The 1,153,433-nt window shown below is 37.4% G+C and overlaps 2 protein-coding genes, 1 long non-coding RNA gene and 1 other non-coding gene across 6 annotated transcripts; 2 read left to right on the top strand and 2 right to left on the bottom strand.

Moving 5' to 3' along the window:
- Window positions 1-243,557: 243,557 nt before the first annotated feature.
- GABRG3 (gamma-aminobutyric acid type A receptor subunit gamma3) lies at window positions 243,558-977,930 on the bottom strand. Of its 2 annotated transcripts, XM_042988303.1 has the most exons (11): window positions 977,800-977,930; window positions 972,523-972,671; window positions 914,948-915,015; window positions 559,408-559,628; window positions 551,787-551,869; window positions 331,406-331,543; window positions 258,807-258,959; window positions 249,234-249,430; window positions 248,802-248,861; window positions 246,920-246,988; window positions 243,558-243,839 (listed from the first exon to the last, which is right to left on the bottom strand). In XM_042988303.1, exons 1-11 carry the CDS (start codon window positions 977,850-977,852, stop codon window positions 243,558-243,560), a joined length of 1,473 nt encoding a protein of 490 aa, XP_042844237.1. In that variant the 5' UTR covers window positions 977,853-977,930. The 2 variants fall into 2 exon arrangements, with proteins under 2 accessions (XP_042844237.1, XP_042844238.1); XM_042988304.1 differs by lacking the exon at window positions 246,920-246,988.
- A 22,174-nt stretch (window positions 977,931-1,000,104) lies between these two features.
- Window positions 1,000,105-1,082,906, bottom strand: GABRA5 (gamma-aminobutyric acid type A receptor subunit alpha5). The gene is made up of 11 exons (XM_015545123.2): window positions 1,082,831-1,082,906; window positions 1,081,190-1,081,248; window positions 1,080,647-1,080,803; window positions 1,067,298-1,067,419; window positions 1,064,908-1,064,975; window positions 1,064,577-1,064,797; window positions 1,030,984-1,031,066; window positions 1,011,368-1,011,511; window positions 1,008,042-1,008,194; window positions 1,004,659-1,004,870; window positions 1,000,105-1,001,318 (listed from the first exon to the last, which is right to left on the bottom strand). The coding sequence occupies exons 3-11, from the start codon at window positions 1,080,730-1,080,732 to the stop codon at window positions 1,001,016-1,001,018; spliced, it is 1,392 nt and encodes a 463-aa protein (XP_015400609.1). The 5' UTR covers window positions 1,080,733-1,080,803; window positions 1,081,190-1,081,248; window positions 1,082,831-1,082,906; the 3' UTR covers window positions 1,000,105-1,001,015.
- Window positions 1,001,571-1,008,212, top strand: LOC122239411. Of its 2 annotated transcripts, XR_006218471.1 has the most exons (6): window positions 1,001,571-1,001,680; window positions 1,002,834-1,002,988; window positions 1,004,237-1,004,386; window positions 1,006,948-1,007,034; window positions 1,007,190-1,007,324; window positions 1,007,942-1,008,212. It is a non-coding gene; the product is annotated as an uncharacterized LOC122239411 (long non-coding RNA). The 2 variants fall into 2 exon arrangements; XR_006218472.1 differs by lacking the exon at window positions 1,002,834-1,002,988.
- Window positions 1,082,907-1,102,984: 20,078 nt separating the features above from the next.
- Window positions 1,102,985-1,103,086, top strand: LOC122239838. The gene has a single exon (XR_006219220.1). It is a non-coding gene; the product is annotated as a U6 spliceosomal RNA (small nuclear RNA).
- The last annotated feature ends 50,347 nt before the right edge of the window (window positions 1,103,087-1,153,433 follow it).

Genomic DNA, 1,153,433 nt, shown 5'->3' with positions numbered 1-1,153,433 from the left:
CCTCAATGGGGAAAAACTGAGAGCTTTTTCCTGGAGATCAGGAGCACGACAGGGATGTCCACTCTCACTGCTGTTGTTTAGCATAGTGTCAGAAGTTCTAGCATCAGCAATCAAACAACAAAAGGAAATGAAAGGTATCAAAATTGGCAAAGATGAAGTTATGCTTTCAATTTTTGCAGATGACATGATGTTATGCATGGAAAACCCAATAGACTCCACCAAAAGTGTGCTAGAACTGATACATGAATTCACCAAAGTCGCAGGATACAAAATCAATGTACAGAAATCAGTTGCATTGTTATACACTAATAATGAAGCAACAGAAAGATAAATAAAGAAACTGATCCCATTCACAATTGCACCAAGAATCATAACATTCCTAGAAATAAACCTAACCAAAGAGTAAAAGATCTGTATGCTGAAAACTATAGACAGCTTATGAAGGAAATTGAAGAAAATACAAAGAAATGGAAAAACATTCCATGTTCATGGATTGGAAGAATAAATATTGTTAAAATGTCCATACTACCCAAAGCAATCTACACATTCAATGCAATCCCAATCAAAATTGCACCAGCATTCTTCTCGAAGCTAGAACAAGCGATCCTAAAATTTGTATGGAACCACAAAAGACCCCGAATAGCCAAAGTAATATTGAAGAAGACCAAAGCAGGAGGCATCACAATCCCAGACTTTAGCCTCTACTTACAAAGCTTCTAATTACAAAGCTGTAATTATCAAGACAGCATGGTATTGACACAAAAACAGACACGTAGACCAATGGAATAGAATAGAGACTCCAGAGTTGGACCCACAAAAGTATGGCCAACTAATCTTTGACAAAGGAGGAATGAATATCCAATGGAAAAAAGACAGTCTCTTTAACAAATGGTGCTGGGAGAACTGGACAGCAAATGCAGAAGGATGAAACTAGACCACTTTCTTACACCATTCACAAAAATAAACTCAAAATGGATAAAGGACCTGAATGTGAGACAGTAAACTATCAAACCCTAGAGGAGAAAGCAGTAAAAAAAACTCTCTGACCTCAGCTGCAGTAATTTCTTACTTGGCACATATCCAAAGGCAAGGGAATTAAAAGCAAAAATGAACTCTTGGGACCTCATGAAGATAAAATGCTTCTGCACTGCAAAGGAAACAATCAACAAAACTAAAAGGCTACCAATGGAATGGGAAAAGATATTTGCAAATGACATATCAAATAAAGGGCTAGTATCCAAAATCTATAAAGAGCTCACCAAACTCCATACCCAAAAAACAAATAATGCAGTGAAGAAATGGGCAGAAAACATGAATAGATACTTCTCTAAAGAAGACATCTAGATGTCCAACAGGCACATGAAAAGATGCTCAACGTCACTCCTCATCAGGGAAATACAAATCAAAACACACTGAGATATCCCCTCACGCTGGTCAGAGTGGATAAATGAACAAATCAAGAGACTATAGATGCTGGGGAAGATGTGGAGAAACGAACCTTCTTGCACTGTTGGTGGGGATGCATACTGGTGCAGCCACTCTGGAAAACAGTGTGGAGGTTCCTCAAAAAATTAAAAATAGATCTCCCCTATGACCCAGAAATAGCACTGCTAGGAATTTACGTAAGGTATACAGGAGTGTTGATGCATAGGGGCACTTTTACCCCAATGTCTGTAGCAGCACTTTCAACAATAGCCAAATTATAGAAAGAGCCTAAATGTCCATCAACTGATGAATGGATAAAGAAATTGTGATTTATATACACAATGGAATACTAGTTGGCAATAAGAAAGAATGAAACATGGCCTTTTGTAGCAACGTGGATGGAACTGAAGAGTGTTATGCTAAGTGAAATAAGTCATACAGAGAAAGACAAATACCATATGTTTTCACTCTTATGTGGATCCTGAGAAACTTAACAGAAGACCATTGGGGAGTGGAAGGGAAGAAAAGAGTTACAGAGAGAGAGGGAGGCAAACCATGAGAGACTCTTAAAAACAGAATAAACTGAGGGTTGATGTGGGGTGGGATGGAGGGGAAAGTGGGTGATGGGCATTGAGGAGGGCATCTGTTAGGATGAGCACTGGGTGTTATATGGAAACCAATCTGACAATAAATTTCATATTAAAAAAAAGAAAAAGTAGAACATAGTAGGAGGACTCAATTTTTCTGAATTCAGTATTTATTACAAATCCACAGTTATCCAAAGTCTGTGTTAAGTTCGTAGGATAGATAATATAGACCAATGGAATAGAACTAAGAATCAAAAATAAATCAATATCTATAGTTATTGATTTTTAACAAGTATGAAGACCATTGAAAAATGGTGCTGGAAAATCTGGATATCTACACACCTCACAGTTACCTGCACATGTGTAGTAAAATCTAATGCTTGGAAGTCCATGTTCCCTTGCTCCCAAGGCAGCCCCAAACCCAGTCACCCCCACCTGAACTCTGGTATTGCTGCTCACTGGTCTTCCCTTCTCCTCCTTTCCACTCTTAAAATCCCATTCTACATATTGAGCATCCTTCTCAGTTAACCCAGCCTTTAGGCTCTGTTTGCCCCTTCATAGCATCATTTTATGTGTGGTTGTGTTGGCTTGTGCAAGCCTCTTCTCCAGGGATGATGTGAGATTCATGAGGCCAGGAGCATTTTTTCTTGTTCATTTTGTGTCTACAGGGTGTGGAGAATCTCCTGATCCACAGAGGTACTTTGTAAGTCCTTTTGAAGGGGGGAGTTGTGCTAAGGGATCCAAAAGAAAAAGAATCTTAAGTAGGTCTGATCTAGGATGGGGGTAAAGGAGTGTCTCAGAGTTTACTAGATTTATTTCTTTCCACCATGGAGTGTATATTAACATCTCCTTAAGCCTTTGTGTCCTTATTAACAAAATGGGGATCCATTAAATCATTCAGAAAAAAAATGTATTCAGAGATTATCCATGCCAGATATGATCCTAAATTCTGAGGCTCTTGTGAAGAGCATATAGTCAGTGGTCCTGGTTTCATTGAGTTTTGCATCACTGGGAAGTAAACCTGGGAAATGACATGCATATGTGCTGGGCATGTGCTGTCATCAGGACAGGCATGCTGAGGAGTAGAGCTTACAAGGGGAAGGAAGTGACAGAGGGCGTTTCAGCCCAGAAGGTGTATGAGGAAGTGAAAGAGAGCATCCACAAGAAGACATGGGGTCAGCTGTCCGGCCTGGGGGAACAACATCCAGATACTTCCAATAGGCAAGAACTGATGCCAGAGGGCCAGGAAGGGAAGACATGCCTGCTTCATAAATCCGAATAACATCGTTCCTGTGGGAAGGAGTGAGATAGTGAGGAGGAAGTTGGACCAGAGGTAGATTGTAAAACAGAACTGACAGGACCAGATAAGAGCATGGAAGTGGGCAGAGAAGTGTTGAGGAGCACTGAGAAATGCCTTACTTAGCCTTTGGGTGGATGGTGGTGCCATTCACCAAATCAGGAACTATGGGATGTGGAGTGTCAGGGGGTGACTGTGAGTCCAACAGAGTATCAAGAATGTTTGTCATGATATGGGAAGCCTGCATGTCTGCTGGGGCTTAGATGAAGATAGGTGGTGGGGAGCCAAAATGCTCCCCAGAAGTGAGAGGCATTCTTCCTCAAAGAAGAGACCTGTCTTTCTTCCCTAATGCAGTGGCCATGTATTAGAACCAAACTTCTTGTCTCCCTCACACTGGGTGACATTGGTCACCATTTTCTGAACAGGCAGCATGCAAAAACGATTGAGAACAGACGTGTGTGTGTGTGTGTGTGTGTGTGTGTGTGTGTGTCTGAATAGGCCCACCTCTTGATGATTTCATAATTGATTTTCTTTCAGCAAATATCTGCACTAAGTCACTGCCTGCATTTGCAGACGAAGTTACCAGGGCCCAGAGATGCTAATGACCTTCCCAGGAACATGGGACTTGGCAGTTGGGGGGCCTATCTCTGATCCATATGCCTGAGTACACAGAGCATGCCAGGCTCACCTGCTGCTACACAGCAGCTAGGCTTGTCCCTCAAGGGACTTTCTTCCCATCCTCCATCCTTGTCTTCTATCTAGCACTATTCCTGAATGTTTTGTTTTGTATCTGTTAAATATGGGTCAATAGATGCCAAATGTCTATATTTAATAAAATTCAGTACAAAACTGTGAAGCTTCCAGATCCATAGGGGTGACATTGTGATGAAATGATAGGAGAGAGAGGTGTTTGGCGATCTCCTTTAAGAGATGCAGCTTATGATGCCACCAAAGCAAAAACTGCACCAAAGTTGAACAGTATAATAAGATTTTATCCCTGCTCTTGCCTGAGAAGAGAAACTGAACTCAAGTTTGCTGAAAAAAAGTGGGGGTGGAGTTTGCAGTGCTGGGGTGAGTGGATAGTGCTAGAAGATGTTATGGGGATCATGACCAATGCAGTGTTGAGCACATTGAGGGCTGTATTGGTCAGCCTATAATACATTTTGTAACAGAGAGAGTAGTAGTATCTGGTCCAATCTGCCCACAGGGTCAGGCTGGCTGAGTTTGAGGAGGGGCTCTGGAGGGCTGTGAAGGGGGAAAGTGTATCTCACCAGGCTTGTCATTATGCTGAGGAGCCAGAGCTAGCTGGTGTAGAAGCAGAGCCCAGGAAAGAAGGCAGCTGGGCACCCTTTAGTTTTGTGCTGCCCCTCTGATACTCCTAGGAACCTTACATCCCTGTATCCCAGGGCCTACCCAGAGCCTCCTTTTACCTAAGGATAAGCTGGAATAGAATGCTCAAGCCCTGACCTGGGCATCAGGCAGCAGAAGAGGTTTCTCTGCTCTTTGGAACCTCAGGGAGAATGTCTGTGCCCTGCCAAGAAACATTAAAATCTCAGACACATAATCTTACATTGCCGTGTAGGATAAATGAGGCTCAAGGAGGAAGACAAAGCATGGTCGCATTTCCCTCAGCCTTAACCCTCCCTCCCTGGCAGCAAGCCAGGTAACTAGACAATCACTCACACCCATTTAGATACGTTCCCAGCAGCTCTTAGCATCTCTCTGGCCATCTACTGAAACCAGCTAATCAGAGGTGGTCAGCAGGATGAACAGAGACCATTGCAACTAACTCACCACTTGGAGGACAGCATCTCTGGATGACCTCATGAAGTATCTGGCAACAGGTTCATGATCAAGATGCTCTGGGAACACGGTTTGTTAGGATTTGTTCAATTAGTAATTCAGTTCCATGTTTCAAAAATGTATATTTAGATATACTATTGAACTGCCAGAAATATACTTTCTAAAATGTTGTTTCAATGCACGTCAGTATTTTTTAATAGTTCATGGAATAAAGAAAGATAAAATCAGGTCACAACTATCTAGAGCACAAGTGAAAGGAAAGTAATTCAAATAAAGATGACACTGAGCTTATTTAATAATAATAATAATAATAATAAATAAGTGAGGTTTATCAATATTACAAATGGCATTCATGTGTATGTTCTCCTCTAAAGACTATGTCAACATGAGTAAATCCTCAGAGAGCACCCTCTGCTTGATTCCATTTATGTAAAGTATAAAAAACAGGCAAAGTGGCCAAGGCCATTCAAGTCGGGACAGTGACAGACAGCACCTGTGAGCCTGCATGGAGCTGTCAGTGTTGACCTTGCACTTTCTATAAGTGTGTTCTGCTTAACAGCGAAGCTATATACAGCCATCTGGCCCTGCAGCATGAGTTTGTGGAGAGGTGAAAGCAGAGGGGAGCTGGGTGTCTTTGAGAAGTTAGGATCATAGTCCCTGTGGTTTGTGAGTGCCTGACAGCATCAGTTATCATGTGATCTCAGGCTCCTCTCTCTTGGCCACACTGAAATGCAGGATACTTACCTTAGATTTGACAGGAAAAAGCAAATATGACACAAGAAATGCCACACGGGGGCGACACTACAGGGTGGGAGTTTTGGCTGTTTTTTCCAAGTTTAATGTTGCACAAATGAAACTGTTACATGTGGAAGAGCAACAACCCGTATTGGGTCCAACTGAGGGTAATCAGGGACAAAAGAATTTCTGCCAAGTTTAGAGCAGACTGAGAAATCTTGCTTTCCAAATTTAGGAGTAAATGAAAAATTTCCAGGCTTCAGTGTGTTGAACTCTGAAAAGAAATACATTTTTCTTCTTCATATTTTTATTGTGCTAAATTATGCATACCATAATATACATACCATAAAATTTTTTTTTGATATACATAACAAAATATACATCATTTTAACTTGACTGGGCCAGGGGGTTTCCTGATATTTGGTCAAACATTATTCTGGGTGTGTCTGTGCAGGTGTCTCTGGATGAGAATAACATTTGAACTAGTGGGCTGAGTAAAGCAGACAGCACTTCCCAGTGTAGGTGGGCCTATCCAATCAGTTGATGGTCTGGAAAGAACAAAAAGACTAAGAGAAAAGTCCTGTCTGACTATGATGAGCTAAGACATTGTTCTTTTCCCGCCTTTGGACTTGAGCGGGGCCATTGGTTTTTTTTGCCTTGAGCCTGCCATCTTTCAGGCTAAAGCTTATGCTATAAGTTCTCCTGGGTCTCCAGCTTGCTGGCTCAGCCTTGCAGATCTTGGACATTGTCACCCTCCATAGTCACACTGACCAATTCTTAATAAATCTTTTTCTATCTCTATAGTCATCGTATTGGTCTTGTCTTTCTGGAGAACACTGGAAGATATGGCATCTTAACCATTTTTAGGTATACAGTTTCTATGGCCTGAAGTACATTCATATTATCACACAACAATCCATCCATCTCTACAACTGAAATTATGAAGAAATGCACTTTCTAGAGCTGTGCTTTGTTATTTACAAGCAATATCCCCCTAATGATCTGAGCAATAAAGCAGAAGATACTTAAAGATAAGACTCTATGCAGTTCAGTAGAAAGCATTCATTCCTTGGTTTGTTCATTCTTTTGCTCAGGTACCATGAATAGTTACATAAGTATTCACATAGGTAGAGTAAACTCCAAGATTGTTTTGAACAGTTGAAGCAAATCTTTTCAATTAACAAATAGCCCATATGTGTGTTTTAAGTTAAAACATATTCTGAGTTGAATTATCAAAGTTGACACATTGATCAAAGTTTCCAGATAGTCACTTGTACTTCCACTTAAACTGGTGCAGGGGAGTTTTCAGGAAGAAAAAAAAAAACTACCACAAACTTCACTAACATTAGACATAATTTTAATTTTAAAATTTTATCCAAGAAAAATAATTTAGAAAAAGAATAAGAGTATTCATTACATGATTCTCATGAAAACCATCACAGGTCCCTCATGTACTTCAGCAGGTGGCTAGGGGGACATGCGGTGGGCAGTCTTCACAAATTAGTTGTCACTCTGTATTTAAAACAACTCTGCTCTTTCAGAATTGCCAGTGCTGGCTGGGAGGTTTCTCAATTCTTCAACAATGAACAGAGCTAAACCATTCAGGCTGTCCAGCTGAAGGCTGTGTTGCCATGGAAGCAGCCAGCACCAACAGCCACATGCTCCTCTGTGGAACCCCTCCCTATTCCAGAATAATAAAGCAGAAGGCAGCTTTCTTTGTTGCTGGCAGCCAACATTTCTGTCCTCCCTGTACCAGCTGTAAGGAGTGAGGGTTTCTCACAGAGCATTTGGCAACCACAGAGAAAGTGGTTAGAGTTAGCATCTTCTAACCTTAATGATTCTCTGAAGGAATGTGTGAGATCTCATGTCAGACAGGGTGGAGCTTCCTGGTTAAGCCTTATGAATGGCCAGGACTTGGGAATTCCCAGAGGTTGGTGTATTTCCCCTGCCTAGTAAGATGCTGGACCATCCACCAGAGGCCTCCTAGGCCTACCTAGAACTAGATGGTGAAAGAGCCACCCCAGAAGGAAGCAAAAAGGTGACAGAGACACAGAGATGCATCAGGACTTCCTGGGCCTGTTGGAAGTGGGAGGAAGTGTGTGTTTCTGAAACATTTGCTTTAGGCCTGAGAGATTTCATATGCTTGACTCTGTGTGGCTAACGGGTTGTAATGAAACAATCATAGACTGAGCACATTTCCTACCCCTCAGCTGTATGCATACTTTCTGCCCATGTCTTCCTTCTTTAAGTGTTTCCCAAACACTCTGAAGTGGACACAGTAGTGTCTCCCTGATCATCTGGAGGCGCCCAAATGTGGGGTGACTTGAGTGGTGGAAGCTGGTGCTTTGGGTGGTGAAAGAATTCACCTGAAGCAGAACAAAGGAGATGGAAGTTTATTGAATGCACCTCAAGGGAGCTGTGGGCAGTACAGCAGAAGAGAGGCTATCTGCTACTAGGTAGTGGGTAGGGCTCTATTTAAAAGCAGATGGTGAAGAGGTATGGGGACATATGGAATTTCCCCTTTTATTTGTAACTGTGCCTGGTTGTAAGTAGTTAACCATTGGTTCTAAGTAGCTAACAATTGGTTAGCTGAGGCCTATGAATATTTTGAAGTGGGGAGACATATGGACCTGTCTGTATTCAGCCTGTCTGCAGGCCCTTTTGCCTTGCTCTACATTCCATTGCTCAAGCCTGTTGCCTCATGGTACCCTCTATGGACATAGTTGGTATCATTCTACAAAGGAGGAAATGGAGGCTCAGAGAAACCAGAATCAGCAGGCAGCAAAACCAGCATTTTAATCTCACACTCCTGCTCTGAATTTGCCTTCAGCATCTCACATTCTCTTCGTGGCCTTCCAGTCTAATTAAATAAGAAATATCCCTGTTGCATGTTTTAGGCTGTTGCACCCTCCCGACTCCCTGCACCCTGGCTGGATCCACTCCTCCACACTAGCCAGGCTCCCTGCTCTCCCTGGGAGAGCTTCCACCAGAATGTTCTCTGACAGAGGTCAGCCTTATCACCTCCCACTCTCTGGTCCAACTAGGACATCATTATACATGCTTGCATCTGGGCTCTTAATGAGGTAATGCCTTTACTCCAGGGTTAGGTGGAATGAAGTCTTGCTTCCAGGAAAAGACTGAAAATCCTTAAGAGAAGGGGTCACATCTTATGTTTATTTTGCATACCCAAGTCTGAGTGGGTACCATTGACACAGACAGGCCTTGAGCAGAAACAATCCATTTTCCACTTGACCATAGAATGTAGCATAAATGCCTGTGGCCACTACCAGAAGCAGACAAGGGCAGTGTGGAGTTTCCCCCCCTGTCCTGGGCCCAAAACAGCTGCCAGATGGAGCACAGAGACCCACACGAGCCTCAGCACAGGGGGTAGTGAGAGCACCTTCTCTAGAGAGTTATGGTAAAGATCAAATGGGCAAGATGCAAAAGTCTTTTGCAAAAGTCTTAGTAGAAAAATATAAATAATAATTAGATGAAGAAATATTTAAATCCACTCCAAATAGGAAAGGGGAAAGTGTTTCTCTTATCAGCATGGTGTAGTGCCTGACACACAGTAAATACTCAATAAATGTCAGCCCCATTTATTATTTCTCCCAAATGAAACATGCTGGAATACTTTAGGTGAGGGGGATATGTAGGGAAGTAAGGAAGGACCAAAGAAACAACAGATGAGTGAAAAAAGAAGAAAGAAAAGAATTCCCCTTTAGAGTCAAGGAAAGGTTTGGGGTATGTGTCAATGTTAAAAAAGCCAAAATCCAAATGTGAGAAAGCCAATCTTGGGATTGTCCCAAGTTCAAGTGGAAAGAATAAGGCTTGGATGAGTTTAGGGTCTAGAGCTATGTGATGTTAATTAAGTCACTCAACCTCTGTGGGCTTTTTATTTTTGTCCTTTGACAAGGATAATGATATCTTCCCTGTATGTCTCACAGAACAAGTCTGAAATGCCTTTTGAAAAATCTTATGAAATTGGCAGAGATTACAAAGAATTATAATATTCTCCATTGTTGGGACAGCAGATAATTGCATGTTTTTTTTTTTTTTGGACAACTTGGCAAAATATATTGAGTGCATTAAAATATGCATATCTTTTGATCCAGCAAACCACTTCTGAGAATTTTTTCCAGGAAACAATTAAACAGAAATCAAGGAATTTTAGCAAAGATGCCCACTTTGTTGATAGTAGGGAAAATCTGGAAATAACTCACACATCTAACAGAAATGGAATGGCATATATGCAATAAACGAGTAGGCAACTCTTAAGATGAGTGGTCATTGAAAAGAAAAATTCTTAACAGAATTGTAAAAAAGGAGTTCAAATAATATAGAGTATAATTTAATATTTTAACACAAATTATGGAGGGATACACCCAGAATATTAAGTTACTTCTCTAGTCATTGGAATATGTGATCCTACAGATCTTTCTTTCTTTCTTTCTTTCTTTCTTTCTTTCTATTTTTTTTTTTTTGCAATGAACCCATATTTTAATTTGGGTAGAAACACATGCAGAAATGTCTCATTAATGTTTATTAAAATAAATATTAAGTTATCACAGTAGACATCTCACCAGGCATAGGAATTCTCTCTCTGCTATTCTAGACAGACAACCATTTCTAAGCATCTTTTTGATCCTTTTTGGATCTCTTCCAATGACAGCAGTGCACATTGTCACAAGCAGCAACTGTCCTCAGCATCCTGCTCCCCATAGGTGACACCTTCTACCAGTGTCCTAGTGTTCAGAGCCTGTCCTTCCATTTATTTCCTTGGTGTTGCTCCCCTCTAGGGCTTGGCTTTCCACCAAGCTCCAGGCAGCTGGGGCAGGGAGCTCTCACAGCTTCCCAGCTTCTACCCCTCCTGTCTGTGCTCAACATCTAATGCTGCTGCTGAGTTTTATTCTTGAGACATGGCTGTGCAGCCATGTTGACATCAGTGATCATCAAGCCATGGCAATCTCAGCCAGGACATCCCCTGTTTCAGGGAGGGCCCATAGTCACATCCTATTTCCCCTGGTTCCAAAGCCTGTGCACACACAGGCCATGGTTTCTGCACACACAGTGGTTTTGTGCCATGGTCCCTACCATCCCTCCACTCTCTTGTATCTCTCATCTTTTGTCATGTTTTGTTTCTCCTAAATCCTTATTCTCTGTACATAACAGTCACCCCACCCAGCTCTAGCAATGTTTCTGTCCTTCCACCAGCAATAACATTAAAAACTCAACTGTCTACATCTGGTGACTCTGATCCACTGTAATGTGGTTTCATTCACTAGTGTCACACTGGATCCAGTCTTGTGAGGACCTTAGTAAAGGACATATTTCAATAGCTGTTCTAGAATGAACAGAGAGGCCCTGTCAACCATGTGTAGGTCCTATGGGAGATAATAGCCCTCTCTGAGAGCTCATGGCAACTTGAGAATGCTGACAGTGCCAGGAAGTCCCATCTGAAAGAAACCTACTGAATTCTGTTTGATTCTGCCTTGTCCAACCGGCCTTGCCCACAGAGCACTTTCAGCTCTGGGGACACACATTGCAGTTGCCATCGGGTGGATGTGACTGCCCTCGGAACCTAGCCTGCAAGATGAAATTTTGGCTGTACCTTGACTTATGCTGCAAATCTCTGAAATATTACTGCTGGGGTTGGTCAACGAGGTCCCCTCCTCTTCTCAAGACCAGATTCAAGCCTTCAAGGGGCCCCTTGCTCAGATCTCAGTGACCAAGCACAGTGATATCCTTGGCGGTGACCCATCTGCTGTTCCCATTTGCCAAATGGAATGCACAGAGAACCAGTGACTCCTTTTTGAGTTCAAGCTCCCAGAGCAGCACCTGACTCTGAGTAGTTACTTGACCAATACTGAGTAAACAGTGAGAAAGAAAAATGAAACAAAATGTGTCATTAAACAGTCTGGAAAAAAAAGCCAAGGGAGCAAAAGATGGCTCCTGATTCTGCATCTACCCCTCTCTTCATGAAGACCTCCCCAGATATATACCTGGTTCACTTTCTGGCCCTTACAGAACAGAATAGAAAGAAATCATCCTTGGGATGGAGTGTGCGTATGTGCCCTGTCCGTACTTCCCTCTGTGATTGACCTGCCTGCTTTCATCTTACAGAGAAAGCCTGTATTTCTCATGTGACATCAAATGTTAATTTTCTCCAGGGCCATCCAGGCAGAACAGAGTCCTGCTTGCCACGCATGGCTTTTCAGAACCGTCCAAACACAGGAGCCGGGCTATGTGCACCACCTTCTGAATTGCAGTTTATGGAAAGGAGGGCTTGATTCTAATGGAGATTGGGGTGTCATACAAATGGCCAAATGTGAGGCTTTTTAACAGTCTAGCAAATGCAGCTGTGTTCTCAGCCTACATAGTACAGGTCTTGAAAACACCAGGAAAAATCATGCAGTCATTGCAATATCAAAGGGGCCAAAAAATCAAAACAGTTTTCTCTGTTTCCTTTGCAAGGGGAATTTTGAGAGGATTTTCTTGCAAATGGTGCAGATGTTCTGCCCCCAGGAGATGTCAGCTGCCCAAAGTACCTGGTGGCCTGATGGCAAGGCATCACCTTGGCAACCAATGCATCCCCAGGTCCTCCAGTATCTGTCAGATGTGTTCCTCTGAGGGCACCATGAGCTTGCTCTAGGGCCTAGAAGCTTAGCTTCCCCAGAGCCTGTTCTTTTCATCTGAGGCATTTTCTCTTATTATAATTCCCTTTTTTCTTTCTCTCAACAGACGCTTTTTTTTTTAATTTTTTTTTAATGTTTACTTTTGAGACATAGACAGAGCATGAACGGGGGAGGGTCAGAGAGAGGGGGAGACACAGAATTGGAAGCAGGCTCCAGACTCTGAGCCATCAGCCCAGAGCCCGATGCGGGGCTCGAACTCACGGAACGCGAGATCGTGACCTGAGCTGAAGTCGGACACTTAACCGACTGAGCCACCCAGGCGCCCCTCAACAGACGCTTTTTAAGCCCCTACCAAGTACCAAGCATAGTTATAAGTTACTGGTACACAGCTATGAACAAGAGGAAATGCTGTCTTCATGGGACTTGTATTCCACTTCAGGAGGAGGCCTTTAATAAAAGAGATTATGAAGGACTCTTGTTATGGGAGAAAACAGCAAGGGGAAGGGCTTGACAAGTCTACATTTCCATGTGATTTATGGTTTTCAAAGAACTCTCACTTACTTTGCAGTGCTTCCTAGTACTGCATTCTTTATTTTTCTGATATGGAAGTTGCTCTTCTAGGTGCAGGCATCACCCCTCCTCAAGGCCAAGCACTGCATGCCTGCATTGCATTAAATGTTCATGCCCCTGTGGCACCTGTGGCCCTTCTAACACCTGGAACTGCTCATAACTCCTTGCCTTGTGCCCCTGTGACCCCACACCCTGCTCATCCCTGGAGCTGCTGAACTTGAGCGCCTGGCCCTGGTCAACAACCCACATTGGTTGCTTGGGTTGAAGGCAGGACTGTCACAGCATTTCAAAAGAATGGTAGGCTCAGTCTTTGCTCAGATGGACTTGAAGGTAAGTGAGAGGCCCCTTAGAGCAGTTGGGGAGATGCATGAATTGACTTTTACTGGTCACAGAGGCAACACCCACTACCACTGAATGGGAAAGGCATGGGCTCACAGACCAGGTGTTCCTACCCAGGCTTGATATCTGAGAAGATACCTCATCTCTTTTTAGAGCCCAGTGAGTCTGTAGTTGGATGAACAAGGGTGGGTAAAAGGATTAGGGCAGCCTTCAAAAGTACCCTCTCTTCTCTGGAGGCTGGCATCCAAAGACGTGGCTCTGGCTTTCCTCTCTCCCTTCTTAAGACTGCTATTTCTCCTCTCTTTGTAACATTTATGGGCAGCGTTCTTTTTGCAAAAGCCTACCAAAAAATGCATTTAATACTGTGAGAAAATAAGGGTCTTTAGAAAAGGATTTAGACATATACCCTCAGCAATCTTAATGGCAAACCAAAAGCCTAATTCTTACAGACTGTGAAAATCCTTTTGTGTGTCATGTTGGGTAAGGCATCTTGTGTCTTCTTCTGTGTCTGCAGGGGGAAGTACCCTCAGAGAAGATTGTTCTTATTTTATAGAACATGGAGGTGTGCCACCCTGAGTTTGCACCTGCCCAGGGTGTGTGCATGTAGTGTATATGTGGGAGGTATATGTGTATTTGTGGTTTGTGGTATGGTGTGGTGTTTCAAGTTACAGGGATCAGGGAAACCAAGTGAGAGACATTTTGACATTTTCAAATGGCAGCAGTGACTTACTAGGTCTCTTTCAACATTTAGAGAGATTAAAAAAAGAAAAACTGTACTCTGAAGGCAGTTGTTGGGCAGAAAGAATTCCATTTGAACAGATTGGTTTTGAAACATTTCATTTTGCTCTCCTATCAAATCCTTGTAATATTTTAAGTTAATGTCTATTATTTTACTTTCTTTTTCTTTACAGGATTAGAAGACGGCATATTCTTCAACAATAGCTATTTCAAAGCCAACCAAATATGTAGGCAGCTTCAAAGCAAGAGAAGGTGAAGAAAAATAAATGTGAGGTTTGAAATGGCTGATAAAGGTTGGAATTAATCAAAATAGCAAAGCAAATAATAAGAAATTATAGTAATTGAAATCTTTACTGTTTAACAAAGAATAATCTCAGGTTTCCATTAAAATAAATGGCATTTCTCCCATAGACTCAGCAAGTATATCCTTGTTTTCTGAGTTCAGAGAAGCCTGTAATTCTCCTCATTTCTGCTGGCTGCTCTTGAACCTCCCCACTCCCTTTCAGCTCTGGGCCATCTGTGACACTGGGCTGGCCTCAGCTGCATTAGCTGTCCAGTGGATCTATGCAGGTGGATTCTGCTGAAAGCTTTCAATCTTTTTAATCATTTAATTTTGTTTGAGTACTCTGTTTCAGTATCAGCCCTTTCCTTTTTCTTTTTTCCCTGTCATTTGAATTAACTAATAAGGAAAAGTGCATGCAAACATGCAAACACACAGATGCTGCTGCAGAGTCACGGTGAAGCTGCTTACATGGGTTGCTGGCCCACAGGCAGTACTGCTCTTTTAGAGCTTGGAGTATTTACCAGCTGTGGACAAAAGTAAACACTTGTTTTACAGAAGGCAGCTTAGGGCAGGGATCAGCACACTTCATATGAAGGGATGGAAAGTAAATATTTTAGGCTCTGAAGGTTGTTAGTGTCTCCATCATGACTACCCAATTCTGCTTTGTGGAAGCATCATGGATGTAAATGTATGTTTGTGGCTGTGTTGCAAAAAAACTTTGCTTGACACTGGAATTTGAATTTCATGTATCATGAAATACTATTTCTCTTTTGATATTTATTCAACCACTGGAAAGTGTGAAAATCATCCTTTGTTTGAGGGGCATGCTAACAGACAGCGGGTTAGATTTGGCTCTGGGCAGCAGTTTGCTGGCACAGGTCACAGATGCTGGGACTGCCATGTCCACAAGCCCTGTTCTCCATGTAGTCCTGGATCCTACCTGCATTGGACACTTTCTTTCTAGTTTCAGGCTTATAGTAGGTCTCAGTCGGTGTTCAGTGAATCAAAGTGTGTATAACCCTATGCTTCTCCTGGTTTTGTCTTTCCCAGGCAGGAGTGATTTACTGAGGTCAAATTGCCTTCTCTTTTTCTTATTTTATCCAGACCTTTGCCTGAAAGCATATTGTCTGGCTTGCAGACTGATAGGTGGCATTACTGTATACTAGATAGACATCTCATTTAGTGACAATTTCTCCTACCTGAGTCAGCTGTAGAACCCAAGTTACACCTGTCCAGGTAACATTTTTTTTTTTAATATATGAAATTTATTGTCAAATTGGTTTCCATACAACACCCAGTGCTCATCCCAAAAGGTGCCCTCCTCAATACCCATCACCCACCCTCTCCTCCCTCCCACCCCCCATCAACCCTCAGTTTGTTCTCAGTTTTTAACAGTCTCTTATGCTTTGGCTCTCTCCCACTCTAACCTCTTTTTTTTTTCTTCCCCTCCCCCATGGGTTTCTGTTAAGTTTCTCAGGATCCACATAAGAGTGAAACCATATGGTATCTGTCTTTCTCTGTATGGCTTATTTCACTTAGCATCACACTCTCCAGTTCCATCCACGTTGTTACAAAAGGCCATATTTCATTCTTTCTCATTGCCACGTAGTATTCCATTGTGTATATAAACCACAATTTCTTTATCCATTCATCAGTTGATGGACATTTAGGCTCTTTCCATAATTTGGCTATTGTTGAGAGTGCTGCTATAAACATTGGGGTACAAGTGCCCCGAGGCATCAGTGCTCCTGTATCGATTAGGTAAATTCCTAGCAGTGCTATTGCTGGGCCATAGGGTAGGTCTATTTTTAATTTTCTGAGGAACCCCCACACTGCTTTCCAGAGTGGCTGCACCAATTTGCATTCCCACCAACGGTGCAAGAGGGTTCCCGTTTCTCCACATCCTCTCCAGCATCTATAGTCTCCTGATTTGTTCATTTTGGCCAGTCTGACTGGCGTGAGGTGATATCTGAGTGTGGTTTTGATTTGTATTTCCCTGATGAGGAGCGATGTTGAACATCTTTTCATGTGCCTGTTGGCCATCCGGATGTCTTCTTTAGAGAAGTGTCTATTCATGTTTTCTGCCCATTTCTTCACTGGGTTATTTGTTTTTCGGGTGTGGAGTTTGGTGAGCTCTTTATAGATTTTGGATACTAGCCCTTTGTCCGATATGTCATTTGCAAATATTTTTTCCCATTCCGTTGGTTGCCTTTTCATTTTGTTGGTTGTTTCCTTTGCTGTGCAGAAGCTTTTTATCTTCATAAGGTCCCAGTAATTCACTTTTGCTTTTAATTCCCATGCCTTTGGGGATGTGTCGAGTAAGAGATGGCTACGGCTGAGGTCAGAGAGGTCTTTTCCTGCTTTCTACTCTAAGGTTTTGATGGTTTCCTGTCTCACATTCAGGTCATTTATCCATTTTGAGTTTATTTTTGTGAATGGTGTCAGAAAGTGGTCTAGTTTCAACCTTCTGCATGTTGCTGTCCAGTTCTCCCAACACATTTGTTAAAGAGACTGTCTTTTTTCCATTGGATGTTCTTTCCTGCTTTGTCAAAGATGAGTTGGCCATACATTTGTGGGTCTAGTTCTGGGGTTTCTATTCCATTCCATTGGTCTATGTGTCTGTTTTTGTGCCAATACCATGCTGTCTTGATGATTACAGCTTTGTAGTAGAGGCTAAAGTCTGGGATTGCGATGCCTCCTGCTTTGGTCTTCTTCTTCAAAATTACTTTGGCTACTCGGGGCCTTTTGTGGTTCCATATGAATTTTAGGATTGCTTCTTCTAGTTTCGAGAAGAATGCTGGTGCAATTTTGATTGGGATTGCATTGAATGTATAGATAGCTTTGGGTAGTATTGACATTTTGACAATATTTATTCTTCCAATCCATGAGCAGGGAATGGATTTCTTTATATCTTCTTCATTTCTTTATATCTTCTTCAATTTCCTTCATAAGCTTTCTATACTTCTCAGCATACAGATCTTTTACATCTTTGGTTAGATTTATTCCTAGGTATTTTATGCTTCTTGGTGCAATTGTGAATGGGATCAGTTTCTTTATTTGTCTTTCTGTTGCTTCTTTGTTAGTGTATAAGAATGCAACTGATTTCTGTACATTGATTTTGTACCCTGCAACTTTGCTGAATTCATGTATCAGTTCTAGCAGACTTTTGGTGGAGTCTATCGGATTTTCCATGTATAATATCATGTCATCTGCAAAAACCGAAAGCTTGACTTCATCTTTGCCAATTTGGATGCCTTTGATTTCCTTTTGTTGTCTGATTGCTGATGCTAGAACTTCCAGCACTATGTTAAACAACAGCGGTGAGAGTGGACATCCCTGTCGTGTTCCTGATCTCAGGGAAAAAGCTCTCAGTTTTTCCCCATTGAGGATGATGTTAGCTGTGGGCTTTTCATAAATGGCTTTTATGATCTTTAAGTATGTTCTTTCTATCCCGACTTTCTCAAGGGTTTTTATTAAGAAAGGGTGCTGGATTTTGTCAAAGGCCTTTTCTGCATCGATTGACAGGATCATATGGTTCTTATCTTTTTTTTTTTTAATGTGATGTACCACGTTGATTGATTTGCGAATGTTGAACCAGCCCTGCATCCCAGGAATGAATCCCACTTGATCATGGTGAATAATTCTTTTTATATGCTGTTGAATTCGATTTGCTAGTATCTTATTGAGAATTTTTGCATCCATATTCATCGGGGATATTGGCCTGTAGTTCTCTTTTTTTACTGGGTCTCTGTCCGGTTTAGGAATCAAAGTAATACTGGCTTCATAGAATGAGTCTGGAAGTTTTCCTTCCCTTTCTATTTCTTGAAATAGCTTGAGAAGGATAGGTATTATCTCTGCTTTAAAGGTCTGGTAGAACTCCCCTGGGAAGCCATCTGGTCCTGGACTCTTATTTGTTGGGAGATTTTTGATTACCAATTCAATTTCTTTGCTGGTTATGGGTCTGTTCAAGCTTTCTATTTCCTCCTGATTGAGTTTTGGAAGAGTGTGGGTGTTTAGGAATTTGTCCATTTCTTCCATGTTGTCCAATTTGTTGGCATATAATATTTCATAGTATTCCCTGATAATTGATTGTATCTCTGAGGGATTGGTTGTAATCATTCCATTTTCATTCATGATTTTATCTATTTGGGTCATCTCCCTTTTCTTTTTGAGAAGCCTGGCTAGAGGTTTGTCAATTTTGTTTATTTTTTCAAAAAACCAACTCTTGGTTTCGTTGATCGGCTCTACCGTTTTTTTAGATTCTATATTGTTTATTTCTGCTCTGATCTTTATTATTTCTCTTCTTCTGCTGGGTTTAGGCTGCCTTTGCTGTTCTGCTTCTATTTCCTTTAGGTGTGCTGTTCGATTTTGTATTTGGGATTTTTCTTGTTTCTTGAGATAGGCCTGGATTGCAATGTATTTTCGTCTCAGGACTGCCTTCGCTGCGTCCCAAAGGGTTTGGATTGTTGTATTTTCATTTTCGTTTGTTTCCATATATTTTTTAATTTCTTCTTTAATTGCCTGGTTGACCCACTCATTCGTTAGTAGGGTGTTCTTTAACCTCCATGCTTTTGGAGGTTTTCCAGACTTTTTCCTGTGGTTGATTTCAAGCTTCATAGCATTGTGGTCTGAAAGTATGCATGGTATAATTTCAATTCTTGTAAACTTATGAAGGGCTGTTTTGTGACCCAGTATATGATCTATCTTGGAGAATGTTCCATGTGCACTCGAGAAGAAAGTATATTTTGTTGGTTTGGGATGCAGAGTTGTAAACATATCTGTCAAGTCCATCTGATCCAATGTAGCATTCAGGGCCCTTGTTTCTTTATTGACCGTGTGTCTAGATGATCTATCCATTTCTGTTAGTGGGGTGTTAAAGTCCCCTGCAATTACCACATTCTTATCAATAAGGTTGCTTATGTTTATGAGTAATTGTTTTATATATCTGGGGGCTCCGGTATTTGGCGCATAGACATTTATAATAGCTCTTCCTGACGGATAGACCCTGTGATTATTATATAATGCCCTTCTTCATCTCTTGTTACAGCCTTTAATTTAAAGTCTAGTTTGTCTGATAGAAGTATGGCTACTCCAGCTTTCTTTTGGCTTCCAGGAGCATGATAAATAGTTCTCCATCCCCTCACTCTCAATCTAAAGGTGTCCTCAGGTCTAAAATGAGTCTCTTGTAGACAGCAAATAGATGGGTCTTGTTTTTTTATCCATTCTGATACCCTATGTCTTTTAGTTGGTGCATTTAATCCATTTACATTCAGTGTTATTATAGAAAGATACGGGTTTAGAGTCATTGTGATGTCTGTATGTTTTATGCTTGTAGCGATGTCTCTGGTACTTTGTCTCACAGGATCCCCCTTAGGATCTCTTGTAGGGCTGGTTTCGTGGTGACAAATTCCTTCAGTTTTTGTTTGTTTGGGAAGACCTTTATCTCTCCTTCTATTCTAAATGACAGACTTGCTGGATAAAGGATTCTCGGCTGCATATTTTTTCTGTTTAGCACACTGTAGATATCGTGCCAAGCCTTTCTGGCCTGCCAAGTTTCAAAGGAGAGATCAGTCACGAGTCTTATAGGTCTCCCTTTATATGTGAGGGCACTTTTATCCCTTGCTGCTTTCAGAATTTTCTCTTTATCCTTGTATTTTGCCAGTTTCACTATGATATGTCGTGCAGAAGATCGATTCAAGTTACGTCTGAAGGGAGTTCTCTGTGCCTCTTGGATTTCAATGCCTTTTTCCTTCCCCAGTTCAGGGAAGTTCTCAGCTATAATTTCTTCAAGTACCCCTTCAGCACCTTTCCCTCTCTCTTCCTCCTCTGGGATACCAATTATGCGTATATTATTTCTTTTTAGTGTATCACTTCGTTCTCTAATTTTCCCCTCATACTCCTGGATTTTTTTTATCTCTCTTTCTCTCAGCTTCCTCTTTTTCCATAACTTTATCTTCTAGTTCACCCATTCTCTCCCCTGCCTCTTCAATCCGAGCTGTCGTGGTTTCCATTTTGTTTTGCATTTCGTTTAAAGTGCTTTTCAGCTCCTCGTGACTGTTCCTTAGTCCCTTGATCTCTGTAGCAAGAGATTCTCTGCTGTCCTGTATACTGTTTTCAAGCCCAGCAATTAATTTTATGACTATTATTCTAAATTCACTTTCTGTTATATTATTTAAATCCTTTTTGATCAGTTCATTGGCTGTTGTTCTTTCCTGGAGATTCTTCTGTGGGGAATTCTTCCGTTTGGTCATTTTGGATAGTCCCTGGAGTGGTGCAGACCTGCAGGGCACTTCCCCCGTGCTGTGGTGTATAACTGGAGTTGGTGGGCGGGGCCGCAGTCCAACCTGATGTCTGCCCCCAGCCCACCGCTGGGGCCACAGTCAGACTGGTGTGTGCCTTCTCTTCCCCTCTCCTAGGGGTGGGATTCACTGTGGGGTGGCGTGGCTGTCTGGGCTACTTGCACACTGCCAGGCTTGTGGTGCTGGGGATCTGGCGTAGTAGCTGGGGTGGGTAGGAAGGTGCACGGGGGCAGGAGGGGCAGGCTTAGCTCGCTTCTCCTTCCGTGATCCACTTCAGGAGGGGCCCTGTGGCAGCGGGAGGGAGTCAGATCCGCTGCTGCTGCTGGAGGTTTGGCTCTGCAGAAGCACAGAGTTGGGTGTTTGCGCGGAGTGAGCAAGTTCCCTGGCAGGAACTGGTTCCCTTTGGGATTTTGGCTGGGGGATGGGCGGGGGAGATGGTGCTGGCGAGCACCTTTGTTCCCCAACAAGCTGAGCTCTGTCTCTGGGGGCTCAGCACCTCTCCCTCCCTTTGTCCTCCAGCCTTCCCGCTTTCTGAGCAGAGCTGTTCACTTATGACCTCCCAGACACTAAGTCGTGCTTGCTGTCGGAACACAGTCCGTCAGGCCCCTCCGCTTTTGCCAGCCAGACTCGGGGGCTCTGCTTGGCCAGCGAGCCGCCCCTCGGCCCCGGCTCCCTCCCGCCAGTCCGTGGAGCACGCACCGCCTCGCTGCCCTTCCTACCCTCTTCCGTGGGCCTCTCATCTGCGCTTGGCTCCGGAGACTCCGTTCTGCTAATCCTCTGGCGGTTTTCTGGGTTATTTAGGCAGGTGTAGGTGGAATCTAAGTGATCAGCAGGATGAGCGGTGAGCCCAGTGTCCTCCTATGCCGCCATCTTCCCAGGTAACATTTTTATTTTAACAGAAGTTGTCTGACCTTCAAGTTAGAGCCAGTGGCCAGGCTAATTAAGGGACACTTTGTGATAGCCTCCCTTACAAAACTAAGCTTTGGCTTATGGACAGGTATGCTTTATGAGCTATTAAACCTGGTTCAGTGCTCCTCTACCAACTGGCTGACAGCAAATAAAAACCAGGTGCTAATTATAGACCATCTCCACTTGTGTAATCAAGAAACGGTACATTCTTATCCTTAATCATGAGAGTGTGGATTCACAGTGGCTATTTGGCAAAAGAATGAAATAATTCAAACCTGTTTCCAGGGCCATTGGAGATAACCAAACCCATGGCAGATGTGTCTTGTGTCTCATATGTGGCATGTTCCCCAATGCCGTGACACCCCATCCTTCCATGTGGGTGTGATTCTGTCTATGAGATGTGCTGGAATAGCACTCAGCTCCATGCCTTTCAAAACTCTTTCACCAGATGGTCCCTTGTGACAGGGTGTGGCCAAGGTCAATTGTAGGCATTTGTTTTATTTTATAACTCCATGTTCATTTCTTAGTCTGGCTACTGTTTATGAGTTGTTGTATTCCCAATAGTTATCAAGGATTTTCTTTATATATAGCTCAATTCCTCCTAGGGAGGGAATAGTTTTGGCTTAGGAAAATACCATAGTAATGCCTGAGATGCAGGTAAGATACATAAGCATGGTAGTGACAGAGGAAGGCAAAAAAAAAAGGAAGGATTTTAAAAAATTGATTTACTCTAAGAGGTTAGAGTGGGAGAGAGCCAAAGCATAAGAGACTCTTAAAAACTAAGAACAAACTGAGGGTTGATGGGGGGTGGGAGGGAGGGGTGGGTGGGTGATGGGTATTGAGGAGGGCACCTTTTGGGAGGAGCACTGGGTGTTGTATGGAAACCAATTTGACAATAAATTTCATATATTGAAAAATAAAAAATTGATTTACTCTAAAATAAAGCAGACGTTGGAGACAGTGGAAGGGAGGGAGGAAGAGAAAGAAGAGGGAGAAAAATAGTTAAAATGGCAATTCATGTATGAGAGTCAGTATACCCAGTATGTAATTTTAGGTAGGTTACTGTTAATTTTTCTACATCTCCCCAGATCTTTTATAAAGTGCAGAAATCTGCTACAAACATCAAGGCTTTGGGGGCTTTATTTTCCTTTACAATAGAGAAGGAAAGTGAAGTCAATCCAAATCAAAGACAAGAACAGTGTTCCACATCTGGATGACACTGAAAAGAAGACACTCTACTGTGGCTAATCCAGCAGGAGGAGGCAGAGGAAGCCTGAAAGCTGGGTGTGCATGTGGCATTTAATGCAAGAGAACAAAGAGGTGCAGAGTCTTAAGTGTTTGCAGAGGAGCATAGAAGAGCTGGGACTCATCCCTAGATGTGTAGGGGGCACAGATGGACCAAGGCAGCAGGAGTGGAGCAGGAAGTCCACCACCTCTCTCCCATCCTGAAATTACTAAGACATTTTCCAGGGTATACTTCCAGAGCTCTTCTGCCACGAGATCTCTGGCACCATCACATGGGAAACATCGTTCTGTCCTTCCCTGTGGTGAATGAGGCTGGGATGTCTAAAACCGCCCACCCAAAAGCAAGCAGAGTTGCTGTTGGCTGGTCTCTGGACTGGGCACTGCTGCTTCTTGTCTCCCCTACCTCCTCCTTGTCAGGACCCATTCTCCATGCTGCCATTTGGCAGCTGGGCCACAGTAAACCCAGGACTAGTGGAGGAACAGCTGTTTCTGTAGGATACTGGGGATGGGCATGGAGCCAGCAGCCTGGGATGGGGCCAGCCTCCCCCAGTGCTGTAAAAATTCTTGTAGCTGTTACTTTAATATTCAGCTTTTGAGGTCAGCTAGGTTTTATGGAATCTCCTGGATAAGGAGAATTCAGCTTGGCCAGAGAAAGAGATACAGGGTCGCATATGAAAAACCATTTTCAATGATTTGAAGGTGCATAACATGGATGAAAAAGGCATCTGCTATTCAAAATCCACGGATAGGACAGAGCAAATAAATCCAAGGGCAAGCAGAACAAATTTCTGGCTGACTGGAAAAGTAACTTAGCACTAATGGACAGTCTAAGGAAGGATCCTTAAAAACAATAAGGAACTTAACAGTGAGGAAGAAAAAAAAAAAGGAATAGTAAGGAAGAACATTTGTCACAACAAGATAACTGAGGAAAAGTATTGTAGAGTTGAGAGCACTCTGCAAGCACAGAGCTGTCAGTATCACTGGGCTCTCCTTGGGGGCAGATGACTAGAATAGAAGACAGCAGGAAAGTCTAGACCTCAACACAGAGGCAGGTACATACAGTGATGCTCCATGGTGGCCGGTCCCTCTCCATTCCCGTCTCTGACTCAATTCCTTCAGATTAAAAATGTTTTCAAGTATTGTAAAATAGTAACGTGTAAATATACACTTTTGAAAAAATATGTATCTTCTTTGGACAGCTTAAAGTGAGGGTAGGCAGTTGCAGTTAACTCTTTCTGGCAGGTTATAGGAAGATGAATCATCTCATGTCTCCCTTTTTTATATCAGTGAAATAAATATAACATAAAATTTACCATCCTAACAAGTTTTAAGTGTATAGTTCAGTGGTATGTACTTTTACATTGTTGTGCAACCATTACCACCACCCATCTCCAGAACTTTCTCATCTTCCTAAACTGGAATCCTTGCCCATTAAACGCTAACTCCTCATTCACCTCTCCCCAGTTCCAGGCAACCTCCATTTTACTTTCTATCTTTATGAACGTATGGACTCAGGGCACCTCAGTGACATGAAACACACAGTATTTGTCCTTTTGTTACTGGCTTAGCATAGTGTCCTCAAGATCGTTCAAAGTTGTACCATGTGTCAGAATTTACTTCCTTTTTAATGCTGAATAATACTTCATTGTGTGTGTATAACAGATTTTGTTTGTCCATTCATCCTTTGCTGGACATTTGGGTTACTTCTACCTTTTGGTTATTGTGAACAGTGCTTCTAAGAACACAGGTGTGCAAATATCTCTTTGAGTTCTTGCTTTCAATTATTTGGCGGTATAAACCCAGAAGTAGAATTGCTGGATCATGTGTTAATTCTGTATTTAATTTTGGGGGGAACTCCCATTCTATTTTCCACAGTGACTGCACCACTTTACATTCCCAGCAACACTGAATAAAAGTTCTAAATTCTCCACATCCTTGCTAACCCTTGTTAATTTCTATTTGTTTTGTTTTGTTTTGGTTTTGGTTTTATAGTAACCACCTTAATGGGTGTGAGGTAATATCTTACTGTGGTTTTGCTTTGCATTTCCCAATGACTAGTGATGTTGAGCATCTTTCCATATATTTGTTCACTGGCAGATCTTCTCTGTAGAAATTCAATCCTTTACCCATTTTTGAATCAGGTTGGTTGTTTTCTTGTTTAGTTGTAAGGATTCTCTGCATATTAGTTTTGTATATATTAGTAGTTCTGGATATTAACCCTTTATCAGATACATGATTCGCAAATATTTTCTATGCGAAACCAGAAGAAAATTCTGAAAGAGAAAAGACCTTAATATTGAAAAATGAGTTGTTTTTCTAGTTGGGAAATAAATAAAATAGTATAAGAACAAAGGTGGAAGATTATTAGGATACTTTTTGAATCTTAGATTGTAGGCTCCTGGAGGATAAGCTTTTGTCATTATTACCTAAAAGGATGCCTGGAATTTAAGGGCACCCATGTCTGCCTAGTCTACTTCACATTCTTTTGTGGACATAAGTATGAATCAGTTAACTTAATACCACTTAGCAAACAATTGGGTTGGGTTTTTCTAATGTGGAAACTTTGAATCTCACTTGCCACACCAGTAATTCGTTATGGCAAATATAAACATGTAAAGTTTTTCACATGGGAATGAATTTGCTTATGTCTTAAGTGTTAATATTAATGCCACTATGTGTCAGACCCTGGTGAAGGGCTCAGGGTTGTAAGCACAATTAGTGACCCTGCCTCATGGAATTCACAGCCTGGAGGAGGAGATAGATGAGAAATTATGACCATAATGAATGTCATAGAAACATGGCATATCTGTGAGACCTCCTTGCTGAGATAGTAGAGACCCCTCTGGATAGATTAAGAAGAAAATAAACACGTTAAAGGATGTTAGGAGAACCAGGCTGAGAGGCCACAGGCTGGGGACAATGGCCAATGTGGCCACAGAGAGCTGCAGTGGGCACAGTCTACAGTTGCTAACTTTGAAGCTCCAAGAAATATGGAAGGGGGTGATTCATCACCATAGAAAAGAGATAAAAGGGTCAGGTGGCAGGGAAATATGCTGCATAAAGGCGTGAATATGTGAAGGGAAAGAATCACATGTGACAGGCCCTGTGTCTGGAGAGGACAGAGAAACACAGTAGCTTCCAGGAGTGTTCAAGAGTGGCTGGAATGCCAAAGGCAATGCTGAGTGTAAGCAGGACCAACTGCTCACCTTTCCTCCCAGGCTCTTAGGATTTTAGTTTCTATTTCAAGAGTTATGTGAGCTAATAATATTTTAAGAAGGGGATGGAGGTGTGTGAAAGGTGTTTTGATTATTTTTTTCATTTTGAGAAGTCCCTCTGGAAGCATTGTGTGGAATCTACTCTAAGGATAGGATACAGAAAGGTCTGAGGGCAGCCTTGAGAGGGGGGCTGTTTTGTTTCATGCTACAGGAATGGCTGGCACACAAATGGCTCTGAACAGTGTCTGTAGGGTAATAGAAATACTGTGGAATGCTCAGAGGTCAAGGGAGAAGAGAATAAAGGCATGGGCAAGGTGACAGACTGTGGGGTCCACAGGGTACATGAGAATGGAGGGGACAAGGTGGCTAGGGAGAGGGAAGTGCCAAGGATTGCCTGGATTTCTGGGTTGTAGAACAGGAGGGATGCATTCTCAGAAGTGGGGGAGGCATATATACTATATTTCAACAAACCACTTGCCTGTAGGGAAGAGACTCAAACTCTAAAGGAAGTTAGTATATAAAACCAGACAATTATGTTTAACTCAGTGGATTCTAATATTTTTGGTCAAGGATATCTAACAGTAAACTGTTCTTAAACATGAATCCTTACTACATATATAAGATCTATGAATTATCAACATGTGCTACTGTGTCGGTGAGCTCAAACACATGAGCATGGAAGTCCCAGTGCTTTCTTCCTAGTTCCTGCTGGGTGGATGGGATCCACACAGCCCACTTTGGAGAATGCTGCTCTAATGGTGTGCTACCCAACGCAATGTGATCAGAATAGATGAGAGGAGAGAGGTCTGCATGGCATGTCCTGAAGAGGAAGCAGTTGGAATGCATCTCTACAATTCCTGGGCCAACTAGGAAAGGAAGGATGGAGACAAATGGTCATTAATGGCCACTGAGCAGAATATGGATATGTAGGCAAGGCTTAGGACCACTCTCCAAGCCTGATGGGAATATTGTAGGGGGGGTGGGCAAGTAACCAAGACAGGCTACTGGTGGTTCCTCACTTTCTTCCCACTGAAGCAACATGCTTTTGTTTGGCATGTCAGGCTTGGGCAACCTGCTTTTATTTGAGAGCTCTATGGCTAATCCCTGTGCAGAACCTATTACTCTAGCCCTTGCGGCTGCCCTGGGGTTGCCACCAGCCTCTCCAAGCTTTTGGAATCATTTGCAAGCAGAATACTTGGAGATATTTTATTGAATCTTGTCAGCTGTGTGGGGAAGGTATATACATTTATCAGTCTGGTTTTACTAATTCTGAGCTCCAAGTCTTTGGCGTGATCATCCAGCCATGGGTGGGAGAGTCTGACACAAGCCTAAGGCTAGCTCTGGTGCTTGTTCAGGGAGACCAGGACTCAGATGACAGGCCTGGATATCCCTGGGCAGGTGCCATCCATTTAGGGGCAGAACTTGTTACCACCCTATGTCCTGGAAACCCATCTTGGAAGTATTAACCTTAAGAATAAAATAGGTTTTTATTTATTTATTTATTTATTTATTTATTACCAGCGAAGATGGGCTTATTCATGAATAATGGAATTACAATTCAAGACAAGCAAGCTATGGCAAAACCATAGGCAAGTCCTACAAAATGAGGAGAGGAGTTATTTTATGGAGAAGAAGGAAGTCAAAAGGGGTTGTTCTGAACAAAAATTAATGGAGAAAAGCAAGGGTTCACAGTTATGAGGGTTTCTTATTGGCTGAGTTACAGGAGTTGTTGATTTCTTATAGGAGATACAATGTATATCTTGCCCTGTGGCACCTGTAATTTATGACCTCTCTTCCTATGGGGATCTGTAATAGATAATTCTGTTTTTTTAAATATGAAATTTATTGTCAAATTGGTTTCTATACAACACCCAGTGCTCATCCCAACAGGTGCCCTCCTCAATACCCATCACCCACTTTCCCCTCCCTCCCACGCTCCCCCCCATCAACCCTCAGATTGTTCTCAGCTTATAAGAGTATCTTAGGGTTTGTCTCCCTCCGTCTCTAACTTTTTTTTTCCTTCCCCTCCGGTGGTCTTCTGTTAAGTTTCTCAGGATCCACATAAGAGTGAAAACATTTGGTATGTGTCTTTCTCTGTATGACTTATTTCATTTAGCACAACCCTCCCCAGTTCCATCCACGTTGCTGCAAAAGGCCATATTTCATTCTTTCTCATTGCCAAGTAGTATTCCATTGTATATATAAACCACTATTTCTTTATCCATTCATCACTTGATGGACATTTAGGTTCTTTCCATAATTAGGCTATTGTTGAAAGTGCTGCTATAAACATTGGTGTAAAAGTGCCCCTATGCATCAGCACTCTTGTATCACTTGGGTAAATTCCTAGCAGTGCTATTTCTGGGTCATAGGTAGATCTATTTTTAATTTTTTGAGGAACCTCCACACTGTTTTCCAGAGTGGCTTCACTAGACCACTTTCCTACACCATTGACAAAAATAAACTCAAAATGGATAAAGGACCTGAATGTGAGACAGGAAACCATCAAAACCCTAAAGGAGAAAGCAGGGAAAAACCCTCTCTGACCTCAGCTGCAGCAATTTCTTACTTGACACATCTCCAGAGGCAAGGGAATTAAAAGCAAATATGAACTATTGGGACCTCACGAAGATAAAAAGCTTCTGCACTGCAAAGGAAACAATCAATAAAACTAAAAGACAACCAATGGAATGGGAAAAGATATTTGCAAATGACATATTAGACAAAGGGCTAGTACCCAAAATCTAAAAAGAACTCATCAAACTCCACACCCGAAAAACAAATAATCCCAGTGAAGAAATGGGCAGAAAACATGAATAGACCCTTCTCAAAAGAAGACATCCAGATGTCCAACAGGCACATGAAAAGATGCTCAACATCGCTCCTCATCAGGGAAATACAAATCAAAACCACACTCAGATACCACCTCACGCCAGTCAGGGTGGCTAAAATGAACAAGTCTGGACACTATAGATGCTGGATAGGATGTGGAGAAATGGGAACCCTCTTGCACTGTTGGTGGGAATGCAAACCGGTGTAATAGATAATTCTTATTGTAATTGAGGTTCAGTGGTATAACTTCCTACTTCCAGCTTACGACTTCTAACATCTAGGGTCCACTTCAGTGAGGTTTCCCTTTATTAAATTTCACAGAAGATATCCTGACTCTGCTTCTAAGTAACTACTTTGCACCTCACACTTTGTAACCATCTAAGTTAAGACTGGCTTCTAAAAGTACTTTGGAATTGCATAGGGGATCCCCCATAAGCCTCAGAGAGTAGAGTCACTGCTGTGTGTCAGGCTGGGGGAGGGGGTCCCTTCAGTAAAGCACAAGAAATTAAGAGTCCTATGGCCTCATTCCATTTTCCCACCCTTCACTCTGCTGAAGATTTTTTTTTTTTTTTCATAGAAAGCTGGTAGGTAATGTCTGTCTAGTTTGCTGGCTAGGTCATTTCAAATTGCAATTTCAGATTTGGTCTTCACTTATCTTTCCATTGAAATTCCCATTGCTATTCTTAGACATTTATAGAGTCCGCTTCTCAGCCTAGGGGAAAAGAACAACATCAACTTTACTTTCTGATTCTCGTATTCAGCTAAAACTGAATGCCACTAATGACAGATTATCTGAAAATACGGTGAAAGATGAGGATATGGTTAATGCAGTCTGAGAAATAAACCTCTGGTGTGAATTACTCCACTTGGAAACTTCTGCAGTGTCAACACCAACAGGAGCCCAGGAAACAGGTAAGATTTGTGTCTATTCAACATTCTAATTACATTCTATAAATGTTGCTCTTTCCCTTTGCTCTCTCTGCAAACATAAATATCTGTAGTTCCTGTTTCTCTTTCCAGTCTACAGAATATTATTTTTTCCCTTTCAAATGAATGTGCAGTTTTTAAAACCTGAGTGGCTCTAGTTTCAGGATCAGACATAAGTGCAAAATAATTAAAAACATATTTGGTAGAAGTGTGCTGTCAAAAGTCTAGGAGGAGTTGATGTGTGTGGACCAAATTTTGTCTGTTGATAACAGGATCAAACCTCACAGATGGGATTTAGTGAGAGAGAGAGAGAGAGAGAGAGACGGAAAGAGATTCAGTGTATAACTGTTATTGCAGTGTGTCATTGTTTATTACATCACATGCAACAAAATCTAGTGTGTATGAAGCCTGTGGCCTGGCCAGGATGTGGACACCAGCAGGTCACAAGGTGGGGATGGGAGTAGGTAGTAGTGTTGGTTTTAGAGCTGCTGCCAAGAGCAAAACTACATTTCTGGAACAGTGTGAAAAGGGGGAGAATTGGAGACAAGTGGGCACTAATAAAAAGATAGGCTGGCAGAAGGTGCAAGTGAGGGCTTTACAAATGCATTTTAAGCCAGGGGTGGTGCCTATGCTATAGCATTACAGCAGGCAGGTGGGAAACACAGCTTTTATTCTGAGCCAGATTTTCTTTAAGAAACTTGGCTTCTGTGCATATTCAGCATTTACATTACATTATTACATTACATTACATATTACATTACATTATATTACATTACATTTAGAGTAAAAACTGAGTATACAAAAGAATGTTCCCAGAAAGGTCCAGCACCGAGAATTTCTTCTCTTTTTCTATGGGTCTACCTCCTGTTGTTTCTCAGAACAGATGTTAAGGCATCAAAATGAACAATATTGCATTATTTGGGGGTGGTTTGCACATTTCTAATCTGCCTAGTTTCTGTGTCTGTCCCTTCTTTCTAAAGCCTCCCTCTCACCCACACAAACAAGCTGGTATGTAAGTAAACTGCTACCTTGAAATTTGCAAAGCAGAGAAGTCAGTTTACAAAAGAAAGGCCACACAGCATGTTGTCTATCTTGATTCTTCCTATTCTTCCAGTATTTATGTTGTGTGAAGTCACCTATAACAATGTATTAGTGAATGCTGAACCATTGCTTCTAGGAGAGATACAGTGAGCCTCTGGTCACTTGTTTGTCAACTAATATAGAAACTTATTTGATGTGAATTCCTGTTTAAAGACACCTTATTTAATTCATTTACGTTAAACCCTTGGCTAACAGCACTGTAACTCTTGCCTGAATATGATACTTATCTGACACATGTATTTTCTCCATAAGGCTCTTCACAGCCACTGGCTTTCAGGATGGCAGGAAGCTAGGCATGAGCAACAGGAGGATGGACCTTAGGCATCCTCATGGAGAGCCGCATCCGAGACCACCCAGGGACCACCCCATTCCACCCCTCTAGCAGGGTGTCTTTGGTTCCAATGTCCAGGCAGAGGAAGAGTTAAGTGTGTTGTGCTTGTGGCACTTGTCCAGAGCAAGCTGCTTGTCCTTATTTGACTATGTCTCCAGAATAGAAATAATGTTGCTGATTCCTACCCTGTGCAGGTATCTTGAATACATTTTGGGAAACGACATGGTGGTTGGCCAATTATTATATAATTCAGGCCTGTCACTCAAATGTTGTGAGCCTAGGACAAACCAAAAAAAAAAAAAGTTGATTTTCAGCCCACACCCCCGAGTTTTCAGGCTTTTGTCTCTCTTGACTGTCCCATTCCTCCTGTGGAGTGTATTTTAATAAAACTTTGCTCTGCTTTACTTTCATATTGCTGTCCTGTAATTCTTTACTGTGGCAGCCAAGAGAACTGAGGCTTCTTTCCTTTTCCATCTGGTAATAGGAATACCAGACCACACTTCAACACAATGCTTGAGGGTCATTCTAACTAACAAAATTGCTAACAAAAAGTACAAATAGTCAAGAAACAGGATACTAAATAGATCATAAAAAGAACACTTGTTTATAGCATGAAAGCTGAAGCTAAAAGGCAGAGTGTGTTTTACCCCAGTTAGGAATGCATGCATTAGGATTCAAATCCTTTGCCATAGTCTGAATAACTGGAAAGGGTAGGGAGTATTGATTTTGGGTTACAAATAAATATTAGTAAGCAGGTGAATTTACAAGTAAGAAATCTACAAATAATAAGGATCGACTGTATTATGTTAATTACTTACAACTGATGGTCCTAAAGAGTTCTAAGAAAATAAATTCTCTAAGTGACATATTTAACTTGGAGCCATATTTTGCTATGAATGGGAGTAGGGTGGAAGGAGGGGCTATTTTCATCTTTTTTTCATATAACCAAATTCCATTGGAATCCCCATAAATTGAATAGTTTTATTTTAATTCTCATAATATCTGATGTTTCAGTCCTGAAATTCCTTTGATGTTAAGGAAGGACAGATTAGTGTTAACCTTAAAAATAAAACAGTTAGTTACTTTACCAGCAAAAATGGGTTTATTCAAGACTAACATAGAATTGCAATTTCAGACAACAAAATTATAAGCAAGGCCTACAAACAAGGGAATAATATTTTATGGAGAAGAAGGAAGTTAGAAAGGATTGTTTTGAAGGAAAGACCATTGGAGAAAAGCAAGGGTTCGGGTGGATGACAGTTTCTCATTGGCTGAGTTGCTGGGGTGGTGGATTTCTTGTGGGAAAGGCAATGTGTAGCTTTCCCAGTTGGAGCCTGTAAACTGATGATTCTTTCCTGTGGGGAGTTCTTTCAGTAGGGTCTGTAATTGACATAGACTGTTAAGTTCCCCTCTCTTGCTTCCCAATTCCATCTTACTGAGATTTCCATTTATCTATCTATCTATTTATTTATTTATTTATTTATTTATTTATTTATTTATTTTAATGTTTATTCACCTTTGAGAGACAGAGAACAAGTGGGGGGAGAGGCAAAGAGAGAAGGAGACACAGAATCTAAAGCAGGCTCCAGGCTCTGAGCTATCAGCCTAGAGCCCCATGCAGGCCTGGAACCCACAAACCATGAGATCATGACTTGAGCTGAAGACTGGTGCTTAACCAACTGAGCCACCCAGGTGCCCCTGAAATTTCCTTTTATTAATTTTCATCCTGTGAAACTTTTATTTTCACTTTGAAACTTGTTGATTAAACAGATGGAAAAGCTGTATGAAACACATACCAGGAGAAAGCGTAGCTCTTGAGCACAGGGCTCTGGCGCTGGCTGCCAGTACTGCTAAGTTGTATACCTCAGTGAGCTCTTCATCTTCCCTGTGCCTCAGCTTATTCACTTGTGAATGGAAAATAATAGTACTGCTAGAATAACAGTGAGTCTGGACTTAGGTAAAGAGAGATTTTATCCTTAATTTAGGGGAAGGAGTGATTACAATAGGAGGAATGCTTTGGCTATGAGATCTGCAGGCATCTCAAATGTCAAGCACTGCCTTACTTACCTTGCAGGGTTAGTGGGAGGCAGAAAGGAATCCTCAATGTGGCCAACAGCACAAATGGTGCTGAAACATGTGGGCTTTGGAGTCTGAAAAGTCTGCTACTTAGTGCAGAGTAAGCCTTCCCTGAGCCTCAGCTTCCTCAGCCATAACATGGAGGTACTGATTCCTGAATGGACTTCTGGGACCTCTGGGGAAGTGCTGGGATATCATAAAAGCTCATTAGCAATAGTCTGAAAAAGAAACTTTCTGAATGGACTCTGCTGGACAAGCACTGCTATGAGAATATTACCAAATTCATTGCAATTTGCTGGCTACTATGTCTTCATCCTTTTTCACGAACCCTGCTCTGGTGGGCGGCCTTGTGTGCGGGAAACAGGTAACAGGTAGCAGTTTAGTGCTGATAATTGCAAATAATTTTTATTATTAAAGTTCATTTAAAGGATTCATCATATCCATTAAAAAATATCTTTGGCTGAAATTGAAGGAGAAATTGCTTTCTTCTAAGAGCATTTCATTTTGAGAGATAATGGCCTGAATGCCTAGAATTTAACATCATTCTCCAAGAACAGACCATGAAAATGCTGTGTGCAGAGGAGATCTGATTCTATTTGACTTATACTAGGCTGAGTTCTTAGACTTGTACTTAGAAAACTTGAATTTTGAATTAAAAAAGAAAAGGCCTTTTATCCATTCATTTCTACAAAAGTATTAGTGTAATCTGTTCTATTCCTGTAGGGTAAGGATTAGCTTGTAGGCCCAATTATCATTAATTCCTACCACTTCAACAGATATTTGTTGAATGCCTGTTTTGTGACCAAAGCTTCTTACCTGCCTTTTTCCATCTGGTTCTGTGTTTGGCACTGAGTAGTCCACATTTGACAGCTTCATTGTATGAGAGGCCTGGTGGCTCCTTAGAGAACTGAGGCTTCTGGGCCTCACATAATACCATCTGCCAACCATGTTCCTTATTCTCTCAGAAGACTACTCTTAGCTTGCATAAATCAGTGTGTGTGTGTGTGTGTGTGTGTGTGTTTGTCAGTCTGCCTTCTCTTCTGAATCACTGAGACAGACAAGATACACTTTTAATAACATTTGTCTCAGAAAATAGATATGGGTATAACCCTGCAGGTTCTATGAGTCCTTTGGATTTTGGTGGTCAAATGACCTGAAAGGCAGGTGGAGTTTCAGCAACTTGCTGTTTGGGCCTTTGATCTGCAGCTGGAGCTGCTGCTCTTTCTCTGATTACACATGGATGGACTAGCTCAGTTGCTGTTCTGTTGGTTTAAGGGCCAGCTTCCTCTGTTAGTTTCCTTTTGTAAACAATTAGAGAGTAAGAGAAGAAAGACTTTCTCAGTCAAAAGGTTAATTATATTCCAGGTAGTAGGACAGAAGACTTGTCTTTGGGGATCCTGGCTTTCTTTCTGTGTCTTTCCTTCTGCTTCTATTTCTCACTCTTTCCTTTTCTTCTCTCAGCACAAGTGCACCTTCTGGAGGCCCTGCCTACCCAGGAGAAACAATCTAAATAGGAAAACCCAGAGCACTCTACAGGTGCCAGTGCTGCAGAAGTCACAGCATTACTTCTTCTGTGTGTCTTACGCCTCAAGGTCTCAGGCTTATCATCTGTACAATGGGAATAATATTAATAATCCTCCATTAAAGTTGTTGTAATTAGTTAATGAGATAATGCCTGAAAGGGCTTAGCATATATTATGTGGTCATTAAATTTTAGCATATAGTAAGTGGTCATTAAATATTAATTGCTCTTGGGTGCCTGTGTGGCTCAGTCAGTTAAGCGTCCGACTTCGGCTCAGGTCATGATCTCACTGTTTGTGGGTTCGAGCCCCGCATCGGTCTCTGTGCTGACAGCTCAGAGCCTGGAGCCTATTTCAGATTCTGTGTCTCCCTCTCTCTATGCCCCTCCCCCACTCATGCTCTGTCTCCCTCTGTCTCAAAAAATAAATAAACATTAAAAAAATTTTTAAAAATATTAATTGCTCAAATTATTATCAGCATTATCAAATAAATTAATACATCCCTGGGATATTTAATTATAAAAATAGACCATTATGCAGACATGGCTGGTTAAAGTCTGTTGGAACTGCAGGCATGATGGTGCCTTAGATCAAATTTGATTTAGAGCAGTTGGTCATTATCCCAAATGTCCCTCCTGTCAATACTCCATGTGGCTTTGGGGAGCCCTGGGTGTGGTCTCAGAGAGAGGGAAATCAAAAGACAGATTGTGGAGAATATAACTTGCAGGTCTATTTTTTATTCAAATTAAATGTGTATCCAAATCATCGGGAGGTTGTTTTTAAATTTTTTTTTAATGTTTATTTATTTTTGAGACAGAGAGAGACAGAGCATGAACGGGGGAGGGGCAGAGAGAGAGGGAGACACAGAATCCGAAGCAGGCTCCAGGCTCTGAGCCATCAGCCCAGAGCCCGACGCGGGGCTCGAACTCACGGACCGCGAGATCATGACCTGAGCCGAAGTCGGACGCTCAACCGACTGAGCCACCCAGGCGCCCCTGGGAGGTTGTTTTTAGAAACAGAAAGACACAGATCTCTGGTCACAGCCCCCGCCACAGGCAGAGGCAGACCTGGGGCCCCAGCAATTGATCTTAGTGCTGGAACTATGTGGTTGGTGCCTGTCCATGCCATATAAAAAGATGTGCTTTGGGGGAAGCTGCCCTGAACTGCAATGAAAATTATTTCCTGTCTGTAGCCATGTAAACTCTGCAATGCTGTGAAGGTCCAACTGACTTCCTCCTCATGGTAGAAGAGGCCACTTTACCTCCAATTATACAATCCTGTCAATATTCCGATCCTTAAATGTATCTGTTCTTGGCTCTCCTTTGTTGTAACTGGCTGTTACATCTTACTAGTTCCCTCATTAATAATGAGTTAAATAAAGTCTTTAATGTATTTATTTTATAAATGTATGAGAATCATGATTTTGGTCTTAGTGTGAAAATCATTTTTAAACAATGCCCTAGTGGCCCAGCTCAGGGTGTTAGCACTTCTTGTATACTTGCTGGAACATATCTGTTTGAATCTCTCCTTTTAGTGATTAATAAATAATTCAGGATTAAAATCCCATTATTTGTCAACTCTATACTGATTCTGAGTCATTAGTTCTTTAACATCCAGTATCTCAGCAACTGTCATATTCTGGGTACACATCTAAATGCACAGAGAGGAGGAAGAAGGGGTGAGGACTTGAGAAAATAGCCATTACTCAAACTGCTAAAATAAATCCAGGTTCACAAATACTAGACTCTGTTTGACTGGACTAGCATTCAGTTCTGAAACATATATTGATTTTTATAAGATTGAGGAAAAATGTTTTGGCTGAGTTTTAATGAGTCTTCTTTTCTTGGCAGACCACAGGGAAGCAGGGGGATGGTTTCCCAGCACTGCCAGCCAGGCCAGGCTGGATGGTGATGAAGCTTGCAAGGCCCAGTCTTCTCTGTTTCCTGGCCAAGAGGCCCCTAGACTTGGGTCTCCCCAGTGAGGAAGATCTTAGTTTCACAGGGGCTGCCTCCATTCTAGTTAGTGGCAGGCAGCTCCTGAGAAAGGCCTGGGTTTTGGAACCCGAGCCTTTGGCCAAGTCTTCTACCTTGAAGGTTGCTACTCTCCTTCTTATGGTAGGGTGCTGTCCCTCCCTCATGCAGGCAATGTCAGGAGCACATGGTATACCCAGTGCCTGCTACTAGCATGCTATGAATGTGTCTTAGCCAAAGGGAAACAAGTGGGGCTTCCAAACTCTGTTCTCAACCCAAGGTAGGTTACTCTTTGCAGGGAGATAAGGCCCATGCTGGGCCTTTAAGCAATAGAAGTCAGGTAGATCAAACTGCTTTGAGCAGGTGTTTTCAAAGAAGTTGGATGGAAGAGTAGAAACCTCTGAGGCCTGGAGCAATTTGATTGATTGACCAATGATGAGATATCCACTTGCTGGTTTAGGACCTTATTCAAAGATCACATTTGGAAGAGCTCTCATCAGTGCATAGAACATAGGGGAATACTAAAAAGGAAGTGAACAAATCAGGCTAAAGGAAAATGAAGGAAGAAAAGCAAGAGGACTCCAGAGAAATCTTGCAATGCCCATCACACTTCCAGGGCTATTTAAGTGGGTTGTAGTGGTGGGATGCAAGCTGCTTAACTTTCTGGTTTCCCAGTTCGCAGAGCCCATAAAGCCAAAGCAGGGTGATAAGATCATCAGGCATGTGGTTAGACAATGCTGAGCTGCAGAGATTCATCTCAGACCTTCTCCATCTAGGTGCAAGATGAACTGCATTAGAGCAGGGGAGGTGGGAGTCATGGCAGGGGGTGGGGGAGAGCAGAATGCCCTTGAGTCATGAGCAGTTCTCAGAGCCCAGGTGTGATTACCTTAATAGGTGTTTTCATACCTGTTCTTTGGGCCACCCCTTAAACACAAAGGACTTGTGAGAGTTCCAGGTCTCATAGGGTTAAAAGTGCCTGAAATGATGAGAAGAGCCACAGTGGTGAGAAGAGGCAGCTCAGGAATTTCAGGAAACCGTGAGAAAGACAGCTCAAGCCACACAGAGCCAATAAGTGTACTTGATATATGCCTTGAATTCGAGAAGAATAGAGAACTACTCCTTTATTGTGTGGGGACATTAGATGATAGGAATAATCCTGTCCAGCTTTCCTGTTCCCAGGGAGCATGCCTAGCCTTGGTAATGAAGGCCCTGGAACAGCTGGGATTCCATCCTCAGCCTCCATGTCTTGCTAGATCTCGGAACCCTGGAAGAAGGACAATGGAGGTGGCTGTGTTGGCGTGCGGCGGTGCCTTCCTGTGTCCTGACTACTGAGAACATAGACTGATTCTTCATGCTCACTTCTGCTGGGAACATAATGAGTGAGCTCTGTGAGAGCTACTCCTTCACTTAACAGTTTATGAGTATGCAGAATCACAGAATGTCTGTTCTGGAAGCTCCTCAGCAAACAGAATTCCATCCTTGTCATTCTGTGGATGAGGCTGGAGTGGGTAGTTACCTCCTTAGCTGTTGGGTAACTGCTCTGTGTGTTTGCTGCAAGCCTACCTGTTCAGAACCACACAGCTTCATTCTAGTTAGTAGTCGTGTCCACAAGAGTGTAGCAGAGATGAGGTCTGAGTAAGGACCAGAGGAATACTGTGTTACCTTTCTAAATGTGAGCAGCTTCTCTAAATGTTTTGAGACTTGATATTCTATTGCATCTTTATAATGTATGCAGAGAAGGGGTATATAATATAGAGATAAATATTATACTTTAGCAAATAACTGCTAAAATAACAATTACTTCTGAGTATATATTATTGCCAAGAACCAGTACAGGAACATTGCATTTATTATATCTTATCCTTACACAAAACCAAAAGGTGAGTAGAATTTTCCTGATTTTTATCCCATTGTATCACAGATACCTACATAGTGAATATGCCATGAAGTATAATAAGCAATATGACAGAACTAACATCAAATACATTGGTCATTTCATCTCAGCAAATGTAAATGGACTTAACTAAGTTTTTACCAAAAAAAAAAAAATAAGATTTCCAGTTTGGCTAATGAAGTAAAATTCAAATCTAAGTGTTTATATGAGACAGAAAGATAGATTGAAAGTTTAAAAATAAAAGGATTTCCGGGGAGCCTTGGTGGCTCAGTCGATTGTCTGACTCTTGATCTCAGCTCATGTCACGATCCTGGGGTTGTGGGATCAAACCCTACCTAAGATTCTCTCTCTCCCTCTGGCACTCTCCCACTCATGCATTCTCTCTCTCTCTCTCTCTCTCTCTCTCTCTCTCTTTCTCTCTCTCTCTCTCTCTCTCTCTCAAAAATAGGTGGATGGATAGATAGATAGATAATAAAAAATAAAATGATTGCCAAAGACATACTGGGACAAATGGAAACAAAAATTCAGAGAAAGTGCCTTGGAATGTCCCAGCCCACACAGGCTGGTCTTGCTAACACTTCAGGGATCTCTGTGTTTCCCTGTGGTTCTGTATGACTCTTCTTCACATCCCTTTAGCTTGTGCACTGAGCAATTAAATATGTATTTAAAACAGCATTTCTATCTGAGATGATTTCTGAAGCTCCTGTGATGTGGCCGACTGTATGCACTTCGGAGCTGCTAAAGCATATGTGTCAGTTATTTCTAAGGGACAGAATAGGAATAGAGAATTAAGTGTGAACATCCTCCAAAACAATGGAAAAGGCCACATTGTCAACAAGGTATGAGCATGTGAGTGTGCGTGTATGCATGCATGTGTGTATGTAGGTGGGCATGGGTGTGTATATGTGTCTGAGCACATGCATGGTGTACATGTGTAAGTGTATATGTGTGGGTACATGTTTGCACCTACACATAGGATCCAGTGTTAGCACTCAGGTCCTAAGGAAATTCTGGAGCATAGCCCCAGGGGAAATTAGAAATTGTCCTTGCAGAGGTGGGTCTTGCTCCTGGATGAGTGCAACAGTAGGCATGCAGAAGAGTTGGCCAGGTTTCCCTTTTCTTGTCTTTCCTTCCCACTCATATCCAGCAAAGGTTTTTGAAGGCAGTGCTCTGGGGATCCCATGAGCTGTGCAAACACTTGGCATTTGTAAATGCCATTAAGTAACACACTCGGGGGACCCTTTGTTAGAGATTCAGAAACTGCAAACAACCTTGCTTTCCTAGGAGTGAAGCAGTAACTGTGCATCATCCTCTACTTTATCCAATGGTAATAAAGTTCATCTTCTTCATCCTAAGAGCTTTGCCATTCTGATCATTTCTGGATCTCTTGGTGATTAAACTTGGAGCACAGACCTATCTAAAGCCAATTCATGCTTTGTCTCTGTTTTCCAAAAGGATAAGGCCAATTTGTGGAAACAGATTTCTATTCATTTGTCCAGACAATTACTTTTCATATTTGACCTGTTCTATAACATAACCTTTCTTAAATTTCTGGGTTTTAGAATCCTTTGTATCCACATCATGTTCCTATGGGTGTGCCAAGGATCTCAGTGGGGACTGGCTCTTTGGTGAAACCTGCATAGGACAATCCTCAGGGCATCACAAGCAGTGTGAGAAGAAAAAATGTCACGTGGAGGGAAGGAGGTGTGGGCTCTATAGGCCCCGGTGGCACAAAAGCACTGTGAACTTGCCATGACATACCCATGTTCAAGCCTCTACAGCATCCCACCTGCAAAATCTCAGGACAACAGTGAGTCCCATGGCTCAGCCATGGCCCAGGCAGGGCTATGCTACCTGCCCAAGAAGGACAAGTCAAGGAAAGGCATGAAGAGGGGACCACAGTCCATCTGGGCAGCAAACCATTCTCAAATTGAGGCTGACTTAGGGCATGTGGAGTGAGCAGTTCACACATTGTCAGGGAGAGAAGGGAGCTTGCCTCACCTGTGAGCATGCCTGGCTGTGCCCAGGATTGCACTCATCCACCAGAGCTTTGAGGCTTCCCGAAGTGTTGCTGCCAGTCTCCTCTCTGTGAAGGGAAAAGGGATCAGTGTGACTCTGCAGTTAAAACTGCAAAGCTTAAATGTATATTTAGACTACAGGTTGGCAATATTTTCTTAAGGGGCCAGATAGCAAATATTTTATCCATTAAGACTCTACTGCCAGTACTTACTCTGCAGTTGTTCCCGGGAAGCAGCATAGATAATACATACACAAATGGGAGCTGTGTGCCAATAAAGCTCCATTTACAAAACAAGGTGTCAGCCTGTGAGCCATATTTTGCTGATCTCTGTTTAGGTCTATAGATTTGGAAAGTGTGCTAGTTGGCAAAATTGCCACTTCAAGTGAGGGCAGCTAGATATGATCTCTCAAGCAGGGAAAGGGCAAAGAATTCAGACTCTTGTGCAGTAGAGTTCTTCTGCTGCCCCTGGAGATGGAGTTGCATGTGCTTACTTGTGTTTAGGGTCTAGAAGCAGCATTCATGCAGAAAGTTCAACAGTGGAAATGGACACAGGTCTCTACAGACAGCCATACATCACTAAGAGAAGGAAGCTCATGGTAGGGAGGTGGATGGCCCTTCCCATTGAGGCCGAGGCCTCCCAATACCCAGAAGGAGGGAAAGGTGAAATATCTGGAATTTTACTAAATTGAAGACTGCAAATTTACCAAGCTTCTATCTAGCCTTGGGGGTGGCTGATCCTTATCATTATTATTTGCAATAAGATGGACTATCAGATTGATATGGAAGCTAGCTTTAATTATAGGGATGTGGTTCAAGTCCCATTTTTGCAAATGGGTATACTTCTGGGAAAATCACATGAGCTACTATGCCTGCCACACAGTCAGGCAAAGTTTAATAATGGTGGGGGGAAGGCTAATTTTGAGCTGTGTCCGTGGCTTCCAGAGAGAAACCTTACCATTATGTGTGCCATCGTGTAGGAAGCAAGTCTCTTCTAAGACATGGTCTGAGGAGACTTCTGGTGATGTCAGGACAGCTGTCCCTGACGTAGTGCAGGACTGCCAGTCTGGCTGTGTGTCTGTGTGTGTGTGTGTGTGTGTGTGTGTGCACCTGTGCACATGAACATGTTTCTATTCTTTTCTGTATTTGTGTTGTGTTGTGTTCCATAGCTTCTAAGATGAGCCTTCTACTTCTGTTTTATGCACCCCACATCCAACTTTCCTTCTCAAGGTGAAATATACTTATCTGTAATTAAGGTTACCTGGATGAGAAACTGAATATACATTTGGACAATGGCCAGGCCATGTATGCCAATAGAACTCTGTATAACCTCCACAGCAATCTGCCCAGAAAGCCAAAGTTCTGATTCCTCTGTGAGAATCAGCCAAGAGTGGTCAGGACTTGACCAGCTTCCCTGAGTTTTGCCTCCTGGTTGCAAATCAGGACCAGCTGGGAAAAGCCGAACCAGTCACATAGGATGTCCCAATTCCAGCTAGCCAACCTCAAGGCCCCTATGCCAACAGCCTCCCATCAGGACACCCCTCCTCCCCCCCCCTTTTTTTTTTTACTATAGGCCTTTTCTCTCCTCTGTCTGCCTTTGAGTCTCAGCCAAGAGCAAATGGCAGTGGCTGACTTCCTTGCTCTAGCAAGCACTGAATAAATAGCCTCTGCTTGTTCTCATTTGGATTGCCTTTGTTTATTGCCACATAGAGAATCTCTGACTCCTAGTATTGCCACTAGAGGAATACACAGGAGTTGAGGGGTTGAAAAGGAACTATTACTTTCCCTTTTTACTGCTCTCTCATGCTTTTGAAAAAAGCAGTTTTTCGTTTTTTGGAAAATTGGTGTCAGGGGATTTGGCTACCAAAAATTGTAGAAAATGGTTTGTTTAATAAATAAATAGTTCCAGGGTGCCTGGGTAGTTCAGCTGGTTAAGCAGTGAACTCTTGATTTTGACTCATGGTTCCTGAGTTTGAGCCCTGCATTGGGCTCTGCACTGATGGCATGGAGCCTGCTTGTGATTCTCTTTCTCCCTCTCTCCTGCCCCTCCCCTCCTCATGCTCTCTCTCTCAAAATAAATAAATAAAATTTAAAATAAAGTAGTTCCATCCACTGGTTATACAACTTTTTATAATTGTGGTGCAACATAGAGCAAGTTTTTGATCTCCATCTTTATTTTTTTATCCATTCATTAGAACTTTATTGTTTTTGTTTCTGATTATCATTAGCCAAATATGTACAATGATGTGTTCAACAATGAGAAAATGAAATACCCTATTGCCAACACTGATGACTGCCTGGTACAGTTGGGTAGCAGTAGAGAGAAGTGGCTGAGATTCTACTTGGCTGCAGAAGGAGACATACTTGGACCAGAGTCCTGGCCTCAAAGCTCACTGGATGTGTGATCCTGTGTCCCGATCTATAAGTGGGCTTATCAAGTGTGCCTACCTTATGTGGTCTTTGTGAAAATTAACTTAAAATACAGTTGATAATGCATTAAAAAACACCTAACCCATTTGTGATATTGTGATTTATAATAAGAAATACATATTTGGTCTTTGTCCTCATTTCTAGTCCAGATGTCCTAAAACTGTTGGAATTCCTAAGTGATGAGCATGATAAATGTGTCTTGATATTCATAACAAACCCTTTTCAACCTCACCTGACTTTATGTTAATGAAGTGATTTTTGGAAAGCCCCTAGATAACCACAGAATTGGGGCTGGCTGCTGCGGAAATGAACCATGTGATTAAAGTGGTGGAATTTTCATCTCAACGCTCCTCTAGGTGGAGGAGAGGGGGGCTGGCAGTTGAGTCATCCACCAATGAATGATTTAATGTCTGTGTAATGAAGCCTTCATAAATCCCAATAAGGATGGGGTTTGGAAAAACACCACATTGTGAACCAGAACTCTTCCATGTGCTCAGCCCCAAATTCATGGAAATAGAAGCTCCTATGCTCACCCTACATACAGACTTCACCTTATGTATATCATGACTATTCATTTGTATCCTTTAATATCCTTCATAGTAAATGGGTGATCCTACTGAGTAAAATGTTTCTCTGAGTTCTGTGAGATGCTCTAGCAAATTAATCAACCCCAAGGAAGGGGATGTGGGAACTTCTGATTTATAGCCAGTTAGAAGAACAGGTGATAACCTGGATTTGTGATTGGTGCCTGAAGTGGGGACAGTCTTGGTGACTGAGTTCTTAACCTGTAGGATCTGATACTGTCTTTAGGTAGATGGTGTCAGAATTGACTTGAATCTGTGGGACACCTTGCCAGTGTCTTGGACACCTGAGTTAATTGATTGGTGGTGTTAGAAAAACACACAATGGACATATCAATATGAAATATTACATGCTGCTCCTATTATTATCACTGCTATATTGTAAGCAAGTAATTAATGAGAACAAGTGATGTCTGCATGGGTGATTTGCCCATGTTACTATGAAATGATGATCTTTGTCTTTTTGTTTTTATTTTCTGTAAGTTGTAATTTGGGGATTTTTAAAAATGGTCTCAGAACGAATAACATCAAGATGTTTTATAATTTGCTGAAAACTGAAAATACTCCACACATATTTCACAGTAATTATTAGCCTTTGGAATGTTTTGGGATTATAGGGGTAATGATATAAGGCTGGGACTTGAGCAGGTCCTCCAAGATCCCTCTGCCCCTGGATTCTAAGGTGTAGATGTATCTTAGAGGGCAAGGAGTATGAGATGGCTGTCTGCAAAGTGTTGGCATTTAGTGGGGTCATTTATCTATGTCCATGAGAGCCTTTATTTCTGGCATTTAGTGGGGTCACTTATCTATGTCCATGAGAGCCTTTCTAAGACTTTCTTAGTCTGGAAGACACTAGAGATCTTTGCATCTTCTGCCTCCCTAATAATTTGTGTATATTGGTAATGAACATTCTTGGAAGGTTAATGGAAGAAAACTAATTAGAACTTCCTACAGCCCCATAGCTCCCAATTGTTTTGTTGGGGACATTTGCTGGTTTGGAACAAGCCCCCAACACAGTCTGCAATTTGAGCCTTTCAAGTGACCCTCAATACTGATATGGATATTGACTGTTTGGCTGAAGTGCTGGTTCACCACAGCAAAGTTAATCTTCCCTACTTCATTTCTGTCCTGCCTACTTTGCAAAGGAAGTACTCCGTGTAGCCCAGACTGAAGGGGTGGGAAGTTATGTTCCACGTGCTTGAAGGTGGAGTGTCTACATAAATTATTAGAAATTTTTCTGCAAAGGAGATTTGTCTTTTCTCCCTTATATTTATTTATTTACTTAATCCTTTATATCATTATGGCTCATGAGTGTTTATTTAAATCTGGGTTATAATCCAACACTATTTTCTTGCTCACATGGTTCCAGCTTTGCCCATTGGGAGCTCTTTCAATTGGCTGCTGTGTTATGTGTCCTTTTAGCATACACCATAATGTTTTTGTTTTTGTTATTTTTTTTGAACACTTTCTTACTTTCTGGCACTACTAGATATTCCTCATGCTAGAACCAGCCATTTTTCCACAGAGTCCTTGTTCCTTTTATTGTAGAATGACATTAGTAATCGAGATCTGGGTGCTAGGTATGCTCATTACTACTGGAATGTGGTTGATTCTAGGCCATGTCAGCTGACAGAACAAGGAAATATATGTATGTATAATAGCCTGTATATACACACATATTTATAAATAATTCTATAGTCCTATCAATCATATCTACATTAAGCTAAACACAAGTTTATACTGATGTCTACAACTCCAGTCCACGAATACATGGGTCATTGTAGCCCTCCTTCCCTTGCTTATTGGCAAATTGCCATCCCAACAGTGAGACTCCTAGCTCCCACTGTCTGCCATCTATTCATCATTCAACTCTGGTATACATGTGTTGTAGAATCAGAACTGTTAATTGTGCTGTCCTGGAATACAACAGCACTTATATGCAGTTCCTTTTGCCTTTAGTCTAAAAGATGTTACACATTTCCAGAGTTATTTAGGTCAGCACCTTTCTCTCATCCTTTCAGGGAGATTGTTTCATACATTTGTAACACAGTTCGACTGTTTTGCAAATCATACATTTCATCCTGGGATTCCAAAACCTCCTAAATTATTTTCTTTTTACATTTGTACAATTAACATTCATTCTTTGTGATTTAAAGCTTGTAGCATTTTGACAAATGCATTGTATCATGTATCCACCATAACAGAATCATACAGAATAGTTTTACTGCCCTAAAAATCCCACCTGCTTCACCTATTCAATTTCCCACCTCAAACTCCTGACAAAGTCTGACCTTTTTATAGTCTCTATAAAGCTGCTATAAACATTCATGTGAATGTTTTATGTGGGCATAAGTTTTCAGGTCAGTTGGATAAATACTTAGGAGAGAGATTGATGAATTTTATGGTAAATCTATGTGTAGCTTTGAATGAAACTGCATAATTGTGTGGCTGTTCTATTTTGCATCCTCTTCAGCAATTGGTATTGCCAGTTTTGTGGATTTTGGTCATCCTAATAGGATGCAGTGGTTTCTCATTGTTTTAATTTGAAATCCTCTAATGTCAGTGTTGAGCATATTTCATAAGGTTACTTGCCATTTGTATATCTTCTTCAATGAAGTGGTTTTTCAGATCTTTTGTCTATTTTTTAAATGGGTTGTTTTCTTGTTACTGACTTCAAAGAGTTTTTTGTATATTTTGGAAATAAACCAGATTTTTTTTTGCAAGTATTTTCTACCTATCTGTGGCTTGTTCTTTCATTTTTTAAAAAAAGTCTTTTGAATAATAAAAGATTTAATTTTAATTAAGTCCAACTTATAATTTTTCTTTCATTGATCATGCTTTCCACGTTGTATTTAAAAACTTTTTTAATGTTTATTTATTTTTGAGAGAGAGAGAGAGAGAGAGAGAGAGAGATCATGAGTGGGGGAGGGGCAGAGAGAGAGGGAGACACAGAATCTGAAGCAGGCTACAGGCTCTGAGCTGTTAGTATAGACCCCGATGTGGTGCTCGAACCTAAAACTTCAAGATCATGACCTGAGCCAAAGTCAGATGCTTAACTGACTGCACCACCAAGGCTCCCCTTTGTGTTGTATTTAACACCCCTTGACCAAGCCCAAGATTTCCTAGACTTTCTGCTGTTTTTTTTCCCCAGAAGTTATAGTTTCAACATTTTACATTTAGGTCTGTGATTCATTTCAAGGTAAGTACTGCTCTTTTCTATACTCTTGTCTCCATTTGTTTTTGTCTGACTCTCCTGGAGGCAGCACCATGCCATGTTTCTGAAACTGTCTGATGGGCTCCATGTCTTAGAGATGTGAATATCTGCTAAATGGAAATGAAATTTCCATCATCAAACAAATCTGCAATGTTAGACTTATCAATATTAAACACATTTTTTTTTTTGCTGTGAAATGCATGAGATTCTTCAATATGCTCATGGGCATTAGGAATCTCCAAACCATCGATATAGTTAGTGGCTAGTGTTCCCAAACTTTTGGACTCCAAGAACAATGATCATAAATCTATTTCCCCAGATGAGTCCTGTTGCCTGGGCATAGTTATTAGCATCTCTTTTTACTCTCAAAAGTGTCTTGGTTGGGTGATTCACTATACAGTAAGTCTAAACATTGAATCTCTTTTTCATGGAATACTTCTTCAATATCTCATAGGTCAGTTTGAGGAGAAAACAGTTCTAATTTATTAGAATATATATTTTTTTGTTACATTCCTTCTTCTTCTCAGTCGAAGGAATCTGGATCTTCCCTTGACAGTGCCATTTTTTAAAGATACTTTTTCCTAAAATTGTTACTTTTCCCTCATCACCCTCAGCTCAAATACAAGAAGCAGGCTGGTATACCCATTTCCACCTGCTTCCAGATCATTAGCCCTCTATTTCCTTCCAATAAACTCCTTTATTTTGACTTTTTTGGTTATCCCTCTCATCATTCGTCACCAATTTTTATTATATTTCTTGCCAATCCATAATGACATTTCAGAATGTCTTCAGCATTCCATAACCCTCTATCCACTCTCAATCATGTCTATCTAACTCCTTCAGTGATGTCATGCACAGGAGCCTCAGCACTCCCGTTGATAATTCTCATCAAGTCTGACCTCATCATTTTGATTTTGTACTTCTATTCTTCCCTTGGATCATTATCCAAAGGCAACTGTCAGATGTAGACCTCTCTTTTAGCCTACCCTTCAATCAAATCTGATCTCATGACACCAGCTTGGCTGATACTACCCAAGACCCTCTGTAGAATGCACCTTACTGCTGCTCACAGGAGAAAGAAAAATCACAAAACCAGGCTGATTTGTTCAATGCTTGATTGGGTTACAACCATTATTACATTATTACAGCCATTTGATTGAGTTACCTATTGCCTGCCTTCATCTATTGAGGCACTATTACACATGATGAACATTGCCATCTTGTGGCAGGTACATTATGTTTTTCCAATTGTAATAAACACTGTTTCTTGTAAATTCTAAATATTAGATACCCAAATTTACAAATGGAACAACATCCATTAAATGAGGACCACTTTTACTGTATAGTTTAAACATATATGCTTTTAAATAAATGACAAAATCACAACATTTGACATTCAAGTTCTTTAATTATTTCTTGCTTTTCTGAATAGACCTGCTAATTGCTAGAAGTCACAATTTATTTTTCTAAAACCATATTTTCTCTTAGATGTTCCTGGATAAACTCAACTGTCTCCTTCCCAAAAGAGAACAACTTAAAATAATTCTCAGTCCTCTTTAGTTTTCTATTATCCTTTATTATGGATAAAGAGGCTTATATTATATTTCCAGTGAACCACCTGCCTTTCCTAGGCTTAGAGGCTTAGAATATTGACCAAAGTCTTAAAACAAAATTAAATAGGATAAATATTATCATATCATTTAATGCTATAAGTATTCACTTAATGTATGCTTTCACATAGGATATTTTTCTTACTGCCTAACATGATTTTATATTAAAATCATGCATATTGAGGAAAATATTGTTGAATTAGACTAGTTCACAAAACACTGACCAGATGAATACTGAATTACAACTCAGATTCTGTAAGAGTTTTCCTGTTAGTCTGCAAAGAGCAGACTGAAGACACCTAAGACTAGGATGTAAGTGCCAACAGCAGGTTTCCTCATTCCCTAGCCACAACTCACTCAGAGCATGATGTCAAGCAGTCTGAATAACACAAGTTGCTCGCCAACTTTCAGGGGATGTGGCTGGAAGAGGGGCTTGCCAGAGCTAAGAGGCTTCTGTTTCAGGAAAAAAGTCTATCCCTTGTTTCACCACAATCATGTGCCTCTATGTTCTGTTCTTTCCTGTGTCCCAAACTTTGGCAGCCTGACAAATATGAAGACATGGCAGAAAATTAGAGAAGTGGTTGGAATCAGCCATCTATCTCTGGATTAAAAATGAAATCCAGATGATGAGAATTTGATGAAAATCTATAGAACTCAGGGGCTTTCTCAGCAGCCACTTCGTTTTTCCTGAAAGTTTTTATCAAGTGGTGATTCTGCTCTCTAGAGAGAGCAGCCTATATGGCCAGCATAAATCAATGATTTGGTGGGATATAATAGCTAATGAAGTAGTGTTCTGAAACATAAAGGAGCCATTCAAAACTAAGAAGACAGAAATGAGAATCATTTGCTCAAATGACAGGGTTTGTGAGTGTCCCGAGCCCTGAATACATGTTTAATTGGCTGTATACAGAGAATTGTCACTGATATGTCTTTCTTCCCTTTGACACAATGTCCTGTCCATATTTCCACTTTTGTTACAAGCATTTTTTCATTACAGGGATACTTCATTTTATTGCTCTTCCTTTTATTGCACTTTGCAGATACTGTGTTTTTCACAAAGTGAAGATTTGTGGCAACCTTGGGTTGAGCAAGTCTATTGGCACCATTTTCCCAAAAGCATTTGCTCACTTTGTGTCTCTGTCATATTTTGGTAATTCTCCCAATATTTCAAATTTTTCCATGATCATTATATTTGTTATTGTGATTAGTGATCAGTGATTACAACTTGTTGAGAACTCAGATGATAGTTTACATTTTTTCAGTAATAACATATTTTAAAATTAAGGTATGTACATTTTTTAGACATAATGTTATTGCATGCTTAATAGACTACAGTATAGTATAAACATAACTTTTATATGCAATGGGAAACCAAAACATTCATTTAACTCAGTTTATTGCAATATCCACTTCATTTTTTTATTTTTATTTTTTAATGTTTACTTTTTGAGAGAGAGAGAGAGAGAGAGAGAGAGAGAGTAGGGTAGGGGCAGAGAGAGAGGGAGACACAGAATCTGAAGCAGGTTCCAGGTTCCAAGCTCTTGGCACAGAGCCCAACACGGGGTTCAAACTCATGGACTCATGACCTGAGCCAAAGTTAGACGCTTAACTAACTGAGCCACCCAGGCACCCCACAATATCTACTTTATTGCAGTGGTTTGGAATCGAATCTGCAGTACCTCTGAGGTATGTCTGTAATTTACAGTTGGTAAAATGGAATTTTAAAAACTATAAGCCTGTGAAAATTCATTTCATGATAAGATAGTATCTTGGTGGAAATTCTCATTCTGGAGGCTGTCAATCAAGAGTAAGACCTTCTTATACTATTTCATACCTGTGTGTTCAAGTCTGCATGTGTCTCTGTGCCTCAATTAGAGGACAGTGTAGAACTGCTTGTATAACTCTCATCTTTGCAGATCAAGATTTTCTCGTTGTCAAAAGAGCAGCTTCAAGGAAACCACATCCCACCTGAGTAAAATGAAAATTGGTGAGGGCTTCAGCATATTTCTTAAAACTTTTATATCAATTTATTTACAGATTTTATCTTATCTTAAAGCACATTTCAGTTAATAAATGTATTTACACAGGTATACATCTGAATTCATCATAGTTATTTTACAGACCATACAGATCATACCCTAGGTCTTCTGTGCAAAGTTGCATTGAATATGATCATTGTTTGAAAATGCCCTCATGGTCAGGGTATTTACACATGCACAGTTGATGGGTTTGTTTTTTCATGTCTGCACAATACACACACGGAGGCCGAGTGTCCACCGCATGTCTTACATGAGCCTCCCACCCAGATATGTGGTTGGTTGGAATGAAAACCCTGATAAAGATAATAGTTAAGTTCCTTAGTTTACTTGATGAAAGATTGAGGTGAGGTCTGTGAATGGTCATGGTGCAAGTCCCTAGGTCCAGTGTTCATTGTAGATGAGTTAGATGTTTTCTGTGGCTTACTCTGTGAACATTTACCTTACTTTGTGAACATTTATCCGCAACCCCCCACCTTTTGAATTTTGCACTTCAATGTACTAGGTCTTACCCTGTCTCAGGTGCTGCAGAGTGGGATGTAGTAGAAACTGTTTTTGGGGAGTCAGTCATGCACCTCCCTCTTTTGGTGAAATTCCATTTTCTTTGATTATGCTGGGGCTGCCCCTTGCAGAGCCATGCTTTCACCCAGGTCAATCCAGAGTGCCCCATTCCTCTCACCATAAGATTGGTTCAGGTGAGCAGAGTCTTAAGGTTTTCAAATTGGAAATTGAGAAAAGGGGCTTTGTCCTTTATATCATCTTAAATTGGAGACCACACTGCCTATAGAAAAAAAAAAACGCAGCTAAGAAGCTCAATAGAAACAAGGAGAGACAAGAGACATTGTATTCTGATAAGTTTGGGGTCTATTGTTTTTTAAGGAAATCTGCTTTATGAGAATCACTGGCTGCAAATTCTCTACAAACTATTCCCATTAGCTTTGCTAATCTTGGCCTCATCAATTAGGTCATAAGCTTATAGGACTTTAATGAGATATTGTTTAATCATTTTTACATATATTTATCTATTTCATATTTATATGTGTATATTACTATATATACACACAAACATGCATATATACATGTATTTTATAAAATCTAACCATCCTTCTTCATGTGTCTAACAATTTATTGTACTTGTGGTGTGCTAGAAACTATGCTAGGACTCTGATGAAGGAAATACCCAGCATCCCTGACTTTATAGTCCAGAAAGGGACACATGTCCCCAGAGGGACACAACCAAATTCTATAGCCCAAATGCAAATTGTGTTTAATTCTTATTATTTATTTATATCAAAAGAAATATTGTCATAGATTAAAAATAAATAACTATGATTAGAAAGTCAAAGTGGCTATAATATGGGTCTTCCTTGGTGCTGCTGAACTGGAGTAAATACATAGCTGTAGTAATAACTTTGGGCTATATTGTCTTTTTTTCAATGTATCTTATTTATTCCTTGTTGCATGTTATGTGTGTGTGCAAGCAAACATGAAATTTCAATGAATACTGACATATGTTAAGATTTAACTGATGCTTAAGTTACCATACTATTCAGGGAAAAGATGCTAGTATAAAGTTCAAGTCAGGTAAAATTCTAATCCAAATGATCTAATCTAATAAATATGTGCTTGCTATCCTCATTTTAATCAACATCTATTTGTCTTATTTTTCAGATAGAAAAATTCATAATATCTTATCAATTGTTTCTCATGTATACAATACTGGGACAAAAAAATGTGACTCGGATCTCACAGTTATACAAATTGTCCTATATTATTTACTTTTATTCTTCATTAGCTTTAGCCTGCTACTGATTATCTTTTCTTTGACTTATTCTGAATGTGCAAATCTGATTTACAGAAATAAATGTTCACATTTAATTCAATTACTCAGTAACTTAATTTCTTTGAATGCATGTTTATTGAGTATCTACAGTGTATTAGATGCTGTGCCTACTGCTGTTGTCACAGTTCATAAAGAAACAACCATGTTTCCACCATTGCAGAAGATAACCAGCAATCCAGTGAAGAAATGGGCAAAAGACATGAATAGACACTTCTCAAAAGAAGACATCCAGATGGCCAACCGACACATGAAAAAATGCTCAACATCATTCATCATCAGGGAAATAAAAATCAAAACCACAATGAGATACCACCTTACAGCTGTCAGAATGGCTAACATTAACAACTCAGGCAACAACAGATGTTGGCGAGGATGCAGAGAAAGAGAATCTCTTTTGCATTGTTGGGAATGCAAGCTGGTGCAGCCACTCTGGAAAATAGTATGGTGGTTCCTCAAAAAATTAAAAATAGAACTTCCCTATGACCCAGCAATTGCACTATTAGGTATTTATCCAAGTGATACAGGTGTGCTATTTCGAAGGGGCACATGCACCCCAATGTTTTTTATAGGAGCACTATCAACAATAGCCGAAGTATGGAAAGAGCCCAAATGTCTATTGATGGATGAATGAATAAAGATGTGGCATACATATACAATGGAGTATTACTCAGCAATCAAAAAGAATGAAATCTTGCCATTTGCAACTACATGGATGGAACTAGAGGGTATCATGGTAAGCAAAATTAGTCAGTCAGAGAAAGACAAATATCATGTGACTTCACTCATATGAGGACCTTAAGGTATAAAACAGATGAACATAAGGGAAAAGAAGCAAAAATAATATAAAAATAGGGAGGGGGACAAAACATAAGAAACTCTTAATAATAGAGAACAAACAGAGGGTTGCTGGAGGGGGTTGTGGGAGGGGGGATGGGCTAAATAGGTAAGGGGCATTATGGAATCTACTTCTGAAATCATTGTATTGTATGCTAAGTAACTTGGATGTAAATTAAAAAAATAAATAAATTATTTTTAAAAAGAAAAGAAAAATGACAAATGAGTTAAGTGTCATAAATGAAGTGTGATTTCCTGTCAGAATAAACTGATAGTAGACATCACTAGAAAAAAGAGTACATGAAGCATCTCAGAGAATGAAAGCCTTGAGAAAACACTTGAACAATGAGTAAAAGGTAACTAGCTGAAGATTTGGGAAAACGTATGGTCTTAGAATAAATCTTTGTGCTGAAGCTCAGCAGTGGAGAGGGGATAAAAGGCATATAGAATGTCCTAAACATAGAGCAAAGGAAAGAGTGGGAGAGATAAAGCCATGGCCTTTGTGTGGAGCCATGTTAAAGATATTAGATTTATCCTAAGAGCAAAATGGAAGGAAAAGATACATGATGTGATCAACATTTGAGGACAGCTTCTTGGTCATGAGTTTTTATAACTAGCAGAACTCAAGGACTAAAGTTTTAGAAGTCCATGTTGTGGCTGGAGTTGGCCTGGTGGGCATGCAGTGCTCCTGTGGAGAAGGAGAGTAAAGGCCCAGGAGTGGACAGAGTAATCTGAGAATCTCCTGGAATGCACTGGGAGAGATGTTTCCCCCTTCTTGGCATGCAGCTGGAAGAGGTGGCATTGCCAGTCAGGGGCCAAAAGAGCTGATGGGTGCCATTGCACTCACCCACATTTTAACCATAGGGGCAGAGACACCTGCTGAGAATGGGTAACCTGGACTTGGGCTTTTTATTGGGCTTTACTATAAATTCCAAGCTCTTGTGTGTTGTTGTGACTGCCCTCTGAGACAAACCAGTGCCTGCCCCAGTGTGGCTAGATCCTCCCCAAAGGATCAGTGTGGATTTATGCTACACTGGCTACCTAAAGTTTGGAGATTTGAAACTCAGCCAGTGTGCCTGAGATAAAACAATGGTGCACTGAGCTGCTGGATGAGCAGAAGACCTGGACATAAACAGGGTGAAGGCAGGGATCTGAGGGATGCCTGGGACACATGAGAGGTGATTGTTCACTTTTCTGTGAGGGCTTCTTGGACAATAGTGGGCTCAAATTCCCCTCTCTAAGGATGAAGGAGAAGGCTAGGGCCATTTTTCTCCTCTGCCCATCATCACACACTGACTTCAGGGAGCAGCACAGTGCCAACAGTGGAGGCCTAGCCACTTACACCCAGCCTTGACCCACTGAGCTCTGCAAGTGTTTCTTTACTAGGACAAGTGTTCCTAAGAGCCAGAGCAGCTGGCCTCTTCCCCAGAAGACCAGAACAACTACCCACCCCACTCCACCCACACACACTGACTATAGAGTGGTGCAAAGATTCAGCTCTGGTAGAAATTGGATCAGGACTCATTTAACAGTAGAACAGAGCACACCTAGTTAAAACCTGCCACATTCTGGGAAAGGTCCAAACACTCCCCAATGCAAGCAAGGAGAAACTTCAGAGGACTGACTGAGGGAAAGAGCAGCCAAAACACAGCAGCAGAGTGCATACAGCATACACCAGATAACTTCCTGAAGCACCAAGCCTTGGACAATATATGACCTTACATTAATAAAGCTATTGCTCTCAGGAACAAGAAACAAAAGGATTTCCTAACACACAGAAGAAGACAGAGACTTAGAAAAAAAAAGCCAAAATGAATGAGTTCATTCCAAAAGAAAGAACAAGAAGAGGTCATGGCCAGAGATCTAATGAAAAGAGATAAAAGTACTATGCCTGATCCATAATTTAAAACAACAATCATAAGGATACTGGCTGGGCTTGAGAAAAGCATAGAAGACACCAAGGATTCCCTTACCACAGAGATAAAAGACCTGAAAACTAGTCAGGCTGAGTAAAAAATGTTGTAACTGATATTAGAAACCAATCGGTTGTAATGACTACAAGGATGGAAGAAGCAGATGAATGAATAAGTGATATAGAAGATAAAATTGTGGAAAATATTTAAGCTGAAAAGCAGAGGGAAAGAAAAATATTGGATCATGAATGTAGACTTAGGGAACTCAGTAACTCCATAAAGCATAATAACATTTGTATCATAGGAGTCCCAGAAGAAGAAGAGAAGGGAAAAAAGGCAGAAGATTTATTTGAGCAAATTATAGCTGAAAATTATATCTAACATATATACCTATATATATATACATATTTATACTATACCTAAAAACTTCCCTAATCTGGGGAAGGAAAGAGAAATCCAAGCCCAGGAGGAACAGAGAACCTCCATTAAGATAAACAAAAGCAGGCCAACACCAAGACATATCATAGTAAAATTTGCAAAATACCAAGGTAAGAACAAAAATCCTAAAAGCAGCAAGGGAAAAGAAATCCCTTTCATAGGATTAGCAGCAGACCAGTCCACAGAAATTTGGCAGGTCAGTTGGGAGGATGTATTCAATGTGTTGACTGGGGAAAATATGTAGCCAAGAATATTATATTTAGCAAATGGTCATTCAAAATAGAAGGAGAGATAAAAAGTTTCCCAGGCAAACAAAAACTAAACGAATCAGCCCTGCAAGAATTATTAAAGGGAAATCTTTGAGTGGGAAAGAACAAAGACTAGAAAGGAACAAGGAAAATCTTCAGAAACAATGACTTAACAGGTAATACAATGGTGCTATATTCATATCTGTCAATAATCACTCTGAATATACATGGACTAAATGACAATCAAAAGACATAGAACATCAGAATGTATTAAAAACCCAAGATCCTTCTATGTGCTACCTATAAGACTCATTTTAGACATGATGATACCTGTAGATTGAAAGTGAGGGGATGGAGAACCATCTATCCCACTAATAGACATCAAAAGAAAGCAAAAATAGCCATACTTTTCTTTAAATATACTTATGTTTAAAACATCCAGTGTATTAAAAAAACACTGTAACAAAAGATGAAGAAGAGCACTATGTCATAATAAAGGGGATTATACAACAAGATCTAACAATTATAAATATTTATTCCCCAACTTGAAGACACTCAAATATATAAATCAATAATAACAAACATAATGAAACTCATTGATAATAATACAATAGTAGAGGGACATAACATCCCATTTACAACAATGAAAAGATCATCTAAGCAGAAAAGCAACAAGAAAACAATGATTTTGAATGACACACTGGACCAAATGGACTTAACATATATTCAGAACATTTCATCCTAAAGTGGCATAATATACATTCTTTTCAAGTGCAAATGGGACATTCTCCAAAATAAATCACATACTGTGTCACAAAGCAGGCCTCAACAAATGCAAGAATATTGAGATCATATCATGAATATTTTCAGACTGCAACGCTATGAAACTCAAAAATTTTGGGAAGACCACAAATGCATGGAGATTAAAGAACATCCTATTAAAGAATAAATGGGTTGGGAGGAGTTCAGATGGCAGAGAAGTAGGGGGACCCTGGGTTTTCCTCATCCCTCAAACACAGCTCTGTTGAGGTCAGATCACTTGGAACACCCAAGAAATCAGTCTGCAAAGTGGCAGAAGGATCTCTACAGTTGGAGGGAAATAGCTTGGCAGATGTGAGGTGAGTGGATATGAATTGGGAGAGAGAACATCCTGGAGCTGTGAAGGCAAGGGAACCCTTTGTGTGGAGAAACAAAGGGAGAGAAAGAGTGAGGGGTTGAAAGTGTGGCCTCAAGTTAGCACCAGAGGAAAACCTCCCGAGACCACAGACTGCGGAGTGAGAAATACTGAGTATCCCAGGTCTTCTTTGCAAACAACTTTTGGAGCTCAAACCCAGAGGTTTTGGAAGTTCATGGCTTTCTATGGAATGGAGCCAGGGTGCACGCTCCTGGGGAGGAGGGAGCTAGTCCTGGAGTGCACCGTGTGGTGTGGTAATCTCTGGGGTGCACTGGAGAGAACAGTCCCCTAACTGGAGTACTTTTGGAGGAAGGTTTATTGCCTCTCCAAGACCAGCCAAAGGCCTTTCATCAGCAGGGTGAAGGCTCTACTCTGAAGTAAGGGAGTATCTGCACCATGTCAATCCTTTAAGACTTTGAATCCCAGCTGTGTGTCAAAGAAAAAACACAAGAGAGTTTTGGCACAGGGTGAGCTGGCTTCCCTCACTAATTCATGAAGGATTCCTGAACAGCAGGGGTTGAGATCCCTGGGGCAAGGATGAAAGATTGGGATGGCACCATTCCCCCCCCCTCCCCCCATGAACACCAACTAGTGGGACTTCAAAGAGCAACACAGTGGCCCCAGTGGAGTAAGACCCACTTACACCAAACCCTGCCCCTCTGTGCCAGGAAATCCTTATTTACTGGGGCAAGACTGACACTGAGCCAATGCAGCCAGTGTATCCTCCAGACCAGCACAGCCACCACTTCCCAGGCACCAACAGAAAACTCTGATTTTCCTACCTTTTTACCTCCTTCATTTTTTCTTTTGGAATCAGGCGCATAGTTACTGATTTGTTTTTTATCTTTTCCTTTTATCTTCCTTTTTTGTTTTTATCAGACTTTTTTATTCTTTTCTCTTTCCTTCTTTTATTTTTCTTCTTCTTTTTTCTTTCTTTTTTCCCCCTTTTACCTTGGAGTCAGCCTTATAGTTTTTTGATTCTCTGTTTGATTTTTGTTTCCTGTCCCTGTTCCTCTTTCTCTTCTTAGGGGATCAGGCTTCCCCTCATGTTTTCCAGGGTTACTTCAACAAAAAAATCAAAGCACACCTAGTTAAAGGTTCAAACACTTCACCAATGCAAGCAAGGAGGAGCTATGCAGGGGACTGACCAGTGGGAAAGAGCAGCAAAGACACAACAGAATGTACACAGCATACACCAGAAACATTTCCTGGAGTGCCAGGCCCTGGACAGTGTAATATAATTTAATTTTTAATATAGCAGTACTCTCAGGTGCAGAAAACACAAGTTTTTAAAACATGAAAAAGACAGAAACTCAGCCAAATGATAAGATAGAAGAATTCTATCCAAAAGAAATGTCAAAAAGAAATCACAGCCAAGGACTTGCTTGAAACAGATATAAACAGCATATCTGAATAATAATTGAGAACAACAGTCATAAAACTACTAGCTGGGCTTGAAAAAGCATAGAAGACACCAGAGAAACCCTAGCTGCAGAGATCAAAGACCTAAGAACTAGTCAGGATGATTAAAAATGCTATAGCTGAGATGTAATACAAACTACATACAATGACAGTGAGGATTGAAGAAGCAGAGGAGAAAATAAGTGGAATAGAAGATAAATTTATGGAAAATAATGAAGCTCTAAAAAAGAGGAAAAGGAAGTTACCAGATCATGAGGGGGGACTTAGAGAAATACACGATTCCCTGAAATGAAACAATATCTATATTGTAGGAGTCCTAGAAGAAGTAGAGCAATAAAAAGGGCCAGAAGGTTTTTTTGACCAAATTATAGCTGAAAATGTTCCCAATCTGGGAAAGGAAACAGGCATCCAAGTCCAAAAGGCACAGAGAACTCCTTTCAAAATAAAAAAAATAAATAAATAAACAAAAAACAGGTCAACACCACAACATATCATAGTGAAACCTGCAAAATACAAGTATAATGAGAGAATTCTGAAAGCAGCTAGGGACAAAAGGTCCTTAACCTAGGAAGATAGACACATAAGGTTAGTGGCAGACCTATCCATTGAAATTTAGCAGACCAGAATGGAGTGGCAGGAAGTATTCAATATGCTGAATAGGAAAAATTTGCAGCTAAGAATCCTTTACACAGCAAGACTCTCATTCAGAATAGAAAGAGAGATAAAGTCTTTCCAAGACAAACAAAAATTAAGGAGTTTGTGACCCCTAAACACAGCCCTGCAAGAAACTCTAAGGGGGACTAAGTGAAGGGGGAAAAAAAAAACAGCAGCAAAGATCACAAAGGACCAGAGAACATGACCAGAAACACCAAATCTACAGATAACACAATGGCACTAAATTCATATCTTTCAACAATCACTCTGAATGTAGGTGGACTAAATGCTCCACTCAAAAGACATGGGGTATCAAAATTGATAAAAAACAAGATGCATCTATATGCTGCCTACAAGAGACTCATTTTAGACCTTAGGACACCTGCAGATTGAAAGTGAGGGGATGGAGAACAATCTATCATGCTAATGGATGTCAAAATTAAGCTGGAGTAGCCATGCTTATATCAAACTAGATTTTAATTTTTATTTTTTGAGTATATTTATTTATTTTGAGAGAGAGAGAGAGCAAGAGAGAGACATAGAGAGGGAGACAGAGAATCCCAAGCAGACTCTGCACTGTGAGCACAGGGCCTGATGTCGGGCTCGATCTCATGAACTGCAAGACCATGATCTGAGCCAAAATCAAGATTTAGATGCTTAACCAACTTAGCCACCCAGGTGCCCAAGACAAACTAGATTTTAAAAGAAAGACTGTAATAAAATACAAAGAAGGGCATTATATCATAATCAAGGGGTCTATCCATAAAGCAGACCTAACAATTGTAAATATTTATGCCCCCAATGTGAGAACACAAAAATATATTAATCAATTAATCAAAACATAAAAAAACTAATTGATAATAATACCATAATAGTAGGTGACTTTAATACCCCACTTACAGAAATAGACAGATCACCTAAGCAGGAAATCAATAAGGAAACAATGGCTTTGACTGACATACTGGACCAAATGGACTTAACAGATATACTCAAAACATTCTGTCCTTACACATTCTTCTCCAGTGCACTTGGAACATTCTCCAGACTAGATCACATATTGGGTCACAAACCAACTGTCAACAGGTACAGACTGAGATAATTCCATGCATATTTTTGGATTACAATGCATGAAACTTGGAATCAACCACAAGAAAAAAATTTGGGAAGTTCTCAAGTACATGGAGGTTAAAAAACATCCCACTAAAGAATGAATGGGTCAACCAGGAAATTAAAGAGGAAATAACAAATACATGAAAGCAATGAAAATGAAAACACAGAAGTCCAAACCCTTTGGGATGCAGCAAAGGCACGCCAAAGAGCAAAGTACATTGCAATTCAGACCTATCTAAAGAAACAAGCAAGTCCTAGAAATACACCTGATCTTGCACCTGAATGGGCTAGAAAATAAGCAGCAAATAAAACCCAAAGCCAGAAGAAGGTAAATAATAAAGATTAGAGCAGAAATGAACAATATAGAAATTACAAACAAACAAAAAACCCGGTAGAATAGATTAATAAAACTAAAAGCTGTTTTTTTGAAAGAATAAACAAAATTGATAACCCCCTAGCCAGACATATATAAAATAATAGAGAGGATCTAAATAGATAAAATCATGAGTGAAGAGAAGAGATCACAACCAACACCACAGAAATACAATTATCAGAGAATACTATGAAAATTTAGATGCCAACAAACTAGACAATCTGGATGAAATGGAAAAATTCCTAGAAACTCACATACTACCAAAACTGAACTATGTATATACTACCCAAAACTATCTACACATTGAATAAAATCCCTATCAATATACCACAAGCATTTTTCACCGAGCTAGAGAAAACAATCCTAATATTTGTATGGAACCACAAAAGACCTTGAATAGACAAAGCAATCCTGAAAAAGGAAAGAAAATCTGGAGGCATCACAGTTTTGGATTTCAAGGCATATTACAAAGCTGTGGTTATCAAGACAGTATGGTACTGACACAAAAGCAGACACATAGATCAATGGAACAGAATAGAAAACTCAGAAATGAACCCACAGCTATATGGCCAACTAATATTTCATAAAATAATAAAAGAATATGCAATGAAGAAAAGACAGTCTCTTCAACAAATGGTGTTGGGAAAACTGGACGGCAACATGCAGAAGAATGAAAGTGGACCACCTTCTTACACCATGCACAAAAATAAACTTAAAATGGATGAAAGACTAAATGTGAGAAAGGAAACCATTAAAATCCAAGAGAAAAATGCAAACACCAACCTCTCTGACCTCAGCCATAGCAACTTCTTACTAGACACATCTCCAGAGCTAAGGGAAAGAAAAGCAAAAAGAACTATGGAGCTTCTGCATAGTGAAGGAAATAATCAACAAAAATAAAAGGCAACTACAGATGGTAGAGGATATTTGCTAATGACATATCTGATAAAGTGTTAGTATCCAAAATCTATAAAGAACTTATTGTAATCAACACCCCCAAAACAAATAATTATTACAAAATGAGCAGAAGACATGGATAGACATTTTTCCCAAGAAGACATCCATCTAACAAACACGTGACAAGATGATCAACATCATTCATTAACAGGAAAATGCAAATAAAGACTACATGTCAGAATGACTAAAATTAACACAGGAAAACTACAGATGTTGGTGAGGATGTGAAGAAATGGGAACCCTATTCCACTGTTGGTGGGAACGTAAACTGGTGCAGCCACTCTGGAAAACAGAATGGATGTTCATCAAAAAGTTAAAAATAGAACTACCCTATGACCCAGCAAGTGCACTAATAGATATTTACCCAAAGGATACAAAAATACTGATTCAAAAGGATACATGCACCCAATGTTTATAGCAGCACTATCAACAATAGCCAAATTATGGAAAGAGACCCAATTCCATTGTTCCATTGACTGATGAATGGATAAAGAAGATGTGGCATATATATAATATATATCTCACAAGTGCCCTCCTAATAATATATATAATATATTATATATTAATATTAATATATTATATTATAAAATATTAATATATTATAATGTAATAATATTATATATAATAATGTATTATATAATAATATATTATATATATTATATAATATATAATATGTTATTAAGAGAGCACTTGTTGTGATGAGCACTGGGTGTTATATGTAAATGATGAATTACTAATTCTACTCCTGAAACGAATATTATACTGTATGTCCACTAATTAGAATTTAAATAAAAACTTGAAACATAAAAAATAAATTAAAAATTAAAGATGAATTAATGCCAATTCTTCTCCAATTCTTCCAAAAAATAAAGGGGAGGGAACACTTCCAAATTCATTTTATGATTCTAACATCATCCTGATACCAAATCAAAAAAAAAAAAAGGATGCTACCAGAAAAGAAAACTACTGACCAATGTCCCTGATGAATGTAGACAAAAAATTTCTCATTAAAATACCAGCAAGCTTAATTCAGCAGCACATTAAAAGCATCATTCACCATGAACAAATGAGATTTATGCCTAGGATGCAAGGATGTTTCAACATACACAAATCAATCAATGTGATACACGACATTAACAGAATGAAAGAAAAAATTATGTAATAATATCAAAAATCATTTGACAAAATTCAACATCTGTTCATGATAAAAAATTTTAACAAGTTAGATGTATAAGGAATGTACCCTAACATAATAAAGACCATATATGATACTCAATGTTGAAAGCTTTCCTTTAATATCAGGAACAAGACAACGGTGCTCACTGTAACCACTCCTATTTATCAAAGTACTAGAAGCCCTTGCGAGATCAAACAGAAAAGAAAAATAAACAAAAGGCATCAGAATGAGAGGAAGAAGCAAAATTGTCTCTATTTGCAGATGATATGATTTTTTTATATAGAAAACACTAAAGACTATAAAAAAACTGTGAAATCTAATCAATAAATTCAGTAAGCTGCAGGAAAAAAATGAACATACCAAAATCAGTAACATTTTTATACAGTAATAATGAATTATCTGGAAAAAAATAAAGGAAAAAATCCCATTTATAATAACATCAAAAACAATAAAATACTTAAGAATAAAGTATTCTTAAGTGAAAGATCTTCAAGGAAGTGAAAGATCTCTACGTTGAAAACTACACGATATTAATGAAAGTAATAGAAGACGCAAATAAATCAGAAGCAATCCTATGTTCATGGATCATAAGAATTAATAGTGTTCAAATGCCCCTACTTCCAAAATCCTATCAAGATTTCAATGGCATTTTTTTTACAAAAATTAAAAAAAAAAACAACTAAAATTTATATAGAACCATAAAATGTGCCAGTAGCCAAAATAATCTTAGGAGCGAAGCGGGAGGTATCACACTTCCTGATTTCAATCTATACAGTATGATACTGGCAAAAAAGAAAAAGAAAACTAGACAAATAGGTCTAGAACAAAATCAACAGGTCAGAAATAAGGTCAGAAATCTTGTCAAATTAATATTTGAAAAGAGAGCCAATAATACTCAATGGAGAAAAGACAGTCTCCTGAATAAATGGTGCTGAAACAAGCGGATATTCACATGTAAAAAAGTCAAACTAGATCCTTATTTATGCCATCGTAAAAATTAACTCATAGTGGATTAAAGACTTAAATGAAAGACCTGAAAACATGAAATTCCAGAAGAAAACATAGAAAAATCTCCTTGATATGAGTCTTGGCAATAATTTTCGGATATGACGCCTAAAGCACAAGCAACAAAATAACGAATATACAAGTGGGACTACATGAAACTAAAAACTTTTACACAGAAAAATAGATCAACAAAGTGAAAAGACAGTCTACAAAATGGGAAAAAAAATTATAACTGTATATCTGATAAGGGGTTAATATCCAAAGTATATAGATAACTCATACAACTCAATAGCAATAATAATAATACTGATTCAATTAAAATGAGCAAAAAGCTTGAATAGACATTTCTCCAAAGAAGGTATATAGAAGATCAACAGACACATGGAAAAATTTTCAACATCAGTGATCATCAGCGACATGAAAATCAAAACCACAATGAATTATCACCTCACACCTGTTAGAATGATCATAATCAAAAAGACAAGAGCAAGTTTTGGTGAGGATGTGGAGCAAAGGAAAACTTTAGGCACTGTTGGTGGGATTGTCAACTGGTGCAGTCACTATGGAAAACAGTATGTGGTCCTTCAAAACATTAAAAATACAACTACCATACTAGCAACAATTATACTTCTGAGAATATATTAAAGTTAATGAAAACACTAACTTGAAAAGATAAATGCACCCCTATACTCATTACAGCATAATTTACAAAAGGAAATCCTGCCATTTGCAACAACATGGATGAGCCTTGTGGGAATTATGCTGAGTGATATAAGTCAGAGAAAAAAGACAAATACGGTATGATCTCACTTACATATGGAATCTTAAAAAACAAGCAAACACCAAACTCATATAAAAAGGGATCAGATTTATGGTTACCAGAGGGGGAGTGAGAGGAAGGAGAATGGGAAGAAGGTAGTCAAGGTACAGAGTTCTAGTTACATTATAAATAAATACTAGGATGTAATTTACAACATGATGACTGTGATATGTCATATATAACTGCTATATGATATATAGGAAAGTTGTGGGAAAATTATTTTTTATTATTTTTTTATGTTTTTTTATTTATTTTTGAGACAGAGACAGCATGAACAGTGGAGGGGCAGAGACAGAGGTAGACACAGAATCTGAAGCAGGCTCCAGGCTCTGAGCTGTCAGCACAGACTCAAGGACTGTGAGATCATGACCTGAGCTGAAGTTGGACGCTTAACCGACTGAGCCACCCAGGCGCCCCAAAGTATTTTTTATGTTTTAATTCCATCTATATGAGATGATGGATGCGAACTAAACTTATAGTGGTAATCATTTCACAATATGTGTAAGTCTAACCATTATGCTGTATACCTTATAGCATGTAAGATGTAATGCCAATTATGTCTCAATAAAAGTGGTGGAAAAGGAAGGAATGAGATAAATGCAAGTGTAAAAAAAAGTGTAACCAAAATACCTAATGAAAAATTACAGACTTTTGGAAAACTCTTTCCCTTTATGTTAAAAGTGTTGAAATGAGGAGTTAATTAAGGGAAATGGCCAAAATTGTCATTATATGAAGATTAAGGAAGGCATGCTTTGAAGATTTTCAGGAGCGCCTAGGTGGCTCAGTCGGTAAAGCGTCCGACTTCAGCTTAGGTCATGATCTCGCGGTTTGTGAGTTTGAGCCCCATGTTGGGCTCTGTGCTAACTGCTCAGAGCCTGGAGCAATCTTCAGATTCTGTGTCTCCCTCTCTCTCTGCCCATCCCATGCTCATGCTCTGTCTCTGTCTCTAATAATAAATAAATGTTAAAAAAAATTAAAAAGAAAGAAAGGGATTTTCAGCACAGCAAAGGAAATTGAACATATTTAGAAATTATAAAAACTAAAAATTCCAGAAAGCCAATTAAATATTTTTTTGCAATTTTTTCTCACATTAACATATTTACTATTTAGATTTTGAAAGAATATTCTTTATACATCAGTTTTTATTATCTATTAAGATGATGATTGACATAATTGGTACATTATATAGCTCTGAAGTTCAATGGTTTGGGGTACCTAAATATATGTACATAGTTCATCATACAATCTGATATTTGTGAAAATATTACATTTTAGCTATTACTAATATGTATCATTTACCTTTATTTAAAATATTATCAATTAACTCTCTATTTTTATATTATGAAATATATTATTAATTCTTAATTATGGTGAAATACATATAACATAAAATTTACCATTTCAACCATTTTAAAGTCTACAGTACTGTGGCAGTAAGTATATTCACAATGTTGTGCAGCCACATCTACAAAGCTTTTACCCTTGCAGAACTGAAAATCCATACCCATCAAACAACTTCTCATTCTTCCTTCTTCTGAGCTCTTAGAAATCACCATTCTACTTTCTGACTCCAGGTATATTATGTAAGTGGAATTCTACAGTATTTATCTTTTTCTGACTGACTTATTCACTTAAAATAATGTCCTCAAGTTTCATTCATGTTGTAGCATGTCTCAGAATTTCCTTCCTTTTTAAGACTGACTACTATTTCATTATATAAAAAAATCTATTCATCCATTGATGGACACTTGGGTTGTTTCCACATTATTGCTATTGTGAATAATGCTGCTGTGAACACGGGCATACTATGAACTCTTCATGTCTGTGCTTTCAATTCTTTTGGGTTTATACCTGGAAGTGAAATTGCTGGATTATATGCTCACTCACTATTTAATTTTGTTAGAAGTCACTATAATGTTTTCTATAGTGGTTGCTCCATTTTACATTCCCACAAGAAACATGCACATATCCCAACTTCTCCGCACCGCTATCAGCACTTGTTATTTTCTGTTTTTTTTTTTATAATAGTCACCCTAATGACTGTGAAGTAGTAGTTCTTTGTAGTTTTGTAAAGTGCATTGTTTTACATCTTAGACACCAAATACTCTTAGAAATACTAAAGAAGACAATTTGATAAGTCATTGCATCATAAGCTACTTTCTCAATAAATAGCTTAAATTATTTTTTTGAGTCAGGACTTAATTCCTATTGTTAATTAAATTATTATTAAAACTCCAGGAGTTATGTCCAGTGTCCTTGGCCTAGGGAACTCAGACAGCAGTGGGCTTCAGGGTAAGGATAGGGTTAATGAAAAGTCCACTTCACAAAAAGGTCACATAAGTGCAAGATCCACCTTGTTCTTTTTTTGTTTTTAACATTAAAACCCAGTGACATACTGATCTTTCACTGCAGTCTTGGAAAAGACTATAATATAATTAATCTAAAAATTCAACCAAATGAGCTTGTACATCCATAAATTTTCAGTTAACTAGAATGTTTCAAAAAGAGGTGCTTCCTAATCCTGAATTCAGGGTGTTCATGTTATAGTAACCAGATTAGTAAAAATGACATCTGCTCAAAATGTGGCATATGTAATTCTGAAGATTCCTAAGTTCAAGATTTAGTAAAATTGCTTTATTGTCTATTTTTCAAACTCAGGTTTTTATAGAGACTGTCTTGAATTACTGACTAGTTTGCCAATAATTACTTGAGCTCTATGGGTTATCATGTCCATATTCAGGAAATTAACAACAAAAAAAGGCAGAATATTTGAAAGGGAAAACCAACCAGTAGTATTTATCTCTTATTCTGTGTGCTGTTTTTGGTTCATGATCTCAAAAAATAAAAGCACCAAAAACAAACAGAGAGATGCTGTGGCTGACACATTCTGTTTTCTTGAAATATCAATCAAAAATGTCATGTTGATTACTGGGAAGACAATATCTGTTCTGAGTCTACAGGTTCTTATCGACTTCTCAGCTGTCACTCTCCCTTCAGGATGAGTCCTGAGTTATCCCACCCTCCCAAACAGTAATGCCTGCTCAGTAGGCAGGGTGGGGAGCTACAGTTTAAGACCCCTTGGTATTTATTATAGCTTATTTTTCTGTAAAAAAATCTAGTTTTCATAATAGTATGAGTATTCAATATTATAAAGCAATGTATATTATCAAGGTGATACTAGAGTTTGTTTATTCTCTTTATTTTAGAAAGTGGAAGAAATAATAAGACCAATAAATAAAATGTTATTTTCCTCAGAGAAATGAAAATTGGGTGTGAACTTCTCTGGCTTTCAGAGTCACCACAATCTTTGGGCATCCTGATAAAAGCCAAGCCACACTGTAATAGAAATCCAGGACTAAGATTTGAATTTTACTGTAGTCTGAAATACCAGAAATTCACATTCACCTCACCATCAGTAAAACTGGAACATTAACAGCATTGAAAGGGGGATTAGTGAGGATACATTGAATTAGTAGAGACTTTCCCCCATTGGCGGCTCAGCAGTTTCCCTCCATATTCACTGAAAAAAGATGTCTTGAGGCAGGAGTCTTACCCCAGGGATTTTTTGCCTTCCAGGTATCTTCCTTTTCTTTCCCTTCATTGTGCCCAGCCATCCTGGACCCCTCTTTTCCTGAGACCTCCTTTTGTATGCAGATGCTTCTTGATTATCATCGCATGGTGGTCCCCCAAGAACAGTGCACATGCCCCGACTCATGTATATGACTCTAAATTTCAGCAATGGCTTGGAACCCTCCACCCACTGTGCACTTGTGTCTCTTTCTCAGTCACAATGAGTGCTGAATCTTCCTGGGACACTATCTGTCACTTCTCTCCCCAGATGTTGCCTCAGGAAAGGTGGCAACTATGTTCTAAGGCACCTTACACAAAGCTGGACACTGAGGGAATGGTACGTACTTTTTCATTGGATTAATATATGTGTGTAGCTTTGTAAGAGTTAAAGGAGAAGAGGAAATCAATATGACAAAGTGCTCCTTTTTTTTGTCGCAAAGACCTATTTCTAATACCCAAGAAATTCATCCAGTTGTGTTCTACTGTTTCTATTAAGGACAACTTTTTAAAGACTGCTAATCTGAATAAATAGGTTAGAATAAATATATGCATATTTTAGTGAACCAATATTAAAGGTAAGAAGTTCTGGATTCTGGCTGCAGGTCTCCCACATATATGTTCGTGGTTGTAAATAAGTCAAGAAGCCTTCCTGAGCTTGTGTCTGTAATTGAAGCAAGAAGATGTGGCCTCGGAGAGTGGTTTTGCTTCTTCAAAAAGATGAACAGTGCAGCGCTTTGAAGTGTAAAGTGTTATAGATAAATATAAGAAATTATTAAGGCCATAAGTCATCTCCATGCCTCCTGCTGGGAAAATGTGCTGTAAAGAGGAAAGTTTGCTGTGCAGGTTGTCCTCATTCTGTGAGGGAAGTTACATATCAGCCATGCAGGCAGGGAAGCAAGAGCTTTGCCCATGGCAAAGGAGAGGGAAAAGCCACAAAGAAGGAGCTATTTTGTTAAGATCTTCTGTTTTCAATGAATCATCAGGGGGAGCCAGGTCCACGTTGCTGAGCAAACAGTGATAACTGTTTTATGAAAAGCATATCTGCAACGTCTGTGATTTGCCTCACAGTACAACCTTAAAATAGGTATTTGTTTTTTTTTTCCATTTTATTTGTACATAAAGGACGGAGTTCTAAATTAGAAAAGGCTCATATTCTCTTAATGGGATTGCTTGGGGAAAATACACACCAAGCAATACAATGTTTCAAAGGAGTCTAGGTGAATGGGCCACAAGAACTCTCACAATGGGGGAACCTTTCAGGTACAAACAAACTAAGGGGATGCAAAACACTAACAAGAAGAAGGAAAAATTCAATATACTGTGTTGTGAAAGCAGCCTCATACACCAGCATATTCCTTGAGGTGCCAAGAATGTTTAGAAATATTTTTAAGCAAATAATACATTGTTGACCCATATTCCATAAACACATTTGATCAATTTGTGATTGAATTTTTTCTGAGTTTTGTTCTCAACCCTTGTAATCATGTTTAAATGTATTTGGAACTTTTAAGGAGATAAGACAGAAATGGCTAGAGAGAAAATTCCAGTCTTGTTTCTGCTAAGCATCCAAGTGTATCACAAGAGCCTGATTCCTGCTTTCAGCATCGTACAGTACTCAGCATGGCCCAGAACACCCCATAGTTGGGTCATTGTCCCACTTTAATCCTTAAAGTTGGAAGCCATTTCTCTCTTTTCAGTACCTGCCCCCCCAGCGGAATTACATTTTTGTGCAACCAACTACTGATCTAGAGGTTAAAAGGAAAAGAAAAGAAAAGCTTTTGAAATCAGTGAAGGTATAAAAATAACTCCTGCAGGGAGATACTTGCAGGCCATAATACATCTTGAACACAGAAAATTAATCCTGCCAGCTCCAGCTGGGAGCTCAACTGGCTTCTGGGCACAGAAACGACCCATCTTCAGAGATCAAATTCAGATTGCTTGTATTCATTATGCAAATTCATATTGTGGCTTTGGCCTTGATTTAAAAAGAAGGGAAGGTCCCTAATTAAAGCAAAAGTCTTAGTAAGAAGGTAAAGCCTATTGAATTTATATATGTGCAAAGGGTAAATGAAATCCCCATTTCTGTCTCTGTCTTTAAGAACAAAACTTTCCAGATTTCAAGAAATATTAAAAATGACATTAAAAGTCCCATTCACATTTGGGACAAATTACAATTATGAGCCTCAAACTGAGAGTATCTATAATGCTCCCAGCACAGAGCTGCCTTTCCTCTTGATCCCCCCTTTCTCCATTAGTGACACACCATCATTGTCTCACCAACACCTGAACCTCAACACTCATGCATCTTTGATTCCACATTTTCTCATTTCTCTAAAAGTCAGCAGTTGCCTAAAACCTGTTCTCCTTTAAAATTATGAAGAAAATGTTGAAAAGTTCTGCAAATACTGTTTAGCTTCCTCATGGTGCAATGTGAACTTGAGAGGCTTATAGCCAAGGTTATTAAGAGCTCAAGTGAGTCATTGAAGTGGATTTGATGTTGAAAACACAAGTTGGATCAAAATGAAGATTTAGGTTTTCCTTTGCAGGATATGACAAAAAAAGAGAAAAATATTTTTAAAAGGCCAAAATGCCAGCCAGAAAGAGTTGGGGGTATAGCACTGGAGTTACTCCAAGTTCAAAGACAGTGAAGGAGGAGCAGAGCACAAAGTTACCTCAGGCTAACAGAGTTTGGGGTTCCACGAAGGAGGAGCAAAGCTATTGCTTGCCCATGGCAGGTGCTGTGCATCAGGAGAGGGAGGGTAGAATCTTGAGAAGTGGCCTCACCCCAGGGAGAAGGATGCCCACTCAAAGAGGATGACTGCTAGTGCATCACACCTAGTAGGAGGACCTCCATGCCCCCACTACCTGCTTGGTGTTGAGAGACAGATCTTTCACAAATCATTATGAAAGTTCAAAATAAGACAAAAAATGTAAAAGAATGCATCACCTCAACAATGTGAGAAAAGCATGCCATGAGAGAGGGTCTCCTAGCAAAGCAAGCACAGGAAGTAACTCCTAAGGGAACAGAGGCCAGTCTCAGCAGAAGTAAAGTCCTATTTTCCTCACAGATGAGAGGGCAGAGAGGCTTGTGCCAGCTTTCAGATTATCGCCCCTCTGCTTTATGTTCCCTCTCCTTCCTGCCATGTGGGTTGCATATTTTAAGCATTTGTCCTCTGTAGTGAGCTCACTGGGGTCAAGCTTGGGGAAGAAGGCACTAGAGTACCTGGCAGGAGGAAAGGGCTTCTGACTTGGTTCCAGTGTGCTGCTGCTTTTTGCTCCTGCTTCACCTTTGTAAGGGGCACCGTGCTCCCGCCTTCTGTGCCCAGAATATCCTTCAGCCAGTCACAGCCAGGGCTCCAGCCAGTGATCATGTCACTGCAGCCCTACTAAGGTGCCACTCTGCCTGCAGGAAGCAGATTCCCCAGGCCTGGACCTCTGTGCACCTGCCCCTCAGCCTGGATGGCCTGCACCCTGATGATTTTTTTCCATGGCCCTCCTGGCATTCTCTTCTACTCTGTTCACTTAATTTTTGTCACTATTGTTCACTTTAAAAATTCTGACATTTCATTCTTTTTAGAGCTGGAAGTTCCATGCTCAAATCTGAATATTTTTAAGTTATTTCAATATTGTAATCATGGTCATTTTAAAGCCCAGGTATGGTAATTCCATTCTCTGAATCCCTGAGATATTCTGCTTTCTTGTTGACTTTCAGAATTGTTGACATATTTTTTATATGCCTAATTATATTTATTTATTGTTTCTTTGCTTGTAACTTTTCATCTGGTTGCAATTTTAGACACAAATATTGCAATTAAAGTAGAAAAACTTCTATATATACACCACACAGACTTGCCACTTTGTCCCATTTTTCATTATTCTCCCTTTCACTCTCACTGTGTATGTGTGTGTATAGGAATATGTATGGAGTAATTTTTATCTTAGGTACTTCATAATACTCTTGCCTAAACCTTAGAACCCCCGTTTTCTCTTATACAATTAACTTAATTAACAGATTCAGTCCTCATTGACAAACTGATCACTCTTACAGAAACTTTATGTCAGAGCATTAAATAAATGTGTTAATATGTGTCTACACAGCTATAATAAAAATTTCCAAGAATTGAATGATGGAAAGCATCTTCCAGAATAAATGAGAGTGTGTCTTCATCAATGTCTACATTCAGCGGTAAGACTGAGTAAGTCAGAAAAGCTTGTTCACTGATTTTTTAAAAATGTTATTTGTGCCTGGATTATAGTTGTGTCTATGTTGATTAATTGAAGAGCCAAAGCTAGGTAATTCTGTTTACTTATGTTCATTGTAATGTGTTTATTGTGATCAATTAATTTTTGATATTGATTTAGACAGAGTGTCCAGTGTTGGTACTAGAGAGTTGTATGATCATGAACAAAGAGGAACACACCCTAACAAGGTACTAATTACAAAGGATGGGCATTTTCCAAATGTTTTTTTACACATTTTGAGTGAGAGAACAAATATATTTTCAATTTGAATTCATCCTTGTTTTCTTTCTTATAACCAAGAAAATATTGAAAATTTGAAATGTGACTTTTTTCCTAGGGTGGTATCCTCCCTTGTAGTTTGAACTGGTCCTCACAGAAGTTGTCTCAGTGTGTCCTTTGGTTTTCCCCCACATGTTGCTCCAATGGAGACTTCCAAGATGAATTGTTAACGCTTAAGAACAATGTGCAAATATCTGCATCAGTATTGTCTATATCAAAGTCAAGGAGAAGGTGTTTAAGCTATGCAAATGAAATCTCTTCATTCCAAAGGTAACAGCAAGCTACTGTATAAAAGCAAGAACTGTATCATTTATTTTAACTTAAAAAAGAGGATGATGAATGGATAAAGAAATTGTGGTTTACATACACAATGGAGTACTACGTGGCAATGAGAAAGAATGAAATATGGCCCTTTGTAGCAACATGGATGGAACTGGAGAGTGTGATGCTAAGTGAAATAAGCCATACAGAGAAAGACAGATACCATATGGTTTCACTAATATGTGAATCCTGAGAAACTTAACAGAAACCCATGGGGGAGGGGAAGGAACAAAAAAAAGAGGTTAGAGCGGAAGAGAGCCAAAGCATAAGAGACTCTTAAAAACTGAGAACAAACTGAGGGTTGATGGGGGGTGGGAGTGAGGGGAGGGTGGGTGATGGGTATTGAGGAGGGCACCTTTTGGGATGAGCACTGGGTGTTGTGTGGAAACCAATTTGACAATAAACTTCATATATTAAAAAAACACAAAAAAACAACAATAGAACAAGAAAAAAAAAGAGGATGATTTTTTTTCTTAAAACAGCTTTTTTTGAGAGGGGGAGGGAAGATGGCGGCGTAGGAGGACTCTGGGCTCACCACGCGTCCTGCTGATCACTTAGATTCCACCTACACCTGCCTAAATAACCCAGAAAACCACCAGAAGACTAGCAGAACAGAGTCTCCGGAGCCAAGCGCAGACGAAAGGCCCTCGGAAGAGGGTAGGAAGGGCGGAGAGGTGGTGCACGCTGCACGGACTGGAGGGAGGGAGCCGAGGCAGAGGGGCAGCCTGCCAGGCAAGCAGAGGCCCCCGAGTCTGGCTGGCAAAAGCAGAGAGGCCTGACGGACTGTGTTCCGACAGCAAGCATGACTTAGCGTCTGGGAGGTCATAAGTGAACAGCTCTGCTCAGAAAGCGGGAAGGCTGGAGGAATAAGGGAGGGAGAGTTGCTGAGCCCCCTGCCGACAGAGCTCAGTTTGGTGGGGAACAAAGGCGCTTGCCAGCACCATCTCCCTCGCCCATCCCCCAGCCCAAATCCCAAAGGGAACCAGTTCCTGCCAGGGAACTTGCTCGCTCTGCACAAACACCCAAAGCTGTGCTTCTGCGGAGCCAAACCTCTGGTGGCAGCAGGTCTGACTCCCTCCCACTGCCACAGGGCCCCTCCTGAAGTGGATCACCTAAGGAGAAGCTAGCTAAGCCTGCCCCTTCTGCCCCCACGCACCTTGCCTACCCACCCCAGCTACTACGCCAGATCCCCAGCACCACAAGCCTGGCAGTGTGCAAGTAGCCCAGACGGGCCACGCCACCCCACAGTGAATTCCGCCCCTAGGAGAGGGGAAGAGAAGGCACACACCAGTCTGACTGTGGCCCCAGCGGTGGGCTGGGGGCAGACATCAGGTCCGACTGCGGCCCCGCCCACCAACTCCAGTTATACACCACAGCACAGGGGAAGTGCCCTGCAGGTCCGCCCCACTCCAGGGACTATCCAAAATGACCAAACAGAAGAAGTCCTCTCAAAAGAACCTCCAGGAAATAACAACAGCTAATGAACTGATCAAAAAGGACTTAAATAATAAAACAGAAAGTGATTTTAGAATAATAGTCATAAAATTAATCGCTGGGCTTGAAAACAGTATACAGGACAGCAGAGAATCTCTTGCTACAGAGATCAAGGGACTAAGGAACAGTCACAAGGACCTGAAAATGCTTTAAACAAAATGCAAAACAAAATGGAAACGACGATGGCTCAGATAGAAGAGGCAGAGGAGAGAATAGGTGAACTAGAAGATAAAGTTATGGAAAAAAGAGGAAGCTGAGAAAAAGAGTGATAAAAAAATCCAGGAGTATGAGGGGAAAATTAGAGAACTAAGTGAAACACTAAAAAGAAATAATCTATGCATAATTGGTATCCCAAAGGAGGAAGAGAGAGGGAAAGGTGCTGAAGGGGTACTTGAAGAAATTATAGCTGAGAACTTCCCTGAACTAGGGAAAGAAAAAGGCATTGAAATCCAAGAGGCACAGAGAACTCCCTTCAGACGTAACTTGAATTGATCTTCTGCACACCATATCATAGTGAAACTGGCAAAATACAAGGATAAAGAGAAAATTCTCAAAGCAGCAAGGGATAAACGTGCCCTAACATATAAAGGGAGGCCTATAAGACTCGTGACTGATCTCTCTTTTGAATCTTGGCAGACCAGAAAGGATTGGCACGAGATCTTCAATGTGCTGAACAGAAAAATATGCAGCCGAGAATCCTTTATCCAGCAAGTCTGTCATTTAGAATAGAAGGAGAGATAAAGGTCTTCCCAAACAAACAAAAACTGAAGGAATTTGTCACCACTAAACCAGCCCTACAAGAGATCCTAAGGGGGATCCTGTGAGACAAAGCACCAGAGACATCACTACAAGCATAAAACATACAGACATCACAATGACTCTAAAGCCGTATCTTTCTATAATAACACTGAATGTAAATGGATTAAATGCGCCAACTAAAAGACATAGGGTATCAGAATGGATAAAAAAACAAGACCCATCTATTTGCTGTCTACAAGAGACTCATTTTAGACCTGAGGACACCTTTAGATTGAGAGTGAGGGGATGGAGAACTATTTATCATGCCAATGGAAGCCAAAAGAAAGCTGGAGTAGCCATACTTCTATCAGACAAACTAGACTTTAAATTAAAGGCTGTAACAAGAGATGAAGAAGGGCATTATATAATAATTACAGGGTCTATCCATCAGGAAGAGCTAACAATTATAAATGTCTATGCGCCAAATACCAGAGCCCCCAAATATATAAAACAATTACTCACAAACATAAGCAACCTTATTGATAAGAATGTGGTAATTGCAGGGGACTTTAACACTCCACTTACAGAAATGGATAGATCATCTAGACACACGGTCAATAAAGAAACAAGGGCCCTGAATGCTACATTGGATCAGATGGACTTGACAGATATATTTAGAACTCTGCATCCCAAAGCAACAGAATATACTTTCTTCTCGAGTGCACATGGAACATTCTCCAAGATAGATCATATACTGGGTCACAAAACAGCCCTTCAAAAGTTTACAAGAATTGAAATTATACCATGCATACTTTCAGACCACAATGCTATGAAGCTTGAAATCAACCACAGGAAAAAGTCTGGGAAACCTCCAAAAGCATGGAGGTTAAAGAACACCCTACTAAAGAATGAGTGGGTTAACCAGGCAATTAGAGAAGAAATTAAAAAATATATGGAAACAAACGAAAATGAAAATGCAACAATCCAAAAGCTTTGGTATGCAGTGAAGGCAGTCCTGAGAGGAAAATATATCGCAATCCAGGCCTATCTCAAGAAACAAGAAAAATCCCAAATACAAAATCGAACAGCACACCTAAAGGAAATAGAAGCAGAACAGCAAAGGCAGCCTAAACCCAGCAGAAGAAGAGAAATAATAAAGATCAGAGCAGAAATAAACAATATAGAATCTAAAAAACTGTAGAGCAGATCAATGAAACCAAGAGTTGGTTTTTTGAAAAAATAAACAAAATTGACAAACCTCCAGCCAGGCTTCTCAAAAAGAAAAGGGAGATGACCCAAATACATAAAATCATGAATGAAAATGGAATTATTACAACCAATCCCTCAGAGATACAAACAATTATCAGGGAATACTATGAAAAATTATATGCCAACAAATTGGACAACCTGGAAGAAATGGACAAATTCCTAAACACCCACACGCTTCCAAAACTCAATCAGGAGGAAATAGTAAGCTTGAACAGACCCATAACCAGCAAAGAAATTGAATCAGTTATCAAAAATCTCCCAACAAATAAGAGTCCAGGACCAGATGGCTTCTCAGACGTTTAAAGCAGAGATAATACCTATCCTTCTCAAGCTATTCCAAGAAATAGAAAGGGAAGGAAAACTTCCAGACTCATTCTATGAAGCCAGTATTACTTTGATTCCTAAACCAGACAGAGACCCAGTAAAAAAAGAGAACTACAGGCCAATATCCCTGATGAATATGGATGCAAAAATTCTTAATAAGACACTAGCAAATCGAATTCAACAGCATATAAAAAGAATTATTCACCATGATCAAGTGGGATTCATTCCTGGGATGCAGGGCTGGTTCAACATTCGCAAATCGATCAACGTGATACATCACATTAACAAAAAAAAAGAGAAGAACCATATGATCCTGTCAATCGATGCAGAAAAGGCCTTTGACAAAATCCAGCACCCTTTCTTAATAAAAACCCTTGAGAAAGTCGGGATAGAAGGAACATACTTAAAGATCATAAAGGCCATTTATGAAAAGCCCACAGCTAACATCATCCTCAACGGGGAAAAACTGAGAGCTTTTTCCCTGAGATCAGGAACACGACAGGGATGCCCACTGTCACCGCTGTTGTTTAATATAGTGCTGGAAGTTCTAGCATCAGCAATCAGACAACAAAAGGAAATCAAAGGCATCAAAATTGGCAAAGATGAAGTCAAGCTTTCGCTTTTTGCAGATGACATCATATTATACATGGAAAATCCGATAGACTCCACCAAAAGTCTGCTAGAACTGATACATGAATTCAGCAAAGTTGCAGGATACAAAATCAATGTGCAGAAATCAGTTGCATTCTTATACACTAACAATGAAGCAACAGAAAGACAAATGAAGAAACTGATCCCATTCACAATTGCACCAAGAAGCATAAAATACCTAGGAATAAATCTAACCAAAAATGTAAAAGATCTGTATGCTGAAAACTATAGAAAGCTTATGCAGATAATTGAAGAAGATATAAAGAAATGGAAAGACATTCCCTGCTCATGGATTGGAAGAATAAATATTGTCAAAATGTCAATACTACCCAAAGCTATCTACACATTCAATGCAATCCCAATCAAAATTGCACCAGCATTCTTCTCGAAACTAGAACAAGCAATCCTAAAATTCATATGGAACCACAAAAGGCCCCGAATAGCCAAAGTAATTTTGAAGAAGAAGACCAAAGCAGGAGGCATCACAATCCCAGACTTTAGCCTCTACTACAAAGCTGTCATCATCAAGACAGCATGGTATTGGCATAAAAACAGACACATAGACCAATGGAATAGAATAGAAACCCCAGAACTAGACCCACAAACGTATGGCCAACTCATCTTTGACAAAGCAGGAAAGAACATCCAATGGAAAAAAGACAGTCTCTTTAACAAATGGTGCTGGGAGAACTGGACAGCAACATGCAGAAGGTTGAAACTAGACCACTTTCTGACACCATTCACAAAAATAAACTCAAAATGGATAAAGGACCTGAATGTGAGACAGGAAACCATCAAAACCTTAGAGGAGAAAGCAGGAAAAGACCTCTCTGACCTCAGCCATAGCAATCTCTTACTCGGCACATCCCTAAAGGCAAGGGAATTAAAAGCAAAAGTGAATTACTGGGACCTTATGAAGATAAAAAGCTTCTGCACAGCAAAGGAAACAACCAACAAAACTAAAAGGCAACCAACGGAATGGGAAAAGATATTTGCAAATGACACATCGGACAAAGGGCTAGTATCCAAAATCTATAAAGAGCTCATCAAACTCCACACCCGAAAAACAAATAACCCAGTGAAGAAATGACCCTTTGTTTTTTAAAAAAAGGAAATGAAACAGTATATTTGCTTAGAAAAGTAAGGAAAAATGGATGAATAACGTATCAGTGGTTACCTGTGGAAAGAGATAGAGAAACAAGTTGAGTAAGTATTTTCTCAGTATGTATTTTATATCAACTTTTAAACTATGTATTGCCTACTGAAATTTTTGATAAAAATACAAAATGAGAAGAAAAGATGACTAGTATTGACTGAAGTCAATAAATTGAGTGCCATAGAATTTTATATCCATACCGGAAATGAGCTTTCAATTTGCCTTCAAGTTACCTGGCAGTCAAAAATAAGACAATCCAAATAAATTACAGGATTCACACTTGACAGAACTATTTCTAGTTTAGAGGCAAGAGCAAATCACCTCCAACAGTTAGGCATAGAGAGAAGATAATATAATGAAGAGTTCAGTCCCTCTAGCAACATTTTTACAGCAGGTGTAGGGCTCTTTCTCATCAAATCATCTTGGGGTATATTCAGCAAAATAGTTGTTTGATCAGAATTATATGGAATAGCTACATGGTCCTCCTATTGTCTAGTCTAACCTAAGGATAGCTTTTGGCTGGTTAGAGGAATGAATGTTATACCCACCTTTCAGGCAAGAGTCTATGAATGTTTTTTTTTCATAGTCCAGGATTTGAAAATTACTACTCACACCAGGTTCATGATCATACTCTGACATGACATACTTGAGTTTAAAAGTCTGTGTTGTTGTTATCCTGTTGTGAAAACCAAGGCCACTCATATGGACTATGGATGCCTTGGAGGGACTCATCCTGACTTGGATGATTATGTTCTTGAAGACGTCTCAAGTATGTCCATGTTCTCTAGCAAGAAATTCTTGCAAATAGTCTCATTGTTATGAATTGTCTCCATGACTGGTTCCACTTGCCATATTGAAGGCTCCATGATCAAATCCCTATAACTGCATACATTCTTTTCCCTGTTTGGCCAGTTTGAGTAATTTATTTTTAAATAAAAAGGAAGCTTGTCATTTGATACTGGACCAAGGATGAACCAACACTGAGGCTTAAAACTTTTTTTGAGCTGAAGTTTTTAGGATTAAAATTTTAATAGTTGAAAAAATGAGTGTACTATATTGGAAAAAATTCTTAACTATGTTACAGAAAACACACAGAAATAATAATATGCAATATTCCAGTGGCATTCAGTCTTCGTTTATGTAATTTATGTAATGCTTAATATTGATGTTTGCTCTACTCTTTAGATAAGTTGTAAAATTTTATGTTAGTTTCTGGTTATATCATACTTTCTCTTTTATTTAATGCATAGGGATTTTTTTTGAGTTTATTTATTTTGAAAGAGAGTGAGTCAGGGAGGGGCAGAGAAAGAACAAGTGAGAGAATGCCAAGCATGATCTGCAACATCAGCAGCAAGGAGCCTGAAATGGGGCTTAAACTCATGAACCATGAGATCATGACCTGAGCTGAAATCAAGAATCAGACACTTAACTGACTGAGCCACCTAGGCATCCTACATAGGAATTTTGATCATGTTGTTTACTTTAATTGATACTATTTCTGATTCATACATTTTATTCTTTATATCAAAAACAAGCAGCAGATTTATGCATGTGCACATATCTACCAAAGAAATATTATGCCTTTTACAACATTATTCACTTCCTAAATATTTTTTTATTTGTCCTACATATTCATTACATTATTAGAAGTACCAAGTATTGAGAAATATTTGTAAACTACTCCCTATTCTGGTTAATTACTTAGTATTACCATTTTGTTTCCTATTATGATTCTCACTCCGTCCCATCTGGGGCTCTGAACTCTTCCTCATTCATTCATTCATTCATTCACTGGATATTTATACGCCTGAGGTACTGCTGAAAAGTGCAGAGGATTCAGTGATGAAACAAATGATCTACTCACCTTTAGGGACTTTGATATTCTGAGAAGGCACAACATAAAAAGTCAATAAATAAGTATAGGGAACTAGTATGGACTACAGGAAACCAAATAAAACAAAGTAAGAAATAAAGTTTAATGGGAGGTTACCTTGAAGCTGTTTTAGATTAGTGGTCACAGAAGACCTCTTTACAGCAGTGATGTTTAAGTAGGGAACTGAAAGAAATACTAGCAGGTCATGAAAAGTTTTGGGAAGAAAGCATTCCAGATAAAGAGAATAGCAAGTGCCAAAGAGCTGATAAAGGAAGGAGGTTGGTGTGTTTTAGGAATAGCAAGTCAGTCAGTGTAGATGGAAGAGTGTTTAACTATCCCAAAGTTTAAATTTGTACAACCTCAATTAAAACATTATTCTGGATGTTCCATGGAGAACATGGAGTGTAGGGGGCTAGAGGTAAAATAAGAAGACCATTTAGAAGGCCATTATAGTAATATAGGTAATACCTAATGGGGGATACACTAGAGTAATAGCAGGAAGAGTGGTAAAAAAAATATTCTGATTCAGAGGTACAGTTGACCCTTGAATGGTACATGGTTAGGGTGCCAACACCTTTGCAGTCAAAAATCCACATATAACTTTTGACTCCCAAAAACTTAACTACTAATAACCTACTGTTGACGAGAAGCCTTATGGATAACATAAATATATGATTAACACATATTTTATATATTATATATATTATATACTGTCTTATAATAAAATATGCTAGAAAATATAAAATATTATTAAAAAATCAAAAGTAAGAGAAAATACATTTATCAAAATGTACTTATCAAAAAAAGAGGTGCACCTGGATGGCTCAGTTGGTTAAGCATTCAACTCACTTTCAGCTCAAGTCATGATATCATGGTTCATGAGATGGAGCCCTACATCAGGCTCTGTGCTGACAGCATGGAGCCGGCTTGGGATTCTCTATCTCCCTCTCTCTCTGCCCCTCACTCACTCACACATTCAAAATAAATAAACTTTTTTAAAAAAGATAAAATGATCATTTTTTTCTTCCTGTAACTTTCTTAAAATACTGAAACTAATCAATAATATCATTAAAATAGGAGCAAAATAAATGTTGAAGTAAAGATTATAAGAAAATACCACAAGGAACAGAAAAGAGGGAAGATAAATGGGCTTAAATTGTTTTATGGATACTAACTGGTGAAATGTGAGGAGTAAAGTGGGACTGAAGTGGGAAGTGGAAGATGAAGATTGAACTCTGTTGGGATAAAGTAAGAAAGGAAGAAGTCACAAAGTCCCAGGTGCAAAATGACATATAGCACAATATTGACTCTAACTGTACACTTTGATAAATTAAAGATAAAAATTATTAACCATACATGAATCACTAGGGGAAAAAAGTATATGGATGCATAGCTAAGAAACCAAAAAATGAAGAAAAATAAAAACTTGATTAACTAAAGGGAAAGTACAAAAACAAAGTGGTAAAGGTAAAAAAAAGAGAAGGGTAGGTAAAAAACAATGGCAAGACAGTAGTTTTAAACTAAACTATATCAATAATTACATTAAATGAGAATGGAATGAAAAGCCAATTAGAAGGTAGGAATTGCCACACTGGAAAAAAGAGCAAGATCCAATGACAGAATATACAAAAAATTTCACTTATTAAGAATGCAAAGAAGTTGATAAGAATAGAAAATATGTACCACATATATAGAAAGCATAGGAAAGCTTATGTAGCTCGTTACATTAATATCAGGTAGAAGAGTTTAAGACAAAATTATTTCTAACAAATAAAAAAATTGATGTTTTCTAATGATAAAAGATATATTTCACAAGAAAATCATAAGAATTCTAAATACATATTCACCAAAACAACAAAACTTCAAAAGTCATGAACTCAACTAAAGGGAGAGACAAGGCAAAATCCACAATTATAGATGGATATTTAAATGTCCCTTTCTTAGTTATTGATAGAACAAGTTATTGAAAAAGCAATAAATATATAGAAGACTGCTATAACACTAACTCACCTGACCTAATTTACATTTATTGAACAGTACAAACCAACCACTGCAAAACACACATTCTTTTCAAGTGTATAGGGAGCGTTAACCAAAAAAGAACATCTGGAATATAAAATACAGATATACCTTGTTTTATTGTGCTTCACGATAAAATTTTTTTTTTTAACAAATTGGAGGTTTGTGGCAACCCTGCATCCAGCAAGTCTATTAGCGCCATTTTCCCAACATTTGCTTATTTCCTGTCTCTGTGTCATATTTTGGTAATTCTCACCATTTCAAACTTTTCATTATTATTATATTTGTTATTGTGATTGGCAATCAGTGATAAGAACTTGCTGAAAGCTCAAATGGCTATCAGTTTTTAGGAATGAAATATTTTTAATTAAGGTATATACATTATTTTTTTAGACATAATGTATTGCACACTTAACAGACTATACTATAGTGTAAACATAACTTTTATATGCATTGGGAAACTAAAAAGCTCATTTGACTTGCTTTATTGTGATATTTACTTTATTGCAGTGATGGAACTGACCCTGCAGTGCTGAAAGCACAACACAGAACCTGATGTGGGATTTGACCCCACAAACCAGAAAATCATGGCCTAAGCTGAAATCAAGAGCTGGGCACTTAACCAACTGAACAATCCAGGCAACCCCCAAAATGATCATTTAAAAAAATATTTTAAATACTCTTCATTTCTTCTTATAGATCCAAGTTTTCCTGTTCTCTGAAAAACCCTTGTTGGCATTTTTTTGTTCTGAAGATTTGCAGATTATGAATTTATCTCCTCCATTTATCTGAAAATACATTTATTTTCTTGTTTCTTAGGGATACTGTGAGTATAAAATTCTGAGTTGATGATTATTTTTCTTTAAGTCCTTTAAAGAAGTCATTCTATTGTCTTCTGGATTCTATTTTTTTCAGTTTTAGCAGCTATTATATGCAACATTCCTCCCCCAACATAATGCGTGTCTTTTCTCTGGTGATTTCAAGATTATCTCCTTTCTTCCTCTTTCTTCTCTCTCTCCCTCTCTTTGATACTTTCTTTCTTTTTTGGAATTTGGCTATGATGTATCTAGGTGTGATTTCCTGTGTTTACATCCTGCTAGGGAGCCACTAATCTTCTTGGATGTGTAGGTCAAATTTTAAAAATCAAATTTGGAAAAGGGTCAGCCATTATTTTGTCAAATACAATTTTCAAATCCATATTCAGTCTGTTTTCATTTTAGGATTCTGTTTACACATATGCTTTCCTGCTTCTGTTACCCTAAATGTCCTTATGAGCTGCTCATTTTTTTTCAACCTGTTTTCCTTTATTTTCAATTTATCTTTAGTTTCAATTTATCTTTTAAATTTACTGACCCTTTCCTTTGCTATCCTCAACATATGTTCAAGCTTATCCAGTGGATATTTTTTTAAATTTCAAGTATTGTCTTTTCTTAGTTGTAGAAGTTTCATTTGGTTATTTTCCAGAATTCCTGTTTAGTTTTGAGATAACCTATTTGTTAATTCACTAAGTATTTAATTGTTATTAAAAGAGTAATTAATATTTAATTAAAAATAATAGTCATATAGCTACTCTAAAGTCTTTGCTAAATCCAACACATGGGCCATCTCATGGACAGATTCTACTGACTGCCTCTTTTTTTTTTTTTCTTGACAATGGACCACATTTTTCCCATGTGTTACATTTCTGGTAATTTTCAGTTGTATCTGGGAATTTTGAAAGGTATATCATAGAGAGTTTAATTTTTAAATTCTCTCAAGAACTTAATTGTTAATTTAGAAGGCAGTTAATTATTGGGTGTTTCCTTTGAAATTTTGTTGGCTTTGCTTTATGCTGTGTTAGGGCAAACCTATGGAAAGACCAAGATATTTCCAAATCCTCCTTTATTGGTGGGCTCATCCTCCAAATTGTCTCCCTTGTGGGTCTTGTCACTACTGTGTTCTACATGTGATTTTGTGGCTCCAATATCTTCCTACACTAGTAAATTTATGGTATTACTCCTTCCTTTCAATACCAGAGTAACTGATCTCTGGAAGTTTTAGGATATTTTGTGTGGCCCAGCTCTCAGTCAAAGACATGGTGGATCCCCACACAGGTTCTCCTCACCACACACATAGAGTAATTGCTCACTGCTGTGCTTGGCATTTGCCCTGAATTCTGATCTGCACATCCTTCACTCAATATTACAATCATGCTATAACCAGATTTCAGTTTTTGAATGAGGTTCAGGAAGCTGCAGGCAGAGAAGCACGGCAATCATGGGCTCACATCTACAGTGCACTTTCACATATTTTTTTTTCTAGTTTTATGGTTGTTTTCAGTAGAACAAATCTACTACAAGTTACTCCATTATGTATGGAGTGGAAACCTTGGTCATTATCCCTAGAAATATTACCTTTTTGCTCCATGCTCTCTTTTATCTCTTTGTAGACTAGCAAGTACATATATGTTAGAAATTTACACCATGACTTTTTTCTCATATTTATTTCCTCTTCTTTGTCTCCTTTTTTATTTCAACCTAGATGATACATGCTGTGTTCTCTTTTGGTTCACCAACTATCTCTTCAGTTTTGTCTGTTTTACTGTTAAGTCTTGATAAAATTCTTAATTATGTTATTTTTCCAGTTCTGGAATACCCATTTCATTATTTTTCACTAATTTCTATTCTGGTTTTTAAAAGTCTCAATTTTGTTATCTTTTTTAAAAAATATATTTACTAGGGCTGTTTTAAAATCTGTTTTAATACAAAAACTTTAATATCTGGATTGCATGTAGACTTGTTTACTTTGTCTATTTTCCTCTTGGCCTTATTTATTTCTGTGCCTGGTTATTTTTCATTCATTGTTTTAGTTTCCTCAAATCTAAGATATAACCTTTGGAGAGTCAACAAGGTTTCCTCTTTCCCAATAAGCTCTGAAATCCAACTCTGTGTGCCTAGCACAGGAGGGCTGCTAAACAAGTCTTTTCTCCTTAAGAATCTCCTTTTCCGTTCACTTCTCTCTTCAGAGGATTGTTTTTGAAGTCCAATATCTTTAATAATCTCTGTCTTACCACTGACTGTTCTAGGTTATTATTTTTCCTGCATAAGGTACCCCCTTTAATTGGTAGATGAGTGTTTTATTTCTCTTGAATTATGCCATTAAGTATTTGTTCTGCTTAATATTTAATTTTCACCTAGGGTGACACCAATTATGAATATTTAATATTAAATCTATCATATTTTGAATCTTTTAAAAATCTTTATTCATTTACACTTCATTAACTTGCTTTTTTCACTTTTAATCTCTTACTCTTTCTTTAAACTTTTTTAATGTTTATTTTTGAGAGAGAGACAGAGCATGAGTGGGGGAGGGGGAGAGAGAGAGGGAGACACAGAATCCAAAGGAGGCTCCAGGCTCTGAGTTGTCAGTCCCTGAACCATGATATTATAACCTGAGCCAAAGTCCAATGCCCAACTGACTAAGCCACCAGGTGCCTGTCTTACACTTTCTTTAAAGGGCCAGATAATCAATATTTTTTATTATTATTTTTAAATGTTTATTTTATTTTGTGGGAGGAGGGGAAGAAGGAATGGGGGACAGGACCTTAAGTGAGCTCCACGCTGGCCCTGATGTGAGGCTTGAACTCATGAACCATGAGATCAGGACGTGAGCTGAAGTCCAATGCTCAACTGACTGAGCCACAGAGCTGCTCCCAGATAATCAGTATTTTAGACTTTGTAGGCACATTTGGTCTCTGTCACAAATTCTGTTTTACTTTTGTTTTGTTTTTATCAACTATTTAAAACCATACATTTCCTGTGGTCCATACATGCTGGCCATGCTCTGTTTTCAGCAGTCTCTCTCTCTTTCTCTCTCTCTCTTTTTTTTTTGCAATTGCCAGTTTCATTTTCCTTCATAGGGTAAGTTTGGTTTCTTTCTTAAACTTCTTTAATGAGCTCTGCCAAGTTATATTTCATATGCTCCTATTTTTTTCCTGCCATTCCCTGAAAGGGAAATTTTTAAAATTTAGAGGTCTTGTTTTTAAGTTTATTTATCCATTTAGAGAGAGAGAGGGAACAAGAGAGAGAGATAAAGTGAGAGAGAGAGAGAGAGAGAGAGAGAGAAAGAGAGAGAGAGAGAGAGAACACATGTCCAAGTGGGGAAGGGGTAGAGAGGGAGAGAATTCCAAGCAGGCCCCATGCCGATAGCAAGGAGCTGGACTCAGGGCTCAATCCCACAAACCGTGGCATCATGACCTGAGCTGAAATCAAGAGTTGGACACTTAGCCAACAGAACCACCCAGCACCCGAAATTTAGAGGTCATTTAAAATAATTTTATCAACTTTATTGAAAACATTTCCTGGCAAGGTTTGTCAGCTGCCATTCTTTTCTTCCCTTTATTTTTCTTATAGATTCTCTGTGTATAGATTTTTTTTCTGGGTCTTCTTTTCTTGGCTAAATTTGATGAAGGTACATGCTTCTAGGCTATTTCTAAGGTACAACATGTAGGGGAAGAAACAAGATCATGTTCCAGTCTAGCAATTTACAGTCTTTCTTTCTTTCTTTGTTTCTTTGTTTCTTTCTTTCTCTTTCTTTCTTTCTTTCTTTCTTTCTTTCTTTCTTTCTTTCTTTCTGTGAGTTTGTATAATCTTTATTTCCTCCAAGCTATATAGAAATTGGCAGCTATAATACTGATCAGAATAGAGTCTCTTTTCTTCACTTCTACTGGAAAGCCATACTATAGACAAGGCTTTCTCTGTGTTTCATTATTTAACTTCTCTTCTGCTTTTTGGAATCAGACTAGGACCAATAAAGGTTTTTTTCTGGCAGCCTCTTCTCCCATCCCAGCTGGGCACACATGGACTTGATTGTTTGACCCTCATTATTGAGGCAAACACCGAGTAAACATTCCCCCCACTGCTTCCCTCCACACATGCTTATGTCTGACTGCCTTTGCTTCTGGTGGCCTTCTGTCACATTTTGTGGTTTGCAGTCCCTTCATTGAAGTTATATTTTGTCATTCTGTTTCTTGTTCTCTTTATTGCTTTTGAGGAATTTCCCCAGAAAAATAAAGAAAAACTTCTTTATGCTGCCATCTTCAATCTGGAACACCCCTTAAACATCTACCCTAATTCATTTTATTATTTTCTGCAGGTGGTCCTATCTTTCTGATTCCTAAGATTATGAATTCTCCTCCTAATAACCTCTATTCTACCTCTTTCATGGTTCATTTTCTTGAGGGATCTGTGGCTAACCCATTTTGGGTGGGTCAACAGCTGTTTGTCTTGAGTTTGTGCAAATTTTATTATAGTTTTGATTGATTTTTCCAGAACTCTAGAGGACTAACTGGTTACATCACAGTTTTATGCCAATTTCTCACTTTGTAATTCCTGTGCTACATGAGTACTATAAATCTGGGCTGAATATGCCTTGTAGGTTTAGCATTAAATTTTTTGCTGATAATTTCCCCCCAGGCCATTGGAAGATGGAGCACTTCCTTTGGTGTTTTATTCCATTAGCAGATAGAATTTCTAACTTCCTTTGAGGTTTCTGGGTATAAAATGTCTGATTTGGGGCTATTTGGCTTGCACTACTATGGAAAGTAGGAGAATGGGAAAGTTGTTTCTCATACAGAACTACAATATTTTTTTAAAAATCTACAATTAAATTTTCTTTCTGGTTATTCTTTCTCTTCCACCTCCCTTGGGTAATAATATGATCATTATTTGTGTCTACTGGACTATCATTCCAGACTCAGCTCCCCAGAACTCTTATTGCTAATTGGTCATGATAAAATATATTGCAGGTTTAATTTTGCCACTGCTAAGGAAGAAAAATGACAAATAAATCTACACTAGTCAAAGTAAAGACTACTTAGTCTTCACTAAGGAGCTACTTTTTGTAATTATGGTGTCTTAAAACATTTTATAGGTATATGCGAGTTAGTCAGAAACTAGACCAATTGTGTTTCAGTTGATTTAGAATTGTGTGAACACCAATTCATACATAATCACATGGCTATCATGGTGGAAATATCCTTTCCCTCCACTGCATCTTTATTGCAGTTTATGCATACAACCTGGAAAAAATTAGAACTTTCTTTATGGACAGGGAAGAAACAAAGAAAGGCACAGGAACACATCAATATAGGTTAAAATATTTATGGACCTCAGATAATGACTAAGTGACTTACAGCATTAAAATAATTGTTCTATTAAGCCAAGGTCCATTTTTTGTTAGTTTAGTGATGACTTCTGCATATCTTTTATAACACTTTAAAAATTCACTAGTGAATTGTGCTATGGAGAAATTTCTCCAATGGTGCTATGTAGATAATTGCCTCTATGTTTACATTAGAGCCTTTTAAGTAATTCAGTAGCTGTTAATACTCAAAAGTAGGTAATTTTGAGGGACAAAGAGCTGGTAAATACACTTACACATCTACTATATCTCTTTTTCTCTTGCCTCACTTCTACCAGCATAAAGAGTATTTTTCTGTATTTTTGCATCAGAAGGAGTAGTAAAAAAGTACTTTATTTACTGTGTCACTGCTTACACATTTTCACAGAGAATTTGGGGGACATGGGGTGTGGGTTTACCTGTTTCCGATGATCTTCACTGTCTCTTTTCTCTTTGATCTGGGTAATCAGTAAGTGGCAGCAGACACGGCCTAATTGTGTCATCCAATAACATTCCCATTCTGGTGCTTGAAAACACTTGATGAAATTTCTGGAGCAAAAAGATGGAGACATGTAAGGCCTTGACAGTGGGTTATTATTATTATTTTTTTATGCATAGAGGAAAATAATCACATTCTGTGTGTCACTACTCCTTTCCTCTCAAAAACAGCTGGATAACGTGAAACTTGATTGAAGGTATAAACCAGGGGATGGGAATCTTGAATATGTATTTTAAATGATTTTAAGTAATCTCCACGGACTTATTTAAAATGGCTACCAAAGCAACCTAGATGAAAGGAGAGACACAGCACAACATAACCCAGAGATTTTTGTTAATGGAAAAATCTTGAAATGAACCACTTTGAAACAGAATCATTTTCTTTGATGATTATCATGTGTCCTTGGTTACCAGATTTTTTGTTTTGCTTAATCAGGTTATTTCCCTAGGCAGTTTGCTTTAGAGACAGAAACGTTATTCAATCAAGGTATATTTTCTGAAGGCCTGGAATTTTATTCTTGCCTTGAATCATTTGGGAAGTTTTAAGAGGCTTAGCATTTTTGTTAGAAGGCGTAAATCTTTAATTAGAGTTTCCCAAAGAAACTAGAGGTATGCTGCCTCTATTATTGCGCTGGTTGTACTGTGTTTCACTAGATCCTTAGGTATCTGTTTTCCTACAGAGTTGTTATTTGAGAGAAGAAACTTTGTCAGAAGTTACTTGTTATCTCTTCATCTACTTAATAATTATTATAAAACAAAGTACATTTTCAAAAAAATTTAACTAACAAATGAGTGAATGTCAAAATGTTGCATGTAAATGAAAAAACAATCATCTCTCTTGCAAAACATGATGGCAAATCTTTCCTAGTGATTGTCTCCTAGTGATTTTTGCAACAGTGCAAAGGAGAAAATTTAACGTGTCTCTGGTTCTTTACACTATAGTAAAGAATGCTTAGATTTTCAGTACTGATATTATGTGCATTGCTGTTTGTTTCTTCTTTTACTCACTATTTTAAGAAAAAGGCTTTGGATTAAAAAAAATCTATAAAACGAAGCACAGTTTGATTGCCACTGGGGTTGCACCAGGGGTTTAGAAAGAGATGTTGTCAAACCTATGTGGGTCTGCTTCTTGGTGAGTTACAAACATAAATAGACTACACCAGAAGGAGTTGCCTCACAAAGTCACCTTTATTTGCAGCAAATAATTAGATCATAAGAAATAATTTTCAGAGCCATGGCTCCCTGAACAGGGGTAAGCAGGCTCCTTTTATTAAGGTTTGGCATGAATATTCTAAGGCAAGGCCTCATCATATCATGTAAGAGGCAGGCATAAAATTGCACATGTGCACTGAGAAAACATGCTTATAAACAAATATTGTATGTTATACTAACGAAGGTTATTTCATGCCCAGGGTAGGTATTTTAACATTATAATAAAACTGAGTTAACTATTATGCACTTTATGATTCATCCTGGAGGTTGTACTCAAAAGCTTTCTTTTCCTGTTCCAGCAATACCTTAGTTAAGAGATAACATTAATAGGTAGAAGCTTCCATGAATTTGCTGAGTTCAGAGGATTTCGCCAATGACAGAGACACCATGTCTGAAGCTGAAGTTCAGTAGTTAAGTGTGCTGAATATCAGTTCTGCAATATCAGAATGAGTTCATGTTACTCTGAGGGAGATAACTGGGAATTCTGAGAGGAAACTCATGCTCTGGTTTGTTTATTGAGTGATATTTAAACTAAGTATGGGCAGCAAGGCTATTGTCCCTCAAAGAAAAGAAGTGACCAACTATATTAGTTGTCAGTCTCTCTAAATTAATTTCACTGATATAGTACCTACTTGCTCACAACTATAAAACACTTTATAAAAGAAAATGTATGCTTCCAACCTTTAAGGTATAAAAAGAAAAATTCCAATAAAATCCTTAGAATATGGTAACCAGGACACAGATGGCCATCTTCTCTCCCTTGCTTCTCCCTGTTGGGGTACTCAACAAATCACCATTGCACCTCTTTGGGAGGTTGGAATTTGGAGTTGATATCAAAATGTTTGCTCAAATTCACCAGAGGGTGAATGAAACATGAAACAAAACATGAAATATGAAATAAAACATGAAACAAAAAATGAAAAGCAGAGGGGTGCTCTGTCCTGGAGGCTAGGTGGCATGGGCCCTAAGAAACCCTGCAGATGTCTCAGTTCCCAGAGCCACAGCTGTGCATGCATGGTGTCCTCCATGGTTGTCCTGGAGGGGCATTTCAGAGTGGAGCTAGGGATGTCATGAGGTTACTTTTCCATTTCACAATAAAACCATTAATTAAAAAAATGAAGAATTATGTCATTTTAGTCTCCTTGTACAACATGGATCTGTGATATTACAGAGTTCCTTGCCCTTTATATCTTTAAAGAAAAGGTGAAGATTTCTGATAATCAACAATTAAATAGTTGTTATGGAAATATAAAATATATCTTTTAAAATTGGGAATAAATGTTTGAAATTTTATTTCCAAAATTTTTTAAGATGTGAAAATGGTCTGGGATAGGTGCCCCTCCTCTGGACTTCCATAAAACCATATATGTCTATTGCTGTGTTTACTACACTGTCTAATAATTATTTTTAAATACAGTTTTTTGTTTCAGAAGAGTTTTACAGAAAAATTGCAATGTTAATCCATATAGTAGTTCTCTCATACCCTACACCTAGTTACTTTTATTACATCTTACATTAGTTTAATATATTTGTCACAAATAATGAACCAATATTGATATTTTATTATTTATTAAAGTCCATACTTTATATGGCTCCTGTTAGTTTTTATCTAGTGTTCTTTTCCTTTCCTAAGATTTCATCCAGGATAACACATTATGTTTATTGACCATGTCTTTTTGGGCTCTGCTAGACTGTGAAGGTTTCCTAGACCTTCCTTATTTTGAAGATTTTGACAGTTTTGAGGAGTATTAGTCAAAGAGTTTATATAATATTTCTCAATTTAGTTTTGCCTGATTTCTTTTTCAGGATTAAAATGGGGTTATGGGTTTTCGGGAGGAAGACACAAAGGTAAAATGCCATTCTCATAACATCATATCAAAATAGTGATAACACACTATCAACATGATTTACCACTGATGATGTTGACTTTGATTACCTGGCTGAGAGAGTGTTGGTCAAGTTTCTCCATTGTGAAGTTATTCCCTCGCACCCCATGGTCTGTCTCCTTGAGGACAGAGTATCTTTATAAATTATTTGGAATTCCTCTGCACAAGAGATTTGTCTGTTCTCCCTCAGTGACTTATTTATTTAATAATTAATTTGTATTAGGGGTGCCTGGGTGGCTCAGTTAGTTAAATGTCTGACTCTTGATTTAGGCTCAGGTTATGATCTCATGGTTCGTGATTTTGAGCCTGCACTGACAGTGCAGAGCCTGCTTGGGATTCCCTCTCTCTCTCCCTCTCTCTGCCCCTCTCCAGCTCCCTCTCTCTTTCTCACAATAAATAAATAAATAAACTAAAAAAAAATAATTAGTTTATATCAGTATTAATGAATACCTTACTGTACTTTAATTGGTGATCTAACATCACATTATTTTTTTGGTTGCTGTAATTGTTCTTGGTTTAGTCTCCATTGAGAGGTCATTTGGGTTGGCTTTGGTGTTCTATCTTTTTTTAAATATATATTTTTAATGTTTGTTCATTTTTTATTAATAATTTATTTATTTTTTAATTTACATCCAAGTTACTTAGCGTATGGTGCAACAATGATTTCAGGAGTAGATTCCTTACTTCCCCTTACCCATTTAGCCCCCCCCCCCACAACCCCTCCAGCAACCCTCTGTTTGTTCTCTGCATTTAAGAGTCTCTTATGTTTTGTCTCCCTCCCCATTTTTTTTAAAATTTCTTTTTATGTTTTATTTATTTTTGAGAGAGAGACAGAGACAGAGACAGAAACAGCACGAGTAGGGGAGGGACAGAGAGAGGGAGACACAGAATACAAAGCAGCCTCCAGGCTCTGAGCTAGCTGTCAGCACAGAATCTGACACAGGGCTCAAACCCACAAACCACGAGACCATGACATGAGCTGAAGTTGGATGCTCAACCGACTGAGACACCCAGCAGCCCTCCCTCCTTATTTTTATTATTTTTTGTTTCCCTTCCTTATGTTTATCTGTTTTGTATCTTAAGTCCTCATATGAGTGAAGTCATATGATATTTGTTTTTCTCTGAGTGACTAATTTCACTTAGCATAATACTCTCTAGGTCCATCCACATAGTTGCGAATGGCAAGATTTCATTCTTTTTGATTTCCAAGTAATACTCCATTGCATATATATACCACATTTTCTTTATCCATTCATCTGTTGATGAACATTTGGGCTCCTTCCATAATTTAGCTATTGTCAATAGTGCTGCTATAAACATTGGGGTGCATGTGCCCCTTTTAAACAGCATACCTATATCACTTAGATAAATACCTCACAGTGCAATTGTTGTGTCATGGGATAGTTCTATTCTTAGTTTTTTGAGGAACCTCCATACTGTTTTCCAGAGTGACTGCACCACTTTGCATTCCCACCAGCAGTGCAAAAGAGATCCTCTTTCTCTGCATCCTTGCCAACATCTGTTGTTGCCCGAGTTGTTAATGTTAGCCATTCTGACAGGTGTCAGGTGGTATCTCATTGTGGTTTTGATTTGTATTTGTCTGATGATGAGTGATGTTGAGCATTTATTCTTGTGTCAGTTGGCCATCTGGATGTCTTCCTTAGAGAAGTGTCTATGTCTTTCGCCTATTTCTTCATTGGATTATTTGATTTAGGGTGTTGAGTTTGACAAGTTCTTTATAGATTTTGGATACTAACCCTTTATCTGATATGTCGTTTGCAAATATCTTTTCCCATTCTGTCAGTTGTCTTTTAGTTTTGATGATTGTTTCCTTCACTGTGCAGAAGCTTTTTATTTTGATGAGGTCCCAGTAGTTCATTTTTGCTTTTGTTTCCCTTGTCTCCGGAGACTTGTTGAGTAAGAAGTTGCTGCAGGCAAGATCAGAGAGGTTTTTGCCTCCTTTCTCCTCAAGGATTTTGATGGCTTCTTGTCTTATATTGAGGTCTTTCATCCACTTTGAGTTTATTTTTGTGTCTGGTGTAAGAAAGTGGTCCAGGTTGATTCTTCTGCATGTCTCTGTCCAGTTTTCCCAGCACCGCTTGCTGAAGAGACTGTCTTTATTCCATTGGATATTCTTTCCTTCTTTGTCAAATGTTAGTTGGCCATACATTGGTAGGTCCATTTCTGGGTTCTCTATTCTGTTCCATTGATCTGAGGGTCTGTTCTTGTGCCAGTACCATATTGTCTTGATGATTACAGCTTTGTAGTATAGCTTGTAGTCCAGAATTGTGATGCCTCCTGCTTTGGTTTTCTTTTTCAAGATTGCTTTGGCTATTCGGGGTCTTTTCTGGTTCCATACAAATTTTAGGTTTGTTTGTTCTACCTATGTGAAGAACGCTGGTGTTATTTTGATAGGTATTGCTTTGAATATTTACATTGCTTTAGGTAGTATCGACATTTTAACAATATTTATTCTTCCTATCCAGGAGCATGGAATCTTTTTCCATTTCTTTGTGTCTTCTTCAATTTCTTTCATAAGCTTTCTATACTTTTCAGTGTATAGATTTTTCACATCTTTGGTTAGATTTATTCCTAGGTATTTTATGGTTTTTTGTGAACTGTAAATGGGATCTATTACTTGATTTCTCTTTCTGTCGCTTCATTGTTGGTGTATAGGAATGCAACTGATTTCTGTGCATTGATTTTATATCCTGCAACTTTCTTGAATTTATTAAACAATTATAGAAGACTTTTGGTGGAATCTTTTGAGTTTTCCGTATAAAATATCGTGTCATCTGCGAAGAGTGAAAGTTTGACCTCTTCCTGGCCAATTTGGATGCCTTTTATTTCTTAGTGTTGTCTGATTGCAGAGGCTAAGACTTCCAATACTATGTTGAAAAACATTGGCGAGGGTGGACATCCCTGTCTTGTTCCTGACCTTAGGGGGAAAACTCTCAGTTTTTCCCCATTGAGGATGATATTAGCCTTGGGTTATTCATATATGGCTTTTATGATCTTGAGTTATGATCCTTCTATCCCTACTTTCTTGAGGGTTTTTATCAATAAAGGATGCTGTATTTTCCAAAAGCTTTCTCTGCATCTATTGAGAGGATCATATAGTTCTTGCCCTTTCTTTTATTGATGTGATGAACCACGTTAATTGTTTTGTGGATATTGAACCAGCCCTGCATCCCAGGTATAAATCCCACTTGGTCGTGGTGAATAATTCTTTTAATGTATTGTTGGATCTGGTTGGCTAATATCTTGTTGAGGATTTTTGCAGCCACGTTCATCAGGGAAATTGGTCTATAGTTCTCCTTTTTAGTGGGGTCTCTGGATTTGGAATCAAGGTAATGCTGGCTTCATAGAAAGAGTTTGGAAGTTTTCCTTCCATTTCTATTTTTTGGAACAGCTTTAAGAGAATAAGAACTAACTCTTCCTTAAATGTTTGGTAGAATTCCCCTGGAAAGCCATCTGGCTCTGGACTCTTGTTTTTTGGGAAAGTTTTTATTACTACTTTGATTTCCTTACTGGTTATGGTTCTGTTCATATTTTCTATTTCTTCCTGTTTCAGTTTTGGTAGTGTATATGTTTTAGGAATTCGTGCATTTCTTCTGGATTGCCCATTTAATTGGTGCATAATTGCTCATAATATTCTCTTACTCTTGTTTTTATTTCTGTAGTGTTTGTGATCTCTCCTCTTTCATTTTTGATATTATTTATTGGGTCCTTGTCTTTTTCTTTTTGATCAAACTGTCTAGTGGTTTATCAATTTTGTTATTCTTTCAAAGAACCAGCTTCTGGTCATTGATCTGTTCTATTGTTGTTGTTGTTGTTGTTGTTTTTGGTTTCGATAGCATTAATTTCTGCACTAATTTTTATTATTTCCTGTCTTCTGCTGGTTTGGGGTTTTATTTGCTGTTATTTTTCCAGCTCTTTAAGGCATAAGGTTAGGTTGTATATCTGAGATATTTCCTCCTTCTTTAAGAAGGCCTGGATTTCTATATACTTTCTTCTTATGACTGCCTTTGCTGTGTCCCAGAGGTTTTCGGTTTTTGTGTTTTCATTTTCATTGAATTCCATATACTTTTAATTTCCTCTTTAACTGTTTGGTTAGCCCATTCATTGTTTAGTAGGATGCTCTTCAGTCTCCAAGTATTTGTTACCTTTCCAAATTTTTTCTTGTGGTTGATTTCAAGTTTCATAATGTTGTGATCTGAAAATATGCATGGTATGATCTCGATATTTTTGTACTTGCTTAGGGCTGATTTGTGTCCCAGTATATGGTCTGTTCTGGAGAACATTTCATGTGCACTGGAGAAGTATGTATATTCTGCTGCTATAGGATGAAATGTTCTGAATATATCTGTTAAGTCCATCTGGTCCAGTGTGTCATTCAAAGCCATTGTTTCCTTGTTGATTTTTTGACTAGATGATCTGTCCATTGCTGTGAGTGGGGTTCTGAAGTCTCCTACTATTATGGTATTACTGTTAATGAGTTTCTTTATGTTTGTGATTAACTGATTTATATATTTGGGTACTCCCACATTTAGTGCATAAATGTTTACAATTGTTAGGTCTTCTTGGTGGATAAACCTCTTGATTATGATATAATGCCCTTCTGCATCTCTTGATACAGTCTTTATTTTAAAGTCTAGACTTTCTGATATAAGTATGGCTACTCCGGCTTTCTTTTGTTGACCATTAACATGATAAATTGTTCAACATCCCTGTACTTTCAATCTGAAGGTGTCTCTAGGTCTAAAGTGGGTCTCTTGTAAACAGCATATAGATGGATATTGTTTTCTTATCCATTCTGTTACCCTATGTCTTTTGATTAGAGGATTGAGTCCATGATGTTTAGAGTGAGTACTGAAAGATACGAATTTATTGCCATTATGTTGCTTGTAGAGTTGGAGTTTCTGGCGGTGTTCTCTGGTCCTTTCTAATTTTTCTTGCTTTTTGTATTTATTTATTTATTTATTTATTTGTGTGTGTGTGTGTGTGTGTGTGTGTGTGTATTTATATTTTCATCTGTTCTCCCCTCAGGGAGTCCCCCTTAAAATTTCTTGCAGGGCTGGTTTAGTGGTCACAAACTGTTTTAATTTTTGTTTGTCTGGGAAACTTTTTTCCTCTCCTTCTATTTTGAATGATAATCTTGCTGGATTGTTGGCTGCATATTTTTCTGATTCAGCACATTGAATATATCCTGTCACTCCTTTCTGGCCTGTCAAATTTCTGTGGTAAATCTGCTGCAAACCTGATCTGTCTTCCTTTGTAGGTTAGGGACTTTTTTCCCTTGCTGTTTTCATGATTCTCTCCATATCTGAGGATTTTGTGAATTTGACTATGATATGCCTTGCTGATGGTCGGTTTTTGTTGAATCTATTGGGGGTCCTCTGTGCTTCCTGTATTTTGATTTCTGTGTCTTTCCCCAGGTTAGGAAATTTTTCTGCTATGATTTGCTCACATAACCCTTCTAACCCTGTTTCTCTCTCTTTCTCTTCTGGAACCCCTATGATTCTGATGTTGTGCCTTTTTAATGAGTCACTGATTTCTCTATTTCTTAAATCGTGCTCTTTTGCCTTAATCTCCCTCTTTTTTTCTGCTTCGTTATTTTCTATAAGTTTGTCCTCTATATTGCTGATTCTCTGTTCTGCCTCCTCCATCCTTGCCACTGCTGCATCCATCCGTGATTGCAGCTCAGTTATAGCATTTTTAATTTCATTATGGCTAATTTTTTTTACTTCTTTTATCTCTTCAGAAAGGGATTCTAATATATTTTCAACTCCAGCTAGTATTCGTATTATTGTGATTCTAAATTCTGGTTCAGACATCTTGCTTGTATCTGTATTGGTTATATCCCTGGCTATTGTTTCTTTGTGCTCTTTCTTTTGGGGTGAATTCCTTCGTTTTGTCATTTTGAAGGGAGAAAAGGAATTAATGAGGTAGAAAACTTGAAATTAAAATATATTAAAATTAAAAAAATATTAAAATTAAAAATTAAAAACACACAGACACAAAAATTGAATAGATGATGCTAGATCCTAGGTGTGTTTTGGTCTGGGTTTTGAAAGTGGTTTGACAGATTAGAGTAAAAAAAATGGGGTTAGGGACTAAAAAAAGGAAATCGTTTGAAATTTGAAAGAATAAATACACTGCAGCAGACTAAAATGAGATGATGGGGGTAAAATAGAATTTGAAAAAATATACCCAAAAGTGAAGATATAGTAGAAAAAAAATAAAGAAAAATATTTTTAATAAAAATTGAAAATAAACATGATTTTTTTCATTTTCTGTGTTTAAGAAAAAAGAAAAGAAATGAAAAAGAGAAAAAAAGAAAGAAAATCGTTTGAAAATTTGAAAAAGTGAATACAGTGTAGTAGACTAAAATAAAATGATGGAAGTAGAATAGAATTTGAAAAAAATTACATAACAGCAAAAATATAGCAATAAAGATTAAATAAAAATACTTTTAATAGAAATTGAAAGTAAAAATGAAGTTTTTCTGCATTCAAGAAACGAAAAGAAATAAAAACTAAGAAAGAAAAAAAGACATTGTTTCTAAATTTGAAAAGGTGAGTACACTGAAGTAGACTAAAATACAATGATGGAAGTAAAGTATAATTTGAAAAAATTTATACAAAAGTAAAAAATATAGTAATAAAAATTAAAGATAGTTTTAATAAAAATTGAAAATAAAAATAAATTTTTTCTCTTTCTGTATTCAAGAAAAAGAAAAGAATTGTGAAAGAGGAAAAAGAAAAAGAAAGAAAATTGAATAGATGAACCTGCTAACAGATTGAAGTAGGACTCAAATTGCTTCATTTTCCCCTAATAGTCAGTCTATGTAGCTCTTTATAGTCCATAAATTTAGACGGCAGTGAGACGTGTTCTTGAAGAGCGAAGTTGGCCCAGTTGGGCAGGCCTCAGTGTAACAGCTCCACTCTCCACTAGATGGTGCTGCTAGTCTACTGAGGTGGATTGTTGTGGGGCTTGTAGGTGCGTATGCCCATGCACAGGAGCGGTTCAAATGGTGCCACCCAGCTACCCAGTCTATTCTCCCAGATCAGCAATCATGCACCCATCCTCCGTCTTCAGCTCTGGTCCGTTCTCCACTTCTTCACTCTCCGTGACCAGGCCGTAGGCAGCACCTCTCTCCTAAGTTTTGTCTAAGGTGGGGCTGTTTTCCCTGGCCCCTTACTTCTGAAGGACTGTGGCTTTGACCTATTCTGCCCCTCTGCAGGAGGGTCTCACCGAGCAATGGCTGAATGAGCAATGGCTGAATATTGGCTGCACCCAGGTACACCCACTGGGTTGCCAGTGCCTGTTGTTGCTGGTGCCCTGAGACTGCGGCCAGGTGCCAGCCCATCCCAGAAAATGTTTGTGAGACAGTGTAGCAGCAGGGTCTCAGGGATTATGGAAAATCTCAACACACATCTGGCACCAGGCTTCACCCTTAACGACTTTGCCCCAGCACCAGAGAATGTGGCTGCCTTCTGGGGTCTGCTGGGACAAGGTGGCTTCAACAGTCTCTACCAAATGTCTTTCCAGCAGTGGAACCACTTTTCCCCGTGTGGCCTGAGAATCTCCGGGACCCCACTCTGTTCCTAGGATTCGCGCTTCCCACCAGAGCACCACCAGGTATCGAGCTGAGGAGTTACAGCCTTTGCGCTCCCCTTGTTTACAGTCTTAATGGAATTTAAACCCTCTTCTTTATCCTTTCTCCCTTTTTAGTTTAGTCCCTGCATCTGTTTCCAATTTTCCACTTTCTCTCCAGCTGCTTCTGGGGAGGGGTGCTTTTCACATATTCTCCCCCCACCCCCAGTCTCTGTCCTCTCTCTGCCCTCAAAAGCGGTTCCCTACTTTTTGTGACTTCTTGCTCCCTAAGTTCAGCTCTCTATGCTGTGTACCTGCTGAATTCTGTGGTTCAGGTTGTGCAGATTGTTGTGTTAATCCTCAGATCAGTTTTCTAGGTGTGAAGGATGGTTTAGTGTTGGTCTGGCTGTATTTCATGGCCATGAGACACACAAAAACTTCCATGCTGTTCTGCCATCTTGGCTCCCCTCTTACTGTTACCAATTTCTGATTTAATTTCACTGTAGGCACATAAGATACTTTGCATTATTTCAACCATTTAACTTTATTGAATTTATTTGGTGAATGTACCAGGTGCACTTGGGAGTACTCACTTTAACCCCACCTCCCCTCTAGTAACCATCAGTTTGTTTTCTATAGTTAAGTCTGTTTCTTGGCTTTCCTTTCTCTTTTTACCCCCATGATCATTTGTTTTGTTTCTTAAATTCCACATATACACAAAAATACATTCAAAATGGATGAAATACCTAAATGTGAGATAGAAAACCATCAAAATCCTAGAGGAGAGCACAGATAGTAACCTATTTGACATTGGCTATAGCAACTTATCACTAGATACATCTCTGGAGGCAAGGGAAACAAAAGAAAAATAAACTATTGAGACATAATCAAAATAAAAATCTTATGCACGGTGAAGGAAACAATCAACAAAACTAAAAGGCAACCTTCAGAGTGGGAGAAGATATTTGCAAATGACACATATTTGCAAATGATAAAGGGTTAGTATCCAGAATATATAAAGAACTTATTAAACTCAACACTCAAAAAACAAATAATCCAGTTTAAAAATGGGAAGAATACATGAATAGATATTTTTCCAAAGAAGACATCCAGATGGCTAACAGACACATGAAAAGATGCTTAACATCACTCATCATCAGGGAAATACAAATCAACACTACAATGAGAGAAAACCTCATACCTATCAGAATGGCTAAAATTAACAGCACAGGAAACAAATGTTGGTGAGTAAGCAGAGAAAGGGGGACCTTCTTACACTGTTAGTTGGAATGCAAACTGGAGCAGCCACTCTCAAAGAGAGTATGGAGGTTCCCCAGAAAGTTAAAAATAGAACTACCCTACGACCCAGCAATTGCACTACTAGGTATTTACTCAAGGAATACAAAAATACTTATTCGAAATGGTCATGTGCACTCTAATGATTATAGCAGCATTATCAACAACAGCCAAATTATGGAAAGAGCCCAAATGTCCATTGACTGATAATGGAATATGAGTCAGCCACAAAAAAATGAAATCTTGCCATTTGCAATGATGTGGATGGAGCTAGAGAGTATTATACTATGCAAACTAAGCCAATCAGAGAAGAAAAAAACCACATGAGTTGTTTTTAAGTGTAACTATTATAATAAATGTGTAGGAATAGTCCACTGCTGTTTTACAGATGAGAAATGATGTTGAACTGTTTTTCAACTGCTTGTTTGCCATCTGTACATCTTCTTGCTTGAGAGATTTTAGATCTCTTTTCCAGATTTTCATTGAGTTGAGCTTTAAAGATCAGTTAAGTTTTAAAAATTCTTTATATATTATGGTTACAAGTCAGATATGTGGTTTGAAAATATTATCTCCCATGGGCACCTGGGTGGTTCCATCCGTTAAGCACCCAATGACTCTTGATTTCAGCTCAGGTCAATATCTCACGGTTTGTGATTTTGAGCCCCATGTCTGGCTCTGTGCTGCGAGCATGGAGTCTGCTTGGGATTTTCTCTCTCCCTCTCTCTCTTTTTTTGCCTTTGCCCCTCCTCCACTATAAATACGTAAATAAATAAATAAATAAATAAATATTATCTCCCAGTCTTTAGCTTGTCTTTTCATTCTCTTAATAGAACCTTTCAAAGAACAAAAGTTTTTAATTATATTAAAGTTCAATTCATGAATTTTTCCTTCATCATGATTTTTTGGTATTCTATGATTTCATCACAAAACCTATAAAGTCATATGTATTTTTCCCTGTTTGCTTCTTGACTTTTTATATTTTTCCATTTTCCATTTAGGTCTATGATTCATTTTGAGTAAATTTTTGTGGGTCAGTGTTTACGCTTATTTTTTTTTCAAAAATAAAAATGAGTTTGCAGTGTTTGTTGAAAAGACTACCCTTTCCCTGCTGAGTATCTGTGCATCTCTGTTAAAAATTAGGTGACTATATCTGTGTATCTCTATACTGTCCCACTGATCTATATGTTTATTCTGTTCCCAGATTATACCATCCTATCCCAAATACCATACAATCTTAGTTACTGTAGCTTTTTGTAAGTCTTGGTCAAGCAGTGTCAATCCTTCAAATTTGTTCTTTTCTCAGTTCCTCATCTTTCCGTATAGTTTAAAATTAGTTTGCTGACACTCATAAAACAGAAATCAATCTTGGATTTAGGTTGGAATTTTGTTGAATCAGTAGATCAAACGGGAGAATTGACATCTTAATGTATTAAGTCTTTTAAACACCTTCATTTATTTGGATCTTTTTGGATAACTTTACCAGACATTTACAGTTTTCTGTATATGGTTCTTTTACATAATTTGTTGGATGTATATCTAAGTATTTCTTATTTGTGTGTTATTATAATATTTTCAGTTCCAAATTCTAAAAGCATTCAGTTTCTTACCAATGAGAGTATTAGTTACAGAATTTTTGTAAATAGTTTTCATTAGGTTAAGAAAATTCTCTTCTAGTGGTGTTGGGTGGCTCAGTAGTTTGAGCATCTGCCTCTTGATTTCAGCTCAGGTCATGATCCCAGGGTCATGAATTGAGCCCCATGTTGGGCTCTGCACTGACCATGGAGCCTGCTTGGGATTCTCTCTCTCTCCCCTGTCCTTCTTCCCTGCTCGTGCTCTCTCTCTCTAAATTAAAAACAAATAAACAGTAATAAAAATTAAAAAAGAGAAAATTCTCTTCTATTCATAGGTTATTGACAGTTTTTATTCATAGTTTATTGATAGTTTTTATCATAAAGGGGGTTACATTGTTCAATGCTTTTCATGGATTTATTATTATGACCATATGATTTTTTAATGTAGTCTGATAATATAATGAGTAACATTGATTGACTCACCTAGTGTGCCTGGAATGAACTTTGGTTGTGTGTGCTATCCTTTTTACATATTTCCTGTTTGGTTTTGTTAATATTTTGTTAAGATTTTTCTGTCTCTGTTCATTAGAGACTGGACTTTAGTTTTTTCTCTCTATATTTTTATATTTCCATTGGTTTTTGTCATTAGGATTTTCCTAATGACATCTGAACCTAATGATTTCTTTCTGGGAAATTTTTAACTACTAAAAAATGTCTGTAATAGTTATATAATTTTTCATGTTATTTATTTCTGCTTGAGTGAGTTTTGTTAACTTGTATTGCCAAGAACTGGTCAATTTCATCTGCTTTAGGAAATCTATAGACATAGAGTTAATAATACAATTCTCTTTTTATAATTTTAATGACTCAATAGTGATAACTTCTCTTTCATTCTTGGCATTAGTAATTTATATCATCTCTTTCTCCTGGTTAACCCAGCTAGAAGTTTGTTAATTTTATTAATATTTTGTTATTTTCTAAAGTTTTTTTAGTGTTTACTTAATTTTGAGAGAGAGAGAGAGAGAGAGAGAGAGAGAGAGAGAGAGAATGAGCAGGGGAGGGGCAGAGAGAGGAAGACACAGAATCCAAAGTTTCCAGGCTTTAGGCCATCAGTACAGAGTCCAACATGGGGCCTGAACCTACAAACCATGACGTCATGACCCGAGCCGAAGTCGGACCTCCAATCAAATGAGCCACCCAGGCACCCAAATTTTATTAATATTTTAAAGAACAACCTGGGGCACCTGGGTGGCTCAGTCAGTTGAGCATCTGACTTTGGCTCAGGTCATGATCTCACGGTCTGTGAGTTCGAGTGCTGTGCTGACAGCTCAGAGCCTGGAGCCTGCTTCATTCTGTGTCTCCCTCTGTCTCTGCCCCTACCCCCACTCTCAAAAAATAAATACACATTAAAAAAATTAAAAAATAACCTTTGGTTTCATTTTCTGTTTTCATGTATTTTTTAAAACATTTATTTATTTTTGAGACAGAGGTGCGAGTGGGGGAGGAGCAGAGAGTTTGGGGGACAGAGGATCTGAAGGGGGCTCTTCACTGATAGCAGAGAGCCCAATGAGGGACTTGAACTCACAAACCATGAGATTTAATTTGAGCCAAAGTCAAACACTTAGCCAATTGAGCCACCAAGGCACCCATCGGTTTTCATATTTTTATTTTATTGACATATGCTCTAATTTTAACTATTTACTTTTCTTCTATTTGCTTTTGGCTTAACTTGTTCATATGTCTTCAGTTTCTTGGTATTCACTCTTAGATTGAATGTTTTTAGAAGTTTTCTTCTTTTCCCTCTAAACATTGATTTACTATGGCATTAATTTTGATGAGTTTATTTTATTTCATTTTATTCTAGTAGTCTTAAATCCTATTTTCTCTTGTATTTTAGTTTTTTAATTAATTTATTTAAAAGTCACAGTCTAGTTAAAATATGGTGTTATATTAGTTTCAGATGTATAATATAGTAATTCAAAAATTCTTTTCTTAAAAGTTTATTTATTTAGTGTGTGTGTGTGAGAGAGAGAGAGAGAGAGAGAGAGAGCACATGAGAGCACAAGCCAGGCAGGGACAGAGAGAGAAGGATAGAGAGAGAATCCCAAGCAGGCCCCTCACTGCTAGCATGGAGCCTGATGTGGGGCTTGAACTCTTGAACCATGATATCATGACCTGAGCCAAATCAAGAGTGGGATGTTTAACCGACTGAGTCACCCAGGCGCCCCTAGTGATTCAAAAATTCTATACATTACTCACTGATCATCATGATAAATGTATTCTTAATCCCCATCACCTATTTCACCTACCCCTCCCTTGCTCTGGTAACCACCAGTTTGTTTTCTGTAGTTAAGAGTGTTTCTTGTTTTGTCTTTCTCTCCCTCTTTTTTTCTTTCACTTGTTTGTGTTGTTTCTTAAATTCCACATATGAGTGAAATTATATGGTATTTGTCTTTCTCTGACTGGCTTATTTTACTTAGCATTATACTCTCTAGGTTCATCTATGTTGTTGCAAATGACAAGATTTCATTCCTTTTTACAACTGAGTAATATTCCATTGTGTGTGTTTATACCACATCTTCTTTATCCATTCATCTATCAGTGGACACTTGGGCTGTTTCCATTATTTGGCTATGGTAAATAATGCTATAATAAACATGTGTCCCTTTGAATTAGTTTTTTTTGGGGGAGTGGGGTGGGGAGTAATTACCCAGTAGTGTGATTACTTGATTGTAGGGTACTTCTTTTTAAAATTTTTGAAGAACCTCAATACTATCTTCCACAGTGGCTGCACCAGTTTGAATCCCCACAAACAGTGAGAGAGCTTTCTTTTCTTTCCACATACTTGCCAGCACTTGTTGTTTCTTGAGTTTTTGATTTTAGCCATTTCCACAGATGTGAGGTGATATCCCATTGTGGTTTTCATTTGTATTTCCTGGATTATGAGTGATGCTGAGGATCTTTTCATGTGTCTGCCGACCATCTGGGTATCTTTGGAGAAATGTATGTTCATGTCTTCTGCCCATTTTTAATTGAATTATTTGTTTTTGGTGTGTTGAGTTGTATAAGTTCTTGATATGTTTTGGATGCTAACCCTTTATTAGATATGTCATTTGCAAATATCTTCTCCTAATCAATACACCACCTTTCAGCTTTGTTTTTTCCTTAATTGTGCAGAAGATTTTTATTTTGATGTAGTCCCCATAGTTTAGTTTTCCTTTTGGTTCCCTTGTCTCAGAAGACATATATAGACAAAATTTCTATGTCCAATGTCAAAGAAATGACTGCCTGTTCTCTCTTCTAGGATTTTTATAGTTTTAGGTCTCACATTAGGTCTTTCATCCATTTTGAATTTATTTTTGTTTATAGTGTGAGAAAGTGGTCTGATTTCATTCTTTTGCATGTTACCATCAAGTTTTCCCAACACCATTTGTTGAAGAGGCTGTCTTTCCCATTGGATATTCTTTACTGCTTTGTCAAAGACTAATTAAGCATATACACATGGGTTTACTTCTGGGCTTTCTATTCTATTCTATTGATCTATGTGCTTCCCCAGTTTTGGGAGGCTTTCAGCTATTATTTCTTCAAATACAATATTTCTCTTTCTTCTCTCTCTTCTCCTGGGTCTCCTCTGATATGAATGTTATGCATTGATGGTGCTGTTGAGTTTTCTAAGTCTGTTCTCATTATTCAGTATTTGTCTCTCATGTCTTCAGCTTAATTGCTTTCCATTACTCTATCCTCCAGGTCACTTATACATTTTTCTGCATCCTGTAGCCTACTGTTTATTCCATCTATTGTATGTTAATTTAATTTATTGAGTTCTTCATCTCTCTTACGTTATCTTTTATCCCTTTGTCAAGGGTCTCACTGATGTCCCCTACTCTTTTCTGAAGTCCAGTGAGTATCTTTATAATCATTACTTTAAATTCTCTATCAGGCATACTACTTATTTCTGTTTTGCCTAGATCTCCTGCTGTGATTTTGTCCTATTCTTTCATTTGGCTTATATTCCTTTGTCTCTTCATTTTGTCTACCTCTCTGTGTCTGTTTCCATGCTAGGAAAGTCAGCTATGTCTACTGCCCTTGAAAGTAGTGGCTTTATGAAGAAGAGTTCCTGTAGTGCCCTACAGTGAAGTGTCCCCTGTTCAGCAGAAACTGGCACCGGAAAGAGTCTTCTGTGTGTTGCTTATATCCTGCTATTGTTTTTGAGTTACTTTTTATTTCAGTTGAGGCATCTGCACTGACTTTCTGCCTATTGTGGGCTGTGCTTGTTCTCTGTGGTGTTAATGAGACCCACGCAGGCTGGTTTTAAGAGGGTACGGCCACAGGAGGGCTGGAAGGCAGGGCAGTGATATCAGCAACATTTGCACTGAGCAGCAAGTACTAGGCTGGATCTGCCAAAGCACAGCAGCTGGAGTGGCAGCCTGGAGTGCAAAGCAGAGTGGCATGGGGATGAGCATTGTGGGGGAAAGGGGCACATGGTGGCTAGACTGAGTGTGAGCATGCAGCATTGGCAAAATTTGTCCTGAGTCCAGGGCTGAGGTGATCAAATTTGGACTTGCTAAGTCCTCAGGAGAATGCATAGGCAGGACACACTGTTAGCAAGTTAGTTAGGAAATGTCTGTGCAGCATGGCCTCCTTGTATTTATGCTGGGGGTTGTGGAGGAAAATGGTATCTACCAGGTCTTTTGTTCCCAGAGAAGGCTCCCAGCATGCTCCAAAATCAGTATAAACAGATCTTCCTCTCTTTTGACTCACACAGTCAGCTGAGTCAGCTGACTTTTAAAGCTCCAGGCTCCAAGTCCTGATGGTTATACAAATTCAGGGAATTCAGCCCCTGTGGCTTTCAACGCCAGATGCTATAGGGATTCGTGTTTCCTATGTGGGGTCCCTGGTACAAGGGGCCATTTCTCTCCCCTTTATGCATCCGCAGCTCCCTTCCTCCTGCAGACAGCTCTAGATCATATTTCCATTCTTCCTAACCTCCTCAGATGCAGCGTCTTCTTTACTTTTAGTTGTGGGTTTGTTCTGCTAGCCTTCCAATCACTGGTTTATTTACAAAGATGTGAATAATTTCTAGTTGCAAACGTGAGATGAGGTGAGCTTAGGATCCTCCTACTCTGCCATCTGCTCAAGCTTGATGAATTTATTTTTTATTTTGATAAACATATTTAAAGTTTTCTCTTTATACTTCTTTTTTTGGCTTACTGGTTACTTAGAAGTTTGTTGCTTAATTTCTAAATATTTGAAGATTGTCAAGATATTTTTCTGTTATTGACTTGTGGTTTAATTCTGCATGGTCTGAGAATGTATTTTTTATGATTTCTATTCTTTTAAATTTGTAAAGGTATATTTTGTGGCCCAGATGTAATCTATTATGATGAACATTTTATGTCTGCTTGAGAAGAATGTGTATCTTGCTGTTGTCAGATGGAATGCATTATAAATGTGAATTAGATCAGGTTTATTGATAATGTTGTTCAAGTCATGTATATCCTTACAGATTTTCTGCCTATCCTATCTGTTAATTATGGACAGAGGGATGTTGAAATTCCCAAATATAAAATAGATTTTATTTTTCCTTTCAGTTCTATCATTTTTTTGCCTTGTGTATTTAATACCTTGTTTTTAGTGCTAGAACATTTAGGATTGTTGTCTTCTTGGAAAATTGATTGTGTGATGTTGCTTTTTATCTCTCATATTCTTCCCTGTCCTTAAGTCTACTTTCTCCAAAATTAATATGTTTACTCCATGTTTCTTTTGATTAGTGCCAACATGGTGTATATTTCTCTTTCTCTTAACTTTTAACTTATGTTTCTTGTAGGCTGTATATAATTGGATCTTTTTAAAATTCTTCAATCTTCCCACTTTTGTTTTTAACTGATGTTTAGATATCTGATGTCTTAAATCATTATATTGAAACTATTTACTATTATAGTTGTATTAAAATACCATTAAAATATAACTACTTTGATTCATTGCATTTGTTTATTTCTCCTCTTTTTCTGCCTTCTTTATATTTAACTGATCATTGATTCTTTTGAAATCACTTCTCATGGTACATGATATATTTGTTTTTAAAAAATATTTTAAGTGATTGCCCTAAGGTTTACAGTATACATTTTAAAATAATGTAAATCTCATTTCAAATAACACAACATGTGTAGTACAAGTACACAATACCATTCTCTTGTTTCTTGTTACATTGCTGTCATTCATTTCCTTTACTCATATGCTATAATCATGTATTTATTACTACCATTATTGATTTAAACAAACTCTTATCCTTTAGCTCTATTAAGATTCAGATAAGTGATAGATTTTATCTTCTTTATGCTATTCTCAACACTCATTCTTTATGAAGATTCAAATTTCTGAGATGTCTTTATTCTCCTCTATTTTTGAATGATAATTTAATTCAATTTTTAACTATACTGGCAAATTTGTATTTTTTTAAATACTGTAAAAAATTTACTTTATTCTTGTCTTGCTTTCATGGCTAATGATAAATTTGCTATGTCTTATTCATTTTTTATATCAGTAAGGTGTCATCCCTTCCTCTGCTTCCTTCAGACTTTGTCTTTGATTTTCTGCAGTTTGAATATATGACTAGATACGGGTTTTTTTTTTTTTATCTTGCATGGTGTTCTCTATTAACAATTTTGATGCATTATCAGCATTGTCAGAGATATTTATTCTGATCTATTTTCTCTTTTCTGGTAATCCAATTATTCATTTATTATACATTTTGAACTTGCCCTGCTGTTGTTGGATATTCTGTTCTGTTTTTCATTCTTTCTTTTACTTTTCTCATTGTATTTTATTTGGGAAAGTTCCTATTGAACTTTCTTCAAGCTTACTGATCCTTTCCTTAACTGTCTTCCTTTCCAAATCTGCTAATGAGCTTGTCAAATAATTTCTTTTCTTTTAATGTTTTTGACTTCTAGCTTTTCATTTTGATTCTCTCTTAAAGTTTTAATCTCTTTGCTGACACCACTCTTCTGAATTTGCATGCTATCTACTTTTATCATAAGAACTTTTAACATATTATCAATTATTTTGTTTTTTTTAAATCTGATAATTCTAACATCTATGTGATTTGAGTCCAGTTCTGATGATCATGATAGCTTTACCTCTACAGACTGTGTCATCCCACCCCAGGCTTGTAGCAAATCTTTAGTGTAGTTTTTATTTTGTATGTGTTTGTTTTGTTGTTGTTGATAGTGGGACATATTGTGATGGGTAATAGGTACTAAGGTAAATAGGCTTTTAGTGTGAAGATTTATGTCAATCAGACTAGGAGTCTATAGGCACCAGAGGCTTCATATTACTTTATCTGCCTTTTTTTTATCCCCTCTTGGCTTTGGAACTTCTTTTTGTGCTGCTCTTCAGAGTCTATGTCTTATTGCTTTTTCATCTCTAATCAACTATTATTGTAGTGGAGACCTGGTGTGAGGGAAGGGGAAGCATATGTTAGATTTTGCCAAATTCCTATCTAAAAGGAAATTTACATTTTCAGCAATGTATTAAATAACTGTGTTTTTTTTTCAATATTGTTCATCTGATAGGTGAGAAATTATATTAGAGTAATTTTACTTTGCATTTCTTTTATCGTAAGCTTGAACTTATTTTCATACATTTAAAGGATACTTACATACATTTTTTCTGAATTGTCTATGTTTTTGCCCATTTAAAATTTTCTTCATCATTTTCTTTTGAAAAATAGACAAGAATATTTGTCTGCTTATATGTTTCATGCATTATTCTTTTTTCTTTTTAAAAATATTTTTTATTTTGAAAAACTAGTATAGTTCTTACTCAGATTTCCCAATTGCTACCACTTGCCTTATCATTCTTTCTCTGTACATTGAGACTTTTTTTTTTTTGTAAACTGTTTGCCCTATTAGCATACATAACTTTAGTCCTAAATACTTCAGTATGCATGTCCTTAAATAAAGGACACCTTTCCACAAAAAGACCACAATAAGACTATCAAACATAAGCAAATCCATTTTGATATAACATTACCACCTAATGCACACTTCTTATGCAAATTTTGCTGTTCATTATTGAGTCCAGTTTGAGATCATGTCTTTAACACAGTTGTCATGCTTCTGTAGACTCCTTCCGTCTGCAACAGTTCCTCAGTTTTTCCTTTTCCTTCACGTCTTTGGCCAATGCTTTTGTAAAAATAATGCATCATAACAGAATGTACCTAATGTAGATTAGTCCCATGACCAGAAATGTTAATTTTATCACTTGGTTAAGATGATGACTTTTCTGTTATAAAGTTACTAAACATGTATTTCCTACTTATTAATTGGCAAGTGATAAATGTGGTTTACAGTCAGCACCAGGAAACACATGAATACACAACCACATACAGACACGTACCCATGCTTTCTTCTGTTCTTGTGTGGTTTTAACTTTTTATATAGATGTCTAATCCATTTGGAATTAATTCTTTTATTTCCTGGGAAATATGGTTTCAATTTTAGCTTTTTCCAAATGACAAATGATTTGCCTCAGTACCATTTATTTATGTTTTTCTTTTTCTTTTTTCTTTTTTTAAATATAATTAATTAATTTATTTATTGTTTAATTTACATCCAGTTAGTTAGCATACAGTGCAACAATGACTTCAGGAGTAGACTCCAATGATTCATCCCCTATATATAACACCCAGTGTTCATCCCAACAAATGTCTTCCTTAATGCTCTTTGGCCATTTAGCCTAGCACGCCACCCAAAACCCACCATCAACTCTCAGTTTGTTCTCTGTATTTAAGAGTCTCTTCTGTTTTATCCCCCTCCCTGTTTTTATATTATTTTTGCTTCTCTTCCCTTAAGTGCATCTGTTTTGTATCTTAACTTCCATATTAGTGAAGTTGTATGATATTAAGTCTTTCTCTGACTAATCTCGCTTCACAAAATACCTCTAGTTCCATCCATGTTGTTGCAAATGGCAAGATTTCATTCTTTTAGATTCCTGAGTAATACTCTATTGTATATATAAACCACATCTTCTCTATCCATTCATCTGTCAATGGATATGTGGGCTCTTTCCATACTTTGGCTGCTGTCAATAGCACTGTATAAACATTGGGGTATATGTGCCCCCTTTGAAACAGCACACTGGATCCCTTGAATAAATGCCTAGTAGTGCAATTTCTGGGTTGTAGGATAGTTCTATTTTTAATTTTTTGAGGAACCTCCATATACTTTTCCAGAGTGGCTGCACCAGTTTGCATTCCCACCAGCAATGCAAAAGGGATCCCCTTTCTCCAACATCTGTTGTTGCCTGATTCTTAATTTTAGCCATTCTGACTAGTGTGAGGTGGTTTCTCGTTGTGGTTTTATTTGTATTTCCCTGATGATGAGTGATGTTGAACATTCTTTCATATGTCTGTTAGCTATCTGGATATCTTCTTTGGAGAAGTGTCTATTCATGTCTTTTGCCCATTTCTTCACTGGATTATTTGTTTTTTGGGTGTTTACTTTGATAAGTTCTTTATAGATTTTGGTTACTAACCCTTTATCTGATGTCATTTGCAAATATCTTCTCCCATTCCATTGATTGCCTTTTAGTTTTGCTGATTGCTTCCCTCACTGTGCAGAAGCTTTTTATCTTGACAAAGTCCCAATAGTTCCTTTTTTCCTTGTGCTGCCCTTGCCTCCAGAGATGTGTTGAGTAAGAAGTTGCTGCAACTGAGGTTTCTCCTCTAGGATTTTCATGGCTTCCTATCTTACACTTAGGTCTTTCATCCATTTTGAGTTTATTTTTGTGTATGGTGTAAGAAAGTGGTCATGCAAAAAGAAGAAAGAAGTTTCATTCCTCTGCATGTCACTGTCCAGTTTGCTGAAGAGACTGTCTTTATTCCATTAGATATTCTTTCTTGCATTGTCAAAAATTAGTTGGCCATACGCTTGTGGGTCCATTTCTGGATAGACTATTCTGTTCCAATGATCAAAGTGTCTGCTTTTGGACCAGTACCACACTATTTTGATGATTACAACTTTTTAATACATCTTGAACTTTGTGATTGTGATGCTTTGGAACATTGGGAGTTTTTATTCAAGATTGTTTTAGCTATTTGGGTTCTTTTCTGGTTCCATACAAATTTTAGGATTGTTTGTTCTAGCTCTGTGAAGAGTGCTGGTGTCATTTTGATAGGGATTACATTGAATATCTAGATTGCTTTGGGGAGTATTGACATTTTAACAATATTTCTTCTTCTAATACAGGAACAAGGAATATTTTTTCCTTTTGTGTGTGTGTGTGTGTGTGTTTGTGTGTGTGCATTTGTGTGTGTTCAATACCTTTCATAAGATTTCTATACTTTTCAGTGTATAGATTTTTCACCTCTTTGGTTAGATTTATTCCTAGGTATTTTATGGATTTTGGTGCAATTGTAAATGGGATTGATTCCTTGATTTCTCTTTCTCTTTCTTCATTATTGGTGTATAGCAATGTAACCAATTTCTGTGCACTGCTTTTATATCCTGCAACTTTGGTGAATCCATGGATCAGTTCTAGCAGTTTTTCGGTGGGACCTTTTGGGTTTTCCATATACAGTATCATGTCATCTGTGAAGAGTGAAAGCTTGACCTCCTGGCCGATTTGGATGCCTTTTATTTCTTTGTGTTGTCTGATTGCTGAGGCTAAGGCTTCCAATACTATGTTGAATAACAGTGGCAAGAGTGGTGGGTCTTTCATATATGGATTTTATAATCTTGAGGTATGATCCTTCTATCCCTACTTTCTTGAGGGTTTTTATCAACAAAGGATGCTGTATTTTGTCAAATGATCTCTCTGAATCTATTGAGAGTATCATGTGGTTCTTGCTCTTTATTTTATTGATGTGATGTATCACATTGATTGTTTTGTGGATTTTGAAACAACCCTGCATCCCAGGTATAAATCCCACTTAGTCATGGTGAGTAATGCTTTTAATGTATTGTTAGATCCAGTTGGCTAACATCTTGCATCCATGTTCATCAGGGAAATCGGTCTGTAGTTTTCCTTTTTAGTGGGGTCTTTGGTTTTGGAATCATGTAATGCTGGCTTCATAGAATGAGTTTGGAAGCTTTCCTTCCATTTCTATTTTTTGGAACAACTTCAAAAGAATAGGTCCTAATTATTCTTTAAATGTTTCATAGAATTCCCCTGGAAATCCATCTGGCCCTGAATTCTTGTTTTTTGGGGAGGTTTTTTTTTTATTACTAATTCAACTTATTTACTGGTTATGGGTCTGTTCATATTTTCTATTCTTGTTTCAGTTTTGGTAGTTTGTGTGTAGGAATTTGTCCATTTCTTCCATATTGTGCAATTTATTGGCATTTAATTGGCCATAATATTCTCTTATTATTGCTTGTATTTCTGCAGTATTGGTTGTGAGCTCTCCTCTTCATTATTGGTTTTATTTATTTGGGTCCTTTCCTTTTTCATTTTTATCATACTGGCTAGGGATTTATCAATTTTCTTAATTCTTTTAAAGAACCAGCTCCTGGTTTCATTAATACATCCTACTTTTTGTGTGTGTTTGTTTTTCTTTGCTTCTTTTTGTTTGTATGTTTCTATAGCATTGATTTTCGCTTTAACCATTATTTCCTGTCTTCTTTGGTTTTGGGATTTACTTGTGTTCATCTTCCAGCTAACTAGGTGTAACATTAGGTTGTATCTGAACCTTTCTTCCTTCTTTAGGAAGGCCTGTATTGCTATATATCTCCCTCTTATGACTGCCTTTGCTGTGTCCCAGAGGTTTTGGGCCGTGGTGTTATTTCCATTGGCTTCTATGTAGTTTTTAATTTCCTCTTTAACTTCTTGTTTAGACCATTCATTCTTTAGTAAGATGTTGTTTAGTCTCCAATATTTGTTAGGTTTCCAAATTTTTTCTTGTGAATGATTTCCAGTTTCATAGCATTGTGGTCTGAAAACATGCATGGTATGATCTTGATCTTTTTGTACTTGTTGAGGGCTGATTTGCAGCCCAGTACATAATCTATTCTGGAGAAAGTTCCATCTGCACTCGAGAAGAATGTGTATTCCGCTGATTTACAATGAAATGTTATGAAAATATCTATTAAATCCTTCCAGTCAAGTGTGTCATTCAAAGCCATTGTATCTTTGTTGATTTTCTGTTTAGACGATCTGTCTATTGCTGTAAGTGGGATTTGAAGTCCCCTACTATTATGGTATTATTATCAATGATTTTCTTTGTTAGTGAATAATTGATTTATATATTTTGGTGTCTCACATTTGGGGCATAAATGTTTATAATTGTTAGATCTTCTTGGTGGATAGACTCCTTGATTATGATATAATGTCCTTCTTCATCTCTGGTTGCAGTCTTTATTTTAAAATCTAGAATGTTTGACATAAATATGGCTACTTTGGCTTTCTTTTGGTGACCATTAGCATGATAAATGGCTCTCCATCCCCTAACTTTCAGTCGGAAGGTGTCTTTAGGTCTAAAATGGGTCTCTTGTAAAAAGCATATAGATGGATCTTGTTTTCTTACCCATTCTGTTACCCTGTGTCTTTTGATTGGGGTTTTATTCCATTGACATTCAGAGTGAGTACTGAAAGATATGGATTTATTGCCATTATGTTGTCTGTAGAGTTGCAGTTTCTGGTGGTGTTCTCTTGTCCTTTCTAGTCTTTGGTGCAGTGGTCTTTTTTTTTTTTTTTAATTTTTTGAGTTTTTTTTTTTGTTTTTGTTTTTTTTTTTGTATTTTATCCCTCAGAGAGTCCCCCTTTAACTTTCACGCAGGATTGATTTAGTGGGCATGAACCAGTTTTTGTTTGTCTGGGAAACTTTTTATCTCTCCTTTTATTTTGAATGACAGCCTTGCTGGATAAAGAATTCTTGGCTGCATATTTTTCTGATTCAGCACATTGAATATATCCTGCCACTCCTTTCTGGCCTGCCAAGTTTCTGTGGATAAGTCTCCTGCAAACCTGATCTGTCTTCCCTTGCAGGTTAAGGGCTTTTTTCCCTTGCCATTTTCATGATTCTTTCCTTGCCTGATGATTCTGTGAATTTGGCTATGATATGCCTTATTTATAGTTGTTTTTTGTTAAATTTAATGGGAGTTCTCTGTGCTTCCTGATTTGATGTCTGTGTGTTTCCCCAGGTTAGGAAATTTCTTCTATGATTTGCTCACAAAAACCTTCTACTCCTTTTTCTCTCTCTTCATCTTCTGGGACCGCTATGATTTGGATGTTTTCCTTTTTTAATGAATCACTGAGTTCTTTAATTTTTATATCATGCTCTTTTGCCTTAGTTGTCCTCTTTTTTTTCCATTTCATTATTCCTCATAAGTTTGTGCTCTATATCTCTGATTCGCTGCTCTGCTTCATCCACCCTTGCCAACTTGGCATCCATTGAAGATTGCATTTCAGTTATAGCATCTTTCAGTTTGTCCTGACTAGATTTTACTTCTTTTATCTCCAAAAAAGGGATTCTATGCTTTTTTCAACCCCAGCTAGTATTCTTTTTATCGTAATTCTAAATTTTGTTTCAGACGTCTTGCTTGTATCTGTGTTGATTAAGTCCCTGGCTGTCATTTCCTTCTGTTCTTTCTTTTGGGGTAAATTTCTTCATTTTGGAAGAAGAAAAAGAATTAATAAAGTAAAAATAAAGAAAACTTTAAAAATTAAAAACAACACAAAAATCAAATAAAGGATGCTATATCCTAGGTGTATTTTGGTCCAGTTGTTAAAAGAAGCTTGATAGAAAAGAGAAAAATGGGAAAGAAAAGAAAAGGAAAAAAAGGGGAAAATGTTTGAAAATTAAAAAAAAATGAATACAATAAATTAGAATAAAATGGAATGATGAAAGTAAAATAGAATTAAAACATTTATAAAAATATAAAAAATATAGTAGAGAAAATTAAAAAAAAACTTTTTTTATAAAAAGGGGAAAAATAGTTTCTTTTTCTGTAATCAAGAAAAAGAGAAAGAAAAATATTGAATAGATGGACCAGAGAACCGAATGAAATATGATTAAAATTACATCAGGTTTCCCCTACAAGTCCAATTATGAAGCACTCAATAGTCCATAAATTAAGCAGGAGGAGAGACTTGTGGTGTTCCTGTAGAGTTTGTTTGGTACAGTGGGACTGGGCTTGGTGTAATGGCTCCATTCTCCATTAGATGGCACTGCTTACCTTACTGGGGTGGATCATTGTGGAGCGTGTAGGTGTGTATGGACATATGCAGGAGGGGTGAAAATGACATCACCCAACTACCCAGTGTCTAGTATCAGAACTCTATGATTTACCATCTGGCAATCAAGTACCCCTCCTGTGTCTCCAGCCTCTGTCCACTCCCCACTTCTACACTGTCCACATTGAAGCCATCAGGCTACCAGGCAGCATCACCCTCCTCAATTTTATCTCAGATGTGGCTATGTTTTGAAACCCCTCACTTCTGAGGGCCCTGTGGCTTTGACCTGCTCAGACCCTCTGGGGAGCCAAACAATGGCCAGGTGCTGGCCTGTCCCCAGGAATGTTCATACAACCACGCTGCTTTAGATGCCCAGACACTCTGGCCAGGTGCCAGCCAGACCCAGAAAAAGTGTGCACAATCGTGTAACAGCAGAGTTTCAGGGATTATGGTAAATCACAACACACATCTGGCACCAGGCTTCACCTTTAACATCCTTGTTCCAACACCAGCAAATGTGGCTGATCCTCAGGGTCCACTTGGGGCCTTTGCCTGTGGGGAGGCAGGCCACACAGCCTCTACCAAATGGCCTCTCAGCAGGGAAACCACCTCTCCCCATGTGGCCCAAGGACCCATCAGTCCTTGCTGTCTGTTCATGGGGATTTACCCTTTCCACCAGAGCTCCTCCAAGTATAAAGCTGTGGAGTTTCAAACTCTGTGCTCCCTTATTATAGAGTTTTAATGGGTTTTCAACCTTCTCCTTTCTCCCTTTCTTGTTAAATCCCTTATGGGCGTTTCTACTCTTTCTCTTTCCCACCAGCTGTTTTTGGAGTGGGGAGTGCTTTTACTGTACTCTCCCCCCTGTCTCTGTCCTCTCTCTGCAAGCAAAATAGCTCCCTACCATCTGCGGCTTCTCTCTCCCCCAGTTCACCTCTCCATGCCATGCCGTGTACCTGCTGAGTTCTTTGGATCAAGTGGTGCAGATTGTTGTGTTAATCCTCAGATCAATTTTTTAAGTGTGCAAGATGGCTTGGTATTGATCTAGCTGCATTTCAGAGATGATACAGGCAAAAAAAAAAAAACCTTCATGCTGCTCTGCCATCTTGGCCCCTCCCTTCCCCAATATCATTTATTTAAAATTTTATCTTTGTCTTCTGTGTCTTCATCTGGGAACTTTATCATATGCTAAATTATTTGGGTCTACTTCTGCACTTTCTAATTTAATTTGCTTGTCTCTATTTGTATTCTGATATCAGACTGTTCTAATTTTAGAAAGTAAGATGTTTAGACAATTTTGAAATACCAGATCTTGTAATGGCTGGTAGAGCTAGTTGCCTTTCCTTAGAGCTTTGCTTTTTCAGTTTTGTCCCCAGCTCTATGTTTATTTTTCCATATGGCATTTAGTATCAATACAAAATTACAAATTTTACTGAATACAAAAAGTTATTCATATATGTGGGGAATAAGCTTAGAAATTTCCTGGGCTTACACCAATGGGTTAACAAGGCATAAAGAAGTACAAAGCCATAGGATGCTCACACCAAAGTTTGGGTAAACAAGATTAGGTAAATAAGTATAGAGAAGGTGAGGCAAAGGCCCCAACACAGGTATATGACATAAACAAGATTAGGTATTCAGGGCAAAAGTGCCCCCCAATTTAGTACTATAGCAGAAAGCTGCTTTCACAGGAAGGAAGGACCAAATTATTTAAACAGGTAAACAGGGCTATAGACAACTGCACCTCAGGTGAAACTGCCCAGTGTGGAGCTGATTAGCAAAAGAAACGGTGCCTTGTTAACCCTGAGGTTTTTGCTCTGTCTCATCCCATAGACTAAAGATAAACAGAAGTGGTGCCTCATGTCCACTATAAACAACCTTCACCCAGCTGCCTGGTGCAGGGTGTTGTTTTGTATTAACCCAAACCCCTAACCCCGAATATCTTCAAGACTCCCTTTCCCTCATGTCCATGAGTTAATGATCACAGATTTATTGTCTCTTTGTGCACATCCATCACGATGTTTGTAAGCCTTCTGATCCTAATAAAAAAAGGGGCAAGGACCCTTATTTGGGACACTTGTCTTTTCCAAGACACTAGCCATCTCTTGGTTTAATCCTGCCTCTGCTCTCTTGCTGGCCAAAAGAGAACTTTAGACTTAGGGTCTACAACATATATATTCATTGAGATTGCCTCATACTCATGAATTAAGTTAGGGAGAATTGATGAGGTTAAGTCATCCTACACAAGGAGAGGGGATACATTCTTATTTGTGCAAGTCTGCTATTATGTCCTTTAAGAGTACTTCTGTATTTTAATTTTATAGATTATGCCTATTTCTTAAGTTTATTTCTAAGTATTTTATCTTCCATATTTTTTTAATATGGAATTTCGTAGGGTACATTGTATATTTTGATTGATGATTTTTAGTATATATTAGAGCTATTGGTTTTTTTTAATTTTATATATTTTTCCTTGCTAAATTATTGTTTGAGTTAATTTTATCATTGATTTTCTAGAGTTTACAGGTATACTATCAAATTTTCTGTGAATAGTTTTACTTCTTTTTCAATTTTCATACCTCTAATTGATTTTCCTTCTCTAATTGCATTGATTAACACATCTAGTACAGTGTTTAATAGTAATACATATACTGGGCATCCTTGTCGTTTATCTGACTTATTGAAAATCCCCTTATATTTGACAAATAAACAAGATACTGGTTTCACAAAGTATTCATATATTACTATTTTTTGATTATTTTTTATCACTAATGGGTGTTAAGGTTTTTCAGTGACTTTTTCAGCAAAATAGTGATAATCATATGATTTCCTCTTTAGATTTATTAATGCTGTCTACTGTATTAATGAATTTCAATTTTTGAAACAATCTTTATTGTGTGTTCAAATCTATTTGGTGTTATTTTCTTAATATGGTTTTGTATTTTTTTTGAGTGGTAGTTTATTTAATATTTTTTGTTGTTGATAGTCAATGATACTGCTTTCTAACTTTTTAACATGCTAATGATCAATGTTATACTTGCTTCCACTGGACTTTTTTTTTTTTTCATTAGTTATTATTTGGAAAATCTAATGTAACATTGGGACTATTGGTTCTTTGAAAGTGTGTAATTTCCTTTTGAAATGATATGAGCCTGGTGCATTTAGGGAGTAACTCTATGATAACTTTCCCTTTTCTTCTACAATAATTGGTGCATTTGTTTTCTGCTGCTAATGGGGTCAATTTTAGTAAGTTAATTTTTTTCACTTAACATTAATTTCATTTAGGTTCTAAATTTATTTGCAAAGAGCCACAAAGTAATTTCTTATTATTAAATTGTTTTTCCTTTGTCAACGGCTGTTTCCACGCTTTTGTTTCTTACATTATGTTGTGGTTCTTCTTGTTAGGTTTTTCTTAAGCTACTAAGTGATTTTGCCCATTACTTTATTAATTTTTTTAAATAAAAGATGATTTGGGGACACCTAAGTGACTCAGTCGGCTAAGCATCTTATTCAGCTCAGGTCTAATCTCATGGTTCATGAGTATAAGCCCTGCATCAGGCTCTGTACTCATAGCTCAAAGCCTGAAGCCTGCTTCAGATTCTGTGTCTCCATCTCTCTCTTCCTCTCCCCACTCACAATCTGCCTCTCTCTCAAAAATAAATATGAAAACATTTTTTAAAAAGATTATTTAATTTAATATTAAAACTTTTTTTATATTCCCTAGCTCATTAGTTTTAGTTTTTATTTTTATTATATTCTTCCTTGTGTTTTTCTTTTGCACTACTTTGCTGTTTTTTTTTTTTCCAATTCAGTGCGAGAATTCTTTATTTACTTTTATTTTTTATCAATATAAGTATTTAAGGCAATGGAGTTTCCTCTGATCAATGCTTTAAATTTATCCCATAAGGCTTAATATCAGTGTGTCTATTATCATTATCTTTTCTTAAACTTTGTAATTTTGGTTTGTATTCCTGCATTTCCCAAAAGGTTAATTAAACCTTCTATTCCAATATTCCATGTAGATGACCTGATTAAATTTTGTTGCTAATTTCTAGTCATTTTTTGCATTGTAGTCAGAGAGTAGTTGTATTTGTAAAGTTTCTACTTTATAGAACTTGCTGATTCTTTCTTTTTTCTTAATATGCCAAGGGTTTACAATATTATCACCCTCAGGCCAAATCCAGTCCACTACCTATGTGAAATCATTGAAAAAAAATAAACTATTGGAAAAATTATTTTAAAAATTACTATCGCATGACTTATTTAAATTATGTGAAATTCATATTTCAGTGTTCATTGGAATGCAGTCATATTTATTTCTGTATTATCTATGGGTGTTTTTGTGTGGCTTGCATAGCCTAAAATATTCACTACGTAGGTCCTTCATAGAAAAAATTTGTTGATTCTTATTATATGTAATCAATTTTGAGGAATATTATCTATTTTTTATATAATTTATTGTCAAATTGATTTCCGTTTCACACCCAGTGCTTATCCCAACAGGTGCCCTCCTCGATGCCCATCACCCACTTTCTCTTCTCCTCCACCCCCCAACAACCCTCAATTTGTTCTCAGTATCCAGCGATCTTTTATGGTTTGCCTCCCTCCCTCTCTGTAACTTTTGTTGTACCTTCCTCTCCGCCACAGTCTTCTGCTAATTTTCTCAAGATCCATATATGAATGAAAACATATGGTATCTGTATTTCTCTGACTTATTTAACTTAGCATAATACCCTCCAGTTCCATCCACGTTGCTGCAAATGGCCAGATTTCATTCTTTCTCATTGCCAAGTAGTATTCCATTGTATATATGAACCACATCTTCTTTATCCATTTGTCAGTTGATGGACATTTAGGCTCTTTCCATAATTTGGATATTGTTGAAAGTGTTGCTATAAGCATTGAGGTACATGTGCCCCTATGCATCAGCACTCCTATATCCCTGGGGTCAATTCTTAGCAGTGCTATTGCTAGGTCATAGGGTAAATCTATTTTTAATTTTTTGAGGAACCTCCCCACTGTTTTCCAGAGTGGTTACACCAGTTTGCATTCACACCAACAGTGCAAGAGGGTTCCTGTTTCTCCACATCCTCACCAGCATCTACAGTCTCCTAAGTTCATTTTAGCCATTCTGACCAGGGTGAGTGGTATCTCTCTGTGGTTGTGATTTGTATTTCCCTGATGAGGAGTGATGTTGAGCATCTTTTCATTTGCCTGTTGAACATCTGGATGTCTTCTTTAGAGAACTGTCTATTCATGTCTTCTGCCCATTTCTTAACTGGATTATTTGTTTTTCAGGTGTGGAGTTTGGTGAGTTCTTTATAGATTTTGGATAGTAGCCTTTTACCTGATATGTATTTCAAATATCTTTTCCCATTGCATCGGTTGCCTTTTAGTTTTGTTGATTGCTTCCTTTGCACTGCAGAAGCTTTTTATCTTGATGAGGTCCCAATAGTTCATTTTTGCTTTCAATTCCACTGCCTTTGGAGATGTGTCGAGTCACATATTGCTGCAGCTGAGGTCAATGAGGTTTTTTTCCGCTTTCTCCTGTAGGGTTTGATGGTTTCCTGTCTCACATTCAGGTCCTTCATCCATTTTGAGCTTATTTTTGTGAATGGTATGAGAAATTTGTCTAATTTCATTCTTCTGCATGTTGCTGTCCAGTTCTCCCAGCACCATTTGTTAAAGAGACTGTCTTTTTTCCATTGGATATTCTTTTCTGCTTTGTCAAAGATTAGTTGGCCATACTTTTGTTGGTCCAATTTTCAATTCTCTCTTCTATTCCATTGGTCTATGTGTCTGTTTTTGTGCCAATAACATGCTGTCTTCATGACTACAGCTTTGTGGTAGAGGCTAAAGTCTGGGATTGTGATGCCGCCCGCTTTTGTTTTCTTCTTCAATATTACTTTTGCTATTAGGGGTCTTTTGTGGTTCCATGAAAATTTTAGGATTGCTTCTTCTAGCTTTGAGAAGAATGCTGCAATTTTGATTGGGATTGCATTGAATGTGTAGGTTGCTTTGGGTAGTATTGACATTTTAATAATATCCTTTGAAGCATGAGCATGGAATATTTTTCCATTTATTTGTGTCTTCTTCAATTTCTTACATAAGCTTTCACTAATTTTCAGCATAAAAATCTTTGGTTAGGTTTATTCCTAGGTATTTTACAATTCTTGGTGCAATCGTGAATGGAATCAGTTTCTTCATTTCTCTTTCTGTTGCTTCATTATTGGTGTATAAAAATGCAACTGATTTCAGTACATTGATTTTATGCCTTGTGACTTTGCTGAATTCGTGTATCAGTTCTAGATGACTTTTGGTGGAGTCTGTTGCATTTTCCATGTAGAGTATGATACCATCTGTAAAAGTGAAGTTTGACTTCATCTTTGCTAATTTTGATGCATTTGATTTCATTTTCTTGTCTGATTGCTGATGCTAGAACTTCCAACACTATGTTAAACAACAGTGGTGAGAGTGGACATCCCTCTGGTGTTCCTAATTTCAGGGGGAGAGCTCTCAGTTTTTCCCCATTGAGGATGATATTAGCTGTGGGCTTTTCATAAGTGGCTTTTATGATGTTTAAGTATAATCCTTTTATCCCAACTTTCTTGAGTGTTTTAATTAAGAAAGTATGCTTTATTTGGTCAAATGTTTTTTCTGCATTTATTGACAAGATCATATGGTTTCTTTTATTTATTTCTTTTTTAATTTCTTTTTTTTATTTATTTCTTTTTTTTATTAATGTGATGTATCACATTGATTGATTTGCTAATATTGAACAAGCCCTGCATTTCAGGAATGAATCCCACTTGATCATGGTGAATACTTCTTTTTATATGCTGTTGAATTCGATTTGATAGTATCTTGAGGAGAATTTTTGCATCCATATTCATCAGAGATATTGGCCTGTAGATCTCTTTTTTTGATGGGTCTCTGGTTTGGAAATCAAAGTAATGCTGGCTTCATAGAATGAATCAAGAATTTTTCCTTCCATTTCTATTTTTTGGAAATGCTTGAGAAGGATGAGTATTATCTCTGCTTTAAATGTCTGGTAGAATTCCCCAGGGAAGCCATCTAGTCCTGGACTCTTATTTGTTGGGATATTTTTGATAACTGATTCAATTTCTTCACTAATTATGGGTCTGTTCAAATTTTCTATTTCTTTCCATTTGAGTTTCAGTAGTGTCTGAGTGTTTAGCAATTTGTCCATTTCTTCCAGGTTGTCCAGTTTGTTGGCATATAATTTTTTATAGTATCCCTAACAATTGCTTATATTTCGGCAGGATTGGTTGTAATAAATCCATTTTCATTCGTGATTTTTATCTATTTGGGTCCTCTCTCTTTTCTTTGTGAGAAGTCTTGCTAGAGGTTTATCAATTTTGTTTAGCTTTTCAAAAAACCAACTCTTGGTTTAATTGATCTGTTCTACCATTTTTATTTTGGATTCTATATTGTTTATTTCTGCTCTGATCTTATTTCTCTTCTTCTGCTGGGTTTGTGATGTCTATGCTGTTGTGCTTCTAGTTGCTTTAGGTGTGCTGTTAAGCTTTATATTTGGGATTTTTCTAGCTTCCTGATATAGGCCAGGACTGCAATGTATTTTCCTCTTAGGAGTGCCTTTGCTGCATCTCAAATGGTTTGGGTTGTTGTATTTTCATTTTAATTTGTTTCCATATATTTTTTAATTTCTTCTCTAATGGCCTGGTTGACCCATTCATTCTTTAGTAGGGTGTTCTTTAACCTCCTGCTTTTGGAGGTTTTCCAGACTTTTTCCTGTGGTTGATTTCAAGTTTCATAGCATTGTAATCTGAAAGTTTTCATGGTATGGTTTCATTTCTTTTATTTTTACTTAGGGCTGTTTTGTGACCCAGTATGTGATCTTTCTTGGAGAATGTTCCATTTGCACTCAAGATGAAAGTATATTCTCCTGCATTGGGGTGTAGAGTTCTAAATATATCTGTCAAATCCATCTGGTCCAATATATTATTCAGGGCCATTGTTTCTTTACTGATTCTCTATCTAGATTATCTGTCCATTGTTTTAAGTGGAGTATTAAAGTCCCCTGCAATTACCACATTCTTATCAATAAGTTTGCTTATGTTTGTGATTAAGTGTTTTATATATTTTTGTGCTATCAAACTCGGTGCATAGACATTTATAATTGTTAGTTCTTCCTGATGGATAGTCCCTGTAATTATTATATAATTCCCTTATTCACTCTTGTTACAACCTTTAATTTAAAGTCTAGTTTGTCTGATATAAGTATGGCTACTCAAGTTTTCTTTTGACTTCCAGTAACATGATGGATGTTTCTCCATCCCCTCCTTTTCAACCTGAAGGTGTCCTCGGGTCTAAAATGAGTCTCTTATAGACAGAAAATAAATGAGTCTTGTTTTTTTTTAAATCCATTCTGATACACTATGTCTTTTGTTTGGAGCATTTAGTCCATTTACATCAGTGTTATTATTGAAAGATACTGGTTTAGAGTCATTGTGTTACCTGTAGGTTTCATGCTTGTGATGTCTCTGGTATTTTGTGGACCTTGCAACATTTCATTCACAGAACCCCCCCTTAGTATCTCTTGTATGGCTGGTTTGTTGGTGATAAATTCCTCAGTTTTTGTCTGGGAAAAGCTTTATCTCTCTCTTTTTTTAATGTTTTTATTTATTTTTGAGAGACAGAGAGAGATAGAGAGAGAGACAGACAGAACATGAACAGGGGAGGGGCAGAGAGAGAGAGGGAGACACAGAATATGAAACAGGCTTCAAGCTCTGAGCTGCCAGCACAGAGCCCAATGCTGGGCTCAGACTCGTGTACCACGAGATCATGACCTAAGCCTAATTAGGATGCCCAACTAACTGTGCCACCCAGGTGCCCCTTTTATCTCTTCTTCTAATCTGAATGACGAGCTTTCTGGACAAAGGATTCTTGGCTGCATATTTTTCCTGTTCATCACATTGAAGATTTCTTATCATTCCTTTCTGGTCTGCCAAATTTCAGTAGATAGGTCTGCTACTATCCTTATGTGTCTACCTTTGTATGTTAATGCTCATTTATCCCTAGCTGCTTTCAGAATTCTCTCTTTATCCTTGTATTTTGCCAGTTTCACTATGATATGTCATGAAGAAAATTGATTCAAATTATGTCTGAAGGGATTTCTCTGTGCCTCCTGGATTTCAATGCCTGTTTCCTTCCCCAGATTGGGGAATTGTCTCAGCTATGCTTTGTTCAAGTATACCTCAACCCCTTTTTCTCTCTCTTCTTCTGGAATTCCTATGATACAGATATTGTTGTGTATGATTGAATCGCTTAGTTCTCTCATTCTCCCCCTCATGATCCTGGATTTTTTGTATCTCACTTTTTCTCAGCTTCTTCTGTTTCCATAATTTTATCTTCTAATTCACGTATTCTCCCCTCTGCCTCTTCAATCCATGCTGTGCCATCCCCATTTTATTTTGCACCTCATTTATAACATTTTTTAATTCATCGTGACTATGTTTTAGTCCCTTGATCTCCACAGCAATAGATTCTCTGCTGTCTTCTATGCTTTTTTCAAGCCCAGTGATAAATTTTATGGCTATTATTCTAAATTCTTGTTCAGTTATCATATTGCTTACATCTGTTTTGATCAATTCTTTAGCTGTCATTTCTTCCTGAAATTTCTTTTTAGGATAATTCTTCCATTTCATCATTTTGGCTATGTTTCTTTCCCATACGAGTTTTAAAAGCTTGTTATGTGCTCTGCACCTGACAGCACTGCTATATCAAAGGGGAGTCATACACTGTTCAGGGACTGGCCCCTCAGGAAGTGTTTTTGGAGAGTGTTACTTTCTCTCTGTTGTAGTGACTTTGGTTATTTTATTTCCCTACTCGTCGTGATGATTTTGACCCTCCACAAGGTGTGCTTTGATTTGTTCCTTGAAGTAACTCTGGAAAAGAAAAACAGACAAACAGGAAACAAAAACATGCAAACACACAAACAAATAAAACAAATAAATAAAAACAAAATGCAAAAAACTGAAAACAATCCAAAAGCAAAAAACCAGAAACACCAGCTACAAGTAAAGAACAGTGTGGATGTGGTGCTGATGGAAGAGCACATACACAGTGAGAAATAACAAGGGAGGGGGAAAAGAAAAAAAATAAACATTGACCAGGCAGAGAGACTAAAAGTCTTAATCCAGATAGAGGGAAAGGAAATAAGGAAGGAGGCGGGGAAAAAGAAAGGAAGATAAAGTTACCCAGAGAAAATATATGGCTTGATTATTCCAGAGAGAGAAAGGAATGTAAAGAAGGATATGTAGAACATGTATCAAGATAATGGATTAAATATGTCTGTTTAAACAAACCAATAACCAGAGTTACCAGCCTAGAGGAGGGAAGAGATAAGAAGGATATATATATATATATATATATATATATATAACAAGAATTGTCTTAGAATTAATCCAGGCAATGCAGCAGTGCTGGTCTGGAGGATGGAGCCTTCTGATTCCACAGCGTCTATCCCACTGTAGTAGACATGCTGTTACTGCACAGAAGGACCTGGTTTGGTGTACTCTGGTTCTGCCTCCACTGTGGGCTCCTCAGATCATTCCCTGAGGCCCCACCTTGGTGGTGATGGGGAGAAAGATGGAAAAAACCCAGTTTCTTCTTCATGACCCAGTGTCCCAAATTATTCCTTTGGAGCAGTCCTCACTGTGCCTTGGGCACAGACAAGGCTGTGTGTTTCGCTCTGCTGACTCCTATGCCCTAGTGCTTGGCTGGGATTTAAACTCCTGCTCCATGCACCCCTGGTACTGAAGAAGTTCTCCCAATATGTGGTCCTGGCTGTTTTTGTCCTGTACTGCAGCACTTCAGGGGAGGGGACCAGTTTCTCCTGCTGCGGATTGTGCCCCTGACCTACCACTGAGCCTGGAGCTGGCTCCCATCTGCCCCAGGTGTGCAAACAGGGCAGCCCACCCCAGGCTGAAGAAAGCCCTGCAGTTAGCGATGGGATCCCTCTCATCCCAGACTGAAGTTTTTTCCCTTGTCCAAATACAGTCCTACACTTCCCTAACCACTCTTTCTCTTCCCGTTGTCTCTCCACAGAAGGGGATCCCTCTCCTCCATGCCTGCATGGCCTATTTTGCAATTGCTCACCTATGGCCGGTCAAGTTGTCCTGGTTTCAAGGAATATTATCTATATTAGATAATAGAGTAGAATAATAAATAGAATAAGATCTATTTTTCAGAATGAGGATGTAAGATTTGATATAAAATTATGTTTTTATATCTCATATTTTCTGAGCATGTTATGGTAAAGTCTACTGTTATTTTGTTTCTGTCTATGTCTCTTTGCATCTCTTACAGTTTCTGTTTAATGCTGGTAGCTGTGTTACTTGGTGCCTACAAATTCATAATTATTATATTGTCATTATGAATTATGGCCTTTAACACTAACAGGTGTCATTTTCTTTCTGTAGCCAACTTTTTCATCTTGTGTTCTACTTTTTCAGGTTTCATATACAGAACCTCTACAATGTCTTTCGTTCCATTAGCTTGAAATATGCTTGCCAATTATTTTATTTATGTTTGTTTGTTTATTGTTCCAATATAATTTCAAGCATATAGAAAAGATGTAGGAATAGTACCAGATAGCACTTTTGGATCTTGATATTTTTGTATGAAATCTAAAATCTGTCACATGTTCTCTTCAATTCATGCTGAAGATGTGAGCTTTCAATCATATTACTTGTGATCTGTGTAGTTTTTGGAGGATGTGTGGAGAACTTTTGCTTTGGGTAGCCAAAATTACTTTGGGCACTGATAAGTTTCTAATGATATCCATTTTATAAATTAAAAAATAATAATAAATAAAAGCAGAAAACGGGGATTATATTTTTTTATAATTTTATTTTTAGATTAATTGTTAAGTTTTCTAGCACTCGTAACATGGAAAACATTGATTTAGTTTTAGTTACTTAAATAAATTTAGACCATGAGTACTACAGAAATACATTTGGTAATTATTCTCACATTCTTAGAATGAATTAAAGGCAGAACGTCAATTTTGTTACCTTGGATTTCACAAAGAAAACAAACATCAAAGTCATGTACACAACATCTATGATAACTCATTTTTGATCCAAACATAATGAAGAAAAATTGTTACTCAAAATGTATTTTATTTTCAATGGTACCTTCAATGATACTTTAAAGATACAACATTTAAATAACATATTTTAAATACTATCTTTAAAAGGTAGTTTCTTATAAGTTTATGTAGGTGAAGCATGTCAAAATATTTACTTTTATAAAAATTGATGAAACATTTATCTTTAAATATGTTTAAGGTAATAATATTTAATAGATCATCCCTTTTGGAAAAATGTTACTAAATTTTTTTGTGAATCATATTCTGCTGTAGATAAAAAATTTGTGACTTTTTTTTTTGAGTGAGTTTAAAGTGAATGTCCATTTGGTATTACACGTACTTACTATAGTGATCAAGGAGATGAACAATAATATTCCTATAGTATATTACAAACTTTTAAAGTTTAACTACCAAAATTTATAACAATAATATTACAATTATAATTAATTTTTGATATATTTATTTGTATCTCCCCAAATCAGTTTCACAAAGGTGATAGTTGACTTTGCCTTTGTCTATAAACATTTGATTTTTAATATTTGCCATTCACAATAGGCTAAAAATGTTTTAGAACATTGCTAAATGGTTCTCTGAAGCTTGTGACATCTAAGGAACACAATGGGTTGTCAGTAGATGTGGTCAGTCTTTGGAGGTAAGAATAGGATCTTCCTGTTTAGACATGAGCCTCTTCACCCTGAAGGCCTCTCTAGGACAGGACAGTGCCAGGTGTGTCACTGACTCAGTAAGTAGCTTTAATGAGTCAACAGGCCTCTCAATGGCAAAATTAGAATCAGTTAATAATAAGTACTGGGTATATATTTACTTCTGTCTTTTCTAGAGTCTATTTCAGGTAGCAGCAGATACTTTAAAAAATTACTTTCTATGAAAATATTCATGCTTAAGATGGCAGCATAGGAGGATGCTGGGCTCACTGCATCCTGCTGATCACTTAGATTCCACACACATCTGACTAAACCCAGAAAACCACAAGACTAGCAGAATGGACTCTCTGGAGCAAAGCATAGACAAGAGGTCCATGGAAGGGTAGGAAGGGCAGAGAGGTGGTGCATGCTACACAGACTGGTGGGAGGGATTTGGGGTGGTGGAGGGGCAGCCCACCCATCAAGGCAGAGCCCCTGAGTCTGGCTTGCAAAAATGGAGGGGCTGGACTCTGTGAGTTCTGACAGCCAGTGGGACTTAACATCTGGAATGTTAAAAGTCAACAACTCTGCTCTCAGAGAGTGGGGAGGGTGAGAGGACACTGGAAGGGAGAGTTGTTGATCCAAGGGAGACAGAGCTCAGCTCAGAGGGGAACAAAGGCTCTGGCAACCACCATCTCCCTCTCCCATCCCCCAGCCAAAATTCCAAAGGGAACCAGTTCCCGTCACCAAATTTGCTTGCACCTTGCAAATACCCAATGCTGTGCTTCTGTGTATCTATCCCTCCAATGGGTTTGCCTCTCTCCTGGTGCTGCAGGGCCCCTCTCACAGGGGACCACCGACTGCAAAGTGAGCTAAGCTTGCCCCTCCTGCCCCTGTGCACCTTGCGGATCCATCCCGGCTAATACACCAGATCCCATTGAAGCAGCACCACAAGTCTGCCAGTGTGCAAATAGCCCAGACAAGGGACACACAACTCCACAGTGACTCTTGCCCCTGAGATAGGGGAAGATAAGGTACACACCAGTCTGTCGCCCCACTGGTGGGTTGGGGGCAGACATCTGGTCTGACTGTGGCCCCGACCACCAACACAAGTCACTACAGACAGTACAGAGGAAGTGCCCTGCAGTTGGGAGCAACCCAGGGAATGTGCAAATGATGAAATGGAAAGTCTCCTCAATAGAAATTCCAGGAAGTGGTGACAGCTAACTAAGTAATCAAAAACTATTTAAGTAACATAACGGAAAAATAGTTTAGAATAATAGTCATAAAATTAATCGCTGGCCTTGAAAAAACTATAGAGGACAGCAGAGAATCTATTGCTACAGAGATCAAGGGACTAAGAAACAGTCTGGATGAGCTAAAAAATGCTATAAATGAGGTGCAAAATAATATGGAGGCTACCACAGCATGGATTGAAGAGGCAGAGGAGAGAATAGGTGACTTAGAAGATAAAATGATGGAAAAAGAGGAAGCTGAGAAAAAGAGAGATAAAAAAATCCAGGAGTATGAGGGGAGAAATAGAGAACTAAGTGATGCAAACAGAACAATATCCTTATAATAGAAATTCCAGAAGAGGATGAGAGAGAGAAAGGTGCTGAAGGTGTACTTGAACAAATCATAGCTGAGAACTTCCCTGATCTGGGGAAGGAAAAAGGCATTGAATTCCAAGAGGCACAGAGAACTCCCTTCAGACATAAGTTGAATTGATCTTCTGCATGGCATATCATAGTGAAACTGGCAAAACACAAGGATAAAGAGAAAATTCTGAAAGCAGCTAGGGATAAACAGGCTCTAACCTACAAAGAGAGACCCATAAGCGTAGTGGCAGACCTATTTACTGAAACTTGGCAGACCAGAAAGGAATGGCAGGAACTCCTCAATGTGATGAACAGAAAAAAAATATGCAGCCGAGAATCCTTTATCCAGCAAGTCTGTCTTTTAGAATAGAAGGAGAGATAAAGGTCTTCCCAAACAAAGAAAAACTTAAGGAATTCATCAGCACCAAACCAGCCCTACAAGAGATCCTAATTATGATTCTGTGAGTGAAATGTTGCAAGGATCACAAAGTACCAGAGACATCACTACAACCATGAAACCTACTCACATCACAATGATTCTAAACTCATATATTTCAATAATAACACTGAATGTAAATAAACTAAATGCTCCAATCAAAAGACATAGGGTATCAGAATGGATAAAAAACTAAGACCCATCTATTTGCTGGGTACAAGAGACTCATTTTAGACCTGAAGACACCTTCAGATTGAAAGTGAGGGGATGGAGAACTATCTATCATGCTACTGGAAGTGAAAAGAAAGCTGGAATAGTCATACTTATAGCAGACAACCTAGACTTTAAATTAAAGGTTGTAACAAGAGATGAAGAAGGGAATTATATAATAATCACAGGGCTTATCCATCAGGAAGAGCTAACAATTATAAATGTCTATGCACCAAATACAAGAGCCCCTAAATATGTAAAACAATTACTCACAAACATAAGCAACCTTATTGATAAGAATGTGGTAATTGCAGGGGACTTTAGTACTCTACTTACAACAATGGATAGATCATCTAGACACAGGATCAATAAGGAAACAGGGGCCCTGAATGATACATTGGATCAGATGGACTTGACAGATATATTTAGAACTCTGCATCCCAAAGCAACAGAATATACTTTCTTCTCGAGTGCACATGGAATATTCTCCAAGATAGATCACATGCTGACTGGGTCACAAAACAGCCCTTAATAAGTATAAAAGAATTGAGATCATACCATGGACACTTTCAGACCACAATGCTATGAAACTTGAAATCAACCACAGGAAAAAGTCTGGAAAACCTCCAAAAGCATGGAGGTTAAAGAACATCCTCCTAAAGATGAATGGGTCAACCAGACAATTAGAGAAGAAATTTAAAAATATTTGGAAACAAATGAAAATGAAAATACAACAATCCAAACGCTTTGGGATGCAGCAAAGGCAGTACTGAGAGGAATCATACATTACAATCCAGGCCTATCTCAAGAAACAAGAAAAATCCCAAATACAAAATCTAACAGCACACCTAAAGGAAATAGAAGCAGAACAGCAAAGACACCCCAATCCCACAGCAGAAGAAAAATAATAAGGATCAGAACAGAAATAACAATATAGAATCTTAAAAAAACAGTAGAGCAGATCAATGAAACCAAGAGTTGGCTTTTTGAAAAAATAAACAAAATTGATAAACCTCTAGCCAGGCTTCTCAAAAGGAAAAGGGAGATGACCCAAATAGATAAAGTCATTAATGAAAATGGAATTATTACAACCAATCCCTCAGAAATACAAGAAATTGTCAAGGAATACTATGAAAAATTACATGCCAACAACCTGGAAGAAATGGACAAATTCCTAAGCACCCACCCACTTCCAAAACTCAAACAGGAAGAAATAAAAAACTTGAACAGACCCATAACCAGTGAAGAAATTGAATCAGTTATCAAAAATCTTCCAACAAATAAGAGTCCATGACCAGATGGCTTTCCTGGGGAAATTCTACCAGACATTTAAAGCAGAGATAATACTCATCCTTCTCAAGCTGTTCCAAAAAATAGAAAGGGAAGGAAAACTTCCAGACTCATTCTATGAAGTCAGCATTACTTTGATTCTTAAACCAGACAGAGACCCAGCAATAAAAGAGACTGCAGTCCAATATCCCTGATGAATATGGATGCAAAAGTTCTCAGTAAGATACTAGCAAATCGAATTCAACAGCATATAAAAATAATTATTCACCATGATCAAATGCGATTCATCCCTGGGCTGCAGGGCTGGTTAAATATTAGCAAATCAATCAATGTGATACATCACATTAATTAAAGAAAAGAAAAGAACCATATGATCCTGTCAATCGATGCAGAAAAAGCATTTGATAAAATTAAGCATCCTTTCTTAATAAAAACCCTCGAGAAAGTCGAGATAGAAAGAACATACTTAAACGTCATGAAAGCCATTTATGAAAATCCCACAGCTAATATGATCCTCAACAGGCGAAAACTTAGAGCTTTCTACCTGAGATCAGGAACACGACAGGGATGTCCACTCTCACCGCTGTTGTTTAACATAGTGTTGGAAGTTCTAGTGTCAGCAATCAGACAACAAAAGGAAATCAATTGCATCAAAATTGGCAAAGATGAAGTTAAGCTTTCACTTTTTGCTGATGACATCGTATTACATGGAATCCCTCGTAGACTCCACCAAAAGTCTACTAGAACTGATACATGAATTCAGCAAAGTTGCAGGATACAAAATTAATGTACAGAAATCATTGCATTTTTATACACCAATAATGAATCAAAAATGACAAAAAAAGAAACTGATCCCATTCACAATTGCACCAAGAATCATAAATTCCTAGGAATAAACCTAACCAAAGATGTAAAAATCTGTATGCTGAAAACTATAGAGAGCTTATGAAGGAAATTAAACAAGATATAAACAAATGGAAAAACATTGTGTGCTCATGGATTGGAAAAATAAATATTGTTAGAATGTCCATACTACCCAAAGCAACCTACACATTCAATGCAATCCCAATCAAAATTGCACCAGCATTCTTCTCGAAGCTAGAACAAGCGATCCTAAAATTTCTATGGAACCACAAAAGACCCCGAATAGCCAAAGTAATTTTAAAGAAGACCAAAGTAGGAGGCATCATAATCCCAGACTTTAGCCTCTACTGCAAAGCTGTAATAATCAAGACAGCATGGTATTGACACAAAAACAGACACAAAGGCCAATGGAATAGAATAGAGACTCCAGAATTAGACCCACAAAGTATGGCCAACTAATTTTTGACAAAGCAGGAAAGAATATCCAATGGAAAAAAGACAGTCTCTTAACAAATGGTGTTGGGAGAACTGGACAGCAACATGCAGAAGGTTGAAACTAGACCACTTTCTCACACCATTCACAAAAATAAACTCAAAATGGATAAAGGACCTGAATGTGAGACAGGAAACCATCCAAACCCTAGAGGAGAAAGCAGGAAAAGACCTCTCTGACCTCAGCCATAGCAATCTCTTACTCGACACATCCCCAAAGGCAAGGGAATTAAAAGCAAAAGTGAATTACTGGGACCTTATGAAGATAAAAAGCTTCTACACAGCAAAGGAAACAACCAACAAAACGAAAAGGCAACCAACGGAATAGGAAAAGATATTTGCAAAGGACATATTGGACAAAGGGCTAGTATCCAAAATCTATAAAGAGCTCACCAAACTCCACACCCGAAAAACAAATAACCCAGTGAAGAAATGGGCAGAAGATATGAATAGACCCTTCTCAAAAGAAGACATCCAGATGGTCAACAGGCACATGAAAAGATGCTCAATGTTGTTCCTCATCAGTGAAATACAAATCAAAACCATACTCTGATACCATCTCATGCCAGTTAGAGTGGCTGAAAATAAATCAGGAGACTATAGATGCTGGAGAGGATGTGGAGAAACGGGGAAACCTCTTACACTGTTGGTGGGAATGCAAACTGGTGCAGCCACTCTGGAAAACAGTGTGGAGCTTCCTCAAAAAATTAAAAATAGATCTTCCCTATGACCCAGCAATAGCACTGCTAGGAATTTACCCAAGGGTACAGGTGTGCTGATGCTTAGGGGCACTTGTACCCCAATGTCTATAGCAGCACTTTCAACATTAGCCAAATTATGGAAAGAGCCTAAATGTCCATCAACTGATGAATGGATAAAGAAATTGTGGTGTACATACACAATGGAATACTACGTGGTAATGAGAAAGAATGAAATATGACCTTTTGTAGCAACATGGATGGAACAGAAGAGTGTTATGCTAAGTGAAATAAGTCATACAGAGAAGGATAGATACCATATGTTTTCACTCTTATGTGGATCCTGAGAAACTTAACAGAAGACCATAAGGGAGTGGAAGGGAAAAAAAAAGTTAGAGAGGGAGGGAGCCATACCATAAGTGACTCTTATAAACTGAGAAAAATCTGAGGGTTGATGTGGGGTGGGAGGGAGGGGAGGGTGGGTGATGGGTACTGAGTAGGGAACTTGTTGGGATGAGCACTGGGTGTTGTAAGGAAACCAATTTGACAATGAATTTCATATTAAAACAATAAAAAGAATAAAAAGAAAAATAAAAAAAGAAAATATTCATGGTTATTTACAATCAGGCATCACCAAATAAAATTGGTATTAGTTTTTATTCACCACAATGACAAAGATTAAATATCATTGGCATAATCCAGTATTGACAATGGGGTGAAGAAATTTTAATACTTATTGATAGATTGTGAATTTGTCTAATATTTATGTAAAATATGTTTCAAAATATAAAAGTTTAATATATTGTGTCAGTCAGCAAATATCTTATGGAAAAAATTGATGAAAAATAATTAAGCAAGATGTTAACCGAGGCATTGTAATAGTGACTAGTGTGAAACAATAATATTCAGCATTAAGAGGTTTCTTTCATGTTGTACCTACATTGGAATACTATGTAGACATTAAAAACATTGTTAGGACTTACAACAATTAGTTGACTCCAAAAAGATGTTAGTAACATGTTGTTTAGCTTAAAAGGGTAGGTCTTACAACAGCAGACATAATAAGATGCTATTAATGTAAAACTGTTTCAACACCATATGTGTTGACATGAAGATATTCTCTCAAGGAATAGAGCATATTCTTATAAAATCACTTTTAAATAGATACATAAATAGGTCTTTACTTAGAGATTTTAATACAGTTGGTTTTATGAGGAGGCATGTGGAATATGGTAGAATCAAGAAGAACATGCTCAAATATTATCTTATTTAGGATGGTACTGTGGTCTCAATATATATTTTTTAAAGACAGAAGATATCATCAGAGATGTTAAGATACCCCTTTACAATACCTCTTTACAATAGAATTTTAATATAAGTTTGAAGTTAAGGTTAATAGACTTTCTATATTTGATTATTTTATCATTTTTTGAAGTACATGTTTGTTCTTAAAAATGTTAAAAGGAAAATTTTCTTAAGATAGCGAAATAATGATGACAACCATTCATTTTAGAAATCTTATGTTGAAGGGCACGTGGGTGGCTTAGTTGGTTAAACATCTGACTCTTGATCTCAGCTCAGGTCTTGATCCCAGGGTTGTGAGTTCAAGGCCCACGTTGGGCTCCATGCTGTGTGTGAACCCTAGTTAAGAAAAATAAATAAAAATAAAAACTAGAAATCTCAGGTTGGATCATTGTACGCTAATTTGTGTTTCACAGAACAAAAGGAGTTCAATGGACACATTACTTAGGAAAATGGTGTATTAACCAAATACAAATATTTCCTGTTTCAGACAACTTGTACATGCTTGTAAATGCTCATTAGCATTGCAAATCTCCAAGAGGGGGGGCATAATTTGGAGGGTTTCCCAAACTTGTTGGACTATGCTTTCTTCTCTTCTTAGGAGGCTGTTGAAAACAATGTTCTGAAAAAAAAATCAAGTCGTGAAACATTGTTAAGCTATGTGTAGCATGTATTATGGAACAATCCTTATAAGCAGGTTCTTAAAGATTTATGTATATCTGAGTTTTTCAGTCTTAACACTGCCACTATTTTGGATCTGGTATTTCTTTGTGGTGGGGGCTGTCATGTGTGTTGTGAGATGTTTAATAGCATCCCTGACCTTTACCCAGTTGGGACAAACAGAAATGTCTCATGTTAGTCCCATGATACTAATTCTTGTTCCATCTGAATGAAGCTTTTTAGTTAGTTCTGGAAATTCTTACCAATTTCAGTTTTATGAATTTAAAGATATCAAAAAGCTGTAATTGTTAAAAAAAAAGTCATTTTTATGAATCTCCTTGAAGATGAAACTCATTTTGCAAATGACAAAAGACTATACTACATTTAACAAAGCAATTCATTATTTCTGTGACACATAACACTTCAATAATCAGAATGTTAAGTGATATCCTTATATAAAACATATTAAAAATTTAGGGATTGCATATAAACTCTAGAATAATTATAGCACTTACCCAAACATAAGCCAACATTTATTATTTATTTCATAGTGCCTCCAGAGTAATTTAACATGCCAAATTAAAAGGCCTAATTAGTCAAAAAGACTTTATTTACAATTTGAATCCAAGGGAAATTAAAAAAAAATTTTTTTTTAAAGCTTAGAAAATTTTAAAAGCACATGCCAGAATAGGATTACAGGTCATTACAAAACTTAAAACTTATTTATTTAACCAAGTTGACAGTAAGAAATTCTAAATGCAAGGGGCGCCTGGGTGGCTCAGTCAGTTGAGCGTCTGACTTCAGCTCAGGTCATGATCTCACAGCTTGTGAGTTTGAGCCCCACGTTGGACTCTGTGCTGACAGCTTGGAGCCTGGAGCCTGCTTCAGATTCTGTGCTTCCCTGTCTCTCTGCCCCAACCCACTCACATTCTGTCTCTGTTTCTCTCAAAAATAAACATTAAAAAATTAAAAAAAAAAGAAATTCCAAATGCAAATATATAGGGTTATATGATTGTTAGCAAAACTTAGATCTTTAATATTGAGAAGTTTTAACTAAGTAATCAAAGACCTGATAAAAGCAAAACACAGAAGCTGTTTCTTTTGGCACACCAAACAGAAAAAAAAAATTGTTTACATTTTTTTTTATAAAGAACAGACCGACAATCCAAGAAAACATTTTTTAATAGAAAGGAAAGCATAATTTCAATCTTACGCTAGTATACTTTTAAAATCCATTCATTTCAACTTTAGTACTGACCACATAAAAAATTCCTTTCCAAAGATTTTCCTTAATAAACCTTCTACAACATTTTTAATTAAAAAAGTTTTTTTTTAAATATTTATTTATTTTTGAGACAGAGAGAGAGAGAGAGAGACAGAACATGAATGAGGCAGTGTAGAGAGAGAGAGAGACAGAATCCAAAGCAGGCTCTAGGCTCTGAGCTGTCAGCACAGAGCCTGATGTGGGGCTGAAGCCACAAACCACGTGATCATGACCTGATTCCCAAGTCAAACGCTTAACCGACTGATCCACTCATGCACCCTTACAACAACTTTTAAATTCAGAGTTGCTTCCCTTATTTCTATCAGCTTTAAAAAATTTTTAACATTTATTTATTACTGACAGACAGAGAGAGACAGAACATGAGCGTGCGAGGGGCACAGAGAGCAGGAGCCACAGAATCTGAAGTAGGCTCCAGGCTCTGACCTGTTAACACAGAGCCTTACACAGGGCTCGAACTCACCAACTGCGAGATCATGACCTGAGAGGAAGCCAGACGCTTAACTGACTGAGCCACCCAGACGCCCTTTCCATCAGTCTTAATTACATTTAGCAGAAGAGTTTTAATGCTTAGAAACCTTAGTCTCCAATGAAAACAAAGTAGTAACCAATTATGAACTGTTAGACCAGAATTCTTTAGATCTGAAATTTATAAATACACTTCACAATATGTTTTAAAAACATATTTTTTCATAGTACAATCTTTTAATAAGGCACAAGCATGTTTTTCAACAGATTTAAATATCCTTAGTTTTCTGCAATAAAAAGTCAAAGGCATCAGCCCTCCATCCTAGTTGGAAAAGGCCAGATGAATTCAATCCAGTTTATTATCAAGGCAAAACTTTAAAGTTCCAGGCTGCCAAAGACTTTGAAAGCTATCTTAACAATTACCCATGAAAACTTTGAAACAAAATTAACCATAATTTTAAATCATCTTTTTTTTTTCTGAGAGATAACAGAGCTCATTTGACCCTCAACAAACCTAGGTAGAATGAAAGCTTCATATTTAATCCTGAAAACTCTAAACACATGTCTATCTTAATTAAACCAACAAACTTAAGTTAGTTTAACCACTAAATATGCTCTATACGTTTACACTTAAAAGTTAATCAATTTGTTCCCCATTGTCAATTTTTACTTGGGATACTGGTGGCAAAATCTGAATTTTGTAAGTCCAAAGTGGTGCTCTTTGCTGCTGGACAGCAAGGGTAGAAGGAGGAGCCAATGGTGCTGGAGGCACCAAGGATGGTATAGGAACCAGCTATGCAGGCCACAACCAAGGTGGTGCAGAAAGAGGACGGAGAGGGGAAGGCAGAAGAAGCAAGGTGCCCTCAGGAAAGCTGGAGGTGGATAAAAGTCAAGAAGGTAGAGAAAGAGGTCACTTGGTCCTAAACCTCGTCCCCTTGGACAGATGAACAGACACGTTTTCTTTTCACTAAAGTGGAAATAGGCTGTCCATGTCAGGCTGGAGAGAACATAGGGAACTTCTCTGCAACAAAAGGAGTTTCAGCAGCTGCTTGGGAATATTCCTTAAAGCACCCATCTTGAGGTAGACTTACCAAAGAAGGCAACTGGCTCCAAATATCATAGCCATTAGCTCAGGAAATGAATGAGGGAGAAGCCCTTCCCTCCAATACCACTAGAGTAACCTGAGTCTATTTGAAGGAATAGTGAGAGAGTCAGTATCCCCTTCATTAGGGATGGCCTGTGCTTCCTCCAGCAACCTGGTTTATTCAGAGGAGGCCTGTTTAGACAATTATTATCCAATATATCAGGAGGGAGTTTACTAGCCAAACACATTCTGCAAGAGGCCTTAAGTTGGGGTGCTGATTTAGGGTCAGGCAGGATGGGACATAGGATATCTCTATTTGCTCTGTTTCCTGAAGAACAGATCTAACTGACAGATCCTGTTGAAGTTAATGTCTTACTAATAGGCCATTTTCCCTCATCTCCTAAGGAGTATTGAAGCCATGCAATGTTACAGAACATCAGTCATTTCTTAAATTTTGCAATCTGAATAGTTTCCAGTGGGTTAAAAGGCATCCCAAGGGAGAATCCTTGGGGACTGAAAAAGAAGATCCCATGCTAGAGAAGGTCCATTACCAAAAATCCCCCTTGACTCCCAGGTGGCATCCCACATAGGATATGTAAGAGGTTCCTGGTGTCAAAGTGACAGGAGGCATCTCTCAAATGAAATTGCTATTGATCACTGTCATACCACAAAGGCCCTGCGGAAAGAGTGCGAGCAGGAAAGAACATCCAATGGAAAAAAGACAGTCTCTTTAACAAATGGTGCTGGGAGAACTGGACAGCAACATGCAGAAGGATGAAACTAGACCACTTTCTTACACCATTCACAAAAACAAACTCAAAATGGATAAACGACCTGAATGTGAGACAGGAAACCATCAAAACCCTAGAGGAGAAAGCAGGAAAAGACCTCTCTCACCTCAGTCATAGCAATTTCTTATTTGACGCATCCCCAAAAGCAAGGGAATTAAAAGCAAAAATGAACTACTGGGACCTTATGAAGATAAAAAGCTTCTGCACAACAAAGGAAACAACCAACAAAACTAAAAGGCATCCAACGGAATGGGAAAAAATATTTGCAAATGACATATCAGACAAAGGGCTAGTATCCAAAATCTATAAAGAGCTCACCAAACTCCACACCCGAAAAACAAATAACCCAGTGAAGAAATGGGCAGAAAACATGAATAGACACTTCTCTAAAGAAGACATCCGGATGGCCAACAGGCACAGGAAAAGATGCTCAACGTCGCTCCTCATCAGGGAAATACAAATCAAAACCACACTCAGATATCACCTCACGCCAGTCAGAGTGGCCAAAATGAAGAAATCAGGAGACTATAGATGCTGGCGAGGATGTGGAGAAACGGGAACCCTCTTGCACTGTTGGTGGGAATGCAAACTGGTGCAGCCGCTCTGGAAAACAGTGTGGAGCTTCCTCAAAAAATTAAAAATAGATCTCCCCTATGAGCCAGCAATAGCACTGCTAGGAATTTACCCAAGGGATACAGGGGTACTGATGCATAGGGGCACTTGTACCCCAATGTTTATAGCAGCACTCTCAACAATAGCCAAATGATAGAAAGAGCCTAAATGTCCATCAACTGATGAATGTATAAAGAATATGTGGTTTATATACACAATGGAGTACTACATGGCAATGAGAAAGAATGAAATATGGCCCTTTGTAGCAACGTGGATGGAACTGGAGAGTGTGATGCTAAGTGAAATAAGCCATACAGAGAAAGACAGATACCATATGGTTTCACTCTTATGTGGATCCTGAGAAACTTAACAGAAACCCATGGGGGAGGGGAAGGGAAAAAAAAAAGAGGTTAGAGTGGGAGAGAGCCAAAGCATAAGAGACTGTTAAAAACTGAGAACAAACTGAGGGTTGATGGGGGGTGGGAGGGAGGGGAGGGTGGGTGATGGGTATTGAGGAGAGCACCTTTTGGGATGAGCTCTGGGTGTTCTATGGAAACCAATTTGACAATAAATTTCATATATTGAAAAAAAATAATTTCAAAAAAAAAAAAAAGAAAGAAAAAGAAAAGAGGTAGGTCTTCCAGCTTCCCCCAAGAAGAGTATTTTGAGGAATGTGTGCATAGTTGAAAAATTGCTTTCATCATTGAAATAAAATATATTTATGTTCAGAATTAAGTAAAATGACCTATTGTTTTTCTGACATAAAGTGAAACCATAAAGTGAGCAGACTGTCAATGGGAATAGAAAGAAGGAGAGAAAATGACCTAGTAGAAACTCTATCAGAAACCTTACAGAAGCATATAATTTTTAATGTTCATAATAGGGAATCTGAATTTTGAAAAGTATTTTAAATTACACCTCCAAGAAAATGGAGTACATATTCTTTTCTCTATTCCTACTGCTAAGTACAACAAATGCTAAAAAGACTCTGAAATATAAAGAGAAGAAAACAGACCTGCCAGAGATCTCAGAACTTAAGGAACATGGTGGTGAGTTCTCTCGATTTTCCTTTTACCTCATATATCCCAGACTGTGTCCTGGAGAAGCCAGAAACACAAAATTACCAATAAGCACAGACTAAAAAAGTCTCCGGACTCAAGGACCATGGAAAGGGCAACCTAGTAAGACCGAAAATATTTAGACAATAAATATTAGACTCTGCCAAACACCACAGATCAACTATGGCCCTACCCCAACACTGTCAGCAAAGGCCTTATGGCTACCTTGCATTTTCACCTTCAGGGGCTGTGTTAGGGCACCCTATGTGAGAAGACCGGGCATTCCTCCTCTGGCAGCTGGAAATGATCCCCTCCATCCCACACATACAGCACAAGCGACGATCATGTGGGAGCCACAATTTCCACCCTGGCAGGCAGTAGGGAAGGATTCCAATGACATAAGTGTTACATCTTTTATTATGTCCCTTTCAAAACGCCCTCCCAAAATTCCCTGAGGCTCTGTTAATTTTTCTTCTATTCATGTTATGTTCACATTGGGCAGTTCTATTGTTTTATCTTCAAATCCATTGATTCTTTTCTCTGTCTCCTCCATTCTGCTCTTGAAGTCATTCATCAAGCTTCTTATTTTGGTTATTGTGTTTTTCAGTTCTAAAATTTCCATTTAGTTCCTCTTCATAACTTTTATTTCTTGCTTACACTTTCAATTTTTTTCATTTGTTTTAAGCATATTTATAATTGGTCATTAAAAATTTTTATGTTTCTGTCTTTTTTATTTGTCAGATAATTCTAATATATCTGTCATTTCAGTGTTGGCATCTATGGACTATTTTTGTCACTAAATGTGAGATTTTCCTGGTTGTTGGTATGATGACTGATTTTTTGTTGAAAGCTAGACATCTTTTTATTATGCTATGAGACTATGGAGTCCCGTCCCACATACTCTGATTCAGTACCTCTAGGATGGGTCTTGGAAATCAGTATTTTTAAAAAGTATCTCTGGGATACTGATGCTCAGTCAGATTTGGTACCATGACCATGATGCTCTTAGGACCTTTCCATATCTGTGTCAATAAGGTATGGAATATAGTGTCTGCCAGGTGTTGCAAATGACCATTTTATTTATAACATCCTCTCTAGAATGGGAATGAAATTTGACATTATTTGTATCCCTTAGAAGGGGTTGAGTTGATCCTGGATAAGTCCTTGTACTCTTTTTGGATCTCTCTGCTGTCACCTTTGCTGATTCCAGTTGGCATGTGGTGGGTAGGATGAAGGGCAGATGAACAACAAGAAGAATGATCACCGTTCATTTATATGCACACATTAGTAGCATCCATTCTGTACATGCATTCAAAAATTGTTGTGCAAAGGGAAAAAACTGTGGGGTCTTTTTGTTGTTTCCATTCTGATTCTTGGAGGAGAGACGTATGGTCATAGATCACAAAACTTTTGTCCAGACTCTAATTTCAGAGCTCTGGCTCTGAAAAATAGTTTCCAGCCCTCTTGTGAAATCCTTACCTAAACCTCCTACTTCTGTGTCATTATAAACAGGTGTAATGAAACATGCTATGAGGGTTAATTGTGGTTTTTCAAAGTTGAACACAAAGCAGCGGTGGGGGGGGGGAGGAGTTGCTGCCTGTCAGTTCACATTTAAAATTATAATATTTTCTTTTTATTCCACTTGTTGCCTGGGCTCAAAGCTAAAAACTCCTTTTCTGAACCAGAGAAACCTGCTTCTTAGGAGGATTTGAAATACTTCCTGGCATTAATATGTGCTACTATTATGCAAAATATTTCTTTCTGAACCTAATATAAAACATTTTTTAAAAGGCAGAGATACCTGGAATTCAAAACAGAAATGGTAATTTTATATTAAAAAATTAACATCATAATATTTTACATACACTCTTTGTGACTGTATTTTCCAAGTTTACTCAGCTTTTTAATGTTTATTTATTCTTCTAAATAATTTTAGTGTGTTTTCAGTTTCTCAAAAAATCCAATCAGAATTTTTGTTAGTATTACATTAAATTTATAGAATAAGTTGAGGGAGAAATAACATTTTTATACCATTCAGTAAATCTGAGGACTTGATTGTCCCCAGGTTCATCATTATGCCTGATGAACCTGTGGACAATCAATGAGTATGATGAGTCTTATGAAAACAGAAAACACTTTCCCTAAATGTGCAGGTTTACATTAGAAAGCCTATAGTTCAGTTCTTTCAATAAAGACTTAGCTTCATTTTTTTTAAAGTAAGCTTCACACCCAGTACAGAGACCAACATGAGACTTAAACTCACAACACTGAGATCAGGGCCTGAGCTGATGTGAAGAGTCCCATGCTTAACCGACTGAGTCACCCAGGTACTCTGTAGACTTAGGGCTTCTTAAAACACAAAGCTATGCACATCCTTAGTATTGATGAATCTTCTACCTATTTCAGGAGACCCCAGCTGGGCACATACTGCTGTGCCAGGCTCAGGGCAGGCACAGTCCCACAGGCACAGGGCTCAGAGCAGGCACAGGGCAGACCCACAGAATGTGGGTCCTTATGGCTTTGGGGAGCTTGCCAGTCATTTTCACTCCAGTTACACTGAATGTAGCAGATTCATTCCATGGCTCAGGGAGCACAGTCATTTGAGAAAGATGAATAAATATCTCTTTTCCACCTAAGTCAGAGAATGGCATAACCAATGTCATGAACAGCTAGTAAACACCCATTGTTCCAGGCAACATGGACAATACACAACATCACAATCATGTGAGAAACAGCTGACATTTATCGAGTTTGCCTGGTCCTATGTTAAGTGTTTTAGCATTTATCCATCCCAAGAGACCTGCATGGTGGATATCATTATATTCTCAAGCGACCAATAAGAGAGCTGGGACAAGAGAATTGACATGAGTTTTCCAAAGTCACTCAACTAGTAATGATGGAACTAGAGTTTTAACTTAGAAAATTTGGCTTTAGAAACCCATCTTACCCACTCACTTTAGCCACTCAGGTTTCAATTTCCAGGATGGACATGACATATAGGTGGACAACTGACCAATAATAGAGATCAGTATATGCACCAAGTGCCAAACAAGTGGTTCATTCTTTGAGTATGAAGAATGAGGGCGGTTGAGATGACCCAAGAAACCTTCAGCATTATATGCACTCACAGGTTCCTTGAACCCAGCAAATTTGGAGATATTTGTCTGCATGGAGATGACTTTAAAAACTGTTTATTTGTTTCTGAGAGAGAGAGAGGGTGTGTACATGTGCAAGAAAGGGAGAGTCAGAGAACAAGGGAGAGAGAATCCCAAGCAGACTTAGCAAAGAGCCTGACACGGGTCTCTAACTCAACAACGAGATCATAACCTGAGCTGAAACCAAGAGTTGGATGCTTAACTGACTGAGCCATCCAGGTGGCCCGAGATGGCTTTGTACATGGTTGGCATAGGGTGATGTGGACTCAGTGCTGTTAACATACTTGGTTAGTTTTAGAAATAATCTGACTTTTACCTTCTTACCAACTCCTTTGGATATTCTCACCCTTTGCCTTGCAACACGAAAGAGGGTGGGGATGGCTCATTTACCAAATGATGCATTAGCACTGGGGACAAGACAGCACAGGTGGTGTTATTCTTACCAACATAGGATGAGGAGTCAGAGATCTCAGCCCAGTACTACCTCTGCCATGGTCAACCACAAACTGAATGAAGACCTAGGTTTGAAACAGCCCATGTCTAAAACCCTGGCAATTCTGTGATATGTTTTGGGGGGTTTATCTGTCTTTGTACTTACCAAAGGATGAAAAATGTGTTAGGCAATTTTTAACAACTAAACCCATGGTAGCTTGTTCATACATTCTTCTTTGAAGGAATTTGGATAAATCCCTTTTATTATCTCTGTAAGAAACAATAAAATGTCAGGCTTTTAAGGCATTTGGTCAGGGTCAAATAATGACAGAATTCTTCTTTCTTCCACCCCTTCTCAGGAGGTACCTAGTGAGGACAAAGGCAGAGAGAATGGGCAGATGCAAGGCCCAGGCCTGAGCATAGGTGGGTAGAATGTGTCAGCTCTGTACCTGGAAAGTTCAAACCTAAGCCCAGATGGAAGTTTCAGTTCTAAATCCTCTGGTGTAAAGAAAGCCCCAGAAAAGAATTCTATAGCGATGGAGGGTACACAAGTGACCTCCACCAGCCACCCACGAGACATCATCCAAGAGAAGGAGATGCCTGGGCTGCTTGGGAAATGATGGGCCAGCCACATGACTCCTTCAGTAGGAAGTGAAGAGGGCCTTGTACTGGAGTTGGGTCCTCCCGATACCTACATCTCTGCATGGAAGAGAGAATCCAATATGGTAGCACCCATGCTCTGGCCAACTTCCTCCGGGTCAGCAACTACCCAAATCAGCACTGCATGGGTGAAGTACCATTCTCCAGCCTCCTCCAAAAGTACTCATCTTCCCATGCATAAGAGGTGAGGGGGAAAGAATGGGAACCTGAGCACTATGTGGAATCCAACACACCACCCATCCTCTTTCTTTTACGCTAAAGCTCTCATCTTGGACCATTTTTCTGCCATGGTGTATGGCCTCTTCCTGAAGAACATGCATGTAAAATGGGAATTCTGCAAAGGGAAAAGTGTTTTTGTGCAGCTGCTGATGAGTGATACACTTTGAAATAAGGGTCATGGGATCAGAACTTCCTCCTCTTTATTCTACAAACAGCCCTCAATTTGCCCATCTACACCTGTCCTGCTGGCTCATTGCTCACTTTTGTCCTGACTACCAGCCTTCTCAGGGGTCTTGCACTACCCACACTCCCTGTCCTGGATACTACCTGTATATTCAAGCTTCTATGAAACAACCCCCCACTCATACTTGGCATCAACCCTGGCCAACTGTCCTTCTCCTTACAGAGAAAGTCTCCATAGAATTGCCATACTCACTGACAATATTTCCCAAGTGGTCTCTTTCAGGCAGGTTTTGAAATATCCCCTTGTCAAATTAGCTGTTGCTATGGTCACCAATGTCCTCCTTATTTGTAAGTCCAAAGGATATTTCACTTTTAGTTTTCTATTGTGGTTTTAAAAAACATGAAATTGGTCATTTTAACTACTTTAAAATGTACAGTTCAGTGGCATTAAGTACATTTACAATGTTGTGAAACCATTACCACCATCCATCTCCAGAACTTTTTCATCTTCCTAATTGAAACTTTATCCCATTAAACACTAACTCTCCATTTCCCCTTCCTCTAGCCATTGACAAACTCCACTCTACTTTCTGTCTCTGAATTTGACTGCCCTAGGAACCTCATATAAGTGGAATCATATGGTATTTGTCTTTTTGTGATGGCTTATTTCACTTAGCATAATGTCCTCAAGGATCATCCAAGTTGTAGCACATGTCAGAATTTCCTTTCCTTCCAAAGCTAAATAATATTTCATTGTGCGTGTGTGTGTGTGTGTGTGTGTGTGTGTGTGTATACACACATCAGAGTGTTACTAGTCATCCTTTGAAGGTTACTTAGGTTATTCCTTCCCTTTGTCTGTTGTGACTCATGCTGCTGTGAAGTGATATGCACTAAAGACGTTTTTAAAGCTTTGTCTTATTTGGCCAATCACAGCCACTCTGCATGGTTGGCTGCTGTCTTCTTTCTTTATGAAATATTTTCTTTCCTCAACTTCCATAACACTATATTCTCTCAGACTTTCCTCAGTTTCTTGTTGGCACTTCCTATCTCTTTCCTTGAAGTGGTGTGGTCTTCCAGGTAATTCCTCTCTGCTCCTCTTCATTTTCAGCCTCCCTCCAGAGAGTACTATGTTCACCCTTTAACTCTGTGTGTAGAAATGCAAACTTCTAGCACAGAGACTGTAGTCTTCCCCACACACAACTCCTCACCTCACCATTCTCTTTCCCTGTCTTCTTCCCCTCCTTGATGTTCTCATCAAGCACTGAAGTTTTAATAGTCAAAGACAAGCTGCTTCTCCTTAGAATGAGCACCAGGCATTTTGTGCATGCTTCATATATGTTTCTCCATTCTAAAGCCTGGTTGACCTACTCAGTCATACATAGCTTTCTCCTCTCCTCTCTACTCTGGAGATAACCAAACCCCCTTTAGCTTTTATTCACATCCTTTTCATTTTGCTGTGCAAAGGCGGAGCATTATTGGTAAAGTACAAGAGGGTCAAGTACAAAGACACTGCTTTTAGTGTCAATTTCCCTTAAAGCAGAAAAGTGGGCCATTGTGGAATGACAATTGAAGATGATGGGTACAAACACCCCATCATCAACAAACACCCCTAACTCCCAGAAGCCAACACGCTGCCTTCAGCAAATGATCAAAAGGAAATTCAATATACCCCTCCAATTCAAGACCCCTCTTTTCCCCTTCCCTTCCACTATTTCCTCTCCTTACCCCCCTACCCTCTCCTTCTTCCCCTTCTTCCTCCCTGTTCTCTGTGCTCTGCTCAGTACAGCCAGTAACCAAGCAACTCCCCCTCACACCTGGTCTGCACCATCTCCACTGCTTGGCAGGATTTCCTCATGGTAGATACGTAGAGATGGAATTCCTGAATGCACTCCTCCAATACATTTTTGGCTGGCCCCCCTTGGTATACTCTCACCCAGATTTTTAATCTGCTAATCACACAGCTGTCAGGTATTTTGAATCTCATATACCCCCTTTGCTCATTTCTTCTTCTTTTTTAAATTTTTATGTTTATTTATATTTGAGGAGGGAGGGAGAGTATGTGAGTAGGGGAGGGGCAGAGAGAGAAAGAGAGAGAGACAGAATCTGAAGTAGGCTCCAGGTTCTGAGTTGTCAGCAAGCACAGAGCTTGAAGAGGGGCTGAAACTCCTGAGCCCTGAGATCATGACCTGAGCTGAAGCCGGCTGCTCAACCAACTGAGCCACCCAGGTGACTGACCCATTTCTTCTTGTTATGACTTTTCCTTGTCCTCCTGGTGTTCCACCTATGAAGATGTATCACAGGAGACTGTACAGTCCACCCTGTCTAACCCTTTTTACTCATGGTCGAGAACAGAATCTTCTGTGCTGCAGAATCAGAGTTGTTTAAAACCTTGTTTTGTTTTGCCATACCCCTCCCACCACAAGGCCTTTGCATTTGCTCAAGCTCATGCCTCCCCTACCTGACCTCTCATTCTGGGGGTCTCAGCTTGCTTTAGTGACACCTTGCCGACCTCCAAGACAAGGTCAACCCCTAGAATTTAAGATTCTAGCGTCTCATATATCTTTCAATGTGAATTCTCACAGTTGCTATTAGATCTGTATTTTTGTGATTATTTTATTTAGTCAATTTCCTTTAAAAATGGTGGGTAATCTGAGGGCAGGAAGAGGACTGAACCAATCACCATAGTAGCTCCAGTGCCTAGCATGCTCCATTGCAGATCAAACCTCTTAGATTATCATAAGTCCTTATGTGCATGTTCCTGTGAAGAAGTCACATGGCGGGTTTCCCATCAAGGAGGACTTTTTTTTTTTTTTTTAATTCCTATCTGGAAGTGCATTGGAGTCTCTGCTGAGGTCACTTTGGATGAGGTCAGGACATCTCAAGACTCCTTGGAGACACATCCAGCTACCCCTTGGATAGCCCAGTCACTGCATGTGGTTCCCCTTAAGCACATGCACAACCTTGTAATTGGCCTGTGAGCAGGAATTGAGCTCCTACTTGTGACAGTAGCCCTTGGGAATGTAGTAAGTGCTTGATTAATCCTTGTGACAGAAAAAAAGGGAGTCCTAAAAAAGGGAATTTTCAGGAGGCTGCTTGAGGTGGGCAAACAGCTAGTAGCATCTTGTCCTGGTCCAGATAGCTAGGTCCTGGTCCAGATACCTAATCAGATGGTGCCCTAGGCAGCCTTTGTGGTACAAAGGCCATAAATGATAAAAGTGACAGAATGGAAATGTGCAAATTAAGAACTATTTTACTGGAGGTGGGAAGATTATATAACATACATCCAAGCTGGTGTTTTGCTTCTTTTAGTGTAGAAATGTATGTGTATATTACCTTACACACTGTAAAAGAGTTTTGCAAACATAAGCCAAAAGAAAAGCATCCCACTCAAGTTAAATCTTTCCTCTGAGGATGCTCATAAGCATTGGCCCTGATACTTTCCTTTTCCTTCTTAAAACCAGGAGCCTCCAGGAGGCTCCTTGTGACCCACTGGGGCACATGCCTCAGCCAAACTGGTTTTTCCAATTTTTATCCCACTAGCTTTCTCTCGTTTCTCATGGGAAGTCTCATAGCTACTCCACCTGTATGACATTATCCTTTCCAAGTTCTCTTTGTACACTCTTTCTTCGCTGCCAATGGGAAAGAAATATTGAATTTCCTTCTTTTGATCATTTGCTGAAGGCAGAGTGTTGGCTTCTGGGAATTAGATTTTCATTCCTATCATCTTCAATTGTCATTCCACAATGGCCCACCTTTCTGCTTGAAAGGAAATTGACATTAAAAGCAATAGCAGGATTCTCTTGTACTTGACTAATTAATGCTCTGCCTTTGCACGGTAAAATGAAAAGGGTGTGAATAAAGGCTAAGAACATTACAGGGTGAAGGCTTGGTGCTCTCTGGAGTGGAGAGGAGAAAGCTATGTATTACTGAGTAGGTCTACCCATCTTTAGAATGGAGAAACGGGCATGAAGCATGCACAAAATGCCTGGTGCTGGTTCTAAAGGTAAGAAGCTTGTTTTTGACTATTAAAAATTCAGTGCTTAATGAGAACATTATTTTGCTAAGGCCCACACCAGTCAGATATGCCTGATTGTTTTGGCCCTGCCCTTGTCCAAGTGAGGGCAATGAAGTAGTGTTTTAGCCTTAAGGTGAATTAGAGGCTAATGATCTCCCTGTTGTACAAAATACTGATGAATTACGGACATTGTGCAAGGATATTAGTTATATGCATTGTAGCAACAGTTTGAAAGATATTGGCTTTCCTCCCAATTCTATAGTTCTTCAAATAGAATTTGGTAAAAGCTATTTAAAATGCACTCCTTTATGTGTGCAGCTAAATTTATAATTATACCTGGAAGCCACAAGTGTGGTGTAAGGCCTAAAATTAGCTGTATATGTTGCCTTGACATCTGGTAAAATTGGGAAGGCCTTGAATATCCTAACAACAAGTTCTACCCACTCTGCTCCCATGAATAAGGTTGCCTAGTCAAACAACTCTTTGTATCAAATGGACTAGGTACAGGTCTGTTTATCCTTGACTATTGGGCTTCTGTTCCATGCTAGCCTGTGGAATTATAAAAAACAAACAAACAACAACAACAACAACAAAAACAAGTCTCATCCTCCAGTGGGAACTAAGGTCACCTCGCCCTCTTTCTACTGCAAAGCCAACCTCCCACAGGCGTTGGTTGTTCACTCTGTTCCTTAGCGCAGCTCCTGTGTATACCCGCATTGTATTGTGTGTTCTCCTCTCCAGGTTGTGGCATATGTGGCTTAAAAACTGCTGATAATCTCATCTATCCAGTATTGGGTGTCATGTGTTTGGTCATCCCCATATGCCAATGGGGAATGCCAGTGGGGAATGGCCAAACTACCACTAAGGGCACTCAATGAACTTTGAGTAAGTTATCCTTGGCTATGTAACTGGTTTTGTGATACAGCAATGGCCACCTGGGATGGATCTACCAACTGCTATTGGGCTTGCAGTTTGGCTTGCGTGGCACTATGTTATCTCTCTGTTACGTGTTGTCATTTCTTCCCACCCCAAAATGCAAGACAAAAACTGTTAATTCTACCATAGAATGACTTTTCTTCAAGTTTGGCCTTTATGGCGTGGTCTCTGAATCCCCCACTTGTGAAGATAGCATCAACCTAGCACCCTAACTATTCAGCACTTGAGCCCCAATTACCAAGGTCACTATGGTTAACTAATCTATCCTGGTGACCATGACTGCTTGAGGCAGCCATACAGATGCAGTTTGTGATTATGCATCCTAGGACAGGCCAAAAGATGGCTTTTTTTGAAATTTGCTGGAAGAAAGAGATGACAACCCTAGGGGAATTAAACATGACACCACAGTGGCGCAATAGTTATTTTTCAGGCAAAAATTGAGCTATTTTCCTATGCTCTTGCTCCCTTAATGCTACTGTTATAGGCTCTCCTGACCCCCAGGCATGTCCAGGTACATATCCAAGGCAATGCATGGCCCAGAGACTGATGATAAAAAAGGGGCGGGAAGAAAAGCATTTGGTACCCAACTCTTCTCCCAATGTAAAATCCCTAGCCAATGTGCCTGCAATTTGCTTAGTATTTCTAAGCAATGATTACAGCCCAATGATTACAGTGCTGGACTACTCCTGCCCATGTCATAGATGAAATGACTACTGTATGTGGACCCTGACCCTGGTGAAATTGACTGAAATTTCCTGGAAAAAGAGGTGGGCCACCAAGATCCCAAATTTTCCTGTAACCATCCAGGTAATCTTTCACTATTGGTGATTGAAAGAGACAGAAACCAAAAGCTCTCATGTTATGCAACTAGAAATACAAAATACTTGGGGAGTTTGGGAAGAAATAGAGGAGGAAATCCACACAGGATGAAAAGGTGAGGCTGCAGAAGGTGGTTTCAATGCAGCCACCTTTGGACTGTGGGTCTAGTGCTTTGTCACTACGCCACTCCACTGCCCATGCCTCTGTCACAATAAAGATCCTGATCCTCAGGGTTGTAGACAAAACACTCAGGACAGCCAAGGGCACAGTAAAGGAGATAATTCAAGACCAATGTAAGCTCAGCATCCTTAAACCCTTAAGATAATCTTTGCCATGAATGAGGCCTCTAACCCTGACAATATTGAGTTGAGGGTCTCTGGAAGAAATAGGAGCAGCAACAACAACAACAGCAACAAGAACAACAACAAACAACAACAACAACAACAACAACAAAACAAAGAAATTCAAGGAAAAGTCCACAATTTGACCTGACTGGAACTTCAAAGTTTACTGAAAGAACTTATACAACAAAAGTATACAAGGGTTTTTTGTGTTTTTATGACACAGGTTCTGAATTAACTTTAGTATTTGCTGAAATGCACCAACTGGCAAACCTACATGGTTTTACTTGTTAAAGTAAATATGTACTTACTCTGTTTTCCAGAGAGCCTGTACCAGTTCACACTTCCAGCAGTAATGTATGAATGAGCTTGTTCCTTCTCATCAGCATTTGGTGTTGTCACTTTTGCATGTTTGCAATTCTGATAGATGTATAGTGCATAATTCCCTCTTTGCTTTTAGCAGGAAGGAGCAAGTCACCACTTTTCCTGAATCCTTGACTTTGCATTGCTCATTCTGATGGGTCACATGACTACCTTGAGCCAGTTTTATTTCCATGTTGGGTATACATGGGCTGAGAGTGAGGGAGCATTTCTTTTCTTAGAGGAAAATAGGAATATGATTGCTAGAAAGTAAGTGGATGTTCAAGGCCAAGAAACAAATAACACTGAAAAAATAGTATTCTACAGCACTCTGTTCATAGCACCCCTCACAGAGTTCTATTTTAAGAGGCTTAATCCTAAGTGAATGTGCTAACAGAATTAAAGACAGTAAATTGTGAAATGCAGAATATCCTGTAATTTGAGGTGCTGTAGTAAGTTCTGTGTTAGAGAACTAACAAGGACTAGTCTCTGACCTGAATAGAGGGTCCAACAGGTCAGTAAGTGAGACAGAGTGGAGAACAGTGAAACAGAAAGTTATTTGTTATTTACACAATAAGATTGCTTCCTTAACGGACTTTTTCTGAATACCAATTGAATATGTGCAGTGGGAATCTCAAAATGTGGGTCATTTCATAACAGTCTCCAAGATTTGGATATTATATAAACCCCTAATGTTTCACCAGTTTGAAATCATCTTATGCCTTTGAATTCCTCAGCTGCTTTGCTAATGTAGCCAACAACAAAGTCATATGTAATAGGCAATAGTTCACATGTTTTTATTACTTTCAAAAGATATGGTGTTATTATATCCAACGTAAATTTTCTCCATCTGAAAATTACTTTCCTGGGACATTGTTAAAGAATTCAAGCTTCAAATTCTGGACATGAATGTTGATTGTGTGGTTTGTTTAGTTTTTTTTTTTTTTTAAAGTTTGCTTGTCTTTTACAGTCCATGTGAGCTCTGACTCAACTTGGATGTGACCAACTAGTCATACCCTCCACAGGGAGTCACTTGTTAATTCAGTGGCAGCCACTGAAAGCATGTTAGCACATGCAATTCACAGCAGTGGTTATTTTGAGGTGCTTGAGGGAATCCAGTTAAACCTCCTTGAGCCTCAGGGGGAAAATTTTTGTTTTAAACTATGCTGAGTCTAAAAAACTTGTTTGAATCTTCCATAACAACACTCAAGAGAAAAGACACTGGCTACAATCTTGAATTAGATTTAGCAAATCCAGTGAGTCCTGGGAGAAGGATTTAGTGCACCTTGTTGAGAGTTTCTAGGGTGTTGTCAAGGACTTAGATATGTACTCCTTAAACTGAATTTTCTAAAGGGAGACAGATAGTACTACTCCTTGGACCTCTACAGGAAACAGATGCAGGTCTAGGTGCTTGATTCATGAACTTGTGGGTGAAGTTAACCAGTCACATGTGCACCTATCTAGGTTATAAAAAGAAAGGAAAAGTTGGAAACTTCCAATTTGCACACATTTTGTTTTACTCTATACCAGATGCATTGCTCAGATGTTTAGTATTGAAACAGGATAAGCTCTTAAAATCTGTATTTCCTGTCTCCGAGCATTCTAAACACCTTGTTTTCTAACCCCAAGCATAGACATTTTTTCTCTACTATGAACATACGATGAACTGCAACCATAATATCTGATGAAAATATGCATTTTGACTACTCATGCATGCATAGGTGTCAGTGGTCCTCTTGGCTCCAGCAGCCAGAAGTCACTACATACCCCAGATACATGGGCCTTTCCTTGCCCTTGTTTGGAAAGATTGCTCTTCTCCATGTGCTTGCCTTTGGATTCTCTAACAGACTTCCTCATTCACTCCTCTGTCCACCTCTCCCTTCACCCTCATCCTGTTTCCTGCTGTTTCCTGTTTCCTGCCTCTGGTAACCCTTAACTCTTGCCACTTCCTTTCTGTGGAACTAGGCATGAACCCTAGAAGTCTTTGGGCATCTTTGCAGTACATCTATTTCTATTCAATGTTTGCCTACTCAAGGCAAAGCATTATCTCCCCACATAGTCAGGAAACCCAGTGGGGGACCATCACAGGGTGTGATTTTTCCCTAAAAAATTATCCATCCTTGGCGTTTGGTCTTGTATTATACCGTGCTTCTTGTCCTCCCCTTATCCTGCTGAGCAATGTCCCATGTTTTCAACATCAACGGCAGTCCTTTGGACACCATGTTAAGCCCCCACTGATGCTCACAAGAGATGAGTGTATTGTTTTCAGAAGTGCCCCTCCTGCTGCTGTGAGCTGAGGAAAATTTTAGAAAAAAACAAAGCATCATCCCATCAGCTGCCCTGGGACTGTGGCCATCTCACAGTGTGTTGTAGGTATTCAGAGTTTCTTTTTACAGAACCAAGCAACCTTGATGAAGTTTCAACTTTCTTAATCTCAAGATGACTTTGTTGATTAGAGTTTCTGCCCTTAGTCACTATTGTTACTAATGTTTCCATTTCCTTTGGGAAACTTCTCTGGGCATTTACTGTGACTATGCTTGACATTCCAAAATCTGGCATTTAATCACTTACATTCTGACTTGCAGGTGACATTCTAATTCTGACATCAGATTTCACAGAGAGAGTTCTTTCTAGATTGTAATATAAAATAAGCACCATAAATTGGCCTGAGCCTACAGAAAAGCTGGGTGCTGTGTAAAGTAGAACCCTGATCAAGGTTGATACTTTCACCTTTGTCTTCAGCTCTTCCATGGGGTCATTGTGAAGCCAGTACCAGGGGACATGAGGTCTTATTCTTGAATTCAACCTCAGCAAAAACCTTTTCTCAAGACTCTTCAGGATTTTTGCTTGTTTTCCTGAATATACTCTGGAAATTTGGCTTTATCCTTTCTTCTGAAATTAAGAGTTCTCTCACTGAAAACACATTTGACCTTCTGTGGGGTGTTTTTCATTGTCGATACTCAAAGACCCCTTGAGAGGCTTAATTGCAGGTTGCAGTGATTGTTCAGACAGGTATGTTTTCATCACACCAGTAAGGATGAAATGAGAGTCCACCTGCCTTTTACCTACCTTAAAAAGTGCAAAAACCTGAATGACTACCCCAGTAGAATTCTCTTTTTGCACTCAACTCTTCTCCATTTTCTTTTTCAATTGAGCTCTAGAGAAGAGATATAAAATGTCTGTGGTAAAGGCAGTTACTTGTTCCCTGTAGTCTCTGCAGTCAGGGACATGAGACAGGAAGTCAGAGCTTCCCTTGAGGAGAAATGTGACTAAGTTTTGATCCATGGAATGCAGGCCAAAGGAATTTGCATTGATTTAAGGCATGGTCCATGAGAATCACCTGCTATTGTTCACTCTTTCTCTTAACACAGATGCAGATTATTCTTTATTTTTCCCCTTTAGATCCATTATCCACCCTTCTGTACCCACTGTGTGTCCTAAGAATCTGACATTTAGACCACATCATTGGAATATTTTTGCATCCTGGCTTCATGTTGTGTTCAGCCAACTGGGGCACTGGCAGGAAACTGAGGATTGGTGGAGGGAGATGTCAGGATGTCAGGCTAACCTGATCCTGTCTGATGTGGTCTGGTAATGGCTGTATTCCTCTATGGCCAAAGCTCCTATCAGATAGCTCTTCTTCATGGTTCCAGCTCAAACAAGCATCTGGCAACAATCCTGTCTCCTCTTGTCCCTCTACACTAACATGGTCATTGTTTCTGACTATTTCTATCCCTGGTATCCGCCCAACCTTACCATTTCCTGTCTCATTGACGCTGCCTGTATCTCTATGAATTGCACCTTCATTCAATTATCTGCATTTGGCCACTTGGAGAGTGCTATCTGTTTCTTGTCAGGATTCTATTTATACAGTGATTAGAACCATGAATAGCTCCAGAAGTAGACCCTAAAAAGTAATTACAAAATTGAGTTGTTTATATATTTGATGAGTGATTACAGGACCTCTCTGGTGGAGGAAAGGCAATTCTGGTGATTCATGTATGAATTAAAGTGCTGCAGAAAGCCCAGGCTGGGGAAGGTAAAGTATCTCGGGCATGCAGTAGCTCAGTGACATAGGGTATAGAGTCATGGGAAACCTCCTGCTTACAGTCCCAGAGAGCCTTTATAAAACAAAGTTGAAGCTTAGGATTGACCACTCAACTAAAGATACCAACAGAGTTGTGAGAACCATTATGGAGGCAATAAAAAATATCATATCACATGTACCTGGAGCAGGTCTGGTAGAGGCTCAGGCCCAAGGAAAGTGGTCAGTCCAGTCTCTTTGTTAATGTAAAAGCAATACTTAGGAAGGAATAGTCTTTTGGGTTGAACATACAGGCATGTGGACAAAGAGACAGAAACTTTGAACTTCTGAATATCCCCAAAATGTCCTTTTTGGAAGAAGTGGCCTTTCTGCTCCACCCAGGGAAGCCAGCTTCCTATGTCACACTGTTTCTCACTGAAAACAAGGGGAGTGTGTGATGTACCAAAGATGTAGACATGAATATGAGAGCATGATAATGACTGTCTAGAACAAAGAGGAAAGGGGACATCAGGAGTAGATTTGTAAATGATATGCTATTAATCTGAACCATTTGACAGTGGAGAAGATGAAACTAAGGAACTATAGATACCTCTGTATCAGAACCACCAGTTCTGGCATTGGAATTTTGGAACTATCAACAGTGATTATTATTTATCTGAAAGACAATATCTATAGAATCATGCAATGTCCTCAAAATCATTTAACTTACCTGATGCTACATGTGATGTAACACATATAACATGTGTTCTCTGTAGAACACATTTGCTATGCAGGGTGGAAGGCATTATCTCTGCCATCAAAGGGTATGTGGTAATGATAGAGGAGGTGCTATGGTAACAATGGAAGACTTAAGACTCAGTTTCAGGCTTACTGAGGGAATGAGTTTAACCGTGCCAGTGGTGAGGAAACTCTTTCTGACTGCCAAAGCTGGATATGATTTGTCTATGCTCTAGAATTTGCTCTGGTAGCACCCATTTTCACTGTGGCATAGAAAATCAGTTTTTCCTCTTGACATTCAACTCACTCCAATGCAAAGCTCTGCTTCATATTGAAAGCAAAACAATATCCAACGACATCCATCTACGTTTACTGACATGGAAAACTGCTGAGCTGTGATAATATGATGTCACATAAAGAATACAGTAAAACCTTGGTTTGTGAGCAAAATTAATTCTGGAAACATGATTGTAATCCAAAGCACTTGTATATCACAGTGAATTCTCCCATAAGAAAAAATGGAGGGGCACCTGAGTGGCTCAGTATGTTAAGCGCCCCACTTCAGCTCAGGTCCTGATCTCGTGGTTTGTGAGTTCAAGCCCTGTATTGGACCCTGGAGCCTGCTTTGGATTCTGTGTCTCCCTCCCTCTTTTCCCTTTCCCTGCTTGTATTCTGTCTTCTGTCTCTCTCTCAAAAATAAAAATAAACATTAATAAATTAAAACAAAAGAAATAATGGAAACTCAGATGATTCATTCCACAACCCCAAAATATTCATATAAAAATGATTACAATACTATAATATAATACAAAATAATAAAAATAATATAAAATATAAATAAAAATAAACAAATTAACCTGTGAAACTCTGTGTGGCAGTGTGAGGGAGACAAGAGAGAGGAGGATTATTGTGTAGGATGACTTTTGCTATCACTAATGGATGTTGACTACAGTACAATATTAATAAACTCATGTCATATATTATATTTAATGTAAATGGCAATAGAACAGCAGAGGAAAGGGTCTATATCTGCAGCCTGACTTAGAATGAAGCAAAACATTCTTAAGCTTACTCTTATATGGAAAAGCAAAAGACTGTCAAAAGGTGATTTGAAGTGACAAAAAATACACTACTGCCAGTTGTGGGCATCTTCCAACATTCTGAAAAACCACTGATTTCTGCCAAACACCATGGCCTGAGACAGAGCATCTGAGCATGGGAGACAATCAGCCACAATCTTAAAGAGAGAGAAACATTTGCTCAGTTGTGATCATGTGACATTCGGTGTCACCTACTACTCATCTTGCAAGACCTCACTCATTTATCAAGTTAAAATTTATTAGAAATGTTTGCCTATCTTGTGGAATACGTGCAGAACAAGTTATTCACAATCCAAGGTTTTACTGTATAAGCAATGTTTGAATGTGTGTGTGTGTGTGTGTCCACAGATATGCAAGAATACCCAATGAAACAGAAAATGTAGTTATGTTTAAGTAGTGGGTTTTGAGGGTAAATTTATCCAATTTCTTATAGTAGCATCAATTTGCTGCATGAAATTGTAATATAATCATAACAAGTGATTAAGGTTATTTTGAAAATAAAAAGAAGACATTTGTCCCTTTTCTGCTGTTGAGTTTCTGCAGCTGTGCTCCATATAGACAACACCTCAGAGATGGGCTGAGCCAGCTCAAACTGCTGCTTTGTGAAAAGGACAGGGGCACAAAACAAGCCACAGTCTGTTTGAAATTCCTTCCCTCCTCCATCTAGAAGCCTTCCAATGCTTGAGAACCATGAGAATTCTATCTGGCCTCCCTCATCGTTGGCCTAGTGTGGCACACGCTTGGGCTCTGGCCCCTACCACCTAACCATGGAGTCTTGACTTTGGTAGGGGGTAGAGTGATAACTGGGTACCCAAGAGGTCAATGAAACACAAGTAATTGAAAGACCAAAGGAAAAGATGAAGAAAGAAAGAAAAACAAAGATGAACAAGGCCAGATTTTAGCTTTCCAAACATTCAATAAAGTGCTTTTTCTGATACCCCACACCTACATATGCTATAATAGCTACTTAAAAAAAAAGTTCATGAATTTATTTGAGAGGGGTGGTGGGAGGGGTAGAGAAAGAGAGAGAGAATCCTCCACAGGCTGCATGCTCAGCTTGAGGCCAGGCTCGATCCCATGACTGAGATCATGATCGTAGCTGAAATCAAGAGTTGGCCATTTAACCGACTGAGCCACCCATGTGCCACTATAATAGCTACTTTTAAAAAATACAATGATCAGGGGAAAAATGTTGATGTTTACACTCGCTGGCTAAAAGGGAATTTTGTAAATATAAGAAGATATGAGTTCAATTTCTATTTCCCTGGATAGCTATTCTCCACATCCTTCCTCCATCCAAGATTATCCTTTCTGATTATAAAATAAAATAGGGGATTAAAAAATATGAAATGTACAGAGTTTAATGAAGAAAATGAAAATTTTAATACTTCTCTTCACTCACACATATCCTGTCAATATCTTCTATTATTTTTGCAGGTATATTCTATATTCTCTTTGTTATTTTATATCCATTTTTAATTTAGCATTATACATTTTTTACTGAACATTTTTTCTTATTTCTTTTACTGAACATTATAAGAGAAAGATATTATACATGACTATGAATTAAAAAAATTTTTAATCTTATTTTTGAGAGATACAGAGACAAAGCGAAAGTGGGGGAGGGGCAGAGAGAGAGAGGGAGTCAGAGTCCAAAGCAGGCTCCAGGCTCTGAGCTATCAGCACAGAGCCTGACATGGGGCTCAAAGCTATGGACCATGAGATCATGACCTGAGATGAAGTCAGATGCTTTACTGACAGAGCCACCCAAGCACCCCTATGAATTTTAAACAAATTTTTCCAACAATATTTCCATTCTCTGGCTATATCATAACTTATTAAATTATTTCCCTTTTGGGAGGATTTTAAATGGCTATATGTATTTTCAAATAACAATGTTTTAATAATATTAAAGCATTCAGTATTTTTAGGGTAGGTTCTCAGAAGTAAAATTATGTCTTATATCAATATTTTAAATATAGTGGATACAAATTGTCAAATCACTTTCAAATATATTCCAGCATTCATTTTAATATACTTCCAACCAATATCTGAGAATTTTCTTTGTGTTAGACACATTGGAATACAGTCATGAGCAAACAGAGAAATAGGAACAGTCAAGCTAATGAAAAATATAGAAATTTACCAAATAACCCTAAAAAATGAGCATTATAGACAGAACAAAATGTTGAAATATATCAGAGTAGGGTCTCCACCTCTCCCAGCCCCCAGGCCTTTCTCAGCAGAAGCCAAGAAGATCCCCCAAATCTGCATGATCACAACATTCCTGCCTGTTCTAGCAGCAGGGAAGGACCAGTTCTATTATGCAGTTTATTCTTGTTGGTCTTGGTCACACAGGGACAAGCACTAATCAAATGGTCATTGATTTTTCTCTCACATGTGTATGACCCCTAAGGTGGTAAGGTCATACATGTCTTTGCTGCTCGAACTTCATTGCCTGCTCTGGGCCAATATCTTCCCTCCACCCTAGGAGGCTCAAGCTTTGCATCTCCTGCTCTGCACTATTTCTGCAATAACAGCTCTCATTTATCCTTTGTGAATTTTATTTTCTGGCTCACTATCATTTATTCCCAAGTATTTCTGTCATAATTCTATTTTCTTCCAACCCATCTATTATTGTATATTTAAGTAGTTGGACAAAAGCTATATCAAGGAATGAAAACAGCAAAAGAAATTAAGCATGGCTATGTTAAAATCAGATAAACTAGACCCCAAAACAAGAAGTATTACTGAAGATTAATACAGAAATTTCATAGTGATAAAAGGATCAATTTATTAGTAAAATACAACAAATATAAATATGCACACACCTATTCACAGAATTTCAAAATCCATAAAGAAGAGCTGATGGAAAATAAGGGACAAATTCACAAACCCAAATCTATAGTAGAGATTTTAACATGTACTCTCAACAGCTATAGAATGAATAGAACAATAAAAACATGGTTATGAACACTACAATCAACTTCAATGACTGAATTGATATTTATAAAAACCTCTATCCTACAGAATATGTTTTCTTCCAAGTGCATCTGGTACATTCACCAAATAGATTCAATAAAGTTAAAGTGTTGAAATAATGCAAAGCATCTTATCTGCCTACAGCGAAATTAAATCAGAAATTGGTAACAGTAAGAGGGGAGCCAAGATGGCAGAACAGCATGGAAGTTTTTGTGTGTCTCATGGCCATGAAATACAGCCAGACCAACACTAAACCATCTTGCACACCACTAGAAAACTGATCTGAGGATTAACACAACAATCTGCACAACCTGATCCACAGAATTCAGCAGCATGGAGAGGTGAACTTGGGGAGAGAATCTGTGGAAGGCAGGGAGCCACTTTTGCCTGCAGAGAGAGGAAGGAGATGGGGGGGGCAGGAGGAAGAGGGGAGAATACGGGAAAAGCACCCCTCCCCAGAAGCAGCTGGAGAGAAAGTGGAAAATTGGAAACAGCTACAGGGACTGAACTAAAAAGGAAGAAAGGAGAAGGGAGAGGGTTTAAATTCCATTAAGACTGTAAACAGGGAGAGTGCAGAGTCTGAAACTCTTCAGCTCGATACCTGGTAGTGCTGGTGCTCTGGTGGGAAGGGTGAATCCCAAGGAGCAGAGTGGGGTCCGGGAGGTTCTTGGCCCACATTGGGAGGAGCCATTCCACTGATGGAAGGACATTTGGTAGAGGTTCTGAAGCCACCTGGGCACAGCTGACCCTAGAGAAAGGCCACATTGACTGGTGCTGGAAAGGTCATTGGGGGTGAATCCTGGTGTCAGATGTGTGTTGTGATTTTCCATAATCCCTGAGGCACTGCTGCTACACTGTCTTGCGAAATTTTTCTGGGGAGGGCTGGCACCTGGCCACAGTCTCTGGGCATCTGCACAAGCATGGTACCGCAAGTGTTCCTGCGTGTGGCCGGCACCTGGCCATTGCTCAGTGAGACCCTCTACAGAGGGGCAGAGCAGGTCAAAGCCACAGTCCCTCAGAAATGGGGGGCCAGGGAAGGCAGCTGCATCTGAGACAAAACACAGGAGAGAGGTGCTGCCTGGGGCTTGGTCACAGACAGTGTGGAAGTGCGGAGAGGACAGAAGCCAAAGACGAAGGACAGGTGCACGATTGCTGATCAGGGAGAACAGAGTTCCTATACTAGAGACTGGGTAGCTGGGTGATGACATTTTCACTGCTCCCATACATGCACATATGCACCTACAAGCACTGGAACAATCCACCCCAGTAGGCTAGCAGAACCGTTTAGTGGAGAACGGAGCTGTTACACTAAGCCCCACCTAACAGGGCCAACCTGGCTCTTCAAGAGCACAAGTCTCACCACTTGCTTAGTTTATGAACTATAAAGTGCTTCATAGTTTGATTTCTAGGGGAAAACAAAGTAATTTCAGTCATATTTCAGTCTGTTAGCCTGTCCATCTATTGAATTTACTTCCTTTATTTTCTTTTTCTTTTTTTAATTTCTTTTCTTTTTCTTGGATATAGAAAGAGAAAAAATTCATTTTTATTTTCAATTTTTATTAAAAATATTTTTCTTTAATTTTTTTCTACTATATTTTTTATTTTTGTGGAAATTTTTTTCAAATTCTATTTTACATCCATCATCTCATTTTAGTCTATTTCAGTGTCTTCATTTTTTTCAAATTTTCAAATGATTTCCTTCCCCCCCCCCTTTTTTCTCTCATCAAGCCACTTTCAACACCCAGACCAAAACCCACCTAGGATCTAGCATCATTTATTCAATTTTGTGTGTGTGTGTGTGGGGGGGGGGTTAGTTTTTAATTTTTTAATTTTAATATTTTCTACCTCATTAATTCCTTTTCTCCCTTCAAAATGATGAAATGAAGGAATTCACCGCAAAAGAAAGAGCAGGAAGAAACGACAACAGAGGACATAACCAACACAGATACAAGCAAGATGTCTGAACCAGAATTTAGAATCACAATAATAAGAATACTAGCTGGAGCCAAGAATATATTAGAATCCCTTTCTGTGGACATAAAAGAAGCAAAAGCTAGTCAGGATGAAATAAAAAATGCTATAACTGGGGAGCTTGGGTGGCTCAGTCAGTTAAGTGTCAGACTTCGGCTCATCATGATTTGGCAGTTTGTGAGTTCAAGCACTGCATCAGGCTCTGTACTGACAGCTTGGAGTCTGGAACCTGCTTCGGATTATGTGTCTCTTTCTTTCTCTGCCCCTCCCCTACTTGTGCTCTGTCTTTCTCTATCAAAAATAAATAAATGTAAAAAAAATTTTAAAAAAATGTTATAACTGAGCTGCAACCTTGAATGGATGCCACAATGACAAGGATGGATGAGGTAGAACAGAGAAGCAGTGATATAGAGGACAAACTTATGGAGAATAATAAAGCAGAATAAAAGAGGGAGATTAAGGCAAAAGAGCACAATTTAAGAATTAGAGAAATCAGTGACTCACTAAAAAGGAACAACATCAGAATCATAGGGCTTCCAGAAGAGGAAGAGAGAGAAAGAGGGGTAGAAGGATTATGTGAGCAAATCATAGTGGAAAACTTTCCTAACCTGGGGAAAGATACAGACACCAAATCCAGGAAGCACAGAGGACTCCCAGTAGATTCAACAAAAACCGACCATCAACAAGGCATATCAATCAAATTCACAAAATACTCAGGCAAGGAGAGAATCATGAAAGCAGCAAGGGAAAAATAGTCCTTAACCTATAAGGGAAGACAGATCAGGTTTGCAAAAGACCTATCCACAGAAACTTGGCAGGCCAGAAAGGAGTGGAAGAATATATTCAGTGTGTGAAACCAGAAAAATATGCAGGCAAGAATTCCTTATCCAGAAAGGCTGTCATTCAAAATAGAAGGAGAAATAAAAAGTTTCCTGGACAAACAAAAGTTAAAGGAGTTTGTGACCACTAAACCAGCCCTGCAAGAAATTTTAAGGGGGACTCTCTGAGGGGAGAAAAGATGAATAAATAAATAAATAAATAAATACCAAAAGCAACAAAGATTAGAAAGGACCAGAGAACATATCCAGAAACTCCAACTCTACAGGCCTCATAATGGCAATAAATTCATATCTTCAGTACTCACTCTAAGTCAATGGACTCAATGCTCCAATCAAAATACATAGGGTAACAGAATGGATAAAAAACAAGATCCATCTATATGCTGTTTACAAGAGACCCACTTTAGACCTAAAAACACCTTCAGGTTGAAAGTAAGGGGTTGGAGAACCATCTTTCATGCAAATGGTCAAAAAAATAAAGCTGGAGTAGCCATACTTATATCAGACAATCCAGACATTAAAATAAAGACTGTATCAAAAAATGAAGAAGGGAATTTTATCATAATTAAAGGGTCTATCCAAAAAGAAGACCTAACAATTGTAAACATTTATGCACCAAATGTGAAAGCACCCAAATATATAAATCAATTAATCACAAACATAAAGAAATTCATTGATAGTAATACCATAATAGTAGGGGACTTCAACACCCCACTCACAGCAATGGGCCAATCATCCAATGAGAAAATCAACAAGGAAACAATGGCTTTGAATGACACAGTGGACCAGATGGAATTAACAGATATATTCAGAGTCTTTCATTGTAAAGCAGAGGAACACATTCTTCTCCAGTGCACATGGAACGTTCTCCAGAATAGACCACATACTGGGACACAAATCAGCCCTCATCAAGTACAAAAATATCGAGATCATACCATACATATTTTCAGACCACAACACTATGAAACTCAAAATCAACCACAAGAAAAAATTTGGAAAGGTAACAAATACTTGGAGACTGAAGAACATCCTACTAAAGAATGAATGGGACAACCAAGAAGTTAAAGAGGAAATTAAAAAGGAAATGGGAGCCAATGAAAATGATAACACCAGGGGTGCCTGGGTGGCTCAGTCGGTTGAGCATCCAACTTTGGCTCAGGTCATGATCTCGCAGTTTGTGAGTTTGAGCCCCGTGTCAGGCTCTGTGCTGACAGCTCAGAGCCTGGAGCCTGTCTCCTCTCTCTGCCCTTCCCCTGCTTGTGCTGTCACTCTCTGTCTCAAAAATAAATAAATAAGTGTAAAAAAAATTTTAAAGAAAATGATAACACCACAACCCTAAACCTCTGGGACACAGCAAAGGCAGTCATAAGAGGAATGTATATAGCAATACAGGCCTTCCTAAAGAAGGAAGAAAGATCTCAGATAAACAACCTAACCTTACACTTTAAAGAGCTGGAAAAAGAACAGCAAATAAAACCCCAAGCCAGGAGTAGACAGGAAATAATAAAGATTAGAGCAGAAATTAATGCTATCAAAACCAAACCAAAACAAAACAAAACAAAAAAACCCAAAAAACAAAAAAACAAAACCAGTAGAACAGATCAATGAAACCAGAAGCTGGTTCTTTGAACAAATTAACAAAATTGATAAACCACTAGCCAGTTTGATAAAAAAGAAAACAGAAAGAACCCAAATAAATAAAATCAAGAATGAAAGAGGAGAGATCACAACCAACACAGCAGAAATTAAAACAACAATAAGAGAACATTATAAGCAATTATATGACAATAAAATGGTCAATCTGGAAAAAATGGACAAATTCCTAGAAACATGTATACTACCAAAACTGAAACAGGGAGAAATAGAAAATTTGAGCAGACCCATAACCACTAAGGAAATCGAATTAGTAATCAATAATCTCCCCAAAAACAAGAGTTCATGGCCAGATAGTTTTCCAGGGGAATTCTACCAAACATTTAAGAAAGAGTTAACACCTATTCTTTTGAAGCTGTACCAAAAAATAGAAATGGAAGGAAAACTGCCAAAATCTTTCTTGAGTCCAGCATTACCTTGATTCCAAACCCAGATAGAGACCCCACTAAAAGGAAAACTATAGACCAATTTCCCTAATGAACATGGATGCAAAAATCCTCAACAAGATATTAGCCAACCGGATCCAACAATACATTAAAAAAATTATTTACCACGACCAAGTGAGATTTATACCTGGGATTCAGGGCTGGTTCAATATCCACAAAACAATTAACATGATTCATCACATCAATAAAAGAAAGGACAAGAACCATATTATCCTCTCAATAGATGTGGAAAAAGCATTTGACAAACTACAGCATCCTTTCTTGATAAAAACTGTCAAGAAAGTAGTGATAGAAGGATCATACCTCGAGATCATAAAAACCATATATGAAGGACCCAAAGCTAATATCCTCAATGGAGAAAAACTGAGAGATTTCCCCCTAAGGTCAGGAACAAGACAGGATGTCTGTTATTCAGCACAGTATTGGAAGTCTTAGCATCTGCATTCAGACCACGCAAAAAAATAAAAGGCATCCAAATCATCCAGGAGGAAGTCAAACTTTCACTCTTCGCAGATGACATGATACTCTATATGGAAAGTCCTAAAGATTCCACCAAAAAACTGCTAGAACTGATCCATGAATTCAGCAAAGTTGCAGGATATAAAATCAATTCACAGAAATCAGTTGCATTCCTATTCACCAATAATGAACCAACAGAAAGAAATCAAGGAATCAATCCCATTTACAATTGCACCAAAACACATAAAATACCCAGGAATAAATCTAATCAAAGAGGTGAAAAATCTATACACTGAAAAGTATAAAAGCGTATGAAAGAAATTGAGGAAGACACAAAGAAAATGGAAGAAGATTCCATGCTTCTGGATAGAAAGAACAAATGTTGTTAAAATGTCAATACTGCCTAAAGCAATCTACAATTTCAATGCAGTCCCTATCAAAATAACACCAGCATTCTTCACAGAGCTAGAACAAATAATCCTAAAATTTGTATGGAACCAGAAAAGACCCCTAGTAGCCCAAGCAATCTTGAAAAAGAAAACCAAAGCTGGAGGCATCACAATCCCGGATTTCAAGCTATACTACAAAGCTGTAATCATCAAGACAGTATGATACTGGCACAAGAACAGACACTGAGATCAATGAACAGAATAGAGAACCCAGAAATGTACCCACAAATGTATGGCCAACTAATCTTTGACAAAGTAGGAAAGAATATCCAATGGAATCAAGACAGTCTCTTCAACAAGTGGTGCTGGAAAACTGGACAGCGACATGCAGAAGAATCAATCTGGACCACTTTCTTACACCAGACACAAAAACAAACTCAAAATGGATGAAAGACCTGAATGTAAAACAGGAACCCATCAAAATGCTCAGGAAGAAAGCAGGCAAAAACCTCTCTGATCTTGTCCACAGCAACTTCTTACTCAACACGTCTCCAGAGGTGAGGGAAACAAAAGCAAAAATGAACTACTGGAACCTCATCAATATAAAAATCTGCACGGCGAAGGAAACAATCAGCAAAACTAAAAGGCAACTGACAGAATGTGAGAAGATATTTGCAAATGACATATCAGATAAAGGGTTAGTATCCAAAATCTATAAAGAACTTATCAAACTCAACACCCAAAAAACAAAGAATCCAGTGAAGAAATGGGCAAAAGACATGAGTAGACACTTATCCAAAGAAGACACCCAGATGGCCAACCACCACATGATAAAACGCTCAACATCACTCCTCATCAAGGAAATACAAATCAAAACCAAAATGAGATACTACCTTAGACTTGTTAGAATGGCTAACATTAACTACTCAGGCAGCAACAGATGTTGGCAAGGATGCCGAGAAAGAGGAACTCTTTTGCATTGTTGGTGGGAATGCAAGCTGGAGAAGCCACTCTGGAAAACAGTATGGAGGTTCCTCAAAAAATTAAAAATAAAACTTCCCTATGACCCAGCAATTGCACTACTAGGTATTTATCCAAGGGATATAGGTGTGCTGTTTCGAAGGGACATATGAACCCCCATGTTTATAGCAACACTATGAACAATAGCCGAAGTATGGAAAGAGCCCAAATGTCCATCGACAGATGAATGGATAAAGAAAATGTAGTATATATATACAATGGAGTATTTCTTGGCAATCAAAAAGAATGAAATCTTGCCATTTGCATCCACGTGGATGGAACTGGAGGGTATTATGCTAAGCGAAATTAGTCAGTTAGAGTAAGACAAATATCATATGACTTCACTCCTATGAGTATATTAAGACACAGACAGATGCACATAAGGCAAGGGAAACAAAATATATATTATATATATATATAAATTTACATATTTATATATATAAACTATATATATGTGTGTGTGTGTGTGTGTGTGTGTATATATATATATATAAACACGGAGGGGGACAAAACTTAAGAGGCTCTTAAATATGGAGAACAAACAGAAGGTTACTGGAGAGGTTTGGGGAGGGAGGATGGGTAAGGGGCATTAAGGAATCTACTCCTGAAATCATTGTTTCACTATATGCTAAGTAATTTGAAAAGAAATTTAAAAAATAAAATTATAAAAAAAAAAGAAATTGGTAACAGTAAGATATAAAGGATAAACTCCAAATAAATTGCAAAATAAATTAGAATATATTTTAAACCAAGTAATAGTGAAAATACAACATATTATACTCTTTTGGTATGCTAAAACAGAGTTCACAGGAAAATTCACAGCTTTAAATTATTTTATTGGAAAGAAAAAAGGTGTAAAAACAATGACCTAATGTTCCACCTCAAGAAGCTAGACAAAACAGAGTACAATAAACACAAACAGGTAGCAAAAGAAGCAAGAAATATAAATCTATAAATTACAAGACTGATAAACAGTGAAGAAAATAAAGCCAAACCTGGTTTATCTAAAATAAGAAACAAATTGAATGACCTTAAGTAGTCTGAAAAGGAAAACCAGAAACACAAATCACTGATATTAGGAAGAAAATAAATCATAAAGACATAAAAATATAACAAACAAAACATTACAAACTACTTTATGGCAACACATTTGAAGTCTTAGATGAAATACGCAACTTACTTTGTAAATGCAACTTAACAAATTGAATACAGGATGTCAGAAAAAATATGAGTAGCTCTGTATCTATTGAAGAATTTGAAATCATTATCAAATAAATTCCCACCAAGCACACTCCAGGCTCAGAGAGTTTCACTGGTGAATTCTATCAAACATTAAAACAAGAAATAATACAAGTGTAAATAAATGTTTCCAGAAAAATATGGATAGGGGAACATTTTAAAACTTTTTTAATGAGAAAACAGGGAGACAAACCATAAGATACTCTTAAATATAGAGAACAAACTGAGGGTTGTTGGAGGGATGTTGGGAGGGGGAATGGGCTAAATGGTTGATGGGCATTAGGGAGGGCACTTGTTGGGATGAGCACTGAGTGTTGTATATAAGTGATGGATCACTAAATTCTACTCCTGAAATCATTATTAAACTGTATGTTAACTAACTTGTATTTAAATTAAAATAAAGAAATAAAACTTTTAAAAAAGAAATAAAAATAAAAATAAAGAAAAAATAAACTTATTTTGTGAGGCCAGAGTAACTTCATCACCAGAGGCTGAGAATTGACATTATGAAAGGTAAAATATCAGAAAAAATCTCTCATAAACATAGACACAAAGTTACTTAGCCATATAATAGTATATTGAATCCAGTAAAATGTAAAATGGAAAATGCATCATGAGTAGGGTGATTCCCAGGAATAAACGATGTGTTTAATACTAAAATTTCCATAAATATTCTCACCACATTAGTGAGTAATGGAAAGAACCATATGATGGACTACAATGATTGGTAAAAACATTTGAAAAGAGGTCAACACCCATCAATGACAAAAACGTAAGCAACCAGGAATAGATGGAAACTTCACAAATAGGATATAGAATATCTAAAAAAATCCCTACAGCTGATCATGCTTATGTTTAAAGATGAAATACTTTCCCATGTTAGGAATGGAGTTAAAGAAAAGATTCCTAGTATCACCACTTCTGTTAAATACTGTGCTGTAGTACTTGTCTTTGAAATAGAGCAAGCAATAAAAAGAATTAAATTTGAACAGGAAGAAGTAAAACTGTCTTGTCTCTTTTTTATAAACAGATGATTATTTATTTATTCAATAGAGTATAGATAACATGAATGTTAACATTTTAATCATGGTTAAGTGTGCAATTTGGTGCCATTAAGTACATTTACAGTGTTGTGTAACCATCATCACAATCTATTTTCCAAATTTTTCATCACCAGGAACAGAAAATGGAAACTTTAAGCAATAACTCCCCATAGTTCCCACCACCCAGCCCCCAATAACCTATATTTTTCATTATGTCTCTTATGAATTCACTTATTCTAGATATCTTATATAAATGATATGTTTCTCCCTTTATGTCAGACTTATTTCACTTAGAATAGTGTTCTCAAGTTTCATCCATGCTGTAGCATGCATCAGAACTTCATTGTTTTCATTGCTGAATCATATTCCATTGTATGGATATACCACATTTGTTTATCCATTCATTTACTGATGGGCTCTTAGATTGCTACTATATCTTGATTATTGAGAATAGTACTGCAATGAACACTGACACACAAATATCTGTTTGAATCCTTGTTTTGAATTTTTTTGCATGTATGCCTATGTGGAATTTCTGAGTCTTTTGGTAATGCTATCTTAACTTTTAGAGGAACCATCAAATTATATTCCATAGTGGCTGTACCATTTTACATTCCCACCAGCAATGCACAGGGGTTCCAATTTCTCCACATCTTTATTAACACTTGATGTTTTTCATTTTATGTTAATTTTTGTTAATTTTTTTAATAATAGCCATCCTAGTGACTGTTATCTCATCATGGTTTTGATTTGCATGTCCCTAATTATGTTGAACAACTTTTCATGCGTTCATTGGCCAAATGTGTATCTTTTTCAGATAAATGTCTGTTCAAGTCCTTTGTCCATTTTTACATTGGGTTGATTATTTTCATTTGTCAGTTATAGGAGTTCTTTATATATTTTAAACATTAATACATATTTGTAATCATATAAATGTGATTTATAGATATATGACATATAGATATAAATTATATATACAAATCATATATATAAGTCATATAGATATATACATATATATGTATATATGATTTATGATTTGCAAATATTTTCTTCCATTCTGTGGGTTGTCTTTTCACTCTCTTGATAGTGTGCTTTGAATGCATAAAGTTTTTAATTTTAATGAAGTTTAATCTATTCCTTCTTCTGTGGTCTGTGCTTTTGGTGTAATATTAAAGAAATCATTACAAATGCAATTCCATGAATATTTTCTTATATGTATTCTACTCAATGTTAGTTTGATTTATTTACTATTTATTTTTTAAATTTTTAAAAATTTATTCTCCAGTTAGCTAACATACAGTGTAGTCTTGGCTTCAGGAGTAGATTTCAGTGATTCATCACTAACATATAACAACCAGTGCTCATCCCAACAAGTGCCCTCCTTAATACCCATCACCCATTATTCCCACCCCCATCAACCCTCAGCTTGTTCTATTTGAGTCTCTTATGGTTTGCCTTCCTGTCTGTTTTTATCTTATTTTTATTTCCCTTCCCCTGTGACCATCTGTTAAGTTTCACAAATTCCACACTTGAGTGAAATCATATGATATCTGCTTTCTCTGATTGACTTATTTCGCTTAGCATAATACTCTCCAGTTTCATCCATATTTTTGCAAATGGTAAGATTTTATTACTTTTCATTGCTGAGTAGTATTCCATTGTGTGTGTGTATGTGTGTGTGTGTGTGTGTGTGTATGCACATACATACCACATTTTCTTAATTTACTTATCAGTTGATGGATATGTGAACTCTCCATAATTTGGCTATTTTTGATATACTGCTATAAATATTAGAATGCATGTGCCTCTTGGAATCAGCACTCCTGTATCCTTTGGATATATTCCTAGCAGTGCAATTGCTGGGTCATAGGGTAATTCTATTTTTAACTTTTTGATAAACCTCCACACTGTTTTCCAGAGTGGCTGCACCAGTTTGCATTCCCACCAACAGTGCAAGAGGCTTCCCCTTTCTCCACATCCTAGCCAACATCTGCTATTTCCTGAGTTGTTAATTTTAGTAATTCTGACCCATGTAAGGTGGTATCTCAAAGTGGTTTTGATTTGTATTTCCCTGATGATGAGTAATGTTGAACATCTTTTCATGTGTCTGTTAGCCATCTGGATGTCTTCTTTGGAAAAGTGTCTATTCATGTCTTCTGCCCATTTCTTCACTGGATTGTTTTGCAGGTGTTCAGTTTGGTAAGTTCTTCATAGAGTTTTGATCCTAATCCTTTATGTGATTTGGCCATTTGCAAATATCTTCTCCTATTCTGTTGGTTACCTTTCAGTTTTGTTGATTGTTTCCTTTGCTGTGCAGAAGCTTTTCGAAGAGGTCCCAATAGTTCTGTATTCTATTCTAATTTCTGAGTTCTGTATTCTATTCCATCAATCTATATGTCTGTTTTTGTGTCAATACCATACTATCTTGATGATTACATCTTTGTAATATAGGTTAAAGTCTGGGATTGTGATGACTCCAGCTTTGCTTTTCTTTTTCAACATTATTTTGGCTATTTGGAGTCTTTTGAGATTCCATACAAATTTTATGATTGTTTGTTCTAGCTCTGTGAATAATGTTAGTGTTATTTTGATTGGGATTGCTTTGAATGTGTATATTGCTTTGGGTAGTATAGACATTTTAACAATATTTGTTCCTCCAATCCATGAGCATGGAATGTTTTCCATTTCTTTGTGTCTTCTTAATATATTTTTTCATAAGCTTTCTATAGTTTTCAGTGTACAGATCTTTTACCTCCTTGTTTAGGTTTATTCCTAGGTATTTCATGTTTTTTTTAATGCAATTGTAAATGGGAGCTATTCCCTGATATCTCTTTATGTTGCTTCATTATTGGTGTATAGAAATGCAACCAATTTCTGTACATAGATTTTATATCCTGCGATTTTGCTGAATTCATGTATCAGCTCTAGAAGTTTTTTGGTGGAGTCTTTCAGGTTTTCCATGAACAGTATCATGTCATCTGCAAAGAGTGACAGTTTGACTTCTTCATTGCCAGTTTGGATGCCTTTTATTTCATTTTCTTGTCTGATTTCTGAGGCTGGTACTTCCAACACCAGGTAAATAACAGTGGTGAGAGTGGACATCCCTGTTGTGTTCCTGTTCTCAGGGAGAAAGCTCTGTTTTTCCCCATTGAGGATGATATTAGCTGTGGGACTTTCATATATGGCTTTTATGATGTTTAGGTATGTTCCCTCTATCCCGACTTTCTTGAGGGTTTTTATTAAGAAAGGATGCTATATTTTGTCAAATGCTTTTTATGCATCTATTAAAAGTATTATACGGTTCTTATCCTTTCTTCTATTAATGTGATGTATCACGTTAATTGATTTACAAATATTGAAACAATCCTGCATCTTAGGAATGAATCCCACTTGATCATGGTGAATAATTCATTTAATGTATTGTTGAATTCAACTTGCTTGTATCTTGTTGAGAATTTTTGCATCCATGTTCATCAGGAATATTAGCCTGTTAATTCTCCTTCTTAGTGGAGTCTTTGGTTTTGGTATCAAGATAGTGTTGACTTTATAGAATGAGTCTGGAAGCTTTGTTTCTGTTTCTATTTTGGAACAGTTGGAGAAGAATAGGTACTAACTCTGCCTTAAATGTCTGGTAGAATTTCCCTGGGAAGCCATCTGTCCCAGGACTCTTATTTATTGGGTGATTTTTGGTAACTGATTCAATTTCTTTGCTGGTCAAGGGTCTGTTCAAATTTTGTATTTCTTCCTATTTGAGTTTTGGTAGTGTGTATATCTAGGAATTTGTCCATTTCTTCCAGATTGTCCATTTTTTTTGTCTATAATTTTTCATAGTATTCTCTAATAAATATTTATATTTCTGTGGTGTTGATTGTCATTTCTCCTCTTTCATTCGTGATTTTATCTATTTGGGCCCACTCTCTTTTCTCTTTGAGAAGTCTGGTTAGAGGTTTATCAATTTTTGTTTTATTTTTCAAAAAAATAAAACAGGATTCTGTGATGTATTGAACTCTATATTGTTTATTTCTGCTTTATTTATTTATTTATTTTTAATTTTTTTAATGTTTATTTATTTTTGAGACAGAGAGAGACAGAGCATGAACGGGGGGAGGGGTAGAGAGAGAGGGAGACACAGAATCGGAAGCAGGCTCCAGGCTCTAAGCCATCAGCCCAGAGCCCAAGGTGGGGCTTGAACTCACAGACCACGAGATCGTGACCTGAGCTGAAGTCGGACACTTAACCGACTGAGCCACCCAGACGCCCCTGTTTATTTCTGCTGTAATCTTTATGATCTCTCTTTGCTGGCTTTTGGCTTTCTTTGCTGCTTCCTTCTAGCTCCTTTAGGTGTGAGGTTAGGTTGTATATTTGGAACCTTTCTTGCTTCTTGATATTGGCCTGAATTTCAATGTATTTTCCTCTTAGGACTGTCTTTGCTGCATCTCAAAGGGTTTGAACTGTCATGTTTTCATTTGTGTTTGCTTCCATATATATTTTAATTTCTTCTTTAATTTCCTCATTGATCCATTCATTCTTTAGTAAGATGTTCTATAACTTCCATGTATTTGGAGACTTTCCAAGTCTTTTGGTTGATTTCAAACTTCATAATATTGTGATCTGAAAATATGCATTGTATAATCTCAATCTTTTTCTAATTGTTTAGGGCTGTTCTGTGACCCAGAATGTGATCTATTTTTGAGAATGTTCCATGTGAACTTGGGAAGAAGGTGTATTCTGTTGCTTTACAATGAAAAGTTCTGAATATATCTGTTAAGTCCATCTGACCCAATGTGTCATTCAGAGATGTTGTTTCATTACTGATTTGCTGCCTAGATGATCTGTCCATTGCTATAAGTGGAATATTAAAGTCCCCTTAATTATGGTATTATTATCTATACATTAGTTTGTAATTAATTGATTTATATATTTGAGTTATTCTGAGTTGGGGGCATTAACGTTGACAATTGCTACCCTTTCTTAAATAGACCCCTTAATTATGATATAATGCCCTTCTTCATCTCGTGTTACAGTCTGTGTTTTATGTCTGATATAAGTATGGCTACTCTGGCTTTCTTTTGATATTCAGTAGCATGACAGATGGTTCTCCATCCCCTCACTTTCAATCTGCAAGTGTTCTCAAGTCTAAAATGAGTTTCTTGTAGGAAGCATATAGATGGATCTTGTTTTTTATCCATTCTGATACTCTATGTCTTTTGATTGGGGCATTTAGTCCATTTACATTTAGAGTGGTTATTGAAAGATATGGATTTAGTGCCAATTTGTTACCTGTAGGTTTAGTGTTTGTGTTGTCTCTGGTCCTTTGTAGTCTTTGCTGGTTTCCACTCACAGAGTCCCCCTTAGGATCTCCTATGAGGCTGGTGTAGTGGTCATGAACTCCTTCAACAAGTTTTCCTGGGGTAATTGGATAGTGCTATGGGAGGGAGGGGAGAAACTCTGACATATACTTCACACTATACACAGGTATGACTTTTGAATATCACATATACTTCAATATAAGAGCTAAAATTAGAAAACTTCTAGGCGAAATCAGGGGAGAAAATGTTTGCAAACTTGGAATAGGCAAAAAAAAATTTAAATATGAAATGTAGAAGCACAAAACATAAATGAAAACGTAAATGATAAATTAGATTTCATCAATATTAAAATATTTTTGTCTTCAAAAGCCACTGGAACTTATTGTAAATGTTTTGTCATTATAGCTGACAATGCTATATATATACTAGCTTTTTGAAAACATCTTTTTTTTGATTGATTGAATGAAAATTAATGCATTCCTAAATAAACTCAGCTAATTTCAACACCATATTTATGACTGATTCCAAATAAGATGAGATGTAACTTTAGTGAACAGAATGGGAGAGATGTTCTGCAAAGGGAGTGGGGTGAGTAACACACTGGTGAGCTAAAGAATCACCTCCGACATTTTATAGAGGGAACCATCAAACACAGAAGAGGTATTAACATCCAAACTCTCACTTAAATATGAGAAATTAGTCAATTGTGTACCTTGATGGGATTTAAAGGCATTCAGGGCTTACATTAAATAATATTTGTAAGTCTGCCTTTTAAAGATTTGCTTATTTTGATGTTACCAATTTTGTTTTATAATTTGTTACATGCTTCTTGCTATCTCCTTCTGAAATAAGGAAGTGTAAATTTTCTCTAACAGGTGAGCAAAGCATCCAGAATAACTCAAATAAGGATGAACTGCCGTAAATCAGTGAAAATTAAGAATTAATCTCACCATTGTGGGTTTCAGTGCCACTTTTGCTGAAGAATAGAGGTGACAGTTTCAATGATTTAAGATTCAGATAGGACTCATTGACAAAGACGGGAAGAAGGGGGAGGAAGGGAAATCAGATGGTGAGTGACTGAGCATGCCTCATGCTCTACTGATACTTTTACCTTTATTTTTCACAAAAGGGTCATTTTAGGCTTTACTCTTCCTTTACTGTGTGCTTCTGTATGTTCATGTATGTGTCTGTTTCATTGTGTTGCAAATTATGAGTATGTCAGTGGGAAGTGACATCCTTAGTTTTGAGGCCTTTCAGACCATTCATAATGACGCAGCTGACTTACTGGTTGTTCTTAAGAGCTTCTTTGAAGATCCAAGTATACTTTCTCTTTAATGCTAAGTGTTTTTTTTAATCCTTTTATTTCTTGGATTCACTTCAATCCTATAATGGATAAAATACCAGGATACACTAGGGAGACACCATCACTGTGGTAAAGAACTGTTGTCCCCATGTGCATCTTTCCTACCAGCTCCCACCAGCTGCTGGTGCCCAACTATAGGCCCTAGTCTCTGTCATTATTTTTCCTTCAGAACTATACAACCCATAATGGCTGGGTCTTCCCAGCCATAAGCATTAGGGCCAGCATGGGTGTGATCCTTGCCTTTTTATATCTAAGGCAATGTAACCAATGTGCCTTCCTTTCTCTATATAAAAAATACTTTGTATACTTATTCCTGATATTTCTTTCTCCCAATGCACAAAGCAATATTATTGTTTTTTCCTTAGTGAACCTCTAGAATCCTGAGTCAGAATTGTGTGTGTGGGTGTGTGGCATGTGTGTGTTTATCAATGAAGGTAAAAAAATTAGGAATTAGAAGATGGGAAGTGATTATCCTTTCTCTAGATGAAAATAATCCTGAAAAGTCAAATTTTCCATATAGTCAGTGAAAGCAAGTTGCACAAATAATTTTAACTCTCAATTAGAAAGGATAGTAAATATATTTATTATCTCTATTACATATATGGAGCCACACCATTTGAGACATTAATTATTTTTTTTTCCTTTAACCAACAACTAGCCCTCATCAAAGCCTAGTGTCACAGAGTTGCTCTCAACCAAAGGACATCAGGGCAGGAGAAACACACAACTACCTCTTAGATTTTAGGCTTAAAAACACATTATTTGAGTTAAAGCAAAAAAAAAAGGTTAATTCGTTAAAAAGTTGTGTATTTATATAAACACACAGGTATTTTTTGGAACAGTTTCAATCTAGTATAACCTGTCTCCATCTCAACTAGAAAAAACAGCCCATCTTTAAGAAAAGGAGGAGAAATTTTTAAAAAGAAGAAAGAGTCCTGGGGGAGGGAACTCTGAGACCTAAGAGAAGGTTGGATTTCTGCCTTTTTCACCTTTAATTTCAGAAGTTATTAGCAGCCCCAGATGTCCCTATTATCACATGGCCTAGAATCCATACAGATGGGAACATGATAAGTCAAGATCACAGCTTCCCTTTAATTTCTATAGTCCAGAAAGACCCAAATAATGTCTGGAATTTGGTGAGACAGAAAGAGAGAGCAGGTGTCAGAGAGGACCTGAGAAGGGCAGCTGGTAGAAGGATGTGGGTGGATAGTCAGTCCTTCACTGGGTAGGTGAGGATTAGCTCTATGTCCCTGGCTCCCAGGGCTGGGGATGAGTGTGGAAATCTGTGCACTGTCTTGCTTCAGTCATGGAGACAGTCCATACCACCTATCCTCAGGACCAGACCAGATACATATCTGGTATAACTTCAAGAGTTATGCTCTTGTTCAAATCTGAATGAACAAATACATCATTACATTGTCATTGAACATAACTGGAAATAAAGATTATGCCCCTGCTTAGGCAGTTTGGAGGATTGGAATCATGCAGTCATTACAATTTTGGGAAAGTGAAATTATACTTTTGTACCCCTGCTTCTATGACCAGGGGTTTTAACAGTTGTGTGCTGTGCCTTCAGCACTTCTAAGAATACTTGTGCTGAATTATCTCTGTGTGGCTGCCCTGTTTTATGGGCAAGGTAGTCTTTTTCCCCATGATGGTGCCTGATTCAAGTTCTGAGATTTGGAGCTGCCATTTGTCCCTAAGAATAATTGTCCCATTGGGGAAAACAACAAAGACATCACATTATGTATGCTTCTGGGATCAAGAAAAGATTTTGAAAATAGATGAATTCTGGGAAAAGCAGCCCTGTTCTCCCTTCCCAAACTTCTATCCTCTCCATCCCAGATTAATCAGGTTTCCCCAAGCTGGGAGGAAAAGGTAGAGGTGGAGAGATATCAGAGGTTGGTTTCCCTGAAAACCATATCCCAGTGCAGAGTGGAATATTGGTGTCACGTAGGTAATGCTAACTGCTCTAAATCCCTAAGCCTCAGTGGCCTAATGTGATAGAGGCTTAAATGGTACATACGCTGTGTGAGAAGTCAGTGAGTAGCTTATCACAGGGGATGTTGGCATTCATCCTTCTTGACTGGGAGCCCTATCTTCTCCTAGGGCCAGTGTCCTCTGCATGGGGAAAGAAAATGAAGGATGGCATATGGGAGGTATTTATGGGCCAGAGATGGGCATCATTTCCATTCATTTTTCACTGGCTTTAAGTATGCAAGCCCTGTAAGCTGGGTACCCAGGATAATGAGGAAAGGGATTTAGGAACACTGGGCCAGTCTCTGATAAACCTCATTGAAAGTCTTGACATCTGAGGGCAGAGGTGGCCCTTGCTCTGCATCATGGAGTCATGGACAAGAAGTGACAGTTTGAGGATCCTAGGCAAGGAGACTTTCCTATGGCTCAGGAGGAGGGCCAGTAGCTCTGAGAACCCATGGACATTAGACAACCTAAGTGGCGTGTCTGGAAGGATCACATATTAATCATTCTATCACAGTGTTATGTTTTTGGGAAATAAAAAAAATACTCTTCACTTTTTTTAAAGATGCTTAATATTAGAGTGATAGATTTATTATAGCGCATACAGGTGAACTTAATTACAATGGGTAATATCTTACAGAAGATTTATGCTTTAATGAATCCTGTAAAGTAAAAATCATGTTCAGGCAAAATTTTCCTTTACCTTACATGACCATTAAATAATAAAAACATAAGTCGTGGATTCTTAAAAACTGTATAACTAAAATTCACGACAGTAATATCAAGCACAGGATAACAAAGTATGGTTTTGCCCATTGGTTTTCCTTCCTTTGAAAATCAATGAATATCTGCACTAAATATTAGATTCAGAATCAAAATCCAACTGCAACTAAATCCTGCAAGTTCATAATGAGTGACAGCCATGATGTGACTTATCAACTTAAGACAGACATATGGATATTACAACATAAACATGTGATACATGCCCATACACGAATAAACACACACATGTATTTTTATGCTAAGGTTTGTAACCCATACACTAGTTTTGATCAACAAATTGTTTATTAAATCGCTCATCTGTCTAATGTCTTATTCAATGTCTCTTGTTAAGAGCTCCTAAGCATGTGAAAAATATATGTAAAATTACTGTTTGACTTGGAGGAAAATAAGCACTGCAGCACTGTTCCATTTTGTTAGGTTGCCAGCAGTGTGTCAATATGTCAGTGGGCCCAAATGAAAATATTACATAAATAACACATTGGTCTGAGAAGATGTGTCCTAAGAGTACATCATATTCACTTGCTGACAAATTGATCAGGGAATTAACATTACCTTTGGAAGTCATATACTTGATTGTGAAATGCTTGAAAAATAACAAGCAAATAAAACAATAACCCTGAAGTGACTTTGTTGGTCTTCCAGCCACTTCTGAAGTCTCCCATGACATGGACTTGGCCTCACTCTGAAGGTCCTCCCCACAACCTTCCATCCAGTCTACATCTTGTCCATCCTCTCCATGTAGATAGTGTGAGTGAAACTTTAAGTACCCCAAACTCCAGTCAAGGTGACAGGTATTTAATGTCAGTGTTGATACTGGAATATGAAGTCAATTTGGAAATACAGGGCTAAATAGCTGTATTAGGCCACCTTGAGAAATGTTTTGTGGGTATAAGAAAGTAGGAAACTCTGATCAGGCCTGGCAAATACATAATGATGGTCTGTGCTCAGGAAAGCCTCTCATCTTCCAGAGTCCTCTTCCTCACACATCTTGGACACAGCTACCGCCAAAACCTTCTTGGGACAGCACTGGGGCAGCTACTTCCAGTTGCTCATGGATGGACAGAAGGATCCTCAAAAGTTCCCCTCCTTTTATCTGATCCATTGTTTGCTAGATTGGCCTTGTAAATATAGCAATGCAAGAGGGAGGTGCCCTGATGGTGAACAGAGGCATTCTGATCACTAAGGTAACAATGACCTTGGGGAAAAAAAATAAGATCTGGTATTTGTCTTTTGAACTTTTAGGAAGCTGATAACTAGTGAAAGTTTTCCTGGACTCCATAAGCTCTGGGATACCAAGGGGCTGACAAACAGATACTGAATGAGGTTAAGTGCCCCAAGCTACTTTCTTTGTCATAAGATACAGGTTGTTTTACTTTTATTATCCAGACCATTCTTTCAACTCTCTTCTGTAAACATTGCTCCTATCAACAAGGACCAATTATTCTACAAACTATAATAGATGGGGTGTGGGGAAGCTACCTAGAAAACAGTAGTCTGTTAGTTCATTCACCTTCCTTCCTAAATATGCCATTCCTTCCAATTTCAAATGTATTCTTATAATCTCTAAAAGTGATCAATGAATCTTTAAAAGATGCAGTTCTGCATAACTTGATACACTCAAAGAAATAAAAACAACCTTCATTTTGTTTTCAATCATGGGACCAGTGCAAAAACTTTCTTCATACACATTCTAGATATTTGGGATATGATTTATAGCAAATAACCCAATGTGTGGAATTACTGAAATAATAATCTAAGGTCTAGAAAATCATTAGAATTTGCAACCAGATTAACTGAATGTACTAGGAGGAAGAGATTCGCAGGTGCCAGCAACAGACCCAGTTTCTGAATCCTGAATGAACTGTTTGATTTGGAAAAAAGAAGGCTGCAGTGATCCACTGCAGTTAGGCCCTGTGAATGTGATGTGGTTGAGATCAGGCCTGGTCATGCCCAGTTCCATGGCCCAGGCACATCTGGGAAGAAGTTAACTGCATGTTCAGCATTTTTATCCTAGTGTAATATATAATGACTGAGTGGCCACTCCTAGTCTGACATCCTTTATGCATTAAGAACAATAATAGTGTAATAGAGATAATAAGCACAAAAGGGGTTAGTGCTTCTAATTGAAAATGGAGTGATTTGGGAAGACCTCAGAGAAAGTGGGGGACATCTGAGAAAAGATCAGAAGGATGGGTGCAGTGTTTTGAAGCCAGCCAGGAAGCAGCAGGGAGTGAGTGATGTGGAGACAGGAGGGAAGTTAGATCAGAGCAGTAATGTGAAAGTGGAGTGCCTGTCTCAAAGAGCTGGGGGCCCACTGTGAAGAATATGCTGGTACTGTGAGATAGAAACTCCTGGGGGTCTTTGTGAGGAGAATGGCATCTCACTTACAATTACAAAATTTCCAGGATGAACTGACAAAAGCCTATTTACAGGGCAGGGCAAGGCAACAAGGACTTTTTTTTTTTTTTGTTTTCTTTCCTTTTCTTTTCTTTTTAACTATTTTTTTAAAATTTAAATCCAAGTTAGTTAACATACAGTGTAGTAATAGTTTCATGAGTAGAATTTAGTGATTCGTCACTTACATATAACACCCAATGCTCATCCCAACAAGTGCTCTCCTTAATGAAGGGTTTTATCAAATAAGAATTAATACTAAGAGGAAGGAAAGCCAGAGAAAGAAGCTTAGTAACAGAGCTTCGTCAAAAAGAAAATGCCCATACAGATGAATTTGTATCAACTGTCTGGTAGTCTCAACACTCACTTTTGAAGACCCTGCTTCCTGCTCAGGCCAATTGTTCTGTGCATTATCTTAATCAGTGTCTAGTTCTTAGAGTAGGCTGTTTAACTTCTCTATGCATCAGTTTCCTTATCTGTAAAAGAGGCTTAAAATAAACCTTAGCTCAAGAAGTTAATATAAGGACTCAATGAGATAATATATGAAAAATGCTTAGAACAATTTGGCTTATATGGTAAGAGCTCAATGATAGTTAGATATTATTTTTGTTGATAGGGAGAACCATTTACCCCACTTAGCAGCAGAAGGGCATATAGTTTTAGCACTAACAGCTCCCAGGGCTTTAGTGCAGAGGCAAATAAGGCAAGCATGAAGACATACTGTGTCTGGTGGAAGAGCCACAGAGACTGAGAACAGGGCAAGGACCCTGGGGCAGAGGTCTCTTGTGCAAAGCAGAATGGTTGTGCAATAAAAGTGCTCAACCTGCAGATTGAGGAAAGGTATGAGGCCCTCTCACTTTCTGTCCCCACATATACACACTGTAGGCTACCATTTGCAGGAGAAAAAGTCTGACTTGAACATGCAGGCTCAAAAGAACCAAAATTTAGCTGACATTAAAATAACAATACACATTAAATAATTTCTTAGTTTTTACTAAGCAGTGATAACAAGTGCAGGTTTAAGAGACTAAGGTCTAAAATGACAACTGAAGAGTAGGGTTTCTGCTGTGGACTCTAGCATTTTGATTCATTTCTATATGACTTTAGGAATTTAAATCTGTGTCATTACACACTAAACTATATATGCAGAATATCAAACCACCCAGGGGTAAGATTTCTCAAAGCAAGTGAATGTCCATTGGCTTTTTAACAGAAGTGACAGAGTTCTATAAATATTAATTTCAATGTTGCATATTTGCTTCAGGTAGGTCTTGATGTTCTCTTAGCATATTGATATGTGGATCACTAAAAAAAAAGTATAAAACCAAAGCAAACCCTATTTGGAGAGTGGAATATAGAATAAGTGATATTTTTATCCCTGTAATAATGCCAACAATAATATCAGATAAAACAAATTTCAGAGCAAGTAAAATTACCAGGGATAAAAGCAATCATTGCATAATGGTAAAAAGGTAAATTAACCAAAAAGATAACAATCTAAATATGTATGCACCTAACACAGATGATCAAATAATGAAGCAGAGTTGAAAGTATAAATAGTCAAATCCATAGTTATAACTGGAGATCTCAATACTCTTCATTCAATAATCAAAAGAGGAATTAAAAAATTAATAAGCTTATAGAAAAACAGAAAAATACCATCAAACAATTTGATTCAACAGTTATAGAAAATTCTACCCAACAAGAGAAGAATGCATATTCCTTTCAAGAGCTCATGGAATACATTTCAATATAGAACATTTTCTGGGTCATAAAACAAATTTAAATTTAAGATAATTGAAAACCTACAAAGTATCTGATCATAGTGAAATTAAATTGGTATGGATAACAGAAAGGAATCTGAGAAATTCTACAATATTCTAAAATTAAATAACACACCTTTAAAAACTCATGAGTCATAATAGAAGCTTCACAGGAACTAAATGAAGGTAAAAATATAACATATCAACATTTGTGTAATGCAGCTAACACAGTGTTTAGAGGGGAGTTTACAGCATTCAATTCTTACACTGAAAGGAGAAAGTCTTAAACAAATGAAGTTTTCAGATTAGGAAATTAGAAAAAGAACAAAGCAAACCCAAAGCAAGGAAAAGAAAAGAATAATAGATATAAAACGAAAGTATGTGAACTTGAAACAGAAAAAAATATGTAAAAGTCATTAAAAATGGTTTAAGGAGGCCAACATGGCAGAGATACAGGGGTATCCATATGTCCTGTGTCTCTCAAAAAAAGAAGTGTAGAAGTCAAAGGACTTTGAACACCAGAGCCTGGGAGGAAAAGAGACTGAATATACTAGGAAGAAAATGGGAAGTCTGGAAAAAAGGTAGGACTACTCCAAGGAACAAATCAAGGCATACCTGGTGCAGGGTACAAAATATTACTAATGAGTAGGGTAATAAAATAACCGAAGTCACAACAGAGAGCAAATAACAATCCCTGAAAAAACACCTCCTGAAGGGCCAGGCCCTGGGCAGTGTATGACCCTCCTTTAATATAGCAGAGCTCGCAGGTGCAGAACACAAAAGCTTTCAAAACTCATAGAGACTAAATGGCCATCCACTAACGAATGGATAAAGAAATTGTGGTTTATATACACAATGGAGTACTAGTTGGCAATGAGAAAGAATGAAATATGGCCTTTTGTAGCAACATGGATGGAACTGGAGAGTGTTATGCTAAGTGAAATAAGTCATACAGAGAAAGGTAGATACCATATGTTTTCACTCTTATGTGGATCCTGAGAAACTTAACAGAAGACCATGGGGGAGGAGAAGGAAATAAAAAGTTAGAGAGGGAGGGAGACAAACCATAAGAGACTCTTAAAAACAGAATAAACTAAGGGTTGATGGGTATGGGAGGGAGGGGAATATGGGTTATGGGCATTAAGGAGGGCTCCTGTTGGGATGAGCACTGTGTGTTGTATGGAAACCAGTTTCACAATGAATTTCATATTAAAAAAAAAACCGCATAAGGGATAGAAAAATAGCCAAAATAACAAAACGGAAGAATTATCCTCAAAGAAATAACAGTCATAAAATTAATCACTGGGCTTGAAAAAAGCATAGAGGACATCAGAGATTCTATTACTACAGAGATTAAGTGACTAAGAAATAGTCACGAGGAATTTAAAAATGCTAAAAATTGGCAAAGATGAAGTCAGGCTTTCACTTTTTGCAGATGACATGATATTATACATGGAGAATCTGATAGACTCCACCAAAAGTGCTATAACTGATACATGAATTCAGCAAAGTTGCAGGATACAAAATCAATGTACAGAAATCAGTTGCATTCTTATACACTAATAATGAAGCAACAGAAAGACAAATAAAGAAACTGATCCCATTCACAACTGCACCAAGAAGCATAAAATTCCTAGGAATAAATCTAACCAAAGATATAAAAGATCTCTATGCTGTAAACTATAGAAAGCTTATGAAGGAAATTGAAGAAGATACAAAGAAATGGAAAAATATTCCGTGCTCATGGATTGGAAGGATAAATATTGTTTAAATGTCAATACTACCCAAAGCAATCTACACATTCAATGCAATCCCAATCAAAATTGCACCAGCATTCTTCTCATAGCTAGAACAAGCAATGGTAAAATTTGTATGGAACCGCAAAACACCCTGAATAGCCAAAGTAATATTGAAGAAGACGACGAAAGCGGGAGACATCACAATCCCATATTTTGACCTCTACTGCAAGGAAACTCACTTCAGAAGTAAAGATACACACAGACTGAAAGTGGAGGGTTGGAAAAGGTATTCCATGCAAATGGAAATGAAAAGAAAGCTGATAAAGCTGTAGTCATTTCAGACAACCTAAACTTTAAAAAAAAGATTGCACCAAAAGATAAAATCATTACCTAAAGATAAAGGGGTAAATATTTAGCAAGAAGACATAACATTTATAAATATATATGCACTGAATATAGGAGCAACTAAATATATAAAGGAAATATTAATCCACCTAAAGGGAGAAATTAACAGCAATATGATAATAGTAGGGGGCTTTCACACTTCACATCAATGAGTAGATCAAGTAGACAGAAAATCAATAAGGAAACATTGACTTTAATGATAATGATACATTGGAACAGATGGGCTTAATAGATGTATACAGAACATTGTATCCAAAAGTAGAAAAAAATTCTTCTCATGTGCACATGGAACATTCTTCAGGATAGATTACATAGTAGGCCAAAAAACAAGCCTCAGTAAATTCAAGAAGATTGAAATCACTTCTCTGACCACAATGGTTTGAAACTAGAAATGAATTACAAAAAGAAAACTGAAAAAAGCACAAAAATGTCGTGATTATGCCACATGATAGTGAACAATCAAAGGGCCATCAAGAAAATCAGAGGAAAAAAAATTAAAAATATTGAGACAAAGGAAAACATAAATATGACATTCCAAAATCTATGGGGTGCAGCAAAAGTTCTTTGAAGATAGAAGTTTATAGCAGTACAGATCTACCTCGAGAATAAAGAGAAATCTCAAATGGATAATCCAATGTTATACCTAAAGGAACTAAAAAAATAATAAGAACAAAGCCCAAAGTTAGTTGAAGGAAGGAAATAATAAAGATAAGAGAAGAAATAAATTAAATAGAGACAAAAATAATGGAAGAAAAGACAAATGAAACTAAGAGCTAGTTCTTTGATAACTAAGGAAGAAAGAGAGGGCTCAAATAAACAAAATTGGAAATAAGAAGTTATAACTGATACCACAGAAATACAAAGGATCATAAGAGACTACTATGCTACTATGCTACTATGCTCACAAATTGGACAACCTAGAAGAAATGGACAAACTCCCAAAAACATCATTTTCTCTTTTCTTTTCTTTGTTAAATGTTTTATTTATTTTTGAGAGAGAGAGAGAGAGAGAGAGAGAGAGAGAGAAAGAGAGAGAGCACGCAAGCAGGGGAGGGGCAGAAAGAGGGAGACACAGAACCCAATGCAGGCTCCAGACTCTGAGCTTTCAGCACAGAACCCAATGCAGACTCAAACCCATGAACCATGAGATCATGAGCTGAGCTGAAGTTGGATGCCCAACTGATTGAGCCACCCAGGCTCCCATAGAAACATCATTTTCTAGGACTGAATCAGGAAAAGACAGAAAATACGAGCAGAGCAGTTACTAATAAGGAGATCAAATCAGTAATCAAAAACCTCCCAACAAACAATGGTCCAGGACCACATGGATTCACTGGAAAATTCTACTAAACATTCAAAGATTTTATGCTCATCCTCTCAAAAACTTCCAAAAAAAATTGAAAAGAAGGGAATGCTTCCAAACTTATTTTATGAGGAAAGAATTATCCGAATATCAAAACCATACAAGGACAACACAAAAAGGAAAATAATAGGCTAAATTCTTAATGAATACAGACACAAAAATACTCAATAAAATATTAGCAAAATGAATTCAACAATACATTAAAAGGATGATATACCATGATCAAGTGGGATTTATTCCAGAGATTCAAAGATGATTCAATATCTGCAAACTAATCATTGTAATATACCACATTAGCAGAATGAAGGATAAAAATCATATGATCATCTAAACAGATGCAGAAAAAGCGTTTGATAAAATTCAACATCAATTTTAGGATGAAAATTCAACAAAGGGGAAATAGAGAGGACACACCTCAACATAATGAAGGCTATATATGACAAACCTAAAGTTAACATCTCAAAAGTGAAAACTTGAAGGCTTCTCCTCTAATATCAAGAACAAGACAAGGATACTCACTCTTGTCAATTTTTTTCCACGTGATATTGGAAGTCCTGGCCAAGGCAATTAGATAAGAAAAAGAAATAAAAGGCAACCAAATTAGAAAGGAAAAAGTAAGACTCTCATTATTTTCAGATGGCATAATACTTTATATAAATAAAAAAACCTGGGTGGGGCTGGGTGCCTCAGGTGGTTAAGCATCTGACTTCAGCTCAGGTCATGTTCTTGCAGTTTGTGAGTGTGAGCCCTGCGTCAGGCTCTGTGCTGACAGTCCTGAGTCTGGAGCCTGCTTCAAATTCCATGTCTTCCTCTCTCTTCTGCCCCTCCCCTACTCGTGTTCTGTCTCTCTCTCTTTCAAAATTAAACATTAAAAATTTTTTAATAAAAATAAATGTAAAAAATCCTAAAGACACGACCAAGAAATTGTTAAAGCTAATAAGTGAATTTAGTAGAGTTGCAGGATAAAAAATCACAATGTGGCCCTATTATACACTAATAGCAAGCTATCAGAAAGAGAAATTAGAAAACAAACCTATTGACAATTGCATTAAAAAGAATAAAATACCTAAGAATAAATTTAACCAGGAGGTGAAAAATCTGTACACTAAAAACTATAAGACACTGATGAAGAAAAACTATTAGACACTGAGGAAGATATAAATAAATGGGAAGTATTCTGTTCTCATGGATTGGAAGAATCAATATTATTAAAATGTTCAAATTACCCAAAACAATTTACAGATTCAATGCAAACTCTGTCAAAATTCCAATGTCAATTTTTTTCATAAAACTAGAGCAAATAATTAAAAAGGTGGGTGTATCATGCTTCCAGAATTCAAACTATTTTACAAAGCTATAACATTCTTTTTTTTAAATATATGAAATTTATTGTCAAATTGGTTTCCATACAACACCTAGTGCTCATCCCAAAAGGTGCCCTCTTCAATGCCCATCACCTACGCTTCCCTCCCTCCCACTCCCCCATCAACCCTCAGTTTGTTCTCAGTTTTTAAGAGTCTCTTATGCTTTGGCTCTCTCCCACTCTAACCTCATTTTTGTTTCCTTCTCCTCCCCCATGGGTTTCTGTTACGTTTCTCAGGATCCACCTAAGGGTGAACACATATGGTATCTGTCTTTCTCTGTATGGCTTATTTCACTTAGCATCACACTCTCCAGTTCCATCCGCGTTGCTACAAAGGGCCATAATTCGTTCTTTCTCATTGCCATGTAGTACTCCGTTATAAACATTGCTGCTATAAACATTGGGGTATAAGTGTCCCTATGCATTATAGCGTGCTGCTATAAACATTGGGGTATAAGTGTCCCTATGCATCAGTACTCCTGTATCCCTTGAGTAAATTCCTAGCAGTGCTATTGCTGGGTCATAGGTTAGGTCTATTTTTAATTTTTTGAAGAACCTCCACACTGTTTTCAAGAGTGGCTCCACCAGTTTGCATTCCCACCAACAGTGCAAGAGTGTTCCCGTTTCTCCACATCCTCGCCAGCATCTATAGTCTCCTGATTTGTTCATTTTGGCCACTCTGACTGGCGTGAGGTGATATCTGAGTGTGGTTTTGATTTGTATTTCCCTGATAAGGAGCGACGTGGAACATCTTTTCATGTGCCTGTTGGCCATCTGGATGTCTTCTTTAGAGAAGTGTCTATTCATGTTTTCTGCCCCTTTCTTCACTGGATTATTTGTTTTTGGGTGTGGAGTTTGGTGAGCTCTTTATAGATTTTGGATACTAGCCCTTTGTCTGATATATCATGTGCAACTATCTTTTCCCATTCCGTTGGTTGCCTTTTAGTTTTGTTGATTGTTTCCTTTGCTGTGCAGAAGCTTTTTATCTTCATGAGGACCCAATAGTTCGTTTTTGCTTTTAATTCCCTTGCCTTTGGGGATGTGTCGAGTAAGAGATTGCTACGGCTGAGGTCAGAGAGGTCTTTTCCTGCTTTCTCCTCTAGGGTTTTGATGGTTTGCTGTCTCACATTCAGGTCGATTATCCATTTTGAGTTTATTTTTGTGAATGGTGTAAGAAAGTGGTCTAGTTTCAACCTTCTGCATGTTGCTGTCCAGTTCTCCCAGCACCATTTGTTGAAGAGACTGTCTTTTTTCCATTGGATATTCTTTCCTACTTTGTCAGAGATGAGTTGGCCATACATTTGTGGGTCTAGTTCTGAGGTTTCTATTCTATTCCATTGGTCTATGTGTCTGTTTCTGTGCCAATACCATGCTGTCTTGATGATTACAGCTTTGTAGTAGGCTAAAGTCTGGGATTGTGATGCCTCCTGCTTTGGTCTTCTTCTTCAATATTACTTTGGCTCTTCAGAGCCTTTTGTGGTTCCATATGAATTTTAGGATTGCTTGTTCTAGCTTCGAGAAGAATGCTGGTGCAATTTTGATTGGGATTGCATTGAATATGTAGATAGCTTTGGGTAGTATTGACATTTAAACAATATTTATTCTTCCAACCCATGAGCACGGAATATTTTTCCATTTCTTTATGTCTTCTTCAATTGCCTTCATAAGCTTTCTATAGTTTACAGCATAGAGATCTTTTATATCTTTGGTTAGATTTATTCCTAGGAATTTTATGCTTCTTGGTGCAATTGTGAATGGGATCAGTTTCTTTATTTGTCTTTCTGTTGCTTCATTATTAGTGTATAAGAATGAAACTGATTTCTGTACATTGATTTTGTATCCTACCACTTTGCTGAATTCATGTATCAGTTCTAGCACACTTTTGGTGGAGTCTATCGGGTTCTCCATGTATATTATCATGTCATCTGCAAAAAGTGAAAGCTTGACTTCATCTTTGCCAATTTTGATGCCTTTGATTTCCTTTTGTTGTCTGATTGCTGATGCTAGAACTTCCAACACTATGTTAAACAACAGCGGTGAGAGTGGAAATCCCTGTCGTGTTCCTGATCTCAGGGGGAAAGCTCTCAGATTTTCCCCATTGAGGATAATATTAAATGTGGGCTTTTTATAAATGGCTTTTATGATGTTTAAGTATGTTCTTTCTATCCCGACTTTCTCGAGGGTTTTTATTAAGAAAGGATGCTGAATTTTGTCAAATGCTTTTTCTGCATCGATTGACAGGATCATATGGTGCTTATCTTTTCTTTTATTAATGTGATGTATCACGTTGATTGATTTGTGAATGTTGAACCAGCCCTGCATCCCAGGAATGAATGCCACTTGATCATGGTGAATATTTCTTTTTATAAGCTGTTGAATTCTATTTGCTAGTATCTTATTGAGAATTTTTGCATCCATATTCCTCAGGGATATTGGCCTGTAGTCCTCTTTTTTTTACTGGGTCTCTGTCTGGTTTAGGAATCAAAGTAATACTGGCTTCATAGAATGAGTCTGGAAGTTTTCCTTCCCTTTCTATTTTTTGGAATAGCTTGAGAAGGATAGGTATTATCTCTGCTTTAAATGTCTGGTAGAATTCCCCATGGAAGCCATCTGGTCCTGGACTCTTATTTGTTGGGAGGTTTTTGAAAACGATTCAATTTCTTTGCTGGTTATGGGTCTGTTCAAGCTTTCTATTTCCTCCTGTTTGAGTTTTGGAAGTGTGTGGGTGTTTAGAAATTTGTCCATTTCTTCCAGGTTGCCCAGTTTGCTGGCATATAGCTTTTCATAGTATTCTCTGATAATTGCTTGTATTTCTGAGGGATTGGTTGTAATAATTCCATTTGCATTCATGATTTTATCTATTTGGGTCATCTCCCTTTTCTTTTTTGAGAAGCCTGGCTAGAGGTTTATCAATTTTGTTTATTTTTTCAAAAAACCAACTCTTGGTTTCGTTGATCTGCTCTACAGTTTTTTTAGATTCTATATTGTTTATTTCTGCTCTGATCTTTATTATTTCTCTTCTGTTGGGTTTAGGCTGTCTTTGCTGCTCTGCTTCTATTTCCTTTAGGTGTGCTGTTACATTTTGTATTTGGGATTTTTCTTGTTTCTTGAGATAAGTCTGGATTGCAGTGTATTTTCCTCTCAGGACTGCCTTTGCTGCATCCCAAAGCGTTTGGATGTTGTATTTTCATTTTCTTTTGTTTCCATACATTTTTTAATTTCTTCTCTAATTGCCTGGTTGACCATTCATTCTTTAGTAGGGTGTTTTTTAACCTCCATGCTTTGGAGATTTTCCAGACTTTCCTGTGTTTGATTTCAAGCTTCATAGCATTGTGGTCTGAAAGTATGCATGGTATGATCTCAAATCTTGTATACTTACGAAGGGCTGTTTTGTGACCCAGTATGTGATCTATCTTAGAGAATGTTCCATGTGCACTCGAGAAGAAAGTATATTCTGTTGCTTTGGGATGCAGAGTTCTAAATATATCTGTCAAGTCCATCTGATCCAATGTATCATTCAGGGCCCTTGTTTCTTTATTGACCATGTGTCTAGATGATCTATCCATTGTGTTAAGTGGGGTATTAAAGTCCCCTGCAATGACCACATTCTTATCAATAAGGTTGCTTATGTTTGTGATTAATTGTTTTATATATTTGGGGGCTCCCGTATTCGGCACATAGACATATATAATTGTTAGCTCTTCTTGATGGATAGACCCTGTATTTATTATATAATGCCCTTCTTCATCTCTTATTACAGCCTTTAATTTAAAGTCTTGTTTGTCTGCTATAAGTATGGCTACTCCAGCTTTCTTTTGACTTCCAGTAGCATGATAAATAGTTCTCCATCCCCTCACTTTCAATCTGAAATTGTCTTCAGTTTTAAATTGAGTCTCTTGTAGACAGCAAATAGATGGGTCTTGTTTTTTTTATCCATTCTGATACCCTATGTCTTTTGGTTGGCCCATTTAGTCCATTTACATTCAGTGTTATTATAGAAAGATACGGGTTTAGAGTCATTGTGATGTCCGTAGGTTTCATGCTTGTAGCGATGTCTCTGGTACTTTGTCTCACAGGATCCCCATTAGGATCTCTTGTAAGGCTGGTTTAGTGGTGACGAATTCATTCAGTTTTTTTTTTTTGTTTGGAAAGACCTTTATCTCTCCTTCTATTCTAAATGACAGATTTGCTGGATAAAGGATTTTTGGCTGCATATTTTTTTCTGTTCATCACATTGAAGATTTCCTGCCATTCCTTTTCTGGCCTGCCAAATTTCATTAGAGAGATCCGTCACGAATCTCATCGGTCTCCTGTTATATGTTAGAGCACTTTTATCCTTAGATGTTTCAGAATTTTCTCTTTTTCCTTGTATTTTGCCAGTTTCACTATGATATGTCGTGCAGAAGATCGATTCAAGTTACATCTGAAGGGAGTTCTTTGTGTCTCTTGGATTTCAATGCCTCTTTCCTTCCCCAGATCAGGGAAGTTCTCAGTTATTATTTCTTCAAGTATACCGTCAGCACCTTTCCCTCTCTCTTCCTCCTCTGGAATACCAATTATGCGTATATTATTTCTCTTTAGTGTATCACTTAGTTCTCTAATTTTCCCCTCATACTCTTAGATTTTTTTATCTCTCTTTTTCTCAGCTTCTTCTTTTTCCATAATTTTATCTTCTATTTCACCTATTCTCTTCTCTGCCTCTTCAATCAGAGCTGTGGTTGTCTCCATTTTATTTTCCAGCTCACTGGTAGCATTTTTTTAGCTCCTCCTGGCTGTTCCTTAGGCCTTGATCTCTGTAGCAATAGATTCTCTATTGTCCTTTATTCTGTTTTCAAGCCCAGCAATTAATTTTATGACTATTATTCTAAATTCACTTTCTGTTTTTGTTTAAATCGTTTTTGATCAGTTCGTTAGCTGTTGTTATTTCCTGGAGGTTTTTTTGAGGGGAATTCTTCCATTTTGTCATTTTGGATAGTCCCTGGAGTGGTGCGGAACTGTAGGGCACTCCCCCTGTGCTGTCTTGAATAACTTGCGTTGGTGGGCAGGGCTGCAGTGAGACCTGATGTCTGCCCCCAGGCCACTGCTGCGTCTTTACTCAGACTGGTGTGCACCTTCTCTTCCCCTCTCCTAGGGGTGGGATTCACTGTGGGGTGGCATGGCCCATCTGGGCTACTTGCACACCGCCAGGCTTGTGCTGGGGATCTGGTGTATTAGCTGGGGTAGATCGGCAAGGTGCACAGGGGTGGGAGGGGCAGGCTCAGCTTGCTTTTCCTTTGGAGATCCACTTCGGGAAGGGCCCTGCAGCAGCAAGAGGGAGCCAGACCTGCTGCCGGAGGGATGGATCCACAGAAGCACAGAGCTGGGTGTTTGCAAGTTGCAAGCAAGTTCCCTGGCAGGAACTGGTCCCTTTGGGATTTGCTGGGGGATTGGCGAGGGAGATGGCGCTGGTGAGTGCCTTTGTTCCCCACCAAACTGAGCTCTGTTGTCCAGGGCTCAACAACTTTTCCTCCGTTGTTCTCCAGCCTTCCTGCTCTCTGAGCAGAGCTGTTAACTTATAACCTTCCAGATGTTAAGTCCCACTTGCTGTCAGAACACACTCAGTCCAGCCCCTCCGCTTTTGCAAGCCAGACTCTGGGTCTCTGCTTGGCTGGCTGGCTGCCCCTCTGCCCCAGCTCCCTCCCGCCAGTCCGTGTAGCACGCACCGCCTCTCCGACCTTCCTACCCTCTTCCGTGGGCCTCTCATCTGTGCTTGGCTCCAGAGAATCCATTCTGCTAGTCTTCTGGTGATTTTCTGGGTTATTTAGGCAGGTATGGGTGGAATCTAAGTGATCTGCAGGACGCGGTGAGCCAACATCCTCCTATGCTGCCATCTTACAAAGCTATAGCATTGAAACCAGTATGGCATTGGCATAAAAAATGGGCATATAGATCTGTTCCACTGATTGAAAGCCTAGAAATAAATCTACTCATGCATGGACAATTTACAACATAGGAGCTAAGAAATACAATGAAGAAAGGACATCTCTTCAAAGAATGGTACTGGGAAAATTGGAAACATGTAAAATAATGTAAAATAATGAAACTGGACCATCATCTTATGCCATACACAAAAATTTACCTAAAATAGATTAGAGTTGAATGTAATACCTGAAACTATAAAATTCATGGAAGAAAGCATAGGTGGTAAGTGCCTTGTCATTGGTCTTAGTGATGTTTTTGTGAATCTGACTTCAAAGTCAAGGGAAACAAAAACAAAAATTAACAAGTGGGAGTATCTCAAACTACAATGATTCTAAACAGTAAAGGAGACCCATCATCAAAATGAAAAAGCAACCTGCTAACTGAGAGAAGATATTTGCAAATCACATATCCAACTAGGGGTAAATACCCAGATTACATAAAGAATTCCTACAAATAAACAACAACAAAAAACAACCTAATTAATAAATAATCAGAGTCTAAATAGACATTTTTCTCCAAAGACATATATAGATGCTAACAGGCAAATGAAAAGATGTTCAACATCACTAATTATGAGGGAAATGCAAATCAAAACCCCAAGGAGATATAACTTCACACCTTTTAGAATGGCTATCATCAAAAAGACAAGAAGTAACAAGGATTGGAGAGGATGTGGAAAAAGGGAACACTCAAGTGCTGTTGGTGGGAATTCAAATTGGTGCAAACACTATGGAAAACATTAGTGATATTCCTCAAAAATTTAACAGTAGAACTGCCATATGATCCAGCTATTCCACATCTGGGAAGTCATCCAAATAATATGAAAACACTAATTCAAATAGATATATGCACTTTGATGTTCACAGTAGCACTATTTACAATAGGTCAGATATAGAAACAACCTAAATGTCCATCAGTGGATTAATGGAGAAAGTGTGTATACATAATAGAATATTCTTCAGTCATATAATGAAATCTTGCCATTTGTGACAACATGGATGGACCTTGAGGGTATATTAAGTGAAATAATACAAAAAGGAAAAGACAAAAATATTTCATTCATATGTGGAATCTAACAAAACAAAACAGAAGAGGCAAAGAAACAAAACAAGATAAAAATAAACATAGACACAAAGAACATGTTAGTGGTTATCAGAAGGGAAACCAGTTGAGAAGTGGGTAAAATGAACAACGGGGTCAAATATATGGTGATGGATGGTAACTAGACTTTTGGAGGCTAATATCTTTGTAATGAATATAGATGTTGAATTATAATGTTGTACACCTGAAACTTATGTAATGTTATATACCAATTTTACCTCAATAATAAACAGATAATAGATGATAGATAGATAATAGAGAGAGAGATGAATAGATAGACACACAGAAAGAATGGGCAGGGATAAGGATAATGACCAGGGCGGTAGGACTAGCTCAGTAAACTATTGATAACAATGGGGTGTGTCTGAATTCAGGGTGTGGAAGACATGAGCCCTATTTGTTCTGTTTTACTTCCGAGTCTCCAAACTTGGAACTAGGGTAGGTTCTCAATGGTGGGGATGAGGATTTTCCCACTCTCCCTTTCCAAGGGACATTTGGCAATGACTAGAAACATTTTTTTTTTTGCTGTTACTACTGGGAGATAGTAGGTGTTATTTGTTTAATGGATTATTTATTGAATTACTAATATACACAGTCACTGTGGGTCAACTTGAATTTTTCTTTTTTAAAAAAAATTCTGTTTATTTATTTTTGAGAGACAGAGAGCACAGCAGGGAAGAGGCAGAGAGAGGAGACATAGAATCTGAAGCAGGTTCCGTGCTCTGAACTGTTAGCATCTAGCCAGACATGGGGCCTGAATCATGAAACATGAGATCATGGCCTAAGCCAAAGTGAGATGTTTAACCAAGACACCTAGGTGCCCCTCAACTTGAATTTTTCTTCATAAAATTTAGTTTTCTTTATACAAATGATACATGTGTGCTGTTCAATTCGGTACCTTAGTGTTGAATTCTGAAAACCCTGCTTGTCATAAGGCCTAGTGAACTGAAAAGAGCCACACTAGAACCCCTTCTCCCCATTTTCTCCTTTCTGACTATTGAAAACTGCTGGGAATTTGTGGGAGAATGGAGTGGTTCACACCATGCTAACAAGAGAATGGTCTCAATTCTGGGGTGTTTTGGATCAGTTCTGTGTTTTTCACCTTAAAAACTCCATTTGGACACATCAGCACACAAGAACTGTTCATGTACATTAACTGCGTTTCTCTATGTGTACATAACTATGGAGTGCACCCCAGTACCACAGTGCCCACACCCTCTGGGAGGGCAGCTTGACCTGGAGCAGTGGCTAGATTGGACCACAGCAGGACCCTCAGAGTTAGTACAGAAGACCCTTCCCCCACCTGTGTTCCTGATTCCACTCATTCCATTCTTGGGGTGCTGGGTGGGGTATGTCTGAACCATAGGGATAGGAGCCCATGCCTGATGAGAGACAGAAGAGCTCAAGGCAATGCCAATGACTTAATATGTCATGAGCAGCAGCACTTTATGCTTTTCCAGGTACAATCATAACATCCTGAAAACCATCTGTATTATATCTCTGTTTTACCTATGAGGAAACAGAAGTCAGAAGGGTTAAGTAAGAATCTGAGATTATCCATCTAGCAAACAATAGTTGGGGCCAAACCCTACAGTCCCTTCCTGCTCATCTGTCCCCAATGTGGGGTTCTTTGATACAGGTTTCCTGGATGCACTCAGAGTAAGTCAATTTTAGTCCTCTCCAGTGTATTTTTAGATACAGGTAAAATCAGTTTCATGAGCTCTGAGAAACTTTCTGCAGGAATAGTCAATTTTATCTGTAACCCTGAATTTTCAGTTTGGTCTCCCCATAAGAAATTAATAGAAAATAAGAAGACTGTGCAAAAGATAAAAAGATATTTCTACAAACAATGTAAAAGCTGTGGCATAAAATTATTCTTTATTATGATTTTCAGACACAGTCTCCTTTTCAAGGGGGGAAGTGTTTTCATTTTCCCCTCTCATGCTTTCCAAATGTGAGTGATGGGAAAGGATGGAGTGGAAAAGGAGTAAGAGTGGTACTAAATAGCACTTTGTAGTCCAGAATTCTGTAGCTGCTAGAATGAGCTAAGGGATAAGATTCTCTCTACCTATGCCAATGCAATTATAGCTCAAGAACATCACATTAACAACAAGCTAACATAACAGAAAAGCTGTAAACATTGACAAAGGGGGTCAAATATATGGTGATGGATGGTAACTAGACTTTCGAAGGTTAATGTCTTTGTAATGAATAAAGTTGTTGATTTGTAGTGGAGAGCTGCCCCCAAGCCAGGGAAAATATATACAGTTCTGAGAGAAAGAAGAATTAGAATTTACAATTTACTGCAAACATACTAAGCAGCACACACTTTGTTTTGCATATGGTTTAAAATAACATGACTTTCAAGCACATTTTAGTAGGGATTGATATTTTAAATATTTCCTTGTATCATGAATGAACACAGGTTCATTTTTTTTGCATATTTATTGAACATCTACTTAGAATTAGACCAGATGATTTTGGATATACAAAGATAAATCAAACATAGGCTCTTTATTCCTAGAATGGCCAACCCCGTACATGACATCCTTGAATCCTGTTTTGCTCAACTTCCCATCACAGAGAAAGGCCCATGTATGGAAATCCCAATTTCTGCATGGCCTGGATCTTTAGTTCAACATTTCCTCACATTTTCCAGTAGAGAAGGAAGGGCTCAATATAATGGCATCATTTATGGCTCCTGTGTAACAGACCACTTGCTTAACCCATATCTAGCCTGGAGGGAGGGACAGAAGGTTGAATCCCCGATAGACTGGAGCCTGTTGGATAATCTCAGGTTGGACTTTGAGACTCTGTCTAGAACATGTCTCTGCCTTCAAAAGTCAAACCAGGTACTATCTTTAATTTGTTTCCAAAATATCTAGTTTGTAGCAATAATGACACTGGTCATAATGACACTTTGAAAAAGCTTGTGGTGGGAAGATCCTGAGCTACTAGACTACTAGGGTGGTCTGTCCTCCAAATTTAGGAGATGTCCTATTAGGACATGGTTAGGTAACTATAATGTAAAGCAGAAAGCATTAATTTCCATAGGACATGTACTGATAAATTATTCTAGTTCAGCTGAGGGAGATTATTCATGTTGGGAAAATTCCACATTGGTTATGACCTTTAAGTAGAGCCCTGAAGTATGGGTAAATTAAACACATCCAGACTGAGGGTAAGGAAAAGCTTTCAAGGCTGGGGAAATAATATAAGTGAAGAAATAAAAGTGAAGAAATGAAAAGAAATTTAAAAAATTGTGGATGTTTAGTTTGATTGGAATTTAGTCCACATAAAAAGTGATAACATGAGGATTAAAATGTTTTGGTGTCAGATGATGGGAAAGATTAACTGTCAGACTAAGAAAATAGATGCTATCCTTTAGAGAAGGAGAATCAATAAAAACAGAGCAGTGGCGATAGCAGAAGTATATTTTCGGAAGTTAATTTTTGAAGTGGTAGACTTCAGTAGGGAATCATCAATGAAGATTCAATTAGTAACTGTTGAATTAATTCAACTGTACAACTATATAGTGTTCACAGCAGAACAAACAAAAACCACCGATAAGTTTCAGCAAAACATTTTATCTTAGAGTGGAACAGATTTAGCATTAATTCTTGCCTGATACCTTGCTTCCTCTCTGTGAAGTTGGGATGGCTTGATATACATTTTTCAGATCCAGCTCTTCCCTGAGCACTGTCTTCTGAATAGGACTCTAACTTTAACTTACTTCTATGAAAATTAATATCAAGTCACCCTTCATTCTAGCAATCCAGGACTGATGAATGTACCGAAACAAGATAAAGACACTATAATAAAAGACTAATATCTCTTATGAGCACGAAAAAAATCCTCAACAAAATATTACTAAATTAATTTAACAATGAAAAGAAAAAGAAAGAAATCCTAAACCATTCATTTGAAAATATCAGAGAGATACTGAGGCAGTCAGAATGGAGGTCTTATGATTCTGGAGAAAAGAAAGGCTTAATTGAAATGAAAACATTATACATACCACTTCTCTTGGGACATGTGCACAATGCAAGAATATAAAAAAAGAGGTTAAAAGATAGCTTACAGGAAGAAAGAAGCAAAGATACCTAATGGCAATTGTATGGGGGCTCTGGAGACATAAACTTATAGTTTGGGTTTGTCAAAGCAGCCTGGACATGAGTAAATAAGGTCATGCAGAGAAGGGCACTTCAAAGAAATAAGCACCACATTTTGCTCTAGGTATTATTTCAGGCATTTGCTGATTATTAAACTTCACAGGGTGAGAGGCCAAAATAAAAAGAAATCCAATTAAAAGCTGAGTGGACCTTTCAGCAGTCTCAGGGTGGTGGGGAGAGAAAATGAATGGACTTTAGGAGCCTCCAAGTAGAAGAGTCCATGTTGAAGACCTAAAGCTTTGGTACAGAATCTCTTAAAGCTACACCTTAGAAGTGAGAATAAAATAAATGTTTACTGAGCATTAAAAAGTCTGAAACATGGCATGAGTCATAAATAAGGTGAGTCATGCCTGATTAAGCTGAAGATATTTGTCCTACTGCAGCGACTTCCCATATAATAAGGTGAAACCTTTCTGGGAAGATAGTATTATCCAAAGCCTCTATATTCTTTCATGCTGAATTTCTGCCATTGAATATGGCATTTAACAGGCATGCTAAGAAGCGGTATAAGATGACAAAACAGATAATAGAATAGATCCATAGGTGATACAGTTATCAGTTATTAGGCATGATCTCTAGAGTAATTTTAGCTATTAACACTAGGAATATAGGTGATGAGAAAGAAATTTTAGCAGAAAAGTATAATCTGTCAAGAAGAATAAAATAGAATTTCTAGATTTGAAATTAAGAACATGCATTTTTAGCAGAAGATTAGAAATATCAGAAGAAATAATTAGAGAAATGGAAGATAGGTCAAGAGAAAACGGTCACACTGAAGCACAAAGAAGAAAATTTTCAACCATAAGATATGGAGAAAAAAGTATAAGCATGGTGAACACAAGGCAAAGGGTCTAAATTATATGTAATTAAAGCAAATTATAAAGTAAATTATATGTAATTAAAGGTCCATCAGTAGAGTAGCAAAAATAATGTAGAAAAAAATAATTTAAGAAATACTGCCTGAGGTTTTCAAAACCGTTGAATGACATCCATCCCTAGATTCAGTAATTTTTCAAAAAAACAGTCAAAACAAATACAGTTGACCCTCAAACAACATACATTTGAACTGCATGGGTCTACTTACACATGGATTATAATTTTTTTGATAAATACAGTACAGTACCAGAAATATATTTCCTCTTCCTTATAATTTTCTTACTTTCTTTTCTCTAGCTTACTTTATTGTAAGAATACAGTATATAATTCATAAAACATAAAAATATAAGTCAATCAATTGTCATCAGTCAGGATTCTGGTCAACAGTAATATTTAGTAATTAAGTTTGGAGGGAGTCAAAAGTTATCAGCAGATTTTTGACTGCATGGGGGGTCAGAACCAGTAACCCTTATATTGTTCAGGGGTCAACTGCACAAAGAAAGCCACACCAAAGCATATCTGAGTTAGACTAGACTAGTGAAAATTAAATAAAGGAGATCAAAACTAAAACATCCGAAAAACAAACACAAAACCAGCACACAGAAACATGTATCTTCAAAGGGGTAACAGTAAGGTTGACCTCAGACATCTCAAAAAACAATAGACAACATAGTACAATGGATTCAACATATGGCATTGAAACAATTAGATATCACATGCAAAAAGATAATAGTAAGGGGTGCCTGGGTGGTTCAATTGGTTAAGCGTCCGACTTCCACTCAGGTCATGATCTCACTGTCCATGGGTTTAGGCCCCGTGTCTGGCTCTGTGCTGACGGCTCAGAGCCTGGAGCCAGTTTCGGATTCTGTGTCTCCCTCTCTCTCTGCTCCTTCCCCATTCACGTCCTGTCTCTCTGTCTCTGAAAAATGAATAAACCTTAAAGAAATTTTAAAAAAAGATAATAGTAATAACCTTGCACCATTTAAAAATTAAAAATGGATCAAAGATATAGAGAGGTAGAACCCAAAACTATACAACTCCTAAAGAAAATATAAGAAATTTCACTTATGCAAAGATTTCTTAGCTGCAACACCAAAAGCATGATCCATAAGAGTGAGGAAAAAAAAGATAAATTGGACTGTACCAAAGTTAGAAACTTCTACCCTCTACAAAACATTTTTATAAGAATGAAAATTTGAGCCACAAACTGGGAAGAAATATTTACTTATCATGTATCTTACAAAGCATTTGTGTGTAAAATAAAGAACTCCCAAATTTCAACCGTATAAAAACAGACAACCCAATTTTTAAAAAATAGGCAAAAGACTTCAGGGCACCTGGGTGGCTCAGTCAGTTAAGCATTGCACTTTGGCTTGAGTCATGATCTCAAGGTTCATGAGTCTGAGCCCTGCATCGGGCTCCTGGCTGAACAGTGTGGAGCCTGCTTAAGATTCTCTTTTTCTCTGTCTGTCTCTGCCCCTATTCCCCTCTCGAAATAAATAAACTAAAAAAAAAAAGAGAAAAACAAAAAAACAAAAAAAAAATAAAAACAGGCAAAAGACGTGAATAGACATTTCACCAAAGAGGATATAATTACAGCAAATAAACACATAATCAGCTGTCAGATAATACTGGCCATTATAGAAATGCAAATTAAGCCTTTAATGAGAAACCAATACACATCAATTAGAATGACTAGAATGAAAAAGACTGAGCATACCAAGTGCTAGCTAGGATGCAATGTGTGGAACTTTGATAAGTTGCTGGTGGGAATGCAAACTGGTACAGTCACTCTTGAAAATAGTTTGTTTCTTATAAATTGAAATACACACTCATTACATTGTCAAGTAATTCTATCCTTGGGTAGAAAAAGAAAACTTATGTTCACACAAAGCCTGCATATGAATATTCATAGCAGCTTTATTTGTAATAGTTGAAAACTGGAAACAGTCCAAATGTCTTTAAATGGCTAGATGAGTAAACAGACTGGGATATGTCTGTAGAAAGGAATAACTACTCATAATAAAAAGGAATAGACTATTAATACATGCAGCAACTGAGATGAAGCTTTGGCATTATGTTGTATTAAAGACATAAGATTGAGAAGATTACATAATGATTCCATTTTATGACATCCATGAAAAGACGAAACTATAGGAATGGAGAACTGATAGAACATATTACCTACAGAGGAATAAGGGAAATAATTTGGGAGACTTCTGATTAATACTTATGCAGACCAGAAGACAATGGAGTGACAAATTTAAAGTTTTGAAGGTAGAAATTGTCAATTTAGAATTCTATAAGTCACAATAATATCTTTCCAAAACGAAGGCTCCGTCGGTTGAACTTCCGACTTCAGCTCAGGTCATGATCTCGTGGTCTGAGTTAGAGCCCTGCGTAGGACTCTGTGCTGACAGCTCAGAGCCTGGAGCCTCCTTCAGATTCTGTGTCTCCTTCTCTCTCTGCCCCTACCAGAGTCATGCTCTGTCTCTCTCTGTCAAAAATAAATAAACATTAAAAAAATTATAAAAAAAGAGTTCCTCATACAAACAAAAATTGAGATAATGCATTGCTAGCAGACCTACTCTCTAAGAAATTAAAGGAAATTTCTCATGCGGAAAGAATATGATACCTGACTAAAATTTAGATCTGCATAAATAAATGAAAATAAATGAAGAACACTGGAAATGGAATAATTAATTTTTTTAACTGTCTAAAAAACAACTAACGTTCTAAAAAAATAACAACACATAATGTAGTTTATAGCATGTGTAAAAGCAGTATGTATGAAAAAATAAAACAAAGGATTAAAGAGAAATTTAGAATATATTGTTAACATGACATGGGAATTGGTATAATATTATTCCAAGTTAGATTCTGGTGAAAAGATGTACACTGTAAGCCTAAAGATGAGCACTAAAAGCAAAAATGTTAAAATCATCTTAGAATATAGAATGGAATAATAAAACTTGGTATTAAATACCACAAGGCAGAAATAAAATGTGTTTTTGTTTTATTTGGTTTTGGTTTTGTTTTATTGAGAGAGAGTGAGCATGCAGTTGGGGGAGGGACAGATGGGGAAAAAGAGAATCTTAAGCAGGATCCATAACCAGCATGGAGCTTGATGTGGGGCTCAATTTCATGGCTGTGATATCATTCATGACCTGAGCCAAAATCAACAGTTGGGTTCCCCATTGCCTGAGCCACCCAGGTGCCCCAGAAATATTTTTAAATAAAGAAAATATGGAACTAATATAAAATTGTTATCAAGATGGTAGTTTTTAATCTAATAATCTTAATAATCACATTAATATGAATGTTTTAAACACACTGGTTAAAAATTGATTTTGAAATTGGATATAAAAGCAAGACTCAATGATACACTTTTTACAAAAAACTCACTTTAAACGTAAAGGCATAGATTGTTTCAAAATAATAGGAGAGAAAAACTATAGAATTCAAACATGAATGTAAAGAAAGCTCGAGTAGCAATACTAATTTAAGCAAAGCAGACCTCAGAACAGAGAGAGGAGTTAATTACTCAGGTTAGCATTACCTATATATCATAACTGAACAAAGTCATCATTATAGAAGATGCAGTATAGATACAAGCCTGAACAAAATACTAGAAAATCATATCCAGATTAAAAATAGTAGAGCATGACCAAGTGGGGCTCATTCCAGGAATATAAAATTTGTTAAACATTCTAACTTTAATAAAATCATATCAACAGACTAAAAAAGAATAAAAACACATGATCACTTCAAAAATGCAGAAGAAGCATATAAGAAAATTTAATGATAAAACACTCTCAACAAACTAGGTTAGAAAGGGAATTCCTGAATCTAATAAAAACAATATTTACCAAACAACAATAATCCTGCAACTAACAAAACAAATAAACAATGAGAGACTGGATGCTTTCCCTTTAGGTTTTAGAATAAAGCAAATTGTCCTTTCTTATAACTTCTAGTCAACATCCTTATGGAAGTTCTAGCCAGTCAATAAGCCAAGCAAAAGAAACAAAAAGAACACAAATTGAAATAGAAGAAATCAAACTGTCTCTATTCACAGGTGTAATATTTGTCTATAGAGAAAATGTCAAAGAACTGATGAAGAACCATCTAGAACTAAAAGTGCATATACCAGGACTATTATATAGGAAATTTAAGTTTTTAAATATAATGCTATTTAAAATATCACCAAAAATAAAATATTTAGGTATAAATCTCAAAAAATATACACAGAATCTATATACTGCAAACTATAAAACACTGATGAAAGAAATAAAGAATATCTAAATGAATGAAGAGATATATTGTGCTCATGGTTTCATAATTTCTTTGCCTAATTCATTCTATAGGTTCAAAGCAATCCCAAGCAAATTCCATTATGCGGGGTGCATTTTTTTTGTACTTATAGAGAATCCAATTCTAAAATTTCTATTGAGGGCAAAGGAACTAGAAGAGATATACACTTTTTGTCAATATATATGATAACTTACATTAAAAAATCCATGATTCATATGATTTTGTTTTGATTAAATATGGCATTTTGTATTTTACTGAATTGGGAGTTTTTGTGTCAGCTATACAATATTCTAAGGGAGAAAAAATAAAAAGAAAAATGTGTAAAGGAGAGAAGTGGCTACAGTGCAGAGGCTTTTTTCTAATAAAGAAATGAAAATATGTCATAAAAGTCCATGAAAAATACAACTTACCAAAACTGACAAGAGGTAAAATAGAAAGCCTAAAGAGTTCTATTCCATTAAACATTAATGGCCACTGCACTCATAACAAACATCCTCACAAAGTGAACTCCAGGCCCAGAAGAATTCCCCAATGAGATCCTTACAAGTATTTAAGATATAAATAATCTTTATTTATTTATTATTTTTTAACTTACATTCAAGTTAGTTAGCATATAGTGCAATAATGATATCAGGATTAGAGTCCACTGATTCATCCCCTACAGATATGAATATATATGTATGAGCTCATCCCAGCAAGTGTCTTCCTTAATGTTCTTTGCTCAGTTAGCCCATATCCCTACCAAAAACCCCTCCAGGAACCCATAGTTTGTTCTCTATATTTAAGAGTCTCTTATTTTTGTCTCCCTCCCTGTTTTATATTATTTTTGCTTTCCTTCCCTTATGTTCATATGTTTATATCTTAAAGTCCTCATATGAGTGAATTCATATGTTATGTCTTTCTCTGACAGACTAGTTTCGTTTAGCACAATATACTCTAGTCTCATCCACGTTTTTGCAAATGGCAATATTTCATTCTTTTGGATTGTTGGGTGATACTCCATTATACTCCATATATACCACATCTCTATCCATTCATCCATCGATTCACATTTGTGCTCTTTCCATACTTTGGCTATTGTCTGTAGCACTGCTATAAACATTAGAGGATATGTGCCTTTTTGAAAGAGCACACCAGTATCCCTTGGATAAATATCTAGTAGTGCAATTGCTGCATTGTAGGGTAGTTCTATTTTTAATTTTTGAGGTACCTCCATACTGTTTTCAGAGTGGCTGCCCCAGTTTGCCTTCCCACCAGCAGTGCAAAAGAGATCCTCTTTCTCTGTGTCCTCACCAACAGCTGTTCTTGCCTGAGTTGTTAATTTTAGCCATTCTGACTGGTGTGTGGTGGTATGTCATTGTGGTTTTAATTTGTATTTCCCTGATGATAAGTGATGTTGAGCATCTTTTCTTGTGTCTGTCAGTCATCTGGATGTCTTCTTTGGAAAAGTGTCTATTCATGTCTTTTGCCCGTTTCTTCACTGAAATATTTGGTTTTTGGGTGTTGAGTTTGATAAGTTCTTTATAGATTTCAGATACTAGCCCTTTATCTCATATGTCATTTGCAAATATCTTCTTTCATTCTGTCAGTTGACTGTTAGTTTTGTTGATTGTTTCCTTCACCATGCAGAAAACTTTTATCTTGATGAGGTCACAATAGTTCATTTTTGCTTTTGTTTCCCTTGCTTCAAGAGACATTTTGAGTAAGAACTTGCTGCAGCTGAGGTCAACGAGGTTTTTTCCTGATTTCTCCTCTGGGGTTTTGATGGCTTGCTGTCTTACATTTAGGTCTTTCATCCATTTTGAGTTTATTTTTGTATATGGTGTAAGAAAGTGGTCCATGTTCATTCTTCTGCATGTTGCTGTCCACTTTTCCCAACACCATTTGCTGAAGAGACTGTCTTTATTCCATTGGATATTCTTTCTTGATTTGTCAAAGATTAGTTGGTCATACATTTATGGGTCCATTTCTGGGTTCTCCTTTCTGTTCCATTGATCTAAGTGTCTGTTTTTATGCCAGTACCTTATTGTCTTGATGATTGTAGCTTTGTAATACATCTTGAAATCCAGAATTGTGATGCCTCCAGCTTTGGTTTTCTTTTTCAGGATTACTTTGGCTATTTGGGATCTTTTCTGGTTCCATATAAATTTTAGATTGTTTGTTCTAGCTCTGTGAAGAATGCTGGTGTTGTTTTGATAGGTATTGCATTGAATATGTAGATTGCTTTGGGTAGTATTGACATTTTAAAGATATTTGTTCTACCAATCCATGGGCATGGAATATTTTTCAATTTTTTGTGTCTTCTTCGATTTCTTTAATAGCTTTCTATAGTTTTCACTGTACAGATTTTTTACCTCTTTGGTTAGGTTTATCCCTAGGTATTTTATGTTTTTTGGTGCAATTGTAAATGGGATTGATCTGTTGATTTATCCTTCTGTTGCTTCATTACTGATGTATAGGAATGCAACCGATTTCTGCACACTGATTTTACATCCTGTGACTTTGCTGAATTCATGGATCAGTTTTAGCAGGTTTTTTTGGTGGAATATTGTGGGTTTTCTATATAGACTATCTATCTTATGTGAAGAGTGAAAGTTTGACTTCCTCCTTGCTGATTTGGATGCCTTTTATTTCTTTGTGCTGTCTGATTGCAGAAGGTAGGACTTCCAATACTATCTTGAATAAAAGTAGTGAGAGTAGACAACCCTGTTGTGTTCCAAAAGCTCGTAGTTTTTCCCCATTGAGGATGATACTAGCCTTGGGTCTTTCTTATGTGGCTTTTATGATCTTGAGGTATGCTCCTTCTATCCCTACTTTCTTGAGGTTTTTATCAAGAAAGGATACTGTATTTTGTCAGATGCTTTCTCTGCATCTATTGAGAGGATCATGTGGTTCTTGTCCTTTCTTTTAATGATGTGATGTATCACATTAATTGTTTTGTGGATTTTGAACCAGCCCTGCATCCCAGGTATAAATCCCACTTGGTCATGGTGAATAATAATTTTAATGTATTGTTGGATCTGGTTGGCTAGTATCTTGTTAAGGATTTTTGCTTCCATGTTCATCAGGGAAATTTGTCTATAGTTCCTTTTTAGTGGGGTTTTTGTCTGGTTTTGGAAGAAAGGTAATACTGGCTTCATCTAATGAGTTTGGAAGTTTTCCTTCCATTTCTAGTTTTTTGGAATAGCTTGAAAATAATAGGCATTAAACTTCTTTAATGTTTGGTAGAATTCCCAAGGAAAGCCATCCAGCCCTAAACTCTTGTTTTGGGGGAGATTTTTGATTACTGAATTGATTTCTTTATTAGTTATGGGTCTGTTCATATTTTATATTTCCTCTTGTTTCAGTTTTGGTAGTTTATATGTGTGTGTAGGATTTTGTTTTTTTATTTTCTATAGCATTGGTTTCTGCTCTAATCTTTATTATTTCCTGTGTCTTGCTAGTTTTGGGTTTTATTTCCTGTTCTTTTTTCAGCTCTTTAGGTGTAAGGTTTGGTTGTGTATCTGATATTTTTCTTCATTCTTTAGAAAGGCCTGGATTGCTATATACTTCCCTCTTATGACTGCCTTTGCTGGGTCCCAGAGGTTTGGGGCTCTGGTATTACCATTTTCATTGGCTTTCATGTACTTTTTAATTTCCTCTTTAATTTCTTGGTTAACCCATTCATTATTTAGTGGGAAATTCCTTAATCTCCAAGTACTCATCATCTTTCCATTTTTTTTTTTTTTTTTTTTTTGCGGTTGATGTCGGGTTTCATAGTATTGTGGTCTGTGAATATGCATGGTATGACTTTGATCTTTTTTAACTTATTGAGGGCTGATTTGTGTCCTAGTATGTGATCTATTCTAGAGAATGTTCCATGTGCACTTGAGAAGAATGTGTATTCCACTGCTTTAGGCTGAAAAGTTTTGAATATATATGTTAAATCCATCCAGTCCAATGTGTCATTCTGGGGCATTGTTTCCTTTTTGATTTTCTGTTTAGATGATCTGTCCATTGTTGTAAGGGGGAGGTTTGAAGTCCCTTACTATTATGGTATTATTATCAATGAGTTTCTGTATGATTGTGGTTAACTGATTTATATATTTTTGTTATCCCACTTGAGGGCATAAATATTTATAATTATTAGATCTTCTTGGTGGATAGACCCCTTAATTATGATATAATGCCCTTCTTCATCTCTTATTACAGTCTCTATTTTAAATTCTAGATTGTCTGATATAAGTATGGCTACTTTGGCTTTCTTTTGGTGACCACTAGCACAATATATGGTTCCCCATCTCCTTACTTTCAATCTGAAGTGTCTTTAGGTATAAAATGGGTCTCTTGTGTACAGTAAATAGATGGATCTTGTTTTCTTATCCACTCTGTTACCCTATGTCTTTTGTTTGGAGCATTTAGTCCATTAACGTTTAATGGGTACTGAAAGATATGAATTTATTGTCATTGTGTTGCCTGTAGAGTTGCAGTTTCTGGTGGTGTTCTCTGGTTCTTTCTAGTCTTTTTTGCTTTTGGTCCTTTTTGTTTTTGTTTTTGTTTTTATCTTTCTTCCCCTCAGAGATTCCCCCCTTAAAATGTCTTGCAGGGCTGGTTTAGTGGTTACAAACTCCTTTAGTTTTAGTTTGTCTGGGAAACTCTTTATCTCTCCTTCTACTTTGAATGACAGCCTTGCTGGCTTGGCTGCAGGGCACCTGAGTGGCTCGGTTGGTTGAGTGTCTGACTTTGGCTTGGGTCATGATCTTGCAGTTTGTGAGTTTGAGCCCTGCATTGGGCTCTGTGCTTACAGCTCAGAGCCTGCAGCCTGCTTCGGATTCTGTGTCTCCTCCTCTCTCTGCCCCTCCCATGCTCATGCTCTATCTCTGTCTCTCAACAATAAATAAACGTTAAAATTTTTTTTTAAGAATTCCTGGATGCATATTTTTCTGATTCACCACTTTGAATATATCCTATCACTACTTTCTGGTCTGCCAAGTTTCTGTGAATAGGTATGCTGCAAACCTGATCTGTCTTTCCTTATAGGCTAAGGACTTTATTTTTTTCCATTGTTGCTTTCATGATTCTTTCCTTGTCTGTGTATTTTGTGAATTTGACTATGATATACCTTGTTGATGGTCAGTTTTTGTTGAATCTAATGGGAGTTCTCTGTGCTTCTTGCATTTTGGTGCCTGTGTCTTTTCCCAGGTTAGGAAATTTTCCACTATGATTTGCTTACAAAAACCTTCTACCCCCTTTTCTCTCTCTTCATCTTCTGGGACTCATATGATTTGGATGTTATTCCTTTTTAGTGAGTCACTTAGTTCTCTAATTCTTATATTATGCTTTTTGCCTTAGTTTCCCTCTTTTTTCTGCTTCATTGTTCTCCATAATTTTGTCTTCTATATCGCCGATTCACTGCACTGCTTCATCTATCCTTGCCACTGTGGCATCCATTCGAGATTGCATCTCAGTTATAACATTTTTAATTTCATCCTGAACAGATTTTATTTTTTTTATCTCTGCAGAAAAGGATTCTATGCTTTTTTTCAACCCCAGCTAGTATTCTTAGTATTGTGATTCTAATTCTAGTTCCGACATCTTACTTATATATGTTTTCATTAAGTCCTTGGCTGTGTTCTTCCTGTTCTTTCTTTTGGGGTGAATACCTTCATTTTGTCATTTTGGAGAAAGAAAGAAACTAATAAAATAAAAATTAAAAAATTAAAACAACACAAAAAAATAAAGTAAACTATACCCAAGGTATGTTTTGGTGTGGTTGTTTAAAGAAACTTGATAGAATAGATAAAAAAAGGGAAAAAAAGAAAAGAAAAAAAGTAAGAAAACGTTTCAAAATTTAAAAAAACATATAGACAATAAAATGAAATGAAGGAAATAAAATAGAACAAACAATAAATTTACAAAAAATAAAAACGTAGTAAACAAATTATATCTATCTATCTATCTATCTATATATATATATAGAGAGAGAGAGCACCTCTAGGGCTTGGTTGGCTCAGTTGGATGGGGTTGGTGTAATGACTTTCTCCACTAGCTTACTGGGACTAATCAGTGTGGTGCACTTGTACTGTATATGTGCATGAGTAAGAGAGATGAAAATGGAATCCCCCAGCTTCCCAGTCTCTAGCACCAGAACTCTGTGCTCTCACTGACTGGTATTGAATCACCCCTCCTTTCTCTGGTTTCTGTCCACTACCTGCTTCTACACTGTCCATGTTCAAGGTGTCTGCCTGCCAGGCGAATTTTCCCTCTCAAATTTTATGTCAAATGGGGCTGTGTTTCCAAATCCCTCACTTCTGAGGGCTCTGCAGCTTGGACCTGCCCTGACCCTCTGGGGGAGCGTCTCCCTGAGCAATGGTCAGGTACTGGCTTGTCCCCGGGAACATTCCTACAGTCATGCTGCTCTAGAAGCTCAGAAACAGTGGCCACATTATGACTTGCTCCAGAATGAGTTTGTGCGATCAAGTACCAGCAGCAGTTCAGAGATTATGGTAAATCACAACACACAACAAGTTCCAGGTTTCACTGAACCCTGGCATCTTTGTTCCAATGCTAGCAATGGTGTTCTCCAGGGTCTGATGGGGCTTTTGCCTATAGGGAGCCAAGTGCCCTCCTAGCAGGAAAACCATTTATCCCTGTGTGGCCTGCAGACCCCTTGGGCCTTGCTGCCTGCTACTGGGGATTCATCTTTCCCACCAGAGCACTGTCAGGTGTTGGGTTCCAGAATTTCCAATGCTGGTCTCCCCTGTTTATAAGAGTCTTAATGGTATTGAAACCCTCTCCTTTCTCCTTTTTCCATTTCTTGTTCACTCTTTCTCTTTTTGTCCAGCTACTTTTGGGGAGAGTGCTTTTCCTGTACCTTTCCCCCTTTCTCTGTTCTGTCTACTCAAATTCAGTTCCCTATGCTCTGTGTCTCTGTCTCTCCCAGTTCACCTCTCCACCCTGTGTACTTGCTGAGTTCTGTGATAAAGTTATGCAGATGGTTGTGTTAATCCTCAGATCAATTTTCTAGGTGTGCAAAATGGTTTGGTGCTTATCTAGCTGCATTTCAGGGATGAGAGAAGCAGAGAAATTCTATGCTGCTCTGCCAACTTGGCCTCTTCTACCAAGCTATAAATAATTCTAATTCTCAAACTCCTCTAGATAGTAGAAAAATAGGAATATTTCCCAAGTTATTTGATGAGGTCATCATAGTCTGCCAAAAACTATAAGAAAGGAAATTGCAATCGAATAAGAAAAAAAATTGAGGAAGAAATAAAGCTGTCATTATTCACCAAAGACATCTTGGTTTTTATAGAAAGCTAAGAATCTAAAATCCACATTTGGCTGAAGATACAAGTAGAGATTTTTCCAAAAAAGACATATATATGGCCAATAGACACATGACAAGATGCTCAACATCACTAATAATCAGGGAGCTATGAATCAAAACTACAATGAGATATCACTTCACACATGTCAGAATAGAAAAAATCAACAATACAAGAAACAACAGGTATTGGCAAGGATGTGGAGAAAGGGGAACCCTTGTGAACTGTTAGTAAGAATACACACTGGTGCAGCCACTCTGGGAAACAGGATGGAGGTTCCACAAAAAGTTAAAAGTAGAACTACTTTACAATCCATCAATTGCATCACTAGGTATTTACATAAAGAATACAAAAAATACTAGTTCAAAAGGATACATGCACTCCACTGTTTATAGCAGCATTGCCAACAATAGCCAAATTATGAAAACAGGCCAAGTGTTCATCAACTGATGAATGGATAAAGAAGATGTGGTGTATTTATATATATATATATATATATACACACATTGGAATATTAGCTAGCCATAAAAAAGAATGAAATCTTGCCATTTGCAATGTCATAGACAGAGCTAGAGTGTATTATGCTAAGTAAATTAAGTCAGAGAAAGACAATACCATACAATTTCACTCATATGTGGAATTAAAAAAAAAAAAACAGCTGATCAAAGGGGAAATAGAGAGGCAAACCAAGAAACAGACTCTTAGAGGACGAAGTGACAGTTACCAGAGGGCAGCTGGGCGGAGGGATGAGTTAAATAGGTGAGGGGGATTAAGGAGGGCACTTTCTATAATGAGTGCTGGGTATGTATGTAAGTGTTGAATCACTCTATTGTACATCTAAAACTAATATTTGACTGTATGTTAACTAACTGGAATTCAAATACAAACTTTAAAAAATAACATTCACATTTTAGCAGAACAAAATTGACTTAGCATGTCACTGGACTTAAATCAATGAAAAAGTCAACTTTATTTTCATATACTGGCAACAGAACTTACAAATACTTAACCTATGCACCATAAGACTTAAAATATTAATTAGCTAGGAATATATCTAATAAAATATGATACCTACACAAAACCTACAAAAGACTATTGGGTGATATTAAATACTTAAGTATAGCAACAAATTATATTTTTTACTATCATTTTAGTAATATAAACATATCAATCATCCTTGAGATCTATAGAATAAATGCAGTCATTATTTAAAAGATCCAAGAATTTTTCTTTTGTGGAAATTGGCTGCATTTTACTTAAAAAAGCAAAAAAAAAAAAAAAAACCCAAGAGTATCCAAGATGATTCTAAAAAGTAAGTTAAGAGAGCTTGTTACTACATACCCACTTTTCTTGTTTCACTGACAAAATTCCAATTTTATTTCAGGTACCGATGTCCCCAGCTAGGGGTGACCATGAGGTATAGTTATGAACGATGAGATATATATAAACATATGTAGTTAGACTTCCAGGAAAATTCTTTTCAAGGTGGCAGACTCAGTTGACAGGATATTGTTTTGTTTTTGTTGTTTTTTCATTTTTGCCTGAAATGTGAAGGTAAAGTGACTAAAAATATGGGAAAGCAAAAGTGGATAAAAGCTGCCCTTGGAGAATGATTGAGTGGAATAGGAATAGAAGGTTGGTCCCCAAAATTATTTTGAAGCTTCTATAGCAACCCTGGAGTCCCAACCTCCAGAAATCTTGTCATGTGTGAAAAATAAGACAGCTATTTGCTTCATCCACTGTATTTAGTTTTCTATTACTTACAGCTAAAGAAAATTCCTAACAGACATAAAGTTTAATTTTTATGTTATTTAAATTGAGTTCACTGAACATCTACTATTTTTAAGGCTTCTTTTTACAAAGCAGTTTTAAGTTTACGACAAAATTAAAGGAAGGAGCAGAGATTTACCCCTGCCCCCACACATACAGCATCTCCCATTATCCACATCACTCACCAGAATGGTACTTTTTGTTTACCAAGGATGAACCGACATTGACAAATCACAATCACCCAAAGTCCATAATTTACTTTAGGATTCATTCTTGCTGTTGTATGTTCTATGGGTTTGGACAAAGATATAATGACATGTACCTACCATTGTTATATCATGCAGAGTATTTTCACTGCCTTAAAAATCCACTGTGCTCTGCCTATTCATTTCCCCCACACAACCCCCTGGGAATCATTGATCTTTTTACTCTCTCCATAGTTTGCTTTCTCTAGAATGTCACACAGAATCATACATCATTTGCCTTTTTAGGTTAGCCTCTTTCACTTGGTATATCCATTTAAATTTCTTCCATGTCCTTTCATGGCTTGATAGTTCATTTCTTTTTAGTGCTGAACAATATTCAATTGTCTGAATGCACTTATTTATCACTTCACCTACTGAAGAACATCTGGGTTGCTTCAAAGTTTTGGCAAATATGAATAAAGCTGCCGTAAACATTTGTGTGCAGGTTTTGTGTGGACATAAGTTTTCAATTCCTTTGGGTAAATGCCAAAGGGTATGATTTACTGGAAAATATGATCACAGTAAGTTCAGTTTTGTAAGAAATCACCAAACTGTTTTCCAAAGTGTCTGTACTGCTTTGCATTCCCACCAGCAATAATGAGAATTTCTGCTGCTCCACATCCTCACCAGCATTTGGTGTTGGACAGTGTTTTGGATTTTAGCCATTCCAATAAGTGTGTAGTGGTAGCCCATTATTTTAATTTGCATTTCCCTGATGAAATCTGATGTGGAGCATATTTTCCATCTTCTAGCATACCTTCTTTGGTGAGGTGTCTGTTAATGTCTTTGGCACATTTTTAATGAGGTGAAATTTAATTTTAAAAATTGGATTTATTATAGTTATTTACTAAGTGATGATTTGTTGATAGCACAAATGGCTGACAGCATCAATCACATGCTAATAAAACAGTTTTATGGTTAGAAATAACTCCTTAACTATCCTTACTATTCGTGTAGTCTTGGGCAAATTTCACTGTTTTGTGGCTCAGTTTCTCCACCTTACATCGGGGATCACAATAGACATTACCTCATAAGGCTGAATTAAGGATTAACTACATTAATGTCAGAAAAGTTAATAGAACACTGACATCTTCCATCTGCTTCTATAAGATATATAAAGGCAGAAATTTTTGTTTTGTTCACTATTATTTAATACATAGTAAGTACTTTCTAAAAATATAGCATCATGCTGATTAGTACCTAGTAAGTACTCTTTAATTATGCATCATACTGATTAGAGGAGTGAATAAATGAGTACATCTAGGTACAAATTAAACTCATGCAAATGGTTGATTTGTTATTATTATAAGTAATAGTAGTTGTATATATGGTGCACTTAAAATAGTGTATTTGCTGTGTGTATGAATGCAATGTATTTTGTAGTAGGACAATAGACACGGTGTGTATGATGGAAATGGCTTCACAATGTTGGATGTGACATTTTCTATTTTCAGAAATAGAAATGAGATATTTTTCATCCTCTGTCATTTAGTGAACCTCTTCACTTACCTAAATTTTCTGAGAAAGGCTGAAACTCAGATCAGGAGGTGAGTGACATGTGTAACTAGTCTTGGAGGGTCATCCAGGGCAGTTCCCTTGAGGAGACACATCTGGGACTAACAGTGGTCTATTAAAATATCTTCAGGGTGGGTATTGATGGTTAGTCACAGGTATTAGCTAGACCATTGTGAGGAAAAAGCTTAGGAATTCCCTGAGCCTGCATGGATGGGTTAACAAGGCATAAAGAATTAGAAAGCCCTAGGATGCTCACACCCAAGTTTGGGTAAACAAGATTAGGTAAATAAGAATAGGTAAGGTGGCACAAAGGCCCTAGTATAGGTAGGGCAGGGAAAAGGCCCCAGTATGGAACAAAGGTATATGAGGTAAACAAGATTAGATATTCAGGGCAGAAACACCCCCAACTTAGTGCAATAGCAGAAAGCTGCTTTCACAGGAAGGAAGGACCAAATTAGGTAAACAGGTAAATAGGGCTATAGACTGCTGCCTGTGAGGTTGCCCAAGAAGAGCTAATTAGTAAAAGAAAGGTGTCTTGTTGACCCTGAGGTAGCATGCTCTGTCTTTCTTGTCTCCTAGACTAGTTTAGGTAAACAGAGGTGGTGCCTCGAGTCTGCTGTAAACAACCTTCCATCAGTGCCAGGATTTTCTTTTGTATTAACCCAAACCCCTAACCCTGCATATCTTCAAAACTCCCTTTCCCTCATGCCCATGAGTTAGTGTTCACAGGTTCATTGTCTCTTTGTGTACATCCATCACCATGTTTGTAAGCCTTCTGATCCTAATAAAAATGGAGCAAGGACCCTTAATCAGGGCTCTTGTCTTCTCCCAGATATTAGCCATCTCTCCCATTTTTAATCCTGCATACCTCTTTCTTGCTGGACAAGAGAAAACTCTAGACCCAGAGCCTGCAACAGATGGTGACCCTGATGTTACAGAAGGGAAGGAGACAACAGGCTACAGGCTGACATCGACAAGGAGCCAATGTGGCCAGGAGACGGTACAACACAAGGACTGCAGGACACTGTGGAATGATTATAGAAAAAAAAAAAAAACCGACTGGTTACAGTCTCTTCCTAAGGAGGTAAGGGATAAAGCAAAACTATCTGTCATGGAATTTTTGAGAGATCTCTCATGGGAAACTCCCTGGCCCCTGAACAAAAGCACTATATTCAAGTTCTTCAGTCATTAGGGGAGACAGCAGGACTACTGTAAATTTTAAGGCTCTCCTTAAATTATTGTTGGCAGTCCAACAAAATTGTCCTTGGTTCCAAGAACAAGGAACTTATGATCTTGATGTGTGGGAACGAGTAGGGAAAACATTAAAGGTCAGGACTTCTGAAGGGGCTAATGTCCCCCTTGAGGTAATCCCTGCCTGGCCCATTGTCTGCACTGCCCTTCTCCTCTTAAGCTCGGACGGTGTATATGAAGACATAGTGTTATCTAAAAAAGAGGAGAAACCTCGGTCCCTCTATAGTTGGACTGTACCTCTGGTGCCTCTACAGCCAAAAGATACTCCCACTCCCCCAAAAGGGGGGCAATGTCAAGCCTCTAGAGACCTCATCAACCAGCTCTGATAAGGTCCTTACCCCAATGCAAGTGTGCATTAAAGAAGCCCATAAGGCTGGTGAATTCCACCTGTTTCCTGTTGTCAAGCAGAATGGACAATACATCCATGAAGTCTTGCTCTTTCCAAAAGTAAAAGAATTGCAAAAATCATTTCAACTGTATGTCCACCACAGCCCTTTTACAATCAGCATTTTAGAAAATATTTATGGTACTTATTCCATGTGTGCCTGGGACTGGGGCTCTCTTATGAACATCATTCTGACCCCAGCCCAGTATGCTGTCTATGCCCAAGAGTTTCACAATGCTTATGCAACTTGTGCTGTGCAAAACTTTGACACTGCTATTCTGGTGTCTTTCGAACAACTGCCTGGCACAGGATAATATTCCCAACCAAGGCAGCAAGTACAGCTTCCAATCATTGTCAATAAAGCAATGCACTAAAATAGTGCAATGTTTTTTACATAGGCCATCCCTAATATAAGGGACTCTATCTCTCTCACTGTTTCCCCCAATACACTCTGGCTACTCTAACTATATGTGGGGGTTTCTCCCTCATTCATTTCCTAGATTAATAACTATGATTATTAGAGTGAATTGTCTCTGGCTAGTCTACCTTGGGATGAATATTTTAAGGAATATTCCCAAGCAGCTGCCCAAACTCCTTTTGTTTTGGGGAACTTCCCTCTCTTCTCTGGTCTGACATGGACTGCCTAATTCCACTAGTGGGAAACAAAACAAAACAAAACAAAACAAAACAAAAATCAGCATCTGCTCATCTATCTGAGCTGACAGGTTTTAGGACGAAGTGAAGTCTTTCTCTGCCCTTTGCACCTTTATCTGCCTTCAGGCCTTTTGGCAGCACCTCACTTTTTCTGACTTCCCTTCCACCTCCTCCAGTTTCTGCACAGCCTAGGGTGCAGCCTGCATATCCAGCTCTTCAATGCCTCAGACAGCATCAGCTTCTCCTCCCCACACTGTCAAAAAGCAAAGATCACCCCCTTAGACTTCAGATTTATTCACTGGTTCCATGGGAAAAAATGAACAATGGTAAACTTTTAAGAGGACACAGATGAAATACTACTAAGATAGGCATGTCTTTTAAATTATAGAACTTTATTCTACTAAGGTTTACTGAAGGTCAAATAAGCTCATGTTATCTCTGTCCCAGTTTGTTAGCAAAAGGATGACTTAAAGTACTGGTTAACTTTGTCTGACTCATAGTTTTCATGGGTAATTGCTAAGATAGCTTTCAGAGTCTTTGGTAACCTAAAACTTCAACGTTTTGCTTAAATGACACATTGAATTAAGTTCTTCGGACATTTAGGCCTCTTCAAAATCAAATGGAATACTGAAGCATTGCTTACTAAACATAGGTTTATGCTTCTGACTTCTCATGGCAAAAAACAAGCAAACAAACAAAACTAAGGATATTTAAATCCATGCTTTATGTTTAATGGATTCATAAGTCTACCACCTAAAAAATTTTCTGATGTAACAGACAATTCACAATTGGTTACTACTTAGTTTTCACTAGAGACTAAGGTTTCTCAGAGTTAAAATTCTGCTAAATGTAATTAAGGCTAATGGAAATAAGTAACTTTGTATATAAAAAGTAAGAGACATGTAAGAGAGATATAAAAAATGAAAATATGCTTTTGTTAAAGGTAATAAATAAATAAGTAAATAAATAAATATAATTTTAACAAAAAGAGTAAAACAACAGGACAGCATGCCCTTTTTGAGTTGTTTTACTTAAGCCTTAGTTGGAAGTACCCATTCTTTATAATCCACAAGGGCAAGCAATTGTAAAATGAGCACAGAATATACTCAAAAGCAGGTTAAAAAAACAAAAAGGGGGAGATACCCCTGGATGTCTGCATCACAAGCGTGGCTCTTTCTGGATCATTCTCAAATTTTTTTTTTTTTTTTTTTTTTTTTTGCTTTGAGGCTTAAGTTAAATTTCCATGTTCTTTATAATCTAAGCAAACTTTTTAGGGAAAAATCAGTCAGAAAATGCTCACCATAAATTGTTGCTCTATTAAATAGTCATCCTAACTGGAAGACCTTTGGTTGCAAATTGTCCATGCAAACCTGGCTCTGCTTCTTAATCCCACACTTTGATCAGTGGCTAGAAAGCAATCATGGTGGCAAGAAAACATGGGAAGAGCTGTCAAAACCTTCCTTACCCCAATATCAGGAAAGTGGGTCTGTTTGGGAACTCTGAAAATACTGAAGCTATCAAAGTCTGTTTCTCCTTTACACCATCACTTAAAGTAACATACTGCATCATCTGACTGGTTTAACCCTCTCCCCCCAATGACTCCCTCAATAGTTCTCTTCTCCTCATCCCTTGCCACAGTCTTATTAATGAAAGCCCAAATCACTTATCTGACCAATTCTATAACTGATATGCCTCCCACATTCCACCAGTAACTTCTTTACACTATCATCAAAGTGATTTTTCTAAAATTCAAATCTCTTCACTCATAAAGTCTTATTTTCTTAGGGATGGATGACATGAAAAGTTTTTCTTCATCTGGACACAGCTTTCTCTCCCAACATTACCCTTCTGGCTAAAAACAATAACATCCTGGCAGTGGCTTTCTGATCACGTCTGACGACCTCATGCCCATGGCCTTTGGATGCTTGTTCTCTGCTATTAAGCACTTTTCCTCACTGAAATTTGGGACATCTGCACATCCCTTCAACCCCTCTTTATCTCTCAGCATCCTCCATCAAACCCTCATGGACTCTCCTGTTATATCCACAGCCTTGAATACATCACTATAGTTTCTCCTCTGCCCCATGAATTCTCTGTTACTATGGATGAGCATTGCATTGGAATCAATTCAGCATTAATTTAATTAATTTTTCCATTTAGGGGATGGTCTATATAGGGACTTCTATAGTGGGGTAAAAATAATACAGGAAGAGGTGATGAGGAGTAGTTTACATAGAGACCAAAAGGTGAACCAAGGGCAAATCTGTTTGACTAAAACAGGCAGACATTGGGTACGGGAAAGAAAAGGGACTAAGCAGCAAGGCCTTTGCTGTGCCTGTGCAAAAATGTGAGAAATTCCCTGTGCTAAGGTGATAAAAGGAGTTTAAGACTAAGCAGGGCTAATATTTAATGTCAAGTAGTTGAGTTACTCTGATGTAAACTTCTTTCTTGGTCCAAATCTTCAGTAAAATCAATTATATACTGAGGAGCCTTGCCTGCATGTTTTTTTGTTTTGTTTTTGTTTTTGTTTATAGGAATTCAGAGAAAAGGTTTCATTCCAAAAGGAAAAGAGCATTCCTGGGAGATGAATTGTGATTAGAATATGGTGTTTAGGCAAAGTTATCTCAGCACTGGAGGTGGCCAGGAATTGTGAGTTCCCAGGGGAATTTGCAGATGCTGTGCAGATTCTAGTCAACTTTCCCCAGAATCAAGGACAACAGCTGGACCAATATCAATTAGATGACAGGGAGCAGAGGGGCCTAAACTGGCAGTTGAGTTTCTCTTGTCTTGATCTTTGTATTCATATACTTGGCACAAAATGACTATTTAGTTTGACTGACCTGAACTGTATGGTTGTGATATGCAAATTGAGTGAAAGACATTTTCTAGATGCTCAGCACTAAACAAATTAAAACAAAACCAAACAAAAGAAAACACTAGCTTAAAATTCCAAATATTTGGGCTAATAAGTCAATATGATGTCTTCAGTAACTATAAACAACTTACAAGATTGCCTCTTTTCTCCACATTAAAGTATATGGGTGACAAATCTTTGAGGGTCATTGAAGTTAGAGCCACAGGTGCAAGTGTTGGGTGAAGGAATTGGCTTTGAATGTTCAGTAAAAACATTTTATCTGCTAATGATCTAAGGCAATATGTCCTTAGAAACAACATAGTGAAAATATTTATTATGCAGTAGTTCACTCTATTTTGTCCTTATTAGGTTTTACTATCTTCTCCCCGAGGATGTGGACTTTATTGAAATGGAGTAGTAAAAATAATTATTTTATAAATTTATAAATCTCTTCTAAGATTTATGTGATGATCTCTACATATAGGTAACACCCCTCATTGTCTCCAGTATTTTCCAGGTGTATTAAATTTGCCTCAAGAAAGCAGTAATAAAAACCTATATTCTTTATAAAGTTGTAAATTTTTCTTGAAGGGATTTATGTGTAAATGAAGCTCTGCTTCATCCTCATAATAGAGACATTCTGTTGCTTCTTTTAAAACCTTGACTGTCACAGCACTTAATGCCAGCCCCTTTTGTGTGATTGTCACATGTTCTGTGGAGGAGACAGGAACAGAGTAGAAATGCAACCCCATTGGTTAGTCATGTGGATAGGAAGGATCCAGGCTCACAGAGCAGACCATCTTTGTTGGCTGATGAGTGAACTGAAGAAAACAGAATGGATCAGAGTATAATAATTATCCTAATCATACTGTAGGCCTGGAATTTTGTAAAGAATGCCTGAAACCTGAGACAAACTTTTCAAATGGTTACTAACTTGCTTAGATGAAGGATCTTAAACATAAAAATACTTCCTTTTCCCAAGCTCAAGGATGTCTGAGGGATTTGGCAATTGAAACCCTGCTCAAAATACAGTGACATTATTTCACATCCCACAGCCTCTTGCTTCCTCTGCCTTGACTATTTCTGAGGGTATAAATCTTTGAGGGCATATTTCCTAATCAACCACCAAGGTTGCCACCACCTACTGCTTCACCTGGACCAAGTTATTTGCCATTATGTGGGTCAAGGGTGAATGATGCTCAGTGCAGGGGCGGGGAGGGAAAAAGAAGGAGGAGTATGTGGGAAGGAGGGAGATGGGGAGAAAAGAAAGAGGGAAAGAGGGGGGAGAGAGACAAGGGGGAGAGAGAGGGAGAGGGAAAAGAAGAGGAAAAGGGAAAAAGTGAATCTGTGAATAAAACACAGAAAATGAGAATTTTATGTCCAGTTTTACTTTTTCCTAAGCCTTCTTCCTAAGGATTTCATGTTTTTAAAAAATAGCATATTTGTATACAACTACTATGTATGTATTGGTGGAGGACCTAGTTGACAGCTTCGGAAAAGAATACTCTCCATTTCCAAAGACAACAGCATTCTTCAGCCTTGAGTCTTGCTTCTAAAAGTACATACATGGAGTAACATGGGAAGAAGCAGAATGCCCAGATCGGATATTCCAGCCTCAGTGGGCACTCATCTATTCAATGAGGGCTGAGTACCCACAATGTACCAGGCCCTGTTCTTGAAATCCCATCATAAGGGGGGGACATGGATTTGTTCTCACAATGCTTCTGGGATAGTTGATTATCTGTCCTCATCCAGAAGCCCCAACCAGAGCACATTTAGGTTGAGGGCAGTCTGCCCAGACATGGAGTACAGAACCTCTATGCTTATTGGCAAGGCACTGCATCTATCTTCTACAGGTTCCTGTAGGTATTCTGTTTTCTAGTTCATCTCTGTGAATGGAGTCATAGGTGAAAGGAAAACTCTCCAATGTGGAGTGGCTGCAGTGCCTGGGCAACTGCCACACAGCCACCTGTGGCCCTCAAATTTGAGTCCCAAAGGTTGACTGTAGGAGACAAGTAACCAATGGTCGTTTTCATTACTGTCCAGCATGGCAGCTTTGATCTCCCAGCATTAGAACTGAAAGGTGCTAAAGAATGATATAAGTAACACAGATGTACCAGATTTGCATAAAAACATACCTCAAAAATTATGTATGAATATCAATGTTCATTTTTATTTCTCCTAAATGTAATGGTGTTTTAAATGCACTACTGAGTAGAACTTACTTTCTAGAGGAACCTTGGACAAGTGTTTGAAATGTCATAATGTCCATCTATACAAACCTAAGTTTTTCCTTCTTGATTTATCAATTTTATTATTTGGAAGCAAAAAGAGTAGGTTTGAGCCCTGATCCTCTTGCTAGTTGAGTAGACCTAGGCAAGACATCCAAGATCACCCTGGCAGCAGAGTGCAGCCCCAGCTCTTTCATTGGTGTGCAGCAACCCCATTGGGAACTGACTGAGAAGAGATTTTGCCGTTTGGCCACATAGAAATCAGAGGTAAGAGGGCCAGGACTGAGGAAATGTGTGCTGCTGTCTGCCCTCATGTTCTGGTCCTGCCCAGCAATGCCAACAAAGAATCTGCCCTCCAGTGCAGGGGTGGGAAGCAGAGCTGAGCTGCCAGGGGGAGAAACATGCTTTTGGGAGAGCTTCATAAGCCTGAGAGAGGTCTTTAGTCCAGACTTTCTAATTCTTTCAAGTTTGTGCATGGTACAATACAGGAAAGCATTTTTTGAAGAGTCTTTTAAAATATAGTGGTAAAATACACATAACATAAAATTCACCATTGTAAGCATTTCACATAAATGATGGGTGTTGCCAGCCTTTTCTGACCTCTTTAGAGCATCATCATCTGCATTCTCTGGGCCCCCAGCAATACCCTGAGATTATACAGAATGTTTGGGTTTTGTGGTGAGTCTTTCCACCACAGCAGAGCCCTCCTCTCAGGGTCTTTCAATCCTGAATCTTCACCTTGTAATTCCAAAAGAAAGAGATCCCTGAGAGCCTGGGGACAAATAGTCTCCAGATCTTAAAGATTTTACACTGCTTTTTAAAAAGGGTTGCTTATCACTTTTTTTTAAAGAACATATCTGCTTAAATTTTGATTTGTACTATCATAAAAATTCTACATTAATATTTTTCTGGCCACTGGAAAACTCCTGGAACTGTATCACATGCAATAGAATAATTCATGCTAGGCACCCTAGGATCAAAAGTGACATTTTTCTTTTTTCTTGTTAAGTAAACTACACATTCTTTTACAATGATTGACTTTACTTAATTTTTATAGTTTTATTTCCATTACAGTACTTAATGACAGATTTCTCTAAATGTGAAGATTGTTTATAGCAAAAAGTTGAAATATGCCACATTTGTGATGCTCTTACAAATTAGGTTTATGAAAGATAAACAATGCTGGATGCTGTTTAAACTGGTAAGGATGGATTTTATCCAACAATAACTGTTGCAATAGGAAGAGCATCCAGAATGAAGTAAACTCAACTTTGCTGAAACAAAAGGCAGAAGATATTCTAAAGGCTCGGGTGTGCTAGTGGGTAGACAATGAGAAGTGTGGAGGTTGGTTTTAGTCCATGTGACTACACCATCAGGGCTTATTAACTGGTGTTTATCTGGAGGAGAAACATACTTCTCATACCTTTATGGCAGGAGGCAGTGGTGTGGGTTGAGGCAAGATGCTAAGTTAGGTCCGTACCCTCTCACAGGAGCTTGGAGCAAGAAGAGAGGCATCTCATTGAGTGTTTGCAATTTCAACAATTCAGCTCTTAGGTCCTTCAGGACACAGTTCTGGTGGTGAAAGAGTTATATCTCAAAGGATAGAGAAAGGATTTACAACTTAAGTTTTCTAAAGTAAATATTCTAAGAGCAGGTACAGGGGCCTATTTGGCTGACACCAGGTTTTAGCTGGTACAAATAAATAAATTTGACTTAAACAAATCCTGGAAGCACTGAGCCTTCTCATGCAGGCATTTTTAAGGAGGGTCATCTGAGTGACATGGCCTTAGCTGCCAGAAACCATGATAGAGTCTCGTCAAATCATTTCACAGGAGCTCTCAGGTTTCACTGGTGTTTGAATTCTATCACTGAATTGAGCTGAAAGCAAAGAGAAAGAAAACATTTTGTCTTAAGCCTAAAGGATGGACATCTCTGTGTGTGTGTGTTTGTGTTGTATGTGCATGAGTACATATGTGCATGCTCATATGTGTTTCTTTTACAGAACAACTGTATAGAATCTCTCAGTGAGTAAACAAATTCGGTATTTCCAAATTCTTCATCTAGTATTTTTACCTAGTGTCTTAGTTTGCCTCAATTTTTAAAGTTGGGTTAAAAAAAATGAAATGAAAATTTTAGAACAGGCTATGGTACCAAAAGCCTCGGGCCTGTGGCTCTTATAGCCATAGTCCTGGGGAGAGTGTCTTTCTTCTGGACTGCTGCACAATTCTGTGACATGTCAACAGTGATAATGACAATAGCAATAGCTAGGACATCAGACATACACTGCACATTCTTTGCATGCAGAGCCCAGTTCTACAGATCTGACACATGTTACCTCATTTCATCTGGGTATCTTCATTCATCACATTGGTAAATGGAGAGAGAGAGAGACAGACTCAAACAGTATGAAAAGTTTTCAAACTTTAAGCTTTTTTTTTCTTTCTTTTCAGTTTTCCAATCTTAAAAGAAGCCTGCTGTATGCTGTGTAAAACTCTCCCAGAATCTCTCTGGCTAAGGTGACTGGCTATTAGGATTTGCTGATGCTCTCCCATACTCCAAGGACTTGACAGAGCACAGTATGGAAAAATCTTAACTCTTGGCATCACTTTCTGTTTTTAAATATTATACATTTTCCATTTTTTATAGTTTCTAAAAAACTTCCAGTTTATTAGAAAAATCCTAACGTCTTGTTTTTAGGGTAGAGCTACAATTTCACCAATGTGTAATATCCATTATAAAATCATTCTGCTGCAAATCCCTCCCTGACTCCCCACCCCCAAATAAAACTGAACCATGATTTATGGTAAAATGACCAAAGGGGTTCCTCTTTGCACTGTGGCTTCTATAAGGTCTCAACTGAAATCAGTGAATCTTTTTCTCATTAACAATGTAGTACCCATGAACTGGTGACAAGTTTGGGATTATAATATGGCAACTCAGGTATATTCTAAGTACAATAGGTTTTTTTTCCCCACATTTTTAGAGAGCTTGGAGGAATATTTGAGATCTCTGAATCTAAGACTTTAATTTACTGAGGACCACCTTGGTACTAGATCATGATGTGTGTTTATTAGCCTTAGCTGGCTTCATTTCTAATGTGGATTTCTATTTTTTTCCTCCTTATGTGTGCTTTTTCCTGGTGGTTCACAAATGAAATAAATAGGAAAAGAAGCATTGGGAATCATAAAAATGATTCTATTAAAATAGGTAATAAGCCTGAAAATGCTTATTACCTGTTGTACCTACATGTGGATTGCCCATGTGGGACTCCTTTCTACAATATTTGTTTTTTAAGGGAGAATTACAATATCCAAGATAGTGATATTTTGTTTCTGTTTTTGTTTTTTTGTTTTTTGTTTTTTTCTAGAGAACATGTTTGGTGTGTCCTTTAAAAATCAGACCAAACAGACTGCTTTGGGGAAGGTATTTGAAATACTAGAATAGTTTTCTGTTATTTTCTGTGACGATCCCCCCCACCCCACCTTCCTCTGTGTGGAGACTCCATTCTCTGCCCTGTATTGGTGGCAGCAAGTTTGTCAGTGAGCTTGTCGTTTGACAGAGGGAAGCTTTTTCTCATAAATAAATAAGGCAGATCTTCAGCCTGCCAGTGGCCACCAAGCAGAACTTGGTATACAAGTGAAAAGTAGACTGCATCCATAATCTCAGGCACTCAAACCTTTTAGTAACCCTGAGTTTTTGCCCAATTGGCCATCAATGTAATAATTGTCACTCAGGATTCTCAGCTTTATTGGCACAGTGATTGAAGTGCTGATATTTGATCTGAATTTAATCTGACACAGTCTCAAATATCTATAAATAGATTCATCTTTTATGAATTTTGATGTTTATGTATTCTTTGTGCTCCTACATGATTTTAAAGATAATCCTTGGGGCTCAGAACTTTAGAATTACATAGGGATGAATATATCTGGATTTGAAATGTGTCATCCTGTCACATGTGAAATAATTATTTTAATTGATATTAAATTTAACGTAATATGTGTGGGATGTCTGGTGAATTTTAATTGAATCAGAGTCCTTTCATTTCCTTCACTGACCTTTGAAGTTACCATAAGATTAAACTATTTGAAGACAATTCTGACTTGGCAAGAGCAGTCAGTGCCTCTCAAATTTTAAGGTGCCCACAAATGCAGATTTAGTTCAGTAAGTCAGGGATGGGCTGAAGTCTGCATTTCTAACAAGCATCCAGGTGCTGTGACTGTTACTATCCCATGGCAAACCACGTGCTGTACTTATTGGTCAGCTGCAGGGTTTTCCAATGTTGCTTGCTGGCATTTGAACTGCAGGGGCTCCCATACCCCACTTTTACTTCTGTTCACCTGTGTGGCAGAGACTCTCACTTGCCAAAATCCTAGCTCACCCTCTTTATCCTGGGCGAGAAGCTGGACACTTCCCAGCCTTCTGTGCAGTCAATTAGGAGTAACTGTACTCTTTGGCCGTGCCTCATGGAATGTGTGCCACTTGCCAGCCCAGCCCGTAAACAACTTCCACCTGTGAGACTCACTCTTTTTCCCCCACCCAACAGATAAATGGAAAAGAAGAGTAAAGCAACATAAGAGAAGCCACATTAATCTCAACATGTTGAATGGAACTCAATACCTTGATAGCCTGTCCAGGCTTAAATGTGAGAAAGCTCTGATTATGTGAGGCAGATGAGATTTCAGAGTTTGTTGTACTAGCCTCCCTTGGTGAATACAGTGACTGAGCCATACTGCTTAATTCTGTAGAGAAGACTTGCTACTTTAATCTCATTTCAAAAATACTTTTTAGCCTCAGAGATATACCTATTTAATTTATGATTTGCATCCCCCTTCCATTCTAAGGGGACAACTAAAGAGGTTTGCTCAGATATCACATTTCCCTCTGGTTTCCACCTCTACATTCCCTCCTCCCAATTTAGTTAGACACATGTTTTACAAATGCGTGTTGTGAATACTGGGTCCTGCTCCAGACCTGATACATGAAAACCTCTGGAGGAGGCACTTAGGAACGCAAGAGCCCCAGGTGTCATGCTTATCAGCAGCTAAGTTATGAAAAAGAGGAATTAGGCAAAATAGACTTTGTGGCTGGAAGAAGAAACTGGATTGGAGATGACTGGTTTTTTTAACTTTCCATTTTTAAAAAGGCTTTCCTTTTATGGAAGATTATTCTCAACTTTGCGTTTTTCTTACTTGTTTGGTTTATTCAATTATCCCCCCCCCTGCCCCGGCGGAAAATGCATAAGAGTTAAACTCTTAAAATTTAACTTTCTGTCACCAGGTACTCTGTACTTTTTTGCATCTTGCTTTTAAAATGCCAGACGCTGCTTCTCTCTGGGTTGGATATATGCACTTGTCTGCTGGTCCCATGTTAGCTATTTTACTCAGTTCAGTGGTTTCATGTTCCATATTGAGTCCATATGAAGAGATATATGCTGTATTCAAACCTTGCATGGCATGACTGAAGAAGGTGAGAGGGACAGATCAGATTAAAGGTGAGTGTCTAGAAATCTGGCAGCCATTTTTTCATGAGTCTGTTAACACCTGAATTGCTCTGACACTCATTTCTTCTGCCTTTTATTTCTATTCCATTGGTCCTCAATGAATTATGGATAGTATTGTTAGACAATGTGGCTTATTTGACTGGAGAGCTGTGGCTGTGTTTGTCTGCCATTGATTATTAAATATGCCATTACTATTTAAGCATTCACCACCAATAAAAGCATTTGTTTTTAGACCATTAATAAATGGTCTAGAGCAGGTTGAATTGGCCTGAAAGGCAGAGGTGCCATTGTATGGGTTGCCATGGCAATGAATAAGGAATGCAAATATGTGAATGGTCTTATTGGCAGGGAAGGAAAATTCATATCAGAAATATTCATCTACTCCAAAGAAGAGGAATCACTCACTACTAGCTCAAGGATGAGTTCTATGTCATAAATCTGCCAAGTAGATGTTTAGTGTCTCTAAGGAATAGTGTCATATCAGAGGCATTGAGTTGGCCTTTTCTGGTGATAGATGGGCACTAATTGGTGGCAGATCATTTTTGGTGAGGCAAAGTCCATTTTGTTGAGCCACATGTGCTCCAACCATATGGTTGTTTTATATATGGTCTTGGTACCGTGAGAATCTGTATCTGTTGCTCATGCAAATTGCTTATGCTTTCTACCTCTATTCAGGCTTAGTGTCATATATGGAATCTCCATTTATGATGGGTATATATCTTTTTTGGCAACTCATAATCATGAATTAAATTTCTATAAATGTATTAGCAAACCAGGAAATGCTACTAGAATGGAGAATGGTTGTCAATAGAAGGGCATAAATCTTTGCTCCCAAATTCAAGGCATTAGAATGGTGATTATCCTATTACTCATGTCAGAGAGTCCATACAACATCTCTATTGGCCACAGATACTATAAATGCCATTGGCTCTGCTAGGTCACAAAGACTACTTTGCACTTCATCCTGTACTTACGCAGGGCCTGCTTCAAATAATTCTTTTTCTGTGAGTCCTACCCCAAATTTTCAACCTTATGGGCTATACAATAAATATGTCAGAAAATTATAACTACATGTTTTATATATTGCTTCCAAATTCTAAAGAGGTGTATCAAACATTGTATCCCATTATTTATGCTGGGTGACTGAAGATGGGACAATTTGTCTTTATATATAAAGAAACTAGGTATGCTCAGGATCACTTGTCTCCCAGTCAAGTCACTAATATAGTATGATTCTGGGCTTCCCCAGAATTTAGCAGACTCTGTAATGAGTCTGTCTTACTGAAGGCTCTAAGATTCTTAATTCTGCCACTTGAAAGATCTAAATAATTTTGAGTCATTGAAATGAACTAGCATAATGCTCTGTGGATATATCAAGACAACTAAGGTCTGTCTGGGCTTGGTATGACAGAAAGCACATGAGTTTACACTGTTCTGATGTAAGAGTCAAAGTGTATTACTGGCCATTGCAGGTAAAAGCCAATCATTTTTTATTGTGTTTATTAACTGGGACTAAAATCAAAGCATTTGCTGGGTCAATAGCAGCACATTAACTGCCAGGGACTTTGTTCATTTTCTCTAAAAAGTATATCACGGGGCGCCTGGGTGGCGCAGTCGGTTAAGCGTCCGACTTCAGCCAGGTCACGATCTCGCGCTCCGTGAGTTTGAGCCCCGCGTCGGGCTCTGGGCTGATGGCTCGGAGCCTGGAGCCTGTTTCCGATTCTGTGTCTCCCTCTCTCTCTGCCCCTCCCCCGTTCATGCTCTGTCTCTCTCTGTCCCAAAAATAAATAAAAAAAAAAACGTTAAAAAAAATAAATAAAAAAAAATAAAAAGTATATCACATCTGGAATAGTCTCTGTGAATGGCATCATAACTTGATTCATTTTATAATAATCACATTCTTTACAAAAGGTCATTCTCTAACTGACTTTTGTACCAGACATATACATGTGCAAGCTACAGAAGGGTCATCTCCCCTGCATCTTTTACATTTTAGGTATAAGGAGACTGACACTCCCCCAGAGATACGACAATATTTTGAGCTTGCTATTTTGGCAAACTGGGGCAGTTAAGCCAGCTTCCACTTGACTCTCATACTGTAGTAGTCCTCACTCCATGAGTCAGCAAATGTGGAAGCAAACTGGCAGCCTGTTATCCATTGTGGGGAACATTGTATGCACCACAGTCAGAAAAAAAAAGGCAGTTTGTCTCCTACCTCAAGTTCTGTGAACAAATAAAACCATGAGCTTTTCTGTTATTGGTTTAATAAGAACATGTTTATCCCTGACTTTTGCATTACGATGTTTAAAGATATGTGATACCATTTGTGGATATTGTGTTAACCATGACAGAAAATGACTATTTTTGTCACATGAACAGATATTTCTTGGTTATTTTAGTAATCTGGTTTTATTTTCTTTAAATCCCATCGTATTTTCCATTTGGCAAACTTTAGCTGGGATGTCATTGGTAACACTTTTGCAAGTAGAACACATTTTCTTAAAGTCTTTGTCTCTCAGTCTTCATAGAGCAAATGTGTGAAGATTCCATCAGATTTACAGTATTTATACTTCTCGTATACATTGGGAGTCTTACTCCTCTGGGCTCCTGGAGGATTGGCATAGGCAAAGAGAAAGCAGAAAAACTGTTTATGCTCTGAGTTCCATTGTTTCCTCTGACTTTGGACCCTAGTGTATTTTGTGTTCCCAGGGAATTTTTAAAATTCATAAGTCAGTACCAAATAACTCTAGAAATTCTGATTATTTTCCTTTCCTTATGACACAGTTATTCTGGTAAACAGCTCCTTATCTCTAGGAAATGCTTGGAGGAAGAATCTCAGTATATACTCTTGGCCATGATACAGAATTCCTTTCAAAGGGACCTGGATCCTGTTCCACAGGGGGACTCTGAATCTGTGAATTGTATTAAACCAGGGTCACAGTAAGGATCCATGAATTTTAATTATGTCAACATGAGATTCTGCCTGCTTGCTCTAGCACTTCCCTGATTATATACATCAAACAAAGCCTCTGTAGCCTTTGCATCTATACCATTCCTACAGACTTTGGCATCAGTTAGCCACTGCCTCAGATGTTTGTGGATTGACATGCTCTGATTTTTCCTCTATTCCTAGGGCTTATTATTGTCATTGAATCCACTGCTTATGAAGATTAAGTCACACCACTTGGCCCTACTACTACAAAATTTAATAATTCCCACTGAAACCAAGGATCCGGGGGTCCATGGTAGCATATCCCCAACATCTGCAGCCTCCTCTGAGCTTCCATGGATGCTGGGGCTTCATCACTGATGTCTTTCTTAGTCTTTAGGTGAGGGGGGGTATCCCTGAATGTCCCTGTTTGTGTTTAGATGGTGGATGGATTAGTTGCATGTAATGGACACATTCCAACATTCTCACCTCCCAAAGACTTGGGCTTTTCCTCTACAATGTATCAAGGAAGTACTGAAATTTCAATTTCTTTGGCTGAATACCACTGTAAATTCAGGTTTAAATAGTCATTTTATTTGAGTAGTTCCTCATTAACCTTAAAAGCAAATTGTTGGTGCTATTTGATCCCTTCATATATAAATGTATCCAGCCCAGTCTTATAGTCAGTCCTTTCTAGTTCTTAAGCCCTTAAAATAACTTCCAGGCAGCCTTCCCAGTTTCCTTTCACTACAAATATTTAAGATGCTGCAGGATCCCAAGAATCTCTGCCATCTCCCCTAAGGAACAGACCAGAAGCATTCCTTCTGGGCTATGTTTGGATGTAACTTTCCTTTGGGCCTGGACCAATGAGGCTATTGGCCCAGGTAAAGTCACTGAAAGGTTTTCAGAAAAGAAAAGCTAATTTGGGGTGAAGTGGGAGGCTTAAATATGCCCCTCCAGGTCTCAGGGTCCCAAATCTTGAGACTTTATGAAGTCTCTCCTTTACTTAGAATTCCAGTTCTGAAACCAGTACCTTCAGGGCCTAGCATGAACTCTCTTCTTACTTTACAGGTCAAGCAATCAAGTAAGTGAACGTTGTATGTATTACTTTTTAGTTGAGAGTAGTTTTTGTTTATTTCCAGCAACACTAAAGACAGTCCCTACTAAAGACAGCTGACCTCAGTGTGCCATTTGGGCACATTATTTAGTTGCCCCCCTGGAAGAGATATTACTTTCCAAAGAAAAGTGTGTTTATATTAATTAAAAAGTGAACTTCTACCACAGTAAATGAATGGCCTCAGAAGTTCATTCCATATCAAGGTTTTCAAGACCCTGACTGGCAGAGTGTAGCCACTAAGCACAGGAGTTTTGAAGTTACCTGAAGTCATATTTCTAGCGTTTAAATCCTTTTTGTAAGCTTACAATATCGGACAAGTTATTTTAACCCATGTGTCAATTGTCTTATCAGTAAAATAGTGACAAATACAGTACCTCCATCACAGTGTGCTGGAAGGATGGAATAAATTCAATGTGTGAAAATTTCTTAATACATGTGACAGCTGTTATAATTTATCTCTGAAAGGGCCTGCAACTTTGGCCACAAAACAGGGAAAACCTGACAATTCTAATAAGAGAAAGCGAGGAATGAACACAGAATGTTCGTCAGTGTTTAAACACAGATTGAAGTAATTCTAGAAGTAATTACTGAAAACACCAAGATAGGTACTTTGGAGAGGTCTAATCAGCTTCTGAAAATCCAATGTCATATTTTACGTCCTCTGTTAGAACTGAAAGCAGAGGTAGAAACAGGCAGAGGTGGTAGAAAATGTCTGGTAGCCCCCACCCCACCTTCCACCAGCACAGGGCCATCTGGGAAGAGGTGGGACTATTTTGTGGAAGTCATACTAGGTGAACGAGGTAGGGGACCTGGGTTGTTCACTTTTAGTAATATGTGCTCAATTCAAATAAACTAGAGTATAAAATTTTCTGTCTACCCACAGTGGTGGGAGTTGCGATTGGTTTATAGTTTTCCTTTGTGAAGGTTTGCCTTTATTTAGTGTGGGGCTGCAGCGCCTTCCCACCAAGCAACTGTTTGGACTTTGGGGGTGGCCAGTCCTTTCCAGATGCATAGACAGTATAGGGTCACTGGCCACACTGTAGTCCTCTCCTCAACTGTGGGCAAGGCCCCAGAGGCTGGCATCAGTTGCCTTGACTTGGCTGGAGTGGGGCCTCCTGCTCTCCAGGGATGGGTTAGAAATCTCTGTTCATGGGCTTTGGCAGGAGTGGAAGAGGAAGACACTTCCTTTGGACGCTAGCCACTTATAACCTTTCTGCCAGATAAGACATTTAACCCTCTCCCCTTCAGCACTGCAGAAATGTCTGTGTGGTGCTGGGCAGGGAACTGAGCCTCCAAGAGGGGCACTGGGTGCCATGTCCCCCTGGTGGGCAGGGACCACATGCATAGGGGTACCCTTGACTTTGGCCCCAGTGTGCCTTTCACCAGCCTCTTGGTCACCCACCCCAAACCGGAAAGATGCCCATTCCTGGGTCAAGTATTTTTGACAACATGTGCATTTATTTGTATTAGTAGTACAAACGTAGGAATACAAATACAAATACAGAGTGCGACCCAGCCACCAGGCCCAGCTGGCCCAGGGCAAGGCACGGCCTAGAGGGTGCGGCGGAACCGGACGGGGCGAAGCGGGGCGTGGTGCCGCCCGTGTCGCCAAGGCACGTGGGGCGCAAGTGCGCCCTCGTTTCACTAGGACACCACGAGCTGAGCTGCACGGCTAGCAGGAAGTTACATCCTTGAGAGAGGGGAGGAGGACAGCGGGATCTCAGAACCATCTCGGGACAGTGGGGAGGGCCCCGAGATGGCCCGAAGACTGGGAGTCAGGGCTTCCAAGTCCATGTGGGATGACGAGAGCAGGGACTGTTGGAGGCCACTTGGTGAGTACCCTGGCCTGGTCCTTGGTCCACCTTCCTAGAGAGGGGTGGACACACACACTTGAGCAGGGTGGACACCTTCTCAGGACCGAATTCATCTACCCTATGTGCTCACAGTCAATTCCAAGATGCTCTCAGACTCTGGAATTCCTCTACCTTCCTCCCACCTGAACGAGATGGCTTCACAAGTAGGAAGAATTGCATTGAGGCAGAGAACAGATCAGTACTTTTTCCCTCCCTTTCTGCCTGGGGCATTACCCAGGGCTCCTGATGGTTTACTTTCCACACAAGTTTCAAAAAGAGAGGACAGTCCATGCACTGTGGCTAATTCCAATGTCGCATGGTTCACACTAGACCTGATCGATGCTTTCTCACGTTGGACATGAAAAATGCGTCCTAAATAAGTGTGAGGATGGCTATTTGTCACCTCCATCTCGAGAACTACTTCTAGCTTATCAGATAATACTGACCACCTGCACAAATGATCATAGAATCGCTCAGATGTGCACCCAAGTGAAAATATGATCATGTTCTCAGTAGGAGGCAGGATTGTTTGAACTCAGAACCAACTCTGATCAGGTATTTAAACTTGATTTTTTTTTTTAAGAAAGAATGTGGTCCCAAATTTCCAGAAAATATAGAGACTGTCCATTTCTCTCTCTTTCTCCCTCCCTCACTCTCTCCCTCACTCCTTTATTCCTTAACTAAACACTTAGTAAGCTAATATACTATCACTAGTAAAACTGTGCTCCTTTCTACTTTTTTCAACTACATTTGGGGTGGTGGGTAGATTAATACACATGTTAATAAGTTGTTCCAGTTTTACCACTGTACATACATACACAAATACACACATCACTGCATGTAAACACAAGATGGCCCTTTGCTGCTTACAAGACAACCCAGGCCCAATCCCTGAAAATTATTACTCTTCTACAATCTTCCATAGAAAATGCACTCATGAGGAATGACCCTTTCACTCAGTCCAGGAGCTGCTTGTAAAGAAAAACATATCATGTAGTTTTATAAATATATGCGTGTAAACATTGTTCACTAGCACAAAATTAGTCATTTTGAAGGTCAAGAATAATTGAAAGTATCTTTTACAATATCTTAATACAGTTATTCTAAACAGATAATATAATAGTAAACACTGTAAATGTAATCAATATATTTTGCCTGTGTCTACTTCTATCTAAAAGTAAAAATCTCAAGATAAATTAGGGGGAATAAAAGCCTAGACCCAAATTGTATACTAAGAAGCATATTGATTGTCCTTTTGGGCTAAGAAAATCTGTGGTGTCTGAAGATGCATCCATTTTAGGGAAAAGAGTTCATAGCCAATACATATGTTATCTTCATGAAAAAGAATAACAAAGCCACGTGAGATAAAACAAAACAAAAACAAAAAACCCAGAAGCAACCGATAAAGAAAAAGTAGGTGGAGTGTTCTCTTAAGGAATAATTTCAAATTTGATTGAAGCAGGGTAGACAAAGACTGAAGGGACACAGAGAAGTTATGGAAATGTTTTAGAAAAACAAGTTTTTAAACTATAATCTGCATATCTAATATTTAAGCTAAAATTAAAATTTTCCATTTTCTTCTTAATTTAAGTTCTAATTTTGTTATGATTTGGAAAAAAAAACATTAGACCTTTGTTTTGGATCAATAGCTAAGGACTAGTATGGAACATGTAAAAGGATATAGATGATAATAATGGTCATGATGACGATGATGGTGATGATGGTGATAGTTATGATGTTGATGATAGTGATGATGATGATGGTTATGATGATGCAGCATAGTTTATCTTCTAATATCTTACCCTACGTGGCTCACAATTTGAAATTTTAATCAGCAAATTATGTGAAATTTCTATTATTACTCTTCTTTCTATAGATTCTAGACCTACCCTGCACTAACCTGTGCATGGACTAAATGAATGGGGCAGCTTAACTGAATGGTGGATGGGTTGACTGGGCTAGATAGAGGATGGGGTGGTCTGATCTCTCCATCAAAGTGATTAAACTATTGTTCTCTGTATTGGGGTGCCTTCACTCAGTTGTCAAAACTGAAATCCCTCCTCATAAATGTGAACAGTACAGGATAAAAATATATTTTAGTAAATTCTAAACAAATAAAAACAATCATTATTTATTCATAAAAATCAGTCTGACTGAGAGTTAGGACTTCTACTTTTTTTTGTTTTTGGAAATTAGGAATTTTAATCCGTTTGTGAATAACTGATTAGTGGGAGAAATGAAGAAGAAATTCCAAATAACCAGAAAAGAAGAAACTATGGCAGCTACCTTGACAATCTGTGAGATTTCATTATTGGAAATCAGTCTTCACTATTGTTTCCAATCTGTTCAGTTTAAACTGTTCAACAGACATGGAGAGCCTTCCTTCCCTGCAGGAACCACTATCACCCTCACTTTGTGGAGCTAGTCCACTTGGCTGGAAAAACTGTGTTGTGGTTACAAATTTGAAAAACGAAGTGGTGAAAGTAAGCCATTATCTGAATAATGCAAGCAGAACAATTTAAATTTCCTTTAATTACCTGAATGTTGCATTCAAACAGAGTTTGTTTTGCGTGTGTGCATGTGTGTGTACATGCATGTGTATGCATGTGTGTACACAAGTGGGTGTGTTCATGTTTGTGTTTTGTCTTCCAAATTTTCTAGCTCATGTTCCTATATTACACAATCTGAAAAACCTACTTGGTTAGCTCAAAACGTTGAACACTTGTTAGTGGCTGTTCAACTAATTTTTTAGCACTGATTTAAACTAGTCTAAAATTTGGTTTTTATGTGAGCAGAGTAATAAGAGGATTAAGGTATTTTACTGACAACATTAAAAAGCAAAGCATCATTTAACTAAAGGACATTTTGAAGAAAAATAGTAGGGAATAGCCTCTCTTTAATTTTAATAGAACTAAACCAGGTTATAGCCTGGAATTGCTGACTTGTAATTAGAATAAAGTTGAAAAGAGGAATGGAAATGGTCTAGTCTCTAGTCTTCAAAACTATCAAACATTAAAGAAGGCAAGTTTTTATTCTCCCAGAGACATGAATGACTGAATTATTATCCTGTTATCTCAACATGTACATGCTTTCTCCTATTAATTATAGAAAATTGTTTCTAAAGTAAAAGGTTAAGTAAACAAGGAATACAAGAAGGGATTTGTCATTTAGCCTGAACTGTTATTTATTTATTTATTTATTTATTTTGGTCTTTGGATATGATTATACAATGCAGAAATACTTCTAAACCTTGTCAACCTGAATGTTTCCTACAAGCAAGTTTGAGAGGAAGAAATAGACACAGATTGCATACTTCCTCAATTTTGGGCAATTTGAAGAAAACTCAACAGAAAGTCATGAATTTAACATTTACAGTGTATTTACAATCTGTTTGTCCCCCCCTTATTTCCATACATCTTTCTGAATATTTTAAAAACAATAGTGTTCTGAACATTCCAGTGTGTATTTATATATTATTATGTTTATCCAAAGTCGTTCATTAACTTTTTTTTTTTACAGAAATTGGGTCTGAAACTTCATATTTATATAGTTTATAAATGCTCAGAAAAAGCAGATATTTGTAAGATCATGGAGAGAATTCAAAGTGCTTTGTGTCTTGAGAACATTGATCTGATATAGCAATAAGTATATGCTTGGAAACTAGTTATAATTCTTCAAGTTTGCAAAATAAATCATAGAAAGTTCTCAGTTATTGGCAGCTGAGATAAAATAATCAAGGAAGAAGAGGTTTTGTTTGTCTTTTTTCTAGCCCTTTAGATAGAGTGCCCCATTGCTTCCTAGTTGTGGCAAGTATACGTTAATGCAAAATGGGGTTATGAAATACCCACCTTTGCTTGCAGAGTATGCTATTTTGCAGAGAAGCAAAAAATATGTCTAGACACTTTTACTGTAGCAAGATATGGCCAGATAAAAAGACTCAGTGTGAAGGGTGGACACTCATATCCCATCAGAAACACTAATTTAGATTGGCCCCAATTTCCCTCATGTAGCCTGAAAATGCTTTGCCATGAAGGACAAGCATTTTTTCAACTGAATCGACAAAAACTATTTTCTTACCTGATTTGTTATACAATTAAGGATAAGACTGCTTGGCACACACACACACACACACACACACACACACACACAAAAGAAAATCCTGTCTCCATCCATCCATAAACAATAAATAAAACCTGTCATGAATATATGTGATTACAGAAAATGGAAAATCTATGAGATGTGTATGATATAAGCTTTATGTGTTATTTTAAGGCATATGTTGGGTAAAAAGGGGGCAGTATTGGCTGGGTCAAAAGTAACTTATAGTAACATTTTCCTTCTCTGCCCAGTACCTGAGAATCTCTCCTCTGGTCACTGGTGTTGAGACTTTGTAGAAACAGAAACTTTCTAGGCTCTGAAGAGGAATTTTTCTCTAATTTCATTGATGTGGAATGCCTTTTCTTTTGTCTCCCTCTCAGCCTGGATGAAGCTTAAAGGAGAGACAGTCACAGTTGTAAGTATGATCCACAGTGGTAAGAAATTAGAAATCCTTTTCAAAATACGTAACTCTCATCTCTGCAATTTACAGTATTTCTGAAAGTGAGGAATACAGTAGCACCTTTAGAATACCAGCCACTTACACAGTTTCCCCACCAGCTGCCATGAAAACACAAAACATATTTCTCAAGTCTAAATGCAAAGCAAGCTGGGCAGAGCTATACAGGTGCTGGTTCTGGGTGGAACAGCCTTACACCCATGCACCTCACACATACACTACTAACCAAGCATACTGGTGAAGGAGAGTCCCTCAATTTAAGAGAGACACATTTCCTTCACATTCTTCCTGTGCCTCTCCTCTTCCCTCCTCCAAAAGGTAAACTCTTACATAGTTAATAAGCAAGCCCCTGAGCTCTGTACCTGCATGAGGTGCATACCATCTCTTGTATTGTGGACTGAAGGCTTATCTCAGAAGTTGAGACTTATAAGAGAACTTGAACAGACAAGCCTGCAGAGAAACTGACATTGGTGTGTTCTGAGGGGATGTTTGAGTTCTTTTTAGTTAGAACCCATTGTGGGTAGATTGCTGTATGGGCAGGAGTCTATTTTATACTTTGTGAGTGAACATCTATGAGACTCTCTTGAGATAAAAGTTTTCCTTTATGGAGAAATGAACCATGAACTAGTGTTCATCAGCAGGATGGCTGAGATCAGGGGGAAGAGAATGGTTGGATTCAGCAAATAGGTTATTGGTAAGTATATCCTACACATATAATTTTATGAGTTGCCAACAACACCCAAATATTGAGGAGCTTTGAAATAAGGAGCATCAATATAATTTTTAAGGTAAAAGTGGAGCAAATTTATCTTATAAAAGTGTTCTTAGGTTATGTCTCTTCCAAGAGGAATTTCACTAGAAAATTCATCTCCCTCCATAACTACTTTTAAGACATAACAGGTTGAAATTCTTCATATTGTTAGATATTATAAATTCATAAAGATGAAAATTATGCTTGAAAAGGACTGACTTTGGACCACCTTCCATGGGTACTCAGTGCTTTGGTGGGATATGGTGGATTCCTTTGGTCAGGGTGCCTCCAGGACACCACTGCCAAGTGTGGGGGAGTAGTTTATGCATGAAAGACAGAACAAGGATGCTAGTATGTGAAATTCTTCAATAGAGTAGAAATTTCATATAAGCCAATAGGTTCAACTTGTTTTTCCACAAATATTATTTTATGTTTTAAATTGAATTTGCTAAATAGAACCCAATTGGCTTGTGGCCTATGTAGCCACTATTAAATCAAAAGTCAGGGAGATGACAGGAAGAAAAGCCGAGGACTTGGGTGTCTCACACTATATAGATTCAGTCCTTGAAAGCTGGGTGATCATACCAATGTATTTGCATTCACTTGATATGAATGATGTTTCATAAATATAAACAGATTTATATTTTATTTTTCTAGCCTCTTCCACTCCCATCCCCTTATGTCTGGTCTTAATCCAGTAAATTATGTGAAATTAGCACTTTTATATATTCTCTCTGTGTATTATTTTACCTTTTTTCTGAGTAATAATTGTACTTACAATAGACAATTAAAATAAAATTTTATGGTTTCCAATAAAATTAGTTCAATTTTATGGGTGAGAAAGATGAGAAGTACAGAGATACTGGTAGAAAAATTTTAGTACCAAAAATTTAATAATGCCAAAGCATTATTAATGAACTGGTGGGACTGTTTTTCCTATCAATGGTGGGAGGCTTCTGAAGAGTCTTGTGAAGTTACATACTGGTATCCAGTTATAACAAAGAACTAACATCAAGAACCAAGTTAGTTTTGTGTTATAAAAATATCAAAAGAGTATTAATTTCAGGGGATTTTTTCTTTGGGATTTTGCTACATATTCATATCTCAAAGTATAAAATAATTTTGTTCATCAAAATATATCATTGATGATAGCCATTGCCCTTTTTTTTGCATCTAAAGTTGATTTGACTTGAAAGTTAATTATAACTACGAAAATTTTAAATTCCATCTATATTTCTTTCACACTTTGGAAAACATTTTCACGACAAGGGCTTATGAGTGCTGTATACTTGTCTTTGCAAGATGAAGATAATCACCGAACCTGTAATAGCATAACATACAAAAGACACATACTCTGGGGTTGTGTTTTGTTAGACCAAAACACAACCCTTAAGGTAAAATGTTGAACTCCAACTGAACTAATCCAAGAACCCAAAGTTAAAATACTGCTTACTTTTAGTAGTTTGGAATAGAGTAATAACCTTCTGATGTTCAGAGATAATCAACATCATTGAATTCAGCAACATGAGAATTTTTCAAATCATATTTTTTTCTCAACTGGAAACTTGTGGATAATGCATATACACCCTTCCTAAACCTAGGGTGAGATTATTAAATAAAGAAATTCTAGGTAACAATGATAGTTTCAGAGTGAAAGAGGTCACAAAGAGAGGAAACCAGGTCAAAACCCACTGCAGTTCATACTTGAACTCAGACTGTCCAGGAACACGGGGATGAGGTCAACATGAGTGTGTCCCAGCAAGCAGTGTCTCCACACATGTGGGCACTGGTGCTCCTAAGAGTTGCTAAGGAAAGATATAGAAGGGGTCTTGGCATAAGAGAGCTTCTGGATATTTGCTTACATGTTTTACAGATTTCCTTGCAACGGCAATTGGCAACTGTTTCCAATATCCAAAAACCATTCATAAACATCACCAACCTACAGATTCAATAAGGGATTAGCAAGAATATCACTTTAAAACTCAATTAACGTGTGTGTGCGCACGCATGTGTGTGAGTGTGAAATGCATAATAGAAATGGTTGCCAGGTACTCCGGTGCTGCTCAAAGGTAATGTATAACTTCAGATAAACTGAGCAGTGTTTTTCCTTCCTACTCCAATTGGTCACTACTGGTCTGGGGACAGTGAAAGTAAAGAATGAAATCTAGTGCTCTTTACTCATCACCACAGAAATATTTAGAGATACAGGTATCCAACCCAATAAACCAAGTTGAAGAGCAGGAATGATGTAGGGAAAAAGACCCGAGAATATGAGTCCAGCTCCAAGATGTCTATGTGAATACGCCCTTTTCTCCAAGATCCGGATTTGCATTCTTCATAGCAGCAGAAGAAGCTCTGACAGTCTTTGCCATCCAGACACTCATAGACGCAGGTATCTTCAAATTCCTGCCAGTACACAGAATTGTTTAAAGTGATCATTGCAGGTGGTGGTGGCCTCACGTCAAGGAGAGAATAGTTCTGTAGGCAATAAGAACAACACAAGAATCATCATGAATGCAATAAGAACAGCCTGAGATATATCGAGCAATAGGTGCATGTTATATCTGTCCACCAAATAAGGAGGATAATGCCATGCCTATTCCCACACATCCCCCATCCCTGAACTGGACATTTCAGTCTTTTAGAGTTCAGTCTGCCAATTAAATATTTGAAAATCTAATGCAAAAAAAGTACAATGCAGCTTTCAAAAGTTGCATATCTCAAATTATTGGTGTGGGAAGATGAGCACATTTTCAGATATGTATTAACCATTTCAAGTCTCTGTTCTGCCTACTTTTCTGTTGATTTGGAGTAAATGTGTACATATTGTATATAATCCCCAAATATTAAGCACTACATATATTGAAATGTGGAGAGATAAATTTGTTTTTCCCTAATTAGTAACCGGTAAAAATATGGTATTATAAGACTGATGACAGAATCTTCTTGTTCAATGTAATTAAGGTAAAAAATGAGCTTTCAGTGTGTGGTGGCCAGATACCATTTGTCGCATATAGAGAAATAGCCAAAAATGTGTACAATTGGAATGTTTCATTTTCTATTTCCCAAGCTCTCTTCCTGACGTGGAAAAGTCAGTGTAGGGCCTGTATAGGAGAGGGGGTGACTTAACGTTCACTCATAAATGAGATGAATCACTCTTAACCTTGAGAAGTGTCTTCATATAGACTTGTCAATTCCTCAGGCACTTGTTTGAGCTCTTCCAGATAACTATGAATTACATATTAAATTGAAGTCTGTTAAGAGGTTATATTTCTAAATTTGACTGAATGATGTGAGAGTATTAAGGATTATAGTTGCCTTTCTGCTTTAGTTTCATTTGTGCTGGTTGACTGAGGGACTAAAGTGTGCCAATGGAAGTAGTGAAAGCTGAAATCAAGGGATAGGTGAACACACAAACCCAGTCCTCAGCTGACTGGCTAGATCTGTTGTTCCTTGCTTGGGGAGAGAGACCTTCCAAAATTCATTAGAAAGCATCGTGAATACCTCTTATGCAGCTGATCCTTTAACAACATGGATTTCAATTGTGCAAGTCCACTAATATGCAAATTATTTTCAATGAATACAAGTCCAGTACTGTTAATGTATTTTCTTTTCCTTATGATTTTCTTAATCTTTTTTCTCTAGTTTACATCAAGGTAAGCATATAGTATATAGTACATATAACATACAAAATATATGTTAATCAACTATTTATATTATCGGTAAGGCTTGCACTCAATGATAGGCTATTAGTAGTTGAGTTGTTGGAGAGTCAAAAGTTATATACACATTTTTGACTGTGTGTGTCGGGGGGGGAGAAAGGGCAGCACCCTTAATCCCTGCATTATTCAAGGTTCAACTATATTTTTTAAGGGTCAACTGATTTTTACCCAAAACTATTGTTTCAAGGAAACAGTGTACATCTTTTCTTCTACTTCTGGATTTTAGTTTGATTGAATATGCTCATAGCTATGTGGAGCCGAAAACCAGAGAAAAGCAGGTAAAAGCGTATAGCACTCAGTGTCCCTATTGGTAAGCTTTGGGGCATCTTTTTAATTCAGAAGTATTTGTGTGTGAGGTCCAACCCAAAGTGAGACATCCCAGACCACATGTTCACTAAGCATTGCCTACTCCACACATACCAATGACCAGTCAGGAGCATCATGGAGAACCTTCTACCTTTTTCCACACCTTTGGGCAATGATAGAAATGAAAGCCTTGTTGTTCCATAGTCTCTACTGTGGACACATCTCCTCAAGGTTAATAGTTCTTAAACCTGAGTGGGTATAAAAATCCGTGGGGGCGGGGGGGGGGTGGTTGCAGAAAAACAAAAAGTTGATTCTTTCTGTACTTCAGTGCATTTGAGGAATCTGTATCTTTTTGGCAAGATTCAATTGGAAAAATCTGCCTTTTTAAAGTAATTGCATATGTGTTTTGACAGTGTTCAGCCAGATATTCATCCTTTCATTTCATCAACACTTTGTCCCTGTGTAGTGACATACAGATGAGAAGGATGGCCATTACTGGCAGGACAGGCCCAAAGGAAGATGTTGACTCAGAATGGGCATCAGAAGGCTCTGAAAGGATGGGGACAGCTCCTTAGAGATCTAAAGGGTGATCAAGGAGCTACAGGCAAATAACCAGCCGGGTTTCTGGAGGCAAGGAAACCCTATTCACGTCTACATTTAACAAACTAAAAACTCATGATTACTGAAACATAAATAAACCTGATCTAATAATTGAAGGCTTTTAATAAATAAATAAATAAATATGGAATAAAATCAATTGCATCTTATAATATTGAAGATATTATTATTCTATTATTGAAGATATTATTAACAGCCATATGTTAAACTGCTTACATACTTTTTAAAATGTGTATCTCTCACCTATCATAAAAATTTCAAACTGGGCTCAAAATGGAGATTTTAATTAATGCATCTCCAAGGTCACCTACAGCCTGACTCACTCCTGCTTTGCCTGCATGTATGATGCAGTCCCTTGACTTCCCTGGAAACCTGTGCTTCCTGGGTGGCAGGTTCTACTGCACATATGAAGTGGTTAGCTTTGCATTTTACAGGTTAGGAAACTGAGGCACAGAGATGTTCGAACAGCTTGCCCCAAAGTGCATGCATGATTGTTAGTGGGGCCTGCCTCATTGCTCAGAGACTGATCATCTCTGCAGATGTTGGTGATAGAGGGTCCCTTAACTAGCCTAACCCTGTGGATCTTTCAACATAGAATTGAATACATTGACAATTTTCATGAAAAGTTTGAAAATTCCCTTTTTTTTCAAAAAAAATTAAGTTTATTTATTTTGAAGGAGAGAGAGAGAGAGCACAAGCAGGGTAGAGGGAGAGAGAGTGAAACAATCCCAAGCAGGCTCTGCACTGTTCACACACAGCCTGACACAGGATTTGAGCTCAGGAACCATGAGACCGTGACCTGAGCCAAAGGCAGAGGCTTAATGGGCTGGACCACCCAGGCACCCTGGAAAATTCCCTTTTTCTTTGGCTATTTTATGAACTTTTGTTTAAGATCTCTCTGTGTCTTCTCACCTGGCCTGGAGCCCTTTCTCTCTGAGTTGTTTTTCTACATACTTTCTTCAAGGTCATTACACTTTTCCTCTTAAAAACAAAAGAAAACAATTCTGATTTTGTGAAAATTTATTATTATTATTATTATTATTATTTGCTATGTAAAATATTCTTTTTTTGGCAATATCTTTTGTATACGAAAGGTGTCAATATTTCTTCTTCCACTCCCAGCCCCCTGGCTGTGTGTGATAATGTGGTTTCTAGGCCTCACGATATGTGTTCTGACTTGTCTTTGTTTACAGCATCCCCATTCCCAACTCTTTCCATTACTTTTCAGTCTGTTGCTATTTGGAAGCATTTGCTGGCAAATCTGTAGTTCTCTGTGGCTTCCCACAGCTATAAAAGTGGCTTCAGCACTCACCTCTGTCAGAACTAAAATGATACACTTTCAGAGTATAGATAACCAAGCAGTCACTTTTAAAAAACATGTTGAAAGGCACTAAACATAAATTACTGATCAGCAGTTAGAAAACCATGTATGGTATATAGGTGGGCATAAAGCATTCAGTGTAATTAGTGAATTGATATGTATAAAGGAATACAAGTAGTTATATATAAATTTTGTTATATGATAAAAGGGTAGCTCACATCAGTAATTTTAAGACATTTCTCTATTTTTCAAAAGTTAGATTCTTACTTCAAGCCATATACTAAAAATTCAGGTGCATTACTAATTAAATTTAATAATATTATAAATTGTTGAACCTTCATCAATATTTATAGGGCTTAATTTCTCCGTATTTCAGCTTCCTTGTTAGTAGAATGGGTGAGGTTAAATGAACTCACACATGAAAGCACTTACAACATAGGGTCAAACAGAGTAAGTGCTCAAAAGAAAGTGACGGGAGTTAGATCATTCTGAGGGTAGGGAGGACCTTCCCAAAAAGGACACAAGAGGCAGAGACCACAAAAGGAAAGACTGATAGATTTGGCAACAGGAGACTTAATACATGTGGAGAAAAGCACAAGAAACAACAGTGACAGCATGGCCATAAAACTGGAATAAAACTACTTAAAAAACATATTAATATGCTTAATTATTCTGTATGCAAGTATATAAATTTTGTTATATAAAATATAATATACATAATATATGATATAAGTAACTGGCAGATAGTTACTTTTAACTTTAAAAAAGTTAAGACATAAATAAGTTATAAATGTTATATAAAAAACTTACATAAAAGAAGACATAAAAAGCAATTCACAGTAATAGAAATGCAAGTAAAAAATAAACAAGTGAAATATATTCAACTTTGTCAGTAATCAAAGAAATGATAAAGGAACATTTTGCAGGAGCCATTTTTCTGTTTGTCTATCAAACCTAATGCAAGGAGAGTTCTGGGAGGTGGGTGTCCCACACTGCTAATGGAGCCAAGCAACTCTTCTGACCCAGCCATTTTGCTTCTAGGAAATTATATTAATAGTCACAGGTATATACAAAACTGCAATGATAAGAATATATATAAAAGTGAAACGGTGTGTATTAGCCCCGTTTCCAGCCACAACTATCTGTGCGTCAATCATTGCATATAATTCAATCATTAAAATGATCTTATAAAATAATATTATAACGCAGAAACTTATTCATAACATATTTTTGAGTTACAAAACAGAAATATGTATGTATATGCTGATCCCTGGGTAGAAGGATTATGATTATTTTGTTCATTTTCCAAATTTTCTAAGTTGGATATTTAAAAAAAAGTATACACACTTTTGAAAGGAGTATGTGCAACACTCATTGTTCTTCAATATATGCATACATAAACAATAACATATCATTTAATCTTAATTTAGTAAGAGTTCTCAGGAATATTTGCACCTTCAATGCTATACATACGGAGGGGGCTTGTAGGCTTATTCGCTCATGAATCCATCTTGAGGAATCTGGATGCAATAACTACAAGAAAACCAGAAAAAAAAAACAATTAGAAAACTGTGGAAATCTGCATTACAGATCACCTTAGTTAAGAGAATCTGGATGCAATAACTACAAGAAAACCAGAAAAAAAAAACAATTAGAAAACTGTGGAAATCTGCATTACAGATCACCTTAGTTAAGAGAAATCATTCATGTGTGATTACATCAATCCATGTCACTGGTAGGTAAAGTTGAAGAGGTACTTTATGGTTATATTCATATCTTCAGAATATTTGTCTTTTTTTAATGTCTTGTTGAATTAGCTATTTATATAACAGTGTAGAAGAGAATCATTTATTGCAAACTATCCTTCCCCTACCTTTCCAGAAAATCTTTGCTACTGGAACTTACCGATGTTTTCTTCTTGGTGGTAGTTGGTTTTCTACAACTTGAATAGTAGTTGAGGGTGGCATACTCCATCAGAGCAGCAAAGACAAATAAGAAGCAAACAGTCACAAAGAGGTCCATGGCTGTCACATAGGACACGCGGGGCAAGGAATTCCTGGCAATGGTGCTAAGCGTGGTCATGGTCAGCACTGTGGTGATGCCTGTACAGGGGATAGTTATCAAGTTGTAAAAGGAATCACACAAAATTCCTCCACTCCAACAGTGTTTTATTTTTAGGTAAATCCTTGTTGACATTGGATAAATGTAATAATACTTTATTTTTAATGTTTATGCAATTTTGCAAGCAACATTTCCATAGAGCTTTTATCATAGTCTTCACAAAAACATTAAACTACCTGAATTAAGTCAACACCTTTCAATTTATTCAGAAATTCTCAAATTGTCTCATATTTTCTCTTTTAAATATTTTTTAAGTGATACAGTTTGCAGTCCCCCATTTTCTCTGTTCCACATCTCACACTATTCTTTTGCCAAATAAACGATTTCCTTACTTGCTTTTTCTTTATGCAATTTGTGAACTCCCACCCTTCTTGAAGACCAAGATGAAGTACCACTCTTTCTGAGGTCCTATAGCATGTACTTCAGAGTTGATAATGTGAATCTGCACTACCTTGTGCCTTCTATGTACCTCATTTCTACATTAGCATAGATAATTGCATATGTCTTTATGGTTTTTGCATGTCTGTCTCCCTGAATAAATTGTGTGATCATTACAAGCAAAACTGTATCTTGCTCATCTTTGTTTACCTGTTAGCAAGAATTGTGCCTAACACATTTTAGGCATTCGAATGGAATGCGTTGATTCATTGATCAATTAGTTAATTCATAATACTTAGTGTTGGTCTGACTTTGATTATTTCAATACTTAGTGAGTCAATTCTAAAGATTCAGAGACTGTGGAAAAGATTTAGAAAAGAGACACCCATGTGATGGATGGTATAAAAGGAAAAAGAAATGAAAAGAGGATGAAGGCTATGAAACATGAAAAAGAATGAAATGACTGGATGATCATTATGCAAAACAAGTTAAGGCTAATTCCACCCTAGATGAGCTCCTGAGAAATCAGAACCGGCTAGAGCTGTTGGACACGCAGGCTAGTGACATGGATCCTGGAATCACAGGAATATGGACATTAACACTCACTACCTGTGTGGCTGAATGAGAGTACTATAAAATATCTGCCAGGCAGTAATACTCAGTGATTAGGTAGACATGATAGATAAATGCACATTAGTTCCCACCTTAACTGTAGCATCATAGCTCCTGTGTAGTGAATGCCTCCCTTACTTCCTCAGGGAGGGTAGCCAGGGCCATTTGGAGGATGAGGCTAACAGCACAGGGTGGACAAGTTAACCATGTGTGGAAGATATTGACCTGGAAGTCAAATCCCCCTGCCTTGCTCTAAGCCTTCTCAGCATTTGGTCATGTAAAGTCACTTACTTTCTTTGAATCTGTTTCTTTAATCAGTACGGTGAAAATGGAATGCCTCCTTACTGTAGGTGGGAAAGTAGCCATGCTTCATGTAAAAATGGTGTGTAAACTTGGGGCACCTGGGGGGCTCAGTCAGATTGGTTAAGCATCTGACTTTGGCTCAGGTTATGATCTCATGGTTCATGAGTTTGAGCCCTACATCTGGCTCTCTGCTGTCAGCACAGAGTGTGCCTGGGATCCTCTGTCCCCCGATCTCTCTCTGCTCTCCCCTACTTGTGCTATCCCTCTCTCTCAAAAATAAATAAATATTTTAAAAAATGCTATGTAAACTTGAAAAGTATACACTGATGGCAGGTATATTTTTATACAAAAAAAAGATTTTGTAATGAATATCCAATTTAACTTTATTTTTTTTCAATATATAAAATTTATTGTCAAATTGGTTTCCATACAACACCCAGTGCTCATCCCAAAAGGTGCCCTCCTCAATACCCATCACCCACCCCTCCCCTCCCTCCCACCCCCCATTAACCCTCAGTTTGTTCTCAGTTTTTAACAGTCTCCTATGCTTTGGCTCTCTCCCACTCTAACCTCTTTTTTTTTTTTCCTTCCCCTCCCCCATGGGTTTCTGTTAAGTTTCTCAGGATCCACATAAGAGTGAAAACATATGGTATCTGTCTTTCTCTGTATGGCTTATTTCACTTAGCATCACACTCTCCAATTCCATCCACGTTGCTACAAAAGGCCATATTTCATTCTTTCTCATTGCCACGTAGTATTCCATTGTGTATATAAACCACAATTTCTTTATCCATTCATCAGTTGATGGACATTTAGGCTCTTTCCATGATTTGGCTATTGTTGAGAGTGCTGCTATAAATATTGGGGTACAAGTGCCCCTCTGCATCAGTACTCCTGTATCGATTGGGTAAATTCCTAGCAGTGCTATTGCTGGGCCATAGGGTAGGTCTATTTTTAATTTTCTGAGAAACCTCCACACTGCTTTCCAGAGTGGCTGCACCAATTTGCGTTCCCACCAAGAGTGCAAGAGGGTTCCCGTTTCTCCACATTCTCTCCAGCATCTATAGTCTCCTGATTTGTTCATTTTGGCCACTCCGACTGGCGTGAGGTGATATCTGAGTGTGGTTTTGATTTGTATTTCCCTGATAAGGAGCGACGTGGAACATCTTTTCATGTGCCTGTTGGCCATCCGGATGTCTTCTTTAGAGAAGTGTCTATTCATGTTTTCTGCCCATTTCTTCACTGGGTTATTTGTTTTTCGGGTGTGGACTTTGGTGAGCTCTTTATAGATTTTGGATACTAGCCCTTTGTCCGATATGTCTTTTGCAAATATCTTTTCCCATTCCGTTGGTTGCCTTTTCGTTTTGTTGGTTGTTTCCTTTGCTGTGCAGAAGCTTTTTATCTGCATAAGGTCCCAGTAATTCACTTTTGCTTTTAATTCCCTTGCCTTTGGGGATGTGTCGAGTAAGAGATTGCTATGGCTGAGGTCAGAGAGGTCTTTTCCTGCTTTCTCCTCTAGGGTTTTGATGGTTTCCTGTCTCACATTCAGGTCCTTTATCCATTTTGAGTTTATTTTTGTGAATGGTGTGAGAAAGTGGTCTAGTTTCAACCTTCTGCATGTTGCTGTCCAGTTCTCCCAGCACCATTTGTTAAAGAGACTGTCTTTTTCCATTGGATGTTCTTTCCTGCTTTGTCAAAGATGAGTTGGCCATACGTTTGTGGGTCTAGTTCTGGGGTTTCTATTCTATTCCATTGGTCTATGTGTCTGTTTTTGTGGCAATACCATGCTGTCTTAATGATGACAGCTTTGTAGTAGAGGCTAAAGTCTGGGATTGTGATGCCTCCTGCTTTGGTCTTCTTCTTCAAAATTACTTTGGCTATTCGGGGCTAGTAGACTTTTGGTGGAGTCTGTCGGATTCTCCATGTATAATATCATGTCATCTGCAAAAAGCGAAAGCTTGACTTCATCTTTGCCAATTTTGATGCCTTTGATTTCCTTTTGTTGTCTGATTGCTGATGCTAGAACTTCCAACACTATATTAAACAACAGCGGTGAGAGTGGGCATCCCTGTCGTGTTCCTGATCTCAGGGAAAAAGCTCTCAGTTTTTCCCCATTGAGGATGATGTTAGCTGTGGGCTTTTCATAAATGGCTTTTATGATCTTTAAGTATGTTCCTTCTATCCCGACTTTCTCAAGGGTTTTTATTAAGAAAGGGTGCTGGATTTTGTCAAAGGCCTTTTCTGCATCGATTGACAGGATCATATGGTTCTTATCTTTTCTTTTATTAATGTGAGTATCACGTTGATTGATTTGCGAATGTTGAACCAGCCCTGCATCCCAGGAATGAATCCCACTTGATCATGGTGAATAATTCTTTTTATATGCTGTTGAATTCGATTTGCTAGTATCTTATTGAGAATTTTTGCATCCATATTCATCAGGGATATTGGCCTGTAGTTCTCTTTTTTTTTTTTTACTGGGTCTCTGTCTGGTTTAGGAATCAAAGTAATACTGGCTTCGTAGAATGAGTCTGGAAGTTTTCCTTCCCTTTCTATTTCTTGGAATAGCTTGAGAAGGATAGGTATTATCTCTGCTTTAAACGTCTGGTAGAACTCCCCTGGGAAGCCATCTGGTCCTTGACTCTTATTTGTTGGGAGGTTTTTGATAACCAATTCAATTTCTTCGCTGGTTATGGGTCTGTTCAAGCTTTCTATTTCCTCCTGGTTGAGTTTTGGAAGAGTGTGGGTGTTTAGGAATTTGTCCATTTCTTCCAGGTTGTCCAATTTGTTGGCATATAATTTTTCATAGTATTCCCTGATAATTGTTTGTATCTCTGAGGGATTGGTTGTAATAATCCCATTTTCATTCATGATATTATCTATTTGGGTCATCTCCCTTTTCTTTTTGAGAAGCCTGGCTAGAGGTTTGTCAACTTTGTTTATTTTTTCAAAAAACCAACTCTTGGTTTTGTTGATCTGCTCTACAGTTTTTTTAGATTCTATATTGTTTATTTCTGCTCTGATCTTTATTATTTCTTTCTTCTGCTGGGTTTAGGCTGTCTTTGCTGTTCTGCTTCTATTTCCTTTAGGTGTGCTGTTCGATTTTGTATTTGGGATTTTTCTTGTTTCTTGAGATAGGCCTGGATTGCAATGTATTTTCGTCTCAGGACTGCCTTCGCTGCGTCCCAAAGGGTTTGGATTGTTGTATTTTCATTTTCGTTTGTTTCCATATATTTTCAAATTTCTTCTCTAATTGCCTGGTTGACCCACTCATTCTTTAGTAGGGTGTTCTTTAACCTCCATGCTTTTGGAGGTTTTCCAGACTTTTTCCTGTGGTTGATTTCAAGCTTCATAGCATTGTGGTCTGAAAGTATGCATAGTATAATTTCAATTCTTGTGAACTTATGAAGGGCTGTTTTGTGACCCAGTATATGATCTATCTTGGAGAGTGTTCCATGTGCACTCGAGAAGAAAGTACATTCTGTTGCTTTGGGATGCAGAGTTCTAAATATATCTGTCAAGTCCATCTGATCCAATGTATCATTCAGGGCCCTTGTTTCTTTATTGACCGTGTGTCTAGATGATCTATCCATTTCTGTAAGTGGAGTGTTAAAGTCCCCTGCAATGACCACATTCTTAACAATAAGGTTGCTTATGTTTATGAGTAGTTGTTTTATATATTTGGGGGCTCTGGTATTCGGCGCATAGACATTTATAATTGTTAGCTCTTCCTGTTGGATAGACCCTGTAATTATTATATAATGCCCTTCTTCATCTCTTGTTACAGCCTTTAATTTAAAGTCTAGTTTGTCTGATATAAGTATGGCTACTCCAGCTTTCTTTTGGCTTCCAGTAGCATGATAAATAGTTCTCCATCCCCTCACTCTCAATCTAAAGATGTCCTCAGATCTAAAATGAGTCTCTTGTAGACAGCAAATAGATGGGTCTTGTTTTTTTATCCATTCTGATACCCTATGTCTTTTGGTTGGCGCATTTAATCCATTTACATTCAGTGTTATTATAGAAAGATACGGGTTTAGAGTCATTGTGATGTCTGTAGGTTTTATGCTTGTAGTGATGTCTCTGGTGCTTTGTCTCACAGGATCCCCCTTAGGATCTCTTGTAGGGCTGGTTTAGTGGTGACAAATTCCTTCAGTTTTTGTTTGTTTGGGAAGACCTTTATCTCTCCTTCTATTCTAAATGACAGACTTGCTGGATAAAGGATTCTTGGCTGCATATTTTTTCTGTTTAGCACACTGAAGATCTCGTGCCAATCCTTTCTGGCCTGCCAAGTTTCAAAAGAGAGATCAGTCACGAGTCTTATAGGTCTCCCTTTATATGTGAGGGCACGTTTATCCCTTGCTGCTTTCAGAATTTTCTCTTTATCCTTGTATTTTTCCAGTTTCACTATGATATGTCGTGCAGAAGATCGATTCAAGTTACGTCTGAAGGGAGTTCTCTGTGCCTCTTGGATTTCATTGCCTTTTTCCTTCCCCAGTTCAGGGAAGTTCTCAGCTATAATTTCTTCAAGTACCCCTTCAGCACCTTTCCCTCTCTCTTCCTCCTCTGGGATACCAATTATGCGTCGATTATTTCTTTTTAGTGTATCACTTCGTTCTCTAATTTTCCCCTCATACTCCTGGATTTTTTTTATCTCTCTTTCTCTCAGCTTCCTCTTTTTCCATAACTTTATCTTCTAGTTCACCTATTCTCTCCTCTGCCTCTTCAATCCGAGCTGTCGTGGTTTCCATTTTGTTTTGCATTTCGTTTAAAGCATTTTTCAGCTCCTCGTGACTCTTCCTTAGTCCCTTGATCTCTGTAGCAAGAGATTCTCTGCTGTCCTGTATACTGTTTTCAAGCCCAGAGATTAATTTTATGACTATTATTCTAAATTCACTTTCTGTTATATTACTTAAATCCTTTTTGATCACTTCATTGGCTGTTATTATTTCCTGGAGATTCTTCTGAGGGGAATTCTTCTGTTTGGTCATTTGGGATAGTCCCTGGAGTGGTGAGGACCTGCAGGGCACTTCCCCTGTGCTGTGGTGTATAAATGGAGTTGGTGGGCAGGGCCACATTCAGACCTGATGTCTGCCCCCAGCCCACCGCTGGGGCCACAGTCAGACTGGTGTGTGCCTTCTCTTCCCCTCTCCTACGGGCGGGATTCACTGTGGGGTGGCATGGCCCATCTGGGCTACTTGCACACTGCCAGGCTTGTGGTGCTGGGGATCTGGCGTATTAGCTGGGGTGGGTAGGCAAGGTGCATGGGGGCTGGAGGGGCAGGCTTAGCTAGCTTCTCCTTAGGTGATCCACTTCAGGAGGGGCCCTGTGGCAGCGGGAGGGAGTCAGATCCGTTGCTTCTGCCGGAGGTTTGGCTCCGCAGAAGCACAGAGTTGGGTGTTTGCGTGGAGCGAGCAAGTTCCCTGGCAGGAACTGGTTCCCTTTGGGATTTTGGCTGGGGTATGGGCGAGGGAGATGGCGCTGGTGAGCGCCTTTGTTCCCTGCCAACCTGAGCTCTATCTTCAGGGGGCTCAGCAACTCTCCCTCCCTTTATCCACCAGCCTTCCCGCTTTCGAGCAGAGCTGTTAACTTATGACCTCCCAGATGCTAAGTCGCGCTTGCTGTTGGAACACAGTCCGTCAGGCCCCTCCGCTTTTGCCAGCCAGACTTGGGGGCTCTGCTTGGCCGTCAGGCTGCCCCTCTGCCCTGGCTCCCTCCTGCCAGTCTGTGGAGCGTGCACCTCCTCCCCGCCCTTCCTACCCTCTTCCTTGGGCCTCTCGCCTGCGCTTGGCTCCGGAGACTCCATTCTGCTAATCCTCTGGAGGTTTTCCAGGTTATTTAGGCAGGTGTAGGTGGAATGTAAGTGATCAGCAGGATGCGCGGTGAGCCCAGCGTCCTCCTACGCCACCATCTTCCCAGCATTCTACCCCAATTTAACTTTAAAAAAAAATATGGTGACCATGTCATGCCTACAGAATATCTAGATAGTAATTTTTTCATTAAATTTGGGGATTTTTAACTTCATTTCTTCAACGATTTTTATCTTATTTTATCTCATTTTGTAACATCAGTTACAGCTATGTTATACATCTTCATATTGTCCAACAGACCACTGGGATTTATGTTTTAAAAGCTTTTATCCCTGTCTTCTTCAGATTAGCTAAATTTTGTATGATGGTCTTCAATTATGCCTGACCTTTTTTTTCTGCTCTCTTGAATCTGCTCTTAAGCCCATTTAGTGAATTTTTCAATTCAACTATTATACATTTCATTCTAGAATTTACTTTTTAATATACTTTACTTGCTGAAATTATCCATCTGTTCATTCACTAACATTACATTTTCCTCTAAGTCCTTTAACATTGTTAAAATAGCTGCTTTAAAGCCCATGTCTGCTGACTCAAAATCAGAGATGTCTTTTTATATTGACTTTTTTTTCTTGATCATGAGTCACATTTTCTTGCTTCTAAGAATGTCTAGTAATTTTTTATTATATACTCAATCTTGTGGATGATACCTTACAAAGATTATGAAGTATGCTATCCTTTTTAAAAGCATATTAAATGCTTTCTTTTGACAGATAGTAAATTTACTAATTGTTCTCCTTGATCTTCTCATGGCTTGATTTAAAATTTATTCAAAGCAGTCCTACAAGTGCCCCTTTAGTTTTAAGCACAGTCTTTCTGGTGTCTGAACTAAATATTCTGGTGTTAATGACATTTCTTCACTCTTCTGGAGTGTAAATATATTATCTTCCAGCATTATGTATTTCTAGTATCTCTAGCCCCTTAATGCCATAGTGGTAACTCTTTGACAGGACTTTCATAGTCTCAAATTGTGCAACCAATACTACATATTATATTGTTTTGAAGCTGATTTTTTTTTAATTTTTTTTTTTAGCTTTTATTTATTTTTGAGACAGAGAGAGACAAAGCATGAACGGGGGAGGGTCAGAGAGAGGGAGACACAGAATCTGAAACAGGCTCTAGGCTCTGAGCTGTCAGCACAGAGTCCGACGCGGGGCTGGAACTCATGGACCGTGAGATCATGACCTGGGCTGAAGTCGGCCGCTTAACCGACTGAGCCACCCAGGCGCACCTTGAAGCTGATTTTTAAAGTCATGCTTACCTGGCACTTGTAATTGTGAGGTCATAACCCCAAGAACAATTACTAAATTTGTGTTGTAACTTTGCTGGGTGATTTACCAATTTTATTATGTATTTTCTAGAAGTATGCAAAACTAACACTGGCAACAGATATTACAGGTTAGTTTTTTTTTTTTTTTTCTCAACCAGTACTTTGTTGTTGAACAAACAGAATAAAATGAATACAGAAAAAGCAACATGTAAAGTGAGAGATTTTGCAAGGATTTTAAAATTGGGGCAGCTCCCTCTTTTTTCTGAAAGACATTTTTCTGGGAAAACAACTATATATTTAGTATATATTACCTGTTTTCACAGGTCAAAATATTGCAAGTTAGGTAATATTCCTGTCATAAAGAAAAATTGATATAAAATGTTACACAATTCTAAAACCACTGAAATTTAATGTTTTATTAAGAGGACTTTTTTGGGGGGGTCAGAGGAAAATTCATGAAGACTTTGAGATTTAGTGTGTAGATTATAGCTGAAAAGAATGATCACTTTCTTGTTTGATAGTAAAGTTGCTATAGACAATCTCTTCTGTTATTGAGAGACTATTTAATGATATCGTGTCTTCAGTCTTCAAAAGTGCATGAAAAGTTGTGTGTCCTTACACTGATGTAATGAGATTTTCAGCATGACAGATTCACAGGACATGACTACATTTTTATGATGACACCATCCTTAGAGTATCAATGATGCAATTGATTTGTTCTGAATCCCTAACCCCAACTGATTTTAAGTGGCACACATAGAATTCTATTGTCAGAAAGAAGAGTCTAATTTGACTACTTAAAGCAATCCAAGTACATTTGACTAAAGTCTTTTTCACTGGAAGTATTTTTATGAATACTTCTGTGATAATATTATACAAAATGGTGGAAGAGTTTTTTGTTTTTTATTTGTTTGTTTTTTAACTCACCTAATGCTGTTCTTGCTGGTGTAGCATCTTTTTTGATCCAAAATGACACCCAGGATAAAACCACAGTCAGTATACAGGGAATGTATGTTTGAATAGTGAAGTATCCCATTCTTCTACTCAATTCAAAATATATAGTCATGACAACATAATCACCTGTAATAAAGTATTGTCATAAAGTAAAACAACTTTCTTTGGTTAAAAAATAATTCAGGGGCAATAATTTTGTTAAATATATGACTTGGATAAAAATATACAACTACAGTAATAAGTTGTGAAAAAAGGTCAAAATGCTGGTGTTCTTAAACTTAATCTTTATAAACTTTATTTTATCTATGGCTTTCAAGGCATTTTACTGGGAAAAGACACACAAACAAACATATTAATTGATAGAGGAGACAGACATGCGCATCTATTCTTTGACATATTATTACATAACGAGCTATTATTGATTGAGTCCATCTGTGTGTTGTGTGTTTAAAATCAGGGGTAATATGATAGAAGAAGATAGGATTCAGTAGGCAGAGAGGGAAAGATGAGGACCTGAGGCCCCCAGTTAGGGAAAAACATGTATTTGGAAAAATTCTGGGAGTGTCTGACCACAGGAAAAGCCCTCAGGCATAAAGCTCCTCTTAAGAATGTAACAGACCCCACCTACTTCCTCTCAGGTTTCCCTCAGGAATTTAAGGAAAGACCTAGGTGTGGCCATAGACACCCCCCTCCCCCCACTGCTTTTAATGGAAATGAGCCAATACAGAATGGACAACCCAGCACCCAGAGTCATCCAGATGGTAAGGGCAGAACCTGAGAAGGAACAAGGGGAAAGGGAAGGGGAGGGGAGGGCTAACCAAAACCTTTTAAAGCAAGGACACTTGCCTAGTGTCGTAGGCATTCACTTTTGAATGTCCCCTTCCTGTAAAGAGAGCTTTCCTACTATTCTTACTTTCTAATCTTATATTCTAATAAACTTTTGCCTGCTGCTCATTTTGTGTCCACGTCTTAATTCTTCAAAGCAGCGAGAAAACAAATCCGGGTATTGTGGTTAAAAAAAAAAATCCTGCAACAGTAACATAACAAAATCCATCCTCCAGTAGATCCATAGTCATTTTGTTTTTTTCAATAGTAACAGAGCTATATATAAGTTTTCATACATAAATTTGTGTAACAATTTTATATTTCTATTTTTATAGCATAATTTTAGCTTATCAATCTTGTACTTTATGTTTTACTCAATATTTTAGGTTCATGACTCCAGCAGTTAGGCTGTGCCAACCCAGAAAACAAAAAGAAGAAATCATTTTATGACTTTGCTTCCTCCTACTACAGCAAAGCTACACCATAAAAGAGTTGGGAGGAAAATAGTTGTTACTAGATATTCCATAAGATTCCTGGTGGATAAGGAGAAGTTGCATGCTTAATACATGAGACATTTTATTCCAAAATCATCTCTATTTTGTATCTTTTCTGCATAACCTCCTGCTGAGAGGATGTCTATCCCCCTCTTCCCATTTGACTTTCACTCTTCAACATACTGGATTGTCTTTCAGCACCTGAAATTCAGTGTCCAGACCTGAACTATCATATCCCCCACACCAGGCTGTTCTCTCATCTAAGCCAGGTCCTTCTCTCTATTCAAGGCACAAATCCAGAAACCACCTGTCACTTCTTTTCCCTTATTCAATTCCTGCATTGTTCTCAATTCTTTTCCCCGCGAGTACCAGATTCTCTCATAGTCCCTGGCCTATCGCCTAACAACCAGTCCTTTTACACTCCAGACCATTCTATGTCCTACCATCAAAAGGATCATTATAAAACACAAATATCATTATATCCCCTTCCTTATAATCCTTCACCATCATCTTGCTACCTTTTTATTATTGTCATGACTTTAGTATGGTCTCTACTATTCTGCATGTAATACTCATTTCCCTATAGTCTCTGCACTCTGGAAATCAGATTCTCCCCAGGTGCTCAGACATACCAAGATTTTTCTCCATGGGTCACTAAGTTTCTTCTCATCTACCTAGGATGCTCTTCTTTTCTTTTCCCCTGTATCCCAGTAGTTCCACTCACCTTCAAATCTCAGCTTAGAAATCATTTAGTTCACCACGAAGTCCTCACTGAGCCTCTCCTGACAACTGTTATTCATTCATTTCTATAATTACTAGTATATTTTTCCAGACTAAAAAACTGGTTGGGTTATAGAATATATAATTTTTTTAACCAGAGTTACTTAATGATAAACAATTGATTAGTGTTTATTTATTGAAAAGATCATAATGAAATTTCCATTTTTAGTTTAAAAGATTGACAAGGAGACTATATTGAGCCCATATAAAAACTGCCTTTCAATAATTAGAATTCTTTTTGTAGTGTTCTGTTGTAGCAATATTCGGGATGGTTGATACAAACATCAATGTTGAGATCATTTTCTGAGAAACATTTAAAATTTTAAGCAAATTAGCATTTCAATGTGAAGGAATCAGAATGATTAACCTGGAGCAATCAAAGGACACAAAGATATATTTCTAATATGAATGCCAAATTACATAATTTCCTGGGGAAATATCATTGAATTATGTGCAATATTTAAATAACTTTTAACCTTTACATAAAATTTCAGTTAAAAACCAAAGAGAAAACAAACAGTAGACAGAAAAAACAAACATAATAAATCACTCTAGTAGTTATGAACATAACCCCAACGGAATATCCAAACAGTTGAATAGTTTCTTCAGCCACCATTGTAGGTTCCTGAGAAAGATAAAGAGGGACAATTCCAGAGCAGATACACAATTCATTTTAGCAAATATCTCTGCTTTCCCCCAACCTAAGGTAAATGGACTGTATACACCTATGCTCAACATATACCTTTGACTAACTCAGAGATCTGCTGAATGTCCCATCATCAGGTATGAAAGTGAGATGGAATGTCAGGGACTCATTCTGGAGCCTGAGTCTATAAGTTAATTGGCTCTTGGTGAGGTTTTGGGACACACTCCAAAATGCAGTTCCAGGGAACTTCATGGTTCCAAATTTCCAGCTTCCATAGGATACAAATGGCTGGGGAAGAGAAACAGGAGGAATTGTGGGTTCTAGGCCCACTGCCCCTCACAAGAAGACCAACACATAGCCATTATACCACTCATCCTAAATTGGAAGGAAAAAGCCATGGGATCCTAATTTCTAGTTACATCACATATTTCTGTATACACTTAATTTGTTTATGTAGGCCTGAGGTATAATATGTCCTCAGAGGAGGTGAAAGCCCTTCCCTATATCTGTAAATAAGTGGCTGAAAAGTTTCTCAGACAGGTCAAGTACATGAGTAAATTATATTTGTCATTAGTTTTAGGGTTCTTAATTGAAGAATGATGTTCCTTCTATCTGCTCCCTTTCTGCAAGTGTACATATATCCACACATATACATCCACATGCATAGACACTCACACACACCCATGGACCCAGTCTACTCCAACTTGGGTGTGAAGTCTCAGGTCCTACTTCATGCTCCTTGGAAGCTTTCTTTCCCTCTCTGTGATGTTTAATCATGCACCATGATCAATGTGCAGCTTTCCTAATGCAGTTTACAAACTGGACCAGAATGGTTTTGATTTTATGTGATCAATTCTTTTCAAACAAAGGTACCTGGAGCCTTGGTTGACTCTTATGGCAATAATAAGGATCTAGCAACCACAGAGATCTCCATAGTCTACCCTGGAATGTGCCTGGCGCCCACTTTCTGGGGGAAAAATGGCATAGAAATAGTTGGGGAGAGAATGAGAAACTTCTCTGATCCATCAAGGTAAAAAGTCATCTTGGGCCCAGTGGATTTAAAAGAAAAAAAAATGGCTCTTTTTGCCAATAGTTCATTTTTGTGATTTTCTTTCCCTGAGCCAATGTAAGGAAAAATATATGAAATCATTGATTACTTTTTGAGACAGCATGTGTAGTACTACTTTTTAGCACAATGGCACAGAGTAGGCAGTCAATACACATTTAAGAAATAAACATTTATTAAACTAATACTATGTTTTATGAATTTGGAAGTACAAAGATTAATAACATGCAGAAAGTTCCTTCAAGGCTGAAGACTAGGCACATCTTCCATAATTTACCCCAGCATTGTTCCCAGAGAGAACTATTATAAATCAGTACTTATTCCATGTCATAGATAACCTTATTTATTTATTACTCCTTAGGCAACAAAACTTCCTTTGAATCTCTTTTAAATATCATTGTTATTTCTCCAGACTTACTCTCCTTCTGATGGCCTTGCCTTCTCTCTGCCTTACAGTGGTATTTTCTCTTGGTCTCCTTTCAAAATATCCTAAGTTAATACCTCTTAAAAGTCAGCTAAGGTATGGTAAGCAGCAAGCAATGTTATGTATAAAAGAAGCCTAATCTTCTCCATTTTAATCTTCAAGTTTGCCCTGGGAAAACTTACCTTATTCTTTTGCTTTTGACATTTGTACATGAAAATAAATTCTTGATTTTAAGGAATTAAATTTATCAACCTTTTATTTTATTGTTAGTGCTGTTGTCTTATCCTTGAGAATCTGTTTCCTAACCTAAGATCATAAAAATATTGTACTGTTTTTGTCTACAAGTTTTATTTTTATTTTTATATGTAGTTGATCATTCTTCAAATTGAAAATTTTAAATTCCATGATCAGTTGTCATAATATCATTTGTTGCTACCCTCATTCATCTTCAGTGCCACCTCACATATCCTTATAAGTATGTATCTGTTTTATTCATGCATCCAGATATGTATGGATCTGTTCCTGCATGTCAATTCCTGCACAATTACCATACTATCTTAATCATTAAAACTGGAAGACCCACCCTAAAATGACCTCAAATTAATCACACATTTGTACAGTTCTCTCAGTTTGAGTGTGGGAAGAACCTGTGATTTTGTTTTAGCCAATAGAATGTAACTTCCTTGATCAGATTACTTTATATAGTACAGGTGAATGGATATTGAGATCTGTTGATTTCAAGCAAATCCAAAGAGAGACTGTGGATGGGCCTAACTCAATCAGGTGAAAACCCTTTGAAGGACTGGGACTTTCCTGAAGAGAGATTCTACTTTTAGTCTTGTAGCTCTATGGCTACAAATAATAAATGCTGCCAACAACCTAATAAGTTTAGAAGTAGATTCTTTCTTAGTCAAGCCTCCAGATGAGAATAACCCAATTGTAAGCTATGACAGCTTAAATAGAGGACACAGCTAAGGCAAATCCATGCTTTTTACTCACATAAACTGTTGAATTATAAATGAACATTTTGTTTTAAGTCACTAAATTTGTGGTAATCTGTTAGACAGAAATGAAAAATTAAGGGGGAGTGACATCAACAAGATGGCCAAATAAGATGTTCCTCAAACATATTCGCTCTCAACAACACTCATTTGGCATCCAGCCACCTTTGTGTCTTTGTGGGAGCTGTGGGATCCAGGTAGGAGACTGTGAAATCCTGGTGCTATTCAAGAATGAAGACAGCCATTTTGAAAAAAAACAGACTTTTACCAAGGCAACTGACTCATCGAACCTAAAAACAGCTCTGTTTGATTCAGAACTCATCCATAGCCACACTTGTCTTTTGTTCTGTTGCTATCACCATCTGCCAAGGGACTCATGAAAAGTTAACACCTACTATGCATTAGGTAATAGGCATACAGAACTCGATCCAGCTGTGGACCAAGAAATGGCTTATGAACTATCTCCAGCCCCTGTTGGTCACTATCTGGGAGTCTCTGAAGAACACTGATTTAGACATTTACCCACAGATGAGAGGCCTTTGTGGAAGTCCAGGAGTCAAACGGAGATGTTGAAGCACACTGCTAGAGAAAAAAAAAATCCAAGACTGGACACATTGAAGAGGGAAAGAGAAACAGTTTGACTTTAGTCATATCACCCACCCCCAAAGTAGCACAGCTCAGTTCCAAGAGAAATCTTGGTCTGTGATTTCTCCCACAGGGAAAGTGAGAAAGTGTGAGTACCTGACTTCTCCAGCTGTGTGGGATGGTGCTTATGAGGTCCATTTCTCTCTCCTCTCACACAGAGTGCTTAGTCCTGCGCTGCATGCCTGGAGGGTGGTAAGCACTGAGAGAATAGCAGCCAGGGATTGGAATGGGATATAATAAAGGGACACATTTTATACTAACAATCTCATGGACTCCATCAGGAGGTATGCCTGCAAGTGGCCAGGAAACCTCATCTCTGGACCTCCCTAACTGGCCAACAGGTACCTCTAGTGCTCTGTATGCCACTCCTTTCCCCAACAGTGGCTGGTTCCCTATGTGCATTCTCAGTTGTGGTAATGGCAATCTTTAGCAAATGGCTAGTGAGCACACACAGAAAGCTGGCTCAAATCTGTGGGCCTGGGAGAAACTACACACTTGAGGACTCAGCACAGCTCTAGGTAATGAAAAAGAGAGGCTGTGAGCACCCACTATGGCTTTTCAGGATTGTGAGAAAGCATATAAATTTAAATATTATGCTACAAGAGGGAGCAGACATACCCATGGAAAAAGTCTGAGAAAGACTCAGAATCCCTCAGGCTGATGGAAGCTATTTCTCTCCCAAAGTCAGCACATAAAGACTGGAGGAAGTGAGTACTACTTCAAATGCAAAGACAACAGTGCAAGACTTCAAGGAATATAAAAAAAATTAAGGAAACATGATCCCGATAAAGAACACAATAATTTTGCAAAAACCAACCCCAAACACCAAGATCTATGATTTACCAAAGAAAGAATTCAAAAGAGCTATTTTAAGGAAGCTCATTGAACTACAAAACAACCAGAACAACAATTTAATGAAATCAAGAAAACAAGACACATGGACACAAATTTAGAATTTTAACAAAGAGATAGAAATTACAGAAAAGAACCAAACAGAAATTCTGGAGCTGAAGGATAAAATGAAAGAAGTTAAAAAAAAAAAAAAAAAAAAAAAAAAAAAAGAAAAGAGGCAATAGAAATCATCAACAGCAGACTTGAAAAAGAAAAAGAAGGAATCTGTAAAATAGAACAGGATTTTGAAATTATTCAGTTAAAAAAGAATAAAAGAAGAATAAAAAAGACTGAAGAAATCTATGTGGTGTAGAGAATATTACTAATAGAAACAATTTGCCAGTTATCAGAGTCCCAAAAGGAAAACAGAGGCAAATGGAGATAACAAACTAAGTCAAATAGATAATGACTGAGAACTTTCCAAATCTGGGGAAGATTTGGACATTCAAGATCATGAAGCTAATAGGTAACCCCAACATTTCAATCTAAAACAATCTTCTTCAAAATACATTTTAATAAAACTAATTAAAATAAAAGACAAATACAGAACATTAAAAGAAAAAAATCTAATACAAGGGAACCACCATGAGGCTATCAGCATATTTCTTAGAAACCTTGGAGGCCAGAGAGAGAGTGGAATGATATATCCAAAGTACTTAAGGAAAAAAAACCAAAAACCTGGCAATCAAGAATACTTTATCTTGCAAGTTGTCCTACAGAAATTAAGGCAAGATAAAGACTTTTACAGAAAAACAAAAGCTGAAGGAGTTCATCACCTTAAAAGAAATGCTGAAAGGATTTCAAGTTGAAAAAAAGGAAGCTAATTAGTAACATAAAAAACATAAAAATATACAACACATTGGTAAAGGTAAGTACATAGTCAAATTCAGAATACTCTAATACTGTAATATGGTAAGGTGTTAACCACTTCAGTATAAAGGTTAAGGTAAAAACAAGTGTTAAAAAATAATTATAGTTATAATAATTTCTTAATGGGTACAAGAAATAAGAGGCAAATTCTGACACAAAAATATAAAAGGAGGGAAACTATTAGCATTTTAAAAATGCAATAGAAGTTAGTGTAAAATAGATTGTTATGATTATATGATATTTTATTTAAGCCTCATGGTAACCATAAGGAAAAAAGCTACAGTAGATATACAAAAAATAAAGAGAAGGGAATGAAAGCATACCACAATGGGAAGTCATCAATTCAAAAAGGAAGACAGCAAGAGAGAGAAAGGAATAAGGGAATTATAAAACAGTCAGAAACAATTAATAAGATGGCATAAGTAAGTCCATACTTATCAATAATTATCTTAAATGTAAGAATAAATTCTCCAATTAAAAGACGTAGAGTGGCTGAATAGATTAAAAAGAAGATCCAACTGTATGCTGTCTATAGAAGACTTCAGCTTTAAAGACACACATAGGCTCAAAGTGAAGGGATAGAAAAAGATATTCCATGCAAGTGGAAACTAAAAAATTGCAAGATTAGATGTACTTATGTCAGACACAATAGACTTTAAGTCAGAAGTTGTAACAAGAGTCTTTTCTTTTTGTTAAATAAAATTCTATTTTTTTCAATATATGAAATTTATTGTAAAATTGGTTTCCATACAACACCGAGTGCTCATCCCCAAAGGTGCCCTCCAAAATACCCATCACCCACCCTCCCCTCTCCCCCACCCCCCATCAACCCTCAGTTTGTTCTCAGTTTTTAAGAGTCTCTTATGCTTTGGCTCTCTCCCACTCTACACTCTTTTTTTTCCCTTCCCCTCCCCCATGGTTTCTGTTAAGTTTCTCAGGATCCACATAAGAGTGAAAACATATGGTATCGGTCTTTCTCGTATCAAGAGTCAAAGAAGGTCATTATGTAACGTCAAAGGAGTCAGTTCATCAAGAGGATGTCATAATTGTAAATATAAAAACACCCAACATTGAAGCACCTAAATATAATAAGCAATTACTAACCAAATAAGACAGAAACAGACAACAGTACATAGTAGGGGGCTTCAATACCCCACTTGCAACAATGAGGAGATAATTCAGATGGAGACTCAATAAGGAAATGTTGGATTTCAACTATATCTAAGATGAAATGGACCTAACAGACATATTCAGAACATTCCATCCAACAGCAGCAGGGATACACATTCTTTTGAAGTGCACAGAGAACATTTTCCAAGACAGATCATATATTTGGTCACAAAACAAGTCTTAACAAATTTAAAAAGATCAAAATCATACCAACTCTTTTTTTTTTTTTTTTTTTTTTTTTTACAATAGTATGAAACTACAAGTCAGCAATAGGAAAAAAAAAACGGGACAATTTGCAAACATGTGAGAATTAAACACCATGTTTCTGAACAACCAGTGAGTCAAAGAAGAAATCAAACAGAAATAAAAACAATTTTTGAAACAAATAAAAATGAAAACATAACATACCAAAACCCATAGGACGTAGCGAAGCCAGTTCTAAGATGGAACTTTATAGTGACAAATGTCTATGTTAAGAAAAAAGAAAGATCTCAAATAACCAAATTAACTTTTAGATCTCAAAGAACTGAGAAAAGAAGATCAAACAGCCCAGAGTTATCAGAGGAAGAAAATAACAAAAATCAGTTCATGTTAAATGAAATAAAGACCAGAAAGACAATAAAAAATCTGTGAAACTAAGCTATTTGTGTAAAAATAAAGCAAATTGACAAATCTTTAGCTAGACTAAGAAAAGAAAAAGAAAAAAAAAAAGAGATGCCCCAGATAAATAAAATCAGAAATGAAACACCTGAGATTGCAACTGATACTACATTAATACAAAGCATTAAGAGACTAATATGAACAATTATATTCCAACAAACTGGATAAGCTAGAAGAAATTGATAAATTTCTAGAAACATACCTTCCAAGATTGAACCATGAGGAAAGAAAAAATCTGAAAAGACCAATAATGAGTAAGGAGAATGGATCAGCAATGAAAAAATCTCTCAACAAAGAAAATTATTGAATGGTTTCCATGGTGAATTCTTTCAAACATTTACAAATGAATTAACACTAATTCTTGTCAAACCCTTCCACAAAAATGAAGAGAAAGGAATACTCCTAAACTAATTTTAGGAAACCAGCATTACTATGATTCCAAAGCTGGATAAGGACACTACAAGAAACCTACAGGCTTCTATTCCCAATGTGTATAGATGCAAATATTATCAACAAAATAATAGCACCAAATTCAACACACATTGAAATAATAATATACCATGATCAAGTAGGATTCATTCCTGAGATGGAAGGATGTTTCAACACATGCAAATCAATAAATGTGATACACCACATTACTAGAATAAAAGATAAAAATCACAATCATCTGAATAGATGCAGAAAGAGCATTTGACAAAATGCAACATCCTTTCATAATAAAAATTCTCAAAAATTTAGTTATCAAAGGAATGGAGCTCAACATAAAAAAGGCCACACATACCAAGGAAAAGTTAACATTACACCCAATAGTAAAAGGTTGAAAGCTTTCCTCTAAGATTAGAAACAAAACATATGTGTCCACTCCCACCATTTCTATCCAATATAGTGGGAAGTCTTAGCCAGGGCAGTTAGGCAAGAAAAAGAAATAAAAAGCTTCCAAATTGTAAAGAAAGAAGTAATATTGTCTGCTTGCAATGTAATATAATCTTAGATATAGGAAATCCTAAAGAATCCACCAAAAAAAAAAAAAAAAACTATCAAAGCTAATAAATTAATTCAGTTAAGCTGCAGCATATAAATCAACACTCAAGAATGAGTTACATTTATATATACTAACAATAAAATATTCAAAGAAGAAATAAAGAAAACAATCTCAGTTATAATGGCATCAAAGACAATAAAATACTTATAAATAAATTTAAGCCAAGGAGTACACTAAAAACGATGAGATAATGATGGAAGAAATTGAAGACACAAATATATGTAAATAAATATATTAGGTGTTCATGGATTGGAGAAATTAGTATATCCAAAGCCATCTATAGCTTCAATGCCATTCCTATCAAAATGTCAATGGCATTTTTCACAGAAATAAAGGAAAATCCTAACATTCACAGAGAGCCACAAAAGACCCTCAACAGCCAAATCAATCCTGAGGAAGAACAAAGGTGGAGGCATCACACTTCCTGATTTTAAACTATAGTACAAAGGTATAGTAATCAAAACAGTAGAGTACTGGCATAAAAATATATACATAGATAAATGGAATGGAATTGAGAACCCAGAAATAAATGTCTACATATATGGTCAGCTAATACTTGACAAAGTCAAAAATATTCAGTAGGAGAAATTATCTCTTCAATAAATGAGAAAACAGGATAATCACATGCAAAATACTAAAATTGATCCCCTATCTTATACCATCCACAAAAGTTAACTCAAAGTGGTTCAAAACTTCATTGTCAGTGTCTTAGAATGTAAAACTCTTAGAAGAAAATATAGTGGAAAAATTCCTTAACATTAGTCTTGGCAAAAATTATTTTAGATATAATACCAAAGCACAAGCAACGAAAGCAAAATTAAACAGATGGACTATATCAAACTAAAAATCTTTTGCATAGCAAAAGAAATAATCAACAAAATGAAAAGACAACCAATGGAATGGAAGAAAATATTTGCAAACCCTACATATGATAACAGGTTAATATCCAAAATATACAAGGAACCCACGCAATGCAACAGAAAAATTTGATTAAAAATGGGCTGAGAACCAAAATAGATAATTTTCCAAAGAAGGTATACAAATGGCATACAGATACATGAAAAGATGTTCAATATCCCTAATGTCAGGGAAATGCAAATCAAAACCATAATAAGATATCACCCTATACTTTTAGAATAGCTAATATCAAGATGTCAAGAAATAAGTACTGAAGAAGATGTGGAAGATAGAGAACTCTTGTGCACTGTTGGTAGGAATATAGGTTGGTGAAGCCACTTGGAAAATAGTATAGAGGATCCTCAAAAAATTAAAAAGAGAAATGCTACTTAATTTAGCAATCCCACTTCTGGGTATATATTCAAAGGTATCTCAAAGAGATATCTGTAATCCCATGTTCACTACAACATTATTTATGACAGAGAAGGTATGGAAACAACCTAAGTATTTATCTACAGATAATGGATAAAAGAAGAAGTGGTATATATATGCAAAGTTGAATATTTTCCAACCATGAGAAAGAAGGAAATTCTGTCATTTGCAATGAAACACATGATGGACTTTGAAGGCATTATGCTGGATGAAATAAGTAAGACATCGAAGAAAAATACTTTATGATCTCATTTATAAGTGGAATATAAAAATGTCAAACTCATAGAAACAGAGAGTAGAATTGTGGTTGCCAGTGGCAGGGGTGGGGAGGATGGGAGAAATGGGGGGATGTTGATCAAAAGTTACAAACTTACAGTTATAGGAATAATATATTCTAGGGATCTAATATACAACATAGTGACTATGGTTACCCTACTGTATTGTACACTTGAAAGTTGATAAGAGAGTAAATCTTTAATGTTCTTATGGCAAAAAAGGAAATTATGTAAGATGACAGAGGTGTTAACTAATCCTATTGTGGTAGTCATTTTGTAATAAATATATATGTGTGTGTGTGTGTGTGTGTGTGTGTGTGTGTATGTATCAAATCAACATGTTGTACACTTAAAATATACAACAATGTTGGCATGCTGGGTGGCTCAGTCGGTTAAGGGTCTGACTTTGGCTCAGGTCATGATCTCACGGCTCATGAGTTGCAGCCCTGCGTCAGGCTCTGTCCTGACAGTTCAGAGTCTGGAACCTGCTTCAGATTCTGTGTCTTTCTCTCTCTCTGCCCCTCCCCCCTCAGAAGAAATAAACGTTAAAAAATTAAATGTTCAACAATGTTATATGTCAATAATATTTCAATAAAACTGGGAAAAAGAGAAAAATAATGCAATAGCATTGATTACTAGAAGAAAAATATTCAATTTTAGTATTCTTCTTCAAACATAGCAAGGCTAGTCTTGGGTCTTTGTGTTTCTGTATAAATTGTACAACCAGTTAAAAAACTTCCTCAAGAAACACTTTTGGTGTTTTGATTGGAATAAACCAATAAATCAATGTATCTTCACTTATTTAGTTCAGTGTGGCTACCAGGAAGTAGAGCTCTTAGCAAAATAAAGGTCTATCATTCATAAAGTATTACTTATTCCAAATTGAATATCCTGCAATAAGATATTGAATTTCTTCCATAAAGCCTTGGCATGCCTAGTGTTTAATTGTTGATATATATTTCTGTTGTTATGAACAATGACATACTTAAATATAAGTTATATTTGTACTTAAATTATATTTTATAACTCTATTTTGCTGGCATTCAGAAATGAAATTTTTCACAAGGATCTTATATCCAACTACCTTTAAAATCTTATTAATTTGAATAATAATTTCTATGGATTCTGTCTTTTGGGTTTTCTATGTAGAATAATTTAACTTTATGCTTTCAAGTACCTCTACTAATACATTGAATGAACAGAAGGAGCCATCTTGAGCATAGTTTTGTTTTAATTTAGCCTTTCTTTCTCTTTCATTATAACGTAAAAAAATATTTCCAGTGCAGTTAGCATACAGTGTTATATTATTTCCAGTTGTACAATATAGTGATTCAACAATTCCATATATTATTCAGCGCTCATCAAGATAAGTGTACTCTTAACTTTTTCACTTCTTTCACCCATCCCCTCCCCATTTCCCCTCTAGTAACCATCAGTTTATTCTCTACAGTTAAGAGTCTGTTTCTTGGTGTGTCTGTGTTATTTTTTTTCTCCTTTGTTCTTTGATTTGTTTCTTAAATTCCACATACACATATGAGTGAAATCATAGGCTATTAGTCTTTCTCTGATGGGATTATTTTGCTTAGCATTATACCTTTAGATGCATCTATGTTGTTGCAAGTGGTAAGATTTAATACTTTTAAAAGTATATATATATATATATATATATATATTATGTATATATATATATGGTGTATATATATATACCACGTTATATATTATATATCATATATATCACATTATATTATATATGCCACATATATATTAATATTATATATATTATATATGTGGCATATATACATACAAACACCACATACCATGATATATATATATATATATATATATATATATATATATATATACCACATGTTCTTTATATATTCACCTATCAATGGAAAATTGAGATATTTCATAGTTTGACTATTATAAATAATGCAACAAACATAGGAGTGCATATACCCCTTCAAGTTAGTGTTTTTGTATTTTGGGGGTAAATACCCAGTAGTGTGATTACTGGATTGAGGGGCAGTTCCATTTTTTAAATTTTTTGAAGAACCTCCATACTGTCTTCCACAGTGCCTGCACCAGTTTACATTCCCAGCCATAGTGCAAGCGCATTCCTTTTTCTCCACAGTCTCCCAACACTTGTTTCTTGAGATTTTACTTTAACCATTTCCACAGGTGTGAGGTGATATATTATTGTGACTTTTATTTCTGTTTCCCTGATGGTGAGTGATGTTGAGCATCTTTTCATGTGTCTGTTGCCCATCTGAGTGTTTTCTTTGGAGAAATCTCTGTTTGTATAAAATTCCCATTTAATTGGATTATTTGTGGGGTTTTTGGTGTTGAGTTTTATGTAAGTTCTTGATATATTTTGGATACTAACCCTTTATCAGATATATAATTTGCAAATATCTTCTCCAATTAAGTAGGTTGTCTTTTTAGTTTTGTAGGTTGTTCCCTTTGCTATGCAGAAGCTTTTTCTGTTAGTGTAGTGCCAAGTAGTTAATTTTTCCTTTTGTTTCTCTTGCCTTAGGAGACATATCTAGAAAAAAGTTATTACATCCTATGTCAGAAAAATTACTGTCTAAGCTCTCTTCAAGTTTTATTCTGGTTTCAGGTCTCACATGTAGGTTCTTAATCAATTTTGAGTTTATATTTTGTGTATGGTATAAGAAAGTGGTCCAGTTTCATTGTTTTGCATGTAAGCTGTCCAGTTTTCCCAACAAAATTTGTTGAAGAGACTGTCTTTCTTCCGTTGCATATTCTTGTCTTCTTTGTCAAAGATTAAATAACCATTTAATATAGCGTTTTTTCTCTGGACTTTTGTTCTGTTCCCTTGATCCATGTGTCTATTTTTGTGGCAGTACCATACTGTTTTGATTACTACAGCTTTGCAATATAACTTGAAGAAGTCTGAAATTGTGATGCCTCCAGCTTTGCTTTTTTAATTTTTTTTTTTCCCCACAAGATTGCTTTGGCTATTCAGTGTCCTTTATGGTTCCATACACATTTCAGTATTCTTTGTTCTAGTTCTATGAAATATGTTGTTGGTATTTTGACAGGGATGGGTTTTCATTAAATCTGTAGAGAGCTTTGGGTAGTGTGGATATTTTAACAATATTTGTTCTTCCAACCCATGAACATGAATGTCTTTCCATTTCTTTCTGTTGCCTTCAATTTCTTCCATCAATGTTTTACAGTTTTTAGAGTACGTTTTTATTTCTTTGGTTAAGTATATTCTTACATATTTTAATAACTTTGGTGCCTGGAAATGGGATTTTTTTCTTAATTCCTCTTTCTGGTACTCCATTCTTGGTTTATAAAAATGCAGTGGATTTCTGTCATTGCTTTTGTATCCTGTGACCTTAACCAAACTCATTTATGAGTTCTAGTAGATTCTTGGTGGAGTCTTTTATATATAGACTTGGTGGAGGCTTTCTATATATAGAATCATGTCATTTACAAAATAGGGAAAGTTTGACTTCTTTCTCACCAATTTTGCTGCTTTTATTCCTTTCTCTTGTCTGATTTCTGTGGCTAGGACTTCCAGTCCTATGTAGAATCAAAATAGTGAGAATGACATTCTTGTATTCTTCCTGACATCAGAGGAAAAGCCCTCAGCTTTTCCCAATTGAGTATGATGTGGCTGTGGGGTTTTCATATAAGGTCTTTATTGGGTTGAGGTTTGTTCCCTCTAAACATACTTTCTTGGGTTTTTTTTATCATGAATAAATGTACTTTGTCAAATGCTTTTTCTGCATCTATTGAAGTGATCATATGGTATTTATCCTTTCTCTTATTGATGTGATGTGTCATGTTGATTGATTTGTGAATATTGAAACTCCATGCCACCCTGCATCCCAGAAATAAATCCCACTTTATTGTGGTGAATTTTTTTTTTAAATGGATTGGGTTTCCTAATAATTTGTTGACGATTTTGCCTTTATGTTGTTCATCAGAAATTTTGGCCTGCAGTTCTTTTGGTAGTGTCTTTATCTGGTTTTGGCATTAGGTAATACTGGCCTAAGAATGAATTTAAGTTTTCCTTCTTTTTCTGTTTTTTGAAGAAGTTTGAGAAGAATAGGTATTAACTTTTCTTTAAATGTTCGGTCGAATTTGCCTATGAATATATCTGATCCCAGTCTTTTGTTTATTAGGAGTTTTTAAATTACTGATTCAATTTCATTGCTGGTAATTGGTCTGTTCATATTTTCTATTTCTTCCTGGTTCAATATGTTTCTAAAAACATATTCATTTTTTTCCCTAGGTTGTCCAGCTTGTTGTCATATAATTTTTCATAATATTTTCTGCCCATCATTTGTATTTCTATGGTATCAGTTATTATTTCTCCTCTTTCTTGTGATTTTGTTTCTTTGAGGCCTCTCTCTTTCTCTCTCTCTTTTTTTTTATGAGCCTGGCTAAAGGTTTTTCAATTGTATTGATTTTTTCAAGGAAAAAGTTAATGGTTTCATTGATCTGTTTTATTGGTTTTTGTTTTTTATTTAATTTCTATTGCATTTATTTCTGCTCTAACCTTTTGGGTTTTTCTTCTTTTGTAGATCCTTTAGGGGTAAGGTTAGGTTGTTTATTTGAGATTTTTCTTGCTTGTTCATGTAGCCCTATATTTCTATAAAATTTCCTCTTAGAACTGCTTTTGGTGCATTCCAAAGATTTGGGACCATTGTGTTCTCATTTCCATTTCTCTCCAGGTAATTTTAATTTATTTTTTTGACTTCTTGGTTGACCCATTCATTATTTAGTAACATGTTATTTAACCTCCATGTATTTGTGTTTTTCCAGATTTTTTTGTGGTTGACTTCTAGTTTCAAAGCATTGTGGTCAGAAAAGATGCAGGGTATAAATTCGATATTTTTGAATTTGTCGAGACTTGTTTTGTAGTCTGATATGTGATGCATTATGGAAAATGTTCCATGTACATTGAAAGGAATGTGCGTGTTTTAGGATGAAGTGTTCGGAATAGATCTATTAAATTTATCTGGACCAGGGTGTCATTCAAAGCATTTGTTCCGTTGCTGGTTTTATGTTTGGATGATCTGTCCACTGACGTAAGTGGAGTTTTAAAGTATCCAACTATTATTGTGTTACTATTGCTTAGTTCCTTTATGTTTGCTATTAAGTGTTTTATGTATTTAGGTTTTTCCATGTTGGGTGCATAAATATTTACAATGGCCATATCTTCTTATTGGGTTGTTTTATTTATTATTATATAGTGTCCTTCTTTGTCTCTCATTACTGGCTTTTTTTTTTTTTAGTCTTGCTACCCTGCCTTTTTTTGACATCCATTTGCATGACAAAGTATTCTCCACTTTCAATCTGCAACTGTCTTTAGGTCTGAAGTGTGTCTCTTGTAGGCAGCATACAGATTGATTTTGATTTTGTTTTAATATGAAATTTATTGTCAACATGATTTCCATACAACACACAGTGCTCATCCCAAAGGATGCCCTCCTCAATATTCATCACCCACCCTCCGTTCCCTCCCACCCCCCATCAACCCTCAGTTTGTTCTCAGTTTTTAAGAGTCTCTTATGCTTTGGCTCTCTGCCTTTCTAAACTCTTTTTTTTTTTCTTCTTCCCTTCTCCCATGGGCTTCTGTTAAGTTTCTCAGATTCCACATAAGAGTGAAAACATATGGTATCTGTCTTTCTCTCTATGACTTACTTCACTTAGCATAACTCTCTCCAGTTCCATCCACGTTGCTACAAAAGGCCATATTTCTTTCTTTCTCATTGCCATGTAGCATTCCATTGTGTATATAAACCACAATTTCTTTATCCATTCATCAGTTGATGGACATTTAGGCTCTTTCCATAATTTGGCTATTGTTGAAAGTGCTGCTGTAAACATTGGGGTAAAGTGTCCCTGCATCAGCACTCCTGTATCCCTTGGGTAAATTCCTAGCAGTGCTATTGCTGGGTCATAGGGTAGATCCATTTTTAGTTTTTTGAGGAACCTCCACACTGTTTTCCAGAGTGGCTGCACCAGTTTGCATTCCCACCAACAGTGCAAGAGGGTTCCTGTTTCTCCACATCCTTTCCAGCATCTATAGTCTCCTGATTTGTTCATTTTAGCCACTCTGACTGGCGTAAGGTGATATCTGAGTGTGGCTTTGATTTATATTTCCCTAATGAGGAGCGACATTGAGCATCTTTTCATGTGCCTGTTGGCCATCTGGATGTCTTCTTTAGACAAGTGTCTATTCATGTTTTCTGCTCATTTCTTCACTGGGTTATTTGTTTTTCTGGTGTGGAGTTTGGTGAGCTCTTTATAGATTTTGGATACTAGCCCTTTGTCCAATATGTCATTTGGTTGCCTTTTAGTTTTGTTGATTATTTCTTTTGCTGTGCAGAAGCTTTTTACCTTCATGAGGTCCCAATAGTTCATTTTTGCTTTTAATTCCCTTGCCTTTGGAGCTGTGTCAAGTAAGAAATTGCTGTGGGTGAGGTCAGAGAGGTTTTTTCCTGCTTTCTCCTCTAGGGTTTTGATGGTTTCCTGTCTCACATTCAGGTCCTTTATCCATTTTGAGTTTGTTTTTGTGAATGGTTTAAGAACTATTTAAACCATTGTTTCGTTTCATCCTTCTATATGTTGCTGTCCAGTTCTCCCAGCACCATTTGTTAAAGAGACTGTCTTTTTCCATTGGATATTCTTTCCTGCTTTGTCAAAGGTTAGTTGGCCATACTTTTGTGGGTCTAGCTCTGGGGTTTCTATTCTATTCCATTGGTTTATTTGTCTTTTTTTTTGTGCCAATACCATACTGTCTTGATGATTACAGCCTTGTAATAGAGGCTAAAGTCTGGGATTGTGATGCCTCCTGCTTTGGTCTTCTTCTTCAAAATTTCTTTGGGTATTCGGGACCTCTTGTGGTTCCATAGAAATTTCAGGATTGCTTGTTCTAGCTTCGAGAAGAATGCTGGTGTAATTCTGATTGGGATTGCACTGAATGTGTAGATAGCTTTGGGTAGTAATGATATTTTAACAATATTTATTCTTCCATTCCATGAGCACAGAATGTTTTTCCATTTGTTTATATTTTCTTCAATTTCCTTCGTAAACACTCTATACTTTTCACCATATAGATCTTTCACATATTTGGTTAGATTTATTCCCAGGTATTTTATGCTTCTTGGTGCAGTTGTGAATGGGATCGGTTTCTTTATTTGTCTTTCTGTTGCTTCATTATTAGTGTATAAGAATGCAACTGATTTCTGTACATTGATTTTGTATCCTGTGACTTTGCTGAATTCATGTATCAGTTCTAGCAGACTTTTGGTGGAGTCTATGGGATTTTCTATGTATAATATCATGTCATCTGCAAAAAGTGAAAGCTTAACTTCATCTTTGACAATTTTGATGCCTTTGATTTCCTTTTGTTGTCTAATTGCTGATGCTAGAACTTCCAACACTATGTTAAACAACAGGGGTGAGAGTGGACATCCCTGTCATGTTCCTGATCTCAGGGGGAAAGCTCTCAGTTTTTCCCCATTGAGGATGATATTAGATGTGGGCTTTGAATAATGGCTTTTATGATGTTTAAGTATGTTCCTTCTATCCCGAGCTTCTCGAGGGTTTTTATTAAAAAAGGATGCTGAATTTTGTCAAATGCTTTTTCTGCATCAATTGACAGGATCATACGGTTCTTATCTTTTCTTCTATTAATGTGATGTATCACATTGATTGATTTGTTGAACCAGCCCTGCAGCCCAGGAATGAGTCCCACTTGATCATGGTGAATAATTCTTTTCATATGCTGTTGAATTCGATTTGCTAGTATTGTAGTGATAATTTTTGCATCCATATTCATCAGGGATATTGGCCTGTAGTTTTCTTTTTTTACTGGGTCTCTGTCTGGTTTAGGAATCAAAGTAATACTGGCTTCACAGAATGAGTCTGGAAGTTTTCCTTCCCTTTCTTTTTTTTGTAATAGCTTGAGAAGGATAGGTATTATGTGTGCTTTAAATGTCTGGTAGAATTCCCCTGGGAGGCCATCTGGTCCTGGACTCTTATTTGTTGGGAGATTTTTGATAACTGATTCAATTTCTTCCCTGGTTATGGGTCTGTTCAAGCTTTCTATTTCCTCCTGATTGAGTTTTGGGAGTGTGTGAGTGCTTAGGAATTTGTCCATTTCTTCCAGTTGTCCAGTTTGTTGGCATATAGCTTTTCATAGTATTCCCTGATAATCACTTGCATTTCTGAGGGATTGGTTGTAAAAATTCCATTTTCATTCATGATTTTATCTATTTGGGTCCTCTTCCTTTTCTTTGTGAGAAGTCTGGCTTTTTCACTCTTCTTTTTCCTGTTCATAATATTGATGATTTCCTGCCATTCCTTTCTTGCCTGCCAAGTTTAAGTAGAAAGGTCCATAACTAGTCTTATCGGTCTCCCTTTATATGTTAGATCATGTTTATCCCTAGCTGCTTTTACAATTTTCTCTTTATCCTTGTATTTTGCCAGTTTCTCTATGATATGCCGTGTAGAAGATTGATTCAAGTTATGTCTGAAGGGAGTTCTCTGTGCCTCTTGGATTTCAGTGCCTTCTTCCTTCCCCAGATCAGGGAAGTTCTCAGCTATGATTTCTTCAAGTACACCTTCAGCATCTGTCTCTCTCTCTTCCTCCCCTGGAATCCCTATTATACTATATATATTATATATATATATGCTATATATATTATCCCTATATATATTATTGTGTTTCATCGCATCATTTAGTTCTCTAATTCTCCCCTCATACTCCTGGATTTTTTTAATCTTTTTTTTAGCTTCCTCTTTTTCTATAATTTTATCTTCTAATTCACCTATTCTTTCATCTGCCTCTTCAATCCAAGCTGTGGTCATCTCTATTTTATTTTGCATCTCATTCATAGCATATTTTAGCTCCTCCTGACTGTTTCTGAGCCCCTTGATCTCTGTAGCAATAGATTCTCTGCTGTCCTGTATACTTTTTTCAAGCCCAGTGATTAATTTTATGACTATTATTCTAAACTCTTGTTCCGTTATATTGCTTAAATCGTTTTTGATCAGTTCGTTAGCTGTCGCTACTTCCTGGTATTCCTTTTGAGAATTATTCCGTTTTGTCATTTTGTATAGTCCCTGGAGTGGCATGGAACTGCATTGCTCTTCCCCTGTGCTGTCTGGAGTTACTTGTGCTGGTGGGTGAGACCGCAGTCAGACCTGATGTCTGCCCCCAGCCCACCGCTGTGACCACAGTCAGACTGGTGTGTATCTTATCTTCCCCTCTCCCAGGGGCAGGACTCACTGTGAAGTGGTGTGGCCCCTATCTGGGCTACTTGCACAGTGCCAGGCTTGTAGTGCTGCTTCTTCGGGATCTGGCGTAGTAGCCGGAGTGGATCCACAAGGTCCACGGGGGCAGGAGGGGCAGGCTCAGCTCTCTTTGCCTTCAGTGGTCCACTGCGGGAGGGCCCCTGTGGCACAGGAAGGAGGCAGACCTGCCCTCTTCTGTGTGACTCTTGTCTACGCTTGGCTCCAGAGAGTCCATTCTTCTAGACTTCTGGCAATTTTCTGGGTTATTTAGGCAGATGTGGGTGGAATCTAAGTGATCAGCAGGATGTGGTGAGCCCAGCGTCTTCATACACTGCCATCTTCCCTGAGATCCAAGCTGGAATTCTGATTTTGATTTTTTTAAAATCTATTTTGTCACCCTATTTCTTTTTTTTTTAATTTTTAAAAATTTATGTATGTATGTATGTATGTATTTATTGAGACAGAATGCAAGTGGGTTAGGGGAAGAGAGAGAGGGAGACATAGAATCCACAAACGGTTCCAGGCTCTGAGCTGTCAGCACCGAGCCTAATGCGGATCTTGAACTCACGAGCTGTGAGATCATGAACTGAGCCAACGTTGGACACTCAACCCACTGAGCCACCCATGTGCCCCTGTCACTCTATGTCTTTTGATGGGAGCATTGGAGCATTTGCATTCAAATTAATTTTATATGTGTGAATTTATTTCCTTTTGTTAAGTGTTTTGTAGTTGTTTTTGTAGTTCTTTTCTGGTCCTTTCTTCTCTTGATCTTTTTCACCTTTTGCTGGCTTTCTTTAGTGATATACTTGGATTCCTTTCTCTTTATTTATTCCATATTTAGTACTGGTTTTTGATTTGTGGTTACCATTAGGTTTGTATATGCTATAGTCTGCATATAGCAGTCTATATTAAGTTTGTGATCACTTAAATTTGAACACATTCTTCACTCCTCTTCCTCACATTTTAGTTATATGGTATCATATTTATCATAGTTTTATCTTGTAAATTTCTGGACTGATTTTTACAGATATACTTACTTTTACTGCTTTGGTGTTTTCTAGTTTTCTTACTTTATGAAGACTTACTATATGGGTCTTTCCACTCAAAGAGTTCCCTTTAACATTTCTTGTAAGGATGGTTTAGTGGTCATGAACTCCTTTAGCTTTTGTTTGTCTGAGAAAATATTTCTCCTATTCTAAATGATAGGCTTCCTGGATAGAGTATTTTTGACTACAGAGTTTTCCCATTCAGCATTTTGAATATATCATGCCATTCTCTTCTGGCCTGCAAAGATTCTGCTGAAAAATCTGCCAATAGGCTTATGGGGTCTTTCTTTTATGTAACTGTATTTTTTTTTCTTGCTGCTTTAAAAATTCTGTCTTATCACTACTTTCTTCCATTTTGATTACTATGTATCTTAGTGTGGATCTCCTTTGGTTGATTTTGTTGAGGGATTTCTGCCACCTGGATTGGAGGAATATCTGTTTCCTTCTGCAGATCAGGAAAGTTTTCAGCAATTATTACTTCAAATAAATTTTCTGCTCTCTTTTCTCTATCTTCTTCTGGGATACCTATAATGAAAATATTATTGCACTTGATGGAGTCATTGAGTTCCTTAAATCTATCTCATTTTGCATAGTTCTTTAAGCCTATTTCATTTTGCATACTTATTTTTCTCTGACCTGCTCAGCTTCATTCCTTTCCATTACTCTGTCTTCCAGGTTGATAATTTCTCTGTTTCCTCTAGCCTGCTATCTATTCCATCTACTGGATTTTTTATTTTATTTATTGTTGTCTTCATCTCTGATTGGTTCTTTTTTATCTTTTTGTTAAGATGTTCTCTACTCTTTTCTCCTCCATTCTTTTCTCAAGTCCAGTGAATATCTTTGTGATCGTTACTTTAAATTTTCTATCCAGAATATTACTTCTCTTCATATTATGTCTCTTGCTATAATTTTGTCTTATTTTTTTCTTTGGGGGCACAGTCTTCTGTCTCCTCATTTTGTCTACCTCTGTGTCTGTTTCTTTGTGTTAGGAGAGTCAGCTACATTTTCTGCTCTTGAAAGTAATGGTCTTATGATGAAGAGGTCCTGTAGTGCCCTGCAGTTCAGTGTTCCCTGTTCACCAGAACCTAGTGCTTCAGGGGGTGTCTTCTATATGTGTTGTGTGTGCCCTGCTATTGTGTCCTGGACACTGTTTCCTTCAGTAAAGTATCTGCAGAGGCTCTCTTTGCATGTTGTAGGCAGTGTTTTGTCCCAAGCCTGGATGCAGCATGTAGTTTTAAGTGTGAGCACTGGTCTGCTTAGGCAATGAGGCCTCCTTCTTCTACTGCTTCCAAGACAGGACCAACCTGGGAAGCCACAAAATGCACATGGGCTGGGCGTGCAATTTTAACGATGTGCTTTTGGGCATCTATCAGCACCACTGGGACTGAGACCCTGCAAAACGTGCATTGGGGAAGAGGTGTTGGCAAGGTTTGTGCTAATCTTCTAGGAGAGGGGACTTGAGGTGCCAGGACAAGGGCAAAAGTGACTGCTGAGGGCAGATATGCTAAAACACTGGGGTGGTGTGGGGCAAAGCTTGGTATAAACAAGTTAGGTAGTGAATATTGGTGCCCTGCTCTTTTCCTTGGGTGGCTATGTGTTTATGCTGTGGGGTCGGGGAGAGAGATGGTACCTTCCAGCTCCTTTTTCTCCCTAGAGAAGTCCCTTAGTGAACCCTGTCCCTCGGGGTCATTCTTTGAGATTAGTAAATAACACTTCCTCTTATATGTCTCAGGTGTTTTTTTTTTTTTTCAAATTGTTGCTTCTACACTGTATCTCCACAAGTTGTTTGTCATGCTGTTACTTTAAGGGTAGAGACTCAGCTTCCTGTCAATACCCCCACCTCAGCTTGTCCAGAACTAAACATGCTGATTTTTAAAATTCCAGTTTTAATTCCCACTAGTTGTAAGACCTCATGAAATTCAGCCCCTCTTGCTTCCAAAGCCAAATGTTATGGAATTCATCTTCCCTATGGGGGATCCTGGTGTGATAGTATATTTCTTTTCCCTCTCCATGCCTGAGGCTCCCTCTTCCCCATGGACAGCCATGGTTCATTAAACTCTTCACATTGTTTCCACCCTTCCTATCCTCTTTGACATGGGCTCTTCTCTACCTTTAGCTGTGGAGTTTGTTCTGCCAGTCTTCAGGTCATTTTCTGGGTTATTTATGTTTATGCGAATGTTATCTAATTGTATCAATGGGATTAGGTGAGTTTAGGGTCCTCTTACTCTACCATCTTCCCAGCCTCTCCTCTGTTTCTTTATAACTTTATTAATATATCTCATGTCTTGTTTTCCTGGGACCTAGTGTTCAGATTTATGTATTCCTTGATGTCAGGATTTTTCTCTAATAATATCTTTAAATATTTTACTTTATTTGCTTTGTTCTTTTCCATTTCTCAGGAACATTAATTATGTGTTTGTGAACACTGTTTGATTTACATACTTATTATGTTCTTCTTACTAACTATTCCCTCTTGGGTGTACACCTCAGTATTTCTAAACCTGTTGTTCATGTTCCTGACAATATTTTTGGCAGATTGGCTTTTATTATTTCTACTTTTAATGTGGGTTTTACTTTTTATCATCTTATTTCTTCTTCTGTTTTATTCCCCCTACCTCTCCCACCCTTTATATTTTCTCTCTGGTTTTATTATATTTTTCTATCTTTCTTTTATTTCCTTTTGGCTGTTTCAATTTTGAGTTCAACACCCCTCACCCCCCAATTACTCTAAGATCTTAGAGAAATATTTAGTATTTGTTTATTTGATTAGCATTTATTTGGATTCTTAGGATAGCTATGCATCACTTGAATTTGTACTTTTTTATGTTTTGTTTTGTTCTCTTGTATCTTTGCACAGGTCTTATTTATACGTCTAACCTGATGTTGATTGGAGATATTTTTTTGAGGTTCAGCCCTACTAGAAGAACAATGCCAGCTGAAGTCAACTAAGCCCAAGTAATTGTCTAAAGATATTTCTAAAGTTTTCAATTTCCTACTTTCCTCCTCAGCTTTGTCTTTGAGCAGTATCTTATCAATCTTGTTTGTGAGTGTCTCTTCCTCTCTGCAACTTCCTTTTATGAGCATGTCAATGGCTCAGCCCTGAGATATTCCTTCTATTTTTTTTTATTTTCTATAGGATATCATCTAATTTAAGGAGTTTAAATAGTACAAATATATCACACAATATTGGCCATTTTCTGGAAGTATAGTCACATATATTCTAACATCATCTCAATATGTCCACACAAATGTCTAAAAAGCATTTCAAACTCAATGTTCCCATGACTCCTGCTTCTCTTGTTTCCTACTCTGGACTAAGCAGTTCTATCTTCAGTATAACCATCTCAGCAAATATGAACTTTGCCCTTCTAGTTGATCAGACCTGAAACTGCACAGCCATTTTTGATTCATCTCTTCCTATCACACTATATGGTCAACCCATTAAAACACACACACACACACACACACACACACACACACAAATACACTCAGATTCCAACCACATTATTACCATCTCCAATGTATAGTCATGTCCACCTGATTATTATAATGGTTGCCTAAATTGCCTATCTGTAGACTGTTCTCTATTCAGCAGCCAATATAATTCTTTTAAAATAGAGGGAAGATCAAGCCTTGGCCAAGCTCATCCAGCAACTTCCCGTTTCATTCAGATAAACCCCCAAGATCTTAAGTTGGACTACAAAGTCCTCCATGTTTGAGCTTCCTCTCCATTACTGACCCCAATTAATGCTACACTGGCTCTCATGCTATCCCTCAAATGTCCCAAATTTTCCTCCTCTGGTCTTGCATTTCTAATTCCCAAACCACTCACCCAACAGATCTTTGCATTTCTCATCTCCTCACTGCCTTCATGTTTCCCCAAATAAGGTCCCATTAGAATCTTGAATACCTTATATAAAATAAGAATGTTTTGCCACAAACAGTGGAAATCCATTTTCTCCTCCTTGTTTTATTTCTTTCTATAGCATTTATCACCATCAAATATAAAATATCTGTATGTTTGTTTGTTTACCCTCTAATCTCCCTGCCCCCTAGAATGCATGTTCCATGAGGGCACTTTGTCCATTTCTTCACTTTCTTAATTCCTGTTTGCTGAATAGTCAATTAATCTTTTCAGCATTGTGCTTCCACTGATTTTGCATTGAAAAGGATATCAATGGGGAATCTTAAAGGGTCTTTGCAAGACATAGGGCTAGGTACAGTGATTTAGTGTTTCCTTTAGTGTTTCCTTTTCCATGTTTAGTAGTGGTATGATCAATCTCTCTCTCCCTCTCTCTCTGTCTCTTTATCTCTTTCTCTTTACTGATATATCAAGTGTCCATGGAACAGGGCCTGTCTCTATGATATCTTCTTCTGTGTCACTTCCTCTCATTCACAGGTTAAGATACATACATATATTTCCTTGCTCTAACTGTGTAGAGGGTTTAGAAGTGATGATACTTCCCTGTCCAGCAATTGGCTAACCCAGGACTTATTTCTTGATTTATAATACTATTCTCCAATAAAGAAAATCAAGATTACTTGGAGAAATCTCTGATTTTTTAGTGAGGGCAGAAAATAAACAAGGTGAGCTTGGAGCATCTGCAGTGCTCAAAGTAAAGATGTGATGAAGAAAACTAAATGATAGGGGGTATGTCAAAGGGCTTTTTAATGCTGGAGGCTGGAACACTTTGAGAAGAAAAATAAATAGAACTGTATTTGATTATAACCCAATGTAAAAAAAAAATCCATGAGTCCATACCTATATAAATAAATGAACAAGTAAATAAGTGCTGAAGAAGGGGCAAATCTGCCATGAAAATTATTAAAATCATTTTTGTACATACTGTCACTTCAAGGAAGTAAAGCATAACTTCCTGCCTGATAAGTAGGTGCTGTGCTTAATAACTTGTTTTTTAAAGGTCTGTAAAAAAGTGTGAACTGGAAGTAACTACAGTGAGGATATCTGGCACATTCTATCTTATCACCAGTGATAAGTAATGTTCATAGCACTTACCTTAATGTGATGTGCTAAGAATGGTATCTTATCTCTATGGTCTTTCTTCCCAAACACTTAACTCTAATATAATCATGAAAAAGAAAAAATAAAAAACAAAAAACAAAAAACACCTAAGAAAGGTGAATTGAGAGACATTTTACAAAACGCCTGACTAGTACTCTCAAAACTGTCAAGTTTACTAAAAACAAAGGATGTCTGGGAAAATTTCACAGCCCAGAAAGGTTAAGGAGTTGTGATGATTAAATTTAACAAAGTATCCTGGATGAGATCCTTGAAGAGAAAAGATATGAAAAAAAATATGAAATCTTATTACTTTGAGTTTATTTAATAATAATAATAATATATCAATATTGCTTTTTTTTTTCTTATGTACTACAGAAATGAAAGCGATATTAACAGAGGGTATGGAGGGTACAGGGACTCTTTACATTGTCCTTGGAAATTTTATGTAAATTTAAAATTAGTTTTAAAAAAGTTTATTTAAATTATTAAGATAGCATAAATTAGAGATAAGCAATCAAGTATATGTTAACTGGATTGAGATAAACATTTTTATAATTTATCCAGTCATGAAAAGCAGACTTAGTGTAGTGGAGGTATATAGTTTGTCTACTCATTATTTCCTATGGAAACCTGCCCTCTCCATTTCACTTAGTCCAGATAAGGATGTCAATCATTGTCTCTGGCCCTCCTTAGTAATAATTATGTAATCTACTCCTGACCAATTGGGGCAATTTATTCCTTTGTTTGTTGTGATTGCAAACTAATACCTTTTATTGAAGCTATCAAAGATGTAAGGTTTCAGGGCAAATGACTAATCTGAAATCTTTGGAAAGAGAGGCATTAGTAGGCATTTGCTTATTTAAGTATTTCTTACTTGAGCTAAATACACCAAACACTATACAATCATTTAAGACTATCAAGCCAGAAGTGTTTACCAAATTACTAAATACTAAGTACTAAATGGGGCAGCATGAAAATGTAAAGCCTGTGAGGACCATAGAGATAAGGGTTTTTCATCTTCTTGCAGGTTTTTATCCAAGAACGTCACCAGGGTTCCAAAAGGAAGATCAAGGCGAATCCTGAGAAAGTCTCTCCAGTGGTGCAACTTGTGGGAGGACAACAGTCCCCATTGCCCAAACTCTACCCACACATATTGTTGTGTTCCCTGTGAAATAAATACTTTATTATGCAGGAAGAGAGCAGCAAGTACTATTGCATTAGGGAACTGTTGGAAACCTATTACATCTGTGAGAAGGGAACTGGAAAATAGCTCTTTACTTGCTAGGCTCAGCATTACATCTGGAGGGGCACAGAAACACTTATGAAGTTCACACCCGAAGGACTAGATTCACAAATTCTGCCTAAGATTGGATCTTAGTCAAAATACCCACCATCCTCTGTTGCAACCACCAACACACTAACAAGCATTGAATAAAAACAATAGTGTAATCCATGTGGAAAAACTGTAACAGACAGATTATCTCTTGGCAGATTGAAAGGAAAGACCTGAATCCAAGTCACAAGTCACAAAGTTAAACAGGGAGAAAACTTTAAACACAGTTCAACTTCCTACCAGATAAGCAAAAACCCTCACCCTCACACTAAAGGCCTAGGAGAATGAAAGTCACGCTCATCTCTAAGCATACAAAACATTTACGTCAGTGTCTACTATTCTATACAACATATTCAGCTTTCAAATAATTTCAAGGCATGCAATAAACTAAGAGTAGCAGTCTGAATAGACAAAGCAATCATTAGAAAGAGAACCAGACATAAAAGAGGTGTTTAAAATAACCATTGAATATGTTAAAGGCTTTAATGAAGAAGGTAGACAACAAGCAAGGCTGATAGGTGATTTCAATGGATTAGTGGAAACTATTAGGAAGGGATCTAATGGAAATTCAGAAAAACAAAACAAAACAAAACTTAGTAGGGGAGTTTAAGCATGCTTTTGATGATCAATAGACTTATCACAGCCAAAGGAAAGAACCAGTGAGCTTGACAACAGTTGAACAGAAATTATCCAATCTGAAACACAAAGAAAAAATTACGTTAAAAATCAGAACAAAGAAACCAAGAGCTGTGGGACAATAACACACTAACATTTGCCATTTGCTGACTCTATATTCAAGCCAGCAAAAACACATGGAATCTTCTAGTGCTTTACTCTAAATTCCCTTTTTGTAACTAGCTAGAAAAAAAAACTCTTGTTTTTAACAGGCTCATGTGACTAAGCAAGGCCCATCCAGATAATTTCCATATCTCAAGTTCAACTGTACCATATAAATAACATAACCTAATCATGGGAGCAAAATACATCACACTCTGTGGAAGAATATACAGAGGGTAGAAAACTTTGGAAACCATCTTATAATTCTCCCTATACAAGTGAAAAAAATCTAATCCTGTTTGTCTAGGAAAAAATATAAGAAACAAATAATATCATGAATGAAAGAGGGGTTAATATTATTTTATGATAAATGAATTAAGAGAACAATGCTATATCAATAATTCTACAACCTAGGTTAAATTAAAATATTCCTTGAGGGGCGCCTGGGTGGCTCAGTCAGTTAAGCAGCCGACTTCGGCTCAGGTCATGATCTCGCAGTCCGTGAGTTCGAGCCCCACGTCGGGCTCTGTGCTGACAGCTCAGAGCCTGGAGCCTGTTTCAGATTCTGTGTCTCCCTCTCCCTGACCCTCCCCCATTCATGCTTTGTCTCTCTCTGTCTCAAAAATAAATAAACGTTAAAAAAAATTTAAAAAAATATTCCTTGAAAGACATAAACTACCAAAACTCATTCAAAAAGAAATAATCTTTATAAACCTATATCTATTAAACTCTAAATACACAACTCTTTTTTTTTAATTTTATTTATTTATTTTGAGAAAGAAAAAGAAAGTGTGTGTGCACATATGTAGGAGTGAGTGGAGGAGGAGCAGAGAGACAGGGAGAGAGACAATCCTAAACAGGCTCTGCAATGTCAGTGTAGAATCTGACATGGAGCTTGAACTCAAGAACCATGAGATCATGACTTGAGCTGAAATCGAGTCAGACACTTAATTGACTGAATCACCCAGGGGTCCCTAAATACACAACTGTGATCAGATAACTTTACTAACAAATTTTATCAAGCATCAAATCTTATCAAGCAACTATAGTACCAAGTACACAAACTTTTCCAGAATATAAAACAAAAAGGAGCATTTCCAAACTCATTCTATGATGAGTTACCAATAGCAAAACCAGACATAAATATTACAAGAAAAGATAAAACTAATGAAGACAAATGTACCTTATTAATGTAGACACAAAACCGTCAACAAAATAAAAGCAAATTGAATCTAGCAAAATACACATATAAAATACATGTTGTGGTATGTAAGATTAATTCCAGGAATGAAAGGCTGGTTCATATTAAAAAATCAGTCAATGTAAAACTAAACAGGAAAAATTATTTGGTTATTCAGGAAATGTAGAAAAATAATTTGATGAAAGGAAACATCCATTTACGAGAAAACTCCCAGAACACTAAAACTACAAGGGAAATTCATTAATCTAGAAAGAGTATCTACAAAAAACAAAAACAAAAACAAAAACAAAAACATTGCTATTAACATCATTCTCTCCTATTGGATATGGGATAGGCTTAGTAACTCACTTCTAATTAGTAGAAAAATGAAAGGGATAAAATTGCAACTTTACAGTGGAATAATCTGGTATCTTAACAAAGTGATAAAGATTAATACCACCTGTAATAAGTAATGTTGATATCATGTAATCCCTCACGTTATATGATGAAAGTGTCTAATATGAGAAAACATCAGAAAAGCCTAAGTTGGGGATATTCTAAAAAATATTTCATCAGTGTAAAAAAAAGTGTCAAGGTTAGTTTGCCTTTCATAAAACAAATTGTCACAGATTGGAGGAGCCTAAGGAGATGTTAAAGCTAAACGCAGCATGATATCTTGGATTGGATCCTAGAACAGGAAAAGGACATTAATTAAAACATTCATGAAGTGCCAATAAAGGCTGTAACAAAGCTAATAGTTTTGGGGCTATGTAAATTTCTTCATTTTCCTAACTTTTCTTTAATTTTTTTAATGTTTATTAATTTTGGAGAGACAGAGAGAGAGTGTGAGCAGGGGAGGGGAAGAGAGAGAGGGAGACACAGAATCCAAAGCAGGCTACAGGCTCTGAGCTGTCAGCACAGAGCCCCACACAGGGCTTGAACTCACAAACCATGAGATCATGACCTGAGCTGAAGCTGGACACTTAACTGACTGAACCACCCAGGTGCCCTAGTTTTTCTAACTTTTCCATGGCTATATAAAACGTGAAATTACGAGAAAGTAAGCAAAAGGTAAATGAGAAGTTTCTGTATTATCTTTTCTACTTCTTTTGTAACTCTAAAACGTTTTAAAAAGAGAAATAAAAAACAACCCTGTCAACTTATAAGACTATTATCAGCAAAAGTATCTTCCAAGAATAAGGGAACAATAAACACTTTTTTTTTCTAGACATATAAAAGTGGAAACAATTCATCACTAGCACTTCCACACTACAAGAAGTGTTAAAGGAAATCATTCACACATAAACCACCACCACCACCACCACCAACAACAACAACAGAATGGAAACATGGATCTACACAAATGAATAACCAGCCCCGTGAATGGTAACCACATAGATAAAGGGCCACGTTAGAAGTTCCATTTTGTATGATTTCATTTATATAGATAGCATTCCTGAAATGGCAAGATGGAAATGGAGAGCGTATTAATGGTTGCCAGGGATTAAGGGGGGAAAGGAGGGAGAGAAACGAGCATGGCTCTTAAAGGACAACATGAGAGGTCCTTGTGGGGATGGAAATGTTTCATATCTTGACTGTATCACTAATCTGTGATACACTTTTTCCCCCCAAAAAACAGTACTATTGGTGTAATCCAGTAGAGTACATGAGATCTCTGTATTATTTATTATAATTCTATTTTAATCAATAATTATCTTAAAAAAGGGTAATGTAAAAACACCCTATTGATCAAATAATAAATCAAAATGTGAATTAGAAAATATTTTTAGGGGCGCCTGGGTGGCTCAGTTCAGAGTCCGACTTTGGCTTAGGACATGATCTCATGGTTCATGAGTTTGAGCCCCACATTGGGTTCTGTGCTGACAGCTCAGAACCTGGAGCATGTTTCGGATTCTGTGTCTCCCTCTATCTCTGAGGGAGACATGCTCTGTCTCTCTGTCTCAAAAATAAATAAACGTTAAAAAATTAAAAAAAAAGTATTTTCAACTGAATGAAAATTATATTGAGTGTAAATGTTGAATGAAAATGAACTTTGTGAAAATCATCAATGATTCTGATTCAGACTCTATGCCAAATTTGATTAGTTTCAATTACCTAAGTTATCTTATTTTTATTAAATATAAGTCATATGCCCTCCTTACCTTGAGCTTCATCCTTATTTTTAGAGTACTCTGCTACTGGTGATTGTGTCACCAGGTCTGTGCTAGGCTCTTGTTACTGGACACCTAAGATCAAGGTCCTCTCACATCAATCCCTTAGAATGTTTCAACATGAGAATGCAAGATTCATGGGTAATAAAACAAGTGTCGTCTTCTAAGGTTGGCATTTTCTCAATACACTATGACAATTTATTCTCTTACTTGTAGACAATTCCATTATAGAAAATCAGAGCTAAAACTAAAAACTCCTACTTTCTCATCCCCAGGTGTTCAAAGGTGCTTTCACACTACCAATCAAGACAGAAATATGGGCACAGCCTCAAGTGCCTGAAGAAGTCAGATGAGGAGAGTTCACCTGGGATGTTTCAGAAACATATTTTACTTTGTATAAAGTCTGTTCAAATCTTGTGTTTTATATCTTTGGAATTTTTCACAGTTGATGGAATTACTTCAAATTTAGTGTCAAGGATGAATTGTCAGTGAGGAAGCCTGATTTAAATAGACTGCAGAAGAATGAGCCTCTTTAGGGATATAATTCATTACATCTGTGATGAGGGTTTAAAATGGTTGTGAGGTGACTGATTTGGGGACTCTAAAAAGAAACCTCAAGGACTGCCTCATGATCAGTCCATAACTGTCTTCAGGGAATATTTCAGGAGATTTGTGAAGCTTGCTTTGGAAAAGAAAATCTCTGTCCCTGGCACATCATTGTGGTTGAAGTCTGCATTCTTTAGGGACAAACATGCTGGTCTGTTTTTACCACCTCTGTCAACATTTGGAAACAGGTGTTGATTCTTATTCTGATGACACAGTTACTCAAGGCTAAATCTAAGGTCATTTTTATCTTTTAATTCTCCCTTATATAAGGTGCTTGGGTTCATTTTTTTATAGTAAATACAGATGATGCCTGAAAATTACCAAAAATAATAGACACTTGGTTATATTATTAATATAGTTAATCATACTGTGGCACCAAACTCTGTAGGTTTTGTACTCCACTATGTTAACTTTACATAACAAGTGAACATATACCAAAATAAAAATAAATGAGATCAGAGAGTAGGCTGGGCATATTTTTAGGATTTTGAATTGACATATTGGACTTAGCATAGAAAATGCCTCCAGAACAGGCAGATTTTAGGGAGTGGGAATTTAAGGAATTCCTTTAATTAACAAGACATAGTTATGCTATATCTGTACTGGCCTTGGGCCTCTGTCTACAGAGCTATCCATTGTCTCTCCTCTGTCCCATTCTGTATCTCATGGAGACTGGCAACTGTAGCTATTTCCCCAGCTTCTGGGTAAATGGGTACTAATGGGAAATGTACCTGGCAGAATGGAGAATGGGAGAAACCAGGGTATTTTTCCCTCTCCCTGGTTGTCTTAGGCCATTTCTCGAGGACATGGAACCTATAAGGTTCTATGAGGCCACTCTTAACTGGGCTTCTATGAGGCTATTCTGAACACTCCTTCCTTTGTCCCACTAACTTGAGAGAGTAGAGTATTCCATTTTTGCTAATCTCTGGGTTGTCTCATATCCCCTGGTTGCCTTATCTGCCTTTCAATCACTTGTCTAACCAATTCCCTGCATTCAATTCCCTCAGCTGTCTCCTAGTCACTCTCTGACAAGCTTTTGTCAGTTGATATATAAAGTATATTTTCCATAGAGAGAGACATATATTTCTTCTCCAAGTTCATCTGTTTTTGTTCTTCCTCCACATACCAGCCCCTCTTTTAGTGGCACTGTGCTCCTTCTAACAGCCTGGCTACCCAGAATCACCCTTTCCACCATGTTAAAGCAGCCCTTGCTTGGTGAGTACCTGCTTGTTCTTTCACCTCAGTTTGAAGATCACCTTCCTGACCACTGAAATGAAGTCAGGCTCCCCAGTTAGCATCTTATAGAGAATTTTGCCCATGTATTCTCCTTAACTTATGACAGTCGTGATTTCATACTTTCGGTGACATTATTGATTAATTTCTATCTTCCCTACTGACTATTAACTCAATAAGAACTGGGCCTTTGTTTCCTTCACTCACAATTTTATTCTAATGCCTAGCAAGAGGCATTACTCAGAAGAGATGATTACTAATCACATCAGTCAATAAATAAATGGAAATCCAATTACCATGTTAGACTATAGCCAAATGGATGAGTAGGTTAAGAAAGATATTGCCCTCATATGAATAGCTGTGGACTCTGGTCCTCCCTTGTCCTCCTCACTCTTTTGGTAATATTCTCAGTGCCTACCTATTTTCTGATGTGCTTTGTAGACTCAAATGCAATAGTTCGTTCTCTGTGCTTATCAGAATTGCTGGTATATTTTCTTATTCATCATCAGAAGTCTTATTTTTTAAATAAGCAGAGTAGCATATTTAAGAGCACAGCCATAACAATTTTATTACCTGGATTTTGACTAGGTGTTCCATCTCTTTGTGTCTCCATTTTTCTCACATGCAAACTGGTAATAATAATGGTATCTATATCTCCTATGGTCATTGGGAACATTAAATAAGTTAATAAACATAAAGCCCTTAAAACAGGGCCCAGCAGAAGGAAGCTGTGAGCACATGTCAACTGTGTTTTTAAACTATGCTGGTATTGTCACCTTTGATGTTTTTCAGAATAGGGACCAAGTAAAATTCATATTTGTATCTAATTACTTCAAAAAGGATTACAGGCTTAATTGCTGCTAATGCTCACTGCTTATCAATATTATTAGAAGCCTGTTTCTTACATGGAAATAAGCATTTCCATTAAAACAAAGCTTTTTATCAAAAAGGAGTTGGTTTTTGAAAACAAATGTAAGACTAATCCTCAGATTGGCGTTGAACTTTTTTTTTTTAATGACTCGTGCCTCTCATCAATGATTGGGTTTTTTATAGTCAGGAATATGGCTCTAGATTTATTGCTACTGTTTCAATCCCGGAAGGTGTGAGTGGAAAAACATGCATTAGAAAGTCACTCTCCCTTGTGTACTGTATCTTATCTCCTGAGACTTTTTCTGGGGAATGTTTTGACTGAGACCAATTAGTGCTTAGAATGCAGCCAGTTCTCAAATCTGTGTTTCCAATATTCTAGAATTAGTCTTAATTCTAATCAAATCAAATCGTAAAAATCGTAAGACGTGTAATAATGTGCAAATATAAATATGAAAAAAGTATATCTTAACCATATAAAGTTAGCTATTTTGGGATGGTGAAGGCATTGTGCTTAGTACTACTATAATTGACCAGGTTTGTTTGATAAGAAATTCCTAATGGGCAGATATACTTTTCCTAAATTATTATCAAGAGCTAGAATAAGCCCAATTATAACTCCAAAAGGTAATAATTCTCATATGAGTGAGTAGACATGCCATGTAGATGGACTAGTTATAATTCACAGTGATTACCATGAGTGAGTTTTTTATAATAATTAACATAAAGCTGTTATCTTTCTGATATGGTTTATGCTTCCAAGGGAAAAGCATTGCAATGCCCTCAGATTTCTCCCAAACAACTGTCATGGACAGAAGACAATAGAACAATGTTTACAAAGATCTCAGGGAAAGAAACTGACTTAGCTAAGACACAATTAATATAGGCAAGAGCAAACATTCTTAAACATAAAATAAGTCAGAGGATACAGCAATCATGGGTCTTTAATGAAAAAAAATAACTTAAAAATAAAATCCACCCCATTAAGTATTGGCTCAAATTAAGAATTCAGGGAAAAGGCCAACTTCCTTTTTGAGTCTTTTGGGCCTCAACAGTTTTCGGCCTTCATGCCAAAGCACCACATCTTGGTGCCACTCCTTCTGAAACCCTTACTACGTATAATTGAAATCAGTGGAAAAACAATATCTCCCTTTCCCTTCCAAATAGGTGTTAGGTGTCCTCCTAACATTTTCAGGGCCCAGGTAAGATTACAAGTAGAGACCTTTATTATATACATCTAGAGTTTTAAAAAAGCATAAACCAACTTAGTAAAGTAATAAAATATGTTTTTAGCCTCTCTATCCTCCTAAGTTGATAATTAGACTTTATTATGACCTAGTAGTCTAGGTTCAAATATGAAATTCCTGGATCCTTGGAATTCCATCCTGGAACATGGAACTGTAAGGAAAGTAAGTTGTGGTTACTGGTCCCAAGCCTGAAGTTTCTTCCTTCTCTCCCTACCTTTAGATCCATCCCACAGCCCAATATATATGGTCAAGCTATCCTGCACATAAAAGTTTCTTACATATGCAATAAACATTGTTAGTTTGGCCACCCCTCAGGTAAGCAAATGCAACAAAATGTTAACAATCGGTGAATCTAGGTGCAGAGCATACAGGTGTTCATTGAATTATTCTTGCTATTTTTCTTTTTTTTAATTTTTTTAACGTTTTATTTATTTTTGAGACAGGAAGAGACAGAGCATGAACAGGGGAGGGTCAGAGAGAGGGAGACACAGAATCTGAAACAGGCTCCAGGCTCTGAGCTGTCAGCACAGAGCCCGACGCAGGGCTCGAACTCACGGACCGCTAGATCATGACCTGAGCTGAAGTCGGCCACTTAACCGACTGAGCCACCCAGGCGCCCCTATTCTTGCTATTTTTCTAAAGGTTTTAAGACACCAATAAAAAAGGAAAATTATAGGCCAATATCCTTGATGACCATGAATACAAAAATTCTCAACAAGTTACTAGCAAATCAAATTCAACATGTTGAAAGAATTATTCAGCATGGTTGAGTAGGATTCATTCTTGGGCTACAGGGCTGGTTCAATATTCACAAATCAATCAATTTGATATACCATATTTATTAATAAAAGAAAGTATAAAAACTATATGATCCTCTCAACAGATGCAGAAAAAGCATACAAAATACAGCATCCATTCTTGATAAAAACCCTCAACAAAGTAGGGATAAATAGAACATACCTCAACATTCAAAAGACCCACAGCTAATATCCTTAATGGGGAAAAACTGAGAGCCTTTTCCTGATAGTCAGGAATAAGATAAGGATGTTTACTCTCAAGATGACTATTTAACATAGTACTGGAAGTCTTAGCCTCAACAATCAGACAACAAAAAAGAAATAAAAGGTATCCAAATCAGCAAGGAAGATGTCAAACTTTCACTATTTGCAGACAACATGATACTCTATGTTGAAAGCCTGAAAGACTCCACCAAAAAATTGTTAGAATACATGAATTCTAAAAAATTGTAATAAAAGCAATATGAAGAAATTTCTATACACCAATAAAGAAGCAGCAGAAAAAGAATCAAGAAATTCATCCCATTTGTATTTACACTAATACCAATGACACCTAAGACTAAACCTAACTAAAGAGGTAAAAAATCTATACTCTGAAAACTACAGAACACTTATGAAAGAAATTGAAGAGGTAACATAGAAATGAAAAAGCATTCCATGCTCATGGATTGGAAGAATATTGTTAAATATCTATACTTCCCAAAGCAATCTACATTTAATGCAATCTCTATCAAAATACCACCAGAAATTTTTTGCAGAGCTAGAACAAACAGTCCTAAAACTTGTATGGAGCCACAAAAGACCCTGAAGAATCAAAACAATTCTGAAAAAGAAAAACAAAACTGGAGGCATCACAATTCTGGATTTCAAGCTATATTACAAAGCTATAGTCATCAAGACAGTATGGCACTGGCACAAAAACAGACACATAGATCAATGGAACAGAGGAGAAAACCCAGAAATAGAGCCACAACTATATGGTCAACTAATCTTTGACAAAGCAGAAGAGAACATCCAGTGGAAAAAGACAGTCTCTTTAACAAATGGTGTTGAGAAAACTGGATGGCAACATGCAGAAAAATGAAACTGGATTCATTATACCATACACAAAAGTAAATTCAAAATGGATGAAAGACATAAATGTGAGACAAGAAACAGTCAAACTCCTAGAGAAGAACAGAAGCAGCAACATCTTTGACCTCGGCTGGTACAACTTCTTACTAGACATATCACCACAGGCAAGGGAAACAAAAGCAAACATAAACTTTTGGGACTGCAAGATAAAAATCTTCTGCACAGCAAAGGAAACCATCAACAAAATAAAAAGACAGCTTACAGAATGGGAGAAGATATTTGCAAATGACAAACCTGATAAAGGATTAATATACAAAATCTATAAAAAACTTATCTAACTCAATACCCAAAAAACAAATAATCCAGTTAAGAAATTGGCAAAGGCCATGAACAGACACTTTTCCAAAGAAGACAACCAGATGGCTAACAGACACATGAAAAGATGTTCAAAATCACTCATCATCAGGGAAATACAAGTCAAAACCATGATGAAATACCACCTCACACCAGTAAGAATGGCTAAAATAAACAACACAATAAACAACAGGTGTTGGTGAGGACACAGAGAAAGGGGAGCCCTCTTGCACTGTTGGTAGGAATGCAAGCTGGTGCAGCCACTTTGGAGAACAGTATGGAGGCTCTTCAAGAGACCCTATAATTCAGCAGTTGCACTATTATGTATTTACCTAAAGGGAACAAAAATTCAGATTTGAAGGGATATATGCACCCCAGTATTTAGCACTATCAACAATAGCCAAAATATGGAGAGCCCAAATGTCCATTGACTGATGAATGGGTAAAAAATATGTGATATCTATCTATCCATCCATCCACACATACACACAATAGAATATTAGTCATCAAAAAGAATGAAATATTGCCGTTTGCAATGACATGGATAGAGCTAGAATGTATTATGCTAAGCAAAATAAGTCAGTCAGAGAGAGACAGATATAATATGGTTTCACTCATATTTTCTATGCTGCAACTTTACTGACTTCATTTATCAGTTCTAGTAGGCTTTTGGTGGAGTCTTTTGGATTTTCTATATATAATACCATGTCATTTGCAAATAGTAAGTGTTTTACTTCTTTCTTTTCAATTAGGATGCTTTTATTTCTTTTTTTGTCTAATTATCGTGGCTAGGACTTCCAGTACTATGATGAATTAAAGTCGTGAGATTGGACATCTATGACTTGTTCTTGACCTTAGTGGAAAAGCTGGATTTTTTTTCCTATTGGGTATGGTGTTAGTTGTGGGTTTTTCATATAAGGCTTTTATTATTTTGAGGTATTTTCTCTCTAGACCTACTTTGCAGAGGGTTTTTTTAAATCATGAATGGATCTCATACTTTGTCAAATGCTTTTTCTGCATCTATTGAAATCAATATATGATTTTATCGTTTCTCTTATTAATGTGGTGTATCTCACTGATTGTTTTGCAAATATTTAACCACCTTGCATTAAGAAATTGCAAATATTTGCAAATATTTAACCACCTTGCATTAAATCCCACTTGATCGTGGTGAATGATTTTTTAAATGGATTGTTGGATTAGGTTTGCTAATATTTTGTTGAGAATTTTGCATCTATATTTACAGAGATATTGGCTCATAGTTCCTTCTTTGGTGGTGTCTTTACCTGGTTTTGGTATCTGGGTGATATTAGCCTCATAGAATGAATTTGGTGGATTTTCTTCCTCTTCTATGTTTTTGGAATAGTTTGAGAAGAATAGGTACCAACTCTTTAAATGTTTGTCAGAATTCACCTATGAAACCCTCTGGTCCTGGAGTTTTGTTTGTTGGGAGTTTTTTGATTATTGATTCAGTTTCATTGCTGGTAATCAGTCTGTTCAAATTTTCTGTCTTCCTGCTTTAATTTTGGAAGGTTATATGTTTTTAAGAATTCATCCGTTTCTTCTAAGTTGTCAAAAAACATATGCACATTTCTGTGTTTGCAGATGGGTCTACTAATTGGTGTGGATTCGCTTGCATATTGTTTTAGAAGACATCTACCTAATATTTATGTGGACTTTACTATGAGATAGTTAAAAAAAAACTCATCTTTGTACTTTTCTCCACTTTTGAAGGTATTTTTAAAAAATATACATACGGCAACAAATCTATTGTATGAAAAGTAGTAGCGTGTCTTATGTTAAAAAACCCAGAAAAACTCTGGAGACATATATACCAAGTTATTAATGACTGGTGGAGGATGGAAACTGATTCCTCTTTTACATATTTTCCTGTGATTTTTAAGTTTTTAAGAATAACAATATATTAAAATATGTGCAAAGTGCACACATAATTGAAGAGGAATGGAAAATATTTCCCAGAGATGGCAATAAAACCACCATTATGGTTTTGTTTTATTTAGTTTCAGTATACATCCACACCCCAACAAACACAAACTAGGTCATAAAGGATTTTATACAATCATTTTTCTCTAACATTTTACTATAAGCATTTTTTCCTCATTCAAAATAAATAATTCTTTCAAAGTCTTTTTATTCAATATATCATCCTTTCCTTTGGGGCCATGAACAGTTTGTGAATTGAAGACACAGAATCTCACTGATGACAGACACTTCAAATAGCAGGTGTGATGCTAAAGGCCTGCCTTTATATTCAAAAAGTAAATGCACAGATGTATTTTTACCGGTGGTTCTTTCATCACACAAAGAACAATATAAATATCGGTCTTAAAAAAATAGCTGTTCTATTTCAGCAAAACAAATTTCTTTATAAAACAGTGTCATTCAATCCAATCCAAGTGGTACTTTGAAGACTCATTTTCAAGAAAGCATGCTGGCCTTTGTGTAATAATAATGGCATAAAGAAAGAGGAACCCTATGAGAGAAGGACCTGAGATGAGACATCTGAATACAGCAGATCTATTTACTACACTCGTCACCCCATTAACTAGCCCAAATGCTTAGTTGGTGCAGAGATTCACCTTGGGCCATAGGTTTAATTACCTTATGAAGTTCTAGGAACCAGTAGCATTAACTTCACAACGTCTTTTTGATCTTTTTGAAGTGAGACTTAAACCAAGACCAAAACATGAGTTTTTATTCCTTTATCTATGACTTTATTGCAGAAGAGTTTGATTACAAGTTTTAGAATGCATCCTATCTTTTTACTTAAGACATATTTGGAAAAGCTGTGATGAATTTTTAGCCAAGTCTGCACTTCAAGTTCTCATTAAATCTGTGGGCTTGCTAGATAATTTTTTTTTTCTTTTTAAAGAGACTGTTCTAAGTTCAGCATAATTAGTCCTGACAAATGGGCAAGTCATGACACTGCAATTCTGGGTAAAGTCCAAACCTCTAGAGCTTTATTTACTGATAAAACAAAGTCTTTTGGTGTAAAGAATCAAGGAATGACCCTAGCATGGCTTAATAGCAAGGTTTTGATAAACAAATTACACAAGTCATATTTACTTAAACATATATATATATATATATATATATATATATATTTACTTAAAATATATATATTTACTTAGAATATAAAATATATATATACTTAAATATATATGTATATATTAATTAATATGTACACATTAAATATATGTATATATATTTACTCGAAAATTAATATATATATGTGTATACACACACACACACACACATATATATATATATATATATATACACATACACATATATAAAGAAGGAAATAATGGTAGCTTTAGTATGTAAGGGTAATGGAGAAGAAAATTTAGAGGTATGCAAGTTGCCAACATTGCTCATGCATTTGAAATAAGAATACAGGGAGTAACAGAGTAATTTCTAAATGTTCTTATCATTATTACTTCAGTGTAAGCTTTTCCTCAGACTGTGTGATTTCTTTAATTATGTTCTTTACTTCTCTAGGAGGAGTAAGCAGGTTGACTAAATAACAGTTTGTATGCACCCTCAGAAGAGTGATTCCAGGTCATTGATGATCATGAATTGGTGACATTGGCTGCAGTGAGGAGCTGATGTGTCACCCACAGCAGAGTGGGGCTAGGCTCATATGGATTATGAATCTAGACCAATGGGTACTTCTTGTCAGCAGAGCACACAGCAAACAGGGTGAGAGAAGGGCATTGCCAAGGGTCAAGCAGTTAGAAAACCATTGCATTCCTGCTGTAAATGTATGGTATTCTGATAAATTGAATAAGTCTCCTTTTGTTTTAGAGCCAATCAGAAGGAGAATGTGGACTACTAAATCCAAAGCAGCATGACTCTGACCTCAGACCTCCTTCATGACCACAGAGATAGGTATAGTAATGAAACAAGGACAATAATGAAGAAATGGCAGGAAGGGTGATAGGGTAAGAGCTGGAAGTGGTCTCTGAAAGTATTCTCATTCTTCTGTCTCAGTGAGTGTGGGGAGCAGAGTGGAAAAGGGAGTAAGGTCCAAAGAACAGGGTTATTGTCCAGGGAGCATTGGGATCTGTAAGGACTACTTCTTGTATTGAAATATCCATTTAGTTACAGCCATATAGAAACAGAACCAATAGGAAAAGTGTCATTGGACAAAGGAAACATCCCCCGGCTTCTGTAATTGATGGCTTACTGTGCAAATGTTACCATGGTAAAGGAAGCTTGTCTCTGGTGGGCAAACATTTAGTAATCTTGGGAAATAGGTCTGTATTTCCCCCAGATTCTATGTTGATTAAAAAGAAAAATGGAAGTCAGACCAAAATCTTCAGATGAGTTACCTTCTGGATGAACATTAATAGTTTAAACTCCTGACCCTCTAAGGAATTCTACGAATTCCTTAGGACTGAATTCCCTACCTAGGCAGACAGCCTCCAAAGAGATTCCAGGCTATAACAGTGTAAGTTTCTTAAAACTGACTCCTGTCAAAAGTGTATAGGGTTTTCTTAGAAAATGAAATTGTGGTAAACCATGTGCTTGTGCTGTCCAATTAACATGTATATCAAAGAACTTAATAAATTAATCTGCTTGAAATCACAAATATCAATTCAGACATTTGTATTCACACACCAAAATAAGTGTTACCTGTAAAGTACAAAGTAGATAAAAGTATCCTTTATCAATTAAATTTTAAGTAATAAAATTATAAACAAGCAGTAAAACACATTACTAAAATTCAAAATGCATTCCCTTTATTACTGTATCACCTTAATGGTCTCATATTAATATTTCTAAGATGACAGTTAAATGTTGGTAAAGTGAAATATTTTTCTTTTTGACTTGTTTGGTAAACAAACCGTTCTTTTTTCTTCCACACATTCATATATCTACCAAGTACTTTCTTTTTTTATTCAATTTTTTAATGTTTATTTATTTTTGACAGAGAGAGAGAGAGACAGAGCATGAGTTGGGAGGGAAAGAGAGAGGGAGACACAGAATCTGAAGCAGGCTCCAGGCTCTGAGCTGTCAGCACAGAGCCTGATGCAGGGCTTGGACCCACGGACTGCAAGATCATGACCTGAGTCGCAGTCGGGCACTCAACCAAGTGAGCCACCCAGGTGCCCCCCAAGCACTTTCTTTTTGAGAGAATTATGTACTTTGCTAGATCCCTGGGATACAAATAGGTCAGTTTATTGGAAACATACACACAATATATGCTATGCAATTATTACTATTTTCAAGCTCATTTAATCCTCACAAGAGCTTTGTCTCTGAAGCAGGCGCTAGTACTGTCTTCCCCATTTTACAGATGAGAAAACTGAGGCTCAGAGAGGGAAGATAACTGTCCAAGATGACACAATTTGTATGTTTAAGCCCGGAATTTAAACCCAGGCATGATGGCTCCAGAGTTCTTGTTCTTATCTGTGTTTTACATTTCCTCTTTGATTACAATTAGAATACATCACAATGTGATAAATGCTACCCTGGGGCAAAATCAGGGCATTGTGGAAGTAAATGGCTGTCCTACTTCACCTAGTCTTTAAGAGATTTATATATATATATATATATATATATATATATATATATATATATATATTTGAGAGAGAGAGAGAGGCAGAGAGAGGGAGACACAGAATCCCAAGCAGGCTCCAAACTCTGAGCTGTCAGCACAGAGCCTGACGCTGGGCTTGAACTTACAAACCATGAGACCATGACCCGAGCTGAAGTCGGATGCTTAACTGACTGAGCCACCCAGGCACCCCTAAGAGATGTCTCAAAAATGGCTTCCTGGCTAAACATATCCATGTAGGGATGATTAAAGTTAATCAGAGTGGTGTGGAAGGGAATGGGGAGAAGCATGGTGTGACATACTTGCTAAGATGCAGACAGGTACCAGTACCTTAGCATAGGGTTGGGAGAGTTGTTTGTATGTAACCAGGACCCCCCTGGCACTTTCTAGAATGATGTACTCAATAAGAACACTCAATAGTTGTCTTAAGCCTTGACACTAGTTTATATAAACAAGTTTAAAGACTCAGGTTTGCCATCTGTTAACTAGCATTTTAAAAATGGGGATATACTAGATCATTCCTTGCCAGAGATCTAAATTTCAACAATAATATAATTCTTTTTACAAATAATTTTAAATTATCATCTTTCCTTATGTGACTGTACAAATTTAAGACATTTCCTCCGATCAAATGCTTGGAAGCAGGAATGTAACTCCATAATGGAAAAAAAAAAAAAAAGATATACAATATAAACCATTCTAGGAAATATACCAATGAAGTTTAACCCAACATAGAACTAGATAAAATAAAATATTCTGAAAATTGAGCGCTAGCCACAGGAAGTACTGTTAACCCTTTGTTCCAGTGATGTCATGGAAAAGCCACTGGCCTCAGAGTAAAAGTCTCTAACATCAGTTGCAGCATATATTGGGTGTTGCTGTGGGCCATGCCTGCGATCTTCCTGAGATTTAGTCCCTTACCTATTAATAAAGATATGGGCACATGTTCTACCTTTCTCAAAGTGCAAGTTGAGAGGCAAATGAAAACTGTAAAATGGTATATGTATAAATTTCACTGTCACCATATTCTAAATATTATAATTTGTTCAGGTCCCATGGAAAGATAATTTTTCTTTTAAGGAGTAGTTAATTAAGTCTAATTTTAAAAGAATAGACATAGTCAGATGTGATCTGTATCATAGAATTTCAATTTTCTTAGTGGATGAGCAGTTCATTCAACCAAGCAGTGTTTTTTCCACATTTCCTCTCTGAATTAGAGGAGGAAGATGATTCACAGTAGGTTTGAAAGATTTTTCACTAAATCTTGTGAACAAAGACACTGTTGCTATTTTTAAAATTCTGACTCTAAAACCCAGACTGATTTATTACTCAGATTGTACTCAGACAAATATGACAAAAAGCCAAGAAGAAACCAGTTTTAGAGTTTCTTCTACTGAAGCTATTTTAAACATACATTCCTATTTGCATTCAAGATACAAATCTCATTCTACTGCCATGTTAAAGCATGTTTCATTGAATAAAATGCTAACAGCTGATTTAATGGACTGTTTACTAAATGAAGTAATGTGGGGAATATCATAATCCTCCCTCACAGGAACTGTATTAAAGCAAATAATAAAAGATAATATTTGTATATAGTGATGGCAATTATGCACTTCACATATGGTGGTTTACTTAAATTCACAATATCCATATAAAGGAGAAGGCAGGGGCACCTGGGTGGCTCAGCTGGTTAAGCTTCTAGATCTAGAAGTTTCTGGTTAAGCTTCAAGACTCTAGATCTTGGCTCAGGTCATGATCTCACAGTTTGTAGTAGGAGCCCCACATTGGGCTCTGCTGATGGTATGGAGACTGCTTGGGATTCTGTCTCTTCTTTCAGAGCCTCCCCCACTTATGCACTCTCTTTCTCTCTCAAAATAAATAAATAAACTTAAAAAATAAAGGAGAAGGCAATTTCCTTCTCATTTATGAGAGGTGTACATGGATGGATCACAGAAGTTGCTCAAGGTAAGATAGTATTGCATCCACACGACTCCTGAAACAGAATGCTGGGGGCACCAGTGACAGTCACAACAAAGTTTATTGCAATGAGAGACAAAGCTGACAGATTGGGACCAACACTCTTGATAAGAGTGCAGCCCCGAACAGCTGGGGTACAGAGTTTTTATGGCCGATCACATTGTTGTATCATCACCTGGGAACAGAACAGAGAAACAGTTCCCAGACGAGTTAGAAACAGTTCCCAGATGAGTTAGAAACAGTTGCCGGATGAGGTGATTATTTTAGACTTTCTGCTGCTCAGTTGCAACCAGTGGATCTCCTTGACCTTGCTTCTGATGCTCTTTTCTTTGAGCATTTGTTTCCTTAGTTGGTGAAGCCTGATTTACAAGAGTATGAAGTGTACTTTAAAAGAGTAAAGCAAGGCTGTTATCTCTTGACCTTCAGTGTCAGAACAAAGCTGTTGTTTTTCAAGCTACACGTTAGCCCTACACTACAATTTAACCCTTACATTAGCAGATAAATGGTATTGCTGAAATCAAAGCTGGGAAGTCTGACTCCATTCTCCCACCCTCTGTGCTTACTCTTTACGGTGGGCACTATCAGAGAAAGTTTTTTTTTGTTGTTGTTTTTTTGTTTTTGTTTTTGTTTTAATTCAACTGGAGCATGACCTACCTGTTGAATATGCAAAATTTAATGTACAGAATAATTTGGGGGGAGTTTGGAGAATTACTTACAGAAGCTGTTAACTTAAAGCTTAAATAAACTTCAAAAATATCAGGCAATCACATCAAATGGTGTGGCTTTTGCTGTAGTCATGGAAGAACAGCTCTTTCTCATGGTTACTTTGACTGTAAAAACTTTTATCTCTTAGGGGGTCTATTTGGGGCTTTGTAATAAAACAGGCACCAGGGGGAAAGCCACTAGGGCAGTTAAATTTGGGGGTCTCCTCCTTTGATGCCTTTGTTAGGACTGCCTTTGCTAGAAAGCCACTTCTAAGCATGCTCTAAGCATGCTCTAAGCTTGCCATAAATATGCCCACCACAGAATGTGTTTCACAGTTTTGGTTCCATGTCACAAAACTTGCTGTAGATGTTCTGATCCTCAGGATAAAAAAATGCTGGGTGACTTGCCCAAGTGATTTTAGACAATTGGACTCAGGTTCAAATGGACATTATAGGTAGTCTTGATACATCAAAGAAATGCATTAGTATGCAAATATCTTATGTTATGCCCAGAATTCGCGATCCCCAAAGACCACCAGGGAGCCAAGTCCCGTGTAAAAGCAAAGAGCCTTTATTCAAGCTAGCTCGAGCTCAATCCCCTATCTGCATGGACGCAGCGGTGAGATGCCAGAGAGAGTGAGTTTCAAAAGCACAAAGGTTTTATAGGGGTCTAGGGGCAGTTGGTGAGGTAATGGCTGTGGCCTCAGCCGATTGGCTGGGGAAGGGTCGTGGCCTCAGCCAATTGTCTGGGGAAGGATTGGAGTCCCGTTACGCATGTCTCCAGGTGTGTTTTGATCGGGAAGTTTGAACAGGTGAGGGGGAGGTTACTCAAAGGGAGGAGGCGTGGTCTGAGGTTTCTGCGATTTTCTCAGAAAGGGTTCATGTCGGGGACATAGTCACTCAAGGTGGAGGACACAGAACAAGATGGAGTCGGCCGGCGTAGGTCTGCTCTTTCACTTAAAGGTTTAACCCAAATAGACAAAAGCAGCTTCCTATAATAATCACAAAGTCAATCTCTTTCACTCTCTATGTTCCCTTTGCCTGAAAACATCATCATTTCACTTTTATTTTTATTGCTTATTTTGTTGGATATCAAATTCTGCTTCTTTTTATTTGTTTTTAATCAAACTATAATTAACATATAGTATTATATTAGTTTCAGATATACAATATAATGATTCAATAAGTGTAATCATTTTTCAGAGCTCAAAAAAATAAGTGTACTGTTAACCCCCTTTATCTATTTCACCCATCCCTCCAACTACCTCCCCTCTGGCAAACACCAATTTGTTTTCTATGTTTAAGAGTCTGTTTTTTTTTTTTCTCTCTCTCTTCTTTTTTGTTTGTTTATTCATTTGCTTTGTTTCTTAAATTGGATATTTGAGTGAAAAAAAATAAATAAATACTCTGCTTCTTTTCATACTTGGAATTCCATTGTCATTTCGCAGCCTTGATTTCTAGTTCAAAGACAGATGTCTGTGTTAATTTTGCTCCTTTGAGGGTAATGTGTCTTTTTTTTTTTTTTTTCTCTCAATACTTAAAGACATACTTTTTGCCTTTGGTCTTTGGCAGTTCAGTGTTTCCCTTTGTATTATTCATCCTTTGGACTTCACAAGTGTTGCTGAGTGTGTGAGTTAATGTCTTCATTTATCAAGGGTAATTTTAAGTCTTTATGTCTTCAGATAGCGCATCTCATTTTCTATGGCCTACATTTCTGGAATTCTAAAATTTTTTTTTAACATTTATTTATTTTTGAGACAGAGACAGAGCATGAATGGGGGAGGGTCAGAGAGAGAGGGAGACACAGAATCTGAAGCAGGCTCCAGGCTCTGAGCTGTCAGCACAGAGCCTGATACAGGGCTCCAGCTCATGGATGTTGAGATCATGACCTGAGCCAAATTCGGACGCTTAACCGACGGAGCCACCCAGGCGCCCCTACATTTCTGGAATTCTAATTGCACTTAGTTTTATTTTATTTTTTACCAATTCATTTATATGACAACTTTATATCACACCCCACATATTTTATTTCATTCTTAACTTTTTAAATTATTTATTCCTTTCTATTTTTTCTTTATTTTGGTATTTTCTATTGACCTGTTTTATAGTTAGCTGGTCATATTTTCCCTTTAACTTTTTTATATAATAATTTAAGTTTATCTTTTGTGTTTATAATTAAAATCCTTGAATTAAAAAAAACTCCATTTGAATGTTTTTCTTTTAAACATATTCGCATTCTCTGGTGAAAGTATCAATATTTTCAGTCATAATTTTCTCTTTTCCCCTGTTCTCTTAAAAATATTAGTTATTTCCATAGTAAAGACTTTGATGGCTATTTCCAAAATCTAATCCCCTGTGGATCTGTGCTTATACTCTCTTAGTTTTCCTTTGGATTTGTTAATTTGGCAACAGCATATACCTTGTGTAAAATTTGTATGAAAATTTTTTATTATCCTTCAAAGACAGTTCATCACTTTCTTTTTTGGTCAATAAGTTTGGGACTAGTCATTCTAATACAATGAGAGGCTGGGGTAACTCAAGGCTCAGTTAGTTGTAGTTGGACAAGTTTTTTTGTTTGTTTGTTTGTTTGTTTTTTTGTTTTTTATTGTTGTTGTTGTTGGTGGTAGTCTCTTTCACATTTGCTCTAGGCTATAACCCTTCAGGTATTGTAACTGAGTTCTTGGTGTGTTCACCATGGCCCTTATTTGTGGAGCATCCTCAATGATAATTCTTATCTTCCTGACACTGATGGGCTGTTAGACTATCCTTCTCAGAGGCTTTTTGCTTGCTTTAACTTCCTTCTCTTCACAGTCTCAGACTTTAGAAAGTGTTTGCAGAATAGTGTTCATTTCTTTATCTTCCTTTCCCCCTGGGATTCTGGCCTAAAGAGCTTCTTATTATTGCATTTTGTTGATGCTCCAACTTGAGATAGATCTTTCAGAGACATTTTGTTTTCAGAGTCTTTACCTATATTTTTGGATTCACTTTCTATTTCCAGATGCTCAGCAAGTGACCACAGAGATAAAGCCACAACACAATGTGGGTTTACCTCTCTGTGTGGTGTCTACTTCTCCAGGATTTTGTATGCTCAAGTCATGGTTGCTTCAGCACCTACCTGATCAGTCTTCAAAGAGAATATAATGTTATCCTATCCATTTATTTTTCAGTCTATCTCAATGAAAGAGCTGGCATATTTCAAGCCACTCAAAAAATAATTGGAAGTAAAACTTCATCATTATGATTCACTTTCCTTTTCTTTTAACTTTTTATTTTAGAATACTTTTAGATTTACAGAAACATTGTGAAGATAATAGATGGTTCCTACACTCAGTTTTCCCTATTATTAATGATTACATTAGTATAACCTATTTGTTACATTTAGTGAGACAATATTAATACCTTATTAGTGACTAAAGTCCATACTTTATTCAGATTTTCAAAGTTGTTTCCTAATGTCCTTTTTCTGTTTCAAGATCCTAATCTGGATGCCTTTCTTTTCTTTGCTTTTCTTTCTTTCTTTCTCTTTCTTTCTTTCTTTCTTTCTTTCTTTCTTCTTCTTTCAATTTACATCCAAGTTAGTTAGCATAGTGCAACAATGATTTCAGGAGTAGATTTCTTAATGTCTCCTTACCCATTTAGCCCATCCCTCCTCCCACAAACCCTCTAGTAACTCTTTTCTCCATATTTAAGAGTCTCTTATGTTTTGTCCCCCTCCCTGTTTTTATGTATTTTTTGCTTCCCTTCCCTTGTGTTCATCTGTTCTGTGTCTTAAAGTCCTCATATGAGTGAAATCATATGATATTTGCCTTTCTCTCACTGACTAATTTTGCTTTGCATAATACTCTCTAGTTCCATCCACATAGTTGCAAATGGCAAGATTTCATTCTTTTTGATTGCCAAGTAATACTCCATTGTGTGTGTGTGTGTGTGTGTGTGTATGTGTGTGTGTGTGTGTATATATATATATATATATATATATATATATATATATATATATCACATTTTCATTATCCATTCATCCAAGATGGACATTTGAGCTCTTTCCATACTTCGGCTATTGTTGATACTGCTGTTATAAACATTGCGGTGCATGTGCCCCTTCAAAACAGCATACCTGTATCCCTTGGATAGATCCCTAGTAGTGAAATTTCTGGGTTGTAGGGTAGTTTTTTTAATTTTTTGAGGAACCCCCATACTATTTTCCAGAGTGGCTGCACCAGTTTGAATTCCCACTAGCAGTGCAAAAGAGATCCTTTTTTTCCATATCCTTGCCAACATCTGTTGTTTTCTGAGTTGTTAATGTTAGCCATTCTGACAGGTGTCAGGTGATATCTCACTGTGGTTTTGATATGTATTCCCCTGATGATGAGTGATATGGAGCATTTTTTCATGTGTCAGTTGGCCATCTAGATGTCTTCTTTAGAAAAGTGTCTATTCATGTCTTTTGCCCATTTCTTCACTGGATTATTTGTTTTTTGGGTGTTGAGTTTGATAAGTTCTTTATAGATTTTAGAGACTACCACTTTATCTGATATATCATTTACAAATATCTTTTCTCATTCTGTCAGTTGCCTTTTAGTTTTTCTGATTGTTTCCTTCACTGTGCAGAAGATTTTTATTTTGATGAGGTCACAGTAGTTCATTTTTGCTTTTGTTTCCCTTGCCTCAGGAGACGTGTTGAGCAAGAAGTTGCTGTGGCCAAGATCAAAGAGGTTTTTGCCTGCTTTCTCCTCAAGGATTTTGATGGCTTCCTGTCTTACATTTAGGTCTTTCATCCATTTTGAGTTTATTTTTGTGTCTGGTGTAAGAAAGTGGTCCAGGTTCATTCTTCTGCATGTCGCTCTCAAGCTTTCCCAGCACCATTTGCTGAAGAGACTGTCTTTATTCCATTGGATAGTCTTTCCTGCTTTGTCAAAGATTAGTTGGCCATACGTTTGTGGGTCCATTTCTGGGTTCTCTATTCTGTTCCATTGATCTGAGTGCCTGTTTTTGGGCCAGTACCGTGCTGTCTTGATTACAGCTTTGTAATACAGCTTGAAGTCCGGGATTGTGATGCCTCCAGCTTTGGTTTTCTTTTTCAAGATTGCTTTGGCTATTCAGGATTTTTCTGGTTCCATACAAATTTTAGGATTATTTGTTCTAGCTTTGTGAAGAATGCTGGCGTTATTTTGATAGGGACTGCATTGAATATGTAGATTGCTTTGGGTAGTATTGACATTTTAACAATATTTGTTCTTCTTACCCAAAGCATGGAATATATTCCCATTTTTTTATGTCTTTTCAAATTTCTTTCATAATCTTTCTATACTTTTCAATGTATAGATTTTTCACCTCTTTGGTTAAATTTATTATAGGTGTTTTATGGTTTTTATTGCAATTGTAAATGGGATCGATTCCTTGATTTTCTTTCTGTTGCTTCATTGTTGGTGTATAGGAATGCGACCGATTTCTGTGCATTGACTTTATATCCTGTAACTTTGCTGAATTCATGAATCAGTTCCAGCAGTTTTTTTTGGTGGAATCTTTTGGGTTCTCCATATAGAGTATCATGTCATCTGCGAGGAGTGAAAGTTTGACCTCCTCCTGGCTGCTTTGGATGCTTTTTATTTCTTTGGGTTGTCTGATTGCTGAGGTTAAGACTTCCAATACTATGTTGAATAACCACGGTGAGAGTGGACATCCCTATCTTGTTTCTGACCTTGGGAGGAAAGCTTTCAGTTTTTCTACATTGACAATGATATTAACATTGGGTCCTTCATATATGGCTTTTGTGATCTCGTGGTATGATCCTTCTATCCCTACTTTCTTGAGGGTTTTTATCAAGAAAGGATGCTGTATTTTGTCAAATGCTTTCTCTACCTCTGTTGAGAGGATCATGTGGTTCTTGTCCTTTCTTCTATTGAAATGATGAAGCACATTGATTGTTTTGTGGACGTTGAACCATCCCTGCATCCCATATGTAAATCCCACTTGGTCATAGTGAATAATTTTTTTAATGTATTGTTGGATCCGGTTGGCTAATATCTTGTGGAGGATTTTTGCATTCATGTTGACCAGGAAAATTGGTCTATAGTTCTCCTTTTTAGTGGGGTGTTTGTCTGGTTTTGGAATCAAGGGAATACTGGACTCATAGAAAGAGTTTGGAAGTTTTCCTTCCATTTCTATTTTTTGGTACAGATTCAAGAGTATAGGTGTTAACTCTTCCTTAAATGTTTGGTAGAATTCCCCTGGAAAGCCATCTGGCCCTGGACTCTTGTTTTTTAGGAGATTTTTGATTACTAATTCGATTTCCTTCCTGGTTACGGATCTGTTCAAATTTTCTATTTCTTCCTGTTTCAGTTTTGGTAGTGTATCTGTTTCTAGGAATTTGTCCATTTCTTCCAGATTGCCCATTTTATTGGTGTATAATTGCTCATAATATTCTCTTATTATTGTTTTTATTTCTGCTGTGTTGGTTGTGATCTCTCCTCTTTCATTCTTGATTTTATTTATTTAGGTCCTTTCCTTTTTCTTTTTGATCAAACTGACTAGTGGTTTATCAATTTTGTTAATTCTTTCAAAGAACCAGCTTCTGGTTTCATTGATCTGTTCTACTGTTTGTTTGGTTTTGATAGCATTAATTTCTGCTCTAATCTTTATTATTTCCTGTTCTCTGCTGGTTTTGGGTTCCATTTGCTGGTTTTTTTTTCCCCCACTCTTTAAGGTGTAAGGTTAGGTTGCATTCCTGAGACCTTTCTTCCTTCTTTAGGAGGGTCTGGATTGCTATATACTTTCCTTTTATGACCACCTTTGCTGTGTCCCAGAGCTTTTGGGTTGTGGTGTTTTCATTGTCATTGGCTCCTATGTACTTTTTAATTTCCTCATTAACTTCTTTGTTAGCCCATTCATTCTTTAGTATGAAGTTCTTTAGTCTTCAAGTATTTGTTACCTTTCCAAAATTTTCTTGTGGTTGATTTTGAGTTTCATAGCATTGCGGTCTGAAAATATGCACGGTATGATCTCACTCATTTCGTACTTGTTAAGGGCTGATTTGTGTCCAGTATGTGGTCCATTCTGGAGAATATTCCACGTGCACTGGAGAAGAATGTATATTCCTCTGCTTAGGATGAAATGTTCTGAATATATCTGCTAACTTCATCTGGTCCAGTGTGTCTTTCAAAATGATTGTTTCCTTGTTTCTGATTAGATGGTCTGTCTATTGCTCTGAGTGGGTGCTGAAGTCCCCTGCTATTATGTTATTATTATCAATGAGTTTCTTTATGTTTTTCATTAATTGATTTATATATTTGGGTTCTTGCACAATTTGAGCATAAATGTTTACAATTGTAAGATCTTCTTGGTGGATAGAACCCTTAATTATGATATAATGCCCTTCTTCATCTCTTGTTACAGTCTTTATTTTAAAGTCTAGATTGTCCGATATAAGTATGGCTACTCAGGCTTTCTTTTGTTGACAATTGGCATGATACGCATTTCTCCATCCTCTTACTTTTAATTTGAAGGTGTTTATAGGTCTAAAGTGAGTTTCTTGTAAACAGCATATAGATGGAACTTGTTTCTTTACCCATTCTGTTACTTTATGTCTTTTGGTTGGAACATTTAGTCCATTGATGTTTAGATAGAGTACTGAAAGATAAGAATTTATTGCCATTATGTTTTTTGTAGAGTTGGAGTTTCTGGAGTGTTCTCTGGTAATTTCTAATCTTTGTTGTTTTTGGTATGTATGTATGTATGTATGTATTTATTTTTGTCCTTTTTCCCATCAGAGAGTCCCTCTTAAAATTTCTTCCAGGGCTGGTTTAGTAGTCACAAACTCCTTTAATTTTTGTTTATCTGAGAACATTTTAATCCCTCCTATTTTGAATGACAGCCTTGCTGGATAAAGAATTTTCGGCTGCGTATTTTTCTGATTCAGCACATTGAATATGTCCTGCCAGTCCTTTCTGGCCTGCCAAGTGTCTGTGGATAGGTTTGCTGCAAACCTGATCTGTCTTCCCTTGTAGTTTAAGGAATTTTTTTTTTCCCTTGCTGCTTTCATGATTCTTTCCTTACCTGAGTATTTTGTGATTTGGACTATGGTATGCCTTGTTGATGGTCAGTTTTTGTTGAATCTCATGGGAGTCCTCTGTATTTCCTGGATTTTGATTTCTGTGTCTTTCCCCAGATTAGGAAAGTTTTCTGTTATGATTCGCTCACATAACCCTTCTACCATTTTTCTCTCTCTTCATCTTCTGGTACCCCTATGATTCTGATGTTCCTTTCTAATGAATCACTGATTTCTCTAATTCTTAAATCGTGCTCTTTTGCCTTAGTCTCCTTCTGTTTTCTGCTTCATTATTCTCCATAAGTTTGCCTTCTATATCGCTGATTCTCTGCTTTGAGTCATCCATCCTTGCTGCTATGGCATCCATTCCAAATTGCAGCTCAGTTATAGCATTTTTTATTCATCCTATCTTTTGCTTTTTTTTTTTTTATTTCTGCAGAAAGGGATCCTAACCTATTTTTGACCCCAGCTAGTATTCTCAGTATCATGATTATAAATTCTGGTTCAGAAATCTTTCTTGTATTTGTGTTGGTTAAATCTCTGGCTGTCATTTCTTCCTGATCTCTCTTTTGGGTGAATTCCTTCATTCTGTCATTTTGAAGGGAGAAAAGGAATTGATGAGTAAGAAAAAGTTAAAATTAAAAGAAAATTAAAATTAAAAAGTTAAACACACACATGTGCATGCATGCCCAAATCAAATAAATGATGCTAGATCCTAGGTTGTGTTTTGGTCTGGGGTTGAAAGGGGCTTGATAGCTTAGAGGAAAAAAAAGGGGAAAGAAAGAAATAGGAAATCGTTTGAAAATTTGAAAAAAATGAATACACTGCAAAACAATAAAATGAAATGGTGGAAGTAAAATAGAATTTGAAAAATTTACACAAAAGTAAAATATGAAGTAGAAAAAATTAAAGAAAATATTTTTAATAAAAATTGAAAATAAAAATAAAATTTTTGTCTTTCTGTATTCATGAAAAAGAAAAGAAATGACAAAGAAGGAAAAGGAAAAGAAAATTGAATACATGAACCAGCAAACAGACTGAAATATGATTGAAATTACTTCGTTTTCTCCTAGAAGTCAAAATATGAAATGCTTTATAGTCTGTAAACTAAGCTAATGGAGAGATTTGTTTTCCTGAACAGCGAGGTTGGCCCAGTTGGGCAGGGCTTAGTGTAACAGCTCCTTCTCCAGTAGATGGTGCTGGTTAGCTTACTGGGCTGGATTGTTGTGGCCCCTGTAGGTGTTTATGCACATGTGCAGGAGTGGTGAAAATGGCAGTCTCTAGTATTAGAACTCTGTTCTCCCTGATCAGCAATCACACACCCATCTTTTGTCTTTAGTTCCGTCCACTCATCACTTTTACACTGTCCATGGCCAACCCCCAGGCAGCACCTCCCTTCTGAGTTTTATCTCAAATGCGGCTGTTTTTCCCAATTCCTTATTTCTTAGGGACTGTGGCTTTGACCCATTATACCCCTCTGTGGGAGGGTCTCACCAAGAAATGGCCAGGTACCAGCTGTAGCCAGGAACACTCGCAGGACCATGCTGCTGCCGATGCCCAGAGACTGCAGCTGGGTGCCAGCCCGCCCCAGAAAAAAGTTCATATAGTTGTGTAGTAGCTGTGTTTCAGGGATTATGGAAAATCACAACACATATCTAGCACCAGGCTTCACCCCCAATGACCTTGTTCCAGCACCAGTGAATGTCATTGTTCTCCCAGGTCCATTGGGGCCTTTGCCTGTGAGGGATCCACACAGCCTCTACCAGATGTCCTTCCAGCAGGGGAACCACCTCTCTCCATGTGGCCTGAACAGCCCTGGACTTCATTCTGCTCCTGGGGATTTGCCCTTCTCACCAGAACACTGCCAGGTATTGAGATGCAGAGTTTCAGAGTCTGTGTTCCCCCTGTTTATAGAGTCTTAATGGAATTTAAACCCTTTCCTTTCTCTTTTTTCCCTTTTTAGTTCAGTCCCTGTGGCTGTTTCCACTTTTCACTTTCTCTCCAGCTGCTGTTGGGAAGATGCTTTGCCTGTATTCTCTGCCTCCCCCCCCCCCACCCCTGGTTTCTGTCCTCTCTCTACAAGGAAAAACAGCTCCCTGCCCTCTGCAGCTTTTCTCTCCCTCAAGTTCACCTCTCTGTACCACATACTTGCTGAGTTCTGTGGTTCAGGTTGTACAGATTGTTGTGTTAATCCTCAAATCAGTTTTCTAAGTGTGAAGGAAGGTTTAGTTTTGATCTGGCTGTATTTCATGGATGCAAGACACAAACAATTTCCATGCTGTTCCACCATCTTCCATCCTCCGCTGGATACCATATTGACTTTAAGTGGTTGTAACAGTTTTTCAGGCTTCCCTTGTTAGTGATGACCTTGGCAGTTTTGAGAAGTATGGGTGAAGTATTTTATAGGATATGCTTTGATTGTAATTTGTCTCATGTTTTCCTCATTATTAGACTGGCCTTCTATGTCTTTTGGAGTAAGTGACCAGAGGTAAAGTACCATTTCCATCACATCATATCAATGGTACATACCACTACCATTATATGACTCTTGATGCTCACCTTGATCCACTGGCTGAGCTGGTGTTTGTCAAATGTCTGCTCTGTAATATTTTTCCATACAGTTTCCATACAACATATATTGTGCATGTTCTGACTGCTTTACCAACTGTTTCCCCCATCTCTTTCCATACTGTACTCTTTAAAAGGAAATCATTATGTGCAGCTCACACTTGAATAGGAGTCAGTCTATATTTCCCTGACAGTGTGATATCTACATAAATTACATCTACATATTAATATGCACAGGGTATTTGTCCATTTTCTCCTATTTATTTATTCAATCATTTATTTATATCAGTAGGGACTCCAGATCATTTTCATGTATAATTATTTTACACTTAGTTATAGCCCAATACTACTTTATTTATTTTATTGCTCATAGTAGTCGGCTTTAACAATCGCAACATCTTAGTTGGCTCTTATTTCTTTTTGACATATCCTTGTCATTTTGTGTATGTGTGAATGTCTTAACATTTTCTTTCTTCCTGGCACTGCAAGATGATCTAGTCTTACTTACATATTGTATGTAAGTACAATATGTATGTATGGCCCAAGCCATACAGTCAACCATTCCTCCAAGGAACTTCGTTTCCTTTTACTGGAGATTGGCATTAGAAACAAAGATTTTGTCTCACTGGTACTAGGGTATCACTGCTCTAGAACCTCTCAGCTGACAGAGAAAGACAATGTATGTTTATATACTAACATGTGCATGTACACATATCTATAAATTTTTAATTCTTTTAAATTAATAAAATTTTTGAAAACCCAGGTCAGATGTGTTGTCATTGACTTATTTAAAATAATTCATATATATATATACACACACACACACACACACACACACACACACATATACACACACACTTATATACATATATTTAAATTTTATGCAAGTTTTTCTCAGTGAAGAAATTGTATTTAAGTTGTCAGAAAAATAATCTAATGCAGGCATACCTTGTGTTATTGGGCTTTGCTTTATTGCACTCCACAGATACTACATTTTTTTAAATAAATTGAAAGTCTGTGGCAACCCTGCATCCAAAAAGTGTACTGGCACCATTTTCCCAATAGCATTTGCTCACTTTTTGTCTTTGTGTCACATTTTGGTAATTCTCCCAATATTTCAAACTTTTTCATTATTATTTTTATTATGGTGATCTGTGATCAGTGATCTTTGATGTGACTATTCTAATTGTTTTGAGGTGCCAAGAACAGCACCCATATAAGATAACAAATTTGATTGAAAAGTGTGTGTGTTCTGACTGCTTCACCAACTCTTTCCCCATCTCGCTCCCTCTCCTCAAGCCTCCCTATTCCTTGAGACACAACAATATTGAAATTAGGCCAGTTAATAACCCTTCAGTGGTTTCCAACTGTTAAGGTAAAAAGAAGAGTCATACATCTCTTACTCGAAATCAAAAGCTAGAAATGATTAACCTTAGCAAGGAAGACATGTTGAAAGCTGAGACAGGCCAAAAGCGAGGCCTCTTGCACCAGTTATCCAAGTTGTGAATGCAAAGGCAAAGTTTTTGAAAGAAATTAAAAGTACTACTCCAGTGAACAGACAAATGACAAGAAAGTGAAACAGCCTTAATGCTGATATGGAGAAAGTTTTAGTGGTCTGCATAGAGGATCAAATCGGCTACAACATTCCCTTAAGTCAAAACTTATTCCAGAGAAAAAAACCTTTTTTTTCAATTTTGTGAAGGCTGAGAGGGGTGAGAAAGCTGCAGAAGAAAAGTCTGAAGCTAGCAGAGATTGGTTAATGAGGTTTAAGGAAAGAAGCTGTCTCCATAATATAAAAGTACAAGGTAAAGCAGTAAGTGCTGATGTAGATCAGCCCCTGTTGCTAGGGGCTAATGCAGCTCATGACTTTAAGTTGAAGCCAATGTCCATTTGCTATTCCCAAATCCTAGGACCATTAACAATTATGCTAGATCTACTATGCATGTGCTCTATAAATGGAACAACAAAGTCTGAATGACAGCACATCTGTTTACAATATGATTAATGAAGATTTTAAGCCCACTGTTGATACCTACTGCTGAGAAAAGATTTTTCCCCCAAAATATTACTGCTCATTGACAATGTACCTGGTTATCCAAGAGATCTGATAGAGATATATGAAATTAATATTGTTTACATGCCTGCTAACAGCATCCATTCTGCAGCCCATGGATCAAGGAGTCATTTCAACTCTCAAGTCTTATTACTTAAGAAATAAATTACATAAGGGTATAGCTACCATAGATAATGATTTCCTTGATAGTTCTGGACAGTCAATTGAAAATCTTCTGGAAAATATTCACCATTCGAGATGTCATTAAGAACATGAGTGATTCATGGGAAGAAGTCAAAATATCAACATGAACAGGAGATTGGAAGAACTTGGTTCCAATCCTCATGGATGGCTTTAAGAGGTTCAAGACTTCAGTGGAGGAAATAACTACACATGTAGGAGAAATAGCAAGAGAACCAGAATTAGAAGTAGAGCCCAAAGATGTGACTGGATTGCTACAGTCTAAGCATACAACTTTAATGGATGGGGAGTTGCTTCTTACAGTTGAGTGGAATCTACTTCTGGTAAAGGTGCTGTGATGATTGTTAAAATTACAACAAAGGATTTAGGATATTACATAAACTTAGTTGACAAAACAGTGGCAGAGTCTTCAGAGGATTGACTTCAATTTTTAAAGAAGTTCTATTGTAGGTAAAATTCTATCAAACAACATCACATGCTGCAGATAAATTGTTTGTGAAAGGAAGAGTCAATTGATGTGACAAATTTCATTGTTTTCTTGCTTTAGGAAATTGCCACAACCACACCAAACCTTCAGCAACTGTCATCATGACCAGTCAGCAGCCAACAACACTGACCTTCCACCAGCAAAAAGATTATGACTTGCTGAAAGCTCAGATAACAGCATTTTTTGGCAATAACATTATTTTTTAAATTAAGGTATTACTTTATTTTTAAAGACAAAATGCTATTGCAAACTCAATAGACTATATAGTACAGTGTAAATGTATGTTATATATGCACTAAGAAACCAAATAAATTGTTTGACTTGCTTTTTTATGATATTGGCTTTATTTTGGTAGTCTGGAACCAAACCAGCAATATATATGAGGTATTCTTATAGATTTATTTCCTATTATAATTGGTAGAATCTATGTATTTAGATATAAAATTTCTGGCTTTCATTTTCCAAAATGGCATTGGGCTAAAACAAAGGAAAAGATTTGCTGTAACCATCCTTGGGGAAATAGTTGAAGAAGGCAACTATCTAGACTATCTAAAGAACGTTCAGAAACATCAGTAACATAAAAAATACAGCACACTGTTGACTCAGTCAGAAATCATCATAGGAGATTATTCTTTACTGGCTTTGATCTCACAGTAATGAGATTTTTACACCATCCATCTGCTATAGTCTGGTCTGGTCCACCCAGTACATGCCAACTTTCAGTACCATCAGAATCATATAGGGGTATGAAATTCAGAGTCCTGGACTCCTCCTCCAAGAGATTCTGACCTAAAAGGTTCAAGGTGAGGCCTAGGAATCTCAATTTCCTACTACTTACTAGATGATGCAAAGGCTGCCCATCAGCAGGTCACACATGCTAGCTGTGCTAGCCCATGGCCTATTTTCTTCACAGTCAATGAAAACAGTCCACTTGGGAGGGGACACTAATCCTTAAGGGAATTCAAGTATAAAGAATGTGTTTGGGACAAAGAAAGTCTCATTTCCAAATGCAATCGAAATGCTAATTATCATGGTGTGTGATACTTTCTTGGTTACTATTATGGGTTGAACTGTGTTCCCCAAAAAGTATTATACTCCTCACGCCAAGTACCTAAAAATGTTACTTTATTTGTAAATACAGTCATTGTAGATGTAATTAGTTAAGATGAAGTTTAACTGGAGTAGCGTGGACCAAGGGGTCTATATCCAATATGACTAGTATTCTTCTACAAAAGGGGAAATTCAAACATAGGGACAGACATGCACAGAAGGAAGATGACGTGAAGGCACAGAGACAATGCCACCTACAAGCCATGGAGTGGGAGCAGATCCTCCTGTGCAGTCCTCAGAAGGAACCAACCCTGGTGACACCTTGAATTTGGATTTCCCACATCCAGAATTATGAGACAATCATTTTGTGCTACTCCTACAACCACCCCAGGGAACCCATATGGTCACTCATGCCCTTAAATGGTGTTTGCAAATTTTAAGTAAGCCTATTTATTTATTTATTATTTATTTGTTATTTATTTATTATTATTTAAGTAAGCATATTTATTATACAGTCATAAAAATAATATTTTTATATTCCTGTTATCTTAACAGAGAAAAGGAGGACCAGTCAGATAAAAGTGGCTGTCCAGGGTCACACCCAAAGGATGTTGGGGTTAATGAAGATAGTGCTCACACAGATTCCATAATGTGAGGCAATAATGAAGTCAGTTCATCTCAAAGTATTTGGTGTTGGCAACATACCTAGATACTGGACACCTGGCCTCATGATTGTGAGGTTTATTTCTTTGATCTTCCATTTCACAGATAAGTTCCATAGTAAAATTAATTATAGATATTAGAAAACACGGAATAATAATATCCATCTTCTTCAAACTTCACAATGATTTCTGAGAACCATTTAGATAGGTAATGCTCCAAATGCTTTAATCTTCTTGGAAACAAGAGATGTGTAATTCTTTATTATTGCCATCATCTTTTTGAGTTAAGAGATTGAAAACAAGTGATGACATTGGTCTATAAAAAGACATTTATCTAACAGGGGTCCTCTAAAATGCCATCAAAGCACTGTGGGTGACCGTTCCATATTGCAAAATGCCAGACACACTTAGCCACACAACGGTGTTTCATGAATATTCATTAAACTGTCTTAAATGTTGACACCTATATTCATGCTGGATATGGCCAGAAAAACATGTATGGAACAGGACACTGTGGTGTGCAGGCACAGCATGCTTTCTCATCCTTGTGGGCTTCAGCTACCACACTGCCATCTCATGTTATCTTGAGTGCATAGACCTTATGCACAGTTATATATGAGAAATGTTCCCACTTATTCCTGCTGTACTTTCTTGCAAACCTTAGTAACCAGAGGTTTAAGTTTTATCTCTGCATATTGTGAATTAGATAAATGAATAAATGAATTGTTGTAATAATTTTGTTTTATTTACTTTAAAAGGATTTTGAAGAAGAGGATCAACAAGGCAAAGCCAGACATTTGTCATGATGCTGCTTTGGGTTTTAAGGGGCTCATAGTACCTCTTTTTCAAATCCATTACATTGGATATGAATTCCATTAAGTTTGAATTTATACACAAAGAGGAATATGCTACCCAGGAATTCCCTCATTAAAAAGTGGGGGATCAGGTCAGATCTCCCCAAACTGCAATGGTATTTGTGAGGCCACACTGGGGATCCTAGAAAGATGATGTGAAGCTAAGAATGGTGTGGGGAGACACTGTATAATATGAAACTCACCTGAATTATCAACATACACTGAAGAGTATAAAAACCCAATATTTTTGATCAGTAAATAAACTCCTGCAGGAACAGAGTTTTTTTGCTTTGTTTTGTTTTGGGTTTTTTTTTGTTTTGGTTTTTGTAACTGGAAACATTGCAACATAAGAATGAGATTGCCAAATAAAGAAATTCTTAAAAAAAAAACTATTCGTAATTTTTACTTTATTTTGTAAACACTCATTCTACTAAGGAATCAATTTCTTGGTTCACATAATCTGGATTCTGCCAATAATCAACAACAATCTATGATAATTGTTTTCAGGCTATAATTAATGCCCATCAATGGCTAACAGTGCACATAACGATTATTAATTAATAAACATATGTATTGGAATATTTTTTACATGTAAAGAATGTTTTCATTACAGGTATATTATACGCAAGATTGACTATGGTTCTAAAACTTTTTAAAAGTATAAGCTCAGGGGCGCCTGGGTGGCTCAGTTGGTTAAGCGTCCGACTTCAGCTCAGGTCACGATCTCATGGTCCGTGAGTTCGAGCCCCGTGTCGGGCTCTGGGCTGATGGCCCAGAGCCTGGAGCCTGCTTCTGATTCTGTGTCTCCCTCTCTCTCTGCCCCTCCCCCGTTCATACTCTGTCTTTCTCTCTGTCTCAAAAATAAATAAACGTTAAAAAAAATTTTTAAAGTATAAGCTCAGATTTAATCTAATTTTCTTATGGCCACAGTATTGGTAAAAATAAATAATCTCACTTGAAGGAAATTAGTATTCCTCATGATAAAAATTTAAATGTCAAATAAATCTGCAAGCTTCCTGTGGCAGAATGCAATTCTTCCTTTCCTCTCTCAGAGTACATGTGAGAGACACATCTAAATATTCCATATTTTCCAAGTAAAAAGCTCAGTTATTGACTAGTATGTTGCTTTTATGGGGCTATTCTTTTTTTTTTTTTTTTTTTTTTTTTTTTGCATTTTTCCCTCAATGATGACATTTAGTATTCAATAAATCTTCAAATCCCCAAAAAACAACATTATTATTATACCCAAATGAAATGCCCAAAATGATGTTTTTTCAGATTAATAATGCTGCCCAGGAAGTTGTTGGTTATTCCATGAAAAAAGTATTTTCTGGTATAATCATCTGAAAAGTGCAGAATTAAACACAGACTGATTTATTTAACACAATTCTACCTTGTTTAGACACACTGGGCGTCTCCAGGAGGAGAATGCAGTATGCAGTGTTTCCTAATTTATTGCTGCGGTTAGGAAACACTTCTGCTAACACTGATGTTGGTATCTTGTAATATACTGGTGACCTATAGAAAATGGTGGGGAGGGGCACCTGGGTGGCTCAGTTGGTTAAGTGTCCGACTTCAACTCAGGTCATGATCTCATGGTTCATGAGTTGGAGCTTCGTGTCGGGCTCTGTGCTGACAGCCAGAGCCTGAAGGCTGCTTTAGATTCTGTATCTCCCTCTCTCTTTCTGCCCCTCCCCCACTCGTGCTCTCTCTCTCTCTCTCTCTCTCTCTCTCTCTCTTTCTCTTTATTTATTTATCAAAAATAAATAAACATTAAAAAATTAAACAAATAAAATGGTGAGGAGATGCTGAAACACCTGATCACATGTGAAGTGCCAGAAATAACCTCTTCCTTTACCTCTGTGTTCCTGCAGCAGTTGATGGGACACATTTATATTGAAACATCTCTCACTAAATTCTAAATCCTTGTCCTTGCAAGCCTGGGGACTCACTAAGATGAAGAAGTGTCCAGAACATTTTAGCTCTTCCAGGAATTGTTTTGCAATTAAAAGAGATATTAGATTGTTATTAGATCATTGAATCTATGAATAGTAGTTAAAAGTACTTTTAAGACGATAACAAAGTTTGCATAAAAATATTAAAGAGGAAATCAGCCTATTATGAGCTCTTTCACAGCTTCCTAAATATATTAGAGTTATCTGTCTTGATATTTTAACAGAAAGATTACTTTGTCTGCATTTAACACTTCTTCGCAACATAATCATCCTATGTCTATAAGGGTTGTTTGGGGTTCTAGAGAACCCAAAGCTTTTCAAGATAAAGTAGTGTGCCCACAGCAAGTTATTGGTGGAACTGGAATGCTTTGAAGCCCACTCTTCTATGGCAAGAGTAATAGTGTGTGGGAATTGTGAAATCTAGATGAGTTAGTGCATGTAAAACATTTAAAATAATAACTGGAATATTACACATGAGCTGGCATTATTTTTTTAAGTTTATTTATTTATTTTTGAGAGAGAGAACAAGATGGGGGATGGGGTACAGACACACACACACAGAATTCAAAGCAGGATCCAGGCTCTGCACTGTCAGCACAGAGACTGTCATGGGGCTTGAACTCTTGAACTGTGAGAACATGACCTGAGCCAAAGTCAGACACCTAACCCACTGAGACACTGAGATGCCCCATATTAGCTGGCATGATTATAGTCAAAGTCATCCAGCTCATTGTGCTGTATTTGAGATTGCCTAATTACCAAACTGCTCTATAGGTCTTTGGGGAAATGTTTTACTCAAAGCCTTACAGCCAGATGCCAGAATGGATACTGCACAAAGTCAGATCCCAGGAATCTCCCTGGAAGTGCAAGTGAAATCTAACAGCTGTATTCCCTTCTGGCAAAGAACTCCATGGGCTAGGACAATCAGGGAGGGATCCAACCTCAGGCAGGCATTATTCCAAAAACTATTTGATCTAGACCTGTTTTTTTTTTTCAAGTTTATTCATTTATTTTGAGACAGAGCATGCACACATGTGCAAGTGGGGAAAGGGCAGAAAGAGAAAGAAAGAGAGAGAGAGAGAGAGAGAGAGAGAGAGAAACCTAAACAGGCTCCGTGCTGACAGTGTGGAACCCAACATGGGCTCCATCTCACAACAATAAGACCATGACCTGAGCTGATATCAAGAGACAGATGCTTAACCAACTGAGCCGGCTAGGTGCCCAGATCTAGATCTGTTCTTATGGGTATCACCTTTTGGGTGTGACTAGTTATAGACACCCTTCAAGCATGATTCTACTGCAGAAAAATGGACATCAACTTGTTCAGCCCCCAATTCATAGGTAAGAGATAAGCCTACTAGATTTGGAGTCATATCTGCCATTGAGGAAACTTAATGAGAATTTTCATCTAGAATATCTGAGCTGGTTTCATTATTCCCTTCAACACATGTCCAATCCTATTGTAGTGATGTGATCACATATTGCTCCAATATGTTTTACTTCATTCCTCTTTGCTTTTGGTATTCGTCGTATCCCATATACACATCACTTACTCGACTTGTCCATTTGACTGACAGAAAGTCTTTTAAATATAATACTTCCTTTTCTTTATTTTCTCTTCTTTCTGATAACACTCATGACCTTTCCTAGACTCATACCCACCTCCTAACTGATATCCTTGACTCAAATATTTTCCTCTCTATTTCGTTTAGGAGAACATCACTAGGAGCCAAGAACAGTCTACATGTTTCATATAATTAGCTAACAACATAGACAATAACCCCTTAATGTAATACAACAAAAAAGATAAACTTAATAAATACATAAATTATATGATAGATTATATCAACTAGTGAAGGCAGAGATTGCTCATAGGGTAGAATTCAATGAGAAGATGATTTTTGAGCACAAACTTATAGAACATAGGGGAGTTAGTCATGCAGAAATCCTGATGAAAGGCATCTAGGCATAGAACAGTCTGTCAAAAGTCATATAGTGAGAACATGCTTGATATGATGGAAGTGGAGTCAGAGAGAGTGCTTGGGTGAGACGTTGGGGGCAGAACATCAGGGGGTAGATCTTACAGGGCTTTGTAGGCGATCATAAAGACTGGCATTTGCTCTAAGAAAGAAGGGGAGTCATGAAACAGTTTTTAGTGGAGGAATGTTGACTTCAGTAATGATATATCACTTTCTTGTGGACCATAGGTGGGCAAGTCTATAATCAAGAGGATAAATAAGGGGGGTAATGCTCTAATTCAGGAAATAGTTGATGGTGACTCAGATCAGGATAGTAGCAATGCAATTGGTAGGAACCATCATATTTAGAATATTTTGAAAATATAGTCAACAGCATATGCTGATATTTTGGATTTGATATATAAAAGAAAGGGAGAGTGGATGATCCTGGAGTTCAGGCCTGAGAAAATGAAAGGTCACCACCTGGTAGGGAAAAACTATAGCTAGAATTGCCTGTGTGTGCATCAGTTTGGGACATGCTAAGTGGGACTGGTCTCTGAGACATCCCAGGGGAGATCTTGAACATGTAGTTGGGTCCAGGAGGCTGGAATTTATGAGATATTTGATCTGGAGCTGGAGACATAAATTTTGGAGTTCACACTACAGAAACCTGGATGAGACTCAGAGGAGTGAGTATAGATAGAAAATGGAGTCCTGGGCATTCCCAGAAAAACAGAATGTGGAGAAGATGGAGGTCCAACACAAAATGTGGAGGAAGAGACATCAAGGGGAGGATAATTAAGAGAGGTGTGTCCTGGAAACTAAGGGAAGAGGTAAGAGGAGTCATAGAGAGAGAAGGAGGCTTAGCATTTTAGAGGTCCCTGGTGACCTTGCTGAGAATAGTGTTGGTGGAATAGTGAAGAGGAAAGTCTGGCTGGGGTGGGCTCCAGAGACAGGCATGAAGGTACTGGGTCGGTGAGACTAGAGAGGACTCTTTAGAAGAGTTTGCTGCAACAGGCACAAATAGGACAGTAGCTTGTGGAGGAATCATATTCTAGATATTCCCCTTCATATCTACCTTATACTCTATTCCACCTGCTTTATGCCCAGGAAGCTTCTGCCTGGACCACACCATATAATTTCCGTGAGTTTTGGCTTCTAGCCCTTGGGGAGAAGGGACAGAAAATATGAGGTAAAGGAGGTTAAGACAAATATTCCTAGGATCCTTTCCTGCCTCAGTGCTGCAGTTCAGCTGGATTATCTGCTGAAAGTGATACTAGCTGCCATACAGCCCTTTCACTGCAACTATTTCTCAAGATTCTAGTAACCACTCCCCTTTCTTGCATCTTCAGCTAAGTGGTAATAGCTTCCCAATATCACTAACTAGAGATTACTGCAATATGTCTATATTAGTTTCCTATTGCTGTTGTAACCAATGACCACAAACTTAGTGGCTTGAAACAACAAAACATTTTTATGTTATAGTTCTTCAGGTCAGAAGTCTGATATATGTCTTGCTTGGCTAAAATTAAGATGTCAGTAGGGCCATGTTCCCTTCTAGAGGTTCTAGAATTCATTTCCTTGCTCTTTCCAGGTTCTAGAAACTCTCACTTGTCTTGGCTCATGGCCCCTTCCTCCATTTTCAAATCCAGCAAAATTGTACCTCTCTGAGTTTCTTCCACAGTCACATTGTCTTCTGACTCTCTTCTTATCCCTCCTTCTTTCATATTGAACACATCTAGATAATCCAGGATAAGCTCTCGGTCTGAAGTTCAGGGGACCACCAACCTTAATTCCATCTGCCACCTTAAGTCTCCTTTGTCAAGTAACATGATGTATTCACAGGTTCTGGGGATTAGAAAATGGACATCTTTGGGAGCCATTATTCTGCCTACAACAATGCCTTATTTAAATATGTCATAAGTCCTGCCAGCAAGATTGTATATAGTTTCTACCCTTCATTATCTTCTTCTTAATTACCCAGTTTGTGTGTGTCATTTTTTTTGCACACTGGAGACCTGACTGGAAACCAGTCATTTTTTTTTGCACACTGTAAACCATTTTTTTAAAAAAGATTACTTAAATAAAAGCTTGTTTTTAAGTAGATGGTAGTAATGATCCAGCAGAAACTAAAAAAAAAAGTGTGTGAGAGAAGGAGATGTGTTGGAGCAATCTCTTGTATAGGGGAAAAGAAAGATGACCTGGTACATATGTAGGTAAGCAATGGGAGTTCATCTGCAGCACTATGAGGGAGCGGTTGCAAGAGGTAGGCAAAGGTGTTGGACATCCTCTGAATTCCTCAATATTCTAGGAACAGTGAAAAGCAAGATCATTAGTGGAAAGTAAAGAATGAGGTTGGGACAAAGAGCAAAATAGGAACTGGCCATTCAAGAAAGTGGAAGAATAAATAGACTCCAGCGTAAATTTTAATGGAGGTGATATTACTCCTGTGGGAGTGAAATTCTTTTTGGAGGGACAGGTGACAGTCTTTGATATTGCTATGTGTAGTCCTCCAAAAGGCCATAATACATGAAAATATATACAAGCATATCATTAGTATCAGTATTTCTAAGGGAGGTAGTTAAAATATATATAAAAAGACTCCTTAGGAGAAGTGATAATGAATAAAAGATTGAGAAACACCGAGAACAATGTAATATGATAACCTTAAAACCCTCTTGAAATTCATGGCCAACAACTTCAAAAGACAGTAATGATGAAAAATAGCATGCTTTTATTTATTATTTTTCCTCCATAATGCTGCATGGGTGTGGTTTGGAGTGGGTAGAGGGTTGGGTTTCACTAGGGTTGGATTGTATGCAAGAAAAGGGGGAAAAGGGAGCTGAGAGAGTGTGTAAAAGTGATCATAGTAACTTTTCCAGGATTTTCCACTGGGGAAATAGGATATAGAGCATTCTGGTCTGCTACAATAAGCATTGGAGTGTGGCAACCACCTTGGGCCCACGAGACGTTTAGAAATGAAGAATGAAAATCCATCATTTACATCTCACTCCCATATTACACAGCATCTGATTTATTAGAGGCAAGTGAGTTTAATTTTTTAATATAGATTAATTTATTTAGAATACATTTTGTTCTTATTTTCTAAAGGAAGGGGTGATTTATAAGATTCAACATAATATGAAGTTCAAATAAAAACAGAAGTCAGAGAAGAGCAGGTAGAGAACATCCATCTATCAATGTCAATACATTCATTGACTTCCTGGAACAAGTAAAAAAAATTCCTGGGGAACTGTCATTTCTTATAAATGACAGCCCTAAACATTGCATAGAATTTAGCTTAATATAATGTCTATTTGTTATGCTGGTGTATAGATTCTTGGTTTGTTCATAAGCCTTTAATGTCTACCATGTTTTTCTAGTGAGACTGAAATCTTCTTGCTGCCAGTGAATGTTTTCCATATTTGTTTAAATTGGAACAGTAATGTGATAGCACTCCAACCGGTCTTAAGGGTTAACTTACTTCAAAGTTAGGCACTCTTTGCAGACCTAAGCCCTTTAATATGTAGTAGAATTTACTTTCCCTGAGATTTGCAGACCCCTGACCTTAAAGAGTGAAGGATGAAACTTTCCCAGAACTTAAGTCCTCACTACATTTGAAAACAGCTGCCACTGATACCAACAAGTCTGTTCAGGGTCACGTCGACACAGGGGACACAGGACTAGCCGCCAGGGCACCTGCTTTCCCACACACAGACCCCTCCCTTTTCCCATGCCTTCCCCTTTAAAACCCTCTGGCTTCACCTGGATAGGGAAGATGGTCTTTGAGATGTTTGTCAACCATTTTTCCAGGTTACAAGCTTCCTGAATAAAGCAGCATTTCCTCTCCCACAATCACTTGTCTCTTGAGTATTGATTTTTGAGCAGCAAGTAGCTGAACCTAAGTTTGGAACCAATTCTCTGTCTGGTAACAGTAACACCTAGCACATAATTGCTCAGACTATTACCTTGACTCCACAGCCCCCTCTATTTGCTACTTCCCTGTGCTGATATTCTCTTAACAGTGGATTTCAAAACTCCTGGGCCAGTTGTGTTTTAGTTGCCTTTGGATTTCCTATCCTTTAACATCATCTTTCAGAGAACAAGAGAAGAAAAACAGCATTGATATTTGGCACTTAAATGCTAGGACAACTCTCTCATTTAGTTACCCTTCTTTGGGCCGCTTTATACCCAAAAGGTCTGCTAGTACATTTCAACTTTTCAAGGAGCAGAATTACATTCTTAATGTAGGTGACTCATAATTGGGAAAAAGTCCCTCCAACACATTTCCCTTCTTGCTGCTTCCACAGCTTATTTAAATAAATTATTATCTTTTATTCTTTTAACTTTATCATTGTCTAATATTTAAACACAGACACCATTTCTCACCTTTACCACCATGACACCTGTAGGGAAGTTTTGATTTTCTCTGTTAATCAGGGATTTTCAGACTTTTCTTAATGTGGAAATGTTCTATATTTTACTATTCTATCAAGAATTCAGACTCTCCTTTAAAGGTATTTACCTCTAATTATCAAAGTTTATATCTTAATCTTAATCATCAGTGAAAAAATTGTTATGGAGTTTTAAGTGCCAATAAACTATTCACATTAACAATAAGATCAGTAGAAAAGCTGCCTTTAAAGCCATATGCACCCCACACCCTGGAAAAAGTAAATCAATTGCAAAATAGTAGGCCATAGGCATAAGTAAATACTGAAAACAAACAAACAAAACCCCCCATAAAACAAAAATCCCCAAACATCCAAATACATTAATAGATGAATCACTTCTTTTCATCTTAATATGCATATGAGTCACTTAATGAAATCAAATTGGTGGATTATTATTCTGTTCAATATATTGGAAAAGAAATACAAAGCTTAAAATAAAGTTTAGAGTAAAGGATACGAAAAAAACTAGAAATTAAAATGCAAAGGGCATTTCACACCAGCTTCTTTCATGTTGAGATTATCAATAATATTTTATTATGTATGTGGAAAGTTGTACTCCCATCATTACTAAAATCAGTTTATATAAATATGGTCAATAGTTGGAATCCTAGTTAAGCTTATGGACATGATGCAAATACAGCCTTAATTAAAAATTTTTGATTAAAAAAGACCATTCTAATCATCCTTTTCCCATACCAATTAAAACTTTAAAAAATATTTTCACTTTTGAATTGGTTATTTTTCCTCAAATATCACTTGAGGTATATGATTGCCCTAATATAAGTAGTTAAAGCATATGCATGATGGAATTCTACATTAAGAGTCTGATTATATGTAGCCTTAGGAATGAGGGAAGAAAAGTCAGTCTTTTTTTTTGAAAGTTATACTTCCTTAAATTAAGTCCTACCTGCAGATGTTGTTACAATTTCTGTAGTGTTTCTGAGGCCCATAAAGTCAAACTGATAAAGCCGCCAGGATTTCTGATCAGCTGCCTCAACTGAATTTTTTCTCCATCTGTAAATCATTTCTTCTTTGGGGTAGCCATCTGAAAATATAGAACAAATGTTTACCCTTGAAGATATAGGTTTATAAAACATTATAGTCAAAATTATAATTCTGATCATTTGACAGAAGTTAAAATTTTAGGTCGTATTTGCTCTCAAAAATTTACTCAAAGGCAATAAAACTCAAAAATTAATGGGTAAAGGCCATTAAACTCAGAGAGTTCCTGCTGCAGATCTTCATGATCAGCAAGATGTTCACAGCCAGAAGCCTGGTCATCATCTGTGTGGACCCAGCATATAACGGGGCTGTCTTAGTTTCTTTAAGCTTGGAGAACCCCTTTTAGTCACCATAAGCTGTGGTCAGCTTTCAAAGAGGGAAGATGCTAGTCAGAGTGTCACTAGTTTCCAGACTCTGAGATCTAACTATCTGACCTACATCACCTTCTCTCTCCCCAAAACTTAGTCCATTCAGATCTCAGGAAAAACAAATTTAATAAGGCAATCATGCCAGGATTCCAGAGGTTAAGTGACTCTCAGTCCTGCTTTGACTTTTATTAGAGACCAATGCTCACCTTATTAAATTCTCCAGGAAACAAGATGCTAGTGTGTTTCTGCTGCCTTAAACCTAGTGTGGCAACCTGCTCAGAGCCAGGTGTCATGGACAGGTGCTGTTACCAGGGCCCTGTGGGGTCCCTGGTCCAAGCAAGAGTTTGCCCCAATTATTGCTTCTCAACTCCTCGATCCCCACTTCTGAACAGCACTTGGACAACACTTAGTTTTTGGAGTACTGTCCTGTCTCCAGGCTATATAACAAGGTTTCCCCATAGGGCATGCCTCACCTAAGAGCAGGCCTATATCCCATGTTGTTGCCCAACACATGACAGCATTGGTATTATTAGCCCTTCACTGATTCACATAGACACTGCTGGCATGACTGTCTGTGGTAGTAGGAAATGTATGCACTAGCATCCTGAATATAAAAAGCACCATACTGGTGCACACATACTAATACAAGCATATTAATAAAGTGATTGAAAATTTCTAATTAAATATTGCAAAGATCAGTTTGCAAAACCCTTAAAGACAGTATGCATTCTTGGTATTTTCCCTTCTGCCCATCATTGTTAACTTGGGGCCCTCATTAAAAGACTAAAATAGATCACAGGTATGCCCCCTTCTTTCTGATTGTGTATTGTTCTGTGAAATTATTGTCACCAATTCTGGGATAATTGCTCTCCTTTAACTTGACAATGTTGATATCAAGGCACTGAGACTCAGCTCCAGACATTTCTATGAAGTAAACAAACATTTTACTTGGCCATTAGCCACTGTCCTGCTTGCTTTATCTTCCTATCAGACTGTCATAAAGGACTTTATGCTACAATTATTTCTTTTTAACTTGTTTTATTAAACAGCTTTATTGAGGTGCAATTTGCATACATAAAACATGTACAGTTCAGTGGTTTTTAGTATATTCTCAGAGTGGTGGAACTGTTTTCATAATGTAATTTTAGAATATTTTCATCACCACAAAATGAAACCTCAGATCCACTAGCAGTCACTTCCCATTCCCCTTGCACACATCACTAACATCACTTGTCTCATCCAGTCCTTGGCATCCACTAATGTATTTTCTGTCTATAGATTTGCCTGTTTTGGACATTTCATATAAATGAAATCATACAACATGTTATCTTTTAAACTGACCTCCTTCAGTTAGTGTAATGTGTTCAAGGTTCACTCATATTGTAGTCCCTGTGAGGTTTTCACCCTTATTTATCACCCAATAATATCCTACCACATGAATATACCATATTTTGCTTATCCATTTGTCAATCGATAGGTAGTTTGCTTGAATCCACTTCTACAATCTTATGAATAATGCTGTGATGAACATTTGACATTTTTTAAATAATTTATTCAAGACTATTGTAATACGAAAATGAAGCTCCATCAAAATAAAGAACAATAGGGTTTTTTAAAGCTAAGGTGAGCAAGTGAAAAGCAATTAGAGAATGTTAGGAAGAGGTCATAGACCACCAGTGTGCGCTAATAAACTTCACATATCTTTATGATGAGAGGTAGTTATGCAACTTGGAGCAAAGCCCTGCCGAAGTTAGGCTATTACCTTCCTACAGAAACTAGGAGATTGGGATACTATCTTTCTTGAATATATTTTAAAGAGATGGTTCCCAGATCCTTGAGAAAGACAATTTCTATTATGAAACTAACAAGATCCCTTTAAAAAGACTTACATCTTAAAGGGTCAGAGAAAGAACTTATAACTACAATTTTTTTCTTTTTTTATTAAAAATATTTTTAAATGTTTATTTATTTTTGACAGAGAGAGACACACACACAGCATGAGTGGGGGAGGGGCAGAGAGAGAGGGAGACACAGAATCAGAAACAGGCTCCAGGCTCTGAGCTGTCAGCACAAAGCCCGACGCAGGGCTGGAACTCACAGACCGTGAAATCATGACCTGAGCCTAAGTCAGACGCCCAACCAACTGAGCCACCCAGGTGCCCCACAATTTTTTTCTTTTAAAGTAAATGCTGTCAAAGAAGGGAGGCTAGGAGCCTATCAGGAAAAGGGCTGCGTGAAGTTTAGTCAAGGTGAGGGGTACTTAAAGCATTTTGGTCACTAGGAAGCCTCAGCATGGTGTACAGTAACCAAAATAAAAATTTTGCTGCTATTGTCCTATTTCTCTGCTTGCCTTCAAGGCAAACCTTCTTGAAAGATTTGCTTATCATCAATGATAAATCACCTCCTGTTCACTCTTCAATACATTCCATTACTCCACATCTGATACTCTCCTGTGACTGGTCAACATATTGCCAAATCCAGTGTCCAGGTTCTCCTTCTGTAACTTACTTGATCTCAGCAACGTTCAATAGAATTAACTCCTTCTTCTTGAAACTATATTCCCTTGCCTTATGTTGTTTCATCCACTTCACTGGATGTTCCTTTTCTGACTCCTTTGCTGGTTTCTCCTCTCTGATGTCTGAAAGTTGGCGTGCTGCCTCAGGGTTTGGCCTGGACTTCTTCCCTTTTTTTTTTTTTTTTTTTTTTACTTTTGGAGAACGTATTCTCTCTAGGTAATATTTTTCTGCTCCATTATGTTAAGTACCATATTTAGGCTGATGACTCCTATTTCAATGCCTTAGTCTTGACATTTTTCTACGTCTCAAGAATCAGATATCCAGCTCCCTGCTTCTCATAAGATATCTAAAAGCACTACATGTTTAACTTCTTCCAAAGACAAGTTTCCCTTCCCTTAACCTAAACTTGCTTCTTTTCCATTTTTCTACCTAAGCAAATGGCAGTATTACCCACCTAATTATTCAAGAGTTATAAACACCTATGTATGAGATTTTGTGCTGTTTTCAATTTACTTTGGGTTTATGAATAGGAGTGGAATTGTTGAGTCATAGAGTAACTATATTTAACATTTTTTTAAGTTTATTTATTGGGGTGCCTGGGTGGCTCAGTCAGTTAAGTGTCCGACTTTGGTTCAGGTCATGTTCTCACAGTTTGTGAGCTTGAGACCACCTTGGGCCCCACATTGGGCTCTGTGCTAACAGTTCAGCCTCTGTGCTGACAGCTCAGAGGCTGAAGCCTGCTTCAGATTCTGTGTCCCCCTCTCTGTTCCTCCCTTGCTTGCAATCTCTCTGTCTCTCTCTCTCTTTCAAAAATGAATAAACACTAAATTGTTTTAAGTTTATTTACTTATTGAGAGAGAGAGAGAGAGAGAGAGATACCATGAACATGAACAGAGAACAGGGGAGGAACAGAGAGAGAGAGAGAGAGAGAGAAAGAATCCCAAGTAGGCTCCCAATGTTAGCACAGAGCCTAAAGTTGGGCTCCATCTCATGAATCATGAGATCATGACCTGAGCTGAAATCAAGAGTTAAATGTTTAACCAACCAAGACACCCAAGTGCCCCTATATTTAATGTTTTGGGGAAACTGCCAAACTGTTTTTCAAGGCAATACCTTAAAATCCTACCAGCAATATATGAGGGCTCCAACTTCTCCATAGTCTTTCCAAAATTTGCCAATATCTGTCTTTCTAATTATAATAATCACAGTGGGTGTGAAGTGTACATGGCTGTTTAATTTTCACTTCCCTAATGACTGATGATATTGAACATCTTTTCATGATTTTATTGGCCATATATATGTCTTCTTTGGTGAGGTATTTAGATTTTTGGCTCATTTTTAAATTGGGTTATTTGTTTTCATATTGTTGAGTCTTAAGAATTATCTATATAATTTGGGTCAAATCTTTTATTAGGCATATGTTTTACAAATATTTTCTAGTATGCTGTGGATTATCTTTTGATTCTCCTGCATTTTTGAAGAAGAGTTTTGCTAGTTCTAGAATTATTGGTTGACAGTCTTTTACCTTCAACATTTTGAAGGAAATTTTCTAATCATCTTCTGGCCTCCTTGGTTTCTATTGAGAAATTGTCAGTTTGACTCTGATGTGGAAAGTTACGTATCTCTTTGAGTTGTTTATAATTTGTTGAGCTTCTTTAGGTTGCTAGCTTTTCAAATAATTTTGGCCCTATTTCTCTGCTCTTCTCCTTTGAGACTTTCATTAAATGTTTATTGGTAATTATCATGTGCCAATGGATGTATGAGTTTCTATACACTTTTCTCAACTCGGTCTTCATTTTGTTCCTCTTACTAGATAATCTTTACTGGCCTATCTTCAAGTCTGCTGCTATTTTCTTCTGACTGCTCAAATCTGTAATTTGTAGCTGGCTAGTGAATTTTTTCTTTCAGTCATTGTACTATTCAACTCCAGAATTGGAATTGATTTATTTTTAATAGTTTCTGCCATTTTACAGATATTCTTCATTTAGTGAGACTTAATTATCATACTCTCCTTGCCCTTAATTCATCGGACATAGTTTACTTTAGTTCCTTGAATGCATGTAGAAAAGCTGACTTAAAGTTCGTGTCTATTACATCCAACATCTGGGATTCTTCAAAGATTATTTCTATTGACAGCTTTTATTCCTGTGTATTGGTATGCTTTCTTATTTCTTTGCAGGTTTTGTAATTTTTTCATTGGAAACTGGACATTTTAGATAATGTATTATAACAATTCCAGTATCAGAATCCTCTTTTCACTTAAGGGTGGTTGCCGTTCCTGGGTTTTTTGGTTTCATGCTTGTTTTTCTTCTTGTTAATTTCCTTAGTGACTCTTCTAAACTAATTTGTAAATCTGTATTCTCCACACTGTGTAGCCACTGAGTTCTTTAAATTTTTGTTGTTGATTTTATGCTCTTGTTTTTGTTTTTAAGCCTGGTCTCTCCTAAACTTCACTTTTGGTTTATTATAATTTAGTGGTCAGCCAGTGATCAGTGAGAAAGTTTCCTTAAATGTCTTGCCTGTATTTCTTCCTAATTCTGCTAAGGAGATCTGTGTGTGAAGGCATAACTTTAAACTTTAAACAGTTTACAGGACAGCCTTAGCTTTAATTTTCTGCTTACACAGTTCCTCAAAGCCAGAGGTTAGTGACAGGGCCTTCTCTATTCCTAGGTGTTTCCTGGGCATGCACACAGCCCTGCACAGATACACAACATTCTTATAGATCTTCAGGAATTTGCTGGAGCTCTTCAAAGTTCCTTGTAGTACAGGTCTTGCTTTAATTTTTTTTTTTTGGCCTGGTCTTTTGTTTGCACTAATTAATATCACAAACTTAGGCAGATATAACATTGTCAGAAGATTTCCAATTTTTTTTCTATGATGCTTTAGTGATACTGAATCTTAAATTGATTTTTTTTTTTAAAGCTGAGCTGAGCTCTGAGTCAAATCAAATGGCCACAATATCTAGGGAATGAAATTTTTCATTTTGCTAGAATACTGCTAGTTTTGACAAAATATTGACTTTGCTTTTGGGATAAAATTCTTAACTGAGTACCCAAAGAGGTCCATCTTGTCCATTCATCGTGAGCCTGCACATCTTTCATAACTACCATGCCAATGAGCCTTCAAGAAGGCAGAGAGAAAGGGGATAACCCAAAGCTTACATGCATAGGCTCTATTATTTCTGAGATTCAAAAGTTTCTCTTGGATAGACAATTTGTGACTTTAGTTATTTATACTGTTTTGAAATTTTAGTTGCTTTGCTAGTATTTTCACTGATTTTATGGGGAAGTGGTCACTGAGATGCTTACTCCACCATTCCAAAGTTTATCTTCCATGCCATAATTATAACAATAATAAAGCAACAAATGATGGATTTTATTCATTGTACACCAATAGGCTCAATAGGATTTTTACCTATATTTTCCATTTAATCTTAATCCTCTTCTGGACTTATCTGAACATTGTAAATATTAAATAACTTACCCAGTGCCACACAGATCACCTTTGATGAGCTGCAAAACAAACCTAGGTCTATACAACTTCTTGTATAGACTTCTTTCAACTCCATTCTACCTGACTTCTTTTACAACTTTCATTCTTATTTCTAATTCAGAAGGTCTCCTGTTGTATCCTCCCTTTGACAAATAATCAATATTAATGTGTTGATAAATTTATATGTAACATTTTCTGTAAAACATATTTACATTTAAATTAACCATAGTCTTCTGAAGATGTATGCAATCACTTGAAATAACAATGGTAGTTGGGATTTTATAGAGAAGGTAAAGTGGAAGAAAAATTCTAGTGTCTTACTTAGCCACTGAATTCTTTTCTATGCCTCCTTTTCCTACACATCATCATCATCAATATCATCACAATCATGGTCATGGTCATCATTATCTTCATCACAGTGATCATCACCTTTGCCAATACTGCCACCACCACCACCATGACCATCATCAGCATCACAATCATCATAATATTGCTGTCACATATAACTGTAATTATGTGCCAGTCAATGTTCTAAGAGCCATGGGACCTTACTTGTAGGGGTCCAAAGTCCTGAGAGGGACATAGAAACTTTTGTTTTTGGATAATTTTGAATCATTTAGAGAAGTCCTTCCATTCCCATTTGTTTCCTCCTTCTTGGTATTTTTGTTATGTGTGACATACTGAACCTCAACAACTTCATATTAGCAAATTCATCAATCATTTCTTTTTTAAAAATTAATTTTGAGAGAGAAAGAAAGAGGCAGAGAGAGAGAGAGAGAGAGAGATGGAGAGAGAGAGACTTCCAAGCAGGCTCTATGCCATCAGCACAGAGCCAGACACAGGGTTCAAAACCACAAACTGTGAGATCATGACCTGAGCAGAATTCAAGAGTCATATGGTTAACTGACTGAGCCACCCAGGCACCCCTCATCCATCATTTCTATATTTACCTTTTTATTGAGGCTTAAGTAGTCCTTCCTTAAAAAAATGTTCAGATAACTGTTTCCAAATTTAATTATAATTATTTTATAGTTTTGTTATTACATTTTTATTAATTATTCTGAAATTATTTTGAGCAGGATCCTTCTACTTGAATGTCAGTTCTGTGTGTGTGTACGTGTATATGTACATGTTTGTGTGTGTGTGTCTTACTTCTGTACATATATATTAACTAATACTATTTGATAGAAATGTTTAAAAGAGAAACATGCCTTATGGTTACAAAAATAAAATTTTCATATCAACAAAGTTAATTACTAATCCTGCCAATCTGTCCAGCTGGCCCCATGTTGTAGTGATACTACTGAATCTTACATTAAAAGCCATGACCATAGTGAATATGCCTGCTCTTCAGTCTCAGTCCCTGGCTCCCAGGAGGGAGACCCTCTGTTTGGATCCCATAAAACAAAGTATTTTCTAATTTTTGGAGCTAGAAAACAATATTAAGAAAAAGCTAAGTAAGACAAAGAAGACAGATTTTAATCTTGACATGCTTTTTCTGTTAATTGTTGCTTTGTTGTTTCATTAAAACAAAGATATTTTGTTTTTAACCATCAGTTCTTTCACATACATCATGAGATCTAGCCTAATACTTACATTATAAGTTTGAGTATCATAGTTACTATAATATCTTACAGAAATAAAAATTCTAACCATAACCATATATTCCTCAGGAAACCAAATGTGAACAATCTCATTTGTTTCTCACTTGACTTGCTTTATCTGTTCATGGTGAAAACATAAAATTATTTCTTTTATCTTACTTTATATTGAAGTATATAAAAGTAGGCTTTTGATTTTAAAAATCTTTTTAATCACCTTATTATATTGAATACTTCACATATGAAAAAAAATATCAATGATTCATGGACCAGACATTTATAACTTCAGTGGATGGTCAAGTTTGTCATGAAGGTTATAGTTCCTTCTAGCACAAACTTAACAAACAACAATATTTCACAATTTGATAGCATTTTTCTCTGTAAAAGTTTCACCCTACACGTTATAATTTTCAAAAATATGAGTATTTTTCTCCTTTTCAGTAGTGTCAAAATTTCCTCCAAAACAATTTAGTTACCATAGGAGAAAAATGGAAGATTGTAGAAAGAGTGCTTGTGTGAGAAAGCATCAGACAGGTGGACATACAGGGAGTCCTACAACACCTTTAACAATCAGATACTGTCGGTGCTACTCAAACCAGTCCAGAGAGTAGAAAATGAAGGAAAACATCCTAATTATTTTTATATAGTAAGTATAACAATGATATGTAGCCTGATAATGGATGCACAAGAAAAGCAAATCTCACTTACAAATATTGATGCAAAACCTCAAATGAATTGTTAGTAAACAGTCTCAATCAGCATATTAAACACATTATGACCTAATGAGATTAATAGGAAGGAAAGAGTGGAAATTCGTGAGCATAATCCATCTGATGTTCATCTTCATAGAAGGCAAAGACATTTGATAAAACGTAGCATACATTTGTGTTAAAAATATTCAATAAAGGAGAGCTTAAATGATATTTCATATATACCTGTATAAGTATATATACATTAGTATATACAGATATATATATATATATATATATATATGTATACTGTGTGTGTGTTACTAGAAACCAATAACTTAATTACAAAGAAAACACTAGAGACTTTCCTTTTCTTTTTAAAACAAGTAAATGTCCATTATCTTCACTATCACTTGCCATTATTTTGGATACATTAACCAAAATAGTTCTAGAAAAATAAATAAATAAAATAAGAAGCATACAAATTAGAAAGAAAAATATGGTTTTGCATCTAGAAGACACAGAAGAATCAATGGATAAACTACCATAAATAATTTTTTAAATATCATAAATAGCTAAGTATAACTTAACGAAAACTCACAAATTCTATAAGAAGCAGTCCATAAGTTACTACTGAGCCAAAAGTAAACTGAATAAATAAAAGACACGCCATATTCCTGCCTAGGGGGACTCAAAAACATAAAGGTGTTGATTTACCCAAGTTAAATATGTTCATTTGAAGTAATCTCAAGAAAGTTATTAGCTTTTTTTCTTTCTTTTCTGTTTCCAGACAAGTTCGTTATCTATCAATATTACTTAGAATAATAATTAGGAATTACCTTACCCATGGGTGCCTGGGTAGCTCAGTCAGTTAAGTGTCCGACTTTGGCTCAGGTCATGATCTCACAGTTTGTGGGTTTGAGTCCCGCATTGGGCTCTGTGCTGAAAATCAGAGCCTGGAGCCTGTTTCAGATTCTGTGTTTCCTTCTCACTCTCTGCCCCTCCCCTGGTCCCGCTCTATGTCTCTCTGTCTCAAAAATAATAAAATAAACTTTAAAAAATTAAAAAAAATACCAGGAGAAATTCAATGAAGGAAACCAGTTTTTCTTAGATTATTAAATATTATTAAATAATAAAAATTTATGTTTATAAAATGTTACAAAGACTACACCAAACTCAATTTTTCTTTAGCATATAACAGACCAAGGGAACAAGATAGTTGAGATTCTCCTGGAATTAGTATATGATAAAGACAACAACTTAAATTAATAGGAGGAAGTAGGAGTTTATGATCTGTGGAAGCCATATGAGAAAAGTATAAATTTAGATGCATTTTATACCATCCTCCATAATAAATTCCAAGAGGATCAGAGATCTAAAAAACCCACAAAAATACTAGAATAGAGATATGAATGAATTCCTTTACAACTTTGGGTTAATAAAAAATTTCCTAACAATGACTCAAAATCCAAGAGCAATTAAAAATGTATTTATAAAATTGGCAACATGAAAAAAATGATTTAACATAACAAAAACTATGCTTTAAGGAAAGTAAACATGACAAATAACAACTTGAGAAAATATGGTTAATATATCACATAAAAAGGATTTATTATACTAATAAAGAATGACATATAAAAATGAGAAAAAATTAGGCCAAAAATCCAATAGTAAAATCTATGAATAACTAGTTAACATTAAAAATGGACCATAAGTTGATAAAAATGCCAAACTTCACTCTAAATAAGAGAAAGGACTAGAAGCTGTTGGGCACCAACAAATTGTACTGAAAATTGATAAATAAATGGCAATATGAATTTTTCCAGGTGCTTTCAAAGGACTGAATTTTAGCTAAATAAATACCAATTAGGTAAAGTTCATTTTTACAGACAAACCACAGCTAACAAATGCAGGAAAAAAATGGCATAATTAAAATATACTCCTCTGTAGCCTCTGATGGATCTGGGAGTCTGTCTCAGCATCACTAAAGAAGGTCAAGCAGACATGTTACTTCTGCCATGATGTAATCAGAATTACACAGGATGGCCTATGAAGTACTCTTCAAAAGAGTTGAACCTAAAAGCTCACTAAAGGTCTAGAGCTAACTACCAGTTGTAAGAAATGTGGGGAATACATGACACCATGAAAATATAGCCAGCTAAATCTAGGATGTGTGGAAGTTGGCAGGCAAGATGGCCTCATTTCTGCCCAAATAAATAAAGGAAGCTTGTACTGACTAAAATAAACTTGAGAGAAATATCAATCAAATGCAATGTGTAGACCTTAACTGATACTGATTTGAAATGACTGTAAAAAAGACACCTGGAGAAACTGGCCATGGATTGATTGTTATATGATATTAAAGAATCACTATTAACTTTGTGATAATGACACTGGATTAGCAGAGGTGCATACCTGTTAGAGGAAGTGTTTATTGGAGAATCCGTATGTTGGCTAACATTTACTTAAGGTATTCTTTAAAAAATATGAGACAGATACCCTAAACCAAAAGAGCAAAATGTTGATGTTGGGTAACTAGCACATGGGGTTTCACTGTACTCTTTTTCTCTATTAAAAAATAGAAAGGCCGAGAAAATGTTCATGCAAGTTGCAAACTAAAGCTTATCTTTAGACAATAAAATAGCTATTAGAAGTCTAAGAGGGTTATCAAAATAAAAATATATGAGCAGCCCAAAAACAGTACCAGCGATCCTACACACTGGATTCAGAGTCTGCCATATATGTGCTTTAAGACTTTGATCCCATTAAGTGAGACACTTCCCAGGTTTTAGGCTCCTAATTTGTGAAATGTGAAGAATGTGGATAGGATGCCTACCTTTAATAGTGTAGTAGTACTGAAAACTGCACATAATTCCATGTTAAGGAGTGAATGTGTCTCTTGCACCCCACCAAATTTATATGTTGAAGCTCTAATCCCCAATGTGTTGGGATCTGGAGGTGAGACCTTTGGAAGGTAACTAGGTTATGAAGCTTAAGCTCTCTTCATGGGATGTCTTTATAAGAAGAGGCACAAGAAAGACATCTCTCTTTTCCACACATAGGGACACAGTAGACAGATCTGCAGATCAGGAAGAGGGCCCTCAGTAGACACTGAATTTCACAGCATTTTGATCTTGGACTTCTAGCCTCCAGAACTGTCAGAAATACATGTTCGCTGTTGAAGCCATCCATTTTACAGAATTTTATAATAGCAGCCCTAAGAGATAACATAAAGTGCTTAGCAGTGTTCCAGGCCATGGTAATTACAAAATTAATGTCGATTTTAGTTTTTATTGTATTGCCAAAAATAAAACTCATTCAAAATACTGCATTGAAAAGTTTTTCCCTCTCTGGGCTGTGCAAAGGCTCTCCCTTATGTGTTCCAGTCTTAGGTGGCTAAAGGAGGGAGGGTTGGGGGGAGGGTTCAATGATTAGTAGCTATGACAACTGTCAACATGTTTGATCTTGGAGGATCCTCTCTTGCACACCCCTCTGGGTCCCTCTTCTTCCTGTGCTTCAGCTTAGGTTAAAATGGGTCAAGAGGCAAAGCCTTATATAAGAATTACACTCTGCACAGCCTTTTGTCTAAGGAAAAGTTGTATTTGCTTTGAACGAAGAGAGTTAAGTGGTAGCTCCATGTCTGTTGCATTTGATCTACTTTGAGAAAGGTTTAGAGGGAAAAGAGGACTGATTTAAAATATGCAGTAAGAAGCTGCTTTTAAATTTATTTTTGTTTCTATGAAAGAAAACATAAATTCCATTTTGGCAATTGTGATAAATTTTTTGTCTATGGTTGTTGATGTGCCCAAGTATAACTATAATTTTCCTGATGCTAGGAAAAATATTATTTTCTCAATGAAAATGCCACAAAATGCTGCAGAACTTTAGGCAATGACAAATTTATTACTGTCAGGGTAGGAGGCCACAAAGATTAAGCAATATTATAAGAGCTATTGGATATATTAGTGGTTACTGGATATTGTAGGGGCTGCTGGATATTGTAGCATTACTATGGTTTGCTGCCAGATCACAAAACTTTATGTTTAAACATAATGACAGATTCTTCCTCAAAATTCTTCATTCAGAGATTTCTCAACTCAGTGTAGTCCAGCAGCATCCAGTGACTATTAATTATTAAATAAGTGTCCTTGAATTGAAGCTTGTAAGTTATTACTTGGTCTAAACACATTGTTTACCTTGTTTATAGACAGCAAACAAGCCACTCAATCTCTTGGTGGCCTTATCTCTTTTAATATGATGCAGTAATCTAAGACAGTGTTTTTGGATTTCAAAATAATATCCAGGATTTTTTAATGAAATATAGTAGAATAGAAAGAAGCATATCATATGGCATCTTATATAGTCCCCAGAAATATTATTTTGTGTTATTTTCAATATGTGTATGTGTCCTGAATCTGGAATGGAAAATGTATTTTACAGGGGGGTTTGGTGTGAAAGGTTGGAAAGATCCATCTAGAGGTGAATTTGCAAGTTCAGTGCTTTCAGGAGCAGGAAGGATAAATGAGGGAGGCCATGAGGTGAACTGGGATGAGGGGGTACAGAGACCTGCAGCACAGCCCTATCCAGAGCAGTGCCTACTTTGTGAAACTGCCCAGAGTCACAAAATATTTTGGCCGTTAAAAAAAAAAAAAAAAAGCAGAAATATTTAATTTTGAAAAAGAAAATCTACTGGCTTCTAAATGTTTACAACTAACTCTTTTTTTCTTCTTTTTTTTAAAAAATAAACAGTTTGTCCATGGGATGCATGTTGCACTTTAGGGCATCAGTTGGTACAAGGTAAATGTTTTCAAATTGTGTTTCCCTTGGTAGACAGCAGTCTATGAGGAGTTAATAGTCAACCAGAGACCCTTGGGCCTATGTTTATATTTTGTATTACTTTGAGGGTTTCATAGCTTTTAAAAAAGATGAAAACACTGGCCTGGATGTAATATCTTATTCTCTTTAGTGATTCTCAGAAGAGTGTCATTGATCCTTACTCCCACCAAATGGAAGAAAAATGGGTCCAGTTGAGGTGTGTAGGAGCTAGTGTGGCCATATGAGGTTGGCATCCCACCCACTAAGTGAATGGGACCACATCTTCTTATCACCCTTGCTTGGTGCAGTCTGGGAGGCACCCATGTACTGTATGTCTGGGAGTATGCGTGTATGTAGATTCCAAAGTCTTCCAAAGTTTCACCTACTCACTAGTTATAAAAATGTAGCTACTTACAAAGAATTACTCATTCATAAATTTTAAATTATTAGCTGTGTTGTACAATTTTAATATCTTAAAATTTTTTTAAAAATAAAAATAAAAATTTAAAAGCCTACTAGCACAGAATGGGAGAAAATATTTGCAAATAATGCATCTGATGAGGGACTTGTGTCCAAAATATATAAGAACTTTTACATCTCAACATTAAAAAGACAAATAGTCTAATTAAAAAAAAACAGGCAATGGTTTTGAATAGATTTTCTTTCAAGGAAGAGATGAGTGTGACCAAAAAGCACATGAAAAGATATGCAATATCATTAGTCATTAGGGAAATGAAAATCAAAACTAACATGAGATACTGCTTCACATGCACAATGGTGGATACAATTAAAAAAGAGAAAAAAGCAAGCGTTTAAGAGGATGCAGAAAAATTGGGACCCTCAAACACTGTTGGTAGGAATGTAAAATAGTGCAATTTCTATGGAAAACAGTTTAGCATTTCCTCAAAATGTCAACCATATATGCCGCTTCAAGGTATATGCCCAAGGTATATGCTTCAAGGTTGGTATGTTCACACCAAAACCTGGATGCTAGTGTTCATAGCAGCAATAGTCATAATAACCACAAAGTGGAAACAACCCAATATGTACCAACTGATTAATATAAAAACAAAACCACATATTGTATGATTGTATTTATGTGAAATGGCCACAATGGGCAAACTAGAAAGGCAGAAAATACATTAATGGTTGCTTAGGGCTGGCAGGAGGAGAATGGAGTGACTGCCTAATTGGTGCAGAGTTTCATTTGGGGTGAGGAAAATATTTTAAGTTAGGTGGTGATGACAGTTGTGCAGTTCTACGAATACACCAAGCACTGCTGAAATGTATACTTTACATTGGTGAATTTTGTAGTATATGAAATATAACTCAATAAAGGTGTTATTTAAAAAAAATCTTGGGAGTACCATAAATACTGAGTGCTCATACCTCCAACAGCTGTTTGGGAGCACCAATGCATGAGTGAAATTAGTCCCTTTTACACTGACAGCAGGCTGCATGTGAGTGATTTGAATAAAGATGCAACATGGGGTGCTTGGGTGTCTCAGTTGGTTGAATGTCCAACTCTTGAGTTCGGCTCAGGCCATGATTTCACAGTTGTGGGATGGAGTCCCACGTCAGGCTCCATGCTGAGCGTGGACTGTGTTTAAGATTCTTTCTCTCTCTCTTTCTCTCTCTTTCCTTCTCTCTGCCTCTGCCTCCTCTCTAAAATAAAAAAAAAGTTAAAAAAATTTTTAATAAAGATGCAACAAATTTCAAGTTGTAGTTATGAGAAGGGGCTTGTGGATTTGGTGATGTCAAAATTGAGCCCACTCCCTAGGAGGAGGGCAGAATACGGAAATTTGTTGAGTGATGTAGTAAACACCTAGCTTTTCATGAGCAGCAGAGGACCTATTACTCTTTTTTACCTCATTTTCCTGAAGAGTTTCTAAAGTGCAAAGCCATCCCTCACAATCCCAGAGAGAAGTACTCAGGAACATGGCTCAAGCCCTGTGCACAGGTGTGAAGTGCAGACACTTATGACCCCAGTCAACCTTCCCTGCTACATCCTCAGTGTGCCACCACTCTGCCCACTGCCTCCTCCAAACTGCTTGGGAGACAATGTGGAAAGAGGCAAGCATGGTCACATAGTATGGCTCAAATATCTTTATTTTTACATATCTTCCTAGAAGCCCTCCTGGAGATTTGGAAAGAGCATGTGCAAATGAGGGGTCAGGCAGTTGAAGCTTATCATTTTCACAGTAATCTTCCCCTGGACTGCTGTTAAAGTTAAGATCCTCTCTCTAGTTGTAACAGCAATTAACACGACAATTATACAGAAAAATCCACATCATTTGAATTCTGTTTGAAATATCTTAATTATCAAATTAATCATGGAAGTCATCTTTGAATAGGAAATCTTTCTTTTCGGGAACATATGCCTCTCTTGAAGGACTGATTTTAGGTTCTTCAATAGAATTTTGATTACTTTTTTCATATATGTCTTGTGCCATTAATGTTAAAAAATGTTCCTATGATATATGTTTGCTTTTGCTTTCTAATTTTTTGTCTAATGTAAAGGTATTTATCATTTCTACTTTTACATAGATGTTGATAATGTGAATAAGAGCTGTTAAACATTATGTATTTATTTTGGATTGAGCTCATATCAGTACTTATATTAATTGTAATCATTTCAGTTGCATGCATTATTTTTTCAAGTTATATGATCATTTCACCTGGAAATAATGATATTGACTTTTCTAGTATTCATGATGCTTATTTTTATTTCCTTTGTATAATTCACTGAAACAATGATAATATCCCTGATGCTTGCCTTATGTTTGTCACCTACTATTTCTCCCTCTAATGCATGCTTAGTGTTTTTATTGAAATATGCTACTGAATCAGTCTTTTAAGGTTTTAATATATTCAGTTAATAAATTCTTGTCACAGATATTCCAATGTAGCACCATCACATTTCTTTTTTTTTTTTTTTTTTTTTAATTTATTTTTGGGACAGAGAGAGACAGAGCATGAACGGGGGAGGGGCAGAGAGAGAGGGAGACACAGAATCGGAAACAGGCTCCAGGCTCCGAGCCATCAGCCCAGAGTCTGACGCGGGGCTCGAACTCACAGACCGCGAGATCGTGACCTGGCTGAAGTCGGACGCTTAACCGACTGCGCCACCCAGGCGCCCCTGAAATAAGTTCTAATCAGTTGTATTGCTCAATTTTAAAATAAATTGCTAAATTAGGCCTGCCATTATATTATTTTGAATCTTTTTATCTTTAGTGGAATGTTAGATTGTGATGCATCATGGGTTTTACATTTTAACACAAAGTTACTTGAAAACCCTCTACATTGTGTGATGGTAGAAGTAACATTGGAATAAAACATATGATTCCAATGTTGCAATTTTAATTAGAATAATAAGCATTTTTTAAAAGTTTGCTAGACTTCATCTCTAATACCATATATACAAATAAGGTCTTAAAATAACTTTTCCTTGAAGTAAACTAAATATACAGAAAAAAAAACACATGTCAAAAGTACCCATCTTGATGGATTTACAAAACTTAATGTGCCCGTCTATCCAGTGTTCTAGTCAGGAGACAGAATATTGCAGATACCCAAAATTTCTGGCAGCCCCTAAGACTACTTCATCCCAAGGAACTAAAATCTTTATTCCCACCACATTAGCTACCTCATAGTCCTATTCCAGCAATAACCCATACTCTGCCTTGTAACCTGATTGACTATGCTTTTATGATATAGAACATAGCAGGTCCCCAGGGCTTCCCTATATTATGTCTTTTTTTTTTTCTTTTTAATTTGAGAGAGTGTGAGAGAGAGAGAGTCAGAGGGATAGAGAGAGAATCTCTCAACGCTGAGCATGGAGCCCAATGTGAGACTCAATCCCATGACCATGAGATCATGACCTGAGCCAAAATCAAGAGTCAGATACTCATCTGACTGAGCCACCCAGGTGCCCCTATCACCTTTATTAATTGCTTCTCTATTGGAATTGTAACCAACATCTTGCCACTGATACCACTGATTAATTTCCTCTGCTTTTGTTCTTAAGATAAAAAGAATTAGTATGTTCACCTTTGTGTCTGGTTTCTTTTTCATACTTTAAAAAATAGTAGCTTTTTATGAATCATTTATTTTTCTTCAGTTGTTGGTCCTTTAGTGTTTTCTTTCTTTCTTTTTTTTTGATGTATTAAGTTTTATTCATGATTATTAAGTGCATTATTTACAGTAGAATCCACAATATATTACCACTGAGTATCATTTAATATTAAGTATCATTAATTATCATTTCTGTATTCTTTCATAATTTTAGATATCTTTGTTTCATTGTTCTATATTGATTTTGTTGTGTTGTGTCCCTTTTATTTAGTTTTCTTCCAAACTCAGAGCTTTGGCTGATTGGTTGGTTCTACTCTTTGTTTCCATTTTACTGGGTACCTGACACTACTCTCAGTGCTTCAGAAACAGTAAGGAGTGTGTCAACCTACCTGCTTTCTTAGGCTTCTGTTCTCTCAGGTATAAGACAATAAGCAGATAGAGGTAGGTGTGGAGAGAGACTGAGAGTGACAAGGAAGCTTGGGATGTGAGATAATCAGAAAGGAGGTGAGGAAGATGCTGGAGAAACCTTGAGGGTGCAACCAGCATTAAGGTTATGAGCAAGAAAGGGCAAGCATGATATGGTTCAGAAAAACCAGGGAAGTGTTTGACAAGGATAAACCAGTGAGGGGACAGAATGAGGGCGAGATGGCTGCGGGAGCAGCAAGTGGCCAGTAAACATGGAAGAAAATGACCTGATTCATTAAGAGTCAGAAAAAAAAGCAACAATTAAGATTCACTTTTTTCATGAGATAGGCAATATATATTTAAAAAAAACAACTTACTAAAATAGGCAATGCTGACAAAGATGGTAAAAAAAGGTCACTTACACATTATTAACTAATACAAAATCATGGAATGAAATGTGGTACTATTTTTTAAAGTAGTAAATGTCATAAATTTTGACTTGTGAATTTATGTGACAGAAATTCAGTTCCAGAAAACAAATAATAATAGTAATAAAAATTCAAACAAAACAGACACACTACAAATGTTTATTGTGATATGCTATTTTTCAGCACCTTGAATGGTGGAAGAAATGATACTCCATCCATATTCTTGATTACAATGTGGCCATTGAAAAGAAGGAGGTAGTAAAATATGCACTGAATTGGAAGTATGCCCACAGCACTTTATAAAACACAAGATCCAGAAAGTTATGTCAAGTATAAGTTTATCTTAAAAAAATAGAGATGTGTATGTGCATGTGTGTATTAATGTACATATTATTATATATGTTTGCATGCGCAAACTTAAGCATATAGGATGAGCACATGTGCTAACTGTAGTTCAGTGTCAAACAGAGATATGGGTGCTATGAAGAGAGGTGGAATGACTTTTACTTTAATTTAGACATTGTTTGAATTGTTGCTTCTTGCAACTTATCACACAAAAATAGTCTGCCTTGAAATAAGTGGGTTTTTTTGCTCTGTCTGTCAAAAATAAATGAAGAACTAGAAACTAAAAGTATATAAAATGTCCTATTTGAGGAATTGGTGGGTAAAAATGTTAGCAAAAATAATTATTTAATGTTTTTCTCATTATAATACCATAAATGTAATAAGATATATATATTACATATATCTTAATATATATTATATATTATATATTTTGACCTTTGGATAGATTTAGGCATTAGAGTATAATATATAATACATAATACCTAAATTTGAGTATTTAGGTATTATAATATGTATTATGTAAATATATAATACCTGAATTTACCCAAAGGTCAATGTTTGGTTACTAAATTCAAATCTTTTTGGATACAGTCACAACTACAAAAGTATGGCCTCTGAGTAATTACAAAAACAGTGACACAAACTAATTCTATAGAATGGACCCTCAGAATTTTAGGCTCCCCATAGTTCATCTAGCCATAGTCACCTTTCCCTCACTTCCCTTAAAACAGAAACAACCAATATGAGATAAATGCAGAAGCATGCAAGTTTCACTGTTTGATAATGAAAAATTACACTTGATGGTGAGAAATAAGAAAGGAAAACTCTGAATATTGGACAAAAGAAACTGTATATTAGTCTAAGGAATTTACTTATAGTTTGAAGGAAGCTTGAATTTGTGAAACTGCAAAGGACTGTCCAGAGATCCATGTTCAAATCATCACTCTGATAAATATAATTATGCTAATTGTAATTTGTTTTCCAATTTCTTTTTGTGGAAAGTGACATGTTTTGGATGATAACACCCTTGGAAGCGGTTTTTCCTTCCTTTTGCAAAACTCCCACATTGTAACCTGTGTCACATGAAGTACATGGGCTGCCTGTGGCCCATAGGATGCATGTTGAAGTTCTGGGCACTCACCGCAGGTAAGAAGATGTGAGACTGAGGCAAAAGGAGAGCAAACCACCACCATTTGGGAATTGACCATTAGAACAGAAAGAGAATAGCCCTCTCATATTTTTACACTGACACATTTTCTTTTTTTTTTTAATTTTTTTTAACGTTTATTTATTTTTGAGACAGAGAGATACAAAGCATGAATGGAGGAGGGTCAGAGAGAGGGAGACACAGAATCTGAAACAGGCTCCAGGCTCTGAGCTGTCAGCACAGAGCCCCACGCGGGGCTGGAACTCACTGACCGTGAGATCATGACCTGAGCCAAAGTCAGCCGCTTAACCGACTGAGCCACCCAGGCGCCCCTACACTGACACATTTTCAATAGCTATCATATATTCCATCTAAAAATTGTTGAGACAGGTGTGCCTGGGTGGCTCAGTTGGTTAAGCATCTGAGTTCGGCTTGGGTCATGATCTCACAGTTCGTGAGTTCAAACCCAACATCAGGCTCTGTGCTGATAGCTCAAAGCCTGAAGCCTGTTTTGGATTCTGTGTCTCCCCTTTTCTCTGTCCCCACCTCTCTCTCAAAAATAAATAAACATTAAAAAATTAGAAATAAATAAATAAAAATTTTTGAGACAGAGGGCAGAGAACAACGAGCTTTTTTAAAAAAATTAATGTTTTTTTTATTTTTGACAGAGAGAGAGACAGAGCATGAGGGAGGAGGGGCAGAGAGTGAGGGAGACACAGAATCTGAAGCAGGCTCCAGGTTCTGAGCTGTCAGCACAGAGCCCAACGTGGGGCTCCAACTCATGGACCCTAGGATCATGACCTGAGCCGAAGTCAGATGCTTAACCAACTGAGCCACCCAGGCGCCCCAACAATCAGCTTTTGATATTCATGAATGTATGTTTGGGGAAAGCAGAGAAGGGAGAAAAGTCTTATAAGAGAGGATGTTAGTGGAATCGAACTATGAAAGCATTAAGATAATGGGCATGAAACACTGGAACCAGAAAGGAGGGCCATAAACATGGTGGAGACAGGGCAGTCAGAGACAACAAGTTCCTGGGGATGTGACACCCACAGCATCCTTGTGGAGAACTACCTTTCCATGTCTGAATGCCACAGAAACCAAGAGTTCTTCTAAGAGACTGGACAGCCTAGACTTTCATCATTGCATCCTCTGTTATAGGCTATGAGCAGCAAGTTGCATCCATTTACCTCACATAAAAATAATCTTTGGAAAATAAGCCTGGATTATATTCTTTTTGGTTAATTTTTGTCAGAAGTATAAGGACAAAGTGAGCCCTGCTGAGTTAAGAGACTCCCCTGAGAGGCACATTTAATTGCCCCCCATCTCTGATCCAAAAAAGCCAGAAGGAATTGATTGCTTCTCAGCCAGATAATGAAATTGAACTTGCATTTCCTCAAATGATGAGACAGCTATGGAACACCTCTCAAGACTTGGTGAGCATATGAATGAGCATGGGGATACAATTTCAGGGAAAGAGGATTGTGTTCCCAGTAACCAAGGCCATATTAAATCAAACAATTTCAACTGTTTCAATCAGGGTGAGAGTTGGCTACACAAATACATGTAACCAGTCAAAAAGTACTATTATTAAATGGTTCTGTGGTGTGTAATGAAGATAAGTTGCATGATTGTCAATGTGATTCACTAGGATGGAACATTGTGATAAGTCAATAGCATTGAAAGAATCAGAGAGAAATTTCCCCTATCAAGCACATCCCAGTGGGCTTGTCATGATGTGCATTTGCTTGTCCTGAAGATGCTACATGGTTATGCCTCAAGCAGAGTGCACTGGCCAGTGTCCAGCATGTGCCAGCAAAAGAAGTCTGACAATGCACCCATATTTATGGAATTCACTAGTTTTACTACATCCTCCACAATCCTAAACTAGCTTGCTTCATAGAATGGTGGAATGGCCTCTTGAAAACTCAGATGCAACATCAGCTAGGTGGCAATATCTTGCAGGGCTAAGTCAAAATTGTCTAGGAATAAGCTTAGGAATTCCCTGAGCTTGCACTGATGGGTTAACAAGGCATAAAGAATTAGAGTCATAGGATGAACACAACCAAGATTGGGCAAGCAAGATTAGGTAAACAAGGTTAGGTAAACAGGCAAAGGCCCCTGGTATAGGTCAAAAATATAGGAATAGAAAAGCCTCAGGATGCAAGCATCAAAAATGAGGTAAACAAGATTAGGTGTTCAGGGTGGAAATACTCCTCAACTTAGTACAACAGCAGAAAGCTGCTTTCACAGGAAAGAAGGACAAAATATGTAAATATGTAAATAGGTAAACAGAACTTTAGGCTGCAGCAGGGTAAAGTTGCCCACAGTGGGGCTAATTAACAAAAGAAAGGTGCCTTGTTGACTCTGAGGTGCATGTTCTGTCTTTCTTGTCCCCTAGGCCAGTTTAGGTAAACAGAAGTAGCACATCATGTCTGCTGTAAAAAACCTTTGGTGTATCACCAGAATTTTGTTTTGTATTTACCCAAACCCCTAAAAACACATATCTTCAAAACCGCTTTTCCCACACCCATGAGTGAATATTCACAGTTTCATGGTCTCTTTGTGCATGCCCATCATGCTTGTAAGCCTTCTGATCCTAATAAAAACGGAGCAAGAATCCTTACTCGGGGCTCTTGTCTCCTCCCAGACATTAGCCTCTCTCACATTTTAATCCTGCATCCCACTCTCTTTCTGGACAAGAAAGAACTTTAGACCTTAGATTTTAGTCTACGGCAATCTAAGATGTTGTATATGCTCTGAATCAGTATTTAATAAAATAGTGCTATTTCTCTGATAGTCAGGATTTACAACTTCAGGAATCAAGGGATGGAAATGAGAATGGCATCATTAATTATCTAGTGACCCACTGCAAAATGTTTCCTTCCTGATCTCTGGAGCAGAGGTTTTAGTTTCAAAAGAAGGAGTGTTTCTACCAGGAGACACAACAATGATCCTATTGAGCTGGTAGAGGAGACTGCTACCCATTCATTCTGGATTCTTCATGCTTTTGAATCAATAGGTAAAGAAGGCAGTCACTGTTGGTCGGGATACCAAAAGGAGATTGGATAATACCACTCCACAGTAGAGTTAAGGAAGAGTATGTCTGGAATACAAGTGATTCCTCAGGATATCTCTTAGTATGACCATGCCCTGTGACTAACATAAATAAAAAAACTACAACCACGCAATCCAAGCATGACTAACAAATGTCCAGACTCTAGTAATGAAAGTTTGGTCATCCCATTAGTTAAAGAATCAAGACCAACTGAGGTGTTGTTGAAGGCAAAGGGAATATGGGGTACATATAAGAAGGTAGGTATAAATATCAGCTATTAATACATGACCAGTTACACAAAACAGTGTTGTAACTGTCATAAATAATTGTCTTCTTTATTTTATTATGAATACATGTGTATATAGAAAATATTTTATTTTCTTCCTTCTCTTATTCCCTTATGTAACATAAAATGTATTGACTTTATATCACACTATTTAAGTATTGTTAACTTTACATTATAGTATTTAAGTTTCAGAATATCAAGGAGAATACTAGGGACTTACTTTCTCTTATGTGGAAGAAGTTAGTGTGTTTTGGATTGTACACAGGGTAGTTGTATCATGTTAGCTGGAATTATGATTTGTCATTGTCTTTGGAGATTAAGTATAGTTTATGGATATGTGTATGGGTGCCATGTTGACAAGGGGTGGACTTATGATGGTGAATTTTATGTGTCAGCTTGACTGGGTTAAGGAAAGCCCAGATAGTTGGTTAAACATTATCTCTGGGTGTGTTTGTGAGGGGGTTTCCAGGTCAAATTAGCATTTGAATTGGTGGAATCAGTAAAGCAGATGACTGTCCCCGATAAGCACAGGCAATTCAACCAGTTGAGAGCCTGAATAAAATAAAGACAAACGAAGGGTGAATCTGCCCCTTTTTCTTGCCTAACTTTTAAGGTGGGGCATATCTTTTTATTTTCTCCTGCCCTTGGACTGGGATTTGCATCATCAGCCTCAGACATATTGAATTTTACGACCAGCTTTCCTAGCTCTTCAGCTTGCAGATGGCAGATTGTGGGATTTAGTAGACTTCATAATCACATGAACCATTTCCTACAATAAATTTCCTTTATAACATATTGGTCCTGTTTCTATGGAAAGTCCTGCTTGATATAGATGGAGACTAAGATGCAGTGGAGTATCAAGAGGAAGAGGACCATGGAATGGAGTTCTGCACATAGTTTCTGCACTTTCTTGAAAGTTCACAATAAAGAGGAAAAAGAATCTTGTCACTGGTCTAGCTTCTGCCTCCTTTGCCAGGCTGCACCCGGTAATATCCCATGAGAAAGTCCCACAGCCCTGAGCCTGGGAGCTTTGTTTAATGGTCTGGAATTAGGAGATGTAGCATCTTCAGATTAGGTTCAGACACACGCGCACACACACTTACATACCAGGTGCACACATGCATACATACCCTACACACACACACACACACACAATCACATGTGACACGCATACACATACATACCACACACACACCATGTGAACACACTCTTAATACATTACACATAGACACATGCATACACACATACTCACCACATATACACACAACATACACAAATAGTGGAAGATTAAAGGAAGAGAGGTTTGAACACACAGAATGTTCTGTAGCTGTTTACACTGATTCATTTTCTTGGGCTGTTTATAATTCAACCTTCTGCCAGCATGGATAATGGTGATAACCAGAATATTAGCAGTTTTTTACTTTATAAGACCTTAAAAATTTAAGATTCCAATAAAAGAGAAAGGCTCCAATGAAAAGCAAATTCTTTTTATTCAGTTTCAGGCCTCAGGCACAGAATTATCAAAATTATTATGGAAAATAAGGGTGTTTGGGTGGCTCAGTCAGTTAAGTGTCCGACTTCAGCTCAGGTCATGATCTCACTACGAGCTTGGGCCTCACATCGGGCTCTGTGTTGACAGCTCAGAGCCTGGAGCCTGCTTCAGATTCTGTGTCTCCCTCTCTCTCTGCCCCCTCCCCTGCTTTCACTCTGTGTCTCTGCCTTTAATAAATAAATAAATATTTTTTAAAAAACCTATAAAATGATTATGGAAAATGAACTACCATTAGATGCTGAACTACCATTAGATGCTGTAGTAAATGGGAATGGTGCCTATGTTTATTGATGTTAAAGAGAATGCTCTTAGAGAACTATCTGAAGGGAGAAAGAAAAGATTAATAATAACCACAAAACATTCCAGGTTTACAGTTTTACAGATTTAGTGTAGAATTGAATGAACTCATTAGTGTTTCTTGCAGGTGTTACTATTTGCAATTTTTCACTTTGTCAACATACATATACATTGATGGGAAACTGTTTTTCAAGAAGCAAAAATGAGCATTTTCCCAAAAGTAGGCAAGGATGATTTGCTAAGGACTAAAACACAGGAATGGAGGAATTGTAATATAGATCTTAATAGAACAACCACTTTGCGACTATGGCCTGAATACTCTAGTAGCTAAATAACAGAATCTGTTGTGTGGGTTTCACTTTTCTGTGTTCTGACAGTGTGAAAGAAACATAATTACATCAGCACCACTAGGTGTTTTCATGGTGGCAGCATTACTGGGCCACATTGAGCCTTGAGCCATTGGACCATGTCATTCCCTCTGCTTGAGAAATATTAACACGAATATCACCAGTGTTATCAATTACACTTTCACAAAGTTTTTCAATTCTGAAGAAAAGTTATTAGAAATACACTAGTCAACTTCTCTGTATTTACATGCCTACTACAAAAATTCCCAGGGAACATAGCAAATATCTAGATAAAGCATGTTGTTATGATCACCATAGCTTTTCACTCATTTTTGTGAAGGGCCAGGGACAGATCACATGTTTACGTGCTTGTCATATCACATATGTTTAGTTTTTCCAAAAATGCTCAATGAAATGCTATATTACTCTTATGAAAACATTATGGGAATAATGAAAAGCTTACCTAAAGATGGACACACTGGAGCTACATAAAGGTGCATCCCCAAACTGACCTTGTGAAGGAGTTTTACCTGTACCTTCTGCATGACCCGCCAGCATGTCAGTCATCTCTATGGACCTATCACTTTCTGTATAGACTTTGAATAGGCTACAGAACTCCTGAGACTTATGACAGAGCCATAAGAAGAAGTACACAGACATAAACATAGGGAATAACATAGAAAAAGGAAAAGTAAAAAAATGGGGATGCAGAACAAGAAGAGTGGGGGAAGTCCTAAGATTAAGATCAGTGTTTCTCAAAATAAGACATCCATATGGCCAACAGGTACATGAAAAGTTTTTCAATATCACTAATTATCAGAGAAATGTAAATCAAACCCACAAGGAGATGTCACCTCACACCTGTTAGAATGGATAACATTGGACTTCTGGGAAAGAGGGCAGAGTAGGAGGACCCTAAGCTCAATTAATCCATGGATGCACCTGGATAACACTCTTATCAGCATAAATAACCCAGAAAGTGACCCAAAGACTGGCAGAACAAGCTCCACAACCAAAGGTAGACAAGAAGTTATACTGAAGTGGGTAGAAAGGGCAGAGCCATGGTGGGGAGCTAAAGGAACTCTTGGGCCATCTGCAGGAAAGAGGGAGCCATGGGTGTGAAGAAGGGTGAGAAACAGACTATCACATCAGGGAGCCCACACAGGGAAGATGAATCCCCATAGTGTTTGGCTTTGAAAACTGAATGCCATGATTTCTTACAACTAGTGGGGCTTAAAGCATGGGACTTTAAAAATCAGCAGCCTTAGTTACAGGAGATCCGGAAGGGCAATAGGAAACCAAGTCCTTGCCTTTAAAGAAACAACACAAAAACAGCCTATGGAGATATAGAACACAAGCAGCAGTTTGAAAAACACCTGGGGCATTTGGGATGTAGAGTTATTTACTAAATAAGCAATGTATCCCAAATGAACAGAGATCACTGGGAAATTCTTCCAGGAACAAAGGAGTTTACAGGTACTATTTCCCTCCTGTGCTTCTTATCATAAACATACTGGCCACCTGTGAGAACCAGTGCAGTGAAAATATTTACTACCTACCTTGATTATACTATTTCTTACTCTCTGCAGCCAAGCCTACCTCAATCTCCACACTTTGGGTCCCATCATTGGAAGACCAATATAAACCTTGCCAATACCATGTCTCCCAATCCATGTGGTTAGCAGAACCCTAGTCTTGGCAGTGGCAGTACATCCTTGTGAAAGAGGACTGGTGGGCAAAACTGTGTTCACTGAACTTCCTGCCAAGACCAGGGTGTTACATACCTTGTGGACGAGAACTGGTGTGAATAACTTGTTGGCACTGCATGCTGCGCCTATGCATAATTTGTGGAGCAGCTCCAGCTGCCTTGGTATCAGCAGTGACTGTGCATCTCCACTGGAACAGGACCAGAGAACAAAACCTGTGAGTACTGCATGCCCCATCCAAATAGGCTTTGTGGATTGGCCCTGGTTGGCCTGGTCTTGCTGGCAAGACATGTGCCCTCTGGCAAAGGACCAGCACCACCTTATGAAAGTGCATGCCTCACCCACTACTTTCAAAAGAAGAGACATAGCTGACTTTCTCAATGCAGAGAAACAACAGCAAAAAAAGAGTTAGACAAAATGAGGAGATGGAGCAATATGTCACAAATGAAAGAACAGGACAAAATTAGAGCAAGAGACCTAAGCAAAATGGAGATAAATAATATGCCATATAGAAAATTTAAGGTAATGATCATAAAGATACTCACTGGATTTGAGAAAATAGTGTAGAACATCAGTGAGACTCTTAACAAAGAGATAAAAAAGAACCAGAGATGAAGAAAACAATAAATGAAATAAACATACATTAGATAGAATAAATAGCAGGCTAAAGGAAGCAGAAGAAGGAATCAGTGACCTGGAAGCCAGAGTAATATAAAAAATGAAGCTTAGCAGGTGAGAGGGGGGAAAAATGTTATATAAAATGAGATAGACTTAGGGAACTCAATGACTCCATTAAGTATCATAACATTTGCATTATAGGGATCACAAAGGGAGAAGAGAGAAAAGGGAGCAGAAATTTTATTTGAAGAAATAATAGCTGAAAACTCCCCAAACTTGCAGAAGTAATTCAGTTCCAGGAGACACAGAGGTTCCCCTGTGACTCCAAGAGGTCACGCAAATAGTATAATAATTAAAATGGCAAAAACAAGTGGTAAAGAAAGAATTTTAAAAACAACAAGAGAAAAGAAGACAGTTACATAGGAAGGAAACTCCATAAGGCCATCAGCTGATTTTTCAACTGAAACTTTGTAGACCAGAAAGGAAGGGGCACGATGTATTTAAAAGGCTGGAAGGAAATACCTGTAGCCAAGAATAATCTATCCAACAAGGCTATAACTTCAGTATAGAAAGACATATAAAGAGTGTCCCAGAAAAATGAAAGTTAAAGAAATTTATGGCCACTAAACCGGCACTGCAAGGAATATTAAAGAGGGCTTTTTGAGTGGAAAGGAAAGACATAAGGAAGAGTAAAAAAAAAAAAGTAGGACACATACAGGTGGTAAATTAAGTATATGTATAAAAATCTGTCAAGATTCACAAAATAAAGAATGTAAAGTAAGACACCTTATACCTAAAATGTGGGGGGAGAGAAGTAAAGAATGGGCTCAAACTTAGGGTATGGGTGGCTCAGTCAGTTAAGCATCTGACTTCAGCTCTGGTCATGTTCTTGTGGTTCCCGAGTTTAAGCTCCACATTGGGCTCTCTGCTGTTAGCACAGAGCCCCCTTTGGATCCTCTGTTCCCTTCTCTCCCTGCCCCTCCCCCATTATGTGCTCGCTCTCTCCCTCTCTCTCTCTCTCTCAAAAACAAATGAACATTTAAAAAAAGAACGGGTTCAAACTTAAGCAGCCATAAACTTAATATAGACCATTATATGCAGAAGACATTATATACAAACCTAGTGGTAACCACAAATCAAAAACCAGTAATAGATATGCAAATGAAAAGGAGAAATAAACCATAGTATACCATTAAAGAAAGCCAACTTATGGTGACAGAAGAGAGTAAGGGAAGAAAGGAACAGAGAAGATCTACAAAAATAGTGGCAAAACCAATAACAAAATAGCAATAAATACATACCTATAGATAATTACATTAAGTGCAAATGGACTAAATGCTCCAATCAAAAGACACAGGGTGACAGAACAGATAAAATAAGAAGCCCCATATATATGCTTCCAACAAGAATCTCATTTCAGACCAAAAGACACATGAAGATTGAAAGTGAGGGGATGGAGAAACATTTATTACACTAATAGGTGTGAAAGAGGGTAGCAAAACTCATATTGTACAATATAGATTTTAAAACAAAAACTGTAATAAGAGACAAAGAAGGGAACTGTATAATTATTCATGGAACAATGCAGCAAGAAGACATAACAATTTTAAATATTTATGCACCCAACAAGAAAGCATCCAAATATATAAAACAGTTAATAACAAACATAAAGAGACTAATAAATAATAAAACAATAATGGTAGGGGAGTTTAACACCCCATTTACATGAGTGGACAGATCATTTAAACAGAAAATCAACAAGTAAACAGTGGCTTTGAATGACACTCTGGACCAGATAGATTTAATAGATATATTCAAACATTCCACCCAAAAGCAGCCGAATACACATTTCTTTTTAAGTGCGCGTGGAACATTCTCCAAAACAGATCACGTATTAGGCCACAAATAACTCTCAACAAATTCAAAAAGAGTAAAATTATGCCATGCAACTTTTTTGACCACAACACTATGAAACTAGAAATCAACTATAAGAAAAAATCTGGAAAGAGCATAAATATATGGAGGTTAAATACCATGTTACTAACGAATGGGTCAACCAAGAAATTAAAGAAGCAATAAAAAATTATACGGAAACAAATGTAAATGAAAACATAATGGCCAAAAATCTTTGGGATGCAGCAAAAGTGGTTCTAAGAAGAAAGTTTATAGCATTAGAGACCTACCTTAAGAAGCAAGAAAAATCTCAAATAAATAATCTAACCTTATCCCTAAAGGAGCTAGAAAAGGAAGAACAAATAAAACCCAAAACCAGCAGGAAGAAGGAAATTATAAAGATTAAAGCAGAAATAGTTGATATAGAACTAAATACATAGATATATAGATATAGATGATATAGATATAGATATATAGATATGGACATATAGATATAGATGATAGACGATATAGATATAGGTATATAGATAGATGATATATCAATGAAAACAGGAGATGGTTCTTTGACAAGATCAAAAAATTGGTAAAACTCTATCCAGACTCAGCAGAGAGAAAGAAAGAGAGAGAGAGAGAGAGGTAGAAAGATAGATAGAGAGAGAGAGAGAGAGAGAGAGAGAGAGTGAGAGAGAGAGAGAGAGAGAGATTGAGAGGAACAAATCATAAGAGACTCTTAACTGTGGAGAACAAACTGACGGTTGATGGGGGGAAGTGGGTGGGAGATGAGCTAAATAGGTGAAAAGTTTTAAGGAGGGCACTTGTGATGAGCACTGGGTGTTATATGTAAGTGATGAATCACTAAATTCTACTCCTGCAACCAGTATTACCCTATATGTTAACTAAATAGAATTTAAATAAAAACTTGAAAGAAACAAAAATAAGCTTTTCAAAAAAAGAGAGAAAATTCAAATAAACAAAACTGTGAATGAAAGAGGAGAAACAACAACCAACACCACAGAAATACAAACAAATGTAAGAGATTATGAAAAAGTATATGCCAACAAATTAGATAACCTAGAATAAATGGGCACATTTCTAGAAACATATTAACTACCAAATCTTAAACAGGAAGAAGGACAAAATTAGAACAGATTGATTACCATCAAAGAGATTAAATCAGTAATCAAAAAACTCCCAACAAACAAAAGTTCAGGACCAGATGGATTCACAGGCAAATTCTTCCAAATATTTAAAGAAGAGTTAATACCTGTCTTACTCAAACTATTCCAAAAACAGAAATGGAAGGAAAAATTCCAAATTCATTCTATGAAGCCAGTATCACTCTGATACCCAAACCAGATAAACACATCACAAAACAAGAGAACTACAGAGCAATATCTTTGATAAAACATAGATGCAAAAATCCTCAACAAAATACTAGCAAACCAAATCCAGCAATACATTATAAAAATCATTCACCACGACTAAATGGAATTTATTCCCAGGATTTAAGAGGGGTTTTGATACTCATAAATTAATCAACATGATACATCACATCAATAAGAGAAAGGGTAAAAACCATATAATCATCTCAATTGACACAGAAAAAGCATTCGACAAAGTATAACATCCATTCATGATAAAAACGTTCAACAAAGTGGGTTTATAGGAAACATACCTCAACATAATAAAAGTCATACATGAAAAACCTGCAGCCAACATCATACTCAATGGGGGAAAACTGAGAGCTTTTCTTCTAAGGTCAGGAACAAGACAAGGATGTCCACTCTTACTACTTTTATTCAAAATAGTACTGGAAGTCCTAGCCTTAGCTGTCAGGCAACAAAAAGAAAAGTCATTGAAATCAGGAAAGAAGTAAAAGTTTCACTATTTGCAGATGACATGATAATCTATATAGAAAACCCTAAAGATTCTACCAAACACTACTAGAAGTGATAAATTAATTCAGTTAAGTCAGGATACAAAATCAACATGCATAATTCCATTGCATTTGTATACACTAATAATGGATCAGCAGAAAGAGAGATTAGGAAAACAATCCCATTTACAATTACACCAAAAATAATAAGATATCTAGGAGTAAATTTAAACTATGAGGTGAAAGATCTGTTCTCTGAAAACTATAAAAAAATTAATGAAAGAAATTAAAAACAACATCAACAAATAGACATTCCATGCACATGGATCGGGAAGAAAAATATCACTAATTGTCTGTACTACCCAAAGTGATCTACAGATTTAATGCAATCCATATCAAAATACCAACAGCTTTTTTCTTTTTTTTAAAGATTATTTTGTTTTAGAGAGAGAGAGAGAGAGAGAGATAGAGAGAGAGAAGGAGAATGCACGAGTAGGGGAGAAGTAGAGAAAGAGTGAGAGAATCCCAAGCTGAGAGTGTGGATCCTGACTGGGGACTCAATCTCACAAACTCTAAGATCATGACCTGAACCAAAATCAAGAGTCAGATGCTTAACTGAGACACTCAGGTGTCCCCACAATTCCAGACTACAAGTTATATTACAAAACAGTATGGTATTGGAATGCCCAGCTTGCACAGTCAGTAGAGCATGTGACTCTTAATCTCAGGATTATGAGTTCAAGCCCCAAGTTGGGTGTAAACCTACTTAAAATAAAAGTAAAAAAAAAAAAAAGAAAAGAAAAAAGAAAACAAACAAAGACAAAAAACGGTATCATACTGGCACGAAAACAGACACATAGTTGAATAGAACAGAATATAAATCCCAGAAACAAAGCCAAGAATATGTATTCTTACACCATACACTCAAAATGAGTTAAGGTCCTAAATGTGAGAACTAAAACCATAAAAATCCTAGAAAAGAGCACAAACAGTACATTATCCGACACTGGATGACATTTTTCTAGATATGTCTCCTGAGGCAAGGGAAACAGAAGCAAAAATGAACTATTAGGACTTCATCAAAATAAAAATCTTCTGCACAGCAAAGAAAGCAACCAACAAAACTAAAGGACAGTCTACTGAATGGGAGAAAATCTTTGCAAATTACATAACTGATAAAGGGTTGGTATCAAAATATATAAAGACCTTATATAATTCAACATCAAAAAATCACATAATCCAATTTTTAAAATGGGCAGAAGACATGATCAGACATTTCTCCAAAGAAGACATACAGATAGCCACTAACACATGAAAAGATGCTCAGCATCACTCATCTAAAGATTGATGAGATATTACCTCACACCTGTCAGAATGGCTAAAATAAAAAACTCAAGAAACAACATGTGTTGGTGAGAATGTGGAGAAAAAGGAACTCTTGTGCATTTTTGGTGGGCATGTAAACTGTTGCAGCCACTGTGGAAGACGGTATGAAGTTTCCTCAAAAAGTTAAAAGTAGAACTACCCTATGATCTAGTAATGGCACTACTGGGTATTTACCCAGTGAAACACTAATTACAAAAACACCAGTACAAAATTATTATTTTGAAGGGCTGCACCCTATGTTTATTGTAGTATTATTTATAATGGCCAAATTATGGAAGCAGCCTAAATGCCCATTAATAGATGGATGAATGTAGAACATGTGATACACATCACATTATGTATATATAATTCAGCCATAAAGAATGAATTCATGCTATTTGCAACAAAAACATGGGAGGAAGGATCTCAGGAGTATTATATGAAGCAATATGAAGCAGTATGAGCCAGTCGGAGAAAGACAAATACCATATGATTTCACTCATATGTGGAATTTAAGAAACAAAACAAATTAACAAAGGAAGTAAAAATAAAGACAAACCAAAGAACAAACTCTCAACTATAGAAAACAAACTGATGGTTATCAGAGGGGTAGTGGGTGGAGGAATTGGTGAAAGAGGTGAAGGGGATTAAGAGTACACTTATCTTGATGAGCACTTAGTAATATATGGAAGTGTTGAATATTGTACCACTGAATCCAATGTAAAACTGTATGTTAACTACACTGGAATTAAAACAAAGAAAATTGGACAGTAGGCAAAAAAAAAAAAAAAAAAAAAAAAAAAAGGATGTCACCAGTAAAACAAGACATAGTATGTGTTGGTAAGTGTGTGGAGAAAAAGAAGGAACTCTTGTGCACTATCAGTGAGAATGTAAATTGGTGTAGCCACTGTTGAAAACAGTATGGAGGTTCCTGAAAAAATTAAAAATAAAACTACCATATGATCCAGTAATCCTACTTTGGGGCAAGTTTTCAGAAGAAATGAAATCAGGATCTCAAAGAGATATCTGCACACCATGTTTATTGTAGCATTATTCACAGCAGGCAAGATATGGAAATACCTTAAATGTCCATCAATGGATGAATGGGTAAAGTGTGACACACACACACACACACACACACACACACACACACACTGGAATATTATTCAACAATGAGAAAGAAAGAAATATTGCCATTTGTGACAACATGAATGGGTCTGGAGAGCATTATCCTAGGTAAAATAAACTAGACAGAGTGAGACAAATACTGTATGATGTTACTTATAGGTGATTTATTTAAAAAACAGTCAAACTCATAGAATCAGTGAATAGAATGGTAGTTACCAGGGGCTGGGGAGGATGAAGGACAAGAGGAAATGTTGGCCAAAAGCTACAAAATTATAGGGGAAAAGAAGAATAATATTGTTGCCATCATGAACTTAAAATAGTTTGAGGGATTTTGTGATTTCAAAGGTACTGATGTGATTAAATGGCTATGTTCTACTCTTGGGTATATGAATAACTTATGTATTTTCATATTTTAAGGAAGCATATGCAGTGGATTAAAAATGAAAAGAATGACAGCAGGGAAGGAAGTTGCAAAAGATATGTTTTTGTCAAACTTATGAACATCCACCCCCAAATGCCTATGTCTGCCAGAAAATAGCTATGTTCTTCTCATGGAGGAGGCAGAATTTTTCCAGAATCTCTGTTTATTAACCAAACATCCGTTCAGCCTATTTCCAGTGCAAAATGCCTGATAGCAGGTTGAATTTGCAAAATCACGTTTCAAATGTATTGAGTATTTTAAAAAAAATTTAATGTTTACTTATTTTTGAGAGAGAAAGAGAGAGAAAGTGAGTGAGCATGAGCAGGGGTGGGGTGAGAGAGGGAGACACAGAATTGAAAGCAGGCTCCAGGCTCTGAGTTGTCAGCACAAAGTCTGACATGGGGCTTGAACCCACAAGCTGTGAGATCATGACCTGAGCCAAAGTTGGATGCTTAACCAACTGAGCCACAGAGACGCCCCTCAAATGTATTGAGTATTTTAAAACACAGATACATGTGCAGCTATAGAAAAGGTACAAAATCAAAGTCACTAACACCTTCATATACTCCAGGGGAATACTTCACTTTCTACTGAGAGAATCTAGCAAGAATTTGAAAACATTCAATTATTTTAATTGAACTTCACACAAACTTTATATTGAGTTGATTACAACACAACACGGCTCACTATGTATGTGTATGTGTTTAGAAATCTTAGAGTCCTCATTGTCATAACCCATATAACACACCAGCACAATGTAGGTACCTTTTATATATGACTCACATAAATGGGTTAATTTTCCTAGAGCTGGAGCCCACATAGCCGTTCCATATTCCTCATTTTTTTCATTATTTTAAACCAGTTTATCTAATACCCCCCTCCCTGTACCACCCTGGACAAAATGTAGAAATCTCAATAACAAAATTTTTCCTTCCTTATAAAACAGCAAGAAAAGTACACATTGTGTATTTTTCTATTTTCATGGGATATACCATCTTAACTTTTCAAAATAGAATTTTTAAAAAATATTAGATTTCATTACTGAAGACTTATGGGATGGCTGGTCTCAAACTGGGTAAGGTGATAAGGAAAAAAAAACAGTCTTTTGCAAAGCTGGGCTTTTGCTGATTGAATTCTGTAGGCTCCCCTATTCCTTCTGAGTTGTCACCGATAATGAATACTACTGAGGAGGCATCCCAATGAGGGAGGAAGTGGCCCAAACTGAGCTTGAGGACCTCCAGGGAACTGTAGTATTCCAACACGGGTATGCTCCAGCTATGCCTGGAAGACTACAGCTCCCAGAATGTTTCTTTCCTTCACCGACTGGTATAGGAGATCCCTTTGGAGGAGGGAATCAGGGAAAGAATAAGGGATTAGCATGAAAAGGAAAGAAGACAGATTGTGTGTTTATCACAGGTACATTTTGGACACCACGCACATTTTTCTTCCCTCTTGGAGATGATCGATGCATTAGAGGCTCTTAAAAATTAGTATTAAATAAATGTACTGAATTTTGTTACCAGGGAATTTTCTGAATCTATCGAAAATAACTACAAAAGAAACAGTTTGGAAAACATTTGGTCCAGACTATACATTATAGGGGCTCCTTTTAGAGGATTTTAATTTAATAACTTTGCAAGTGTTTGTGCATGCATGTGTGCCTGTATGTTTGTGTTTGTGTGCAGGCACAACATGTGTGTGTAAAGTCATGGAGTTTCTCAAGTTCTACAGGCTTTCTGAAGGTAATCATTTCAACCAACCAGTGTTTCCTGAATATCTACCATATGAGATCTATGCATATGGGACACATCATTGAACAGAGATTCCTTCTTTCTCTTCCGACAGGGATTATGGAATGTGCACTAATCAAAATTTGCCAAACTGATTTTAATCAGGGTTCTATGAAGCATACAAAATAATATCAAATCCTAGTGCTATGGATGTGTGCTCAAACTATATTTTTCAGGCATAATTATGTGAATAATTATGTCATAGCTGGTATTCAAATGAAAATGAGATGTATTTACAAGTGATATCCTATATGCTCTTCCCTGATAGAATCTTCTGTTTCTCATGAGTTTATGCCTTCCAGATTTATATTCTAGCCCCATTTATCTGAATTCCAGGTCTGATTTGTGCTCTGTATTTCCATTCCTATTTCAATGAATGAAACAAAATTCATTATTTTTTTTTATAATAAATCATGATCTCTTCTCACTATCCCTTCCTTTGGGTAAAAATATTTTAATTTCTTTATACATGTAGGCAAAACATATCAGAGTCATCTCATATCCCATTTGTCCTTTATTTAATCATCAGTATATGTAGTCTTTATCTGTCCCCATCTGCTCAACCCTATCATTCTTGTCTTAGCTCAGACCCTCCCAGGTCTCCTCTAGACTCTGAGGTAGCCTCCTAATTTCTCTTTATAATTATTCAAACCTTCCTGCTTGTATAGTACAAACACAGTTTCAAGAATTATTTTTCTCCCTAAAAAATTTTTTGTCATTTCTTTCATTAACATCGGCTCAGGTCATGATCTCATGGTTTGTGAGCTCGAGCCCCACCTTGGGCTCACTGCTGTCAGCATGGAGCTCGCTTCAGATCCTCTGTCTCCCTCCCTCACTGCCACTCCCCAACTCATGCTGTCTCTCTAAAAAATAAATAAAACATTAAAAAAAACCTTAATGATTCCTCATTTCCCATGGCAAAAATGTCTCCTGGTAAGCAAGACCACCCTAGGTCTAGTGCAGCTTCTCCCACCTACACTTCCAGGCTTGAACAAGCTCTCCTCCCCTCACTGGAGTAAACAGAAATGTTCAGTGCTCCTGGCATGATTCTTGTTTTGCCATGATTGTCTGCTTAGAATTCGAATCTTCTTCCCAAGGCCTTCCCTTACTCCTCCGCATAGGTTTTGTTCTGTCCTCTCTATTGCTGTTGCATTTTGTACACATCTGAGTTATGACCCCTGACAAATGCATTGTAGTATTTTACATGTGTGCCTTCTTTCATAGGCTTTGGATTTTTATGAGGACAGGAGTGTGTGCCTGATTTATTTATATCACTTCAATGCATGGAACCACCTCTGGTGCAGAGGAGGAACAGCATCTATGTTTTTTGAAGGCAAAAGGGATCTCCTCTGCCTAGTTGGAGGTACAAGAGCTCACTGGCCCCAGAATGATTAACAACTATGAGTACAGTCTGTGAGCAGAGTGTTTATCATCCCTATCTAATGAGTCCTAGATGAGGAGGTATTTTTAACATGCTTTCTTGACATGAGTGTGACAAGGACATGAAGATAATAAAAAAGTACAACCATCACAGTCTCAGTGAACAGGGTATCTCTGTTTTTTCCCCACACACACATACACACAAACACACATACCACCACATTCACAAATACACGTTCATATACATACAAACACAACAGTCACAAATGCATACACACATTCATATATGTGCTCACTCATGTACACACACATACCACACTCACACATACAGGTACATTTGTGCACACTTGTTCACATACATATACACACTCATATAACCACATACCACTTTCATTTTTACTTTCTCTCTCTCTCTTTTACACACACACAAACACACACTCACCCACAGATGCCATTCTGGAAGCTCCAAGATAGCTCAGTAGTTCCTAGGAATAATTAAAGCACAAGGTAGAAGTAGGGTTCTTGGGTGGCTCAGTCAGTTAAGCATCCGATTTCATCTCAAGTCATTATTTCATGGTTTGTGAGTTGGAGCTCTGCATCAGGCTCTGTGCTGATAGCTCAGAGCCTGGAGTCTACTTCAGATTCTGTGTCTCCCTCTGTCTCTGTCCCTCGCCAGCTCATGCTCCATCTCTCTGTGTCTCAAGAACGAATATATGTTAAAAAATATTTTTAAAAAAGCACAAGGTGGAAGTGAAATATTTATTATTCTATTTTAAATTACTTTCATATTTCTTTTTCTTGATGTGACAGAGCATTATGCTAGGGTTTTTTTGGAAATTTTTTCTATGTAAATAAGTATATTATTTACAGATTTTATTTCAGGAAAGTAAGAGACATTGAGTATTTGTTGTAAAAAGGAAGCATGGGTGTTATGGGTGTTATGAGTTCAATTGTTTTTCCAAATTTCATATGTTGAAGTCCTAATCTCCAGTGCCTCTGAACGTGACTTCATTTGGAAATAAAATCTTTACAAAGGTAATAAAGTTAAAATAAGATATTAGGTAGACCCGAATCCAATGACAGGTGTCCTCATAAAAGGGGAAATGTGGACACAGAGACATACACAGAAGAAAGCCAATATGAAGAGATACAGGGAAAATGGCCATTAGCAAGCCAAGCAGAGAGGCCTAGAATAGATTCCTCCTCCATATCCCTGAGAAGGAGCCAATCTTGCCAATACCTTGATTTCGGACTTACAGCTTTCAAAACTGTGAAACAATACATTTTTGTGGTTTGGGCCACCTATTTTATGGAACATTCTTATGGTAGCCTATCTTAGTCAGCTTGGGTTGCTAAAATAAACACCACAGACTGGATAGCTTTTAAAAAAACAAAAGTATATTGCTCAGAGTTCTGGAGGTTGGAAAATCCAATACCATGATGCCAGCACAGTCACCTTCATGGTGAAACCCCCCTCTCTAGATCATAGTGTCTTCTTATTGTGTACCCATGTTGTAGGCTAAAGATATCTCTAGAACCTCTTTTTATAAAAGAACTAATCTCATTCACAAGGGTTTCACCTTCATGACTTAAGTACTTTCAAAGATTCTGTCTACTAATACCATCAATATTAGGGGTTAGGATTTCAACCTATGAATCTGGGAAAACACATATATTCAGACCATAGTGTAGCTTTTGAAAATACAATGGGAATTTTAAGATAATACAATGGGATTGCAAATCATGGATCTGCACTAACTGCTATGGACTGAATTGTGTCCCTCTCAAATTTATATGTTGAAATCTTAAACCCCAATGTGATTGTATTTAGAGATGGGATTTTGGGGAATAGTTAGGTTTAGATGAGGTCATGAGGATAGGGTCCTCGAATTGGATTAATGCCCTAATAATAATAGACACCAGAGAGCCTGCTCTCTCTCTCTTTGCCACATGAGGAAACAGGTGGTCATTTGAAAGCCAAGATAAGTGCCCTCACTGGAAACTTATTTGGCCAGCACCATGATCTTGGACTTTCTAGCCTCCAGAACTATGAGAAAATAAATTTCTGTTGTTTTAGCCATCTAGTCCAAGGTATTTTGTTACAGGAGCCTGAGCAGACAAACACACCAATCTATAACTGGAAACATTTCATTGGATCAGGGAATTTCTTCCCATACTGGAAAAAAAGATGGTGTAACCCCCTTTTGCCATGCTATCTAACCCTCAAGGACAACTCTGTCTCTCATATCATGGAAGTATTGGAATGTGGAGAGAGCTCTTCTCTAACAACACCAGAGAGTCAAAGGACAATCCAGTGGACCACTGTTTCTTAAGCTATATTTCAAATCCTGGACTAAATATACACCTTGTTGTAACAATGTTAAATATTCTATGATGTTTGAAATATGCCCAGGTCTCATTTGCATCAAATGAAAAAAAAATCAACCAAGTACTGTTAGATTTTTGTTGAAAACAGACACCTGAGTGTGAGTAAGATTTACACACACACACACACACACACACACACCCATACTATTTGCCCAAATTTCAAAACTTTACATTGCCTAGTTAATTCTGAGCTGTCAAAAGGATATGCGATGAGAACAGGAGAAATTTGTCATTCATTTTTGCACTAGATTTTGACTGCTTTGTGGTTGTTATTTATAAGCTTTCCACATTCCTCCCTGAAAATCAACAAGGAACAGTTCTCTGAACTTAAAGTCACACATGACAGTATTGCACACACAACGTGTTTTAAGGGTCCATGCTCACTGCATTACATTTTCCCCATCTTTACATCTGCCCAAACTACATCTGTTCAGTCCAGAAGACCAATGACAAGCAAGAGGAGAATTAAAAGGGTGTTGAGGGTCTTGGGTGCAGGATAAAGTGAGACATCCATAGTAAGTGTGAGCCAGAATTTAGCAACATTCACTTACAATGACCATCAATGACTTTTGTGATATTGTGGAGGTCGGTGTTCTCTTGTGTGGCCTCCAAATTCTATTCCCAGCATTTCTTTCTTATCTAGAACACTTCATCTTCCCTAGCAATCATTGTATTTTTTCCTGACAGCTTATAGCTGAGTACCAATTAATATCTCATAAGTGTTTATTACATAAAAATGTTGTACTGAAAAATAGCATTCCTCAAGATGACACAAAGAAAGACATATCCAACTAGGCATGGAAATGAAAGGTGAAATAAAAGGCAACAAACATGGCAAGAATAGGTCCTATTATCTTTCTCCTTTTTCTTTCCTCTTTCTTTCTTTCTTTCTTCTTTTTCTTTCTTAATTCTCAGGTTACTTAACATACAGTGTACTCTTAGCTTCAGGAGTAGAATTCAGTGGTTCATCTCTTACACTTGACACCCAGTGCTTATCCCGAAGAGTGCCCTTCTTAATGCTCATCACCCATATAACCCACCCTTCCACGCCCCACCCCCGTAAACCCTCAGCTTGTTCTCTATATTTAAGAGTCTCTTATGTTTTGCCTCCCTCTCTCTTGTCTTATTTTTCCTTCCTTTCCACTATGTTCGTCTGTTAAGTTTTTCAAATTCCACATATGAGTGAAATTATGTGACATCTGTCTTTCTCTGACTGATTTATTTTGCTTAGCAAAATACCCTCCAATTCTATCCACTTTGTTGTAAATGGGAAAATTTCATTCTTATTCATCACTGAGTAGTATTCCATTATATATAAATATATATTAATATGTATAATATATATATATTTTTCCAATATATGAAATTTATTGTCAAATTGGTTTCCATACAACACCCAGAGCTCATCCCAAAAGGTGCCCTCCTCAATACCCATCACCCACCCTCCCCTCCCTCCCACCCCCCATCAACCCTCAGTTTGTTCTCAGTTTTTAACAGTCTCTTATGCTTTGGCTCTCTCCCACTCTAACCTCTTTTTTTTTCCCTTCCCCTCCCCCATGGGTTTCTGTTAAGTTTCTCAGGATCCACATAAGAGTGAAACCATATGGTATCTTTCTCTGTATGGCTTATTTCACTTAGCATCACACTCTCCAGTTCCATCCACGTTGCTACAAAGGGCCATATTTCATTCTTTCTCATTGCCATGTAGTATTCCATTGTGTATATAAACCACAATTTCTTTATCCATTCATCAGTTGATGGACATTTAGGCTCTTTCCATAATTTGGCTATTGTTGAGAGTGCTGCTATAAACATTGGGGTACAAGTGCCCCTATGCATCAGTACTCCTGTATCCCTTGGGTAAATTCCTAGCAGTGCTATTGCTGGGTCATAAGGTAGGTCTATTTTTAATTTTCTGAGAAACCTCCACACTGCTTTCCAGAGTGGCTGCACCAGTTTGCATTCCCACCAACAGTGCAAGAGAGTTCCCGTTTCTCCACATCCTCGCCAGCGTCTATTGTCTCCTGATTTGTTCATTTTGGCCACTCTGACTGGCTTGAGGTGATATCTGAGTGTGGTTTTGATTTGTATTTCCCTGATAAGGAGCGACGTTGAACATCTTTTCATGTGCCTGTTGGCCATCTGGATGTCTTCTTTAGAGAAGTGTCTATTCATGTTTTCTGCCCATTTCTTCACTGGGTTATTTGTTTTTCGGGTGTGGAGTTTGGTGAGCTCTTTATAGATTTTGGATACTAGCCCTTTGTCTGATATGTCATTTGCAAATATCTTTTCCCATTCCGTTGGTTGCCTTTTAGTTTTGTTAGTTGTTTCCTTTGCTGTGCAGAAGCTTTTTATCTTCATAAGGTCCCAGTAATTCACTTTTGCTTTTAATTCCCTTGCCTTTGGGGATGTGTCGAGTAAGAGATTGCTATGGCTGAGGTCAGAGAGGTCTTTTCCTGCTTTCTCCTCTAAGGTTTTGATGGTTTCCTGTCTCATTCAGGTCCTTTATCCATTTTGAGTTTATTTTTGTGAATGGTGTGAGAAAGTGGTCTAGTTTCAGCCTTCTGCATGTTGCTGTCCAGTTCTCCCAGCACCATTTGTTAAAGAGACTGTCTTTTTTCCATTGGATGTTCTTTCCTGCTTTGTCAAAGATGAGTTGGCCATACGTTTGTGGGTCTAGTTCTGGGGTTTCTATTCTATTCCATTGGTCTATGTGTGTTTTTGTGCCATGTATAATATATATTAAGAAGATGTGGTATATATATATATTAAGATATATGGATATATATATATATATATATATATAACATCTTAATCCATTAATCTGTTGATTGACATTTGGGCTCTTCCCATAATTTGGCTATTACTACTGCTATAAATATTATGATGCATGTGCCTCTTCCAATCAGCATTTTTATGTCTTTTGGATAAATTCCTAGTAATGCAATAGCTGGGTCATAGAGTAGCTCTATTTTTAACTTTCTGAGTAAACTCCATACTGTTGTCTAGAGTGGCTGAACCAGTTTGCATTCCCACCAACAGTGCAATAGGCTTCCCATTTGTCCACACCCTCACCAACATGTGTTGTTTCATGAGTTATTAATTTTAGGCATTCTGACAGGTGAGAAGTGGTATCTCAAGGTGGTTTGACTTGTATTTCCCTGATGAAGAGCAATGTTGAGCATCTTTCATGTCTGTTTGCCTCCTGGATGTCTTTGGAAAAGTGTCTATTCATGTCTTCTGCCCATTTAGTCACAAGATTATTTGGTTTTCAGGCGTTGAGTTTGGTAAGTTTTCAATAGATTTTTGATCCTAACCCTAATCATTTGCAAATATCTTCTCCCATTCCTTTGGTTGCCTTTTAGTTTTGTTGATTGTTTCCTTTGCAGTGCAGAAGCTTTTTACCTTGATGAGGTCCCAGTAGTTCATTTTTGCTTTTATTTCCCTTGCTTATGGAGACATGACAAGTAAGAAGTTGCTGTGGCTGAGGTCAAAAAGGTTGCTGTCTGTTTTATCCTGTACGATTTTGATGGTTTCCTTTCTCACATTCAGGCCTTTCATCCATTTTGAATTTATTTTGTGTAGGGTGTAAGAAAGTGGTACAGTTTCATTCTTTTGCATGCTGCTGTCTAGTTCTCCCAGCACCATTTGCTAGAGACTGTATTTTTTCCATTGGGTACTCTTTCCTGGTTTGTCAAAGATTAGTTGGCCATATATCTGTAGGTACATTTATGGGTTTTTTGTTCTATTCCATTGATCTATGTGTCTGTTCTTGTGCCAACACCATACTGTCTTGATGATTACAGCTTTGTAATACAGCTTGAAGTCTGGTATTGTGATGCCTCTCACTTTGTTTTTCTTTTTCAACATTACTTTGGCTATTTGGGGTCTTTTGTGGTTCCATACAAATTTTAAGGTTGTTTGTTTTAGCTCTGTGAACAATAGTGGTGCTATTCTGATAGTGATTGCATTGAATGTGTATATTGCTTTGGGTAGTATTGACATTTTAACAATATTGGTTCTTCTGATCCATGAGCATGGAAGGTTTTTCCATTTCCTTATGTCTTCTTCAATTTCTTTCATAAACATTCTATAGTTTTCAATGTACAGATCTTTTACCACTTGGTTATGTTTATACCTCTTTGGTTATTTTATAGTTTTTAGTGCAATTGTAAATGGGATCGATTCCTTCATATCTTGTTCTGTTGTTTCATTATTGGGTATAGAAAATCTACTGATTTCTGTATATTGATTTTATATCCTGCAACTTTGCTAAATTAATGTATCAGTTCTAACAGTTTTTTTGGTGCAATCTTTGGGGTTTTCCATGTAGAGGATCATGTCATCTATGAAGAGTGAAAGTTTGACTTCTTCTTTGGCAATTCCGATGCCTTTTATTTCATTTTGTTGTCTGAATTCTCAGGCTAGGACTTCCAAAACAGACTTAAACAATAGTGGTGAGAGTGGACATCCCTGTCGTGTTCCTGATCTCAGGGGGAAAACTCTCAGTTTTTCCCTATTGAGGATTATGTTAGCTGTGGGCTTTTCATATATGGCTTTTATGTTTAGGTATGTTTCTTCTAGCCTGACACTCTTGAGGGTTTTTTTTAAGAAAGGATGCTATATTTTCTGGGTCACAAAACAGTCGTGAACAAGTACAAAAATATTGAGATCATACAATGCATATTTTTAGATCATAGTGCTATGAAACTTGAAATTAAACACAAGGAAAAATTTGGAAAGCTACCAAGTACGTGTAGGTTAAAGAACAGCCTAGTAAAAAATGAGTGGGTTGGGGCGCCTGGGTGGCGCAGTCGGTTAAGCGTCCGACTTCAGCCAGGTCACGATCTCGCGCTCCGTGAGTTCGAGCCCCGCGTCAGGCTCTGGGCTGATGGCTCGGAGCCTGGAGCCTGTTTCCGATTCTGTGTCTCCCTCTCTCTCTGCCCCTCCCCCGTTCATGCTCTGTCTCTCTCTGTCCCAAAAATAAATAAAAAACGTTTAAAAAAAAAATTAAAAAAAAAAATGAGCGGGTTAACCAGGAAATTAAAGAAGAAATTAAGAAATACATGGAAGCAAATGAAAATGAAAACAGGACAGTCCAAACCCTTTTGGATGCAGCAAAGACAGTCCTAAGAAGAAAATACATTGCAATTCAGGCCTATTTCAAGAAGCAAGAAAGGTCCCAAATACGCAACCTAACCTTTTACACCTAAATGGACTAGGAAAACAGTAGCAAATAAAGCCCAAATCCAGAAGAATTGGGAAAATAATAAATATTAAAGCAGAAATAAATGATATAGATTCCAAAACAAAAACAAAAACAAAACATTAGAATAGATCAATGAATCCAGGAGCTGGTTTTTTGAAAGAATAAGCAAAATTGATAACCCCCTGGGAGATTTCTCAAAAAGAGAATAGAGAAAACCCAAATAGATAAAATCATGAATTAAAGAGGAGAGATTACAACAAACACCACAGAAATATAAAAAATTATTAAAGAATACTTTGAAAAATTATATGCTAACAAACTGGACAATCTGGAAGAAGTTGACAAATTCCTAGGAATTTACACACTACCAAAACTCAAATGGGAAGAAATAGAAAATTTGAACAGATCCATAACCAGTGAAAAAATTGAATCTTCTGTCAAAAATATCCCAACAAACAAGAGTCCTGGGCCATGTGGCATCCCAGGGGAATTTACCAGACATTTAAAACACAGTTAATACCTATTCTGCTCAAAGTATTCAAGAAAATAGAAATTAAAAGAAAGTTTCCAGACCCATTTTGTGAAGCCAGCATTACCTTGATTCCAAAGCCAGACAAAGACTCCAATAAAAAAGGATAATTAAATGCCAGTATCCCTGATGAACTTGGATGCAAAAATCCTCAACATGATACTAGCAAATTGAATTCAACAGCAATTAAAAGAATTATTCACTATGATCAAAGTGGGATTCATTCCTGGGCTGGAGGGCTGGTTCAATATTTGTAAATCAGTCAATGTGAGACATCATAATTAATAGAAGAAAGGATAAGATGTTTGTCAGTAGATGCAGAAAAGGCATTTGACAAAATACAGTATTTTCTTTCTTTTTTTAAATGTTTTAAATTTCTTTATGAGAGGGAGATAGTGGGGGAGGGGCAGAGACAGTGGGTGACAGGGGATCTGAAGTGGGCTCTGTACTGACAGCAGACAGCCTGATGTGGGGTCCAAACCCACGAATCATGAGATTGAGGTAAGCCAAAGTCGGATGCTTATCCGACTGAGCCTCCCATGAAGCCCATCTTGTTTCTCCTTTTAAGACAAGTATGCACTGGCATGGCTCAATGAATTTCTAAACTGTTGAAAATTTCCACATCAGTTAGTTATTGTTTCAGGAATAATCAACCCAAGTCCCTGTGCCCTTTTGTCATCCTGAGTGTTTTACTTACCTTCCAAGAAGACTGTTGGCTTCATAATGATTCAACAACAATGAAGACTGCCCTGGCATGTTAAAAGCTGGAGAGCTTATTATTGGTGTGTGTGATATACCAATTGTCAAGCCTTGTGAACACCACCTTATGCCCACATTCGTGCAGTGCATTTTTATTTTGAAGGGAAAAGTTCACTGATGAATGGGTTTCCTCCTCAGATGGTTGCAGCTTGGTTGTCAACTTGGTCAGAGGTAGACATAAATGCTCCACTCTTTAGTAAAAGAGATTCCTCCAGTGGTCTTTTTTGTTGTGACTTTAGGTGACTTTAGTAGTTTAGGAGATGTGGCAGGGACATGGGGCATCCAGTATGACCATACAGATGACAGAGGGTAGGTACACCAGTGGTGTGGAGTTCAGTGACATCAAATCTACCTGGTCTTTGTACCAAGAGATAACTACATGGCTGACTCATGCCAGGCCAATCCCCTGGCAATGTAGAGGGGAAAAAAGAGATGAAATAGACAAATTTGAATTCAAGCCATTAGAAAACACATTTTTGGCTTTGAGACAGGTGTGAAAGCTTTATAAAGTTCCACATTCAGAGCAGTTGTAGAGGGAAGAAAGAAAGAATAAAAGAAATAGAACATAAGTGGATCTATTTTGCATTATTTATGAATTAGTTACCTGAACCAGAAACCTCAGAATTAATCCAATCTTATCAAAATTCTTTAGAATCTTATTTGTATAGCTCCTAGGTGATCCTATGTGCTGATGCAGTTGGATAGGTGACTTCAGGCACTGGTAAGACCATCCTTTTGGGGAGATGAAAACCCCCCTGTTCCAGGAAATCAGTGGACTTACACTGGAGCTCAGTTATGTACAGAGAAAGCTAGAAATGAGATATAAATGGGACAAAGTGGGCTTATTTCCATACTTTTATTAACTGATGTGATTGTAAATAGGTTCTATTTTACTGTTTCTTAAGACCTGCCAAGAGAGGTATTAAATTCTAAGATGGGCCTCACTATCTTGGTGTCTAATGTTAACTCGCATGATGATGATACTTCACATGGAGAAAGGAGTTTTCAAATATGATTAAGATACTAATCAGTTGACCTTAAAAAATCAATAATCAGTTGATTATAGGGTGGGCTTAGCCTAATCACATGAGCCCTTAAAAAGTATAGAGCTTTGTAAAAGATTACAGATATAGTCAAAATATTACAAAAGTGAGAGGGTTTGAACATGAGGAAAACTCTCTGTTCCTGGCCTTAATACGAAGGAGGACATAGAATAAAAACTCGTGAGCAGCATATATAAGCTCAGAGATGTCCCTAGCTGACATCTCCAAGAAAATAAGACTTCATTCTTACAAGCACAAGAAATTGAATTCTGTCAACACCAGGAACCAACTTGTAAGAGGTCCCCAGGAGGACTCTCCAGATAAGCATGGCCAATTCCTTGATTTCAACCTGAGCACATAACCCAATCATGCTATGCCAGATGTCTGACCTACAGAATTCTAAACTAATAAATAGGTGTAATTATCCACTAAGTGTGTGATAATTTATTATTCACTGAAAGAAAAATAATGTAAGAAGTCTCAGCAGAGTCCCTCCTATGAGTCTTTGTTCTCTTTTAGTGGTGCTGACAGCTCGACACAGAGGTTGAGAATAATAATGTTAATGATAATAATGATAATAATGATGACAATACTATTCAAGGACTCCTCAAATATGCAAAGTGCTTCCATAAATGGTTTACCTACATTAATTCATTTATTCAGCCTGTCACAAAGTGGCAGATAAGAATTTGAGATTTCTACATTAGGCTAGAACAACTGAACCAGGCTAAAGTATTTCCAACTTCATTTTGCTCAATGGATGCCACAAGAACTAAAACAAAAATTCTTTCTGGGAAAAAGATATGAGATCCAGGCCAGCACCTGCTCCACTAGAGGAAGAAACCTTTCTTCTATTCCAGGCATTTATTACCAATGAGAGCCCAGTGTTGTACAGCCTTCAGATATTCAGGAAAAGCTAGAAATATGGATTTAAAAACTGTTAAATATTCCCTTTTCAAAATGTTGGCAACTAATTTAACAAGAACTACAAAATGCTGTGTAAAATGAGCAAAATATCCATCTTCAAACTTTGTTATAGTAAAATGAGCAATGGCTGAAAACAGGCCATTCAGAGGAACATAAATGGCCAAAAGAAATTTTAAAATATGGTTAATTTCCTTTAATCAAAGAATGAAAAAATGAAACTATGAGAAAAAAAATTTCATCCATCATACTGGCTGAAATGAACAAGAATAAATAATATTGTGTATTAATATAAAACTTAACAAAATGGACAATTGCATACCCAGGTGGTAGGAGTTTAAATGTTGATATCCTTTTCCTGGAGGGCATTCTGACACTATCAAAATTAAAATTTTAAGGGCATGCCCTTTAATTCAGTAATTCTATTCCTAAGTATTTAATCTACTAAAGCGTTTTCACCTGTGCACAAATATGTATTTAGTATTTTAATTATATTGTTTATAATTATGAGACATTGACAAATCTCATTCCTTATAGAAGAAGGATGGTTATGATAATTAAATCATGGTGAATCCTCACTGTAAAAAAAAAAAAATCTCCTGTGATAAAGCCTCTGGACTCTCAAAAATGCACAGGAAAGATGAAGTAAATGCTAGTTCTCAATCAAATAACACACAAAACACAAGGAAACAAGGGACCCAGGAAAAAGTATTCTTGGGAAAAACACCTAGGAAGTAGGAAAAAGGATTAGATAGAAACGGAGACAAAGGAAGCATGAATATAAGGCAAAAACATTTAGAGATTCTGACTCTAATTCAATCCTGAATAAATAAGTGTGGTTAAATGAGAGAAGCCCTTGTAGGAACTGAAGACCACTTGCAAATCATCTCATACCCTTAGATATCTGCCAGAAGCAAGTTTAACTCACGTTTAAGAATGAAATGTATCGTGGACTAATATTATCTCAGTATATTTTTATATGCAGTATCTAGTACTTAAAAACTATCAGACATTATGTGCTATAATAATTGCATTTAAAACAAGAGGAGAAAAAAACAGAGTTATATAGAAGTAATACTTTTTTCAAAAATTTTAAGGTTTTATTTATTTATTTTTGAAAGAGATAGAGACAGCATGAGTGGGGGGAGGGAGGGAGAGAGACAGAGAGAGACAGAGAGAGAGAGAGAGAGGTAGAATGAATCTCAATGCAGGGCTCAAACCCACAAAATTGTGAGATCATGACCTGAGACAAAACCAAGAGTTGGACGCTTAACTGACTGAGACACCCAAGGGCCCCAAAGTAATATTTCTATACTACACTGTAATTAGCTGAGAGATGAATAAAAAATAAAGGAAAACATAACAAAACTTATGGGATGCAACTAAATCAGTACTTAGAAATTTATAGTGGTATATATTCATATTATTAGAGAAGAAATATAAAAGGAATAATCTAACATTCTACCATAAGACACTGGAAAAATAAGAATGAATTAAACCCAAAATAAGAAGAAGTAAAAAAATTAAAGATTAAGGCATAAATTAATGAAATAAACATAGAATATTGAAGAAAATAAAACAATCAAAAGTTGGCCTTTTGAAAAGGTTAACAAAATTGACAAACTTCACTTAGACTTTCCAAGAAAAAAACTGAGGACTCAAATTATTAAAATTAGGTATGGAAGAAAGGATATTGTTGCTGAATCTAACTAGAAATGAAAATGACTATAAGGGAATAATATGTATGTCTACAAATTAAATTACTTAGATTAAATAAAGAAATTACTAGAAAGATACACACTGCCCAAATTGGCACATAAAAGAATCCATGTATATCTATAACAAGCTAAGAGATTGAATTTGTATTTTAAAACTTCCCACAAAGAAAATTCTAAGCTCAGATCTATTCACAGCACCTCCTATGAAACATTTGAAAGCAACTTCATATCAATATTTTAGAAACTCTTCCACAAAATAGAGAATGCACAAATGATTTCTAACTCATTGTGAAGCTAGCATTATCTAGATACTAAACCCAGACAGCACATCATAAGATAAAAAAAAAAAGAAAAAACCTTCAGAACAATATCCTCTAAGAAATAGATAAAAATATCATCAACAAAATATTGCAAACCAAATCCAGCAACATATAAAATGGATTATATAATATTATTAAGTGGTATTTATCTCAGGTACACAAGGAAAATTTAATATCCAAAAATTAATTAGTGTAATACACCATACTAATATAATAAAAGACATGAAACACGAGTCTCTCAAGAGATGCAGAAATAGAATTTCATGAAAATCCATACCCCTGTGTGGAAAAAAAAGCACTTAAAAACTGAGGAAAAGAGAGGAACTTCCTCATAAAGCCTGATAGCAAAAATTTGAACAATCCAATTTAAAATGGGCAGATGATCTCAATAGATATTTTTCAAAAAAAAAAAAAATTACACGCGTGGCTGAAAGATACAAGAAAACATTCTCAACATCACTAATCATAAAAGACAACAACAACAATGCAAACCAAAACCACAATGAGCGGTAACCTCAAACATGGTAGAATGGCTATTATGAAAAAGGCAAGAATCAATATTTGGCAAGAATGTGACAAAAAGGGAACACTTGTATACACTTGGTTGGAATATAAATTTGTACAGCCACCATAAAAAACAGTATGAAGATTTCTGAAAAATTAAAAATAGATTTACCATATGATCCAGCAATTCTACTTCCAGGTATTTATCTGTAGCTTTAAAAGGTATATTCACTCTTATGTTCATTGTAGCATTCTTTAAAATAGTTAAGATATAGAAACAACCTAAGTGTCCACTAATGGATGAATGAATACAGAAAATGTGTGTATAAATATATATATATAGATATATAATGTATAATATATATAATGTAATATATATATACATACATATATACATACATAAAATGTAATATATATACACATTATATATAAACATATATATGTTTACATTATATATATGCACATTATATATATAAACATATATATACACACATATATATTTATATCTTAAATGTCTATATTTATAATATCTGAGTAGTCAACCATGAAGAAGAATTAAAGCTTGCTATTTGCACCAACAAATGCTAAGTAAAATAAGTCAGAAAGAAAAAAGATAAATACCACATGACCTCACTTTTATGTGGAACCTAAAACAAAACAAAACAAAAACAGAAAAAATGGAGTTCATGGATATAGAGGACAGATTGGTGGTTGCCTAAGGCAGAAGACAGGTGGGGATGAAATGGGTGAAGTGGGTCAAAAGGTACAAATTTTCAGTTATGAAATGAATAATCCATAAGGATGTAATGTACAGCATGGTGACTAGTTAATGATACTGTATTGCATATTTTAAAGTAGCTCAAAGAGTGGATCTTAAAAGTTCTCATCGCAAGAAAAAATTATTAATATGTTATAACGGGATGTTAACTGAATGTTAACTGGATATAACTGTGGTGATCATTTCACAATTTATACAAATATTGAATAATTACATGGTAGTGTAATGTAGTGCTGGCACAACTGGATTTGCATGCCAAAGAAAGAAGCTGCACTACTCTCTCACAGTACCCAAAAATTAACTCAATGTGGAACACAGTTAAAGCTATGAAATCCTTATAAGAAAAAAAGTAGGAGTGGGGTGCTTGGGTGGCTCAGTTCAATGTCCGACTTTGGTTCAGGTCATGATTTCATAGTTCATGAGTTCAAGCCCGACATTGGGCTCTGTGCTGACAGCTCAGAGCCTGGAACCTGCTTTGGATTCTGTGTCTCCCCCTCTCAATGTGCCTCCCCACCTAACTCTCTGTTTCTCTTTCTCTCTCTCAAAAGTAAATAAACATTAAAAAAGAAAAAGAAAAAAACTAGGAATAAATCTTGGGTTAGGAAAAGACTTCTTTGATATAACACCGAAGTATAAACTGAAAGAAAAAATAGACTTTATCAAATTAAAAACTTTGCACTCAAAGCTTACCATTATGTAAGTAAAATTACAATGCATAGAAAGGGAGCAAATGTTTGCTAATCTTATAACCTGATAAGGCACTTATACCCAGGATACTTTTAAAAAGGTACAACTCAAAAATAAAAATAACAAATACAATAATTTAATAATGGCAACGATTTGAATAGACTTCCTTCTCCAAAGAAGATACATAGAAATATGAAAAAACACTCAGCACCAGTGGCTTCTTTCTCCAAATAAGATACATATAAACATGAAAAGACACTCAACATTAATGGATATAAAGATATTTGAGTCAAAACTTCACTTCACACTTAGTGGGATGGCTAAAATAATAATAATAATAATAATAATAATCAGGTAACAAAAAGCATTAGTTAGGATGTAGGAAAATTTCTGGTAAGCATGTAAAATGGCACGACTACTTTGAAAATCATCTTACAGTTTTTCAACAGGCTAAACAAAGTGACACCATATGACCCAGCCAATTCACTCCTAGCTATACATCAAAGTGAAATGAAGAGGGCATCTTTTGGGATGAGCACTGGGTGTTGTATGGAAACCAATTTGACAATAAATTTCATATATAAAAAAAGTGAAATGAAAACATATGTCTATGCAAAATTTGTATATGAAAGTTAATAGCAGCATTATTCATACTAGGAGAGAAACTGGGCTGGGAAATGCACATCAAGTAATTAATGGATAATCAAAATGTGTCATATGTGTACAGTGTAATGTAACTTGTCAATGGAATGGAATGCAGTAGTAAAGCATGCTAAAGGAAACAATAAACAAAACTAAAAGGCAACCAATGGAATGGGAAAAGATATTTGCAAATGACATATCGGACAAAGGGCTAGTATCCAAAATCTATAAAGAGCTCACCAAACTCCACACCCGAAAAACAAATAACCCAGTGAAGAAATGGGCAGAAAACATGAATAGACACTTCTCTAAAGAAGACATCCGGATGGCCAACAGGCACATGAAAAGATGTTCCACGTCGCTCCTTATCAGGGAAATACAAATCAAAACCACACTCAGATATCACCTCACGCCAGTCAGAGTGGCCAAAATGAACAAATCAGGAGACTATAGATGCTGGAGAGGATGTGGAGAAACAGGAACCCTCTTGCACTGTTGGTGGGAATGCAAAGTGGTGCAGCCGCTCTGGAAAGCAGTGTGGAGGTTCCTCAGAAAATTAAAAAGAGACCTACCCTATGACCCAGCAATAGCACTGCTAGGAATTTACCCAAGGGATACAGGAGTACTGATGCAGAGGGGCACTTGTACCCCAATGTTTATAGCAGCACTCTCAACAATAGCCAAATTATGGAAAGAGCCTAAATGTCCATCAACTGATGAATGGATAAAGAAATTGTGGTTTATATACACGATGGAATACTACGTGGCAATGAGAAAGAATGAAATATGGCCTTTTGTAGCAACATGGATGGAACTGGAGAGTGTGATGCTAAGTGAAATAAGCCATACAGAGAAAGACAGATACCATATGGTTTCACTCTTATGTGGATCCTGAGAAACTTAACAGAAACCCATGGGGGAGGGGAAGGGAAAAAAAAAAGAGGTTAGAGTGGGAGAGAGCCAAAGCATAAGAGACTGTTAAAAACTGAGAACAAACTGAAGGATGATGGGGGGTGGGAGGGAAGGGAGGGTGGGTGATGGGTATTGAGGAGGGCACCTTTTGGGATGAGCTCTGGGTGTTGTATGGAAACCAATTTGACAATAAATTTCATATATTAAATAAAAAAAATCCTTTAGCTAATATCATGTTTAATGGTGAAAGGCTAACAACTTTCCTTCTAAGATCTGGAACAAGGGAAAAATGTCTTTTCTTTCAGTCTTATTTAGTGTGGTCCTGGACATTCTAGCAGGAGCAATCAGACAAGTAGAAGAAATAAAAAGCATGCAAATTAAAACAGAAAAAAAGAAAACATGATTGTGTATGTAGAAAATACTAATGAATCTACAAAACCCTTTTAAACTTACATGTTAATTTAACAAGGTCTCAGGTACTAGATCAATAAAAAAATAAATTATACTTCTACATTAGCAATCAATCAAAAATGAAATTGAAAGTATAATACCACTTATAATTGAATTAAAATATGAGATTCTTAGTGATAATTTAAATAAAACATGTGGTGCAATATGTGGTACAAGCACTACTCAGAAAATGTAAAGAATACCTAAGTTAAGAGATATATGTAACTTAATGGATTGAGAGACTCTCTACTCTTAAGAAATTAATTGTCTGCAAATTGATCTATACATTTAATTCTATCCCAATTAAAATCCCGCTAGGCATTTTTGTTGAAGTTGACGAGATAATTACAAAATTATACAAAAATGTTGTGGAATTTAGAATAGCTCAATTTTTTTTAACGTTTATTTATTTTTGAGACAGAGAGAGACAGAACATGAACGAGGGAGGGTCAGAGAGAGAGAGAGGGAGACAGAGAATCTGAAACAGGCTCCAGGCTCTGAGCTGTCAGCACAGAGCCCGACGTGGGGCTTGAACTCACGAACCGCAAGACCATGACCTGAGTCGAAGTCGGACGCTTAACCGACTGAGCCACCCAGGCGCCCCACTCAATTTTTTAAAAGATCAAAATTGAGGGGCCCTTGGGTGGCTCAGTCAACTAAGCATCCCATTCTTGATTTCCACTCAGGTCATGATCTCATGGTTCATGAGATTGAGCCCCACAGTTAGGCTCTCTGCTGACAGCATGGAGCCTACTTGGAATTCTCTCCCCTCGCCCCACCCTTCCCCTGCTCTCTCTCTCTCTCTCTCTCTCTCTCAAATAAATAAATGAACATTAAAATAAAATAAAATAAAATAAAGCAAAATGAAATGAAATAAAATAAAATATCAAAGTTGTATTTCAAGATTTACCATATAGCTACAGTAATCAAGACATTGTGTTACTAGAATAAAACAGAGCAGAATCGAGAAGTAGATTCACACATATCTGGTCAATTGATTTTTAACAAAAGGAATAAAGATAAGTCAAGATAAGTCAATAGGGAATGGATAAATAAAAGTGAAGTTCAGTCCTTACCTCTCACCATTTACAAAATCTAACTAGAAATGCTTAATGTAATTTAATGTAGGTTTTAATGTAAAGACTAAAGATACAAATCTCCAAGAAGAAAATATAGGAAAAAAAATTTCACCTCCTTGAAGTAAGTCAAGATTACTTATCACAAAACACAAAAATCATATCAAAGAAAAATGTCACAAATTGGACTTTCCCAAATCAATGACTTTTGCTCTTTGAAAGACACCAGTAAAAAACAAAACAAAAGAAACAACAAAACTGAGAAGGAAAGCCACTACACATCTACTTGAAAGGCTCTAATTTAAAATATGAATGATAACAAGTGGGGTGACTAGGACATTCATAATATTCCTGGTGCAAATGTAAAATGGTACAGTCACATTACAAAACTATATGACAGTTTCTTATTAAGTGAAGCAAACCTTTATATTTGACCAAATAATTCACCCCAGTTATTTACCAAAAAGAACTGTGAAGTCATGTCCATGCAAAGATTTGCACATGAATGCTCGTAGTAGCTCAAAACTGGAAATAACCCAGTTTTCCATCAACCAAAGAATGGATAAACAAATTGTGATCTGTCTACACTAGAGAATATTTTCCACTAATAAAAAGGAATGCATTAATTTAATAAATAAAAAAATATTAAACTGAATGAAAATAGCCAAGTAAAAATAATCTGCACTTAGGATTCCATTTACATAAATTCTAGAACAGGCAGAATTAATCTGTAGAGAAAGAAGTAAATATAGTTGGTTATAAACTAATAGTTTTATTAAGTTAATTGAAAGTTTCTCATAGAAAAATCTATTATCTTTTCATGTACTAATAATCAATAATTAGAAGAAAACTTAAAAAGTAACATTTGCAATATAAAGTGTTAATTTTTTTACTACTAGGTAAATCAGAGGATATTAAAACATACACAGAAACTTATGGAGAAGGGAAAAAAAGAGAATCTAGTCATTCTGCATTCCATATTCTGTATCCATGTATGGGAAGTCACTTTTGTGCAGATATCAATTGTTGTTATCTGTTGATGTCACTCTCATTCCCCAACACTCTCATGACTTCAGGACATGCCAGCCTAACCTCCTATTGCCTGTTCATTTTATTGTCCACCAGGGTCTCCTTTGCCTATTTATGTGGTTGCTAGAAGCTTGGAGAATAATTGTCACCTAGGGTGAGGTCTCAACCAGGAACTGTTGAATTGCTGTATGAATGCTCCAGTGGGACAGTTCTAAGGTTTTTGAACTGTGCTGGTTTTGAGACTCCCTGAAGTATTGGTGAACTGCATAATTATACACTTTATTGTAAAGTGTGGCTGTGTCCACCCCTTTCTGATAGTGTTCCTGTACTAGTGCTTCTTTCACCTCCCAAATTACAATTTGTACTTCTCTTAGGGTTTGTTGCTGGGTAAACCTAAACAAAGTAATCAATTCACACCAAATATAATTATAAATTCAATCTCATTTCCAATAAAATACAAATTATGTGTTTGGACATGTGTGTGAATAAACTGACAAAGTGACTCATAGTGTAAGATACCTTGTCTTAGGCTCTGCAATAGCAATCTGACCGTGTTAAAATACTAAAGCAAAAGTAAATTACTAGGACGTGTTGCTGAAAAACCAGTAAGGTGTGCATAAGGGAGTGCAGGTAAGGAAAGGGGTTAAGAATTGATATGGACCACATTCAGAGTTGCCCCATTGGGCAAGAGGTAGGAGTTGGTGTAGTTATGCTTCTGCATTAGCCTGTGGAAAAGGCATGACTAAGAAGACATATACTTCCATCACTCTGGACCTCCATGTGTACCAGCAGCATGGGCTCTGGTAGTCTCCCATTAAATATGCTTACCATCAGAGAGAAAGCATGGGGAAGATGGAATGCCAGCAGAATCCAAGGGTACTCTTCATTCAGAGGGACATTTAGAGGAGACAAAAGCATTTCCTCTGGGAGCTGCCACTGACTGAAGCTCCAGTGGCTCAAACAGAAACCCTCATCTGGCAGAACTTTTGCCAAGGCATCACCACAAAGTGCACAGCTATCAGAAGGAACATCCTATGGAAGACATATTTACAATTGTATCTGTTAAAACTGCTGCCGTAAACATCTGCTGATGAACCAAGGGGCTTTCCAGAGGTATCCCTGCCTAGAACATCAGAGGATGCATCAAGCCACAAGTATTCTGATTTATTAGAGGCCTTAGTGTTGCTCTGTGTCCAGCCATTTGACTGAGGTTGCAACTTGTTGTATGTTTAGTTCTAAATTATGGCTGCATTAATGATCAAAATTAGCCTTAATTTGCTTTCAGGTAAAAGAATAATAATATCATCAGAAGCTGGCTAAATGAAGTAATACTTAAGCACCTATCAGAGCCCTCCAAACATGCAGGTAATTGATATATATTTCTTGAAGCTTATTTGTCCTTTTTTAAGTTTATTTATTTATTTTGAAAGAAAGCATACATGTGAGCTGGGGAGAGGTGGAGAGAGAAAGGGAGAGAGAGAGTCCCAAGCAGGCTCCACACTGTCAGTTTAAAGCACAATGTGGGGCTCAATCTCATGAACCATGAAATCATGACCTGAGCCAAAATCAAAAGTTGGATGCGTAACCAACCGAGCCACCAGGATACCCCTCTTGAAGTTTATTTGTAGAGTAATTAGATTTCTCACTGAGCTATGAGGATACATTCTTCTCTGGGAATACTAGTGTTTAATGGCAGAATTTTGATCTATTGACTAATGATTGTGAGTTCAGTGGGCAAGGTTTGAGAAAAGAGGGTTACAGCAGTCACATTTCACTGTAGTCCAAAATGTCACTTTTATTAGTTGACTGGGAAGAACAACTGGGCACTCACCCCCCAACAAAAATGCTTAGCTTTATTAAAAACCAGAAAAAAATCCAAAACAAGAAACAAAAACAAAACAAGAACAAAAACCTGATCTTAAATTTTTACACAAATTATGGCTAGCTTAGTTGAAAAGTTTTCTAATTTCATAACTATGAGTGCTATGGTTATGACTAAAACTTTTTTTGTTCTTACTTCATAGTTCTTTGGAAAGCAAATAAGTGAAAATATGTCAGTGCAAAATGCTTTCTTTGTAGTCTAAATTTTCTGAGGCATGTCCACTGAAAGTGAAATAAAAGCATGAGCAACCCTACCAAATATATAAAAGTTACCAAAGATAGCAAAGAATAAAAACTATCAACTGAGGGGATCTAAGATGTTTGTGTGACAGAGTCACTACACTGGATGCTCTGAAGAGAGGACTTTAGACGGGCTTGCTTGGCTCTCTCATTTGTGCACAACAAAGTACCACAGAATGGGTAGTTTCAACAACAGAAATTAACATATTTTCTCACAGTTCTGGAAGCTGAATGTCTGAGATCAGTGTGAGCAAGGTTGTTTCTTCTGATGTCTCACTCTTCAGCTTACAAATGGTCATCTTCTCCTTGTACCCTCACGTGGTAATCCCTTTGTGTGTGTCAGTGTCCTAATCTCTTTTTATAAAGAACCAGTCAGATTGAATTAGGGCCCGCAGATATGAACTCATTCAACCTTAATCACCCCTTCAAAGACCTTATCTTTAAATTCAGCCACATTCTGAAGTATCAGATATTAGTACTCCAACATATGTATGTTTAGGAGACACCATTCAGCCTGTAACAAACTTCATACAGGGAGGGCCAGACTCTGGCCAGTTCATAGAGCACTGTCCACTTTGGTAGCATACAGAGCACCCTTACTGAAGAGAAACATTCTTCTTGCTTTTTATATTTGACAGCTCCTATTTTCTTGGATGGGCTAACCCTTCTGACTTCATGCAGTCTACTACTTAGAAGAAAACAATTGCATTTTTCTCTGTTTCTGAGATATAAAAATGTTATACGGTAGCCTCACTTGTTCAAATTTCTCGTATAAACTGGCCATGTTGTGGAAAAATAGGTTAAAAATGATTCTGGAGGTCCTTTTAGAAGATGAAAACTAGAACCCAAAGCTGAATATGTAGAAGAGATAACTTATTGGATTCCAAAGTTCATTTTGTGTAAAGTGCATTTACCTCTATGGTTTAGCTTGTAGAGTGAGAATGCCCAAGGTGGCTTGATTAGACATCTTGAGTAAAATGCATGCGTGCTGTTTTTCTCTTAGTGGATTCTTTTTGCTAGTAATTTGTTACCAGGAGAAGCTTAGCTGTGACATGTTCTTTTGTGCATGGTACAAAATGGACTTGTGCCCATGATTTTGTTCCAGTGCTCATTCAACCACCATCTACATTCTCATGCACTGTTCACCATTCTGGGGCTGTGGCTGTAGAGAACATTACTGCTCTGGTGCACTCAAAGTGATCATCATAAACCACTATAAAAAGAAAGAAAACTCTGGGAGTACCAGAAAGGGCACCTGGAGGAATCCATGCTTTAGGGAGCAAAGGATCGGAGGAGGAGGTTAAGACTGAGAGCCTTGCCTACTGTATCAGCTGTGAACTCATCCAAGACTAAGGGAGGAGTCAACACTCCTTCCTAGAAGCTCTGTAGATGGGCAATCAATGGGCAGTGGGTTTCTCTGGGCCTGGCTTTGAACAGGTCTCACTCTTTGGTCCAAGATTTCCCTTAGTGTAAACCCAACTGATTCTTTCTTTCTGTCTGTCTTTCTTTCTTTCTTTCTATTTTCATTTTCTAAAATATAATCTGTTGTCAAATTGGCTTCCATACAACACCCAGTGCTCATCCCAACAAGTACCCTCCTCCCTGTCCATCACCTACTTTCCCCTCTCCCCCACCCCCCATGTACCCTTAGTTTGTTCTCAGTCCTTAAGAGTCTCTTATGGTTTGCCTCCCTCCCTCTCTGTAACTTTTTTTCCCCCTTCCCCTCCCCCATGGTCTCTGTTAAGTTTCTCAAGATCCACATATGAGTGAAAACATGTGATATCTGTCTTTCTCTGCCTGGCTTATTTTACTTAACATAATACACTCCAGTTCCATCCACATTGCTACAAATGGTCAGAATTCATTATTTCTCATTGCCAAGTAGTATTCCATTGTATATATAAACCACATCTTCTTTATCCATTTGTCAAAATATGAGTCTGTGGCAAAATAATTTGGAAAATGCTGTATACCATGTTCTCACTTTGAAATTCTCAATTGGTGTGAGTAACCTCTAAGCAGTAAACTTAATTGAAATGTGTTTAATTCAGTGGTTTCCAAACTTTATCACAAACTTATAAAAAATAGCTTTAACACTCTGAATATCCAATGGGAGCCATTGCATCAGAATGTGAGGGTTTGGCTGTTTCTTCCCAGGAAGTCATAGGCACAAAGAAGGAGATTCAAGAGATGAGGGATCAATGACAGTTCCTGGCTGGCCTGGGTCTTCCTTGATTTGGACATGTTCTCAGGATAGTTTGACAGCCTCCCAAGATTTTAAAGATGAGGTTTTGGTTCTAAGCAGAGCAAATGAAGATGAATATAAGTTTTTTGGGGGAAAATGGTTCTGTAATATCAAGAAGAAGGAAAATGATTTTTCACTGCCCTCATCCTGGAGTCTGTCTTGGGAATTCCTAACTGCTTTGTAGCCAGGAGTTCAAGGACACAACATAGTTAAACATCTTTCCAGGGCTATTTTCCATGTCAAGCATGAATAAACAACCACTTCATATGATACTCTGCACGCTACTTGCTAATTCTAGAGCAAAACAATGAGATACCTGTCATATGGCTTACACAGAACAATAACTTAACATGATAAACTTGGGATGACACAATGTATTCCCTGAAAGGGATTTAAGTCTACAGTGGATATAGAAAATTGACATTGTACAAATGCTCCAACATAGTCTATTCCTTTGAAAGAGAAAACTGAACCAATATATATCATAAGTCATGTGAAAGAGATCATTGAAATACATGCTCAAAACACATTAGAAGTATATGCTATATTTTTACTGTTCTTCATATTTATGATTTTTTTAATTAAAAAAAAAGAAAAACTCCTGGTCTTTATTTTCTCACTTAGGGTAACAAAGGGGATCCAGATTTTGAAGTAAAAACAGGACATGGGAATGCAGCTTCTGATGATACTAGCAACCTAAAGTGGTTCTTTAACCCCAGCACCTTTTGCCACTGAAGAGAGTAACAGCCAGAACGGACACCATAGACTCCCATACATTTCACCTGTTTTTGCACCTTAGATTTTTATGTTCACAGATACCAGCCTTCAGAGTCCCTCCCTACCAATTAATAATTACTTTAAAAGTAAATAGATTAAATTATCCAATCAAAAAGCAAGAGCGATTTGGGCGCCTGGGTGGCTCAGTTTGTTGAGAGTCCGACTTCGGCTGAGGTCATGATCTTGCTTTTGTGTGTTGAAGTCTCCCATCAAGCTCCATGCTGACACCCCAGAGCCTGAAGCCTGGTGATACTGTGTGTCCCTCTCTCTCTGACTCTCCCCCACTTGTACTCTTTCTCTGTCTCTCAAAAAATAAAATAAAACATTAAAAAACATTTTTAAAAAATGGCATAGAGTGATTGGATGGAAAGACCCAATTCTATTCTGCCTGTAAGAGACTGATTTTAGTTTCAAGAACACATATAAGACCAAAGTGAAGGTATAGTAATAAAAGATATTTAAAGCAAATGGAAACCAAAAGAGACAAAGCTAGCTATACTCATATAAAATAGACTTGAAGTCAAAAAGCAGCAAGACACAATAAAGGTCATTATATAATGATAAAGGGGTCAATTTATCAAGAAGATGTAACAATTATAAATATATACACAGCCAACGTTGGATACCTAAATATTTTAAACACATGCTAACAAATCTAAAAAGAGTAGTAAATGTCAATATAATAATAACAAAAGACTTTAATATCTTACTTTCAGCAATGGACAGATTATCCAGACAGAGAATCAATAAAGAAACCTTGCACTTGAACTATGTATTAGACCAAATGGACCTAACACACAGATACAGAACATTCCATCTACAAGGGCAGAATACACATTTTTCTCAAGTGCATGTGGAGCATTGTCCAGGATAAATCATATGCTCAGTCACAAAATAAGCCTTAGCAAATGTAAGACAAATGAAATCATACCAAGTGTCTTTTTCAACCACAATGTATAAGAATAGAAATCAATAACAGGAGGAAAACTAAAAAAAAAAAAAAATCACAAATATGTGGCAATTAAACAACACAGTCCAATGGATCAAAGAAGAAATCAAAAATGAAATAAAAAAATCTTGAAACAAACATAAATGGAAACACAACACACCAAAATCTATGGGATAATGCAAAAGCAGAGCTAAGAGGGAAGTTTATAGTATTAAATGCCTACATTAAAAAAAAAAATATCTCAAATAGGCAACATAACTTTACATCTCAAGAAATTAGGAAAAGAGAAAAGCCAAAAATTATCAGAAGAAAGGAGAAAACAAAGATCAGAGCAGAAGTAAATTAAATCAAGATGAGAAAGACTAGAAAAGATAAATAAAAATAAGAGTTGATATTTTCAAAAGATAAACGAATTTGACAAACTTTTAGCTATACTTACCAAGAAAAAAATAGAAGGGATTCAAATAAATAAAATTTTAAGTGAAAGATGAAAAATTAAAACTGATATCACTGCTGTTTAAGATTCATAAGAGGCTACTGGAACATTTATATGCCAACAAATTAGATAACCTAGGAGTTAATGGGTAAATTTTTAGAAACATAAAACCTACCAAGACTGATTATGAAAAAATAGAAGATCTGAATAGACTAGTAATCAATAAAGATATTGAACTGATAATCAAAAACCTCCCAGGTTATTGGGGTAATATTGGCCTCATAGAATGAATTGGGAAGGTTTTCTTTCTTTTCTATGTTTTGGAATATACTGAGGAACATAGGTGTTAACTCCTCCTTAAATAGTAGAATTCACCTTTGAGTCCATTTGATGCTAGACTTTTATTTGTTGAAAGTTTTTTTTTTTTACATACAAATTCAATTTTGTTACTAGTAATTGTTCTGCAGATTTCCTATTTCTCCTTGATTCAGTTTTGGAAGATTGTATATTTCCAGAAATTATCCATTTCTTCTAGGTTGTCCAATTAGTTGGCATATAATTTTTCACAGTAGTGTATTATAATCTTTTATATTTCTGTGGTGTTGGGTTTTACTTCTCCAATATATGGAAATGACCTAAGTGCCCATCAATAGATGAATGGATAAAGAAGATGAGATATGTAGAGATGTGAGATATATAACATGTAGCTGAACACATTGTGTACACACAAAATGGGATATTACTCAGCTACAAAAAGAATGAGATCTTGGCATTTGCAACCACATGAATAGACCAAGAGGGTATTATACTAAGTGAAATAAGTCAGGCAGAGAAAGACCAATGCCATATGATTTCACTTATATGTGGATTATAAAAAAAAAAAAGAACAAGCCAACAAACAAATAAAAAAGTAAAAACAGAAACAGAATCATAAATACAGAGAACAGGGGGAAGGTGGTTTCCAGAAAAGAGGGGACTGAGATTGAGGGACAGATAAGATAGGTAAAGGACATTAAAAGGTGCAAACTTGCAGTTATAAAATGGATAAGTCAGAAGAATGAAAGGTACAGCATGAGGAATACAGTCAATATAATGGCATTTTATGGTGATGGCTGGGGAGTGCACTTTTCATGTGAGCATAGCTTAATGTATGGAACTGTCATCACTATGCTGTGCACATTAAAATAATGTATGATTGTATGTCAACTGTACTTCAATTAAAAAAAAATTCAGGACCTTATGGATTCATGGGTTAATTCTATCAAATATTTGAATAAGAATTAACACCAGTGATCAAGACATTATGATACTGGCACAAAACAGACACCTAGATCAATGGAACATAATAGAAAATCCACAAATGAACCCACAACTGTATGGTCAACTAATCTTTGACAAAGCAGGAAGAATATCCAATGGAAAAAAGACAGTCCCTTCAACAATTGGTGTTTTGCAACATCCAAAAGAATGAGCTTTGACCACTTTCTTACACCATACACAAAAATAAATTCAAAATGGATTAAAGACCTAAATGTGAGACAAGAAGCCATCAAACTCTTAGAGGAGAACATAGGCAGCAGTCTCTTTGACATCAACTGTAGCAACTTCTTATTACATACATCTCCTGAGGCAAGGGAAATGAAAGCAAATGTGAACTACTCAGACTTCATCAAGATAAAAAAAAAAAACAAAAAACAAAAAAAACTTCTGCACAGAAAAGGAAACAATCAACAAAACTAAAAGGCAACCTTTGGAATGGGAGAGGATATTTGCAAATGACATATCAGATAAAGTGTTGCTAATCAGATCTTTAAATAACTCATCAAATTCAACACCCAAAAAATGTATAATGCACTTAAAAAATGGGCAGAAAACATGAATGGCTTTTTTGCAAAGAAGACATAGAGATGACTAACAGACACATGAAAAGATGCTCACCATCACTCATCATCAGGGAAATACAAATCAAAACTACAATAAAATACCACCTCACACCTGTCAGAATGTCTAAAATTAATAACACAGGAAACAACAGATGTTGGTGAGGATGTGGAGAAAGGGGAACCCTCTTACACTGTTGGTGGACATGCAAACTGGTGCAGCCACTCTGGACAACAGTACGGAGGTTCCTCAAAAAGTTAAAAATAGAACTACCTGAATTTGAGGAGGAGGTTGGAAGATGGCGGCGTAGGAGGACGCTGGGTCACCGCGCGTCCTGCTGATCACTTAGATTCCACCTACACCTGCCTAAATAACCCAGAAAACCGCCAGAGGATTAGCAGAACGGAGTCTCCAGAGCCAAGCACAGACGAGAGGCCCACAGAAGAGGGTAGGAAGGGCGGCGAGGCGGTGCGTGCTCCACGGACTGTCAGGAGGGAGCCAGGGTGGAGGGGCAGCCTCCTGGCCAAGCAGAGCCCCCCGAGTCTGGCTGGCAAAAGCGGAGGAGCTGGATGGAGTGTGTTCCGACAGCAAGCGCGACTTAGCATCTGGGAGGTCATAAGTTAACAGCTCTGCTCCGAAAGCGGCTGGAGGACAAAGGGAGGGAGAGTTGCTGAGCCCCAGGACGACAAAGCTCAGTTTGGTGGGGAACAAAGGCGCTCGCCAGCGCCATCTCCCCCGCCCATCCCCCAGCCAAAATCCCAAAGGGAACCAGTTCCTGCCAGGGAACTTGCTCGCTCCGCACAACACCCAACTCTGTGCTTCTGTGGAGCCAAACCTCCGGCAGCAGATCTGACTCCCTCCCGCTGCCACAGGGCCCCTCCTGAAGTGGATCACCTAAGGAGAAGCGAGCTAAGCCTGCCCCTCCCGCCCCCATGCACCTTGCCTACCCACCCCAGCTAATATGCCAGATCCCAGCACCACAAGCCTGGCAGTGTGCAAGTAGCCCAGACAGCCACACCACCCCACAGTGAATCTGCCCCGAGGAGAGGGGAAGAGAAGGCACACACCAGTCTGACTGTGGCCCCAGCGGTGGGCTGGGGGCAGACATCTGGTCAGACTGCGGCCCCGCCCACCAACTCCAGTTATACACCACAGCACAGGGGAAGTGCCCTGCAGGTTCTCACCCCTCCAGGGACTATCCAAAATGACCAAACGGAAGACTTCCCCTCAGAAGAATCTCCAGGAAATAACAACAGCCAATGAACTGATCAAAAAGGATTTAAATAATATAACAGAAAGTGAATTTAGAATAATAGTCATAAAATTAATCGCTGGGCTTGAAAACAGTATAGAGGACAGCAGAGAATCTCTTGCCACAGAGATCAAGGGACTAAGGAACAGTCACGAGGAGCTGAAAAGCGCTTTAAACGAAATGCAAAACAAAATGGAAACCACGACGGCTTGGATTGAAGAGGCAGAGGAGAGAATAGGTGAACTAGAAGATAAAGTTATGGAAAAAGAGGAAGCTGAGAGAAAGAGAGATAAAAAAATCCAGGAGTATGAGGGGAAAATTAGAGAACTAAGTGATACACTAAAAAGAAATAATCGACACATAATTGGTATCCCAGAGGAGGAAGAGAGAGGGAAAGGTGCTGAAGGGGTACTTGAAGAAATAATAGCTGAGAACTTCCCTCAGGAAGGAAAAAGGCATTGAAATCCAAGAGGCACAGAGAACTCCCTTCAGACGTAACTTGAATCGATCTTCTGCACGACATATCATAGTGAAACTGGCAAAGTACAAGGATAAAGAGAAAATTCTGAAAGCAGCAAGGGATAAACGTGCCCTCACATATAAAGGGAGACCTATAAGACTCGTGACTGATCTCTCTTTTGAAACTTGGCAGTCCAGAAAGGATTGGCACGATATCTTCAGTGTGCTGAACAGAAAAAATATGCAGCCGAGAATACTTTATCCAGCAAGTCTGTCATTTAGAATAGAAGGAGAGATAACGGTCTTCCCAAACAAACAAAAACTGAAGGAATTTGTCACCACGAAACCAGCCCTACAAGAGATCCTAAGGGGGATCCTGTGAGACAAAGTACCAGAGACATCGCTACAAGCATAAAACATACAGACATCACAATGACTCTAAAGCCGTATCTTTCTATAATAACACTGAATGTAAATGGATTAAATGCGCCAACCAAAAGACATAGGGTATCAGAATGGATAAAAAAACAAGACCCATCTATTTGCTGTCTACAAGAGACTCATTTTAGATCTGAGGACACCTTTAGATTGAGAGTGAGGGGATGGAGAACTATTTATCATGCTACTGGAAGCCAAGAGAAAGCTGGAGTAGCCATACTTATATCAGACAAACTAGACTTTAAATTAAAGGCTGCAACAAGAGATGAAGAAGGGCATTATATAATAATTACAGGGTCTATCCATCAGGAAGAGCTAACAATTATAAATCTCTATGCGCCAAATACCGGAGCCCCCAAATATATAAAACAATTACTCACAAACATAAGCAACCTTATTGATAAGAATGTGGTCATTGCAGGGGATTTTAATACTCCACTTACAACAATTGATAGATCATCTAGACACACGGTCAATAAAGAAACAAGGGCCCTGAATGCTACATTGGATCAGATGGACTTGACAGATATCTTTAGAAATCTGCATCTCAAAGCAACAGAATATACTTTCTTCTTGAGTGCACACGGAACATTCTCCAAGATAGATCATATACTGGGTCACAAAACAGCCCTTCATAAGTTCACAAGAATTGAAATTATACCATGCATACTTTCAGACCACAATGCTATGAAGCTTGAAATCAACCACAGGAAAAAGTCTGGAAAACCTCCAAAAGCATGGAGGTTAAAGAACACGCTAGTAACGAATGGGTGGGTCAACCAGGCATTAGAGAAGAAATTAAGAAATATATGGAAACAAACGAAAGTGAAAATACAACAATCCAAATGCTTTGGGACGCAGCGAAGGCAGTCCTGAGAGGAAATACATTGCAGGGCAGAAAACATGAATAGACACTTCTCTAAAGAAGACATCCGGATGGCCAACAGGCACATGAAAAGATGTTCCACGTCGCTCCTTATCAGGGAAATACAAATCAAAACCACACTCAGATATCACCTCACGCCAGTCAGAGTGGCCAAAATGAACAAATCAGGAGACTATAGATGCTGGAGAGGATGTGGAGAAACGGGAACCCTCTTGCACTGTTGGTGGGAATGCAAAGTGGTGCAGCCGCTCTGGAAAGCAGTGTGGAGGTTCCTCAGAAAATTAAAAAGAGACCTACCCTATGACCCAGCAATAGCACTGCTAGGAATTTACCCAAGGGATACAGGAGTACTGATGCAGAGGGGCACTTGGACCCCAGTGTTTATAGCAGCACTCTCAACAATAGCCAAATTATGGAAAGAGCCTAAATGTCCATCAACTGATGAATGGATAAAGAAATTGTGGTTTATATACACGATGGAATACTACGTGGCAATGAGAAAGAATGAAATGTGGCCTTTTGTAGCAACGTGGATGGAACTGGAGAGTGTGATGCTAAGTGAAATAAGCCATACAGAGAAAGACAGATACCGTATGGTTTCACTCTTATGTGGATCCTGAGAAACTTAACAGAAACCCATGGGGGAAGGAACGGAAAAAAAAAAAAGAGGTTAGAGTGGGAGAGAGCCAAAGCATAGGAGACTGTTAAAAACTGAGAACAAACTGAGGGTTGGTGGGGTTGGGAGGGAAGGGAGGGTGGGTGATGGGTATTGAGAAGGGCACCTTTTGGGATGAGCACTGGGTGTTGTATGGAAACCAATTTGACAATAAATTTCATATATCAAAAAAAAAAAAAAAGAAACCAATTTGACAATAAATTTCATATATTGGAAAAAAAAGAAAAAAAAATAGAACTACCTTAAGGTCTAGCAACTGGACTACTAGGTATTTTACCCAAAAGATACAAAAATACTGATTTGAAGGGACACGTGCACCCCAATGTTTATAGCAGCATGATCAACAGTAGCCAAATTATGAGAAGAGCTGAATGGATCCATTCATTATCTTATAAATATTTCAGCTATTTCCATAATTTGGCTATTGTTTGATAATGCTGCTATAAACATTGGCATATATATGTGTATATAATGTATATGTGTGTATAATATATATATATTATATAAAACAATGAAAACATATATAAATAAGAAATCTTGCCATTTGTTACAATGTGGATGGAGCTAGAGTGTATTATGCTAAGTGAAATAACACAGTTAAAGAAAAATACCATATGATTTCACTCATATGTGGAATTTAGAAATGAAACAGATGAACATTGTGGGGTAAAAAGAGACAAACTAAAAAACATACTCTTAACTTAAAAAACAAACTGATGGTTGCTGGAAGGAAGGTGAATGAGGGTATAGGTTAAATGGTGATCGATATTAAAGGAGGGCACTTGTGATGAGCACTGGGCCTTGTATGTCAAAATATAATAATAATAATAACAATAATAATACCAATCCTTCACAAACTATTCCAAAAAAGTGAAGAGGAAATCCTGCTATTTGCAACAACATAAATGGATCTAGAGGTAATTATGCAAAGTGAAATAAGTCAGAAGAGAAAAACAAATACTGTATGATCTTACTTATATGTAGAACCCCAAAATGTCAAATTCACAGAAACAAATGGTAGACTAATGTTTACCAGGACCTAGGAATATGGGGAGATGTTGATCAAAAGCTACAAGCTTTATGTTATAAGATGAATAAGTTATAGGCATCTAATATACAACATAGTGATTATAGTTGACAATACTATATTATATACTTGACAGTTGTATGAGGGTAGATCTTAGCTGTTCCCACTATAACTACAACAAGAAAAAATGGTAATTATGTGAGGTGAAGAATGTGATATCTAATCTTATTAAGATAAACATTTTGGGGGCATCTGCCTGGCTCAGTCAGTTAAGTGTCCAACTCTTGATATTGGCTCAGGTCATGATCTCACAGTTTGGAAAATGGAGACCTGCGCTGTCAGTGCAGAGCCTGCTTGGGATTTTCTCTTTTCCCCTCTGTCCCTCTAATCCCCACCACCCAATATATAAACATTTAAAAAAAAGAAAAGATAAAACATTTTGTTTTATCTTTGTTTGTTTGTATACCTTAGGTTTACATAATATTATATGCTAAATATAATTTATTTAGCATATTCTCAGTAAATTTAGCAAATTCTCAGTAAAACTGGAAACAAGTAATAAAGTTTGAAAGCCTTGCTCCAGGGTACCTTTAAATACTCCTCAACACACACAGCATTGTTCCTCTTGATTATGTACCCAAATGTACTCAAATGTATGATAAAGAACTTTACTTACATAGAGGGGCACCTCACAAATGACACCCAGCCGTCAAGGCTTTTCATGTAGAGGTAAGTACTTGGTGATTTGGAACAGCTGGTAGTATGTGGAGAGCTGCACTCTTCTGCCCCCAGCAGGGCTGTTCTCGCTCACTGACAGAATCCATAAATCACACCATATGATTTTACAGGCCCAAGAGGTATGCCTCTCTGCTTACCTCCAATCTTTCTTCAAAAAAGCAAAACAGGGGTGCCTGGATGGCTCAGTCGGTTGGCTCAGGTCATGACCAGGGTCATGGGATTGAGCCCCAAGTTAGGCTCTGTGCTGAGCATGGAGCCTGCTTAAGATTCTCTCTCTCTTTCCCTCTGCCCCTCTACCCTGCTTGCACATGCTCTCTTTCTAAAATATAAATGAATAAATTAGTAAATAAATAATTTTTTTTAAAATAAAGAATAAAAAACTCCTTTACATAAGGATAGGAAAACCTAATCTCAGGCTTTCACCATGGTAAAATTTGTGATTTACACCATTGTTATAATATTTACATTGTCATTTATCTTCCAATTTATAATGAATAAATTAAGTAATTGAACAATTAGATAAAATAAATTATTATGATATTTTTTAAAAAAAATGTTTATTCATTTTGAGAGAGAGGGAGTGCTCACAAGTGGGGGAGGGGCAGAGAGAGAGGGAGAGAGAGAATCCCAAGCATTGTCAGCACAGAGCCTGAATCAGGACTTCACCTCACAAGCCATGAGATGATGACCTGAGCCTAAATCAAGGGTTAACAGACTGAGCCACGCAGGTGCCCCCATTACAATCTATTCTTAATTATGTCACATGTATGTTTCCTTTAAAGAGTTGCACTAGGTCCACCCCTTGCTCTGGACTAAATAATGAATCTCTCGTATCTTCTTCCTTAACTAAAATGGGGACTAAATAATTAAAATGCCTACTTGATGGGTCTGATAGGTTAAGCATGCTTTATATTGTCTAACACAAGAAAAAACCCTGATCAACATTGTTATATTAACAGAGATTAATATTTGCTGTTAATACTCAGCAAAGAGGAGTGACACCAACAGATGGATTTTGATACTCCTAATAGGAGGAAGTACATTGCAATGCAGATAGCATAGCTAATAATAAGCATTACTGAACAGGAATGATTTTGGAGCGAGAAGGCAAAAACTGTTCACCAACATTTCTAGCTTGTTGGAGAAAAAAAGATGCACTGTCACAAAAACCTCAAACACACATGTGAATCTCAGACTCCATAAAAATGTCATCTAGACAGGTATAGATTCTTAAAAATAAAGGATCAAAATGGCTCAGAAGATCTTACATTATTTATTTGTTTCCATTTACAATGTTGAAAAGTCTTTCATGGTTACTTTTTCAGATGAGACAGGGCACCACTCTGCTAGGGAAAACCCAGAGAAATTCTTGAGAGATTATCAGGAATGGGGGAAGGGTGGCAAAGGCAGATGTCTGAAAATATCTGCAGCTTGAAGCACCCCAGTACAGAATCTTGGGATGGTGCAGGGATCCTGAATGAAGTCAGGTTGTGGGGGAGATAGTTTTGGCACAAAGTTCACTAAGATCTCACGTGTATGGTATCACTGCACGTAGTGGGAAATGTAGAAACATGAAAAGTGCAATAAAGTCCCTGGTGTCAATCTTAAATGCTAACAAGTTGGAAATAAGATTATTCTGTAGGGGGTTAAACTAGTATAATCTATACCTACTCTAGTTACAGAAAACTACAATGTGCCAATGGTAACTTCTAAGGTCCCATAATAAATGTCTTCAAGATAAATGTAGGGTTCTGCTTTCTATGGTAATTCATCTTGTGGAAGTTGATAATCAGCAATAAAAGTATTTCCAAGGCATAAGGACACTCAGAGTTGGGCTTTTTGGGTAGTCTTCTGTTCTGAAGGTGACTCTCTGAGGGTGTCTTGAAAGACATATTTCCACAAGGTTGGGTGCTGGGCAGTTGGTGGTATTTACAGACATTCCACCACAGGCTTGAGTGACAGTTCCAAAGCTGGATACATTTCACTGAAATGTGACTTCATAGGTAATGCTGGCCTTATGTATTGTCTTTAGAATACAAGCCCAGGACTTCACAGAATTATTATTTTTTTAATAAAAAGCCTTCATAAAAATGTGTGGTACAAATAAAATTATTAGAAAACAGCTTTACATTCAGCTAAGCCATTGAGAAAACACTGAACAGGTCTCTGGTGATTGATACATTTATTAGAAGTAAGGAATTCAAATGTCACTTAAACAATCACAACATTTTTTAAATTTCAGGTAATCTAATTTGGAGGACTTTTGACTTAATGAATGGAACTGGATAATGTCCTATTCACGCAGGAGAAACACCTTCTTTAAGGATCCACTTTGGATCCACAGACATCCTTTCTTTTCCTTGCTTCTCTGCCAATATGTGAATGCTCATACGGGACACACCAGCACCCAGACTTCTCTACTGCTCTGCTTTCAGCTGAAGCATCATTTCCAGGGATCTTCCCAGGTCTGCTTCCTAAGGCACAGCCTCCCTCATTTGTGGAAGGTGAACTCTGCTCTGTTAGACATGGATACCTTACTCATTCCTGCATTTCACCCAGAATATAATGCTTCTCTGGGAGGCAGCCAGGTCTGCTTTTTCTCCATTTCATGCCAAGTATTTGTTCAGGGACTGGACATAGCAGGTATTCTACAAATATTTGCAAAATGAGGGATTGGGTGGAAGAAAATGACTTCATTAGAGTGAAAAGTGGAGTGAGGAGTAGAAGAGAGTTGAAAGTATGAAAAAGGTTTGTTAAAAAGCCAAGTAATCTGTGTTCCAGATAAAAAAGAAAATTTCTGTTTCCACCAAAAATTCAGTATGAAATAAAATTTAATTATACTCTACTTATTAAGCAGAGACACAATTAGAGTTGCTATGTTCAGTAACTCTAAAATTTACAACCTCTCTGACTTATAGGCTGAATAGATTGCATCATGTCAGCAGATTCGCCTGAAAAGTTTTAACAATTTTTTCACTCTTCCTAAGCAGCTGCAATTTTAGAACAGTCTGGCATGTATGTGACAAATTAAAAGATGCTTGATGATAATCAACAATATCAAAGTTAAGTAAATAGAACATGAAAAGGAATATATATATCATTGCTGGTGAGATGATGAGACTGTGGACTGGCCCCTGTTTGATTATTCCTCCTGACCTCTTGTATGCTATCCATGTTCTTTGTGTGTTCTTTCCCCACTTTCTGGCCAGTCCATGTTGGGGAACCCAGCCTCCAGTAATGGACTCTGTGATCTGCATTTTCTCTAAGAGTTCACATTCAGTGTTGTGGCTTTAAATACAAAGATGTGTGGACAATGATCACATTTCTCTCTCTCACTTACACTCCCCCACCTTCCAGACTCATCTTTCAAGTGAGTAACTCAGAATCTCCACTTGTAGATATAACAGGAATCACAATTTCATATTTCCACATCCAAAATGCTTCAGATTGTCTCTAAGCCTTTTCCCACATCTCAATGAATGTAACCCCACATACCCAGTGTTCAAGCCAAAAATTAAGCTAAAGTGTTTTATTTATCCCCTTGGTAACCCTAATATTCTGTTCACAACTGCCATCATTATGAACCCCAACATATATCTTGAATCTGAACACTTCCCTTTATCTTCACTGCACCGTGTAGTCAAAGCACCCTCATCTGGTATGGAAACTACTGCAATGGCCTCTCTTGGCCCTACACACATTCCTAGAGCTCATAGAAACTGAGCAGCTGGAAAGCAAGCTCAATCCTTCTCTCCCTAATTCATACCTGATATAGAGGAAGCATCAATAAACTATGGAATGTTTGCTAAATGATTAAAAGAATAGCTAACAGACCACTAGCTGAGAGGCATGAAGTCTATGGATTCTGGACTTTGGCCTATCTCCAGATTTAGACATTTTACTTTGGTAGGCTTTGGTGGTGATTTTAATACCATAAACTTAAATTATTTGACAGAGATAAGATGATATTAACATCATTCGATGTTTAAACAGCACTCTTTATTCATGCCTCTTACATTCAGCATATTTATTGAGCACCCATATTCTGGCGAAAGATAATAAACAATATTTTTCCAGTAGTGCAAATTGTCAGTTCTAGAGCAGGGGACAGCATACAATAACTGCAAACAAAATCTGGCCTCCACCTATTTTTGTAAATAAAGTTTTAATGAATCACAACAACACACATTTTTATGCATATTTTCTATGTGCCATAGTGACAGAATTGAGTAGTTGCAAGAGAAACCCATATAGCCCCCGAAGCCTAAACTACTGACTGTTTTGACATTTACAGAAATTTGCTAAATGCTGCTAGACAAAGAAATAGAGCAGTATAAGGGGAGAAGAGACTGTAGGATGAAGATCATGGAAGGATATCTAGGATAATTTGGAAAGTACTTAGGATAAAGAAAACTTTCAGTAGGTCCTAAAAAAGTGAGGGCACAGACGCTGCACATGTAGGAGAAGAAACTCCGAGCACAGTAGGAAGTTACTTCCTAATACAAGAAAGTCTGGCATGTTAAAAGAACAATAAGGGTGTCAGGGTTCCTGGGCTGGGTGACTGGAGAGGAGAAGAGATGAGAGCAGGAAGAAAATTCAGATAAATGCATAAATGGATTGCAACTAACCTAAACTGAACTCCAGCTGAAGAAGGATCTTGTAAGGCAGGAGGCAGGAAAATTTCCCTTCACCTGTTAGACATCAAAGAGAGACCTTCCAAACCAAAGCCCCCAGAGAATAGAGCCTGTCCCTTCCTGGTCTCCCCTGGAGGCTGTCCCACTGCTTTGGCCTTTGCCTGCTGTTCTCAGTGACAAGTGACACTGGCTCTAATGACACATAAGTAGACTGTTATATCTACAGACCTACAGTTTGATTGTGTTAGGCTATAGTATATGCTATAATGTATTTTAATTTTATTAAAATCTATCACTATTATGTTTTATAAAGGCAAAAAGGATGAAAAAATGAGACCCATGTCAAGAGATACTACCTATACTGTATTCTTTGTCTTCTTTCTTTCTCTCTCTATTGTCCTTTCTTCCTTCCTTCCTTCCTTCCTTTCTTCCCCCATCCCTCCTTTCTTTTATCTATCTATCTATCTATCTATTATCTATCTATTGGTCTATCTATCATCTATCTATCTGTCTTTATGCCACAGTGCAAATTGCTGTGTATAACAAATACTTCCTTTGCACTGTGCTTGAATTCTACTGTTATTCAAAGAAGTTATTTCTCATAGTCTTTTTTGACAAAATGATTATCCATAACTGCTCATTGTCTCCATCTTTTTCTAGCCATAAATACAAATTTAAGCTATTGTAATTGAATCTGCTGTTAACATCTGCATAAATATGTCATGCATTATTCTGGACTGCTTATAATGTGTGTGAACTATAGTGGCACACTAGCAATTTTCATGTTTATCAAAAAGATTTAGTCGAGCCAAAAATCAACTGCCTACGATTTGTTATGCAAATATATTTCCTGGGTCAGATTGAAGGCTTTACATAGCTGCATTGACATGGATAACTGGTGAAGAAAATATTATAAATAAAAAGGCTCGTGTAAATTTCTCTAAGAATTGTGTTGTCTAAACATTTTGGGGAAAATAAACATTTGTTAGAAAATTATTAATCTTAAAAAATAAAATAAAATAATTTAAAATAAAGAAATTTATTAATCTCAGGTTTTTTGTGTTTACACAGAAGGCATAGTTCATCTTGAAATTTACCTTTTTTGGGATACTTGAAAATGTGGTGACTGATCTATGATCATTGTTCCTCAGAAGGTTCTGAACCAGCATCTACCGAAACAGAGTGATAGAACACATTTTTGCCATATGAACTAAACCCAACCACATGCAATGGTACCCCTAAAGTCAAGGAAGGCTTCAACAACATCTGTTGAATTGGGACTACTAAAATAACTAATGAGATCATTTTGATAAACTAATTGATTAATTGGATTTTAAAATACCCACCAGAGTGGCAACACTTCTAGAATGACAGAGTAAGGATCTCTGCAAAGACATTACTCCATAATAACAAGGAGAACATTGGCAAAATTATTAATCTTTTCATAACTCTGGAAATTAACTGTAGCTTTACAACAATCTGAGGAGAATTTACACAGACACATGCTGATAGCTCAGTAAGAGAAACCTTTGTAGTGTTGTGACTTGTCTACTTCTACCTCCCTCATTCCACATCTGTGGTGGCTCTGAAAACAAAAGCCTTTCTGAGGACACCAGTTATGAAAGCCAATAGCTTAGAAGGCACAGGAAGAGTCAAAATGTATTGAGAATTCCCCAATAAGTCTTAGACCATAAAATTTTCACTATTTATTCTGTTTGGCAGTGTCAGTGAGTGAATAATGACCCTTAAAGATACCCACAACCTAATTTCCAGAACCTGTGTATATATTACTTTACATGGCAAAAGGGCTTTACAGATGAGATTTAGGGTCTTGGAGGGGAAAAGTATCTTGAATTGTTCAAGGTTCAGTGGGGACTTAATGTAAACAATGATCCTTACAAGAAGGAGGCAAAGGGTCAGAGTCAGAGAAGGATGTGATGATAGAAGCAGAGGTTAGATTGATGTAGTCATGAACAAAGGAATGTAAACAGCCTCAAGAAGCTGGGAAAGACAAGAAATGGAATCTCTAGCTTGTGACAGAAAACTAAGCTTACTGGCACCTTGATTTTGGCTAAGACCTATTTTAGACTTCTGACCACCAGACCTAGAGGTTAACAAATCTGTGTTCTTTTAAGCAATTAAATTTTTGGTAATTGTTACAGCAGCAATAGGAAACTAAGACAGATTTTGATACCTGGAAGTGGGGTTCTGGCTTTGGGCAGCAGTCAGAGGCTAGAATCATTAAGAGGACAACAGGAAAAAAAACAAGTCTAGATTTCCTTGAAAGACAGCATAAATGTAGATACTAGAAACTCTGCTAGTGAAAATTCAAAGTGAGGATTATGGTAGAGAAAACCTATGTTATCTTAAAGATAATATGCATAAAAACACTGTTTTCAATCATCATAAAAAACACTGTTGACAGAAACATTAATATTAAAGCCGCTAAAGAAGAAGGCTCAGAAGGAAATGAGGAAAGTTTCATTGAAACCTGGAGGAAAATGACTTATTGTTATATAGTAGAAGAAAGTTTTGCAGAATCATGTTCTACAGTTATGTGGAATGTAGAACATGTGAACAGTTAAGTTTTAAGTTTAGCTAAGGAGATCTCTAGGCAAAGTTTTTTCTTGATGCCTATAGTAAAATGTGATTGGAAAGAGATAAAATGAGGAGATAAACTGTTACGTTTAAAAGAACCAGGAGATATGATAGGAAGATGGCAGCATAGGAGGACACTGGGCTCACCGTGCGTCCTGCTGATCACTTAGATTCCACCTACACCTGCCTAAATAACCCAGAAAACCTCCAGAAGATTAGCAGAACGGAGTCTCTGGAGCCAAGCACAGACAAGAGGCCCACGGAAGAGGGTAGGAAGGACAGCAAGGCGGTGCGCGCTCCACGGACTGGCGGGAGGGAGCCGGGGCAGAGGGGCAGCCTGCCAGCCAAGCCGAGGCCCCGAGTCTGGCTGGCAAAAGCAGAGGGGCCGGACAGAGTGTGTTCCCACAGCAAGTGTGACTTAGCATCTGGGAGGTCATAAGTGAACAGCTCTGCTCAGAAAGCGGGAAGGCTGGAGGACAAAGGGAGGGAGAGCTGCTGAGCCCCCAGACGACAGAGCTCAGTTTGGTGGGGAACAAAGGCGCTCGCCAGCGCCATCTCCCTCGCGCATTCCCCAGCCAAAATCCCAAAGGGAACCAGTTCCTGCCAGGGAACTTGTTCCGCACAAACACCCAACTCTGTGCTTCTGCGGAGCCAAACCTCCAGCAGCGGATCTGACTGCCTCCCGCTGCCACAGGGCCCCTCCTGAAGTGGATCACCTAAAGAGAAGCGAGCTAAGCCTGCCCCTCCCGCCCCCATGCACCTTGCCTACCCACCCCAGCTAATACGCCAGATCCCAGCACCACAAGCCTGGCAGTGTGCAAGTAGCCCAGACAGCCACGCCACCCCACAGTGAATCTGCCCCTAGGAGAGGGGAAGAGAAGGCACACACCAGTCTGACTGTGGCCCCAGTGGTGGGCTGGGGGCAGACATCAGGTCGGACTGCGGCCCCGCCCACCAACTCCAGTTATACACCACAGCACAGGGGAAGTGCCCTGCAGGTCCTCACCCCTCCAGGGACTATCCAAAATGACCAAACGGAAGAATTCCCCTCAGAAGAATCTCCAGGAAAGAACAACAGCCAATGAACTGATCAAAAAGGATTTAAATACTGTAACAGAAAGTGAATTTAGAATAATAGTCATAAAATTAATCGCTGGGCTTGAAAACAGTATAGAGGACAGCAGAGAATCTCTTGCTACAGAGATCAAGGGACTAAGAAACAGTCACGAGGAGCTGAAAAATGCTTTAAATGAAATGCAAAACAAAATGGAAACCACGACGGCTCAGATTGAAGAGGCAGAGGAGAGAATAGGTGAACTAGAAGATAAAGTTATGGAAAAAGAGGAAGCTGAAAGAGAGATAAAAAAATCCAGGAGTATGAGGGGAAAATTAGAGAACTAAGTGATACACTAAAAAGAAATAATCGACGCATAATTGGTATCCCAGAGGAGGAAGAGAGAGGGAAAGGTGCTGAAGGGGTACTTGAAGAAATTATAGCTGAGAACTTCCCTGAACTGGGGAAGGAAAAAGGCATTGAAATCCAAGAGGCACAGACAACTCCCTTCAGACGTAACTTGAATCGATCTTCTGCACGACATATCATAGTGAAACTGGCAAAATACAAGGATAAAAAGAAAATTCTGAAAGCAGCAAGGGATAAACGTGCCCTCACATATAAAGGGAGACCTATAAGACTCGTGACTGATCTCTCTTTTGAAACTTGGCAGGCCAGAAAGGATTGGCACGATATCTTCAGTGTGCTAAACAGAAAAAATATGCAGCCGAGAATCGTTTATCCAGCAAGTCTGTCATTTAGAATAGAAGGAGAGATAAAGGTCTTCCCAAACAAAAACTGAAGGAATTTGTCACCACTAAACCAGCCCTACAAGAGATCCTAAGGGGAATCCTGTGAGACAAAGTACCAGAGACATCGCTACAAGCATAAAACATACAGACATCACAATGACTCTAAACCCGAACCTTTCTATAATAACACTGAATGTAAATGGATTAAATGCGCCAACCAAAAGACATAGGGTATCAGAATGGATAAAAAAATAAGACCCATCTATTTGCTGTCTACAAGAGACTCATTTTAGATCTGAGGACACCCTTATATTGAGAGTGAGGGGATGGAGAACTATTTATCACGCTACTGGAAGTCAAGAGAAAGCTGAAGTAGCCATACTTATATCAGACAAACTAGACTTTAAATCAAAAGCTGTAACAAGAGATGAAGAAGGGCATTATATAATAATTACAGGGTCTATCCATCAGGAAGAGCTAACAATTATAAATGTCTATGCGCCAAATACCAGAGCCCCCAAATATATAAAACAATTACTCACAAACATAAGCAACCTTATTGATAAGAATGTGGTAATTGCAGGGGACTTTAACACCCCACTTACAGAAATGGATAGATCATCTAGACACACGGTCAATAAAGAAACAAGGGCCCTGAATGCTACATTGGATCAGATGGACTTGACAGATATATTTAGAACTCTGCATCCCAAAGCAACAGAATATACTTTCTTCTTGAGTGCACATGGAACATTCTTCAAGATAGATCACATACTGCGTCACAAAACAGCCCTTCATAAGTTCACAAGAATTGAAATCATACCATGCATACTTTCAGACCACAATGCTATGAAGCTTGAAATCAACCACAGGAAAAAGTCTGGAAAACCTCCAAAAGCATGGAGGTTAAAGAACACCTTACTAAAGAATGAGTGGGTCAACCAGGCAATTAGAGAAGAAATTAAAAAATATATGGAAACAAACGAAAATGAAAATACAACAATGCAAACGCTTTGGGACGCAGCGAAGGCAGTCCTGAGAGGAAAATACATTGCAATCCAGGCCTATCTCAAGAAACAAGAAAAATCCCAAATACAAAATCTAACAGCACACCTAAAGGAAAGAGAAGCAGAACAGCAGCCTAAACCCAGCAGAAGAAGAGAAATAATAAAGATCAGAGCAGAAATAAACAATACAGAATATAAAAAAACTGTAGAGCAGATCAACGAAACCAAGAGTTGGTTTTTTGCAAAAATAAACAAAATTGACAAACCTCTAGCCAGGCTTCTCAAAAAGAAAAGGGAGATGACCCAAATAGATAAAATCATGAATGAAAATCAATTATTAAAACCAGTCCCTCAGAGATACAAGCAATTATCAGGGAATACTATGAAAAATTATATGCCAACAAATTGGACCACCTGGAAGAAATGGACAAATTCCTAAACAGCCACACTCTTCCAAAACTCAATCAGGAAGAAATAGAAAGCTTGAACAGACCCATAACCAGCAAAGAAATTGAATCAGTTATCAAAAATTTCCCAACAAATAAGAGTCCAGGACCAGATGGCTTCCCAGGGGAGTTCTACCAGACCTTTAAAGCAGAGATAATACCTATCCTTCTCAAGCTATTCCAAGAAATAGAAAGGGAAGGAAAACTTCCAGACTCATTCTATGAAGCCAGTATTACTTTGATTCCTAAACCAAAGACCCAGTAAAAAAAGAGAACTACAGGCCAATATCCCTGATGAATATGGATGCAAATATTCTCAATAAGATACTAGCAAATCAAATTCCACAGCATATAAAAAGAATTATTCACCATGATCAAGTGGGACTCATTCCTGGAATGCAGGGCTGGTTCAACATTCGCAAATCAATCAACGTGACACATCACATTAACAAAAAAAAAAAGAGAAGAACCATATGATCCTGTCAATCGATGCAGAAAAGGCCTTTAACAAAATCCAGCACCCTTTCTTAATAAAAACCCTTGAGAAAGTCGGGATAGAAGGAACATACTTAAAGATCATAAAAGCCATTTATGAAAAGCCCACACCTAACATCATCCTCAATGGGGAAAACTGAGAGCTTTTTCCCTGAGATCAGGAACACGACAGGGATGCCCACTCTCACCGCTGTTGTTTAACATAGTGTTGGAAGTTCTAGCATCAGCAGACAACAAAAGGAAATCAAAGGCATCCAAATTGGCAAAGATGAAGTCAAGCTTTCGCTTTTTGCAGATGATATGATATTATACGTGGAAAATCCAATAGACTCCACCAAAAGTCTGCTGGAACTGATACATGAATTCAGCAAAGTTGCAGGATACAAAATCAATGTGCAGAAATCAGTTGCATTCTTATACACTCACAATGAAGCAACAGAAAGACAAATAAAGAAACTGATCCCATTCACAATTGCACCAAGAAGCATAATACCTAGGAATAAATCTAACCAAAGATGTAAAAGATCTGTATGCTGAAAAGTATAGAAAGCTTATGAAGGCAATTGAAGAAGATATAAAGAATTGGAAAGACATTCCCTGCTCATGGTTTGGAAGAATAAATATTGTCAAAATGTCAATACTACCCAAATCTATCTACACATTCAATGCAATCCCAATCAAAATTGCACCAGCATTCTTCTCGAAACTAGAACAAGCAATCCTAAAATTCATATGGAACCACAAAAGGCCCCGAATAGCCAAAGTAATTTTGAAGAAGAAGACCAAAGCAGGAGGCATCACAATCCCAGACTTTAGCCTCTACTACAAAGCTGTAATCATCAAGACAGCATGGTATTGGCATAAAAACAGACACATAGACCAATGGAATAGAATAGAAACCCCAGAACTAGACCCACAAACGTATGGCCAACTCATCTTTGACAAAGCAGGAAAGAACATCCAATGGAAAAAAGACAGTCTCTTTAACAAATGATGCTGGGAGAACTGGACAGCAACATGCAGAAGGTTGAAACTAGACCACTTTCTCACACCATTCACAAAAATAAACTCAAAATGGATAAAGGACCTGAATGTGAGACAGGAAACCATCCAAACCCTAGAGGAGAAAGCAGGAAAAGACCTCTCTGACCTCAGCCATAGCAATCTCTTACTCGACACATCCCCAAAGGCAAGGGAATTAAAAGCAAAATTGAATTACTGGGACCTTATGAAGATAAAAAGCTTCTGCGCAGCAAAGGAAACAACCAACAAACCTAAAAGGTAACCAACGGAATGGGAAAAGATATTTGCAAATGACATATCGGACAAAGGGCTAGTATCCAAAATCTATAAAGAGCTCACCAAACTCCACACCCGAAAAACAAATAACCCAGTGAAGAAATGGGCAGAAAACATGAATAGACACTTCTCTAAAGAAGACATCCGGATGGCAAACAGGCACATGAAAAGATGTTCCATGTCGCTCCTTATCAGGGAAATACAAATCAAATCCACACTCAGATATCACCTCACGCCAGTCGGAGTGGCCAAAATGAACAAATCAGGAGACTATAGATGCTGGAGAGGATGTGGAGAAACGGGAACCCTCTTGCACTGTTGATGGGAATGCAAATTTGTGCAGCCGCTCTGGAAAGCAGTGTGGATGTTCTTCAGAAAATTAAAAATAGACCTACCCTATGAGCCAGCAATAGCACTGCTAGGAATTTACCCAAGAGATACAGGAGTACTGATGTAGAGGGGCACTTGTACCCCGATGTTTATAGCAGCACTCTCAACAATAGCCAAATTATGGAAAGAGCCTAAATGTCCATCAACTGATGAATGGATAAAGAAATTGTGGTTTATATACACAATGGAATACTACGTGGCAATGAGAAAGAATGAAATGTGGCCTTTTGTAGCAACGTGGATGGAACTGGAGAGTGTGATGCTAAGTGAAATAAGTCATACAGAGAAAGACAGATACCATATGGTTTCACTCTTATGTGGATCCGGAGAAACTCAACAGAAACCCATGGGGGAGGGGAAGGAAAAAAAAAAGAGGTTAGAGTGGGAGAGAGCCAAAGCATAAGAGACTGTTAAAAACTGAGAACAAACTGAGGGATGATGGGGGGTGGGAGGGAGGGGTGGGTGGGTGATGGGTATTGAGGACGGCACCTTTTGGGATGAACACTGGGGTTTGTATGGAAACCAATTTGACAATAAATTTCATATATTGAAAAAAAAAATAAAAGAGCCAGCATATCATGGTATGAAAAATTATCAGTCTATCCAAATTGCAAAAGTTGTTAAATTTAGGACATTCACTGTGAAGAAAGTGTGTTTTGAAGAAAAAGCCGAGTGTGGCTAGACTTTCTTTTCTTCTTTCTAAGGATCAAAATGTAGAATATTCAATCATACAGAAAGCTCTTTGAAGATTTTAAGCATGTGACTCTTGGATCTACTCACCAATCTCAGCAAATGAAACAACGCTAGACAATGACTTGAATCAACACAAAGAAACAAAGAACACCAAAGAAATTAACTACATCTGTAAGTATAAAAGACTTCACAAATGTAATTTATTTCTAACACTTTTATTCCCCCAATATATATATTTTAAAATGTTTTTAAAGTTTATTTATTTATTTATTTCGTGAGAGAGAGAGAGAGCATGAGTGGGTAAGGACAGAGAGAAAGAGGGAGAGAGAATTCCAAGGAGACTCTGTGCTGTTAGTGCAGAGTCCCACATGGGGCTCAAACCCATGAACCATGAGATCATGACCTGAGCATAGATTAAGAGTCTACCACTTAACTGACTGAGCCATCCAGGTGCCCCATCTCTTGTCTAATTTAAATGACAAATACATAAGAGCATAATTATATGAACGTGCTAATGGGCTAAGAATATATAGATAAGCAACTTGTATATAATTAATAGCACAAAGCTGGGGTGAGGGAAAGGAGCTAAAATGGAAAAAGCTATTATATAATATTGAAATTAAGTCAATATAAATCTGAACTATTTTGTTTTAAATTAAGATTTTAATTACACTAACAGACATCCATAGAAATGTATGAAACAATAACAATACATGTTCTCCTCAAGTACACATAGAATATTTTCCAGGATGAGCCATAGACTAGACCATAAAACAAACCTTATTAAATTTAAAATTGTCGAGACTATCCAAAGTATGTTCTCCAAACACAATGGAATGAAATTATGAATAAATAACAGGAGTAAATTTGGGAAATTCACAAATGTTTATAAGTTAAACAACACACTCCCAAGTAATGAAAAGATAAAAGAAGAAATCACAAGGGAAACAAGAAAACACTGTTAGATGAGTGCAGAAATACAAGATTGGTTTAATATATGAAAATCAATAAATATAATACACATTATTAATATAATAAAGAACAAAATAACATGATAGTCTCAATATTCAGAGAAACACTTTTTAGTCAAACACTTTTATAATAAGAGCAGATAGCCAACAGGGTGTGGTCAGTAGGTACCTTCTTCAACTTGATAATGTGTATCTACAAAAAATGTAACAGTTTATAGTGTGACAACTGTTGAAAATTGCTTTCACCCTAGGAACAACACAAAAATATTTGTTCTTACCATTTCTATTGAGAATTGAACATGAGCTTCTATACAAGGAATTGAGCAAGAAAATGAAAAAAAGCATTAAAATTAAAGGGAAGAAATAAAACTATCTTTATAGATAACATGATATAAAATATAGAAAATCCCAAGTAATCCACAAAAAAACTATGTTATGCAATAAATAAATTCAGTAAATTTGCAGTTTTCAAGATCAATCAATATGCAAAAATAAGTTGTGTTTCTATACAGTAGCAGTGAACATTCAGAAAGGAAAATTACAAAACAATTCCATTTTAAAAAATTGCAGATGGTATTTTCCAGAAATTGACAATCTGATCCCAAAACTCATATGGAAATTCAAAAGAACTAGAATAGACAAAACAATCTTGAAAAAGAACAAAGTTGGAGGACTCACAGATCCCTATTTCAAAACTTCCTCCAAAATTTCAGTAACTAAGAGGGTGATACTGTCATAAGGACAGGCATATAGACAGTGAAATAAAATGGACACTCCACAAATAATCCCTCATATATATGGTCAATTAATTTTTGGCAAGGGTGCCAAAATAATTCACTAGGTAAAAGAACAGTCTTTTTAACTAATGGTGCTGGGACAATTGGATATACACATGGAAAAGAATAAGTTTAGATTCCTTCCTCTCACCATATGCAAAAAATAATTAAAAATGGATCATAGACCAAGATATCAGAGATAATATTACAAAACTTAGAAGAAAACTTAGAAATAGAACTTCATAGCCTTCATTAGGCAATGGTTTCTTAAATATTACACCAAAAAGACAAGGAACAAAAGAAAAAAAAGAATAAAATAAATTTATTCAAATTTATATTTTGTATTTCAAACAATACCATTAAATAAGTGGAAATACAACCCAGAATGCAAGAAAATATTTGTATGACTTGTACCCAGATATTTTGAGACAACTTGTAACTCAATAATAGATAAATAAAACAATTGAAAAATGGACAGAAGAGCTGAGTAGACATATCTTCAAATAATATATACAAAGGACCAGTAAGCACCTGAACATATTTTCAACATCATTAGTTATTAGAGAAAATAGAAATAAAATCACCATGAAATATCACTTCACACTCACAAGGATAGGTAAAATAAAAAGATAATATCAAAGGATAGTATCAAAGTGTTGATGAGAATGTGGAGAAATTGGAATACTCTCACACTACCAGTGGTATCATAAAATGGTGAAGTCACTGTAGAAAATTGGAAGTTCCTCAAAATAGAAACACAGAGTTACTGTATAACCTAGCAACTCCACCCTTAAGTATACGTCCAAGAGTATTGCAAACAAAAGTAAAAACTTGTACATGTTTTTTTTCACAGCAGAATTATTCTAACAAAATTTAAAAAAAATGTCTACCAATTGAAGAATAGACCCTCAAACTAGTATACTCATATAATGGAATATTACTTTTCAGACAAAAGGAATACAATGCTAATATGGACAAACCATAAAACAGTATTCTCAGTGAAAAAAGTCAGTAACAAAAACCTACATATTATGTTATGAATTTATATGAAATATCCAGAGGAAGCAAATCCATGTATAGAAAGTGGTTTCCAAGAGGTGAGGGAAAGAGAAAATGGGAAGTGACAGCTAATGTGTATGGGGTTTATTTTGGAGGCGATAAAAATACTCTAAATAACAGTGACAGTTGTATAAATCTGTGATTATACTAAGAAAACTATTACATTTATACTTTAAAAGAAGGAAATTTATAGTACATGCCTTATATCTCATTAAAGTTGTTATTTAAAAATTAGCCACCAAAACATTAGGTTATAAGAGACTTGACTCCAAGATAAACTCTGCTTTAACTGTAGAACTCACTACCATGTCAGTAACCTAAAGTCAAAAATGGATAAATCATCTTTATCTGGGAAATTAAAACATTAGAACAGGTAATCTCTATTCCTTCCATTTCTTAATAATATGTTTATATGAATGACTTAGCTCCAAATCCTGTTCAGTTTTGTTTTTGAAATGTTAATATGATCAAATATTTCTCACTTCTTGATTTCAGTTTCTAAATGACCAAAGTAATCACATTAGGAGACTCACTGTGATTTGTAATTCTATTTTGCAAAAATTTTGTTGAATCTTATCTAAAAGAGTGAGACTCTACTTTTTTTTCTGTCCATGAAGATGTTTTCTGAACTTTGTAGAATGTTTTAGTTTCATAGATTCACATTCAACTTTCCTCCCTGAACTGTCATTCATTGAGAGGTTGAGAGAAACATTGAGAGGTTTAGGCAGTACATTGACATGTAGCCATTTTAGTTTTAAGAAATCCATTTGTAAACTGACACATTTAAATGAATCTTATTTTTAATTTAATTTCAAATTCTTTGCTTGTTTGCTTATTTTCTTGTTCAGTCAGAAACACCTAAAATCATATGTTGTCACTTCTTGTGGTTAACCAGAAGTATCAGGAATGTGGTGAACACTGTCTTCCATTAAGTTTGTCTGTGATTGTTTCATTCATGGCTGGTGGGCCAATTAGGAAACAGTAGACTAAACAAGTAGGTACAACCCATGGAAAAATGAACAATGAGGGTTCAGATACCTACATATTTTATTTTTGAAAATTTTACAAATCTCTCAAATAACAAGGGAGTCAAAAAAGTTGGAGAAGATCATGCATGGTGTCACTTTAAGTTCTCTCCCTTTGTCCCCATAGTCAATCATTCTTGTGGAAACAGATGAGAGCTAAGCTTCAGTTTATATTTTGCCAAATCATCTTAAACCAGAAAATAATATATCCAGGATGAAAATAACCCTTACTAATATATCTTTTCTATGAAAGACAGAGCAATACCCTTAGTCATATATCTCAGCTATATTTTCATACTTAGTCAGAACAGCATAAGAGATGATAGTTTTTCACATTCCATGGTAGTAATTCTCAAATGGAAGCTCTGAGACTCCCCATCCTAAAACTCACATTTTATAGATTTATTTGCATAAGTCTTTTAAATTTCAGAGAAGTTAAATATAGCAAGCCACTCCAGGGGATGGGCTAGATATATTTTGATTTATGAAAATGTTCAAGCATATATTTGTATATAAAGATTAGAAAAGGAGAGAATCAAGAGCAAATGAGTAGAATCATATTTCTCTTCCATATATTCGGGACAAAAATGAAATTTAAAGAAGACAAATAAAACTCAAGGTGAGTAGAAGATAAGAAATAATAAAAATCAGAGCAGAAATAAATGATTTAGAGACTAAAAAGCAATTTAAAAAATCAATGAAACCAAGGACTGGTTCTTTAAAAGATAAATAAAATTGACAAACCCTTAGCCAGATTCATCAAGAAAAAAAAGATAAATGACCCAAATAAGTAAAATCAGAAATTATATAGAAGGAGTAACAACTGACACAAAAGAAATACAAAGGATTATAAGATAATTTTAAGAAAAATGTTATGCCAACAAACTAGACAGCCTAGAAAAAAAAATGGATAAATTCCTAAAAACATATAATCTTCCAAAACAGAACCAGGAAGAAATAGAAAATCTGAACACACTGATTACAAGTAAAGAAATTGAGCTGGTAATAATAATTTAAAAAACTACCAAAAAATAAAACTCCAGGATCAGATGAATTCACAAATAAATTCTACCTAACATTTAAAGAAGAGTTAATACATATTCTCCTCAAACTATTCCAAAAAATAAAAAAGGAAAGCTTCTAAATACATTTTATGAGGTCAGCATTACACCATTAAAAAAAAAAATGCTGACCTATATTCCTGGTTAACATATACGCAACAATCCTCAACAAAATATTAGCAAACCACTTACACCAATACATTAAAAGATTATTCACCACAGTCAAGTAGGATTTATTCCTGGGATGCAAAGATGGTTCAATATTCACAAATCAATAAATGGAATATACCACATCAACCAAATTAAAGATAAAAATCATATAATCACTTCAATAGCTGTAGACAAGATTCAACATCCATTCATGATAAAAACTCTCAACAAAATGGGGTTAGAGGAAACATATCTCAACATAATAAAAGCTTTGCATGAAAAACCCACAGCTAAAACATTCTCAATGGTGAAAAACTAGAACTTTCCCTCTCATGTCAGGAATAAAACACAGATTTGATCACTTTTATTTAACATAGTACTGAAAGTCCTAACCACAGCAATTAGACAAGAAAAGTAAATAAGCATCCATGTTGGTGAAGAAGTTAAACTGTAATTATTTGCAGATGATATGGTACTATACATAGAAAATCCTGAAGACTCCACCAAAAACTATTAGAATTAATAAACAAATTCAGGAAGGTGGTAGTATACAAAATTAATACCCAGAAATCAGTAGTATTTCTATTCACCAACAACAAAGTCACAGAAAGATAAATTTAAAAATAAAACTATTTACACTTCCACCAGAAAGAGTAAAATACCTAAGAATTAACTTAACCAAACAGGTGAAAAGTTTGTATTCTGAAAACCGATTGAGAGAGACAGAGAGAGAGAGAAATTGGAGATGACATAAACAAATGGAAAGATATTCCATTCTCATCCATGGATTGAAAGATTAATATTGTCAAAATGTCCCTATTTCCCAAAGCAGTATACACATTTAATGCAATCCCTATCAAAATGCCAGCAGCATTTTTTTTCACAAAACTAGAACAAATAATCCTAAAATGTGTATGGAACCACAGAAAACCCTGAATAGCCAAAGCAATTCTGAGAAAGAACAAAGGTGGAGATAGCACAATTCTGGATTTCAAGATATGCTACAGAGCTGTAGCAATAAAAACAGTATGGTACTGGCACAAAAACAGACACATAGATCAATAAAACAGAATAGAGACCCAAGAGATAAACCTACATTTATATGGTTAATTTATCTATGACAAAGGAGGCAAGAATATAAAATGAGGAAAATACAGTATTTTCAATAAATGGTGCCAGGAATACTGGATAGCTACATGCAAAAAAAAAAAAAAAAAAAAAAAAAAAAAAAAAACTGGGTCAGTTTCTAACACCATACATAAAAATAAACTCAAAATGAATTAAAGACCTAAATATGAGACCTGAAATCATAAAAATCCTAGAAAAGAGCACAGGCAGTAATTTCTATAACATCAGCCATTGTCACATTTTTCTAGATATGTCTCCTAAGGCAAGAGAAACAAAGTAAAGATAAACTATTGTGACTACATCAGAATCAAAAGCTTTTGCACAGCAAATGAAAACCATAAATAAAACAAAATGACAATCTACTAATGGGAGAAGATATTTGCAAATGGTGTATCTGATAAATGGTTAATATCCAAAAATATATAAAGAACTTATAGAACTCAACACCAAAAAAAGTCCCAAACAATTCAATTAAAAATAAGCTGAGGACCTGAATAGATACTTTTCCAAGGAAGACATACAGATGGCCAACATACACGTGAAAAGATGCTCAACATCACTCATCATCAGGAAAATGCAAATGAAAACGACGATGAGACCTCATACCTGTCAGAATGGTTAAAATCAAGAATATAAGAAATAATAAGTTTTGGTGAGGAAGTGGAGAAAAAGGAACCTTCATTCACTTTTAGTGGGAATGAAAATTGGTTGTAGAAAACAATAAGGAGGTTTCCCAAAATATTAAAAATAGAAATATCATATGATCCAATAATTCCTCTAGTGGGTATTTACCCAGTGAATATGAAAACACTAACTCAAGAAAATATATGCACCTTATGTTTATTATAGCATCATTTACAATAGCCAAGCCATGGAAGCATCCTAAGTGTTTATCAATAGATACCAGATGAGGAAATGTGGTATATATATTTAACAGAATATTATGAAGCCATAAAAAAGAAGAGATAGTGTCATTTGAGACAGCATGGATGGACTCAGAGAGTATTATGTTAAATTAAATAAATCAGAACCAGAAAGAAAAATGTCATATGATTCCACTCAGAAATGGAATCTTAATAAAATGAATAAACAAAAAACAGAATCAGACTTATAAATATAAAGAACAAACTGATGGTTGCCAGAGGGAAGAAGGTGCATGGTTGTGAAAAATAGATGAAGGAGAGTGGGGGATACAGACACTATTTATGGAATGAGCAACTAATGGGAATAAAAAGCAAAACATAAGGAATGTAGTCAATGATATTATAATAGCAATGCAATGGGACAGATGGTAGCTATACTTGTGAGCATAGCATAATGTATAAAATTGCCAAATCACTAAGTTATATACCTGAAATTAATATAAAATTGTGTGTCAACTATACTCATATGAATTGTTTAATGAAATTTCATCAACTACTGAGTCACTGCACTTAGTTTTTTCAGATTTTTTAAAACAAACAATGAAATGAGACAATGGACATGGAGCTAGGGTTTTAAATCCAAATCTCATAAATGACATTTGTTAGATATTGATCCAGGTCCAGTCACTTACCATATGCCTAGTTATAATAGCAATAAAAATATTATAAACATTATTATGCACTCCCTGTGTCAGGCCTACATGAAGCTCACTGTATGCTGTATTTTGTTTAAATTATATAATAAACTATATCATAGCCCTATGAAGAAGGTAGTGCAATTATCCTCATTTTATGAATGAGGAAAGAGACTTAGAAGTATTTGGCCCAAACAGGAAAGGTAGGACTTGAACACAGACGGTCTGATAGCACTCTTGGCAACCATACTGCCTATTGTTAATCTCATTAAACTTTAGGTGCCTTATCTGCAAAATGGATTGGAAAATACATGCCTCAAATTATGTAAGTAAAGATCAGGTAAGGTTGTACATACAGAGAGTATTTAAATGTGGATGAATTAAGATAAGCATTTAAAATTATAGCTCATTAAATATTAAAAGATAAAACTCAGTCACCATGAAGCACAATTATAAAATGATATTGTTGTATAACACTATCATAAATCTTACATAGGAGAACATATTTAGTATCACATATTTGGATCATTTCCCAGAAGAGAGAGTGTTGAAATAATAAATTTTATTTCTTCTGCTGGTGGAGCCAAACATCAGATGGTTGGTTGTCATTCAGGGTTTCTCAGAGAAGATGATGCTCTAATGCTAATATGGAAGGCCTGATTCCAAATGTCCCCAGAAAATCTCTGAGACCAAAAGCATGAGTACTGGAAGCCACACCCAGAGGAGCAGCAGGGAAATTCTCAAGGATATTTTCTTTTGCTGCATTTTCAGTATTGAAATATTTCACATTTGTGTTTTTCAGCTCATGGTTTTGGTTAAAAGCCTGTAATCGAATTTTCCATTAGGACTCCCCCAGCATAAGACCTTGTTTTGAAGACAAGCTCTTGAAGGGTTAATTCTTTCAAGTGTTGAAATATTTATTTTTCCTCCTCATGCCAATTTTCACAAGCAAACCAGGCCAATCACATTTATTATATGTGTAGAGTCAAAAGAGATGGTTGGTCTTTCTTTTTTCCCAGCCCACATTTTCAGCAGTCAGCTACTTCCTTTCTCTGGGGAGCATGTATTTGGTGATGGGTTCTCCATCTTGGAATATAATTCAGATGTCCCTCATTCTTTGCAGAGATTCTAAAATTTTTACTCTAGTTGAAGAGTCTTTGGAGTATTTGGATTAATTATTCAAATGTCTACATACTCAGTCTGTGGTAAAGGATGATTATTTTATATCCTCCACTATTGCTGTTGCCAGAATGAAGCTTTATTTATCACAGATCTATGAGCTACTTCACTGTTAAGCCAAGTTCACATGAAGAAGTAAGCCTCTTTCTTATTTTTAGGCAAATCAAAATTTCAAACATTATAGGAAAGAAGAAAATTGAGAACACAGTTATATCTATTTTACTAAAAATAGCACATTCCAGGCCTAAATTTTCATAAAATCATACAACCACAATTACATTCTCCAAGGGGAGATAATATGAGAAGATCCTCTCAAAAATTTCACTTTGCACTTGACTTAGGGACAAACTTAAAGTTGCTCAGACATTGATAAGTAGATTCTGGGTTTTATAAAGCCACAAAGACCTCCAGGTGTCCAAGAGTACACTCATTCTAAACAGCAACTGCAAATTTGGGAATCCGCAAGACCATCCTCAGGTTTATAAATGTGTTAGGGCTCACAGAACTCAGCCAAATCATTCCACTCGCAGTTACAGTTTATTACAGCAAAAAGATAGATGCAGAAGGAAAGTAGCCAAATAAAGCTGCAAAAAGGGCAGGGTCCAGGAGTGAAAAAGAAAAAAAGAAAAAAAAAAGAAAGAAAAAGACTCTTTAACTTGTCTGAATGAACAAAAAGCATAAGAAGGGGATCAGACATCAACCACAAGATCTTCCATTCATTCACTTATTGAGAATAATTGTTCCTTCTTCTATGTATTTGCCTGACATTACTGTTAATAGTGTGTGTTCTTTGTTTTCCTATCTTTTATTATGTTAAAATAAATCCTTTCTTTTCATTTTTACCTTAGTAGTCGAACTGAAAGACTATTCTGAAAAATACTGAGAAATGATGTGAAAGAAAGAATATTCTAACAGCAAAGAGATTTACACGAAGTGTCTATTGTCTATAAAAGTACTGAGTTGAAGTAGTATAATATCATTTCTTTCCTGAAAATGAAAGTTTTCAAGGGCAGAAAACCTCACTTGATATTCTTGAGAGCCTCTGCTATTATATCCAGAATAATAACGTTGCAATGTTTAACTTAACTGGAAAATAGATTATATCTTCAAGGATTTTTAAAAAATCAAACACTTAATATGTATGACTCCTGGAGTGTTTTAAATACATCAAAAATCTTTGTTCTTCAAGTCTATCCTATAAATTTTTGTTAGCGATTTTCCAACCTATTTGTCAGAAAAGCAACTTGACATGTTGCAATTCTAAACACTAGTAATCAAAGCCCATCTTTTGTCATGCAGGTGTGATAGGAGAACAAAATCTTACTATCTGCCAACTGTATCTTTTTATCTGAAAGCTGTATTTTCCCCTTCAGTGCAAATAATAATGGGACCAGCCTTATGTGTAAGTGGACTAGACAGTTACCTATGTATTATTCGTAATTTGACTACAGAAGATTTATGGAAAAGTCCAAATAGCTCTTCTATTTGTTTTGTGACCTTACTTACAAAAACATACCTGGAGTTTGCAGCTCTTGGCGGCAATGATGTTATGCCCTTTTACAATAGAAATAACTCTGGGACAGGCAGTTGAGAGTGAAGGGTAAGATGCAGAGACTACACGGAACTATTTATTTTATTCCTTAGTGTAATCAGCTTAAGAGAAAAATAATACACTAGACAACTGAGAAAGCCTGAAGGGAATAAGGTACAGACATAGAAATCAGGTAAAGGAAGTAAATGTCAAAGGTTGACAGACTTGAGGCCAAATGTATGTGAAAGCTCAGTGACTGCTGTGGTGTGAGGTTCTGAAAGGCGGCGGGTGGGGGGGGGGGTTGGTCAAGCATCAGGACACTAGAAGCAAAGAAAGCACATGGGGCACTGTTAGTACTGGACAATGAAGATATTGCAAAGGTACCTCACATTTAGACAGAGGGCAAATCAGTCTGTGATTAATTGAGCCATTGTTCATTTCCAAGGAGTAACACTCACCATGCTGATGTACTAGAGAAAACTAATGACAACATAATGAGAGCTATGTGTGTTATGAGAAGTACAATATCTGTGCATTCAGAATCTAAACTGTGTGTGTAACATTTGTGTTCATAGAGGCATCTTGTGCAACATCCCACTGAGTCTGAGCTGGATCTTGGCTTTTGGAAAAGTCCTGAGTTGTCATGGCAACTGCTTCCCTGAACACTGACATCCATGCCTGCCGCCTGCTGGCTCTGACTTAAATGGTTTGATTTTTTTTTTTAACATAAATTGTGCAATAAAACTTAGTTTACAGATTGCTGCAATTTGTGCCATAATTTTCCCTCTAGGTTGAAGAAGGAAAATTATTTTAGTTAAAAACCACGTTTTAAAAAAATTATCATTTTTGTGTTTATTCATTTATTCCTTAATGTATTCCTTCTCTAAAAACTAACTGGGGGCATTCTCTAATGTGAGGCTAAAGGCCTACCAATGGAGATCATCAGAGTGCACCTTGTGGTTGAGGGGTCTCTGTCACCCAGAAGCATGGCTGGAATGAAAGCTGGTTGTATCCACCACATCCCAAAGTTGGGTGCTTGCTTCTACAGGGAGTGTCTTTGTTACTGCCTTTTTTGTTTCTAGATAGTCCATTTCTCTCACTATAGGTGGAGGAGTTTCAGTACAAAGTGTCAAAGGAAAGCCCTCTTGTCCGCATGCTTCCTGAGGCTGTGTGATTTTTCTCTTATACTCTGTTTCTCAATGCAAATGAAACTGGTTTCCAGGAGATCACATTTTTCATTACTATTTTTCCCTCTGCTGTGGCCTGGATATGCTTCACATTGGAACCAGTGGTAGACTTAAAAGTTCCTTGACCTTCAGGCATCTTCCCTGCACATCAATCCAAGAGGGAACTGCCTTACTTCCTCCACTTGTGCTATTAGTTTGTAATACTTTGTAGCAAAGGAAGTCACTTTTATTACAATCAGAGTCTTCAGGTGGGACCAAATCACACCATCTCAGATATATTTAGAGGTTGCTTCATGGCTGAGCCTTCTCCCTGGTACAAAGGGCCTGTCAATCTTGACAAGGTATTGTTACTGTGCAATTTGACTTTTGGCAGAGGTTGGGATGCAGATGTCCAGCAGCCAGGTGCTTGCTTAACTCTGGTATTTCCCTGGTGAGGTATGCTCTTTATTATCCTATTTTGCATATGAGGAAAAGAGACTCAGAGAGGAAAGGGAAGAGACAGGATTTGAACTCACATTGGCCAAGTGTCACAGTCACTGTTGCCCTCTGCATCCCTGTGACCAACATGTGCAGGTTGTGGTATGCCAATGCTTTTGTCAGAAGGAGAAGGACCTGTATATCTGGGGAAGGGAGGGCATAACACCTAATGGGAGGGAGCTGTGGGCAGCGTGACAAAGTACAGAAGGATTTTCCGAACAATTATGGAGTTGGTGCCACCACAACCCCTTTCATCCCCAACTCTTTAGGGCCTTTCCCTCCAAGAGTATATATCACTTGTAGCTAGTGACCTTGGTTATTCCTTAGGAGGAGCATTACCATCCCAACAGAGCATGCCAAGGAGAGGGTTGTGAGATTGGAAGGGTAGCCCTGATTGTTGTCTGTTAGCACAGAAAGGGAGAAAGTACATTGCTTCTGGAAAGAAAAGTGAACAGAGTCAAAGAAATACCCTGCCTAGACTCATCAGACTGTGTGAGGAGCAGTGAGGAGGGAAGTAGCAGACTGAGCAGGAGGGAGGTGATCAGCTCCTCTCCTGAGTGCCTGGGTGTGAACATCTTTCACACTTGCTTTATCATCTAATCCTTTCCAAAAGTCCACAGGAAATTGAATGATCTGTCTTTAGGCAAGAACTGAGGCTGCAGGGATCTACAGAGTTAGCCCAAGAACAGACACCAGTAAATGGGGACATAGACCCTAATGCATGCCCGCTGCTTCTCATGCTCCTAGCAGACCCACCAGCCATCTTGTTTCAGTGAAAAGTATCAGTTGGACTAACAGGAGAGGGAACCTCTGCCCAGTTATAGGATGCTGAGAAGAAGAAGAAGAAAAAAAAAACACTCATAGCAAGACTCTCTTGTTAGATAGAGAACAGAGGTAGAGGGTCCATATGAGATAGTGAGAGTAACAATAATGAATGAGTGCTCACGGAAGTTACAAAAATGAATGAGTGCTCAAGGAAGGAAAAACAAGGAAAAGATGGCCTAAGAATGAGATTTGACATTTATGATAACTATAATGTGAATAGATGAACACAGAAGAGAATGGAGAAACCCTATGAAGGTCAATAAGCTTTGGGAATTGAAGGGCTAAGCCTTGTGTGATGGGAGACTTAAGGTGAGGGGTCTAAGAAGTGACTTTTAGAGACGGAAACACTACCCACTTAATACCCAACTGTTGGAGTCAGAGAGAAACATAAGCAGGAACAAGAGGAATAGATTTGGGAACAAGTAGTCAACTAAAGATCATTGAGAATATATGGGAGAGGCACTATTTCCAGAGGACTGGATGTCTTCTCAAGGAGGAGAATGTCAGCTAGGGAAAATTTTTCTCATCTCTTGCTCCTACCCATTTGACATGATTAGCACACCACTTCCAGTAGTAAAAATTAAAGAAAAATGTCTGCAGACATGCTCAATATCCTTTGGGGGAGCAATATCACCTCCAGCTGAGAACTCTGTAGAGAATCTCACTGAATGGCTGAGATATTATTTTACTAAACAGTCACATGCTACAGCACACTCAAGTAATTTCCAATTATTTCTCTCTTTTGAGCAGGTTTGGTTGTATATAACTCTTATTATTTAAAAAAATTAACATTTATTTATTATTGAGAGACAGAGAGAGACAGAGCATGAGCATGAGAAGGGGAGGGGCTGAGAGATGGGGAGACACAAAATCCGAAGCAGGCTCCAGGCTCTGAGTTGTCAGCACAGAGCACGACGGGGGACTCAAACTCACAAACTGCGAGATCATGACCTGAGCCCAAGTCAGATGTTTAACCGATTAAGCCACCCAGGGACCCCCAACTCTTATTATTTAGATAAGTTCTTAGAAATATAATTACTGTTATTTTAAATATTTTGATACATACTTCCAAAGAGCAAGGAGAGAGGAGTTCAGTTGAAGAGGATGCCTAAGAGCCTGAAAAATACAAGGCAAAAACACAAGTTGAAACTGCAGTGGACAGCAAGTGCTCAAAGTCTCTGAGGTGAGACATGACTACTCACAAGAGTGTTTCTGTGATGCTGACAACTGAGCCATAGCCCCGCAGGCAAGAGATGCTATGGAGAATCCACAGGTTCAAGGTATTAATTAGATCAAATGAATACTTATTTCCTTAGTAACAATTCTGATGTAGTCCCTAGATACCTTTGAACTCCCCAAATCTAAATGTTTATTTTGTTTGTTTAAAATAAATAAAATAAATGATAAGATCCTGCCCCTCTAAACATCACATTAATGGAGTCTTGGCACCTTTTAGGCTTGGAAGGAGGCCTTCTTCAGATGATCCTCCTTTTGGTTGTTCATTAGGCTAAATGGTGGGGTGTCAAGAGATGGCTGAGAAGGCACTAAAGTATGAGAGGAAGTGTGAGATGATGAATTGAATGGAAGAATGAAGAAATTGTGAGAATTAGGGAAACTCATATAAGAAAGATGATATGAACTTATTCCGGAGAGAAGAGTCAGAAATGAAATATTTAGATAATTTGCTTTAAAAAATATGATATATATTGGGGCATGTGGGTGGCTCAGTCAGATAAGCATTCGACTCTTGATTTGGGCTCAGGTCATGATCTCACAGTCATGAGATCAAGCCCTGCATTAGTCTCTACCTTGGGCTTAGAATGTGCTTAAGATTCTCTCTCTTCCTCTCCCTTTGATTCTGCCTTGCTCTCTTCCTCTCTCTCTCTCTCTCTCTCTCTCTCTCGAAGAAAAGTTATGACATATAGTTATTCCATAAACTTTAAGGTGCTTGTGGATAAAAATTTGGTTCAGTATAAGCTACACAGTATTTGTCACTGAATTTCACTAAGTGCTGAAATAGCTATCACTCTTTTATAAGCATTAATAAGAAAGAATCTGAGCATTAATATTTCTAAAGGAATCTACCTTGTACATTTTATCTTTGTAAATTTAATTTCCCAGAATAAATCAGACACCCAAAAGATGCCTTGTAGAGACTTTATTCAAATTAGTCCTTCTGAACATGAACATTAATTAACTGAAAATATTCAGGAGAAAAATAGGAATATGGAAAAATTGTCATTTCATTCTTTCTTTCCACCCCTAAAAAGTAGTTGTAGGAAAGATAAAAAGGGGACATCTTTAGTTAGGCATAAGTGCAAAATTATAGCATTGGATGAAGAAATAATTTTATTCTGTCAGCAAGCTTCATCAGCTGGGATTCATATTCTTGCCTCCTTGTGTAATTCTACATCTTAAAATCAACCACAAGTTATATACACTGATGTGAATGCATTTTTTAAGATAAGGACCCAATTAAATATGAAAGTGAACATTTAAATTAGGTACTCAAATGTAATTTAAACCTTAACCACAACTTAAAGATAAGGATTTTCTTGTGCTACACTAAGCACAGGTGAGAACTCATTTCTAATGTTAGCACACATATGTTAATTGCTTTTTCGTTTTAAATATAATCTGTTTACCATAAAATATGCATTTATCATGTTAATTATAAATTTCTATGTAATATCTCTAAACTGTAATAAAAATGACTGTCCTCCAACTGACTTTAACTTAGGTCAAGATCTTCTTCTATATTGTTTTGCCTTAGTTAATAACAACTTTTAGGTGTGTAATATTAATATAAGTTGATATGGCAGACTTATCTTGGACAATACTTTGAACATGAATTATTGTAAACACAAATCTCCTGTAAGTGTGCATTATTATCTGCAAAAATGTTTTTCTAAACATTGCTAAATGGATAAGCTATGATTTATAATCTATTTATTGCCTCATTTGCTGTTTGTTCTCAAGGGATTTATACATCTTTTCACTTTGGCTGCTTTGACTTGAAAAGAATAATGCAAAACAAATTTAGAAAAAACAGTAAAAATAACTTTGCAATTAATTATATTCATTTTCACAATGACTTATAATAAACAGGAAAACAGAGTGATTATCCTACTGTGATATTTTCCCAAAAAGCAAATATATCATTTGTAACTGGACATACAAGATTGAATTTAGAGTAATAAATACTGGGGCAGGGGGGTGACTTTTATTTTACTTCCTAAGTGAAGTCATAATATTTGCCTTTTCTTTCAAAGAAATGACTTACGACCCAAAATCTAGTCCTTAACTGAGCTAGGGCTTGGGGAAAGATGAAAGCTGACAGCTATACAGCACTGTAAACTCTCTCTGCATTAGAATCCTCAACAAATGGCCCCAGAAGACACTCCTTTTCTCTTCCATGTGCAAATGTGAGAAGTTCAAAGAATGCCCAATTGCCCCTTCTCATTTTTTCCTAACCCACCTCAAATTCATGAGTTTAGTTCATTGATTTATGTTATATGAATGGATAATACAATATAAACATGCCTTACTTGGGTGCCTGGGTGGCTCAGTTGGTTGAGCCTCTGACTTCAGCTCAGGTCATGGATCTTACGGTTTGTGAGTTTGAGCCCCGCGTTGGGCTTGGTGCTGACAGCTCAGAGCCTGAAGCCGGCTTTGGATTCCGTCTCCCTCTCTCTCTGACCCTCCCCTGCTCACGTTCTGTCTCTCTCTCTTTCAAAAATAAACATTAAAAAATAATTAAACATGCCTTATTTATTAAAAAAACAAATCATGCAACAACCTAAATGAATCTCAAAGAATTATTCTGACATAAAAAAAGGCCTATCTAAAAAACTTACATACAGTGTGATTCCTTTTATATAACCTTGAAATGACAAAATTACGAAAATAGAGAACAAATTAGTGGTTGCCAGGGGTTAAGGACAGGATGGAAGTGAATGCAGCTATAAAAGGACAAGAGTAGTACAAAGGATATTTGTGAGGATGCTCTGTATCTTGACTGTATCAATGTCAATGTCCTGATTTTCTTGTGCTATGCTTTTGTGAGATGCTACTACTGAGAGAAATCGGTAAAGGGCATATGGGGACACCAAATTACTTCTTACAACTATGTGTGAATCTACAATTATCTCAAAATAAAAATGTTTAGCTAAAAAAAATCTGTATGATAGAAAAAATGAAGGAGAAATCAAGATTTGCTGACAAAAAATTAGGGGATATAATGTCAGAAGAACTGCCCAGCAAGAAATGTTAAAAGCAGTTTTTCAAGGAGATGAGAAATGAAATGTGGAAGAATTAAATCTACATAAAGAAAAGATCTACAAAAGAACAAATTAAGGTAAAACAAAAATTTTTATTTTTCTTATTCTTTTCTAATTCTTAATTGATCTAAAAGATAACTGTTTAAGACAATAACTGTAACAAAGTATTAGATGATTAGACATCGATGACACAAGGAACCAAAGGAAAGAATCAGGAATGCTAGTCAGATGCCTGTGCTGCATGTCAAATAGTAGAGTGCTATCTGAAGGTAAACTTAAGTTATTGATTTGTATTTTATAAACTCCATAGCAACCATTTTAAAATGAAAAAAAAAACAAGTACAAATAATATGCTAATAAAATAGAAAATAGAATCATATAAAATTATCAATTAAGATCATGGAGGTCAAAAAAGAGGTAAAAATGAAGCAAATAACAAATAAAATGAATCAAAAACTATTTTAAAATGATAGATATTAGTCATCTATAAAAATAATCACTTTAAATATACACACTGTAAATACGTCAGTTCAGGGACAGAGTGATTGGATTGCACACACACACACACACACACACACACACGTGTAAGACCTAATAAAGTGTTATCCATAGGGAATCTACTGTAAATATAAAGTCTCAAATAGGTTAATAATAAAGGGATGGGGAAGCACTTTTGCAAAGGCTGAATAAGGAAGTCCAAAATTTGCTGATTCATAAAAGCAATCTTATTGTAAAAAGGGGCACCTGTGTGGCTCAGTTGGTTATATGCCAACTCTTGATTTCTGCTCAGGTCCTGATCTCACAAGTTCAAGCCCCAAGTCTATGCTGTCAGCCCAGAGTTTGGATTCTCTCTCTCTGCCCCACCCCTACTCATGCTCACTCTGTCAAAATTAAATAAATAAATAAATGAATAAATGAATAAATGAATAAATAAATAAATAAATAAATAAATAAATAAATTTTAAAAAAGGACACTGGAAAATAATTTAAAAAAATAAAAACATTTCAGAAGTCTGAAAATCAAAGGTTTGCAATAATCTAAACAGTATTTATTCAAGAAAAGTGGCTGAATCTTGGTAATGCAGACAAACCATGTGACATTTTCATGTAAAATGAAATTTACATTACATTACATTAAATTACATTACATTAAATTACAGGCATTTAACTGTAAAAAAAGAGCACCTAACAAGTAGAGGGGGCAGAATAGGTTAGAAGTTTCCAGGGAATAGCCTGGTCTAATTTAACCTGTTTGACAGTTCTGTGGAAAACCCCATTCACAGGACTTGTGTTTCTTTGACCTGACTGTGAAGCTCCATCTAAGAAGCCCTATACATAGAGTGTTTGCCTGAAACTATTATTCACAATTGTTTAATATCCAAGCTGCCTATGGCAGTGATACCAGTTGAAGCAAACAAAAGGCTGGCCAAAAAAAAAAAAAAAAAATCCTTAAGAGAAAAATAGAGGAAGGAGATATTCATACAGTGCTTTGAAAAGTTCTGACACATTTTTCTGGGGACCTAAAGAACATGCATATATGAAGGACTACGGGCATGGCCATGATAGATCTAGGATCTTAATGTCTCACCTCTGTGAAAGCAGGAAGTGAACACTGATGGTTGAGAAAGGGTTGTAAACTGTCTGGGAAAGCATTGAAGACATTCCACAGTGCACACACATGCACACACAAATGCACATACACACACAGACTTACAGAGCTTCAACAAATGCTGGGATTCTTATTGGTTCAAGGCATTAAGAAGATCTCCACCAATGATTAGTTGACCTTATGTTTGAATCTTGAGGCATTATACTAAGTAAGATAAAGCAGTAACAAAACAATAAATACTGCCTGATTCTACTTATAGAAAGTATATAAAATAGTCATAAAGATGGAACATAGAATGGTGGTTGCCATGGACTGGGGATGGAGGGAGGGAAATGGAGATTTTTTGTTTAATGGGTATAGAGTTTTAGTTTCTCAAGATGAAAATAGTTACAGAGATTGCTGAACAGTGTGAATGCATTTTATGCCACTGAACTCTACCACACCGAATGGTAAATTTTGTGTTATGTGTATTTTTGCCATAATTTTCAAACATAGAAAATTGGACTCAGTAATTTATAAAAGTGGCTATAAAACACTATGAAGGGGGTTCATTCTAGTAATATTTCACCATTTAGAAATCAATCAATGTAATCCAGCATATCAACAGACGGAAGAAGACAAATCACATGATCATAGCAATTAATGCAGAAAACCTTTGAAACAAAGTCTTTATAATTTTTTTAACAAATTTTTAAACAAAACACTCATTTGTGATAGAAACTTTTAGTAAATTAGGAAGAGAGAAAAACATCCTCAACTTGATAAAGAGCATCTATGAAACCCTGCATCTGATATCATATTTTACAGTAAAAGACTAAACGTTCTTTTCCTGATATCAAGAACCAGGTACCACTCTAATTCAACACAGTACTGAAAGTTTGTATATTTGGGGGCTCCCGTATTCGGCGCGTAGACATTTATAATTGTTAACTCTTTCTGATGGATAGACCTTGTAATTATTATATAATGCCCTTCTTCATCTCTTGTTACAGCCTTTAATTTAAAGTCTAGTTTGTCTGATATAAGTACGGCTACTCCAGCTTTCTTTTGACTTCCAGTAGCATGATAAATAGTTCTCAAGTACTGAAAGTTTGAACCAGTGAAATCAGTAAGGAAAAAAATATATAAAGTCATGTAGATTGGAAAGAAAAAAAGATAACTGTTTACTTGCCTATATACAAAATCCTAAAGAATGTAGAAAAAAACTTTACTAGAACTGATAAATAAGTTTAACAAGGACATAAAGGACATAAGATATAAGATCACATAAAATCTATCTCATTTCTACCTACTAGCAGTGAGCATATGGAAACAAAATTCGTGACAATGCTGTTTATAATCAACCAAAAAAAAAGATAAAGAAAAAAAAGAAGTGTCTAGGCATAAGTCGAATACAGCATGTACAGAATTTTCATGCTTAAAATTACAAACTAATTAAAGAATTCAAAGAACATCTAAATAAGTGGAGAGATGCAATGAATTCATGAATTAGAAGATTCAATAAGAGTAAAGACACCATCAGTTGTTCCTAGTTTCTGTCAAAATCCCAGAAAGATTATTTTGTAGATATACACAAGCTTATTCTAAAATTTATGTGGAAAGGCAAAGGAACTTGAATAACTGGAAAATATTTTTAAAGTTTATTTATTTATTTTGAGAAAGAGAGAAAGAGAGAGAGAGAGGATGCAAGTGGGAAAGAGGCAGAGAGACAGAGACAGAGAGAGAGAGAGAGAGAGAGAGAGAGAGAGAGAATCCCAAGCCAAGCTCTGCACTATCAGCACAGACCTGACATGGAGCTCAATCTCACGAATTGTGAGATCATGACCTGAGCCAAAGCCAAGAGTCAGATATTCAACTGACTGAGCTACCCAGTCACTCGAGGGAAAAACAAAATGTAAAAGAATAAAGTGGGAGGAAGCACTTTTTCCAATGTTGAGATATACTTTATAGCTATAGTAATCAGGACAGTGGGATATTAGCAGAGGGTAGAAATGTAAATCAATAAAGCACACTAAAGTCCCCAGAAATAAACTCAGATATGTCTTAGTGATTTTTGACAAACTGGCAAAAGCAAGTCCATGGAGGAATTACAAACATTTCAATACAACCTAAGAAATATTGGACACCAGCAAAAGAAATAAACTGTAACCTAAACTTTATGCCATGGATAAAAATTAATTTTAAATGGATTTAAGTGAAAAACTAAAAATTTTAGGAGAAATAGGGGGAAATCTTTGATATCTAAGGCAAAACATTATTAGATTATTATTAGATGTAATACCAAAAAGAAGTACCATATAACAAAAAAATGATAATTGGATTTCAAGAAAATTAAATTTGTGCTTTATGAAAATACTCTAGATCAGGGAAGATGGTGGCATAGGAGGAAGCTGGGCTCACAGCAAGTCCTGCTGATCACTTAGATTCCACCTACACCTGCCTAAATAACCCAGAAAACCTCCAGAGGATGAGCAGAACGGAGTCTCCGGAGCCAAGCGCAGACAAGAGGCCCACGGAAGAGGGTAGGAAGGGCGGCGAGGCGGTGAGCGCTCCACGGACTGGCTGGAGGGAGCCAGGGCGGAGGGGCAGCCTGCCAGCCAAGCCGAGGCCCCGAGTCTGGCTGGCAAAAGCAGAGGGGCCAGACGGAGTGTGTTCCCACAGCAAAGGCGACTTAGCGTCTGGGAGGTCATAAGTGAACAGCTCTGCTCAGAAAGCGGGAAGGCTGGAGGACAAAGGGAGGGAGAGCTGCTGAGCCCCCAGACGACAGAGCTCAGTTTGGTGGGGAACAAAGGCGCTCGCCAGCGCCATCTCCCTCGTGCATTCCCCAGCCAAAATCCCAAAGGGAACCAGTTCCTGCCAGGGAACTTGCTCGTTCCGCACAAACACCCAACTCTGTGCTTCTGCGGAGCCAAACCTCCGGCAGCGGATCTGACTCCCTCCTGCTGCCACAGGGCCCCTCCTGAAGTGGATCACTTAAGGAGAAGCGAGCTAAGCCGGCCCCTCCTGCCCCCGTGCACCTTGCCTACCCACCCCAGCTACTACGCCAGATCCCAGCACCACAAGCCTGGCAGTGTGCAAGTAGCCCAGACAGCCACGCCACCCCACAGTGAATCTGCCCCTAGGAGAGGGGAAGAGAAGGCACACACCAGTCTGACTGTGGCCCCAGCGGTGGGCTGGGGGCAGACATCAGGTCGGACTGCGGCCCCGCCCACCAACTCCAGTTATACACCACAGCACAGGGGAAGTGCCCTGCAGGTCCTCACCCCTCCAGGGACTATCCAAAATGACCAAACGCAAGAATTCCCCTCAGAAGAATCTCCAGGAAAGAACAACAGCCAATGAACTGATCAAAAAGGATTTAAATACTATAACAGAAAGTGAATTTAGAATAATAGTCATAAAATTAATCACTGGGCTTGAAAACAGTATAGAGGACAGCAGAGAATCTCTTGCCACAGAGATCAAGGGACTAAGGAACAGTCACGAGAAGCTGAAAAACGCTTTAAACGAAATGCAAAACAAAATGGAAACCACGACGGCTCGGATTGAAGAGGCAGAGGAGAGAATAGGTGAACTAGAAGATAAAGTTATGGAAAAAGAGGAAGCTGAGAGAAAGAGAGATAAAAAAATCCAGGAGTATGAGGGGAAAATTAGAGAACTAAGTGATACACTAAAAAGAAATAATCGACGCATAATTGGTATCCCAGAGGAGGAAGAGAGAGGGAAAGGTGCTGAAGGGGTACTTGAAGAAATTATAGCTGAGAACTTCCCTGAACTGGGGAAGGAAAAAGGCATTGAAATCCAAGAGGCACAGAGAACTCCCTTCAGACGTAACATGAATCCATCTTCTGCACGACATATCATAGTGAAACTGGCAAAATACAAGGATAAAGAGAAAATTCTAAAAGCAGCAAGGGATAAACGTGCCCTCACATATAAAGGGAGATCTATAAGACTGGTGACTGATCTCTCTTTTGAAACTTGGCAGTCCAGAAAGGATTGGCACGATATCTTCAGTGTGCTAAACAGAAAAAATATGCAGCCGAGAATCGTTTATCCAGCAAGTCTGTCATTTAGAATAGAAGGAGAGATAAAGGTCTTCCCAAACAAACAAAAACTGAAGGAATTCGTCACCACTAAACCAGCCATACAAGAGATCCTAAGGGGGATCCTGTGAGACAAAGTACCAGAGACATCACTACAAGCATAAAACATACAGACATCACAATGACTCTAAACCCGAATCTTTCTATAATAACACTGAATGTAAATGGATTAAATGCGCCAACCAAAAGACATAGGGTATCAGAATGGATAAAAAAACAAGACCCATCTATTTGCTGTCTACAAGAGACTCATTTTAGATCTGAGGACACCTTTAGATTGAGAGTGAGGGGATGGAGAACTATTTATCATGCTACTGGAAGCCAAAAGAAAGCTGGAGTAGCCATACTTATATCAGACAAACTAGACTTTAAATTAAAGGCTGCAACAAGAGATGAAGAAGGGCATTATATAATAATTACAGGGTCTATCCTTCAGGAAGAGCTAACAATTATAAATGTCTATGCGCCGAATACTGGAGCCCCCAAATATATAACACAATTACTCATAAACATAAGCAACCTTATTGATAAGAATGTGGTAATTGCAGGGGACTTTAACACCCCACTTACAGAAATGGATAGATCATCTAGACACAGGATCAATAAAGAAACAAGGGCCCTGAATGCTACATTGGATCAGATGGACTTGACAGATATATTTAGAACTCTGCATCCCAAAGCAACAGAATATACTTTCTTCTCGAGTGCACATGGAACATTCTCCAAGATAGATCACATACTGGGTCACAAAACAGCCCTTCATAAGTATACAAGAATTGAGATCATACCATGCACACTTTCAGACCACAATGCTAGGAAGCTTGAAATCAACCACAGGAAAATGTCTGGTAAACCTCCAAAAGCATGGAGGTTAAAGAACACCCTACTAAAGAATGAGTGGGTCAACCAGGCAATTAGAGAAGAAATTAAAACATATATGGAAACAAACGAAAATGAAAATACAACAATCCAAATGCTTTGGGACGCAGCGAAGGCAGTCCTGAGAGGAAAAGACATCGCAATCCAGGCCTATCTCAAGAAACAAGAAAAATCCCAAATACAAAATCTAATAGCACACCTAAAGGAAATAGAAGCAGAACAGCAAAGGCAGCCTAAACCCAGCAGAAGAAGAGAAATAATAAAGATCAGAGCAGAAATAAACAATATAGAATCTAAAAAAACTGTAGAGCAGATAAACAAAACCAAGAGTTGGTTTTTTGAAAAAATAAACAAAATTGACAAACCTCTAGCCAGGCTTCTCAAAAAGAAAAGGGAGATGACCCAAATAGATAAAATCATGAATGAAAATGGAATTATTACAACCAATCCCTCAGAGATACAATCAATTATCAGGGAATACTATGAAAAATTATATGCCAACAAATTGGACCACCTGGAAGAAATGGACAAATTCTTAAACACGCACACTCTTCCAAAACTCAATCAGGAGGAAATAGAAAGCTTGAACAGACCCATAACCAACGAAGAAATTGAATCGGTTATCAAAAATCTCCCAACAAATAAGAGTCCAGGACCAGATGGCTTCCCAGGGGAGTTCTACCAGACATTTAAAGCAGAGATAATACCTATCCTTCTCAAGCTATTCCAAGAAATAGAAAGGGAAGGAAAACTTCCAGACTCATTCTATGAAGCCAGTATTACTTTGATTCCTAAACCCGACAGAGACCCAGTAAAAAAAGAGAACTACAGGCCAATATCCCTGATGAATATGGATGCAAATATTCTCAATAAGATACTAGCAAATCGAATTCAACGGCATATAAAAAGAATTATTCACCATGATCAAGTGGGACTCATTCCTGGGATGCAGGGCTGGTTCAACACTCGCAAATCAATCAACGTGATACATCACATTAATAAAAAAAAAGAGAAGAACCATATGATCCTGTCAATCGATGCAGAAAAGGCCTTTGACAAAATCCAGCACCCTTTCTTAATAAAAACCCTTGAGAAAGTCGGGATAGAAGGAACATACTTAAAGATCATAAAAGCCATTTATGAAAAGCCCACACCTAACATCATCCTCAATGGGGAAAACTGAGAGCTTTTTCCCTGAGATCAGGAACACGACAGGGATGCCCACTCTCACCGCTGTTGTTTAATATAGTGTTGGAAGTTCTAGCATCAGCAGACAACAAAAGGAAATCAAAGGCATCCAAATTGGCAAAGATGAGGTCAAGCTTTCGCTTTTTGCAGATGGCATGATATTATACATGGAAAATCCGATAGACTCCACCAAAAGTCTGCTAGAACTGATACATGAATTCAGCAAAGTTGCAGGATACAAAATCAATGTACAGAAATCAGTTGCATTCTTATACACTCACAATGAAGCAACAGAAAGACAAATAAAGAAACTGATCCCATTCACAATTGCACCAAGAAGCATAAAATACCTAGGAATAAATCTAACCAAAGATGTAAAAGATCTGTATGCTGAAAACTATAGAAAGCTTATGCAGGTAATTGAAGAAGATATAAAGAAATGGAAAGACATTCCCTGCTCATGGATTGGAAGAATAAATATTGTCAAAATGTCAATACTACCCAAAGCTATCTACACATTCAATGCAATCCCAATCAAAATTGCACCAGCATTCTTCTCGAAACTAGAACAAGCAATCCTAAAATTCATATGGAACCACAAAAGGCCCCGAATAGCCAAAGTAATTTTGAAGAAGAAGACCAAAGCAGGAGGCATCACAATCCCAGACTTTAGCCTCTACTACAAAGCTATAATCATCAAGACAGCATGGTACTGGCACAAAAACAGACACATAGACCAATGGAATAGAATAGAAACCCCAGAACTAGACCCACAAACGTATGGCCAACTCATCTTTGACAAAGCAGGAAAGAACATCCAATGGAAAAAAGACAGTCTCTTTAACAAATGGTGCTGGGAGAACTGGACAGCAACATGCAGAAGGTTGAAACTAGACCACTTTCTCACACCATTCACAAAAATAAACTCAAAATGGATAAAGGACCTGAATGTGAGACAGGAAACCATCAAAACCTTAGAGGAGAAAGCAGGAAAAGACCTCTCTGACCTCAGCCGTAGCAATCTCTTACTCGGCACATCCCCAAAGGCAAGGGAATTAAAAGCAAAAACGAATTACCTACACCTTATGAAGATAAAAAGCTTCTGCGCAGCAAAGGAAACAACCAACAAACCTAAAAGGTAACCAACGGAATGGGAAAAGATATTTGCAAATGCCATATCAGACAAAGGGCTAGTATCCAAAATCTATAAAGAGCTCACCAAACTCCACACCCAAAAAACAAATAACCCAGTGAAGAAATGGGCAGAAAACATGAATAAACACTTCTCTAAAGAATACATCTGGATGGCCAACAGGCACATGAAAAGATGTTCCACGTCGCTCCTTATCAAGGAAATACAAATCAAAACCACACTCAGATATCACCTCACGCCAGTCAGAGTGGCCAAAATGAACAAATCAGGAGACTATAGATGCTGGAGAGGATGTGGAGAAACGGGAACCCTCTTGCACTGTTGGTGGGAATGTAAATTGGTGCAGCCGCTCTGGAAAGCAGTGTGGAGGTTCCTCAGAAAATTAAAAATAGACCTACCTTATGACCCAGCAATAGCACTGCTAGGAATTTACCCAAGGGATACAGGAGCACTGATGCAGAGGGGCACTTGTACCCCAATGTTTATAGCAGCACTCTCAACAATAGCCAAATTATGGAAAGAGCCTAAATGTCCATCAACTGATGAATGGATAATGAAATTGTGGTTTATATACACAATGGAATACTACGTGGCAATGAGAAAGAATGAAATATGGCCTTTTGTAGCAACGTGGATGGAACTGGAGAGTGTGAGGCTAAGTGAAATAAGCCATACAGAGAAAGACAGATACCATATGGTTTCACTCTTATGTGGATCCTGAGAAACTCAACAGAAACCCATGCGGGAGGGGAAGGAAAAAAAAAAAGAGGTTAGAGTGGGAAAGAGCCAAAGCATAAGAGACTGTTAAAAACTGAGAACAAACTGATGGTTGGTGGGGGGTGGGAGGGAGGGGAGGGTGGGTGATGGGTATTGAGGAGGGCACATTTTGGGATGAGCACTGGGTGTTGTATGGAAACCAATTTGACAATAAATTTCATATATTGAATAAAAAATAGTGAACTCCTTAAAGAAAAATAAATAAAGATTAGTTGATAAAAGTAAAAAAAAATACTGTATAAATAAGATGAATAAAAAAGCTATGGACCCGGAGAAAGTTTAAATTTTTTTTTTAACGTTTATTTATTTTTGAGACAGAGAGAGACAGAGCATGAACAGGGGAGGGGCAGAGAGAGAGAGGGAGACACTGAATCAGAAGCAGGCTCCAGGCTCTGAGCCATCAGCCCAGAACCCGACACGGGGCTCGAACTCACGGACCGTGAGATCGTGACCTGAGCCAAAGTCGGATGCTCAACCGACTGAGCCACCCAGGCGCCCCAGGACCAGGAGAAAGTTTATGCAATACTTCCACATATATAAGAGAAAAGTCTTATATCTAGAATACCTATTGTCACTCAAAACTCAACAGAGAACAAACAAACAAATAAGTATTTAGAGGATGGTCCAAAGCAATGCAGAGATATTTCACTAGAGGGAAGATATGCTTGGCAAATAAACATATAAAAACATATTCAACATCATTTGACATTATGGAAATGCAAGTTTACCTATAGGAATAGTAATATTACCAAATACTGGCCAGATGGCAGAGCACCTGGATCTCATACATTGCTGGCAGAAATCTAAAATTATATAAATACTCTGGAAAATAGTTTGGAAGTTGTTTTTTTTTTTTATAAAATTAAAAATGTACTTTTCAACAAATGGTGCCTGGACAATAGGATATTTAAAAAAACTATGAAGTTGAATGCTTTCTTTACTATATACAGAAATTAACTCAGGATGGATTAAAGAATTAAAATTATGAAACTTAAAATAAATCATAGGAGAAAACTTCATGACCTTAGATTTGGCAAGAATTCTTGAATATGACACCAACCGTTTTGTTGGTTAAGAAAAGAAAACACAAATAAAATAGGCTTCATCAAAATAATTTTTTAAATGTTTGTGATTTCAAAGGACACTGTAAGATAGTGCAAATACAACCCATAGAATAGAAGAAAATATTTACAAATCATATGCATGGTAAGTGGCTTGTGTCTAGAATATATAAAGAACTCTAACAACTCAATAATAAAAATACAAATAATCCAGTTAAAAATGGACAAAGAATCTGGAGAGGTATTTCTCTGAGGAAAATATACAAAAGGCCAAAAAGCACATGAAAGAACATAGATATCATTGATCATCAGAAATGCAAACCAAAACCACATGAGATACTATTTCATACCCACTAGTAGATAATGAAAAGTGATGGTAAGGATGTGGAGATATCAAAAGTCTCATAAACTTCTGGCAGGGATGTGAAATAATGCATCTGATTTGGAAAACAATTTGATAGCTCCCCAAATGATCAAACATGGAGTTACCATATGACTTCAGCATTTCACTTCTAAGTATATACCCAAGAAGAATGAAAACATGCTCACACAAAAACATGTACACAAATATTTATGCTGGCATTATTCATAATAGCTGAAAGTGAACACAACCTACATATCCACCAACAGATAAATAGATAAACAAAATGTGGTATAGCCAATGAAGTATTACTCAATTATAAAAAGAAAAATAGTACTGATGCATGTTACAACTTGGATGAAACTCAAAAACATTATGCTACCTGAAAGAAGTTAGGCACAAAGGTCAAGATATTATATGATTCCATTCACATTAAAGTCCAGAATAAACCCATTTAGAGAAGCATAAAGTAGATTAGTGGCTGCTGAAGAGTGGAGAGGAGATGGAGATGAGCAGCGACAGTAAACATGTATGGGTTTTTGGTTAGGTGATGAAAACTGAGTGTGGCGATCATTGCATATATCTGTGATTATACTAAAAACTATTGTACATTTTAAATGAGTGTGGTATGTGAATGGTATTTCAATAAATTTGTTTTTTTTTAAAGGTAAACAGAATTTACAACATGACACAGCAATCACATTTTTAGGAATTTGTAGCAGAGAAGTAAAAACTATACTTACATAAAAATCTGTGTACAAATGTTCATAATAATTGTTCATAAGAGCTTTATTTGTAGTAGTAAAATCACTGGAAACAGCTAAGATGCCATTCAAGTAGTGAGTGGCCAAATGAAATCTGGTATATCCACACAATGGAATACTTCTCAATAATAAAAATAAACAAAGTATTGATTTACACAACAACCTATGCTTAGTGAAAAGTGAATCTGATGGAAGAAATCAAAGAAAATCTAAATAAAGAGACATATACGTTGATTAGAAGATTCAATATGAGATATATATTCTCCCAATTAATCTATAGGTTATATACTTATATGATAATATTTATATGGCTCTTTTAAAACCACAAGAGTATAAATCAGGAGCAAGAACAGGTTAGCGGTCTCTATAGAGCAGGGCTGGAAGGTGGGGGGTTGTGATGCATGGTGCAAATATAAAGTAGCAGGAAGAAATTTCTTTGAAGTAATAGAACAGTTTGGTATCTTGAACAGATTTGTATATGAGGTTACACATATCTGTGTGTGTGATTAAACTGCATAGAAATATACTAACACACATGTATGAGTCAATTTTTAAAAAGGTGAGCACTGAATAAGGTCTGTGATCTCTTTACTAATATTGTTCCAGTATCAATTTTCTGTTTTTGTTATTTTACTTCAGTATGATGTCACCATTGCAGCAAACATGGGGAAGACTACATGGGAATCTATGTGGAATTTTTGAAATCTATAATCATTTAAAAATTCAAAGTTTTAAACAAAGGATGGGGAGCATTCCCTACTTTTCATTGTTGCTATCAATTTAATGCCTACTATCTGTGACACTTCCTCTCCAGTCCCACTCCATGTGCCACCTTGCATGCCCAACCCTCTGCATTTTGTTGCTCTCTGTTTCCTTCTGCTGGATTAGCAGATTGTTGCCAATTCTCCACTCCTCTCTACTTCATGAAATGAAACACTCTTTCTGTGCCCCATGCTTTTAGAATTCTGGTTTTTGTGTTTTCTAATTCTATAATTTATCTAATTTATCTAATTTGATAAATTAATTTGGGCTGGTGTGATGAGGTACTTTACTCTGGAGATCACTTAACTGGGTGTTAAGTGCTTCTAATACTTCTATTGCACACCCTCTGATTTGGTTTCATGGCTTCTTTGAGCCTAAGACGTGTCTGATGTGACTAAAATTATCTGACTCATCTGAAGAAAAAGGTGGGCACTCTGCTAATATGACAATGATAGAGAACAAACTCAGTGCTTTTTCCCATTAGTAAAATACATACTGTCTTTTAGGATTTGTTGAAAGCAGTGACTCCTTTTTTATTAAGTTCAAAATTAAACAACCTATTCTCTACTGGTTGAAAATGTAGTACAATAACATAAAAGCTAATAAGAGGGATTTGCGGTCAGACAGGGACAACTACTGATATTCTCAAGTCTTTATACAGAGAGTTTCTTGCTTCACCTGGTGTAGGGTCCAGGACACAGTCTTCTCTAAATTATTAATTTATTACAGACGAAGATACTGCATTTTAAGGCAGAACTTGATTAAGAGCAGTGGCTATATCCAGAAATAACCAAATTTCACTTTGTTTAATTGGGCTATTTCTGGATAGAGACTAATAGTAAATTTTTCTCCAGCTCTTATCTTTGTTCACTATTTACAGAAGCTGGCTGAAGGCTGCATAGCAATCAGGGTGGCATGTTCACACTTAGAATGGAAATTGGAAGACACCAAACAGACTAGAACCTTGACATACAGATGTTGTGTTAACAGACTTGTTGACAGAACATTGAACATCACTGCTTAGCAAAGATCGTACCATCAACAAGCAGTCATGGCTGCCATCCCTGAAGTCATTGTATTTCAACATTAAGAAAGAAGATAAAACTACACTGACAAAATCTGGAGAGAAAGGGTCATGACACCAAAAGACAATGGTTGACAGCCTTCAATCCATCCATGACAATTTCCCATAAAAGGGAATGTACTTGTCACATTATCAAGGTAGCTAAAGCAAAGGGCACAGTTGGAAGAGTTGGAAAAAAACATTACAGAATTGTAAAGTTTGTAAATATCATAATCTAAAATAAGGAAGGAAAAAATTAGGTTAACAAATTGCATACTTGTGATTTTTTCACTTGTTTTGTGATAGGGATTTTTTGGTTGTTTTAATGCCATCTTGACGCAATTTTGGTATAGAAGCTGATCAATTCCCTTTCTAGACCAGCTGAATAAATCCATACTCAACCACTTCCCTTATCAGGATCTCATATACAAAGCTACTATGCACCAGCCCTAATCATGCAAGGCCAGATGACAGACACCAAAAGGACAACCTCTATGCCCCTGAGTCTAAGAAATTACTCAAATTAGTCAATCCACAGGGATTCCATAAAACCTGGCCACCTCCACCCCACATGCTATGTACAAGTTGCCTGCTTGAAAGATGCAGCTTACTGTTACTCTGTCCCAGGGGTCAACCTCCCATTTGACTCTACCTGGCAGCCTTTTCTTGACTGGAACTGCAAGTTATAAAAACGTTCTACCTTTCATCTATCTGAGTGTAATCTGAGTGTCCCACCATTAAAAGAATCTTTTAAAAATTATAAAACATTGCCCAAGGTTATTTTCTAGTTTAAGCAGTGATATGAGTCAATGATCAAGTGCAGCATAGCCAGAAATGTAAGGTATATACTCCTTTTACCATCCACAAGCCCTGGGGCAGGGAGCATCTCCATGTTTCACTTTCTGATGGTTAGATTGTCTCTTTGGGAGAAGGGAACAAGCATTTTTAACTTCATTGCCTAATATGGTGCCTGAAACTTTTAATATTTTTACTAAATGATTTTCTTGTAAAATAAGTGAATAATTAGGTGAATAAATGTCATTTAGCAATGTCATATGAAATTAAATAGCAAACAAATTAATCCCAAATGTTTTATGTTAAACTGTCCCCAGATAAAGTCTGTAAGACAAAAGGTTTCATCTTCTGAGGTTTTCCATGTCTTTGCTGTCACTTTAAGTTTAGAAGATTTCTGTACACAAATACTCTTGGTTCAAACTTTTCCAATGTTGTAGCAGAGAAAAGAGACTGCCAGGTAAAATCCACAGGCTTTGATAATCATCTGAACAAAGGTCCAGATAGTTTCCTCACTTAGATGAGAAATAGAAATAACAGTTTGGGAATGGGAGATGAGGGGCTGATGGGTAATAATTCATGAGGTTTACTGCATGTTGATTTTGAAGCAATGATGGGGCATCCAGTGGTACTGGGATGAATGGATCTGTAGTTGAGGTAGAAACCTGGGTAGGAGGTAAGTGTATGTAACTCATTAAAATAAAGACAGTTACTGAAATGATGGTGGCTCTGCAATCATGTTCACACTAAGAAGAGAAAATCCCTGACCTGGGACACCAACCACTCCGGAAGAGAAATAGGAAAGGGGCTGCAGAAAGCACTGAGAATGAGACACTAAAGCTATAGATACAAAGGTGGCAGACAAATCAGAGAGTTGATCTAGAATCCAAGAAAGAAAGAAATTGGAAGAAGGGGAGAGTAAACTGTGTCTGACGTTGCAGACAGAAAGAATCTACTGGGAGGCACATCCAGAAACTTTTCTGTTGTACAGAAAGTCATTTAACTGTCTTAATATTTGAAGAGTCATTTCTGGACAGCCATACAACATACACTGGGCAAGATGACTTATTGTACCTTAAAATAACTTAATGCTTGACCATGGAGAAAAAATTACTGTGTGACTCAAGATCTCAAAGTGTGTTACCAAGAGAAACTGAAAAGAAAGCAATGATTCCAGCTTTCTGTCTGATTTGAATATTTACCTTATATTCAATAGGTAATAGAGGTAATAGACTTCATGACATCTGGAAGTCAGAAAGCAATTAGGGCCCAGCAGGTGCCATGATGACGAGGAATGTCTTCTGAAGTCATTCTGAAGTAGAATGACACCACACTAGAATTCTCTGGTACTATTCAAAATGTGGCAAGCACTGCAGCTCTCCCAGCTGTTACTGCTTCATTTTTCACCTTCCCATTCACCTTGGCACCAGATTGTTTTCTACCAATCTTAAGTTGAACACTGATAAGACTTTAAAACTTATAAATCATTTCAGAATTGTGAAGCAACCATTTGTAGTTCTAAGAGATTTGGAGATTTGATTTCTAATAGTAGCTCAGTAATCAAATAGCTGTGTGACCACTGTCTATTCATTAATTTTTTGGTAGGGTTGTTCTCAACTATATTCTTACTCATATATTTTAGTAATATCAAACTCAGTTGGTGTTCTTGTTAAAATTTGCCACTCCTAACTAATTTAATATCTCCTCTCAGGAAAAAAAAATGAAGGAACACTGTAATTACTCACAATACCATGGCTCTTTGAAACCTGCTTGTATAAAAACAGTACATATCTTCTTGCCTCTTGTAGTTCCCTAATACTATTGATTAGTTGTTGGTTACATCATTATCATTCTGCTTCATCCATTGGGCTACTTGTGCATACTAGTTTTTAATAACTCTTTCAGAAGTGTTTATTTTGTTTCATATATGATAATCACAAGTACAAATCTAAATAAGAATATGCAGGAAAATGATAATTCATATTCAGATCATATTAAATTTTACTATTTGGAGTTTTATAGCACAAGCATAAAATAATACATTCTCCAACCATATCTTCTCTTGAACTTTTTAGTTCATAATAACTGCATTCCTAGAATGTGATCTGTTTTGATGTGGGCCACATCCCTGACTTCCAACAACACTTCCAGCAGGTAGAATGGGCAAGTTTAGAAATAAAAGCCATGGCATTTATACTAACACGAGCATCCCTCATCCAACATGGCTGAGACAGAACCAAGAGCACAGTGACACCTTATCAATCAAAATCAAGGGAGGACATTGATGGGGAGAATTGGTTGCCTTTGTTGATCAATGATCTTGAAAGCCCTTAGTAAAAGTAGTTGTGGCCTTGTGACTGTCATGTGGTATAGCCTGAAGTGATTGATCACTCAGATGGCCAATGGCATCGGTGCACAAAGTGGAGAATGCCTTGGTTGCATAGACTAGTGGCAAAACTGTGGTCAGAACGCAGGTAGTGCTCAAGTCCATATCTGTCAATAAGGCAGATCTCTGAATTCTTCTTGTGTCCAGTATGAGTAAGAGTGATCAAACACAAGTACATCATGACCATTCTTGTGGCCCAAAGCTCAGATAAGTGAGCAGAAGCAGTACATTGACCAGGCTTCCTTCCCATTACCAGGCCTTGCTACTGGACCCCAAGATGACCCATAGGCATAAGCTGCAGAGTATGTGGGGCATTTGGTTGACCTCATGTATAGGAAAGAGGGTCAGAAAGCACTCCAAAGGAAATAAACAGAGATAAAAGCCAGATGTGTGCAACCTGGGCTCAGGTTGTCAAATCACCTGGTCAACCCCACTTGTCACAGACACCAGAAAGGGACTTGGATAATTTTAAAGTAGACATCTTTGGCAACTGGGATCCATAGAAGACCTAGTCTGTGCTGAAGGTGCCCTGCCTAGATGCACCAGTCATCCCAAGAAACAGAGAAGAATTAAAAAAGGAATGCACTCCAAAGTATGGGGTCCCCTGAAGCATAAGACCCTGCCTGAAGTCAGTTATTTTTTTAAAGTATTTTGAACAGTTCACATCATTGTCTTCTGAATTCCATCTTCTCAGTTGAGAACATAACTCTCAATGTAATGATTGCAGCTTTGAAGGAAATGATTGCTTTTGCTTTAGGTATTTTTAAGAGTTTTTTATTTGGTCTGATTTTCAGCTGATTACCTCAGTGTACTTAAGTATTTTTTAATTACTTTCTTATTCATCTTGATTGGAATTCATATGTTTTTTTTTATTTTTTATTTGATACCTTTCATCAGTTTTGAAAATCTCTTAGCTCTTATTACTTCAAATATTGCTGCTGTCTCATTTTTTATCTCTTCTTTTGTTAGGATTCCACTTATACATATATCTGGCTTTTTTTTTTCCTGCTTCACCTAGTATCTACTTTTGCTTATGTATTATCTAACCTTTAGTTTTTCAACATTTTATTTTGACAGTTTTAATCTGCAGAAGATAAATAGATATGTCTTCACAAGAAGAAATGGTTAGTGCATGCTAATGGACAACAGGTAGCAACTGATGATTATGGAAACTTTCCTCACAGTCACAACTCAGAGTTTCTGATGGTCAAAGGCTCTATCTAGTATCTCTTGTACAATTGCTTCCCAGGGAAAAGATGGTATCTTCCATGCTCCTGCTTTCCTGAACAGGGAGAGGTAAATGGTTTAGTTCAAATAGCCACATGGACCAAAATTTTGGGTGTTATTAGGTAGCTGACCAGTCTTCACATCATTCATTTAATTTTTTTTTCCACCCAACAATGTGTCAGCTTCTGCAGTCAACAATTCCCTTTATGTAACTTTCTTTCAACAGCCCCTTGCTGGGTATCTCACATGGGCATAGCAGAGTGTAGCTTTTGAGAAAGGAACACAGCATTTGATTTTCAGGGTTGATAGGAAATATATAAATCTGATAGGTTTGGACTTCCAGGTTTCATCACAATAACAAAATCACCAAATATTTTCTGTAATGATCACACCTCTATGTTTGGAAAGGTTTGGAAACCTGGAGAATTAAAAAAAAAAATCTTTAATTTCCCTTTGGACATTGTACTTTTCTCAGGGATGTACCTCTAATGAGAAAGATGGAAGGTAAAAGGACCATATTACCTTCAATTATCAATTCTGCAGTTGAGTTAACCAGGCCTGAGATTAAATTCACCTTCTCTGCTTATTGTTTACAAGACACACTTTTCTGCACCAAATGCACATCAAACCAACCATAGACTGAAGCAAAATGACAATATCAAAGAAATTTAGGAAAATAAGTTTTTTTTTTTTTTGAGGCAGTTGACATCTTCTTGTCTCATCTTAAACTCATAAGCTTTAAGCTAAGCTCATCTTAAACTTAGAACACCTCACATATAATTATTTTGAAAAAACACATTCTTATATAATGATGAGGAATTATGGATTTATAAACTTATACATTTTTTTAAAAATTCTGGGTTTGCTTGCCCAACATGGTTAGTTCTAGGAAAATCAAGTGCTTTCCTAGTTACCACATAAGACAAGTAAACAAACGTGAATGGAAGGGGAATAAAGTGAAAAGAACTAATCAATTATTATTATGCAAAAATAAAAAAATAATTATCTCAGCAATGGGTACAGGCAGAATTTTAGTTACTTTAAGATAGTATTTTAAAGTAGAGAAACTGATTTGAAAAATTTCTAAATAATTGCAAAATACTTTGCAAAATCGTAGAATAATAAATACAAATGTGAGATATGTTAAATTCTTAGATCAGAAAAATCCAAAATAAGCTTATTTATTTTCATAATATAGTTTAAGGAAGAAGGACTTGAAAAGATATTTTTAAAATGTGATGATGACTATTCATTTTAGTGTTCTAAATAAAAGCTACTATATGTTAAGTATTATATGTTAAGCTAGCTACTATATGGCTTTAGTAGAGAAGGGGAAACATCATCTGAGAAATATATATTTACTTCCAAAACTTATTTCGAAACAAAGTGGTAAAATATTTAAATTTTATTTGTAACCTTGAAAATGTGGGAAAAAATAAAAACAGCATACAATAGATACAAACTTTAATTATCCATATAGATTATTGTATATAAATATATAACTGCTTATATTTCACCTGGAAGCAAGTCCAAATGCCTCTGTGCTTTGTCTGAGTACCCCAAATACTGTGTTAGTAAGATGGGGATATTTAACTTCTGACTCAGCTTTGATCTTTTCTGTCTTCTTGGGAAGATCTGGGTCTACTGTCATCACTCAGAGGAAATAACTTTAATAGTCTTGAGGCGGAAAATTGAAGACATTTTAATAAAATAGACCAAGCACTTAGAGTTGGTCATTCAAACAACAAGTACAGATAATGCTTTAATATAAATCTAAAATAAAATACTCTCCTTCTTCCAATAAGGGTCCCGAGGTCAACCACAGAACTGTCTCCTTAGAAAACATACTTCCAAGTCAAAGGTTTCTAAACATGTCAAAGCTTAAGCTAGTGCCTTTTGATGTACTAGTTGAAAATGCACTATGGTTTGAACAAAGGTTACTAGCTATTTCTAGGGAAAGCAAAGGGATTACAAAGAAGCCATTGCTATGTAATAAAGGGACTTGAATATTGATTAAGTGCAGGATTGGAAATGATTATTAAGCATCTTAAGCACAGGTTTGAGTCTGGCAGAGAGAGTATTTGTCCATTTATGTAGCATCTCTCCTTTTCAATGGACAGAATTGACATCTGTTTTATCGTCCATTTTTTGGTTTAATCACTCCATCTTTTTTGTAGGGTCTTTTGAAACAGTTTTTTTTTTTAATGTTTATTTATTTTGAGAGAGAGAGAAAGAGAAAGAGAGAGCATGAGCCAGGGAGGAGCAGAGAGAGAGATAGCGAGAGAATCCCAAGCATGCTCTGCACCGTCAGTGCACAGCCCTACCAGGGCTTGATCCCACAAATTCTGAGATCATGGCCCGAGACAAATTCAAGAGTCCAATGTTTAACCACTTGAGCCATCCAGGCACCCCCTCAAACAATTTATAAATGGACTCTGAGGAAGTCTTCAGGTAAAAAGCTTATCATTACTAAACTTTCTGAAATTTTAGGTATTAACAAATTTTAGCTACCCAGAAACTATACAATTCTTTGAGTTTTTAAACCAATTCTTCTATTATAATATAGATTTTTAAATGAGAAGAAAAGCCTGCCATGCTACATATTTAACATTAAGATGACAACTCACAAACTACTGCTCTGATGATGGGAAGGTTCTGTTTGTATGCAGAAAACAAACTTCTGTTCGGTTGCCAGGTGTCCCAATGTGCCCCACGTTTGTGTTCTAACCCCACCTCCATGCTTTACTTATTCTCCTTCTGCTCAAACTGCCTTTCTTGTGCACTTCTGATGATGAAGATTTTATCTGTATTTCAGGGACTACTATGTTCTATCTTCTGAAAAATTCAGCAAATAATTCGGACCACATTGGCCTCTTATCAAGCCCTTCACTGAATTCAAATATTATTTAATTTACAGTGCCTTCCATTGTGCTGTGATTGGTGTGTGTGTGTTTGTGTGTGTGTGTGATCTTCCCAAATGGATGGCAAAACTTTTTGAATTATTGTTTCCTGTCTTATACATTTCTACTACACCATACCAGTAGGAAATTAGTATTTGTGATTTCCAGATAAAATTCTGGAAATAAGATAGGTGTAAATAAATATTTCTTTTGCAAATATTAACCATAATTTGCACACATGTACACACAAACAGATTATTAATATTAATAATAATATTTATATATTTATAAACCTAAAGATGTGATACATCATATGAGAGAGAAAATGACTCAATTTAATGACTATGGTTTTGAGAATGGTAATAATTTTTGTGTATTTCTTTATCTCCACCTTCCAAAAACTTACAGTAGTAGAAGCCCATAAACCCATAAACATATCACCTTAAATTAAGTATATATATTTATTAAATTATTTTTATATTATACAATAATATTGTATTGTATTTACACACATATATGTAATTTTAAATAACATATACTATGTAAGATCTTGCCATCCAGAAACTTTTTTATTGAGCAAATGTCAGTCTCAGGCTTTTCTATAAATGATTTTGACTTAGATTTATATATGATATGGATATAAGATGCTGATTTGCATTTATAAATGACATAGAGAGTAAGTAAAATTTCAGAAAAAAAGTAACTCATGCTGAGATGAAGAATAGTGTACTACTGTGAATATAAAAAACAAACACCTGTATATAAAATATCCTCTATTTGTATAGGTTATATGTGAATCACTGTCAACTTAATCAGGAGCTTGGAGGAAAATAAAGGAATGGGTTGGGAAAGAACATACATAAGCAGAGACAGAGGAAAAAAAACTAAAAGCAAGAAGCAATGAAAAATCAGAGGTAAGTATGTCCCCTATGTGGCAGGGGAAATGGGTTGTGGTCTGTGAAGGGGCCACTATGAATGGAATGAGAGAGGCAGGTTACAAGAGAGTCTAAGATGAACTACATAGGATGGGTTCTCATGAGGATGAATATTGCCCAGAAGCCAAGTGGAAAACTTTGGGCATGACAAATCAGAAAATATGGAAAGTACATAATAATAACAGATAATAACAAATTGTTATAGCATTTATTGATGGTGATAATTTCCTTATGTAACAGGATTGGAATTATAAACATTAAAAATAAACATGAGAGTCAAAATTAAAATTGCATTTATTTTTATATTTAGCCTTAGAGAATCACATCGAACATTGTTACTTGGGATAATTCTTTTTCTCCTCCACCCTTCTCACTGTGGTCATATGTTGTCTTTGTAATATAATCAGATTCATTTGTCAGAGAATAAATGTCATCTTTCCTTTCATATCCTGATGATTTGTATAAACTTTCATAGAGCAGATTTACTTTTGTTGGAGTGCAATTCTTTTGAATTTTACAAACACATGGCCATGTGCCTACCCCCATTATTCTAGCACTCCCCCAATTTCCCAGTGCCTTCCTCCATTTCCTAATCCAAGACAAAAACCAAATACTCTTTTCCCTCCTATAATTTTGCCTTTCCAAAAGTAATATAAATGATATAATACAATATGTAATCATTTATTCTGACTTCTTTCACTTTGAGATTTGTTCATCTTGTTGCATGTATAATTATCTTTTTTAAAAAATTGTGAATAGTATATCATTATATGAATGTATAATAGCTTGTTTATAAATTAATCAGTTCAAGGAAATTTGAGTTATGTCCCAATTATGACAATTATGAATTTTATAAGTTTATAAATTTTCACATACAGATTGTATGTGTGCTTGTGTGTGTACATATTTTTTCCATTTCTTATAAGTGGGAATGCTGATAATTATATAGCAAGTGTATGCTGAACTTTTTGTAAACCAATAAACTGTATTCTAGAGTAGCTGTACCATTTTACTTGCTATATGTATGATATACATATGGAAATGTATAAGATATTTGGTTGTTCCATACCCTCACCAGCACTCGGTATTCCATTTTTTAATGTGTTGTTTTTTTATTATTCTTCTTTTATTAAAATATAATTAACATACAGTGTCTATGACTTTCAGGTGTACATCATACTGATTTGACAATTCCATACATTATTCAACACTCACCACAGTAAGTGTAGTCACCAAATGTCATTCTAACAAGTATGTATTTATCTCTCAGTGTAGTTTTAATTTATAATTCTTTAATGATTAATGATATTGACCATCTTTTCATATGCATATTTAACCTTATACACATTTTTTTGGCGAAGTGCTTGTTTAAATTTTTTACCTATTTTTATAGGTAAAAATTGTGTTCTTATTGTTGAGTATTATTTATATATTCTGGGTACAGCCCTTTGTTCAAATATGATTTGCAAATATTTTCTCCCAGTTTGCAACTCATGTTTTCATTCTTTTAATTGTATCTAATTGCATAGCAAAATATTTTTAATTTAATAAGTTTAATTTGTCCATTTTTTTCTTCTTTTGTAAGTTATGCTTTTGAATTCGTATCTAAGAAATACTTTTAGCTAACCCCAAATGAGGCAAAATTTCATGTTTTTGTATAGAAATAGTCAAGTTTAAATTTCACATTTATGTCAATGATTCATTTTTGTTACTTTTTATGTAAGGTGTTAGGTATGTGTCTGGGTTTATTATTTGATTAAGGATGTCCAAATTTTCTAGCATTATTTGTTGAAAATACAATCTTTTCTCTTTCACTTTTGTCAAAATTCAGGTGACTATGGTAGCGTGGACTTATATATAGACTCTCAATGATGTTCCACAGATCAATGTGTCTATACTTTTCACAATAACACTGTGTTGATTGATTTAGTTTTATAGTAGTATATGAAATAAATTAATCACGTCTTCAAGCTTCATTCTTTCTTTCCAAAATTCTTTAAATATTATTGTTCTTTTCCTTTTCCATCTAAATTTTAGAATTAACTTATTAATATCTATAAGTCCTTAGGTTTCACCATATATATAATAACAGTAAAGAGGCAGAAATTGTATACAAATAGACATCATAGGATTGAAAAGTGTAATAAGTGAAACAAAAAAATACACAAAAGGGGCTCAATATCAGATATGAATTGGCAAAACAAAGAACCAGAAAATGAAACTTAAAAATAGATTACCCAGTCTGAGAAACTAAAGAAGAAAAAAAAAAGACAGAGAGAGAATGAAGGAAAATGAACAGAGCTGTACATCACATGCTATCAAGTATAACAACATATGCATAATGAAATCTCCAGAGAGAAAGGGACAAAAAGAAAGAAACAAAAAGCTAATTAAAAAAAATAATTTCCTCATACTTCCCCAATACAATGTCAAACTTTAATCTACATTTCCAAGAATGTCAATAAATTCCAAGTGGAAAAAACTCCAAGATTTCCACACTTAAGCAACATCATAGTCAAACTGAAAAAAGACAGTAAAAAAAGATAAACTTGAAAACAGCATGCAAAAAGCATCTCATCATGTACAAGGGATCATGAAGAAGATTAAAAGATGGCTTTTCAGGAAAATTAATGGAGGTCAGAAAGCAGTGAAATAACATATTCAACATTGCCGCATGAAATAGGTTGTCAACCAATAATTCAGCATTCAGCAAAACTATCCTTTAAAAATTAAGAAGAAACTAAGACATTCCAAGATTTTAAAAATTGACAGAATCAGTTTTTAGCACCACCCCTACAAGATATTCTAAAGGTCCTTCAGGTTGAAATGAGGAGACAAGAGAGATAAGCCACAGGGACAAAGAGTCAAGGTGAATGTAACAATGTAGGTAAATGTAAAAAATAGTACTTGTTTTTTCAAATTTTCATTGTAATCTTATTTATTTATTAAATTATTTACTTTAAATATATAGGTTTCCAGTTATGGAATGAATAAGTCATGGGAATAAAAGGCACAGCCCAAGGAATATAATCAATGATATTATAATAGCATTATGTGGTGACAGATGGTAGCTATACTTGTGGTGAGCATAGCATAATGTATAAAAAGCATCAATGTATTTTTATAAAAGTTTTCTACTCCCATGTGATTTGAAATACAACCACATAAATCAAGAGTTATTAAATGAGTTCATGGGCTTATGATGTATAAAAATGTAATTTACAAGATAATGATAATAATGAGGAGAAGGGGAAGAAGACATATATTACAAAAAAACTTTAAAGCAAAATTTCTACAAACTATTAAAATTAAATCAGCCCTGCATCCCAGGTATAAATCCCACTTGGGATGTATTTTTTAATATATTGTTGAATCAGGTTGTCTAATTAATATCTTGTGGAGGATTTTTGCATCCATGTTCATCAGGGAAATTGGTCTACAGCTCTCCTTTTTAGCGGGGTCTCTGTCTGGTTTTGGAATCAAGGTAATACTGGCTTCATAGAAGGAGTTTGGAAGTTTTCCTTCCATTTCTATTTTTTGAAACAGTTTCAGGAGAATAGGTGTTAACTCTTCCTTAAATGTTTGGTAGAATTCCCCTGGAAAGCCATCTGGCCCTGGACTCTTGACTTTTTGGAGATTTTTGATTACTAATTCGATTTCTTTCCTGGTTATGGGTCTGTTCAAATTTTCTATTTCTTCCTGTTTCAGTTTTGATAAGTGTATATGTTTCTAAGAATTTCTCCATTTCTTCCAGATTACCCATTTTAGTGGCATATAATTTCTCATAATATTCTCTTATTATTGTTTTTATTTCTTTTGTATTGGAAACATGCATAATTTTTTTAATTTAAATTAATTTTAAAATTTATTTTACATTTATCTATTTTTGAGAGACAGAGAGAGACAGAGCATATGTGGGGGAGGGGCAGAGATGGAGGGAGACACAGACTCTGAAGCAGGCTCCAGGTTCTGAGCTGTCAGTGCAGCACCTGATGCGGGGCTTGAACTCATGAACTGTGAGATCATGACTTGAGCTAAAGTCAGATACTTAACCAACCGAGCCGCCCAGGTGCCCCACAAAGTATTGCATAATTAAATATCAATACTGACGAACTAGTTATCCCCTTTTGATCCCTGCTTTTCTGCTTCATTTGATAAAATTAGAGCCAATGAGAGGAACCTGAAATTTGGATTGTTCAAATGAATGTTAGTTCAAACAAAGGAAACTTAAATGCTTTCAATAAAGCTCCTGATTTGGTAAGCTCAGGAAATACGGTTAATGAACATGAGTCAGTAAAATTTCAGTCTAGCACGATATTATATTCTAAAGCCCAGTTACGAGCTTCTCTGTCTCTTTGTTTATTTTATATCTCAATAAATCTATATTTGTATCTCTAAATTTTTAGAATGATAATCATATGTTCAGAAAATAATGCTTTCACACATTAATTTACATTAATTCTTCAGTTTGATGATATATTAGTCTTTGTTTTATTGTTGTTGTTTACTACACAGTAATGCAATTTCTCCAGGGCCAAATAGGCATTGTCCAACAGTATTTTATTCCCTGCAAAGCAACTATTGTGCTTTCAGCAGACAAGTCATCTTACAATTTTGATTTTGGACATTTTATGTGTGGAATCCCACTACCTTTTTTTTCATTGGCAAAACTTACCCACAGATAGTTGCAAACCTACACTGTATTTAAACTTCAAAATATGTATTTAAACATTAAAATAAGTGTTTAATCACTTGGGTGAATAGTTCTTTAGTCCTTCTCAGTCCCTCCCCAAATTCCACAGATCCCAGAAATTCAGGAGAAAAGATTCTCAGTAGTGTCATCTGCCCAGGAGAGGCTGCTTCCTGGCTTCACAGCTTTTGCTTATGTCCCCCTCACATGATATGGTTACTGTGGACAAGACTCTCCATGCCAGTTCAGTTTCCCAGACATCATTCCTTTAAAAACCTGCCCATTTCTCAAACCACTGATATTTCTAAGATAGAAGCCAGCATCCTTGCCTTTTAGTATTTCTCATGAACACTGTGTATATGCTTAGCACCTGAATTTGGGTGATATTCTCAAGAATACCTGTATTTGGCTCCATTTCCTAGAAACTTGGGAAAGTTCTGTTGTTGAATTAAGGGGAAAAAATTATCAACTATTTTAAACTACAGAGGAACAATTCATGTGCATACTCCCTCTGTTGTATTAAACATGGTCCTTAAAGTCAAAAACAGTTAATGGGTCAATTATATACTTGTTGCTCAGGACTGATTGAAACAGTGGAGAGCTTCTGAGTCTAGAGTACATAAAAGTCACAGCCTACAAAGCAAAGAATTCACTAGAAGAAAATAAAATCTGCAATCAAACTAGGAAATTAAAGGTGATCATCTTATATTTAAAAAAAAATCAGAAAACTTGCTGGAGGAAAAATAAAAATTACTTTGGGTCTTTGGTAGGATATCAGAGATGCTTTCTTGGTAACCATACACATTGAGAAAACTGATGACAACTGGGGATACATTAATAAAAGACTTTTGGACCACCAGAAGAAAATTTTGGCCAGTTTCTTTTAACCAAACTTAGAATGCAGTTGTGCTGACATATCCACGTAAAAATCTAATGGAGGTTGAGGGCATGGATACTCTTGTTATTTTTTTTTTTCCTCATGATCTTTGTACTGTCTGACTAAAATGTAAATTTCTGGAGGACAATGTATTCTGTTTTTAGTACCAAGCATGTGGCAAATATTTGATGGAAAATGTGAATTATATTGTGACTTTGGAAGCCCAGCCACCAAAAATAAAGATATATGGATGGAGATATATGAATTACACATACATACTTGATCTATGTTCATACTCCATTCAAATTGGAGATATTACTCAAGATTTCCTTAATCAGTAGTATCACTAAGATAACCCTTTTATCCACTTCCTCTGGAATACTCATGTTCACTAAATGTATGAAATAAATATAAAGGAATAAGTTAAATTAGAATATATTTTTAATTCAAAATTAAAAGAGATAGTTTTAATTTTGAATGTGGAGGATAAGCACATATAACCCTCACTACATAAAAAATAGCTTAATCAATCATCATTTTGCTGATGTTGTTGGTTTTCTCTGAGTTTGTTATTACATCCACTATGATTGGGAACAGAGGCAGAGGAAAAACATTCACCATCCTTTCATTTTCTTTGTAGTTCTTGATTTCCTGACTTTCTCTTTCTCTATTTTATGTATTACTCTCTAAATAAAAATGTGAGGCTTCACACAGGATTTCTATGTTCCATAGACTGAATATATTCTACTAAGTACACTAAAAGAAAGTAAACAATATTATTACAATATTATTCCTGATAGAAAGTGTTTCATATATCTAAAAGAACTATAGAAGCTTTCAAGAAAAACTCAAGTTTCAAAGAAAATTTTTGGGAAAAACATTGAAATTGTTTAATATTATATTAATATAGTTATCTTTCTCTGATTAAATGAAATTTTTTCTCAACTTCTCATTAATTTGTATGTGAAAGACATAAATCAGGTCATTGACAAAAGGCAACATGAACAGGTAATGTTTGGTGGCTCCAAATTGTTCATGTTCATAATTGATTTACATTGCAAGAAGCCATGGTGTTTCTCTGTTGGAATCTTCCTTGTCTAAAAGATTTGTGACTACATTATCCATGGTTCTGTTTTTTTAATGGAGATAAAGCCAAAGAAACAAAACCAAGAAAAGCATTTCCCAAATGTAGTGAACATGAAACTCAAGTAACATAACTTTATTTTATTCCCTGACTACATCCATTTCACTGGGTCATTCTTATAATGATCAAATCTAAGGATGTGGATAACATCCTACCTGAAGAAAGTAAAAAAATTCAGAACACCCATTACTTTACTTGACACTATGATGTATTCTGCATAGACAAAACTATCCATGAATTTATCAAATAGTTTTGTCCTTAAAAATAAAAAGAAATAGGGACACCTGGATGACTCAGTCAGTTAAGCATCCAACTCTTGGTTTTAGCTCAGGTCATGATCTTATGGTTTATGAGTTGGAGCCCCACATCAGGCTCTGCACTGCCAGTGCAAATCCTGCCTGGGATTCTTTTTCTCTCCCACTCTCTGCCCCTGCTCACATACACACACTCTCCAAAAATAAATAAATAAACTTAAAAAAATAAAGGCAATAAAACAAGTACTCCTAAATACAGTTATAAAAACATAAAAAAATAGAAGGAATCCACATTTTCACCACATTTGAAACATTATTCAGGACATGTATTGTCATGTGAAATCATTTTTCAGACTAAATATTTTTAAAATGCTTTTCATTCTTTTTTCCCAAAATGTAGAAACATGAGAAATAAAAATTAAGGATGTCTTTCTGTAAGAAGATTTCATCACAATTGAGTCTTTTTCTTTGCTCTTGCTCTGAGTAAGTTTTTTCTTGTATAAAAGTATTTGGTGAAGTGTTTGCAAAGGGGTAATTATGATATGGATAAAAGGTTTGCATGCTTGGAAAGCAGCATATGGCCACTAAAATCTCATTCCCTGCCAGACTCCCATTTTTCTAGTGGATCAGTTGGCATACTCAACTTCTTAATGTCCCTTCTAAAGAAAGGCACTGCCTCTACCATTACCCACCACAGTGATCTTCTGATAATATCTGGTGTCTATGTTCTTACCCAGGGTTAGCACAGGAAATACTCATGATTATTGGTTTTCACATTGCCTGCCTTCTTAGATTCTTGTGGAGACCTGAAATGTATTTTGAGGCTATGAATACATTCTGGCAAATGTACTAATATACTAACATGAAAATTTATTATAGTCATCTTTGCTTTAAACATGATGCCTCTGGTTTTAAACACACAACTCAGAAGAAATGCACCAAATTATTTTTTAAAATACATAACTTTTCTAAACACTACCTCTTTGCTTATTCTCAGACATCTAAAATGATACAAGTTAGGGCCTTCCTCATTGTCCAGGCTAGTGGAAAGAACATGTTCACTCATGCATATCCTCTTTTATATGTAGCCTTTGATTTGTGTACATGATTTAATCAGAAAATAAATATAGCAGTACTATCTCTTCTCTATTTATTGGTGACAATTGCTATCATGGCTTATTCTCATTCAGCTATAGAGGACTGTATGTAGGTTACAGACAGTTTGCACAGGGATTAAGAGTAAAGACTCTAGAGCCATATAAATAAAATTTTCATTTCAAAAAAAGGGCTATAATGTAATGAAATTACTTAACTTTAAAATATTAAGTGTTGAACTACAATATGTAAAGAACTTGGAATTTGTCACTCCAGTCCATTTCATAGGAAAAAGCAGGGCAAAATGAAAATCAATGATCTTTTTGGACCCATCAGAGACTTAAAGTTGATGGGCAAACTGCCACCCTGAAATTTAGAAAGATAGCTGCATCCAAGGAGAAACACCTGAGATCAGTTTACCTGGAACAGAAACTGCTGAACCATAAGATGGTAGAAACAATTAAATGGTGATGTTGATGAAATACTTGAGGCAGAGTTTGGGCTAGAATAAGAGAAATACATGGAGCCAAGTGATGGGAGGGCAGAAGCTCCAACACATTGGGAATTTACCTCAAGGACCCCATACAGTTCTAACAATGAAGACTAAGAAAGCTACCCTTTCAGCTTTGGTGCAAAGAGTAGGAGAAGGGGAGGTGGGATGAAGTAGGGTGTAGTAATCACTATGAAATATGCACAGGTCCTTCTTAATAAAAAATACCAGTTCTACAGAGACAAAGGGATTGCAAGAACATTATCCAAGTAGGGAGAAGGAATTCCTCTTGCTACAGCTTACTTCTACCCTTATTTTCTCACCTAAGAGGGCATGGGAAGATAGCCAATAGAGTCAGGGCTTTAAGAAATTACATAGGATAGAACACTGAAGCTAGGCAGGGAGTAGAGGTATGGGGAAAAAAGCTGCACCAACGCTTATGAATGTCACAGTCTAAAGACCAGTCCTACTGAAATGTTGAGATGTAATCAGAAGATTATAGAAAGACCTTCTTCACCCACATTTTATCACCTCAAAAATATGACTCTAGTATAATAACAGGAGATTCCACTGAATTTTCTGTAACAAACAGATGGTCTTCCAGGAGTAGTAATTAGGGAAGCTCAGAGTCAAGACGGGAGACAAACAAATGTCATTTCAGGAATTTGAAGCCTCTGGCCCCAGTAGGTACAAGGGATATGAAACATAGCTGGACTCTAGCCAGATTAACGTAAATGTTTATACAAAAGCTTAGTTAATTCAGTTTCAATGATCTCATGCAACACAACACATTAAACTTGCCCAAAAATGTTATAAGTCATGTCAAAAGGTAAGAAAAAAGGCCCACAATCTGAAGAAAGAAAGCAATCACAAGAAACAGACTCAGATATGGACAGATGTTGGAATTATCAGAATGAAAATTAAAGTAACTATAATTAATGTACTTAAGGATCTATTAAAAATAGAAAACATGGGAAAACATGTAGAAACCTAAAACATTTTTCGAAAGGTAGAAAACATGTCAAATGGATAATGTAAGCAAAAATGAAAATTCAAAAATATCAAGAAAAAATTATAGAAATCAAAGCCATTGTAATATAAATGAAGAATTTCTTCAGTTTCTTAATGGTAGACTGGAAATGGCCAAGGAAAGAATCAGTGCACATGAAAATAAATCAATAGACACTTCCCAAACTCAAATGCAATGATAAAAGATAATTTAAAAATGAAAATGACAGAAAACTTGAGAGAATTATGAAAAATTTTCAAAAAGTGTAACATGAATGTAACAGAACTACAAGAAGCAAATGAGATAAAGAACAAACCAGAAGAAATATTTGAAATGATAATGGCTAAGAACTTTTAATTATTGACAGACACCAAACAATAGATCCAGGAAACTTAGAGAATACTGTGTGGGAAAGATACAAACAAAATAAAAAATAAAACAAAAAGAATGCCTCACCTAAGCATATCATATACAAACTGCAGATAGTCAAAGTAAGAGAAAATCTTGAAAGAGTGAAATAGTTAAAGTATTTGAAGAAAAAAAAGAAAATCTACTGACCTAGAATTCTATGTACAGAGAAACTCTCCTTCAAAAGTAAAGAGTAAATAAAGATTTCCTGAGATGAAAAAAAAACTATGGGATTTTGACACCAAGACAACTGCTTTGCAAGAAGTGTTAAAAAGTTCTTCAAGGAGAAGAAAAATGATAGATGTCAAAAATTTGGATCTACAAAATGAAAATGAAAAGAGCATCTGAGTAGGGATAAGTGAAAGTAAAATACAATCTTTCATTTTTCTAATTCTTAACAACATAAAATAAATTTTTGTTTAAAGTAATAATAGTAGGGGCGCCTGGGTGGCTCAGTCATTTGGGGTTCAGCTCAGGTCATAATCTCAGGGTTCCTGGGTTTGGTCCCGCTTCAGGCTCTGTGCTCACAGTTTGGAGCCTGCTTTGGATTCTGTGTTTCGGTCTCTCTCTGTCCCTCGCCCAATCATGCTCTGTCTCTCTCTGTCTCTCTGTCTCTCTGTCTCTGTCTCTCTCTCAAAGATAAATAAACATTAAAAATTTAAGAAATAAAGTAATAATAGTAATTATTCACTGAGTGATTATAACATATACATAAGTGAAAGTATGAGAGTTCCAAAGGGATAAAAGCATAAAACTCACCTGAAATGGTGTATTTTTATTTGAAGTTGTACTTAGCTTACTTAAAAACTACATTAAAACTATCACATAAAAATTTCAAAGACATATAATGGCACACAAAGACAGCAGATATTATGGAATCATATACATCACTAAATTAAAACCAGAAGAGATAGAAAATCAGGATAGGAGACGAACAAAAAAATAAATGCATTGAAAAGAGATGTTACATCATGCTAGCAACTAATCCAACTATATTGCTAATCACTTAAATAATAAATGATCTAAATGCATCAAATATAAAATAGATACTGTCAAAGAATAAGAAACTCACTTTAACTATAAAGATGCAGGTTAAAAGCAAAGAATGAAAAAATATATATAACATATTAACAGTAACCAAAAAGAAGAGCTGGATTCCTTTATTAATTTTAGAAGAATCAGATGTCAGAAGATGAAAGTTCATCAGAGATAAAAAGGAACATTTCATAATGATAGAGATGAATTCTCTGAGAAGATACAAGAATCATAAACATACATGCAACTTAAAGGAGAACATCAAAACACAGGAGGCAAAACTGATAGAACTGAAAGAAGAAATGGGAAAATCTTTTACTATAATTGGAAACTTTAATACCCCTTTGTTAGTAATTGATAAATCAGGCAGGCAATCAGCACTCCAACGTTAATAGCAGCTTGATGATAATTGTTCAAAATTGGAAGCAGCAAAGATATGCTTCAACAAATAAATCAAAAAACAAGGACATCTCCATACAGCAGACTGTTTTTTTGGTGATAAGAAAGAATGAGTTATCAAGCTTCACAAAGGCACAGATGAATTTTGTATGAATATTATAATGCTAATTCAAAGAAATTTTTAAAAAGTTCATCTTAAAAGGTTGCATGCTTCATGATTTCATTTATATGACATTCTGGGAAAAGACTCAACTATAGAGATGTAAAAAGGTCAGTGATTGCTGGGTGTGCAGGGATGAATGGAAATGAATTAGTGAATCATGGGTGATTCTTTTTTTGTGTGCTTTATTTATTTATTTTTTTAATATATGAAATTTATTGTCAAATTGGTTTCCATACAACACCCAGTGCTCATCCCAAAAAATGCCCTCTTCAATGCCCATCACGTTTCCTCCCCTCCCTCTCACCCCATCAACCCTCAGTTTATTCACTCTTATGTGGATCCTGAGAAACTTAACAGGAACCCATGGGGGAGAGGAAGGAAAAAAAAAAGAGGTTAGAGTGGGAGAAAGCCAAAGCATAAGAGACTCATGGGTGATTCTTTAGCATGATGATACTATTCTGTATGATACAATATTATAGATACATGACATTAGGTGTTTGTGAAAATCCATTGACCTTTATAGTATAGTATAGAACTTTAATGCTTGCACGTTTAAAAAAGAAAAACATTGAGGAGTTTAGTTACCAAAAAAAACCTCTGTCTTACAAATGTATGAAACAATCTCACTGCAGAGAGAATGGTAGAGAAATGTATTGACTTAAGTAACTGAATATGTGTAGAGTCTCTATAAGTCTAAAGAAAAAAGGGACTGTACTTAAGTACTATACACTAGTTAATAAAGTTGTTTCCATGTGGATATGGGTTATCAACTTTGAAACCACTACACATATACTAGAATTGAACAGTTAAGCAAATGGGATGATGAATGGGAAGTCAGTATTCTAATTGTTAAAATGAGAGTTTACAGATAAAGCAAATGGAGAAGTGTAGAATGCTCCATGTTGTAATTGATTACAACTGGAGACTTTAATATAAACTCATTTTTAGCTAAACACGAGTTTAATTAATATATGGTTATATAGAGAAATATTTATAAATAAGTGTATATGTATATTTCCAGAATGTCATGTAAATGGAGACACACAATAGTCCTTTTTAGATGAGCTGCTTAGCAATATGCATTTAAGACTATTCAAATCTGGTTACTATATATTCTCTCTATATACAAATATATATACATATATATATTTGAATATAGTATATTTGAATATATATACTATATATTTACTGTATATATATATTTGGATATATATATATTATATATGTGTTTTTTTTGTTTTTTCAGGTGAGAGAACTGAAAAGCAACAACGTCCCAGTAGAAATGAGCACACTTCACACTGGATATTACTCTCTAATAAAAGGAACCAGGGATTTTTAAGAAACAGATAGTTCTTTGGGACAAAAAAACACACAATATGAGTCTGGAGCATCTTGTGGTAGCAGAGAGTAAGAAAGTGCTTTCAAAACTATTATGTTAGGTATGTCAAAGAGATAAACATGCCAACTGAAAGAGCTCCCAGTGGCCAAGGCTAGAATAGCTGGGTTATTGACTTATAACCCAAATTACAAATTAATATAAATGAATAATTAAATCAATAAATAAATGAAGGATAATAGACAAAATGTTTTTGTAGAATTCCAAACAGTTTATGTAGATGCTCTCCCCTCAAGTAGGTATAGCCTAATTCCACACTCCTCATGTATTAGCTGCACATGCTGACTTCCTTCCAAAGAAGACAGAGTACTCATGAAAAATAAGGGAAGTAACTTTATAGTGGAGAAACATACTTACAGTGGAAGACACAAGTGATCAAGGTTAATGGCAACAGTGAAAAGTTATGTTGACAGTACGATGTGATAAGAATTGTACTTTACCTCTGTTGTGTTCCTTTCAAAAGTATGTACCCAACTAGTCACGAGAAAAATATTATACAATTCTTCCCAATTGAAGGACAGTCTAAAAAATACTTGACCAATACTCCTCCAACATTTCAAGGTTATTAACAATAATGAAAGTCTGAGAAAATTGTTGCAGCCAAAAGGAGCCTAAGGAGACATAACAGCTAAATGTAATATGTTATTCTAGATTGGTACCTAGAACAAAGAAAGGACAGTAGGTAGGTAAAAGGAAAATCTTAAGTGTGGACAATAGTTAACTATAAGATATCAATAGTAGTTTGCTAACTTTCATAAATATATGATGGTAATAATATGGATACTAGGGATTGAGTGTGCAGAGATTTTCTATTCTATCTTCATAATTCATCTGTAAATCTAAAACTATCCTACACTAAAAAATTTTATTTTAAAGAAATAAAAAAAATAATGGTGTATGTCACAGTGTATGTATTAGGACTGGTAATTAACTGTTAAAGAAGATTTCAGCAAGTTATTTTCATCCAAGCTTATGCTGTTATGTGAAGCAAAAAAAAAACAAAAAACACTGGATTATGTCTTGCCCTTTTTGTTACTTCTCTGGAGTCATTCTGGTGTAACATGGTTAATGAACAATATTGCCAAATGTATGGGCTAATTTGTGTGAGCATGTTTTTAAACAAATATTTTAAAACAATTCCTGTGGGCATGAAAATAGTGACTATTTTGTTTTATTTTATTTTTTTATACAAAATTTATTGTCAAATTGGTTTCCATACAACCCCCAGTGCTCATCCCAACGGTTGCCCTCCTCAATGCCCATCACCCAATTTCCCCTCCCTCCCACCCATGCCCCCTCCATCAACCTTCAGTTTATTCTCAGTTTTTAAGAGTCTCTTATGATTTGGCTCCTTCGCTGTCTGTAACTTTTTTTTCCCTTCCCCTACCCCATGGTCCTCTGGTAAGTTTCTCAGGATCCACATAAGAGTGAAAGCATACGGTATCTGTCTTTCTCTGGATGAGTTATTTCACTTAGCATAACACTCCCCAGTTCCATCCATGGTGCTACAAAAGGCCAGATTTCATTCTTTCTCACTGCCAAGTAGTATTCCATCGTATATATAAACCACAATTTCTTTATCCACTCACCAGTTGATGGACATTTAGGCTCTTTCCATAATTTGGTTATTGTTGAAAGTGCTGCTATAAACATTGGGGAACAAGTGCCCCTATGCATCAGCACGCCTGTATCTCTTGGGAAAATTCCTAGCAGTGCTATTGCTGGGTCATAGGGTAGGTCTATTTTTAATTTTTTGAGGAACCTCCACTCTGTTTTCCAGAGCAACTGCACCAGTTTTCCTTCCCACAAACAGTGCAAGAGGGTTCCCATTTCTCCACATCCTCGCCAGCATCTATAGTCTCCTGATTTGTTCATTTCAGCCATTCTGACTGGTGTGAGGTAATATTTTAGTGTGGTTTTGATTTGTGTTTCCCTGATGAGGAGTGATGTTGAGCATCTTTTCATGTGCCTGTTGGCCATCTGGATGTCTTCTTTAGAGAAGTGTCTATTCATGTCTTCTGCCCATTTCTCCACAGGATTATTTGTTTTTTGGGTGTGGAGTTTGGTGAGTTCTTTATAGATTTTGGATACTAGCCCTTTGTGCAATAAGTCATTTGCAAATATCTTTTCCCATTCTGTCAGTTGCCTTTTAGTTTGTTGATTGTTTCCTTTGCAGTGCAGAAGTTTTTCTCTTCATGAAGTCCCAAATAGTTCATTTTTGCTTTGAATTCACTTGCCTTTGGAGATGTGTCAAGTAAGAAATTGCTGCGGCTGACGTCAGAGAAGTTTTTTCCTGCTTTCTCCTCTAGGGTTTAATTGTTTTCTGTCTCATATTCAGGCCCTTCATCCATTTTGAGTCTATTTTTGTGAATGCTGTAAGCAAGTGGTCTAGTTTCATTCTTCTGCATGTTACTGTCCAGTTCTCCCAGCACCATTTGTTAATGAGATTGTCTTTGTTCCATTGGATATTCTTTCCTGCGTTGTCAAAGATTAGTTGGCCCTACTTTTGTGGGTCCAATTCTGGAGTCTCTATTCTATTCCATTGGTCTATGTGTTGGTTTTTGTGCCAACATCATGCTGTCTTGATTGCAGTTTTGTAGTAGAGGCTAAAGTCTGGGATGTGATGCCTCCCACTTTGGTCTTCTTCTTCAACATTACTTTGGCTATTCAGAGTCTTTTGTGGTTCCATACACATTTTAGGATTACTTGTTCTAGCTTCAAGAAGAATGCTGGTGCAATTTTGATTGGGATTGCATTGAATGTGTAGATAGCTTTGGTTAGTATTGACATTATAACAATATTTCTTCTTCCAATCCATGAGCATGGAACGTTTTTCCATTTCTTTGTATCTTCTTCAATTTCCTTCATAAGGTTTCTATAGTTTTCAATATACAGATCTTTTACTCTTTTAGGTTTACTCTAGGTATTTTCTGATTCTTGTTGAAATTGTGAATGGGATCAGTTTCTTTATTTGTCCTTCTGTTGCTTCATTATTAGTGTATAAGAATGCAACTGATTTCTGTACATTAATTTTGTATACTGCCACTTAACTGAATTCACGTGTCAGTTCTAGGAGACTTTTGGTGGAGTCTGTCAGGTTTTCCATGTATAGTATGATGTCATCTGCAAAAAGTGAAAGCTTAACTTCATCTTTGCAAATTTTGATACCTTTTATGTCATTTTGTTGTCTGATTGCTGATGCTAGAATGTCCAACACTATGTTAAACAACAGAGGGAAGAGTGGACATCCCTGTTGTGCTCCTGATCTCAGGGAAAAAGCTCTCAGTTTTTCCCCATTGAGGATGATATTAGCTGTGGTCTTTTCATAAATGACTTTTATGATGTTGAAGTATGTTCCTTCTATCCTGGCTTTCTTGAAGGTTTTTATTAAGAAAGGATGCTGGGTTTTGCCAAATGCTTTTTTTGCATCTATTGACAGGATCATATAGTTCTTATCTTTTATTTTATTAATGTGATGTATCACATTGATTGATTTGCGAATATTGAACCAGCCCTGCAGCCCAGGAATGAATCCCACTTGATCATGGTGAATAATTGTTTTTATACGCTGTTGATTTGATTTGTTAGTATCTTCTTGAGAATTTTTACATCAATATTCATCAGGGATATTGGCCTGAAATTCTCTTTTTTCGCTGGGTCTCTGTCTGGTTTTGGAATCAACGTAATGCTGGCTTCATAGAATGAGTCTGGAAGTTTTCCTTCCCTTTCTATTTTTTGGAACAGCTTGAGAAATATAGGTATTATCTCTGCTTTAAATGTCTGGTAGAATTCCGCAGGGAAGCCATCTGCTCCTGGACTCTTATTTATTGGGAGATTTTTGATAACTGATTCAATTTCTTTCCTGGTTATGGGTCTGTTCAAATTTTCCATTTCTTCCCGTTTGAGTTTTTGAAGTGTGTGGGTGCTTAGGAATTTGTCTATTTCTTCCAAGTTGTCCAGTTTGTTGGCATATAATTTTCCATAGTATTCCCTGATAATTGCTTGTATTTCTGAGAAATAGGTTGTAATAATTCCATTTTCATTCATGATTTTATCTATTTGGGTCATCTCCCCTTTCTTTTTGAGAAGCTTGGCTAGAGGTTTATCAATTTTGTTTATTTTTTCAAAAAAACCAACTGTTGATTTCATTGATTTGCTATACTGTTTTTATTTTATTTTATTTATTTTACTCTTTTTTAGATTCTATATTGTTTATTTCTTCTATGATATTTATTATTTCTCTTCTGCTGGGTTTGGCGTGTCTTTGTTGTTCTGCTTCTATTTCCTTTAGGTGTGCTGTTAGATTTTGTATTTGGGATTTTTCTTGTTTCTTGAGATAGGCCTGGATTGCAATGTATCTTCCTCTTAGCACTGCCTTTGCTGCATCCAAAGCGTTTGGATTTTTGTATTTTCATTTTCCTTTGTTTCCTTATATTTTGTAATTTTTTCTCTAATTGCCTGGTTGACCCATTCATTCTTTAGTAGGGTGTTCTTTAACCTCCATGCTTTTGGAGGTTTTCCAGACTTTTTCCTGTGGTTGATTTCAAGTTTCATAGCACTGAAAGTATGCATGGTATGATTTCAATTCTGTTATACTTATTAAGGGCTGTTTTGTCACCCAGTCAGTATGTGATCTATCATGGAGAATGTTCCATGTTCGCTCGAGAAGAGAGCATATTCTGTTGCTTTGGGATGCAGAGTTCTAAATATATCTGTCAAGTCCATCTGATCCAATGTATCATTCAGGGCCCTTGTTTCTTTATTGATCCTGTTTCTAGATGATCTATCCATTGTTGTAAGTGGAGTATTAAAGTTCCTTGCCATTACCACATTCTTATCAATAAGGTTGCTTATGTTTGTGATCAATTGTTTTATATATTTAGGGTCTCCTGTATTTGGCATATAGACATTTATAATTGTTAGGGCTTCCTGAGGAATAGACCCCGTAATTATTATATAATGCTCTTCATAATCTCTTGTTACAGCCTTTAATTTAAAATCTATTTTGTCTGTTATAAGTATGGCTACTCCAGCTTTCTTTTGACTTCTGGTAGGATGATAGTTCTCCACCCCCTCCCTTTCAATCTGAAGGTGTCCTTGGGTCTAAAATGAGTCTCCTGTAGACAAGAAATAGATGGGTCTTGTTTTTTATCCATTCTGATACCCTATGTCTTTTGGTTGGAGCATTTAGTCCATTTACATTCAGTGTTATTACTGAGAGATATGGGTTTAGAGTCATTGTGATATCTGTAGGTTTCATGCTTGTAGTGGTGTCTCTGGTACATTGTGGTCCTTGCAACATTTCACTCACAGAGTGCCCCTTAGGGCCACTGGTAGGGCTGGTTTAGTGGTGATGAATTCCTTCAGTTTTTGTTTGTTTGGGGAAACCTTTATCTTTCCTTCCATTCTGAACAGCAGATTTGCTGAATAAAGGATTCTTGGCTGCATATTTTTTTCTGTTCATTGCGTTGAAGATTTCCTGCCATTCTTTTCTGGCCTGCCAAGTTTCAATAGATAGGTCTGCTACAACCCTTATGTGTCTACCTTTGTATTTTAGGGCTTGTTTATCCCTAGCTGCTCCAGAATTCTTTATCCTTGTATTTTGCCAGTTTCACTATGATATGTCATACAGATTGATTCAAGTTACATCTAAAGGAGTTCTCTATACCTCTTGGATTTCAATGATTGTTTCCTTCCCCAGATCAGGAAGTTCTCAGCTATGATTTGTTCAACTACACCTTTAGCCCCTTTCTCTCTCTTCTTCTTCTGGAATTCCTATGATACGGATATTATTCCATTTGATTGTATCAATTAGTTCTCTAATTCTCCCCTCATACTCTTGGATTTTTTTATCTCTCTTTTTCTCAGCTTCCTCTGTTTCCATAATTTTATCTTCTAATGCACCTATTCTCTCCTCTGCCTTTCAATCCGTTCTATGGCTACCCCCATTTTATTTTGCACCTCATTTATAACATTTTTTAATTCCTCATGACTATTTTTTAGTCCCTTGATCCCTGTGGTAGCTCCAAACTGTAGGGCACTTCCCTTGTGCTGTCCAAAGAAACTTGTGTTGGTGGGTGGTGCTGCAGTTAGACCCGATGTCTTCCCCCAGCCCACCACTGGGTCCACAGTCAGACTGGTGTACCTTATCTTCCCCTCTCCAAGGAGCAGGACTCACTGTGGAGTGGTGTGGCCCCTGTCTGAGCTGCTTGCACACTGCCAGGCTTGTGGTGCTGCTTTGATTGGATCTGGCCAAGGGTGTATTAGATGGGGTGGATCCACAAGGTGCACAGAGATGGGAGAGGCTGGCTTGGTTAGCTTTGCTGTAGGTGGTCCCCTGAAGTAGGGACCCTGCAGCACCTGGAGGGAGGCAGGCCCTTTGGAGGGATGGATCCACAGAAGCACAGCATTGGGCGTTTGCATGGTGCAAGCAAGTTTGGTGAAGGGAGCTGGTTCCCTTTGGAATTACGGCTGGAAGATGGGAAAGGGAAATGGTGCTTGCCAGTGCCTTTGTTCCCCGATGGGCTGAGTTCTGTCTTCTGGGGCTCACCAACTCTCCCTCCTGGCATCCTCTCACCCTCTCCATTTTCTGAGAGCAGAGCTGTTGACTTTTAACATTCCAGATTTTAAGTCCACTGGCTGTTAGAACTCATGGAGTCTGTCCCCTCCACTTTTGAAAGCCAGACTTCAGGAGCTCTGCCTTGCCCTGCAGGCTTCCCCTACACCACCCTGGCTCCCTCTGGCTAGTCTGTGTAGCGTGCCCCACCTCTCTGCCCTTCCTACCCTCTTCCGTGGCCTCTTGTCTATGTTTGTCTCTCGACAGTCCTTTCTGCTTGTCTTATGTTGTTTTTCTCAGTTATTTATACTGATATAGGTGGAATCTAAGCGAACAGCAGGACGAGGTGAGCCCAGCATCCTCCTATACTGCCATCTTTCTGGCTATCACCACTTAGGCCTTCCTAAACTTGCTTTGTTGAAAGTTTTCCCCCAAAATCTCAAATTTAACTTTTAAAAACTTCTCAATGTGTACCTGGGTGGTTCAGTTGGTTAAGCATCTGACTCTTGATCTCAAATCAGGTCTTAATCTCAGCTTAGGTCTTGATCTCAGCTTAGGTCTCGATCTCAGGGTCGTGAGTTCAAGCCCCACGTTGGGTTGGCTCTGTAAGGTGAATCCCCTGGGCATCTTGGTGGAACTTCCAAAATTATGTGTCTGACTCTTAATTTCAGCTCAGGTCTTGATCTCAGGGTCTTAAGTTCAAGCCCTGCATTGGGCTCTGTGTTGGATGTGAAGCCTACTCTTCAAGTCCAATGTGACAGTTGTCCTATCTGGAATGTTTTAATTTTCCTTGGCATTTTTAAAGACATATGCCTTACTTGTAGACTCTTTTATTTATGTTTTTTATTATTGTACAGGAGCTCAAGAGCTAAAGTCTTGAAAGACAAGGACACACTGAAGAATTGTCACAGATTGGAGGAGACTAAGGGGAAGTGAAAACAAATGCAATGCAATGGGGGATGTTGGTAGAATCATAGATATCTAGAGTAGTCAATGCTTAGCGACAAATTGTAGAATGGTGGTTGCCAGAGCTGCAATTCGAGTCTGTGCTCCATAGGGCTCCACCATATCCCACGCCTCAATTGCTATTTTTTAATTTTTTTAGAAAGCTTTCCAAGACGTTATGTGAACATTTGGTCCCCACCCTGTATTAGAGGCTGTTTGCTAGCTGAGGGATGTCTGATTGCATCCTTTAATCAGAATATAAGACTTTCTAGAAGTGGTGACAAACTCCCCAGACAGACCCTAAAGGTTTAACAAAGGATTTCTTTAGCCTTCCTTCTTGATTTAGCTATATGGCACAAGAAATAATGGAACACTAGTTTTTATCTGACTCACTGTGGAATACCAATAGAAATGAACAGGGATAAAAGTGAAGACAACTTGTGCCCCAGCGTCACCAGATGAGATGACAGTATGGGGGCCATGAGGAGGGAGACAGCTCCCCTTCATTCAGTTCATGAACTGTATTTGTATTTTGAGCACTGTGGATTTACTGATACTGGTGTACTATGCTGCTAAATACTAATCCAATAAATTCATGTTTATCATGGTAAAACAAATAAAATCAGGTCAGCAGTTTGAAGTCGAGTGCTTCAAAGAAGAAAAAATATTAAACTTTATTTTTTGGTTTGTTCATTCTTAACTTATATTTTAGAAATTACAAGCTTTTCACAGTTTATAATCTATTCCTGGTGAAGTCAAATATAATTTCTACAGAGTAACTAATGTTATTTGTTTCTCCGTTGTCTAATGAGATCACATATCAATGTAGCAAATTGACCTGAGGTATTATTATTTGTGAAACATTACTCATTAAAGTATTTACTGTTCATTATTTCTCCTATCTGACTTTACCACTATGGATATTTGATTTTTAAAAAGTTAAGGCAATAAGAACAGCAAACACCTCACTTGGAGCATCATGAGAAATTTATACTTTTAGCATTGACATTTATATTTTTATACATTCTTTAATAGATTCCTAGCACACAAAAAGTTAGCACAAGAGGTGAGATAGATTACATTCTTTGTTCTTGAATAATTATTTCCATATTTTCCTAGCTTCCTGACATTTTTTATACCCTGCAGGCAGTTTTATGCTTGCATATTTTGTATCACTTTTAAATTTAACTATAAAGGAGGATATACCACAACATGCTCTTTTCAATTATTTTACTTATTCTATTTTTGTTAAAGGAAAAGATGGAAAACAAATATTTAGTTGTTTTTGAGAATTTTACAAAATTAAATTTTATTTTTTTTTAACTTGAGGGATCATTTAAATAGCTTGCTATCAATAGGTGTGACTGTCTAGTGCTATCATATGTATATATTTTACCAATCAGAATTAGATTGTGGGATGGACTAGAAGCAAGAAGACATCACTTTAGAAGTTTAGGAATATATTTTGACTAATTAAATGTAAACAGCATTTTTCTGAAGGTATACACAAATGTTACATATTATTTATCAAAATAATCCATGTATCTTGAATTCATTTGACCTCAGAGAACACTGGTTGCACTGGTACAAAATTTGGCTGGATAAATTTTTAACTTACATTGTGTTCTGTGGTACAGGTAGTATTTTACCACGTAGAAATAAGACTGTAGGTTTAAATAAAACTTGCATCTAATACCAAATTACTTCCAAGGTGATTATATTGATTTATGTTATTTAAAAACTTTTCCATTTCACACATACTCAACACTGGACACTTTTAGGCAGTTAAATTTTTGCTTCTTTCATAGTTAAGAATGAAAACTTACTGTTGTTTTTATTTATATTTTCTATTTTATTAATGTGAAACACATTTGTTAAATTACTATTTGTGTTTTTTTTTCTCTATGAATCTCCTTTTCGTATTATATGCAGACTTTCCTACTGCAATGTGAGCTTTATTTATACTTCTGATATTGATTTTTAGTATTGCTTTGTTTAAAAGAGGAATTATGTAACTCAAGATTCTTTCAGTTGTAAGTCATAAAATCAAATTCAGAGTAACTTAAAACATAATTAACTGGCTTGTGTAACTGACAAAATTAAAGTCAGGTATGCCTTAAGAAAAGGATGAACTCGGTAACTCAAAAAGTGTATAGACATCAGGAATCAATTTAATGACACCTTTCTCAGCCTTGTCCTACTTTTCACTGGTGTGGTTTGATGTGGTGTGGTTGAGAAGAAGAAGTCAAATTCCTATTTCCATCACTTGGACCAGAAACAGAAGAGTGGAAATGGTTTGCAGTGTTTTAACCTGTCTGCGGACTACCCAAGTAACTGGTATCTATTTTACCTGGATTCAAGCTCAGACAGAAACAAATTATGGTATCATATTTTGAATCGTATGCTAAAGTCAGAAGTGGCAGGCATAGCAGTATGTGAAAACTTCAGGGGGACTGTAGACTTGTGGATGGTGTAAGAGATTATATGAAGAAGAATCCAATAGAATACCTAAATTCCATAGAAGAAACTGGGATCAGATTTTTTTTAATTAAGGCATTTTAAAACAGTCACAGAAAACTGGGAAAACACACACACACACACACACACACACACACACACACACACGAGGCCCAAATAACATTCAACCTGGATGGATTTCAAAGTTTAGAAGCTTGCTAATTAGTAAAGGTCTTCCACACAAGTCTGCAAAGATGGGGGATATTGCTTTTTTCCACAAATTTCCAACTTTCAACAAAAGATCACAAGACATACAAATAAAACAAAAAACACAGCACATTTAAAGAAACAAAATGAATCTCCAAAAATAGTCTCTGAGGGAATACACACATTGGGCTTACTATTTAAAGACTAAAGCAACTGTTTTATATGTGCTAAAAAAAACCCTAAAAGAAATCATGAAAATACTATATGAATAAAATAAAAATATAAACAAATAGAAATTATAAAATAGAACCAAATAGAAATTCTAAAGCTGAAAATTATGATAACTGGATTGAAAAATTCACTGAGAGAGGTTATCAACAGACTCTAACAGCAAGAAGACAGAATCAGGGAATATACATACATATCATTTGAAATTATTGGGTTTGAGGTAAATTAAATAAATAGACAATAGATAGAGATAGATAGATAATAGACAGATATATAGATATTTTAAAAGAAGATGAAAATGGAAAGAATTAAAGGGACTTATCAGACATCATTAAGTTGGATAATATATAGATTAGGAGTCTCAGAAGGAGAAGAGGGAAAAATAAAAGGTTCAGAGTGGTTATTTGAAGAAATAATAACTAAAAACTACACAATTTTGAGGAAAGACATGAATATACAAATACAAGACAATCAGTGAAATCCCAAGTAGAATAAATCATGAAAACTTACACAGAGATACATAATAAAACTATTAAAAGCCAAATATAAAGAGAAAACCTTGAAAGCAACAAAAGAAAAGCAACTCATCACATACAAAGGCTCCCTAATAAGACTATTGGTGGATTTCTCTGCAGTAAACTTATGGAAGTAGTATTTTTATTATTTAGATGACTAGGATTTATGCCAGTATGAACAATCCTTGTTAATTTATTTCCCTGTGAAATGTGTAAAAATTTGTTTCATTTTGGATTTTACAAATGTCATTATTGCCTACTGTCTATAGGGTGGGGGCAGCAGGGGTGGGGGACAAGTGAATATCCCTAGAGGCACTCTTTAGACATTTATGAAGGTCATCCCTTAATGACAAGTTCTAGTATTAGATTTTAAATTATTATTTTTCTACTAAATTCTATGTTTCTTTCCTTCTCCTGTATCGCTCCCTCTCCTATACTCTCCCCTTCTCTATCAGTCCCTCTCTGTAATTTAGTTCTTATTTTCTGCAACTAATTCTCTCTTTCATTGATTTTTCCTCCATATTCCATAATAATTCTGCCACTTCATTTGCCAGAATGTGTTCTCTAATTACTATTATGTCCTTTTAATGAATCTTAATTCTTGAAAGTTTAGAATTCATATATTTAATTTTCTAGAAATTGGTTTTCTTCTTTTGTGTATTGTACATAGTATTGCCTTAGGGATGTAACAGATTCTCATCACTTGGATAATTAATAATTATAATTATTAATTATTCTAAGGTTTTCTGTTTTGTGCCTTAATTCTGTTTCCTTAAAGTTTATGATATCCAGTTGGTTTCCTCTTCATGGATTCTGTCAGGACTCCACACATACTAGGCACATTTCCACTGCACATATTTTACTTGAAAATAATAGTGTTAAGTGGAATATGACATGACAGCCAATCATCTCAGAGTTCAGTATTATTGTAGCAGTTAAAATCCCTTTGAATCATTTCTCCTAAATATCACCAAAGACTAGTCCGTTCTTTCACAGAGCTATGAAGAATGTTGAGGCTTGGGGCACCTGGGTGCCTCAAGTGTCTGACTCTTGATTTTGGCTCAGGTCATGATCTCTTCTGGTTTGTGGGATGGAGTTCCATGTCAGGCTCTTCACTGCCAGAATGGGGCCTGCTTGGGATTCTCTCTCTCCTTCTCTCTCTGCCACTCCCCTTTCTCCTCACTCTCTCAAAATAAATAAATACACTTCAAAAATGCTGAGGCTTTTTTGACACTTTATTGGAAATTAATATTCTTCTTGTCTGTGCTATACATGTCAACAATGTTTGAATTACAGTTAACACAATCCCATCTATGCTTACTCCTTCCTTCCCTACCTTTCTCCCTTCCTTCCCTCCATCCCCTTCTTTCCTCTATCTTTTCTTTCTTTCTTTCTTTCTTTCTTTCTTTCTTTCTCTTGGGTGCACATAACTGGATCAGTCATAATTCTTGTTTCATGAAATACACTTGTCATTGGTACTTTCAAAATCTCCTTTTATTAATTTATTCAACTGGATAATTCTAACGGAATAACAAGCTCTTGAAAAAAACTATGACCTAAAGTACAAATGAGGACTTCGATAACAACCTGCATCTAACTAGGCAATCTCCCTCAAATCCACCCACTTGCATACCCACAGTGGAATAATTATCTTGGTGTTTATTGTTCTTTAGATTTCCTTTTATATAGTTGTAGTCCATCTCTATGTATGTTTATGCAAAGAGATGCATGTTTATGTTATGTATATTTGTTTTTTTTCCCTTTCTATAAAGTTCACCATTAAGTAAACAATTTATGATGTAAATAACCTTCTGAGACTTATTTTTTCCATTAAATTTAATATTTCTCTAGTTATCCTTATTGGATCTCATCATAGTTTATTTATCTTTACTACTGTGTACTATTTCACTGACTTTTATTTTTAATATGTTTTTTAATAGTCTGTTCCAATAATGAAATCCTTAGACTTTTTGTGATGCTATTAAATTATTTTATTTTTATATGTTTTCTGTAATTTTAGCAGGATTATGGATGAACAGAAGTTAATATTATGTTCAGCCAGCCATTGTGTGCTAAAAGTAGCACTGTTTTTTTTTAAGAGTTTATTTTTAAATAATCTCTACACCCACTGTGGGCCTCTAACTCACAACCCCGAGATCAAGATTTGCACACTCCACCAACTGAAACAGGTGGTCCTGCATTATTTTATTAAAAGTACTGTTACTTTCTCTAACTTAGGCATGAAAATAAAAAATCTCAAAGACAAAAAAAACTTTATTATCCAACATTCTTTGTTCTCACCCAAGTAAAAATATGTCTTATGACCAATTACTTCCATTTATCTTAGGGAAATGAAAATATATGATTGAAAGTTAAACAAGAATTTTTATAACAGCCTTTTAATAGCTGAAAAAAATACTGAAATCAACCCAAATATCTATTTACAAACAAAGTGAAAACAAATGTTTGTTGTAATCATACAACAGAATAAAACTCATTAAAAACAAGTCCAGACAAGATGAAACCAATATGCTTCACTCTTTCTCTTCTGCTGACCACTACTCAAAACCCTGGACAGTATGTATAAAGCAACTATCAGGATAATTTGAAAGGGGAGAAAGAATCTAGAATAGCTAGGGACTTTGAGACTCAACAGAAGAGTGGTGAGTTTCCTGGGATTTTGTATTTATATCTCCTTTATATACTGGCCTGGGAGATTGAGGAGCCTGCAACTTGAACATGCCAGTGACACAGATACACACATGTGCACTCACACATGTCTCCATGCATGTGTGCACATACGCACTCACACACACACACACACACACACACAATCCATTGTTCCTACTCAAGAAATAAGGAAGAGGGTGTATCTGCAAGATCAAAATTTTTGAGCTATATCTGCCCTACTCCATGTGAACACCACAAAAGCAGCAATGTTTATTGCCTTGTTCAGCATGTGTTCTAGAGATTGTGGGATTGACCACTTTAAAGTCCAGCAATTCTGCAGTATTATGAGCAGAGGTATTGCTCATCCCACTCTCCACTGGGTCTCTGGATACTGGGGGAAAGAGACCTGCCAGCCATCTCCACTGTGTACTAAACAAACAACAGTTGAGTTGGCTTCTCACCTCTTCTACTTAAAGAGGATAAAGCTAGAAAAAAAAAACATATTTTATAGCTGTGCATTAAGTCCTGGGCACACAACCAAATGGTGCATGAATAAAATTAACCAGAATTGACAGAGAAAAGCTGTAATAAATGAACTAGAATATGGAATATGTGATTGCAAATGGCCTCTGGGTAGTACTAAGAAGGGTGGGCCAGAATAGTGCTGCACAGACTTTGAAACTAAAATTAACATGCAAATGACAGCTCACAAATGTGAGCTAAAATTTGTATTTGGAAACCAACTGATTTATTTGTCTAAAATAATAGACTTAAATAGGTACAGAAGTCTCATAGTTTCATCCTCAAAATGTCTAGGATACAATCCAGAATTATTCATCATATCAAAAAAAAGGTGAAATCCCATTTGAAATGACAAAAGATCATCAACACCAAGAAAACACATGTGGTGTACTTATCTGACAAGGATAAGTTCTCAAACAAATAATTCAAAACACTCTTTAAGCATATGTGGAAATAGAAAATCTCAGCAAATAAACAGATGATATACAAAAGAACTAAATGAAAATGTTAGAACTGAAAAATGAAGTAACTAAAAAAGAACATTCAGTGGATGGGCTCAAAAGCAAAATGGAGAGGTGTCTGGGTAGTTCAGTCAGTTACGTGCTCCACTTCAGCTCAGGTCATGATCTCATGGTTCATGGGTTCCAGCCCCACTTTGGCCTCTGTGCTGACAGCTCAGAGTCTGGAGTCTGCTTTAGATTCTGTCTCCCTCTCTCTCTGCCCTTCCCCACTCAGGATGTCTCTCTCTCTCTCTCTCTCTCTCTCAAAAATAAATAAACATTAAAACTATTTTAGGGGTGCCTGGTGGCTCAGTAGGTTGAGTGACTGACTTTGACTAAGCTCATGATTTCGTAGCTCATGAGTTCTAGCCCCATGTTGGACTCTGTGCTGGAAGCTCAGAGCCTGGAGTCTGCTTCCAATTTTGTCTTTCTCTGCCCCTTCCCTTGCTTTCAGCCTGTCTCTCTCTCAAAAATAAATAAGTATTAAAAATATTTTAAAATAAATTAAAAGAAAAAAGCAGAATGGAGATGACAGAGGAAAGACTCAATAGATTTGAAAATAGAAGAATAAGATTAGAAACTTTCCAATCTAAAGGACAAATAGAAAATCAACTGCATAAATTGGAACAGAGCCTCGGGGATCTGTGAGACATACAAGAAAACTGATATTTGCATTATGGAAGTCCCAGAAGGAGAGAAGGAAGATGTAGTGAGGAAAAGAAAGTGTTTTAAAAAATAATGGGAGAATATTTCCCAATACATACATGAAATACATAAAATACATGAAATACATAAACCTACAGATTCAAGAATCTGAGGAACTCCAAAAAGTATAAACTTAAATAAATCCACAGCCAGACACATTGTAATCAAATTTCTTGAATTTTTTAAAGAAAAAAAAAAACCTTGAAAGTATTCAGAAAGACATAAAACATTTACTTATATACTTATAGGGGAACAACTATTCAGATGATAATATTTCATCAGAAATCATGAAGGTCAAAAGGAAATGGCATAAAATTTGCCAGATGCTGAAAGAAAACTGTCAATCTAGAATTTTGTCTCTAGGGAAATAGCCTTTAAGAATAAAGGTGAAAAAAATATTCTTAGGGAAAAAAATGTAAGAGAACTTGTTGCTATTAGACCCACTCTAAAAAATTGGCAAAGGAGGTTATTCAGACAGAAAGAATGATCACAGAAGGAAACATGGAACATAAAAATTAAGAGAAGGTGATAGAAATGGTAAATATCTGAGTTATTATAATACATTATTCTTCTCTAGAGCTTTTTTTTAATATGCCTGATGGTTGAATAAAAATAAGAACACTGCCTAATGGAGTTTTCAAGGTTTATAGTAGCACTATATATAACACTTATATCATAAAGGGCAGAGTAGTAGGTAAAGAAATGTAAGTGCTTGTGAGATTCTACAGTCCACCTGAAGTGATAAAATGTTGACATTGGTAGACCATGATAAATTAAGTATGTATATTGTAATTCTTTGAGCAGCCCCTACTGCCATACAATTCCTATCAAAATCCTGAGGATATATTTTGTAGCTACAGAAAAGCTATTTCAAAATCTTATATGTACAGGAAAAGGAACTAGAGTAGGTAAAACAATTTTGTAAAAGGATAAAGTTGTAGAAATAACATTACCTGATTTAAAGACTTAACTATATAAATATAGCATGGAATTAGCATAAGAAGAAGCTCATAGATCAATGAAACAAAAGACAGCCCAGACACAGACTCACACAAGTGTAGCTAAAAGTTTTTTGTACAAAGATGCAAAATTAATTTAATAGAAATTTGACAGTCTTTTCAGCACACAGTGTTAAAACAACAGTATGCCAAGTGAAACTTAATTTAAACCTTATAGCTTATAGAATTCAAATATTAACACTAAATGGGTTATAGATGTAAATGTAAAACAAAAGTATATTTTTACTAAAAAATATGAAAACAATTTCATGATATAAAATTAACTGAAGTGTTTTCAGATGCAAAACAAAATAAAAATTCATTAAAAATTTGTAGATTAAATTTAATTAACATAAAATTTTCACCTCTGTGAAAGACACTGTTAATAGAAGAAAAATGTATGCTAAGATTGGGAGAAAATATTTGCAAAACACATATGTAAATAATGGTTTTGATCAAAAATATATAAAGAACTTTCTAAACTTAATTGTAAGAAAACAAACAGTGTAATTAGAAAATGGGCAAACACATAAATAAAAAAAAACGTGTAGATGGCACATAAGCATTGCATATATATTTGACATTATTAGCCATTAGGTAAATTCAAGTTAAAGAAGAGTGACTGAAATGAAAAATTGCTGGCAAAACTAATAATGGGATGTGCACAGAACATCTAGATACCACTTACATTGCTGGTGAGAATGTGGAATAATATAGTGACTCTAAAATACATTTTGACAATTTCTTATAAAATTAAACATTCACTTTCCATATGACTTAGCCTTCTTACAACTGGTTACTTATCATACAAAAATGAAAACTTATGTTCATATAAAATTTCTGTACAAGATTTCATAGTGGCTTTCTTTGTAATTACTGAAAACTGAAAACAATGCAAATGTCAATGGCTGAATGAATATGCAAACTATACTAAATTCATACAATAGACTGCTATACAGCAATAAAAGGAAGAAACTATTGATACATGCAGCAATTTGGATAGCATACTGAGTGAAAAAAGTACATCCTCAAAAAGTTTGCATCCTCTATTGTTCTACTTCTATAAGATCTCTGGAATTATAAAATCAATTATGGAGAACAGATTGATGTTTATAACTAGTTAGATTTGGGTAGAGGATATGAATATAAAAGAAAGAGTATTTCGTTTAAGCAATAAAATAGTTCTATGATCTGATTATAGTAGAGGCTAAATGAATTTATTCACATGATAAAATTTCATTGACACACACAGAAAGTGAATTTACAAACTGGTAAAATCCAAATAAGTTTGTTGTTTTATTAATATATTTTATCAGTGTCAATTTTCTTGCTCTTATCATATGTGCAATATTGAAAGATGCTGAGTAAGGGATACACTGGTATTCTCTATACTATTTCTGAGGTTTCTATGTGAAAGCAAAATTATTTACAAATTAGAAAAAATTAAAAAGTAGAGAAACTATTGATATAAACAATAATATGGGGGAATTTTTAAAACTGTCAAAGTAAATCATACACACAAATGTGCACACACAAGTACACACTATACAATCCCATTTTTCTGAAATCCAAGAAAAAAAACAAAAGTAATCCATGGTAGAAGAATGTCTGTGAAAGGAGCTTGGTTAATCCTTTTCCAAAAAAACAATGATAAAGTTGGCAAGGTTTTCAAAAATTATGATTTAATGTTTCTAGGTATTGGTGAAGGAAACACACTATGTCAAAAATAATTCATTAAAGAAAGCTATTGAACTGGATATAAACTGTGAAAATATATGTCACTTTAGCCATGGATTGCTTTCATCCACTCCCAGCTTTATGATATGTAAGTTCATTCCTAAAGTTTGGGGCATTCCATCAGTATTGTCAACTCCACTGCACTGCCAGATGGGGCTGATTTTATTTGGAGCAGAACATGGCAAAATCCTATTTAAAAATCCCCAAATCATGTTGGAAAAATCTGAGCAGCATGTCAAAACAATAGACATTTCAGTGGTATACCATTATGAAGGCTGTTAGCCTGGTTGTGATATTAGTTGAAGAAAAAAAAAATGCAGACCAGCCAGAGATTTGACACATAGATCCAGGGAAAGACATAGCCAAAGAGGACACTGCTAATATTTCTCTTATCTTGAACCCATTCAGAAGACTGGAGGGGGCCTTTGGAACTGCAAACCCCTAGAGGAACGCAGAAGAGACTTGGTAGGCCCTTTAACTTAAAAAATTCAATGGCAACCTAATTCACTCAAGGGGCTTAAACATAACCTCTGACTAATCAGCTGTCACTGTTAAGTTGTGCTGCTCCAATTACAAAATCAAATTTAAAAAGAAAAATAAAGAAAAAACTCAGAAAAAGAAAAAAAATATCAGAAGTGCTTCCTGTGAGGGTAACAGATGCCACAGAATTAATCTAGGCAATTTAGTAAACAAACAAAAACTGCAACAATAACAAAGCTTGGGAATATCAGAATACAGAGTTTCTACAATGTATTATCTAAAATGTCCATTTTTTAATAAGTAAATATGCGATATAAAAAGAAACAGGAGAGTGTGACTCATGTATAGGAAAAACTCAATAGAAACTCCTTCAGAGGGTCCAGATGTTGGACAAGCCGATGAGAGCTATAAAAAATATATTAATATGTTCAAAAAACTAAAGGAAACTAATTTTCCAGAATTAAAGGAAAGTATGATGATGATTATTCACAAAATACAGATCATCAATATGTAATGAAATTATAGAAATAAACCAAAGGAAATTCTGGATTTGAAAAGGCAATAAATTAAAAAAAAAAAAATCAGGGCGCCTGGGCAGCTCAGTGGGTTAAGCGACCAACTTCAGCTCAGGTCATGATCTCACAGTCTGTGAGTTCAAGCCCCGTGTCAGGCTCTGTGCTGACAGCTCAGAGACTGGAGCCTGCTTTGGATTCTGTGTCCCCACCCTCCTCTGCCCCTTGCCCCACTCACACTCTATATCTCTCTGAAAATCAAATAAAGACATAAAAAAATTAGAAATCAAATATGTGTTTGTGCAAGGTACATCTGAACTTAAAAAAAAAAAAAACTCACTAGAAAGACTCAACATCAGATTTGAACTGGTAGAAGAAATAATGACCTTAAAGATAGCTCTATAAAGATTGCCCTAAAAACACCTGAAAGAAAAAGAAAAAGTATGAAGAAAAATAAAAGACTCAGGGACCTGTGGGGCATCATTCAGCACTCCAAACGTATGTAATGGTAATGTCAAGAGAGGAGAGAGATAAAGGAATAGGAAATATGTTTGAAAAAAAAAATAATGGTTGAAAACTTTTAACTTTGGTGAAAACATGAATATGCATGTCTAGTAAGCTCAACAAGCTTCAAGTAGGATAAACACAAAGAGATGCACACTCAGATACATGGTAGTCAAATTGTTAAACGTCAAAAACAAAAGTAATTTATAGTGACAGAAATCATAATGCTGTTGCTTTAGGGCTTAAAGAACGTGTAGTGTTTTAAATGCAATTTTTATTATTCAAATATGGTGAGGCCAACAGACCAGGACACATTTGTCGTTGAAAAGATTGTTCCCAATAGGAAACTGTATGCTATGTCATGGGTGAGTGGGGGGGTGGGGACACAGGGAAGCACCAGGGTTGTTGAGGGAATGGAAGGAAAAGGGGGAATCTGTGAGAAAGAATCTTTATTGCAGTTTTTACAAGAGGGAGTAGACAAGGCAGAGTAAGCAGTTTAGGAATGGCTAATTTGAATAATTTCATCAGTCTCTAGAGCATAGAAACTGTCCTTAGTTATACTTGACTCTGGGGTGATTGGGGCATGCAGAGAGGGATCCCAAGCATAAGAGACCCTGCAGGAGGTTTTTGGGAGTATGGGCTTTAAATTGGTTGTTTGTTTGTTTGTTTGTTTGTTTTCCCCTGGGAAAGTTGTTTGCTATCCCTAAGAATTAGTTAACCCTGGAAGAAGCAACCCCTTATAATGTCAGCAAGGTCCCAAAATGTCAAACATCAGAATAAAAAAAGATATGCTTAATACATAAAGAGGCAGGATGAATATTCTGGGGATAACAGCAATTTTCCGTATCTTTTTGGATAGTGTTTACACAGATGCAGACAAGTGTCAAAATACATTAAACTTAACATCTAAGATCTGTGCATTTTATTGTATGCCAACTATACTTCAAGCAAAATGTAAACACAAATAAAAATTTGAAAATTAAGAAAATCAGTCTGATATAGTAATATTAAAATTAACAAAATAAAGTCTATACTGGAAAGTTAATATGAAGGTGAGATACCATGTGCAGAAAGTTTCTAGAGAGGAATTTGGTATGTACTAGGGTTTTTAAAAAATAAAGGCATTTTTATTATTTTATGGTAATACAAGTACTACTTGGAATTATTTGGAATACAAGACTTCTCTATTGTCCACCACTTTTGCACATTTAACATTAATGTGTAACTCAGAATTGTGCTGTTGATAAGTATCTGTTAATTGGTTTTCTTCTCTTTTTTTCTCCTATGCTCATTTGTTTTGTTTCTTAAATTCCACATATGAGTGAAATCATTTGGCATTTGTCTTTCCTAACTTTTGAGAACAAACTGATGGTTACCAGAGGGGAGGTGGAAGGAGAGATGGGTTAAATGTGTGATTGGATTTAGGAGTTGCACTTGTTGTGATGAGCACTGGGTGTTGTATGTAAGTGTTGAATCACTAAATTCTACAACTGAAACTAAAATTACACTGTATGTTAACTAATTGGAATTTAAATTAAAACTTAAAAAGGGGATTATGTTGATAATCTAAGGCACAGAACATTATTAAATCATTACTAAATCAGGACTAAACATCAGAGCATTTTTTATGAGTCTCTATTCTCTAGCATTCATAATTAATCTAAAACAAGAATTAAATTATTCTGTCAGTTAAATTTATTCACACACCTCCTTTCCACATTTGTGTGTATATTTCACTTTTCCCTTGTGTTTGTTCTTAGTTATTTCCAAAAATCCTTTTATTAAAATGTCCTCTTACTTTTTCAGCCAGCAGGTGAGTTTTGTGATATCATGACTGGAATCATCTTATTTAATGCAATACTCAATTCTCATTTCCTAGGCTTATGCTAAATTTCAAGGTTCTTCTGCGAATTATTCTCAGTGACAGTTGGTTTACATTTAATCAAGGGAAGCTACAGATTCTGGAAGCCTGAGCCATCTTCTGGGCTGTTTGCAATGATTCACTATGTCCTGGATGTTTTCTGTTGCTGAAATTACTTGACCTCAGGTTTTTCACTTTAGACATACAATAACCATTAAATATAATATAAATACAGCATTGAATTTATATGTTTGCATTTCTGCTGAGCAAACCTAAACCTGGTTCATTTGTCAAACAGATTTGTTGAATTAATTAAGATAAAAAATAGCAGAAAAATCTACTATATAGTCTATTATGTGACCCTTAAGTATTGCTCATTCTTAAAGGAGATTTGCAGAATAATCAGTTAAAAAATCAATCATTTGGCCTCAGTCAATTTTCTAATCATGAATTTACCTCTGTGCTTGGTGACATTGTACAAAAAAAAAAAGTGGAAAACTGTAATTATCATATACTCTATTTTACAAAATTACTTTCAAGCCTGTAATCACTCATGAAAAAAATAACACTTTTTAAATTTCAACGAATCTGGGTTTAATTTAATGTTTATTTATTTATTTTGAGAAAGAGAAAGAGAAAGAGTGAGCAGGGGAGGGGCAGAGAGAGGGGGAGGGAGAGAATCCCTAGTAGTCTCCGTTCTGTTAGCACAGAGCTTCATGTAGGGCTTGATCTCATGAAATATGAGATCATGACCTGAGACAAAATCAATAGTTGGACATTTAGGGGAGCCTGAGTGGCTCAGCCAGTTAAGCGTCTGACTTTGGCTCAAGTTATGATCTCGTGGTTTATGGGTTTGAGCCCAGCGTCTGGCTCTATGCTGACAGCTCAGAGCCTGGGACCTGCTTCAGATTTTATATCTCCCTCTCTCTCTGCCCATCCCCTGTTTGTGGTCTGTCTCTCTCTCTCCCCAAAATAAATAAACATTAAAAAAAATAAGGGCACCTGGGTGACTCAGTTGGTTAAGCATCTGACTCTTGGTTTTGGCTCAGGTCATGATCTCATAGTTTGGTGATTTCAAATCCCACATCAGTCTCTGTGCTGGCAGCACAAAGTCAGCTTGGGATTCTCTCTCTCTCCCTCTCTCTGCCCCTCCCTCACTTGCACTGTGTCTGTCTCTTTCAAAATAAATAAATAAACTTAAAAAATAAAGAAAAATAATTTAAAAAAAAGAGTAGGACACTTAAACAACTGAGCAACCCAGGTGCATTACAATTAATCAGGTTTTTAAGCAAAATAAATATTGAAGATAATTATATATGCATTTGACCAATGTTCCAAATTCATTGAGACTTATAAGGTGAGAATCATTTTTCCTTAGATGCTGTGTCTTCCTCTTACAGGTACTTGGATAACCCTATGTCGTGTTTTGCTTAATATAGTTGGCAGAGTGGCTGAAAATATTTTGTATAACGTTATATTTCATTAAACAAATGAAACAAGCAGGACAAATGCTAAACTGGACAGAAATCTTGGAAATAAGAAATCAAAATTGCTTTGAGCAGCTAAATGAATGATCACTTAAGATAGGGTAACTGAGGGATAAATGACTTGCCTACAGGTACAGCCTAGAATTGTAGTCTCCCAGTTTCAATGGGAGATATCACAGGAGCGTAAGACAGGGATCTAAGCACACATAGCCTAATTGATAAACTTGATTAAAAAAGTGGAAGTGTGGTCTTGGATAATGGCATAGAAAGACAAAACATATTTTGTATCTTCATGATGGGTAAGTAAGAGTGAAAATCCTCAATTAAAGTAACAGTACTCAGATGAAGATAACTATGCCATGGTTAAGAAAGAACGTTAAAGACACATTAACCATTAGTGAACACAATTTGCTTTACATCAATATATACCCATTTATATTCTTTATCCATTCATCAGTCGTGGACATTTGGGCTCTTTCCATAGTTTGGCTACTGTTGATAATGCTGCTATAAACAATGGGGTACTTGTACCCCTTCAAATTTGTATTTTTGTATTCTTTGGGTAAATATCTAGTAGTGCAATTGCTGGACCATAGGGTAGTTCTATTTTTAACTTTTTGAGGAATCTTCATAGTGTTTGCCAGACTTGCTGCACCAGTTTGCATGACCACCAAGAGTGCAAGAAGGCTCCTCTCTCTCCACATACTCACCAAGACCTGTTGTTTCTCGTGTTGTTAATTTTAGCCACTCGGACAGGTGTGAAGTGATATCTCATCATAGTTTTGATTTGTATTTCCCTGATGATGAGTGATGTTGAGCATCTTTTTGTGTCAGCCAGCCACCTGGATGTCTTCTTTGGAAAAGTGTCTATTCATGTATTCTGCCCATTTCTTAATTGGATTATTTGTTTTTTGGGTGTTGAGTTTGACAAGTTCTTTATAGATTTTTGATATTAACCCTTTAAGACATTTGTCATTTGCAAATATCTTCTCCCATTCTGTAGTCTGCCTTTTAATTTTATTGATTGTTTTTTTTAACTGTGCAGAAGCTTTTTGTCTTGAAGTCCCAATATTTCATTTTTGCTTTCGTTTCTCTTACTTCCGGCAATATGTCTAGTAAGAAGATGCTATGGCCAAGGTCAAGGTCAACACTGCCTGCCTGTGTTCTTCTCTAGGATTCTGATGGTTTCCTGTCTCACTTTTAGGTCTTTCTCTATCAAAATACCACCAGCATTTCTCACAGAGCTGGAGAAAACAATCCTAAAATTTGCGTGGAACCACAAAAGACCCTGTATAGTCAAAGCAATCCTGAAAAATAAAAACAAAGCTGGAGACATCATGATTCTGGACTTTAAGCTATATTACAAAGCTATAGTCATCAAGACAGTATGGTACTGGCACAAAATCTGACACATAGATCAATGACACAGAATAGAAAACCCAGAAATAGATTCACAATTATATGGTCAGCTAATATTCAACAAAACAAGAAAGAATATACAATGGAATAAAGACAGTCTCTTTAACAAATGGTATTGGGAAAACTGGACAGCAACATGTAAAAGAATGAAACTGGACCACTTTATTACACTATACACAGAAATACAGTTTAAAGACAATGAACAGGTTTCCAAACCAGACTCAAGTATGGCAGAAATTTAGAAACTATCAGATAAGGGATTTGAAACAATTGTGATTAATATGCTGAAGGATTAAATGGAAAAAGTGGACAACATGCAAGAATAGATGGGCCATGTAAACAGAAAGCTGAAAATCCTAAGATCAAAAGGAAACATTAACAACAACAACAACAACAACAACAAAAACCTAATAGAAATGAAGAATGTCTTTAATAGGCACATAAATAGACTGGACACAACCCAGAAAACAATTAGTCCTCTTTAAGACATATCAATACAAACTTCCAAAACAGAAATCCAAAGAAAAAAGAAAAAAAAATTAAAAAGGTAGAAGAGAATATCAAAGAACCATGGGACAATTACATGAAAAATCAATACCGGGTACTATTTCAAAGACTTCACAGATAAACTTTACAAAGAGCCATGTTTACCTAAAGTACTTTTAATGATATACCCACATGGATGGTGCTGGCTCCTTTGGCAATCATAGCTCCAATGAGTGGCCTATAGCAGCACCTGCAACTCAGTTTGAAGGCTTCCTTCCACTGCAAATGTCCAGAACTTAGCCAATGATAAATGCAGTTGGAGGATAAGCTCCCTACTTCCTCACCCCTAGTTGAGAAAACTCTGAGGTGTGCTCTATCCCAGGAGCCCACAGCCCACTCTATGCATACCTTTGATTAGCTACCTGTGTTTCATGAGGTTTCTTCCCAAATATACTGCTTGCACTCAGTGCTTGCTATAGGTTCTGTCTCTGGGAAAACCCACCCTGAGACAATAGAAATACATAAACAATACAACTGGGTTGTAGGATAAAGTATTTGTGAATAACAAGAACAAACTTGAAAACAGACAAAATATTAGATTGATTCTTAAATTTAAAAACGCAATCATATTAATAAAACATTCTAGGATACATCAGTTGGAACTCTTTTTAACAAAAATAATTTAAATGCCATCTATGAAATCTAAAGAAGCCTTAAACATCCCCTCTGAGATGAGAAAATAAATAACAAAATAAGAAAATATGAAAATATTAGTAGCACATTAATATTACAATGGGATTGTGGCCAGTACATGATAGTGTTTCAGAGAAAACTAAAATAAATCAGTTAATGACCAGAAGAGGGAGCTAATGAAGATTTTCTATTACTGATGTATTAATTATCTTTTGAGTATTTATAAATAAAATTATCCAAGTTTTAATCATAAATTTGTAGGACAGGAAAATTATTTTTCTGTAACACTGAGGGTTAACAAAAATAAACACCAAAGTAAATGTCAGCAGCTGAAAAAGTTAATATTTCTCAAATAAATTTTACTATGAATTGCTGTTGATATAGTTAAATATTATTAATGTGGATTCATAGCATTTTAGAGTTGTGAGAGCCCTTTTAACGAACACTGTTAAGACTACTGATTAAAAGCACCAGTCATAATGAAGCCACCTGTTAACTTGTAGACTTCTGCCCAGTGGAGATGCAAATTATGTTTGGTAGAAAAGATAACTCTAAACATTATGGGTTATTTCCCTGAAGGAATTTATTGGTTTTATATCTAACACAAAAATCTTTTCTACCATTTTTTAAAATAAAATCTCCCATAAATGCTTAGTTATTCAAATGTTCCTTTAACTGGTTTGGCATCTTATTGATTTCCTCATTTATTAATGAGTTTATTAAAATGTTTGACACGTGTTTAGTGTATATTTTTGAGTCATCTTACTAACTCTTTGAAATTATACTTCAGCAGTATATAGTTTGCATTCTTAATTTCATAGGCAAAGATACTTAGAAAGATTATTTTTCTGATCAAGAATTTGGACCCAAGTATTCTAAATACCAGATTGGGCCCTTACTAGAATGGCTCACCTTTCTCCTATTGTATTTTACCTGATATCTGTATGTCCTTTCACATTTACAGGTACTGTTAGGCATGGCTATATACTAGCATTTTGTAGATGGAGAAAATTGAACATAGATGGATAATGTCTTGCTTGAAGCCACAAACCTAGTTATCAGATTACCACAGTATGGCGATACCCACAAGGAACTGTCAGGTACAGTTAAGGACTATTCAAGGTACAATGGCCTGGAACCTGGAGAGACATCTGGGTACAGTAAATGCTGCTGGGGCTGGAAGGGGGGCATTCAGGTATGGAGACACAGTGAAGGACTCAGAGGAGATGTTGCTGTTGAGCTGGACCATTTAAACAGGCCCAGAAATTGTAACCTTTTATATTTAGTGGTAGACTTAAGTTCTAAGAAGTAGACTAGTGCTGTAAGGAACTTGTTATTAAGAATAATAAATTGTGGTTGTCAATAAAATTAGGTTTTCATAATAAAACTGATGATATAAACACATAAAATATCATCAGAAAATCAGACCTTAGGATTCTGATATTGTTTTACCTAAAGAGAATCCTGAAATGAGAATCAAGACTAACAACAATGCCATATATTCTATAGAAGATGGGAAGGTAAAAGCTTGAAGCTGATTTAATATTTGATTATAATTTTGTGCAATATTTTAGGTTTTTATTAGCAACAAAATATAACTATATCCTAAGTCAATTAAAACTGAACAGTGTGTGCTTAAAATCCATTGCAATACTATTTACTCTTTTTTGCTGTTAAAAAAAAAAGATTCACAGTGTTCTTTGCTCTTAAACAACCAAAATGAATTAACAATATTAAACTGAATGTTCCCATAACTTTTATGCTTTCTTATTTTAAGATATTGATATAAAACTTTGGTACGTTCAGCATTATTTGCTTTTTACAAAATATACTGAAGTAAAATATTTATATTTGCTGATGACAAATTCATTGCAATGAGCTTTATTACAATTGAGATTTAGGGAAACAGGGCATCTTTTTGTAATTCTTTTTATTTTTCCTCACACATGTACAGGTTTGTTGGATATAAACAGAAGAGTCAAAATCAATAGAAACAAATTGCATTTCCACTTTCCTTTGGCATTAAATGCTTTGGAAAACATTTAACATTAACTATACATGGTGCTCTTGTATTGTGATTTGTATTATTAACTATCACCAACATAATTACCACAAACTATAAGAAAATATATTATGTTATATTAAGCTATATTATGTTATATTGTATATTAATAAAAGGATCAGATTTTCCTTCTAACAGAGTAGATTGCTTTTTCTGAATTATCTTTATTTTGTAGAAAACTACACAATTTCTTCAATAAATTTATTTGCATCTTTCTAGCTAGGCTAAAAGAGATTATTTTTTAAGGTTTATTTATTTATTTTGAGAGAGAGAGAGTGCATGCATGCTTTGCATGCATGAGCAGAAGAGGGGCAGAGAGAGAGGGAGAGAGAAAATCCCAAGCAGGCTCTGTGCTATTAATCTAGAGCCCAACGTGGAGTTTGAGCTGACAAACCTTGAGATCATGACCTGAGCCCAAAGTCAAGAGTTTGCTGCTTAACCAACTGAGCCACCCAAGTGCCCCAAAGAGATGAATGTTTAATTCACAACTGGGAATTGCAGATATATTTGTAAAACATTCCAAAAATGTTATTGAAGGGAAAGAGGGTCAGAAAAATGTTGATGTATTCTATCAACATTTAATAATTAATCTAGCCTTTAGGCAAACACATTCAGAGTTTATGGTCTAATATATTATCTTTTCTCACAAAATATTCTGTTTCTAATTCTATTACGAGATTCAGATCATGGAACTTAGTACACTGGTCATAAAAGCTGGTTAATATGGGGTGACCATATAATTGCCTAGATAAATGAAGGCACCTGTGTTACTTCAAACGTCAACATCAGACACAACTGCTTGTATGTTTGTTTTTTCCCCCATTATCTTGACCTTGTGATTGAGAAAGAATGCAGGAGAGCAGTGAACATCACAGCTGTGCAGCACAGAACCAACACGTTTGTCAGTGTTAATAATGTGCACATGGATCTGCACCCATTTTTGGCCACTGCTAGAATAACAACTAATATCTTTCTAGTAGCTACTGGTAGCATCTCCATGCATGAGAAACACAGATGTTTACTACGTTAGATATAGCAGGGAAATAATGTGCCAGACTGTCAATTTCATTTTACCATTCCTAGTTATTTTTCACATAACTAAAATTTACTGTGGGCTTGCCTCACTGAAATATAACTGATGAGGAAAAAGTAGTGCAGTTATTTTAAACAAGCAGCTAATGAAGTGGGAGGCACCTCCTGGCTCCTCTTCTGAAGTGGACTCCTGAGATTCTTGGGCAAAAACAGGTCCATGTCACAGTGACTGAGTCTGCTGGACCAAACAAAACAGGTGGCCCCAGATTCTGCTGCTCAGATCCCAAATGGAGTGACAGAAACACTTTGCTAAGCAACCTGGAGATTATCCAAACAGGTAGGAGACTGGCAACTTTAGATTGTCTGATGTTGACAGCAAAACTACAAAATATTTACTCCAGGCTATTGTTTGAGCAGGTAAGTTGCTAAGTGGCCATCTTGTTGGCAATTCTTTACTAGCGATTTGTACATTGCATTGTTCTCCTTAGATTCCCTCAAGGCTCTGCTAATGCAATCTTCATGGTTGCTGTCAAACTAAATAAAGAGGTAAACTGAGGCAAAGCCAAAATTGTCTAGAAGATGAGGAAATAACAAATGAATTGCAATTTGGGACATGCAAACTGTAGCAGTCCGTTGAGGGTTTGGGGGAAGACTGTATTTATGGGGAGGGAATGTAAAGAGAGGAGAGGTCAGTTAGAGTCTATTAATATAAAAAAAAAAAACAACAAACTAGCTTCAAAAATTTTGTTAGCAGGCAGACTCAGTCCAGTCATACCAAAAAAAGTTCACCTCATCTTATTTTGTGAGACAAACCTGACCTGGTTTACTTTTTGTTCATTCCTCTGGAACATAATCAATACTTTCCAAGGTTGGGATGAGGCAATCCGTGACCAACTCCTTATAATTTAAGAACATTCCAATATTATCAGTTTTCTGTATATCAGTCATTTATAGAAAATTGGTTTCTTAGGGGCGCCTGGGTGGTTCAGTCGGTTAAGTGTCTGACTTCGGCTCAGGTCATGATCTCGCGGTCCGTGAGTTCGAGCCCCGCGTCGGGTTCTGTGCTGACCGCTCAGAGCCTGGAGCCTGTTTCCGATTCTGTGTCTCCCTCTCTCTCTGACCCTCCCCCATTCGTTTCATTTTAGATTGAAATTCTTTCACATTGTCAAAGTTGAAAGATACTTAAAATTCACCCAGGAAAATTAGTTCATTTAACAGATATGAAAACTAAGGACGTCAGTTGAAAAGTGACTACTGCAATATTTCATTCCACTTATGCACGTTGTTTTTGCAATGCATTCCCTGGTGAATTTTCTTAAGGGCATACTTAAAAAATTGTTTAGCATTTATTTATTTTTGAGATACAGAGACAGAGCATGAGAAAGGGAGGGGAAGAGAGAGAGAAGGAGACACAGAATCCAAAGCAGGGTCCAGGCTCTGAGCTGTCAGCACAGAGCCCGATGAGGGGCTTGAACTCACAGACCGGGGCATGAACTCAGTTCATGACCTGAGCTGAAGTTGGAGGCTTAACCGACTGAGCCACCCAGGCGCCCCTCCAAGGGAATATTTTAAAGAATGACTTTGTTCTTCAAGAACTGAAAGTTCACTTGATTAGGATGTACTGAAGGATTATGCAATTAGCATCCAAGCTATTACACTTCCATGTTGGAACTGAGGGCCTCGCATGCCTATCTGAAAACTAAGGGGGCAAAGGGAACATCCCACTCTTGGTCTCCACACGATGAAAAAAGAAGGAGATTTTGTCAATACCCACATGTGAAAGTTTTCTCTGGTATACCTTATCTTCATACAACAAAAGAATTTCTAGAATCTCATTCAAATTTTAGACAGAATAATTGCATCATTTCATGTTGAGGGAGCACTATCTATACTAGCATTGCCTACATTCCCAACAGAGCTTTGGGTTGGGCAGTTTTCCTAGTTATGCCTCTTATGCACATTAATTGAAAGGTATTATAAATGACATCTAGTCTGAGGTATCTCCTTGTGTTTGTGTTCACTCACCATTAAGTAATCTTGCTGAACACACTTGGTTACCTAGAACTTTCTGCTAACTGGTGCTCTACACATCTATAGTGTAATGCTATCTGATGTAAGATAAAATGACCTCTGAGGCTTTAAAAATTTAAGGATCCTTTGAATCATAGACATATGATTAAATTTTTCAGTACATTTTTAATGTTATGCATAAGAAAGGTAAAATACAATTAAAAAACAAAAATACTAGGTAGGATGCAAAACATAAAAATCTTTTAAAATGGGACACCTGGGTGGCTCAGTCAGTTGGGTGTCTGACTCTTGATTTCAGCACAAGTCAAGATCTCATGGCTGAGAGATTGGACCCCAAGTTGGGCTCCATCCTGAGTGTGAAGCTTACTTGAGATTCTCTCTCCCTTGCCCTCTACCCCTCCTCTGTGTGCTCTCTCTGTCTCTGTCCTTCTCTCAAAAAAAAAAAAAACTTTAAAAAAAAATAAAGAAAAAAGGTGAATTAAAATCAAGTCTTGGAAAATGTAGATGATTTGTTATCTGACCCTTGCCTACATATCCAAGATCATTTCAAGTTGTTGGGTTCCTTCAACTTTGAACTTCATCAGCAGAGGGCTTAGTGCACCAAATATGAACCCTTTCAGTCATGCTGGCCTTTGTCAATGTCTCTCATCCCCTTCCTATCCCATCAGCTCCCCTTCCTTCCCTTCGCTTCCTTGATTGCCTTTCCATCCAGAAAATTCCTACATATCTGTAAAATCCTTGATTCATTGTCTCTACCGTGACACTTCCCAGACTCCTAAGCAAATGCATTTGTTCCTTCTACAGTTTTTTACTTCTCATTTTCAGAGAAAATGGGTTAAACACTCTGTGACCTAGAATGAATCACATCCTACATCCCTGTGCTTCAACATCTTGTAAAATTGGAGCATTCTGACAACAATTGTGTTGTGAGGGTTAAATAAGACAGCACTAGGATAATGTAAATAGTATTACCATTTCTGCTAGTATCATTATGATTATTTGTATTATGCAGTAAATTGATTGAAATATTATTTTTTTCTGAGAGGGACAGTAGGTACTGTGAGGACAGCCCCATGTCCTTTTCATAATTCCTCATACTTATATCTACTATATGGCAACATTTTTGACCAACAACCCTAGCATACTGTGTGTGTGTGTGTGTGTCCATGTACTTTGACCCACACACCTCTATCAGGTTTCCTGATGGTAAGCTTTAGGAATGAGTTTAAAACCTGGATAAGAAGTGGCCAAAGTATCCATCTTATCTCCATTCCCTGAAATTCACACTGTAATCTGAGTCATTAAGCTCTGACTTTACTTCACTGTGGAAGAAATTAAACAAATAAAAGAATGAGTCCTTCTTTCCAAGACCTAAGCTGAGTGGCCCATCACATCAGTCATTTTTCTATCCCATTCCTGGCCATACTGGGTCCTCAGGAGGTGGTGAGGGTCTTGAACCTGGAAATACCCCAGTGAGATGGACAGCAGTGAGAAAGGACAGTGAGCTCAGAAGAAAGAGAGAGACAGGGAAAGCTAGGATATTTACCCTGATCTCTTTCTACTTTTCTCCCTATAAAAGCATTCCTCATTACAGTAGTCTGACTTTCCTTGTCTCACATTTAGACTTCTTTGCCTGGTAAACAGAAGGAAAACTGTGCAACCCATGATGGCTAGCCAGTGAAGGCCACAGGATATCAAGTAGGTTTACAATTAATGTATGATTAGTTGACTAAAATTTAAATAATCAACAAGCCACATATAATTTAGAGAAGTTGCCACATATGTTGTGTACAAAGTGATTCAGTTTTGCCCTAATATTTACAGATACTCCCACTATATTTGAAGCATTTCAAATGTTGTTTGAAAGTTTATTTTCTTCCCAATTCTTTCCCTTCCTCTCTCTCTCACTTTATCTCCTTCCTCTCTCTGCATGTCTCTCTCATTCTCTCTCCGTCCCTTCCTTTCCCTCTCCTTCCTTCTCTCTCTCACCATGCATTGGAAAAGGCACTGTGTAAAAAGAGGACTGCAAATTTATTGACTCCTCAAAACAATATAAAACACCTTTTAGCGACAAAACAATAGTATCCTTGCTCCCACCCTTACCAAGATTTATAAAATTTTTTAGAATAATGAAGCTACTCTTGGACCTTTAGACACCACATACTTTTATTGGCAGCTGGCTTCTTTTTATATCCCTTTTGTCCATGAAGATGGGCTAAGAGTCATACTGTTTCAGACAAAGGGGAAGAAGACCAGTGTCTTCCTCCTAGATGACTTAACAAATATCTAGGACATCATAGGTTTTAAGGGTGAGGAATGAAAAAGATGTCACAGATATTCCTACTAAACTGGAAGAAGATATGAAGTCTTGTGGAGGAGGGAGCTGGCATGAAACCCCAGGTGAGGGAAAAGACCTCACAAAGGTAGAGGAATCTGAAGCAGCAGGCTCCAGCATGTGAGGGAAGCAGGAGCAAATCCATGGGCATGAGGAGGCTTAACTCATGTAGACTGGAGAAATACACTGGGGTGTCCCTCAGTTCCCTTAGGAGTCCTGCTACCTAAGTCACCAGAGGTTAGTGGAGGCACACAGAAGTTAGTGGCCAGTGGCCAACCAGAGGGCCTCTCATGATGTTCTTGCAACAGGAGATAGATAAATCACATGGTTGAATCTGAGGAGTGTCTGCCTCTGTTGCAAGTGTGGGTTTGCAGAGACACAGAAACAGTGAGGGTCAAGTTAGTGGGGGTAAGGGTGCCAGGTTCTATTCTGACAGAGGAGAATACAGGTTCTACAAATTGTGCACATCTGGAGCAGATGCAGGAGGAGCCTTCTGGAGTGAATGCAGGAGGAGCCTTATGAGGTGGGAAAGGACCATTGCTGCAGAGGTGAGCAAAGATGTTGTATACCAGGATGTATGTGAGGACCAGGGATTCCTTCATCACTGGGAGAACACAGTCCTCCAGAGGACTGATTCCTTGACTTGGCATGTGCACAGATACATCTTAGCCAGGAGAGCAGGGTCGGGAGAAGAATCTTAAATAACTGGGAATTTAGCCCAAGGCAGAGAGCTAAGACAGAACAAGACACCTTTATACTACAGATGGCATACTTTTAGTTGGCAAGTCCATGGCCTGTCCCCAAAACACAAGAATCAATGAGAATGATGCTATATGATGAATTTTATTTTATTTTTTATTTTTATTTATTTATTTTAATATGAAATTTATTGTCAAATTGGTTTCCATACAACACATGGTTTCCATCCATATTGTCAATTGGTTTCCATGAGCAACAATTGCTCATCCCAACAGGTGCCCTCCTCAATGCCCATCACCCCCCCTCTCCTACCTCCCACCCCCCATCAACCCTCAGTTTGTTCTCAGTTTTTAAGAGTCTCTTATGTTTTGGCTCCTTCCCTCTTTAACCTTTTTTTTTCCTTCCCCTCCCCCATGGTCTTCTGGTAAGTTTCTCAGGATCCACATAAGAGAGAAAACATATGGTATCTGTCTTTCTCTGTATGACTTACTTTACTTAGCATAACACTCTTCAGTTCCATCCACGTTGCTACAAAAGGCCAGATTTCATTCTTTCTCATTGTCAAGTAGTATTCCATTGTGTATATAAACTACAATTTCTTTATCCATTCATCAGTTGATGGACGTTTAGGCTCTTTCCATAATTTGGTTATTGTTGAAAGTGCTGCTATAAACATGTGGGTACAAGTGCCCCTATGCATCAGCACTCCTGTATCCCTTGGGTAAATTCCTAGCAGTGCTATTGCTGGGTCATAGAGTAGATCTATATGATGAATTTTAGATCAGTGTCCTGCAAAACAAGGATAGTGGGATTTTTCCCCTTTTTTGTTCTTTCTCTAGAATTTTAGGAAATATATGGAATACATTTTTATCCTGCTCCAAAAATTTTTCCACATATGATGTAGGGGGGAAAAATCATGGAGTTGGACTCTTGAAATCACAGACTCTAGGTACAATTTCAGCCTGGCTGGCTGCACAACTGTGGCCTATAACATACCCAAGGCCCACACTCATTTTCTCTTCTCTACTCCATAAGGTCCATGGCTCTTCCTCCTCTGAAATTTTCCAATTTTAAAGGATTGTATGTCTTCTGTTTAAGCTGTGAAAATATTTTTTGCCTAATTCTAGTCTCTCTATGAGTGTCTTTATGTTCTTTACCTAAACTTGATATTTTACAGTCATATTAAAATGTGCCACATGCTCTGGGTCCTCCAAGAATACCTTTCATTCATGTAATTGAAGTGCTTGTTGTCTAGGCAACAACACAGTTCCATCATTTCCCAGACTCACTGTGGCCACCTCAGGACATGCAGAAGCACAACTTGCCCGTGAGATCATACTAATGCCCAAAGGGACACATCTATCTCATCCCAAAGTGTAATTTAGCCCTGTGGTTGCCATGCAAATTAAATTCTAAACACAAAAACAGATCCCTTTAATTGGAAGCAATTATTCTATTGAGTGTTTCCCTTGAAATATATAAAACCAGAAAGAGCTTTTTATACTACAAAGTTATTATAACAACAGAAATCCAGTTCTTAAAATGTTTACTGAGGTCACTGTTAACATGATTTTCATGCACAATTATGTGTTGAAACCATGGTATCTTGTACTAAACTGGTGGCTAGTCTCTGTCACTATCTTTCTCCTCTTCTGGTACAAACATTAGTTCTCTGATATTCTAAAAGAACACCCATTCTGGTCATTTAGACCCAATACATGTACCCATCAGATGCCACATGACTGTGTCCAAAAGGAAGGGCTCCAGAAGTCAAGCTGTGCATCAGGATGGGCCTTGTGATCATCGTTCCAGTGAAATGTTCAAGCATCATAGCAGACTTGCTGGTCCTCTCCATTCTCTTATCCCTTTGCTCATTTCTGAAATTTCAGTTCGACTTCCATGTAAGTCCAGGTCTTAAAAGCTGATTTGCTTAGAAGAATTAACAACTCACATGTTGTGCTGAGCTGAGAACTGAGAGCTGGGTAGGTGCATAAATGACAGACAGGGGAAGAGGAAATGCCTGCAAGGTGGGAAGTTGGTGGAGAAAAAGAAAGTGCAATTGCTCAATTATCTGTCCTGGGGTTAAGTCAGACAGAGAGGGTGGTTGACACTGACAATGTGTTTGTCTTTGAAAGACACAGTCCCTACTGTGTATCCACTCAGTGTGGCCAAGGAATGAGAGGCATTCTCGCTTCAGTGCTGAGGCAGGTGTGTGCCTTTTCAATGTTTGCATTCACAGCACCCTCAGCAGTGTCTGGCCTAGAGGAGGCAATTGTATCCCAATGAATGAATGACCACTGGTTGAAGACCTTTGCCAGAACTGACTCAAGTCTTCATACCTACTTGGAATCAGGACTAAGTCCTGGAGGGTAAATGAATAGTGAAAATATATCTTACTAAGCTTCTAATGTGCATCATGCCTCTAGGACCCTCCTCCTCTCCCTTTTCATGACATGTCATTTTGGCTCACCTACCACCTCCCTCTTTTCTCACTCAACACTCCATCTTGCTCATAGCATCAGTGCAGAAGCTATCATCAGACAACCAAATGCCCAATAGCACTATGCCAAATTTCCAATCCTTCTCCATTACTCTTAGCCGTAAACAAACTCCAGAAAGAGAATATGGCCCATCTTGTTATATAATTGCTTTAGTGATGACCGACCTAAGGTTTGCAAACTCAGTATGCTTTTGTGTCCCTACATCTCTGGAGTAAGTCCTTTAACCTACTTCCCTCCTCATTTGGGTGTCTTTGCTTTTATCCTAAAGCTTCTTCAAAGTACCATCATCACGGGCATCCTAAGTTCAATCTTTCTTAAAGACTTCCTAAAGCATCCAGAAGAAGGCTCCTCCTGTGGGGACTCTCTGTAACAATGCTGTCTGTCTTGGGCCATCTTTGTCTGTCCTGGCTGGCTCCTTGGTCATACCATATGCTTCATCATCAGCACCCATAAGGAAGCATGGCCCTCTCATACCAGCCATTGCCTTGTGGACTAGCAAGCACAGGCCTTGGAAACAGAGGATGAACAAGACCTAAGAGTGGCCATCCTTCTCTCACAGACTTGTCTAAAGTAAAAGAAACTATGTGGTGGCATTCAGAGACTTACTAACACTTAGTAAGAATCTAAATTCATCAGTTTAACTTGGTTGGTAGGTTTTTTTCCTGCCTTGGACATAACTAGCTCCTTTAAAGTTATCCAACCATCTTGCCATAGAGTATGGATTCAATGACCTGATGATTTGCTCTATCTTGTCTAGTCCTATATCTGGACTGTTCATACTCACATACTCATACTCACAGAGGAACTTCTTTTATACTTTCAGGTCAACTAATTTGTTGCCACTTCAAAGAAGATTCCCATGGTCACCAAGCCTCACATACTCCCACACCAGTCATTACTTAATTTACTTCATAACACTTATCTCTTTCTTAAATCTTAATAAAAACTATTTTTTTTATGTGCTTGCCTGATTTCTGGTGGTCTGCTTCTCTTCCTTGGAATGCTATGATCCTGAGGTAAGACACTGAGTCAGCCATGCTTACCTGTTTCCTCCATGCCAAGAACCTTCATGGGTGTGTGATCAGCACTTAATAAATATGTGCTGATTGAGAAAATCCACTCATGTCTTTCACATCCTCTCACTCAGCTTCCATAGTAGATAACCTGTCCCTCTATTCCAGATCCCCTCTTCAAGTAAGGACCCTTCTGAAGGGCTTTCATAGCTCCAGAACTCCCAGGGGCAAACACTAGGAATTTGTTTTCTATGTCCTCTAGTTTAAAGATTTGAGTGAAGTCTTGTGCTCAGCTGGACCTGGAATCTTATTGAGTAGAACTTACTGGTGAATGGGACCAACTTTCCTCCATATTTTCACTCCTTAATATATAGAAATCATAACAAAGTTATATCATGAGAAATTCAGGGCATTCCTGCTGGTTTCTTCTTGGAAGAAGGAAGGGATGTTCCTTTTTGCTAGACAGAAATGTGCCTGGGCAATGTCTGGGAGGAAGCTTGATATATGGAGATGTAGGTTCTTCTTTCCTCAAACAAAGACAAGTTTTGGTGGTGGCAAGAAAGATTAAAAAAAACTTAGGAGAATGAAAATTGCTAATGAACTATGTACCAGTTTATAAGCTCTTAACACTGGATTTAGTATAAATCTTTCTATATATTGTAGCAATATAAAAATATCATTACTTTCATACATTCTTGCTTATCAATAGAATTTCTGGTTTTATTATTATGTACTTTCTAGTCCCTTGAAATACTGAAGAACAAAGTGTTACTTTGGGCAGTTTAACAGCTTCAAATGAACCACTGTGTGGAGAGATGATCATTTGAAACCTGATGCCTGGTTCTAACATCTGAGATGGATTGGTAAGCCCTAACCAGTTGGAAGCAGTGACTCTAACTAGAGTTAGATTTTGGCATTAAGTAAAAGGTATCCAACTGAATGTCAAGATATACAGAGCAATGTCCTTTTAGTGAAACTTCCATTTCCTGATACATGGCAAAAATCACAAAAATGGGAGACAATTTCACTATGTGTCTATTTTTCATTTTTACTGAATATAAATGCTACCTCAAAACGTTTTAATGTATACTGAAAAAAATTAAAAACATGAAAAATGTTAACAATTTAAGTAGGCATTAACCAATTCTTACTACTTTTTTCACCAAAAACCAGTCCCTTGAAAACCTCTACTTTTGCATTATATGGTCACAATATTTTAATTTTCATTCTTGACTTCTTCCAAAGAACGTCTTCACACAATGACTCAAACTTCAACACCATCTTTAATTCCATGTCTGAACCTCACAGATGAATCCTGCTGGGGCATTTGCCATGTGCAAAAATTTCCTTTTGGTAGAATCTACTAATCTAGATTATACGCTTTAACCTAATCTCTGTCATTGAAGTGAAAACAAGTTCCTCCTGATTAAAAAAAAAAAAAAGCATAAATATAATAGTAGAAGATGTCATTTTGTTACCCTTGCATGTGTGCTTATAATATTCTGTGTGTATATGTAATTAAGCCTATTTGAGCTCTTGAAAGACATTCAATAGTTTGGGAAACATCCAAACTAATGCTAAGTACATGTGAGCAAATAGAAAATCATTTTGTGTAATTAACCCTTGTAGTCATCATAATTAAAAACAATGAGACCAGAGACAGAAAAATGATGTGTTAGTGTCTATGTGTGTGTATAAAATACAAATGTGCATATTAATTTTTTAACATGGACTTTTCTCAAAGCAAATAAAATGGGGGTTATTGAATTATCCTCAAGGGAGATAGTGAATATCAATCAGTTAAATAAGTCCTAATATTTAAAGAAACGGGATAATAATCATTTCAGAAATGTTGAAATTACAGATTGAATGGGAAATATTAAAATTTGGCTTCCTTGATACGTACTTTTCTGGTATCCTGTCTCCAACTGAAGGATAGATTCAAGACTATAACAGAAAGTGAGTGACATTTATATAAGAACACAGAAGCCCAGAAGAACCACATGCCCTCTTGTCTTCACAGTCTGTTGACCGTTCACCCTCATTAAAGGCTGGTGTGCTTAGGCCCTATCTTGGAAGAATTCCCTCTGGGGACTCCAGTGAGATGAAAGGTCTCCTGTCTTTTACTGTTAGGGATGTTTATGAGGGTGAAACCAGCTTCCATTTAATTTCGTGTAAGTTTACCCGGGAAAATAATAAATACCCAGGAAAATAATATCCCCTCCACCCTTACCTCCAGAACAGAATGATGTTCAGGGAAAGCACTGATCCAGTCCCTAGTCTTGGTGCATTCACATCATTCTGGGAACAAACTAATTCATAATCTTACTTAAGACATAGCATTAACCTTTTCCCGTGTCTGGGGTACCATTTAGATAAACAGACTTCAGCACTCAGGATCCAGAAATGGGTTGACCCAGGAGAAAGTGACGCGTACTGTGGAAAGTATCCTCAAGTGCCATGCTAGATCACACCACAAGTCCAGGTGTTTTGCTGAACCTACCAGCTAAACATGTCACATAAACATACTCCTTCAGAGCCCTGGGCCTGCTGGATCTGCTCTCCTGTGTTCCCATCCAGCCTGGGAGAGACTGCAGTCACAATGGACCGCAGGTACTGAAGGCTTGCTGGTTGCCAGGCACGATGCTTAGGCATTTAAATGGGTGATGATTTCACCCTGGCAAGGTACTGTTGACATAAGCTATTGATGGTCTCCCTTTCCCAGCTGGGGAGACAGAGACCTCAAGTCAGTCTCAGAATGAATTGCCCAAGGTCATACTACTGAGGAGAGGTGGGCCTCAGCCTTAAATGCATGAGCTCAACTCCAGAGTTGCCTGACTCATGGCCACACAGCACCATCTGGAGCCATCAAGTGTGCCATTTCACACAGATGAGGGAGCATCCCACACATTCCTCTGGGAGCCAAAGAAACTTGGGCTCCTCATCGCAGAAGCAGATGGGAGTTTAGCAACCTTTGAATGTCTCAGGGGTCATCTTTGCAGCAGAGGAATCTGGTTTGACAGAAAGGGACTTGCAGGGCTTATGTAGTAACTGTAGGGGAGCAGTGGACATGGAAGAGGAGTATATCCAACCACCAGACACACCCACAAGCAGACTGAAGGTCCTTATCCAGGTCATATGTCTAGACTGTGATGGTTTGTTTATTAGGAATTATTCACCACTGGTGTTTCATGTTAATAAAATCTCCTTTTGGTACATTCTCATCGAAACAAGCACACATTCTGAGGAAAATATTTTCTAGGTAAAATATCTTGCAAATGAATTACAGGACTCTGGGTCTAGAGCAGTTAAACATCAATACAAGAGACTGTTAATTCTTTTTCCCTTGTGCTTTCTGATACAAGCCAGGGTCATGTCCCATTAACTGTTCCTCAAGCCCTTCCTTCTGTTCATTCTTTGAACCACACCCTCCAGGCAGGACAGGATTACCAGTGAGTCTGCCTGAGGAAGAGCAGGCAGGAGGAAGAGCAGATTTGGATCTAAGTCTTTTTCATGCACATCCCCCCACCTTCCTAGTCATGGAAGAATTGTGTCTGTCCTGCCACAGCTGCCTCTGCCTTCACACCAGACATCACCTCATCTTGGTAGGTTAAAAATGTCTGGTGAGGGGCATCTGGGTGGCTCAGTGAAGCAGTTAAGCATTGGACTTTTTTTTTTTAATATGAAATTTATTGTCAAATTGGTTTCCATACAACACCCAGTGCTCATCCAAACAGGTGCCCTCCTCAATGCCCATCACCTACCCTCCTCTCCCTCCCACCCCCCATCAACTCTCAGTTTATTCTCAGTTTTTAAGAGTCTCTTATGGTTTTGGACTTTTGATTTGGGATCAAGTCATGATCTCCTGGTCGTGAGATTGGGACCCGCATTGGGCTCTGGGCTTTAAGCATGAAGCCTGCTTAAGATTTTCTCTTTCTCCCTCTGCCCTTCTGTCTCACTTGCATGCTCTCTCTCTTTCTCTCTCTCTAAGAAAGGGGGGTTCTGGTGAGCCCATAAGTATTTGCTCCTCTTGCATAGCACTTTTGACACTGCACTGTGGTCTGGAAATGCTCTGGATCCTGACTCCTACAGGGAGTAAGGCATGTTTTCCCTGTCCCCAGACCCTAGTAGAGAATTGTATGTGTGGTCCATACTGAAAAAAAATGCATAGACAATTGAAGAAAAAAGTAGATAAGCTTATGAAGAAGGAAGAGGAAGAGGAGTGGGAGGATGAAGAGGAGGAAGAAGAGGAGGAGGAGGAAGAGGAGGAAGACATATAAAAATATTTATATAAGACCTACATCAAAGAACTTGAAGGTTTTATAAAGATGTTCAGATAATCTTGGCATGACTTCCCTGGCTTACATAAGCCTCTGCTTCAAATCTATCTTAAAGAAAGGGAAAATATGGATAGCAGTTTAAGATAAACATGCATAGAAATAACAGAAATGATCTCTTTTTTTTAAGTTTATTTATTTTGAAAGAGAGACAGCATGAGTGGGGGGAGGGGCAGAGAGAGAGGGAGAGAGAGAGTATCCCAAGCAGGCTCCAGGTTGCCAGTACAGAGCCTGATGTGAGGCTCGAACCCATGAAGCTGAAAGATCATGACCTGAGCCAAAATCAAGAGTCATATGCTTAGCCAACTGAGCCATCCAGGCACCTCCAGAAATTATCTTTTAAATACTCAAAAAATGTAACATGTCATTTGTTTATGATGACTTCATAGAAAGGGTCACACAAAAAAATTACATAGAAATGCTGATACAGAGTATATAACCAGTCATATAAATGCTTTCCCTTTCATTTTATATTTTATTATTTAAAAAAAAAATAATGTTTATTTCTGAGAGAGAGAGAGAGAGAGACAGAGACAGAACACAAGCAGGGAAGGGCAGAGAGAGAGGGAGACACAGCAACTGAAGTAGGTTCCAGGCTCTGAGCTGTCAGCACAAAACCCCACGCAGAACTCGAACTCACCGAGCCATGAGATTATGACCTGAGCGGAAGTCAGACACTCAACTGACTGAGCCACCCAGGCGCCCCATATTTTATTATATGTTTAACCATGGAGATAGATCACAGTTTGTTTCCTCAGCTTCAAACCAGAGTTTATAATATCTCAGCCGATCTATAATTGCATTGTTTATTCTAGCTTTTGTTTTGTATTGAATTTGATTATTTGCAAAAACAAAAGAACTAAAGGAACATATCTCCTCTCATTAAATTAAGTTTTAATTATAGGCCACTGTGGAAAATATTAAGACCTGATTAAAACTGAATATACTGAAAAAAAAAGGTCAAGAAGGAGGTATAACATAAAAACCAATATATTTTATTTTAACTGTATAACATTTTAAATAGCTTCTGACTATGAGGGAGCTGAAGGACCACGGAGACAACTGATGGTTGTTTCCGCTGAGCAAATGAGTCCAGCTCATGCTGTTTGAGGCACCATCTTGAAATGGGATCGGCCTGGGGCAAAAAGGCCTCTGGGACATCCCGGATGGGAGGACAGAGGCCAAAGACACCTGCCCAGTGATGCTTCTCACGGCTTTCCCTCCAAACTTGTGTCTATCAGAGAAGCTTGTAGTGCCTCACAGCCACCAGAGGGTGTCACCGCGGCTCTTGATCTCAGAACCTGTCTGCCCTTCCAGAGCACAGCCCTGCGCAAGAGTCAGACCCCCTGGACGAGACACCCCAAAAAGTGGCACTCTGCACTGCTTAACTTAACTCTGTGAACTGCAGCTGAGAGCTGACCCTTCATGGAACTTTGAGACATGTAAACCAATTAATTTCCAGCCAGAGTTTCCTATGTTTCTGTATGCTTCAAGAGAAAAATAAAAACCAAAAAAAACCCTTGTTTCTTTACTACAAGATTTCTCCCATAGCAGGCTTTTCATATATGTATTTGAATAGGGAATACATTTTTTTATGTGGTAATTTCTTTTGGCATTTTTTAAAGGTTCATCCAGTGTCTCATTTATTACATGTCCTGTGTTCTGACAGTTTTTCCTTGTGGATCTCAGTGGAACCCTGCAGGGATAACAGAATAAAGGTCCTCAGGCAGATCTGTTAGCTCAGGGCATAGCTTCCCACTGGAGAGGTACATTGAGGGTGTGTCACTTCTTATCTCACCTCTGGATTTACGATTGCTTTGCTACCAACCACCATCCCTTCTCTCTACACTTCTTTACCATCTCTACGTAGTATGACTTGCATCCGAATAAAATTTCTTAAAGCTGGGGAAGATACCTTCTTCAATAGAGCAGCTCCCAGAGAGGATTTAGAATGAATCTACAACATTCACTTACAACCAACCTTACATCCAAGGTGATAAAGGACAAAGTTTTTCTCATGGAGTAGAAATTTATTTGTAAGAACAATAAGCAGGCACATAGTTACTTTCAGATTTGGGTGTTTGGTAGATATTTTCTTGAAAATGAAAGAAGGGAGTCTGTCACTTCTAGGAAAACAATTGAAAGTATTTGTTACCAATACTAAAATTTGGGATTTCAAATGGACATTAAAATTTTGGAAAATTTGTATGGTTTCATATTGCAATTAAATTCTAAGAAATTACTCCTTGTTGAATTTTATGAGATGAAAAAAAGAATATCCATGATTACCTGAAATGTCTAATAAAATACTCATCCATTTTTTAACTACAAATCTGTCTCAGGCTGGATTTTCTTCAATCAAAATTATATATCACAAATTATTCAATACAGGAGCAGATATGAAAATCATCTGGCTTTCATTAAGCCAGATATTACAGAGATTTGGAAAAATGTAAAATAGATCACTAAACTCTTGCTAATTTATTATTTTTTTTGGATAATATAATTGTTTTTTATAGAAGTACATTACTTATTCAGGCTTTTTTTGTTATTTTCAGATGAATTAATAAATGCATATATTAAAATGATTCAGCTTAATTTTAATATAGTAAATATTGCTGGAGGTAATGCACATCAATAAAAGTTTTTGGAGTCTTCTATAATTTTTAAGGGTTTTACATAATACTGAGAGAACTTTTGTTGTACTAGTGGGCACATGGACTGGGGGTTTTGTATCTTATGCGAAGTCAATTCACACATTTGAATTTCATGGCTGCTAATGTAAATTTCACTGAGACTTGATGTATCTTAAGAGATTCAAGTTGCTAGAAATGGTTTCAAAGGCAGAATGGAAAGTGAACATAAAGGGCTATACTCTACTCAGCATTAAGGAAAATAGAATGACATTATAGGAGTTAAATACAATAAAGGACCTCTTGACTGAAAGGGTAATTTCTACATTGGAGTACCTCTCTTTGGAATCCCTCTGAAGTAACAACAAACAAACAAACAAACAAACCTGATAAATGCCCCACTCTTGAGGATAATTTATCTTTATAATGTCATATAAATGTCAAATGTACAAAAACACTGAAAGGTTTTTGTAACGAACACACATACATCCATGCAGATTCTTCAGTTAACAATGTACAATACTTGTTTTTACATTTATCTGTATAGATCAAATTAACCCATGGGGTTATAGGATTCCTGCTGTGATCTAACTGCATTTACCAGTCAGCATTATCTTAGGAAGTTCCTTTCATTTTATGAATACCAATCCTTATCACCACCTTCAAAGTGTGCAGGCCATTCTTATCTCAGGCCAACTTATCTCAGATTGTTTAAACTCTTTACTGATTTGAGAAATACTGAGATGGACACATTTTTTTTCCCCAAAAACGATCCATTATTTCCCTAATTTCAACTCTAAGAATTTGGATCCTTCAGTGAATGAACTTTTCCAAGGTTTCTTGTGGGTATTTTGGCAAGTTTTGTCAACATGATTTTCCTGTGCAAAATGAGTCCACATGTAGACATCAAAGAAAAGATAAAGTTTAGTTTGAAGACAAGAGGAATTGAGGGGACATTGTAGCTCCTTTCAGACATCCTGCCTTATAGTGGGTCCTCAATAAATATCAAAGGAATAAATGACTTAATCATGAATCATAGTGCTAGAAGATTTATGTCTGGAGTCTCTCATTGTAAGAGTGAGAATGACAAAGTTGTGTGAGGTCAGACCTCCTGCCTCCATCCCATCTTCCACCAAATCTTCCCCACTCCCTAGATAGGAAAATTTTACTCAAATTAGTTGTCACAGAGGTAAGATACAATTTATTATATAACCATAAATTTCATTATGGTAAATACACTTCATAAATCAACTATATTCTTTTTAATAACAGCTTTATCTAGCTATAAATTACACATCATAATGTTCACCCTTTAAAAGTGGAAAATTCAGTTGTTTTTAGTATATTCAGAAGTTGGTTTCCAATCAATTGATTACCACTACCTGATTTCAGAACATATCATCACTCCAACAAGAAAACCTACCTATGACTTTTAGCTCCTATTCCTCATTCCTCCTACTCTCAGCTGCTGGCATCCACTGATATACTTTCTGTCTTTATAAATTTGTCTATTCTAGATATTTTATATAAGTGGTATCACACAAATATTGGTTCTTTTATGTCTGTTTTTTTTTCATTTAATAAAATGTTTTCAATGTTCATCCATTATATAGCATACCTCAAGACTTCATTTCTTCTAATTGCTGATAATATTCCATTGTGTGGATATATAACATCTTTTTTATCCATTCATCAGTTGGTGGACATTTGTATTTTTCCATTGTTTATTTATCCTGGATAGTGTTTCTATGAACATTCATGTGAAAGTTTTAGTGTGAATATATATTGTCATTTCTTTTGGCTATATACCTAGGAATGGAAACTATGAATAATATGGTAAATTTATGTTTAACTGTTTGAGGAATTGCCAAACTGTTTTCCAAAGCAGATGCATCATTTTACATTTCCACCAGCAATGTGCAAGAGTTCTAATTTCTCCATATCATCACAAAGACTTGTTATGATATCTTTGTGTTACAGCCATCTTAGTGGTTGTGAGGTGGCACTTCATTGTGGTTTTGAATTGCATTTTCTTCATGATTCAGGATATTGAGCATCTTTTCATGTACTGATTGGCCATTTGTATATCTTCTTTGGAGAAATGCCTATTCAAATCCCTTTCCTATCTTTAATTGGCCTATTTGTCTTTGTATTGTTGAGTTGTATAAGCACATGCTCTTATTTTCTCTATTCTCATGGTCTGTTTGTTTACACACAGGAGACAGACTCCCCACCAGATTAAAGGTTTGGTATCACTAAGCAGCTCCCATCCAGTGGAAGATTTTGACACACAAAAAGAGTAGGAGATAAACATGCCATAGCTAATTATGGAAGCCAGTGGAGACAAAAGTTTTCCTGTTGAAGATGAAACCCTGCACACCTTGGGCTTTTCTGGAACAACAAAATTTGGTCCTGTTGTTATCTTAGAATTATCGACAGTACTCTTTTCGTCTTAAAAGTGTTTCAATTGGAACAAGAAATCACATGATATACAAGTCCTATGTATGAACACTGATGAACAGCTAAAGTCTATTCAAAACCTCAATAATGTAAGTTGTGCATCAACTAGGCTGTGTGCAAGACATGTGATGCTGCATATAGCAGGTGTAGCCACTGACCTCTGGGAGTTTTCATCTAGTTAATGAGTCTTCCATAAAATTGTGGTAGAAATTAAGATTGTGGGAATTGAATCATGCTTTAAATGCATGTGATATAGTAACCCATGTAACAGAACCCTGCAGTGAACTTTAACAAACACTAAATTCTTACAGTAGCTTCTCTGGTTGGGGCATACAGCTACTGTAACCCACAAAATATAATAAAGTATATTAGCATTTCTTAAAGTCTCCTGTTGATGCTTCTCTGTGCAGCTACATGCTCCTGTCCTTTCTCAGGCCCCTGATGAATGCTGAGACTTCAAGGCTTTCATTCACACACACTCAGGACCACCCATCCTTAGACAGCTCCTGTTGGGTTGGGAAGTGTCATTGTGCTTCCACTCCAAAGTGAGGTATGGCCCAAGACATATTCATTCATTGTAGTTAAAATAACTGGAGAAGGATATATTTTTGTTAATTTGAGAATATTTGAGGTTATGGTGATGATGACACTGCACTGAATTCCATCTTATTCTCCTGAGAAGGAGTGGACAGGGACATGCATGATTCCCATGGTGAATAAATGCATAAATGATAACTTGCACCTGCTGTCAGTTTTCTTGTCACCAAGAGTGAGGTTTGCCACTCTACAAGCATTATCTAACTTCATCCTCCTATTATTACTGTAATTTTTCAGACAATGAAACTAAGTCTTAGAAAGATACAGTAATTATCCAAGATCATCCAGTTTATTAGAGCAAACTTGGATTTGAGCCAAAGCAATCTGACTTTGGAATTATCCCTTTCTTCCTCCTTTCTTTCAGAAGTCCCATGAGCCCTTGCAGTGCCAGAAAATGCCTTCAGGGTTTAGGATGCCAGAGAGAACAGAGAAAACTGCTATTGCTCCTGGTGCTCACTGAGGTGGGAGAAGCAGTGAACACAGGAACAAGAGCATGCATGATGTCTGAAAGAAAATAAAGCAGAATCCAAAGGTGGAGGTGTGGTACTGTTAAACACAAACAAATCTGGGAATGCTTCTTGAACATGATGAACTTTACACCAAGACCTGGAGAAAGTGTCAAGAAAACCATGCATAAGTGTATGAAAAGAAGCTTCTGGTCTGAGAGAAAAGTTGATGCAGTGTTCTCACGCAGACATACCTAGCATGTGCAGGACACAGGTGTCCAGTGTGGCTGAGCCCTTGGCGGAGCTAGCAGTGTGTCAGTGTGGAGAAGCTTTGAGAACATAGTAAGGAGTTGGTCTTTATTCTAAGTGAAGTAGAAAGCAACTGCAAGAATACATCTGAGCAGTATGGCTGCTCTAATAAGATGGAGCGTAAATGCCCATGTGGTGGCAAGAGGCATCTGCTAGCCTCCACATGAAGAGACTGCCACTGGGCCACATAGAAGTTGTGCAGGCACTGAGAGTGGACATAGGCCCTCAGAGAATTCAGTGACTACATGTGAGGGAGAAAGAGATGTCCAGAACAACTCTGAAGTCTGCAAAAACAGAAGTTTCATTTAATGAGCAGAGAAAAGAACAGAAAAGGACATGTTTGGGGTGGTTTGTAGCTGTTACACTTGAAATATTTGATGGACACCCAACTACCAGAATACCCATCTCTTTTCAATGCCTCTTTGTCAACAATAGCAAAATTAAATGAGATAATATGGATAATATAGATAAAATGAGGTATCAGTTTTTTATCAAGTGAGCATCTGCCCATCTTGGACAGGACAGACGTAGTTTCCTTTATTTTATCCTTCCGATATTGTGAGTTAACTGTTACTATCCCCATACTCACTATCAGGACTTATGACTTTCACTATGTCATCCCTGCTTCTGTGTTAAGTGTGGGACATGGGGAAGACAGTAAGAACATTGCTCATCATTGACTCTCAAGTTCAACTATAGTGATTAAGGGCTGAGTCTGACCCTGATATATGGCCAGTGGCTTCAAGCAAGTTGCTCCTGCAGCTTCCTTCCCCATCACCAGCATGGGATGATGTGAGAGCCTGACTTATAAGCCAATGAAGAATAACCTCAGACAGTCCCTGACCCAAAATGTGCTCACTGTCTCTCACTTTTTTCATTCTTATAATTGTATACTTTAATACTTTTAATTTGAAGGCTATCAACTTGCTCAGTTCACCTTGGATTTATGTCTTGTGGGATTTCCTGGGTCACTTTTTCTAGCTTCAGGAAATGAAAAAGAGAAGCTGACAAATCTTTTACCCACTCACCACCCTTTGAAGTATAGAGGGCTGAACACACAGTCTCCCTTGGTCCTCTTTTTCTATCTTCCCTGATTTATGAGGTGAAGAGTGACAGGGAGATAGAGATTAAATGGCTGAACAGTTTGTCAGAGTCCCTATGTGACATGAAATCTTAAAAGAATGTAAGATGACAAAAAAGAAAAAAAAACTCACAAAGAAGAATACCTGGCCTGTCTAGACCTGTGTATTTTACCTGCAAAGGAATGTCCAGTGGACAGTTTCTTATGGAAAACTTGTGACCTCCAAAAGCCACACAGCCCATGTCTTCTGTCTCAACACTCAGGCCAATCTCATTTGTCTGCCAGGTCTGGGGAGCCTTTCTTCTTCCACAAAGGTTTCCAGAACCTGCCTTGCTGGGCTCACCTCCCTATGCAGACCTGTTATTCCAGTTGGTCCCCCATTTCTCATCCAGCTCCATCCTGACTCCCCAAACATATGAAGCAATTGGATTTCTACAATTCATTTGGCAAACAATTAGCAACTTCTCTTATGTTGATCATGTCTGTGCTACCTACAACTACATTGCAAGCCCTTCAATCATCCCTTGCATATCAGGAAAATCAATCTGTATTCAATATTTCTATTTTTATGTATTGATAGCTTATCCATTTTCAGAAAAAGACAACTGCAGTTTATTGAATTGATATTGGATTTTTCCTGCACTAATTCCTCCCAAAATTTAGTAGTAAAAAGAGCACTGGAGGGGGTGCCTGGGTAGCTCAGTCAGTTAAGCATCTCACGTTTCATGGATTTGAGCCCTGTGTCAGGCTCTGTGCTGACAGCTCAGAGCCTGGAGCCTGCTTCAGATTTGTGTCTCCCTCTCTTTCTGCCTCACCCCTGCTCGTGCTCTCTCTCTCTCAAAAATAGACATTAATAATAATAAAAAAAATAGCACTGAACCAGAAATCAGGAGATGTGGTTTCCCATCATAGATCTACCAGGACTAGCTGTGTGCCTGTGAGAAGCACAAGTAACCTCTCTGGCCCTGGTTCCTCATGAATGGAATGAAAGTATTAGATGAGATTGCCAGCTTCAAGCTTGAAACTTTTAAATGTCTCTGAGGTACACAGAAGTTGATGGATATGCACGTTAAAAGGATAACTGGGAAAGCAATTAGGAAGGAAGAAACGTGTGACAGGAGTGCTGTTTTCTCTAACTAAAGTTTATTGTGTGTACAAAGGGGAAAATCACAACCCAACACAGTAACATTTTGACTATTGTTTAAGTTGCCAAAAATAAGTACTGATAAGAAGTGTTTTTGTCACTAAAGGGAAAAAAAAATAAGGGCAGCAAAGGATGCAGTCAGGTATGAGCAAAAGGACAAACATGGTTTGCAACTCAATGGGGAATCCAAAAAAAACATGTTTCTGGGAGAAAGATTGCAACTCAAGCATTCCTCTAAAATGCATGTTTCCCCCAAAGGGAAAGTTCTAAAGATCCCTCAATTTTCTGATAAACTATGAATTGTGGAAAACTTTTCACAAAGTTCATGAAGCAAGCAAGTTTCTGTTATTCCAGCCAAACAATAAAGAAATACCCTTAGGTGGGTTTGCAACGACAGAAAGGCAGACTCAATGTCTGGTCAGCATGTTCTTAATGCTGGAAAATTGCAAAGAGGCATTTGCCTTCAACAGCGTTGGTGATGTCCTGGTGAGAGTGGAATCTGAGAACACCATCCACTGTCATTTCTATTGTACCCTATACATGAGTTAAATAAAAATAAAACTAAGTAGAAGTGTGTTTCCTCTGAAAAAACAACATAATCCTTCTCCTGAGAGAAAGTTACTGCAAACCTCATTTCACTTTGGTCTCTAGCTATTGAGAAGATCATCCTTCATTTTAGGTTCCAGCTCAACTAATTATAACAACCCAGAAGGCTAGAGGAGTATTTGAGGAGTTCTCCTCTAAGAAAGAGCTCCAATTTTATTTTAAATGTTATTTTGTATATATATTATTTGCTCTTTAGCAAAATATTTCATCATTCTCCATCACAGAAACTTCAAACACTGAAGTCATTTCTGATTCCCTTTTCATCCTTGACTCACTAGTGAGTCCTTGACCCCTCTTGTCCTCTCTCCCCCTTACTATTCTCACTACAAAACTATCTAACGTCTGTCTAACTGGACTGTCTCTGTTCCTTATTTATATCCAGCTCTCCATGAATTCTGCTACACATTGCTCTTTTCCAAACTTGTAAGTGATCCTGTCATTTCTTAATTCAAAAGCTTTCCTTCTTGTTGTTGTCAGAAAACAGTTGAGATCTCCCAGGCTGACATTCTGTTCTAAGCTTCTCTCTCTCTTTTTCACTGCACATTATTTATGAATTTCTGGGTCTGTTCACCATTTTCTTTCCTCTCAAAACTCCTGTCACCATAACTGCTTGTTAAATCCTAACTTTAATAACTGAAAATGCCAACTCTTCCCTGTGACAGGAGTAATTTCCTGCCTCCTAAAATGTCAGAGGAAATTTTACTTTCTTTACTACTATTTGCATTATTATGTGTTAGTGTTAGCATTAGTATATTATCCACACACAATAGTTGCAGAGAGGCAAACTACAGTGGTTAAAGAGTATAGTATCTGTGATCTTGTTTTAGAATCTTGACACTTGGGACCTGAGCAAGTTACTTAATGACCTTGGGCCTCAGTGTCCTCATCCAAAAAGTGAAAACAAGAAAGGTATGTATCACACTGGTTTTTTTTAAGGGTTTGTTAATTAATTAATCATTACATAAATACAGCAGTCAAAACAGTATCTCATACATAGTAGTAACTGCTCAATAAATTCTTACTGGTTCCACTGAAGAAGGGAGTGTCTGATATTTATTTAACTCTGCAATCTTTTGTTTCCATTTTCAAGGACATTTTCTTTGAAAATGCCTAACTCTTAACCATTAGCTGTAACTGAAATAGCATATGAAGATACTTCTGGATTCAGCTCCACGCTGAAAAGAGCTTGCAAGTTGTCACAACTGTCCTTACAATGAGAAAAGCCTGGAATAACTGAAAGTCAATGACTTTTTTTTAGGCTTATCCAAGAACTGAGGTCACAAAGCAAATCACCACTCAGAAATATGGAAAGACACATGAACACAGAGAGTCAAAGCAGAGGTCTATTCATCTTGAGGAGAAGTTACTAAAGCCATAAACTGGTAGGGACACTCACATAATAATTTTAATTATTGTTGGAGGCTCAGTGTGAACAAGAATGAGACTAAAAGACATCTTGAGGCAGAGACCTCATTTACAGGTTTAACCTCAAGGAACCCTATAAGGTTCTCAAAGTGAAGATCCAAGAAAGATCTTTCCTCTGGCAGGAGAAGATTAAGCATTATAAAATATACATTCAGCATTTGCTATATAACAAAGACCTACTCTAGAAGGGAAATGTCTTTACCAGAACCTTATCTTAATGAGAGAAATCATAAGAGACTCTTAAATACTGAGAACAAACTGAGGATTGGTGGGGCACGTGGGAGAGAGGGGAAAGTGTGTGATGGGCATTGAGGAGGGCACCTGTTCGGATGAGCACTAGGTGTTGTATGGAAACCAAGTTGACAATAAATTATACATAAAAAGAAAAAGAGAGAGAGACAAGGGCATTCTTGGCACTTCAGGACTCTCTGGCATTCCTGTGTCACTGAAAGGGGTGAGAAACAGTCAACAGGGACTAGGGCTTCAAGGAAGTCAGATAAGGACATTGTAGCCAGGGAGGGGAGTATGGGTAAGGAAGAAAACATCTTATACCACTGGAGGAACATTTGTGAAAGTCTTAGCCATAAACCCAGGCTTACTTAAAGACAGAGAAGCAATTGTAAAATTAGAGAAAGTTCCCCCTACCTAATACCTCACCATGAACTAACAGGTCTCCAGTCTAAGAACAATAGATTAGAGATGAGAGAGTTGTAAGATGCAAACTCTCTCTGAGTAGGTGAACCTGGCTAGCCTAATCACTCAACAAGGACTCTGGAGGAGGCACCTACAGCTCCGGCAAACATGAAACACAGCCCAATTCCTCACATTAAAGGCCTATTTATTTGTATTTACTTACCAACACAACTTGCCTGGCTTTCAAAAAAATAAATAAATAAATAAAGTCAGACCAAAAGGCAACAGAAAAACAAAAACAATGTGGAGAGACAAAGCCATCAACAGAACTATACTCACAGATGCCACAGATGTTGGAATAATCAGATAAGAAATTTAAATTAATGATTAATGATTAATATTTTAAGGATTCTAATGGAAAAAAATGCAGAACAGTTGAGTCCTGCAGAAAGCTGAAAATAAAACACTAAGAAAAATTTAAAAGGAAATGTTATAAAACAACAAAAAAAGTAACAGAAATAAAGACTATCTTCATGGGTTCATCAATAGACTGAACACAATGAAGGAAATAATGAAGACAGGTCAATGAAAACTTCCACAACAAATTAAAAGAAAGGAAAGCAAAAGAGACCATAACATCCAAGAACTGTAGGGCAATTAAAAAATATTTAATATATACAAAATTGAAATACCACAAGAAGGAGAAAGAAATGAAAAGAACTATATGAACTAATACAATAAGAGCTAAGGTCTTTCCCATATTGACAGACAGCAAATCACACATCCAAGAAGCTCAGAGAACATGAGGCAGAATTGAAAAAAAATAAAAATAAAAAAATAAAAAAATAAAAAAATAAACAGACAAAAAACTCCATCACCTACACATATCATATTCAAACTGCAGAAAACCAAACAGTAAACTTTGGAAAAAAATGATGAGTATTATAGCAGATGGTAAGAGGGATTGTAAGTCCTAACATTAGAGAAATAAGGAAAAAAAGTTACGTTTACAGTAAAACCTGCACACTGATGTTGGGAAGTAACCAAAATGTTTTTCAGTGGGTTAATGGATAAGCTATGGTACACTCAAACAATGAAATATTAATCAGGACTAAAAAGTAATGAGTTATCAAGCCATAAATAGACACGGAAGAGCATTATATACACATTATTAAGTGAAATACCCAATCTGAAAAGGCCATATACTGTATGATTCCAACTATATGACCTTCTGGAAAAGAAGGAAGACAATAAAAAAAGCAGCAGTTGCCATGGGATGGAGGCAGGGTGCGGGGATAAATTGGCAGAGCACATGGGATTTTTAGGGCAGTGAAAGTGTTTTGTGTGAGATTATAATGTGAGTAAATATGATTATATATTTTTCTAAACTCATAGAATGTTCAACACCAAGAGTGAACCCAAATATAAACTATGGACTTTGGGTGCAAATGATATGTCAAATGGGAACACATCAATTACAATAAACATACCACTCTGGTCGGGGGACATTGATAATGGGAATGCTATGCTTGTGTAGGGACAAGGGTATAAGGAACATCTTTGTAACTTCCTATTAATTTTGTTGGAAATCTAACAATAAATAGTCTTTTTTAAAAAATGCTGGCAAGATACTGGGGTGAAATGGTTATAATGTTGAAAGAAAGAATAAAACACTAACCTAGAATCCAATATTCACATAAATTATCCTTCCAAAGTGAAAGAAGAATGTTTTCTCATACAAACACAAACTAAGGAAATTTGTCAACTTGCTCTTCAAGAAATGTTAAAATCTGTTAATCAAACAGAAGAAAAATGACGTCAGAAATTCAGGTCTATATAAATAAGGGAGTTTTAGAGAAAAATAAATCCTGTACTAATTGATACAAAATGTAACTGTTTAAAATAGTAATAATATAATTATAGCTTATGGACAAGTGAAATAAAAGATAACAATGTTATAAAGGACAGGGGCAAAAAAAAAAAGCAAATTCTCTATTCAGGAATCTGCACCACACATGAAGCAATACCTCATTATTTGAAATTAGGTTTATATTTGTTCAGAATGTAAATTGCAAACTTTAAGGAAACTATCATTTTTTAAAAATAATATAATTGATATGCTAAAAAGTAAATGGAATCACATAAAATCACATGAAATGCTCAGTTAAAACTAGAGAAGGCAGAAAAAGGGAGAGGAGAATCAAAGAACAAATTTAATGAAAAGGAAACAGGTATAAATATGGACATTAACTCAGCTATATCAATGACCACTTTAAATCAAAATGCTCTAAATACCTCAAGTAAAAGACAGATATTTTCAGAGTGGATTAAAAAAAAAGAGAGACCTACATGTTCTCTGTAAGAAACCCATTTTAAGCATAAAGACTCAGCTTAATATAAAAAGGATGGAGAAAATACACTGACATTAGTCAAAAGAAAGAATAACTATTTTAATTTCAGGCAAAGTTGACTTCAGAATAAGAGAGTTAATCAGAGATAAAAAGTGGCATTATATAATAGAGGTGTTAATTCTACAAGAAGACAAAACAATCCTAAATGTGTCTGTACTTAAGACAGCATCAAAATACATGAGGTAAAACTGAAAGAACTGAAAGGAGAAATACATATATCTGTTGAGACACTTTAGCATTCTTGTCTAAATAAATAGCAGAAACTTATGCAGAAATTGGATGGCAGAAAAGACTCAAATCTAAATCAAAATAATGTTTTATCAATTGGTAATTTTCCAATTATTTCAAAAACTTATGATCAAAGAAAGCATTAGTCTATGGCTTAAAATGTCTTAAATGGTTGTAGTATTTGATATAATGATCATAATAATTTCATGATAAAATTACGTTGACTTTCAAAAGTTAGGAGTATTTATTTCAGAACGTTTCCAATATTCACTTCTGTACAATATTAACTTCACTATGGGATTTGTTTAATAAAAATTCTTTACAAAGACTCGTAATGGAACAAGAAGAAAGATACGTATTAAATAGCGAAGCATAGTTTCATTGGCATTCATAGTCTGAATCAGATCTATAATAAAAAAAATAGCATTCAACACTTCACATTGCTAAGTTATTAAGACTAATAAGGAAACCCCTCATCTAAAACAGAGTCTGACCCAATGTTTCTGTTATTTCAAGCATGTAAGCACAAGAACATATGTTATGTCAGAATAAGCCTAACAAGTTGAGAGGAAAATGAAGGCAGAGTAGGAGAACCCTAGGCTTGTCTTATCCCATGAGTAAAATTAGATAACTATCAAATCATCATAAATATCCCAGAAATGACCTGGAGACTGATGGAAAAAACTCCATAACTAGAGGGAAAGAAGAGGCCACATTGAAGAAGGTAGCAAGTCCAGAGACTTGGTTTCAGGGAGAAAGGATCCTGGTTCCTTGGAGGGGAGGGAGCCATGGTTGCAGACAAGGGCCAGAAATAGAGGAGCACACAGAGAAACACACAAGGAGAATATTTTCCCTTAGCCATTGGCTTTGGAAATGAAAAGGGCTGAATTTTATGAGTTTTTGCAACTTTAAACCTGAGTTTTAAAGGTCAGCTGGCTTGGCTGAGATACAGCCTGGAGGACACTGCACTGCTCTTGGAAAGAAGGCAGGCAAACAACCCAGGGACATACAGAGTGGGACATACACTGATATGAAGAGCATCCAGGGGGCACAGTGGGAAAATTATTTGCTTTTCTCAAATGTCCCTGAAAGGCAGCGTTCCTGGAAACATCTCTCAGGGAACAAATGAGCTGGCTGGTGCCATTTCCCTCCCTGTTCCTCAGAATAAATGCAGAGCCACCTGTGGGAAACGGCATGGCCTGGACACTGGCTGCCTAACTTGTTTACACGAAGTCCTATCCCTCTGCAGTCTGGTGGCACTGCCCTTCTCAGTCACACTTGCCTCAGTCCCAGTCTGGTGTGCATCCTCACCCAAAAGACCAGCATAAACCCCTGCCCACATCATGTCTCCAGACCACAGGCTTTACAGGGATCAATATCAGTGGACGTGGGGACAGGGCTTATTTAACAAGCAAACCAGAGCACACCTAGTTAAAACTCACCACATTCAGGCCAGGGACCAGTCACTCCCCACAGGAGGCAAGGGGAGTCTCTGCAGATGACTGGAATGAGGACAGACTAGCCAGAACACAACAGCAGAGTGCATGCAATACACACTGGGGATACTCCCTGAAGCACCAGTCCCTGGGCAGTACAAGATCTCTTCTTCAGAAGATCATTACTTTCAGGAGCAGGAAATATAACTGACTTTTCTAACACGGAGAAGAAGGCTGAGATTTAGACAAAATGAGAAGACAGAGGAATTTATCCCAAACGAAAGAACAAGATAAGACCATGACCGGATAGCTAAGCCGAACAGATATAAGTAACATGCCTTCTAAAGAACTTAAAACAATGATCATATGGATATGCACCAGACTTGAGAAAAGAATGGAAGAATTCAGTGAGACCCTTACTATAGAGATAAAAAGTTTAAAAAAAAGAATCAGTCAAAAAAGAAGAGTGCAATAAATGAAATTGAAACATTCTTAATGCAATAAAAGTAGGCTTGAAGAAGCAAAATAACGAATGATCTAGAAGACAAAGTAATGAAACTGAACAAAAGAGAGAAAGAAGAATTATGCAACACAAAAATAGACTTAGGACACTCAGTGACTCCATCAAAAGTAATAACATTTGTATTACAGGAATCTCAGAAAAAGAAGATAGAGAAAAGAGGGCACAAAATTTATTGAAGAAATACTAGCTGAAAACATCCCAAATCAGGAGAAAGAAACAGATATCCAGATCCAGGAAGCACGGAGAACACCATCAAAATTAACAAAAGTAGGCCCACACCAAGACATAATGTAATTAAATTAAAAAAATATAATGATAAAGAAAAAATATTAAAAGCAACAAAAGATGTCAGTAACTTACAAGGGAAAACCTGTAATGCTACCAGGATATTTTTCAACAGAAACTTGGCAAGCCAGAAAGGAGTGACATGATATATTCAAAGTGCTGAAAGAATATCTGCAGCCAAGAATACTCTATTAATCAAGGATAGTATTCAGAATAAATGGAGACATAAAGAGTTTTCCAGACAAACAAAAACTAAAGGAATTTGTGACCACTAAACCAACCCTGCAAGAAATATTAAAGGGGACTCTGAGTCGAAGGAAAGTTCAAAAAGGACAGTAGGGGTGCCTGGGTGGCTCTGTTAGTTAAGTGTCCAACTTCAGCTCAAGTCATGATCTTGGTCCATCAAGTTCCACACTGGCACTGCAGAGCTTGTGTGAGAGTTCTCTCTCTTTCTCTTTCTCTCTTCTCCACTTGTGCTCTCTCTCTCTCTCTCTCAAAATAAATAAATAAACTTTAAAAAGGTAACCATATAAAGGCAAAACACAAAAGCAGTAAATAAATATTTCTGTAAAAATCAGCCAAGGAACTCATAAAAAAGGAAATAAAATATAATAACATATATCCAAAACATCGGAAGGAGAAGAGAAAAGAATAGGTTCATACTTAAACAACCATCAACTTAATATAGACTGGTATTTGCAGAAGAGGGTATACAAACCTAATGATAAACATATGTCAAAAACCCCTAATAAACATGTAAAAAATAAAGAGAAAGAAATCCAAATATATCACTAAAGAAAATCAGCACAATATGAGTTAGAGGAAGACAAAAAAATATCAGAGAAAATCTCCAAGAACAATCACAAAACAAGTAATAAAATGGCAATAAATACATAACTAATAATTATTACTATGACTGTTAATGGACTAAACCCTCCAATCAAAATATAGAGGGTATCAGAATTGATATAAAAAAAGACCCATCTATATACTGACTACAAGAGACTCATTTTAGAACTAAAGATACCTGCAGATTGAAGGTGAGGAGATGGAAGAATACTATCATGCAAATGGACATCAAAAGAAAGCTGGAGTAGCAAAACATATATCAGACAAACTAGACTTTAAAGCAAAGACTGTAACAATAGCAAAAGAGGGCACTATATAATAATAAAAGGACAATCCAACAAAAATATATAAAAAATGTAAACATGCACTCAACATGAGAGCACCCAAATATATAAAACAACTAATAACAACCAAACAGAAAATAATCAATAATAATACAATAATAGTAGGAGACTTCAACACCCTTCTTACACCAATGGACAGATAATCTAAACAGAAAATCAACAATGACACAATGGCTTTGAATGGCACACTGCTTCAGATGGACTTAACAGATATATTCAGAACACTCCATCCTAAAACAGCAGAAAAACACATTCTTTTCAAGAGCACATGGAACATTCTCCAGAATAGAGCATATATTAGGCCACAAAATCGGTCTTAACAAATACAAGAAGATTGAAATTATACCATCCATGCATAGTTTCTGATCACAGTGCTATGAAACTTGAAGTCAACCATAAGAAACATCTGGAAAGACAACACATACATGAAGGTTAAATAGCATGCTACTAAACAATGAGGGTCAACCAGGAAGTCAAAGAAGAAATTAAAAAAAAATACATGCAAATAAATAAAAATGAAAAATTTCCAAAACCTTTGGGATGCAGCAAAAGTGGTCCTAAGAAGGACATATATAGCAACACAGGCCTACCTCAGGAAGAAAGAAAATCTTAAATCAACAACCCAACTTTATACCTAAAAGAACTAAAAGAAAAATAACAAATGAAGCTTAAAGCTACCAGAAGGAAGGAAATCATAAAGATGAGAGAAGAAATAAATACTATAGAAACAAACAAAAAACCCAATTCAAAAAGTTGATTTTTTGGAAAATCAACTAGAAGTTGATTTTTTGGAAAAAAAATAATAAAATTGATAAAATTGTAGCCAGATTATAAAAAATAAAAAAAATAAATAAAGGACCCGAATAATTAAAATTTAAAAATGACAGAGGAGAACAACACCACAGAAATACAGTCATAAGAGAATATTATAAAAAACTATATGGCAATAAATTAGGCAACCTGGAAGAAATGGATAAATTCATAGAAACACATAAATTACCAAAACTAAAAGAGGAAGAAAAGGAAAACTTGAACAGATCAATAACTAGCAAAGAAATCGTATCAATAATCAAAAATTCCCCAAAAACAGAAGTCCAGGACCAGATGGCTTCACAGGCAAATTCTACCAAACATTGAAAGAAGAGTTAATACCTATTCTTCTCAAAGTACTACAAGTAATAGAAAATGAAAGAAAACTTCCAAATTCATTCTATGAGACTATCATTACCCTAATACCAAAACCAGATAAAGACATCATAAAAAAGAGAATTACGGCCAATATCTCTATTAACATAGATGCAAAAATCTTCAACAAAATGCTAGCAAACCAAATCCAACAATACATTGTAAAAATCATTCACCATGATTAAATGGGATTTATTCCTGGGTTGCAAGTGTGGTTTGATATCTGCAAATTAATCAATGTGATACATCACATCAATAAAATAAATGATAAGGACCATATGACCATTTCCATAGATACAGGAAAAAGAAAACTTTTGACAAAGTATAGTATTCATTCATGATCAAAATCGTCAACAAAGTTGGTTTAGAGGAAACATACCTTGACATAATAAAGGCTATATATGAAAATACCGTATGTTTTCACTCTTTTATGGATCCTGAGAAACTTAACAGAAGACCATGGGGGAGGGGAAGGAAAAAAAAGTTAGAGAGGGAGGGAGCCAAACCATAAGAGACTCTTAAAAACTGAGAATAAACTGAGGGTTGATGAGGGTGAGAGGGAGGGGAAAGTGGGTGATGGGCATTGAGGAGGGCACCAGTTGGGATGAGCATTGGGGGTTGTATGGAAACTGATTTGACAATAAATTTCATATTAAAAAAAAAAAGAAAATCCCACAGCTAATATCATCCCCAATGGAAAAAAAAAAAAAACCAAAACTGAGAGCTTTTCCTCTATGGTCAGAAAAAAGACTTGAATATCCAGTTTCACCACTGTTATTTAACATAATAATGGAAGTCCTAGCCACAGCAATCAGGCATCAAAATGCCTACGAATAGGTAAGGAAGAAGTAAAACTTTCACTATTTTCAAATGGCATACACTATGTACAGAAAACCCAAAAGACTCAACCAAAAAACTGCTAGAACTGATACATGAATTCAGTAAAGTCACAGGATACAAAATCAATGTACAGAAATCTGTTGCATTTCTATACACCAGTAATGAAGCAGCAGAAAGAGAAATTAAGGAATCAATCCCTTAATCCCTCAATCCCTCAATCCAATTGCACCAAATCCCTCAATCAATTGCACCAAAAACAATAAGGTACCTAGGAATAAACTTAACCAAAGAGGTGAAAGATCTGTACTCTGGGAACTATAAACACTGTGAAAGAAACTGAAGATGACAAAAAGAAATAGAAAGACATTCCATACTCATGGATTTAAAGAACAAATGTTGTCAAAATGTCTATATTATGCAAAGCACTCTATGGATATAATGCAATCCAATGAATATAATGCAAAATACTGACAACACTTTTCACAGAGCTAGAACAAAGAATCCTAAAATTTCTGTGGAACCATGAAAAACCTCTAATAATCAAAGCAATCTTGAAATAGAAAAGCAAAGTGGGAGGGACTTCAAGTTACATTATGAAATTGTAGTGATCAAAACAGTATGGTAGCAGCACAAAAATACATATAGATCAATAGAACAGAATAGAAAATCCAGAAATGAACCCACAATTATATGGGCAAGTAATCTTCCACAAAACAGGCAAGAATAGCCAATGAGAAAAAGACTTTTTGTCTTATTTTGTCTGTAACAAATAGTGTTGGGAAAACTGGACAGATACATGTAAAAGAATGAAACTGGACCACTTTCTTTCACCATACACAAAAATAAATTCAAAATGGATTAGAAACCCAAATGTGAGGCCTAAAACCATAAAAATCATAGAGGAGAACATTGGAAGTAACCTATTTGACATGAGCCTTACCAATTTCTAGATGTTTGTCCTGAGGAAAGGGAACCAAAAGCAAAAAGGCACTATTGAGACTTCATCAAAATAAAAAGGGTTTGCACAGAAGAGGAAACAACCAACAAAACTAAAAGGCAACTACAGAACGGGAGAAGATGTTTGCAAATGACATACTCAATAAATGGTGAGTATCCAAAATATATTAAGAACTTATACAACTCACCATCCAAAAAAACAAATAATCTGATTAAAAAATGGGCAGAAGACATGAATAGACAGTTTTCAAAAAAAAAAAAAAAGACACACAGATTGCCAATAGACACATGAAAAGATGCTCAATATCACTCATCATTAGGGAAATGCAAATCAAAAGTACAATGAGATATCACTTCACACCTGTCAGGATGGCTATAATCAACAGCAGAGAAAATAACAGGTGTTGAGGAGAATGTGGTGGAGAAAGAACTCTCTTGCACTATTGATTGGAATGCAAACTGATGCAGCCACTCTGGAAAACAGTTTGGAGATTCCTCAAAAAGTTAAAAATAGAACTATCCTATGACACAGCAATTGAGCTGCTAGGTATTTACCCAAAGAATACAAAAATGCAATCAAAGGGATACATGTACCTTAATGTTTATAACAGCATTAACTACAATAGCCAAACTATGAAAACAGCCCAAGTGTCCAGCAACTGATGAATAGATAAAGAATGTGGTGTGTGTGTGTGTGTAAACAATGGAATGTTACTCAGCCATAAAACAGAATCAAATCTTGCCATTTGCAAAACCATGGATGGAGCTAGAGAGCATTATGGCAAGTGAAAAAAATGGAAAATTGTGAAAGAAAAGAAAGAGACAAACCAAGAAACAGACTCAACAAGAGAGAACAAACTGAAGGTTACAAGAGGGGAGGAGGGTGGAGGTTGGGTTAAATTAGCAGTGAGGATTAAGTAGTGCACTTGCTGTGATGAGCACCAGGTGATGTATGGTAGTATTGAATCACAATATTGTACACCTGAAACTAACACTACACTGTATGTTAACTAATGGTAATTTAAATAAAATCTTTAAAAAAAAGAACAAGCCTAACAAGTTGAGAACAGACATGATGCTCCTCACTCCTGGTCTTCTCAGAACAGATTGCATAATTCATAAGATGATGGCCTAAGATCCTAGTATCTTCTAAGTTCTCAGGAAATACACCACTCAATATAAGCTATTTGTCAAACACATTTATAGAATCCTGAAACTATGTATTCTTTTCCACCATAACTATTTACCCTTTATTCAAGCTAAAAATATGTGCATCATTTTCAATTCTACAACCTCTGCCTGGCTGCAATGGTCGCAATGGCTGCAATGGCTTCAATAAAACTTGAAAATGTATAGAATTATCTGATGTTCTTCAGTTCTTGGTCATCCAAGGAAAGGAAAGTTGTCTAAAAGTATGAAATGTAGTTCACCCGGTACTTAAACATTACCCAAGTCCTCTGTTCATGTTCACATAAGGAATAACGGGATTTTTTGACTCTATCCCCAAATAATGAAAATTGATCAAAATTACTCTTTGACTTTCAACTCTCTCTCTCTCTCCCCCTTCCCCACCTTGCTTCCTTTCTTTCTCTTTTCTAGATAACTAAATTCAAAGTTTACTTATGAACAGGTAATTTAAAAAAAAATTAAGAAGAAGAATGATTCAGAATCCCTGTTTAGGTAGATCATTTAGTTGAATCAGTAGAGAACAGATTTTAAATCTGGGTATTAGTGAAATTTTAAAGAATAACAATATAGAGGAAAGGAAATTAATACACAAATTCAAGACATAATTAAAATAATATTATTTGATAGTTATTTGCACTTATAAGTGTATTGACTTTCAGCTGTACATTCACCCTTTACTAACCTACTCTGTGAGAATAGACACAGACCCTGTCAACAATTATTTACAGCTGCCACAGTGTTAAATGTCAGTAGGAGGCATAGGAAGGAAACTAAGGATGGGATTTCATTTCCTAGTTTGAATGTGTTTCTGTTAGCTTTTTCTTCGTTTTGCCATACAGTATGCACTCAGAGCATACGGTCTTTTGTGAGTTTGCAGCCCCAGTTCTGGCCTACTTACCACCACAATGCAATCCTACCAGGAAAGACACTGTATATTCCAGCTCTCATGATAACCATTCAGTGATGAGCTCCTGATGCCTTGTCTCCCTCCATGCATCCATTAATGTGCCTTCGTCTACCTGCACCACATGAGTGTGTTAAGAAACATCAGACACAGACACCACATACCTCAGGCCTGATAGCACACAGACATTTAGCAGCTCCTGCAGCCCTCTCTCTTTGGGCCTACCAATAAGGCTTGGTCACCTATACCCAGAGGGCTGTTTCCTGCCTGAAAATCCCAGCCAAGTTTTTGTTTGTTTTGTTTTTGTTTTTGTTTTTGTTTTTGTTTTTGTTTTTGTTTTTCCCATTTGGATTCTGGCTAGGTGCTCCCTGCTTGCATGCCAACTATAAACCAGCTCTGGCCCTGGACAACTCAGAGAATTTTCCCACCATCTGGGTAGCTGCCACCACACCTGGTCCAAAAAAGTCCCAGTGTAAATCCTGGGAGGAAGTTCTGCTTCCAATTTGTTTCTCTGGATACTCTCCCTCAACCCAAGGTTGTTTGTTTGTTTGTTTGTTTGTTTGTTTGTTTTAAATATTTTTAAGTGTATTTATTTATGAGAGATAGAGACAGCACAAGTGGGAGAGGGGCAGAGAGAGGGGGAGATACAGAATCCAAAGGAGGGCCCAGGCTCTGCACTGTCAGCACAGAGCCCAACGCGGGGCTCGAACTCACAAACCATGAGATCAGAACCTGAGCTGAATTCAGATGCTTAACCAAGTGAGCCACTCAGACATCCCTGTTTGTTTGTTTTAATATGTTTTATTTTTTGGAACAGTTTTAGCTTTACAGTAAAACTGAGCTGAAATTACAGAGATTTCCCATGTCTCCTCTTCTTTCATATGTGATTTTAGAATTTTCTGATTGACAATGTTCTTTAATAGGAATAGCATGTGTTCTCATTAATGAGCTCACCACCTACTTAGTCAAATGGTATTCCTCAAAATGAGGCATTACATGGGTTGTATCATCTTGAGTTGTTAATACAGATAGTTGACCTTCGGCAGAATAACCTGACCTACACAGAATAAATATCTATCAAGCACCTACTGGAAACAGGTATTTAGCAGCCCACAGAAAACATGATCCCTAGTCTCTAAAACTCTGCAAGGCCATTTTTATTAAATATTGACTAAGTGCACAGAAAGAGCAGTTTATAACCAAAATGCATTGATAGATTTTCCTCTCAATTACATTCTGGCTTCATTGGCCCAGCAGGGGAAATTACTTGGTTTACAGATTTCTAATTTTCATCTTTTCATGCTGTTAAAGTGACAACAAAGCACTTTCCCAGACATTCTTTCAGTTCATCACTGAAGACCACAGGGCCTTATGCATTCCATGACCTCTTATACTGATTAAACAGGTATATACCTGAGATTCACATTTCCAAGTTTCTTTTCTGTCTGGAATGTTTGCAGAAATGGAAGCAGTAGCTGTGTCATGTCCTTCATGTCAGTTCATGCCTTGTAATCATCCATTCAGGAGGCAGTGGTCAGATTATGGATGGAAGTGATAGAGAATACATTTCTAGAATGCCCTACAAGGGGTCATTTGCCTTGACATTGGCTCTACTTAGTTAATAACTTCCCAATTAAGGACTGGTCTGGTAGAGAAAACCTTGGATTTGGGGAAGCAAGAGTTGAGTTTACCTGTCTATGATGCACTAGCTGTGTGACACTGAATCTGCATTTTTATTATTTCTGTAAGACTCAGATTTCTCATCTGTAAAAGAGGGTTGGCAGATGAGAATGGGGTTCAGAATATGCTTCCCTGCAAACTGACAAGAAGCACATGCAAAGAAGAGGATTTGTCGCTGCTCTCTGGCCACTGCATAGTACTGGGTGTGGTGTCAGCCCAGAGGGAGAACTGGATGTACCCTTCACTGTAACTCAGCAGTGGCAGGACCCAGACGCACTGACATTAAGATTTACTAACTGGCATTTACTCCTCTTCCAAATTAATTAGCTTGGGAGAATGGAGTATTTCCTCTTAAAACTGAAAATCAGCCAAAATTCTCAGATATTTCATACATCACTGTAGCATCAGTGACATTTCCCTAATAATTTTTCTAGCTCTGATACAGTTATAAGTTGACACAAGTGTCAAAGATAAAAAGTACCATGTTTTTTTGAAAAAAAAATTGCCTTAAATTGTTTACTGGGATAAAGCCATACTGTAGCAAAATACATCTCATATAGTGTGATCTGGGTATCTGTTTTGCTCTACCTGTCCTCTACCAATAAGAATAAAAATAACAGTAATAATAATAATAATTAAGAGCAAAGACTCAATAGACATTGGGCTTGGTTCAAACCCCCAGTGATATGGCAGATGACCTTACCGCTCTTGCTGGATTTCCTCAGCTGTGAAAGGCATTGGAAAACACAGGGCCTCCCAGGACCATTGTACAGATCAAATGAAATGATGATCATAAGTACTCAGAACAATGTTTGGCACTCAGAACAATGCCTGGCCCCTACATAAATGTTAGTGGTAAACTGAGGATTTCCAAGTTACAGCACTGAGCTCTGTGCTTAACATTAAGCCCCAACACTTCCACTCAAACCTGTGACTATGTCTTAGCAGAGAAGAGGCCAAAGCATCCCAGATACTCAGAATTTAAAAATAAAAACTTTATTTATAAGTTTTTTTAAGTTTGCTTATTTATTTATTTTGAGAGAGAGAGAGAGAAAAAGAGAGAGAGTATGCGCACACACACAAATGGGGGAGGGGCAGAGAGAAGGAGAAACAAAATCCCAAGCAGGCTCTGTACCATCAGTGCAGAGCCTAATGAAGGGCTCAAACCCATGAACCATGAGATCATGACCTGAGCCAAGATCAAGAGTTGGACACTTAAATGACTGTGCCACCTGGGTGCCCCAAAACTTTATTTTTAAAGTTTAAAAAACGTTTTTAAAATTATATTTTAAAGAATACATGCAATATATAAAATAGCACAAACCACACAAAAAGGGTAGAGATTTCATCATTTCTAGTCGCTTACATAATGCTTAGTATTATGACTTTTGGGGGCACCTGGGTAGCTCAGTGGGTTAAGCATCCAACTTCCACTCAGGTCATAATCTTGCAGTTTGTTGGTTTGAACCCCATGTAGGGCTCTGTGCTGACAGCTCAGAGCCTGGGGTCTGTTTCAAATTCTGTGCCTCCCTCTCTCTCCCTCTGTCCCTACCCCACTTGTGTTCTCTCTCTCTCAAAAATAAAAATAAACATTAAGAAAATTAAATTTTGATGATGGAAAATGTTTAAAGCCAAACAATTTTTTTCCATAAAAACTGGAAACAGCTGTTAAATGAATCCTGAACTGGACAGTAAATACTCAAATGTATTTTTGACCTAGGTAAACATTCAGTAGATTAAGGAATCACTTAGGCATTTTTAAGTCTTCCTCTTCATGTCTCTGTTACAGTGTTCCAACGATTCTGTCCTGTTTTCCCTCCAGAACACATTCTAAGCAGAAATGTTTGTATCTTTATGTTTATGTTCCTAAGAACTAATTTTCAAAAAGAAAATACTATACAAAAATATGTAACAGAACTATGAAAAATGTGGGTAAGGAGTCTTTTCTCCACAGCCAAGCAGCCTTTGCTTTGCCTGGTTTCTTTTGTGTACTCTTCAGAGTTTGTCTGCCTCATGAGTAAGACAGCACTTGTGGGATTATGTCTGATGAAAGGTAGAAAATATCTGTCTACAATAAAGTGATGACCTTGTGATTAGATTTCCAGTTGTTGCTGCTGAAGTTTTGATTCCATCTTTGTTGACTTCAAGTTTTGCTTTTTGCAAGATGTAAGAAACATGAAGATTTTCTGACCTTGTAATTTTTGCAAAATTTGATTTTGATGGATCAAGCATCTTGGCAACACTAAGAACTTTCAGTAGTTCCTTCAAATCAGTCTGCTATGGCTGTGGACTTGTGGAGGATCAGCTGCATGCTTTTGGTGCCATGGTGCTCACATCAGCTGTCTATGGGGGGGAAATGGCCAAGAGTGAGGCAGAGGTGGAGGTCTTCATTGGCAGCACAATCAGCCTACTGATGTTTTCCTCAAAAGTACTGTGGGTACTTTTGACCCTTACCAGAACATGGAGAACTGGACTAATATTGACACCAATAAGATTTCTCATCAGCTGTCAAAAATATACTATTTCGTATTCTCAGGATGAAATCTTAATTTTATTAAGCCTTAAATTACACCTCACTGACAAGACCCAGTTCAGTGAGCATGCCATTGATATGGTCTAGGGAAAGAAATTGGCCATCATACCCCTGGCCTTATTTTGAACACAGTCACAGAGCCTGGTGTCTGTAGGCATCCCTATACAAAAATGTGTGCCTTATTGGCTGGATTCTTCTGAATAGGCAAAGGTAAGCACAGTATAAAAGGCTAATGGTTAGTGAGAATTTGGCTTTTTTATTTTCCTTATAAAGGCTTCCCTGTGCAGTGTGTGTTTACTATAGTTGTTCATCCTTGGGAAACCTACAGGCTGAAAGAAAATGTGCAAACATCTCTAACACTAGTTCCTGTCATCCCAATCTCATCGATGTTGACATGGTTGGCTAATCCAACTAGGAATCTCTAAAGGGAGTGACTCTAGTCCTTTTCCATCATTTTGTAACTTGCTGCTATTCTCACCTTGCAGATGGGAGGAGGGAGGTTCCAAAACATTTAGAGAAATGTTACTACTGCTGATCAGAGAAATTATTGCTTGAGTTCCCTTCTAGGATTTTTTATGGTTTCAGGTCTCAAATTTAGGTCTTTAATCCATTTTTAATTTATTTTTGTTTATGGCATAAGAAAGTTATCCAGTTTCATTCTTTTGCATGTAGCTGCCCAATTTTCCCAACATTTTTGTTGAAGAGACTGTCTTTTTCCCATTGTATATTGCTTCCTCCTCTGTTGAAGATTAATTGACTATAAAATTGTGGGTTTATTTCTGGGTTTTTCAATTCTGTTCTATTAATATATGTGTCTATTTTTGTGCCATTACCACACTGTTTTGATTATCATAGCTTTGTAGTGTATCTTGATATCTGGGTTTATGATACCTCCTATTTTCTTTTTCTTTTTCCAGATTGCTTTGGTTATTCATGGTCTTTTGTGGTTCCATACAAATTTTAGGATTGTTTGTCGAAGTTCTGTGAAAAATGCTGTTGGAATTTTGATAGGCATTTCATTAAATCTGTAGATTGCTTTGGCTAGTATATAAAATCTTGCCATTTGCAATGGAACTGATGGAGCTATTAAGTGAAATAAGCCAGTCAGAGAAAGACAAACACCGTATGATTTCTCTCATACATGGAATTTAAGAAACAAAACAAAAAAGAAAAGGGAAAAAATGAAAGAGAGTGAGATAGAGAAACCAAGAAATGGACTCTTAACTATAGAGAACAAATTAATGGTTACCAGAGGGGAGGTGGGTGAGAGTATGGGTGAAATAGGTGATGGAAATTAAGGAATGCATTTGTGATGAACATTGGGTATTGTATGGAATTATTGAATCAGTATATTGCATACCTGAAACTAATATAACACTATATTAAAACAAAAGCTTAATAAATAAATAAATAAATAAATAGGTTTAGAGAGGTAAAGGAAGTTCCCTGATGTTCTATAGTGAGTGAGGAGGCAGCTGGATTCCAGCCCAGAAAACCTTGTTCCATGTCCTTGGCCTCTCCCTTGCAGACTTCTCACTCCCAATACTCTCTTCAGTTACAGGTTTATACACAGTAATGACAATCAAATGACTCCCTCCTGATCTCTTGGGGACTCCTGGGTGGGTGGCTCCCATAATATGTACACTCTGTCACTTAATCTTCACAGTGACAGATGAGGTAGGTGTTATGATTCTTATTTCATAGATGAGAAAATAATGTTCAGAGAGGTTAAACAATATGCAAATACCTATACGGTGAGAAGTGGTGGCAGTGGGAAGATTTCACTCTAAGACCTTCTGACTTCCACTTTGTTTTCAGGCATTCAGTGTTTGGAATGTGCAGACAGCACCTGTGTATACATTACAGTGCATGAGTCACAAATCACACTCTTCTCCATGTGATCCAGCCTTGACTATAGGCACATGTACAAGACCATTTGCTGCATAACCTTTAGATGGCAAAAGGAGTGGTCTTGCTGCTATATAATAGGATCTGCAGGATGCTGAAAGATCACCTTCTCTGGGACCTCCCTGACATTCCTGCCACTGTACCATACACCCTCCCTCATTTGAGAAAGAGGCAGGATGTCTCCAGGGACCCACTGATACAGGGCATTTAGGGCCAGCTGGCTACAGTGGGAGTACATCAAACAAAAAGCTTCTGCAAAGCAAATGAAACAACAAAATGGAAAGCAATCTACAAAATGGGAGGAAATATTTGCAAACCATAAATTCGATAAGAGGTTAATATCCAAAATATATAAAGAGTTCACACAACTCAGTAGGGAAAAATAATCTGACTAAAAAATGGTGAAAGGACCTGAATAGACATTTTTTTGAAATAAGACATACAGATGGCCAACAGGTACACAAAAAAGGGCTCAATATCACTAATCATCAGGAAGTGCAAATCAAAATGGCAATGAAATGTTACCTTACACCTGTCAGAATGGTTATTATAAAAAAGACAATAGATAACACTGTTGGCTATGATATAGAGAAAAGGGAACCCTTGTGCCCTATTGGTGGGAATGTAAATTGGTTCTCCTATTATGGAAAACAGTATGGAGGTTTCTCAAAAAATTAAAAATAAAACTGCCATACAATCTAGTAATTCCACTTTTGTGAATGTACTCAAAGAAAATGAAATCAAAGAGGTCTGCACACCCATGCTCATTGCAACATTATTTATAACAGCTAAGACATGGAAACAACTTAAGTGACCATTGATGGATGAAGAAGTTTCTAATATATACATTATATATATATATATATATATATATATATATACACACACACATATACACACATACAATAGAATATCATTCATCCTTGAGAAAGAAGGAAATCTTGCCATTCCCAATAATATGGATAAACTTTGAGGGCACTATGCTAAATGAAATAAGCCAGACACAGAAAGATAAATAGTACACGATCTCATATGTGGAGTCTAAAACAGTTAAACATGTAGCTGAGAGTTGAAAAATGGCTGGTAGGGACTAGAAGGATAGGGGGAAATAAGGTTTGAAGGGCACAAAGTTGCAGTTACACAAGATAAATTCTGGAGATCCTCTCTACAGCATGGTGACTATAGCTAACAATACTGTACTATTAACATAAAATTTAATAGAGATTAGATATTATGTTAAGTGTGGTTATCACAAAATGAAAAAAATAATAAAGGGATCTTCAGGAAAATATGGGATGTGATATATATATATATATATATATATATATATATATAGGCTTGATGGTGGTGATGGTTTCATGGGTGAATACTTACCCCCAAATTTACTGAGTTGTACACATTAAATGTGTACAGCTTTTTATATGTCAATAATACCTCAATAAAGTGACTTTGAAAAATAAAATAAAAGTGGCTGAATATCATTATCAAAGGAAAAAAGAAAAAAAGAGAAGAGTACAGTCTTCAGAGTCACAACTCCTCTCTTGCAGTGGGGCATTCTTTGTTCTGCCATGATCAGGTCCTTAACCTCTATGAACCACTTACTTCACCTAAAGCCAGAATAAAAATAACCCACCTTCAACACTGGACAGTGGAGCCACAGCAATCATGTGTAGCAGTGGTTTGCCACTTTAATGAGTTTTCACCACATTGAGGGTCACAGTAACATGGAGGGAATCCCAAAGCCCTGTAATTTCTGTTGCAGATGCCATCACTTTCATTGTACAAGGCATGCACAGTTATTACCAGCTAGTGGACACCCTCCCATCCTCCAAGGTGTGCAAGTCTACAGCAATGGGAAGGCAGGGGCAGGCAAAACTGGAGAGGCCAGAGATCCAGGAACATATGGGTAATTGAGCTGTCTGCCAAGTGTAGAGTAAACACCTTAAGGAGTATGGGCAAGAAAAGAGAAGGTGGAAAAGTCCACCTCGCCTGGTGCACAAGTCTGCCTGGTGTGGTTCTTCATGGGAAACATGGTTTTCAGGGTGTTGTCTTGATTCTCACTGAAAGGGGTAGGCTACTGGACTCAATTGTGTCTCCCAAACATGCCACAGAGCTCCCTCTAGCTACAACCAAATTAGGTAGATTCAAGCAGATACTGGAGCATTTGATACCTTGAAACCCACATATTTGGTAGGCTGGAAGGGTGGGAACTTCCTCTTGGTATCAGTCAGGGTTCTCTAGAGAGGGAGAACCAATAGGATAGACAGATATAGATAGGCATCGGCACAGGCATAAGAGAAGACCTATTACAGGAATAGGTTCATGAAGTTATGGAGGCTAAGAAGTCCCATTATCTGTCATCTGTAAGCTGAAAACCCAGAAAAGTTTGTGGTGTAGGGATACCTTAGAGAAAATGCAGGTTCAGTTCCAGATCACTACAATGAAGGGAATATCACAATAAAGCTAGACAAATGAGTTTGTTGGTTTCCTAGTATTTACAATGCTGCACTCTATGAAGTGTGCAGTAGTGTTATATCCAAAAAACAAACAAACAAACAATGCATGTACTTTAATTTAAAATACTTTTTAGGGGTACTGGGTGGCTCAGTCGGTTAAGCGTCTGACTCTTGATTTTGGCTCAGGTCATGATCTCATGGTTAGTGAAATCAGGCCTTGTGTCAGGTGCAAAGTCTGTTTGCAGTTCTCCCTCCCTCTCTCTCTGCTCCTCCCCCCTCACACTCTTTCCCCCAAAATAAATAAATAAATAAATAAATAAGCATTAAAAAATAAAACACTTTATTGCTAAAAAAATGCTACCATCATCTGACCTTTCAATGAGTCATAATCACTGACACAGAGCACCATAAGAAATATAATAATAATGAAAAAGTTTGAAATATTGTGAGAATTTCCAAAATGTGACACAGAGATATGAAGAGACCAAATTCTTTTGAAAAGAAAAAAAAAATGGCATGAGTAGACTTGCTCAATGCAAAGTTGCCACAGACCTGCAATTTCTAGAAAAACACCGTATCTGTGGAGCACAATAAAGTGAAGTGCAATAAAATGGGGTATGCCTGTGTAAGTCTGAGTCCATGGGCCCAACAATTGGGAGCTAATCATGTAAGTCCCAGTCTGAGTCTGAAGGCCTGAGAACCAGGAGCAGCAACACCTAAGGGCAGAAGAAGATGGATGTTCCAGCCCAAGTAAACAGAGCAAATTCCATATTCCTCTGCCTTTGTATTCTATTTGGGTCTTCAATGGATTGGATAATGTCCACCAGTGTTGGTGAGGGTGATCTGCTTTAGTCTACCAGTTAAATATTAAACTCTCTTCTGGAGACACCCTCACAGACAAACCCAGAAATGTTTTACCAGTTACCCAAACATCCCATAGTCAAATTGACACATAAAATTAACCACTGCTGTCCCCTTGGATGATGTGGGTTTTTTTCTTTATTTCTTCTTATTTTTTTGGAAGTCTCACACCTGAGCATTTGCTTCAGAGGACACAGGACAACTGCTGGCATTTAACACCATCTGCTATTTGGTGATTAACTCTTCCAACAGAGAGAAAGAACTTGCAAGGAGCTGTGTGGTTCCTTTCTTGCCAAAGCAAAAGGGATGGGAGAGAGTCCCACCTGCCAGGATGCTCTACCTGGCAGAAGGCCCACCTCATTAAGGCACTTGGGCAGCATTCAGGAAACAAGCAATTTTGTTTCATCTTATTTTAAGATACACACCAGTTATAAAAGCATTTTGATGAGCCAAGAGTACTTAGTTCCCTCTCCAGGTCACATCAACAGGGTTGATATTTTATTCAACAGGGTTGAATAAACTGGGTTTAGAATAAAATACATTTGGCTCTACTCTATCTGCTGCACACATAGGAATAAAGGAAGTATTAGTGACCCTTAAAAATAAATCTTTCTGGTTTGTATCTCTCCACAGCCAAACAAATGTTGCCGAAGCCTGATGATGAAGTTAAGTGAAGCCTTCCAGTCTTGCTCAGCCTGCCCTTCTGCCCTGAAGGGATACAACTCAACTGACCATGAGATGCAGCTGATGCCCTCCCTCTAGGCTTTGAGATTTAACTTGGAGCATGAGTCTCCTGGCATGCCTTTAGAATCTTTTTCCAAGTCAACATTCCTCAGAGATCCTGCGGCCATAAAGGGATGTGAAGACAGTGAACCAGTGTCTGAATCAAACTAAGTAGAAATGAATTTAATTTCAGAGCCACAGAACTGGGGAATTTGATCAACTGAAACTGGTCTCCATTGCTTTTTTTTTCTATCTCATCACGGCAGATGTGCTTTAAAAGGAAGATAAAAAGGGATGCCTGGGGACATTACTAAAAGAAAATTTTGATCAAATGGTCTTTTTTTTTCCTATTGAATAGTATGAGTGCTTTTTATATATTGGATATCAGTCCTTCATCATATAAACGATTTGCAAAATTTTATCCTCCTCAATATGTTGCCTTTTCATTCAGTTGTTTCCTTTGCTGTGCAAATGCCTTTAGTATGCTGCATTCCCAGTTGTTTATTTTTGGTTTTTGCTGGTTTTGGTTTTGGTGTCAGATTCAAAATATCATCACCAAGGCCTATGTTAAGGAACTTACAGCCTGTGTTTCCTTTAGGAGTTTTATGGTTTCAGGTCTTTCATTTAAGTATTTCATACATTTGAGTTAATTTTTGTGTATGGTGTAAGTTACTGGTCAACTTTCTCTCTCTCTCTCTCTCTTTCTTTCTTTCTTCTTTCTTTTTGCATATGGATGTCCAGTTTCCCAACACCATTTCTTGAACAGGCTATCCTTTCCCCCACTGCATATTCTTGGCTCTTTGGCATTAATTAATTGAGCATATATGCATGGGCTTTATGGACTCTCTATTCTGTTCCATTGATCTATGTCTGTTTTTTGCAAAAGACATTGGAATATTGATAGAGATTGCATTGGATCTTTAGATTGCTTTGGGTGGTACAGACATGTGAACAATAGTGATTCTTTCAATCCATGAGCATGAAATATGTTTCCATTTATTGTGTCTTATTCAAATTATTTCATTAATGTCTGATAGTTTTCAAAATACAGTCCTTTCACTTTTTTGGTTAACTTTATACCTAGGTATTTCCGTAAGCTATCTAAACAGGGAGCAAAATTTGAGGAAAGAAGAATCAAGAACATTATTGATATTAAAGAAAACACACAGTTTAAAGGAAATGAGTAGCTGGTTTGGAAACCTGAGGGATTGTCTAAGACTGTGCTTTCCAATAAAAGTTAGCCATGAGATATAAGTAAACTACTGAGCACTTGAAATGTGACTACTCCAAACTAAAATGTGAAGTTAGCATAAAATACACATTGGATATTGAAGACTCAGTATGAAACTATCCCAAACTAATTTATAAAAATATCTCATTATTTTTTCATATTGATTACATGTTCAAATGATATTTTGGATAAATTGTATTAAATAAAAATAATATTAAAGTTAATTTCATGTTTCTTTTAACGTTTTAAAACATGGCTCCTAGAAAATTTTAAATTATACCCTTGGTTTGCATTGCATTTCCAGTAGACAGCACTGATCACTGTATGATGAAAAAAGATCAAGGGGTGTTAATCGAAAATAAAGACTTTGGAAATGGACAGACCACAATGCTACTCAGACAAATATTTACACAATTTAAAATGAATGTCAAACAGAGGAAAAACTAATACAGATATTGTGCTGTTGCCTATGGATTGAATCCAGCTCATGGATATTTTGGCCAGTAAAGTTTTAACCTTCAAAATGTTTTAATTATACATTTAATTTTAAATGAATTTGTTGTCAAGTTTTAAACAATACTGGAAACTTTCATATAAAAATTCAGATCTCCTGCTTGAAAAAAAAAGTATCTGGCAAAATCTTTTCTGTGTTCCATCTAAGATCTGGTCAACATTGAAAAGTGGGTGTCTCACAAATATTTTATGTAGTTTGCCACAATCTCTACTAGGACTTGTATGCTAGAGACTAAAATTAAATGTTAGCTAGTCAAACATGAAGTCATGCTTCTTGTTGTATACTTATGAAGGGAAAAAATACATATGGTAGCCAGAGTCATTCATTGAAATTCTCAATGTGGCTTTTTTTCACTGCATTTGCAACCCCTACACATGGCATAGGAAAGGGTAGTGCAGAGCTAATAAGGGCTAAGGGTAAACCTTAGCATTTGTATAGAATACAAGTTTCTTGGAGTTAGTGAGAGCACTAGATAAAGAAAAATAGAAACATATTCTGACAGACTACAATGGGGAAAATAATTTTGAAGGATGATCAAAGATAACTATTTCTGTGGCTCCTAATACATATTTTCAATTTATCTTCATAAGAACAATTTACAGATAATTCACAGATCAAGAATAGAAAGTAATATCCCTCTTAATATGATAGAATAATCATTTTAGATGTTAAGAGATATATGGGAAGAGGTATCAGAAGGAAGTAGAGCATATCTGTAATCAGAAGCTCATGGAAAATGGAGGGGTGGGCTTGAAGTTCATTTGGTACATGTGAGTTACTGTTATTGAGTAGACAATCAAATTCCTGGTGAAACAACAGTTTAGTGTATTTTCCTTCCTTCACAGAAACTTCTCATGAAATTGAATAAAGTGAAGCAAAACTGGCAGATGTCATTTCTCACCAAGCACATAGCTACTCTCCTGAATCAGATTCTCAGAGAGTTCTGCAAACATCCCTTCTCATCAAGTAACCTTAGAGGAATATGGAGGATTATCCCATTGTCATGATGATTATGATCCTCTTTAGAGGCCTCTAGTCTACTCACATTGACTATATTTTACTCTTTTCATACGTGTTTCTCTTCTGGTGAACTATCATTAAACCATATAACTAAAAACTATAGTGTAAACAATTTTTGGTTTGGAACATGCAATTAAAACTCTATCAGTCAACATTTTTGTATCCTTTGGATAAATACCTAGTAGTGTAATTGCTTAGTCATGGGGAAGTTCTATTTTTAATTCTTTGAGGAACTTCCATACTGCTTTCCAGAATGGCTTCACCAGTTTGCATTCACACCAATAGTGCAAAAGAGTTCCCCTTTATCTGCATCATCACCAATATCTATTGTTTCCTGAATTTTTCACTTTAGCCATCCTGACAGGTGTGAGGTGGTATCTCATTGTGGTTTTGATTTGTATTTCTCTGATGATGAGTGATGCTGAGCATCTTTTCATGTGTCTGTTAGCCATCTTGATGTCTGCTTTGGAAAATTGTTTATTCATGTCTTCTGCCCATTTCTTCACTGGATTACTTGTTTTGGGGGTATTGAGTTTGATAAGTTCTTTACAGATTTTGGATACTAACCCTTTATCCAACATGCCATTTGCAAATATCTACTTCTACCCCATCAGTTACCTTTTGGTTTTGTTGAATACAGAAGATGTGGTGTATATATACACACACATATATACACACAATGGAATATTATTCAGTAATCAAAAAGAATGAAATATTGCCATTTGCAACAATGTGGATATAAGTAGAATGTATTATGCTAAGCAAAATAAGTCCGTCAGAGAAAAACAAACACTTTATGATTTCACGCATTAAGAATTTAAGAAAGAAAACAGATGAACATAGAGGAAGGGAAGGAAAAATAAGATAAAAACAGAGAGGGAGGCAAACCATAGGACTCTTAAATACAGAGAACAAACTGAGGGTTCCCAGAGGGAAGGTGAGTGGGGGAATAGACTAAATGGGTGATGGGCATTAAGGAGGGCACTTGTTGGGATGAACACTGGGTGTTATGTGTAAGTGATGAATCACTGGATTCTACTCCTGAAACCAATACTACACTGTTAACTAATTTGAATTTAAATAAATAATTTTTTAAAAAATCTATGAGTAAAATCTATAGATACTAGATCTTTGTATTGATCTATACACAGCTATTTAGGATGACTTTAGTTTCTAATTTGGTAAAATGAAAATATAGAAGATATAGTTTACTGTTGTTTAGAGCTATATGTTGAGTGAAAAAGAGGAAAACATCCATAAAAAATAGTGAAGCATGGAATTTCAAGAAAGAGTGGAAAGAAATGAAGTTGGAGAGGGAGGAAGGGGTCTTTTAGGCTATGTATGGTAAAGATTTCAAGCTTGATGATAATCACCAGGGGAAAGAACTTTTGAAGTACAGGATTGATATATATATATACATATATATATATGCTATATGCTATATATATATGCTATATATATATGCTCAATAATAATATTGAGCTGCATTATATATATGCATATATATATATAATGCAGCTCAATATTATTATTCATATCTCTATTCTTTAAGATAGCGTTTTTAATTTACAATAGATTTAATTTTATAGAAAAATTACAAAGATACTACAGGGAGTTCCCAATACACTACACCCAGTTTCTCCTATTATTATTATCTTACATTAACATGTACATTTGTCACAATTAATGAGCCAATATTGATACATTATTGTTAACTGATGTCCACACTTCTTTTTTTCAGATTTCATCAGTTTTACTCTCATGCTTTTGTTCTATTCTGGGATGCCATCCAAGACACCGCATTAGCTATGATGGTTTCACAGATATTCCTTGCTTTCAATGACATTGACAGAGGAGTACTGGTCAGGTTTTTGTAGAATGTACCTCAATTATGATTTTGTCTGATATTTTTATTATGATTATAGGTGGGTTATGAGTTTTTAGGAGAGAGACCACATGGGTCAAATGCCATTATCATCACATATCAAGGATAAATATTATCGATATGACTTAAAACTGTTGATGTTGACCTTAATCATCTGGCTGAAGTAGTTGTTGTCAGTTTTCCCCACTATAAAATAATTCTTTTTATCCCTTTCCATAATAAACTCTTTGGAAGGAAGTCACTATGCTCATCCTTTACATCCTTTCATCTTCATGAGAGTGGAATATCTACATAAATTATTTGGAATTCTTCTGCATGTGAGATTTGCCTCTTGTCCCAATCTACTTAAGGTGCAATGATACTCTGTGGTATGAGTATATCAAATTTTGTTTATCTGTTCATCAGTTGATGGACATTTGAATATATCTGTATATCAATCTTTATAGCAGCACCACACCACACTGTCTTGGTATTGTAACTTAGTAGTAAGCTTTAAAATTAGATATGTGAGCTCTCTAAATCTGTTCTTATTTGAAGATTGTTTTGGCTATTCTGTATTTCTTGCATTTCCCTATAAACTTTAGAATCAGTTTGTCAATGTCAGGGAAAAAGAGCGGCTGAGGTTGTGATAAGTATTGCACTGAATCTATAGATTATTTTGGAAAGCATTACCACCTTACCAATATTAAGTCTCAGTTCATAAACATAGAATGCCTTTCCATTTGTTTAGATTTTTGTTCATTTCAACAATATTTTTGCACTTTTTAACATACAATCATGCACTTATTTTGTTAAATTCATTCTTAAGTATTGTATTCTTTTCGATACTTTTGTAAATGTAATTGTTTTCTTACTTTGATTGTCAGGTTTTTCATTTCTAGTTTATAGAAATACAAATGTTGTTTATATACTGATCTTGTATCCCACAATCATAATTCAATCCTTTTAAATTTATTGACTTGTTTCATTACTTAACATATGGCTTGTCTTGCATAATGTGTCATGTGCACTTAAGAAGAATGTATATTCTGTTCTTGTTCAGTGGAGTGTTCTATAGATATCTACTGGATCTAGCTACTTTGAACTGTTGTTCAAGTCTTCTGTTTTCCTGTTAGAACTTTTCTTTATAGTTTTTCTATCCATTTTTGAAAGTGTGGTATTAAAGTATCTAACTATTATTGCTCATTGTCTGTTTTTCCCTTCAAATCTGTCAACTTTTTCTTTACGTATTTTAATGTTTTGTTAGTAGATGTATGTATATTTATTATTGTTTTGAATTTCTTGATGTGCTGACACATTTTATCATTATAAAATGTCCTTTGTCTCTAATAGCAATTTTCCTTAATGTTTTTTTTTCTTATGTTAATACAACCAATCCAATTTTCTTCTGGTCATTATTTACATAATATATCTTATTTCACCTTTCCACTTTCAAATGATTTGTGTTTGAATCTAACTTGTGTATCATATGGACAGTACATAGTAGCATCATAATCTTTAACCCTTTCTTCCAACTGCAGACTCTTGTTTGCAGTGTTTAATCCTTTTACGGTCAGTGTAGTTACTGATACGATAGAATTTATGTCTGTCATTTTACTATTTGTTATCTATGTCATGTCATTTTTGTTCCTATTTCTTCACTACTGTCTTTTTTGTGTGTTAAATAGATATCTTTTAGTGCAAAAATTTAAGTTCTGTGCCATTTCATTTAATTTTACTTTTAGCTATTTTTTTGTGATTATCCTATTACAATTAATTTCTTAAAACAATCTACTATGGATTAGTATCAAATTAATTTTAATAGAATGTAATTTTTTTTTTGCTCATATAGCTTCATTTCTACCCCCTTATGTTCTTTCATTTCAGCTTGAAGGACTGCCTTTAGTACTTCTTGTAGGATAGGTTTGTCTGCTAGCAATAAATTCTCCATTCTAATTCATTTGGAAATGTTTTTCTTCAGTTTTAAAGGGTAGGTTTACTGTATATAGAAATTTTGGATGATAGTCTTTCTTCCAGCCTTTAAATAATGTCATCTCCTTGCCTTCTGGCCTCCATGGTTTCTGATAAAAAATCAGCTGCTAATCTTATTAAGGACTAATTATTGGTTATGAGTTGCTTCTCTCTTATTGCTTTCTCTTTGTCTTTGCCTTTTGACAGTTTGATTATAATATGCCTAAGTATAGATATTTTTACGTTTATGCTATTTGAAATTCATTGAGCTCTTGGATGTGTAAATCCACATATTTCATCAAATTTGGGAAGTTATTGGTTATTATTTCTTCAAATATTCTTTCTGCTTTCTTCTTCTCTCCTCTTTTTCTTGGATTCTCCTTATGCACGTGTTGCTAAGCTTAATTTTATTCCATAAATCTCTGAGTCTCTGTTCATTTTTCTTAATTCTTTTGTATTTATGTTCTTTGGACCCTATGATGAAAATGAATTTAGAACTTCTGGGTGGCTCAGTTAGTTAGATACTAACTTGACTCAGTTAGTCGAGTATCTGGCTCTTGGTTTTGGCTCAGGTCATGATCTCATGGTTCCTGAGATTGAGGCCTATGTTGGGCTTTGCATTGACAGCATGAAGCCTGCTTGGGAAAATCTCCCTTCCTCTCTCTGCCTCTCCCTTATTTGCACACACACACACACACACACACACACTCTGTCTCTCAAAATAAACATTAAATAAATAAACATTAAATAAATAAATAAACATAAATAAACATAAATAAACATAAATAAACATTAAAAAAGATAATAAATCTATATTTAAGTATGCTGATTCTTCCTTCTTTATGCTCAAATCTGCTGCTGAACCCTCGAATGAATGTTTTATTCTAGTTATTACACTTTTCGTTCAATGTTTTTGTTGTGGTAAAATGTACATAATGTCAAATGGTAAGTGTACACTTCAGCGATATTAAGTATATTAACGTTGTGTAGCTATCACCACTATCCATTTCCAGAGTTCTTTTTATTTTACAAAAATAAAACTATATACCATTCAACTGTAACTCCTCATTCCCTCTACCTCCAGGTCCTGGTGACCAACTTTTGACATTCTGTCCTTTGATTGTGACTGTGCTCTGATACCTCAAATAAGTGAAACAATACAGTATTTGTCTTTTTGTGATTGTGTTATTTCATTTGGCATCATGCTCTCAAATTTCATCCTTGCTGTAGCATGTGACAGAAATCCCATCTTTTTTAAGTATGAATAATATCCCATTGTATGTATGGACCATTTTTTTTTTTACTTATCTATGCATCTGTCAATGGACATTTGAGCTGCTTCCACAGGGAAGGGAAAAACCTCAGCTTGTAGGCTCAGGAGAAATTTTCCCTAAAAGGAGATTCCTTGTTCATATTTGGCTTTGAGAACAACAAAAAAGCAAAAAAGTCCTTCCCAAGAATGTAAAAACACAGCCTGAAATCAGACACGTAGCTAGAATTCACATATTCTATGTGGCCCAGGAATCCAAGCTTAATCTTTAAAGTAATAGAGACAACCAGGCAAAGCCAGAGCAAAACATCTTTAGAAAAAAAAAAAACTGTTTTAAATGTAAGCCTCAAAGAAATACCACAGAAAAAATTCCAAGAAACATGAGTTCAAATGAAATAATTACTAATTCATCAGAAAAGCAAATTAATTCCATGTAATGGAGTAAAACAAAACAACAAATTCTGCAAATTGCTCCAACAAAGACACCAGAACATTTTGAAAATTTGAATAAATGGAAGGTGACATTAAACATTTAGTGAAGAAATAAGGTGCTGTCAAATTGCATAAAAAATTAGAAAAAAGAAAAAAATTAGAATGTCTAATAATGAGAAACAATTATTGAAATTATAAAGTCAATAGATGAATTAATAGCATACCAGGGCGTTGGAAGGATCTACATAGCTAAATTGAATTGATTGAAGACACTAATAAACAATGAAGTGGACAAGTCACTAAGAAAATTATATGCATATATACCAAAGTGACTCACAAAGAACTAAACTATTTGAATGGTTCCATTTTTTTTTAAGTTTATTTATTTATTTTGAGAGAGAGAGGGAGCACGAGCAGGGGAGAGGCAGAGAGAGATGAGAGGAAAAAAAATCCCAAGCAGGCTTCCCACTGTCAGCACAGAGCCTAATGCAGGACTTGATCTCACGAACAGTGAGATCATGCATGACCTGAGCCAAAATCAAGGGTTGGACGCTCAACTGAGCCACCTAAGTGCCTCTGAATGGTTCCATAACTGGTAAAGTAATTAAATAGAGAATAGCAGGCCTAAAGTAATCTACAGACAACTTTATCAGACATTCATATACTTTAGACATTTACTTAGTAAGCATTGACAATTTGTGTTACCAACAGTATAATGGTTCAGGGAATGTATTGCTTTAAATTGGGAATCAACCAATCAAATTAATCTCTACAAAAAATTTTTTTGGGTTCCTGGGTGGCTCAGTCGGTTAAACTCTGACTTCTGCTCAGTTCATGATCTCACGGTTCATGAATTCAGGCCCCCAAATGAGGTTCTGTGCTGACAGCTCAGAGCCTGGAGCCTGCTTCAAATTCTGTATCTCCCTCTCTCTCTGCCTCCCCCTTCTTGCATTCTGTTTCTCTCTCTCTCAAAAATAAATAAACATTAAAATACATATATATATATATATATATATGCCCAACCTAGGAGATTAGTGAAATTTTGCTTTCTATCTTGTCTTTTTCTGGATCCAAAATGAACTATAAAGTGTGTTCATCTCTTATTTCATTTTCATCTTTCACTTCCAGTGAAGAAACCCACAAAACCTTCTGCTTGAGATTTCATCACATTTGTTTGTCAAGCACTGTATGCAATTTTATAAAAGGTCAATAAATTTAACTAAATTCTTATGAGTAATGCTTAACTACTTGTGATTAACACATTTAAATTGAAGTATACTAAATTCTACAGATCTATATTGACTATTACTTAAAAAGTTATTTTTATATATAAACACATAAATTTGATATTTCCTTTTATATGTATCTTTGTATGTATTAGATTTTGTCTTTAAGAATCTGTGAAAGATTACTTGTTAGAAATTATTAGAAGATACAGTACCAAAAAAATTACATCCTACAAGAGTGCAATGAGACAAATATAAATATATTTAAATGAATTTGTTAATCTTTCTATTCAGAATATAAAACAGCTTGCTTGAGGATGATACTAAACCCCAAAATATTGCAAATGAATTTTACATACTTCCAAATAACATGCACAATCCATTAGCATAAGGGTCTTTGGTAAGTCGACTGTTCACCGATTTCTGACTCTTCCAATATTACAAGGAATGGTCAAGCTGATCACAGTTTTTTTTAAAGATACCTATTCAGTAACATGCATCCTATGTAATAATGTCTGGAGACAAAATGCCCATGTGTCTAATATCAAAACCATTATCAACTCTTTCTGGTTGCACAGTGATGCTATGATGCTAATCACATGTCTATCTGCCTAAAATCAATAGAAGCTACACGTTCCTTTACAAAGCATTTATACCCCAAGTTAGTACTCACAGCTGGAAAAAATCAGTGGACAGGAATGTTCATCCATGGGAAAGTTGTGCAGCTGTAGCTGGCACTCTGCATTTATGGTGAGCCTGTGGGAGAGCCAAGAATCACTCTTGAAGTCAGCCAGAAGCAACCCAGAAAAGTCCCAGGTTAAGACTAGGGAGCTGCCATTTTATCACAAGTGGGGAGTGGGAGCAGTGCATTTAATTCTTGGCAGTGGTGCCATCCATTCAGGGATACCATTTAGTGGCTTTTGTGTTATTTTGTTTTATTTTTAACTATTGGTAACAGAGAGAATTTCAGTTACTAAAATTCGAAACTGCACCTAGAAACACAAACTAAGTCAGAGAGGAGAGAAATAAAAACAACTGTTATTTTATATATTTTTGCCTTCAATCTGTTTGACTGAATTAAACACTTCTTCCATTTTGAGACTGACATATTTGTCTAAATAGGTATAATGACAAATTAATCCACTTGCAGAAGCAATTTCAGATTTGGACAACTCTCTCATTTGACCAAACAGGTGGTAGCACTGCATCCTTCCAGAGAAGACAGCCCTGAGATCAGAGTTTCTATAAAGAATCCCTGGAAGGGCCATGTCCCTATTCTGGTTTGCTGAGGCTCACCTTCATTTCAGATTCTTAATCACATTTCTTTAAGATTGATGAGGAAGTACCTGTAACACCTCATGGCCACAACTTACCTGCAATTAGGAGCTCATACACTGAATGTGGGGGTGAGAAAGGAGAAGGTGATCAGTTAGACTTGGACTATGCTAATGGAAAGTACCTGTAACACCTCATGGCCACAACTTACCTGCAATTAGGAGCTCATACACTGAATGTGGGGGTGAGAAAGGAGAAGTACCCAGCAGCTGGTGGTGGACTTCACTGAGCCAAGAAGACACATGGGTGAGAAGAATTAGAGAATTCACATTATCGTGAGGCATGCTGAGTTTGAAATGCTTTTTTTTAGACCTTCAGGAGGAGACACTACATGGACAGGTAGTTTCAAGCATCTGGAGTCCATAAAGGAAGTTCTGGGTTGGAAGTAGGCATGCAGGAAACCTCAGCATAGATATGGGAAGGAATGAGCTAAGCCAACAGGAGAGAGGAAAATGATTGAAGTGATGAGGAAGTCCTGAGACAGAAGAAGCAGTGTTAGGAGGGACAGCATAAGAGCAGGAGCAGGAGACACAGGGAGGAGTCATGGTGCTGCAAGGCAGTGATAGAAAGTCTGTTAGAAAAGCATGACCATGCCCAGTGTCACCTGAAAGGTGACAGGCAGTGGGGACAACAGTTTCTGGAAGTTGCTGTCCTGATCCTAATACTAGATGAACAGAAAGGTTAGCCCAGGTTTATGGCATTTCTGTGGTATGTTACAGCTAGATGATCAGTTAGACTTGGACTATGCTAATGGAAAGACTCCTGAGAGACAGAGACTCTGATAACACTAGTTGCCAGTGGTGAATTTTGACAGGTAAGTCAGTTCACTTCTCTGAAGTGCAGTTTTTCTTACATTTACAGGTTTGTGAGGACTGCCTACCCCTTAGGAAGACTCATTACACTAGCTGCCAGTTCCATTAGGGATGCACTGGGGAATGACCTCTGTGCTCTTTTTTCCCTCTGGTCCTGAATTTGGTTATGATTACATTTGTTAATTAGCACTCTAAGACATCTTTATTTTCCTAGCTGAGTTGACCCATTGGGTTAAATACATTAAACATAATTTCCACAGCCTATTTTCAACAGAAATGGATTCTGATGAAGGAATGACTTTATATTCATTGCAGCTAATTTGTAGGTCTTTATTTTCACATATAGTATCATTAGGATGAACTTTTTTAGAATGAGATAACATGTCAAACATGAGAATTGATAGAACTCACCAATATGAAAAGAGGGTCCCATGTGTATAATAATCTAAATTAGAGACTCCAGTATCAGCCCATCGGTGATCCAAAATCCACCAACATCTGAGAGAAGGGCCAACATGGCAGAGAAGTAGGGGGATCCATACTTCCTATGTCTCCCAAAGAAGGGTTGAAGCCAAAGGACTTTAAAGTCCAAGAGTCTGGGAGAAAAAGAGACTGAGTCTACCAGGGAGAAACAGGACAATGTGAGAGAACACAGGGCTACTTCAAGGAACATATCAAAGCACAGATGGTGCTTTGGTGGCAGATCCAAACATCACTACAAGTAGGGAAATAAAATAACCAAAGTCACAACAACAGAGAGAAAGTAACACTCTCCAAAAAACACCTCCTGAAGTGCCAGGCAAGGACAGTGTATAACCAACCATTAATATAACAGTGCTTGCAGGTGTAGAGCACATAACAAGCTTTTAAACTCATAAAGGGCAAAAAACTAGCCAACATGATGAAACAGAAGAATTCTCCTCAAAAGAAATTACAGGAAGAAGTGACAGCTAAAGAATTGATCAAAACAGATTTAAGCAGCATAACTGAACAAGAATTTAGAATAATAGTCATAAAATTAATCACTGCGCTTGAAAAAAGAATAGAAGACATCAGAGAATCTATTGCTACAGAGACCGAGGGACTCAAAAATAGTCATGATAAATTAAAAATGCTATCAATAAGGTGCAAAATAAAATGGAGGTAGCCACAACACGGATTGAAGAGGCAGAGGGGAGAATAGGTGAATTAGAAGATAAAATTATGGAAAAAGAGGAAGCTGAGAAAAACAGAGATTAAAAGAAAATCCAGGATCACAAGGGGAGAATTAGAGAACTAAGTGACTCAATATCCATATCATAGGAATTCCAGAAGGAGAGAAAGGGGCTGAAGGTGTACTTGAACAAATCATAGTTGAGAGCTTATCCAATCTGGGGACAGAAACAGGCATTGAAATCCAAAAGGCACAGATAACTCCCTTCAAATGTAACTTGAATTGATCTTCTGCACAACATATCATAGTGAAACTGGAAAAATACAAGGATTAAGAGAGAATTCTGAAAGCAGCTAGGGATAAACAGGCCTTAACATACAAAGGTAGACACATAGGGGTAGTAGCAGACCTATCTACTGAAACTTTGCAGGCCAGAAAGGAATTGCAGGAAATCTTCAATGTTTCGAATGGGAAAAATATGCAGTGAAGAATCCTTTATCCAGCAGGCTTGTCATTCAGAATAGAAGGAGAGATAAAAGTTTTCCCAAACAAAGAAAAACTGAAGGAATTCATCACCACTAACCCAGCCCTACAAGAGATCTTAAGGGGGACTCTGAGTGAAATGCTGCAAGGGCCACAAAGTACCAGAGATATCACTACAAGCATAAAAACCTACAAATAACACAGTGACTCTAAACCCATATCTTTCAATAATAACACTGAATGTAAATGGACTAAATGCTCCAACCAAAAGACATAGGGTATCAGAATGGATAAAAAAACAACACTCATCTATTTACTGTCTACAAGAGACTCATTTTAGACCTGAGGACACCTTCAGATTGAAAGTGAGTGGATGGAAAACTATCTATCATGCTACTGGAATTCAAAAGAAACCTGGAGTAGCCATACTTACATCAGACAAACTAGAAGAAGGGCATTATATAATAATTACAGGGTCTATACAACAGGAAGAGCTAACAATTATAAATGTTTATGCACAGAATTTGGAAGCCCCCAGATATATAAAACAATTAATCGCAAACATAAGCAATCTTTTTGGTAAGAATGTGGTAATTGCAGAGGACTTTAAACTCCACTTACAACAATGGACAGATCATCTAGACAGAGAATCAATAAAGAAACAAGGGCCCTGAAGGATACATTGGACCAGGTAGACTTGACATATATATTTAGACGTTATATCCCAAAGCAGTAGAATATACTTTCTTCTTGAGTGTACATGGAATAGTCTCCAATTTAGATCACATACTGGGTCACAAAACAGCCCTTAATAAGTATAACAGAATTGAGATCATACCATGCACACTTTCAGACCACAATGCTTTGAAACTTGAAATCAACCACAGGAAAAAGTCTGGAAAACCTCCAAAAACATGGAGATTAAAAAACATGTTACCTAAGAATGAATGGGTCAACCAGGCAATTAGAGAAAAAATTAAAAAAAATATATATATATATATGGAAACAAATGAAAATGAAAATACGACAATCCAAATGCTTTGGGATGCTGCGAAGGCAGTCCTGAGAGGAAAATACATTGCAATCCAGGCCTGTCTCAAGAAACAAGAAAAATCTCAAAAACAAAATGTAACAGCATACCTAAAGGAAATAGAAGCAGAACAGCAGACATCTCAAACCCAGCAGAAGAGAAATATAAAGATCAGAGCAGAAATAAACAATATAGAATCTAAAAAAATATGTAGAGCACATCAATGAAACCAAGAGTTGGTTTTTTGAAAAAATAAACAAAATTGATAACCCTCTAGCCAGGCTTCTCAATAAGAAAAGGGAGAGGACCCAAATATATAAAATCACGAAGGAAAATTTATTACAACCAATTCCTTAGAAATACAATTATCAGGGAATACTATGAAAAATTATATGCCAGCAAACTGGACAACCTGGAGGAAATGGACAAATTCCTAAACTCCCACACACTACCAAAACTCAAACAGGAAAAAATAGAAAATTTGAACAGACCCATAACTAGTGAATAAATTGAATCAGTTATCAAAAATCTCCCAACAAATAGCAGTCCAGGAGCAGATGGCTTCCCTGGGGAATTCTACCAGACATTTAAAAAAAATTTTTTTAACGTTTATTTATTTTTGAGACAGAGAGAGACAGAGCATGATCGGGGGAGGGTCAGAGAGAGAGGGAGACACAGAATTGGAAGCAGGCTCCAGGCTCTGAGCTGTCAGCACAGAGCCCGACGCGGGGCTCGAACTCACAGACCGTGAGATCATGACCTGAGCCGAAGTCGGACGCTTAACCGACCGAGCCACCCAGGCGCCCCTCTACCAGACATTTAAAGCAGAGTTAATACCTATCCTTCTCAAGTTCCAAAAATTAGAAAGGGAAGGAAAACTTCCAGACTCATTCTATGAAGCCAGCATTACTTTGATTCGCAAACCAGACAGAGACCGAGTGAAAAAAGAGAACTACAGGTCAATATCCCTGATGAATATGGATGCAAAAATTCTCAACAAGACATTAGCAAATCAAATTCAACAGCATATAAAAAGAATTATTCACCATGTTCAAGTGGGATTCATTCCTGGGCTGCAGGGCTGGTTCAATACTTGCAAATCAATTAATGTGATGCATCACATTAATAAAATAAAAGATAAGAACTATATGATCCTGTCAATCAATGCAAAAAAAGCATTTGGCAAAATTCAGCATCGTTTCTTAACAAAAACCTTCAAGAAAGTCGGGATAGAATGAATATACTTCAACATCATAAAAGCCATTTATGAAAAGTCCATAGCTATTACCATCCTCAATGGGGAAAAACTGAGAGCTTTCCCCCTGAGATCAGGAACACGACAGGGATGTCCATTCTCACCACTGTTGTTTAACATAGAGTTGGAAGTCCTAGCCTCAACGATCAGACATCAAATTGAAATAAAATGCATCAAAATTGGTAAAGATGAAGCCAAGCTTTCACTTTTTGCAAATGACATGATACTGTACATGGAAGACCCGAAAGACTCCACCAAAAGTTGGCTAGAACTGATACATGAATTCAGCAAAGTCACAGTGTACAAAATCCATGTACAGAAATTGGTTGCATTTTTATAAACCAATAATGAAGCAACAGAAAGACAAATAAAGAAACTGATCCCATTCACAATTGCACCAAGAAACATAAAATACCTAGGAATAAACTTAACCAAAGATATAAAAGATCTCTATGCTGACAACTATAGAAAGTTTATGAAGGAAATTGAAGAAGGCACAAAGAAATGGAAAAACATTCCATGCTCATGGATTGGAAGAATAAATACTGTTAAAATGTCAGTACTATCCAAAGTAATCTACACATTCAAGGCAATCCCAATCAAAACTGCACCAGCATTCTTCTCAAAGCCAGAACAAACAATTCTAAAATTTGTATGGAACCACAAAAGAGTTTGAATAGCCAAAGTGATATTGAAGAAGAAAACCAAGGTGGGAGGTATCACAATCCCATACTCTAGCCTCTACTACAAGGCTGTAATCATCAAGAAAGTATGGTATTGGCAAAAATAAGTAAATAAATAAATAAATAAAATACAAAACAAAACAAAAAAAACCAGACACATAGACCAATGGAATAGAATAGAGACTCCAGAATTGGACCCATAAATGTATGGCTAACTAATCTTTGATAAAGGAGGAAAGAGTATCCAATGGAAAAAAGTCTCTTTAACAAATGGTGCTGGAAGAACTGGGCAACAACATGCAGAAGAATGAAACTAAACCAGTTTCTTACACCCTACACAAAAATAAACTCAAAATAGATGAAAGACTTAAACGTGAGACATGAAACCATAAAAGCCCTAGAGGAGAAAACAGGCAACAACCTCTTTTACCTCAGCTGTAGTAATTTCTTCCTCAACATGTCTCCAAATGCAAGGGAAATAAAAGCAAAAATGAACTATTGGACCTCATCAAGGTAAGGAATTTCTGCACTCCAAAGGAAATAATCAACAAAACTAAAAGGCAAATGACATAATGGGAGAAGATATTTGCAAATGACCTGTCAAATAGAGGGTTAGCATCCAAAATCTATAAAGAACTTACCAAACTCAATATTTGAAAAACAAATAATCCAGTGAAGAAATGGGCAGAAGACAGGAATAGACACTTTTCCAAAGAAGACATTAAGATGGCCAACAGACACATGAAAAGATGCTCAATGTCACTCCTCATCAGGGAAATACAAATCTAAGCCACACTGAGATACCACCTCATGCTGGTCAGAGTGGCTAAAATGAACAAACCAAGAAACTATAGATGCTGGAGAGGATGTGGAGAAATGGAAACCCTCTTGCACTGTTGGTGGGAATGCAAACTGGTGCAGCAGCTCTGGAAAACAGTGTATAGGTTCCTCGAAAAATTAAAAATAGATCTATCCTATGACCCAGCAATAACACTGCCGGGAATTTACCCAAGGGATACAGGAGTGCTGATGCATAGGGGCACTTGTACCCCAATGTTTATAACAGCACTTTCAACAATAGCCAAATTATGGAAAGAGCCTCTATGTCCATCAACTGATGAATGGATAAAGAAGATGTGATTTATATATACAATGGGATACTACTTGGCAAAGAGAAAGAATGAAATCTAGCCATTTGCAACAACATGGATGGAACTGGAGGGTATTATGCTAAGTGAAATAAGCAAGTCAGAGAAAGACAGATACCATATGTTTTCACTCATATGTGGATCTTGAGAAACTTAACAAAAGAACATGGGGGAAGATAAGGGAAATAAAAGTTACAGAGAGGGAGGGAGGCAAATCATAAGAGACTCTTGGATACTGAAAACAAACTGAGGATTGATGAGGGGTGGGGGAAAGGGGAAAGTGGGTGATGGGCATTGAACACTTGTTGGGATGAGCACTGGGTGTTGTATGGAAACCACTTTGATAATAAATTTTATCATAAAATTTTTTTTTTAAAAATCCACCAACATCTCACCTTAAAGTGTAAAGGATTTTCCCATCATTCCAAATTCTGAGGAGCTGATTGGGGGTGGTGATCCAGTGAGCCTCTGCAGTTTTAGAATTGCGGAAGATTGTATCTGGAATCCATATTAATCCCACCATGTTGCTGTTCAGAGTGAGTATTTTCATTGTACTGTTGAATCGAAGGCGACTGTCTGTCCAGGTCTGAGCAAAAAATATATCAATTTGGTATTCCTGAAACAGAGAAAAATGAGAGGCAACATCGTTCTATTAGTAAATTTTCTGTATGCTTCATTTCCTTTGTCAAGGGTTTGGTTTTCCTTCATGTATACACCCTTATCCCCCATGTACCTTTCTTTCAGTGCTTGGTATAGTGCCTGGATCAACATAGCACACATTTTCACAAATGATAACCAGTATTATTAGTCAATAATGTGATAACATATGTAAAAAAGATTCTATAAATCTTAAATTATAATAAACACATAAACTGTGATAAGGGGCCAAGAGGTAGTAGACTATAAATCAGAGCATAGATGCAGATCCCCCTGCATTCTCAAGTCCAAGCTTTGACAGGTAACACAACCTATTTAAGCCTCATTATAATCTGTAAAATGGGTGGAATGCCTACTTCCTAAATGAGGTATAAAAATAAAGGAAAAACCTTAGTGTCTGGCATTGATCCATAAGTATTAGCTTATATAATAATTATTATCTTCACTTAAAGGCCTTCTGAAACAACACAACTCAAATCAGAAAGAAAAGTAAGAAACAAGTAACAACAAAGAACTATAAAGGTGATAGAACTCAAGCCAAACTCTGATTCAAGAGAATGCTGGTGAGGCTCAGGTGACCTCTGTAATTGGAAACCATTTGATATTCTCCGTACAGAATAAGACTTTGCTGTGACCATCAGGTGTGGGATGGTACTAATTTTACCATGAGACCTAAAGAAATGTCCAGAGACGAGACTACCTCAGAGGCATTTCCCCTAATCACAGTTTAAAGTATTATTAGCAATCAAGCCCATAGTAAGGAGGATCTAGATGCAGACTATTGGAGATTTTTATATCTTTTAGTTTCCTTTACATATTAGATATTATAAATGAATTGCTCTTACAGAGTGTGGGTTCAGTAATCCTCAACAAATCCCACATTTATTCCTTACACCGAGTTTCCAGTTAAAGAATCTTTCTGAGATAGGTAGTTGAACTGACCAATCCTAGTTTTTATTAATTAATATGTTCATTTATCATATGTTTGCTGCACTGAGTATGCCAAGCCCTGCAAACCACTGAAGACCCAGCCCTGTGCCAAGAAAACTCCTTGTCCTCATGGAGATTGTATTCTAGTCAGGAAATTAAACATACAGTTAAGGTGAAAAAACCCAGCATACTTGATGGTCAAATATATCAATCATAAAAAATGAGGTCAGTGTATTAGTTAATATTTCAGCTAGAAAATACAAAATTTATCCAAGGGTTCAATATGGAAAGAATTATGTACAGAGAATCTGCATCTTGCTTAAGTGTTTGATGAGCTGAGAGAGAAAACTCCAGGGAAGGAGCAGCTGAAGGCAGGTTGCTGTGGAAGCGTCCAGAGCTGAGTGAAATCTCAGCATCCAGAGGGTCCCATTCAAGTCCTTCCCTCTTTTCATGTGTCTGCTTAAACAAGCCTCTGGAGAATAATGGCCTCTGCCTCTTCATCACCGTCCAGAATTTTGCACATGTTTCTCATTGACAGACTCTAAACCCAGAACTGCACAGAGACTGAGAGAGACAGAGAGAGAGAGAGACAGAGACAGAGAGAGACTAAGAGGAAGTTTGTGTGTGTGTGTGTGTGTGTGTCTACACACATGCATGTGTGTTATTTCCTGTCATATACTATTTTTAAAATGGGTTTCAACCAGGGCTGCCATAAGTAAAATAAGTCAGACCAAACCAGATAAATACCATATGATCTCACTTCTATGTGGAAACTAAAACAAAACAAAACAAAACAAACAACTGAAGTCATGGATGCAGAGAACAGATTGGTGAATTCCAGGTGTGGGGAGTTGGAGGTGGGGGAAGAGATGAAAGGAATCAAAAGGTACAAATTTCCCATCATAGGATGAATAAGTTCTGGGGGTGTAATGTACAGCATGGTGACTATAGTTAACAATAATGTACTGCATAATAGAAGTCACTAAGTGTAGATCTTAAAAGTTCTCATCATAGAAAAAAATATTTCTAATTATGTGGATGATGGATGTTAACTAGACTTATTATGGTAATCATTTTGTAGCATTTCCATATGTCAAAACATTTGTATACCTGAAACTAATATTACATTAAATGTCAATTATATCTCAATAAAAAATAAAAGAAAGAAAATCAGTTTATTAACAAAGAAGAATGCTGAAACAAAACTATAACAGGCTTAGGACTGGAGATAAAGTGGCTCATGTCATGCATGGGTGAAATGCTTGGCAAAGTTGACACCTGTAATAAGGCAGAGCACATCTAATGAATGCGTAGCTCTTTGGGCAGAGGTTGGAAAAGGAACATTAATAAGAATGTGTTGGCTGCTATTGACTGTTTTTGGTAAGTTAACATAAGAAAGAAATTATCTCAGAAGATAATTGGCCAGTCTGAAAGCAGTTATGAAAGAGAAAAGAAAGATAAAGCAAACACAATTTCTTGCAGGGTTAGAAGAAGCAAATACTTCTCATTCCCATCAGTAAATCAGAATATCAAGAAATGCTTTGAGAATAAAAGTTCATTGAAACTCAGCTTTGCAAAATAATCAGATTCACTGATAAAAATCCCTAAATGGATTAAGTTGTCACCCTGTAAGATCTTTAATCATACAAACATGGCTTCAGGATATGAGACTCTTCCATTGAAGGCTGATATGGCCAAGGTAACTATACTTAATTTAAGAGAAAGAGTAAGAGTCCATTTGAAAGCAAAAGGATGGGAGAGGCAGTAGTATGCAAAAGTAAAGGCACATGGTGAATCCTAGAATAGTGTTCACAAAAGGTCTGTGAATGTGGCTATGCACATGTGAAACTCTCCTAGTAGGTAAGAAGCTGACTCGGTTTTAAGAGAGTTCTACTGCCAAAGGACCATCAAGTCAGGAAGAGACGTCTGTGACTCTTTGAAACTGAGATGTATTTTTGCATTACTATCTATAATGGGCTGATTATGGCTTGGAAAACTGATCAGAGCTTATTTTCCAATGTTCATTTTTTTTCTCATGGCTAAAGTAGCTAGTGGAAAAAGAATAAACTCTCAGACAATTGAGTCAAGAGCCAGGGAGAAGAGTCCTTTGGAACCCTACGTTAGGAGAAGAATTAAAGCTTAATCAAAGAAGATGCCTTCCTTCCAGGGAGCAGAGCCCACTCAGGATCTGCCAATTAGAGTCTCAAAATTGCTGTGAAACCAGTGGGTTGATTGTGATGATCCTGGCTCTTCTCCATTGTTGTAGACATACCAGGTATGCTGGAGTAGGTCAAATAGCTTTTCTCTTTAGTTTAGAAGTTGATAGACCAAGAAAAACCATGTACAGAATTGATGTGGATGTCAGCACAAATACACATAACCTTGACGTTGAAACTGGGCCTGGGTGGACCTTTTTGGTTACCTCATTTGAAGAAGGGTGGGATGTATCTTCCCTGACGTGGGAGAGATAGACAATATTTGGCAGCTAGATACAGATCATCGTGGTCACTGGTGCTCTTCACCAAGTACTGCAGCAGCCCTCCTTATGGGCACAGAGTAGAATTGCACTTCCCCCTCCCCCTGTTGGGGCTGTGTCTGCCACCTTATTTATGATAAAGTGTAATGTGAGCAGAGTGAAGTGTGTCATTTCTGAGATGATGTTTGAAGAGCACACCTCCTTTTCAGTGTGTGAGAGACTGTGGAGCACAGCTTCTGCTGATTCATGCTGGACACATATCATGGGTGCAAAATTCCCCAGAGCAGTTTGTAAGAGGAGCAATCCACAGCCTATACCAACTGGTACCTTGGAAAATGTGGAATGGGGAGTGGAATGAGGGAGAAAGTACTGCTTTCCTTATTGAGAAGTTGACTTAGAACCAAAACCTCAGAGAGGTGCAGGAGTGAGCCGCACAATAGATGGAACAAAAGACCTGGAGCAAGTTCAAAAGCATACCTGATGAGACAGTAACAATTCTGCCAGACAGAATAGACTGGATGAGGTGAGTAGGCACCTCAACTACTTGATGGCAGGATTTTAGCCTAACAATGATGATTGCTGACTATGTAACAGGCTATATTTGCACAGGGAACACACTCAGTACTTTAAATAAAATTCAGCATATGACAATGAAAGTGTGACTCATACAGATATTCATCCATGTTACTTCCTTCTTTTCTTTAATACTGGTTTATCAGATAAGAGAATGAGTAGAAAAGGATGAAAAATGTTCTTCCAAGCAGGGCCAAGGCCTACCTATGTGATCAATGATAACAAATAATTGGAGAAAGTGTTTGCAAATGACATATCTGACAAAGGGTTAGGGCAATATCTAAAATCTATAAAGACCTTATCAAACTCAACATCCAAAAAACAAACAGTCAGAAGACATGAATAGACAGACACTTTTCCAAAGAAGACATACAGATGACCAACAGACACGTGAAAAGATGCTCAACATCACTCCTCATCAGAGAAATTCAAATCAAAACCATGATGAGATATCACCTCACGCCTGTCAGAATGGCTAAAATTAACATCACAAGAAACAACAGGTGTCAGTGAGAATGTGGAGAAAGAGAACCCTCCTGCACTCTTGGTGGGACCACAAACTGGTGCAGCCACTCTGGAAAACAATATGGAGGTTCCTCAAAATGTTAAAAATAGAACTATCCTACAACCCAGCAATCGCACTAATAGTTATTTACCAAAATGATAAAAAATACAGATTTGAAGGGGTACATATATCCCAATGTTTATAACAGAATTAATAACAATAGCCAAACTATGGAAAGAGCCCAAATATTCATTAACTGATGAATGGATAAAGAAGATGTGGTATACTGAGGTGCCTGTCTAGCTCAGTCCTAATGGACTCTTGTCCAGCTCTTGATTTTGGCTCAGCTGATGATCTCACAGTTCATGGGATCAAGCCCCATGTAGGGCTCTGTACTGACAGCACGGAGCCTACTTAGGATTCTCTGTCTCCCCCTCTCTCTCTGCCTCTCCTCCACTAGTGCTCTTTCTCTCTCTCTCAAAATAAATAAACTAAAAAAAAGATGTGGTATATGTATACAACTGAATATTACTTGACAATCAAAAAGAATGAAAATCTTGCCATTTACAATGCCATGGATGGAGCTAGAATGCATTATGCTAAGTGAAATAAGTCAATCAGAGAAAGATAAAGATCAGATAAGTTCACTCATTTTTGGAATTTAAGAAACAAACAAAGAAACAAAAAACAGATGGACGCAGGGGAAGGCGGGAAAGAGAAGAAAGTGAAACAAACCACAAGAGACTCAATGATAGAGAACAAACTTAAGGTTGGTGGGAGAGATGTGGAAGGGAGGTGGGATAGATGTGTGATAGGTATTAAGGAGGGCACTTGTGATGAGCACTGGGTGTTGTATGTAAGTGATGAATCGTTGAATTTTACTTCTGAAACCAATATTGCATTGTATATTAACTAAAATTTAAATTAAAAAAAGAATACTCTCTATAAAAGTCCCAACTATATTTTACAAAAAACCTAAAATCATACAGATTTTTTAAAATCTATATTATATCAAGGATATTAAAACTCAGAAAACTTGAGGAATTTTACCAAGGTTACTCAATATGTCAAAATTTGTTTGAATTTTGGGCTCCAAAATTCTAAGTGCTTGTTTTTATTGTGTAAAAATGGCAAAACAAAGAGTGTCCTACAAAGGTTCTTCCTCTCGTCTATCACCTTTACTTTCTATTCCCACTAATGCACAGGTTATACACCTTCACAATAAAACATTTAAAAAATGCTGACTTGAAATCAGTAAATCATACAGCAAGATATGAGGTGCAAATATTTCTTTACCTTCCAGTCTCTGATTATTGATACAGAGACTATAATAACCCTTCCTCCCAGTAGTTAAACTGAGGTTTAAGAGATTAAGTAATTTTCATCAAGTCCCACAACTGCTAAGCACTAATTGCTCTGAACTACACAGTTAAAATCTGTTTCCCTAGAGGTGGCTGAAATCTGGTTAGATGAAGAAACCACCAGGATATGTAAAAGGAAGAAGCCCAGTGCAGAAGTTCCCTCCGTATTTACCCTGTTTACAAACCACATGAGATTGTTTACCTTCCTCAGCTTCAGTTTCCTCATCTACACAATGGGGTGGTTGGTGTAGATTAAACGTAGGGCCCTTCCAATTGCAACATTTTATATTTCCATATTCATGCCTACATTAGCCTTCTACTGTTGAAAGTAATTTTCCATTTCACTCATTTCTGTCTTAACTTTTGCAAAAAAGATGAGATAGAATGGCTTCTACACAAGTTCTACGCCCTGCCACTAAAAGGAAATTTTGTATGTTTGAATTCTACATGAAGTACAGTTATCCCCCTCATCCTTGGGGAATATGTTCCAAGAACCCCACTGAATGCCTGACACCACAGATAGTACTGGACCATATAATACACTCTTTTTTTCCCTATATGTACATACATATGATAAAGTTTAATTTACAAATTAGGCATAGTAAGAGGTTAATTATAACTGATACAAAACAGAACAATTATAACAAATATATTGCAAAAAAAGTTATGCAAATGTGCTTTCTCTCTCTCTCTCTCTCTCTCTCTCTCTCTCTCTGTATCTTATTGTACTGTAGTCATCCTTCTTGTGATGATGTGAGATGATAAAATGCTTACGTGATGAGATGAGGTGAGATGAATGACATAGGCATTGTGATATAATGTTAGGCGACTACTGTCCTAACAATAGATCAGAAGGAGGGGCATCAGTTTCAGAACTGAGGTTGACTGAGGGCTAGTGAAACCACAGAAAGCAAAACCAGAGATAAAGAGGGAACCATTGTTTTCAGAAACCATCTGTGAGGCTTCAGCTTACAGAGTGAGTCATGGATTCCTGTCTCCACTTCCAATATTACTTTCTTGTAAGGGAAAGGAACACACCATGATGCTCTGGGGTTGGAGGCAGAGGGATTTGGGAGGATACTTCCTTTATTCTAAAGCCTTGCCACAAACTCCAACTCAAGAGGGTATAATGTGGATAGTGTGTGTAGTGCATGGGATGAATGTTTTATTGTGTCTACATTTTACTAAATGTTGAAAAAACACTTCCCACCCACAGAGAAATATTTTTATGTTTTTCATAAACTTATTTACAATGTCACTAATCAATTTTCCTTTCTGAAGAAGAAAAAAAATCATTCTTACAAATAAACATTTTATATAATTCATAAATAGCTGTGAAATTAATGTGTTTAAAATAGTAGTAAATGTAACATGTGATAAATGTGCAGAATCCCCCAATTTAAATCATCATGCTTGTGGAGACCTTATGTTCATAATTTGTTTTAATAATTGGAGAACTTAAAGATTCCTAAATAGGCCATGAATTGTTGCAGCATGTGGAGCATTTTGACAAAACGGAAGAAAATTTATGCTTCTTAATGATATCAATCTGTGACTTCTAAAAATTAGAAAATTACTTCCCAACACTCCTTTACTTTCCTTTGTTATAGAAGAGGGTGAAATTGATTGATTAATAAACAACAGGGACTCGGATACTGGGTTTGCAAGAGACATACATCCCAGGGACAGAGGCTATCTTCCTTAGATCCCCAGCACATCAGCACATCACCTGGTACTGATGGGTAAATATATTAGTAAAGGAAGTCATGGGAAGTTTTCTTTATAAAATTGTAATACAGATGCATGCCAATTAAAAGCTGCTCAAATATCTCAATTATGGGCAAAATGTTAGTTGAAAGTGTCAGAAATAAAACACAAAGTTATCCAAAGCTGTTCATAACATTTGTGCTTAAACACAGTTTCTTCCACTTTCAGGTTTTCCATTTGAAAATGCACCTACCCTTTCTATCCAAACTCTCATTGTCTCAATATTCTCTATAAAAGTTCACATTTTTATCCTAATTTACAATCAAGTGGAAAATCTGTTATATTGAATCTTTATGTGCACATCAGCAAAAATTTTAAGAGGTAGGTGGTTCTGGATGAAAGTGTGTACTGTACTATGGTAAGTTATTTGCAAAAACAGCCATAAGAATTCCTTTTACTTTGTTCATGGTCTTGGCCATGTGGCTTAATAGAAAATGTAACAGCAGAAGAAACTTGGAAAGTCTTGAGTGCTGGGGTAGCCTATCTTGCTGCTCTTGGGAACCCTGAAACCACCACCAAATGAATGAGATAGGCCAATCTGCCGGAAATGAGAAATGCCCATATGTTTCCATGGTATCAGCTCAAGTCAAGCCAACACCCAGAGAGGTGAGTAAAGCCATCCTTGACTAGCCATCCAAGATCAGACGACTTGCCAATCCAATCCAAGAATAATGCAAAATAATAAAAAACTAGATTTTAGGATAGTTTGTTACACAGAAAGCTAACTGATAGGCTCAATCATCAGTTGTTGCAATTTTAGCATTATGATTTTCAATTCCACTCCCTTTCCTGGAAAGTTTAGCCCTTCATGGTATGTGACCTTCACATAGTCAAACCTACTAAACCTATAGCAAAGCTGGGCCCAATTTAAGTAGTATCTTTATTATCCTTTAACTATTATCTCTCTATCATCATAGCGTGTGTTGTTTGCGGTGTGGAATAACATTATAATTTATAACCAGTACAATTCTCAGATATAATTTTGGAGTTGTTATACAGGTGTTTAAGAGTTCATTTGTATTTAAGGTATTTTTTTGGAATTTCTGTATGAACTGCAAATACCTCATTATTATTTTCATTTGAGAATGGAATATAGTGTTCCACTATCTAAAAATCATTATTTGGAGGGAAGATGGCGGCGTAGGAGGACTCTGGGCTCACCGCGCATCCTGCTGATCACTTAGATTCCACCTACACCTGCCTAAAGAACCCAGAAAACCGCCAGAGGATTAGCAGAACGGAGTCTCCAGAGCCAAGCGCAGACGAGAGGACCACGGAAGAGGGTAGGAAGGGCAGCTAGGCGGTGCACGCTCCACGGACTGGCGGGAGGGAGCTGGGGCGGAGGGGCGGCTTGCCGGCCAAGCAGAGCCCCCAAGTCTGGCTGGCAAAAGCGGAGGGGCCTGAGGGACTGTGTTCCGACAGCAAGCGCGACTTAGCGTCTGGGAGGTCCTAAGTTAACAGCTCTGCTCAGAAAGCGGGAAGGCTGGAGGACAAAGGGAGGGAGAGCTGCTGAGCCCCCTGACGGCAGAGCTCAGCTTGGCGGGGAACAAAGGCACTCGCCAGCGCCATCTCCCCCGCCCATCCCCCAGCCAAAATCCCAAAGAGAACATGTTCCTGCCAGGGAACTTGCTCGCTCCGCGCAAACACCCAACTCTGTGCTTCTGCAGAGCCAAACCTCCGGCAGCGGATCTGACTCCCTCCCGCTGCCACAGGGCCCCTCCGGAAGTGGATCACCTAAGGAGAAGCGAGCTAAGCCAGCCCCTCCTGCCCCCGTGCACCTTGCCTACCCAACCCAGCTAATACACCAGATCCCCAGCACCACAAGCCTGGCAGTGTGCAAGTAGCCCAGACGGGCCATGCCACCCCACAGTGAATACCACCCCTAGGAGAGGGGAAGAGAAGGCACACACCAGTCTGACTGTGGCCCCAGAGGTGGGCTGGGGGCAGACATCAGGTCGGACTGCGGCCCCGCCCACCAACTCCAGTTATACATCACAGCACAGGGGAAGTGCCCTGCAGGTCCTCACCACTCCAGGGACTATCCAAAATGACCAAACGGAAGAATTCCCCTCAGAAGAACCTCCAGGAAATAACAACAGCTAATGAACTGATCAAAAAGGATTTAAATACTATAACAGAAAGTGAATTTAGAATAATAGTCATAAAATTAATCGCTGGGCTTGAAAACAGTATAGAGGACAGCAGAGAATCTCTTGCCACAGAGATCAAGGGACTAAGGAACAGTCACGAGGAGCTGAAAAACGCTTTAAACGAAATGCAAAACAAAATGGAAACCATGACGGCTCGGATTGAAGAGGCAGAGGAGAGAATAGGTGAACTAGAAGATAAAGTTATGGAGAAAGAGGAAGCTGAGAGAAAGAGAGATAAAAAAAATCCAGGAGTATGAGGGGAAAATTAGAGAACTAAGTGATACACTAAAAAGAAATAATCGACGCATAATTGGTATCCCAGGGGAGGAAGAGAGAGGGAAAGGTGCTGAAGGGGTACTTGAAGAAATTATAGCTGAGAACTTCCCTGAACTGGGGAAGGAAAAAGGCATTGAAATCCAAGAGGCACAGAGAACTCCCTTCAGACGTAACTTGAATCGATCTTCTGCACGACATATCATAGTGAAACTGGCAAAATACAAGGATAAAGAGAAAATTCTGAAAGCAGCAAGGGATAAACGTGCCCTCAAATATAAAGGGAGACATATAAGACTCTCTTTTGAGTGTCTGATCTCTCTTTTGAAAGTTGCCTGGCCAGAAAGGACTGGCACGATATCTTCAGTGTGCTAAACAGAAAAAATATGCAGCCGAGAATCCTTTATCCAGCAAGTCTGTCATTTAGAATAGAAGGAGAGATAAAGGTCTTCCCAAACAAACAAAAACTGAAGGAATTTGTCACCACTAAACCAGCCCTACAAGAGATCCTAAGGGGGATCCTGTGAGACAAAGTACCAGAGACATCACTACAAGCATAAAACATACAGACATCACAATGACTCTAAACCCATATTTTTCTATAATAACACTGAATGTAAATGGATTAAATGCGCCAACCAAAAGACATAGGGTATCAGAATGGATAAAAAAACAAGACCCATCTATTTGCTGTCTACAAGAGGCTCATTTTAGATCTGAGGACACCTTAGATTGAGAGGGAGGGGATGGAGAACTATTTATCATGCTACTGGAAGCCAAAAGAAAGCTGGAGTAGCCATACTTATATCAGACAAACTAGACTTTCAATTAAAGGCTGTAACAAGAGATGAAGAAGGGCATTATATAATAATTACAGGGTCTATCCATCAGGAAGAGCTAACAATTATAAATGTCTATGCGCCAAATACCGGAGCCCCCAGATATATAAAACAATTACTCATAAACATAAGCAACCTTATTGATAAGAATGTGGTCATTGCAGGGGACTTTAACACCCCACTTACAGAAATGGATAGATCATCTAGACACACAGTCAATAAAGAAACAAGGGCCCTGAATGCTACATTGGATCAGATGGACTTGACAGATATATTTAGAACTCTGCATCCCAAAGCAACAGAATATACTTTCTTCTCGAGTGCACATGGAACATTCTCCAAGATAGATCACATACTGGGTCACAAAACAGCCCTTCATAAGTTTACAAGAATTGAAATTATACCATGCATACTTTCAGACCACAATGCTATGTGCTATGAAGCTTGAAGTCAACCACAGGAAAAAGTCTGGAAAACCTCTAAAAGCATGGAGGTTAAAGAACACCCTACTAACGAATGAGTGGGTCAACCAGGCAATTAGAGAAGAAATTAAAAAATATATGGAAACAAACGAAAATGAAAATACAACAATGCAAACGCTTTGGGACGCAGCAATGGCAATCCTGAGACGAAAATACATTGCAATCCAGGCCTATCTCAAGAAACAAGAAAAATCCCAAATACAAAATCTAACAGCACACCTAAAGGAAATAGAAGCAGAACAGCAAAGGCAGCCTAAACCCAGCAGAAGAAGAGAAATAATAAAGATCAGAGCAGAAATAAACAATATAGAATCTAAAAAAACTGTAGGGCAGATCAACGAAACCAAGAGTTGGTTTTTTGAAAAAATAAACAAAATTGACAAACCTCTAGCCAGGCTTCTCACAAAGAAAAGGGAGATGACCCAAATAGATAAAATCATGAATGAAAATGGAATTATTACAACCAATCCCTCAGAGATACAAACAATTATCAGGGAATACTATGAAAAATTATATGCCAACAAATTGGACAACCTGGAAGAAATGGACAAATTCCTAAACACCCACACTCTTCCAAAACTCAATCAGGAGGAAATAGAAAGCTTGAACAGACCCATAACCAGCGAAGAAATTGAATCGGTTATCAAAAATCTCCCAACAAATAAGAGTCCAGGACCAGATGGCTTCCCAGGGGAGTTCTACCAGACGTTTAAAGCAGAGATAATACCTATCTTTCTCAAGCTATTCCAAGAAATAGAAAGGGAAGGAAAACTTCCAGACTCATTCTATGAAGCCAGTATTACTTTGATTCCTAAACCAGACAGAGACCCAGTAAAAAAAGAGAACTACAGGCCAATATCCCTGATGAATATGGATGCAAAAATTCTCAATAAGATACTAGCAAATCGAATTCAACAGCATATAAAAAGAATTATTCACCATGATCAAGTGGGATTCATTCCTGGGATGCAGGGCTGGTTCAACATTCACAAATCGATCAACGTGCTACATCACATTAACAAAAAAAAAAGAGAAGAACCATATGATCCTATCAATCGATGCAGAAAAGGCCTTTGACAAAATCCAGCACCCTTTCTTAATAAAAACCCTTGAGAAAGTCGGGATAGAAGGAACATACTTAAACATCATAAAAGCCATTTATGAAAAGCCCACAGCTAACATCATCCTCAACGGGGAAAAACTGACAGCTTTTTCCCTGAGATCATGAACACAACAGGGATGCCCACTCTCACCGCTGTTGTTTAACATAGTGCTGGAAGTTCTAGCATCAGCAATCAGACAACAAAAGGAAATCAAAGGCATCAAAATTGGCAAAGATGAAGTCAAGCTTTCACTTTTTGCAGATGACATGATATTATACATGGAAAATCCGATAGACTCCACCAAAAGTCTGCTAGAACTGATACATGAATTCAGCAAAGTGGTAGGATACAAAATCAATGTACAGATCAGTTGCATTCTTATACACTAACAATGAAGCAACAGAAAGACAAATAAAGAAACTGATCCCATTCACAATTGCACCAAGAAGCATAAAATACCTAGGAATAAATCTAACCAAAGATGTAAAAGATCTGTATGCTGAAAACTATAGAAAGCTTATGCAGGTAATTGAAGAAGATATAAAGAAATGGAAAGACATTCCCTGCTCATGGATTGGAAGAATAAATATTGTCAAAATGTCAATACTACCCAAAGCTATCTACACATTCAATGCAATCCCAATCAAAATTGCACCAGCATTCTTCTCGAAACTAGAACAAGCAATCCTAAAATTCATATGGAACCACAAAAGGCCCCGGATAGCCAAAGTAATTTTGAAGAAGACCAAAGCAGGAGGCATCACAATCCCAGACTTTAGCCTCTACTACAAAGCTGTCATCATCAAGACAGCATGGTATTGGCACAAAAACAGACACATAGACCAATGGAATAGAATAGAAACCCCAGAACTAGACCCACAAACGTATGGCCAACTCATCTTTGACAAAGCAGGAAAGAACATCCAATGGAAAAAAGACAGTCTCTTTAACAAATGGTGCTGGGAGAACTGGACAGCAACATGCAGAAGGTTGAAACTAGACCACTTTCTCACACCATTCACAAAAATAAACTCAAAATGGATAAAGGACCTGAATGTGAGACAGGAAACCATCAAAACCTTAGAGGAGAAAGCAGGAAAAGACCTCTCTGACCTCAGCCGTAGCAATCTCTTACTCGGCACATCCCCAAAGGCAAGGGAATTAAAAGCAAAAACGAATTACCTACACCTTATGAAGATAAAAAGCTTCTGCACAGCAAAGGAAACAACCAACAAAACTAAAAGGCAACCAACGGAATGGGAAAAGATATTTGCAAATGCCATATCGGACAAAGGGCTAGTATCCAAAATCTATAAAGAGCTCACCAAACTCCACACCAGAAAAACAAATAACCCAGTGAAGAAATGGGCAGAAAACATGAATAGACACTTCTCTAAAGAAGACATCCGGATGGCCAACAGGCACATGAAAAGATGTTCCACGTCGCTCCTTATCAGGGAAATACAAATCAAAACCACACTCAGATATCACCTCACGCCAGTCAGAGTGGCCAAAATGAAGAAATCAGGAGACTATAGATGCTGGAGAGGATGTGGAGAAAAGGGAACCCTCTTGCACTGTTGGTGGGAATGCAAATTTGTGCAGCCGCTCTGGAAAGCAGTGTGGAGGTTCCTCAGAAAATTAAAAATAGACCTACCCTATGACCCAGCAATAGCACTGCTAGAAATTTATCCAAGGGATACAGGAGTACTGATGCATAGGGGCACTTGTACCCCAATGTTTACAGCAGCACTCTCAACAATAGCCAAATTATGGAAAGAGCCTAAATGTCCATCAACTGATGAATGGATAAAGAAATTGTGGTTTATATACACAATGGAATACTACGTGGCAATGAGAAAGAATGAAATATGGCCTTTTGTAGCAACGTGGATGGAACTGGAGAGTGTGATGCTAAGTGAAATAAGCCATACAGAGAAAGACAGATACCATATGGTTTCACTCTTATGTGGATCCTGAGAAACGTAACAGAAACCCATGGGGGAGGGGAAGGAAAAAAAAAAAAGAGGTTAGAGTGGGAGAGAGCCAAAGCATAAGAGACTGTTAAAAACTGAGAACAAACTGATGGTTGATGGTGGGTGGGAGGGAGGGGAGGGTGGGTGATGGGTATTGAGGAGGGCACCTTTTGGGATGAGCACTGGGTGTTGTATGGAAACCAATTTGACAGTAAATTTCATATATTAAAAAAAAAAAAACTATATGCACTCAAAGTCTAAAAAAAAAATAAAAATAAAATAAAATAAAAATCATTATTTATTATGTTTTCACAAAGGGATTGGAATCACATGATGATTTGTAATTACTGTAGTAAAATCCATGGTTGAAGAAGTTGGTATTACAGGGAAAGCAGATCAGAGAAAACCACTAGAGAGGATATTTCACTACAGAGGATATAAATTGCATTTGCACATCCAACATAAAGAATGTCATAGAAATAGTTTCCATTTCTCACTCCTTGATGATACTTATCATCAAGATAAGATAGATACTTATCAGGAATGTTTTCTTATCTCTGAAAATTCAAAAATGATTTAAAAATATTATTTCGTTCCTTTACAAATAATACAGGAAATGTACATTAATATTCTCATAGTTGTGTGACTCTAGTCCTCAAAAGGGGTATTAAATACGTTCTAGATGCCATAACTGGGAATGTTTCTGGGAACCCGCAGGACTGGAGATACAGCACAAGGTGAAGGCACAGGAGGTAATCTTTGATTCTTTCTTTCTTTCTTTCTTTCTTTCTTTCTTTCTTTCTTTCTCTCTTTCCAATTTTATTATTTATTTATTATTATTTATTCATTTATTTATTATTTATTTATTTATATATTTACATCCAAGTTAGTTAGCATATAGTGCAATAATGATTTCAGGAGTAGAACCCAGTGATTCATTCTCTCTATATAACACATAGTACTCATCCCAACAAGTATCCTCCCTAAATCCCCTTGCCAATTTACCCCATCCCCCCACCCCAATCCCCTCCAGCAACCCTCAGTTTGTTCTCTGTATTTAAGACTCTTTTGTTTTGTCCCCCTCCCTGTTTTTATTCTATTTTTGCTTCCCTTCCCTTATGTTCATCTGTTTTGTATCTTAAATTCCTCATATGAGTGAAGTCCTATGATTTTTGTCTTTCTCTGACTGACTAATTTCTCTTAGTATGATACACTCTAGTTCCAGCCATATTGTTGCAAATGGCAAGATTTCTTTCTTTCTGATTGCCAAGTAATATTTCATTGTATATACATACCCCATTTTCTTTATCCATTCATCAGTCAATGGGCATCTGGACTCTTTCCATACTTTGGCTACTGTTGATAGCACTACTATAAACATTGGGGTGGATGTGTCCTTTCGAAACAGCACACTTGTATCCCTTGGATAAATACCAAGTAGTGCAATTGCTGGGTCATATAGTAGTTCCATTTTTTAATTTTTGGAGGAAACTCCATACAGTTTTCCATACTGACTGCACCCCCATCAGTTTGCATTCCCACCATCAGTGCAAAAGTGTTCCTCTTTCTCTGCATCCTTGACAATATCTATCTGTTGTTGCCTGAGTTGTTAATGTTAGCCATTCTGACAGGTGTAAGGTGGTATCTCATTGTGGTTTTGATTTGTATTTCCCTGATGATGAGTGATGTTGAGCACTTTTTCATGTGTCTGTTAGCCATCTAGATGTCTTCTTTGGAGAACTGTCTATTCATGTCTTTTGCCTATTTCTTCACTGGATTATTCATTTTTTGGGAGTTGAGTTTGATAAGTTCTTTATAGATTTTGGATACTAACCCTTTATCTGATATGTCATCTGCTAATATCTTCTCCCATTCTGTTGGTTACCTTTCAGTTTTGCTGACTGTTTCCTTCATAGTGTCGAAGGTTTTTATTTTGATGAAGTTCCAATAGTTCATTTTTGCTTTTGTTTCCCTTGCCTCTGTAGACATGTTGAGTAAGAAGTTGTTGTGGCAGTGGTCAGAGTTTTTTTTTTTTTTTTTTTCCTGATTTCTCCTCTAGGAACACCATTTGCTGAAGAGACTCTTTATTCCATTCGATATTATTTCCTGCTTTGTTGAAGATTAGTGGGCCGTATGTTTGTGGGTCCATTTCTGTGTTCTCTATTCTGTTCCATTGATCTATGTGTCTATTTTGGTGCCAGCACAATATTGGCTTGATGATTACAACTTTGTAATACATCTTGTAGTCTGGACTTGTGACTCCCCCAGCTTTGGTTTTCTTTTTTAGGATTACTTTTTTAGGATTTAGGCTATTCAGGGTCTTTTCTGGTTCCATACAAATTTTAGGATTGTTTGTTCTAGCTCTATGAAGAATGATGGTGTTATTTTGATAGTGGATTGCACTGAATATTTGGATTTCTTTCAGTAGTATTGATATTTTAACAATATTTCTTCTTCCAATCCATGAGCATGGAATAATTTTCCATTTTCTGTGCCTTCTTCAATTTATTTCATAAGCTTTCTATAGTTTTAAATGTATAGATTTTTCACCTTTTTGTTTAGGTTTATTCCTAGGTATTTTATTTTATTTTATTTTATTTTTTTTTTTTTGGTGCAATTGTAAATGAGATCAATCCCTTGGTTTCTCTTTCTGCTGCTTCTATTTTGTGTATAGAAATGCAACTGATTTCTGTGTATTGATTTTATGTCCTGTGACTTTGCTGAATTCATGGATAAGTTCTAGCAGTTTTTTGGTGGAATCTTTTGGGTTTTCCACATAAAGCATCATGTCATTTGCGAAGAGTGAAAGTTTGGCTTCCTCCTTGATGATTTGGATTCCTTTTATTTCTTTGTGTTGTCTGATTCCTGAGGCTAGGACTTCCAACACTATGTTGAATAACAGTGGTGAGAATGAGCATCCTTGTCATGTTCCTAACCTTAGGGGGAAAGCTCTCAGTTTTTCCCCATTGAGGATGATATTAGCAGTGGGTCTTTCATAGATGGCTTTTATGATATTGAGGTATGATCCTTCTACCCTTACTTCCTTGAAGGTTTTTGTCAAGAAAAAAGGCTATATATTGTCAAATGCTTTCTCTGCATCTACTGAGAAAATCATGTGGTTCTTTCTCTCAATATGATGCATCACATTAATTGATTTGTGGATATTGAAGCAGCCCTGCATCCCAGGAATAAATTCCACTTGATCATGATCAATAATACTTTATTATTGGATAAATATTGTTGGATCCAGTTAAGTAGTATCTTGTTAAGAATTTTTGCATCCACGTTCATCAGGGAAATTGGTCTGTAGTTCTCCTTTGCAGTGGGGTCTTTGTCTGGCTTTGAAATAAGGGTAACACTGACCTCATAAAATGAGTTTGGAAGTTTTCCTTCAGTTTCTATTTTTTGGAACAGCTTTCAAAGATAGCTGTTAACACTTCTTTAAATGTTTGGTATAATTCCCCTGGAAAGCCATCTTGCTTTGGACTCTTATTTTGGGGGGAGATTTTTGATTACTAATTCATTCCTTTACTGGTTATGGGTCTGTTCAAATTTTCTATTTCTTCTTCTTTTAGTTTTAGTAGTTTATATGTTTCTATGAATTTGTGCATTTCTTCAGGATTGCCCAATGTATTGGCATATAATTGCCATTAATCTCTTATTGTTTGTATTTCTGCAGTGTTGGTTGTGATCTTTATTCTTTTATTCGTGATTTTATTTTTTTGGGTCCTTTCCTTTTTCTTTTTAAGAAGCATGCTTGGCGTTTGTCATTTTTGTTAATTCTGTCAAAGAATCAGCTACTGGTTTAATTGATCTGTTTTACTGTTGTCTTTTTTTTTTTTAATTTCAATATCATTATTTCCTGTCTTCTGCTGGTTTTGGGTTTTATTTGCTGTTCTTTTTCCAGCTCTTTAAGGTGAAAGATTAGGTTGTGTATCTGAGGCCTTTCTTTCTTCCTTAGGAAGGCCTGGATTGCTATATAATTCCCTCTTATGACCACCTTTGCTACATCCCAAAGGTTTTGGGCTGTTGTGTTTTCATTTTCATTGGCTTCAATATTCGTTTTAATTTCCTCTTTAGTTTCTTGGTTAACCCATTTATTCTTTCATAGGATGTACTTTAATATCCATGTATTCATAATCTTTCCAAAATTTTTCTTGTGATTGATTTCAAGTTTCATAGCATTGTGATCTGTAAATATACACAGTATGATTTCAATCTTTTTGTATTTGTTGAGTTCTGATTTGTGTCTTAGCATGTGATCTATTGTGGAGAATCTTCCATGTGCGCTCGAGAAGAATGTGTATTTTGCTGCTTTAAGAAGAACTGTTCTGAATATATCTGTTAAGTCCATCTGGTTCAGTGTGCCATTCAAAGCCATTGTTACTTTGTTGATTTTCTGTTTAGATGATCTGTCCATTGTTGTGAGTGGGGTGTTGAAGTCCCCTACAATTATGGTATTATTATCAATGAGTTTCTGTATGTTTGTGATTAACTGACTTATACATATGCTTCCTTCAACGTTGGGGGCATAAATGTTTACAATTGTTATACCTTATTGGTGGATAGACCCCTTAATTATGATATAATGCCCTTATTCATCTCTTGTTATCATCTTTATTTTAAATCTAGTTTGTCTGATATAAGTATGGCTACTCCAGCTTTCTTTTTGGTGACCATTAGCATGATACATGTTTCTCTATGCCCTTACTTTCAATCTGAAGGTGTCTTTCTGTCTAAAATGGGTCTCTTGTATTACAGATGCTAGAAAGTATGTGGAGAAACAGGAACCCTCTTGCACTGTTGGTGGGAATGCAAATTGGTGCATCAGCTCTGGAAAAGAGTGTGGAGGTTCCTCAAAAAATTAAAAATAAGTCTATCCTATGACCCAACAATAGCACTGCTAGGAATTTACCCAAGGGATACAGGAGTGCTGATGCATAGGGGCGCTTGCACCCCAATTTTTATAGCAACTCTTTCAACAATAGCCAAATTATGGAAAGAGCCTAAATGTCTATCAACTGATGAATGGATAAAGAAGATGTGGTTTCTATATACAATGGGATACTACTTGGCAATGAGAAAAAATGAAATCTGGCCATTTGTAGCAACATGGATGGAACTAGAGGGTATTATGTTAAGTGAAATAAGTCAGGAAGATAAAGACAGATACCATATGTTTTCACTCATATGTGGATCCTGAGAAACAACAGAAGACCATGGGTGAGGGGAAGGGGAAAAAAGTTACAGAGAGGGAAGGAGGCAAACCATAAGAGACTCCTGGATACTGAAAACACACTGAGGGTTTAAGGGGGTTGGGGGAGAGGGGAAAGTGGGTGATGGGCATTGAGGAGGCCACCTGTTGGGATGAGCACTGGGTGTTGTATGGAAACTAATTTGACAATAAATTATATTTAATCTGAAATAAAATAAAATAAAATAAAATAAAATAAAATAAAATAAAAAGGATCTCTTGTAAACAGTATATAGATTGATATTGTTCTCTTATCCATTCTGTTACCCTATGTCTTTTGATTGGAGCATTTAGTCCACCGATATTTATCTATCTATTTATTTATTTATTTATTTATTTATTTATTTTTAATGTTTATTAATTTTTGAGAGAGAAAGCATGAGTGGGGGAGGGGCAAACAGAGGGAGACACAGAATCTGAAGCAGGTTCCAGGCTCTGAGCTGTCAGCACAAAGCCCAACACAGGGCTCAAACTCATGAACTGTGGGATCATAAACTGAGCCAAAGTCAGGTGCTTAACCAACTGAATCACCCAGGTGCCCCGAGTCCATTGACATTTAAAGTGAGTACTGAAAGGCATGAATTTATTGCCATTGTGTTGTCTGTAGAGTTGGAGTTTCTGGTGGTGTTCTTTGGTCCTTTCTAGTTTTTGTTGCTTCTGGCCTTTTTTGTTCCATTTCATCTTTTCTCCCCTCAGAGAGTCCCCCTTAAAATTTCTTGTACAGCTGGTTTAGTGGTTATGAACTCCTTTAATTTTTTGTTTTTCTGGGAAACTCTTTATCTCTCTTTGTATTTTGAATGACAATGTTGCTGGGTAAAGAATTCTTGGCTACATATTTTTCCAATTCAGCACATTGAATATATCCTGCCACTCCTTTCTGGCTTGCCATGTTTCTGTGGATAGATCTGCTGCCTAACCTGATCTGTCTTCCCTTATAGGTTAAGGGCTTTTTTCCTCTGGCTGCTTTCATAATTCTTTCTTTGTCTGTGTATTTTGTGAATTTGTGATATGCCTTGTTGATGGCCGAATTTTTTAAATCTAATGAGAGTTCTCTGTGCTTCTTGAATTTTGAAGTCTGCGTCTTTACCCAGGTTAGGAATGTTTTCTACTATAATTTATTCTCCTAAACCTTCTACCTCTTTTTCTCTTTCTTCATCTTCTGGGACTTCCATTATTTGGATGCTATTCCTTTTTAATAAGTCACTGAGTTCTCTAATTCTTGTATTGTGCTCTTTTGCCTTTGTTTCCCTCTGTTTTTCTGCTTAATTATTCTCCATAACTTCATCTTCTATGTCACTGATACGTTGCTCTGCTTCGTCCATCCTTGTCACTATTGCAACCACTTGAGATTGCATCTTAGTTATAGCATATTTTTAATGTTTATTTATTTTGAGAGAGAGAGGGAGAGAGAGAGAGCAGGGGAGGGGCAGAGACAGAGGGAGACACAGAATCTGAAACATACTCCAGGCTCTGGGCTGTCAGCACAGAGCCCAACGTGGGGCTTGAACTCACGAGCCATGAGATCATAACCTGACCTAAAGTTGAATGTTCAACTGACTGAGCCACCAGGTGTCCCTCGGTTTTAACATTTTTAATTTCACCCTGATTAAATTTTATTTCTTTTATCTCCACAGAAAGGGATTCTATGCTTTTTTCAACTCCAGCTAGTATTCTTATTATCATGATTCTGAATTGTAGTTCAGATATCTTGCTTATGTCTATGTTGATTAAGCCCCTGGCTGTTATTTCTTCCTGTCCTTTTTTTTTTTTTTTTTTTTTTTTTTGGTGGGAGGATGAATTCCTTTGTTTTGTCATTGTGGAGGAAAAAAAGAATTAATAAAATAAGATTTTTAATTTTAAAAATGAAAAACAGCACCAAAAATCAAACAACGGAAGCTAGATCCTAGGTGCATTTTGGTCTGGTTGTTTAAAGAAGTTTGATAGAATAGAGAAATAGGGGAAAGAAAAGAAAGAAAGAAAAAAAGTGAGAAAAAGTTAAATTAAAAAAAATGTATACAATAAAATAGAATAAAATGAAAGTGAAATAGAATTAAAAAATATAAAAAATGAAAAAAATAGTAAGAGGAATTTTAAAAATATTAAAGTAAAATAAAAATAAAATTTTCTCCTTCTGTATCGAAAAAAAAATTAAAGAAAGGAGAAAAGGAGGGGAAAAAATGGCCCTTTGATGAAACAGCAAACAGAATGAAACCCAAATGATGTTACATCTCGTTTCCTCTGGAACTCAAACTATGAAGCACTTATAGTCCCTACACTAAGCAGGTGTAGGGACTTGTAGTAGTCCTCTAGAGCATGCACTTGGAGAGTGCAGTTGGACGGGACTTGGTTTAACAGCTCTGTTCTCCTCCAGGTGGCGCTGCTGAGCTTAGTTGGGTGGATTGGTGTGTGCATGCACATGTGCATGTATGCACATGTGCGGGGGAGGTGAAAGTAATGTCACCCAGCTTCCTAGTTTCTAGAACAGGAATTCTACCTCTCACTGACCTGCAATCAAACACCCATCCTTTGTCTCAGGCTTCTGTCCACTCCTTGCTTCTACACTGTCCATGTTCAAGCCATCAGCCTGTCAGGCAGCACCTGCCTTCTGAATTTTATCTCAGATGGAGCTGTATTTCCAAACCCCTCACTTCTGAGGGCCCTGTGACTTTCACCTGCTCAGACACTTTGGGAGAGTGTCACTGAGCAATGACTGAGTGCTGGCTTGCCCCAGATAATATGCATGTTAAGCAGCTAAGGTTCAGAGATTTTGGCAAATCAAAACACATAGCCAGGGCCAGGTTTCACTGCACTTTAGCATCTTTGTTCCAATACCAGCATCTTTGTTCCAATACCAGAAAACATGGCTGTTCTCTGGAGTCCGCTGGGACCTTTGTCTGTGGGAAGGCCATATGGCCTCTATCAAACGCTTCAAAGCAGGGGAACCATTTCTCCTTGTGTGGCCCATGGACCCCTCAGACCTTGCTGCTTGATGCTAGGGATTCACCTTCTTCCCCACCAGAGCACCTCCAGGTATTAAGCTCCAGAATTTCTGACTCTGTGCTCCCATTTATAGAGTCCTAATGGTATTGAAACCCTCTCCTTTCTCCCCATCAGTGGTTTTGTGGAACAGATTTGTTGTTCAGTAACTTGTGGGTGTTTTCACTCTTTCTCTTTCTCTCCAGCTACTTTTGGGGGGAATGCTTTTCCTGTACTCTCCTGATGTGCCACACTCTTCCCCACTTTCTGTGTCCTCTCTCCACAAGAGCAGGTCCTTACCCTCCGTGGCTTCCCTTTCCCCAACTTTACCTCTCTGCACCACATACCTGACAAGTTCTGTAGCTCAAGTTATGCAGATTGTTGTGTTAATACTTAGATCAATTTCCTAGGTGTATGAAATTGTTTGGTGTTGATCTAGCTGCATTTCATGGACAAGAGAAGCTGAGAACTTCCATGCTGCTCCACCATCTTGGCCCCACCTTTCTCTATTCAGGAAGTACCTTTCAAAGCTGCTTTCTTCTTTCCAGGTTTCTAAAAAATTGGGGACATCACAGGTAACTTCATGAGTGTGAACACAAGGGACTGGGAACACCCAGGTCTGCGTGTCCACTCAGATTTATTAGCCTCATCTTCTCATGTTGTTCCTAAGGGAAAAACTGCAGCACCAACTGGTCCTGTTACACCTTCTTATTCCTCTTCAGTGTGTCCTGATGAAAGCACAGCCTGGAGCCAGGCTGCCTGGGAACAAATCCCACCTCACTACTTAGGGCAGTGAAAACTTGGCCATGCTTCAAAACCTCTTCATGACAAAGGTTCTCCATGCAAATTGGAAAAATAACGATCCAAATATAATTTTTAATTCCATAATGGAAATAAATAGCTTGAACTTAACACATTAAGGTCATTTGTTTTCAAGAAATTTTTTTAGTCATCTTCATGTAGTCCTAATTTTAAAAACTATTTGGAAGTTTATTCTAAGTATGTGTATATATATCTATATTATGCAAATGTATATTAAATATAAGTAACTAATAAATATATAAAATAATTCAATAGATACACTCATTCATGAAAAAAGTATGCCAGGCCATGGTAGAAGTGAGAATATGAAGCATATCATCTTTTACAAATAGTCATGGTAGTGTTGCTCTCTTTTCATATCACTGCACATTGGCAGAGACTTCAAAATTCTTGCATATATAGAAAAGTTTGAAGGAAGGTAGTTACAATACTTACAAGTTAATTTCTAGTTGATTAGTGCTTTGCAATTAAGCAAAGCAAACTTTAAAATCAATTTTGAAAAGTAATGCAAATGATGTGCTTTCCCACTATAAGGTACACCTTTGCATGGAGATATGTAAAGAAAACCAGGGTGGGTGTAGGTGCCTAGATGCTTGCCTAAATTCTAAGGCAGCCCCCTAAGCCCCTAATTTTTCTGGCTACAAACACACGCAGCCAAAAGTGGTGTTTGCCTCTCCCCATTAGTGCCCCTGGCACTGGAGGTAGGACCTTTTCAGAGACAAATTTGCAGCCCCTTGGACCTTAACCATTACAAAAGAGTCAGGCAAGACCCAAAATTGTTTTTTTCCCTATTTTTTAAACATAAAATTTTGGAAAGATTTGCACCTTCAATTTTCTAGGACGTCATCTTATGTTAAGAAAAAAGGATGTTATATGTAGAACCTTCACATAGAATGTATGAAACCCCGAAATTGAAGATGTGAATCTTTTAGAAATTTGATATTTGTGTGGAACCACAAAAGACCCTGAATGACCAACACAATCTTAAAAAATAACAAAACTAGAGGTATCATAATCCCAGATTTCAAGAGATACTACAAAGCTGTAGTAATGAAAATAGTATGGTACTGGAATAAAATAGACATATAGAACAATGGAACATAATAGAGAACCCAGAAATAAACCCACCATTATGTGGTCAATTAATCTATGATGAAGGATGAAAGAATATTCAATGAAAAAAAAATAGTCTCTTCAATAAATAGTTTTGGGAAACCTGGACGGCTAAATTCAAAGAATTAAACTGTGCCACTTTCTTACACCATACACAAAACTAAAGTCAAAATTCATTAAGGATCTAAATGTGAGACCTGAAACCATAAAAATCCTAGAGGATAGCATAGCCAGTAGTTTTTCTGACATAGACCATAGCAACATCTTTCTAGATATGTCCCCTGAGACAAGGGAAACAAAAGCAAAAGTAAATACTATTGGAACTACATCAAGATGACACGTTTCTGTACAGCAAAAGGAAACAATCAACAAAATAAAAATGCAACCTACAGAATGGGAGAAGATATTTACAAATTATATATCTGATAAGAGATTAATATCTAACGTATATAAAGAACTTATACAACTCAACACCAAAAAAAATCATCCTATTAAAAATGGGCAGAAGAACTGAACAGACATTCATCCAAAGAAGACATACAGATAGTCAACAGACACACAAAAAGATGCTCAATTTCCTTATCAGAGAAATGCAAATCAAACACACAATGAGATGTCACCTCACATCTGTCAGAATATTTATATTATCAAAAAGATAATAGATAAAAACTGTTGGTTAGGATGTGGAGAAAAATATCCCTTGTGCACTGTTGGTAGGAATGCAAACTGGTGCAGCCACTGTAGAAAACAGTATGGAGGCTCCTCAAAAAATTTAAGAGTGAACTACCATATGATTTAGTAATTCCACTACTGAGTATTTACTCAAATAAAAATAAAAATACTAATTCAAAAAGATATATGTACCCCTATGTTTATAGTAACATTATTTACAATAGCCAAGATTGCAAGGACAAGTTTCCGTCAACTGATGAATATATATATCTCACATTTTTCACATATATATATATATATATATATATATATTTCACTCATATGTGAAATTTAAGTAACAAAAGAAAGAGAGAGATAAACCAAAAAGCTGACTCTTAACTATAGGGAACAAATTAATGGTTTACCAGAGGGGTGGTGGGTGAAGGATAGGGGTGAAATAGGTGGGTGAAGGATAGGAGTGAAGGATAGGGTGAAATAGGTGAAAGAAATTGTCATTGTACACCTGTCATTATGAGCACTGACTAATGTATAGAATTGTTGAGTCATTATATCATATACCTGAAACTTGTATAACATTGTATGTTAATTATACTGGAATTAAAAATTAAATTAAAAATTAAATTAAATTAAAAAGATAACTTTTTTAAGAGTACATGATTTTTTTCTATGAAAATTATCTTCCACTTTGCTAGTATATTTTCTTTCTAGATAAAATCCTTTCCTGTGTTATTATTTGTATGAAATACGAGTTTTAGGAAGTTAAATATCAGTACCAAATGATAAATGCACTTTCTTCTTTCCAAAGTACTGGACACCACTCATTGCCCAAATATTCATGAACACTCCTCTGGAAGTGAATCTTACAAGTGCTCTCTTTTCCAGAAAGGATAACTTCTAAGAGTAGGAAGTGAAGTTAACATCCACTGACATTAGGATAGTGCTAACACATGCAAGGGAGTGAGAGAGGGTGCTCTATAACCAAGATAGGGACACAGGACCACCACATTCCAAAAATAATTAGACCTGTAATTGATTTTTTTCTATTTCTTTTTTTTAATTAGCTTGTTTTATTTATTTATTTATTTTTTAATTTACATCCAAATTAGTTAGCATATAGTGCAACCAGGATTTCAGGAGTAGATTCCTTAGTGTCCCTTAGCCATTTAGCACCTCACCCCTCCCACAATCCCTCCAGTAACCCTCAGTTTGTACTCCATATTTATGAGTCTCTTCTGTTTGGCCCCCTCCCTGTCTTCCCATTATTTTTGTTTCCCTTCCCTTATGTTCATCTGTTTTGTCTCTCAAAGTCCTCATATGAGTGAAGTCATATGATTTTTGTCTTTCTCTGACTAATTTCACTTAGCATAATACCCTCCAGTTTCATCCACGTAGTTGCAAATGGCATGATTTCATTTTTTTGATTGCCAAGTAATATTCCATTGTATGCATATACCACATCTTCTTTATCCATTCATCAATCGATGCACATTTGGGCTCTTTCCATACTTTGGCTATTATTGACAGTGCTGCTATACACATGGGGGTGCACGTGTCCCTTTGAAACAGCACACCTGTATCCTGTGGATAAATGCCTAGTAGTGCAATTGCTGGGTGATAGGGTAGTTCTATATTTAGTTTTTTGAGGAACTCCATACTGTTTTCCAGAGTGGCTTGCATTGCCACCAACAATGCAAAACAGATCCTCTTTCTCCGTATCCTCGCCAACATCTGTTGTTGCCTGAGTTGTTAATGTTAGCCATTCTGACAGGTGTGAGGTGGTATCTCATTGCGATTTTGGTTTGTATTTCCCTGATGAAGAGTGATGTTGAGCATTTTTTCATGTGTCGGTTGCCCATCTGGATGTCTTCTTTGGAGAAGTGTCTATTCATGTCTTTTGCCCATTTCTTCACTGGATTATTTGTTTTTTGGGTGTTGAGTTTGGTAAGTTCTTTATAGATTTTGGATACTAACCCTTTATCTGATATGTATTTACCAATATCTTCTCCCATTCTGTTGGTTGCCTTTTAGTTTTGCTGATTGTTTCCTTCTATTTTGATGAGGTCCCAGTAGTTCATTTTTGCTTTTGTTTCCCTTCCCTCCGGAGACGTGTTGAGTAAGAAGTTGCTGCAGCCAAGATTAAAGAGGTTTTTGCCTGATTTCTCCTCAAGGATTTTGATGGATACCTATCTTACATTTCAGTCTTTAATTCATTTTGAGTTTATTTTTGTAAGTTTATTTTTGTAAGAAAATTTTGTAAGAAAGTGGTCCAGGTTCATTCTTCTGCAGGTTGCTGTCAGTTTTCCCAGCACCACTTGCTGAAGAGACTTTATTCCATTGGATATTCTTGTCTGCTTTGTCAGAGATTAGTTAGACATATGTTTGTGGGTCTATTTCTGGGTTCTCTATTCTGTTCCATTGATCTGAGTGTCTGTTCTTGTGCCAGTACCATACTGTCTTGATGATTACAGCTTTGTAGTATAGCTTGAAGTCCAGGATTGTACTGCCTCCTGCTTTGGTTTTCTTTTTTCAAAATTGCTTTTGCTATTCGGGGTCTTTCTGGTTCCATACAAATTTTAGGATTATTTGTTCTAGCTCTGTGAGGAATGCTGGTGTTATGTTGATAGGAATTGCTTTGAATATATACATTGCTTTGGATAGTATCGACATTTTAACAATATTTGTTCTTCCTATCCAGGAGCATGGAATCTTTTTTCCATTTCTTTTTGTCTTCTTCAATTTCTTTCATAAGCTTTGTATAGTTTTCAGTGTATAGATCTTTCACCTCTTTGGTTAGATTTATTCCTAGATATTTTATGCTTTTTGGTGCAATTGTAAATGGGATCGATTCCTTGATTTCTCTTTCTGTTGCTTCATCGTTAGTGTATAGGAATGCAACCAATTTCTGTGCATTCATTTTATATCCTGAAACTTTGCTGAATTCATGAATCAATTCTAGCAGTTCTTTGGTGGGATATTTTGGGTTTTCCATATAGAGTATCATGTCATCTGAAAAGAGTGAAAGTTTCACCTCCTCCTGGCTGATTTGGATGCCTTTTATTTGTTTGTGTTGTCTGATTGCAGAGGCTAAGACTTCCAATACTATGTTGAATAACAGTGGCAAGAGTGGACATCCCTGTTTTGTTCCTGACCTTATGGATAAAGTTGCCATTTTTGCCCCATTGAGGATGATATCAACGTTGGATCATTCATATATGGCTTTTTATGACCTTGAGGTATGCTCCTTCTATCCCTCACTTTCTTGAGTGTTTTTATCAAGAAAGGATTCTGTATTTTGTCTAATGCTTTCTCTGCATCTATTGAGAGGATCATATGGTTCCTGTCCTTTCTTTTATTGATGTGATGAATCACGTTAACTGTTTTGCAGATATTGAACCAGCCCTGCATCCCTGGTATAAATCCTTCTTGGTCGTGGTGAATAATTTTTTTAATGTATTGTTGGATCCAGTTGGCTAATATCTCGTAGAGGATTTTTGCATCCATATTCATCAGGGAAATTTGTCTACAGTTCTCCTTTTCAGTGGGATCTCTCTCTCATTTTGGAATCAAGGTAATGCTGGCCTCACAGAAAGATTTTGGAAGTTTTCCTTTCATTTCTATTTTTTGGAACAGCTTCAGGAGAATAGGTGTTAACTCTTCCTTAAATGTTTGGTAGAATTCCCCTGGAAAGCCATCTGGCCCTGGACTCCTGTTTTTTGGGAGATTTTTGATTACCAATTTGATTTCCTTCCTGATTTTGGGTCTGTTCAAATTTTCTATTTCTTCCTGTTTCAGTTTTAGTAGTGTATATGATTCTAGGAATTTGTCTTTTTCTTCCAGATTGCCCATTTTATTGGCATATAATATTCTCTTATTATTGCTTTTATTTCTGCTATGTTGGTTGTGATCTTTCCTCTTTCATTCTGGATTTTATTTATTTGAGTCCTTTGCTTTTTCTTTTTGATCAAACTGGTTTGATCAATTTTGTTATCAATTTTGTTAATTCTTTCAAAGAACCAGGTTCTGGTTTCATTGGTTTGTTCTACTGTTGTTTTTTTTTTTTAATTTTTTTTAATTTTTTTCTATAACATTAATTTCTGCTCCAATCTTTATTATTTCCTGTCTTTTGCTGGTTCTGGGTTTTATTTGCTGTTCTTTTTTCAGCTTCTTATGCTTAATGTTAGGTTGTGTATCTGTGTGATCTTTCTTCCTTCTTTAGGAAGGCCTGGATTGCCATATACTTTCCTCTTATTACTGACTGCCTTTGCTGCATCCCAGAGGTTTTGGGTTGTGATGTTATCATTTGCATTGGCTTCCATATAGTTTTTAATTTCCTCTTTAACTTCTTGGTTGACCCATTCATTCTTTAGAAGGATGTTTTTCAGTCTCCAAGTATTTGTTACCTTTCTGAATATTTTCTTATGGTTGATTTTGAGTTTCATAGCATTGTGGTCTGAAAATATGCACGGCATGATCTCGATCTTTTTGTACTTACTTAGAATGATTTGTGTCCCAGTATATGGTCTATTCTGGAGAATGTTCCATGTGCACCTGAGAAGAATGTATATTCTGCTGCTTTAGGATGAAATGTTCTGAATATATCTGTTAAGTTCATCTGGTCCGGTGTGCCATTCAAAGCCATTGTTTTCTTGTTGATTTTTTGATTAGATGATCTGTCCATTGCTGTGAGTGGGGTGTTGAAATCTCCTACTATTATGGTATTACTATTGATGAGTTTCTTTATGTTTGTGATTAATTGATTTATATATTTGGGCGCTTTCACATTTGGTGCATAAATGTTTATAATTGTTAGGTCTTCTTGGTGGATAGACCCCTTGATTATGATATAATGCCCTTCTGCATCTCTTGATACACTCTTTATTTTAAAGTCTAGATTGTCTGATATAAGTATGGCTACTCCAGCTTTCTTTTGTTGACCATTAGCATGATAGATGGTTCTCCATCTCCTTATTTTCAATGAAGGTGTCTTTGGGTCTAAAGTGGGTCTCTTGTAAATTGATTTTTAAATGCACAGTGGGGCCCCATCAGTAGGCTCAGCATAATATAAAATTGTGAACAAGAGATGAGAGAGGCCTGACTTCTTGGAGCCATGTGGTCACACCACCACCCCATATGTGTCTGCTATTCTTACTGAAAAAGTAACCTCCAGACCCCTTATATGATATAAGTGATCACAAGTGTCGTAACCAACTCACCTTGTTTGAAGAATGTAGGGTCCATCTTACTAATGCACTGATACTTGTACAAGTTGGTAGACTCAGCCCATGTTCTAAATAATCCATCCACATGCCCTCCCTTTGCTGAGTGTTCGCAATAGTGTGAACATCCTTGTTTTGCAGACAGGAATTAAGGGGTGGGTAACTCAACCACCTAATCAATGACCCAGCTTTGCTGGAGCCAAGTTGGTTTCAAGTGTTATCTCTTGACTGTGTTCAGCAATAGTGAGAGGCTTACCTCAGACCACCAGACCGACAGACAGGACCCAAGAGATGGAAAGTGTGCCTTTTGGTGCTAGCCCCCATTCCAGGAAGTTGCGTCCATATGTATAAAGCCAAATACATTATAAAGAGGATGCACTACAGAGATTTAAACTCCCTCCAGGTAAAGTAATGAAACAAATTTAGTCACAATCTGTCTTGACCATCTGCATTATTCCTGGAGCATCACTAGTATAAATAACAAACAATTTTTAATCTATATGAAATTAAGTCTTTTTACCTCCTGAGACCTCATGAGTGATTTAGTGAACATAATGTCCCAAGGTAGAGGAAGGATGAAGGAAGTAGAACTCAGTATTCTTCTCCTTCCCAGCAGAGTGCCAGTATTATCTCAGGGGACCTTTAGCATTAAAGATGATTTTAAATATATAAATCTCCCCTTTGTCACATTGCTTTATATGAGGCCCTATGAAGGTAACAGTGGAAGGTGAAAAAAAAATGTGGCTTTTCTGTGCATAAAGAAAACTGCTGTAATTCTGTACTGGTTACATTTTTAATATTACAGAGACAGATCTCTAGTAGATCCCTGCTTTGAGTTTTCTCAAAATGATGAAGTACTTTGCCTTTAAGCACTGCTCAGAAGTACTCACCACCACCCAAAATTATGAGAATTTTAGGAGGTAAAATGATTTGTAAAACTTTGTAAAGGAATCTGTATCAGGTGCTTACATAAGCAAGGTTTTTTACTTTGTGTTATTTGCTTTTACCCTTGGAGAATTGACTTGGGCTCTTTCTCTTAACAACAACCATAAAAATCAGTATTCCAGATTTCATAGTGCTTTTGTTTTTTTAACACAGTGGGTGTTAAAATGTATTACAAGATATGTTAACAAGGCTGTATTTAAACTGCTTGAGTGAAGGATGTGGGGAAGACTTTTCTTTCAACTTTATTGAGATACAATTGACATATTCATTGTGTAAGTTTTGAGAAGTACAATGTATTAATACACTTTTATATTGCAAGTGATCATCACCATAGCTTTAGCCAGCACCTCCATTCCACCACATAATTACCTTTTTGTGTGTGTATGGTAAGACCATTAAATTCCTTTCTTGTCCACAGTCTCTAAATCAGGATAAAAGATTCTCTATCTGTAATTTAACAAGAGGACTTCTCAACCTCTTTTTTTAACTCAAAATGTTTGATCATTCCATGAGAAAATGCTTTGCTGTACAGCTGATCCCAGTAGGAAGTTGGGCACAGTTGGTAACCATTCCTGGTTAAAGTTTACTGCCAAATCACATTTAAAAAAATTTAACATTTATTTATTTTTGAGAGACAGAGAGAGGCAAAGCACAAATAGGGAAGGGTAAGAGAGGGAGAGAGAGATAAAGAGAGAGAGAGAGAGAGAGAGAGAGAGAATCTGAAGAAGGCTCCAGGGTCTGAGCTGTCAGCACAGAGCCTGAAGCAGAGTTCAAACCAATGAACCATGATATCATGACCTGAGCTGAAGTTGGACACTTATCTGACTGAGCCACCCAGGTGTCCCTTCCAAAACACATTTATCTTCAGACTGAAGTATTTTTTTTAATATTTACACAGGAGATAGCAGTCCTTTAGTCATACCATACCTCTAAATAACTTTGCACTAGTGGAGATTCTCAATGAACACAGAGCACCTTTGAAGAATGTCTGGATGAGAATCTGAGATAAATGGCTGCTGACACAGGAAATGACAACAGCTGACTCCCAGGCTTCGTTCCTATGAGGCCACGATTCAAATTGGCAAATACAAAATGTTAGCCTGAACTAGTCATCCAGTAGAGAAACTGTTGACCTCTTTTTCAGATTGGAAAGTAGTCCCCACAGTGGGATTGGAAGGCCATATAGAAACTTTGCAATCATTCTAGAAGACACCACACACTTAGGATGGATGCCACAGTGAAGAGGGAGAAAAGGTCAAGGTATCAGTGCAAGGCTGAGAGGACAGATGCATGCCAAGAACAAGAGCTGGCACGTAGTAAAAGGAAGAGGTGATGCAGCATACGAGGAAAGACCTAAGAAACAATTATAAAAATGGAAAGGAGCTCCAAAACACATCAGAATTTAGAACCTCTGACTTAGAAAAATTAAAATAAGTAAACAGAGCAAAAACTTTATCAGCTCAGGGATTAGGGTTTGCAGAAGAGAGGTTTGTGTCTAGCTGGATAGTACTTTGTGACATCACAAGAAGAAATTTTTGAGATATTGTTACTATACTTGATCTTAGTCAAAAGGTGGTGAAACGATTGAGATATTGTTAATCTTCCTCTGGTTAAAAATTTTAGATTCCTCACAAATATTTAAGAAGTGATTTTAATTTAGAAATTAAGATATAAAAAAGAGTATGTTGAAGATCACCATTTTCTCATATAAACTAGTAGATGAAAAGCATTGGTTCATAAAATAGCATGTCTTGTTTAACAGCTATAGCCCAGATGGAAATCAGAGGTCATGCTGAAAACTCTGCTCCCTAAAACAAACTAAATTCATCATCAATTGGAGGAATTTCTCACATGAAAAATATACACACATTAAGGACATAGAATAAAATACTGGATTATAATCTTAAACATTTTAAAACACCAATGAGTACTTCATATTTTTTGTGCATTCACTATATGCCAAGCATTGTAATTATGTGACAAATATAGATTTTTTTTAAGAATGCCCAACTACTTGTGAGGTAGATTTCATTACTTTCTCAATTTTCTATCCAAAGATATACTTTGTTTTCAACTAGAAGGCAACTGAACAATTTTCACATTTTTTCTAAAAAATCTAATGAATTAGAAAGTAGTGAATGAATGTAATTTACAAAATAAACTATAAGGAAACTATCGTTCAAAGTTATCAAAGTGCATTAAAGAAACATTTGCAAAAAGAACTCATTTATGGGTAATGTTTGAAAATGTAGAATGCTACAACTAAAAGAAATCAGAATTTGGATGATTTTTAAAGGTTAGAGAGGGAGGGAGCCAAAACATAAGAGACTCTTAAAAACTGAGAATAAACTGAGGGTTGATGGGGGTGGGAGGGAGGGGTGGGTGGGTGATGGGTATTGAGGAGGGCACCTGTTGGGATGAGCACTGGGTGTTGTATGGAACCAATTTGACAATAAATTTCATATTAAAAAAAAAGATAAGTGAAGAAGTTTGAACTAAAAAAGAAGTGGATATTGAAAAACTCCAGAAATCAAATGAAATATACACTTATATAGTCTACATATAGATTCATCAAAAATCATTGTGTAGATCTAAGACCGTTTTCATTATATGAAAAGTGTCAACGTTTTTATAATAAATGTGTTTTATAAAAATGGTCAAAAATATTTTAAAACACATAATTTCATAAGATAAAAGGATTTCTGTGCATATATGTAATATGACTCATATCTGTCACTATAAGAAGAGAAAGAATGCTTTTGGTGAGAATGTTTAGCATTCAGGTTCCAATTTGCCAATTACCTGGGACTCTAACACAAAGAGGAATATCTTCATTTATTTATGTCCACAAATTTTATTGTCTTATCTCTTGTATTTTAATCTGTCATCCATCAGAATTGGCTTTTGTGTGAGATAAATGTTAAGTTTTCTTTTCTTCTCATATGGCCATACAATTATCCCAACACTACTGATTGAAAGGGCTGTGTTTTTCTCACTGCTTGGCAATACCAATCTTGTCATAAACCTAGTGTCTGTATATGCCCAGACCTTTTTTCCAGACTCTTGAATCTGTTCCACTTCCACTGACCCTAATCAGCTTGTAAATATTCACAAAAACAAAAACCACAGGAATTTTAATAGGGATTACATTGGCTCTATGGATTAATGGATAATTTCCCTATTTCCAATATAGAGTCTTCCAAATACATGGACATGGAAATCACTAACCATTACTTAGGTCTGTTAACCTCTCAATAATGGTTTATAGTTAGCTACAGGGTAATATGTGTCTTTTGTTAGGATTTCCTTAGGTACTTGTTATTATGCTTTATTTCTATATTATCATACAGCAACTCTTTCAGTGGCTATACAGTTCCATAAATTTTAAATAGATGTAGATATTTGTGTAACTATCAACATAATAAGGGTACAGAACAGTTCTATCATATTCCAAAATTATCTTCTGCTAAAGCTTTATCACACTTTTTCAGAGTTGTTTTGGATAGTATAAGTCCTCTGCCTTTCCAAATTGTAGAATCACTTGTCCATATCTACAAAACTCCTTCTGGGATTTGGATTGGCTTTGCATTAAAACTGTGTATCAATTTGTGGATAATTTATATGTTTAATATATGAATAAACACAATGTGACTCTTCATTTCTTTATATCCTCTTTGATTTCTTTTATTCGGATTTTGTAAATTTTTTTTAATGTTTATTTATTTTTTTGAGATAGAGAGAGACAGAGCATGAATGGGGGAGGGTCAGAGAGAGAAGGAGACACAGAATCTGAAACAGTCTCCAGGCTCCAAGCTGTCAGCACAGAGCCAATGCGGGGCTCGAACTCACAGACCATGAGATCATGATCTGAGCCAAAGTCGGACGCTCAACCGTCTGAGCCACCCAGGCACCCCTCGGATTTTTAGCTTTCTATAAACTGGCACTTTACATATTTTGTTACTTTTATATCTGAATATTTCAATTTTGAACTTATTTTTATTTATTTATTTTTTCAAATGTTTATTTATCTTCAGAGAGAGGGTGAGGGTATGAGCAGAGAAGGACCAGAGAGTTAGGGAGAGAGAGAATCCCATGTTGTCAGTGCACAGCCTGATGTGGGACTCAAACCCACAAATCATATGGTGACTTGACCTGAAGTCAAAAGTCAGATGCTTAACCAACTGAGCCACCCAGGAACTCCTCAATTTTGGACTTATTTTTAATGATGTTTTCAAACCTTTCTCTTTTCCAATGTATACTATACTATACAAAATACACCTGATTCATATAGGGACTCAGATGTGAGAGAATGAAAGAAATGGGGGAGCAAATGGGAGATTTTTGTCCTCTCTATGAATTAAGAATTCTTTTCCAACTCCTCAAGCCATACTAGAGTATTTTAGAAATTTTCATTGTCTGCAAAACAGTCCTGACTTCCAGATTTCAACTTGTGTTGAATTCAGGTCAGGAGATCCTGGAAGGAAAACAATGGTAAATTCCTTGATCATTTGTGGTACTTCAAATTTTGGTGTTCTTTCCCAAACCATTTGCTACTATTTAATTTTCAGTGTTTCAGACAGCTGTTGCAAGCACTATATCCATCTTTTTTTTTTTATTGTTGTAATGAAATGGGAAAGAAAGAGTAAAGAATGTTTATCCTATCTAACCTAGAACAGGAACTTATAAATTGTATATTTTTTTAAAGTTTATTTATTTTTGAGAGAGAGAGAGAGAAAGAGAGCACAGTGGGGGAGGAGCAGAGAGAGAGAGGTAGAGAGATCCCAAGCAGGTTCCACACTGTCAACATGGAGCCCAATGTGGGGCTTGAACTCACGAACCACAATATCATGACCTGAGCTGAAGCCAGTGCTTAAAAAACTGAGCACCCAGGTGCCTCTATAAATTGTATCTTTAAAGATACAATTTTAGTTTTGATTTTCTGTTGGTATATAAAACAGTTAATTATTAAATATTGACCTTATGGCCAGGAACCATGCAGAAATCGCACATTGCATTTAAAAAATAAATTTTATTGGATTTTCTATGTATATACTTATTCATTTCTAATTTAATCCTATTGTTGTTGAAAATTATACATTGCATAATTTCAATCCTTTTAAATGTATTGAGTCTTGTACTATGGACTAAGTTGTGGTTTTTCCTGGAGAATGTTCCAGTGCACATGAAAAGAATGTGCATTTTGCTGTTTTTAGATGAGTTTTCTAGAGAGAATTTTTAGGTTTAATTGCTTTATACTTTTGTTCAAGTTTTCTATTTCTTTGTTGATTTCTATTTGTTCTATCTATTATTGAAAGCAGGTATTGGAGACTCCAAATATTACTGTTGAATTGTGTGTTTCTTCTTCAACTTTGTTTTTGCTTTATATATTTTGGAGCTCCTTTTTTTAAAAATTGAAGTATAGTTGACCCATAATGTTACAATAGTTTCAAGGGTACAACATAGTGATTTGACAATTCTATACATTATGCTATGCTCACTGCAAGTATATCTATAATCTGTCAGCATACAACATTATTATAATACCATTAACTATATTCTATATGCTGTACTTTACTTGGAGGTCTGTTTTTAGGTTCATGTATGTTAACATCTTCCTGATACATTGATCCTTTATCATTGTGTAATACTATTTATCTCTGGGAACATTTGTTTTTCTTAAAGTCAATCTTGCCTGATGGCAGTATAGTCACATTAACACACTAATGTTGACTGTTTTCATGATAATCTCTTTCAATACTTTTACTTTCAACCTATTTGCATCCCTGAATTTAAAGTGTACCTTTGTGGACAGCATATAGTAGATAGGGTCTTTTCTTTTTTTTCTAATCTGATAATCCCTGCCTTTAATTAAATTATTTAATTCATTTACATTTAATGTCATTGATATGATTGGATTTACATCCACCATTTTCTTTTTTTTATGCCATTCATACTTTTTCATTCTTTTGTTCCTTGTTTACTTATTTATTTTACATTAAGTTGATGTTTTCTAATATAAAATGTGAGTTTCTACAGTAATTTTTAAATTTTATTTTTAAAAGTTATATTTTTAGTTGTTAATCTCAGGCTTACAATATATATCTTAGCTTATTAAAATATATTTCAGAGTTGCATAATCTTATTCCTGGAAAATACAGGAAACTTTACTACTACACAGATCCATTTCCCGATTTTTGTGTTATTGTTATATGTATGACATTTATACATGTTAAAAATCCAAAACATTGATTAATTATTATTTTATATAATCTGCTTTTAAGAAAGCAGAAAGAAAAGAGAGCAAGTGTATATTTATATTTACAGAGTTTGTTATATTAACCATCTTATTTATCACTTCTGATTCTTTTCATTTTTCCAACGGATTCAACTTAGCATCTGATATCAATAATTTTCATCCAATATAGTTTTATTCTCGATTCCTCTGTGTTTTTATTATGTAATTATATATATATATATATATATATATATATAATTTTATGCAATTTTTTAAAATCAATTAAGAGAAAAATATACAGTTATACTGTATTTTAGAATTACATAATTACCTTTACTGGTGCCTTTGTTCTTTCATGTGGAATTATTGTCTAGGATCACTTGCTTACAACCAGAAAAGTGTCTTTTAGCATTTCTTACAAACAGGCCTCATCACTGACACTCTCACTCCCATGTTGCATAAGCTTTATTCAAGGTAGGTGCAGCTAAGAGGACAGAGGCTCCTTCTTCATGCAGTCCCTACTCATATGTAAGATCTCTACTCTAAGCACAGCAGGCCATAAACACTGGGAGCACTAATAACCCCTGTCCAGTTTGTCTTTGTCTTTCCCATACTAGGAAGGGCAAGCCTATAGTACCAGGAACTACTATCCCATTGTCAGTTCATAGAGCAGATTCACCCTGGAATAAGTAGAATTCCACTGTCCCCACCCCAGTTTCTGTTTCTGTCCAGGGTAGAGGTAGGTCACAGGATTAAATATCTCCACAGCTCTGCCTGAAGGGACTGATTTTATTTCAAATGGCAGCGGCTTGCCCATTCCAATGAAACTATAGCCCTAGATTGGGATCTTGGGGGAAAGAGAGTTCCAGTCTTATTGGATGCACCTGTCCAGAGTAAGTGCCTGCATTTAAACATCCATAAGATAAAGGTGGAATGGGTGGGGACCAGATGTGGCTTGAATACCAACAGGATCTTGCTGTTCTTACTGAGATTTAGTAGATTTCTTGAACGAATGCTTATTTTTCCTTTATGCACTCAGGATGAGTTCCAGAGACTATAAATGCTTGTGTGTGTGTGTGTGTGTGTGTGTGTGTGTGTGTGTTATAATTTCCTCCAGTTAAATGGTTGTTTTGCCAAAAAAAGGATCTGCTGAGCTCTTCATTATACCACTCCAAAACACCCATCTGCATTCCTAATTATCTGCAAATAATGACAGCTATATTTGCTCCATTACAACACCTACATTTTAAGAACTGGATTCAGTGTGGATCTATTTCCATCTACTTTTACTCCTAGTCTGTAGACTTTAGGAGTTGAAATCCAAAGTTTGTAGGTTTTACCAGACATCCTCTTGGAGGGCTCTGTACTCTAATTTTTGTCTCCAATCCCTGTAGGGTTGGCTAGAATTTCTGCTCAGAGTCTCAGCCTGTCAACAGCCTCTTCCAAAATGCAGATGCTCCTTAAGGTAACAGTCCTAACTGCCTGGCTACCCACTGTGAATTTTCTTTATCACTTGACTCTTTCTTCCAAAACTTTTCACAGCCATGATGCTTGATTTCCCATATTTTCAAGCTGAAGTTTTGTATTTTGTTCAGCTTTCATGGTTATCTTTAGTAAGTTAGTTGTTCTGATCTCCCTTATTCACTATTATCAGAAGTAGAAGTGCAACATAGTTCAAAACCTAATGACTACTAGTTAAGATTTTAGACCAAAGTGAAAGGAGTAGAGAGATATAAGAAATCTTTGTACTTCTCTACCTCCAGTTGGAGTGTCATTTTAATATTAAGTAATGAAAAAGAAGAAAACACAACAAAATTTAATTCAAAACCAACACTGCCCACATTTAGGTGAAAATTGACTCAGTAGTAAATTGTGATGGGTCTCTCCAGACCTGCTTTGCGTTCAGATTGGTTCTAAAAAATCCTTTTTCTTTCTCCATGGATTAGATTCCTTTATTCCAGAATTTCCTCAAGTTGAGTGAATTGGTGTCCCAGAACTTGGCGGTTCCTACATGTGTTCTTTGTTAGGATAGCACCAGGCCAGACATTCATCTTTGGGCATTCATTCACCCTCATTTGGATCTGATTACAGTACTTTGAAGGTATGTTTTTTTTTTTTTCATTATGAAACAACTACTGTTGGCTATATTCTTTAAAAAAAAACTGAGGGACTGGGGGACTAATATAGTGGTTAATAAATTAGGACTCATTTATGAAAGGTTTTATAGATTCCAGAATCAAAAGTGAGGGAGGTCACTGAAGAGTATGTATAGTGTATTTAAAGAAGTAACTATCAGAATTACCTGAGGAGCTTGTTAAAATACAGATCCTCACATACAGACTGTTAAATTCAGTAAGTCTGTGAGTGGGACCTAATAATTTATATTTCTAACCAGCTCCCAGGTAATGTTGAGGCTGCTTGAGGCTGCTGGTCCAAAGATAGTCCTTGATGGATGCCTGGGTGGCTCAGTCAGTTATACCTCCAACTCTTGGTTTTGGATCAGGTCATGATCTCACCATTGGTGAGTTAGAACCCCACCTTGGGGTTGGGATTCTCTGCTTGGGATTCTCTCTCTCTCTCTCTCTCTCTCTCTCTCTCTCCCTGTCTCTGCCCTCCTTTATTTCTCTCAAAATAAATAAATTTAAAAAGAAAGACAGCCCTTGCAAGCCTCTGAACTAGACCAACTGAACAGGAAATTGTATTTGTGGTAAATTGTTTAAAATGGAGGGATAGAGAAGACAATGGGATACAGAAAACAGGCACTGGTCTGTCATTATCTGGGCATGTGATATTGTCAAGACAATCTGCTTCTTTCTTACTGGAATGCTCTTCCTTAAACTATTTATCATGGCTAATTCCATCAAATGTTGCTTACTCAGTGAGGTGAACCCTGATACTCCATCTTAAATTTCAGCTCCAGGAGTGCCTGGGTGGCTCAGTTGGTTAAGCATCCAACTTTGGCTCATGTCTTGATCTCGTGGTTTGTGGGTTCAGGCCCTGCATCAGGCTCTGTGCTGACAGCTTAGACCTTGCTTTAGATTTTGGATTCTGTGTCTCCCTCTCTGCCCCTCCCCTGTTCACGTTCTGTCTGTCTCTGTCTCAAAAGTAAACATTAAAAAAATAAATTACAGCTCCACCCTCACACCTGATATCCTGATGATATTGCTTTCTTTTATAGCACTGTCATACACACATTCACACATGCACAATTTTCTTATTTATTACATTTACTTTTTACTGTCTGTGTTTACCCTCGAGAATGTAGTTCCACAAAGACAGAGATTCTCATCTGTTTAAATCACTTATTTACTCCAAATACTCAGAATAGTATCTGGCATATAATAGAAGCTCAATAAATATGTGCATGAATGAATGCCTTTTAATACTTCATGTGCAAATTGAGCATGCATAGCTCTAAAATGCATTTCCAGCTCTCCAATTTTACCTTCTGCTTTTCTTTCTCCTTTTCTTTAAGAATTTACTTGCAATGAACACACTCACATGACTACATCAATTCATTTTTCTCTTTTTTATCAGATCTTTGTTATGTAATGCTGCAATCTACTCAGGTTCTCTTCACACATTCTAATTTTTTAAATGTTTATTTATTTTTGGCAGACACACACACACACACACACACGCACACACCGCATGAGTGGGGGAGGGGCAGAGAGAGAGGGAGACACAGAATCTGAAGCAGGCTCCAGGCTCTGAGCTGTCAGCACAGAGCCCAACGCCGGGCTCAAACTCACAGACCGCGAGATCATGACCTGAGCTGAGGTCAATGCTCAACCACCTGAGCCATCCAGGCTCCCCATCTCTCCACACATTCTAAACTTAATTCCATCTATATCACTTCTCTATTGTCTACTTCTTCTATGTCTTGCACTTGTCCCCATGACACAGTCTTTGGTACAAATAGATTAATGAAAATTTTCTCTGAATTTTGCAAAGAAAAAAAGGCAACATTAGTAGCAGTCAATGATCCCTTCATTTCCATAAGTGTCAGTAATCCAAATTCACAGCATCACCTCTGGACCTTACTAACATTTTCAATGAATGCAATGTGTATGTTTTATGGTTTTTTTTTTTTAGTTAGTTAGTTAGTTTGTTTATTTATTTAGAGACAGAAAGTAAGCAGAGGAGGGGAAGAGACAGAGGAAGAGAGAGAATCACAAGCAGGCTCTGCACCATCAGCACAAAGCCCTTTGTGGGGCTTGAATTCATGAACTGTGAGATCATGACCTCAGCTGAAATCAAGAGTTGGGTGCTTAAGCGACTGAACCACCCAGGCATGTTTCTGTGTCTTACATTTTAAGCCATTAGTTCAGGCTCAGTGTTTTCTATATTTGTACTCCTTTAAAATTATTAATGACTAATATCAATATTATTAGGTAAAGAAAAGTATAATCTACCAACATCAGTAGGTCTATGTTGCTATGGAAATAGCCCTGATTTCTATTCCTTTTGTCCCTTGTCTGAAAGCACTTATGTTTACTGCTATTATAGAAATAGTGTGCATCCTGGTAGCAATAGTAACAGCTTATAAAAAGTTGCTTTTCACATCACTGCTTCTCTCCCATCTCTGCACACCAGAACACAATCCTTACTTCAGCTAGTGATATGGATTATTATCTAGGGAACAGGGTCAGATAACCTATTCTGACATTAATGTTCAAATGCCTCAAAGACATTTGAAGTGTCAGTTACATGGGGAGACACTCAAATGCCACCCCCCTTTCTCTCTCTCACATACATCTAATCAATAGCCAAATTTATTAGGCATACAAGGAGGACAGCACAAAAGGAAGAGCATAGATTCTTCTTTTTAATCGAGTTGATGTGAGAAGCAAAGGCAAATGAAAGTTAAATTTTCTTACAACTTACAGCCACTGACAAGTCTTGAGACAGGCAGAGTGACATTAGGAACAAAGTTGCCTTGATGATGAAACTTTGCTAAGGGCAAAAGGCAAACTTACTCCCACCCCCAGGATCCTGTAAATCCAGTTTAACATTAAAAATTACTTTGGAAGCTTCCTTTATTTTTACCACTCCAATATATATGTTGGCAATCATACTCCAAGCTTATGGCCCACTGACATACATCTGAAGGGTCTCATGACTGAGTTTTTACTAAATAGTAATTAAACAACTTTTCTTAGTAATAGCCAGCCCACTCAGGATTCCGGAAACTCTGTTTGGAAACTTGTGCTGTCCCTAACCCCCTCCCAGCTTGAGAGTACATAATTAGTTACCTCTCACGACCCCAGCACAGCTCTTTCTGCCCATCCATCCTGTCTCCATGCTTTAATAAACTACCTTTCTGCACCAAACACATCTCAATAGTTCTTTCTTGGTCATCGGCTCCAAACCCCAACAGTTCCCACATCATTTGTCACCCTAAAGTGGGGTTGCCTCAGTGCAAACTTGGTGAGTACTTTCTCTTCTCTTCTTTTAACTTTCATTCCAGGGGCTTTTCAAGGAGCATGGACTTATTGGAACACTTTCATGTTCATTGCTCAGGCTAGAATCGTCTAGACTGTGTCCCCATACTTTAATAAAACCACCTTTTTGCACTGAAGGTGTCTCAAGAATTCTTCCTTGGCCATCAGCTTTGAAACCCAAAATTTTCACATCTGAAAGCTGCCCCAGCAGTGCTCAAATCCATAAGCGTATAGCAGAATGAACCGATGTCACAATTTCATCCCTGCTCTAAACACATTTGTTTATTATTCCATTCACCTTAAAGGAATTCATTGATTTTGAAAATATTTGGAATACTATAAGGACAAGATACTCATTTTCTGTAGAATGCCTTCATTAAATAAACTTCTGGAATGGACTGCATAATTCAATTTTACTTTTTGTAGTTAAATGGAAATTGGCATTTTAAAATAAGCCTATCTGCTGCCATGTTGATGGATTTCAGTGGAAATCAAATATAGGGTTATAGATCATAGAAGAGAATGATTTTAATCACCAATGTTGAGACCTAAAACCAAGATTAAGCTAATATGTCATCCAGGAATAGCACAGATATTAACATACAAAGCACTATCATTCATAACAACCTACAGTAAGGTTAAGATATCTTAAAAATACAAGTATATCCAAAATTACATGGAAAACCATATTTATCCTAAGATCCAAAGCCATTAATCATGGATCTACTTTGATAAGCATGGGTTATGTCTAACTTTATAATAATAAGAACAGTAAGTTATGGAGTGTTACCATGATGAGAACAAAGGCAAAATAAATGTAGATAAAATTAATTTTCATTACAATTTGAGACCATTGACAAATACAAAGACAGGCAGAGTATGACATTACTCAAGGAACTCACAACTGTCTTAGTGTTGATGTTTGGCTAGAGGCAAAAAGCAACCTTACTTTGACAATAGCCAGACCTCCAGGATCCTATAAGTCTTCTTTAATATATGAGAATCCCTTTAAAAAATTCCTTTATCTCTATCCCCCTTGCCCAAAATTAAAAGCATACAAATGGCTAATAGACAAATGAAAAGATGCTGAGCATAGTTCATAATCAGGGAAATACAAGACAAAGCAACAATGAGATACCACCTCACACTGGTCAGAGTGTCCAAAATTAACAACTTAGGAAACAACAGGTGTTGGCGAGGATGAGGAGAAGAGAAACCCTTTTCCACTGTTGGTGGATGTGCAAACTGGTGCAGCCACCCCGGGAAACAGTATGGAGACTCTGCAAAAAATTAAAAATAGTACTACCCTATGACCCGGAAATTGAACTACTAGGTATTTACCAAAAGGATACAGAAATGCTGATTCAAAGGGGTACATCCATCCCAGTTTATAGCAGCACTATCAACAACAGCCAAATTATGGAAAGAGCCCAAATGTCCAGTGACTGAAGAATGGATAACGAAGATGTGATATATATATCATATCTGGAAAACACAATGGAATACTACTTGGCAATGAAAAAGAATGAAATCTTGCCATTTGCGACAACATTGATGGAATTAGAGTGTATTATGCCAAGTGAAATGAGTCAGTCAGAGAAAGACAAATAGCATATGATTTCACTCATATGTATAATTTAAGAAACAAAACATGAACATAGGAGAAGGGAAGGAAAAATAAAACAAAAACAGAGAGGGAGGCAAACCGTAAGAGACTCTTAAACACAGAGAACAAACTGAAGGTTGCTGGAGGGGAAGGTGGGTGGGGTAATGGGCTAAATGGATGCTGAGCATTAAGGAGGGTATTTGCTGGGATGAGCACTGGGTGTTACATGTAAGTGATGAATCACTAAATTCTACTCATGAAACCAATACTACACTATATGTTAACTAATTTGTACTTAAATATTAAGTAAATAATAAATAAATAAATAAATAGTGCATAGTCATTCCTCACAAATCCATGGATCCTGTCCTTGTGCTTTAATAAAAATACCTTTTTGCACAAAAAATGTCTCAAGAATTTTTTCTTGGCCATTTGGTTCTGACCCCATCACTTCAGCCAAATATCCAAATTACCTTGGAAATTTTATTGTAAACAGTTTGGCAGTGAATACAGTGTGTGTGTGTATTTTATTCATATTTCCTTAGTTTTTACCTATTTTTTTTTTTATTCCACAATCCTAAAGTCTCTGCCTCTGCCCCTCTGGCCAACTTAGTAGTCTTAAATTTTAGCAAGCACCTTTAGCTCATGTGATTGATTAAACTTTTCTTTGTATATCTATAGATCACACGTTGCTTCCTAGAAAGACTTGGAACCCAACCCTTTTGCATAACCTCCCCACCCCAGACACCAATACACAGCCTCCAAGCATTCAAAAAGGTCTGTATCTGACACCATTGAGTCTGCACACAATCAAGAAATGTTACAAACACTGTGTTCTCCATTTACTGATAAACTACCCTAAAATTCCTTTAAAAATATTTGGGCCAGGTAGAAACATTGAAGTTGACTTTGGGACAAAAGTCTGCCTTCTCCAAGGTGGCTGGCCTCCTGAATAAAGCTCATATTCCTTTCCAATCAAAATGTGTCTCTTGAGTGTCGGCTTTTTGAAAAATGAGCAGCCAAACTTGGGTGTTTCTATAATAATCACATCCAGGTTACCACATCACTTTTAGTTGCTGTTTCTCCTTATATTCTTCGTGATTTGACAGTTTTCAGACTTCCTTTGTTTTTGATTACCTTGGCAATTTTGAGGAGTACTAGTTAGGAATTGTGTAGTTTCACTTATGATTTGTCTGATGTTTTTCTCATGATTAGATTTGGGTTATGGTTTTTGGGAGGGAGACCACAGAGGTATAGTATAGTGACATGCTCAATACATTTTATCAAGGGCACATACTGGCTTACCACTTCTGATGTTGACCTTGATCACCTGGATGACGCAATGTTTGTCAAATTTCTCCTCTGTAAAGTTACTTTTTTGCCCTCTTTCCATGTTTTATTTTTTAGACAAAAACTATGAAGTCCATTTTATGTTCAAGTTGGGGAAGGAGGATTGAGTTCCACCTCCTAGAAGGGAGTACCTACATAAATTATTTGGACTTCTTTTAGGGAAGATTTGCCTCTTCTCCCTATTTATTTATTTATTTATTTATCTTTCATCTTTATCAGTATGGTCTCATGAATATTTATTTTATACTTTCATTTATAATCCAATTCTACTTCGTGTATTTTTGGCTCAGATTCTTTCAGCTGTGGCCATTGGGAGATCTTTTAGTTGGTTTATGTGCATTTTTGACATACCTCCACCAAGGAGTGTGTGTGTGTGTGTGTGTGTGTGTGTGTGAGAACTGTCTTCTTTTCAGGCACTATAAGATACTTTAGACTCATACATGTCCTTACCCAGTCTTAAAATCAGCCATTTCTCCAAGAATCCCTGGTTTAGATATATTTTATTAGAGACTGGGATTAGAAAACACTATCTGGGTACTAGTTAGGATTGTTGCTGGTGGAATGTCATTATTTTTGACACTCTTAGGTTAAAGAGCAAGGAAATATATATGTATATACTAGTGTATGTATACAGTTATTTCTAAATATTTCTATATGTAACTAACTGTAATATATTAAACTAAATATGAATTCACATTATGCTAAATCATTGTCAACTCTAAATCATTACCACATAGATCATTCCAGCTTCCTCAACTGCTTATGTAAAAATTCTCACTGTAACCATGAGAAACCTGACTCTAACATTGGACATCCATTTATTTAATTGTGCAATTTTAATATACTATATAGCAGTATCAGAATATTAAACCATAGCCCCTAGGACAAAAATTTATAATCTAGCGTACAGTGCTTTTGGTTTTTTTTTTCCTGTGGCTTTTTTTTACATATGAAATTTATTGTGAAATTGGTTTCCATATAACACCCAGTGCTCGTCCCAAAATGTGCCCTCATCAATACCCATCATCCACCCTCCCCTCCCTCCAACCCCCCATCAACCCTCAGATTATTCTCAGTTTTTAAGAGCCTCTTATATTTTGGCTCCCTCCCTCTCTAACGTCTTTTTTTTTTCTTCCCTTCCCCCATGGACTTCTGTTAAGTTTGTCGAGATCCACATAAGAGTGAAAATATATGGTATATGTCTTTCTCTGTATGGCTTATTTCACTTAGCATCACACTCTCCAGTTCCATCCACGTTGCTACAAAAGGCCGTATTTCATTCCTTCTCATTGCCACGCAGTATTCCATTGTGTATATAAACCACAATTTCTTTATCTATTCATCAGTTGATGCACATTTAGGCTGTTTCCATAATTTGGCTATTGTTGAAAGTGCTGCTATAAGCATTGGGGTACAAGTGCCCCTATGCATCAGTACTCCTGTATCCCGTGGGTAAATTCCTAGCAGTGCTATTGCTGACTCATAGGGTAGATCTATTTTTAATTTTTTGAGGAACCTCCACACTTTTCCAGAGTGGCTGCACAAGTTTGCATTCCCACCGACAGTGCAAGAGGGTTCCCATTTCTCCACACCCTCGCCAGCATCTATAGTCTCCTGATTTGTTCATTTTAGCTACTCTGACTGGCATGAGGTGATAGCTGAGTGTCGTTTTGATTTGTATTTCCCTGATGAGGAGCGACGTTGAGCATCTTTTCATGTGCCTGTTGGCCATCTGGATGTCTTCTTTAGAGAAATGTCTATTCATGTTTTCTGCCCATTTCTTCACTGGATTATTTGTTTTTTGGGTGTGGAGTTTGGTGAGCTCTTCATAGAGTTTGGATACTAGTCCTTTGTCTGATATGTCATTTGCAAATATCTTTTCCTGTTCCATTGGTTGTCTTTTAATTTTGTTGATTGTTTCTTTTGTAGTGCAGAAGGTTTTTATCTTTATGAGGTCCAAATAGTTCATTTTTGCTTTTAATTCCCTTACCATTGGGGATGTGTCAAGTAAGAAATTGCTGCAGCTGAGGTCAGAGAGGTCTTTTCCTGCTTTCTCCTCTAGGGTTTTGATGGTTTCCTGTCTCACATTCAGGTCCTTTATCTATTTTGAGTTTGTTTTTGTGAATGGTGTGAGAAAGTGGTCTAGTTTCAACCTTCTGCATGTTGCTGTCCAGTTCTCCCACCACCATTTGTTAAAGAGACTGTCTTTTTTCTATTGGATATTCTTTCCTACTTTGTCAAAGATTAGCTGGCCATTCTTTTGTGAGTCTGGTTCTGGGGTTTCCATTCTACTCCTTTGGTCTATATGTCTGTTTTTGTGCCAATACCATGCTGTATTGGTGGTTACAGCTTTGCAGTAGAGGCTAAAGTCTGGGATTGTGATGCCTCCTGCTTTGGTTTTTTTCTTCAAAATTACTTTGGCTATTCGGGGCCTTTTGTGGTTCCATATGAATTTTAGGATTGCTTGTTCTAGTTTCGAGAAGAATGTTGGTGCAATTTTGATTGGGATTGCATTGAATGTGTAGATAGCTTTGCGTAGTATTGACATTTTGACAATATTTATTCTTCCAATCCATGAGCAGGGAATGTCTTTCCATTTCTTTATATCTTCTTCAATTACCTTCATAAGCTTTCTATAGTTTTCAGCATACAGATCTTTTACATCTTTGGTTAGATTTATTCCTAGGTATTTTATGCTTCTTGGTGCAATTGTGAATGGAATCAGTTTCTTTATTTGTCCTTCTGTTGCTTCATTATTAGTGTATAAGAATGCAACGGATTTCTGTACATTGACTTTGTATCCTGCGACTTTGCTGAATTCATGCATCAGTTCTAGCTGACTTTTGGTGGAGTCTATCGGATTTTCCATGTATAATATCATGTCATCTGCAAAAAGTGAAAGCTTAACTTCATCTTTGCCAATTTTGATGCCTGGGATTTATTTTTGTTGTCTGATTGCTGATGCTAACACTTCCAACACTATGTTAAACAACAGCGGTGAGAGTGGACATCCGTGTCGTGGTCCTGATCTCAGGGAGAAAATCTCAGTTCTTCCCCATTAAGGATGATATTAGCTGTGGGCTTTTCATAAATGGCTTTTATGATATTGAAGTATGTTCCTTCTATCCCGTCTTTCTTGAGGGTTTTTATTAAGAAAGATGCTAAATTTTGTCAAATGCTTTTTCTGCGTTGATTGACAGGATTATATGGTTCTTTTCTTTTACTAAAGTGATGTATCACATTGATTGATTTGTGAATGTTGAACCAGCCCTGCAGCTGAAGAATGATTCCCACTTGATCATGGTGTATAATTCTTTTTATATGCTCTTGAGTTCAATTTGCTAGTATCTTCTTGAGAATTTTTGCATCCATATTCATCAGGGATATTGGCCTGTAGTTCTCTCTCTCTCTTTTTTTTTTTTTGCTGGGTCTCTGTCTGGTTTAGGAATCAAAGTAATGCTGGATTCATAGAATGAGTCTGCAAGTTTTCCTTTCCTTTCTATTTTTTTGGAAAAGCTTGAGAGGGCTAGGTATTATCTCTGCTTTAAATGTCTGGTAGAATTCCCCTGGGAAGCCATCTGGTCCTAGACTCTTATTTGTTGGCAGATTTTTGATAAATGATTCAATTTCCTCACTGGTTATGGGTCTGTTCAAGTTTTCTCTTTCTTCCTGTTGGAGTTTTGGAAGTGTGTGGGTGTTTAGGAATTTGTCCATTTCTTCCAGGTTGTCCAGTTTGTTGGCATATAATTTTTCATAGTATTCCTTGATAATTGCTTGTATCTCTGAGGGATTGGTTGTAATAATTCCATTTTCATTCATGATTTTATCTATTTGGGTCATCTCCCTTTTCTTTTTGAGAAGCCTGGCTAGAGGGTTATCAATTTTGTTTATTTTTTCAAAAAAACAACTCTTGGTTTTGTTGATCTGCTCTACAGTTTTTCAGATTCTATATTGTTTATTTATGCTCTGGTCTTTATTATTTCTCTTCTTCTGCTGGGTTTGGGGTGTCTTTGCTGTTCTGCTTCTATTTCCTTTAGGTGTGCTGTTAGATTTTGTATTTGGAATTTTTCATGTTTCTTTAGATAGGCCTGGATTGCAATGTATTTTCCTCTCAGGACTGCCTTTGCTGCATCCCAAAGTATTTGGATTGTCATATTTTCATTTTCATTTGTTTCCATATATCTTTTAATTTCTTCTCTGATTGCCTGGTTGACCCACTCATTCGTTAGTAGGGTGTTCTTTAACCTCCATGCTTTTAGAGGTTTTCCAGACTTTTTCCTGTGGTTGATTTCAAGCTTCCTAGCATTGTGGTCTGAAAGTATGCATGGTATGATCTCAATTCTTGTATACTTATGACGGGCTGTTTTGTGACCCGGTATGTGATCTATCTTGGAGAATGTTCCATGTGCACTCGAGAAGAAAGTATATTCTGTTGCTTTGGGATGCAGAGTTCTAAATATATCTGTCAAGCCCATCTGATTCAATGTGTCATTCAGGGCCCTTGTTTCTTTATGGTTCTGTGTCTAGATGATCTATCCATTGTTTTAAGTGGAGTATTAAAGTCCCCTGCAATTACCACATTCTTATCAATAAGGTTACTTGTGTTTGTGAGTAATTATTTTATATATTTGGGGCTGCTGTATTTGGCGCTTAGACATTTATAATTGTTAGCTCTTCCTGATGGATAGACCCTGTAATTACTATATAATGCCCTTCTTCATCTCTTGTTACAGTATTTAATTTAAAGTCTAGTTTGTCTGATATAAGTATGGCTACTCCAGCTTTCTTTTGACTTCCAGGAGCATGATAGATAGTTCTCCATCCCCTCACTTTCAGTCTGAAGGTGTCCTTAGGTCTAAAATGAGTCTGTTGTAGACAGCAAATGTATGGGTCTTGTCTTTTTTATCCATTCTGATACCCTATATCTTTGGTTGGCGCATTTAGTTCATTTACATTCAGTGTTATTATGGAAAGATAGGGGTTTAGAGTCATGATGTCTGTAGGTTTCATGCTTGTAGTGATGTCTCTGGTACTTTGTCTCACAGGATCCCCCTTAGGATCTCTTGTAGGGCTGGTTTATTGGTAATGAATTCCTTCAGTTTTTGTTTGTTTGGGAAGATCTTTTCTCTCCTATTCTAAATGACAGACTTGGTGGATAAAGGATTCTCGACTGCATATTTTTTTCTGTTCATCACATTGAAGATTTCCTACCATTCCTTTCTGGCCTGCCAAGTTTCAGTAGAGAGATCGGTCATGAGTCTTATAGGTCTCCCTTTATATGTTAGAGCTTGTTTATCCCTGGCTGCTTTCAGAATTTTCTCTTTATCCTTGTATTTTGCCAGTTTCACTATGATATGTTGTGCAGAAGTTACGCCTAAGTTACGTCTAAAGGGAGTTCTCTGTGCCTCTTGGATTTCAACGTCTTTTCCGTTCCCCAGATCAGGGAAGTTCTCAGCTATAATTTGTTCAAGTACACCTTCAGCCCCTTTCTCTCTCTCTTCCTCCTCTGGAATCCCAGTTATACGTGTGTTATTGTGTTTCATCGCATCACTTAATTCTCTAATTCTCCCCTGATACTCCTGTATTTTTGTATCTCTCTTTTTCTCTGCTTCCTCTTTTTCAATAATTTTGTTTTCTAATTCACCTATTCTCTCCTCTGCCTCTTCAATCCGAGCTGTGGTCGCCTCCATTTTATTTTGCGCCTCATTTATAGCATTTTTTAGCTCCTCCTGACTGTTTCTTAGTCCCTTCATCTCTGTAGCAATAGATTCTCTGCTGTCCTCTATGCTTTTTTTCAAGCCCAGCGATTAATTTAATGGCTATTATTTTCATGTTCCGTTATATTGCTTAAATCGTTTCTGATCAATTCGTTAGCTGTGGCTACTTCCTGGAGTTTCTTTTCAGGAGAATTTTTCCTTTTCATCATTTTGGGTAGTCCCTGTGGTGGCTCCAAACTGCAGGACACTTCTCCTGTGCTGTCTGGAGTAACTTGTGTTGGTGGGTGGGGCTGCAGTCAGACCTGATGTCTGTCCCCAGACCACTGTTGGGGCCACAGTCAGACTGGTGTGACCTTATCTTCCCCTCTCCCAGGGGCAGGACTCACTGTGGAGTGGTATGGCCCCTGTCTGGGCTACTTGCACACTGCCATGCTTGTGGTGCTGCTTCTATGGGATCTGGTGTATTTGCGGTGTGGATCCGCAAGGTGCACAGTGGCGGGAGGGGCAGGCTCAGCTCACTTTACCTTCAGTGGTCTGCTGCACGAGGGGCCCTGCAGCACTGGGAGGGATGCAGACCCATAGGAGGGATGGATCCACTGAAGCACAGCATTGGGTGTATGCACGGTGTAAGCAAGTTCCATGTGGGGAACTGGTTTACTTCGGGATTTTGGCTGGGGGATGGGCGAGGGAGATGCTGCTGGCTAGCGCTTTTGTTCCCCTCTGAGCTGAGCTCTGTCTTCTGAGGCTCAACACCTCTCCCTCCTGGTGTCCTCTTGCCCTCCCCACTCTCTGAGAGCAGAGCTGTCGATGTTATACATTCCAGATGTTAAGTCCCACTGGCTGTCAGAATTCAGGGAGTCCGGTCCCTCCACTTTTTCAAGGGGATCTGCCTTGCGGGAGGGCTACCTCCCCACTACCCCGACTCCCTCCCGCCAGTCTGTGTAGTGCACACAACCTCTCCGCCCTTCCTACCCTCTTCTGTGGACCTCTTTTCTATGCTTGGCTCTGGAGAGTCTGTTCTGCTAGTGTTCTGGCAGTTTTCTGGGTTGTTTAGGCAGATGTGGGTGGAATCTAAGTGATTAGCAGGACGTGGTGAGCCCAGTGTCCTCCTATGTTGCCATCTTCCTAGAGTACAGTGCTTTTGTACAGTTTTTTGGTCTTTAGTCTTATAGACTCTACTCATTTACAATGTTAGGTCAGTAGGTTTTATCCCGCCCTTTTTGTTTCATAAGTGTGTGATATGATTAGAATGTTTTTTTCATATTCTACATTAAATACAAGGAGTTAAGTTCATCCATGATGAACAGAAAAATATAGATGACAAAGGATAGTGCCAATGGATTCAAAAACAGATTGTCCAGATTGAAGAATAAATAAAATAACATAAAATAAAATGTGCAAAATCTTAGTGACTTCTTAGATACCAACATTTGAGGAATTAGTCTCACTCAAAAAGAAATAAGAGATAAAATGGACAGAAAAAATGAAGAAATAACATTTAAAGAGCCACACTGGGAAAAAGTGTGTGTGTGTGTGTGTGTGTGTGTGTGTAGATGGCAATGAAAGTTCTTCAGGCTCAAGAAAAAAGTTATATGAAAACTTGGAAGAGCTTCATGAATGTTACATATCTTTATAAATAAAAATCACTAACTTTTTACAATTTTCCTCTTTATAATATATACGACAGTTTTGAGCAAAAATTATACTTTCTCATGTATAATATGTGCAGACACAATACATTTAACAACTACAGCATAAAATACAGGGGAAAGAGGTAAATGGATTTATGCAGTTTTGGAATTTCTGCATTTTATGTGCAGTAGTACAACATCAATTCTAAATAGATTGTCAATTTTAGGGAAGTCTATTATAATTCCTAAAGCAAGCACTCAAATATAGTGAAAAATATTATATGTGAAACAACCTAAAAATACACTTGTATTCTAATAATATTAAAATAATTTCCCCCAAAACCCCAAAAGGTAGGGAAGGAGGAATAGAGGAACAAAAATTAGGCATAATGGGGAAAAATTCATAAAATTGCAGACCAAAACCCAATCCTATCAAAGATGTTCAAAGTCATTCAGTGTTATTGAAGATGTGGAGAATCCTGAAATCTTCCATATTGCTAGTAGGAATACAAAATGTTATAGCCACTTCAGAAAATAATTTGTCAGTATCTTATAAATTTAGTCACACACATATCATCCAAACCCAGCAGGCCAATTCCTAGGAATTTACCCAGAAGAAATAACATATGTCCACCTAAAGATTTATATGCAAATGTCCAGAGTGGTATTATTTACAATAGCAAACACTGGGAACAATTCAAATGTACTCCAAGTGGTTAATGAATAAGCAAACTGTAGTATGTCTATGCTATAAAATATTAATTGGATAAAGGAAATGAACTATTGGTATACACAACATAGATGAATCTTAATAAAAACATGACATGATGTAAAATGTTTGAAATACAAATGACTACATATTACATCATCCCATTTATATAAAATTTTGAGTCAAGCAAAACCATAGTGGCAAGAAGCACATTAGTGGCTTCTTGGGGCTAGGGATCAATGGAGGAGATTGATTTCAGAGGGGCACAAAAATAATGGGGTGATGGAAATGTTCGATATTTTGCTTGTAGTGGAAGTTACATTACTCTATACAACTGAATACTTAGAATTAGCAAGTTTTATTATGTGTAAATTATACGTGAATAAAGCTGAAGGAAAAATATAGAAAAATACTAAATAGAGCCGGAACAAAACTAAAATAACTTCGAGAGGTCTGATTTAAAAAGAAAAAGAAAAAGAAAAAGAAAGCATGAATACAAAATATTAGGAATAAAAGAGTACAGCAACAAATGTAGTATAAGTTTTAAGAATAACAAATGTAGTATGAATAAATTTAAATATTTAAAAACAATAGAAAATTCTCTACTAAATTTTTATTTATCAAAATGAACCTAAGAATAAATTGCAAACATGAAGCTATCATGCGCAATTAAGAGAACTGAAATTGTAAAACATTTTACCAATATCTTCCCCTAATCCTCAACCAAACAAAAAAAACATACATATTCTGGGTAGTTTCTTTATCAAATCTTGAATGAGGGAATGAGTGGATGATTTCTATCTTTTGTAAAACTGATTCAGAGAATTAAAAAGAAAATCAGGAAGCTACTTAACTTGTATTATGAAGTGAAAATAACCTTGACAACAAACAAAACAAAGCAAAAATACCAAATTCAATTAAAGATATTGTATTCCTTTTTTTTAAAAAAATTTTTTTTCAGCGTTTTTTATTTATTTTTGGGACAGAGAGAGACAGAGCATGAACGGGGGAGGGGCAGAGAGAGAGGGAGACACAGAATCGGAAACAGGCTCCAGGCTCTGAGCCATCAGCCCAGAGCCTGACGCGGGGCTCGAACTCACGGACCGCGAGATCGTGACCTGGCTGAAGTCGGACGCTTAACCGACTGCGCCACCCAGGCGCCCCTTGTATTCCTTTTTTACTGTTGTTGCAGCAAATTGCCACAAATGTAGTAGCACAAACTGCAGCTCTTGCAGTTCTGGTGGTTAGAAGTTTAAATTAGGTTAGCAGGGCTGCTTTCCTGTGTAGAAGCTCAAGGGTAGAATCATTTCTTTGGTTTTCCACTTACCAGAGGCTGTGGCATTTCTTGGCTCTTGTCTGACATCACTTTGGTGTTTCCTTGACAAGTCTGCTTCTGTGACTCTGGTGTTATGCCTTTCTCTTATAAGAACCCGTCTGATTAGATTAGCATACCAGATACTAGGATAAACTCAAAATCTTATCAAAATCCCCATCTCAAAATCCTTAAAATAATCGCATCTGCAAAGTCCTTTTTGTTATATAAGGTAAAACTCACAGATTCTGGGGATTCTGGTAGACATCTCTGGGGGGGGCATTATTCTGCAAACCTCAAAGATACAAAAATGCTAGGGGGACCTGGGTGGGTGGTTCAGTCGGGTAAGCATCCAACTCTTGATTTCCAATCAGGTCATAATCTTAATCTCACAGTTTGTGATTTCAAGTCCTGTGTTGGGTTCTGAGATGGCAGTGCAGAGCCTGCTTGGGATTCACTGCCTCATTCTCTCTTTGCCCACTCTCCCAAAAATAAATAAATAAACAATTTTTAAAAGATACAAAAATCCTAAATTAAAAAAATATATCAAAACTAAATGTGTATAAAAACAATAAATCATCCTGAACAAATAAAAGTTATGCCAGGAACACAAGGTTGATTCAATATTAGAAATTTCATTTTAAATTAAAAAAAAAAAATGTAGGGGAAGCTCTTTCTGCCCACGGGTCCTGCCCCCTTGCTTTAATAAAATCATATTTTTGCACCAAAGACATCTTCAAAAATTCTTTTTTGGTCATTGGTTCTGGACTCCATGAACCCCCATCACCCCAAAACCTCATCATTTGGCACCATAATGTGGGTTTACGAGTCTCTTCATCTGGACCCTGAACCAGTGCACACTTGGTGAGTACTCTTTTCCTCCTTTACTCTCATGGAATTTTCAAGGAGTAAGGTCTTATTGAAGCACTTTCATATCAATTTCTCAGGCTACAATCCACTCACCTGTGGCTACTCTACAGGGAGGAGAAAGCCTGCCTTTTGGGTGGAAGTTAGTACCCTAGCCTGAATGGTAATAGGACCAAGAAACTTGATGCCTTCACTTTATTTCTGTCCTAATGCAAAATCATCTATCTTGGGCATGGGACATCCACCTAAGTGACTAGCATGGCTGCCAATCTTAATACTCCTATGTGAGATTTCTTCTTCATTAGTCTAATGTGATCCCCTTTACATCTCTGGTCTACTCACTTCTGGCCTTGAGACCTCCACTGGGAGCCAGCTGAAACCAGTACTTGATTGAACTAAAACCCAACAAGGGGCCATTTCCTAGGAAGTCGTTTATAAGGACTACATGTGTTGGAATGTTGCTTAGATCATGATGGATTTCTGTCTTTACTGTTTCCAGTCAATGTCCTCTACTAACTGAAACTACAAAATTGGGTTATTTGGAAAACTTTTCCAGTGTCTTCTATGGTTTAAAAATGGCATGTTTTTCATGGCCTTCTCTTTAAGGCAAGCACAGTGCAGCACAACATGACCACCAAGGCACAGCATGGCCTTTTCCATGAGGCAAGCCACAGTGCATTGCACCAAGCCCCCCCCCCCCACAACTTCCCCAGGAATGGCACATGTCCTTCTCAGCAAGTCAGACCCTCAGTCCATATGCCAGCACACATCTGTAGTATAGAATGCAATGGGAAAGCTGAGGGAGGGTCGACCTCCCTCATTCAGAAGCCCTTAGCGACTGGTTGTGATCATAGCAATTTTGTTCCATGGACACCTCAGGTCAGTTTGACACCTCAGGAACCTCTGACATATCTTGGGCATGGGATGCCACCCAGAAGTTGGGTGGGGGACGATTTTCATGGTAATGGATCTTCTCTCTAGGAGGAACATGAGAGCTCCTCTTCTGTCCCCAAGGACTCTCCCTTGGGATGCCTTTTTAACCCACTGGAAACCATTCTAATTGCAAAATTTAGGGAAAAAATGACCTGTTGTAACACTGCATGGCCTTAGTAGAATCTAGCAGTTAGATCTTTTCTGAAGGAAACAGGGCAAATGGATGGAGGTAACCTAGGTCCAGGCCCTCAAGGATCTGAATCAGGACCCAGACCAAAAGACCTCTTACAGAATGTGCTGAAATGTGTTTGGTTACTAAACTCCCTCCTGACATATTGGATATCTAAACAGGCCTCCTCCTGATAAAACTCAGTTGCTGGAGGAAAAACAAGCCATCTTTAATGAAGGGGACAATGACTCTCTCTCTTTCTCTCTCTCTTCCTCCTCCTAATAGATATGGGGGCTTCTCCCTCATTCATTTCCCAGATAATGGCTCTAATTGGAGCTAGCTGGTTAGTCTACCCCAGGATGGGGACATTAAGGAATATTCCCAAGCAGAGCAGCTTCCAAAACTCCCTTTGTTTCAGGAAAATCCCCTGTCTTCTCTAGCTGATATGGACTGCCTAATTCCACTAGTTGGTGGAAAACAAAACAAAACAAAAACCTGGTGTCTGCTCTTCTATTCGGGCTGACAAAATTTAAAATTGGGAATCTTCTTTCTCTGCCATCTGCTAGCACCTCACCTCTTCTGTCTTCCTCTCTCTCTCTTCCTGTTTCTGCATCACATGTGGTGTGGCCTGCATAACTGGTTCCTATAACATCCTCCCAGCCTCAGGAACCATTATCTCCTCTTCATTCCCTCAAAGTCAAGGAGCAAAGAGCACCCCCTTGGACCATCCACTTCAAATTCCCCACCAGTGTTCCAGGTTAAAAAAAAATTGACAACAGGGAAAAATTTGTCTTAAGTAGACCCAAATAAAAAATATTTGTATTTAAGCTAATTTAAATTTGGTGGTTTGACACAGACCAGTCCATGACCATTAAAAATGAAGAGTTTTAGTCTATCTAGGTTTCCTGAAGGTCAAATAACTTCATTTTATCTCTGCTGCAATTTGTTAGCAAAAAGATGACTTAAAATGATGGTTAATTTTGTCTGTCTCAAAGTTTTCATGGATAGTTGTTAAGATAGCTTTCATAGTATTTGGAACCTAAAACTTTAAAGTTTCATTTGCATGGATAAATGGGATTGAATTCATTGGATATCTAGGTCTTTTCCAAATAGAATGGAAGGCTAAAACATTAATTACTGTACCTAGGTTTGTGCTTCTGACTTCTTATTGCAGAGACACTAAGGATATTTGGGTCGGTTGGTAAACATGCTTTGTGCTTAAGTGATTCATGAGTTTGCTATCTAAAGAATTCTGGTGACAGTTCATAATTGGTTACTACTTTTCACTGGAGACCAAGGTGTCTAAGAGTTAAAAATTCTGCTAAGTGTAATTAAGACTGATGAAAATAAAGGAAAGAACTCTGTATGTAAAAAGTAGGAGATGTGTAAGAAAAACAAAAGGAAATGAAATACATTTTTGTTGAAGGTAAAAGAAAGTAATTTTGTCCTAAATGAGATTCTTTCTTTGGAGAGACATGTCTTGGGACAAAATTTGAAGGAAAGAAAAGTTGTAGAATGTTTTTGAAGGGAAATCTTTGGAAAAGAATTTTATGTGTGGTCAGAATGGACTAAAGCTGAAATAAATGGATTTTAAAAGTATACTGGCATAAGATTAAAATTCTGCTTTTCTCTATGTCAAAAAAAAAGGGTTTCTTTGAATTGTTGATCTGCTGTTAATAAAAAAAAATAATATGCAAAGGTTTTTTCCCTTGTCTGCAGGGAAAACCAAAGCTTGTTTATGTCTTTATCAGGTCTTTGATTACTTAAGTTAAAACTTCTCAATGTTAAAGGAGCTAGGTTTTTATAACAACTATATAATGCTACATATTTGCCTTTGCAATGTCTTACTGCCACCTTGGTTAAATCAATAAAGTTTTAAAATTTGAAATAATCTGTAATCCTATTTAGGATGTGCTTTATAACTTTCTAAGGTTTTAACAAACTTTTCCAAGATTTAAATTGTAATTGAAATATTTTTGACCAATTACGTTTATTTCATGTGTTCAGTTACTCTGGAAGCACTATCAAGCAAATAATGGTAAACCTTAGGTTGTATTGCTTGAGTGAATACTATAACTATTCTAGAGATTATATGCAATTCCTAAAGTTTTAATATGTTCTGGTATAAGGCCCTCATTTAACATTCTAATTATAGTGTTGCATGGGGGAGGAGCCAAGATGGCGGAAGAGCATGGAGGTTTTGTGTGTGTCTTGAATCCATGAAATACAGCCAGACCAACACTAAACCACCCTGCACACCTAGAAAACTGATCTGAGGATTAACACAACAATCTGCACAACCTGAAGTACAGAATTCAGCAGGTATGCAGCGTGGAGATGTGAACTTGGGGAGAGAGAAGCTACGGAAGGCAGGGAGCTGCTTTTGCATGTGGAGGGAGGATGGAGAAGGGGTGGGAAGGAGAATGTTGGAAAAGCACCCCTCCTTGAAAGCAGCTGGAGAGAAAGTGGAAAATTGGAAACAGCCACAGGGACTGAACTAATAAGGGAGAAAGAAAGGAGAGGGTTTAAATTCCATTAAGACTGTAAACAAGGAGAACACAGAGTCTGAAACCCCGCAGCTCAATATCTGGCGGTGCTCTGGTGGGAAAGGTGAATCCCCAGGAGCAGAGTGGGGTTCAGGAGGTTCTTGGCCCACACAGGGAGAGGCGGTTCCACTGCAAGAAGGACATTTGGTAGAGGCTGTGAGGCCACCTAGGCCTAGCAGACCCCAGAGAATGGCCACATTTGCTGGTGTTGGCACAAGGTCCTTGGGGGTGAAGACTGGTGCTACATGTGTGTTGTGATTTTCCATAATCCCTGAGGTGCTGCTGCTACACTGTCTCGCGAACTTTTTCTGGGGCAGGTTGACACCTGGCCACAGTCTCTGGGCATTGGCAGCTGCACAGTCCCACAAGTGTTCCTGGGTGCAGCTGGCACCTGTCCATTGCTAGATGAGACCCTCTGCAAAGGGGGAGAACAAGTCAAAGCTGCAGTCCCTCAGAAGTGGGGCGCTGGGGAAGGCAGCCACATCTAAGACAAAACTCAGGAGGCAGGTGCTGCCTGGGGCTTGGTCACGGACAGTGTGGAAACAGGTAGTGGACAGAAGCCGAAGACAAAGGATGGGTGTGCAATTGCTGAGCGGGGAGAACAGAGTTTCAATACTAGAGACTAGGTAGCTGGGTGATGCCATTTTCACCACTCTTGTGCATGCCCATATGCACTTACAAGTGCCACAACAATCCAGCCCAGTAGACTAGCAGCGCTATCTAGTAGAGAATGGAGACTTTACAATAAGCCCTTAACAACTGGGCCAACCTCGCTCTTCAAGAACAGAAGTCTCACCACCTGCTTAGTTTATGGACTATAAAGTGCTTCCTAGTTTGACTTCTAGGGGAAAATGAAGTAATTTCAGTCGTATTTCAGTCTTTAGCTTTTCCATCTATTCAATTTTCTCTTTCTTTCTTTCTTTCTTTCTTCTCTTTTTTGTTTCTTTTCTTTTTCTTGAATACAGAAAGACAAAAAATTCATTTCATTTTTCAAATTTTATTAAAAATATTTTTCTTTAATTTTTTCTACTATATTTCTTACTTTTGTGTAATTTTTTTCAAATTCTATCTTACTTCCATCATTTCATTTTAGTCTACTTCAGTGTATTCATGTTTTCAAATTTTCAAACAATTTCCTTTTTTTTTTTTACTTTTTTTCCTCCTTTTTTCTCTAATCTATCAAGCCACTTTCAAAACTTAGACCAAAACACATTTAGGATCTAGCATAATTTATTTGGTTTTGTGTGTTGTGTTTATTTTTAATTTTTTAATTTTAATATTTTTTATTTTAATTTTTTATTTTAATTTTTCAACCTCATTAATTCCTTTTCTCCCTTCAAAACATGAAATGAAGGAATTTTCAACAAAAGAAAGAGCAAGAAGAAATGACAGCCAGGGACTTTATCAACACAGACACAAGCAATATGTCTGAACCAGAATTTAGAATCACAATAATAAGAATACTAGTTGGAGTCGAAAATGGATTAGAATCCTTTTATGCGGAGATACTAGAAGTAAAATCTAGTCAGGATGAAACAAAAAATGCTATAACTGAGCTGCAATCTCAAATGGATGTGAGGCAGCAAGGATGGATGAGGTAGAACAGAGAATCAGCCATATAGAGGACAAATATATGAAGAATAATGAAGCAGAAAAAAAGAGATTAAGGCAAAGAGCACGATTTAAGAATTAGAGAAATCAGTGACTCACTAAAAAGGAGCAACATCAGAATCAGAGGGTCCCAGAAGAGGAAGAGAGAGAAATAGGGGTAGATGGATTATGTGAGCAAATCATAGCAGAAAACTTTCCTAACCTGGGGAAAGACACAGACATCAAAATTCAGGAAGCACAGAGGACCCCCATTAGATTCAACAAAAACTGACCATCAACAAGGCATATCATAGTCAAATTCACAAAATCCTCATGCAGGAGAGAATTATGAAAGCAGCAAGGGAAAAATAGTCCTTAACTGACAAGGAAAGATAGATCAGGTTTGCAGCAGACCTATCCACAGAAACTTTGCAGGCCAGAAAGGAGTGGCAGGATATATTCAATGTGATGAATCAGAAAAATATGCAGGAAGGAATTCTTTATCCAGCAAGGCTCTCATTCAAAGTAGGAGACATAAAAAAATTTCCCAGACAAACAAAAATTAATGGAGTTTGTGACCACTAAACTAACCCTGCAATAAATTTTAAGGGGGATTCTCTGAGGGGAGAAAACATGAATAAATAATAAATAAATAAATAAATAAATACCAAAATCAACAAAGATTAGAAATGACCAGAGAGCACCACCAGAAACTCCAACTCTACAAGCAACATAATGGCAATAAATTCATATCTTTCAGTACTCACTCTAAGCATCAATGGACTAAATGCTCCAGTCAAAAAGACATAGGGTAACAGAATGGATAAGAAAACAAGATCCATCTATATACTGTTTACAAGAGACACACTTTAGACCTACAGACACCTTCAGATTGAAAGTAAGGGGTTGGAGAACCATCTATCATGCTAATGGCCAACAAAAGAAAGATGGAGTAGCCATATTTATATCAGACTATCTAGACTTTAAAATAAAGACTGTATCAAGAGGTGAAGAAGGGCATTTTATCATAATTAAGTGGTCTATCCACCAAGAAGACCTCACAATTGTAAACATTTATGCACCAAATGTGAAAGCACCCAAATATATAAATCAATTAATCACAAACATAAAGAAACTCATTGATAATAATTCCAAAATCGTGGAGGACTTCAACACCCCACTTACAATGGACAGATCATCTAATGAGAGAATCAACAAGGAAACAATAGCTTTGAATGACACACTGGACTAGATGGACATAACAGATATATTCAGAACATATATATATATATATATGTATATATATGTGTATATATATGTGTGTGTGTATATATATGTGTGTGTGTGTGTGTGTGTGTGTGTGTGTGTGTATTCTTCAGTGGAATATATATTCTTCTCCAATGCACATGGAAAGTTCTCCAGAATAGACCACATTCTGGGCCACAAATCAGCCCTCAGCAAGTACAAAAAAGATCAAGATCATACCGTGCATATTTTCAGACCACAATACTATGAAACTCGAAATCAACCATAAGAAAAAATTTGGAGAAGTATCAAATATTTGGAGACTGAAGAACATCCTACTAAAGAATGAATGGGACAACCAAGAAGTTAAAGAGGAAATTAAAAAGTATATGGGAGCCAAAGAAAACGATAACAGCAAAACCCAAAACCTCTGGGATGCAGCAAAGGTGGTCATAAGAGGAAAGTATATAGCAATCGAGGCCTTCCTAAAGAAAGAAAAAAAATCTCAGGTACACAACCTAACCTTATGCCTTAAACAGCAAATAAAACCCCAAAGCAGCAGAAGACAGGAAATAGTAAAGATCAGAGCAGAAATTGATGCTATAAAAACCAAAAACAAACAAACAAAAAACAGTAGAACCAAGAGCAATAAAACCAGTAGCTGGTTCTTTGAAAGAATTAACAAAATTGATAAACCACTAGCCAACTTTATCAAAAGGAAAAAGAAAAGGACCCAAATGTATAAAATCAATAATGAAAGGGAGAGATCACAAGCAGCACAGCAGAAATAAAAACAATAATAAGAGAATATTATGAGCAATTATACACCAATAAAATGGGCAATCTGGGAGAAATGGACAAATTCCTAGAATCATATACACTACCAAAACTGAAACAGGAAGAAATAGAAAATTTGAGCAGACTTGTAACCAGTAAAGAACTCAAATTAGTAATCAAAACTCTCCCAAGAAACGAGTCCAGGGCCAGATGGCTTTCCAGGGGAATTCTACCAAACATTTAAGGAAGAGATAACACCTATTCTCTTGAAGCTATTCCAAAAAATAGAAATGGAAGGAAAACTTTCAAACTCATTTTATGAGGTCAGCGTTACCTTTATCTCAAAACCAGACAAAGACCCCACTACAAAGGATAACTATAGACCAATTTCCCTGATGAACATGGATGCAAAAATCTTCAAGACATTAGTCAACCGACTCCAACAATACATTAAAAAAATTAATCACCACGACCAAGTGGGATTTATACCTGGGATGCAGGGCTGGTTCAATATCCACAAAACAGTTAACGTCATTCATCACATCAATAAAAGAAAGGACAGGAACCATATGATCCTCACAATAGATACAGAGAAAGCATTTGACAAAATACAGCATCCTTTCTTTATCAAAACTCTCAAGAAAGTAGGGATGGAAGGATCATACTTCAGGATCATAAAAGCCATATAGGAATGACCCAATGCTAATATCATCCTCAATGGGGAAAAACTGAGAACTTTCCCCTTAAGGTCAGGAACAAGACAGAGATGTCCACTCTCGCCACTGTTATTCAACATAGTATTGGAAGTCCTAGACTCTGCAATCAGACAACACATAGAAATAGAAATAAAAGATATCCAAATCAGCCAGGAGGAGGTCAAACTTCCACTCTATGCAGATGACATGGTATTCTATATGGAAAACCCAAGATATTCCACCAAAACACTGCTAGAACTGATTCATGATTTCAGCAAAGCTGCAGGATATAAAATCATTGCACAGAAACTGCTTGCATTCCTATACACTAATGATGAAGCAACAGAAAGAGAAATCAAGGAATAGATCCCATTTACAATTGCACCAAAAAGCATAAAATATCTAGGAATAAATCTAACCAAAGAGGTGAAAGATCTATACACTGAAAACTATACAAAGCTTATGAAAGAAATTGAAGAAGACAAAAAGAAATGGAAAAAGATTCCATGCTCCTGGATAGGAAGAACAAATATTGTTAAAATGTCGATACTATCCAAAGCAATGTATATATTCAAAGCAATTCCTATCAACATAACACCAGCATTCCTCACAGAGCTAGAACAAATAATCCTAAAATTTGTATGGAACCAGAAAGACCCCAAATAGCAAAAGCAATCTTGAAAAAAGAAAACCAAAGCAGGAGGCAATACAATCCTGGACTTCAAGCTATACTACAAAGCTGTAATCATCAAGACAGTATGGTACTGGCACAAGAACAGACACTTAGATCAATGGAACAGAATAGAGAACCCAGAAATGGACACATTAACGTATGGCCAACTAATATTTGGCGAAGAAGGAAAGAATATGCAATGGTATGAAGACAGTCTCTTCAGCATGTGGTGCTGGGAAAACTGGATAGTGACATGCAGAAGAATGAACCTGGACCACTTTCTTACACCAGACACAAAAATAAACTCAAGATGAATGAAAGACTGAAATGTAAGAGAGGGAACCATAAAAAAATCCTTGAGGAGAAAGGAGCCAAAAACCTCTTTAATCTTGGCTGCAGCAACTTCTTACTCAACACGTCTCTGGAGGCAAGGGAAACAAAAGCAAAAATGAACTACTGGGACCTCATCAAAATAGAAGGAAACAATCAACAAAACTAAAAGGCAACCAACAGAATGGGAGAAGATATTGGCAAATGACATATCAGATAAAGGGTTAGTATCCAAAATCTATAAAGAACTTACCAAATTCAACACCCAAAAAACAAATAATCCAGTGAAGAAATGGGCAAAAGACATGAATAGACACTTCTCCAAAGGAGACATGCAGATGGCCAACACATGAAAAACATCACTCCTCATCAGGGAAATACAAACCAAAACCACAATGAGATACGACCTTACACCTGTCAGAATGGCTAATTTTAACAACTCGGGCAACAGATGTTGGCGAGGATGCAGAGAAAGAGGATCTCTTTTGCATTGTTGGTGGGAATGCAAGTTGGTGCAGCCACTCTGGAAAACAGTATGGAGGTTTCTCAAAAAATTAAAAATAGAACTACCCTATGACACAGCAATTGCACCACTAGGTATTTATCCAAGGGATACAGGTGTGCTGTTTTGACGGGACATAAGCACCCCAATGTTTATAGCAGCACTATCAACAATAGCCAAATTATGGAAAAAGCCCAAATGTTCATCGAATGATGAATAGATAAAGAAGATGTGGTGTATATATACATACCATTGAGTATTACTTGGGAATCAAAAGGAATGAAATCTTGCCATTTGCAACTACATGGATGGAACTGGAGGGTATTATGCTAAGAGAAATTAGTCACAGAAAGACAAAAATCATATGACTTCACTCATGTGAGGACTTTGAGAGATAAAACAGATGAACATAAGGGAAGGGAAACAAAAATAATATAAAAACTGGGAGGAGTCAAAACATAAGAGACTCTTAAATATGGAGAACAAACAGAAGGTTACTGGAGGAGTTGTGAGAGGGGGGATGGACTAAATGGGTAAAAAGCATTAAGGAATCTACTCCTGAAATCATTGTTGCAATATATGCTAACTAATTTGGATGTAAATTAAAAAAAAAAAATAAAAGCAAAGAGAGAGAGAGAACACACAGGTGCGGGAGAGGGCCAGAAGGAGAGAGACTTTTCCAAGCAGGCTCCATGTACAGCGCAGAGCCCAATGTGAAGCTTCATCTCATGACCCTTGGGATCATGACCTGAGCTGAAGTCAAGAGTCAGAGGACCAATTGACTGAGCCACCTACTTGCCTGTGTGTGTGTGTGTGTGTGTGTGTGTGTGTGTGTGTTAATTCTCGATGGAGTGCCTGGGTGGCTCAGTTGGGTGAGTATCTGACCTCTTCTCAGGTCATGATATAGTGGTTGGTGAGTTTGAGCCCCGCGTCGGGCTCTGTGCTGACAGCTCAGAGCCTGGAGCCTGCTTCAGATTCTGTGTCTTCCTCTCTCTCTGCCCCTCCCCTGTTCACATTCTGTCTCTCAAAAAAATAAATAGTTTAAATAAAAAAATAAAGTGTGGAGTGCCACAAAAATAACTGAATTTCCTTGTCAGTTGCATCATAATGCACTCTCATTATATTGTTAATCTTGTCCATTATTTAGTCTTTTGTCATTTATAGTTATTGTACTTATTCTCTTATAAAATGTATTTCATCTTCAAGGAGATCCATAAAAAGGACTTTTAGGACAAATACATGTATCTGACATCATTAAGGTTAATATTAAAATGTGTAAGAATTTCCAGAACTAAAAAAACTGCACTTGAACTCAACAACAATTACTAACATGGGACTAAATGAAATAAAGAAGATAGTTATAGTTTTGCAACTCTTGTTTTATAGTATTACTGGTTCTCTAATGTTCTTCCAGGTTGAGGAAACTTTCCCTTAAGATCCATGATATACAGAAATATGATAAAGTATTCCTTTGTAAACAAACTGAGGCATTTAACTTTTCTCTCTTCCTAAACTCTCTGAAATTCAAAGATTATCAGTGAGTGTTCTTTTTCATGGCAATTACAGTTATTTGCATAAGTTCAGTAAGAATCTCTTCTCCTTTGGATACCATTGGAAATACTGGTTATATTACCAAGGCTTTGACAGGAATGTCATATTTGAGAGTGACATGCATAGATTCAGATATGGCCATATAGCTTTAAGGAACTAAGCCTCTTGGAAATGTTGGCCAGATACCTTGCTTACAGAGTTCCCAGCAGCCTTACCAGGTGAGTAAAGAATGTCACTTACTGGTAGATGCAGGAAACTCAGGATATCTTGAGGACTTCCTGAAGAGGAATTTGTCCAATTCTACAGGTATTGCAGGCATGTTTGATGGCAAGTACTTGGTTTGGCTTCTGCCTGGAAAGGTTACTAAAAGTTCAATCTAGAGTCCTTCTAAGAAGTTCCAGCAAGCAAATTTTAAAAGATCTATATGACCAATCACTGTTCTTGCTGAACTTACGTAAATAATTAGGCCAAGTGTGTTAAAACTGGACTTGTTTTACAAGCAAATTAGTCTTCATTTGAATGTCTCTAGAAATGAGGGTTTTAGAGAGAAAAACTGTGTTTCAATAATGCACATTTATGGATATTAAGTTATACTTCCGATTGTCTTTAAATGTTTGTTTGCCTAAACTAGACAACTTGAGGTAAACTTAAATGATACTGTCACAATAGCACAGGTATGGACATACTTTTTGGTATTCTGTGGGAATAATAACCTCATGACATATTATTTAAACAACTAGAAAATGGGATGGAATCCCCCCAACAATTGTGCATGAAAAGTTTTTTTCACTATAAACCTATCAATAAATAAAGACAATATTTTGCCTTATTAAATATTGTGCCTTATTAAATGATCCACTTGAGGCCGGGTTACTTTGTAAATCTAAGTGAATATGCATACCATATCCTCCCTAAATATGATCTGACAGGAGAAACCCAGCCTGTATAAACCCAGAAGACCTGGTTTATTTAAAGGATTGAAAGTCGAATACAACAGCGGATTTAGCTCCAAAATGAAAGGGCTCCGTACTGGGTCATATTATATACACCCAGTGCAGTAACATTATAGGGGCATTCTTCATGGACTCCTATAACTAAAATAAAACCTGTACTCCCTTTAGAAAGAAAATCAATGAGCAAACTAATGTGCCTTCTTATTCTTGCGAACCTGTGAAAGACCCCAAACTTCTCTTATGATGGTTCTACCTTTCTTTTACATTCTCCTTTCCCCAATTTATACTAATAATTCCTTCTTAAAATGGGTCTTTCAAAAGAATCATTACAGACATTTGGATTACAAACCAGAAAAACCCTTCTGATTCTTCCTGCCTATTCCCACTCCATCTGAGGATGCTTCAAGCCTGACATCTAAAAATTCCCACTGACAGCACTGGTAGACCCGATGTTTGTAATTTGCTATAACCATTAACCTATATTTTTTCTTGTTTCTATAAAGATGTTTTTTATTAAGTACCTGATTGTTTAGTAAACAAAACAGAGTCTATATGATGGCTAAACGCCACCTGTTACAAAGTTAAGGCCTTAAATGACTCTCAAAGTAACATTATATTAAATACTGAAATAAATGCAAAACAGTTCTACAAAATAGAATGTCATTAGATGTTTTAAACTGCTGTACAAGGTAAAACTTGTGCTCTCATAAAAACAATAGTTTGTGTATATTCCAGATTACCACAAATATTTCTGAATTTCTAATGAACATGAATACTCAAATTGGCACTTTAAACAATCCCTCTCTTTCCTTTAATGATTGGCTAAATTCCTGGACTAGAGGATTTTTGTCAACTCCCAAAAGGAGTTTTATTTGTATTTCTTTCTTGTTATTTTAATTATGTTTTGCTGTTTTCTCCCATATATCTCTGCCTGGTGCCAAGACTCCATCATTACAATGACTTGTTGAAAGATGATCCTTATCCACAGAGATACCACCTTATTGTCCGCATTGGATTCAGCTGCCTCCACCTTTTGTAACTCCCCTATATGTTCCCCAACTGACCAATATTGACCCATAGGTGGGGACATCTGTACACCCCTATTCAGCAGGAAGAAGCTACAGAAGATAAGACCTTCCACCTTCAGCAACCTTAAAGATTTAAGGGTCAAAATTGTTCAGGGGAGATATGATGAGGGAGCTTGAGGCAGGGTGAGGAAAAAATATAAGCTAGCACACACTGCCCGCCACCCCAGGTGGGATGTATGTATTCTTTGGCACTCCTGGCTGCCCAAGAACAAAGGAAAGGAGAAAAACAAATGGTTAGCTGATAGAGATCACAGTCCTGCAGGACCCGAATCGCCATCTATTTACAAATATCTTAGTAAATTATAATAAAAATACAATCTTGTCAATAGCCTAATTTCCAGAAACCTATGGATTCAGTTTCCTGAAGCCCAAACATCACCCCTCCATAATGATGTGGGAAACAGACAGAAGGAAATGGTAGATAAAATTAAATTTTCTTATAACTTGCAGCATACTGACAGAGTAAAACCTTTCTCCAGGAGCTCCCTACTATCTTAATGCTAATGATTTCCTAGAGGAAAAAACAACCTTAGCTTGACAGTTGCTGGCTTCCAGTATCCTGTGAGTATTTAGCATATGAAGATCTCCTAGAAACTTCCCCTGGTTTTCACCTCCCCAACCTCATAGTATATAACCAGTTTGTCCTCATGGTCCTAGGGCAGCTCTTTCTGCCCACGGGTCCTGTCCCGCTCTTTAATAAAATCACTTTTTTGCATCGTAAATAAGTAAATAAGTAAATACATACATACATACATACATACATAAAGTAGAAAACACTGTATGATTACCTCAAAAGTTGACAAAAATCTTCCTTCAATCATAATAAATATTTATTCATAATAAAATATTTTAACAATTTAGAGGTATGTGTAAATGTGTGAAAGTATACTTAGTCTATTTCAAAATGATTAATGACAACCAAATTATTCTCCAGCATAATTTACCAAATTTAAGTTCATTCAGGAAGATACAGGCAGAAGTTCCTACTTTTCCACATCCTCACCAATATTTGGTATTATCAGACTTTTTAAAAATTTGCAATATAATGAATGTAAATATAATTTCACTGTTTACCTTTAAATATTACTGTTTACTGACAGATTCTTCTCCCTCTCCTTCTCCTCCTCCTCTTCCTTTTTCTTCACTTTCTTTCTTCAATAAATAGTTAATTGCTTATTCAAGTTATCTCTCTTCCAAATCCTCTGTCCATAACCTTGGCCTATTTTTCTATTGTGTTGTCGTTTTATTTCTCTAGTTGATGTACAGGAGTTCTTTATGTTTTCTGAATAGTAACCTTCATTATGTGAGTTGTATGTGAATTTTAGAAATTCAGTTATATATGAGAATGGGAAACATAGATGGAGTTGCTTTCTGCTCCATTATTTTAATTCTGAAAATGGAAAGTTCAAAATTATCTAACTCAACTGTGATTCAGGCAAACAACAGAATACTACATAGCATTAAATGAATATGAATACGGGATACCTATACATAGAAACATAGCTAGTTTCCAAACCATAGAAACATAAAGTTGCAAGTTAAAAGACCTCATGGGCTATCATATTATTTGTGTGGAATTCAAGACACACCAAACCATACTACATATTTTATAGATCATAGAGCTACTTATTGGAAGTAAAAACGGTGATTGGATGAATACACACCAAATTCATTGGTGTGGTTGATTCTGGATACAGTAGTGTAGATAGGTATTATGACACAAACAATAGCTATTTTAATTTTATCTCAAGTATTCTATTTCTTGATGTTCAAAGAAAATTAATTTAATTTTAATTAAATAATTATTTTAAAAATTAAAATTTTAATTAATTAATTAATTAATTAAGCATTAAAAATAAATACCCTCTCACTTCATTAACAGCACTATCAACAACTTAAAATTGCTTGAAATGATCAACTTAAAGTTTATAAAGATCTTTCCAAAAAGAGAATAAAATTTTCATAATTAACCATATGGAAAATCTAGATATCACCTTTAACCCAGGGTATTTGTGAAAATAAACATATAAAATAGCTATTTTCAAGGATGTCTAAGATATCTATTTCTTATTAGCAACATTTCAGCTCCATATAACAGAAAATGTTATAACGATCACACGCACGTGCAGTCATCAGTCATGACAAAGCCCACAAAGATGTAAGAGAAAAGGGTATTCTTTCAGTAGCCTACTGCATTAATATTTTATTTTTCTACTGTCATAGATTAACCTTTCTTTTATTTCTGAAAACTAGAAAGAGGTTGAATTTCTATGGAAAGGGTACAAGAAAATGAAAACATATAAAGAAGTGAGACTCATACCAAAGTCAACTCACCTTTCCTTCTTTATATTATAAAACGCTATTCTTTATCAAAAACAAATATTGTTTAACTTTAAGCTTTTAAAAATGTTCTTAATATGGCTGAGAGAGGGTTGGCAATTTTTTAAAAATAATCTTTTTGTATTAATTCACTTGCAAAAGACAATGAATAAATATGGGGTGATGGCCAAAGTCTGTTGGTGAAATGTAACACTTTAAAAAAAATTAATGTTTATTTTTGAGAGACAGAGACAAAGCACGAGCAGGGAGGGGTAGAGAGAGAGGGAGACACAGAATCCAAAAGCAGGCTCCAGGCTCTGAGCTGTCAGTACAGAGCCCGATGCAGGGTTTGAACCCACGAGGGGTGGGATCATGACCTCAGCCAAAGTCAAAGTTGGATGCTCAACCAACTGAGACACCCAGTCACCTGCAATGTAACACTTGTTAAATGACAGAGAAGGTGTTAACATTGAACAGCTGTTCCTCACAATAATAAAAACCTAATAACACAATGATCTGATTTGGGAATTTTACTAAGGTCACTGATGTTGAATTTCAGAAGGAAGTAAATAAAAAAGTTGTGAAGTCTGTTTATCAAACCCAAATACTTAAGATGGTAGATTGTTCCAAAAGTTAGAAAAATAATTTCATAGAAGAAAGTAAATAATAATTAATATTACTCAAATGCACCTGAAAGCTCATATTTGTTCACATTTAATTGGAACTTCACATTCAATATGGGATAAGATATCTAAAAATTTCAATCAGCAGCTCATCTGCTAATGTAAATCCTCAGGGCTGAAAACTGAGATACTTATCTTGGTATCTCATGTGATCCAGACTTGCACAATATGTATTCTAGACTCAAACTATTATAAGATAAGGTAAACTTCTTACTCTCAGTCTTACAATCTTGGTAATTGTCACCTGTACCAGATTCATTATCTTTCTCCCTTCTTTTGTGATTAACATAACCCCAAAACTATACTTAAATGCTTACATATTCAAACGTATCTTTAACTGAGACATGATCTTGCTAACTATGACATTTTGCCTAACTGTGTTGACTCAATAATTCTATTTTTACTCAAAAAATATTAAATACATTTTTGAAAACATTTCTCATACATATTACCTAACAAAAGATTTTCATTTCATTCTTAATATACATCTCCCAACAAAGGTGACTTGTAATGATCAGTATATCCCAGAGGCAGAATTAAAATATTTCCTGTTACTTGCAGAAAGAAGTACTTGAATTTTCAAGTTCAAGAGATCTGCTTATTGAATAGTATAAATGTCCTTGCAGGAACTGCCTCTGTGTTCCATTAAGATAGAGCAACTCAAAGCTGTTTATTGATAGATTGTATGCAATCTAATCCATTATCCTCAAAACATTTTTTTTGAAACTTCAGGAATAAAATTTAAACTCATCACAATATACTTCTAAGTGCTATAAAAAATTGACTTTACTGGTTCACATTTTATTATTATTTCTTTTTAATTTTGCATGGAAAAAATCTTAACGCTTTATCCTTCTAATAACTTTATAAAATATTTTTTCGTATTTCAAGTTTTTCTAGTCTTTCTTATTAATACATTTATCACAACTCCTCAATCCATAAAATGGTAAACTCCATCACCTTATTAATTACATTACTTTAAGAGATAACATCAATAAAATAAAAATAAATAAAATACAAGATAATTTAAGTTTTTCTTTGTATTTTTTTATAGGAGACATCTTGCAGGGTAAGGTACCCTGAACCATCCACCCTTAGGTAGCATTCTCAGCCAGTTCCCCTCACTGGGTATCAGCTCCACTTTTACACAATTAGAAGCTGAAAAAAACAGTCTCAAAGATTCCTTCCAGGCCAACAATTCTCTAATTCTCTAATTGATTAGCCCTAAGATAATTAGCTATGATGTGACAGTCACTCATTACTTTCAGTGTGACTATTGATAATATGCAATATAGAATATAGCTTATGATGAGATTATCATCATAAACACAAAGGAACACAAAGTTCATTAACCTTTAATCCATTAAATAGTGTATTAATTTTTCTTTAACCACTGATGCAAAAAAAACCATACAATTACTAAATTGAAAAAATATGAATTTTATTAAATTAAACATTCATATCTAAAGGTCAAGCTTAAGTTCCCGATTTGTATTATAAGAGATATGTTTGTTTGTGTATTCATCAATTTTATTCATGGTTTTACCTCAAAGCTTTTAGATATTTGGAAAACATAACCATCAGAGATGTCATGGAGTCCTGAAGGAGAATGACTGTGTATGAAGCTAAAAAAGAAAAAGCCAACCTGTGAATTACTTTATTTGCTCACTCAGCCCATATTTCCTCAGGCCACACCAGACCAAGATTTAAACAGTAGTCACTAAGAAAAATGTCACTTAAATTTCTTTTTTGTCCACTCTCGCAAAATTTTTATCACTCTGCAAGATCACTTCTGTACCATCTCTTTCTTGGGTGAGAATACTTATAGGTACTGTTCAGTTATCTAGTGATAACAGTTTTTCTCTTCCTTGTCTCTCTTGGCATCAGGTCATCACACCAATTGTGGCAACCGAAACTTCAACATGATGTGGCCCAGGAGGTCACCAAGAGCAGGACAGAGCCATAACACCTTCCTAAAGGGGTAAGAAATAGAACTACTTATCCCAGTGAATCAGGGAAATTTATAAAGAATCATTCCTTAACGAAGGATAAATAGGTTCCAGAACAAAGATAATTATCATATCAAAAGATCAATTCACCAAGAAGACAGTGATTCTAACTAAATAAGCATGCAAAAACCAACAGAACTATAAGATATTTGCAACAAAAAGACTAAAAAGATAAAAAGACAAATCCACAGGGGTGCCTGGGTGGTTCAGTGGATTAAGCGTCTGACTTTGGCTCAGGTCATGATCTCACGGTTTGTGGGTTCGAGCCCCACTTTGGGCTCTGTGCTGATAGCTAACTCAGAGCCTGAAGCCTGTCTTTGGATTCCCCCTCTCTCTCTGTCCCTCCCCTGGTCTCTCTGTCTCTCTCAAAAACAAATAAAACATTAAAAAATTTTTAAAAAAAGACAAATCCACAAATACAGTTGGGGGCTTCAACACCACACTCTCAAAAACTGACAGAACTACCAGGCACAAAATGAGGAAGATATAGAATAACTGAACAATACCATCAACTAACAAGATTTCAGTGCTATCTATAGGACACTCAACCCAACAAGAACAGAATATAACGCTACAGAGTTCTAGATCACGGATCCAATGGCCATTTTAGCTGCATATTACATGCTGAGTTCTAGGACTACATTGAGGAATGATCTGATGGCAAAGAGCATAGTAGCTCTTAGGCTAGGAACTACCAATGTAGGAAAAAGATGAGGAAAGATGGAATTAAGACAGTGGCAGTGAGGGTGAGCCTCAAACGGAAGCACTCTCCCTTATGTGAATACTTGATCCACTGATTAAAATACATCCTGGCATTTCTGTTCTTTACCAAGGAACTCCTTATAATATTTCTATTGTTTGATGTGAGATTTTATATTTCTGAATTTGGGAACTTTTTTCCAGAAAGCACTCAAGCTCTGTGCACTTTGTGAATTATTAATACTTCTCCATTTTTTTCCAAACACCAAAAGCACCAAATGCACCATTTCTATATAAAGTCATTTCTACCAGATTCTTCTGGTAATTTGGAAAATTTGATTCTAATGCTACTCTCCTTTCCATGGCCACACAGTTGGCTTCTTTCCTATCACTGCTTTCTCTTCATATGTGGCAGAGTTCCTTTTGTGTTCATCCCTCCCTCAGAACACAGCTTTAAACGTCATGTACCTATATCAACCCTTGTGGGAAGAATATGAAGTTATTTGAAGCTTTCCAGATAAGATGGAGAACAGACAAACCAGTCAACCCCAAAGAAAGAAAATGGTCCATATGTCAGGAGATTCAGTCAGGTTGAACCATCACCAGTTTCGGGCTTGGGAGGAGTGACTAGTTACTGAACTCTGTATATCCTAAAGTAAGTATAACAGTGCCTTGTATTTAAGAGGTATATACATACATATCAGGTCAATTCAAATGAAGATTTTAGGAAATGCCTGATGAGTGAATAAAAGTTGAATGTAAAGCTCATTTTGCTGGCACATTTATCTGGTATGTAAAATATAAGATTAGTTTTGTGTTCTGTGATCTCATATAATTGCCTATACTTAAAATGGGTTATTTTTAAGCAAAGAAAGTTCCCAAGTGAATTTCTTAATTTATAAGATATTTTTCAAGATCCTACCATGTGCCAAGCAATGTGTAATTGACACAAGCTGAGTAAGATGCCCTCTCAGATGTCTGGGAACTTCAGTCTAGGCCAGAAGCAGACCATCAAGCATAATTAAGATTATATATAAATGCAGAAATAAAGAGAAATAGAAACTGTCACTTGAGAAGAAATAAGGCAGGATGTCAATAGATGTAACAAGTGACCTCTTGTCCAGTATAAGCCAATCTGCCTTGATGGCAGACAGGATGAAATCAATTTTCCTCTCAAACTCCTTCAGTCTATGAAGGAGATAAAGATTCTGTAGCTACAAATAGGAGGAGAAAGAAAAAGCAGCTTAAATATCTGCTCATTCTCTGGCTCTATAATACTCTGTCATCATAATATTAAGAGCTTACACAAATTAATAAACTACATAGCTATACTAGCTGTCACTAAATGTCTTACTTCTCACTTAGAAAAGCAAATACATTTATTTTTCTATTCTAAATTTTTATTGAATGACTTAAAATTCAAATCATGATGTAGAATTTCATATACTTCAAAAAAATTCAATAAACTTGACAAAATTTTTGTCAAGAAAAATTAGCACATTTTTTTTCTGAAGAAACAGTGAGGTTCAGGGAAGTTAAATTAGTTTTCCTCTGCCTCAGTCATTGGTTACAGAGCCTGTCTTCTGCTTTCCCTTGCACACTATATTACAGGTAATACACACACACACACACACACACACAGACACAAACACACACCTGAAAGCTCAGCAATCTGTAGCTACCACATCACAGAAAACACACTCTATAGGAAAACTTTAGTCTCTAAAATTCTTGAATATACATGTATAGAGCCAAGTAGGGAGGAACAGTTTGCTCTGATCTGAAGTTTACCCATAACAAAATCTCCCAGGCAACTATAATTCATAGTTCTTTATGGATTAATGGAAATATTCTTTATTTTACACAAGGAAAAATAAGTCATCAGGGAAAATTTAAGAATTTAAGGCAGAAGTTAGAACAAAGGCCTGTGATTCTTCATTAGCCAAATGCAATATCGGCTTTCAACAGTTTGAAAAGTCACCAAATAAAAAGGAAAAACATGCATATATGATTTCTGTAATAAAATGATTTCCTTCCTGAACGGTCTTTCTTCTCAAAAGCTATTAGAAGTGAAAATACAAGGTTTTTTTCTTGTATTTTGTTTCCATCATTATGGACTGTAGCAAAGAAGAGGAAGGAAGCAGGAGTCACTTCTGTAGATCACTAGTTAAATTATCTGGAGTTTGTAGGCCAATAATGATTTATATTCTTTCTATCTCCATGGAAACTCCAGTCAAATCTTGATTATCCTAAGTATGAGAGGATTTTTCAGACTTTTCTAAGTGTTCACAGTGTTTCCTCTTGCTGCACTGCTGGGTTCCAACCAGGCTCTCCCAATGAGGAAAAAAAAACAAAAACAAAAAAAAGTTCACATGCCACTTTCTCTGGACTGTGTGTGTGTGTGTGTGTGCCTGCATGTGAGAGAGGGAGAGACAGAGACAGGGAGAGAAACAGACAAAGGAAAAGAAAGATGTCACAGCGAGTGTCCTGGTCTGTTCTTTTTATTTTATTTTTTTTTAACATTTATTTATTATTGAGAGATGGAGAGAGACAGAGCATGAGCATGGGAGGGGAAGAAAGAAAGGGAGACACAGAATCTGAAGCAGGATCCAGGCTCCAGCTGCCAGCACAGAGCCCAGAGTGGGGCTCAAACTCGCAAACCGGGAGATCATGACCAGAGCTGAAGTCTGGCACTTAATCGACTGAGCCACCCAGTTGCCCCTCCTGCTCTGTTCTTAAATACATAGATAGTACCTTTATTTATTTTTCTTATCTATCACGTTCTGTATATAAGCAAAATTGACCACAATTCTATTTTATCATGACTTGGATCTCAAGAGTCAGTTGGCAAATATTGGTGAAGTATTTTTATGAAGTCTTAGATTTTTTGTGAATAAGTTTAATTCCCATAGAAGCAGGTGTTAAATTTGCTTCTAAAACTAAGGTTTTTGCAGTTTATGACCTTGAGTAAGATGACTGACCCTTTATTATAAACTGCAATTTTTAATAGGAAGGAAGAGAATACTTGTGTGTCTATTCTTGTATACTGCTTAGTTTGTCTTCTGACTTTGACACAAAAATGACTTGACTGCATAGTTCTAGTTCTGGACAAGATGAAATGGACTTATACATTTACGTGAATTTTTTTTTTAAATCTCTATTACTGAGTACAGCTAAAAACTCTAATAATCATACATGACACTGAAAGGTAAGGAGAAGATGTCAGATCAGCTTGAGATCCCAGGACTCAAAAACCAATAGGGTGGTGAATTCTCTGAGTTTCCTTTTTTTTCCTTTTTTTAAAAATCCCAAACAAGATCTGGAAAAGCCTGTGACCTGAAAATGCCAATAGGCACAGACAAAAATACCCTCAAAGAAAGCTTATTTCTGTTTGCCAAAAAACAGGAAAGGGAAAGTCTAATAGAAATCTTTTTGATAACACACATTCTACCCAATCAGAACACCAGGGGAAAATGTATGCCTTGTCTGTAACCTTATGAACAAATGTCTGGTAACAACAAAGTGCACCAACCCTTCCAAAGTACCTGCAGAGGCTAAGTGGGAATCTTGGTTATCCATTCCACCCAGCGGGAGGAAGAGCTTCTTGTCTCCCCAACAGGATGATGTTGGTTAGGACTGAAAGGGCAGCCTGGGATTCCACTGAAGTTCAGCCATAAAAGTACCACTCCATCTCCCTGAGTGGGGTATAAGAAGGAGCCAAACAGGCAGCCTGGAATTTCACACTCACTCACTGGTAACCAAGTACCCCTCCCACCAGGGTGTCTGAAGATGACTGTACAGCTTGGACCTCCATCTCTACCCAGCAGTAAGGACTTGGTTCCCCTCTTTGCCTGACAGCATGGTTTCAGAGGACAATTGATGAAAGAAAATATCCAGCAGTTTTTAACATAATTAATAACAGAATAAAATTGAAAATCACTCATAATAACAAGAACTAGGAAAATTTCAACTTGAAGAGGATAAGAAAATCAACGGACATCAACCATCAGATGACAAGATATTGGAATTATCTGAAAATAATTTTGATGTAGCTATCATAAAAATGCTTTAATGAGCAATTGACAACATAGTTGATACAAGTGAAAAGATTGAAAATAACAAAACAGGAAATAGATGATAAAGTAGAACTAAATGGAAATTTTAAGTTAAAATACAATAAATAACATAAAATTCTCGTTGGATGGGCTTAATAGAAGAAGGGAGATGGCAGAGTAAAGTATCAATAGACTTAAAAATACATAAACAGAAATAACCCAATCTGAGCAACAGAGAGAATGCACTGAAAAAGCCAACCAACGAACCAACAAACAAACAAACACTGATACTATATATAAAAAAGATGTGACATTCATGTCACTAGAGTCAGGAAAAGAGAAGAGAACAGGGCAGGAAAAGTACTTAAATATTAAACAAAACTTCCTATATTGGGCAAAAGTCATTACCTACATATTAAAGAAGATGAGTAAACTCTAAACAAGGTAAATCCAAAGTAATCCATGCCAAAACACATTATGACCAGACTTCTGAAAATCAAGGACAAAGAACATTGAAAGAAGCTAGAGGGAAACAAGCAATATATATGGAGAACAATTATCTGAATGACAACAGATTTCTCACCAGAAACATGAATAAGGAAAATGCACATATATTGAAAAAATATATTATGAAAACATTAATCAAAAGAAAGTATAAGATAAAGTAGACTTCAGAACAAAGAAAATTACCAGGGATAGAGAGAGACATTACCTAATGATGAAATGGTCGACCTACCAAGAGACAGAAATCCAAATGTGTATGCACAAACAACATAGATTCAAAGTACATGAAACAAAATTTATAAAACAGGAAAAAGAAATAGATATATCCATTGCTATGATTGGAAACATCAACACCCCTTTTCAACATTGATAGAACAACTAGTCAAAAATGAGCATGGATATAAAAGGACTAAACAACACAATCAGCCAAGAAGATTGAATTGGCATCTGCAGAAATCTCCACCACCATTAACAAAATACAATTTTAAAGCAGCTATTAAACATTCATCTTCATACATCACATGAACCACAAAAACAAACCTCAGCACTGTAAAAGAATTGAAGGCATATAGAGTTTGTTTTCTGACTACAATGAATTCAAACTAAAATGCAGTAACAGAAAGATAATGGGAAAATTTCCAAACATTTGGAAATTATACAACAACACACTTTAAAAAAACCCATAGGTCACAGATTAAGCCACAAAAGAAATCAAATATACATTCATCTGAATGAAAATAAAAATAAAACATGTTAAATTTGTAAGATGCAACTAAAGCACTACTGAGAAGGAAATTCACAGCACAAAATTTTTACATTAAAAAGAGAAAATTCTCAAATAATAATCAAAGTTCTGATCATTAGAAATTTAAAAAATGATGGCAAAATAATCCCAAGATAGCAGAAGGAAAGAAAAACAAAGATAATGGAAGAAATCAATGAAATTAAAAGAGAAAACTGATGGGGCAGGGGCCAGAAACTAGTTCTTTGACATCAGCAAAGTTCCCAAAGTTTAGTAAGAATGACAAAGATAAGAAGGAAGTCACAAATTACAGGTATCAGGAATGAAAAAATGAATATCATAACACCCTGCAGATATTAAGGGGATAATAAGGGGCTATTATAAGCAAATCAACACACATAAATTCAACAACCTAGATAAAATAAATCATTTCCTCAAAATACACAAAATAAGAAAAATCAACTAACAGTAAATAGATCATGTAAATAGCCTTGTAATTATTAAATAAATTACATTTACTATTTTTTATAAGAAAATATCTTTAGGTCTAAATGATTTCAGTGGGAAATTGTATACCAAACATTCAAAGAATTAAGATCAATTCTACCCAATCTCTTCTAGATAATGGAAGAGTATGGAACATTTCCCAAATCATGTATCATCCAATACCAAAACCAGACAAAGAATTCAAAAAGGAAGAATACCAATATCCTTCATGATTATAAATGCAATAATCTTGAACAAAATATTAGCAAATCAAATCCAGCAATATATGAAGAGAATTATACACTTTGACCAAGATAATTTTATTTCAGGAATGTAGTATAAATTAAAAACACATTAAAATTTACAATAAGTAGAAATGAAATACTAGGTATAAATCTAATAATAACTATACAGCACTTGTATGATGAAAACTACAAAACACTGATGAAAGAAATCAAAGTATTGAGTAAATGGGAGACATAATGGATCCATGGATTAGAAGCTTTGATATTTTTGAAAGAGAAGGCCTACGCCGGCCGACTCCATCTTGTTCTGTGTCCTTCACCTTGACCACACCTCCTCCCCTTGAGTAACCCCCCCCTCACCTGCCTAACAGGACTCGGACCCTTCCCCAGGACCCTTCCCCAGCCAATCGGCTGAGGCCATAGCCATTACCTCACCAACTGCCCCTAGGCCCCAATAAAACCTTTGTCCTTTTGAAACTCGCTCTCTCTCCGGTATCTCACCGCTGTGTCGGTGCAGGTAGGGGATTGAGCTCGAGCTAGCTCGAATAAAGGCTCTTGTTTTACATCGGACTCGGCTCCCTGGCGGTATTTGGGGATCACGAATTCTGGGCATAACAATTTTCAGATGCCAACTGTCTCCAAAATTCATCTGAAGTTTAATATAATTTCTATCAAAATACTATAAATATAGAAAAGTTTATTCTAAGTTGATGTGGAAAGGCAAATAAGAGAGAATAGTTAAAACATTTTTTTTTAAATGAAGACTGGTGGGAGGAATCATTTTATCTAATGTTAAGACTTACTACCTACAGTACTCAAGAGAGTGTAGTTCTGGCAGAAAAATAGAAACACAGATCAAGGGAACAGAAGAGAGAACTCACAAATAAATCCCAAAATGTATTAACAACCAATGTGTTGTATAGAAGTGCAAACGCAATTCATTCAAGGACAGATTATTCTTTTTAATGTATGATGCTGGAGCAGTTGGATATGCACAGGAAAAATAAAAATTAACTTAAAGCAAAGTTTCACACTTTATACAAAAATTAATTTAAAAATGATGATAGATTTAAAAGCAAAATGTAAGACTACAAATCTATTAAAATAAAACATAAGAAAAAAATCTTCAAGACCTTTATCAAGGTGAAGGCTCTTATACATGATACCAAAAATTTGATCTGTAGTTTGATCTGTAATAGGACAAAAACAACACCAATCAATATTGGACTTCACCAAAATTAAAATCTTTTGTTGCACAACACTATTAAGAGAATAGAAAGACTATCTACAGACTTAGAGGAAATATCTGCAATCCATATATTTGACAAAGGACACTTATCTAGAATATATGACTCTCAAAACATAATAGTACAAAAATGATCCAGTTAGAAAATTGGCAAACTCTAACAGACAGGGGTGCCTGTGTGGCTGTCAGTTAAGTGTCCGGCTTCAGATTAGGTCATGATCTTGCAGTTAATGGGTTCAAGCCGTGGGTTGGGCTCTTTGCTGAGAGTGTGGAACCTGGAGCCTGCTTTGACTCTGTGTCTCCCTCTCTCTCTGCCCCTCCCCCACTTGCACTCTGTCTCTTTCAAAAAAAAAATAAACATTAAATTTTTTTTTTTTTAAAAACCACTAATAGACATTTCACTAAAGGGAGAAATAGATGGCAAATAAGCATTTGAAAAAAAATGTTCAACATCATTAACCACTAGGGAAAGAAGAATTACAGGCATGATGAGATATCAACTCACCTATTAAAATAGCTAAAATATTAATAGAAACATAATAACAGTAGTAAATGATAGGATGTAGAGAAACTAGATCTCTCATATATTTCTGGTGGGAATGTAAAATGGTATAGTCACTCTGGGAAATAGTTTGATAGCTTCTAAAATATAAAAGTTTTATAAAATAAAAATAAAATGATGTAAATAGAATAAACATATCATTACCATAATATCCAGAAATCAAACTCATGAGATTTTTTTATTTCAGAGGAACAAAAACTTAGGCTCACATAAAAACCTGTATAAGAATGTTAAAGGGGGCCTGGGTGGCTCAGTCGGTTAAGCATCCGACTTCGGCTCAGGTCATGATCTCACGGTCTGTGAGTTCAAGCCCCGTGTGGGGCTCTGTGCTGACAGCTCAGAGCCTGGAGCCTGTTTCGGATTTTGTGTCTCCCTCTCTCTCTGACCCTCCCCTGTTCATGCTCTGTCTCTCTCTGTCTCAAAAATAAATAGACGTTAAAAATAAAAAAATAAAATAAAGAATGTTCATAGTGGCATTCTCTCTAATAGTTAAAAGTTGTAAATAATCCAAAAGTCCTTCAATGAATGAATGATTAAACAATTTATGGTGCATTCATACCAAGAAACACTAGTCTTAAGAGAATTATGCTGAGTTAAAAAAAGAAAAAAACAATCCCAAAAGGTTACATTCTTGAAATCCATTTATAAAACAGTCTTGAAAAATAGATTAGTGGTTTCCAGCAGTTACAAATAGGGATGGGTTTGGGGATAGCTTAGTCCAGATCTTCTCAAGAGATACTAAAACCTGAACACACTCTGAGGACAATTGATCATTTACCTGGTGGCATTTGTAAGATACATTTTCTCTTATGTCTCAACAGACAGGATCTCAATGAAGATCATTAAGAACTGTCAGAAACTCAACCCAGTACTTGTGGGAACAGACCTGGCAGGACTGGTTGGTATAGTTTGAGGCAGGAATTCCAATGTAGGGATGGAATTTCCTGGACTTTGCTCATAGAATACCATTTTCTCTATGCAGTTCATAAAAATTCACTGACTCAATAAGACCAGTTATAAAGCAAATTGGTTAATACTAAACTCTCTTTATTGTAATATTTTTAAAATATTTTAAACAATTTTTAAACAATATTTTAAAAATATTTGTTATATGCAAAGCTAGTCCTACACCTAGACAGGGGAAACTGAATGTATAGCTTAAAAGGATAATAGGTAGATTCAGGAAGAAAAAGGAGATTTTAAACAAAAACACCGAAGTATAAATAAAAAACTCAGGATTATTTGCAGATAACCCAGGGGTTCTAAAAATGCATAGATTGCAAATCTACCTAACATCTGTGATTGTAACATTCATGGTTGGGTTTACCAATACTTGCCCTGAAGGTGGAATCCTTGTTTTTCCACTGCCATATCCCAGAGGTCACAGATAAACAGAGTCACTGTGCTGGTGCAGCACACTGTGACCCAAGTACAGGAAACAGTGAGCTTATTGTAGCTCACTTGTTTTGTTAGACTTCAGTTCATAACACTTGGCATTTCTATGGTTTTTGCCTTCACATCCACCATAAACATTTTAGTAATTCAAGAAATGTACAATACTTTGATAAAAGGACAAGGGCCTTTATGACTAATTTATTCTTTAATGAACATAGTACTTGTGATTAACTGCAGTGTTGTTTTAAGAAGGATCCTTTGTAAGCAAAGTATTATGTATGTAAGATTTGTGTTATAGAAGGAAGGATGGCAAGAAGAAAGAAGGAAGATGAGAAGAAAGACGAAGGTGGAAGAATGGTAAATAAGTGAGGATGCCTGGAGGAGCAGATGAGTCTTTGGGGGCCAGTGCCATTCTTTCAGTAGCTGATAAGCAGGACAAATAAATGAACCATGTAATGCACATGAATTGTCACTTCAGGTAATTACTCTATCTTTGACACAAGGCTGAGGCTGTGTCCTCTTGGAGTGTTTATGTCTCTTTTTCCAAGCAAGATTTCTCTGAATCTTTCACTGTCAAATAATTACTATGAAATGTTAATAGATATTCCATGAAAAAGTTGTCCATCATCTAATAACTTTGGGGTACAATGCCCACCATATGTTCCAACCCTGCCAAGATTAATAAGAGATTTTAATATATTAAAGTCTTCAAGAAATCCTGAAATTACAAAACTAACAGAGTTTTACTTTGCTAAACTCAGTGTTTCACAGATATTTCCACATGTGAATTTTTTTTCATTGACTACCGGTTTAACTTATTGCACAGCCCTAGCATGTCTCAGAAGGTGTTCTAGACTGATGCCAATATGTGATATGTGGTGCTTTTTTACATAGGACTAGAAGCAGAAAGCAGGCACCAAAATGGACCCTAAAGATCCTTGTCTTTTATTGTTCACTGCCTCGTGTACCCCCCTCCCACATTCTACCAGGGCTGGTCTCTGTGACCAAGAGAATATGCTGAAGTGCTGTATTTATAAGTGACTGTGGTTGTCATCTTGGACTTGTCCCTTCTTGGGTCTCTTGCTCTGGGGTAAGCTGGCTGCCATGTAGTGAGGAAGCTCAGGTAGCCTATGGAGATATCCACTTGGTGAGGAATGGAGGCCTCATGCCAACAGCCATGTGTGTGAACTTGGAAGATGATCCTCCCTTGGTTGAACTCTCAGTGAACTGCTTGGCTGCAAACTTTAATGGAGCTAGAGCCAGACTCACCAAGCTAAGTCCCTCATGGTTTCCTGATTCTCAGAAACTGTGAGATACCAAATGTTGTTTTAAGAAGCTATTAAGTTTTGGGGAAATTTGTTATGCTGCAATAGGTAACTAATACACTAGATAATTAAGAAAGGCTGAGGAATATGATATGTAGGTTTGTACCAGGAGGACATGCTCATTCATGCAATCAAGTGTAGATTACGTTGATACCATGAGCCATGTACTGAGATATAGCAGTGAACTAAGCAGTCAATCCCTCTCTCTACCTTGCATTCAAGTGTCCATTTACTTGGTAGATAACTCCAGTTATCCTCCAGAATCTCTCATATCTACAATGATTCCATTTGTATCTGGTCCCAGGCTGACCCCACTTCCTATCTCTTGTGCAGCATGGTGTGGAGGGGCTACCAATTTATCACCAATGGAATGGAAGCAGCTCATGCAGCTTCTGTGTCTTGGACCATAAGCTCCTTCCTCTATGTTTCCCTTTTTCTTGATGCAGTGGAAACACAGACAGACAGTGACCTACCTAGCTTTACCTATGCAGAATATCATAATGTCCTTGCATATGATGAATCAAAACATGCAAGAAACCTTGGCCCTTGAGTAATTGCATGGAGCAGAATCACCCCACAGACCTGAAAGATAAATAAAATAAGCCTTTATGTGTTTTAAGCTCTCTGTTATTTGGTTTCTTTATTGCAGCAAGATAGCCTGGACCTTATTGATACAATTTATCATCACAAACTATAGTATATTAAACACATAGTTGAACTAAGCTGTATACAGTTACTCCAAAGAATATCTTCCAAAAATCAAACAGCATCCAAAGATAATATTATTTTTGATTTAGGGGACACACTTCTTTCTGTCACTCTCTCTAGCTTGCCCTTTGTCTATTTTTTATCATCATAGAACAACAGTCAAGAGTCAGTAAACAACAGCCTGTGGGCTAAAATTTAGCCCACTATCTATTTTTGTAAATCAAGTTGTATCAGAACACTGCCATGATGCATTAGTGACATGTGGTCTGTGGCTGGCTGCTTTTGCACAACTGTAGAGGTGAGTAATTGCAAGAATTGACCTAAAATGTTTACTATCTGCTGCTTTACACAAAAAGTCTCAACCCTTGTTGTAGAGTATATGTTTCATTTAAATACTTTGTCAAAGGCCACCTACATTGCTCAGTCGGTTCATGTGTCCAACTTTTGGTTTCGGTTCAGGTCATGATCTCACAGTTTTCATGAATTCGAGCCCCACATCTTGCTGTGTGCTGGCAGCACACAGCCTGCTTGGGACTCTTTTTCTCACTCTCTCTCCCTGCCTCCTCTGCTCATGCTGTCTCTGTCTCTCTCAAAATAAATAAACTCAAAAATACATACATACATACATTGTTGAAAACCCTTTATTGACTCATTATTAAAAACTGCAATGTCTAAAAATTACTTGCCCCGATTCTATTTTGGATAGCCAGTCAGTTTCTTCTGTTACTTTCCTAAAGGAGAAAAAGAAAACATGTAGTCTTCTTATGAAGCACCCTTTCTCCTGATTGACACTGAAGCATGCACCCCCATTCCGTGCTCAGCTGTCATCACAATGGTGGCCGAGATGTTGCTCCATGGGTTCCAGATGCTCTAACTGGTATCCTTCCCTGTCTTAAGGAGCATGATTCAGCCCTTATTCAGCAACAAGACATTCATAAAAAAAGGCTTTTGAAGAGCTTAGAGTAGGTACAATCATAGAAATATCTCTTCGCAGAGGTCTTTAATAATATACATCAGGGATCTTATGTAAATTGAACCATACCCATTAAAGGTAGGTGGAAATTTCAAAGCTAGTTAATGTGATTAAAAAGGGAGGCTTTACTGGCAAACCTTACATGGGTATTATTCCTTTAGACTTCTCTAGAGCCTGTATATGTTCCCTGTCCTCTTTCTCTTTGCACTTGATCTCCTAAGATGCAGCAGGTGGCTGCATCACACCCTGAAAAGTGCATCACCCAGGAAGGTCCCTCTGCCACCTACACATGCCTGCTCTGATACGCAGTTACTAGCAGAGGATTACAGAGGGTTTCTTATTGTCATGCCATGTTTGTGACTGATGCTTGGTTGCATACCTACTTGTTACTTTCCTAAGGGAGAAATGCAGTCTTCTTATGAAGTGTCCTTTCTCCTGTATGAGACTGAAACATAAACCTTTCCAGGCTCAATTATCACTGTGTTGGTGGCTGAGATGTTGCCATCTTACCTTCCACCCAACCTTCTTGGTTGCTGCCTCCCCAAGGGTGAGACCTGGGCCTGATTTACCTCCACCTCCAGCACCTGGCACATATCACAACACAGTTCCTAACAAATGACACACACAAGTAGCAAGCAAGTGGGAGCCCAAGTGACTGCCTGAGAGGTACACACAGAGAAGTATTTCAGGCAGGAGAGCCAAACACAACTCAAATTCTGGCCCTGCAGGGCTGCAGAACTGAGTCCAGATGTCAGGACCAGAAATTTCAGTGGGCAGGACCATCCAGGAGACTGCTGATTGTGTGGAAGAGCCTTCCTCCCTGTCCTCTCATTCAGCCCCTGGTGACTAGAGGACCTCACCAAACAGGAAGGGAGGGTCTGGGAGCTCAACTCCCTAAGATTACTGTTTCCCCTCTCTGCTCAGGCTCTACTTCAGTAATCATAATACATAAAATGACAATAAAAGAACAAATAAAAACAGTCACCACCATGACCTTGAATTTCCTCTGCCACTTTCTCTTGGGATGACCCATAGTGACCTGCCTCCCAGAAGAATAGCTGTGTTAGTCTATTCTCCTTATATGTTTTGGTATTGGGTAGTGGATTCAAGGTACATCATCTATAAATGACATTTTTTCCTGGCTAAAATTTCTGTGTTGAATGAACAAGGCAACATGACCAGGTGCCAACATGCAATGTGAAAAAAATTGGGATGGCTAAGCCCCATGTCCACACCATCATTTGATCTAAAGGTCAAAGAAAAATTCAATTAGTAGGCATATGAATACATCTTTTTTTGTGGTATTTCCCTCTTGTTAAAGAGATGTTTCTAGATCTTAAGCCCAAATACAGATCATTCATAATATTAGCAGAGAGAAACTGACTCATTTTTCTAAAAGTGTTTTTTTAATTTTCATTATTTTTTTAAACTGCATTGAAGAGATGAAACTGAGAACCTAGAAAAACTAATTGGATAGACTTTGCAAAATAGAGCGCTAGAAGAGAGAACTATACTGGGAGAAAATATTTGAAATGAATAAAAATGAAAACATGACATAGCAAACATGCAGGATGTTTCTAAAGCAGAATTGCTTTTATTATTATTGTGCTCAATGAATTTGTTATTGCACTGTTTATTGCACTGTAGATGATATTAGGAGATCTCAAATCAATAACCTTAGCTTCCACCTTAAGAAATTTGTAAAAGAAGAGCAAATTAAGATGGAAAACAATGAAAATTAATAAAATAAATAAAAAACAGGGAAACAACAGAAAAAAATCGATTAAACCAAAAGGTGGATCTTGGAGATTAATAAAAGTGACAAACCTGTAGCCAGATTAATCAGAAAAGAGAGAAGACACAATTAGTTGTACCAAAAATGAGAGAGGTGACATCACCACAAATTTTGTTAAGAGGAAAATAAGGTAAGATAACTAACAACTTTATGCCAATAAATTGACATCTAAGTTGAAGTGGGGAAATTCCTTAAAAGACACAAATGACCAAATTTAAGCCAAGATATAGTTAATCTGAATATATCTGTATCTATTTTGAAATTGATTTTCGATAAAATCCTTTGCATAAAAAAATACCCCATGCTTAGATATCTTTGCTGGTGAATTTAATCAATACATAAGTGAAAAAATAAAACCAAATCTATAGAATTAGTTTTACACCAATTATATAAACATCTCCTAGAAAGTTGCAAAGAAGGGAATACTTCCTAATTCATTATATGAGACCAGGATTACTCTAATATCAAAACCAGAAAAAGATGTTGCAAGAAAATTACACAGCAATATTCCTCATGGAAATACATGCACAAACTTCAAACACATGTTTAGTATATAAAATCCAACAATACATTAAAAGCAAAAGGCAGCATTACCAATTGGTGTTTAATCCAAGAATGTAAGGTTAACACCTGGAATGTAATTAATGTAATTCACCATATTGACATTTAGTTAATATTAACCAAAACATTTAACAACCTAAAAAAGGAATGTAATCATATCAATAGATACAAATAAAGAATGTATCAAAGTACACCTACTCCTGATTAAAAAGAAAAAAACAAAAAAAATCTCAGTAAACTAGAAATGAAAGACAACTTCCTTAATCTGATAAATGGCATTTTGAAAAATCTTTAAGGTAACATCAGAATTATCAAAGATTGGAAACTTTCCCCCTAAGATCATGAACAGTTTAAGGATATCTACTATCACCATTTTTACTGAACTTTGTACTGGGGATTCTAGCCAGTGCAATAACACGCATGAAGTAAAGAAATAGGAGACATAGATTGAGCTGGAAAGAGTAAAAGTGTAATTTGTAGATGACATAATTATGTATGGGAGTTATCTAAAAAGCATATGATCAAGGCTGCAGGATACAAGACCAATATAAAAAAATAAATTATATTTTTATATACTAACAATTGGAAATTCAAATTAAAAACAATGCTATTTACACTACCAAAAATAGGAAATAAATGGGTATAAATCTGACAGTAGATGTGAAACACATGTAAACTGAAAACTACAAGGCATTGTTGGGAGAAATTCAAGAAATCTTGAATAAAAAAATATACCACATTTATACTTCAGGAGAGTACACCACAAAAATATGTCAATATTAAGACATCAGTTCTTCCAATTGATCTTTTTGATGCAAATTGTTTGATGCATTCCTAATAAAAATCCAGTACAATATATATGTTAGAAATTGGCAAACTATTTTCTAAAATTCATATGGAAATGCAAAGCGCCTATAATAGCCAATATAACTTTGAGAGAGAAAAATAGAAGAACCAAAGTACAGGGCTATAGATCTGATTTCAAAGTTTATTTAAAGCTGTAGTAATCCAGATAGTGCAATAAAGACAAATAAATTGATCAACGGAAGAAGACAGAGTCTATATATAGACCCACACACATGAATAACTGACTTTTGACAGATAAGAAGATAAGAAGACAATACAAGACCATTATCTTTTCAATAAATAGTGTAGAAAGATTGGATATCCAAGTGCAAAAAGAAAAAAAAAGAAAAGAATTCTGAGCCATACTTCGCACCACATATAAATATTATCTCAAAATGGATCATTCACATAAATGTAAAACCTAAAACTCTAACCTTCAAGAAAAAAACATAGACCTTGGATTTGCTGAAGAGTTTTTAGGTAAAGCTCCAAAAGCATGGTCCATGAAAGAAAAAAACAAGTGGGTAAACTGGGTTTCAGCAAAACTAAAAACATCTGCTTTTCAAAGACAGTGTTAAGAAAAGGAAGGACAGGGACAGACTGGGAGAAAACATCTGCAACAGACATATCTGAGAAAGAACGTGTGGCAAAACAAAAGTATTCACTTTTGCTCCTTGAAATACCTACTCCTAATCAGGGCCAGAAAGGTCCCTTAAAATACATATACATTCATGTAACACCCATGCCCAAAGCCTCCACTGCTTCCTTTTGCTCTGGACATGAAGCCCAAACTCTTGAATGGTTCTGGAGCCCTGGATACTTTGATGATCATCAACCTGTCTCAGATGCTCATTCTTTACTCTCTAACCATGAGACTTGCTGGCCTTTCTTGGTGTTTTCAGAAGCCCCTGTGTCTACATTTCTCCACACCTCTATATCCTTCCTCTGCTGTTACCTCCAAATAGAATACTGCCACCTCTTCTTGACCCCAAAAAAGTTTTGTTCACTTCTCAGCTGTCAGCTCAAACCTTGTTCCCCCAAGAGACACTTTTTGACCCTCCACTTGACTGGGACATGGGTTCTCACACAATCCTGTGCATCTCTTTCCCAGCACTCGTTACCACTGTAACTTATTAAACAGGAATCTGATCAGTGTTTGTCTACTCAACATGGGGACTATGCTTACTATCTCAGCAAGTAGCATCAATCAATATATAAAAATAATTCAGGACACTTGGGTGGCTCAGTCAGTTAAGCTTCTGGTTTCAGCTCAGGTCATTATCCCACAGCTTGTAAGTGTGACCCCACATCAGGCTCTGTTCTGACAGCTCAGGGCTTAGAATCTGCTTCAGATTCTGTGTCTCCTTATTTCTGTTTGTCTCTCTGTCTCTCTCTCATATAAACATGCATTAAAAATTAAATATATATATATACATATATATATATATATAATTCATAAATATTTGTTTAAGGAATCATAACTGAACACCACTGACTTGGTAGAAATGAATGTTAGGCATAGAATTTTGGGTTTATAAGTTTAAAGCAAAAAAAATGATTCTCACAGAGAGATAGAAAGAAAATGGATGTTCTAAATATTTTGGTTTCCATCTGTGTGTTTGATGTTCTCATCTGCTCCTAAAATGGCTAACAACAGGCTTCATTTGCTTGTTTGAAAGTGTTTAACAAGTTCAAATCTCTTAATGTGGGGAAATATCCAAGTATCAGTCCTGGCATAATTTCTGTCACAGACTCAATAGTTCCTAGAAATTAAGACTTGGTGACTTGAGAAAAACAACATCATACATATCAGATTAATTTCTTGGGACTCACTACAGCTTAAAGATGACTGACCATTTGGGTTGAGATCAATATGTCACTAAACTCAGGAAAACAAGAATCTAGCTATGACACCCCCATTTCAGTGCTGAATTCAAATCACCTCCATTTCTCATCAGTGTTCCTTTGGGGAAGTTTATGGTCACTGTCCATCTGTCATTACTATTGACACAACCCTGGCACACTGTGCTCTCTATGACATCTCCTGGCTTTGATGTAAGTGGGCTCTGACAATTTCATTTTCAAAGAGGAATTCACTTAATATATATCCTTGACTATAATGAGAATGAGAGCCCAGTTGATTCAAAATTAGTAGCTCTCACCTGTGCCAAATTGATGTAATAATCAATTGAGGAAATGTGTGTTTCTTTGTGTAGAAAATAGCACTGGGCATAATGAGGAGAGAAAAGACATATAATTTAGTGGACTCTATATTTTCTCAAAATTATTTTCTAATTTTAAAAAGAGGAAATACATGTTTCTTTTGTGTAGAAAATGGCACAAGGCAGAATGAAGGGATAGAGAGAAGACATATAATTTAGTGGACTCTATTTTCTCAAAATTATTGGCATATTTTAAAAAGAATGTTTATTAAATTGATTTCTTAGTAAGTCACTTTTAGTTCTTTTGGTTCTTTTGGTTCTTCATGTGAATCCCTAGAAAGTTCCCAAATTGTTGAAGGTAATACTTAAATCAGGAAAGGACATTTGTCCCATCTCAAATAATTAAGAATGTCAAACATGTGAGTACAATTTGTAAATATCCTCAAGACTCCAGTGGGAGTCTACTATAGATAATGGGGCAGGGAGGAAAAGGAGTTAACTAGTTGTCACCTCCCTAACCAGAGAGAACTAGATCCCAAAAGGAAATCGCTCATGTTATAGAGACTGTGGAGAGTCATTAAGACCCATTATGGATCAACAGAGCCTACTGAAACCTTACTTTGAAAATAGCATTCTTACAATTTAGTATTATGGAAATAGTTCTGGGTAAAGGCACCCAGCATCATGGGGTAGAAGATTCTACTGACTACCTGCAGCTCTGATCACAAAAGAGAAAACAGATAACTAATGGAAGAGTCCCTTTAAATTCTGAGATGCTCCTTCCTCTTGCCTGACAGACATTATATTTTCCCTCCCTTGAAAGACACACTGGTCTCTGGTCACTGTGTACATAGGATGCACAAATATGGGGTTTTTATCATTTCATTCTTCTCTAACATAGGAAGTTTGGAAAGGGAAGAATTAATGTCTGTAAGGTGGTCTCAAAAATGAGTTCTGGTTTGCTATATAATCATGAAAAAGGCAAGATTCTCATGGATCTCTTGGGAAAAAGAGAGAAGCAATAATTTAAAAAAAACCAGACATTTTCTAAAGCGAATTTGAATATAAGACACAGGTTTGCAAACCCAAGTGATCCATGGGAAATATAGGGAAAATTGTATTATTGGTCTCAATTCACAATACATAAATTTAGAGAATTAAAAAATATAGACCCTAAATGTAGTCACTCATATAATGGAGGGTTTTTACTTAAATGGAAATGTGACAATCTCATAGCATGCTTTTTTGTGAAGTCAAATAAATTTTTCAATAATTTTGCAAGTTAAGAAGGTGTTCCAGCAGATTAAATACACCAGGAATAGTTTTATATAAAGAGTAAATGAAAGAGAGAGGTAGTTTTTACTTATAAGTAAGTCTCTATAAACTAAAATGTCAATGTTATAAGTGTAAAATATATTCAGTTATATGCATTTGATACACTTATTTAGTTATTATCTATTTTTCTATTTATTTATTTATTTACTTACTTACTTACTTACCTACTTAAAGAGAGAGACAGCACAACCAGGGAAGAGGCAGAGAGGTTGGGAGAGAGATAATCTCAAGCAGGCTCCATGCTTAGTGCAGAGCCCAACACGTGGCTGGATCTCACAACTGTGAGACCATGACCTGAGCTGAAATCAAGAGTCAAATACTTAACTGACTGTGCCACCTAGGTGCCCTGTATACTTATTTAATTAAACTCACATATATGAATAAACAGAAAAATATCAGAAGGGTATTTGATGGGGACCAATAGTTCCCTGCCCATCTCCCCAACCCAAATACCCTCTACCTTGAGCAGAAGCAAGTGGGGAGGTAAGTGAAGGAGTGTTAATTTTTTCGACTTTTTCTTATCCAAGTGGTTAATTCCAGATCTCTAGATAATGCTTTACCACTGAAACACGTATTGATTTACCAATTCTAGACTCCAGTATATGAAAAGTAACTCTCCTAATATGCCTCTAAGATTGTTACTACTTCCTACAATGGTTACATTTGTAACTTTAAATCATCTACTCCTATATGTTTCCTTCTACAGATAGGAGATCTTGATTCACAACGTTATTGAATAACTTATTCTCCCATCCTTCCCTCTCATCTCTCAGCTCCTAATTTCTGTCATCTATAAACACAAAGTATGCATGCCAATTTTAAAAGTTAAAAATCAATAGTTGAAAATCAGTACATAATTTGCACTAGTATTTTTACCACAGAGATAGGTTGGGTATTATTATGTCCTCTGATTTATGCACATCTTGTGGCTTTTTTCATAATTAGTTTTCTTCTACCTTGTTCTCTTGGCCCATATTATGCTTTGTCCAGTGCCCTTGTTCCTGATCTCCCACCACCTCAGTCCATTTGAACTGATGCTTTCTACAGAGTATCACCACAGCATTGTCTTTGAACCCTCTTCACCCATCTCCCACTTTGGGGTCCTTATTTCCTGGATACAGTATCTTTATTCAAATTGGGTTTACCTGTTTTCTGGAAGGAGGAAAACTCTCCGACTCCTTCACATGTACAAATATCTTTATTTTACCATCACACATGTATGGATTAAATTGTGTTCCTCAAAAACTCATATGTTGAAGCTTTAACCTCCAAAGTGACAATCTTTGGAGACAGGTAGTGAAGAGATTATTAAGGTTAAATGAGATCATAGGATGGGGCCCTAATCCAATAGGATAGTGACCTTATAACAAAAGGAGGAAGAGATTGCGAAAGAAGATGGCAGCATAGGAGGACGCTGGGCTCACCGCGCGTCCTGCTGATCACTTAGATTCAACCTACACCTGCCTAAATAACCCAGAAAACCACCAGAAGGCTAGCAGAATGGAGTCTCCTGAGCCAAGCCCAGACAAGAGGCCCACAGAAGAGGGTAGGAAGGGCGGAGAGGCGGTGCGTGCTCCACGGACTGGTGGGAGGGAGCCCGGGTGGAGGGGTGGCCCGCCAGCAAAGCAGAGCCCCTGAGTCTGGCTGGCAAAAGCGGAGGGGCCGGACGGAGTGTGTTCCGACAGCAAGCGTGACTTAGCATCTGGGAGGTCATAAGTTAACAGCTCTGCTCAGAAAGCAGGAAGGCTGGAGGACAAAGGGAGGGAGAGTTGCTGAGCCCCAGGAAGACAGAGCTCAGTTTGGTGGGGAACAAAGGCGCTAGCCAGAGCCATCTCCCTCGCCATCCCCCAGCCAAAATCCCAAAGGGAACCGGTTCCTGCCAGGGAATTTGCTTGCTCCACGCAAACACCCAATGCTGTGCTTCTGTGGAGCCACCCCTCTGGCAGCAGGTCTGACTCCTTCCCACTGCCACAGGGCCTCTCCTGAAGTGGATCACCTAAGGAGAAGTGAGCTAGCCTGCCCCTCCTACCCCCGTGCACCTTGCCTACCCACTCCAGCTAATATGCCAGATGCCCAGCACTACAAGCCTGACAGTGTGCAAGTAGCCCAGACAGGCCACGCCATCCCACAGTGAATCCCGCCCCTAGGAGAGGGGAAGAGAAGGCACACACCAGTCTGACTGTGGCCCCAGTGGTGGGCTGGGGGAAGAAGTCAGGTCTGACTGCAGCCGCACCCACCAACTCCAGTTATACACCACAGCACAGGGGAAGCGCCCTGCAGGTCTGCACCACTCCAGAAACTATCCAAAACGGAAGAATTCCCCTCAAAAGAATCTCCAGGAAATAACAACAGCTAATGAACTGATCAAAAGGATTTAAATACTATAACAGAAAGTGAATTTAGAATAATAGTCATAAAATTAATCGCTGGGCTTGAAAACAGTATAGAGGACAGCAGAAAATCTATTGCTACAGAGATCAAGGGACTAAGGAACAGTCACGAGAGCTGAAAAACGCTTTAAATGAGATGCAAAATAAAATGGAAATTACGACGGCTCAGATTGAAGAAGCAGAGGAAAGAATAGGTGAACTAGAAGATAAAATTATGGAAAAAGAGGAAGCTGAGAAAAAGAGAGATAAAAAAATCCAGGAGTATGAGGGGGAAATTAGAGAACTAAGTGATACACTAAAAAGAAATCTTCTATGCATAATTGGTATCCCAGAGGAGGAAGAGAGAGGGAAAGCTGCTAAAGGGGTACTTGAAGAAATAATAGCTGAGAACTTCCCTGAACTGGGGAAGGAAAAAGGCATTGAAATCCAAGAGTCACAGAGAACTCCCTTCAGATGTAACTTGAATCGATCTTCTGCACAACATATTATAGTGAAACTGGCAAAATACAAGGATAAAGAGAAAATTCTGAAAGCAGCAAGGGATAAACGTGCCCTCACATATAAAGGGAGACCTATAAGACTCATGACTGATCTCTCTTTTGAAACTTAGGAGGCCAGAAAGGATTGGCAGGAGATCTTCAATGTGTTGAACAGAAAAAATATGCAGCTGAGAATCCTTTATCCAGCAAGTCTGTCATTTAGAATAGAAGGAGAGATAAAGGTCTTCCCAAACAAACAAAAACTGAAGGAATTTGTCACCACTAAACCAGCCCTACAAGAGATCCTAAGGGGGATCCTGTGAGACAAAGTACCAGAGACATCGCTACAAGCATAAAACATACAGACATCACAATGACTCAAAACCCGTATCTTTCTATAATAACATTGAATGTAAATGGATTAAATGCACCAACCAAAAGACATAGGGTATCAGAATGGATAAAAAAACAAGACCCATCTATTTGCTGTCTACAAGAGACTCATTTTATTTTATTTTATTTTTTTATAATTTTTTAACGTTTTTATTTTATTTTTGAGACAGGGAGAGACAGAGCATGAACAGGGGCGGGTCAGAGAGAGGGAGACACAGAATCTGAAACAGGCTCCAGGCTCTGAACTGTCAGCACAGAGCCCGACGCGGGGCTTGAACTCACGGACCGCGAGATCATGACCTGAGCCGAAGTTGGACGCTTAACCGACTGAGCCACCCAGGCGACCCAAGAGACTCATTTGAGACCTGAGGACACCTTTAGATTGAGAGTGAAGGGATGGAGAACTATTTATCATGCTACTAGAAGCCAAAGGAAAGCTGGAGTAGCCATACTTATATCAGACAAACTAGACTTTCAATTAAAGGCTGTAACAAGAGATGAAGAAGGGCATTATATAATAATTACAGGGTCTCTCCATCAGGAAGACCTAACAATTATAAATGTGTATGCGCCAAATACCAGAGCCCCCAAATATATAAAACAATTACTCATAAACATAAGCAACCTTATTGATAAGAATGTGGTAATTGCAGGGGATTTTAACACTCCATTTACAGAAATGGATAGATCATCTAGACACACGGTCAATAAAGAAACAAGGGCCCTGATGATACATTGGATCAGATGGACTTGACAGATATATTTAGAACTCTGCATCCCAAAGCAACAGAATGTACTTTCTTCTCGATTGCACATGGAACATTTTCCAAGATAGATCACATACTGGGTCACAAAACAGCCCTTCATAAGTATACAAGAATTGAGATCATACCATGCACACTTTCAGACCACAATGCTAGGAAGCTTGAAATCAACCACAGGAAAATGTCTGGAAAACCTCCAAAAGCATGGAGGTTAAAGAACACCCTACTAAAGAATGAATGGGTCAACCAGGCAATTAGAGAAGAAATTAAAAAATGTATGGAAACAAACGAAAATGAAAATACAACAATCCAAACGCTTTGGGATGCAGCAAAGGCAGTCCTGAGAGGAAAACACATTGCAATCCAGGCCTGTCTCAAGAAACAAGAAAAATCCCAAATAAAAATCTAACAGCACACCTAAAGGAAATAGAAGCAGAACAGCAAAGGCAGCCTAAACCCAGCAGAAGAAGAGAAGTAATAAATATCAGAACAGAAATAAACAATATAGAATCTGAAAAACTGTAGAGCAGATCAACGAAACCAAGAGTTGGTTTTTTGAAAAAAATAAACAAAATTGATAACCCTCTAGCCAGGCTTCTCAAAAAGAAAAGGGAGATGACCCAAATAGATAAAATCATGAATGAAAATGGAATTATTACAACCAATCCCTCAGAGATACAAACAATTATCAGGGAATACTATGAAAAATTATATGCCAACAAATTGGACAACATGGAAGAAATGGAAAAATTCCTAAACACCCACACTCTTCCAAGACTCAATCAGGAGGAAATAGAAAGCTTGAACAGACCCATAACCAGCAAAGAAATTGAATCAGTTATCAAAAATCTCCCAACAAATAAGAGTCCAGGACCAGATGGCTCCCCAGAGGAGTTCTACCAGACGTTTAAAGCAGAGATAAAACCTATCTTTCTCAAGCTATTCCAAGAAATAGAAAGGGAAGGAAAACTTCCAGACTCATTCTATGAAGCCAGTTTTACTTTGATTCCTAAACCAGAGACCCAGTAAAAAAAAGAGAACTACAAGCCAATATCCCTGACGAATATGGATGCAAAAATTCTCAATAAGATACTAGCAAATAGAATTCAACAGCATATAAAAAGAATTATTCACCATGATTAAGTGGGATTCATTCCTGGGATGCAGGGCTGGTTCAACATTTGCAAATCAATCAACGTGATACATCACATTAATAAAAGAAAAGATAAGAACCATATGATCCTGTCAATCGATGCAGAAAAGGCCTTTGACAAAATTCAGCACCCTTTCTTAATAAAAACCCTTGAGAAAGTCGGGATAGAAGGAACATTATTAAAGATCGTAAAAGCCATTTATGAAAAGACCACAGCTAACATCATCCTCAATGGGGAAAAACTGAGCTTTTTCCCTGAGATCAGGAACACGACATGGATGCCCACTCTCACCGCTGTTGTTTAACATAGTGTTGGAAGTTCTAGCATCAGCAATCAAACAACAAAAGGAAATCAAAGGCATCAAAATTAGCAAAGATGAAGTCAAGCTTTCCCTTTTTGCAGATGACATGATACTATACATGGAAAATCCGATAGACTCCACCAAAAGTCTGCTAGAACTGATACATGAATTCAGCAAAGTGGTAGGATACAAAATCAATGTACAGAAATCAGTTGCATTCTTATACACTAATAATGAAGCAACAGAAAGACAAATAAAGAAACTGATTCCATTCACAATTGCACCAAGAAGCATAAAATACCTAGGAATAAACCTAACCAAAGATGTAAAAGATCTGTATGCTGAAAACTATAGAAAGCTTATGAAGGTAATTGAAGAAGATATAAAGAAATGGAAAGACATTCCCTGCTCATGGATTGGAAGAATAAATATTGTCAAAATGTCAATACTACCCAAAGCTATCTACACATTCAATGCAATCCCAATCAAAATTGCACCAGCATTCTTCTCGAAAGTAGAACAAGCAATCCTAAAATTCATATGGAACCACAAAAGGCCCCGGATAGCCAAAGTAATTTTGAAGAAGAAGACCAAAGCAGGAGGCATCACAATCCCAGACTTTAGCCTCTACTACAAAGCTGTAATCATCAAGACAGCATGGTACTGGCACAAAAACAGACACATAGACCAATGGAATAGAATAGAAACCCCAGAACTAGACCCACAAACGTATGGCCAACTCATCTTTGACAAAGCAGGAAAGAACATCCAATGGAAAAAAGACAGTCTCTTTAACAAATGGTGCTGGGAGAACTGGACAGCAACATGCAGAAGGTTGAAACTAGACCACTTTCTCACACCATTCACAAAAATAAACTCAAAATGGATAAAGGACCTGAATGTGAGACAGGAAACCATCAAAACCTTAGAGGAGAAAGCAGGAAAAGACCTCTCTGACCTCAGCCGTAGCAATCTCTTACTCGACACATCCCCAAAGGCAAGGGAATTAAATGCAAAAACGAATTACCTACACCTTATGAAGATAAAAAGCTTCTGCACAACAAAGGAAACAACCAACAAAACTAAAAGGCAACCAACGGAATGGGAAAAGATATTTGCAAATGACATATCAGACAAAGGGCTAGTATCCAAAATCTATAAAGAGCTCACCAAACTCCACACCCGAAAAACAAATAACCCAGTGAAGAAATGGGCAGAAAACATGAATAGACACTTCTCTAAAGAAGACATCCGGATGGCCAACAGGCACATGAAAAGATACTCAACGTCGCTCCTTATCAGGGAAATACAAATCAAAACCACACTTAGATATCACCTCACGCCAGTCAGAGTGGCCAAAATGAAGAAATCAGGAGACTATAGATGCTGGCGAGGATGTGGAGAAACGGGAACCCTCTTGCACTGTTGGTGGGAATGCAAATTGGTGCAGCCGCTCTGGAAAGCAGTGTGGAGGTTCCTCAGAAAATTAAAAATATACCTACCCTATGACCCAGCAGTAGCACTGCTAGGAATTTACCCAAGGGATACAGGAGTACTGATGCATAGGATCACTTGTACCCCAATGTTTATAGCAGCACTCTCAACAATAGCCAAATTATGGAAAGAGCCTAAATGCCCATCAACTGATGAATGGATAAAGAAATTGTGGTTTATATACACAATATCAATAAGAAAGATATATACACATGGCAATAAGAAAGAACGAAACATGGCCCTTTGTAGCAATGTGGATGGAACTGGAAAGTTTGATGCTAAGTGAAATAAGCCATACAGAGAAAGACAGATACCATATGGTTTCACTCTTATGTGGATCCTGAGAAACTTAACAGAAACCCATGGGGGAGGGGAAGGAAAAAAAAAAGAGGTTAGAGTGGGAGAGAGCCAAAGCATAAGAGACTCTTAAAAACTGAGAACAAACTGAGGGTTGATTGGGGGTGGGAGGGAGGGGAGGGTGGGTGATGGGTATTGAGGAGGGCACCTTTTGGGATGAGCACTGGGTGTTGTATGGAAACCAATCTGACAATAAATTTCATATATTGAAAAAAAAGAAAAAGAAAAGGAGGAAGAGATGTTAGGAATGTACACTCAGAGAAAAGGGCATGTGAGACCATAGCAAGAAGGTGGCCATCTTCAATTTAATGAGAGAAGTCTCAGGAAAAATCAATTTTGAAATCCCGGCCTCCAGAACTTTGAGTAAATACATTTCTGTTGTTTAAGCCATGCAGTCTGTGTTATTTTGTTACGGCAAATCTAGCAGACATGGTTATCCATTTAAATTTACATGGAAGGCAATTGAAAATCTGTTGCCTTACGGCTAGCAAGACTTAGAAGAAGGAGGGATAAACATTAGTGTAAGCAGACAGATGTCCAAATAGAAAAATGCGCAGGGCTGTACTCAGGGACCCTGCCTCTCATTGCCTCCCTGTTCAACTTTCTTGAAGAAGAGCTTTTGGGTGTTCTCTTGTAGCACACACCTGACTTCCATTGGGGTGCTCCTAGGGACAGGGAATGTGATTCTCTGTGCAGCTCAGTGGTGGCTGCTTCCTGCCTCATATATCTAAGGGCTGGGTATCTTCCAGTCCTGTAGGACCATCATGGCTCTCTTCTACAGCCTCTCAGTGGACTTTGAGCTGCAGTTTCTCCATACAGATTCCCACTCATCCACCTGTTCCAAGGTTCCAGGGTATTTCCCATCACTCATAATGAAGACCCTCCTCTCATGTCTTCATTGTAAAATGTGCCATTTTGTTCGTCAGTCTCATGAAAATGGGAATAAGGTAGATGATGGGGTAGTTCCCAATCAGTCCCAGGGAAAGACTTGCTGGCAATTTAACCCCCAAAAGGTAGAGGAGAGTCTTTGAGCTTACCTCTTACTTTCAATGGTAAGATTTGAAGGGCTGGAACTTGAAGTGGTGGGACCATGCTGTCTTAGAATTTGGGAAAGTAAAGAAAAGAATCATATCATAGGCAGGTGTATTCCCAAGGTGTTGGGCAATAGAAGAGTCTGGAAGTTAATGATTGCCTATAACAAAAGAAAAAGAAAAACAACGTTCTGCAGAAATCCCTCTGCTGTATTTGCACTATCTAAGGTCATCTTTAAAAGAAAAGGAAAGTAGGAGGACGCTAGGCTCACCGTGTCCTGCTGATCACTTAGATTCCACTCACATCTGCCTAAATAACCCAGAAAATAGCCAGAAGACTAGCAGAACAGACTCTCCAGAGCCAAGCATAGACAAGAGGCCCACAGAAGAGGGTAGGAAGGTCAGAGAGGTGGTGCACGCTACTGGACTGGCAGGAGGGACCCAGGGCGGTGGAGCAGCAGCCCACCCAGCAAGGCAGAGTCCCTGAGTATGGCTTGCAAAAGTGAGGGGCCAGATGGAGTGAGTTCTGACAGCCAGCGGGACTTAACATCTGGAATGTTATAAGTCAATAGCTCTGTTCAGAGAGAGGGAAGGCTAGAGAACAATGGGAGTGAGAGTTGTTGAGCCCTGGAAGACAGAGCTCAGCTCAGGGGGGAACAAAAGTGCTGGTGAGCACCATTTCCCTTGCCCATCCCCCAGCCAAAATCCCAAAGGGAACCAGTTCATGACAGGGAACTTGCTTGCACCGCCCAAACACCCAACGCTGTGCTTCTGTGGATCCATCCCTCTGACGGATCTGCCTTCCTCCCATTGTTGCAGGGCCCCTCACGCAGCAGGCCACCAAAGGCAAAGTGAAATGAGCCTGCCCCTCCCACTCCTGTGCACCTTGTGGATCCATCCCAGCAAATATACCAGATCTCATAGAAGCAGCACCACAAGCCTGGCAGTGTGCAAGTAGCCTAGACAGGGGCCACACCACTCCACAGTGAGTCCTGCCCCAGGGAGAGGGGAAGATAAGGTACACACCAGTCTGACTGTGGTCCCAGTGGTGGGCTAAGGGCTGACATCAGGTCTGACTGCTGCCCTACCGACCAGCACAAGTAACTCCAGACAGAACAATGGAACAGCCCTGCAGTTCCACACCACTCCAGGGACTATCCAAAATGACGAAACGGAATCCCTCTCAAAAGAAACTCCAGGAAGTAGCGACAGCTAACGAATTGATCAAAAACTATTTAAACAATATAACGGAAAAAAATTTAAAATAATAGTTATAAAATTAATCGCTGGGCTTGAAAACAGTATAGAGGACAGTAGAGAATCTATTGCTACAGAGATCAAGGGACAAAGAAACAGTCAGGAAAAACTAAAAAATGCTATAAATGAGGTGCAAAATAAAATGGAGGTGACCACAGCTTGGATTGAAGAGGAAGAGGAAAGAATAGGTGAATTAGAAGATAAAATTAAGGAAAAAGAGGAAGCTGAGAAAAAGAGAGATAAAAAAAATCCAGGAGTATGAGGGGAGAATTAGAGAATTAAGTGATGCGATGAAATGCAATAACTTATGTATAATAGGGATTCCAGACGAGGAAAAGAGACAGAAAGGGGCTGAAGGTGTACTTGAACAAATCAGAGCTGAGAATTTCCCTGATCTGGGGAAGGAAAAAGGCATTGAAATCCAAGAGGCACAGAGAACTCCCTTCAGACGTAACTTGAATTGATCTTCTGCACAACATATCATAGTGAAACTGGCAAAATACAAGTATAAAGAGAAAATTCTGAAAGCAGCTAGGGATAAACACGCTCTAACAGATACAGGGAGACCGATAACACTACTGATGGATCCATCTACTGAAACTTGGCAGGCCAGAAAGGAATGGCAGGAAATCTTCAATGTGATAAACAGAAAAAAAATATGCAGCTGAGAATCCTTTATCCAGCAAGTCTGTCATTTAGAATAGAAGGAGAGATAAAGGTCTTCCCAAACAAACAAAACTGAAGGAATTCATCACCACTAAGCCAGCCCTACAAGAGATCCTAAGGGGGATACTGTGAGTGAAATATTGCAAAGACCACAAAGGACCAGAGACATCACTACAAGCATGAAACCTACAGACATCACAATGACTCTAAACCCATATCTTTCTATAACAACACTGAATTTAAATGGACTAAATGCGCCAACCAAAAGACATAGGGTATCAGAATGGATAAAAAAGACAAGACCCATACATTTGCTGTCTACAAGAGTTCATTTTAGACCTGAGGACACCTTCAGATTGAAAGTGAGGGGATGGAGAACTCTCTATCATGCTACTGGAAGCCAAAAGAAAGCTGGAGTAGCCATACTTATATCAGACAAACTAGACTTTCAATTAAAGGCTGTAACAAGAGATGAAGAAGGGAATTATATAATAATTACAGGGTCCATCCATCAAGAAGAGCTAACAATTATAAATGTCTATGTGCCGAATACAGAAGCCCCAAAATATATAAAACAATTACTCACAAACATAAGCAACCTTATTGACAAGAATGTGGTAATTGCAGGGGACTTTAACCCCACTTACAACAATGGATAGATCATCTAAACACAGGATCAATAAAGAAACAAGAGCCCTGAATGATACATTGGATCAGATGGACTTGACAGATATATTTAGAACTCTGCATTCCAAAGCAACAGAATGTACTTTCTTCTCGAGTGCACATGGAACATTTTCCAAGATAGATCACATACTGGACACAAAACAGCCCTTCATAAGTATACAAAATTGAGATTATACCATGCACACTTTCAGACCACAATGCTATGAAGCTTGAAATCAGCCACAGGAAAAAGTCTGGAAAACCTCCAAAAGCATGGAGATTAAAGGACACCAAGTAAAGAATGAATGGGTCAACCAGGCAATTAGAGAAGAAATTAAAAAATATATGGAAACAAATTAAAATGAAAATAAAACAATCCAAATGCTTTGGGATGCAGCGAAGGCAGTCCTGAGAGGAAATACATTGCAATCCAGGCCTATCTCAAGAAACATGAAAAATCCCAAATACAAATCTAACAGCACACCTAAAGGAAATAGAAGCAGAACAGCAAAGATACCCCAAACCCATCAGAAGAAGAGAAATAATAAAGACCAGAGCATAAATAAACAATATACAATCTAAAAAATCTGTAGAGCACATCAATGAAACCAAGAGTTGGTTTTTTGAAAAAATAAACAAAAATTGATAACCCTCTAGCCAGGCTTCTCAAAAAGAAAAGGGAGATGACCCAAATAGATAAAATCATGAATGAAAATGGAATTATTACAACCAATCCCTCAGAGATACAAGCAATTATCAGGGAATACTATGAAAAATTATATGCCAACAAACTGGACAACCTGGAAGAAATGGACAAATTCCTAAACACCCACACACTTCCAAAACTCCAACAGGAAGAAAGAGAAAACTTGAACAGACCCATAACCAGTGAGGAAATTGAATCATTTATCAAAAATCTCCCAACAAATAGGAGTCCAGGACCAGATGGCTTCCCAGGGGAATTCTACCAGACATTTAAAGCTGAGGTAATACCTAGCTTTCTCCAGCTTTTCCAAAAAATAGAAAGGGAAGGAAAACTTGCAGACTCATTCTATGAATCCAGCATTACTTTGATTCCTAAACCAGACAGAGACCCAGAAAAAAAAAAAAAAAAGAACTACAAGCCAATATCCCTGATGAATATGGTTGCAAAAATTCTCAAGAAGATACTAGCAAATTGAACTCAACAGCATATAAAAAGAATTATACACCATGATCAAGTGGGAGTCATTCTTCGGCTGCAGGGCTGGTTCAACATTCGCAAATCAATCAATGTGATACATCACTTTAATAAAAGAAAAGAACCATATAATCCTGTCAATCAATGCAGAAAAAGCATTTGACAAAATTTAGCATCTTTCTTAATAAAAACCCTCAAGAAAGTCGGGTAGAAGGAACATACTTCAACATCATAAAAGCCATTTATGAAAAGCCCACAGCTAATATCATCCTTAATGGGGAAGAACTGAGATTTTCTCCCTGAGATCAGGACCACGACAAGGATTTCCACTCTCACCGCTGTTGTTTAACATAGTGTTGGAAGTTCTAGCATCAACAATCAGACAACAAAAGGAAATCAAAGGCATCAAAATTGGCAAAGATGAAGTTAAGCTTTCACTTTTTGCAGATGACATGATATTATACATGGTAAATCCGATAGACTCCACCAAAAGTCTGCTAGAACTGATGCATGAATTCAGCAAAGTCGCAGGATACAAAGTCAATGTATAGAAATCAGTTGCATTCTTATACACTAATAATGAAGCAACAGAAAGACAAATAAACCGATCCCATTCACAATTTCACCAAGAAACATAAAATAGCTGGGAATAAACCTAACCAAAGATGTAAAAGATCTGTATGGTGAAAACTACAGAAAGCTTATAGAGGAAATTGAAGAAGACATAAAGAAAGGGAAAAATATTCCGTGCTCTGGGTGGGAAGAATAAATATTTTTAAAATGTCAATACTACCCAAACTATCTACACATCCAATGCAATCCCAATCAAAATTGCACCAGCATTCTTCTCGAAGCTAAAACAAGTAATCGTAAAATTTGTATGGAACCACAAAAGACTCTGAATAGCCAAAGTAATTTTGAAGAAGAAGACCAAAGCAGGAGGCATCACATTCGCAGACTTTAGCCTCTACTGCAAAGCTGTAACCACCAATACAGCATGGTTTTGGTACAAAAACAGACACATAGACCAAAGGAGTAGAATGGAAACCCCAGAACTAGACTCACAAAAGAATGGCTAGCTAATCTTTGACAAAGCAGGAAAGAACATCCAATAGAAAAAAAGACAGTCTCTTTAACAAATGGTGGTGGGAGAACTGGACAGCAACATGCAGAAAGATGAAACTAGACCCCTTTCTTACATGATTCACAAAAACAAACTCAAAATGGATAAAGGACCTGAATGTGAGACAGGAAACCATCAAAACCCTAGAGGAGAAAGCAGGAAAAGACCTCTCTGACCTCAGCTGCAGCAATTTCTTACTTGACACATACCCAATGGTAAGGGAATTAAAAGCAAAAATGAACTATTTGGACCTCATGAAGATAAAAACCTTCTGCACTACAAAGGAAACAATCAACAAAATTAAAAGACAACCAATGGAATGGGAAAAGATATTTGCAAATGACATATCAGACAAAGGGCTAGTATCCAAACTCTATGTAGAGTTCACCAAACTCCACACCTGAAAAACAATAATCCAGTGAGGAAATGGGCAGAAAACATGAATAGACATTTCTCTAAAGAAGACATCCAGATGGCCAACAGGCACATGAAAAGATGCTCAATATCGCTCCTCATCAGGGAAATACAAATCAAAACGACACTCAGCTATCACCTCATGCCAGTCAGAGTAGCTAAAATGAACAAATCAGGAGACTATAGATGCTGGCAAGGGTGTGGAGAAATGGGAACCCTCTTGCACTGTCGGTGGGAATGCAAACTTGTGCAGCCACTCTGGAAAAGTGTGGAGGTTCCTCAAAAAATTAAAAATAGATCTACCCTATGAGTCAGCAATAGCACTGCTAGGAATTTATCCAAGGGATACAGAAGTGCTGAGACATAGGGGCACTTGTACCCCAATGTTTATAGCAGCACTTTCAACAGTAGCCAAATTATGGAAACAGCCTCAATGTGCATCAACTGATGAATGGATAAAGAAATTGTGGTTTATGGGGTGCCTGGGTGGCTCAGTTGGTTAAGCATCCGACTTCAGCTCAGGTCACGATCTCGCGGTCCGTGAGTTCGAGCCCCGCGTCAGGTCTGGGCTGATGGCTCAGAGCCTGGAGACTGCTTCCGATTCTGTGTCTCTCTCTCTCTCTCTCTGCCTCTCCCCGGTTTATGCTCTGTCTCTCTCTGTCTCAAAAATAAATAAACGTTAAAAAAAATTAAAAAAAAAAGAAATTGTGGTTTATATGCACAATGGAATACTACTTGGTAATGAGAAAGAATGAAATAGGGCCTTTTGTAGCAACGTGGATGGAACTGGAGAGTGTTATGCTGAGTGAAATCAGTCATACAGAGAAAGACAGATACCATATGTTTTCACTCTTATGTGGATCCCGAGAAACTTAACAGAAGTCCATGGGGGAGGGGAAGAAAAATAAAAGATGTTAGAGAGGGAGGGAGCCAAAGCATCAGAGATTCTTAAAAACTGAGAACAAACTGAAGGTTGATGGGAGGTGGGAGGGAGGGAATGGTGGATGATGGGTATTGAGGATGGCACCTTTTGGGATGAGCACTGGGTGCGGTATGGAAACCAATTTGACAATGAACTTCATGGTTAAAAAAAAATAAAATCCTATTAAACCTTCAAAAAATAAATAAATAAAAGGAAAGAGCCAAGAAAGAGACAGAGAAAGAGAGAGAGAAAAATAAAAATAGAGAAGAGAATGAAGGAGCATCACAGCTGCAACACAATGTTGGTAGGGAAATGGGAGCTGCAGAAAGTCAGAACCTAAGGGACTGAAATGTCCAGGAATACCAAGGAAAAGAAACAGGCATAAGGAATATAGTCGATAATGCTGTGATAACATTGTATGATGACAGATGGTAACTACACAACATGGTGAGTATTTTGTAACGTATATTATTATCGAATCACTATGTTGTATACCTGAAACTAATATAATATAGTAGGTCAACTATACTGCAATTAAAAGAAAAAAAAAAAGTAAGAAAAGATATGGGTATCCTCTGGGAGAGGTGCTCGACCCAGGGATGGCGTCACTGCGATGGCCAGCAGGGGGCACATGGCCTTTCCCAGGGTGAAGAGTCTCTAGGAAATTGTCTCTAGTGCTGAGGCTAGGGGTCATTCAAAGCTTGAAGTTAAAAAGGAATCTTTCTCAGGCTGTGGAGATAGTGATTCTGAAGATTGTAGAGAGTGGTGGATTTTGCAACCACTTTTTAAAAGGTCATACTTTGACGGACACTTTAGTTGTTCCATATATTGGTTATTCTCAATAATGCTGCGATAAACACAGGAGAGCAGATACCTTTCTAATATCCTGTTTTCATTTCCTTTGGGTCAGTGGATCAATGGTTAAAATAGATGTGGTGTTTATATACAATGGAATGTTATTCAGCCATGATAAAGAAGGAAATCCTGCCATTCACAACAACTTGGGTGGACCTTGAGGGCATTATGCTAAGTAAGTCAGACAGAGAAAGACCAATATTTTATTATCTCACTTACATGTGAAATCTAAAAAAGCCAAACTCATAGAAACAGAGAGTAGAAGGATGGTTATCAGGGGCTGGGGGATTGGAGAATTAGGAGATATTGTTTAAGGGTGCAAACTTACAACTAGTATACAAATAAGTCTTGGACACCTAATGCACGGCATAGTGAATACTGTATTATAATTCAAAGTTGCTAAGAGACTAGATCTTAACTGTTCTCACCACAAAAAAAAATGTTAATTATATGACATAATAGGTTTTAACTAATGTTATTGGGGATAATCATATTGCAATATATAAGTGTATCAAATCAACATAGGCTTCACCTTAAACTCATACAATGCTGTATGTCAATTACGTCTCAATTTAAAAAAGCTTATACTTTCCTTACTAAGATTTATGCTGGGCCTAGGGGTGCCTGAGTGACTCAGTTGGTTGAACGACCGACTTTGGCTCAGGTCATGATCTCATGGTTTGTGAGTTCGAGACCTGTGTTGGGCTCTGTGCTGACAGCTCAGAGCCTGGAGCCTGCTTCAGATTCTGTGTGTCCCTCTCTCTCACTGCCCCTCCCTCATTCATGCTCTGTCTCTCTATGTCTCAGAAATAAATAAACATTTTTAAAAAGAGATTTATATTGGGTCTTACAATTATCATATCATTGAAGTAAGGCTTATCTTTATATATTTATACCTAGTCTCAAAATGTGTCCTTCAGATTTTCCTCCCACACTCAGGATGCCCTCAAAAATCAATTATTTCCCTTCATACTCCTAAGGGACTGGCCACGCCAGCCCCATGTTACTACTGAAGCAAAGACAACTAACACATTTGAAAACAGCCTGTATGGGATACACAGTGTAAATCTGTTATTTAAAAGGTTGACAATAAGAATTTTTTTAAAAAATATATAAATAACATTTTCTTTTTGAATTATAAAAGTTTAATACTTTATTAATTAAGAAATCCCTCCGAAGAAAACTGATTAATGTTTTCAGCAAAACTGCATGTAGAGATACAGGTAAGGGACGCCTGGGTGGCTCAGTCGGTTAAGTGTCCAACTTCAGCACAGGTCATAATCTCACAGCCCATGAGTTTGAGTGCCACATCAGACTCTGTGCTGACAGGTCAGAGCCTGGAACCTGCTTCAGATTCTGTGTCTCCCTCTCTCTGCCCCTCCCCTGCTCATGCTCTGTCTCTCTCAAAAATAAATAATCATTAAAAAATTTTAGAGATATATGTAAATAGATACCATAGTGTTTCACATACTATTCTCAATACTCTTTGGCAGGGATGAGGAATCCTTGAACACAACACAATGTGACAAATTGAAATTATGATTTTTGTAAAAAGAATCACTCTAATAAAAACACTGTATTGCATTAGTTACAATGTATTATATTATTGTATTAATTTTTATCACTGCTTCAACAAATTACCACAGATTTAGCTTAAAATAACAAATTTATTATCTTGTTCTGAAGATCAGAAGTTTAAAATGGGTCTGCAGAGTTGCATTTTTTATGGAGGCTTCAGGAAAGAATCTATTCCTTGCCTTTTCTAGCCTCTAGAGGCCATCTACATTCCTTGGCCCAGGGCCCTCACACCTCCTTTGTTCCACACCATCCTGCCTCCCTCTTATAAGGACCTTTATGATTACATAAGACCCACCCAGATAATACAAGATCATCTTCCTATCTCAAGGCCATTAACTTTATCATATCTGCAAAGTCCTTTTTGCTTCTTAATATAACATATTCACAGTTTCCAGGATATGAACATATTTGATGGCAGGAGGTAGGGGGGCATTATTCTACCTTCCACACTTACTAATAACCCACAAAAAGTAACCAAAGTACATTTCAGTTTCAGGTGAAGTTTGGCATCTTTAAAGCCAATCTAAAAGAGGTGCTGTGTAGCCCCAGAACCTGCTGCCTTGAAGGTGCCAGACCTTAATCCCAGCATGGCTCTGCTTCTTAGTGCTTACTGGCTCAGTTACTAAATGCCTCTCAAGGTCTGGAAGGATTTGACAATGACCATGTGAGGTTCTTGGGGGAGCCTAATTTATCATAATAATACTACTTACAGCAGAATTCTAATGAATGAGGTATAATAGATCACTAAATATATCCAAAAAATATGAAAACAGAATAGAAGGTTCAATTTGAAAAGATCTTATGTCCTCCCTATCACTAAAAGATATAGTCTGAAATGAAATGTGTGAGAGCAGGAGGCATGTCAGCACTCATTTCATTCAGTTTTATACCTAAATGAGCTGACAGCTTTTTAAAGGAAAATGCAAAATAAAGACCAAAACTAAAAATTCTCTGAGCAGACAAAAACATTTAAACCAGGCAAGTAAAACTAAATTTAATATTTTATGAATGTTGGCAAAACTTAACTTAGGCTATTTCTTGTAAATGCCTCTGATGATCATAACAGAAACTTAACTCATCTTCCTAAAAATGGTATACGATAATCACTTTTAACCAATCGTTTGGCATCTAGTACCCCGCTACAATATCTAGTCATTGTAAAGGTTAAACAACTTCTTCCTTTTTACTTCATAAGCCATCCTAGAAAGTCATGCCCCTGAGATGCTCACCAGTTTAGGATTTGAAAGCTCCCATTCATGAACAGTTCTTATGTGCACAATATACTCTTAGTAGTTACTCTTTTATTTACATGGTGATTTTAATTTTGCTACCTGGATTTTTGATAAGCCAAGCAAGGTATAAGTAGCTTCGCATCTCTGAGTTGATCACTGCTGTGGTCTGGCTTCCCCAAAGCTTCAAACAGCAAAAGGTTCCAGGAGCTACTGGTCTATTAGAGTGGGGGAAAGGGAGGAGACAGACAAAGGATGCCAACACAGACTGTCAGCCACATACATGCTGGTGTCTGGAGCTCCTGGCTCATTATTTTTAAAGCTATTTCCCAGGAGGAAGCTCTGCCCATGGGGAAGAGGTGGAGGGATGGATTGCAGGATCCTGCTTCTGTTGATCAAAGGTTTGCCTTGGGGACTAGCCTGTGGGGGTGGAATGCAACTTATTCTTCACTCAACATCAGAGGCCAAACCAGGAAGGACACAGGCCCTGAAGTGGAGCCCTGGGGAGCCCACACAGAGATGGTCCCCATGCAGCTGGGAACCCAGAGGAGCTCCCAAAAGAAACGCAGGTGGTAGTGGGTGGTGTCTGGCCCAGGTGGGACCAGGGTATCTCTGTCTGTGCCTCCCTCCCTGTGTCAGAGCAGCCAGTCAGCTCACTTCTCATTCCACCTCTCTGTTTTCCATCCCTCTCTCTCCAAGAGTGCTGGGTTACTTCTCCCTGTAATCTGGGTTCTGCTCCTGTGCTACTGCAACTGAATTCCATGGAGTGGAGCACTATGGAAAAGGTCCTTAAATCAAAACCAGACAGTGCAGTTTCCTTGATTAAAATGACATGGAAACTTAGAGAAACATTCAAGAATCCTCCCATGTGATGTGCTCCATCTTACAGTGTGCCTCCACTGTGCTCAGGTCACCTTGCCTTCACTCAGGTCTGTGACACATTGAGCTCCTTCCTGCTTCAGGCCTCTTGCCTTTATTGCTCCTGTGAGCTCTCCATGCAAACTTCTTCCTTCATCTGGTCTCTACTTGAATGTGGCCTCTTGCAGAGACTCTTCCTGACGCTACCCTGCCTCCCTCGCTCTTGAGTCCTCTTGTCCAGGTCCTTCTTTTCCCAGCTTTTATCTCTACCTCACACTATGTCCATGGGTATCTGTTAGTGTGTTAGGCAGGTGAGGGCCAGGGAATTACATTGTCTGAAGTTCTGACTATCTGAAGCAACTCTGAGTTCTGAAGCAACATTTCTGCAATTATAAGAAAAATTCTAGAATTGGAGCAAGATAAGATTCTTCACGGATGCCCTAAGATTCTTCAAAGCAAGGTGATTATAGTCAGTAATTTGGAAAATTAATTTCAAGCACTATATTAGGTTATATTTCAAATTATAAGGCAAAAGCATCAATTGGAGAATGACACAACCTTTGAGGATGACTCTTTAAAGCAAGAAATTTAAAAGATCACCAACCAGTAATTTATTCCTCTCCCCAAAATGAAATTGAGCTATTCCAAGAAGCTGGGATTAAAATTAAAACTTCACTAATGGCAGAATGTGAATTATTCCTTCACATTCTATTATATCATAAAAGACAACACCTAAAGCACAGCAGAAGATTGGGTCATAAGCCCAAGTTTATCAGTGAGATCAGAAGAGAGTTTCTGCTTTTCCCACCAGGGGTGAGCACCTACAGTATTGAACAGTGCCTGGGATGCATGGGTCACTCTCCCACATTGTGCCCAGAACTTGTGGCTAATACCACTAATGCCAGGAGCCAGGTCCTTCAGGGTCTTTCCAGAAGAAGTCTACTCCAGATTGAGGCCCTTGCTTAAAAACAAAACAAAAACAAAAACAAACAAACAAACAAACAAAAAACCTCATTTTCTAACCAACAGCAAAAGAAATCAGTGCACATAGGACCAGGAAACCCTTGGGTGAGTTTTACTTCATGGGGATTTCTCAAAGCTTGGGTTGTGGCAAATCAGCCATCTGGGTGGATAGCACCTAGGGAAAGAGAGGCATGAGCCATCCCTAAAGTGGCAGGAGAGGTCAGTCCAAGAAAGTGGCAGAGGGCTATAGTGCAATTCACCTTGCTGTGCTTCATGTAGCAACCAGAATGCTCTGGGCATTCTTGATAAAAATCAGTCATTTCCCTAAATACCCAAACCCATCCATTTAGAAAATACAGTAGTCTACATTTTTATATTTGCTGTCTTTGCAACGCTTCCTTCCCAGGGGGTCCTTCCTTGACTAACAGATTTACTCCATCAGTGGGCCCAAGTGCCCTACAATTAGATCAACGATACCCCAAAACTGTTTCATGTTAGTTCAGTGAAAGGGGCATAACCAGCATTCGGTGTGAGTGTGTCTACATGGGAAGTAGCTCAGCAACATGACCTCAAAGCTATCTGAGCAACAAAACCAGTGTTGGGGCTCAAGCTCTGATCAGTGAAAGCAAATGACCTCAATGCAAAAGCAAATGCCACAGTCCTTGAAGACACACAGCCAGATTAGCACAAAACATGTGTTGGAGACATACAAATGATTATACATTAAAATCATAAACTCTTAGTCAATGTGCTGTACTATTATTTATAATAAAATCCTTTGGACATAAACTTTTCAGATCCTGAATTTCTTTGACCATAAGATGATGGGTTGGATTATCTCAGAAATCTCTTCCAGATTTAGTATTCTTTTTGTCCTGTCTAGAGTCAGGCCTGTAGATGGGAAGGGTCACATCCAAAAGAATATGCCCCATTTGATCCTGTAACTGCATTTAATTGCCACTGTTTCAGAGTTCCTGGGGATTTAAGAAAGTTGTACAAATCCTCAGAGGCCCAGTGGGTTTGCCCACAAAGCAGATGGCATGAGTTTTCCCTGGCAAAGGGAGGTATAGAGGCAGTCAAGTTCTCCCTGACCTGGGGCAATCTCATCTATGTTGAGCATGCAATACCTATAGGATGCATGCTTGTCATCCAGGGTCTGTGCATAGGAGAGGATGGTCCCTTGGGAGCTAGGGAAGTAGTGTTGTCAGAGTAACCAACCAGCCCAAGGTTTGAGGCTTGGTGAGGAGGACCAGAGGGGCCAGGCCTAGGCTGGTCCTTGATGATGGATTGTGGCACCCGATTCCAAGGGACCCAGAAGCCATCAGTCCAGGTCAGTGGGAACCTGGCCTGATGAAGGAGAGAGCAGTGATTAGCTCTGTCACAGCAGCCACTCTGTTCTCTTACTAATCATCTCTCATACCCACTGACTGAACAGTCAGTGTTATCATCTGTGACAGGGCACTAGAGAAGGAGAAGGAGACTGCAAGTCTCACTTTAGCAGTTATTAATTTCCTCAGTATGCATCTTTTTCAAGAAGGTTCATCTATTCCAGATTTGCAGGCATCAGCCCTCAAAGCCTTGGCAGGATATATCCTCCCAAGCTCTCACAGGGTTATGCTGAGCAGCCCTGCTGGGAAAGCCACATCTGTCAGCAGCAAAGATCCCAAGGATCTGGCCTAGGCAGACAGGGGCAGCAATGGCATAGGAAGGGGATGCCTGGCTAGGACACAGGGAAAAAAAAAGCCTGCAGTCAATTCTGTTCCCATTTTGCTTTTCATCTGAACCCTGTCTTCTCAGGTTATCCTGGACTAGACTCCCATCTATAGAATCACCTCTGTGAACTAGAGAAAAGAATATACACTTAAAATAAATCAAAACCTCACACAAATGCTTGAATTTGAAAAAAGAAAAGCCTATTCAAATGATGTTACAACTTACCATAGCATACTGAATATTTTATTAGGATTTCCTTAAAAGCACCTTAGTTTATCTGCAACATTTTGGTTCAAGTCAGAAAGTTACTATTTATATTCATTAAGAATAGCACTTTTAAAATCAAACAACCAGTGAAAGAAACAAAAATGCAAACAAACACATAAAAAGATTTTACTCTCCAGGTATTCTATGTTTTATGTGTCCCTTATCCTTTTGCTTTGAGAAGAATGAAACATAAGGGTATGTCAGTGTCTCCAAAGGCACACTCTCCTTCTCGTAATCTAAAGAAACACTTACTGGTCATCACCTTGGAAGTCAGGAATGCAAAACTCTCTGGAGAAGAATCTTCTGCAATGCTAGAAATGTTCATATAAAATGCAAAAGGATTTAGCATTGAGAACAGCAAAAGAAGAATCATGAGAGAGTTTACCTTTCCACTAACTACCACACAAGTGTTAGAATTGCCAGAAAACAGACATGGCTTGTCAATTCATTTTAGAATTCTCTCCCCCTGCAAGAGAAAACCACACAGTGGAACTGGAGAGGAGAGAACAGCCAGAGCATCTAGCAGGTGGTCTCTGGTTTGTGAAATGTATCTGAAGGCTCAGTACCCCCCTGGGGCCTTCTGAAGGCAAGACAGGGAAGCAAGGACTGGATGCAAAAAGAATCTGTGAAAGCAGTGGGCTTGGCACTGGGGGTGGCTAACAAGAGCAGTGCCTGAGGCTGGCTGAGATCTGCACTGGCCCTTCACTTCCTCTGCACTCTGAGCTGCCTCTGCATTTGCACTCTTCCTACTGTATAACTTGACAGTCTAGGAAAATGTGATGAAATATTTAGCTCTGCTCACAGGTACTATCTAGAGCAGAACTTTCTGTAATTCTAGAAAGTGTTCATATAAAATGTGTGACATTTTAGCCCTTCAAATGTGGCTGGTGCCACAGAGGAAGCAAAATTTTAACTTTATTTACTTTTCACTAATGTAACTGTCAATAGCCTGTTGTAACCAGTGGTTATGGTCTGAAGGAAAGCAGCATAGGTCTGAAGGAAAGCAAAGCTTACACTGCAAGGTGGGGAACAGAGAGCAGCTTTCAGGGAAAAAGCATACAGATGCTCTCCTGTATGGTAAAGATGGGGGAGTGTGGCTGGGTGTACAAAGACCCCTTGTGTCCAACAAAAAGGCATCCCTGTTTTTAAAGTCAGATGTGGCCAACCAGGCCAATGGAGGTGAGGTAAGTATGGTGATGGGGGTAGGGAGGTGAATGAGTGTGGAAAGGAATATAGAAAGGAGGGGAAGAAGCAGAGGAGAAGAAGGAGAGAAGGGCAGAAATGTGAGGAAATTGAGTGTGCACACGGTGATGCCCTCCTGTTCAGGGCAGCTTGTGCCAGGCTATCACCTGCCTCTACACCATGGATTTCAGCATCTTTGCTGCCCTGAAATGAGGGTCATATCTAGACTCCCAGCTCCTCTCTATCCCTTGACAGGTAACCTGCTCAGCTTCACAAATCACAAAAATGTCATTATCCTTATGCACCAAATAGAATTATGCAGAAACTTCTTTCTGGATGGCTTGCCAAATGAAGCATCACTTCTTTCTTTGTGCTGTCTCCCCCTACCCTCCCACCTTGGTGTCTGGTAAAAAGCTTTGCAGCTTGAGTTGAAAGGGTTTGAGTGATCAATCAGGTAATCTCCTTTAAAGCCACGTTATTAAATTAATATGTGTATTTGTTCATTCAACATGTGTCATTGAGCTCACACTGTCACACAGTTGAAGGTGATTGGGATGCAGCAGTTAGCAGTTAATCCTACTTGGAGAAAGAAAACAAGGAACCCTGTAGTGTGTCCAGTGGTGACACTATGACCATGGTGAAGGCAAGCAGGGAATCAAGCCTCAGGGAGGAGGGATGATCAGGGAAGGGGTCTCTGAGGAAGGGAGAAAGGATCCAAGAAGATCTGGCAGAAAATGGTTCCAGGCAGGATAAACAGTGAAGATATAGCCCTGAGGCAGGCTTAAGCCAATGGGGCTGAGGTGGAATAGATCAGACATGCATGTGCAAATCCATGCATTCAAATTATATAATCATGGTGACATGCAGGACCCATTAATAAAGTGGGTTTCAGTATCAGTGAACACCTTTTAGCAAGGAGATATCTTGCAACAACCCCACTAGTCTACAATTGTCCAGATATGTACCCTGTTCCCAGACAGTCTGATGCTCCCAAATGTGGGGTTAGGTACCCCTAATGCAAACTTTGGTATCAAAGCCAAAGTTGACCCTCATGCTCTGTGTATTTGGTAGTGAAACTTGACTAGTTCTTAAGGTTTCAATAAAGCTCACATAAGTGCCGTACCATTGTATCCATACATAAGGCCCTAGGCATTTTCTACCCCACTGCCTTCCTTGTGCTATTCTATTCATTGCTAAGTGCCCCTGAGACACAGATGTCCCATCATCATATTTACCAGTGTGTATGTATGTTGAACACTATGGAACACACCTGCCAGGAGGGCATAGCTATCCATTTAATGGGACATTTGTGCTCTTCAAAAGTCTCAGAAGGTGCTTTATCTTTCATCAATGTGGCAGAGATGCTCTTATTTGAGATTCTGTGGTGTAACAACATACCAAATTTTACTTTCCTCTGACCACACAGAATAAGACAAAAACTGGTTTTTGTACCACCTGGAGAAAAATATGCGCACCACAGTCAGATATTGCAGCTTCATCATGACTTGCTGAGAACATTTCCTCAGCATGTCAAGCCTGGCTCTATATCTAATTGACACTAATAGGCACTCAAAGGATATACTTTGCTTCCTGGTAGGAAACTTCTGACAGTAATAGAGATTGCACAGCTAGGCTGAGTTAGTGTGAGATGCTAACATGGGTGCAGACATCTGAACACCTTGTAATGCTGTGGCCTTGGAGTAGGGTATGCTCCACAGGATGGTCTTGGAATAGGTTCAGTAAAGTCCTCAGCAGATACACATGGCAAGCTTAGAAATAGAAATCTTGGAGCTTCTTTCCTGATGAATAACAACTGACTGACCTCAAGTTCCTTGGCCCTCCTTATGGATGTAGGCTCTTTGGTTCTGGTCCTTGGGACTGTTTTTGACCATGTCAGAAAGAAATCTCTCAGGAATATGGCACATGACTCTGAGAAACTCTGATGATGCTGGGTGTCATCTGCAGTCCAGGGCATTCAGGTTCAAGCATTTCTCCTGACCTTCTCCCCAAATATGTCTACTTGAAAAATTGAAAGTCAATGTCACTTTTACAACCCACCTCACATCTGTCTATGTCCCAAATACTCTTCCTTAAGTATTGTCTCTGGTTATTCCAGCTACGTGTCCCTCACTCTACATACCACCCTACCACTCAGAAAATAGACTTGTTGATCTGTTCTCAAAGTTTCAATGGTTCATTGTTTCACTGGTGTTTTCCGTAATGACTGAAACACAGGCCCCTGAGGCCCTCTGATGGTTCTTCCTTTCTCCAAGATCTAAAGAAGGTATTATTCTTTTTTACTTCCTTCTCACTTAAAATGTTTCCACTTTTAGGTGTCATTACTGGGATAATCAAATACTCTACAGGTCACTCATTTGAATATTTAACTCTTTCTTAGTGTCAATGATGTGACTGGAACCATATGCCAGAGCTTTATGTGGCCAAACAGCTCGGGTACAGAAATTAAGACAGGATTTAACTTGTACCAATATTGACAGTTGGAAAATACTCATGTTTTCTTTCTTGGATATATGTGCTATTTTCTGGAATTATACTTCAGTTCTTTGCCTTGCCATCTGATATTAGTGAGATGAACAATAACCCAGCCTTTGCACAATGCTGGTTTAGCTCTGACCATGTGACAGACAGTGCTGGGTGGGAAATAGAAGGCAGACTGGCGCATCTACCTGAAGACTGCATTAGATTTGGTGGTGACCCAATACAGAATAACAACAGGAACCTACTAAAACAGGTTGTGGCACCTATCCTAGGATAATAGGATGTTTTTTATAAAAAAGTGAGATTCAAAGAGAATTTGGAGAAGCAGTCTTGCCTGATGAAGGAAACTATAGGTGAGACAGGACACCACCTGGAAAACTTGAATGGCAATGACCAAGAATTAGAAAATGAGGCAGAAACTTTTCCAAATATATGAAAAACTTTTCTGCATGGTTCATGGGAGAAAAGAATAAGTGGAAATGCATATAGATGGTGGTGGGATCACTTCTGCCTTTGTCTTCTCTCTGTGTTTCAGACTCTGTTAGTAATCATCTGTTAGTGATCATTTGTGTGCATATGAGTACACATGCACAAAATGCAATCACAAGCAAAATAAGCATTTGTAAATTACGATGCTACTTAACACCACCTTATATTCAGGTCACACTGCTTTTGTTACAGTGCTGCCTTTCAATATTTATAAAACCAGAAAAAAATATTCTTTCCTGGCAGTTCTTTCCAAATTGCTGCTTATGATCAGATCGTGATTACCACAATATTTATCTAATTAGGTCTGTTATGATTTTAATTCAAGGCAACTAATGATGCTAGAATTGGAATCCTAGTGCTTTGAGCCAGAGTTATGTCTTAATTAGAACAGTTGTCCAAATTTAATATTATTTAAAGCCAATTTTAAAATTAAAAAAGCTAAGAAAGATCTGATAGGTAGTTTCCTTAAAAGAGAATTTAGAGGGGCACCTGGGTGGCTCAGTCGGCTAAGCGTCCGACTTCGGCTCAGGTCACGATCTCACTGTCCATGGGTTCGAGCCCCGCGTCGGGCTCTGTGCTGACAGCTCAGAGCCTGGAGCCTGTTTCAGATTCTGTGTCTCCCTCTCTCTGACCCTCCCCCGTTCATGCTCTGTCTCTCTCTGCCTCAAAAATAAATAAACGTTAAAAAAAATTAAAAAAAGAGAATTTAGATAGATAATATTTTATATTAATGGACTATACATTTGTAACCAACTGATACCCAACCTTCAGAGAATAACAACTGCCTTATCTTAGATGTATCTGTTTATCTTTGCACATCACTCTCTATCTATAGATTGAACATGTATATTTGTTGAAAGTAATTGTTCATAAAATGATTACATGACTTGGCTACCTTCATCCATTTTCACATTCATTTTCCCCATGTAAGGAATATGCCATATCATCTTGGAACTAAACTTTCCTAAATATGTTGAAATTAATTTATTTTAAATAAAAACAGAGAAAAACAGAGACAAAAAATAGAGACTTCATCCTTGCTGGATCAGGTTTAAAGATACCCAAAGCATATTTTGGTAACCTTCTGAAGATAGTGTTAAAGAGAATCCAATGTTTACTAAATGATTCTCAATAATTTCAACAACTCATTTATACATTTGTTCACATATAAACAATATCATTCCTCAAGAGTTAAGTGCTGGACAATTGGTTTCAATATTGTCAGTGTTACTTCATTGAATCCATACTGTTTCATGAAGTCTTCCACAAGTGAGAAAACAGATGCCCTAAAAAAGATGTCATTTCCAAATGGTAGGGCTATTTCATGTGCTTTTTCTGCCTCACACCTACTACCTGGTCCAAATCATATTTAAAGGTTCAGGTAAGGCCTCATCTCCCCCTTGTAGCTTTTCCTCAGCTCCCACATCACAACACAGAATGACAGCCCTCCTTTGTGGAGCTCTGCTCCGTCAGAGTGTTCAGGTGTCTCTCTCTATGCACCTTCACAGGGCTGAAGAGGGCCTGCTTTACATATATCTCATCCCACACACATGACGAGTGGGATGCATATGGAAGGAAGGGAACTGCATTCATAACTTTAAATTACTTCTCCCTAGGAGGAAGAATACCATGGAGGTTTTAAGAGCACACACACACACACACACACACACACACACACACTGTTGAAATGTAACCTTCTTTGGAAAGAAAAATTATTTTCTTTACATATTTCATGACTGAGGGGCTCCTGGGTGGCTCAGTCAGTTAAGTGTCTGACTTTGGCTCACGTCATGATCTTACAGTTAGTGAGTTCAAGCCCTGTGTTGGGCTTTCTGCTGACAGCTCAGAGCCTGGAGCCTGCTTCAGATTCTGTGTCTCCCTCTCTCTCTGCATCTCCCCCACTTGCACTCTGTCTCTCTCTCTCAAAAATAATAAATAAGACATTTAAAAAATTTAAATATTTGAAGACTGATAAAAATTCTATTCAAATGATAGTGTATTTTAAAAAGTATCACATTTAATATATATGTTTTACATTAAGCATAAAATGAAGTAAAAATGACAGATCCATCTAGGCTGAAGGTATGTGGCAAGATAGAGTCTAATACATATCAGTAGTTAAGATGTTCTGTTGGGGGCTCAGCTGTAAATTCCTTGGATCTCAGGAGCTTCTGCAAGAATTGCTTCTAAGTCGCTAACCCAAGAAGGCTCCTGTGGTCTTCTAATGTCTTTTTTATAGTCATCCTCCCATCACCTGTGCCCACACCTTGTTAAGGTGCAAACTTTAGTTTGTAATAAATATGTTAACATATTTGTACCACATAAAAATCATGAGCTCCCATAGCTTAGAGACCATCTCTCTTTCATTTTCATTTTCCCAAACCCTGGGACACAGACTAGCTTCTTCCTACACAAAAATCTCGTGAAAGATAAGGGATGTTATTTTTTCAACATATCTACATCCACATGCTATTAATCTCCAAACAGATATAGAGATGATATCTTCTATTTCCTCTGTATTTATCTACAGTGGCCAGAAACCAGCACTTACACATTCCACACTCAATATTTTAAATGCTTTTCTTTTCAATTTCCTTAGCATCCTGTCTATTATTTTCAGAATTCAACAAAGCCAAAATAAACAGACAAAAAGAAACAACAAATAAACACTGAGTATTGTAACCTTTTTTCCCAGGAAATCCCAGTATAATAGGGTTGTCTTTATTCATGCGTTCCTACAGCCCTAAACGTCAATGTACTAATAAGCTCTAGTGTGTATTTACTGAGATCTACTTGACAGCTTCTAGAATACAGACCCTAGGGATATGCATACAAGATTCTGAAAACTTCCATTTACTGGTAAAATCATGATTTGGAGTCTTCTTTTCCGGAAAATATTCTGTCATAACATTTAAAAGGATTACCATTAAGCCTTATTAGTATTAACTGATGTTGAAGTGGTCTGATAGACTAAATATGCAAACAGACAATGGCCAGACCATATATAAAACAGAAGCCATGACCTTTGCAGCAATCAGCCCAGGAAGCCAAACCATAGCTCTGCAGCAGTTTGCTCAAAATGTTCTCAACTTGGTCAATAACGGCCAACTTCCCTAATTTTTGCCCCACTTGCAACTTAAGAACAACTAAAGGAATCCATATATGAACCCCTAACCAATCACCCAGGATACCCTGATTGTAGTTAGCCCACCTCCAGCCTCCACATGCCAACAGCCTTCAGGGCACCCGTGAAACAATTCCTTGTTTTCACATAAAGCTCTCCCACTTTCCTACTGGCTTTTGAGTCTCTGCTACATGATAGTGAGGGTGGCTGACTCCCTTTTGCTATAGGAAGTTCCAACTAAAAAATAGCCTTCACTTATTATATTTTGGGTAGTCTCATTTATTTCCACAGTATAAATGAAAAGCATGTACCCTTTTTAAGTATTTATTCTTCTTATCAAATGTTTATTCATCTAGTGATTATAAGAAAATAATTGTGTTAGGAGTATTCCCTAACATGAGTGGAAGCTTATCTGGTAAGGATCCTAAACTTCTTTGAAATTGACACAACTGGATACTTGGATACTGAAGTCTGTAATCCTAGCAGAATTCAAAATACTATGGCCCACAATAATTTATGTTGGTTCCCACTATGCCTCTCATCTGTCTCATCATTCATGCAGCTTCAATGTCTTTGGTATCTTCATGGATGTTGAGAAGAAATAGTAATATAGCTATAAATAAATTAAAATCAATCAAGTGCCCGAATTAATTCATTTATTTTCTCAATTAATATTTATAATCTAGTACTTATGTGGCAAGCTACATGAGAAACATGTAAAATAAAATTGCTTATTTTTAATTATTGAGAATAATATGATAGTTATCAAATATCAAATTACCCCAAATTAAATTCTCAGCATTCATGCTGTTATGGCTTTTTCTATAGTCCTTAGCAAATACTGGCTCAAAGTGCAGTTGCTATTTTTCCTGTTATTTTTCTTTTTTAATTAAAAAAAATGTTTATTTACTTTTGAGAGAGAGAGAGAGAGAGACAGAGTGCCAGTGGGGAAGGGCAGACAGAGAGGGAGACAGAGAATCTGAAGCAGGCTCCAGACTCTGAGCTGTCAGCACAGAGCCCGACATGGGAACAAAGTCACAGACATCAAGATTATGACCTGAGCCAAAGTTGGATGCTTAACTGACTCAGCCACCCAGGCACACCATATTCTTTTTTGTAAGTTTATTTATTTATTTTGAGAGAGACAGAGACAACCCAAGTGGGGGAGAGGCTGAGAGTGAGGGGGAGCAAGAATCCCAAATAGGCTCCACACCATCAGCACAGAGTCAGACGCAGGGCTCAAACCCACAAAGCCATGAGGTCATGACCTGAGCCAAAACCGAGAGTTGGACACTTGACTGACTGTGCTACCCAGGTGCCCCAATCCTGTTCTAATGAAGACCTGACATACTAACTTTCAGTTTCAACTGAATAGAAAGTAATTTGGGCATTGGTTTGATAAATACATTGATTTCTTGAAGAATTATTGTCCTGATTGAGAATTATTAATCACAAGGATTTTCAAAGGGAATGAAATGTAGAGCTCATTTTTTTAACCAAATTAATGTGAGTAAATTTTAGTTTCTGTGTAAATTAGGGTCTACTCAGGAAATACCTAACTGAATTTTACCTAGTTAATTAATAATTTGGGTAGCAACAACCTGTCTTAGTCACAAATACTCAAAAACTTAAAAAATGACTATTCTAAGCCCCAAAATTAAATGAATGTTTCAGCTTCATAGAGATATGTAATTGTCTCCTGTTGACCCCTGTCCCCTCCTGTCCTTACAAGAAAACCCTAGACCAGCTTAAAGAGCAGAATTACCCAGCCTCTCTTACAGGTTGGTACAGCCACAAATTTTAGATTTAGCTAAAACGATCGTGTGTTGTGTATAACTTCTGTGAGTGCTTCTCACACGTTTATTCATTTTTGCTGGCTGAAATGCTAGAGTAGCAGTTTGTCCAGGCAAGCCATCCATCATGTGCCTAAAAGAGGAAACCAATCCAGGACAGAGCAAAGCCAAGAAGGAGGAGCCTGAGTTTCTGATGACTTTATGAAGCCACTGTATTAGTTCTTAACTGTCTACCTGCAGGCACCTTCTGGGAGAATAATATCTTATATGGCTGAGCCATTTCTGCGGAGTTTGCATTGCTATTTGTCAAGCTCAATTTCTAAGTGATATACGAGGCTGCAGATGTAATATTAAATCTACTTTTAGTTCTTGTGGAAAGTGGACCTTTTATGAGGAAAAACTAAAACAAAACAATTCAAAATCTGTTATGCCATTCACTTTAGAGAAGGGACATACCAATAGACAAAATGTGGTGTGCCTTGACTGGTCACCTTGGAAAGACAGATGTTCAACTGAATTTAGAATGCTCATGGACTGCTAGCTGTGTACCGGGACAGTAGTCAATGTGACTAGAATCAAATAGTGCATGAACAAGAACATTCAAATGGAAATTTTAAAAGTGAGATTTTAGATGCAGCATCCAAACATTCTCAATTACAACACAGTCCTAACTGCCACCAAATACCCAGTATGCATGTTAAATGGGAGAGTGTGCTGGAAACCATAAAGTCCCACATGCTACTCTAGGAGGTATGGCATTCAGACACAGAAATAGTATACTTCCTAAACAAGTCAGCCCATTCTTTTACCCAACTGTTGCTAAATGTCTTAATTTGACCAAGGAAGGTGGTAAGTATATAAGAAGAAACAAAGGACATAATGCTGTCACAAACTTTCATTCTATGCAGTAGAATAGGATTTTCCATTCACGACATTCTATTTGCTGACGCAAAAGCCTCTGAAGAAATAACTTGTAGGAGTGCCTGGGTGGCTCAGTCAGTTGAGCGTCGGACTTCGGCTCAGGTCATGATCTCACAGCTCGTGAGTTCAATCTCCGCATCAGGCTCTGTGCTGACAGCTCAGAGCTTAGAGCCTACTTCAGATTCTGTGTCTTCCTCTCTCTTTGCCCCTCCTCTGCTAATTCTCTGTCTCTTTCTCAAAAAAAAAAATAAATAAACATTAGAAAAAAATTTAAAAAAAAGAAATGGCTTGTTGTGACTTCAGGTATCTTAAAATACACACAAAGTCTTTGATCTTGAAAAGACATTAAAAAGCACAATTCATATTTGCTTCTCTAGGAAGATGAAACCAATATTTTTGTGTGTATTAAAACTGTTATCCTCACACTGTTCCCTATTGATACTGGGGATATCGGGAGTTACCTGGGGTTGCGGGAAGGGAGGCAGAGGTTGATGGACGTGGAAGGATTTACTTTTGCCCCAACTTTAGTAAGAGCATCTCTTCCTTTTATCAGGATTCCATATAAAATTGTATTTGATGAAAAGCTTCAACACCTAAAATAAGTGAAAAAAAAAAAGAAACAAACACCACTAACCTGAACATTTAAAGTGATATAAAAAGTCACCTAACCATGTTCAGAATAATAAAAGAATAAAAGAATAATAAAAGAATAATTAACTCAAGATTCAACTTGAAATTATCTGTTACCTTAATGCCTTTAAATAGGCATTTTGTTGTTCTTTTTTAGTACAACTTAGTCATAATTCCCACCTACTTTTTAAAATATTAAGAACATTGTCAGGTATGTTAAATTTTTTTTTTTTATTTAGGAGTGCCTGGGAGGCTCAGTCAGGTGAGCATCCGACTTTGGCTTAGGTCATGATCTCGCAGCTTGTGGGTTTGAGCCCTACATTGGGCTTTGTACTGACAGCTCAGAGCCTGAAGCCTGCTTCAGATTCTGTGTCTCCCTCTCCCTCTACCCCTCCCCCACTGATGTTCTGTCTTTCTCTCTCTCAAAAATGAATAAAAATTTAAACAAATTTTAAAGAAATTGTCTATTTAGATAATCCAGAAGGAAACAAAAATATTTAATTATTCTTGTGTACAGTTTTTCAAATGGTATATTCTTATTTATTTTTTTAGTTTTTAAGTTTATTTATTTACTTTGAGAGAGAGAGAGAGTGGGAGAGTGAGAAAGGGGCAGGAAGAGAGGGAGAGATAATTCCAAGCAGTTTCCACTCTGTCAGTGTGGAGCCCACTGTGGGGCTTGATCCCACAACAGTGAGATCATGACCTAAGCCAAAATCAAGAGTCGGCCATTCTGCCGACTGAGCCTCCCAGGTGCCCCTGGGAGGGTGTAAGATTTTTAATGTATTAACTAATTATGAAGTAATTTCCACAAGTCATGCAAATCGTCATGTATGGAAATCATCACCTGCAGAACTCAATGTCCTACCTCATCAGGAAACAAGTTCCTAACATCTATAACTTCCCAGGTCTCTGACCAAGGATTTCTCCGCATCTGTGTGTTCTGCCTTGTTCTTTGCTCTAATAGCCTTGCTGGCTGCTTTTACCACCTTGCTAGCAAGATAATTAGTTGTGTCTATTTCGTTTTCTAAAAGTATAAAATGATTTTACACATAACAAAATGTAGGGGGCTCAGAAAGAAAGTCAAGGATGACAAAAATGGTAGAGCAAGTGGGAAACCTCAGTGAATTTGTATGAGGTTTCCATTCTAAGTTTTAAATTCCAGAAAAAAATATTAAGTAATTGATAGCACTAATTCATTAGGCGTTCTCATAGAAGTTTCAAAACATCAATACAAAATGATTGAATTTAACATCTAGGGTGTAACTAATCATTGTTAGTATTATAATAAGGATATAGTAATTTATGATAATACAATTAGCTGAAAGTCTAAGCATATAAATTAATATTACTTTGTAATGTTAAGAGATCTTAAATAATTGCTGTCAAAGCTTGGGGCGATTTAACTTAATATAAGAGCAATTTATGAATAACTGAAGATTACCATTTTGTTACAAAGATATATGAGGAAATGTTTTTAGATAACCTGTAGAAACAAATATATTTACACAGATGGGGAAAATGTTCAACTTAGGCAAAAAATTTATTAATAAAAGATATGGGGCCTCTGGGTGGCTCAGTCAGTTAAGCGACTGACCTCAGCTCAAGTCATGATCTCCGGTTCGTGAGTTCAAGCCCCACGTCGGGCTCTGTGCAGACAGCTCAGAGCCTGGAGCCTGCTTCGGATTCTGTGTCACCCCCTCTCTCTGCCCCTCCCTCACTCATACTCTGTCTCTCTTTCTTTCTCAAAAATAAATATATATTAAAAATACTTAAAAAATAAAATAAATAAGAAAAGATTTCTGAAAAATTTCACTTCATGAAATTTTATAGGTATTTATTACTTAAACAAATCCCATGAATTCTGTATTAGAAAAAGAAATATGTAAAATTAGCCTATCAAATTCATGTACATCTTTTTATTTAAAAGGTGAAAATATTTAGCTGTACAAGGCTAGAAAAAATAAAGGTCATCTTAAACTGTATACTAGTTTTATTTCTAAAAAGCTTGCACTCTTTTTGAAAGAAACAATATTTTACAAATATCCTCCTAAATTCTGAATTTTAATTTTTATTAGTTTGTTAATTTGACTATTAGGATATTAACAATCATGATAAATTCAGAAGCATTTGAAACAATCTTAACCCACCCAAGTTAGTTTAGCACAGTAGTGATGCTAACTATTCTTTGAAACTTCAGATGAATTAACCTATATTTGTTGATCACCTTCTAAATATAGAGAATTTTACTTGGTTCTCTTATAGGGAACAACTCTTGAAGTGATGAAAAAATTCAAAAATTCCCAACTCTTTTACAAATGAGGAAGAGAAGGGAAACATACATAGCACAAAGAAATATTATTTAGTTCTATTACGTGTCATACACAAAGGTTGGGGCTTTAATCTATGTTTATTTTCCCCTTTTTCTCCTCATATTGCAGATTAGGGAGGAAGTAAAGAAATGGTCCAGATCTCTGTTACTTTACAGATATCATTTCATGTCTTTCCATGTTGTTGCTCTAATGTGAAATAAATATAGATGGATACTATTCTCTAACGTCTTTCTCAGACAATTCTGAGCAGGAAGGAGTGGGTGGAAGCTGCTTTGCTCCTCTTGCCAATGGGTGTTTTGAGGATCCATGTTAAAGAACACTGTCTTTTCCAGCTTTATTAATTTAAACACATTAAACAAATGTAATTTTTGTCACTGCTTATCCACGAAGCATAAATTTTTCCATTTCTAAGGTCTCATTTATCACATATATAATAAGGAACAAAAACAAAGAAAAAAAGTGGCAAATCCACCATGCATGCTGTCTATTAGGCATGGAACCCTAGGATGATCTATCATATTATGTGTAAGACAGAGGACCAGGTGCTTCACCTCCTAAGTGCAGAATTGATGATACAGGATCTGAGTTAACTCTTCTCCTATCATTTCCACCCTTTCTTCCTTCCCTCAGATATAATAATAATGTTCCACTGTTCACTAGGACCATGAACAGTCTATGAACAACAGGTATAAATAAAAACTAAATATACACAGACCCACATAATTCACCTACTCCTCACAGAGGTCCTTTTTATTAGATGCATTGTTAGTCTCCCTTTACAGAGGAAGAGTCTACCTGTTGTACTGAAAAATCAGTTGACTGGACAATGACATCTGTCTTAGTCTGTTCAGGCTGTTGTAATAAAATACCATGGACAGAATGGCCTATGAACAACAGAAATGTATTTCTTTCAGTTCTGGAGCCTGTAAATCTCAGATCAGAGCACCAGCCTGGTTGGGTTCTGGTGACAGCCCTCTCCCTGGTTTGCAGACAGCCGCCTTCTCATTGTATCCTCACATAGCTTTTTATCAGCATGTGTATGTGGAAAGAGGGAGTTACCTATCTCCTGTAAGGTCACCAGTCCTATCAGATTACAACATCCCATTTTATCACCTTATTTAACCTAACTACTCTTAATGGCCCTATCTCCAAATATAGTCAATGGTAGGTTAGAGCTTCAACACAGGAATTTGGAAGGGACACAATTTAGTCCACAGCGCACCTCCTCTGGTAACATGAAAACATCACCTAGACATCAAATAGTCCTCAGATGGACTGACCTCATTCATGGAGCTCTGATTACATTGGAGACCTCACTGGAATTTTTTTTTTTTTCTGAGATGTTTGCATGCATTCTGGATATGTCCTACATACAAGACTCCCAGCAGGGTTTCCTGAGTCTCTGCCATGGTTCTTTAAAAATGTGCTGCAATGCCATTCTTCAAGTGACCAAATAACAATGGCTAAGAGCTGAGAAGGGGTTGTGTTTGTTCGTCTGAGTGTAGCTGCTTTATGTTCAGTCCTGCAATTAAGAAGTTGTCATTGTTACTGTCAGCATTGCCACCATTTACTTCCCATTTATTTTTACAGATTCAATTTCATCTGACTGTATCATTAACATTCAGGAATTATGTCAGTTTATATATCTTTCTAATAACCTAGAAAGATCATTCAATTCAGCAATCATCCAATCTAATATTTGCTGAGTAGCTTTGACATGTTAGTTGTGTTAAACCTGTTAGATAAATAACAAAGGTACTTGATCCACTGTCAGCTTTTACTGGATTTATAATTTTAGTGGGAAGACGTGATAGAAAACCCAGAAAGAAAAAATACCCTTTGCAAAGGGAAGGTTCTTTCATTCTCCCATTGGTAGCAATTACTAATAAGGGGAGAGGAGTAGGAGAGACACAGTGCACCCCTTTGGGGGCAAAATAGGGTAGGAATTAATTGCCAGCCCCTGCGGGTCCCAGCAGATCCCAGAAACCATGAGTTAGGGAATCATGGACTGTAGCCATTAATGTCTTAGGAAGTTCTGAAATAATCATTTGATTTAAAACCATTTGTCTACCTTATTTTATGAATGTGGTATTTTTTAAAGTTTGTTTCTTTTGAGAGAGAGTGAGAGAGAGTATCCCAAGCAGTCTTCATGCTGACAGCACAGAGCCCAATGCATGGCTCAAACTCATGAACTGTGAAATCACGACCTGAGCTGAAATCAAGAGTTGGATATTTAACCAACTGAGCCATTGAGGCACCCTTGAATATGATAATTATTTGATGAAATGGGTGATAGTATTGTATACATCTCTCAATGAATATTTCAGTTTGAATACATCAAGTGAATTGGTTGGTTTTCACCAAAGAAATAAGTGGGCACAGTCACTGGGATTCATTCAATGATTTTATAAAAGTTTAAGTTAGTTTACATTCAACTTGGTGTGACTAGCAAATCACTGACCAGCTCCCAGGGAGACAGGAAGGTAGGTAATTACCGTGCCAAATGCACAGCATGTATGAGCAATAGAACAATGGTAAATCCTAGAGGACTGCCTGGACACTAGTGTGATGTGGTAACAGGCTATAAAGGATATCAGTTTCTTGAGTTGTTTTAGTAAAAAAATAAAATAAAATAAAAACTTTGGAAATTCCAACAATCTAAAACATTAAATCCTTGCAATTCTGTGTTAAGATTGAGCTAGGACCAGGGGGATTTCCCACCTTTTGTAATGCAAAATATCAGCCTCTGAGCTCAGTCTTCTCTTAAATTTCCCCTCCTCACAATGACCTTTTACATCCCTTGTCTCTTATCAACCATTTTCCTGTTAATAGAAGTAATTTGCCAAAAGATAGAGCCCTAATTCATGACCTCTGTATTCCCCTTTGAAAAGAAAGTACAGCTTCAAAGCATTAAGGAAGAGCACAAAAAGAGAAGAAGGCAGATTAATTGCTTTTCAACTAATCCTAATTGTTTGCTGCTAAACATTCTGTTTATCTTTTCACATCAAGAGAAGAGGTGGCTAACTGTGTTATTGTCAAACATGAGAATTCCCAATGCTATCAAAAGAGAGATTGGGAGAGGACATGTCCAAAATAGGAACTCTCCCTGCATGTCTAAATGAGCACCCTGAAATACATCCAAAATGGGACCACCTTCCAAATTTCCGGTGAGCTGGAGATAATTTCAGAAGTCAAATACACAGTAGTTGGGGAAGGAGGGCTGAGGAAGGGATTAACCTTCCGTTATATGAAAGGTTTTCTTTGAATATGAGTTTGTTAGCACTGGATATTGATTTTTTTTTCAGTAAGAATCTTAAATACGATTAATCAAACTTCTGCCCAAGGTACCTAATCCTTTAAAAAAAATAAGAAGTAAAATAGAATTTTAAAATAAAATAAAGTGAAATCCATTCACATGGGTCCTCTTCCTTACTTGCACTCTCTTATTGCTCTGCAGGGTGGTAAGGATCACCAACTCATACCTGAATTTCCCCTAGAGCATGGAAATCTGTGTTCCAAGTGTATCCATGACAAGAATAATTCTCAAAATTGGATAAGCAGGACTCTACTCTGCACTTTCTTACTATACCTCCAGTCTCCTCAAATCCCGTGTTCCTATTTGCATGTAATTCACATTGAGAGAACATCAACTCTATTTCTTACATGATTCTCCTCCACCTTCCTCCTTTCTAAACCTCTAGTATACTTCAAGGAGTTTATGGACTCTCTTGTAGGACTAATACAAACATAAGACACCTTAGGTTAGTACAAGTGACAAAGACTCTCTCCTTGACCAAATTTTATCCACATTCCTCTGAGCTCTCTTCTCCACTGAACCTTGGCCTTCTGTACCTGTCCTATCCTTGCTGGGCCTGCCAAACATAGTTTTAGCAATAACTCTGCCAAGTCATTTTAGCTGGAATCCCCCCATTTTTTCCTATCTGATCACCTTTAATACCTGATCAAGTTCCTTATCCCTACCCGTAATGTAGAAATCCTCACTTGCCATCAGCAAGAATCCTGTTAGGTCAGTCTCTTGAGAATCCCTCTATCCTTGATACTCACCAAGTTCCTCTTAGTAATTTTTTCTCCACTGAACTCCTCATTCTGCACATTGACTATAAATCTCCACTTGTCCCTGATTTGGATTTGAGATCAGTCTCTCTCTCCCATTGCAATAGTCTTGCTATTTTTAACAAGTGCCTGGTGAATAATTTCTCCTTTAACACATCACAAATTGGTCTTTTACACCATGAAATTGTTGCACTGTAATGGTTTCCAACTTAGGTTACCCACTTCTCAGGGTTTGGGGACTTGGGCCAACTGGGGATAGGGTAGAATGAGAGTATTTGAAGAAGGCTCTGGGTCCCTTCATCGCTGCTCTCTTTTATCTTATATTATGATTTTCTGCTGTAGATGTTATTTAAGAAAAAAATACTGAAAATTGCTGCATGAGTTAAGTGATTTCTATACCTACTGGTGAATTATGAGAAACTTCTGGAGTATAAATTTATGCCGTTAATTTTTTCCATTGTTAAAATTAATTAAGGGTAATATATGTATATGATAGAAATAAAATAGTGCAAATACAAAGCAAAACATTCATTCTTCTCCCTGGATCTCCATACCCAACTCTTCAAGTCTCTCAAGTGTACTAGCCTGTGGTGTCCTTTGTCATGGGTTTCTTAATCTGCCTCCTATGTTATCAAGTAAATTTTGCCAGGGTTTTGAATGGCCTCATATTATATTCATGACTCTAGAATTCAATTTTTTTTCAATTTTAAATTATGAATACACTATGCCCTCAAAAGCATTACCTTTCATGCAAACCCTCGTAACTACTTCCCAAGTTAAAAAGTAGAATGCTATAGGGCCAGGGTGTCTGGGTGGCTCAGTTGGTTAAGTGTCTGACTTTTCATTTTTGGCTTAGGTCATTATCTCACAGTTTGTGAGTTTGAGTCCTGCATCTGGCTCTCACTAACAGTGCAGAGCCTACTTGGGATTCTCTCTTTCTCTCTCTGCCCCTTCCATGCATTCTCTGTCTCAAAATAAATAAACTTAAGAAAAAAAAGAATATTGTAGGGACACCAAGCCCTTGTGTGTCCAGCCTTCTCCTCTGAAGACATTCTTTACTTTAAATTTGTGCAAATAGTTCTGTTACATTTCACTGTGGGCTTACTGCCTGTCTATGCAGTTCTAAATAACAAAATTTAGTGTTGTATGTTTTACTTAGCAATCAGCCACTTGTGAGGTTGAACATCTTTCAGATTTTTATTGACTATTTACATTTTCTTTTCTGTGAAATACCTGTGAAAGTGCTTTGACCACATTTCTCATGGGTTCTTTCCCCTTTTTCTGTTCTACAGGAATCCAATATACATTATTATTTTGTTTGTTTGTTTAAGTTGGTACAATTTGGCCATTTCATCTACCAACCCCTACTTCTAGCAACTACCAGTCTGTACTTTTTATCTTTGAATTTTTGTGAGTTTTTGTAGCTTAAACATATAAGTGAGATCATATAGTATTTTTTTCTGTATGACCTATTTCACTGCATAATGCCCTCAAGTCCCATACATGTTTTCACAAATGATGAGATTTTCTTCTTTTGTTATAATGAATAACATTTCATTATATATATATATATATATATATGACAAATTTTATTGTCTATATCTATCTATATCTCTATACATCTATCTATCCATCCATCTACCACCTATCTATATAAATTTTCTTTATCCATTCCACAATCAAAACCACAATGAGATACCAATTCACACCCACTGGAATGGCTATAATTTTTTTTTTATAAAGTGGAAAATGATAAGTGTTGATCATGATGTAGAGAAGTTGGAATCTTTACACATTGGCTAAGAGGAATGTAAAACAGTGGAGCCTTGTAGAAAACAGTTTGGCAGTTCCTTAATAGGTTAAACAGAGTTGCCATATTGCAAAGCAATTCCTCTTCAAGATATACACCCAAAAGAACTGAAAACAGATACTCAACAAAGTATTTGTTCACAAATATTCAGAGTAGTACACTTTATGATTGTCAAGAAGTAAAAACAATCCTAATGCCCAGCAATGGATGAATGGATACACATGTGGCATTTTCATACATTGGAATATTATTCAGTTTATTTTTTTTTAATTTTTTTATTATTTTTTTTTAATTTTTTTAACGTTTATTTATTTTTGAGACAGAGAGAGACAGAGCATGAATGGGGGAGGGTCAGAGAGAGGGAGACACAGAATCTGAAACAGGCTCCAGGCTCTGAGCGGTCAGCACAGAGCCCGACGCGGGGCTCGAACTCACGGACCGCGAGATCATGACCTGAGCCGAAGTCGGCCGCTTAACCGACTGAGCCACCCAGGCGCCCCTATTATTCAGTTTAAAAAGGAATTAACTACTTCTAATCTATGAGCACAAAATATCTTTCAATTTATTTGTGTCCTCTAAATTTTCTTTCATCAATATCTTATAGGTTTTAGTGTACAGGAGTACACCTTTGGTTATATTTATTCCTAGGTATTTTATTCTTTTTGATGTAATTGTAAATGGGATTGTTTTCTTAATTTTTTTTTCTGATAATTTGTTATTAGTGTATAAAAAAGCAACAGATTTTTGTATATTGACTTTGTATCCTGAAAATGTACTAAATTTTTTTATTAGTTCTGATAGTTTTTCAGTGAAGTCTTTAGCGTTTTCTATATATAATATCATGCCAGATGCATGACAGTTTTACTTCTTCCTTTCTGACTTAATGCCTCTTATTTCATTTTTTCTGGCTCATTCCTCTGGCTAGGACTTCCAATATTATGCTGAATGAAAATGTCGAGAGTGGACAACCTTGTCTTATTCCTGATCTTAGAGGAAATGTTTCACCATTTTAGCTTTTCACCATTGAGTATGGCATTAGCTGTGGGTTTTTCATATATGGACTGTATTAGGTTGACATATATTCCTCCTATACTCCTATACTCTCATACCTATATGAGAGTTTTTACCATTAGTGGATGTCAAATGTTGTCAATTTGGGGGGGGGGCATACATTACGATGATCCTATGATTTTTATCTGTCATTTTATTAATGTGGTTCATCACATTGATTGACTTGTGGATATGAAAAATACTTGCATCACTGGAATACATCCCACTTAACCATGGATGTGATCTTTTTAATGTATTATTGAATTTGGTTTGCTAATATTTCAGTGAGGATTTTTTTTTCATCTATGTTCATTAAGACTATTGGCCTGTAATTTTCTTGTGGTGTCCTTACCTGGTTTTGGTATTAGGGCAATGCTGGCCTTATAAAATAAGTTTGGAAGTTTTCCCTATTCTTCTAATTTTTGAAAGAGTTTGATGAGGATTGGTATTAACTCTTCATTAAATGTTTGGTGGAATTCACCATTGAAGCCATCTGGTCCTAAATTTTTTTGTCATTGGTGAGTTTTTATATATCTTGATATTAGTACTTTTGGATTACTGTTTAATAAAATAGAAATCCTTCATTCTAATACATCTAATTTTGACAATCAAGTATTTTATGGCTAGTGCTTTCTGTGTCTTATCTGAGAAATCTGCCCAAGAATTCCATAAGTCATTGAGATACTCTCTTTTATTTTATTCTGAAAGGTTTCCATTTTGTCTTTCATGTTTACATCTTTTAGCATAAGGTCTTTTTTATATGGTGTAAAGTAGGGATTCAATTCAATTTGTATAAATTAGTGTACATATATGTATGTATATTCACATATAAATTTTAGTAAATAATTGGTAAGTAGATAGATATAGATATATAGATATATGATAAAATGTATATGTACATATGCATAGATGGACTTGAAATATATATACCAATTACTTTTACTTGTTTTATATATTTATCTACATATATTTATATATACACAAACCAGTTATCCAGTAATATTTGTTATAAGTCCATTCATTCTCCATAATATGAAATTCCACCTTTGGTGTGTTTCTAGGACCCACCTATTCAGAGATCTATACATGAGTCTATCTCTGCCTCTTTGGTCTACTTATGTATTTCTACACCAATTCTATACACCATAATTACTAAATTTTGGTAACAAGTCTTAATAAATGTCAGGGCAAAAGCCACTCAATGATTTTTCCCTATCCAGCAGAGTTTTGACTATTTTCTAGGCTCTGTGAAATTACATGCAAGGTTTAGTGTCAATGTCTATTTAAAAGCCTGCTGAGGAGTGCTTGAGTGCCTCAGTCAGTTAAGCATCTGACTTTGCTTTGGCTCAGGTCATGATCTCATGGTTTGTCAGCTGGAGCCCCACCTCGGGCTCTGTGCTGACAGCTTGGAGCTTGGAGCCTGCTTCAGATTCTGTCTCCATCTCTCTCTGCCCTTCTCTGCTTGTGTTATTTCTCTCTCTCTCTCTCAAAATTAGAATAAACATTTAAAACATTTTTAAAACTTGCCTGTTGATATTTCCTCATGACTGCAATGTATTTATGTTGGTCGTTGTCATCCATACAATATTAAGTCTAACTATCCGTGAAATGCCTCATTTCCTCACTTACTTAGGTATAAGCCTTATTTAAGTCTCAAATTAGTTCTATTATTCTCTGTTAGAATCTGTCACATCTTCTTTAGATTTATTCCCAAATAAATTTAAAATAAATCTATTCTTGATCCAACTTAAAATGTGTCCTGTATAAAATTTCATTTGATGTTTCTTACTGGTAAATAAAAATAAATTAGATTTCCATTACCATTGTTCATATCTATGAAGCTTGATCTATATGGTTCAATCTATGGTACGTTAATTAGCAGGTTAAAAGAAAGTAATCTTTTTAAACTAAAGTAATTGAAAAAAACTATAGCAAAAAATCATAATGTATGGTAAAAAACTCTAAAAGCTTTATCCTTGAAATGAGACAAGACAAGGATGTCTGCTAACAGTAATCCTCAGTATTGTTATTAGACACCCAAGTCAGAGCATTTATGCAAGAAAGAAAATTGGAGTAGAAGACACTAACCATTTTCAGATGATGAAATTTTGTATATTAAAAACTCAAAATAGTCTATAGATTATTTGCATGTAACCTTCATTGTGGTTATTAAAATATATTAAATGTAATTCATAGTTTATAAAAAAGAAAATATTTTCTTTTCATTAGAGTAACACTAATGAATGTAGTAAATAATTTCATTAAATAGCAGAATCACTGATGGATATAAAATATTTTCTAACTGTTAAGTATTAATGTTGTCACATTATTGAATGGAAAATGGAATGGATCATCTAAATGTATGCCAAAAATATACTGTATAACCAAACAGTTAAAAATGTAAGCTTAAAGCAAGAACCAAGTACTATTTCTCCTGACTCTGTGGATTGGCTTTGAAGGTCTGCTAATGAACTCAATATAACACCTGAATTTTGTTTCAGGCTGATGTACCTGAAGGAGCTGGACATTTCTCTCTGTGTGGTCTTAGTTTTCAAGAAGCTTAGACCAGATTCTTGGCATGGTAGCAGCATTCGAAGAAGGCAGGCTCCCACATACAGCACATATAAAGGCCCTGTCTTGTCAGGGTTACTTAGGACCCAGTGGCCAGTGACCATAGGACCCAGTCCAGAATCAGTGTAGAAGAAACTATACAAGACCTTGGATATATACAGCTGGACTCTTGACAGTTATTAACATAACAATCAAGCACACCCAGTGTGCACTCTGTATGACAGAGTGGATATTTTAAACCATTTTCATTTGAAACTAACAACAGAGTTCTGGCATTCCTGCAGAAATAAAATCAGAGTCACCTGCACTGGTAAACAGACGTTCTGGATTTGCAACAGATTGCTGCGGACTTCCAGAGTGATTTGATCAAGGAACGTTCTGTTTTAGAGCTTCTCTTTAAGAATTAGAATTAGAATTAGAATTAGAATTAGAATTAGAATTATTAGAATTAGAATTAGAATTATTAGAATTAGAGTTAGAGTTAGAGTTAGAGTCAGAGTTAGAGTTAGAATTAGAATGTTTGACTTAGAATCTACAGAATCAACCTTGGAGAAAAGTGAGAATTTAAAGATGGTATATAGAGTGCCATGCCAACATGAATTGTGGTTGATAGAGAAGAGAAGCTAAGGAAAATATAATTACAAATACCTTCAAGACTCGTATTTATAGAGTTTTCACAGAGAAAAATGCCCCCGCAGCAGCACCTGCTGGTTAAATATGACTGTGTCATGCATGGTTTTTTCACCTCACTTCCCCAGGCAAGGGACATTCCACCATGCTAGAGAGTAGAGGACAGGAAGCCTAGGGTCACATACTGTGGAGCAGGTCAGGATTTTCCACAAGACCAGTGAGGTGTAACCTTCCATCCTTCACTCCTACCAACCACTTCTGACAGCCTGTATGACTGCAGCAGTGTGTCCACACAGGCACATGTTTTATGCAAGTTGTCAGTTTTCTTTAGATGGGGGAAAATTTTGTAAGTTGCATGCCTGGCATAACCTGGATCCTACCTCAAATCTAGGATATGTCTTTATGGGCCAATCAAAGCAGAAAACTGATTCACAACAAATGTGAACCTGGAATGGGAGACACATGGAAAAAGTCACAGAATGATGCACAGCAGGGTCATCAGGGTGGCTACAACTGCCAGAACATTTTCTGTATAATCTCAGTGAGACGTCTTACCTCAGTGGAAATACAGTGATGTTAGAGGATGTGAAGTGAGGAAATTACTTGCAGAAATTGCTTTACAAAGAAATCAAGTATCAAAATATTAAGTACTATCCCCATAGTAGCTTCCTGTCTCATCTTGACTTTAATATCTTAATCTGAATTAACATAGAACTGATAAACATCTCCTCTCTTTCATATGCTTTTGCCACATACAATTCATTTACTATGTTCATATAAGAAAGATAAATTGGTGTTTTTTTCTAAAGCAAACCCCAGGAAGACAAAATTCCTACACACACCTCAGCTTTCCACATGCCAGTTTGAAGAAGTAAATCTAAACTGAACCATGATTTATGAGGATAAGTACATAATTTCACAAATATATGGAGTTAAATCTCAGAGTGTCAGATAAGGCAGTAATCAGCCCTAGACAGTTAAGAGAACCTATAGATTTGATGGGCCATGGGTGGAGGGGGTGGGGCATGAAAGGTTCTTAATTCATGTCTCTCAAAGCCAAGTTCCATCTCCTGTGCATGAGCACGAACAATAACTATACCTGTTTTTATAGCATCATTTTGGAAAGATCTGGGGACATTATATTTTATTTCTTTGAACATATGTGAATATAATTTAAATTATAATGTGAAATCTGTTTAAGTGTCTAAGATAAAACAAACAAACAAAAAAAAAACATCAAGAACATCTGGAGCTTCCAGTGGAGGCCTCTTAGAGTAACCACCACACTCCCCAGGAGTATGAAGGCCACTTGTTCTGCCACTGTATGAAGAAAGAAGGTACCAGAACATGTACCCCACCAAGGATATAACCTAAAAATGTGGGTGTTTGTCAGATCACCACAGGACTTTTTTTTATCATCTGCCTGATGACCCAACAATGTCCCTTTTTCTCTCATGCTGACCAATCTGGTCGCCTATTGGTGAGATTCTTGTTGGGATTATGGCTGAAGGCTGAGTTTATAGCTGTTCTCAAAGAGGACCTACACATTCCAGTGGCTGGAGTTCAGGTAACCTATCTCAAGGTCTTAGATGCAGGCATTAACGATGCAAGCATTCTTTGGACTGGGTCACTTTGCTTCTTACTTGTTATATCAGTCACAAAGGAGGTCCTCTGTACATGGATCAGAATACTTATTCATCAATAAGTGGAAAACTTCAAAATAAAGACTTCACAATTGACCAAATACCCTCTAAATGAGACACCAACTTAGTAACTAGAAGATGACTACTCCAAAGCATATTATCACAGGACCACAGCCCAGTGGCTCTGTGACTCAGAAAGCAGTGGGCTCCAGAACAAAGGATGTCTCCCCTTCTTCCCAGCATTATTGCTGGAGGAAGTAGAGAATAAAGACACAATCTCACAGTAACCTGCTTATTATGGAGCAGGTAGGGAGCTAAGCCTTAAGGGTACTAATACAGCTAATCTCACAGCAACCTTAGAAAGAAGGTATTTCTATTTTATAAATGAGAAGACTGAGGCCCAGAGAAGCTAAATACATGTGAAAAGGTCACACAGCAAGAATATAACAGGACTGGCATTGCAGCCCAGGGATATATGGCACAAAGCCCACCCTTGCCCATTTGCTATGGTTGGGAGGACAGGGAGCTTCTTTGAAGAGAATGTGAGCTTCAGGAGGTTTTGTATTTGTTTTTGTTTTTTACACAATAATAAGCTTTCTTAGTTCATTATTCTACCAGCCAAATGTCACAAAACCAAACAGAATAGAAAGGAATAGAATTGAACTAAATGGTTCTAAATAATTTTGGTAATATATTTGTAGAATTTTATTCCTTATTTTTTAAATCTTCTCAGACTAATGAAAAACTTTAGAAAAAAAAAGAAACAGTAATATTTTTCTCAAAAATTCTGTGGTCTTGAGGAGTTTCTCTGAAGTACAAATGTTTGTTCATAATATGTAAAGAAGGAGAAAATGCCATATAGAAACTTAAAATAACTTAACCTAACTTAATTAGATATGAAATAATTTACATAGAATATTAATTTCATATGATATCTAAAAGTTTTACAACTTATAGGAAACATAAAAACCATGAATGGGGGCAAAATTTAATGTCATTTTTCCATCACAGTCAAGCTCCCTAGTGGTTTATATAGGTGTCTAGTGTATTTTGTAGAAAAATGTTAATGAAATGGGTTTACTTATTTATATAAACTACTATGGACTGAATGATTGTTTCCCCCTAAAATTCATGTGTTGAAATTGTAATCCCCAATGTGATGGTGTTTGTAAGTGGGTCTTTGAGATAAAATTAGGGTTAGGTGAGGTCATGTGGGTGGAGCCTCCAGGATGGGATTAGTGCCCTTATAAAAAGAACAAGAGACAAGAGGTCTCTCTGCTATGGGGAACCGAGTAAGAAGGAGGTGGTCTGTAAACCAAGAAGAGGCTTCTCATCTGAACCCAACCATTTTTGCACCCTGATCTCAGACTTCCAGCCTCCAGAACTATATGAATGTTATGAAATGAATGTTGATATCTAGCAACCCAAGCTGACTGAGGCATATACCTTCTTCCACTTCTCTATGCATGATTTTAAGGTTTAGCTAAATCATGCTAAATAGAACAGTCAGGAATTTGAAGAAAAGGGAAGCCTAACAGACAGATGTGTGTATAGGACAAAAGATAAACACAACTCATCACCCAGCAGTCCCATCTCTTCTCCCCAGCCTGAGATAAAAGGCTGTCACATTTCCAGGTATGCCACCCAGTGAGATACGTACAACTTGCCACACAACCACATATCTGATTGCTTCTCCTCAACCTAGGCCCCCACCTCTCCCATTCCAGGGACAAGAGGAGCTGCTGCAGAGTGAGGGCATCATTCAAATGGACAGATGCTGACAGAGGAATGTCTGCTTCCACCTGTGCTTTCTCTGCACCCATGCCCAGGAGAGCATGGCCCCTCTTGATTGACATAGGATCCCTTGAGGCTGCTGCGTCAGAAGTAAGGAAGCAAGTTTCTCATCAACTCATTTCCTTTAGAGATATAGGTACAAGAGAGTTATTTCAACCACAGTGGACCTAAGCATTCTATCTTATTTGGGAAGAAACATTTAATACATTGTATCATTTTTCCACTAAAAATGTTTGTTAGTAGAAAATAATTTTGACTCTTCACGTCATCCAACAAAAGAGAATAATGGCCTTTCCTTTTTCATCTATGTTACCTTGCCTCCTGCCCATAAGTCAAGGTTGACTGATCATTAACAGAATTTTCAGGAATATCCTCTAGAGTCTCTGCACTTAGAATGTGACCTGGTGGAAGAAAAGCTGCCTCAATTTACACCTAAGGTAGGGAGTCACCACTGGTGTACTCTGGATTTCCTCCTCTGTCCAGCACACTGCCAAGCTGTCCTTTCCCCACCACAGGCCGTTAAGATCCATGATCTCATCTGCCAAGTGACCGTATGCTAACTCTGTACAAGAAAACCTTGGATCTTGAATGAGGCAGGAAGGAAGCTCCAGGTGCACCCAGATGAAATGACAGCCGTTTGGACCACACTTACTTCCACTGAATTTCTTGCCTGAGGCATGAATAAAATGGATCATTTTAAGTACCTACTGAATTTAATAGAAACCAGATTTGCTCTCTGTTATTTTAGTGAGTTATTTTAAGTTTGAAGAATCTGCCCTCAATTCATATTCAAGAGTGGTTAAACACTATTTTCAAGACCTCAAAGTTAGACTGAATTATGACATTATAGAAGTTCCAGCAATGAAATTGGATTTTACTCCATTTAACACAACACCAGAATCATAAAGCGTCTGATGTTTCCATTTTCCTTAATAAAATTAATCTAAAATTGTCTTACTTTTTATATCATTTTCACATATTAAAATTTTATTTTTTACCTGAATTATGAGAGGCCTAATACAATTTGTTGTGCAGTCAGCTTTATTATTTACCGGCATAAAAATTACTTTTATATGAGAAACCCTTATGCACCACGGTAAACAAGAGTGGCATTACAGTTTCCCATCTATTATTTAGACCATTTGATAAAGTAGAAAGGATCTTTGTTATGTTAAAAACATATATTTTAATATGTTTTGATAATTGGATCATTCTTTCCCTCATATAAAACTATGGAAGAGTCAACACATTTTGAGATATCCTCTGTCTACCAAGCAAAATATAAAACTTACCATAATGAGAAAATGAATTAATGACAGTAAGCTGAAGTCTCTATTTTCACTTCCACAGCTAGGTTACTAGCGGGGGTTCTAGGATGCCAACCTTGACTGGCACCCTCTGCTTTTCTTTTCCAAAAGATATTTTCAAAAAAAGAAAGTCATTGAATTCAAGTTTGCAACGCCACATTCATTTCAACTCCACATTCAGTGAATGATAGCAGATAATACAGCGACATTTAGAAATTGACAGCTTATTTCATTCCAAGTTAAAGTCTCCTTGGAAGAAGACCAAGCCCTGCTCTTCTGCTGCTGAACTCCTTCTCCCTTCCCATTTCACAACATCTGTAGCAAGTGAACATCAAGGATTGTTCTGAAATCAAACACAAATTGCTGCTAAAAAGGTATCCAAACTTCTCAAGAGAAGGTTCTGCCTTCAGGCTTGATGATGTGACTCTTTCATCTTTCTTTCTTTCTCTTTCTTTCTTTCTTTCTTTCTTTCTTTCTTTCTTTCTTTCTTTCTTCTTTCTTTCTTTCTTCTCTTTCTTTCTTTCTTTCTTTCGTGTTATTAGTTTAAGTATAATTATATTACTGTGTTGGGCATCTAGTATTAAAAATATAGATTTTTTTTTCATATAGGATTTTTAAAAAAATTAGATGTTTGGGAAAATATTTAAAAATAAAGGTAACATTAAAAGTTCTAGGGTGACTGGGTGGCTCAGTCAGTTAAGCATCCAACTTCAGCTCAGGTCATGATCTCACGGTTTGTGAGTTCAAGCCCCATGTCAGGCTCTGTACTGACACCCCAAAGCCTGGAGCCCACTTCAGATTCTCTGTCTCCCTCTTGTCTGTCCCTCTCCTGTTCATGCTCTCCCTCCTCAAAAATAAATAAACATTAATTTTTAAATAAAAAAAGTTCTTAGTTCATTCATACAAATACATGTAGCACTACTGTGTATGTACATAGAAACATGAGTTTGAGACCTACGTATTTGACATTTTATGTAGAAAGTGTAGTACATTGAAGGTTTCTTTATTTTCTTGAGTTCCATTTAATATTAAGAAGAAAGCCCACGTATGTGCATGTGCACACACAAACGCAAAGTTTTAATGTTTTAAATTTGGTCCAATCACTTAAAATACAGTTTTAAAAGTATACTCACTGTTCAAAGGACCAAAACAAAGACCCACATTTCAGCTGCTCTACTGCCTTCTGCAAAGCACTTTACATTCAGCTGTTAATGACAGGCTACAAAAGCATGGTAGGTTCAGGTCTATAATTTGTAAAAATTATTTTTAGGCCACTTTAAACAATTTCCAGTGTTAAGTCGTTTAATGGCTTAATATCAAAAGTTAAAATAAATAAATAAATAAATAAATGAATAAGAAAACCACAATAGCAGTGCTTCCCAATTTCAAATGGCAGCAACTGCAAAGAGTACGGGAGTAATTTTTTGCTTCACTATTAAATGGTAAACCGAGGCAGAGGAAACCTATTCACCAATAATCAATAGCAAATAATTTAGAAGAAATCATATGCAAATTATAAAAGTCTACACTTGTAGAATAAGTATTTCTAGGAAAAAAAAAAAACTACAATTAAAAAGTAACACTGAGAGTAACATCCAAGGTAGAAGATAAGGAGAATGAATGTGAATGACCACTCATTCCAGATGCTGAGCATGTACCCTTTTCTAGAGTATGGCATGATTCTGACAGGTAGAAGCTGATCAAGTGTTGGGAATCAAGTGTTTTATACTGAATAGTATGAAAACTAGTTAGGTTTGATCTATAATTCAATTTCATGTAGTTTCCATAGTAAATGCATCTCAGCTCCATGCTATAGAGTCAATTTAGTATACAAGTTCAGAGCTCTGTATTACAATGGATGTTTACTGTTGTTAACATGGGTACTTAACTGTGAAAACATAGTAAACCTTATCCTTCAGTTAATCTATGTGAGCATTTAAAATTGTTAAAATATATACTGTTAAAAGTTTTTATTTCTTGTTAAAAGCAAAAAGAAAACCTGCAGCTTTATATGATTTAAGACTGTGAGGAAAAACATGCATGGTAGGATGGAATTATTAAATAATTGTGCAGCCTTTATATTATTTGTCAAGACCAGACAGAGTACAAGGCTTCTCTACCAAATACTTGATAACATTTCTTTATTTCATGACTGAAATCTAGTAACTGATTTTTTCTATAAAACAGATTACTTACATGGCTGCTTTTGTCTTTTCATTAATTATGAGATTACCATATTTTCTAGTTTCTGTTAATAAACTTGACACCTTAATGTTAAGCCAACAACTTTTATATAAGTTAACACCTAGAGAGCTTTATAGTCTTTGCCCTAGAGCCTTTGGCATTTTTGCAACTTATGAAGAATGTTGTTGCTTCCCTTCCCTTCCCTTCCCTTCCCTTCCCTTCCCTTCCCTTCCCTTCCCTTCCCTTCCCTTCCTTTCCCTTCCCTTTTTCCTTTTCTTTTTTTCTTTTTGTTTTGTTTTTCTTTGTTTTAGGGGAATGGATGCTTTATTAAAGGGGGATAAAATGTTCCTTGGGGAGGCAGAGACCTGGGGTTTAATTTCTTTTGCAATAGTGAGGGATGACATACCCCAGGCTAACTCCTTTAGGGTTCCATTCATGAAACAAAACTATAAGGGGAAGACTTAGGGCTTCATTCATAAAACAATATTATAAGGAGGAGATGCTGTCTATGACCAAATGGTCAAGGTGCCACTCCATGAATCAGGTGAGCATTCATTTGTCCTCATGTCTCCAGGAGTGGAAAGAAAGATAACTAGTTAGGAAAGATATGGTGGTGTTGTTGTTCCATAAACTTGGGACTTTTCACTGGTTGATTACATTAACTAAAAACGGAAGCAAATTCCCCTACCCAACATCTCTGTCTGCGTGGGACCTGTCAGCCAGAAGGTGGGCACTGACCAATGAGGTGTAGTACTGCCCCTCCTGTGCCACCCAGTGCAGCTGGGGCTTGCTGCAGCTATGACGAAGCTTACTATGAGAACAAGGTTTACCCCATGCTCCCTGGGCTGACAGTGCATCTACCTAGGCCCATGGCTCCTGAGACCTTGTTCCTCTAATCTCTAGATGTCCAAAAGAGCTACTCCCAACCTTTTGGTGACATTCCCATGACATGATTTTCCATACCTTGGAGTGCACTCTGCACTTCTCCCTGAGTACTCAGTCTTCACCCTCTTCCAGCTGAGGCCCCCCCACAGTTAATTTTATCCCTCTGTGCTCAGGCTTTCAACTTCCCTGCTTGATTTTCCCAGACTCACATCCATCAGCACATTCTCAGCACCAAATTCATCCATATTGCCCTTTCTGTGCCTATGCCTACCTGCTGGCCACTTCTAAAGAAAATTAACTCACCAAAGTGGTCATATTTCCAAATGGAGCACTAAATAGGCCAATCACCTTAGTTATAAACTCTGGACCTCTGTCCCTCTCCTCTGGGCTCTTCCTTGGCTCTTGAAGCTCTGGCCACAAGGAGTCCTCTCTCTTCTGGATCTCCCTTTCCATCCTCAGCACCCCATACCCATATCCTGCAAGTCCCAGGTTGCTTTCAATACTGCGTTGTGACAGAGGACTTCTCTGATCCCCAGGGTAGGGAAAGCTTACCTGTTAGAGTGCAGTTGGTAATTCCAGATGCATTTTACCAGACAGGCTGCAAAATCCATCATACTGTTTTTAGGTTAGTAGGACTGGAACATGGCAGTCCTTGATAAAGTGGCATTAGTTGAATACAGGAGTATTTCTATACTTCAGTGTTCATCCTTTTGGATGGAACACAGTTTGCAAGGGTGAAAGTAATCTTAACCACCTGCAAGCCTAACATTTTGATTTAGATTATTCTTCCTCTAACAGGAAAGAAAAACAAATTTTACAACAAATCTTCATCTACAAGTAAACATATTCAGAGTCTAGAAGCAAAGTCTTAGACTAAAGAATTTGGTGGTGGGAAAGGTTGTACCCCCACAGGCCCCTGCTTGAAGTCCACTTTCAACACTCTCTGTGCATCCTTTCCAAGTGGCAGTTGTGATTCTATGACTTGCAGGGCAGTGTTATGGGAGCCAAAGCTCCCTTGTTTCAAGTTTTGGGGACTGTCATGGGAAGGACAACAGGAGGGGCTTTCAGATATTGTTTTTTTTTCTAATTAAAAGTATAAAAGCCTGTGATTATTTTAAGACAATAAAATTAAAATGATAGAATTAAGAAGAATAAAATATTTGGTTATGAATGATTAGATAAATGTGTTGTGACCACATCTTGGAAGATGAAAGGAAAATTTTTAGTCTTTGTCAAAACAGAGGAGTGGGGTGGGGACTAAGGAGTGGGGAAACCTCCCCCCTTGTTCCCATGCAGAGAGTTCACACCATGAGCTGCTGGCTTTCCCCGTTACTAAAAGATAATGTTTAACTCTTCCATAGGAAGGAAATTTATGTCGTGTTGAATAATGCTTCCTACAGCCATGGCTGTGGAGTGGTTTCCTTTGTGAAAGAAAAGGAACTTCATTAAGTTCACAAATAGCACTGCTAAATGATGTACAGAATCCACTAAAGTCATTCCTAAATGCATAGCATGAGTGAGTTTTGCACTTGTAGGGTATTAGAAATAATCTAGACTATTACTACTTAAGCTTTTCTTTCCATATGAAATGCCTTGGAGATAGTATACATTGCCATAATAGAGAGTAGAGTGCTGGTAGGCAGGGGTTTGGGGTGGTGGAAATGTTGGTCAAGGGTCCAAACTTCCAGTTATAAGATTAACAAGTTCTGGGGATCTGATATATAGCATGGTGGGTACAGTTAATTATACTGTATTATATACTTGAATGTTGCTAAGAGAGTAGATCTTAAATATTCTCTACACAAAGATAGCAGTGGTAATATGTGATGTGGTGGAGGAGTTAGTTAATGCTACAGAGGCAATCGTTTTGCAATATATAAATGTATCAAATTAACACATTGTATGCTTTAAACCTACACAATGTCGTATGTCAGTTATATCTCAATAAAACTATAAAACAAAAAAAATACATTATCATCAAATCATTTTATGGTATTTTTGCAAGGGCAGAAAAAGGCACTACAGTAACGACCATTGATGTCTAGTCATCTCCCATTCAGGTGAGGAAACTGAAACATAGAGGGGAACCAGCATCCTTGCATGGTGTCACCCTGGGCCTTAGACCAACAACTAACTCCATGTTGTCCCATCAGCCAACGTCACAAGTCTGGATCGGAGAAAAGTCAGGCCCAGGTGAGTTTCCACTACCTTGGATCAGGTGAAACTGTGCACTATTTAGGTTCTCTAAGAGCTACTTCCTACATAGCCATGAAAGCTGGGTAACATGATTCAGTATTTCAGGGTTTCTAAGAAAATGATTCTGCACATAGAGAAACTAAAATCCAGCTTTGACTTTAACAGCTTGGCTGAAACATGATTTTTCTGTGTTTTACATCTTTATGTGCTGGCAAAGTGGGGACACAAACATGAGATACTACTGAATCTCTTCTCTCACTGAAAAGCATATTAACTGTTAATCATTCCCTGGGAAATTGGGGACCAGAAGTGGGACAGTGGGGTTTAAAGCAGATTTAAAGTTTTAAGAACTATCTAATCTTATGTCTAAATAGATTTTGGGAATTTACCTAAAGATAATGGTTCTAAATATAGGAAAATTTGTGTATAGGAGTGTTCTGCAATGTGAAAAAAACAACATGTAATCTATTGAGGAAATGGACCAAATGAATTTGGGGGCAGCCACTCACTAGACTTAGTTGAACATTACGCTGGAGGAGACTCACACTTCCTGTGTGTGCAGTGTCAGGCTGTGGATATTTATCTAAATATACTTTTATACCTGTGTAGCTATCTAGCAATATAGGATGTGTATGCATGTATAGAATATGAATAATTATATGTAATCTATTTTTATTTATGTAATCCTTCTAGTATTTTAAATATCAGAAAAATAGCCCCACAAAAATGCTAAAAGTAGCCGTGTTAGGGAAGTAGCATTGTGAATCTTTAAAAAATTATTTTCTTCTTTTTTCCAATGTTTTGGAATGGATTTCTATTACTTTAGTAAGAAAATCATTTAATTATAAACTGCTCTCAAATTTCTGTATGAATATATATATATATATATATATATATATATATATATACTGTTTATAAGAAAATTTCCTTAGGGCCCCCCATATTGGTGTTGGATTAAAAAGAAATGCTGCAAAGATACAAATGGATGTTACAACTTGAAATTATTCAGAGCACTTCTTTTTGTGCTTTCAAAAAGAATGAATCATGAATTTAAATTACTTCAAATCTACCCTCAAGAAAGTAAATAAGAATCAAGCAAAAGTGGCAAACAAATGAAGAAAAGTGGAAGGATCTCTTAAGCTCAGCAGCAGATTTTTTTTTAATTCTGCTCTGGGCTCTTGGCTCTGGGCAGCCAAGCATGGCAAGGAATCTAAAGTGAGACTATGGAGAATTTATATGAGGATCTCTCTGTGTGCTTTTGGGCTAGAAGTATTCACAGACCGTGTAGCCACTAACAGGAGCCTGGCTTCAGCCCATGGCTCCCCAGGAGCATCACTGCAGCAATGGCTGGAATCAGTCTCCGATTTGTAAGAGAGGTCATCTAATTGAAGGTAAGAATTCACTCCAAATACCTCTCTCAAGATCCTTAATATCTTGAACACATTCAGGATTGGGGACCTCCTATCTTTGGAAATAATAAATTAGGTCATTTGACCCTTCCAATTCTTAGATTTTTATTTGCACTGACTCTATGTTCTTGCAATATGCACCCACATTGTACTCAAGTACCCCCTGCATTCCAAAGTCCACATCCTCCACTAATTCACCTTAAAAAATTAGGAATCAGCTTTTGGATTTTTTGCCAGAAAAAGAGTCCAATTTGGGCAAAACCTCTTCCCCAGTGTTAGTCATACGAGGTTTGGGCTAGAGAAGCTCTGTCCCATTTCTGCCCTCTGAATTGTGGAGATGAAATGGTCTCCAGTGGCTCCACCCTTTTTCACCCCACATCTAGCTTCCACAGCTGGGAAAGAGCAAGGAGGGAGCAGGATGACAGATGAGATCATGGCTGTGGATCCCAGGACCCTGGAGACCTAATGTGGAATCTCACAGTTGTCCACTCCCAGTCTCCATCTCCCTGGCCTCTGCCCAGCAGCCAACTCTGTGATCACCCTGTAGACTGTATCTCCCAGGCTGGCCAGCGCTGGCTTTGGCTAACAACTAACAGTGCTACCACAGACTAGAACACTGAGGATACACCATCATAGAAATTTAATGCCTGTTTCCTCCTTGCATTGTTTAAAAACATCTCCCTACAATTAATATGATTTACTTAAAACAGATTTTCAGAAATAAATCACTGGATCCAAGTCTGTTTGCCATGACTTGTACAAGCTTCTCCTAAGAACTATTCCCAGCTATATGTTTATCAACAGTTGAGAAATTGTGGTCATTTACTATGTAGTAGGGAGAGGGGATGCTTGTTGTCATCGTTCATCCACAATTAAAATGCACAGATCAGGAATTTTGTTCAAACTTTTAAATTGACAGTACTTTATATGCAGGACATTATTTAACCTTTCATTGATTGAACCTGGAATTGTTTATTTCTTCTTTTCTTTCTTTTTTTTTTCTCTATCCTTTACTCAACAAATATTGAGGTACACATACTAGGCTACATTAAGGGAAGAAAGTTGCTCAGGCTTTCAGGATTAATTAAGGGGAATCAGAATATGTTCTGAATAGATGAAGTTTTTTTTTTATTAAATAGATGATTAATATCATATAAAATATTTGAGGAATATTTGTGTCCTAAAAGATGCAGAAATGTAATTATTTTCCTTTTTTCATGACTTTTATTTTTAGACACTTGCTATGCTCCCAATATACTCTGTAGAGGGAAGCCTCCTTCTCTTCCTATTTGCTTTGAGAAGAGGTTGAAAAGCAGTTAATTCCTGGTGCAATATTGGTTTATGTTACTGAATTTTATATCTTTAAATCATAAAATCAATGACTACATGATTGGAAAAATAGTAGAGAAAGTTATAAAACAAAGAAAAAAAAAACAAAAAGCAATAATCTTTTTGTTTGTTTGTTTTGGCAAGATGAAGTCAGAGTGACTTGAGTGGATACTAAATTTTAGTTTTAAAGTATTCAGAAGAAGAGTCTGGTAAGAGATGCTGTTTTTTTGATTCTCAGAAGGCCTTGAGGGACATAGAGAGTCTCACCCATAGGTTCCCAGATTTTTGTGGCTCCCACTAGCTCATCCTTCACACCTTTGATCTTGTAATATCTTGCCTTATTACAACCAAATAGCCATTTTCTAGACTGTCTAAAATGGCTCTTCATAATTTCTCCTGAGTGTGCCTGGATAAATGTATCCTGTTTTAGCTTCATAAAATGTTGCTTCCCTCTACTTCTCAAGTACTCAAAATCTGAGGTCAGAAAACTGACCTTGCCTGTCCAGATGGCAAATAAAGATGACGAAGATTCTGTTTTATATCTTCTTTTTCAAGTAAAGCCATGCACTAGGCATTTTTATGATTGCCCCCAAATGGGTTACATGATTGAAATCCATTTAGTTTGAGGATAGCAGGTGCTTTTGGTTTTCCTTCGCTGGCTATATATTCTTTTTTTAAACTCTTTTTAATATATTCTTCTGCCTTTCAAATGCAAATTTCTCTATCATTCTGGTCTCAACCCTTCTCTCTCTTTCCTCTTATTCTTTTCCTGGGAAACTTTTCTGGAGAAACCATTCCTAAGATTCCAGCACACTTTCCAACAAAAGACTTTCCTGAACTGCTTTATACTTTTTGAACACTACCCTGGGTGGAGCCAATCCCCTACTGAGAGTCAGTATGTCTGAGCCAGATGCATAGGCTTGATTTTGATTCTGTTGTTTACCAACAATGTCATCTCAGGCAGAGTGCCCCTACATGTAAATGGGATCAATAGAAGACTCTACCTGCAGGGATGTTTGATCAAACATCATGTGAGAGATAATTCATCCCAAATAATTGTTAGTCATAATTATCAGTGATATGATCTCTGTCAGAACCACCTCTTTACTAGGATTTAATGCTGGAACTTTTGGCAAAAAATCCAAAAGCTGATTTCTAATTTTCTAAGGTGAATTAGTGGAGGATGTGGACTTTGGAATGTCATGTGTCGCATGACACAGTGGTTGTCAAATTGGAGTGAGAGTGTGATCACCAATCATTACTATTTATAGAACACTTCTATATACACAGCTACCATGTGTGGTATTCAGGAGTGAATGCAACATTTTTAACAACAATGTGGCCACATACTTCATCAGGGTCCTAGAGGCTCCTGGTGGCCTGCATGGAGTCTTTCATTTCTGAAGCCTCAGGTAGAGCCAGGCAGGGCATTACAGGGGGTTCTGGGTAAGGCTGTGATGCCAGGGCATGGGACTCCACAATTCCACAAGGCAGTGGGTATTTTGCAGCTGTACAGTAGCATCTCAGAACCATGATATGCTGGTGGAAGAGAAAAAGAAGCTAAGATCCCTTTCCCCAAATATCACATGTATACAGCTGTGGCAGCTAAGGCTATAATTTTTGTCCACTGCTATTAGTAATAACCATAGCAGATGTTCAGCCATCCTTACACTGAAATGAACTGGTCACATATAATGGCAAGTTAAATCTTGGGAGATCACACCTGCTAAAACAGGAAATTTATCAGTCACAGCATGAGCTCAGCTCCAAGTTCGCTGAGCATTGGTGTCTGACAATTAATCCCCAAGAGTTAGTTTGGGAAATGTGTAGTGGATTCTTCTTGAAAACCCACTGATGGAGGTAAGTGTCAGAATAGGTGATCCTCAGTAATAAAGTAGCTTCTGCCTCTGGGACTGCACCCAGAGAAATGGCTATTGATGTGAATGTTGAACACCCACCTCCTTAGGCTTTGGAGAGGGACCCCTGTGTTCCCAGGTAGCAACACTGAGCTGAAAGCCTGTCTAGTTTTCACTGTCTCCAAAGGCCTCTGCTTGTTGCAGACCCTCCCTTTTTTCCTTTCAAATCTCTGTAAATTTCACCTTTGTGCATCTAATTATCACCAGTTCTATGGCCTAATGTGTTTCTTACTCAAGCATGCAGAGGTCTGCACTCATGATTTTTTGTTTACATTTTTGTTTTTCACTCATGTTTGGCCCAGTATCCACCTCCCCTAGTTTTTGCCACCTACAGGATGGCCAGCCGGTGCCAGTCTTACTTGTAAAGTGCCACAAATGAGCAAACACCACACAAGAACATCAGTAAAGCAGAGGACTTTGGATAATCTTGATACAGTGTATGTTAATCCTAGCCAATTCCCTCAGTTCATTAAGCTGTGTGTAAATGCAACTGAGAACACATTTCCATCTCTGCTACAGCCAGTAAACTCAGCTAAAATATAGCATATGCATATAAATTATTTTTAATTTGATCCACTAGTCCCAGGTAACAATATGCAGATATTCACCAGCTCCCAGGAGAGAGAGGGCATGACCTAGCAGAATCCTTCCCTAGGACTAGAAAAAACATAACCCACATGTCCTCACAGAGAGTCACTGCCAACATTCATCTGTCACAGGCCAGTCATTGCAGGTCCACTTTTCAGACCCAAGTGACTCAAAATATCCTGGTCTTGGCTTGTGATTCATGCCCAAGGAGTGGACACCAATTCTCCCACACAAGTTTTGCAAATGTGTTTAATAACACAGCATCAGATAAGTAGAGTCAAACTGAGCCTTTGCCAGTTAATCATAAGAAATGGTTCTAAAATCCTTGCAATGTGTGGGAGAAGTTTAGAAGCATCTATTAAGATTATACTTAGGATCTTGATGGGGTCAATGGTTGCAGAATGCACAGAAAAAGAGGCAAGAAGGAGGTACCTCTGGGAGAGAGAGCTCCTTGCCCCCTTTTAACCCTAGCCATTAGGAAACAGTACAGAAGTACATGAGAGGGTCTCACTTTTATGAGGCTAGGGCAAGAGTGGGACAAAGCAAATCCTTCACTCTTCTGCCCTCAGTCCATGTGCAACCCCTCCCTACAAGTGCTTTCTGGAGTGTACACCAGGTAGGGTGCATCTCACATACTTAACATGTGGAGTGTTGAGCTGTGTCCGGCCTTGTCAAGGTTGCCTAGGGAACTGCAGCATGTTTGCAAGAACAGAAAAGTCAGGGAGTATGTCCAATAATGAGCTAGAGAAAGAAAGAGAAGCCAGAGACCTCAGAAGTCACTGGGAACATGCAGGCTTGCTGACCGCTCTTCCTCTTTCAAGATTCCCAATCTTTTCCTGCAAGGAGATATCCAAAAATGCTGGCTGCTTCTCTTTAGAGAAATATTGGCATAAGGTAAATTTGACATAGAGTAAACATTAGCTAGAAGACTTACAGACTTATCTGCAACAATAAAAAAATGAAGTAAATGGGAAAAATGCAAAACACAAATCTGAGACCTGCCATCCCACCAATATACATTTATTTCCAAGTGTTATCAATGTTATAATTAATATAGCTACCTTTACATACAACTGATTCTAATATCTGAACACAACATTTGATTGCTTTGTTTTGTTTTGTTTTGTTTTTTTTAGAAAAGGTGGCAGGCAGAGAGGATACTCCACTCCCTTTGAAGCTCTCTTGCTGACCAACCCTCCCTTCCTCAGAAGGAAGGTGAGAAGATCTTGCTTTGCTATCAGGGTCTGCAAAGCCCTTCATGCACCCCTGATAGGGTCTCAATATCAGTGACTGGGGGTTTCAAAGGCTATTTGGTAAAACAAGGGAGGCATGTCCCATCAAGAAATATGAGTGTTTCAATTGGATTCAAGGTTAAATATATTTGGGGAAATTTGAAATTAAGCTGGTTTAATGGCTAAACAACATATGTTTAATCTTCTAATTAATTTTCTTGGAAAGTATACAGACTGGATTTTTTTAAAGATTTTTAAAAAATATTTATTTATTTTGAGGGAGAGCACAAACAGAAGAGGGCATAGAGAGGGGGACAGAGGATCTGAAGTAGGCTCTGTGCTGACAGCTGACAGCAGCAGGCCTTATGTGGGACTTGAACTCACAAACCTCAAGATCATGACATGAGCCAAAGTCAGACGCTCAACTGACTGAGCCACCCAGGTGCCCCAAGATTTTATTTTTTAAGACTTGTTAAAGTTTTGTAGCAAAATTGAGAGGAAAGTATAGAGATTTCCCATATACCCTTTATCCTACAAATGCATAGCCTCCCTTATTATTAACATCCTGTACCACTGTGGCATATTTGTCACAAATGATGAACCTACATTAATGCATCATAATAACGCAAAGTATGTAGTTTATATGAGGATTCACTCTTGATGCTATATATTCTGTGGGTTTGTCTAAATGCATAATGACATGTATCTATCATTATAGTATCATACAGAATAGTTTCAGTACCCTAAAAATCCTTTGTGCTCTGGCTATTTATACTTCCCTCTCACCTAACCCCTGAAAACCACTGATATCTTTACTGTCTCTATAGTTTTGTCCTTCGCAGAATGTGATACATGTGACTCAGAATACCCTGGTCTTGGCTTGTGACTGGTATCATACAATGTATATAGACTTTTCAGAATGGCTTGTTTCACGTAGTAATATACATTTAAACATTTTCTATTTTTTTTAATGGCTTGAGAGATCATTTCTTTTTAGCACTGAATCATATACCATTCCATCCATGTGGATGCACCACAGTCTGTTTATCCATTCACCTACTGAAGAACATCTGTTGCTTACAGACTTTGGCAATTATGGATAAAATGGTTATAAATGTCTATGAACAGGTTTTTGTCTGAACACCAGGTTTCAAATCCTTTGGATAAATACCAAGGAGCACAATTGCTGGACAGTATGGGAAGAATATGTTTCTTTTTATAAGAAAGCACCCAACTATCTTCCAAAGTGTCTATACCATTTTGCATTCCTACAATCAGTGAATGAGAGTTCCTGTTGCTCCACATCTTTGTCAGCATTTGGTGTTGCCTGTGGTCTGGATTTTGGCCAGAATGGATATATAGTGGTATCTCATAATTATTTTAATTTGCACTTCCCTAATGGCATATGATATGAAACATCTTTTCATACATTTATCTGTATATTTTCTATGGTGAAGTGTCTGTTAAAGTTTTTGTCCATTTTTCCACCAAGCTGTTTGTTTTCTTACTGTTGAGTTTTAGGAGTTTTTGTGTATTTTGGATACCATTCATTTATCAGATTTTTTTTTTTTTGCAAATATTTCTTCCAGTCTGTTGTTCTTTTCATTCTCTTGGTGTTGTCTTTCATAAGGCAGAAGTTCAGCTTATCAATTATCTATATTACAGATCATGCCTTTGGCATTGTATCTAAAAAGGCATTACTATATCCAAGGTCATCTACATTTTCTCCTATGTTATCTCAGGAGTTTTGTAGCTTTACATTTTACATTTAGGGCTATGATCTATTTTTAGTTAATTTTTGTGAGGGGTGTGAAGTCTGTGTCTAGACTCATTTTATGTCTGTGGAAATCTAGTTGTTCCCACACATTTGTTGAAGACTATCTTTGTTCCATGGTATTGCTTTCGTTAACTTTGTCAAAGATCAATTGAATATACATGTGTATTCCTCGGATGTATGTATTTCTGAGAAAATGGAGCTAGTCTCCATTGATCTACTTGATTATTTTTCACCAATACCACACTGTCTTGATTACTGTAGCTTTAAAGAAAAGTCTTGAATTTGAGTAGCATCAGTCCTCCAACTTTGTTCTCCTTCAATATTTTGTTGGCTGTTTGGAGTATTTTGCTTCTCCATATAAACTTCAGAATAATTTTGTCAATAACTACAGAATAACTTTCTGGAATTCTGAATGGGATTGCATTAAATCAATAGATTAAGTTGGGAAGAACTGACATCTTGATAGCATTGAGTCCTTTTTTTGTATGAACAAGGCATATCTATTTATTTTGTTTACCACAGTTTTATAGTTTTCCTTATATAAGTCTTTTACATTTTTTGTTAAGTTAATACCTAAGTCTTGGGGCACCTGGGTGGCTCCGTCAGTTAAGTGTCCAACTCTTGATTTCAGCTCAGGTTGTAACCTCATGGTTCATGGGCTCAAGCCCTGCATTGGGCTGTGCACTGAGAGGATGAAGCCTGCTTGGGATTCTCTCTCTCCCTCTTTCTCTGCCCCTCTCCTGCTCTCTCTCTCTAAGTAAATAAATAAACATTTAAAACAAAGATGTATACCTGTTTTTCATTATTTTTGAGTGTTCATGTAAATTGTATTGTAAATTCCACTCGTTCATTGTTGGTGTATAGGGAAGGGACTAATTTTTTTTTTTTACATTAACCTTGTATCCCACAACCTTGCTATAATCACTTATTTGTTCCAGGAATTATTTTTGCTAATTTGTTAAGAGAGAGGCAGAGAGAGAAGGAGAGAGAGAGAATCCCAAGCAGACTCCACACCAGGAACAAGATATAAGCTGGACCTTCCATGAACTTAAATTTCTCAGGTTATGATTTACAGTTAAGTTTATAATTTAATTAAAGTTAGTTAACATAATTTAATTTCAGTTAGTTATGTTAGTTTCAGGTGTATGATATAATAATTCAACACTTCCATACATCACTCTGTGCTCATCATGACAAGTGAAGTCTTTAATCCCTGTCACCTATTTCACCCATTTCACCAATCACCTCCTCTCTGTAACCCTCAGTTTGTTCCCTATAGTTTAGTCTGTTATCTTGGTTCCTCTCTCTCTCTCTCTCTTTTTCATTTTTTCTTTGCTTATTTGTTTTGTTTCTTAAATTCACATATCAATTAAATCATATGGTATTTATCTTTCTCTGTCTGACTTATTTGGTTTAGCATAGTACTCTCTAGCTCCATCCATGTCGTCGCAAATGACAAGATTTCATTCTTCAATCAGTAAACATTTGGGCTGCTTCCATAGTTTGGCTATTGTAGATAGTGCCGCTAAAAACAAGGATGCATGTATCCCTTTAAATTAGTGTTTTTGTATTCTTTGGGTAAATATCCAGAAGTGCAATTGCTGGATCATAAGGTAGTTCTCTTTTTAAATTTTGAGGAACTTCCACACTGTTTTCCACAGTGGCTGCAGCAGTTTACATTACCACTAACGGTGTATGAGTGTTTAGTTTTCTTCACATCCTCACCAACACCTGTTGTTTCCTGTGTTATTGATTTTAGCCATTCTGACACGTGTGAGGTGATATTTTATTGTAGTTTTGATTTACATTTCCCTAATTATAAGTGATAATGACCATCTTTTCATGGGTCTATTGGCCATCTGGATGTCTTCTTTGAAGACATGCCTCTTCATGTCTTCTGTTGATTTTTTAATTGGATTATTGGTTTTTTGGGGGTGTTAAGTTATATCGGTTCTTTATATATTTTTAATACTAGCCCTTTATTGGGCATATCATTAGAAAATATATTTTCCCATTCTGCAGGTTGCCTTTTAGTTTTGTTAATTGTTTCCTTCACTGTTCAGAAACTTTTTATTTTGATATAGCCCCAATAGTTTATATTTGCTTTTGTATACCAAGCCTCAGAGACATATGTAGAAAAATTGGCATATTGCTATGCCAATATCCAAGATGTTACTGCCTGTTTTCTCTTCTAGGACTTTTATGGTTTCAGGTCTCACATTTAGGTCTTTAATCCATTTTGAGTTTATTTTTGGGTATGATGTAAGAAATTGGTTTGATATTTTTCTTTTGCATGTTGCTATCCAGTTTTCCCAACACTGTTAGGAACAACATTTCTTGGAGAGACTTTTTTTCCTATTCTTTCCTGCTTTGTCAAAGACTAATTGACTATATAATTGTGGGTTTATTTCTGGGATTTCTATTCTGTTCCATTAATCTATGTGTCTATTTTTGTGCCAGTACCATACTGTGTTGATTACTACAACTTTGTAATATAACTTGAAGACTGGAATTGTGATATCTCCAACTTTGCTTTTCTTTTTCAAGATTGCTTTGGCTATTTTGGGTTTTGTAGTTCAATACAAATTTTAGGATTATTGCTCTAGCTCTGTGAAAAATGCTTTTGGTATTTTGGTAGGGATTACATTAAATGTGTAGATTGTTCTGGGTAATGTAGATACTTTAACAATGTTTTTCCAATCCATGAGAATGGAATATCTTTCCATTTCTTTGTGTTGTCTTGAATATCTTTCATCAGTTTTTTTATAGTTTTCAGAGTACAGGTCTTTCACCTTTTTGGACAGTTCATTCCTAGGTATCTTATTATTTTAGGTACAATTGTAAATGGGATTGTTTTCTTAATTTCTTTCCATTGCTTCATTATTAGTGTATAAAAATACGATCAATTTCTGTACATTGATTTTGTATCCTGTAACTTATTGAATTTATAAGTTCTAGCAGTTTTTTTTTTTTGGTGTAGTCTTTTGGATTTTCTATATGTAGTATCATGTCATCTGCAAATAGTGAAAGTGTTACTTTTCTCTTATCCATCTAGATGCCTTTTATTTCTTTTTGGTGTCTGATTGCTGTGGCTAGGACTTCCAGACTGTGTTCAATAACAATGGTGAGAGTGGACATCCTTGTCTTCTTCCCAACCTTAGGGGAAAAGTTGTCAGTTTTTTCTCATTAAGGATGATGTTAGCTATGGGTTTTTCATAGAGTATCTTTATTCTATTGAGGTATGTTCCTTCTAAACCTATTTTGTTGTGAGTTTTTAAAAATTTTATTTACTTTTGAGAGAGAGAGAAAGAGAGAGAAAGCACAAATGAGGGAGGGGGAGACAGAGAGGGAGACGCAGAATCTGAAGCAGTCTCCAGTCTCTGAGCTGTCAGTACAGCACAGCACAGAGCCTGACATGGGACTCAAACTCACAAACCATGAGATCATGACCTGAGCCAAAGTTGGATGCTTAACGGACTGAGCCACTCAGGTGCTCCATTGGGTTTTTATCCTAAGTGGATGTTGTACTGCATCAAATGCTTTTTCTACACGTATTGAAATAATCATATGGTTCTTATTCTTTCTCCTATTGATGTGATGTATCATATTGATTGATTTGTGAGTATTAAACCAAGTTTGAAACCTGGAATAAACCCCACTTAATCACAGTGAATGATTTTTTAAACATATTATGTTTAATATGTTTATTAACATATTAAGGAAACATTTGGTTTCCTAGGGTTTTACTGAGAATTTTTGCATCTATGTTTATGAGGGATATTGGCCTGTAGTTAGTTTTCTGTGTGTGTGTGTGTGTGTGTGTGTGTGTTTATTTGATTTTGGTATGAGGGTAATTCTGGCCTCATAGATAGAAAGAATTTAGAAGTTTTCTTTCCTTTTCTATTTTTTTGGAATATTTTAAGAAGGATAGGTATTAACTTTCATTTAAATGTTTGGTAGAATTTGCCTGTGAAGCCACCTGGTCCTGGACTTTTGTTTCCTGGGAGTTTTTTTTTATTACTGATTCAATTTCTTTGCTAGTTATCAGTCTGGTCAAATCTTCTACTTCTTTCTGCTTCAGTTTTGTGTATTTATATATTTTTTAAGGAATTTATCCATTTCTTGTAGGTGCCAACTTTGTTGGCATATAGTTTTTCATAATATTATCTTACAATTATATTTCTGTGGTATTGGTTGTTAATTCTCCTCTCTCATTTATGATTTTAGTATTTGAGTCCTTTCTCTCTCTTTTTTTTCTTCATAAGTCTGGCTAGAGGTTTCACAACTTTATTGATTTTTTCAAGAAACCATTTTCCAGTTCCATTGATCTCTTCTATTGTCTTTTTAGTTTCTATGTAATTTATTTCTGCTCTAACCTTTTTTTTTCCATTTATTTATTTATCTATCTATTTATTTATTTACTTATTTATTTGTTTATTTAATTTATTTTTAAATTTACATCCAAGTTAGTTAGCATATAGTGCAATAATGGTTTGAGTAGATTCCACTGATTCATCCATCTCCTATGTATAACACCCAGTGCTCATCCCAACCTCTTACCCATTTAGCCCATTCCCTTACCCACAACTCCTCCAGCAACCTTCAGTTTGTTCTCTGAATTTAAGAGTCTCAAGTTTTGTCCCCCTCCTTGATTTTATATTATTTTTACTTCCCTTCCCTTATGTTCATCTGTTTTGTGTCTTAAATTCCTCATATGAGTGAAGTCATACGATATTTGTCTTTCTCTAATTTCACTTAGCACAATATCCTCTACTTCCATCCACATAGTTGCAAATGGCAAGATTTCATTCCTTTTGATTGTTGAGTAATACTCTATCTTCTTTATCCATTCATCTATCAGCGGACATTTGGGTTCTTTGGATATTGTCAATAGTGCTGCTGTAAATATTGGGGTGCATGTGTCCCTTCAAAACTCTGCTCTAATCTTTATCATTTCTTTCCTTCTTCTGGTTTTTAGGGGTTTTTTTTGGTGTTCTTTTTCTAGCTCCTTTAGGTGCAAGGTTAGTTATTTATTTGAGATTTTTCTTGAGCTAAATATGTAATGCTATAAAGTTCCTTTTTAGACCCACTTTTTCTACAACCCAGAGGTTTTGGACCATGATGCTTTCATTTTCATTTGTTTCCATGTACTTTTTAATATCTTCTTTGATTTCCTGGTTAACACATTCATTGTTTAGTAGCATGTTATTTAACCTCCAAGTATTTGTGGTTCTTTCCAGATTTTTTCTTATGGTTCATTTCTAGTTTCATAGCATTGTGTTCAGAGAATATGCATGGTATCATTCAGTCTTCTTGACATTGTTGAAGTTTGTTTTATGGGCTATGATGTGATCTATTCTTAAGAATGTTCCATGTTCACTTGAAAAGAATGCATATTCTGTTGTTTTAGGATGGGGTGTTCTTAATATATCTGTTAATGTGTCATTCAAAGCCATTGTTTCCTTATTGATGTTCTCTTTAAATGATCTGTCCATTGATATAAGTGGGGTGTTAAAGTCCCATACTATTATTGCATTATTATCAATTAGTTCCTTCATGTTTATTATTAACTCTTTTATGCATTTAGGTGCTTCATGTTGAGTGCATAAATATTTACAATTGTTATGTCATCTTGCTGGGTTATCCCCTTTATTTTATAGTGTGCCTCTCTGTCTCTTGTTGTAGTCTTTATTTTAAACTCTGTTTTGTCCACTACAAGTATTGCTGCTTTGGCTTTCTTTTGATATCATTAGCATGATACATATTGCTCTATCCTCTCACTTTCAATCTGCAGGTGTCGTTAGGTCTAAAATATGTCTCTTATAGGCAGCATATAGATGGATCTCATTTTTTAAAATCCATTCTGCCACCCTGTGTCATTTGTTGGGGCATTTATTCTATTTACATTCAAGGTAATTATTGATAGATATGTATTTACTGCAACTTTTTTTTTACTTGTTTTGTGTTTGTTTCTTAATACTTTCTCTGATCTTTTCTTTGATCCCTCTCTCTTTCATGCTTTGCTGATTTTCTTTAGTGGTATACTTGGATTTCTTTCTCCTTATTTTTTACATGTTTATTAGTAGTTTTTGATATATGGTTACCATTAGGTTTGTACATAACATCTTCTGCATATAGAAGTCTATATTAAGTTGATGATCATTTAAATTTGAACCCATTCTTTTATCCTTTCCTCCCCACATTTTAGGTCTATGTTACTATATTTTATATCTTTTTTTGTGATTTCCTTGACTGATTTTTTGCAGAAATATTCATTTTTACTACTTTTGTGTTTCCTATCTCTGTATTGTCACTTTTGGTTCTCCTTTCCACTCAGACTCTCTTTTACTATTTTTTGCAGTGCTTGTTTAGTAGTCATGAACTCCTTTAGTTTTTGTCTACAAAACTCTTTATCTGTCCTTCTATTCTGAATGATAGCCTTGCTGGATAGAGAATTTTTGGATGCAGATTTTTCCCATTCAGCACTTTGAATATATCATGCTACCTCTTTCTGGATTGTCAACTTTCCGTTGAGAAATCTCATGCTAGCCTTATGGGTTTTTCATTGCAAGTTAATGTCTTTCTTTGCCCTGCTTTTTTAAGATTTATTTTTCTTTATCACTATATTTTGCAAATTTATTTACAATATATTTTGGTGTTGATCTGCTTTTGTTGATTTTGTTGAGGTTTTTCTGTGCCTCCTGGATCTAGATATCTGTTTCCTTCCCCAGATTTGGGAAGTTTTCACCTATTATTTCTTCAAATAACTTTTCTGCCCCCTTTTCTCTCTCTTCTTCTTCTGAGACTTGTACAATACAAACATTAGTATGTTCACTGGAGTCACTTAGTTCCCTAAATATATTGTCCTTTTGCATAATTCTTTTCTATCTCTTTTGTTCAGCTTGATTACTTTCTATTACTTTGTCTTCTAGGTCATGAATTCATTCCTCTGTTTTTTTCAAGCCTGCTGTTCATTCCATCAAGCCTGTTTCTTTTTAAATTAATTGTACCCTTTATTTCTAAAATGTTTTTTCTTATCTCTGTGGAATGATATCACTCATGCTTTCCACTCTTTTCCAAAGTCTACTGAGTCTTGTTATTTCCGTTGCTTTAAATTTTTTATCAGGGATGTTACTAATATGCATTTTGCTTAGATCTCTGGTTATGGACTTGTTTTGTTTTTTTTTTTTTCATTTGGGATAAATTTCTCTGTTTCCTCATTTTGTCTGCCTCTCTGTGTCTATTTCTCTGTGTTAAGAATTTCAGCTGTGTCTTCTCCTCTTAAAAATAATGATTTTATGAAGAAGAGGTTCTGGAGTGGCCTACAGTGCAATGTTCCCTGGGCACCAGAACCTGGCATTTCAGAAGAGTATCCTATGTGTATTCTTGCATCCTGCTATTGTGTCTGAGTCACTTTTCCCCTCCGTGCCATCGTCTGCACTGACTCTGCCTATTGTGGGCCGTGCTCACTCTCTGTGGTGTTAGTGAGAACTAGTAGGTCAGATCTGGGGGTGCGTGAACATCAGAGAACTTGGGAGCAGGGCAGTAGTGTTAGCAAAATGTGCACTGGGCCACTATTTCTATGCTGGATCATCTTTAATGCTATGGTGGCTAGGGGCTGTGTGCCAGGGCAGCCAGGAGCACAAGGCTGAGCACAGAGTCAGATGGTGGTTGGTGCATGCAGCTGGGTACAGTGTGGTTTTTTAGTCCATTGCAGTGGCAGGGTACCTGCTCAGCCTAGGCTGTGCACATGACAGGTGGGCATGGTCCATGATAGCAGCCAGGGTTGAATGGTTAGACAGGGTGAGAGATGGTGCCTGTGGTCACCAAGCTGTGCAGGGGCATGATAACATGGCTCCACAAGGCATGCATTTGTAGCTGGGGGTGCAAGCTAAGAGTGGCTAGGGGAGCACAGCTAAGTGTGGCAGAGGTACATGGCTCTTGGTGGCAGCTGTGCACCTGGCAACTGAGGTGAGGGTGCCCATGGAGTTTTAACAAAATTTGCCCTGAGCCCAGGACTGAGACCATAGGGCTTGGAGTGGGCATGTCCTGAGGAGAACTTATAGGCTTGGCATACCGCTAGCAAATTAGGTAGTAAGTGTCTGTGCATCCCTACCTCCAACAGGTGTCTCTGTGCTTATCCTGCAGGCTGGGGGAGAAAAATGGTGCCTGCAGCTCCCTTGTTCACAGAGAAATCCCCCAACATGCTCAGAAATCAATATGAGCAGATCTGTGTTCTGTTTGCCTGTTGCCTCTCCCATGCAGGCTGCTGTCTCTTTAAAGGTGGCAACCAGCTACTTCTCACCATCCTGGCTCCTTTAGTGCTGAGTCAACTGACCTCCAATGTTTCAAGTTCCAAGTCCCACTTGTTTTACAAACACATGAAATTCAGCCCCTCTGGTTTTTAAAGCCAAACATTATGGGGATTAGTTTTCCCCATGTGAGCTCCCTGGTGTGAGTGTCCATTTCTCTTCCTTCTCCTCTGCTTCTCTGCTCCCTTCCTCCTGTGGGCAGCTTTCCTCTGCCTTTCTGACCTTCCTAACCTTTCAGATGTAGCTTCTTCTATATACATCTTATGGAGTTTTTCTTCCAGTATTTGAATCACTCTCCAGTTTATTGACTTGGGTGTGTATAACATCTAGTTGATAAATGAAGGACAGGAAAAAGAGCTCTTTCATCTTCCCAAGCTCCTCAAGTTCTGATTTACTGTAAGATTTGTTTTCTGCGTTCCAAGCTGCTGGAAGCTTAGAAACGTTAATTAGAAACAGAGGGAACTACAATAGACAATACCACTGATGGCATCAAAATGTTAGGAGAGCATAAGATCAGGGAGGAGAGAGACTGAAATGATAACAAGCAGACATAAGATATCAGACATCAGAGAGGTCCACCTTCAGGAGCCCTTGGCATTGTAGCCAGCACTGCAGCCATGCCAGAGGACCTCTTGGGTATCCCAACCAGCCCTCTGTTTAAGGACCACACAGCAACTTATATTTGATGAACTGTCTTTAAGAACACCAAATGGCAAATTACATTTTAGAAAGAGGGCTTCCAAAAGGGTACAGTTAAATCTATCTCTGTGGTTTGAGGATAATACATATTTATGTTCGCTCAGGGCTCTCTGTGATTCTGGGCATATGGAGTGTTTTCTTGGGTTCTGTAGTAGGCTTTTTGTGGCACAGACCTGGTGAAGAGATGACTGAAGGAAGACAAGGCATGATGGCATGTACAAAACACTATCTCACATGGCCAGCTTCTGTTAGTAGGGATGACATCTGGCCCTCTCAGTGGACACAAGGAGACCCACATGACTAGAGTCCAGATACAGGCAAGTTTGGGCCTGGAGTTCCCTCACTGGCTCACTTTCTTCCAGGTCTCTTTCTATCTCGGGCTTCCACAATACCAAAAATATATTCCCAACAGGCTCAGAGCTGGCCTGTGGTATTTCATCAACCTTTCTTTTATGTCTACTTTCTGATTGACAGGAACATGGTCCTTAAGGAGACACTTCAATAGTAGATCTTCTAAGGACTCTGGAGAGACTGGGGTGAGAGAAAACAAGGAATACATTCCTAGGAACCTGGCCTTCTGATGTGCTTTGACAAACCACATTGTCAAGCAAGATACTTACCCCAGGACTGTCCCCATACCTCCTCCCTTTGTCCTGGGGGGCATCTGCATAGTCTATAGGGAATATTTCTTTCTGAACTGTGAGAATGCTACTCCTCCTACTCTGCTGGCACTTGACTTCTAAAATCTCGATATTTAAATGTTCAAACTGATCATGATCTACTGTCATTGTATGTTCTAAGAAAGAGCACTGTCAGTAATATTCTCTATTGTACTTACTGTTATAAAGAGAAATATGAGTGGCATTCCTCACAGTTGGCAATTCACTGCTAGCACAATTCCACATCAGTTTAGATTGTGAGTTTGAAACTGAGCATGCACTAGTGTCTGCATTTGTGTGTACAGGTGTGTGAATGTGATAGAGAATTAATTCAAATAACTACAAACAACCCAAAGCTGGGAGGAATCCTTGGCTGGGAGAAGACAGAAAGGGCAATGCATCATCGAACACTATGGGAACCAGAAAGTTAAAAGCCTCCCATGTCGGGGAAATGTGTTCATGAGTACTCTTGTTACTAAACTCATTTTTTTAGCATTGGAAAAATAGACACTAGCTCTGTGGTCTGCAATCAAGGAGAGGAAAATTCAAAAGAGTTATAGGTGTTTCTGGAGGTTGAGGAGAAAAAGGGAGCCTTTGTTCTGCTTTAGCTACCAGTCAACATTCACCTCAACTCTAACCCCTTCCTAAGGCTCCTGTGGCCTTACTTCTGTGGTCCTCAGAGGTCTTGTACAGAGGTGGACAGTCCCTGGTAATGTGGGCATGTTGTCCAGCCCCTAGAAAAGAACCTGGCATATGGTGAAGCCCATGGATGTTTGTAGGATCTTTTTGCCATCCTAAGAATTAGCCCTAAACCAAGTTTCCAAGCCTCAAAGATTCTAAGTTATTTATATAGACCAAAACTCTTAAGAAGAAGAAGTTCTCAGTGTTCATAAATACTATGGACTATGGTCCACTGTCCTTGGGCAGATGACCATCTGTTGCTCAGCTTGATTATTCTTTTTATTTCCTTCTGTATTCCTTCTTCCTTACTTCACACGTGCACACACACACACACACACACACGCACACCCCAGCTGATTAGATGCTCATTCCATGTACTCCAGTGACATCCTATGTTAAGTTCTGTTGGCTGACTTTATGATGCTTTATCCTGCTGGGTATTTTCTGTTTTTAATTTTTTAAAAAAGGTTTATTTATTTTGTGACAGAGAGAGAGAGAGAGAGAGAGAGAGAGAGAGAAAACCAGCAGGGGACAGGTAGAGAGAAAGGGAGACACAGAATCTGAAGCAGGCTCCAGGTTCTGAGCTGTCAACACAGAGCCTGACGCTGGTCTTGAACTCAAAAACTGTAAGATCATGACCTGAACAGAGATCAGACACTCAACCGACTGAGCCACCCAGGCACCCCAGAGTATTTGCTTTTCTAACTCTCTTCCTGACCTGTCCACATTTAAGCAATAGTAGCCATGCTCTGAAGCTGCATGTCCAAAAAACAGCGTACTTCCAGAGACCTAACAAATATTCAACACAGAACAATTTTTTAAATCTCTTCTTTAGAAATCAAAGCAGATGTAGTTAGTCAAGCAGCTGACAGAAGCTAAAGGCAAACATTCTGCTCTATTTCTTCTCTCTGCTTTATATTTGTTTAGATTAGTGGGGATTATTCTCAAGGAGATGTGTAGAGATGGCTGGGTATCTATACAGTATGCGGGAGATGCTGTTCTCTGTGTTTCATAAAGTATGGATGAGCTAAAAAGCTAGAAATAGCTAAAAGGAGTAGCGAATATAGACAACATCAATAAAAAATTTAAAATGAAGTAAATCTCAAATCCCTAAGTAAAGATTTTTGTGGGGAATGATGAATATAACCTAGGGGTAGCACACTAGGGCTCTCAGGTCAACTCCACCTGAAGGATATTTTGTAAATAAAGTTTCCTTGGACACAGCCATGCCCACCATTCATATATGGTTCATGGCTGTTTTCACTATGAGGACATGTGGGAGATGCAGGAGAGAGGCATCAAAGGAAAAGACTTCAAAAGGGAAGGGCTGGAGAAGGTGCAAAGCCTTAGGACATGTTTACACAGCTGAATGTGGCTGTGGCTCCTAAGGAACGCCTAGAGCCATTAAAAATGTCCAAGGCCAGATCCTGCTTCACACCTGACCCTTCCTAGTGATAAAGAAACCAATTAACTCAAAATTCAACCTTGAAAAGCTAAACCATTAGATTAGCACACTTGCTTAGCTGACTTTATGCACGTAGTCTATAGCAATTATCCTAATAAAAAGAAGTTTCATTCTGGAGTTGAGGCCTCATTCCGCCTTGAGTATGACGACCTTCACTTAACTGCATTTTGTGGACTTATCTTTTGCAACTCCGGCCATACTCCCTGCAAAATTTGGCATGAGTTGGCAGGATACGGCATGGCAAACAGTCTTTGAGACTACTTCGGTTTACAGTCTCAGAGGACCAAAGCAAAACCATAGGACAGGTAAGTCCCAGTTTTGGGATAGTGAAGTATGGGAAACCAGTCTCATGATCATGCAGCTTACTCTAAATTACTTCGTACTTTATTGCAAAGTTCAGGAGTAAAAGTGAAAAGGTGAATTTTGATGAGCTCTGGTACTTGGTTAAAAAACATTGCTATTAGTTTAACCCTTCTGGAAAAAATCTTTTAAACCTTAAACAATGGAGACTAATTATGAAAACACTTAGACACACTCATCAAAATGGAGATATCATTTCTTTAAAAGTTTGGTCTTTATGCTCTTTAATTGAGATGGCTTTACAGCCTTTACAGTCTGATTCAGAGCAAAATATAAGTTCACCTAAATTAAAAACTCATCAAGAAAGAGATGATTTGGATTTTACATTTGATAGTTTTGAGGATGAATCTTCCTCTGAAGAAATCAAGGCTATAGCACCTGAGGATACTTTACCAGAATGGCCTCTACCACCACCCACAAATGATAAGTTGGATACTACTGCCCCCTCTTATAATAAAGTATACTCCTCCCCCCCACCCCGTTCCTTTACCTGAAAATACACAAATTCCTACTCGTGTTAAATGAAAGACTCCCTATCCAGTCACTTCCAATCCTTTTTCTAATGACCATCCTCACATAATAGTTCCTTCCAAGGAACATGAGGGCCCTATCATTACACCTCTGATGCGAGGGTTGATAAGGGCTAAAGAGGAAGGAGATTTAGAATTGATACAAACGGTATCAGAAATATTTCCAGTTACTCTGAATGCTTTTCCACCAAATGCACAATATTCTAATGGAGGCTGTAATGCTGAATACTCTTAGATCCCTGTAAAATGTTTGAAAGATCTTAAAATGGCTAGTGCCCAGTACGGCACTAACTCTTCTTCTAAGCAAGGCTTACTTTCAGCGTTTGCTGACACTGAATTCTTGATTCCCAAAGATTGGGAAATGTTGGCTAGAACTGTTTTATTCTATGCTTAATATTTACAATTTATAACTTGGTGGGAAGATCAGACAAAGATTCAAGGGGAAAGAAATATTCACGACAATATTCCTATTGACAAAGAACAATTTTTTGGACAAGGAGAATATTCTCAACTAAGAGATCAATGTGGTATGAATGATCAAGCAATTCGACAAGTACAAAATTGCTATAAGATGGCTTGGTAAGGCACAGCTACTCCAGGGGAGGTTACCCCCTCATTTGTAAATGTTAAACAGGGAAATACTGAACCTTATGTTGACTTTGTAGCAAGATTAAGAGATGTTTTGGCTAAAACAATTCCTCAAGCAGGCCTAAGGGATTTGTTGCTTCCTATTGTGGCTTATGATAATGCTAATTCAGAATGCCAGGGAGCTCTTTGTTCTGTAAGAGTGGCTGCTGGGTCCATGGCTTACTATGTGAAAGCATGTGCTGATATTGGTACCCCACGTTACCATATGAACCTCCTTGCGGCCTCTATAAGAGGGACAGGCCCTTTTAAATCTAACACCAAATGCTTTGGTTATGGAAAAATTGGCCATATGAAAAAAGACTGGAAAAATAAAGGACAAATTAAAAAAATACAGGCATAATGATAATAATACCAATACTAATAATCTATCTAAATTAGTATATCCAACTGCTTTATGCCCTCGTTGTAAAAAAGGATACCATTGGGCCAATCAGTGCCATTCCAAATATCACAAAGATGGGCATCCTCTTCCATCTTCTAATATTGATCAAAATCAGAGAAACTTCTCATGGGGCCTAGCTCAGGGCCCAACAAACAAAATGAACCTTTATCCAGTCAGCAATGGGTCTCAACACCACAACATCGACAGGTCACAGACCTCCGTCATGCAACAACTGGGAATGCAGCCTTAGATCTCCCTGCTATAGACCCAGTTGTTTTACAGCCTTCTTTAGGTGTCATTAAAGTTAGAACAGGAATTTATGGGTCTTTGGAAAAAGGCACAATAGGCCTTATTTTTGGACAGACTAGTCTTACACTTAAAGGTATTTATGGGCATCCTGGTGTTATTGACGGAGATTGTGAAAATGAAATTCAAGTTATGATATTGGCCAATAACCCTTATACTATTCAACCAGGAGATAAAATTGCTCAATTACTTATTCTTCCTTAAATAGAGGGCCAAAGCAGACCTGTTATCAGAACTGGAGGTTTTGGCAGTACTGGAAAACAATTATATTGGCAAATTTTTTTGAAAGATCCTCACCCCGAAATACATCTTAAAATTAATAATAAATCTTTTATAGGATTTTTAGACACTGAAGTTGACATTACCATCATATCTGAAAAGTTTTGGCCTTCATCTTGGCCTGTTAAAAACGTACCTGTAATTTTTATAGGACTTGGCTCCTTAAGGGGAATAAAAAGAAGTCAACAGATTATGAGATGTGAAGGACGCAAGGATCAGATATCAACTCTTTTTTTAAATTTTTTTTTATGTTTATTCAGTTTTGAAAGACAGAGAGAGACAGCACAATCAGGGGTGGGGTGGACAGAGGGGTGGGGCACAGAATCTGAAGCAGGCTCCTGGCTCTGAGCTGTCAGCACAGAGCCTGACACTGGGCTTGGGCTCACAAACCTTGAGATCATGACCTGAGCCAAAGTCAGATGCTCAATCGACTCAGTCACCCAGGCACCCCCAGATAGCAACTCTTAAACCTTATGTGGCTAACATTGCCATTAATCTGTGGGGTAGAGACTTACTTCAACAATGGGGTGCATATATTAATATCCCATCTATATCTACTCCAAGTAAAAATATAATGTGTGCCATGGGATATGACCCACTGAATGGATTAGATAAAAATCAACAAGGCATTAAACACCCCTCAATATTTTCCCCAAACATAAAGCCACAAGACTAGGATATCCAAATTTATCCTAGCAGCCACTGCCAGAGAACAAAAATATACGCTGCCTTTAAAATGGCTTATTGATGAGCCCATGTCAATAGAGCAGTGGTGGCTTTCTCAAGAAAAACTGGCAGCTTTAAAATCTTTAGTTTCTGAACAGTTAGAAGCAGGACATATTGAACCTTCAACTAGCCCCTGGAATTCTCCGATTTTTGTCATAAAAAAGAAATCTGGAAAATGGAGAATTCTGACTGATCTCCGAGCCATAAATAAAATCATACAACCTATGGGGGCTCTACAGCCTGGACTTCCAATGTATGCTGCTATCCCCCGAGATTGGAAAATTATAATTGATCTTAATGATTGTTTTTTCTCCATTCCCTTAAACCCTAAAGATTTGGAGAAATTTGCATTCTCTGTTCCTGTAATTAATCATGAGGAGCCCATAAGAAGATTTCAATGGAAAGTTTTACCTCAAGGAATGTTAAATAGTCCCACTCTTTGTCAGCTTTTTGTTGCAGAACTTCTCTGATATTTACAATCTCAGTTTCCTTATGCTAAGATCATCCATTGCATGCATGACATCCTATTAGCTTTACCCGATTGACATGATTTACATGCACTCTTTTTAACAGCTCAGGCAACCCTCTCAGAATATGGCCTCATTATTGCAGAAGACAAAATTCAATTTGAAGGTCCCTTATTCTATTTAGGTCAAAAATTAGTACAAAATTCAATAATGCCTCAAAATGTTCAAATTCGTAGAGATACCTTGCATCCTTTAAATGATTTCTAGAAGTTATTAGGAGACATTACCTGAAAACGTCCTGCTGTAGGTATACCTACTTATCAACTGACTCATCTTTTTTATTTTTTAAAAAAATTTTTTTAACGTTTATTTATTCTTGAGACAGAGAGAGACACAGCATGAACGGGGGAGGGGCAGAGAGAGAGGGAAACACAGAATCAGAAGCAGGCTCCAGGCTCTGAGCCATCAGCCCAGAGCCTGACGCGGGGCTCGAACTCACGGAACATGAGATGGTGACCTGAGCCGAAGTCGGACGCTTAACCGACTGAGCCACCCAGGCGCCCCAAGACTCATCTTTTTTTATATACTTAAAGGGGATTCCAATTTAAATAGCCCTAGAAATTGACTCCGGAAGCATCCCAAGAATTACAATGAATTGAACAAAAAATTGTTTCCAGTCAGCTTACTCGAATTAACCCCTCACTACCTGTTTCCTTGTTAATTTTACCATCACCTCATTCTCCCACAGGAGTACTTTGTCAGGCTAATAGAATCATAGAATGGATATTTCTATCCAACAAAGCCTTTACAAAATTATCTACATATTTAGACAAAATAAGAATGTTAATTTTTAAGGGTCAGGAGAAACTTAAGGAAATAACAACCCAAGACCCTGAGACAATTATAGTACCTCTGTCTCATGCACAAATATCCACGGCATATCAGCAATGCATTTCACAGCAATATGGAGCTGTGGATTATATACGTCACATAGATAACCATTATCCTAAATCCAAATTAATTGAATTTATCAAAACCATCTCCTTTATCATGCCTCAAATTGTACAATCAGTACCTGTAAGTGGACCTAATTATTTCACAGATGCCAACAAATCCAGTTATTATGCATATTATGGTCCTACTTCTAAATATATAAAATCCCCATATGCCTGGACTCTGCCATATTTCTTTTGCCTAATAGCAATCCATCAATATCTTAATGGATTCAGCCTATTCTAAACAAGTGATTGAGAATTTGGAAACCATTAATATTTATTCAGATGGCTCAGAATTGTCTGACTTATTTTTTCATGTCCAACATTGTCTCCAACACTGATCCCATCCTATATACATCACTCACATATGATCTTAGAAGGAAGGAAACAGTGGATTCCTTATTGGAAGCTCCTGTTATTACAGCACAAGATTTTCATAGTCTGATTCATCTTAATGGTAAAGGCTCAAGTAAATACTTTTCTATTTCCCTTAAAGAAGCTAGAGAAATTATCACACACGCCCCACTTATGGGCCTATTGTCATTCCTCCATACTCTCAAGGGGAATCCCAGAGGTCAACAACCTAATGATTTATGGCAAATGGATGTCACTCATGTTCCACAATTCAGTTGCTTTGCATATGTACCTATATCTGTAGATACATATTCTGGTTTTATATGGGCTACACCTTTGTCAGGAGAAAGTCCAGCCCATGTTATTCATCACCTTTCAGAAGCATTTGCCACAATGGGACTCCCCCAGAATCTTAAAACTGACAATGGCCTGGGTTATACTTCTCACACTTTTCTTATATTTCACCAAAATGGGGCATTCATCATACTACAGGCATTCCTTATAATCTACAAAGTCAAGCTATTATTGATTGTGCTAATCGTACATTAAAAACCACGTTACAAAAACAAAAACAAGGGGATGTGGCCTGAATCCAAAGAATCAATTAATGAAAGCATTATTTACACTTAATTTTTGGATTTAAGAGGTGAACAAGAGCTCACCGTAGCAGAAAAACATCACACAGTATCTAATACCAGACCCTTTTCACAACCAATATTTTGGAAAAATGATAATAACCAATGGTGCCCTGGGTATGTTAAATTGTGGGGTCAAGAATTTGCTCTTGTATCCACAGATAACACGGATATCTGGCTCCCAGCCCCGCAATTAAGACCACAATATGAACAGATGGGTGAAAAGAAAAAGGATTGGCAATTTTCGACCACTGGAGAAAGATATGGAAAAATTAAGCCTGACCTGAAGCAAGAGATAAAAAGAACAAAAAAAAAAAAACAAAAAAACAACAAAAGCCAAACCTCCGACATGGGGATAGATGAAGACTCTAGAAGCAGAACAGATCCTCCAAAAAACAGGAACACCCAAGACTTCTACTACTCTATTTATTGCCATGATGCCAGTTCTTACTTTAACTGTGAGCACTAAGGAGAATCACACATATTGGGCTTATATTCCAAATCCACCTCTTAATGGATTGATTACATGGGATGATCCCTCTTTCCCAGTTTATGTAAATGATTCAATCTGGTGGCCTGGACCTTATGATAATAGAGGCCCATTTAAACCAGAAGAAGGAAAAGTAATCCCTAAATATTCTGTAGGTGCAGATGAGCCACCTATATGCTTTGGAATAGGCAAACACTGTGTTACATTTCATTCACAGGCATGGAGAGCAAAAATACCCAATGGGACTAATGTCTGTATATTGTACTTACTACAGGGAGTCACCATGAGAAGTCACATAATTACATATGATCACCTTCATAAATTGCCTCAATATCAATTAAGAAAGATTATAAATCCTGAGGAATGGGTTAATTGGGAGCTCTGTAGAGGAGAGGTTGGTAGAGTTCTTCTTGATACTTCCAAAGGAAACATCATTAATTGGGCCTCTGTAGGATCTGCTCGAACCAAATACTCCAAAAAAGAGCTCCGATGGCATCAATATCAAGACTACATCATTCTGGATATAACATCTGAACCCATTGTACGTCGTGAAGGAAGGATGACTCCCCACAGCCCACGTTTACCTGATGGGTCAGTTCATTCAGAACTTTGGAAAATTGGTACTGGATTATTAGGTATGGCTGCTTGGAAAAGCTATTTAATGAATGTTTCAAATAAATTCTCCATCTCTTTTAGATTAAATGAGGTTCATAAAATTCAAGCATGTGTCAAACTTCCTTTTCTGTTTATGTTAGGCATGCCTCATTGGAACCCTGATAACGGTCTTCTTACTTGCCATAATTGTCCTTTTTGTACTTGTCTTAATTCTACTATTTCTTTTAACCAGGAAAAAAAAAAACCCTTATATATCCTTAAGGCACGTAATGGGGTTTGGATGACTGTAATCATGGACTGGTCTTGGCAACACTCCCCTGAAATGTTTCTCATAGATGAAATATTGAAACAGTGTCTTACACCACACCCAACAGTCTGTAGTTTTACTGGTAACTGCTGTACTTGGGATTATAACTGTTACAGCTATAACATCTGCCAGTTTAGCACTGCATCAGACTGCACAAACCACTCACTTTGTACAAAACTGGCATCAAGATTCAGAAAGGCTGTGGAACAGCCAATGGTCGATTGATAGCCGAATAGAGAGCCAATTATCTGACTTGCAACAAGCTGTTCTTTTTCTAGGAGATCAATTGATTAGTTTACAACAGATAAAGCTTCAATGTGATTGGAACATAACCACCTTTTGTGTCACCCACCAGGTATATAATCAATCTAAGATATCATGGGACCTGGTGCTTGGACACCTTCTTAATCAAGGTAACATCTCTGCTGATACAGCTCAATTGCAAAAGGACATCTATGAAACATTCAAAATAAACTTGAGATGATTTCTGGTGCTCCTTCTCTATCTGAGATAAATAATCGAATCCCGGAATTGAATCCAATGAATTATATAAAATGCTTAAGCTTTTCTGCAATTGGTATTTTTATATTAATCTTTGTTTATTACTTTGCATATACCTAGTCTGGAGAAGAGGACAGCAAGGAAGCCGAGAATATGCCTGAGTCTCTGTCTTTGCCCTCCAGCTTTGCCAAATGAAAGAAAAAGGGGGAGATGTGGGAGATGCAGGAGAGAAGCATCAAAGGAAAAGACTTCAAAAGGGAAGGGCTGGAGAAGGTGCAAGGCCTTAAGACATGTTTACACAGCTGAATGCGGCTGTGGCTTCTAAGGAACACCTAGAGCCATTAACATTGTCCAGGGCTGGATTCTCCTTCACACCTGACCTTTCCTAATGATATAGAAACGATTAACTCGAAATTCAACCTTTAAAAGCTAAACCATTAAATTAACACACTTGCTTAGCTGACTTTATTCACAAAGTCTTTAGCAATTATCCTAATAACAAGAAGCTTCATTCTGGAATTGGGACCTCATTCTGACTCAAATATGATGACCTTCACTTAAGTGCACTTTGCTTGCAGACTCATCTTTTGTGACTCTGGCCATACTCCCAACAGCAAGGGCACAGATGAGCCGTGGTGACAGAGACCTAATGGTCCACAAAGTCTAAAGCATTTACCATCTGGACTCTTAGAGAAAAACTCTTCTGAGCCCCTCCTCTAAAAGGTCAAAGGGGCTACTCTTCTTTCTCATGCCAGAATGTAAGCTCCTTGAAGGAAGGGTCTGTTTCTGCTGTGTTTTAGGGATATTTCTCAAGCCATTTATGAAGTACCTGACATTTGGAGAAATCCTAAACAATTAACATGCCACTCTCTGGAAAAAAATGTGTGATTTCCTCATTTTATTTCATGTAAAATTCCCAAAATGGAGAATATATTTTAGGAATGAAGAGGGATGAGACCGTTTTTCTAGTATGGATCATAGAATTCAACCTCATAGTATAGCTAGATGATTTATACTGAGAGGGAAAGCCACACCTACCCATATAAATTAAGTTTAAATGTAACATGCCATAGCTGCACACATACAGTGCCAGGAAATAAAACTTCCTGAACTGTATTTGCTGCAACTTCTTTGTTGTAGGGTCTCAGAGAAGCTGGTAAATATTCATCCTACTTTTTCTTCTTTTTTTTTTTTGTTTGTTTGTTTGTTTGTTTGGAGGAGATGGAGGCAATATCATAGGACAAGGAAAAAAGGAAGAAAGAAAGAAAGAAGAAAGAGAGAAGAAAGAAAGAAAGTAAAAAACAAGAAAAGAAGAAAAAGAGAGAGGGAAGGAAGGAAAGAAGGGAGGGAGGGAGGGAGGGAGGGAGGGAGGGAGGGAGGGAAGGGAAGGGAAGGAAAGGGAAAGGAAGGGTAAGGAGAGAGGAAGGAGGGAGGGAAAGGGGAAGGAAGAATAAAGGACAAAAATAAGACAAAAGAATCACAGAAGTTTATGCAGTGGGTATTTCACTTGAGGCTGCAGTGCTTACCCTCCCAGTAGGGGACACATTTTCTTTCATCCAGGTACCATCAAATGGGAACCCAGTTAATACTAGCATTGAGATATATTCTGGGAAATCTTGCTTTGTTGCAATAAGAAACAAATTTCCTTCAAAACAAAAGTTCATTACCTCCAGAACCAGATTAATACAATTGTTGTCATTCTAACCACAATATCAAAATAAAAAAGCGCTCAGTCAGCATGCAGTTCCAATAAGCTTTGGCTCCATCTATCCTTAATCCTTTTTTGTGATACAGTGTCCATAAAATGCATTTTTGATGTTTGCTTGTATGTGCTCCATTGGACACCAACCCCAAATGCAAGTGTGAGCTCCACTGCTGTGTTTCCTAAGGGCATCACCTGTGAGGGTCTCTCTCACTAGGGCATAAGCAGCCGCCACTTCATCCACATTACTTTGAAAATCAAGTAAAGACTCACTTAAAGAAGTCAGTAATTAAAGAAATAGGTGAATTCTTATTTTACTGTGGAGAGTTCCACTGGTACCTCCTCAACCAGCCCTCCTATTAACACCAACTTCTTGTTCACAAAATGAAGAGGCAAATCCCATTCTGAGAGCTGTTCAGGATAGAAACAGTTACTAATATGTAAACTTTTAAATGGAATGGAATTTTTGTTCTTTCTAGAGTTTCCTATAGAAGAAACTTGGAAGAAACCAAAAGGGTCATTCCATCTACTCCTCCTCCCACTCCGTGTTTCCAGTGTTGGAGAGACATCTGTCTTTTACCACTTATTAGCTGTGTGTTCTTGGGCTCATTTCACCTCACCAAGCCTCACTTTATGACACAACAGTAATATTAAGTCCAGCAACAACCAGAGCTGCGGAAGTCATTGAGTGCTTAGTATGCTCAATACCTCAAACCTGAAGCTGTCATGCACTGCCTCCTTTAAACTTCACAACCTGAGAGTACTGCCCATATTTCCTGGATGCAGAACTATGATCCACATGGTCAAAGACCCTGGGAGTAGGGCTGAGATGGAATCTTCACCTGGGGACTACTCCTCCAGGGCCAAGTGAAAGAAGTCAGCCAGAGAAAGAAAAATACCATATGATCTCATTTATACATGGAATCAGAAAAAACAAAACACTGAACTCATAGATACAGAGAACAGGTTGATGGCTGCCAGGGGCAGGTTGCCATGGGGAGAAGGGGTTGGGAAATGAGTGAAGTTTGTACTAAAAGGTACAAACTTCCAGTTATAACATTAATAAGTTCTGAAGATGTAATGTATAAACATGGTGACTATAGTTAAGAATAACCGTAACATTAACTATTGTTAATAGTATATTGTGTGTTTGAAAGTGGCTAAGAGAATAGATCTTACACGTTCTCATCACAAGAAAAGAATTGTAACCATACGAGGTGACCATTTTGCAATATATACATACATAAATCATCATGTTGTGTGCACCTCAAACTAATACAATGTTATATATCAATTACATATCAATAAAACAGGGGGAAAATATACTCTGAAAGTTTTTAAGGCCCAAAACCATTTCAATCCACCTTCAAAACAGTCCTTTTGTTAATTAAATGCACAGTACTGGATAAAATCAGGGAGTGGGGATCAAAACTACCTGCTCTCAGTGCAGCTCCCTCTGCTTAGTTGTGCAACCTCGAGCACACTATTATTCCATCAGTCAGTTCTCACTCTCTTCATCTTGATGAGGAATGAAATGCCAGCTGAAAGCTAAACCCAATTGTTTTGCTTTGTTTTATCTTTCCAGTCTTTCTGTGGCTATGTGGTGGTGGGGGGTGGGTGGTAAAGACAACTTTTTTATATTCTTATTCATTGAGAAATTCAGCAACATGATAATAACATACCTATTAGAAAGAAATGAAGCATGTTTGTAATCCATTTAAAATCCAGCTGATCTTTTCACTGCTTGTCAGGAGGAAAAAATTGAAAGCAAACAAACTTCTCATCTGTAATATAATATTTCATAAGTAGAAATCAAGGATTTAAAGAAATCTACCACCTAAGGCTCTTCTCTCTAATGTGAACTGATCATTCTTCATTAAAAACTAAAAATAAATCATAAAAGCTGAAGTTTTATTTTCTTGTTGTTTTTTGCTCTATTTAGCTTGGTGCCACCCTAAGACTATGTTCTCATGTACCAAAGGATTTTTTTGTAGGTTTCCTGTAAACATTAGCTGCCCATTAGGGGCCTGAACCAGCAGCAGCTCATTTCTGTCAAGTGGAAACCCTGCTAGTTGGACCACTGAGCCCACACAATGCCTGCCCCACAGCAGGACCACTCTTGATTTGCAGCTGTTGCAAATCCAGCTGTGCACAGCTGGGTGTCCAGTGGGGTCACTGGACTTCAGCACAAATCTCTTTTATTGATGGCTGTGTGGATAGCTCTTTCCTCTCTATACTGGCCTCTCAGCTAAGCAGCCTCCTTAGGCCATCTCATTCAAATCTTAGCACCATAGTGGGAAGCAGGAATCGTTACTTACCTACACTGTATAAAGCAGTAGTGGAAGCCCAGAGGTGTCCAGGCATCAGGACACACAGATTCAGAGCATGGTCTGTGTTTCCTGAGTTCATCCTCTTAAACACCATTTATGAAAAACAATAAAAGCCAGTAAAACTGTATGATTTATGGATTTGACTACCCAAAGTCTTGAGTATTTGAGAATAATTTCTCAAGTCCATGACATTTTACTATCTGTAATTTTGAATAAATATACATTTTAATAATAAATCTGACAAGACTAGTTTGTAGGAGCAAATTACTTAGGTCCAGATACCAGTCTGCATTCCAATACAAAGCTTGCAGTGTAAAAATCAGCCAGAGAAACTATAGAAAGTACTTGTAGCCAGGGACCATCCCCAGGGTTGATTTGCAAGGATGCCTCAGAGTCTGCAGTTTTTACTAGCTTCTCCATGTTATTCTAATATCTGTGTCAACATTCAATTGTGTTGCTTTCTGTTTACTACTAACTCTCATTAGGAATTACATATATTTTTCAGTGATGTTAAGCTGTATACTATAGTGGAAATCCTATGCATTTGGTCATTTCAGGAATTCATTGTATTTTCTTGTGTGCAGAAATAGATGGAAAAGATTGTTATTTATATGGCATATATGGCATAAAAAGTCCAGAAATATTTAAGTAGGACCTTATAATCTGAATATGACCAAAATTTGTCATTTTGAGTGCTGGAGTCTTTGGTTTGTTGTTGCTTAGCCAGCATTTTGGGGAGTGCTTACACATAACAACAACTCAATAAATACACGTAAGTGAATGAATAATCATTTATCATTGATATATTACATAACAGAGAAAGGAACAATCGCCTCCAGAAAGATGTGGCTAGGATGCATATGTGTGCTGAGATGGCTTTGTGTACATATGAAAGTGCATTATCACAGGACAAATAGAATTAGCAATTCATTCAGATGGAAATTATGGAGTCTGTGTTTCTGGCCCTAACACACATCTGTAATATAGCCTTCCTTATTTGTTGTATGCCCAGCTATTTGTATTAGGATATATCTGTCACACAAATTCAGTCCCAAGTGTGAGTCTAAATAAGACTTCTTAACAAACAGGGTGTATACTGGCAAGAAGATTGTTATCAGTTTTTCCTTCCCTGATGAATAAAGTCTAGAATGAAGGACTCTGAGGATTTGGCATGGGGCAGCATGAGTATGTTGATCTTAGACTCCCACCAACAACTTTCCCTAAATTGCCTGCATGATATGAGCAGCTCTCAGTGGCTGTCAATGGCACATGACTAGAGCTTAAAAAACAGCTTTTAACAAACGATTCCTCCTTCCAGGTGCCTGCTTGCAATGTCTCCATACTGAAATGTAGGAGATAAATAGATTTGATGATGAGATATGTAGGAATTTATTGAATTCTGGCCCTTCAACTCTTTAGGCCCTTACTTCCCTGTTCCATGTCATGAAGGTTGAAAATGGGGCTCTTGTAAGCAGAGTCATTGCAATCTAGTAGCTAAAAGTAACACCTGATATGAGAGAGGAATTTCCAACCCTGCTATGGACAGCATGTGTTCCCCCAAATTCATACGTTGAAGCTCTAATGTCCCAAGTGACTATTTAGAAGTAAGGTCTTTATGGAAGTAATTAAATCTAAAGTGAGGTCATAAGTGTGGGACCCCAATGAGATAGGATTAGTGCCATGTGAGGACACATAGAGAAAGCTGCCATCTGCAGGGCAGGAAGGGAGGTCCTACCAGAGATCAAATGAGCTGGCACCTTGATCTTGAGCTTTCCAGCCTCCAGAACTGTGAGAAAATAAATTTATGTTGTTTAACCCAGTGTATGGTATTTTGTTAGTGTAGCCCGAGAAGACTGAAACAAACCCTAAAATACTAAACCAAAACAATTTTGTGTATTAGATTGGTCAGTCCAAATCTCAAGCCCTAACTAGATATTAGAGAATTTCTGGAGGCCATAAGAAGTATATATGGTAACAGTGACAAAATGTGGGTGATAAGAGTATTAGTAGGTCGGCTTGGGGCCAGGGAGGATGAAGGAGGAAATAAAAGAACAATGAAAGAAAATAGAGCTGGTGGTGGTAGTTTTTTTCAATCATCTTTAGAACTGACCCTGCTTGAACACACACATGCAAGTATGCACACACACACACACACACACACACACACACACACACAGTATAGGTTCACCTTAGAAATGGGATCCAAGTTGGAGTGAAGGTAATGGGGTAAATGATGATGTGGTTGGAGTCCTGCATTGATTTGAAGGTATGAAAGAAGTCGCAGTTGGCTAAGGGAAGTGGGGTGATCAGTGGATCAGGAGAAGGTGAATGCAAGTTACTGTACAGAAGAGTTTAGTACATTACCAGGGGAGCAATGGGCCACCTGAATAACTGTCACTAAGTGATCTGGAAGAATTTTACAGTTGCTGTTTCATTCAGTGCCTTTTTAATTTTTTTGTTTTTTTGTTTGTCCACTCAGGCCAATTAGAACAATTGTTGTTGAAAAGTGTAAATGTTCTCAGTCTTCTAAACTAACAGTTTCCACACCTTTACTTAGATAGTACTAAGTTGAAAGAAAGAGCATGGTGGTTATTTTCAATTTGTCTCTATAGCCCCTAGGTGCCAACTAACATCTTCATGAACTCTATGACATGTAGATGAACTACACTGAGCCCAATGTTTCCTGGGGAGAGTGAAGAACCCAGGAATTTTCCAGCAGGCAGTCTACCAGTGTGAAAAATGCATTGTGAGACAGAATCATACTGACACCTCAGCGCTACCTCCAGTTATATCTAAATGGCGATGAACTTACTGTGACCTCAGAGAACAATTTGGCAACAGAAATTAAAAAAAAAAAATAGAGGAGCTGTTTTGAGGCATATCAAGCTACTCCGTTCTCTCACCTTACATCATTAGATTGTTTCTTTTTCCAAGCACTTTGTGCTTCTTCTGGCCCCCACATACTGTGGTCTTTGAAATTCATCCCATGAAAAAATAAGGAACAAACAAACAGGGAATCAAACTCAACTTTTGAAGACAGGAGATAAATGGGTTCCTGACCAGGCAATAGAACCCTAGGGTACTGCATTTCTTTGTATTCCGGGAAGAAGTGAATTCTAAACATTTTCAAACTAGAAACTGCTCACTTGGGTAGTTCTTGATTAAAGTTTTCATACTATAGCAGAGGAGAAAATGATAAATTTCTTGGAGTCAGACTAAGCATAAAGCCATCAGGATTTCATCACAAAAATCAGAGGAACTTGTTATGCAAAGAAGTTAGTAGACCAAAAATAAGTGATTACAAAACTGGAGGCACCATTATCAACAAAAATCGAGATAAGCACAATGCACCTTATTTTGAATGTGGCTAATGATTTTTATCTTGGACACATATAATGAATGCATAGTGACACTGCATTGCACGGGGCATGGGACAATGCATGGGAAACTGTTGCAACCTGCTCTTGGAGGGAAGATTGACAATATTGTTTTCCTTGATTGCTAAATTGGACATGTTTCAAAATGGCAAATTGTAGAACTTTATTGATGATATTATTTTCATCTAAAACATAAGTAGTATTTCTGATTCTGGCATTGATTTGAATTTCTAAAGAGGAATTTCACAATTTCTGACTTTTAGGCTTGTATGAATTGTGGTTTTTAGCCAAGAGCAGATATTAACTGAGTCAATAATATTCATCATCACTGTTTGAGAATCTATGAGATGCCCCATGTAATTTTCCATGGTTTATTTAAGCTAGTCCACTTGGCAGCCCTGTAAAACTTTTAAAAAGAGATTGAAATGCATATTGAAGCAGTTAAGGAATGTCCAACTGCTAATGAACCACAGAAATGAGACACACACAGGTAGGTGTGACACACACAAGCCAAACCACCAACTCTTCCATACAATTCTCCATTAATCCAAGAGTCACAATTTCGTCATTGCCACTGATGCTCTTTGTCGCTTTACTTAAAATCAGACATTGAGTTCAGCATCTCATTTCCAGAATTTTCCAAGTTCTCCCTCCAGTGGAAAAGTACACAATGTAACTCCACATAACCAGGGATGGACATTCTAAATTCCTTCAGCTCTCTGCCACGCAAGTTCTCAAACTTGGATTCTCTAGGCACCACTTATGGGAAACCTTTCTGACTTTCTAAGGCAGAAGTAATCACTAGTGTTAAGACAATTAAACAAAGGGGCCATTAGACTGGTGGCTCTAATGCCTTGGTAGCCTTCGTAAGCAAATGAAACCTAAGCCAGAGTCAATTCTTATAAATGCATTGGTATTTCAGAAAATGAAATTTAAGAACAAGCAACCATAAACAGCCAACTAAGCTTTCCCAAGTAAGGAAACTGCTTAAGCTGTAGCTAATAAAATAATTTCTTTGCTTCCATGTCTGTTCCTTAAAACCTTTGCCCCCAGCTCCTGTCAGTGGGGCACTCCTAACCACTTCTGGGTTTGAGTGGTTGCCTCACTCAAATTGATGTTTGCTCAAATAAACTTGAAAATTTTAACATGCCTCATTTTAACTTTTAATGCTAGAAATGAACTACAGGTATTTAAAGTAACAATGAAACTGTTCTTAGTATAAAGATCACTTGCTCTTTTAGCCATAGTTCCTCATAACTTTATTACTACTCATTATGTTCTGTTAAGATGATTTACTAACACTGATGTCTCCTTGAAAGCAGAAACGTTATGTGTAAGGTCTTTGGCATAACTAGCATGACCTTGGACAACACCAGGCTATTCAGTAAACAGTGGTTCATAACTAAGTGGTTAAAGAATGAATATTATTAACTTTCTATTTTTTAATGTTTATTTTTGACAGAGAGAGAGACAGAGCATGAGCTGGGGAGGGGCAAAGAGAGAGGGAGACACAGAATCCGAAGCAGGCTCCAGGCTCTGAGCTGTCAGCACAGAGCTCCACTCGGGGCTCGAACTCACAAACCGTGAGATCATGACCTGAGCCGAAGTCGGATGCTCAACCGACTGAGCCACCCAGGCACCCCAAACTTTCTTACGTTCACAGTAGCTTTTGGGTGCTAATAATTGCACTCATTAGCTGTGTTCCTTGGGATTTGAATGGTTAAAATATAGATATAAAAAGGCTGGGTGGTCAAGTTAACTTAAGGAATGCAGACTGCTACCCTTTCTTCAACAAATTCATTATTATATGCATTGCTATTATGTGTATGTGTATTACATTAGCATACTGAACACTGCTTTGATCTCCTAAAAAAAAGAACAAATTTTCACTATCTTGTACACCTGAAACTAACATACCATTCATTGTGTGTCAATGTACTTCAATAAAAATTGTTTTTAAAGAAATAGGCTTAATTTTACCTAGGAGATAAATTCAAGCTACAGAATGTATTTTTTGCTTGTTTATTATTATTTTTCAGCATTTCTATTTACACAGGCCAAAATAAATTTCCCTAATATGAGTTTTGTGCTCCAGGACTATTTTTGTAAAGCTCCAAGCCCTTTTAATGCAGGGTTGCTAAGAGCTACTCTCTAAGCCTTTTTTTTTTTTTTTTTTGGTATATGATTTGCCCCAGGCCCAATGCTCCAGGCGATTCTTATGGACAGCTCAGCAGGTATGCTTAAGAAGAAAGGACAATTGTTCTTTTCTTTCATTGTAACCAGAGTTACAGGTGAACTAGAAATGTTTAAAGCAACAACTGAACTATTCTTAGCACAAAGGTCAGGATGCATTGTGAGGGAAAGAGAATAAAGACATCCCTTCTTCAGGACAATCCTGAGGGATGTCTGACTCACCAAGGGCCCATTTGCCCTGAGTTCTGGCATTCGCTTTGTTTTATGTTCTCCACTGGGAACATGTCTGCAATGTCTCCATGAGAGGCATATATCTAGGTTATGTCTAATTATATACTGATCTTAATTTAAATTTTACTGGGCCATGGAATCAGATTGTCTACATGGTTTCTGGATTTCCCCAATTCCCAATGCAAGCCAAACAGATCAATGGAATTAGCATATGAAAAACACATGGATAATATCTTTGAAACAAAAACCAAACAAGTGTCAGGGAATTTCTTGAGCCCTAAAATACTGGTGGAGGCCACACTGCTAAGTAGGGTTAGCATGAGGGTGTTGAGGTCATGGATGATGCAAGAGGGTACCTGAAGTCCCACAGGCTGCCTGGAAGCTCCCATCCCTCCAAAAGAAGGATTTGGCCCCTGGTAGAAACCAGGTTAATGAGTCAGCAAATGATGGTAAAACCAGAAGTCATTGTAGGCCCCAAGCTGAGGTAAGTGCAGAAAGTGTAGCTAGCAGAAGGACTGATGGATCACACAGCATCAGGAAGCTCTGTCATGGGCACAAACACTGGGAAAGCTACAAAAGCAGGATGTGCCTTGAGGGCACAAGCCCTGAGCCAGGAAGCACAGTTCCCCTGGAGTGGGAGAGGTACAGGAGAAGTAGAACCCAGAAAGATGGATGAACAGCAAAATCCACCATCCCCAGGGAAAGGCCTGGTGGAAGTCCAGCGAATGTGAGACTAACCCTTGGTCTTGATCACTTTATTTAAACGCTAGGTACTTCTTAGCTCTGAGTAATACAAGTTTCCAGAAACTGTGACAACCTATAGGTGCCTGATGGTGTTTTCTAAATGCCATTTCCCACTGAATGGGGGCAGAGCTCCAGAGAGGGATAACTGATTCCAGGTTTGGGGGAAAAATGTAAAAAGAGATTCTGGGACATCCTGAGGAAAGTCAAGTCAAAAGCCACAGAAGCCAACTTGTAGAGCCTTCCATTCACCAAAGATAGGTATATGTGAGGATCAAAAAGTAATCATTGTAATTGATTGAAATGTGCTGAGTATATAAGGATGTGTGAGTTCATAATGATTTTTAACAGGGTGCAAGGTTGGGGAGAGAAGGGAGAGAGGAGTAAGGGGGGGGGTTGGAGAGAAGAAAGAAAGAAAAAAAGAGAAAGAAAGACTGAAAAGGAAAGGAGGGAGAGAGAGGGAGCAGGAGGAGCTGGAGAGGGCGACAGAGAACAGACAGTGGGTAACACTGGAGATAACTGGAGTGCCACCCACTCTGCAAACTGACAATTGAAGGGAAAGATCTCCACATTTATCTTCCTTTTCCTGTACAGTAGTCTTTCTGAATAACCAAATAGCTCTAATAGATGAGGGAAAGTAGTTTTGTACTGAGAAACTCTAGCTATTAAAAATGAAAGAGAGGGCACCTGATGTGATACAATATATGTGATGCAGAGAAGATGGGTAATAAGGTAAATTAAATAGTGCCATGAGAAAGAAAACAGCCAAATCTCTTCAGCAAATCAATGTGAGCTAGGAAAAGTGAAGGACTCAATAAAAATCTGCTTTTTGCTCCTTTTCCTGCTTCTATTCTTTCTAGGACCTGCACCTCCACCCCACTTGACACATGCCTTGTAATGCAAATAGCTCTCATCTTTGTTCTAACCAGTTCCTGGATGCCTAAGAGGACATGGACACCAGACCACTGTCCTAAGTAAAAAAAAAAAACAGACCCCAAATAAAGACAAAACTCCCTCCTTTCTTTTCTGAGTCCCCTGGACATTCCTTCTGTATCTGCACTCCCTCTATACCTTCAATAAACTCTGCTTTCACCTCCTGCTGGTTCGAGTTTGATTTTTATTCTGTGCACAACCAGGAACCTCTTGGCTGGTCCTGTGGAACCCCCCACTCTGGGCCATCTGACCTGGCCTGCTGGCATCAAATGCTATAGAAAACAAGCAGCGAGAGGTTCTGCTGGAGAATCAAGGACACTCAACAGACATGATACTTTCAAGTGTTGTCAGGGGACAGACTGATACTGCTTTAATATATCTTTTTTTTTAATTTTTTTTAACGTTTATTTATTTTGGGGACAGAGAGAGACAGAGCATGAACGGGGAGGGGCAGAGAGAGAGGGAGACACAGAATCAGAAGCAGACTCCAGGCTCTGAGCCATCAGCCCAGAGCCTGACGCGGGGCTTGAACTCACGGACCGCGAGATCGTGACCTGAGCTGAAGTCGGATGCTTAACCGACTGAGCCACCCAGGCGCCCCCTGATACTGCTTTAAACAAAACAGCCATACAAATACGTTTGAACGTGGACTGGGCATTACTTACAGGATGCCAGAGAAGTACTGGGAATTTTGTTGGTAGTATAATAGCATTGTTATTAGGTTTTAAAAGTTTATATTTTTTAAGCAATGGATTCTCAAGTATGTAAGAACAAAATGATGAGAAGCCTAGGTTTGAAATTAAAACATTTCACTGTAAAAATACCAAAAAATGTGGGGAAATATTCACAATTATTGAATCGAGTGATGGACATACAGAGTTTTGTTATACTATTTTCTCTGGTTTTGCATGCATTTAAACATTTCAAAATAAAATTTACTTACAAATATTATTGCAAGGGAAAATGCCCTCAAATAGACATTTTTATAACTACAAATAAAATATAAAGTCTTATAGTCTTTGGAGCAAGCTATTCAGAATTTCCACACTAGGCTCTTCACACCACCCCCTGCTCCCCTACCATCCCCCTTCTCATAAAACCACACCAACCGTATCTAGATGGCTTGGAATTGCTAGTCAAAGGAGCAGACATAATGGGCATTTGTGTTTGGGTTATCTTCTCAGCACTGTTAGAACTCAGACAATTCCCTGCTGGATTGCTAATGGGACTCTAACTGCATACAACATTTCCCTACATCAATAAAGAGAATCACATCCAGAACATTTAGAAATGAAGTAGGTAGTTAAAATGTAACAAGAAGAAAGCCCTGACATATCAACTTTAGAGCTAGTAAATGATTGTAGACTTTTAGAATGGCACATTGTATGCCTCTGTCACAAGAGATGAATCTAACTGTTTGATGGGGTGTTGCTCTCCTAATACAAGAGTGAGGCTTACAAGCACAAAGAGTATATCTCTAGGTGCATTCACACATGGCTGAGTGAAATTCAGGCCACCTAGATGATGATGGTGTGCAAATTATTGCTGGCAATCTGACAGCCCCCTTCCAACAGAGTAGCTGGAAATCTTGTCCAGTATTCCCAGACCACCAGGTGATTTTGAGACCACAGTTTGCCCAAGAGCAATGAGACCATAATTTCCAGGTACAAAGATCTGGACTATGAGGCTGTCTGTGGACTAGAGGCCCTTCTCTGAAGGTCTGAATACAATGGAAATCCCTGGTTCCCTGGAGAGAAATGTGCATGCCCAGTAATGACTGGGGTTAAACTGGGTTATGGGGCTTGCAGTCACATTCAATTTGACTAAAAAGAGTTCAAGGGACATTTCTGGCTCACAGAAGCTTGGAGCTGCAGGTGTACACTTGCTGAATGCATTAACTAAATGAGGTGGCACTGCAGAAGTTCGATCCAGGTATGTCTGTCTTGCCAAACCGCAGAGCTAGAGAAGACATGGAAGATCCCGTGGAAGCGGTAATAAAAGTGTTAGAGAGAAGGTCAAATGCAAAAGTTCAGGATAGTGACTTGTCTAAGTCATACATGTCGTGGCTCTGAGCCAATGGGTTTCCAAGAAAGAAAGGGGGGTGAAGGTCAGTGTGGAACCAAGCACCGACAATCCCCAGAGAAACTCCACAGCCAGGAAAGCCATCATCCTAAGAATGAAAGATCTTCTAGGATTTCACAGGGACAACTTCATGAACTGGGGGGAAGCTTCACTTGTCAGCACCAACACTAGACAGAAACAGACAAGAAATATGCCAGGTGGCAAGAGAGGGAAACATTCTCCCTCCTTTGTCCTCTCCCTCTTCCTCTCTTTGTCCTCTCTCTCCCTTTCTCTTGTTCTCCATATGGTACACACACACACACACACACACGCACACACATAATTTGGGGAGAAAAGCAATGGCATGGCAGGTACTTTGGAGGCACTTTTACCAGGAATTATGATTCAATAGGAACATTTATACGCAACACTATTCCTGTATTTCTAGCTGTTATATTGGGAGGCCAAGTGAAAGGAAAAAAAGTGTTTATTTAATATTAAAATACATTATTAATTAAAGTGAAGGGGTTTCATGATTTAAGATTGATGTAGAATCTCAATTTGGGAGCATGGATTCTAAAATACTGGTGTTTTATCTGTCCTACCAAAGTATGGACTATAATTTTAGGAGAAATGTTTAATGAGATGGATCTAACATAGAACCCACTCAGCCCACTGTTTAGCAGTGTAATCCATTATTCTATGCTCTGAGACACTGGGTCTCTCTTCCTATCCCTCCTTTGTCACTCCAGCACCAGACCATGCCCAGCTCTTGCTTTTCTGTCACCTGCCCTGGTGAAGTCTGAGTCAGCTACAGAGCAAGAGCTAAAAAGCCCAATCTGGAAGGGACAGACTTGAAAGTAGTAATTATATATTTTCAATTTGAAAACTGCTTGAGATGAGAGATTCAAAATCTATTTGAGGAATGCATAAATAATATACTGATAATTGGCACATATTTTACATCAGCTTTTCCATTTTAAACACTCATTTAAAACAACTGGCAAAAAAAATGCTAACAAAATAAAATGAGACCTTATTTCTTGCACACATCAAATTATTTGTCATATTCTTTACATGATTCTACTGTCATGATTTCAAAATAATCAAGAGAACTAATACTACCATTGAAAAAAATGGATATATTGGGTTATTAATTGGAGTATTTGATCCATATACATTTTATATGATTATTGGTATGTTTCTGTTTGTGTTCCATCCTATTATCTGTTCTTTATGTGTTCCATCTGTCCTTTGTCCCCCATAATTCTTTTCTGTCTTCTTTTGGATCAACTAGGTATTTTTTATTACTCCACTGTATCTTCTTTATCTGTTTTTAAGACATATCTCTTTGTATTTTGTTTTTATTTGTTTCTGATGCATCTTTTTTTTTTTTTCTTGAGAGAGAGAGAGCATGAGCAGAGGAGAGAGGCAGAGAGAATGTTAAGAAGACTCCATGCTGAGCTCTATTTCATGGCGATGAGATCATAACTTAAAAGCCAAAACCAACAGTAAAATGCTCAACTGAGCCAAAATATATATAAAAAATTTAGATTTATTTTAAATAATCATTTATTTGAATATATTTTAAAATTATTTCAAAACGAAAAGTTTAAAAATTCATGAAAAACCCCACAAAATTGTTGCTGCACCAATGATTTTGAAGTTACCTATTATAGTTTTAAAATTCATGAAAAATCAGCAGTCTATTGTATAACACATAATGTTTGCTTTAATATAAACTGATGATTTAGAGAACTTACATTAGAAGTACATGGAAGCCCTATGCCAACCCTGGGGTTTTATGCCCTTCCAGCCACACTTCAGTATCCTGCAGTCTGAGGAGGTTTAGCCTCAGCCACCTGAGTCTGGTCTCTGCCACCTCTCAGTCTTGTGCTCCCCAAATAATAATCTTTCTCTTTTCTTTTAATTTTATTTTTAATTTTTTAAAATATACATCCAAATTAGTTAGCATATAGTGCAACCATGATTTCAGGAGTAGATTCCTTAGTACCCTTACACATTTAGCCCATCCCTCCTCCCACAACCCCTCCAGTAACCCTCACTTTGTTCTCCATATTTATGAGACTCTTCTGTTTTGTCCCCCTCCCTGTTTTTATATTATTTTTCCCTTCCCTTATGTTCATTTGTTTTGTCTCTTAAAGTCCTCATATGAGTGAAGTCGTATGATTTTTGTCTTTCTCCGACTAATTTCACTTAGTATAATACCCTCCAGTTCCATCCACGTAGTTGCAAATGGCAAGATTTCATCCTTTTTGATTGCCAAGTAATACTCCATTGTGTGTGTGTGTGTGTGTGTGTGTGTGTGTGTATCCACATTTTCTTTATCCATTCATCCATCGATGGACATTTGGGCTCTTTCCATACTTTGGCTATTGTTGATGGTGCTGCTATAAACAGGGGGGTACATGTGTCCCTTTGAAACAGCAGACCTGTATCCCGTGATTAAATGCCTAGTAGTACAATTGCTGGGTTGTAGGGTAGTTCTATATTTAGTTTTTGATGAACCTCCATACTGTTTTCCAGAGTGGCTGCACCAGCTTGCATTCCCAAATAATCTTCCTAAACCTCCGTTTCCTCATCTGAAAAATATGGGCAAAAATTGTATTTAAAGGGTCATTGTCAGACTTGGAGATGATAAATACAGAATGTATGAGAGTTTCTGACATCCAGTAGGGCACACATGTTGTAACTATATATTCATAAAGTAGATCTACCATAGGTATGGATGTGTAATACTTATTTTTTAATCATACACAGATTTACATGAAGTCACCTGTTTAACCAAAAACATTGTTTTCAGGGTAAAATATATATTTTTTTCTATTCTTCCAAAAATGAAAATTACTAATCAGAGAGAGTAATAAAACAACTCAAGGATCACAGAGAAGAGTAAGAAAAGATTATGAATTAATTTTTTTAAAGAGACATGAAAATCCTCTTTAATGTATAAAACATTTAAATTATATTCATATTTATATATTCAGAATTAAGAACACAAGTGGAGGGGAGGTAAAAAAAAATAGGTAGGGAAAAAAGAGCTAAAGATGCCCTCAGAAATGAGAAGAGTTTCCAAAAGAAAATTTAAAAATTACACTGGAAACATCTGTGTAAGAAAAGAAAGAGAATGGGAGAGATGAGGTATATCCTCACAGTAAAATAGTAGAAATAAAGAGGAATTATTAGACCCTGAGAAAATTCTAAAATCTTGAAGTGCCATTTTCACATGGGTCTTCCTCAGGACAAAGTTTTCAACTTGCCTTATTGCTCTCTGAAATTCCCACTAAGCTGTCTCACCATTTCACATGCTTTTTACGTATTCTCTGAGAGATAACAGAGGATCCACCTAGTAGGAGAGTGATCACGAGGTAAAAACATGTTCTCTAATCTCCAATAGTAAACCAAGCAATCTTGCACACACAAAAGGAAATAAAGTCAAAATCCAGAATATCAGCATCCCTGATTAAGTTCAAGCCATGGAAATAGCTGAAAGAATTACCTGCCTCTAACCAGTCATTGGATTTCCACTTTCCTGAGTTCAATGCTATTTCAAATACTATCTATACCTTTTCTATCAAAATAAATAATTTTGGAATTGGAAAGGGGAAAATGATAAGAAACACAATGATGACGATAACGATGACAGTAAGAATATAATTTATTGAGTATTTATTGCACTCCAACTCTGCCAGGGACATTATGAATCATGTCTTGTTTGATTATTATTTATTGTAAAATATTAACAATTAACGTTTATTGAGAGCCAAATGAGTTTGAGCATGCTGCTTTAGTTATGTGTATTATTTCATTGATCTTTACACTTTCATATGAGAAATATGGAGAGGAGTCAAGTGCCTTGCTCATTCATGTAATAGAAAGTGATAGTGCTGTGTTCCAATTCAACTTTTGTAGACCATTGTCAGGATTCCATTTATTCAATCATTCCTTTTTAACTGTTTATAAGACACTGTGTTAACAGGATGTGGTAATTGGTCTCCTGTAGCTAACTGTAAGTAACTTTCCTTGGGTCATAGAGCCAGTAGATGGCTGAGCTGAGTCCCAAACACAGGTCTGTCTGACTTCTAAACCTTGTTCTTTATCCTCACAACCAATCATCTCTTCTTCTTAATGAGATAACTGAGGCTCACTGGAGTTAAGTTATAGTATGTGAATTAATGAACACATCAATCTCCTAAAACAGGCAACCACATGCATTTATATAGCAAGCATTTATCGTATTTTGGGCTCTGTTGTTGGGACTCACAACCACACTTTACAATCCTACTGTTATTTTATAATAAATATTTCCATTCTGTTAATAAGGAAAATTAATTTCAAGGAGATGTCTGGCCTGAGAGTCTGAACCCAAGCTCTGCTGCCTCCCTGTTAGGCTTTTCCAGCACAGTTTGGCCTTCTGGATGGAGGCATGGAGGCATGGAGGCATGGAGGCAACAAAGTTGACCGGTAGAATGAATCAAGTCATAAACTTCAGTCTGACACTGAAGGAATGCAAAGTGGATGAAAGAATGAAGATTTCCATGTGGATTTAACACACTTTGGCCAAGAAGGGACAAAAAAGTAAGGCTTGATTCAACAGGAAATGAAGAATATTTGAAAGCTTTTGAAAAGGAAAATAGCAGATAAAATTTGTGCTTCATAAAACTGGATCTGCAGCAACATATGGGAAGAAAAGTAAGCGTTAGGGTCTGGAGACATTGGGAATGACACAGGCAAGAGGATATAAGAACATGAATTAGACCTTGGGATTTAAAATGAAGGTACAGCTGCCAGATAGGTAGGATTACCAAGTCTTAGAGCTCGGTTGAATATAAAAATAGAAGTTAAAGATAGCAACAAATGTTAATGCTAAGCAAAGCCCAGAAATGGTCAATGGGAGGCTGAAGAATTTTAGAACCAGAGATGGTACTCTCTAGTGAGCTTTAGAAATAATGAGACATCCAGGGGATACTAATATTAGGCAAATTTAAGGATAAAATGGACTTCAGGAGGTTTCAGTTGTAGAAGGTGACATTTAGTTGTTACAATTAGGTTTAAAGTTTCAGGTTCAAGATAATTACCTCCCCATAAAGATGTTAACTGCAAACCTCTGAAAGTGCAGAGAAGGTAGTGGTTATAGAATAGCAGAAACAGGCACATGCTGTTATGGTTTTCATAACAAGGAAATTGTAGGTTTGGGATAGACTGGTAAATCTAACAATCTCTCCTCAAAGGTGAGAATAAATAATTATTGGGTAGTTGTTAAGTCTTTAGAAAAGGATACTGTAATCACTAGGAACAAGATGGAATCAGTGGAAACAACAACAACAAAACAAGTTATGGCAGACAATACCACATATTTTCAAGACAGAGCTACCAGAATTACAGGTCAGAGGAATGCCAAAGGGACCCCATATGCCTTGATTTTCAGCACACTGAATTCTAGGGTCAACACAGAAATGTGGTGACTACATGCTGAGCAGTTCAGAGGTTTAAGGAGGATTGCAGAGTCATGATCAGAGAATAGAAGTTAATATCAGCCAAGAACATACTTCCCAGCATCATAAGGATTTTTCATATGTGAGGATATAGTGAAGATATAGGAAACATCATAACATTATGAGCTACTGGGTTGAGAATTCTGTGGAATGAGGGGAATATCTTGGATGATGTTAATGTCCAAAATGTTCTTCCCAGATTATTATGATAAATTTAAACTAAGAAGACCTTTTAAAGGGATAAAATGTAAAATTAGGTACATAAGAACTGAGTAAGAAGAGATCATATAGCAGGAAATCATTTGAGAAAAAGGGCTCAGAGTTTTAAACCAACAATAAATAAATAAATAAATAAATAAATAAATAAATAAATAAAATTAAATTAAAAAAATTGCTACTGCTACCTTATAGAAGTCTTATGGAAGTCTTTTATTCCTATTAAGGGCAGCAAATGTGGCCCAACATTGGACACTGAAGAGACTACATCTGCAGTCACTTCATGGTTGAAAAACTTATTTTTATTTTTACTTTTTAAGTTTATTTTTAGAGAGAGAGAATGTGAGCAGGGGAACGGCAGGGAAGGGGGGAGAGAGAGAGAATCCCAAGCAGGTTCTACACTTAGTGTGGAGCTTGACGTGGGGCTTGATCTCATGAACTTTGAGATCACGACCTGGGCCAATATCAAGAATTGTATACTCAACTGACTGAGCCACCCAGGCAACCTGGGAAACTTATTTTTATTTAAAAAAATTTAATGTGTATTTATTTTTGAAAGATAGAGACAGAGCATGAGCAGGGAGGGAGCAGAGAGAGAGGAAGACAGAACCCAAAATAGGCTCCAGGTTGTTTAACTAACTGAGCCACCCAGGCACCCCAGGGAAACTTATTTTTATAACTGCATCACTGAACATGAAGATTTCCAGTAATTATTAGCAAGGTTAAATAATCTGAGAAATGAGATGGATAAAAGCACTTAGGCCCAACCAGGCTAATAAAGGGAATCCCACTGGGAAAAGACAACAAAAGATTTTTAACCTTAAAAATGGAAGACATATTGGTAATGGGATATATTTTCAAATATCTAAAGGACTTTAATAAGTGAAGGATAATTCCGGGAGTAGAATGAGGAATGCTGGTTTGACAGATGTTAAGGAGTAACTAGGAATATGCTTATGTGGGAGATGTTTAACAAGTATGACTTCAAGACTCTTTTGGCAAAAATATACTCAGTCTTGGACTTACTGGCAATGTCAAGGCCAAAATAACATGTATTTATTCCACAAATATTTTTTTAAGCTTTACCATGACCCACACACTGGGTTTGGGGTTACAGATGCACTGTTAAAGAAGGAAGACTGCCACAGACCCATAAGTATGGAGCTAATCGTAGGGGGGACCTAAGACTTTCCCATGGGGGTGAGCTCTGGGAAGAAAGTGTTAGCTAAGAGTCTGAACTGCTGAGTCAAGTCTTAGCTCATAACCAAGGAAGAGAAAAAGCCAGGTAGGGGCAGAGGCAGAGCGGCTGGGAGTTTGGTTAACCAGTATCCCACTTAGGTAAATTGAAGCAAAATAATTTTGCTGTTAAGTCCTTTTAACAGAAAGTGGTTGGACTTTTACTTTTTTTTTTTTTTAAGGTGTTGCTGGGAGGATAAATAAATATACATAAAACACATAGAAACATCCCAAGCACTTACAATAGTGGTACATAAGGGGTGTCTATTATTGCTATTGCCATTATTGTTGGCCTTTTTCTTGATGGTCTTATAAGGGTTGTGTTAGGAACTAAATGTCAGTGTTTTCCCAAAATTCACATGATGAAGCCCTAAACTACCAATGTGATGGAATTTGGATATGGGGATTCTGGGAGGAAATTAGGGTTAGAAGAGATCATGAGAGTGTAGCCCCATGATGGGATTAGTGTTCTTACAAAAAGAGGATGAGAGAACAGAATTTCATCTCAGCACCATGTGATGACACAGCAAGAAGGCAGCCATCTGCAATCCAGGAAGGGAGTCCTCATCTGGCAACTGCATTGGCCAGGACCTTGATCATAGACTTCCCAGCCTCCAGAATAGTGATAAAATAAATATCTGCTGTTTAAATAATCCAGTTTGCTGTATTTTGTCATGACAGCCCAAGCGAAGCCAGGCAGAAAGAAGGAGGTGTTATCAAAGGACACTGAACTTTCTCACTGGGGAAGGAACACATACTATTGTTGACCATCAGTATTAGCACCTCTTGTGCAGTAACCCTCAAAGGGAAGGGATTTGGCACACAATCTTTATCACATTCCTATCACTACATCCTCCATTTCCAATGGCTTTCCATAGCTATTAGCACTTAGAAGCCTTAGATAAGCTATCCCGAGCCCACTTCTCCAGTACCTTCCACCAACATGCTCCTCTTTCTTCTCCTCCTTAGACTCACTGGCCTTTGATCAGCTGCTCCAATGGCCAACACTCCCTACAGCCTTCATGATTTTGTCATACAATTCCCTCTGCATGACATGCTTTTTCATTTCTTTTCACATCCAGCAGTTGTCCAGTAAAGTCTTCTCTGACTTTTCTAATCAGATAAATTCTCCCATTATACATTTCACAACACCTGTATACAGCCCTTACCAACATTTGTAAATATGTTTTCTAAGAGTATGAAATTAATGGTTTCTCCCTAACTCTTCTTCCTTTGCTCCACGAGGACAAGGTTCCCCATGCCTATTTTGCTTACCATTGCATCCCCACCCCTCAGCACAGGACTTGACACATATCTATTACTGCACAAATTATCTATCCCAATAAACATGTTAATAAGAAAAAAAAGGACTTGGACCCTCCATATACATAAGGTCATACCTGCATGGTTCTCCTTTCAGCCCTAGGTTTAATTACTTTGCATGAACCTTGACTACAGGAATCGTGCAGAAAAACAGAAGGAGGGACTTCTTAACCAAACAACTACATGTTCTGCCTTTCACAGGGGGAACTGCTTAATTATTGTATGTTTTCAGACATAAGTGGTGTGGCCACCTGTTGGGGAGTTGTGATGGTTAATTTTATGCATCAACTAGACTAGGCTAAGAGAAGTCCAGAGAACTGGTCGGTAAAATGTTATTTCAGGTTGTATCTGTGAGGATGTGTCTGGAAGACATTAACATCTGAATTGGTGAACTGAATTAAGATAACCTCACCAGTATAGGTAGGTACCATCCAATCCATTCAAGGGCCCAAATAGAACAAAAGGAAGAATAAGGAGGAAAAGCAGCATGCAGTACCATGATGGTGGGAGGACAGTGGCTTTGAGGATGTGATCCCTGCAGTTATCCCTTCACCACTCACTCAAAACCAACAACCCTAAAGCACAAAACCTGGGCCTTGCACTATGCAGGAGCAGGAGACACAAAGATGAAGAGAATCCTCTTCCCTTCATGAGGTCATAGTCCAGAAACCCACAGAGAAGGAGTCATATTTTAGAGAAGTATATATTCAGAGGAACAGAACAAAATTAGTCAAAATTACACTGGCTGGAGAGTTAACTTAGGGAGAATAAGACTCTGTATCACTTGGATTTTTGGTAAAAAGAGTCTGGCTTCAGCTTAAAGTCCCCTGAGGTAACACAGGAGAAGGTTTCAGGTTGCAAGAGTCATCCTATTATCTCTGTGAAGAAATATGCTAAGAAGGATGGGGCATTGTCTTTGCTGAACCAGCGTGGTCTGCATACAGTTTGAGATATTCATCCTGCAGGATGATGGACTTCTCCTTTCTTGTCATTTTATTTAAATAAAATGATATGTAATATTAGTTGTAATAATATATTGAATATGTTTATTTTCCAGGAAATAGTAGAAGTTGTTTGCTTTGCCAGTTCAATGTCAGTGCCTCACTGGGTGCTGTAACCTAATGGATGTGACCATAATGATGTGTGTGTTGGCTGAAGTACATGAAAGCCGAGGGCTACCATGTCTACACAGTTTTTTCTACATGAAGGCCAAGCCAAGAGAACAGGCGCAGGTCTCCTTGCAATATCTGTTCTACGCCAGACAGTTCTCCAAAGAGTCCTAATGCTGTGAAGGAAGAAACATAAATGCCTTTACTTTCCACTCAAAACATTTTTTTAAAAATGGCTCTACCCAAAAAAGAAGGTGTTGTTCATGTTAGGGCACTACTTAAACGTTTTTTTAAAAGCAAAAACAATAATAAAATAAAATCAATGGTGATATTGTTTACAATCAGCTGAAGTGTTATACAAAAAACTAAGGTGTTAAGAGGAAAGGAAAATGTAGTTCTTTCTGCATCTCTTTCCTTCATGATATATCTATTAGTTGAGAAAGTATTCTATGTCATGTATAGATATGTGAATGCACTTTTCATCAGACACCCTTCTGAAAGATGTGTCTGTCCTGTTACTACTCTGTAATGTGAAACTCATTCTGGAAGCTTTCCCCTGCCCAAAGACAAAATTCAAGCCAGTAAGAAAGGTTCTGAAGACTCTCTATGCCTGGCTCTCTGCATTCTTCTCCATTCCCCACTCCTGCCATCTTATACTTCCCTACTTTGTAGCTTTGCATGTCTTCCTTTTGCACTACCCCATCTAGAAGTTTGACCATACCCACACCTCTCTAGAAAACTACCACTCATACAAAACTGATCTTCACTTTCCTCTTTTGCCAGTGACCACCGCCTCCTTTGTGATGGGTGTGACAGGAGCCCTAATCCCAGTGGTGGTGCTAACTCACTGTTATGAGCACTGTCTGCTTCTCTGACCCTCTCCTTGCACTTTTGTGATTTGTGAGCTCCCTGATGACAAGTATTCACCTTGGTGTTCCCATGCCTGGTTTGTACTCAGTGGACCCAAATTATTGTCTGAGGAAGGAAATGAGAGATGGAAGGAGGGAGGGAGGACTGGAACACACTTTTTAAAAATAAAGCAGGCAGGAAGTACACACTTACAGGAAATACCCAAGGGGCAGAGGACAGCGTAGGATTTTTAAAGCAGAAGAAAATCCTTCTGAGAACATAGAGCTATCTATAAATATTTGAAGAGATTTAAGGTGGATAAAGGCTTACAAGAACTATAACCTGTACTGATATATCAAAATAGAGGGAATATTTAATTCAAAAATTTTCCAGTATTTCAATGGATGTCTCTGGTAATGGATATCAATATGGTTGGTGGGGACCAGTTCTCTACAGGGAGTTGATGCAGTGAGTCAGAACACTGTATTACATTATCTTCAGGGTGCCTCCAAACATTGAGTCTCGTTGCAGATAAATGCATAATCACTCATATGGTATTCTAATAAGAAACCCCACTCCATCTGTCCCATAACAGACAAAAAGGAAATAAAATGATCTAGGACAAGAAATTAAATAGCTCCTAACAACCTATCTCAACTACCATTTATTTCTGGTATGTCAAAGCTTTGATTCTATTTTTTTCAAATATTGCCAGTAAAAATATTTAGAGGCACATTTGCCATCTTGTATCTTTTAGAGAAGATTTATAAGAACCATTTGAAGAAAATTCAGATCCACGACTGATTACTAATGTGCTTGTGGAGCTGAATTTCTAAACACTTCAAAAGCAAGATGTATCTGATGTGAGAGACATCACTTTCCATTTGGAATAGGAGACTCACATGTGATAATATCATTTGTTAACTTTGTTGGGATCTAAGGAATTCATGCGCATTATGAAGCTGAATCCTTTTCACAACAGCAGAAAACACAATAATTTTTAATGTTTAATTAAAATCATTTTGATAATGAGACATTGCTGCCAAAATAATGCTCAACATACATTTAATCATGATGCAACAATCAGGTGTTCCACAATGTGGGACATTATGCCATTTTAGCAGATAACTGGTCTGGAATCCTCACAAAAGTAAATGCCATGAGAAAGACACAAATCAAAAAGGAGGGTGCCAATCTAGATCAAAGGTTACTGAAGAGACATAATTAGTAAATGTCAAGGGTGTACCTTGATTCTGGGATCAAAGTAATACAGTTATGGAAGACATTGCAAATGCAACTGGAAAACTTTTGATTCTGGATTAGACACTAAATGATAACTTTGATTTATTCAAGTTTATTAAATGATTTAGCAGTATTGTGCATGAGGAGTAGAATGCTTTCTTTCTTAGTACATCTGAAACATTTAGGGGTGACATGCTGTGATGTCTGCAACTTGTTTTCAACATATTAGTGAAAAGTGTGTGTGTGTGTGTGTGTGTGTGTGTGTGTGCATGCGTGCACGTGTGTGTTTAGAGAGAGAAGGTAAATATGAGAAAGTTAACAGTTGATCTAGGTCATTCTATGATAAATAAAACTAGCTCACTATGACTTACAAAATGAAAGCATGTGAAACTGAAGATTACAGGAGTGGAGGGCTGCCATGTGGAAGGGAATTTCATCACTCATAGCTTTGTCTTTCTCTGGTTATAGTTATTAGTAACCCTTTTATTTGTTTAGAGGTCCAGTTCCTTGTCTGGAGCCCAAGAACGATTTGAGGGAACCTAGGTTATATTTCTGCTCAACTCCAGTTTGACATTACGAGGTCCGAAGAGAGAGAAAAACATATATACTGGCATCCAGCTCTTTAAGGATATCAAAAGGGAATTTTCAAGTCATTTTTTGTACAATGTAGCTGTTCAAATTAGCATGGAATCATTTTCATTATAAATAAAAAAATTTTAACTTTCAAGAAATTAATCTAAGTCAAGGGTAAATGAGCATCTACTGTACTATTCCCTCAGCTTTTCTTTACATTTGAAAATTTTCAAAATAAAATTGGAAAATTATTTTTGGAATACTTATGTCAAACATTCTAATTTCTTCTATGTGCAGTGGCAATAAAACTTACTTGGGGACATGGATATAGTTCCCTCTGACATTTTCTTTTTCCAGTTTCTCCACTAACTAAATTGAATCAGAGTCCATTACTAAGAAGACGCTTTTGAGTGACAGTGAGGCTGGGCCCATCAATAGTGGAGTTGGTTCTCTACACAGAGAACTCCCATAGCCCCTGCAGGGGAGTCACCAAGAGGCTCTGTAAACCCCTCCTATCACAGAATGTTCACTTCATGGAGGGACTAAGACACGCAAACCTATATACTATATTGTAGAAAGCAATGCTTACAGTAGGAGAGATAGTAATGGGAATTTACAAAAACTTTAGGAAAACTCAAGATGTTTAGAAAATTGGTTTAACTAGAGAATAAAAGAGAAGTGAAAGAGAAGAAGGGCATGTGGCTGCCAGGCTGCGGTATTCATGTGTAATCTAGGAGCCAGTGGGGAGTCTTTGGGGCAACTGAATAGAGTAGAAACATATTAAGTGTGGTGTTTCAGAAGAATTTGCCTGAGAGTAGTCTTGGTGGGCAGATGGGTCAGGATTGTAGAGAATGTTGGAAGGTGTGAGAAGCCCTGTGGGGACAGTGAGGCTACAGAGGACAAAAGGCAAGAATTAGAGAAAGATGTCCATAGACCCAGTCACTAGTAGACCTGGATTGGTTATTAAAATAGTAGGTAAATCTTTTACTCTCCATGTGATTCCTTCCTTTTCATCTTAGACAAACTGGCTGCAATCTCTTGGGTTGTTAAGAGAACCGAACAGGTAAGATAATTTAAATGTTTTAAAATCCAACAAAAAACATTGCCTTATGTTAACATTTTCAAAGTAGTTTTCTGCCTGTCCTCTACCACAGTGTTAAATGGACCTTTATGCTTCTTTCTGCCAACCATTCTCCTGCTTATAATCTATATGTAGGAGCTTCAAAAAGATGCTTTATACATCTAAAGAACAAGCCCAGTCTGCTCTCTGAACAATCAAAATGCAATGCCCATTTTCTCTCCTCTAATCCTATTCTAGAAAATGCTAGGTACACTCTTTTACATTTGGTGTACTTTATCTATTGTATATAATTTCCATTGTTGCTGGGTACTGCCATTTGACTTGGCACCTGACATGTCCAAAAGATGCCATTACAATTTCCACTTAGCTCACTGGCCCTGTAGCGCTCAGAGGACCAAAGGTGCACAGTGTTCAGTAGCAAAGTGAAGAAGAATTAACTTCATGCTTTTATGTAGACCTTGGTCTAAGAAATCTTAAATTAGGGTTGCAAGGGCCTCAATATCCTATCACAGTTTCAGTGAAACAGCTTTAACTTCCCACATCTCCTCAGGTACCCTGGAAGAAAGGGAGTGCCAGATACCATACTCAGAATGATTTGTTAATAAATCCAATTTTCCTTTCCTCGTGCTCCTTTTCTTGGATTGAGTTCTCTTCCAGGAAATTTCTTAATATACCATAAAATACAATTTTTCCAGGCTCCCTAGTTTTCCTTGGGCATGGGCAGATATTTTGGAACAAATGTGACAACTGTAGAATTGCAGTAACAATTATACAGTCAGAGAGCTGTAAGAGGCCTTACAGAAACATTTTATCCATTTTATTGCATAAATTTTCCCTTCATTTTAATAAATTACAGTATATGTATAAAGCTTATTTATATCCATTTGTTTATAACCTCCTTAAAGACAGTTCTTTTATTTCTTTGTTGCCTCTGAATAGCCTAATCACCATTGGGTAAATACACAATAATGACAGCTGTATTTGGTTTCACATTCTATAGTTTATAAAAGTAGCAACATATTAAATACCAAAACATGTTCCCAGTCTTTAGGATTCTATGCATTATTTAAAATAGTTTTTTTCCAATATGTGGTCTCACAGCAACTGGATACCATTATAGGGGGGAAATTAACCTTGATTTCTGCCTCACATTATAAACAAAATTTAAGTTGAGGTGGATTATAGACATAAATGTGAATGCTAGAATATTCAAATGTTAAAAAGAAAACAAAATTTTTAATTGTTCACTTTTGAGAGAGGAAGAGAGTTTGAGTGGGGGACGGGCAGAGAGAGAGAGACAGAAGGTCCAAAGTGTGCTCTGAGCTGACAGCAGAGAACCTGATGCAGGGCTCCAACTCATGTGCTGTGAGATCAAGGCCTGGGCTGAAATCAAGAGTTGCATGCTTAACCAACTGAGCCACCCAGGAGCCCCAGAAGAAGATAAATTTTTAAATTATGTTCATGACTTTAAGGTAAGCAAATATCTCTTAAATAGGACATGAAAACACTAAGCATAAAGGAATTAATTGATAAATTGAATTTCTTTAAAATCAAGAAGCTTCTTCATTAAAAACACCATTAAGAGGTGTGAGTACATTAAAAAGGTCGGAGTTTTCTAACTACAGGGATCCTCAGCTGTGACACAAACTGCTTCACATTTACCCCATGGAACTTGGTGAGGGGGAGGGAAGGGAATATATGCAAACATGGAGCTCATGATTCCTCCTATGCTTTGAATAATAAAGTCATTTGTTTCTGAACCAAATACCTCCCCTCTTCTGCCATAATCTATGAAACTGTAGTGGGCCAACTTGTTAATTCACAAGTAATGTAATATCTCAGACTGTCACAGTTCTCTATAGGGATAACCTGAAGCATCTCAAGAGTTACACGTTCTGTGTTTCTCAGGATAGGAACTTGCATTGGGTCCAAAATACAAGAGAGAGTTAAAAATTCACAAACCAAACAGAATTAGTGATTGGCTTTCCTCATTCCAACAGAACATGCAGTTCCTGATTTTTAGAAGTTAAATCAAAGACCCAAGATTCAGTGACACAGAAATAAAAGGTGAGCACACCAAATCATTTCCCTAATTAGCTCCCAGAATTTTGTCCACAGGTTTTGAACTCCCCAAACAATGGATAAAAAAAAATCCTTGTGAAATTACTAAGCCAAAGTAAAAAGACCTGGAAATAGTAACAAACAGCAATTCCCCTAAATTCCCAGTCTTTGTCCCAATGTGAGGCCTGCAGAGAGCTTCCAATTATCCATGAATACTTCATTTCTAAATATTAAAATGTCAGTGAGTAAATGTTTTATTGTAAAAAGAATACTCTGCACCTTAGAGAAATTATATTAGAAGTAACAGAAGCAATGTGCGACCAGAAGAAAATTTCAAAGTAATTATAATGTCTTCAGAGAGAGGAGGTTATTGAGCCAACAAAATAACAAGATGCTGTAAAAGAAGAATAATACAAGGATCAGAAAGACCCTTTGGAGTTTTGGGTTTTTTTTCCCTCAATTAGTAGGTAGTTGGAAAGTAAATTGGGAGAAATTGCCTGAAAACTAATGCAAACAGAAAAAGATACACAATATAAAATGATATAAAATAATCATAATATAATTATAAGAGAGAAAAATAATACCATGGGAAAAAGAATTTATTAATGAAATAATATAACAGAAGCTTCAGAAGAAGATAGTGGTGAATAGGAGGACCATAGGCTCACCTCTTTCCACAAACACAACTAGATAACTATAAAATCATCTTAAATACCCCAGAAATAGACCTGAAGACTGACAGAACAAACTCCACAACTAAAGGGAGAGATAAAAGGCCACCTCAAAGAAGGCAGGAGGAAGTGCAGATATGTGGTTCCAGGGAGAAACATATTGCTGGTGCTGTAGAGGTGGAGGAACCATGGTCATGAAGGGAGAGAAACAGTGAGGCACACAGGGAAATTCACAAAGAGAATATTTCCCCAAAGCCTTTGGCTTGGAAAATGAAAGGGGTTGAGTTTTGTGAGTTCATGCAATCAGCAAAGCTTAAAGTCTGGAGTTTTAAAGGTCAGAGACTTAGCTGGGATAGAGCTTGGAGGGCATTGCCTTACTCTGGGAAAGAAGGCAGGCAAACAAACCACAGGCACATAGCCTGGAAGCATCAATCTGAAGAGAACCTGGGGCACACAGTGTGGAGATTATTTGCTCTTCTCAGAGTGCATCTCTGAGAAGCAGCTTTCATGGATACACTTCTCAGGGAACAAATATGCTGGCCAGCACCATTTCCCTCCCCTGCCCCTCAGCATAAACACAGAACCACCTGTGGGAAGCAGCACAGCCCAGACACTAGCTGATTAACTTGCACACACTAAGCCCCATCCCCTGTGCTCTGGTGGAATTGCCCTTCTCAGTCATACTTGCCTCAGTATGAGGCAGTCCCCTCCCACAGAAGACCAGATCAAACCTCTGTAGGCACCACTTCTCCCAACCAGAGTTCTGCAGGACATCCGTTATGGTGGAGGTGGTAACAGGTCTCATTTCACAAGCAGACCACAGCGCACCTAAGTAAAACTTGCCACATTCAGTCCGGGGACCAAACACTGCCTATAGCATGCAAGGAGAGCCTCAGCAGACAACTGATCTGAAGGATAGAGCAGATAAAACACAGTGGCAGAGTACATGTAATGCATGTCAGAGACACTGCTTGAAGCACCAGGCCCAGGGCACTACAGGACCTCTTCTCCATAAGGTCATTACTTTCAAGAATAAGAGACATAACTGACACACATAAGAAGGCAGAGACTTAGCCAAAATGCTGATATGGAGGAATTTATCCCAAATGAAGAACAAAATAAGGGTATGGCCAGAGATCTAAGCAAAATGGATATAAGCAACATGCCTGATGGCAATTTTAAAATAACAGTTATAAGTATACTGGGCTTGAGAAAAGAACAGAAGATATCAGTGAGACCCTTACACAGAGATAAAAGACTTTAAAAAGAATCAATAAGAGATGAAGTGTGCAATAAACGAGATTAGAAATGCACTTGATGTGGGGCGCCTGGGTGGTGCAGTCAGTTAAGCGTCCGACTTCAACCAGGTCACGATCTCGCGGTCCGTGAGTTCGAGCCCCGCGTCAGGCTCTGGGCTGATGGCTCGGAGCCTGGAGCCTATTTCCGATTCTGTGTCTCCCTCTCTCTCTGCCCCTCCCCCGTTCATGCTCTGTCTCTCTCTGTCCCAAAAATAAATTAAAAACGTTGAAAAAAAATTTTTTTAAAAAAGAAATGCACTTGATGCAAAGAACAGCAAGATAGGAGAAGCAGAGTAATGAAATAGTGATCTAGAAGACTAATAGAAAGTAATGAATCTGAAAAAAAAGAGAAAAAATTATGCAACACAAGAATATACTTGGTAAACTCGGTGACTCCATCAAATGTAATAACACTCATATTATAGTAGTCCCAGAAGAGGAGACAGGAAAGGGGGCAGAAAATTTATTTGAAGAAATAATAGCACATAATTTCCCTAATCTGGGGAAGGAAATAGACATCAAAATCCAGGAGGCACAGAGAACCCCCATCAAAATCAACAAAGCAGGCCAACACCAAGATATATTGCCATTAAATTTGCAAAATATAGGGATAAAGAAAAAAATCTTAAAAACAGCAAGACATGAGGAGTCCTTAACTTATAAGGGAAAACCCATAAGGATAGCTGGACATTTCTCAATGGAAACTTGGCAATGTAGGAGGGATTGGCATGACATATTCAAAATGCTGAATGGGGAAAATGTGCACCTAAGAGTACTTGCCCAGCAAGTCTATTATTCAGAATAGGATAGATAAAAAGTTTCCCAGAGAAACAAAAACTAAAGGAGTATATGACTACTTAACCAGCTCTTCAAGAATTATTATAGGTAACTTTGAGTGCAAAGGAGAGACCAAAAGAGAAAAAAAAAAAAAAACAATAAGAAAGCATCAGAGAAAATCTCTGAGTATGACAAAACAAGTAATAAAATGGCAATAACACATATATACCAATAATTAATTTCAATGTAAATGGACTAAATGCTTCAAGCAAAAGATATAGGGTATCAGAATGGGTTTAGAAAATAAGATCCATTTATATGCTGCCTATGAGAAACTCATTTGAGACCTAAAGACACATGGAGATTGAAAGTGAGGGCATGGGGAAACATTTTTCATCCAAATGGGAATCAAAAGAAAGGTGGAATAGTGGTATTTATATCAGAAAAAATAGACTTAAAAAAAAGACTGTAATAAGAGAAAAAGAAGGGGACTACATAATCACAAAGGAGACAATCCAACAAGAAGATGTAACAATTGTAAATAAGTATGCACCCAGGATGGAAAGCACCCAAATATATAAACCAGTTAATAACAAACATAAAGGAAAATCACTGATAATAATACAATAATATCATGGGACTTTAACACCCCATTTACACCAATGGACAGATCATCTAAACAGATAATCAACAAGGCAACAATGGCTTTGAGTGACACACCAGAACAGATGGACTTACTAAATATATTCAAAACATTCTATTCTAGGGGCGCCTGTGTGGCTCAGTTGGTTAAGCATCTGACTCTTGATCTTGGCTCATGTCATGATCTCATGGTTCATGAGTTTGAGCCCATATCAGGTTCTGTGCTGGCAGTGAAGAGCCTGCTCAGGATACTCTGTCTTCTCTTTCTGCCCCTCCTTGTCTCAGGTACACACTCCCATTATCCCTCTCCCTCCCCCTCTCTCTCTCCAAATAAATAAATAAACTTAAAAAAATACACTTAAAACATTACACTCTAAAAAGCATAATACACATTATTTTCAAGTGCACATGGAACATTCTCCAGAATAGAACATATATTATGTCACAAACATACAACCACAGACCAAAAAAATGATCAATGTCATACTATGAACCTTTCTAACCATGATATTGAAGCTAGAAGTCAGCTACAGGAAAAAATCTGAAGAGAGCACAAACACATCAAGGTTAAACAACACACTATTAAACAATGAATGGGCCAAACAGGAAATCAAAGAAGAATTTATTTTAAAGTACATGGAAATAAATGAAAATGAAAACACAATGGTCCAAAACCTTTGGGATGCAGCAAAAATGGTCCAAAGAGGGAAGTTTATAGAAATACAGGTCTACCTCAAGAAGCAAGAAAAATCTCAAATAAACAACTTTACACCTAAAGAAGTTGGAAGAAGAACAACAAATGAAGGGTAAAGCTGACAGAAGGAAAGAAATTATAATGATTAGAGCAGAAATTAAAAAAATATAGAAACAAAAAACAAACAAAAACCATCAAAAAACAAAAACACAATAGAACACATCAATGAAACCAGAAGCTACTCTTTGAAAAACTTAATAAAGTTGACAAACTTCTAGCCTGAGTTACCAAACAGAAAAGAGAAAAAGTCAAAATAAATAAAATCACAAATGAGAGAGGAGAAACAATAACCAACTCCACAGAAATAAAAACAGTTCTAAGAAAGTATTATGAAAAACTGTATGCCAACACATTGGGCAACCTGGATGAAATGGATAAATTCCTGGAAATATATAAATTGACAAAACTTAAACAGGTAAAATAGAAAACTTTAACAGATGGATAACTAGCAAAGAAATAGAATCAATAATTGAAAAGCTCACAACAAATAAAAGTACAGGGCCAGTTACCTTCACAGACAAATTTTACTTAACATTTAGAAAAGAATTCATACCAATTCTCAAAAGACACTACAAATTGAATCCAATAATACATTAAAAGAATTATTCACCACAATCAAGTGGGATTTACTTCTGCACTGCAGGGATGGTTCAATATCCACAATTCAATCAACTTAATACACCACATTAATAAAAGAAAGGATAAGAACCACATAGATGCATAAAAAGCATTTGACAAAATATAGCATCCTTTATTGATCAAAATATTCAAGAAAGTGGGGATAGAAGGAACATACTTCAACATCATAAAGGCCATAAATGAAAGACCCACAACAAATATCATCCTCAATGGGGAAAAACTGAGAGCTTTCCCCCTAAGGTCAGGAACACAGTAGGGTTGCCCACTCTCTCCATTGTTGTACAACATAGTACTGGAAGTCCTAGCTTCAGCAATCAGACAACAAAAATAAATAAAAAAGCATACAAATTGGCAAGGAACAAGTCAAACTTTCACTCTTCACAGATGACATGATACTCTATGTGGGAAACCTGAAAGACTCCACCAAAAAATTTCTAGAACTGATATATGAATTTAGCAAGTTGTAAGATATGAAATCAATGAAAAGAAATCTGTTGCACTTCTATATACATAAAATAAAGCAGCAGAAAGAAAAAGGGTGTTAATCTCGTTTACAATTGCACCAAAAATCATAATACACCTAGGAATAAACCTAACCAAAGACTTAAAAGATCTGTATGCTGAAACTATAGAACACTTATGAAAGAAACTGAAGAGGACACAAAGAAATGGAAAAACATTCCATGCTCATGGATTGGAAGAACAAATATTAAAATGTCTAAACTACCCAAAGAAATCTACACATTCAATGCTATCCCTATCAAAATAACACCAACATTCCTCACAGAGCTAGAACAAAAAATTCTAAATTTTGCTGATAATATGATACTATGTATAGAAAACCCAAAAGACCTCACTAAAAAACTGTTAGGGACTAATAAACATATTCAATAAAATCAAAGAATACAAAAGCAATGTACATAAATCTGTTGAGTTTCCATATACCAATAATAAAATGGTAGAAAGAAAAATTGAGGAATCAATCACATTTACAATTATACCAAAACCAATAATATAACTAGGAATAAATCTAATAAAGAGATGAAAGACCTGTACTCTGAATATTAAAAAAAAACATTGATGAAAGTAATTGAAGAGGACACAAAGAAATGGAAGAACATTACATGCTCATGGATTGAAAGAATAAATATTGTTAAAATGTCTATACTACCCAAAGCAACCTACACATTTAATGCAATCCCTATCAAAATATCAACAGCGGTTTTCACAGAGCTAGAACAAGCAATCCAAAAATGTGTATGGAACCACAAAAGACCCCTGATAGCCAAAACAGCCTTGAAAAGGAAAAGCAAAGTTGGAGGCATCACAATTTCAGACTTCAAGTTATGTTACAAAGCTGTGGCATGTAATATATAGTATGGTACTGGCACCAGAACAGAGACAGGAAGATTAACTGAACAGAATAGAAAACCCAGAAATGAATCCACAATTATAGTGTCAATTAATCTTTGAAAAAGCAGGAAAGAATATCCAATGGGAAAAATATAGTCCCATAAAATAAATGGCTTTGAGAAAACTGGACAGCAACATGCAAAAGAATTAACCTGGACAATTTTCTTACAACATACACAAAAATAAATTCCAAATGGATGAAAGACCTAAATGTGAAACTTGAAACCATGAAAATCCCAGAAGATAACACAGGCAATCATTTCTTTCACATTGGCCATAGCAACTTGTCAGTAAATATGTCTCCCGAGGTAAGGGGAACAAAAGCAAAAAAAAAAAAAAAAAACAAACAAAAAACAAAAAACAAAAAAACAAAAACAAAAACAAAAACAAAAAAAACAAAAAAAACAAAAACTACTGGGACTTCATCAAAATAAAAAGCTTGTGCACAGTGAAAGTAGCAATTAACAAATTAAAAGACAAAATATTGAATGGGGGAAGATATTTGGAAATGACATATGTGATAAAGGGTTACTATCCAGAATATATAAACTGATACAACACAATACCCCCGAAACAAATAATTCAATTAAAAAACAGGGAGAAGATATGAACGGTCATTTCTCCAAAGAAGATTTGCAAATCACCGACACACAAAAGATGTTCAATGTCACTGATCATCTGGGAAGTGCAAATCAAAACTACCTGAGATATTACCTCACACCTGTCAGAATGACTGAAATCAGCAACATAAGAAAAAACAGGTATGGGTGATGATGTGGAAAAAGGGAAATTATCTTGCTATATTGGTGGGAATTAAACGTGGTCAGCCACTCTGGAGAACAGTATGGAGGTTCCACAAAAAGTTACATGTAGAACTTCCCTATGACCCAAAAATTTCACTACTAGGTATTTGAGTACATACAAATTCAAAGTGATACATGCACCCTGATGTCTATAGCAGCATGATCAACAATAGCCAAATTATGGAAACAGCCCAAGTGTACATAGACTGATGAAAGGATAAAAAAAATGGTGTATATATATACACATTATACATTAGGTAATATTCCATTAGAATGGAATATTTTTACCATAAAAAAGGACAAAGTCTTGCCATTTGTAATGACATGAATGGAGCTAGAGAGCATTATGCTAAGTGAAATAAGTCAGTCAAAGATAAATACCATATGATTTCACTCATATATAGAATTCAAGAAACAAAGAATCATAGGGGAAAGAAAGAGACAAGAAAACCAAGAAACAGGCTTTTAAGTATAAAGAACAAACTGATGGTTATCAGAGGGGAGTTGGGTAGGGGGATGGGCTACATATGTGACTGGGATTAAGGAGTGCATTTATGATGAGCACTGGGTGTTGTAAGTTAACATACAGTTAACTACCCGGAATTTAAACAAAAACTAAAAAAAAAACCAAAAGATATAAGTGTTTGTAAAGTTCTGTGTAGAAGCAAATGAATATAGACATAGACTTAATTCATTAGAACTACAATGTGTACATCGCATTCCTCAAATAACATCTTCATTAAGATATAAGTGTACATAAACTTCTGTGTAGAAGCATATAGGAATCATTGTATACTTACTTCATTGAAACTACACTTTGTATAATACGTCTTTTAGGTGATATTTTCAATCATTAAGATATAAGGATTTGTAAAGCATGTAGGACTAGCATTATGCTTAACTCATTGATACTATGTGTATAATGCATTGTTTAAATAATATCTTTATTCTTTATTATAAATGTTTGCAAATACATATGTAAAACCATATGGAAATAATCACATGCTTAACTCATTGAAACTGTATATAAACCTTCTTTCAAGTAACATCTTCTTTCATTAAAATTTAAACATATATGTAGTAGTATACAGGAATAACCAGAGACTCAACTCATTGTAATGGACTGTATATGTAGCATCCTTCTTGTAAAATCTTTATTCATTATTGTATAGGTATTTGTAAAGGTATGTGTAGAAGCACATTGGAATAGACTTGTTATCGACTCAATGAAACCATACTGGTATATAATATGTTTTTAAAGTAACATATTCTTTCATTAAGATAAAAGTCTTTACAAACATATGTGCAGAAGCATGTAAGAACAGCCGTATGCTTAATTCATTGACACTAAACTGTGTATAAACTGTCTTTCAAATAATATCTTCTTTCATTATGATACAAGAGTTTGTTAATGTATGTTTAGTAGCATGTTAGACCAGTATTATGCTTAACACATTAAAACTACAGTGTATATAAGGAAAAGGAATAATACAAGACATTTTTATCATTAAAGTCTTGACTTTCCAGGTTGCTAAAATTTGCCTAATGACTGGCATAATGAAAGACAAGAAAGAAGACATTATCTGTATCTAAAACACATCATCATAAAATTCCAAAATTTGAAGGAGAAAGTAAAATTTCTGGTTGTGGTTAGTAGTAAAGGGGTTGAAGCACGAAGTCACAATCAAATGAGCATATGTAAAGATGAGATAGAACCCATTTGCATGCAATAACAGAATCTAGCCAACAATGGATCAATGCTCTCACAACTTTGAGGGGAAATTATTTCCAACCTAAGAAGGTGAAGGTAAAGACAGTTTCAAATATTCAAGGTTTCCCAAAAAGTTACCTTCCATGAAACATTCCTCAGGCAGTCCTTGGAGAATGTGTTCCACCAAAATAAGGGAAGAGAATGACTAAGACTGGGAAGACCTGATCTAAAGATGAGGAAGTTAACACAAGAAAGGAAAGAGCTTCCTAGAATAGTGCAAGGAAACTCCAGGTCCACAGCCAGTGGGCAGTCCCATGAGAAGATAGGAGAGCAATCTGGGGAAGATGGCTAAAGGGGACTGTTGAAGCATTCTACCTAGAGAGGATTTTATGATTCAACAAGAATTACCGATAAAACACTACAGTGCTAGGATATGACACTATTTTTTTAAAGGAAGCAGTTGACTCCTCAACAAATTTCTATTCCCCTCCCTCCAAATTAAGCAAATCACACTAGGACATTCTGCAAAGTTCAGTAATCACATGATTATAACACTGAAAGCAAATAATGTATATTTAATTATGTTTTGTTTTATAATTGCTTTGGGAGAATGGGGGGTGGAGAAAACATAGGGGAGGACAGGTAGCAGTAAACTAAAATCAGGTCATCTTCCATAGGCACTAATATGTATTGTCTTACAATGACTAATATAAGCATATTGTTAGACATGTGAAGATAAATAACAGAAGGTAGAGAATGGAAAGTGGACTCAAGTCAGGCAGGGTGAAGCGTAATGCAGGTTTAATTTATTTATCTTTTAGTATTATTTTTTCTTTAAGTTATGAAAATTTTGTTTTCGTTTAAACATTTTTTTATTTTTATTTTTATTTTTATATATTGTTTATTTTTATAATATAATTTACTGTCAAATTGGCTTCTATACAACACCCAGTACTCATCCCAACAGGTGTCCTCCTCAATACCCAGCATCCACTTTTCCCTCTCCCCCACTTCCCATCAACCCTCAGTTTGTTCTCAGTATCCAAGAGTCTCTTATGGTTTGCCTCCCTCCCTCTCTGCAACTTTTTTTTTTCCCATTCCCCTCCCCCATGGTCTTCTGTTAAGTTTCTCAAGATCCACATATGAGTGAAAATATATGGTATCTGTCTTTCTCTGACTGACTTATTTCACTTAACATAATATTCTCCAGTTCCATCCACATTGCTGCAAATGGCAGGATTCCATTCTTTCTCATTGCCAAGTAGTATTCCATTGTATACATAAACCACATCTTTTTTATCCATTCGTCGGTTCATGAACATTTGGGCTCTTTCCATAATTTGGCTGTTGTTAAAAGTGCTGCTATAGGGGCGCCTGGGTGGCGCAGTCGGTTAACCGTCCGACTTCAGCCAGGTCACGATCTCGCGGTCCGTGAGTTCGAGCCCCGCGTCAGGCTCTGGGCTGATGGCTCGGAGCCTGGAGCCTGTTTCCGATTCTGTGTCTCCCTCTCTCTCTGTCCCTCCCCCGTTCGTGCTCTGTCTCTCTCTGTCCCAAAAATAAATAAAAAACGTTGAAAAAAAAGTGCTGCTATAAACATTGGGGTACAAGTGCCCCTATACATCAGCAGTCCTGTATCCTTTGGGTAGATTCCTAGCAGTGCTATTGCTGGGTCATAGGGTAGTTCCATTTTTAATTTTTTTAGGAACTGCCACACTGTTTTCCAGAGTAGTTGCACCAATTTGCAAACCCACCTACAGTGCAAGAGGGTTCCCATTTCCCTACATCCTCTCCAGCATCTATAGTCTCCTGATTTGTTCATTTCAGCCACTCTGACTGGCATGACGTGGTATCTCCGTGTGGTTTTGACTTGTGTTTCCCTGATGAGGAGTGACATTGACCATCTTTTCATGTGTCTTTTGGCCATCAGTATATCTTCTTTGGAAAAATGTCTGTTCATGTCTTCTGCCCATTTCTTCACTGAATCATTTGCTTTTCAGGTGTGGAGTTTGGTGAGTTCTTTATAGGTTTTGGATACTAGCCCTTTATCCAATATGTCATTTGAAAATATCTTTTCCCATTCCATCGGTTGCCTGATACTTTTGTTGATTGTTTCCTTTGCAGTGCAGAAGCTTTTTATCTTGATGAGGTCCCAGCAGCTCATTTTTGCTTTTAATTCCCTTGCCTTTGGAGATGTGTCAAGTAAGAAATTGCAGAGTCTGAGGTCAAAGAGTTTTTTTTCCTGATTTATTCTCTATTGTTTTGATGGTTTCCTGTCTCACATTCAAGTCCTTCATCCACTTTGAGTTTATTTTTGTGTATGGTGTAAGAAAGTGGTCTAGTTTCATTCTTCTGCATGTTGCTGTCCAGTTCTCCCAGCACCATTTGTTAAAGAGACTGTCTTTTTTTCCATTGGATATTCTTTCCTGCTTTGTCAAAGATTAGTTGGCAGTACATTTATGGGCCCAATTCTGCAGTCTCTATTTCATTCCATTGATCTATGTGTCTGTTTTTGTGCTAATACCTACTGTCTTGATGATTACAGCTTTTTAGTAGAGGCTAAAGTCTGGGATCGTGATGCCTCCCGCTTTGGTGTTTTCTTCTTCAATATTACTTTGGCTAGTGGGGTTCTTTTGTGGTCCCTCTCAAATTTTAGGATTGTTTGTTCTACCTTTGAGAAGAATGCCTATGAAATTTTGATTGGAACTGCATTGAATGTCTAGATTGCTTTGGGTAGTATTGACATTTTAACAATATTTATTCTTCCAATCCATGAGCATGGAATGTTTTCCCATTTCTTTGTATCTTCTTCAATTTCCTTCATAAACTTTATATAGTTTTCAGCATACAGAACTTTTACATCTTTGGTTAGTTTATTCCTAGATCTTTTATGGCTCTTAGTACATTTGTGAATGGGATCAGTTTCTTTATTTCTCTTTCTGTTACTTCATTATTGGTGTATAAAAATGCAAGGAACTTCTGTACATTGATTTTGTACCCTGAAACTTTGCTGAATTCATGTATCAGTTCTAGCAGACTTTTGATGGAGTCTGTTGGGTTTTCCATGTAGAATATCTAGATTTTATGTCGTCTGGGAAAAGTGAAAGTTTGACTTCATCTTTACCAATTTTGATGTCTTTTATTTTATTTTGTTGTCTGAGAGCTGATGCTAGAACTTCCAACACTATGTTAAACAACAGCAGTGAGAGTGGACATCCTTGTCATGTTCCTGATCTCAGGGGGAAAACTCTCAGGTTTCCCCATTGAGAATGATATTAGCTGTGGGACTTTCAAAAATGGCTTTTATGATGTTTAAGTATATTCCTTCTGTCCTGACTTTCTCAAGGGTTTTTATAAAGAAAGGATGCTGTATTTTGCCAAATGCATTTTTCTCCATCTATTGACAGGATTATATGGTTCTTGTCTTTTCTTTTATTAATATGATGTATCACATTGATTGATTTGTGAATCCACTTGATCATGGTGAATATATATTTTTTTATATGCTGTTGAATTCGATTTGCTAATGTCCTGTTAAGAATTTTTGCATCCATATTCATCAGGGATATTGGCCTGTAGTTCTCTTTTGTTGTGGGGTTTCCATCTGGTTTGGGAATCAAAGTAATGCTGGCTTCATAGAATAAATCAGGAGGTTTTATTTCCCTTTCTATTTTTTGGAACGGCTTGAGAAGTGTAGGTAGTAACTCTTCCTTAAATGTCTGTTAAAATTCCCCAGGGAATCCATCTGGCCCAGGACTCTTATTTGTTGGGAGATTTTTGATAATGGAATCATTTCTTCACTAATTATGGGTCTGTTCAAATTTTCTATTTTTTCCTGTTTGAGTTTTGGTAGTGTGTAGGTGTTTAGGAATTTGTCCATTTCTTCCAGGTTGTCCAGTTCGTTGGCATATAACTTTTCATAGTATTCCTTGATAATTGCTTTTATTTCTAAGGGATTGGTTGTAATAAACTAATTTGTGATTTTATCTATTTGGGTCCTCTTTTCTTTGTGAGAAGCCTGGTTAGAGGTTTATCAATTTTATTTATTTTTTCAAAAAAAAAACACCAACTCTTGGTTCATTGATCTGTTCTACTGTTTTTTTTTTAATTCTATATTATTCATTTCTGCTCTGATCTTTATTATTTCTCTTCTTCTGCTGGCTTTGTGGTGTCTTTGTTCTGCTTCTATTTCCTTTAGGTGTGCTGTTAGATTTTGTATTTGGGATTTTTCTTGTTTCTTGCGATAGGTCTGGATTGCAATGTATCTTCTTTTCAGGACTGCCTTTGCTGCATCCCAAAGCATTTGGACTGTTGTATTTTCATTTTCATTTGTTTCCATATATATTTTTTTAATTTCTTCTCTAATTGTCTGGTTGACCCATTCGTTCTTTAGTAGGATGTTCTTTTTTAAATTTTTTTTAACGTTTATTTATTTTTGAGACAGAGAGAGACAGCATGAATGGGGGAGGGTCAGAGAGAGAGGGAGACACAGAATCTGAAACAGGCTCCAGGCTCTGAACTGTCAGCACAGAGCCTGATGCGGGGCTTGAACTCACGGACCGCGAGATCATGACCTGAGCCGAAGTTGGATGCTTAACTGACTGAGCCACCCAGGCGCCCCTAGTAGGATGTTCTTTAACCTCCATGCTTTTGTAGGTTTTCCTGATTTTTTTCCTGTGGTTGATTTCACGTTTCATAACATTGTGTTCTAAATGTGTACATGGTATAATCTCAATTCTTTTATGTTTATTGTGGGCTGTTTTGTGACCTATTTGGAGAATATTTCATGTACACTCGAGAAAGTGTATTCTGCTACTTTGGGATATAGCGTTCTAAATATATCTGTCAAGCCCATTTGATCCAATGTATCCTTCAAGGCCATTGTTTCATTATTGATTCTCTGTCTAGATGATCTGTCCATTGTTGTAATTGGAGTATTAAAGTCCCTTGCAGTTATCACATTATCAATAAGGTTGCTTATGTTTGTGATTAATTGTTTCATATATTTGTTTTTTTTTAATTTTTTTAACGTTTTTTTTTAATTTATTTTTGAGACAGAGAGAGACAGAGCATGAACAGGGGAGGGTCAGCGAGAGGGAGACACAGAATCTGAAACAGGCTCCAGGCTCTGAGCTGTCAGCACAGAGCCCAAGCGGGGCTTGAACTCACAGACCGCGAGATCATGACCTGAGCTGAAGTCGGCCGCTTAACCAACTGAGCCACCCAGGCGCCCCTGTTTCATATATTTGGGTGCTTCCAAATTCTGTGCATAGACATTTATAATTGTTAGCTCTTCCTGATGGAAAGACCCTGTAATTATTATATAATATCCTTCTTCATCTCTTGTTACAGCCTTTAATTTAAAGTCTAGTTTGTCTGATGTAACTATGGCTACTCCAGCTTTCTTTTGACTTCCAGTAGCATGATAGATAGTTCTCCATCCCCTCACTTTCGATCTGAAGGTGTTCTCAGGTCTAAAATGAGTCTCTTGTAGACAGCAGATAGATGGATCTTTTTTATCCATTCTGATATGTCTTTTGATTGGATCCTTTAGTCCATTTACATTCAGTGTTATTATTGAAAGCTATGGGTTAGAGTCACTATGTTATCTATAGGTTTCATGCTTGTAGTGATGCCTGTGGTACTTTGTGGTCTTTGCAACATTTCACTCACAGAGTCCCCCTTAGGATCTCTTGTAGGTCTGGTTTAGTGGTGATGAATTCCTTCAGTTTTTGTTTGTTTGGGAAAACCTTTATCTCTCCTTCTATTCTGAATGACAAGCTTGCTGGATAAAGAATTCTTGGCTGCATATTTTTCCTGTCCATCACATTGAAGATTTCTGGCAATTCCTTTACGTTCTGCTAAGTTTCAGTAGATAGGTCTGCTACTACACATATGTGTCTACCTTTCTATGTTAAGACCCGTTTATCCCTAGCTGTCTTCAGAATTCTCTCTTTATCCTTGTATTTTGCCAGTTTCACTGTGATATGTTGTGCAGAAGATTGATTCAAGTTACATCTGAAGGGGGTTCTCTGTGCCACTTGGATTTCAATGCCTGTTTCCTTCCCCAGATCGGGGAAGTTCTCAGCTATGATATGTTCAAGTATACCTTCAGCCCCTTTCTCTCTCTTCTTCTTCTTCTGGAATACCTATGATACACATACTGTTCCATTTCATTGAATCACTTAGTTCTCTAATTTTACCTTTGTGATCCTGGAATTTTTATCTCTCTGTTTCTCAGCTTCCTCTTTTTCATTATTTTATCTTCTAATTCACCTATTCTCTCCTCTGCCTCTTCAACCTGTGCTGTGGCCACCTCCATTTTTTTGCACCTAATTGATAGCATTTTTAAATTCATCATGACTATTTTTTAGTCCCTTGATCTCTGTAGCAATAGATTCTCTGCTGTCTTCTATGCTTCTTTCAAGCCCAGAGATTAATTTCCTATTATTCTAAATTCTTGTTCAGTTATGTTGCTTAAATCTGTTTTGATCAATTCTTTAGCTGTCACTTCTTCCTGGAGTTTCTTTTGAGGAGAATTCTTCCATTTTATCATTTTGGCTAGTTTTCTGTCCCTTATGAGTTTTAAAAGCTTGTTATGTGCTCTGCACCTGTTAGCACTGCTATATTAAAGTGGGGTTATACACTGTCCAATGCCTGGCCCTTCAGGTGGTGTTTTTTGGAGTGTTACTTTCTCTCTTTTGTTGTGACTTTGGTTATTTTATTTCCCTACTCATAGTGATGTTTTAGACCCTCCACCAGGTGTGCTTTGATTTGTTCCTTGAAGTTGTCCTGGAACGGTAAAGAAACAGACAAACAAGGAACACAAACAAATAAAACAAACATAAACACAAAATTAAAAAAAAAACAAACTAAAAACAATCCAAAAGTAAAAAACTAGAAATACCAGCTACATGTAAAGAACAGCATGGAGGTGGTGCTAACTGAAGAGGACATACAAAGAGAGAAATGACAGAGGTGGGGAAAAAGAAAAAAAAAAAAAAAACATTGACCAGCCAGAGAGACTAAAAGGCTTAATCCAGAGAAAGAGAAAGGAAAATAAGGAAGGAGGCAAGGACACAGAAAGAAAGATAAAGTTAGCCAGAGAAACTATCAGGCTTGATTATTCCAGAGAGAGAGAAAGCAGTGTAAAGAAGGAGGTGTAGAACATGTATCAAGAGAATGGACTAAATATGTCTGTTTAAACAAATCAATAACCAGAGTAACCAGCCTTGAGGATGGAAGAGATAAGAAGGAGAAATTGGGAGGGATATATCTATATATCAAGAATTGTCCTATTGTCCTAGAATTAATCCAGAAAATGCAACAATGCTGGTCAGGAGGAGGGGGTCTGTCTGGTTCCACAGTGTTATCCTGCTCTAGTAGATATACAGTTACCTGGCACCGAGGGGCATGGCTTGGTGTAGCTGGTCCCACCTCCACTGTGGTCCCCATGGACTGATCCCTGAGGCCCTGCCTTGGTGGTGGTGGGGAGAAAAATGGTGAAACCCCAGTCTCTTCCCCACAACCTGGTGTTCCAAATCACTCCTTTGGAGCCTTCCTCACTGCGCCACGGGTGCAGACCAGGCTGTCTGTCTTGCTCCACAGACTCCTTTGCCCCAGCACTTGGCTGGGAATTAAACTCCTGCTCCATGTGCCCTGGTACTGGGAAGCACCTCCCGATATGAGGTCCCAGATGTTTTTTTGTTTTTTTGTTTTTTTTTCCTGTGCAGCAGCCCTTCAGGGGAGGGGACCAGTTTCTCCTGCTGTGGACTGCACCCTTGATCTACCACTGAATCCACAGGTGGCCTCCCTCCTTCCCAGGTGTGCAAGATGGGATCTGCAGTTAGAGATCCTCTAACCTGCAGTTAGGATGGGATCCCTCTCCGTCCAGGTTCGAGGTTTTTTCTCTTGTCCAGATACAGTCTTAAGCCTCCCCAGCCACTCTTTCTCTTCTTTTAGTCTCTCGGCAGAAGGGGATCTCTCTACTCCATGCCTGTGTAACCTGTTTTATCTCCCCCAGTTTCACATTCACCCGCCTATGGTCTCTCAGGTTGTTCTAGTTTCTCCCTGGTAGACTCAGTCTCTTTTCTCCCAGACTCTTGGGGTTCAAAGTCTTTTGGCTTCAGACCATCTTTGGCAGACATGGGAAGTACAGATACCCCTACTTCTCTGCCATGTTGGCCCCAAGTAATAAAAATTAAAATCCATTAATGAACATTAATTTTAGAGAGAAGCAGAAGAAGAGGGAAGCTGGGGGAAAGATGGGGTAGGAGAAAAGAGAAGGTAGGGATAGAGAGCAGAAGAGAAAAAAAAATTAATCCTTGGTAGATGTATAAGCAATTTGAGAAGGTTAAAGAGAAAACTTCATGTGACTTCAATAGTAAATTGACATGTATAATGAAGTAATTTTGGTGGGAAAGGTGGGTAGTGTGTATAGAGAAGGGAGGTACAAATTATAAGAACAATGTCTTTAAACCATAGAGAAATAAAATACCAATATCAAAATACAGTAATATTCACATGGGATTTCTACATATAAAATTAGTAGTAAAGTATTTTCATCTAAGGAAGGAGGCATTCTCCAAGTGACATGTCTTACAGGGAATAATAGAGATTTTATTTTCCTTTCCCCCCCCATACCTGACAATAATGCCATTTACTTGTTATTAAATTTTTAATAGATAAATAGTGATTTATTCTAACCTCTGGAACATTATTTAAAAGGAAACACAATACAGGTCCATGGTTAGGATAAAATAATATATTACACTGAGAATCCTTGTGGAAATAGGTATGAATAGTGTAATTCCTTTTTATTACTGCCATAATTAAACAAAATGTTTAATATAAAGCAAATTTAAACAGTATTTGTAGGTATAATTTGAAAGTAAATTTAAAAAAAATCATATTAAACAGGGCATGGAATATGGGGAAATAAAAAGCCTTTAATAAAATTAATTCTTCATGGACTCCCAGACATAGAATCTATTAGGTTCAGATTAATATGTGCTCAGCACCAAATCATGCAAAATCTCTGTTATGGTAAGAGCTGTTTTCCCGTGCTATGCAGTTGCCTTCAGTGTTTAACCCATGGTTTTAAATGTATTTTCTCTTCTTCCTATTTCTCTGTTCTTGTGTAATTAACCCCAAAACTAACCGCACCATTTTCCATATGGGCTTCTATAACTCAGTTCTTTTTCCTAATAACTATATTTCCCACCCAACCTACATTGCAGAAGCTCCTGCCCACTTGGAAACTTCATCTGACCCAACAGAGCAGGAGAAAGACCTGGGGAGCCTGCTCATGGGTCTGGTTTACCGCTGTATAACTAGGGCCAGCACATGTTTGAACAAAGGAGATGCTCAGTAAGTACTAATGAACTGACAACTTAAGAACTCTACATACTTCATTCAGGTACATAGTAGGGCTTCTGTGCATTTGGGTGAATGTAGATGGAGGATGCAGGTAGTAACTTGTATTCAATAACAGAGCTCTATGCACAAGAAATTTTAGGAGCTATGATCAAAAGAAATATGATAAAACATGAAAAATTCTGACACTGCACACATAGTCTAATATATTCTGACTTGTACTTTGTGATATCTAACTATAGTTAGATAGTAAAATTTAGATAGTATATATATATATACTATATATAGTATATATCTAACTATAGTTAGATAGTAAAATTTAGTAAAAATTATAGTAAAAATTATAATAATGAGCACATATGCACCTGATATTAGAATATGCTTCTATAAGAATTATTTCTATTATAAGCAGATAATATTATTATCTCTAGTTTATAGGTAAGGAAATAGAAATGTAACACTAATAACTTACCCAAGTGTCATAAAGGCAGTAATGGCCAACCTAGCATTTTAGCCCAGGTCTGTCTGCCTACCTTCCAAGCTCAGGATTTATCTAAACATGGGAGTTAATATGTCAAGTACTTTCAGAGTTTAAGTTGATAATAAAAATATGTGAAACCCAGAGGAATTGACAGTGGCGGGGGGGGGGGGAGGGGGTGGTGTTGCACAGGAGCTGTGATGCACCAGAAAATTCAGGATGAGTCTAAAGGAATTTTAATACATTATTTTTAACCCAATGTGTTATCAAATGAAAAACTATTATTAGCTTTTCTTCATTTTATTGCCCCTGTGTTCGAATTCCAAAAAAGTTGCATTTCATATGTTCATGATTCTTATGGGGTAAACTATCACACTAGAATAAAAAAACATAGTGCCATTTGGGTGAGTTTTTCTTAACCTTGGATAAATCACATAGTTTTGCTATCATAATTCTCAAAAAGTATTTTCAATGTTTTTCTTCTCCAAAATATAAAAATTTCCATCTTCTACTTCATGCATGCAGCAATTGAATTACAGTTATCATATTTCTGAAGTGGAACAGAAGTACTGGCAAAATTATTTTTATTTTTTATAGTGCAGTGTTCCCTAACCATGAATGCAAATAAGTTTTCCAATAATATATGCTTCTCTTCCACTTCAGAAATATGATTTTTTCTCTACTTGTCCAGGAAGATAGACTTTGTCATCTATAGGTTCTGTATTTGGAAAAGAATGCCATTCTACACATGGATAAGAGGCAGGTAGGAACATGGTGGGATAAAATTACTTCTTAATTGTGGCCTTCTTTAATGGACAAACTACTTAAACCTGCCATAGAAAGGGAATCATGCCACACCTTTTAATTTTATCTGTGACCCATAGTTACAAATGTATATAGTCCTACCCTTACACAAAAATCAGACTCTGGTCACTAGAATGCAAGAAGGAAAACAAACCCATTTTATTCTAAAATCCAAACCTCTCTGCATGAGAACAGACTGGGATGAGAAAAAAAAATATATCTCAGAGATACAATTTCTGGGAAGATGCAAGAGACACACCCATATTTCTATTGTTAGGTAAATGAAAATCCTTGGATATTAAAATAAAACAACATAAGAAGACCATGAAAAGAAGAGAGAAGAAGGGAAACTCTTAGGGCATCAGGAACCAAGGAGTGGTTTGGGGGTGAGTTCCTAGTGGTGTCTTTTCACCTCATACAGCCCAGACATGCAGCTGAAGAAGCCAGCAACTCAAAAATATTGAAAATTCCACAAAGCTTGCTAAAAGACCAATAAGAGGTCAGCCTAGAAAAACAGAATACTTTTTAACAATAATGACTCCTATTTTCACTAAACATGACAGATTAAGTTGTGGACCCAGCCCCAGTCATGCCAACGAAGATGAGTGGGGAGCCTTGACTTTCACCCCTACCAGGTTATAATAAGATTCTCCCACCTTTAGCCAGAATGGTGTTAGAGAATGTTGAGATGGGACTTTATTTCCATTGGACAGCAACAAGCAATTAAAATGAAAAATAGAATGACTAAAATTTAAACAAAAATCTTACTGATGGGTTTAACAACAGAATGAAGGGACAGAGGAAAGAATCATGGAATTTAACATAGAACAATAAAAATTATACAATATGAAAAAACAGAAAGAAAAAAGACTGGAAGATAAATCAGATTTTCAGAGACCTTGTGGGGCTATTACAAAATATCTAATATTCATATCACTGGAGACCAGGAAGCAAAAGAGAAGAAAAGTGGTATGAAAAATACTCAAAATAAATTTGTTAAAAACTTCTCAATTAGGCTAACGACATATATCTACACATTAAGAAGCTTAGAAAACCAAAAGCAGAATGCATGCAAAGAAATTGAAACAGACACATCATAGTAAAATTTCTGAAAACTGAAGATTAAAAATATCTTGAAATTAGTGAAAAAAATGATACTTTATTTAAAAAAAGAAAACTTGAGTGATAGTGGATTATTCATCAGAAACCATGAAGGCCAGACATAAGTGGCACACATATTTCAAGTGCTTAAAGAAAGAACTATATAGCCCTGTATTTGGCAAAAATAACCTTCAAGAATTCAGAGGTATCCAAGACATTTTCAGATGAAAGAAAGCTGAGAAAAATTTTTACCAGATCTACTCTAAAACAATGGGTAAAGGAACACCTCTAAACAAAGAGAATAAAAACAGAAATTACAGGACCACAGGAGAAAGGAAGTACACAGTTAACAAAAATATGAGAAAATACGATATATATTTTCCCTCTCTTCTTTATTCTTTTGAAATTATATTTGATGGTGGGTGCAAAAAAATACTATATTATGTGATTCCAAATGTATATAGAGGAAATACTAAGACAATTTTATTACAAACTGGGGAGGGTAAAGGGATGTAAAGGAGGTATGGTGTCTATTACTTCACTTACACTGGTAAAATTACGACAATAGTTACGTGTGATAACTTATGCATATATATAATGTATGTCCTAGAGCAACCACTGAATACATAATAAAAGCAATACACATGAACACTATGGATAAGTCAAAATCGAATTCTAAAAATGTTAAACTAATCTATGGAAAGGCATAAAACAGAAAATAAACAAATGAAATAAACAAACCAAAAATGGAAAACAAAGCATAAAAGGACTTAAGCCTTAGCATATTAATAAGTACATGAAATGTACATGCTTTAAGAAATCAATTAAAAGATAAAGATGGGCAAAGTGAATTAAAAAAAACATTAACCAATTATATGTTACTTAATTCAACCACACAGATAAGTAGAAAAAGGATGGGGAAGATAAATCATGCAAAAGGTAATCAAAAGAAAGGAAGAATGGCTACATTAACATTAGCTAGAGTGAACTTAAGTGCAAAGAAAATTATCAGAGACAGGGTGGGACAATATATAATGATAAATGAGCTTCAATCTACAGAAATTTTAAATGTGAATGCACCAAACTACAGAGTTATAAAACATATATCAAGTAAAAGCTGATGAAACTGAAAGGAGACATAAATAAATCCAATATTATAGTGCATGGCTTCAGCATCCCTCTGTCAACAATTGATAGAACAATCAGGCAGAAAATAAGGAAGGTAAAAATATTCATTCCTTTTAAGTGCTCACAGAATATACAGCAAGACAGACCATATCCTATGTGATAAACAAGACAAAACAAAACAAAACAAAAACAAAAACAAAAACAAACACTCACCAAAGGTAAAATAACTGGAATCATACAGAGTATGTTCTCTAACCACAATAGAATCAGACTAGAAAGCAATAACAGAAAGATGACAGGAGAATTTCCAAACACTTGGAAACTAAACAATGTACATCTAAGTAATCCAGGTGTCAAAGAAGTCTAAAGTGAAATAAAAATATACAAAGAATTAAATAAAATTAAAAATGCAACATATCACAATTTGTGGAAGGAAGTTAAAGTAGGTATGAGTGGAAATTTGTAGAATTAAGTGCACACATTAGAAAAGAGGAAAGGGTGATAAAGTCAATATGTACTCTCTCATAGTAAGAACCTTGAAAAAAGGGGAAAAAGTAAACACAAAACAAACAGAAAAAAGAAATTAGAAGAGTAGAAATCAATGAAATAGAACATACACACACACACACACAACTACAGATAAAATAAAATCTTTGAAACAATAACAAATTTGACAACCTCTGGTAAGACTGATAAAGAAATTAAGATAAAATATAAATTACAAAGGTAGAGACAATCACTACAGACTCTGAAGACATCAAAAATTTATTAAGGCAGTATCATGAACAACTCTTCACATAAATAACAATTTAGATAAATAGATGACTTGTCCAAAACACACAAACTACTACAACTCACCCAATATGAAATTGAAAAATTGAATACCTCTATAATTTCTAGGCATATTTGATACATAATTATAAATTTTCCGAGAAAGAAAACTCTAGGGCCAGATGGTTCTTCAGGAGTATTCTATGAAATATTTAAAAAATAATACCAGTTATACTCAGTGTTTTCCAGAAAATAGAAAAGGGAAATTTTTTTAATTTTTAAATTTTTTATTTGTTTTTGAGACAGAGAGAGATAGAGCATAAACAGGGGAGGGGAAGAGAGACAGGGAGACACAGAATCCAAAGAAGGCTCCAAGCTCTGAGCTGTCAGCACAGAGCCTGATATGGGGCTTGAACCCATGAACTGTGGGATCATGAACTGAGCTGGCATCAGATGCTTAAATGACTGAGCCCCCAAGATGTCCCAAAGAGGGAATATTTTTAAATTCATTTTGTGAAGAGCCAATATTACCTTGATTCCAAAATCAGACAGACAGTAAAATAATAAATAAATAAATAAATAAATAAATAAATAAATAAATATTTAGGTGTAAATCCAATCAAACATATATAGAAATTTTATGTTGAAAACAATGAAGTGTTGATGAAAGAAATCAAATATATAAATAAGTAGAAAGATATTCTGTGTTCATAGATTAGAAGATTCAATATACTAAAAATGTCTTCTTTCCAAATTGGTATATAGATTTAACCAGTTTTTATAAAATTCTCTATATTTTGTATACATAGATATAAGTATTCTAAAACTTTTTTATGTAAAATATTATTTGCTTTATTTAAAACAATTCTTAAAAAAATAAAGTGAAAGGAATCACTCTACCTGGTATTATGGTCCACTTTGTAGTTACTTTGACCAAGACTGCGTGATATTGGCAAAAGGATAGACAGAACAAAGGAACAGAATAGGGAACTTAGAACTAGCCCACCCAGGTACAGCCAACTTATTTTTGACGATGGTACAAATGCAACTCCATGAAAAAAGTATAGAAATAACTGGATCTCATAGAAAAAATGTAAACCTTGATTTAAACCCCAAACCTTATACAAAATTAAGTAAAAAATATCATATATTTAATGTTGAATTATAAAAGGAAAAATAAATTGTAGGACACTTAGTCTGCATCAGAGAATTGTCATTAGAAAGCATTGACAACAAAATTATATGTTGAATATACAAAGAACTTTTATAACTCAAAGTTTTAAAAAATTAAATTAAAAAATGGGCAAAAGGCATGAAGAGATATTTAACACTGATGAAAAAAATCAGAGATCTAAAAAATGAAAAGTCAGACCGTTTTCATTAATTGAATGACTCAACATAATATAGACGTGATTCTCCTCAAATTGATGTACAGTTTAATATAATTCCTATCAGAAGGTATGCAAGAAGCTTCACAAATCATGGCAAACAGCACAGAAAAGGAACCAAAGACTGGCTGAACAAATTCCACAAGTAATGCAGAGAAGAGGCTACACTGAAGAGGGCAGGGAGGGCAAGGAGTTGGTGGGAACCTAAACCCTATGGGTCACTGGAAGGAGGGAGCTTTGGTTGCAGAGAGGGGCAAGAAACAGACTAATACACCTTGGAGACTACAAAGGGAATAGAAATCCTCCCATAACATCCATTTGGTTTTGAAAATCAGAGAGGCAAAATTGTGTGAGTGCTTACAACCAATAGGACTTAAAACATGGGGACTTTAAAATCAGCAGGCTCAGCTCTGAGAAACCCACGAGGGTCATAGAAAGCTGAGCCTCTGTCCTTGAAGAGATGGCACAGCAAACAGCCTAAAGACAGACAGCTTGGAAGCAACAGTTTGAAAGGTACCTAGGGCTTATGGGAGGAAGTGTTAGTTACTAATCTCAGAGGTCCCTGTGGGACTTCTCCAGGAACAAATGAGCTGGCAGGCACCATTTACCTCCCCACCCTTCGTCATAAACACACAGCCACCTGAAGAAACCAGTGCAGTGCTGGCACTCACTGTCTAACTTGCTTACACCACACCCCAACCCTCCAGGCAGACCTACCTCAGTCCTAGCACCAAAGATCCTCTCCTACAGAAGACCCGCCTGACCCACATGGAGGATGCACACTTTGTCAAAACTGAATCCCTCTGGCCAAGACATGTAGTATGGAATGCCCTAGCTGGCCCTGGTCTCTGCAGTGGCTGTACATCCTTATGGAAGAGGGCCTGCTTTGCACAAATTATGGGATCATGTCCTTGCCAACCATGTGCACTTTGTGGAGCACACACACAAATAGACATATAAATCAGTGGAACAGAATAGAAAACCCTAAAATGAATCCACAATGATATGGTCAATTAATCTTTGACAAAGCAGGAAAGAATATCCAATGGGAAAAAGACAGTCTTTTTAATAAATGGTGTTGGGAAAACTGCACTGCTACACACCAAAGAATGACATTGGACCACTTTCTTACACCATACAGAAAAAAATAAACTCAAAATAAACTAAAAATTATGATTAAAGACCTAAATGTGAGACTTGAAATAATAAAAGATCCTAGAAGACCACAAAGGCAGTAATTTCTCTGACGTCAACCATAATGAACATCTTTTTAGGTATGTCTCCTGAGGGAAAGGAATAAAAACAAAAAATAAATTATTGGGACTACATTGAAATAAGCTTTTGCACAACGAAGGAAACAATCAACAAAACTGAATGGCGACCTACGGAATGGGAGAAGACATTTGCAAATGACATAACTAATAAAGGGTTAGTATTCAAAACATATAAAGAAATTATAAAACTCAACACTTAAAAAACAAACAATCCAATTAAAATATTAGCAGAAGACATGAATAGACATTTCTCCAGGAAGACATCCAGATGGCCAACAGGCACATGAAAAGATTCTCAACAGTACTCATCATCAGGGAAATGAAAATCACAACTACAATTAGGTATTACTTCACGCCTGTCAGAATGACTAAAATGAAAAACACAGGAATAAACAAGTGTCAGCAAAGATTTAGAGAAGAAAGAACCCTCTTCTAATGTTGGTGGGAAGGCAAACTGGTGTAGACACTGTGGAAAATGGTATGGATGTTCTTCAAAGCATTAAAAATATAACTGCCCTATGATCCAGTAATTGCACTACTGGATATTTACCAAAAAAAAAAAAAATACAAAGACACTAAATAAGATGTATACATGTACCCCTATTTTCATATCAACATTATTTACAATAAGCAAATTATGAAAGCAGCGCAAGGGTCCATCAATAGATGAATGGATAAAGAAGATGGGTGTCTGGAGCGCCTGGGTGGCTCAGTCTGTTAAGCATCTGACTGGCTCAGGTCATGATCTCGCTATTTGTGGGTTCGAGCCCCGCAATGGGCTCTGTGCTGATAGCTCAGAGCCTGGAGCCTGTTTCAGATTCTGTGTCTCCTTCTCTCTCTGACCCTCCCCCATTCATGCTCTGTCTCTCTCTGTCTCAAAAATAAATAAATGTTTTCAAAAAATTGAAAAAAATATTGTATTCATGTATAAGGGAATATTATTTGGCCACTAAAAAGAATGAAATCTTGTCATTTGCAATGACATGGATGGAGATAGACAGTATAATGGTAAGTGAAATGAGTCACAAAAAGACAAATACATGATTTCACTTATATGGGGAATTTAAGAAACAAAACAAATGAACAAAGAAAAGAAAAGGGAAACAAATCATGAAACAGACCCTTAACTATACAGAACAAACTGATAGTTACCAGAAAGGAGGTGGGTAAGAGGATGGGTGAAATAGGTGATGTGGATTAAGAAGTGCACTTGTGATGAGCCCTAGGTGATGTATGGAATTGTGGACTCTATACTGTACACCTGAAACTAACATAAGAGTATGTTAACTACAGTGGAATTAAAATTTAAAAAAAAGTCAGGTTTCTTTTGTTGTTATTGTTGAGGTAGAGATTATTATAAAGTTTATATTGAGATAGAAAGGAACTAGAATAGCTAAACCAGTTTTGAAGGGGTGACTGGGTGGCTCAGTTAGCTAAGTCTTCAGCTCAGGTCATGATCTGTCAGTTCATGAGTTCAAACCCCATGTCGGGCTCTATCCTGACAGCTTGGAGCCTGGAGCCTGCTTTGGATTCTGTGTCTCCCTCTGTCTCTGCCCCTCCCCCACTTGCACTCTGTCTGTATGTCTTTCTGTCTCTCTCTCTCTCTCTCTCAAAAATAAACATTAAAAATAAATTAAATAAATAAGTTTTGAAAAAGTAGAATTTGGAGGAAATAATTGATTTTGTAACTATGTTAAACAATACTGTGTGCTATTTGTGGCATAACATACATGGATAAATACAATAGCAGATAGAACCCTGAAACAGACCCACACAAACGCAAATATGCTCCACTCGTATTTGAAGAAAGTTTGAAGAGAATTCAGTGGAGGGAGGAAGATTCCTGTTCCATTAAATGGTGTTGTAAAAATTAGACATCGATTTAAAAAAAAAAAATCAAACCTCATATTGGGATGTCTGGTGGCTGGGTTGAGCGTCCAAATTCGTCTCAGGTCATGATCTCACGTTCATGGGTTTGAGTCCCACATCAGGCTCTGTGCTGACATCTCAGAGCCTGAGCCTGCTTTGGATTCTGTGTCTCTCTCTCTGCCCCTCCCCTGCGCATGCTCTCTCTCCTTCTCTCAAAAAATAAAATAAAACATTAAAAAATAAAAAAAATAACTTCATACCGTATACAAAAATGTAATACAAAATGAAGCAGCAGCTTAAAGAAAAACCATAGGAGAAAATCTTCAAGATCTAGGCCTATGGAAAAGGTCTTGTACTGTTTTCAAAAGCATGAGCCATAAAAATATAAATTGATAACTTGACTTCATCAAAACTAAAAACCATGTTTGGTGAAAAACCTTTTTAAGAGGCTGTAAAGATAAGCTGGGATAAAATATTTGCAAGAACATAATTTACTAAAAACTAGTATAGAGAATATATAAAGAACTTTTAGAACTCAACAAAAAGCCAAAGTGAGTTTCATTAGGCTAAAATTATATGCTGGTAGGAGTGTTTATTTTGGATGCCCCAGGTGAAAATATGTTTCTTTGCCTTTTCTAGCTTCTAGAGGGCTCTTGTATTCCTTGAGTATTATCTTTCTTCCATCTTCAAAGACAGCAATGGTGGGTTCAGTCATTCTCACCGCAAATCACTTACATCTTCTTCATTCTTCACATCTCTTTCTCTGACTTTCCTGTCACTCTCTCTTATAATAATCCTGTGTTTAAACGGGTCAACCTAGATAATCCAGGATAATCTCCTCATATCAAGATTCTTACCTTAATCATACCTTCAAAGTCATTTTTCCAGTTGAGATAAGATAGTCAGAGGATCTGGCATTTAAAACATGTTAAGTAGGCTATTATTCTGCCCAACATATTATGAAATGATTCAGTAGTAAAAGGAACCATCAATACAATAACCTGGATCAATCCTCAGAGAAGTATGCTGAGTAGAAAAAGCCAATCCCAAAGATAGTATTCTATACGATTATTTTTCTACAATGATCTTGAATTAACAAAATTATAAAAATGGGTGACCCATTAGTGGTTGTCAGGGATTGAATAGGGAATGAGAAGAAAATGTGTGTAGCTATAAAATGGCAGGATGAAACACCATTGTGGTGGTGGGAATGTTGTATATTTTGACGGTACCACTGTCAACATTCTGAATGTAATATCATACTACAGTTTTACACAATGTTTTCATTTGGAGAAAATGAGTAGGGATACAGGGGACCTCTTTAAAATTATTTCTTATTATTGCATATGAATCTATAATTGTTACAAAATAATAAGTTTAACATAAAAATGTTTATCTCAGACATGTTATGAAAATCAATAAATTAGGAAATGAGATGCTCCACAGTCCATCTTAATCATTACCTAAGCACCCAGAAAAACCACCCCTGAATTGCTCTTTCTGAGAGCTCATGGTCTATTCAGCAACTTAGAAATATACTGTCTATTCTAAAGTGCTTGTTCCTTTCCAGGCATCCACTTCATCAAGGTGCTACTAAAAATTTCATTTAGGGAATCAGAGGAGTGGTCTGTATTGGAAAAAAATTAAGCAGTCAGCTTGAGGGAATCTAGGTCCCTTGTCTGCAGTCTGCAGTAACAAGTTGTGAGCAGATGATTCACAAAATTTATTGCTATTGAGTAAATAGGAGTTATATGTAAAAACAGCAGGGTTCATTAGTGATATCATTTATTTTGAATTTTGGCTAGGATCAATGTAGTAGGTTCATTCTTTTTCTTTCTTTCTTTCTTCTTTCTTTCTTTCTTTCTCTCTCTCTTTCTTCTTTCTTTCTTTTGATTTTGTATTCTATGACTTCGCTGAACTTGTTTATTAGTTGTAATAGCTTAGTTTTTTTTTGATTCCTTTTATTTTCTAAATGTAAGGACATATCATCTGAAAATAGAGATCTTTTTGCTTCTTTTTTTTCAATAAGATGTGTTTTATTACTTTTGTTATTGATAGATGCCTAATTGTCCTGGGTAGAACCTCTAATACAATGTTGAATAGAAATGGTGATGGTGGACATCTTACTCTTGCTCTTAGGGTGGATGTTTTCTTTATTTTAATCATTAACTACAATGTTAGCTGAGGGTTTTTTATAAATTTCCCTTTATCAGGTTGAAGAAGATACCTTCTTTTCCTAGTTTGTTGGATGTCTCCATAATAAATTATGCTTGATTTTGTCAAATTTCTTTTCTGCATCTACTGAGATGAACATGTGACTTTTGGCCTATTCTCTGAACATTAAATTTTATACTAACTTTTGTATATTGAACTATTCTTGTATTCCTAAGATAAATCCTACTTGGTCATTGGTGTATAATCAAATTTATATGTTATGGGATTCAGTTTTTTACTATTTTGTTGGGGATCTTGGCATATATGTTCATAAGGTATATTGATCTGTAGTTTTCATCATCTTGTGATGTCTATCTGGTTTTTATATCAAAATAATATTGTCCTCATAGAATGAGTTTGAAAATATTCCCTTCTCTTCAATTTTTTAAAAGACTTTGTGAAAGAATTGTGTTAATTCCTCTTCAAAGTTTAGGTAGAATTCACTACTGAAGCTATGCAGGTCTACAGTTTTTTTTTTTTTTTTTTTATGAGAAGGCTTTTAATTACTAACTAAACTTCTGTATGTGATAGGACTATTCATATTTACTTCCTTTTAGAAAAATGTTACTGAGATATACTTAATATACAAAAAATTTTCACATATTTATACATAATGATGTATTTAGACATGTGCATATATCTGTGATACCATTACCACAAACAAATTAATAAACATATCTATCACTCCAAAATATCTCTTGTGTCACCTGTATGTGTATGAGTGTGTGGTAAGAACACTTAGCATGAGATCAACCTTCTTAAGTTTGTCTTTTTTTTTTTTTAAGGATAGAGAAGGAGAGGGAGAGTGTGCACACTGGGGAGGGGCAGAGACAGAGGGAGAGAGAAAATACAACATACAGAAGAATGAAACTAGACCACTTTCTTACACCATTTACAAAAACAAACTCAAAATGGATAAAGGACCTGAATGTGAGACAGGAAACCATCAAAACCCTAGAGAAAAAAGCAGGAAAAAACCTCCATGACCTCAGCTGCAGCAATTTCTTACTTGTCATATCTCCAAAGGCAAAGGAATTAAAAGCAACAATGAACTATTGGGACCTTATGAAGATAAAAAGCTTCTGCATTGCAAAGGAAACAATCAACAAAACTAAAAGGCAACCAATGGAATGGGAAAAGATATTTGTAAATGACATATCAGACAAAGGGCTAGTATCCAAAATCTATAAAGAACTCACCAAACTCCACACCTGAAAAGCAAATAATCCAATGAAGAAATGGGCAGAAAACATGAGTAAACACTTCTCTAAAGAAGACATCTAGATGGCCAACAGGCACATGAAAAGATGCTCAACGTCGCTCCTCATCAGGGAAATACAAACCAAAACCACATTGAGATATCACCTCACGCCAGCCAGAGTGGCTAAAGTGAACAAATCAGGAGACTATAGATGCTGGCGAAGATGTGGAGAAATGGGAACCCTCTTGCACTGTTGGTGGGAATGCAAATTGGTGCAGCCACTCTGGAAAACAGTGTGGAGGTTCCTCAAAAAAATAAAAAAAAAAAATAGATCTACCCTATGATCCAGAAATAACACTGCTAGAAATTTACCCAAGGGATACAGGAGTGCTGATGGATAGGATCACTTGTACCCCAATGTTTATAGCAGCACTTTCAACAATAGCCAAATTATGGAAAGAGCCTAAATGTTCATCAACTGATGAATGGATAAAAAAGTTGTAGTTTATATACACAATGGAATACTACTTGGCAATGAGTAAGAATGAAATCTGGCCTTTTGTAACAATGTGGATGGAACTGGAGAGTGTTATGCTAAGTGAAATAAGTCATACAGAGAAGGACAAATTCCATATGTTTTCACTCCTATGTGGATCCCGAGAAACTTAACAGAAGACCATGGAGGAGGGGAAGAAAAAAAAATGGTTAGAGAGGGAGGGAGCCAAAACATAGGAGACTCCTATAAACTTTTTTAAATGTTTATTTATTTTTGAGAGAAAGAACGAGAGATAGAGAGAGCTCATGCATGAGCAGGGGATAGGCAAAGAGAGGGAGACAAGAGGTTCCAAGCAGGCTCCTCTCTGTCAGCACAGAGCCTGATGTGGGACTCGAATTCACAAACTGTGAGATCATGACTTGAGCAGAAGCGTGACACTTAACTGACTGAGCCACCCAGGCACTCCTAAGCTTATCTTTATAATTGTACCCTTAATGTGCACATGTGTTATTCTCAGGATCAGAGGTATATTTCTTATTAAATATTTGACAGTAAATAAGGCTGTGCCTCCTCCCTTCATTTTGCCCTAGTCTTTATCCCTAGAATGACATAACACCGAAGTCAATCGTCCTATGTGGGTAGATGGGCACCTCATAGGTGAAGGATAAGGAAACCTGATTTCTCTCTGCTTATTATTAAAGAGGAAGAAGCAGCTGTCCCGTGACCCTCCTGACAGGATTTCCTTGGGAATGTAATAGGTCTGAGACCTAATTCCAGCCATTTGGTAACTTGATCACCTTAGAGATGTCTCCAAGGTTTATTCATTTTTAAAATCTAAATACCTAGGGAGATAGCCATCTTAGTCCTCCCAGAACCCTAGAGTTTAACCTAGGATCTGGTCTGAGCTATAACTATTTGGCCTTCTTTGTGGAGATAAAAGATGTGTTATTGTCATTTCAGATAAGAGCCAATTAACTAAACAAATGGCTAATGATCTAATTGTAAAGGTGTGTGAGATCTGGCATTTAGAGGACTAGGGCTTTTTATAGAAACAATAAGAATTACAGGAACATCTTATTTTTCCATAATCCCAAAGGTTAACTATGTCAGATGTCAGAAAATAAGCTTTTATCTACTACTGTTCTACCTTACAACACCACCTCCAAAACAGGACACATGAGCCCACTTTTATGGATAGGCAATTACAAAGAAACAATAACAAAAAGGGGGGAAAATGCAGCAAAGGCTGATGAATGTGAATCCCAAAGGAAAAATATGAGAGACCTAATAACCCTGTAGTGAAGCACTCTTTTCCACCTCCACCCACTTAGAAATTCTCATCAACTTTTTAGTAACTCATTCTCAAATATAAATGGTAGTAAAATGCCAGGGAACCAGAACCATGAAGCAGACAATAAGATAAAAAGACAAATAAATACTATGAAATGTAGAAGAAAATATCAAAGTAACTATAACACCCTCAGGTACTTTTAAAAAAAGTCAATGTATCCATAAAATAAAAACAAGATGCTATTGGGGCACCTGGATGGCTCAGTCAGTTAAGCATCTGACTCCTGATTTCAGCTTAGATCATGATCTCATGGTTCGTGGGTTTGAGCCCCTCACTGACAGTGTGGAGCCTGTTTGGGATTTTTTCTCTCTCTCTATTTCTCTGCCTCTCTCCCACTCATGCTCTTTCTCAAAATAAATAAATAAACTTAAAAAAAAATCATGGTGCTATTATAAAGGAACAACAAGAAAACAACAAAGTAAAATCTTAAAAAAATATTGTGATAATTTCTGAAAATTCAATAGAAAACTGAAATTGGGGTAATTTCCAAGAAGGGAAAAAATTTACAAAGATAAAGGAGTAATGAAAAGAATATTAGATGATTAGTCTAATGCCAGTTAATTCAATTCCAGAAAGGGAAGCAAAAAAAAAAAAAAGTGGTAATAAAATTATCAACTAAATACTGCAAGAAGAAATTTCAGAACAGAAACAGAAATATCCAAGATTGAAAAGGTCCCCGAAATTCATAAGATAGTGAACCTAAAAAGATCAATTTCAGTCATCTCATGGTAGAATTTCAGAACACCAAGAATAAAAGGTATTTCCCAAAGCTGCCAGAGAGAAGAAAAAAAATCACAAAAGCATAATTAATTAGAATGATCTAGAACTCCCTAACCAACCAAACTGAAAGACAATGGAACAATGTCTTCAGAATCCTGAGGAATAATGATTTTCAACTCCTCATTGGAGCTTAACCAAAGATGAGGAAGGCCTGAAATCATAGATAAAGATGTCCAAGACCAGAGGGAAGTGATGCTCAAGGAAGATCCTAGTGGAACAAGTATCCATCAGGGTTACCGCACTCCCACCCATACCAAATCTACATGAAGCACTGCAAGACCAGGACTCTAAGAGGTGGGGGATGGACAAATCATCAGACAGAACGGAGTGTCTGGAAGACTGTTCTGAGAGGTATTTTACAAACTGTTTGAGGATATAGGAAGATTTTGTGATGCTTTCCAAGAAAATTGAGCCTATAGTAGGAAAAAAAAGGTCAATTTTTTATTCCAAGGAAAAACAAAGAGTTTGATGAGAATGGACATATAATTACAGTACACTAATCCATGAGCAAACAGAATTTACATGGTCAAAAGAATGAAAACTCCTATTATGCGTTTATCCAATTAAGATGCAGTTACACAGGGAGGGTAGAGATTATGGAGACAAGCTGTGAGTTACCCACAATTCTCAGCAACCATTATAGGAAGTCAATAGTCTGTGTCTAAAATTGAGTTAAAGAGATAGAATATGCACATTAGCCTGAACTGCAGAGATAAATATTAGAAAAAAAAAACAGCTAGAAATGTTGAAAGAGGTTGCCTGTAGAAAATAGGATTAGGAAGGGAAGAATAATTTTTTGTTACATTTTAAAGTATTTACAAATAACATAAGTAAGACTAGGAATAACAAGTTAAATGAACCCAAAATAAAATTTAGAAAAGTAAAGACATTTCAAAAGTGCTATTGTATAACTCCTTTTACAGGGGCATAAGCTGCTATGTCGAATCCTTAATAAAGGACTTTGTCACATACCCTAATATTGCAGATCAACAAGCAGAAAGAAAACAAAAACAAAAACAAAAACAAAAACCTTAAACAGAAACAAAGTAACTTTCCTGACCCACCACCACCAAAGGAAGACTACGAAAACATGAAAAGTAACCTGAGCACAGGCTGAATTGTCACAGAATACTGACTTTATAAAAGAGAAAAACAAATGTACTCAAGTAGCAGTCACAAAGTCCTCCAAATATATATGAGCAACTCCTGTAAACTGTTTGAAAAAAAGAGAAAAAGTAGGTAGTCTGTATTACAAATTGTTAGTCACAGGACATCCCAACTGTCTTTGCCCCAGTATATTATGCATTAGTCTTGATTGTCCAGAAAGGATGCACAATGGTGTTTAGAATACCTAATATTAAATGGACATTGATATAGTTATTACATAAAAAATTACATGATTTTGCTTATATAAAGTGAAAGTTTCAACAATTACAACAGCATAATATGATTCTTCAGCAAGATCTTTTTTGGGACAGAGGAGCCACAATAAAAAACAATAAAGCAATAATGTAGTAGTGGATTATCATTTTCTACTTTGGTCTTTATCTATTTCCCCTTAGACCATTGGGAATTTGGTTGGGAGGTCCTTGAGTGACACTTAGCTTTAATATTCCAAAATATGTGCTCACTGGGATATTTCACCCTAGGAAGGGAAATCTTTTCAGAACAGAGCCCTTGGCTTTCCTCTTTCCTTCACTGCAGTGATGTCTCCTTTTCTTTTCATACTATTTTACTCCATATGCTTCTTCCTCCTGAATTCATTTAAACATTTTGATCTTGGCATTTTCTGGAGACATTTTCATAAATTTCTTTCCTTCATCACAATTATCTCATGATAGTTCATTAATGATCAAAGCATCCTTCTCACCTTCATGGCATGGCTGGACTAAAAAGATGGAACCTGGCATTTCTTTTGCTTCAAGATATCATGTGGCTGTGGATGCCACTCTCATACTGTACCATGTGCTTCCAGATCTTCATGATTCCCATTTAGAGTGAAGAAAATAACTGAGGGCCTCTCCTCAAGGCACAACACTGGACTTTCCATCTCCCTTAGCTCTAATAGGAAACCTAAAGTCAGTGCTGGAAAATTTGACATTATTTGCTCTGACTCACACAATTAGCGTGCTTGAGACATGGTTTACCTGATACATCAAAATCATCATCCTTAAATGTCTAGACCAAGTCTTGGACAGCAGAAGTTACAGAGAAGGAAATGGAAAACAAATTAAGATGGTATGCAGAATTCCCCTTGCTGCTTATGAGAACAGACTGTGTTCAAGTACATAAGAACATCTACTTAGGAAAATTGCCATTATCCATCCATTTAAAGAAACTCTACCTAGCCACATATTTGGTTACTCTCAAAGTTATTTAATGCGTTCCCTAATTAAGATTGGTTGATGATTCATTGTTTATTTACATAGAAATACACACCCATGCATAAACACACCATATCTTAATCATGGTTACCTAAACTTGTGAAATTTAGCATGATAAAAAAGAAGCATCTCTGCCTACATTGCCACTGACTATTTCTCTTCACCATAGCTGAAGGCACACGTTTACTTATCAATACAAGTATATTTTGAGTACAAATTTTTAGAGGAAATTACTGACCTTGTTTTCTACAAAGTCTGAAACTCCCATATTATCATGGTTGGTCATAATTAGTCTCATCACACTTTGGAAAATTGACTCTAATGTGGGAAACACCATTAATGAATCCTTAGACATTTGTATCTTTTTTTTTTCTTTTCTTTTAATCAATAAAGGACCAGCTCTTTGAGATTTGGAAGTGAAACACAAAAGCTTCAGCAATGATCACTGTTTCCAAGGAATCTTTGATGATCTTAAAGAGGAAATAGCTTTATTTTTGTCATATGCTTTGGAACAAATGTTAAATGGCAAAATTCCAACTATGAGTGCAAGATGATCTCTGTGGAGAGTGAGACCAACATGAGCTACAGAATTTCAGGAAGGCTTCTTGAAGAAGGGGTTTGAGAGGGATCTGAAACCAGGACAATTTGTGCCCGTGGTCATTCTGAGGAAGACAGTGCACAGTTGGGCTGAGGTGAAAGGACAAGCCAAACATGGGTGGGAATAAGCCACAAACTAGTGTGGTGACTATACAGGCTTCAGCAGATAGGATGAAGAGAAGGCATCTGGATAGAAAAGTGGCATATCACACTGTAAAGCCCTCAGAAGCCAAGCAGAGGAAGCTAACCTTGAATGGAGGTGGTGGTAGAATTGAGCAGACAGATAGTGCTCACAATGGTTGCTTTAGTGGTTCCCCTGACAAAGAACTGAAAAGGGAGATGTCTTTTCAATACTATGAGAAGAGGGAGTAGCAGAAAACTGATACACTTCAAGAATAGGCTGTTGCTGTATCTTGGACAAATCTCTGCTTTGCACCTGGTACTTGCTCTCTAATTTGTGCATGTTTAATTTGATAACATACATTTTTAATTCTGGTCTCTGGCCAATCATCATGGTTATAGCCAAGGTTATTTCTTACATTCAGAATTCCCTAAGGGATGAAATAAATGAGGTATAAGAAATGTTTTTCCGATGCCTATGGACAAGCTCAGAGATGCAAAATTATCTTTTATTTAAGTATCAGGAGGTAAAAGACAAACTATTTAATTATAGGAAGGCCTTAAGTACCAAATAATAATTTTCTTTGGTTCATGAGTAACCAAATGTTGATTTTCTGGAATTAAATGTTTAAAAAGCAAGTAGTGCAAAGAGGTCCAAATGTTTGGTATTCTGTGAGAAATTTTTAAGCTGTGCAGGTATATGGATCTTGCTGAAACATGAAATATGATAAATTCATACTATAAGATGAACCTAGGTATTTACATTAATAAAAATCATTTATCATTCTCGCTAACAATCCGATTGCATTTGCTGCTTATAACAATTTGCTATCCAACTTTGCAAGTGACAAGTTCAGATAACTCACACAAATTACCTAATGGAGAAAAATTCCATTGTCATAAGAATTAATAAAATGCTCTCCCATAGAAGTTTATATATGGATGTTAGAAAGCAAATTATATACTTGGAAGCAGAGCAACTATCCTTTGTTGCTATGAAAGCATTTTATTAGGGGTCCATTCCAAGGTGGGAAAGTTTAGAGAAGGGGAGGACAATTCACAGCTCTGGATTGAAACACAGGCAATCCACAGGCTGTCTCATGAGCCCCTTGTGTGGTAGCTACAGGAAGTCACCCCATGACTCTGCAACTGGGGGTACAACACCCTCCCAAAGGTGGGAATTTCTATAAGTAATAAACAGTCAATGAGGAGAGAAGTTTGGCCATGGAGAACCTGGAAATTTATAGGCATTTAATTCAGAACACTTTCTAAAGAAGTAATGAACCTATTTAAAAACATCTTAATTTCTCAACAGGCATGCAAAAAGGGCAATTAAAGCATGACCATATTCACTTTTCTGTTCTCTATTCTCGGGCAGAAGAAACCTCAAAAACTGGAGTGAAACTAGAAGTCAGAAGCAGAAGGAAAACTGGGAAATTCACAAACATGTAGAAATTAAACAACACATTCTTAAACAACCAGTGGGTCAAAGAAGAAATCACAAGGAAAATTTGAAAGTATTTTGAGACTAATGAAAATAAAAATATCACATGTAAAAACTTGCAGAATATAGCACAAGCTGGACATTTAGAGCTGTAAATGTTTACAGTAAAAAAGAAGAAATATTGCAAATAGATTTAAAGTAAGGTAAAATAAGAACAAACTAAACCCAAAGCTAGCTGAGAGAAGGAAATGAAAATTAAAGCAAAGATAAATTGAACAGACAATAGAAAAACAATAAAGAAAATCAACAAAGCCAGGAATTGGTTCTTTGAAAATATCAACAAAATTGACAACCTAAGAAAAAAATAAAGAAAACTCAAATAACTAAAATAAAAAATGAAAGGGGACATTATCACCTATTTTACTGAAATAAAAAAAAGGATTATAAAAAAGTACTATGAAAAACCAAATACCAAAAGATTGTATAATCTAAATGAACAAAAATTTCCTGGTAATACAACTTATCAAGACTGAGTAATGAAGAAATAGAAAATCTGAACAAATCTATAACTACCAAAGGGATTGAATCAATAGTCTAAAACCTCCTAATAAAGAAAATCTGAGAAACTACATGGCTGAATTGGTGAAATCTACAAAACATTTAATGAAGAATTAACACCAATCCTCTTCATTCTTTTCCAAAAAAAAATGAATAGATGGGAACACTTCCAAACACATTCTAGGAGGCTTGACACCAAAACCAGACAAAAACACTCTAAGAAAAGAAAACTACAGACTAATATCCCTTACAAATATTTATACAAAAATCCTCAATGAAATATTATTAAATAATATTATTTAAATATTATGAATTAATTATGAATTATTAATAATTTAATATTAATTAATATTACTAAATATTATTCCATAGCACATTAAAAGGATTACAGATCATGACCTAGTGGGATATATTCCTGGACAACAAAGATGGTTCAACATATAAAAATCAATGTAATGTGCTTCATTAACAGAATGAAGGAGAAAACACACACACACACACACACACACACACACACACACACACACAATCTTCTCAACAGATGCAGGAAAAGCATCTGACGAAATTCATTACCCTTTATTGACAAAAACACTAAACAGACAAGGAACAGAAGGAAACAAGCTCAACATAATATAGAAAACATATAAAAAGTCCACAGCTAAAATCATACTCATTAATAAATGACTAAAAACTTATCCTTTAAGATCATGAACAAGCCAAGGATGCACATCTTACCACTTCCATTTATAGTACTACTGGAAGTCCTAGCCACAGCAATTATGAAAGAAAAAGAAATTAAAAGATAACCAAGTTTGAAAGGAAGAAGTAAAATTATCTCTTCAGGAGAGGAAAAAAACACATGATCTTACATGCAGAAACCCTAAGATTACACACAACACATACACGATTAGAACTATAAACGAATTCAGCAAAGCTACAGGATGTAAAATCCACACCAGAAAATCAGTTGTGTTTCTATATACTAGCATTGAATGATCCCAAAAGGAAATTAAGAAATAATTCCATTTATAATAGCATAAAAATAATAAAATACTTAGGACTTATTTTAATCAAACAGGCAACAACAACAAAAAAAATGTACACTAAAAGCTACAAGAGATGCCTCGGTGGCTCATTTGGTTAAGTGTCCGACTTTGGCTCAGGTTATGATCTCATGATTCATGAGTTTGAGACCCACATGAGGCTCTATGTGGATAGTTCAGAGACTGGAGCCTACTTCAGATTCTGTGTCTCCCTCTCTCTCTGCCCTCCCCCACTCATTCTCTCTCTCTTTCTCTGTTTCTCCTCTCTCTCTCTTAAAAATAAATAAACACTAAAAAATAAAAAAAAAACTACAAAAAGTTGTTAAAAGAAATTAAAGAAGGCACTAATAAATGGAATTCTGTGTCCATGGATTGAAGGGCAACATTAAGATGTCAACACTACCTAAAGTGAAGACATTATGATAAGTGAATTAAGCCAGTGACAAAATGATACAGATTGTATGATTCCACTTGCATGAGACACCTAGAATAGTCAAATTCATAGAGACAAGAAAATAGAACTATGGTTGCCAGCATTTGGAAGGCATGGGGAATCGGAGTCATTGTTTAATGAGGGCAGACTTTCAGTTGTGGAAGATGAAGAAAATTCTTTGGATAGATGGTAGTGATGGTAGCACAAGTTGAATTTACTTAACCACACTGAATGGTACTCTTAAAATAGTTTATGTGATAAATTTTGTTATACATGTTTTAACACAAGTAAAATAGTCCCTACAAAAATATCAGGCTCTGCTCTGACAGCATGAAACCTGCTTGGGATTCTCTCTCTCTCCCTCTCTCTCTGCCCGACTCCTGATTCTCTCTCTCTCTCTCTCTCTCTCTCTCGAAACAAATACTTTAAAAAAATTAATGTTAATTTTTGAAGGAGAGAGAGACAGAGTGTGACCAGGGAGAGAGGGAGACAAAGAATCCAAAGCAGGCTCCAGTCTCCGAGCTGTCAGCACAGAGCTCAACATGGGGCTTAAACCCACAAACTGCAAGATCATGACCTGAGCTGAATTTGGATGCTTAACTGACTGAGCCACCCAGGTGCCCCTCAAAACAAATAAAATTTTTTTAAAAAGTTTAATTTTACTTAAACATGTCAGAACTTAAAAGTAGATATAAATTCCATATCTTCTCATTCTCACACAACTGTAAATACAATTTTATAAGCAAAGTACATAACTCAAAATTAATTAAAATATCAAATAGACCTTGTTAAAATAACTAGACACATGGTAGTGTTTTGTAGACAGTTAATTATAACTGCTTTACTTTCCTCCATTGGACATGGATAATACCTGCCATTAATCACAACAAATCAGATTTTAAAGAAGGAAAGAGGACTTTCCCTCCATACATCATTAGATGTGTGTTAGTGGTATTGACTGTGATGTCCAAGTCACATCTGTTGCTCCTCATTTCATAATCTCGTATCCACAAACGTGATTTTGAACTGGCCTCTCCCTGACCTGCTCACAGGACAGAGTATGCCCCCTCCATCTTCACCATCATCCTTCACACACCTAGAAACCAGGTGAGGGTTTCTATTCTTACTGAGAGTTATGTGCTATCCAAATCTGCTAAGGCCAAAAGCAATTTTTATTGTGATCACATGTACTTTTATATAAAGTACACACAAAAAAAGAAAGAAATATTGTTTCTTTGAAAACTAGGTTCATGTTCACCACACAATGAAAAAGCACTGGGGATCTGGCACTCTGTTTACCAGTGTCTTTGAATTCTCACTCCACCTTAAAATATAGGGATTAGATTTCATAGAAGAAGCTGTGATTTCTGCAAAAAAAGGAGACACAACCTCCAGTAAGAATCTCTATTCAGGTACTAGACTTGGTTCAGGATCACTTTCCAGGGGCTGGCTAAGGTCCACACCTCAGTGGCCTTGAACATTCCAGGTGTCTCCTGCTGGTGTTTTCTGGCTACCCAAGGTTTCATACGTCCTTAACTCTATGGGCCCAGGTTACTGGAACAGCCTGGAACCAGTGTTAGTGTTGTTTGCCAGGGCAGAGGCAAAGCAAATGCTAAAGAGTGTACAACTGATGATTAAATGTGAAAGTGGTATCAATCTTGGTCTGAACTAGTCCCCTGGCCCTACCCAACTATATGGATCTAGAAAATACAATCTCACCATATAACAGGAAGGTGGAAGGCAACAATATTTTATGAAAAGCACTCTAGTCACATAGTGTTTGGCTTCCTTTCCTTCCTGCAGGGGAAACACACTCACCCCTCTACTACAGGGGAGACGACCCATGGGTCTTTTCATTCATGGCTTCCAGCTTAAAGCTCCAGCATTTCTGTGTAATATGCAGTGTTTTCTGTCAAGTACCAGATTCAGTTCCTCTTTATCTGGAGATTCAGAACTAAAATGACCAGTTGCCTGCCTTGTCTTCCTCTCAATGGGAAGATGGCAGTAACTTGCCTGTACCAATGCTGTGAAGGGTGCCAACTCTTCAAAGTTCCCCACCATTCTCAGACAGGATCTCCCCAGCCCATTGTTCTACACGGCTTTGGCTTTGTCCTCCAAGGCAGAAGTGAAATTCCCTTTTGGGCCCTTCTGCAGCAGACACTGGAGAATATTCCTTCTTGGGGGCTGAGCAGGTTTCTTAGCCCTGCTCGTAGATTTTTAATGGGTTGTTTTAAGTTGCACAGAGTCACATAAACTTTGTTCAGATTCATGGGTTTACATGTCTGTGTTTGGGATTGTTTTGGCAGTGTGTCTCCTGAAATCAAGTAGGCTTTTTGAAGCACGATGCCCCTAACAGCACATGCTCACAGCTGTTCCCACAGCTGTGCCTTGTAGCTCTCTTTCTAGACACACTAGTTAAATGTAGCTTGTTTCTTTGCCTCCTCTCTCTATGCCTTTAACCTCCTCTTTCTTGCCATCATTTCTTCTCTCAGCTGTGTGTACTTTCAGTGTGGGTGCTTTGGCCAGTCCATGATCCAGTGTGAGAACTACATCTGTATTTCTTTCTTTGAGCCTTCATGCCCAGTTGGAAGGGCTTATTGCATACCAGCTTAGGTAGTGATTGCAATGGCCACACTCTCACTTGTGTGTTTTCCACTGGTCTATTAAAAGCCAGATTTTGTTGATCAAGATGTTGCTCCATTTTAACCTTTAGAGTTTGGAATCGATAAGTAATCACCTTTTTCCATCTGGTAAATTCCTGAATTTGTGAACTCCTTTTAGTGCCTTAAATTTCTGCTCATAAACAACCACTTGCTTCTTTTAATGCTTTGTCAAATGCAATCAATACCAAGAAACATGTACCATTGACAATCTGTTTTCTGATTTCTCCATTAGCCATGAGGTCTGTAGTACTTGCTCTGCCTTCCAAAGTGTTGCTCATCAAAACCAAATGTTACATCATAGCATAATGCAGGTCAAGATGTCATCAGCCCCAGAGAACAGTTCTCTTTTCATCTACTGTCAGCCTTGAAACCAGTCCTGTATATTTTAGGTGTTTGGTTATTATGTCATCCATTCCTGGTAGCAATTTCTGAATCCATCATAATGGGTAAACTAAACTTTTGCAAAAGACAACTCCATAAGTTATTTGGCTTACAATAATAAACATTATTTTTCACTAACTTTGCACTGTCTATAGCAGGTTGTCAGGGTGCAGTACTGTGCCATCCTCACTCTGGACTTGTTCCAGTATTGAGGATGATTCACTACAGCATGGGGATAGAGAACTTAGAAAGGTCTCACATTAGCCATCTGATGCTCAGGTATGGAAGTGACACTCATTGTTTCTGTGAAAAACCCATGCCCTTATCTGGACAGGTGGCCAGAGTCAACCACAGTCAGGAAGTGCGGTACTGAGGGTGATCAGAAGGTGAAGACTGAGAAGTATTGTAAAAACAGTACTATACTCACCACCTGATGGCTGGATGTACCTCAACATTTTTTTAAATAATTTTTTTAACATTTATTTATTTTTGAGACAGAGAGAGACAGAGCATGAACGGGGGAGGGTCAGAGAGAGAGGGAGACACAGAATCTGAAACAGGTTCCAGGCTCTGAGCAGTCATCACAGAGCCCAAAGCGGGGCTCGAACTCACGGACCGGGAGATCGTGACCTGAGCTGAAGTCGGAAGCTTAACCGACTGAGCCACCCAGGTGCCCCTCAACATGTTTTTAAGTGTTAAGGTGGATTCACCAAGTCAGACAGCACCTGGTCAGGAGTTACATCTCTTCTATGTGCTGCATAATTTTGACTAAGTTACTTAGCCCCGCTGAGCCCATTTCCTCAAATGCAAAGTGAACAATATTTACCTCTAGGATATTTGTTAAGATCCAATAGGATTATGTATGTAAAGTATTTAGTAAAGAGAGTGTAAAATGAAGAACCCCATTCTCACAATTTGTTATTTGTTGGTCTTATGTTGTGCTCCTGGTTGCTGTAATAACATGAGACTCTGCTGCTCTAATTTCCTCATGGATTTGGCCTAAGAAAAGGCACATTTCATTCCACTGTAACCAGCGACAACTGTCTAATTATCTCTACTGCATCACATATGACAGTTCTGTTTATTGCCATTTTGACGCTCCTAATACATCTTATTATCTCCCTTCAATTTTGTTAAGGGACATTGAACTACAAAGTTAAATCCAGTCTTGCATTTGGTGTTTACAATGGTCCTGAGCAGGCTCCAGAACACCTTCACATAACCCACATGGTCCAGCAACGTGGTGGACAGCTGCCTGTCACAATGTTTTACGTTGAGAGACAATCTTCCTCTCAGGAATACAGTACTCCAGCTAACAAGGCTATTTCTTTACCTATGTTTGAATTACCTTTCACTGTACAACAGTGGCTGCTGAAGCTATCAGTGATAGATTAGAGCTCTTTTTTTTTCCCTCAATTTCTTTTTCAAAAGCCTTTTGGCATAGCTTCAGACTGAATCTCTTTAAGATCAGAAAAGGTAATATAATTAAATAATGATGTTTTGGAAATGCAACTGGCTTCTATCATTAAAACCCAATGTCTGATGAACATTTGGGGAAAAACAAGCCCATATTGACTAGAAAGCAAGCATTTAGAATCATATTGGAAGAAACTGAGTTTTTTTATAAAGAAGCAGCTATAATTAAAGTGAAAATGTAATTATAAAGCACCAACAGGTAATCTCATAAACACTGTTGAAAGAGAAAAAAGAAAAGATAGGGCAAGATTTCAAAATATATTCTTTCAAGTTCTCCAGGATTTTCTAAGTGTGGAGAGAGCCTCCAGCAGGACAGGTATGAGGCAAGACGTTCACTAAGTGCACCCACAGTTTTTCCCACAAGAGAGTTTTCTGTGCCTCTCTTCACTCTTCTGCTCCCTTACTAGACCTGCTATTCAAAGTAAGGTAGATCAGATCAACATGGTGGACAATTAGGGGGACCCAAAATTCCCTAGTACATCAAACACAGCAGTGTTGAGGATTCAGGATTTCAACAGTCTGGGCTGAAGAATGACAGAGACGTCTCCAGGGGCCCATGGGACAACTTAGCAGGCCATAGGTACATGATTGCGGACTGGGAGAGATAAAACATGCAGCCTAGGCATGGAGGAGAGGGATTCCCTTCTGCAGAGAGACAAAAGGAAGAGAAAAAGAGGCTGTGGAAGTGTAGGATTGTATTTGGACAATAGAAAAATCATGGACCAGGGATTGGAATAAAAACAGAGAAAGATTAAATTTCTAACTGTGGGTCTTTCCTGGGATTGGGGCTGGCTGCCCTGTTCATGGGCCTGGGGAGGAAGAGAGCCAGCCATAGTCTCAGTAACTAGCTCAGAGGTGCAATCCACAGTTTGAGAAAGCAATTGCGTCCCTTGAGTGCTGTGGGAAGGCAAAGAGCCATTCCAAGGACAAAAGACCTTGCTTGCACCCATCCTGAGAGGTGCAGGATATTGTGGAGTGAGACAAACCAACTCACTCACACCTGTGTGTCACTGTGAGGAGCCAGAGGTTCTTTGTTGGCTGTGTAGAGTGGCACTTCCCTGGGAAAGGGTGTGCGGAGCAGGATCCTTTAAGAAATCAGGATTTGAATCCTTTATCCAGCAAAGTTGCCTGTCATTCAGAATAGAAGGATAGATAAAGGCTTTACCAGACAAACAAAAACTGAAATAGTTCATGACCACTAAACCAAGCCCTGCAACAGATACTAAGGGAGATTCTGTGAGTGGAATGCTGCAAAGGCTACAAAGAACCAGAGACACCACCACAAGCATGAAACCTACTGATAACACAATGACACTAAATCCATATATTTCAACAATAACTCTAAATGTAAATGGACTAAATGCTCAAATCAAAACACATAGGCTATCAGAATGTATTAAAAACAAGAACAACAACAAAAAACCAAAACAAGACCCATCTATATGCTGTCTATAAGAGACTTATGTTAGACCTGAGGATACCTTCAGATTGAAACTGAGAGGATGGAGAATCATCTATCAGGCTACTGGAAGTCAAAAGAAAGCTGGAGTAGTCATACTTACATCAGACAAACTAGATTTTAAACTAAAGCCTATAACAAGAGATGAAGAAGGGCATCATATCATAATTATGGGGTCTATCCATTAGGAAGAGCTAATGATATACAGGATTATGTTCCCAATTTGGTAAGCACCCAAATATATTAAAAAAATAATCACAAACATAAGCAATCTTGTTGATAAGAATATGGTAATTTCAGGGGACTTTAATACTCTACTTACAGCAATGGGCAGATCATCTAGGCAGAAAAAATCAATAAAGAAACAATGGCCCTGAATGATACACTGGACCAGATGGGCCTGTCATATGTATTCAGAACTTTTAATCCAAAAGCAGCAGAATACACATTATTCTTGAGTACACAGGGAACATTCTCCAAGATAGGTCACATACTGGGTCACAAAACAGCCCTCAGTAAATATAAAAAAATTGATATCACACCAAGCATATTTTGAGATCACAATGCCATGAAACTTGAAATAAACCACAAGAAATGTTTCAGAAACCTCCAAATGCATGGAGGTTAAAGAACATCTTACTAAAGAAAGGATGGATTGGGGCATCTGGGTGGTTCAGTCAGTTAAGCATCAGACTTCAGCTCAGGCCATGATCTCATGGTTAGTGGGTCTGAGCCCCGCATCAGGCTCTGCACTGACAGCTCAGAGCCTGGAGCCTGCTTCAGATTCTGTGTCTCCCTCTCTGTCTGCCTCTTCCCCAATCATACTCTGTCTCTTTCTCTGTCTTGAAAATAAATAAATGTTAAAAAAAATGGATGGATGGGTTAACCAGGAAAATAAAGAAGAAATTTAAAAAATATACGGGAGCAAGTGAAAATGAAAACATGATGGAACAAACCTTTTTGCATGCAGAAAAGTCAGTCCTAAGAGGAAAATACATTGAAATCCAAGCCTATCTCAAGAAACAAGAAAAATCCCAAATACAAATCCTAGACACACACCTAAAGGAACTAGAAACAGAACAGCAAAGAAACCCTACGGCGAGCAGAAAAAGAGAAATAATAAATATTAGACCAGAAATAAATAATATAGAATGGAAAAAAAAACAGGAGAACAGATACATTAATCTAAGAGCTAGTTTTTTGAAATCATGAACAAAATTGATAAACCCTTAGCCAGACTGCTCAAAAAGACAAGAGGGCCCAAATAGATAAAATCACAAATGGAAAAGGACAGTTCACAACCAACACCACAGAGATACAAATTATTAGAGAATAGTATAAAAAATTATATGCCATAAAACTGGACAACCTTGAGGAAATGGACAAATTCCTAGACACCCACTCACTACCAAAACTCAAATGAGAAGAAATAGAAAAGTTGAACAGACCCATAACCAGCAAAGAAATTGGATCAGTTATCAAAAATATCTCTACAAATAAGACCTTTGGGCCAGATGGCTTCTCAGGGGAATTCTACCAGACATTTAAAGCAGAGATAATACCTATATTCTCAAGTTGTTCCAAAAAGTAGAAATGGAAGGAAAGCTTCCAGAATCATTCCATGAAGCCAGCATTACCTTGATTCCCAAACCAGACACAGACCCCACTAAAAAGAGAATTACAGACCGATATCCCTCATGAACATGGATGTAATATCATCCTCAATGGGGAAAAACTGAGAGCTTTCCCCCTGACATCCACTCTCAAGGATGTCCACTCTCACCACTATTTTTAACATAGTGTTGGAAGTCCTAGCTTCACGAATCACACAACAAAATGAAATAGACGGCATCCAAATTGGCAACGAAGAAGTCAAACTTTCACTTTTCACAGATGACATGATACTCTACATGGGAAACCTGAAAGATTCCACCAAAAAAACTGCTCTAACTGATACAAGAATTCAACAAAGTAGCAGGATGCAAAATCAACGTACAGACATTGGTTGCATTTCCATATATCAATAATGAAGCAACAAGAATAGAATCAAGAAATAGATCCCATTTACAGTTGCACGAAGAACCATAAAATACCTAAGAATAAACCTAACCTAAGATGTAAAATATCTGTATGCTGAAAACTATAGAAAATTCTGACAGAAATTGAAGAAGACACAAAGAAATGGAAAAACATCTCATGCTCATGGATTAGAAGAACAAATACTGTTAAAATGTCAATACTACAATCTACACATTCAATGCAATCCCAATCAAAATTTCATAAGCATTATTCTCAAAGCTAGAACAAATAATCCTAAAATTTTTATGGAACTACAAAAGACTCCAAATAGCCAAAGTAATATTGAAGGAAAAAACCAAAGTGGGAGAGAGGCATCACAATCCCAGACTTTAGCCTCTACTACAAAGCTGTAATCATCAATACAGTATGGTATTGGCACAAAAAACAGACACATAGACAAATGGAATAGAATAGAGAACTCATAATTGAACCCACAAATGTATGGCCAACTAATCTTTGACAAAGTAGGAAAGAGTATCCAATGGGGAAAAAAAACTCTCTTTAGCAAATGGTGCTGGAACAACATGACAGCAATATGCAGAAAAATGAAAATGGACCACTTTCCAGCACCATACACAAAAATAAACTCAAAATGGATGAAAAACTTAAAGGTGAGAAAGGAAACCATCAAAATCCTAGAAGAGAAAATAGGAACTACCTCTTTGACGTCAGCTATGGCAATTTCTTGCTCAACACGTGTCTGAAGGCAAGGGAAATAAAAGCAAAAATGCACTATTGGGACCTCATCAAGATAAAAAGCTTTTTGCACTTCAAAGGAAACAACAAAATTAAAAGGCAACTGACAGAATGGGAGAAGATGTTTGCAAGTGATGTATTGGATAAAGGATTAGTATCCAATATCTATAAAGAACATACCAAACTCAACACCTGAAAAACAAATAATCCAATGAATAAAGGCAGAAAACATGAATAGGCACTTTTCCAAAGAAGACATCCAGATGGCCAACAGACACATGATAAGATGCTCAACATCACTCATCATCATAGAAATACAAATCAAAACTACACTGAGATAACACCTCACAACTTTCAGAATGGGTGAAATTAACAACTCAGGAAACAACAGATGCTAGCAAGGATGTGGAGAAATGGGAACCCTCTTGCACTATTGGTGGGAATGCAAACAGGGGGCATCACTCTGGAAAACAGTGTGGAGGTTCCTCAAAAAATTAAAAAATAGAACTACCATACAACCCAGCAACAGCCCTACTAGGAATTTATCCAAAAGATACAGGAGTGTTGATTCATAGGGGCACATGCACCCCAGTGTTTATAGAAGTGCTTTCAACAATAGCCAGAATCAGAAAACAGTTACACTGGGCTTTTTGGTTCACTTTAATTACCCTCCGACCTCAATTTTCTCACCTGTAAACTGGGAGTAATAAGACCTCACAGGGTTACTATGAGGATCCCAGGAGATAAAACACTGGCAAACTAGACACAAGGAGTTAAATAGGATTTATGACCATAGATGTTTCATGTATTTCATTCTACAAGCTGTGTTTAATAGGGAAACCAGGGTTTTACAATATCTGAAAGTATCTATAATACCTCAGTACAAATCATCAATTTGACAATTTATTCCAAGGTCCTATAAAAATATAAATATGGGCCGTTCTACTAGATATTATGTGAGTAAAACTGCTCTAGGGTTTGTCCCCTCACTGTTGCCCTTTAGAGGCATTTCAATACCTCAGGCACTCCACCTTTTTCAATATGGATTTTAATTCCTCTCCTAAACTGAAAGCTTCACAGGTAGGTCTATGTTAGCAAGAAAGGAATCAGCCAAGTGGATGTTCAGCAAATTTCTGGTGAATGGATTAATGGATAGATGGACAGATGGATCTATGGATGGATGGATAGATGGATGGCTCCTTCCAGAAGTGGGTCAGAGGCCACCTTCACTAACTCAATAAAATCAGTTAACCCCCATTGACCTCAGCTTCTGCTTAGCCTATGCTCACTCTTTTGGGTCCTGTTCTATGCAGCTTCAAACTCTAAATTTTAATTTTCATGGTTGTATTTCTCCCCAACTACACACTAAGCTATAGAGATTGGATTTAAATTACCTTTATTTCTCCCAGCATATTAATCATTCAAGACTCTACAAGGATGATGCTTAATAAATGTCTGTTGTCTCAGTGTAGGAAATGACAAAGAAAATGTGACAAGATTTCCAACCATCACAAAGATATCTCATACCTAAGAGTATGAGAATTCATCTACATTTTTTCATGTAGTCATTAGCACACGTATTTTATCCATTAGCATATTCCAATCCTCAACAAGGCTTCACTGACAAATAAAGATAAGGGGAGATTTCAGACACACTATTAGGCAAGATCAACTGTAACGTTAAGATAGTTAGAAGAAGGTTGAAAGTGAAACAGAAAGGGAACCACTCCATGCTCCAAGTCATCCTTATGACACAGGTCTACTCATGCCCAACATCTTACTAGAAGTGGGCTAGATTAGCATTTGGGATCACTTTGACATTCTTTTTTTCTTTTTTTTTTCTAACATTTATTTATTATTGAGAGACAGAGAGACACTGAGCATGAGCAGGGAAGGGGCAGAGAGAGGGGGAGACACAGAATCCAAAGCAGGCTCTAGGCTCTGACCTGTCAGCACAGAGCCTGATCTGGGGCTAGAACTCACAAACTGTGAGGTCATGACCTGAGCCGAAGTTGGCCGTTTAACTGACTGAACCACCCAGGCGCCCCCACTTTGACATTCTTGAAACAATTACCCAGCTTGCTTTCAATGGTAAACATGTCCTATTTTCCAAATATCAAAATGAACTAAAAGGAGTCGTCAAAAAAACTAGTTAGGTGCAGAAGGTATACTGCTTTCTGAACTTCAAGCATAATCATAAGCCTATTATCTACTTTGACTGTGATCAGTTGCTAAACAGCCACCTTTTACTACCAAGGCATAGTGACACAATTGGTATGGGGGCACAGAGCCAGACCAGTCTTTATGTGAAGAGCACAGACTGTGCCTTTATACTGTAAGAGAGGGCTTTGTCTGAAATGATGCTACTCTGGATTTCTCTCTTTTTTTGCCTTTCTTTTTAACTAAATGCAGAGCAGGATCATGTGAGTAAATAAATTCTACATAATTCATAATTTCTAGTATATTGGTTAACATTGCAAATGTTGGATATAAACCCCCTTCTAGCTGTGAGACCTATAGCAAGTTACATCACCTTTCAGTGTGTTTCTTAATCTCTGAAATAAGATTATAATATCTCACTTATTTGTTCTGATAATTATATGAAATATTATATATGAAGCATATAGTACAGCGTGTGGCACATAAATATTTGTATTACTATTATTTAGCCAAAGCATGTCTTATATACTATGCATTTTAGGATTATATAACACTGTAATGGAACAAACTGCCTGAGTTCATACCCCAGTTCAGTTATGTGTTAGCTTTATGACCTTGGGCAAATTATATAATGTTTCTAAGCATGTGAAGTGCTTAGAAGAGTAGATGGCACAGTATTTACCACAGTTCCCAGTATTATTGTGGGGGTGGCTGGCTGTTCATCCCCATGTGGGAGCTTCTACAATAGTCTCTTTTAGTCACATTAGCTACATGACCCTAGAATCACTCAGTAGTTATGCATATAGCTGTTGATTGAATAACAGTTACCAACTGCTCAAAGAGAAATTAGAGATGATGAAACCAGGATGGGTATCACCAAAGGAAAGCTGAGCTACTCTTTGACTCCTTGAAGCTGTGAGGTACAAATCTGAGTACTCTCCAAGGGCAAATGCATCTGTAGTCTATGAACATCTGCTTTAAAGCAATCAAGAATATCTCAGTTAGTTTCAAAGAATGAGCCAAAATGCAAGCTCCCCTTTGCTGGAGAGAAAGGTAACCAGATTCCAGAATAGGCAGGTAATTAATTTCTTACATAGCTGCCATGATGGGGCTAATGTTTGCAGTATACCAGAACCGTAAAATAATCTGTAGGAATGCTACCTTCTTGTTACCTATAAGAATTGTGTCACATAGAGATAATAAATAAAGTGAAATGTAGTCCAAAAATGAATAACCATCCTTCACTAAGGCAGCGCGTTCTCTGAATTAGAAGCTATTATTTACATTTTTTTTACCTCAGATTATTTACCTTTTTTAGGCCAACTGAGTGATCAGTCAGGAATAGCACATCCTCATGAAAGTATTGAGATATTGATAACGAGAGAGGATAACTAACAATTTTTATATCAGTGAATCTATAACCTCAGGCTACCTTTGACTAAGGTGAGTATCTATAAACTATGTGAAACGCATTCAAGGAAGCTAGAGATTTAAAGAGATTCACTACAAGTCAACATTCTGATAACAGTAATATGTGGCTTCAGAACTTGGCCTCTGTCAAAGGAGTTTTATTTGGCAGGGACAACCAGAAGCTTTGACACTGGGATCCTGGTCAAGGAACACCAATTGATAAGAACAAAACCCATGGATGATTGCAAATTGCTTTTCAGTGGCCAAAGATAGACTATCATGATTCTTTGCGACCTCTGACACAAAACAATGGTCAGAATTTCACAAGGGGTGAGAGCAGTCCAAGACAGCATGTATCCCTGAAGGAAGGAATGAAGTAACATCACACATTTAGATAAGGAGTTATAAAATCTCAAATGTTAACAGAGCCAGACAAGTAATAAAAAATAATTTCATTTGCATAGATGTGAGAAAAACAACTATGCAAGCATGATAAAATAACAACATAAAGTAAGAAAAGGGACTTTGAGCCAAAGAGGAACAACTGACCTGTTCAAAGGAACTATTTTTCAGCCCACACCAATTCTTGCCATATAAAAGCATACCTAGTATCAGCCTTCTTAAATCTGGAAACACTTGGTTTTTAATATATGATTTCCTAACATTTAAGTAGTAGCAATGAATTTAATCATTTAAACGTGTCACAGGCAGACACATAGCCCTCCATGATGCTCCACCTCTCCATGTTCACATCTTTGTCAATCTCCTCTTCTTATGTATAAACAGGTCTTGCAACTTACTTCTAACCAAGGGAACATTGCAAAGTGATGGAGTGTCACTGCCATGATCCCAAGACATTTTCTAAGACTGTGCTTTGCTGGTAGACTCATTCTGATGGATGAAATGAGTTACCAAGTAGGGAAATCCCATATGCCAAGGAGCTGCAGGTGGTCTCTAGGAATCAGAGTAAATAGGTCCAGGGTGTTCTCCAGGGACTGAGGATGTGCTCTGGGACCTAGGAGCTATCGTCAGTCTACAGTTGAAATTAGCAAGACCCAAAATCTTCTGTCCAACACCAGGACATGAATTCTATAAACAGAGTGATCTTAGAAGCAGATTCTTTCTCAGTTGAGACTCCAGAAGAGAACACAGCCAAATGGTACTCTGATTGGAGCCTCCTTAGACCTTAAGCAGAAGACCCAGTTAAGCCACGTCCTGACTGCTGACCTAGAGAAACTGTGAGATTAAAAATGTGTGCTGTTTTAAGCCACGAGTTTTGTGCTCATTTGTTGCACAGTAGTATGCAACTAACACACTATGCAAAATAAACAAATCACATCTAAAAGACATATTTTGCCATGGATAACTAACTTATAATATCTGCTGTATTCTGTTAAACTTGACATCAGTATTTGCCAAAATTATAATGCTCTGTAGGCTTAGAGTTCAAAGCATTTATAGGAAACAGATAAGCCCTGGGAGTCATTAGAGTACATGCAGGATAAGTTTTTTTTTTAATTCATTTCCTCATTAGTGAATCAGGAATATGATTGAGACATAACCCCTTGATTTTACTATCATATTTGGTAAAGATTTATGTGCTCATTTTTGCAAAAAAACTAGATGAGTGTGGTCTAGCTAATAACCCAGTTACTTCAAAGGTAGAATTTTTAGAGATTGGGTGACTCACCAAACAACATTTAAAACAGAGCTAGATGTACAGTAATTATATGCTAAATTAATGCATGAATCACATTTAATGGACAGGTGCCACCTTGGCATACTTCAGGTGCCTGCCCTTGTGCTATTCTTCTACTATATTAGAATTAGTAACTCAAAACAAAGCAGGGTATCAGGATGCAAAATTTATAAATGGCATTTTTTGGGGGGGAAAAGAAAATGAATTGAAAAATAGAACAAAATAAATTCAAAGGGTCAGAATGATGCACCAACTCTAATGATATACAAATTTTTTAGGGTTAAAGTGAAAACTATCAGTTTAGGTTGAAAAGTACAAACTACACACAGATGAAATGGGGTATATATGGTAGCAAAAATTAAAAAGAGCTTATATCTTGGGCTGCATGTCCTTTCTTTGTAAATCGAAAGACAAAGGGATGCAGTGGATGTGAAGGAATGGGCCTTGATAAGTTTTCCTCAATTTAGTACCCTTTGGTCACACCCTTTTGTCCTACCATGTCTTTCCACAGCTTTCCATTATTCATCAATCTTATCATAAAAGCATTCCATTTTAACAATTTCTTCAGGTCTTCATTTCCTTATGAAGGCTCTGTGTCATGAAAAATTAATATTAAATAAATTTATGTGCCTTTTTCCTGTTAATCTGTCTTTGACAGTTTAATTTCCATATCAGACACAGACCCTAACAGAGTCAAGGAAAACTTTTTTCTCCTGCTCTACACTTGTAAAGTACACAGACAATGTAGCTAGAGTATTTGGATTCAAATCAGCTCCTATACTTGCATTTTATATTTACTCCCTTTATATTTAAGTGTTCTTATTTGAAAAATGAAGATCAGAATATCAACACCCATATCAAGAAAGTGTCATGAAGAGATAATGTGTTAACACATTTACACAGTTTAGAAAGAAGTATGGCATATGGTAGTACTTAGTAAGCATGAGTGATTAGTATTAATATCATTATCATTTTTCTATTAACTAAAAATCTAGTTCGAAATGGGCTTATTTTGAGGTCAGACATAGGCTGATGGATAGAAGTCATGGAGATAGAGACCTGTTCTATATAAAGAAAAACTTTCTAATTATCTGAGTAGCCCTGAAATGGAAATAACATTGTTGAGGCAAAGGATCCCTCACCCCTGGAAATTTGCAAATGATTATCTATGATGTTTTTAGGAGAGTTCATGTGAAAATATCTTTAATTTGTTTTAATCACTCAACAATTCAAATATTTATCTTATTTGATCCCTTGATCCAACCGCACTCCAAAATGGTACAGAAGGACCATTTTGTGAGCACTTGGGAGAAGGTAAAGGCATGTCATGCAGAATAAGGACAGAGAAAGCACTTCTCTGTGGTCTGTTATTGTCTGCATCTAAGAAATCTTGAGTATTTATTTGATTCAGAGAAGACTCTAAACTGAAATCCAGGACTGATTTTAGAAGAATGAGGAAGAAATTTACATATGTAAGACTTTTAGGGAGAATAAAGTTTCAGAAATACTTCAGTGAAATGAGATTAAAAAAACAAAACAAAACAAGGGAGTTTAAGGTATGAAACAAAGATTGTACTCTAAAGTCAAACTCTTGGTTTGAATTCTGTCTCCATTCTTCATTAGCTTTGTAACCTTGAGCTATCACTTTGGATTGCTTATATCTAAAAAATTAAGAGAGTAGCACTACCTATCTCAGAGTTTATGCAAACATTAAATGTGTTACTATGTGTAAAGTATTTAGAAAAGCTTTACATATAAATGATAGTTATAATTCTCCTCTTCCTCCTCTTCATTTTTTTCCTAGCAGTAGTAGTAGAAGTAGAAGTAGTAAAAATGGTAGTACTAATATTATTTTACTAGAATATTTCTTTAATTACAGTATTGTGTCTTGAATAAAGTAATTAGACAACAAATATTTCTAGGTTTTTTTTTTCCTAATAAGGAACTCAAGATAGAGTAACAAGAGTATTACATATTCCAGGCATATATGCGGAAAACAAATAGTCATGAACAGACAAATTGTAAAGGCTGATAAAGTTAATTTCTATATTAGGACCACAAAATGGATCTAAGCCTGTCACTCTACACTTACAAGAATTGCCTCAGTGTCAAGGAAACCTAACACCAACTTAGCTTTAGCTGGCTTATCTTACCCTACACAAAAGGACCTGCTAGCCTTAAAAGGAAATCCCCAGCTGCCTAACTAGCAATGCCATTTTTGCATTGACTATCCTAACAATCTATAAAACTCACTCTTGCTCAAAGTTCTTCGGGAAGAGTGCTCCTTTGCTTGTAAGGCACTTTGAGCCAAAACTGAGTCACCTCTTGGTGGATGTCAAGCCAAAAGACACAACTAAACCAAATAGGAAAAGGAAGGGTTTTGCTTGCAACAAGTAAAGGAGAACACCAGGGATATTTCCCAAAGCGATGTCTCCTTGAACAACAAAACTGGAGAAGTTTAAAGCTAAGGGTGCATATATATTCATGAAGGTGCTTGTGCAATAGGAAATTTAGCATGGAATTGGAACAAAAGTCATCTTAAGATGGCAGAGTCCAGGTCTAAATCACAAGTGCCACAAGGGTCAATATCATCAATTCTCTGGCTTTAGTTGGTAAAGTATCTGAGTGCTCAAAGAGGGTTAGATCCTATAAAAATAACTCAAGAATGTATATCAGATCAGTCTTTACTTTTGAAGCAGACCTGGGAGCTTTACAATTGATTTATTGTCCCTCATATGATTGTGCTATGCCCTAGCCTGATAGTAGCTGTTTGTTTTTACATTCTTTGGTTCCCTTAAAATCATTATCTTTTGGGAGATGCCTGGGTGGCTCAGTCGGTTAAGCATCTGACTTTGACTCAGGTCATGATCTCACCATTCCTGAGTCTGCATCGGGCTCTGTGCTGACAGCTCAGAGCCTGGAGTATGTTTCAGATTCTGTGTCTCCTTCTCTGTCTCTGACCCTCCCCTGCTCATGCTCTCTCTCTTTCTCAAAAATAAATAATTATTTTAAAAAAAATTAAAGAAAGTCATTATCTATTTGGGTGTATTCTTCGGCAATGTCAACATATTGCAGGAAATTTTGCAAGAAATGTGCTTTGGGCAAGTTGCTGGTTATGCACGGATCACAATATGGCCGTGGGCCTAAAATGACTTTTCTTATGTCAAGAAAGCTGTATCATCTTTCTTTTTTCCAGGGACCCGTACCTCTATTCTGCTTATACCACTGTACTACCCCAGCCCATGGGTTGTCTTCCCTTAAGAAAAGGACATCAAATTTCTTATTAAATCATTTTAGTTTATCATTTGTCAAAGCTATTATTGTTTTCTATAAAAGAAAGTGAAGGACAAATCAATATCAAATCCTATTTTCAAGATTTGTATGTAACTGCATAGATTTGGAAATTGGGAACTTTGAAAATTTTACTGCTTATAAATTCATAAAAGGGGGTGCCTGGGTGGCTTAGTAGGTTGAGTGTCTGATTCTTGTTTCAGTTCAAGTTGTAATCCCAGGGTCAGGGGATCAAGCCCCACATTGGGCTCCGGGCTGAGCATGAAGCTTTGTTAAGATTCTCTCTCTCTCTCTCTCTCTCTCTCTCTCTCTCTCTCTCTCCCTTTTGCCCCTCTCCCTCACATGCATATTCTCTCCCTATCTCAAAAATAAAATTTTTTAAATAAAATATAATAAAATAAATTCATGAAAGAATTTTGTAAATACCAATTAAAAAACAAATATTTATTAACATAAGTATTGGGATGATATTAAATTCAAAGTTCCAGGTCCAGGCCTGGAACTAACCAGAACTGTTATACTGAAATAAGAAATGTACTTGCATGGGACTGACACCTAGTCAAGGCATGACACATAATAACTGGCAATATTGCTTATAAATGTGTTTTGTTTTGAAGAACCAGCAGTTCCTTCCAAGGGGACACCCAGCTAGGTGTTTCACCTGATAGCCCCTTGCGAGGTGTTTCATCTGATAGCTCCTTCCAGGAGCCACTTTGAGCCAGATTGAAGTTGAAGACCTGTGAAGAAGCCACCCTGAGATGTTGTAAAGTTAACTTTACCTCATTATAATACTAATATTTCCTTCTATGGATGGGGTTTTCACCATTTTTTGAATGTGTGATGTATGCACTATCATGTTGTCATGCTAGGAATGTGCATTTGAACCAAAGTGCCTAAGTAGTAGAATATGCATAAATTCCTTAATGTATATGCAAACTCCCTCCCTTGCCCCCTAATTCACTGAATAAAAGCTTCTTGTACTAATGCCATGGGGAGACAGTGCTTTGAGAGCTATCTCCCTGTCTCCTTACTTGCTGCAAGTAATAAAAACTATTTGCTCAAACAGAAAGGACTTGAGCTCTTCTATTGACTGACATACTTCAAGACACAAGCCCTTTCCATTTAGTGACAATAACAGTGAGACTGATAAATTGCACAGGGTAAAGGTGACAATCCAGAAGTATCTGCTGTCGGGGTTGGTTGTGTGGCAGGTATGCCACAGGACCAGCAGAATATAAAATATCCTGGTCAAGTCTCAGTCTTGGGCATCTGAATCCAAGATGTTCTGTGCATATGTCAGTGCTTCCTAATCTGAAAGAATGAGTGTTTACATGTGGCACCTGTCCTTTCTGGACGTGTCAGGGTGTCTTTGACTATTAGGTATATATCCTGATATCAATAATATATCCATTTTTTAATGTTATACTGAATCCATTTTCTGCAGTCAACTATAGTTTTGTAGGCATGTTCATTTTGGGACATCTGAAGCTTCTTAAAAATTAAGCCCTATCTAACCTCTACCATTATTAAAAAAGTATAGCCAACTTACAAAAAAAAAAAAACATAGAGAAGTAGCTCACTATTTCTATTTATTTCATGTTATTTCATGTCCTGTATATGATATTATGAAAGCAAACTAAAGGAAAATTTTAACATTAAAAAGTTGTGAATATTTACCTAAAAATATTTTCAGAATTTAAAAGACAAATGACATCTAGTTAGAGACTTCTCCATGTTATGATTATAATAAATTTCTTTGCAATAAAGGCTGCAGATGATAATTATACCTATGAGTTCACTGTACTGATACATTTCCATGGGCAAAGAGAATAATCCTTTTGGGTAAATAATCCCTTATTTCCTCAACAAATCTGTACCTTATATTATCTAGTCAATAAACTTTATCTCCTACTTTCACTTTTAAAACACTATCTTCGTTCATTAACTAAAATTATCCTGGAAACTAGTGGCAGAATGTTGATTCACATTTACTCAGCTACTTTCATGCTGTATTTTTTAAATCAAAACTAATTTTTTGAGGAGAACGGGCCCTTAAAAAGTGTTACTTCTTAGCATTGTTATTGTTTTTTTAATATGAAATTTATTGTCAAATTGATCTCCATACAACACTCAGTGTTCATCCCAACAGGTGCCCATCACCCACTTTCCCCTCCCTCCCACCACCCCCCCCATCAACCCTCAGTTTATTCTCAGTTTTTAAGAGTCTCTTCTGGTTTGGCTCCTTTGCTGTCTGTAACTTTTTTTTTCCCCTTCCCCTCCCCCATGGTCTTCTGTTCAGTTTCTCAGGATCCACATAAGAGTGAAAATATATGGTATTTGTTTTCTCTGACTGACTTATTTCACTTAACATAATACCCGCCAGTTCATTCCACATTGCTACAAAAGGCCAGATTTCATTCTTTCTCATTGCCAAGTAGTATTCCATTGTGTATATAAACTACAACTTCTTTATCCAGTCATCAGTTGATGGACATTTAGGCTGTTTCCATAATTTGGCTATTGTTGAAAGTGCTGCTATAAACATTGGGGTACAAGTGTCCCTATGCATCAGTACTCCTGTATCCCTTGGTTAAATTCCTAGCAGGGCTATTGCTGGGTCATAGGGTAGATATATTTTTAATTTTTTGAGGAACATCCACACTGTTTTCCAGAGTGGCTACACCCATTGGCATTCCCACCAACAGTGCAAGAGGGTTCCCCTTCCTCCACATCCTCTCCAGCATCTATAGTCTCCTGATTTGTTCATTAAAGCCACTCTGACTGGCGTGAGATGATATCTCAGTGTGGTTTTCATTTGTATTTCCCTGATGAGGAGCGACGTTCAGCATCTTTCCATATGCCTGTTGGCCATCTGGATGTCTTCTTTAGATAAGTGTCTATTCATGTTTTCTGCCCATTTCTTCACTGGATTATTTGGTTTTCAGGTTTGGAGTTTGGTGAGTTCTTTATAGATTTTGGATACTAGCCCTTTGTATGATATGTCATTTGCAAATATCTTTTCCCATTCCGTTGGTTGCTTTTTAGTTTTGTTGATTGTTTGCTGTGCAGAAGCTTTTCATCTTCATGAAGTCCCAATAGTTCATTTTTCTTTGCATTCCCTTGCTTTTGGGTACGTTTCAAGTAAGAAATTGCTGCAGCTGAGGTCAAAGAGGTTTTTTCCTGCTTTATCCTCTAGGGTTTTGATGGTTTCCTGTCTCATATTCAGGTCCTTTATCCATTTTGAGTTTGTTTTTGTGAATGGTATAAGAAAGTGGTCTAGTTTCATTCTTCTGCATGTTGCTGTCCAGTTATCCCAGCACCATTTGTTAAAGAAACAGCCTTTTTTCCATTGGATATTCTTTCCTGCTTTGTCAAAGATTAGTTGGACATGCTTTTGTGGGTCTAATTCTGGGGTTTCTATTCTATTCCATTGGTCTATGTGTTGGTTTTTGTGCCAATACCATGCTGTCTTGATGATTACAACTTTGTAGTAGAGGCTAAAGTCTGGGATTGTGACGCCTCCTGCTTTGGTCTTCTTCAAAATTACTTTGGCTATTCGGGGTCTTTTGTGGTTCCATACAAATTTTAGGATTGCTTGTTCTAGCTTCGAGAAGAATGCTGGTGTAATTTTGATTGGGATTGCATTGAATATGTAGATAGCTTTGGGTAGTATTGACATTTTAACAATATTCATTCTTCCAATCCATGAGCATGGAATATTTTTCCATTTGTTTGTATCTTCTTCAGTGTCCTCCATAAGCTTTCTATAGTTTTCACCATACAGATCTTTTACATCTTTGGTTAGATTTATTCCTAGGTATTTTATGCTTCTTGGTGCAATTGTGAATGGGATCAGTTTCTTTATTTGTCTTTCTGTTGCTTCATTGCTAGTGTATAAGAATGCAACTGATTTCTGTACATTGATTTTGTATCCTGCAACTTTGCTGAATTCATGTATCAGTTCTAGCAGACTTTTGGTGGAGTCTATCGGATTTTCCATGTATAATATCATGTCATCTGCAAAAACCGAAAGCTTGACTTCATATTTGCCAATTTGGATGCCTTTGATTTCCTTTTGTTGTCTGATTGCTGATGCTAGAACTTCCAACACTATGTTAAACAACAGCGGTGAGAGTGGGCATCCCTGTCGTGCTCCTGATCTCAGGGGGAAAGCTCTCAGTTTTACTCCATTGAGGATGATATTAGCTGTGGGCTTTTCATAAATGACTTTTATGATGTTTAAGTATATTCCTTCTATCCCGACTTTCTTGAGGGTTTTTATTAAGAAAGGATGCTGAATTTTGTCAAATGCTTTTTCTGCATCAATTGACAAGGTCGTATGGTTCTTATCTTTTCTTCTATTAATGTGATGTATCACATTGATTGATTTGCGAATGTTGAACCAGTCCTTGGTTTTATTCAGCCCAGGAATTATTCACTTGATCATGGTGAATAATTCTGTTTATATGCTGTTGAATTCGACTTGCTAGTATTATTGAGAATTTTTGCAACCATTTTCATCAGGGATATTAGCCTGTGGTTCTCTTTTTTTCCTGGGTTTCTGTCTAGTTTAGGAATCAAAGTAATACTGGCTTCATAGACTGAGTCTAGAAGTTTTCCTTTCTTTTCTATTTTTTGGAAAAGCTTGAGAAGGATAGGTATTATATCGGCTTTAAATCTCTAGTAGAATTCCCCTGGGAAGCCATCTGGTCCTGGACTCTTATTTCTTGGGAAATTTTTGATAACTGATTCAATTCCTTTGCTGGTTATGAGTCTGTTCAAGTTTTCTCCTTCTTCCTGTTGGAGTTTTGGAAGTGTGTGGATGTTTAGGAATTTGTCCATTTCTTCCAGGTTGTCTAGTTTGTTGGCATATAATTTTATAGTATTCCCTGATAATTGCTTGTATCTCTGAGGTATTGGTTATAATAATTCCATTTTCATTCATGATTTTATGTATTTGGGTCTTCTCCCTTTTCTTTTTGAGAAGCCTGGCTAGAGGTTTGTCAATTTTGTTTATTTTTTTTTAAAACCAACTGTTGGTTTCATTGATCTGCTCTACAGTGTTTTTAGATTCTATATTGTTTATTTCTGCTGCGATCTTTACTATTTCTTTTCTTCTTCTGGGGTTGGGAAGTCTTTGCTGTTCTGCTTCTATTTCCTTAGGTGTGCTGTTACTTTTTGTATGTGGGATTTTTCTTGTTTCTTGAGATAGGCCTGGATTGCCAGGTATTTTCCTCTCAGGACTGCCTTCGCTGCATCCCAAAGCATTTGGATTGTGGTATTTTCATTTTCATTTGTTTCCATATATTTTTAAATTTCTTCTCTAATTGCCTGGTTGAGCCATTCATTCTTTAGTAGGGTGTTCTTTAACCTCCATGCTTTTGGAGGTTTTCCAGATTTTTTCCTGTGGTTGATTTCAAGCTTCATAGCATTGTGGTCTGAAAGTGTGATTGGTATGATCTCAATTCTGTTATAGTTATTAAAGGCTGTTTCATGACCCAGTATGTGATCTTGGAGAATATTCCATGTGCACTCGAGAAGAAAGTATATTCTTTTGCTTTGGGATGCAGAGTTCTAAATATACCTGTCAAGTCCATCTGATCCAATGTATCATTCAGGGCCCTTGTTTCCTTATTGATCCTGTGTCTAGATAATCTATCCATTGTTGTAAGTGGAGTATTAAAGTCCCCTGCAACTACCACATTCTTATCAATAAGGTTACTTATGTTTGTGAGTAATTGTTTTATATATTTGGGGGCTCCTGTATTTGGCGCATAGACATTTATAATTGTTAACTCTTCCTGATGGATAGACCCTGTAATTATTATGCAATGCCCTGTTTAATCTCTTATTACAGCCTTTAATTTAAAGTCTAGTTTGTCTGATATAAGTATGGCTACTCCAGCTTACTTTTGAGTTCCACTAGCATGATAGATAGTTCTCCATCCCCTCACTTTCAATCTGAAGGTGTCCTCAGGTCTAAAATGAGTCTCTTGTAGACAGAAAATCAATGGGTCTTGTTTTTTTATCATTCTGATACCCTATGTCTTTTGGTTGGTGCATTTAGTCCATTTACATTCAGTGTTATTGTAGAAAGATATGGGTTTACAGTCATTGTGATGTCTGTAGGTTTCATGCTTGTAGTGATGTCTCTGGTACTTTGTAGTCTATACAACATTTCACTGACAGAATCCCCCTTAGGATCTCTTGTAGGGCTGGTTTATTGGTGATGAATTCCTTCAGATTTTGTTTGTTTGGGAAGACCTTTATTTCTCCTATTCTGAATGACAGACTTGCTGGATAGAGGATTCTCGGTTGCATATTTTTTTTCTGTTCATCACATTGAGGATTTCCTGCCATTCCTTTCTGGCCTGCCAAGTTTTGGCAGATAGATCCGTCACTAGTCTTATCAGTCTCCCTTTATAAGTTAGAGCATGTTTATCCCTAGCTGCTTTCAGCATTTTCTTCTTATCCTTGTATTTTGCCAGTTTCACTATGATATGTTGTGCAGAAGATCAACTCAAGTTACGTCTGAAGTGAGTTTTCTGTGCCTCTTGGATTTCAATGCCTTTTTCATTCCCCAGATCAGGGAAGTTCTCAGCTATGATTTGTTGAAGTACACCTGCAGCCCCTTTCTCTCTCTCTTCCTCTTCTGGAATTCCTATTCGGATATTGTTGTGTTTGCATCACTTAGTTGTCTAATTCTCCCCTGATACTCCTGGATTTTTTTTATCTCTCTTTTTCTCAGCTTCCTCTTTTTCTATAATTTGACCTTCTGATTCACCTATTCTCTCCTCTGACTCTTCAGTCCGAGCTGTGGTCACCTCCATTTTATTTTGCACCTCATCTATATCATTTTTAGCTCCTCCTGACTATTTCTTAGTCTCTTGATCCCTGTAGCAATAGATTCTCTGCTGCCCTCTATACTTTTTCAAGCCCAGTGATTAATTTTATTACTATTATTCTAAATTCTTCTGTTTTATTGCTTAAGTCGTTTTTGATCAATTTGTTAGCTGTTGCTAATTCCTGGAGTTTCCTTTGAGGAGAATTCTTCTGTTTCATCATTTTGGTTAGTTGTTGCAGTAGCTCCAAACTGCAGGGCACTTCCCCTGTGCTGTCTGGAGTAACTTGTGTTGGTGTGCAGGGCTGCAGTCAGACCTGGTGTCTGTCCCCAGCCCACCGTTGGGGCCACAGTCAGACTGGTGTGTACCTTATCTTCCCCTCTCCCAGGGACAGGACTCACTGTGGAGTGGTGTGGCCACTGTCTGGGTACTTGCACACTGTCAGGCTTGTGGTGCTGGTTTGATGGGGTCTGGTGTAATTGCTAGGGTGGATCCTCAAGGTCACAGAGGCAGGAGGTGCAGGCTTAGTTCACTTTGCTGTAGGTGGTCCCCTGCAGGAAGGGCACTGCAGCACCAGGTAGGAGGCAGATCTGTCGGAGGGATGGATCCACAGAAGTACAGCTTTGGGTGTTTGCATGGTGCAAGCAAGTTCGGTGACAGGAACTGGTTCCCTTTCAGATTTTGGCTGGGAGATGGGAGAGAGAGATGGAGCTGGCCAGAGCCTTTGTTCTCCACCAAGCTGAGCTCTGTCTTCCACAGCTCAACAACTCTCCCTCCTGGTGTCCTTTTGCCCTCTCCACTCTGCAAGAGCAGAGATGTTGACTTTTAATGTTCCAGATGTTAAGTCCCACTGTCTGTCAGAACTCATGGAATCTGACCCCTCCACTTTTGAAAGCCAGACTCTGGGGCTCTTCCTTGCTGGGTGGGTTGCCTCTCCACTGCACCAGTTCTGTCCTGCCAGTCCGTGTAGTGCACACCGCCTCTCCGCCCTTCCTACCCTCTTCCGTGTGCCTCTTGTCTATGCTTGGTTTTGGAGAGTCCGTTCTGTTAATCTTCTGGAAGTTTTCTGGGTTATTTAGGGAGATATGGGTGGAATATAAGTGATCAGCCGACAAGGGGAGCCCCGCATCCTCCTACACAGCCATCTTCTCTCCCCTCACTCTTCTGACTGTTGGTTTGTTTAAACAGACATTTTTAATCTATGTTTTTTACTCCTCTTCTGTATCTCCTTCTTGTTTTAAATTTTTTAACGTTTATTCATCTTTGAGAGACAGAGAGAGAGACAGAGTATGAGTGGAGAAGGGGTAGAGAGAGGGAGACACAGAATCCAAAGCAGGCTCAAGGCTCTGAGCTGTCAGCACAGAGCCTGACACAGGTCTCAAACTCATGAACTGCAAGGTCATGACCTAAGCAGAAGTCAGATGCTCAACCGACTCAGCCACCCAGGTGCCCCTGTATCTCCTTCTTATTCTTCTCTCTCTCTCTCTCTCAATTGAGCTGTATAGTTTCTCTGATTATCTGCCTGGTGACATCCCTGTCTTTTCTCTCTTTTTATGTGATAAGGCTTCTTCCACAACCACCCCCTTTTTAAATTTTTTCCAGGGTTACTTCAATGAACAAATCAATGCACACCTGGTGGAATGCCCAAACCACCACTATGAGTAGGGAGATAAAGCAACCAGAGTCACAACAATGCAACACACTCCAAAAACACCTCCTGAAGGGCCAGGCCCTGGACAGTGTGTGACCCCTTTTTATATAGTAGTTCTCACAGATGCAGGACACATAATAAACTATTAAAACACATAAGGGACAGAAAACTAGCCAAAATGATATAACAGAAGAATCCTCCTCAAAAGAAATTCCAAGAAGAAATGACAGCTAAAAAAAGTTCTCAAAACAGATAGAAACAATATAGTTAATAAGATTTTAGAATAATAGTCGTAAGGTTAATAATTGCTGGACTTGAAATAAGCATAGAAGACAGCAGAAAATCTATTGCTACAGAGATCAAGGAACTAAAAAATAGTCACAATGAACTAAAAAATGTTGTAAATGAGGTGTAAAACAAACTAGTGCAGTGACAGCAAGGTTGGAGAAGCAGAGAGGAGAATAAGTGAAATAGAAGATGAATTATGGAAAATTTATGAATGATGAAACCAAGAAAAAGACAGAAAAGACAGTACTAGACCACAAGGGGAGAACTAGAGAACTAAGTGATTCAATGAAATGTAATATCTGTATCATAGGATTTCCAGAAGAAGAAGAGAGACAGAAAGAGGCAGAAGGCTTACTTGAACAAATTATAGCTGAGATCTTCCCTAATTGAGAAAGGAAGCAGACATCCAAATCCAGCAAGTACAGAGAAAGCCCTTCAGATTTAAAAAGAATAGGTCTTCTCCACAGCATAAATACAAAGATAAAGAGAATTCTGAAAGCAGCTAAAGACAAACGGGCCTTAATCTACAAGAGTAGACACATAATGGTAGTAGCAGGCTGGTCCACTGAAACTTGGCAGGACAGAAGGGAGTGGCAGAAAATATTGAATGTGCTGAATAGAAAAATTATGCAGTGAAGAATCCTTTATCCAGCAAAGTTGTCTGTCATTCAGAATAGAAGGAGAGATAAAGGCTTTCCCAGACAAACAAAAACTGAAAGAGTTCATGACCTCTAAACAAGCCCTGCTAGAGATCCTAAGGGAGACTCTGTGAGTGGAATGATGCAAAGACTACAAAGAACCAGAGACACCACCACAAGCATGAAATCTACAGAGAGCATAATGACACTGAATCCGTATATTTCAACAATAACTCTGAATGTAAATGGACTAAATGCTCCAAACAAAAGACACAGGGTTTCAGAATGGATTAAAAAAATCCACCTATATTATGTCTACAAAACACTCATTTTAGACCTGAGGACACCTTCAGGCTGAAAGTGAGGGGATGGAAACCATCTATCATGCTACTAGAAGTCAAAAGAAACCTGAAGTAGCCATACTCATATCAGACAAACTAGATTTTAGTCTAAAGTCTGTAACAAGAGATGAAGAAGGGCATTATATCATAATTATGGGGTCTATCCATCAAGAAGGGCTGACAGTTGTAAATGTTTATGCCCCTAACGAGAGACCCCTAAATATATAAAACAATTATTCACAAACATAAGCAATCTTATTCCTAAGAATACGGTAATTGCAGGGGGCTTTAATACTCCACTTACAACAATGGACAGATTATTTAGGCAGAAAATCAATAAAGAAACAATGGCTCTGAATGATACACTGGACCAGATAGACCCGACAGATGTATTCAGAACTTTTCATCCAAAAGCAGCAAAATACACATTATTCTTGAGTACACGTGGAACATTCTCCAAGATAGATCACATACTGGGTCACAAAACAGCCCTCAATAAATATAAAAAAATTTAGATCATACCATGCATATTTTCAGATCATAATGCTATGAAACTTGAAATCAACTACAAGAAAAAGTTTGGGAAACCTCCAAATGCATGGAGGTTAAAGAACATCCTACTAAAGAATGAATAGGTTAACCATGCAAATAAAGAAGAAATTAAAAAAATAAGCAAATGAAAATGAAAACATGACAGTCCAAACACTTTGGGATGAAGCAAAGGCAGTCCTAAGAGGAAAATACACTGAAATCCAGGCATATCTCAAGAAACAAGAAAAATCCCAAATACAAATCCCAAATGCACAACTAAAGGAACTAGAAGAAGAACAGCAAAGAAACCCCAAAGCCAGCAGAAGAAGATAAATAATAAAGATTAGACCAGAAATAAACAATATTGAATCCAAAAAACAAACAAACAAACAAACAAACAACAACAAAAACACAGTAGAACAGATCAAGAATCTAAGAGCTGGTTTTTTGAAAGCATACACAAAGTTAATACAACCCTAGCCAGGCTTCTCAAAAAGACAAGAGGACCCAAATAGATAAAATCCCAAATGGAAAAGGACAGATCACAACCAACACCACAGAAATACAAATTATTAGAGGATACTATGAAAAAGTATATGTCCAACAAACTGGACAACCTGGAAGAGATGGACAAATTCCTAGACACCCACTCACTACCAAAACTCAAACGAGAAGAAATAGAAAAGTTAAACCTATAACCAGCAAAGAAATTGAATCAGTTATCAAAAATCTCTCTACAAATAAGATCCCTAGGCCAGATGGCTTCCCAGGGGAATTCTACCAGACATTTAAAGCAGAGTTAATACCTATCCTTCTCAAGCTGTTCCAAAGAAATAGAAATGGAAGGAAAACTTCCAAACTCTTTCTATAGCCAGCATTACCTTGATTCCCAAACCAGACACAGACCCCACTAAAAAGGAGAATTACAGGTCATATCCCTGATAAATATGGATGCAAAAATTCTCAACAAGATATTAGTAAATCAAATTCAACAGTATATTAAAAGAATTATTCACCATGACCAAGTGTGATTCATTCCTGGCCTGCAGGGCTGGTTCAATATTCACAAATAAATCAATGTGATACATCAGATTAATAGAAGAAGGGAAAAGAACCATATGATCCTGTCAATAGATACAGGAAAAGCATTTAACAAAATACAGCCAGCATCCTTTCTTAATAAAAACCCTCAAGAAAGTCGGGATAGGGGGGAGGTTCTGGAAGATGGCGGCGTAGGAGGACGCGGGGCTCACAGCGCGTCCTGCCTATCACTTAGATTCCACCTACACCTGCCTAAAGAACCCAGAAAACCGCCAGAGGATTAGCAGAAGGGAGTCTCCGGAGTCAAGCTCAGACCAGAGGCCCACGGAAGAGGGTAGGAAGGGCGGCGAGGCGGTGCGCGCTCCACGGACTGGCGGGAGGGAGCCGGGGCAGAGGGGCGGCTCGCCGGCCAAGCAGAGCCCCCGAGTCTGGCTGGCAAAGCGGAGGGGCCGGAAAGACTGTGTTCCGACAGCAAGCGCGACTTAGCGTCTGGGAGGTCATAAGTTAACAGCTCTGCGCGGAAAGCGGGAAGGCTGGAGGACAAAGGGAGGGAGAGCTGCTGAGCCCCCGGACGGCAGAGCTCAGCTTGGCGGGGAACAAAGGCGCCAGCGCCATCTCCCCCGCCCATCCCCCAGCCAAAATCCCAAAGGGAACCAGTTCCTGCCAGGGAACTTGCTCGCTCCGCGCAAACACCCAACTCTGTGCTTCTGCGGAGCCAAACCTCCGGCAGCGGATCTGACTCCCTCCCGCTGCCACAGGGTCCCTCCTGAAGTGGATCACTTAAGGAGAAGCGAGCTAAGCCTGCCCCTCCAGCCCCCGTGCACCTTGCCTACCCACCCCAGCTAATACGCCAGATCCCCAGCAACACAAGCCTGGCAGTGTGCAAGTAGCCCAGACGGGCCACGCCACCCCACAGTGAATCCCGCCCCTAGGAGAGGGGAAGAGAAGGCACACACCAGTCTGACTGTGGCCCCAGCAGTGGGCTGGGGGCAGACATCGGGTCGGACTGCGGCCCCGCCCACTAACTCCAGTTATACACCACAGCACAGGGGAAGTGCACTGCAGGTCCTCACCACGCCAGGGACTCTCCAAAATGACCAAACGGAAGAATTCCCCTCAGAAGAATCTCCAGGAAATAACAACAGCTAATGAACTGATCAAAAAGGATTTAAATAATATAACAGAAAGTGAATTTAGAATAATAGTCATAAAATTAATCGCTGGGCTTGAAAACAGTATACAGGACAGCAGAGAATCTCTTGCCACAAAGATCGAGGGACTAAGGAACAGTCACGAGGAGTTGAAAAACGCTTTAAACGAATTGCAAAACAAAATGGAATCCACGATGGCTTGGCTTGAAGAGGCAGAGGAGAGAATAGGTGAACTAGAAGATAAAGTTATGGAGAAAGAGGAAGCTGAAAGAAAGAGAGATAAAAAAATCCAGGAGTATGAGGGGAAAATTAGAGAACTAAGTGATACACTAAAAAAAAATAATATACGCATAATTGGTATCCCAGAGGAGGAAGAGAGAGGGAAGGGTGCTGAAGGGGTACTTGAACAAATTATAGCTGAGAACTTCCCTGAACTGGGGAAGGAAAAAGGCATTGAAATCCAAGAGGCACAGAGAACTCCCTTCAGACGTAACTTGAATCGATCTTCTGCACGACATATCATAGTGAAACTGGCAAAATACAAGGATAAAGAGAAAATTCTGAAAGCAGCAAGGGATAAACGTGCCCTCACATATAAAGGGAGACCTATAAGACTCGTGACTGATCTCTCCTTTGAAACTTGGCAGGCCAGAAAGGCTTGGCACGATATCTACAGTGTGCTAAACAGAAAAAATATGCAGCCGAGAATCCTTTATCCAGCAAGTCTGTCATTTAGAATAGAAGGAGAGATAAAGGTCTTCCCAAACAAACAAAAACTGAAGGAATTTGTCACCACGAATCCAGCCCTACAAGAGATCCTAAGGGGGATCCTGTGAGACAAAGTACCAGAGACATCACTACAAGCATAAAACATACAGACATCACAATGACTCTAAACCCATATCTTTCTATAATAACACTGAATGTAAATGGATTAAATGCGCCAACCAAAAGACATAGTGTATCAGAATGGATAAAAAAACAAGACCCACCTATTTGCTGTCTACAAGAGACTCATTTTAGATCTGAGGACACCTTTAGATTGAGAGTGAGGGGATGGAGAACTATTTATCATGCTCCTGGAAGCCAAAAGAAAGCTGGAGTAGCCATACTTATATCAGACAAACTAGACTTTAAATTAAAGGCTGTAACAAGAGATGAAGAAGGGCATTATATAATAATCACAGGGTCTATCCACCAGGAAGAGCTAACTATTATAAATGTCTATGCGCCAAATACCCGAGCCCCCAGATATATAAAACAATTACTCATAAACATAAGCAACCTTATTGATAAGAATGTGGTCATTGCAGGGGACTTTAACACCCCACTTACAGAAATGGATAGATCATCTAGACACACAGTCAATAAAGAAACAAGGGCCCTGAATGATACATTGGATCAGATGGACTTGACAGATATATTTAGAACTCTGCATCCCAAAGCAACAGAATATACTTTCTTCTCGAGTGCACATGGAACATTCTCCAAGATAGATCATATACTGGGTCACAAAACAGCCCTTCATAAGTTTACAAGAATTGAAATTATACCATGCATACTTTCAGACCACAATGCTATGAAGCTTGAAATCAACCACAGGAAAAAGTCTGGAAAACCTCCAAAAGCATGGAGGTTAAAGAACACCCTACTAACGAATGAGTGGGTCAACCAGGCAATTAGAGAAGAAATTAAAACATATATGGAAACAAACGAAAATGAAAATACAACAATCCAAACGCTTTGGGATGCAGCGAAGGCAGTCCTGAGAGGAAAATACATTGCAATCCAGGCCTATCTCAAGAAACAAGAAAAATCCCAAATACAAAATCTAACAGCACACCTAAAGGAAATAGAAGCAGAACAGCAAAGGCAGCCTAAACCCAGCAGAAGAAGAGAAATAATAAAGATCAGAGCAGAAATAAACAATATAGAATCTAAAAAAACTGTAGAGCAGATCAACGAAACCAAGAGTTGGTTTTTTGAAAAAATAAACAAAATTGACAAACCTCTAGCCAGGCTTCTCAAAAAGAAAAGGGAGATGACCCAAATAGATAAAATCATGAATGAAAATGGAATGATTACAACCAATCCCTCAGAGATACAAACAATTATCAGGGAATACTGTGAAAAATTATATGCCAGCAAATTGGACAACCTGGAAGAAATGGACAAATTTCTAAACACCCACACTCTTCCAAAACTCAATCAGGAGGAAATAGAAAGCTTGAACAGACCCATAACCAGCGAAGAAATTGAATCAGTTATCAAAAATCTCCCAACAAATAAGAGTCCAGGACCAGATGGCTTCCCAGGGGAGTTCTACCAGACATTTAAAGCAGAGATAATACCTATCCTTCTCAAGCTATTCCAAGAAATAGAAAGGGAAGGAAAACTTCCAGACTCATTCTATGAAGCCAGTATTACTTTGATTCCTAAACCAGACAGAGACCCAGTAAAAAAAGAGAACTACAGGCCAATATCCCTGATGAATATAGATGCAAAAATTCTTAATAAGATACTAGCAAATCGAATTCAACAGCATATAAAAAGAATTATTCACCATGATCAAGTGGGATTCATTCCTGGGATGCAGGGCTGGTTCAACATTCGCAAATCGATCAACGTGATACATCACATTAACAAAAAAAAAGAGAAGAACCATATGATCCTGTCAATCGATGCAGAAAAGGCCTTTGACAAAATCCAGCACCCTTTCTTAATAAAAACCCTTGAGAAAGTCGGGATAGAAGGAACATACTTAAAGATCATAAAGGCCATTTATGAAAAGCCCACACCTAACATCATCCTCAACGGGGAAAAACTGAGAGCTTTTTCCCTGAGATCAGGAACACGACAGGGATGCCCACTGTCACCGCTGCTGTTTAATATAGTGCTGGAAGTTCTAGCATCAGCAATCAGACAACAAAAGGAAATCAAAGGCATCAAAATTGGCAAAGATGAAGTCAAGCTTTCGCTTTTTGCAGATGACATGATATTATACATGGAAAATCCGATAGACTCCACCAAAAGTCTGCTAGAACTGATACATGAATTCAGCAAAGTTGCAGGATACAAAATCAACGTGCAGAAATCAGTTGCATTCTTATACACTAACAATGAAGCAACAGAAAGACAAATGAAGAAACTGATCCCATTCACAATTGCACCAAGAAGCATAAAATACCTAGGAATAAACCTAACCAAAGATGTAAAAGATCTGTATGCTGAAAACTATAGAAAGCTTATGCAGGTAATTGAAGAAGATATAAAGAAATGGAAAGACATTCCCTGCTCATGGATTGGAAGAATAAATATTGTCAAAATGTCAATACTACCCAAAGCTATCTACACATTCAATGCAATCCCAATCAAAATTGCACCAGCATTCTTCTCGAAACTAGAACAAGCAATCCTAAAATTCATATGGAACCACAAAAGGCCCCGAATAGACAAAGTAATTTTGAAGAAGAAGACCAAAGCAGGAGGCATCACAATCCCAGACTTTAGCCTCTACTACAAAGCTGTCATCATCAAGACAGCATGGTATTGGCATAAAAACAGACACATAGACCAATGGAATTGAATAGAAACCCCAGAACTAGACCCACAAACGTATGGCCAACTCATCTTTGACAAAGCAGGAAAGAACATCCAATGGAAAAAAGACAGTCTCTTTAACAAATGGTGCTGGGAGAACTGGACAGCAACATGCAGAAGGTTGAAACTAGACCACTTTCTCACACCATTCACAAAAATAAACTCAAAATGGATAAAGGACCTGAATGTGAGACAGGAAACCATCAAAACCTTAGAGGAGAAAGCAGGAAAAGACCTCTCTGACCTCAGCCGTAGCAATCTCTTACTCGGCACATCCCCAAAGGCAAGGGAATTAAAAGCAAAAGTGAATTACTGGGACCTTATGAAGATAAAAAGCTTCTGCACAGCAAAGGAAACAACCAACAAAACTAAAAGGCAACCAACGGAATGGGAAAAGATATTTGCAAATGACACATCGGACAAAGGGCTAGTATCCAAAATCTATAAAGAGCTCATCAAACTCCACACCCGAAAAACAAAAAACCCAGTGAAGAAATGGGCAGAAAACATGAATAGACACTTCTCTAAAGAAGACATCCGGATGGCCAACAGGCACATGAAAAGATGTTCCACGTCGCTCCTCATCAGGGAAATACAAATCAAAACCACACTCAGATACCACCTCACGCCAGTCAGAGTGGCCAAAATGAAGAAATCAGGAGACTATAGATGCTGGAGAGGATGTGGAGAAACAGGAACCCTCTTGCACTGTTGGTGGGAATGCAAATTGGTGCAGCCGCTCTGGAAAGCAGTGTGGAGGTTCCTCAGAAAATTAAAAATAGACCTACCCTATGACCCAGCAATAGCACTGCTAGGAATTTATCCAAGGGATACAGGAGTACTGATGCATAGGGGCACCTGTACCCCAATGTTTATAGCGGCACTCTCAACAATAGCCAAATTATGGAAAGAGCTTAAATGTCCATCAACTGATGAATGGATAAAGAAATTGTGGTTTATATACACAATGGAATACTACGTGGCAATGAGAAAAAATGAAATATGGCCTTTTGTAGCAACATGGATGGAACTGGAGAGTGTGATGCTAAGTGAAATAAGCCATACAGAGAAAGACAGATACCATATGGTTTCACTCTTATGTGGATCCTGAGAAACATAACAGAAACCCATGGGGGAGGGGAAGGAAAAAAAAAAAAAAAAAAGAGGTTAGAGTGGGAGAGAGCCAAAGCATTAGAGACTGTTAAAAACTGAGAACAAACTGAGGGTTGATGGGGGGTGGGAGGGAGGGCAGGGTGGGAGGGAGGGCAGGGTGGGTGATGGGTATTGAGGAGGGCACCTTTTGGGATGAGCACTGGGTGTTGTATGGAAACCAATTTGACAGTAAATTTCATATATTAAAAAAAAAAAAAAAAAAAGTCGGGATAGAAGGAACATACCTTAACCTCATAAGAGCCATATATGAAAAGCCCACAGCTAATATCATCCTCAATGGGGGCAAACTGAGAGCTTTCTCCCTGAGATCAGGAATATGACAGGGATGTCCACTTTCATCACTGTTGTTTAACATAATGTTGAACCCCTAGCATAAGCAGACAACAAAATGAATTAAAATTCATCTACCTTGGTGAAGAAGTCACTTTTCACAGATGACATAATACTCTACAGGGAAAACTCAAAAGACTTCACCAAAAAGATGCTAGAACAGATAAATCAATTCAGCAAAGTCACAGGGTACAAACAAAATGAATGTACAGAAATTGGTTGCATTTCTGTACACCAATAATGAAGTAACAGAAAATAATTAAAAAATTGATCCCATTTACAATTTCACCAAGAACCATAAAATACCTAAGAATAAAATTAACCAGAGATGTAAAATACTGCATGCTCTAGAAAACTTCTGAAAGAAATTGAAGAAGACACAAAGAAATGGAAAAATACCCCATGCGAATGGAAGAACAAATATTGTTAAAATGTTAGTACTACCCAAAGCACTCTACAAATTCAATGCAATCCCTATCAAAATTGCATGAGCATTCTTCCCAAAGTTAGAACAATCCTAAAATTTGTATGGAACCACAAAAGACCTCAATTAGCCAAAGTAAATTTGAAAAAGAAAACCAAAGTGGGAGGCATTACAAATCCAGACTTTAGCCTGTACCACAAATCAAAACAATATGGTATTGGCACAAAAACAGACACATAAACCAGTGGAATAGAAAAAAGAACCCAAAATTATACACACAAATGTATGGCCAACTAATCTTTGACAAAGCAGAAAAGTATCAAATGGAAAAAAAAAAAAACAGTCTCTTTACTTTAGCTAATGACGCTGGGAGAAATGGACAGCAACATGTGGAAGAATGTAACTGGACCACTTTCTTACAGCATACAAAAAAAGAAACTCAAAATGGATGAGATATTTAATTTTTTTAATGTTTATTTATTTTTGAGACAGAGAGACAGAGCATGAACGGGGGAGGGTCAGAGAGAGAGAGACACAGAATCTGAAACAGGCTCCAGGCTCTGAGCTGTGAGCACAGAGCCCGACGTGGGGCTTGAACTCACGGACCGCGAGATCATGACCTGAGCCGAAGTCGGCCGCTTAACCGACTGAGCCACCCAGGCGCCTCTGGATGAGATATTTAAATGTGAGACATGAAACCATCAAAGCCCTAGAGGAAAAAAACAGGCAACAGCCTCTTTGACCTCAGCTGTAGCAATTTCCTGCTCAACACATTTCCAAATGCAAGGGAAATAAAATAAAAAAATGCACTATTGGGACCTCATCAAGATAAAAAGTTTCTGCACTCCAAAGGAAACAATCAGCAAAACTAAAAGGCAACTGACAGAATGGGAGAAGATATTTGCAAATGACCTATCAAATAAAGGGTTAGTATGCAAAATCTATAGAATTTACCAAACTCAAGACTTGAAAAACAAATAATCCAGTGAAGAAATGGGCAGAAGACATGAATAGACACTTTTCCAAAGAAGACATCTAGATGGCCAACAGACACATGAAAAGATGTTCAACATCACTCATCATCAGGGAAATACAAATCAAAACCACGTGAGATACCACCTCACAACTTTCAGAGTGGGTGAAATTAACGACTCAGGAAACAATAGATGCTGGTGAGGATATGAAGAAAGGGAGACCCTCTTGCACTGTTGGTGGGAATGCAAACTGGTGGCGCTGCTCTGGAAAACACTGTGGAGGTTCCTCAAAAAGTTATAAATAGAACTACCCTATGACCCAGCAACAGCCCTACTAGTTTATCCAAAGGATATAGGGGTGCTGATTCATAGGGCACTTGTAACCCAATGTTTATAGCAGTGCTTTCAACAATAGCCAAATCATTGAATGAGCCCAAGGGTCCATCAATGGATAAAGAAGATGTGGTTTATATATACAATAGAATACTATTGGCAATGAGAAAGAATGAAATCCTGCCATTTGCAACAACATGGATGGAACTGGAGGGTATTATGCTAAGTGAAATAATCCAGTCAGGGAAAGACAGATTTCATATGTTTTCACTCATATGTGGAACTTGAGAAACTTAACAGAAGACAATGTGAGAAGGGAAGGGGAAAAATAGTTTCAAACAGAAAGGGAGGCAAACCATGAGAGACTTTTAAATACAGAGGACAAACTGAAGGTTGATGGGTGTGCAGGGGAGAGGGGAAAATGGATGATGGGCATTGAGGAGGGCACTTGTTGGGATGAGCATTGGGTGTTGTATGTAAGCAATGAATCATGGGAAACTACCTCCAAAGCCAAGAGCACACTGTATACACTGTATGTTAACTAACTTGACAGTAAATTATATTTTTAAAAAGGAGGATATCAGGGGGAAAAAAAACATACATAGAGAGAAGACAGTACGAAGATACAAGAAGACAGCCATCTACAAGCCAAGGAGAGTCTTTGAGGGAAACCAACCCTGTATACACTTTGCTTTTACACTTTTAGAAAATAAATTTCTGTTATTTAAGCCTCCTAGTCTGTGTTACTTTCTTATTTATGGCAGCCCTAGTCAATCAATGCAGTAATGTATCACAGTCTATAGTCTACTGGTGTTGACATGTTATCCCTTTGAGTGAAGTAGAGGAAACTTATTTCATTTTGGTCCCTTTATCTTCCCCACTTTCTAAAATTTAATTGTCTCAGTATTTTCTCTGCATATTACACATTTTGTTAAACAATTACAACATCTTATTTATCTTGATATTGGCAACTGTTCATTTTCTCTTCTCATTGAGGTTGTAATTTTCCTGTGTCACTGTATAACGAGTGATTTTTGATTGTGTACATGTCATCCCAGATATCATATTATGGCACTGGGGATAACTCACCACTGTGTCATTCCTTAAGTCCAAAAGTCCCCAAATGATTTGTTTCTTTATTTCCATGTTTCAGTCTTTCTACGCTTAATTATATTAACCCAGGAATTTTCTGTCCTAAAATGAAGGTCCTGAGAGCAATGGGGCCACTCCATCTTGAGTGGAACTAGAAATCTCTCTGATATTTTTAAACCTTTTGTCTGGTACACTGAGTGTTTCTGTATTTTTTGGTCCTATCTTTTTGTCATTTTCCTTGTGGAAATTTGCCATATGTGATTTTTATAAAAATTTCTTTTTTCGGGGCGCCTGGGTGGCTCAGTCGGTTGAGCTTCCGACTTCGGCTCAGGTCATGATCTCACAGTCCGTGAGTTCGAGCCCCGCATCGGGGTCTGTGCTGACAGCTCAGAGCCTGGAGCCTGTTTCAGATTCTGTGTCTCCCTCTCTCTCTGACCCTCCCCCATTCATGCTCTCTCTCTGTCTCAAAAATAAGTAAATGTTAAAAAAAAAAAATAAAAAAAAATTCTTTTTTCTTTAATGAGTTGAGACTCTGCTTTTCCTATCAGACTTGGAAAGCTTTCAGGCCTAAATCTTGAAAACATGCTTGGGAAAGGCTCAAATCACTTAAAAAACAATTTTAATTATAACTATGTAAAATTTCTCATTTAAAAGCTAATAAAGTACTTCCTTTTCCTGATGTCCAAGTCAGGTTGGTTAACAAAAAGGGGCGGGGGGACAGATGAGCATATTTTTGAGTTAGTCCTTGTGATATTAACATTCAGTATTTTTTTAAAAAATGGAATTTTCCCTTCTTGTGTTCTCATAGCATATTTACAAAAATTCAAAATAATAAAATTCAAAACATTCCAAATATTCAGGCTTAACTCTATCTGTGTGTTACCCAGGACTTCATTGTTACTGTTTCTTTTGATGCAATGGTAAGTGGGATTGTTTTGTTTACCTCTTTTTTAAGATAACTTATTGTTATAGCTACTGCACTTCTAAGAATTTATCCTAAAGAAATGATTAGACAACTACACAAAGGTGTTTGCACAGTTGTCCATTGCTGTATTACATTTAATTGTGATTGGAAGAACTTAAATTGGAAACAACAGAGATAGATTGGCCAATGACATGCTGGTGTACCTATGCAGTAAAATACCATGCCATCTTTAAAAAAGACAATGTTTACCTATGTGTACATACATGGCAAAATACTCATAATGTATTCACTGAAAAAATAATCATAGAAAAGTTCTGGAAGGCCTATTATGTTAGTGGGTATCGCGCAAATGGTATAGGTGAATGCCAGTGAGCATTGCTGGTAGAGGCTGGGCTTCGTGGGGAGAAAGACCTCAAACAGGGTCCTCACAATCTCCTGATATACTATAGAGATGCATACCTGGGCCACGGTGCAGCTTGGGGATTGTGCTCTAGAAGAGGGACTTCCCCCTCTGTTGCTCTCTCTCTCTCTTTTTTTTTTTCTAATTTTTTTAATGTTTATTTTTGAGACAGAAAGAGACAGAGCATGAATGGGGGAGGGACAGAGAGAGAGGGAGACACAGAATCTGAAACAGGCTCCAGGCTCTGAGCTGTCAGTGCAGAGCTCCATGCGGGGCTTGAACTCACGGACCGCAAGATCATGACCTGAACCGAAGTCAGACGCTTAACTGACTGAGCCACCCAGGCGCCCCTCTTTTTTTTTTTATTAAAAAATTAATTGAGATTTAATGGTCTGATATATGTATGTATTGTGAAAAGATTACCACAACATGATTAGTCAACATCCATCAGTTCACATAGTTACAAACATCTTTTTTCTTGCCATAAAAATTTTAAGATCTATTTTCTTAGCAATTTTCAAACATATAATGTAGTGTTGTTTACTGTAGTCACTATGCTGTACATTACAACCCCAAGACTTATTCATCTTATAATCATAAGTTTGTACCTTTTGATCCCCTTCATCCATTTCATCACCCACCACCCCCCAGCCCCCACCCTGTCCCACGTCTGACAACTACCAATCTGTTCTCTGAATCTATAAGTTGGTTTTATTTTGTTTTGTTTTGTTTTAATTTTTTTAATGTTTATTTATTTTTGATAGAGACACAGAGTGCGAGCAGGGAAGGGGCAGAGGGAGAAAGAGAGACACAGAATCTGAAGCAGGCTCCAGGCTCTGAGCTGTCAGTACAGAGCCCAATGCGGGGCTCAAACCCATGAACTGTGAGATGATGGCCTGAGCTGAAGTCGGATACTTAGCCGACTGAGCCACCATGGGCCCCTTGTATTCTTTTCGACTCTCCACATAAATGGGATCATATAGTTTAGGTTTTGTTTTAATTCTACCCACTATCTTCTTTTGTAACATCTTTCATAAAAAGAAAAATACAGTTGATAAGTAATGAATTTTTAGCTAATAATAATAACAGGCTTGGAATATAATCATTGTGTCTTTTATCCTGGATATCCTTATTTTCTAGGGCAAAGTTTCTCAAAATCTTGACATTATTGACATTTGGGCCAGATAATTCTATATGTTGGGAGTGGGGGAACACCTTCCTGTGCATTGTGGAATATTTAACAGCATGTCAGCCTCCACCCACTCAGTGTCAGTAGCACAACCTGTACACAACGCACCAACAAAAAATGGTTTCAGACCTTGTCAACCGTGCTCTGGTGTGTGTGGTGTGGTGGAGGGGGTAGCAAACTTTCCCTGGTCATGTATCACTGCCCTAGAGTGATCAGACAACTTAAAGAATATCATAATTAAAGCTAGAGCACCGAAGGAAAGAAAGGTTTGGGTGGGGAAGAATGGAGGAAGGGAGGGAAAGAGACACAGAGGGAAAGGAAGGTAAAAATACCTAGATAAACTTTCCTATGCCTCAGGAAAGCTTATGAATAAGGTGAGCTGTGTCTGTGGGTAAGATGTCTTTGCTTCCTAGCCATTCCTACACTTGGGACTACGCCTTAGGTAAAAAGGTCCCTCTTCCAAACCCTCATGTACCCAAGGCTCCCACTAGCCCACACCCCTTGTCTCAAACCATTTTATCTCACTCACCCCAAGCCTCCTTATGCAGCTTCTCCCATCATTCACAGTTTATGTGCCAGAGAGGGGTCCAGAGTTTCCAAATACCTTCCCACCAGACTCACAACTTAGTAGAAGGAACTGATGTAAGTAACACATATCAGTATGTAATTCACAAATGTTTTAATATAGTGATGGACTTAGTACAATGATAAAAAAACAAAAACAAGCCCAAAATGGAGGTGGACAGGACCTAGTCCTTGACCTTTATCTGACCCAGTTCAAATTTATTGTTTATTTGGAAAGTGGTTCTAGATTTGAAAAATAAACTTAGAAGGAGAAATTAGTATCTCACAGTTATTTTGTCCTTCTCAGAAAACATACAAAGAAAATGTATGAACAGAGCTCTTGAAAATTTGAAGGTAAATTCTGGTTCTAATTTTATGCTTTGTCTAGAGTTGTCTATTCTTGACTAAAGACTGTTGTCTTAACACAGTTAAACTTTCAGTCCTGCAGCTCTACCTTAAAAGTCCAAAGATACAAGAACCATGAGCATGAAAAAAGGTGAGTAATCAATCCATCATCTCTGCTGAAAGATCCAATTTTTCCTGTTGCCCAAAACATAACAGAGGCACATCTGGTTTGCCAGATGTTTGTGTGCACCTTTTAGCCACTAATTTAGTTAGTGCCAGATTAGGTATTCCAGAAGGGCAGAGACTTTCTCTTACCAACTTTAGGATCTGTGGCAACACAAAGCCCAGGGCCTCTATACAATTGTGCTCAGTAAATATTTGTTAAATTGAATGACAGACATGAGATTATAAAAACAAAACAAAACATGGAAACTAGAAATCTGCTTTGTGTGATGGCATCCAGTGTGAATCTGTGAAAGAACAATTTGTCATGATTTAGTATGAGCTGACTGAATACATTTTGCTGGGAACTGTATGTGATGAATTGGAGCATTCCTGAATGCAAGAATACACAGCCTGCCAGGCTGACCATATGGTGGCTGTTTATCAAATGTGATAATCCAGGTCAAGCTGAACTGCTGGAAATTGAAGAGCTGTCATTGCACATAGGAAGGGAAGATGGGCCTCAGTAAATTCTGCAGCCAGGGGAACTCAGTCTCAGAATGCAAAAAAGACATGGGCATCCATGTCTGAACACCAGGTTGGTGTGAAGAGGAAGGCAGAAGAGCAGACAGAGCCAGGGAAAACATGTCCTTTCTTGCTATGGTTAAGGGAGTGCAGTTTTTGTGCTAAAAAGCAGAGATGTGAGCAGATGAAGGTATCCAGCAGGATCTGTCCTCAGGGCTAGTCCTGGAGGTATTTCTCTAGGAGGCTTAAATCTCAAATACTTGCTCCATAGAACACAGCATCCAGAGGGAAAAACCTAAACTCAATGAGAGAATGGGGAACAGATGACACTTGCCTCTCCTCCCCATGATATAGCATCATTCTCTGTGAGCAAGTGATTAGTATAAACTTGCTTATGAAAGGATGCCTGGGTAGCTAAGTCAGTTAAGTGTCTGAGTGTCAGTGTCACTCCCCACTTCAAGCTCTGTGCTGACAGCCCAGGAGCCTGCTTGGGAGTCTCTCTTTCCCTCGCTCTCTGACCTTCCCCCCTTAAAAATAAATAAGTAAACATTTAAAAATAAATAAATAAACAAATTCGTTATGAAAAGTCTGGGGAGGTTTCACAAAATGTAATGAAAGACAACTACAGGTGATTCTGGAAGTATTTCACTGTCAAACACCACCACATTCTAGCACATTACTAAATATCTAATGTAAGAGAGACCTGACCAGAGGAAATCATTTTAAATGAGATAACTTATCTTTCTCACATCTGTTGCAGAAAGGTGTGCAGATGGGAGAGTAGCTGAATGACTACTGAGGCTGAGCTTCCAGATGTGATTTGGGGGTGGATCTTGATCCCTAGAACTCTCCTTTGTCACACAGAAGGTTATACATACATAAACATACATGTATATACATATATGTACCTTATATATATTATATACATCTCACACACACACACACACATAAGACACCAATTCTTATAGCCTTGTTAAGTTCTATAAAATCCATCCACATTAGCTAAAACAAACCTATTAATGCCTTCTTTAGACACAGTTGCTGACAGCCAGCTACAGAGGCCTGAGTTAGACACTGTTGATATGAAGGTGACATAACAGGCTAAGTCCTGCTCCTTGTGGAATTTTTTAACTGACATTTCAGGTTGTTTTGTGTGTGTGTGTGTGTGTGTGTGTGTGTGACAATGAGAGACATCAGTGTAGCAGACAACCCAGTATTGTATTGTTTTTTTGTAGAAATCCCTGCCTCTCAGAGTGGAGAATGCATTAAGGTCCTATACAGAGACAAAGGCTTTGACTCATGACCATAAAAAAACTATGGTATAGAAGAAGTTAGTTATCCAGGTACATATATTGTATTCTGTCTAAAAAGCATATGGGCGTTTGTGTGTTGTCATAATGTATGTATTTGGAAAACTATATACTAAAATGTAAATGGTAATATTTAAGATTTTTTTCTTCTCTGTTTTTTTAAATATATTTTCAAATTACAACAGTAAACATCTATTAATTTTGTGACCAGGAAAAAAAATCTTCATGATAGATTTTTAAAAGTCACCTTTTGAGTGTAGACTCAGGGAACAGAAATGTTGTTGGGCTTTATTCTGTCCAGATAAGAAGGTACCTGACTCTATTCACTGCAGTATTGTCATCTACTTTTATGTTCTGAATCCCTAGAATCTAGGCATCCTATCCCTAGGGCCAGAAGTTTTTCCTAGAACCCAGGAAGGGCAAGTTCTTACAGCCACAATTTATTCATCTGTTTTCCTTGGTTGAGATTGGAAGACACTACTTTCTGGACCAAGCAAGTTATAAATATCAGGGCAGGCAATTTTTCAAAAAGGTAGTCTAGTACTGTGAAAAGCTTTAGAGTCTGACAGTCGTTATTTGGAATCCTATGTCTCCCCCTAAATTCCTAGGACAATGCTCTCAGGCTCTCGGAGCCCTGGTATCCAAATAGCAAGGAAATATGGTAACCTTTGCAGCCTCTGAAGAATCAATATTAGAGTCCTAACTATGAAATGGGAAGTGCCTAAGTTATTGGCTCAGAGCCCAGGGCTGAGCATATGGAAGCATCCAGTTCAGTAAATTGGGTTTCTTATATTGAGTTTCTCATATTGAGTAAATATTTGCCACAACTAATGCTAATTATGAATGTGTACTATGTGCCAAGCACTTTGTTATGTGATCTACATGCATAAAACCAATTTTACTTGTAGAACACTGTAGGAGAAATGTATTATTATCATATTCATTTTTTTAAATGCGGAGGCATGGAGTTGACAAAGTTATACACTTGCTCATGACCCCATGGAATTGGCCTGGGAACTAGGTTATCTGACCAAACTTGGAGCCACTTTGTTCTACTACCCTCTATATGAAGACATTAAGACATTATTAATGCATGAACTAACACACGGAAGTGACCTCAACATTTAAAATGTGCTATAGTGTCAATAACATACGGAGCTTCTTAAGGGCTCCTCAGGTCATTCTCTGACTGTAATATGGAAAATTAGGTTTTTATTTTGAGCACTCAAGCATTGTTGCCAAAATTGTCTAGTCTGGTATCTTTATGAAATTTAAAAAATAATAATAAAATCCTAAAAGCCTTTCTTTTCACAAAAAATATCCTGGGTATCAGTACATTTAATTATTTTGTACATCCAATAGAAGAGCCAACAGTAAAGATGAAGAGAAAACATACAGAACTGTACCTTTTGCATACTGGAAAAGAAGAATGCCTGAGTCCACTGTGCTTAACATGTGTTTACAAACGATTACAATGAAGTAATAACTGCTAATGCTCATAGAGTACTTTATGTACGTTCTTAATACTTCATACATTTTTTCATTATTCTTTCTATTATTATTATTAATTATTATTATTATCCCCCTTGTACAGATGGAGAAACTGAGATGCAGAGCATGTAACTGGTCTGCTCTAAGTCACTCAGTAGTAAATGGCAGAGCCCCCCATTTGGCCCGAGTCAGCCTGGTTCAGCCCATCCCACCTTATCACTGCTCTTCTACTTCTGAATTAACAACCTAGTCACACAGGCCTTTGGTTTGTTCCTTTTCACTTTTATAGTCCTTTATTCTCCTGCTTCATGCTCCAGGTGCCAGAGCCTTCACCTCAGAAACTGATGTTCTGGGTTAGCCATCCCTCCTGAGGAGATATCTTCATTCATATCAACCAGTACAGGTCTAGAGAAATAAATAGTGGTAGGATTTCAAAGACTGGGGAAAGATGCAAGGAAAAACATATGAGGAAAGAGGTACCTTCGCAGTTCCCTTTAAACTACACCACATAGGAATCTGAAAAATTCAGCTACCAGATAAGGCTTGGTGAAAACTCACTAAGAAGTACGATCTAGATGAAGACACTAGCAACTGTGTGATGCAGCAGTTGTGCTGGAATGTTATACCTGCAGGGCTTTTGTGAACTCTATTCCTTAATCTGTACAAAAAAATCGCTCTCCCCCAAAATAGGCAGTAAATCCTTGGATTCAGTAATATAGGTCTTAGTAATATTGTTTTGGATCTGTATCATCAGGCAAGGTCAACAACAACAACAAAAAATAAACAACTGGGGATACATCAAATTAAAAAGTTTTTAGACAGTGAAGAAAACTATCAACAAAGTGAACAGGCAACCTACCTAGTGGAAGAAGATATTTCCAAATAATATACCTGACAAGAGGTTAATATACAAAATATATAAGAACTTTTGCAACTCAACACCAAACAAATAATCCAATTAAGAAATGAGCAGAGGCCCTGAAGAGGCATTTCTCCAAAGAAGACATACACGTGGCCAACAGGCACATGAAAAGTGCTCAGCATCACTCAGCATCAGGGAAATGCAAATCAAAACTACAAATGAGATTTCACCTCACACCTGTCAGAATGGCTAATATTGAAAAGGCAAGAAATAAGGACAGCAATACTAGCCCCAATCTACAGATCCAATGCGATTCCTGACAAAATCCCAAGGGTCTTTTTTGCCAAAATGGAAAATGTGATCCTCAAATTCAAGAATTCTGGACTGACAGGTCAGGAAGTATACAGACTTGAACTTCACTCAGGTATCTGTCAGCAGCCCTCTTGGACCTCACTGAACCCACCCACCTCTTATCTCAGCAAGATTTCTGTACCCAGACTTACACAGAAGTGTCTGTTCTGCACCACAGAACTGCAGTGAGGTCAAGGATATGTGTGACCAGCTCAGACTGTATCACCATGAAGACTCAGGGCAGGAGAGGCTTCTGAGGTCATCAAAATGTTGTCTGACTGTAGTCAAAACAACCCTCAAAGAACAAGTCTTGGCTGCAGCATGATGTGCTACAGTGGACCAGAGGATGTACTGCTGTTTTTCAAGTGCTCATGAGCATATTTTAAGTACCAGCTAGTTTTCTTTTGCTGGTGGGACCTTTCTGGGTACAGACATCGTGGCTTTCTATAGGGGTGGAATGTTCCTGCCTCCACTTGTCCTGAATACCTGGATATCATACAGACGGTATATGGAGACAAGACCATTACCTAGCAGGGTTTTGAGAAACCAGCACAGACATCCCAGAGCAGGTCAAGCATTCCAACACTGCAAACTGGAGATTGGTACCAAGATTACATTTCAAATATGTCAAAAATAAGCAAATTTAGACAAATCTGAATATTTTTTTCCATGCTTTACTTAGGAATTAGCAATTTAAATAAACTGTCCATTGGAAAAAATATTTGGGGGTGCATGGGTGATGCATTAAGGTCCTATAGTTCAGTCAGTTAAGTTAAGCTCAGTCAGTTAAGCGTCTGACTCTTGATTTTGGTTCAGGTCATGATTCCATGGTTTGTGGGTTCATGGGATAGAGCCTTGTCTCTGGCTCTGCACTGACAGTGTGTAGCCTGCTTGGGGTTCTCTCTCTCTCTCTCTCTCTCTCTACCTCTCTCCCACTCTCTCTCTCTCTAAGATAAATAAACATTTGAAAAAATTTTCTAATAAACCTAAACATATGTATTATAAAGTTGTTAATAAAGTAGCATAGTTGTTTTGTGTGGGTGTCAGCCTATGATAGTGACGCTATCATCTACAAATACCTGGGACACCTACCTGGGAGCATATATTGGAGGCAGCCCCACAGACATTTCTCAGAGTGGAGTCAATGTTGTGGCTGGACCAGCCCTTGTGTTTTTCATTATGATTGCAAGATGCAACTCAGCAAAAACCATGAGGGAACTTTGAAAAACAGTGTTTAATTCTCACAAGTTCTGGGGACTCCACGGCACACCTGGAGCCATGTAGTATGGTCTCAGGGAGATAAAGAGGAGAGGAGAGGAAAGGAAGGAGGGAGAGAGGAAGGGAGAGAGAGGAGATAACACCTGGGCTTCTGCTTTTATTAGAGTTGAGGGTGTGGTGCTCAAGGTTTCCTGGGTTCATTCTTTATTGGTGAATTTAAAGAGAATTTGGTTGTAGGAAGGGAAAAGCAGGGTCACTTAAGTAGTCAGTTGTCTAGGTTACCCAGCATTTTCTAAAAGGGGAACTTCATGTGTGGACCAACTTGGCTCCTTATGTATTTGTATAGCTGGTAACTGTGTCACACAGCTGGCAAGATGTTTATTTGAGATGGATGTCATTGAAATTGATGCTTTGGCAATCAAAAGCTTAATTTTAGGCACTTAAACTACAATAGTTTTTGTTAAATTACGTTTCAAAGTTAAACTTCATTACAGTTTTAACACCCTTCCATTGTATAAGACTTTCCAATTTGCCACATGCTTTCATGAATATTATTCTTTGAATTTTCAGTAAATCCTGGTAAGGTAGGTAGGGTAGTAATTACCGCCTTCATTTTCAGAGGAACAAGCTGGGCCTTAAACTTAGTAAGTTTCAGTGATGTATGACTTCTAGTTTTTAGTCCGCCACTCCATCACCTACACTGCCTCAGTGTCAATTCAGCCTACATGCCTCCTCTAATAGGAGCAGGTTACTTTCGGGAGGTGAGTCCTTCTACTTCCTACAGGTGGCTGCCTTCTCTGCCTCCTTACCCAAGGGAAAATTTCATAAAGTGTCTCTTGGAGTGGTGACAGATATGTACAGGTCCACAATCATTCATTTATCTCATTCTCCACCCCCATGTTTCTTTTTTTTTTTTTTTTGATGTTTATTTATTTAGTTTTAGAGAGGGAGAGTGGGGAAGAGGCAGAGAAAAAGAGAGAGAATCCCAAGCAGACTCCACACTCAGCCTGGAGTTCAACACAGGGCTTAATCTTACCACCATCAGCTCATGATCTGGTTTGATGCTTAGCTGACTGAGCCACCCAGGTGACCCCCATGTTCTTTATGGAAGAAAAGCAATTGTCAAAATTCCAAAATGTTCAGTTTTTCAAAATTATATGTAATGTTTAATCTCACCAATACTGTATTGAATATTTAAAATTTTGTTTAATGGATAGATCTCTCAATAGACAGTTGGGCTGCTTCCATAGCTTGGCTATTGTAAATAATGCTGCAATAAACATAGGGTGCACATATATTTTCTGATTAGTGCTTTCATTTTCTTTTGGTAAATTCCCCAAGGAAGAATTACTAGCTCACATGATATTTCTATTTCTAATGTTTTGAAGAAACTCCATACTGTTTTTCACAATGGTTACCCCAATTTGCATTCCTACCAATAGTGCACAAGGGACTTTTTCTCCACGTCCTCACCAGCACTTGTTATTTCTTGTATTTTTGATATTAGCCAATCTATCGGGTATGAGGTGATATCTCATTAATAGTTCTGGTTTGCATTTCCCTGATGCTGAGTGATGTTGAGCACTTTTCATGTGTTTGTTGGCCACCTGTATGTCTTCTTTGGAGAAATGCCTCTTCAGGTCCTCTGCCAATTTTTTAATTGGATTATTTAGGTTTTTTTGGTGTTGAGTTGTATGTGTGTGCAGGTATATATGTGTATACATGTGTTTGTACATATGTATATACATGTGTCTATATATATGCATCCATACACACACATTATAGAATATTACTCAGCCACATAAAAGAATGAGATCTTGCCACTCCTGACGACATGGATAGACCTAGAAGGCATTATGCTAAGTGAAATAAGCCCAACAAAGACAAATACCATATGATTTAACTTATATGTGGAATCTAAAAGACAAACAAAGAAAAAAAAATACAACCAACAGAAAAACAGACTATTAAATACAGAGAACAAACTGCTGGTTGCCTGAGGGGACAGAGGTGGTGAGATGGATGAAATAGATAAAGGGAATTAAGAGGCGTAAATTTCTAGTTATAAAATAAATGAGTCACAGAGATGAAAAGTACAGCATAGGGAATATAGTCTATAATATTATATGGTGAAAGATGGTGACTATACTTATCATGGTAAACACTGAATAATATATAAAATTGTTGAATCAATATGTCATACACTTGAAACTAATACAACATATGGTAATTATACTTCAATAAAAATAATTTAAATAAATAAATAAATAAATAACAAAAAGCAAATAAAAAAGAGGGTAGATCTCATCCTAAGTATTATTACTAAACAAAATTAAATTAAAAATAAAAGTAGGATGAATAAATTAGAAGAAGAACAAGTTGGTAGCTAGCATTTGACCACTTTTGATGTGTATTTGGAGTTAGTTTTAAGTTCTTCAATGAAATGTTTACATTGATGGCTAATGTAAAGTACATGAGGGGGTGCCTGGGTGGCTCAGTCAGTTAGTTAAGTGTCTGACTTCAGCTCAGGTCATCATCTCGCGGTTTGTGAGATGAGCCCCACGTTGGGTTCTGTGCTAATGGCTCGGAGCCTGGAGTCTGCTTCAGATTCTGTGACTCCCTTTCCCTCTCTCTCAATCTCTCTCTCTCTTTCTCTCTCTCGCTCTCTCTCTGCCCCTCCCCCGCTCATGCAATGTCTGTCTCTCTCTCTCTCTCTCTCAAAAATAAATACAAATTAAAAAAAATTAAAGTACATGAATTACTATCTTCCATCTAAAAAGCATGATATATTCAAATAATATCAATTTTAATTTTGAAATTAGTAGTGGAAAGTAAACTGTAAAGTTTAAACATCATAAGAAGGTCTTTCTACATATTAAAATAATATACCAGGCATAAAATAAGCCAAAGAATTTTTATTATATTTTAAGAGACCATTATAATATTTTAAAATTAACTGGAACTTGCTGCTACCCCCCTTAATACACACATAAATATACCTCATTCAGTGTCTATCATAAATCATTAAAAACAAATTGTTACTAATCATTAGATTTGTAATTTCTAAGTTAAAATGGGTAATATCCATTGCTTGTGAAAGAAAAGAAAATAAAAAAGAAAAGCAACCTTTACACTATTGCTGGTAGTGATTTGAGACAATATATTAATTTATTTCCAATAAAATTTGTCAATAACTATGCAAATTTAAGTGCGTAGACCTTGAAAACAGCAACTTCATTATTTCCAACTGATCTGTTTAAAGGGAAAATTGGGGATGCCATCAAGAGCATACTAGTTAAAAACCAGACCATGCATCTATACTATAGGATTCTTTGAATCAATTAAATAGAATGGGGCAAATCTATCAATGTTATATAAAAGCTATATAAAAGGTTGTTACACAAAATAAAGTTACAGCTCAGAGATGTGGCATCCCATGGGAATGAACTCTGCTCATCTCTAGCTCTTCCTTCAGGGTCCTCAGGATCATGTGATACTCATCACTCAAATCAGTCTTTATATGCTCTCTTGTGAGGCATGGCCTGGGCTCACTCAGAAATGAACCCATTGAGTATAACAATAAGTTTAAAGTAGCTCTCAACACATTTTGACAAAACCACTTCTATGAATTGCTGAGATTAGAGACACTTCAATTATTGTAAAAGTCCCAGATCCTATGAAAGATGTTCCAAGTGCTGAGTAGTCAAACAATTAGAAAACACTGGCATCAAAACAAGAATCACTTTTTATGTTAATCCTATTTGCTCAAGAAGCAAAGGAAAAAGCTCTTCAGAGATCGTGGCACTCTCCTTGGAGTTCTAGTGGTGATAGATATGGCTGTTGGCAGAATCTAGTTGAAACTAGCTTGGTGTCTGCTTCATAAAACAGGATTTTTTGCCCATGTTGTATCCAAATTTGTTAACTAATTCTTTTAGTTTCCATAATCTAAGATAGACACAATTAATTGATTGACTGATGAGTACTTATTGCCTATACTTTGAACTTTCTGGAAGCCTACCTAAATAACTATGGCACCACCAGCCCAAAGGTAACCTAAAGTGTAGTGGTATAATGGCCTTGTCTTCTAAGGGCCTCCTTATTTTTCTCACTACAAAATCTCCTTTGGTTAAAGACTGAATCTCTATTATATGCCAGTGTCCTAGCCCAGGGCCAGGGCAGAACATATGCTTTCCCATTCTGGAAGGACTGTGAAAGGCATCCTGCTAGATGCAGTGGAAACACAGACATTTAGGGTACTTCCTTTAATTTCATCCTATCCAGAGAATGAGATACATATATGGAAAAAACAAGGAGGAAAAAAGTTGCAACAGAAGATCTAAGACAAATACAAAGGACGTCAGGAATTCAGAAACAGCTGGGATAATCCAGAAAGGCTCAAAGACAAGGCGGTATTTGAATTTGAACTGAAAGAATGAGCATTTTCAGTGAGACTGGTTTATCCAGACAAGTTTTCAGTTGGAGGGGGAAGCATAAGAACAATGGCTGAGGTAAGACAGAGGCTGGGTTACACACACACCACACACACACACACACACACACACACACACAAACAGACAGGCAAACAAACAAACAAACAAACAAACAAACAAAAACATGTGTTCTTACTGGTCCTGAGGTGGAGGTGGGAAAGAAACTGTCTACACTGTCTCACCAGCCAATGAGGCTGCCCTCCACACCCTCTTTACTGTGAATGGTTTAACACACAAATTATTAGTAAATGGATTTGTGATGGGATAGACAGAGAAAGGTGAGCAGTTCATCCTCACACCGTGTAAAAAAAATGAACCTTGTTGCATTAAAATAATAAAAAAAGAAGTCTAGAAAGAATACATTTACTTAAACTCTATCCATGGACTGTTAAAGCACCCATGCTCCACATATATGGCAAAATGACACTGAACACAGGGTCTGGGGCTTTGTGACACCATTGGCAAAAAATCCATATGTAGACTCTGATGTGCTGGGAGAAAGACTCACCTAGAGTGAAATGATCTTTATTTGGCTTTTGCATTTAACTATATGTATTTAGAAGTGATGACACTTTCTGGAAAAAAATAGTCAATGGCTCTTTTTCTTCCAGTAATTCAAATTTTGCCATCAGTCATTTCACATGACTAAAAATTTTATGCACTTACGTAGCTTCCTTTGTGAATAAAAGTCAGGAAAAATGATCTTAGCCTTTGTTAATGAGAGTTAGCTTGCTTGCTGGCAAGTGCTATTTTAATAACAAAAACTGTCTTATTTTTCCTTGCCTCATTCATGTTGTGCTAACAAGCCCAGCTTGTAAGTTACCATTAAAAACATGAAAATTTACATTTTAATAGTTTAGATTGGTTTGTTTCCTTATAGAGAATAATGATAAAACTAAAAATACACTACACATATACATATATGCTTCTTTGAGCATAGAAAATGGCAAATGGAGAAAACTTGTAGCACTGAAAACTGTGGGGGGGGGGCACAGAGATCCAGTGAGCTCAGCAGGACTCTGGTAGATGAGGTTCAAGGAACAGAGTAGTTGGAGCAGATGCTGCAGGGCACTGGAGCTCTACCAAGCTCACCCAAATTCCTACTGCTGTTCTAGCTGGTCTTTATTCACCAAGCCAAGGGGCTTTTATTGCAGGGTATTTTAAAAGCCATCTGGTGGTTTCTGAGAATTATTTCTCATCTGTTGGTAAGCTAAATAAGGTCACTTTATCCTTTTCACATAAGTCACATTTTCTGCCAACTACTTACTGACATTGTGGTCTTCCCTTGATCTTAAATCGTCTGTGACATCTTTCTTCAGTTGTATGGATCAGAATTAGGCCAAGCCCTTGAATTAGTGATTTTGAATCAGGTTCCATTTATCGCAGTGCACCCATTTATCTTGAATCCTCTTAAAACATTTCTGATCTGAAACCTTGTTTACAGTAGTTATTTTATTATTTTGAAAATTTGTTTAAGAACACTAATGAATGACACTCAAAGTCATGTGTTCTCCCAGATAAATGAAACATTTTCTATTCAAGCTTCCTGGATTCTTTCTTGCCTATTATTATACCTGCATTTTCATTTCCTTTGACTAAAAGCAGAGTAGTGGCTTCCACTTCACTTGAGGATTGTACAGATTGATGGATCATAAGCCAAATGGCCTGTGGCTTATTATTCAGAAGTCATTTCATGTCTGATACTATCTGCCATTGCGATGGAGCAGACAGGACTGCTCCTGTCATCACAGGGAGAACATGGCAACAGGTATAAGGGTATATCTGGACACACCTCAGCCATAGTTGGGCACAGGTAATCTTCATAATCAGAGAGAAAAACAGAGCTCACGATGACAGCCAGATCTGTTATTTGTAATGTTGTGACTGTGTGCCCTGCCTCACAACTAAAGATTTACCAGGATGTGTTCAGACAAAGGCTATAATTTAAGCACATTTTGGGTTCCCGAGAGAACTCTCACTGAGGATTAAAACTCAATTCAATGAACTGTGCCCAGTTAATAGCCACTAGAGGGATGTGCTACATTAGCATAGATAGCTCCATATATTTTTAAATACATTAAAAATATATTTGATACTCATGTGATCAAACCACAAACATTCAAAGTATGTCTCTCCCAGTTAGCAGGGTCAGCCATAAGCAGATGTGTTCAGATACAGGCTATTAGACACTGAGTCTGAGAAGCACGTGCTGTTCGTAGCATAATTGGATGGGAGGGACCTCAGTCCTGCCCATTGTTCATTTACAACCCTTTCCTTCCATTCCAGTTCACAAAGCCCCAAGAACATTTCACATAATGTATTCTGATATCCATTTGGGTACCAGCCCCCTCTGGTCCACACATGCTCTGAAGGTTTGCATAGCTTGAAGACAAAGAATGCTAGTAAATGCATTTCTTGATCAGTGAATATATATATATATATATATATATATATATATATATACATGTATATATATATATATATACACACATGTATATATATATACATGTATATATATATATATATTTAGAATCAATAAATGAATATTCAATGAATTAATTTTTTTTAAATAAAAGTGCAATGCTTAAAGAAACCACCAACTTTTCCAGAATGCTTGTCATCAGTTTCCCAACAAATTAAGCAGGAAAAATCTTTAACCAAACATCAGAATAAACAGACCCTGGTTCTATTACCATGCACCTAGCATTTTTCTGGGCCTCAGTTGTCTAATTTGCGATCTGTTAGTGGTGGCACTTATATCTCTTATAACCAAAACTTACTTAGGGGCTTAAACCAACAACCATTTATTATTGCTTATGAGTCTATAGGTCAATGGAGTGGTCTTGCTGAGGTGGGCCAGCCTTAGCTAATTTTGGTTAAGCACACTCATATGGGTGCTATCAGCCCCTAATTAGGGGCTGCCTCACCTATGATGACTTCAGCTGGGATGGCCCATCTCTGCTCTGTGGTCTCTCCTCCTTCAGTGGGCTAGCATGCCTGGTTTCTATGGTGGCTGGGAAAAGTCCCAAGCAAGCTAGGGGAAACCACAAGGCCTCTTGCCTCCCAGACTTGGAACTGAAAGGTAACTTCCACTTAAATCCCAAGGAAAAAGCAAGTCCCAAGGCCAGGTGAAAGGCAAAGAATTTAGAGAGAGATTTTAACTCTGATTGTAGGAATTGAAAAGTCATACTGCAGTGTGATGTGGACACAGAGAGGAACATAAATATACCCATTTCTTATAATCATTCAAGCTATCTTCCAAATTTTAAAATCCTGTCATTTATCATGTGTTCCCCAAAGGACTTTCCTGTGGCTTTTAGGCCTTGGGATGACTCCAGAGGATGCATCTTTCTTACAGAGATTACATTCTTTAAATTTTTTTAAATATTTATTAATTTTTGAGAGAGACAGACAAAGTGCTAGTTGGGGAGGTGTAGAGAGAGAGGGAGACCCAGAATCTTAAACAGGCTCTAGGATCTGAGCTGTCAGCACAGAGCCCAATGAGGGGCTCAAACTCATGGACCATGAGATAATGACTTGAGCCAAAGTCGGATGCTCAACCTACTGAGCCACCCAGGTGCCCTGTGAGATTAGTTTCTTTTAAATAGACTTGACTCCTTTGAAATGTTGATGTATTGCCTCATATTTCACCTGATCCTAGAGATTATCTTTAGCTAAAAGCCAGCCCCTCAAAAAATCAACCTCTGCGTGCAGAGAGTGAACTGGGAATTATTTTGGGAAAATACTTTTCTTCCAGGGATATGATCAACAGAAGAGCAACCTTAGAAGGTGAGACCTAATTATTATTTCATTTTCCACCAACCCATCTTTTGCCATTAAAAGTCCTGCTGGTGCTATGTCTGAGGCTGGCATGAACCAGTTCTCAGGGCTGCTTTGGGGCTGTGTTAGAGGCTGTATGTTCAATTTACCTTGCTTTCCAGAAAGGTGATGAACATGTTAGTTGTTTTTAATAATGTTAATTAATAGCAAGACCTGGGTCTGACGCCACTTGCTAAGCAAGCTGACTTTACTGCCAGACTCCTAGTGGGCCTCTTGATGAAACTGCTGTACTGCCATTTTGTCCCCTTTTATCCCAGACACTTGATTGATTGCTGTTAGCACTTGCCAAGATTTATATCCATATTCCAGTGAAATCTCACACACTTACAACACACACACATCCTATGAAACATCTTCTAAATTTTCTCCATTTACAGCTTTTGTCCTCAAATTATAAGGAAGACCCGTTGCTTCTCCAAACACCAATGCTTTCCTGCTTCCATTTTATTTTAAATTGCCCTTAATTTTTAAAACTGTGATTCTAACTTTCAACAGTTGTTAAATTTTGTAGAAGAACAGGGTTTTTGGTGTCTTTTCTCAGTGACTTCTTATTGCCTCTCTACTATTTGTTTTGCCTTTGCTTCTAGCAAATACCTGTTTTTGGTTAAGGTTATTAGTGAAAACCCTCATTGTTCACCATGCTTATCTCGCAAAGTGCTATGGCTGTGCTCACACTTGATCTTGTTGATAGTCTGAAATCAAGGAGTTGGCTAGGCCATGCTCTCTTTGAAGGTTCTAGCAGAGAACTGGTCCATGTCTTTTCAGCTTCTGCTATTGCAGCAATCCTTGGCATTCCTTGGTTTATAGACACATCACTACAATCTCTATCACTACCATCACATGGCATTCAATCTGTGTGTCTCTGTCTCTGTGTCTCTCCTCTTCTCATATTTAATTAAGTGCTTACCCTTCTACTCTAGTATGACCTCACCTTAACTAACTACATCTGAAAAAGCTGTATTTCCAAATAAGGCCACATCCTGAGGTTCCGAGAAAGACAAGAACTTTGGGAAGACACTATGCAACCCATTATAGGCCTCTTTATTTGACAAAGTGATTTTTATCAAAGTTCTAATAAGGTCATCATGCAAAAGACATTTCAATGTCTCCTTTCATCATGACAACAATGGTCTCAGAGACAGTCTATGATTGTTTCCATTTTACAGATGAGGAGATCCTGGGCAATGGCTCAGGTATATCTAACATTACATCCTCTAGAATAGGTGCTTTTCCTTTTGTAACTTCAGTATTCTGTGCATGGATTATATTCCAGTTTCTCTACTATAGTTTTATTTTACTTCTACAAATTTCTTAATGTGTTATGATTTATATAATGTGTTTATGTTTAAGGCATATTTTCCCTTCCATAAATATGGGGTTTCTTTCATTGGAGAAGAGCTAATAACTTGGTTTTCCAAAGTTAGGAATATTGTGAGAAGTGTGAGAAAATGATCAGAGCCCAAAATGATAAGAAAAAACAAGGTGCATTAGTCAGCGTTCTCCAGGAGAACAGAACCAATAGAATGTATTAACAGTGAGGTTTATTACAAGAGATTGGTCCATGGGATTATGGAGGCTGGAAGGTCCCAAAGTCTGCAGGTGGTCAGCAAGGTAGAAACCCAAGACAGTCCATGGTATAGTTCCAGTCTTAGTCCAAAGACCTGAGAATCAGGAGAAACAACTGTGTAGTTATCATCTGAAACTGTCAGACTCAAGGCATCAAGACTCAATATTTCATTATGAATAAAGTTGATTTTTCAATTTGAAGTCCTGCAGGCAGGACAAATTCTCTCTTACTCAGTCACAGGAAGGCCAGCCTTGTGCTCTCTTCAGGTCTTCAACTGATTGGATGAGGCCAAACCCACATTAGGGATGGCAATCTGCTTTACTCAATCCAGTGATTCAAATGTTAACCTCATCCAGAAAAAAAAACCTCACACACATCTAGAATAATGTCTGACCAAACAGGGGTGCCTGGGAGGCTTGTTTGGTTAAGCATCTGACTCTTGGTTTTGGCTCAGGTCATGATCTCAGGGTTTGTGAGTTTGAGGCCTGTGTCAGGCTCTGTGATGACAGTGTGGAGCCTGCTTGGAATTCTCTCTCTCTCTCTCTCTCTCTCTCTATCTCTCTCAAAATAAATTAATTAATTAATGAAAAATTATATATATTTGACCAAATATCTGGGCACTGCGTGGCTCACTTAAGTTGACATGCAAAATTAACCCTCAAACAAGAAAAACCCACATTCTGCATGTTTATCATACCTGAGACACTGCAGAAATATTAAAATAGCAAATGTTTAAGTATCTCATGTGACCTGACCTGAAAACTTAACCAAAGAAGCCTTGGCCAGCCCATGGGGGCTGAGACATAGCCTGTGCCACCACAGTCACTGCACAAGTGTTTGTTGGGCTATTTTAATACTCAAAATTGCCTTCCAGAATGATCCACTCTTAGCCTTCTCTTTCTCTCTGATTCTCACAGATCATAGCCTTAAACAATGGTTAGGGCAAAAGAAGAAAAGCCCTTCCTTTGATTTCCAGAGCAATCTTCAGCTAACTAAGAGGAGAGTTTGGCTGATCATTACAAAGCCCAAAAAGCCACTGGCTATTTCAGGAAATGGTTTCTTTCATCTTCACTCAATTTCCTCAAAGTATTCTGAAAACTGACAGGGCAACAGGGAAGAATCCTTGTTGAGAACACAAGGAGGATGTTCATCTTCCTGCTGGCTGCCACTTTCCCACAAAGGTCAGCACAGGAAACAATCAATTAAGCCATAAGGGGCATTTGAAAATTAGTCTCCATTTGTCTTGGCATTTCTAAAATTAATGCACCCCAGAATAGAACAGAATAGAAAAAAAAATAATAATGAGAGAATGAGAGTCCAGCTGCTCTGGAAAATGTAGCTGAACTGGAATGAATCTAACAAACCAATGTGTGGTTACATGGGCCCTGGGGTGCATGTGGGGCTTGTAGTCTTAATTTTCATTAGAATAAAGCTTTTATAAAATAGAGATGCTAGAATGGTGGGAACTATACAGCTCATGAAATGTATACCACAAACACGGCTGCAACATGGTGACTGCCCAGCATGGCTTGAAATGCAGAGTGTTTTTGAGAAACTAACATCCAGTCACTGCCTTTCTGAGATTGCACTCTGTTCAGCTGGATTGGATGGTCTGTTCTGTAAAATGGCAGAGGAAGCCAAATATAACAGGTGTTACCTAGCAGAACTGCAGAATCTAAACTCAAGGGTTATGCATGGGTTAATAAGAGGGAGGCCTTGGGTCAGGGCAGGTCATCGAACTCTGAAATCAATTTTTCCATTTGCCAATAAGAAAGCTTCCTGTGCTACTATAACAGAATACCACAAACTTGGTGATTTAAAGCAACAGGATTTTTTCTTTCATAGTTCAGGAGGTCAGAAGTCTGAAATCCAGGTGTTGACAGGGTCCCACTCTCTCCAAGTCTCCATGGGAGAATCTTTCCTTGCTTCCTCCAGCTTCTAGTGGCTGCTGCATTCTGCAGCCTGTGGCCACATCACTCCAATCTCTGCCTCCATCTTCACACCATATTCCCTCTTCTGCTTGTGTCTTCTCCCTTTTGTCTGACTCAAATTTCTCTTTTCCTCCCTTTTATAAGGACAGTTTTCATTGTATTTAAGACACACACACACACACACACACACACACACACCCATCACCCGGGATGATCTTATCTCACAGTTGTAAACTTAATCCCAACAGCAAAGGCCCTTTTACCAAATAAGACAACATTCACAGGTCCCAGGGACTTGATGTGATATCTTTTATGGAGCTGTTTTTCAGCTTCCCACAGAAAGGCTGTATAAGGTAGTCTATAAGACCCATCCAATTCTGACATTCTAAATCAATGAAAGCAACATGTTATTGAGTCAGCATTCCTTTGAAACCAAGACATATGGAAATGCATGCTAGGTCTATAAGAAGGGCATCCATGAGTTAAACACTCATAAACTTATGACTCTGAAGAAGCCCTTCAAAATAAAAATAATTATGACATTCAGTATAGAAACGCCACATGCTAAATAAATGCGAAGAACATTTTCATTCTATGAGTTGCATTGCATTCTTGGCAGGGACCAGTAGATGGTAGACCAGACACACACACATCTTGGTTGCAGTTCTCTGCATCAGAACCTTCACACTGTGGTTTCCCTAGACTGGAGTCCCTTAAACCTCTTGTTGTCTGACAGACAAGGGACTTATCTGTCCAGTACAAATATCACCTCAACCAACAAGCCAACCTGGTTCTCATAGAAAATTAAGTTCTTTCTTAACAAAGTGACATGTAAATCCTTTTAATAGCAAAGATCACATTTCCCTATCATGTGAATTTAAAAGTTATTCTAATTATATCACTTAGAACAGCATTTCTAGGCTTGCCTTCTGTGTTTTAAATTGTTTGACTCTTAAAATATTCTAAATTATATCTCTTTGAACATCACTTCTAGCCTGCCTACTGTGTTTTGAATTGTTGACTCTTTCAGGTTCAATGAATTACTCAGAGGACAGAACAGATTTCTTATACAAATACCATAGAAAAAGTTTTCTGCTGGCTGCCCAGACCTGTCATCTCCTGGGATACCTTCACTATTGCACTAGGTTAAGGATGAATTATATAACTCATTTTTTATACATACCAGCATTAAACTCCTGCTATGTGGTGGGCACTGTCATTGTCGCTGTGTTGTCAAAATAAACAAAGTTTAGTTTGTTTCCTGAAGAATCTACAGTGTAGTTCAATCAAGGTAGAGCCTGCATACTTAAACATTTGCATGAAAACTGTATTTGTTTTCAATTTTTTAATATGCCTTAAAAATCAACATAAACCTACCCCACTAAATACTTTGTGATGCTTTGCTCAATAAGAAAGGGAAGTCTTCCTTTTATATAACCCCAAGTACTACTAATAGTCAATGATATTACTCCAAACAAATGAGAATAAATAGTAGCCAAAATAGCCAATTAGTTTTAAAAAATTGTTTTAGGAATCATGATCATATTTAACTTGATGTCTTTAGGAATCATGATCATATTTAACTTGATCCATACATTGGTATCAGTAAGAATTACATTCTTCTACCATCAACTTTGAACATGTACTGTTAGGTAAGACTGATTATTACTTAAAAATAGTTGAAGGTGCACATATTTTCAGACCTTCAAACACAGTGGCTCTTCCTGGAACTTCAGATTATAGCCTCAGCGTGACATTAAAGCACTTTACAAACCAACCCTTATCTATCTTTTCAGCTTCACTTCCTTCTCAGTTTCTAGCCTTACCTTTCATTTATTCATTACACACATACTTGCACATGTGTGCACTAACACACAAACATACACTCCTAAATGCGCCACCCTAAATACTAAATTTGAACCTTTGCAACACCACTTACTGTCAGGTTAGTAATTCATTTGAGATTCAATGTTCTTATATGTGTGATACCAACAATAACTACCTCAAATTTTGTTGTAAAAAGTAAATGCTGTAGTATATATTTACAAACAGATTTTCAATAAAGGCTCTAGAATAACCTGAAATAATACCCACTTCTTAGTCCTCAAGCCCTTGTGCAATCCCTTGTTCCTGAGTGTGGATATAATCTATAATTTGCTTTTAACCAATTGCATACAGTGACCAGATATCACTCCCATTACTATGATAATAATGTCAACTTCACCAGGACATTCTCTGTGGCTGCCTCTGATGAAGCAAGCAGCCATGCTAGATGGGCCCATGTGCCAGGGGCAAAAGGCACCCTGTTGTCATAGTTAGTAAGAAATTGAGGCCCTCCATTCAACAGTCTGAAATAAATTGTATGTGAACAATAACCCCATGAGTTCAGAAGTGGAGCTGTCCTTAGTCAAGCCATCAGATGAGAACCCAATCTTGGCTGATACCTTGATCTCAGCTCTGTAGGAGGCCTAACCAAGCTGTGCCTGGACTTACATTCCTCAGATTATGTGAAATAATAAATAAGTACTGTTCTAAGTCAATGAGGTTGTGGTAATATGATTACATAACAATAGCTAACTAGTTGACAAGGTATTACAAGAAGGAGGTAAGCTCAGTGAAATACTGGTTTGTGTAAAAGTAGAAAAAGAATCTAGAAATGTGGGGCCTTTAGGGATAGTGAAACTGCTTCTAAAGTCAATGATAGAAGTAGAATCATAAAAGATGTTGAGCAACAAAACCCCATTGAGAATTCTCACTCAAACCTGGTGACTCCACACATAATAAACCATCAGGTGATATCGTTGTCTTTAAACAAAGCCTTTTGTTTCATATGGCTTCAATGTGGCCACGACTAAGCAGAAGCAACCTGCACACACTATGCCACCCTCAAAGAAGGTACCCTGCCAATGCCTACCACACTGGAGGACATAAAGCATCATAGACAAGAAAGAACTTCCAGAAGGCAGTGCCATTCCCAGGAGCTTCCTCCTCTGCCATGGCAGAAACACTGCTCAATGTCTGCCATGTGGTACTTCATGAGGTTGGATTCCTGAAGGTTGTGTACAACCTTGTCTTCTCTTCTCCAGAAGAGATTTTTTATGATAAAATTCTGTCTCTACTTCCCTATCAAAAAAGTGGAGAGGGGTTCAAGAAACCAGATATCTCATGGTTTATAAATCCCTAGATACATGAGTCACACCAGACTGGAAAGACTGACCTAAGCATTTTGCACATTGAGCTGGACACAGCCCTGGAAAAGAATGTGGCTGTTTGATGAGGACAGTGGTAAATGCATTTGGTCTATATTTCAAAAATAAAGTGAGCCTGAATATTTGGTAGCCATGGGGTTGCACTTTTGTAGAGATGGCTAAGTGCCCACCAGAAGCCTACATTTTCCACTTTGTAGTATAAAACTATTGCTGGGAATTGATGAGCATGTCCCATGAGAGAAGTGGTATTATGAGCTGCTTTGAGTAACCTCATAGAATCCTCGAATAAGATGCATACCTGAGTGTTTATGAATGAATTTCTAAGAATCAGAAGAATGCTTCAAAGAAAAGGTGATGATATGCCAAAGACAAAGTTTATTTATTTCACAATATTAGAAAATGGACTGGGGTCATGGAAAGGCCTTTTATTGAAAGACAAATAATGTCTTTTTTTGCAAGTAAAAGTCTTCAGATCATGAGGCAGCTCACAAGAATATCATCCAGCCTTTCAGGCCCCAGACAAGAGAGGGAGGGAACTGTCATCACAAAAAGTATGACTGGGGATGAGTGTGGTAATACGTTCTCATTTCTAAAGGTAGAATGAGAAAAGCAAGGCTGCATGAACTGAGGTCCACTTTTTCATATGGCTTCAATATTGTCCTGATTTATTACACATGACCCAGATTTCTTTTCCACGCCCTGAGGCTGACTAATGGGCAGAAAAAACTCTGTGAGGTTTCATTTGCATGAATTGGTACAGCCTGAGAGGAGGTGACAAAATTATTTTTCGATTCCCACAACTGTGAAAGAGGAAAGTAATTGCTATTCACCAGAAAATTTGTCCTAGAACTCCTGAATAAAATGTTCAAGCTCTAAGATCCACTTTAAGAAGGTAACATCTTAACAACCAAAGTTCAGAGTAAATATCCATAACTGACTGCAAACAAGACAATTTTGGCATCTCTAGAAAAAGGTCTTCAGCATATTTAGAGTGGTTATTGCTTTATTACTGAGAGAGGAAAAACCCACTCTCCCGTACTGAATCCAGAAGAGAGAGGTGCTAGCAATGCTTTGCAGACTGCCTAGTTAGTGAGGAACAATCAAAATTTTTGACCAGGCACAAAAGTCAGGGATTTATCAAGCTATAGCACCAAATCAAGACTGATAAACAGACTTCCTTAATTAAGCGCACTCAAGTTTGCAACACCACTGGTGCATTTTCCAGCAAAGATAAAGAAATCAGAGACTGGGTAGTATGTTAGTAACTGTGTAATTAGCATAGTATCTCCTTCCTCACCTCTCTACAGTTCTAAGTAGACTGGACTAAGAAAAGAGGGAGAGCGGGTAGAAGTGGTAAAAGGATAGAAGTATTCCCTCCTTGGCTGCCAAGCCTGATGCAGTGCCACCAAATGCCTCTGGCTACTGCCGGCTTTGACCCTAAAGGGTCAAAATGACAGTACCAAGAAGGTTGCTATTAGTTGGGACTAGGGGTTGTGACAAACACACAGGAAGCCTCCCATTTTGGATTATCTCTGCTTCAAATGGTTGCCTAGGATACAAGGGAGCCCAGATTTTGAAAAACAACACAGACAGTGAATGCAAGATCAGACATTTTTCAAGTTAGTCAGATGGAAGAGAAATTAGAGTGCAGCAGTCAAGCCCATTTTCCCAGTGCTTAGGGAGGTCCTTAGGTGGGAGAGGGCCTTGCAGTTTCATCTTCATTTGCAAAGTGAAACCAGTTTTAGCAGGCAGTGGGAGACTCTAAGCTACTATGTTTGAACACCAAGAGCATTAATTGGATACTTCTCTTTTCTAAACTCAGAATAAAATGTGGCCATTTATCATTGAGACATTTACTTCAGTCCCTTATTTCAAAGGCCCTAGTTTAGTAAATAAACACATCCTACCAGTTCATTCCATTTCTGGCTTCCTGGGATGTATCTAGGGTCACAGCTTGCTCAGGGCTGACTAGAAACAGGTTCTAGCTTCTTCACTTATACCAATTATTGTGAGCCTTAAAATTCTCACCAAATTCAATACTTTGGCAAATACTAAGACAAACAGGACAAGGATATGAATTGGTAACTGTTGGTAACAAGCATAATTCCATTCCCAAAGATACAGGAGAAGAAATTTTGCTGATGTGAAACTTACATATTTATAAGACTTTAAAAAAAATGTGTTTCACTCATGCCAAAGGATGCAGTCTGATTGAACAGAGGAGGGAAGTATAGAGGTCATGTGTGGCCACTCTAGGGGCCAAGGAAGGTAACCCCAAAATGTACCATTTTGACATACTAATTATTTTAAATAAAGTCACTTAACAGAGAACCCATGCAAGGACACTCAGATCTTCTGTCCCCCTGAAAGAAGGAAACAAATCTCCCATGTGAAATTACCCTCCCTGTTCCAGGAAAAGGGGACATCCTTATCGCCAAAGATAGGAAATTAAGTGCCATGAAGGCTACATAAACAACTCTTGTTACTTTTTACTCAATTTACTACCATTGCCCAAATTCTGTTTAGAATTCCTTGCTAATTGAAGCTCCCAAAGTTAAGTTTTTTGTTTTGTCCTGTCAATTGCTCATGAATTCATTGGCTCTTTATCTAAAAAGTATAAAAACTGCCTGCCTTGGTCATTTCTTTAGGTCTTTATTTCATTATTGAACCACTGTGTGCATGTAATAAATTTTTGGTTTTTATTTCCTGTTAATCCATCTCACGTAAATTCAATCTTAGTCCAGCTGGAAGACCTTGAGGGTACAGAGGAATTTTTCCTCCCCTTCACCGCAGTCACTCACAGTGATGAAAGACAGATACAATTTTAAACACAGCCATAACTACTTGAAACTGTTCCAGAACAGCCCCTGTGATACATCAAATGCAGTGATATCTCACCAACAAGAAGCAAAACACCCAAATGATTTTTTGTCTCTTTTATATCGACACTGAAGGCACAAAATTTGAACTACATTCAAGATGCCAAGAAAATGTTTTGTTTTGCAGAGAAGGTGGTATAACTGGAAACTGGACACTTCCTCTTCTCCTCAAGTGGAGGATGATTTCCCTCCAGGGAGTCTGCATACCTAACTTCTACCTCTTTGTTTCCTTGTTTCCCCAATGTTTGCAAAACTCTTACTCCTCTCTCTAACTTGCTTTTCTTTCTGCTTCTTCTGGGAAGCACAGGTTGGATCATCTTCAAAAGACGGAACTACTAGTATGATCAGAAACTGTTGAGGATGTTTGAAAACAGGCTTCTGTTCAGCAGACCCATAAGCATTTGAAGAAAGCACAAATCTTCAGGCATGGTTTGTAAACGTTCTGACCTCATTCCTTCAGTGAGTGGATTACTGGGGCATTTCACTTTTGCACGTGTGTAACATTGGTGCATATCTTCTATAAGATGTTGAAGCGAATATTACTGCTAAATAAGATCTACTTTTCCTGATTACAACTGGGATGCATTCAGATTGTGTAACATTTGGAAGACTTAGCAAAGTATAAAGAAGGAAATTTAAGTCATCCATAATCCTACCTCCTGGAATAACTATACTTAACATTTTAGTCTAGACCCTGCTGGTCTTCTCCTCATATTCATACGTATAAACCCACTCAGGCACACACATTTGCATGGAGAGGAGAGAAAGGGAAGAGGTGGCTGTGTGCATACAGTTGGGATGTCTACATTAGGCTTTCTAACAGAATTCAATTCTTTGATACCCAGCAGCACTATAAAAGTACACAATATTTTACAGTCTTTAAATGCAATGCATTCATTTTATGGATGGAGAAACTGAGACACGAGACCTACAGCAGCTTTTCACAGTGAACCAACTAGGTTTGGAGGGAGGTAGCCTGCCTCTCAGTACAGTGATCTTTCCATTATGCCATGAATGTCTAGGACAAGTGTTTCATCCCAAATTGACACTAGACCTTGGAAAAATCACAAATACAAAAGTTCAAAAGTATTATACATTGTGAAAAAAGCATCAACTTGCTTAAGAGTTCTAAGAGAAGATCCATGGCTCAAGGGTATACTGCATCCATTTAGCTATTTTTGCGACATCTAAGGGACAGGACTGCAAGTTTGCAAGAACAGGAACAGAAGCAAAATTATTTGATCAACAGTGTGCATGCCTTCTTTCAGTCATTTATTTGCCTTAGGATTTGCAGTCTCATTTGCTTAGAGGATTGGAGCAGTGGGGCGGGGGGTGGGCAAGTGAGGAGTTTTGACAACAATGCTTTAGCTGTGTGCTTGCTGGAAAACAATGGAATGTGGCATTCAGAGCCATGGGTGTCATTTGTCTCAGAAGACAGAGAGCCTAGAGAGTGAGAGATTAGGGAGCTCTGATTAAATAAAATACTCTTACTACAGTTCCAAGGTAAATGTTTTTCCCTTTTCTTTTTGGAAGTATTACAATTCATCCCCTTCAATGCCACGGCCTTTGTCAGTTCCACCTCGTATTTATCACACACTCCTTATCATACCCAACTAGGAAAGAGTTCCTGCCAGTTCATCACATTAGGAAATAGGACACTGTGCCAGTTATCAACTGATTGCCTCTCAGCGCTGAGTTTGTCCTTCATAGCCAATTCATGGAAATGGATTTGGACCCTATATAAATGTTTCTCAGCCAACTGGTAGTAAGTTTTGTCAGCAATGGATGCTGTAGAGACACTGCAAAGGGTTTGTTTCTTGGTTCTGGAACTTTCTGTCTGAGCAGGTTTCTGCAGCGTATGCTGCTTCTCCAGCATCCATCCACCTCTTTCAGCATGGCAGCGTCTCCAAGGCCTGGTTCTCAAACATGCGCAGCTCTTCCAGTTGCAGGCTCCTGCAATACACAATTTCCCCAGTGTCCAGCTCCTGCAGTGTGGGCAGCTCCTCCCCAACCTGGCTCCTCACTGCACAGCAATCAATACCACCCAGAGCCAGCAGCTTCCTCAGTACCCACCTTGGGTGATTTTATAGTGCAGTGACTCCCTAGTTGGACACCTCCCAGTAAATAGATTTCCCCAGCGACTTGGAGGGGATTTCTGACCAGTTCTACTGGTGCAGGACCACACGGACTTCTCTGTCACCCAGGGATCCATAGTCACAGCCTCTTCAACAATTATGCATCTTATCCCTGGGACCACTTCCTTGGCTACCTGTCTTTTATCTACTATTCTTGTATTTTTCAGTATTCTCTACTTATTACTAGCCAATCCCTCTTTACTCCAATCCTGTTAGAGTTAGTAATTCTTTATATTAAACTATCCTTGTTCAAAGTACTATACAGCCTGTGTGTCCTCACCTGACCCTGATAGATACCGGTATCAAGCTGTTAGAGCTCTGTGGTTGCAAACAGGATCTATTTAACTAAAAACAGAAGAAGATTAGTGAAGGCTATTGAGCAGTTCACAGAATGAAGGGGAAGACTGGAGGCTAGACTTGGAAAGGAGAGCAACTTCAACAGATCTAGGGTTCTACGTGCCAAAGTTGTTGGGAAGCCCTGACTTGGGTCAGGATCCCTAAAATTGTAGCCTGAAATGGGGGACTTGAGCAGGTGATATATTGGGGCAGTGCTCTCAGGAGCAGGAGAGTAAGGGAAGCAGAATAGGGCAGGGGGAAAAAGCTAAGCAAGGAAGAGGTTTTAGCTGGAAGCAGACTGGCCCCATGTGGGTGTTCTGGAGCATGGGCCACATTACAGAATGTTCCACCTGTGGCAGAGGGGCCAGCATTTTGTACCAGTTGTCAGTCACTGGATGTACTGGGAGAGTGATATAAAAATTCATAAGTAGGGTGGTTCCATTCAGTAAGGGGTGTTCCCTGGAAAGGCGTAGCCATGAGCCCTCAGCCAGCAACACAACAGTAGCTTTCTCCATAACGTATCTATCATAAAAGAAGAAAGGAGAGAAAGAACCTCAAATGAACATAGACTGGAACATGAGAATCAAGACACAGGCAAACCTCACACAATTTACAGCCCTGTATCAGCCAGCTTTAAAGTGAAACACAGGAAGGAGATGTCAGGAACATGCAAATAGCTAAAATGCCTCATAAGACTTTGTTGTTGCTTTTATCTAGATGAATCCAGGTCCATCCAGTTCCAAAAATGTCATGTCTTCACTAAGCCTTAGATCCTCTCAACTGGCCAGATCCCAGCATAACACACTACAAAATGCTTCTTTGGTTGGAAAGGGGAGCGGTAGGGAGGAAGGTAGTTCAGTTTGTAACATGTTTTGATGTGTTCATGGAATTAAAAAAAACTAGGAATATTTCTTTTATGTATACATCAATGCTTTCATTTTTCTTGAGAGAAGCTTGTAGTTGAATTAGTGCTCCACATTCTTCAAATTCATGTTCACACAGAGGTTGTTTGCGTGTTTATTCATTGTTTATTTTTTACTTTGTCCCCTTCACTCTTGACAAGCTATTCTGCAACATTTTGGCACATAGCATAAGTTTAGGTATGTAATATTTTAAATAAATACTATGCATTTCTTAATCCCTAGGACTTGGAATGAAGAATTCAACAGGATAAAATCAAGACAGATTGTTCTGGAAGTATGCAAATGAAAATGATGTTGCTTTCCAAGATGAACTGGAGTGGAAATCCAGGAAACATGATCCGGGAAGAGCTTCCTGAATCCTGATAAGGTCCAGGCATCTCCCCACCATTGCAGCCTCTTTCTCCTGTCTGTGATAACTACCCTGCCTCTTCTGTAAAACTGCTTTGAGGTTAAAAGGTCTTTCCAATTTTTGTTAAGAATTTGTTCCATTGAATTTTCCACAGATAATAAGGTTTATTATTTTGATGAAAAAATTCATTGCAAAGACAATTTATAAGTGAATCAGTAACAAACTTAAAATGAGTTATGTATTTTGCATTTAAAATCAATTTTGCAAGTATTCATGATTAGTGAATTTTGGTCTTAAAAAAAGACTAAGAGTGGGGTGACTGGATGGCTCAGTCACTTAAGCATCAACTTTGGTTCAGGTCATGATTTCGTGGTTCATGAATTAGAGCGGGCACTGGACTCTGCGCTGACAGTGCAGAGCCTACTTGGGATTCTCTCTCTTTCCCTCTCTCTCTGTCCCTCCCCCACTTGTGCTCTGCCTCTCTCTCTCAAAATAATAAACTTAAAAAAAAACTCTGTATTGATAAAAACAGACTAGCAGAAAGAAAAAAAGACATCTTTTCAACCGATAGCAAATTATAGTGTTGTTTTTTTTTTATAGTGCATTGGGGAAATAATACAGTTATTTAAGAAAAGTTATTTATAAGTTATTTAGGGGAGCCTGGGTGGCTCAGTCAGTTAAGCATCTGACTTAATTCATGAGTTCTAGTCCTGCATTGGGTAAGCACAAGCCCTGCTTCAGGTGGGCACTAGCTCCTTATCAGGTGAGCATGAGGCCTGTTTCAGGTGAACACAAGCCCCACTTCAGGTGAGGCCTATTTCTCTCTCTCTCTCTCTCTCTCTCTCTCTGCCTCTCATGGGATTCTCTCTTTCTCACTCCTTCTTTCTTTCTGCCCCTTGCTCACTTGTGCCCTCTCTCTCAAAAAAAAAAAAAGAAAGAAAGAAAAAGGTTATTTAAGTGCTTGATGTTGAGTGGGGTTCACATTAAAAGCTATTTTAACATTTGCCAAAAGCTTGAAGTGGTTCCATCCAAGTATGGACAACACTAGTCTTTTCTGAAAGTCCCTCAAGTGGACTGGTATCTACTTTTAAGTGCTTCCATTTTGACGGTGTCTTTCTTTCTTTTTCTTACAGGAATATTTGAATTGTAGCATAAAAAAAGAAAAGGAAAGTATTAACGTCTCATCAAAGGCAGTCCCAATTGTTCCAAATGTTAGTGAGGTGCTTTTTCTTGTCTAAGGTTTGAGCCCACTTAGCTGCAATGTTTAAACAACACTGTATCTTTAAAATCCATAGATACAGAATAAAGACCACCATGACTTCAAGGATATATAGAAAAAGACAGAATAAATTAAAATGATGATATCTTTAACGATCAAAAGATATAGTTAGTAATAAGCAAGATTTGTGTGAACATCTGTGTATCACAGTAAGAATTGCTAGTTCTAGCAAGGCTTAGGAAAAATATGAGGGAGGGATTTCAAGGAAGTCTGAACTATGATAAATATAATGACCAAAGGATTTTTCCAGAAACCTAGTTTTTAATCCTTGCAAACAGCCAATGTCACTTTAGTTCACTTATTTCGACGATCACTTAGCAGTATTATAGAAGTATGATCATGCAAAATTAGTCATTTTCTGGGAATGGTACATAGGAGGTAAATGCCACCTTCCCACAGAGAATGCTCTTCCCTTTAAAAGTATAAATCCAAGTTGACATGTCTAAATTGGCCAGCATTTTGTCTATATGAAAAAAGAAGTCCACATAATGTTGTAGCTGTCTAGTTCAATTCCCTACAGAGAATTCCAGTGGAGATAAAAGCTGAAAGTATGCTTGGGTTGTTTTTCTGTTGTTTCTCAAAAAGAAGCATGTAAAGTGCTATCATCTATCAGGCTGTATTTTGGCCTCCACGACTACCTGGTTGCTGCTCAGCAGACAGCAAATTTCTGTTTTGTCCTCTTCTCTTTTCTTGTTAGTTGTCCAGAAACAAAAGTCCTATAACCACACTTCTTTTACCAAAACAACAAAAAGCACATAAAGGTAATTTGGGTTGACCCTCAAATTCCTTGTCAAACTGCTGGCCTAAACCTATGTGATGTCACAAATGGGTGGAACAGAGACTCATCTATTCTACTGAACAGCTTTCAGGGGATGTACAGAAAAGAGAGAAATTGACTCCCTGTGCCCTTACCACTAATAAACACCACTAACCAACCAGAGGAAAACTCACACATTCCTGAAACTTTGCCTCCAACTCTTGCTATCATAGTGAAACAACTTCCTATCATTTCAAATTTTCAGAAATACAGATATATGTCTAGGAGATTTTTGATGAATCCAATTCCTACTTTATGTTAGCTGAAAGCCCCAGTCCAGAGACAATAGCAAAGACCTACTTAAGAATTTTGTTGTACAAATAATAAAGAAGAATCAAATCCATGCATTCATTTGTTCAATGAATTGCAATGATTCGTTCATTAATCCTTTCATTACCATTTTGCTACGTGCAAGGTAAATAGCTAAATGAACTTTTCCTTGAGAGCATTACCAGTAGAGTGGGTAGGTGCTATAAAACACAGTTACCAGTTGTTGTGAACTACAAAGAAAACAACAGGGTGCCAAAAGAAACCATGGGGAAACCTACCTTATATGATGTGGCATGTAAGCCTTCTGGGGACAGATGACAATGTCAGCCTCAGTTATTAGTGACCCTTTGAGGAATCAAATCTAATGGGTAAACAGAGTTACATTGGCTTTAGAAAAGGAATATTATTTGATAAGCTTTTATGAACAAAATAAAGAGAAGGTGGGATGAGGACTATTGATGTATCATGAATAACTAGGTCACCAGTCTAACCAGAAAATTGTACAATATTGCACATGTACCAAAATGGTATGCAGAGGTGATGATGTCTGGAATTGCCCTTGAACATTCTGCCATCATGAGAAGGGCAAAAATGAAGCCCCCCTGTTAGCCACATGCTCCACTCATCTTTATGTACGTTGAAAACCTAGCAAGGTGAAGAGGAGTAAATGAGGATAATCAAAAGAACTAGGAACCAATGTTCTTTATTATTCAGCATGCTTTCTGAAATGTGTGGGTCAAAGGACACTGGGGCAAGCTAGTCACCTTGACTGTCCCACCAAGGCAGGCAAAAGCTAGAAGATGAAATGTTCCTTTCCTTCAAGAAGCAGTGGGACTGGGGTTCCTGTGAACAGTAGGATTCATGGATTAAGAGGAAGGATAAGAAAAGCTGTGTCAATTTACCAGCTTTAGATAGAGTCCAGAGAATCTAGTATGTGTAACCACTGTGCCTTGCCTCGCTGTGCCCCTTAAACTTAATGGTCAAGAACTACTTCATCTGTAAAAACTTTCACTTTAGTGGTGCGTGGGTGGCTCAGTCGGTTAAGCATCCGACTTTGGCTCAGGTCATGATCTTGGAGTTTGTGGATTCCAGCCCTGAGTTGGGCTCTGTGCTGATGCTCAGAGCCTGAAGCTTGCTTCGGATTCTGTGTCTCCCTCTCTCTCTGCCTCTCCAAGTCTCACGCTCTGTCTTTCTCTCTCTCTCTCAAAAATAAATATTTAAAAAACTTTCACTTTAATAATTATAGTTATAATGGCCACCTTCTTCCTGCAACTCACCCTAGTGAACACTAGGTGTTTTGATCACATTTGCCCACCTGTTTAGAAGCCATTTGCATTAATATATACATACATACATACATACATAAGAAACCATTTGGCTCCTCTATACCACCACTCTCCACCACACTCCATGGGCCTGATCCTTTCTATTTTTCTCTCCTGGATCCAAAATCAACACTTGCATCTTGAAGTAAATATACTAAAATGATTTAGTGCTTTTCCAGAGACAGTAACTTGGTTGGTCATTTCTCTGATTAGGGATAAACAGGTGCTCTTATCTGTCAAAATGGCTTTTTGTCCTTAGACAACAGTGAGGGCTAGAATTTGTTGTTTCCACATCAACCCTGAAATTATGCCCTTAGGAGGAAAAGGATGCAAATGAGAAAGGATGCAGAGTAGGTGAACAGGCAGGGCAGCCTGTCCAGGCCAGCACATTTCCTCACCTTCCAAATGAGTCTGAATTTCATGAGGTCAGGCATGGGAGATGGTCCATTGATCTATTCCATGCTCTTTAAAAAGAAAGCTATCCTGCTGTGCTGCAAGGCAACCCCACTGATTGATTTCTAGGGCACTGAACAAGGCCTCCCAACGCCACCTGAATATCTGTATTTCCCAACTGAAAAAAATATACTTTGACATTAATTTGTTGTCATTGCTGTGACATAACACTGACAACATTTAAATACAATTTGTTTTAAGTTTCCACTTTGCCATGGTTCCAACTTTGCCTTTGCCTTGCAGTAATTTAGCCAGGCTTAGACAAGTAAGTAAAATATATATATTTCATCCTTTGAGCTTATCCCTCATTGAGGGAAAAAAGAGTAATGAGTCACCCGCCATTTAAATTTTTGCAGTGCAAAATATGACTTCTCAGGAGACCGAACTAAAATATATGAATTCCTTTTATTTGCGAATCACCAGCAAATACAAGAAGTGAAAGGGGTGTCAGATGTATTTCAGCTAAATCCACTTATTTTGCAAAGATAATAATCTCCGAAGAAATTAATTTTTTTAATTTCTCTTTTAGGGTTTACTTTTAATTAAAAAATCCTTCTCAGTTCAATAATCATTAATTGAGCATTAGCCAGTAAATATTAATTGAACACATCTGGTCTTCACAGGAACTACAAAGAGTACAAAATATCTGACTGAAATGTTTACCAAGTTTAGTCAAAATATCTATTCTTCCTCTCAAACAACAGACTGAAATATTCCCTGTCTTTCAAAAGTGGCCACGTTCTATCATAGGCACCCACATAAATATGCACACAAAATCGTCAGTGCCCAGAACTGCTTTTCTTCTCTAGTAAGTCTGTGTTAGATCTATCCACAGAATAAAGCTTAACCTAAGAGTATGAGCTCTGAGGCAAACTCATGCACATCCAGACAAGACAGTTGGGTGGTCACGTCAGAAATTCCACCATACCAGCGTTATACCAGTATCTGGGGAAGCTGAGGATATGCATATGGCACAGAAACGCTGAAAATGTGGAAATTGCCTTCAAATGTTTAAAAGGAAGTTTGTGGATTATGGGTAAGGATTTTCTGTAAGACTCCAGGCAGCAAAATATAGGACCAATAGATAGAAGTAAAACAGAAGCAGATTTTAGCATCATGAAAATTCTTTATTAATTCAAATTGTTCAAAAAAATAAGTTTCTCCTACAGAAAATGCTAAAGCAGAAGGCAGGTGATCCTGTCAGGGATATTTTCTACCCAGGGAAGGGGCACTGATGCCAAGGCTTCCACCAGGTCCAAGCTACCTTTTAAAAATAGGCTTGCTGCTGGGAAGCAATTTACTCCAAGTTATGGACTAAGATGGGGTCAGAGCTGAAGTTTCAGCATCAAGGGAAACACTGTTTTTTTCTTTTTCCTTTCTTCCTTTCCTTTTTTTTTTCTTTTTTCTCTTCTTTTTCTTTTCTTTCAGTCTTTCTTTTTTTCTTTTTTGTTGTTGTTGAGAGGGAAGAGGCAGGAAGATAAAAGATAGGGAGACTGGTTCCATAAATCAACCTGAGCATTTTTTTGAAACTGATATTTATCATAAATTCCTGGCTGCATCTGACAGGTGTGTAAAAACATGACTCATAAGCACATGACTAAATCTAGGAGAGTTGTGATTGTAATCTAAACAGGTTTTATGCAGCTTAACGGTTTGTTTTTGAATTAAATGATATAATCTGATGTTTAATTTTAATAACAAAAAAACTTATTTCAATGGAACATTGTTTTGTTATCATAGACTTATAAAAAAACCCCAATTGGTTAAATGGTCAGAATTAAGAATCCAGCCAGCCCAGTACACCGTATGAGACCAAACCATGTGGTGTTTTGTGTGATGATCCACTCAGGACTTCCCTGAGGGACCTATGAAACTACGGAGTTCACTGCACTAGCAATATAAGAACGTATGTTTGGTGAAAACTCCCATCATCATTAAAAGTACAAAATAACATCCCCATAAAGTAGTCTTCCATTTTCTGTCAGTGAAGACACACTTGCCCATGTATTATTTGCCTTTATTGAGAGAAGAAAATATTAAACACAAGAGAGCAATAGCAAGTACCCTCATCCCTAATAGATTCCAATTTTGTATCATAACCTTCTCATCTATTAAACTTGAAATGTTTTATTTATGGCTTCACTCATCTGAATTGTATTGAGGCATTGTCCTTTGCCTCATCAGGTAAACTCCAGAATATTTAATGTCTTTTGGTGGCTTCCCTAGAAATTCAAAGCCCTATTAGTACCCCACACGAAGAACAATGGGACTATAGCTAGGACTGCCAGAAAGCAGAAGAGCAGAAGAGAGAAATATAAAAAAACAGACCTAAGGTATTTGTCCCTTTACTGAGAGGAGAGAGCTTTGGGGCTATGAGATTCATCTATTTTCAAGCACACATAGTAATCAATGAGACTGGCAGAGTGGGGTGGCAGAAGAAAAAAGTTACTACTTCCTTACAACCCCACAGCTGGTACATGGATTCTACTTAGCATGGGCTCCTGTTTCCTATCACTTGTTGCTCCTTTTGGGCAGGCACTCATCAGGAATGATCTCTGTGTCATCCTCCCTCCACCTATCACTTAACACAGTAATTCCACAGGGATCATTGAATTGTTTTGCATGTTAACACATGGAACTATTGACATTCTAGAAATCTCAGGGACCTTCTGAAGCCGAATTGGGTCCTTCTGGGCAGGGACCACTTTACAACATGTGGCAATGACACAGCGTGTTAGTTCTAAGTGTCCGTGGGGCTACCAGCTGTTTGCCAAAGAGACAGTTCCCAGAGCAATATGCCATGACTTGTAGAACCTGCAATGTGGAATTTTAGCCCTGCCCAGGGGCCTGGTCAGCCAGTGAGGAGGTACACTGACAGGCCATGGGATACGTTAAAATAGGTAACCACCCTGCCTGCCCCTTCTGGAGACAAACAGTAAAGGATTTATGTTTGAAAGATTCAAATAGTCATAAGTTCTCCTCTCCTGATAGTTCCTGACCAGAAGTGATTCAATACTGGAAATTAATAAAAAACCAACTGGATTTTAAATTCTCCTTCATGCATGCAAATTAAAGTACACATTTATCTTTTTATATATAATTTTTAAAAACTTTTAATGTTTTATTTATTTTTGAAAGAGAGAAGGGGGGATGGAGGAAGGGCAGAGAGAGAGACACCCACACACACACACACACACAGAATCTGAAGCAGGCTCCAGCTCTGAGCTGTCAGTACAGAGCCTGACATGGGGTTCAAACTTAAGGACTGCAGATCATGACCTGAGCCAAAGTTGGATGCTTAACCGATTGAGCTACCCAGGCATCCCTAATGTACACATTTAAAAACTATGTAGTTTCCTCGGTTCTTCATCTCTTGGTTTATAACTGCAATGAATTGTGAATGTATTATCTATATTGTACCATTTAAATTTAGAACATTGATAAAATATTGTCATTAATATGACACTGTCTGTTCATACATACTTTAGGGGAATGAATTGGAAGGGGGAAGATTGTTCTTTCTCCAATAAGCTTTGACTGCACAGAGCAATACAAAGTTTTTGATGCTAGAAATAACAGATACCTGGGGTGCCTGAGTGGCTCAGTTGGTTAAGTGTCCAACTTTTGGTTTCCCCTCAGTTCACCATCTCAAGGTCTGTGAGTTTGTTGGGCTCTGCAGTGCCAGTGCAGAGCCTGCTTGGGATTCTGTCTCCCTCTCTCTCTGACCCTCCTTTGCTCACTCTCTATCTCTCTCAAAATAAATAAATAAACATTAAAAAGAAAGAAGAAGAAAGAAATGATACTTAAGCAAAGAGCAAACCTTGCACACCCTGGTGGTTGATGCAGAAACCTACACTCTCTGTGGTGCCATCTGGTGGTTTGATAACCTAACTGTGTCTCTTTACAGAGACTAAGGGCATTTTATCGCCAGGTAGGCAAAAGCTTTGCATATGGTTGCAAATCCTTTTACTTTGCATAATTACTTAACACTGTTTCAAGACTACAGTCTTGGAACACATGTCTTCTCTCTTGACTATCTAAGTTAGAAATGAAAAAGGATATTTGCTAACTTCTTCAGACTTCTTGATATGGTGAGAAACATGTACTTGGTATTGGTTGATTCTAGACAGAATTTTAGCCTTCTTTTTGGGACTGGTCATGAGAATAAACACATAGCTACCTCTTCAGCAGAGCCAAAGAGGATGTGGAGTTTATTTGCCATATGCCCTGTTAATATCAGTTTTTAGACTAGATCCAGATGGTCTGAAAATAACCAGACATATTTATATCAACACAGCTTTGTATCTCTGACAACTGTGGTGCACGTTGCCAAGGAGGAAATGAAAGGGACTCAGTCCTACCAGGTGAGTCACCCCTGTGCATGTCACTACACATTGGGGACAAAGCCACCATGAGTGAGGACAGCAAAAGAAACACTACTGGGAATCTGGCTTTAGAAATTTTATAAAATAGTGATAAAGACTTGATTTGTGAATACATCCTCATTCCATATTTATTGAACTATATTTTCAAATTGGAATAAAGTTGAAGTTATCCCAGTTATCAATAGCAATTTAGAAATTATAGTCCAATATACTATTAATGTAACTTGTGGAGACTAATGTAGTGGTGGAGACTATTTGCCTACCAAAATCCATTCTCTCAATGTTCTATATAGTAGTGTTGCAGGTGGGAGGTGTCTGATAAATAGGAACTTGTTTCATAGACTCCTTTCCAGCTGGTTGTAGCCCTGAGACTTTTCTCTCCCTGAGAGAAATTTGGACAAACAGAAGTGGAGAGTGTCCCCCCAAGCTCTGCAGTCACACGCTGGAAATGACAAGGAGCATGCACTATCAGTCTGCTTCCTGGTATGACTGAAGGACCAGAGCAGCCAACTAGCCTGAAATGTTCACTTCAGAATTCCCACATGAGAAACTTCTATTCTCCTCAGATGACTGAATTACTCGGAGTTTCCTGTTACAGCAGCTTAGTGCTCCCTAACCAACAAACCAAAGTCTAAATTTATTTTTATAGTTGCCATGGGATCACAAATTTATGTATACGCTTCACAAATAGTTTTATTGGTGACAATGGTTGCATTTAGCCTAAGAGCTTTTCGAAAATACATGAAATGGTAACCATGTGATAGGATGGAGTTGGTAGCTAATACCATGGTGGTGGTAATCATTTTGCAATTTATAAATGTATCAAATAAAACCATTGTACACCTTAAACTTACAGGTGTTATGTGTCAATTATATCTCAATAAAGCCGGGGGGGGGCGGTGGGGAATAAATACAGTAGCAATACAAAAGCAGTTTAAAAGCAATTTTATTTTCTACAAAATGGATAGTTACAGACAGTGCTAATTACTTATCACTTGAGAACAGGTCAATGAACATACTGGAATCTAATAGACTAAATTAGCCTTCATACCTACAAGGATACAATCAGACAGCACACCCCTCCAGTTATTCTGATTAGATATGAGATAGTGGCTCTCAGTTTCCACGACAATAATTTAATTTTTTTAAATACTTTGACAGCAACAGATCAAAACAATTGACCATAAATGGACTTGTAGCCAGAAACTTTGGGATTCATAAATAAATTTCCCAAATGCAGACATACTGTAACTTCTGGGAGAGCATAGCATAGCTCATTTCCTGTTCAATAGATTTCTCAGAACTTAGTCAAATTAGTCAGAATTAGTCAAATTGAGGAATCAAATGATTCAGACTTATGCTGAGTTTTTCCACCCTAAAGCGTGCATCTAAAGCTTAAAAGAAAAAGCATACACAAAAGTCTTCTTCACCTTACCCATAGTTATTCAGTCAGATTCTGCATCTGTAATTCCACTGAACTGAGGACAGCTCTATCTGGGTATAAACTTTTACCACCCTCTGTTTTATTCTCAGATGCAGGGTAAACCTGGATACCAGACTTCCTAGCAGAAATCAACATCTCTGTTGTTCTATTATGGCATACTGAAGATCTATGTGATCTGATGTCTTATCATTTTGCGTCATCATGGAATTTGAATAAGATAAAACTAAGTTCAAATGCTGTCTTTGGAGATGGAGCAGATTAACACACTCTTCAATAAAAGTCCATGGCCTTCCTGTCCAACTGTTTGTAAGAATCTGCATGCTTCTTTGGCTTTGGGAAATATCCCTAAAATTCACCATGAATGTGAGTAAAAAGGTTCCCAGTTGATGTCATGAGCTCTCATGCCATGCAACATATCTGACTGCACAGGGAGCCTAGAGCAAAGGCCTCCTGGCACTGCAATGGAAGCTGGATGTAATGATTTTCATTCTGGACATATGTGGAAACTTCTTATTTATTTTTTGTCTCTAGGACTTCTTTTAGGCAAGTAAACTTGGATTTTCTGTGTTTGGATTAAACGGAAAATATCTTCAAGTCTATTTTCTTATTTTTGCCAACCAGTATTATAAATTTCCAAAGAATTAGTATGTGGTAAAATTCCTTTAAAACAATGCCACATTTTTACATAAGGATGGCATGAAGGGCATGCCCAAAGGGAGCATTAAAGATAATCTGGAGAGCAAGATTCACTTTCTCCAGCATCAGTGTTCTCTGCTGCCTGATCTTTTGAAACATCCTTTAGGATTGTGCAGCCCGGTAGATGCACAAGGCACAGACAGATGAGCAAGCCTCACATGATTCCATGACACACCCTCTGGAATCCTTTTGTTTTAATAAATCTGTGACATTCTAGTTATTTATTTGCCATTTTCTCCTAAAAACCAAAAGCATAAATGACCATAGGTGTTGAAGCCTTCTTGTTAATTAGATTCAAAAAGCATTCTTTACTGGAACTATAAGAATAGTTGTTTAATCCCATAAAATATTTGTCCGATTACTCATCCTAACTGGATTTACGTAAAAGACAAAAGACCCAGTAGAAAACATCTTCATTGAAGTTTTCAGTGACGGCAGATTACAGAAAGCTGAAGGGTTTCTCACAGATCAGCTCACGTCCATTTGCTACCAGGTCTGAGGGGAGGACTGCCCTTGCAAAGAACACTAGCAAAAAATAAAAATAAAAAAAAAATTTTAAAAAATAAGAAAAAATGAAAAGGAACCAAGTACTGAATACTTCAAGACATCCAGGGTTTTTCTTGCTGGATGGTTTTATTTTTCCATTTGGACAATGAATACAGAAGAGCACTGTCTACTCTAGACTCTTTATTTAGATCCTCAATACTTTAAAATAAGCAAGGAAAAGTACAGAGTCTGGAAAGTGGGAAAAATGGCCTACATTCTTATGGCATGTTTCTTTGAGGAAGGTTCAAGCACTTGTTGTATACACAGGAACTGAATGATCCACTGTTGCTTTTTCCTGATCAAAGTTTTGGGACTTAGGAGGAGTCAGTAAAGGAATCCAGAATAACATGCTAGAACCATTCTTGAAAATCCACATAATTTCAATTATTGCAGAATAAATATAACATAATAAAAACAACTCATTCACTCATCTCTCCCACCTGCATATCTATTTTTTTCCTGTTTGCAGTGGATGCCTCTGTGGTGGGGCTTTGGGGTTCCCATTCAGTCCATGCATAATGTGCCAGCAGATGTGACATGTTGTACTTCCAAGTGAGGGCATCTCAGAATTGCACCCCATAAACCCGAGCATTATTCTACCACCAACACTGGATGACACATCTCACCTCTTTCCACGCACTGTATTATCACCTTTGAGAACATCTTTGCTAATTCCCAGGGTGAATTTTGGTGAATTTTTATTTCAGCACCTAAAACAATGCCTGACCCAGAGAAGGCAGTCAGTATGTATTTGTTAAATGAGTCACTTCCTTTGTTTACTGACTTAATACTTGTTTTGTATCTGTATTATCTATTTGTGATTCTTTTCTTGTATACATTTTACAAATATGTTTCCCAAGGGTGCCTGGGTGGCTAGTTAGTTAAGCGTCCAACTTCCGCTCAGGTCATTATCTCATAGTGAGTTCAAGCCCAGCATTGGGCTCTGAGCTAACAGTGTGAAGCCTGCTTGGGATTCTCTCTCTCTCACTTTCTCTCTCTGCCCCTCCCCTGTTCATGCTTTCTGTCTTTCTCTCAAAATAAATAAACTTAAATATTTTGCCAGTATTTCTGGTGTGATGAAGGTTTATTTTTCCTTTCTGACTTTTGAGAATGCTTTTGTCTTCATTCTCAAACCTTTAATAATCTCTACCATCTAACTTTTCCATTGTCTCCCTTTGGTTTCCTAAAAATATAATCATTTCATTAGCAAGTAATAATTTTAGAATTAATTGCCCCAAATTTTTCTTTTAATAGTTCATGTGACTTTTTTTATTGATCGATCTTAATATCTAAAAAATGTTATAAAGCCAAGGGGAACCTGGGTAGCTGAGTTGCTTAAGTATCCAACTCTTGATTTTGGCTCAGGTCATGATCTCAAGGTTCATGAGATCGAGCCCTGCATAGGGTTCTTTGATGATAGCATGAAGCCTACTTGGGATTCTCTCTCTCCCTCTCTCTCTCAAAATAAATATATACTAAAAAAAATAAAATAAAGGCAGAAAGTTAAGGATGCCTATAGAGCAGGTGTCATAAAACTCTGATCTGTAAAGGTGTAGAGATCAAAAATTTCAGGCTTGCAGGACACAGAATCTATCACACATTCCTCTTTTGTTTGAGAAGCTTTGTTGGTGTTGTTGCTACTGCTCTTCTTTTTCTTTTTTACAATCCTTTAAAAATGTAAAGACTGGGGCGCCTGGGTGGCTCAGTCGGTTGAGCGTCCGACTTCAGCTCAGGTCACGATCTCACGGTCCGTGAGTTCGAGCCCCGCGTCGGGCTCTGGGCTGATGGCTCAGAGCCTGGAGCCTGCTTCTGATTCTGTGTCTCCCTCTCTCTCTGCCCCTCCCCTGTTCATGCTCTGTCTCTCTCTGTCTCAAAAATAAATAAACGTTAAAAAAAATAAAAAAAAATGTAAAGACTTAGCTTAGAAGAGAAAGAAGAAATAAGGAAGAAGGGAGAAGGAGGAGGAGAAAGAGGAGAAGAAAGAGGAGAGAGAAACACACACACACACACACACACACACACACACACACGTTATATCTTGGCTCCATCTGGCCCATGGTCTGTAATTTAACAAACCTTGCCCAGCTTCATGCATAGGTCTGACACCCTAGCTTTAAGGCTGACAATCATCCCACAGGGGGCAGGATGAGAAAGCTCAAGGTCACCATAGAAAGGGAACAATATTTATCATTCTGTTTTTTGTAGTCAATCTCAATGATTACAAGTGTTTCCTTCTTTGTCAGCTGAGACGTTTGCACTGCTGCATCTCCTTTGATCCAGAACCACCTTTCAACCTGTCAAGAAGTCCTGGAATCTGCAGACGGTCCTCTCAATGTATACAGAGTTTTCTTTGCAACCATTGCCTTTTGTGTTGAGATTGATCTATATTTGTTATATACTACTGATGTGCAGTACTTTCTTGTCCTCACTAGCTTTCTGAACTAAGATTACAGTAGTCACAGTAGAGTCACCACAAAATAAAATAGTATTACAAGGAGGGTGTGTTTCCACACACCAGCCAAGTTTTATAATTTTGAGAGTAGTGATGCTGAGAAAATCTGAAAAACATGAATTTGACCCTGACATCTTATTTGGAGGAAATTCTTTGACAATTTTTATAATTTCTCTTAATGTTACTTGTTTACCTTGCATCTAAGCTTTACAATTTATTTTTCCCACAAATTGTCCATTTTATTTAGATTTTTAAAAATATTAACAAAAAATATATTACATTTTTTTAATTATTGGTTAATCTGTTTGCTAAATCTTTTCAACCATTATTTTATTGATATTAGATTTCTTGTGTGGTGGAAAGAGTAAGAACAAAGTGGTCTGCTATATGGAGATTTTAGCAGCACTGGTATGATTTATTAAGAAGGTACAAGAGAGGAGCACCTGGGTGGCTCAGTTGGTTAGGCATCCAAGTTCAGCTCAGGTCATGTTCTCGTGGTTTGTGAGTTCGAGCCCCACTTTGGGTTCTGTGCTGACAGCTAGGAGCCTGGAGCCTGCTTTGGATTCTTTGTCTCCCTCTCTCTCTCTCTCTCTCTGCTCCTCCGCTGCTCATACTCTGTCTCTGTCTTTATCTCTCTCTCTCTCTGTCTCTCCCACTCTCTCAAAAATAAATAAATATTAAAAATTGTTTAAAAAAGAAGTTACAAGAGAAATTATGTGTCACACACTTGGTATTTTCTATGATTAACCAGGCTTTTATCCTCCACAGGTGGACCACAGAATGCTGAGTTTTTCCTCCCTCCCTCAAGTTCCACATTCTAAGGCCTCAAAGCCTGAGGGCCGAGTCCTTCCTCATGACCTGGTCTCCATGCTAGGCAAGGAAGTGAGAAATTTCCTCTCAAGACAGCCAGAAGTGTCATGATCAAAGTAACCCACTGCCCCAGGAGACGAAGAGCAAGGTTAGTCCATTTCAGGAATCTCTTTAGGGTGAAACAAGGCAATAAACCTTTGTTCCTACCAGACATGACATTTTCGTGCCCTTCCCTTCTGTCAGCAAAGGAAATAAGACTAAGTGACAGATATTATTCAAGAGAACAGCATTTTTTAATTCATTATATATAAAAAATAGTGCCAATTCACTATGGTTTGTACTTTGGATGTACTTTTGGAGGATATGAACTCAATAAAAAATTCAATAAAACTTTTTGTTGCTTAATTTCACGTATCAACTTGCCTGGGCTAAGGGATGCCAGATACCTGTTAAAACATATTTCTGGGTATGTCTGTGAGGGTGTTTCCAGAAAAGATTATCTTATGAATTGTAGGCTGAGTAAAGAAGATCCACCCTCATCAATGCAGGTGAGCACAATCCAATTCATCGAGGATCTCAACAGAACAAAAATGAATTAGAAGAGTGAATTTACTCTCTTTTTAAACTGGGACATCTGTCTTCTGCCCTATGACATTGGTGCTCTGGGTTCTCAAATTTAGACTGGAACTATATCACCAGCTTTCCTGGATCTATATTTTACAGATGGGACTGTATGGGACTTCTCAGCCTCCATAATCATGTGAACCAATATGAAGGATTGGTACACACTTGTCTCTCTCTCAGTCTCTTTCTCTCTCTTTCTCTTTCTCCTATTGGTTGTTTCTCTGAAGAACCCTGACTAAAAGGAACAGATTTCTTCTGAAGTTCTAAAACCACAAGTAAAACTAAGAATGGAGGATGCAGGTCTAATCCTTACCTAGAATGATTAAAGACAGTAGACTCAAGAATTGTAGTTGTCTAGATTTCATAGCTTTCGAAGCCCATCGAGTTTAGGGGACAAGTAGGAAGAAAAATGCACATAATAAGTGTATATAATTTGTGACTTGCATCCTGCTACCTAAACGCATCTGGTTGCACCTAGACTTCGTGCAGCATTTATTTGCTAGAAATTATCAACAGCTAAAAATAGACATTTAACAATATTTGAATAATTTTTCTTTCATCCTACATAGTGGATGGATGTCTTAACTTCCTCATATGAATTAAAAAACTATCAAATTTGGAAGAGTAGAATCACTGTATTAAACATTATGTTGTAAGAAAATTACGTACACTATCAGTGATATTATCATACATAACTTATCAACCAGTAGTAATATTTTATTACTATGGCACATTACAATTTCATTATAATTATAAATTATTATTTTACAGTTTTTAAAATAAACACCTAATTGATAAAATATTACAATTAAATAGAAACACCTTGTAAAAATGATGTATTGTCATCAATTTGGAAATAAAAACACATTAAGTATGAAAATAACCAACACTAGGAAGTCTGAATCTTAGAGTTTTAACTCAGCAGATCTACATTACTTTGTTTACTTATCTGAGGAAATCTTGCTTTCCTTATCCAAGAACAGTTTTACTGTTAGTAAAATTCATACATTCTCTTAAGATCCATTGTAAGACAGTGCTTTATCTTAAATACAGCAGAAGGAGGATGGAATGATGCATCCCCTCTAAGGAGATGGGTGGAGGAAAACAGTGTGCCATCATAGCCCAGATGGAGAAGCCTGCTCAGGCTGGCTGGAGCTCTTAAGTCTTATGTTATGGCTGAGCCTGCCCCTGCTCCAGGGGATGGAATGGAGTGTCATGTGAAGTCAACACTGCTGATCTAAGTGCCTAAGAGATAGAGCTTCCCATATAAGAACATAAGGAGAAGGCAACAGTATGTTTCTTATACGTCCCATATAAGAACATAAGGAGAAGGAAAATGCAAATTCATTCTTTCATACAGAAATAAAACAGTGAAGTTTTTTTTTCTAAAGCTAATCTCTTTCTGTGTTATCCAAGCACAAATGGATGCTAATTGAGTTCATGCCCCTTACAGAGACTAAATTTCACTTAATCTGCAATATACACAGGTATTAGAATTAACAAGTGCACCACCAATTACATTTGAACCATCTTACTCTTCCAAAATACTCTTGCTTCATCTCTGCTTTTAAAAAGACCCATCTCAGAACAAGAGAGAAGAACTCACTTATTACAGGTCTTATTCAACATACAGAGAGCATTACAAGTACTTGGAGTGATTATCTCATTAACTCACAATCAACCCGTCCATAACAGCATTTAAAAAATACAAAACAGAGACTTAGGGAGGGCACACAAGAGTCCTGGATACAGTCACTCCTGGACTCCTTGCCTTCCAGACCCCTTTCCCCTCATCCTCCCAACTAAAACTCCTACACACCCAGCTCTCCTGAGTGCTAGCAATTTGCACATTTCACTCACCCTTTTCACTTTTCTTTGAAGGAGTAACTACTAGTTAATTTACTTGCAATATCTGGTATACTTATAAATGTATATGATAGATGTTTTGGTGTCCATTTTTCAAATATGGAAATAAGAAGCATGATATTCAATCACTGAGAGTTAGAATGTGAGCCCTGATTTGTCTTACTCCATGGCTGACAATTGTTGTCATCTCAGTGTCTTTGTAGTGCACTGTGCAGGTATCTCAACCAACCACATGTGTGGCTTTAAACTATTATAGTTGGTCCCAATTCAGGTGAGTGATTGGCAAGCTTCCTGGGAAGGAAATGAGCTGCAAATTAGAAACTATAATATTAGAAATTGGAGGGGCACCTGGGTGGCTCAGTTGGTTAAGCATCTGACTTTGGCTCAGGTCATGATCTCACTGTTCATGGTTTCGAGCCCTGCGTAGGGCTCTATGCATAAACCTCAGAGCCTGGAGCCTGCTTTAGATTCTGTGTCTCTCTCCCTCTCTGCCCCTCCCCTGCTCGTGCTTTCTCTGTCTCTCAAAAATAAACATTAAACAAACAAAAAAAAGAAATTGGAAGACACTGATACAAACAGTGTGAATAGCCACTAGCTATTCTAGAAAGCTGGTAGGTCTTTCTAGAAGATTTTGAAATTGTATAACTGCATAATATTTTGCACAGGTGATGCTCTAATTTGTGGGATTACAGGCTGTGTAACCATGTCAAGTGAAACAAACCCACTACTTGAAGGTACAGATTCACTGGAAGATGGGCTGCTTCCACAATTTGTGGGCCCCAGTGCACAATGAAAATGCAGGGCCTCCTGGTCAAAAATTAATAAGAATGTGAAGATCGTGACACAAGAGTGTTAAACCCATGCAGGGCACCATGTGCCTGCATAGGTGCTCACCCATGTAGCTGCCCTGCAAAGGCAGCTTGATGCTTCTCATCAGTCTCTGACTTCCCAGTCTCTGACTTCTGTGTTCTTTCTCTAGTGTCTGAGTGCAGACTTCCTCCAACAGGTTATATGCCCCACAAAGATATACAGAGCCTGGGCTATGATGACCACTGGGTGCAGGGGCCTTGAGGCTCATGGAGGAAAGTCAGGGAACTGACTATACTAGAAGAATCCCAAGGGTCATAAAATAAAGTAGAGGAGACAGATGGGGGAAATGGACCATCTCATCAAGATGTTCAGGAGGTGAGATATACACTTTGTACAGATATAGGACAGAGAGTTAGAAGGACCAAGTCTTGAGGCTGGGGACAGCAGAGGGGCAGGGGAGATACAACCAGAGGAGGCAGGTGTTGGAGAGACAGAGCCCAATGCTCTTGGCTAATCCCAGGGCTTGAGCTTCACCTGGTTGGAGGATTCTGAGCCCAGGGGTGCCACTACCTAGCAAGCACACAAGTTATATCATGGTGACAGTGATTAACACCCCACGTCTCTGGGGGTATATTTAAATTCAAGGTGACAGGTGATAATTTAAGAGGAAGATATCTTTCTTTTTAAAGGAGAATCGCAATGCCAGCTCTCAGGGAGCCAACTGATGTTATGATTTCATTATTTTATATTAACATGAATGGCAGTCTCAGGAGACTGAAACCTGCATCTTTTTCTCAGAAAGCTAAAATCCTCATGTTTACTACCATGGGACTGGGTGGGGGAACAGAAAGAACTGGGATTCTGGTGGCTGTACCTGCAGTCCTCATGGAAGGGCCACACTCGGACTCTCTTGAGCTTGCAGTCTCCTCTGCTCTCCAGGGCACATTCCCAGAATACTCCACTGCCAGGGCTAGATTAACTCCTTGTGGCCTTTCTAAACATATGTCTGTTTAGGCTTCTGCTCACAAGGTCTGGCACAAGGGCATGGCACTTGGAGTTTATGAGGTTTTCCCAGAGATTCTGATGTCCGTGATTGGTCCACTTGGATCACCAAGTCCAAAGGCTCTGCATCAGAGGGTGGGATGGCTCTGAAACCATGCCAGTGCCCACTCTCAGGAAGAGAGAGAGGCTTGGTTTCTAGGCCCTCAGCTGAGTAATGAGAACCTGAGAGGCATAAACTTTACTCCCAGGGGCAGTGAGTATGCAGCCCTTGGGCAGTCATCTGCAGGCCTTTTGCCACAGCCTCCTCCTAGGCTAAAGCAGAATACGCATCCCCCAGGTGGGGCCCCACTTTGCCCCTGCTGGGGTATCAACTCAGCCCTCCCATACAAAGTAATAACTCTGTTTGTGTTATCACTTTACTAAATATAAATGAGCTGTGCTTGATTCATTTGCTTGGACCCCCCATTCACTGGTTTCTCTAATTTTCTGTAATTCAGTTGTTTCACAAATTAAATTCTTATTCAGGTTCAAAACATTTAGCAAAATGACCTCTAATTAAAACCTAATAGATCCAAATAAAGATAAAGTACAATTAAGTGTTGTCTCCTAGGCTGAGGTGATCCATCTTGACTCCACTTTTAGCCCATAAATAGATTTATAGTGCTTCTCTCAGATCAGCAAAGTCAGTAGCGGCCCAACAGCATATTCAATAATATTTCTAGCTTGTTTCTTTTAAAACAGAGCCTGATCATGACCCTCAAAATCTAAAAATGTGTTTTATGTTTGTGAAGTATAAATTTGAAAAACTTAAAACTCTGTATTGCCAAATGTATTTCAAGTATTGAAAATTCCCTTTTCCATATTCAATAATTGGAATGTCAGTATATATGGAACCACCTTTGTCCTTCAGCTGAATGTTTTCAAGTGCAACAGACATATGAGAACCAAGAATCATGAACACATATCTGATTTGTATAATTAATTATGCTATGACCTTGGGGCTCCCTCTAAGCCAGGCTGTTGACACACCTTTGGTCATCCAAATGATAGTGCCTGAGAACTACAGTAATGGAAGTGCTGGGCCTCATTCTTCTTCAGTGAGTCTGCAGATAATCATGATGACCTGTGAGGATGCTATGTATCCTTTACATAAGTGTGTACCTCTGGACTTTTTATTCATCAATAAGTTTGGTGATGTAAGAAACACAAGACTGGAAAGTCTCACTGAGTACATAGACACTTGACCACAATATTCCTTCAGAGAAAAACCACCTAACAATGCCCAATCATGGATTTTAAATGAACGTGTGGTGGTTTATCTCTGGAAAGCAAGCGAGCATGAACAGTTATGCAACTAGCTGAGTAAGCAACTGATACCATATGGTCCCACTGAAGACATTATCCTATGTTGTCTTTCACTGTCTCAGGGTTTTAAAGAGAAGTCACTGAAGAAAGATTTCAAACAAAATATACAAGACAAGAAAGACATATAAGTATAGCCATGATTAACAGTTGAGTTTGTGTATAATTCTTCATGAAGACATCATATTATTCTAAGTATTTGTGAGCTGCAGATGTGCCTGATGATATTCTACCACCACAAGAAGGCTGCAAGACAAAGGTATAATGAATGTTCTCTTCCATTCCTGGATCAGAACAATATTATAAAACCATGTGCCTACTTTCTAACCTCCAAAAAACATTCCTCCCATACCAAAGAACAATAAAACATGAACGTGAGATGGCTTTGATTTTGGAGTTCAAAGAATATCCTGTCAATATGTTAGAGAGCAAAATTAAGTATGAAGTATCAGTTTTCTCCTATAACACAGAACTGCAAACCAAAGACTCATGAGGAGACAGCATGTATTATAAAGACATGTGACCTATCTCCCTCACCTTTATATACACCCTGTTTCCTTGTCGGTCTTTGGTTTGCAGTTCAGAGTGCATAGCAGTTAGAAACACAGCAAAGGAAGTTTTGCGGCTGTCTTCCCACTGCTGGAGAATACAGGAAGAGGCCACAGAGACACTGAGGAAGAAGAAATAATTTATTAAAAATAAAAGGACTCAGGGCATGCCTCCCAGCTCCCTGTCATCATTCTACACTCTGAACTTTCTATAGTTCTTGAGTCAAGCTAACATTCACAGCCCCTCTTCACTGCATTGACACAGCAAACATAATTAGCATCACCATTTGTTTACAAAGGCATCAAAACTCTGCTCCAAAGTTAGCCAAGGTTTCTCAAGAAATTAGAATTAATTGGCCCATTGGTGAAGATGGAGGTTTGCTGTAAAGTGAAGGGAAAGCCACTTTGCAGAGTGCACACTGCATCTGGAGTGGACAGACCTGGCCATGGGTCTCAGGCCAGTGTCTAACTGCACTTGGTTCCCTGTCTCTGAAAACATGCTGGTAATATTGACCTCATAGGGCTCTGTGAGGATTAAATGAGATAATTTGGGTAAATCATTTGGTGGATGTTGGGAACTCAGTAGATGCTAGTTCCCCTCTCTTTTTTCTTTCATTGAACGTACATCTGCTTTTGATAAAGCAAAGTAGTGTGACAGCTGACATGCCCTGATACCCAGCAATTTCAGCAGATTTATGGTTTTGTGTTCTAGCCAAAAGCTGTTTAAATTGATTGTTGCCAAAGCATATATCACCTCATTCATTCCAAATAGTTTATCTTGCAGTAGACACTAGGTGCACTCCAGAAAGAGGAAATGGATAAAGGAACTATTAGGCTGAGTGCAAACCAATAAGGATGGCGCATAGGGTAGTAACTTTCTCAAGTCCGTTATGTTGATCAGAGTTGGTGAGATGTTTTGCCCTTCTTGAATTTTCCAAGCAGCACTAAGCATGAGCCCTTTATGCCTGCTGTTCTTCCTGTTCAGGATGCCTGATGCCAACCCTAAGCCTCCCACTACCTGCTCCCCTGGCGTTTCTCAACTTATCTCTTAAATTTTCACAAGTTCCTCAAGAAATCCTCTGATGTCTCTGATCCAGGTCAGCTCTGTTAAAACATCACTTCAAAGTTGCTCACCTCAACTTGTGCAATAATCTGTTTCAGTGGTTATGTGAATTCATGACTGCTATACTTTACAGGACTTGTCACCTTGATTTCAGAGGCTGCATCTAGTTTTGCTCCTAGCACAGTGACTGACTCAAAGCAGGTGTGTGGTCATTAGCTTCTAAAAGAGCTCCCAAAATCTCCTCTTCCTGCCATTATAGCCCTTGAAGATATCCTCACCTTTCCTGCGGGTTGGACCTAATGGTATGCTCCTGCTGAACAGAATATATCAGAAGTGATGGGGTATGACTTCCAGATTAGATTATAAAAACTTGCCTCTTACATACCTAATCTCTCTTCCCCAATCTTCCTTCTCTCTTCCTCCTTTCCTTCCTCTTTTCCTTCCTTCCTTCCTTCCTTCCTTCCTACTTTCCTTCCTTCTTTCCTTCCTCCCTTCCCTACCTCCCTTTCTTCCTTCTTTTCTTCCTTCCTCCCTCCCTTGTTTCTTTCCTTCCTTCCTTCTTTCCTTCCTTCCTTCTCTCCTTCCTTCCTCACTCTGTCTATGGCTTCTCTCTAATAAAACCAGCTGCCCTGTGGAGAGGCTTGTGTGGCAAGAAATGCTGGAGGCTCTGGCAAAGGCCCAAGTCCAACAACCAGTGAAGAACCAAGCCCTGCCAACAGCCACATTAGTGATGCTGGAAATGGATTTCCCCCAAGTCAAACTTTGAGATGACTGCAAGTCTGGCCTAATTTGCAGTCTGTGAGAGATCTTAGAGCTGAGATGCCAGCCAATCGTGTCCAGATTTCTGACCATAAAAATTATGAGACAAGGAATGTGCCAATTTAATTCACTGTTAAGATAACATATTACAAAGCAATAGGGAGCCACCATACTCAACTGTATACTCCTTACCTGATGGAGAAATACATATTTACATCCAAACAGCAAGGGGAAAAATGTGGTGTTTTTCTGAACTGTAGAAAAGTGCAATAGGCCACCAAATTCAATGCAATCAACAATTCTTCCTGAGATTTGTTGAAGAAAGCATTATTAAAGAAGTAATAGATGTTGGAGTTGAGCTGAAAACATGGAAATCATTTTTCTGGGCAGTGAGAAGCACTCAGACTGTGGAAGAAACATATATAAGCTAGTCAGATTCAGGTGAAGCAAAAGATAGTTTGGGGTCAGTTACTAGGTCCTGCATTTGCAGGCTTATGGCTGAGTACAACACACAAACCTACAGAGAGAAAGTCAACAGTGATATTTGGTAAGTATCTAACAGACATGTGGACCGGGCTTTATGATCACACCAGAGAGTCTCCTGCCCAGCCTTGAGTGATGGCAGAAGACTGCTCGGGAGGAGAACAGTAAGAGTTACATAGGCAAATAGAGGGGCTGAGAGCATTCTCTGTGGAAACAATGACACCAGCAAAGGTACAAAGTCCCACAAACCTTGTAAAGAATCTGACATCTGTGGCAAGGAGTTTGGAGCTGAGCCTGGAAGCATTGCTCACATTGAAAGAATGTGAATAGGTAGTCATGAGGAGTAGCTGGGATGCCCCAGGCCAGGGAGCCTTCTGCAGTGTCATGCCAGAGCTGGCTGGTAATGTGCCAGCAGGTGAAAGGGAAAGCAGGCGCCTGGTGATGGTAGCCTGGGAAGGTTAGCCAGCTAAAATCACACAGCCACATGAAAGGGCAATGGGGCTTCCTAAAACATTTTTCAGTAGAGGCCTGGCCAGCTCACTTTGTGCATTTTGGAGGGTTCCTTGGCAGCCATGTACAGGAAATATAGAAGAGGAAGCAGCTAAAGTCAGGAGCAGAAGGAGGGAGCTGCAGAATTCTAGGTAAGGGATTTTCAGACTGGGTTCTATGGAGCCCAGGAGGCAGGTGGCTCCCTGAAGTTGTGGGAGGGTCCAAGTGGCACGGCTCCAGTTTCATCCTCCTACTTGACTCAGAGAAGCTCCAACATCCAACCATTTTATATATTTCGATTCTGTGTAAGAATTTAAGAAGTAGTGGTGGGGAGGTTGTGCAGCTATTCTATTGAAATTCTCTAGTTCAAGGGAAAATCAATGAAGAATTATTTCTTCTAATAGCAGTGAGAGTGGGGATGCAGAGGGTACCCACCAGGGTAGTCCTTTGCATCAACCTAGGCCACCTGGGTGCTGCATCCTCACAGACGGATGTGTTCTCTGAGAACCTCATTCACTGAGGTCAGCTTTGGCTTTCTGCCTCAGTTTCCTCTAAAGAAATCAAACACCACAAAATAAGACCCAAAACAGGAGACCTGCTTTGCATGTAGTAGAGGCCTGTTTTAAATGATGTTATTCTTCCTTCATGGATATGAAGACCTATGATAGGACTTCCTGTACCACATTAAAGGCCAGATCAGCTCTACCAAACAGGAACTGCAGTGACCTAAGTCCTTGGACTGAGCACTTTTCCTCTCACTATGTCTTCCTGTGGATGCAGAGATAAGTTTAGAGCTCTGACTCCATGCTGATAGTATCACCTGTCTAGCAATCCTAATGACAATACATATTTGAAAAGTAAAAGACACAAGATCAAAGATGATTCTGACTCTGCCTATTTGTTTTGACTGGCTGATTTTGTGAATGAATATGCTGCTAACAATATGGAAACCAAGAAGCAGAAGTTTGGGTTGACAAGTTAGGATGTTTAGTTAAGAATCTCTGAATGAAAAGTAGTTACTAGAGAGCCACACAAGATCTAGGAATAAGTCAGAAATCATTCCTACAGCTTAGGCTATAAAAACCTCATAAAATGCTCAAATCAGAATTGTTAAATTAAGGACCACTGTGTGTATATAGTGTATTAGTGCATATAGCATCTAACGTTCTCTCCAGTAGTTGTTAGTCTGCCCAGCACTGCTTGACAGAGAGGGATTTTCAACAAATATAGTCTACAGATGTTCCTTAAATACTGGATACTGGAAGAGTTTCACCCACCAGTGCACCTGACAGAGAGGTCAGCTCCTTACAGAGAAGGGGTCTTGCTGGTCAATTTCATCAAAACGTAGTTATTCAGAGAAGACTGGACAATTCCAGAAGGAGAAAGGGAAACTGAATTCACAGGGTCACTTTTTTATCTCATGTATATTCCTTTTAAAAGCTTAAACCTTAATTGCTTTCCTCATTCAAATGTCTTTCTCGAAATCTCTTGTAATTTCCCCTTTGTGTCATTGGCTCATGAAATCATATGACATTTACTTTAGAAGAGACCAGAGAGGACCCCACATGTATGTTTATTCTCCCCAACAATACCCCCAGAACCATGGCTTTCATGGGGCACTTCAGTGACCTGGGAGCAGTCACCTCTGCCCTTTGGGAGAGAAGGTGCAACAGGCCTGCCTCCAAGGCCCAGCCATTCTTTCCATTCCAGTTCTGTACTATCACAGAACTTCAGGTGCTCTTGGGTGGACAAAGAAAGAGTGGACAGTGTGGTTCTTGTAGATTAGAATGTGTTTCAGGATCCTCCCAGTCCTGGGTGGCTGCCTGGCAGCCTGAAGGCAGTGAACTCAGCAAATGGTGCTGGATAAGCTGGATGTCCATTCTGCCTGGATACGCACTTCATTCTAACTGGCCCAGTTCTGCTCTACTGCCATGAGCTGCAGGGGCAGCACCAAGTGCAGGGACATGGGTAGTGGAACAGCTGTACCACCAAAGCAAAAACTTGGCAGAGACAGCAAGGAAAGAAGAACTAAGATGAACAAAGAAAGGATGGCAGAAGCACAAAGGAGGAGGAAAGTGTCTAAATAAGGAAGAACTTTCTGGAAAGATAAAACAAGAAGCAGACTCTCTTAAGTAAGCGGCTAAAAAAGTCTAAGGGAACTCCATGATGGGAATTTTTCAAGACTGGTCTAGCGTTAAGACACCTATATTTAAAAATAACTTCTCTTTAATTTCAGAGTTGAATTAATTCTTAATATTCATAACATCATTTCCACTTTGAAGATTATTTTCTTACAACTGACTTTCACAAGCCTGTACACATTTATTAATCCTCTTCTATGTGCACAGAACCCTGGAAAATCAAAGCTTGAGACAAAAAAAGAACAGTTCCCAACGATTGAGCTGAAGAAGCAGTTAAAAATGTTAGGGGTCATACATACATTCAGCCAATAGGTATATGAAGAAGCATGACCTGAGTGACACATTTGAGAGTTCTCATTTGTGTTTGTTTTTGTTTATTTGTTTTGTTTGTTTTTTGTTTGTTTGTTTTACTGCAACAGTAGCTGCAGAAAGAATCAACTAAATGGTAGTGGTGAAGTGTCTTCTGGATTGTGGGAGCCTTGATGAGTGAATGCAATCTTTACAGAAAGAAAAATTGGATAGTCATTCCAGGAGAAGAACAGGATGAGCAGAGACATGAGCTAGGAAAGGGAAATTGGGGGTGTTAGTTCAGCATGCCTGGAGCATCATGTTTCTGGGAGTGCAGTGGGTAGTGAGTCTGAAACAGGCTGGAGGCAAACTGTACAAGACCACAGTGCTGGCTGACAAGCCTTTATTCCACAGGCATCTGGGATCCACACAAGGCATTCCAACAGAAGATCAGTGAACTGAGACCCATGTCTAGGTAGACAAGTGAGGCATCTGCGTGAAGGCAATGTGGGAAAGAAAGAATACTGTATACAGGAAAGCCAATCAGGAAGCTGAAGTAGCCCAGTAAAACAGGTTGAGAGCCTGAAGACAGAGCAGAAAAAATTAAAGATACAAATGAAAATAGTTCCTGCAGCAAAGTTCCAGGGAGCAGAAGGAGAGCTGTGAATGTAGGAAGGAGAAGGGCAGGATGTGACTGAGGGAGCCCATGAAGAGCCCCTCCCAGGGCTCGCCTGGATGAGAAGATGATGGGCAGGGAGAAGAGAGGCCAGACAACAGTTGCTGGAGCCTAGGATGCATCAAGGAGTAGGAACGACTGACAGCCTCCAATAAAACAAGGTGTTCTTTGTTGCCACCTGCAGTCCTGGAAGCACAGGGGGAAAGTGTGCCATCTTTCTCTAAAGGTTGGCCTCACTCAGTCATCTCCATATTCCTCACAAATGAGGAAGATAAAATATGCACACCTTTCTCTCTTTCTCTGGACATTTCCTGCCACTTCTGCACCTGTGTTCTGCCCTTGCAAGCACCAAACTCCAAGCACTCCTGAATGTCCACACTGCATTGTTCACATCCCCCACATCCTGATACTAGGGCGAATGTGGTGGTCACTCCAAAGTGGGAAAGTTATCAACTGGTTTCCTGAGGCTTCTACTGTCAAAGCCATTCTTCTGGTCCAACCCTGGCCACGAGGTGAGGTTGGTAGTGTCAAAAGCAGACTGCTTTTTCAAGAAAAGGGGGAGAACAGTGACAAAGCACCATGACCCAATGGTAGCAGGCACATCTGCAATGGAACAAGGCCATTGAGAAGGAGGACACTTTCTTCAGTGACAATAACCAGTATTCATGGTACTCTTTCACTGCAAAGGAAATGTCTGGGTCTGGGGAGTGGTAAGACCTTGGTATAGAATGTCATGACTAAGTGGAGCCCTGAACACAGTGTTCATATTTTATTCATATTATTCCAGGTGGTTTCTGTATACTTCAGGAAATTCCTGACCGCACAATGTAAGTTGCTTCCATTATAGCCGATTTGAAATGATGTTTGTGGTTATTTCTAGGAAAGAAAAAGTATCAGAATGTCAGATTCTTTAGTAGGGAAATAATCCCTAGTCATAGCATTGTGGTTTTCAGGAAAATGATGTTTAACTGTAAACATGATTTTGAACTGCAGCATCTCTTTCAAGAATCTAAATCATTCTAGTAATTAAAATGACTGAACTGTACCTGGAAAGAACCACAGGTGAACACATTTCTCCTCATTTTCTTCTCTATTATGGGTGTTGTTGATTCTCCCCTTCCAACTGATTCAGTGAGGCTAGGCACACACATACTTATCTGGTTAAGATAATCTAACATAGACACATGCCCAGCATCATAGCAGGTACTGTAAGAGGCACAAGAATGAGAAAGCAGCCTATAACTCTGGGCCTCTAAAACCTAGATTCAATGGAAAAAGGTGTGCACTTCCAGTCAACACCAGTATTTAGTGACCCATGCCTGGTATTGTATAGGCACTAGGGTTTGTTAGTGAAAATGATGTTAAGGATCCTGCCTTCCAGAACTCACATCCCTAAATATTATCCCTGCTATTCTGTTCGCAGAGTGCTTCATCCATTCTATCTTTCATCCACATCACCCCACCCACCAACTTCAAGTCTACTCTGAATCATACATCTGTCCTAATCAGGGGATGACAGACACACAAATCCATGCCCTGGAGGACTTCTGAGTCTCATTGGATGTGAAAACAAGTGGTTATCCCTTTTACGGAGGTGTTCTGGCCAGAGCAATTATAAGGGTGCCAAACACAGGATGTTCACCTTGAGCTTTGCATTTACAACCCCTGCAGATCTCACTCCAAGCGTGAAATGGGGCATAGTGGCCAGGATGAGCTGACACCAGTGGCTGCCACCCAGGCAGGAGGAGGCGGGACTGCCATTCCCCCTTCTGCATAAGCCCATCTCAGCCAAGGGTCATATACAGTGAACACCTGTATATGGACACCTTCCTTGCCCACCTAGGGAGCCTCATTGCCCGTGAGCTGAGAACAGCTGCCAGCCTGATCACAAGCCCCAGCTATGGCTCTTGCTGAACCAGTGAATAGCTTGGTTTCTCACAGTGGGAAGTTCATGAAGCACAGTCATACCTCTAGAACCAGCTTTGGATTCAAGTCCTATTTCCACTTACTCTCTATGCTGGGTCTCATGTTGTTCAATATTCTCTCTTTTTTTAAGTTTATTTTGAGAGAAAGAGAGAGAGAGAGAGAGAGAGAGAGAGAGATAGAGAGAGAGAGAGAGAGTCCCAAGCAGGCTCCACACTGTCATAACAAAGCCTGACTTGGGGATCGATCCCACAAACCATAAGATCATGACCTGAGCCAAAATCAGGAGTCAGACGCCTAACCAATTGAGACACCCAGATGTCTCTCATGTTCTTCATTAGTAAGTGGAATGATAATCCCTAACTCACAGGACTGTCCTAGACTACTAATGTAGTATGAAACACAATCCAAGTAGGGAAGCAGCTACACAAAGAGGGAAGCCACACTTGCTTCCACTGACCTGTCAATCATCCCTTCTGTGATGCTGAGTCCTGTGAAAGGGGTAAGGGCAGTGGGTGAACTACAGCTTCCTTGAAGCCGCAAGCCAATGTCACATGAAAAGTGACAACCTCTTATAAATGACCAGAACCTGCATAATATGGGACGGGCCCTGTCTTAGTTTGCTAGGACTGCCATAATGAACAACCACAAACTGGGTAGCTCAAACAATAGAAATGTGTTGTGTCACAGTTCTGGAGGCTGAAAGCCCAAGATCAAGGTGGTGGCAGGGCTGATTCCTTCTGAGGCCTGTGAGGGAGAACATAGTCTTGGTCTCTTTCCTAGATGCTGGTGGTTTGCTGGCCATCTTTGGCATTCCTTGGTTTGTAGACCTCTGCCCTCATCTTCACATGGTATCCTCCTTATGTGCATGCTTGTGTCCAAATATTCTTATTAAGGCTTAAGGCTTATTCATTTATTTTAAGAGAGAGAGGGAGAGAGAGAGACAGAGAGAGAGAGAGAGAGAGAGAGAGAAAGAGTTGGAGAGGGGCAGAGAGAAAGGGAGAGAAAAAGAATCCCAAGCAGGCTCCACACTGTTAGTGCAGAGCCCGATGCAATGCTCCAACTCAGGAACTGTGAGATCAGGACCCAATCTGATCCAAAATCAAGGGTCGGACACTTAACTGACTGAGTCACCTGGGCACCCCCAAATTTTCTTTTTATAAGAACACTAATCTTGTTGTAATAGGGCCCACATTTCTCCACTATGGCCACATCTTAACTAATTACACTGACAATGACTCTATTTCCAAATAAGGTCAAATTCTAATGAAGCTGGGAAAAAAGACTTCAATAAACAAATTTCAGTTCAGGGGGTCCTGATGGGGGGATGCGATTAGTCCCATCATAGGCCTCATTAATAAGATTTGTAGATGATATCTGCTGCCTCCAGGGAACTGGAGGACAGGGGTAAAGCTGACCTTCCAACATTTGCATAGTCAGGGTACAGCATTATTTTTGAAAGATAAACTACATAATCTACCTATTTAGTAATTTCCATAGGTTTCCTCCTGAACCTAGAATAAAATCCAAACACCTTACTATGTTATCTGGCATTAATAAGCAATCATATCTAGCTGTCTCCACTTTCATACAAGGAAACCTTGAGTGTGTGGTCACATCCAAGTGTTTAATTTCTTTGTGGATCTGCTCATAAATTGAAGTAATAGTGTTTGTGTTTGTTCATTGTTTCATGCCATAAGAATTGAAGTTGGATAAACATTGTGGCCTTTTGTGGTTTATTACACAAATCCCATGATCCGCCTCTGCATCTGGCACATAGCAGGTGTTCAGTAACACTTACTGGATTAACAAACTCTGCTAACCTGTGAGTCATCCTTGACTTCTCCAATTCTCTAATGCCTAAATGCAGTTAATTGTCATGTCTAGGAATTTACATTTCTCAAGTCCATACTCACCTCTATATGCCACCACCACTATTTAGGTTCAGGACTCACATTTCTTATACTGGATTTGCATGGCAATCCTTACACATCTCCCGCTCAGTATTGCCAGCCCCTACTTTCATCCCCCACAATGGTACAGGAGGGACTTCTCTGAAAGATACATGTGACCAACCACCCTTAGGAGCCTGTAATTGTACCTTGCCACCTGCAGCAACACCTTGGCATGGCACTCCGGTCCTTCCAAACCCACCACAGGTGCATACTAAGGCCACAGTAAACTGAGTGTTGTTTCCTGCTTCTAGGCAATCTGGACCTGTGTGAAAGCTTGTGGGCACCCTGTCAAGTTGAGATGTGACAGCTTTCTCAGATCCCTTAATATTGAGTCCCAATTCAATGGCCCACCTTTTCAGAAAATAGTTTTTATATACAACACAAATAAGGTGCTCTTCTCAGAGGTACATCACATAGCCCATTTGTGAATAATGAAGGATATCAATTGTGAAATACACAACAGAAATGGAAAACCTCAAGATGAAAAAAAATCTATTCATACATTTGAAGGAGTTTGTGTGCAATATCTCACTAACAAAAAACAGACAGATGCTTTATTATCATTACAGCTATCTCTCTGTTCTTAAATCACTGAAAAGTTCGCATCCATTCACACAATGGACATTAATGTTCCATCCTACCAGGTAGTATCTCTAATGATATTTTGCATAAAATCGTGAAAAATTCCAACACACAAGAGGACAAAGAAAACAGGACATATAGTGCAAGTTTAAAATGCATTGATTTTACATTTAAGATATGCTTGTTAGAATAACTCCCACTGATTTCCTTTTTACTTTAAAGTGTGAGTGGTGGCTCTACTATCTTCCAGACAGCTTTTGAGATATGACATGAGGATTGTAAACTTTAGCTTTATTAGCCAGAAGCTTGGGTGATGATATCAATGGCCTCTATAGGTTTGTCAGGATTGATTTCTTGCAACAGTGAAAGCACTGGAAAAGTGTTAGCTAATATTAATAGAGAAAGAGAAGTTAATTTATTAACTAATAAAATTGTAACCTAATGACATGGCAAAGTGTATGGTGTGCAGGATGTGTGTATCTTCACACATAAAGATACACTAATGGGTATGTAGGTGGAGAAGCAGACACATGTAACACATACTTATCAGGGCATCTGGACTGAATTCTAGGGGAATCAAAAAGAGATATGGGGACTCCTGGGTGGCTCAGTTAGATAAGTGTCTGACTTCAGCTCAGGTCATGATCTCATGGTTCGTGGGTTTGAGTCCTGCATTGGGCTCTGTGCTGACAGCTCAGAGCCCGGATCCTGATTCTGATTCTGTGTATCCCAGTCTCTCTCTCTGCCCCTTTCCCACTCATACACTGTCTCTCCTTCTCAAAAATAAATAAACATTTAAAAAAATTTAAAAAAAGAGATATGGGTGTTGGCTCAAGGGCTCACAGTCAGGTGGGCATTTGCTACAGAATGAGACTTGAAAAAAGCCTTTAAATATCATCTTCTTTCTCAATTTTTGGGATTCCTCCTAAATTACAGAAGTCATTGTCATTTATACTGTGTGGCTCCTCCAATGTATCCTATTCTTTTTAAGTTTTATTTATTTAAATGATCTCCAAAGCCCACAGGATCAAACTCACAACCCTGAGATCAGGAGTCACATGCTCTTCTAACTGAGCCAGCCAGATGCCCACCCCTTCCAGTGTGTTCTATTTATTTAGCAATGTGTTTATTCTACATATTATTATTTCAACTGTGGTTAGCTTGGTTGGAGATGGCTCTCTGTCCTGTGAAGAACCAAATTTCAAACACATAAGCTTTATGTGCGAAAGTATTATTATTCATTTCTTAGAAGAATATTAAAACTACATATATAAGACCATCCTCTTAAACAATCTATAACAGATAAGTGCTCTGATCCTCTAAAACTAATATCGCCAGAAGAAATACAACATTAACTTTCTCTAGTTTCTCTTGGAGAGTCATTATATAGGGAAAACCTGGACACCCTGGTCTCTAGAAAATTCCATCTTCTTCACTAATCTGAAGGCATTCAGGGAGATTACTAAAGCAAGAAAAAAAATCCAACAGTAATGTTTCCCTAGGGCTTTACTCTGAGCCCCAAATCACTTCTTTGCTGATTATTATAAATCAAAATTTATTCCATCTAAATTTAAAAGTTCAAACTAAAGGTGTATGGCTATGATGGGATAACTTGTCATTGACCAACACTCTCACTAAGAACATACAGGAAAGCTAGATAAAATACACATTTAAAAAATCAAATTGAGCAGATGGGAAGGCAGGCTGGCCATAGTAGACCACATTTCCCACACACTGCCTTCTCCCCAGAGTGTATTTCTTGGTAGTCTGGTGCATGATGTGGAGGAGCTGAGTGGAGAACGGCTGCTAAGAATATAGACCTCAATAGAGCTTGAGGCAAAACTGGAGTTTGGGGCAGCCAAGGAGTCCTAATTGGAGAGGCTGAGATTTCAGAGAAAACAAATGATAAGGAAGTGAGCCATACTAGTTTTCCCTCAACACATTTACTGATCAAGCTGCATAAAAAATTGGTTAAACATCAGTCGTAAAAAAAATGGCTTAAAAAGAAGAGCAGAATTTTCAGTCAATTTCTAGTGCCAGAAGCATAAAAATTAGAGTTTAGGATCTTTTTGGAGTGGCACTGGGAAGCATCCAAGGACTTCATTTGGGACCCCTGGGGAGCTATGCCCTCTAGTAGGAGGAAAACAGAGCACAACTGAGCCTCCTGAAAACTGAAGACCAACCCAAACCAGCTCTGACCTCCAGACATGAGAGGAAACATCACCTGAAGTCTCTGCAAGTTTCTGTATATAATCAAACTTATCAGGTTTTAACTTACCAGAAAATAGGGTCAAACAAAAGAAAAACAAAACAAAAGAAAAGAAAAGAAAAACAAAACAAAACAAAACAAAACAAAACAAAAGAAACAGACAATAAAAATGGTGCCACAGATGGCCAGATACTTCAGCTATCAGCCACATTTAATGATTAATATATTCAAGGAAATACATTGCAAAATGGAGAATTTTACCAGAGAACTAACTTATAAACAATCAATTTGATATTTTAGAAATGAAAAATACAGTAGCTGAAATTAAAAATTCAACAGTTGGCTTTCACAGATAACTGGACACAGATGATGGGCAATGGTCATGTTGAAAGGTAGCTTGGAAGTTTTTCCACTGACTGAAGCATGAAGTAAAGGAATGTCAAAAAGTCCACAAGCCTACGGGACAAATGGAATGTGAGGGAATTGTTTAACATTTATGTGACTGGAGTATTAGAGAGTGAAAAGGGGCAAAGAATGGCGTAGAAGCAAGATTTTACAAAATAATGGCCAAATATTTTTAAAAACTGATGGAAGGTATCAAAGTACAGATGCAAACCTGCTATGAACCTTAAGCAGAATAAATGCAAAGAATACCAAAACAAGGGTGGCACCGTGGCACTGCAACCTTCCTTCTTTTAGATTTTCTGGACTTAGATGCTTTCAGAAAAATTTTTGAAGCATTTGGCATCCTGTAGTAATAATAGATCTTTCTGTAATGGAATGTAACTTCCTCCCTCCTGGGCTTCTATGATTCCACATGGTTCACTGACTTCCCCTCTTAAAACTGCAGCCAAAAGTGACAGGAGATGGGATGAGGTTCACAGACGTCAGAGCAAGCTTCAAGGGCCCACAATTCTTCCCTTCCCCTCGTGGCTGCATGTCCTCCTACAAGTTTTGTATCTTAGGCCATGGAGCATATTCTGGTGATGTTTAACCTGCCCTCATGACATGTACAGCTGCCCCCTTAATCTCTGGGTAACACACAATCACAACCAGCTATTACAGTCACATCATGTTGATTTAATCAGTACACATCTTGGATTTCCTCAGATGACTTAGCGCCAGTTCTCTTAAAAACAAAGGCAAAGAAGCCAGTTTGAGAGGGCTACATACTGTGGGATTCCAACTATACGACTCTCTGAAAAGGCAAACTATGGAGACAGTAAAAAGATCACTGGTTGCTGAGGTTAGAACACAGGGATGAGCAGGTACAGCACAGAGGATTTTTAAGGAAGTGAAAATATTTTATACAATACCACAATGGTGGATACATGTCAGTATACATTTGTGAAAACCCAAAGAATGGACAACACCAAAAGTGAACTTTCCTATAGATTTTGGTTAATAATAATGTATATTCTTTTATCAATTGTAATAAATGTTCCATACTAATGCCATACTTTAATGATGGGAGCAAGGGTGTGTGTGTGTGTGTGTGTGTGTGTGTGTGTGTGTAGAAGCATACGGGAACTCTGTGATTTTTGGCCAATTTTTATGTACATTTAAAAATGCTACATGATGTGAGTCAGATAGAGAATAACAAATGCTGTATGATCTTATTTTAATTTTTTAATGTTTACTTTTGAGAGACAGAGATAGAGAGAGGAGAGAGAGAACAAGCAGGGGAGGGGCAGAGACAGTGGGAGACAAAGAATCTGAAGCAAGCTCCAGGCTCTGAGCTGTGAGCACAGAGCCCAACATGGGGCTCAAACTCACGGACTGTGAGATCATGAGCTGAACTGAAGTCAGATGCTCAACGAACTGAGCCACGCAGGTACCCCTGTATGATATTATTTATACATGGAGCCTAAAGAAACTGAAATCTCACAATGGTGGCTGTCAGGGGCTGGGAGTGCAGAAAATGGAGAGATGTTGGTCAAACATCAGAAACCTGCAGCATCAAGATGAATAAGTTCCGAGAAATCTAATATAAAGCATGGTGATTATAGTGAATAATATTGTAATATACAGTTAAAAGTTATTAAGAGAGTAGACCTTAAGAGTTCTTGTCACAAAAAAAGGGGGGTAATGGAGGTGTTAACTAACCTTATTGTAGTAATGATTTTGCAATATATGTATATCCAATCGTCAAATTGTAAACTGTACATTTATACAGTGTTATATATCAATTCTATCTCAACAAAGCTGGGAAAACATTTTAAAGCTGCTCTAAAAAATAAAGTCTATTAAAAGGCACCTAGATGGTTCAGTCAGTTAAGTGTCTGACTTCAGCTCAGGTCATGATCTCATGGCTCATGAGTTCAGCCTCATGCCTGGATCCTGCTTCAGATTCTGTGTCTCCCTCTCTCTCTGCCCCACTCATTCACTCACTCTCTCTCTCTCTCTCTCTCTCTCTCTCTCTCTCTCTCAAAAATAATAAAAAAATAAAGTCTATTCTTTTTTTTAAAAAAAGAAAAATGATTCTAACATTATAATCACTCTGAGCCAGTATCATCTCAACTTCCAAGTTAAAACTGAGGCTCAGTACGTGCTGTTGCCTTATTTTGATATTGACTGCAGAAGTTCAGTAGGTCCTTGTTGGAAGCACTGCTCTGGGATCTCCATCTTTGTGAGCTGCACATACTCACTACAAACACAGTAAGTGGGAAAGAGCAGTGTCTTCTCTAACATGACCTTGTGAAGATCAAAGGATATGAGGTCGATAACACTGAGTAGATATCAAAGAATTACTTTTCTTTGTTACTTTCCTAAAAGGTTGCTTATGGTGAACAGTCTCAAAAATAAATGTGCCAGATCTCCTGATCTGCAGACTCCCAGTCTTGAAACAAACCATGCACAATGTCTGTTAAGATCTGTGCACATTTAGGGGCGCCTGGGTGTCTAAGTGGGTTAAGCGTTTTAGTCTTGATTTCAGCTTAGTTCATGATCTCACAGTTCGTGAGATTGAACCGCATATCAGGCTCTGTGCTGATAGTATGAAGCCTTCTTGGGAATCTCTTTCTCTCTCTCTCTCTGCCTCTCCTGCTTGCTCTTCCTCTCTCAAAATAAATAAATAAACATTTTTAAAAAAGAACTGTGCACATTTAGATATATTGTAGTGACAAAGAGAATGTGACTAAAGATGACAAAAAATAGGATTCTCTTCAACCCATGTAAGCATTTCTGATTTATTCAATAACTAGAAAAACCATAAGCAATTCTCAGATAAACAAGACAATGAAATCAGTCTGTTAAACAATAGACTGAAATGCAGCTTCATTTTTATTTAGCAAGAAGAATGTATGAAACTGAATCTTAAGTATTAATAATATCAATTTAAGAAGGAGAAAAGTGGGAGGGAAGACAGGAAAAAGAACTAGAAATTATTGTTTTCTCTCTACTCAAATGAATGTTTGGTAGGAGGAAAGGAATAAATTTATCAGGCTAAAGCCTGTAATCCTAAAGCATTACAGTCAAAACCCCAATAGAAATTTACATCCTTAAGTCCCATACACATCTCTAAATTGTCCTTTCCCCCCCATAATATATTCTTTAATTTGATATTCTTGTTCTCCCCCATATTCTTCTTTTTTATTATTCCTGACTCAATTCCCAATACCCACTTACACCATCAGTCCCCTACTCTTAAATTGCTTTTATTTTTCATGAGGTCCACTATGAAGAACCTTACATTCTTTTGAAACTGCATTGTTTGGTGTCATAGATAGAGTGGACGTATGTGATATATTCAGTGATGCGAGAAGAAATCCTTTATCATGTGACTTCCAAGCAAAGTTTGGAAGTTTGGTGGTTTCCAAGTTTGGACCATAAAGGTTAGAAATAGTCATCCTTCAAGAAGCAAATGCATAAAGAGGATTTTTAGGGTAGTGAAACTATTCTGTATGATCCTATAATGGTGGATATGTCTTCACACATTTGTCCAAATCCACAGATGTACATCACCAAGAAGTGAACCCTAAAGCAAATGTTTGAGTGATGATAAGTCACTAGGTGGTCACAAGGGGAAGGCTGTGAATATGTGAAGGCAGGAGTATGTGGAAAATCTCTTACTTTCCTCTCAATTTTGCTGTGAATCTAAAACTGCTCTAAAAAAAAGTCTTTTAAAAAATAAACATTTACGTTTATAAAAGCAATTCTTTTTTCTGCCACCTGCTTATTTTATTTTATTAATTTTTAAATATGATTATTGTCAAGTTAGCTAACATACAGTATACATAGTGTGCTCTTGGTTTTGGGGGGGAGATTCCTGTGATTCACCACTTATATACAACACCCAGTTCTCATCTCAAGTGCCCTCCTCAATGCCCTTCTCTCATTTTCCCTGCCTCCCCTGACCCCCCACCCCCCATCAACCCTCAGTTTGTTCTCTATATTTAAGAGTGTCTTACGGTTTGCTTCCCTCGTTGCTTGTAACTATTTTTCTTCTTTCCCTTCCCCCATGGTCTTCTGTTAAGTTTCTCAAATTTCACATATGAGTGAAGACATATGATATCTGTCTTTCTCTGACTGACTTGTTTCACTTAGCATAATACCCTCCAGTTCCATCCATGTTAAAGAGCCCAAACGTCCATCAACTGATGAATGGATAAAGAAGATGTGGTATATACATACGGTGGAATACTACTCAGTGGTGAAAAAAACATTCTGAAGCTCCTGACTAATGAGCCTCTTGAAACATTCCTCAGCGCTACTGGATACTCTCCCCTCTGGGACACTTAGTGTTGAATTTATCTTTGTTTTGTCCCCCTGTGTACCATAATGCTTTGTTCATGAATCTGGACCTTACTCCTTCCATTCATCTTTGTCTTAACCTGCACCCAGCACCATGCATGACACACAACAGTCATATGGCAAACATTTACTGAATGAACAAAGATGGAGATAGAGAAGTTCACCCCAGAGAATATAGGACTTGAATATTTAAATGTACCTTTGTGTATCTAGATCAATCTATCATCTATCTATATCTATCTATCTATCTATGTAACAAACCTTTGCCTACGCCTTACACTTTGCTTAGCTGACATAAGTTAGTAGTACAATAATATTCCTCTTGGTAGCAGACAGGGGGTCAGTCTAGACAACTCTAGCTCTTCTGAGAACTGACCATAATAAACATGTCCCTATTTCCAGAGCAATGCATTTCCTGTCATTCATCTTGCCCACTGTTGCCTAGACACTTGCTTCACTTTCACAAATAAAAGGCAACCGACATTTATTGGTCTAGCCTTTCACTGCAGTAGACACACCTCCTGGAAAGAAAAAACAAATGGACCAATGAATTTTCAAGATATTCAGGGCATCTTTTAAGGTGGGGGGGTGTTAACTGGAAAAGTTTTTTACTCAATCTCCTCACTGGTGGGGTGCCTGTGTGGCTCAGTCAGTTGAGTGTCCACCTTCAGCTGAGGTCATGGTTTCGCAGTTTGTGGGTTTGAGCCCCACATCGGGCTCTGTGCTAACAAACAGCTCAAAGCCTGGAGCCTGCTTCAGATTCTGTGTCTCCCTCTCTCTCTCTCTCTCCCTCCCCTCTTCATGCCCTGCCTCTTTCTGTCTCTCAAAAGTAAATGTTAAAAAAATCTAACACCAGTATTTTGGTTTGTCTGCCACAGGATGTATATTATTTTAATGCTCATTATTTTTCTCAGATGATGGAGGTCTTACAACACCTCATACCATTTTAAGATCATTCCCCCCACCTTGATGAAGGGGTCAGAGTAAATTATTTTAAATAATGATTTTAAATCATTGTCATTTCTATGCCAGGTACTTTCTCTCTCTCTCTCTCTCTCTCATTTTTAAAGATAATTTTTTTATTTTTAATTTAATTAATTAATTTATTTGACAAAGACAGAGAGAGAGAGAGAGAGAGAGAGAGAGAGAGAAAGGGGCAGAGGGAGAGAGAGAAAGAAGAGAGAATCTCACAACCATAAGGTCATGACCTGAGCTGAAATCAAGAGTCAGACACTTAACTGACTGAGCCACCCAAGCACTCCTCTCTGTCTCTCTTTAAAAGGGAGAAAGGGGTCTGACTAGACATATTGCTGGATATGAACTAATCTCATGAATTATGACCCACACATAACTTAGATGAAAGTGGGTCTGCACACTTCCCAAATGCCAAGGTCCATTTGAGGAAAACCTAAGGATGAAGCCCAGCTCTTCAGAAAGGCTTCAGGGCCTCAGTCCCAGGTAGGTCCAAGGTGCTGCCTACCCACACGCTGCTCCCTTGGCATTCAAATAACATGCCAGCCCCTCATTCCCCAATCGGGTCACACACCCGTCTTCCTGACTTTTACTGAGGACCTCCCCATGCTATTCCACTTGGCAAATCTCTGTCTATCGATCAAGTTTCAGATTGAGACCTCATCAGAGAAATCTATTCCAAAGGCTGCCAGCTTTCCCAAGAGGTTGCCTATAGTTAGCAGAGTCCTTATAGCATTCTGCAGGTGATTGTCACTTAGCCTCCTCCTGTGAAGCCTATGACTTCCAGGCAGAAATTTCTATCAATTCCAAAAGTAAAGCTTAATCCTGAGCACAAAGTAGATCTCAAAGTTATAGGAGTTCATGAAAATCCATAAGATATACAAATGCAAGCAGTTGCTTCTAAAATAATTTTGTAACTCTATCTCTATGGAGGCACTTCTTTCTTAGTATTAGACAGAAATTAGGGTTGGACATAAGGGTGATAAATAATGTGGAACTAATGTAAGAAAATAAAACTCCAGAATAAGAAACAAATGAACTAAGAAGTTATTATACTTTTTATGCAGTCAACTAAATAATTATTTATCAAAGAAAGCATAAGAGACTGTTAAAAACTGAGAACAAACTAAGGGTTGATGGGGGGTGGGAGGGAGGGCAGGGTGGGAGGGAGGGCAGGGTGGGTGATGGGTATTGAGGAGGGCACCTTTTGGGATGAGCACTGGGTGTTGTATGGAAACCAATTTGACAGTAAATTTCATATATTAAAAAATAAAAAAAAAAGAAAGGAAATATTACATTTACGATTTACATTTTACAATCTGTAGCCTATAGACTGTGTAAAATGAATTATCTTTTATTCACTTCACCTCTTTGCCAGTGTCCCATCTCCAATTTATGGATGACACATTTTTTAAATGAGTCACCCATAAATATAATTTTACCCCTACATGGAAAACTTTATATCATCAGAGAAAAAATGAACACTTTTAATATCTGGCAATGAAAAGAACTGATTTTGCTACTAATTCTGGAGGGATTATTTCCATCCACAGAACATTGCAATGAAAAGACAGCATCTAAGTCAGCATTTTGGCAATCCCCCCACCCTGAAGCCTCACCCCCCAAATCCAGGAGCCAGTGTGCAGCACTGAAGTACAAAGAAGGTCCCCAGTATACAAGATTTCCTGCAATCACTGGGTCCGCAAATGCAAATGTGTGGTCTTAGAACCCTGCACACCACTTAGGGAACCACACCACGGCCTGTAGCATCTTGCAGGACACTTTTACACTAATGTATTTCAGCATCCCAACACTTTCCTCATAGCTAAGCACTTTTTTACAGGGAAAGCCTTCTTTCACATTGTAGTTACTTCTGGAGCTCATTTTGCCTCTAAGTCTGTGAAAATACCCTCTCAAGGAAATCACATACTTGACCTCATACTTTCTCCTGTTCAAAAAAAAAAAAAAAAAGATAATTTATTTACCCACATAGTTCAAACTGAAGAGAAAAGTATGCACTGGATAATCTCAGATGCTTTCCTAAAGCAAAACACTAAAGTCCTAAAACACTAAAACACTAAAAGTCCTGAAAAACTGACCAAAAGTCAAAAGCTGCCATTTATATTCATCCCTAATATAAATGAAATAAGATATAATCAATGACTGCATAACTGCAAATAATCTCATCTGAAAATCTATGTGCAATAAATACATGTGTGGACAAGGTAGGAAATGAGGTACTTTTAAACACCATGTCTCACTACTAGGGTCATAAACTCCACTCTGACTTTTTAAAATTATTTTCAGTTTTTAAACTATCAATTAGTGCTATAGACTTAAGAATTCAATTGTGAGCTTAAACCTGCATGATAAATCTCGAGCAGAAACTCACAATGAGAATGTAAACAAGAACTGATGAGGAGGTGCTCAGATCAGAAAAGAGCTTCTTACCATGTTTATTGATGACACAGGACCGATGCTGTTAACATAGATGTCAACGTCAATTACGGTCGGTTTTACTGTGGAGAAAAATACATGTGTGTTAACACTTTGAGCCAGAGAGACTGAGGAAAGCAGTATTCAACTTCCTTTGACTCATGCGCTAACACCTCATGGGTATGTTGGAAAAGGATGGATTTTCTTTTGGATTTGTCTTATAGTTGCAATTCAAACCCTGTCTTCCTTTTTAAAATTCTCAAAGGATGAGAGATTCTTACTTGTATTTAATAAACTCTTGGGAAAAAAGGACATTTAATACACTGAAATTTGCCAGGAATAGATGATTATAAAGATATTCTGCAATATTTGTTAAGCTGATTATACGGAAAAAAAAAACTATAAAATGATAAAAACAAAAGACACTACCTACGTAATTTAATGTCAGTTTCCTATAAAGCAAAACCTCAGTGATGAGTAATATCTGGGATGGCTCCAGTTCCTTATCCATCACCTGACTGCCTAGCTAATGATCTAAAACAAAGTGACTCAAAGCAAAGATCTGGAGAGTACATGCATCAGGGAAGAATAATGAATACTGATAATTGTTATTGTTAGAACTTAAAGACATGTACACATATCACAGATTTATAATCTTATAACTTAAAAACAACACTTTAGTAAGTCAAGGAATTACAGTTTCAACTACGAGGGCATAAAATGGATATGATGAGAGACTGTAACCCAACATTGTGCATCAGAGGTAAAAATGCTTCATTTCTCCTGAAAGAAAACAATTTCTCTTTCCTTGGTAGGGACCAGTAATGATATTGCAAGAGTAAGGAGCTCATGACTTCTGAAAATAAGGAGGTTCTCTTTCCTCAGGATTTAGCAACTGATAAAAGGAATGACAGCCCCGATTTCAGAATATTTCTGCCCCAGAGGAATATGAACAAGACTCTAAACCTTTGCACAGGAAGCAAATTGCTTCAATGGAAACAAGATTGTTTGTATCTGCAATCATTTCAATAAACTTCCTTTAGTTTTGCTAAATAACTAATAATTCACAAATGAACTTCTTCACTCTACTTTTCAAATTGTAAGTGGCACTTCTGAGCTCATAGTCTCATTAAATTGCATATCCAGCAGTATGTAGTCCAAGCCATGTTTTCTGGGCCTCCATGAAAATGAAAACAATGATTATGAGTTTGCATCAACCACTCTTAACATCTGTCAGGACAAGCAAGTCATATTAGCTTCAAAAAGCTGTTGGCATTTTGGAAAATACCCAACACCATTCTATATATTATGTATGTAGTGTTTATATTTCATAAAATGACTGTTCTTCATTTTAGACTGAGATTTGTTAACTACTACAAATAGTAGCATCTTTTTTCAACTTCATTGGATTCAGCAAGTTTTCCGTCTCCACCAGACACTGCATAACCTTTGGTGATGTCATACAAAAGCCTGTGTTAAGTCAGTCCATTGAGAACCTACTTTTTTGCAAGAGAGTTTTCTGGTTGTTTTATGGTATTAGAGCTTAGGCTTCCAGAGCTCTTAATCTCATTAAATGAAAAAGGACCTACAGACATAAAGCCTTAACAACTTGAAGTGGGAAGTGCCAAATGAGTATTAAGTGTGCAATGAAGGTTTCAAGGAATAACAGTTTGGAATAAACACACACACACACACACACACACACACACGGACGGTCGCATACATGTGCACACAAAACAGGGAAATTGTTTGAAGCAAATGATCTTATAAAGTAGCACCATGCTAAAGTAAAAGGAGCTTTTTAAGAAAATGGCTCTGACAGTGGCACTTGGGAAAGATCACAGGTGGGCTCAAGGTTTATAATTCAAAGGCTCAAGATTAGGCCCTGACAAATTAACTTTGACAAGGGCACCAAGATCATTTAAATGGGAAAAAGACAGTCTCTTCAACAAATGTTATTGGGTAGAATGGATATCCGCATGAAAGAGAATGATGTTAGACCTTACACTATGTACAAAAATTAACTTAAAATGGATCGAAAACCTAAAGGGAAAACTGAAAACTATGAAACTCTTAGAAGAAAACATAAGGGTAAAGGATCATGACATTGCAGTTGACAATGATTTCTTGGGTATGACACCAAAAGCACAGGCAACAATAAATAAATAAATAAATAAATAAATAAATAAATAAATAAAACTACATCAAAATTAAACTTCTGTGTATCAGACACAGTCAACAGAGTGTAAAAGCAATCCAGAGAATTAGAGAGAACATTTACAAATCATATACCTGATAATTGGTTAATGTCCACAACATAGAAAGAAATCCTATGACTCAACAACAAATAAGCAAAAAACCTAATTTAAAAATGGTCAAAGGACTTAGACATTTCTCTAAAGATATACAAATGGCCATTAACCACATGAAAGATGCTCAACATCATTAGTTCTTAGGGAAATGCAAATCAAAACCACGAGATACCACTTCACATCCGTTATGATGATAACATTGAAAAAAGAATATAATAAGTGGTGGCAAGCACATGCAGAAAAAGATACTCTTGTGCATTGAGGGGATGTAAAATGATACGGCCACTGTAGAAAACAGCATGGCAGTTCTTAAAAAATAAATAAATAAACATAGAATTACATTGCCCAGCAATTCTACTTCTCCAAAGATTTAACATCAAATATATATTTGTACACCCATGTTCATAGCACCATTATTCACAAAAGCCAACAGGTGAAAGCAACCCAAGTACCTGGGAAGGGATAAATAGATAAACCAAATGTAGTATATTCATATGGAAAATTATTCAGCCTTAAAAAGGAAGGAAATTCTGACTGTTTTGTATTATTTTATGTGATGGTCAGCCATGTGTGGCCACAAAAGAAGAGGTTCCAAATAACAAAGTTTATTATACTCACAAGTCTTAGAGACAGGAGATATGCCTTTCAGGACCACATGGGAAAGACACCACGGTGGTCAGGATACAGAAGATAGGGCAAGGAAGAGGGAGAAGACACTTATGCCATGATCATAAACAGGGTTTCCAAGGGAAAGACAGAGAGCAGGATAAACAGGTAGGACTGACTAGTTTGAATACTTCCTGTGGTCTGTAATGGTCCTGGGATGATTAAGGCAGAAGAACAGTGTTTCCTGCAGTGTAAGGATCAGAGAGAGGAAGTATGGCTCTGGATTGGTTAGCTTGCATATCAAAGATATGCTCCTGGCTAGGCCCTTTGTTATCTCTAAGAATTGGCTAGTCCCAAAAGAGCAGTCTCTCTTCAATCAAAAAAGGTTTTTTAAGATATCAAAATATCATAATATTCAGAAAGTTAAAATATGTATATATATGTGTATATGTATATACAATACAATGACATGTGGATGAACATTGAGGATGTTTTGCTAAGTGAAATATGCCAGTCGAAAAAGACAGACTAGGGGCACGTGGGTGGCTCAGTTGTTTAAGCGCCCAACTTCACTCAGGTCATGATCTGAGCCCTGATCATGGGTTCGAGCCCCTCATTGGGCTCTGTGCTGGCAGCTCAGAGCCTGGACCCTGTTTTGGATTCTGTGTCTCCCTTTGTCTGCCCCTCCCCCATTCGCTTGCTCTCTCTCTTTCTCTCTCTTTCTCAAAAATAAATAAACATTAATTTTTTAAAAAAATACAGACACTTTATAAGTCAAATTATATGAGGCACTTGGAGTAATAAAATTCAGAGAGACAGAAAGCAGAATGGTGGTTGCTAAGGGCTGGGGGAAGGAGGAATGGGGAGTTAGTGTTTAATGGGAGCAGAGTTTCAGTCCTGCAAGATGAAAAGTATTCTGGAGATAGACGTTGGTGATGGCTGCAAAACAATGTGAATGTATACAAGACCACTAAACATACACTTAAAAGTGGTCAAAATAGTAAATTTTATGTTATCTTCATTTTACCACAATTAAAAAAAAATAAAAGATTAAGCTCTGGTATGGTTGGTAACCATTCTAAGTTGGTAGAAGGATGAACAGTTACACAGAGGTAAAGAAGCCAGAAATGGGGAGAAAGGGGAGAGGTGATGGTGATTCTCTGAGTGAAAAGGGGCAGATTCTATTGAAAAAGAGTATAAAATAGGGCTGATGCTACTGGGTCTCATACAGTTTGTCCAAAAATGGATTCACTTTCCAATTCTTCATCTGAATTCCACCTTACAAATTTGGATATTATTATTTCCTAAAAATTTGGAATTAGTATGTTTGAGACAAATCACAAACTCATAAATTGTGCAGCATAAATGAACATGGCAAAGATGTACTAAGCCTTGACAAGCATCGGCCACATTTATTACCTTGAAAGATTTACATGGCCCAAAGGGCAATAATGTAGACTGTACTTTTACATGCCTCTGTCACAAAACCAATGAATGTACTTGTTCATTTATTTTTCTCCACTCTACCAGGGGCTTCTGCATGCTAAAACAAGCATCCTAGAATTATCACTTAGGAGCTGAAGAAATGACCCAGATGCACAGGCAATAAATGGCACATGTCAAAGTGACCTCGTGAAAAGAAGAGTGTAGGGCCAGGGTGGGTCTGTCCATTGATGGACTTAGAGGCACATGGCTGACTTCTGCTCTTCAGAATGCTACTTACAGCCTGGAGGTTAACAGATTCTTTGTCTTGTTTATTGCGGACAGAAACGGAACTCTGAAGCATAAATACATTATGCTTCAGTGCAAGACAGTCCATTTTTTTGACCCTTGATATCCAAAACCACATCTAATATAGTACAAGATTCCTATTAAACAAAATCAGCCCTCTTGTGAAAAGAGAAATATATCAAATTTTACTTCCAAAATTCCAAAAAAATTATCCGTTAAGGGGCCTCATTTATATCATAAATGGGTACTTCCTAGCAGGTGTTTAAAATGTCAAACCTGAAAAACAGGTAACAAAAACATTTCTGTGTAATCTGCCACCAGTTTACTGCTCCCCAGTTATGTATAAATCTTAACAAATATCTTTCATCTTTCTGCTTGCCATATTTGGTGGTTACTGTTCTGGCCCTGGGCCCCCAGAGGTGAGCACTGATGTCATTCAATAAATCAGGTATGCAACATCCCTCAAAATAAGGTCAGCTCTGAGCTTCTCTTACAAAGTAAGGGCAGACTGGCTGATCTGATTCCACCTCTTCTCCTAACTTTCTTAAGAGGAAATGGAAAGGTGTATCAAGCTGGCTCCTCAAACCCCCCAAAAGTTTCTCTATAAAACTATAGAATTATGATAGCTTATTTTACTTTAGAAAAAAATAGGGAAGAAAGTAAAAAAAAATTATAGTGAAAACAAAGGAGGTATGCTTGGTGCAATGTGAATTCATGGGCCTTCAGTGAGTCAGTTGTCAATTCTTCTGGGGAAGGTTAAAGACAGAGAATCAGCCCCAGAAGGAATGAAGCTAAGGACCAGTAATAATAATAATTTGGTTTTGCTTGAGTCATTTGATTAATATCTCTTATAAAAGATAGTTCCATACAAATTATGAATCAGTGCATGGGGTCTTTTAGGAAAAATTATTTTTTCATGTAGTAACTGAGAGGAAAAGATGTATAGCCTTTCTCTGAATCTCCATATTGTTAGATCACTTGCTACTTTTAGGTCATGAGCATCCTTAATATGCCCACTGGGGACTGGCCTTTGGAGAGAAGGATTTATACATGACTCAGCTTCACCCCTTCCCACAGCTTCTGCTGTAGTTCCTGGCACACAGTAGGTACTCATTGAATACTGGATAACTATGGTACCTGAAACTGTGGTTTTAAGTTATTATTTTAAATGGATTTTACGTGTTAAATGTTCACATCAGATTGAAAACTGAAACAGGAAGAGTAATTTTTAAATTATGAACCTGATGACAACCACAGGTTGATGCAATTAGTCAACAGTCCAGACCAAGTAGTCAAGAGCTTATAAAAGATTGTCCAAGACAAGGATATCCTGGAAATAGGCATCTGTCACAACAGAAATTATATTAGCTCCCCGGTAGAGGAAAAAGCTGAGAATGGCACTGGGAAAACAAATGAAACCATTTATATTCATTCATAAACAAGAAAGAAAATAGACAATGACAGAAACACAGATTAGAAGAGACAGGATATAGGGCCAATAAGTGTTGACAGGGACAGAAACTGCAGAGTGGGGGGAGGCTCCAGGTGATTATAGCTCTCCACAGAAGGCAATCCTTCATGAGCTGGCCCCAGACTGGCAGCAAGAGGGAGGAGGAATGGAGACCCCAAAGGACACTGAGCAAACGTGCTATGTAAAGCAACACAGCCAGTAGAGCATGCTTCCTGGCTGTACAAAGTGGCTCTGCCATTTACCAGTTCTTTAATGTTGAAAAGTATCTTAACATCTCTCTGCCTCAGTCCCACTATGTGTCAAGATGAACTGATGATAGAACCTAATTCGTGGTGGAGGTGGTTAGTCTGTTGTGAAGTAAAAGTAGGAGCTCAGTATATGTTTGCTATTGCTTCTGGGGTGCTTGGAGTTAGACACAGAAAAGAATGCTAAAATCTGGCATTTGTTGCCTTTCAACTAATATTTATGTCTAAAAGTCACACTTTTCACTTAAATTCTACTTTTTCATGAAAAGCTTAAATATGCTGACAGAAATATTTAAATATCAGCAAATAAGTTAAAAAAGAGAGAGAAGTAAGTAATACCAACTCATGCTCATGAGGTTTAAATAGAAGAGTTCTTCCAGTAGCTGAGAACCTTCCTTACAATCTTCACTGCCTTTGGGGAAAAAGTGGGGACTCATCTGCTGTCAGCCCCTCTAATTTATTGCCTCCTTCTTTTACCTGAACCAAGAGTACCACTAGGCAAAACAATGTATTAGGTCGACTGAACCCCCCACTACCATCATTGACTTCCCTTTAAGTACTGCCTCGCTTCCTGCTGATGCCCACAGACAAAAGCATTAATGTTTATTAAGTGACATTGTTATAAACATTTGCATTTAATCAGTATGTAATATTCTCATTCCCATCTGACAGATGGGCAGCTAAAACATGACTGAGGAGGTGACATCCAGGATTCTGCAGCCTCACTGGAACAAAATCTCAGAGTTCCACCCTCAACTTCCCAGAGGCTTAACTTTAGTAATGAGGCTTAAAGGAATTCTGGGTAACAATGACTTCAGTCATTTATCATCATCATCATCATCATCATCACAAATAACCTTTCCAGGCTCTTCCTAAAATGCAAATACCGCCTCTGAGGCATATATTATGTCGATTTATACCATCTCAGTAGGGATGTGTTTTCAAATGCTTTTCTCTAGCTGGGAGAATACTAGGTTATGAAGAGATGGTGAAGAGATTTGGAGAGCAGATGCAAAGAATGGGCAAATTTAATTACTGTTACAGTTTTGTCAAGACTACTCAAAAATGTTTGGCATAGGTTAGTATTGGAGAATTGAGAGCACTATTGTGGGTCCCATTTCAGCTCTGTCAGCGTTCCTACTTGGCCAGTTAACTTGGTTCTGACTTTTCATTATAAGGTTTAGAGCTAATACCATCTCCACTAATCCCAGAACTTTGGATGCCAATCCCAAAGGCTTACTTCTTTATCACTCTTTTTTTTTTATTTAAAAAAAAATTTTTTTAATGTTTATTTATTTTTGAGACAGAGAGAGACAGAGCATGAACGGGGGAGGGTCAGAGAGAGAGGGAGACACAGAATCCGAAACAGGCTCCAGGCTCTGAGCAGTCAGCACAGAGCCCGACGCGGGGCTTGAACTCACGGACTGCGAGATCATGACCTGAGCCGAAGTCGGCGGCTTAACTGACTGAGCCACCCAGGCGCCCCTCTTTATCACTCTTTAAGTATATGATCCCAAGTGGGCCAATAAGAGTTAAATGATCAAGACCAAATAGTTATCACCTCAGACCTGGGTCATACCTGAGAAGTAATATGGAAGAAGGCAAACAGTGAGATTCTGCTTTTGTATACACTCATATAAAAATGCATTACTAAAGTAGACAGGGAATTCATATTCTTAAAAGAATGAAGAGTACTGGTATTAAAATTCAGAACCACAACTTCAGAGCAACAATGGGTAGATAATCAAAACTGGCATCTACATTTTCATGTCTTGAAAGAGTCTGGTGGTAAGAATATAAAGGAATTTAGGGAGGTGCCTGGGTGGCTCAGTTGGTTAAGCATCTGACTCTTGATCTTGGTTCAGATCATGATCCCAAAGGTTCATGAGATCGAACCCTGTGTCAGGCTCTGCACTGACATAATGGATCCCGCTTGGGATTCTCTGTCCCCCTTTTTCTCTGCTCTCTCTCTCTCTGTCTCTCTCTCTTTTTCAAAACTAAAATAAAAAATAACGGAACTTAGGAAGTCACCTGCAAAGTCTAATAATTTATAAATTTGACTCAGAAGTAGCCACATGACCTTGTAAAAATAATTTAAATTTTCTGGGGTTCATTTTCTACATCTGTAACTGAGTACTTGAAGCAAGTTTTCCTTCCAAGCATGAACTCAATTGGTTATAACAGGAAAGATACATTTTAACAACTTTCTTCATGATAGCACCTTGTCCTTTCTACTACCTGACTGGGAATATCAAACTGTATTAACCAACAGAAATTTTAGCCCATAACAGATATGAAAAATCAATGTATTGCATCTTTAAACAGTCAGAAGATTGAGAATGATTGGGAGGCATGGTATGTGACAGATCTTATTGTACCTAAAAATGCATAACAAAGTGATAACAGCAAGACTGACAATAAGGAAGCCCCAGATCCTCCTACCCCCACAAAGAACCCAACTTAACAACTATGTTTGTGAGAAATCCAGAAGCCAGTTAAGAGGTCCTTGCACCACAGGTGAACTTGAAATCAGCCACATGGAAGTCCAGTAGGAAAATTCATGGCACACAATCACTAGAGACTCTCCCCCTAACATTGAGAGTAAATAATAAGACAAACCTCCCAGGTCCCAATTTCTCACTGGGGAGAGAAAAAGAAGGGTGGAACATACATTCAACATTTTGACTTTTGGGGGAACTTCCCAGGGCCCGTTTTATGTCTTGCCTGAATTTAAGCACTGACAAGAAGTGGACACCAGGTTGGGGACTACTAAGAACAAGAGCCATCAATATGGTTTGGTCCATCAGCAAAATCTGTAGTACCACACAAAGACATTAAGGTAGAGCTCCAGTATCTTAGCTTGCTACAGTACTGGAGAGGCTTTAGTACCACAGTCTGACACAGAGGCATGAGGGTGGGGGGCTCATGGGTGGTACTGGCAAACCTCTTCAATTATATTACAAGAAAAAGCTCAGGGAGGGTGTATCTCCAGACTAGGCTTGAGAAGTTTCCAGAATCTCTAGGCAGAAAGACTGATGAAAGTCTTCCTTGTATGAAACCGACCACAAAGACTGAGAGAAGTGATTGATAACAAGAGAAACAGCGTTCAAAGAAAAATATTAAATCTCCAGGAAATGAAACAGGAATATAAACAAAGGAACAAACAGGAATCAAACAAAGGATTCAAAAAAACATCATAAGGATGTTCAATGAAAGAAGAGAGCACGGATAGACAACTAAATAAAATTTTAAAAATGGTATGTGAGCAAAATGAGAATATCAAAAAGATACAGAAGTTATGAAGAAAAACCAAACCAAAATTCTGGGGATGAAAATTATAGTAACTGAATTGAAAAACTTCACTTGAGGGATGCAGGAGCAGACCTGACCAACCAGAAGAAAGACTCAGTATTCTCAAAGATAGGACATGTAAAATTACCAAGCTGGAAGACAAAAAGAAAAAAAAAAAAGAAAGAAAATAAATGAAGATAGCCTAAGGACTTTATGAGATACCATCAAGCAGAACAACATATGCATATGGAAGTTCCAGAAGGAGAAGAAACAAAGAAAAGTGCAGAGCCTATTTGAAGAAATTATGGCCAAAAATGTCCCAATTTGGAGGAGATATATGGACATACAAATTCAAGAAGCTTAAGGAACTCCAAGTAGGATAATCTTAAGAGATCTACACAGATACACATCATTACCAAACTCAAAAATCACAGAGAGAGAATCCTATAAACAGAAAGAGAAAAGTGACTCATCACATATAAGGAGGCCCCCATTAGCTCATTATTGGACTTCTCAGCAGGAACTTTGATGGCTAGGTGGTAAAGGATGATATATTCAAAGAGCTGAAAGATAAAACTGTCAGTCAAGAATATTATGTCTTAATTGTGGTTTATATATACAATGGAGTACTATGTGGCAATGAGAAAGAATGAAATATGGCCCTTTGTAGCAACGTGGATGGAACTGGAGAGTGTGATGCTAAGCGAAATAAACCATACAGAGAAAGACAGATACCATGTTTTCATTCTTATGTGGAACCTGAGAAACTTAACAAAACCCATGGGGAGGGGAAGAAAAAAAAAAAAAAAACGAGGTCAGAGTGGGAGAGAGCCAAAGCATAAGAGACTCTTAAAAACTGAGAACAAACTGAGGGTTGATAGGGGGTGGGATGGAGGGGAGGGTGGGTGATGGGTATTGAAGAGGGCATCTTTTGGGATGAGCACTGGGTGTTGTATGGAAGCCAATTTGACAATAAATTTCATATAATAAAAAAAAAGAATACTATGTCTGGCAAAACTGTCCTTCGAAAATGAAGGAGAAATTAAGACTCCCAGGTAAACAAAAGCTAAAGAAGTTTGTTATCACTAGATCTGCCCTAGAAAAATGCTGAAGGCAGTCCTTCAGGTTAAAGCAAAAAGGTAATAAATAGCAACACAAAACCATATATATATATATACATATATATATACACACATATGTATATATGTATATATAGATATAGATAGATATAGATAGATAGGATATAGATATAGATATGCCACAGAAACCTGTGGTACTCTAATATAGGTATAAAAATCGGTTTTAAATATGATAGAGAATTTTTTAAAAAAGTAAAAATTCACTATAAATCTATGTTAATGAATACACAATATAAAAAGAAGTAATTTATGTCATCAAAAGCACAAAGTTTGGGGCTCCTGGGTGGCTCAGTCGGTTGAGCGTCTGGGTTCGGCTTAGGTCATGATCTCACTGTTTGTGACTTGGGGCTCTCCATCGGGCTCTGTGCTGACAGCTCAGAGCCTGGAGCCTGTTTCAGGTTCTATGTCTCCTTCTCTCTCTCTGCTCCTCCCCTGCTCGTGCTCTGTCTCTCTCTCTCTCAAAAATAAATGAATAAACATTTTTAAAAAAAGCATAAAGTTTTCAGGGGGTATAGAGATGTAAAGAAGTTGAATTTTTATATGCAATTGAAGCTGTTATCAATTTAACATAGATTATTATAACTTTACGATGTTTAATATGATAGTACCCACAAAGAAAATATCTTATAGAATATAAACAAAAGAAAGTGAGAAGGGAATCAAAATATGTCACTACAAAAACTAAATAAATGATAATGAAAGAATATAGCAGGAGGAAAAGAGGGACAAAAAGGTGCAAGACATACAGAAAACACTAAAATGGCAATAGAAGTCCCTCCATACTGACAATTACTTTAAGAGTAAATGGATTAAATGCCTCAATTAAAAGACACCAACACAGATTGGCTCAATGATTAAAAAAACAATACCCAACTTGCTGTCTACAAGAGACTCACACTAGATCTAAGAACACACATAGGCTAAAAGTGAAGGATGAAAAAATGTATTCCATGTTTATATCAGATGAAAGAAACTTTAAGACCAAACGTGTCACAAGAAACAAAGAACATCATTACATAATGACAAAAGGGCCAATTCACCAGGAAGATATAAAAATATATGCACCTAATTATTAGAACTCCCAAGTACATAAAACAAATATTGGCAGAACTGAAGGAAAAAATAGACAGCCACACATGAGTAGAAGATTCAGCACCCTACTTTCATTTATAGAGAAACAACCAGGCAGAAGATCAGTAAGGAACCAGATTTGAAAAAACTATAGACCACTTGCACCTAACAGTTACATACAAAACCCTCCATACGACAACAGCAGAATACACATTACTCTCAGATGTTACAGAATATTCTTCAAGACAGACTACATGGCAGGCCACAAAACAAGTCTTAATTTTAAGAAGATTGAAATCATACATACACACTATCTTCTCTGACTACAATGGAATGAAACTAGGATTCACTATAAGAAGGAAAATAGAAGAATACGCACATATGTGGAAATTAAACATCTCACTCTTAAACAATCAATGGGTCAAAGAAGAAATCACAGGGAATTTAAAAATATCTGGAAACAAATGGAAACAAGAATACAACATACCAAAGCTTATGGGATACAGTGGAAGTAGTACTGAGGAGAGACTTTATACTGGTAAATACTTATGTTAAAAAAAAAAAAGGAAGATTTTAAATGAATAACCTAATTATGCATCTCAAGGAACTAGAAAAAGAAAAACTAGGGAGGGGTGGCAGGTGTGAGGTGTGTGGAAGTGAACTGGGGGAGAGCAAAATGGTGGTGCCCCAGAGGGGAAGGAGCCCTTTTTGTGCAGAGACAGGAGGGAGAGAAAAAGAGAAGGGTTGAGAAAGTACATCATAGGTTCACATAAGAGGAAAACTTCTCTGGACCACACATTGGGGACCTAGAAGTTCTGAGTGCAGCAGATTTTTTTTTTTTCAAACAGCAGTTGGAGCTCAAACTCTGAGGTTTTGGAAGTACGCAATTTTCTCTAGAGCAGAGCTGTGGCATGCACTCCTAGGGAGGAAAGAGCTGGACCTGGAGTACATAGCATGGTGTAGGGATCTCTGGGGCACACTCAGAAAGAACATTGCCCTTCCTGTACTACTTTTGAAAGAGGGCATATTGCCTCCCCAAAGGCAAAAGACCCTGAAGGGGTCAGCAAAAGGCCTTTCATTAGAAGGGGGCGGAGGTGCACCCAGAGCAAATATAACATTTGCTGCTTTTAGCAGTGCTACACCATAGATTCTGTGCACTTTGCAGGCATGGCTACTGTTTTTCAGGAACAAAGGACTTCAGACATGGCATGGAGAGGCTTTAACCTAGAGGAGGGGGGGTACAGATACACATAGTGCCTGGTCCTTTAAGACATCTTATTTTTAATTCCAGCCATGCACCAAAGAAAAAACACAGGAAAGTTGTGGCACAGAGTAAGCTAACTGCCCTTGCTATTCTGTGAAGGCTGCTTGAACAGTGGGGAGTGTGAGATCCCCCTCTGGGGACAAGAGATTGGGATGATGCTATTTATGCCTTGACACAAATGCCATGGATTTCAGAGAGCAGCACAGCAGCCACCAGTGGAGGTGCTTGCACCAAACCTTCCCCCTGCCCCCTTCCCCCAAACTATTTATTTACTGAAGCAAGACTAACTGAGCAAGGGAAGCAGGCTGCTCCTCAGGAAGACCAGCATAGGCAGCCCTGTGCTTGCACCAAGTGTTCTGAAACTCCAGCGCTTTAAAGAGTCACTTGTAGTTCTGGTGGAAATAGGACCAGGCTTACTTTATTTGTTTTTTTTTTTTTTCTTTCTGTGTTTCTTATGGAACCAGGCTCATAGTTTGTTGTTTGTTTTATTTATTTCGTTTTATCTTTTCTTTAGATCGGGCTGTTTTATTCTTTGTTTTTACGTATTTTTTCCTTTTCTTCATTTTCTTTTTCCTTTTTTTTTTTCCTTAGGAATCAACCTGATAGTTTTTGTTTCTCTGGGTTTTTTTTTTTCCCTTTCCTTTATTCTTTTTTTTTTTTTTTTTGGGCACGGGGAGGGATCTGGTTTTTCCCCTTTTATTTTCCCAGACTTACTTCAACAAGCAAATCAAAGCACACCTATTTCAAGGACCCCACTTAGACAAGGAGGAGCTCTGCAGAGGACTGACAGCAGCCAAAACACAACAGCTGATTGCACAGAGCATACACCAAAAACACTTCCTGAAGTGTCAGGCCCTGAACAGTGTAAGACTCCTTTTTTTTTTTTCTTTTAATGTTTTAATATTTATTTATTTTTGAGAGAGAGAGAGAGAGAGAGCGAGAGAGAGCATGAGACGTGGAGGGGCAGAGAGAGAAGGAGACACAGAATCCGAAGCAGGCTCCAGGCTCTGAGCTGTCAGCACAGACCTTGACGTGGGGCTAAAACTCACAGAGTGCAAGATCATGACCTGAGCCGAAGTCAGAGGCTCAACTGACTGAGCCACCCAGGCGCCCCAGACCCCTTTTTAATATAGCAGTACTCTCAAGTGCAGGAAACATAATAAGCTACACAAAACATGCAAAGACAGGTCGATAAAGGAAGATGGCGGCGTAGGAGGACGCTGGGCTCACCGTGTCCTGCTGATCACTTAGATTCCACCTACACCTGCCTTAATAACCCAGAAAACCACCAGAAGACTAGCAGAAAGGATTCTCTGGAGCCAAGTGCAGACGAGAGGCCCACGGAAGAGGGTAGGAAAGGCGGAGAGGCGGTGGGCGCTACACAGACTGGCGGGAGGAAGACGGGGTGGAGGGGCAGCCTGCCGGCCAAGCAGAGACCCGGAGTCTGGCTTGCAAAAGTGGAGGGGCCAGACTGAGTGTGTTCTGACAGCAAGCAGGACTTAATATCTGGAAGGTTATAAGTTAACAGCTCTGCTCAGAGAGCAGGAAGGCTGGAGGACAACGGAGGGAGAGTTGTTGAGCCCTGGATGACAGAGATCAGTTTGGCGGGGAACAAAGGCGCTCACCAGCGCCATCTCCCTTGCCCATGCCCCAGACAAAACACCAAAGGGAACCAGTTCCTGCCAGGGAACTTGCTTGCAACTTGCAAACACCCAGCGTTGTGCTTCTGCGGATCCATCCCTCCGGCAGCAGGTCTGACTCCCTCCCGCTTCCGCAGGGCCCCTCCCAAAGCAGATCACAGAAAGGTGAGCGAGCTGGCTTGCCCCTCCCACCCCAGTTCACCTTGCCGATCCAACACAGCTAATAGCCAGATCCCCAGCACCACAAGCCTGGCAGTGTGCAAGTAGCCCAGACAGGCCACGCCACCCCACAGTGAATCCCGCCCCTTGGAGAGGGTAAGAGAAGGTACACACGAGTCTGACTGTGGCCCCAGCGGTGGGCTGGGGGCAGACATCAGGTCTGACTGCGGCCTCGCCCACCAATGCAAGTTATTCAAGACAGCACAGGGGAAGTGACCTGCAGTTCCCCACCACTCCAGGGACTATCCTAAATGATGAAAAGGAAGAATTCCCCTCAAAAGAATCTCCAGGAAATAACAACAGCTAACAAACTGATCAAAAAGGATTTAAACAATATAACAGAAAGTGAATGTAGAATAATAGTCATAAAATTAATCGCTGGGCTTGAAAACAGTATAGAGGACAGCAGAGAATCTATTGCTACAGAGATCAAGGGACTTAGGAACAGTCAGGAGGAGTTAAAAAATGCTGTAAACGAGCTGCAAAATAAAATGGAAACGACCATGGCTCGGATTGAAGAGGCAGAGGAGAGAATAGGTGAAATAGAAGATAAAATTAAGGAAAAAGAGAAAGCTGAGAAAAAGAGAGATAAAAAAATCCAGGAGTATGAGGGGAAAATTAGAGAACTAAGTAATACACTAAAAATAAATAATATACGCATAATTGGTATCCCAGAGGAGGAAGAGGGAGGGAAAGGTGCTGAAGGGGTACTTGAAGAAATCATAGCTGAGAACTTTCCTGATCTGGGGAAGGAAAAAGGCATTGAAATCCAAGAGGCACAGAGAACTCCCTTTAGTTATAACTTGAATCGATCTTCTGCATGACATATCATAGTGAAACTGGCAAAATACAAGGATAAAGAGAAAATTCTGAAAGCAGCAAGGGATAAACAAGCTCTAACATATAAAGGAAGACCTATAAGACTCGTGACCGATCTCTCTACTGAAACTTGGCAGGCCAGAAAGGAATGGCAGGAAATCTTCCATGTGATGAACAGAAAAAAATATGCAGCCAAGAATCCTTTATCCTGCAAGTCTCTCTTTAGACTAGAAGGAGAGATAAAGATCTTCCCAAACAAAAACTGAAGGAATTCATCACCACTAAACCAGCCCTACAAGAGGTCCTAAGGGGGATCCTGTGAGACAAAGTACCAGAGACATCGCTACAAGCCTGAAACCTACAGACATCACAATGACTCTAAACCGATATCTTTCCATAATAACACTGAACGTAAATGGACTAAATGCACCAACCAAAAGACATAGGGTATCAGAATGGATAAAAAAACCAAGACACACCTATTTGCTGTCTACAAGAGACTCATTTTAGACCTGAGGACACCTTCATATTGAAAGTGAGGGGACGGAGAACTATTTATCATGCTACTGGAAGCCAAAAGAAAGCTTGAGTAGCCATACTTATATCAGACAAACTAGTCTTTAAATTAAAGGCTGTAACAAGAGATGAAGAAGGGCATTATATAATAATTACAGGGTCTATCCATCAGGAAGAGCTAACAATTATAAATGTCTATGCGCTGAATACAGGATCCCCCAAATATATAAAACAATTACTGACAAACATAAGCAACCTTATTGATAAGAATGTGGTAATTGCAGGGGACTTTAACAGTCCACTTACAGAAATGGATAGATCATCTAGACACACGGTCAATAAAGAAACAAGGGCCCTGAATGATACATTGGATCAGATGGACTTGACAGATATATTTAGAATTCTGCATCCCAAAGCAAAAGAATATACTTTCTTCTCGAGTGCACATGGAACACTTTCCAAAATAGGTCACATACTGGGTTACAAAACAGCCCTTCATAAGTATACGAGAATTGAGATCATACCATGCACACTTTCAGACCACAATGCTATGAAGCTTGAAATCAACCACAGGAAAAAGTCTGGAAAACCTCCAAAAGCATGGAGGTTAAAGAACACCCTACTAAAGAATGAATGGCTCAACCAGACAATTAGAGAAGAAATTAAAAAATATATGGAAACAAACGAAAATGAAAATACAACACTCCAAACACTTTGGGATGCAGCGAAGGCAGTCCTGAGAGGAAAATACATTGCAATCCAGGCCTATCTCAAAAAACAAGAAAAATTCCACATACAAAATGTAACAGCACACCTAAAGGAAATAGAAGCAGAACAGCAAAGGCAGCCTAAACCCAGCTGAAGAAGAGAAATAATAAAGATCAGAGCAGAAATAAACAATATAGAATCTAAAAAAACTGTAGGGCAGATCAACGAAACCAAGAGTTGTTTTTTTGAAAAAATAAACAAAATTGACAAACCTCTAGCCAGGCATCTCAAAAAGAAAAGGGAGATGACGCATATAGATACATTCATGAATGAAAATGGAATTATTACAACCAGTCCCTCAGAGATACAAGCAATTATCAGGAAATACTATGAAAAATTATATGCCAACAAACTGGACAACCTGGAAGAAATGGACAAATTCCTAAACACCCACACTCTTCCAAAACTCAATCAGGAGGAAATAGAAAGCTTGAACAGATCCATAACCAACGAAGAAATTGAATCGGTTATCAAAAATCTCCCAACAAATAAGAGACCAGGACCAGATGGCTTCCCAGGGGAGTTGTACCAGACGTTTAAAGCAGAGATAATACCTATCCTTCTCAAGTTTTTCCAAGAAATAGAAAGGGAAGGAAAACTTCCAGACTCATTCTAAGAAGCCAGTATTACTTTGATTCCTAAACCAGAGACCCAGTAAAAAAAAGAGAACTACAGGCCAATATCCCTGATGAGTATGGATGCAAAAATTCTCAATAAGATACTAGCAAATAGAAGTCAACAGCATATAAAAAGAATTATTCACCATGATCAAGTGGGATTCATTCCTGGGATGCAGGGCTGGTTCAACATTCGCAAATCAATTAACGTGATACATCACATTAATAAAAGAAAAGATAAGAACCATATGATCCTGTCAATCGATGCAGAAAAGGCCTTTGACAAAATTCAGTACCCTTTCTTAATAAAAACCTTGAGAAAGTCGGGATAGAAGGAACATACTTAAACATCATAAAAGCCATTTATGAAAAGCCCACAGCTAACATCATCCTCAAAGGGGAAAAACTGAGAGCTTTCTCCCTGAGATCAGGAACACGACAGGGATGCCCACTCTCACTGCTGTTGTTTAACATAGTGTTGGAAGTTCTAGCATCAGCAATCAGACAACAAAAGGAAATCAAAGGCATCCAAATTGGCAAAGATGAAGTCAAGCTTTCGCTTTCTGCAGATGACATATTATACATGGAAAATCCGATAGACTCCACCAAAAGTCTGCTAGAACTGATACATGAATTCAGCAAAGTTGCAGGATACAAAATCAATGTACAGATCAGTTGCATTCTTATACACTAACAATGAAGCAACAGAAAGACAAATAAAGAAACTGATCCCATTCACAATTGCACCAAGAAGCATAAAATACCTAGGGATAAATCTAACCAAAGATGTAAAAGATCTGTATGCTGAAAACTATAGAAAGCTTATGAAGGTAATTGAAGAAGATATAAAGAAATGGAAAGACATTCCCTGCTCATGGATTGGAAGAATAAATATTGTCAAAATGTCAATACTACCCAAAGCTATCTACACATTCAATGCAATCCCAATCAAAATTGCACCAGCATTCTTCTCGAAACTAGAACAAGCAATCCTAAAATTCATATGGAACCACAAAAGGCCCCGAATAGCCAAAGAAATTTTGAAGAATAAGAAGAAGACCAAAGCAGGAGGCATCACAATCCCAGACTTTAGCCTCTACTACAAAGCTGTCATCATCAAGACAGCATGGTATTGGCACAAAAACAGACACATAGACCAAAGGAATAGAATAGAAACCCCAGAACTAGACCCACAAACGTATGGCCAACTCATCTTTGACAAAGCAGGAAAGAACATCCAATGGAAAAAAGACAATCTCTTTAACAAATGGTGCTGGGAGAACTGGACAGCAACATGCAGAAGGTTGAAACTAGACCACTTTCTCACACCATTCACAAAAACAAACTCAAAATGGATAAAGGACCTGAATGTGAGACAGGAAACCATCAAAACCTTAGAGGAGAAAGCAGGAAAAGACCTCTCTGACCTCAGCCGTAGCAATCTCTTACTTGAAACATCCCCTAAGGCAAGGGAATTAAATGCAAAAATGAATTATCTGGACCTTATGAGATAAAAAGCTTCTGCACGGCAAAGGAAACAACCAACAAAACTAAAAGGCAACCAACAGAATGGGAAAAGATATTTGCAAATGACATATCGGACAAAGGGCTAGTATCCAAAATCTATAAAGAGCTCACCAAACTCCACCCCAGAAAAACAAATAACCCAGTGAAAAAATGGGCAGAAAACATGAATAAACACTTCTCTAAAGAAGACATCTGGATGGCCAACAGGCACATGAAAAGATGCTCAACGTCGCTCCTTATCAGGGAAATACAAATCAAAACCACACTCAGATATCACCTCACGCCAGTCAGAGTGGCCAAAATGAACAAATCAGGAGACTATAGATGCTGGAGATGATGTGGAGAAACGGGAACCCTCTTGCACTGTTGGTGGGAATGCAAATTGGTGCAGCCACTCTGGAAATCAGTGTGGAGGTTCCTCAGAAAATTAAAAATAGACCTACCCTATGACCCAGCAATAGCACTGCTAGGAATTTACCCAAGGGATACAGGAGTACTGATGCATAGGATCACTTGTACCCTGATGTTTATAGCAGCACTCTCAACAATAGCCAAATTATGGAAAAAGCCTAAATGTCCTTCAACTGATGAATGGATAATGAAATTGTGGTTTATATACACAATTATAGTACTACATGGCAATGAACAAGAACGAAATATGGTCCTTTGTAGCAACGTGGAACTGGAGAGTGTAATGCTAAGTGAAATAAGCCATACAGAGAAAGACAGATACCATATGTTTTCACTCTTATGTGGATCCTGAGAAACTTAACAGAAACCCATGGGGGAGGGGAAGAAAAAAAAAAGAGGTTAGAGTAGGAGAGAGCCAAAACATAAGAGACTCTTAAAAACTGAGAACAAACTGAGGGTTGATGGGAGGTAGGAGGGAGGGGAGGGTGGGTGATGGGTATTGAGGAGGGCACCTTTTGGGATGAGCACTGGGTGTTGTATGGAAACCAATTTGACAATAAATTTCATATATTGGAAAAAAAAAAAGAAATTAAGGCCTGTCCCAAGAAGCAAGAATGGTCCCAAATACACAACCTAACCTTACACCTAAAGGAGTTAGAAAAGGAGTAGCAAATAAAGATTAAGCCCGGTAGAAGGGAAATCATAAAGATTAGGGCAGAAATAAATGATATAAAAACAAACAAAAACAACAGTAAAATAGACCAATAAAACTAAATCCTGGTTCTTTGAAAGAGTAACCAAAATTGATAAACCCCTAGTCAGACTTACCAAAAAGAACAGAGAGAGGACCCAAATAGATAAAATAATGAATGAATGAGATCAAAACCAACATCACAAAGACACAAACAATTATAAGAGAACACTATGAAAGATTATATGCCAACAAACTGGGGATTCTGGAAGAAATAGACGAAGTCTTAGAAACTCACAGAAAATTTGAACAGACCCATAACTAGCAAAGAAATTGAATCAACCATCAAAAATCCCAACAAGAGTCCTGGGCCAGATGGCTTCCTAAGGGAATTCTACCAGACATTTAAAGAAAACTTAATACCTATTCTTCTTAAACTGTTCAAAAAAATGGAAATGGAGGGAGAGGCACTGGGGTAGCTCAGTTGGTTAAACATCTGACTCTTGTTTTCGGCGCAGGTCAGGGTGATATGGTTTGTGGGATCCAGCTCTGCATCAGGCTCTGTGTTGACATCACAGAGCCTGTTTAGGATTTTCTCTCTCCCTCACTTTCTGTCCCTCCCCCATTCTCACTCACATGCTTTCCCACTGTCTCTTAAAATAAATAAATAAACTTAAAGAAAAAAAAAAGAAAGAAAGAAGTGGAAGGAAAGTTTCCAAACTCATTTTATGAAGCCAACATTGCCTTGATTCTAAAACCAAAGACCTCACTGTAAAAGAGAATTACAGGCCAGTATTCCTGATGAACCTGGATGCAAAAATTCTCAATAAGATACTACCAAATCAAATTCAACAATACTTTAAAACAATTACCACAGTCAACTGGGGTTTATTCCTGGGCTGCAGGGCTGGATCAATATTCACAAATCAATCAATGTGATACACCACATTCATAAAAGAAATTATAAGAAACATATGATCCTGTCAATAGACGCAGAAAAAGCATTTGACAAAATACAACATCCTTTCTTCATAAAAATCCTTTAGAAAGTAGGGATAAAAGGAACATACCTCAACATCATAAAGGCCATATATAAAAGACCCACAACTAATATCATCCTCAACCGGGAAAAACTGAGAGCTTTCCCGCTGAGGTCAAGAACTCGACAAGGATGTCCAGTTTCAACATTGTTGTTCAACATAGTACTGGAAGTCCTAACCTCAGCACATCAGACAACAAAAAGAAAGAAAAGGCATCCAAGTTGGCAAGGAAGAAGTCAAATCTTCACTCTTCATAGATGACGTGATACTCTACATAGAAAACTAGAACTGACACATGAATTCAGCAAAGTTGCAGGGTATAAAATAAACATACAGATATTGGTTGCATTTCTGGACACCAATAAGGAAGGGGCAGAAAGAGAAATCAAGGACTAAATCTCATTTACAACTGCACCAAAAACCATAAGATACCTAGGAATAAATCTAACCAAAGAGGTAAAATATCTATACACTGAAAATTATAGAAAGCTATGAAAGAAATTGAAGAAGGAAAACAGAAATGAAAAAACATTCCATGCTCATGGATTGGAAGAACAAATGTTGTTAAAATGTTGATACTTCCCAAATAAAATCTACATATTCAATGTAATCTCTGTCAAATTAACACCAGACTTCTTCAGAGCTGGAACAAACAATCCTAAAATTTGTATGGAACCAGAAAAGACCCTGTATAACCAAAGCAATCCTGAAAAAGAAAACCAAGGCTGGAGGCATTACAATTCTGGACTTCTAGCTGTATTACAAAGCTGTAATGGATGAAAGACATAAATGTGAGATAGGAAACCATAAAAATCCTAGAGGAGAAAACAGGCAGCAAATTCTTTGACCTTGGCTGCAGCAAATTCTTACTAGAAATTTCTCTGGAGGCAAGGGAAACAAAAGCAAAAATGAATTATTGGGACCTCATCAAGATAGAAATCTTATGTACAGTGAAGGAAACAATCAAGAAAACCAATAAGCATCCGACGGAATAGGAGAAGATATTTGCAAATAGCTTATCAGATAAAAGGTTAGCATCCAAAATCTATAATGAACTTGTCAAACTCAATACCCAAAAAATAAATCCAGTGAAGAACTGGGCAGAAGAAATGAATAGACACTTTTCCAAAGAAGCAATCAAGGTGGCTAACAGACATATGAAAAGATGCTCAACCTCATACATCATCAGAGAAATACAAATCAAAACCAAAAACTTCATACCTGTCAAAATGATTAAAATTAACCACTGAGGAAACAACAAATGTTGGTGAGGATCTGGAGAAAGGGGAACGCTTTTTCACTATTGGCTGGAATACAAACTGGTGCAGGCCCTCTGGAAAACAGAATGGAGGTTCCTCAAAAAATTAAAAATAGAACTACCTTATGACCCAGCAATTGCACCACTAGGTATTTATCCAAAGGATACAAAATACTGATTCGAAGGGTCACATGCAATCCAATGTTTATAGCAGCACAATCACCAATAGCTAAGTTACGGAAAGGGCCCAATGTCCACCGACTAGTACAAAGAAGATAAGAAGATGTGGATAAAGAAGATGTGTTATATGTATACACACACACACACACACACACACACACACACATACACACAATGGAATATTACTCGGCAATCAAAAAGAATGAAATTTCGCCATTTGCAGTGGATGGAACTAGAGCGTATTGTGCTAAGCAAAATAAGTCAGTCAGAGAAAGACAAATATATGATTTCACTCATATGTGGAATTTAAGAAACAAAACAGATGAACATAGGGGAAGAGAATGAAAAATAAGACAAAAACAGAGAGGCAGGCTAACCATATGAGACTCTTAAATACAGAGAACAAACTAAGGGTTGCTGGATGGGAGGTGGGTGGGGGGATGGGCGAAAGGGATGTGGGCATTAAGGAGGACACTTGTTGAAATGAGGACTGTTATATGTAAGTGATAAATCACTGGGTTCTAGTCCTGAAACCAATACTACATTATATGTTAACTAACTTGAATTTAAATAACTTAATTTAAATAAATAAATACATAAATACATAAGTACATAAATAAATAAAATTTAAAAAAGAAAAACTAAGCCAAAAGTTAGCAGATGGGAGGACATAATAATTACTGTAGCAGAGATAAACATAATAAAGAATAGAAAAACACAAAACTAAAATTAACAAAACCAGGTGTTGATTCTTCAAAATAATCAAGAGAGTTCACAAACTTTTAGCTACACTAAGAGTAAAAGAAAGAAGGCTCAACTAAAATCATAAATGAGAGAGGAGACATTACATCTGATGTCATAGAAATAAAGGGTTTATAATAATCTAACAATAACAATTATACACCAACAAATTGGATAACATGGAATAAATGGATAAATTAATAGAAACATACAACCTAACAAGACTGAATCATAAAAAAATTAAAAAATCTTAAACCAGTAACTTGAAAGGAGATTGAAAATGTATTCAAAACCTCTTAGCACAGAAAAGCCCAGAACCAGATGGTTTCACTGGTTATTTCTAACAAACATTTAAAGAATTAACAATCCTCCCCAAAGAAACATTAATTTCTTCCAAGAAATTAAACAGGAGGAAATGTTTCCAAGCTCATTCTGTGAGGCTTGTATCATTATTCTAATACTAAAGCTAGATAAATACACTACAAGAAAAGTACAGACCAATATCTCTGATGAAGTCTGATAAAAAATTCTCAACAAAAAACTAGCAATCCAAAATCAACAGCAAATTAAAAGGAATATACACCATGAACAAGTGGGATTTACTTGTGGATTGCAAGGTGGTTCAACATATGAAAATCAATTAATATAACATATATACCATTAACAATTTAAGAAAAAAACACATGATAATCTCAATTGATTCACAAAAACATTTAACAAAATTTAATAACCTTTCATGATTAAAAAAAAATCAACACACTAGGAGCAGAGGAATTACCTCAACATGATAAAGGCCATACATGAAAAGCCCATAGCTTATAAGGCAAAGAAATAAAAGGCATCCAAAATGTAAAGGAAGAAGGAAAATTATGTCTATACAGAAACGTTATCTTATAAATTGAAAACTCTAAACATTCTACACACACACACACACACACACACACAAATTCATAAAGTTGCAGAATATAAAATCAACAAAAATCATCTGGATTTCTATACACTAACAATGCACAACATGAAAAAGAAATTAAGAAAACAGTTCCAGTTATAATAGCATCAAAAATAATAAAATATAAAGGGCACCTGGGTGGCTCAGTCAGTTGAGCAACCAATTTCAGCTCAGGTCATAATATCATGGTTTGTGAGTTTGAGCCCCTTGTCGGGCTCTGTGCTGACAGCTCAGAGCCTGGAGCCTGCTTCTGATTCTGTGTCTCCCTCTCTCTCTGCCCCTCCCCCACTCATGTTCTGTCTCTCTCTGTCTCAGAAATAAATAAACATTAAAAAAATTAAAAAAGAATGAAATATTTAGGAATAAATTAAACCAAAGAAGCAAAGGACTTGTACATGGCAAACTACACAACATTGGTGATAGATATTAAAGAAGACACTAGTAAATGGAAAGACATTTTGTGCTCATGGACTGGAAGATTTAATATTTTTAAGATATCAATACTACCCAAAATACCAATGACATTTTTGGCAGAAATATAAAATCCTATTGTAAAGTCCGTATGGAATCTCAAGGTACCTTAAGGAGCACGATAATCTTAAAAAGAAAAAGACAAACATTAGCAGTTTCACATTTCCCAATTTTTAGACAAACTACAAAGCAATAGTAAACAAGTCAGTGTGGTGATGGCATAAAGACAGAAATATAACCTAATGAAACAGAATTTTAAAAAAACACAGAAATAAACCCTTGTGTACCTGGCTAAATGATTTTTGACAAGAGTGTCAAAACTACATTATGGGGAAAGGACAGTCTCTTCAATAAATGATGTTGGAAAAACTGTATATCTACATGAAAAAGAAAGAGGGTATATTTTTATCCTACCCCATATAGAGAAATTAACTCAAAATGTATCAAAGAACTTAATATAATACCTAAAACTATGAGACTCCTAGAAAACTCCTAAAACTACATGGGAAAATATTCATGACACTGCATTTGGCAATTATTTCTTGGATATGACATCAAAAGCCCAGGCAACAAAGGCAAAGACAGATAAGCGGGGCTACATCAAATGTGCAAAACACAACAGCCAGGAGGTGGACATAACCTAAATGTCAATTAATATATGAATACGTAAAGAAAATGTGGTATATACATACAATGAAGTATCACTCATCCTTAGAAAAGAAGGAAATTCTATCATATGCTATATATAGCATGGATAAATCTTGATAACATTATATTAAGTGAAATAAGGCAGTCACAAAAGGACAAATGCTCCATAATTCCACTAATAGTCAAAAGCCAGCTGTGATGCTATGATTCTATAACAGTATACACTAACGCTAAGTATTCAGTGACTGTACTCTAACATATTTAAGTAGGTGAATACATATGTATTTTCTTAATTTTTTTATGTTTACTTATTTTTGAAAAGGGGGGAGGGAGAGACAGGCAGAGGGAGAGGGTGACATAGAATCCAAAGCAGGCTCCAGGCCCTGAGCTGTCAGCACAGAACCCGATGAAGGGCTCAAACCTAACAGTGAGATCATGACCTGAGCTAAAGTCCGGTGCTTAACTGACTGAGCCACCCAGGCACCCCAACATATGTATTTTCAACAGATCCCGGATATGAAATTTTTTGTAACATGTAAAAGCTCTGCATCTAGGGGCACCTGGGTGGCTCAGTTGGTTAAATGTCCCACTCTTGATTTCAGCTTAGACCTTAGATTTGTGGGTTCCAGCCCCACACCAGGCTCTGTGCTGACAGAGCCCGCTTGGGATTCAGTCTCTCTCTCTCTTTCAAAATAAATAAATAAACATTAAAAAAATAAATAAAAGCAGTGAATCTAAAATAATTATTTAGCTGAATTACTTTAAAATGACCCACACAATGGAAACACTTAAGCTAATTTAAATTCACTACCAGTGTCATATGTAACAGTGTTTCTGATATGTTTGTATTACTCTCTAGAAAGATGGACAATGGGTAAGATTTATTGAGATAACTTTTTCCAAGATTTTTTTTTAGAAAATATATGTCTAGATAAAGCCCAAAGCACTGGTCCAGATAAGGGTCAAAAACCATTTAGGAGACCAAATAAAGTTATCCCTTTTCACCATTTCTTGTGCTAATGATGTTCAAAGTTTTGATCTAGAACTGGAAAAATACTGGTAAGTTTTTAAAGATATTACTCTTGTGCCCTTCTGGTAGAAGTAAATATCAGTGCAACTTTTCCAGAAAGTTTGTATCCTTTTGCCAAATAGTTCTGCTTCTATACATTCATGTTAGGGAAAAGCTGTCAGGGTAGGTTGAAAATGGTCAAAACTACTAACAAGGGTATATAGTCTACTTGATCTAAGTAAGACTTGTGACTGATTTTGACCAATAGAACATCACAGAAGTAATGTTGTGAGGGAGAATCTCGGTGGTTCAGTCAGTTAAGTGACCAACTTCTGCTCAGGTCAAGATGTTTCAGTTGATGAGTTCGAGCTCCATATTAGACTCTCTATTGTCAGCATAGAGTTCACTTCAGATCTTCTGTCCCCTCTCACTGCCCCTCCCCGACTCATGCTTCCATCTCCGCTCTCAAAAATAAATAACTAAACATTAAAAAAAGAAAAGTTGTGTGACTTCTGCACATGACCAGATTCTGGACCCTTATGAATTTCAAATGCTATTTTGTAAATAAGCCCAGACTAGACATCGTGAGGAAGAGAGACAATGTGGAGAGGCCCAGGTATTCTGGTCATTCTAATCATAGCACCTAAAGCCTCGGCAGGTTAATGAGGCCAATAGGCACTAGCCAGCCCCTAGCCAATCCTCCAGCTGAGCCCACCTCTGTTGATTCTTACTCATAATGTGAAATCACACAATAATTAGCTTTAAGCCACTAAAACTTGGAGTTGGTTATTTTACAGCAATGTCAAATGTGGATAAAAATTGATTCACTGGTGGTGTTTATAGTAATGAGAAAGTACAAAATGAATAAATGTCCAATAATGGAGAGATGTAAAATAATCAAATCACAGTTTTAAAATATTTCATGACACTTGAATATCAAATTTATAATGTTTTTTGGGAAAAAGTGAGGCTACTAAATCCTGTAATTTCACTATTTTTAATTTTTAATAGAAGCTTGAAAGACATATGCCAAAATATTCCTATATGGTAACTTCTGGGTAGGTGTTGTTTTTATTTTTAATTTTTCATACTATTTCACACTTCCCATATTTCTACAATACAATGTATTGTATATACATTAAAAATAAAAATAACCAAAGGGAAAAATGAAATGTTGCATCCAAAGCAGATTACTTCACTAAGATAACTAACAATTAAATGTGGAGGGAAAAATGTTATACAGTTTAAACAAAACTTCCAAACCTTGTGAAAATTTCTAAAGAAGTTTATAAAATCAGAATGATCTGTTTAGAGAAAAAGTGTTATCATTGAAGACTGGCCTGCTGCCAGAGAGAATTAGTAGATGGATTTAGACACTGAACAGATTCTGCCCTGGGTTGACACTGGAAAATCTCCCTGTGGGCCAATGAGACCTAACAGAAAATATGGTAGCATGTCATCAGGGTATGAATTCAGGCAGTAGCTTTCAACAACTTTGCATTATAGTTATGGCTCAAGGTACATGTAATGACGGGAAGGTTTTCAATGTTTGAGTAAAATACTATTTTAAAAACTTTGTTGTAGGAGGATTTGGTTTACTGGTAGGAATATTTTAAAACAAGTGGTTTGAAAATAAGTAGTTTCCTATGTAACAACTGTAAAAACATATATAATCACTCCACACACATGATAGTTATCATACAATATTTGCCATAGGTGATAATACCCAAGCTATCCCTAAAGAGTCCAGTTTGCCTTGACCAGAGTCTTTAAAGCTAGATATGGGCAGCTCTAAAAGAGATATCCTCTTCTTCCATTTGTTCCTAAGGCAGAAAGTGGTCAATTGATTCAACCAGATTCAGAGACTGCCTCAGAGAAAACAGACCACTAGAGTATGGACATATCAGCTCATCTTTTCCATTCTTCTTGCAATCTACTAGAAACAAGTAATAGAATGTTGTGGATATAAAACCACTGTACATACTAACTACTGCACACCCCTACCTTGTGACAAATGTAACTTAAGGAGTATCCTGCTAAGAAAATGGTTAAAAAGAATCAGTAGCCCCCCAATTTAAACAATAGCTCCTCAAATCAAATAGCTAGAAGAAATTCAAGGTCTAAAAATGTTATAGAAAAGTAACAGGCTGCAATATTAAACTCAGCTGGGACAATGAACACTCCTGTTTCTATCCAAGATGGTATAATAGGAACTGGATTTACTCTGTCACTTGAAACAGCAAAGAATCAGAAAAAAATGGATAAAACAATGGTTTTCAAGACACTGGATATGTGGCAATGAAAAACAGCGGTCTTTGAGACCAGAAATGTGTAAGATTAGCCTAACAACTGCTTCATCTCACTTCCTTAAAAGAGTTTTCAGGCTGTGACTCATGATACAGCACTCAGTCAGAGCTCAGTGGATTTCCTGAGTTAAAGATATGAAGCTGAGAGTTTACGAGACCAAGGCAATTAGAGTTCACAGACCACAATTCAGAAGAGGGAAGAGCCGTGCAAGAGAATTTTGGAGATCTGCAGAAGCCCCTCTCTGGTATCTGGCAGAGCACTTTTCAGTGCATATGAGTAAGAAAAACTACCTGAAACCAGTGTAAGAACCATCCATAAAGATTAGAGAATGGTTTCCTGTGTTCCCATGTCACTGGGAACAGTGCCTGTCCTCAAAAGCCAGAGTGGAAAAAATAAAAATCCATGGGGTTTTTGGTACTCAAAAAAAAAAAAACAAAAACAAACAAACAAAAAAAAAACGTCAAGGGGAGCCTGGGTGGCTCAGTCGGTTAAGCGGCCGACTTCGGCTCAGGTCATGATCTTGTGGTCCGTGAGTTCAAGCCCCGCGTCGGCTCTGTGCTGACAGCTCAGAGCCTTGAGCCTGTTTCAGATTCTGTGTCTCCCTCTCTCTGCCCCTCCCCTGTTCATGCTCTGTCTCTCTCTGTCTCAAAAATAAATAAACGTTAAAAAAAAATTAAAAAAAAATGTCAAGAGAATAATTAGCCCTAGAATCTGCCAGAGAACTTCTCCAGATCTGTCTCACAAATCAAAAAAGCAAGATTTAAAAAATCAAATTGTTTCCAAGTAACTTAACCACACCCTAAAATGCCACCCAAAAATATTTACAGAAGTACAAATATCCAGTAGTCAACAAGGTAAAATTCACAATATCTAAAATGCCAACAAAGATTAACAGGCATGCAAAGAATTTCATTATCAGAATCCATGATGTGGAAAATAATCGGTACAATAGAAACTGACCAAGATGGATAAAAATGCCAGAATTAGAAGCAAAGATATTAAGACAGTTATTAACTAAGGGCACCTGGGTGGCTCAGTCAGTTAATCATCTGACTTCAGCTCAGGTTATGATCTCAAGGTTTGTGGGTTCGAGCTCCACATTGGGCTCTGTGCTGACAGCTCAGAGCCTGGAACCTGCTTCAGATTCTGTGTCTCCCTCTTTCTATGCCCCTACCCCACTCACACTCTGTCTGTCTCTCTCAGAAATAAACATTAAAAAATTTAAAAATATATAAAAATAAAACAGTTATTAACTATGTTTCATACATAAAAAAACAGGGATGTTCAAAAATTTAAGTATAGAAAAGGAAGAGATAAATGAGGCTTAAATCAAACTTCTAGACACAAAGACTATGATATTTGCAATGAAAGCTACACAAAAAAGAGTAACAGAAGATCAGACACTGAAGTAGAAAGGAATGGTGAACTTGAAGATACAGTAAAGAAACTATCTAAAATGAAACTTAGAAAAACAAATATTTTTTGGTAGAAAGAGCATGAGTAACCCATATAACAACAGCAAACAGCCTAAAATATGTGCATTTAGAGTCCCTGACGAGGAAAGTGATGTGGGAATCAGAGTAAATACATCCTTGAAGAAATAATAGCTGAAATCTTCAGAACTGAATGAAAAGTATATACCTACAAATCCAAGAAGCCCGAGGAGACTCAATTATAAGGAAAATGCCACCAGGTAAATCATAATCAAATTCTTCATATCTAGTAATAAAAAGAAAATCTTAAAAGAATTTTCAGGGGGAAAACCATAGGTATCACAAAGGAACAAAGACAAGTACAACAGCATATTCCTTATCACAAAAAGGCAAGTTAGAATACAGTGGAACAATGTCTTTTAAGTACTGAAAAGGAATAAACAAACAAACAAAAACAAAACAAAACAAAATATGGTTACTAACCCTGAATCCTATATCAAAAATGAAGGCAAGTGATGGGATTTCCAGAGTGGCAGGATGAGGAGTTCAGTAGACCCACTACAAAATAAAATAGCCATTTAACTGGCAAAAATTATTAGGACTTAATGTATAACATTGTGACTATGGTTGATGGCACTGTTTTTTTTTTATTTTTAATTTTATTTTTGTAATTTACATCCAAATTAGTTAGCATATAGTGTAACCATGATTTCAGGAGTAGATTCCTTAATTCTCCCTACCCATTTAGCCCATCCCCCCTCCCACAAACCCTCCAGTAACCCTCTGCTTGTTCTCCACATTTAGAGTCTCTTATGTTTTGTCCCCCTCCCTGTTTTTATATTATTTTTGCTTCCCTTGTTCATCTGTTCTGTGTCTTAAAGTCCCATATGAGTGAAGTCATATGATATTTGTCTTTTTCTGACTAATTTCACTTAGCATAATACCCTCCAGTTCCATTCATGTAGTAGCAAATGGCAAGATTTCATTCTTTTTAATTTCCAAGTAATACTCCATTGTATGTGTATACACACACACACACACACACACACACACATATATACACACACACACATTTTCTTTATCCATTCATCCATCGATGGACATTTGGGCTCTTTCCATACTTTGGCTATTGTTGATAGTGCTCCTCTAAACATCGGGGTGCATATGTCCCTTCCAAACAGCATACCTGTGTCCCTTGGATAAATACCTAGTAGTGCAATTGCTGGGTTGTAGGGTAGTTCTATTTTTAATTTTTTGAGGAAACTTCATACTGTTTTCCAGAGTGACTGCACCAGCTTGCATTCCCACCAGCAATGCAAAAGAGATCCTCTTTCTCTGAGTCCTCACCAACATCTGTTGTTGCCTGAGTTGTTAATGTTAGCCATTCTGACAGGTGTGAGCTGGTATCTCATTGTGGTTTTGATTTGCATTTCCCTGATGATGAATGATGTTGAGCATTTTTTCATGTGTCGGTTGGCCATCTGGATGTCTTCTTTGGAAAAGTGTCTATTCATGTCTTTTGCCCATTTCTTCACTGGTTTATTTGTTTTTTTGGGGGTGTGTTGAGTTTTATAAGTTCTTTGTAGATTTTGGATACTAACCCTTTATCTGATATGTCTTTTGCAAATATCTTCTCCCATTCTGTCGGTTGCCTTTAGTTTTGCTGATTGTTTCCTTTGCTGTGCAGAAGTTTTTTATTTTGATGAGTCCCAGTAGTTCATTTTTACTTTTGTTTCCTTTGCCTCCAGAGACTTGTTGAGTAAGAAGCTGCTGTGGCCAAGATCAAAGAGGTTTTTGCCTGCTTTCTTCTCAAGGATTTTGATTGCTTCTGTGTCACATTTAGGGCTTTCATCCATTTTTTTTTTTTTTTTTTTAAGGTTTTTTTTTTTTTTTTTCTTTTTTTAATATATGAAATTTACTGTCAAATTGGTTTCCATACAACACCCAGTGCTCATCCCAAAAGGTGCCCTCCTCAATACCCATCACCCACCCTGCCCTCCCTCCCACCCCCCATCAACCCTCAGTTTGTTCTCAGTTTTTAACAGTCTCTAATGCTTTGGCTCTCTCCCACTCTAACCTCTTTTTTTTTTTTTTTTTTTCCTTCCCCTCCCCCATGGGTTTCTGTTATGTTTCTCAGGATCCACATAAGAGTGAAACCATATGGTATCTGTCTTTCTCTGTATGGCTTATTTCACTTAGCATCACACTCTCCAGTTCCATCCATGTTGCTACAAAAGGCCATATTTCATTTTTTCTCATTGCCACGTAGTATTCCATTGTGTATATAAACCACAATTTCTTTATCCATTCATCAGTTGATGGACATTTAGGCTCTTTCCATAATTTGGCTATTGTTGAGAGTGCCGCTATAAACATTGGGGTACAGGTGCCCCTATGCATCAGTACTCCTGTATCCCTTGGATAAATTCCTAGCAGTGCTATTGCTGGGTCATAGGGTAGGTCTATTTTTAATTTTCTGAGGAACCTCCATACTGTTTTCCAGAGCGGCTGCACCAATTTGCATTCCCACCAACAGTGCAAGAGGGTTCCTGTTTCTCCACATCCTCTCCAGCATCTATAGTCTCCTGATTTCTTCATTTTGGCCACTCTGACTGGCGTGAGGTGGTATCTGAGTGTGGTTTTGATTTGTATTTCCCTGATAAGGAGCGACGTTGAACATCTTTTCATGTGCCTGTTGGCCATCCGGATGTCTTCTTTAGAGAAGTGTCTATTCATGTTTTCTGCCCATTTCTTCACTGGGTTATTTGTTTTTCTGGTGTGGAATTTGATGAGCTCTTTATAGATTTTGGATACTAGCCCTTTGTCCGATGTGTCATTTGCAAATATCTTTTCCCATTCCGTTGGTTGCCTTTTAGTTTTGTTGGTTGTTTCCTTTGCTGTGCAGAAGCTTTTTATCTTCATAAGGTCCCAGTAATTCACTTTTGCTTTTAATTCCCTTGCCTTTGGGGATGTGCCGAGTAAGAGATTGCTACGGCTGAGGTCAGAGAGGTCTTTTCCTGCTTTCTCCTCTAAGGTTTTGATGGTTTCCTGTCTCACATTCAGGTCCTTTATCCATTTTGAGTTTATTTTTGTGAATGGTGTGAGAAAGTGGTCTAGTTTCAACCTTCTGCATGTTGCTGTCCAGTTCTCCCAGCACCATTTGTTAAAGAGACTGTCTTTTTTCCATTGGATGTTCTTTCCTGCTTTGTCAAAGATGAGTTGGCCATACGTTTGTGGGTCTAGTTCTGGGGTTTCTATTCTATTCCATTGGTCTATGTGTCTGTTTTTGTGCCAATACCATGCTGTCTTGATGATGACAGCTTTGTAGTAGAGGCTAAAGTCTGGGATTGTGATGCCTCCTGCTTTGGTCTTCTTCTTCAAAATTACTTTGGCTATTCGGGGCCTTTTGTGGTTCCATATGAATTTTAGGATTGCTTGTTCTAGTTTCGAGAAGAATGCTGGTGCAATTTTGATTGGGATTGCATTGAATGTGTAGATAGCTTTGGGTAGTATTGACATTTTGACAATATTTATTCTTCCAATCCATGAGCAGGGAATGTCTTTCCATTTCTTTATATCTTCTTCAATTACCTGCATAAGCTTTCTATAGTTTTCAGCATACAGATCTTTTACATCTTTGGTTAGATTTATTCCTAGGTATTTTATGCTTCTTGGTGCAATTGTGAATGGGATCAGTTTCTTCATTTGTCTTTCTGTTGCTTCATTGTTAGTGTATAAGAATGCAACTGATTTCTGCACGTTGATTTTGTATCCTGCAACTTTGCTGAATTCATGTATCAGTTCTAGCAGACTTTTGGTGGAGTCTATCGGATTTTCCATGTATAATATCATGTCATCTGCAAAAAGCGAAAGCTTGACTTCATCTTTGCCAATTTTGATGCCTTTGATTTCCTTTTGTTGTCTGATTGCTGATGCTAGAACTTCCAGCACTATATTAAACAGCAGCGGTGACAGTGGGCATCCCTGTCGTGTTCCTGATCTCAGGGAAAAAGCTCTCAGTTTTTCCCCGTTGAGGATGATGTTAGCTGTGGGCTTTTCATAAATGGCCTTTATGATCTTTAAGTATGTTCCTTCTATCCCGACTTTCTCAAGGGTTTTTATTAAGAAAGGGTGCTGGATTTTGTCAAAGGCCTTTTCTGCATCGATTGACAGGATCATATGGTTCTTCTCTTTTTTTTTGTTAATGTGATGTATCACGTTGATCGATTTGCGAATGTTGAACCAGCCCTGCATCCCAGGAATGAATCCCACTTGATCATGGTGAATAATTCTTTTTATATGCTGTTGAATTCGATTTGCTAGTATCTTATTAAGAATTTTTGCATCCATATTCATCAGGGATATTGGCCTGTAGTTCTCTTTTTTTACTGGGTCTCTGTCTGGTTTAGGAATCAAAGTAATACTGGCTTCATAGAATGAGTCTGGAAGTTTTCCTTCCCTTTCTATTTCTTGGAATAGCTTGAGAAGGATAGGTATTATCTCTGCTTTAAATGTCTGGTAGAACTCCCCTGGGAAGCCATCTGGTCCTGGACTCTTATTTGTTGGGAGATTTTTGATAACCGATTCAATTTCTTCGCTGGTTATGGGTCTGTTCAAGCTTTCTATTTCCTCCTGATTGAGTTTTGGAAGAGTGTGGGTGTTTAGAAATTTGTCCATTTCTTCCAGGTTGTCCAATTTGCTGGCATATAATTTTTCATAGTATTCCCTGATAATTGTTTGTATCTCTGAGGGATTGGTTGTAATCATTCCATTTTCATTCATGATTTTATCTATTTGGGTCATCTCCCTTTTCTTTTTGAGAAGCCTGGCTAGAGGTTTGTCAATTTTGTTTATTTTTTCAAAAAACCAACTCTTGGTTTCGTTGATCTGCTCTACAGTTTTTTTAGATTCTATATTGTTTATTTCTGCTCTGATCTTTATTATTTCTCTTCTTCTGCTGGGTTTAGGCTGCCTTTGCTGTTCTGCTTCTATTTCCTTTAGGTGTGCTGTTAGATTTTGTATTTGGGATTTTTCTTGTTTCTTGAGATAGGCCTGGATTGCAATGTATTTTCCTCTCAGGACTGCCTTCGCTGCATCCCAAAGCGTTTGGATTGTTGTATTTTCATTTTCGTTTGTTTCCATATATGTTTTAATTTCTTCTCTAATTGCCTGGTTGACCCACTCATTCGTTAGTAGGGTGTTCTTTAACCTCCATGCTTTTGGAGGTTTTCCAGACTTTTTCCTGTGGTTGATTTCAAGCTTCATAGCATTGTGGTCTGAAAGTATGCATGGTATAATTTCAATTCTTGTAAACTTATGAAGGGCTGTTTTGTGACCCAGTATATGATCTATCTTGGAGAATGTTCCATGTGCACTCGAGAAGAAAGTATATTCTGTTGCTTTGGGATGCAGAGTTCTAAATATATCTGTCAAGTCCATCTGATCCAATGTATCATTCAGGGCCCTTGTTTCTTTATTGACTGTGTGTCTAGATGATCTATCCATTTCTGTAAGTGGGGTGTTAAAGTCCCCTGCAATGACCACATTCTTATCAATAAGGTTGCTTATGTTTATGAGTAATTGTTTTATATATCTGGGGGCTCGGGTATTTGGCGCATAGACATTTATAATAGTTAGCTCTTCCTGGTGGATAGACCCTGTGATTATTATATAATGCCCTTCTTCATCTCTTGTTACAGCCTTTAATTTAAAGTCTAGTTTGTCTGATATAAGTATGGCTACTCCAGCTTTCTTTTGGCTTCCAGGAGCATGATAAATAGTTCTCCATCCCCTCACTCTCAATCTAAAGGTGTCCTCAGATCTAAAATGAGTCTCTTGTAGACAGCAAATAGATGGGTCTTGTTTTTTTATCCATTCTGATACCCTATGTCTTTTAGTTGGCGCATTTAATCCATTTACATTCAGTGTTATTATAGAAAGATATGGGTTTAGAGTCATTGTGATGTCTGTATGTTTTATGCTTGTAGTGATGTCTCTGGTACTTTGTCTCACAGGATCCCCCTTAGGATCTCTTGTAGGGCTGGTTTCGTGGTGACAAATTCCTTCAGTTTTTGTTTGTTTGGGAAGACCTTTATCTCTCCTTCTATTCTAAATGACAGACTTGCTGGATAAAGGATTCTCGGCTGCATATTTTTTCTGTTTAGCACACTGTAGATATCGTGCCAAGCCTTTCTGGCCTGCCAAGTTTCAAAGGAGAGATCAGTCACGAGTCTTATAGGTCTCCCTTTATATGTGAGGGCACGTTTATCCCTTGCTGCTTTCAGAATTTTCTCTTTATCCTTGTATTTTGCCAGTTTCACTATGATATGTCGTGCAGAAGATCGATTCAAGTTACGTCTGAAGGGAGTTCTCTGTGCCTCTTGGATTTCAATGCCTTTTTCCTTCCCCAGTTCAGGGAAGTTCTCAGCTATAATTTGTTCAAGTACCCCTTCAGCACCCTTCCCTCTCTCTTCCTCCTCTGGGATACCAATTATGCGTATATTATTTTTTTTTAGTGTATCACTTAGTTCTCTAATTTTCCCCTCATACTCCTGGATTTTTTTATCTCTCTTTCTTTCAGCTTCCTCTTTCTCCATAACTTTATCTTCTAGTTCACCTATTCTCTCCTCTGCCTCTTCAAGCCGAGCCATCGTGGATTCCATTTTGTTTTGCAATTCGTTTAAAGCGTTTTTCAACTCCTCGTGACTGTTCCTTAGTCCCTCGATCTTTGTGGCAAGAGATTCTCTGCTGTCCTGTATACTGTTTTCAAGCCCAGCGATTAATTTTATGACTATTATTCTAAATTCACTTTCTGTTATATTATTTAAATCCTTTTTGATCAGTTCATTAGCTGTTGTTATTTCCTGGAGATTCTTCTGAGGGGAATTCTTCCGTTTGGTCATTTTGGAGAGTCCCTGGCGTGGTGAGGACCTGCAGTGCACTTCCCCTGTGCTGTGGTGTATAACTGGAGTTAGTGGGCGGGGCCGCAGTCCGACCCGATGTCTGCCCCCAGCCCACCGCTGGGGCCACAGTCAGACTGGTGTGTGCCTTCTCTTCCCCTCTCCTAGGGGCGGGATTCACTGTGGGGTGGCGTGTCCCGTCTGGGCTACTTGCACACTGCCAGGCTTGTGTTGCTGGGGATCTGGCGTATTAGCTGGGGTGGGTAGGCAAGGTGCACGGTGGCTGGAGGGGCAGGCTTAGCTCGCTTCTCCTTAGGTGATCCACTTCAGGAGGGGCCCTGTGGCAGCGGGAGGGAGTCAGATCCGCTGCCGGAGGTTTGGCTCCGCAGAAGCACAGAGTTGGGTGTTTGCGCGGAGCGAGCAAGTTCCCTGGCAGGAACTGGTTCCCTTTGGGATTTTGGCTGGGGGATGGGCGGGGGAGATGGCGCTGGCGCCTTTGTTCCCCGCCAAGCTGAGCTCTGCCGTCCGGGGGCTCAGCAGCTCTCCCTCCCTTTGTCCTCCAGCCTTCCCGCTTTCCGCGCAGAGCTGTTAACTTATGACCTCCCAGACGCTAAGTCGCGCTTGCTGTCGGAACACAGTGTGTCCGGCCCCTCCGCTTTTGCCAGCCCGACTCGGGGGCTCCGCTTGGCCGGCGAGCCGCCCCTCCGCCCCGGCTCCCTCCCGCCAGTCCGTGGAGCGCGCACCGCCTCGCCGCCCTTCCTACCCTCTTCCGTGGGCCTCTGGTCTGCGCTTGACTCCGGAGACTCCCTTCTGCTAATCCTCTGGCGGTTTTCTGGGTTCTTTAGGCAGGTGTAGGTGGAATCTAAGTGATCGGCAGGACGCGCTGTGAGCCCCGCGTCCTCCTACGCCGCCATCTTCCCGGGGAAAAAAAAAAATCTCATCCATTTTGAATTTATTTTTGTGTATGGTGTAAGAAAGTGGCCCACGTTCATTCTTCTGCATGTCACTGTCCAGTTTTCCCAGCACCACTTGCTGAAGAGACTGTTTGATTCCATTGGATATTCTTTCCTACTTTGTCAAAGATTAGTTGCCCATATGTTTGTGGGTCCATTTCTCGGTTTTCTATTGTGTTCCACTGATTTTAGTGTCTGTTCTTGTGCCAGTACCATACTGTCTTAATGATTACAGCTTTGTAGTATAGTTTGAAGTCTGGGGTTGTGATGCCTCTTGCTTTGGTTTTTTTTCAAGATGGCTTTGGCTAATTCGAAGTCTTTTCTGGTTCCATACAAATTTTAGGATTGTTTCTTCTAGCTCTGTGAAGAATGCTGGTGTTATTTTGATAAGGATTGCATTGAATATGTAGATTGCTTTGGGTAGTATCGATATTTTAACAATATTTGTTCTTCCTATCCAGGAGCATGGAATCTTTTTCCATTTTTTTTGGATGGCACTGTATTTTTTTAACTGAAATTGTTTAAGACAGGAATTTACATATCATATATATATATATATATATATATGAGATAATGGATGCGTTAATTAACTAGAAGAGAGGAATCCTTTCATAATATATATGCACATCAAATTATCATCATGTATAGTTTAAATATCTTAAAATTTTATTTGTTAATCATGCCTCAACAAAGCTGGGGAGGGGAGAAGAATTTAAAGTCCCTGTATCCTAAGCAAATAGAGATACATTCATTTAAAAATATCTACTAAATATCAGTGATAAGATAAGAATCTATGGCATTTTAGCCACAAAATGCTCCCTGCACTTCACCCCCAGATTCATTTTAAAAACTCTATTCTGGCGATCTATGTTGGGTGGGTTTTCCAAGACAGCAGAGGTTTCCACTCCTCCAGGCTGTGAGATTAGGGTTATGGTTTCACTCTGGGAGGGGCAGGTCACCAGTATTTCTCACTCTCCCTAGCTTTATTTTTCAGTAGTTCTGTTTCAGGTAGGCAGGTAGGACTGATCCACTGAGGCCTTCTGCTTAGGGGAGAAGCTTATTCCAGGTACTTTGTACACTTGTACGGCAAAGGTTGCACATTGGATAGAGCAAGCCAAATAGGCCAATGTCACCAACCCCCCTCCCCCACAGTGCCTGCACCAGAGATGTCACTCTGAGAGTAGCGGGCTGCAGTCCCAATCCCCAGGACTATCCAGTGCTATAAAGATTCTTTGCAGAAGAGGAAGGCCATAAGTATGAAGTGCTATCTGCATAAGAAGGATGATATTATTTGGCACAGAGTGTGGATAATATCATGTCTAAGCATGTTGCTGCAAACAATGGAGATCTTAGAAAACAGCAATTAAGATCTTAGCTTTATGATACTGATAACAAAACAAAACAAAACAAAACAACAGAGCAACCAAAATTTACCAAAGAGAATCAGAGAAAGAAATACCTACAAAGAATGCTCCTGGAATCACGGTCAACCTTGGGCATCAGAAATTCTGTGCATATGTGTTAAACTATATTTACTAAGGAGCAATCAGAGCAAAATATGAGTACACTGACAACATTCCCCAAGCCATAAAAACAGATACATCAATAAAGGTTGGAAACCTTATTAGCTTAAACACAACCACTGACCAAACACTGGCTGAAGAATAAACTACTCTGACCCAGAAGCAATTCCTAAGGAAATCAGACTTTAAATAAAATCATTTGCATACTTGGAAGTCTGGAAGACTGCGCATGACAAAGACCCAACATCTCAGGACTTGAGTGTGTGTGGGAGGGTGGGGGAGACAGGGATATCCAAACTAGGAGCCTCTAGTTGAACATGGGGTAAAATGTAAAATTTCAAAACTGTGAAAGTAGTCTCCAAATTACAAAGACATACTCTCATAAAAAAAAAAAACAAACATCTAATTGGATAAAGGAACTTAAGGAGAACCATTGTCCAATAAGTAGATCTGCTGCCACAGGCAAGACACAACCACTAGGTAACAAGGCTAAAAGGTGAAAATAATGGGGAAAAAAATCTGAGCAGAGACATCAGAGGTTGACTGCTCTGGAGAGTGGGGGCGAAATTTCTCAGAGCTAATACAGGTAAGTCACAAAACCAATAAATAAAGGAGGACCAAGCAAATAAAAACAATATCAATGCCTAAATGATGGAGGATTAGTATCCAGAGTTGCTACAATATATTATATAAAGTGTCAAGTTAAAGTGTCAATTGTCAAGTTTTACAATATATTATCTAAAGTGTCAAGTTTTCAAAAAAAAAATATGGACAAACAAAAAAGTGTGACCCAAGCAAGGAGAAAAAAAAAGTAGACATGCTTCAAGAGTTCCAGATACTGGACTTAACAGACACAGACCCCTATAATAGCTCAAAACAGCTATTTGAGTTGTTATAGGGGTTCCTGTGTGGCTCAGTTGGTTAAGCGTCCAATTCCTGATTTCAGTTCGAATCCTGATCTCATGGTTGATCAGGGGATAGAGCCTGCACTGTCAGTGCAGAGCCTGCTTAGGAATTCTCTCTTTCCCTCTCCCTCTTCCCCTCCCCAGCTTGCGTGTGTGTGCTCTCTATCACACACACACACACACACACACACACACACAAATTTAAAAATTAAAAAAATTAAATAAAAATAAATTTAAAAAAGAGCTATTATAAACTAAATATGTTCAAAGAATTCAAGAAAACCATATCTGAAGAATTAAAGGAATATGATAACAAAGTCTCATGGAATAGAGAATATCAATAAAGGGAGAAAAGGTAACAAAGAACCAAATGGAAATTCCAAAATGGAAAAGTACAATAACCAAAATAAAAAAAATCACTGGACTCAACAATAGATCTGAGCGGATAAAAGAATCACCAAATTTCAGGTTAAGTCAGTAGAAGGACATAAAGAAAAAAAAAATTATCAGAGATCCAGAGAAATGCAGGATACCACTGAACACACTAATATATGCCTAATGGGAATATCAGAAGGAAGAAGACAAAGTGGCAAGAAATATATTCAAAGAAATAAGATTTAAAATCTTCCTAAATTAGATGAGAAACATTAATCTACACATTCAAGAAACTTAACTCTAAGTACGATAAACACAAAGAAATTCACATCCACAAAAGTAATAGTCAAAATGTTGAAACTCAAAGATAAAGAGAAAATGCTGAAAGCAGAAAGAGAAAAATAAACATCATATACAAGGTAAGTTCAATTAAACTAAAAGCTGACTTCTCATAAGAAATAATGAAAGGCAGAAAGCAGCGGGATGACATATTCATATTCCTAAATATAAAAAAAAAACTTTCAAAATAAAGGCAAAGCAAATATATTCCAAGATGAAAACTAAAAGAACTTCTTGCTAGCAGAACTGCCTTATCAGAAACACTAAGAAAGTCCTTCAGATGGAAAGCAAATGACCCCAACAATAATTCAAACAAAAAAACTAATAAAGATAATTATGTAGGCAATTATGAAAAACCATATAATTGCATATATCTTCTCTGTTTTCTTCTTAGCTAATTTAGAAAGTAATTGCAAAAAAAGTACATATACAGTACATATAATAATTATATTGTTAGGCCTATAACAAGAAATACATTTTAAATTAACAAAAATATGTAACAAATATATTTGATGAAATACATTTAACAATAACAAAAAGACAAGTGACATTTTAATAATAAGAGTACAAGGAGGATGGTGGGAATATAGCTGTTTCAGAATAGGCAATAATCCCAGATGATAACTCTAACCTAACAGGAAAAAATGACAAGAATCAGAAATGATAAGTAGCATTTAAATAGTAAATAGGGGCACCTGGGTGGCTCAGTAGGTTAAGTGTCAGACTTTGGCTCAGGTCATGATCTACTGTTCAAGGGTTTGAGCCCACCATTGGGCTCTGTGCTGACAGCTCAGAGCCTGGAGCCTGCTTCAGATACTGTATCTCCCCATCTCTCTGACTGTCCCCATTCATACTGCTCTCTCTCTCTCTCTCTCTCTCTCAAATAAATATTAAAAAATAAAAAAAATAATTAAAAATAAATAGTAATATAATTTAAAAGACATAAGATTATATAAAATAACAATTTTAAGAATAAATTATTGGGTTTATAATACATATAACACTAATATATATAATAACACAACAATGAGTGAGTGAATGAAGATATTAGAGTAAATTTCTATAGTTAATTTGTGTTAATTAGTATGATCTAAGGTAGATATTGTTTGGAGTAGAAAAGATTTTGATAAGATGTATGTTGTAATAGGCTCGCAAATACTAATAAAATAGCTACATATATATAATTAAAAATCATTAGTCCATATAAAAACCTGCACAGGGAGATTTATAGCAGGTTTATTAATAATTTCCAAATCTTCAAAGCAACTAAGATGTCCACCAGTAGGTTAATGGATAAACTGTGGTACATCCAGATAAATATTATTCATTACAAAAATAGAAATAAGCTATCAAGCTATAAACAGACATGAAGAAACCTTAAATCCTTATTACCAGTAAAAGAAACCAATTTGAAAAAGTTACATACTGTATAATTCCAAGTATATGACATTCTGGAAAGGTAAAACTATGGACATAGTAAAAAGATCAGTGGTTGTCAGGGTTGGTGAGGAAGAGGAATAGATAGAGCACAGAGGATTTTTTAAGGCCATGAAAATAGGCTGTATGATATTATACTAATGGATTCATGTCAATATACATTTGTCCAAACTGACAGAATGTGTATAACACTGAGTGAACCCTAAGATAAACTATGACTCTGTGTGACCATGATGTATCTAGGCTTATACTTCAAAAAGTATATAATTCTTGTGGTGATGCTGATAATGAGTGAAGTTATGCAAGTATGGGAATAAGGGGTATAAGGAAAATCTCTGTACTTTCCTCTCAACTTTGTTGTAAACCTGAAAGTGCTCTTAAAAACTGTTTAAGTCATTAAAGAAACTAAACTGTTATACCAGGAAATATCCATTTAATATAAAAGAAATTAGTAAAGAAAGCCAGAGAAAATAAACAACAAACAAACTTGAGACATAGAAAACAAAAAGCAAAATGTCAGATATAAATCTAATCATATCAATAATATCCTTAAAAGTAAAATGAGTACAGGGCACCTGGGTGGCTCAGTCGGTTAAGCAGCTGACTTCGGCTCAGGTCATGATCTTGCGGTCCATGAGTTAGAGCCCCGTGTCGGGCTCTGTGCTGACCACTCAGAGCCTGGAGCCTGTTTCAGATTCTGTGTCTCCCTCTCTCTCTGACCCTCCCCCATTCATGCTCTGTCTCTCTCTGTCTCAAAAATAAATAAACGTTAAAAAAAAGTAAAATGAGTAAACAATACAGTCCAAAAGAATATAAAAACAAGATGTAATACTGGGTTCTGTTCAGGAGACATATTCTAGAGTCAAAGATACAAATAGTTTGAAATCAACATGATGGAAAAGGATGTATGATGCAAACAACAACTGTAAGAAAATGAAATAGCTATAGTAATATTAGATAAAATACACTTTAAATTTAAAAAGGCTACAACAGGGGCCTCTGGGTAGCTCAGTCAGTTAAGTATCTTCCTCTTGATTTCAGCTTAGGCCATGATCTCAGGGTCATAGGATCGAGCCCTGCATCAGGCTCTGAACCAGGCATGGACACTGCTTAAGATTCTCCCTCTCCCTCTCCCTCTGCCCTGCCTCTCCCTCTCCCTCCTGCCCCGCCTCTCTCTGTCTCTCTCTGTCTCAAAAAAATCCTACTAGAAATAAAGAGAAATATTTCATAGTTATAAAGAGTCATTATTTTGGTAAATACTGGAAGTATTAATGCAGCCCAATTACATAAAGAACAAAAATAACATAATTAAAAGAAGTAACAGATAATGCCACATATCACACTTTACTTCTATTTTCTACTTACAATAATAGATAGAACAAGTAGAAAGCAATTGACAGGGAAATAAAGAATTTGACCAACACTACAAAATCACAAGACTTAATAGACTTCTACATAGAACACTCTATTAAACAACAGCAGAATTTGTATTTTTCTATTGCAGATAGAACATTATATAGGACAAAGCATATGGTAGGCTGTAAAACAAGCCTTGACAGATGTAAAAGGATTGAAATCATAAAAAATGTGCTCTTCAACTGTAATGGAATTATATTAGAAATAAATAACAAATTTGGAAAATTCACAAATATGTGGAAAATAAGTAATACATTTCTAAACAAACAATGGGTAAAAAAAGAAATCACCCAGAAATTCCACTTCTACATGTATACCTATAAGAAATGAAAATAGGGGTGCCTGGGTGGCACAGTCAGTTGAAAATAGAGGTGCCTGGGTGACCGACTCTTGATCTCAGGTCATGATTTTGTGGTTTGTGAATTCAAACCCCACATTGGGTTATGCACTGATGATGCAGAGCCTGCTTGGGATTCTGTTTTCCTTCTCTCTGACCCTACCGGTTTGTGCTCTCTCTCTATCTCTCTCAAAATTAATAAACTTTAAAAAATATAAAGAAAAGAAATGAAAATACCTATCTGCACAAAATACACACATATGCATAGCAACATTATTCAAACTAACCCAAAGTGAAAACAATCTTAATGCTTTAATGAATTTTGTTATTATTAATGGATGAAGGGATGAACACATTATAGCCATACAATAGAATCTTATTCATCAAAAAAATTAAATATTGATCCCTGCTATCATATAAATGAACTTTAAAAATTGGGCTAAGTAATAGAAGCCAATCACAAAGGTGCACATATTTCTATGATTCCATTTATATGCAACCTCTAGAATTGGCAAATCTAAAGAGTTGTCAATGAGATTAGTAGTTGCCTACAGTTTAAAGTGGGAAGGTAATAATGAACAGTGACTGCTAATGGATACGTGTCTTTTGGGAGGGATAATGAATATGTTCTCAAACTAACTTATGGCTGCAAAGCTTTGTGAACACCTAAAAACCATGGAATTGTATACTTTGGATAAATTGTATAGTATATGAGTTATATCTAAATAAAGATTTTTTAAACATTTTTTTAACGTTTATTTTTGAGACAGAGAGAGACAGAGAATGAACGGGGGAGGGTCAGAGAGAGAGGGAGATACAGAATCTGAAACAGGCTCCAGGCTCTGAGCTGTCAGCACAGAGCCCCACGCGGGGCTCGAACTCACGGACCGTGAGATCATGACCTGAGCCGAAGTCGGCCGCTTAACCGACTGAGCCACCCAGGTGCCCCTAAATAAAGATATTTTAAAACAAAGTAAACTAAAACTTCTTCAGGCTTACAAATGCTGAAAGAACTCATAATAAAAGACTCATACTCAGAGAAAAGTTAGGGGAGGTCCATTAAGTAGAAGGAAAATTATAAAAGACAGAAATATTTACCTATACAGAGGAAGAAAAAGCACCAGAATGGGAATGACATGAGTGAATATATATATTTAAAAAATCTTATAATTTAATGTCTTTTAGAGATAATCATCTATTTGAACAAACAATAACAATGCACTATAAGGTTTATAAACATGTATGTGTTTAAGTAAATGAATAACCACACAACCATAAAGTCTGGGAGGAAATGGATAGAAATATACTATTGCAATGTTTTTATACTATGTGTAAACTGGTATAAAATCGCCTGGCGGTACACTGTGATAAGTTAAAGATTATACTACAAACCTTTCATAAAACCACTAAAATAGCAAAATAAAGGGTTATAGATAATAAGAAAACAAAGGAAATAAAATAGAATCATAAAAAGAGGGGAAAAGAAACAGCAAAGAGAATCTAAAGAAAATCAATAAAAATATGACAGATTTAAATCTAAACACAATAATTGCATTAAATGTAAATGGTTTAAAGACTCTAATTAGGATGTAGAAATTATTATATTGAATTTTAGAAAAGCAAAACAAACCTATATGGTGCCTACAAGAAGTATACTTCAAACCTAATGACAAATATAGGTTACAAGTAAAAGAATGGATAGACCTATACCATACTAATACTACGCAAAAGAAAGCTGCAGTATCTATTTTAACATCAGACAAAGTAGATTTCACAAAAAGACTACTTCCAGGTACAAAAATATTCTTTTTCTAGTGATGATGTGGTCAATTAATCAAAAGGACATAAAAATCCTAAATGGTTTTACCCCTAATATCACTGTTCCAACATCCATAATTTAAGCATTGATAGAACTATAAAGAGAAATGGGCAGATACACAGTTATTACCAAAAATTTCAATACCCCACCCTCAATATTTAATAAAATAGGTTTAAAAATCAGTAAGCAATAAATAAGTAGTGAGGATGAAAAGTATAGCACAGGGAATATAGTCAATAATACTGTAATGTTGTATGGTGACAGATGGTAACTACACTTATTGTGGTGAGCACTGCATAATGTATAGAATAGTTGAATCACACATGAAACTAATATAACATTGTATGTTAACTATACTTCAATATCAGGGGTGCCTGGGTGGCTCAGTTGGTTAAGCATCCGACTCTTGGTTTCAGCTCAGGTCATGATCTCACGTTCCTGGGTTCAAGCCCTACATTGGGCTCCACACTGACAGAATGGAGCCTGCTTGGGATTCTTCTCTGCCCCTGCCCCACTCATGCACGCCCATGCTCTCTCTCTCTTGCTCTCTCTCTCTCACAATAAATAAATAAACTTAAAAAAAACTATGCATCAATAACAAAAAATAAGTACATCAGCAAGTAGATCTTTATAAAAATAAGCACCAACTTCACCTAAATGAATTTACAGAAGACTCCACCTCATAATAGCAGAATACACATTCTTTTCCAAGTGCACACCAACATAGATCACATTCTGGGTCATGAAACAAGTCTCAGTAAATTTAAAAGGATTCAGGTCATACAAGTATGTTCATTGACCACAGTGGATTTTAATTAGAAATCAGTAACAGAAAGGTAACTGGAAAAATCTTAAATATTTGGAAAATGAATACCACACATTGAAATGAACACCATGCATGGGTGAAAGAAGAAATCAAAAAGGAAATTATATATATATTGACTATGTTATTGACTATATTCCCTGTGTTGTACTTTTCAGCCTCATAACTTATTTATTACTTACTGATTTTTTAAGCCTAGTTTTACTAAATATTGAGCATGGGGTATTGAAATCTCTGATAATAACTGTATATCTGCCCATTTCTCTTTACAGTTCTATCAGTGTTTAAATTATGGATGTTGGAACAGTGATATTAGGGGTAAAACCATTTAGGATTTTTATGTCCTTTTGATTAATTGACCAGATCATCACTAGAAAAAAAAATTTTTTCCTGGCAGCATTCTTTTTGTGGAATCTACTTTGATGTTAAAATAGATACTGCAGCATTCTTTTGCATAGTGTTAGTATGGAATAGGTCTATCCATTCTTTTACATGTAACCTATATTTGTCAGTAGGCACCATATAGGTGTGTTTTGCTTTTCTAAAATTCAATCTAATGATCTCTACATTCTAATGGGATTCTTTAGGCCATTTACATTTATATATGCATATATATAAATTTACTGAATGTAAATGAAATCAAAACATTGAAATTTGTGGGATGCCACTATAGTATTACTTGGGAGAAAATTTATAGCACTAAACACTAAAATTAGATGAGATGTCAAATCAGTGACTTCATCTTCTACTTTAAGAAACTAAAAAAAAAAGCAAATTAAATTTAAAGCAAGTAGAAGAATGATAACAGTACAGATCCAAGTGGAAATCAGTGAACTAAAAAACAGAAAAATAATATTCCAATTTAGTAGGTCTTGGGGTTGGGCCCTGATCTCTGTATTTTAAAGAGCTTCCCAGCTCTTCTGATTTAAAGAGTTTTATATCAGAATTATTATGATAATTCTGAATATAAATTCTGATAATTCTGATAATTCTCAGATAATTCTGATATAAAGCCAGACTTGTGAACTGTTATACAGATTTCCTCTAGAATCCCTTCAAGCCATGATATTCTATGAAACTATAATTTTGACATCTGCATTTGTCCCTCAAATGTGAATTAGTAGGATAACAACCTAATCAGTATGGGCACAGTAATACTTTATAAAAGGATCTGTAAGATATTTTGGATCAGGATGTTAATTACATACTGATGAAATGCTGACAGCTAAAAAAAAATCTCAGTCTAAGACAGAGCTTTTATGCCACTGGAGCTGAGAGTTCTATTCCACTACTCATAAACCAGGCTGAATAGCAGCCAAGATGGTGTGTGGGTCTGGGAACACAGCAGACAGAAGGCATGTGACACTTTCCATTCTCTCTCTATGAGCCAGGTGTTATAATCTATAATTCTTACAACAGGACTTAGATTTAGTTTTAATTATCCCATTTAGAGATGGAAATCTATAAGTGGTGAAGTTGTTCCTTTCTCTCAGTGAATCTGCTGGCAACTGGTGGAAGAACCCATTATTTGAGTCCAGCTCTTTTCTTACTCAAACCCTCTCTAAGCCACATGAAGCTATTTTGCTCAATTCCTGCAGTAGTAATGAATAAACATAAGAAACAGATCATTTGTTATTCTATAAATGGAATTGCATATTCAAATCAAGTCCAGTCATTAGATTATTCCTAGGGACATGTGATCTCAGTTATTTACCAAATTACATATAAAAAAATACTTATACACTGAAATCTCATTATATGTTTCCTACAAGCAAAAATAGAGCCTGGTGAAAAAAAAAGTCTTTTTAATGAACTGAACTGCATGCATATGCTCTAATACAGGCTTGCCTTACAAAGAATTATGCCTTAGGTAAAACAATGCCATGATAAAATCCTAAGTCTAAGGTATGTGTGTGCAAAGGATCACTGCCCAAAATGTGGGCATTATGTGGGGATTATGTGAGGAAGGGTCACCTACCACCATGTGTTGAGCTGAGGTGATGGGTCTTAACCCAGTGTCTGCTGGATGCCTACTTAGTCTCCCAAAGAGATGACAGGTATAATTTCTCCACAAAATTTGTTCTCCACCCCCTTATGCATTTGAATTAGCTTTATGAGAGAATCAGTTAACTAAGTCTACAGTAATAGCTTTTACTTCAAGGACAGCAATTAAGAATGTCTGTTTCCTCTCCTCCTACATCTGTTCTGCGAATGGAGTGAATACACTTGAATTGTTTTCTGGATATACAGTAATTGTTGAAAAATGACTACTTACTCATCTGTGTAGTAGGCTGTGGTTTTTAGGTGAAGACTAACTAAGCTGACCTAAATATACACTTGAAACAGCCCTCCGATGTTCATTAAGAAAGGAAAAGATTGTTAGAAAGGTCATCTGAAAATCAGTGCCCAGCTGAGGCAGTTAGTCAGCTATGCATTAGAGACCCCAAATATAGCACACCTTACCTTCAACTCTTTTCCTCTAACATACAAGCACCGACACTTCAACACTTGAACTTCATTTCTTTGGATTAAAACCTTATGTCTCTTATTCTTTCTTAAAATATAAAAACCATCAGGATGAGGGACAATTGTATATATCCATTATAAATCATATTTTAATAATACATTTGATTCTTTGTACAGCCCTTCACACATTTCAAAATTCTCTCAAATTCTGTGATCTAACTTGAACTCTCAAAACCCTATGGAAGGACATGGTAGGAGTTGTCACATTTACACACATCAGGAAACAGCTCAGAAAGACATGAGGGTTTTCTCTGCCTTTCCAGTGGCTATTCCAGGCTTCTCTCCGATACATCACATCTGTGACCAAAAGTCTTTAAGCATTCTTTTTATAGTTCTTTGGTTACTCAATCATGCCCATAATTTTTCACTGAAAGCTATCAAAGAGCAACACAATAAGACATGCTTTAAAAATTATACTTCAAAGCCCACTTATTATGTCTCTTAGTTGCTTAACATGCATTATCCACAACAAAACTAACTCCTAACTTATCTGGGGTCATATTCCCATACTTAGTATTGTCTCTTTCCCTTTTGTTAGTATTGTCTCTTTCCCTTTCGTCATCCAGCAACATGACCCTGGAATGGGTAGGAGCTCCTCCTATAGCACTCAGCAGGGTATTCTCTAGGTCACTTCAGTAATCCTGAATCAGTGTGGAGCTACCATGTCCACTTCTGGGAGGTGTGAAGAAAAGAAGCTCAGGACATTTTAGCCAGTGGAGCATTCCCCACTGAGGAGGAGGTTAGGATTCCTTTGTCTTCTGCCACCAAGTTACAGCAGTGGCAGAGATCACCTTCTCACTCATGCAACCAGCTTCTTCTCATACCGGATGCTCATCATTCCTCATTTAGAAGCAGTTTTAACTAAACTGGGAAAATAAACTTTGGAAAAGCCTGGAAAAGAAGTCCAGATATGCAAATACCTGAAGAAGAGGGATAGAAAATTAATCCTTCTTATCATGGACATAGCCAAGAAAGATTATTCAGATGTTCTGCTTAGATTAAATGAGTCCATGAGTCATTTCTATGCATTGTGCCTGTATTCGGTGTTCATTCACCTTTAAAAGCCAACAAATAACCTTTTATTTTTCCCAATACTGATTTTACTTGGTATAGACAGTCCAGAATATGGACAGGGAATTTGTATTCTGTAATACTCTATTTTCAGGAGAGTGGTTCAAATTTCTTGAAATCCTGAAGGGAGAGAAATTCACTCAGGTTCATTTCCTTTCCTTTTCACCATTCTCTTATTAGAAGGTTTATCCTCCTCCAGCCTTTTCGAGCTCACATGACAAGATCTGTTCCTGAGATAAATGATACCCTAAATAACCCTGAACTAGTAAAGGACACAGCAGAAGTATTACTTAGAATGATGGATAGTTAAAGATGGAGAACTAAAACAGATACATTCATAATTTAGAAGTTAGTTGAGGAGAGAGAATAGCTGGAAAAATAGTGAGTATTTTTAAAACATAATGATCACAATTTGTATTATGAAAACTAAGTAGAAGATTCCATGTGGATATGTTACTTCTATGCAACATAAATGAGTCTGTTCGATTCCATCTATTTATTGTTGACAATAACAGTGATGAGCCATTTTATTTATTTCCTGAGGACGCAGTTAGACTATGTATATTGGGAGATGCCAACGTAAACTACTGCATCTATAGTTAGGAACTGCGAACTGTGTCCTGGGGTGGGGGGAAAGAAGATCAATTCTCAGCTGCAGAACTATGGAAAGTACACAAAAGTGTTGCAGAAGCAGTTTCATGGCTGCAACACATGACATCATCCTCAAGACAGTCCTTCAATATGTGCTATTTCTATTGTACAGATGAGGAACTGATACTTAAATTCAAGGAAGACACTTGTTCCACTCTGGCTGGGAGGTAAGAGGGGGCAGACCATGAAAAGGGGTTCTTGTAGGAGCTAATATCTAGGCTTGAAGAAAGTTAGCAAAAAGCTTAGTGTGTAAGTGGGAGAAGGGTGTTAATATAATCACACCTGGAATGAAAGAATAGAAAAATCAAGTATCCAGATAAGGAAAGCAGGAGGGTTGATGTCCCCAAAAGGTATAACATGTGAGATGTGGAGTTTGAGGAAGTGAAAGTGGAAGTAGGTAAGGGCCAGATAGTGGCTTACCTCTTAATTTCATTCTAGGGGCTTGATTTTATCCTAGAATCAAGTGGAGTTTGAATGAATTTAAGCTAAAGAGTGCCTTAAACAGGCTTGCCTTACTCCAATGTGGGATTCGCAATATCAACTCCTAAAGTGCTTTTCTTTGGGGACCCTACCCCCTTCCATCCTCTTTAGAAAAAAACAAGCATCTATGTTGCTCCCCACCTGTCCATGGTCCAGGGCTTGGTGCAGAGTGAAAGCACAGTAAATAGGGACTGACTGGGAGAGGGAGGGAGAGTGATAGAGAGGTGAGCAGATAAATTGGTAATTACAGTAAACTAATAATAAATCCATGTATAGCACTATGTTATGAAATACAAGTTGACTGTATCCTGATGAAGAGGCATCAGGGTTATAGCACATAAAATGGGCTACATGTGAAAAAAGTAGTGAGAAAAGAAAATAAATTCAGATTTTCATGGGAAATTGTCCTTTAAAACAAAGCCCTTCTAAATCCTGAAAGAAAATCATGTATAATTCAGTATCTTTGACCAGGAGAGCTGATCTTGGGCAGTTATTCTGATTGAGCATCAGTGAGTTACAGGAATTAGCCATTCAGATATTGTTTAAATGCAGCAGGAAGAAGATCCTATAATGCACCAGTGATCCTTCAGACTTTCATTAGGTCATTCTGCTGCCCCAAGGATCATGACAATGTGCATGGTGGAACTTTAAAGTCATAGACCAAAATATGTGTATCCTGGCTTACAGTTCAAAATCTTTCACTCAAAAACCACAGAGCCCTTCTGATGACATGAGGCTTTAGAAGAGTTGCCATCTAAAAAGTATTCTTCCTTTATGTGCATTATGCTGTTTCACTTGGAAAATTCAAAATTCCTTATGTACATAATGGAAAAATAAAATCTCCAGAATTGTGAATAGTGCTTGCCTTTTGCCTTAATATATCCCCTTCTGAGTGTTTTGGGGTGTGTGTGTGTGTGTGTGTGTGTGTGTGTGTGTGTTTGTGTGTGTGTGTGTGTGTATAGAAGGGATTCTCTGTTTTTTAATAGGATTGCCTGGCATTTTCTACAACTAGTAATGTGGCTAGGTGATCTAGCTATAGTCAGAGATCTGGGTTGGAAGCTGAACTCACCCACTTTCTACCCATGTCCAATTTTCCACTTCAGAAGACAAATGTGGTGTTGAATAATACCATAGATTGAAGGTGTAGTGCTATACTGTAACACAAGATTATAGGATTATACTTACCCAGAACAGCAAGGAACAAGTCTTATTTATCTTTGCTCTAGGGCCAACCACAGTGTCTGACAACTAATGAGGAAATTAGCACCATTATCTCAATCTTCTCTTTCCATATTAATGCAGAATTACTGCACTCTTCACATTGCATAGACCCTTCATTTAAGGGGAAAATGTGGTGACAATTGAATTTATGAACCTTGTGCAATGGTAATTTAGATGTACTGCTCACTGAATAAATGTCTTAAAGCTGCAAGGAAGTTTATGAGTAATTTGGTGCCCTTCTTTCATTGTATAGAAGAGGCAACAGAAACACGCAAAGATGACATGAATGCTCCAATAATGCACTGGGTATGTACCTCCAAACTCTCTGCACACTACATCACAAAGGTTTTGATGTTCTATGCCTACTGAAACCAGTGTAATTCTATGTCCTGCTACTGATAAATTGGACACCTGAGCCTCAAACTTGGAAAGCCAGAGGAACAAAGCAGCTGGGGTAGTATGGAAGCTAGCAAGCTGCTGGACTCTAAATGAAACTCAGCCCCACGGAGAAGAATAAATAAGCTACAGTTTTGGTTCATCCTATGAAAAATGTGCCTGCCACAATCCCCATGTTCTCTGATCATCACCAAGAATATGGTACAGGCCTGTACCAACAACTGTATGCATTCCTCTCCTGGCCAAACACACCACTTTTGTCTTGGTCTTGGATCAGAATCCACTTTTAAAATCAACCTATCATTAATCTATCAAAACAATTGATAGAAAACCTGGACAGAAAATCAGCAAAGATATAGCAGAACTCAACAATACCACCAAACAACAGGATCCAATCCATTCAGCAACAGCAAAATGCACATTCTTTTCAAGTGCCTATGGAACATTCACCAAAATAGACCATATTCTGGTCATACATCAAACATTAACAAAATCAAAATAATGTAACTCATATAGAGTATATTCTCTGGTCACAATGGAATCAAACTAGAAATAAGTAAGAGGTAACAGGAAAACTTCCAAACACTTGGAAACTAAAAACACACTTCCAAATAGTCTATGAGTTAAGGGGGGAAAAAAACTCAAGAGAAAGAAACACATTGAACTTAATAAACAATGAAAGTCTAACATACCAAAATCTGTGAGATACAGCTAAACTAGTGCAGTGAGGGTAATTTAAAGTACCCTTGCTTAGATTAGAAAAGAAGAGTCTCATGTCAAGAAACTAAGTGCTACATCAAAACAGAAGAAGAGCAAACTAAACTCAAAGAAAGCAGAAAAAACAAATAATAAAAATAAAAGCAAAGCTTAATGAAATTGAAAACAGAAAAACAATAGAGAAAAACAATGAAACAAAAAGGAGATTCTAATAAATTACATTTAAAATAAATAAATAAATAAATAAATAAATAAATAAATAATAAATAAATAAATAAGAAAAGGTCAATCATATCTCTAGCAAGATGACAAAGAAGAAATAAAGATGACACAAATTACTGTTATCAGAAATGAAGCAAAGGATATATTATAGTCCCTAAAGATATTAAAAGGTTTATAAAGGAATATCAGAAACTATTCTACACACATAAATTAGCATCTTAAAGGAAATGGACCAATTCCTTGAAAAGCACAAACCATCATAACTTACCTAATATAAGTTGAAGAGACTTATAACTATTAAGGAAATTAATTTGTAATGACAAAAATCCCAGAAAAGTAATCTCCTGACCCAGAGAGTATCACTGGAGAATTCTACCAAATATTTAAATGAGTAGTTACCACAAATTTTTACACAATCTTTTCCAGAAAACAGATGAAGCTAGTGCTACCTGATACCAAAACCAAAGACTGTCAAGAAAAAAAAAAAAGGAAAAAGAACTACAGACCAATGTTCCTCATGAATAGAGATGCAAACATTCTTAACAAAATATTGGCACATAGAATTTAGCAATATATAAACAGATGTTTTTAAAAAGAGTGTTATCAAACACATTACCATGTGGGGCTTATTCTAGGGTTGCAAGACTGATTCAATATTTGAAAATCACTCAACCTAATCCACCATATTAAGTGTCTCATATATATAAATATAATTTGGCAAAATTCAACATTATTCATGATAAAAAGAAAAAAAAAACTTTCAGAAAACTAGAAATAGAGGGAACTCTCTCAGTTTGATAAAGAACATATACGAAATAACTCTAGGTAACATTACATTTAATAATAAAAGACTGAATGCCTTTCCTCTAAGATCTGGAACAAAGCAAGGTGTCCCCTCACACTATTGCTCTTCAACAGAGTGTTGGAAGTTCTAGCCAGTGAAATAAGGCTATAAAATAAAATAAAAGACATACAGATTGGAAAGCAAGACATAAAGCTTTCAGATGACATGATGGTGTACAGAGAAAATCCCAAGGAACCTATCAAAAAATGAACACACAAAACTTCCTAAAACTAGTAAGTGAGTTTCAGCAAGTCAGAGAACACAAAATCAACATATAAATAATAACTATATTTCTGTATATCTAGCAATGACACAGGGAAAAAGAAAATTGTAAAAACAGTACCATTTGTAATCACTCCAAAAACATGAAATATTTAAGGGGAAAATATAACAAAATATATTCAGGACTTGTATACTAAAAACTGTAAAACACTAGATGTAAAAAAGTTAGGAAGATCTAAAATGGAAAAACATATCACATTTGTGGGTCTGAATACTCAACATAGTAATGACAGCATTTTTCCAAAACTAATACAGAGACTTAAAGGTTTTTCTAGATATAGACAAGATAATTCTAAAATTCATATGGGAAACAAATGGCTTATAAGAGTCAACATAATTTTTAAAAAGAGGAATAAAGAGGCTGAACTAATCTGCCCAATTTTAAGACTTACTATATAACTATAGTAATCAGGACTGTGGGTATTGACACAGTGATAGACACAAAGATGAAAATAACAAAATAGAGAACCCAGAAATAGCCTACACTAGTTGATTTTGGCAAATGTGTAAATGCAATTCAACAGAGAAAAGACAGTCTTTTTAACAAATGGTGATAGAGGAACTAGATATCCATACCAAAAAAAAAAAATGGTGAAGGGAACTTAGCTCTAAACCTCACACCCTGATTTTATATAAAGACAGATAATGAATTAAATGTAAAACATAAATTTATAAAACTTTTAGAAAAAAAACAAAGGAGAAAATCTTGAGGAACAGGGGCTTCATGAAGAGTTCTTAGACATTACTTCAAAAGCATGTTCCATAAAAGATTAAAAATCAATAAACTGAACTTCATCAATATTAAAAAATTTTCCTCTGTGGCAGATCTTATTAAGAAGATGAAAAGACAAGGTACATATTGAGAAAAACATCTGCAAACTATATCTCGCAAAGGAATCACACCTAGATTATATGAAGAACTCAATAATGGAACAGAAAAAATAAAATAAGATAAAATAAGATAAATAAAATAAAAATAAAATAAAATAAAATAATTTTTAAAGGGCAACCAATATGAAGAGACATTTCAATGAAGAGGACATAATGCTGGCAAATATACACATAAAGGGAACTCAATATCACTAACCATCAGGAAAATACTAATCAAAACACAATTAGGCATCAATCTAGTAGATTTATATCTATTAGAGCAGCTAAAATAAAAATAGTGACATTGTTGGTGAAGACAGAGAAACTAAATCTCTCATACATTGCTGGTGGGAACAGAAAATGGTACAGACACTTTGGAAAAAAAGTTTGACAGTTTCTTAAAAAAAAACTAAACAGACATTTATCGTATGGCTTAGCAATCATACTCCTGGGCATTCACCCCATAGAATAAAATCTTATTTCTACACAGAAACCTGTAAACAAATACACACAGTCATTTTATTTGTAATGGACAAAAACTGGAAACAACAAAAATGTTCCTCAAGAGGTGAGTGGATAAACAAACTGTGGTACATTGCTGCCATGGATACTTATGTAGTAATAAGAAAGAACACACTACTATGAATACACACAACAACTTGAATGGATCTCCAAATCACTTTGCTGAGGGAAAAAAAGCCAATCTCAGAAGGTCACATACTGAATGACTGCATGAATGTGACATTCTAAAAATGACAAAAATACAGAAATAACAAATAGTGGCTGACGGGGGTTAGGAATTTTGGAGGAGAGAGGTAGGTATGACTACAGGAGCAGCAGGAGTGGGATCTTTATGATGACAAAACAGTTCAGTATGTTGATTGCAGTGGTCCTTCCACAAATCTACATATGATAAGACAACATGAAACCATGCACACACATTGTAACTGTGTCAATCTCTTCATATTGACATGATACTACAGTCATAAATTATGCGACTCTGCACTATCTTTGCAATTTCCTTTGAATTTATCATTATTTAAAGTAAAAACTTAAAGAATATATCATCACGGTATATTTTCTATTGGAATAACAAACATCAACACTCACTTCCAATATCTGGCCTCAGCTTTTTATCATATTCTCTTAGCAACTTGTTGAGGATAAGAGTCACATCAGTGTCTTGGGACTTTGGAGCCAAGACCCACTTTTGGTTTGATGATGAATCTTCATATTCATCCTCTTCCACCTTCCTGGACCTGTAATTATGGCACAAAGTGTGAAGTATAAGTTGTAGCAATAGCTCCAGGAAGTGTCTTAAGCTTGGCCCACTCAAGCACCATTGACATAAGTAGAAAGTCCCCAATACTCACAGCCCAATCAATGGGTTACATCTAAAATGAAAACAAAACAAAACACATTTTAGAAAGAATCCAATTGGAGGAATGCCACTGCTCTTAACATGTCATGATGTTTTCATTAAATGTCACAAAATTATTCCTTGTGTACATTAAACTATAGACTGATAAGTAAATCCATGCCAGAAGGTCAGCCAAGCAGCAATCACCCTTGCTTGGATCCACCTTGAAAACCTCTGAAGGTCAAAACACAAATCTTCCAGATGTTTGTCAGATGGTGACTTTATCATGCTGTTTCCACCCCCTACTGCCAAGACCTCATTTTAGTTGAAGGTGAGAATAGGTTTTGCAGAATCACACTCACTGAAAAATAGTTGAGTCTGAATTCTGTTCTTCTTAAGGAGACTGGAACCTTCGGTCAAGGTAGACATGGGCACATTATCAGGTGGTCTGTTTGGCCAGCACTAATGTGTGGTGACAGGGAACAGAGATGGTGTTTGGTGAATAACTTCTGGCAATTTGACATGCCTCCTCCAACACAAACTGATTCATTTCTTACAGAGCAGGCTAATACAGACATTAAAAATTAAAATATTTCTAATATGTCTTAATCATTTGGCCCCTCAATAAATGGATCAAAATGAATGTTTGAGCACCTTTGAGCTTGTCTTGTGCAACATGACAGCTACCTCTCCTGGATGATACACACTGACAGGAGTACTTGAATGGAGAGGCATCAAAATGACAAGTTAGTTTTCTTAGCTGAGTGAGGCCACCTCAACAGCACAGCCTTTTGGGCTTGAAAAGAGGAGAGTCTCCTTCTGCATCAAAGCAGCATTTCCAGGTGGACTGCACTTACTAGGGCAAAAAAAAGCCTGTAAAACAACAAACAATTTTGCTTATACTCTGTCAACATAAATGCCTTAGTGACTTTTCACCAAAGAGAACAAAATATGGAATAGAAAATTGTATTGAGGTTTATTTGTCCTGACTTGGTATCAGCTCATTTCTGTTTAGCTTCCCAGAGAGAAGTCAAAATGTTAACATTATCCCAGGGCAACTGTGCTCTGGGACACAAGTTTCTTTAAGTTAAATTTTGGAATTGTCTAAATTATCTACAATGAACATGAAAGAAATGAAGGGAGTAAATTTTCAAAAATTTATGATCTCTACTTTGTTTAAATCCTCATAATCATATATATAATGTTATATTATAACCACATAATTATATCTATAGTATAATAGTTTATATAATTTTATGCAATATGTAATCATACATATATGTCATATATTATATACATTATAGTCTTTTTATGAGTGTTAACTAGCCTTAACCTAGATTAGGGCAGTGTCACATAGTCTAGTCTCAGATGACTATACACATTTATATAAGATTTTGAAAATGAGTACATGGTATATGTCTGGCAGATTGATTTCACTGAAGTTTTTCCTAGGCTTATCTTAAACTGTAATTATATTTCTTGAATATGTATCGGCTAGAAGGTTAAAATAAATCATCCATAGAAACTATAAATTGCTGTGAGTTTTTATTTGCACTTAACATTCACCATCAATAAGAACTTAAAAAATTTGGGACACATTCAAGAAGTGACATGTTGCATTTCATTATTTGTAAAACTGAACTTTTACAAATAACAATATAGAATTTAAAATGTCACTGTAGAATATTTTATCAGAAATATTGTCAGGAATATCATGTTGGGAAAAAAAAAAAAAAGAGAGGCTGAAGCAGGCTCTGTAGGACTTGGTTAGCTAGAAGCAATCATTGCCCACAGGACCTGGCAATTCATTCCACAGCAAAACCATTTGGGAGACTGGGGACAGAGGGACAGATCACCTTGGCAGAATCACATATAACATTCTCAAGACATGTTCCAACTCAGCCACAGTCCTTTCCTCTATCCCTCTGTTGTCTCTCTGCCTCTTTCTCTCTCTTCTCTCTTCTCTTTGCCTCCCATCCCTTTCTCTCTTACCCATCTCCCTAAATCCCCTCCCCCACCCCCAAAGACAGCTCACTCCACAGACCAGACTATGCTTTTTGTGCTCTGCTACTTTTTATTGCCCCAATGGTCATATGTACATAGATTGAGAACATTAACTCTTCATCAGTTCTCTATATATACACAGCCTTCGTTTCTGAAAAATTCTTTTAACTACTTCAAATGCAGGTATTATAATGAGCCTAATTCTCCCTCTAGTGGTGAGGAGAGGGTTTTCCTGAAATTGCATAAGCGTCTTCCTTAGAGGCCAAGGCAGGTGAGAGTGGGAGAGAGGAGGAAGGAAAAGCAGCAGCATCCTCTCCCACCCCTTTAGGAGGTCAACCAGGACCTACAGCTTGATGGCTGGGCTGGGGTACACAGTTGCAAAGAGTGGGCAGAGATCCCCTTGTCTCCTTAGAGACTGACACTGAGCTTTTCCCAATTCTGATCTTCCGTCAGTTTGCTGCAGGACTTCAGAGAATGAAATAAAAGCCTCACAGTGCTGATGTCAGACCACCAGCCCCACAGGAAAATCTTCCCTTTGATGAAAACCAAATCTCATCTCAGAGGACCCACTAGAATGTAAATAAAACACAAATGATCTGCTTTTCTAAGTGGGTTATATATAATCTTTACGAGTGTTCTGTTATCAGGATTTTGGATCCTAAATACTATAACTGCAATTAGCTTTTTCTTAAAAACAAACCAGCAATGTATCGTCATTTTTAGATGTTATTTTCACATCTTACACCTTCTCTTTGACTAGAAGGACAAAGTCTGAAGTGTTTTTAAATATTAAAAGGAGCTCCTGAACCTCAGAAATCAGTTAAGTGTCTGCAAGGTATCACCAAGCTCCAGGCATGACTTAGTGTGTTCTAATGCATAATAAGCACATCCATGGGGGGTCTGAACAGGGTGCTTTTCTATCCATGGAGTTGCCAAGCCATCACCACAGAGCACACTGTTAGAACATTTTCCAGGGATTTTGAACACCAGAAGGGCATTCCAGACTGCAAACAAGAACCCTCTCAGCATTAATAACAGTTATGAAAGATGACACTGGTCATCAGATTATTTTACATGTCTGTAAAACCCATTCAAAGAATGAAGACACTTTCAAAGGAGAGGCATATAGCAATATAATTAGTTTAAAATTTGGATTTTCTTGCAACTGATATACAACTTCTATTTTGAAGTCCAGGGAATGAACCAAGATAGAGAACATATTAAAATCATTACATGTGCCTTGGTGAAATTTAAGTATGAAGAATCCCAAGAAATTGGACACGTATTTGGGAATTCCCTAGAAACCTGACTGCTTCATGTTAGATACTAAGACATCTTCCTACTTCCTGAGCACATAAACTAATGAGGACAATGAGCAGTTTTCCTTTTAGCATATTAAGTATCTATAAATCTAAAGTATCTGTAATTAATGATATAACTCTGAAATATAGGTCACTTCATCCAGTTTGTGGCAACAGAAAAGATCATGTGGATATGACTTCAAATCTGGATTATATACTTCAGAATTCTACATTATGCCTGGTGCTATCTGCTGCTGGTCTCTCTGGCTCTAGACAGAGATACATCCAGGCAGAATCAATTTCAGAAAGTGGGCTTCCATTTCCTTCCCCAGTTCTCTCCTTAGACGGGAAGAAACTGGAGTTGAAAGGCCCAATGAGTACTATGCCTGGTGGAGAGAGCTGCCTGTGAGCCACCAGTTGACAGTCTCTGGCACACTATCTGCCTTTCACACTTTCACCTCTTAGTGGGGATAATGGTATGGAGGGGATGGCCAGGGCTTTCTTCTTCAGAGCCAAACACCCCTGCCAAAGGTGGGGAGCGAGACTGGGGCTCCTACTATGTCTTTTAAGATTTGTTAATGTACCTCCTTCCTTCCTTCCTCACATGAATGAAAATGTAAGCCTGTCATTGTCTACTGACACCTGCAGCGCTTACTGCCCATAGGAAGGCTCTCTAGTTCTCTAGCTTCCAGATACAGAAAATAAAGAGGTGTCAAAACAAGAGTGTTTAGGGGAAGTGGGTGTCCCAAGATTCTTGGGATGGGGATAGGGGGAGAGGCATGGAGCTGCTCTGATTTCCAAAGTCTGGGCCAGAGATCTAGTCTAGGAGACAGAACTAAAGAAACCAAACCCAGAATATCCTGTTATATTTACAGCAACAGGGTTTAACCCCTCTGGTCCCATCATCCTTCCACCCTCATGAGCCATCTTCATCCTTTCCTGGAGGTCTCTAAGCTCCCATTATTTGGTTGCTATTCTAGGATGCAGGTTATGGGTATTTATGGTAAGATAATGTCTTACAGTTGCCAAGAAAAGCCTTATTATCAAGTATCAACATGCTTTATGGGAGTAAGTGTGTATGTCTGTGTATGTGAAAACTGGCTCATCTAGAAGGGGTGCATGTGTATAGTGTGTGTTTGCAGAACCTGGAGAGGAGAATAATTTCTGAGAAGAAGGGTTCTTTCCCTTGCTCCAATCCTCTTCTGCCTGCCTCCAGCCTGGATGCTCTTTGCCAGTGTGATCTAAACTAGGCAGCTAGGAAATCATGACTTCTTAGTCCTGGGAAATTTCAGAGTGATGGAAATTATACAGAACGTCAGTCAATGTGTTTGTATGAACCCCTGGAACACTTGTACAGAGGGGTAAATGGGAGGTACACACCGCCGGTCATTTATGATAGTGATTTTCAAAACCCCTTAAAACCACCATATGCGAAAAGCTTCAAGAGAAGAGCCCCATTAATCTCAGAGTCCCCACATTCCTGGTTGCAGAGAAGGCTGCAGCCGCCCAGCCTGGAGAGGCAGATAGCCCTGTCAAAGGGGAGACTGGGACAGGTGAGATGCAGGCGGACTCCGTCCCCCCCGGGCCGGCCCCAGCGGGGCTATGCCGCAGCCCAGCCGACGGCGGGACGCACCGGGACTCCTGGCCGGCAGACAGCGCCCCCCGCCGCCTTCCCCGTCCCGCTCGGAGCCTCCAGGGCTGCAGGGCCCGGGCGCCACTTACCGGGCGTGCAAACCCGAGAACAGGCAGAGGAGGAGGAGCAGCTTCGGGGCCATGGTGCGGTGGAGCTCGGGGAGCAGGGTCTGGGGCCTCCAGCCAGGCGCGGCTTCCTCCGGAGCGCGGGCCTCGCCTCCGCGGGCTCTTCCCTCCCTCGCTGCCTCTGATGCCACTGACTGCGGCGCCACTCGGGCTCCCAGCCACCGCGGCCGGACAGGTGTGGGCTCGGGCGGGCCGCCGCGCCCCCGACGGCCCGCGGGTCTGCGCCCAGCTATGCGGGGTGCACGCGGGGCACCCTGCCACCGCGGCGCGCCGCCCCCGCCCGCTGCCCGCCGCGCGCCTGCCGCCTCCAGCCGCCTGGGCGCCGGGTCAGCACAGCCTGGTGGCGGGAGCGGGTGGGCTCGAGCAGTCCCTAATCCCGCCGCCCCGCAGCCCCGCGCGGCGCTGCCCCCTCTGCCGCGAGCTGCGCGCGGGTGCACAGGCGGTGGGCTCTGCGCTCGGTGTGCGGCCGCCGCACGTTCGGAGGTGGGGGCAGCAAGGCGGCCGCTCCTCTGGCAGCGCCTGCGAGGCGGCCCCGGCGGGGAGGAGTTTCCCCTATTACACGCCTGGCAACGCGTGCGGCGAAGAAAGCAAGGTTTGAATGGACTCAGAGTTTGAGGCCGGGGAGGGGGCGGGGCTCAGCGGGGGAGGGGAGGCTTGGGGATCCCATAGGAAGCCTTTAGAAGAATCCCAGGGATTGGCATCTCAAGGTTAAGAGTGAGCCCCGGAGTCCGACGCAGTACGTTCCTTCTGTCTTCTCAGCAAACGCGGTGGTTCTCCCGCGCTCCCTGACCGACTGTTGTCTGTTCTTCCCCGCGTGTCTTCAGCTAGGTAGCCATAGCAAACGGTTTGCTGAAGGCGCCCTTTCCATGCACATGCCCTGCTAGGTCTACTGAGCTCCTATGCACTACTAAGATCTGTGTGAAAAAAGTGGCTTCTTAGGGATATTTAGAAAAAAGCATTCCCAATACGGACCATCCTAACACATACAATAAACAGGTGGGGGAACACACACACACACACACACACACACACACACACACACAATTAAATGTAGGAGAAAGACTCACCCTAAGTCAAAAAGTAAAAGTCGTCCTGTTTTATTGAACCATGAAGAGCACTTCATTCAGTGTATTTTCACCACCCAAAGACAGAAAATTGCATTTATGTTCTCATTTGTAATAATCACGCCAAAAGCTAGTCTTTCGCCATGTATTACAATCTTTACAATGTTACCGTAGCCTAGAATAAATCCACTAAGAAGTTTGCTTTTGTACTGCCAAAAATAGCTCTTACAAAGTATTTCATATTTGAATTACTACTTATAGAATTATGAAAGAGTATGATAACTGTTTCATTAATATTGTCAAATACTTTTGTTCATAAAATATATAGAAGAATAATTGAACGTTGGTGTTTTCTCCTCTATTTTCAGTTCATCAATATGAACGTGGTCATACAATGGCATGGAGTGCAGTTGTTGGTGATGGCAGCATTGGTGATTTTAACAATGGAGCTGTAGCTGCCTTGGCATTGCCATCTCCCTGTCTCTGTGTGGCCTTGAGCTCACTCCAGCTCACTCCTTCTCAGGGCTCCTTCTGACATCTTCCTCTGCCTGCCACATCTCTCCTACTTAAATGCACAGACCCTATTCAGGTCTTATTTTCTAAGAAGACACCCAATATTCCTGTATCCCTCCACCTCCAGAACATCTTTCAGCTTCGGGGGATTGTGAGCCTTTATCATACCCTGCCCTAATCTCTAATTTTCTCTATCACACATCTGAACACTTTAAAAATCAGTTAGATAACCACTTACCATTTGTTAATTGCTTATAGAAATATGTCAAATGTTCACATAGTTTGTGTGCTGTGAGAAAAACTGCAAGTAAAGAAACAATTCTGGCCCTCAATTTTTAACACAGCAATAAGAAACACAAGTCAAAGTAATCAACAGACCTTAATAACATAATAGGGGTCCAGGGCTGATGTGAAGACTTTATGTAGATGAACTCATTTTTAACTCTCACTGCATTATTCCTATTTCAAAGATGGAGGGAAAAGTACAGAGAAGTTAAGTCACTTCCTTAAGATCACACAGATTGAGAACTGGAAGTTAAATCCCAGAGAGTCAGCTCCAATGTCTCAGTCATTTATTGATTGACTGATCAATTGATTGACTGATTAAAAAGAGAATGCAAGATAGGGAGAGGGGCAGAGGGAGAGAGAAAGAGAATCTGTTTAAAGGTTTGTTTTGTGTGTGTGTGTGTGTGTGTGTGTGTTTAGAAAGAGGAAGAGCGTGAGCAGGGGAGAGGGGCAGAGAGAGAGAGAGAGAGAGAGAGAGAGAGAGAGAGACTCTCAAGCAGGCTGCATGCTCAGCACACAGACTGACACAGGCCTTGATCCCATGACCCTGGGATAATGGCCTGGGCCAAAATCAAAAGTCAGATGCTCAATCAACTGAGCCACCCAGGTGCCCCTCCAATGTCCCAGTCTTAATCACTATGTCATGCTGCCTCTCAGATGAGTAGGAGCTCAGCACACAATTGTTGTTTGCTTCTTTGAACTAAGTTTTAGAGTCCTTGCTCTATTCTTTATTTAAAAAAAAAATTTTTTTTTAACGTTTATTTATTTTTGAGACAGAGAGAGACAGAGCATGAACGGGGGAGGGTCAGAGAGAGAGGGAGACACAGAATCTGAAACAGGCTCCAGGCTCTGAGCAGTCAGCACAGAGCCCGACGCGGGGCTCAAACCTACAAGCTGTGAGATCATGACCTGAGCCGAAGTCGGACGCTCAACCGACTGAGCCACCCAGGCGCCCCTCTATTCTTTATTACTTGAGATTAAGTAAAATGCTTACAAATTGTTTATAATAAAAACAGACCAGGGGCGCCTGGGTGGCTCAGTCAGTTAAGCGTCCAACTTCGGCTCAGGTCATGATCTCATGGTCTGTGAGTTCGAGCCCCGCGTCGGGCTCTGTGCTGACAGCTCAGGGCCTGGAGCCTGTTTCAGATTCTGTGTCTCCCTCTCTCTCTACCCCTCCCCTGTTCACGCTCTGTCTCTCTCTGTCTCAAAAAAAAATAATAAATGTTAAAAAAATTTAAAAAAATAAAAATAAAAACAGACCAATAGTTGTGTTTTTTTTTTTTAATTATCAGTATCATGATAAATATCCTGTTAAGTTTTTACAACTCAACCAGTGGAAAAGAAAATGTGATGCTCTTTTTACATCCCTGTGTTGTTTATCCTATTTCTTTCTTGAATATATTCAATGTATTATTATTATGAATGAATGCAATTTGAGATCTTCTGATATTTGGAATGCTTTGTTCCACTTATTAGACTTAGTGGGTCAGCTTGGTAGACATGAACATTTTACCTTCAAAACCCCCCTTCTCATGTTGTGGTCTGGAACAAAACAATCTCTTTCTTTCTTCCTTTCTTTCTTTCACTCTCTCTCTCTCTCTCTCTCTCTCTCTCTCCCCCCCCCCCCCTCTTTCTTTTCTCCTTTTATTTTCCTTTTTTCTCATAAATAACCTGAATTGAGAAGAAAGAAAATCCGAGGCAAGCCTTCTGGGCATAAGTGTAAAAGCCAAATGCAAGTTCCAAAATCTAGAATCTTCAAAGAACAAACTTTCAGGCTTTGATTTTCCTTTATCCAGTTTGATATGAAGGGTGGGGAGGAGGGGGAGGGAGGAGGTGAGGGCGGGAGGGGGAGAGAGAGAGAGAGAGAGAGAGAGAGGGAGAGAGAGAGAGAGATTCTTTACAGAGCATGCGCGGTATTCACTGTTTTGCCTCAGCTCTCTCCATCTTCAGCACCAGAGAAACTGACAGTTCCACTTAGGCGCGCGGGACTTGCATTCAATCCCAAATCACAGGAAAAGAAAGGAAAATAAAACGTAACAAAAGGAGTAAGGGTTGGAGACCCATAGCACGTACACTTCTGTAAATATCGAACATCTAGCAATGCATGCTGTTTGTTTCCAGCGTTTGCATCAGATCCAGACTCAAGGTTTCCGGGGAAAGACCCGGGCTGGCCCGTGCGGAGTGTGGGTTGAGCAGCATCTCTGCAGGAGGCGGGAAGGAACCCGAGGAGGTGGCCAGATTGGCTGCCTTGGTTAGGAATCCTCTTGCGGCTTCTCAGAAATACGTCTAAGGATTTTTTTCATGGCCTCGCTTCACCTCCTACAGGCGCAAAGGAGCAGAGCGAGTCACTGTGCTGAATATAACTGGTCCACTGCATCAGTTCTACATCTTATTCTTTATTGCTTCTGGACGTTGCGTTTAAATAAAAACTCTCCTGCTCTCAAAATTATACTTCTGAATTGTATTATGATGTTTCATAGCTGTTAAAAAAAACTTTTCCACCACACTTAAAATATTATCAAAGGAACACATGCAACAAAACGCACACATCTTAAAATTGGGGCTCAATGAATTTTTTACACATGTATATTCCATATGTATAAGACTAGCATGTGTATATCATCCAGATAAAGATATAGAATATTTTCCAGGTGCTCCCTCCCAGTGGCTGGGTCATCTTCCCGGTCAATACTACCCCTAGGTAAACATTATTCTGTCTTCTGTCACAGTAGACTGTGCCTGCTCTTGAAGCTCACATAGAATCATGTAGTATGTTCTATTTAACATGTGGTTTATCTCACCCAGTATAGTGTCTGCAAGATGTATCCATGTTGCTGCATGTAGCAGTCACTCCTTATGTTTTATTGCTGCACATGGTTTTCCACTGTGGTGTTCAATATACTACATATTATTTAGCTGACATGAATATATTGGTACATGTTTTTTGGTGGACATATGTGCTTATTTCTCTTAGTTATCTGACTAAAAATGGAATTTTTAGAAGGTATATGTTTAGTGATAATAAATATTACTAATAGATTTTCAATGTAGTTGTATCATTTTACCACCATTAGCTATGAGTGAGGTCCATACATAACTTCAGTGAAATGTAGCCGTATCACTCTTTTTAATTATAACCATCCTGATATTTTATTCCAATTTTAATTTCACTGCGCTCCTTCAAATTCTTACTAGCCATCATAATATTTTATGAACTGTCATTCAGGTCTTTTGGCCATTTTAAAACTAGCCTGTTCATCTTCTTTTTTGTTTATAGAAGTTCATTATGTATTTTTATATGAGTCCTTTAAAGTGCATTTGATGAATACCTTCTCTCAGTCAGTAGTTTGCCTTTACTATTCTCTGAATAGTTTTTTTTATGTTCAACAATTTATTTTATTTATTTTATTTTTTATATGAAATTTATTGTCAAATTGGTTTCCATACAACACCCAGTGCTCATCCCAACAGGTGACCTCCTCAATGCCCATCACCCACTTTCCTCTCCCTCCCATCCCCCATCAACCCTCAGTTTTCTCTGAATAGTGTTTTATGGACATTAATGCTTTGTGTACTATACAATAAACCATTGCCTACTCAGACATTGTAAATATAGTCTACCATGTTTTCTTCTAAAAGTGTTAGAAAAAAACTCGTGTTTTAGGTCTAGATTTCATTTCTAATGTTAGTGGATGATTTTATTTATGAATAATTGTTTACTTTTGTGCTGACAACTAACTGACCTAGAATGATTTATTTAAAACACCATCTTTTTCCCACTAAATTTGCATAAATCAGATGAACATATATGAATGCATCTTTTTTTTCTGGGCTCTATTCTCAATCTCTTTGTCTATACTTGCACCATTACCACACTTTTTAAAATTACTAAAGCTTTAAAATGGTTCTTAATATTAGTATTATTTTTAGTACTTTGAATTTATTTCTTTGGTTGCTCTAGGCTGTTTGCATTTCCATAGAACTAAGCTTACCCAAAAATTTTAAACTACTCCAAATTTTTCACAAGCTTGAAAAAGAAACTGATAAAAATAATACAAAAATTCAATATGATAGAATTTACAGTCCATAGTTGAAATTTACTAATGTTCCAATTACATCTTCAATAGCATTTACCCTTGTATACCCTAAGATCGCATTCAGGGTGACAGTGTTTATCACTTATTGTGTCCCTTTAGTCTATTTTTAATCTAGAACATTTCTTGTCCTTTCTTAGTCTTTCGTAACATTGATAGTTTCAGTAGAGAAAGTGATTTTGTAGAATGCACCTTGATTTGGATCTCTGTTCTGTTTTCTCATGTTCAGAATCAAGTGATGCATTTTTTGGCAGAAATCTGACATAAATAATGTTGCTTTTCTCAGTGCATCACATAAGAAGCACATACTGTTGGTTTGTCCTATTATGGATCATGCTGATCATGTAGTTAAATTGTTATCTGTCTGTTTCTCCATTGAAGTTACTTTGTTGTTGTTGTTGTTGTTGTTGTTGTTGTTTTTGCTTTTCTTTTTGAATGGTTGACTATTCTTTGGGACAAATTCTTTGAAAACATTTAACTATTTTAGTTTAGCTTATATTGATGGTTCTTGCCTGCTAGTTGTAAAAGGTAATTTTGTTGTTCTTTCTACATTTATGAGTTGGTATGCTATAAGAAAGCACTTTCCCTCTTCCTCTTATTATTTATAGCATAGACTCATGGTTTCTTGTCTTATTCAATGCATTTAATTCATTACTGTAATTATTTGTTATTCTCATATTATCCAAGATTTAGAGTAGAGTCTCTTTAAGCTGACTCCTGACTCCTTTTACTATGTCCTCTATATCCCCAATATAGTTTTGAGCACCTTCTTACTTTGTAGTACAAGATTTTCCAGATCTTTCCATAATTTTATTTTCCAACCCTTGAAGCCACAATTTATTCCTGGTTCCTTTTAATTGGGTATGATATTTAGAAAACAAGATCTAATTGTTCTGAAGTACCATTGCTTTGAGGCTTTCTAGAGGACTGAGCTAATATATATATATATATATATATATATATATATATATATATATTCCCATTCCCAGTTTTTATACCTCCAATAGCTTTTGTTTGTCTACTTGCAGTGGCTAATATCTTCTGTATAATGATAAAGAGTAAAGGAAATAGTGGAGGAAATTTCTTATCCCAAATAATAATGGAAAGCCTGTAGGATATCTTCATGGGAGACAGATAGAAGGAGAATAAGGAAAGACCCACAGCTAACTATTTTTTGAACTGTTGTTTTTGCTTTAAATCAGAAAAGGATGTTGAAATTTTTCAGGCTTTTGTAGCATGAGTGGAGACAATCAAATTATTCTTCATAGATTATTGATACAGTGAATAATAATACTGAATTTCCTATTACTAAACCATTCTTACACACTTGAAAATAAAGTTTGAAGTTTTTCTTTATTTTCTATGTTTTGGAACAAGTTTTTTTTGCATTGGAATTATATGTCTTTGAAAGTTTAGTAGAATTCTCCTGTGAAGACACCTGGCTCCTCTCTCTCTCTCTCTCTCTCTCTCTCTCTCTCTCTCTGTGTGTGTGTGTGTGTGTGTAGAAGTATTTTGATAAAGTTTTTTTTCCCCCTATGGAAAATGGCATCTTTAAGTTAAAGCTATCTTTAATGAGGTTAATTGCAGTAAACTGTATTTCCTCCAAGAAATCATCTATTATATCTGTGTGTTTTTTAAATGTTTGTTCATTTATTTTGAGAGAAAGAGAGGGAGAGAGAGAGAGAGAGAGAGAGAGAGAGCATCCACAAGTTGGGAAGGGGTGGAGAGAAGAGGAAGAGAGAATCCTAAGTAGGCTCTATACTAAATGCAGAGCCTGATGTGGGGCTTAATCCCAGGACCGTGGGATCATGACCTGAGCTGAAATCAAGAGTCAGATGCTCAACTGACTGAGTCACTCCAGCACCCTTGTTTCCATGTTTTTGAATAAAGGTGTACTAAAGTACTCTCTTTTTGTTTTGACTTCTTTTTTTTTTTTTTGCCTCTGTATATATAGTATCATTTCTTATTTTGTGTGTGTTCCCTTTTTTTTCCCTTAAATGGATTGTATATTTCAGTTTACTTATCACCAGAGTTTGGGTTCATTAGTTAGATCTACTGTTTCTAAATGCTCTACATAATTAATTTCTGCTTTTATCTTTATTATACTTACCTTGTGCTTTCTTTTGGTCTATTTCATTGTTCTACTTCTAGCTTTTTGAGTGAGAATTTAATTCTTCCACATTTTTAAATTTTTATTAATATAAGTGTTTAAGAATATGAATTTTTCTCTGATATGCTTTAAGTGTATCCTGTACACCCTTAAATGTAATTTTTAATTACATTTGATTTTTTTAAATTTTGGCAATTGTTATGTCTCCTTTTCATTCCAGTATCAGTTAATAGAAGAATTTTTAAATTTCCAGTTGGAAGAGACTTTTTTGAAATGTTTTTGAAATTCTTTTCTTTTATTTATTTGAGAGAAAGAGACAGAGAGACAGAGGACAGAGAGACTGAGCTCGAGCAGGAGAGGGGCAAACAGAGAGGGAGACACAGAATCCGAAGAGGCTCCAGGCTCTGAGCTGTCAGCACAGAGCCTGTTGCAGGACTTGAATTCACAAACAGGGAGATCATGACCTGAGCCCAAGTTGGATGCTTAACCAACTAAGCCACCCAGGCGCCCTTTGAATTTTGTTTTAATTTCTGGTTTTATTACTTATGAGCAAAATACTATCCATGAAATTTCTACTCTAAAAATTTGCCGATATTTTTAATATAAATGGGTAAACTAATAAATAGTTAATTTTGCCATTCCATGTCTATTTGAGAAGAAAGTTTGTTTATTTATTTATTTATTTATTTATTTATTGAGAGAGACCATGAGCACAAGTGGGGGAGCAGAAGAGAGACAGGGAGAGGAAGAGAATCCCAAGCAGATTCCATACTCTCAGTGCATTGCCTGATGCGCCGTCCAAACCCACTAATCCTGAGATCATGACCTGAGTTGAAACTAAGAGTCAGACGCTTAACTGACTGAGCCACCCAGGCACCCCTAGAAAGTATATTCTTAATTATGAGAAACTAATATGCAATGTATATCCATAAGTCCTACCTCATTCTACTGTTTAGTGTTTTTTTTTTACCTTTACTTATTTTTTGTTCTCTTGATTTATTTTGCCCTAATATTGGTTTGTTAAAGTTTCTCATATGTATGTATTTATATCTCTGTCTTCCTTCATCTCCTGAAGTTTCTACTTTGTGTAGCTGATGGTTGTACTCTTTAGAGTATTTCTAGATATTCTAACTGTTATATCTTTTTTGTGGTTGTGGCTTGTCATGTTAGTTTACTTGATGCCTGATTGCTACCTTGTCCAATGCCAGAATTTCAAACCCTGCTTTCTTCCAATTTTCATTTACCTTCTATATCTTTGTTGTTACTTTTATATTTGGCCTTTTTGGATCACTGGGTTTTATGGGAGTTTCTTCAATAGAACATAAAGTTGGGTTCTGCTTTATGAACCTATTTAAAAATATTTTCCTTTACCTTTATGACAAGACTCATTTTGGTACCAGGTCCCAACTTTCTCTGTCTGGTATGTCTTCTTTGTTATTTTTGGATTTGATTTTAGAAAACATTTTTCTGTCTGGTTTGGATGTTTTGAATTCCCTTCTCTTTTGCCTATTACCTCTATAACAGTCAGTGAAGTAGTTCTATTTTTCCCTTTCTCTCTCTTTCCTCTTCCCATTTTCTCATTTTATTCCTTCTCCTTTGTCACAGTATTTATGATTTGTACACTATTCTCCTACCTTCATTCCCACCCTTTTAATTTTAGATCCAAATTTAAATGTATTGAATACTCACCATCAGTTATTTTAATGAAGTTTCCTGAGGCTTGTCAGGTTTAAAAGTAATAAAATCTTTACTCTATCAAAGATAACATGAGTACATAGGATTTTCTAACTCAAATTAGGCACACTCTTCCTGCTACATCGTATGCTATAGTTGTCCAGGACTTTATTTTTATCTTTTATGTTCTTCCCACACATAAGCAATGTTTAAATTGTTTTCTATATGCCTTTTTGCTCACATTTCTTTCTTCATATCAGAACTTCCTTCTAGGATATTTTTCCATGTCCTAGAATTTCCTTTAGTGAAAAGAATTTGACATTAGATCTCAGATTTTATTAACATAAATATGTCTTCACTATATTTTCTTCTTTAAATATATAGTTGTCCTGGGTATGGAATTTAATTTGAAATCAATTTAACATTCATTTAGGCTTTTTTTCTATGTATTTTTTTTAAATTGGAAAAGTATGGTATTTTAATTAAGCATTTTTATTTTTGTATAATTGTAGATTCATATGAACTTGTAAAAAATAATACAGAGAAATAAATTTCATGGATCATTTAAAAATTTTCTTTCACAGGTAACGACTTACAAAACAATGGAACAATATATAGCTAAGGTATTGATAGTAATACAATCAAGATATAGAATAGCTTCCTTACCACTAGGATATCTCATGTTGTCTTTTTATAGCTACACCCACTCACTCCCACTTCCAGCCTTGTATATCAAGTCATTAGCCTTATGTCATATTTATTCCCACAGAAGTATTGATCACCTTTTCCATCCAAAAAAGGGAAGATATTTGAATGCCCATGGCCATTTTACATGGAAAGAAAGATGTCCAGACATTTGAATCTGTTCTACTTCATGGACTGTGGCTAGTGGTATGGCTGGATGATCTGAGACTTGGAGGAAAAATACAGTTGGAATATTGGCAACAAGGTGATCTAAAGAAGGTATATGTGGAAATAATTTTCCATATGTGTACATAAGGAAGACATATATGTCCCGTGTGAATGCTCACCAGCAAATGACCTCAGCACAGATGAATTTTAGTAAGTACATAATAAGACCCATGCTTGGGATACTAGACAGCCTCTTTCTTCACGCACTTTTTGCCATTGACCAATAGGACATGATGGGAAGAAAAGAGGTTGTACACAGACTCAGCAACATGGACTTTCACTCAAATAGGCCAATTTGGCTACACAACTGTGAGAACCCAATATTCCAGTGGCAGAGAGCTACACTGAGTCCTCAATATGGCACCGGTTCTCATGGTGATCAGCCAGCTACCTGGTGAAGTGTTGATTACATTGGACTGCTTCCTTTATAAAAGGACAGAATTATTAGAATAGACACTCTGGATATAAAGCTGCCCTCCCTGCCAATAATACTTCTGCCAAAACTACTTTCTGTAGACTTACAGAATTCTTTATCCACTACCATGGTATTCCAGACAGCATTGCTTCTGATCAAGAATTTCACTTCACAACAAAGTATGACAATGGGCCCACACTCATGGAATTAATTGGTCTTACTATGTTCCTTGCTATCCTATAGCAGCTTTCTTAATAGAATGGTAGAGTAGTAGTACTAGTATAGACAATGTTTGTATTCACCTAAAATTCATATGTTGAAATACTACCCCCACTGTGATAGTATTAGGAGGGACTTCAGGAAGTTATTAGGTCATAAGAGTGGAGCCTTCATGATGGAATTAGTGTCCTTAGAAGAGAAGATGATTTCTTTCTTTCTTCTTTTCTTTCTTTCTTTCTTTCTTTCTTTCTTTCCTTCTTTTGTTCATTCTTTCCTTTCTTCTTTCTTTCTTCTTTCTTTCTTCTTTCTTTCTCCTTTCTTTCTTTCTTTCTTTCTTTCTTTCTTTCTTTCTTTCTTTCTTTCTTTCTTTCTTTCCTCTATCCTCTATAATGAGGATACAATGAGAAGACATCCATTTGAAAACCAGTAAGTGAGCTCTTAGCAGACACTGCCAGAACCTTGACTTTGGAGTTCCCCATCAACCAGAACTACGAGAAATTGGTGTTTTTGTTTCCGCCCCCTAGTCTCTGATAATTTTTTATAGCAACCAGAACCAGCTAAGACAAATACTCTGTAAAGACTCAACTATGACACCAGTTAATTGATAATACCTAGCAAAATTTTGGTTTCCATCCTTTGACCTTAGACTCTGTTGGTCTAGAGGTACAAGTTCCAAAGAAAGGAATGCTTCCACCAAGGGACAATGATTTCATTGAAAACTAAAAGATGAGACTGGCAGCCAGTCATTTTGGGCACCTCATGCTTCTGAATCAATAGGCCAAGAAAGAGTCACTGTGCTGGCTGGGTTGACTAATCCTGATTACCAAGGAAATGGGACTATTATTTCACAATGGAGATAAGAAAAAGTATATCTGGAATACTGGAGATCTCTTAAGGCATCTTTTAGTACTCTCACGTTCCATGATTAAAGCCAACAGAAAACTTCAACAACCCAATTCATCAGGAGTGCTAATTACAGATACCTATCAGGAAAGCATCTGGTTCACTTCATCAACTGAAATGCTTACAGATAGTAAAGCAAATATGATAGATTCATGGAAGAAAATACTTGTAAATACCAGCGCCAACCATGAGGCCAATTTCAGAATTGAGGACTAATAGTTAAGAATATTTCTTCTTTATTTTAGTGTGAATATTTTTGTATGTGTATACAAATATTTTTTGTTTTTTCTCCTTATTATCCCCTCATTTAATAAAAAATATGTTGATAGTACTTAATTTTATATCTAATTAAGTTATAAGATATCAAGATGAATGAATAGCACCCAAGGACTTCGTGTAGTCATCTGGGGAAAGTGTTGATGTGTTTTGGTTGTAGGTAGGTTAGTTGTATCATGTTATACAGAAATATGACTTTGCTATTATTTGGAGATTAAATATAGTTAAAGGAGATATGTATGGGTGCTAAGTTGACAAAGGGTAGACTGGTGGCATTTTGATGTGTGAACTTGCTTGATTATTTAATCAAGCACTAATCTAGGTGCTGTTATGAAGATGTAAAATCCACAATCAGTTGAGTTTAAGTTAGAGAGATTATCCTCACTGGACTTGACCTAATAAGATGGAAAGCCTTGAAAAAAAGATTGAGACTTTTTAGAGACACAGAAAGAGAAAAAGAGAAAGAGAGAGGATTCCCAACAGTTTTGGCCTGTGCCCATGGAGTTTCAGCCTGCTTCTGACTGTCCCTTCCTGGTGGCCTGCCCTATAGACTTTGAATTTTCTTAGCCAGCTCCCACACTGCGCAAGTAATTATATCTATCTATCTATCTTATCTATCTTATCTATCTTATCTATCTATATATCCTGCTGATTTAGTTCTCTGGTTTACTGCTGACGAATACAAAATCATTAAAATCATTTGGAGGTGTACTGTTAGTTCTAGTAGCACATTAAATGGATCACAAAAATATTCAGACCACTTCCTTTCACAAACAATGGTCAGGAGTTCAGAAGAAGAGTGGATATGGTCACACATTTACATTTCCTCTGTCCCTCTTATGCTCAGGAATACTTTTGCTAACAAAATCCCCTCCAGGGGTGCCTGGGTGGCTAATTCGGTTAAACTTCTGACTCTTGTTTTCGGGTCAGGATCTCATAGTTCGTAGGATAGAGACCCACATTAGGCTCTGCCACTCTCAGCGTGGAACCTTCTCAGGATTCTCTCTCTCCCTCTCTCTCTGCCTCTTCCCTGTGCATGAATATGTTCTCCCTCTCAAAATAAATAAATAAACTTAAAAAATATCCCCTCCATACAATCAGGCTTTGTTAGGTGAGAAAAGTGGAATATATCTCATTCCATCTCTTATTTACCATATCAAGGTTTTAGGATGTTTGAAATTTGGAATGGTATATATTTCTAGAATTTCCAGGTAGACACTATAACTAGAAATTAACCATTTTAAAATGCCAAGCATCCCCAAGGCCAAGACAAAGTCAGTAGCCAAATGTAACAAAGGGAAAAAGTCAAACTTTTCTTTAAGGGTTGCATAGCCCACCTTTTGTCATATGGATTTAATACAAAAGTCAAAAAAAATTCTAACTGTGTGTTTAAATATTGTTTTAAATAAGGACAGGGCATAATGAATTTAAGATTAATTCATTTGAAAATAAAGTGAAATAACCCAACTCAAATTGTTCTAGAAGATGTGTTGCAAACTTGAAAGTCTACAGGGTGAGGTAGGCTTCACCATGGACATAACTGAAGCAGAGTAGAGGGACTATGGGAAAGTGTATAGTGGGTTCACTACTAAAGGCAGGATGAACACATACCTTGATTTTCTCAAGTTAGTTTTCATTTATGTCTGTTGGCCTGGTGTAATTATCAGTATTGAACCCCTCTTAAAAGTATCCTGGTTTGGGGGCACCTGGTTGGCTCAAAGACCCTTGGTTTGGGGTCAGGTCATGATCTCACAATTTGTGAGTTCAAGCCCCACATTGGGCTCTATGATGATAGTGCAGAGCCTGCTTGGGATTCTCTCTCTCCCTCTCTCTCTGACCCTCCCCGGCTCACTCTCTCTGTCTCTCTCTCAAAAATAAACAAATAAACTTAAAAAAATTAAAAAAAATATTTATTGCTGGTTTGAGCAATAAATACTTAATTTAATTCCAGTGTGTTTTGAAAACGTACTTTATACAGTTTCAGTCTCTTTAAAATTGTTAAACTTCTTTCATGGCACAGAAAATGCACTCTCTTGGAGAATGGTGCATGTGCATTTGAAGAATATGTGTATCTTCTCTTGTTGGGTGAAGTATTCTATAGACGTCAGTCAAGTCAAGTTGGTTGATAGTGCTACTTTTTCTTTGGCATCCTTGTTGATGTTCTGTCTGTTGTTCTATAAGTTACTGAGAGTAGAGTATTGACATTTTCAACTATTATCACCGAACTATTTCTCCTTTAAATTCTGACAGTTTTTGCTTCATATATTTGGGACCTCTGACGTTAGGTATGTATCTGTTTTTAATTGTTACATATTCCTGAGGAATTAGCTGTTTTATCATTATAAATTTCCCACCTTGACTGTACTAATATTTTTTTCATTAAAGTTATTTTTCTGCTATTGGTTTAACCATTCCAGTGGTCTTTTGGGTACTGTATGCAAGTGTGGTATGTATTTTTCATCCCTTTACTTTCAATGTGTTTGTGTTTTTTAATCTAAAATTTGCCCCTCTTTTTTTAAAATTTATTTACTGAGGGAGGAAGGACAGAGAAAGGGAGAGAGAATTCCAAGAAGGCTCCGCTGGGGCTTGATACCACAAACTGTGAGATTATGACCTGAGTGGAAATCAAGAGTCACCACCCAGGAGCTCCTAAAACCTGTCTCTTATTGACAGCATATAGCTGGATCTTAAAAAAAAATCCAGTCTGAATAATCTCTGCCTTTTGATTGAAGCCCTAAATACATTTCATTTAATGTAATATTGATATGATTAGATTTACATATTCTATTTTGCTATTTGTTTTCATATATCCTTTGTCCCTGTGTTATTTGTTTTTGCCTTATTTTCTAGTGCACCATTTTAATTCCTTTGTTGGATCATTTACTATTTTTCCTTTTATTTATTTTCTTCCTGGTTGTTCTGGGGATTAAATATGTGTTTCAACTTGAAACAATATAGTTGAAATTACAGTAAAACCTTGGTTTGCAAGCATAATTTATTCCAGAAACATGCTTGTAATCCAAAGCACTTGTATATCAAAGTGAATTTCAAGAACCATTGGCTCAGTTGTGATCATGTGACATTTGGCAACATGTACTCTTCATATTGCAAAACATTGTTCGTTTATCAAGTTAAATTTTATTAGAAATGTTTGCTTGTCTTGTGGAAGACTCACAGAAAAAGTTACTCGCAATCCAAGGTTTTACTGTATTACTAATTTAGTTTCAACAGTATATAGAAATTTTTTTCTAGTATAGTGCTCTGTCCTCCCCGCATTGTGATATTATTATCCAACAAATTACTGCTTGTAAACTCAACAATATAGTTTTATAATGATTTTTTATGTAATTACCTTTTAAAATCAGGAGAAAAAAAGAGTAAAAAATACATTTATATTTTCTATTATATTTACGTATGTAATTTCCTCTACTGATCTTCTTCCTTTGTGTGGATTCCAGTTACCATGTAACGTCATGTGTTTTCAACCTGAAATACTTCATCTGATATTTCTTTTAGGGTAGGTCTGCTATAAATTAATTTTCTCTATTTTTATTTACCTGTGATTCTGTTTATTTCAGTTGCCTTTTTGAAAGATAAGTTTCCTTGATGTAAAACTTTTGGTTGACAGAGTGTGTTTTTTTTTCCCCCTCTTTCCTTTCAACACTGTTATGGCCTCCATGGTTTCTGATGAGCTGTCAGCTGTTAAGTTTATGGAGGATCCCTTGTACATGAGAAATATCTTTTCTTGTTGCTTTCAAGATTATTTCTATGTCTTTGGCTTTCAACAGCTTGAATATAATGTGTCCAGGAGTAGATCTCTTTACGGTTAGTATACTTGGAGTTGGCTGAGTTTCTTTGATGTGTAGGTTAATGTTTGTAATCAATTCTAGGAAGTTTTGACCATTATTTCTTCAAATATTTCTTTTTCTTTATCTTTCTACTCTTCTGAAATTCCCGTTATGCACACGTCAGTCATTTGATGGTGTTCCATAGGTATGTTCCATAGGCTCTGTTTATTTTCTTCATTCTTTTTTCTTTCTTTTTGGACAAAAATGTCTATTAACATACCTTCAAGTTTGCTAGTTATTTTCTTCTGTCTGCTCAAATCTGATATTGACACCCTCTAGTGACTTTTTTCATTTCATTTATTGTACTCTTTAACTACAAAATTTCTATTTGCTTCTTTATAAAAATGATTTATCTCTGTATAACTATTATCTATTTGGTAAAGCAAATTTAATTCTTTAAACATGGTTTCCTTTAGTTCTCTGAACATATTTATAAAAGTTTATTTAAAGTCTACCTACTAAGTAAAACATCTAGGCACCCTCAGGGTTAGTTTCTTTGGATTGTTTTGTTTCCTGTATACAGACGGTACTTCAGTGTTTCTTTGCATATCTCCTAATAGTTGTTGACAACTGGAAATACTAGATGTATATTTTAGTAATGTTGAAATCAGATCATCCTTCCCACCTTTCCACTGTTTGTTGTTGCACTATTTTTGTTGTTGGGGATTAGTTTTGTTTAGTGACTTCCTAGGACTAGTTCTGTAGTGTCTGTATCCTGTGTAGTGTGAAGTATCTTTGTTTTAATTCTTGTTTAATTTTTAGTCCTGGCCTCCTAGGTATCACTCCTGCATCTGCATGGCTCTTTATGCTCTTTATTTGTTGTTCACATAACTCTGACCATGTGAACAGCATTCCAGATCCTCAGGAATATGTCAGAGGTGTTCCTGGCCCACTGTGGACGTGTAATTGCCTAGATCTTCCTTTTAAATTTTTGGCTGGGCTCCTTCTTGCCCAGCTGATATCATAGCCTTAGGAAGTCATGATATTTACCTTCCTTGACTGCTATTGGTCTCTACTGTTATCAGCTATGCCCTGGGAATAAAGCTTTTCTATGAAGCTCTAAGTCAAGTTAAATAGTAGCAAAGCTCTAGGGGCAGGGTTTTTTGCAGAGTTCCAAGTCACCTCAGCCCCCTCTGGTAGCAGCAAGACTGCTGGTCTTCAGGTTATCATTCTAAAGAGTCGGTAGGGAGATGGGAGTATTCCTAAATTAAAATATCATAGACTTGGGGCACCTGGGTGGCTCAGTCGGTTAAGCATCCAACTTTGGCTCAGGTCATGATCTTGTGGTTTATGAGTTCAAGCCCTGCATCAGGTTCTGTGCTGACAGCTCAGAGCCTGGAGCCTGCTTCAGATTCTGTGTCTCCCTCTCTCTCTGCCCCTCCCCTGCTCATGCTCAGTCTCTCCCCTCCCCCCATTTCTCTCTCTCAAAAATAAATAGAAACATTAAAAAAAAATTTTCAAGTGTCATAGACTTCACTGTTCTAACTTAGGCTTAGGAGTTTTTCTTTAATAAGTACTTTTAATGTGTGGTATGTCTTTGGTTAAATTTCCAGAGTTCTGAAATGGTTGATTTTGATAATTTTGCCAGTGTTGTCATTTTCTGAGGGGAGAGAATTTTCTGAGGTACTAACTCCACCATCTGGAAGTCTCACCTCTGGCTAATACATTTTTTGATCGCTTTACTGCAAGGGTCAACCTGTCAGACCAAGCCTGTGGTCACAATGTGGGAATCTGTTCCCAGTATTGTTATGTGAAATACTGATAAGTTCGTAAAAATCTTGAAATTTTTATCTTATGCATTCTTAACATATTTTGTTTGGTTGGGATATAACCACCCCTACCCAAAAAGAGGTTTCATGACATCCAGTCCATCCACTATCCAATATTCATTCCCTCCAACATTCACTGAGCAGTCGCTGCCCTGGAATAGTGCAAGGTGCTAGAGAGACAGTGGTGGCAACATGAAGACTGTAGAATAAATTGGACTTAAATTAGTGTTGTGTCAATTACAGCCCATTTCAAAATTTGCTTTCTAAAATTATACAGTATAAAATACAGTATCTGATCTTTGATTTTGTCTTTCAGTTTGAACTCAGAAAAGCTAAGGAAATTTATTTCTTCAGACTTTTATACTAGGAACATTTTAAGCAGTAAATATTTTTGAATCACAGTTTTCCATAAAGAACCCATGCTCATTTCAAGATAAGATACAGGGAATCCAAGTTTAGGATTGAGAGAGTATTGAAAATGACAGTGACAAACAGATAATCATGCAAATCTTTGATGAAATGAACCTTTTGCACACTTTAAAGGCATTACCTGAAAATCTGGCAAGTAAATTGGAATGATCAGAGTTATTCATATTCAAATTCATAGCCATGTCTACTCATGGCATTGATTGCCCCAGATGTGCTAGTGTTGTAAAAAAGACATTAAGACTAATTTTTAAATATTTAAAACACTGTTTTCACTAGAGAACTATGGCATTTCCAATTTTCAAAAATACTTTTTTGATTTGAAGCTAGTTCTTACAATGGAAGCTAATGTTGATTGAAGACTTGATGTCACATCATAGTTTTGCTTTCTCCTTGAGGCAGACTTCTCCCAATGCAGTAACCATAATCACTTATGTCAGTCCTCTGGAAGGGGCAATCACATCAAGATATGTGGCTCCTGTCAATCAGTGCTTCTCCCTCACCTCCCTTCCTTCCTCTGCCCATTCTTGCTCCCTGCATCTTTCTTCCTTATCACTTCCCCCCTTCTCTGCTTCTCTTTTTGAGGGGGAGGTGGGATAGAGAGTGCTATCCTGACAGGTCCATTCTATCAGAGGAATTTCTAAGATCACAGAGTTTTTATAAAGGAAGGGACAGACTTAAAGATAATGCTTTCAGTGCCAAAAAGAACCCAAACAAAATAAAAACAAGCCCAAAAACTCTCTAAGGTGTTCTTAATAGATAGATAATCATTCAACCAGAGCACAAAGCACAATTTTTCATTGTAGGTTATATTTTGGTTCTAAATCTACTTCCATCTGGAAGCAATCACATGGTGTTGTGAACTCAGAGTTAGAAACTATGAAAACTAAAATCTAGGCCTGTTTTTTCTTCTAACATGTGATATGATTTGAGCCTGTGGATTAACATCTTTTGGTTTCAATATCCTTAGTTGTAAAACAGATTTCTCATTTACTGTACCTATTTCCCATAGCTTGTTTCATAGGAGACATAAACCACTTTGTAAGACATTCCCATACAAATAGAAGATTTACAACCTCTTTGTCAACCTTCAAAGGGTGGGGTGGTGTTTGCTAAACCATTTTAACTTTGATAGTTACTCTAGAAGCATTTGAACCCCATTACTGTAAATTAGCATTTAGACCAACTTTAGCCAAAGCCTGCCCTATATAGATCCATAGATTCCTGAGAAATACAGAAGTAATTCTGATTGCTGGCTTATTAGAATATTCTTTCTATTTATGGTAATGTCAAAAGAGATACATTTAAATACATATCCTCATTCTAAAAGTAGGGCATTGTAATTTATAATTATTTCCAAAAAATTTTATTTCTTACCTTGTTATCATTCTTCCCAAGGTGATTCTTTATTATGTCCTCACTAAAAATAACAAACACCAAAATATCTACAATATAAAATCAGTAAGCAGAAAACTAATGTGATCTTTTTCACTAAATATTAATCATTTTTAAGACTGAGCAGAATGTAAATGCAATAAGCTATCTTCAAACTGGAATTCACCCAGCAGAGCTCCTAGGGTGCTCTGTAACAAAGGCTAGAACTTTTCAAGAAAATTACTGCAACTTGATATGGAAGATATCATTTTCCATTAGATGTTTAAAGTGTTTGTATGTATAGCCATTTAGACCTAACTTATAGTATATTTTTCTCCAAACTACAATGCAATGCTAAACTGTAAAGACTACACAGGGGTGCCTGGGTGGCTCAGTTGGCTAAGTGTCTGACTAAGGCTCAGGTCATGATCTCACAGTTTGTGAGTTCAAGCCCTGCGTTGGGTTCTGACAGCTCGGAGCCTGGAGCCTGCTTCAGATTCTGTGTCTCCCCCTCTTTCTGCCCCTCCCATGCTCATGCTCTGTCTCTCTCTGTCTCTCAATAATGAATAAATGTTAAAAAAAAGAATTAAAAAAAAGACCATAGAGAAAGAATAACTAAACAATAGATAAAATAGAAGCTTCAGACTGAGCCTCAGGTTTGCCTTTTGTTATAGCAGATTCTATGCTGTTGTATAAAGAAAACCACATACATTATTCTACAAATATAGCACGATTTGTAATAGAGAAACACTTCCTGCTTGAAGATTTAATCGCACTTTTTTGTTGACTTTTACCTTTATATGTGTAATATCCTGAAATCAGGCAGAGATAGCGGAAAATGGGCACCCATCTTTTTGAAGAATGATCTCTCATTCTACTCTGATAAAATATGATCAGTGACCTTGAATTCTATGAAAAGCCTTTATGGGATGAATCCTTTGAGTTCTCAATGAATGGATGTTAGTGGTGTTTACATGGTTATTCAAGATGAAAGGTGCTGCTAAATATCTGCCTGTGTGAGTGGCCATGGCCATGGCCATGTCTATGTCTACCAAACACAGTCAGGTAAATTGGTATTAAAGAACTATGTACCTGGGCATCTGGGTGGTTCAGTCAGTTAAGCATCCAACTCTTGGTTTCGACTCATGGTTTTGTGGTTCATGAGTTCAAGCCCCACATCATTGAGCTCAATACTGAGAGTGCGGAGCCTGCTTGGAATTCTCTCTCTCTCTCTCTCTCTCCCCCTCTCTCTGCCCTCCCCTGCTTGCTCTCCTCCTCTCTCTTTCAAAATAAATAAACTTAAAAAAATTAACAACTATGTATCATTATGTAGTCAATATAGGCAGGCATAATTTTGATACTGTTTGCTAACTATCATAAATAATCCCCTATTTTTAAATTTATTTTTTATGTAAAAATTTTTGTTAAGTTTTATTTATGTTTGAGAGAAAGACAAAGCATGACCAGGGGAGGGGCAGAGAGAGAGGAAGACACAGAGTTTGACACAGGCTCCAGGCTCTGAGCAGTTAACACAGAGCCCGGCACAGGGCTCAAACCCATGAACCATGAGATCATGACCTGAGACGAAGTCAGATGATTGACTGAGCCACCCAGGTGCCCCAATAACCACTCCTTTTTTAAAGTTTACTTATTTATTTTGAAAGAGAGAGAGTGCAGAGGAGAGGCAGAAAGAGAGGGAGAGAAGGAATCCCAAGCAGGCTGTCCCAAGCAGTACACTGTCACTGCAGAGCCCAACATGGGGCTCAAACTCACTAACTGCGAGATCATGACCAGAGCCAAAATCAAAAGTAGGATGCTTAACCAACTAAGTCACCCAGGGTCCCGATCATAACTCCCCTTTTATAATTCCAACTGAGTCATAGAGGAGGCAGGAAGTGTTCATTTTATACATGTTATTCTTGGATACTTCCTCCAACAGTAAGTAAATGGTCTAAATGCAGTACTTGGCATCACTGTTCACACACAGCAAAAGAAAGGAGAAAGAACTGAGCAGTTACCTTGTCCATAGCAAGCACCCAGCTTGGGAACACTGTCAGGAAAGGTTCTATCAAGGAGAGACCCATGTGATGTATGTATGGGAAAAAACTTCTGGTTTTACCTATTTACCGTGTGGTTGAAATTGCTTTCTCTTTGGTACTCTACTCTAGAGACTTAGATTGAAACAGACATGAATCACCAAGAGTTTTTTTTTTTTTTTGCAAGGAATTTCATGATTGGTTTTCTTTATGTCATTTTTAGGCAATGAGCCCATCAAAATATGGATTTTTTTTCAAACAATGACATTATCCACAAGATCAGTTCTTTTTTTATTTTTTAATGAACATTTAAGGTTCATATACAAAAGCTAACAGAGCAATTAGTCAGTCATGAAATAAGTACAAGGAAATAAAATGGAAAATAACTCAATTACAGTTTCTCACCACTGAAACACTACACGCTGGCTGCAGCAAGAGGTGGTCAATGTTTCAGCCAGTGAATGCATGGGCCAAATGCCAAGACTGTCATCACATAACTTTTGTTTTAACATTTCCTTTTCTTTCACTGATCATTATTCAGTTGGATGGGGAGGTGGGGGTGGGGAGAAATGTTTCTTTTCCAAAATAAAGAAAAAAAGGATTTTTTTAAGCAGTTAAATTTTTCCCTGGGGAAATATTTTATCTGTTCATCTAGCATATCATATATTTCTGTTATTAAATTTATCTGCATAAATATTTGCCTAATCTATTTCTTAATGTAATATCATGCAATACTTTCTAATTTCAGAACAGTAAGAATTATCAAAGGCAATTAGTTTTGTACATAAATGCCCACAGTTTCCTTTTTAATGAAAAATGTGCTCTTTGTGATCTATGTTTCTTCCAAGAGAGTTGGTCAAGTAATATCATGGAGCATTTCCTAAAATATTTATTTGCTGGGAAAATTTGTATGAAATGACATTTGAAGTATAAAAAACATTGTTAGGTAACACTTGGAACAGTTAAAAATATACTTATCTTGTTTGTAAACTATCAGTGTAAGATACTGAGTATCTGAGTGTCAGAGCCATTGTCTCCTGTTTTTCTAGAAAGTAGTTTGCTTTGTTTATCAATGTGGCATCTTTGAAACATCTGACGTTATATATAGAAACATCAAGGCAATATTATTTGTACATATTATTAAACATGCAAAAATTTCCTGAAAGACAGTGCCCGAATATGGAGTCCCTCTGAGTTCAACCTCTCCTTGGTAACCATTCTGCTGGAAGTATGGCTCTCCTGGAGTTTGGGAGTATGGTGAGTTATTTTGGAGGGGCAGCCCCTTTAATCACCGGTTCCCTATTCAAATATGTTGCCCAGTAAACTAAGTTGAAAGTGCCAAACAAGACTGGGAATACAATTCGGGACATTTTGTCAATCTTGCTGATGCTGTTGTAAGTCTTTTTGTTTTCAGAAGTTTTCTCTTCGGAAGGCTTTACTGAGGCTGAAGATGCATTTGAGGTCCCTGCTGGGGTCTGTTCCTTTGGGATGTTGGGGGGGTGGGTCATCTTCCCAGTAGTATAAGCATTTGTTGACTTACTTAGTATGAGTTCCCGCTCCTTCTTCTGCAAAATATATAATAAAACTGTAAGGGCATGCTATTTTCAGGCAATTGTCAAATCATTTCTGAAGGTTCTAAAGGTTTATCTCTCAAAAGAGAGATACAGAAACATCAGCTTAGCTCTAGGGGAGGGAAGTTCTCCACAGACTTTTAAGCCTACAACACCACATGGCCAGTCTTGAACATGAAATTCTAGAATGACAAAGTAATTCTAAATCAGAATAGTGGTTATCTTTGTTGAGGTGGAGACTATAAAGGGCTTTGTTGACTGGGAAGTGGCATGGTGAACTTTTTGGAGAACTGGTGATATTCTCTATCTCGACAGGGATTTGGCTTACACAGATGAACTCATCAAATGTATCCTTGGTATCTGTGCATTTTACACTATGCAAATTTTTCTTTGAAAGAATCAAATGGAAACCAATATTGAACCCTTGTTAATGATATACATATATTTACATGCATATAAATATATTTAGTGGGAAATATAGTGTCCTTTAACATTTACTCTGGAATGCATAAGAGTATAAAGGCGGTTTGAGGATGAGTGAATGGATAGATAGATGAAAATTAGACAGTAATGACAGATTTTCATTGTGAAATTCTTTAAACATAACAAACATTTGTTTGCAAACGTATAAAATAAAATGCTGCAAAAAGCTGTTCCTTAATATAGTGCCATTAAATAAAATTTATTTGCGAAAACACAGGAAAGTAACTTAAAGGAAATATGTCAACCATTAAAACTATGAAAAAGATAACAAATAGGAAGGAAGCACATAGAGCAAGGAGTGAGAGGAAGTAAGTGAAAAGAGAGGAAGAATCAATATGGAACCAGATGCAGAGAGCATGGGGACATGGTGAGAGAGGCTACACCAGTCCTGGGCTACAGTAGGGACCCTCTGGCCTACTCTTCAGAAATACTACAGTTCTTTGATATATCAGTGATCATGTGCACACCCACACTGGTCTGCCAAAAGAAACTGATAAGCATAACTATGAATTTACTGCCTTGAATGGCTCCCAACTCTTGGTGTAGCCAAGAAAAGAACAGATGCTTTAGAAGATACTAATCTGTGTTGATAACATGTGTTTTACTTGGGGGAATGAGCAGTAGTACAGAATTCAGCACAATTACAATGGCTGTGGTGTTCATTGAGATGTGTCCCAGTCCCCCTTCTAGGTCCACCTGCTGCTCAGATGCAGACAGAGCAGCCAGGAGACAGCCTTCAGCTCCAAATCATTCAGGGCTGACTTCAACTTCTTCCTCTGCTGAATGTCACTTCCTCTCTGTTCTTTCATCTGTATTCATCCTTACAAACTACCTTGCACTCCAAACTCTTACCTGGCATTTGCCTCTGGAGATCCCAACATGTGACAATGGTGAACACAGTCTATTTTTCAAGCTCTATACTTCTAAGTAAAAGTCAATTTACATGAGTAGGCTAACACTATGTTTAATAATTCATGTGCACTACCCATGTCTCATAGTATGACTTGCCCACTCAAATGTCTTTAGATGCCCTGATGCTTCAACCGCACAGAACCTTTCAGTCCTAAGTGGTGGGATTCTCCAGCACTACAGCCTTTGAAGGACAACATGAAGCACTGAAGTTCCACAAGACAGTGAGGCATGCTGCTTATTCTAAAAGATCAGTGCTAATCTAGGACTAGGTAAACCATGCTGGCTTCATTCCTCCCTCTCCAAAGGTCTTGCCAGCCAGATCTATGGCAAGTAGTAATAACAGTAGGGCCAAGTGTGAAAGTGGAGGCTGACAAGGATGGTGAGCCTACCTGACAACATTTTAGGGCTCTCCATTCATTCTTTCCTCCTAGATTCAGAGATGTGTGCCTGAAGGCCTCAATTCATGCAATAAACTCCCATCTGCTCTTGTACTCATACTTGAGTATCTCCAGTCCACTGTCACATAGCCATCAAAACTCAGACCCTTAGCAATCATTTCACTTCAGGCAACACAGGGCTGGGCATTGGGAAGCCCTCTTTCCCAATTCCATTCATGCTCCTCCCCCAACAAACATCCTCCATAGCTCCTTTTGTCTTTACCATCAAGTCCAGAAGATTGGGTCAAAAATCTCTAGTTTGCCTCTACAAATGTTTTCCCAGGTCACCACCAATCCACTGTGGTCAGCTAACTCCTGTGCCCCCACTCCATCTCCAACCCCCAAAACATCCACTCCTAAGGTTGCTACTTGTCAGGGCCCTCCCTCCCATCCTATCTCCTTTGAGAGGGCCCAGCACAGACCCCACTTGGCCTTCCTCCAACCAGGCAAGCTGGACTTCAAAATGAGTTTTCCATGACTGGAATTCTGACATGGGAAGGGATACCTGGCCCTTGGAAGTGAGAAGAATCAGATGTGTCAGCTTAAGTCATAACCTCTGACTTTTACCGGAAAGAAAATAGTTGTGTTAAATGCAAAAAGCAAGCATGAGGCCACCGATGAGACACTGATAAGTGTCCTCAACAAAAAGAGACCGCCCTGGGTGGCTGTTCCTGGTTTGTGGCCCTGACTGGGAGGTCAGGTCAGACAATTCTAGTCTTCTATAATACTTTCCAGGACTCCCTTCATGCTGAATTTTCAAAGGACAGATTTTTATTTCAAGTCTACTTTGATAACTTTGATCTACTCTCTTCAGAGCAAAGGTTTTGCTTATTTGTTTAATGCATGGTGTAATTAGCAGTTTATCAAATGTTGTTTCATTTTCTGCTCCATGTAGATTATTCTCACCTCCCCAAGGACATGGTTCAGCTTGGAATTCTGTGCAACCTTTTTTCTTCAAATATTCCTTAGATTTAGGCACAAATCACCCTCTAAATACCTGATAATTAATTGCTTTGAACAGAGTAATGCTTTCCACAATAACTGTGCATCATTAAGTGAACCAAATCATCTCTTCCTCAGGTTGGGTTTGCTGCCTCCAGTAAGCTGCATGCTCTCCACATGCCCTTAAAGCCACCCTGCAGAAGATCTACTGTATGGTGTAGTGGCAAAAGAGAGTGACAGAGAATATACAATTCAGAACCGGACAAGTAGTCACTGAACAGACAGAAGGTACATTAGCAAAAATAGCAGACCTATGTCTAAACAGCTCAAGCCATTCACCTGACACCAGACCTTTTGCTTGATCAAAGCTAATGATTCAAAACAAAGTTGAAATAGGACCTGTTGTAAGTAAGACTTGGTAGAGACCCTCAACACAAGGGAAGGAGTCCTTTTTTTGTTAGGGGTGGGTGGGAGATAGGGAGGAGAAACACTTGTCTTATATTTGATATTTTGTACCATAAATGTTTTCTCTGGAGGAAGGGGGGAAATGTAGTCAGTACCTTGACCTTGGCTGCTTCTGAGGCTTTTTTGCCATCCCAGGCCCAGCCTCTCTTTGTGAAATAGTTGACGGTGGCAAACTCAATCAGCGCAGAGAACACGAAAGCATAGCACACAGCTATGAACCAGTCCATGGCTGTCGCATAAGCCACTTTGGGTAGAGAGTTCCGAGCACTGATGCTGAGGGTCGTCATGGTCAGCACCGTGGTCACCCCTGTGGTGGTTGGGGATGGTGTGGGAGGGGATGGGTAGGGAGAATGGAAACAAGGATCAGTACTGGCCCCCAGACCCTAGTATAACACCCCTGACCATAACAGATGAAGACAGGAAAGGAACTAGTTACCTTTATCAGTGAACTAGTTATCTTTACCAGACAGAACCTCCCTCTCTATAGTTTCATAACATTTAACACACTCATAGCATTTATTTGCTATTTTATTGCTTATTTTATTTACCTTATTAATTGGCTCCTTCCTCGAGAATACAAGCTGAGGAGGGTAGGGATTGGGTCTGATATATACACATACTCTGTGTCCCCATTGTCTTGAACCAAGCAAATAGCAAATAGCTCTTGTTCAACAAAGATGTGTTGAATAGGTAGTGTTCCTCTGTTCCATGGGGGCAATACCCAATGGAGAACAGGTAATGACATTCACATAGCATCTAGTGAAGTGTTTCACAAAAATTTGCTAGGCACCCTATGAATAGTGGACTCAAGGCAACCTGAAGAGACAAACCTGCTTTTACATGTATTAATCCAACTTGTAGACCTTGAAGAACTGAGAAGCTGAGTGCAGTAGAAGCACCATGTCTGAATCTGAGTCTCAGTACTTTCCTCCATCCAAGAGGGATCAATGTCCCCTAAAAGCCACTGTGCAGGGTGTCTGTGGCCAGTCTGCCTTGGCTTCTGTGGAAACATTGCAGTGATAATGCAGCAAGGCCAGATACGTGGAGGGGAACGTTCAGGACTGGCAGATTACAAGCCATCTATATAGCATCCACTAAGTGCCAGATTGATTGATTTATTTTTTTTTTCAACGTTTTTTATTTTATTTTTGGGACAGAGAGAGACAGAGCATGAACGGGGGAGGGGCAGAGAGAGAGGGAGACACAGAATCGGAAACAGGCTCCAGGCTCCGAGCCATCAGCCCAGAGCCTGACGCGGGGCTCGAACTCACGGACCGCGAGATCGTGACCTGGCTGAAGTCGGACGCTTAACCGACTGCGCCACCCAGGCGCCCCAGTGCCAGATTGATTTAAGCTACATTCTGGATGGGTGTCATTATCCCCATTCACAGGTGACATGTTTAAAGATTTAAAAATACTTAGCAATGTACCCCATTTCACTAGCTGACAACTGAGAACCCATATTCAGACCAGGATCTGCAGGACCCTTATAGCCCACACAACTTCCACATGCTCTGTGTCTTCCTCCTCACCACAGTTTTGTTTGCACAAGGGTGCACTTGTGTGCATAGGGTGTGGGCACAATGCACCTGCTATGGGTTGGATTGTGTTTGCCCAAAATTCATATGTTGAAGTCCTAACCTCCAGAACTTCAGAATGTAAACTAACTTGGAAATATAGCCTTTACAGAAATAATCAGGTTAAAATGAGATTGTTAAGGCAGGCCCTGATGCAACATGACAGGTGCCACAGACATGAACACAGGAAGAATACTCAGTAAAGACTGGAATTCTCTATCACAAGCCAGGAAACTGCCAGAAACAAGGAGAGAGGCCTGAAATAGACCCTTCCCTCACAACCCTCAGAAGGAACAAGCTTTGCTGACCTCTTGATTTTGACTTGTAGCCTCCAGATCTGAGACAATTTCTGTTGTTTAAGCCACTCAGGGCATGGTACTCTGTTATATAACCTTAGGAAACCAGTACAGCACCAAGGGCATAATGTCACTGGTGGTCACAGCAGCTTAGTTTTCATCCAATGTCATCCCTCAAAGGTATTTATATGTCCTTATTGAACATGGTACCATGTGTGGAATTAATAGAAATCCACTATTCTTAATAGAATAGAATCCACTTAATTCTTAATAGAATTAAGAGAAATCACTATTAATATTAATAAATTAAATATTAATTATTAAATAGTAGGCATCTTTGATTTTTCTTAGAAATCCACTTAATCATTGTACTTGGAAAGTGTTCTGGCATGACCTTTAACAGGCTTCTTGCAACTTTTTGGGTCCTTTAACACCCTAATGTGCATCTGGAATCTCCAAGAAGAAACAGATGCTAATATGCAACATTGTCCAAACTATTTTTTTTTCTCAGCCACCTACTAATGTTCCCCTAAAGAGCTGGAGCCATAAGTCAACCTCCACACCTCTCCGAAACATTCCTGAAGCTGGATGAAGCAGGGTAAGTGAAGCTGGCCATGTAGGTGGAGGTAGAGAGATAGTCTGACAGGAACACTCCTGGGCCACTCACTTAGAAACTCCCTGGGCTCTCAAGCTTCCTACAGAATTATGGTAGTGTTAACATAAAATTCTGGTCACGATTACCTTCTTTTCAAGGGAAAGTGCAACAGTAAGAGCTGAGGCATGAAGTATACCTTACAGTTTAGAAATATGTGAGCCTCCATTACCGCAACTGACCTGCAAAACTACCTTTAGTATCACTACTGAAATGTGAGGAAGCAGAATTTCCAGGTAAGAGTCAAATGCTGAACTATGTCTGCTATGCTGAGGTACCTCCTGAACTAGATCTTGCTAAACCTCATTTATGTCTTAGGGATGTCAAATGATGTTATTCTACTAAATGGTTATCCTATATGTGTATGTATGTGTACATGTATATATTTGTATATGTATGTTTATATATATGTGTATATAATATATATTTATTATTTATATATGAAAATATCCATATATTCATATCATAGACACCATATGATGGTATATATGATATATAGATATGTAATTTATTATTGCCATACCACATATGGTAAATTGAATGCCTGTTGGGAGTTAATTTTAAAGTGGTATCACGTTTCAAAGAAAACTGCTTGATAACGTAAAAAGCAGTACTTTAGGAGAAGTGTGAAAATACTGTAGCAAAATCTCACATAAGACAGATTGCTACCAGTTTCAAACCTAAAAAAAAAAAAAAAAAAAAAAAAAAAAAAAGCCTACCAGCAAAAGCTTTTCAAAATGGAAACAATGATCAAATAGACCAAGTGTCATTTCCTAAAACCTTGTTAGAGTACAATCCTAAATCCTTATCCTTAACATTGAATTCTTTACTAATTGGTCTGTTTGTTTTCCAGGTCACAGAACAGACAGCACTAGTCATTCAGAGGCTGTTCTTTGGGGGTAGTTAGAAGCAGTCACAAAACACCAGTGTAGGCCTGGCTTGGGGACACTCACCAAACACTGTCCTGGCAGGGACTGATTCTCTGTTCAGCCAAAAGGACACTTGTGACAAGATCACGGTCATTATGCAGGGAAGGTAGGTCTGGATGACAAAGTACCCAATCTTCCGCTTCAGATGGAAATGAGCTGTCATGATTGTGTATTCACCTGCAAATAAACAAATTAACTCGGGCCACCACTTGTCCTACAGTCCTGCCTATGGTTCCTGCCCCTGAACCAGAGGCAGTCCAGAAGTCCCCTTCTTTCCACCTTCCCACTGGACAACTATTTGTTTGTATTGTTAGGATGAAGGAGATGAAAGAGGATGCATAGATTTCTTAGCCGTCATTCTGTAAGTCTTTTGAGCCCCAGCCTCTGAAGAGCCTTTCCTGGTGGATGTTTTTCCTGGGGAAAATCAGATTTGTGTGTTTTCCTAATCCCTGGTCACAATCTGTGCCACTCTCTGCCCACCCCCTCACTGCTACTGCCATCAGGATTTCAGGATTTAGCCTCTCCAGATATAACTCAGGACATCACAGAGCCCTGTTGCAGGTGGAGAATTGTTCTCCCTATTTCCCAGCCAGGGAAAGCTGGCAGGAGCTGGGGAAAGCACTCCCCACAGGCTCTGCACTCCGTGACAGACCCAGGTGGAGGCTGAAGAACAGCAGGTTGAGGAGGCCACTGGTCTGGCAGCCCCTCCCTCCTGCCACCTACCAGGGGAGATAGGGGCATTTCCTTGGAGATGCCCCAGTGCCTTCTCTGGATCTGCCTGGCTGTGTGGGAGGCCAGCGGGGACCTCCCATTCATTGCTGAGAATGACGCTGCCCTGATGGTGAACTGGTAAGGAGCTGAGATGGGTTGTGGTTGGAGGGTATATAAATGGATGTCAACTGGAAAGTCTCTAATGCTAGATTCCTTTTTCTGAAAAAAATATAGTTAACATATGACGTTGTATTAGTTTCAGTTGTACCACATAGTGATTCGACAATTCTGTACATTACTTAATGCTCACCATGATAAGTGTAGTCACCATCATTCACCATATAACATAATAACAATTACTACTGTCTGTACTCTACGTTGTGCCTTTCATCTGTGTGACTGCTACCTGAATATACACCTCCCTAGGAAGATGGGGAGGCTGCTTTGAGGAGTGGAGGCAGAGTTAAGCTGATCTGAGGACAAGAGTTCTTTTGCTGAATTGCAAGGAGTAGATGGTGTGGCTGGGGAGCTGGATAGAAATGCAAAGTGGGGAGAAAGGGCTTGAGGCTGCCACTAATGCAGACCTGGGTGGGAGCCATCTGTTTGGGGGTGGGGGAGGATCTGCCAGAAACCAATGTGGAGCATTGGTACTTTGAGTCAGATAGCACAGATCTGCCATGTGCTATTGGAATCAAAGCCCAGAGCTCAGCATAGCCAGCTGTGGAGGTCCCTATGTGCCTTTTCTCTCAGCATGCCAGATGTCAGAGGCAGGGGGAACCATTAAGATCACATGTAGCAAAATCTGCCCCCTTCCAGAAAAAAACACAAAATTCCTAGCAGTGTCTGCGACACACCAGCATTGGCAGGCCACATTTTCCCCATAGCCTGAAGGCAGGTCAGAGCAGCAGAGAGGGACTGAGCAGGTTTTATCACACCAGAAGGAAACAGCGACAAAGAGAAGGAGGATGAGCTACGTTTAATAGCAAGAACTGAATCTTTATAATGATCCAATATTGCCTCTTCTTAACACCCAAGAAGAGGGGAAATACCAGTCTATTTCTCTGCAGTAGGGTTTGATATTACTCTCCTACTTATAATGCTTTTATTGTTGTTCTTTTCATTCTGTTTTTTTTTTTAATTTGAGTATAGTTGACACACAATTTTACACTAGTTTAGGGCGTACAACATAATGATTTAACAGGTTTATATGTTACGCTGTGTTTACCACAAGTGTATCTACCATCTGTGCCAATACATCCCTATTACAATATTTTAGTATCATGGACAATATTCCTTATGCTGTGCCTTGTGTTTTTGTGACTTGCTCATTCCATAACTGGAAGCCTGTATCTTCCACTCTCCTTCACCCATTTTGCCCATCCGTTCACCCCCCTTTCATTTGTTTTATTTTTGAGTTAAGGGTAGCAGTATCAGATAATGTTTAAAAAAAGACCATATTTTTAGAATGCAGATAGAGGCAGAAACCCCATTTATACATTTTTAAAGAACTGTATGAAACAACTCCAAACAGCAGCATCCTCCATCAGCATGACATTTCTTTACCCCAAACATCTGCCATGCTACCTCTTCACTTGTTCCCATAAAATTAGGCCTGCTTCCTCTTCCTTTCTCTTTAACTAGGCATCCACATGGTGCCACCATCCTCACCATCCTGCCAGGCTCTCTCCCCTCTCCTCAGGATGCCCAGCACCAGGCTAATGGGTAGGCTCTAGGAGCCTGTGTGTAGAGGAGACATGCACTCAATGTCCATGAGCTTCCTTCCAGCCCTGAGGTTTGTATCATTTGGAGCTGACCGGGGTATCATTTGGAGCACAGAACTCATCCCCATGACAAGGCCCACTCCATCCCTGTTATACTTTTCTTCTCTGCCATATGGAGACTCTCTGGCACCCTGGGGTCTCCTCCCCTCCTGACTGCTGGGGCTGGGCCTCCTGTGGCCAGGAGGCAGCCAAGGATGCACCCTGCAGGTGCAGAAACTTGAACATATCCTGTTCCTTTGGAACACCTCACCCATTTTAAATCAGGTGAAGCCAGGCTTGCCCCTGTGGTACTCAGCCCGGCCCTATGTACATGAGAGTGAGAGCCTCTGCTTCTTTCTTGGTGAGGTCTCAGCTGTTTCTATTCTGCTTGGTTGTACTCCCCAAAATTCAACCCTTGGGACATCTTCTTAGAAATGTTCAAAACCTCCTGGTAGGGGGAGCTGGTAAATAGGAGTACTTGTAGGAAGCTGTCTACCTTTCCTGAAAAGACTACTGCCTCTATGTCTCAATGCTGGGAGCAGGGACTGCATTATATAAGGAAGTCTATGTCACCTCCAGGAAGAGCCTATGATCACAGGGCCCTGCTCACATGAGGGCAAACACATCACAGATCAATGCCTCCCATGGCTCTTCATGCTGCTAGGCAGCCACTGCAGTTGGTGCCTCCGTGTGCAGCTGCAAGAACGGGAATCTGAATTGGAGAGCTCCTGTGGACAGCACCACACAACCACAGCTGTGCCCCAGCTTGCTAAGTAGAACTCAGGTGTTCCTAGGAGGCATGCCCCCTCCCCCCACCCTCAGCATGGTACAGGAACACTGAGTTCTCCCAGGGTGTGACATTCTGTCTCTTGGTCTCACCTGTGCTGGTGCTGATGTTCTCAGTGCCTACTGTCTGCCCCATCAAGTGGTACTGGTTTAACCTGGAGCCATCTTCTGCCACCACCACTGACTTAGTGGTTCCATTGGTCCACACATAGACAACTTCGGAATTAGGATATGCATCTGTATTGGAGCGCAGAAGGTGGTATAAACATGGAATTATTTTCAGCCTGGCACAACCAACGATGTGTATAAAAGTAGCAAGAGAGATGGTTGGAAAGTTAAAGGACCTGAAGACTGCACAGGTGGTCAAACCAAGGCAGATGCCGCCACTGTTCAGGTAGGGCCTTCTCATTTCTAGAGATCTGAGTGGTCAGCAATCAGTGCCTGTTTCCCAGTATGTATTTGCTCTTTAGGGTCACATGGGCTGAGACTACAGTGCCAGGGGCTCTCCCAGCTCTGTGGTGTTGAGCAAGTAACTTATGGTCTGTGCCTCAGTTCTTCCATCTGTAAAATGGGATGGTTACAGTAGCTACTTCTTAGGGCTCCTGCTATCATAATACAAGCTCCATAATGACCAAATGCATAGAGCACATGGAGGAGCACCTGAGTGCATCAGCTATGTTAAAGGTTCCACTTTGCAACTGGTACTTATTGTCTTGTCTGACACTGTCCTGGTGGGAGGGTGGCATGGTACATATGACCTGCATTGGTGTCATGCCTATGAATGTTACTTTATATGGCAAACAGTACTGTGCAGATGGAGTTAAGGCTATGGGCCTTTAAATCAGAAGATTATCCTGGATTAACCCAGTGCACCCAATATAATCACTTGAGCCCTTAAAAACAGAGAACTTTCTCCAGCTGGAGCCAGTCAGAAATCTGTCTCAGAGAGATTTGAAGCATGAAGAAAGTACTTGGCTGTCATTGTTGGCTTTGAAGATGGAGGAAGGGGCCATGGCAAGTGGGCAGGTTCTATAAGATAAGAATGACCCCCCAGGTGACAGCAAGCAGGAAACAGGGACTTCCAACCTACAGCCATGCAGAACTGAATCCTGCCAACAACATGAATGAAGCTGGAAGTAGCCCTGCTACTGTCAGCCCTATTGACACTATAATTCTAGCCTGTGGGACCCAGCACAGAGACATCAGGCAAACACACTGTATTCTGACCTATGAAACTATAAGACAATAAAGGTGGTTTTTCTTTTTTCTTTTTTTCCAACTTTATTGAGATATAATTGACATGTAGCATTGCTTAAATTTAAAATATACATTGTAATAACTTGATAGATATATAAATTGTACAATGATTACCACAGTAAGGTTAGTTACATATTGATTTAAACTGCTAACTTTGTGATAACCTGTCATGCAGCAATAGAAACTAGAACAGTTAGATGGAGAACAGAGGCTCTCTCCAAGAGGAGGGAGAAAAATACACATAAAACATACAACAGGTGAGTAATTGCTATGGAGAGCTACAAGCTATGAAGAGGGAAGAGGTACAATTTTAAGTGAGCTTCTCTAGGAAGACCTCACTTAGGAGACCCAAGAGATGTTCAGGAGCTGGCCACAAGGCTGTTAGGAGGAAGAGCATCCCAGGAATGGGTGCTACAAAGGTCCTGAGGGCAGGAGCATGCCTGCAATACCTGAGGAGAAGCCAGGCAGGCAGTGTGGCTGGACAGGGAAGAGGGCAGAGGGAAGAGGAAAACATCAGATAAAACAGTGTCTCGAGGATATTTTATAGCTTTTGCTGTGAGCTAATCAGAAGACATGGAGGTAGGGATGGGGGATTAAGCAAATAAGTGACATATTATAACTCATGCTTTAAAATGATGTCTGGTTGAGATGGAAGAATAGAATGTCGGTGAGAACCAGACAGAAATGGGAGACTGCCTAGGGCAACATTAAAATAATCCAGGTGAAAGGGTTCCTGGGTGGTTCAGTCAGTTAAGCGTCCAACTCTTAATTTAGGCTCAAGTCATGATCTCATGGTTCATGAGATCGAGCCCCACATCAGGCTCTGTGCTGACAGCGCTGAGCCTGCTTCAGATCCTCTGTGTTGTTCTCTCTCTCTGGCCCTCCCCTCTCTCTTTCAAAAATAAATAAACTTTAAAAAAAGTCCAGGTGGAATACGACAGCGGTGGGCAATGGCAAAAAGAGGAGAAATTAGGGATACATGTTAAAGAGAAGATTTGTCCAGTTGCTAATGAATCATGTAACCTGTGACAGAAAGAAGGTGGCCAGGCTGGACATCTGGACAGTTCATTTGCACTTAGGATGGCAAAGATTCTGGAAGGACCTGGCTTCTGGTGAAACAGCAGCAGTACAGGTGCAATGTATCAGAAATGATACCTACAAGGGGTTTACTTGGGGATCCTGAGCAGGCAGTTGGCTATATAAGTTAGTTCATGGGAATGGTACCGAGTGAACATGGGATCTCTCCAGTTGCCAGCATATGGATGTCAACTGAAGCCTGGGCTGATGAGATCACCTGAGTAGTGTTGGTGGATAAAAAAGGGTGGTAAATGACTTCCTAGCATGCTGCAGCGTGCAGAATATGAGAAGGTGAGGGGGAAACAGCAAAGCCACCGGAGCAGCAGGCACTGTGGTGGGAGGGCACAGGGAATGTGCTGTCCGGGAGACCCGTGTCACAGACTTCAGATGATGGATCAGGAGTGGTCACAGGGCCTAGCAGCATCTGGCCACCGTGGCAAAAGCAGTTACATAAGAGCAGCTGGCTTTGAAGAACTGACAGGCTCATTTGTTCCAGTTGTCTCTTGAGGCCCCTGAAGGTAAGCCAGCATACCTGTCCCATGATCAGGCCCATGAATCTGAATAGATGCCACATCCAACCACTTTGACACCTTTCGAACAAAGAGGTCTGCTTTGCTCCCAGCTGCTTAAGCAGAGCATGACCCTCAAGCACGTTTGAAAGGAACCATGTACCCATAGAGATGAGGTATCTGTAGATGTCTCAGGAGATGAGGGATGAACTGCAGAGGTCTGATGACACTGGTGGCAGGGGAGCCATCCCTCAGTATGACAGCATGCTCTGCGACTCCACTCCAAGCTGAGTAAGCCCACTGCAATGTGAAGGATCCCCTGGAGCAGCAATTCTATTAGATCAGGCCAACAAAACTATGCATTTGGATCAGAGATCTTAACAGGTAGAAGTCAGAAGAATGGGCTCTGGAATGATCAAGAGTTCTACTAAAAAGTGTAGAAGTTTCTTTGCTAATGCACATCGCTACCTTTATTCTTCATTTATGTGCAAAAGAGTATCCATACAGTTGAAAAATAATGAAATCAGCATGTTGCACTCAGCATAATACAGAGGAAAACAGAAGAAGCTTCACGACTCCCTGTGCATGACGCACTGAAAACTCACATCCTCCCTACAAACTGGTATTCTGAATTTTATGATAACCATTGCACTGTTTGCTTTGTAGTTTTACTTCCTGGGCAGAAGCAGAAGTCACTAAACAAAGTTGGTTTTTGTTTTGTTTTGTTTTGTTTTTGGGCTTTGCCTATGTCTTCTTTGTGAAATCTGTTCATGTTTTGACTCATATTTCCTTTACATATTCTGACACTTTTCGTTCTATGTATTGCAAATATCTTCAAATTTTTGGCTATTTCACTGTGTTCTTTTTTTTTAATTTTTTGATAAAATTAATGTTTGTCAAATTTATCAGTCTTTTCATTTTTCTGCATCTTATTTCAGAGGCCCTTGCTGTTCTGAGGTCACACTATATTACAGGTGCATTATCAAAGTTTTAACACATTGTCTTTCACCATTTGGGCCTTACTTACTAGAAGCTGACTTCTGTATATATTTTCCACACAGAAGTATCCAATGGCATTTTCTCCATGTGATTTTCTGTGTTGCCACCAAAATTATTAAGCCATCTCTCCCAGCCACTCACTTTCAGGGTTTGTTCTGCCAAGTAAGGTTTCCGTCATGCACTGGTTTTCTCTTTGCTGGGTCCTCTGCTAAGCTCTCTTTTCCGGTCCTGCTTTAGAAAACACCAATAACTGGAAGGGTAACATACCCCTCTTTTCTTCTTCAGGGGACCCTGCTTATTCCTCTGCTCACCCATATACATGTTGGAATTGGCTTAGGCTTCCATAAAAATACTCTGATGAGATTTATACTGGAACTGAACTGGATGTATATATTATAGACTGGGGAGACATGACATCTTTCGGTATTGTATTTTTTTTTTAATTATGGACATGATGTGTCTCTCCATGTATTTAGGTCTTTGTAGTGAAAGTGCTTGACAATAAGTTGTTTTTTTTTTTTTAATTGTAAGGCAAGCACCTGATGTTAAGCTTTTGATTGCTGAGGCATCTACTTCATGGCAGCCTTCTAGAACATACTGATAGCTACACAACTAAATAAAAAGCCAGGCCACCCCACCCATGATATTCCCCTTTTAGAAAGCCCAGTGTGACCTAGATAGCTGACCACTTGAGTGACCCCACTTTTCCCTTCCTGTGCCCTAATTCTTGCTCTTATGGTTTAAATTTGACAATAAAGAATGAACTTGCCAAACCCTAGGCACCCCAACCTAGACCCAAATAAAGGAAAACTCTGGTTCTGTGCTCCCTCTTTCCCTCTCTCTACCTGTGACCTTGCCATATGCCCCCAGGTGTGCTGTGTACCTTCTAGGACTTGTGAGTAATAAATGTTTTTTCAAAGTTCCCTGATGACTGTTGCTGAGATTAATCTTGCAATCATAATGAGAACCACAAGAGTTGGTCCCACTACAGCACTGGCTCCACTAAGAGAAATGTCTGTAGGGTTTCACTATGAGTAATATGGCCAGGAAAGTGCCCAGGCATCCTAAGTGATAGCATCACTATTGATAGGCTGAGGCCTACCCAAAAGTTTTCTATATTGAAATATTTTTAATAAGTTTGTATCATTCTCTATCTTTTTAAAAAAGTTTATTTATTTTGAGAGAGGGAGAGAGAGAGCACATGCATACATGCACAGGGGAGGGATAGAGAGAGAGAAGGAAAGAGAGAATCCCAAGCAGACTCCGTGCTATCAGGCAGAGCCCAACACAGAGCTCAAACTCATGAACCCAACCAGTCATGACCTGAGCCAAAATCAAGAGTTGGATGCTTAACTGACTGAGTCACACAGGCACCCCTCATTCTCTATCTTTTTGCTGGATGTCTCCCCCTAGATGTGTGATACTCAATATTCTTTTTCAGTAACCAGTGTACTCTGTCCTTGAGCAAAGGGCAAGTGATAAGCCAACTTACCAGAAAGTTGCTAAGCAAGGGTGGGGTCAGAACCATTAAAATGATTGATGACTCTGAGATTTATCTGCATACTAATGATTTGAAATGGAAGGAAATAGAGTAGACTCCATTATAACAGTTAGTGAAATATCATGGATGCTAGACTTCACTCACATTGCAGGTAAATGTTGAGTGGTATTCTTGCCTTTTTTTAAAATTAACATACCTTCATTTTCAAGTTTTAGGTAATATATAACTATATTTTTCACATTAAAGCTTCCCTGACACAAGTACATTCTGTTGTAATTTCCCTTCTCTCCTGGGGAGATGGGTGGCTCTCTCTCTCTGGAGAGATGAATGTGGGGGCTGATGATGCCTCTACCTTGGCAAGCTGCTTTCCAAATGTCTGGTCATAGGCACCACTGGGCATGTGCTAATAAGACTGTGAGGGCTCCCTACATTCTAAATAAATGACAGTGAGATTTCTATCTCCCTCCTACTTTGTAAATGTTATAGGACCCTGACTATTAAAGAGCTGTGGCACTCAGACATGGACTTAAGCAGAGCAGCCCTGCTGGATTCTGGTCAAGGCTGTGAGTGTGGAGCAGACAGTAGATGGTATGAGACTATATCCCCTGGCTTCTTACTGTCCCCAGACTGGCTCAGGAAGCTTCTGTTTCTATCGTCTTATACACCTGCTGTGTATCTTTTTCTCAGTTCATCCACCTCACAATGGGGAGAGCTGCTGCCTGTGAAGCTGGCCTCCCTCTGACTACAACTCTAGTGAGAAGGGCTACAGATGTCCCATTAACAACTCCTCATTCCATTTCCCAATCCATAGGGGAGATGTAAGTCTGACCTCTGGTCAAGAGAAGGGGACCCCCCCAACCCCTGGGAAATGTGAGTAGATCAGAAAATGTTAATCCTAAAGCTCAATAAGGGAACTCAAATCTCAAGGCAATAGGTTGGAGTGACCAGGGTCAGTTCTGAGAGTTAGGAACATCTGGGAACACAGACGTGTCTAAAAAGAGTACAGAACACAGGAAATAATGTTTCCCCCATGGAGCTGCTTACTTGGTGCCAAATCTGCTCAAGAAAGAACGGAAAGGAGGTGAAGAGCATATAAGAGGCAGGAGAGAGAGGACATCAGGACACATGGAGCATTCTGAAAAGTGGTAGAGGTCTAGAGGTGCAAGTGTCCTTTCTGGTGGCCTGGAGTTAGTCACAGATAGGAGTCCTGGGGTGGTGGAGGAGGCACTGAGGTGGGTGTGAAGACTGGTACAGGCCTATGGAAGGCACAGACCCCACCCCATCTGCTCTCTTGACTGCAGTGCTGGGAATTACTTTCTACAGTGGTATTGGAGATGGCATACAGTTGCAGATGGCTCTCCTTGAGCTCTGAGGCTAAGTGGCATATTGAGGAGGGAAGCACGTCTATGCTGCAGGGATCACTGGCTGGGCACAAGGCTAACTCTGATACATGCAGGCTTGTTGGGCATATAATCTCTCAGCCTCTTTCTCCATTTTTGGTGAGTGTGTGTGTGTATAATAATATTTATAATAAAGACCCAATAAAATAATAATTGTTAATTATATAAAAGTTACTTGAAATCACAAAGTGATATATGAGTGTATCTTATAAGGCAAACTAATAATTCATAACATCTTGCTTTTCAAACTGTTAGTATTAAATAGCCTATTGATATTGATAATGTTAATAGCATTAATAATAACAAGAGCCAGTGTGGCCTCTGTCATTTCAGTTCAGTATTGCTAAGTTCTTCTCTCTTCATCAAATTAAGGGTGAGAATAAATGACACTCATGTGCATTTCACCCTGGGTATTTAGCACTAAATTATTCTCTTTGTGTTAGCTGCATGGCATTCCATCTTTTAGCCATGCACAACAGTAAATGAGGCAATCAGTTTTGTTGTGCTATCATTTGTTACGAGTTAGAGCTCTAGAAACATAATACTCGCCTCCTGTCAACCATATATCAGCACAGCAAGGCAGGAAGGTTTTAAATACTTTTACTCTTAACTGACTTGGGAATTCATCACTGCTTTCTGAGTGGCTCCTTTTCCTGGGTTGACACTTTCTGTTTATCCAGGTCTAGCTTTGCAAATCCTGATTAGAAGGTAGAGATGTCACTTTTAACCCTTATTTATAAGGACTTTAAAAAGCAATGAGTGTTTGCTAAACTATTAAAGAAATATAGCAGTGTGACTCTGAGCTTCAACAGCCAATATATGCTCTAAACCTCTATTTCCCCATCTGTAAGTTAGGGAAAATAACTCCCATATCCTAGGGCCACTGCGAGGGCAAAGTATATTCATCAATGTTAGACATTTAGCATATTCCTAACACAGTAGGTTGCTTAATAAATATTAGGAACATACCCATATATTGGGAAGAATTTTGGTTTGTGTCAGATCCAAACTTCAAACTTTGAAAAGATCTTCAAACCTAAATTGACTTTTTAACTGTCAGTCAAAGCAAACCCAATGTGTGAAGACCATTGGTTAGCCTCATCTGATAGGTTGCATGGACACTTGGGAACCCAGGAACTGCCAATAACCAGACAGGACATCCATTTTACCTTGTGCATTCATTGCCTATGATGTTAGAAGAAATGCAGATTAGTATGTACCCAATGAGCCGAATTTTGGTAATTTGAAAACATACAGAATTTAAGTTCTCTGACAGCCATGTCCTCAGCCCTCCTCTCTCTTCTGAAATGGAAGGTGGCAATGAGCAGAATAACTGCCTAAGGAGACCTCACTAACCATCACCTGTATGACCTTCTGCAGGGTCCTCAACCTCCTTGAGCCTCAGTATTCTGTGCTGAAATCCAAGTCAACACTTGACCCATCAATTGCATAATTTATATTACAAACTTCATAAGATATAAATGTATGTAGATACATTATATCTAATGGCCTACTAGATACCCAATATCTCTGCTTTGAATTCAGTAGGTAAAAGTTACCTATGCCTTTTTCCTTGCCTAGAATCAATTGAGACATAAGGGTAGCTATCTGCAGATGGAGATGAGCAGATAACATTTCTGCCCTGTTACCAAAGAAATTACAGTGGATAGTTGAGGGTTGCTAATCAAATGGCCCATAACCACTCCACAATCCAGTCTGTAAAATTACGTATGGTCACTGTGCTGCCTGGTCTAACAGAGAGAGTCAAAAAGACTACACTGTCTGTGTCCATGGACTTAAACGGGAACCAATCAGGAAAGAAGGACTAAGGCCGGTCACCACCCAGCAGAAAAGACCCTCCCCTTGTGAAAAGGAGTGAGAAGCAGAGCAAAAGCCTAGAAGTAACATTAGGAAGAAATCCCTTCATGTAATTTCCCACCACTTCATAAACCAATCAGCTTTTTTAACTGAAACCAGCAGTTCCTTCCAATCACTTTCAATTTCCTTAGGGAAAATAGATTTCCAAAGTCACATAGTCTTAAAATCATGATGCCACCCTTGACTCATGTCCCCCTTTGATCCTGGATCACATCTGGCCAGCACCCTTGTCACATCTGGTCACCATGCTGTTCTCAACTCTCAGTGTCTCTAGTGCTTCAGGGCAATTCCTAGCTCTTGGTGTCACCTACCTAGTAGTGAGCCCAGCACATCCTCCCCTTGCTCCACAAACCTCTCCCACTCTGCCTACTACTTTTACACTTTCATATTTGAATGGTTATGCCATCCTGTCATTTGCCCAAAAGAGGTGTTCATCACCTCTATTAAGTGACCCCCAGTCATTTGTGCTTTGTCCTTATTTCTGTTACCCTCCTATTCAAATCCTTCCAGGTTCAGTTTAAAATATCATCCCCATAAAAAAATATATAAATAAAAATAAAATAAAATATCATCCCCATGATGAGTTTCCCCATCTGAATTCCAAGTGGCTTTTTCAGCTGTACAGGGTTATTTAACCTTATTATGTAACGTGTCCATTAACTCCTTGGGAGCAGAACTTATGCTTCTGTGATTCTCACTGCATCTAGCATGAGAACACACCCAGTGTAGCTGTTAAATAGTAATCACAGTTAACTAGTGCATCTAAGACACAACACAGACAGAACTTCAATGTGTTTCTCAGACCTCACAGACTAAAATGCGGATTAGACACTTTGAAACCTGTGTTCTAGATCACCTACACTCATGCTGAGTTGCTGGGCATGATGAATGCAGTTAACAGTGTCATAATTCCACATGTTTGAATGAACTAATAGCTTACTACAGTGAGATTTACCCTAATTTTGTGAAATTCTCTCCACTGGATGTTTACCAAACAGGCATCCGCATCTAATTTAGCATATATTTTCATGAATCCAGATGTTGTTTCATGACTTAATTTACTATTTAATGCATCATTCCACAAATAAAATAAACAAAAAATAAACTTTTTTTAATTCTTAAAAAATCTTGATTTAAGCACTTGCTTCCAAATATAAGCCATGCCATTATCTTTAAGGAATTTCTTTGTGGACTAGGAAAGATCCCTTTGTAAACTAGGGCTAATTTCAACATTTGTTTGAATTCTTGATAGTAGAGATAGCAATAACAGAAATGTCTGTTAATTCAGTCCTGCATTAGAGAAGCCAGAGCATGTGGCTCATTAGAATAATGACACCTATTTGCATTCCTTTGTCTCCTAATAGCAGAGAACTGTTGGATTGGGTAATTTGAAACTCATTATACTATCACATTTAGCCTCTGCACTGTGCTCAGATGCCCATGGAATGAGGGAACTACTTGGCCAAGCAGCTATTTTTAGTAAATCAAAAAGATGAAAGACAAGTAAGAGACACACTTAATTAAATAACATTTCTTCTGTTAAAATTATTATATCCTGAGCTGAAACCATATAAGCTGAGGAAAGGTAAAGTTTGTGCAGTTTTTCATCTCTTGGGCAACTGTATATACACATGATGTATGAAGAAAATCCTTTAAATCACTTTGAATCTGATAGCAATGATATTAAAATTTTTTTAACGTTTATTCATTTTTGAGACAGGGAGAGACAGAGCATGAATGGGGGAGGGTCAGAGAGAGAGGGAGACACAGAATCTGAAACAGGCTCCAGGCTCTGAGCTATCAGCACAGAGCCCAATGCAGGGCTCGAACTCAACGGACCCCGAGATCATGACCTGAGCTGAAGTCGGACACTTAACAGACTGAGCCACCCAGGTGCCCCTGATAGCAATGATATTAATAGCAGATATACAGAAACAATCAACATCTAAATCAAACCAATCTTCAAAATATCAGGCAGATAAAAAAAAATTTATCATGAGAGTTCAAAATCTCAAGAATGTTTATATTTATTTGGGGCTCTCTACTGAGTTCAAAATACACACACACACACACACACACACACACACACACAAACTGAGCCCATTTGGTATGACTGATTATAGAAGTGATGAGATCCTATCAGATGTGTATTTTATCACTGAATGTAATAAATGACTTAACTATAGTTGGTTGACTGTTGAATAGGAGATATTTTAGTGAAGAATGATTTAGAGGGTCACATATTTTCTTTAACCAAAATTTGCTCTTGTGCTGCCTATCCTGTAAACCATTGTCATTATATCCCATTAACTTGATCTTATTTAATTAATGATGCAAAAAATGACAATTTCACTTTTAGTGTCTTGCCTTTGATCAAATAAAGAGCATAATTTTCACATGCAAAGAGGGGTCTAATTTTACATTATACAACTCATTTTCCTCTTGGGGACATGAACAATTTATTTTCCTTCAGGGACATGAATCAGTGATTCCCAAATAAGATGCCTCAGGATCTTTTGAAGGTTTCGTCTCAAGCACTGATGTGCACAGCCTCCACATGGCAACATATTATTTAAATAAATCCTGGTGAAAGTCGCTTTCCATTATGCTGCTTCTCCCAAATAAATGTGTGTTGAATCTCTCCTTGGCATTTAAAGGTCATAGTTTGAAAAAAAAAATATTTCCATCCAACCCAACTTTTGGCTCATCACAATCATACACCTTTCCTAATCCCAAAAACCTGTTTGAAATGATAGAAGTAATACAAAAGGAAACCCCTGGAATCAAACAAACTTCCCCTGCCAGTAACAGCAAAGTGGTTGTTAGTAGTTGTTACTATTAACACCATGTAAAAGAGAACTCCCTGAAGCGCACTGGAGAGTGAACAAATAGAGGAAAAGACTGGAGGGAGTTGGCTCAGAGGAAGGGAATGCCTTTCTACTTAAAAAGCTTTGAGTCAGAGCTGTGAAGTGGCTAAAGCTTGGATGGATTCCTTTGGTCTTCCTGGCTCGAAGAACCAAAGGAAAAGTAGACTATCAGAACAGCACATCTGAAAAATGACACGCAAAATCCTAGAAAGGAAAGAGCCACAGAGAAGAAATCACAAATTTGATGTAATGGATGTATGTAAATTCTACCCAGATATGTATACTTACCCTGAATTATACATACATGGAGCATAATCCTACCAGCCCAACTAAGGTAGAAGAACCATCTGACATTTCATCTGTTGCCTACTATAGGAAAGACAGTGTTTGGAGTTTTCCTTTGGCCAAGTTAATTAACTAAAAAAGAAAAAAAAATGACACTCTAAATTTAACAGAATCCAGTCTCTGCAATACAACACTGAGATAGCCAGGAAAGAATTAAAAATATATATTAAATGTAAAAGAAACACAAAAAAGTGACCCAGACTCAAGAGAAAATACAATCAATATGGAATGCTCCTAAGAGGATTCAGATCCTGGATTTAGCATATAAGGATTTTAAAGCAGATTAAATGGCTATGCTTAAGAGTGTAAAGGAAAAAAATGTAATGGTTTGTAATGAAAAAATGTAATGAAAAACTAAGAGTAAGTCTTAGCAGAGACATTGAAATTATTTTGAAGAAACATATACAAACTCTAAAACTGACAAATACACTAAATAAAAATTTTTTGTATGAATTTAGCCACAGATTGAAATGACATAAGTCAGTGAACTTGAAGACAGAGTGATAAAAATTATCCAATATAAAGAATAAAGAGGGGTGCCTGGGTGGCTCAGTCAGTTAAGCATCCAACTCTTTTTTATAATATTTATTTTTCAGAGGTGGGGGAGGGGCAGAGAGAGACAGACAGACAAAGATTCTAAAGCAGGCTCCAGGCTCCGAGCTCTCAGCACAGAGCCAAGGCAGGGCTCAACTCATGAGCCCTGAGATCAGGACCTAAGCCAAAGTCAGACATTTAACCCACTGAGTCACCCAGGTTCCCCAAGTGTTCAACACTTGATTTTGACTGTGCTGTCAGCACAGAGCCTGCTTGGGATTCTTCCTCTCCCCCTACCCTGCTTGTGCTCTCTACCTCAAAATAAATAAATAAATAAATAAATAAACAAACAAACATTAAAAATTAATTAGATTAGACTCCAGATGGAAAAAGAAGGATGGGAGAGAAAAATATTAGAAGAGATAATGGCCAAAATTCCTCAAATTTGGTGAAAGACAAATTTAGAAATTCAAGAAGTTCAGTAAACCCTAGGAAATATAAATAATAATAAAAACACATGCAAGGGGACTTCTGCTTCCAGGAGAATGGAGATGTGTTTTCCCCTATTCCTCTCACTAAATATAACTAGAAAATCTGGATATGACATAAAATATAGGAAGAATCTGAAATGTAGAAAGAATAAGGCAGACAGGTCTTGGGATCTTGGTACTCAAGAGATGACCCAGTAGTGAGTTCTGTGGCTTTATTCTTACCTTATGCATCTCAGACTGGGAGCCCAAGAAGTTTAGCAAGACCTGGTGTTTCAGTTTGAGTACAAGGCAGGAAAAGGCCAGGGGCCCTGATTAAGGCAGTCAGGCAGGAGGAATTTCCCCATATCATTGGAAGGCCAAACATTTTGTTCTGTTCAAGACTTCAACTAGTTGAATGACATCCACCGCATTAGAAAAGGCAATCTGCTTCACTCAGACTATTAATTTAAATGTTAATCATTTCCAAAAACATCCTAACAGACATCCCCCAGAATAATGTTTGACCAAAAATCTGGGCATGTCATCGCCCAGTCAAGTTGACACACAAATTAACCTTCACAGAAGTGAAAAATACAATAACTGTAATAAAAAGTTCGATATATGAGTAAATAAAGAGGATGGAGGAAAGAAAGGATAGAGTTTGTAAACTCAAAGACAAAACAACAGAAATTAAATAACATGAGAAACAGGGAGAAAATAGGAGAAAATGAAAAGCCTCAAAACTTATGGGGATACAAGGGGTACAGGAGTACTGATGCATAGGGGCACTTGTACCCCAATGTGTATAGCAGCACTCTCAACAACAGCCAAATTATGGAAAGAGCCTAAATGTCCATCAACTGATGAATGGATAAAGAAATTGTGGTTTATATACACAATGGAATACTACGTGGCAATGAGAAAGAATGAAATATGGCCTTTTGTAGCAACGTGGGTGGAACTGGAGAGTGTGATGCTAAGTGAAATAAGCCATACAGAGAAAGACAGATACCATATGGTTTCACTCTTATGTGGATCCTGAGAAACTTAACAGAAACCCATGGGGGAGGGGAAGAAAAAAAAAAAAAAGAGGTTAGAGTGGGAGAGAGCCAAAGCATAAGAGACTGTTAAAAACTGAGAACAAACTGAGGGTTGATGGGGGGTGGGAGGGAGGGGTGGGTGGGTGATGGGTAATGAGGAGGGCACCTTTTGGGATGAGCACTTGGTGTTGTATGGAAACCAATTTGACAATAAATTTCACATATTAAAAAAATAAATAAATAAAGAAGAGTTAACACCTAAAAAAAAAAAAAACTTATGGGGATATATAAAAAAATCTAATATTCATGTCATTGGAATCAGGAAATGAGAAGAGAAAGATAATGGAGCAGAAAAAGTATTTAAAGAAATGATTGCTCAAACTTCTAAATTTCATAAAAATCTATAGATTCAAGAAGCTTAGCAAGGCCCAGGCAGAATAAACTCAAAGAAATCTACACCAATGCATAGTTAAATTTCTAAAAACTAAAGGCAAAGAAAATAATCTTGAAAGTAACCAGAGAAAAATGACATCCTACCTACAAGCAAAAAATGATTTGAATGGCATCAGATTTCTCATTAGAAAACAAGGAAGCAAGCATAAAAGAGCACATCTTTCAAGTGCCAAAAGAACTATCAGTACAGAATTCTATGAAACTATCCATCAGGTATGAAGGGAAAAATTAAACCTCTTCAAATGAAAAAAAAACAAAAAAAAAAAAACAAAGATAATTTATTGCCCCCAAAATACCTAAAGACAGTTTGCTAGTTATAAATAAGTTTTATTATAAAATATTTTGTTATTATTTTATTATAAAACAACTTAGTTATAAAGAAGAAATCTTGGAACAATTAGAATGAAAAAAGAACACAGTAAGTAAAAATATGAGCAAATACAATAGAATTTCCTTCTTGTCTTGGGTTTGTAAAATTAAGTATGATGGTTCAAGTAAAAATTCTAAAACTCTCTGATATGGTTCTATACGTATATAGACAACATCTTTAAGGCAACTGTATTTATAATTATGGGAAGGTAAGCACATGTAAACGGAGGTAAGGTTTATTTTTCATTTGATCTGGTTAAAGGAAGACACCAGTAGACTGTGATAAGTTATGTATATAGTTAACCCTTGAACAACATGGGTTTGAACGTCCAGCTCCACTAATACACAGATACATTTTTTTATAATTACAGCATAATACTGTGAATGTATTTTCTCTTCATCATGATTTTCTTAGTAATATTTTATTTCTCTGGCTTACTTTATTGTAAGAATATATTATATAATACCTATAATATACAAAATATGTGTTAATCGACTGTTTAGGTTATTGGTAAAGCTTCTCATCAACAGTAGGCTATTAGTAGTTAAGTTTTGGGGAGTCAAACTTATTGCTATGTAGTAGCAACTGTACTTCAAATTCTGAATTTTTCTCTTTTCCCAAGTTAGCAATATTTGTTCTGGGCTGTGGCAGTGAACCAAAGCTCCCAATCAATCATGTGATCACAAGGGTAAACAATTGATATATTTACAACAATTCTGTGCCCATGCAACCATTTGCATGTTTTTCATTTTTAGTACAGTATTTAATAAATTGCATGAGATAGTCAACACCTTATTGTTAAAACAGACTTTATGTTAGATGATTTAGTCCAACTGTCAGTTAATATAAATATTCTGAGTATATTTAAGGTAAACTAGGTTCAGCTATGATGTTCTGTAGATTAGGTATAATAAATACATTTTTGATTTACAATATTTTCAATTTATACTGGGTTTATCAGATGCAATCCCATCACAAGTTGAGGAAGAACTGTATAAAAATATTATAAGTCAAAATGTAATCATAATAAAACAACTAATCATAATTGTCCAGCTAACAAACAGGGAGACAGAAAAAGGAAAATAGAGAAATGAGAAAGATAAAGAACAAAAAACAAAAATAAATAAATAAAATGACAGTCTAACATATCAAAAGATACATTATATGTAAATGATGAAAATATACCAATTAAAAGACATAGATTGACCAAGTCATTAAAAAATATTACGTGGCTATATGATGTGTATAAGAAACTTATTTTAACATAATGATATATAAATGTTGAAGAGTAAAAATAAGAAAAATAAATACCACTCAAATATTATTCAAAAAGAAAGCAAAAGTATCTGTGTGGATATCAGACTGAGTTCAAAGCAAAGAAAATCACCAGAGACAGAAAGGGATATTATATAATGATAAATGGTCAAGCCACCAAAACATAACAAACTGATTGAACTAAAAGCAGAAAAATACAAATCCACATTTATATTTGGAGATTTCAATATCTCTTTCTCAAGAATTGGTGTAAAACAACTAGACAGGAAGTTGTAAACAGTCCTAACTAACGCAGTATTATAAGAAAAGGAAACAAAAGGTGAAAAGATTAAGAAAAAATAAACAAAACTATCTTTCTTTTGTTGTTGTTGTTTTTTTTAATCTGTACACCTTTATTTCCTTTTCATGCCTTATTTGCACAGGCTAGAATTTCCAGCACTATGTTGAGGTAAAAGTGGTAAAAGCAGACATCCTTGCCTTATTCTAACTCTTAGGAAACCATTTAGTCTTTTTTTACATTAATTGTAATGTTAATTACACGTTTGCATTGTGACTGTAGAAGTGTTTTATCAAATTCTGGGATGTCCCATCTATTACTAGTTTTCTGAGAATTTTTACCATGAATAGGTGTTAATATTGTCAAATGCTTTTCCTGCCTCAATTGATATTATTATCTTAGTTTTCTTCGTTATTATGTTAAAATAGTGGATTATATCTCAGCCTTGCATCCCTGGATTAAATTCTACTTGGTCTTGGTCATTGTGTATTATTCACTTTGTTGTTGAACCCAATGAACTAATACTTTGTTAAGAATTTCTTTGTGTCTCTATACATGAAGGATATTTGTCCAAAGTTTTGTCGTTTTTGCAGTATCTTTGGTTTTGGTGCCAAGGCAATCTGGCTTATATAAAGAAAACTACAAAACTCTGATGAAAGAAATCAAAATAGAGCTAAACAAATGGAGTTATTTCATGTTCATGAACACGAGGACTAAATTATGTCAAGATGTCAGTTTTTCCCTACTTGATCTGTAGATCCAATACAATCCCAATAAAAATCCCAGCAAGTTATTTTGTGGATATTGACAAACTGACTCTAAAGTTCATGTGGAGAGACAAAGGAATAACCAGTATAATACTGGAGAAGAGCAAAATCAGAGAACTGATACTACCCAACTTCAAGACTTACTGTAAAGCTACAGTACTCAAGACAGTGTGTATAGTATTGGCAAAAGAATAGGCAAATAGATCAATGGAACAGAACTGAAAGCTAACAAACAGACCCACACAGTCAACTGATCTTTGACAAAGGAGCAAAGGCAATACAGTGGATAAAAGATAGTCTTTTCAATAAATTGGTGTGGACATCCACATGCAAAGAAAAAAAATGAGTATCTAGACACAAACCTTATACTTTCACAAAAATTAACTCAAAACGGATCACAGACCTACATGTAAAATTCAAAACTATAAAACTCCTAGATGAAAACACAAAGAAAATCCAGATAACCTTAGTTTTTAGATATAACCTCAGAGATGTGATCCATTAAATAAATAATAAGCTGGACTTCATTAAATTAAAAATGTCTGCTATGTGGGGATAACTGGGTGGCTCAGTTGGTTAAACGTCCAATTTCGGCTCAGGTCATTATCTCACGGTTTGTGGGTTCGAGCCCCATGTCAGGCTCTGTACTGACAGCTCAGAGCTTGGAGCCTGCTTCAGATTCTGTGTCTCTCTCTTTGTCTGCCCTGCCCCCCCCCCCAACTCTGTCTCTGTCTGTCAAAAATAAATAAACACTGAAAGAAAAATTTAGTTAAAACAAAACAAAACAAAAAGTCTGTGTGAAAGATACTATCAAGAAAATGAGAAGATAACCTGTAGACTTGGAGAATATATTTGTGAAACACACAGCTGATAAAGAACTGGTACACAAAATATATAAAGAACTCTTAAAACTAAACAATAAGAAAATGAACAACCAGATTAAAAATGGGCAAAATCCCTGAGCAGACACCTCACCAAAGGAGATAAACAGATGGAAAATAAACATATGAAAAGATATTCAGTATCATATGTCACAAAGATATTGTAAATTAAAACAAGATACCATTAGACACCTATTAGAATGGATAAAATCCAGAATACTGATAACACCATATGCTGGTGAAGATGTGGAGCAAAAGGAACTCTCATTCTTTGTTGGTGGGAATGGCAATTTGTCAATTTCTTACACAGCTAACCATATGCACACTATATGATCCAGCATTGGTGCTTCTTGATATTTAACCAAAGGAGTTGAAAATGTATGTCCACACAAAAACCCGCACAGAGATGTTTTTATCAGCTTTCTTCATAATTGCCCAAACTTGGAAACAACCAAGATGTCCTTCAGTAGGTGAATGGAGAAATTATGGTACAAGCATACAATGGAATATTACTCAGCACTAAAAGGAAATTAGTTCTTCAGCCATGAAAAATATGGAGAAACCATAAATACATATTACTAACTAAAAGCAGCAATCTGACAAGGCTTTGTACTATGTATGAACATTCTGGAACTGTATGACATTCTGGAAAAGAAAAAAACTATGGATACAGTAAAAAGATCTGTTAGGGATTGAGGGAAGGGATGGTGAATCAGTGGAGTGCAAAGGATTCTAAGGGCAGTGAAATTACTCTATATGATAATATAATGTTGGAAACATTTATCAAAACCTATAGAATATATAACACCAAGTGAACCCTAACATAAACTATGGACCTTAATTAATAATAATGTAACAATGTTGGTTCATCAATTATTAAAAATGTAATACAATAGTACAAGTCTGCTGATTAATTTCCAGGAACACATTCTTCTGCTTTTAAAAATCAAAACTTAGCATAGCATGAGTACAAATGGATAGCATAAAGAAAGAAGGAAACAGTTTGGTTCTAACCCTGCCTCCCAACATCTCAGAAGGGAGGATGGGGCTGCAGGCACACTTTCAGGGACAGTGTCATCACTGCACTATCTGGAATGGCTGGAATGCAAAGGTGTTCACCTAATGAATAATTATTTGTTCAAGAAACACGTTTCCTAAAACGTGTACAGGGTGAGCAGTAAGGGTGAACAAGACAGTGTCATTGCTCTTATGGAATATTCTATTAAGAAGTGAAGATCATGGCTGGGTACTGGAAATTGAGTCATGAATGTTGGCTCCTTAGAGGATATGACCTGCAGTCTGAGAAGTAAAAATAAATGCCAGGAGCTCCTGGTGGCTCAGTCGGTTCAGCGTCCGACTTCAGCTCAGGTCATGATTCGTGGTTTGTGGGTTTGAGCCCCGCATCAGGCTCTGTGCTGACAGCTCAGAGCACGGAGCCTGCTTTGGATTCTGTGTCTCCTTTTCTCTCTGCCCCTTCCCTGCTTGTGCTCTGTGTCTCTCTCTCTCAAAAATAAATAAACATTAAAATTAAAAAAAAAAAAAAGAAAGAAAGAAAGAACTGCCAGGTGAGGGCCTGAAAACACTTCTCCAGGATATTTTTATGGTATGTGCCTCGACACATAATTCTCTGTTAGAGACAAGAAAACTAGTCTGTGAGGACAAAAGTATGAGGACTCCACAGCATTCCAGTCTTCTCAAGCAGACTGCCACCCATATTGTGTTTATTCACATATGGAACCCAAGTTCTGAATGAATGTGGAAATAACCCCAAAAGTATATCCGTGGTTCTTACTTGTGAAAATAACTTACAGCTGCCAAATTTCAGAGGGCAAGCATGGGCATCCATCGGGAAGTCCTCAAGTTGCATTGGGCATTCTGCAGAAATAGTCAAGCTGAAAAATAAGACATGAAGACTTTTTAAATGACTCACCAATTCTGGCTATTTACCGAGCAACCACCATGTTCCATAGAGCTATATTAAGTACTTCAGTCATAATTTTAATTACCATCTTTTATGAAATTGTCTGCCTGACCCACCAAATTATATAGGTTTGCATTGAAGATGGATATCATTTAAAAATATGGATTAAATAAAATCTAGTCAGTTCTGTGGCTTTGTGTGTCTATACATACATTACCACTTGTAAAGTAATTCCAGATGCCTTTAAAAATGATTTATTGTTTGTTTCCCATTCCTAACTCAGAAAAATCAAAACATTTCCTTGGACAAGGTTGAAATATATGTATTTTATAAAATAGTTTATAAGCTCAAGAAATATAAATGTATAATAAATTCTCAGTCCAAATTCTGACCAGAAGCTGGTTACAATTATTGTGTACTGGACTGATAACATGAAACAGAGTAGGTGAATTGTGTCATGACAGCAATCTTCTGGTACAACCTAATTGTTTTTAACCCATGTCTGGTCTTGCAGATAGTAATACTACTGCCTGCTACGACTGCCACCAATACTCAAACAGCAATGGACATCATATCTACCAGTTGTATGTCAGGCACTGTGATAGGTGCCTTACCTGCATTAACACATCTAATCAGAGTAGCATTATGAGATTTGTTGCTATTAACATCCAAGTTTACGAGAAAGGAAAGTGATGCATAGATATTAAAAGATCAGGACAAGTATGCAGAGCTATGAAGTCAGGGAGTAATGATTTAAGCCCAAGCCTCTGACTGAAGTGGCTTCCTGACAGCACATCCACCACACACTAAGTGGGAATGGGTTCTGTACAATTCCAAAATTGCCATATTGTTGTGCTTTTATTTCCCTACAGACTTTACTAATTAGATAGTGAATCTAAATTTCATTAATGAGTTAATCTTGTTTCTTAAATTCCTTCTTCTGCTATTTAAAACAAAATTAAATTATATAGAATGAAATCAAAATATAAAATATTCACCTTTAAACAGATGTTATAGTTATATTTTTAGACAAATAATAATTCAAGATATTAGCACCATTGGTCCTTCCCTCTTATATTGAGTCCAGATCTTGCCTTTGTGCCCAGAGTGAGAATAAAAATGTAAAAACATTCATTTTTACCTTCACTACTTCCTCCTGTTAAAACAGATTAGCCTTCTGCTCTGAGTACCTAATTCATAGTTAATGATTACAGACAAAGAAGTCAATGTATGTATACTGTGAATGAGACAAATTTATGTGTTAGTGCAAGAAAGGTCTGTGCTGATGAAAGAGAAGAAATCCTCTGCTGTCTCTGGTTTGAGGGGCCATTCCCCCAAAGATGGAGTGACTTTTAGATGGTATAAGTGCACATAGATGAGAACACATCATCAAAGTATGACATGCAGGCAGGGAGATAGTATTTAAAATGATATGTGGTATATGTTCATAGAAGGATATGGAAATATACAAAATAATTTTAAAGGAGAAAACTACAAGTAGGTATCATTTCACTTGTAATTTCACTTGGTAAATTTTTTCTACATATTAAAAAAAACTTTTTTAAGTTTATTTATTTATTTTGAGGGGGGCGTAGGAGGGGCAGAGAGAGAGGGAGGTAGAAAATTCCAAGCAGGCTCCATGCTGTCAGTGCAGAGCCCAATGTGGGGCTCGAACTCACAAATAGTGAGATCATGACCTGAGCTGAAGTCAGATGCTTAACCTACTGAGCCATTCAGGTGCCCCTGTACAGATAATTTTGACATGTACATGTATTTTCTTTCATTCTTGTCTTTTGTATGTCTAACATTAGAACAGGATATTTCCCACATGAAAATCTCTACATAATGATTACTTTGAAAGATGAACTATATAATTATAGGATGCAGATGTCTGGACTATATGTATGTGTGTACATATAGAATATATAACTAGATATATTATACACATATAACATATATACAAATATACATATATAATATATTTCATACTATGCGTATATAATATATATTTCATATACACATACATATGTGTATGTATAACATATATACATATATACGCATATATTTCATATTAAATCAATTATGTATAATAATAAATAATATAATAATGTATATATATTAAACTAACTAGCTTTTGTTAGACTTTTAAATTGTTTTACATGATAAGTAAACTGCAATGGACTTCTTCAAGCATAAACTATGTATAAGGACTATTATTAGAGACTATGAAGTGGATAAGGTAAGTATTTACTTACTAGAATTAAGAAAATTATGACCTAAAAATCAGAGCCTGTGAGGAAAGCCTTCAGTCAGCACAAAAGAAAATAATGTTAACTTCATTTGGCTTTTAGTGAATTTAAGAAATTTTTAAGGTAAAGCAAATAGAGGGACAGAGAACTTAAATGAGTCAAATATGTTTTAGAGAATAAATTCACACTGAACTCAGAAAATCTAGAATTTTCTTCAGAAGCAAATTTTTTAGTAAGAAAATAGAAAGTGTATATAAAGCTACAATGCCAGGTTCAAAGCAATGAATGCAAAAATAAGCACAAGAAATAACAGTGCTGTAGGAGCTTGGAGAACAGCTTTGATTTGGAGATTCTGTGCTGGTCTACAGCCTCTGTTCAAATAGTTTAGGTGTAAAGAAGACCCTGGGCTCAGATAGTTGGGGTAGTGTGGAGTGGAGTGGAAGTGGGGATGCTTCAGGTGATCCTGGCCATCCTAGCCCAGCCACAGGTACTACAGACTTGAACCAGCAGATCCAGTTCTGCAGTCTTCAAGTTGCCCCCTACACATACAATATTGACAACTTTATGGTCCCACTCCCATCATCAGGCTGATGTGGAGATGGTCTCTCCAGGGCAGAATCTTCCCTCTATATACTGCCACGTCTGCCAGCTCACATAACTGAGAAATAAAGAAACACTTTATTGCCCACTGGGTCTGGAGGCTGACTTGAAGCCAGATCTGTTGGTTTTTTGACAGTGTGGTGAATCAGAGTTAATTTCTCTTCCTTCTGTGCTTTGTGGTGGTACTTTGTTTCTATGTCAATGGCCACTGGAGGCACCACCACCTGGCATTTCTATTGTTTGCTCCTACTTCTCAGAGAAGATCCCCTCAGAGAGACCTGACCTCCCACCTTGGAAACACTGCTTACTCCTGGATTTTTCCCTTCTCCTCATGTCTTCCTTCATTCTTGGCCAATACCCTGTGTTTATGAGGTATGAGAAGCCTTTCCTTTTGCCATAGTGGTCTCAACTCTTACTAAAGACAGCATGCATCTTCTGTCCTGCTTTATTCTGGTTCCTTGGTCCTGAGAGCTGCCTACCTTCTGAAAACCACTGCACTGACATTTAAAGATGATAAGGATTGTACACCAAGGAGTCTGCTTTCAGCATATAGCTGGAAAAGTGGAGGATGTAGTGATGGTGGGCAGAGACATGTGGACAGAATTTAGCTGAGTCTAAAAAGAAGAATATGTTAAAGAAGAAATAATCCCAGTAAAAAATATAAAAATAAAAAAATATAAAAATAAAAAAATATATAAAAAAGATGATAAGGATTGTACACCAAGGAGTCTGCTTTCAGCATATAGCTGGAAAAATGGAGGGTGTAGTGATGGTGGGCAGAGACATGTGGACAGAATTTAGCTGAATCTAAAAAGAAGAATATGTTAAAGAAGAAATAATTCCAGTAAAAAATTAAAAAAATAAAAAATATATAAAAAGATAGTAATTCTACAATTCCTATCTCAATAAATGCTATCATTAAAGCATCATGGATTGTTCCCCCATTTTAACAGACTTCCTTAGGATTAGAGTTCCAAACACTGGAAAAATATATGATAGTGTCTTTCTTCTAAAGGATGAACACATTATTCAGCTAAATCCCCTAAGTAAATGTTTCAGCCTCAGTAGGGGAACAACATTTAAATTTTTTATCCCTTTAAACATTTCAAAAATGGCCTATGCTTTCATAATACAAAAAAATATATATCTCTAGGTAAGAGCAAGCCTTCCATTGATGGGGTCTCTGAAATATAGAGTACCTTGATGTATAACCAACCTCCTTCATATAGAATTGAGATCAAAGCACTCTATGGAATAATGGATTGTCCTAGCTCAAAGGAGTCATACAGACTACCTACCAGAAACCTTCACTTTTCAGTTGAAGGAAATGAAGCCCAAAAGATTAAGAAATATGCCTTACAGAAAAAACTTCTCTAAACTACTGGTGGATCCAAAAATCCAGCATTTCCACACTCTTGCCCCAGAGGTCAAATTTCTATTTTGCTCCTAATCTCTGTTAAGACATTCAAGCATTAACTTATTGAAGCAAGCATCCCAATTTTCAACAACATTTTAATTTTAGGGTCAAGAAAGGACATTTTGTGAGTTAAAATATTTGCTTCAACTTGGATTTATATCATCCTAATCAAGGGTTTAGGGTCCTAAACTCACTAAAGAATTCTCTGCTTGACCAGGGGCAGGTCACGGTGGAGAGAACTTTAAATGGTTAAAACAGTGAAATTCTAGAGTTAATGGCTTTGCCATTAACTAACTGTTTTACCTTTGTAAAACTGCCTAACTTCTCTTGTCCAGTCTTCCCATTTGAAAAAGACACATAATAACAGTTGTTTTTATTCTCTGAGAAAAAAAGTTAAGTGTGAAAAGGAGGTTAGTCTCTAGCTTCCCACCCAATATTCTCTTCAGATTTGAGCGTTTTCATTTATATGAAAACAATGCATCAGTGCAGAAGATGTGGTGGTGGTAGGCAGAAAAATGGTCCTACAAAGATGCCCATGTCCTTACCCCTCAAACCCCCAAACCTATAGATACATTACTTTAAATGGCAAAGGAACTTTGCAGATATATTAAATTAAGGCCCTTGCAACAGGGGAGAATATCCTGGTTTATCCATATAGGCCCAGTATAATCACAAGGGTTATTTTGAGAGGGAGGCAGGAGTATCAGGAGATGTGATGTGAAAAGGAGATGTGATGGCAGAAGCAGAGGTCAAAGTCTGTGGCCATGAACTCAGGAATGCAGGTGGCTTCTAGAAGCTGGAAGAGGCAAAGAACAGATTCTCGCCTAGAGAAATCAGAAAGAATGCAATCCTACCTATAACTTGTTTTAACCTTGTAAGACCCTTTTGGACTTCTGACTTCCAGAACTATCAGGAAATGAATTACTTGTGTTTTAGCCAGTAAATTTGTGATAATTTGTTACAGCATCAATAGGAAAATAATGCAAAGTTTTGTACTTATAAGTGAGGTACTATTGTAACAAATACCTAAAAGTGTGAAAATAAGTTTGGAATTGGGCAGTAGGCAGATGCTGAAATTCATATAGAGATTTACAATACATAAAACTTTCCTTCCTTGAACAGATTGTTAATTGAAACATGGATGTTAATTATTCTGTGCTGAAGACCTGCAAGGAAGTGAGGTGCATGGCAGAGAAAACTGACAATACATGGTCATAAAGACACTGTTGATAGGAATATGGGCATCAAAGATCTTGCAGACAAAGGCTCAAAAGGAAATGAGGAACATGTTATTGGAAACTAACTGGAAGAAATGAAATCTTTCTTATATAGTGACAGAAAACTTAGCTGATTTATATTTACAATTATGTGGAAAGCAAAACTTACAAGCAATTGTAGTAGGCTAAATAATGACCCCCAAAGATATCATATCCTAATTCTGGGAAGCTGTAAACACTATCTTACATGGAAAAAAGGTCTTTGTAGATGTGATGTAAGTTAAGGGTCCAGAGATGGGGAGATTATCCAGGTGGCACTAAATGCAGTCACAAGGATTCTTACACGAGAAAAGTAAAAGTAGATTACAACATACATAGAAAAATATAGGTGATGCATGAAAGCAGAGGGTGGTTTAAAGATGCTCTTTGCTTCTGGCTTTGAAGATGTAGGAAGATGCCCTGAGACAAGGAATGCAAGGTATGCAGCTCTACAAACTAGAAAAGGCAAGAAAATGGATTCTTCCCTAGAACCTCTAGAGGAAATATGGCCCTGATTTTGCCCTTTGACACAGATTTCAGATTTATGGCCTCCAGAAGCATAAAAGAATAAATGTGTGCTGTTTTAATCCACCAAGTTAGTGGTAATTTATTACAGCAGTCATAGGAGACTGATACAATGATGAATTTGGATATTTAGATGAAATTTCCAAGCAAAGTGTTGAAGTGTGTCTTGTTTTCTTCCTCTTGCTTATAGTAAAACATGAGAAGGAAAAGATAGGTTGAGGGAAGAACTGCCAACAAAAAGGGGACCAGGACTTGATGATTTGGGAAATTCTCAGATTATCTGGGTTGTAAAAGATGCTATAATTAGGAGATTCACTATCAGGAAAGAATGCTCTTAAAATAAAGACTAGGGTGTGGCTGGGCGACCTTTTGCTAAAGCCTCAAGTGTCAAAAGGTCAGAGTATGCAGTCACACAGTAGGCTCTTTGAGATTAGGTGTGTGACTCCTGAGTCCCCTTAATCATGTAAACAAAAGCCAGGAATAAAGACTAGATTATTAACGAAAGATTTATGTAGGAACCTCTTATCTAATGGTGTGAATTCTTGAGACACACATAGGAAACACACAAGACTTCTGAGAATTTTATACCAGCAGAAACACTGCCAATTTGTACTGAAAAGGACAGAGAGAGGGAATAGTGCTTCATTTTTTCCTGACATTTTCTCCTCTTTCAAATGGGAATATCTGTAATTGTTATACGCCTGTCCAGCCATTTGATCTTGGGAACAGAAACTTGTTTCTTGAGTTCCACAAATTCATAGATGGGAAGGAATTGCACTCAGAGTAGATCATACCCAGATCCTCTTGTATAGCTGATTAGATAACTCAGATAATGAGGTTTGGAACTTTTGAACTGGCAAGATTTGGGTGAGATTATGGACTTTAATTTAACAGCTGTAACGAGTTTGGAATTTTGGAGATATTGGGATGGGGTTAATTATTTTGCATGTCAGACATACACATGAGTTTTGAAGGGGACCAGAACACAGATTGTGGTAGGCAAAATAATAACCCCTTCAAAGGTGGTCATGTCCTAATCCTTCCTACCTACCATAGCCAAAGGAACTTTTCAAATGGATGGTATTAAAGCTTTTGAGATGGGGAGATTATCCTGGGTAATCCAGGTGAGCCCAATGTAATCACAGGACTACTTATAAGAAAGAAACAGAATCAGAATCAGAGAAAGATGTGATTATGGAAGGAGTGATGGGCCATGGGCCAAGGAAGGCACACATCTTCTAGAAGCTGGAAAAGGAAAAATATATTCTTTCCTAGAGAATCTGAAAGAAACACAGTCTTGCCAAAAGCTTGATTTTAGCCATGAAAAAACTGTTTTATACTTTTGGTATCCAGAGCAGTGAATAATAAATATAAATTGCCTTAAGGCATTATATTTGTGGTAATTTGTTACAGTGGCAATAGGAAATAAATATAGTAGTCTCCCCCTCACCAAATAAATAGTATTACTAATCAAATAACCAGTTGTTAGTGTGCTGAACAGCAACCCCATGCATATTTTGTTTTTTAAAAAACTTTATTTTGAGAGAGAGAGAGAAAGAGAGAGAGAGAGAACCCATGCAAGCAGGGGAGGGGCAGAGAGAGAGGGAGATAGAGAATCCCAAGCAGTCTCCACCCTGTCAGCGCAGAGCCTGACACAGGGCTCAGTCTCCCAAACTGTGAGATCATGACCTCAGCTGAAATTAAGAGTCAGATGCTTACCAACTAAGCCACCCTGGCACCCTCCCATGTATATATTAAAACCATTTTCCAATGTTAAAAAAGAAATTTGGTAATATTAGCCAATATATAAACATCTCACAAAGTGCTTGCTACAATGAAAACTCAGACCTTGACAATGAAATAGCATTTCATGCAAAATGTCCTGGCTTGGTCAGTTTTTGAACTGTACACCATGTACATGAGTTATATTCACTCAGTGGAAACATAACCTCTCTAGAAAGATGTTACAGTGACTCTCAGGCAATATATGAAATTCATTTTGGGACTCTTAGAATTAAATAGTTCTAATGATTGGTGTCATGGGAAAGAAATAAGGCGCAAATTGGTCGTTACACTTTTCTAGCCCAGTGAGTCTTTGTAAAGAACAGATGAATGTTTACTGTAGATAACTTTATATTTACAATAGCTGTTCCCTTATGAAAGGCTTCAGGGTTTGGAGATGGAGCAAAGATAATGCTACTCACCTGGCATTCCTGCTGGCAGCATCTTTACATCTTGTACTATAGCCTCATCGTGCTGCCTCTGGTGTGGGGCTGTGAGGGACCCTTTAACCCTTTAGTAGGGATGCTGCTAGAGAGTTCTTCCTGTTCTATAGCTAAGTTACATCCTCAAAGTTGATGGAACTGTATATTTACACTGCATGTGAGAAGCATCTTTTCTGCTTTTCTGTGAGGGGGTGTCTGAAAGGAAGCCCAGCTCTGAGGAGTATATATGCCTCCTCTTCCTATATTTGACTCACCTCTAGATTAGCAAATGAAGAGAGGTCTGTTCATGCATTCAATTACAGAAAATTGATATTTTTATTAATACAAATATGTATATATAGTATATATATAATTATAAGTTATATACATTTAATAAGTCACTAGTGATAGGAATACAGATAGCGCTATTTCTCCTTCAGAAATTTTCCTTTGATATCTTCCTGATGCCAAAACCCTGTCCCACTAGAGCTTTGTCCGATGTATGCCTGCCTTCAAAAAAAAAAAAAAAACTGCAAATTTTTCATCAAATAAAAGAATGCAAGAAAACACTGGTCTTCTTATAAACAATCACTACTAACATGATGCACCATGCATACTGTTGGTTAGTTAGGAATTACCAGTTCTTGGGAACCTAGCCACAATTTACAGTAATGTGTTGAGGAAAAAGGTATTCTTTGTTTTTCCCCCCTTCAGCACATTTTATTAACAAAGCTTAACGTTATGCCAGTTGGCAAAAGAGAAATGTTTACAGGATCCATCTCTCCTACCAGGGCAGGCAACAAAGTGTGTTTTTGGAGTGGAGAGGCAGGACATTCTTAACTGACATATTGGTATCTTCCACTTTCCTTCCTTTTTAAAAAATAATTTATATATTTAAATTCAAATTAGTTAACATATTAACATACAGTGTGGTATTGGTTTCAGGAGTAGAGCCCAGTGATTCTTCACTTACATATGACACCCAGAGTTCATCTGTACAACTGCCCTACTCAATGCTCATCACCCATTTAGCCCATCTCCCACCCTCCTCCCCTCCAACACCCTCACTTCATTCTCTGTATTTAAAAGTCCCTTATGGTTTGTCTCCCTCTCTGTTTTTACTTTATTTTTCCTTCCCTTATCCTATGTTCATCTGTTTTGTTTATTAAATTCTACATATGAGTGAAATCATATGATATTTGTCTTTGACTGACTTATTTCACTTATCATAATACACTCTAGTGAAGAAAAATGTATTCTAAAGTTCAGTCAACTATATAAAAACTGAAATTTTAAAATCTAAACATTGTCAAGCTGGGAACAGGCTATTTTGGAAGCCCAAGGTGATTGGCAGGCTCATCCATTTCCTTGACTTTTTACTAACTGTACAGTGCGTACTGGTCCCTTCTGTGATAGTTGTAGACCTACTGCAATTGGATTTGGTCTAGACCAAAACTGCAAGCCTAGTTGCTTTCACGGCTGGGACATTGTGCTTGTCCTGGATAGCCAAACTCCCAAGGGGTCTTCACCTTAGCACTAACCCTGCCCCTACACAAATCACAGGCAGGGTTTTTGCCTGTGCTCAAAAATGGATGAGATACCAAATTTGCGAGTGGTTGGTGAAGTATGGGAATGGGAAGTAGCTAGTGGAGAGCTAAAAGTGACCTGCTTAAAATGTAATAGAATTTAAATTCAGTGAAGAGCAACCTTGTAAAAAGCAGAATTTAGAGAATTACCTGAAAGGTCAAATAATAATACACTAAGATGATGAATGTTCTGGTTTATACAATTGTAGAGTTTCATCCTTTCAAAAAAAATCTGTTATTGAGATAACATAATAAATGTTTCCTTTTTAGCAATAGATCCAACTTCTACAACTTACTTCAAGCTTGAGTTACAGATTTCATTAGTCAGTTCATTGTTCATTTTCTACTCTGTTTGTTAATGTTTATTTAATTTTGAGAGATAGAGAGAGCCCAAGTGGGGAGGGGCAGAGACAGGGAGACAGAGAAGTCCCAGCAGGCTCTGCGCTGAGGCCTGACCTCATGAAACATGAGACCATAACCTGAGCCGAAATCAGGAGTTGGACACTTAACAAACTGAGCTACCCAGGTGCCCCTCATTTTGTACTCTTGATGTAATAGGAACATCCATGAGACCAACCATCGTAATTATACTGGGCTAAAAATTCTCTCTAAACTTTGCATTCCTCTTCAATTGTTGGAAATAAGATGTCAGCAATTTTCATTTATGTTGGGAAAACTAGCATATGTGAGATAATTTTGCAAAGTTAGCATATTTCTTATCAAAAGGGGATAAACTTTATTGATATATTTTGATTAATATGGCTGGTATCTATTCTTAAGGCTCATATTTCTCAGGAAGGCTCTGTAATAATTAATGTGAGCATATAAATATTCTGTTTAAATTTTTATATGTATTCACATGTCCAGCAATAATCCTTCTTACTAGATCAAATATAAAAAAATAAAGACAAGCCTGAACAATAAAAACATGTTGCAAAAAAGGAAGAGCACAAATATGTAAAGAAGTTCCTTTCTCAAAATAAAACTCAAGTATGCCTTTAATAATAAAGTATAAGGCCAACAATACCATAATGGAGGAGAAAGCAGATAGAAGAGGCAGTGGAATCAAACAGACCCTTCAACTCTCATCTCAGTCTCCATGTACTTATTGTGTCACTCAACTATCTTGGGCACAAACTATCATCTAAAAGGGATTATAAAGTTTATTATACAGTGCTGTTTTAAGCCCTGAATATAAATATGTAATACAATGCCTGACACATGATAGATGTTTTAAAAATTCTAGGAAAGAAGTAAAAGTGACATCATCAAAAGTAGTGAATTAAGGAACATGCACAAATGCAATGAGTAAGGTGACAAAAAGTGTCAGCATATTTTTTTTTTTTAGAAAACTAGAATCTAATAAAGAACTTACAACAGCCAGGAGAATACTTAATGAAGAAAAAGAATACCTGAATTTCAGTGAGCAAGCTCTGTGGTATTTGAACTTATTCTGTTACCCGTCCCCATTTTCTAGCTCTGCAGTGGCCTTGAAAATGGCAGCATGCATTCCTGATGCAGGCTGCTGGTAAGAGGAGCAGAAGGTGGATTGCTGAAGGAATGACTCAGAGATTTCCAGGGCTGGGGTATCCTCTAAGGAATCATTTGTTCAAAACATTTAAATACAAATATATTCACTGCAGCCATGGTGCAATGTATACAGCTGGGCAAGCAAAAGACAGACTGAAAAATCTAGGAAGGAGAGGCTTGGGAAAGAAACTCTTGGGGAAGAAAGGGCTGGAAAGCTCCACATATTCCAGAGAATCTAGAAAAATGTGTTCATGTCCAGGATTGGATGCATGTTTAGAAAAGACCCAAGAAGACTAAATTCTCATCTTCAGCTGACCTAAAGGCGTTGCACAAGTAAGACATGAAAGCTATGGAAGTTGTAAACTGCCTAAGTAATGAAGGAGTGCCCAACACACACAGAACTTAGCTGCAAAGACTAAGAGAGTTTTCATTTTTTGGGCATTGTTCCAAGTTTTAATAACATACATAAATATAAATGCCAGGATTATTATATTTTTGGTTATAACCCCTCTCTTATCCTATATGATTTAAAAGACAAACTCATAACATGAGAATTATAAATCTATGTTTGTGACCACATTATATTAAAAGATCTAATTTGTTACAGTAGAAATATAAAGGAACAAAGCTATATGAGCAAAGTTTATATATGTCACTGAAACTAAGTTGGTATTAATTCAAACGTGATTGTCATGAATTTGAATGTTAATGTAAATCCAGAGTAACCTCTAAGAAAATAATTAAAAAATATATACAGTAATAGAAATGTGAGAGAATTAAAATGGTACACTAGGGAAAAATGAATTGAACACAAAAGAAGATACTAATAGAAGAATTAAGAAATAAAAAAGAAATAAGACATACAGAAACCAAATAGAAAAAAGGCAAAGTCCTTTCTTGTCAGTAATTATATTAAATATAAATGGAGTAAAACTTCAATTAACAGCCAGAGACTCATAGAATCAATAAATAAATATGAACTATGCTGCCTGCAACAGCATAAATATGATAAATTGAAAATGAAAACATAAAAAAAGACATTCTATTAAAACCATAATAAAAAGAGAACTTTAAGACCAAATTTGTTATAAAAGACAAAGAAAGACACTATACAATGATAAAAGGCTCAAACTATCAAGAATATATAGAAATTATACACATAGATGAACCTCACTTCAATACATCACTTTCAATAATGGTTAGGAAAACTGGACAGAGTACTGACCAGAAAACAGAACACTGAAACAGAAGACACTATAAACCAATGAAACCAAACAGCCATATATAGAACACTCCATCCAACAACAGCAGAATATACTTTTTTTTTTTTAAAGAGAACATGGAACGTGATTCAGGATAGACCATGTGTTCAGTCACAAAACAAGTTTCAATAAATTTAAACATATTGAAATCATACAAAGAATTTCTTGTGATCATAATGGATAAACCTAAAAATGAGTAACATAAGGAAATATGAAAATTTCACCCCATGTGGAAGTTAAACAACACATTCCTAAATAACAAATGAATCTAAACTAAATCACAAGAGAAATAAGAACACATCTTTGAGATGAATGGAAATAAAAAACACAGCATACCAAAACTTATGACATGCAACAAAGGCGGTCCTCAAAATGAAATTTAGAGCTGTAAATGCTTAAATTAAAAAAGAAGAAAAATCTCATAGCAACAACCTAATTTCATATATTAAGTACTGGAAAAAGAAAAGCAAATTAAACCCAAAGCTAATTGAAGGAAGAAAATATTAAAGACAGGATAAATTATATAAAGAACAGAAAAACAACAGCCTACTGGGCTTACAAAGAGGTCTTAGAGCTTAGGGCATAGCACATGCTAAGTAGTGATGTGAAAGCTCTCAGGGACATCAACACCAGTGCCAGTCTTTCACTCTAAAGATGCTGCTGTTTTCAATTCCTGGATCTCTTCTTTCAGATTTCTGAATGCTCTACATAATGAGTGGGAAATTTTAGCTGCTTTTAGAATGTTATTTAATATGTTTTAATAACCTAGTATCTTTTCAATGATGACACCACATCCTTCTTTTGGGGAGCTAATATAAAGTATAGTGTTGCAGCATGTGGGTGCAAAGACAGACAATTGATGTACTAAGTGATGCTAAGAAGACTGAGTTCAAGGGTGGCCACATCAGAGTGGCAGCCTGCATCCTCTATGATGCAAGGGTTTGGGCTGTTTTCTGTTGGCCTTTATTTACTGAGCAGAGAGGATTTCCTTTTCCATACTCAGAGACTTGACAGTGATTTTCTAACTGCCAATCATTTCTCTCAATTTTAATCACTGTGGTTTTCCTCTCAATCTCTTCTTTATAATTCACATTTCAAAATGCTCTATTTTCTACTATGGCAAATTCCTTGTTTTATGGAGGTGTAGGAGACATACTAATATTTTATTAAGTCAGGTATATATATAATGATTCAACAATTCTACACACTATGAAATGCTCACCACGATGAATATAGTTACTATTTGTTACCATACAGTTATTACAATATTATTCATTACATTCCCTATGCTGTACTTTTCATCTCCATGACTTATTTATTTTATAACAGGAAGTCCATACATCTTAATCTTCTTTGTCTATTTTACCCATCCTTGCACACATCTCCCCCTGCCCACCATCAGTTTGTTGTCTGTATTTATGAGCCTGTTTCTGGGTTTTTTTTTGTTCATTTTTTTATGAATGGATAAAGAGTACATGCTATATATGCATATACACACACATGTAATGTAATATTAGTTATTGTGCCATAAAATAAAAATTAAATCTTGCCATTTATAACAACGTGGATGGACCTAGAGGGAATTGTGCTAAGTGAAATAAGTTAGACAGAAAAAGACAAATACTATATGACCTCACTTACATGTGGAATCTATAGAAACTCATTTTGTGACAGTCTATAATTCCTACAAAGCAGACAAATATTCTAGATTATCTGGAGTTTCTGTGAATCAAGAAAGGCTTCAGGTTTCTCTCACTATTCTTCAAATTACTAAGTTCAAGCCTACCAGTACCCAAGGATCATCAACTTATAAAAGGCGAATTATTTTAGAAAAGGTGATAAAACAAGCACTACAAAATTCCTCCATGGGTCAGCCATGTCCTCAGTACACAGTGGATTCCCTAAAAGTGGCATTGATTGGTCTAAACCATGCTAGCTAGGTAAATGGTGGTCCCTGGAAGAGCCAGTGCAGTATGATAGAGAAATAATAAAAAGCAGCAGTGATACACAAAACCAGCTGGTTAACAAAAAACTAGGGAATCAGTCACAATTTTAAAACTCTGGGATGAGTTTCAGAACTTGGCAGGATGTGCATGAGGGTATGGTATCCTGTGGGCCATTAATCAGGGCTTGACTGTGTTTAAAGCATATAGGTAGATAGACAGTAGTTGGACCCATAGAAGCAGATCAGTTTTCAGAGAAGAAAACCAAGAGTGACACTAGAAGACAAAACACTAGAGGAACCCTACTTTGTTAGCCCCAGCTACGTCTGTATGTCCACACAGCCAAGTCTCAGTTAAATTATGTACAGCATAGGGCAAAATATATACCCAACCTCCTCTAGAGACAGCACACAACACACCTTGAGTGGCTATGAATAACAGGTTTTAGCATCCTTCCTAGTGAGCAAGGAAAGAATAGTTCTGGTGACCAGAGATTACAGGAAAATACAAGCAGTGAAGAATAATGAATGTTTTAGTGCCCCAGTGTTCTGAAGGCCAAGAGATGAAGATGAGGGAAAACTGAGGGGAAACTGGATGTGACTGGGAAAAGATCCTTGCCAACCTTGGACCTGCTGTTATAAATAGGTGACAAAGAAAGTGCTAAAGCCCAAAGCTGTGAGTAAACGCGTGTTGTCCTGTGCATAATGCGGGCTGTACACAGAAGCACCTCCTGTGTGAGGCTCCAGCCCAGGCAGATATTGTGTCAGGAACCTTGCCTGCACCCATCTCATTGATGACTCTGACTCAAGGAGATGCTATAGTGACTGTTCTAATCTTCCCGATGGGAACCAGACTCTGAGAGATGATGTTGCCCGGTGAAGTGGCAGAGCCAGACTACTGCCAGCCTGTCTGATGAATAAAGTTTATGGACCAGACACATGGTTAGTCTCTTTCTCCTTAAGTAGCCCAAGTGTTCAGAGAGAATCGTAGTCATTACATGGAAACATGGATCCCTTCCAGAAGGGTTTTATTTTGGTGTTTTTTTTTTTTTTTTCTGAAGTGAATGCTGTAGCTGCTGTACATGGTGGTCCCCATGCCATAGGTCCAAGCCTCCTGCACCCTGCTGTCTGGGGAAGGACTTTCTCACCTGGCGACTTTTTTTTTAGTCCTTTACTACTGTTTCATGAAGGGTTTTTACATTTGACTTCTATTTTAGAAGTGTGTAATTTTACAAGTTATGTGAATAAAATCCCAAGATATGATGAAGTTTTTTTTTTCCTTATATAATATACAGACCTAGCATTATTATAAAAATGTTCAAAACTGACCTAGCCCTTATTTTTCACCTGGTGATTTTGACATGGCTTCTGACCTCATGACTTCCTCTCCTATTAAAAGGAAATGGTGGTTCCTAGTCCTACACAGATATGTGAGGAGGAAAGGAGATATGTGGCCTATATGGGTGGTCAGGAAAGGGTCTGATCCTTTCCTTAAAATTTCCCACAGCCCAAAGTAAAAGTAACTAGCCCCAAATATAGGGATCCTTTGAATCAGCCCCTGTCCATCATTTAGGTCTTATTCCTGCTACAGCACACACTTCTAAACTAACTACTTGATTCTGATACTTTTACATTTGTACATTTGTCCCTATGTCTAGAACACCCTTACAACTCCATCCCTTACCCCAACTCCTCCTCCTCAAGACTCAGCTCAGATATCATTTCTGTGAACACGTTGCCCCTCCCCAACCCACAAAGCCAGGCCCCTGCCCCTTGGTCACTGTGTATTCCCAAATATGCCAGCCTCCATCTCTGTGACATCCAGGTTCCATGGATGGTGTTCAATGCACAGCTTTTCAAGTAATTTTAAACTGATGAAGAGATAGAGCAAGTGGAGAGAAAATGATGGTTAAGTGAAGGGCTGAGCAAAGGGAGGGAAGCAGTCAGACTGTGGGTCAGCTCTTGGGATAATTGCTTAGTTATTTAAATGGACACTCAGGATTAGGCCAAACAGATCCATCTTGCCTCTCCTCTCCCTGGTTAATAATATACTTTCAATAAGGAGATTAAAGTCTATCCTCTCACTCCCTCCCCTCGACACACACATGCCCACACATTGCTCGAACTCCAGTACTGACATCTTCATGAAGAATATTCTCACTAACTCAATTGTGCACCAAGAAAACAGAGTGGGGAGGGGGGAAGGAGTAGGTCCTTCAGAAGCATTTGAAATTTTTGGTTATCTATGTAAACAAAGCATAGCGTATATGCTTGGGGCCTGACAGAACACAAGAGATGGAGGTAAACACCACCCCAGTGGACACCACCCAGAGACAACCAGGAAAAGATCATGTCTGTCTGCCAACCCCTAAGCATGAGCTCTGGTACACTGACCACCTGCTGTCCAGAGCTTTGTCTCTGCTACTCCACATGCAGGGAAAGGGTTTAGTAATTCACTGAGAATCAAACATAAAACACCTAGTTTGATTGCATTTTGTATGTGCTACATACCTTCACTTAGCAGTCTCAGAGACTACACAAGCTCAATTTATTTAAAACAAAATTCAACCTTTCTTTGACCTTCTTAAGAAACACTGGTGCCCTTAAAGTGTCCCCATTCACTCATTCCTTCAAATCATTTTCTTGATTTAAGGAGTATTTGAGGAATAGCACAACTTCTGCAAGACAGATGGGAATCATTTTTGACACTTCTTATACATCACTCCATATCAATTCTATCAGCAAATCCTGTCAATCCGCACTCCAAAATGACTCTGTCCATTTTTTTTTTTCCTATGGCTTCAGCCTCTGGCAGAGTCTTCCTTATTTCCTGCCTAGATATGGAAAGCACCCCATAAAAGCTCCTTAATTCCACTTGGAAGCCTGATTTCTTTAAACTATATTTTTCCACAAGGCAGCAGATTCCTAAGCTTAAATCACAGTAGAGGTCCCCAATGCATTTTGTAGAATGCACCTCACTCCCCACATCAGCCTGTGCTTATTTCCTTAAAAATACTGAGCTCTGCGCATCTACTCATACCCCTTTTCTTACCCACCCAATGCTGCCTCATTTGCAAAATGACTTAAAGAAGCCATTCTGGCACTACTCCCAGCCTAAAGGGCCCCTCCGATTATTCTCCCATGTTCTTTTTCTTCTCTGTGTCTGAATGCTAACAGGTAATAACATTTCCTAAGCTTATATTTAATAGTGTGTATTTACTGACCTTATTAATATTACCTAAAGCATTGTGGAAAAAATTTAGGTTCAACTGTAAACGAAAATAATTTCAATAACAAAAATTAGATTAGCAATGTTTAATATTTCCTTATTGGATGTCTATTAAAATACTTATAGTCTATTTGGTTATTCACACTTTTGCAATGCTTTTTTTTTTTAAAAATCACTCTAGTTAAAACATTGTAGGGAAGTGACATCATCAAAATGGCAACTTAGGAGAGTCCGGTATCTATAACCCCACAAAGATCAACAATTAGCTATCCACAAACAAAAACAGCTCTGTTAGAGACCTGGAGTCCACTTAAGAAACTTTAGCAACACAGTGGAACAAACACCTGTGGATAACCACACAGAAAGGATAGGAAGACAGCTTTACTTTGTTGCATCATCCCACCCCCACTCCAGTTGGCATTATTCAGAGCCAAGAGGACACTCCCCAGGTAGAAGAGTATCCCTACCAGCGAAGGAAGAGCTAAGTGAATGACCAGCTTCCCTGGCCTTTTGAGGCACCACATAAAGTTCCCACTTCAGTTACACTCAACTGAGACTGGCAATGTTGACACATATGGAGGTGGTGAAGAACAAGGAATAAACACAGGGGCTGCCAGCAGTAGCCACACAGCAGGTGCAAGAGTGATTTACAGTAATCTGCTCTGCAGGCAAACTAGTAGGTTTTACTATTGAAGAAACCAAAGGCTAACACAGCCAAAGTGGAAACCCTGCAGATTCTGCCAGCTTTTGCCCCTCAAGTATTCACATTCACCGGTGCCAGCTGGCTGAGTTCCTCTTCACTGTACCCCTGCCAGAGCCCAAGAACTGCAGCTAGCCCCTCCAGCCGTGAATAAGCATCTTCCAGCCTGATCCCAGTCACCAGTCTCTACCACCATGTACCTGTGGTATAACCCAGCAACTACGGTAGTGCACACAGACATCCAAGGCCTCTGTGTTGCCAGTGAGGCCACAGTTGGGCCCAGGCCTTTCCTGGATTCCACCAGTACATGCAACCAGCCCCTGCTACTACACAGTTACCTGCAGCTGGCTCCTACAGCCAGTGTATGCACACCACTGGTTCTGGCCACCACAGCCACCTGCCCTGGTTCCTAGGGCAGCCACTCAGTGAAGTGTTTGCCAAGGACCATGCAGTTGTTAGTGCTGTGGAACCCAGTGACTGAGGTGAAGAGACATCATGCCCCCTGGACTGAGGGTCACACATGGTCTGCATTTGGTCCTGTATGCCACTAGACTCAAGGTAATATCACCATCTAGTGTGCTCCCACCAGTAACTGAAAGGATTCCCTTCCAGATATCAGTCTAGAATGTCTGAAAGAGGGTATTGTTTCTTCAAACGTGCAGACAACCATTCAAGGCTACAGAGTTCACAAAGAATCAGGGAAACATGACTCCGCTGAAGGAATACAGTAAACCTCTTTTAAATTACTCCAAAGAAATGGAGATCTAGGAATTGCCCAACAAAGAATTCAAAATAATTGTTCTAAAGATGTTCTGAGAACTACTGGGGAACACAGATAAATAATTTAACAATGTCAGGGAAATAATCATGGTCATAATAAGAAGATCAACAAAATATAAAGAAACAAAAATATAAAGAAACAAAGAACTAAAAACAACCAGTGGGGCTGAAAAAGACAATGACTACACGGATTCAATGGAGAGCTTCACAAGCAGACTTGACCAAGAAAAAGAGCATCATTGAGCTAGAAGACAGATCAATTGAAATTATCCCATCAGAGAAGTTAAAAAAGAATGAAAATTAATGAAGAAAACCTATGGAATTTATAGGACACCATCAAAGAAAAAAAATGTATCATCATCAGAAAAGAGAAGAGAGGGAGATGGGAGTAGAAAGCTTATTTAAAGAAATAAATAAGAATGTCCTAAACCTGAAAAGAGATTTGGATACCGAAGTCCATGAAGCTAGTAGGTCACCCAAAAATTTCAACCCAAAACAATCTTCTCCAAGACAAATTATGACCAAACTGTCTTATATCAAAGACACATAGAATTCTAAAAGCCTTAAGAGAAAAAAAATTCTATCATACAAGGGAACCCCCACAAGGCTATCAGTGGATTTTTCAGCAAAGACCTTGCAGGCAAGGAGAGAATGAGATGATACACCTAAAGTACTAAAGCAAAAGAAAAAAATGCCAACAAAGAATACTTTACCTGATAAAGTTGTCCTTCAGAAATGAAGGTGTCATAAAGACTTTCCCTAGCAAACAAAAGCTGAGGGAGTTCATCACTACTAGTCCTGTCTTATAATAAATGCTGAAGAGAGTTCTTCAAGCTGAAATTAAGGGACACTAATTAGTAACATGAAAACATATGAAATATGTAACACACTGGTAAAGATAAGCATATAGACAAATTAAGAACACTCTGTAATACTCTTATATGGTGGTATGTTAACCATCAATACTAGTAAAAAGGGTAAAGGACAAAAAGTATGGGGGCACCTGGGTGGCTCAGTCAGTTCTGCTCTTGATTTTGGCTCAGGTCATGATCTCATAATCTTCAAGCCCCACATCAGACTCTGCACTGACAGTGTGGAGCCTGCTTGGTATTCCACCTCACTCTCTCTCTCTCTCTCTCTCTCTGCCACTCCCCTGCTCATGCTCCCTGTCTCAAAATAAAGAAATAAACTTAAAAAAAGGGAAAAAAGTATTAAAAACAAATATAGTTACAATAATTCATTAATGATACACAATATAAAGAGATAAATTCTGACATTAAAAACAAGAGAGCAAGGTAGAGAATTTGTATATGATTGAGAATAAATTTTTATCAGCATAAAATAGATTGTGATATTCATAAGTTTTTTAAATTTTTTTTACACTTTATTTTTGAGAGAGAGAGAGACAGAGAAGAAGTGGGGGGGGGGGGGGAGAAAGAGAACGACAGAGAGAGAGACAGAATCCAAATCAGGCTCCAGGCTCTGAGCTGTCAGCACAGAGCCCCACGCGGGGCTCAAACTCACAAACCGTGAGATCATGACCTGAGCCAAAGTCAGACGCTTAACCAACTGAGCCACCAGGTGCCCCTATTCACATGATGTTTTATGGAAGCCTCATGTAAATATCATTTCACAAAGGAAGACAACAAGAGAGAGGAAAGGAACAAGGGAACTACCAAACAGCAAGAAAACAATTAATAGAATAGCATTAGTAAGTTCTTATCTGTCAACGTAAGTGGATTAAATTTTCCAATCAAAAGACATAGCGTGGCCAGATGGATAACTAAACTAGACCTAATTACATATAACCTACAAGAGATTCAATTTAGCCTTAAGGACATACATGGGCTCTAAGTTAATAGATGGAAAAAGATATTCCATGCAAATGGACATGAAAAGAGAGCAGCAGTAGTTACACTTATATAGGACAAAATAAATTTTAAGCCAAAAAAAGATAAAAATAGATAAAGAAGGTCATTATATAATTTTAAAGAGGTCAATTCATCAAGAAGATAAAACCAGAAATATATATGCACTCAACATGGAAAACCTACACGTAATACAAAATGTAAAACCTAAATTGAATACTAACAGATCTGAAAAGAGAAACACACAATACGATACCTCACTTTCAACAATGAATAGTTCATCGAGACAGAAAATCAACAAGGAAACATTGAACTTGAACCATACTTCAGACCAAATGGACCTGACAGACATAATTATTTTCCAACAAATTGGATAATCTTGAGGAGATAAATAAATTCCTAGAAACATACAACCTACCAACACTGAATCAGAAAGAAATAGAAAATCTAAACAGATGAATAATGAGTAAGGAGATTGGATCAGCAATCAAAAACCTCCAAAATAGAAAAGCCCAGGACCTTACAGTTTCAGTGGCAAAATCTTCTAATATTTAAAGAATTAACACCAAACCTTCTCAAACTTTTCCAAATAATGAAGAGGAGAGAAGACTCCAAAATTTATTTTACAAGACTAGCATTACTCTGATACCAACACTGGACAGTGACACTATAAGAGAAGAAAACTGAAGATCAATTCCCCTGGTAAATACAGATGCAAAAATTCATAATAAAATATTAGAAACTTGAATTCAACATTATATTTAAATGACCACTGTATGGAACCACAGAAGACCTGAATAGCCAAAGCAAACTTGAAAAAAAGAAAGCAAAGCTGGAGGCATCGCAATTCCAGACTTTAAGTTATATTACAAACCTTTCGCAATCAAAATAGTGTGGTACTGGCACAAATGTAGACACATAGATCAACAGAACAGTTATAAAATCCAGATAAACCCCAAAACATATGGTCAATTAATGTTCAACAAAGAAGAAAAGAATATATAATGGGAAAATGACTATCTCTTCAACAAATGGTGTTAAGAAAACTGTACAGCTACATGCAAAATAATGAAACCACTTTATTGTATTATGCACACAAATAAATTCAAAGTGGATTAAAGACATAAATGTGGGACCTGAAACCATAAAAATCCTAGAAGAGAATACAGGAAGTAACTTCTTTGACATTGGCCATAGCAAATTCTTTCTAGATATGTCTCCTGAAGCAAGGGAAACAACACCAAAAATAAACTATTGGGATACATCAAAATAAAAAGCTTCTGCACAGTGAAGGAAATAATAAACAAAACTAAAACAAAACCTACAGAATGGGAGAAGATATTTGCAAATGACATATCTGATTAAGGGTTAGTATCCAAAAATCTATAAAGAACTTATAAAGATCAACATCCATAAATGAATAACACAATTTAAAAATGTCAGAAGACACGGATAAACATTTTTCCAAAGAAGACATACAGATGGCCAGCAGACACATGAGAAGATGCCCAAATCACTCATCATCAGGGAAATGCAAATCAAAACCACAATGAGAATCACCTCACACCTGTCAGCATGGCTAAAATCAACAGCACAAGAAACAACAGGTGTTGGTGTGGATGTGGAGAAAGGGGAACCCTCTTGCACTCTTGGTGGAAATGCAAACTGGTGCAGCTACTGTAGAAAATAGTATGGAGGCTCCTCTAAAGTTAAAACTGAAACTCCCTATGATCCAACAATTGTACTACTGGGTATTTACTCAAAGAATACAAAAATACTAATTCAAAGGTATGCATGCACTCCAATGTTTATAGCAGCAATCTACAATAGCCAAATTATGGAAGCAACCAAAGTCTCCATCAGCTGATGAATTGATAAAGAATATGTGGTACATATACAATGGAATACTACTCAGCCATCACAAAAGAATGAACATTTGCCATTTGCAACGACACAGATGGAACTAGAGAGTATTATGCTAAGTGAAATAAGTCAGTCAGAGAAAGAAAAAAAAACATGATTTCACTCATATGTGGAATTCAAGAAATAAAACAAATGAGCAAAGGGAAGAAAAGAGAGGGAGAGGGAAATCAAGAAACAGTCTCTTAGAGAACAAACTGATGATTACCAGAATGGAGTTGGGTAGGAAGATAAGTTAAATAGGTGATGGGGATTAAAAAGTACACTTATTGTGATGAGCACTGGATGATGTATGGAAGTGTTCAATCACTGTATTGTACACCTGAAACTAATATTGCACTGTATTTTAACTAACTAGAATTTAAGTAAAAACTAAAAATAAAGTACCATACACCATGATCAAGCAGGATTTATTCCTGGGATTCAAGGATGTTTCAATGTACACCAATCAATAAATATGAAACACCATATTAATAGAATCAAACATGAAAATGATATGATCATCTCAATAGATGCAGAAAAAGTATCTGACAAAATACAACATCCTTTCATGATAAGAAACACCAAACAAATTGAGTATAAAAGGAACATAACTCAACACAAAGAGGCTATATGACAAGCCTATAGCTAACATTATACTCAATGATTAGTTTGAAAGCTTTTCCTCTAAGATCAGGAAAAAGGCAATAGTGCCCACTCTGACCTCTCCTATTCAATGTAACACTGGATGTACTGGCCAGAGAAATCAGTGAAGAAAAAGAAATAAAAAGAATCTAAACTGGAAGTAAAGAAGTAAAACTGTCTTTGTTTGCAGACCATATGATCTTATATTGAAAGAATCCTAAAAACTCACAACCAAGAAACTGTTAGAACTAACAAATTAAGTAAAGTTGCAGGGTACAACACCAACACATAACAATTAGTTGTTTTTCTCTACGCTAACAATGAAACATCTGGTAATGAAATAAAGAAAATAATTCCATTTACATTGGCATCCAAAAACAATAAAAGACTTAAGAATAAATTTAACCAAGGAGATGAGAGGTCTGTATGCGGAAAACTACATGACTCTGATGAAAGAAACTGAATGAAGAAAATACAAACACAAATCCTGTGTTCATGAATCAGAAGAATCAATATTGTTAAAATATCCATATTACCCAAAGCCATCTATAGATTCAATGCAACCCCTGTCAGAATTCTAATGACATTGTTCACGGTAGTAGAAATAACAATCCTAAACTTCATATGGAACCACAAAAGACCATAAATAGCCAAAGCAGTCTTAAGAAAGATGAACAGAGCTGGAGGCATCACACTTTCAGATTTCAACTATATTATGAAGCTGTAATAATCAAAGCAGTATGGTATTGTCTTAAGTACAAACACATGGACCTATAGAACAGTATCAAGAACCCAGAAATAAACTCTCATGTATATAACCAATTAATGCTTGACAAAGGAGCCAAATAAACTATTAGGAACAGTCTCTTCAATAGTTTTGGGAAAACTGGACAACCACATGCAGAAGAATGAAATTGGAACACTATGTTGTACCACTCACAAAAAATAACTTGAAATGGACTGAAGATTTAAATATAAGACCTGAAGCCACAAAACTCCTAGAAGAAAACATATGGAAAATCTCCCCAAAAATCTTCTGCAAATCAAAATAAATAATCATCAGTATGAAAAGGCAACACTGGAATTGAGGAAAAAATTTGCAAATCACATATGTGATAAGGGATTAGTTTCCAAAATATATAAAGAACTCATATAATTCAATACCAAAAAAAAAATCTAAATTTTAGAAATGTGCCGAGGCACTGAAAGGATGGTTTTCCAAACAAGACACAAATGGTTAACAGAAACATGAAAAGGTGCTCAATTATCACTATCAATCAGGGAAATGTGAATCAAAATCATAATGAGATATAGCCTCACAGCTGTCAGAATGGCTATCATCAGAAAAACAAGAGATTAAAAGTGTTGACAAGGATGTGGAGAAAAGAGAACCCTTATACACCGTTAGTGGGAACACAAACTGGTATAGCCACTATGGAAACAGTATGAAGGTTCCTCAAAAAATTAAAAATAGAACTACCATATGATCCAGTAATCTCATGTCTCAGTATATATCCTAAGGAAATAAAACTCAGATCTCAAAGAGGTATCTGCATTCCCATATTCAGTGCAACATTATTCACAATAGCCAAGACATGGAAACAATCTAAGTGTCTTTCTATGGATAAATGGATAAAGAAAATGTGGTATATATGTAAAATGAGAAACACGGAATACTGTATTACATACTTCAAAGTTGCTAAGAAAGTAGATCTTAAATGTTCTCACCAAAAAAAGGGGGGGTAATTATGTGATATGATGGAGGTGTTAGATAATGCTAAGGTAATAATCATTTTACAATATATAAGTTTACCAAATAAACATGTTCTACACATGGAAAATTAGATCTCAGAAAAGCTGGAAAATAAATATATAAGTAAAATATCGTAGCATAAATGTTTTAACTATCCCCAAACTATTTTAAAATGTTATTGAAGTCTGAGGATTCCTGGCATCCTCGGACCGTCATCTTTTCTTCATCTCTGTTGGCTTACATGCTGTATGTGCAACTATGATCAGGGACAGTGGACAAAGATGAGCACTAAAATAATGTTTCTGCTTCTCTGAAACCAGGCTTATTTGCAATGGAACTTTCCATGATGACCTAAATGTCCTACATCTATTCTGGCCAATACTGAAGCCACTCCACATCCAGCCATTGGCCTCTTGACATAGACAAGTATGACTAAGGAACTGAATTTTAAATTTTATTTAGTTTAACCTGTACTATGTGTCTATTGGCTACTATGTTGGACACCACAGATTATTGAAAACAAAACAAAACAAAACAAAACACAAAAAAACTGATTACCCCAGGCCACTTGGGAAATAATTTTCAGCACGGATGACTCTGCCACTTTTTCCTTCTCTATAAGCATCAGGCAAATTCCTAATTATTTTCAAGGTAAATACAGAAATCCTCACTGCATTGGCCACATTACCGAGGAAATGACCCCCTTGAATTTAACACTACCGAAGGTACTTGACTAATATTTATGGACCATCTCAAATTCAAAGCATGGAGAGAGTATGCATGGGATGAGATAATCAATTTCAGAATACTAAAGGACTGTAATCTTAGTTGACAATAGGAGGGCTGGTTATTTACTTTTCTCCAGGTGAAGGGAGGGAAGGACTTTTTCAGCATCCCCTTGATAATACGTCAGCACTCTGGTGACCCAGTGATTTGGTGGTAGATGCAAGCTAACTACAAGCTAGGGAAAGAGTGGGGCTAAGGATGGATTTTTTGGCTCTGAGCAACCTCAGGTCTATTGCAGATGTGCCAGCTGCATTTCCACGGGAACACATTCCATAAATGCAACAGTCTATTTTCCTTAAAAGTGTTTCCGTAAAACCAGTGCTTTACTCTAATCTGATAAAGTAACAGGGTACTGAGGAACTCTATCCTAAATTGGCATGGCACCATCTGCTGGACATTATTTTCACACATGTTGGCCAAAAGGAGTGCATAGAAGCAACATAACTTCTTAAATATTATATTGAAATAGATACAGGCAGGTGGATTTGGCATTTGAGCTCTAGTGATAGTGTAATTCCTCAGCTATCAACAGGTAAAATGATGGTATTAAATTCTTAGCGTGCTATGAGTTTGTTTCTGAAGCACCCAGCACATAATAAAGGCCACATATGTTTCTGAAAAGTAATTAGCAGCCCAGCATAGGTAGTTCTTTCTTTTCAGACATTACTGAAGCCTGAACTTTATCTTTGTGAGGCTGGGGGCCTGGAGCCAAGACCCTATCCAGCAGCTGCCTGGGGCTTTCTACCCAGAGCCTCCCAACCACCACCTCCAAAGAGTGGTCACTAGAAATTCCTGGAAATCTTATAAAGATGTGGCTCTTAGCTTGCAGGTGGCTCATTTCCAAGACGGTCCCTGCGTAGATAAGAAAGCCAAGAGTGGCACCAGAAGCCTAGGTTCTCTCTCACTAGGAGAGAATGTCTGACAGCCTTTGTGAGGTCAGGACCTCAGAAGACAAAAATGTGCTGGAGGTGGCCCATTTGCAAAGGATGAAGTGGTCCTTCATGAAATGTGTGCCTCAGTCCGAAAGTCCAGACTGACTAGATTGAATTGACCCAGGATAATTCCAGTCATATTTTCAAACCAAACATGCAAGAAATATGTATTAATATGTCCTCACTTGTGTCCCACAAGTACACATTGTTAGCCAAACATCAATTTGAATGTTTACAAACTGGCAGAAACCTAAGCACTGAGCATGTTTATGAAAGAGAAATTCTGTAGGTCTCTTTTCTCAGTCCCTCAAAGTAAGTTCTGAGAAGTGAGATGGCCAGACTGAGAGAAGGCAGTCTCATGCATTCCATTATCACTGTTCCTGCATAAACATGCAGGAAGCTCCTTCAAGGGCCAGCCCAGGTGCCAGTTGCAGGGACCAAGATCACTCTGGGTGCCATAAATCACAGAGTATCTGCAAGGTGAGTCAGGGTGACAACAGGCTGATGAAGAACAGGAGGCTTCAGGAAGAAGTTTTGGAGAAGTCTCAGGTTTCTATGACTGAAGATACTGAGCGAGGATATGGGTGTGTGCTTGGTGGGTGATGGAGATCAGAGAGGTGGTGTGCAGGACAGCTTGAACATCCCCAAATTTAGGAACAAAGATCATTCTCAGCCAAGTCAGTTCAGGAGCTGTTCTATGGGAGTAAGTTCTCAAAGGGAAAAAAGAAACTCGATGTGACTAGAAACCTCAGGATGAGTCAACTTTTAGACACTGGTTGCTAATTACTTCTCCTGTAGCAAAAAGGGGCAGTACTCCATTTTCATCCTTGCATATAAGATGTCAGGGAGGAAGTGATAGAAATGATAGAGATGATCTCTACTCCCACTGCTGGTGAAAAGGAAATTGCTGCAGATTTTCTAGAGAACAACTTGAAAGTGGGTATCAAAAGCCTTATCTTTTGGCCAATTCTTGGAATTTATCACAAAGATACAATTATAAGCTTGCGTGGCAGTGTTGTTTATTATATGGAAAAAAATGGAAATGACAGGAATTTTTGTTACACACCATATAATGACAGGATATTCACATGATGGAATGTGATGGACCATGAGGTTTCAGAATGATGTTTAGTGACAGGGCAGGGGAGAAGTTTCCACTATATTTCAAATTATAAAAGCTGCTTACAAAATAGTTTTCAGAGAATGAGAACACTCAAAAACTATAGCAAAGTGTGTAATGATGCACACAGATATACAGAGGTGTACATGTGTGCTTACACACATAAACACATGTACATGATACACACCAAACCTTTAACATTGATTCTCTTTGGCCTGAGAGTTATCAGAACTAATTTCCATATCTGGCGATATTCTATGTTTCACATATTTTTAATTCATATTTGATCTTTGTTATTAAAATAAGTGTTAACTTAAAAATTGCAAGATTTAGCCAATACATCTGTCGGTATCATGAAAGACATTTTAGATAGACACTGGTGTATGTATGTGTGTATGTATAAAAATGGACATATAGATGCTTGTATGTGTATATAGGTGCACATACACATTATCAGTGCCCTGTTAAAAACTTCTAATTATAAATGCATAATTTCCTTTAAATATATTTTCCAGAAGTTAAACACATATAACATACATATAACTTCCTTCAAGTTACTTGTACTATCACTTAACGGATGCTGCCAATCACTATGCAAAAATGTGATTATGCTGCCTCCCAGTGGACATTCCAGGAATAAGTGTATATATTACCAGTTATCCAACTTTCTCAGACCCTACAGCTACACAATTTAGGAAGAAAGAAAATGAAAAACAACAATAAAAATCACTCTAAGAGATATTGGATTCATGAGTACTGAATGATACAGTCAGGACTTGAGCCTAAGTCAGCCTAACCCTAAGGTGCACGCTCTTTTCACTACATCATAGTCCCTCAATTCAAAGCAGTGCTTTCTACTGATGAAAATGTAAATGGAGTGTTAGCATTCATAAAGATATGCCGTTCTATTAATAGAAGTGCTTTAAAACACATGTGATAAATATGGTTATGAGATCTGTTTGTGCAGGAAACTTTGAGGAGAGTTTATTATTTTAAGGAATGGATGATAGATCTTCCATGATGCATGTAAAGAAGTATTTTAAAACAATGGTAATAACTAAACTTAAAAGTTCTGTACTCATTTGTTAGGAAAATATCAGTGTGGGGTGTTTTTTTTTACTGTTTATTTATTTTTGAGAGAGAGAGACAGTGCATGAGCCAGGGAGGGGCAGAGAGAGATGGAAACAGAATCTGAAGCAGGCTCCAGGCTCTGAGCTGTCAGCACAGAGCCAGATGCAGGGCTCAAATCCATGAACCTTGAGAGATCATGACCTGAACCAACGTCAGACACTGGTGCCCTGGTGTGTGGGTGTTTTTTTGTTTTTTTTTTAAGTGAAGACATGTGTTCGCCATTTTTAAATGCATTTAGGGTAGTGTTTTAAAACACATGTAATAAAGATATTTATAAAAGTTGTAAAAAATATGACTTTCTCAAAATAAAAATAGCACAGGTAAGTACATACTGTGTAAAGGTGACCATGCAGAGTGACATGCAGTACATGACTCTGTCCAGTGCTTTCACTACATCAGTGCATTCTATGACCCCCAGTAGCACAATACTCAGCACAGTAAAATGTCTCTTATTACAGGCAAACGCAAGGTGATCTTGGGTGGAATGACAGCCAGATTTTCAGAGACAGGCAGAAGTCTGTGGTACTAGCAGAGTCTGCCTTCTAGTAAGTTCTTTCTTGCTTATGGTTTCCTACACAAGAAACTAAGAGAGACTTGCTCTTCTGCCAGAGCCCAAAGACTAGGAAAATATGCCCTAAAGTGGGCCTCACTGTGCGTCTCCCAAGAGTTTGAACTATTAGAAGATGTGGGAGAGGGGACATCTGGGTGGCTCAGTTGGTTGAGTGTCCGACTTTGGCTCAGGTCACAATCTCACGGTTCATAGGTTCAAGCCCTGCCTCTGGCTCTATGCTGACAGCTCAAAGCTGTTTCAGTGTCTGTCTTCATTTCTCTCTCTCTGCCCCTCCCCTGCTCATTCTCTCTCTCTCTCTCTGTCTCTCTCTCTCTCTCTCAAATATAAATAAACATTAAAAAAAATTTAAAAATAAGATGTGGGGGACAGGGAGATGAGAGTAGGTCACTGTCTTCCAATTTATGTGCTCATAAAAGAACATGGATCACCAGATTTGGCATGCTCCCTGAGAGACGTGGTAGTCCTATATCACATGGGCTTGCTGGGTCATGGAATTGGGACATGCTGCAAGTGAGGACAACCACAAGTTCTACCCAGTTAATAGAACAATTAGCAAGGCTGGCCAGAAGGACAAGTCATTCAGTCCCTAGATAGACTAATGTCAAGCTCTGGGCTCTGCACCTCTTCTCTCTTCAGCCCTGCAAGGGAAGGCCCAGGAAAACTGCTGCACTGAGGTTCCCTTTGAGGATTCCTGGCCACTTGTCTAATGTCTGAAGTACAACTCTAGGGATGATTCTATAAAATGTATCACTCTGTTTGCCAAAAGACTGTCCTCAAACAAATTGTTTAGTACTCTATTAAGTGTCCTCTCCTTGAGGGTCCAACAGGAAATATTTGTTTGTACTCTATGGAATTATCCTGAGCAGCTGATGATTTTTACCTTTACATCCTATAAACAGATGACCCATTGGTGGTAGAAAGTTCTTCAGAACCAAAATTGACAATGACTTCCAGGAAAGCACCTAAGGTTTTTGGGACACATTTGGGGAGTGTGTATCTCAGAATACTACTTTACTATTCAAATGATATCTGGACCATGGAAATTTTACACAAAAACCATAATCTGCATGGAGTTATTTTTAGAGGTTGGTAACAGTACCTTATTAGATATTTGTCTCAGTGCATCACAGGAACCCTAATTTGTTCTACACTTTCATATTTCATCTTTTTCATTAGGTCTCAAGTTTGAATAAAAATGTAAAAAAAATATAGTTTTAGCTGGAAAATGTACTAAATTTTTTTATATTCCTTCAAATGTTTGGTATCATAAGTAACATAATAATAGAAATCTTTGCCCATAAAGCTTAGTCTATATTTCTAATTATTTCCTTAAGATTGACATTACATGGGAATTCCTGGATCTAAGTATATCATTGGTTTTGCAAGGCTTGACAGGGGTGACCCCAGTGCTAACCAGAAAAACTGTAACAACAAAGGGGTGGGTGGGGGCGCTGAGACACCACTGGACGTTTGATTAGTCACATCACACTATCTTTGCCAAATCAATAGGTAAAATGCCATCAAATTATAGCTATAGTTCTATCACATTAAAATTCATAACACTTTCAACTGGAACTATTTCCACATTCCAAATGTATATGACTGGAAGAGAAAACTCATTATCAACTTTGAAAATCATTAGCAGACTTCCTCTACATAAACAATGAAAAATTCTACTGCTGACAAGTTGCTCTGGTTCTCACTGTCCTCCTTCTGGGGATGACATTTGACAAGAGTAAGAAAAAGGCTATTATATGTTTAGTAATGTTGCAACCCTCCAATTTTCAAATGTGGTGGATTAAACAAGGAAATTGCTAAGACTGAATTCAAACTCCTGCTGCCTTTCTCACTAGCTATGTGACCTTGGGCTGATTATCAAACCTTTCTGAGCCTTGTTCCCTTTTTTGGTTAATGGAAATGGTGTCACCTAGTGGCCATGCTGTTTGAGGACTGAAGGACCTGTGAATTTGCCAGGTACACAGACACTCAGTAAGAGGCCCTTCTGCTACCTCTTCCCCCTCTAAACAAGGAGCCTACCTCACCACCCTGTTTGAACAATCATAGTCTTGGATCCAAATATAATCTTTTGGTGATACAAACCAGATGTGAACCAAGCACAATAACCTGTGAGGACTAGGGATATTTTTTTTCTATGAACAGAGTGAAGGTGCACAGCAGGCTCACATGGCGCCCCCACATTAATGGCATCTAATCATTCATCCCAACCGGCATCTTCCAAGATCTGGGACTCTTCACACCTACCCTCTGCTCACAAGGCTAAACAAAGTACCCTTGGATTCACTGCACAGACTACCTTTTACAAGAATGATGACCAAGGACTAATTTTCACCACTTGAGATATTTTGTAGCTTTTCAACATACTTCTCTGCATGGAAAAGGCACTGTCCTGGGGCACTGATGTTCACAATGCATGCTTCATCCATGGGCATAACATGTTCAAGATCAATGTAGGGAAAAGGAAAGAGTGAGAAATGGAACAAAATGCTATGGTATGTATTACAAGCTCATTTACCAAAATCCTTATTGGACTGTTATATAAAAAAAAATTGAGACATGCTGTCAAATAGGTTTGGGACACAATGTATCAAACATTCCTCAGGACATATGTTAGGACATGCAGCCTCAGAAGATGACAACATCAATGTTATTTCCACTATGATGACTTCTTTTAAATATGAAGTTTATTGTGAAGAATTCTAAGTAAGGAATTTCAATAATTCTCATATAAATACATGCTGTTTTTAAAATTTTATTTAGCTTTAGTGCTTTTTAATTCTTTTGACTTAAATAATCTTTTCTTGAAAAATACTTAGGCCCACCATGGAAACTGAAAAGCTATGAAAGAGACTTTCTTGCCAGTCAATTTATTGATTTACTCAGATGCAATGAATAATTCAGAACAACAACAAAAAAATGACTACTGATCATTTTAAATTAGGAATACTAAAATTTAACCTCAGCATTGGAATGTTATCAAAGCATATGAGAAATGGGCTTTTACAATTTACAAGAGTGCACAACTGCAATAAGAAAGGACCCCCATAGAGGGTTTTAAATACAAATTTTATAAAATAAAATCTCCCTAGCTTACATTATTCTGGGTCACTCTCTGAAAGATGTTTTCGATCTTGAACCAAATAAACAAGTGGACCGATAGCAAACACATGGACCTATAGCAGTTCAAGGAAATAAGCTATATGGACATCAGTATGGGCAGGTCAAAAAGTAAAAATCACCCAAAGCACGCATATGCGCGCACACACAGCAATTTTTGAACTCAATAGGCTGCGGGACCCTTGCGGCGAGACTGGTGGCTACGTTTGCCCTGCAATGCGCCCCTGGCCAGACACGCTGCCAACCCCTCCCCCCCTCCCCGCCCCACCCCACCACTCAACCTCAAGCGCTGCACCAGGGTCTGGGCTAAGCCATCGCCCCAGTGCTGTGCGCGCCCTCTCCCCACGCTGTGCGTGCTCACCGCATGGTGTAGAGCAGCGTGCCATCGTCCTCCAGCCTCAGCAGCTTGTTGGGCGTGGTCATATTGTGGGCGATGGACTTCTTCCCGTTGTGAAAGAATGTGTCTGGGGTCCAGATTTTGCTGGCGAGAAGATTGTTGAGAGGGAGGCGCTGCATGGGCCCTTTAAACCGAAGCCTTTCATCTTTCCAGCTTTGTCGGAAAAACACATCTATGGTATATTCCTAATGCAAAGGAAGGCAACCAGGTGATGCCTTAGCAGAGAAGGCCCTTAGGGGATTTGGTTCAGTGCCTATTTAGAATGATCTGGGCGGGGCCATGCCCTGAGACCTACCATTTCCGTGTCGGATACTGGGCCAAAGCTGGTAACGTAGATGTCCGTCCGCACCTGAGTGATTCGCTCTGAAACACAGACACAGGTTCCTGCCTAGGCACCGAACTCACATGGAACCACCCGTCATAGCGTATTTATGTCCTTAGTCCAGTAACCAATTTCATTCTTGGCAATCAGAGGGCTTTTATAATGTGTTTTTTTTAATTTGGAGGACTAGACTAACACCAAATGAAATCAAACTGCTCCAAATTATAGCAGGAACTAACATATCCATCATGTAAGGAAAGGGTCTTAGCTCTCATTACACTTCTTGCCCCTTTGGGGGCAGTCGTGAACAGAGCAGAGAGGGATCCTGGTTGTTTGGCCTTGATTGGTCTTTAGTTTCCTCCTCCGTAAACCTGGAACAGTAATTCCAACCTCACAGTGCCTAACCTCACTCTCCTACAAACAGCTGCTTTCCAAAGGGTTAGGCAATTGTGATGAGGGGATAAGATTTAAAAGAATCTCTAATCAAAATTGCACTACTAGGTGTTCTCTGAGGAAAGGATGTGTGACTTGGGACAAGACCACTTGAAAAGGAAGACCCGCTTCCTTATATGTCACCTTATATGTCATTTTGAATTGTTAGAAATTTCTATCATGAGAGACTATTATAACAATAAAAATTATTAAAATATATATGGCAATAAAAGTAGCTAATAATATTGAGGGGAAATTTGTGTGTGTGTTCCTTGGGCATCACCTTGCAACACCCTGTGGTCATGAATGAGGACAATAGACTATACTACAGTCCACCATTAATAACCCCAAACCACTGGATGGTATCACCACTGACTCAGAGCTTCAGGGGGCAGGGCTTTTTCTCCCTGCATCTCATTGTGTGGTAACCATATATGTACATGGTGTGTATTTATATGTGTGCAGGTGTACTTCTTAACTTAAGGTATGGTGCTGTGTGCTTCAGCACCTGTCTTCCCACTGAGATGCCTGCCCCAGCAGGCAGCCCCTTTGGCTCTATGTGGTGTCCTCAGGATCCTGCTCCACAGGAGTGTGACACATCCTGGGTGAATGAGAGAATATTGTATAGCAACAACTCATTGATTCTCTACGTGTTTTGAACCTTGTGGATGTGTTCAAAGGGACAGAGGCTGCTGGACACAGGAGACCCAGGGACATAACTCAGAGGGTGGAGTAAGGGGGTGTCAAGGAGGCTTTGTGGACTTTTCTTTGCCAAAAAGGTAGAGAATGGCAACTCATGCTTTAAGTGAATCTCCCTGTTAGAAATGTAATAATGAAGGGGCACCTGGGTGGCTCAGTCGGTTAAGCGTCTGACTTTGGCTCAGGTCATGATCTAGCAATTTGTGAGTTTGAGCCCCACATTGGGCTCTGTTCAGATGGTTCAGAGCCTGGAACTTGCTTTGGATTCTGTGTCTCCCTCTCTCTCTGCCCCTCCCCTGCTCGCACTCTATCTCTTCCTCAAAAATAAATAAACAAAAATGTAATAATGGAAAAGAAACTACTTTTTCCTCTAAGAATGTAGTTGTTAGAGGGTCTCAAACTTACTTAATGGAGTAAGTTCAAATGCACTACATCTAAATGGACTCGAGTCAATGGCATTGCAAATGCCTGGAAACAGCACACAATTCTCAGCACAAAATTAAGCTGTGCTAAATTGAACCCAGAAAGTGCATTTTGCTATCCACTTATTTTTATCAATTTCCATGGGGTTAAAGTAAATACAATGATTAGTGAAAAGATTAAACATAATATATAAGATGGAAAGAACAATTGCATTAAACAGTGTATTTGTGAAAAAGACTTGCATCAGTGCAAGAGTAGGAAGTTGATTATAAATTATTTCTTAACTTAAGGCAGTGTTGGCTTTAGTAACACCTAAGAACTGGTTCCTCCTTAAATGAAGCAGAATGGATGTTGGGGGGGGGGCGCCTGGGTGGCTCAGTCAGTTAAGCGGCCTACTTGGGCTCAGGTCATGATCTCTCGGTCTGTGAGTTCAAGCCCCGCGTTGGGCTCTGTGCTGACAACTCAGAGCCTGGAGCCTGTTTCAGATTCTGTGTCTCCTTCTCTCTGACCCTCCCCTGTTCATGCTCTGTCTCTCCCTGTCTCAAAAATAAACAAAACGTTAAAAAAAAAAAAAAGAATGGATGTTAGGATTATCTAAGGAAAAGGGAGTTTGCATGGAGACCACATGCCCCAGCTTCTTGTACCTAGATAATGAATATAAAGGATGTAAGAACCTTGGCAACAACTATCAGTTTAAACTCTGGCAAAAAGCTACTTAATGAATTGGTTGAATCACAGCAGATGTGAGCTTGAGACTGAGTGTAAGCTTTTTCTGGGGTCTAGCGGGCTGCAGCTGAGAACCCACTCACCTCCAAGGCCAGGCCGCAGTCTATTGTCATAGCCATCCAAGAGCCCATCCAAGATTCTGGTAAATATTGTGATGTTGTCATTGGTCTCATCTTTTACTGAACTGGTTGGCATTTGTGAAAAGCTTTTTAACAGAGAAACAAGAGTTAAAACTTGCATTAAGAATTTAAACATTCTTCTCAAAATACAGAAAACAAAAACATAATATGGTGACTTGTCTTGGAGGGAAGGCACCTGAAAACAGTCTCCTACTAATCCAGGATATTGTTTTTCATAAATAAGCCTTAATTCTTGAATTTCCAGAGAGTGTGCTGGCTCTGGGCTGTTCGTCCTGACATCATGCTCAAAAATCCATCCTTCCCTGATTCCGAGGCACAGTGTAGTCATTTTTAAAACATTAGCCACTATCCATAGACTAGCAGAACCTAATCCACTCTTAGGGGATTTCTGAAGTTTGGTTTAAATACTGAAAAACTGAGTCTTCATATTAGTGAATCACCTGTGATGAGCAGTGGGGTGTGGAGAGGACATTCAAAATCTATGCAATCTGAAAGATAAGATTGTTGGGCCCAAATTTCACTGCATCGTTAATTGGGAGCATTTGTGCTATGAGGAATATGCAGAATATGGTGATAGAAACAATCATATGGTGATAGAAACAAAAGTTTATGAAATCTCTCTGGGCTTCCCTACTCATCAGCACTGCCTATTGCTGGCACATTCAGGTCCAGACAAAACAAAGCACATGACCCAGGAGCCATGAGGTGTAAAGACCAGTCTGAAAGCCTTTATTAGGGTTTACCCAGAATTGCCTCAGATAAGGGACTCGAGAAGCACAGTATTCTGAATGACCCAGTATGTCAGACTTATAGTAAAACCCCAAGAAAAGCAGGCTGAACCTTCAAAGAAAAACCCAAAACAATTCTGGTTTTCTCAATTCAGTGAAGTTATCCAGGCCCCAAAAGTTTATGTGGATGGGGCAAATGGAAATGAGAAACTGCCCTCTGCAGATGTGGGTAAATTGAAGAAGTTACTTGGGAGGGAAAGAAAGTCACCGGTCTAGAAGATGGTAATACACCTCAGAAACATGGATCGCACCACAGGATTCTACAGCTGCTTTCAAATCTTGCAAAAAGCGAGATGTTTGGAATTTTCAAGAACTCAACATACACATTTGGTGTGGATACAAGGAGAACTTATGCAGCTGAAAGCCAGCTGTGGGCCCCAGGAAGTTAGCATCCTTGGCGCTTGGGAGAAGAACAGGAGACCCCTGGAACTTCTCTGAAGTGCCTGCTGTGGTACCCCAGCTCTCCATGTGACTATTTCTTTTCCATAAATTGTCTGAAATGAGAGTGAGACTGACCATCAGCAGTTGGCTGCTGAGAGTAGAATTGATGTGTGCTTGCCCCACCCAGTTCTTGAAACTTGGGTCATTTTTATCGATTGCATCTAAACAAATCAATTCTTTACTGCTCTGAAGCTATTCCGTTTTGAATGAGAGAGTATAAAGTTCTTTTGATCTAATTTTCACATCATCATTAACTGCATATAATTGAATCTCTAACAAGCTAAAATTCAGTCCTGTTCGTATGCAGCCCACGGATACAATATTTTACTCTGGGACTTAGTGTTTGAAAATATTAAATTCCCTTTTCTCTGACATCCGCTGTAGTTTCACACTTTAGAATGATGAAGAACTCAGTCTCACAGACCTAATACCTGGACAAAAGGCCTTAAGACTGCCTTCCAGATTTGTGAGAGAAAGAAACAGTGATATTTTGCATTTGCCCAGTTGTGTAAACTGCTCAAACCACATCTGGCCTCACTGTCCACCTCGTACGATGTTCATAACTTTTATCAGTAAGTTTGGTCATTCAATTCTAGGCTATGTCTAAATGTCCAGTTTGGGGGCAGGGCCAGTCTTCACTGGCTCTCTAACTTAGAATAGAGGGGAGAGCATACACACTAGCAGAAAAAGTATATTACTTCCATGTGCAATCTACAAAAGACAAACTTGTAGAAACATAGTAGAACGATGGTTACCAGGGGCTGAGTGGGGGAAATGGGATGTTGTTCAAAGGCTATACACTTTCAACTAGAAGATGATTACATTCTGGAGATCTAATGTACAGCATAGTGATTATGGTCAACAATATTGTATTATAAGCTTCAAATTTTCTAAAAGATTAGATCTTAAATGTTCTCACCACAAAAAAGAAATGATAATTATGTGACATGATGGAGGTATAAGCTAAGGCTACATACTGTAATATATAAATGTATTAAATCAACACATTATACTATCAATTATATTTCAAAAATTTTGATTAAAAAATAACATCACTATCAGAAAAAAAGAAAAGAAAAATCATACCAATGTTTCAAATATATTTTTCTATGTTATTTATTACCTGTTGTGAAATGTTCTCAAATTACATTTGATCTGAACAGCCTGAAGAGTATTAGGAGACAAATACTTAACTACATCACTGACCATTTGAGATATTCCCAACACTGTCCACTTGTGGGGGTCATCTCCATGACCACTGCTTTCCTTGGCCCTCTGATGCACTGCTTCACCACAGTTTCAAAGAAACACAATCCCATTTGGCTCTGAATCCTACTTCACAAATACCCAAATCATTGCCAATATCAATCCAGTAGGACGCAAAGCTTAAGAATCCCAAATCTCAGCTTCTACTTATTGGCCAGAATTTTTTTTTAAAGGTGGGGGGGGGGCTATTTATACCCCTTCACACATCATTACAGTTTTATTGGAAAAGTTTCAATATGTGCCCTATTCTGACATAAGTGTTTCTTGTACTTATCTGTGGGCCTATTCATGATAGAGCTATGGCTGGGGTTTGCTGTGGCTTCTCTGTATTTACTGAGGATAGGACCTAGGAGGTAGGAAACAAGTTCTAAAAGAATCTCTGAAAATGCTTTTCAGAGCTGGAGTCGAGGTTTTCTCTCAGGACCAACTGGTAGCCCTTCTCAGGTCATAGGTCATCCTAAAAATGACTAATTTGCAGCATGTGGTTATGAAATGCACCATTTCCACAATCATGGAGACAAAGGCCCTTTTTGTATCACAGAAAGCAAATGATATGCCTACACACAGGAGAATCTCACAAATGTCTGGCAAACTTACCTGTTCCTCTCTCAAGGTGCATAATCTTCCAGGGCTGCTTCTAAGGTACAGAGTAACTTTAGCTTGCTTTGTTCCATTTTGGTTAGTTGAAGCCACTTGAAACCAAAATAATACAAAAACACTGGGCTATGCCTTCAATGAGCAATAATGCAAAGTTACATCTATGAAGTCTCTGGGTAGAAACACAAGACTCCCTCATCTCTTTGAACACTCACTCCACTTAGGTTCAGAAGGCAGGCTTGAGCTTGCCGACATTCCATTTCAGAACTGTATTGAGTATAACCAAAGAACTCTGCTGATCCTTAGGTCAACTGTAAATACACAATTGCTTCAAAGATAAGCTCAGCTCTCTGGGGGAATGGATTTTTGTGAGCTGAAACAAAATCCATTATTACTGACAATAACCTTGGACATAATAGAAATACTTGAAAATTTTGGCAGCTGACGCTTCAGTATTAGGATTAACTAGATTCTCTTAAAATATGAATTGTTTCCTTATATTTAGTGCATATTGTCTATAAAAACATGTCACATTTAGTCCATGTGAATAGTTCCAACACTGCCAAATTATTGATGTTCCAGAAAGGGGGTCCTAAGGGAAATGCAGAACCAACCATACTTGTTAAAACACCCTGATTTCCTTGCTCAAATATTCGTTCTTACAAAAGATGCTAGGACCTGATCTCTAAACTTAAACACTTTTCCAATTATTTTAGCCTTAAAAATAAGGAAATTAGGTCACTAAGCCCCATATTCTAGCCTGAGAAAGGAAGGTGGTGATTGTTAAATGGGCAGGGACATGGGTGGGCACAGTAGGATAGCAGAGTGAAGCTCAGAGGTGTGGAAGGTCTTCTCAAAAAGCTACACAATGGTACCCCATCAGATAAGTTCTGGACTGTTCAGACACTTAGGAGGTGAAGTGGAGAATGAGAAATTAAAATAAATTTGGTCCACTAGTGGGGTTAACACACTGTTTAAGAAAAATAAACATGAATGTCTTCAGAAAGGGTAAACTCTTGCTATTGTGCAAATTTTCCACTTTTCCCAGTTGTCTTACATCTGACTTCTTCAAAGCATTTGATTTTGGACTCCTCCATTAGCTTCATTCTGATTTCTAGGCCCTAGAGATTTGGCTTTAATTGCTCCCTGAGAAACAGCTACTAGTATTATTATTATTTTTTAAGATTCCCAAGTGATCCTCATGTGCAGCCATAGTGGAGAGCAACTGCTCTAGGACTATCTAGATTGGAAATGGAAAGGATGGTTTGTAAGCCAAGTGCCAGAGTGACTATAAATGACCTCAGAGAGCTTCTCTCCTCCATTACATCTTCAAGAGGCTGTATGATGAGCTCAGTGCTTATTCCAACAGCTCAGGCCAACAAATGTATTTGGGATGTCAATCATGTATGTTCCTGGTGTTGTGGTAACTACCGAGGATGTGAAGATGACAAAGATGGTATCCCCAACCTGTCAGACAGAGCTGTGTTCTAAGAGAATCAGTCATGTTCGCAGAGGATTTCAATAGCACATCGTAGATGTAGGGATCTATGTGATACATAGGACATTCTAGGAAAACAAAGGAAAGAGAAGGAACTATGTACAGTGCTAGAGGAGGAGAAGAGAACTGACCTGAGACTTTAAACATGAAGATCTAGTCTCAAGCTAAAGAAGGAGATGTTGAAGGGGTTGTGAGCAGTGGCTTCAGGTTAGGAAATGATGATGTTTGCAGAGGGTAGTAAAGAACCTTGGTGAGTAAAGTAATGCATGTCAGTGGAGAGCAGCACATATCAAACCATAAAGGACTTCACATGCCATGTTGCACTCCTAGGGTCAGTCCTGAAGGTAGTGGGAGCTTCAAAGCAGTTAGACAGGGGTCACTTACTTTACCTGTGGCTCTTGGGCACTTTGCAGATGATGGACTTGGCAGGGGCAAGGCTAGAGGCATGGAGGCCAGTTACTCAGGCAATTGCAATGGTGATAGAGATGCGGTTGCTGGAGCCACCAGCAAGGTTTCTTAGGGAAGATGTGGGGAGGAGTCTGAGCACAGCAGGGTAGGGAATCCCAAACAAGTTACCCCCCAAATCAGACAGTTACCACACAGAGTTAACCCTGTAGTAGAATCCATGCATTGCTCTGAAAAGTGAGTTGAATTAATTCAATCTCAGAGTAATTTTGTTCTTGAGGAACTGTGAAGGATTTTACTCCAATATAACTTTATCTCAGTATTATAATTTCTAATGATAATAATAACAACAACAATATGTTGCAGATTCCATCTTTAAAGGTATTTCATTTTCCAAATGATGCCTGATGAGGTCTTATTTTGGCATTTAAAAGGGTACAAGTTCAAGAGTTATGTCACCCTTTCTGGGGTTTAGAAAAGTCTGTTGAGTAATGTACTACAAATGGTGCTATTGAAGGCTAGGAGTGATGCATTTCTTTGTGATGTTATCTCTGCTTATATTGACAGCCATTTTTGATTTATATAAAATGGGATCCATAATGGCAATGAACTTACTTTGGGAATGGAACTAAGTTGCTTTTAAGTGGCAGTTTCCCTGTCTTCTTAAATTGCATTTCTTTCTGCATTCTTTCCACAGCATTTAATTACTTCTAAGAAATATATCTTCAGTTTATTTGCTTGTCACTTTAATCTCATTAAATAAGTACCTTTAAGTGGCACTGTTGTGTGATGTTTCCCTGAGACATCTAAATTTCCACTGCACACCACTTTAACCATTTGAAAAACTATATAAAAGAAGATAACAAACATGGTGGACACTAGCTAGACAATGAAAGTCAATCTTAAGTTTCCAAATAAGAGTTGTCCCCTCTTGTGGTGGAAACATGGACTTGAAATGTGTCTCATGTGGACGAAGTCATGGCCATGAAACATTATGCCAGAACTCTTAGATTGTTTTCACTGCCATGGGCCTCACATCAAATGTGCCCCCAGCCCTGCCTATCAGCTCCCTAATAGTGCTCAAACCTACCCCTGCTGGCACCCTTCATGTAGTCTCTTTACTCTTGTCCATTTCACTGCAGCCCAGCTCAGAATCATACCGCCTACAAGGTAAAAAGGTCGGTCTCCCATCTCATAGGCCACACCCCCTTCATCTAAACCTACCCACTTCCCTAGACTCTCCCCAACCACACAGGATGCCCCCTGTGTGTGATTATGCTGCACAGGAACCATCCTGGTGTTTATTACACATGGTTTTCCCTCCATCCCTAATAATTCCTATCATCAATTACATTTGTTGTAACAAATCAGGTCTTTAACATGTCTTTCATTCACCTTATATTCCCTTCCAGTTAGCATTCCATTCTTTGCCCCTCTTCTACTCAAAACTCACTGAAGAGTTGTCTATACTAGAAATCTCTGCTGCCTTTCCTTCCTTCTCTTGGACCCACTCCAGTCTGGCTTTCACTGCCTGCATCCCAAAGAAGCCTTTCTTCTAGATGCTACTGCACAATGCCCAATCCAACAATCAGCTCTCAGTCCTTATTTGACCACATCTCCCTTCTTACAACACTTCCTCCTCTTGGCCTCAGGATGCTGCCCTCTTTGTTCTTCCTATATTCACTGACCTCCTCCTCTCACTTGTCCCCACCCCCTTGCCTTTCTAAACTTACACAGGGCACAGTCCAGGGACCTTTTTTTTGGTTTATATTCAATCCCTAAATGATCTCAACCAATCTAATGGCTTTAAATGTCTCCCATATATGAAAAACTTGAAGTTCATGTCTCTAGCCCCAATCTTTTTTGAACTCTGGACTTCTGTATCCAATGGCTGTCTGGCCACTTGGATATCTAACAGGGCTTAACATGTCCATAACTGCACTGAAGATTTTCACTAGAACCTTTTTAACTACTGTCTTCTCCAGCTCAGCAACAGGCAATTGAATCTGTCATGTTTTCAGCTCAAATACCAGTGGGGGGAAGGGGGTCATCCTTGACTCCTTTCTTTCATGCCCATGTCAATCTACTAACAAACCCCACTGGCCAAAAATCATCCCTCCCCTGGGTCACTGCATTCGCCTCTTAACTGCCCTGACTGTTCCTTCCTTTACTAACCACCCCTGCCCCAGATTCTGTTCTATCCTCCACTCAGCAGCCAGAGCAAGTTTTAAAGTTTAAGTCACATTACTGTCACACCTCAATTGGATCATACTTCACTCCTACTTAAAACCAATCCCATACCTTCTTTGACTTACAAAATAAGAGCCAACTGCTCTTCCTGGTACTACCTAGCATGGCCTACAAATTCTTTCACCATATGACCCTTTCCCCTACCGCCCCACTGACCCTCTGATTATGCCTCTTACCAATCTTTCCTTTCAATATCCTGGCCTCCTTGCTGTGCCTACCATCCAAGCATGCTGATACACTCGCTCCTCCTCTCACTTGTTCAGCCTTCTCCATGAACCGCACTGCTCACATCCTCACATCCCTCAGATGTTTGTTCAAGCATCTACCTTCAGTACACTCACTGTCTCCTACTCTAAATAATTCTTAATAGCAATTGTGACCCAACTGACATGTAAAAACCAGAATGCACCTTCCTTGAAGGCATGCTCTACTCTGCCCACCACAGGAACTCAGCACCTAGAACAGTGCCTAGAACATAGTGAGGACTCAATACACATTGATGCTACTAGCAGCAGGGCAATGTTCTCCACGATGCTCACATTGTAATCTCAGTTTGTGACTATGGATGTACTACATTACATGGCAAGAAGACTTTGCAGACGTGATTAAAGTTATTGACTTTGCTATGCTTAGGCCCTGGCCCAGCACCAAGCTTATCCTGTAGGTCTAGCAAACTTTGGGTGTCTCCTGGTCACAACATCCAGAAAGATAGCTAGCCTATACTTAGCAACCCCTCCCTACCTGGCCTTGTTTCAGCATTTAGCATACATTCAGCAACATATCCTTCACATCAGCCCTGTGACGTAGGATCCATTATTAACTCCACTTTGAGATTAGGAAACTGAGTTGCAGGCAGGTTTAGAAATTCCTCTGTAGCCACACAGTGAGCATGCAGCAACAGAGATCAGAGCAGCCTGACTGCTCTCTGTCAAAAAGATACCTAGTGCTATCTCTATAAACTTAACAGGGGTCCTAGAATAGGATCTAGTTTGATTATAGAGTGATGGCCCAATTTTTTTGTTTTGTTAAAATTGAAAATGATCTGGTCTTGGATTTCATTTATTTTTAGGTTTGCTTTTTGGTTTTGAAATAACTTGTTAAATAAATACAAATGAAATAGAGTTTTCAGTGAACTGCTAAAGCCTGTTTCCTAGCATATCTTACTTTTACTATCATATCCCTTCTCTATAATATTTTATTTCATAGGACATATTTTGTGTTTGATTTTATTTGAGCTGTGGCAGACACACTATCTTTAGAACAGTGTTATTTGAGTTCTAGATTAGGACATTCTTTTGTTCCCAATCTATAGATTTCCACCCTCATTCTTTCCCTTTTGATTGCACCTTAAATATTAGACATTCTGGAGAAGGTCCTGCAATGGAGAGCACTGGTCCAGGCCCTGAGGCCTGATATGGATCCTGATTCTGAAAATTAGACACATTTCCCTATGCTCTCCAGCCTGAACTCTTTTCACTTACAAAAGTAGTTTTTTTTCATAGTAGAAAATTAAATAGTACATTTTCTGAAAATGCTTTCTAGAAATGAAGGAAATATAAACCCATACAAACAATGATAATTATTGTTGCTACCAACAGAGTTCTATGATAAGATTTCTTTTTACTTTTGATTCTAATATTTTGTTCTCAAATTTCACACAAATTAAAATATGCATGTTATGCAATCGCACCTTTGTAAAAATCCAAAAGCCCATATTCTCCTTCTCCCCTTGAACCAAGCCAGTGACTCATCTTGGAGCTGATCGCCAGACCGGGTCGGCTAGGTTGGTGCTGGCCTACTGTCCTCCTAAGCTTTGCTAAGCTCACTGCCTGTTGGCATGAGGAACATGCTAAAAGTTTCCTCTATAGAGCATGTAATTGGAAGTATTTTCTTTTGGTACCTTAAAAAATGTTGGGCATTACTCTGTAGCAAGGTCTTAATCACCTTAAGACCTTAATCACCTTAATCAACAAATTTTTGCTATATGCAAGATCTACCTTTCTGATCTCTGGCCTTCTCTGCACCCTCCACTTAAGATGTCCCATCACCTGCCGGTGTCCTAACTGCTTAGGCGGTGCTTCTGTGTGCTTTTTGATAATTATTACAGTGACCATTTGTCCTGGACCTCATGAACCTGAAGCCACAGTACAGGAAGAACTTTCCATCTGGGGATTCAAAAGAGACAACTTGCCATTTAAAAAGACATTGTGAGTAGCTGAATGATTCAGAGATTGCACTTTCTGCTCAAGCTAAAAGAAAAGAACCATCCTTGAGAATGTGTATGAAAAATCTCTCTTCATGAAACCAAAGGTACAGGTTAGCACATGCATATAGTCAGATAAAGAATAACTTTATCTATTCATTTTCATAAGTTACTTCTACAAGAGTCTGCTTTTAATTGCTAATTATAAAACACTGTTTACCAAAGTACATTGGAATGGTAGCTCCCATGTAATAAAATTCTAATGCACTTTTTCTTTTCCAATAGATAAACCTCTAAAATATATTTAATACAAATAAATGAATGGAAACAGATTTTACTATTATTACGTTGATAATACTCAATTTTATCTTATAATTATCATTTGTCAATTGATTCCGATAAAGTGATTTTTCAAATGATGATAAATTAATTCCAGTTTAAATTTAATATTATGCATTTTGATATTATATTGTTTCTGTGCTAGTTTTTTTATACCCTGTACTTCTGATTACTGGTCTTATTAAAATAATTATAATGATTCAAATAATACCATGTCTCCAAATGTGACATAGCATAAGGCTGACAGTTAAATAAGGCCTCTGTCCCATTATATGTTTGACTCATGCTCTGTTATGTAACTTAAAACTAATAAAAGAAATATAAAGGCTATTGAAAATGAGCTGCTGGTGACTTTAATCAAATCGAGAGAAGCAAAAGAAACAATACTCATATACTTTAAAAGCAATTTCACATTAATTATCATATAATTACCAAATATATTTTACTTATCAGATTTATAAATTTTCTGATTGCCAAATCCACATACTTGTCACAAACACTGAGTATAACCTTGTATATGCACAAAAGCTCACACTTGCCTCTTTCCTTTGGCTCACTGACCAGTCTTGTGTAACCCTCTTTACCCTCCACCAGTTGTCTCGTTTCTTTTATGTATTTGCAGGAGTCAGTATTTCTCTTGTCCTAAAATGTTCAAGTTAGGACCTTGCATGCTTCTTCTTTCATCTCTATTTGGAACCCAATCACACAAACTCTTTAGGGAGGAAAGACAGAACTTACCACTCCTCTTTTTCCCCCGTAATCTCAAAACAAAAAACACTCTCTACCTCAATGCATAGAATGGCTTTCAGAATTACATTCCCTTCCTTTATAGATTTGTTTGACTCAGACCTACTAGCAAGCTCTGTTTGGCCAAGGACCACTAGGGTTAAATCACTGAGGAGTGCTAAGTAACAAATCCTAGCAGTTACTGTCTGGGTTAGCCCCGCTCCCCGAATTTCCCTTCTCTAACTATAAGACTGTGCTAATGATGCTTAGCTTATAAGGTTCCTCCTAGGATTTACCTAAAACAGATAACATAGCAATAGGTGCTCCATATTGTGATAGCTATTTTTTTGTCAAGATTTTAAGTCAAATGAGTGTTAAGAAACTTTTTTTTTTTTTGCAATTAACAAAATCATTCTTAAGTACATTTAAAGTAATAAGCAAGTGAGAGGAGCCTCGTATAATAAAGGAAATCAATAGAAACTTGTGCTCCCAGATGTTAAAATGTCTTTTGTGGCTGGTTGTTGGAAGCCACACTTTGCTAGCCAGATTTTTGAAATCCCCCTTCCCATTTTGCTAGACACCCTACTTCACTAAATGCAACTAAACCCACAGGATCACAAGTTAGAAGCAGTATGGAAACCTGATGCAAAATTCCACTTACAGGAATATCTTCTAATAAAAATAGTCTCAAATACTTAAAATAGTTATATGCAAGTATGTTCACTATAGGACAATTTATAACAGCATTATCGGAAAGAATATAAACATCCCAAATTAGGAAAATACTAGATGATGAAGCATTCATGCACTGTAATAATACTCATCCATTTTTAAATCATAAATATTAAAGAGTCTGTAATAACAAAACGACATGAAAAAAAAAGCACAGTACAAAACTGAAGGTGCGGTATGATCCCAACTATATAAAAATATCCATAGAAATAAGGGGAAGAAGACACCAAAATATAAAGGATGATAATTTCTGTGTGGGGGAATTAAGGATTTTTTTAATTGATATTCTGTGTCTCATGTATTTTTTGCAGTTAGCAGGCATTGTTTTAGGATTGACTATTGAGCATATGTCTTAAAAATTCAAAACTCCTCCAGCAGCTAATTCTCTAGGGAAGTTGAAGGGTCTTACACCACTTGTTCAATGTTAGCTTCCAGAAACTAACAATTATCTCTCTATTTTGAAGTTAACTTCAGAAAACCACCAAATTAAGTAAGAAATAAAGTATAGCTGTGTCTAATGGTTAACCTCCATATGCACATTACTTCATATTTCAGGCTTGCATCCACCAGGAAGTGTAGAAACTTCATGAGTATGCAAAGCACGATAATACATTCAACCAAAATCTTAAAAAGAAAACATGTTTCCAATCCTAGCATATTCCTTACCTCTTAAATATTGCTAAATATATGCAGTATGTCAGTAAACATACTACCTAATGTATTAACTTGGAAATGTAAGCACTGTGTATGATTTTACTTACGCAGCTTTCATTCAGGGGAACACCTGGAACAACATACTTTATAGGACTTAACAGATGGGAGAGACTTTGAAAAGGAAAATTTTCGTTGAACAGATAAGGAAACTGAAGGCAGGGTAGGCGAGGTGTCCACTCAAGAGGAGCAGCAAGGCAAGAATAACAATGAATGCTCTGTTCCAAGGGAATACTCTGAATGGCTGAAAGGGCTGCAACACAGGCATGTCCCGTGCTGAGGGACAGGCATGCCCCTCACTGACCTGGGTACCGGTCCCCATGTGGGGATGGTCACAAACCTCACTCCTCGGTAGAGACATGGAAATGTCAGAAGAGAAGAAAATGTCCAGAGGACAGAGAATGTCATGTACCTTAAGAGGGTCTTCCTTAATGGCCAGAGAGGTGTGGCCCAGAGGGGTCTCTGGGTAGCAGAGCCACTGTGTGCTTAAGATCTTTCTCTGATTTACATCAGTGCAGAGTACACTGTGGAATTTTTGGAGCTGATTTTTACAGAACAAGTGCTTGGCAACTTTTGTCATTAAATTTAATTTATTAATTATGGTCCATCAACTTCAAGTTACAATCCTTTTGATTAGCTGGAACAGTTTTGGGGAGGAGAAAAGTGTGGAGGAATATCAGCACCTATACAAACATTTACCTGGAATGTTTGTTATCGCTAGTTTGATGGAAAAAAAACATAGAATGCGTACCCTGATACTAAGGCTGAAATGAAAGAGCTTAAAGGAATCGATAATGCCCTATGCCCAGGTGTGTCTTGCAGACCTTCAGACACGACTAGTTTCTAGTATCTCCACTTGCATTCAGGTGGCTACAGTTCAAGGCCTTTGGATCAGGCCAGAACCACTGCCAAGTCCTGTCAATTCCACATAGCGTGGGCTTGCCTTTAAAGGCAATCCCTTTGCATAATGGAACCAAGGAAGGCAATCAAAACATTGAACATTGTCTTGTCCAACAAGCAGTAACTCCTTTATGCCTAGGAGCTTTTGAATCTTGTTTTAACCTAAGTAGAAGAAAACACAGCTGATTCTGAAACCATTTCTGAAAACATAATCTGCCTCTTTTCTCTGACTCACTTCAGAGACCCCAAATGTGGCACAGCCTTGCTCAAAATGAGAGTGTGGTATAGGACAAGGACTCTATTTATTTACAATAAACTGAAGGGCAGGGGACTGCAAAGACGGCAAGTGAGGGTTTGTTGATGTACTACTCAGCAAAGTGTCTTAAAGGCACCTGTGCACTGAAAACCATAAAATAAAAGATAGATGGTAACTCACCCAAAGTGACTGGCTAAGTTCATGGAAATACAAAAGAGAAGGAGGTTTTTGATCATGATAAAGCTAGAAAACATTCCATTGTCCATTCCCAATGAGAATAATAGTGGACGCAGATGAATTTGGAATAACGGTTCCTTTCTTCAACTTGATCTTGAAGCTGAAAGGTACACAACAGGGAAAAGCATATAATGTGAATTTTTTTGTGTCCATTCCTGAAATCATATCCTACTGCTAGTACGCACAATTTACAAAGAAAGGAACCTGGCTGTCCTTCCCCAGCACGGCTCCACAGCAGGTTGTTATCTATGTCCACTGGGCAGTAAGTTGGGACATGGAAAGGAGTTACAGTATGTCTTAATTTCTTTCTACTTTTACTCAGAGTGCAGACTCATTCTCCTAATTTATTTTTCCCACGTTTTACTTTGTTTTACTTTTCAGCTTATTATCAAATGACCGATTAGTCCTATTATTAGAACAAATATCTGAAATTATCTGATCAACTGTATTTTGCATTTGTCAAATCCACAAGTGGAATCATTTTACCTTTCTGAATATTTGCCACGCGTTCAAAGCCAGCAAGCTACTCCTTGTTCTGCAATGTGCTGAGAGAAAGTATGTGGAAAGAGGGGAAAAAAGGCACATTTAAGAAACAAAGCTTCTATAGGATCACGATAATATAAGAACTGCTTTCAAAAGAGGGTTGCCACATTCTCAGCATTCTGTCCCCATAACTAAATAACTTAATAATCCCTCCATTTGGGGAAGTCTCTCAGCTCTGTGCCGGGCCCTAATTAATGCATTTGAAGTCCAGGCAGGCACAGTCCCTGGGCTCTGCAACTAACCTTAGCGAAAGAACATATTTCTCAATATGCGCATAACGCAAATAGGTGCACATGATAGAGGAACACCGCGTGTTCACAAGGAACATTTTCCCAAGGAGACCCCAGGCAAACTCCGGAACTGGGAAACATACAACAGGTACTTCCACCTCAGAAGCGAAGGCCCTCGTGTCAAGAAGGGCAGGGTGCCATGCGGTGGTCTCCTGGGCGCGTGTCCTGAGCCTTGTCGCCAGACCCGGGCGGGAGTCGGGGCGGCGAGCACTCCGCGCTGCATGCGGGAAGCCCGGGCGGCGCCTCCTACTGCCCTCAGCCCTGATCCAGGACCCCCAAAGAGAGGCTCCGCTCCCACGGTCCCCTGACCGCGGCGGGATCTTACGGGCGCAGGTGGGCTCAGGGGCAGCATTGCGGAGCCGCAGCCTGGCCACCCTGGCGCCGGCGGCCGGGCAGGGTCGGCCTCCCGCCCTGTCCGCAGCAGCGCGCGCCGCGCCTCAGTCTCGCCGACCCTTCCCGGCTCTTTGCTGGCCCTCGTACTCTCCCCTGCTCCAGCCTCAGGTCTGAGCCTCCTCAGCGAGAAACGCGTGCTGCAGCGGCGGCTCTGAGACCCCCGGCCTCAAGAAGCCCGCGCGACCCACCCGCGACACCCCCGCGGAGTCCGCGCCCACCCCGCCAGCAGCTCCGGGACACCGCGCGCCTCAGAGCCCCGAGGCTGGCGGGGCCCTCCAGGTGGGCAATTTCGCCCCTCCGGCTCCAGGGACGGCGGCGGGTGTCCCCACACCCCAAGTCCTACCGGCGGGCCCGCGGTAGCTGCGCCCTGGTGCCCCGTCCGGCCGAGCCGCACAGCTCAGGCCGCCCCTGCCCTCCCGCTCTGCCTTGCCCCCGCAGTCGCCGGGGGAAAGTTTGCGCTCCAGGCTGCCCCAGGCGCCCCGCCTGCTCTCCACCTCCCATCTCGAGCCATGCAGTTCGAGGCTCGGGAGCCCGGAGGAGAGGGATGCGTGCCCGGTCGGGGCCGCCCTTCCTCTCACCCTCGACCGCATCTTCTTACCCCACTGCTGGGGAGGCAAGCCGTCGGCGAGGGTGCCGCCGCCGCCTCCGCCGCCGCCTCCTCCTCCTCCTCCGCCTCCTCCTCCTCCTCCTCTCCCCCGGCTGGCAGGCGCGGAAGGCCGGTGCGGCGTCACCGCCCCATGCTGCCAGAGCGAACTTGCCCAGTTCTCCTGGGCCAAGCGGATCAGCCGCCCCGCGCTCCCGCCGCCGCCCTGCGGCCCCGCTCTGCGCCGCGCCCGAGGCCGCGCGCTGCCCCGCTGCAGATCCCCCCGCGCCCCCAGTGCACTCTCGCGCTCGCTCTCACCTCTCCTGAGCGCCACATGTCGTCTCTAGGATTGAAGAACGTTCCTCTGCAGAGGCGCTCCGGTAGAGGCCGCCAGACTCTCACCAAATGCGCCCTCGGGCCGGCTCAACAGAGGGGGAAGGGTTCAGCTCCAGAGGCTTGGCCTGGTTTGGGATAGGCCATACTTCTGAAGTTTCTTGATGGCTTTCAGGAACATACTGGGTGCCTTGTGTAACACCACTGGTTTCCCGTTTTTACAGAAGAACTGGGAAGGGAGTGTCGGCAAGGTTGTAGCCAGGGCCAGTGCTGGGAGTTATTCTTTTTAAGTCCAACGCTGAGCATCCCCAACCTGGTGTCCTTACTCAGTCTTCAACACACTCCTCCATGTCCTCATCTCCTATTCTCTTTAGAAATAAACTCATTTATGAGACTTTTTAAAAAATAATTTTATCTGCAATTCATTGCTACAGGAGGGAAAGCCAGAGCAAAACTGGATTAAATTAGAATTAAACCCTTACCTACTTGCAGTATACATTTGGCGTTTGTTTGTTTGTTTGTTTGTTTGTTTGTTTGTTTTTTCCTGAAGTGTTATTTCTTGACAAGAAGCCGCTTGTCAATGACAAGGGGCTGTGGGTCTGAAGACCTGAGAATAGGCCTGGGGTTGAGCGGAGGAAGCTCGCCAAGGAGTGCTCCTAGGACCCAGACATGGGTGCACTGCACCCATGCACACAAGAGCTTCAACACTGGGGTTTGTAGGAGTATGTCTGTCTCTGTCTCAGTGGTGCAGAGCAAAGAGGTGGCACTAATGACAACTGGAAGGAAATAAGGTCCCCTTCAAGCGACAAAACAAGATGGATGCAAAAGCAAGCACCTTCCTTAAATTTAAGATTGCAGCATCTTGTTTACCCAGGAGGTGGATGCCTCTTGACTATGAAAGCCTCCAGGAGAAAATGTTCAAGATTTAAAGTTAAACCACCAAGAACACGATGAGATTTATACTGTTATCCTGTATCTTTTGTGACACTGCATTGTTTATAGTCACTTTTAACAGAATAATTGTGAGAAAAGGCAAATTTCTAACTCTGCTTCAAAAAGGATCTTTAAGTGTGTGAAGTCACTGTATTTTTCAGTTATGCCTAATACTCTGTATTCCAAATCTAAGCTACCTGCTGGTACTTTTACACATTTCAAAAATTCCAAGATTCTCCAAAAATAAGTAATTGTAAATATATTTCTGAACAGGACATAAAAAGGTATGAATGTTGCAAATACACAAGAGGTGTTATTCTGAACATACATTTAGCCACAGTATTAAATCATTCTGATTCTAGTGGTTCTACATGAAAGACAAATTACATAAAAGGCTTATTTGAAATTCTGGTTCTAAACTGGTTAACTTGAACACATACATTTCTTCATTTTCTAATTTTTCAAAAGAGATAACACTGATAAGTTTTTTGATGTCAAAATCATTAAATTAAAAACAATCAGAATCAACTTAATGTAATTCTCACCTATTAGGTGTTAGGATTCTAGGTTTGGAGATACCTGTGATAGCTGCTCTTCTCTTAGGATTAAACAGCGTAGGGTAAATGAAAGGGTTCAAAAAACTAGTGAATCCAAAAGTTTACAGATTATGAAACAAAGTCATTCAGAAATTTATGAAAAAAAAATTTGTGGATATTCCAGGAATTACTTTTGGATTAGTGAGAGTTACATACATTAATTCTTCACAATAATACCTTATCAAAGTGTCACGGACAAATAATGAAATATAAGTGAATTTATGTTCTTTTGATGAATTATTTAAAAATTTTCTATATTTTGGGTAAGTTTTTTTATCAGTTTTAATTTCAGTACATATTATTGAATATATGGACATTGTTAAGTAAAATCTAAACTTGTATTCAGTGTAAACTTGTAAAATCTAAAATTGTATTCAAGCATGGGGCTTGGATACTTACCGTCTCCCTGTGATAAAATGGTAACACAGTCTCTAAAATAAACTAAAATGTTTATTTTAATATACAATTCAGTGTTTGCCCTGAGGAATAATGATCTATCAACTGAATTCCCATTTATTCCATTAATATTTTCCCTTTTATTGAATGACATAAAGAAAAATAGTTACACTTCTGCAAAGCAGTAGAGGGCACCCCAGTTCCACATAACCTCAGGGTTAACCAGTCTCACTTTTAATTTAGTTTCCAGTGTGAGAGCCTAAAATAGCCGAACTTGGGGATGCTGAGCAATGGGTGGAGCATTTGCCCCAATAACATCCACTGTATGCCATCCAAAACAGAGATAGGGAAGGAACGCTCTGTGTGAGTAGGTGTTGCAGAGATGGCTAAAACATGGGAAGCAATGTCACCATGAGGAAACAGAGCTTGACAAGAAGTTGAGTAGAGGATGTCATAAGCCAAGAGCCCATTTAACAAAATAAAGCATTTTTGTGGAACTGCATGTAATTTTGTATTTATTAAAAATGAGGGTAAAGAAAGAAAGAGGTAAGATGAGGCAGATACACAGAGGCCAGGTTAAAGAAGACAGGAAATGTGGAGCTAAGGAGTTAACTTCCTCCTGCCAACAAGAAAAAGCTACTGAATAGTTTTGTTGGTCCGAGGAAGGACATGATTGTAGAAGAGATTCACCCTGGGAATTGTATAGGGGAAAAAAAAAAGTGTTGGGAGGAGACAAATCCAGGCCAGAAACAGGTAAGAATATCACAGTGCCAGCCCAGGGTGGGAATTTAATAAATACTTCATTAATGGAACGATAAACTCATTGATTCTCAGGTATTCAAAGCACAATTTTAAGTGCTTTGCCCAAATGGAAACAAGAGAGTCTTTTTTTTTTTTTAATGTTTATTTATTTTTGAGAGACAGAACATGAGTAGAAGAGGGGCAGAGAGAGGGATGGAGACACAAAATCTGAAGCGGGCTCCAGGCTCCGAGCTGTCAGCACAGAGTCCAACGCGGGGCTCAAACTCACAAACTGGGAGATCCTGACCTTAGCTGAAGTTGGATGCTTAACCGACTGAGCCACCCAGGCACCCCAAGAGAGTTTTGACTGTTAAGGAAACAGAAAGGTCAAGTCTGACTAGAAGAAGGAAAATTCCTAGGAAAAGATGACAACTGATTTGGACTCAGAAAAAGAATTTGGACAGAAAATATCAGAAAAAGCAAAAGAAAGAGTAGGAAGAAGGGTAGAAGGTACAGGATGCTCTAAGTAATAAATACTCCATTCACAGAAAGCATACTCTGTGTTTTCAATCCATCATGTATTTATTTTATTTTCACTTTATTTAAGTTACAGCTCACATATTAGCAATCTGAAGGCTACATGTATACTATGGCCATGTTTTAATTAGCCAGCACTGTTTTAAAATAAATTAGAGGAACACCTGTGTGGCTCAGTTAAGCATCTCTTCATTTCAGCTCGGGTCATGATCTCATGGTTCATGATATCAAGCCCCGCTTTGGGCTTTGCACTAACAGCTCACAGCCTGTTTGGGATTCTCTCTCTTCTCTCTCTCTGCCCCTCTCCCCACTCATGTGCATGATTGTGCTCTCTCTCTCTCTCTCTCTCTCTTTCTCTCTCGAAAATAAATAAACTTTAAAATATATTAGAGACAATTAAAAACCAGGTTTCACATTAATAAATAAATAAGCAAATGAGTGAGTAAATAACTACTCTAAATTTCTGGCTTTTCTTAAAAGAGAAAAAATAGAAAACAGATTTAGCAATAATAAGCATACATTCCCATCTTCTCATCCTACCCCACTCTACTTGTGGGTATGGGCTCTTTAGAACATTTTTTTCTTTTTACACTTAGCCTGCCCCCTTCAATCTGCCCCCCCTTACCTGGCAAATATAGGGGCGCCTGGGTGGCTCAGTAGGTTAAACATCAGACTTGGGCTCAGGTCATGATCTCGTGGTCTGGTCCGTGAGTTCCAGCCCCACATCAGGTTCTGTGTTGACACCTCAGAGACTGCAGCCAGCTTCGGATTCTGTGTCTCCCTCTCTCTCTGCTCCTCCCCTGCTTGTGCTGTGTCTCTGTCTCTCATAAATGAATAAATGTTAAAAAAAACTATGTTACCTGACAAATAGAACCAACTGAGGTTTTTAAAAAGATTTACAATTTTTAATTTTGATTTCACTTTTCTCTGTCACTGGCTTGGTAGTTGTATCTATTTTATTTTGTTTTGTTCTAGTTGCTTTAGGGTTTAAAATAGATACCTTTAAAATAATACATAGTCTACCTTTAAATTACATCATTTCATGTATAGTATATGAATCTTACAATATGCTTCTATTTTTTCTCTGTCCTATTTGCTGTTGTTGTCACACATGTTCTACATAGGTTAATTGTTAGTCAATTGTCTTTTAACAATCAACTCTTTTGTTTAATACCAGTAAAATATAATATAAAATTTACACTTAAATCTATTTAAGTGTACAATTAAGTGACATTAAGTTCACTCACTGTGTTGTGCAACAAACACCACTATCCATCTCCAGAACTTTTTCATCATTCCCAGCTGAAACTCTATAACTACTAAATAACCCACCCTCAGCTCCTGTTAACTACTGCTCTATTTTCTGTCACTGAAGAATTTGACTGTTCTAGGTACCTAATATCAGTGGAATCATATAACAATTCTTCCTTTGTGTCTTCCTCATTTTACTTGTCATAATTTTTTTCAGGATTCATACATGTTATAGCACATATTTGTACTTCATTCCTTTTTAAGGCAGAATAACATTCCACAGTATGTATATGCCAAAATTTGTTTATCCATTCATGTGTATGTGGACATGTAGGTTGTTTCCACCTTTTAACTATTGTGAATCATGTTGCTATGAACATTGGTGTACCTATTCAAGCCTCTGCTTTCAATTCTTTTCTATGTATACCCAGAAGTACAGTTTTGGGATCATAGGGTAATATATATTTAATTTTTTGAGAAACTGGCATGCTGTTTTGGATAGTGGCTACAGTATTCTGCATTCCTAAGAGCAAGAGTTCCAATTTCTACACATCCTCAACAACACCTGTTTTCCATTTTTGTTTTTTGTTTTATAAGTCTCTGTTATTTTGATTTGCATTTCCCTAATGATTAGTGATGTTGAGCACCACATAATGTGCTTATTGGCCATTTTTTATATCTTCTTTCAAGAAATGTCTACACAGATTTGCTCAGTTTTGAAATAGATTATTTCTTTTTTCATTTTTGTGTTATAGGAGGGTTTTTTTTATATATTCTGTATATTAATCTCTTACCAGATATATGATTTGAAAATATTTTCTCCCATTATGTGTGTTGCTTTTCTATTCGATTGAGAGTGTCTTTTGATGCACAAAATTTTAAATTTTAATGAAGTTCACTTTGTCTATTTTTTGTTACTGTTGCCTGTACTTTTGGTGTACATTGCAAGTAACCATTGTCAAACCAATTGTCAAATTCAGTCATGAAGCTTTCCTCTATGTTATTTTCTTCAAGTTTTAGCTCTTACATGTGCATCTTTGATGTATGTTGAGTTCATTTCGCATATGGTGTTAGGTAAAGGTTCAAGTTAATTCTTTTGCATATGAATGCACAGTTTTCTAAACACTATTTGTAGAAAATACTTTTTTTTTCTGTCACTGAATGATCTTTGCATCTTTGGCAAGTCATTTGACCATATATGCAAGGATTTATTTCTAGGCTTTTTAGTCTGTCTTTATGCCTGTACCACACTATTTTGGTTACTGTGGTTCAGTGTGAGTCCTCCAACTTCATTCTTCTTTTTCAAGATTGTTTTAGATATTCAGTGGTCCTTGAGATTCATGTGAATTTGGAAAATGTTTTTCTATTTCTGTAGAAAATAATGTCACTGGGATTTTGATAAGGATTGTGTTAAATTTGTATATCCCTTTGAGTAGAATTTGCATCATAACAATATTAGGTCTTCCAATCATTGAACAGGGAATATTTTGTCATTGATTTAACTCTTCTGTAATTTCTTTCAGCTACATTTTGTAGTTTTCATTGTACAAGTCTTTCACATCCTTGCTTAGGTTAATTCCTAAGTATTTTATTATTTATGCTACCTTCATACATAGAAAAAGTAATACAGTTGACTCTTGAGCAACATGGGGGTTAGGGAAGCTACCATTCCATGCAGTCAAAAAGTTATGTATAACTTAACTACTAATAGCCTACTGTTGACCAGAAGGCTTACTGATAGTCAATTAGCACATATTTTGTGTGATATATATGTATTATATACTGTGTTCTTACAATAAAGTAAGCAAGAGCAAAGAAAATGTTATGATGAAAATCATAAAGAAAAGAATATACATTACCATTTTCATCCATTCTGTTGCAAAAAGCAAGATTTCATTCTTTTTTTAGGGATAAATAATATTCTGTTGTGTATATATAAACCACATTTTCTTTTTCCATTCATTTGTTGATGGACACTTAGTTTATTTCCATATCTTTGCTATTGTAAATAATGTTGTAATGCAATGGGAATGCAGCTGTCTTTTGGAGTTAGTCTTTTTGTTTTCTTCAGATAAATACCCACAAGTGTAATTGCTGGATCATATGGTAGTTCTATTTTTAGTTTTTTGAGGAACTCCATACTCTTTCCCATAGTGGCTGCACCAACTTACACTCCCATCAATAGTGCACAGGATTCCTTCCATATCCTCATCAACACTTGTTATATCTTTTCTTTTTGGTAATAGCCATTCTAATAAGTGTGAGGTAATATCTCATTGTTTTGATTTGCATTTCTCTGGTGATTAGTGATGTCAAGAATCTTTTAATGTACCTGTTGGTCTTCTGTATGTGTTCCTTGGGAAAATGTCTGTTCAGATCATCTGCTTATTTTCTAATTGGACTATTTGGTTTTTTGCTATAGAGTTGTATGTGTTCTTCACATATTTTGGATTTATCCACTTATTGGATATATGATTTGCAAATATCTTCTCCCATTTATGAGGTTGCCTTTTCATTTTGTTGATGGTTTCCTCTGCCATGAAAACACTTTTAATTTGATATAGTTCCACTTATTTATTTTTGCTTTTATTGCCTTTGTTTTTGTATAAACCCAAAGACTCATAAGCAAAACCAAGACTGATGTTAAGGAGTTTACTATCTACATCTATGTTTCTTCTAGGAATTTTATGGTTTCAGATCTTACATTCAATTGTTTAATCCATTTTGAATTAATTTTTGTGTATGAAATAAGATAGTTTTCCAGTTCCATCCTTTTTTTTTTTTTTGAGAGAGAGCACAAGTTTGGGAGAGGGGTGGGGAGAGAGAGAGAGAGAGAGAGAGAGAGAGAAAAGAGAGAGAGAGAGAGAGAGAGAGAGAGAATTTCAAGCAGGCTCCATGCTCAACACAGAGCCTGATGTGGGGCTTAATCCCACAACTCTGGGATTGTGACCTGAGATGAAATCAAGAGTCGGACATTCAAACAACTGAGCCACCCAGATACTCCTCCAATTTCATTCTTCTGCATATTGCTGTCCAGTTTTTTTTCCAACACCATTTATTGAAGAAACTCTCCTTTCCCCACATGCTCTTGGATACTTTGCCATAACTTAGTTGACCATTGACACATGGTTGATTTCTAGGTTGTCTATTCTGTTCCGTTGATCTATATGTCTATTTTTATGCCAATACCATACTGTTTTGAATACATAGTTCTGTAATGTAGTTGAAATCAGGGTGTGTGATACCTCTGGGTTTGTTCTTCTTTTTCAATATTGCTTTGGATACTCAAAGTATTTTGTGTTCCCATACAAATTGTAGAATTTTTTTCTTTAGTTCTGTGAAAAATGCCATTGGAATTTTTATAGGGATTGTGTTGAATCTATACCCAAGATTACTTTGGGTAGGTTGGACATTTTAACAATATTAATTCTTCCAATTCATAAGCGTAGAACGTCTTTTGATTTATTCGTGTCTTCAGTTACCTTCATCAATGTTTTATAGTGTTCAATGTACATGTTTTTAATCTCCTTGGTTAAATTATATCTAGGTGTTTTATACTTTTTGATGTGATTTTATATGAGATTTAAAAATATTTCTCTTTCTGATAGCTCATTATTAGTGTATAGAAATGCAATTGATTTCTGTAGGTTGATTTTGTATCCTGTAACTGCTGAATTTATTTATTAACTCTAACACTGTTTTTTGTAAAGTGTTCAAGGTTTTCTATATATAATATTTTGTTATCTGCCATTAGTGACAGTTTTACTTCTTTTCTAATTCGGATGCATTTTGTTTATTTTTCTGCCCTACTTGCTGTGGCTAGGACTTCCAATACTATGTTGAATAAAATTGGTAAGAGTGGGCATCTGTGTCTTTTTCCTGATCATAGAGAAAAAGCTTTCAGCCTTTCATTGTTTTGTATTATGTTAGTTGTGGACTTGACACATATGACCTTTATTATGATGAAGAATATTCTCTTTATATTCACTCTGTTGGGAGTTTTTATCATAAATGAATTTTGAATTCTGTCAAATGTTATTTCTGCATCTATTGAGATATGTATGTTTTATTTCTCATTTTTTTAATGTGGTATATCATCTATATTGATATGCAGATTTTGAACCATTCTTGTAACCTGGAATAAATCTCAATTGATCATAGTGTATGGTCCATTTAATGTATAGTTAAATTTGATTTTTTAATAGTTTGTTGAGCATTTTCACTGTATTAATCAGGGATATTGACCAGCAATTTTCCTTTTTTGTGTCTTTGTCTGGTTTTGATAGCTGGGTAATGCTGGCCTCAAAAATAAGTTTGGATGTGCTCCCTCTTCTTTTATTTTTTGGAAAAGTTTAAGAACGATTGATATTAACTCTTCTTTGAATGTTTGGTAGAAATTAAGTGAAGTTGTTTGGTCCTGAGCTTCTATTATTAAGGAATTTTTAAATTAAAAATTTGAATTCAAATTGGATATTGTTCCAATATCCTTATTAGTCATGGGTCTGATAAGGTATTTTGTTTCTTCATGATTCCTTCTTGGAAGGTTGTATGTTTCTTGGCATTTAACAGTTTCTTCTAGGTTTCCAATGTGTTCATGTATAATTGTTCATAGTAGTCTCTTATATTCTTTGCATTTCTGTGGTATATGTTGTAAACTCTCTGCTTTCATTATGATTTTATTTATTTCAGTGCGCTCTCTCTCTCTCTCTCTGTGACTAAAGACTTTGTACCTAAAGTTTTGTTAATGTGGTTTATCTTCTTAAAGAACAAACTATGGTTCTATTGATCTTTTCTATTGTCTTTTTAGTCACTATTTCACTAATTTCTGGTCTTATCTTTCTTATTTCCTTTCTTTTATTAACTCGGGAATTCATTTTTCTTTGTTGTTCTTTTTAGCTCCTCTGGATGTAAGGTTTGGTTTTCAACTTGAGATTTTTCTTGTTTCTAGAGGGAGACCTGTATTGCTATAAACTTCCCTCTTAGAAATGCTTTTGCTGTGTTCCAGAGGTTTTGGATCATTGTGTTTTCATTTTCATTTGTTCCCATGTACTTTTTAATTTCTTCTTTGGTTTCCTGTTGACCCATTCATTGTTTAGTAACATGTTATTTAGCCTCCATTTATTTGTGTTCTTTCCATATTTTTTTCTTATGGTTGATTTTAGTTTAATAACATTGTGGTCAGAAGAGATTCATGCCATGGCTTCCATCTTTCTGTATTTGTTGAGCCCTTATTTTGTGGCCTAATATGTGATCTATTCTGGAGAATGTTCCATGTGCACTTGAAAAGAAGTGTATTCTGCTGCTTTAGGATGGAATGTTCTGAATATATCTGTTAAAATCCATCTGTTCCAGTGTGTCATTCAAAGCCTCTCTTTGTTGATTTCCTGTTTGGATAATCTATCCATTGATGTAAGTGTGGTGTTAAAGTCCCCTTTAACAATTATTTTATTACTATTGATTAGCTACTTTTTGTTTGTTATTATTTTATGTATTTGAATGCTTTATGTTAACTGCATACATATTTACAATTATTATATCTTCTTGCTGGATTGCCACCTTTATTATTTATATAGTGTCCTTCTTTGTCTCTTGTTATACTCCTTGTTTTAATGTGTATTTTTCTGATGTAAGTATTGCTATTCTGGCTTTTTGACATCAATTTGCAAGATAATTGTTTCTCCAATCCCTCCCTTTCAAACTTCAGGTGTTTTTAGGTTAAAATGAGTCTCTTGTAGGAAGCATATAGATGAGTCTTGTTTTTTTTTTTAATCCATTCTTTCAATTTTTGTCTTTTGATTGGAGCACTTAGTACTTTTTAATTCAAAACAGTTATTGATAAATGTGTATTTAGTGCCATTTTATTCCCTGTTTTGTGGTTGTTTCTGAAGATTTTCTCTGATCCTTTCTTGTCTTTCTCTCTTTTGTGGCTTGCTGATTTTGTTTAGTTCTATATTTATATTTCTTTCTCCTTATTATTTACATGTTTATTAGTGTTTTTTATATATGGTTACCATTAGGTTTGTATATAACCTTTTCTGCATATAGCCGTCTATATTAAGTTGAAGATTGTTTAAGTTTGAACACATTCTTTTCTTTTTGTTCTTGACCACATTACAGGTATATGGTGTCATATTTTACATTCACTTTTCTGTGAGTTCCTTGACTGATATTTTACTGAAATGTTTATTTTTACTTCTTTTGTTTTCCCCAACTTTATACTATCACTTTTGATTTTTCCTTTCCACTGGAAGAGTCCTTTTTAATATTACTTACAGGGCTGGTTAAGTAGTCTGGGAAACTCTTTATCTCTCTTTCTGTTCTGAATGACATCTTGCTGGATAGAATATTCCTGGCTGCAGATTTTTCCCATTCAGCACTTTGAATATATTATGCCATTCCCTTCTGGCTTGCAAAGTTTCTGTTGAAAATCTTCTGCCTAACTTTGGGCTTTTCCTTTGTTAAGTTACTCTCTTCTTTTGTCTTTTTGCTTTTAAGATTTTTTTTCTTTATCACTATATTTTGCCAATTTAATTAGAATATGTCTTGATGTATGTCTACTTATGTTGATTTTGGCTGGAGTTTTCTGTGCTTCCTGGATCTGGATATCTGCTTTCCTCTTCAGAGTAGGAATGTATTCAGCTATTATTTCTTCAAATAAGACTTTTGCTCCCTTCTCTCTCTCTTATTCTTCTGGGACTCCTATAATATGAATGTTGTTATGTTTGATGGAATCCCTGAGTTCCCCAGGTCTTTTCTCATTTTCGTGTAATTGTTTTCTCTTTTCAGCAGATTTCTTTTCATTTCTCTGTCTTCTATGTCACTACTTTGTTCCTCTGCTTCTTCTATTCTGCTCTTCATGCCATCAAGCATATTTCTCATTTCATTTATTAAGCCTTTTATCTCCATTTATCTCTGCTATGTTATTCCTTATCCTCTGTCCTAAGGGTCTTATTCATGTCTTCTATTCTTTTCTCAAGTCCAGTGAGTATCCTTGTGACCATTGCTTTAAATTCTAAATCAGCCACGTCACTTATATCTCTTTCACTTAGATCTCTGGCCATGGCTTTGTCCTGTTCTTTCATTTTAGATCAATTTCTCCATCTCCTCATTTTGTCTGCCTCTCTGTGTCTGTTTCTTTGTGTTAAGATAGTCAGCTGTGTCCTCTCTTTTTTTTTTTAACGTTTATTTATTTTTGAGACAGAGAGAGACAGAGCATGAATGGGGGAGGGTCAGAGAGAGAGGGAGACACAGAATCGGAAACAGGCTCCAGGCTCTGAGCTGTCCGCACAGAGTCCGACGTGGGGCTCGAACTCACGGACTGCGAGATCATGACCTGAGCCTAAGTCGGACGCTCAACTGACTGAGCCACCCAGGCGCCCCTCCTCTCTCTTGAAAGTAGTGACTTTATGAAGAAAAGTTCCTGGAATGCCCTGCAGTGCACTGTCCCATGTTTACCAGAAACTGGAATTTCAGGAGAATATCCTATGTGTGTTGCTTATGCCCTGCTATTGTGTCTGAGTCATTTTTCCTTTCAGGTATCTGCACTGATAGTCTGCATGTTGTGGGCTGTGCTTGCTCTCTGTGGTGTTACTGGGACCCAGGCAGGCCGGCTCTGAAGGGGTATGCCCACAGGGGAACTTGGAAGTAGGGCAGCACTGTTAGCAAAATTTGCATTGGAACACTAGTCCTTTTCTGGGTTCCCCCAAAGCACTGTGGCAGCTGGGAGCTGTGTGCTGAGGTGGCCAGGGGCATGAGGCTGGGTGTGGCTTGAGTGATGGCTGTGCGGGGCTGGGCTTAGAGTGGGATGGTGGCTGGGGTGCACAGCTGTGCATGGCATGCAGTGGCAACTTTCTACCCGGTGGCTGGTCATGGAGCACAACAATGGCTGGGGCATGTGGTTGGGCTCTATGATGCAACTGGGCAGGATGCATGTGAAACTTTAACACAATTTTCTCTGATCTCTGGGTTGAAGCTACAAGTGTCTGCGCAGACCTGCCTCCTGCAGGTGGCTCTGTACTTATGCTGGAAGGCAGGGGCTAAAAATGGCACCTACCAGCTCCATCCTTTTCAAAGAAGTCCCCCAACACGTTCCAAAATCAGTATGAACAGATCTGTCTCCTGTTTGTCCCAGAATTATGCAAATTGTCATTTTTGTGCTCCTTCTCTGGGCAGGCTGTTGTCTCTGACCCCCCCCGCCCCCAGCTCACCCAGCACTAAATCAGCTTTTAAAGCTATAGGCTCCAAGTCCCACTGGTTTTACCAAATTACAGAATTCAGCCCCTCTGGTTTTTAAACCAATGAGGATTATTATTCTTCTCCATGTAAGCTCCCTGGTGCAAGGGCCCATTTCTCTGCCCTCTCTGTGCACACAGCTCCCTCCTTCCTGGGGGCAGACTCCTTTTGCCTTTCTGACCACCTTAACCTTTCAGATGCAGCTTCTTCTTTATATTTAGTTGTGGAATTTGTTCTGCCAGTATTCAGATCACTCTCTGGTTTATTGACTTGGATGTAGAGGATATGTAGTTGTAAAACTGGGATGGGTTGAGCTCAGGGTCCTTCTACTCTCCATCTTTCCAAATTTTCTCAACTCTAAACCCATTTAGTGTAAATGCCATACAAATGACTAAATGAGTTATAAAATATTTACCTTATGAATTAATATACATATTTCACTTAATGACTAGTTCTGTAAAATTTATACGGCTTCCTGCTACTTTAATAAACATTTAAATAAATTTTTAAAAACCTGTCAGGTGGTTGCTAGGGAAATTTGAAAATTCCCAAGGAATTCCCTTCTTTATTGTTATATTTTTCTAATTTAATTACAATATGTCTTGGCGTGGGTTTTGATAGAAGTTCTCTGTGCCTATTAGATCTGGATATTTGTTTCCTGAAATAAGATAAGGTATTTGGAAGTCTCTGAGAAATATGGCACACACATGGAAAGCACTCAGCAACTGGCATCTATAATTGTTACCATATTAATTATTAAAAAATAATGAGCCATGTTCATACACACACACACACACACACACACACCCCTAAATAAGAGGTTATATATAGCAGAATTGTCTAATAAAGAGCTGGAACAGATAATCAAAGGAGAAAATAACATGAGGTAAAGTACTTATAGTGCAGTATCAACAGCATAGCTAAAGGAGATAAAGAAGTATTGAAAAATAACAAAGTCAATGTATGTTAAGAGATCAGCCTACAATCAACCCAGCCCCATGGAGATCAGCCTGGAAAAGAGTAAATGTACCAATTATGACTAGACCTTGATAACTCAAGATAATATTTAATGGTTAAATTTATTCTAAGAATTCAAGCTGGGTTTAACATTTCTAAATCAATCAGTGTAATTAACTTCATAATGGAGAAAGTAAAAATATATGTATATGATCTCAATGAATAGAGAAAACAAAAAAGGTAATTTACTTAATTTGAAAGTAATCCTTTTTAAAAATAGTAGAAAACTTCATATTTAGATTAAATAGTTTCTTTAAACTGAAGGGTAATAAAAGAATTCTCATTGTTCTCACTTCTGTTTAACATTATACAATAAGACAAGAATATAAAATTAAAATATTAGAAAATAGGAAATAAAACTTTCATTATTTACATTATTCTGTTCATAGAAAATCCAAAGTATCTAAACATAAATTGTTATAATTTAAAATGCGTTTAAAAATTTGCTAAATAAAAGACAAAACTAGCTTTCATTTCCTATGCCAGCAATAAAATTTTAAAAAAATTTAAAGGGAAATTCCTTATTATAGAGTGAAAATGTCCAATACTTAATAATCAACATTGCAAAAGACATATAAAGCCTTCATATGAAAGATACAAAATATTACTGATATAAATTTGGAAGACCTAAATAAGCATAGGAACAAACCATGTCTCTAGATTGGAAGATTAACATTGTAAAAGAGTAATTCTACCCAAAGTACTATCGAGTTTAATTCAGTCTCAATGAAAATGACAACAGGGTTGTGCACATGGATGTGACTTGAGAATTGATTGTAAAAGATTCAGTTAAGGGATGACAGAGTAGGAAGCACCAGAAATATGTCTTTGCATATATACAATTGAACTAACAGAATCTGTCTGATGTAACTATTTTGGAACTCTGGAGTCTATTGAAGGCTTGCAATTTCCAGGGGGAAAACTGGGTTGGTATATTGGTTAATTTTGGTCAATTCTGCTTTTAGCACAGTAGTAGCCATCCATCTCCCACCCCTCAGCCACATGGCAGGCAGATATGCATGTATTCCAAAAGTAGCTTGCACACAGTTTGCAAGAGCCTGGATGGACAAAAAGAACTCTGTCCTCCAAATATTGAAGATATGTACTCTGAACATTGATTGCTGATTCTGATCACAGAGATGCCAAAAAAGTAGAGGCCAGTAGAGGCCATTACTTTTACATGTCCTCATTGCTTCAAGTCCCTACTCTGACTGAAGTAACTTCAAGAAGATTTAGAGTCAATGCCATTTTTTAAAAGTTTTTATTTAAATGCCAGCTAACATACAATGTACTAACATACAATTAGTTTCAGGAGCACAATATAGTAATTCAACACTTCCACACAACACACAATGCTCATTGCAACAGATGAATTCCTTAATCCCCATCACCAATTTAGCCCAACCTCCACCTACGTCCTTTCCAATAACCATCAGTTTGTTCTCTATAGTTAAGAGTTGGCTTCTTGGTTTCCCTCTCACTCTGTTTTTGTTTTTGTTTTTCCCTTTGCTCACTTGTTTGTTTCTTAAATTCCATATATGAGTGAAATCATATGGTATTTGTCTTTCTCTGACCCACTTATTTTGTTTACTCTCTAGCTCCAGCCACGTCATTGCAAATGGCAAGTTTTCACTCTTTTTATTGCTGAATAATATTCTGTTGTGTATATATTATACCATATCTTCTTTATCAATTCATCAGATGATGGAAACTTGGGCTGTTTACATAATTTGGCTATTGTAGATAATGCTGCTATAAACATTGGGGTGCATGTATCTCTTCACATACACCACATTAATAAAAGAAAGAATAAGAATCATACGATCATTTTAATAGATTCCCAAAAAGCATTTGACAAAGTATGACCTTAATTCATGATCAAAACCGTCAACAAAGTACGTTTATAGGGAATATACCTCAACATAATAAAGGTCATCTAGGAAAAACCCGGAGCTAATATCATCTTCAGGGGAGAAAAACAGAGCATTTCCTCTATGGTCAGGAAAAAGACAGGGTGTCAACTCTCACCATTTTTATTTAACATAATGGATAAAGAAAACATGGTATATCTTAATACAATAGAATTTTATTCAGCCACAAAAAAGAATGAAATCTTGATATGGATAGAGCTAGAGAGCATAGTGCAAAGTGAAATAAATCAGTCAGAGAAAGACACATACCATATGATTTCACTCATATGTGGAATTTAAGAAACAAAACAAACAAGCAAAGGGGAAAAACAGACAAAAGAGAGAGCAATAAACCAAGAAACAGACTCTAAATTACAGAGAACAAACTGATGGTTACCAGAGGGGAGGGGCATGGAAGGCTGGATTAAATAGGTGATAGGTATTAAGTAGTACACTTGTTGTGATAGCATGGTCAAGTATGTAGGTGTTGAATAACTAAATTCTATACCTGAAACTAATATAACTCTATATGTTAACTAACTGGAATTTTAAAAATTCTTGGGGGCGCCTGAGTGGCTCAGTTGTTTAAGTGTCCAACTCTTGATTTTAGTTTAGGTCATGATTCCAGGGTTATGAGATTGAGCCCCGCCTTGGGCTCCTCACTCACCTCACTGAGTGTGGAGCCTGCTTAAGATTCTCTTTCTCATATATATATATATATATATATATATATAGTCAGAATGTGGTAAACACTGTATGTGTTTATATATGTATGTGTTTATATATGTGTCTCATATATATATGAGAGAAAGAGAATATGTATACATACATATATGTATACATATATATATATATACATATATGTATATATTCACAATGTGGTAAACACTGTAAAAGAAATAAAATAGGAAGGGTATGTAGTCTGACACTAAACTCTTTCAATCTGGTAAATATTTCACATTCACAGCCTCTATATACTTTACTGTATCTAAATGTAACTACTCTATCTAAATGTTGTCATAATAACAGAGATATCTATGGATTGTTTATATCTGCAGAATATTTCACCTGTCTCAAAGGAAAGGTACTACCTACTGTAATGCTACTTTTGTGAGCTTCTGATTTTGTTCTGATTGGATGCTTTCCATGTTTCAAAATTCTGAATTACAGTCATCTTTTGAAATAATGCCATACTAATTTAAATGGTGACATAAATTAAAATACTTCTCAGGTGCTTGGATTAAATTAACCTCAAAGTGTCACACATCAGAAAGAAACATAATGATTTATCTTGAAGTAATCAAAGAAGTTTTCTAATACACAATTGCAATGGAGCTGTTGCAATGTGACCAAAATAAATGACTCTGGATTGTTCTACAAAACCAGAATAGTACAGTATCATTAGTAACAGTAAGGAGTATAGGTGTTGGGACAAGACAAAGTTGAAAGTAAGCACTAACATTGCAGCTTCCTAACTGGATGACCCCAGAGAAGTGATTTATTCCCTTTGATCTTTCATCTCTAAACATTGGAAGGAAATAGAGAGATAATGAGATAATGTATGTGAAGATGGTATGCCCACATAGCCAAACTGTTGTGTTATTATCTACTCTTCCTAGCCCACTCATTTGCTTGCTTCTCACGCCATGTTCATCTAGTCACAGGCTTATGGAAGAAGGATACACTTTAATACAAAGAGGGAGAGGTTTGGGCATATTAAAACAAACATCACTCCCTCTGCCCTAAAAGTACATGAATTATTGTTATAAAGTAGCATTTCTGTAATTTCCCCTAAAACCACATCATATTTACCATGTTTCCAGATCTCTTTAAGCTCCATTCTGTTTTCATCTCATACCTAAACATCTCTTCTTGGTGGGAATCCTGGATTGCTCATCATTTGCACCTATGCAATTTCACCCACTAGCCCAGCAATGTTGATCAAATCATTTTACCTCCCTATCAGCTCCTTCCTTTGTAAAATGGAAAACAATGCTTCATTGAACCCGTCATGGAGTTTACACTCTAGTAAGGTGACACTTAAAAAATGAAGAAAAGAAAAAGAAGTTGCATATATATTATATTACCTAGCAGTAAAAGCTAAAAAGAAAAATAAAGCAAAGAAGGTAGGTAGGAAGTATTACAGTGGATAAGTTTGAAATTTCAGATAAGATGTCCGGGGAAAATGACATCTGATTCAGGACTTAAAGAGAGTGAAGGAATGAGTTCCTATAGAAATCTGGAGCAAGGTTGTTAAGGTGAATGCAATGAAAATACACAGCTCCAGACAGTAGTGCACTAAGTGTATTCAAGGGTCATGGAAGATGCAAATATGGCTGGAGGGGTGGATGATGGAGGTTTGAGGCAATGAAGACAGAGAACTCTCATGGCCTCTTGTATGACACTGCAGGTAATGGCAAAAAGTTTTGTAAGAAGTAAAGCTACTGAAAGGTTTTAGCCAGAGTAGTGACATGATCTGACTTCCTTTCAGTAGGACCTATGTTGAGAAAAGAATGCATGGAGCAAAAGCAGGAGCATGTAGTCCAGTTGCAATAATGTGAGCCACAATGGTAACAGGGGAAATATTGGCACTAAGAATTAAAGTATAGAAAATACTTTACAAGTGCCTGATACGTGGAGAATGAGATACAATGTTATTTTTTAATTTAAAAATTTTAATGTTTATATATTTTTAAGAGAGAGAGAGAGAGACCGAGCACGAGTGGGGGAAGGGCAGAGAGAGAAGGAGACCCAGAATCTGAAGCAGGCTCCAGGCTCTGACCGGTCAGCATAGAACCTGACACGGGTTGGAACTCATGAACTATGAGATCATGACCTGAGCTGAAGTCTGACACTTAACCGACTGAGCCACCCAGGCATCCCTAATTTTTAATTTTTTATAAATTTTAATTCCAGTATGGTTGACATACAGTGTTATATCAGTTTTAGGTGTACAATATAGTGATTCAACAATTATATACATTTCTTAGTGCCCATTGTAAGTGTACTCTTAAACCTCTTTACATGTTTCACCCATCTCCCCACCCACTTCCACTCTGGTAACCATCAGTTTGTTCTCCATAGTTGAGAGTCTATCTTTCTGTTTGTCTCTACCTTTCTTTGGTCATTTGTTCTGCTTCTTAAATTACACATATGAGTGAAATCATATGGCATTTGTTCTTCTCTGAGTTATTTCACTTAGCATTATACCCACTAGATCTATCCATGTTTGCAAATGGCAAGATTTAATTTTTTATGACTGAGTAATATTCCACTATCTATCATCTATCTACCATCTATAGATCTATCATCTATCTATCTATCTATCATCTATCTATCATCTATCATCTATCTCTCTATCGACGGAGATAGGCTGCTTCCATAGTTCAGATATTTGTAAATAATGATGCTATAAACATTGGGGTGCATATATCCCTTTGAATTAGTGTTTTTATATTATTTGGGTAAATCTCCATGGAATTACTGATCTCCAAAATTGGAATTACTGGTGATTCTGTTTTTAACTTTTTGATGAACCTCCACACTCTTTTCCACAGTGGCTGCACCAATTTACATTCCCACCCACAGAGCAAAAGGGTTCTTTTTTTCTCCATATTCTCCCCAACACCTGTTATTTCTTGTGTTGTTGATTTTAGGCATTCTGACAGGTGTGAGGTGATATATCATTGTGGTTTTGATTTGAATTTCCCTGATAATGAATGATGTTAATCATCTTTCAAATGTCTGTTGGACATCCGTATGTCTTTTGTGGGGGAAATGTCTGTTCATGTTTTTGCAATTTTTAATTTAGATTATTTGCTTTTATGGTGTTGAGTTGTATAAGTTGTCTATATGGTTTGGATACACTAACCCTTTATCAAAAATATCATTTCCAAATATCATTTCCTATTTAGTATAGTCACCATCTGTCACTATACAACATTATTATAATATTATTGACTATATTCCTAGTCTATACTTTTCATCTCTGTGACTTACGTATTTTATTATAGTTTTAAATATTTTCTTAGTTTCATTGCTTTAGTGTTCTTATCAGAGAAGTTCCATATCATATATGTTGAGCTGTCCTACATATCTTCTATCTGCCATTTTCTCATGCCATTTTTTATCTTTTATCTATTTGTGTTTGATAATTTTACTCTTTTTGTTGTTGTTGTTTTGTTTTCTATTTCTCTTACGGTGGTAATCATGGTATTTAACACCCTTAGGGTGTTTTTCATGTTAAATGCTTTGGAAATATTAGGCTAGAGTTTTTGTCTCTAGTTTTGATTTTCCCAGAAGGAAACTATAAGAGGACTGGGTGAAGTAGTTTATTTGGAAGGTGGAGAAAACACAGGGGGGAATGATTGGAAATGAGGCAAGGAAAGAAAGACAGACAAGTGAGTGCATTATCAAGAAAGTTCTCTTTCTATGTAACTAGGTCATAGTCCCCCTGGGGAACTCAAGACACTAAAGCAAAGATTCTGTCCAGAATGATTCCACCTAAAGGATGTTGGAGCATGCCCATGTTGGCAGCACATACACTGAAAATTGAATCAGTAAAGAGAAGATTAGCATGGTCCTGACACAAGGATGACACAAATTTCATAAAAGAGTGTTTGAATTAGGTCTTTTTAAAATTCCCATTATTGATTGAGGATTGCTCCAGGAGAACTTTTATTCTAAGGCACTTTACCATTTCCGAAAGTAGAGAGGCAGAGCTCTAGCCACTGGAAAATGTCTTTGGCAGTGATAAAGAGATGGTGAAAGTGAGGCAGGCAGATGCCAAACATGGTGGGGGGGGCACTCATAGTATGATTTTTTTTATCACATTTTTGACATTTCACGTTTTGTATTTCCTTTTGTCACTTTTTTCCAGTAGGTTTTATTATTTGTTGGCATATTATCCAGTTAATATAACCATTTCCTAAGTCCTGGCTTTGATTTGAACTCTTTTTGTTCTATTAGAACCTTGTGTGAAAGCAGCAATCGTCAAGGGTAGCTCAACTTCATGGCTCAAGGCACACTCTTAAAAATAAAAGTATCTTAAAAGTATAAAAAATAACTGTGTATCCATTTTCTATGTTCCTCAGGATTAACTATGATTCCAGAAGTCTTCTAATCTTTGTGTCTGCGTGAGTCAGAGTTCTACATCACTGTGTTTTCCTTTTGCAGTAGTCTTTAAGGTCTGCCTATGCCATACCCTTTCTTTCCCACATCTTTCCAATCTCTGAACCATCTTTTTCCTGTGATCCTGATCCATTTATGTTTTGTTACCACAAATTATTCTTTGGGGTAGACTTTTGCCCTTTGGAAAGGAAATGATTAATCTTTCTGGAATCTTAAGTGATTTGGTCTGCTTCAGTACTGTTTCCCATTTAATATTTCCCCATAAATTCCATGCTTATTTGCAATGAAAAGCCTGTGAGAACATTTCTGAATAATACTAGTTTATCCCAGATTTGCTCATCAGGTTATTGCTTAGTTTACAGTTTTCTGATGGTGGGGTGGTGGTAGTTTTTGTGATTTGGGGTTCTTGGGGTCATTCTATACTTTAAATTTCTGTGCCATTGCTGAGCAATGACTGGTCTCAAAAGAGCCTTTGGCTCTTTTCTGTTGGGTCATGTCTTCCTTTATTCTGGGTTTCATAAAGATTCCTTGTTACTTAGTTTAATTGAAAATGTTGCATATGTTTTACACTCCTACCTCTCACCTTTGCTATCCAAACTGCTCTGTTTGGTTTTCATTAATGTAGTTGGGAATATCAAAAGCACAAACAGACAGAAAGCCTATAATGTTACCATACTCTTGTTGCCAGCATTTCTCTATTTCTTCTATGGTCTGTTTTGGTAAGGTTATTATTTTTTCAAGTAAGTGTAAATTAAATAAATAAAATTATATCTCAATTTTCACAGAATTAAAAAAAATATAATATCCTTTTATTATTTTTTTAATTTCTGCAGTACTTGTAGTAATGCCTCATGTTTTATTTCTAAATATTATGTGTAGTGTCTTTTTATTCCTATTGAAATCTCACCAGAGATGTCATTATTTTTTGTTTTTCTTTTTTTAAATTATTTAATGTTTATTCTTATTTTTGAGAAAGAGAGAGAGAGAGAGGCAGAGCATAAGGAGGACAGGAGCAGAGACAGAGAGGGAGACACAGAATCAGAAGCAGGCTCGAGGCTCTAAGCTGTCAGCACAGAGCCCACTGGGGTGCTCAAACTCATGAACCATGAGATCATGACCTGGGCTGAAGTCTGACACTTAACCAACTGTTCCACCCAGGTGCCCCTATTTGTGTTTTCAAATAATCGACTTTGGCCTTGCTAGTAATTATATTTTGTTTGTTTGTTTGTTTGTTTGTTTTGCTTTTTCTTTTATTTTTTAAATTTTTTACTGAGGTCTTAGTTTAATCCAATATTTGCTACTTAAGAGAAAGAGAACATGTTTTCAGTAATACGTCAGTGACTTGTATATTTACTAAATTTTCTAGAATATTAAAATCAGGGTTTATTTTATGTATTTTTTTTTAATTTAAACTCGAGATAATTAACATACAATGTAGTCTTGGCTTCAGGAGTAAAACCCAGTGTTTCATCTCTTACGTATGACACCCAGTGCTCATCCCAGAAAGTCCCCTCTCTAATACCCATCACCCATTGCTTGTATATAGTAACTAATAATTGCCTTTATTATATGTTTTTTTCTACTTCTTTGATCTCTTCTATAATAATTCATTATTCTTGCCTTCTACTTTTTTTTAATTTGATTTTCTTTCTCCACCATCATGTAATGTACATTTAGCTAGTAAATTTTTAGTCTTTTTTCTTTTAAAATGTAAGTATTTATGGCTATAAATTTTATCCTACTAATTTTTAGCTGTATCTCACAAGTTTGATATTTGGATTTTTTTTTATTTCACTTCAAACTTTTAAAATCGTATTATTTCTTCTGTGACTTAGCTAATTTCCAAGAAAATAGTAATTTTGTATTTATCTTTTGTCACTGATTTCTAAATTAATTGCATTTTATTTAAGAAACATGTTTTGTATTTCAGTCTTTTGAAATTTATTGAGATAGGCTTTAAGATAATAATACGTTTGTAAATATTTTACATGGTCATGCAAAGAACATGTACTCTGCATTTATTGGGTGAAATATCCAATTAATGTCCATAGGATCAATTTTGTTAATAGTACTGCTCAAATTTTCTACAACCTCATTGGTATTTTGTCTATTTGCTTGTTTGTTTGTTTTTACAAATAAGCATTTCCAAGAGTCTTTTTTAATGATTGGACAATTTTTCATTCTCTAGTATCCATTTGATCCCAAGTAATAATCTTGCCTTAAAGTTTATTAAGCCTATTTTGTTAAAGTATAGCTATATAATTTTACTTTTGGGGTATCATTTCAGAGATATCTTTCTTCATTCTTTATTTTTAATCTTTCTACTACAACACATCATACTTGAAATTGCTTTTTTTAAGTAAGAACATTAAATATTGTAAAAATAAATCTAGTAAATCTGAGAATCACTATCTTTTAAGTGGATTATTTATTCTAACCATATTTAATGAAATTCTTAATATTTAAATGTGAACCATATGAAATTGCCCTTTTTATGTAGACACATTAAAGATAGCCCCATTAGTATTATTTTGGATGCTTTCTCATAGCAAAAAGGCAAGAAAAGAAATAAAAGACAAAAGTATTGTTTTCAAGTATTGTAATGTATACATAGAAACTTGAGCAAGCTGAAGCAAATATTATAAATTATTTTTTAATAGTTTACCAAGATGGTTAGCTACTTACTAAATATATGTTCTAATAGAAGCTATTTAAATCATCAAGAAAAATGTAAGCGTATAAAGAGCATAATCTTCACATTAGACAAGGAATTAACAAAATACCTTTGGTAAGTGTAAGTACTCTGTAGGATCTTAATGAAGATAATCACAAAATGTCATTGAATGAGAAAAATTGAATAAAAAAAAGAGAGAATACATACATCTGGATAGAAAAACATGAAACTGCCAATTTTCATAGGTCTTATTTACTATTTACTATGTCCAAATAGAAGAGGAAGCACTAATAGTGTTAAAGTACTTTATAACACTTCTGCTTTCATCTGTAATATTTGACATACTCTGCAATAAGTTGTAGCACATTTTAGACAGCACTGTAATGAAAAAAAGAGGAGGAAGTTCTACTTATAATTTTGTGCACTTGCAAGCCTTAGCATTGGATCTTTCATATATGTGTGTTTTAATACTTTGCTATGATTTTTGATATTTATTTTAACAAAACATAAGAAGAAAGGTGAAGTAGAAAATGCTCACAGGCACAAAGAAAAAATGTTCTTTTTGGAGAATAAATTAAAGTTGCAAAATTCACCTGCTGTTGGTTTTAATTAACTTACATGCAGGGGATAGAAATATATTAAGGGGCACCTGGGTGGCTGAGTAGGTTAAGTGACTGGATTCTTGCTTTTGGCTCAGGTTATGATGTTGGAGTTTCTTATGTTCAAGCCCAACATCCGGCTCTGTGCTGGCAGTGTGGAACCTGTTTGGGATTCTCTCTATCCCTCTCTCTTTCTCTGCTCGGAGAATCACTGTGGTTTCCTGCTTCAACAGTGCTTGGACTGAACCAGTGCTGAACCCCGCCCACAAGGGCGTGAGGGGAGGGTGCCCTCAGAGCCAGCACTTCACCATCTCTTCACAGTCCCCTCTGACTGGTGCCAGGGCGCTCCCGGACCCCACAGCCTCTCTTTTAGCCATAGGACCCAGGACTCCTTGCAGGTGCACCAGAACTACCACCAGGCCTGGAGACTGCTTCAATGGCCAGAATAACCTGGAGCTCAATGCCTCCTATCTCTTACTACTTTGACATTGATGATGGGGCTTTGAAGAACTTTGCCAAATATTTTCTTCACCAATCTCATGAGGAGAGGGAACATGCTGAGAAGCTGATGAAGCTGCAGAACCAACCAGGTGGCAGAATCTTCCTTTAGAACATCACGAAACCAGACGGTGATGATTGGGAGAACAGGCTGAATGCAATAGAGTGTATGTTACACTTGGAAAAGAGTGTGAATCTTTCACTACTGGAGGTGCACAAACTGGCCACTGATAAAAGTGACCCCCATTTATGTGACTTCATTGAGACTCATTTCCTGAATGAGCAGGTGAAATCCATCAAAGAATTGGGTGACCAGGTAACCAACCTGCACAAGAGGGGCTCCTGAATCTGGCATGACAGACTAACTCTTTGACAAGAACACCTTGGGAAACAGTGATAATGAGAACTAAGCCTTAGGCTGTCTTCCCATAGCCACAAGGGTGACTTCCCTGGTCACCAAAGAAATGCATGCATGTTTGGGTTACCTTTCCCTTTTCTATAAGTTGTACCAAAACATCTACTTAACTTCTTTCATTTGTACCATTCCTTCAAATAAAGTAATTTGGTACCCAAACAAACCAACAAACACACTGCTCGTGTTTTCTCTGTCTCCTTCAAAATAAATAAATAAATAAACAAAACAAATGGAAAGAAATAGATTATTTAATCTTAGTTTTAGCTCTTATAGATTACTAGTCTTAACACATTTTTCTATTATCTTTCTTATATGTCACCCCATAATCAATCTCTCCTCCATGTAAAATCTGATGTGATATTTTAAGGCTCAACAAAAAGAAATCACACCATTCTCTATGTTATTTCTATCATTCTCTATGACTTCCTATTTCAGTTAGAATAAATTAAAATAAAACTGCAACCACCAAAGAGCCTACATGATCTAGCCACACTTTCTCTCCTCCCTCAACATCTATCCTTCTCCGTATCAGCCACCATTGTCCCATGAGAGATACAGCGGTAGTTAATGAAGCACAGAAGAGATGTCTGGGCCTTCCCATGAAGTAACAGTGGAATCTGCTAGAACCATCTTGTGGTCCTGAGGAGAACTGGCCTGGGGATTGCTTTAACACAGTTGGCAGATGGAAAGATGCAAGAACTGTCAACAAGCCAATCCTACAGTAATCCTTACTCCAGTGTTCTTGTTATGTAAAATAGTAACTCTTTACTGTATGAGCCAAAAAAGCTTACCCCAAAACACTTAGGCATCAAAAAACATTCATCAAAGGGAAAAAATTTGATAAAATAAAATATATGTAGATTTTTTTGAGTAATAAAACAGAAAAAGCAGCTATCTAGACTGGGTATTGAGAGGGTACAGTGGAAAGGAACCAAATGTCTGGTAGATACAGAAGATATTCCAGAATTACAGGAAGCAGATATAACAAAGACAAGAATGAGAACTGGGACAGAAATTGGAAGACTTGTTGAATTATGTATATGAGAAAGTCAGCCCTACCCTCTTTTCTCCCATGCCCTATGTACAGTTACCCATTGCTAGACATTTTCATAGAAGCATAAACTAGGAGGATCTTTTTGCTGAGGAAAATGAACAAATAGGCACAAATAGACATATAATCAATTTTTGTTGAAAGAATTAATGAGCATTTCCTAAAGTTGATCATATTCTACATCATAAACTGATGGAAACAGAACTCAAAAAATTCAGGAAAAAAATATCAGATTTGAAAAAGAAAGACCACATTCACATATATAAAACACTGCATGTAACAATTCCAAAATATACATTATTTTTACGTATACATAGAACATTTACTATAATTGACCATATAATAAGCGATAAGGACAAAATTAATATATTTAGAAGAATTGAAACCACATTTCTTGTATTTTTTTTACTTCAGTGAAATTAAATTTAGATATCAGCAATCCTCCTCCCCTATGCTCACAAATGACTAGAAAATATTTACCCATTTGGGAATTAAGACAGTGCTTTTAAATAATGCATGAGGGGAATAAAAAATAATAAGGGAATTTTTAAAAATATCACAAAATGATATATAAATAAAGGGTATCAAATTTCAATATGTAACTGAAGCTATGTTGATAGAGAAATATATCATTTGAAATGCATATAAAAATAAACAATAAAAGTTAAAGATCAATAATATAATCAGGAACTTTTGGTTCCAGTCAAGAAAGAGTTGTAGAGACTGGATCTAACTAACCTGTTACCTGAAACAAATGAAAATCAGACAGAAAAGTATAAAACAATGACTTTTAAGACATTGAAACTGGATAATGAAGGAATTTTTCAGAGACAGAAAACATACCAGGTAAGCCTATAATTGCCCTAGTTGTCAATGCCTTGGCAAAGTTAAGTATCCAGGTAGAACATGGAAGATTTTGAGTTGAGTAGATGGAACCCAATATCTGGAGAGACCAAGGAGGAGAAACTAGCACTACAGGGTCTATAAATATTAAAGGATAGTAAGAACATATTGAACAACTTCATGCCAATAAATGTGGCATGTTAAATTCCTTAGAAGACATACACTAACAAGGCTAAACCTGGATGAAACAGATAATATGGATAGCCTTATCTCTATTAAAGAAAAGGAGTCAGTAGTTAAAAATCTTCCCCTTCAACAAACAAACAGATAAACAAACAAAAACACTCTAGGTTCAGATAGCTTCACTCATGAATTTAATCAATAACTTTAAAAAGAAATGATACAAATTCTAAACAAAATCTTTCAAAAATTGAGGAGGAGGGAATGTTTGTCAAATCAATAAGGTCAGCTTTACTATAAAAAACAGAAAAAGACATTACAACATAAGAAAATTATAAACCAAAATTCCTCATTTATATAGATGCAAATGTCCTAAACTAAATTTTAGATTATATTTAGCAACATATAAAGAGGACAATACATCATTACCAAGTAGAGTTTATCCCAGAAATGCAAGGTTGATTTAATATTCTAAATAAGAGATCAGCTAATTATTTCTGTAAACGGCCAACTAATAAATATTTTAGATTACAGTATATAGTCTTTGTCACAACTATTCAACTCTTCCACTGTAGCATAAACATAGCTATCAAACAATATATAAATGGATGGCATGGCTATGTCCCCAAGAAAACTTTATTCACAAAAACAGCTGGACCTTGGGCTATACTTTGCTGACCACTATTCTAAATCATTCAATTTAAATCATCATTTTAACAAATGAAAAGAGAAACCCAATATGATCAACTTAATAGATGGAGAAAAAGCATTTGAACAAAAGCAACATCCACTTCTGCTAAAAATTTCAGCAAAACAAAATAATCTAAGGGAATTTCCTTCTTTTGAAAAAGCACATCTACCAAAAAACCACCAAGCTCACATCATGCTTAATTGTGAAAGACTGAATGAATGTTTGCCACCTAAAATTAGTATAAATTCAAGTCTATTCACTGTTACCACTTCTGTTGAACATTATAATGAAGGTTCTAGTCACTTACAATAAGGCTAAAAAGCGAAGTACAAGGCATCAAAATTTGAAATTAAGAAGTAAAATTATCATTACAGACACAGGAGTATTTATCTGGAATAATGTGATCCTGAAAAAGCTTCTAGACATATTAAGAGAATTTAATGAGGGTGAAGGATGCATGAACAATATGAAAAAAAAATCAATTTTGTTTCTATATAACAATAATGACTGATTAAAATTGAGATTAATAAAATAAAATTTGGGGGTGCCTGGGTGGCTCAGTTTGTTGAGCATCTGACTTCCATTCAGGACATGATCTTACATTAATGGGTTTGAGCCCCACATAGAGCTCTGTGGGTTCAGAGCTGCTCAGAGCAGCTCAGAGCCTGGAGCCTGCTTTGGATTGATTCTGTATCTCCCTCTTTCTCTCTACCCCTCCTCTGTTCACTCTCTGTCCTTCTCTATCTCTTAAAAGATAAAATAAAATGTTTAAAACATTTTAAATAAAATAAAATAAAACTTTGAGTGCCTGGGTGGCTCAGTTTGTTAAGCGTCAGAATCTTGATTTTGGCTCAGGTCATGATCTCATGGTCCATGAGTTGGAGCCCCATGTCAGGCTCTGCATTGAGCCTTCTTGCGATTCTCTCTCTCTGCCCCTCCCCAGCTTGCATGCACACACACTCTCTCTCAAAATGAATAAATAAACCTTAAAGTTATTAAATTAAATTAAATTAAATTAAATTAAATTAAATGTTTAAATAATATAAAAAACTATGAAATACTTAAGGCTAAATATGACAATATAAAACAATATACACTGAAAACTACAAATATTGTTGATAGAAATCTTAGAGGGGAGGAGAGGAGACAAGATGGCGGGGTAGGAGGATGCTGGGCTCACGAGTCCTGCTGATCACTTAGATTCCACCCACACCTGCCTAAATAACCCAGAAAACCACCAGAAGACTAGCAGAATGGACTCTCCAGAGGCAAGCATAGACAAGAGGCCCAAGGAAGAGGGTAGGAAGGGCAGAGAGGCAGTGTGCACTACACAGACTGGTGGGTGGGAGCCAGGGCGGTGGAGGGGCAGCCTGCCCAGCAAGGCAGAGCTGGACTGCATGAGTTCTTACAGCCAGTGGGACTTAACATCTGGAATGTTATAAGTCAACAGCTCTGCTCAGAGTGACAGAGGGCAAGAGGACAATGGGAGGGAGAGGTGTTGAGCCCCAGAAGACAGAGTTCAGCTGGGCAGGGAGCAAAGGCGCTGGCCAGCACCATCTCTCTCACCCATCCCCCAGCTGAAATCCCAAAGGGAACCAGTTTCTGTCACCGAATTTGCTTGCACCACGAAAACACCCAACACTGTGCTTCTGTGTATACGTCCCTCTGATGGTTCTGCCTGCCTCCCTCATGGTGCTGCAGGGCCCCTCCCCCAGGGGACCACCCATGGCAAAGTGAGCTAAGCCTGCCCCTGTGCACCTTGCGGATACACCCCAGCTAATATGCCAGATCCCATAGAAGCAGCACCACAAGCCTAGCAGTTTGCAAGAAGCCCAGACTGGGCCCACACCACTCCACAGTTAGCCCTGCCCCTGGGAGATGGGAAGATAAGGTACACACTAGTTTGACTGTGGCCCCAGTGGTGGGCTGGGAACAGAAATTGGGTCTGACTGCGGCCCCGCCCACCAACACAAGTTACTCCAGACAGCACAGGGGAAGTGCCCTGCAGTTCCCCGCCACTCCAGGGTCTATCCAAAATGACAAAATGGAAGAATTCTCCTCAAAAGAAACTCCAGGAAGTAGTGACAGCTAACAAATTGATGAAAAAACGATTTAAGCAATATAACAGAACATGAATTTAAAATAATAGACATAAAATTAATCGCTGGGCTTGAAAAAAGCATAGAGGACAGCAGAGAATCTATTGCTACAGAGATCAAGGGACTAAGAAAGAGTCAGGAGGAGCTAAAAAATATGCTATAAATGAGGTGCAAAATAAAATAGAGGGGACCACAGCTCGGATTGAAGCGGCAGAGGAGAGAATAGGTGATTTAGAAGATCAAATTATGGAAAAAGAGGAAGCTGAGAAAAACAGAGATAAAAAAATCCGGGAGTATCAGGGGAGAATTAGAGAACTAAGTGATGCATTCAAACGGAACAATACGCTTATAATAGGGATTCCAGAGGAGGAAGAGAGAGAGAAAGGGGCTGAAGGTGTACTTGAAGAAATCATAGCTGAGAACTTCCCTGATCTGGGGAGGGAAAAACGCATTGAAATCCAAGAGGCACAGAGAACTCCCTTCAGATGTAACTTGAATTGATCTTCTGCACGATATATCATAGTGAAACTGACAAAATACAAGGATAAAGAGAAAATTCTGAAAGTAGCTAGGGATAAATGTGTTCTAACAAATAAAGGGAGACCAATAAGTCTAGTGCCAGATCTATCTACTGAAACTTGGCAGGCCAGAAAGGAATGGCACGAGATCTTCAATGTGGTGAACAGAAAAAATATGCAGCCGAGAATCCTTTATCCAGCAAGTCTGTCATTCAGAATAGAAGGAGAGATAAAGGTCTTCCCCAAAAAACAAAAACTGAAGGAATTCATCACCACTAAACCCTACAAGAGGTCCTACAAGAGGTCCTAAGGGGAATTCTGTCAGTGATATGTTGCAAGGACCACAAAGTACCAGAGACATCACTACAAAGCATGAAACCTACAGACATCACAATGACTCTAAACCCATATCTTTCTATAATAACACTGAATGTAAATGGACTAAATGCTCCAACAAAAAGACATAGGGTATCAGAATGGATAAAAACACAAGTCCCATCTATTTGCTGTCTACAAGAGACTCATTATAGACCTGAGGACACCTTCAGATTGAAAGTGAGGGGATGGAGAAGTATCTATCATGTTACTGGAAGTCAAAAGAAAGCTGGAGTAGCCATACTTATGTCAGACAAACTAGACTTTAAGTTAAAGGTTGTAACAAGAGATGAAGAAGAGCATTATGTAATAATTACAGGGTCTATCCATTAGGAAGAGCTAACAATTATAAACGTCTATGCATCGAATATGGAAGCCCCCAAATATATAAAACAATTACTCACAAACATAAGCAACCTTATTGATAAGAATGTGATAATTGCAGGGGACTTTAATATTCCACTTACAACAATGGATAGATCATCTAGACACAGGATCAATAAGGAAACAAGGGCCCTGAATGATACATTGGATCAGATAGACTTGACAGATATATTTAGAACTCTGCATCCCAAAGCAACAGAATATACTTTCTTCTCCAGTGCACATGGAACCTTCTCCAAGATAGATCACATGCTGGGTCACAAGACAGCCCTTCATAAGTATACAAGAATTGAGATCATACCATGCATACTTTCAGACCACAATGCCATGAAGCTTGAAATCAACCACAAGAAAAAGTCTGGAAAACTTCCAAAAGCATGGAGGTTAAAGAACACCCTATTAAAGAATGAATGGGTCAACCAGACAATTATAGAAGAAATTTTAAAATGTATGGAAACAAATTAAAATGAAAATACAACAATCCAAACGCGTTGGGATGCGGCAAAGGCAGTCTTGAGAGGAAAATACATTGCAATCCAGGCCTATCTCAAGAAACAAGAAAAATCCCCAATACAACATCTAACAGCACACCTAAAGGAAATAGAAGCAGAACAGCAAAGGCAGCCTAAACCCAGCAGAAGAAGAGAAATTATAAAGATCAGAGCAGAAATAAACAATATAGAATCTAAAAAAAAAAAACAAAACTATAGAGCAGATCAATGAAACCAAGAGTTGTTTTTTTTGAAAAAATAAATAAAATTGATAACCCTCTAGCCAGGCTTCTTAAAAAGAAAAGGGAGATGACCCAAATAGATAAAATCATGAATGAAAATGGGATTATTACAACCAATCCCTCAGAAATACAAGCAATTATCAAGGAATACTATGAAAAATTATATGCCAACAAACTGGACAACCTGGAAGAAATGGACAAATTCCTAAACATCCACACACTTCCAAAACTCAAAACGAAGAAATAGAAAACCTGAACAGCCCCACAACCAGTGAAGAAATTGAATCAGTTATCAAAAATCTCCCAACAAATAAGAGTCCAGGACCAGATGGCTTCCCTGGGGAATTCTACCTGACATTTAAAGCAGAGATAATACCTAACCTTCTCAAGCTTTTCCACAAAATAGAAAGGGAAGGAAAACTTCCAGACTTGTTCTATGAAACCAGCATTACTCTGATTCCTAAACCAGAGACCCAGCAAAAAAAGAGAACTACAGGCCAATATCCCTGATGAATATGTATGGAAAAATTCTCAAGAAGATACTAGCAAATCGAATTCCGCAGCATATAAAAAGAATTATACACCATGATCAAGTGGGATTCATTCCTGGGCTGCAGGGCTGGTTCAACATTTGCAAATCAGTCAATGTGATACATCACATTAATAAAATAAAAGATAAGAAACATATGATCCTTTCAATTGATGCAGAAAAAGCATTTGACAAAACTCAGCATCCTTTCTTAATAAAAACCCTCGAGAAAGTCGGGATAGAAGGAACATACTTAAAGATCATAAAAGCCATTTATGAAAAGCCCACAGCTAATATTATTATCAATGAGGAAAAACTGAGAGCTGTCTCACTGAAATCAGGAACATGACAGGGATGTCCACTCTCACCGCTGTTGTTTAACATAGTGTTGGAAGTTCTAGCATCAGCACTTAAACAACAAAAGGAAATCAAAGACTTCGAAATTGGCAATGATGAAGTCAAGCTTTCACTTTTTGCAGATGACATGATATTATACATGGAAGACCTGACAGACTCCACCAAAAGTCTGTTAGAACTGATACATGAATTCAGCAAAGTTGCAGGATACAAAATCAATGTAAAGAAATCAGTTGCATTCTTAGACACAAATGATGAAGGAACGGAAAGACAAATAAAGAAACTGATCCCATTCACAATTGCACCAAGAAGCATAAAATACCTAGGAATGAACCTAACCAAAGATGTTAAAGATCTGTATGCTGAAAACTATAGAAAGCTTATGAAAGAAATTGAAGAAGATACAAAGAGATGGAAAAACATTCCATGCTCATGGATTGGAAGAATAAATATTGTCAAAATGTCGATACTCCCCAAAGCTATCTACACATTCAATGCAATCCCAATCAAAATTGCACCAGCATTCTTCTCGAAGCTAGAACAAGCAATCCTAAAATTTCTATGGAACCACAAAAGGCCCCGAGTAGCCAATGTCATTTTGAAGAAGAAGATCAAAGCAGGAGACATCACAATCCCAGGCTATTACTACTTTTTAGCCTCTACTACAAAGCTGTAATCATCAAGACAGCATGGTATTGGCACAGAAACAGACACATAGACCAATGGAATAGAATAGAAACCCCAGAACTAGACCCACAAATGTATGGCCAACTCATCTTTGACAAAGCAGGAAAGAACATCCAATGGAAAAAAGTCTCTTTAACAAATGGTGCTGGGAGAACTGGACAGCAACATGCAGAAGGTTGAAACTAGACCACTTTCTCACACCATTCACAAAAATAAACTCAAAATGGATAAAGGACCTGAATGTGAGACAGGAAACCATCAAAACCTTAGAGGAGAAAGCAGGAAAAGACCTCTGTGACCTCAGCCGTAGCAATCTCTTACTCGACACATCCCCAAAGGCAAGGGAATTAAATGCAAAAATGAATTACTGGGACCTTATGAAGATTAAAAGCTTCTGCACAGCAAAGGAAACAACCAACAAAACTGGAAAAATGATTCTTAATGAAAGTACCAAGGCAAATCAGAAGAAAAAAGGGTTATCTTTTCAAAAATACTGCAGAAGTTTAGATACCCAAGTGCAGAAACAAAAGAAACTACCATCTATAATTCATGCTATATATGTAAGTTAACTCAGAATGAATCATAGATCTAAATGTGAAACCTAAAACTATATAACTTTCAGTAGAAAATATAGGAGAGAACTTTTGTAGTGACCTTAGGTTAAGCAAAGATATCTCTGATATGACCCTAGAAGCATGATCTCTAATAGAAAAAAAATTGATGAATCAAATTTCATAAAAATCAAAAGCTTCTCTTTGAAAGACATTTTTAAGAAATTAAAAGAGAATCCTCAGAATTGGACAAAATATTTTCAGTGTGTATTTTATAAAAATAAAATCTATAGCAAGAATATATAAAAACCTTTTAAAACTCAATAATAAGAAATCAGTCAAAATGTTTCACAAAATCTTTAAACAGGTACTTCACCAAAGAATGTATACAGATGGCATGTAAATAACTGAAAAGATGCACAAAATTATAGCTTACTAAAAAAAATAAAAATTAATACCACAAGATACCACTACACACATTTTAGAATAGCTAACATTAAAAAGATTCACAATATCAAGTGTTAGTGAGATTGGGGAAGAAATGGAACTCTCATTTATTACTGTTAGAAATATAAAATTATACAATCATTTTGTTAATATGCCAATTTCTTACAGAATTAAGTGTACTTTCTAACCATATTATCCATCCTTGAGAATAAGACATAAATAGTCATTACCAACCATTTCTATTCAACACTCTACTGGAAGTTATGACTAAAAGCAATAAGGTGAGGGCAAAAAATATAAAGACTATAAAGGAATATAAAGGAATAAATGACATAATCATGCACACAGAAAAACCAAAGAAATCATGGAGTGATATGTTATTAAAATTAGTAAGTTAATTTATCAAACTAGATAGCAGTTCAATATAGAAAAGTAAATTTTAATGGTTTTATACCAACTGAGAAAAATTAAAGAAGAAACCCATTACCATATTTTGAAAAACATTAAATACAGAGTCATAAATAAACAGACTGAGACTTAAGACAATAAAAAAAATACCCCCAACCTCAAAACCAGGAAAATAAGCATTCTGTAACAAGTAGCCTGCAAAGGCTGACACTCTCTGAGGCACAGTGCAAAAGAAGCTTAAAGCCAAGGATGGAGGAGTCACGGGAGGTCTTGGGGTGTGGAAAACACACCTCTGGCAAGACAACCTCTACTCTAAACATAAGATATCTCTAGAAGAGTCTGAAGCCTGTGGCAACTGAAAAGAGCTGTAAGAACAACAAAACTTAAACAGAGCTCAACTCTTAACTAGTTTAACTGAAACCCTATCATAAAGCCCTAGATGAGAAAAGGCATATTCCTTTCTAGGAATGAAATCTATTTTTTTCATATTTAACAGCCTGTTAACATATTAACAGACAAGATAGCCAGCTGTGAACAACAAAGATTATGAAATATATGTGAAAGCAAGAAAAAACACTGCTTCATACACACACACACACACACACACACACAGACATGTACACACACATATGTATATAATGTTTCTAATTGAATCATCCATCAATGGATACTTAGGTTGTTTCTATGTCTTGAATATTATAAATAATGCTTCAGTGGGCATGAGGGTACAACTGTCTTACCAATATAGCGATTTTGTTTTCTTCAGGTAAATATCCAGAAGTGGAATTGCTAGGTCATATGGTAGTTCTATTTTTAATTTTTTCAGGAAACTTTACACTGTTTTTCATAGTGGCTGTACCAATTAATATTTGCACCAATAGTGCACAAGATTCCCCTTTTCCCCCCACATCCCCTCTAGCATTTGCTATATCTTGTCTTTTGATAATAGTTATTGTAACAGATGTGAGGTGATGTCTCATTATGGTTTTGGCTTGCATTTCCCTGGTGATTATGTTGAGCACGTTTTCATGTAATTGTCAGCCATTTTATATTGGAAAAAATGTCTATTAAGTTCCTCTAATTATAATTGGGTTATTTTCCTGTTTTTGAATTGTATGAGTTCTTTATAGATTTTGGATCTTAACACCTTATCCGATACATCCTTTACAAATATTCTCTCCCATTCTAGGTTGTCTTTGCATTTTATTGATTGTTTCTCTTGATGTATAGGGCATTTTTGTTTGATGTAGTCCCACTTATTTATTTTTGCTTTTGCTGCATGTACTTTGGATGTTATATACAAAAAAGTCCGGTGCCAAGAATGATGTCAAGGAATTTTTTGTTTTCTCTAGAAATTTTATGGTTTCAGGTCTTATGTTTAAGTCCAAACTCCAATTTGAGTTAATTTCTGTGAGTGATGTAAGACAGAGGTCTAATTTCCTTCTTTTTCATGTGGCTATCCTGTTGCCATTACTCCTTTTATTAAAGAAACTATCCTTTTTTCATTGAATATTCTTGGCTTCCTTGCTAAATATTAGTTGGCCATGTATGCATAGCTTTATTTTTGTGCTCTGGATCCTATTTCTTTGGTCTATGTATCTGTTTTTACATCAGTATCATACTCTTTGCTTATTATAGCTTTGTAATATAGTTTGAATCACGAAGTATGATGCTTCCAACTTTGTTGTTTCTCTACTTTCACTATTTAGGGCATTTTATGGTCCCATATGAATTTTAGAGAATTTTTCTTTTTATATGAAAATGTCTTTGGAATTTTTGTAGGGATTTCACTGAATCTTCATTTTGTTTTCTTTTCTTTTTTTTTTTCTTTTTGCTCTTGTGATTGTATAATTTCAAATGATCTCTCTTCAAGTTCACTGATTTTCTTCAAGTCTGATGCTGAAGCTCTCTACTGAATTCTTGAACTCCAAAATTTGTTTGGATCTTTTATATGTTTTCTCTTTGTTGAACTTCTCGTTTTGTTTTTGTAGTTTGTTTGGTATCACTAAATTATTTGCTCTTTTGTAGCTCTCTGAGCATCTTTAGAGCAATTATTTTGATTTCATTATAAGACTATTCATGTATCTTCATTTCTTTGGAATTAGTTACTGGCGGTTTACTGTATTCCTTTGGTGGTGTTATATTTCCCTGATTTTTCATGATTCATGTAGCCTTTCATAAGTATTTGTGCATTTGAAAAAGTTATTTTTCTAGATTTTATGGACTAGCTTTGGTAAGGAAAGACTTTCACGTGTAAGTGGGAACTTTCTGGAGCATATTGTGATCCTGGGTCCAGTGGTACATGGCACCAAGTCCAGGGACATATGACAGTTCTGAGCCCAGAAGGGCATGAAGTCTCATCAGCTCAGACCTTTAAGATCCTCAGTGTTGACAACTATATGGTCTTTAGCTGCAGCTATGTGGAGTCCAGTGCTGGCTATAAAGACTATCAGAGTCCTCCTGAGCCTCCAGGTCCAGTGTCTAGGGACCAGGGCAGGCATCAGTTGTGACCAGAACAAATGGTATGCACACACGCAGCTGCAGGAGTTAGTTACAGGTTCCTGTGTATTGGTAGAGTCCAGTTGCAGACACATACATAGTGGTAGAAGTCAAGGCAAGCAGTAATGGCCAGGGTCAACTGCAAGTATGCTAGCAACTATGAGTGCCCTGGGTGTGGTATACTCTACTCTCATTGCTGGGTGTCACCATGGGTGCACAGCAGGGGAGACCAGCATCTAGAGTCAGGCTGAGGCCATGCAGGTGTGTAGCTGGAGAGACTAGTGCAGATCAGATCCTTGATGTCAGCTAGTGACAGGAGACAAGGCTGGATCTGGGCTGTGAGTGTTCTGGCTATGAGCATTTACTCTTATGGCTGCATGGTCTCCTCATGGGTGCACAGCAGTGAAGGCTAGAGTCATGAAAGTACACAGCTGGAGAGGCTAACCTCCAATATATGCACATTGATGGGGAACAGTTTCTGGGATCTAGGCTGATATCTTATCCTCCCACAGCTGCAGAGGCCTGGGCTGACTCCTAGCATGGTTCACAGATCTGACAGTGGTGAGGAGAGGAAGCTTAAAGGGAGTCAAGTGGCTGCTATCTATGATTATGAATACCTATGGGGCAAAAATAGCATCTGCAAGGGGTCCATGTTCACTGTCCTGGCCCTTGGTTTCTTCACTGGTGAAAACTGCTGGGGTCATCTGCAGAGCAGGTCACTGATAACCACGGTTGCCCTGTGCTGCATGCCTCATACTGACAGCTCTTGCTCTTCTTGTTTTGTTCATAGCTGTCTCTGTATGTCTGAGTGCTGTTGGTAAAACTGAAACATGTCCTTCATGTAGTGCCCCAAAAGTTTGGGGAAGCTGGTTGCTTAATCACCCACCTCCTCTTTTCCTGGCAAGGGGAAGTCTTTCTAGTTTAAGAGTTCCCTCCTGAAAACTGAACAATGCTGGCCTAGGGAATGGGATAATGCAGGCAAAAAAATAAGTAAATAAATAAAAAATTAAAGTGTTCTTCCTTCTCTTCTTGTACAGTTAATCTTGGTTTATTGTTCTACTGTGTTGCTGAAGTGTAAGGGGACTCTAGAGCTCTCCAGGAGCTGTTTTTGTTCATAAATAACTGTCTGATTATTGATCTTTGTGGAAGGAGAGAAGCTAGGGGGTCTCCCATGTGGCTGTTTTGGGTTTGGTCAATTGATTTTTGACAAGAGTGCAAAAATAATTTAGTAAGAAAAAATCTTTTCACAAAATGGTCCTAAGACAATTGGATACCAAATGTAAAAGAATAAATTTGAATCACAACAGATACAAAAACTAACTCAAAATATGTTAAATCAAAATATAGGAGATAAAACTATTAAGCTTTTAGAAGGGAACATAGGTGTAAATATTTGTTATTGAATTAGGCAAAAGTTTTTTAAAGAAGGAAAGGAAAAGAATAGATAAATTGGACTTCAAAATGAAAAGTTTTGTGCATGATAGTATATGATCAAGAAAGTGAAAAGACAATCCATTAAGTGGGGGAAAAATATATGTGAATCATACATCTGGCAAGCATCTACCATCCAGAATATGTATAAAAAAACCTTACAACTCAACAATAAAATGATGAATAAATTATTTTTAATAGGCTAAGGATTTGAGTAGACATTATGGCAAAGAATTTATACAAATGGCCAACAAGCATATGAAAAGATGGTCAACATTACTCTTCATTAGGGAAATGAAATCAACTATAATAATGTACCAATTTACATCCAATGAGATATCTATAATAATATAAAAAAGACAATTAACAATGTTGGTTAGAATATGGAGAAACTGGAACCCTTACATATCGCTAGTAGATATATAAAGTTATGTAACCACTGTGAAAAACAGTTTGACAGTTTCTCACAAAGTTAACAATAGAGTTATGATATGATCCAACAACTCCACTTCAAGGTATATATCTGAAAGAATTGAAAATTTATGTTAAAAAAATGTATGTGAATATTCACAGCAGAATTATTCATAACAGTCAAAGAGTAGAAACAACCCAAATGTTCATCAACTGATGTTGACATGTGGTATGCCAATAAAATGGAATATTATTTCATCACAAAAAGTAATGAATTGCTTCTACATGCTACAATAAGGATGAAATTGAAATATAATGTTAACTGAAAGAAGCTGAATACACAAAAACTCCAAATATTTTATGATTTCATTTATATGAAATTTCTAGGATAGGTAAATCCACAGAAACAAGAAATAGATTAATGGTTGACTGGGGGAGTGTCGAGGGGGGACTGGGAAGTATAGCTTTATTCTGGGGATATGGAAGCATTCTGGATTAGACAGTAATCATGGGTATACAACATCGTGAAACACTAAAATCCACTAAGTTGTATACTTGAAAATAAAGAAATAAATTCTGTATTACATAAATTTTATATGAATAAAACAAACAAACACTCTTAGAAAACCGCAAATAGAAGGGCACTTCCTAACCCGGTCGAGGACATCTACAAAGACCTACAATTAACATCAGTCTTAAAGGTGAGAGAATGAATGCTCCCACTCTCAGAGTGGAAAGATGCCAAGAGGTTCATTCTTGGAACTGGAACTCCTAGCCAGTAAGGTAAGTCAGGAATAGACATACATAAAATAAGTGAAATATAAATGAAAAAAAATCATGTGATATGAATGTCTAGAAAACTAAGAGAAATCTACAGAAAATCCCCTAGAATAAGTGAGTTTATCAAGGTCTCAAGAATTAAGGTCATTATTCAAAAGTCAATATGATTTCTATATAATAGCAATTAGATTTTAATTTTAAAAATATCACCTACAATATATCGAAAATTACTTAAGTACATATCTAACAAAATCTGTGCAGAAACTGTACACCTATAAAACATTGAATTCCATAAAAGAATACCTAAATAAATGGAAATACATAATGTTCATGGGTTGGAAATCTCAATATCACTAAAATGTCAATTCTTTTTTTTTTTTTTTTAACGTGTATTTATTTTTGAGACAGAGAGAGACAGAGCATGAACGGGGGAGGGTAAAAGAGAGAGGGAGACACAGAATCTGAAACAGGCTCCAGGCTCTGAGCCATCAGCACAGAGCCTGACGCGGGGCTTGAACTCACGAATCGGGAGATCATGACCTGAGCCGAAGTCGGATGCTTAACCGACTGAGCCACCCAGGCGCCCCAAAATGTCAATTCTTAATTTGATCTATAGATGAAATGTAATTTAAATCCAAATCTGAGCAAGTTTTCGGGTAGAATATAGAATGGCCAAGAGAACTTTGAAAAAGACAAGTTTAGGGGTTCCTGGGTTACTCAGTTGGTTGAGCATCCAACTTCGGCTCAGGTCATGATCTCACGGTTTGTGAGTTCGGGACCCGCATTGGGCTCTGTGCTGACAGCTCAGAGCATGGATCCTGTTTCAGATTCTGTGTCTCCCTCTCTCTCTGACCCTCCCCTGCTCGCGGTCTGTCTCTCTCCCTCTCTAAAATAAATTTAATTTTTTTAATTTAAAAAAGAAAAGTTTGGGGTATTCACAATACCTGGTTTCAAGATTTACAATAAAGATACGTAATTAGGAGTCTGGAACTGATGAGTATTTAGATATACAGATTAATGAAACAGAATAGAAAGTCTAGAAATATACCAACACAAATCAGGTCAATCAACTTTTGACAAAAGTGTAAAAACAATTCAGTTTGAGAAAGAATAATAGTATTTCTTACAAAAGGTACTTGAACAATGGGACATTATACTCAAAAAATAAATAAAGAAAACCCCTGAACTTTTACACATATTTCATATCTTGTATAAATTTAATTTAAATGTATCATGGATCTGAATATAAAACATAAAATGGTAAAACTTTCTAGAAAAAAAAAGGAAAAAATCTGTATTCAGTTTTAAAAAGAAATTTAGAAATGGCATTGAAGGCATAATTCATAAAAGGAAAAAAATTGATAAATAGCTTTCAGCAAAAATAAAAATTTATACTCTTTGAAAAACACTGTTAAAATAATAAATAGGCAAGCTATAAGCTGAAGGAAGATATTTTAAATTACATATTTGATAAAGGAATTCACCTGATCCAGAATATATCCAGAACATATAAAGAACTCTCAGAACTTAACAGCAAGAAAACAAACAACAAACTTTTTAAACATGAAGAAATGAAGACCATGGGGGAGGGAAGGGGGGAAAAAAGTTACAGAAAGGGAGGGAAGCAAACCATAAGAGACACTTAAATACTGAGAACAAACTGAGGGTTGATGGTGAGTGGGCAGAGGGGAAAGTGGGTGATGGGCATTGAGGAGGGCACCTGTTGGGATGAGCACTGGGTGTTGAATGGAAATCAATTTGACAAAAAATTATATTTGAAAAAATAAATAAAATAAAATAAAATAATAAAAAGTGAAAATATTGGAAAAAATAATAATATGACAACCACTATAGCGTGCCATTCCTTCATCCTGCCTTTTATTTTTATAGCATCCATCATTGAGAATCTATGTATATTTGTTCACTGAAATCTGACAAAAATTAAATTCCGTGAAAGCAAAAATAAATAAGTAAATAAATAAAATAAAATAAAATAAAATAAAAATGAACAAATGACACGATTAGACATTTTACCAAAGAAGACATATGAATGATCAATAAAAATCTTAAAAGATGCTCAATATTATTAGTCATTAAAAAATACACAATAAACTACCATGTGATAAAATACATGTGTATTAAACTGGCTAAAATTTAAAAACAAAAACTAGAAATAACAAGTCCTAGTGAGGATGCAGAGAAATTGGACTTCTCACACTTTACTATTTGGAAAGTTAATTTAGAAGCCACTTTGGAGAACAGTTTGGCAGATCCTTATAAAATTAAACATACATTTACCATATAATTTAGGAATCCTGTTTCTAGGTATTCATGCAAGTAGAATGAACTTATATTCATACAAAGCTCTGTACATGAGTGTTGATTCGTAGTTTTTTTTTGTTTTTTTTTTTTTATGATTGCCAGAGATGGAAACAACCCAGATATTCCCCAAGGGAGAATGAATAAACAATCTGTGATATATCCATAAAATGGAACACTATTCAGTTCTAAAACAAAACAAAACAAAACAAAACAAACAAAAACAATGTATTGATTCATAAGACATGGATGAATTTTGCTAAGGGAAAGAAATCAAATCCAAAATATTATATAATGTTTGCTTCAATTTATATGACGTTTTGGAAGGGGCAATACTATACCATCAGAGAACAGATCAGTTGTTGCCTGGGGCTGGAGGTGAGGGAGGGAATGACAACAAACAAATTTTGGGGGGTAATTTATCTGTTCTATATGGTGCTTTGCTAATGAGTATATAAATTGATGCATATGCAAAAGCCACAGAACTTCTACTACAAAAAGTTAGTTTTTATTTCAATTCAAAAATTTAACAATCAACCAGCATATTAATGAAAGCCAAATTGAATGCAGACTGTGACAGACAAATCTCACTCTATTACAAATAAATGACATAATCACATTGAAAGGGTGGGAAAGAAAGTAGCATGTTTTCTCACCTTATTGCACTGATAGACCTTGGTGTGAGAACCCTCAGAGCAAATGAAAATTTCTTATTCTCTTTCAAGATGGGAAAGGGTACATATGTGAAGCCTGGAGTGCTTCATTTATTTTGCTTCCATAAGGACAGTTAGCCTGAGAATAGAAACATCTGAATGAGGGTGGAATAGAGAGAATCCCAGAGCAACTGTACCATGATCCTGATCAAATGTGTCTCCCACCTACCTATTTGCACACTCTTTAGGTAAATAATTATTAAATTCTCCCTTTTTCCTCAAATTTTGCTACCAAGAATCCAAACCTTCCTTATGATATTTTGAGGAATTTACTCAAGCACGTGCTTCTGTAAAATTAGTGAGTAAATCAAGAAAAATGAAACCTGAGATTCACAAAACCATATCTAACCCAGTAATGCAACAACAGCTGTGATCACAGATTTGTAGCGGCATAAAAAGCAAATGATCCAGACTGGAGCTATCTGGCAAGGTGTGATGTTATGGATCAGATATTATACTTATTGGGTTTTCAGAATGTCAAGGAAAAATACAGAATAAGGAAAGTATTATATTTATTAGTAGCCAAATATTTTGCAGAAGACACCCAAAAACTTTCCCATTAGCAAAGACTTGGTTATTTGCCTTCACCTAAATCAGCCATAGGCAAGGGGATACAATTCCTAAAAAGAAGTCTGTTTTTTTTTTTTTTAACTTATAAGAGTATGAACATCCTAATGTACCTAGCTTCTGCTATTAAGAAAGTAAGCAGAAGAAGCAGTGTTTTGTTATCAGTCAACAATTGCTGTGGTAGTATTTTGCCAGGCCACTAAAAAGGACACTTACTTTGGGCTAAGAGTCTCATCCTCCCACAGTATCAGGACAATAGACTCCCCAGATCTCAGCCAAGAGAGAGAAAGGAAGAAGCCCAAATGTATTTACATCCTGAATTGAAAGTTACAGAAGTGAGTAAGGGATTACATGGATATTATAAATTACATGTGGCAGACTGGATGACTTTACTGGATATTGTAAATTTCATATGGCAGATGCAATAAAAGGTCCAGTGATGGAAATGGAGACAGATGATTGCTTTTCACACACGAAGATAGAGAGCGATGTTGTATTTCTATTAAATGTATTGTGAGAAGGGTTACACATGTCATAGAATTTTCCACAGCAACAAGGTCTAGTTTAGTTTTACATCAAATACTTCCATATCAAAATTGATTTTGTAGCTTTTTCTGTAGTGCAAGGATTACTTGATGTGATAGACTTTCAATGCAGCTTCCACTTACATTGGAATTGATTGCATTAAAAGGGCTTCATACACAGAAAAATTCAATTTGCTAGCCATTTATTCCAAAGATATTTTTCTTAGGAAACAAAAAAGTCTGTCATCATTGAAAAGATTAAGAAAGTTTTAGGAGTTTCAGGTCCTCAGGAGAAAATGTAAAGTGAGACTGGACAAAGAATCAAAAACTATCATTGAAAAGCAATTCTGTACTAGTTATTGAGGTCTTTTCTTTTCCTAATCACTGTTGATCGTCTCACATTGCTAGAAACTCCAAAAGTCCTGACAAAAACAAATAGCAGCATAACTGCTAACACACCTGTTTTAGGATACATTTATTTTTTTTTAATTTTTATACATTTATTTATTTTTGATGGACAGAGAGAGATAGAGCACAAGTGAGGGAACGGGCAGAGAGGAGACACAGAATCTGAAGCAGGCTCTAGGCTCCGGGCTGTCAGCACAGAGCCCGACGCAGGGCTCGAACTCACAAACCACGAAATCATGACCTGAGCCAAAGACAGACGTTTAATGGACTGAGCCACCCAGGCCCCCCAAGGATACACTTATTTTTTTATACAATTGTTATATAATATATATCTTCCTAGTTGCTTTAATTTTTCTGAATTTCCATTTTTTTTAAAAAAAGACAGATTTTTAAAAATCTCTGAGAGATATTTTTTGTAATGAATTTAATTTTTTTCAGTTATCTGTAATTTATAGTCACCTTGGGGTGCCTGATTGGCTCAGCCGGTAGACCATGTATGTGACTCTTGATCTTGGGGTCCTGAATTTGAGCTCCACAATGGGTGTAGAGGTTACTTTAAAAAATAAACATAAATAATTTGTAGTCACCTCATTACTATAAAATGGTAGATGTACTTGGATACTGCAGAGAACTAAAAATTAACTCATTGTTCCAACAGTGTCATACATTAAGTTTTGATCTATTCTCTAAATAAACACATGCAAGGTCTTGTATTATGATGTCACTTAGTACTATATTATGAGCATTTTCTATGTCATTAAAGATTATCCGAATAGATATTATGCCTAGTTAAATTCTTTTTTAAGGCTTTTAACATATTTTATTTAAGAATTTCTGTACTCTTATACATTTAGTCTGTTTTCAATACTTTACTAGTAAAAGTATTCAGATCAATACAACTTCCAGCTGGCTTTATTTTTTGTAATCAGAAATTAGCTCAGATTTCTAAAGAACAGATGCCCAGTTTTACAAACCAGATTTGTAATTACTGGTTCACAGTGCATGAAATTTCTTGAGGCTCAAGTAAAACAGACATATAAAAATTAATAGCATTTATTGCCAGAATGCATTAGAATGCTTTTGTTACAGAACAGTTAGCAATATAAATTATTTTTTTCAAATTAGTTCATGAAAATGCTATCATATTAATTCATATTGCATCAAAATTTGCTTATAACATTTTTGTCATATTCAACTTTTAAAACTTTATAAAACATTTATTATTCACTTATTTTTCTATCACTTTTTTTCTCAAAGTATTTTTCCCAATTTAAAACTCAGTTAATAGTTATTTTTTTCTAAAATATTTATGGCTTAACTTTTTACGTTTTATTTTTAAAATTTTATTATTATAATTATTTTAAGTATAGCTGGCACACAATCTCCCATTAGTTGTACATTGGATGTACATTTTACATTAAGTGTACAACATAGTGATTTGACATTATGTTATGCTCCCCAAGAGTGTAGCTACCATCTGTCCCCATACAACACTATTTCAATGCCATTGACTATATCCCGTATGCTGTACCTTTTATTCCCATGACATATTTGTTCCATAACTGGAAATGACTTAAATTTTTAAAATAAACTTTTTATTTGAGGTAATTTTAGATTCACACATGGCTGTAAGAAATAATACAGAGAGATCCCATGTGCCCTTTGCCCATGTGCCCTTAAAGGTAATATCTTGAAAATTATAGGGCCCCTGGGTGGCTTAGTCAGTTAAGCGTCCGACTCTTGGCTTCTGTTCAGGTCATGATCTCACAGTTTGTGAGTTCAAGCCCCCTGTTGGGCTCTGCACTGGTAGCATGGAGCCTGCTTGAGATTCCATATCCCTGTCTCTGCCCCTCCCCTGCTTGGTCTCTCTCTCTCTCTCTCTCTCTCTCTCTCTGAAGAATCAATAAATAAACATTAAAAAATTATACTATAATATCACAACCAGGATAGTGACATTGACATTGTTAAGACACAACATTTTGTTGCCTGCTTGAACTAAGATGTCCAATAGCCAGTCACCCTACCCCACCTCTCCTTAAACTCTCGCTACCACCAATTTGTTTTCTATGTGTATAATTTTGTCATCGCAACAATATTATATAAATGGAATAATCCAATAATAATATTTGGGGGTTAGCTCTTTTCACTCAGCATATATCTCCAGAGTTTCATCAATTGGCATGTATCAATAAAAAATAATTTGCCCTTTTCGATGGCGGAGCACTATTCTACAGCATGGATTAAGTAAAGTTTGTTCAAAAGTTCATTTATTGAAAGATATCTGGCCCATTACATTTTGGCTCCCATTAACAAAACTGCTACAAACAGTTGTGCACAGGTCCCTGTGTAAACATAAATCTTCATTTTTCTGAAATAAATGCCAGGAGTGCCATTGGCAGTTTGTATGGTACTTGCATACTTAGAATTTTTTTTTTTTTAGACACTGTTTCTAGTGTGGTCATGTTTTATTATATTTTCATCAGCAATCTGTAAGTGATGGAGTTTCTATGCATCCTTGCCAGCAATTGATGTTGTTATATATATATATTTTTGCTTTAGCCATTCTGATAAATGTGCAGTGATACCTTGTTGTTTCAATTTGAACCTACACAATAGCTAATGATGTTGAACATGTCACGTACTCACTTGCCATTTTTACAGCCTGTTTAGTGAAATGTCTTTTAATGGCCTTTGCTCACATTCTAATTGGGTTTTGGAATTTTTTTACTGTTCTGTTCTGTGAGTTCTCCATACACGATATATAATAGAGTCCCACTGGATACATAGTTTACAAACATTTTCACCCACTCTATAACCTGTCTCTTTATCCCCTTGCCCCAAGTAGGGCCTTCACAGAACTAAGAATTTCAATTTTGACATAGTTCAACTTATCAAACTTCCCTGATATGAGTTGTGCTTTTGTTGTCATGTCCAAGAACTCTTTGCCCAGCACTGTATCCCAAAGGTTCTTTCCATGTTTTTTGTTTTTTTTTTCAAAAATTTTATAATCCATATGTTTTAAATTAAGTCAACATTTCACCCTTATTTGATTTTTTTAAAGCAGACTTTATTTTTTAGAAGAATTTAAGGTTCACAGTAAAATTTAGTACAAAGTACAGAGATTTCCTGTATACTCTCTGACTCCACACATGCATATAGCCTCCTTTATTATCACTGCCCCTCAAAGTAGTACATTTGTTACAAGTGATGAGCCTACATTAACACATTTTTAACCAAAGTCTATAGTTTATATTAGAGTTTGCTCTTGGTGTACATTCTATGAGTTTGCACAAATGTGTAATGACATGTATCCACTATTATTGGATCACATAAAATGTTTCATTGCCCTAAAAATCCTCTGTGCTCTACCTATTCATTTCTCCCTCCTTCTCAACACCTGGAAACCATGGATCTTTTTACTATTTCCATAGTTTGTCTTTTTTAGAACGTCATATAGTTGGAATCTTACAGTATGTAGCCTTCTCAGATTGGCTTCTACCACTTAATAATATGTATTTAAGATTCCTACTTGTCTTTTCATGGCTTGATAATTAATTCCTTTTTTATCTTTGAATAATCTTCCATCACAATGATGTATCACAGTGCATTTATCTTCTCACCTATTGAAGGACATCTTGATTGCTTCCAAGTTCTGGCAATTGTGAATAAAGCTGCTATATACATCAGTGTGCAAGTTTTTACATGGATATAAGTTTTCAATTCATTTGGGTATATATGGAAAAGAACAATTGTTGAATTGTATGCAAAGAGTTTGTTTAGTCTTGTAAGAAACTCCCAAAATGTCTTCCAAAATGGCTGTACCATTTTGCATTACCACCAGCAGTAAATGAGAGTTCCTGTTGCTCCACATCCTTACTACCATTTGGTGTTACAGGGTTCTGGATTTTGGCCATCCTAATAAGTGTATAGTGGTATCTTGCTATTTTAACTTGCATTTCTCTAATGATATATGATATTGAGTGTCTTTTCATATGCTTATTTGTCCTCTTTATATCTTTTCCAGTGAGGTGTTTATTCAGGTTTTTGGTCCATCTTGAATTGGGTTATTTGTTTTCTTATTGTTGATTTTTAAGAGGTATTGTATATTGTGGATAATAGTCCTTAATCACATTGTGGTTTTTTTTCAAATATTTTCTCCTAGTCTATGGTTTGTCTTCATTCTCTTTACAGTGTCTTTCAAGCAGAAGTTTCTAATTTTAATAAAGCACAGTTTATTAACTATTTTTTTCTGGGATCATGCTTTCCGTGTTGTATCTAAAAAGTCATTGCCAAATACAAGGTCTTGTAGATTTTCTCCTATATTGTCTTGTACTAGTTTTAGTTTCATGTTTTACATTTAGGTCTTTTATTCATTTTAAATTAATTTTTAAATATGTATTTATTTTGAGAGAGAGAGAATGAGTAGGGCAGAGGCAGAGAGGTAGAGAAACCTAAGAATCTGAAATAGGCTCTGTGTTGACAGCAGAGAGACTGATGCGAGGCTGAACTCAACAGTGAGGTCATGGCCTGAACTGAAGTAGGATGATTAACCAACTGAGCCACCCAGGCACCCCATTCACCCCATTTCGAGTTAATTTTTGTAAAGGGTGTAAAGTCTGTGTCCAGATTTTTTTTTTTTGCATGTGGATGTGCAGTTGTTCCAGCACCATTTGTTAAAAATATATTTTTTCCATTGTATTGGCTTTGCTCCTTTGTCAAAGATTAGTTGGTTATTTTTATATGTTTCCAGATTCTCTATTCCATTCTATCGATTTGTCCACTTTTTCACCAATATTATGTATCTTGATTATAGTAGACTTCTACTAAGTCATGAAGTCCAGTAGTCTTCCATGTTTATTCTTCTCCTTTCATATTGTGGTAGTTATTGTGGATCTTTTCCTTTTCCATATAAACTTTAGAATCAGTTTCTTAAAGTCCACAAAATAACTTGCTGGGATTTTTATTGGGATTGTGTTGCATTTCTTGATTACTTGGAAAGAACTGTCATTTTAAAAATAATCAGTCTTCCTATCCATGAATATGGAATATTTCTTCACTTATTTAGTTCTGTAATTTCATTTATCAAAGTTTTATAGTTTTCCTCATATAGAATATATATAATATATATATTATATTTGTACCTAATATTTCATTTTGGGGGGTGCTAATATCAATGGTAATATTTTTTAATTTCAAAATCCATGTGTTCATTGATGATGTGTATAAAATTGACTGACTTTTATATATTATCCTTTTATCTTACAACCTTGCTATAATCATTCATCAGTTCTGGAATTTTTTGGTCTGTTCTTTTGGATTTTTCCACATAAACAATCTTGCCATCTGGGAACAAAAAAAGTTTTATTTTTCCTTCTCAATCTATATAAATTTCATTTCTTTTTCTTGTCTTTTTGCACTAGCTAGAATTACAGTAGGCTGTTGAAAAGTAGTGGTGAGAGATGACATCTTTGCCTTTTTCTGATTTTATTGAGAAAGTTGTTTATTCCCGTTAAGTACAATATTAAATACAGGGTTTTTGTAAATTTCTTTTTTTTTTTTAATTTTAATGTTTTATTTATTTTTGAGAAAGAGACAGAGAGAGAGAGAAAGAGAGAGAGAGAGAGAGAATGGAAGATGGACAGAGAGGGAGGGAGACACAGAATCCAAAGCAGACCCCAGTCTCTGAGCTGTCAGCACAGAGTCTGGCACAGGGCTCACACTCTCAAACCGTGAAATCATGACCTGAGCTGAAGTCGAAAGTTGAACCAACTGAGTCACCTAGGTGCCCCTTTTGTAAATATTATCAGGCTGAGGAAGTTTCCCTCTATTTCTCCTGAGAGTTTTTGTCATGCATGGATGTTGTATTTTCCCAAATGCCTTTTACTCATCTATTAATCTGATCAGGTAATTTTTCTGTCTTAGCTTGTTGCTATAATGGATTATGTTAATTTATTTTCAAATGTGGAACCAGTCTTGCTTACCTGGGATAAATCCCACTTGGTCATGGCATATAATTCTTTTTGTACATCATTGGATTCAATTTGCTATTACTTTGATTTTTTTTTTTTTTTTTGCACATGGAACATTCTACAGGATAAATTATAATGTTGAGCCAGAAACCAAGTCAACAAATTTGAAATCATTCAAAATATACAAATCTAACCAAAATGGAATAATATTTGAAATGAAAAAAACAGAATGAGATTTGTGAAAATTAAGCATACTTAATAATAAATTGGTCAAAGAAGAAATTACAAAGGAAATTAGAAAATACTTTAAGTAAATGTAAATGAAAACACAACCTGCTAGGACTATGGGTTACAGCTAACACAGTACTTAGAGGAAAATTTAAAACTATACATGCTTTTTTTTAAAAAAAAGGAAGATTTTAATCAATAACCTTGTTTAGAGCCTTTAAAATATAGAAAGAAAATAAACAATGGTAGGGAAACAGACTGAAGGAAATAAGAAAGATTAGAACAGAAATAAGTAGAAAGGTAATAAAAAAAACCTATAGGAAAAAAAACAATGAAAACAAAAGATATTTTTAAAAAGATGAACAATATGCATAAACTTTTATCCAGACCAACCAAGAAAAAATAAAGAGAAAATATTAGAATTACAAAAATCAGAAATGGAAGAACAATTATTAGTATTAATCTAAAAGAAAAAATACATATAAGAGAATATTAAGAACAATTGTAAGTAAGTTGAGATGAATTTGACAAATTTCTATAAAGACAAAAACAAAACTGACTCAAGAAGAAACAGGCAATATTTTTTCCTTTAACATTTAGGTTTTTAATTTGACTAGGACCAACTTCTCGATGTTTACTAACAGATCTATTCATATTTTCTTCCTATGGTGACTCAGTTATTCTACAACCTCATGCTAAAATGCCCTTTGGTCATTGATTTTTAGTGTAGATTTTTCCAGATTTTCCAGATATATTTGTCCATATGTACTTTCATGAGCAACTGCAGTCTTTACTATGTTCCATTAAACTTTTTGTTTCTTTTTATGCAGTTCTATGCTGGTGTTATTATTATAAATTTTTAATATCAGCATCGGATATGATTAATGATTGTTTTTATATTCCTTTTCAAAAAATTATTGTCAAAATATATTCTTTCTGTTATAAATTTTTAAATAAGTGGTTGAATTCTTAATTTTTTTTCAAACTCCAGCAGCAGTTTGATTTGGATTGCATTAATTGTATAGATTAATTTAGTAAGAATTAACATGTTTATATGATTAAGTCATCCTATTTATGTGCATGGAATGTGTTTCATTTTTGAAAACTTTTTAAATGTCACCTAAAATAGCCAATTTTTTCAATAGAAATTGTATGTCAATTTTTTTCTTGCTTTTTGAATTAAAGAATATGATTGCTTTTTTTGATGTTTCCTGATGACAACTTTAATGTCTCAACTATTCTTCTTACCCTTATACCTCACATATGGGCAAGCTGATAAGAAACCCCACTGCTCCCTCTTTTGGCACCGGTTGAAGTTTGAAGCTGTACAAACGTTTGTCTATGTATAAGAATACTCCCCCAAGTTCCCAGGCCCACCAGTAACAATAATCCAACCTGATCTCCTTTCCCCACTCTCCCAAGCTATTTTCCTACCAGCTCAGTAAGCCTGTCCTATTATCCCCCAAATCCCTCATTATGTGACTAATAATCTTTTTTATACCCTTTCTGTGTGTGAGTGTGACAAAGTTTGGGCCATGTTTTGGGTGAGGAGTCCAATTTCTTTCTGCAGGATGACAGCAACATTGTGGCTAATGGTATTTTATTTTTATTATAAATTTATATTTTGTAAAACTTATATTTTCCAACAATTTCACTTTTGTAGAGATATTTGTCTTTGAAAATTGGCCATATAGCTGAAGATTTGCCAAACTGTGTTGTTTTAATAGTTTGTGACTTAATTCTCACCGATTTTCTATTTAAATTATCATGTCATTTATACATAACAAAAGTTCAATCTCTTTCTTTCAAATCCTGACACTTGACAATTTTTATTCTTTTGATATAATATTGTCTAGGACTTCCAAAACTACATTAAAAAGTCATGACTCTAGTGAGCATTTTTATCCCATTCTGATCTTAAAGAGAAGACATCTGAAGACTTCCTACTAATATAATGTATGCTGTAGATTTTTAGAATGTAACATTTACCAGATAAGGATCATTGTTTTATGTTTTATTTTTTGACAGTTACTTTTTAATATCATAAGTAAATAGATGTTGAACTTATGGAAATCTATCTCTGAATCTATTGAGAGAAGCATTTAATTTTTTTTCTGCATACCAATTTGGTAACTTAAAAATTGCTGACAGATTTTCTAATGTTGAATTTTCCATGCATTTCTTGGTTAAATCAAAATTTGTCATGTAACATATTAACTGCCATCCAATTCTAAGTGTTTTATAATCTTCCTAGGACTTTGTTAAACTAAGGATCATTTATTTTTCAAAAATATAGGACATTTTATCAAGAATATATTTAATAATATTCAAAAAGCAATCTGAATGATACTGATTCTTTGGAACTTGTTGAAGTTTTTCCTTTATGGCCAAAATAATGAATACTTGACAAGATCATGTATTCTCTATGTGTGAAATATGATATTCAAGATATGATCATTGACTAAATTTTTTAACTGTATGATTCACATATTATATTTCTCAGTTTTTGTTTTCTCAATTTATAAGCTCTGAAAGGGATGAGTTAAATTATTTATTTATTTATTTATTTCTCTTAAAATTCTATTCACTACAGCTATAAATATTAAAAGCTTATATTGTTAGATACATATATGTTCAAAATAGTAATATCTTTTTTTTCTAGAGTTCTTTTTATGTGTAGGTGACATTTCTCATTATCTATGGAAATATTTGACATAAATTTTATTTTGCATAATATTAAAATTGTTACCTTACTTCATCTAGATTTTCCCTATTTCATTTTCAACTTTTTGTTTCAAGTTGTGTTTATTGGAAACAGAATATTTTTGGATATTTAAAAAAATAAAATGAATCTGAAAATTTTTGTCTCTGAGTTCTTGTTTTTAATCCATTTAGATCTATCATAACATTTAAAAAATATCACTGAATAAAAATGACTTTTGATATAAAATTCTATGATTTTTCATATACTTATAAATTCATGTAACCACCACCAAAATTAGGGTACACTATAATTCCATCACCACCTGCTAGACACTGAATGTTTGTGCTTCCTCCCCAAATTCTTATATTGAAACCCTATCCTGCCCTGTGATCTTTAAAGATGGGGCCCCTAAGGAAGCAATTTAGGTTAAATGAGATCAGAAGTGTGGGGCTCTGATCTGATAGAATTAGTGTACTTATAAGAAGAAACATCAGAAAATTTGTTCTCTTTTTCTCCCTGTGCACATGCACCAAGGAAAGATCATGTGAGGACACATGATTCAAGGTGGTTGAAATCACACCAAGAAAACACCTTATACTAGAAACCGACTCTGCCAGACTTTGACCATTGACTTAGAGCATCCAAAACTGTGACAAAATAAATCTTTTATTTAAGCCATACCATATATGATATTTTGTTATGGCACCTGGAGCAGACTAATATAGATTTTGGTACTGAGAAGTGGGTACTGATGTAACAAATAACTAAAAATGTTAACGTGGCTTCGGGACTGGGTAATATGTAGAAGTTGGAAGACTTTAGAACTACATGCTTGAAAAAGCATTGTTATAAAAGGATTGTTGGTAGAAATATAGATGTTAAAGATGATTCTGGTAAGAGCTCATATAGAAAAAAAAAAACAGGTGGGCTGGAGAGAAAGTCTCCATCTTCTTAAAGAATCCATAAATAATTATAAGCAGATTGTTGGTGTTTTAAAATCATTCTGATGAGGATTCAGATAGAAATGAGGAACAAATTATTGGAAATTGGAAGAAAGGCAATGCTTGTTATAAAGAAGCAAATAACTTGGCTGAATAATGATCTAGTGTTTTGTGGAAGATAGAAATTATAGATAATGAAATTAGATATTTAGCTAATGAAATTTCTAAGGAAAATTTTACAGGTGCACCTTATGTTCTGCTGACCGCTTATAGTAAAATATAAGAGGAGAGAGATGAATTAAAGGATTGTTAAGCAAAAAGGAATCAGAACTTGAAGATTTGTGAAATTCTCAGGCTGTCCATATTGCAAAAAAAAAGATAAAACATGTTTAAAAAAAAAAAAAAAACAACTAAGGCTGTGGCTGATCAACCAGTTGGTAGGGAGATTATTATGGCTGTGAACCATAGATCTAATCAGCAATCTCAGCAGAAGTCAGAAATAGAGATAAGATTATGCCAGCAGAGACACTGCCAGCTATGCCTAAAGGAAATAGAAAAAAAAAAAAGGTGGAATGGAGGAAGGTTGCAAACGTGTTATCCTTCAAGAAAATGATAGAATGATCTAATAATTCATAGATCATCAGAGCTGCCAATCCTACCACAGGCCCAGGGACAAGGCTGATTCTTTCTGAGTTTCAGAGGTAGGACCTTTCTTCAATTTCACTCCCCCCATGCCCCGCCACAGAGTAGTGCATTGGCAGGGATTTCACAGAATGCCATGGGAATGGGGCCCTTGCAGAGAGTCAAAGATCAAGACTACCCCATAGAGCAATAGAGGTATTGCTGCTGTCCCAGCAAGCCTGGAAGGCAGAGCATCAAACCAGAGGATTATTCTCAAACATTAATACCTGGTGGAATTTGCCTTGCTAGCTTTTGGATTTGCTTGGGACCCATTACCCATCATTCCTTCTGTTTTTTTTTTTTTTTTCTTTTTTAAATGACAATGTCTATTCTAAGCCTGTTCCACCATTATGTCTTGGAAGCACATAATCTGTCAGGGTTACACAGGCTCACAACTGAAGACATATTTTTCTTCAGGGTAAATTACAACTCATATGATTTAGATGAGATTTTGGATTTTAGAGTTCATGCTAGAATGAGTTAAGACTTTGGGAATGGAATTAATGTATTTTGCATGTGAGATGACATGAATTTGGAGGTGCCAAGGATGGAATTTATGGACTTAATCTTTGTGTCTCCCCAATATTCACATATGGAGGGCCCATTCCCCAAAATGACTGTATTTGAAGATGGGTCCCTTAAGGAAGGAATTACTGTCAAATGCATTCAGAACTGTAGAACTTTAATCTGATAGGATTATTGTCCTTATAAGAAACACCACAGAGAAAGGGCATATGAAAACCTAGTGAGAAGGTGGATGTCTACAAGCCAGAAGGAAACTGACCTTGCTGGATGTTGGTCTGACTTCTATCTCTCAGAACTACAAGAAAATACGTTTATTTGTTTATGTTACCTTGTTTGTGGTATTTTGTTATGGTAGCCCAAGCACACTAATACACTACCCAAATTCCTTTGTGCTATCCTTCATCTCTAATCTCCATAAACCACAGATTTGATCTCAATTATTAGTTCTCTCTTTTTAAGAATGTCATATAGGGGCGCCTGGGTAGCTCAGTCGGTTGAGCGCCGACTTCGGCTCAGGTCACGATCTCGTGGTCTGTGAGTTCGAGCCCCGCATCGGGCCCCTGTGCTGACAGCTCGGAGCCCGGAGCCTGTTTCGGATTCTGTGTCTCCCTCTCTCTGACCCTCCCCCATTCATGCTCTGTCTCTCTCTGTCTCAAAAATGAATAAAAACGTTAAAAAAATTAAAAAAAAGAATGTCATATAAATGAAGTAATAAATTACACAATTTTTTTTTAGGTTTGCAACTTTTACTAGGCATAATGCCTTTTGGATCCATCCAAGTTGTTTTGTGTATCAGTAGCCCATTTTTTATTGCTGAGTAGTATTCCATTGAATGAATGTAGCCCAGTATGCTCACTTATTTACCTGTTGAAAATACGCTGTTAGTAGGTTTAGTTCATTTTGAACAGAGCTATTATCAATGGATTTTGTGTGGATATATTTTTATATTTCTCTAGAGTAAATACTCAAGAAGTGAGATTTCTGAGTATATGGTAAATACATCTTTAACTTCGTAAGTAACTTATGTTATCCCAACTATTTTATAGTTATCCCAACTATTTTGCACTATGGCTGTAGTATTTTGCATAACCATCTTCTATGTATGATAGTTCTAGTTGCTTTTAATCCTCACTAGTTTTTTTTTTTTTAATCCTAAAGTTTCTAACTGTTGTATGGTGGCATCACAATATGATTTTAATTTGCATTTCTCTAATGGATAATTTTGTTGCACATGTTTTTGGGTGTCATCTGTATATCTTATTTGCTAAAGCATCTGGTCATATCTTTCAATCAGTTTTTAATTGAGTTGTTTGATTTCTTACTACTGACATTTCAGAGTTCTTTATATATCCCAGATAGAAGTCCTTTGTTGTATATGCAATTTATAAATATTTTCTGCCAATATGTACCTTGTCATTTCGCTACCTTACACATTTCATTTCTTAAACTAATGTTTTAAATTTTTATTAAACACAGTTTGTCATTTTATTATAGACTGTGCTTTTGGTGCCATGTCTAAGTCTTACTAATCTCAAGTCATAAATATTTTTTTTCCTTTTTTCCCCCCACAAGTATCTAAAAAGAAAAATTTTAGATATATGGTAATTGGTAATTCAGATATATGATTAATTCTGTGATCTTTTTTGTATAAGTTATGAGGTTTAGGCCAAAGTTTAATTTTGCATATGAATGTCCAGTTGTTTAGACACTATTTGCTGAAAGGCTTATCCTTGGTCAGCAATCAATTGAACATATTTTGGGGTATGTACTTCTGGACTTTCTGTTGCATTCAATTGATCTATGTGTCTATCCCTTCATCAATACCATACTATCTAGATTAGATTATTACAGCTTTATGGTAATTCTAAAAATGCAGTGGAATTTCTTCCTTAAATTTAACCTAAAATATTTCTTATTTAGTTTGGGAAAATTTATTTTTATTTTGTCAAATAATTTCTTTCCTGATTTTTTTCTCTATTTCTGGTACCTGCTATTATCCAGGCTTTGGCATCTGTACTTATATATTTCATTTCTTTTTTCTAATTATTTACATTATTATCTCCTTATCCTTCAATCCTGCCTTTCTGAGTCCTTCAACATGATACTCCAGCTCTCTCATTTTTTTCTTCAGTTATTCAAATTTTATTTATCCCTCTAAACATGTTCTTTCTGAAAACAGTTATATATTCCATAACTGAAAAGTTACCAGATTCTTTTTTATATTCTGTTCTTTTTCCATGATACTACTGTTCTCTTGCTTCTTTGAGATAATTATTTTGCTTATTTTATTTTATCACTTCATCTTTTTCAATAGTTTTGCTTCATGTAGAAAAAAGTGGCCTAGTTTTTTCTTCTTAGTTCTGGATGTACTTCCCAAATGTCCAGTATTTTTTTTTTTCTGAGAGCCCATGTTCTGCTGAAGTAGCAGCTAACCAGATTGATGATAGATGTTACAGTAAGACTACAGACCAGGCCTCGGGTTTCATTGTTTCACATCACTGACAGTTTTTCATTGTCAATTAGGTTTTACAGTCTTGAATTATGGATTTCACCTCCATTGGTTTACTTCAATTATTTTTTTTTTCAAATTACTCTTTCAGCATGTGAGATACAGTGACTTGTACATGTTAATCAATATTTATTACTTTTATTGTTTCCATTGGATGATGATGATGAAGTTGAAGATGGTAACTTGCTTCAAATACATCTGGCTCATTCTTAGTTTAGAAACTTTGAACTTTATCTTGCTTTTATTTTCTCACCTCTTCCATGATTCAGATTTCAATTAAAAATTCATTTACTCAAAGAAAATTTTTTTGTTATCACATTTAATATGGCTCTTCTCAAGTCATTTTATATCACTTTTGTTTTATTTTTATCACTGTACATACTTCTATTTGAAATTATCTTATTTTTATTGCTTTTTTTTCTCTTTTCTTCACTAAAATGTAAATAGTGGTCTTGTAACCATTCCAACTACTAACAGAGCAGAAACCAAATCCTAAGCTTACCTAATGTGATGTGTATTGCTTTTTAAAATGTGTGTCCATTTCTTTAAGTATTATTTATTGAATTTCACCAAATAGACACAATTTGACAATATGCTTATTGGAGGAATTTCAGATCTAAGCAATATTTTAATGCTAATATCTTATCCTCTTTTACTGTTTTCAGGAATGCAGTCAAAGAACACAAAAAACTTTACGCCATTTATGAAACCAGGTGAGTCCATATCTTCAATTTATCTATTAAACTTGTCTTCTACTTTTCACTAATAATACAAGTATTATTAGTCATTGTGATATGAGCTTATGAGTTACCTTGCTCTATATATTTTGTGTTTGAAACATCCACCAAAATTATTGTAAAGCATACATAGAAACTAAATAATAATAACAAAAATAATATAACCTTAAGTTATCTTATGTAATTTTTCTATAATTTTAATTTGAAATTTAAGTAAATAATTTAAAAATAAAATTGAATTCTAAAAGGGCATCTGATTCTACGACTAAGTGCATCCAACGTTAAAATAAAATGTCTTAGTATTAGAAGAAACTTCAAACGTCATTTGAAATTTCACATATTTGGAAGGGTAGTCCAAAGTTTTGTGTGTATAAAAGCATGTTCTCCAGCTGATATTCTTTTGGAAAGAAATTGGCTACAACAACAAGGTTTGGCAGCAAATCTTATGAAAACATGTATTTAACAGAAACTAAACATCTGATAAATTCTTGTTTATCTTTAAACATTCAACTACAATATAATTTACAATTAAAATTTCTCTAGATACCAACCACCCCCAACCTCCAAACTCAATCAGCATCTCAGGCAAAAATCATTCTCCTCTGGGCCCACTATTTGTTAATGTTTAAAGCATTTCTATGTAAAGTGCCAATGATTATTTTATTTCTTCCTTCCTTCCATATATCAAATTCTAAGTACTGTAATACAGTGCTATTCAATATTTTTGGTAGAAGTAATAATTTATTAGAATACATCATTTTAGTATTGTTTATTGTGTACATATAATTTTATTTACTTAATCGAATATTTCCTTAAGATAAATTCTTTAAGGCAGTATTATGTGAGAAAAGAATATACACATTTAAAATCTTTTAAATTTATGTATGTTTGTACATAATTTTGCAAAAATTGTAAGTATAGAGCACTAGTATTCACAAGTAAACATAGCCATGTAATCACCAGTCGGATTGGGAAATAGCACATTAAGTACTTCAAGCTCACTCCAATCTGTGTCAGGCACTCCCTTCTCTTCACCAAAAATAACCAATGTCATGACTTCTTTCACCATCTGCCTTAGTTTGGATTCCCCAGAAATAAGATTCTTTCCAAGATGAGAATTCTTTTTCCAGTGCTGTATAGGACAAATACTGTCAGGAAAAACTTGTGAGAATGATCAAGTACGGTATGAGAAGTAGAGAAAATGCAGAGTATTTTTGAGACATCTAGCTTCTACCAGATCTCTAGGCACTCTGTAACATCAATTATAGAACAAAATCTGTCCACCTAGAAGCCTGGTGGCTATACACCTACATCTAAACACTTTAACAAGGCACTGTCTCTGGGGGAGGAGCATAACATCCCAGGGATCTCAAGCACAAGCACGTAAGCAATGCTTTGAAAAAAAAAAAAGTGGAGGTTTGAGTGATTTGTAGCCAAAACTACATCTAGGAACTAACAAAGGGAGCCTGGTACCAACAGCATATGCTGCAAATCATGCTTTGCACCATGAAGATCCATTTTCTTCTCACATTAAGTTTATGCCACAGGTTTTTAAGTATTCTAATTGGCCACAATTTCATGGAAAACTTACCAGCAAAGGTTTGGCAAAAAAACACAGCTTACACTGCTATAGTACTTCAAGAGGCCATGATAGATATGAATCACCTCCATGCCCCACCCTACCATACCACCTCTTCTGGACCAGCTGGATTGCTTGGTGGAATTACCAAGACAATTACCACTGAACCTCTGTTTGTCAAGACACTTTCAGGCAATTGATAATGCTGCCTCCCAACTGACAGTTGAGACTTGGCATATGAATGTCAAGAATAGATCCACTGAAAAGCTGAAAGCTTTTCCTCTAAGATCAGGAACAGGACAAGGAAGCCCACTCTCACCACTTTTAATTCAACATAGCATTGTAAATCTTGGAGCAACTAGGCAAGAAAGAGAAATAAGACATATCCAAATTAGAAAGGAAGGAGTAAAACTATCTCTATTTGTAGATGACATGATATTATATGTAGGCAACTCTAAAGACTCCATGGGGGAAAAAAAAACATTAGAACTAATACATTTTATAAAGTTGCAAGATACAAAATCAGTATACAAGAAACTATTGTATTTCTATATATTAATAAACTACCAGAGAGAGAGAACTTAAGAAAACAATCCTATTCACAAATTGCATCAAAAAGAGTAAATAACTAGGAACAAATTTAACAAAGTAGGTGAAAGACCTGTACACTGACAACTATAAGACATTAATTAAAATAATTGAAGAAGAACAAATAAATGCAAAGGGGTGTCTGGGTGACTCAGCTGGTTAAGCATCCGACTCTTGATTTTGACTCAGGTCATGATATTGTGGTTCATGAGTCCAAATCCCATGTTTGGCTCCACACTGACAGTACAGAGCCTGCTTGGGATTCTCTCTCTCCCTCTTTCTTTGCCCCTCCCTGCTCATTCTCCCTCTCTCAAAATAAATAAATAAAATTAAATTTTTTTAATTAAAAAAAACAAATGGAAAGATAGTCTGTGCTCAAGATTCAAAAGAAAAAATATTATTAAAATATTCATACTACTTAAAGCAATCTTGGGTACAGACCCAATCTTGGGTACAGACCCTATCAAAACTCCAATGAGTTTTTCATAGAAAGAGAAGTATCCTAAAATGTGTATGGAACCACAAAAGACCTCAAATAGCTCAACCAATCTTCAGAAAGATAAACAAAGCTAGATGCATCACTCTCCCTAATTTCAAACTTTATTACAAAGCTGCAGTGATCAAAACAGTATGGTGTTGGCATTAAAATGAACATATAGAAACAGAGTAGAGAGCCCAAAAATAAGCCCACACATATATAGTCAATTAATTTATGACAAAGGAGACAAGAATACAATGGGAAAAGTCTTTTCAATAACTAGTGTTGCAAAACTGGGCAGCCACATACAAAAGATGAAACTGGACCACTATTTTATACCACACACAAAAATTAATTCAAAATGAATTAAAGACCAGAATGTAGGACCTGGACCTAAAACCATAAAACTCCTAGATGAAAAAAGGCTTGGATATGACTCCAAAAGCAACAAACAAACAAACAAGTAGAACCACATCAAACTAAAATTGTCAGCAAAGGAAATCAGCAACAAAATTAAAAGGAAACCTATGGAATGGGGTAAAATATTTACAAATCATATATCTGATAAGGAGATTATGTGCAAAATCAAACAACTCAGCAACAAAACAAAACAAAACAAAACCCAAACAATACAATTAAAAAAATTGTAGGTGATCCGAAGAGACATTTTTCCAAAGAAGACATGCAGGTACATGAACACATGTACATGAAAAGAGTCCCAGCATCACTAATGATCAGGGAGATACAAATCAAAACCACAATGAGATGTAACCTCACACCTGTTAGAATGGCAATTATCAAAAAAACAAGATATAACAAGTGTTTACAAGGAGAAAAGGGAATCCTTGTGCACTGTTGATGAGAATGTAAATTGTTGCAACCACTATGAGAAACAGTATGGAGGTTCCTGAAAAAATTGAAGGTAGAGACATCAAATGACACAGTGGTTCCACTTCTGGGTATTTACGTAAAGAAATAAAACAAACAAACAAACGCTGGCTTGAAAATATATCAGCACTGCATGTTCTTTACTGTATTATTTACAATAGCTATGATATGAAAATAACCTAAGTGTCTATTGATGGATAAGTGGATAAAAAGAATGCAGTATGTATATGTACAATGGAATATTATTAAATCATGACAGAGAAGTAAATCTTACCATTTGCAACAACATGTATGAACCTTGAGGGTATCATATTAAGTGAAATAAGTCAGAGAAAGACAAATACTGTATGATCTCAGTTATATGTGAAATCCAAAAAGGAAAGGAAGGAGGGAAGGAAGGAAGGACAGAAGGAAGGAAGGAAGGAAGGAAGAAGGAAGGGAAGGAAGGAGGGAGGGAGGAAGGGAAGGAAGGAAGGGAAGAAAGGAAGGAAGGAAGGAAAGGAAGAAAGGAAGGAAGGAAGGAAGGAAGGAAGGAAGGAAGGAAGGAAGGGAAGGAAGGGAAGGAAGGAAGGAAGGAAGGAAGGAAGGAAGGAAGGAAGGAAAGGAGGGAGGGAGGAAGAGAAGGAAGGAAGAAAAGAAGGGAGTGAGTGAAGGAGGGAGGGAGGAAGGAATGAGGGAAGGACGGAAAGAAGGAAGGAGGGAAGGAAGGAAGGAAGGAAGGAAGGAAAAAAAGAGAGGGAGGGAGGAAGAGAGAAATAAAAAAAAGATCTTATAGAGAACAGATCAGTGACTGCCAGAGGTGGGAGGTTTGGGGGCTTGGAAATATGGGAAATGCTGGTCAAAAGGTGCAAACTTCCAGTAATAAAGCATATAAGTCTTGGGGATGTAATCCAGAGTATGGTGAGTATAGTTAGTAACACTGTATTGTGTATTTGAAAGTTGTTAAGAAAGAAAATCCTAAAATTACTCATCACAAGAAAAAAATTATACCTATACATGGTGGCAAATGTTAACTAGACTTCGTCATAAACTTATGGGTCAATTCTTCTACCAATATGGCAACACCATTGTTATCCAGCTGATTTACTGGCACAAGGATGCCAAAGTGACTATACAACAACCATAGCTTTATGTTTAATAAAGCTATTACTGTATCTACTTGTAAAAGTGTCTCTTCTCTGGGAATCAGGACATGTAGATCCACAATGCTGATCAATTTTTATTATTAACTATTAACAAAAGTCCATAGTTTACATTAAAGCTCATTCTTGATGTTGTAAAGTCTATAGGTTTTGACAAATATATAAATTCATGTATCTATCATTATAGTATCATACAGAGGCATTTCACTGTCTTAAAAATCCAGTTTTCCACCTATTCCCCTCCTCTTTTCCCCTGTAACTTCAGGAACTATTAATCTTTTTTGCTGTCTCCATTCTTTTCCAGAATGTCATATAGCTGGAATCATATAGTACATAGCCTCTGTAGATTGGCTTCTTTCACTTAAAAATATTCATTTAAAATTGTGCTATGTATTTTTGTTGCTTGCTAGCTCATTCCTTTTTATAACTGAATGATCTTCCTTTGTATTGATGTACCACAGTTTATTTATATATTTACCTATTATTTTTTTTAATTTTTTAAAGTGTTTATTTATTTTTGAGAGAGATAGAGAGAGTGCAAGCTGGGGAGGGGCAGAGAGAGAGGGAGACACAGAATGTGAAGCAGGCTCCAGGTTCTGAGCTGTCAGCACAGAGCCCGACATGGGGCTCGAACCCAGGAACCGTGAGATCATGACCTGAGCCGAAGTTGGACACTTAACCGACTGAGCCACCCAGGCGCCCCTATATTTACCTATAAAAGGACAGCTTGGCTGCTTCCAAATCTTGGCAATTATGGATATAGATACTGTAAACATTTGTGTGCAGGTTCTCATTTGGACTTAAGTTTTCATTTGCGTAAATACCAAGGAATGTGATTGTTGGATCATATGATAAAAGTATGTTTAGTGTTGTGAGGAACCACCAGACTCTCTACCAAAGTGGCTGTACCACTTTGCATTCCAGCTAGCAACAAGTGAAAATTCCTGTTGATCCACATTCTTGCTAACATTTGGTGTTGTCCATATTTTGGATTGTATCCATTTTAATACGTATATAGTGCTGTCTCATTGTTGTCTTAATGTTATCAATGCCTTGATGACATGATGTTGAGCATTTTCCTATGTACTTGTTAGTCATCTGCATATCTTCTTTGATTAGGTTTCTGTTCATATTTTTTGCTCATGTTTTAATTGGGTTGTTATCGTTGAATTGCAAGCGTTTTTTGTATAATTAGATACCAGTGCTTTATCAGATATGTGTTTTACCAGTCTGTGGTTTGTCTTTTCATTTTTTAGCAGTGTTTTATACAGGGCAACCCCAAGTTATTTATTTTAATCAAGTCCAATTTATCAGTTTCCTTCTCCCATGGATAATGCTTTTTGTGTTGTATATAAAAGTTCAACACTAAACACAAGGTCACCTAAATTCCCTCCTACATTATTTTCTAAGAGTTTTAAAGTTTTGCAATTTACATTTAACTCTATGATCTCTATGAACTCTATGACCTTTTGTGAAAGGTGTAAAATCTTTGTTGGTTGGTTTTTGCATGTGAATGTCCAATTGTTTCGGCATTATTTGTTGAAAAAAGGTATTCTTTCTTCATTGAATTGCCTTCCTCTTTTGTCCAAGATCTGTTAGTTATATTCATGTAGGTCTATTTCTACACTCTCTATTCTATTCCATAAATCTATTTTCCCATTCTTTCACCAATACCACAGTCTTGAATTTGGGTAGTGCCAGTCCTCTGATTTTGTTCTCCTTCAATAGTGTATTGGCTCTTCTTACTGTTCTGCCTTTCTGTATAGAGTGCATTTTTCAATATATACACAATAATTTTCTGGATTTTGATTGTGATTTCATTGAATCTATACAGAAAGTTGGGAATAATTGACATTTTGATAATATTAAGTTTTCCTATTTATGCACATGGAATCTCTCTCCATATATATAGGTCTTCTTTAATTTATTTCATCAAAGCTGTAGTTTTGTGATTTACCTCATATGAATACTGTACATATTTTGTTAGATTTATCTTTCTTAATTTATTTGTATTGAAGTATAACTAACATATGGTGTCATATTATTTTCAGGTTTACTATATAATGATTCAGTAATTATATACACTATTCAGTGTTCATCATGATAAGTGTACTCTTCATCCCTTTTATCTATTTCATCCATCCCCCATTCACCTCCCCTCCCCGCAACCACCAGTTTGTTCTCTATATTCAAGAGTCTTTTTTTTTCTCTTTTTTCCTTTGTTTTATTTCTTAAATTCCACACATGTGTGATATCCTATGGTATTTTTCTTTCTCTGACTTATTTCAGTTAGCATTATACCCTCCAGGTCCATCCATATTGTTGCAAGTGACAAGATCTCATTCTTTGTGGATAATATTCTGTTATATATATACAGTACATCTTCTTTATCCATTCAACTTTATCCATTCAACTATGGATGGACACTTGGTTTGTTCCATAGTTTGGCTATTGTAAATAATGCTGCAATAAACATAAGGGTGCATATATCTTTTTGAATTAGTGTTTTCATTTTCTTTGTGTAGATAATTAGTAGTAGAATTACTATGTGATTTTATTTTTAAATTTTTGGGGAACCTCCATACGTCTTCCACAGTGGCTGCACCAGTTTAAATTTCCACCAACAGTGCATGAGGTTTTTTTCTTTGTTTCACCTTACCAGGAATGTTACTGCGTGTATTTTTAATTCTTGCCATTCCGACAAAAGTGAGGTGATATCTCATTGTGGTTATTATCTGCATTTCCTGATGATTAGTGATGCTGAGCATTTTTTCATGTGTCTGTTAGACATTTGTGTGTCTTTTGGAAACATGTCTATTCGGGTCTTCTGTCCATTTTTAATTGGATTATTTGGTTTTTGGTGTTGAGTTATATAACTTTATATACTTTGAATATTAAGTCCTTGTTGGATATATCATTTGCAAATAATTCCATTCAGTAGGTTGCCTTGTCATTTTGTTGATTGTTTCCTTTGCTGTGTTGTTAGATTTATATATAAGCATATCAATTTTTGATGTTAATATTCTAATAGATTTTAGCTATATTATATATTTATTGATTACCATATATATTATAATAGACATTTTTATTAGTGTCTAACATGAATCATTTTTCACTTAGACAATTATTGTTATCATTAATTCAAATGCTATACACATTCTAAACCCTTGGAAGTTATTACTATTATATTAGTATGTTTTATACATTAAACATTAATTCATTTACTTATACATTTACCACTAATGTAGCTCTTTATCCCTTTCTACATTACCATGTTTCTTACAGCATTTGGATTCTGTGTCCTGGAAAGACTGTTTTTAGTATATATCTTATTGTAAGTGCTGGCAACAATTTCTCTAAATTTTTTTGTCTGGTAAATCTTTACTTTTTTTTTTTTAAGTGAAGAATATTTTCAAGTAGTTTAAAATTCTTTGTTGGAAGCTACTTGCTTTCTTCACTTTATTTATTGTCTTATTTGTTTTTCTGTTTCTTGAGAAGTCTATTCTTAGTTTTATAGTTGCTTTTGGAGTTAATTTTTACATTTTCAGATATGTGTTTATGATTTTTTTCTTTGATTCTGATGTCCAAAAGTTTTACTATGATGTCTTTAAGTGAAACTTTCTTTTCATCTTGCTTTGGTGTCATATTTTTTGTGAATCTGTGGCTTTATCTCTTTTTACCAATTTTAGAAATGTCTCAGCCATTATTTCTATAAATGTTGTTTTTACCCCATTATATCTGTTGTCCCCTTCTGTAACTTTAATTATAATTGTTATACCTTTTTAGTATTGTCTTATGTCTTTTATTCTTTTTTCTGTTTTTCCCATACTTTTTTTTTTTCCTATCCATGGCTCAATCTGTTCTTTTTTTCCAAATGATGTATCTTTTAGGTAATGATTTCTCTTTTCAGCTAAATCTCATCTCCTATTTCACCATTTTTAATGTGTCATTGTATTTTTCAGTTGTGGAATTTTCATTTAATTCTATTATAAGGATATTGATTCTATGAAGTATTTCTCCATCTTTGATCTATTTTTTTAAGCATATTAATCAAAGTTTTGTTAAAGTCTGCATCTGATAATTCCACTATCTGGTTCACAAATGTCTTTTTTAAATTTTTTTTAACTTTTTCTAGATCTTGGTATGCCTTTTAAATTTGATTCAATTCTAGACATGTGTTTTAAAACATAAAATCTTTAGATCAGCAGTATCCAATAGAACTTTCTGTGAACATGGACATATTTATATCTATGCTGTCCAGTACCATAGCTACTAGTCACTAGCAGTTTTTGAACACTATGAAATATCACTAGTGTGACTGAAGAAATGATTCTTTATATACTTTTAATAAATTTAAATGTAAATAGCCACATGTGTCTCTTAGCTAACATACTGGACAACACAGGTCTAGATAAAATTTCTTGCTGACATTGTATATTAAATGTTTCAAGTGCTCTATTTGATATTTTTTCCACCAGAAAAAAATTATTCAGCTTTTTGCAAGTAACTAGAGTAGTAACAGACCATTTAATGCAATCAGGCATGGAGCTGAGTTTCTTCATGTCGTTGCTTTCTTTCTGGTTCACCCTTTCTCCTAGTTTGCAGTTTTTAAGGATCACAAATGAAAGTCAAGTGTATTTACCTGGATCTCTCCAACTTGGCTGGCCTTGAACTCCAATTTTGTTTCCTCAGAATAGGGAAAGTATTGGTAGCTCTCATTAGCTTTCCAACCTGCTGTTAACTGCTTCCTGCTTAGCTTCTCTGCTCTTGCTTCTAAAATGCTGCTTAGAAATTGGCAAATTAGTACATTTGCTTTTGTGGTTCTCTCTTTTCCAGGATCATGACCTCTCAGACTCTCACTCCTTGGTAGCTCTGAACTCAGTTTTTTATCTCATTAGCCCTGTGAGATATCTGAAAATTCTTTTTGGTGTCCCTGCCTCTACCTCTATTCAGCTTCACAGATTCAGCTACCAAGTGACTTATAAATCATAAGTTGGGCTTCTTTAGAAGCAGACCATGAGATAAGTATTAGAGTAAAAATTATTTATTTGAGGGATGCATCAGACACTGGTAGTGACATGAGAAATTCATACAGAGAAGGAAAAACAGCTAATAAAAGTCAACTAATTTAGCCAGTTACCATAAGTAAACAATTGGGGCCGAATTCCTCAGTGAGAAGGTGGAAAGTGGTGTAAAACACATATCTCAGAGATATCATATTCTAGAGTTGAGATCTGGAGGCTTTTTGAACTAACTCCCAATGGCTGTTTTGGAAGGGAGGCAATGTCAATAACACTCTCTTCCTCCAATGTATAGCCTGCCACCATTTAGAGCAGCATTCCAAGGTTCCAGAATAAAATAAGTCATCAGACTTGGAGATGCATAATACTGGTATTTGGAAGTCAGTGAGAGGACACTAAAAGGCTGATCAATGGAGAAGAACAAACATAGCATAGAAATTCATGCTCCTCCCACAGAATTTGCCCTTTTCCCAGGATTTTGGCCTCTAAAATTCTGGCTACCTTAAGAGCTTTATAATACCTTCTCATATATATTTTTCCATTTTTATTCCTTTTTTTCTGCTTGTTCTAAGTGAGAGGATTGGCTCTCCTGAAAGCTAGTCAGTCATAGCTGACGGTGGAAAGGTGGGTTGTTATTTTTTGGACACTAAAATGTATTTTACTGAATGATTTATGTGTCTGGGTATCAAAATATATTTTTTATTGACTTGGAAGGTGGATAACTGTTACCCAATTTGTACCAGTTAAACCAAAGTGTTTTTAACACCATCAAGCAAAAAACATGCGTTCATTGGTAACTCATTTCCTTATTTGAGTGATATACTGACTGTACGTTCTTTCCAGTTAAAATGTTTTTGTTCTATATTTGTTATTTTTTTCATATGATTATATATGAAAGATTAAAGAAAAGTAAAATTATTCTTCAATATCACCACACAGAATTCATTGATAGAATTGCTTTGAAAACAAAATGGGAAAATGTTAAATAAGAAGAAGGTTTCTCCCTAATCTTATTGTTTATGCTTGCAGAATTTTAACATTTCCGGGCCTGATTCCAGACCACAGTAGTGCCCTGTTGAATGATTCTGGCCTCTAACTTGCTGAGAGCTAAGTTTACCATTCTGGTACTTCTGGTGTCAATTCTCATGTTCCCTGAAGCACTTCCTCACAGTGGCTGAGTTTTCCTCGTGACAACTGTCAATGCACATCTCCCCTTGGCCCTGAAACTCACCACTCAGCTATTTTCCTGATCCTCAGGAAGGCTGCTCATTACCTGGCACAATACTATCAGCACAAAACATGCCCAGCATTAAATTAGGTAACCAATCAGGGACTCAGATCTGAGAGTTTCCATGAACTGTCAAGGGCCACTATACAGTAGATGAGCAGCCTTCATCGTAAGTTTGGGGAATGTGGCTCAAGGACAGCATTTGGTAGTACTTGGTAGACCAAGTACTTTTGATCACACATATTAATAGTAAAAATAATGAAATACAGCCCATATATACATCATATTCTTTATAAAATGCATTAATATATATGAGACTTTTAAGGACAAAAAATCCTCTAATCCCCTCCTGGGAGTGGAGCATTTTGCCAACTTCCTGTGGAAAGCACTAATATAGATAAGAAGAAAGTGGGGTACCAGGAAGTCCAAAGGCACTGCAACTACAAGAGTGCCATTGCAAGCGTAGCTCAGGGTCAGTCCTTGGAATAAAAGTGACAACAGGCAGAGAAACCACTGTGTGCCAAGTTTCATAGGATGTGATCACTGAACTGGCACCCCCCAGGACAAAATCCAATTTCAGAGGAGCTGAGCTAAACCTTGTAAGCAGAATGGCTAATGAGCATCTTCAAACTGAAGTGGAATATTTAGAGAATTAGGGTAGTTTTCTGTGAGCAAATCCAAATAAATTCTGAGTTTATTTATACCAAGATTGTTTCTTTGCCTTCAAAATCTCATGTTCAGTGCAATATGTCTTTGGCTTTGCAGTTATATTTGTATCTGCTGTACAACACTAAAAACATAAGGGTGAATTTCCTATCTATTGTGATGAAATTCAATCTAATTTTACTTAAAGCAGAAATAAAGTATAATATGACTTTACATTATTTATATTGGATGAATCAAAATCTGATATTGGATTATGCAATTAATCTTACT

The sequence above is a fragment of the Panthera tigris genome, chromosome B3 (assembly GCF_018350195.1).
Source record: "Panthera tigris isolate Pti1 chromosome B3, P.tigris_Pti1_mat1.1, whole genome shotgun sequence".
In the NCBI taxonomy this organism is placed as follows: domain Eukaryota; kingdom Metazoa; phylum Chordata; class Mammalia; order Carnivora; family Felidae; genus Panthera; species Panthera tigris.
The sequence above is the reverse complement of the archived record's forward strand: the minus strand, read 5'-3'. Positions and strand labels throughout refer to the sequence as shown.

What these genes read in the sequence shown, in the direction of transcription:
- GABRG3 (XM_042988303.1), bottom strand. Translation starts at nt 977,852, where the DNA reads ATGGCCCCGAAGCTGCTCCTCCTCCTCTGCCTGTTCTCGGGTTTGCAC. An exon ending in GCTGAGGCCAGATATTGGAA is followed by an intron (nt 915,016 to 972,522) that starts GTGAGTGTTGAT and finishes TTTTCTCCACAG; the next exon opens with TAAAACCGACCGTAATTGAC. An exon ending in ACCAGCAAGAACAGCATTAG is followed by an intron (nt 249,431 to 258,806) that starts GTGAGTTAAAAA and finishes TCCCCTGTACAG; the next exon opens with GCATCACCACAGTGCTGACC.
- GABRA5 (XM_015545123.2), bottom strand. Translation starts at nt 1,080,732, where the DNA reads ATGGACAATGGAATGTTTTCTAGCTTTATCATGATCAAAAACCTCCTT. An exon ending in CCCTCTGAAATTTGGCAGCT is followed by an intron (nt 1,011,512 to 1,030,983) that starts GTAAGTTATTTT and finishes GCTCCAATACAG; the next exon opens with ATGCATATCCTAATTCCGAA. An exon ending in GAACATCAGCACCAGCACAG is followed by an intron (nt 1,008,195 to 1,011,367) that starts GTGAGACCAAGA and finishes GTTTATTTGCAG; the next exon opens with GTGAATACACAATCATGACA.